At 45.6% G+C, this 1,153,433-nt stretch overlaps 3 protein-coding genes across 6 annotated transcripts; 2 read left to right on the top strand and 1 right to left on the bottom strand.

Moving 5' to 3' along the window:
• The first annotated feature begins 251,548 nt into the window (after nucleotides 1-251,548).
• Nucleotides 251,549-316,182, top strand: LOC147748427 (LIM homeobox transcription factor 1-alpha-like). Its single transcript, XM_086936436.1, has 6 exons — nucleotides 251,549-251,764; nucleotides 253,679-253,836; nucleotides 273,606-273,683; nucleotides 283,687-283,816; nucleotides 308,593-308,751; nucleotides 314,808-316,182. The coding sequence occupies exons 1-6, from the start codon at nucleotides 251,590-251,592 to the stop codon at nucleotides 314,960-314,962; spliced, it is 855 nt and encodes a 284-aa protein (XP_086792562.1). The 5' UTR covers nucleotides 251,549-251,589; the 3' UTR covers nucleotides 314,963-316,182.
• Nucleotides 316,183-538,781: 222,599 nt separating this feature from the next.
• CHCHD5 (coiled-coil-helix-coiled-coil-helix domain containing 5) lies at nucleotides 538,782-587,711 on the bottom strand. Of its 4 annotated transcripts, XM_086936433.1 has the most exons (5): nucleotides 587,618-587,654; nucleotides 566,430-566,486; nucleotides 565,829-565,969; nucleotides 563,151-563,306; nucleotides 538,782-539,378 (listed from the first exon to the last, which is right to left on the bottom strand). In XM_086936433.1, coding segments are annotated over exons 2-4 (294 nt in total). In that variant the 5' UTR covers nucleotides 566,432-566,486; nucleotides 587,618-587,654; the 3' UTR covers nucleotides 538,782-539,378; nucleotides 563,151-563,155. The 4 variants fall into 4 exon arrangements, with proteins under 4 accessions (XP_086792559.1, XP_086792558.1, XP_086792557.1 ...); XM_086936432.1 differs by lacking the exon at nucleotides 566,430-566,486 and having other exon boundaries at nucleotides 587,618-587,711; XM_086936431.1 differs by lacking the exon at nucleotides 566,430-566,486 and having other exon boundaries at nucleotides 587,585-587,638.
• Nucleotides 587,712-588,140: 429 nt separating this feature from the next.
• On the top strand, nucleotides 588,141-1,034,952 carry ATP13A1 (ATPase 13A1). The gene is made up of 26 exons (XM_086961461.1): nucleotides 588,141-588,547; nucleotides 620,774-620,863; nucleotides 663,678-663,868; nucleotides 667,057-667,129; nucleotides 703,784-703,939; nucleotides 713,586-713,655; nucleotides 758,984-759,090; nucleotides 801,341-801,470; nucleotides 802,815-802,870; nucleotides 803,451-803,577; nucleotides 804,564-804,701; nucleotides 812,805-812,925; nucleotides 816,859-817,016; nucleotides 834,433-834,608; nucleotides 836,504-836,614; nucleotides 846,505-846,630; nucleotides 857,639-857,747; nucleotides 858,736-858,935; nucleotides 919,450-919,546; nucleotides 936,211-936,392; nucleotides 938,843-938,957; nucleotides 945,960-946,156; nucleotides 986,647-986,789; nucleotides 987,550-987,661; nucleotides 1,007,831-1,007,974; nucleotides 1,034,504-1,034,952. The coding sequence occupies exons 1-26, from the start codon at nucleotides 588,263-588,265 to the stop codon at nucleotides 1,034,612-1,034,614; spliced, it is 3,525 nt and encodes a 1,174-aa protein (XP_086817587.1). The 5' UTR covers nucleotides 588,141-588,262; the 3' UTR covers nucleotides 1,034,615-1,034,952.
• The last annotated feature ends 118,481 nt before the right edge of the window (nucleotides 1,034,953-1,153,433 follow it).

The following is a 1,153,433-nucleotide window of genomic DNA, read 5'->3' as shown; positions in this document are numbered from 1 at the left end:
TGGGCAGCTAACCGGGAAGCTAACCGGCAGTGTAACGGGAGTCTGAGGAGTAGCTGATTGGCTGTCAACATTGTAAACAGTCCGGAGCGGCCGCCATCTTGTCTCTCGGTAGGATCAAGAGACAAGAGGAGACCAAAACAAAGGGGGAAATGAAGGAAAGAGGGCAAGGTAGACCCCTTCTGACCCCATAGGATTGATGAGGGGGATATTATAAAACCACGCGGGGCCCAAAAAAAAAAAAATCCTGAGGAGTAGCTGATTGGCTGTCAACATTGTAAACAGTCCAGAGCGGCCGCCATCTTGTCTCTCGGTAGGATCGAGAGACAAGAGGTGGAAAAAAAAAGGTGTAAATGAATGAAAGGGGTAAGGCAGACCCCTCCTGAACCCCTAGGATTGATGAGGGGGCTATTAAAGTTCCCTGCGGGGCAAAAGAAAAAAAAATTGCGATTTTTCGCGGTAAAGGTGCTTCCTTGTACGTTAACCGGGCAGCTAACCGGCAGCGTAACGGGAGTCCGACATATTGTGTTTTTTGAACGTTTGTGATATGTGCACGTGTGGATTTTGTCTAATTAAGGTTAAAAAAATATATATATATCTTTAAGCGTGTTCTGGCGCGCTTACGTTTTGGGTTTGGTTTGTGCTGCAGAGACGATACGTCACGGTTATGCGATGCATCATGAGGCGTCTCACGGGCTACGTGATACGTCACTTAATAAAGAATATATTTTACAGCTATAGATATTAGCTTTTAAAAAACCAATGAAATTCACAGAAAAAACCATAGGTTATAGACCATATATAGTTAGGAATTTGCATTTACAAAACCTTGAAAATTCACTGAAAAAACCATAGGTTATAGACCATATATAGTTAGGGATTAGCATTTAAAAAACCTTATTTTATTTGCACAAAACCATTGAAATTCCATATATAGTTAGTTGCACTAACTATATATCGCGGACCCGCAATCCACTGCTAATGATGTCACATATTACATCATTCATGACATGGTCAGTGACATCACTGATGACATCACTGATGACATCTCAAATGACATCACTGATGACATCACTGATGACATCTCAAATGACATCACTGATGACATCACTGACATCTCATTTGACATTACTGATTACATCACTGATGATATCATTTATGTGATAATACATCTTCAGACTCTAATATAACCTTAGATACACTCAGTGTAAACAGGCACTCACAGACTGTCACACATCCATGGAGTTACTCACACACCTAGTCAGTCATGCAAAGAATCAATCACATCTCCATTTCCTCAACTATACAGTTATACACACCTTACTTATTCAAACATATAGTAACACATATTTACTCTCTTATACAATCCTTGATACAAGTTCACAATGATTCATACAGCCACTCACACATTCACTGGCTCTTATGTTCAGTTATTTATATATGTCAACTCTCACATGGAGTGTGTTTTACATATGTACTTACTTTGACATGTAGCACTGAGATATCCATTCACTCACCAATATACTCATGCACACAGTCAACTGTCCATACAGCTGTTTCTACATGCACTTTTGAACCCATACACCTAGGGAATCAACTGCTCACACATCTATGCACAGAGTTATACACCTCCCAGCCACCCACACACATACTCAGTCTCCCATACAAATACTTGGGCAACCATTCAATAACCCATATAGTTACTGATATAGCTACTGATTTAAACATGCAGCAGTTTACAGAACAACATAAATAATGATTGCCAAATTAAGACACTTTAATCACTAACCCATACACTCAGTGAGACACATTTAATCATTCTCTCATACAGTCAGTCATGCACCTACTAAATCCTTCATCCAGACACTTATACATCCACTCATTCTTCAATATGTAAGACATATTTTAACTTTACAGAAACATACAGTCACTGGGTGTTGTCATCAGTGATGTCATCAGTGATGTCATCAGTGATGTCATTTGAGATGTCATCAGTGATGTCATCAGTGATGTCACTGACCATGTCATGAATGATGTAATATGTGACATCATTAGCAGTGGATTGCGGGTCCGCGATATATAGTTAGTGCAACTAACTATATATGGAATTTCAATGGTTTTGTGCAAATAAAATAAGGTTTTTTAAATGCTAATCCCTAACTATATATGGTCTATAACCTATGGTTTTTTCAGTGAATTTTCAAGGTTTTGTAAATGCAAATTCCTAACTATATATGGTCTATAACCTATGGTTTTTTCTGTGAATATATATATATATATATCCATTTGTGTTGTCCACAGAGTCTAGAAAATATCTGCCACGTGTCCTGGTGATCAACAAAGCACCTTAACAGCCTCACAGGAGCAGCCAACCACACCTGCCTGAACCCCATCTTCATAATTTGAGCATTCTCATTTGTCAAGTATTTTTGGTCTTGCATAGGCACTGCTTTGTTTGCCTCGCCAGCACTGTATGATACAAGAAATCATATATAAAAAATGCATACACATACACAGATGAGCATCTGGTTAGACTGCTTCATTCGCTGGTCTGTTCTACTGGCATTCACATTTTGCTTCTGCCCGCCACAATATACAGCATGGAGCAGCGGGTCAGACAACTTCAGCCATTAGCTCTCGCGCATGTGAAATATGACATTATTTCCCGATCACATGTTCACACCCACCTAAAAAAAAGTGCACCTAAGTGCACCTTAGTGACAGGGCTGCTTGATTAATTCTTTATTGTGCAGATTTTATTTTCTTTGATCCTTTATGTGTTTTAGTAATACTTGTAAATAAAAAAAATCTTGGCCCTAATAAGAAGCACTTCTTCTTTTGTTATGGATCAAAACTAAAAGGGGTTTGATACCTTTTCTATGTTGCTCAGCGGACGCGTACTCTTCTATTAAAATATATGTGATATTTTATTTATTTACCATTTTTGATACAAGCATATGGATTTATTTCTTTTTTATTTATGTGGCCTTTACTTGCAAAATATAACCATTGCTCCAGCTTCCCAGGCAAGAAGTTTTGGTGCTGCCAATGTTTTTCTTATAATGGTAATAAAAGAAATGTGTGTTTCTGTATGTTGTCCTTTTTTAGAGTTATGGGGAGGGGCTCCTCTAAAGGCATTCCTTGTTAAGACATTTGTTTACATGGCATATTCCCAGCCAAACAACAGCCGTCTTTAAGTACTGCACCATGCAGTGCCAACAAGGTCTTGCAGCTCAGCAGGTTAATGCATCAACTCCTGCAATGTGTGTCTTACCTGATTGCCACAGGTTTGAATCTCAGCATGTCCAGGCATCCTCTCATTGTTCCGCAATCTATAAAATTAATGCAATTGGAGTTAGGTAATATTAAACACAAGGGAGTCTATTAGGATGGTGGGCGGACTCCAGTCAGCCCGCCACCGTAACGGTGCTGGGACCGGCCGCCAGTGACGTGGCGGTCCTGCACCGCCAAATAGGATGCCACCTCCACCATGGTGGTCGCATTCTGTATATTTAACATTGTGGCGGGCGGTGCTGTATTCAGTACCCGCCACAATGTTAAAAGGCGTATCATGCATTTGCATGCACAACGTGACAGGCACCACGTGGTGCCTGCAACCTTGTTCATGCTAATGTCGGGTGGTACCATGGGTAACCCCAAGTGCAGCCACCCACCCCCCAAAACCCCAACCCCCTTGAGGCCCGCAACGGGCACCCAAAGGCATTCTCCGCATGCCATTCCATGGCAGAATCTCCGTCATGGAAAGGCATGAGACCTCCATCATCATGCCACCATAATACAGGTTGTTTCCGTCCGGTAGGCCATCGAGCAGATTACCACCCGGCAGAAAACTGGCAGACGGCCTTTCCGTCCGCCTGGGGCCCCACCACCATCGTAATATGGCGGACAGAAATGTTAGGCGGGCAGATGGAAATGGCGAGCAGATCGCCACCTCCATATGGGCAGTGGCGATCCGCCCGCCATCCTAATAGACCCCTAGGTGTCAACGTGTGCTTTACAGTCATGCATGTTATATTACCAGGGTCGGCCAGGCCTAGAGGGCAGCAATCAGCAACACAAAAATATGATGGACGAAATGCTGAATATTGTCAAACAGTCACCCCATTACAGAGATCTCACTCTAAATCCATCGTTTGTTTGCACACCATGCCATTTCCAGTTTGGACCCAGCCATACGCAATCTGTCTTGGCCTTCCCCTCCATGGGAACAGCCCAGCCCGAACTGCAAGGCCAGTTCCTCTCTGGACTGGAAAGAAGCATTGTGGGACCGGCTTTTGGGTATCACCCCTCATTAACCAGGCTAGCTTGAATCCAATGGCATGGAGAGCACAGGACTCACCTCTAGGCATACCCCTGCCACTTGGGGTGACTAAAGCTGCACAAAAAGATGATGGACGGCAGGTTGAACATTGTCAAACATTCACCCTCAGTAAAGGGATCTGGGCCTAAATCCATTGTTTTTTTGCTCACAATGCATTACCAGTTCGTGTTGTTGCAGGGCAATCAAGCAGTGCCCGGTGGGCGGGTCTGACAGAATAGTGTGTGGACAGTTTTTTTACTGCTTTTGGGGCCTGTTTTATAGCCTGGTGGGCAAGTTTTTACTGTTGATTTCCCTGATATTACCACAAACATTTCCTGCAGCAAACACCAACACATACACTTTCCTATACCTTACAAAATACCCACACAGAGTGTCTTTGCAAGTTCAAAATTGGCCTCATTTGCAAATGAGGGCCACTTTTTTAGGAGTTTGATGCCCAGGCTTATTGTTTGTCCTTGTCTTAACCTGCATATTACCTTTTACCAAGTGTATTTATTGAAAAGGCGGCAAAGTGTACAAATCCTTTCCACAAAAAACTATGGCCAGTCCATCCAGCGCCAGAAATAGCTCATACAATTCCCACTATTGTATTTTTCTCCAAGTGGCATTTTTTTTTTACCAGTGATCAAGTACAGGAGAGCTGCCACCTAGCCCTATGTCCTCAGGTTACCATGTTCCATGTTCTAGACTTCTATTTTACAAACTGTGTTCTGGGTTTTGCAATCATGAGTTGCTTCTGTTGAGCTAATTCGACCAACACAAAAGATAGCAAAGGTTTGTTATATCCAAAGCGAGGTGGCAACCGTAGTGTAGAGAGCCCTAGGTTTGGGCCTTTACTTGCAGGCTCGAGAGTGTTTGATGGTTGCGTGAACATTTGCTTGTTTGGTGATATAGCAGCGGCGACTCCTCTGCTAAGGTAGAGGAGCGTCGCCCCACACAAAAAACAAAATGATAACAACGTAAAGTTGTTATCATTTTATTTTTACGGTACTGGCCCTGATTTTTTTTAAGGGGCGGGTGGGGCTGGGCTGTCAGCCAGCAGAGGGAGGAGTGGCATGTGCACTTACGAGTTTATGTTGATTTGGCCGGCCGTCTCGGGCCGGCCAAACCATCATGCGCACTTTGCATGTTCTCCACCCAGGCTGGATTACAGCCTGGGTGGAGAACATGCCAGGCATCCACTTTCTCTCTGAGCGCCGAACTACAACGCTCAGACCAATCATGAGACTGCTGTCCTCAGCGTCGTGATTGGCTGGGACAGACTGGGAGGCTGAGTGCTCACTGTTACAGCGTCCTCAACATAAGAACAGTGGAGGTAAGGCAACGGCCAGGTAAGTGCCCTTTTCTTTCTTTTTTTAACCTCACTCCCGCCTGCCCCCCTTCCGCCCACCGCACCAGCATGGCCCCATAGCAGCCGCCACTGTGATACAGAAAAGAAACTGGTCGCAGCTTCTACCTTGTGCTGCAGCCAGCCTCTCACTTTGCAATGAGGAATGTCAATGTTCAAAGCAGTTGCACCACAAAGTGACAGTTCCCAATAAGCCACAAATGTTTTGCCTCTTTATTGTTAACGGGGCTTGCAACTCCTTGTGACCTGTTGCAAAATCTGGAATGGAGATGTGGATCGGACAGCATTGCTCCACTCCAGCGTTCAAAATCACCATGAGCCAGCAATGTGACCCCTGTCCCTTTAATCCTTAACTGCTTAAATTGAGCGGGAGTCATGGGTCACAAACAGGGCCGCCTTAACAGCATTATAGGGCCCTGGGCCTGCCTACACAACCACTCCCAGGAATAAAAATGTTTAACAGAAAATTAGTGTTAAGTTCTGGTCTTCATACGGTCCCTACACTTGAGGGGCCCCCGGGCAGCTGCCTAGCATGCCCATGAATTACGATGGCACTAGTCACAACGTTTCATCAAGTGGCACAATGTGATGCTGACTTGGGGGAGAAGGCAGTGGGTAATAGACCTTCTTTCAGCTCGTTCCGCTGTCCCCAGTCTGCACCATCAGAGTGTAAACAGTCACATTTTGGTATCGTGGCTTTTAAGATGGCCACCTCCCTTTCTCAACCATTCCATGATTTGGAGCCACATAATGGTCGTAAAGCATGTTTGCATACATTTGCGAATCACCAAGGTGGGAAACAGCCCTTTGCGTCTCTTTACCCTTGAAATTCATAAATAGTCGCAAAATGTGCTCCGTGGTCCATAACCGTAATTACCTATTGCAAATCTGCTTTTCTCCATTGCAAATTCTGACTTTGTATTCGTAAAAGGTAATTGTACTGGATTTGTGATCATAAAGTCTTTTTAAAATTAGACTCTTGATCAGCAGGGGGTATTAAGGCAGGCAGGACTGGACTGGCCATTTTTTCCCATTGGGCATTTTCCTGGCATGGTGAAGCCATTGGAAGCTTGATTTAAAGTTCGAGGGCCACCAGCAGACCAGGTCTCTGTCATATTGTTGAATTTCCAGCTTGGAAAATACCCTGAAGAAGGCAGGCTGAGGAATGAGTTATGACTGGATGCATGACTATGTTTATTAATGCAATAACAACACGTTTTACAGATGGAATGCTTGAATTAATCTCGGTCACTGGCAATTGTTCAGCCGCATTCCAATCCATTATTTTTCACCCTCCAGACCACTCTAAACAAATGCCCAACTTACGTAATTCAGTACTACACCTTTTCTTCACGTGAAAAGAGGCCCTCTCCAGAAGGGACCACACTCAACCCCAGACCGGTTTCGCCCTATCGGGGGCTAAACAGTGGGGTGTAGCTTGAGTCCCATGGCAGAGTGAGCACGGGATCCACAACCGGGAATACCTGTTGCATCTTGGGCATCAACTGCAACAACAACAAGTTGATGGATGGAATGCTTGATTAATCTTAGCCACTGGAAATTAGTTGGTGCCACATTCTAGTCCATCTTTTTTCACTCACAATGCCACTCTAGATACAGGTGTGCTTGATGAAAATGAGTACTAAGCCTGCTTCTCATGGGAACAGTTCACCCCTAACTGCCAAGTGAGGCCCTCTCAGAAGGGACCACAAGCAACCTCAGGTGGTATAATTTACTATTGGCCAACTAGATATTAAAGAAAAAATATAGTTTTGTGGAATTGTAGCTTCCATATCTGCTATCGAATTCCCAGTACTGAGGCTATAAAAACACACACACAAACAAAACACTTGTATTCCCTAATGTTTCTATATCAATGTATACTTAATGCTATTTTAACCCCTTGTATGCTGATGGCGGAACCGCTCCGTCATCAGCTGCGGTGGCGCTGTGCTGATGACGGAGCGGTTCCATCATGGCCCGCCCGCCGCTCATTCGCGGCGCGAATTCCACGCCTGCGCTGAGCGTTCTATTGAGCGGGCGGGGCCATGACGGAACCGCTCCGTCATAAGCACAGCGCAACCGACCCTGGTGACGGAGCGGTTCCGTCACCAGCATGCACCCGCTGCTCTTCCGCCCCGCCCCCTTAGCACTGCGGCGGACTAGCCGCCGCAGTGAAGGGGTTAAAAACAATCTGAACCGTTGGAATTTGAATAAAACATGTCGCTGTCGTTTGTTTTGTGTTAATCACGATGTATTTTAGGAAGATCGTTGGAAGAGATAGGTGGGGGTAGAAGATAAAGGACAGGAGGGAATAGGGGTTGACATATTATGAAACTATTTGTTAATTCGATCAAGTATACACACAGTTTTACTGAATTTAAAGTGCAACTCCTAATGGTACACAAACTTGATGTATAGCCACCATCTTTAGTAAAAAACAGCAAGACAGCAGGCTGGTGCCAAATATCCACAGACGAGGTAGACATCAAAGTATATGTCAGGGCCAGCAAGCACACAGTTAGATCACCAGATAATTTGCAGTAAGCTTGTTGTAAACTAATGCTTAATGTTGTTGAGCTGCAGGACATATGATAGAGTGGAACTGTGAGATTGTGTGGGTGTGTCAGCTGACAGAGTTCTAAGAAATCGATTAAAAAAAGTCCTGTAATCCCATTTGTGGCAAAAGAACCATGTTTTTCGCAGAAACAGGATTGCAAGTGTTCTGGTGTTTTTACCAAAGTAAGGTGGAAATGTGCCCAGAAAATGGAAAAACATGCAGAAAAAGTGTAGTAATACCAGTTTTCCCGTGTTATTCCTCATTTTTAATTTGAAGTCAAAATTACATGTGCGGTATTATTGTATATTGTTACCAGACCACGTTTAATCAGCCCCTATGTGTACTAGTCTCCGCCTGCCTCTAGTTTGGGAAGGTTTCCATGTGTGGGCTACTAGCTGATATCTATTTGCTCCTATCTTCAGTGAGGCAGTTGTCTCCATTGTATTTGTATTGGTGTTATAATACCATCATAGCTCTGAAGTCTCCCAGGTTCATGTGTGACTACTTAGTCCAGTCCCGTTTTTGGGTCACGCCAAAAACAGCGCATGTGCTGTTGCTTGAAAGACCTTTCGTTAGAAAGAAAAACTTAAAAAGGGCCTAGAGCACGCCAGTTAATTACCACTGGTTGGCTTCATCATCACTTTCATTTTTTTGCTTCTTATTTGTTAGAGGTTGAGGCTTCACTTTCTGTTACGTCCGTCCGATGGAGCATGGACAAAGCACTGATTAATTACATTATTATTGTACTTCCTCAGCTCGTGCTTGGATTGAGGTACTTTTTTTAACTTTACTTCTAGTATGCCATCTTCCTGCTCCGGTTCCTTGCTGCCCCACCCTAGTCCCATTTATTTTGTGCAGTTTTATATAGGACAAATTCAGCCAGAGAGCATTGATTGGAGCGCTTTCCATGAGCAACAGATTACATTACACGAGGACAGATTGATTTTTTTTTCAGGCGGGGAACATTAAGGGAAAAGCATCCCCATGTTAAAGAAATAAACTTTTTGAATAAAAAAGAGACTTTATCATATTTTTTTTTAGAGTTTGCATGTTTAAATGCCAACTTTTTTCAGGGCTCAACTTGTGCACAACTCTTAGACACTTGGGACAACTCCGGTTCAGCTCTTCCTGTTAATTTGTTTGTTTACCCACTTCTACTGGATGCAAATGGATGTCAACAGCATCTATCTTAACCCCACACACTAGCTGGGCTCGTCATGGCGTAGCCTCCCTGCACGCTGATGACGAGCCCAGCTCGTCACGTAAAGTGCGGTTTTAAAAAACTCAGCACAGGAGCGGAATTGCGCTAGCGCGCATGCGGTTAAAAGACGGGACGACAGTGGCTACTGAAGTAAGCCGGAACAGTATTAGTATCACATGTTAGCATGACATATTCTCACATGTACTGGTAGCTCATGACCTGACAACCCCTAAATCTGCTCCAGTTCCATTCGCCCCTCATGAATGGAATGCTCAATTTAGGATTACCGCCCCCTTTGTTCAGGTGCATGTCCCTGAGTTTCCAGACTCCACGGTCTTTCATATCAGTGTTCAGCCCCGGAGCTGAGACTTTGTCCTTTTTAAGGTTTCCCTCACCTAGCTTTTCGCATATCCATCTTAAATGTGGTATGAGAGAAGCACCCAGGTGCCCACACCCACTGACCATTTGCAGATTATATATACTGTTGTATAGCGTTTTAGGACCCTAGTGTAATTTTACCGATTCATGCCTTTATATAGGTATAATTCACATTGCCCTTATATAGGCATAGAAATCATACTCATATTTAGACATAACCCATCCAGTCCAAATACAGGCACGGCTACTTCCACTAGTTCCAAAAAAGCCACAACGATTTCTTGGAAAACTCGGCTTCAGCAGTCAGGGACATCCCCTTTCTTGAATATTGGTTTGTCCTAAAAAATCATGGTGTTTTCAAAGAACTACCGTTCTTTGGTGGACTTATTATGTCCGACCTTACGTCAATCCAGGCACCTTCAAGGTATAAATAAGCATACACTTGCCCTAGCAAACACACGGTGGTTTGGAGCAGTTTGACTATCTACTTGCCCAACGCAGCTCGCTACAGCAAGTGCCGAAGGAAGCCGACCCCCCAGCTGACACACTGACAGAGAGGCTGCCTTTTTCTCGCTGAGAATCCAGCTCCAGTGTTTCCAAGCTCCCCTTGCGAGGTGTTGGGAAATCGAGTCCAGAGAAAGAGATACCAGACCTCCTTCATTGTAAACCAAGGTACGGAGCTGATTAGACCCTAAGAGAAATCTTGGATAGATTCTTGCCAAAGAAACTAAACCTATGCTACACCATACTTACTTCTGCCCTCGTACTAGACTAAGGTTAGGTACATCGGGGTAGGCGTATTTTAGGAACACCAGTTGAGTACTTTTAGTCTTTGTTATTTATGTATGTATTTTATGGCTTAGAAACCATACCATGCTTTTACAGTATTATTTCATAATACTCTTCTTTCTGTATGCATTATACTTTACAGCCAGTATTCCGATTGTAGCAGTTCATTTCTTATGCATGAGAAAGAAGACTGTTCAATAAATACTTTTATTGAAAATGCCTGTCTCTCTATTTCTCATCACCTCTGGTGAAACGAAGCATGCACGATTGACTGAGTAAAATATCTATCTATTGTTTTCACGACTCTGAAGATCAGTGTTATTCTTGGGGAAACAAAGTTGTCATGTTTATGCAGTTGTCAGAAACGAATCCCTTCTTGTGTATTCGAGAAAGTTTCTAGTGACCTCTGAGCTAGCTGGCACTCACAATTAAATCTAATATATTTGATAGAGACCTAGTCGATTTAAGTCCGACGTCACATCTATAGGATATATTATTCCAATGCGCAGAGCCTATTGGGAATATAGGAACTACACTACAATACTCAGATGCTGACTACACAACTGCCCACTGTCTAGACACCCAGCCACCCCCTCTACACATAGCCATATGCCCTATAAAGCCATACACATAAACTACACCACCCACACCCTCTACATCAACTGACACTTCTTAATCCCTCACAGCCTCTTCACCACCCTACTCACTTACACTCATCCACAAACTCTTTACCCACCTACACCCCATATCCACTCGCCTTCTACATCCACCCAGGCCCATAGTACCAGCGACATGCGCCTCAACCAATCATAGCCCCTATACCCACTTGCAACCCTTACCTCTTGACACCCCCTAAAACCACTCAGTCCTTTTGCACTCACCTCACTTCCAAAAACCAACTCACACCCTATTCACCCATTCACAGCATCTACTTCTATCCACAACTACTGCACCTACCAACAATGTCTGCACTGACCCACACTCACTACACCCGCCCCACCCTCCACATCTGCTTGCGCCAGCTACACTCATACCCATATTCTACAGACATACAAACTCTTTACACCCGTCCTCAGTCTCTATACCCCCTGGCCCATCTGTAAGATGTTTTGAGCATCTCAACATGATCCCAACACACTATTACACAGCCGCAGTCGGTAGGGGAGTACCTGCTGGGGCGATGAATGAGGAGGGGGAGGGGCAGGGTGAGGGGTAGTAATGTATGGATAATGAAGGCTTGCAGGTAAGTAAACATATAAAAAAATCAAACGAATTTCGTTGCGCGCACTGCATTGCATTTGGGGATGCAGTGCACGCAGCGAAATTTGTTTGATTAATTTATATATTTACTTACCTGAAAACTTCCATTATCCATACATTACTACCTCCCACCCTGCCCCTCCCCCTCCCCCTCCCTACGTCACCGCCCGGCAGGTACTCCCCTACCGACCGCGGCAACTGTTACACCATCTCCACAATCAGTCACACCCACTACTCTCATCAACACCCTCTTCAATCACCTACATCCTCTTCAATCACTACTACTTTATGCACTCACTCGTACTAATCTACATCTAGCTGGACCCTCCACAACTACCAAAATGCTCCACTTATTCATCCTACAACCTGTACATCGAAATAACTGACCAAAACACACTGGGATCACTGACACAACATCGACAGTCAAAATATCGAGAGTACAAAATATCGAAGTAAAAATATCGACTGCAAAAATATCGACTTCCTATCTTCAAACAGGTAAGTACAAAAATATCGAGTGTAAAAAATATAGACTGTCAAAATATTGATTTTTTTAAATATCTTAAAAGTAAATTAAAAGTAATATAATAATAAATTAAATTACTTTAAACATATTTAAAATACTTAAATAAACGTAAAATTGAGAAATAATTAATGTAACTAAAAAAATATATATATTTCAAATATATATATATATATATGTATATATATATATATATATATATATATATATATATATATATATATATATATATACATATTATTAACAAAACATATACAATATTTTTACCGTAGGATAGTGAAAGGGTTAAATTTACTGTAACGACTCCAGTGAGTGCAACAGTAGCGAAAGCATTGGATAGCGTAGGGGTAAAAATTTACTATTCCCACTGCAGCGAGTGCAACAGTAGGGAAAGCGTTGTATAGCGTAGGGGTAAAAATTACTATTCCCACTCCAGAGACTGCAACTGTAGAGAAAGCGTTGGATAGCGTAGGGGTAAAAATTACTATTCCCACTCCAGAGAATGCAACAGTAGGTAAAGTGTTGGATAGTGTAGGTGTAAAAATTACTATTCCCACTCCAGAGAGTGCAACAGTAGGGAAAGCATTGGATAGCGTAGGGGTAAAAATTACTATTCCTACTTCGAAGAGTGCAACAGTAGGGAAAGCGTTGGATAGCGTAGGGATAAAAATTACCATTCTCACTCCAGTGAGTGCAACAGTAGGGAAAGCATTGGATAGCGTAGGGGTTAAAATTACTATTCCAACTGCAGTGAGTGCAACAGTAGGGAAAGCGTTGGATAGCGTGGGGGTAAAAATTACTATTCCTACTCCGAAGAGTGCAACAGTAGGGAAAACGTTGGATAGCGTAGGGGTAAACATTACTATTCCCACTCCAGTGAGTGCAACAGTAGGGAAAGCGTTGGATAGCGTAGGGGTTTAAATTACTATTCCAACTCCAGTGAGTGTAACAGTAGGGTAAGCGTTGGATAGCGTAGGGATAAAAATTACTATTCCAACTCCAGAGAGTGCAACAGTAGGGAAAACATTGGATAGCGTAGGGGTAAAAATTACTATTACCACTCCAGAGAGTGCAACAGTTGGGAAAGCATTGGATAGCGTAGGGGTAAAAATTATTATTCCCACTCCAGTGAGTGCAACAGTAGGGAAAGCGTTGGATAGCGTAGGGGTAGAAATTGCTATTCCTACTCCAGCGAGTGCAACAGTAGGGAAACCATTGGATAGCATAGAGGTAAAAATTACTATTACCACTCCAGAGAGTGCAACAGTAGGGAAAGCGTTGGATAGCGTAGGGGTAAAAATTACTATTCCCACTCCAGTGAGTGAGACAGGAGGGAAAGCGTTGGATGGCGTAGGGGTTTAAATTAATATTCCAACTCCAGTGAGTGTAACAGTAGGGTAAGCGTTGGATAGCGTAGGGGTAAAAATTACTATTCCCACTCCAGAGAGTGGAACAGTAGGGAAAGCGTTGGATAGCGTAGAGGTAAAAATTACTATTCCCACTCCAGTGAGTGCAATAGTAGGGAAAGCGTTGGATCGTGTAGGTGTAAAAATTGCTATTCCCACTCCAGTGAGTGCAACAGTAGGGAAAGCGTTGGATAGCATAGGGGTTTAAATTACTATTCCAACTCCAGTGAGTGTAACAGTAGGGTGAGCGTTGGATAGCGTAGGGGTAAAAATTACTATTCCCACTCCAGAGAGTGGAACAGTAGGGAAAGTGTTGGATAGCATAGGGGTAAATATTGCTATTCCCACTCCAGTGAGTGCAACAGTAGGGAAAGCGTTGGATAGTGTAGGGGTAAAAATTACTATTCCAACTCCAGTGTCTGCAACAGTAGGGAAAGCGTTGGATAGCGTAGGGGTAAAATTACTATTCCAACTACAGTGAGTGCAATAGTAGGGCAAGTAAATACTTCTTATTTAAATATAAATAATATAAATAGTAACACCAAGTACAAATTAATTAAAATATTTTACAATTGTGTTAAATATATTAAATAATCAATTTAAAATACAAATAAAAAGTATTTAATAATAAAAATGACCTACTTATACTAATTATTTACCTATTAATAATAAAATAATTAACAATTTAAAAGTATTTTGAAAAATTAACTCAATACATTTTTTATTCAAAAATGTAATTACTTACAATTACATTACTTCACAAGCTATTCCCCTAAAAAAACACAACCCACTACAGAAATTATTTTAATAAAAGTCACATAATTATCAATTAATCAATTACAATAAATTACAAAATATATTTAAATTAATTACAAATTAATAATTAATTTACAATTAATTCTAAATAAATACCAATAATTTAAATAACATATTTAATTAATTATAATGAAATTACTTCCCACCCTATTCCGCTATAAGCCCACAACCCACTACAGAAAATAAATTACTAAAATTAACATATTTATCAATTATTCAATTACATTTAATTACCAATTATTTTTTAATTAATTGCCAATCAATTAATAATTATCAATTAAGTCTAAATAAATACCCACTAATTAAATTACATATTTAATTAATTATAATAAAATTACTTCCCACCCTATTCCCCTATAGACCCAAAACCCGCTACAGAAAAATATTAATAACATTAACATATTTATCAATTCATCAATTAAATCTAATTACCAATTATATTTTAATTAATTGCCAATTTTTAATTAATGAACAAATAATTCTAAATAAATACCAATAACTAAAATAACATATTTAATTTATTATAATTAAATTACTTCCCACCCTATTCCCCTATAAACCCACAACCCGCTACAAAAAATAAATTACTAAAAATAAAATATTTATCAATTAATCAATTAAAATTAATTAGCAATTATATTTTAATTAATTACCAATTAATAATAATTTAACAATTAATTGTAAATAAATACCAATAAATAAAATATATTTAATTAATTATAATTAAATTACTTCCCACCCTATTCCCCTATAAACCAACAACCCGCTTCAAAAAATAAATTACTAAAAATAAAATATTTACCAATTAATCAATTAAAATTAATTAGCAATTATATTTTAATGAATTACCAATTAATAATAATTTAACAATTAATTCTAAATAAATACCAATAAATCAAATAACATATTTAATTAATTATAATTAAATTACTTCCCACCCTATTCCCCTATAAACCCACAACCCGCTACAGAATTATATTACACAAAAATTAAATATTAATATTAACTTACCTTAAATTCGATATTTTTGTTGTCTATATTCTGTCTAGTCGATATTATGTCCATTCTATATTTTTGATTCGATATTTTTGCTATTCTAGTTGATATTAATGTTTTTTCTAGTCGATATTTTTGTAGTCTATATTATGTCTAGTCGATATTATGTCTATTCTATATTTTTAACTCGATATTAGGTCTATTCGAAAATAAAAACTCGATATTTTGACTAGTTACCAACACACTGACCCAACATCATCACCTACACCTATTCACTCTTTACTTATACCCACACACTCTATACATACCCTCAACCTTTAATATCCCCACAAAACGTTGCCCAAACAATACACAACTTCTAAAATCAACTATACAACAAACCCACTCAACACCTTTTCCCTAACTACACTCTCCAACGAAAACCTTTACACCCATCAATATCATATACTTAACTCACAACCTCTATAAACCAAACATCTTTTCATATTACACCCACACTGACCACACCCAAAATACCCCTTCTAACCTGCCTATGAGCACCTCCACACGCATCCATCAACTGATATCTACTACTGTTTAAACGGAATATTTTGACTCTAATCTTATATACTATCTTCTATACGCTAAAAAAACCCACCAAGCACTGTGAACTCCCCCCAGATTTTCTACACGCAGAAATGAAACCAATTTCTTACAACCACACATTGTCCCACACTGACTACATTCCTCCGATATGCTCTATACTCACCTCATATAACCACTTATCAGACTATTGAAAATCCCCCCACATCCAAATAGCCATCCAAACTCATACTTTAACCTGCCATCCACATTTCAAATGTCACATCCCATACTCATTTTATTTGTCCCACCCCACAGCTTGGTGTGAAACCCATAGGTATCACATTAACCCACACCTTACATGCACAAGCCCTACAGGTTCCCTCCACCCTCTGCACCCACTCCAAACACACAAACCTCTCTCTGACACACACACATGCACTATCTACCATTGCATCTACACCAACAAAGCACATTACATCTCAATCCCCACTGCGTCATCTTCCACCCGACACATCCACCTCAAATTTCTAATATGTGCCTCACATAACCACACCCACATACCACACACTTGAACCACACCCTCATATACACCCCAGAAACTACGCAGCCACAACTGATCATACCCTTTACATTAATACTACAGACTCATCCATTGCCCATATACATTTAAAGCCACTCCACTCTCCTACATAATCTCTGCACTAGTCATTAAATACAAGACCGACCCCACAACACCACACTACGACACCTCATTATCCCCAGTGCATCCACAATACCCACGCCCCCTGCTTACCGGCTTCATCCTATGGGTACAATTACATTTGGGAATGCAATACTTTTGATTTACAGTCTTTAGAATTGGCAGAAGTGTTGTCTGAAGTGCTATATATAAAACAAGCATTAGCAAAACCAATACATCTCGCCTATGCTTTGTCAATGCTTTTAGCCATGCTGCACAGCAGCACACCTGCTGTGTAGAATGCCTGACAGTAAAAATAGAAAAAAAACAATGATGTGGTCAATACTGCACTGTCAAAATGCTTTTTTTTTTTTACTTTCAACCCCGCTGCACAGCAGCCGAGCAGTTGTACACCATGGCATAAAACATTGAATAGATCTTGCATAGGTGATATCTATTGGCTTTGTTAATGCTTGTTTCTTCTTAGACTTGGATAACTTGTAGACCTAGTTTTATTCTCAGTCAAATTTATTTATTTGTGGTATTTGTAGAGCGTAGCATTCATCCCAAGGGATATCAAGGCGCTAAATGAGAAAGGGGCTGCTGAGGTTTAAGCGGGAGGGGTTAGTTTTTGGGGAAGAGGTGTGTTTTGAGTTTTTGCCGGAATGAAAGAAGGTTTACAGTGTGTCTCAGATCCATCGGTAATTCATTCCATCGTTTGGCCGCCAAGTGAGAGAATGCTCGTCCTCCTGTTCTTGTTTTATAGATACGCTTGGGTTTTGCTAGGGCTGAGTTAGTGGATCTTAAGTTCCTGTTTGGAATATAAAATTCAATTTTCCCTTGCAGGATTGTAGGGCCTGTTTTGTGGAGGGCCTTGTGCGCATGACAAAGTAGTTTGAATGTGGCACGCTGGCGCATCGGCAGCCAATGGAGTTGTTTTAGACATGCCGATGCCGAGTCTCGTTTGCCTTTGTTGCATACCAGTTTGGCAGCCTGGTTTTGCAGAACCTGTAAGCGGGAGAACAGCTGCTCGTTCATTCCTTCGAATAGAGCATTGCCATAATCCAGGCGGCTGACTAGGAGGGCCTGGGTAATCGTACGACGACAGTCAAGTGGGATCCATGTGAAGATCTTGGCGAGGAGTTTCAGGATTGCAAATCCCTTACCCCAAAGTGTGCGCTCATGGTCTTTCATGGATAGTGCGTCATCCATCATAATGCCTAGGTTCCTGGCATATTGTTTCGGGGTGGGGGCTGTTCCCAGTGACGGTGGCCACCATGAATCGTTCCACGATAGTTTGGCTCCTCCGAACAATAGAATTTCGGATTTTCCGGCATTGAGCTTAAGGCAGTGGTTACGCATCCAATCCGCAATTTCGGAGAGGCAGCTGTGGAGTTTATTTTTAGTTGTTTCTAATTTTTCCGATCTTTCATCCATGGTCACCATCAGCTGCGTGTCGTCGGCATATGAGCAGATGCCGATGCCCCACTTTCTTCCGCTGTCGGCCAGAGATGATACGTAGGCATTAAAGAGAGTGGGGCTTAGGGAAGCCCCTTGTGGGACTCCACAGCCAATGGGACGGGGTTCTGAATGGAATTGGCCCATATGCACTGCTTGGGTGCGGTTGCTCAGGAAGGATTCGATCCATTGCAACGCTGTGTCTTGTATTCCTTTGCTCCGGAGAATGTTCAGTAGGCATTTGTGCGACACTGTGTCGAACGCTGCCGACAGGTCCAACAGTATCAGAGCCACCGAGCCCCCTTGGTCGGTGATGCATCTGACACTGTCCGACACTGCCAGCAGCGTAGCCTCGGTGCTATTGTTGGATCTGAATCCGGTTTGGGTGGGGTCCAGAAGCGAGTTGTCCTCCAGATATTTGGATAACTGTGAGTTAACCATTTTCTCCAATGCTTTGGAGAGGTAAGGGAGTTGTGAGATTGGCCTATAGTTCTCCGGGTTGAGAATATCGGCCCCAGCTTTCTTCAGGAGGGGGGTTACAGATGCGTGTTTCCAGCAATCTGGAAAGGACGCGGAGGCGAGAGACTGATTGAAAAGTTTGGTGATGAGTGGGCATAGAGTCGGTGCAATTTCAGAGAATACAAAGTGCGGGCAGGGGTCAGCAGGGGAGCCGGATTTTATTGCTCTAAGGACTGTTAACACTTCTTCTTCGGAGAGTGGTTGGAAGTTGGATAGGCGAGGGGAGTTGCCCAAGTCTAGGCGATCGTTGTCGTTGTCGGATGTAGATGGGCGTACGTCAAAGTTATCATAGGGGGAGACGGGATGGGAGGGGGTGAAGGTTGAATACATTTTATTAATTTTTTCGGAGAAGAAGGAGCTAATCCGTTCGCATGCTTCTGTTGAAGGGGTGAGGTTTTGCGAAGTGCAGGATGGATTGCTGAGCTCTTTCACAATTTTAAATAACTCTTTTGCAGAGTTGTGGTTTTCGTTGATTCGTTGCACAAAAAATGCCTTTTTTGCCTCTCGGATGGCAAGGATGTATTGTTTCCTTTTGGCAGTGTAATTGGCTCTGGTTGTAGGGTTTTTCGCTTGTCTCCATTGGTGTTCTGTTTTTTGGCATTCCCTTTTAAGGCTCTTGAGGGAGGGGGTGTACCATTTTTCGTTAATGGTTGTTTTTTTCCTAACTTCTCGCAAGGGAGCTATTTTGTCCAATGTTTGGCGGATGCTAGTTTCTAGCCGGATGACATTGTTACCAATAGGTTCATTATCTGGTAGGGAGACATCTGTCTCGTGAAAATGGTTTTGGAAATTGGAGTCTTTGATTAGTTTCCAGGCTCTATTGGAGGTGAGGGGGGTGGATCTGGTTTTCACGGGTTTGCCGGGAAGTTCAAGTGAGAATGAGAGCATGAAATGGTCGGACCATGACAGAGGGAAAGTTTCCTTGAGGGTGGTCGACTCGATGTTCGTAAAAAGGAGATCCAGGGTGTGCCCTGCTATATGCGTAGGGCCATCAACCAATTGTTTCAGTTGGAGGATTTCCATGTCGTATTTGAGCTGAGCGACTCCAGGGGCATTGGGGTTTTCGTAATGGACATTAAAGTCTCCAATGATCATGTAGTTTTTGTGCTTTAGGCACAAAGGGAGTACTTGATTCAGGAGTTTCGCGCTAAGGTTGATTTGTTGTCCAGGTGGATTATAGACGACTGCGCCCGCTAGCATAACATAATTCTCAGCGAGAATTCTAAATGGTAGTAGCTCATGTTCAGGCTCCGCATTAATTGTATCCGTTAGGCAAGTTAGGTGGTCCCTAAAAATTACGGCGACTCCGCCTCCTTTTTTCTTGCTTTGTCTGTTTTGTGTTATTATTTTATAATTGGGGGGGAGAGCGTTGGCTAGGTCTGGGGCACTGGCATCGGATAGCCACGTTTCGGTGACAAAAACCAGATCTGGCGTTTTGGAGGTTAAGGTGTCCCATATGTCTAATGCATGCTTGGGTAGTGATCTGGCATTAAAATATAGACATTTTAGTTCATGCTGGGGGTTGATAGGGATCATGTGAGGATCCGTTGAAAGTTGACCCAAGCTGGTCCATTGACATGAACGGCATGAGATGGGTCCGTAGGATAGACCTGAACCGGTTTGGATGCAGTTTGTTGTTTCGATGGGTTTACGCAGGGCTAGTAGATCGCTACGATTGTAGCGAATGATGACTGCCTCAGGTGTACTGGGGCCTGTAGGGGATATGGCCCCTGGTCCCGGTCGGTCGCGGACGGTCGCGGACGGGCGCAGACGGGCTTGCCTTAGGGGCGCCTTCGGCGCGCAATCGGCACGCCCGCTGCGCTCGTCCGCTGCGCTTCCAGGGGAGGCACATACTTATAGGTTGATGGGTAAATGGGCGGTGGGCGTGGCCTCCGATGTGGGCGTGGCCTGTCGATCGGCCGAGGCGCTGGCTAGCGTTCAGCACGCTGGTTTCTGGGCAGCGGAGGTGCCGCTTAAGGTGGGAAAGGCTTGGGTGAGTGAAGTTTTTCAATTTTTAAAATCACAAGAATACAAATAAGAATTTCTTAAAACGGTGCGCTCTCCCGGCTTTCCGCCTCAGGAGCAGCGTTTTCTCAAGATGGAGAGGCTGTGAGCAGCGTCTCTTTTAAGCTGTGGGTGGTGGGCGTGGCCTCCGATGTGGGCGTGGCCTGTCGATCGGCCGAGGCGCTGGCTAGCGTTCAGCACGCTGGTTTCTGGGCAGCGGAGGTGCCGCTTAAGGTGGGAAAGGCTTGGGTGAGTGAAGTTTTTCAATTTTTAAAATCACAAGAATACAAATAACAATTTCTTAAAACGGTGCGCTCTCCCGGCTTTCCTCCTCAGGAGCAGCGTTTTCTCAAGATGGAGAGGCTGTGAGCAGCGTCTCTTTTAAGCTGTGGGCGGTGGGCGTGGCCTCCGATGTGGGCGTGGCCTGTCGATCGGCCGAGGCGCTGGCTAGCGTTCAGCACGCTGGTTTCTGGGCAGCGGAGGTGCCGCTTAAGGTGGGAAAGGCATGGGTGAGTGAAGTTTTTCAATTTTTAAAATCACAAGAATACAAATAACAATTTCTTAAAACGGTGCGCTCTCCCGGCTTTCCGCCTCAGGAGCAGCGTTTTCTCAAGATGGAGAGCCTGTGAGCAGCGTCTCTTTTAAGCTGTGGGCGGTGGGCGTGGCCTCCGATGTGGGCGTGGCCTGTCGATCGGCCGAGGCGCTGGCTAGCGTTCAGCACGCTGGTTTCTGGGCAGCGGAGGTGCCGCTTAAGGTGGGAAAGGCTTGGGTGAGTGAAGTTTTTCAATTTTTAAAATCACAAGAATACAAATAACAATTTCTTAAAACGGTGCGCTCTCCCGGCTTTCCGCCTCAGGAGCAGCGTTTTCTCAATTCTAAGACTAGAAATCTTAGAATTCTAGAAAATGCAGCCCTGGTAAATTTTGTGAGATGAGCCATCATATTGCACCTAGCAAGAGAGCCCATCAAGCAAGTCTGACCATTGCAAAGGGAGGATTTGGGAGCTTCTCCCTCCAAGATGTCTTTGAAAAACTGCAAATATTGTATGTTTTGCAATACATTTTTTATAATAGAACCATGTCCAATTATTGAATGAGTGGAGATTATAGACATGGCTACTTTTCTCTTGGCTCAATGAATTATTGAATATTTGGATGGATGATGAGTGGGTGGATGAATTAATTCAAGAATGGATGACGATAAAGAGTTTTAGCTATGTGGAACTGCCCAAAGGTGAGTGCTCTGGTTTTCATTATAGCTTCTGCATTAAAACATCATACAACTAAAGCTCTACTATCACCAATCCTTGTGAGACATGAATGAAATATTTAACACAGTGCACTTATTAACACCATCGCTGCTATTGGAATTCTTCTTCAGTGCTGAAAGTGCTTGATTCCCATTGTTCGCATCGAAGGGGTTAAGTGCCTCAAAGAACTAAACACAAAGCATTAAGCTGTGATCTAAAAAGTTAATCAGATAAAAATAACCATGTAGTGGCAGGAAACATTGAGTCAATCCCGGCTCCGACTTGACCACATTGTTGATCCTAAGCAATTTGTTTACAGGGCCTTCTTTAACTTCATAATTACATAGGAACTCCATTAAATACATCAGTTCAGGGTGTCCACTGCACAAAGACAAAAACTTGGGGGCATATTAACAACAAGTAGCAGTAATAATTATCCCGAAACGTGCTTAGCGCGTTTTTCTATCGCTGGATTTTATCGCCATGATAGCGCTGTATTAACAACGCTTTGCATATTGGCGTTATAACATCCAGCAATAGCAGCCAAAAACCCCTTCAACGTGACAAATCCGGAGATAAATGATCAGTGATAATGGCAGAGCTCACTGATATTGAAGTGTGGATTTAACTTCACAATCCACCTCCCATACGACATAATGGTAATTCTGCTTTTTTGCAGACGTTAAAATCAGGCGATAATGGGGGCTAAGCGTGAGTTCAGGCATCACTTTGCGGGTCCGCTGCGGCTTGTTAATTTGGCGAAGCCGTGTCAGCCACTATTGCAATGTTGTTTTCCTCAGTAACGCCTACTTTGCATCTAATTAGCTATGCAAGGTGAGGCGTTAGGGAAACTGCTGCTAACATGCACTAATGCATGTTAGCAACACAATGTAAATATCACAGATTTATGATCGCCGCTTTTCCAGCGCTACGCGCTGGAAAAGCGGCGATATGTCCATTGTTAATATGCCCTTATGGCACTGACTATGAGTGGATTGGTGTTTCCTAGTTGGTTGTTATTTAATGCACCCAGTAATCTCTGGGTGAGTTAAATATCTCACCATTCTTTAAATTTGACAGGTCAGGTCTGTCAAAATTCAATAGGGGGAAAGAGGTACGGTATTTACAATACCATGCAGAATTTGATGCAATAAGCACCTAAATCTGCATTTTATGCTCCAATAACTCAGATTAGATGCTATTTATCACATCCAATAAATAATATACCATGGGGTATCATTATTTATGAGGTGCAGTAAATAGCACCTTAAGTCTAACAAACTCAGAATCGGGGTCCTGTAAAGTTACTTCATCTATAGTAACACCCTAGGGCAGTGGTTTGTATCCTTTTTATTTCAGAGGACCTACACCTAATCATTACTGGAACCCAGGGATCCTTACTTAATCATGATTGGAATCTAGAGAACACACTGAGGCATAACTAGAAACTAGGGACTCCAGCCCAAGCATTTTTGATGGTTTGAACTACAAAATAATACACAAAAAATATAGAAACAAGCATTGATCAAACAAATCCAAAAATGATTTATGTAACTCACAGGCAAACATACAAAAAAAGTAAACATTTTAATTTTAATAGGAAGGTTGGGGCATTTCTAAATTCTATTGAGACCACTCATCATTGTATATTCAGTTTGATGCACTTGCACTGTTCCAACAAATCAATCTGAGGATATTAACGTATTTTTTAGCCTCCAATGTCAAATTCCTTCATATTTACAGAATGTTTTAAAATTCCCAATTGTACATTTTGCTTTTTTAAATTTATATGCGCTTTATTAATCTGTTAATATTATTTAATTTTCTAAGAATTTGCGGACCTCTTGAGCAGGCTTTGAGCACCCCCAAGGGTTTCTGGATCACAATTTAAGAAACACTGTCCTGCGTCACATCGGGGGCAAAAGACAACTGATTTCCCTCCTGGTTCACTTACAGCATCACCAACAGGGCAGTGGCAGAGTAGTATAAATGTTTCTAAGCTTTTAACTAGAATAGTTTCTAACAAGGGTTACTCAATCAATCAATCAGGATTTATAAAGCACAGCTAATCACGCGATAGGGTATCCTGGCTTTTGCAGATCCCGGAGGCTTATTCTAACAGCCATGTCTTGCGGGCCATTCCGAATTCCCAAAGTGAGGGGATGGTCTGGGGTTGCGTGGGGAAGCTGTTCCAGGTCTTTGGTGCGATGTGGCAGGAGCATCCTGCACTTCTGCTTTTTGGCGAGTATGGGCAAGTGAAAGGGAGGTGGAGCGTAGTCTTCCCGAAGTTTGGTGCAAGTTCAGGTGGTGGTTAATGTATGTGGGTCCTTGGTTGTACTCAATGTACTGGTATAATGTAATATGCAAAACTGAAATATGTTGCTAAATGACCTTTTGGGAAAACTTGATGCTTCTGAAAAGCTAAAACAGTCGGTACACCAGACCTAAAAAAATGGTGATTACTTTTTGTGTCTAGTTGATGGTGTAATAGGGTGATAAAAACTGCAGTTTTTTATAGCATGAAGCTGCCCAGATTTTCTAAGAAGACACTGCCTGAGAATGGTAGATCGCGGCCGGGAGACCCACCCAAAGTTTGCTTTAGCTTTTGACTGCTGGGTCCATCTAGTATCCTGTACTAGCTGCCTGATGCTGTTCCTTCTAAATTAGTTGAAGGATGGGCATGCAAAAATATAGTGCTCTTGGACTCTTGACAGGGTTCTTTGTGGTACATGAGGGCCTCCTCATTTCCTGTCCTTAGCCTTTATCTTAGGTGGTTAGTTGTAGGGCACGTAGAGACGAAGTTATTATTCTGAAATATTTGAGGACCCTGTCCGAGTGTTTTCTACCATCTGTGTATGGCTTATGTCCTGGGCCATATATTATGTTCTATTGGTTACTATTTAACTAAGTTTTTAGTGAGTCAATAAAAATCCATTGAAAATATGGTGCAGTCTCTCCTCATTTGGTAAGTCATAAAATCACCCTTTGGTCTAACACCTTATGCAATGTTGCAACAACTAGCTCACTATCATGAATGAATGAATAGAAGAATTATTGAATATACTTGTGATTCGCATCTCTTGGAACTGAGTCGCCTCAAGTGCGTTCCTGGTAAGAGGAGGACCGACGAATTGTGTGGTGGACATTGATGAACAGGGGCAGCTTTTCCTTAGGACTATATTGACACTGTGGGCCTGATTACGATATCGGGCAGACTGCCACTGACAGGCCTTTGGTGACAGTCCGACCGACATTTAGGGCAGCAGTCCGACTGCAATATTATGATGCCGGTGGTTGTAGCGCAGCGGGCGAGGAGGAAGACCACCTCATCTTATGGTCTCAAGGATACCGTCGGGGTGGTGTTCGGGGCCTAATCCCTACAATAGAGGCGGTGCCCGTGGAGGCATCACCGTAGGGATTGGGATGTCAGTTACCAACCGCCTTTTCATGGCGGAAAGCCATGAAAAGGCTGTTGGAAAGTGACTTCCGCGTGGCCCTAGCAGGGACTCTGTCCCTGTAGGCCTCCTCGGTGTGGTGTGGAGGGCACATGTGCTGTCCCCCATATATCCGTGCAATGTGTGCCAGCAGTGGTGTAGCTAGACATTTTGCAACCTGTGGCGGTCCCTGTGGCGGACGTATGTAAGAGAAGGGGGGTGCTGGTGATTCCTGCAACGGCCGCAGGTAAGAGTGGGGGAAAGGCAGCCGCCCTGAACCTAAAAAGGCACCCCACCCCCACTTGCTCTGCCACTGTGTGCCAGGCTCCACATGCGGCATGGCACATGGTGCATGGATGTTTAAAAACATCCCTTTTTCTATTGTAGCATGTGCTGCAGCCCTTTTTTGGGCTGCAGCACAAGCCGCAATGGAAAAAGAGATGTTTACGACCGCCTGCACAGCGATTGTATCATAATTGGGCTATGGGTACTGCCGACTCTTTATTGGACAGTCTCGAGCCCAAAATGATGGAGGTTCAGCACTCGTCCAACCACCATCGCAATGAGACCCAGTGCGTTATAATGCATGAACACGTTGTGAGAGCCTCAAAACTGGTCCCTTACAAAATGGTTATGTGCAGAAATCGCTATTGTAATGTACTATAGCATTTATGTAGCGCTTAGTGCGCCATTGTGAGTCTGTCAAGGGCATTATCACATGAGTATTAGCCTACACCATGGAGAAGTGCACAGTTGGAAGGTTTTCCGTTTGTTGTTGTGCACTTGTGTGGGAAGTACTTAGCTGTCATTGTGGGTGATCGCCGAGGTGCTCTTATCTTGCCTTGGGGTGCAGCGCCTAGCTGTTTAATGGGGCATAGATGTGTGAGGGATAGACTTGTAAAACTGGTGGCGATGGTGCTATGTGAGCCACACCCTGTCAGCTTGAAGGGGGAAGGCTGCTGTAACATTGCAAAACAGTCTACTCAGAGCAAGGACTGAGAAATGATGCACACCTATGGAAAATGACTCTTATTTATTTAAATGCATTTACAAGATGACTGCTGTGTTTAACTAGTAAAAAAGCAATTGGTGAGAGGCAGAAAGCTTTTCTTAGGAGCCCACTGGTGGTCCTACCAACTGTCAGCACTGGTAAATAGCAAGGCTTCCAAGTCTTGTTTCCACCTCATGCCTCCTTCTTCTGCCACCCTACACTGCCTGCCTCTTATCCTCACTCTTGCAGGCTCTTTTTTCCCACCTACTTTCACCGTTTAGCACTGTTTTATACCTTTGTCTTCTTCATTTCTCCCTCTCTTGCTCTGTCTGAAGGTCTAATAATGAAAAATAAGTCAGAACCCAAGAAATAAAGGTTGGTTCCGACCAACACAACCACAGCCATGAATGAAGTGCTCGATATTCAGTACAGCCCTTTTGGGGGTGCGATAATTTCCTGCCTGAGACTGTAAGTGTGGCTTGCCTAACTGCCAGATCAGCGCGCTGCGACTGCACTGGAAAACATGGATGTATGCACCCAGGTGAATGGGGGACAGGCTGGGCCTGCGTTACTTTTAGGCTACTGTAGACAACCACCTTATGTGGTGCCATCCAGACACGTAGCTTCAGGGGGCGTTATACCCCCCGTAAAAAGTTTGTTCTGTAGTAAATAGTTGGGTAGGAGTGCTTTTAGTCAGGTATGGTGAAATGCCTATCGGATTTCATCTGAGATTTGTACATGCTCACACTGACAAAACACACACTGTCTCTCTCTCCTCTGTTTTTAAGACCTTCAAAATGTTGATTAGTTTTTTAAAAGTTGTGTTTTAGGTGCCCTAACAGTCTGCCCTCCTTTCGCTTTCCACTGCCGCTTAAGGCCCCTCATGTCCTGCTTCTCATATAATGTGCTTTAACAAGATATCCCTGCGTGATTGGTGGGAAATCTGCTCACCCTTCCCCCTGGTATTATTGGCCAAACTATACCCCGGGCGTACTATTTGAACAAGACTGGAAGACAGACAAACATGTGTTCTGTAAAAAATATGTATATAAAAAAACTTTTTTTTCAAACTTTAAAATATTTACAACAGTGCTTGTTGACACCAATTCAGTATTGGAGAGTCAATAGTATGTATTAATGTCTGTTTTGTGTGCATTTGTTATATTTATGATTATTTGTCAGTTGTTTGTATTGGGTCATTTGGGTTGTAGTCCTTGTCCTCTTCATGTGCCTGAGTTCTGATCGAAGAGCCAGGTCTTGAGAAGTCTTCTGAAGGCCAGCAGGTCTTGAGTCTGTCGTAGGCTGGTAGGGAGAGCGTTCCAGGTCTTAGCGGCGAGGTAGGAGAAGGATCTGCCACCGGCAGTGGTTTTTCGGATGCGAGGGACTGTGGCGAGGGCGAGGTTGCCTGAGCGGAGGCTTCTGGGATGTGGAAGCTGAGTCGGTTGTTGAGGTATGTAGGTCCGGTGTTGTGTAGTGCTTTGTGTGCGTAGATGAGGAGTTTGAAGGTGATCCTCTTGTTACCGGGGAGCCAGTGCAGGCCTCTCAGGTGGGGTATGATGTGGCTGCATCGGGGGACGTCGAGGATCAGACGTGCCGAGGCGTTCTGGATTCGTTGTAGTCGTCTCAGGAGCTTGGTTGTTGTTTCTGAGTAGAGGGCGTTCCCGTAGTCTAGTCTGCTGGTGATGAGGGCCTGGGTGACGGTTTTTCTCGTGTCGGGAGGGATCCACTTGAAGATCCTCCGGAGCATTCGGAGGGTGTTGATGCAGGATGCAGAGACGGTGTTGGCTTGCCTGGTCATGGAGAGGGTGGAGTCGAGGATGACCCCCAGGTTGCGTGCGTGGTCTGTGGGTTCCGGGGCTGTGCCTAGCTATGTGGGCCACCAAGAGTCGTCCCAGGCTGATGGGGTGGGTCCGAGAATGAGGACCTCCATCTTGCAGAATTGAGCTTCAGTCTGCTGTCTTTCATCCAGTTGGCTACGGCCTTCATTCCTCTGTGGAGGTTGGTTTTGGCGGTGTGGGGGTCTTCGGTGAGGGATATGAACAGCTGGGTGTCGTCGGCGTAGGAGATGATGTTGAGGTTATGTTGTCGTGCGACGTGGGCGAGCGGTGCCATGTAGATATTGAACAACGTCGGGCTGAGGGAGGATCCCTGTGGGACGCCGCAGATGATCTCGGTGGTTTTTGAGCGAAAGGGTGGTAGGCGGACGCTCTGGGTTCTGCTGGAGAGGAAGGAAGTGTCCAGGCTAGGGCCTTCTCTTGGATTCCGGCGTCATGGAGCCGTGCTGATAGGGTGCGGTGACAGACTGTGTCAAAGGCAGCCAGGAGGATGAGGGCGGCTGTTTCTCCTTTGTCCATCAGGATCCTGATGTTGTCAGTGGCGGCGGTGAGGGCGGTCTCGGTCCTGTGGTTACTGCGGAAACCAGATTGGGAGGGGTCCAGGATGTTGTTGACTTCGAGGTAGCGGCTTAGCTGTTTGTTGACAATCTTCTCTGTCACTTTTGCAGGGAACGGGAGCAGGGAGACGGGCCGGAAGTTCTTGAGGTCCTTGGGGTTCGCCTTGGGCTTCTTCAGAAGGGCGTTTGATCTCGGTGTGCTTCCAGCTTTCCGGGAAGGTTGCTGTCTCGAAGGAACTGTTGATTGTTTTCCGGAGGTGGGGCGCGATTGTTGTGCTGGCTTTGTTGAAGACGTGGTGAGGGCAGGGGTCGGATGGGGATCCGGAGTGGATGGAGTTCATGGTTTTGATGGTGTCTTCATCACTGACGTTGGTCCAGGTGGTCAGGCGGCTGGTGCGGGTAGTGGTCGCGGGGGTGGTGGACTCGGTGGTGGGTGCGGGGGTCTCGGAGTTGAAGCTGTCGTGGATGTCGGTGATCTTGCGGTGAAAGAAGGTGGCCAGGGAGTCGCACAGATCTTGTGAAGGTGGGATGTCGTTGGTGTTGGAGCTGGGGTTGGAGAGTTTTTTCACGATGCTGAAGAGCTCTTTGGTGTTGTGAGCGTTGTTGTCTAGGCGGTCCTTGAAGGCGGTCCTCTTAGCGGTCCTGATGAGTTGGTGGTGTCTGCGGGTGGCGCTCTTGTGGGCTGTGTGGCTGTCTGGTGTTCGGTCGTGGAGCCATTTCTTCTCCAGCTTCCGACAGGTGCGCTTGGAGATCCGGAGGTCTTCGGTGAACCAGGCGGCTTTCTTGTTGGTGTGGTTGGTTGTGGAGGTCTTGAGAGGGGCGAGGGTGTTGGCGCAGTCGTTGATCCACTGTTTGAGGTTCGTCGCGGCGGTTTCGGGGTTGGTGGGGTCGGTGGGTGGTCTCATGGCGAGGGTGGTAGTCAGTTGGTCCTTGGTGACCTTGCCCCAGCAGCGGCGTGGCAGCTGTTGGGTGCGGTGGTGTGTGGTGGGTTTCCTGAAGGTGAAGTGGACGCATCTGTGGTCGGTCCAGTTGGGTTCGGTGGTGTTGTTGAAGGAGACGTGGGGGCTTGTGGAGAAGATGGGGTCCAGCGTGTGTTCGGCGGCGTGGGTGGTTGTCGTCACGAGCTGTTTGAGTCCGAGGTTGGCGAGGTTGTCGATCAGGGCGGTGGAGTTGGCGTCGTTGTTGTTCTCGAGGTGGAAGTTCAGGTCCCCGAGGAGGATGTAGTCCGTGGAAGCGAGGGCGTGGGTGCTGACGAGGTCCGCGATGGTGTCGCTGAACTGTGGTCTTGGTCCGGGTGGACTGTAGACGAGTGTTCCTCGGAGGGTCGTGTTGGGGTTGGTGTGGAACTGGAAGTGCATGTGCTCGGCAGCGATGAGGGTGTCGTTGGTGTTGGTCGAGACTCTGAGGGTGTCCTTGTGGATGATGGCGATTCAGAATAGACTAATATTAGTAATCAGGGGCAGGAAGATGGGTAGTGGCATGAGATAAAAAGACGAGCCTGCAGAAATCACAATTGTTGATTTGTAAGTCGTTCGTGTAATTTTATTTTTCATGACCAAAAAGCCTTCTTTTGTAATTTTTGTTTGAAATATAATTTTATACACAAGGACAGTACATTTTCAAATCTGGCATTTTCCAGGAGCAGTGGGATAGCATTTTTAATAAGTATACAGAGCAGGCTTACAACAAGAAAATCTAAAGATTATCATAGCAGAGTTTGTGATTTGTGCTTTGTATTTGAGTTTTCTTAACTTTTAAGCTAATTGTTATTCAGGCTGATTCTGTTGGTTGTTCAGTTTGCGCATGCGCGGGTGATCTTTCGGAGGCTAGTGCAATGGTTTGCTCAGTTCTTTTCCATTGTTCAGTGCATGGGTGCTATGGGTGTCGTTTTGGAGGCTTGTACAGAGATTTCTGTAGGTGCTGTTTTGGAGGCCGGAGTATGGTTTTGAGAGGTTGCTATTTTGGGAGCCAGTGCAAGGATTCAAGTGTTCTGTCTCAGAGGCTAGAGCAAGAGTTCACATGGGTGCTGTTTCAGAGGCAAGCGCAAGGGTTCAGATGGGTGCTGTTTCAGATGCTAGTGCAATGATTCATATATGGGCAGTGCTTTAAATGGGCTGGTACTCACCGGTACTAAGCACCGGCACTTCTACATTTTCTGCGCTTGAGTACCAGAACTTTTTCTTGTCCCAAAGAGAGTACCGGTACTCATGGGCCAACTCAGTGCAATTTGGTATGTAAAAAAAGAAGCGTGACACAGCTGACAAGTCGGTCCGTTTTCGTGAAACAATCGAGTGCTAATCTCCCCTTACAATGTGGTAATTGAGCAACGCTCATATGCATTCATTTAGAGCTGGCACGGAGTTTGGGATATGCCCCAGTCACACTGTGATTATCGGCACAGTGTCCACTCAGGCTCTGTGTAGAAAATAGCACTGTGGTTGTGCGTTAAGGGCCTGCTAACGCACATCTCGTGACTCGGGAAACCTAAGAGGAGGCTTCCTGCTGGCATTGCAGAGTAGGGAAGCACTTGATTGGACCCAGATCGAGTAGGAAGGTGGTGATCGTGATGTTGTAGCACAGCGGGGGGCTGGGGAATCAAGGTTTAGTAATGTGGACAGCAGCGAATATGTGTTTCTAAAACACGTGAACTAAATACCATGTCTACGTGCACGAGTGCTTCTATGTCCTTGTGCATGTTCTTGTATGAATGAGTGTTGTCTGCAGTGTGCATATCTGCACACCAATTAAATGAAATCTCAATCAAATTAAATGTGTGCCTCTGGCACCGTCCCTTAGCACTGCCCTTAGCCCCGCCCCCTTAGCCCTGCCTCTCCTAACTCCGTCCACTAGTCCACATCACAGGTGAGTACCTGCACTTATTTTTTTCCATTTAAAGCACTGTATATGTGCTGTTTCGGAGGCTTGTGCAATGATTCACATATGTTCTTTTTTAGAGGCTAGGGCAAGGGTTTACATGTGTGCTGTTTCAGAAGCTAGTACAATGATTCACATGTGTGCTGCTTCAGAGGCTTTGGCAATGATTTACATGTGTGCTGTTTCAGAGGCTAGTACAATGATTTACATGTGTGCTGTTTCAGAGGCTAGTACAATGATTCACATGTGTGCTGCTTCAGAGGCTTTCACAATGATTTACATGTGTGCTGTTTGTTTCAGAGGCTAGTACAATGATTCACATGTGTGCTGCTTCAGAGGCTTTCGCAATGATTTACATGTGTGCTGTTTCAGAGGCTAGTGCAATGCTTCACAAATGTTCTTTTTCAGAGGCTAGGGCAAGGGTCTACATGGGTGCTGTTTCAGAAGCTAGTGCAATGAATCACATGTGTGCTGCTTCAGAGGCTTTTGCAATGATTCACAAGTGTGCTGTTTCAGAGGCTAGTGCAATGATTCACATATGTGCTGTTTCAAAGGCTGGCACAAGGTTTCCAAGTGAGTGCTATTATAGCAGAGTGCATGGGTTTGAGTAGGTGCGGTATTAGAGGCAGTGCATAGTTTATTGTGGGATCTGTTTTGTATAGCATCACATGCTTTCATGGGAGTATTAATTACAGTGGGCGGTGTAATTTATTTTTTATTTGCTTCCACTAGGAAAAAGGTAATGCACCCACAACCTAGAAGAAAGCTCCCAGGGTGTAGGGGGTCATTATTTTTGTTTTTCAAAAACAAACTCCCATGTTGGGAATTCGTTTTTGAAAAACAAAAACAAATTAAGTTTGGTGGATAGAAGTCAAAACCGAGGCAGCTATCCACTAAGCATTTTGTACCTTGAAGAGAGCTGCAGTCATCTCTAAATTTGACAGATAGTGTTCGCCCCAGCCTGATGGACGGGGTACCGTCTGTCACACCGTGAATCAGGCACAAGGCCTGCCCCAAACGAGCCCTGACAGTTTTACCATATGAGCTATGAAATTGCCCCAAGATGACCCACGAAATTGTGTCAGTGACAGCCATAATACTGAAAATATTGACAAGCACAACTGTCCTCAAATTCTTTTACCGGTCTCGGCTGGCGAGATTTAAGGATGTAGGGAGAGTTTCACTAGCGAGGTTAAGCCCCGCTCCTCTTTTCCATTGGCTGGCGTCACCGTTCATGCAAAACGGTGGCCAGCCATTGGAGAAGAGGTCCTAGTGATGTTCTTCTTTCTCTTTTAGCCCCGCCTTTTCAGATTGGGTTCCTTGACTTCCTGCTGGCGTAAAAGGTTTCTTATCTTCTTTATGGGTCCAGATGGCCCCATAAAGAAGATAAGGAACCTTTTACCACAGCAGGAAGTCGGGGCACCCAGTCTGAAAGGGACGGGAATAAAAGACAAAAGGCACGCTTGTTATGTGTAAGACTTCAATGTTGCATTTATAAAACATGTTAGACATGTTAGATTTGCCAATGCCTCTTTTGTTTGTGTCTGTGATTGTTTCTTACCAAAGAATCCTGTTGTAATGGGTCTGTTTTTGCTCCGGTGCAGCTCGAGTGTTTACACTTTTTACAACATCGCGCGTGACTTGGTGCCTGCTCTGCGCCCAGTCGTCTCCTCTGCATGTGCTGTTTCTGTTTGGGTGTGCAGCGGAGGCGGCTCCAGATCCCTGTGGCAGGATCCAGGCCTGGTTTTTGCTGCCGCCTCCGGACGAGCAGCGCCGGGGTCAGGCCTCCTCCTGTCTGTGACACGGCTGGGCCGCTGTCTCCCCTACCCGGCTCCGCCCGCCCAGGGGACCCACCAGCAACAGCAGCGCCGCCGCCGGTTCCCCAGCATTGAGCATGGCCGAGGCCGGGGAGGACACTGGAGCCTGGGCCATGCTGGCTCTGCGCTCAGCCCCCTGCAGCCCGCTATGCAGCTCGGCCGGCGGCGGGTGTGCGAGGGCCCGGCCCTTGCCCGCCTGGAAGGTCTCGGCCTGGAGTTTCTCATGCGGCAGCTGGCCATCACTGTAGGCCGCAACTCCTCGCAAGGCTCGGTGAACGTGAACATGGGCCACTCGAGCTTCATCTCTTGCCGCCACCTGCAGCTTTTCTTCCAGGAGCCGCACTTCTACCTTCGCTGCCTCGGCAAGAACGGCGTGTTCGTGGACGGTGCCTTCCAGAGGCTGGGGGCGCCCACCCTGCAGCTGCCCCGGCAGTGAGTGACACAAGAGAGTGGTGGAGGGTGGCCTGGGCGCGGGGTGCTGCTGGCCTGGCAGGCGATGGACCGAGAATCTGTCAGTCGTAGTTTGCGGGTGCAGAGGCCCAGGCAGTCTGTGACTTGTAGGTGAAGGGGCCCCTGCAATCTTAACTTGTGGGTGCAGGGTCCCAGGCAGTTGTGACTTGTGGGTGCCGGCTCCCAGGCAGTCGTGACTTGTAGGTGCAGGGGCCCAGGCAGTTGTGACTTGTGGGTGCCGGGTCCCAGGCAGTTGTGACTTGTGGGTGCATGGGCCCAGGCAGTCATGACTTGTGGGTAAAGGGGTCCTTGCAATCGTGACTTGTGGGTAAAAGGGGCCCTGGCAGTCTTGTGGGTGCAGGTGCCCTTGTAGTCTTGACATGTGGTCGCAGGGGACCTTGCAATTTTTAGGTCACAAATGTGCATGTAGCCTAGCTGGAATATGTTATGTGTAGGTGTGTGTTGGTTTAGGCTTTAAGGGCAATTGCAGCGAGTGTCAGATAGGTACGTTACTTAGTAATAGATGATTAACATGAAGAACATTGGCATAAGATAACGGAAGTTGGCACTGACAAATATGCTTAGAAGTCATCTTAAGTGATGGCGATTGGGCTGTTAGCAAATGGTTGGTGATAAGTGTGGGTGCAGTGTGTGGTAGGTGGCAATGTGTGGGCTTGGTGCCTATTGAGATGTTGGGATGTTGAGGACTGACAAAGCGTTAAGTGTGAAGTGATGAATGTTGGTAGTTAAAAGTGGACAGGAGCTCACTGTTAATAATTAATATAAGTTATGCATAGACTGGACCAGGTGATACATCTCAGTTGTTTTGGAAAACATAGCTGGATCTTATTTATTAAACAAAGTGTATATATGTGCTGTTGTATGGCCCAAACTTAGACTAAAGGTAAACCTCATGAAATAATCACATAAGATCTGGATCTGCTCAACGGCTGGGGTTTTTGAAGTTTGTTGTTTATTTAAACCGGATTTGCAAGTCTCTGAATTTAATTTATGCCGTCCAAAAAGCCACGAGTAGCATGGTGTAGGCTGTTTATTTGATGGTAATGCAAGTTTAACCTACGTTACCTATCCCGAATAACTTACGTTCCCGCATATTTCATGTCAAAGAACATGACGTGTTTTTTCTCATATGTAGGATTATCCTGTAAGTACTAGTTTTGCTATAGGTTTGTATTTCCTTGTAGTCTCCAATCCCTGGCTATGTCATTCTCCAGAGCAGATACGTATTGCTCTGTGGCTCTGTGTGTGTGTGTGTGCGTGTGTGTGGCTCTGTGTGTGTGTGGCTCTGTGTGTGTCTGTGTGTGTGTGTGTGGCAATGTGTGTGTGTGTGGGTCTGTGTGTGTGTGTGGCTCTGTGTGTGTGGCTGTGTGTGTTGCGGCTGTGTGTATGTGGCTCTGTGTGTGCGTGGCTCTGTGTGTGTGTGGCTCTGTGTGTGTGGCTGTGTGTGTGTGTCTGTGTGTGTGTGTGTGTTTGTGGCTCTGTGTGTGTGGCTGTGTGTGTGTGTGTGTGTGGCTCTATGTGTGTGTGTGTGGCTCTCTGTGTGTGTGTGGGTGCAAATGCAATAGGTCTCGCATTTGGCAGAGATTAAGCTATTGGCATTGTAAATGACAATGCCATTTATTTATCTGCTTTCAAAACCAACACATAAATAAAAATGTTGTCATTTACAATGCCAATAGCTCTAACTTTTGCAAAGGCGAGACCGTTACATTGTAAATGGTTGTTATTTCTAGAGATGTTGCCACAGCGATGTTAGTTTTTGGACCAGTGGTTGTATAGCTCACAGGGCAATGTATTTTCCTGCACACTACAAATGTTGCAGAGACAATCCCTCTTAGAGTCCATTACAGCTCAAGCACATAAAAAAGTGTTGATTACATGTATCCACTATTGGCCCTGCAATTCTAATTTGATATAAAAGTAGCACTTGGTCTACCTCGGATTTCATTGTGTGTTTACAAGTAACTTCTGTAAATGTTTGTATGGAAGTGTAAAGCTATGCCAAAGAAAGGACCTGCACTTTTTATGCCCCGCAGGCTTTCAGTGGCACTGAGTGTGACATTTTGGAAACCGACATTGTTCCTGCAACAGTTCAATTCTCTGGAACTGTCTTTGATATGGCATTTGACGATGACGCATGCCAATGACATATGATTCGTTTGTTCACATTTCTCAGTGTCTGTTTTAAGTATTTGCTTTTTACTTTCCTGTGTTGGTTATCTGTTCATTCCTATTCTTTTCCCCCACATTAGACAGTAAGATAGCTCAGTGGGCTAGATGCTTATCTACAGGCAATAAGTTTGAATACAGACAGGGCTAACTGAACGTTTCATCCACCCAAGTTAATTAAGTGAGTAATGTTCAGCTGGCTAATTGTAACTTCTCCTACTAAAAAAATGTTCCGTTTGTGGTCTTCCTATAAAAATAGTCGTTATTATTTGCAGTGTGGCCATACTTAATAAGTTATTTCATTAAACCTATTATGCTGGTGCCATAAGAACACTATAATGTTCTAATCGTTAAGTTGCAGTTTTCATGATATGAACGCTTTTGGTGAGAATTAGTGTGTTAATTGGAAAACAAGGTTCCAATGTTCCACAGCATTTTCTTTCGAAACCCAAACTATCAGGAAACTTTTATATTTGCTGTTAATACATTGTACGACAGTGGTAGCTGTTAACTACACTTACCAATGCAAATTTAATGACGTATATTTTGATAATAAGATCATCATCAGTCCATAAAACTAAACATTACCATGGAGAACTTACTGCAATGTGCGCTTGAACGTACTGCGTAGGAATTTAAAGAACCCTTGCTTCACCATATAGTCTTGTGTTTTAAATTATCTTGATGAGTGTAAGAGATGCGAAAAAGTATATGTTGGAGTATAATCAGCAGCGGCCACTCTGGCAGAGGAGCACCGACCCCCTGCTTCCAGCTCCGCAAAGGTGAAAAATAAATCATATTAAATTGAATTTGTTATCATTGTATTTTTCCCTTTACCTAGCCCGAGCTGGTGTTTAGGGGCAGAGCCACTGCTGCTGACGGCAGCAGGGGAGTTGTGCTCACTTCACTGGTTTACACTGCGCATGTCACTTTGGCCGGCTGTCTTGTGGCGGTCAGCCTGACATGTGCAGCGTAAACCTCTCCACCCAGCTGTCTGAGACAGCTGGGTGGAGAGCAGGCACAGGCACCCAGTTGCCTGACCGGAACGTAAAGGCTGCCCACTCCAGCCAATCCTGGCACTGCTCTCATGCTGATGAACATTTTCAGCAGCATGAGAGCAGCTTCTGAATTGGTGCAGATAATTCAATTGCTTCAAGTTCAGACCAACATCGAGTGACTGAAGCAGAGGACTGGAGGAGGCGAATCAGCGAATGGGTAAGTAAATTTTTATTTTTTAATGTATTTCCCACTGACAAGCCCTGCTCATTATCCCCCACGCGATGTCCCGACATGCTCAGTCATCATCCCCCCTCCCTGTGCCAAATGATACCTACTTCACGACACCCGTCAACAAGCTCCTCCAACTTCTGCTACGCCGTGAGGCCACCTCGCCTAGGGAATCGGCATCAGCGCTGCCGGGCCCCGTCAATCTACTCCAACTGCTCCGGCTGCACCTTTCCGGCGACCCCAAGAGGCAAGCGGACAAAGAGGGCTACTTCCTCGAGACCAGCATTCTTATTGCCTTCGGGGAGGGATCACAGACGAACCTCCCTTTCGTCTAGCATTACCTTGAGACCCTCCCCATGACAAATCCAGCAGAAACAAAACTCTTGCTTCAGGCCCGGAATGCCCACTAAAGGCCACCCTCCACTAGGCGCGGGGGTGCCTCGCATTCTTTATAAAAAACTGTTTATAACGAGCCATGACTAACAGCTTTGAAGGTGACCTTAAAGGCATGCTGGTCAGTGGTTGGTTGCCCCATTAAATATTTGGGGTACCAGCCGCACCCGGTTTATAACAAGCCATGACTGACAGCTTTGGCGTTGACCTTAAAGGCATGCTGGTCAGTGGTTGGTTGCCCCACTAAATATTTGGGGTACCAGCCGCCACTGTTTATAACGAGCCGTGACTGACAGCTTGACAGCTTTGGCGCTGACCTAAAAGGCATGCTGGTCAGTGATTGGTTGCCTCACTAAATATTTGAGGTACCAGCCGCCACTGTTTATAACGAGCCATGACTGACAGCTTTGGCGTTGACCTTAAAGGCATGCTGGTCAGTGGTTGTTTGCCCCACTAAATATTTGGGGTATCAGCCACCATTGTTTATAACGAGCCATGACTGACAGCTTTGGCGTTGACCTTAAAGCCGTGCTGGTCAGTGGTTGTTTTCCCCACTAAATATTTAGGGTACCAGCCACTACAGTTTCTAACGAGCCATGACTGACAGCTTTGGCGCTGACCTAAAAGGCATGCTGGTCAGTGGTTGGTGTCCCCACTAAATATTTGAGGTACCAGCTGCACTGTTCATAACGAGCAATGACTGACAACCTTGGCGTTGACCTTAAAGGCATGCTGGTCAGTGGTTGTTTGCGCCACTAAATATTTGGGATACCAGCCACCACTGTTTATAACGAGCCATGACTGACAGCTGTGGCATTGACCTTAGCCCCTTCGCTGCGGGGTTAATTCCCCCATGGTGCAGGGGGCGGGGGGATGAGCACAGCGGCGCGGTGCTCGTGACGAGCCCAGCTCATCATGAGTCACAGTGGAGCTGTGCTCATGACGAGCTGGGCTCGTCACGACCCCGCCCACTGAATAATTCTCCCACACAGGCGGGGAATTAATCGCACGTGGGCGGCGCGCAGCTGATATGACTTGCCCAGCTCATCATGAGCACAGCTCCACTGTGACTCATGACGAGCTGGGCTCGTCATAAGCGTCGAAGAAGTTAAAGGCGTGCTGGTCAGTGGTTGTTTGCCACACTAAATATTTGGGGTACCAGCCGCCACTGTTTATAATGCGCCATGACTGACAGCTTTGGCGTTGACCTTAAAGGAATGCTGGTCAGTGCTTGGTTGACCACCAAATATTTGGAGTACCAGCCACCATTGAGTGTAATTAAATACATTACTGGAGGCTTCAAAAGCATCCCAGTCTTACTGCTAGTGTTGCCTTTGTGAATGAATATCAGTCAACTTTGTGAGTATTTAGTGGGCAAAACATATCTCAAAATTAAGGAGCAGGGTAGATGGTTGCCTTTTCTTATCTTCTGCCTGACCTAAAGATGGCAACAATTCACCTGTCTGACCAACGACATAAAAAATAAGTCACAAGGAAGTGAGAGGCCACCTTTGACATACACCAAAGTGTTATATTCTCTAGGAAACGAGGAATACTTGATGGCCACCTACTTGAACATGTGGTTTTCTTAACATTATCTAGCAATTCATGTTTTCTTGGAGTATAACTAACTCCGTTTGCAAAGAGTACATAAGTGTAGCATACGTCTAACTTTGATCTGATTTGATTGCATTATTTACATATAAACCACATTGGTCTCCGTAACTTGCACTGTATGAAATGTCATTAAAAATTGTTAGTGCTTCTTCACTAAGATAAATTCATAGCTTCCTTTCCGTGTAATGAAAGGTGATTTACAGTATATTAGATGAAGAATTGAAATATTTTTTAATTACTTTTAAACTTCACCACTCAGCCTGCTAAAACAGACTATCTCGCAAATATTTATCAGGCGTTTAATTACTTTCTCAATACTAATCTGAAGCTCTGTCTATGTTTTCACACTGTGCCTTCTATTGTACGTATGCAAAAACACCAGTTGATGGACAGAATGCAGAACAATGTCATACATTCACCCTAGTACAGAGATCTGGGCCTAAATCCACAGTTTTTTTGCTCACCATGCCATTCCAGTTTGAACCCAGCCATATGGAAATCAGTCTTGACCCTGTGCCCCATGGGAACAGTCCAGCCCGAACTGCCAAGCCAGGTCCTCCCTGGACTGGAAACAAGCATCCTAGAACCGGTTTCGGGCGTTCAGCCCTATTCAGCCAGGATAGCTTGATTCTAGGGGCATGGAGAGCATGGGACTCACGTCTGAGCATACCCTTCCCACTCGTGGTGACAAATGCAAAAACAACAGTTGATGGACAGAATGCAGAACAATGTCATACATTCACCCCAGTACAGAGATCTGGGCCTAAATCCACCATTGTGTTGCTCACCATGCCATTCCAGTTTGAACCCAGCCATATGCAAATCAATCTTGACCCTGTACTCCATGGGAACAGTCCAGCCGAACTGCCAAGCCAGGTCCTCCCAAGACTGGAAACAAGCATCCTAGGACCGGTTTCGGGCTTTCAGCCCTCATCAGCCAGGATAGCTTGCTTCCAGGGGAATGGAGAGCACGGGACTCACGTCTGAGCATACCCGTCCCACTAGGGGTGAGAAATGCAAAAACAACAGTTGATGGACAGAATGCAGAACAATGTCATACATTCACCCCAGTACAGAGATCTGGGCCTAAATCCACCGTTTTTTTGCTCACCATGCTGATTAGCCAGAAACCGGTCCGAGGATGCTTGTTTCCGGTTCAGGGAAGACATGGCTTGGCAGTTCGGGCTGGACTTTTCCCATGAGGCACAGGGTCAGACTGATTTGCATATGGCCATGTCTGAACTGGGGTGGTGAAGTGAGCTAAAGAATGATGACGGATTAAACCCAGATCAGTTGACTGGGGGTGAGTGTTTGATTTGCTCCAACGCTCCGTCCATCATCCCCTTTGGTTTCACTTTGTTCGCCCTAAGTTGGCAGGGTATGCCCAGACGTGGGTCCCTTGCTCACTTTGCCACTGGATTCAAGCTAGTCTGGCTGATGACGGCTGATTATGCAGAAACCGATCCCAGGATGCTTGTTTCCGGTTCAGGGAAGACATGGCTTGGCAGTTCGGGCTGGACTGTTCCCATGAGGCACAGGGCCAGACTGATTTGCATATGGCCATTTCTGAACTGGGGTGGAGGAGTGAGCTAAAGAATGATGAAGGATTAAACCCAGATCAGTTGACTGGGGTGAGTGTTTGATTTGCTCCAACGCTCCCTCCATCATCCCCTTTGGTTCCGCTTTGTTCGCCGTAAGTTGGCAGGGTATTCCCAGACGTGGATCCCTTGCTCACTTTGCCACTGGATTCAAGCTAGCTTGGCTGATGACAGCTGATTATGCAGAAACCGGTCCCAGGATGCTTGTTTCCGGTTCAGGGAAGACATGGCTTGACAGTTCGGGCTGGACTGTTCCCATGAGGCACAGGGTCAGGCTGATTGGCATATGGCCATGTCTGAACTGGGTTGTGGAGTGAGCTAAAGAATGATGAAGGATTAAACCCAGATCAGTTGACTGGGGGTGAGTGTTTGATTTGCTCCAACGCTCCGTCCATCATCCCCTTTGGTTTCGCTATGTTTGCCCTAAGTTGGCAGGGTATACCCAGACGTGGGTCCCTTGCTCACTTTGCCACTGGATTCAAGCTAGCCTGGCTGATGATGGCTGATTAGCCAGAAACCGGTCCCAGGATGCTTGTTTCCGGTTCAGGGAAGACATGGCTTGGCAGTTCGGGCAGGACTTTTCCCATGAGCCACAGGGTCAGACTGATTTGCATATGGCCATGTCTGAACTGGGGTGGTGGAGTGAGCTAAAGAATGATGAAGGATTAAACCCAGATCAGTTGACTGGGGGTGAGTGTTTGATTTGCTCCAACGCTCCGTCCATCATCCCCTTTGGTTTAGCTTTGTTTGCCCTAAGTTGGCAGGGTACGCCCAGACGTGGGTCCCTTGTTCACTTTGCCACTGGATTCAAGCTAGCCTGGCTGATTACGGCTGATTTGCCAGAAACCGGTCCCAGGATGCTTGTTTCCGGGTCAGGAAAGAAATGGCTTGACACTTCGGGCTGGACTGTTCCCATGAGGCACGGTGTCAGACTGATTTGCATATGGCCATGTCTGAACTGGGGTGGTGGAGTGAGCTAAAGAATGATGAAGGATTAAACCCAGATCAGTTGACTGGGGTTGAGTGTTTGATTTGCTCCAACGCTCCGTCCATCATCCCCTTTGGTTTCGCTTCTATTGTACGTAGAAAAATGTCTCCAAATCTCGATATCTCCAAAAATATCTCTCCATGTTGAAAGACGTGGGGACTTTTTACACAAGGTTCTACATGGTCTATTTCATTTGTTATGTTTGTGTCCACTGCCGCACTCGTGTTGTAAACAGTTTTTTTGTAGCCTTTTTAAATCTTAATTTTTTTCAGAACTATGGTTCTCCCAAAAATATCACTCTACACATGAAGAACACAATGTAGATCACCAACATTCATTTCTAGGTAGTTACCTAAATACTAACTGCTCTGCTCTTCATGTTTTTGCATTATTTAAAAAAAGAAAAGGTTTAGATGATTTTGCTTCAATTACTGTGTTTATTTGTATTTTATGCTATGAATTTACTGTATACGAAGTTCAGTGATACAGTTATCCAGTACCCTAATGCTCAGGTAAGCAGGATGCCCATTTTTTTCAACTTTATCTAAATAAAAGCTTGTCACTTTCTGATATTTATCCAGAAAGCGCATGGACTCAGAGGATTTCTGCACTGACATTTTTGCAGCTGTGATCTCAGATATATATCCATCTATTTACTTAGGTGGCCATAGAAGGAAAATATTTCTATTCTGCTGATCACATCAACCCAAAGGCCAGGAGGAGCAGGTAGGCATCAATGGTGAGAGGTTGCACAGTTTTTATTTGCTGAAGGAGTTTTGAAGGATCCAACTTTCAGAATCTCACAATTTCAGACCAAGGGCCTTATTACGATCTTGCGGACGGGTTACTCCGTCACAACGGTGACAGTTGTTATGTCCTCTGAAATATAAATCTCATTATATCCTATGGGATCTATATTTCGGTAGACAGGATATCCGTCACATTTGTGATGGAGTATCCCATCCACTGAGATCGTAATTTGGCCCCTAGTATTTTGTGATGGAGGGTGCTTAGGGCAAACTGCTCTCTCTCACAAGCAGATTAGGTTTCGTACTGGAGAATGACTAGTGGGAACCCAACAATGGATATTTAGGGTATTGTGTCAGATATACTCCTTACAAAATCTTCAGATAAGAGAAGTTTCCGGTGATCTGGAATGAGAAGAGTTTGTGGAGAAAGAATGAAATGGTATTTCTTTGGTACATTCGAGAAGACCCATTTCACTTTCTGGATAGTTTTGGAGATAATTCCTTGAGCCTTAATCACACAGTTAACAGGTCCCTGTGAAAAGGTCCAACTAAAATGTTCAGAAGTTGATCTTCTAAATATTTCGACTCTAACAGATAAATATTATGGCAGTTCTTTACAAGTCATGTATCCTGCCCTTTATGTTAGCCCTAGTTTCACACTAATCTAGTGTGTTAAGCAGAGGCCTAGAACTCTCCCTGATAATCAAAGGTTCAGGGCCTGTCCTTTGACTTGGAGGCGCACACAAAGCATACCCACATAGTAGTATTTTGTTATTTGTAGTTGTGAGAAGACCTTTTTGCTGAGTCAGTGAGAGCAGAGTCTACTGACCACTGTTGTGTAAAGATCAGCCAGTGATGATAAACTGAGAAATGTGCACTGACATTCTGTGTGTATGTGTGTTATAGCACATGTATGGTAATAGAACTCTGTCTGTGTAAGAGTCATAAAATTGGAGCCAGTGGGATTCATTTTGGATGGCTTGGGATAGCATGGCACTAGCTGGAGGATAAAGACAGCTTCCCCCAGACAGTGGAAGTGTATTACCAGGAAAAGCTGACTTTTCTCAGAGCACAATGCCAGGAGAGACTTGTGTCATGATGGGGTCCGCTAGAACCTTGTACCGTTTCTGTGTAATCTGCATCAAAGATTGTATCAAAACAACAAATCGTATTGCCTAGCAGACTGCTGTGGGCCAAGGCCATTGCGTTAACAAAAAGAGAGCTTCAGCGTGGAGATAGAAGCCCAAACCAGCCCAGAAGCTGCAACTGCTTGTGGGTGTCATTTCGGTAAGGTCAACCTGGAGACCACAACTGCTGCTGCTGAGATAGGGCGTTGCTGCACAGGCCAGTGCCACTGATAGCTTCCAAGACTATCATCCTGAAAAGTAAGACAATTGAAAGGGTCTTGACTCAAAAACTCAGCAAGGCTGAGCCAGCTTAAACTAAAGAAACGAAACACTTGCCATTGCTGAGAACCTAACTTTTAAATTCTTATTCGAACAAGTGGTTAACAAGAATATAGCATGGAAACCTGCTTTATGAATTGCAACATATCATTTTTAATTGCTTTTTTAAAGAATTGTTTCCATTATTTTAAACACTTCTTTGTTTTGTGCATGGAAATACAATTAGAATATATACATTTATATACAGAAATACAAAAATCCAGATCAATATATACAATACATTATACACACTCTCAAAATCAAACACTCTTGGCCATACATTCACACCACTACTCAAACATACTGGTCCCGGTGTCAAAAACTTGTACAAAAAGCAAATAAATGACTCCTGTTCTTTAGACAGTTTATAGTTCCTTATGTAGTTCAAAGGGAAAGGAAGAACTCCTCATGTTTTTTCAAATTGTGAATTAAATATTTTCAACCAATGACCCGGGACCGGGTCGGTCGACGCGTTTCAAACCCTGTAATTGTCAGGGTTCTCCTCAGGACCACAATTAACTAAAAAGAAAAGAAACATTTTTTGAGGATTCTGATTTAAAAAAAGAGACCTGTGCCACCCCTATCCACATTCTTGCTCCCCTCAGCCTACCTTATTTCCAGGGGCAAAGCTCCAAACCGTGAAATCAATAAATTGTATTTCAATGCAGAGAAAGGGAAGGAGCTGGAGGAAGAGACACATATGTGTATTGTTTTAGAATTCACGAAAAACAAGCAACTCGCCTTCAAACAAACACAAACGCTCTATTCATACAGTGATACACGGACTCACCCGTGGATGCGTGAACAGCTTCCACAATTATTTCATCTTCTTTTAATCAAGGGAGAAGGACTGCCACTGTGAGCCTCAACGGTAAGAACATTAGGCGCAGCCCAGCTTTGAAACCAAAGTGCCACTGACAAACTAAATACGAGCCTTAACACGCGCCGTGTGTTTTCCTTTTTTACAGCGCTCGATACATTTTCAGCGCGAGTCCTTCTCCCTTGATTAAAAGAAGATGAAATAATTGTGGAAGCTGTTCACGCATCCACGGGTGAGTCCGTGTATCACTGTATGAATAGAGCGTTTGTGTTTGTTTGAAGGCGAGTTGCTTGTTTTTCGTGAATTCTAAAACAGTACACATATGTGTCTCTTCCTCCAGCTCCTTCCCTTTCTCTGCATTGAAATACAATTTATTGATTTCACGGTTTGGAGCTTTGCGCCTGGAAATAAGGTAGGCTGAGGGGAGCAAGAATGTGGATAGGGGTGGCACAGGTCTCTTTTTTTAAATCAGAATCCTCAAAAAATGTTTCTTTTCTTTTTAGTTAATTGCGGTCCTGAGGAGAACCCTGACAATTACAGGGTTTGAAACGCGTCGACCGACCCGGTCCCGGGTCATTGGTTGAAAATATTTAATTCACAATTTGAAAAAACATGAGGAGTTCTTCCTTTCCCTTTGAACTACATAAGGAACTATAAACTGTCCAAAGAACAGGAGTCATTTTTTTGCTTTTTGTACAAGTTTTTGACACCGGGACCAGTATGTTTGAGTAGTGGTGTGAATGTATGGCCAAGAGTGTTTGATTTTGAGAGTGTGTATAATGTATTTTATATATTGATCTGGATTTTTGTATTTCTGTATATAAATGTATATATTCTAATTGTATTTCCATGCACAAAACAAAGAAGTGTTTATAATAATTGAAACAATTCTTTAAAAAAGCAATTAAAAATGATATGTTGCAATTCATAAAGCAGGTTTCCATGCTATATTCTTGTTAACCACTTGTTCGAATAAGAATTTAAAAGTTAGGTTCTCAGCACTGGCAAGTGTTTCGTTTCTTTAATCATCCTGAACAGGGCCGGACTAGGAACCAAAACCGGCCCTGGCAAAGTGCTCGGCCTAATTTATGAGTTGGACGGTCGGGTTACTCCATCAAAAATTTGCCGGATATCCTGTTCCTCCATATTACAAGTGTGATTGAAAATAATGCACGTGGATTAAGGCGGTCGAGCAATCCACCACGTTTGTAACAGTTTAACCCATCGACCGAACTTTAAATCAAGCCCTAACTCAGACCTAGGTCCTGGTCTACTACGACAATAGACTACTTAAGTAATCAGAGTAACATTTTGTAGGTATTTCCTTGTTTATTCGATCTCAGCTACATCGATGAGGCTTCATCTGCTTGCCGCTTTTAATTGTTGCTGGTGTCCAGGATTTCAAACCTCCTAACGTTCCTGTGAACCATGGCAACAGCCACCATAACACATATCCTTTCTTTACACAATAATGAACCATTGTACCCGTACAACATAAAATCACAGTTTCAACTTCCTACTGCCAAGTAGAGTAAGATCAATTACTGAATTACCTGTCCTATTCCTAAACTACACACTACCTATTACTAAATTACACACATGACCTATTACTAAATAGCATCACAGCCTATTACATACATTCCCTACAACTGAATTACATCACTGCCTTTCGCTACAGTACATACATGTCCACTACTCTTTCCCTAATTCTACACACCAAAAGCAATTACATTCCATAATCCTGAAACCTACAGGGAACACAACATTGTCTGTTACCACTACCCTGCGAACTAACTCTTCCACACACCTCCACTGCTCCCCTCTTGCCCGCTGCACACTCCATTTCCGCATCAGTGGAGAAGTGTGGCTCACTGGTTAGAGCAGGCAGACCCTGAAGCAGAGGTCAGACCCGGGACCAGGGTTCAATTCCCGACGCGGCAGGGTCTTGAGCTCAAACGTCCACGGACTCGATAATTCTCGCTTCGGTGCCTGACCTAATCATGGGTTCACACTCTGCAACTCTGGGCATTAAGCTTGCTTAATCTCCACAACGGCCCCCCGCGGCGGGATGCCTGGCTTTCACCTTGGGGATGCCCATTAGGGGCTATCTCACAGGGAAAAGCCAGGACGGGTTCCCAAGGCAAGCGCCGAGATGCCTCCGGGTAGTCGAGCGCTATATAAGAACATACAAAAAAAAAAAAAATCAGTCATTAACATAAGTCCACATTACTTTTGTTTTTCTCCATCGTTACCTTCCCACCTTTTCCGTGCGTCCTCACTCCTCTTACAATAAAACGCCACTCTTCTCTTATTCCATCTCTGTCCAGGGCTGGACTGGGACCTCACCCGGCCCTGGCAAAGTGCTCGGCCAGCCCTGTCCCCTCCCCACTTGGGGGGGGGGGTTGGAGGTGCTGCCGAGCTCTTTCCCGGGGCCGGTTTTCAGCCGATTTTGTTACAGGGACCCAAAACTGGCCCCCACCCGTGCGGCGCACCGGGGGATTGCCCTGTGCCTGCTATGGCCAGTCCGGCCCTGTCTCTGTCCGTTTCTAAGCACAACATGCCACTTGTTTACTTCATGCACTTCCATGGGATCAGAAAACTTGTTAACGTTATCACTATTTCTCCTCAACTTGACCGTTACATAGTCCCCTTCGCCAATCCTTCTGCCCTCTATCTATATGTTCATTTATTTTGTAGTTTTCCCCTCACTCATGCACTGCGGTGACAACTTTGTCCTCGTTTCCCTTCCCCTCATCCTCAGAAAAGGTTCTTCACCTGTGACTCTGTTGTCTATGGTATTGTATGCCCATACCATTCCCTCCACTGCACTCTTCACATTCTTTCTACTACTCACTGCCATCTGTACCGTACCCTCAACCATGCAGTTATATAATGATGTACGAACATGACTGATGCCATGTTTACTTAAAAATCCCTGATTAATAGCTGAGTTAAGCTGCTTACCACCTCCAATTCTCCCACCACACTCTCAGAAGTTTTGTCCCTCAAAAACTCCACAGTCACCCACCTGGGAAACACATCTACCATTATCAACGCAAACCTTTCATACTCTCTTAAATAATGCATGGATCTATGAAGTCCAAACACCTTTTTTCCATGCACCTTCCACATCACCCACAGTACCCATACTTTCAGTTCCAACCTTCAATCATTTCTCACTTTCTCTGCATATACTACACCTTTCAACCGAATCCTTCACATTGTGTTCAATGCCCAGCCACCAAAACTTTTCTTTCACGTGCCTTTTTGTTAAAGACTGCCCTAGATGACCCTCATGTGCCTACATCCCCAGCTTCTGTTTAACACCCTTCAGAGGCAAGAACTTTGCACCCCTCAACATTAAGGCATCTGTGGCTCCTAGGCTTAGCTCCTCTTGTAACTTGACATAACACTGCAAAGGATTTTACACATGACCTTCCTGTTTCCAACTTTCCCAGACACTTTTCACGAGATCTTGAAACACTTAGCTCTCCCTCACAGCTGTGTTCCACGCCTCCCGCGTAACAGCACCTCCGTACCTGCCACCACACACACCATCTCAGTTTCCTTTCCTTCCCCCTTGTCCGACTGTAGAGTCAACCTTGACAAACAGTCAACCTGCAGATTCTTCCATCCCGAAACATACTGAGCTTCATACCGATACCCCTGTAACCTAGACGCAAAACTTGCCAATCTCACGGACACCTTATCAGCACCTCCCAGTTATGACATCCTCACCAATGCTGCAAAACCAGAAGCATCAAGAAAACTGTTGAGAAAGGGAAGTGAGTTTGTATAGGGAAGCAGGTGTTTTGGAGGTTGAAGCTGCTTCGGAAATGTTAACGCCATTTGATCCTTGCAGCAAGAGTATGTCAACAGTTGATGCCAGTGCCCATGTGGGTTGGAGTGGTCTTGTCACAAGTGAAGAGGGAGTAGAAAAACCAGTAGCGTTCACTTCAAGGTCCTTGAATCAGATGGAACTCAATTATGCTGTAACAGAGAAAGAAACACTGGCGGCTGCGGGAAGTGTGGAACACTTCCGGACGCATTTGTGGGGTGTGTGTTTCACATTACGAACGGACCATAACAACAATCTTTGGCACTTTATGCTTTTTGGTGCTAGGATCCCCTAAACCTTTAAAAACTCATGTCTCCAGTTCCCCATATTGATTTTTTTTTTCATTTTAATGTTGTTTTTACGAAATTATACTGTTATTTTAGTTCAGTTTGGAACTTTTATTGTTTGGTATTCTGACTTTAATACTGTTTTGGTAATGCATAAATACTTTACAGGTTGCTCTAAGTTATGTCTGCCTGCTCTGTGCCATAGCTATCAGAGGGTTGAGCTGAGGTTAACTTTGTGTATATTTGTTTCCAAGTAGTGGTATTACATGACTTTAGAATATGAGTAGGATAAACACCAACTATAATCGTAACACTAGTATTACCATGAATATGCTGCTATTTTTTCATATCTGATATTTACCAACTCAGCCCCTACCAGGGGAAAATCTTGTACTTAGTGTATCTAAATATACTACTTCTAATGCACGAGAGCCTGCAATCCCTATATAAAAGTCTGTCCTTAATTTCTTTATTACAATGGAGTTGTGATGTCTCTAACAAAATGACATAGTTGCTCAACTGTAATCAGAAATTACAGTAAAGTTATGACTTTATAATGTATGTGGTCAGAGCCAACAGCCAAAGTGAAAGGAAGGCCATGAAGCCAGTTTCATTTTAAACAATGAAAATTAGATCTGGCACTGCATTTTTCTGATTTATAAAATGAAAAGAGGTCAGTTGAAAGGTGATATTTTTGGCAACAGTTTTATTTTGTTCCACACTAGACGTCAATGCAGGAATGGTAGAACTGTCTGCTTGTTTCTACACATTCTAATCTACGGCATTTTTTTATTTGACATATCAAATTGATGCTAATATCATTTAACAACATACAACTAACTGATTTTTGATGTGTTTAATTTTCCACTACAGATTCTACTTTTATCCTTTATGTTTGCATACATACTATCTCTCATATGGATGAGCAAGATACCAATGGTTTAATAGGTTTGTGGAAAGGCTAATGATGTGACAATGTGTTATAAGAAAATAAATACCCTATCCGCTGCCTTTTCATAAAAATAGATATTGTAAGGCACTTCCGGGTTCTATGACTTTACAAATGAACTCAGCCTCATTCCTCTATATGGTCATGGAACTCCTTGATGGCTTGCAATATCTTTATAATGTACTAAATCCCATCTACCACATACTAAATACTGTCCTCCCTGACCTTGGAGATGCCCAAAATTCATACTTTGTAATATCAACTTCAGGTTTCCAAGTCGTGTTTGACCCTTTAAAAAAAAAAAGGTTAGTATCACTTCCTGCATCTTTTGAAATTTCTATTTATTTTCCATGCTTTCACATCAGTAGTAGAGTGAGTTTTGTTTTCAATGGATGTCTTCATAGAGTGGATGATGATTTTAAAATGTTCCTCTATTCATAGGTTTTTGCTACCATTAAGTTAAACAGGGTTGACAGTTTATGTTATGCAGCATGTAATGTCTCAGTTTGTGCTATTTCTGAGCGCTACAATTAACAGCTGTTACTATGGTCTATATAATGACACTATCAGAAGGTATGCAGAATGATGAAACACCGGGTTTGCCATGCCAGGTTTCTAACTGGTACACTGAAGGTCACATCCAATGCCAGTAGTGACAATTTAAATACCTGAGCCCCACAGCTGGCAATCAACAATCTCTCTTATGTTTAGATTGCTCCATAATACCCCCCCCCCCCACTTTTTACAGGAATCAGTAGGAGGTATATAACATTTATACAGGTACTTACGGCTCCTTTTCAAGAAAACAGGCATAATGCATGGCCCTCTTCAGTTACACCTATGTCTGCTAAGTGTATTTTATGACTGTATTAAGGAACAATTGTGAGAGGAACTGGTGAAAAAGGACTCTGTTGGTTGTTATCATTGCCTTAACGTTGCATATAACACATATAAAATACACCAGTTTAGAAATAAGAAGTGTACACATTTTTTAATTAATTTTTAAAATCCTTTAAACTCACTCTGAAAAATAATGTATTTTCCTATTCAACCTCCGTCTGAAAACTGATGAAATTGATGATCCTTCCCTTTACTTCTGCAGCAGCTCCAACGATCCCTCTAGTTGTAACTTAAGTGTTCAGATAAGTGCAGTAAATGCACTTAAAATGTTTGTGCATATCAAAATAGGGACATTTGACTAGATGTGTGCCAGAGTTGTAAGGAATTCCCCTAACCACTATGCTTACACACACGTGTTTTCCATAATTGAACTAAAAAAATGCATTATTATTAGTTTTTCACATTTGATTCACAAATGTGTATTAACCTAAAGCTATTGCAATTGAAACCAAATCATTATGGTGTGTTTTATTGTGTTTTTCTGGCTTAGAATAAACAAGGCTTCAGTTAGGCCTCAACAACATCTGTGTTAACATGGCTGCGGCATCATGATGTTCTTTCTATGTTTATATGTTTCCCTTCACACCACATGCAGCAAGATGTGCTCTGTTTATTTTGTATGGCATATTGCTCTCGAAGAACTCACTGGAGGAAGCTGTTTGCTACTTTCCAAGGCTCTTACTACTAACATACTATTTTTTTCTGTTGTTTGTGTAACTAGTTTGTTCTGACACCTCTGGATGACAATCAGGTCAGAAGGGGCAACTCAATATTCATGTAGTGGGTTAGTACTAAGATGGCATGATTGTGTGATGTTTTAGAATTATGATATGTGAGTTTCTGTATTGATGCTCACACCATGCTGACGTTGCAGTTTCCACGGTTTCCTATGCTGAAAATGGCTATATGAAACCCTGAATTTGAATGTGAGCCAGGGATCTTTTTACTCTTTCTCGAGCCTCTAGGGATACTGTCAGATTTTCCATTGATTTGCTGCACATTTCGAACGTAGTCTATTTTCTGCAATGTTGCCTGTTATGGCATTATTCCTATATATGTGGGCCTTCATGGCATATGACTCCTAGGTATCCTAATGATTACTGCTGCATTTGCATTTTCTAATTTCTTAATTATACTTACATTGTAATAAACCTTCATGGTGTTTCCTAAAATTGTGATTACGAACTATCTTTTTGAGTCAGTCCTTTCTTATTGTTTGTATTTTGAAATGTTATTTGAATCTTACCTCTAGGGACACATTACCTCATCATTCTCTAGGTTAACACTGTCCTTGACGCCCACAAATAGGGCACACCATAATCATGCAGATTATTTAGGCAATAGCATGCCACACAAGTAAAACTTAAGTGGGCTTGAGTTAATCACATGTACGTACTTAAATTAGGAAGTATAATACTTTTATGAACATGCATCAGTTTTTACCTTTCATGAACACGTAACATACAAAAACATTATTAACCCCTTAAACGCGGTACAGGAGTTTTTGTTGCCCGGGACGTGCACAGCACTACCAAGGTAGTGCTTGCATTGGCCGTTGGCCATCGCGCGCATGTGAGGGGTTAACTTGTATTTACAGAATATTGTCTTTGTGATTCAAGGGTTTATGTACTAAGAATGCATTTGGCAAACATGGTCGCAATTTGCACATCAACTTTTATTGAATACATTGGTGTTTTATGAGCAGACCCATCTACTAATAGGTCTGTTTGCAAAATACATAATCATAAGAAGCTCATAATTTGACCTACCTCATGAATATTAATCAGGTAGGTCACAAATTGCTATCCACTATAAGGTGCTGCCATCATAAGGTTGGTGGCCTGCTGGGGTCAGTAGACCACTGTGTCTGGGATTGCTTTTAGATAAAGATTTGTTTATAATGCAGCTTATTTTCCTTGAAGGAACGTTTCACAAACTTTTTTAGGAGTAGGCAGAAGTCCTTTGGACCGATACCTATTCCTAAAAAAGATTTTTGACACCATTCACATAGGGCAGTGGGTCCCTTGAGGAGCCCTTCCTGTTTCCAAATGGGTTATCACTTCCCTTTAGGTGTCGATTACCTGCCAATAGTTTGCGACTATCATTGCAATTGCAAATCATTGCTACATAGCTAAAGGAATCGCAAATTGGTAGAGACACCCTTAAAGCACCCCTTCCAATTTGTTAATTTGGCATCTACCCTGAAACCTATTTTATGATTTGGAAATGAGTTACTGAATCAAAATCTAGGTTTTCTACATACCCAAAAGCTATTTTGCTGTCGCAAAGGCTCTGTTTTTGTAAATCATTCGGTCTTACGTCCCTAGATCCTTCAGAGCTTAATTACTCCCTTTATAGAATTTGTTGTTTGCAATTTCTCAGCCTTCTGGCACTTTTGCATGGTACATTTTCCCAAACTGATAACATTTTAGAAAGTTGATGTTCAGATCGCTATTTGCAATTGAGAATGGATTATATTTCTCTATACTAAAAGTGGAACTGGATTGGCTGTGATTCCACTCATAAATTGTCATCCTCAACCTGACGAAATATATTATTTAAAATAAAACTTAGTCTGATTGACCATTAGCTGTACTAATCAAGCAACTTATCAAGGCATTTTGCCTCATTCTTGTTCCCTCATTACAATGTGTGCGCATTGGTATTCCATTTCCCACTGTTTTTTTAAATTAATTGACTACCTGGAATGATTACACATTTCACCCAGAACAAGACTGCACAGGTTAATATCACCTTCTTTTCGGCTCACATTTTCCACCTGCTAAGAGCAGGTGTTCAGAAAAAACAAGTGGTAAAATAAACCGCAATTCAGGAACTTGCACGTTATTCTATCACACTTGCAATGGCCAGTACATCGAATGGTAATACTACCCAGTGCTGATACCACAGGGACCAGTATTATTAGACTATTTTATGGGCAAACTCAAAATGACAGCTTATGTTTGAAAACTAAGCTAGGTGGTCATTAACCCCTCCCCTGCTGATGACGGAACCGCTCCGTCATCAGCTACAGTTGAGCTGTGCTGATGACGGAGCGGTTCCGTCATGGCCCGGCCGCCGCGCCTGCGCGGCGCTGATTTCGCGCCTGCGCGGCAGTCTTAATGAGCGGGGCGGGTCATGACGGAACCGCTCCGTCACCAGCACAGCTCAACTGTAGCTGGTGACGGAGCGGTTCTGTCACCAGCATGCGGCGGCCGCGCGGCCGCCCCGCCCCTTTAGCGCTGCAGCGGAATAGCCGCCGCAGCGAAAGGGTTAAGGGCGGGGCCCATTCCCCAAATATATTGATGGAAACAAAGTTGTTCTGTGATGCAAATTTTCTTTGTGTTCCATAATTTTTTTCTTGCGCCAAGTCTTGGGCAATGGTTCTATCATGAGCAGCATCTGGTCAGTTCTACTTAGAAACTATACCATTTTTGGGTGGCTGTAGCGTTCAATCAGGAAGAATAACCCAAACACTCAAGGAACTTGAAGGAGTCTTCCTTTAATTCAACCCCAAGACCACGGGTGTTGCAGCAATAAGGAGGCCAACAAGAATGACCCAACATTCTTACACCCATCAATAAATACATAGGGGCAGATTTACAATTACTGGCGCATCCCTGCAAATTAGCAGGGATGCGCCAGTAATTGTGCGCCGCAGCTCCGCCACCCATGATGCGCCGCATTTACAATGCGGCGCACCTTGGGGCAAGAATGGCACAGATGCGTCACGCATCTGTGCCGTAAAAGCAGCGCATTGCTGGAGTTGCATCCCAAGCATGACACAGCTCCAGCAATGCTTTGGGGGGCCCTATCTGGACAATGCTGCGTCAAGCCTTACGCCTGCTTCAAGAAAGCGCTGGGTTTTGACGCAGCATTGGCCTAAAAGTGACTGAGTGAAATCTTGTAGATTTCACTCAGCCACTTTTAGGAGGCGTTCCTGCGCTGGTACGCACCCCCCTGCGCCGGAACGCCTCCTTATGGCGCAGGGCTTTACAACGTGACGCATCTCCCAGATGCGTCACGTTGTTAATACCCCGCACCATGGCGCATCTTTTGCGCCGCTGCTGCATCACAAAAGTGACGCAACAGTGGCACAAAAGAGGCGCAAGGGGCTTGTAAATCTGCCCCATAGAATCTAGAACATGGAATGACACAAAGAAAACCTTCTACACATAGCTCAACTACTAAAATACTATATAATGCTACCGTGGCTGGTTTGTTTTTCTTAAACAGAGCTTGCATGAGCTTAAGTTATGTCAAATGATAAGAATAAAAAATATTGATATTCAAGTGAATTTGGAATACATAAGAAGAAAGCAGTGCAGAGAAAACTGTCTGCATAAATTTCGGTTGCTGTGTCGAATGTGGTGATCTTTTCAGTTGTACAACAGGACGATGTGACCGAGTAAGGAGAGGTGATGCAGGGACATTGTAAGAAAGCAAGGTACAAGATACAAAGCTGAGGCTGTACAGGATGGAAGGATGGAGTAAAAAGAAGAGACAGAGAGCTAGGAGAAAGGACCACGGTCAGTTAGGGTATAGAGGCTCAGAGGCCACGAGGCAGAAAACACATTTGGAGGGAGCATTTGGCAATTTACAAAAATTGTAAAAATGAGAAGCGATGATCTAGGTGTAATGTCTACAGATCGAGTGTAGAAATGTGTTCTCAAATATTTGAAGCAGTCGAAATCTGGAACTTTTAATGAGTATTGAAACTTTTGACATATTTTACCCCACTTCTTTACCCTGATTTGAAAGGAAAAACAATGAAATTAAGATTACAAACATTAACCAAAGGTTCTGTGACGTGAAAGTGCCATTTTCACAGTTTCCTTCGGTGCGAAAGTGAAACCTATGTCTTCCATGTAGCCTATTCAGTCTTTTTTCTTATTTGTTTCATATTACTAAACTGCTGTTGTTCTGTGCTTTCTTCAACTGCCCTCCTGTTTGATTTGTGTAAAGTATTCCAGTTCAAAAAAATGATAGTAACAATGTCTACTTCTAATTGGCTACAATGTATAGAGTCAGCCAAGGTGCAGTGAAGGTATGTAATGATCAGAAAAGAAGTGTGGGATTACATATGTAAAATCTGAGAAAACAGGCTGCCCTGCTCGTTATGTTGGTTTTGTCTCAAATGGATCATATTAAATCAGCATGGTTCTTGAATTTTTTCTATGGAACAGTTATGTAAAGATAAATGTATATTCCTGTAAACATGACAGCGTTGACACTTTCCACCTAAATCCCTCACAGTTCTAATAGTTGTGTAACTTTGAACAATCCACTATTGTTTTAGTCACCTTCAGCTGATAAAGGTTGACTATCTAACTCTTGTTAATGTCTCTGAGGTCATTAGACAGTCACCTTATCCCATTGCTTATGTTCATAACTGTAATTGGTCACAACTGGTTTACCTGATGCCATGTCCTTTATGATATAATTGGCATAAAGTGTCTCCATTTCTTTGACCAACAGTCGTTTGATATGCACAAGTGCATACGTCACTCTGCGATGCATGGATAACGCATTCTTCATAACTGTGGGCATTTGGTGTCCTTGAGAATCTCGTGTCATTGACCTTGGGAGCCTGTGTCTTTTAGGACAGCCCATTCAGACTGAATTTCCTTAAACTTCTCACCACTAGCAGCGCCAGTTCACCTCTAAGTAACAGTTGCTATTTTATGAGAAAAAAAACTCTCTTTCTACACATAATTCAACAATTTAAAATATAGATATATTTTTTGTTGTTTGTGTCTTAATCGGAAAACTGAGATCCTATCCTACCTATCTAGACATTGAAATTGTGACATTTGTAAATGCAACTGAAAACTCTACTTTGTGCTGTGGGAAAAACCACTTGTGATTTCTATGAAAAGATAAGCATTTCTAGAATACTCGAAGACTGAGCCAGCTAGTTCTTTGTGAAAGCTGTGGGGTGGTAAACTATATATTGGTATTTCCTAGCAGGTTCTCCAACATCTATCCTAGGCGGCCGGCAGAAATCATTAGTATACTACCCTAGATGTTTGAAGGTTAAGACCACGGACATCTGTTTCCGATGGATTTGGTTACTACTGTGGGAAGAAAAAAAATCAATCAGTTTGTGTACAAATGTAAAAATGTATACCAATTTTACACAGCAATAAACCAAACCTGCAACACTTCCAGAAACTTCCAAAAACTCTCTTCCCAGGCAAGTAGCTCACTGGTGAAGCAAATACTTGATAAACATACTCAGCTGCATGATATAGTGCTTTGGTAATCCGAGGCACTATATGGGCAACGTAGTTACAAATACAATAATTCACTTATAGTGCATATGACACAGCCGTCCTCCAACAACAGTTTTTTCCCCTCTGTCTATCGTTTCTCTATCTACCACCTTCCCCCACCCCTAACGATCCCTGAAGTACGTGATGGAGTAATGCATGCGCTTCCCTCCCTCGCACCGCTGTATTAAAAAAGCACACTTTAATTTAAATCACATTGCCACCTCTTGTTCTCTTCTTAATCAATATTGCTTTCTGAATCATATCTAATCTCTTTTTTTCTCCCAAGTAAGATTTAATTAAATAACTCTAATGAATGTTTAATGATATACTTCCCTGCTGCCATTATTAAATCTTCAATAAAGAGAGACTGCCACACATCTCCCTCTCTGTCCTTTTCTGCCCAGTGTATATCTGTCTCTCTTTCTTTCTTTCTTTTTTCTCCCTCCTTTCTCTTTTTGACTTTTTCCCTTATTAATTACTTCTCTGCCCTATCTCTTCTTCTCTGTTTCATGCTCTACTTTTCTTTCTCCCCCATCCCATCTCTCCTGCTTTCTTTCTCACTACACGCTTGTGTTTCATTCTCCTTCACTACATCTCTCTCTGACACTTTCTTTGAACTTTTCTAGTTTCCATCCTCCTCACAATCCAGTCTACCGTGAGCATCATGTATTCTATCTCCCTCTTTCACTCTCCCTCGTCCACCCTTCTCCCTGCTCTACCACTCTCTCCGTCTTTGCCCTTCTTCTTTCTCTCTCTCCATCGCTCACCCCTCTTCTTCCTCTTTTTCTGTCTTCTCCCTTGTCTTTCTCTTCCCTGCTCAAGCTTACTTGTGCCTTTTCTTTACTCCTATCTGTCTCTCCTAATGACTCTTACAATCTCTCCCACGCTTCTTGCCCATTCCCTGTCTCTCTCACTCTACAGTCTCGGTCTACTATGTACCGTCTCAATTCCACATGGTGCTCTCCTTTCTTTCTCACACACATAGCAACTTACCATGCACCTCTCACCTTCCTCGCTTCCTCACAAACTCTCTTCTTCTGTGTATTCCAACCGTACAGTTCTCCTTTCCTGTCTCTTTTTAAATTTGGTCTGCCCATATTCTCCCCTCAGGCACCTCTTTTTACATTCCCTCTCTTTCTAAGCACTCCCCTCTCCAGCTTTCTCCATTTATCCCTCACATATACCCCCACATTGTGTGGGTCTTTTTCTCGATATCTCCATCTCTTCTCATACATATCTCCCTCTCTCCCCGCGCCCCTCTCTCTCTCGGCTTGACATAACACACAGGATTCTAGACTCACAAACAGGAAATGAGAACCTCGAGACCGGATATTGAGGCGGGATAGCATCTGGGCTGGCTGTATCACCCCTAGCTACCAGATAAGGCCCCTTCCCCAGAAAGGGAATATTAATTTAAACCACGGAGGGATACTGCGGGATCTAATAATGCAAGAAAAATCAATACGAATTGATTCCTTCGGCTTGAAATACACCCACCCGGAGCAAGCGCTTTGGTTAGTTTGTATGTTGTAGAAGTGAAATATAAAAATAAAACGCACATATTTTGCTGGAAGCCAATATGAGCCGTTCTCATTAGGTGGGGGGTTCGAGGTGGAGGGCTGAGGAAAGGTCAGGAAGCAGCTCAGCGTGGGCCTGCGCCAGGTCCACGTTCTTCGCGCCATTCCCTTGGCATTAAAGGTGCGCAGAAGCAGAGTGGCCGCAACAGGACCCCTAAGGGCCGGGTCTTGGGAAATAAGATGTTCAGGTCTCATTAGCATGCGACGTTCTTTCTGTACCGATAGTCTTCATGGTCAGCTTACTCATTTAAAGGTTTAGAGCCTCCAAACGCACCGAACCCCCTCCCCCCTCCTTTCCTTTCAGCCCGAGGCACACCTCAATTCCGTGCAGCTCAAGTGTTTTGCACAGTGCCTCATTATCTGGCTCGTAAGCCTATTTCGCAGCATTTTGGTAAGAAAACTGAACTAAGCGCGATGCAGCAAGTTACCTGGATCACACACACCCAGGGCTTAAGTCCTATAAAAATAAGTGGGGGGGGGCTGATAATATGCAAATGACCTCATGTCGTCACGCGCTGAACGTGTCCCGGTGTCTGAAAATTACACCGGGACACGTTCAGCTTATTTCTGTGGGGCCAAGCTTCTTGGCAGAGGGGACGGCGTCCACCCTGTGAAAAGAGTGGGGGGACGCCGTCAACCCGCGTGTACCCCAGACTCGAGCCCTGATCACACCACTCGGTCCATCAGTGATAGAGAATAAAGGGAAGGAGAGGAGAGGGAAATCAGGTAGGTAGGGCAGGGGTGTAAACGTGGTCAATGAGATGCGGGGGATTGAGCTTCTAATTTCTCCACAATCACGCTGAAATATCTTGTTAAAACATATTATATGAGAAAAGCAACATAACACCAGTGCTAAATTTGAGCCAGTGGTCTCCTTTGCTCTGCAGGGGCACTTAATTGTCTGTCTGATTTAAAGATGAGGACAACAGCAGTTATTTATTAATTAAATATACACTACAAATGACTAATTCTTATGCCCAAGCCTTTCTTATAGCTTTGGGGGCCTGTAATAGTCAGAACTGTCACACTTGGAGAAGTGTGGCTCAATGGTTAGAGCAGCAGACCCTGATGCAGAGGTCTAGCCCAGGACCAGGGTTCAATTCCCGCCTTGGTGGGTCTTGGGCTCAATTTCCTTGGACCTGATCATTCTCGCCTCGGTGCCTATTCCAATCATGGAGTCCCACTCTGCAACTCTCGGCAATAGCTTGCTTAATCTCCACAACGGCCCCCACAACGCTAAGGATGCCTGGCCTCCACCTTGGGGGTGCCCAGGGGTGGTCGCCTCACAGGGAAAGCCAGGATGGGTTCCACAGCGGTATTCGTACAAGCGCCTTGAGACCCTTGCGGGTGAGTAGTGCGCTATACAAGTATCAATTTACAATTTTACTTGTAAGACTGTGATGGATAGCAGCTGTGTTGTTACTATGATTGGCAGCACTGGCAGGGGCAATTTGCAGTGGTCTCCCGATGAGGGCCCTGGCATTTATGTTTTTTGCAAATTTAGCACTGGGCTTAAGAGCAGTGTAAAGAGCATGCCTGCCAACTCACACCGTTCCACTGTGTGCCATACGATTTAGGCTTCCCTTCACGCAGTCAGGAGTCAAAATCCCACTATGGAAGGGAAAACAAGCTTCCTGCTAGTTTTTGGAGGCTGTAAGAAGCCAATGTCCATTAAAAGGTGTTAGAAACACCCTAGGACATCGGCAACTGCCTCAATGACCCTTTGTTTTTTGTTTTTTTTGGGAGGAGTCGAGGGGCTTGGTGAGGGACAGAGTGCCTCTTAGATAGCTCTCGGCACCAGGCCCTGCCCCCTCCAAGGCCCCACCGCCTCCTGACACAGTGACGTTATTTTTATAAGTTGGCAGATATGAAAGAGAGAGGGGGGCATTTTGTTAGAAGCACCGAAACAGCAAATTTTTCAAACTAATAAGTAATTTTATGGATTTCAAAGCAGAGACGAGAAAGAGTGTGTTCGTGTTTTTGTCAGGTTGGGTACGTAAAAATTCCTCTTCATCATAACCGACTGAAAGCACTTGTGCCCAATTATTTACGACAAAATATATTGTTTAGAGGGGATGTAACACCCCAAACATCCCCTGAAGCTAAGCCCCTAACGTCTGGTGTACCCTAGCATACATGCTAATCCTCCTGATTCATGCATGAGACTACCGATTTCAAGGCTAGTCTCCCGCTTCCCGATTCCTGCAAGGAGAAACTCAATTTGGATTACCGAAAACATGATCTGCTGGAAACAAGGTCTTTTGAGCTCAGAAATATATATCCTAAACCCGAATGCTGTGACCTTAATTCTTAGAGGGGAAGATTAGAGGGTGAGACAGGCCTATGCATTTACGTTTGGCAGTTTTACATAGCAGATACAAATAACAGAGTTTATAATGCTGTTTTTTGTTTGTGCTATGTTCAATGCTGACTGCCTGTCAACCATACATGCCAATAGACTCAATTCAGGCAGATTGCCTCCGCTTCATTCTAAATCAATGGGAAAAATACATTCTCCTGACTATTTTTAAAATCTCCCACTTGGGTAAGAAACTCAGATCTCAATACAGATAATAATAACATTCAAGTGTGCCCATGCTGTTCTCTCTACATAAACACAATGTGAAAAACACTTAAACAGACCAATCGTTGAAGAGCAATGACCAAAACACCCCTATATCTGTATTTATGAAGACATATTGTCTTTAACATATGCTTTTCAAATTAAATAAGTCAGTCCTATATATTTTGTCATAACATTTTACATCAAAAACAATCTCTCTCTCAAGTTGCTACACCTTTCTGATCAGTCTTCCTATTTAATCAGGGCTGTCCCTTTTCATACTGCTTTCAAGAAGCTTCTCAAACATAGTAGATGGATACACCCTTCTTTCAATTGTATAACAAAAAAAAATCAAAGAAAAGAAAATTGCACATATCATTTGAAAACTTTCACTCAGATATATGGTAAATTAATTATTCATATATACATACATCCTACTTTGGGGCCGATTCCAATCTGGGTCGGAAAGCTCTCCGACAGAGCCGGATCCGGAGTGTTTTCCAACTCCTACAGTCCGACCGAGCGAGTACGATGTGGCCACATGCCGCCGGACTCGGTTCGGTCAGACTCCCAGAGAAGTCAATTTGAACCCGTAGTACAACGCGTACATGGACCCCTATTGACTGAATGCTTTTGTCTCGCACAAGGGCGCCCCCTACAGTGGGTACACGTTGATGCCATCCGCACCATACCTGCCTGTTTTGGGGAGACCCTTGGGTCTCCCCCTGTGTCCGAGTCGTAATGCTGTGGGTGACGGGGGGTCCGACGCAGACCCCCACATGCAGCTTCCCGGACCCTTTGCGAGCCGGAAAATTCAGCTCGATCCGGCTGTCCAACACGTGCATTGTACTGGCTCGGTCGGAATTCGCCTCCATTGCACAGCACAGTTTGCATACGGACGATCGTGGTTATCGACATATTGGTGTCACCACGAAAACAGAAGATTGATTTTAGAGGGTAATTTTATACAAACTACCTAGAAAAGTATGATTTTACACAGTGCACAAATAAGCCCTGGTGTCTAAAATACTGTAAAATGTGTGCATATATGTGTTTTTCACTTTATAAAAAATGACGTGCTCATTGCAGTTCCCAAAATCTTTGTGATTCTCTGAGTATTTGCGAACATAGAAAATTGGCTTAAATGATTATTTTTATACAAACTCTCTATAAAAAATATGACTTTAAACAGTGTAGTAATAAACCCCTAGTGTGTACACTACTGTAAAATGTGTGTATGTACGTGTTTTACAGCTGTTAAGAAAAGGCACGATCATGCGGTTAGCGACGTCATCGCGACTCTCGGCGTAATCGTGAAAACAGGAAGAAGGGTTCAAACACAGTTTTTAAAAAAATGACAACAGAAATATGTGTACAAACATGTTCTTTAAGTTAATAATGTGTGGATTGTAATAGTTCGAATACATTTTTTTAAGGTACATTTTTTACTGTGGTTGTGGTCGTTGAATATCTGCTTTTGTTTTGCAATTTCATGGCTTGATTGTGATGATTGCGACATCGTCACAAATTAAAAAAATTCACAAATAATAATTTTACAAGAAATGAACAACATTTTGTGCCTTTGTGTGGCTCTGACAAGAGCCTTTGTGTTGAGAGTGTGTATAAGACAGCTTCACATATGACTGCATGCAGAGTTTCAGGTTGCCTAGAAACACCCTGTTCCCTTCATCTGTAAAGTGAACCCCATCACCTCTATATATTCCATGCATGTCAAAACGCATATTGTTGTTGTAGGTTGAGCCCTTGTTACAGTCTTTGAGGAAAACAGAAACAGTTTTTTAACATGTTTCCTGGTTATGTCAATTTGTGGGACAGAATTGATTTGACCACTTCCATTTCTATCTATGGCATATATTAAAGTACTTCATCTTCTCAAAGAAGAGCATAAGAGGAAAAGAAAAAACCAAGACGCCCTCCACTCATAAACTTAAAAAACAAAGGACTGGTTATATGCTAACACATATATATTCAATGAGCGTCACATTGTACTTCTTCAGCAGGGCAACACTGTCTATCTAGTCATACCCACCCATATGTGTTATTCAAATTTATAAAATCAACCAGCCCACACCAAGTTAGAATCCCACCACTCTATAGTCTCAGGATGTGTTAGCAAAGTATTGCAAATGTGAGGTGAGTCAGAAAGTGCCTCATGTAAGCAACACCCAGGGAGATATTGGTAGATATTCACCAGTTGGATCACTCTGTCATCATCGGCACTTTCGTGACAGAAAAGAATGTGAGCTAACTCTAATTAATGTGAAAAATAAAAGAGAAAGGTGTATAAATGAAAGTGATATCTACCTGGCATCTAAAAGCCCTGTAGTGTAAGAGAGGTGAGCTATAAGGGGTGAGCTCAACTCTTCCCAAGTTAAAATTCATTGCAGACATCTGTCACACATATTCTTTTATTTTTGAAGGTGTTCAAACTCAGTTAAAAAATAATGGCATATTTAGATCATTTTAACCTGAATGGTACACTAAGAAAGTGTGAGGAAAAAGCAAAAGGTGAGGAGCTCAACTATCCACAAAGGTAACCAAAGGCAGCAACTGATAAAACTTTAAGCCTCTCTGGCCAAACCAAGTAATCTCCACATATGGCAAACCCAGGACTCTGTCAATACCTCTTTTTTTGCAGAGTCTATAGCCCAATATACATAGCTGTGGCCAAGAATAAACACTTTAAGCATTTTGAAGTGAAGGAGCAATAGCAGTCAAGAGAAGTCTGGCGCTGAATGAGGTTGTTTTCCAAATGAAAAGCAATTAAAATGGAGGTGTTTAAAAAAAACATTTATAAATATATGTTTTATTGGATGTTGTAAGTATGCAAGTCAATACAATTTGGAAGTGTGTTGGATGCATTAGGAAGAAGTCCTATTATTGGCTGTTGTTTTAAAAAAAGAAATGTAATACAGATATGGATATGTTTTTGAAACTGTGAAATAAAGCACACCTGCTGTATCTCATTTGGAAGTAGTGTGTCCCTTCTAGAATGTGCTGTGAACATGTGACCTACTGGTTCCACTGGGTTGCTATCAACACTGAGCTAAGAGTGTTATGGGGGAAAGGGTGTTAAAGAGGCAATTTTTTTTAAATGTGGAGGAGTTACTACACAATTCGAGTAATGTTAAACTTTAAATTCCAATAGAGGACTACGAAAAAAATTGTTGCGCAGTATTTACATTTTGAAATTGTTTTGCTAGATATAGGTTTGTACTCACATTTTTTTCTGCAATTTCTCCGCGATGATCGTGAAAACATTGCGAACATGCTAAGACAGGAACCTCGTTTTGAGAGAGAGGGAAAGGGTTAATAGATGCTAACCATTCACAAGTGGAGCTAGAGTAGTTTATATTGAAAAAAAATATTTCATTTGCTGCTTTCCTCATGACCATAGAATGAAAAGTTGAAGAAGTTGCCATTTTATAGTTGGTTTGTATGAGAGTGATGTACAATTCTGGTGCTTAGTTTTTACAAATGTTAACAGTGTCAAAACTATCCAGAAAGAGCTAAAACAACAATATAATCTACTAAATGAATTCCCTGGTATGTTTATACCTTTTTAATTAGTTAAAAAATGGAGATTAGAAATGAAGATGTATATGAGAGTTTGATAAAGACCAGTATCACAGTGATATGAAAAAAAAATATTAGATGAACTGTATTTGGCAGAGGGTATGTGTTTAGGATGTTAGTACTGTTAAAAGTTACCATGAGCAATGCCTTTAAAAATGACAATGTTTTAAATGTCTAAGCATCATGCCCAGAACAGACAGATCTATGTTATTTGCATTCTCGGTATTATCGTACTTTTAGTCATATTAAAGAGGACAGATCTATGTTATTTGCATTCTCGGTATTATCATACTTTTATTCATATTAAAGAGGAGTCGTGTAGTCATGAAAAGAAGATAAGAAAATGTGTTATCCCTGTATATGAATTATAAAGTAGTAATACATGTTAGGTATGTATTAGGAAGTGTTTGTCAATGTGGTTTTTAACTTATATGGCCGGTTTGCATACATTTAGATGTTCAGAAATATTTTTTCTGGTTGCACATAGTTATATATACAATGAGACTCTTGAGTTTACTTAAACATGTAGAGAAGTATACAGCTTTGGAAAGATGGCCTGAAGGGTATATCTATTATGAAATCACATATATGTTTACATGGTGATCTATGTTCTTTAAGGCTGTTCAAGATTTAATGTATATGGTGAGAGTGGTCCATTTCTTTAAACACGCTGTGTTTAAAATTCAGGAGTGTAATGGTGCAGAATGTTTCTTGAGAGTTCTTGTGCTAGCTTCACTTGGTGTGTAACTTTCCTTTCAGAAATGCTGAATATATGAAATATTTGAGAAATGATGTAGGCATGCTATTAAGAAAAGGCGTTGTGCTTTGAAACTGTGCAAATTGGTGTTTTCAGTTTTAGAAAATTAGTAATGCACGTGCACGCTGAATAACAGAACAATGTATGCTCCGAGAGTGCTGTGTGTCCAATTTTATATCAAGTGTGATATCTGGAGTTCACTTACACATAGCTGAGTAGAAAAGGATCAATACACTAAAACAGGTAGTTTCATACTGACAGAAGGACATAAAACAATGAGTCAAAGATATAGTCACAACTGTTATGTATCTAACTGCAATGGAGGTACTTCACAGTAAGTCAAGCACTACTCATACATTCATCAAATTACTCATGCACTGTCTGCACACGTAATCAATTGCCCAGGCACTACATATGCACTCTTGCAATCACGCTGGCACTAATTATGTAGTCATTGAACTATGCAGGCATTGCTCTTGCATTCATCCAATCACTCAAGCACTAACCATTCACTTATACAATCTCCAAGGCTGCACCTATGCAGTCATTCAAACACATAGGCACAACCCATGCAGTCATCCCATTATCCAGGAACTACCCATACACCCATCCAATCACCCTAGCAGCACCCATACACTCATCCAATAATCCAGGCACTACCCATGCAGTAATCCAATCACCCAGGCAGTACCCATGCAGTCATACTATTACACAGATAGCCATGGACACGTCCTATCAGCCAGTCACTACCTATTCAGTCATACAAATATCCAGGTACCACTCATGGACTCATCCAATCCGCCAGGGACTGGACATGCAGTCATACAATTATCCATGCAGCAGTCACACACTTATATAATCACCCAGGTACTACCTATGCACTCATACAATCACCCAGGAACTACCCATGCACTTACACAATTACCCAGGCATTACCTATGCACACATCCAATAACTCAGGCACTCATGCAATCACCCTGACATTACCCATGCACTCACACAATTACTCAGGCAGTACCCATGCAGTCATCCAATCACTCAAGAACTCATACAATCACCAAGGCACTTTCCATGTTCTTACCTAATCACCTAGGCACTACCCACTCACTTAACCAAAAGCACATGCATAGCAGCCATGCACTCATGCAATCACTGAAACAGTACCTATGCACGAATCCCATCTGCAAGCTGCTATGCTTACTCATAAAAAAACACGAAGGCACTATCCATGCACTCAACGAATCAGCTATATATATACTATTTATGCACTCCTGCAATCATCTAGGCACTACAGTTTACTCATTTAATCATCCAACCACTATCTATGCACGTATTGAATTATTAAGACATTAGTCATGCACTTATCTAATGATTCAGGCACTACTCATGCACTCATTCAAACACCCAGACAGTACCAATATAGGCATATAAACATGCAGGCAGTAACTATGGCTATATGGAACCCCCCAGGGAGTTCCATTATACCGAGGGAAGAAAAGATTAGTCAATAGAACACATTTTTTACAGCTGTTAGTGGAGCATACATACATATGTGTACTATAGAGCCTTTCTTGAATGCAGAAAACTGTCTCCAGGACAACACATTAGATGATGCTATTGATAAAAGAGAATGATTTTATAAAATGAAAAATGGCATTACTGTAGCGAAAGAGGTGATTCTTCCTAGAAATGTAGAACAAGTTATTGCAGGACAGGTACAAGTAAGACGTAGTAAGGCCATGTATACAAATAGAATTGTAGCAGTGGTTGTAGTATTCGACAACAATCCATTGATATAGTAAGACATTTTCTACACATCTTTCCGAATCAAACTTTAAAGCACAAAATAAGAACTTTACAAGGATGGGATCCTTGCTAGGTTAGAAAGCAAACAAATTGGATGGACACTCACTACCTTGTTCATCAAAGAAAGTGTGCCAAATCACCTTTCATTATTTCAGGATGTAAACAGTATATCTTTCAACAATGTGAACTTTACTTATGAGGTTGTAGTATGTTAAAAATCCTGTTTTCTGTTTAGGAGAAAATAATAGAGCACTTTTGTATTGTACTGTGGTAGAGGTAGAAAAGGTTTGTGATGATATGCAGTTTTGTTTCTTTTGTGCAGAACAGGACTCTACGGAAATTGCAGAGTTGATATCATGGAGAGTTGCAGAACACAACGCAGGTATTATAGTTGATAGCTTTGAAGAAGAGATTAGAAAATGTAACACAGTGTGCTCTGTAAAAACAGAATATGTTTGTATATCTTGTGAACACACTCTCTGCAAGATAGAAACATGGACTGTTGACTTATATTTAAAAACTGAAAAAGAAAATAATGATAACTGAAGAAAGTTTACTGTGTATGCTTTCTCTTGTCCACACAGAAAGTTAGATGTTGGTACTGTTACAATAAATTAGCTGGTAATAAAATGCCTGGTAGAGCTGTGCACAAAAAGTTACTACTGGTTTCCATTCCAGAACTACTTTAAGGTTGTTAGAACTGGGGGTCTCTAGTTGGCACAGGTAGGTACTTGTGACAAATAGGCACCCTCTCCTCTAGTCAGAGTAAGGGGGATTACACTCCCAAAATAACCCCTGCTCACCCTCTAGGTGGCGTGGCGCAAGCAGTCAAGGCTTATTTGAGAGGTGGTGTAAGTTGAGCATTTATGACCACATACAGTAACCCCGTGACAACACTACAAATGGACACCACACAGGTTTTATATATAAAATAAGTTATACTTTATATAGAGTTACCACAAAACCAATAAACGACAAAAAGAATCCACAATACTATTAGCTTTAAAGAGTTCTCGTTAAAAAGGCTTAAATCAAGGTTCTGTGCAAGTCGGTAGCACGGACGGGCTACAGCGTTGTTCAAAAGAACAGAGTCTAGCAAATCCAGCAGACCACGTTGGTACGGGCCCACTCAATGGTAGACAGACTCAAATACAGTACCTTTTACTCTGGGCGGCCGGCACGGATGTGCGAGCCGGTTTCGGTGATCGTCACAGTGCAGAAAGGAAGCGTTGCAGGCCGCGTTGTCCCTCGATGCGGGGCAGGCAGCTACCCGTTGACAGAGTTGGTGGATCCAAGGCTTGCGTTGCAGGGCGAGACAATGCTTTGGTGCGGTGATTTCAGCTTGCGGTGCGGCGAGCGAGCCGGAGTTCTGGAGCTGGCGTCGATCAGTCCGGACAGCGGTGCTAGTCGTGCGGTGCGTCGCGAAGCGTGTGAGGCGGTGCCCAACTCTGGTGCGGTCACAGGACTCTAAGTCAGCAGCAGTGACCACGTCAGTCAGACCAGTGCGATTCGGTGTAGCGAGGCGTTGCACGCCGCGGTGTCTACCAGTCGCGGTGCAGGCTATGGCTCGGTGACAGCGTCAGGATGGAGTTGGTGAGTGCAAATCTTGCGTTGTTTGAAGCAGACGTTGCTTGATGCAGTGCCTACATGACACCTGGCCGGTCGTGAGAGTCGGTCACAGCTCCCTGCCTCTGTAGCCACTTGTTTCAGCAGCAATTCACAAAGGCTGGTGAAGTCCCCTGATACTGGGACTTCGGTCAGGGGGCAAGCTCTCTTCCAAGCCCTTGGAGATCTTTGCACAAGTTGAAAGAAAAGTCCACAAAGTTATTTCTCCTCTCTTTGGCAGTCAGGCAACCACTGCAGGCCAATCCCCCAAGCAGCACTTCAGCTTGGGAATAGTCTCCTCAGTTTCTTCAGGTTCCTTCTCCACAGCGGAGGTTTCGTCTTGTAAGTCCAGAAGTGATCTAATTTCATGGGATCAGGGGCCCAATACTTATACCTCAAAATCCTTTGTTGTCTGAGGGGTGAGGGGCCTGTGCCCAGTTCAAGCCAGTTCTGAAGCACTCTGTTTACCAGACTTCTCCTTTCCTTTCACAGCGCAGGGCAGGTACATCAGAAGCCCCACAGGAGGTGGAGCCAGCATTGTGGAAGGCAAGTACAGTCCTGGAGCACTTTGTAGACAGTCTTCCTTCCCTTCTTTCAGTGTGCAGGGCAGAGACATCAGACGCACCACAGGAGGTGGAGCCTGCATGGTAGAGGGAAGGCCCAGCCCTATTCAGGTCCCCAGATGCAACTCTTCCCTCCCATCTAGATGCAGATCTCCCTATTCACCACCGGGATGCCCCAGCCTGTCTCTTGGAATCCCCCAGCCCGGTCACTCACAAAACCAGACAAAGGAATACACCACTTTACAGAGGCAGGCTCAAATGGTTAGGCAAGCAAATACCTACTTTCTAAAAGTGGTATTTGCAAACACAGAACATTAAAATAAACTTCACTAAAAGATGTATTTATTATTCTGAGTCCAGGCATACTAAACTTGAATTCCTACCATGTTCTCTGAGTCTGCTATGATTATAAACATGTAATAATCCAGCAGCCCATTCTGGCCTATGAAGAACAGGGAGCCTTGCAATAGTGAAAAGTGAAAATGGCTGTAATTCACTATTAGGACATGCCACACACATCAGGGCTTGTCCTACCTTATACTTACAATGCACCCTGCCCTTGGGCCTACAATAGGGGCGACTAATATGAAGAAAAGGTAAGGTTTAGGGACTGGCAAGTGGGTGTAGTTGTCCAGTCAGCATGAAAGTACCAGACATCATGCAGTCTCTGCAATGACAGACCTTAGACACATTTTAGAAGACTGTTTCTGTGGGTGGCACAATCAGTGCTGTAAGCCCACTAGCAGCATTTGGGTTTGCACGCCCTGGGCACACTCTATGCACTGTACTAGGGTCTGACAAATAAACCAAATATCCAATCAGGGAACCACTAATCAATACATCAATTTACAGTAGGGAGCGCTCGCACTGTGGCACTGGACAGCATTGGCACAGTGCCCAAAGCATCTAACACCAGCAAAAACACATGAGACAACTGTAAAAATGGAAGGGAGACCCACGCCAATAGTGCCAGGTCTAACACGTGTCCCCTCCAGCTGAAATGTGGGGAGAACTACCCTATCTCCTGGAAGTTCTCATCACTAAGGCAGAAAAATCTGGACAGACCATCAGCGTTGGCGTGTTCTGTACCAGGGCGGTGTTCCACCGTGAAGTCCATTCCCTGTAGGGAAATGGACCAGCTCAACAGCTTTGGATTCCCACCCCTCATCTGCATCAACCATCTGAGGGGCTTGTGGTCTGTCGGAACCTGGAAATGAGTCCCAAACAGGTATGGTCTCAGCTTCCTTAGTGCCCAGACCACAGCAAATGCCTCACGCTCAACAGCACTCCACCTCTGTTCCTGTGGAAGTAACCTCCTACTGATGAAGGCTACAGGTTGATCTAGGCCCTCTTCATTCATCTGCGATAAAACAGCCCCCACACCATGCTCTGAAGCGTCTGTTTGAATGATGAACTCTTTGGAGAAGTTGGGTGCCAGGAGCACGGGCGCCGTGCACATGGCAGCTTTCAGGGCCTCAAAAGCTTTCTGACAGGTGTCAGTCCAAATCACTTTCTTGGGCTGCTGCCTGGAAGTCAGCTCTGTCAAGGGTGCAACAATGTTGCCATACCCCTTGAAAAACCTCCTGTAGTACCCTGTGAGTCCTAAAAAGGCCCTCACCTCTGTCTGGGTTTTGGGGGGTTCCCAAGCCAGGATGGTTTCAATCTTTGGCTGTAGGGGCGCCACCTGGCTGCTGCCAACTTGGTGTCCCAAGTACACCACAGAACCCTGCACGGCCTGGCACTTACTCACCTTGATCGTGAGGCCTGCCTTCTCCAGTGCCAAAAAAACTTCCCAGAGGTGGCGCAGATGTTCCTCCCAAGTGACACTGAACACTGCGATGTCATTCAGGTAGGTGGCACTGAACTCATCCAGTCCAACCAACACCTGGTTGACCAACCTCTCAAAGATGGCAGGGGCATTCTTCATCCCAAAGGGCATAACCCAAAACTGGAAATGCCCATCTGGTGTGGAGAATGCTGACCTCTCCTTTGCCCCATCAGTCAAGGCGATCTGCCAATACCCAGACATCAAGTCAAACGTGCTGAGGTACCGGGCAGCACCTAACCGATCAACGCACTCATCAGCTCTGGGGATGGGGTGCGCGTCGGTCTTCATGACCAAATTGAGCCCTTGGTAGTCCACACAGAACCGGAGTTCGGGTGTGGCATCCGGCAACGCAACTTTCGGGACCAAGACCACTGGGCTGGCCCAAGGACTGCTAGAGGACTCAATCACCCCTAAGGCAAGCATCTTTGAGACCTCCTCTTTGATGCAAGCCCTTACCCTGTCAGTTACCCTGTAAGACTTGTGCTTCACTGGTAAGCTGTCACCTGTACCCACATCATGGACACACCAATCTGTGATACTAGGAACCAGGGAGGACAGATCAGAAAACTGTCCCAGCAACTGGCGGCAGCCATTCTGTTGCTCGGGGGTCAGGGTGGAAGAGAGGTTACCACCATCCACGGACCCATCTTGCTCTGAGGCTGCCAGGAGGTCAGGATGAGGCTCAGTCTCCTCTTTCATTCCAGCATCTGTCACCAAGAGCATGCCCACTTCAGATCTCTCTAAGTGGGGCTTAAGGCGGTTGACATGCAGGACTCTCAAGGGGTTCCTGGGAGACCGCAAGTCCACCAAGTAGGTAACTGGCCTCTTGTGCTCCACACCCTCAAATGGTCAGTCCACTTATCCTGGAGCGCACAGGGCTCAACTGGGGCCATGACCCACACTTTCTGGCCAGGTTGAAGCTCGACCAGAGTGGCATTCTGGTTGTACCACTGCTTCATCTCCTCCTGGCTGGCTTCCAGATTTGCCTCATTGAGTTGCCTGAATCGCCTAGCCTGGTTCCTGAATGCCAGCATGTAGCTATATACATCCTGGGGAGGTTTCCTGGGAGATTGCTCCCAACCTTCCTTGACCAGACTCAGAGGTCCTCTGACCGGGTGCCCATAGAGAAGCTCAAATGGGCTGAACCCTAGAGATTTCTGTGGCACCTCCCGGTATGCGAACAATGGCATAGTAAGAAGACGTCCCACTTACGCCTCATGGGTTCCTCAAGACCCATAATCATGCACTTCAGGGTTCGGTTGAACCTTTCAACCAGCCCATTTCCTTGGGGGTGGTAAGGAGTGGTGAACTTGTAAGTTACCCCACACTCCTGCCACAGGGACTTCATGTACTTAGAAATGAAGTTGGTGCCCCGGTCAGACACAGCCTCTCGAGGGAATCCTACCCATGAAAAAATTCCCATCAGTGCTCGTCCCACCACTGGGGCCGTCACTGTCCTCAGAGGTATGGCTTCCGGGTACCGGGTGGCATGGTCCACCAAGACCAGGATGAACCTGTTGCTCATGGCTGTCTTGGGGTCCAGTGGCCCCACAATGTCAATCCCCACCCGCTCAAAGGGGGTACTGACCACAGGGAATGGCTGGAGAGGAGCCTTCTGCTTCCTCCCACTCTTTCCACTTGCCTGGCAAGTCTGACAGGTCCTGCAATGAGTGTCTATTTCTCTTGTGCATTTGGGGCCAATGAAAGTGGGTGACAAGCCTCTCAAAGGTTTTGTCCTGTCCCAAATGTCCTGCCAATGGCACAACATGAGCCAGCCCTAGTAGGAAGGCTCTGAAGCTCTGGGGTACTACCAGCCCACGGGCTGCCCAGGCTCAGCAACCTTAGGCTCACTATACAGGAGACCATTCTCCCAGTCGATACAATGTGACCCAGACTGATCACCTGCTGCCTGGCTGGCAGCCTGCTGCCGCAAGCCCTCAAGAGAAGGGCTTTCTCTCTGCTCCCTGCACAATTCTTCCCTGGAGGGGCCTCCTTCTTGCTGCCAATGGGTCAGCTCAGGCAGGTCCCCCAGTTTGGCTACCTGTTCCTCGGTCGGCTCCAGGGCATCCCTCTCAGGGTCTACCTCCTCCTGGGCCGTGGGAACTTCGGGGGCCGGTTTCCCGCACCCTCTGCCTCTTCTCTCCAAGGCAGGTTCCTGGGCCTCCCTCTCAGGCTCCAGGTCCTCTTGACCACCCCTACTGGCTGCCATTGACCGGGTGGTCACGCACGCCCAGTCAGGCAGACCCACCATCCTCAGGTGACTATTCTTCTCATCCTTCTCACAAGGTGAGCTCTCCAAATGGTTCAACAGGCATGGCAGGCCTTACAGCTACCTGAAGAGTACCAGAGACTCCCTCCCACTCAAAGGGAACCTGAGCCATTGGACAATGACTCTCTGTGTTGTCGGTGTTAACAACTCGGCAGAATGCATGTGGGACAACCTGCTCTTGAGACACCAGGTGACACCTGACAGCTGTAACACTGGCTCCTGTGTCTCTAAGGGCCTCCACCTTTTGGCCATTGATGGTCACCCACTGCCCATATTTCTTAGTGTTGTTGGGCAGTTGGTTCTCTGGGACCACCTCACAGTCTCCTAAAGAGACAAGTGACATCTCTGCTGGACCCCACCCACCTTGGACTTCCACCTCCACCCCAAAGGCTATACTAGCCATGTGCCGGGGCGGAGCACCAGTGGGTGCTGGTTTATCAAATGGGCGGCACCTGGTATCATTCACCCTATGACCCAGGTCCCCACGTCTGTAACATCTTAGAGCTCCGTGTGGCACAGGATTACCTGTCGGGACCACTGGCTTTTTCTCAGGGGGAGTCTGGGAACCTTTCCCTTGGTTCCCCTGGGAATTACTTTGGGGCCCCTCTGCGGAACTCCCTCTGTTTACCCCTGTCCCCCCCATTCTTCTGCTGGGGACCCTGCCCACCTTTGGCTGAGTCTCCTGCCTGACCCTTGTGGACCCTGGTACTGACCCAGCGGTCTGCCTCCTCAGCAAGCTTCCTAGGGTTAGTCAGCTTGCTATCAATCAAGTGCTGGCGCAGCTCTGGAAAAAAATTATCATACAAGTGCTCCCATGCAATCAAATCCATGAGACCTTGAAAATCATTAACTTTGCTGTCCTTTACCCATCCATCCAATGCTCTGCAACAGAAAGTTACATACTCTACCCAGGTACTATTTTCTATCTTTTTGCACTTCCTGGACCTCTGCCTATAGAGTTCAGGGGTCAAACCATACCTAGTCATGAGTGCCTCTTTCATGTGGCTATAGGAATTCTGGACTTCAGAAGGCAAGTCCAACAGTGTGTCCCGCCCCTCACTAAGGAAACTTCCCCACAACCCTGCTCCCCAATCTCTCTCAGGGACCCGGTGGGAAGACATGGCTACCTCATAGGCTCTGAACCACTGCCCAATATGATCATTCTTAAAAAACTCCTTAACCACATCTTTGGGGATGTACACTCTCCCTTCCCCAGGTGCTGACGGTGTGCTGCTTCCAGAGATAGTAATCTCTAGGCTCCTGGCTTTCAGATCCAACTCCCTCAAAACTTTGTCATGCTCCAACTGTAATCTCTTTTTCTCTAGAGCCATCTTCTTGCTTTCTAGCTCCAGTTGCCCATTCAATTTGAGCTTGGCCATATCCATTTCATGCATCCTGTTTTCTTTCCTGTCTGCCAACTCTTCTGGGGACCGACCTCGGGGGGAGAAACACTGCTACCCACTGGGGAGGGCGTACCCCTCCTCTCAGGACCCAGTGGCCCACCAAGCTGCTCCTCTGCATCCTCATAATTCACTAAATCTCCAGGGGCATTCCTTGCTTTCATCCAGGCCCTCAGCGCCTTGTGGTATTGCTCCTTTTTGGAGATTCCGGCTGTGGAAACTGTAAACTTTCTGCAGAAGCTCTTGAGCTGGTTGTTGGTGTAGCTTTCTAGTTTCTCTTCCTCCCAATCACAGTCAACAGATGCAATGGATGCTGCCTTTTCCATTCTGACTGAACCAGCCATGACTTTTTAAAAAAAATGGAGATTTCTGGCCAAAACAAGTATCAGAAGTACGTGGCTGTGTTATGGTCTGCACTCACTAAGTAGTGTTCACCAATCACTGTACATGAGTCACAAATTAAAATTTGGAATCCCTTCCGCTGACTACCAATGTTAGAATTGGGGGTCTCTAATTGGCACAGGTAAGTACTTGTGACAAATAGGGACCCTCTCCTCTAGTCAGAGTAAGGGGGATTACACTCCCAAAATAACCCCTGCTTACCCTCTAGGTGGCGTGGTGCAAGCAGTCAAGGCTTATTTCAGAGGCGGCGTAAGTTAAGCATTTATGACCACATACAGTAACCCAGTGACAACACTACAAATGGACACCACACAGGTTTTATATCAAAAATAGGTTATACTTAATATAGAGTTACCAGAAGGCCAATAAACGACAAAAAGAATCCACGGGCTACAGCATTGTTAAAAATAACAGAGTCTAGCAAATCCAGCGGACCGCGTCGGTACGGGCCCACTCAATGGTCGACAGACTCAATCACAGTACCTTTTACTTGGGGCAGCCGGCACGGATGTGCGAGCCGGTTCCGGTGATCGTCGCGGTGCAGAAAGGAAGCGTTGCAGACGCATTGTCCCTCGATGCGGTGCAGGCAGCGGCCCGTTGACAGACTCAGTGGATCCAAGGCTTGCGTTACAGGGCGAGACGGTGCTTCAGTGCGGTGCTTGCAGCTTGCGGTGCGGAGAACGAGCCGGAGTTCAGGAGCTGGCATCAATCAGTCCGGACAGCGGTGCGAGTCGTGCGGTGCGTCACGAAGCGTGCGAGGCGGTGCCCAACACTGGTGTGGTCACAGGACTCGAAGTCAGCAGCAGTGACCGTGTCGGTCAGACCAGTTCGATTCGGTGTAGCGAGGCATTGCACGTCGCGGTCTCTACCAGTCGCGGTGCAGGCTATGGCTCGGTGACGGTGTCAGGACGGAGTCGGTGAGCGCAGAGCTTGCGTTGTTCGAGGCAGATGTTGCTTGATGAGGTGCCTACAGGACACCCGGTCGGTTGTGAGAGTCGGTCACAGCTCCCTGCCTCTGTAGCCACTTGTTTCCTGCAGCAATTCACAAAGGCTGGTGAAGTCCACTGGTCCTGGGACTTCGGTCAGGGGGCAAGCTCTTTTCCAAGCCCTTGGAGATCTTTGCACAAGTTGAAAGAAAAGTCCACAAAGTTCTTTCTCCTCTCTTCGGCAGTCAGGCAACCACTGCAGGCCAATCCCCCAAGCAGCACTTCAGCTTGGGAATAGTCTCTCCTCAGTTTCTTCAGGTTCCTTCTCCTCAGCAGAGGTTTCGTCTTGTAAGCCCTGAAGTGATCTAATTTCATGGGATCAGGGTCCCAAAACTTATACCCCAAAATCCTTTGTTCTCTGAGGGGAGAGGGGCCTGTGCCCAGTTCAAGCCAGTTCTGAAGCACTCTGTTTACCATACTTCTCCTTTCGTTTTACAGCGCAGGACAGGCACATCAGACGCCCCACAGGAGGTGGAGCCAGCATTGTGGAAGGCAAGTACAGTCCTGGAGCACTTTGTTGACAGTCTTCCTTCTCTTCTTCCAGTGTGCAGGGCAGAGACATCAGACGTACCACAGGAGATGGAGCCAGCATTGTAGAGGGAAGGCCCAGCCCTATTCAGGTCCCAGGTGCAACTCCTCCCTCCCATCTAGATGCAGATCTCCCTATTCACCACCGGGCTGCCCCAGCCTGTCTCTTGGAATCCCCCAGCCCTGTCACTCACAAAACCAGACAAAGGAATACACAACCTTGCAGAGGCAGGCTTAAATGGTTAGGCAACCAAATACCTACTTTCTAAAAGTGGTATTTGCAAACACAGAATATTAAAATAAACTTCACTAAAAGATGTATTTTATTATTCTGAGTCCAGGCATACTAAACTTGAATTTCTACCATGTTCTCTGAGTTTGCTAGGATTATAAACATGTAACAATCCAGCAGCCCATTCTGGCCTATGGAGAACAGATAGCCTTTCAGTAGTGATACACGAAAATGGCTGTAATTCACTATTAGGACATGCCACACACATCAGGGCTTGTCCTACCTTATGATTACAATGCACCCTGCCCTTGGGCCTACCATAGGGGTGACTTATATGAAAAAAAGGGAAGGTTCAGGGACTGGCAAGTGGGTGCAGCTGTCCAGTCAGCATGACAGTACCAGACTACATGCAGGCTCTGCAATGGCAGACCTTAGACACATTTTAGAAGGCCGCTTCTGTGGGTGGCACAATCATTACTGCAAGCCCACTAGCAGCATTTGGATTTACACGCCCTGGGCACACTCTGTGCACTGTACTAGGGTCTGACAAGTAAACCAAATATCCAATCAGGAAACCACTAATCAATACATCAATTTACAGTAGGGAGCACTCGCACTGTGGCACTGGACAGCAGTGGCACAGTGCCCAAAGCATCTAACACCAGCAAAAACACATGAGTCAACAGTAAAAATGGAAGGGAGACCCACGCCTATGGTGCCAGGTCTAACAAAGGTTTAAATGTTTATGAATTAATTATTATACAAAGATTACTTCCATTTCAAGCCACAGTTCATATAGAGCGAAAGCAGGCAAGTTATCACCAACAGAGTGGCAGAAAGGTCTAAAAGGTAGAGTAGTGTAGTGGATTACTAATGTTTTCTCAAAATGTTCAGCAGGATGCTCAATACTTTTTAATGGTAATCTTAGGTCTATTAGACAAGGAAGATGTGAATATCAAAGAGTTATTTTGTTTACGTTATAATTGGAACCATAATTGTGAACATTGTGAATTCACCTCTAGCACTGAAATTCATTGCGACTATTTCTTTATTTGACGTTACCAGATTGTAAGCTGTGGCCTTTGAAAATGTAACCAAAAACGCCCATTAAGATATGATCTGTCCATATTGCAGATTGGAACTGAGGGGTATGTTGTTACTAGACACTAATGAGAAATATGTCATAGTCATACTTCAACGATGTAGAATGGATGGTACTACATTAGAAATTGAAATTACAAACTTTGTATCTGGACACATTTTCATTTAAAAAAACAAGTTTCACAAGTATAGCAAACTTTTTTAATGAAGGGGTTAATATACCCTCTAAACACTACACAACACAACACATTAAAAATGTCAAAGAAAATGGAGTGCATTGACATACAAATGTGATTCAAATCAAGGCTATGTAAAAAGTTAACAAACTTATATCTGCTATTTCTAAAACCAAAGTTGTAAGGATAATTTAGGATAATAAATTGTGCTATTGTGTTGAAATGTATAGAAATTATGAGTTTCTGAGACATTATTCGGCCTATTAGGGTTTTTTTCTGCAGCAAGTTGTCCTAAGATGGCTGCCGATACCTCCTGGTTGAAGTGTTGCCAGCCAATCAGATTTTGGTACAGGACTGTCAGATCTGCGGAGGACCCACGTCCCTATATATCTATATTTTTTTACCTTTAATATCTCTAAAATTACTAAATGGATTTAAACCAAATCATAAAAAGCAGGATCTGCATAACCATATCTTCATTTCTGCGAAATTTGGTTTAATTCCATCCAGCAATTTGAGCTGTAGGCGTGTTCAAAGATCACATGGGAATTAACATGGGGAAGACATGGTTTAGGACCGCCCCCCTTATTCTCGTCTCCTGCTTAACACATCACCCTGAAACTTTCAACATAGCAGCTGAACCGACTAAAGTATAATTTTCACAATTTTGTAAAGATTCGTCAAGTGGTGCCAAAGTTATTGGCAAAACAAAAAACTTTCTTCCTATAAAATCTAGGTTCTAACTATAACTACCTACTGGCGTCTGCAATTCACTGCTTATCACCTCACATATTACATCACTCATGACATGGCCAGTGACATCACTGAGGACATCACTGATGGATTTTTCAGTGAATTTCTAAGGTTTTTTTGTTTTATTTCCCAACTATAACACCCCTGTAACTTTAGTTTTTTTCAGTGAATTTTATGAATATTAATTCCTAACTATAATGTCCCTATAACCTTTGTTTTTTTTAGTGAATTGCAAAGTTTTTTAAAATGTATTTCCTAACTGTAACCTGTCTTTGAGAATGTGTGTGTGTGACTGGCTTTATAGGTTGGTGAGTGGATTGTGTGAGTGGCTGTATGGGTCTGTGACTGGATGTGTGATTGGTTTTGTGGGTATGGGTAGCTGTATGGGACTGTGAATGGGTGTGTGAGTGGCTACATGGGTCTTTGAGTGGGTGTGAGAATATCTGATTGGGTTTGCGAGTGCCTACATGAGTGTGTGAGTCATTCTTTGAGTGAGTGAGTACATGAGTGTCTGAATGAGCGGGTGCGTGAGTCTCAGTGGGTCTGTGAGTGGGCATTTGAGTCTACTGAGTGGGTCTGTGGATGGGTGTGGGTATGCGAGTCTCCGAGTGGATCTGTGAGTTGGTACATGAGTCTCTGATTAGGTCTGTGAGTGGGTGGTTCTGTAATTGGATGTATGAGTGTTTGACCGATTCTGTGAGTGAGTGTACATGTCTGAGTAGGTCTGCTAGTGTGTCCATGCATGTCTGAATGGGTCTGTGAGTGGCTGTGAGAGTGTCTGAGTGGGTTTGTGAGTGGGTGTGAGTGTCTGAGTGCATCTGTGAGTGGGTACATGAGTACCTGAGCGTGTGATTGGGTATCTAAGTTTCTGTGTGGGTGTGTCAGTGGCTGGGTGAGTGACTCAGCCACAAAGGAACCACACCAGCCCCTTTATCCAAAAGAGTCCACAGTTTTGAACAAAACATCTACTCAAGTGGAGGACTGTCTACTGGTTAATTACTAAGTGCTACCTCCTTGGGTAAATGTCCCATATGTATTTTACACTACTGCTGCGTAATGGAGCACAAGGAAATGTCTCCAGCGACCTTGTGTGATTTTTTGCAATGTGATTGTTCCTCGTGCATCTTTATCCAGAATTATGTGATAACCTGAATTCTCCTATAGAGAAGACAACAAGATTACAAAGAGATACATCTCCACCAAACAAGGGTCTTTCTTTTTAACTATATGAAGCAAGTGCTTCTTTGTTTGCTGGAGATGTCCTCATATTCCTCGGCATCAAGAACATGTCACCAAAATTGGTGGGAAACGCACTGGGGGGCCACTTGTTAAGCTGTCCATCTTCATGGCAAAAGACAGGAAGACCTTTACATACGACTAAGGTGGGCGGGGCAAACCGGCAAAGCTTCTATGTGATTTGTACATTTGAATACTGTTAGCCATTTAAAGGGAGAACCATGGGCTCTGATCTCGCCAGGTAAGGACAAAAAGGATGCAACACAAAAACCCTGGTCACTCCCAGGGGAGGGAACTAGAGGAACGGGGTATTCAGGGTGAGCTGGCCTCCATACTGATATGTGCACACAAAAGAATCTACCCTTAGTGAAAGAAAACCGAAGTTTAAAAGGTGTTAAGTGGAATTACTGGCATCTCACAAAAAGTGAAGGACTATCCTCACACACCACCAGGTGTCCTGCTTCATCATCGGCCAACCTCGCTCTCAAACAACTTGGTTTGATAGAGAGGGGGCCTACAGCTGGAGACAGGGAGGCACTTTTAAATCTAAGTAGGGGCCTGTGATAGTAAGTGATAGTTAAAAATCAGTGTAAATACCAAAAATTAATTTATTTGAATGGCAACTACTAGATATTGAAATGGAAGCGGTGAAGAAGGGGAATTAGAACCCCGTCACCGTAATGGTGAAGGTTGTCGACATGTTTCTGCCCTTTTGGCCCCAAGGGGTTCGCAGCATTCTTCAGGACGAAAGAGATATGAGCTCCTATTTTACCAAAACCTTTGGTACACGATTACCACTGGATGGGTGAACCTATGTCACACTCTACCTAAGAAAGTTTCTTGAAACCTGTAAAAAAGAAATTAAGATCGCCGTCAGGAGAGGAAATCCTGAGAGGAGTTTGGTCAAAATAAATTTAAAAACTGCAGTGAAAATTACCCCACATGCAATGGAATACTTAAAGAGGCTATTGTATGAAACTCGTGTCACTGCAAATGTGAGACACACATGGTATGTCATTTACACAGTTGTGAGGCCGGCTCATAGTCTTACCCCGTTGGTGGTTACTACACACCCCATTGGAGAAGGGTGAAGTAGAGACCCCTGTAGTCACACTCTAGGAAAAACTCATACTCTTACTACATCAAGGTGCATTTCTCTCCGTAGTCCTAACTTTGTTCACTCCCCTTCCTCATGGTGAAATGAAGGATGAGAGAATCCGGTTTAAATAGGTGCTTAAATTGGTGAATAGGTAGCACGTGTGAAGTAACAAATGCCAGAAAATTTTTCCGGTGTCTGGAAATCTCTCTCAATAAATGCGGGTATGTGCCTGACCGTCGCGTCAGAAAGGAAATGCAGCAGTTGTAGCTCAAATGTGGAACACCTGGAGATTCCCCGGTGTCCCGCTGGTGGCCGACGGAGTCTAGCTGGCCTCCGTGTTAGAGCAAAATCACCTTCACGTATCCCTCATTTCATCAGTGCCCAATGTGGAACCATGTGATGTCGTAATTTAATCCAGTGTCCCATTACCATAAGTCGATACACCCAACACTGTTCTCTGGTGTGAAGTATTCTCTGGATGTTTGGGTTTGTTCCCCTTATGACCTCAAGAACTACCCATTTCAAGTCAACATCTTTGTGGTTGTGTTCCAGATAGTGGCGTGTCAGCTTTGTGTTCGTGTTTTTGCACCTGATGGTGCTCCTGTGTTCGTTAATGCAGGTCTTGATCTTTCTGGCTGTCATGCCACATACATCAAGTCACGGAGGCATGTAATGATGTAGATTTTATTCTCACTGTTGCAATTGCTGAAGTTCTTAAGTAAGCGAACAATGGTTCTGCTACTTTCACTCATGGAAAAAGAAAAGACAACTTTCTATCAAATCAAGGCCCCTATAGTGGCCTATCCATTAAATGGAACATAAAGCACAATTTCAAAAAACAAAAAAAGGAATTATTAATCCAAAAAAGAAATTCTACCAATTATTTCTGAAAAAAGTATTATTTATAATAAAGTTGGATAGTGTATCCACACACATAATATAGACAACATATTATTGATAACATATATATAAATCACATCACATTACAAACATAAGCAAATGTGAACATTACATAAATATGGACATCACAACACATTACAATATATACATATAAAAGTGATAATATACAACTTCAGATTCTTCAGATCACGTCCTGGCCTTAATTTATCACATGTCAAATCATCAGAATTGAATTGTACAGTCACTTATTAGACATTGATTAGGACGTTTTAATAGACACTTCGACGTTTCGACCCCTCCTTATGTCACATAAACTTGATTTGTCAATCTGGGGTCTTCATCAGGACTACATAAAAGTGTGTACAACCTATACAAAGAAAGGGACCAAAACACATCTATATTAGAAAAGGGGTTCCTATTAGCCCAGGAGAACTCTCATTTACGTTATACTACAGATCCAGTGCTCAACAAATGAATGCAATGTAGCGTCTTCAATTTTCAATACATCAAATGCAGGTGACCGTAAAAGAAATGCAACTTCATTCACCTTATGCATCAAAAGTAAGAACCGACACAGTAGCCAAGTTAGACATGTGTTGCATATTCTATTTCACCCTTACAAATCAAGGAGAGTATACCAAACTCACCTTATCAGTATATGTATCAACAATCCAATTTAACAAAAAGGGCACGATCAGGCCATCAGTTTCCGTATAAAACAGTGTGATAATCACTGTCTGTAAAAGAATGAACAAGAGTCCATTATATCTACAATCATATTCATGTTCTAAATTCGCTTCTGTACCCAAAGTGAATTATTTAACCATCAAGATGTACCTCTCGGGTTGTCTATGCCTCAACACCCTGTATATCTTCTTATACGACCATCCTGGGTGAATCATCAATTCAATGCAGAAAATCAATCTGGCACTTTTATTACTATGAGGAGAGAACAAAGGTGAAGAAAATAATTTTTAACCTTTGTTCCTTGCTGTACTTACATAAGCATACCGATACTCAGCCATTACAGCCGACTTAGCTTACCCATAAAAATGTGATTCTACTCCAACTTTGTTTCGTTGCGTAAATACAAACGAGCCAGCCGGGGGCACAAAGGCTGCCACCTCAAGCCAAAACGGACGTAATATTTCTCCCAACTCTGTTTTCTATGAAACGCCAATCAAGCCGATCGGGGGCGCAAACGCTGCCACCTCGAGCTAATAGACAGAGAAAACAAACGGAGACACACCACCACTCATTAGGCTTTCATCCGTTTAAGCCTACTACCAGAACATTATCAATCACTTCACAGTTAAAGTATTTTTACCTTTAAACGGTCACCACCATCTCACACGCCAGCTTTGGTGCATGTAACAGAATCAATTCTCGATGGTAACAAGAAATTCTTTTTCAGGATCAAATTCCATCTCGCCCACTATGTTCAAGATGTCCACCGTGTCTTTCTCAAAGGATTTCTGAGTAATTACTGATTCCCGCAAGAAGTAATCAGCAAACTGGGACAATGGTTCTAAAACCGATTGAATCCATGACACCATGGGCCGACCCGGGAGTGGGCGGGTGGGCTTTTGTATTTTGCACTTTATTTGCGCATACACATCTTATTTTGTTTGGACACATTCCTTTAAAAGCTTGATAACTGCCGATGATGAGAACAGGGCAACACTAGTGAGAACCTACCAGGTTCCCCGTTGGTGGTTCGCCTGTGAGGGGTCATCTCGCTTTCTCACATTTTTTCACAATACACATTGTTGTGTGCTGTCCATTAATCACGACTGTCTGGCAAGGGATGGAGGCTTTTTAAATTTGGCATGTTAACGGTGTACTCTCTACCCCATGAATCTCTAAGATAGGGGAGATAGTTGTAAATAATTGCAACGTGTTGTACATTTGTCAAAGAAATAAAAAACACTGCATAAGTGGACCAGGTCATTGTAGTTTGAATGACCGCTCTCTATCAAACCAAGTTTTTTTAGAGCGAGGACTGCCGATGATGAAGCATGACACCTGGTGGTGTGTGAGGACAGTCCTTCGCTTTTTGTGTGATGCCAGTAATTCCACTTAACGCCTTTTAAACTTCGGTTTTCTTTCACTCAGGGTAGCTTCTTTTGTGTACACAAGTACAAGAAAAACTCACTTGCCGCAGTCTTTACAGATTGCACTCCAATAGATCTACAATGCGTTCACCTCATGAAGCATTTCAGATCATCTTTCAATATGGAATTACCAAGAAAGCCCACTCGCTTTGCCTTCATCAAGCCCAGGAGTTAGGTTCATTTGTCCTTTACAGAAGGGGAGCTTCAGCTGAGGCACCTGCTATGTTTATATTTGTAAGGCCTTCCTAGTGTGGTTTACTTTCTGTGAAATTACCATCCCGGCCAAAACGGCTGTGGGGACTCAATTCCCTGGGGCCCAGCCAAAACGTTATAGAGTAGGGGACCACGCAGCCTTTCCCCGGGCTGATTTCGCCCCCAGGGACCCCATCCCCAGGACCTGGCCACATCTAACAGAATGCCCTAGCCCCAACCAGGGCACCCAGTGTGCTCTGTTGGGGACCGCAGGGGGAGCCTGAATGTCCCTGTGGTCCCTGCTCGCTCCTCACCTCCAGTGGAAGACACCATTGTTGGGAGCTGCTAAATATGCTAGGGCTAATGGGTTAGGGAATTCCTACCCTGCCCTCTTTTCTTTTCTTTTTCCAATGTTTTCATTGATACTCGGCTGAAGCCGAGTTTCAAGATGGCTACCAACACTTCCTAGTTGAAATGTTGGCAGCCAATCAGATATCAGCAAGGGGACGTCTGATCCTCTGAGGATCCATGTCCCTATATATGTATTTGTTTTAATAACTCTAAAACTGCTGAACAGATTTACACCAAATAACTAAAAGTATGCTTTCTCGACCATGAGCTACCTTTCTGCCCAATTTGGTGTAATTCCGTCCAGCGGTTCGGCTGTACTTGTGTCTAAAATCACTATGGGAATTAAAATGGGAAGAAACCTTATTTGACCCTCCTTTTTCTCAGCCCACACCTTCTCTACTGCATATATTTCATGACTATACTATTGCAATATCTTGTTCCCTCCACCTATAGCACATTCCCTTTCACATATGTTGCACATGCCCAAGCCTTATCTACTGCATATGTTTCAAGACCAAACAGTTGCATTGTCTTGTTCTCTCTACTGACTGTTGCAGTTCTCCATGTTTTAGTAAAGTGATAAGACATATACTTCCCATTCTATTATACTAAGAAATCTTGCTATGATATGGCAGAACCCATAGATATCAACAACGTTAATTCCAGTTTATAAAAATATATTCAACTCGGGTTCCACAATGTACAAAGTGCCTACTGCAAAATGTAATTTCATATCTGTTAAGGGTTCATGTCCCCAAATAAAGTTCTATGTGGACGAACAGGGGATCCATCTGTTATCACATCTGTTATCACATTCATCATTCTTCAACTAAAAAATAGCAATTGGGTTTAATCACATATTGAATGTATTCAATTCACTTTTTGAGGTGTTATTATTCTATATATGTTCCAGATAAAAACAGTTGTTAGTGCAACTGTACAAGTATCTAAAAATGGATCTGGCTAAGGGGACTGTTATACAACATATGTGACATGTGACATGTGCTTGATGCCATTGTAAACACAGGATTCTCACTCTATGTCCAATTGTTAAGGGTATTAGTGTCAATGTCTAAAATATTTTGGTGGAGGGGTTCATGATCAGATCTAGTGTATAATAAAGTGACATGTGCTCAATATAATTATATCCAATGGGTCCTAACTCCGTGTACAACTGCCAAGGACAATAGTGTCAACATCCCCTTCGCATATGGACGTCTCTTCTTGGAGCTATCAAGGTAATTTCTTAGGGGAGTTTAAGTGCTGCATGCCAACATCAATGCTGAACCAATTGTGATTGTACATCAAGTGTATACGATTAGATACGTTTTCTTAACTTCAACTGAGGGTGCATCATATTCCCTAAGTTCATAAGAGTAAAAAGACCAACCAGCAGGTGACATGATCAACAATATGGTGAATCACTGTAATCTTGGCTCATATTAAAAGGATAAAAGGATGCTGTGTGGAGAAGAGTAGGGATAATGGGTCCACATACAACAAATTAATGTAGGATTATAAATGTACATGCAATTTCACATCAGTGTTGTGGCCCCAAGGGGTCTCTGTGACCAATGTTACAATCAACATGGACTCCACTCTTCTGAATTCCTTTTCTCTATCATCTGCTCATGTGTTCATCTTTACATGCCTTATTTAATAAAATGTGAAGCCTGCCAATGAGCAATCATGGTATTTTGAAAAGTGACAGGCCAAACTCTTATCCCCATTCTTTATGGCTCGCATATGTTGCAGTATCCTGATCCTCAATCTGTTGATGGTGCTACCAATGTATAGCTTGTTGCAGTCCCATTTGGATATATGATGTTAGCACGCATACTTTTAGCACGCATACCATTACCACGCATTTTTTACAACGCAGGTCATTTTACAACGAATACCTTTACAACGCATTACACTACAACGCAGATACTATTACAACGCATACCATTACAACGTAAGTATAGGTAAGTATATAATATTAATATAATATTGTAAATAATAATTTTTAAAATATTATATTTAATTATTTATTATTTTATTATTAAATAATTTAATTAATATTAATTTTAATTTTATTATTTGTAAATATATATGTTAAAAATACCCATGTACCCCAAAACCCAAACCCAACCCTAAAACCTAAAAATACCCCTGTACCCCATAACCCAAACCCAACCCTAAAACCTAAAAATACCCCTGTACCCCAAAACCCAAACCCAACCCTAAAACCTAAAAATACCCCTGTACCCCAAAACCCAAACCCAACCCTAAAACCTAAAAATACCCCTGTACCCCAAAACCCAAACCCAACCCAAAAACCTTAAAATACCCCTGTACCCCAAAACCCAAACCGAACCCTAAAACCTAAAAATACCCCTGTACCCCAAAACCCAAACCCAACCCTGAAACCTAAAAATACCCCTGTACCCCAAAACCCAAACCCAACCCTAAAACCTAAAAATACCCCTGTACCCCAAAACCCAAACCCAGCCCTGAAACCTAAAAATACCCCTGTACCCCAAAACCCAAACCCAGCCCTGAAACCTAAAAATACCCCTGCACCCCAAAACCCAAACCCAACCCTAAAACCTAAAAAATACCCCTGTACCCCAAAACCCAAACCCAACCCAAAAACCTTAAAATACCCCTGTACCCCAAAACCCAAACCCAACCCTAAAACCTAAAAATACCCCTGTACCCCAAAACCTAAACCCAACCCTAAAACCTAAAAATACCCTTGTACCCCAAAACCCAAACCCAACCCTAAAACCTAAAAATACCCCTGTACCCCAAAACCCAAACCCAGCCCTGAAACCTAAAAATACCCCTGTACCCCATAACCCAATACCCCTAATAAATGTTTTTAAAAAAAGATAAACTTACCTATACTTATACTTACGTTGTAATGGTATGCGTTGTAATAGTATGTGCGTTGTAGTGTAATGCGTTGTAAAGGTATTCGTTGTAAAATGACCTGCGTTGTAAAAGTATGCGTGGTAATGGTATGCGTGGTAAAAGATGCGTGGTAACAGTTACATACCGTCCCATTTCAATGCATATACCACATAATCAGTGTCACATGTTCTTCAGTCCTGGATTATAATAATACACACCTCATATGTCTGGTATGTTTTCTGGTTTAGTCTATATAAACATAACACAAAACTTTAGGTAGGGTCAGAGGCAACATTTAAAGACCCGCTGGGATATCCAGCCCCAAATAAGTACACTCAACAAACCAAATACCCCCGGGTCTCAGAAAGTACTCGAGAACATTAAATACTTTTCTTGATAAACTCTACCATCATTCATAAATACCGGAGCAAGAAAAAATATTCATTAATTTTCCGGATTCCCATCACTCACCTACATGGTGACATGCTTCATCATCTGGGTCTCCTCTGAAAGTCAACCTAGTGACTCTAAGGGCTACAACTCTATCATAGTGGTGGAGGAGCCCAAGGATGTTTTCATTTCTAGGAGAAGAGAACTAATTATTGTCTCAAATGTGAGCAGTGGAGTGTATGGGAGATGAATGCAGTGCAGTAGAGAAATGTGCAATTGAAATTGACCCACGGTAGGCCCAATGTTTATTATTGTCCACCGGAAACCAAACTAAAAACAGGGCAAAAGACAGTTTTAACAAATAGCTGTCTATAATAATTAAATGGTCAACATGTTTCAGCACATGCGGACAATAATCTGTTCTGTGCCTTCGTCAGGACCCATAAAGAAATTATTTTGCTACTGTATAAATGGAAAAATACAAAAGTGTATAAAAAATATGTATATACAGGTACACTTAGAACGGTTGGATACCATACAACCGGATCACCTGATTAGTGGCATGTACACTCTTTCCTCAAAGATACCCAAATACCTTGCGATATCTGAAACAATAGGAAGGATTATATTTTCAAGTAATCAAAAAAACCTTTAAAAAAGTTCTCTATACCATATATATAGTGACAGTAACATTGCCAGCTATCAAATCCCATCTTGGACATCAGTTATTTATTCTTACCTCAAGTATTTGAGGAGACTACCTCACCACACCTGGCATCAGCTCATGGGAAAGGAGGCACCGCTCTAGAGAGGAGAAGAAGTGGAACAAACCATCATTTTACTGATGTTCCGCCTGTCCCCACATCTTATTGTTCATTGTACTCTTCCCAATCCAAACACAGAACCTCATCCATACAACAATTAAAACTCACTAATCTTACTTTTACCGTGGGTTTGATTTATAGTATTATTGACACGATTTAGAACTTTGTCACTTTAAAAGTCTTATCATACACTGCAGCAAGTTATTAATAGCTGCTCTATAAACTCAATTTTGTTTCAAGGTTTATGTTCCATCTACTCTGTGCCAAATGACATACCAGATAATTGTCAATTTGTGTTAGAAACTACTTGTCCCTTATTTGCATATTCATTCTTATTTCTTAGGTAAAACATTATTGTTAAAGAAAAGTCGGTCAGCAAGTCATTCAAAAAGACCTACATCTGTAACAATACTTGTTTTTAACAAACGGAAGATCAACATGGCAATCACTCCCATATGACCTCCCAACCACTTATCCCACTGTGCTTACTCTTTGGGGAACCATAACGTGCTATTACAAAGACAAGTATTCATTGCAGAACGCGAATATCAGTGGCGTTTGCACAGGAAATCTCTTGGCTTCTATGCTTGCACTAAAAGGATACATATTGCGTTATTACCAAAATGCAAAGTACATTTGCAAGAAGCAGAGAAAAGCAAAAGACGCCCACACTCAATGCCTATTTTCTAAAAAGAAATTTCCTCACCTGTCTGTCGGTACCTCGAGACAGTCAACCGAGCCGTCGGGGAGGTACCGACAGTGTGGAGTCCATTGTTATTTAACCTTTGAGTCGGCTGATTGTTTCCGGGACATTGGTGGCACCACAACGTAATGATGTCATCTCCCCGTGTCCTAGTGTTACTGGGAAATGTAGTGTATATAGGAAGTCACAGATTTAGAAGATGTTTACAGCCTCTCGACAGTAATTTGTGTAATACACATATTTCGAGTCTTGGTTCTCTTTATATCTTTTTATAGCGGCAACAAACACTACCAATAAACATCGACTGTGTGGAGTACATTGCCACCTGCCCTCTGAGTTGATTCAAATGCCTTGTGGGACGCTAGCGGCTCCACGAAGTGACGGTGTCATCTCGCCGCGTCCCAATGCTTCTGGGAAATGTAGTGTACATAGGCATTGAAGGACAATCTTCCATATGGGCAGTTTCTGCGAATTCGCCAAAACTGTTCTACGAAAGAGAGTTGTCAAGTACATGCAAAAAATGTATCATCTCAGTTGGTGGAAAGGAAATATCCTCCCAAACTAGTACGACGTTCAGCAAAGCGGGAAATTAATAATAACAGAGAAGCACTGCTGGAACAGTCAAAACCAAAAGAAGAAATGTCAAGGTTGACATTTGTTAGCACCTTCAGTACAGTATCGAATGAAGTAAAAAAAAGCTGTGCGAAAACATTGGAAGATATTGAATATTGGAGGGGAACAAATACCTGCACCACTCTTCTCTTTCAAAAGAAGTGCTAACTTACATGATAAACTGGTACACACCAGACCACATACTCCCAAGACGCAGACTACGGACACCCTGTGGAGTCTCCCTATATTTCAAGGGCATTATTCAATTGGTTCTTGTAAAGCGTGCCCACAAACAGTGAAATCGAACACAGTGGACATTGGCACGAGTAAACCCTGGATACAGAAGAGATTTACAAATTGCAACAGCGAGAAGGTCGTCTAACTAATTACGTGCCCATGCAAGTTGAACTATGTAGGGAAAACCACTCGTAAAGTCAAGCTCAGAATCATGGGGCATAGGAGCACCATGAGGTGTAAGAAACAGGCCACAAGGCTGACTGGTCATTTTCTGGAGGTGAACCATCGTCCAGATGACTTTGTCTGGACAGTTTTGGATCAACCATATATCCCAGACCATGTGACTGATATATCCAGATTTCTCTTGCTCAGGGAACAAGTAGGTCTAAATGACGCCATACCCTGGGTAATGTTGTAAGACACCATTGTGTCATTAATTTCATCAGTATCCCTGTATAACGTCTTACCCTTATATGCTGAAACCATATAATTAAATAGACACAGAGACATCACCAATGTATATCCTCCTGGTCCCATATGTGAGGATAATATAGGTACTACCCCCATATAGCACATATCATTATCTTTTTCTAAATAAGAGGGTGACTTCGATGGAGGAAGGGCAGTGCTTTTCTTACTGTAAGTCACTTCCTAATAATCATTGATCTGTTAATAACTATAGATGCCTCATGTCCAAGGACAAATATACCCCCTATGTTTGGGGAGTGTACATGACCAAATTATAGTTAGGGTATATGGAACACAAAAGGGTGATATAATTATTACGGCTCCAATTAATTCTTGTTGCACTATTCCTGCTTACAGAAGTGGAGGTTAGCATGTAAGACTTTCTATCAGTAGTGTTTTGTTGCTGCAATATAGGGAACTAAGACTTGGAATTTGTGTGTTACACAGGCTGTGATCGAGTGACCATGGGTATCTTTGTATTCTTGATGGTATATGTACACTACATTTCCCAGCAGCATTGGGAGGCGGCGAGATGACACCATCACTTCATGGAGCCGCTAGCGTCCCACAAGGCAATTGATCCGACTCAAAGTGCAGGTGGCATTGTACTCCACACAGTCGGTGTTTATTGGTAGTGTTTGTTGCCGCTATAAAAAGATATAAAGAGAACCAAGACTTGGAATATGTGTATTACACAAAGTACTGTCGAGTGGTAAACATCTTCTAAATCCGCGACTTCCTATATACACTACATTTCCAAGTAACACTAGGACGCGGCGAGATAACGTTATTGCGTCTTGGAGCCACCAACGTCCCGGAAACAATCAGCCGACTCAAAGGTTAAATAACAATGGACTCCACACTGTTGGTACCTCCCCGACGGCTCGGATGACCGTCTCGAGGTACCGACGGACAAGTGAGGAGATTTCCTTTTAAGAAATAGGCATTGAGTGTGGGCGTCTTTTGTTTTTCACAGCTTTTGCAAATGGACTTTGCGTTTTGGTAATAGCGCGATATGCATCCTTTTAGTGCAAGCATAGAAGCCAAGAGATTTCCTGTGGAAACGCCACTGACATTCGCGTGCTGCGATGAATACTTGTCTTTACAATAGCATGTTATGGTTCCCCAAAGAGTAAGCACAGAGGAATAAGTGGTCGGGAGGTCATATGGGAGTGATTGCCATGTTGATCTTCGTTTGTTAAAAACACGTATTGTTACAAATGTAGGTCTTTTTGAATGACTTGCTGACCGACTTTTCTTTAACAATAATGTTTTACCTAAGAAATAAGAATGAATATGCAGATAAGGGACGCGTAGCTTCTAACACAAATTGACAATTATCTGGTATATCATTTGGCACAGAGTGGATGGGACATAAACCTTGAAACAAAATGGAGTTCATGGAGCAGCTATTAATAACTTTCAGCAGTGTATGATAAGACCTTTTAAAGTGACAAAGTTCTACATTGTGTCAATAATACTGTAAATCAAAGCCACAGTAAGAGTAAGATTAGTGAGTTTTAATTGTTGTATGGATGAGGTTCTGTGTGTGGATTGGGAAGAGTACAATGAACAATAAGATGTGGGGACAGGTGGAACATCAGTAAAATGATGGTTTGTTCTGCTTCTTCCCCTCTCTAGAGCGGTGTCTCCTTTCCCCTGAGCTGTTGCCAGGTGGGGTGAGGTAGTCTCCTCAAATTCTTGAGGTATGTATTAATTGACTGATGTCCAAGATGGAATATGATAGCTGGCAACAATACTGTCACTATATATAGGGTATAGAGAACTTTTTTTCCTTTTTTTTGATTAATTGAAAATATAATCCTTCCTATTGTTTCAGATATCACAAGATATTCGGGTATCTTTGAGGAAAGAGTGTACACGCCACTATTCAGGTGATCCGGTTGTATGGTATCCAACCGTCCTAAGTGTACCTGTATATACATCTTTTTTCTACACTTTTGTATTTTTCACTTCATGCAGTAGCAAAATAATTTCTTTACGGGTCCTGTGAATGCGCAGGACAGTTTATTGTCCGCATGTGCTGAAACATGTTGACCATTTAAATATTATAGACAGCTATTTGTTAAAACTGTCTTTTGCCCTGTTTTTAGTTTGAGTTACGGTGGACAATAATAAACATTGGGCCTACCGTGGTTCAATTTTAGTTGCACATTTCCCTACTGCACTACATTCATCTCCCATACACTCCACTGCTTACATTTGGGACAATAATTATTTATCTTTTCCTAGAAATGAAAACATCCTCGGGCTCCTCCACCACTATGATGGAGTTGTGGCCCTTAGAGTCACTAGGTTGACTTCCAGAGGAGACCCAGATGATGAAGCCTGTCACCATGTAGGTGAGTGATGGGAATCCAGAAAATTAATGAATATATATTCTCTTGCTCCGGTATTTGTGAATGGTGGTAGAGTTTATCAAGAAAAGTATTTAATGTTCTCGAGTACTTTCTGAGACCCGGGGGGATTTTTGGTTTGTTTAGTCTATATAAAACCATTCATTATGTTCAATAGCCAATTCCTTTCTGTTCCGGGATCATAAAAACTTTGTGTGAGAATGCACTCCAATGATCTTGGTTTATTTGGGGACCTGTACCAATGTATTTATTCATTTTAAAAGTTTTATGTAGCGTGATTAAGACCTGTGAGGATATCAGAGCTCTTTACAATAGATAGAGAAGGAGGAGCCATATAAATCAAACAACAAGGTAATCGAAAAGGTACAGGAGCAGAAAAACTTTTGCCAACAGTACCACAGTAGATCATAACAGTCAAGTAAAATACAAGGGCGAGGGAAAAGTGTCAGAGCGGGCCTGGAGATTCGCGGATCAAGAATAAGCAAAGCAATTTACAAATCCTCAAGAGGAGGAAGATTGATGTTCACACAAGGTAATAACGAAAAATACAAGAAGAAGTAACTTTCTGAACCTACATACCAAAATATCTTCATAAAAGTCATGTTATGAACAAGGATGAGGAGGGCGACTGTTATAGTGCTTGTAGGGCTGGGGGTACTAGGACAAGAATTTGTTAATCAATTGCTCTTTAACTTTCTTTTCAAAGGATGCCATTGAAGGGTTCGTCCTGATTGTACGTTTTCTTTTTATGGAATTTCTGCGGCTTCAGCAGTAAAGTGCTGGCACTTCTGGAGAGTCTAGAACTACCAGATAGCATAAGGTTTTGTGCATTATAAAGCAGGATGTTGAAGTGTAAGGCTTTATGGGTCATGCAGGCAATTTTTAGTTGTATCCTTGCCTCATATGGTAGCCAGTTTAGGGATTTCAACTCCAGCGTAATATGGTAGTTTCTTTTGGAACCTCTGATGAGTCTTGCAGCAGAATAAGGGAGGCCTTTAGTGGAGCCATCTTAGAACTAGGGAGGCCACAGAGGGTTGCGCTACCATAGTCTAACTTGGAGATCACTAGCATTTGCACAGCAAATTTGAAGTCATTGGGGGAGAAAAGGTTTAATTTTCTTTAAGATGTTCATTTGGAAGATTGCATTTTTGGTGAGAGCAGAAATGTGCTTCTGCATGTTCAAACTCTTGTCTAGCATTATGTGAACTCATGGTGTCAATGAAGTTCGGTATGCAGTTCAGAGCTGTTAGCTGATTCACCCATTCTTTGATGGCTGGTGAGTGTTTAGGTGGGGCGATTAAGAATAATTCTGTTGTAAAAGAGCGTTTAATTCAATGTGATCAGTTTTGAGCTTTCAGTAGAATGGTGTTGAGGGACCTCATGTCTTCTGGGGAAGAGACTTTCAGGTACAGTTGGGTGTCATTGGCATACATGTGATAATGGATGTTAGATAGTTTCATAATTTCAGACAAAGGCTCCATGAACAAGTTGAAGAGAGTTGGTGAGAGCGTGGATCCTTTTCGTGCCCCTAGAGTGACCAGTGAGGGATTAGTTGGGACTGAATAGCCTTGAACCTTTGTGTTATATTGTGGAGAAAATAGGCAAACCAGTTTTTGATGGGTCCTGAGAGCCCCCATCCTGTGTTCCAATAGGTGGAGTAAGCAGTCATGTTAAAGACATCAAAAGCTGATGACAAGTCAAGGAGGATCAGAAGGCAGGAGTCATTCTGATCCAGCATTTTTAGTGCATCATCCACAATGTGAGTAAGAGTGGATTCATTACTATGACTGTGACGGAAGTCAGATTGAAAATAGTCAAGTAGTTGGAATTGTTCTATGTGGTTACATAGATGTTCATGCCTTTTTTGTTTTTTTTTTAACCTCTTCCGTGCGTCGAATGCCCCCAGAAGTTTGATGTCATGCTGGGTGTGTGTGTCTGACGGCTATGGGCCGTCCGATTTGCCACACGCGTAGAATTCGCCCGCACAGTGGGGAAATGTGCGCAGCAGCGAAGCGGTTAAAAAGATTTTTTTGATGCTGCACTGAGCTTGATCGAATTCTAACAAGTGCCTTTTTAGTTTTTACCTTATCATCTTTCCTAGCTCCTTGAGCATTTTGTTGGTACAGTGACAGTATAGATACTTGGTGGACTCTGTGAGTCTACGCTAGTCTTATTTTAACTTTATTATTACTGCACAAGTATTTTTAGTACTTTTAACCTTACCTGCATTCTGTTGTGCGCATTTTTAATTTTCCCTGTACCCTGCACTTTTCGAGTGTTGCCCCAGTCCACCACGGCTTTGTGCTGTTTGAGTAGAGGGCGTACACTTGACCTTGCTACCCTGCCTCTTCTCGCTGATGCATTTCCGGGGTTGGAGGGGGCTGGCTTATTCTGCAGCTCTCCACCATTTAACCGGAACGCCCAGCGGACGCGCAGTGGACTCGGTGAGACTTCGCTAGTCTTATTTTAACCTTATTATTGCTGCACAAGTATTTTAGTACTTTTATCCTTACCTGCATTTGTTGGGTGCATTTTTAATTTTCCCTGCAACCTGCACTTTTCGAGTGTTGCCCCGGTCCACCGCAGCTTTGTGCCATTTGAGTGGAGGGCATAGACTCTACCTTGCTACCCTGCCTCTTCTCGCTGGCGCATTTCCGGGGTTGGAGGGGGAAGGCTTATTCTGCCGCTCTCCACCATTTAAAAGGAATGCCACAGCGGACGCTTGCAGCGGGCGTGCCACTGGCGCGCCTAAGGCAAACCCGTCTGTGCCCATCCACGCCTGGACGTCGCCAGGCACCACAACTCCCGGTCCAGGGACCCTCATGTGAACTCTTATTCGCTCTTCAACCCAAAGTGCCCTGTAGATACTATAAATGGCACCATGATACTCCCCAAGGGCAGTGTAACAAATGTGTATTTAGAGTAGAGATTGGATACAATTCACTTCAGCAGACCTTTCAGCACAACACATCTTACCATCTATAGCCTTAACTGCAGATCACTTTTACAACATCACACAGATATATTTGATCTACTACAGGATTCTGCACCTGATATAGTATTCCTGACGGAGACTTGGCTAACATCCGATCCGTGGCAATTCCTGCCTTGGATTTTCCTGCAGGCTACATGATACACATACACACATATACAGAATAGGACTAGTGGGAGGGGGGAGGCATAGCGGTGATAGTTAAATCAGTATTATCTTGCACTCTTACTCCTCAGTCCATTCCAGATTGCGAAAGTGCCTTGTTCAAAATCACTCTGTCGCATCAGTTTACCTTCACAGGACTTCTTATTTATCATCCACTTGGCCCTTCAAAAGCCTTTCAAGAAGCCTTAGTACACACTGTATCTTCTCTCGTCCTAGAAGCAGCCAATCCGAGCATTCTAGGACACCTTAATTTACATTTGGAATGCCTCAAATCCCAGGAGATCACCAACTTTTTTGAGTGATATGGGTGCGTCCCAACTAACTCAGTTAGTGGAGGGTCCTACACACACCGCAGGTCACTTACTCGATCTGGTATTTTTTAATCTCCTATCACTGGAAGTCTATTCACCCCTCCCTCTGACCTGGACAGACCACTCTCTCATTTCCCTGCGCGTGTGTCCTGCAGGCCCGTCTATGCACACCCCATATCAGTCTTCCTGCAAGCGCCCTTGGCACAAATTGGACGTGTCTACATTTTTGTCCACATTAAATCCGTTCCGCCCAGAATGGTCCAGTGATCTAGAGGCAGCTGACAGTGCTTTTAGGGGCTGGATCAACAACTCACTTGATCAATGCATCCCAAGGAAAACGAGTAGTGCCACGCGTACCTAAACCCGTGTGTGGTACAACAGAACCTTGCCCAAGGAAAAGAAAAAATGCTAAATTTTAAAAGGGGTCTTGAGATCTGCCTATAACATTACTGAAAAAATCACTTATAGGAAAGCAATTAAAGACTATTACAAATTAGTTCAAAGGACTAAAGCTTTGTTCTATTCCAACCTGATCTCGTCAAGCCCCAACCCCTCCAAAACCATTTTTTCCCTTCTGAAAGAGATGGCAAAACTCCATGTAGAGGCTAATAATATCATATCTGATAACACACTGTGAGTCACTGGCCAAACATTTCATCAATAAGGTGGAATGCATCTACAGTGCCCTGGAAACGAGATTAAGAGTCTCCAAACCTCCAGTAAAGATGTGGATGTGCTGGCAGCTAAGGTCAAATCTGGCTCCCCCGACGACTCACTAAAACTTGACCTCTTTAGGAAATGTCATGACCGAATCCAGATTGAGGGGCAGGAATTGATTAGTAGGTCACTCCAAACTGCGGAGATTCCTAAATCATAGAAGGTGATTCCCTTGCTGAAGAAGCCATGCTAGATACGTCTCTGCGGAGAACTTCCGCCCAATCTCTTTACTCTTGTATCTGGCTAAGATTACTGGAGTCCCATGTAAACACCATCCTGACTCACTATCTGGAAGCAAATGAGATTCTGGACGGATCACAAAATGGCTTCTGGTCTAGTCACAGCACAGATTTTGCCCTACTGGCAGTAACAGAGCAGTTACGGGCTGTGCTGAATAAAGGTAACACCTTGGCATTGGTTTTACTTGACCTTAAGATCTTACTTCAACGGCTGGGGGAGATTGGGGTCAAAGGCAAGCTTCTAGCTTGGCTTGCATCTTTCCTGACCGAGCGCACCTTTCAGATCCACGCCCCTCCCTATCGATCCAGTGTCTGCCCCCTTAGCTGTGGTGTCCGGCAAGGCTCTGCCTTGAGCCCCACACTGTTTAACGTATATGTCCGCCCATTGGCCCTCTTGGCGAAAACACAGAACATTAAGATGGTATCATACACTGATGATACCCAGCTGGTGTTTACCTTTTCTAACAACGTGAAACAGGATCAAGTGAAATTGCAAGAGGACCTACTGGCCATCTCAGACTGGATGGCAGACAACTGCCTACAATTGAACTCTACCAAGTCTGAGGTGCTCCTAGTAGGTCGGGATATCCATCAGTGGGACAACCAATGGTGGCAGAAGGCTCTAGGGACTCCTCCCCAACCACAAATGGCAGTTAAGAACCTAGGCGTCCTGATGGACAATACCCTCTATTTCGAGAACCATGCGAAAAAAATGGTGGTGACTTGTTTCGGCCTCTTACGCGGTCTGAAACCCATCCTGGGATCCTATCTGCCAAACGATTGTCCAATCAATTGTGCTGTCCCATCTGGACTACTGTAATGGGTCCTACTTGGATTTAATAAAGCTGTCATCAAAAGACACCAATCCGGCAGCACATACCCTTTTCACCCTACCAAAGCACTGTCATGCTTCCCATCTCCTTCGCCGTCTCCACTGGCTGCAGATTAAACAGAGAGTCCAGTTCAAGACTCTTTGCACCACACATAAGATCTTACACGGCCAAGCCCCTCAAATACTGCAAGAGCTCTGTTCTTTATACGTTCCAGGGTGGGCTCTGCGCTCTGCCAATCTGCACCTGGCTAGTACTCCAAGCACGCGCAGGCAAAGAGCGGGTGGACGCTCCTTTCAGGCATTGGCCCCTGCCTTATGGAATGCCACCCCTCTTGCTGTGCGGCGCTCACAAGATCATTGGGCATTTAGGAAAGTGATTAAAACCTGCCTTTTTTCTTCCACTTTGCTCATTCGCTCTGACCCCCTTGCCTGCTAGCTCTGGGACGCCCCGATGTTGGGGCAGCCATGCGCTTTATAAATCTGCCTAACATAAAATAGCATAACATAGACAGACAGACAGACAGACAGACAGACAGACAGACAGACAGACAGACAGACAGACAGACAGATAGACAGACAGACAGACAGACAGACAGACAGATAGATAGATAGATAGATAGATAGATAGATAGATAGATAGATAGATAGATAGATAGATAGATAGATAGATAGATAGATAGATAGATAGATATACACACACATATACTTATGACCATAAATATCACCTCACTCATGAGATTTTCAATGACATCATTGTTGACATCAGTGATGAGATCTCAAATGCCATTATTGATGACAGAACTGCAGACATTACCAAATCTACTGCTGTTCAAATTACTCTACATACCAATTACATTTGCTGTAATTCTGTTCAGTCGTTTACTCTGTATCGCCTTTCAGAAATCTCTATGGAATTTAACCTAATAAAGTTGCATTTATGGGCCCCATTTTTCTCAGCTCCCACTTGACAGATTACCCCAAAACTTTTCAGGGAGGAGCTGTGGTTGATGAACTTTTCTGGGAAAGTTGCTCTTTCAGTGACATTAAGCTAGTACAAAATGCCAGCTAGATCAACCCACGAGGGCTGCTCCCATTGTGACTATGGACCTAGGAGTCCCATGCCTCAGCCTGTTTCACCAAGGGCCTGCAGAAATATGACCACATTGCCCTCACCCTACTGGAACCCGACTGGCACCTCTTGCAAGCACACAGCATCTTCAAAGCCAATGCATCATCTACAATGCCATGACGACCAGCACCCTATTTGGCTGAGAAGTTCATCTATAATGGCTCTTAGCACATCCGCAGACAAGACACCAGCAATATGCATTCTCCATCTTTGCACCCTGGATCTAAAATGACTTCCCGTGCCTCTATGAGAGAGGGTGGGGGGGGGGGGGGTGGGGGGGGGGGTGTCACCCCTCCTCTGTAGAGCAGACAACACAAAAAATAAATTGGTAATAAAACAGATTTATTACCATTTTATTTTTCATGCTAGCAGCAGCAAAGTCTGAGGGCGGGGCAGCAGGGAGGAATAGTGTGCACTTCAGTTTCAAGTGCGCCTGTCACTTTGGCCGCAGTCTTGCGGTGACCAGTCTGGCATGCACACTTTAAACATTCAAACCCGAGCTGTCTTAGACAGCTGTGTGGAGAGAATGGACAGGCACGCAGTGCTTCAAGGGGCATTGAACAAGCGCGCTCCAGCCAATTCTGGTGCTTCTTTCGTGGTTCCTGAGCAGCATGAGAGCAGCACCAGGATTGGTAGAAGGGAGTTGGACAAGGCTCTGGGAGTGATGGAGGAGCGACCAACTGCCGACAGGAAGAGGAGCAGGAACATCTTTATTTTTATTTAATTTAACTCACTGACAGGCACTGTGAGAAACTCGCAGTGCCTTCAGTCTCAACTCCAGAGCTCCTTCATGGCCCGTTATAAAGGGTGTTGAAAACACACCACGATGGAGAGCTTTGGCTTTGAGCCTAAGGGCACTGCTGGTTTTAATTAGTGCCTGTCAGAGGGTAAAATATTCACCCATTGCCCAACCTATTTTGTTTGACGCTGGCCGCCACTGCCTCCCGGTACCCACAATTTCTACCCTAACCCTCAGGGCACAAGTCCTATAAAAAGAAGTGGGGGACTAACAATATGCAAATGACCTCATGACGTCACATGCTTAACGTGTCCCGGTGTCTGAAAATTACACCGGGACACGTTCAGCTTATTTCTGTGGGGCCCAGCTACTTGGCAGTCCACCCAGTGGAAAGAGTGGGGGGACGCCGTGTACCTGCGTGTACCCCCGACTCGAGCCCTGCTAACCCTACTTCAATTTAAGATACACTTCTTTAAAGAACTCTACATCATGACGAAATAACTTAGAGTCACTCTCATAGCCGTACTTCCTCTCTAGTCACTTGCCTTTGACCCATTGCAGCCCTCAACTCCCTTTGGTCTTGGTTCATGCTATATAATTATCACATACATCTGCCTTTGTTGCTGGAATGCTGGGCAAATCAGTAACGCTGAAGGTGCACCTTGTACCTTAATTCATTTTCTTAAACATTGCCCGCTGCAAAGAGAATCCCCTTTTTCCAGCTCCAGTGCACAGACTTTTCAGAGCACCGCGAAAAATTACAGTTGCCATTTGGGCGCCCCCTTTACCACTTTCTCTGTCAAACCCCCAGCAAAATGGCCTTTTTGTTGCAGTCTGAACCCCTCTTGTGGCTATTTGTTGAAGTGCTGCAAAGCAACAGCTTGCAGTGCTTCTGATGTAGCACTGGCCCTGGCCTTTCTGTGCACCCCTTTTTAGGCAAACCACTATGCAGTGACATTGATAGACAAGTGGTTTGCAAAGGATCACGCAATATGGCCAATTGTGAAAACTAAAATCTGTTCACAGGTTTCCCCATTCCAAAGCCTGCATCTAAGCCACTAGACAACATCGTCTCCGAGAAGTACATTTGAAGGTTATGCTTTAGGTATCCTGGAGACACCTACGCAATCCCCGGGGACAATGGTTATCTTGCCAAGCCGTTTTAAAGTAACAAAAATATGATCCAATTTTGAAGAAACATTTTAATCAGCTTCTTTTTTTCTAAATATTGCATTCAATCATTTTTTCTGAAAGGTGAAGTTGATAGCATTAGCAAACCTGCCAACTCACATGGTGGCAATGTGTGACACAGGATGTTGGCTCACTTCACGCTGCCTACTGACAAAGAGCCATATTGCTTAGTGGCCCAATAGATGAGCTTGAAAACTCTTCACAGAGTGAGTTTCCAATACACGTTTCAAGGCTTTGCGCAGTTGACATCTATTAGAGGATGTGAAGACTTCCCAGTAGGCTTAGAAGCTATTATTTTGTGTGTGGAGGGTTGGCGGGCTTGTAGAAGTGCCTCAGGCTGTGCTCGCAGTAAGCAGACACTCTTCAAGGACCCTCCCACTGCTCTTACACATGACGTTTTTAGGTCGAGCATTTGAGACCTCTTGCATACTTTAGTATACTTTTTTTGTCCTCATATCACCATAACGTCTGCATGTCTCAGACCGTTTTTACACTTGCTATCCACCTCAGGGTCAGTTGCATTCGCATTAGGCCACACCACACTGACCCAGCCAACAGACCCGTCACCTAGAGAGGTACCTTGGTGTAATCATAGGACCTCTTGTTCTATCGAATCTACTCACAAGATTCCACTCCACCTAGTGAAATCAGCCCATACCTAAATCGCTCTTCCAGGCTTGCCCTTTTTTATCTAGATGACAAGTCCGATTTGCCACTTTGAGCCAGTCTGTGGCACTTGGGACAGATGGATCAGTCCAGCGTTTACAGATCTCCCTCCTTGCTAGAAGTACCAGGTAAAACAAGAGGCCTCTCTGCTCAGAAGGCTGTGTGAGGTCACATTCACCCCCATTAGAACTAATACAGGGTTTAGCATTATAGTGACCCCTGTGATATCCTCTAAAATGTTCTCAGTGTCCTCCCAAAACACATTGATGCCAGGACAAGTGAAAAAAACATGTTCATCATTAGCTCTTAAAAACCACACATTCTATATCTGGCGGTTGTCTGCAGTACAACCTTTGCGATCTTTTGGGGGGTCCAATAGAATCTATTAATAGTGAAAAATATTTTATTTTAGATTTGCTTGCTTAACCACTGAATACAATAATTTCAGGGAATTTTGCCATATTGATTTTTGGTCCACCCCCTGAAAAGTACCTTCCTACACCAAATATGAGGTCATCATTTTCTTGCACTCAGCCTCCAGAAACTTCCATTACCGTATGGTAACCGCCTTACTTTTAGATCTCACATTCTGGAGTGTGGATTCAAATTCCCACTCCCCCCCCCCCCCCCCCCCCCAATCTCCTGAGCCGCACTTACAAGCCAAGTAGACAGCTCCACATATTTAAACCTAGATTGGGAATCTCCAGTCTTAGCTCTTAACACATCTCAGGGCAATACCCCCTGCACTGTCATCAATTCCCCCCCAGGTGCAATTCCAGACCGCCTTTAAGTAAAGACTCAGGCTGTCCTTCAGGCTCTCTGGGGTACCAGGGGAATAACAGATAAGTGCAAAGTCGGAATAATAACCAGTACCCAAGATATTCCTCACTCTGAACCATAGGTTTACTGCTGCCTTTAGGGCCTTCAGTTGTACTTTAAAAAACAAAATCGGGGCTCCAAACTTATATAAGAAAGCAGTGGTTCCAGACTCCCTAATCATTTCTGCTAATAGCATCCTCCATGTTGAAGTATCTGGCTTACCCAATAGCATCCTACAGTTTTTAAACTGAAAAGCCATTGTTAGAAATGGGATTTCTGGTTGGCTAAGGTTTGCACCAAAGCCAGGCAGACACCACCACTCTAGTCAGGATAAGGGAGTTACACTCCTAAAATAACCCCTGCTCACCCCCTAGGTAGCTTGGCACGAGCAGTCAGGCTTATCAGGAGGCAGTGTGTAAAGCATTTGCACCAAACCAACAGTAATACAATGTAAGCACTACAAACGGACACCACACCAGTTTAGAAAAATATCCAATATTTTTGTATACTTAAAACAAGACCAAAACGATAAAAATCCACCATACAGTACTTAAATGTCTTCAGTTATCAAAATAATGTTGAAACACAGTTCTTTGATGTCGATAGCTCCGTCCGGGTCTATCACGGCGTCGTGACCAAACAAATCCAAACAGTTCTGGCTGATCGCGGCGTCGCGGGCCAGCTATGTTGTCGGGCAGACCCGCAAACAGTACCTTTCAGAAATACATGGCGTTGATGACCTCTTGTTGAGCTGCCGAAAGCGCGGTGTCCACCTGCATCCATTCCGGAGGTCGGTGCAAGAGTGGTCAGGGCCCTCGAAGTCACACGCGTTGCAGATCGAACTCCTCTCTAATTAAGTCAGGAGAGCTGGCGTTGGCAGGCGTCGGGTGCTGTGGTGCAAAGTGCAGCGGTGCGGCGTGCGGTGCCCTTAGGTCGCAGTGCGAGCAGCAGCTCGGTGGTGGCATCGGATGGTGTCGTTAGTGAGACCAAGGTTGCAGTTTGAGATGAAGGCGGTGCTCGTCACGGTGCTGGCAGGTCACGGGGCAGCAGAGGCATTGTCGTGGCTGAAGCACTGTTGTCGGCTGATGAACTGGAGTCGATGGCACCGGCGTCGGTAGGCCAAGGCTGCGGTGTGGGATGAGGGCAGTTCATCATGTAACTTTACAAGCGGTGCCCTCGAACAATGGTGCTAGCAGCAGCGTCGAGTCAGGCGTGGAGCAGCGTTGTCGGGGATATCACGGCATCGTTGTGAAGCGAGGCAGTGCGGAGTGCGGTGCCCACAGGTCGCGGTGCAAGCAGCGGCTCGATGGCGGCGCCAGCAGGCGTCATCGGTGAGACCAGAGTCGCGGTGCGGGGTTGCAGCGGTGCTCTCTGCGGTGCCTTCAGGACACGGAGTTGGCAGCAGCGTCCTAGACGGCGTCAAGCTTGAAGAGTTTGCTGTTCCTGAGACTTCTTGAACAGGGCGCAAGCTCTACCTCAAGCCCTTGGAGAAACTCACAAAAGTAAATTGCAGAAAGTTCAGTCCAGTCCTTTCACTGCCCAAGAAGAAGCAGCTACTGCAGGCCAATACAGCAAAGCACACAGCAAAGTGGTATTCCCTCCTCACAGCTTTTCCGGCTCCTCTTCTTGGCAGTCTTCTTGATCCCAAAAGAGTTCTAAAATTCTCAGGTTTGGGTCCCCTTTTTATCCTCAATTTCTCTTTGTTCTATGAAGGCAGAGAAGCCTTTGCCTAATCCAAACCAGTTCTGGTCAGTCCTGGAGCACTTTGTTGACAAGACTCCTTCTTTCCTTTCACAGTGTAGGCCAGGGACATCAGACGCACCACAGGAGGTGGAGCCAGCATTATGGGAGGAAGGTCCAGCCCTATTCAGGTCCCAGGTTTAACTCCTCTCCCCCATCCACATGTAGATCTTGCTATTTAGCCCTGTGCTGATGCATCCTGTCTCCTGGAATCCCCCAGGCCCTGTCACTCAAACTCCAGACCAGGAATACACAACCTAGCAGAGGCCGGCTTGGATGGTTAGACAAGAAAATACCTACTTTCTATAAGTGGTATTTTCAAACACAGAATGTTAAAACCAACTTCACTAAAAGATGTATTTTATCATTCTGATTTCAGGCATACTAAACTCGAATTTCTCCCATGTTCCTGGGGTCAGTTAGGATTATAGGATGTAATAATCAACCTGCCCACTCTGGCTATGGGGAACAGGTAGCCTTGCAATAGTGAAAAACAAAGTAGGCTGTAATTCACTATCAGGACATGCCACACACATCAGGGCATGTCCTACCTTTTACATACAATGCACCCTGGTACCTTGGGCCTACCTTAGGGGCGACTCACATGTAGAAAAGGGAAGGTTTTAAGCAAAAAGCGGTACAAAAGGGGGTGGTGATGGACCCACCCCCTTTTGTACCGCTTTTGGCCGCCATAAGTGTGGCAGGGTATGCTCAGACATGAGTCCCTTGCTCACTTTGCCACTGGATTCAAGCAAGCCGGGCTGAAGACGGCTGGAATTCCAGAAAACAGTCCTCGGAAGCTTGTTTCCGGTCCAGGGAAGACATTGCTTGGCAGTTCGGGCTGGACTGTTCCCATTAGGCAGAGGGTCAGACTGATTTGCATATAGCCATGTCTGAACTGGGGTGGCAGAGTGGGCTAAAGAACTGTGATGGATTAAACCCAGATCTTTTGACTGGGTGTGAGTGTTTGATTGATTCAGATGCTCCGTCCGACACCACAACCTTTTGTACCGCATTGATTGTCAATGGCAGATTCTTCCATCTAGCCAGTAGGATATCCACCTCTTTTGCCTCCCTTTTCAAATTGTGTAGTGGTATTTCATCCACAGGGGTGACTATAGCAATGCCAAAATATTTAATCTCCACCCGTGCCTCCCCGTCCAACCTTCTACATTCCAACAAATTATCTCTGACTTAGGGTTATTCACTGAATGTCCGGATGAGGCCCCAAACTCCACTGCCAGACTCTCCACCCTATGAATAGTTTGAACAGGATCTGATGTATAAATGACCAGGTCATCTGCATAAAACGCAATCTTATTGCAAAAATAAGGGGAATGAATTGGAATGACCTAGGCAAATGGCTCAATATAAATGTCAAACAATAAAGGAGACAAGGGACACCATTGTCTTGTACCCCTATGGATTCTGAAACTCCTAGTCAATGACCCATCATGGAGGATTGTAGCTGATGAATTCTCATAAAGCCTCTGAGCATGGAGATAAAACAAGGCCTGAAGCCCAATATCTCCAATACACCCCACAAATATGCCCAACATACTCAGTCGAATGCCTTGGCCACATCTATCAGGACCAAGGGGAGGGGAATCGAGCGAGCAGTGGCTAGGTCAATGGATCCGATCAACTGCTGAGTGAGTTCTTGGATTTGCCTCTTTGGAACAAAGCCCTTCTTATACGGGTGTAAGGGTCTAACTTAGCCAATCTCCCTGCCAGAATGCTCATGAAAACCTTATAATCTGCATTCAGCAGGGAGATTGGATGATAGTAGTCTGACTTTCTGGAATCCTTAGCAGGTTTTAGGACCAAAACAATTATGGCTTCTTTTAAAGAATTTGGGATCTGATTACCCCCCTGATATATTGAATTAAATAATGTCTCCTATTCTGGAACAATCTCCTCTATTAAGAGCTTATAGAGTTCTGATGGAATGGCATCTGGACCGGCAGCCTTCCCATTCTTAATATGTGACAGGTGCTCCCTGATTTCCCCCTTGGTAATAGGTAGTTCCAAACATTCTTTACCCTCCACTGTAAGCCCCAGGACCTCAATACTCGTCAACCAATCTCTAAGCCTATCCAGGAAAACCTCCTCTGAATATAGTTCACAGAATAAGGAGACCAAAAGTGCCTGTATATCCTTAAACTTATTCGATACATCTCCCTGTAGATTGACAACCAGTTCCCTGAAGTCATTTCTGGACCTTTCAATCGTTGCCTTCCAGGCCAACAATGCATCACTCTTTCCCCATACTCAGATTGTCTCATTCCACTGGTTTGCCACCATTCTCTACACTTCACGTAAAGGACACCCACTGCCTTTCATTCGTTTGTTTCAGTGTCCTTAAAAAATCTTTTCTGGCTAGTTGTCAATCCTTCCTCTTTGTCCCTCCTTTTTCACTGTTGTTTCCTCCCACAGAGCAGGGGCCAAGTACTGTATCTTTACACTTTGGTTCTTTATCTCTTGGCTTGGGGGACTACTTTAACATTTCTTTCCTGCTCGTATTGCACTGTGGGTGCTTCAGGCCCATAGCTGCTTGCATTTTATTGCAGCATTCGTCCCTCCCACCTCCTCCTAAACCAGAAAAGACCAGCTGTTGTGCCTCGATCGGAACTGCTGCGACAGGGATGCTCTGTGGTGAGTGCAGGTGCTCTCTCATTAAAGAGAGGTGGAAACGTGCTCAGCATTAAAAATCCCTCTTTTCTAGCTTTAAGGTATCATGTGTACGCATAGGAAAGCACGTTTGGTTATTTGAACACACATGCCAACATTTTGAAATAGGAAAGAGTGAGATAGAGAATGACTAGCATTTAGTGCTTTCAGGCCCATCCCCTTCTGAGGAGGAGATGAGCAGGAGCAATGAGTCGGCCGGTAGCGGAGTGGAGCACCAGGTAAGTTATTTTTTTTCCCCTCCCCTCCTCCTCTCCGGGCCGCCCTACCAGTTTCAATGAACATCATCCGCCACTGGGAGCCTGCCATCATGGAATACCTAACAACCGTTTCCAACGCCAATCCTCATGCAGCTCTCTTTCCATACATTAGATAGGCCATGGGGGCATGTTAGGGATGCTCCCATCACGGGGTCCGTCCCTGCCACCCAGTCGCCTGTTGGGCTACAGGGCGCCCAGGGGAGCACTACACTGCACTGGACAGCATGCAAGAAGGCAGGCTGAGGTACCTGCATGATGGCAGTGGGTGCCCAGAGGGGCAGCTGTCAAGCTCAGGCTTTTTCATCAACAGCGCATTGCGTTCTGGGACTTGTAGTTCATAATGTAATTCTGTATACAGAGGCTTAGAGGCTAGGGCCTCCATGATACTGTGGAATGGAGGGGTCGGATGAAATCTGGCCTCTGCTCTGCCCCCAGGCTCCCAGAAGACTGAACCAGGGCTGCAGTGAGCAGACACCCATAAACCCGAAGGAACTGCCAGGCTGGCACAGGTCACGTGTGGATCTTTGAGCCACTTCTGTCTTATTCACCAACATCTGGAGGGACTTTCCATGCTGTACTTTCAGCGGTAAATGAGCCACTACATGTCTCACCACAGATAGTACTGGTAGGGCTGGCAGGAGGTGTCTCACGTCACCACCCTTAGATCCTCTTGGCAGTCTCAGGTTTTGCGCCACAAGTGGCAATGTCAGAGGGAGAGGTAGGCTGCCCTCAGGGGTCCATCTTTGCACACATGCTTCCTTGACCCATTGCAGGGAGATGGTAACAATAGCCCCAGTATATCACAAACATTAATGTATGTGGATTGTTACAAACAAGTATTCGAACCTCTGGCCTTTGCAGCTGTCATTCACACTACTGCCCATCTGCACACACCGCATTCCACTCTAAATGAATTCTTACTGTTTTATCAATTCCACATTTACACACTGTCACTTCCAGAGCATGTTTCACACTAAGCTGGATTAGTGATCCATAAAGTATTTCTGCTGATTGGCAACACTAGTTAGTTCTAATAGATGAGCCAAATGCCTGACTCTAAGATAGTTGCCTCAGAATGCGTTAGCCCTATGCGGCGCAACTACTTGTAATGGTATGATACCATTGGCTCCATGTATAAAATTACTCTAATAAATCAGCCCAGGTAACTTTAACCCAAAAGCAATCATTTGGATGCAGCATATTTCTGAAAATCTACTAAAATTAGTTGGGATTTAAATGAAGTATAGTTCGATATCGAACGGAATTCTCTTCAGCAACATATATTAGTATAGTAGGTTAATAAGAAAGTTAGGATTTTAAACAAGAAATACCTATATTTCAAATTGCATTAGCTAATACGGTCCATCTTTCAATGGTGGGGAATGCTGCAAGCACTGAAGAGATCCACTTTCAGCGTGATTGGTGCAGGCAAGGCCATAATGTGTGTTTTATTCAGGGAGGGTGTGAGGTGTAGACATCTTGGGGTGCAATTTAGTCCTCCCTATTAATATGCGTATTCTTCAAACAGCGATTAGGGTTTCATATCTCCCAAGATTTCAGTTTGCATACCCATGATATCTGCAGACTTTCAGTATAGTTATCATACTTGCCATAATTTTAAAAGATAGTGATTCAAGCTCTAGTATTGTCTAGACTGGACTATGTTAACATCTTGTACTTGGGATTGATCAGGCGTCATTTTGCCGTCAACAGATAGTCCACAACTCAGCGGCTAGACTGCTGTTTCAGCTCCTGAAGCCTGCTGTAGTTTCACATCTTCCCCAAGAGCTTCTTTGGCTCACAGTTACTAAACGTATTCAATTTAAGGCTCTGTGCTAAAATGTTCAAGGCCAGTGCCATGGTTGTTCCATGCTACTGATAGAGCGCACAGGTCACCCGACTTAGTTTACCATACTCACCTGGGCTCATAAACAATATCAAATTGTACTCGTGAGTTTAATCAGGTAACCTGTGCACTAATTCTAATCAGTAATTTATAACTTTCATTTAGGACCTATACCTTTGTCTTACCAATCCTTGTCATCGGTACCTAAAGTCCTAAGGGATCAAGGGAGTTAGAATAAAAGGTAGAAAAATAACAGTTGCACTCATATAATAACCACAGACTCGGGAAGTTTTAACATCTTTATCTACATTTCTTAAATGGTCATGATCCAAAGATTAAAAACACCAAAAGACTTTCAATAATGATGATCAGAATAAGGTATAACTATGCAAAATATATATTATACTAAACATTTATCAATAAGGGAAAGTAAAGAAAAGGAACATGCTAAATAATCAAACAAATTTGGCTTTTAACAACAGGGAAGGGTAAGAAAAGGGAACATAATAAGCAATCGAAATTGATTTGAGCGTTTATGCAAAGGGAGGGTAAAAAGGGGAAACGTCCTTTACCACGCAACTTTTACCACGCAGTGCTTTTACAACGCAGGTTTTACAACGAAAACCATTACAATGCATTGCACTGGGGGGCGCTCTAGGATAAGTAATAGTTTAATTTACTATCCAACACCTTCCCTACTATCCATGGGGACTGGAGTTGGAATAGTAAATTAAACTATTCACTATCCAGCACCCCCCAAAGCAATGCGTTGTAATGGCTTGTGTTGTAAAACTTGCGTTGTAACAGCATGTGTGGTAAAAGCATGCGTTGTAACAACGTACATCCGGTAAAAAGGGATCAATAATAATCAATCGAAATATTTTTACCAGTAGGAAGGGTAAAGAGAAAAGGAACCAAACAATGACGAACCCACACGGATTTATATTTACCTAGAATGGTATGAAGACCAACCCTGGCCACGGGCTGGACAAAGGACAGAAACCCAAAAGTTGCAGTCGGCTTGCAGGTGCAGATTCAGAATCAGGACAGGTAAAGCCAAATTGGATCAGGACAGGACCACCAAAGGTTAAGACCGGCACCCGAAGTTCAGTTGCAACGCCTGCGCTACTCCCTCTCTGCAGCTAATAGCCAGAACCCCGATTGGGTTATCGATTTCCCCGACAAAGTGCTTCGCCAGCACTTCAGCTTCCCGGAACCCGGATTGGGTCAGCGAATCTTCTGACAGAGTGCTCCGCAGCCCTCTGTTCTTGGTCACCTATTGAGTGCGTTGGGTCAGTGACAGGTCAGCTATTCGGATAAGTCGGACAAATTAACTAACTAAGCCTAGCCTAATTATACTATTTTCCAGGTCAGTGTACCACCCCCCCAATGTTGCAAATGTAAGAATCCCCAATTTTGATTGGGCAAGGAATGAGGAGAGGTCATCACACCATACCAAAATGAAACTTTTACCAAGGAATATTATAATAATGTTCCCGCCCATCAAATTTCATTTTCTCACGTATGTTTTATTCTACCCGGCAGTGAATGTATCAATAATGATTACAATGTAGTCCATTTGAGAACTTTGACTTGCTTCGTAGGGTCAAGAGGTAAGGTTCCCACAAGCATCTTCTAGCACGTTGGCTCTTTAGCAGTGTTTCAATGCCAGTGCTTGAGGGTATGTGTTCCTTCTGCACAGACGTAGTTTCTTTCAATTTGGAGTTGAGCGACAGGCATCAGGCCCAAAATGATTTACATGTAAGAATAGAAAAGAAACAGTTTGAGAATACAGAATAAATTAATGCACTGTGTACCATTTATCTCAACTCTATTCCCATTACTTAATTTTTAACTATTGCGTTAAGGTTATGCAAAAACGAACTGCTTAGCAAAAGCTTCATGCATGCGGTTACACAGAGCAGCCATATTTAGTTCTAGTGCGCAGTAGTGAAAGTTTCCCTCCAAGCGAAAGATACATCATGTCACGTGAGTATGACAGACGCATGCGCAGTAAGAAATCCCACGTAGCAGCAGCCATTTTAGTGCAAGCAGATTATCGTTCGTAGAAACACATATGCAAGCTTCTTCTAGATACCCAATGTTTATGTGAAATGCGATATTAATAGAACAAACATGTTGATTATATATATTAACGTTATGCTGAGAGGACTGAGTACAAGCAAGTCGCGTTACATGCGAATCCTTGCTCCATCACTACATTCAGGATCTGGTGCCTTACAAGGCCTCATGTTCACTGAGGTCTTTGAACCTGGTCTTATGCACTATACCTAGGTATCGCTTGGCCCGTATGGGAGGGTGCGTATTAGCAGTCTTGGGTCTGAAACTCCCTTCCAGAACCCTTCAAAAATTGCACTTCTCTACTCGTTTTTCTTAAATGTCTGAAGACCTGGCTGTTTTAAGCTCTTACTCTGGACACTTTATGGGTAACTGCACACTTTATAAGATTATATAACAATAATTTTAGAAGAGGAAATTGGAAGATTTTAAAAGGTTAATCAGAGATTTCTGCAATCAAGCCGTTCTTGACACTTCTTTAATGTCTGGCTGCTGTCTAACTCTTCAGCATTCTGTTGCACCAGGGCAGCACAGTTCACTGTCCAATTTACAAATACGTTCAAAAGCAGCAAGAGATTCAGAAAAGACAGGAAACCCATTCAGCGCTCTCATTTCTGAACACTTTCTTTATTTGTTGTGTTTTTATCCACGTATCACTGATGATATTTTTCTCACGCGTCCTTTGTTTCCCATGAATCTCAGGTCCTCGATGTGCTCTCACAAAATTGACTGTTCACTTGTTCATTGTACACAGAATTGATACTTGTTTTTAAAAATGGCTTGAAATAGAGAAAAAATATTACATGACAATATTGGATTGTTTTACAGAGGTTGGCAGGTCATCTTTAATGTTTACCTCTTCTTTTAGATTTGCACTATAGAGTTATTTCAATAAAAAGGAGGTGATAGCGTTGAATAAAATAGACTTTCTAATAGGCCTTGCCAGCTGGAGATCTGCATCATTCTTCATTGTTACTAAGAGTGACAAACACATAACAACCTATTTCCTATTCAACGTAAGCGACTGCACACGAGTAAAATTGCTTTTTACAGACAATATGAGCTTCATCTCGGGATCTAATTATATTTTTCAAATATTATGCTATTTTAAAGATCCCTGAGTAGTCATCTGTTGTAGGAGGCATAACATGCCTCATGCAGTCTTCAACTGTGTCAGTATTTGTAAATATTGTGGTGCATCATAAGTAATGCTGGACAGTTTTCCCCTCCCCTCCTTCGAATATTTCTGTTCATTGGCAAACGGTATATCGTCCGGCTCTCCCCTGGACCCCCTTCCTCACAAATTTTGGAAAAGTTTCAAGAAGAGCTTTTTAACCCTCTTCATGCCATTTGTTGTCAGTCTCTTAGTACCGCCAGGGTGCCGGAATGCTGGAAAATGGCTGTGGTCTCTCCTCTTCTGAAAAAGGCTACACTGGATCCCACCTGCCCGGCGAATTATAGACCTATTTCGCTGCTCCCTTTTCCCATTAAGATTTTGGAGAAGCTGGTTACCAAACATCTGTCCAGCTTCATGGAGTCTAATAGCTGCCTGGATGTGGCTCAGTTTGGCTTTAGGCCAGCTCATGGCACTGAGTCCGCATTGGTGGTGGGTCTGAACGATCTACGTTCGCGAGTCGACTCTGGCCGGGCAGCCTTTCTAGTGCTGCTCGACATGTCGGCCGCGTTCGATACGGTCAGCCATGCCATCCTGGTCAGTAGACTGGAGGAAATCGGGGTGGCTGGCCTGGCTCAGGACTGGCTGGTCTCCTATCTTGGTGACAGACACCAGGTGGTAGCCCTGCCGCCCTACAGATCTGACATCAAAAAGTTGGGCAGGGTGTACCCCAAGGGTCTGCTATCAGCCCTATTCTATTTAACCTGTATCTCCGCCCTCTGGTTAGGCTGATTAAGTCCTTTGGTATTGGGGCCATCAATTATGCTGATGACACGCAGCTTATCTTCTCGTTTGAAGGTAGTGATGCTGTGTCTCAGGAGACCTTCCACCGCTGTATGACAGCTACTGCGGAATGGCTGTGCCAAAACTCTCTGCAGTTTAATAGTTCAAAAACTGAGGTGCTGCATTGTTCCTTGAACCGTATCCCACGGCCCTTGCCGACGGACTTTTGGCCTATTTCCTCCCAGGGTAATATCGTGGCGGCAGACTCTGTCCGGAATTTGGGTGTGATGTGTGGATCAAATTTACAGCTGGATGCGTTCGCGAACAAAACAGTGGCTACTTGTATGCTGCTTCCCATTCTTCCGGCCCATGCTCGACCAGAGGTGGTGCGTAATATCATCTTAAGCAGGTTGGATTACTGCAACGCACTACTCCTGGGCGCGCCCGACACCCTGATTGGCAAGCTGCAACGAATACAGACCATGGCGGCGTTTTGACTCCTCCTCTTTGGTACTTGCGGACCTTCATTGGCTGCCAATCCATCAGCGAATTTGTTTCAAGGCAGTATGCCTAGTTTTTAGGGCACTTCATGGTCAGGGGCCTGTTCCCCTGCAGGAGATGTTCTCGTGGTATACGCCAGCCAGACCCCTGCGATCTTCATCAGCATGCCTGGTGGTAGTTCCCAAGATCCTGAGGACCCGGATGGGTGGACGCTCCTTTGGATTTTCGGCAGCCAAACTATGGAATTCTCTTCCTCTGTCCCTAAGAAGCGTCGGGGAATTCTCCTCTTTTAAGAAAGGGCTAAAAACTTTTCTTTTTCCCAGGATAGTGTAGACATTGTGGCAGTGTTCCATCGCGTATGGTTTCAAGGAGTTAAAGTTAGGGTAAAGTGTTTTCATGGGGAACCATCCATTACAACACTTCCGTTACCACATGTTACCATTACAATGCGGGCGTTACAATGCGAGTGCCATTACCACGCATAACCATTGCCACGCACTTTTTACAATAAATATGCCTTTACCACGAATGCCTTTACCATGAAATTCATTGTCAAGGCATGTGTGTTAAAGGCATAGGCGTACTAAAGGTAGGTTTTTATATATATTAGGGAAAGGCCTTTTTTTGGTAAGGTAATTTTAGGGTTTAGGATAAGTATGAGTTTTTGGGTGGTAAGGGTATTTTTTTAAGGGTGTTGGTGAGTTTATGTTTTTGCATGGCAATTTTAATATATGGGTTTTTGGGTGGCAATGGTATTTTTAGGGTTTCAGGGTGGGTTTAAATTTTTGGGTGGCAAGTGTACTTTTAGTGTTTAGGGTGGGAATGTTTTTTTTGGGAAGCAATGGTGTTTTAAGGGTTTAGGGTGGGCATGGGTTTTTCGGTGGGAAAGGACATTTTAGAATGTGTTGAGAACTTTCTTGGGAAGGGTATTTTTGGGCTTTAGGGTAGGTATGGGTTTTTGGGTGGCAATTGTAATGTTAGGGTTTATGGTGGGTATGGGTTTCTAGGTGGCAAGGGTAATTTTAGGGTTTAGGGTGGGAATGGGTTTTTGGCTGGCAATGGTATTTTTAAGGTTTAGGGTGAATTTAGGTTTTTGGGGTGGCAAGGGTATTTTTAGGGTAAAAGGTGAATTTGGGTTTTTGGGTGGCAAGGGGATTTTTAGGATTTAGGGTGGGTATGTGGTTTTTGGGTGGCAAGTGTATTTTTTGGCTTTAGGGTGGGTATGTGGTTTTTGGGTGGCAAGGGTATTTTGAGGGTTTAGGGTGGGTGTGGGTTTTAGAGAGGCAATTGTATTTTTAGGGTTTATGGTGGGTATGGGGTTTTGGGTGGCAACCGTATTTTTAGGGTTTAGGGTAGGTAGTTTTTAGGTGGTAAGGGTACTGTTAGGGTTTAGGGTGGGTGTGTGTTTGAGGAGTTGTGCGTGTTAAAGCTGAGTTATAAACATCTATCTATATTTGTAAAAAACTATAAATATATATTTATACACATTAATCTATACTACTATTATAAAGGAAGAACTTTGAACCTTTGAGGCGGGTAAACTCGGGAACCACAGCGCCAATCCACACACCCGATACATCGTTGTAATCGCCAGGGTGTGCCGATGGACATAGACTATATAAGCGTAATAAATATACGTTATTTAAAAAATTTACCAAAAAAAAAGTAGTCCCTTGGAAGAATCGCCGGCCGCGACGTGCATGCCCGACGTGAGGAGCGCGGGGAGGAGCGGCGTCCAGGAGCGCGAGGAGGACCGGAGGATATGGCGCGGGGAGGAGCGGCGGACAGGCGGTGAGGAGCGGCGAACTGGCAGGGAGGAGCGGCGGACAGACGGGGAGGAGCGGTGAGCGGCGGATGAGGTAGGTTATTTATTTATTTATTTAGGAGCGGTGAGCAGTGAGCAGTGGAAAAATGAAGCAAAAATGAAAATCGTGAGCAAGAGGAAGCAAACGTAGCATTACAAAAGAGAGCCAAACGGTGCATTACAGGAGGAAAAAGTTACGTGTGCAGGTTACAAAAGCGTACATCGTGAGCAAGAGGAAGCAAACGGAGCATTACAAAAGTGAGCCAAATGGTGCATTACAGGAGGAAAAAGTTACATGTGCAGGTTACAAAAGCGTAGAAAGTAAACATAGAGGTGTAGGTGGAAAAAGTGACGTGTGCAGGTAGCAAGAGGAAGCAAACTGAGCATTAAAAAAGTGAGCCAAACGGTGCTTTACAGGAAGAAAAAGTTACCTGTGCAGTTTACAAAAGCGTACAAAGTAAACATAGAGGTATAATACTGCAATATATGGAGGAAGGCTCCGGGGGACCCACGGACAACGTCGGGGCGGGCGGGGGCCCTGAAGCCTAATTGCTCCAGGACAACGTCGGGACGGGCTGCTAGTATATATATATATATATATATATACTACCCAATACATCATAGGAAACGTCAGGGTAAGCAGATGGCCATAGGCTATTAACCATAAAAAATATACCTTAGAAAGGCAAAGTACGTTCTTTCAGAAAGTAGTCCCTTGGAAGTATCGCCATGTCTGAGGTGGGCGTGTGCATTTTATGCGTGCTGACATCACAATCACGGGTCCGCCATTTTAGTAAAGTAGTAAAGTGCTCGGAGAGCAGAGAGGAGCGTGGCCAGAAGTGGGCAGGACAGGAGCGCCGAACCGACAGACTCCGGCGTCCGACATGCCAAGAGCGGACAGGAGCGTGGGCAGAAGCGGGCAGCAGCACCAAACCGACAGCCGCCGGAGTCCGGACAGGAGCGTGGGCAGAAGCGGCCAGGAGCAAGGAAATGGGGGCAAGGAAACAACACCCTGCGCACGTGATTCTGGTAAGTACGCTCTGCTGCTCCCGCTGCTGGCCACTCTGCTGCGTGTCTCCTGCAGCGGTGCTGCCCCCAGCCCCCTTCTGCCCCGGACAACGTCGGGGCGGGCTGCTAGTATCTATACTACTATTATAAAGGAAGAACTTTGAGGCTTTGAGGCGGGTAAACTCGGGAACCACAGCGCCAATCCACACACACGATCCATCATTGTAATCCTCAGGATGTGCAGATGGACATAGGCTATATAAAGTAAAAAAATACGTTATATTTAAAAAATGTACATTATAAAAAAGAAGTCCCCTCGAAGTAGCGCCGGCGGCGACCTGCGTGCTGACGTCAGGAGCGCGGGGAGGTGCGGTGTCCAGGAGCGCGAGGAGGAGCGGCGGACATGGCGCGGGGGAGGAGCGGTGACGAGCGGCGGACATGGCATGAGGGAGGAGGTGAGGAGCAGCGGACCAGCGGGAGGAGCGGTGACCAGCGGTGAGGAGCGGTGAACTGAGAAGCGGCGGCTGAGGTAAGGCTCCGGGGGACAATGTCGGGCAGGCGGGGGTCAGGGCAGGCGGGGGACAGGGACTTACACCAAAACAGAAGGAGGAGCGGTGAACTGAGGAGCGGCGGCTGAGGTAAGGCTCCGGGGGACAATGTCGGGCAGGGGGGGGTCGGGGCAGGCGGTGGACGAGGACTTACACCAAAACAGAAGGATAGAATTTAGATCCGCTGAGGTAAGGCTCCGGGGGACAATGTCGGGCCAGGCGGGGGTCGGGGCAGGCAGGGGACGGGGAGTTACAACAAAACAAAAGGGTACAATTTACATCAGCTGAGGAAAGGCTCCGGGGGACAATGTCGGGGCAGGCGGGGGTCGGGGCAGGCGGGGGACGGGGACTTACAGCATCTGCCATGGAGATTTATGCAGAGCGCCTCAACACTGGGCCTTTGTGACATCCGGGGAACAATGTCGGGGCAGGCGGGGCTCGGGGCAGGCGGGGGACGGAGCGGCCGGGGGCCCGGGCTGCTGGGCAATGTCGGGGCAGGCAGGGGTCAGGGAAGCCTGATTGCTCCCGGACAAGGTCGGGACGGGCTGCTAGTATATATATACTAGCTGCCCGTCCCGACATTGTCCGGGAGCAATTAGGCTTCAGGGCCCCCGCCCGCTCCGACGTTGTCCGTGGGTCCCCTGGAGCCTTCTTCCATATATTGCAGTATTATACCTCTATGTTTACTTTGTACGCTTTTGTAACCTGCACACGTAACTTTTTCCTCCTGTAAAGCACCGTTTGGCTCACTTTTTTAATGCTCCGTTTGCTTCCTCTTGCCACCTGCACATGTCTCTTTTTCCTCCTACACCTCTATGTTTACTTTCTACGCTTTTGTAACCTGCACACGTAACTTTTTCCTCTTGTAATGCACCGTTGAGCTCACTTTTTTAATGCTCCGTTTGCTTCCTCTTACTACCTGCACACGTCACTTTTTCCTCCTATACCTCTATGTTTACTTTCTACGCTTTTTGTAACCTGCACATGTAACTTTTTCCTCCTGTAATGCACCATTTGGCTCACTTTTATAATGCTCTGTTTGCTTCCTCTTGCTCACGATGTATCCTTTTGTAACCTGCACACGTAACTTTTTCCTCCTGTAATGCACCGTTTGGCTCACTTTTGTAATGCTCCGTTTGCTTCCTCTTGCTCACGATTTTCATTTTTGCTTCATTTTTCCACCGCTCAGCGCTCATAAATAAATAAATAACCTACCTCATCCGCCGCTCACCGCTCCTCCCCGCCTGTCCGCCGCTCCTCACCGCCTGTCTGCCGCTCCTCGCCGCTCCTCACCGCGCTATGTCCGCCGCTCCTCCTCGCGCTCCTGGACGCCGCTCCTCCCCGCGCTCCTCACGTCGGGCACGCACGTCGCGGCCGGCTCTTCTTCCAAGGGACTACTTTTTTTTTCGGTAAATTTTTTAAATAACTTATATTTATTACGTTTATATAGCCTATGTCCATCTGCACACCCTGACGATTACAACAATGTATCGGGTGTGTGGATTGGCGCTGTGGTTCCTGAGTTTACCCGCCTCAAAGGTTCAAAGTTCTTCCTTTATAATAGTAGTATAGATATATGGGCCGATAGGGTGGAGGCGGGTTTTGGGCCCCTGCAGGCCGTTTTTGTTACCGGGGTCGGCAATATCGGCCCCTGGTAACAAAATCGTCCGAAACTGGCCCTCGCAAACTGGTCAGCTGCACTTCCCCTCACCCCAGGAGGTACCGGCTGAGCAGTTTGCCAGGGCCGGTTTCTGTCCCCAGTCCGGCCCTGATATATATATAGATAGTTATCTGCTTTTTATTAGTTCAAAACGCTGATGTTGTCAATGACAAATTCACCTAACTATAACGTTAGTTTAGCACTTGATTTCAGTGAAAATTATATATATATATATATATATATATATATATATAGATAGATAGATAGATAGATAGATAGATAGATAGATAGATAGATAGATAGATAGATAGATAGATAGATAGATAGATAGATAGATATATTGATAAACTAGCAGCCCGTCCCGACCTTGTCCGGGAGCAATCAGGCTTCCCGCCCGCCCCGACATTGTCCAGCAGCCCGGGCCCCCGCCGCGATCATTAGTGCCTTTTGTTATTTGGGGCTCTTGGTATTGAGCACAGTGTACTTTTCTTTTGGAGCGATGTGACATTGCTGCTGTTTGGCTCTATCCATGACGTGACCCCGGCCCGCCCCGACATTGCCCAGCAGCCCGGGCCCCCGCCCGCCCCGACATTGTCCAGCAGCCCGGGCCCCTGCCCGCCCCGTCCCCCGCCTGCCCCGACATTGTCCGTGGGTCCCCCAGAGCCTTACCTCAGCTGCCACTCCTCCCCCGCACTCCTCAGTTCACCGCTCCGCCGCTCCTCGCCGCTCGTCACTCACCGCCTGTCCGCCGCTCCTCACCGCTCCTCCCCCGAGCCATGTCCGCCGCTCCTCCTCGCGCTCCTGGACGCCGCTCCTCCCTGCGCTCCTGACGTCAGCACGCAGGTCGCGGCCGGCGCTACTTCGAAGGGACTACTTTTTTTATAATGTAAATTTTTTAAATAACACATATTTGTATAGTTTATATAGCCTATGTCCATCTGCACACCCTGACGATTACAATGATGTATCGGGTGTGTGGATTGGCGCTGTGGTTCCCGAATTTACCCGCCTCAAAGGTTTAAAGTTCTTACTTTATAATAGTAGTATAGATATATATATGAAGATGCAGACAGTTTGGACACTATTTCGCTAACCAGTGCGTCCAGCACAGAATCGGTACCCATAATAAGAAGAAAGACCATTCTGAATGTAGGACAAGAAATTGATTTTTTAAGTCGAGGCGTGACTGCAAACCTTGAGGCCTCGGCAGAAATTAGCAAACAATGTAAGCGAACAAAAAGAAGACGTGACCAACGCAAAAGAGGCAAAGAAAAACACAAAGAAAACAAAAGGGAAATGGCAAAAGAAGAAACAGCAGTAAGGGACAATAGTGTGATAAATCTATCAAATATCACACTTTCAAAGGCTGAAGAACAACTGTTGGCCTTAGGTCTCAACTTTTGTCCAGGAGATAGTTTCAATTACGCAAGAACACATATTGATGTATATTGCTGCATCACAAAATTGAAACTGAAAAAGTTCTTTGCATTGAAAGCCCTAAAAGATGCAGGTGGCAGCAATGACATAGAAGATGACGACACTATGACCAATTTAGCAGCGTCCGACATTCCCAACCTACTTATGGTACATGATTTGGCTGACGAGTCGGATATATGTTGTTGTAAAGCTTTATTTGAGATATATACTCATAAAAGCACAAACATACATTTAAAAATACATGTTAATTAAAATCCGTATTTCATACATATAAATACATTTAAAACAGTTGTGCAAGCTTTAACAAAAAAAAGTTATTTAAACTTATATAACAATATCAATTCATATTAGCAGATATAACCCTCCGCCTAATGGACCATGCCCACCCCAAATACTTTGCTGTTCCCAGCACAATGGGCATATCAGTGGAGGTACAGATGATTCTTAGCCCCTCAACACCACTAGATGCCCCAAGGTTTCTACAAACTGGGGCCAGCCATACTCTCCTTGGGATAGCATAGGCCTCGCACAAAAATAAAAAGTGGCCTATGCTTTCATTAGTTGCACCACACACCGGACAGCATGAGGTATTCGCCATCTACCCGTCAAGGATCTCAAGGGAAGGGAACCAGACCTTAACTGGAAAAATAACTTCCTGTCCATTGGGACAGTGATACTGTCCCAATATTGTTCTAATACAGGTCTCATTTTAATTTCCAAAAATCTTCCCCCCATTGTTTCGTATTTTGTACTTCTCCAGAGTCTTTCTTTTATGTAATCCCAATAAAGGGTCTTAATGGTGTTTTTACTTGGGAATACTTCCCCAGATGGATTATCCCAAAGATTAAGGAGGCCGAGCTCACCCAGAACGACCTTGAGTTTCTTCAACCATGATATTTTGTGGAAGGTGTCTGCTTTAATTAGGGCTAGAAACCCGTTGGCATAGTGTCGAATCTCTGGGGTAGTCCCTTGACGTCTCCAATAGAGAATAGGCCTTAATCGAGCTCGGTCACTAACAGATCTCCTCCCTAGATCAAGACCGAGCGGGATTAATGGCGCACTCTGGGGGAGACCCGTAATTCCCCTTAGAAACCTATTCTCTGATGTTTGTAAAGTAGGGAGCCTCTCGAAACCCCACACTTCTGCCCCATATAGGGCTGACCCTATAGCTTTGGCATCGTAGACGAGAAGAACCGGATTTATAGGCTTGGTTTTTGATTTTGCTTGCTCCACCCGAAGTGCCCCTGCAATCTGCTGATGCCTCAGTACCGCCTTTTCTATATGGTGGGACCAACCTGGCTTGCTAGATATCTCAACCCCAAGATAGGTAAAGACACTAACTACCTCGAGCTCAATGTTGTTCAGAAATATCCTTGGTCGAGGTCTACGCCTTTGGGAGAAAGCCATCAGCTTGGTCTTGCCAACATTAACTTCAAGGCCATGCTCCCCACAGAAAACATCACATATATTTAAAGCACGCTGCAGTCCAGCCGGGGTTTTGGACACAATTAAAGTATCGTCAGCGAACATCAGGATCGGGACCCTGATGCCCGCTAGCGAAGGTGCATCCACACTTGCGTCCAGCATCCTACCCACAATTCCATTAATAAATAGGGAAAAGAGCAAGGGTGCCATTGCACATCCCTGTCGTACCCCCCGTTCAACCGGGAAGTCGACAGTGGATTCCCCATTCAACCCCCATTGGACTTTGGCAAAGTTGCACTCGTGGAGCCTCATGATCAAAGTGAGCAACTCAGGCGGGACACCCATTCCATTCAAAACTGTCCAGAGCTTGCTCCTTGGGACCAGGTCGAAGGCAGCCCGCAAGTCGACAAGAGCGACGTATAGGCTGCCATCGCCAAGGAGCACCGTCCCCCACCGCAACATAGTGAAACGGAATATTTAGTCTACCGTACTGGTTGCCCGCCTGAAACCTGCCTGGTAAGGGGACCGAGCATTGTTCTCCTCTACCCAGTCCATCAGTTTGTTTACCACCATCTTCCCTACCACTTTTTGGACAGTGGCAATCAAACTTAATGGCCTATAATTGGCCTAGAGTGACCGACCACCTTTCTTGTAGATGGGTATGATTATTGCTCCCTTCCATATTTCTGGGATTACAGCCCCTTTTGCTATGGCATTTCCCAGTAGGGTCACATACCTGGCCCACCGTACTTTATTATTTTTGAATATGTCAGAGTGTATCCCATCTAAACCCGGTGCCCTTCCCCCGTGTAAGGAGCAAATTACCAATTCTACTTCTTTGGTGGAAAACAAACTTTCCGTACAGAATACAACTGGAATTGCTTCTGGAGCCACGGCCTCCCTAATCTCTGCATACTGGGGTTTAAAATACTCCACCCAGGATGCCTCATCAACATTGTTATCTGGTTTATTTGGGGTGCCACCTCTACCCCACTTCACAACTTTCCAGAAAAGCCTGGAATCCCTTGCCCCTGAGGCCTCCAGCAATTCATCCCAATACTCTTCATCCCATTTTTTCTTAGCCAGGCGAACACTAACATTGTAGTGTTTCCTGGCTACACCAATCATAGCCCTATCCCTGCTTCAAATTGCTCTACCCAATTCTAATCTGGCTGCCCTACACTGTTTATTAAACCACCTAGCCGGTTTGGGTGGGACTTTCCTATTTGCCTCGGACGATCTCATGAAATGTGGTTTTAAAAGGGAGAAAAACTTGTCATGTATGGCTGTGGTTACACTGGACCCAGGAATTATGGGGCTTGCTATCTCCATGGCGGCGATTGCAGTATCCACCTCTGAACTTATATAGCCCATAGATACTACATTCGCCAGCACATTTGGCCATTTAACTCTGCGCATGTCATTGGCCATAACAGGTAATACTCCACTACGAGGTTGCGAACTGCCTGGCATGGCCGTCCACCAAGTGTGGGTGACACAGAGGGGATTGTGATCACTTTCCAATCTTCCCTTTATTTCCATATCGCATACCCCCTGCCATAAATTGAGGCTACAAATGACATAGTCTATTCTACTTTTGTTATGGCCATTGTCGAATGTACAAACACCTTCCTGGTCACTCTTAGTCCTTCCATTAAGGGCCCTCAACCCGTATTCCAGGCACATTGCATTTAATAGCAATATATCCTTCGTCCGCCGTTTGACCGGAACCAGGTTTAGAGTCGGGACACCTCATTGGATATCTTCCTCTTGCCCTAGTGGATTTTCCGTGTTATCCAACGGTTAGAAGGTCCTATTAAGATCACCAGCCACTACCACTCTGTTTCCCAGGGACTGTGATTCGAGGAAAGTGGACAGGGCCTCTACGGTGGGGGAGCTCCCGGTGTTGGTACCCCTAGCATAAATGTTATAAATGTCTATCGCACCCCACTTGTCCGAGGCCATTCTTAGCAATTGGATATCCTTACAACCCAGGTCCAGCACTTTCACTTTAATTTGTAGACCTTGCTTGACCCAAACTGTTAAACCTCCCATAGGTCGACCCCTGGCACCTCTATTCGCTGGAATGGAAAAATTTAAGTAGCCTGGGAGGAAGATGGGATCGCAAGCCCATGTCTCCTGGAATAGACACACTTCGAACCCGTTGACAAAATCTATCCAATTTTGGGACAATAGTCTACTACCTAGCCCCGCAATATTCCACGAAAAAAACTTCCCCAGGCTAGGGCCATCTCTGATTCCCACCTCAATAGCTAACGTGGATGGAAGGTTAATCGGACTCTCAGAGTTCCCTTCCTGGTCTGCAACAATATCCGCAGAATTAGCGTCAGTTTCCTGGGTATCAGTGGTGCTTGTTATGAACAATTCGTCACCCCCCAAACTTTGCATACACGCCCCACTGTCTCCCCTCCAATTCACGATCTTCCCACCACTGATCACTTCTTTTGGATACACTATTGTATCCAAGGTGGACACCACAGAATTCTCACATAAGTCCCCCCTTGCCACACTTCCCCCGATATTCAGGAAATCACCAGACTTTCGTCAACAACCCCACCCCGAATTTTTCATCCCATCATAGGAATTGTAGGTTTGACCATTGTAGAAGTTTGGTCGTAACAAAGGCACAGTAAAGGGGGTGATCCCTGTCAGTGATAGATAACTAGAACTGCCTAGATCACTATTCCCACCAAATTGGGCACCAATTGGTCTTGGGTAGAAAAAGGTAAGATCCACAATACCAATCCCACCACTGCTAGTGCCCCAGCCCAGCCTCGTGATCCAACCTACCACCCTTGGATCTTGAAAATTAATTATAATACATTCCCCCCCCCAAATTTTTTGGGAGTACAACCTATCCAATTAGCCCTTCTTACCCCGATAATCAAACCATCAACTTCACCGGGCAATGGTCTATTAGCCCTTAACCAGTGCATGACCTTGTTTTTTAACATCTGGAAGGTTTCTCTTTGGCCTACCAATAAAGGTGGAACATTGGTAAGGACAGCCACATAAGGGTAAGAATCCGGGGTAAGATTTATGGGGGGTATCCTAGGGGGAGGCTTTGTCACAAAGAGTGTGGGGCGGCTTGTATCTGGAACAGCAGGGCGGGATATTAGAACATTTTGTGGAACCTGGGAAACCTGGGAGTTATTTGGTACAGCATTGCTTTTTCTGGAGCTGTCATTACCACCACTTACAGGACCAACATTTTTTGGAGCCTGGGAAGCCTGGGACTTATTCAATACAGCATTGTTTTTTCTGGAGCTGCTGTTACCACCAGCTACAGGACCTTGACAGGGTTTCAGGGTGCTTGGTGGGTGTTGGATACCATTACTTAGAGGGGTGACATTTTTAGAACACTCTTTACTACCTTTAACCACAGTATCAGGGAGCTTAGTTTTCCCCCCATTGTTATTACCTAACTTAACTGGCAGTTCGGTGTTAGTCTTGCGGCTTTGTCCCTTTCCCTGTGGCTCAATTACAGTGCTAACCACGGGAGAATGGAATTCAACCATGGGAACACTTTCATCCCGCCCAGCAGGTTGCTGGGAGTTCCTACTCTCTCCCGTCCTAAAATAGGACTTAATTAATGATTTTGTGGAGAAAAAATTATCCAGACTGGCCTGCTCTAAATGATCTAACTGGTCTGCTAGTTTTTTAACTCGTTCCTCAATGGGAGTCAGAAGAGACCGTATTAGTCTCTCCAACTCCAGGAACAGTGGCGGAATGGGCGGTAGTGTCTCGGGCGATGCTATCACTATGGGGTCTGGACCTGGTGGGACAACTTCCCCCTCTCCCATTGGTGGCCCAATAGGACTACTCCCAGTAGGATCCCGGGATCGTGTACATGTCCCTACTTTTCTAATTTTTTTCGGGGGTTTTGGAACATAACATTTCTTTGGAACTGCACTCCTCTTCCTTTTAGGACAAGGTTTAGATTTTACTACATGTGTTGAGACACTAGGTTGAGCCGTGCATAACTGATCAATAGGTGGATTAATGGGGGTACTAGGAGGGATTGCAGGCAAAGTAGAGGTTTCGGATTCCAAAGACAAGACAACCGGTGGCTCTGTAATTGGAGGAAAGAGGTAGGGAGTTTCCGATGCAGCCGGCAGTGTAATAGAGGATAAAGGGGTAACCAATGCCGGAAAACTTTGAGAGGGACGTTTGTCAACAGAGGTTTTCAAGAGTTCAATGGATAACCTACGTTCTGCACGTCTTTCAGCCAGGGCAATTTCTCTATCAATGTCTTGGGGTACTCGTTTAAAGTAGGTGTCCAGGGGACCCATAATGGCTGCCCCTGCCTCATTCAAAGAAGGCAACAAAGTGGGAGTGCTTGAAGAAGAAGACATGCTATAAAACCTCCTACACCTTCAAGAATGATGGAGCACTTTAAATTACAAAACGACTTACAAATCACACTGTTACTAAAGCGGAGTACCAGTCCGGTAAATGTCAGCGGGGGGGCCCAGCCCGGCCTCCTTCGGCCCCGGACGGCCACAGACGGTCCCGCCCTTGTCCCGGGCTTCTCCCGGGCGCGCTCCTGCGCAGCGGCCTATAGACCTCCTTTTGATGGAATGAGGAAAGATTATGGGCTGGTGGGCGGGGCCAGCAGGGAGAGCAGCCCAGGTGTGGCGAATGGGGCTCGCAGGGACTCCTGGTAGCTGGAGTCCCTGCCTCCAAGCTCGCAGCCCTGCCGGCAGCTCCACGCGCCCCGAGGTCTTCAAAAATCACAGCTCCTCTCCCAGGACAGCTCCGGGTGAATGCGGGACGCTGCGGGACCCGCGAAGCGGGTCCGGCGAGGTGTTGGACCCCCACAGAGTCAAGAGGTCGGTGGCAGCAATAAATCAGGGTGGCCAGCTAAACAACAGCAAATCCGCTATAGGAGGGTCCCACTAGCACAAACTCCTAACCCGCTTTTCACTCCGTGGGCGGGGGGGCGGGGCCAGCAGGGAGAGCAGCCCAGGTGTGGCGAATGGGGCTCGCAGGGACTCCTGGTAGCTGGAGTCCCTGCCTCCAAGCTCGCAGCCCTGCCGGCAGCTCCACGCGCCCCGAGGTCTTAAAAAATCACAGCTCCTCTCCCAGGACAGCTCCAGGTGAATGCGGGACGCTGCGTGACCCGCCAAGCGGGTCCGGCGAGGTGTTGGACCCCCACAGAGTCAAGAGGTCGTGGCAGCAATAAATCAGGGTGGCCAGCAAAACAACAGCAAATCCGCTATAGGAGGGTATATCTTCTGATCTGGAACAAAATGCTAACCTGGCTACACAAGAACGGTTAAGAAAAATCAATCATGCGCAAGAGGGTGCTGGGATCAGCCCCTTTAAACCCAAATCCAGTTTTGTCCCATTTATGCCAAAGGACAGTATTGATGTGTTTCATGATCTTATTGTGAATGACCTAAAGCAATTAAATCATACTGTTCGTAAAAATAGAAAAGAAAGAAATCTGTTTTTTAAGAGAAAAGCATACTATGATCTAGTCAGAAAACTGGAAAGCAATCAGGAGGTGATTGTCAAAAAGTCTGATAAGGGTGGGAACCTTGTATTGTGGCCTAGGAAAGATTATGTAGCGGAAGCACATCGACAGCTAAATGATGTAAAATGCTATTTAAAATCCAATGCTAAAGAGTATGACAAAGCAAAACATGTACTGCACAAATTGTTAGCATTATGGAAAAGACAAGGCCTTATCTCAATGGAAGAACACAAGTTCATGTTTAATGAGTTTCCGGTACTTCCGGTTCTTTACCTAATTCCAAAAATACACAAAAATGTTTCCCTAATCCCAGGTAGACCGATCATTTCGGCCAAAAACAGCTTGGGTGAGCATGTAGGCCAGTATATAGATTTATTTCTGCAGAACTTGGTAATGGCATTACCAAGCTATGTAAAAGATACTGGAGATTTCCTACAAAAATTAAACAAATTGTCATGGTCAGAGGATTTGCTTCTTATCACTCTAGATATAGAGGAGTTATATACGAGTATAGATCATGAGCAGGGGTTGGCCTCGGTCAAACATTTTTTGGAATCACGGTCTAGCACACTGTATGAGCATAACAAAGTTGTGCTGGAACTCATCAAATGGTGTCTTAATAATATCTATTTCCTGTTTGATAAAGATATATACAACCAGGTGAGAGGAGTGGCGATGGGGGCCTGCTTCTCCACCAGCTATGCATGTTTACATGTGGGCTGGTGGGAGGAGCAGGTCCTTAAAACCTCCTTTCAGGTGGAATATCAGACACACATAAGATCATACCTTCGGTACATAGACGATGTGTTCATATTGTGGCGGGGGAGTGAAGAAGAAGCTGTTCGCTTTATAAATAAGATTAATAACAACATCTATAATCTTAAATTCACCTCTCACATTCACAAATATGAAATTGAATTCCTTGATGTTAAGGTCTTTGTGAACAATGAAAAATTTGAAAGTACCCTTCACAGGAAAGTGACTTCTGGCAATATCACCTTACACGCAAGCAGCGCCCATCCTAAACACCTCATTGCTAGCATTCCGTATGGAGAAATCCTAAGGATAAAACGTATTTGCAGCAATGAGGATGAGTTTAATAAATGTCAACAGGAGTTGTTTGACAGACTTAAGGTAAGGGGATATTCACACAAAATCTTGCAGGATGCGATAGATAAGGCTAAAACTAAATCTAGAATGAGCCTATTCGTTCCTGACACAGATACCTCATCAGTCCCCAACACTGCTGTTATCTCCAGGAGTATCAATACTCCAAGACTGATCACCACCTACAATAGGGAGGCGCGGCAGATAAGAACTATATTGAACAAACATTGGCCAGTAGTGCTAACAGATAATATTCTTCGAAACAGAATTGCAGTCAAACCTGTGGTTACATTTAGAAGAAGTAGCACTATGGGCACAGTACTGGACCGAGTATCACCTGAGGTCAAAAAAGTCACTACTTGGCTGGCACAAAAGAAGGGTTTCATAAAGTGCACATCATGTCGTGCTTGCAAATTTGGATGCAACATGTCAAAATACTCCACACCTTTCAGCTCTACTCCTATATTGATATCGGGAAACTACAATTGTAAAACCGAATATGCTGTATATGTCCTGACGTGCACCTGTGGGCTTAGCTACGTTGGTAGCACGAAGCTACAGGTGCACATCAGGATCTTGCAGCATATAAGGGCCATTCTCCACAGCGACGCAGCATATCCTGTTGCGAGACATTTTAAGAAGGTGCATGCAAATAACATTAATTGCTTGTCTTACTTTGTAATAGATGCTGTGGCTAAGAAAAGAAGAGGTGGCAATAGTGAACGCCAACTGCGTCAGCTTGAAACCAAATACATTATCGAGCTTGATTGTAAATGGCCCAATGGTTTGAATACTACTGAGGATATGCGCAGCTTTATGTAATAACATACTTTAGCTGCTATGTTGTGGTTCTCAATCATAAATGGAGTTTTTATTTATGTAAATAGCTAAATGAAGTACGTCCTGCATGTAGATATATTAACTCTGGACAACAACGCACACAACTGCAAAGAACTCTTCAACATCGTGAAAGAGCTCTCCAACCCCAGCGCCGGGGCCAACGACATCACCCCATCGCAAGACCTCTGCAACTCCCTCGCCTCCTACTTCCACAACAAGATCGCGGACATACAGAACAGCTTCAACACACAAACAACGCTCCCCACGACCACACCAACGCCCCCTACTACCACCCTCAGCGCCTGGACACCGATCAACACAGAAGACACCATCCGCATGATGAACTCCATCCACTCAGGATCTCCAACCGACCCCTGCCCTCACCACATCTTCAACAAGGCCGACGCTGTCATCGCACCCCACCTGCGGGACATCATCAACACCTCCTTCGACACCGCCACCTTCCCCGAGAGCTGGAAGCACGCCGAACTCAGCGCTCTACTAAAGAAACCAACAGCGGACCCCACCGAGCTCAAGAACTTCCGCCCCATCTCGCTCCTCCCGTTTCCAGCCAAAGTCATCGAGAAGACCGTCAGCAAGCAGCTGCCCGCCTTCCTCGAGACGAATGGATCCCTCGACCCCTCACAGTCTGGCTTCCGGGCCAACCACAGCACCGAGACCGCCCTCATCGCTGCCACCGATGACATCCGTATCCTGCTCGACAACGGAGAAACAGCGGCCCTCATCCTCCTAGACCTCTCCGCAGCATTCGACACTGTCTGCCACCGCACCCTAGTGAAGCGCCTCAGCAACGTCGGAATTCAGGAGAAGGCACTGGAATGGATCACCTCCTTCCTCGACGGAAGGACACAGAGAGTTCGCCTACCACCGTTCAAGTCAGAGGCCACCGAAGTCATCTGCGGCGTCCCTCAGGGCTCCTCACTCAGCCCCACCCTCTTCAATGTCTACATGAGCCCCCTGTCGGCCATCACACGCCAACACAACCTCAACATCATCTCCTACGCCGACGACACCCAGCTGATCCTTTCCCTGACCAACGACCCCGCCGCCGCCAGAGCCAACCTTCACGAAGGGATGAAAGACGTAGCCGAGTGGATGACAACCAGCCGCCTGAAACTGAACTCAGACAAGACGGAAGTCCTCATCCTGGGATCCGCGCCCTCCGCCTGGGACGACACCTGGTGGCCCCCCGCCCTGGGCACCGCACCCAAACCGACAGACCACGCACGCAACCTGGGCTTCATCCTCGACTCCTCCCTCTCCATGACCAGACAAGTCAACGCCGTCTCCTCGTCGTGCTTCAACATCCTGCGCATGCTACGTAAGATCTTCCGGTGGATCCCCACCGAGACCAGGAAGACAGTCACCCAGGCCCTCGTCACCAGCCGCCTGGACTACGGCAACGCCCTCTACGCCGGAACCACCACCAAGCTCCAGAAAAGACTCCAGCGGATCCAGAACGCCTCAGCCAGACTCATCCTCAACATCCCCCGACGCAGCCACATCTCCGGACATCTGAGAGACCTGCACTGGCTCCCCGTCAACAAGAGAATCACCTTCCGTCTCCTCACCCACGCACACAAAGCCCTACACGACCAAGGCCCGAGTTACCTCAACAGCCGCCTCAACTTCTACGCTCCCAAACACCATCTCCGATCGACCAGTCACGCCCTCGCCGCCGTCCCCCGCATCCGAAGAGCGACAACAGGAGGAAGGTCCTTCTCCTACCTTGCCGCCACCTGGAACTCCCTCCGGACCGACCTCCGCCTGACCCAAGACCACCTCTCCTTCAGGAAGAAGCTCAAGACCTGGCTGTTCGAGCAGTTGCGGACACCCCCCCCCCCAAGCGCCTTGAGACCCTCCGGGTGAGTAGTGCGCATTATAAATGTATTGATTGATTGATTGAACTCTCTGATTTTACAAAATATTTCATTATATTTCCTCTTTCTCTTTTTGATTTCTCAAAATGTATTTATTATATACAGAAACAAATGTTTTTAGGATAAAGGTGGCTGTTATCAATTGTGTATGAATTTTAGAAATTAGATTTATCTATATTCTGGAAACAGATGGTTTAGCCTTATATTAGCATTTGATCGATTGAGAAATCAATACTATCTACACTAGCACTTTATATTTATATATGCACCTTTGCACAGATTTTCTCCCACTTGAGTTTACACTGCATAAAAAAGAAATACAAAGAAAATTGGTCCAAAATTATGATAAAAATATGTACATGTTGTTATGTACGCAGGACTCATAGGCCATATTGGTTGAAATGATAACAAGCGGATTTATCCGGTAATATCACTGTATGGGCGCAGTAACAACGTAGGCAGTCTTGGATTTATCCAATGAGAATTTTAAAATTATCTGTATTTATTATTTTATGAATACTATGACAATTAGCATTTTACATGTTTTTAGATGTTTTTTAAACATGTGAATATAAATTAAGTGTGTCATATTACATTAATGGGGCTTAATTAATTTGGGCTTACCGAGGGCCGATTTAGGGCTCTGCTCGGTTCTCAGGCAGCTTCCTCGGGGGTGACGACTTCGGCCGCCATCTTGTGGTGGAAGGCTAGGTGAGCGCACTAGTGGTCGGGCGAGTGGGGGCCCGAGCGCTACAAAAGACAGCAAGGTAGCAGTGCATTCTGGTCGGAACATAGAGCTCCTGAGGCCAAAAGCCGGGAGTTAGGTCCTTATTCTCAATACATCTCTCTCCCAGATCTAAGAGCTGTGGGGATTTTAAATTGTATCTATTTTTCATGTTTCTCGAGTAAATTTTAAATTGTACTTGCTGTGTTGGTTTAAACTGAGGGCACCCTTTAATCATCGTTTGGGCTTACCGAGGACCGATTTAGGGCTCTGCTCGGTTCTCAGGCAGCTTCCCCGGGGGTGACGACTTCGGCCGCCATCTTGTGGTGGAAGGCTAGGTGAGCGCACTAGTGGTCGGGCGAGTGGCGGCCCGAGCGCTACAAAAGACAGCAAGGTAGCAGTGCATTCTGCTTGGAACATAGAGCTCCTGAAGCGAAAAGCCGGGAGTTAGATCCTTATTCTCAATACATCTCTCTCCCAGATCTAAGAGCTGTGGGGATTTTAAATTGTATCTATTTTTCATGTTTCTCGAGTAAATTTTAAATTGTACTTGCTGTGTTGGTTTAAACTGAGGGCACCCTTTAATCATCGTTTGGGCTTACCGAGGGCCGATTTAGGGCTCTGCTCGGTTCTCAGGCAGCTTCCCCGGGGGTGACGACTTCGGCCGCCATCTTGTGGTGGAAGGCTAGGTGAGCGCACTAGTGGTCGGGCGAGTGGCGGCCCGAGCGCTACAAAAGACAGCAAGGCAGCAGTGCATTCTGCTTGGAACATAGAGCTCCTGAGGCGAATAGCCGGGAGTTAGGTCCTTATTCGCAATACATCTCTCTCCCAGATCTAAGAGCTCAGGGGATTTTAAATTGTATCTATTTTTCATGTTTCTCGAGTAAGTTTTAAATTGTACTTGCTGTGTTGTTTTAAACTGAGGGCACCCTTTAATCATCGTTTGGGCTTACCGAGAACCAATTTACGGCTCTGCTCGGTTCTCAGGCAGCTTCCCCGGGGGTGACGACTTCGTCCGCCATCTTGTGGTGGAAGGCTAGGTGAGCGGACTAGTGGTCGGGCGAGTGGCGGCCCGAGCGCTACAAAAGACAGCAAGGTAGCAGTGCATTCTGCTTGGAACATAGAGCTCCTGAGGCGAAAAGCCGGGAGTTAGGTCCTTATTCTCAATACATCTCTCTCCCAGATCTCAGAGCTGTGGGGATTTTAAATTGTATCTATTTTTCATGTTTCTCGAGTAAATTTTAAATTGTACTTGCTGTGTTGGTTTAAACTGAGGGCACCCTTTAATCATCGTTTGGGCTTACCGAGGGCCGATTTAGGGCTCTGCTCGGTTCTCAGGCAGCTTCCCGGGGGTGACGACTTCGGCCGCCATCTTGTGGTGGAAGGCTAGGTGAGAGCACTAGTGGTCGGGCGAGTGGTGGCCCGAGCGCTACAAAATGAATGTTATTCCCCGTCCGCGCAGCGGGCGGGCGCAGCGGGCGCGCCAATGGCGCGCCGGATGGGCGCCAGAGGCAAGCCCGTCTGGGCCCGTCCGGGTACCGGGCCTAGGGCCAGCTACTATGCCGGTGGCCACTAAATCACGTATTGCGTATTCCAGGGAAGAACTTATGAGGCTTCAAGATAAGGGAGATTCTTTGTGCTGCCAGTTCGAGAGTCTTGATCAACTATACAGGAGGTGCAAGTTGTGTACTAACTCTATCTCTGTTAGGGATACTGGTAGGCAGGTCCATAGCAATCTTTGTATGGCGCTCCTAAACTACAGGTCCCTACCGAAGCATGCCATCGAGATTAACCTCATGATCCAGGAAGGTAATCTCGATGTGCTGTTCTTAACTGAAACGTGGCTTTCATCATCTTCCGTGTTTGATATTGCTGCTGCCCTCCCGGATGGATTCCTTATTCAGTGCCAACATAGACAACTAGGGAAAGGAGGGGGACTTGCTATAGTCTATAAAGACAAATTTACCTGCAGAATCGAAGACTGTGAAATATCAGATTCAGAAAGTGTCCGTTTCTGTATTCAGATAACATCTAATAAGTCCCTCTCGGGACTTCTTATTTATCGCCCTCCGGGCTGTACAAGACAGTTCATAGGATCCTTATTAGAAACCACTCTAGCGGCAGCCGCCTCGTCTTCTAACTTCTTGATTTTAAGTGATCTGAATCTGCATTTTGATGATCCAAACGATAAAGCTGCCACAGATCTCTGTTCGGATCTTAAATCTTTTGAGCTTAAGCTTGTAAATAAAGAGGCAACACATGTTAAGGGCCATCTTTTAGACCCCATGTTTTCTAATTGTAATCAGCTTAACTCTAGCCCCCCCCCCTTCCTGTACCATGGTCTGATCATTTTTTAGTTCCATTTTCCTGGAAAACCTGCACAGAGATACAACGGGCAGCACTGCCTCGCACTCTAGAAAGGGCTTGGCCCAAGTTATCTCTGGAAAAGTTGACGCTAGCACTTGAACAAACTGTCCCTAAAATTGACCCAGACCCACTGGTTGCAGATACCAGTTTTTGTAATTGGTTGAACAACTCCCTGGATGTGGTACTACCTCTTAAAACAGTTACAAAGAAAAGTAGTACTTTTAAATCTCCTTGGTACACACCAGAGCTTAGAGACCTCAGAAAAATCTGCAAAAAACTGGAACGCAGATGGAGGAAAGATTGGGCGGTCAATAATAAAGCGGCTTATCAATCTGCCCTGAGACACTATAAAACCTCCCTGAAAAAAGCACAGGTGACCTTCTTTGAGAACAAAATCAATTAGTCTTCTAACTCCTCGAGAGAAACTTTTAAGATAGTTAAACAACTACTCAGGGTTCCTTCTCCTGTCAGCACCCTTGATTGCACAGAAGAAAGATGTAATCAACTTGCGGACTTCTTCGATTCTAAGATATCAAGAATCCTTGACAGTCTTCCGCAGAAGGTTTCTGTCTCCTATGATGACATAGACCTCGCCCCCAATTTTGGACCCCGGCTGGACTTTTTCAGTTGTATCACCAGGGAGGATTTTTGCAAAGCACTATCCTCTATGAAAAGTGGCTCTCCAGCTGATCCTGCGCCCATGTATATCCTTAAGAGGATCGCAGACACGATCGCCCCATTGGCAACTGAGCTTTTAAATGCCTCTTTTTCCTGCGGGGTTGTGCCACCCAGTTGGAAACAGGCCAGGGTTAAAACCCTTTTTAAAAAAACGGGACTTGATCCCTTGGACCTGGCCAATTTCCGTCCGATTTCATTGTTACCCGGCCTTGGTAAAATTGCTGAAAAAATGGTAAATCGACAGCTCTCCGGATTCTTTGAAAATAACCAGCTGCTGAGTTACTCTCAAACGGGTTTCCGTCCGGGCCAAGGCACGGACACAGCCCTTATAGTGGTGGCGGAGGAGACAAGATGTATCTTAGATTCAGGAGGATCCGCTGTTGTGATCCTCCTGGATCTGAGTGCTGCATTCGATACGGTGGACCACGAAATTCTAATCCACCGTATCGCCAGACTGGGCGTAACAGGATTGGCCCTGAAATGGCTTACATCTTTATTGAGTAACCGCTCTTTCAGAATCTGGGAAGCTGGTGTACTGTCCAAATCTACCCCCCTCCAGTGTGGTGTCCCTCAGGGCTCTTCTCTGAGCCCTACCTTATTTACCATATATATGGCCCCACTGGAGGAGGTAGTGGCTCCCTCTGGGATCAAAACAGTCACTTACGGGGACGACACCCAACTAGTCGTCTCGCTTACCCAACAAGAGGGATGTTTGGATAATCTTTCCGCCTGCCTTGCTGGAATATTCTCCTGGATGTCTAGTTCTCGGCTCAAACTCAATGGAGCTAAAACGGAGATCATGCTCCTGGGTCATCACTTTACATCTCTCCCCAAAACCGCCTGGCCCCATTGTCTGGGTGAGCTGCCCATACCGAAGGATAAAATTAAAAGCTTAGGGGTGTGGTTTGAGCCTGACCTAACCTTTAAGACACACGCACAGAAAGTTGCAGGCATTTGTTTTGACATGCTGCGCTCAGTGCGGAAAGTTCTCCCTCTTCTGCCCCCCCCGTCCAGGACACTTCTGATCCAGGGCTAATACTATCCAGACTGGACTACAGTAACGCCCTGTTTTTGCCAGCTCCTGAAGCTACCATCAATATCCTTCAACGGGCACAGAATGCTGCAGCCAGGATGCTAGCGGGTACCTCAAGAAGATCTTCAGCTAGACCAGTTTTGAGAGCACTTCACTGGCTGCCAATACGCGAAAGAGTCATCTTTAAATCGCTATGTATCACCCATAAGGCTCTTCAGGGTAAAGGACCTCCGATCCTCAGGAGCCTGATTTGCCATTATAAATCATCTCGGGCTCTCCGGTCGGACCTTGGAAATTTTGCTAAGGTTCCCAGAGTTAGGAAGGCACGAACAGGGGGTCGCCGCTTCTCTGTAAATGCGGCAAAAACTGGAATTCTCTCCCCAGTCGGATTCGGACCGAACCCTGTTATTTTAAGTTTCGAAAGGCCCTAAAAACATTTCTTTTTCCCAAGGACTCCTAATTGCCGGTTCCCTCTTCAGTTTGTTCTCTGTTTCCATTTTCTGTTAGCGCTGGGACGCTTTCGGGCAGCCATGCGCTTTATAAATCAAATTTCATTTAATTCATTTCATTAATCTGCCTCAGTAGTTCTGAACTACAAAACGTCCATTATAGCAACTACAGTCTGTTATCAATGCCCATGATCACGTGACCTGTGATGTCAGAAACTGGGAGTGGTATTATTCACTTTAAATAGTAGATGGTGTTTTTCACTTTTGACACGTGAACAAGGGCTTACGGGCTTGAAACGCGTTGTGTTGGGTCACTTTGAATAAATAAACATCTTTGCCCACTAGAAAACCTCGGAGGTCTGTGTCTCTTTCCTCGCCTGTCCGCCATGGTGGAATCAGGAAGTGGTTTGAGTTTCCAGGATATATATATATATATATATATATATATATATATATATATATATATATATATATATATATATATATATATATATATATATATATATATATAAAAATCGCTGCTTTGACACCACCTCCAATCTCCTTCGTAGTAGGCAGACACAGACCCAAAAATCTGTGCAAGTACTCCAAGTTTATTCTCCATCGGCCATTACGCGTTTCACCACCTCAGTGACTTGATCACATGACAACGCTAGATTGTTTACAGACCTATTATAAAGCAGCACCTATTGCACGTGATTATAGTGAATAGTAAACATAAAAGAAACATTGGGTGTCATTAACCGGCTATTGTGTTTAAGAGGAGTTGCTATTTGATCGTATACCTCAATTGTACTAAATTGGAATAAATCAATTCACTTTCATGGATATGCATGTTATAAAAATAGAACATTTAAATAGTCATATAATGTACATTTTAAATAAATACAATATAGAAATACCAAAATATATGTATATTTCAATTTCATAAATACCTAAAATTCTCCTTTAATGCGGAGAAGTTGTTAAATAAACTATGGCAATGACTTTCAATTGCATAGAATCTCATAAATGTATGTGAATCATATAGTACAGTTAATTAAAATTATGACTTCCGAGGTAAATATATAATAACTGTTATATATATATATATATGTATGTATATATTTCAGGATTTATATAGCCAATGGCTACCCAATGGGCCTCCCAGTGCTGGTAAAGACCTTCGTTTCGCATAAGGATATCTATGAGTCACTAAAATAGATGAGTTTTTAGTAGTTTCCTAAAAGAGATTTCTGATTTCTCCTATCTGATGTGGAAAGGGAGCTCATTAGACGTTAGATTGTACAGATAGATGGACCAGGCAGATGGCCCTGGATTGTATTCTTTTTTGGATTGGCAGCCAGCGAAGAGCTGCAAAAGCAGGGGCAGCTGAGGTGCACTTGGGGATTCTGAAAAGCGTGTGTGCTGCTGCACTCTATATTATCCGCAGTCGGTTGGTAACATATTGTGGGCTGCCTAGTCCAAGCGCTAGTTAATGAGGCCCTGAACTACTATTCTGTGCAAGGTGAAAGGAAGCCAGCTCAATAACGTTCTTAATATATATATATATATATATATATATATATATATATATATATATATATATATATATATATATATATATATATATATATATATACATATATATATTTATTTTTTACAGAAAAAAACAAAGATTACAAGGACATTATAGTTATGCTCAGATTTCACTCATGCAAAACCATTGAAAATAAGCAGTTATAGTTAACTGAGCTCTAAAATAACTTACGCCCCGCAATGAACTGCTTATGACCTCACATATTACATCACTTATGACATGGTCAGTGACATTGCTGATGACATCACTGATGACATCTTAAACGACATCACTGATTACATCGTCCACAGAACCACTCACACACCCATTCACATCCCATACAACCTCTTGTACGGCTGCTCACACACCCACACAACCACTCACATACCCCTTCACAGAACCATAGCAGTACTCACACACTCACTTCCTCCATAGAGCCACTCATGCACCCTGTCACTCACTCATACATCCACTCATTCAACCATCCCCCCTCCTTAGGCTGATTTGGGCCCTGGGGACCCCATCCCCCGGCCATTTACAAATAGGGGTGGGGGGCTTTGCGGCGCTCATCCCCGGACTGATTTCGGCCCTGGGGACCCCATCCACCTGGGCCTCACCTTTAGAGACTGGGTGCTCCCAAGGCACCCGGTTTCTATTGGGGCCCACATGGTCCCTGCCGGCTCCCTGCCTCCTGCGGGAACCAACATTCCTTTCAGACACAGGGAGCAGATAAACATGCAGCTCCCTGTGTCTGAAAGCAATTCATCCATTTCCCCACTCATTTGACAGCAGTCACGGAAACAGACAAATGCTCCACTTCCAGCAAGTGAGAGCATTTTCACTGCTCTCGCTTGCTGCAAGCAGAGTGCTTGCTGTGACTAGGCGGGAGTGGTTAAAGCTCCTGCCATGACACTGCAACCAGCTCTGTCCTGGAGGTGGGCACCCCGGGATATAGCAGGAGCTGGCCTTGGGGGGTGGCAGTCCCCAGGGCCATGAATTGCTACACGAGGTGGACCGCACGGCCCCGCTCCATCATACAAGTTAGCCCCGGGGAAGTGGTGGTCCCAGGGGTCAGGGTTCTGCGACAAACCCCCTACATTAATTTATTTCAGCCTTTGGGGGGTGGCAGTCCCCAGGGCTGCTGGGGAGATGAAGCATGGCCCCCCATATTTTTAATAATTTGCCCCGGGGAGGTGGCAGTTCCCGGGGCTGCGGGGGGCCACGTGGGACCCCCCGCATTACCGTTATCTATTGTCCGGCGAAGGTGGTGGTCCCCAGGGGTGCGGGGAGGCCCTATGCCCCCGCATTAATGCTATATATAGCCCTGAAGAGGGGTCAGTCCCAGGGTCTGCGGAGAGGCCGCACAGGCCCCCGCATCACTGTTATCAATAGCTCCAGGGAGGTGGCAGTCCCCGGGGCTGCGGGAGAAGCTGAACGCCTTCCGCATTAATGTTATATATAGCTCCGGGGAGGTGACGGTCCCCGAGGCTGCGGGGAACGTCGCACGGACCCCCGCATTACTGTTATCCATAGCCCCAAGGAGGTGCCGTACACCCGTCCGCATTAATGTTATAGTAGGAGCTGCCTTTGCAGGTAAGAGCGGCGTGGCGGGAATTGGACAGATGACGACGAGGGAAAATGGATTATTTATATCATTTTCCCTTGTCTTTGTCTGTCGAATAAAAAGGTCGCTTTCTGGAGCAACAGCTACCTTTCTGCCAAATTTGGTGTAATTCTGTTCAACAGTTCGGGCTTTAGTCATGTCTAAAATATCTATGGGAATTAACATGAGGAAACCGCTATTTGGCACTCCCCCCTTTTTCTCGCCCCCGCTTGACAGATCACCACAAAACTGTCAAGACAGTAGCTGAAGTGATCGTCATAGTAATTTTGAAACGTTTGTGAAGATTTGTCAAACGATGCCAAAGTTATTGACAAATGAAAAAAAGCTCTTCTCATGTAAACTAGCCCCTAACTATAACTACCTACTGGCAACTGCCAGTAGGTAATATATTTATAAATTAAGATAGATAGATAGATAGATAGATAGATAGATAGATAGATAGATAGATAGATAGATAGATAGATAGATAGATAGATAGATAGATAGATAGATAGATAGATAGATAGATCCACAAAAAGGCTGTTGTCAAATAAAGCACGTCATGGCACTCCAATGTAGCCGATATCACTGTTTAAATCACTCCACAAAGCAGAGGAGCTGCATTAACGCATTTTGTTGCCCTCCGACACCTTGGCCACGACGCTGACCACTTTCTCAAATCACCATTAAATATATGTTAAACATAAAGAAAGGGAACGCAAAGCACAAAATATGGTTGGTCCATCTTGGAAAGGTCATTATTCATAATGACTGTCAGTTAACATCCGTTAACGGCCAGAGTTTGGACATAATACATCATTTGTTCATACTTGTGACTATTCTCAGTGAATAATAATACATCAATGCAAAGTGAATCCACAATTACAATACGCTGAATGCAAGTTTGCTTTTTACAGACAGCCATTGTTCACCGGTCACCATGTTGTAGCTAGTGTAGTCAAATCCATAATAGGAATTGGACCGTCTTGTCCCCATTAGACAGTGTCTTAATCTTTGTTAATGATATTACGAGTCTTGCCTCACTTCTTATGGCTAATACACATGTATATTTTCACTTCATGCTTTGTGTTCATGTAATGAGCACATATCAGCTTTGGTCATCATTTCAACATGTTTGAAATTTGATTAATCCATCTTGCACTGGGCATTTGTAGAAAGGGTTTATACTTACCTGTAAAAAGCTTCCATTTGCATGGTACAAGCATGTGTGGTAAAGGCATATGCATAGTAAAAGCTTGCTTTGTAATGGCAATGCGTGGTAATGGCATTTGCATTGTATTACCTGTATTGTAATGGAACACGTGGTAATGGCATTCATTGTATCGTCATACATTTGTTTTAATGGCCTGCGCTGTAAAATCACGATGTAAAGGTTTTCAAAATACATAACAGTACTACAGTTTAATACAATTTCTATTTGTTTGATGGGAGGTTTGCATTAAAAGAGGAAAAACAAATCTAGCGACCTCCTATTCGGTTTTACACAGGCACTGGGTCTGGCAGATATAGGTCAAGCACTTCATCCCACTGACAGATTGTTCACCTTTTTCTCCAATGCCCACCGCAGTCTATCACGTATCGATTATTTCTTCACACATCTGTCTTCAATAGGAAACTTTGCTCAATATAGAGTCCTACCTAGAGGGATCTCAGATCACTCTCCTGTCTGGACGGAGTACACGCAATGGGAACGTCAACCGCCGGCCACGATATTGATTAGCCCCTGGCTTCTACGCATCCCAGGCGTTAGAGACGAACTCCGTACACAGACCGAGAACTACTTTATTGAGAACGTGGATTCTGTTGACTCCATGCAAATAGTCTGGGAGGCATTCAAAGTGGTGCTCAAGGGAGTAGCCCGGTCATTAAAGTCCGGATATATCGCCTGACAACAGGAACTCCTGACTAATTTAGAATCTGACCTCCTTGAGCTGGAGCGGGAGCACTCGCTAGATACCTCGCCTGACACCAGTCATAGGCTTCTCCTGAAACAGGACGAATTTCGGATTAAAACTAGGGAACAAATGGTCGCTAAGCAACACGCAGTACAGCATAGACTATACGAGCTCGGAGACAGGACGGGCGGGACACTGGCGTGGCTGGAGAGGCGGGAACAGGGCTCTCAATGGGTGCACAAACTGATGACGCCCGCGGGAGACACAGTAGTGCACCCAAAGGAAATAGCGGGAAAAATTGCTGATCATTTTGAGACAGTATATTCCCCTTCTACTCCCTATACAGTGGACGAATCCCGCCAGCTCCTAAAAGACAGTAATGTCCCAAGCCTCTCAGAGGCGGATAGGGAAATTGTAGACGCAGACATCTCAGCAGAGGAAATAGGCAAGGCCCTGGGACAACTTAAATCAAGGAAGGCGATGGAGCCCAATGGTGTATTCCGGTAGAGTTTCTGAAGGCCATGGCCTCCCTGACAGTGCCACATCTGAAAGCCATGTATGAGGAAAGCTTAGAGAAGGGTCAACTACCACTGGATCAGCGACTGGCTACTATTGTGGTAATTCATAAACAATGTAAACCTGTGGACGAGTGTGGCTTTTATAGGCCGATTTTGTTGATCAATGTAGAGACAAAGATACTATCCAAAGGTCTACCGAATAGATTGGCGACAGTTATTACCTCACTGGTCCACTCAGACCAGTCAGGCTTTATGCCAGAACGTTACACAGCCCTCAACCTGCATAGAGTACATAAAGTGCTGGCCCGGAGACAATACATTGAGGAGGACGCAGCTATACTTTCCCTCGACGCCTCTATGGCGTTCGACTCCATAGATTGGCTGTACTTATTCGAGGTACTACAGGGAGCGGGGTTGGGCCCCAAATATGTGGCCTGGGTGAGACTCCTCTATACGTGGTACTGGGCCAAGTAAGGGTTAATTGGCTTCACATACCGTACGTTCGAACTCCGTAGGAGAACGAGACAGGGGTGTCCATTGTCCCCCCAGATCTTCGCCTTGGTACTGGAGCCGCTGACGGCATGGATACGAAGGGACATGATGGTCCGTGGCATGCGCTGAGCAGCCGACGTAGAAGATCGCATATCACTCTATGCAGATGATATCCTGCTTTATTAGGCATCCCCCTACAGATCGATCAGTGTGGTATTGGATATATTTACAAATTTTGGTAAATATTGAGGATACGCGATTAATTGGGGCAAATCAGTCCTGTTTATGCTGCATGGTGACGTGCCGCGTCTCCCGTCTCAGTGTGCAATAGTGGCTGCAACGGAAGGGTTCCGATACCTATGGAATCTTTATTACCTCAGACCCAGCCTGTTTCTACAACTCAAATTTGGCCCCACCTCTGGACAGGCTGCGGGCAGATGTGAAGCATTGGAGGACCCTGTCCTTGACACTGGTGGGAAGGGCGGCACTCTTCAAAATGCTGGCCCTTCCGCGTTTTCTGTATGTCCTACATAACTGTCCTCACAAAGTTCCAGATTCATATTTCAGGGCTATTGAGAGCGAGATAACCACGCTGCTATGGGACAGTAAAGCCCCCAGAATTGCGAGGAAAAATTGATGAAAAGCTGGTACGATGGGGGCATAGCCCTCCCAGACCTGCAGAGATACTACTGAGTGGCGCAACTAGTGACTGTGAATCACTGCATATACTACCCCCCCGGACGACCCAGCTTACGCCCTCGACAGATACCAAACTGATCGCTCTGGATATCTGGGGGCTTTGTATACCACGGACAAGAAAAACAAGGGGAAGTTCTTCAGATCGACCAAACACACACTAGAAATTTGGCGTCTGGTTACCTCTCAACTGGGCTGGGCAGGTACTCTTTCATTGGCCACGCCGTTATGGTTTGCTCAAAAGCTGGAAAGGCTAGGCTATCAACCTGGATTCGACAAATGGGACCTCATTGGATTATCAAAAGTGGGGGACCTGGTTAAAAAAGGGGCAATACTGACTTTCAGTGAACTCCAGACAATATATCAGATGGCACAGGGAGAAATATACAGGTACCTACAGATCAGAAACGCGCGGCAGACGGCCTTGCCGTCTTTTAAAGACATAACGGAGAAGATCCCTTACTTGATGGCCCTCTCAATTCAAAGGCAATATTCTTGACTTACAAGAAACTGTGTAACAACCTTCCAGACACATTCCCGAAGCTCAGGGAACAATGGCAGGAGGACGTAGGCCCTATAGAGGACGATGACTGGCAGTCGGCTCTGATTTCCCCACGCGAAGCAGCTATCACTCAGAGGTTCTGCCTCATTCAGCTGAGAATACTCCATCGATCATATATCACAGGGACAGTATTGGCTAGGATAGGATCCAAACCTGATGACAGATGTGTGAGGGCATATGGGCAGCAGGACACATTTTACCATGCAATATGGTCCTGCCCCAAGATACGCCCCCTTTGGGAGGGAGCTACGACTCATATGCACACAGCCCAAGGGAAATCTATAACACTTACACCACAACTTGGACTCTTGAACATATGGGAGGCCACTGACCTAACAGAAGTAGAGCGGCAGTTTGCAACGCTGGGTTACACCTTGGCCAAGAGAGAAGTGGCTAGGAGGTGGGGAGACATACGCCCACCTTGTGTCACCCCATGGGCAAGAGAAATGGACAGATGTATGGTAGTGGAAACTGAGGTGTATAAGGCTCGGGATGCCCCAAAAAAATGGAATAAGAAGTGGTTACAATGGAACGGACACAGGGGGGGATATTTGTGTGTCACCCACAACTGAAATGGAAATGCGCAGGCAAGGGAGACTGATAGAAGAAGAGTAATGAGCAATTCTTGCTTAAATGTTTCAACTGAAATAGTTTGATGAAAGTATGCAATGTGTTGTTCGAACATGTAATGTACTACTGTGATCTTACTCATTAAACAAAGTTAAAAAAAAAAGAGGAAAAACATAGGCCCTGGAACATATTCCATGACAAGCATTATTTACATAATTGCTGATGCTCTTTGTCTACCTGACCAACACCCAGCATTCATCCTTTATTTCTTTTACTCTCTCCTGCGGTCACTTTCATTCTGACACACACTATCTGCTTCCCCTACGCACTATCTGCTTCCCCTCTCTCTGTTTCACTCTTTTTCTTTCTCGCTTCCTCTATCGCTCTCTCAAGCACATAAACACACACAATGTCTTGCTCATTCTCTCTCTCCCTTGTTTCTCATTCTCTGTCACTATTTGTCCTTCCTGTGGGTATCATTCTTTCTATTCTATTGCCCTCCTCTCATACTAACTCAGTCTGACTTTCTCACACTTTTATTTCTTCCCCTATACACAATCACGTATCTCAGTGTTTCATTCTCTGACCTCAATGCTTCAATATATACTATATTATACTGATTTCCGACTCTGTCCACACAGTTTCTAATCTGTCCCATTTCCGTAAGTGAAGTCTGGCATCTGTTGATTCTCCCTCTAGTGTCCATCTGCTGCTCATGTTGTAATTCAGCTACTATCTCCCATCCTCACCCTCTCTTTGTTTATATCCCCAATAACAAAAAAAAGTTATAACAAACAAGCATTACAACAGGCAGGAAGATGCTGCCAGCGTTGCAAGGACAAAAAACTAGGAGACATTTTTTTGTACATTTGTTTTAGAGATGTGCAGGTGACAAAAATGCTTATAGCACATTTTATTATAATTTTTCAACATGTTGAACAGCAGCCACACTGCTCTACAACATAGCTTAAAAACAATGGTAAAGCCAATAGCTCTGGCTAAACACTTATAAGGTCCCAAAGGCAAGACCTATTGGCTATGCCAATGCTTACTTTAGAAGGTGGTAGGAAGTGCTTAACTTGAGCAGGTGGTTGCACCTGCACTTATTTTTGGGGACCGGTTCTTATTTTTCCACAGCAGATATTTCCTGAACACAAGAGATCTCTTCCAGGGAAGCTACCCGGCAACTTTCACTGCATGATTGTTCCAGTGCTAGCCTTTTATTGTATGCCTCCCCACTCCTCAACCGCGCCTCCTCGAACACATGAAGACCAGTGCTTAATTTGTAATAAAAAGTAAGTGCCAGGGCTCTTCTCAGAAGACCACTGCAGCTTGTATCCCCCATTGCCCTGCCAGAGCAGCTAATGACGTACCATCGTACATTGTGATAATTCAGACCATTCCAGGCTACCCAAAGCTATTAGATTGTTGTGGGCGGCAGGTATTATTCATTTTTAATCTATATGGAATTATTAAGCATTATTGTTAACCTTATCTCAAAGTTAGACAGACAGCACCACCATGTGGTAGACTGCCAGTAGTGCCGATGTTGAGAATTATGTGCTGGTGCCGAGCACCGAAAACCACTGTCTCAAATTAATCACTGCTGAAGACAATTCCTCCTTTTCCCAAAACATTCTGCATCATGTAGAAGGAGCACACAGAGGTGGCACTCTATGCACTATATCAGTATTTGAAATACACGTCTGCCAGTCACCTTCTCTTAAAGCTTTTCTTTCGGTATTGATTATTTTTCTTTCTAAAGCCAATAAGTCTTGCCTTTGGGACCTTATAATTCCAGTTGACCAGTTAGAAATGGATTCTGAAGCAAGATTAATTGTTCAAAGTGTGAAGCACTTCTGAAGTCACCCATGACTATCAACACTATTGTTGAAGGACACAACTTCCAATGGGTGACTAAAAGTATGAAGTAAATGGCGGTTCTATTGAACAGAGGACTGACAGACATGATTATTTACAACCTTAACTCTTTAATACAACAAATGTTTGGATTTTCAGCACTGGGAAGCATTACAGCTATCCTCTCTGTGGAAGGACATAGACCATCAAAATGGTAACAGCCCCACGGTTATCTAGACACTAGGAATTCTCCTTATGATTGTCCCTCAGCACATCCTGCAAGCATTGGACAAAGATATAAGACTTTTTGTTTGGAACAAAAGCAGACCACCCGTGCAACTGCCAAAATTTTACACCCACATTTTTTCAGGCTGGTTTAGTCTACTTATCTCAGAGAACTACAATGCAGGCTTGGAGCTAGAAGATGCAAACCACTGCCCATATTGGGCCACAGTGGAATGGCAAATCCTAACTACCCGTTTCAACTCGGCTGACGTCCACGCAGTTCATACACAAAAACTGGGGCATATAGATCCTAGTGCTAAATCATTGATACTAACTTGGAAATCCATCCACAAATAGTTAGAACTGATTGCTTACCTTCATGCAAATACCCCGATCAGGCGTAACGCAAGTATCAAAATAGGCAGTCATCCAATCTTTTGACACACTGGGTAGACAGGGGTATACATACAATCTAGCAGCTATTTTCAGAAATGGTATTCCTTAATTTTTTTTATTTGATTCAACACCAGACATGAACTGGGACAACAGTGGCACTTCTTACAGTAAAAAAAAACTACCTTACTTGTGTCACAAACCCCCTGCTCTGCACCCCCCTCCACCACTCCCCACGATGCCCACCTCTGTCACCCATATATGAATATCTGACACACTGAGGAAACCAGTAGAGTACAATATATGGATTATACAACACAATCATCATAGAAAAGCACCCCAACATGACACTCATGTCCCTTAAAGATAAATGGCAAAGAAAATTGCAGATAGAACATACAGACGATGACTGGGCATCAGTACCTTAAACTTACGGCGCAAACTCAATATAAGCACCACTCAAATTTACTACATACAAAATACTCCATGATTGGTATTTGTCCCCTTCCCATCTTGTACAAATGGGCATGAGTCACACGCTGTCCAGCTGGAGATGTGGGCGTTTTATTGGTACGCTATGTCTTATATTGTGGTGCTGCTGCAACATTGCTGCTTATTGTACAGGGGTATGGTCCACTCTAACTACTTATAGTATGATCAATTTTCAACCATCCATTAAACTGGTCCTTATTCATGCGCTCTCTGATATACCCTGCAGTGCCCTCTTCCTGGTGCCGGTGGATGGGAACAACAAAAGTGGTGGCCAAGGTTTGCATTCTTCACCATTGAAAATCCACTCAGCCACCCACCCATAAAGACATGTAAACATATGTGAAAATTACTTGTAAATTGAGCACCTACAGTATGATAAGGATTAACTTGCAATTCATACTCAATTGTTCAATGGACTGAACAAATCTTAGGTTAGCTTTATATGAGAAAATCCTATACAGCAGAAGATACCCGTAATCTGTCACTCTACACATCTTACCAGTCGATAAGGAGAAGTGAATCTCCTTCTCGCCCATATATATTTCTTGCACAATACACCAGGAAGGGCATACTTTATAGAGTATATAGTGTTGGTTGGCTTCAGGATCCCCATTTACGTCTGTATCCCATTCCTCCTCCTCCAGCCTACATAGACCAAGTCTCTCACTATGTCAGTGTGCCTTGAGGGCTTGTTTTCCCCCATTTTCCCTTCCCCTTTCTCCCACCCACTTTATTGTTCTTGCTTTCCTTCGAATGATACATATACCTATTCTAAGTAGTAAATATTTATGCTTTTTTATTTTTATTTTTTATTTATAATTCTTTTTATTAGCAATGGTCGTGAGACTATACAATACAGAATAACGTATACATATCACATCGGGAGATATCACAGATGTTATTAGTACAGTAATCATCAGGGAACCACAGGGATAATCAGCCATCCCCAATACGACGACTCCTCCATAAATGCACCTGTTTCTCTGTATTTCCGCCAGGGCGCCCACACTTTCTTCCATTTTTGTTTACAGTTTCTTTGGCCCTTTGGCACCAGTAGACATCCAGCATCCAGTCCTCCCACTGCAGGGGCACCTGCAACCCCCCGCCCCACCTAGCAATATTTTGTTTCGCTACTCCCGCAGCCAGAGCCAACCATATTTCCACATACCTTGACCAATCAGTGTCTCCTTTAATCAACAATAAAAGCCACTTCGGCTCCATCGGGATTGCCCCCATACCACCCTAGACATAGTGTTCTTGACATTCGTCCAGAAGGGAATGATCTCCGGAAACTCCCAAAGGATATGAAAGAAGGTGCCCTCCTGTTGACAACCCCTGACACAGGAAGCCGACTGACTCCTTCCCCATGGTAAACAACCTTTACAATGAAACTTTTACAACGCACTACCATTACGAAGCAAATTTTACAACGCAAACCATTACAACGCATTGCGTTGGGGGGCGCTCTAGGATAGGGAATAGGTTTAATGTACTATCCAACACCTTCCCTACTATCCACGGGGACTGGAGTTGGAATAGTAAATTAAACTATTCATTATCCAGCGCCCCAAAGCACTATGCGTTGTAAAGGCATCCATTGTAAAAACCGCGTTGTAAAGGCATGCATTGTAACGTCATACATCCCTTCCCCATGCATGAAGGTGTGTGCGAGGGTAGTAGGTACGATGAAGAATTTTAAATTGCACTAGCCTAAATCTTGAACGAATTGCAATCTCTCTAGGACCCTGCAGCGCATCCTGCCAGTCTTTATCGTCTAGACTCCCAAGGTATTTGGCCCAGGCTGCTCTAAGTTTGACCAAGGGATCAGGTATATTGTTTATTAATTCACGATAAATAGTTGAAGTAGGTTTTTCGGCAATGGGGTCAAGCAACAATCGATCCTCCATCGGGGAGTACTCCGGGATGAATGTGTCACTCGGTATATGGGATCGTAAGGCATGCAGGAGTCATAAATAATGATATCGCTGTGAGTGATGCAAGTTGTATTCCTTTTGGAGGTACTCGAAGGAGCGAGGGCATCCCTTTTCCAGACATCCCCTAGATAATCGATGCTAATTAACTGCCACCCCTTGAACCCCGTCAGAGCGGTCGCTTCTCTTAGCTGCTCACCCTACCACAGTGGTGTCCTCCCAGTCAATGTGCCGGCCCAGCCTAGAAGTTTATTAGCCTCTCTACAACACTGTAGTACTAACTTGGTGTGCTCAAGCCACTCTACCTGCAGTCTCAGGGCATAAAGAAGAGGTTCACAACTGCCCGTGACATAACCATTCTATCCACCCTCTAGGAAAGTTCATTGCTATCAGTGCACACCCAGTCATTTATCACCTACAGCTGGGAAGCCCAATAGTATATTTTAACATCTGGGAGCAGCAGCCCACCGTCGTATACCCCCCTGTGTAACTTGTGCATCGCTATCCTGGGGGACCCCGTCCCACAGCAAGGTTCCCACCGCCTGTGAGATTCGCTTAAATACACAGGTGGAGACTGGGTATGGTGTATTCTGTAGAACGTAGAGGGGTCTCTGCAGTGTAAGCATCTTAAACAGGGACGCTCTACCCATAAGAGAAAGTGGAAGGGTACGCCAATGCTGTACATTGGCACTCAGACGAGCCAGCTGAGCCTTGAGATTTCTATTGAAAAACTCCTTCCTGTCCCGCGTAACATAAATTCCTAAGTATTTAAACCGCTCGGTAACAACCGGAGCCGAGCATTGAGACGGGATCCGAGGGAGAGAACCCGACAGAGGAAAAATCACAGATTTCGACCAGTTGATGGTGTAGCCAGAGTAGCTGCTGAACAGCTCGAAAAGGTGTATCACTTGAGCTATCGAATAATATGGTCTCGCCAAGTATAAGATAATATTGTCTACGTATAGGGATATACGTTCTTCCTACGCCTCCGTTGCCGCCAGGCTACAGAACAAGGGATCTCTCCTGATCCAGTTGGACAGAACCCGGACTGGTCAATGTGTACCAACTCCTTAATAACTGACAGCACCCGATCCGCAAGGACCTTGGCGAGGACCTTCGCCTCCAAATTGAGGAGAGATATCAGATGGTATGAGGCACACTGATCGGCTGGCTTTCCTGCTTTGTGGATTACTACAATCATGGCCTCCCTCTGGTCAGGGGGGAGTCTCCCAGACTCACATGCCTCCTTGAGCATCATAAGCATGGGGGCTGTTACAATCGTGGCTTGTCTTTTGTAGATGTCCATTGGAAGCCTGTTTGGCCCAGCGGCTTTTTCCGACTGCAGGGAATTTAGAGCGTTACCGAGCTCCTCCTCCGTAATGTCTGCCTCAAGCCGGTCACTCATTTAGTCCGAAAGCACAGGGCCAGAAACCTGTAAACAAAGAGCAGAAAGGGAGGCCAGACATTTCTCGGAAGGCCCTCTGGCACAAGCCCCAACGGCCTCTCAGATTTGTTAAATCCCTTGAGAAACTGAGTAAGAAATGCAAGTGCTTCCTTTTTACACAGTAAGTGCTCAATTTACAAACAGATTCACAAAGGAATTTTTATTCTTCAACATATGCAAACATCCAAAATGACTCCACTCACGCATTCATATATCCACAAAAGGATACATATCATGTGCAAATGCAGTACTTATTTGTACAAATGCAGTACTTATCTGTGCAAATGCAGTACTTATTTGTACAAATGCAGTACTTATTTGTACAAATGCAGTACTTATTTGTACAAATGCAGTACTTATTTGTGCAAATGCAGTACTTATTTGTACAAATGCAGTACTTATTTGTACAAATGCAGTACTTATTTGTACAAATGCAGTACTTATTTGTGCAAATGCAGTACTTATTTGTGCAAATGCAGTACTTATTTGTACAAATGCAGTACTTATTTGTACAAATGCAGTACTTATTTGTGCAAATGCAGTACTTATTTGTGCAAATGCAGTACTTATTTGTACAAATGCAATACTTATTTGTATTCCTCAATTGTGCACAACTGCAAACAAGCGAGGCTAGGAAGTAGTTTGGTTTGTAATTTTGTGAACATCCACAAAAAATGGTGAGTCTGTGTGCATTTACAAACACATCTCCAACTCTTTCCCTCCTTGGAAATGGTCAGATATTTACTCCTGCAAACGGCCTGGGTAAATCCCATTTCAGGCAAATGAAACGCCCACTAACATGGCCGGGTGTATGTGAAGTGTTACTCCAAAGGAAAAATAACTTCCCCTTGGAGAAAAAAAATATGTACAATTGCACGTGGGGGAAGGGTGTTTTTCCCAATGCAGAATTTCACTGTACATATTATTCTCAACTGAAACTAGCACTGGCAAAGCCAACAGGTCTCCCCTTGCTGACCTATTGCCTTTGCCAATGTTTTTTGCCGATGCTGCTCAACTTTTGAAGCATCATCAAACAAGCATTTACAATGCAATGGTTTCGGCATTATTAAAGGTAGAGCTATTGGCATTCCTCATGACTTTTTTTCATTCTTTTAAAAAACATAAATAAATGGTATTGTCATTTACAATGGCAATAGGTGAGCATTAGAGAGTAGTAGAGAGTATTCACGGACACAGAGCCCCACACACAGAGAGCCCCACGCACACACACAGTGCCCCACGCACAGACACAGCGAGCTCCACACACACACACAGCGAGCCCCACACACACAGCGAGCCCCACACACACAGCGAGCCCCACACACACAGCGAGCCCCACACACACAGCGAGACCCACACACACACAGCGAGCCCCACACACACAGCGAGCCACACACACACAGCGAGCCACACACACACAGCGAGCCACACACACACAGCGAGCCACACACACACACACAGCGAGCCACACACACACAGCGAGCCACACACACACACAGCGAGCCACACACACACACACACACACACAGTGAGCCACACAAACACACAGTGAGCCACACACACACACAGTGAGCCACACACACACACACACACACACACAGCGAGCCACACACACACACACACAGCGAGCCACACACACACAGTGAGTCACACACAGCGAGCCACACACACACACACAGCGAGCCACACACACACACACAGCGAGCCACACACACACACAGCGAGCCACACACACAGCGAACCACACACACACACACACACACACAGAGCAGAGACACCCACCCACACAGCAGAGCCACCCACCCACACAGAGCCACCCATCCACACAGAGCCAGCCAACCCACACAGAGCCAGCCAACCCACACAGAGCCAGCCAACCCACACAAAGCCAGCCAACCCACACAAAGCCAGCCAACCCACACAGAGCCAGCCAACCCACTCAGTGTGGTTCTGTATCTCAAGCCCTAGCACTATTTCAGCTTGTGGCAGCGCACCAAAACCTTGGGCTCCTTTCATCAATTAAGTCGCCCACTGTTACCACAAAGGGTGATTACAGGAATGATGCTTGATTGCACACCAGGCAGTGGGCGCGCGCGGAAGAAGCGAATTGGCAATAAAATGCACAGCATCAACTAATAGTAAACATTCTTACATTTGGCACAAGTGGATAAACATGTGGCACTCCAGTTCTATCTGCAGTATTGCAAGCCCTTTCGTGACAGTAATACCGTCATGCATTAAAAAGTAGCTAGATAATAATGCTAACGAACCCAACGTGCACACGATACTCAATAACATGTTATGATAAATCAGTCGACCTACCCACGTGATGTGGTCCTCACATGCCACATAATTCCTGTAGTCAATGCCACAAACACCCTCACCCTCACGCTATAATCCTCAGTGTTGTTCATATAAACTTATTAGCAAGTTGTGCCTTCTTTTCCTTATGCAGCGCATTACTTCATCATCGCTTATCAATGAAAGTATCATCAGACTTTCCCCTTAATGATAGCGGATAACAAACTTACTAACAGGCATGCATACACGGATTTCAAGTTTGTGATAGGCAAATGCTGACCTGGCCGTTTACACACAGCATTCTTCTTCCTCTCATTACTAACCTAAACAAAATGGGCAGCGTACAAGGAAGCATAAAATTGTGCTTTCTAGGCAGACAGGAGATTGAGCTCTGTGGACATCTCTATAGGCAGGGGGCGTCAACCTGAGGCTGCATTGTCCCGCTTACCTTGCTGTTGTCCATAGGGCCCTGAACTCTGCGCTGCTACGGCAGCTGCCGTCTATAAACTTCCCACTCACAGCCGTTGAGTGCACCTGCACAGACCCACTCTGAATCTTCCAGAAGCCTGCCGGCCCTGCCTCTAAACCGTGCAAAGTCCTTCTTCTCTCTTTAAAAGAATACCCCTGCTGTTTGTTTACAATCCGACCCAGCGAGAAAATATGTCCGGGCAGGAAGCAGGATGCGCGCAGGTAATGAAGTGGTAAAGAGAAGCAATAGAAAGACAAAATAGATTCAATGCAAGATACAGACGTACACGAAAAGATATAGGAGTACGTATTCAACCCAGTAGAAACATATGGAAAATGAGGAGGGGGCTCTCAGGTAGATGGGGAAAAAGAAAGACGTATATCCCGTGGGGAATGACCAGTGAGAACAAGCAAGAATCTACAAGATGAGGTAAACCATAAGCAATGGGGGAGAACAAAGTGAATACTAGAAGGGGTAGTGAGGCGAACGGTCAGGAGTATGGGGGCATACCTGTAGGGGACGGATGGATAGGGGAAGGGCTTCAAAAGGCGGTAGGCTTAAGCAGATAAAACAAAATGTCTGTGGAGACAAAGTGATACAAAAAAATCGGTAAGATTCACATCAGCGCAAGCCATGGGGAAGATAATCTAAAATCTATAGAGCCTCTTACCAGCCTACAGGAAAGAGATGGATTTCCTAGGAGCGGCACAATGAAATCAGTGCCAAAAGGATGGAGGGCATAGAGGTTTTCAGGTTAGGGGGATCCTTAAGATAAAAGTGCAATTCAGGGGATTACCAGATGCTACACGGAGAGAAAAAAAAAAGAGAAGAAAGGGTTCAAGTAACCCGAGTTCGGGATGCAAGGAATAGCAAAGCAACAATACGATAGGGTAACGCAGGCATGCAATAGAAGAGACTTTACCTGGGATATGAGGCAAGTAAGAGGAAACAGCCTGTGATGGGGCAGAATCAGGGCGCCGGACCCTCAGGGAAGCCCGTGGATGGTCCACCAAGGCTTGGTGCCGGGGAGCATATACTCTAAAGATGTAATGAGAGGCAATGGGCAAGAGGATTGCAAGATTTGACTTCACGTCATATCTGCACAACATAGGCTGCTGCTCTGGCGAAAACTTCCCTCTCACAGAAGCTTTACTGTAAACCACAGCAGGAAAGGAAATGTGTCTGCCTGCCTCGTGCCCAGGGCGACACTTTGGGCAGGCAGCAGCTTGGACGCAGCATCCCCTGCCAGGCTGGACACAGCTTCCGTCCAGCACTATCCTTATCGTTGGATGGAGAGGGAAGGGGCGAGAATGGAGGGAGTCCGACAGAAGGACGAAAGTGCTGTGAGAGAGAAGCAGAGGTGACGCTGGCAGAGGTGCTTGCCTCTGCCGTTTAGGCTGCGGAAGAGCGGTGCGCCCCAAGCAAAGGAGTGTAGTCTTAACACTTTTAGCACAACAGCGAGCTCTGGGAGGAGCCACCCAGTGGAGCGGCAGCAGGTCATGGCGGCGCAGGTGGCGATCCGGGTACAGCAGGAAGGGGGCGGGATACAAAAACACGGACAGCGGGAGGGGGGCGGGATACAACGGGAACAAAGACACGGACAGCGGGAGGGGGCGGGAAAAAAGATGGCGAGAACGAGGAAAGAGCAGCCTACCTCAACTTTACCAGCAGGAAAATGGCGGCCTCAAGCTTCCGAAATTTTTCGGATTCGGGGGCGTGTTCGGTGTTCTCAGAATGGGCGTGCCCTAAAAGTGGAAAGAAGAACACCGAACACCCCTCCAAATCCGAAAAGGACGGAGCCTATTCGGAGGGACAGCTCTCTCTTCCAATGGCTGGCCTCCGTTTAGGAAGCCAGCCAATGGGAGAGAGGCAAAAACAGAGGCGGGACAAATATTCCATACTAAGAATCATTAACTCTCGGTACTTCCGGTTCTGCCTTCGGCAGACCGGATATTACCTCGACCTAAAAAGCGAAAAGGCACAGAAATGCAGGCGCTGCTGGTAGGCATTTTATTCTGCTGGCACTCACATACATGTTGATACATGCGTGCCCGAACGGAATGATGAAGGCACCATTTGCTTTGCTTTTTTATTTACCAAATCAAGATGCTACTTAGATCGGTGAGTCAAAAAAAAGTGGGGGGTTTTTAGCCGAAAGGCCTGCTCTGCGCTGTGGAGTAGCCCGTTAGCAAACGATAGCTGCCTGGCCCCACCAAAACAAAATTAAAACAAATATGAAATGTCCACAGTGGGTTCAGACAGCAACAGAGAAGTGGGTGGGGGTTGCAACGGGGAATGAGCAGGGGAGGAAGGGAACAGCATTGCACAAGGGATAGAGCAATAAGAGGGGAGGAGAAAATATAGGGAGTGAAGAGGAGAAGAATATGGGAGAGGGCGAACAGCACATGAGGGAGGGAGCAGTAAGGAGCTGGGTGAGTATTTAGTGTAGAGAGAAGAAAACAAGAGGGACAGGAATTGAAAGCACATGCACTCTCATTGAATGCGGAAAGAAAAAGAAAAAATAGTTCAATTAAAGTGAGCATCAGAAGAGTAAAAGCCAGCCAGCCAATGGGATCGTAAAGAGGCTGAGCTCCAAGAAAGGGGCGAGCTCAAGAAGATTAATCAACGCCGTCGAATAAGAATCAAGCAAATGAGAGTGACAATAAAGCAAACGAATTGTAAGCCCACTGTAAGTTTTTGGTGAGCCCAGAAAAGGTCTTTCACAACCAGAAAGGTTACACTGTCTGGTAGTCAAGACCTAAAAATACTTATGCCTGGCAAAGGCTGCAGCTAACTGAGAAGCACCATTGGGTGCCAGGGAGTCGAACAGGGGTAGTAAGGGCATTGAAAGGGTTACAGGAAGGATACAGGGACAGATTCTGTGTAGGCTGAAGGTGACTGGGCAGGCCTTTAGCATGGGCAAGCTGGGCTGGGTCATAGGGCGCTGATCGACAGCGGGCACATAGAGCTGTCTGCATTAAGGTCATGCAAGACTGTTTGTGTAAGGTGCCAGTGCTGCACTCATCCTGCAACTGTTCACCAAAGACTTGAAGAGTAAAGAAGTTGTGTGACAGTCTCCCCCTCAAAACTAAGCATGGGCGGAAAATCCGTTTCGCTCGCGGATTTTGCGGATTTTCGGTAAATTCGCAATCCGCGAGATTCGCGAATCTCCCGCAAAATCCGCAAATCCGCGAGCAGCGGATTTTGCTCGCACTGCTCGCACTGTTCGCGTGAGTTCGCGGCTTCCCAGTACAACTTCGCGCCCCGCGAATAAGTGCAAAATTGCAGAAATACGATTTTAGCAAAACTGAAACTACTTACCAGGTTCAAAAGTTCAGGCTCATCATTAGTAGCCATTTCCTGTAGTGCTTCCTGAGGGGCCCCTCCAGAGTTCAGTTGCCAGTTGCAACTATTATGTGACCCTGCTCTGAACTTCAGAATAGTTACACATATGCCACAAAGGTCCTGAATTACAGCTAAAGGAGACAAGCAGGAGCCAGGCTGGAAGTTCAAATCCATTAATCAGCCGCTAATTCATTATTGTCAGTTGGGGCAGGGCAGGTGTTGTAACTAATTTTGCAACAATGAAAGCACTTAGCAAGTACAAAAGATCACTAATCAGGAAGCACTAAGGAAGCAGGTGCCAGCTAAAAAAATATTCTGTGACACATTAATCAGCCCCAAATTAATTCAGGTCACTTGAGGCAGGGAAGGTGTGCTTGCGTTGCCACAATAATGTACACTGACTGGACAACCAGAGGGTGCTGTGATGAAACAGAGGGTGGCATGGGTGGGCCAGAGGGTGGCATGAGTAGTCAGAGAGTGGCAGTGGTGACAGAGAGTGGCAGTGATGAAGAAGAGTGTCCCAAACAGGCTGGACACGTAGAAACAACAAGTTCGCGAAACTTGCGACCCGACAGGTAAGTTCGCAATTTGCGAAAGTGTACAAAACCCTCGCGAACTGGCAGAAACCCGCGCAAACACAAAAAAAAAAAATCCGCAAATTCGCGAGAATTCGCGGATTTTGCGGATTGCGAGTTCGCAAATCCGCAAAATTCGCGAACGCGAGATTCGCAAAATTCGCCCATGCTTACTCAAAACAAGCAGAGGGTGTGAAAAATATTTTTCAGTTACAGTAGTGAAGGGGGTCATCAAATTCGGTTCAGCCCAGGGCAATAAATATGGGCATGAGGATAGGAGAAATGTATCCCACACCACACCCTCTCAATTTAAGAGTGGGGGGAAACTTAAGAGTAAACAGTGGAAGACACGGGGCCTAATTACGACTTTGGCGGTGCGGGCTGGGCCTGCCCCACCACCAAAGCAGGTCAGACTGTCTGCCAGATTAGGAGTTTCCTACTGTCTGGCGGGCTGGTTTTTGGCGTTCCCATGGTGGAGCCCTGAAAATGGGCACCCTAACGGGAACGCCAAAAGCAGTTCCTCCAGGGCACGGACTGAAAAGTACATACCGTGCAGGACCTGGGGTGCATGCACACAGGGGGGCACATGTTGTGCCCCCCTGCATGTATCCCCAAGCGGAGGTGGCACAGTGGGCCCTGAAGGGCCCCTTTGTTTCCTCTCCGCCAAGGTGTTCATGGAGTAGGAACCTCCATGACACTGCCGGTGGAGAGGAAACTTGTAATTTGCTAGGTGGGGTGCCGTGGTCCCGCCAAGCATACTGCGGCCTCCTGAGTTCCGCAACACTGCCAGGGAACAGTGGTTCCCGGCAGCTGTGGCGAGGCAATGGGGGTCCGACCTCCCTAATACTAATAGGGCAATTGGGAGACCACCGCTGTCACACGAGTCGTGCAGTCCGTGGACCGCCAGACTGCTAATCAGCCCCAGTCTCTCTAAAGTCATGCGGCACATCAGCTAAGTTTCCCATAAGTGATGCAACCTTAGGAGCCCACTCTGTGGGGGCTCCAAGACCTCTTTGTTTTGTGTCTTGCGCGCCTGACTCCGCGCGGCTCCTACACTAGTGTTCCTTGTCATGCCAGGCGAGTCAGAAGAGCAAGGGAACTCAGGAGATGCTCTCCGAGGAAGGTTAATAACATAACATAACATATACTTTTGTATAGCGCACATATCACCCGAAGGTCTCAAGGCGCTGAATAACAGATGTAGTTAAGGTCACTGCTGGCTGAGAAACCAAAGAATTGTAATGGCGGCTCCTCACCTCAATGACCACAACTATATAATTAGCAAGACAGAGGAGGTCTCCACAGAGGTTCCCTTTAGCTGCCAGCGCGTCAAGGGGACGCTTGCAAAGTGCAGCGTGTCTTCGGACAGACATGCTCTGTCACTGTGTTTGGTCGTCAGTACCTGTGGAAACATCGCAAACAGAAAAGGACTTCTTTAAATTTTTCGACTACTCCTGTTGTGTCAGTATCTAGTGTCAGTTTAATTTAAGGCGTGATAAGTGTATTGATTGAACTTCATGAACTAACAATAATTCATAAAGTAAGTGAAAACAAAACACAGACTTTTGGCTTTCAGAGTAGAAGATAAGACTGAAACCAGCAGTGGCCGAATTGCACAATTTGCAGTCAAGGAAATCACGGCTTCCCACTGACAGAATATATGTTTATAGCAGGGGCGCAACAACCCCCCCCCCTCCCCCCCCCCCACCCTCGTGTGTGGCAGCCGGGGATAAGACAGATCCCGGGCACACACAGAGCCGCACCCGAACGTTTCACAGGTCTTTAAAAGACCATTTGAATGTTAATTAGGCCTTGCTGTTGTTTCACCCCTTCTAAGAGCCCCTGCAGCTCCACTCTGCCTACTGATTAAAGGTTCAGCCCCCCCATCCCGAATTTTTTTCTTAGCCCGCCCCGAAATTCGGCTCTAGTTGCGCCTCTGGTTTATAGACAATTGTGGCCTGGTGTATTTCATCTGATGGCTCCCATATTCGGTGGAGAGTTCCTTATATGTTTAATATATATATATATGGCTAGCTACTCCCTTTGCATAGCTACAGGTAATTAAAAAAATATTGCGAACCTTGACGCTTCGCATCCTCGCACGTCCTATGACAAGAAAGATATTTTATGAAACAATATTTAAAATATGGAGAAATTGGACTTGAGAAGTTCAGTTAAATACGTGTCTGCTATCTTAAACCCAGGCAGTCTTCCTCCGAGTGGTATCACTCACGCTACTTTCGTTGTACACCCGTGATTTGATGTATGTGTTTTCAGTGGAAACTTTTTAGGAATAACCCGAACAGGTGTGACAGAGAAATTAGTAGCTTACAGAAGTTTTCGTGAATGGGACCCTATGGGCTGCAGCTGAACATCACTGTTCCTGGCGTTTGTATAGCGCACAGACGCCACTGCTGCAGCTTCTCAGTGCTGGTTGGCGCCTTGTATAATTTGTGCGAGACAGGTCGGCCGCTCTGCTTTTCTCCGCTTGTATAGCTCGGGTGACAAACCTGGTATATATCTAATCCCTACTTTCAAAATCCCCTATAAACATCCTCGTTCCGCCAAGTACATATATATATATATGCGTTATAAGTGTGTCGTTGCCACTTCACTACCCTCGATCTGGGGCCAGCTATGCAGAATCCCCCCAAGAGAAATAAAAATAATCTGCTAGAATTTTCAGCACCGATACTTCAAAATGTATATGGCACTGTAAGGTGGGCACACAAAGAAAAAGAAAAAAAAATGCGTGTTATTGGCGAAAACGAGAATACACGTTCCGAAGTATCCTGTACCTCTCTGAATTTACCAAGGTGAAAAAACATTTTTTAGCATTCGGCAGGGATATGACAGTAACCCTATGAATTCTGGGAAATTTTAATAAAGAAGACAGGCCTGTGAAATTTAATAAAGGGGTTCATCAGATTATACAGAGATGGCTGACTGCCACTGCACTGGAGTAATATCTTCACCAAGCTGCAGTGGGGGCTTCGCTGAGGGGGGCGTCGTTTTTTAACCCTCTGAGGGACAGAAAGCTCAGCGCAGTATTACATTTTCCAATATCGTCCGCTTGTCTCAATTTAATATTTATGAACCTCTGAGGCTTCCGAGAGGGGCGCGTTTGTCACCGGGGCTGGTGCCGACATTTTCAGAAGGCGCTGTGGCGAGGCCGCAAAACTTTGCCTTTGGGTCAAGCGTGATAGTTTCGGAGGATGGAGAAAAAAGTTCATGACCGGTAATAATAGTTGTCTAGTGCTGCTGTCTTTCATAGGTTTATGCTTGCAGGTCCTAATACAGCCTCGTGAGTTAATATATATAAGCACCAGATGTGCGTGCAAACTGTAGGTCCCATGTTTCAATTTCAGAGGTACTTATTCTGCCTTTCATCTTCCCAAATGACAATACAAAAAATTCAAATGTATATTGGTCGAAGATATGGTAAAATAATTTTTTCAACTCTTCAACACCCATTGCTGTATCTATTTATTTCTCTTTTTCAATCGATGTCTATCTCTCTCTCTCTCTATGTATATATATATATATAAAGATAGACAGACAGACAGACAGACAGACAGACAGACAGATAGATAGATAGATAGATAGATCATCTCCTGTGGTTGAATGCAGTGGGGTGCATCCAAAACGCCAAGGTTGCCCTTGTCGCTCACGCGCGTAAATTTCATATGGTACAGTCTCTGTCTACATCAACAGAGAAATGGCACTCCGTGTAGTGCTGTATACATGAATTTATTCAAAACATTTGGCAAACATAACAGCGTCAGTGCGATTAGACTCCCGCAGAGAAAGGATCTGAGGTAGTCGAAATGCGCTGACGCTCTTTTGTTTGCCAAAGGATTTTAATAAATTCATTTATCCAGCACTACATGGAGTGCCATTTCTCTGCTGATGTAGACTGAGACTGTCTCATATATATATATATGTGTCTATATATATATATATATATATATATATATATATATATATATATATCTTTAAAAAAAACTTGGCAAGGTTCCCACCATAGTTTCCACAGCACAAAGGGAGTCCACAACGTTTTCTCCTTTCTTCAGGTAATTTATTACATTATATTACACCGTGTGCAAACAAAACAGGACGGTTGACGCGTTTCGGCTGTTGCCTTCGACTGGACCATAGAGTCCCAACGCCGCCCTAAACTATTTAAAAGTGACTAAGTGCAAATATCCCTCACTTGTGTTGATAAAAAATAGACTAGACCAGTAACCCACAACAATGTTCTTGGCGAATAGTGGCCGCCATTTTTCAACTTCTAACTGTGTTTGTGAAGTACAATTTATCATTTTAATATTTTAGCAATTTTAGGCGAATTTACAAAACATAAAAAGGCATTTTTCAACTTTAAAGTGCATATTTTCTCATTTTCTGTGTTGTATTTTCTTAGTATCTCAAATTTTGCAGTTCATAAACAGTAAAGTAACTAGAAGTAATAGGATCTGGAGTGTTCGAAGCCCAACAAGGTTCTCACAGAGTCCACTATTCCAGAATAAAGTGCAATAGTGCTAAAAGAGGTGAGAGATGTATATAGGAGAAGATAAGGAAAAGAGGGGGAAACTGAGGGGGGTATGTATATAATGTAGAGGAAAGCAGGGAGAGATTGGGCAGGGAATGCTTAGGGGGACAGTGTGGATGGTATATAAAAGGTATATAAAATAGAAAAGCTTAGGACCGGATGAGTAAAAATTCTATCTGTAAAGTACATTGTATCCATAATCATCACATGTCCAACCTCAGTGAGGACTGGAAGATTAGCTCCTCAGTCATATACTGATAATACGGCCATCAACGTCTTCCACACATATATTTCTTCTAGTGTGATTTTATCTAGACACAAGTTCCTAATGTATCACTTTTTCTAAAAGGCAAGAAAAGTTTTTTGTGCGTGTGTGTGAAGACATAGTACTAGCAGTTAAAAGTGACAAGTCCATATTACACACTTACTAAAAACTGTTAAAAAGATGCTAACAAGATGTAAAAATGGTGAATACGTAACAATGTTCATATATTCCTTCACATGTTCTAGTTGGTATTGTATATTACGTCATTTCTTCTCAAGTCTTTAGAAACACTGCTAATAGATCATTTTATGCCAGAATTTAGATTCAAGTCCATTTGTAAGCTTTCAAAAACCACATTACCATCCCTCTTTTTGGAGTCAGACTGAATTAAAGTGACTAGTTCATATATATATATATATATATATATATATATATATATATATATATATATATATATATATATATATATATATATATATCCATACTAATATAATAAAGAGAGAGCCCAAACCTTTGAGGCGGGTAATCTTAGGAACCACAGCACCAGTCACAACACTCAATACAGCGTTGGAAAGGGCAGTTGCAGCAGAAGGACATAGGCTATGCAGACGCCCACCATATACATTTAAAAGGTAAAAGAACCGTGCCAGCAAAGTAGTCCCTTGTGGGCGTGTCTGCGTTGTGCTGTGGGCGTGTGCTGGGGGCGTGACAAACGCCGGGGGCGTGTGGTACGTTCCGCCCTTCATGCCATGTCTCATATCGTGTGCTAATCCCACCCTGCTCCCCTTAAATACCCCTGCATCCCATAATCATAACCCACCCTTACTCCTTAAAATACCCCAACACCCTTAAACACTAACCCATCTTAACCCTATAAATATACCCTGTACCCCAAAACCCAAACATATCCCTAAAGCCTAAAAATACCCCTGTACCCCAAAACTCAAACCTACCCCTGAACCTTAAAAATACCCCTGTACCCCAAAACCCAAACCTAGCCCTGAACCCTAAAATACCCCTGTACCCCAAAATCCAAACCTAGCCCTGAACCCTTAAAATACCCTGGTATCCCAAAACCCAAACCTACCCTGAACTTTAAAAATACCCCTATACCCCAAAACCCAAACTTAGCCCTGTACCCTAAAAATACCCCTATACCCCAAAACCCAAACCTACCCCTGAACCCTAAAATACCCCAGTACCCCAAAACGCAAACCTAGCCCTAAACCCTAAAACTACCCCTGTACCCCATAACCCAAAACTATATCTGAACCCTTAAAATACCCAAACACCCCAAAACATATACCTCAGTACCCCGAAACATATACCCCTATACCCATTCTTACCTTATCCAAACATTTTAAAAAAACATGCTTTACCATTCATGCATTTACAACAAATTTCGTTGTAAATGTATGCGTGGTAAAAGCATATAAAATGTAATGCCATGCGTTATAATGGTATTGCGGAGTCATGGTACTTTCGTAATGAAAGTATGCGGAATGATGGTATGCGGAAAGAAAGTTGCGGAACAATGGGTGTTTACCCTCCCCTGGTAAGTACATTGGTGGCACGACGGCCCACATCTCCAGCAACATACTCATATTTTTTCACCACCCATTTGAAAAATGCACAGGTCTCTCTCATTGATAGCCAGCACTGACATACACTTTTAGACACACCTCCCGCCACAAGTTCTACAATTGCGAACTTTAGAGCTGGGGAGCTGCGTTCGAATCTCGGCACCAGCTCAACATCCTGTGATTCCAGGCAAATCGCTTTGTCTCCCCGTGCCTACCACAAATTAATGTGTTCCTCTGTAATGTAAATTGTGCTCATGCCATGTTGTCGAGTTTGCGCTATATAATATTGCAAGGAAAAATAAAGTAGGGAAACTCGAGTTCACACACTACTGAACGCACACTCTTAAGTGCATCAGCAGTGTACTGTGAATCGGAGCATTTCACAGGCCTGTCACAGATAAGAAATGCTATCAAAACGAAATCCTACAAAACAATATACTACTGGCCGGCAGCAATTCATACCCGGACAACGTCGAGACGGGCTGCTAGTATATATATATACATACACACATACGAAAAAGGAAGCAGAGAAGTGTAGGTAGTTCCCAAGTTTGGGTGGAGAGCAGCTCCTATAAAGAACACCCTACAACACCAGCGACATATTGAATCTGCTCACCTCAAAATGTCTGTTTATCTAGAAAGCTTTTTAAGCATAGGATTAGTAAAGTGCCATCTAATTTGAGCTAGAAAAGGACATCTTTTGCCATTTCTACAGCAAAGTCTTTAAGGATAGGATTAACAGAGACCCATCCACACCGAGCGGTAGAATGACAAAAATCTTTTACAACTCCAGGCACAGTACCACAGATTTGGATCAGTAGAAGTACCTCCTATGCCAACCTGGATTGAACAAAAGAAACCCCCAACATGTGTCTCACTATCACTTTAGCTCTTTAGAAAGGTTTAACCTCATCAAGACACAAGGAAGCCCCCGTATAATTAAAAACAAAACACTTTCAGGATTAGAGTGGTGCATAAATTCGGCAAGAAAGAAGCAGAGAACTCTGGGTAGTTCCCAAGTTTAGGTAGGGCGTAGATACTATATAGAGCACCCTACTACACCAGTGATACTCTGAATCTGCTCACGTCAAATGTCTGTTTTTAGCAAAGTTTTTAACTGCATCATAGGTGTATAGATGTATTGAACACGTTATAAACCTTTGTATTGAAGACATAGGGCCTGATTATGAGTTTGGCACTGTGGGAGTGGGGCAGCATGCCACCAGCCCGCTCCCACACTGCCAAACCCCATCACCGACCGCCTGCCAGATTAGATTTGTAATCCGGACAGGCGGACCTGCGGCCGCTGGCCCATGGTGCTGCCCTTTAAAGTCTCATAGGAGAGCCTATAGAAAGGCAGCGCCTTGGAACCGCCACAGAGTGTTCCTGTACGGCATGGACTGTAAAGTTCATGCTGTGCAGGAACTGAGGGTGCAGTAAGACAGATGGCACACCATTTGCCCGCCAGCATGAACCCCTGTGCCCGAGGCACCAAGGCCCCCTTAGCTTCCTCACCACCACCCTTATCATGGCGGGATCACTGCCAGGAAAAGGAGGGCAGTGAGGAAACTCATAATATGCTTGGTGGTGCAGCAGATGCGCTGCCAGCTTATTGTGGCCTCAGACCGCTGCAAGACCATCAGGGATCGCGAATCCCTGGCAGTAGCAGAGGTCCTACGGTGGTCTGTCCTTCAACATCATAATATGGCAGTTGGACTGCCAGCGCGGCAGTTGCCACACCACCACCGTGGGTTTGGCAGTCCATTGGTGTGCCAAACTCATAATCAGGCCCTAACTCTGTGTGCAGGTGACAGTTGACGACTTGTGTTCAGCATGTTCCGCAAAAGTTTGTTGGCTCGGGCAGAAAAAGTTTCCAACAGGGCAAAGACAATACATAAAAAATATTACATGGCCTGTGACTAGGGCCTGCGGCAAACCCAGGACCAGAATGGCCATAGCGGGCACCAGGTATTTCCCCAGTGGGCCACCAGGGTGGGGGCCGGTTTTCGGCCTCTGGAGGGCAGTTTTTGTTACCGGGGGTCGGCAATATTGGCCCCCTGTAACAAAATCGGCCGAAACGGGCCCTAGAAAACAGCTCAGCCGCACTCCCTCTTTCCCACCAGGGCGGCCGGCCGAGTAGTTTGCCAGGGCCTGTTTCGTTTCCCAGTCCGGCCCTGAGCAAACCCCCTACAGGCAGTCAATACCACACTGCCCATGGCCTTTGGCCATGCACACCTGAGGGTTAACAAGGCAAATTAGACCCTGCAGGCAGCCATCCTCACTCTTCTCATGGCCTTTCATCGCATATGGCATGGGATCAACTGCAGGGCTTGGCTTCCAGCAGGCAGCCAACCGAAGGCAGCCAACCCCATGCCATGCGCAGCCTTTGCTTGTGGGTGTTATGTTATATTATTTTTTTATATAGCGCAAATCACCAACCGGTCTCTAAGCGCTTCTAGAGAAAGTGAGCAAGTCACTAGAGCAGAAATAACTGGCAGCAGCGGATGCAGAGATTAGGCAGATGTTAGTGCCTCTCTAAAAAGGTAGGTCTTTAACACCTTGACTGCTACAGCAATTCCCCTCCTGTGCTGGAAGTTCCTATATTCCATGGATCATGACGAGCTCAGCTCGTCATGAGCACACAAGCAGTGTACTGCATGACGAGCTGAGCTCGTCATGAGCATGGAAGGGGTTAAGAGCTTCCTAAAGATGAGCAAAACCGGTTCCTTTCGCAAGTACTCCGGCAGATCATTCCAGACCTGTGGGAGGAGGACAGAGAACGCTCTACCCCCTTTGGATTTAAGGCTATACCTAGGTGAGACCAGCCTACAAGCCTCAGATGATCATAGAACCCAACCGGGAATGTACTTGCTCAAGCGATCTTGTTTATATTTAGGTGCCTCCCCATAAATTGCCTTGTGGGATATGCAAAGACCATTAAACTGCACTTGCTGTTTAATGGGCAACCAGTGCAATTTATGTAACAAAGGGGTGGCTTGCATCCTCCTAGGGAGTCCAAAAATAAGCCTAGCTGCATCATTTTGTACAACTTACAGTCTCCTAAAGAGCTTCTGGGGGAGGCCAAGGTAAAGGGCATTCCCATAGTCCAGCCGAGAGATGACAGTGGCGGAAACAATTGACTGCAGCGCAGATGTGGAAAGGAGAGGAACAAGTTTCCGTAGCTGTCTAAATACACCTGTACAGATTCCCACAACAGAGGAGACCTGACAAGACATGGACAATTTCAAATCAATTTTCAGCCCCAAACTTTTTACCACTGTAAATGTAAATGTAAATGTAATTTATATTTATATAGCGCATTATCACCAACGGTCTCTAAGCGCTTGCTTTGGGAAACCGTCCTGGTTTTTCCCTGTGAGATAACCCATACTGGGCACCCCCAAGGTGAAATCCAGGCATCCCGCCGCGGGGGGCCATAGTGGAGATTAAGCAAGCTTTTGCCTAGAGTTGCAGAGTGTGAACCCGTGATTCGAGCAGGCACCGAAGCGAGAATTATCGAGTCCGTGGACATTTTTGGGCTCAAGACCCTGCCGCGTTGGGAATTGAACCCTGGTCCCGGGTCTGACCTCTGCTTCATGGTCTGCCTCCTCTAACCATTGAGCTACACTTCTCAAGGGACTGGCACTGGGACCACTCCCAATTCTGGGGGCCAAAAAAAGGTCACACCAAGGGCTATTATTTGTTAGAATAATAAGCACCTCGGTTTTATACAGGTTTATTTTCAAGGAATTGGCTGTCATCCAATTTACAGTGAACCTGAGTAGACTTTTTTACTGACTCCTGAGCCTAACAGGAGCTGTTAAGCCGGACAAGAAGTTGAGTGTCGTCGGCATAATTATGGACCTGACAGTCCATAAGGGTCAAGGCCTCCACCAAGGGTTGCAAATAGATGTTAAAAAGGAGCGGAGATAATGGAGGGCCCTGAGGTACTCCGCAGGTCAGGGAGCCCAGATCCGACAGCTAATCACCCAATTGAACTCTTTGAGTGCGACCCAACAGAAAAGATCTTAGCCATTGATGTACTTGCCCCTTTATACCCTGGTTCGTAAGACGGTTCAGCAGTATGTTGTGGCTGACCGTGTCAAATGCTGCTGACAGATCTAATAAAATCAGGGCACTCGGCTGTTTACTATCGGCCCTAACTCTGAGCTCGTCCAGGACCAACACCATCACTAGCTCTGTGCTATGATGAGCTCTAAAGCCTGCCTGTCTAGTATGGAGCAGTTGATGATCGTCTAGGTATCTTGCAAGAGTTTTCAAAACATGCTGCTCCAAGATTTTTGCTAGAAAGGGGAGCTATTTATTTATTTATTTATTTATTTATTTCGATTTATATAGCGCGTTATAACCCAGGGGTCTCTAAGCGCTTTATCAGGGTCCAAACATCGAGTACTGTGGAGGATAACTGTTCATAAAAAGGTTACAGATTACCCCATGCTTGCTGGAAAAGCACTGTTTTTAGTTTCTTTCGGAAGGCCAACAAATTAGTCTCCTTCCGTAATTCGATTGGCAGCTTGTTCCAGGCTGTAGGGAGCAGATATGAAAAGGCACGTCCACCTACTGTGGCCAGTCTGCACCGTGGTTGAACAAGAAGAGAGGCGTCAGCAGAGCGAAGTGTCCGTGCTGGACTATATGGGATGAGGCGAGATTTCATGTACATTGGAGCCTTTCCGTACAGGGCTTTGTGAACAATGCACAATCCTTTAAACATCACCCTTTGCTTAACCGGCAACCAGTGCAGTTCTTGCATAAGGGGAGATGCATGCGTATTCCTAGGTTTTTTAAAGATAAGCCTGGCAGCGTCGTTCATGACAACCTGCAGCTTACGCAAAAGTTTTTGTGGCAGTCCTATATATAGCGAATTGCCATAGTCAAGCCTGGCCAAGATCGTGGCAGAGACCGCTCGCCTCAGAGTGGAAAAGGACAACAAAGGTGAAACTTTCCTCAGTTGTCGAAGGAGGCCGACGCAGGTCCCTACCACCGTCTCACTTGTTTTTGCATAGACAGCCTGCCGTCCACCTGGATGCCCAAACTCTTGACCACAGTAGCTGGTTCTGGAGGTGACCCTAATTCTCTAGGCCAGAAATCCTCAATCCATGTGTTCCCTGCGATGGTGATTGGCAGTACCTCGGTCTTATCCGGATTGATTTTTAATGAATTCCTGGACATCCAGTTGGCTGTGTGCTTCAGGATGTCCTGCAGTCTTACGAGGCCACCCGGACCCTGATCGAGTTGGATCACTAATTGGGTGTCATCCACATAGAGCTGCGAGATAGGCCTATAGTTTTTTAAGGCTAAAGTATCCGCCCCAGGTTTTTTCAGTAAGGGGATAACCCTCGCTTCCTTCAGATTAGTTGGTAGATGGCCCGAATCTAAAGAGTCATTGAGTAATCCCAAAACCTGCTTTTCCAACCCAGGCAAAGCCATTTGAAAAAGCCTCGGGACAAGGGTCCACTCGGGAACCTGACTTAATGTGCTTGCTAGTGCTACCAGAGTCGCTGAATTAAGGCTAGGGAATTTAGACAACTGACTGCAAGGACAGGGGGGGCTGGTTTGGTCAACAGAACTAAAGTCAATGGGAGTTCTGGTAATTTCCAAGATGATGTCCGTAACTTTCTGGAGGAAAAACTCCTGGAAGGTATCACAGTTTGGGGATAAGATTGTTGACTTCTTTTCCGCTTTTTGGCGTGGAGTTAGCTACATGGCCTCTGTTGCAGCCAGACTCTGCTTCCAACTCCCTGGAGGCAGCCAACCGCACCCTGCATACAACCTGTGTATGTGTGCAGCTGGGTTGATTACAGGGCTTGGCCTGCCAGTCCCTGTGCCCAAACCCTCTGCAGGCTGTCAACCCCCACACCATGCACAGGGTTCAACATGCACAGCATAGGGTTGGCCTTTGGATCCTCCGGGACCCCATTACTACAGATGCATTCACAAGCGCTTACAGCCTTAGTTTGCCTCACACCAAACAGACTCCTTTCCTCAGCTTGCACCTTGACTTGGCCTGCACCCCATACAAATTATGGCCTTGCACTCCAAACACAAGAAAGAAGGACACAACAATACCGACACGGGATGCGATCCTCCTTGCAATGAAATTCAAACAGAATACTCGTCCTTCTGAGCTCCTCCGTCACTGGACAATGAAGGTGCAGCTGTTTGCTGGGTCCTGAGCTACCTCACATAGTAATAGGGAATGACTTGACTCCTCAACGCCAATTCTTGTACCCCCGTAAAGATGACATGTCAATTAAAGGTAAGTAAGACGATTTATTCCAAGAGGTTATCCCTATAACACGAGCATAGCTATCCCTGAGCCAGTTTTCATTCAACTGACATCCCTGGAATGCTTCCTTCGCATTTAGCACTAAAATAATCCCTCATTCCCTGTTCTACCTGCAGGGTCATTATACATAGCACATTACATACTATCAATGCACAACACCTTCTTTGTTCTGACTGGGTACTACAGGAGATTTGTGAGGGTCTATGGTACCCTAATGGCTCCACTAACTGATCTAACCTCCAAGAAACAACCCAGAAAAGCTATCTCGACTGAGCAGTGTCAAAAGTTTTTTGACACCCTTAAGGTAGCTCTGTGCTTAGCACCTGGCCTGCAGGCACCTGATTTTAGCAAGGAATTCATCGTCCAGACATATACTTCAGAACATGGAGTAGTGGCAGTGTTGTCACAGGTGAATGATTTGTGTCTGGATCAGCCAGTTGCATTCAGTAAGCAACTCCTCCCCAGAGAGCAGCATCAGAATCCTTGTAAGAGGGAAGCCTTTGCTGTGATTTTGTCCCTGAAGAAGCTAAAACCCTACCTGTTTGGGACTCACGTCAGAGTTCAACCTGACCACAGGCCTCCCGGATGACTGATGCAAATGAGGAGAAAACCCCAGACTGCTGAGGTGGTCGTTTCTCTATAGGGTATCGACTTTACAGTGGAACACAGACCTGGGACCGACCATGCCATTGCAGATGAGCATATACATGTTCACACACTTAGATAATGAGAACTACCAGGATCAGAGTAAGGTGCTTATCACCTTTCATTTGGAATGGGTCCATTTAAGGAAATGTCTCTATGAAGTCATGAAACCCATATTTCACAGGCAACTGTGGAATATGGAAGCTATGTCATGATTTGCTGTGAAATATGGATTTCCTCGTCATGGTGATAGCCTTCAAACCACTCTGCACATTATTCCATTGTGAGGGCTCCTAGGATTATGCATCATGGAGGGCCAAATTAGGCATCAGGACTATCTAAATAATGCAATGAAAATAGGCAAATTATGTGACATATTGTTCGGCAGTTTTATTTACAGTCATTTGAGCTGGATTTTCTTTTTATTATCTGCAAATTATGTGGCAAATATGTTGCATCCATATTATACAGTACATACAGCAGCCACATAATTACATAAACCCACTAGCCCTCGCCATTGGCCATTGTTTTATCCACAATGTATTTATAAAAGGTAAGCCAAACCTACACATTCTAATTCCAGAGTTTACTCATTGTTTGCTGAACATTAAAGACGGGATTTTTCTTTTAGATTGACATTTTTCTGAGTTTTTTTTAACTTAACCTTCAAAAAGAGCAGTTGTGGGGGGCTTTGTAATATTTCAAAACTCTTAGATCAGCAAAGGATATACACTGTCTGAAAAAGAACATTTTTCAAAAACTTAAAGGAAAGTAGAAAAACATTGTTCAATTTTAATACAGGTAAATGAAAGAGATGAAATTTTATTTTTAACAAGTACCTACTCAACAGTTCTGATCTAAAAATGTATGAAGCTCCAGTAAAAAAATTATTTTGCTGTTCAGACATTTCTTTCTCCTTAGCAATGAACACTGGTTGGCTACTTGTTAAATTGTGTAACCCTCTTGTGGCCAATTGTGATGTGCAAATGCTGGCAGTAGCTTTAATGTATTGTAGCTCCATGTGCTAGACTTCTGGTTGCGTGTTACATAATTGGTACACCAACGGTCATTTTGAGATCTGATTGTCTAGGAGGATTCCCGTTTGTGATAAAATAGATTAGTCTGGAATGAATTCTTTGGAACTCTGTTTTTAATAATGGCCCTTCTATGAAAATTATGGCTATTTGCTTTTTATGCAATGAGTCTCAAAATGGCGCACATCGTTTGGAGTCTTTCTTCTTGACCGTTGAGTTCCTGAACCGCAAATTGTCTTACTATCAACTTGGTTGGTTTATATTTGTTTGTGCGTTTCTAAATTTGATATTGCAGTGAAAGTATTTTACTTCTTGCAACTGGAAATTAAAAGGAAAACGTTTTCGGAGCAACATTTCATCCACCGGAGCCTTGCTCACTGGATTGCATTGTCCCATGTGTGAATGGCTGCTGAGAGGGGTATCTGCTTTAAGCCCACTGAGTGAGTAAATTGTATTAGTCACTGATTGAAAATAACACGTTTTTCAGTGGGGGACCTCCATGTAATGCAATGAAGCGTTCAGTTAAACAACGCCCAGAAGGATAATCAGCCTGAATGCTTAAGTAGAGCAGGTTAAACAATGATGACAGCTGACATCCTACAAACATTGGCACACCATTATGGCTCCTGGCTGACAATCGCAAAGTCTCCAGAGAGGGTTTGTAGCGCTGTACGCACTGCTGCTCAAACCTTTCTTCGGAACATGCCCAAGACTCAAAAAAACCTCTACAGACTCTGTGATGTGTACAGTGAAATGGTTTTGGTGAAAAATATGCAGACTTTGGAAGCAGTAGAGGTAGCCATGGATGGAAATGTTTGAGGGAATCTTAACCACTTGCAAGTTGTCTCATATTGTTTTGTATTGTAATTGGCTTTTTATAGCGCCTACTGGCCCTGACGAGGCGTCGAAGCACTTTTTCAGCGAGTTGCACGCTACTCCGAATCCATAAAGGATTAGTGATGAATTAGTATAGTGAAATATGAAAGTAATTTGAGTGTCGGATATGTTAATCAGTTATTTGGATTGAGAAGGATAGTGGAGTGAAAGAAGAGGAAAAATGGTTTTCCATTTATATAGTGCTTGCTATCCCCGATAGGGTGTTGTCATTCCATTCCTTCATTTTTAATCTACGTCATCGTAAAATGCGACCACCTGTGGGCAATCAGTCGTGACCTGCCCCAAAAGGAGAAGTGCAGGCTGAACTGCTAGGCCACATCAAATGAACAGATAAAAGGAAGAAATTCCAGATGTGTTGCCGTCTTGATGGGCCACATCAGGGAACTGCAGCTTGAATTTGTACGTCACAATGACGTTGAGGACTCCCCTCAACAAATAACGTGATGGGTGGAAATGCTTGACTTAGGGCCTGATTTAGATCTTGGCGGACGGGTTACTCTGTCGTATAGGATATAATGGGATTTATATTTCAGCCGACGGGATATCCGGCACCGTTGTGACGGAGCAACCCAGCCGTCAAGATCTAAATCAGTCCCTTAATCTTGTTTGTGGGATTCAGTCTCCACAATATTTCATTCCATCATTTTGGCTTGTCTGCACTGTTGGAGCCAATCACTTGCAAATTCAGTTGTACCCCATGAACCTAGGTTTAAAGCTTGGAAGAAAGTGAGAACATTTAACTGAAACTCGTGAAGTAAGATACGATAAATAAGAAAGAATAAGCTGCATGGAAAATGTAAAAGGTGCGAACACATCTAGTAAGAATCTAGGTTTTTTCATTTTGTTTTCCTCACTTTTCATTTCTCCCTTTTTTGTTTTCCACTTTTTTTCCATGTTGCACCTAAAAGGTTGGCCCTGAAAAAACTGCATGGCACTACTATTAAACTTAGATATCATTCTACGCTTTTACTGAAACCATTGAAACTGAAAGCAGGTGTTGCTCAATCAGAATGAGCACACCCAATGATCCTTCCTGTGCAGGGAGTTTGAGGGCAAATTCCTTTATGGGGATGCCCCCATTGTATTGAAAGGACAGATAGCTAATCGCATGAATGTATGTGTCTTATATACTCTCCATTAGAATGCCTTCTGCATTTCTTCATGTAAAAAACCCTCTTCTTTTCTCTCAATGGAGTTCATCAGCCATCACTAGGTGACACTTTGCCTGTCCCCAGCCTGTTCTTAACACTGGCACTCAGGACTTCTTGCTCATGTCATGTGGAGTCCTTCCTTTTGACAGTACAGCACCACTGTCCATGTGCACTCCTTGCTTACAGTGCTTCAAATTGGCCGGTAGTGTCCGGCACGGTGTACCAGCACTTTTTTAATTTGAGAGGGAAAGTACCAGCACTTCTCAAGAGAAATGCATTACTTTTAATTAGAGAGTACCTGCACTTCTCAGATACTTCTATGTTCGAGGCATATGAGCTGCAGATTGTACATTATGCATAGATAGCCATCTGGTGTTGGGCTCAGATGCTTGCACTTTGTTGTTGTCTTGGAAGAGTCTTTTGCAGTCACGAGATAGGTGACTCCTCCCTTGGATGATTATGCTCTATTTTCCATTTCAAGCACTGCGTTTCTACCAAAACTCTTAGCAGTGGTGCATAGTTCCCAAACAATCCAGTAGAGGCAGCGTCATGCCTACATAACACTGTAAAGATTTGGGTTATGGGTTTTCAAGAGATTTGTGGGATTGGTAACACAGCAGCTGCAGTACTAGAGAGTCCAGGCTTTGGTCATGGTCAGGGCACTCCTTGGGTTCTCTTGTGCATTTGGGTGTCTCCAGCTTTATCCTCGCCACTCTTCTTTTCACCACTCAGGCCATGTAAGTAAGGACTGTCTCAGTTGCTTTCCCGGCTTGGAAAGAGCATGCAGAGTACAGCCGTCCTTCCTACAGCCCATTAGAGCACTTTTCCACCCACCCTAGCAAGCGTGATGCGCATGGACATTCTGTGAGAAACTTGGGCAAGTGGAAATACTTTGAAGACCTGTGGGTTTGCAGACAGGAGAAACACTCGGGCAGTGTTGGTCCAGCGGTATGCAATACTAAGCAGGCACAAAGGTAGCCACCTAAAAGGATCCCCAGAATGCTCCCAGAAACATTAAAATGGCCAGGGGCGGCCTTAGGCATGGGCAAGCTGTGCACCTGCACAGGGCAGCCAAACCCCAGGGGCCGCCACGCCAATATATATCCTTAATATATTAATCCTCTGAGGATGGATACATATTTGCGTGTCGGCCTCTGACAGGGATTTGGCAGCCTCCGGCTCTGTTCCACTTCCAAACACCCTGAACCCCCCCTCTTCACTGGCCTCCGCGCCTGCGTTCCTCCTGGTTCCTGATTGGCTTCTTTTTTTCCCTACCCACTGCTGGCCCGCTGGTACAGGTGTATATAAGTCACGCCCACCGCCATCCTTTCATTCCCTGTTACTCTTTTGCGAAAGCAACTATAACCTTTTCCTCTCCCGGCGGGCGAGTCGTCTTACAAGTTTATCTATAGTTTTTATAAAGTACTGGTGTTAGAGCAATAGTCATAGTTAATATCTGGTGGGATAGGGGGCACACGACATTCGCATACCCATTCAAAGCAAAATGAAGAGAATTTGAGTACACAAATCTGGTTATTCGAAACGAAAGAGAAAGGAGGCTCAGCAGGCTTTTGTAGTGCCACAGGAAGGAACAATCCTCAGAGCAGCCGCAGGTACTGGTCATCTAACGCCTTTTCTGGACGTTTTATTAAAACACCTTCCTGAGCTCCAGGGGCTCCGCCCCACCCGGACCACTCTTCCGGGGCCCCCTACCTACGCTCCCTGCCCAGGGCCGCCATGATCCTAGAGCCGCCCTTGAAATGGCCTAGTTGTCAAGGAGAGAGTCAGGAATATACCATTTCACCTCGGATAGGGTGCAACAAATCCTAGCTCCTGAATATGTTTGGGGAACACAAGCGGACCATAAAGGGCAAAATTAAAATAGTAAAAATAAGTGAGTTTTCATTTTGATTCTGAAGTCAGCTGCTTTGCCTCACTATGCGTGTTAAAGTTCACTGAATTGCGCAACACTTCCTACGTTTGAATTTATAGCATTTTCTGGGAACGTAGAGTTGATTTTGGCTGACAGAATGAAAGGATAAATCAGTGATCTGATGTTGTATTTAACCACATGGATGCTCCACATTTTCCTGTGCTGGGCCATAATGTTATTGGGTGTGGTCATGACGAGCTCAGCTCGTCATGAGCACACAAGAGGTGTACCTCATGACGAGTTGAGCTCGTCTTGAGCATCGAAGGGGTTAAGGTACTATAAGGTGAATATGTTTGTGGGTGTGGCACAGCGTTTTGAAATCTGTTGGGTCATTCGTGTGAGCCAGTTGAGTTCCCTTGTGGTGGGCATGGTCAAATCTTAGTGCCCACCACCATCCTGGCTGAGATGCTATAAACAGCTTTCCTTGGATTGCATTGTATTGCTATCAAATTTGCACACAGAGGCAGGAGACTTGAGGCCAGATGTACGACCCTTTCATTTAGAGCCTTTGCAATTTGCGACTCATTGCGAGTCGCAAATTGCGAGGCACTAAATGAAATGTACACCAGTGTTATTACCTGTTTTGCCATTCTCAATGGGATCGCAAATTGCGAGGCTCATTAACATTAATGAGCCTCTTGCAATTTGCGAGCACATTGGGAATGCTAGCCTTCCCAGGGATGGTTGCCTGCTGGGCTCAGCAGATCACCATGTCTGGGACTGCTTTTTAATAAAACAGCTTTTTTATTTTTGAATGCAGCCCGTTTTACTTAAAGGAAAACTGGATGCATTTAAAAAAAAAAAAACGTTTTTGTTTCATTTTTAAGGGCAGGCAGTGGTCTCTGGGACCACTGCCTGCACGTAAAAATTATTTTTAGAGACAGATACAAAGTGGAAGAGGTCCCCTGGGGACCCCTTCCAAATTGCGACTGCTTTACCACCCTCATGAAGAGGGTGCTAATTTGCAAGTGTTTTGCGACTGCAATTGAGGTCACAAACATTCACACATAGCATTGCGGACGCAATTAAGAAGGGAAGGCCCCTTCATAATTGCAACTGACTATTCCCAAATAGCGAGTCACAAATAAATTGTGACTCGCTATTTAGGAATTGTACATGGCCAAAAGTGATTTTGCAAGCGCAAACGGGTTAGCAAACCCGTTTGCGCATGCAAAATCACTTCGTACATCTGACCCTTGGTGTTTCGGCAGATCAAGGCTAAGCTACCATAGTCAGGTCAGACGCCTTCATGGAACATTCGCCTCCACGCATTTGTCTTATGGGGCAGAGTATAAACATAGACATCAGAGGGGGTAAAGCAGTACTTTCAGGCATCCATCGAATGTTGTGAATTAGTCAAGAGTGAGTCGAAGGCCTCTTACATTAGAGCTTGTGATAGCATAGTCTCAAGATCGATGGAGGGGTGATTGTGGTAAGTTCTTTTATGGCACTATTCAGTCTTAGGCATCTTCATGTGGACATGCTTCGCAAGCACTTAGGCAGCCTTATGGGGCTTGACATTCCATTTGTGTGTTGAAGCTTACCTTAAGCTGAGATCATGGCTTAAACACACTAATCTCCCCATAGTTCGATAACATATTCCCATTTTATTGGCACAATTTCAAAGATGAAGTGCCCAGAGCAATGCAGTTCACTTGTGGCACCAGAGCTGCCATGCGCTTGTTTAAATCAACTTTAGAAGGTGGCATCATATAAAAGTCCAAAACGTGTCACACATTCTATTATCCATGCCAAGTGCCCTACTTTGCGTCTTTTGCAACTGATGTAGTGATGGGTATTACAACTTTCTCCTATTCTGTAGCTTAACTCTAATGGAATGAGTGAGACCACACTGAAAATGCAGTGCTTTATTCACAAAGGCAAATGTATACATTTAGATTTACTCACATGTACATTTACTCTTGCACATAAGCGTAAATCTACACTTTTGTTCCAGTCACCAGTTCAAAGTGTAGATTTACACCTATGTGTTCACTAACATGTCTCCACCCCCCCAAATCAAGGGGTGGGTACAACTAAGAGTAAATGTACAAGTTTTAAGGTACTACTAGTAATTATTTACACATGGGGGAGATCACACTGGGGCAGAGAGCTCCCTAAAGTAAGGTATGCAAAAGCTTGCTATTGTTTAATTTAATTTAATTAATATATGAATATATTTTATGGTAAAATAAAATTAGAATTAAACCTATAGTAATTTTTTGTAATCCAGTATTAACAAAACAAAATGTTACAACACATTAACGCATTAAAATAAAACTATATTAAATATTGAAATAATTAAAATATTTTAATTTATTTTACCATTTGTATTTTAAATAAAATCTGAACATCCCATCCACATTAGCATGTTGAAATTCAATGAATATTTAATTTATTAATGCAATTAATTTACATCAATTTACTTTTTTTAATAAAAGTTAAACTTTATAAGTAAGTTATTTTTTAAATTATAAAATATTACATTTTTTATATTTATTAGTAAAGTCAAAATAATGTTATATTTTTAACATTATTTCATGTGGAGCTTTATTTTAAGTCTCTGTTTCCATTATTTTCTATGGGGCTGTGTTGCCTTATCTGTGGGTGGTCCAGTGCTTAATTTGAACCTGTGGTTGCCGGTGCTTGGCACTTATAACAGTCTGCCACATGGTGGAGCTGTTTATCTAATTTAGCGATGAGCACAACAACAGTTCAATAGACAATAAAATGAATAAAACCTGCCTCCCATTCTTATAGATTTGGGGGCTTGAAATATTCTGAATTGTCACATTTGTAGGAGTGTGATGGTTAGTAGTTGTATTGGTAGTGTCATTGGCTCCGCTGGCTAGGACAATGGATGATGCAAGCTGCTTTGGGCTCCCGATGAGAGCCCTGGCCCTTATTTTTTACAAATTGAGCACTGGAGTGGCAGTTTGTGGTGCTAGACTTAATTCAATGCTGGAGTAGATTTATGATTAAGGCTCCCTGTTTTCCGTTGAACGGGTTTTTACAGATAAATACAGCCAGAAAACAATGTGTTTTCTGGCTGTATTTTTTTTATGGATAAATACAGAAAATTGTGCTTCTTTTAGGTGACTCTCCTTTCTGTCTTTTATGAATTGTAGCTCAACAGCTGAACAGATGGACAGCATGGGAAATTAAAAAACAGGATGAAGTTTCTTTCAAAAATAGCATATGTCAACATACATTTGTGGTATAATGCTAATATTTAGTGGTTGCATTGTAATATTTAGCGGCTTAAATAGCTACATCACGACAGACATCAAAGTATGACTGTGTGTCAATCAGTTAAATTAATGTGGTGGAAATGTACCGTTTTACAACTTCATTTATACAGAAAAACACAAAATAAATATGGATAAAACCCAAAAATAAATATGGAAAAATACAGACGGAAATTTAAGAAAAATGAATACCATAAAACCGGGAGTCCTATTTATGACTGTTTTATGACCATTTGGGCTGTAGTAACTTTAGAAGATTTGCACTGCTTACTATTTTATTTGTGGCTGTTTGTATCAGCATGTCTCTCTCTAAACCTCTCCTTACTCTTTCCTAAGCCTTCATATTTTGCAGTAGGATTTCGCCATTTTCCAACCATTCCCAATGGTCGCTCTCCCATTTACTACAAAAATGTATACTTGTGCATGCAGAGATTCCCACCACTGTGCAGTTTGTGAATAGTCCTCTCCACCTTTTGGCTAAAAGGGCAGTCAACTGAGTGAGCCCAATGTACCACATTGTGGAGCGCTTATTGGTGAATGGTTGTAAATAGGGGTTCGAGTTTCCAGCTTCTATATGTTAAATAATATGGTAGGCTGGTGGGATGTTTTCAGTGATGTTCAATGTTTTCAAAAATTGTAAAAATCAGTGGTTATCAGTGTTTATGCTTTTTACTCCATACATAATCTCAGGCATCATGTTTCCCAGTGCTTATAAAGATATTTGTTTTTTTCTTTCCTTTCGTCATTAATGTCGATTGTCAACAATTCTTTATTATTTCTTGCCCTAACTTCATTATTTGTATCTTTCATTGAATTTGCTTAAGTAACTTTTTCTTATTTGTCTCAGCTCGCTGTCTGTTTAATTTCCCAGTACCCAAACCCCCTCTTTTCAGTAGTCCAGTCCGACCTGATGTAAAGGACATGCATGAATTGAGATATGTTTGTACCCCACTAAGTTTGATTGTAGCGGATAAAAGGTTAATGGCGGGCATTTAACACCCTTCCTGCTGCTCTATTTTTCAGACAAATAGTAAAGATTTGCAGCAGTAAGAATATTCTATGTCGGACATGAGATATATATCTGGGGAGGTGCTCCATGCTCAGTTACAGCAAGCCACTGTTGCTCAGTACTGTTTTTTGCCTTGAAATACCAAGAAAGAACTGGGCTAATAAATATTTTTTTAGTCTGGACTGGGCTTATTGCTGCTGTACCTGGTCGCACAGGAGAAACTTGCGAAGAAATATTTATATGTATTCTTTTAGCTATAGCTAAACAAGTTGTGTTTCAATGTGAAGAAGCAGCTATGGTAATAAAGAAGCTCCAGCACCTGTAGGATTCCTTGGGTCATTTGCATGAGTAGTTCACAACTGTAATGTTTATTTTACATTATAGGGCCTTATCTCTGGGATGGTGTATTTATTTAATGACCTCTAAGCATTCATTTTTACCAAGCATGTGGGCACAGGGTGTCAATCAGAGGCCAGCAGGGTCCAGGCCTGGTCCAGTTGCCACTGTTCAGCTGTGTACTTCCATGACAGGGCCTCATGCAGCTGGTTGTTTCCCTATAGCCCATACAGAAGGAATGTCAGTTGACAAATAAAGTCCACTTCATTGCCCTGAGTATAGGAGGGAGCAGGTCCAGTCCTTCAGGGCTCCTCCCAGGTCACAAACAACAGGTCCAGTCCTCTTCTGATCCTCCACGGGTCCAGAAAGTGTGCTGAAGAGGTGGATTTTGTATGCTACATTTATGGCTGGTACTAGCTGGTGGGTGGGGTGACTTGTGGCCCCTCCCTAACCAATGGGTTTAAAGTTTCCAGGCCCAACCTAACTACTATTGAAGTAGCTCCTGTTTACCTTTATGCAAACAAGCCCACAATGTAATGTGTCAGCTAATCTCCAAGATAGCAAAGATCTTCATCCACACAAAACCTGGCTTCCGAGACTGTGGGGTGTGAGTGGGGAATGTACTGTAGTAATCCTGGTGTCATCCCACATCAAACACTAAAATCCAGTTCGAAGCAGGCACTGTATTTACCACAAACCCAGAGATGTATGTTTGGTAGGACAAAAGCAGGGTCCTTGTTCAACTAGACAGGGGATCCACAAGCATTTTCTTGGCATCCTGTTCTGTCCCCTGGGCCCCTGTGGCTCAACAGCCCTGTGAAGCAGAATTTTACATTGTGTTGTCAAAAATAGGCCAACGATGTGGTATGTAACCCCAGTGAAGTTGAAACATATGTATGGGAATAGTGAGTCAAGTGCTGGATGGAATGCGAACAATAGGGGTGTGAGCTGCATACATGGTGGTTCTGCCCAAAATTAAATATGTTCTGGAAGGAAATCATGAGCCATATCAAGGGGGAGCTCGGATATCCGACATGGGATAATCCTGCAATTGTTATACTTGGCTTTCGACCTAAGGAGATCATAAATGTATCTATAAAGGACTGGAGATTGTAATTGGCACTAAAACAGCTAATAGCACAAAATGGAAGACTCTTGAGGTCTCACCAATAAGGGATTGGTTAAGCAAGCTGTAGGCGCTTCCAGCAATGTAACAGTTGACCTGGAAACTTAGTGGTCTGTGAAACAAATATGAAAGCACATGGCGGGCCTTGGTGGATTACCTTTCGTGAGGAGCCTTAGGTTTAGGATGTCCAAAGTCTATGAGAAAGATGTTATGGTGAAAGTTAAGGCATAAATGGTTGAAATTCTGGCAAACTGTTATAGTTTTGTAGCTATATTAGTGTGTGTTTTTTGGGTAGGGAGAAATTTGGGATTCTATTGTTGCAGAAGTCATATATAGCTATGTTATTATTGAGGGAAAGGCATAAGGCAAAAGTGCTGTCTGTCACTTGACAATGGATACAATTTCATTGAATAAAAAGGAGGCCCTCAGCCCCCACCAAGCATATTCTGTTGAGCTCAGTGAAATAATCTCTGCTCATTCAAATTTATGTCAGCCTATTGTTTGCTCCTGGGACACATTCACACCTCTATCACACCTATTTAAGTGTAATCGCTGGCTTTGCTACTGCTGGAGAACTAGTGCAAGTTAACCTCATGGAGCTTCAGGCTGGGAAAAGGTAACTTTCTAAATTCCGTCAAAGAGAAGTCCCTGGGTGAACATTCATGTATGGCCTTATTGAAACTCCATACCTATATTATCTAAACACTCTATCATCGAGCTTGGAAACTAAACCAAAGAATTTAAATTTCCACACTAAAAATAGGAACGTTCACAGTCTTTAAATTCTTTGGTTTAGTTTCCAAGCTCGATGATAGAGTGTTTAGATAATATAGGTATGGAGTTTCAATAAGGCCATACATGAATGTTCACCCAGGGACTTCTCTTTGACTGATTGTCAGTGTACCCTGTTCCCTGGTGATAGTGGGGTACTCTCTCTCTAGATAACTTTCTAAATTCTACATTTCCTTCATATTTATAAAAAAATCTGACTTCACCATTGAATTGGATTTTTAATATAATTTAAAATAGTTGTTTAATTATTTTTCTAACTGGTCCCTTTACCAAATTAGCAATATTAAGTTTATAATCTGCACTCTGGGTTTCTACATATGACGGTTAGGCCTGCCCCAGTGAAACTAGCTTTTTTGTCCTTGTCACTTTAGAGACACAGTAATAATTATTTTCTACATGTCTCACTTTTAAATACTTGCACCCTACCTTGTGGACTACAAGGTTTTCATAGGAGTGACTTACAAATATTTAAATTGGAAGTCACTACCACCGCAGCGGATTTCACAACAAGTGCTGCAGTCCTCAAATGGCATTTTATTTTCCAGGCCCTGGGTGCACTTTCCACATCATATTCTAGGAAAGTAGAGGCAAGTTAATGGTTACAGTTATGAATAAGACAATTTAACTGTGATTAAAGTGGGAGAACAGGCCATTTCCTACTGGTTAGCAGGGGAAAAGTGCACAGAGAAAAGGCAGAATGTGACATAAGGCAGTTTCCCTTTGTATTTTTTGCAGTGTGCACTGGTATGGTGCATATACTATCTTGGGAAAAGAACAAGTCCAACTCAATATGTTTTTGTTAAATGTGATCACAGTGTTTTGTGCAGGTAAAATTGTCAAGTGTCAAAAGTTGAACTTGATGATATTGGTGTTGTAGCTACATCACTGTGCAGGCTCGGAATGGGTCTATACACTAGTTTTTCTTTTGTAAACTGCACTATCTACAGCTCATACTGGAAAACTATCAGCAGTACTACCTGCAGTCTATACATTTTCTGAGTCAATGTATGAACTGAAAGCAGCACGGTTTTGCCAGAACCATCTCATGGACCTCTTTGCATGGCGCATGTTCACTGAGCATGTTCATGATATGACCCCTGTTTCTAATGTATTGAGGTATGCAGTTCCTACAGGCAAGCACTTTGGACCATCACAATGTAAACCTAAGAACAGGAGTGTTAGGTGTAGTGTTTTATGGGAGGATATTGATTCTGGAAGCTTCTATATGAACAATGATCTTTGTTGCCACAATCCTGATAAATGAGCTTTCACAAGGCAAAACTCTGTCCCACTCGCAATGTAGGAGGATGGAATCATGGAAATGTTCCTTGCCCTGGACTATGACACTGCTCAGAGTTCCGCTGAGAGCCTGCTGGCCACTACACAGAAACACGCAGTAAACAGTGAGCTTAAGCCATATGATGTGAGCCATGCTCCCAAATTCGGAATGGAATTAGGTTCATGGTGGGGGCCTGGGACCTTGCAGATGTCTACAATGGCATATTTAGTGGCTTACCATGGCTCAAGTGAGTTCTAGCAGGAGCGGTCATCACAGAAAAGTGCTTAGAGGTAGGCGTTGTATTTATACTGTTTGACACCAGTGGGTGCCAAACCAGTAAAAGTGAAGCAAAATCCAGTGTTCTGGTTTCTATTGAAAAATAAATTTCCTCCAGTGGTGTTTTATCAGGTATAATTGGTTTTAAATGAAAAATGGAGACCCTACTTATAAACAAAGGGTCCACTTCACATAAGTAATCTGAGACAAAATCCTAACTTTACGAATTTTGGTATTCACAGAAGGCATTTAGGAGTAGTAAATTTATGACTTTATCTCAGTTAAACTTAAGTTTTGGTCTCAAGTTAAACTTAAGACAAACTTAAGTTAAACTGAGACCAATTCATAGTGGTAAAGTTAGGATTTTGTCTCAGTTATACTTAAATTTGTCTTAAATTTAATTTAAGACCAAAATTTAAGATTAACTGAGACAAAATCCTAACTTTAGTACTCCTAAATGCCTTCTGTGAATACCAAAAGTCGTAAAGTTAGGATTTTGTCTCTGATTACTTTTGTGAATCGGGTCCAGAGCTCTCTGTCTGACTTCTGTGCCATAATTAGTGCCACTTCTACCATTGTAGTGAAAATCAATATAAGGTCAGATATATATATCTCTAAATATTCATCAGAGCACAGATATGGGTTGAAGGTTCTATGGGAGCTGGAATGGAGACATGGCGGGTAAATATTTTGGAGAAAATATTCTGCAAGTGCAGGTTCTGTGATAGCTCCATGAATCTGAAGGAGAGTATTTCTTTAGGAATTAGAGTTACAAAGCTCTCTCTGGTCACAATACATTTTATGCAAGAATAGGTTGCATGTTCTATACTTTGGTCAAATAGGTGGTTATGTTGGTACAATTAGTAAGGAAGTGCCACTAACAAGTTTGGGCTGTCTCTTATATATAGGCCATTGTAATTTTACTAGCCTTCTTGAAGATCGTACAAGCCGTAATTCTTACTAAAATAGTGGTAACAGTGACAAGGACATGTATACACAGAACTGCGTTTGTAATCGCCACATCAAAGACGGTGGTGCTCTCCTTACATATTACATTAGACATAACACTAAAAGATGAATCTTTTGCCTGTATGTTCAGCATTTTCTGTGTTAATTCCATCACAGATGACGCAGTGACATGGAATTAACTCTAACAATTACGGGATTTTGCCATTGCATACAGCAAACTATGTTTACTCATCAATCAAAGAGGGTTTTATAATACCCACCAAATCTTCCCTCCTCACCTTTCCTTGATACTCCTCCCCAAATGACTTCGCTCCTTTTATTTCCCCCCAAAAACAGGACCCACTCTGCTTGGATGTTTCGGCTCTTCCAGTTGGTGCTGAATTTAATATCAGTTCTAACGTATTGTACTTTTTCTCCCATGTTAGTGTAAAGGGAGTCTGGTCATTGCCATATTGGAGAGCCAGTTCCCTATCCAATGTTGCTTATGTAAAGTGCACTAACACATATCTGTGGTAGAGATGTTCTTTATAAGAATGTGAAATAAACAAATAAATCAAATAAATTACATATTATTATGTAAGTAACCAAAAATTATCACGAAGTGCCACCCCATAAAAGAAGGAAAGTGCTCTGCTCATCCTATAAAGCAGGTAAACGGTATCAAAACTTCCTGTACTCCATCAAAGACGGAACTTGGACCATACAGTGAATATGAAGTGACACTCACAAAGACAGCGATGTCACCATATACTGCGTATCAGGTCTGTAGTAGGTAGAGCCACAAGAACCAGATACATGTCAGATTTTCATGATACATTGGTAGGATAATCTTAAATAGAGTGAATATAATGACTCTAAATTGACAGAAGATCTGTGAAAATCTGCAATGCATCTGGCTCTATTGGGCCTACGTTGGACACGCCTGCTTTACACAGTACTTTAGGAGTCTTACCCCTTCAAAGATGATAGTGCAGGTGACATTAGGAGTAGTCTGAAATGACAAAGCCACACAATAGAAAATACCAAATGCTTATCAGCAATCCAGAATATTGCTAAACCTTTTAGAACATAATACCTTTTTATAGGAAGTTCTGGGGAAATTTCTCTGACAAGTGGATAAGACATGTCCCTGGCCATCAGCATCGACCCATGCAGGTAAAAGTGGTGAGGCGGTGGGACCAGGTGGGGGGTATTTCAACAAATGGCAAAAAGGGAAAATTAATTATTTATTTGATTTCCCCTCATCATCGTCTGTCAAAATCCCCCCCACCCGGCCCTACCGCTCTTACCTGTACGGCCGCGGCAGCTGGCCATTCAGACAGTGAAACTGTTGTCTATTGAAGTGAGGTGTGGGATATGCTGCAACACTTTTGGAAATACCTAGAACCTTCTTTAGAGTTTGGCAGATGGGATATACTTCCAAAATGTGAAGAATATCCCATCCCTGTATTACAAGTGCCATAGGTACAATGCACTTTTACGGCAGATGGGAAATCTGCCAAGTTTCTGACAGAGTATCTCAACTACCAAACTTTAAATAAGGCTTGTGATCTGCATTTGCTAACAGGATCAACCTGAAACTCCGCTCTACAAACAGGATTAGGGGGAAGATATCTTGGTTTGATATATTGTGACATTTTATAACTTTTTTACCCAATACTGACTTATCTTGAAGATATACTTATAGTTGATACGTATTGGTGAATTTTTCTGCAGGGTGATATTTTTGTAGTTGATATTGTAGCAAATGTCTCTAGGCATTGGATCTAAGTTTTAGACCCAAGTTGTAGCATATGAGCTCAAGCTGCATCTGCCCGCTCTTGCCCAGCAAGGGTTACTACATCTGAGTTGCATGCTTTGCAGTTCAGAGGTGGAGCGGCCTACCAGTTTGGGTGGTCCTACTTATTGTGTGGGGCCTAGATTAACCACTAAATTACATGTTGCAGGTACCTGCAATGGTGCTGATGAACTAAGAAATGATGGAATTGAATATTAAGAGAAGGAATTCTCAGGGGTTTGGATTTGTCTAAGCATTTCCACCTATATGAATGCACATTGAACGAAAATGCATTTGCAAGTGTATGTTTGTTGGAAAGAATGAACATTCATTTTGACTCATTTCCAAGTGTTCGGGATAGTTAATGAATTATAGTTGGTACTGGCTTAATTAAAAAATATGCCTATCATGTTTTTTTGGATAGTATCCAAACAAGGATTCGTTTGTGTGTAGCAAGTGCTAAGCCTGTCATTATGACATTATCAGTTTTGTAGGATTTATTCTGAAAAAATCCATAAGATTAACGAAAAACATCGCTAAACTCAATCGTTTTTACAAAAATACATTTGTAACAACCAGATAAGAGTGTCCCACATGCAGAGTGCATTAAAAAAAATATAACACATACCTATGTGAAAAGAAGTCAAACATTAAAATACTCCTTGTAACACTCCGTCATCTATAGTATGTATTTCATGTAAACCATACCACGCTTCCAGGCTTTCTGCACATAGTTATGAGTATTTATAAGGATTTGAAAAGCCCTAGTACCTGCTTAAAAGAAAGGACACAAAATTCATTCAACATTGGCTTCAAATATCTAAGAGTGCAAACAAAAACAAAAATGTATGCCATCATCATTTCTTACACCATCACAGATGGAGCTGCACATGTGCAGCTTTACATTAAATCCCAAAAGTGGCAGAAAACAGAACCTAAGCTTTAAAAAATAAAGTGCACGAGCATAAAATCAACTTGACCAGCAAGATGTTTCTCAACGACAAAGTTGGCTTTATCGTTGGATATTTAAGGCCTACTTAGAATTTGCTATTTTATGGTATCCTGCGTACTGTGCATGTCATGTTTTCTTTATTCTCAATGACCCTGACTTTGATTGCTCTGTGATTGACAGAATCTTAGTTAAATTCAGACTTTAATAAAACTTTTTTTTGTGAAACAGCTGAATCCTATTCCGCTATTTTTGAACGGCACCCGTTTCCCATGTGGACTGAAGAGGATTTCAAATTTGGTGACATATAATGCAGGCAGTTAAATGCATTTGTCCTAGTTAGTAAAGTCCTCAAAAGCCAGCTTAAAATGCGTTTTTTAAGCTATGAAACTCTTCACATATCTTCAAAAATCTTCTGGTCATTTAAGGATGATTATAGTAAATTTGGTAGAATTTGTGAAAATAAGTCAAAATTGTCGGCAAGATGTGAGTTTTTGATTTCCCTATGTAGTGCAATGTAACCTTAACTATACCAGGAGTAACCATAAGTGTGTTTGTGTGTGTATCAGTTACTATAGCAACGAAAATAATATTACTTTGACAACTGGATTGGAGAGATATTAAAAAGGCCCTCTTTAGGAATTCCTGGTGTTACAGGGGGCTCAGAATTTTAATTTTGTGTAATGCAAGCTGACACCGTGTTTATGAGCTTCTTGCGCGGTGTTTTCTTCAATTAGAGCTAAGCAGGCTGGATTTGTTTTCGGGCCTACTTTCTCGAGGTGTCGGGCTCAGCTGGCTGAGCGCCTTAATTAAGTTAGGATAGCGAACAGCAGACAAACAGAGTTCGTCGCTTTATCCTAAAAAAGGAAAGCTCTTTTTTTATGCAAAATGTTTCCCACCTGCCCGAGCAATGCGATCAATGCGGTTGAAAAAGCGTGGTATCCCAAATGTAGCCTGCTATAAGAGCAGTTCTATGAACGACTTTGTAATATCGACTATTTGTGGACGTTGCTATATGTTGACTTATTTTACTAAATCAATAAAAAGGAACATTTATTTTGATGTTTCGTTTTTTATGCCATTTATGTTTCTGGAACCGTCACTGTTGGTTTGTTTTTTGAGGTCTGAGGAGGATGTGATTAATTTAAAAGTGTTATGCAACTATGGTGGGCGCCTCCAGATTGCTGTGAAAGCACTTCCTGTTCTTGCAGTGGCAATTTTTGGGGCCTGTAGCCAGATTCATCAACAACACGTGGCATGACCGCTCTCCTGCTCACATCCTAACGATAAAGTGTATTTGTTCATAGCATTGCTAGCTACCAGGGGCGCAACTAGGTCTTAATTTCGGGGTGGGCTAACATGGCAGATGAAGGGGCGTGGCTAATGTAAATCAATGGGGCGGAGCTAAAATGGCAGATAATCAGGATCGGTTAATGCTCAGGTCAAGCTGAGAAAAAAATGTGGTGAATTCTGCATTTGAAACTGGACAACAATTAAAGCACACATTTTTGTTAGTTTGATGCATTGCCCCCCAAAACCCATACTCACTCTGAATCGTAAAATTACCCCTGGCACACCAAAACACATACCCATGCTGAACCCAAAAATTAACCCCCTCACACCCTAAAACCCATACCCGCCCTGAAATCTATAATTACCCCTGGCACCCCAAAACCCATACCCATCCTATCCCTAAAATTATCCCTCCCCGGCACCCCAAAACCCATACCCACCCCACACCCTAAAATTACCCCCTGGCACCCCCAAACCCAATACCACCCTGAACCCTAAAATCACCCCCCTGGAGCCCCAAAACCCATACCCGCCCTGAACCTTAAATTACCCCTGGCACCCCAGAAACCATACCCATGCTGAACCATAAATTCCCCCTTGCCCCCCAAAACCCAAACCCACCCTGAACCTTAAAATTACTCCAGGCACCCCAAAACCCATGCCCATGCTGAACCATAAATTCCCATCTGGCACCCCATAACCCATACCCACCATGAACCCTAAAATAGACCCCTGACATCCCAAACCCACACTTGCCCTAAACTCTAAAATTACCCCTGGCACTATAAAACACATACCCACGCTGAACCCTAAAATTAATCCCATGGCACCTCAAAACCCACACCCACCCTGAACCTTAAAATTACCCCTGGCACCCCAAACCCCATACCCATGCTGAACCATAAATGCCCCCCGGCAACCCATAACCCACACCCTCCCTGAACCATAAATTCCCCACTGGCACCCCATAACCCATACCCACCCTGAACCCTAAAATTGCCCCCTGACACCCCAAAACCCACACTTGCCCTGAAACCTAAAATTACCCCTGGCACACCAAAACACATACCCACGTCGAACCCTAAAATGTCCCCTGGCACCCCATACCCACCCTGAACCCTAAAATAGCCCCCTGACATCCGAAAACCCACACCTGCCCTAAACCCTAAAATTACCCCTGGCACCCCAAAACCCATACCCATGGTGAACCATAAATTCCCCCGGCACCCCATAACCCATACCCACCCTGAACCCTAAAATTGCCCCCTGACACCCCAAAACCCACACTTGCCCTGAAACCTAAAATTACCCCTGGCACACCAAAACACATACTCACCCTGAACCCTAAAATGTCCCCTGGCACCCCATACCCACCCTGAACCCTAAAATAGCCCCCTGACATCCGAAAACCCACACCTGCCCTAAACCCTAAAATTACCCCTGGCACCCCAAAACCCATACCCATGGTGAACCATAAATTCCCCCGGCACCCCATAACCCATACCCACCCTGAACCATAAATTCCCCCCTGGCACCCCATAACCCATACCCACCCTGAACTCTAAAATTACCCACTAGCACCCCAAAAAAAATGAACACTACAAACGTACACTACATTTGCATATTTGGAGGGGACTGTCCTCTTTGACGTTTCTATGTATGTAAGTCAAGAACAACATTCACAGTAACCCAGATATGCAGGCAGTAGGTAATGCTGTGCTGAAAAATGCATTAAAGTTACTGGAACTTACACAAAAAACTGCTGCCTGCTCTTCTGATACTATACTGTGGAGTCTGGCTGATCAACAGCACTGTGTCCTGGCATCCAGCCCCTCCCGAAGGTCTCACTGTGTAGATCAATGTGGGTCAAATGCAAAGACAGCAGGGGGAAAGGGATGGCCAGTGCAGGTGAAGCTTTTCCTTTGTAAATTAATTCCTGCAGGCGTCATAGCCCAGGGTTTGCTGTCTGTGCACTTGTATGGAATACACATTTATACAAGTGCACAGACAGCACACCCTGGTCTAAGATGCCTGCAGAAATTCCTTTACAAAGGAAAAGCATCACCTTAACTGGCCATGCCTTCCCCCTGCTGTGCACATCTTCACACCCCATGCTCACAACCCATCAAGTGCTTAGGTGAAATCCCTGCCTTCAGGCAAGGATTTCACCTCTGCGCCACTCTAAAGGAAAACAAGAGGTCAGAGCAGGGGGGTTCGTTCACTTGCTGAAACTGTTCAGAGGCTCGCTGCCTGGCTCGGGCTGCTGGGCCTCTCAGAAATCATTAAAACAATCACATTCTCGGATCCGATGCGCAGCCTTCTTGCACCATTTCAGTGCGTGTCATCTTAGCCCGGGCAGAGGAGGCGACGGGGGGGGCTGAAGCCCGGTGAGCCCAATGGGTGTTGCGCGCCTGCTAGCTACCCCTAGCCGTTGGTAGTTGGGAGGAGCAGTGGCGGCTGGCATCTACGGTTGGGAGGCGAGAACGTGGGTACATAAAATAAAAACATTAAAAAAAGAAACACCTATCTTACACATCCTGCGCTCCGGTCCTCTTCTTTCTCGAGTGCGGAGCTGCGGGCACGACCAAACTCCCTTGCCCAATCCTGGCGCTGCTCACATGCAGCATATGAGCAGAGCCCTGATTGGAGGGAGCGGCCTCACTCAGCGGTAGACAGCGCATTGGAGGCCTGCACCTACTCTCAACCCAGCTGGTTTAAAGTGTGCATGTCTGCCTGGCCACCCCAAGACGGCCTACCAAAGAGACATGCACACTTTAAACAGGGCAAGGGCAGCCCTCTGCCCACCACTGCTCCCTGCTGTCACTCAGCTGGCCCCGCCCCGTCCTGACGTTCGGTTCTGAACAGGACAACGAAAAATAAAATGTTAATGAATTACCATTTTATTTTCGGGGAGGGGGCATTTAAGTGGGGCAACGCTTCTTCGCTCCAATGGAGGAGCCGCCCCTGGGAGAGAGGAAATCTTACAATACCATGCACACAACACTATAAATGACACTTTGTGAAAGAAATTATTTTGCAAGTTGATTGAGTACACAGGTGGGTTTAGCTTACGAGCAGGAGCAGTCTTGTATCAGCACCAATGCTCTTCGGTTCTTTACAGCTCATATACTTCACATGGGCATCCATCCTATTTTTCCTTTTTACTTCATGCTCCTGACAAGTCAGAGCGAGACCAAGGCCTGTCTTCACAGTTGCTCAGGATTCCAACTGTCCCTTGAGGGATAAAGGAGAGGCATTGCGATATCCCAGGCCCCACCTAATGACTCCCAGTGACCTGAGGAATTCAAAGAGCCATTATCTGGTGGCCCTTGTAGTTGTATAAAGCTTGAGGATTGCGCTATAACTCCGCCTTGCGATGCTGAAACAAAATATTCACAACACCATTTTCATTTTTGGGTCTCGCCTATTCTATCTTGCAGGGATAAATAGGCGAGATTATAGTAAGCGGAAAAGAAAAGTCTACCTAGCTGCGGATCGCGTACAGTTCATGTGAGTTATGTGCGTACATATTATCACCAGCCACATCACACACCATCATTTGTCTGTGCCTCTGCATCAGACTTCAAAGGCTGCCGCTCCCCCGCCCCCGCATCAGACTTGAAAGGAATGCACTCCCCCGCCACAGCAATGCCGATTCATCCGTGGGCCAGAGCAGGAACATGGAAATTCTCCTTGTAAATATGAACAGCTGCGCTCTCCATTTGCTAATGCTCGCATGTCTCGCTTTCTCTTTAAAAATAGCGGTAGCGCCATTATTTTTATTTTACCATTTTAAACCACAATGTATTTATTTTTCAAAGAGCAACATGCCGCGCTTTCACTGAATTAATAGCGGCTGAACGCCTTTTTTTATGCAAGGCTCGCTGCATCCACTTTTCAAAACATCAAGTCTTTATTAAAGGTGCAGCTTTCACTTTAAGCTTGCCTTTATTTTTTCATAATCTACGCCCTTTGCAGAGCTGAGCACCGCCCTTTAACACACACGCCTTTACATTTGCACAGCGCAGTGCGACTTCTCCCTTGTTAATTGCTTCCCGTTCTGAGCAGCTGCTCTTCGCTCCCTCTCCTAGCCTGCAGCTGTCTCCTCCTCCCTACCCTCTCCCCCTCCACATTGGCACTTTAGATGTGACGAGGAAGCTAGTAATTTGTTTTTATCAACTCCATTCCTGTTGGTTAAGATCAGCGCGGTGCACGCCTCATTATGTGGCATGGGATTACTTATACTCTACTTTTTGTGTAATAACATTAGATTACTTGTTGACACCTTTTTGCTGCTTAAAGGAAACTTTGTTTCTATCCTGTGTGTTCACGTTTTACGTATGTGGCATATAAAATGTGTCTCTATTGAGCGCATGCTCATTTGCCTCATATCTTCCGCCTGCTTTAATAGATTTTGTGTTCTGTGTGGGATAATGACAGTGAGCCAGTTGCTTTATTTACCCATTGTTAGTGTTGGGACATGGGACAGATGCAGGTTTAATGCGGCCCGACGGCAGCAGTGTAACCACTAGTCGTACCTCCCACCGCTTTTCACTGTTTGCTCTCCATCCCCTTCCTATATTTTTAAATAGGTCAAATGATCACTCCACTGCAAATAAAAAAACATAACACCCTCACCCCCTCACACCCCTCACCCTCACACCCCCACACCCTCACCCTCACACACCCCCTCACCCTCACTCTCACACCCCCTCACCCTCACACCCCCTCACCCTCACACCTCCTCACCCTCACACCCCCTCACCCTCACCTTCACACGCCCTCTCACCCTCACACACCTTCACACAACCTCACCCTCACACCCCCTCACACTCACCCCCTCACCCTGACACCCACTCACCCTCACCCTCACACACCCTCACTCACCCTCACACACCCTCTCACTCTCACACACCCTCTCACCCTTACACACCCTCACCCTCACACCCCATCACACCCACACACCCCCTCACACACCCTCTCACCCTCACACACCTTCACTCTCTCGGGTGAGCCAGTTGCTTTATTTACCAATTGTTAGTGTTGGCACAGATGCAGTTTTAATGCGGCGCGATGGCAGCAGTGTAACCACTAGTCGTACCTCCCATCGCTTTTCACTGTTTGCTCTCCATCCCCTTTCCTTCCTATCTCTTTAAATAGGTCAAATGATCACTCCACTGCAAATAAAAAAATATTACAGAAAAACATTGGTGTTTGCAACACCAATAGCTCGTTTGTTTTTAGGTCTCGCCGACTCACCCTCTCACCCACCCTCACCCACCCTCTCACCCTCACACACATTCTCACCCTCACACACATTTTCACCCTCACACACCCTCTCACTCTCACACACCCTCTCACCATCACACACCCTTTCACTCTCACACACCCTCTCACCCTCACCCTCACACACCCTCTCACCCACCCTCACCCTCACACCCCCTCACACCCCCTCACACCCGCACCCTCACACACACCCTCACCTTCACACACCCTCACCCCCTCACCTCCTAACCCCCACACACCCTCACCCTCACACCCCCTCACCCTCACACCCTCAACCTCACACACACCCTCACCCTCACACCCCTCATCCTCACACCCCCTCACCCCTCATCCTCACACCCACTCACCCTCACACACCATCACCCTCACACACCCAATCACCGGCACACACCCTCTCACCCTCACACACCCTCACCCTCTTACCCTCACACCACCTCGCCCTCACACCCACTCACCCTCACCCTCACACACCCTCACCCTCACTCACCCTCACGCACCCTCTCACCCTCACACACCCCCTGACCCTCAAACACCCTCACCCTCACACCCCATCACCCTCACACACACCCTTACACACCCTCTCACTCTCACACACCATCACCCTCACAGACCCTCACCCTCACACACCCTCACCTTCACACCCTCTCACCCTCACACCCCTCACCCTCACACCCCCTCACAATCAAAACCCTCACCCTCACACATGCTCAACCCATCACCCTCAACCCCGTCACCCTCACCCTCCCTCACCCTCACACCCCCTCACCCTCACACCCCCACACCCCATCACCCTCACAACCTCTCACCCTCTCACCCTCACACCTTCACCCTCACACCCCCTCACCCTCACAACCCCACACCCTCCCCCTCACCCTCACACCCCCTCACCCTCACACCATCACCCTCACCCTCACACACCCTCACCCTCACACCCTCTCACCCTCACACCCCCTCAACCCCTCACCATCACACCCCCTCACCCTCACACCCCCTCACCCTCACACCCTCACCCTCACACCCCCTCACCCTTACACCCTCTCACCCTCACACCCTCACCCTCACCCCCTCACACCCCCTCACCCTCACAAACCCATACCCTCACCCTCACAACCCCAAACCCTCCCCCTCACACACCCTCCCCATCACACACCCTCACCCTCACACCCCCTCACCCTCTCACCCTCACACCTTCACCCTCACACCCCCTCACCCTCACAACCCCAAACCCTCCCCCTCACACACCCTCCCCATCACACACCCTCACCCTCACACCCCCTCACCCTCTCACCCTCACACCTTCACCCTCACACCCCCTCACCCTCACACCCTCACCCTCACAAACCCTCACCCTCACCCCTGTCACCCTCACCCCCGTCACCCTCACCCTCCCTCACCCTCACACCCCCTCACTATCACACCCTCTCACCCTCGCACCCCCCACCCTCACACCCCTCACCCTCACAACCCCACACCCTCACACCTTCACCCTCACACCCCCTCACCCTCACAACCCCACACCCTCCCCCTCACACCCCCTCACCCTCACACCCCCTCACCCTCACACCCTCACCCTCACACACCCTCACCCTCACACCCTCTCACCCTCACACCCCCTCAACCCCCTCACCCTCACACCCCCTCACCCTCACACCCTCACCCTCATGCTCACAACCCCTCACCCTCACACCCTCTCACCCTCACACCCTCACCCTCACACCCTCACACCCCCTCACCCTCACAAACCCATACCCTCAGAACCCCACACCCTCCCCCTCACACACCCTCCCCCTCACACCCCCTCACCCTCACACCCCCTCACCCTCTCACCCTCACACCCTCACCCTCACACCTTCACCCTCACACCCCTCACCCTCACAACCCCACACCTTCACCCTCACACCCCTTCACCCTCACACCCCTTACCCTCACACCCCCTCTCCCTCACACCCACTCACCCTCACACCCTCACCCTCACAATTTCACCCTCACACCCCCTCACCCTCACAACCCCACACCCTCCCCTCACACACCCTCACCCTCACACCCCCTCACCCTCACACCCCCTCACCCTCTCACCCTAACACCCTCCCCCATACACCCCCTCACCCTCACAGCCTCTCACCCTCACACCCCCTCACCCTCACACCCCTCACCCTCACAAACCCTCACCCTCACCCCTGTCACCCTCACCCCCATCACCCTCACCCTCCCTCACCCTCCCTCACCCTCACACCCCCTCACTATCACACCCTCGCATCCCCTCCCCCTCACACCCCCTCACCCTCACACCTCCTCACCCTCACAACCTCACCCTCACACCTTCCCCCTCACCCTCACAACCCCACACCCTCACCCTCACACCCCCACACCCTCACCCTCACAACCACACACCCTCCCCCTCACACACCCTCACCCTCACACCCGCTCACCCTCTCACCCTCACCCTCACACCTTCACCCTCACACCCCTCACCCTCACAACCCCACACCCTCACCCTCACACCCCCACATCCTCACCCCCCACCCACTCACACCCCCTCACCCTCACACACCCTCAACCTCACACCCCCTCATCCTCAATATCCTCACCCTCACACCCCCTCACCCCCACACCCTCACACCCTCACACCCCCTCACCCTCACACACCCTCACACTCATTCCCCCTCACCCTCACACCCCCTCACCCTCACACACCCTCACCCTCACACCCTCACACCCCCTTACCCTCACCCTCACACACCCTCACTCACCCTCACCCCCTCACCCTCACAACCCTCTCACCCTCACACAACCTCACCCTCACACACCTTCACCCTCGCACACTCACACCCCCTCACCCTCCCTCACCAGCATAGCATAACAAAACATTGCATAGCATAACAAAACACAGCATAGCATAGCATAACAAAAAAAGCACAGGATAGCAAAACATAGCGTAGCATAACAAAACAAAGCATAGAATAGCAAAACAAAACCTAGCAGAACAAAACAAAACATAGCATAGCAAAACACAACAAAGCATAGCATAACAAAACATAGCATAGCATAACAAAACATAGCATAACAAAACATAGCATAACATAACAAAGCATAGCAAAACAAAGCATAGCATAGTATACCAAAACATAGCATAGCATACCACAACATAGCATAGCATAACACAACATAGCATAGCATAACAAAACACAACAAAACATAGCATACCATAACAAAACATAGCATAGCATAACAAAACAAAGCATAGCATAACAAAACATAGCAGAACAAAACATAGCAAAAACAACAAAACGATAGGAGCTTCGCGCGCAACCAAGATGACCGCGTGAGCACAGGGCTCCCGAGACCCTCGCAACCTCCCGCATATATCCTGTAGCTTATCCTGACTTTCATATACGTCTCCGTGGAGATGAACCGCTGGTGAGGAGAATACTGCAACCAGAATACAGATCGGACCCCGGGAGCCAGACTTATGACGATTTGAAGATCGCGGCCTGCGCCTCCGTGATGCCTGGCTGTGGAGTTGGCATGGTGCCCGAGTTGTAGTTGAACAACATCGGCCTGAGGCAGCAGAGACAACCGGTCTGGCCTAGTTTCACTTTCGTTTTCGTCTGTTGGGCAGACCAAATGCTGCGGACTCTGCACTGTTGCTCCAGGGACCTCAGAGATCTCCATCTTTCTACCAAGGTCTACCGTTGCCGGGCATGGCCTTGCACTCGGGCTCTTGATCACGCTTTTATCCCCGCCGCCCCAGTTTGGATTCATTTTCACTGTCTCCGCGGGGAAGCCGGAGGTGGACAAGCAGAGATCGAAGGCTACTCGACGGGGAAGCTATACCCAAACCAACATCATGGACCGCTATGCCCAGGCTAAGGTGTCGCCCAGTGGATCGGGTAGGTCGCTGGAAGGAGCGAAAGATCCGCTGACCTCGGAGACGGAGCCTACCCTACAAGACGTCATGGCCGCTATTGATGGGATCAGATCGTCCCTCGGGGGACAAATGGAGACTCTTGCCCACAAACTTGACACTGTGGCGATTGATGTGAATTTGATCCGCACGGACCTAGCGAAAAACAACGAAAAGGTTAAATCGCTGGATATCAAGACCACTAGCCTGACGGACGACGTCGTCGAGATACAGACGGAGGTTCGCAACTTAAGGGCTTCTATTGACTTTCTTGTACGTCGGCTGGAGGATTTTGAAGGAAGGTCTAGGCGGAATAACGTCCGTATTATAGGAGTTCCGGAAAAGGCGGAGGATGCAGCAACTGATCTTTTTGTGGAGAACCTGATCATAAATCACCTTGAACCCAAGGGACTGAGCAAATTTTTCACTGTGGAACGAGCTCACAGAGTTCCGGGTGGACAACCCAAGACGGGTGCCCCGCCGCGGCCTATAATAGCTCGCATCTTCAATTTCCGCGACAGAGACGCTATCCTGCAGGCTTCGCGAACAGGCGGTCCCATAAAGTTTGAGAACACTACCATCAGTTTTTATCCAGACTTTACCCAAGCCGTGCAGAAGCAGAGACTGGGTTTTCTTGGGGTAAAAAGGAGACTCCGAGAGATGGGCCTCAAATACGCCATGCTTTTTCCGGCCAAGCTGAGTATTGAACATGCAGAGCGGACTTATTTTTTCGATAGACCAGACGTAGTGTCCGACTGGCTTGATACTCTTCCGGCCCATCATCCGCAGGACGGGCAGAGTGGTGGCGCAGAGGGCGGATCGATGGACCAGGAATAAGCTTTATCATTGACTGGTTCCTGGGGTATTCTGGAAGCTTCGAACTGTGGCGTACTAACTGTGTAATGTGATTTTATGAGGCATCTCGGGGGCTGCGGGGCTATTGGGGGGTCTTTTTCCTCCTCTGCTTGACTTTCTGTAGACTAGTTTAGATGTTGGGGCGACAGGAACACTGCAAGTTGAGGTGGCTTTCTAGTCTTATTCAGGGGTGCAGGGTGGGGGGTGTTGTAACGGGTTGTTTGGTGGGGAGGAGGGAGGTTGTGTTGTTTTTTCAGTTTCGTTTTCTACAAGGCAATGTATTGCGAGACTTTCTGATTAGAGCGCTGGGTTCCTCTTGGGGTTGGAATTTACTTCTTGTGTGGGATGGGGGTAGGGGATTGAGACTTCTGAGTTGGAATGTGAATGGGCTGGGGGATGGGATAAAGCGTGGGGTGGTACTGCAGCTGTTAAAACGTCATTCCCCTGATGTGGTTCTACTACAGGAAACTCACTTGATAGGAAATACATGCTATGCTATGAATAGGAAGGGGTATCGTTTGGCCGCTCATGCAGGGTTTTCCTCAGGTTCCCGAGGGGTGGGTATTTTCGTATTAAGAATTCCCTTCCGTTGGAGGTAGATGCAACGGTTCTCGATGATAGAGGGCGCTATGTTGTCATTACTGGTCGTTGGGAGGGCAGGACCCTGTCCCTGGTATCCGTATATGTCCCTCCCGGTCTGCAGTCTACTACCTTCGCAGATCTGGGGCAGGTTCTCCTGGCACTCCCCGAAGGGTCGTTGATATTGGGTGGTGATTTTAATGCGGTTGTGTCTGGTATTTTTGATAGACATCCACCTAGGGACCTTAAGGGGCACAGAACTGGGTTTGTGGTCTCATAGATACCTTAGGCCTTGTGGATTGTTGGAGACTGTTGCATCCCGCTCAGCGGCAATACACGTTCCACTCTGGTGCCCACGGTAGCTTTTTGAGGATTGATTACGTTCTGGTGCCTGCTGCACAGGCGGCATCTGTTGCTGAGGTTAAGCATATGGGCCGAGGAATTTCTGATCACTCTCCTCTGTGGCTTCGAATTGAATTGTCGTCGGGGACCGAGGGACGGGTGGCCCCGATCAACCCTTGGTATCTTCGTAATCCTAAAACTCGTAACAATTTGATAAAGTCACTTGATCTATATTTTTCAGAAAATGAGGGCTCTGTCTCGTCTGCAGTGTCGCTTTGGGAGGACTTTAAAACAGTTCTCAGGGGTCAAGCCCTGTCTTTGATTGCTGGCGTCAAAAAACTGAACAATGAGGTGGTGGTGAATGTTGAAACTGAAATAGCGGACCTTGAGTTAGACCTGGAACAGGAGGTAACCCGTGCGAAGACACATATGTTAAGATTGAAATAGTTGGAATATAGGGCTCTAGTTACGGATGCTGCTAAGGCCATGAGTCGAGAGCAACAGGGTCGGCTATATGACGTAGGAGACAAGGCAGGTAAATTGATAGCATGGTTGGACAAGGACAGGGCTAGTCGGGTCGTGCCTGAGATTGAGAGGTTGAATGGTATGCTGGTCTCGGACCCGGTAGAGATAGTTGAGTGCTTTGCTTATCACTTTCGGACGGTATACTCCCCCGTGTCGGATAGGCCGGAGAAGGACTCTCATTTGTTGCTGCGTGACATTGCATTACCGAGTCTCTCGGAAGTTGATAGAGAGCTATTGGACAGTGCATTAACCGCCGATGAAGTTGCCCTTGCAATCCGCTCCTTGCGATCCGGTAAGGCCATGGGTCCTAATGGGCTGCCGATAGAGCTATACAAGTTGCGACCCGATAAGATAGCCCCCTATTTGATAGATATCTTCTTGGAGTCTCGTGAGTGTGGTTCTCTCCCCCGAGACCAGCGACTTGCGACGATTGTTGTTATACATAAAGAAGGGAAACCAAGGGAAAAGTGTGGGTCGTATCGTCCTATATCTCTTTTGAACGCTGAGCCTAAGATTCTTGCAAAGGTGCTAGCCAACCGCTGGATCACTGTCATTAGCGACCTGGTCCATCCGGATCAGTCCGGTTTTATTCCCCATCGTAACACTGCGTTCAATCTTAGGCGTCTGGATGGAGTTCTCGTGAGGGCTGGGACGTTGCGTGAGCCAGCCATCTTGGCGTCCTTGGATGCCACAATGGCCTTTGACACCATTGAGTGGCCTTATTTGTGGGCTGCATTAGCTAAATTTGGTTTCGGTCCCGGCTTTATCGGTTGGGTCCGGCGTCTTTATGAAGACCCACTTGCTCAGATCGTTGTCAATGGTCGAGTTTCGGTGCCGTTTAGTCTTGGGCGTGGTACTCGTCAGGGATGCCCCCTATCACCGCTCCTGTTTGCCCTGGCCCTGGAGCCCCTCGCCGCCTGGATCCGATGAGAGCCCTCAATAAGGGGTATTCGGTGGTCTAATGACTATGAAGACCACATCTCGCTCTAAGCTGACGATATATTGTTATATCTCACCTCGCCCAGGAAGTCGTTGATGGTTTTCTGTGATGTCCTGGCCTCCTTCGGTAGAAACTCGGGTTTAATTATCGACTGGGCGAAATCCTATTTATATGTCCTTTCCGGCGATGCCCCCCTCCCCCCACGTAATTGCCTCATACAGGTGACACAATCGGGATTTAAATATCTGGGTATTTGGGTCTCCATGGACCCGGTAGCCCGGTATGAGCTTAATCTTCTCCCGCCGTTAACTCAATTGCGACAGGATGTCGCGGGATGGCGTAGGCTTCCACTCTCGCCGTTGGGACGTGCGGCCCTTTTTCAGATGATGTCTTTGCCTCGCTTTTTATATGCCCTACAAAACACCCTCGACATAGTCCCGCCAGTTATTTTCGAAGCATCGAGGGTCTCCAGAGAAAATTGATATGGGACAGTAGACCTCGCATCGCACTGTCCAAACTAACACTCCCGTGGTACGATGGGGGTATCGCCCTCCCAGACATTAAGCGATATTATTGTGCGTCTCAGTTGGGAGCCATTAATCATGGTATGTATGGTTCTGAATGGAACCCCGCGTTTACTATGGACAAATGGTTGTTGCCGGGGGGCCGTTACTATAGGGCACTGTACTCGAAATCAGCAATCAGGTCATTGTCCGGGCCTACTAGGACGGCGGTTCGTGTATGGCATGATGCAACTGCCTCTATGGGCTGGAAGGACCGCCTGACTTTAGCGACCCCACTTTTTGACTCAGCCAGGCTGGGTACTCTGTGGAAGACAAAAGGGTTTGATAGATGGGACCTCATTGGCATTAGCAAGGTGGGAGATCTATGGGTCAAAGGACAAGTAAAGTCATTTGATGCATTGCAGAAGGAGTTTGAATTGGGGAACTCTGAATATTTCCGCTATGTTCAAGTCCGCCATGCTTTGTTGTCTGTCTTCTCGGTGGGGGAGGTGATACCCGAGTCTTCCCCGCTGGAAGATAGATTGCTAGATGGACATGTTCCAGATAGTACAATTTCCCTAGTATATAAAAAGTTGATTAATGATAGATCGGATCTCCTGCTACCTTTGCGTGACCTATGTGTCCGGGACGGTCTTGAATTAGATTATGAGGACTGGCAATCGGCGATCTCCTCTCCCAAGGAGGTTGCGATCCCAGCAAGACTTCGGCTGGTCCAGCTTAAGATCCTTCATAGGGTATACGTTACGGGCCCTCGTCTGGTCCACATGGGCTTCTCTGATGAGGGTTTGTGCAAGCGGGGGACGTGATGGCTTATTGGAACGGGGTATATGATGTAATGGAAGAAGTTACGGGTGTCCCCCTCCTACCGGAGGCCAGACGCTGTTTGCTAAATGTTTGGGAACCCACAGATTATAACGTGGCCCAGACCTAGTGGGCGACCCTGGGGGCCATGATTGCTAAACGTGATATTGCACAACTGTGGGGGTCCCACAGACCGCTCACGGTTGAGATGTGAAATGAAAACATGGATTGGTGCATGTGTCAGGAAAAAACTGTGTATCTGGCCCGGGGTCGCCCCCGGAAATGGGGGAAAATCTGGGGACAATGGAGCAGGTTTCGAGGTGACATATGTACTCCACCTGCAATGGATGACATCGATATCCCGCTTTCCCCCTGACCCCACATTCACTGTTTGTAATTTCGTTTACTATCTGTCTCTCCCCTGTGCTCCTCCTTCCCTACAATGATTGCTTATTGTTTGAAATGCTGTATACCTGACCTCGTTTGAACGAAGCGCTATGTATATTGTGTTTGCCTTGCTTGTTTCATTTCAATAAAAATAAATATTAAAAAAACACAACAAAACATAGCATAGCATAACAAAGCATAGCATAGCAAAGCATAGCAAAACATAGCATAGCATAACAAAACACAACAAAACATAGCATAGCATAACAAAACACAATATAGCATAGCATAACAAAACAAAGCTTAGCATAGCATAGCATAACAAAACATAGCATAACAAAGCATAGCATAACAAAACATAGCATAACAAAACATAGCATAACAAAACATAGCATAACAAAACATAGCATAGCAAAACAAAGCATAGCATAATAAAACACAACAAAACATAGCTCAGCATAACAAAACATAGCATAGCATAACAAAGCATAGCATAGCAAAAAACACACAACATAGCATAGCACAAGAAAACACAACAAAACATAGCATAGCATAACAAAGCATAGGATAGCAAAACAAAACATAGCATAGCATAACAAAACATATAATAACATACCAAAACATAGCATAACAAAACATAACAACACATAGCATAATAAAACAGCAAAACACAACAAAACATAGCATAGCTTAACAAAACACAACAAAACATAGCATAGCAAAACAAAACATATAATAGCATAGAAAAACATATCATACCAAACACAACAAAACATAGCATAGCATAACAAAACATAGCATAGCAAAACAAAGCATAGCATAATAAAACACAACAAAACATATCATGACATAGCAAAACATAGCATAGCATAGCATAACAAAACATAGCATAGCATAACAAAACACAGCATAGCATAGCATAACAAATCAAAGCATAGCATAGCATAACAAAACAAAACATAGGATAGCAAAACAAAACATAGCATAATATACAGCATCATTCAGCACCACCACAGCATCACTCAGGGGCACCACAACATCACTATGCGCTACCACAGCATCATTAAATGCCACAGCATCACTCGTTTGCCATCACAACATCACTCAGCGCCACTACAGCATCAATCTGTGCAACCATTCAACAAGACCTGGTTCAAATATGTTCTCTCAATGTTTCAAGTTTTATTACAAATCTAACAAAAAGATGTTAATATTTCACTTCTGTTTTTGGATTTTCGTCACAATAAAATACACTGAACATAATCTTCACAAAAGTTATTTATAAAAGTTTAAGCTATTGCCATTATAAATTACAATAACATTTATTTAAGTATTAATTATTTTAAAAAATTAAAACCCATTGTTATTTGTAATATCAATACATGTAAGTCAGGTAAATACAACACATATTGCATTACAAATGCTATAGGTGTCACATTTGCGAAAGTTATAACTATTGGCATTGTAAATGACAAAGCTATTAATTTTGCTATTTTCAAAAACAAAACATAAATTTTAAAAAACGCAGCTCAAACTTTCCTAATGCGAGACCTATTGCATTGCAAATGTTTGTTTCTATTTCTATTCAATCTTCTTTTCCTTCTTCATTAGTTTTATTACCTATATCACCTTTTAAATGTATGTATGTATTCATAGGGTGAGTAGGTGTGGAACGCTGGTCACCAAAGAGGCCCTGCCCTAACGGCTGACCCATTATAAGACCTTGTGTTCTCACCCTGCCCACTCATGACATTTGAGGCAATAAACAGAAGGGGGCACTATAACTACTCTATCCCTCTTGGGACACACTGCCCATCCTAGCTTGTAGCAATGCTACCCCTAGCACTGCTACAAGTGCTAGGGGAAATCTTGCAGTACCATGCACACAACACAATGACACTGACCACTCTTTCTGGATGAAATTGTGTCACACGTGTATTGATTACACAGGTTGTGTTAGCTTACGGGAATTCCAGTTGTCAATGGTTAGGTCACTTAACAGCTGATACCCATCAGAGAAAGCTGGAGCTATCTCGTTGGTGGTTTCAGCACCAATGCTCTTTATTCTTTACAGCTTATTTCCTTCACATGGGTTTGTCCCTGCCCTACCTACTGATCCCTTGGTCTCACCCCGCCCACTCATGATAGTTTGAGTCAATAAACCAATGAGGGGGACTATACCTACAGTAAGTCTCTAGGAACACACTGCCCATACATAATAGCTAGCAGGGGAGTAACACTAAGATACTGTCCTCTCTATGTCGCCCTCAGGGCCGGACTGGGAACCACAACCGGCCCTGGCTAAGTGCTCGACCTACCCCCCCTCCCCCTCGGGGGGTTGGAGGTGCCGCCTAGCTCTTTGCAGGGGCCGGTTTTCTGACGATTTGGTACAGGGCCGATTTTGCAGCTATGCTGCAGAAACGGCCCTGTAACAAAATCGGCCCCCAGGGGCCCAAAACCGGCGCCCACCTGTGCGGCGCACCTGGGGATTGCCCGGTGCCCGCTATAGCCAGTCCGGCCCTGGTCGCCCTACAAGCCACATGGCCAGCTGCATTACTTTCTGGCATATTGCCACTGAGTAACATGTTTACTGTTATCCAGCTCAATGGTACTCACTTTATCGAAGGATAACAGACTGAGTGGATCAACTGAGACTTGAACCTGAGGTCAAGCACAGATGCCTGAATTGGATGCATTTGTCCAGCAAGCAAACAGACCCAGCATTATGAGATACTTGAAAGCTCAGGTGTCCCAAAATAATAATATGTCAGGGTTTTGACCAAAAGTAAAGTTTTTATCAGAAAAATAGGAAGAATCTCTGATGTAAGACTTGATTAGAGTAGTTGGAGCCGTTCAGATGAATTAAAACAGGTGTATGCTGTACAGTGATAGCCTAAACGTGAAACGTGAGGTTTTCTTTCTTGACCTGGAATATGGAATTATTTTTTATTGATTTATGGGCTTTGTAAAGTGATATACTAACCAGAAACCATTGTCCTCAGCTCAACTTGGACTTGGGTTACAGCTATAGGAGGAATGTATATAGTTGGAACACCGGTAGAAAAAATCTTTTTGAGACAACTTAACCTGTTTGGCTAAGGCTCCTGCTCAAACGGTTATGGATCATAAAAATCTGAACTTTATTTCTATAATTGTTTTGAAAATAAATGATCAAATTCTTTACACCGAACACATGATTGGAATATTTAGACCTATTGGTTTGAAAATGTAATACTAAAATGCAGAAAAAAGGGGGAAAAAGCCAAATGAACAATTCAACTTTAAACGTAAGTGTAGAACGTACAAGAAACAACTAATGCAGACCCTAAGATCTACTATCACCATAATGGTAACCCTTTAATAATCCTAACCCTTTGCCATGACTCTATGACTAATTCTAACTCTAAAGGCTTAGTATAAGGCGAATGCTACCTATAAGAGTAACTAAACTCTAGACTTGACCCTAAAATTAATGCTGGCCAGATTGCTCAAATAAGTCTAATGATTCTACACTTTTAAACTGGCCCTTACTCTCTGCCATGACCCAATAATGACACTAACACTATTAGCACATTAAGACTAACCCTAGCTCTAAACTTAAGAGTAGCACTAAGCTATGCCTGGCATTACACTGACCAGAAGCCTCGTGCTACTACTAAAGTTAATGCTGAAACACAGCCTCCATTATCCATAACAAGCCTTCAGCTCAAGATGCATAACTTAGGTGGTGTGCAATTACCTCATGTTAATACCATCTTGAATGGTCAATGAGGCTATGCTAGCAGCCTGGTTGGCTGTGCCTCAGTTTGAGAATCATCAAAATGGGGGATGGGTTGCACACCTCTTGTTTTCTTTTGTTTTCCAAAATTCATCAAGTTCAGTTTACTTCCAGGTTTAACTTTGCGTGCTCAATGGAAACGTGCTCAGCCCAATTCACGTATTAAACTCAACAACATTCACAATGGGACACTTTGAGGTCCCAAACCAATGGCACAGCGAAATACCGCGGAAGCTATGAAGAGGTATTCGAACGTGGGAAAATGAAAAGTAAACATGTGGGGTGTCACATGAAATCAATTGTTTAGCTGGACAGTGGAATTAATGTAAGCAATTGAGTTAATGCGCATAGGCGCAAGGGAGTATGTGAGCATGTTTAAACAACAAATTATGCACGCTACAATAGGATGTGATATTAATACAGATGTACATTGTAATTTACAGTTACCCCTGACGAAGAGCCAGATTGGCTTGAAATGCATTGGGTGTGAATAAACTGCTTTTGATGAACCTGGCTCTAGTACGTGTTTTTGAAGGAGGTTCGGATGGCCCATCTTGAACACAAGAAACCTTGGAAATTGCTTTTTCTTTACAAGTGGATTGCGACAGTGTACATGTTGACTTGGACAAACAATAGAATTAAAATGAGTGAAGAATTGGTAAAATTTGAGAACTGGATAAAAACGTTGACAAAACAGACTGCTAAATGCGGTATTTCGCTGTGCCATTGGTTTGGGACCTCAAAGTGTCCCATTGTGAATGTTGTTCAGTTTGAGAATGACAGGCATTACTACAGCAATGGAGCTCTTCATTGGCTGCTGGTGGAATACAGAGCAGAGTTCAGGAATCTATTCGCCATACATCAGGCCTGCTACGATAGCTGCTCAACTGAACTCCATAGTTAGGCTCCCCAAACACTCCACCAAGAAACCTATGATCTTGATACACCACTGTTTCTGCAAACCGAAGGCTTACAAAATATCTTAAGAGGCATGACCTTCGCAATATTGGGACCACGGTTCTGGAATGCCCAGATCCATCATTGAAAGGAGAAACTGACTACCTCCACTTCTGAGAAGAGCTAAAATCATCACTGTTCAGCCTGAGGTGTCTCCACTACAGGACTATTTAGCCCCTACCTTTCTGAGGGTCTGAGTGTCACCTACAATAGGAAATACAATAACCATCACCATTACCTAACAAGAATTGGCAACGCCAAGCGCTATGGCTTGTAATCCCTTATGGATTTTGGTACGTTTTAAGTCATCACACATGCACTTTCTCACATATCCGTACACCAGGCGCGCAACACCCATTGGGCTCACGGGGCTTCAGCCCCTCCCGTCGTGTGTGTCAGCCCGGGGTGACACAGCTTTGCGGGCTGGCGACGATTGAATTGCAGCCGCACCCGAGTACTTAACTGGTCTTTAAAAGACCATTAAGACCATTTACTTGTAAATTAGGCTTTTGTTATGTTTTCACCCCTTCTTACAGCCACTCTGTCTATGGTTGTTTGAATTAGCTCCCTCCCGAAATATTTATCAGCCCCCCCCCCCCGAAATTTGACTCTAGTCGACCGCCTGCCGTACACTCATGGATCCATTTATCAATCCTCTTAATAATTATTGCCTTCATCCACTTACCCACCCGTACTAAAACTCACAGGAAAATAGTCAATAAGCATATGCATCATACATAACTTAAAAGTAGAAAAGTAGAAATAAAACATACTACCCTAATATAGAGGGCATATGTTTGCAACAAAAGGTAAAATTAAGTATAGCAGCTGGCATCTGTCTTGCGGGGGTATTGTACTTAACGTATCATTCTTTTAAAAGTTCCAACATGGTTGCAACATTTAGAAGCAATGCGTTGGCTGTTTTGAAATGGTTAAACAATTATACATTGAGGGCAATAAGATTGCAAGATGGCTGTTCTGTTTAGAAGCAGTGACCGCTTGGGATACGGTGCACTTTAGATTAAACGAGTGGCACGTGTACGGTTCAATTCTACTGTCTGTGAAGCCGCAGTATGCTCAGATTAAAAAATAAGAAGAAATAGGCAAGGGGGCCTATAAAAGGAGAAAACGGAAAACTAAAGGACTGGTTCATGGACCTTATTACATTAATTTACTCGGTAATCCTCTACTAGCGCTCATCTCGAGAATACTGTTATATGTCCCTTAGCCTTCCTTAACCTCTCTGTAATCTTTATCACTGAAAAGTCACCTTACCACTATATGCCTGAGGTCAGGAAATCTTTTGATTTCCAGAACCCTTTCACTTGTTGCTCACTTTATTGTATGTTGGTTCTTGTTTATCGAATGAGTAAATAAATGTAATAAGGTCCATTGGGACAACAATACACCTGATGCTAATTACCAATGTAGCCCTGCTCTATTGACAGTGAGCCTTCTCACAAGGCACACATCATGTATACAGTTTTAAAATGACAAATATGTACAAAGTTGAAGTTGGCAAAACCATATATAACCTCTCTTAAGAGGGCTCAACAAGGATTCCCAAAGGGCAAATCTTCTACTCTCAGGATATGTAAATATAAGGTAACCAACACCAACTAAAACAATAATCTGTGAGATTGTCAGTAACAATCAACCTCTAAGAGGAATTTGGCTTTAATGTATGGTTTTCACAATGAGTAATTCAGGGCTGCTGTCTGTCATCATTTTTTTTAACAAACAAATCAGATTTATGGCATATAACATACCTTTTCCAAATGAACCACTCGGGCTGTAACTTTTAGCTTTGGCCTTTCACCATAACCAGCTGACAATTACAGTAATGCCATAAACTGTAAAAAAATCAGCCACAGAATCAAAAAATACTAAATTACACCGAGCGAACAGTGTACAAACCCTTCTAAAGAGTCTTAACCAGGATTATCACAGGGAAAACCTTCTACCCCAAGGCTTGTCAAAGGGCCAGTTAACACCATACTCTTGCCTACTACTGTAATATGTGAGAAAACCAAAACACATTGGAAGAACAAATCCCCATTAAATTCCTATGGGCTTGAACATAAGATTTTCACAATAAATACATCAGGCTTACTGCCTTTGCTGGCATCTTTCATAATAAACAAGTCATTCCTATAGCACTGATGATTGTTTTTATCACGACACCCAACACGGTCCTGATGGATTAAGCATAAGCTTTCCAAAGGGGTTAAACATGCAATACAAGCATTCCTTTTGAGCAAAAGCACACATCTTCTGCCCAATCAAATGCTATTTGCAAGGAAGCCAATATGTGGGCGGAGCCAAAAGCCCTCTCTCTGTAGGGTTTCAAAAAGCTATTTTTCTAGTAATCACATTAGGTCGTGCAGATGTCAGCTGTGCCAGACCTTGAAACTGGACACAATCAAAACTTCTTGAACTGGTTTTCTTTTGTCGTTATGTGGCCTTAAAATGTGATTTCTCACTGATTTCATGGATTAATAGATTAATTATTACATTTTGTGGATACATATAACACAATTCAAGTTTATTTAATATCACTGGGAGCATTGCTTCTATTGATACTACTGACAAATGGTTCCCAGGTGAATCCATGTCTCCTGGGCACCCTCTTTCTCATTGATGACTTTTCTTTTTTTCAATTATTGGCAACCCATTCAGTGCTTTAGTTTGATAACTTCTATTGAAGAATGCACCTCGTGTTAAAAGAATTCCCACGGGCTGATCTCAAAATGTTGTGAAATCATCTGCTAACTCCACAATCACTCTTTAACACAAATATTACTTCCCCTCGGTGCTTTAAATGTGGGGTACTGAGTACCTGCACTTCTTTCATTCAAAAGGGAGTGTACCAGCACGTTTCAGCACTGCTGCAATACATTTAATGGGAGAGCACCGGCACTTCTCAGGAGCAACCTGGTACTTAAATAGTGAGTACCTGCACTTTTATATTTCCATTTAAAGCGCGTCACTGCAACTTATACTAAGAGTTAGAGAGAGTAAATTGCTCTATGTATGCACCGTGCTTCCAGTGCATTCTGGGAGTTGTAATTGTTGCTTACTTCAGTTGAACATATTGCCAACACGCATGATAACAAAGATTTGTAAAAGAAAAACTCAAGTCTGGATAAACAGCGCAGGGTATGCTGTGCACTGCGCGAGCTGACATTTCTCATTCCTCGTGGCTACAACTGGGCCACGTCACAGGTGACCCGGAATTGCAACATCAATGCCACGCAAGAGTCAAGAAGGCTTTATTGGTGTCCAGCACTTCTTAATTAGCGGAGCCCAGCGCTTCCCAAGAGACACCACCCGCTGCCCGTTTTTTTGTGTACTTTTTCCAAATTGCTATTTAATTAAGTGCTCTCTGTCTCCTCAACGACGAGGTGATCCCGTGCCGGCTGCAGCAAGGCGGCGACGGGCGACGCTTTTGATAACGAGGCTTGGGGGGCAAGCCGAAGCGCAAACACTCCAGTGGTATTTGAAAGCGAGGATCCCCCTTGTAGCGTCCTCCAGTAATTCCCCTCGCCAGTCTTGCACTGTCAGATTTGCCAAGGCGGGGATTAACCCAAACTCTGCCCCAATCCCGGTTTATGAGTTTTCTTCTACTGGAGAGGAGCCTCGTGTTTACACCGCTGCCTAATTAATCCCCGTTTTATTACTTTCTCTTGTAGGTGGCTCAGCAGAAGCTGCCAGCTTGCAGCCTTGCTTGGCTCCCAAATTACTTCCCCCTGTACCATCTGGCCCAAACGGGGGCGCTGCCTGGGAAGCTGGCAAAGCAAACAGTGCAGTGCGAAGCATTCAATTGAAAAGTCTTCTTTTCGAGGTTAGAGGGGTGAAGGCGGTGGAGTCATTGCCGGCACCTCTAGTGCCCTCATGCCCCCTCTCAGACAGCCACATAAGTGACCCTTTGCACGGCTGACTTGTCTGGCACTCAGATAAGGACCACTGTGTTTACGCATCTCGATGGCACTCGTCTAATTGACCGTCCATGGTGGAACGAAAGGCCTACCTTTCCATCAGGGACCTACTTACAAGCCTGCATCTTGTTTCCCGCCAAAGGCTCGAATCAGATTTCGAACTTTTTTGGCTTTCTGCTGGAGGCAGGGAAACAAAACCATCCATGCACTTTCAACTACCTACTCCAGCACGTAAATGTACTAATTAGTATCCAGCTGTACTCATGACAGCAGCTACTGCTTGCCACTTGCACACCTTGCAAGGTCTGGCCCAGAGACAGCGTTATTTTTTAACCTCATGTAATCAATAAAATGCACACATAACGAAAACATTCATAACATAGAAAGGCTTTACATCGACCCTCTGCATCCATTGGTGTGTACATCTGTCATTCATATTTGAGTCCGTCAATCTTTTTTTTTTTTTTTTTTTTTTAAATTTTTATTGTCGCAGGAATCGGTAATAAAACAAAAATATCATACATAAGTACATTTACAATCTCAATTGATTTTTGTGTTGGCAAGAGAAAGCAATAATAAGAAAAAGAATGAAAAAAAAGAAAAAGGAAAAAAAAAAAAAAAAAAAAAAAGGGGAAAAACAAAGCAAGAGTTAAGTTATGTCGCTTCGGCACGACCTTGTTAGAGAAAAGAAAGGAAAGGAACTATTTCACAAAAACAAGTCATACTGATTCAGTTATTTCACACAAATATCTTCATGTATCATCTCTGTTCCGCAGTTGTTATACTTCAAATAAATTGCATCCAAATTTTTTCTTTTCTAGCTAAAGTTTTAGGTCCTCTATGTTTAGCGAGTGTGAGTTCCATGGTTCTGATTTCTATAACTAATGTTAACCACTCAGCTACGGTTGGAGTGTTCTTGGATATCCAGGCTCTTGCTATAATTAATCTTGCGCAGGCTAATAAGATTGTTATAAAGTCTTGATTGGGACAGTAAGTCTCATAGATATCGAGTAAAACCAGCTGAGGTGATAGATCCGGTATTTTAATCTGACTGTCGTGAAGATGTTTTATAATACCCGTCCAGTAGCCAGAATACGCCGGGCAAGAGTAAAGCATATGTTCTATGTCAGCGGCGTGAGTGTTGCACTTCACACATTTTGTTTTTTCTGATGCTTGGTTCCCTTGCGCCCAGGCGGATATTCTTTCTGGGGTGTAGTACATTTCTGTGATAGTCCTATATGCTTGTAGTCTTAAATTGGAAGAGTGCACAACATCATTTATATGAGTTAAAGCTTTACTGATCTGTTCTGAACTTATGTCCTGATTTAGCCGGCGGGACCATTTATTAGCTATATTGGTGGTATTTTCAATTTTATCCTTGGTTAAAAGTTGATATCCCAATTTTATAAGTGATTTAGTTTTATCAGAATATATGCACTCTATAATCTCAGACTGCGTAATTGATGTTAATTTCATTTTGTTAATAAAAAAGTCTCTCAGCTGGCGATATCGATAGTGCATATCATTTGTCACACCATTTAAAATTTTCATGGTGTCGAAATCTAGCATGCCATTATGTCCAAATATATCGCCTAGTGTGTTGAGGCCGCAATTAATCCAGCGATGCCCAGTCCCGTCTGAAAAAATTACAGGAAGACCCGGATTGTCCCATAGTCTGAGTTCCGTATTATAAAAAGAGATCTGACTAATATGCATAATCTTTTTCCAGATATTTATAACATGCTTAGCTGTCTTAAATCTCACCCGTTTGTAGTAGTTTGGATCGTGTGTGCGGAGCAGAAATTGATTTGAATCAGTACCTAACAAATAGCGATAAAAAAAAGTACAGGACTCTTTCTTAAGTAAGCTCCGAATTCTATGAAAAAAAGTTGCCAAAAAGTATAATTTAAAATCAGGAAAAACAAGTCCCCCTTTTGGGATTGGTAATTTCAAAAATTTTATAGCCCTGCGTGCCTTTTTGTATCCCCAAATAAAGCTACTGCAGACAGAGTCCAATTTTTTAAAGAAAGATTGATTCGGTTGTAGTGGTATGGCTCTAAACAAATAAAGTAACTTGGGAAGTATTTTCATTTTGATCAGGTTTAACCGACCTAGCAGACTGAGAGGGATTTTGTGCCATTTCTTAAGAGTTGTGGAGGTTTCTTTTAGGAAGGTATCATAGTTTGTTTCCAGAATTTTCCCTACTTTAGCCATTAACTTGATACCTAAATAAGTAGCTTCTTTGCATGTGTCATAAACATGTATATCGGGGGAATAATTAGCTATGATTTGGGTTTTACTCACGTTCAGTTTATAACCTGAAACTAGACCAAATATATGTGCCTCATTAATAATTTCTGGCATAGCTCCGTTAAAGTCTTTTGTATAAATAGCTATGTCGTCGGCGTAAGCCGTTAGCTTCAGAACAGTTCCTCCATGACTTACTGGGATGATGTTTACCTGATCATTTAGTGCGTTTAAAAAAGGTTCTAAGGATAAGGCAAAAAGTAAAGGAGAAAGGGGGCAGCCCTGTCTCGTGCCTCTTAGTATTTTAAAATTTGCTGATTCTTTGTCTCCATAACTAACCAAAGCCAAAGGTTCGTCATAGAGGGACATAACCCAGTCCAGATAAGACCCGGAAAGACCCAATTTCCTTAATACTTCCCACAGATAATCCCACCCCACTCGGTCAAAAGCTTTTTCTGCGTCTAGCAAAATCATACCGAGTGGGGTGTGTGTAACTTCAGCAACATCAAAGGCAATTATTGAGGTGTTAACGTGTGTAGTAGTATCCCTTCCCATGACAAAACCGTGTTGTTGTAGATTAACCATGGAAGGCATGCTAGGGGCCAGCCTATTTGCCAGTATCTTAGAGAAGATTTTGACATCCGTGTTAAGTAAAGAAATCGGTCGGTAAGACCCACACTCTTTTTCCGGTTTCCCTTTTTTCAAAAAAAATATTATTTTCGCTATTTTCCATGAAGGAGGTGCTTTTTTGGATACACTGATTGAGTTTATCACTTTCTCCAATAAAGGTAGCAGTTCTTGTGCACAAAGTTTGTAAAGTTCTCCTGGAAGGCAATCTTCCCCGACTGCTTTCCCTGATGGTAGACTATCTATGGCCCGTTTTATTTCATCTAGTGTTATTACAGAGTTAAGTTGTTCAATAGTTTCCATACTGAGTGTTTGAGATACAGTTAAGTATTTATCTAAATATTGTATTATAGCTGATTTCGCATGTGATGTCTCTGGGGTGTACAATTGTTGATAAAATTTAACAAACTGGTTTAATATTTGATCCGTTCTGTCGTATATCTTTAAGTCATCCCCTACTATTTCTTTGATTTTTGTTTTGGCTTTCCTATCCGCGGTTTTGAAGGCCAGTAATTTCCCAATACGATCGCCGCCCTCATATTGTCTGAATTTAAATTTTTGTAATTGTGAGGTGTATCTTTCTCTCAGTGTTTTTAATAAACCTGCTTGTGATTTCGCCAGCTTTAGCCTAATACTCTCTATATTATCCCTTGCATATTTCGTTGCTTCTGCCAAGCTGATTTCCAAATTTCGTATCTCATCTATTATTTGTTTCTTCTCATGGCGAATCTCAGCATTCTGTCTAAATATGTACTGTTGGGCAAAACCTCTAATACTGCATTTACATGAATCCCATACCATATTAATGTTAGCGGTATTAATATTAATTGAGATAAATTCCTGAATATGTTGCTTGAGTAGAATTGAGAATCTCGTATCTGTTAGTAAATGTCTCGGGAAAGAAAACTTTCGTGGTTCTTTAGTTTGATCAGGAAACATAACCTCAAGTAATAATGGGTTGTGGTCAGAAGTAATTTTAGGGCAAATATCTATTGAACAGTTATCTAAAATTTGTTCTGTGGCCCATATCATGTCAATTCTTGAGCAAGATCTGTGTGGTACAGAATAATAAGTGTATCCTGCCTGAAGAGGATATTTTGATCTCCATATGTCTCTGACGTTATTCAATCTTGCTAATTCCAAGATAGCAGTTCTAACTTTATTCATTCGTTTAAGTTTACTTTGTCCGGTAGTTAAAATCCCCAGCTATTATTAATTCTCCATCCCAATCCAGTAAGTATAAACTTAGTTCTTCGTATACCCTAGGATCGTCAATATTTGGTCCGTATATCACACATAATACTATCTTACAGTTATCACATTGTATCTGTGCAATTGCCCACCTCCCACGGACATCTGATGCAGTTTTTGTTGTTACGTATCTAACACCTCGTTGTATTAAAATAGCTACCCCTCTTATGGTCGCATCTAAAGTAGAGCATACCACCACATTATAATTCAGTTGTGATAACAGCTTGCGGTCTTGATATTTAATATGTGTTTCTGACAGTAGCACTATATTCGGATTGTACATCTTAATCTCCTCCTTTACTAAGTTCCTCTTATTCTTACTATTCAGACCGTCCACATTCCAACTTAATATTCTTAATTTAGACATGTTATTATCCTGTTGGTTATCCAGTACAAATTTCTCCCAGCTACCACTTCCCATTTCATATACGTTCCATTTTCATTGTTAAGTTTAAAGCAATAATCGAATCCTGCGAACCATTTTTTACACCCATTTTTTCCCCCCCACCCCAGACCGACATGGTCAGACCCACCCCTGCCAGGACCCCCACGAGGCCCTCGCACCCACCCGTCCCTTAGGGGGGAGCACCCCTCTATCTAGTGCTGCCGCTGAAAAGGCAGCAGAGAGAGAAAGCTAACATGATAAACTGCTCATGCTCATGCCACAATTGCTTAATCCTAGCTTTTACATAGCTCCCTATTTGCTCGTTCTTTTTTATCCACAACGGTAAAGCCAACTAGCTATTTAATTTTCATTTTAGTGTTCATTTTGTTTTTCTTTTTCTCTTTCACTTTCCCTAGAGAGTTTTTCCAGAGCTAGTTCGGCATCTTCTAAATCTGTGAAAAAAACCACCTTGCCATTTCGTATAACTTTGAGACGAGCAGGTTCTTGGAGATAGGCCATGCACCCCAAATTTTTAAAATGATCTATCAGTTTTGAGTCCGTCAATCACAGCATACAGGATGGAGCAATGTGTCAGCCCAGTTCAGCCATTGGGTCTCTTGCACTGTGATTGACAGCATTTTTCCTGGTGGGCTAACACATTTCTTTATCATTTTTTTATTTCATTTATCATCGTGTGTTCAAACTTTGTTATTAGGTGATGGTAATTCGAAGTTAATAGTACTTTTTCTTTGCACCAATAAGAATCCATTTTTTTTGTGACATGTATTAAACTGAAAAATAAATTCTATACGGATTCAGAGTACGTCATTTTGCAAGAAATCACATGTAGTCTATTAAGATTTAATGCAAGGCAATTTTTTTGTTATTGCAAGAATATGGCCCCCACTGTTTTTCATTTTTTTTTTCTGATATATTCTTGCAACAAAAATTGTAACCACCATACCAGCATGTCTACGCCAGACCAATTGTCTTTTTTTTTGGGCTGTCCTCCCCTCTCACATTAAGCTTAATGCTTTTCACCTCCAGACTGTTGCCGGGGAGCAAAAATGTGCAACAGGGAGTTCGACCACGCCCCAGCTCATGACTTTGAAATGTTCCCAAGAGTGGAGAAGCCCTCAGCGGGGTTTCCGGTACTCCTGGTACCAGTTCTACAGGGTGAAGGCAAATGTTGATCCCTGCCCACGAAAAGAAGGCAATAGGGTAGGTCCTTGAGAGACCCAGAACACCCTCCGCCTCCTTTAGTGAGCCTACAAGTGCAGCATCATATTACTAGTAACCCTCCTAGCTCACATCACTGATACCTGCCCATCATTGGCCCCTCTCTTCGCCGCTAACATCATAGATGAAAACCCCTTCCAACAGGCATCGCTGCCAACTACCCATCCCAGCTGGCATCACCGGCAATTATCACTCCCAGACAGCACTGCTGGCAGCTACTACACCCAGCTGGCATCACTGGCAACTACTTCACCCACTTAGCATCATCGGTAACCTTGAAGTCTTTTCCCTTTCTTCCCCGCCCTTTTAGTTTAACTTTGGGAGAGAAAAGTATGTTAAACAGTGGTTTCGTTTGTAACACATGCGTAGGGGGAATGTCAGTGGCATTACTTGTCCGTTGACCTCATATCACAGGAAATTACATCTCATACCCTTTGACCCCATTCCATGATCAAAATAACTTGAGAAAAGGGGCCCTTTGTACTTTTTTGTTAGTAAGTCTTTACTGAATTCACAGAAGTGTGCTGAGTTGCACACCACCAAGGGCTAGCTAGCAGGGAACACGGGGTAGCAACCACGTGCTCCTTAACCTTTGCATGCTGATGACGGAACCGCTCCGTCATCAGCTGCGGGTGCGCTGTGCTGATGACGGAGCGGTTCCGTCATGGCCCAGCCGCCGCGCCTGCGCGGCGCTGATTTCGCGCCTGCGCGGGCGTTCTAATGAGCGGGGCGGGTCATGACGGAACCGCTCCGTCACCAGCATAGCTCAACCGCGGCTGGTGACGGAGCGGCTCCGTCACCAGCATGCGGCCGCCGCGCGGCCGCCCCGCCCCTTTAGCGCTGCGGCGGAATAGCCGCCGCAGCGAAGGGGTTAAGCAAAGCTGAAGCTGGAAACATAACATCTGCTGACAAAACATTTAGAGTAGATTTCAGATTTTTAGTTTAGAGAAATTTAGGGCCAGATGTAGGTAAAATCAAATTTGCGAATTCTTAATAGCGAATTTTACCGATTCGCAATTAAGAACTCTCAAAATTGAATGTAGGTAGGAATCGCTAAAATATTAGCGAATCCTTAGTATTCCTTAATCGAATCGCAACTTGAGATTCGCTAATAAGGAACACCTACCCATTCATTCCTATGTGCTTGGAGTCCCATAGGAAGGAATGTGAAGATGTTCTCCATTTGCAATTCGCTATTAGTTAATCGCAAATAGCGGGCGCTATTTCGAGGGTGTAAGGGTGTCAAAAGGACACCCTGTTGCACCCCTGAAATGTGCATGTGTGCACATGTGGCGCACATACATGCCCTTAGGGCATGAATGTGTGCCACATGACACTTTAAAAATAAGCAAAAAAGTACTTTTTTAAAGGAAATCGCTAATTACCACGAACTTGAAGTTGGTGGTAATTAGCGATTCCTTAAGGCTAAAGTGCACTTTCTTTTGTGCTACTTACATTGCATTTAAGGAATCGCAATTTCCGATTCCTTAAATGCAAGAGCAAAATAAGGAATCGCAATTTTGCTTTTCCTTATTTTGCTAGTAGGATTAAACTCACCTACATTGTTCGCAGCCAAATAGCGATCACAAACGCTGAAATTCTGCGAATTTCAGCGTTAGTGCTCGCTATTTGGCCACCTACATCTGGCACTTAGAGTAGATTTCTGAGTTTTTTGGGATTAACAAGTAATCCTTCAAATATTCCTCGAAATATTCTCTTAGGTTTGGAGCAGCATACAAACTTTGTCAAATTTTCTTGTGCATTTTTGCCACTGTGTGGAGAATTTGCATGAACAAATGTGGCTGAAATATTCACTTATTTTTTTTTCCACAGGAAAAATAGTTTTCCTTGTGGAGATACGTTTCCTCTGTGCCCTTCGTGTATCAGGCTGTGAAAGCTATTATGTCAAATCACATTTTAAGGACTGTTAAGCAACACTTAAGAACGTTTTGAATTGGGTAATGGTGCTTTCAGGACTAGCAAATACATCTTTGGTTGTGGGCACTGGTGTTGATGGACCGGCCCTTTTATCCATTATCCTAGTACATATTTTAGCACATGATATGGCACATGTATTTATTTGAGTTTTATATAGTGCTGGATAGACCCCGAGGTATCAGAGAGCTTTACCTGAGGATCAGAGTTACTGGTTACAAGTTACATTTGTTCCAAGAGCAAAAATAAACATAGGAAAAAAGAAAGCAACATTGGGACACTTTGTATGCAGGGCCAGACTGGCCGTAGTGGGGAACGGCATTTCCCCGGTAGGCCGGAGTGGTGGGGAATAGTTTTCTGGCCATGGGTGGCGGTTTTGTCACTGGGGCCCGGTTTTGCAGCAGTGCTGCAATATCAGCTCCCAGTAAGAAAAGCAGGAACTGTGATTTTTACTAGCAACCCCATCCCAGGGCTGGTCAAGCAGCAATCTGCAGGGCTGGTTTCTGTTCCCAGTCCGGCCCTGTTCGTATGGCATTTTGTAGTCCTGAACTTGGCATATGGAATCATGTAATATTCATAATAGGCAACCCAGGTTGGCATTTTTCATAGTGAGCCACAGAATACTTCAAAGTGCAGTGCGTGATCTTTTCTACAGTAGTGCATGATCTCTTCTATTGCAGAGGCGGATCCTTTTTATTGCGGAGCATGGTTTTTTATTGCAGCACTGTTTTTCCGACTGTAGGGCATATTTTTTGTGGTGCTTGATTTATTATGTTGAAGTACATAATCTATTTGGATGACGCACATGATATTTTCTCTTGTTTTGAAATGATCTTTCCTATTGAAGCCCATGAACGTTTTATAGCCTATTGTAGGAAATCTGCCTTTTCTGTATGGCCACCCTGACTTTTCCCCCTCTTGCTGGACCCTATATTTTGGGAGGCTTTAGAACACTGGGCACTTTACCCCCGCTAACCAATGGGAACGAGTTAGTATGGGCTCCCTCTTTAAACATGGTCCAATTGGCATATTCCTAATTTGCATACTTAATTTACATATAAGGCCCTTGGGTAAAAGATGAACACAGTGACTGGAAGTTAAATGCTACTAAAGGATGGCATCAGCTATTGTGCCATCCACTACAGTGGCAGTGCAAACATCGCTTTAGGCATAACTTTTTACCCTGACTGTAGCACTGTAAAAGCTGCAATTCAAGGTGTCAAAATAAACCTTTATGACAGGACATGTCATGTAGAAATGTAATGTTAACATGTCCTTACAGTGTCCTTACAATGACTAGCACCCAAAAGCTGTGGGAGGCATAGCTGTCCGATGTAGAAAACCAGAGTACAGATTAAACTCCTCAGCATACAGAATGGAGCAATGTGTCAGCCCAGTTCAACTGCTGCAACTCGGGAATGGGGCTAGTTAGAAAAACAATGTTTAATAGTTATTAAAAATCCAATTTAATAGTGAAGTTGGATTTTAATAAATATTAAGTAAAAGTAACTTTTAGAAAGTTAATTTTTACCTGCCCGAAGTCCCGGAAAGCTAATTTTGCATTTGCTTTCCCACTTCACCCAGCCAGGTATGAAATGCTTCCAAGGAGCAAACATTAGGCAGACCTCAATGGGCAGAGGTGACTCCTCTGAAATTGACAGGTCTACTGGGTTTGCATATAAGACTGGGGGCACAATTCAAAGGCAAAGAACAGGATGCCAAGATAATTCTTGTGTATTCCTGTCTAGTAGCTGGAAAACCCTGCCTTCATCCTACCACACTTTTGTTTCTGAGTATTACACATAATAAGTGGAGCACACTTGAAAGGAAGTAAACAGGATGCCAAGACTATACTTGATTGTCCGCTTTCTGTTTGGTGAAAAACTCTGCTTTGTTCTACCAGACTTCTGTCTTTGGGTTTATTGGGGGTACTTTGGATGCTTCAAATTGGATTTTGATATTAGTGGGTGGACACTAGGAGTACCATAGTAGCCTCCCATTAGGTCCTGGGAAGGGAATTCAGAAGTGTACTGTTGTGGTGGATTGAATCTTAAAGAACAAAAGTCTCAAGGTAACATCTTTGGCCACGGTTTACCTGGTTGGTGTATCTGACCTGTGCTCCGTCGCCTTCAGCCTCAAATTGCTTCTAGGTCCTGACCTACTTTGGCCTATTGACTATCATTGTCGATTTGTGCTTTTGGCACTACTTCTACTTAGAATGTCAAAAACTCTTATCTTTGACTCTCCTCCATTGATTTTTCTCACTTTGGTGTCATTTTGTTCATTACATTTCACTCTATGTAATTTGTTTAAGATTTGTATTGTTTTGCATTTCGACTTTATTACTGTTCTGGTACTGCATACATTCTATATACATTGCCCTAATTTAAGCCTGTTTGCTCTGTTCAATAGATATTGGGGATTGAGCTCAGGCTTATTTAGTGACTTTAAGGGTTGTGATTATTCTTTGAGATGGGTAGTTATCCACCTAAACTAATAATCCAATTTCTTACACTCTAAATATTTTTTCCTGAAGGTTTTGATCTTGCTGCTTTAGAGCATAAGCATGTCTGTTATTACCAGGCCCAGACTGGCCGTTGCGGGCACCCGGCAATCCCCCGGTGCGCCGCAAGGGTGGGGGCCGGTTTTAGGCCCAGGGGGCCGATTTTGTTACAGGGCCGTTTTTGCAAAAGCGGCCCTGTAACACAATCGTCCGAAAACCGGCCCGACAAAGAGCTCGGTCGCACCCCCATGGGGCCGGCCGAGCACTTTGCCAGGACCGGTTTTGGTTCTCAGTGCGGCCCTGGTTATTACATGTGATATATTCTATTTAAGAGCATGATCTTGTCTGTAACAGTTCATGATATTTTCTGTTGACGTGCTTATCTTGTTAAATAACATGATTTTTCCTATTGTAGTGTACCAGCTTTTATATTGTAGCACCTGATTTTTGATACAGCAGATTATGGCATAAAATCCCAGTATGTGGCACAAAGCTACATAAGTGGCATAAAATGAAGAATTTATTAGCCGTATTATGCCTCAGTGGAGGGAACTGCATGAATTAGCAGCTATGAATACAAACGTCACCATCCTGAACCCAAACTGATTATTTAGTACCAGCACATTTGTGGGATCTGAATACTTTATCTGAGTCGAGTCAGGTTTGCTCTACTTTTTATGTTATTCATCTATGCATTCATAAATATACTTATGTACTTGAACTGACTGTGTAGCCACATTGAAACCATTGATATGATTATTGTTTCGCTGCAATGAACTTTCAGTGTGTTCAAGGTGCCCAGGTCCACATGTGACAAGCTTATCCGGTCAATATTTTTTTCTTTTGCATTTCATTACATGTAGCACATTAAGTTGATCGATAGAACTGCAGGCACCAGAACACAAAGGAGAAAAACATAGAATGGAAGTGCTACTTTGCTCCTGAGCCTCTCTGGAACAATTTTTTGATGTTGCAGCTATGAGTTCTTTCTCCTACAGGGTAGCTATGGTGCACTGCCCTTCTTGCTATGTCACACACTTGTACCATTAGTCCTGCATGCTCATAGATAGTGTTACAAGCCAGTGCCACAGTCTCTTAAGTCTCTCCATGGAGCATCCTTGGCCTCATGGTCTGGCACATTTTTTTCTTTGCAATATTCGTAAGACCCCCCCCCAGGATATAGCGGAATGAACTAGTAAATTTAGTGGCACAAATTTGGAAATTTAGCGGCACAAATCTGGAAATTTAGCTGCATTTTTGTGGCACTTTATTTTGCAATTTTTCCTACAACAAACACAGATATCTTAGTTTTTTTAGTTATTTTACAACATGAAGCTATGTATATTTGGTTTACTTACAATTTAGACAATTAATTTTACTTCAAGGCTACATATAGGACATAAACATGTTAATGAATAAATGACCACAGAACATGTGTGCTTGTCGTGTTAATATTGGCCTTGTATGTGCAGTTCTTCTCAGCAGTCCAAATCTAGCCCAATATTATGCTGCTGATTATAATGCAAAACCAATATTGCCCGGATGGATTGCTCTTAGAGGGACTGTCGTTTGACTGACACAATAATTTTGTAGATGCTGTTGCTCTTTTCAGCATCTGCAGAACTGGTCACACAGTCCTTGTACACAGCTGCAAGCTGTGAAAGGACAGGAATGCGGTCAGCCATCCCACGCCAAAAGAGGTCAGTGTCAATCACCCCAGAAACAGATGCCTGTACTGCTTCTGGGCCTACATGTTCGAAGTAGAGGCAAAGCTCCTGATCGGGAGCTTCGCTGAAACCAGGGATGTCAGAATATGTACTCTTCTCCTTAGGCAGGATGCAGAGTCGTGCAGGATTGAAAAGGCACACTTTTTTCAAGAATCCAATGCCTGGTTGGGCCTCCCCCATGTATTTGCCCACCTTTTACAGAGAATTTTCAAAAGCTTCATTAAGCTGGGCTGTTATCTTTTTTTTCTGTGTTAGAGATAATGTAGCCCCTGCAGTGGTCTATAGAAATGGTTGTAGTGACTCAACAGTGAGGACTGAATTGTTTGTTAGCTTCATGGGGAGGTCCTCCAAATAATCATACACCTTCATTGTCACTGGTGTCTGACTCTAGATTAAGTCCATCAGATGTAAAATGTTTTGGCATTTTTCTGCCACAAAGTCCAATTGAACTTTAATGCAGTTTCTTTGGTTGCTGTTCAAAATCCTTTGCAGATTATGAAGGGAATCTGGGGGAGGCTTGCTGAGTTGCATCTCAGTCTCAACAAACCCAGCATACACCTCAAAATGCTTGCAGTGGTGCTGAGCAGCAGAAAACCAAGAATTCCACCAGGGGACTGCAAGGGCCGGTGCCATCCGTGGTTTCCTCCCATGGTTCTCAGCAAGATGGTGCAGGTACCTTCTCTTTCTGCTATCGGCCATGTAAAAGATGCGCGAGAAGTACAGATGGAAAGTATTTAGCTCCACAAAAGGCTTCCTAAACAACTCTCCAATAAGGTTCAATATATGTGCCAAGCAGGTGATATGTATGGAGTTTGTATACAGATTTCTCAACACAGTGTTGTATGCCTTGAGCATGTATGCAGTATTGTCAGTGTTAAAGGAAATAACATTCTGAAAGGCTATGCAGTACTCTGTGAGCACCTTCACAACTGCTTGCGTTACAGTCCCATGTTTGCACTGTGAGAGGAATACTGTGTCTGCTAGGTGGGTGTAAATCTGACAGCCAGCCTGCGCAGAGACCACTGCAAATAACACATTCAATACACAACGCCCTTCGACATTAGATGTTTCATCAAATATAACACTGATCTTCTGATCTTGCATGTGTTCTTTCCGCTAGTTCTTGGCTCCTATATATCTCTCTGGGTGATAACGTTCTTGATGCTGATGACTTCCAGGTATCGCTCCTCATGGAGAAACTTGCGCAACACATGGTGGCCGGTTTTGCTCAGAGGAATGTTCAGCGCTGTGCAGATATTGACCTACTCACTTATAATTTCCTGGTTTGAGGCACTCGCAGCTGTACTCTTTGTGAAAAGTGAGTTCACAGTCATCTGATGGGCACGTTTTGGTGAAGAGTGAGGGTCTGGATCATCTGCACAGCTCTTCAAGTGTTTTTGGGACGGCACATGCATATCAGCTGTGAGTTTCTGGGTGTGGTCCACCGCCACATTGCACACACTGCAAAACAGTACACCACCATCAGCATGCATCACGGTGCTGTACTCTCTGGCCCGATCTGCTGCATTTATATGGGTTGGAGGTGTGATCAGTGCTTCACAGCCTTCACAGGCTGCAAAAACTTCTCCATCGTGCTTTTGTTGTGGTGGCTTGTTGCTCCCTTGGAATCCAAAAGATCTCGGGTTTGTGGTGCAGTCACGTAACTCACCTACAAATATATTTGGTGTTACTAGATGTGTTTCAAAGGGGAAAAGAGCATTGCATTTGTTGAATGGAAAGTTAAGAAAACATAGGGAAGCAATGATTAAAAATGCATGTAACTCTGAAGCACCTGCAAATGGCAAAAAAATGGAAAACTTGTTGGGACAGAACCACAGTGGGAAATGGCACTCCGCAAACGGCGTTGAGCAAACAGTGTTAAAACAGCATGGTCAGTTGCAAAGAAAGGAGAACGTGAATCCTTTTGAAGCAAAGTTACATACACAGAGCGTTAATACATAGAGGTAGGCAGAGGTCCTTCGAAGTGGGATGGCACACTTGTCTTGTTGGTTCCTTCAGGTAAGTCTGAGTACTCTTTATGGGGTGTGGTGCAGTCACGTAACTCACCTACAGATATATTTGGTATTAGTAGGTGTGTTTCATAGGGGAAAAGGGCATTACAATTAGTGAAAGGAAAGTTCAGAAAACGTAGGAAAGCAATGATTAAAAATGCATGTAACTCTGAAGCACCTGCAAATGGCAAACAATTGAAAACTTATTGGGACAGAACCGCAATGGGAAATGGCACTCCCCAAACGGCGTTGAGCAAACAGTGTTAAAACAGCATGGTCAGTCGCAAAGAAAGAAGAATGTGAAACCTTTTGAAGTAAAGTTGCATACACAGAGTGTTAATACATACAGGTAGGCAGAGGTCCTGCCCCAAAGTGCCTGCAAATAAAAAATAACATGACAAAGGTTGAATGGGTGGAGGAAAAACAAAAAAAAGGGAAGGATGAGCCACCTGCAAAGAACGTGAAACCTAATCGTCCCAAACAAATTTGTACAAGTGTACTTTGTGGGAGCACATAAGCCAGGCGTTTAAGCCAGTGCTTAATGGGTGTGTAGGGAAAATCCCCAAATAGCCCCAAACCACGCCAAAAAAACCAAAATAAACAATAATAACCCACATGATCACACAGAATCCCATCGCCAAACCATGCACAGCCCTCCCACCCATCGCAAGTAGGACTTCACAAATATAGGTGGTGACCTCAAGGTTCTGCGCTTTAGCATATGTATTATTCATCTCCACGGAAGTGAACAGAACCCAAAACGTACCCGTGCTGTGCAGATTCTTTCCTTCAAGACTACAAAGGAAGAAAAAAGAGTTAGAGCAGGCTCGGCTAGCCCTTCCCATGTCACCTGTCCCACAACCCTGCCACTTACCCCACTATGCCTCCTTAAAAACCACAGCCCCCCATATGCCCCCTGGGCCGGCGTGCCCAGTGGGCCCAAAAACAATGCCTCCAGGGCCCGCCGCACTCTGGGCCTGCGGCGGACCCAAAACGTACCTGTGCTGTGCAGCAGCAAGCATATATTAGTTGCCAGATGGACCAATGACTCTTGAACCAGCAGATTCTTTCCTCCAAGAGTCTACAAAATAAGAAAAAAGAGTTAGAGCAGGCTCGGCTAGCCATTTCCATGTCACCTGTCCCCTGCACGGGCACGCAACTTGCCCCGTGTGCGGCGGGCCCCAAAACAAAGCGCCAGGGCCCGCCGCACACTGGGCATGCGGCGAGCCCAACTTCATTTAAAAAAGAAAAGAAAAAAAGAATGCAGCCGGGGCCCGCCGCATGCACCATGTGCGGCGAGCCCAAAACAATGCCCCCAGGGCCTGCCGCACACTGGGCACACGGCAGGCCCAACTAACTTAAAAAAAAGAAAAATAATTGCAGCCGGGGCTCACCACGTGCCCCGTGTGCGGCGGGCCCCAAAGCAATGCTTCCAGGGCCCGCCACACACTGGGCGCGCAGCAGGCCCAACAATAAACATTTATTTTTTTTAAATGGCAGGCAGGGCCCACCGCGTGCCCGGTGTGCGGCAGGCCACAAAACAATGCCCCCAGGGCCACCCGCACACTGGGCAGGTGGCAGGCCCAACAATAAACATTTTTCAGAAAAAAATATGGCAGCCAGGGCTCGCCGCGTGCCCCGTGTGTGGTGGGCCCCAAAAGCAATGCCCCCAGGGCCCGCCGCACACTGGGCACATGCCGGGCCCAACACTAAACATTAAAAAAATATATATGGCAGCCATGGCCCGCCACGTGCCCCGTGTGCGGCAGGCCCCAAAACATTGTCCCCAGGGTCCGCCGCACACCGGGCACGCGGCGGGCCTAACAAAAAACATTCTTTTTTAAAAATATGACAGCCACGGCCCGCCACGTGCCCCGCGCGCATCGGGCCCCAAAACAATGCCCCCAGTGCCCGCTGCACACTGGGCACGTGGCGGGCCCAACAATAAACATGTAAAAAGAAATGACAGCCAGGGCCCGCCGTGTGCCCCATGGGCAACGGGCTCCAAAAGCAATGCCCCCAGGGCCCACCGCATACTGGGCACGCAGCGGTCCCCAACACAGCAAGCAGAGTACCTGTCTCAGCTGGGCCGAAGATGCTCCACTCCACAGCAGCAAGGTGAGCAGCAGTCCCCTCAGCCTCAGAATGAAGAGAGAAGAGAACAGCAGGGCAGGTGAGTTGTGTAAATAAACACCAGCTCGCCTGCCTGCTGTGAGGACCCTCCTTCTATTGGCCCCGCTTAATACTGATTGGCAGAAGCAGGAGTGCAAATCAAATTTAACTTCCAGGAACTTCAAGCAGGGAAAAGGAGGCTTATAAAAGTACCATTTCCTTTTTTAGTTATTAAACATATGATGTCACCATTGAATTGGAATTTTAATAACTGTTAAAAATACTTAATTTATTTTTTAATAGTCCTATTCACTAGGTAGGCCTGCCACAGTGGAAAATAGCTTTTGGGTGCTAGTCACTGTAACAACATGTTAACACTAAGGTCCATATTTACTAAACTTTGAAGCAACGCAACTCAGAAATGGAAGTTCTTGCTCTGCAGTCTGTCAAAGAGATAAAGCAGAAATATGCCACATCTACTGAGATACAGCGCACTTCTGCTCTCTAATAATGTGTTAGCACACTCTGGCTGCCTAGTACCAATGGCAATTTTGTGCGAGGGTGCAAGTGGATGCCTCCATTGTGGTCAGAATAGGTTTTGTGCAGGAAGGTAAGGTGATTTTGCTGTTATCAATTGGTGATGATTGTTTTTTTTTTTTTTTTTTTTTTTTTTTTTTTTTTTTTTTTTTTTTATCCTCATTTGCCTGGCCACCTCTTATTTAGCCTCCAGCTGCCAACCACTCTTTCCAGGTGCAGAGTTTCCTCTGCATCTTGTATTGTGTTAGGTGGAATTTGGCAATAGATGGCCCGAAGAGTATCGTGGAAAAAGACTCCAAACTTGAAGTTCTATTCAGTTGAACTAGCCATTCTGAGCCGACTGGGGGGAGGCCTAGTTCTTGGAGTTTCAAGGCATAATCATAGGACCGGGGGAAAAAAAAAAAAAAAAAAAAAAAAAAAAACCCCGGTTATTGTCTCCAACGAACCAGAACGTCCCAAAAGATACGACTACGCTCACCGCCTGATCTCCTCATGTCAGTTTTAGAGGTTGCGTAGAGAGACGACAGCCAGCTTGCATGGGATGGTGCTGAATTTTCAATCCAAACCTTACATATCTCTCTTCTTGCAAGCAATATGGCGAAGAACAGAAATGTCCTAGCGTGGCCCTTTATGTTATTGTCCCAACCAAATATAATCAAGGAAAGTGTGATGGAGATTGAAGTATTAAGGATGGAGTCTAGGGTTGCTTTAACTTCATTCCAAAATTGTAAAATGTTGGGGCATTCTTTAAACATGTGGACGTCTGAGGCTGCGATATGGCCACATTTATTGCATTTCTTCCCTGGGATAAATTTAGAAAGTTTTAGCGGGGTAAAATATGCACGGTGAATTGTAAAAAAGTGATTGCGTCTTAGCCATGCAGGTTTGACACACTTATATAATAGGGTACAGGAATTCTGCCAGGTTTCGATGCTCTGGGCCCCCAGATCTGAGCCCCATAGTTGTTCCGGGAGGATGAAATCTCCATCTATCTCTTCTAGCAGGCACCAGTACCATATCGAAACCTCTTTACCCCCTGCAAGTTGCGCTACCAATTTCTCTTCGGTGGAACTATGCTTCCCTAAAGGAGGCCCAGATCTATTTGTTGCCTTAGCCCAACTATTTAATTGTAAATACTTAAACCTCGAGAGCTCTATCCCCCGCTGCTCCCGCAAAACCTCCCAGGGCCTCAGAGAATCACCTGTCAACACATCGCCCCATGTTAGTATCCCTCCTACTCTCAGCGGAGTAGTAAGCCGATCATCCCAGCATGAAGGGAGCCCTGGGGAGTCCCAAATGGGCGCAAGGTTGGAGTAGTATGACAAGCCCAGGTTCCTCCTTATATGTGACCATAGCTTCGCTTGGGACATAAGAATTTTTAATTTAACTTTCTTGAAGTATTTCTGTTCTCCAAACTTGAACATGAAGCCGTTAGTTGGTAAGCCAGCACCAATCAGCATTGCCATAAACATGAGGCCTATTGATGTATTGGATGGCACTTTTAAGAGCATCCTCGAATGGGAAAGTTGGAATGCCCACGCATAGTATTGTAAATCTGGTAGGGATAGGCCCCCCTTTTCCCTCCTCCTCCTCAGCTTTTTCCACGATATTCTTGCTGACTTGTATCCCCAAACGAAGGAATTAAGCTCTCTCTGGCATTTCTCTAGCGCTATTTTATCAAATGCCAGGGGGATCGTATTGAATAAAAAGGTGAATTTGGGAAGAATTGACATTTTTAGCAAACTTACTCTACCTAGAATAGTTAGTGGGAGATTAGACCAAGATTTTAAAGATTTTTTTATTTCCTTAAAAATTCTCTCAAGATTGACTTGGGCGATTTGTGCGATATCTTGCACTATCCGAATTCCCAAGTATCTCATTGAGTTTGATGTATTTAGCGTTAGGTCAGGTATGTTCCATGCCATAATGTCTGTTTTGGAGGCGTTTATCTCATAGCCCGAGATGCGGCCGAAATCTTCGGCTCTCTCGATGACTGCCGGTAGGGCGATCTCCGGGTCTGAGGTAAAGACCAAAATGTCATCTGCATACAAGGCTACTCGCTTTTCCCACTCCCCGAACCTAAAAGATGGAATAGCGTCATCTCGTCTGAGAACTTCCGCAAACGGTTCTATGTATAGGTTAAAGAGGAGGGGGGAAAGCGGGCAGCCCTGTCTTGTGCCTCTAGAGATCTTAAACGATTCAGACAGGTTGCCATTTATTAGAAGCCGTGCTGTTGGCGATTTGTATATAAGTTTTATTGATCGACAGATTTTCTCCCCTAAGTTGACCCTCTTTAACACGTCGTTTAAATAGGACCAGTTTACCCTGTCAAAAGCTTTAGCTGCGTCTAGGGTGAGGGTTGCCAATGGGATATTAAAGGCTGAGGCGATGTCGATTGCCCCCACTAGATCATATGTTAAGTCAGAAAGCTGACGCCCTTTAATGAATCCCTTTTGATCTTGATGGATTATTTCCCCCATTACTGATCCCAATCTAGCTGCTAAAATAGAGGCATATATTTTGTAGTCATTATTTAACAATGATATAGGGCGGTAAGACCCACATAGTGTTGGGTCTTTTCCAGGTTTTAAGATCAAGACTATAGTTGCCTCACTCCATGATTGAGGTGGGTCATTACCGTCCTTCAGAATACTGTTAAAAAGGGCCGTCAGTGTAGGGACAATTGTATCGGCCAAGACTCTATACAGTTCTCCGGGGAGTCCGTCAGGACCTGTGGCTTTTCCATGTTTTAGTGCGGATACGGCCTTTTTAACCTCTGCCTCTGAGATGTCCAAATCCAATGCCTCACTTTGCGCTTGTGATAACTGTGGAAGAGACATCTTATCTAGCCATGTCTTCCTTGCCTGTTGGTCATCTATAATGTCATCCCTATATATTTCGGCAAAAAACTGCGTAAAGGCAGTACTGATTCCTACATCTGATGACCTAAGCTGATTTTCCCCCTCTGCCATGATCCCTCTTATGTGGCTTTTTGCTTGATCTGCTTTGACCCTCCAGGCTAGAATCTTACCTGCAGTTTCTCCGAATTCAAAATTAGACAATTTGCTCGCCTCCCATTTCTTTGAGACCCTTTCTTGTAGGATATCTTCTATCTGACTTTTGAGGTCTAACCTAATTTTTTGATCTTGTAGTGAGCCAGTCGTGCCCCTAAGCCTTTGTTCAATTATCTCTAGCTCCTGTTCTAGGTTTTGGATTTTGGATAGATAATTTTTCCTCCTAAAGGAAGCTCTGTTGGTGATGCAGCCTCTCAGGTATGCCTTAAGAGTTTCCCATACTAAGGCAAGGGAGGTTGAGTGCAAATTGCTATCTAAAAACATCTCAGTTTCGGAGTTGAGATATGTCACTTCCTCCGGGACCAATAGGATAGTTCGATCGAATGACCAGGAGGGATGTTTTTTATGAGTCTGAAGTGTTAAGGTGAAAGAGAGAGCTGAATGGTCGGATAGGTGAGAGGGTATATACTTTATACTAGCTATAGAGTTTTGGAGACAGTAACTAAACAGGGCAAAATCTATTCGTGAAGAGTGTTTGTATTTTAGATTTCGATAAGATACCCCTGGTTTCGTGCCGGCTCTCTCTCTCCATAAATCTGCCAGACCCAGGTCCTCCATAATCCCTTTTAGAGACTGTCTAGATTTAGAAGGTGGTTGACAACTGTGCCTGCTGCTATTAGTGGTTTTATCAAGTTTCGGATTCAAAATAACATTAAAATCCCCTGTCCAAATTATGGGGTCAGAAGTGGTTATTAAGACGTTCCTTATTATTTCTAGAAAGGATGGGTCATCAGAGTTAGGACCATAGTACCCGACTAAATTGTATTTCTGCCCATGTATAGAAAGATTAACTATGAGCCATCTTCCGGATTTGTCCTCTCTGAATTCAAGGATCCGCACGTTAGCTGGTTTTTTGCAGATTAAGAGAATCCCTCTTATATTTGCATTATGGTCAGTACTTAAGAATACGTCAATCCATTTTTGCTTTTTTAAAATTGCGTCTGCCTCGTTTTTTAAGAGATGTGATTCTTGGATAATGATGATCTGCGCCGGGGAGTCACGCAAATATTGAAAAATGCGTTCTCTTCTCCCCTGCACGCGCAGACCATTCACGTTCCAAGATAAAAAAGATATCAATGTCATTTCTCTTTCCCATTTCTCCCTTTCATTCCACCTGATTTAATGTTTATTGCTTTGTTTCTTTTATTTAAGGCGGTTGGACAGCGAAAAAGAAAAATCTGTTTTAAAGGGCCAGGCTTCTGAGGATAATTTTGAATTTTTATGCTTTTGTCCCCCCCCCCCCACTCCTTTGGAGAACCCCTCCATACTTGCTCCGGCCAGTTGATGGGCCGGTTTTGCTCTGATCTGAGCTCTACTCTCAACACGGAGTTGCACTCCTTAAGAATATCTGAGAAGAAACATTGTATTATCGTGCACATTCCCCCTCACCATCACCATCACCATCATCATCCCGCCTTCCCCCTGTAGGTTTGTTACTCGCATTCTGCGGATAGTGTAGATTATTCATTTGTTTATCTATAGAGAAAGGTTGTTTATGAAATAGTGCAATATTATTTATTTATTTGTATATATATATATATATATATATATATATATATTTGTTATTATTTATTTATTTATTTTTTTTTTTTTTTTTTTATATTTTATTGCATCCACTTTTTTTTTTTTTTTTTTTTTTTTTTTTTTCTCCTCCTCTTGTTATTTGTATATTTATTTTCCTCTATTCTTCATTCTTCATTGTTCCCCCCTCCCTCTCCCTAAAAGCTCATGAGTACCTACTTATTTATTACGTTACTCAGCATATTGAGTAAGAACAAGTACACTGAGACGAGGGGGGGGGAGGCCTATTCCCTCAACATTTGCCCTGTGAGTGGTTCTGAATGGACTCCAGGAGCTCGTCCGCCTCGAATGGCGTTCTGACGTTATACATCTTGTTATACATGATGCGTAGGTAGGCCGGGAATCGCATCTGGACTGTAGCACCAGCCGTTCTAAAACTATCCATCTTCTGACCCAACTCCCACTGCCTATCTAGTGTAGCCTTGGATAGATCAGAGCGGATTTCGAAAGGAAATTCAGAACATTTTGTAGTTTTAAGTTTAAGCGCAGTGTTAAGAATTTTCTCCTTTAAGGTATAAGTCAAGAAGTTGACAAGGATTTTCCGAGGTTTAGACCTGCCTGCGTTAAGACGGAACGGGTCACGATGGATCCTTTGGATGTCTTTCTCCAACACTTCAACTGTCTCCTCGAGACCCAAAGCTTCCTTCAAAAGATTTACTACAAAACTCTTGATGTCCCCCACCTTCTTTCCCCTCCGGTATTTTGAGAAGACGCAGGTTGTTTCTGCGTGAGAAATTCTCCAAAGTTTCCATTCTTTCTTTCATTGCATCTCCCTCCTTGCGTAAGTTGTGAATTTTTAACACAGCTGCTTCAAGATTAGCTTTTACCGCTCCCACTGTGTTCTCCAATGCCTCCGTTCTTTCACCCAAGCCATCTACTTTCCTTTCCAAAGCTTCACAAGATGAGCGAATGTCGTTTTGGTTTGCTTTGGAGACCAAAAAATCACTACGAATTTCTTCTCTCATCGAAGCGATTGAAGCTGCCAAAGCTGCCAATGCCGACTCGGTCGTAGTATGAGTTGTGACACCAGCCCCCCCTTCCTCATCTCCCCTGAAGCCTTAGAAGAACCTGTTGGTATCCTGTTTAGAGCCTCGCCTTCCACATCACGTGGAGTGTTTGCCACCACCGACTGTGACAGGGCGGGCAGTGGTGGGTCAGCCATTTCCGTTAGTGGGGATGAAATCTCTGAGGGGATATCAATACCCAGAGATGTGACAGGGCTCTTTTCCTGATTATTCACTGGGCTTAGGTCCAGAACTTGAGGCAAGACTTTAAAAAAAGAGCGTAGAGAGGGGGTAATTTTCACCGCGCTGTTGGTTGAAGCTAGAGTCTTAGCCCCTTCTTGGCTGTTTTTGCTGATCCTTTTGTTTCCCCTCCCTTTGGCTTTCGTTTTTGTAGCTGTCAATTTGGGTTTCTGGCTGATTTTCTTTTTCCCTGCCCCTGTCTCTTTTGTTGAAGCTGGAAGACTAGAAGGGGCAGGCTCGCTTAGGGGGTTGCTTGCAGCAGGGTCGGGAGGCAGGGCTGGAACGGGGGCAGAGGAGTCAATTGCTACAATTGTATGAAACGCTGTCTCTAAACAGGGGGATTCTGGTAGCTGTAGTAAAGATTGACTGACCCTTTTAATTTCCTTTAGATTATTGAGTACAGCGTTAAGGTTACTTGCCACTCCCGATGAGATGCCCTTGCTGCTGCCAAGACTTGATTCCCCTGATCCCTCCAACTGCTGAGATTCCCCCACCCGTGATGCCCTGCTGTCACAAGTATGTGTTGCTCTCACCTGGGGCTTGCTAGTGGGTTCAGACTGCTTCTGTAGCAGCTGAACCACTGTGCCTCCGGATCCCACACATTCAAGTCTGCCTCTAAGCAGACCTCGCGCCGAGCGACCCCGGCGAAGCTCCACGGCTGCTCTGCTCCACGAACTCCGAGGGGGCGGAGAGCTGCCGGAGGGCAGAGTGAAACACATCCGAGGTGAGGTGTGCCGGCTGACAAGGCGAGGGGAAAACAATCCGGCGATCCTCCTTTTTCCTCCTCTGGCGGCAAACAGCAGTGGCACTCCGTGGCAAGTGTAACAACAGTCCGTGGCAAGTGTGGCAACAGTCAGTTCAATCAGACTCTGTTTGTGATCCTCCTTGGAGAAGCCCGATTATCCTTGTGCCTCTAAAGTCAGGAGGTTATTAGCAGATAGTCATACCCCAGAACTTTGTATAGAAATGCAGCACTTAGGCTCGAATGTCACGAGACCAAAATATCTCTTGTCGTGTTGTTAAATCACACCAATATCGTTATCATCTCCATAGAATTGATGGCATTCAAAAGGAGACCTCATGTTACAAGAACGATACGCTTCTGATTAGATTAAAAAAGTTAGAAAATGCTAACATGGGCCACCATAGCATACAAGTACCAGCACCCACTGCAAAGAGTAAGTAATATAGAAATTAAAGCTAATCCCTGAGAGGAGAGCACCTCCAGGCGCAATCTTCCACTCTCCAAGGAAAAGCTCAATACCTGTCAGCGGCACCGGGGTAATGCAGCGAGGCACACTTCCGCTACTCCGCAACTCCCGTTTCCCGTTTTCTCGCTCCTGCGGCTTCAATCCGTGGGTGCCGTGAGAGGGGGGCGGGGGGCAGGGCAAGGCAGCAATACCTCCAAAGACTCCGGAGCGGACCCGGTCTGGCAAGGAAATTCTGACCGGCAGCCTCCGACCTAGCTCCGGTATCCTAAACCGATGGCAGTCAGACGGGATGGTTTTAGGACGTTTTTAGACATCGCGCCGACAACATTACAAGTAAGGTAAGGGGGACAGAGTGAAAGCAGCGGGAACTCAAAAATGCCCGATCGTCCCAGACAGCGGAGAGGAGTGCTTCCCCATGCCAGAGGAGCTCAGGTGATCAGCGCGCGCACCGCACTAGCCTGCGGCCGCCATGTTCTCCCCCTTGCCATGCCGATTCGGGCAGCTGGATCAATTGGTGATGATTGTTATGTACATTTGCAGGGACTATACTGCTGTCCATGAACAGAAAATGTTCTGTTCAACATTAGTAATTATATACATCTTCAATTATTTTTTTGTATTTCATTGGAAGTGATGGTTCTGTTAGTCATCAGTGTCAGTTGTGTTGGGTGTCACTAGGAGATATTCTAATCAAAAGTAGTAACTTTTTTCTATTTCTTATTTGTTGTGTTTGTTAAAGTCATCATTGTTGCTTGTTTTATTAATTATTAGTTGTAATTATAAGGTTCAATAGCAGTGATTGTTCTGGTTTTCATCAGAAGTAATTCTTCTGTGTGTCCCAGATGATCGCTGTGTGTATGCAGTGATTGTTCTGTTGTTCATCAGCACTGAAGTTTCTCTAAACTTTCAGCAATTATCATCATCTTGTTTACTAGAGTGATAAAGTAGTTTTTCAGCACCACTGATTTTGCTAGTGTTCATCACTGGTAGGAACTGTTCAGTTCTTCATCGCCAGCGTTTGTTCCATTCATAAGCAGTGATTGTTCATTTAATCAGCAGTGATTATTTCGTCTATCAACAGTATTGTTCTGTTCAGTTCTGATTGCTATTTTCATCAGCTTTAATTGTTAGGTTGATTAACAGTGTTTGTTCGATTATTTATCAGCAGTGAATCTACTGTTCAGTACCAGTGACTTCAGTTTATCAGCAAAGTTAGCAGCATTAGTCAGCAGCAGCTGTTTTGTTTTGTATTATTCACTGGAAATTATTGTTCTCTTTATTTTCGAGAGCTTGTGTATTTTGAGCTGTGGAAAGTGTTCTCTATAATGGTAGTGTTTTTTCTGTTCACTGGCATGGGGAGCTTTGTTCAGCAACAACGATTATGTTGTTCATTAGCAGAAAGTGTTATTTTCATCAGCAGGGAATATTCTATTCACCAGAGGTGATTGTTCTATTTATCAGCAGTATTTGTTCTTTTCAATGACAATGACTGTATGTTAATATTCTTAATTGGCAGAGAATGTTCTGGTAATCGGGACAAACTCTTCAGTTCATCAGCAGTGTTTCTTTCCTTTATTGAGAGTGATCGTGCCGTTTATGTGTGAAGGGTGTATGTTCTGTTTAATTATTGTGCTGTTAATTGGCAAGAGTGTCCTGATGGGATATTGAGGATAACCTCTGCTCCTCCAAAATTCCCATGTCTTTTCACCCCACAGGATACCACTTAAATTCTGAAAATGATTTATCATAATTCTTTTTGTCTATTTTGCTTTTATGAATCCGTAATTATCACATGAATTTTCAATTGTTTTTTCATCACCAAATATTTCAAAGGTAACACAGTCCTTGGGATCTTGAATGGGCAGGTCATTGTTGTGGAATAACAGTATTACTTTAAGTGATTACTTTTTAAGGCATAGTTGACCTCAACAAATAATTGCACATGTCAATCTTTACATTTCAAATAATCAACATGTTTCAAACACTATATTTGGTGGAATTCTTCACCTGTTGCTCCATGGTCTAGAAGTAATTGGAGAATCAGAAGCTGTATGAAGGCTGGATAATTAGCTTGTTTTAATACAATAACTGATACACAGTTTTTGCAAATTCATTCAAAAATTCTTGCTTAACATTTGTCATAAATCCTGACCCTTTTGATGTACCTATCAATCAAGTCTCTGGTCATATCAGCACTTACAGTTGTGGTTTTGGTTGCCAGAGGGCACCAGCAACTCATATCAGGGACTCTGCCACCTCCTTCATAGTCCTGGTCTGCAGATTAGTTCCTCTTTTATTTCCACTAAGGTCATGGGAACAGAGGGGCAGTCAATACACTGATCATTCACTACTCAGTGTATCTGCAGCCCTTCTTCTATTTCTGTAAAGAACAGTGGAAATAAAAGAAGGCCGGTTTCTCACACTCTCAGACAGTGTGCCTGCTGCCCCCCAGCAGCCAGCTATAAGATAGGGTCAGGGCTCCTTCCCATTATAGTGCTGCAAATGTTTGCTGGTCAAAAAGTGAGTAGGATAAGGCCTGCCTTGTTAATTTTGGGGAACGGCACTGGCCATTATAAAATAAATTCAGAGCAAAGGAGGCAATATACTCATTACTTGGGATTCATAAAAAACAAAGAGGATCAAAACAGAGCAACAAATGTTGAAACAATCCATACATAGTAAAAGAGATAACTACTTCCTTCTTCAAAATCACATTCTTGATTCCTTAACGTTTCAAAACGCTTCAAAATACTTACCTATAAGATTTGAACATAAGCAGGAGTGGAACCTTGTTATGAATGCAAAGGCAAGCAGATCTCAAAATGTCACAATGTTGAATTAAAGTATTGATACTAATGACACATTGTCCTACTTCTGTTACGCATGTTGGCGTTCTCAGTTTTGTTGCCTGCAGGAACCTGTCCACTTTGGTAAATGCCATCCTGACCTGGTTGTCAGCTGCAAGAGACTGAAGCTAAGTGGCCATGTGTTTCAGATACAATTTGATTTCTGGACATTTTTGTTAGTGACTGTGCACAGCCCAGGCAGAAGTCCAACCACCTCCCTTTTACATTCCAAATATACCACTAGGCAAGTTTCTCAAGGTAACTCCCAATGTATCTTTTGCGTTATGGTCTTTTTTCTACTAAATGCTCCCGAAATCAAAATTATTTAACAACAGAAGATTCGTGAAAAAAGAGGCCTCTGCACCCTGAAACCATCCATCCCTTGTCTGTTGAGGGAAATTGTACAGCTGGGCGAAGAAGGATTGGTGGCAGGGCTATGTCTGGTTGTTCCCAAATAGAGGAACATTCACTAAGATTTCTGTGCACAAATCCTGCTAGGCAGTGAGAATTGTGCCTCTTGCAATGGAATGAAAACTTCTACAGACTTTGGTACCATTTGCTACATAAGACCCACTATCAGCTCATTTGAAACCTATGACCCCTTGGGTTCCAAAATCACTAAATGCAGTGAAATCCACCTTGCTGAGCAGCATTAGGCTGGCAGTCTTCTTTCTTTGGCCAGGAGCTTGCCTTGCTGTTTTCTTAAACAATTGTAATATTCAATAATCAGACTTATATCTAATCTCCATCTTTGATGGCATGAACCACCTTCGTGTCCAGGGACCTTTCTTTAGTGAGGAATGAATAGCCTCCTCCCTGCAAAAGGAGACAAATGCAAGGGCACCCACTGTCTTATTATTTTATTGTTTTTAACATGGAAGCTCATTCAAAAGCTAAAGCCTAACTTCAGATCCCTCCACCCATTTTATGAGACGTTTGAATCAGCAGCCAAGTCAAAGAGGATCTATTGCAAATTACAACAGGGGACCATTCATAAAATCATATGATATAAATTCATATCGAGAAGTGAGAAGCATCATAACATAAAGATCAGCTAAAATCTAGGGCAGTTTCATATGATGGGCATATTGTTAGAGCAGTATTTGCTGAAAAGTTATACAATTAAAAGAATAAAAACTGTATTAAAAAGTTAAGACTAGATTCAACATTATATTTTATGTGTGGGTATTTTCAATAATTGATACACAAATTAGATTAAAACACACAATGTTGAAAACTCACGTGTAGGAAATACATAAAAAGCTGATCTGAATTAATAAGACTTGCAGGATTTTACAAAACGGATAACAAAACAGAAATCTATGTTCATTTCCTAGATTCAAACATTACATTAACCTAAAGTGTATTGAGTTCCATCCATAGACGTGAAAGTGGCTTTTCATAAGGCACACAAATATTTCAAATGCATTTTAGTTAAAGGAAAGAATCTCCCAAAAATTGTTGGGGGTTAGGATACAGAGTTGTTTCACAGAGACAAATATTTGAAGAAAAAAAGCAGGTCCAAATTCACTTTGTATGCATTTCAAAACGTGGATATAGCTGCACATACCTTTTGTGTGTGTGGATAGATACAGAAGTGAGTGCTCACAACAATGTGTGAAAGGATCAGCTCCCCAAGCATACTCCAAGAATTCTATGAGGCGTCTACGAAAATGAGAAATATACTTTAAACACAGATGTAAGCCTGGTTCAGTACATTTCCGACTTTCAACCAAATGGTGAATCAGAAAGACTTCATACTAGTCTGACTTCCCTTACTTAAAAAACATAAATTCAATTATATAACAACTACTTAAAGAAGCGACTTCTGTTGTCCAACAAGCTAACACAATAATAAAGGTTATACACTTATAAAGACTGACTCCTGAGAGCTGACATGTTTCTCAGTACCAGTTTGTAGCCCAGTTGACCACATTGTAATATCAGGGCCACCCATTCCAGAACGTGTAGAGAAAACCTGGACCTTGTGTGCCACTCATGTATGGTGTGACAGCTGGATATAGTGGCCAAAACATGAACAAAAATACTGTGTCCACAGTACTGTTTACAAAAATATTGCCCCACAGGAGATAATAATAGAAAATCTTCCCCAAAAGGAGTCATTGTTTGTTGAAGGTTCTTAGCCTACTATATGTATGTCAGAGGCTACTTTCGTTGTGGATATTCTAACAGCACTCAAGGACAATTATTGTTTTGTTTTGTACTGACATTATATAACACCCTACGCGGCGGGATACACGTTAGTAATTAAGTAAAGTATACGAGTTTACACATACTTATGCTATTTTCTTTAATTGTCGTGCAGTTTATAGTGTTTTTATCATGAAACCTGGTGGAGGTGTCTGCAAATTCCTATAGCTGGCTGTTAAATTCCATGCATACGGGTTAAGAGCATGCTGCCGAAAGTTAGGAAAGCAATTCCTGCATTTATTTACTTTATGGATCAAGAGTATTTTGGTGTGCAAGCATTATACCATTACAACTAGTCATGTAAGTGTCATATAAGGTGAATTATACATAATTGATTCTGAAGTTCCTGAGTGGGTAAAAAAAAAACATTTGTTTTGGAGATATCACTTTCATGCTCCAGTTTGTGAAGAGGTGCCTATCTGTAGATATTTACATGTGCCTATTATTGTAGAATTGGAGCTAGTCCAGTAGCTAGCTCAGTACTTGTGATATCTGTTAGGGAATTCAGGTTTCATAGTCGCTTCTGTTTCATCTGATTGGATGATGAAATGAGCATTAATGCTCATATGTGAACTTTGAAATTGATGCTTTTTTAGGGTTTTGTGGTTCCAAATTTACTAGTGAAGTAGCAAAGTGATAACTATGGGCTCTCTCTCTAAGAGATTCATGTAGGGAAAAGCCAGGTATTCTCCTTCCTCCTCAATCATATGTGGTTGTCGATGGCTGGTATCTTAGCCGGATTTGAGATCCATAACGTAGCTGGTTTGACAGAAAAGAATGTGCCACTGTTGGTTTTCTTCTTGTTTGGTGGTATGATCATTTGGGGGGCTATTCTGTAATGCAGTTTCCTTTTCTGAGACTATTTCTTAAGCTTCATCTATAGAAAAGCTGCCCCCATTCCATTTATCAATTTGCACATAATACGGCGTAGTTTGAAGGTAGCTATTCTAGCAATAGGGAACCAGCGACGGGCCTTCGAGGTAGGAGAGATGTGGTTTTGCAGGTTCACATGAAGCTGTTGTCTAGCAGCTGCATTCTGTATTCTTAAAAGGTATCTCGTAGCAGAAAACTGTCACTCCACATTATGATCCTCCGGCACAGTCCAGACCTGATATGACAAGGAAAGTACTGTTGGAATCTCAAAAGTAGGAAAATGAATTGTTACTTGGTTAACCTGAGTATCCATAGTGAGAGATGAGTCTATGATAGTTGTTTCCGTCTATTAAAACTGCTTGTGGGGTTTCTGTTTTTTTGGCAGGTTATCAATGCGCCATAGTTTTTTCAGTCTCTGCATGTTAGTGTCTCAGTTTCCAATGCATTGAATTTAAGGTGGTCAGTTATCATCCAGTGATCAACAGCTGTGAGGCAACTTTTTGAAATGTAAAGGTTATTAGGTTTTTCCAGTTTAATGATTATTTAGAAGTCATCAGCTTACTTGTAACATATGAGTGAAAAAAGATTTGATGAGTTCCTGGAGTGGTCCGATGCATGCACTAAAAATGAGTGGCAAGATGATTGGCCTTAAGTTACTCATGCCTTGATACCGTCTCGTTTCGAAGCGAAAGGGGGTGCAGAGACAGCTTCTCGAAATCCAGGGAAATAATCCAAATCAGATCTAAAGACTTGCAGTAAAGGGAATATATAAGATGAATTAACTATTGCAATTTGTATCAAGTAGAAGGTATATGTTGGGGAAGCGTAGACTTGTAGCGGAATGGCAGAATGGTTTAAGGAAATTAAGTCTGAAAATTATTAGGAAATGTAGGCTTAGGGTCAACTATAAAAGATAAGCATACTACTTATACTAACAAACGAGCCTAGCTCGCAGAGCCCGCTTGCGCCGATGCCAGGGCCACCCGCACACTGGGCAGGTGGCAGGCCCAACAATAAACATTTTTCAGAAAAAAATATGGCAGCCAGGGCTCGCCGCGTGCCCCGTGTGTGGTGGGCCCCAAAAGCAATGCCCCCAGGGCCCGCCGCACACTGGGCACATGCCGGGCCCAACACTAAACATTAAAAAAATATATATGGCAGCCATGGCCCGCCACGTGCCCCGTGTGCGGCAGGCCCCAAAACATTGTCCCCAGGGTCCGCCGCACACCGGGCACGCGGCGGGCCTAACAAAAAACATTCTTTTTTAAAAATATGACAGCCACGGCCCGCCACGTGCCCCGCGCGCATCGGGCCCCAAAACAATGCCCCCAGTGCCCGCTGCACACTGGGCACGTGGCGGGCCCAACAATAAACATGTAAAAAGAAATGACAGCCAGGGCCCGCCGTGTGCCCCATGGGCAGCGGGCTCCAAAAGCAATGCCCCCAGGGCCCACCGCATACTGGGCACGCAGCGGTCCCCAACACAGCAAGCAGAGTACCTGTCTCAGCTGGGCCGAAGATGCTCCACTCCACAGCAGCAAGGTGAGCAGCAGTCCCATCAGCCTCAGAATGAAGAGAGAAGAGAACAGCAGGGCAGGTGAGTTGTGTAAATAAACACCAGCTCGCCTGCCTGCTGTGAGGACCCTCCTTCTATTGGCCCCGCTTAATACTGATTGGCAGAAGCAGGAGTGCAAATCAAATTTAACTTCCAGGAACTTCAAGCAGGGAAAAGGAGGCTTATAAAAGTACCATTTCCTTTTTTAGTTATTAAACATATGATGTCACCATTGAATTGGAATTTTAATAACTGTTAAAAATACTTAATTTATTTTTTAATAGTCCTATTCACTAGGTAGGCCTGCCACAGTGGAAAATAGCTTTTGGGTGCTAGTCACTGTAACAACATGTTAACACTAAGGTCCATATTTACTAAACTTTGAAGCAACGCAACTCAGAAATGGAAGTTCTTGCTCTGCAGTCTGTCAAAGAGATAAAGCAGAAATATGCCACATCTACTGAGATACAGCGCACTTCTGCTCTCTAATAATGTGTTAGCACACTCTGGCTGCCTAGTACCAATGGCAATTTTGTGCGAGGGTGCAAGTGGATGCCTCCATTGTGGTCAGAATAGGTTTTGTGCAGGAAGGTAAGGTGATTTTGCTGTTATCAATTGGTGATGATTGTTATGTACATTTGCAGGGACTATACTGCTGTCCATGAACAGAAAATGTTCTGTTCAACATTAGTAATTATATACATCTTCAATTATTTTTTTGTATTTCATTGGAAGTGATGGTTCTGTTAGTCATCAGTGTCAGTTGTGTTGGGTGTCACTAGGAGATATTCTAATCAAAAGTAGTAACTTTTTTCTATTTCTTATTTGTTGTGTTTGTTAAAGTCATCATTGTTGCTTGTTTTATTAATTATTAGTTGTAATTATAAGGTTCAATAGCAGTGATTGTTCTGGTTTTCATCAGAAGTAATTCTTCTGTGTGTCCCAGATGATCGCTGTGTGTATGCAGTGATTGTTCTGTTGTTCATCAGCACTGAAGTTTCTCTAAACTTTCAGCAATTATCATCATCTTGTTTACTAGAGTGATAAAGTAGTTTTTCAGCACCACTGATTTTGCTAGTGTTCATCACTGGTAGGAACTGTTCAGTTCTTCATCGCCAGCGTTTGTTCCATTCATAAGCAGTGATTGTTCATTTAATCAGCAGTGATTATTTCGTCTATCAACAGTATTGTTCTGTTCAGTTCTGATTGCTATTTTCATCAGCTTTAATTGTTAGCTTGATTAACAGTGTTTGTTCGATTATTTATCAGCAGTGAATCTACTGTTCAGTACCAGTGACTTCAGTTTATCAGCAAAGTTAGCAGCATTAGTCAGCAGCAGCTGTTTTGTTTTGTATTATTCACTGGAAATTATTGTTCTCTTTATTTTCGAGAGCTTGTGTATTTTGAGCTGTGGAAAGTGTTCTCTATAATGGTAGTGTTTTTTCTGTTCACTGGCATGGGGAGCTTTGTTCAGCAACAACGATTATGTTGTTCATTAGCAGAAAGTGTTATTTTCATCAGCAGTGAATATTCTATTCACCAGAGGTGATTGTTCTATTTATCAGCAGTATTTGTTCTTTTCAATGACAATGACTGTATGTTAATATTCTTAATTGGCAGAGAATGTTCTGGTAATCGGGACAAACTCTTCAGTTCATCAGCAGTGTTTCTTTCCTTTATTGAGAGTGATCGTGCCGTTTATGTGTGAAGGGTGTATGTTCTGTTTAATTATTGTGCTGTTAATTGGCAAGAGTGTCCTGATGGGATATTGAGGATAACCTCTGCTCCTCCAAAATTCCCATGTCTTTTCACCCCACAGGATACCACTTAAATTCTGAAAATGATTTATCATAATTCTTTTTGTCTATTTTGCTTTTATGAATCCGTAATTATCACATGAATTTTCAATTGTTTTTTCATCACCAAATATTTCAAAGGTAACACAGTCCTTGGGATCTTGAATGGGCAGGTCATTGTTGTGGAATAACAGTATTACTTTAAGTGATTACTTTTTAAGGCATAGTTGACCTCAACAAATAATTACACATGTCAATCTTTACATTTCAAATAATCAACATGTTTCAAACACTATATTTGGTGGAATTCTTCACCTGTTGCTCCATGGTCTAGAAGTAATTGGAGAATCAGAAGCTGTATGAAGGCTGGATAATTAGCTTGTTTTAATACAATAACTGATACACAGTTTTTGCAAATTCATTCAAAAATTCTTGCTTAACATTTGTCATAAATCCTGACCCTTTTGATGTACCTATCAATCAAGTCTCTGGTCATATTAGCACTTACAGTTGTGGTTTTGGTTGCCAGAGGGCACCAGCAACTCATATCAGGGACTCTGCCACCTCCTTCATAGTCCTGGTCTGCAGATTAGTTCCTCTTTTATTTCCACTAAGGTCATGGGAACAGAGGGGCAGTCAATAGACTGATCATTCACTACTCAGTGTATCTGCAGCCCTTCTTCTATTTCTGTAAAGAACAGTGGAAATAAAAGAAGGCCGGTTTCTCACACTCTCAGACAGTGTGCCTGCTGCCCCCCAGCAGCCAGCTATAAGATAGGGTCAGGGCTCCTTCCCATTATAGTGCTGCAAATGTTTGCTGGTCAAAAAGTGAGTAGGATAAGGCCTGCCTTGTTAATTTTGGGGAACGGCACTGGCCATTATAAAATAAATTCAGAGCAAAGGAGGCAATATACTCATTACTTGGGATTCATAAAAAACAAAGAGGATCAAAACAGAGCAACAAATGTTGAAACAATCCATACATAGTAAAAGAGATAACTACTTCCTTCTTCAAAATCACATTCTTGATTCCTTAACGTTTCAAAACGCTTCAAAATACTTACCTATAAGATTTGAACATAAGCAGGAGTGGAACCTTGTTATGAATGCATAGGCAAGCAGATCTCAAAATGTCACAATGTTGAATTAAAGTATTGATACTAATGACACATTGTCCTACTTCTGTTACGCATGTTGGCGTTCTCAGTTTTGTTGCCTGCAGGAACCTGTCCACTTTGGTAAATGCCATCCTGACCTGGTTGTCAGCTGCAAGAGACTGAAGCTAAGTGGCCATGTGTTTCAGATACAATTTGATTTCTGGACATTTTTGTTAGTGACTGTGCACAGCCCAGGCAGAAGTCCAACCACCTCCCTTTTACATTCCAAATATACCACTAGGCAAGTTTCTCAAGGTAACTCCCAATGTATCTTTTGCGTTATGGTCTTTTTTCTACTAAATGCTCCCGAAATCAAAATTATTTAACAACAGAAGATTCGTGAAAAAAGAGGCCTCTGCACCCTGAAACCATCCATCCCTTGTCTGTTGAGGGAAATTGTACAGCTGGGCGAAGAAGGATTGGTGGCAGGGCTATGTCTGGTTGTTCCCAAATAGAGGAACATTCACTAAGATTTCTGTGCAAAAATCCTGCTAGGCAGTGAGAATTGTGCCTCTTGCAATGGAATGAAAACTTCTACAGACTTTGGTACCATTTGCTACATAAGACCCACTATCAGCTCATTTGAAACCTATGACCCCTTGGGTTCCAAAATCACTAAATGCAGTGAAATCCACCTTGCTGAGCAGCATTAGGCTGGCAGTCTTCTTTCTTTGGCCAGGAGCTTGGCTTGCTGTTTTCTTAAACAATTATAATATTCAATAATCAGACTTATATCTAATCTCCATCTTTGATGGCATGAACCACCTTCGTGTCTAGGGACTTTTCTTTAGTGAGAAATGCATAGCTTCCTCCCCGCAAAAGGAGACAAATGCAAGGGCACCCACTGTCTTATTATTTTATTGTTTTTAACATGGAAGCTCACCCAAAAGCTACAGCCTAACTTCAGATCCCTCCACCCATTTTATGAGACGTTTGAATCAGCAGCCAAGTCAAAGAGGATCTATTGCGAATTACAACAGGGGACCATTCATAAAATCATATGATATAAATTCATATCGAGAAGCGAGAAGCATCATAACATAAAGATCAGCTAAAATCTAGGGCAGTTTCATATGATGGGCATAACGAGCCTTGTTAGAGCAGTATTTGCTGAAAAGTTATACAATTAAAAGAATAAAAACTGTATTAAAAAGTTAAGACTAGATTCAACATTATATTTTATGTGTAGGTATTTTCAATAATTGATACACAAATTAGATTAAAACACACAATGTTGAAAACTCACGTGTAGGAAATACATAAAAAGCTGATCTGAATTAATAAGACTTGCAGGATTTTACAAAACGGATAACAAAACAGAAATCTATGTTCATTTCCTAGATTCAAACATTACATTAACCTAAAGTGTATTGAGTTCCATCCATAGACGTGAAAGTGGCTTTTCATAAGGCACACAAATATTTCAAATGCATTTTAGTTAAAGGAAAGAATCTCCCAAAAATTGTTGGGGGTTAGGATACAGAGTTGTTTCACAGAGACAAATATTTGAAGAAAAAAAGCAGGTCCAAATTCACTTTGTATGCATTTCAAAACGTGGATATAGCTGCACATACCTTTTGTGTGTGTGGATAGATACAGAAGTGAGTGCTCACAACAATGTGTGAAAGGATCAGCTCCCCAAGCATACTCCAAGAATTCTATGAGGCGTCTACGAAAATGAGAAATATACTTTAAACACAGATGTAAGCCTGGTTCAGTACATTTCCGACTTTCAACCAAATGGTGAATCAGAAAGACTTCATACTAGTCTGACTTCCCTTACTTAAAAAACATAAATTCAATTATATAACAACTACTTAAAGAAGCGACTTCTGTTGTCCAACAAGCTAACACAATAATAAAGGTTATACACTTATAAAGACTGACTCCTGAGAGCTGACATGTTTCTCAGTACCAGTTTGTAGCCCAGTTGACCACATTGTAATATCAGGGCCACCCATTCCAGAACGTGTAGAGAAAACCTGGACCTTGTGTGCCACTCATGTATGGTGTGGCTGCTGGATATAGTGGCCAAAACATGAACAAAAATACTGTGTCCACAGTACTGTTTACAAAAATATTGCCCCACAGGAGATAATAATAGAAAATCTTCCCCAAAAGGAGTCATTGTTTGTTGAAGGTTCTTAGCCTACTATATGTATGTCAGAGGCTACTTTCGTTGTGGATATTCTAACAGCACTCAAGGACAATTATTGTTTTGTTTTGTACTGACATTATATAACACCCTACGCGGCGGGATACACGTTAGTAATTAAGTAAAGTATACGAGTTTACACATACTTATGCTATTTTCTTTAATTGTCGTGCAGTTTATAGTGTTTTTATCATGAAACCTGGTGGAGGTGTCTGCAAATTCCTATAGCTGGCTGTTAAATTCCATGCATACGGGTTAAGAGCATGCTGCCGAAAGTTAGGAAAGCAATTTATGCATTTATTTACTTTGTGGATCAAGAGTATTTTGGTGTGCAAGCATTATACCATTAAAACTAGTCATGTAAGTGTCATATAAGGTGAATTATACATCATTGATTCTGAAGTTCCCGAGTTGGTAAAAAAAAACATTTGTTTTGGAGATATCACTTGCATGCTCCAGTTTGTGAAGATGTGCCTATCTGTAGATATTTACATGTGCCTATTATTGTAGGATTGGAGCTAGTCCAGTAGCTAGCTCAGTACTTGTGATATCTGTCAGGGAATTCAGGTTTCATAGTCGCTTCTGTTTCATCTGATTGGGTGATGAAATGAGCATTAATGCTCATGTGTGAACTTTGAAATTGATGCTTTTTCTAGATAGGGTTTTGTGGTTCCAAATTTACTAGTGAAGTAGCAAAGTGATAACAATGGGCTCTCTCTCTAAGGGCCAGATGTAGGTAAATCTAATTTACCGATTCATAAATACCGAATTTTACTGATTCGGTATTTATGAATCTGTAAATGAGATGTATTTAAAAATTCGGTATTTTTTACCGAATCGGTATTTGCTATTGAATCCTATGGGCCTTGAAGCCCATAGGATTCAATAGCAAATACCGATTCGGTATTTACCGAATCGGTAAAAATACCGAATTGCTAAGGGGGACAGGGTGTCACTTTGACACCCTGTTGCACCCCTGTAACTGGCTTTTGCGCCATGTGGCAAACATACACGCCCTTAGGGCATGTCTGTGTGCCACATGGCACAGGTGTACATGCACAGATGTGCATGTACACAGGAATTCGTAATTTAGCATGCAATTGTATTGCATGGTAAATACCGAATTCTGAAGGCCCTGTAGCACTGTTAGAATGCTACCTACATCACAAAATACATTTTCGGTATTTTTACCGAATGGTAAATTTACCGAATCGGTAAAATGTACAGAATCGGCAAATTTACAGATTCTGTAATTTTACCGATTCGGTAAAATTACTGATTCGGTAAAATTACCGAAAATGTACGTTTTTTAGCCCCTACATCTCCATAGCCCTTTACCGGTCGGAAACGGCCGAAAATCGTTATTTTCGGCCGTTTCCGACCGGTAAAGGGCTACCTACATCTGGCCCTAAGAGATTAATGTAGGGTAAAGTCAGGTATTCTCTTTCCTCCTCAATCATCTGTGGTTGTCGATGGCTGGTATCTTAGCCGGATTTGAGATCCATAACTTAGCTGGTTTGACGAAAAGAATGTGCCACTGATGGTTTTCTTCTTGTTTGGTGGTATGATCATTTGGGGGGCTATTCTGGAATGCAGTCTCCTTTTCTGAGACTATTTCTTAAGCTTCATCTATAGAAAAGCTGCCCCCATTCCATTTATCAATTTGCACGTAATACGGCGTAGTTTGAAAGTAGCTATTCTAGCAATAGGGAACCAGCGACGGGCCTTCGAGGTAGGAGAGATGTGGTTTTGCAGGTTCACATGAAGCTGTTGTCTAGCAGCTGCATTCTGTATTCTTAAAAGGTACCTCGTAGCAGAAAACTGTCACTCCACATTATGATCCTCCGGCACAGTCCAGTCCTGATATGACAAGGAAAGTACTGTTGGAATCTCAGAAGTAGGAAAATGAATTGTTACTTGGTTAACCTGAGTATCCATAGTAAGAGATGAGTCTATGATAGTTCCATGGTTGTTTCCGTCTATTAAAACTGCTTGTGGGGTTTCTGGTTTTTTGGCAGGTTATCAATGCGCCATAGTTTTTTCAGTCTCTGCATGTTAGTGTCTCAGTTTCTGATGCATTGAATTTAAGGTGGCCAGTTATCATCCAGTGGTCAACAGCTGGGAGGCAACTTTTTGAAATGTAAAGGTTATTAGGTTTTTCCATTTTAATGATTATTTAGATGTCATCAGCTTACTTGTAACATATGAGTTAAAAAGATTTGATGAGTTCCTGGAGTGGGCTGATGCATGCACTAAAAATGAGTGGCAAGATGATTGGCCTTAAGTTACTCATGCCTTGATACTGTCTAGTTTCGAAGTGAAAGGGGGTGCAGAGATCATGCTCGCTCCGTGCACCAGGGAGGAGCGGATCCAGTGGAAGACGTTGCCATAAATGTCAATTTATTTTAGCTTTTGAACTTGCATTCCCACAGTGCTGGTAGTTGCTGATAGGTAGAGGCGTAGTAGTGCTGAAAGCTTGTTTCTATCTACAGTTGTTCTCAAATGGTCCAGAAGGAGATTGCCGCTGATTCAGTACTTCTTCCTGGGGAGAAGCCTGTTTTGTTGGTCATACAGTAGTATCTTTGTTTCCAGGAAGTTTGAGATCTGGGATAAGACTGCTCTTTCTATACGTTTCTCAAAGACCAGACCCATGCATGTGATATTTTGTTGTTCATGAATTTAAAGACATTTCACAAATGGAAAAGTGTCTTCTTTCCTGGCCTTCTATTACAAGTAGGGAGTCCATACCAAGGTGGTAATGTGTACTGGCTCCAGTCCAAACTGAGCCATGCAGAAAGAAAAGTTGGGAAACTTGAAACCCCTGATCCTGAATATTGCCTACTCTTAGCATTAAAAAAGAGAATGCTGGACTAATTGGTTCTTGTGTGTTGCTTCCTTCCTGCTAGACTTTTTGCAACGAAGTGCAGCAGCTGCCTGAAGGTGATAAACCCATCTGAGTTCATCATGCGGGTCCTGGACAACGTCTACCACGTGAACTGTTTCTATTGCTGCGAGTGCGAGCGCCGATTGCAGCGGGGGGACGAGTTTGTGCTGAAGGAAGGGCAGCTCCTCTGCCGGAGTGACTATGAAAAAGAAAAGGAGATGCTGTCGGCCATCAGCCCCACCCCCACGGAGTCGGGTAAGGAAGTCCACCTTCAGCCAAATGAGGAATTGTAACCACTTCCCTTGATGTCTTATCATCTTGTCATGATGGCTTACATTTCCAAACCTCACTTCACACTTGTGAAGTCGGGGGGAAATTGTGTGAAGTTGTGAAGGGACTGATTCAAAAAGAAAACCGCAACTGAGATTCAAAACCTTGCACCTACAACTTTTAAAAATGTACTCTTTTCATGGTACTGTCACCAATACAAGCATCTTTTCTTGGAAATCTATTAGAACAGTACATTTTGTTTATGCATCTAACTCTAAACTGGTAGATTTTCGGCCTGTGGAAATTCTGCTGGTTTACAATAACTTACATGGTTTCTTTTTCACTGGAGTACTCTATTTCTCCTACAGAACGTGTCCAAAGTAGGTCAAAGAGTGCCAATATCCAGACTACATTTTCAGAATCACCAATTTATGATTGAGTTCCATTTAGATTCCTTTCATTTAAATATATAATTTGTGCTATCCTGATAAACTAGTCCATAGCTGGCCTACCGGAGCCGACATCATACACCCCAGCCCTACACCTCCATAAAATATGGCGAGTTTGTCTGTTTTTTTTATTCAATAGTCACAGTTATCCCAGCTTTTTTTGAGTAAGTACATCAGGTGTGAACATTAAGTGTGACAATCATTGGGAAGGTTTGTAAATACTCAAAAAGTTATGGATTTTGGTGGCGTCAGCGAACTCCACAATCCCTCATTACCTCCTTCCTGGGAACAGCTATGTTCCCAACCTTAGTACCACACTGATGTCTGCTGAAAATCCTCATTTCTGGCTGAATTTTCAGAATTGTTAGTTACACCTACCCAAGTCGATGTCCATACATTGTGATTGTATGTCTGCTATTTCCCTCTTCAGGCGTCACTGCACTTGCATAAGTTTTGTTGTGCACTGTGATATATATCAGGGTCACAAGGACAAAGGAGAAAGGTGTTTGAAATAAGAAAGGTACAAGTAAAATTTCAAGAAGATGGTTACCGACCAGTGCTTAATATGAAAAAAAATTATGTTCCAGTGCTGTTCTGCGGAGGCCACGCCATCCTGCTCCACCCATTGCCCCTGCCAGTGCTGCCAATAACACTGCCAACACAACTACTGACAATCCTACTCCTACAAGTCTGACAATTTAAATTATTCCAGGACACCCAAAGCTATGTGTGGTATAGTCTGAAATGTAATTATTAATGTATATTTAATTATCAAACACTTTTCTAATCTCAAATTTAGAAAGACAGTGCCATCATGTGGTGGACTGATACTAGTGCCTGTGCTGAAAATGATGTGTCGATTCTGAGCACCGGAAACCACCGGCTCAAATTAAGCACTAATACCTATACATGAAAAAGGCTAAAAGAGTTCTGACAGAGTCCTTCACATGCTAAATTCTGCCCCAGATTATTATATTCAAAAGCAAAGGTCTTCCAGGAAAGCTTCCTGAATTTAATGCAGACCAGTCCAACTATAATCACTGGTCACAAGTAGAGGAAAAGAAAGCCAGGGTGAGCCAGAATCACAAGGATGTACAACATTGGATCAGGAGGGACAGATCCATAACAGACATTAGAGATAACCTCTGGCTGTATAGTTATCTTCTGTGTAGATTTGTGGAATGCACTTTTGTTTTATGTGGCTATGGTGAAAAAATATGGAAACCCATGGTGTAGAAAGAAATAGTTATTTTTTCTGATATTCAAAGGTGACGTTTGACAATTTGTAAAGTCAAACATCAAACCAGTTTTATATGACTATACGATATATTGGTTCTATCATTACTGTATTAAAAAGAAGCATGAATTGGCCCTCCATATTGTGCTTTGCTGAATTTTTCCTGCGTCACAACATGGAGGTAACTACGTCATATCCTTTTCTCTTTTACAGTTAAAAGTGAAGATGAGGATGGCAGCCACTCTCAAGGCAAAGGGGGCGATGACAGTAAAGACCATAAGCGATCGAAGCGGCCACGGACAATCCTGACCACGCAGCAGCGGCGGGCCTTCAAGGCGTCATTCGAGGTCTCCTCCAAGCCCTGCCGAAAGGTACGGCACCTAATGACAGCAAAGTTTGGAACTGTGAAGGTCACGTATGTGGGATCCATAGGTCCCTGGCCAGTACATTAGGCACTTCACCTCTGATACATGCATGCAGAGGTCTATTCATAAAGGTATTGTCACCCAAACGTATGTTTACAGATGGAAATTGAAAATATCACACATACCCCTGCCAGTAATTCACAAAGGGATTGCTGGTGAGCATATATGCATTTTCAACTGTGGATTTCGCTGCCAAGAGTGTGGAGAAATCAGCACTAGTAAATCCCACTCAGGGGATGGGAAGAGGGCAATCCAAACATGTTCGTTTGTGGGCATTCTCAAACTGTAGCTTAACCCCTTTCCTCCACATACATGGTCAAAGATTTACTCCAGCCAGTGGTTCGAGTCACTCACTTCCTGGATGAGAAGGGGAACAGACAACACCCATATTTGTTGGGGTCAATGGGAAGAACTTTCTACATCGGGAAAGAGTTTGACCCTTAGAGGGAAAAAAATGATATTTGAAGGGGGGATGGGAGACTAATCCAGCTGTTCAGCATTCTAAACTATGTACAACTCCGCCAGGAATAGGAGCCCACAGGCATTGTTCCAAGGCATTTCCAGTAGTATACCGGGAAATCTGGGCCTGGCACATCTTTCCAGGCGGATCCGCGCAAATGTTAGTGCATTACAGTAAAAACGTAATAGAACTTTCAAGTGAAGCACAAACACTCCACCAGTACTATTCAATTTTTTATTGGTGAATCAACGGTATCATTTCTCAAAAATCTTAGGAAAAGCAAAAGTTACATCACAGGCACTGAAAACTCAAAGAGAGCACAGGAAATTACTTCACATGACATTTGAACCCCAGTAATGGCAATTCTATGCCTTTTAAAAGAATTGGCCCAATATCATGCTCCAAGGCATGTTGCCGGTTGACCGCGGTCACATACCCCTCACAAGTTAGTACCATAAGGAATCTGAAGCATGTACATATTATTTTAATGGTGTAATTTCTCCAAAACTATGGGGTAGCAGAAGTAAATCACAACTGTAACCCCACAGACATCACAAGGAATGACTTCGCACGCAGATAAGCCATTGTATACTTTTCTGAATTATTTTATTAAAAACGCGACGATTTTAAATACATATACAATGAATGATGCAGCACGTTAATAAGCAGTGAGTGATAATTACTAATATCAGCTGATCAAACAGCAAAATGTTAAACCATCCTTTCTTTTAAAACCTAGATATTCAGTTTGAATAGATCATAGACGAGTATCGGGGAGCAGTATAGAGAAAGCAATTGTCACCCCAAGTTGCCATTCATGGGTAATTTATTGTCATACATTTACCAAACCTTTTTTAGGTCTCGGCCTAGAGACGCGCTGAAAGCGCGTTCTCGGCAGATAATTATTGCAATCGTTTCAGTCTCCAAAGCCGACAAAAGGAGACAAGAGCTGGGCACGCGCCCAGCATTCTCAATGGGAGAGGTGCGACAAGTGCTGGCCACGCGCGGATTCGGTCGCGCGCACGCTCACGGCGCCAGCGTCCCCGCCGCGCGCCAATCACTGCTCTCTTCCTGGCCGGCATCGAGAAGTTTCACGCCGTGAGGGCACTGAGAGGTAGGTGCTTGTTCAGAATGTTATGTCCTCTAATTGCATGGACTTGCGGGGGTGTTTGCAGTGTAAAGTACCCGAATGGCGGGAGCAAAGAATGATGTCAGATGTGCTTTGAAGCATTCTGCGAATGTACACAGAACATTCAGTACAGTCTGCTCTCTGAGTGTGCACGTTACTGATCGCCTATTCTTTATTGGACACCAGGGTGCGCCATGTGTTTTTTTTCAATTCAACCCACCGAGAGAAACGTGTCTATTCTCTTCTAGATAAGAGTGTTAACCGTGACCAGTGTAAAATTAGTCGGTAGCCTTGCCTGCTTTCAGAGTAGTGAGTGCAGAGTAGTGAGTGCAGAGTAGTGAGTGCAGAGTAGTGAGTAGTGAGTGCAGAGTAGTGAGTAGTGAGTGCAGAGTAGTGAGTAGTGAGTAGTGAGTGCAGAGTAGTGAGTGCAGAGTAGTGAGTGCAGAGTAGTGAGTAGTGAGTGCAGAGTAGTGAGTAGTGAGTAGTGAGTGCAAAGTAGTGAGTGCAGAGTAGTGAGTAGTGAGTGCAGAGTAGTGAGTAGTGAGTGCAGAGTAGTGAGTGCAGAGTAGTGAGTAGTGAGTGCAGAGTAGTGAGTGCAGAGTAGTGAGTGCAGAGTAGTGAGTGCAGAGTAGTGAGTGGTGAGTAGTGAGTGCAGAGTAGTGAGTGCAGAGTAGTGAGTGCAGAGTAGTGAGTAGTGAGTGCAGAGTAGTGAGTGCAGAGTAGTGAGTGCAGAGTAGTGAGTAGTGAGTGCAGAGTAATGAGTGGTGAGTAGTGAGTAGTGAGTAGTGAGTGCAGAGTAGTGAGTGCAGAGTAGTGAGTAGTGAGTAGTGAGTGCAGAGTAGTGAGTGCAGAGTAGTGAGTAGTGAGTGCAGAGTAGTGAGTAGTGAGTGCAGAGTAGTGAGTAGTGAGTGCAGAGTAGTGAGTAGTGAGTAGTGAGTAGTGAGTGCAGAGTAGTGAGTGCAGAGTAGTGAGTAGTGAGTAGTGAGTGCAGAGTAGTGAGTGCAGAGTAGTGAGTAGTGGGTAGTGAGTGCAGAGTAGTGAGTAGTGAGTAGTGAGTGCAGAGTGGTGAGTGCAGAGTAGTGAGTAGTGAGTGCAGAGTGGTGAGTGCAGAGTAGTGAGTAGTGAGTGCAGAGTAGTGAGTAGTGAGTGCAGAGTAGTGAGTGTAGAGTAGTGAGTGCAGAGTAGTGAGTGCAGAGTAGTGAGTAGTGAGTAGTGAGTAGTGAGTAGTGAGTGCAGAGTAGTGAGTACAGAGTGGTGAGTGCGGAGTAGTGAGTGCAGAGTGGTGAGTGCAGAGTAGTGAGTAGTGAGTGCAGAGTAGTGAGTAGTGAGTGCAGAGTAGTGAGTGCAGAGTAGTGAGTGCAGAGTAGTGAGTGCAGAGTGGTGAGTGCAGAGTAGTGAGTAGTGAGTGCAGAGTAGTGAGTGCAGAGTGGTGAGTGCAGAGTAGTGAGTAGTGAGTGCAGAGTGGTGAGTGCAGAGTAGTGAGTAGTGAGTGCAGAGTGGTGAGTGCAGAGTAGTGAGTAGTGAGTGCAGAGTAGTGAGTGCAGAGTGGTGAGTGCAGAGTGGTGAGTGCAGAGTAGTGAGTAGTGAGTGCAGAGTAGTGAGTGCAGAGTAGTGAGTAGTGAGTGCAGAGTAGTGAGTAGTGAGTGCAGAGTAGTGAGTGCAGAGTAGTGAGTGCAGAGTAGTGAGTAGTGAGTAGTGAGTAGTGAGTGCAGAGTAGTGAGTGCAGAGTAGTGAGTGCAGAGTAGTGAGTGCAGAGTAGTGAGTGCAGAGTAGTGAGTAGTGAGTGCAGAGTAGTGAGTAGTGAGTGCAGAGTAGTGAGTAGTGAGTGCAGAGTAGTGAGTAGTGGGTAGTGAGTGCAGAGTAGTGAGTAGTGAGTAGTGAGTGCAGAGTGGTGAGTGCAGAGTAGTGAGTAGTGAGTGCAGAGTGGTGAGTGCAGAGTAGGGAGTAGTGAGTGCAGAGTGGTGAGTGCAGAGTAGTGAGTAGTGAGTGCAGAGTGGTGAGTGCAGAGTAGTGAGTAGTGAGTGCAGAGTAGTGAGTAGTGAGTAGTGAGTGCAGAGTAGTGAGTGCAGAGTAGTGAGTAGTGAGTGCAGAGTAGTGAGTGCAGAGTGGTGAGTGCAGAGTAGTGAGTGCAGAGTGGTGAGTGCAGAGTAGTGAGTAGTGAGTGCAGAGTAGTGAGAAGTGAGTGCAGAGTGGTGAGTGCAGAGTAGTGAGTAGTGAGTGCAGAGTGGTGAGTGCAGAGTAGTGAGTAGTGAGTGCAGAGTAGTGAGTGCAGAGTGGTGAGTGCAGAGTGGTGAGTGCAGAGTAGTGAGTAGTGAGTGCAGAGTAGTGAGTAGTGAGTGCAGAGTAGTGAGTGCAGAGTAGTGAGTAGTGAGTAGTGAGTAGTGAGTGCAGAGTAGTGACTGCAGATTAGTGAGTGCAGAGTAGTGAGTAGTGAGTGCAGAGTAGTGAGTAGTGAGTGCAGAGTAGTGAGTAGTGGGTAGTGAGTGCAGAGTAGTGAGTAGTGAGTGCAGAGTGGTGAGTGCAGAGTAGTGAGTAGTGAGTGCAGAGTGGTGAGTGCAGAGTAGGGAGTAGTGAGTGCAGAGGGGTGAGTGCAGAGTAGTGAGTAGTGAGTGCAGAGTGGTGAGTGCAGAGTAGTGAGTAGTGAGTGCAGAGTAGTGAGTAGTGAGTAGTGAGTGCAGAGTAGTGAGTGCAGAGTAGTGAGTGCAGAGTAGTGAGTGCAGAGTAGTGAGTAGTGAGTGCAGAGTAGTGAGTGCAGAGTGGTGAGTGCAGAGTAGTGAGTGCAGAGTAGTGAGTGCAGAGTAGTGAGTAGTGAGTGCAGAGTAGTGAGTAGTGAGTGCAGAGTAGTGAGTGCAGAGTAGTGAGTGCAGAGTAGTGACTGCAGAGTGGTGAGTGCAGAGTAGTGAGTAGTGAGTGCAGAGTAGTGAGTGTAGAGTGTAGAGTGGTGAGTGCAGAGTAGTGAGTAGTGAGTGCAGAGTAGTGAGTAGTGAGTGCAGAGTGGTGAGTGCAGAGTAGTGAGTAGTGAGTGCAGAGTAGTGAGTGCAGAGTGGTGAGTGCAGAGTGGTGAGTGCAGAGTAGTGAGTAGTGAGTGCAGAGTGGTGAGTGCAGAGTAGTGAGTAGTGAGTGCAGAGTAGTGAGTGCAGAGTAGTGAGTAGTGAGTGCAGAGTAGTGAGTAGTGAGTGCAGAGTAGTGAGTAGTGAGTAGTGAGTGCAGAGTGGTGAGTGCAGAGTAGTGAGTGCAGAGTAGTGAGTGCAGAGTAGTGAGTGCAGAGTAGTGAGTGCAGAGTGCAGAGTAGTGAGTGCAGAGTGCAGAGTTGTGAGTGCAGAGTAGTGAGTGCAGAGTGCAGAGTGCAGAGTGCGTGAGTGCGTGAGTGCGTGAGTGTGTGAGTGCGTGAGTGCGTGAGTGTGCAGGGTGTGTGAGTGTGCAGGGTGAACAGTGTGTGAGTGTGCAGGGTGAACAGTGTGTGAGTGTGCAGGGTGAACAGTGTGTGAGTGTGCAGGGTGAACAGTGTATGAGCGTGCAGGGTGAACAGTGTGTGAGCGTGCAGGGTGAACAATTCCAATCCAAACCACATAATTCCATTACACACCACATGCATACACTCCATAACACATGGCTATAAGACATTGCAATTTACAATGCCATTAGCTCTAACTCAAATAAATCCGAGACCTATTGCATTTCGAATGCTTGTTTTGTTTTGTAATACATTTTTCAGCGTTTGCCGTTTTCCAACATACAAACACATGACATGGGGGAAGCAAAACAAAGAAAACAAATTAAAAGCTGCCAATCGCAGCACATATAACCGTACGTGCAAGAGTGCAATCAGCGCAAACACTGGAGGGGGCTTCAATTTACGACAATGAGATTTTTACCTAACCTGTAAATTATTTCCTTTAAGTGCTAGTCTCTTCCCAAACAAGGATATTCTGCTCTCAGAAGTTCCGTATGCTTCTGTCTGTGCCAAGCACCACTGGATGGCAAAAGCTCCGAGTACATCACCTATCACATTTTGTACTTAGCTAAATCATTTTTGGCTCCTTCCATAAAATAGTCAATGTTTTGATGGTCACATAACATATCTGCATCGCAAAAGCTCTTATTGTGTGTATTTCCAATAATGGTAACGTTCACTGTACACTAAGGGCCCGATTACGAGTTTGGCGGTGCTGCAGCTGGATCGCCCCACGCCGCACCCCCAAACCAGCATGAGAACCGCCCGCTATATAATTACTTTTTTAGTCAATGGCAGGTGGTTCCTTGGCGTTCCCACGGCTGTGCCTATAAAAAGGCATCGCAATCGGAACATCAAAGGTAGTTCCAGCACGTTATTTACTGTGAAGTCCATGCCGTGCTGGAACTGGGGGTGCATGCCCTGTGTGCATCCACATGGAGTGAAACACAAGGTCTCACCACCACTGTTTTCATGGAGGACAGTCCATGAAATGAGCTGCGGTGAGGAAAGTCATAATTTGCTTGGCAGGATCGTGGCGGTCCTGCCAGGCGTATTACTGCCTCAGGACTGCTGCGCCTCCGCCAGTGAATGCCGGTTCTCTGGCGGAGTCTGCGGTCACATGGTGGCACGACCACCAAGGTCGTAATGTGACAGTCGGAAGATCGCCACTGCCGCCCCATTACGGTTCTGGCGGTCTGAGGACCACCAGACTAGTAATTAGGCCCCTAATATGTATTGTGCAGGGTGTTCATGTAAATCTACGAGAACACTGAAAAAAGATACTTAGTTCAGTGAAGCGCGGCCAATTCACGTCTTGTCTTGCGCATGAACAAAATGGCCTGGGTATGCTCATTAAAAAAAAAAATCACCTTTTCCTTGTAATATTGGAGCCATGTTAGGCATATGTTTTCCTGCTCTGTTGCTGGTCCAGAAAGTTATAGTTTAGGAGGGAAGGACAGCTGGAGGAAAGAATAGCTCCAGTCTTTATAAAGTAGCAATCTTTTTTGCAGGTTTTGCTCCTCTGTGTTTGTGAACCTCATAGACATTGCCTATTCTTGGATCTCTCTTTTTAACATATGCAAATGGGGTAATCACACACTAAGCATTATCTGCGATTTTCTTAGTAGCTACATTTTTAACATTGTGTTTGTTTACACTGTTTTGTTAGAACAGTGCAAACTTGGCCCACTACGGTGCCGGAACTGTAATCACTCGTTTACTCGTAGAAATGCAATTAACATTTATGTTATTAGCAATCGAAGTGCAAGATAAAAGTATGGGCACTGTGATCCTCAGCACAAGGGGGTTAGGGTCAGTGCATCTGGGCAGCAGGGCTGGACTGGCTACCGGGCGTTTTGGTGTTCTGCCGAGCTGGGGGCTAATTTCACTGTGGTGTGGGCTGATTTCATTGATGAGGACCAGCGTGTGCTTTGAAATAAACAAAGCAAAACAAATGTTTTTCAGCACACGCAGGTCCCCATCAACAAAATCATCCCCCAGCTTGGCAGCACGCCAAAACGCCCGGTAGCCAGTCCAGCCCTGCTGGGCAGGGTCAGACCCAGAACAAAATATTCTGTAACTAGAAGTAACTGCATATAAAATAAAATGCACACTCCTAAAATGAAAACCAAATTCAAAGTTAAATGAATCTTTAAAGTGCAGGAGTTTTCCTCCTGTCTATTCGAACTGAGGTACCTCAAGATTGTCATTAGCAGTGCAAAAACGAATACCAAGTATTAAAAAGTATGGGTAGACTGACCACCTGCAAGAGGTACATTCTGGGCAGAGACTTTACAATTGCAGGACAGATACATTTTCTAGAACACAGCCCAGAATTCGGGTTTCTAGATTCTCTGGCACTAAAGACTTACAGCTAGATTCATGAAAGTAAAATCGTCTCGCAAAGGGCCAGATTCTGAGAATCTGGCCCTTTGCGAGCTCAATTTTTGCATTTGGGATTCATCATCCCAAATGCAAAAATCGCTATTAAATAATTCGCACATTTGCGAGGAATTGCATTTAAGGAATCTCTATTTGAGATTCCTCAAATGCAACTCATGAACCATTTTAAAATTGCGAAATCGCAATTTTGGGCCGTTATTTACTGCGAGATCAAACCTCGTGGTAAATAGCGAAAACTTAGAAAAATGCATTTAAATGCATTTTTCTAAGTTGCATGTTACACACACACATGTCCTTTGGACATGTGTGTGCGCAACACCAATGTAGATTACATTTCAGGGGTGCTACAGGGTGTCCTTTGGACACCCCTGGCACCCTTGAAATCGCTTCCTTATTTGCGATTATAGGAATGAATGGGGAGTTATTCCTTATTTGTGATTAGCAATTAGCTAATCACAAATAAGGAATCAGTGGGAATTGCAAATTCAATTGAGATTCCTACATGAATCCTGTTTTGCGAGTCCTTAATAGCGAATCCTTAAAATTCGCTATTAAGGACTAGCAATTCTTTACCTTGATGAATCTGGCCGTTAGTCAATATGTCAGCCAGAAACAGAAGAGAAATTGGACTGTAACCGCCCCACAACTCACTGCGTAGTATTTGAATGAGCTGTGTTTCAGTTAACAATCAATCCTCTGAGAAATCACAGGGCTAGAGAGTAGAACTTAAAACCCCCTTTCATTAAGGAAGAGCACAATCAAGAAAACTAGGAAACCATGGTACATTTTAAAGATTTATAGTTAAAAACAAATTCCTATCCTGGTGCACGCATTATGAACTGTTACTACAAGAAGGAGAAAGAGAATAGTAAAAGCGTAAACAGCAAGGAATACTCTATCATATGGGCTGTGTTATTTAGAACAATCCCACCCTCATTTTTTTCTTACTAAAATTATCTTAGTACCAAAAGAAGGCTTAATTAGAGGTTCAGGTGGATCACACCCACACGCCTGTTTGAACAATAAGTCTTAATGTTCAGTATAATAGAAAGGTGCTCTATTCTCATCTGTGTTCACAGCCAGGCTGATATGCTCAGCAAGTGAAGTCGAACTGCCTTCCTATATCCTTCAGAAAGGGTTAGTAATGCAATTCAGCCAGGCCTGTCTCAAGATAAATGAGTAGCGGAAAAACAGCCTGGTGCCCTTTTACTTACTTTCACTCTGTGAGGCGGTGTTCTTTGAACAATAACAACAAATAACAAACATTGGTAACAGCATTCCATGGAACTATGTTCACAACTTCATATAATCATTTGGAAGAAAAAAGCAAGCTCCGATCTAATTCTGTGAATATACTCGCTCAGACTCAATTATCATGTTGCAAGGGGCAAAAGTGACATTAAATAAATGTGCATTGCATATCAATCATGCACATTCACCTTTAAATGGATAACATGTGTAAGCAAAAAGGAGAATACCTAGAAGAGAAAAAGCATAACAATCACAACCGATAAAAGGGTCAAAATTCAGGACAAAAGGACAATTTTATGTATACATCTGAGTAAGTAAAGCAGTAATGACAGTAACTAAAGAGACTGTAGACGCAAGAACAGGTCATAGTAGATTTATGTTCTTTATTTGGTGCAATACACAGCAGTATTGAGCATCGTATGTAACTAGACTTATTTACAGATTAAAAACTAGCAAATATTTGCTACATTTGACATCTGTCATAAGGGGTAGTTACCACGCGATTGAGACCGCTTACCCTAAATGACAGTACAAGACGTAGTGCTCTGTTGATAAACGTGGATTTCCAGCTCAGGGGTAGTAAAAGTCCAGAAACAGAGAGGGGGAGAAATGTAGAGTAATTAGTTGCATCACATTGAGAGAGGTAGTGTTTATGTGTGTCAATGTACCAAAGCCCCTTTGAGCAAGCATACACACAATATGTTCACCAAGAATGATGGAAGAACAATTACACTTTTTAACCTATAAACATGAATGAGAGAGAGATACGAAGCACAGACAACAATTTGAAAATCCCACACATTCACTCTTCAGTCATCATACCAGAGAAGTGCAAACCGTGCATCACCATATGCTCTGGACAGTGTGCCACTAGCCACTGCATAGTCTACTTCCACCAAAGGCATAGTTCACCATCATATACAAAACACTCATAGGACAGTGCACCACTACCCACAGCACATTCAACTATAACCCGGGGCATACTGCACCATCACCCGTAGAACCGTGCATCACCACCAGTGGCAAAGTGCACCATCACTGACTAAGTAATGGTCTCTCTTGCAAATGGCATAGAGTGCCAACATCCACAACACAGTGCACTGTCACTACAAAGCAGTGGACATTAGGTTACATTTACAGACAGTCCATGTAATTAGCAGAGTAGTGGTCACCCTACCTTAGGAAGACATTCAAGGAAGCTACACTGGCTTCCAGATTTTCGTTCTGGCAGCCACTGAAATAAGTAATATTTCAGCATAATGCTGTCAGGGGAAGCCTTTCACTTCTTTGGTGATTTCCCATTTTTAGGGCTCGCCTGCTGTGCGCATGCGCACAGCTGGAAGCTCTATAGGGGCTTATCCAGTGTTTAACCACCACTGGCGATTCCACTGGCGATTCCTTTGAGTGCATGTGCTTTTTAGGTCATTGCGCAAGCGCAAGCCCTAAAAAGCGCGTGCACAATGCCACCAGCCGCCTGCCTGCCTGCCTCGCATTACCACATCAAAGGCAGCTTCTCAGCGTGCGCTCATCCCCTAATTATTCACGGCCGGCCGGCCGTACTTTCAGTTTCACGGCCGCCGGCCGTGTCTCCTTTTATGCTAACTCCCTCTGTACCTCTCCTTGCATCCTCCTCTTTACTTCGATCCCTGCCGTTTTCTCTCTTCTCCGGCTGTTTGCTTTGCTTCCTTGTTAGGACTTGTGCCCTGTGTGTAACGTAATCGGTCATTATGTAAAGCGCTCCAATACCTTTGGGTCGAGTTCGCGCTATATAAAATCTGCAACAAAAACAAGATGAGCACCTGGTCACTGGTGTCAAGGTCCCGAGTTGCCGACTTGCAGGATCGGAATAGTTGCAGAGGGCAGTCACGGATCAATGTGAGATTACAGCAGCCTTGGGTTAAACTAATTGCGGACACATGCTGTAATTAGCACGCAGTACTTTCAAAGCGCTTCATTTCCTTAAGCAGGTGACACACGCTTTTGACTCACAATTAGAGCGGCGGCTCGATTTATCGACCTCGGAAGAATAAACACTCGTAGTGACTTCATATCCGTCCACGAGACTGACTGTCAGGCGCTACTGCCACACGCACCCCGGTAAAATCTCAGTCACTTCCTAAACCAGTCGTTTCTTATACTGTTGTGAAGTCTCACCCATTACCTATCACTCACCTCAAACTCATCAAGAGTGTCACTGGTTCCCCCATTGTTGTGCACATGTGGTTCAAGTGAGCAAACTCCATAGCTTCGTCAAAACTGCTGAGGAGTCCCACCCAAATCCACGTCAGAGGTGTCACACTTCAATGGAGTCTCGCTAGTTATACGTCACTCACATCATTGGAGTCTCCCTCTCACGCGCCCCATCACTCACCTCAGGCAGTGCGCGTCTCTCTCAGTCATCATGAAACACCTCCTATAGTTCAATGGGGTCTCGGTCTCACTCCATCACCTACGTCATAGACGCCAGAGTGTCCCTCACTCCTCATACAGATCCATGGTTGAATGCAGTCTCCCCCTTAAACCACCTCTCTCCTCTGACTGTAAGGAGTCTCTCAGTCCCTACCGTAGGTCTCACGGAGACCACAGGAGTCTCGCTGAGTCCATTTCACTTGATGCATACCCGTAAACGAGAGTCCCACTCACTCTCCAAAGGAGTGCTCCCTTACGCGGTACATGTCGCACTCATTGTCCGTCATTCAATTAAAATAGCTCAGCTGGGTCTCTCTCACTCTCCACAGCGGTGGTCTCTTGCAGCGCTATTTTTTCACTTACTCTCGCTCGCTCACCTCAAATACTTGTGTCCCTCATTCGCACTGCAATAGTCTCATACAAAGTGTCACTCATTTCCCTTCAATAGCCTAAATGTCAGTGGGGTGTTCCTCGTTTCCTCACTTCACTGGCCTCCCACGGTAGCCCTTAAACAACCTCTCACCTCTGACTGTAAGGAGTCTCTCAGTCCCTACCGTAGGTCTCATGGGGACCACAGGAGTCTCGCTGAGTCCATTTCACTTGTTGCATACCCACAGATGCACCCACCACACAGCTCCACCGACACAGCTCCACCGATGCACCCACCACACAGCTCCACTGAGGCACCCACCACACAGCTCCACCGAGGCACCCACCACACAGCCCTACCGATGCACCCACCACACAGCTCCACCGATGCACCCACCACACAGCTCCACCGATGCACCCACCACACAGCTCCACCGATGCACCCACCACACAGCTCCCCCGAGGCACCCACCACACAGCTCTACCATGCCCCACCACACAGCTCCACCGATGCACCCACCACACAGCTCCACTGATGCACCCACCACACAGCTCCACCGACACAGCTCCACCGATGCACCCACCACACAGCTCCACTGAGGCACCCACCACACAGCTCCACCGAGGCACCCACCACACAGCTCCACCGAGGCACCCACCACACAGCTCTACCGAGGCACCCACCACACAGCTCCACCGATGCACCCACCACACAGCTCCACCGATGCACCCACCACACAGCTCCACCGATGCACCCACCACACAGCTCCACCGACACAGTTCCACCGATGCACCCACCACACAGCTCCACCGATGCACCCACCACACAGCTCCACCGATGCAGCCACCACACAGCTCCACCGACACAGCTCCACCGACACAGCTCCACCGACACAGCTCCACCGATGCACCCAGCACCCAGCTCCACCGATGCACCCACTACACAGCTCCACCGACACAGCTCCACCAATGCACCCACCACACAGCTCCACCGATGCACCCACCACACAGCTCCACCGATGCACCCACCACCCAGCTCCACCGATGCACCCACCACCCAGCTCCACCGATGCACACACCACACAGCTTCACCGACACAGCTCCACCGATGCACCCACCACACAGCTCCACCGATGCACCCACCACACAGCTCCACCGATGCACCCACCACACAGCTTCACCGAGGCACCCACCATACAGCTTCACCGAGGCACCCACCATACAGCTCCACCAAGGCACCCACCACACAGCTCCACAGATGCACCCACCACACAGCTCCTCCGAGGCACCCACCACACAGCTCCACTGATGCACCAACCACACAGCTCCACCGACACAGCTCCACCGATGCACCCACCACACAGCTCCACCGAGGCACCCACCACACAGCTCCACCGAGGCACCCACCACACAGCTCCACCGAGGCACCCACCACACAGCTCCACCGAGGCACCCACCACACAGCTCCACCGAGGCACCCACCACACAGCTCCACCGAGGCACCCACCACACAGCTCTACCATGCCCCCACCACACAGCTCCACCGATGCACCCACCACACAGCTCCACCGATGCACCCACCACACAGCTCCACCGATGCAGCCACCACACAGCTCCACCGATGCAGCCACCACACAGCTCCACCGACACAGCTCCACCGACACAGCTCCACCAACACAGCTCCACCGACACAGCTCCACCGATGCACCCAGCACCCAGCTCCACCGATGCACCCACTACACAGCTCCACCGACACAGCTCCACCGAGGCACCCACCACACATCTCCACCGAGGCACCCACCACACAGCTCCACCGAGGCACCCACCACAAAGCTCTACCATGCCCCCACCACACAGCTCCACCGATGCACCCACCACCCAGCTCCACCGATGCACCCACCACACAGCTCCACCGATGCAGCCACCACACAGCTCCACCGACACAGCTCCACTGATGCACCCACCACCCAGCTCCACCGATGCACCCACCACACAGCTCCACCGACACAGCTCCACCGATGCACCCACCACCCAGCTCCACCGATGCACCCACCACCCAGCTCCACCGATGCAACCACCACACAGCTCCACCAATGCAGCCACCACACAGCTCCACCGATGCAGCCACCACACAGCTCCACCGATGCAGCCACCACACAGCTCCACCAACACAGCTCCACCGATGCACCCACCACCCAGCTCCACCGATGCACCCACCACACAGCTCCACCGATGCACCCACCACACAGCTCCACCGACACAGTTCCACCGATGCACCCACCACACAGCTCCACCGATGCACCCACCACACAGCTCCACCGATGCAGCCACCACACAGCTCCACCGACACAGCTCCACCGACACAGCTCCACCGACACAGCTCCACCGATGCACCCAGCACCCAGCTCCACCGATGCACCCACTACACAGCTCCACCGACACAGCTCCACCAATGCACCCACCACACAGCTCCACCGATGCACCCACCACACAGCTCCACCGATGCACCCACCACCCAGCTCCACCGATGCACCCACCACCCAGCTCCACCGATGCACACACCACACAGCTTCACCGACACAGCTCCACCGATGCACCCACCACACAGCTCCACCGATGCACCCACCACACAGCTCCACCGATGCACCCACCACACAGCTTCACCGAGGCACCCACCATACAGCTTCACCGAGGCACCCACCATACAGCTCCACCAAGGCACCCACCACACAGCTCCACAGATGCACCCACCACACAGCTCCTCCGAGGCACCCACCACACAGCTCCACTGATGCACCAACCACACAGCTCCACCGACACAGCTCCACCGATGCACCCACCACACAGCTCCACCGAGGCACCCACCACACAGCTCCACCGAGGCACCCACCACACAGCTCCACCGAGGCACCCACCACACAGCTCCACCGAGGCACCCACCACACAGCTCCACCGAGGCACCCACCACACAGCTCCACCGAGGCACCCACCACACAGCTCTACCATGCCCCCACCACACAGCTCCACCGATGCACCCACCACACAGCTCCACCGATGCAGCCACCACACAGCTCCACCGATGCAGCCACCACACAGCTCCACCGACACAGCTCCACCGACACAGCTCCACCGACACAGCTCCACCGACACAGCTCCACCGATGCACCCAGCACCCAGCTCCACCGATGCACCCACTACACAGCTCCACCGACACAGCTCCACCAATGCACCCACCACACAGCTCCACCGATGCACCCACCACACAGCTCCACCGATGCACCCACCACCCAGCTCCACCGATGCACCCACCACCCAGCTCCACCGATGCACACACCACACTGCTTCACCGACACAGCTCCACCGATGCACCCACCACACAGCTCCACCGATGCACCCACCACACAGCTCCACCGATGCACCCACCACACAGCTTCACCGAGGCACCCACCATACAGCTTCACCGAGGCACCCACCATACAGCTCCACCAAGGCACCCACCACACAGCTCCACAGATGCACCCACAACACAGCTCCTCCGAGGCACCCACCACACAGCTCCACTGATGCACCCACCACACAGCTCCACCGACACAGCTCCACCGATGCACCCACCACACAGCTCCACCGAGGCACCCACCACACAGCTCCACTGAGGCACCCACCACACAGCTCCACCGAGGCACCCACCACACAGCTCCACTGAGGCACCCACCACACAGCTCCACCGATGCACCCACCACACAGCTCCACCGATGCACCCACCACACAGCTCCACCGACACAGCTCCACCGATGCACCCACCACCCAGCTCCACCGATGCACCCACCACACAGCTCCACCGACACAGCTCCACCGATGCACCCACCACCCAGCTCCACCGATGCACCCACCACACAGCTCCACCGACACAGCTCCACCGATGCACCCACCACCCAGCTCCACAGATGCAACCACCACACAGCTCCACCAATGCAGCCACCACACAGCTCCACCGATGCAGCCACCACACAGCTCCACCGATGCAGCCACCACACAGCTCCACCAACACAGCTCCACCGATGCACCCACCACCCAGCTCCACCGATGCACCCACCACACAGCTCCACCGACACAGCTCCACCGATGCACCCACCACACAGCTCCACCGATGCACACACCACACAGCTCCACCGATGCAGCCACCACACAGCTCCACCGACACAGCTCCACCGATGCACCCACCACCCAGCTCCACCGATGCACACACAACACAGCTCCACTGACACAGCTCCACTGATGCACCCACCACACAGCTCCACCGATGCACCCACCACACAGCTTCACTGAGGTACCCACCACACAGCTCTTCTGAGGCACCCACCACACAGCTCCACAGATGCACCCACCACACAGCTCCACAGATGCACCCACCACACAGCTCCACAGATGCACCCACCACACAGCTCCACCGAAGCACCCACCACACAGCTCCACCGATGCACCCACCACCGCCGAGGCACCCACCACACAACTCCGCCGAGGCACCCACCACACAGCTCCACCGATGCACCCACCACACAGCTCCACCGATGCGCCACCTAAGCTCCACCAATGCACCCACCACACAGCTCCACCAATGCACCCACTAAGCTCCACCGATGCACACACCACTCAGCGCAACCACAGCATCACTCAGCGCAACCACAGCATCACTCAGCACCACCACAGCATCACTCAGCACCACCACAGCATCACTCAGCACCACCACAGCATCACTCAGCGCAACCACAGCATCACTCAGCGCAACTACAGCATCACTGGTTCAAATATGTTCTTTCAATGTTTCAAACTGTTTTCAAGCTTTCACGCTTTATTACAAATCACAAAAAGATGTTAATATTTCAGTTCTGTTCTTGGATTTTCGTCGCAATAAAAAACACTGAACATAATCTTCACAAAAGTTATTTACAAAAGTTTAAGCTATTGCCATTACAATTTAAATAAATTATTTAAGTATTAATTATTTTAAAAAATTAAAAGCCATTGTTATTTGTAATATCAATACATCTAAGTCACGTAAATACAAAACATGATGCATTACAAATGCTATAGGTGTCACATTTGCGAAAGTTATAACTATTGACATTGTAAATGACAAAGCTATTAATTTAGCTATTTTAAAAAATAACACATAAATAAAAAAAAATCATTTGTAAGACCAATAGCTCAAACTTTCCTAATGCGAGCCCTATTGCATTTCTAATGCTTGTTAAATATGCATTCTAACCTTAAAACACTGACAAGGTCTAAACTAAAGTCTACCTTCTTATCTGATTCAGATGAGAGGCAGGAGCCCTTTAAAGGGAAGTGTTCTAAATGGCTTGTGTAGCACAAGTCAAACCACCCCTATAATGATGTGGTAGCATATTACCTTGCCACTGATGGGCCCATAGGTCATTGAGTCAGCACATCACCAATGTGTCCATCCATCCATGTGCCTACCAAGATCCATCCATCAATCAGTCTATCAATCCATCTATCCATCCTACCACTGAAATTATCCACTCACCCATTTATCACCATCCACACCCTCTACATTTCTCTATCCCCATTTTAACCACCTACAACATGTTCGTTCATCCTCACACTCTGTGCCCATCCACCCATCCACGCCCGCTTTATGATCCCAACACTGAGCAACTATTCATCATCTACACCTTCATTCACCCCACACTCTCCGCCCATTCAGCTACACACTCTTAAATCGCCCCAAACACTATCCCACCATCTACGCCCTCTTCATTCAGTCTCACACTCTTCAGTCCATCCATCTACATCCTCTTCAGTCTTTCCCACACTCCATCATCCACCCATCTTCCCAAATAAGACAGCTATCCAATCACACATCTACACCAATCCACTCACCGACATAGCTTTTATTCACACTAAAATCTTTAAGGAGCACAAGGAACACAATCCATTTGAGATTTGAAGGACTTCGAGCATTGACAAATATGTTAGAGCTATGCAATGAATGGTGGAGCATCTCAGTGGAAGTGTGAAGCATAACAGGTGTCTGTGTGCATCTCTTCAGAGGGAGGGATATGTGTGCACCTCTCTAAAGACCATCTACCATGCCTTGCTCTAGTTTCTTAAGTGGGGTTCAGGTCGAAGAGAGGAACAGGCAGTCTTGTCTTCTCCCTCCCATTCTATTTCTTTAGTTGTCTGCACATGCAAGAGCACTGGCAACAGTTACCACTCTATAAAGAGCTCTTACAATGTCAAAACGTGCAAGTCGCTCACTCCTCCAGCTAGACATTCCTCTCAGTGATTTAAGCCAGTGGCAGCTCCTCAGCTAAGGCGGAGGAGCGTCGCTCCACTGCTCTTGGAGCAGTGTAAAAGAAAAAAAAAAATGATCATAACAGAAGGTATTATCATTTTATTTTTAGTATCTTCCAGCTAGGTTAGGATGGGCTCCTGTGACATCGAGGGAGGAGGAGTGGTTGCTGCTACATGAAGTGCACATGTTGGTTTGCCCATCCATCTTCGGCCGGTCAAACAGTCATGCGCACTTTGGATGTTCTCCACCAAGCTGTAATGCACAGCCTGGGTATAGAACATGCCCAGGCTCCCAGTCCCTGTTGGAGCGCTGAACCACGGCACTCAAACGAATCACGAGGCTGCTGCCGTGGTTACAGCAGCGACGTGATTGACTTAAGGGGGCCTGGGCGCTGCTGGGAGCCAGTAAAACATCGAGGAGGAGGAAGAGGCTGCAGTGACTAGCAGGTAAGTCTTTTTTTCCTTTCTCGAAGGCCCCTAATCACATTCTGCAGTGGGCGAGGCATCAGCTTGCGTTACGCCACTGACTCCCCTCATGTGCGATCAGGACTGGTGCTATCTGAGGTTGGAGGAAATAAAAGGCCCCTATTTCCATGTAATTGGATTGAGATTTCCATTCAGGAAGTAGATCTGTAGTTGGTTTGAAACTCTTGCAAAAGCTATGTTACATCTGGCAACTCAAGTGCCCCGTGAAACAGGTTTTCTTGGCCATTGTTAACGATTGAATGATTTCTATTTAGAAAGAATGAATATAAGCATTAACTGTATTTTGTAGATGAACTCATAGCTTGCCTATGAAACTGGAAATGTTTTTACTGAAATGCCTCGTAACTGGGGGAAATTCAGAAATAGTTGTAGATTTTATTAATAAACACTATAAGAATTAAAATATTGAACACATTTATCAATCAGTGGATATGGAGTTAGTGAACTTAAGATGTAGCCTGACATATATTTCTGTTTCGTGCATACCACTGGACAGTGCACTCACAGTAGAGGTGTGATGCACCATTCAAAGATGGCTGTATGCTTTGAGCAGTATTACTGTTTTCATAATCTTGGGAATGGGAAGAGGCTTGTATTGGGGAAAATGACGTATAGGCATCAGCCAATATTTTCAGTGTTAATGACAAGAAATGGATATTCAGTGTTTCGTTTACAAGGCTTTTCTATGTTCCCAGCAGCTGAAAGAGAACAAATACTCATAAAAATAGTTTCAAACTTGAATAACCAGGTTTAGAAGCTGTTCATTGTCTGCCATCTACTGGTTTGCTTTGATAAATTCACTTGCAGGGTCGGACTGGCCTATAAGGCTACCGGGCAGTGCCCGATGGGCTGGTCGGACAGGTCAGTGTGTGGGTCCGTTTTTTGGCTGTTTGTGGGACCTTCATGTCCCATGATGGGCCGGGTGATATTGTTAATTTCCCTGATATTAAAACAAGCATTGCGTGCTGCAAGCTCAAATGCATGCAGTCTTCCATACCTTACAAAACACTTGTACAGCACAAGTTCAAAATTGCCCCAGTGTGCATATATGGGCCACGTTTTAGCTATTGAATTCACAAATGGGGTCATTCTCATTTTGGTGCCCGGATCTAGTTGTCTTAGTCCTTGCTCCTAATAGGAGCACTCCCTTCGACTTATCTGACTGAGAGACTTAGACCCCCACATAGGAACTTCACACTCTCTGTTCTCGTAGCTGATTTAGTGGCACGTGTGCTGGACCTTAGATAGCCCTACTCCCTCCTCCTTTCTATTGATTAAGAAAACATGGCATTGCACACCTTGTCATAGCACATTCATGGTACCACTGCACAGTACAACAACAAAAGGTGCAAATGTGTACAACTTTGGATGCTTGTTCTTTTTACAATAATGACCAAGGTTGACAAAATGGTGACATTTTTCTTTTCTTCTGGTAGGTGAGAGAGACATTGGCAGCTGAGACGGGCCTCACTGTCCGCGTGGTCCAGGTTTGGTTCCAGAATCAAAGAGCCAAGGTTAGTATGCTTGGTGACTACGGCGATCAATAGAATGCAGCTTGGATTCCACCCCGGAGCTAGGCGCTGCATGCATGGTTAGGGGTGTCACGCCAACCTGTGCAATCTGAAGGACACATATATGATGCAGTCTTCCAGGCCAAAGTTGGATTTCCAGGAAGGGAACTATATGCAACCAGTGAATACTAGTCCTACAGCCCCAGGCAGGAGATGATGATGCTGTTGTGGGGGGGGGGGGGTCGGACGTCTCACTGGTTTGTCACAGAACTGGAAAGCTCGATCTTTGTTTTGGGTGTTCTATTCAAAACCTACTGGGTCCTTTTTTGTTCCAAATGCCTGGGTGGCTGGCCCGAGGAGCATGTGTACAGCATGCACTGAATCTTATGAGCAGTATTTAGTCATGAAAACAGATGTATGATGTTAGCACGCATACTTTTAGCACGCATACCATTACCACGCATTTTTTACAACGCAGGACCATTTACAACGAATACCTTTACAACGCAATACACTACAACGCACATACTATTACAACGCATACCATTACAACGTAAGTATAGGTAAGTATTTAATATTTTAAAATAATGTAATTAAAGAAAATAATTATTTAATATTTTAATAAATTATATTTTAATTAATTATATTATATTCTTTTAAATTTAAGAATTTGTAAATATATATGTAAAAAATACCCCTATACCCCAAAACCCAAACCCAGCCCTGAACCCTAAAAATACCCCTGTACCCAAAAACCCAAACCCAGCCCTGAACCCTAAAAATACCCCTGTACCCCAAAACCCAAACCCAGCCCTGAACCCTAAAAAAAACCCTGTACCCCAAAACCCAAACCCAGCCCTGAACCCTAAAAATACCCCTGTACCCCAAAACCCAAACCTAGCCCTGAACCTTAAAAATACCCCTGTACCCCAAAACCCAAACCCAGCCCTGAACCCTAAAAATACCCCTGTACCCCAAAACCCAAACCCAGCCCTGAACCCTAAAAATACCCCTGTACCCCAAAACCCAAACCCACCCCTGAACCCTAAAAATACCCCTGTACCCAAAAACCCAAACCCAGCCCTGAACCCTAAAAATACCCCTGTACCCCAAAACCCAAACCCAGCCCTGAACCCTAAAAAAACCCCTGTACCCCAAAACCCAAACCCAGCCCTGAACCCTAAAAATACCCCTGTACCCCAAAACCCAAACCTAGCCCTGAACCTTAAAAATACCCCTGTACCCCAAAACCCAAACCCAGCCCTGAACCCTAAAAATACCCCTGTACCCCAAAACCCAAACCCAGCCCTGAACCCTAAAAATACCCCTGTACCCCAAAACCCAAACCTAGCCCTGAACCCTATAAATACCCCTGTACCCCAAAACCCAAACCCAGCCCTGAACCCTAAAAATACCCCTGTACCCCAAAACCCAAACCCAGCCCTGAACCCTATATATGAAATTAAATGATATACTTACCTATACTTACGTTGTAATGGTATGCGTTGTAATAGTATGTGCGTTGTAGTGTAATGCGTTGTAAAGGTATGCGTTGTAAATGATCCTGCGTTGTAATGGTATGCGTGGTAATGGTATGCGTGGTAAAAAATGCGTGCTAACAGTTACATACCCATGAAAACACATGGGCAAAATGGTTTGATGAGAACATTGTTTCTAACATGGAATTCTGTTGGATATGTCTTTTCCCCAAAAGTATTTAAAAAATATTTAAATAAAAGTACACTATGTTGAGTTCTTTATCTAAACACCTGGCTGCACTTTCAAGTCGATGTGTGAGCACTGCCATCAACTAACTGGGTTCAAATCCTGATGGTCATTTCTGTAAGTTAGATAAAAGGGTCTTAAAATTATAAATCAGGGGCAGGTTAGAGTGTGGTTGTGTAAGATTAGTCCCCAATAAATTTAGCAAGTAACACAATAAAAAATCGGTATTTAATTTCTAGAAATGTGATGGAAATTAATCAGCTACTGTTCCTTGTGTGAAGGAGCTTTTACTCCTGTACTCGTGAGCAGAGTCCCTCATTGTTAGCTCCTCTGCACCATGCACATCATGACTGCCCAGCCCCTTAAAGAGCGGTCTAGTCCCACAGCTGGGCACTATCCCCGCTACGCAAGACATGAGCAACACACACATGTTTTGTGTTTTGTTCAGCATCAAGAGGGGTTTGAAGCTTGAATCTAGTGGTGAAGCGCGTAACATCTAGGTTGGACTAGGTGAATGCACTTTATCTCGGATCACCTTTGACTCTTATCCACAGGCTGCAGTTGGTTCAACAGCCAGCCACAAGACTGACCCTAACTCTCCAAAGATAGCCGTCCTCTCCCCTCACTTAAAGCTATTTCATTAGCTTCCAATCAAGAAACTAATATATTTTAAGGCCCTGACGGTTACCTTCAGAGCAGTTCATAAAAAGGGCCCGATCTACTGGAGAGAAATGTTTTTTCCTACATGTCCATCAGATCACTTCGATTTGCAAAGCAGTGCCTGCTGACAGTACCCAAAATCCATAGAGTAAGAAGAGGTTGGTGCCTTTTTTTATGTCTGGGGCAAAACCTTGGAATGGTCTACCCAACAAGTTAAGGACTCTAAACGTTGACAATAACTCAAAACATGTGTTTTCCACTAGCGACTGGCTTGGTTAAATCTTTCACTTGCTGCCGTGCCCAAAGCAACTGTGCATTATGAAAATTGTATTCATGTTTTCATTCGTGGGGTCTAAGTTTGCAGACACCCCTTCCACACAGGGAGATTTGTTGGACTTTCCCAAAATAAAACTGAACAAGATAGAAATTCTTCAATAATCCTTAAATTTTGGGAAGCATTCTGTTCCATTATGTATTTATTGATTTGATGTTAAGGTTTACTCTTTGATGAGATCCAAATTAATCTGAGCACAGTAAAGTCAAGCAATAAAAAGTGAAGGGCATCCTGGTTATTCATAGTACTGGAGTCCAGCAACGCATGTCTTTGGCGAGAAGATGTCTGCAGTTGTGACCAGATCATGGACAGTTGAGTCCTTCAGCTGGCTTTCTTTAGCTTGAAACCCCATCACAATGTGTACATTAAAGGAATCGCCCAGCTGGAGTGGACACCAAACTCTAGCCTAACCATCTCCATCCGATGTACAATTACTGATTAGCAGACATCATCTCTAGGCATTAGCCTCAATTGTTTCTAGAGTCGAGGGGAATTTGGGTAGCCATAGTTTCGTGACATACATAAGAATTGAAGTTCCTCTAGCTTGGTAAGCAAGATCCAGTTGCCGCAGTGAATACCTTTAGAAGGAAAGAGGGTCTAAAGATCTTCAAAGAGTTCACTGCGGCAGAAATTCACAGTCTTGGCAGCAGTGTGTGGTCGAACTGCATTCTAATGTATTTACCAGGGCCGAACAAGAAACCAAAATCAGCCCTGGCACAAATGTTCAAATTAGCCCCACACTTCAGGAAGATGCACTTATAGTAGTATCCTGAGGCATGATTGGGTTACGGCAGCCCATCCTGCTCTGAGAGCAGCTCGCTAACCTTTAGCATCCCAGGAAAATGCCAGAGTGGCAGATTGACCACTCCCAATCTGGTATTTATATTCACTTACCACATGTACAGAGCCAATTAGATATCCTCTGGACCTACTTGAAAGCGAAATTTGGATTTTTGTAAGACTAATAAGTAGCTTGTGCACGTTATTACAGAAGGGTATCTTGTATGTTGGACAAGGAGCGCACACCATCGCCATGGCCCACAATAAGCAGACCACCCGCAAGTCCATAAGAGGGAAACAGCGTTTCAGGCAGCCGGCTACCAAGACTACCCACAAGAGGGCCCCTTCCTCCAGTAGAGTAAAGAAACCTCACCTCTACCTGCGGGGAAAGTTGCTTTCCAGGAGATCCATCACTACCAAAAGTCTACTGAGCTGCTAATCCGCAAACTGCCAATCCAGTGCCTAGTGCTGGTGATCGTGCAGCATTTCAATACCAACTTGCACTTCTAGAGCTCAGACACCATGGTCGTGCAGGAGGCCAGTGAGTGCAACAGCAAGAGGCTGGCGGCGGGGCAGGAGCTCCTCCAATGAGCTCAGGAGAATTAATGACCCTAGAATTCACCACCACCTACCTCGTCATCCACCTGCAGCCGGCGTTCTTGGGAAGGCTATGGAGGCCGCTCAGGTTATAGAGGCTCCTGAAGCATGTCTTGACACTTTACACTCCTAGAGGATGCATTGCATCTATCATGGCCATTCTTTAAATGTGACAAGGTAGAGTCAAGGGGGTCCACCATGCTTGGCAACAAGCCGGGCACCCACATCCCTCTGCACTGATGTATGATGTCCCACTGAGTCTCACGGGTGACGGAGAGCCTGCCTGTAGAATCTAGTGCCTTTTTTCAGTGCCTGTCGTGCACACCATATGCTGGGTGAATCAACGTGCCTCAGAGGCATGGGGTGGATGGAGGGCCTCTGAGATACAGGACACAGAGGGGCCCTTGGTACCAGGTATGTTGCAGGAGGTCATTGGTATCATTGGTGCTATTGGGCGCCGTGCAGCGGAGCTAGCGCTGTCATGTGACCCACCTTGCCTCTGCTCCTACCGCCGTCAGCGAGTCCGTTGGCCACGCCCACTCTTAGGCCACGCCCCCTCCCGCCCTTCTGGATTCATAAGCGCTGACTACAAGCGCTCCGTTTAGACCAAATCTCCTGAGGCGGAAAGCCGGGAGAAGCTGTAAATTGTATTTTACCTGTGCTGAATCTGTGTTTTTAAATCCTTGCTTGTAATCTTGTGCTTGGTGTATACTTGGGCGCCATGCAGCGGAGCTAGCGCTGTCACGTGACCCACCTTGACTCTGCTCCTACCGCCGTCGCTGAGGCCGTTGGCCACGCCCACTCTTAGGCCACGCCCCCCTCCCGCCCTTCTGGATTCATAAGCGCTGACTACAGGCGCTCCGTTTAGACCAAATCTCCTGAGGCGGAAAGCCGGGAGAAGCTGTAAATTGTATTTTACCTGTGCTGAATCTGTGTTTTTAAATCCTTGCTTGTAATCTTGTGCTTGGTGTATACTTGGGTGCCGTGCAGCGGAGCTCGCGCTGTCACGTGACCCACCTTGACTCTGCTCCTACCGCTGTCGCCGAGGCCGTTGGCCACGCCCACTCTTAGGCCACGCCCCCCTCCCGGCCCTCCCGCCCCTACAGATTCATACTTTAATGTGTAACTCCTGGACGCGCAGCGGATGAGCGCAGCGGGCGCGCCTAAGGCAAGCCCGTCTGCGCCCGTCCGCGACGGGCCGGGACCAGGGGCCATAGACCCTGTCCATTCTCTGGTGTATTCCTCAGCCCAACTCTCTGCACACCCTGCTGTCTCTCCCCTTTCCCCTTCTTTATTGCATCGTCTTGATTCTCTTGGCATTCTGGCACCCCGCTCTTCCTGTCCACTCTCTCTTACCCGTCGCCCCATCTCCTCCTCCACTGATCTTTCTCCCGTCACCCGCTCTTTATATGTCCCTTTGGCAGCTTCTGCTTATTTGCTTAATACCCGGTCCGCAGTCAAGCATCAGACGGAACTCTTCAATCTCCTGAACACAGATGTCCCAGACTATTTACTCCTCACTGAAACCTGGTTCTCCACTGATTCCCTTCCGGACCTCCTGGCTATTCTCCCCGACACCTACTATGCCCTCCGAGCAGACCGCCCGGCCGGCAAGGCTGGGGGTGGTGTGGCTATCATTATCCGCTCCACTCTGAAATTCGAACTTCTTGCTCACCCCCCTATACCTAACGTGGACTACTTGGTGGCCCGATCGCTCAATCTTTCCGCACCTCTCACCGTTGTTCTCATGTACCGTCCCCCCCAAGCCATGCCTTCATTTGTAGCGATTCTACAGGATCTTCTGGCAACACTAGTGGTCAACAACTCCTCGGTTATCTTGCTTGGCGATTTCAACTTTTGGCCAGGTGACCCCAGGGAAGACTTGGCTTCTAAAGACTTTTCTGCTACCCTCCAGAGTTTGAACTTTACATCCCACATCTTGGCCCCCACCCATGCCCAGGGTCATATCCTGGACCAACTCTGGTCATCACGCTGCAACGTCTCACCCCCTTCTATACTCCCCTGCATCTGGTCCGATCACTCCATTATTTCATTTCTCATTTACTCGGCTTCAGCCGACAAGCTGCCTCTACCCAAAAACATTCTGGCTCGCAGTTGGAATCAAACTGACCTTAACTCTCTCTCGCTCTCTCTGACCTCTTCAGCTCCGGATCTCACTGACCTTTCTTTGGACTCGCAGACAGATGCCATTAGCACCTGGCTCTCCTCTTCCTGCGATCAGGTCGCCCCGCTTAAGAAGGTCAAATCCGTCCGCCCTTATGATGCGCATAAATGGTTCACCAATGAGCTCAAAGATCTCAAACTTGACCTTAGGCGGTCGGAGCGTCATTGGAGACGGAACTATTGTCCTAATCTCCGCGCTAAATACAAACTTCTTCTGAACGACTATAAAAGAGCGATCCTTGCGGCCAAAACCAAATATTTTACCGAGAGAGTTGCCCTCTCTGCTAACAAATCCCGAGAAATCTTCTCCCTGGTTCACAACCTAGCTACTTCTGACGGTACCTGCATCAGTATTGTTCCATCTCAGACCCTCTGTTCCTCACTCAATGACTATTTCATTGATAAAATCACTAACATAAAGGCCAACATCCCTACGGTGCTCCAAGCTGGCTTCTCCTGCTCCCTCCCTCTGCCCCCCTCCTCTTTGGATCATTTCCCACCCATTTCCATGGACCGGTTCCTTAAACTGCTTACAAAAGTCAAGTCTGGCTCCCCGGTGGACTGTGCTCCTGCACGGATCCTCAAAACTCTATTCACTAGCTGTCCTGTCCCCCCTCTTGCCCTTCTTAACGCCTCTCTAGCTTTGGGCTCTGTCCCTTCATCTTTCAAATTTGCTATAGTTTTCCCCATTCTTAAAACAAATGGTCTGGATCCCTCTCTTCCTTCTAACTTTAGGCCTATCTCTCTTCTTCCTTATTTGAGTAAGATCCTTGAAAGCTATGTTACATCTTGCCTGTCCAACTATATCGAGGAGAACCACCTCCTGGCCTCCCATTAGGCAGGTTTTCGCCCAGGCCATTCCACGGAGTCAGTGGTTATCGCGGTCCTGGACGAACTCAAAGGGAAAGCTGACATCAATCTCCCCCAGGCCCTGGTCCTCCTCGATCTGTCCGCTGCATTTGACACGGTCGATCATTCCATCCTTCTCGACTGTGTCAGCGCAGCGGGCATCCGGGGCGCTGCCTTTTCCTGGCTTGAGTCCTTTCTTCAGGGCAGGTCCCAAGCGGTCCAACTTTCTGGCTTCTCCGCTCCTCCTCGCTTGGTTACCTGTGGGGTCCCCCAAGGCTCCTCCCTTTCTCCTCTTCTCTTCAATCTTTACATCTACCCTCTTATCACTTCTCTTCTCGAGCTGGGGGTCTCTGTGTACAACTACGCGGATGACCTCCAGCTCGTCTTTGATCTTGCTTCCCCTTCTGTCTCTCTTCCTAAGTTTTGCTCCACCTTAGTCTTTATATCTGAATGGATGAGCATCAATCATTTGAAGCTCAATCCGGACAAGACTGAGCTTGTCATCACGGGTGGCCCTTCTAAACCTATGGTACGCGGCTCACTGGCCCCCCTCCTTTGGTTCCCCCCCTTCACCGGTTTCTTCTGTTCGGACCTTGGGCATCAAGGTCAGCCATGATCTGACTGCATGCCCAAGTCAGCTCCGTAGTATCCTCTTGTTTTCTGTCCCTCCGCCTCATCCGGAAAATCTCTCGGTATTTTTCCATGGACGCCCTCAAAACCATAGTCATGGCCCTTATCACCTCCCGCCTTGACTATGGGAACGGCTTGTACGTGGGCATACCCGCCTATGAAACCCGCCTTCTTCAGGCCATTCAAAATCAGGCTGCCCGCCTCATTCTTCGCCTTCCCAAATCTTCCCACATCACTCCTGCACTTAAGTCCCTTCATTGGCTTCCCCTTGCACTCTAGATCTTTTTTTAAATTGGCTTGTCTGGCCTTTCGTGCTCACATCCACTCAGCTCCCCTCTTTATCGGATCTCTCATTACCCCTCACGTCCCCAGTGGCACTCTCCGCTCCTCCTCTCTTTCCCTTCTCCACGTCCCCCGCTTCCGCAAATCCAGAACGGGAGGCACCCGTTTTTTGGTTCTTGCCCCCCGGTTCTGGAACAGTCTTCCTCTGTCCATCCGTTCCATCCCCATCTATACCCACTTCCGTAAAGCTCTTAAAACTTTTCTGTTCTCCCAGGCCTTCCCCTGTTAGTCTCTCCGGCCCCCCTCTGTGAATCTGGTCAAACCCTCAGCGCCAGGAAGCCGCTTGGCCGCAGTGCGCTTTACTAAGTTCCTTTTTCATTTCATTTCATTTCATTTCATTGGTGCCTGTTCCATGGATTGCGTTCCTTTAACTCTTCAGGAAAGGGTTTGCCTCTGTTTATAACCGAGTAGTCCTCTGCGCAAAGAGGTAGGATGATTAGCGACATCTTACTTACTTGGCTCCATTTTGGGTTAATCTTTTAGAAGACGCTATATGTTGCCCTCATGCCATCAATGGAATATGATCTACTAACCATCTGCAACCATCTACCCAATTTTGGTACATTCTGGCGGCCATACTGAAAGTAAGAATATCTCTCTTGCTTTACTGATGTTGATGTGTATATTGTCTTATTGTAGTATGAAACAATGAACTGCAGTAGGTTCTGTTCTCATGTAAAATGCTCAGATATCCTTTTGGATCTTGCCTGTGCTCTCTAAATTCGCAAAACCAAATAAATTTATGACCAATATGCAAATTTATACCGCCATTCGCCGAAGGATCGGATGGGGCTGAGCTGCTGGGAGTCATGCTTCGCTGGCACAATAGTGGTGGCTTGGACATATTAGAAAGTTATATTGCTTTTGAATATTTAGTAAAAATGGAAACTACATGTTTCTGTAAAAGTTATGACCATAAAGGCATTGGTTCGGGTGAGAACCATTTAAAGGTTTTGGAAAATCTTTTTCGAATAATAGACTTTGTACAACCTTCGCACATTTTTTGCAGATGTCAATAAAAACCTTTATTGTTTAGAAAAAAATGTTAATGCCAGTACCAAAAGATCTTTACACTTTTTCCATCGATTAGTAATAGTTCTCTGTCACCATCAGTGCTAGTGTCCTACTCAAAGAAGAGAGTTGCAGTTATAGGGACAGAGGGCCATTAGTGGATAGAGTAACAAAAAATGAGAAAAGGGTATGTTGCTACAAGCAGTTATCTTTATACGTCTTCGTTTCGCAAATCGGGACACTCATCTCAGTTTGATAGAATAATTTACAAAAATAAACGAAAACTCGTTAGAAAAATATGATCAACTATTTTCAAGGTATAAAAATTGCACTTTGTCTAGACCAGAGTTCTCCAAACTTGTGTATAGAAAATTAACATACACCCCGCGTCCCCCCTTCCACCGAATGACAAACATATTTTTTTACACTTATTTTATAAAACTGGGAGCTCTGGACCTATTTAATAAGCCCACCATTACAGTTATGTGCAGTTATCCTTTTAAAAATGTAATAAAATATATGATTGTCAAAATTCTGTTCTCACAGCAAGGTCTCCCTGAAATGGAAATGTGTCCTCAGTTTGATCCTTTACCAGAAATGATGGGCGGGGCTACCTTTAAGGGTTATTTGAAGCTCTCTTCACCAGGACGTGAGTGACAAACGACAACACCCATTGCAGTTGTCTCACTGCCACTCTGTTTTCTTTCACTTAAAACACAGCACTCTCTTCAGCATGGCGTGTCGGTTACCAAGGTGCACAGTTTGGAGGCCTTTTTATGTTTTCCATAAACTTTTCTAGTTACCTGTCCATGAGCTGCATGGAGCAGGCACTGTGCGACCACTGGTGCACAAGCAGCGAATGAAGATCTTATGTTATTTTTCTTTACATTTCAGATGAAAAAGATTGCACGAAGGCAGCAACAGCAGCAGCAGCAGCAGGAGCAAGACCAACTGGGCAACCCGCGCCTTGGATCAGGACGAGGGGCCAGCAGGAACAGCCGACAGAGCAATGACGACAGTGAAGGTGAGGGAAGCAGGTAGACGTGGACAAGCTACCAAATTCATGGAGCTGAGTCAGGGTTTTTCTCTTGGCCTCAGAGTCCAGCAGCGGCCCGTGCAGGTAAGAGCGGTGGGGGGTTTCGACGGACAATGACGAGGGAAAATTAAATAATACAGCCACAGCCCGTGGAGGGAGTTTCGGTGGGACGTAGAGGCGGGCCGTGGGAGGGGCAGGGTGGGCGGAGCTAACAACCAGAGTATGGATTATTGAAGGTAAGTAAACAATTTAATAAATAAAACGAATTTCGTAGCGCACCCTGGATCACATTTTGCGATGCAGGGCGCGCTACGAAATTCATTTTATTAATTAAATTGTTTACTTACCTTCAATTAATCCATACTCCGGTTTTTAGCACCCCCCACCCTGCCCCTCCTCCACCCCTCCTCTCTGCCCCACCGAAACACCCTCCACGGGCCGCGGCTGAAATAATATATGTTCACTCGTCATCGTCTGTCAACCCCCCTCCCCCCCCCCCCCCCCCCCCCCCCAGCGCTCTTACCTGCACGGGCCTTAGACGCCAAAGCAGGAGATGAACCATGGAAAGGCCCACCATGTAACCTACACAATAGATGACGTCACATATGGCAAGATACTCTTTTAAACTATATATGAACACATTTTGTAAGGGGATAACCCTATACTGATCACTTGTTTATGCTCAACATTTTTGTAGTTAAGGATAAAAAGTGACGTGCAGTTTGCCAAGGATCACATACTTAGGTCTATTGTGAAGGCCAAGGTTCCTGAACAGGTTCCTGGGCGCTAGATGTGGTAGAAAGGACAATTTTTCGTGCACAAGTTGTCTTTCGAGAGTTCGGTTTTTGCAAATTATTCCAATTTCTACATAATAAAAGCAACTGGACACAAATAAAAAGTGGGTGTATCGAGTGGCAATCGAATACGAAAGATTATTTCCAAGCCTGGTATAGAAAGCACTCCAGAAAACTACTACATGGATTAAGATTGGCAGAGCATTTTACATGTTAATATCACTGCCCTTCCACTACTTAGTAGATAATTATTTCAGAAGATTTCCTACACTTCAATAGAGTAAATGAACCAGATTAAGAAAAACATAAGGTCAGAGAAGGTACCTTTCAGTGGCTCAACCATCCTTATAAGATCTTTTGCATATTAGTAGTCAGTGATATTTCTTTGTTGGGTCAAGGAGATTTTGCAGAATTAAATCATACAAGGGCCACCATGATTTTGCTGAACCTGTGAAGAATAGCTTCGGACCTGTGTGAGAGTAGGTGGAGCTTGAAGGGGGTGGGCGGGCCTTGAAGGGGGTCGAAGCCTTGAGCCCTTCACTATCTGAGGAAAAAAGTAAATCATGTAAATGTTGAAGTTGTCTTTGAATGTGCCCTGGATACTTGTACCAGAAAAGGCTTTGGGGGTCCAATTCGAAAAGGCTCAGTTTAGGCTATTTACAAAAGGTGGTCTTGTCCTCATAAATCCTGTTACTCATGCATATGATTTCCCCTATGATGAGCGTTCCTAGGCAGAGAAATACTGGAAAATTTGGGAACACCCACAAATGTGTCTATGACCCATTCCCACTTTGTTTTTTGTTTTTTTTGTTTTTTTTTATCCTCATTTGCCGTCTTGCCACCCATAACTTCTATCTTAATCCACCACTGGGCTATTTTATCTCTTAGGCTGGTTTAGAGTAATGGGGCGTAAACAACACATATTCTTGAGTCTGGCCTTCCTCTAAACTATCCTTCTTGACCACCTGACCCAACATGTGTGTCCTCCACCATCTCTATCGTCCTGGAGGAAACCATATACCAGCGAGACAGGCACGGGCTTAATCATCGGACTTTAACATAAATGTAATTCAACCAAAATTTAACAAGAAGGGTATCCAATATCCTCTATTTCTTTTAGATCGGTCTAAGATATCAAGCTTAGCTATGTACCTCATAGCTAAAATCCAATCCATTAAACTAGGACTAAGCGGTGAGACCCATAGTTTACATATCTCTCGACGTGCTAGCAACATGGCATAAAAAATAAGTCTAACATTGTTGTTCAAAAATCTGTTTTCTAAATCATATCTCCCCGTAATAATTAATTCAGGGCTTACCTCAATGCGTTGGTTCAGAGATTTGGATAGAGAATCACTTACGTCAATCCAGAATTGCTTGATATTTGGGCAAGATACAAACATATGTAGATCATCCACATTTGGCGCTTTACATTTTGGACATCCCACAATTCCTCCTTCTTTAAACTTAGAAAGTCTATACGGAGACCAAAATGCCCTGTGAATGGTAAATAAGAGGTTTCGCCTTAGGTTTGCAGGTTTAACAATACTATATAGCATGCTCATAGATACTTGCCATTGGTTTTCTGTCGCGATCCTTGGCAAGCTATCCATCCACAGGGTCTCTGGCAGGTCAAATGGTCCATCTTCCAATTCTAGTATTTGCCAATACCAAAAAGCTACTTCCTTCTTAAAGATCCCTGTCTCCAATTTTAGCTCAAAGTCATTTTCCGTTCCGATCTCTGAATCCAAATGATTTGCCCAGCTTTGTATCTGTAGATATTTATATTTTGAGAAAACTGGGCCCCACATTTGCTGGCAAAAGGCCCAAGAAATTAGTTTGCCATCTTGAAACAGATCCTTCCACCTTTGCAAAGCAGGTTCCTTTTTCAAGTGTAGTGCTAGCGGGGGGGGGGCTAGAGGGCGCACTGCAGAATGGCCGCACTGCCGTGAGGCTCCTGCCGCCCGGAGCTATTATCCGTTTATTGATCCTGCTAACCATCACTGTGCCCTGATCTGACCCCGGATCTCTGCTGGTATACCTGCTGGCCACCCACGGTCCAACTCCTGTGCCGATCGGTGCTTGCTAGCCGAAGTTAAGAGGACTCCAAGCTTTCCCCGACACGCGCTCTGGAAGTCGGGTGCTCCATAGCCCGGCGTCACTTTCTGCTCTAGCCCGAGGCTTCGCACGTGGGGTGGAGGCCCAGGTCCCCCTCCCCCCTCCGGACCAGATTGCCGACTGGGCGCGCTATTGAGCGCTCCCCTGGAACGAGACTTGGTGACGGTCTCCACTCCTAACTGTACCGGAGCTGTGGAATAGCGAAGACGCCGCAGCCTGTCGTTTAGGCGCGGAGGAGTCGAGCCCTTGGCCTGAGGGGAGCGGCGGCCATTGTTGCGTCGGGAGTGGCGGGGTGTCCATGCCTTCTCGTGCCCCCGACTGTGGTGAGTGGTCGCGTGTCGGGCACTGCCTACGCCTTTATCGATTTGTGTGCCCCCTCGAGCTGGTAGCGGTTTATCATGGGGAAACCGGACACTAAGCAGTCCAAATTGTCCTTTGAATCTGGGGCGGCCAGGAGGGGTACGCGGCTGGTGCAGGAAGCTGGGAGCTCGCGTTCTCCCCCCCCGCCAGTCGCTGATGCGGAGCCGCAGCCTCATGCCCCGGACTTTCAGCAGATGATGCAGGAGATGAGGCAAGGGTTTGCCACTATAGTGGACAAAGTGGACAAACTGTCATCGCGCATGGATGCAGTGGTGCAGAAGCTAGATGTGCATGAGGAACACCTAACATCGGCGGAACAGCGCATCTCTGACCACGACGATACTGCTGCCACCCATACCACGCAGTTGGCGAGGATTGACAATATACTGCGGGTGATTGCCGCTAAGAATGAGGAGTTGGAGGCGAGGAGTCGGCGCAACAACGTACGCATAGTAGGTGTGCCGGAGACAACGAATGTTGGGAAAATGGAGACGTATGTGGAGAGACTCCTTGTTGGCGCCATTGGTTCAGAGGCATTCTCGGCGCAGTTCATCGTTGAGAGGGCGCACCATTCACTTGGGCCCAGGCCGGCCTCTGGGGCTGCGCCGCGCCCTATAATTGCACGGCTCCTAAATTACCGCGACCGGGACGCTGCCCTCAGAGCTGCCCGTACTAACCGTACCCTCTCTTTTGATGGGGTTAACTTTACCGTGTACCCGGATTTCACGCCGATGGTGCAGGACCAACGTCGTAAATTTCTAGGGGTAAAAAAGAAACTTCGAGATCTCCAAGTGGACTATGCTTTGCTTTATCCTGCTAAGCTGAGGGTGATCCATCAGGCGAAGCAGCACTTTTTCACTAACCCGCAGCATGCTGAGGACTTTGTAAAGCGTCTCAAGCGAGAACGATCTGCTGCGGACCGGAGGGGTGACCGGGACCCCGAAGGCGACCGTTCGGCGGCTGAGGAGGAGGACGCTTGAATGGGGTGATTTTACATTCATGGACGCTGATGGCGCCTGCTTTGCGCGCCCATGCGCTTGACTGGTTCTTTGGCCTCGGCGCTGCCTTGCCTTGTACTGTGGGGGATAATCATGAGGGATTGCCGAGTTATGTTTGAGTGTCATCTCTTGGGGACAGTATGGGAACGATGGTTGGCGCCTTTTTTGTGCTCCGGGCACCCACCCCCGCACTGCGCCTGGGCCGTGTGTGACCCGTTGGCTCGGAGACTGGTGTGGTGTGTGGGAGTGGTGCTGTGCACCTCCAGTGGGTACCCCATAGGGTGTTCCCCACTATTACCTGTACTTTGGTTTCTAGTCCTTTGTTGGTTGACTGGATGGATGTTTGGGGATGGAGGGGGGTGGGCGCTCGAGTGTCCTGATAGTTGGGGATTCATCAGGTGGGAGGTGGGGGAGGGGACGGTGTGGGTGACACGTGGTCGGCCCGGTCCTTGGGCTTGTGGTGCTCTTTGCTCTTGTTGTGTGCTTGCGCAGATACGGACGCACTTCCGCTGCACTGGCTGGTCCTTTGACGTGCTGGACCTTAATGGTTCTGTGACCCGTGCCTCCGTGCTCATTGGGCCTGGGTATCATGGCCGCTATCTCCGTTTGCTGGATGGGCGAGAGCGTGCTACGTGGGGAACGCGTGTGCGTGCTGCGGACCGGGAGAGATGTGTATGCCGCGTATTGTGTGTTGTACTTCTTGCGTGCCTGTTGCACGGGAGGTGCTGTTTGGGGATGGGAGTTGGGTTTCTGGTTGGTTGGTTTGGAGATGGCTGGGGTGATTGGGGAGTGTATGTAGTGGGACGATTGTGTTGTGGGCTGGTGACTTGTTGTTGTCTGACACTGGGAGTTTGGATCGATGCCCCGTATCACTGGGCCTTATGGTGCCCGGATCATGGCTGATGTCGACTGAAACTATAGACAAGATATCGATATTGTCCTGGAATGTACGGGGTCTTAATGATGCCAGGAAATGTCGAAATGTGCTACAGTATTTGGATAGGCATGCTATTCATGTGGCCCTCCTGCAGGAGACGCATCTGCGACGTGGGCCTGCTCCTAGGTTTGGTGGGCGGTGGGCTGCGGTTAGGGTATTTGCATCGTACTCCTCGTATGCTCGAGGGGCTGTTATTCTTGTTAAGAGATCGCTCGCCTTTCAAGAACTGGGGTCTGTGGGGGATCCTGAGGGGCGCTATGTGCTGTTATGGGGGCGGCTTGGGCAAATTACTGTGCTGTTTGTCAATTGCTATGCTCCTAATGTTGATACACCAGCTGTCTTCCTTACCCTGTGGGGCCATGTGCTTGCTGTCGATGCCTCCCATATTGTATGGGGGGGGATTTCAATTTTGCATTTCAGGCTCTGATGGATAGGTCGGAGGGATGCCCCTAGTACAATGTGCAAGCTAGGGATGTTTTGCGGGGCATTGTGGAGGAAGCTGGATTGATTGACAGTTGGAGGTATGCTCACCCGGCCACTAGGGAGGGCACACACTACACTGCGCACGCACGCTCATGGGCGAGGCTAGACTATGTCTTTCTCTCCAGGGGGCTGGTAGCGGGTCTGCGGGAGGCGGAACATCTGGCTCGGACATACTCTGACCACTGCCCGGTGAGGGTTGTGCTTTCTGTGCCCGGGCTGCACAGGCCGCGCCCACCTTGGCGCCTTTTCCCGACTGCCCTGCTGGACCCTGTGTTTAAGGCGGAACTTGGCGAGGAGGTGGAAGCGTTCTTCCCGAGGAACAAAGGCTCTGTTGATAGTGTCGAGGTGATATGGGAGGCTTTTAAGGTTACGATCCGAGGTGTCACTATCTCCAAGAGTTGTGGGATGCTTAAATTGATAGTGCGTACTCTCGAGGGCTTGGAGGGTGATTTACGACACTTGGAGCGCAGTTTGCAGGCTGGCTCTGATCCCGATCTATTGGGCCAGTTCCGTACCAAGCTCTCCGAATATGAGGAAGAGGCTGCCAGGGAGGCTAAACATAGGGGGAAGTACTGGACGGCGAGGAGATACTGTGAAGGGGAGAGGCCGGGGAAGGTCCTTGCTGCGCTTACTAGGCATCAAAGGTATGGCTCGGACGTGCTGGAATTGGTTTTGCCGGATGGCACTCACTTAGGGACACTGCGGAGATTCAGCGGACATTTATTCACCATTACACCCAACTGTACACAACACAGCAGTCAGGGGAGACACGATATGGCGGATTCCTGGATGATTTGGCGCTCTGTTGGTTGTCGGACGATCTTAGGGCGTTCTTGGGTAGACCTCTTGAGGTGGAGGAGATCAGGGGGGCCATCATGTCCCTGAATAACGGGAAGGCCACTGGCTTGGACGGCCTTCCTGCTGAATTCTATAAATGTTACGTTGATATTATGGCCCCCGTTCTCCGCGAGGTTTTTGAGGAGTCCCTTGAGGAGGGACGGCTACCATGCTCCATGAGGGAAGTCGCTATTACCTCGTTACTCAAGCCGGGTAAGGATCCCCTAGACGTGGGCTCTTATAGGCCCCTCTCATTACTTAATTGTGATGTCAAGATACTCGCAAAGGTTTTGGCGGTCAGATTGTCTGAGCTCATGCCTGTTATTGTCTTGCCTGACCAGTCTGGGTTTGTGCCTGGCCGTGCCACTTCCCACAATCTTCGGACCTTGTTTTCCCTTATTCCGACTATTGCTCCTGAGCTCCCGGTCGCCGCCATTTTCCTAGACGCCACTAAGGCATTTGATTCGGTGGAGTGGGGTTACCTTATTGATGTCCTGTGCCGGATGGGATTTCCTCGGCTCTTTATATCTTGGGTTAAGCTCTTGTATACCGACCCGGTGGCGAGAGTGGTGGTGAATGGTGTGCTTTCCCCCCAGTTTCCTCTCACTAGGGGGACCCGACAGGGGTGTCCCCTTTCGCCCCTTCTATTTGCCATTGCCATAGAGCCCCTAGCCTGCAGGATTCGCCAACGACACCAGCAGAGTGCTTTCAATTGTTTTCAACGCCAGGTCGGTATCTCTTTGTATGCGGATGATGTCACGCTTTATGTGAAAGATCCACAGAACAATCTTAATGCGCTATTGCGTGAGCTGGTCTCTTTCGGGGGTGTCTCCGGGATACACATCAACTGGCAGAAATCCCAACTTTTCCCGCTAACTGCGGCGGTTCATAGATTTCCTCTTGATTTCCCTTTGGAGTGGTGCGATTCGGAGCTGCGGTACCTCGGTATTGTTGTATCATTGGACAGGGGAGAGACTGTCAGGCTCAATTACGGCGTAGCTATTACTAAGCTGGCGGATGACGTCACTAGATGGATGTCGCTGCCTCTTTCCATGGCTGGTCGGGCGTCCCTTATCAAAATGGTGGTCCTGCCCCGGTTTCTGTATCTTTTTCAAAATATTCCGTATCACCCTGGGGCTTATTTTTTTCGTAGGCTCCGTTCGGAGCTCATTCGATTGTTCTGGGGGGGCAAGCAGCCACGTGTGGCATGGGCTACCCTTACGTTGCCATATGCAGACGGAGGCTTTGATGTCCCTGATTTTGAGCTTTACTACCTTAGCGCTCAAACGCACTATGCTTACCATTGGATGCGCCCCACTCCGTTTATGCCACAGGTTGCGGCTGAACATTGGGTTGCCCATCCGCTCCCACTGGAGGGAATGGTTCTGGGCAATGTGACCGATGTGGATACGCACCAGACGACGGTGACGTGCACGGTAGACGCTTGGAAACGGGTGGCGCGATTGTTGGATGTTTCCTTTCTCTATTCGCCGGCGCTGCCCCTAGCCTATCACCCTGATTTATCTCTGTTGCAGGAGACGGGGTTTCAGCGTCTTTGTAAGCGGCTTGGAATCCTTACGTGGGGTGGCATTTTTCATGAGGGTGCTTTCCGTACCAGGGCTCAATTTTTTGGACCTGCCGACTGTTCCCCTTTGGAGCTGTTTTATTATGTTCGGCTGAGACAGGGCTTACGTACCTTGTTGCCGGATTTCCCCTCGGAACCGGAAGTGACCCTCCCTCTCCATGTGCTCTTGGTCTCAGATGGTCGTCATTTAGTTTCGAAGTTGTATGGTGCCATTCGACGGCAACGGGCTGTTCCGACCAGCCGGGTGCGGGAGCAATGGGATGCTGAGTTGGGCGTCACTATCACTGACGAGCAATGGACGTACTGCTGTGGTCTTACTGCCAATGTCTCCTCCAGTTGCCGTCTGAAAATCATACATTACAAATTCGTCCAAAGGTTTTATTACACCCCGGCGAGGAAACTTCGGTTTCATTTAGCGGAAGATGACAGATGTGCTAGGTGCCGAGCAGAGGGTGCCGGCTTTCTGCATTTGGCGTGGGGATGTGCGGGCGTTTTGGAGTATTGAGTACAGGTCCATGCGGCCCTTCAGATTATGACTGAGGATGGAGTGTTGTTCGACCCCTTAGTGCTACTGCTGGGATATACCAGGGATGTTCCTGCCCTCCACCGTAGATTTGCTGATGTGGCATTATTGTTGGCTAAACGTAGAGTGGCCTGTTGTTGGGGTCGTGGCAGGGTGCCGCAGTTCAGAGATTGGCTACGTGATCTCATTTATTGTCAGGACCAATACAATGTCTATGCGGAGCTGATGCCTGTGAGATGTAGGCCCAAGGATTTTTGGAGCCCGTTACAGGTGTACCTTCTCACTAGAGCGGTGCAGGACTCTGATTCTGAAAGTGAGGACCGGGTTGGGGTCGGTTGAAACCGGCGTAGAGTTTGAGATATTACACTGCTTTTGCTGGTCCTCTGGCAATGGTTGGGGGGTGGATTATCTCCTTCTGCTGAGATGAGGGGTTCTGTATGTCATTCTGTGACGCTCCTGTGACCGCGATGTTGGACCGCTACCTGTATTCTTACTGTTGGCAAATGGGGGGTGGGCCTGTGTGGACAACACCGTGCTTGGAGGGTTGATCCTCCGCTGGTATGTTGGGACTCTCCCTTTCATTTGGGCCTGTGCGCTGACAGCTTTTGCTCCTGCCATTGTATGCCATTCTGTTAGGATGTACTATGTGATGCCCATTTGTGATCGCTACTTGCCTTTATCCATTGCTGTCTGCACTGTTTTGTATGTCGACCTGTATTCCGGACTCGCTGATTGTATTGCCATTTCGCATTGTCCTTGTACGACTGCATGTATCATGATTGCACTGCCTTTTCTCTGACTTATCTCCAAATAAAGGTTTAAAAAAAAAAAAAAAAAAAAAGTGTAGTGCTAGCGCGTCTTTTGTCCAGGATGGAGCCCCAGGAGACTCCCATATTGGGGCCATATAGCTAAAATAGGGCAGTTTAGATATTTTTCTAATTTTATGCCATATTTCAGCCAAGTCTCTCAAAATCTTAAGTCTCACCTTTTTAAAAAATTTAGGGTCTGCTAACTTATATAAAAAACCAAACTCATGATATCCTGACCTTTTCAGCAATATTCCAAACAATTCGCCAATCTGAGAATTAAGAAGGGTACCCAACAGCATCCTGCAGTTTTTTAAACAAAAAGCCCAAGCATAAATTTGTATATCTGGAGCCGCCAGCCCTCTTTTATTTAGTCTCCTCCTTATTTTTTTCCATGAAATTCGAGAGGCCTTTGACGCCCAAATGAATGATGTTATCGTACTCTGTAACTTAACCAGCCAATCCTTTTTAAAACCCAACGGAATAGTCTCAAACAAGAAAGTAATTTTAGGTACAATCACCATTTTTACAAGATTACATCGTCCGTATATTGAAATAGGTAAATTCATCCACCCTTTTAGGGTATCAACAACTTCTTTTTTTACTCTATCAAAGTTAGTTTTTGCCAAATCTTCAATTTTTTGTGTGATCCTAACCCCAAGATATCTCATTTCTGCTGTGGTTTTTACCCCTCCTGTATTAAGATTCCAAGTCATTATTTCAGTTTTGTCTTGATTTAACTGGTATCCAGAAACCTTACCAAAATCCTTTGTTATCTTGACTAGATTTTCCAAAGAACCAACCAAATTTGAAGAATAAACAATAATGTCATCTGCATATAAGCCAAGTTTCTTTGACCAGTCCATCGCAACAAAGGGGGGTATCTCTTCTGAAACTCTAATTTTACAGGCAAGAGGCTCTATATATAAGTTAAAAAGCAAGGGTGATAACGGGCATCCTTGTCGAGTACCCCGCATTACTCTAATAGGGAGTGTGAGAGTCCCATTTACTAATACTCGTGATGTTGGTGCAAAATACAAAGCAAAGATAGATTGCGTAAATTTGTCTCCTAAGTTGAGATAATGAAGAAGTGTTTTTAAATATGCAAAATTAGCTCGATCAAAAGCCTTGGCAGCGTCTAACGCGATCACTGCCAAGGGGTATTCATAATTGGAAGCTAAGTCTATCATTCCTATCAGGGAATAAGTAAGTTCTTTTAGGTATCTCATCTTAATAAAGCCCCTTTGATCTTCGTGGATCAACTTATGAATAATTTTACCAAGTCTGTCAGCTAAGATTTTAGAGAAAAATTTGTAATCACAGTTTAAGAGTGAGATAGGCCTATAAGCATCCAAACTCTTTGGAGATTTCCCTGGTTTAAGTATTAAGATAATAGTTGCCTCATTCCATGAGCTTGGAATTGTCACTTCCCCTCTAAAAATTTTATTGTATAAATGACATAATGTGGGAACTATTATGTTTCCTAAAGCTTTGTATGCTTCTGCTGGGAGGCCGTCTGGTCCAGGGGCTTTCCCCCTTTTACTTTCCTTAATGACTTTCATCACCTCTTCTTGAGTAATCTCTTTATTTAACTCCACCGTATCCTCCATTGCAAGTGGTTTCACTAAGGGTAGCCAGCTCTCAATCGCAACTTTATTTGGACAGAGATCCTCTGTATACACATTCACAAAATAATCATGGAACTCTTCTACAATTTGTTTCCTTTCTGTTATAACTTGACCTGTGCCCGGTTTCTTAATCTCTTTAATTTGATTACGTATAACGTCTTTCTTGGCTTTCCACGCTAATAACTTGCCGCATCCCTCTCCATATGAAAAATGTGCCAACTGACTAGCTTACCATCTTTCTTTAACTCTTTGAGTAAGTACTGCCGTAAGTTGCACCTTTAAATCTAAGAGCTTTTTCTTCACTGAATCTTCTGAAATGATACCCCCCTGGGGGATTCGGCTAAATTCACAATTTCGAATCTCTTTTTCTAAGTTAGAAACTAGGCTGTAATACAGTCTTCGCTTTTTCGCACCCTGAGCTCCCATTCTCCCTCTCATAAACGCTTTGCAAGTTTCCCAAACTATATCCTCCTTAGCTGAGCCCGCATTCACGTCTAGAAAAACTTGTATCTCATCTTTGAGAGCTTCTAGGACTTCTTCGTCTGCTAAAATTGTACGGTCTAATCTCCAGACAGGACTCATTTCTTCTATCTCTAAACTTAAGTTTAAACTCACTGCAGAGTGATCTGATAAATGTGCCCCTATATGTTTTACACTTTTGACCCGCTCTTTCAACCTATTGTCTATCAAAAAAAATCTATCCGTGAACTATGCTTATATTTTTTATTATAAAAAGTAAATCCTAGTGCTGTGCCGCTTTAACTCTCCATATATCACAGAGCCCTTGCTGGACCATAACTGACTTTACCTTAGCTGTCATTTTGTTATTTACTATTGCCCTAGCATTACCAGTTCTATCCAACTTGCGATCTAGTACAGTATTGAAGTCTCCTGCCATGATAATTTTGCCTGAGAATTCCAACAACTCTAGTTCAATTTTTTCTAAAATTGTGGGGTCGTCCACATTCGGGCCGTAATAACCAACTATCACAAGAGCTTCACCTGCCAGTCTTATCTTACAAATCACCCATCTTCCTCTACTATCCACTAAATTATTTTCAACTATAATATCAGCTCCTTTTCTAATCAAAATTGCCACCCCTTTTGTAACCAGATCTTGGGATGTAAAAATAGCATTTGCAATCCACTTTTGAGTACTGAATATCTCCTTACTTTCCTTTTGTGTTAAGTGCGTCTCTTGCAGGATAATCACCTGAGCTGGTGAATCTTCTAAATATTTCAAAATTAATAATCTTCTTGATTTAACCCGGAGACCGTTCACGTTCCATGTAAGGAACCTTAGCTCCTTATTAATAATCCTACTCATATTACAGTGCCCAAATTTCCCTTCTACTTATATGACAGTAAGGCAGCTCATGAGGAATATTTTTTTTTTTTTCTCCCTTGACCCCCTCCCTCCCCTCCCCACACAACCTTTTCCCTCCCCGGAAAACCCAACCATAACTCCCAAGGCCTAGGCCAGTGGATGTCGCAGTGTTGATGCCTCTTGCTACTTTCTTATATATACATGGTCAGTATTCTACTCTAATCCATCCTGAGTAACATCCAGGAAGGCGTCTACCTCTTCAATTGTACGGAATGTATACATCTTGTTATGCCACATTACTTTTAAAAAAGCAGGGAATTTTAGCTGGGCCATGGCTCCTATTTCTCTTAAAGGTATCAGTCGTTTTCCCAATTCCCATTGCCTATTTGCTGTGGCTGGAGACAAATCCGATCTAATATCCACTGTTATTCCATCTAACATTATGGACTTTTTCTTAAGGGCAAGAGACAAAAAATTTTCTTTTAGCGAGTATGTCGCGAAATTAATCAAAATTTTTCTCGGCTTAGCGCGATCTGGATTCAGCCTAAAGGGATCGCGATGTACTCGCTGAATATCTCGCATCAACATTTCCTCAGTTTCAACTAATGGTAATTCCTTCTTCAGTAGCTGTACTACAAAGCTCTTTATATCCGCACCCTCCTTTCCTTCTGGAAGTTTAAGGATTTTTAAATTATTGCGTCTTTGCATGTTTTCCAATCTTTCCACTCTTTCATCCAATTCTCTATCCCTAGAATACAACTTCTCTATCTCTTTGCGATTATCCAGAACTCTTCCTTGTACAACTTTCATCTCTGATTCCATCTCTCCTGTACGTATACTTAATTTATCAATCTTATCTTCTAGTAAAGTACATGTAGCACTTATGCGCTCCTGATTCCTTTTGGAGGCTTCGAATCCTAGATGAATGTCTTGTTCCAATTTCCTTAATAACTCCATAACAGACCCATCTGTTGATGCGGATCTCTCCTGCTGTAGTAATCTAGATTCTTCTGAGGAAATCAGCGTTTTTCCACTAATCATAATATCGTCTTGCCCTGTGAATATGTCCTCTCTCACATCATCTTCCAGCTCAGCCGAGACGATAGGTAAATTTTCAGCTGATGGGTCTGGTAAAGGGGATTGAAAACCCTGTTCAATGGATGCCTCCGCACTCATACTAATAACTTCCCCCTTATCTACCTCCATCTCAGTTACAAGAACCTGGAAGGGATTCAGTGTTAAAAGGGCCGACCAGTCCTGTTCCTGTTCCTGCTCCTCTTCTATAAAGCTCGGTGAATGATCAGCCAACTCAGCCCACTCTCCAGTCCTAGGTTGAGTTTGAGAGGTAGAATCAGGCTTCAAAACCAAGACTTTAGGGACTGGCTTAAAATATGAATTAAGCGAGGGAGTTATTGGGGGCTTAAGACCAGCTTTCTCTTTTTTTTGTCTCTTTTTTCTTTCTTTCTTCGATGGGGAGTGCTTAGATTTGTCAGAAGCGGACTTGGAGGTAACCTCTTCTTTTGCTGCACCCTTTTTAGCGCTTTTCTTCCACTCTATTGGGTTAGAGATCAAATCTCCTTGAGTCTTATCTATTAAACCCACCAGACTGTCCTGTCCCTCCAGTCTATTACTCCTCAGTTGATATCTTGCTTTTCCCCCTTCTCCCAGTCCCTTGCTTACTTGCTCAGTTCCAGTACCAGTATTCCAACCGACCTCCTTAACTCGCTGGTCAGCTTCCTCACCAACTTTTCTTCCCAGCAAGGAAACGGGGGGGGCGGTAGTTAAGGTCTCCACTCCTCGCCCTCTACCTCCGCTTGTTGGCGTTCCAATTTTCGCCAGCACTCGGCGTCCTCTGCTGACTCCTTGAGCCGCTCTCTCCCAGCTCCCAGCCGGCAAATGACGCGACTCCGCCCCCTCACTCTCGGCGGCTTGCAGTGCCGAGTTCTCCGCCATCCGCTGCGGGTCTCCAACAACCGGCCGACAAACGGCCTCTAAAATCGCTCGATAACTCGTTTTTAGACCGCAACAGTCCCCGCATGCACCGAGGTATGTACGCCTTCCGAAATTACAAGCAACTGACTCCAAATCTTACATCAACACCAACACTGCTCCGGACATCCGCGACCCGCTCCCTAGCCGGCCGCCATGTTTTCCCCGTCCTACACTAGATTTCTGACCCATTCCCACTTTGGACGTATCAAGAAATTTACCTCTACCCAGGGCAGGACTAAATCCATTTCCAGGACGGGAAGGAAAAGAAGATACCCCGAAAATTGTGTGGGAAATATTTTCCGAGTGTAGATAAAAGTGGCATTGCCAAATGTGATGGCATTTCTCGTGCACGTTTGTGCTGTACACATTGTTGTGTACTTGGAATGGCAGCCACATTGTAACAACTGCAGATTCCTGAATATTTTCCGGGTTTATTCCAGGAAAGCTGCAATGTCATAGATTTTTTTGGTGTAACCCTCTAAAACCTTTGTGAAGTCTTAGCATGCATCTATACCGAGGCGAAGTAGTAAACCGGGTGTAGATTATATTTTTTTGAGGACTGAGCCCTCTATGAAGAAGTTAGAACCCTTAAAATGCCCTTCTCGCCCACTCCATGGGCATGTGCTGCTACTGTTCATAAATGATACATCTTCTTGAAAAAAATCAGATCGTGTATCATTTGTTCGTTTGGGAATGCTAGGTACATTGTTAAAATGATTGTTCATGTGCAGTAAGGGACACCTTCCTGCACATAAACAATAATTTCCCTCACCGTAGGCACCCTTGAACTATGATTCTAAGGGAGCCTGTGTTGGCACTATGCAGCTAAATTTAGCCCCAGCGCAGGGAGAAATGCAGGCCTGCACCGTATTGCTGTAAATACGGTGCCGCCCTACATTTCTATAGTGACGGAGTGCAGCTTCGGCCTTCTTGGCTTAACTCCGCGCTCTGCCACTTTAGTTGTAAATAGGACCCATAGTACATTACATTTTTTTTATAGCAACTTGCTTACCCTTAATTATGACACCATGTGAATCACGTTACAACATCAAAGGGAAACCTTTAACAGTGTATATTATAATTGTGAAAGTAGCGTAACCTGTGCAGTGTCAGGAGGGCTGAATCCATGCAGATTTTCAGGATAACCACTGACCAAGTCAACAAGTTAGATTAATATTATTTCTATGTAAAATCATCTTTTCAGTTGATATCCTGACAACATGGCTTGGATGCAGCCGCCAAGAAATTTATTGGAAATCCCTGTTCTAGTGCTTAATTTGTCAACTAGAGACCTGGACCAGTTCTAATCCTGTACTCTCCTCTTGTTCTCTCCTTGACCAAATTATTTTGCTTAGGTTCAGGTACCATGTCTATCAAAACTGAGACCACTGAGAAATACTTGTCATTGTAATTGTATTGCTATAGGGCTTACTACCCCTGATGAGATGTTGAAACTTTTTTCGGTGAGTATCACGCTACTCAGGAGCCCAATATTAAGAGATTTTTTTAGTAAGTAGATTGGTAACTTTTTTTTAATCTTCTTGTGGAAATTGAGTTAAGTAATTGCTTATTGAAATTTCATGCTTTAAGTGTGTAGTTTTGAAGGGATAGATTTGTTTTTGGTGAATTAGAAGAGGGAAAATGGGAATTGTTATTGGGAGAGATGGACATGGGTGCATATTAGTTGGATGAAATAGGATATAGAAGGGATAGATAGGGAAAGACTTTTTAAATGGTGACATGGGAGTTCATAGTAGAATCAGAGTTTTGGGATAAGTCAGATAGTGGAGGTTGGAGGATAGTTTGAAAGATGTTTGGGTGAGTCAGATATTGGGCAGAGTTGTAAAGGTTTTTTGAACATTTTTTTTGTTTTCTTCCGCTGTGGGTGGAGAATATACACATATAGAGATGCATGCCAACACATAGAAGATTTACATAACTAAATATGTTAACATATTACACATATGAAAATTATATGAAGTAAAAAAGTTGTACCATATAAAAACTATTATGTGTAAGTATAAATATTAACAAACTCAAGCATTCACTACTTTGCTGGTGATAAATAAAGTGTAACTTTCCCCCAATATTTCAGTAGCTGAGCACGTACACATAGATTTCCTCTAATTAAATTTACACTTTGTTAAAGATATGTTTTAGCATCGAAAATAAACCCATAAGCAGACATCCATCAACTTAAATGTCATCTATATATCGACCTAGTTATACATGTTATGTTATTTTAAATGGGTTTTATAAAGCGCACCGCTACTAAGTTGAGTGACCCGGCGCTGAACGTGATGACTGAATTCACTGTGTCACAGTGACCGCTGAACTGGGCATTAAAGCTGGAAGTTTACAATGATTTCCCAAATGCCAGAAAATCTGACATCATCCTTAATTCCACCGGCAAATTATTCCACAGTTTTGCTGTTTGCACAAGAAAGGAATGTCCCCCCATGAAAAGGATAAAGGATACATAATAAAACATGTGTATATGTAACCTGCCATAATGCATGCTCCCATAGTGAAATGGGAGGTGCGGTCCATCCCTGCACCCTGTGGTAGGCACCTCAAGGTGCCTGCCACAAGGTGCAGGGATCAACAGGGGGGCACCATAAGCGCCCCTTCGGCCTCCAACTGGTGGCCGTGGTGGGGCCCCTCAAACACGCTTTCCGACATGGTTTCCATGTCGGACAGAATGGCTTGGAAACCATGACAGAAACCGTGCATTTTATTCTCAAGGAAAGAAAAGGCCCGCCCTTGTGATTACAGGCCGGATTCTGACTGCCGGACTGACTGGCCGGTTTACTTTCCGACCGCCTCCAACATAATGAGGCGGTGGGAAATAAAAAGACTGGCCTATTACGACGCAGTCGTAAAGACTCCAACTTAAAGTCAGAGCATTTACGGGCCGTATCGTAATCGGCCCCATTGTAATAAATACCTATGTACAGAGAAATGCACATATCAAATATCTAAGTATAATTATACATGTTAACATACTCACATAGATGCACCACAATTAGTAATATTTTGTGTTGAATTGCGCTCTATATTTCAGTATCTGTGCAATTATTTGTAATTGTATTTGGATGGACAAACATACATGTTTGTTGTGTATAATTATAATTTCTATTATTTATGAATTTTGAATCTTTAAACTATAGAGTACTACCCTATTTTAATTATGTACAATATTTTGTTACATCCTTACAGGTATGTTCACAAATTTTATAATTACATATTAAGACAGATATTGTCATAGTGAGTAGCATACTTTGATATATAGACACTCCTAAATACATGTGTTTTCTATATAAAAGTACATATTGATATATTTGATGCAACCTATATTAATGTACAAATGGATATGAATACACCGACATTTGAATATATAGAATATGGCCAAAAAAGTTTTTAGGTAAATATGGTCTTATATGTATAATTTTGTGTATTATGCATACTATTGCTGCACATTTTGTTTTTTGAGTGTGGGGGTTATGTAGGGAAGAGCCAGGTCTTGAAAAAGTTTCTTAAGGTGAGATGGTTGTCTGTGGATCTTATCTTTGGTGTTAATGAATTCCATAGTTTGGCAGCTTGCACAGAGAAAGATGTCCACTTATGTTTTTCCCTGTATAGTGGGATTTTGAGGCAGAGCACCAGTATGTAGTGGAGGTTCCTTTGCGATATGTATTTATAGATTTTTTTTTCATAAAGAAAAGTGGTCCTTTGCCAAGTATTGCTTTGTGGGTGATACAAAGCAGCTTGAAGGTGGATCTTCTGGAAACCAATGTAGGACCCTCAAGGCAAGGGAGATGTGCCCATGTCGCTTTACATGTAGGAGTAGCCTGGCAGCAAAGTTATGAATTCTTTGTAATCTTTTCATAGTGCTAGAGGTGATCTGTGGTTTAGGACATTAGCGTAATTAAGATTAGAAAGTAGAGGTTAAAATTCAGAAGTAATTATAACCTGTGGTTCTAGTAGTATTAACCCATAGTAATTTGATGGCTTTTACAATTCCTGCACATTTCCGTAACATCTTATAATCAACTGTTTTCAAATACCTATTGAGAGTGATCTGTATACATTCTGTTGTTGGTGGATCTGTGTTTAGTTTTAATGAATCCATTGCACGTCAATTATTTGATTCTTTCTCTGTGGAAATACAATTTTTCCACGATTTAGATGTGTCTATGACTTTTCTCCTTCTCATGGAGTTTATGAAAACTATATAAATATTTAGGGGCTTATTTACAAGTCCCTTGCGACGCTGGTGCATCACTTTTTATGTGATAAAAAGTGGTGCACCGGCAGCACAAGGGGCTTATAAATCAGCCCCCTAGTCTTTGTAATAATGGTTTGGTTTCCACCATCTAGATCAGACTGATTTCATAGAATAACCTCTGCCTTCCTGTTGGTAACTTAGATCAGACTACTGTTAGTTTTTGTTGGGTTAGTCAGCATAAAATACCTATAAATATGTAGATGGCTAATAAAAAGACAAACATAACACTTGTAAAACCTCATTAATATGCCACAGTTATTCCAATATTTAAATCGGTAGATAATTCTAGCAATTGACCATGTTGAATTACCCAATATTTAAGGCAATGTATTTAAAGTCACAAATATTCTGTAGAGAGTCCTTGAATCAATGTCAATTATTCGAGTCCTTTTTCCTGAACCTCAGAAATCTTCTTGCAGGTTCCCTCAAATACTATGTTTTCAGCTTTTTGGCGACTCACACTAATCTTGCAGAAGTAGGCATGGGAATCTACTCTCTCATCAGATTTCCAAGAGTACTCCTTCTACACTCTACTCCAGAGGTCAGACAATCCGAAGTAGTAGGCATGGAAGAAATGTACAACACTTTTATCTCCTCAAGAAAGCCGTCTCCACACGGGGCTTCGGTTAGAATGCAATCCTATTTGCACCTTTTGCACATGTATTCCATATTTTTTTTGGGGGGGGGGGGTGGGGGGGGGGGGTACGTTTAGGTGTATAATGACATTAAAAAAATCATTATTATTGGACTAGCAACAAACTTCAAAATTTAGGGCCGATTGCAAGTTACCTGGAACAGGGCACTCTGCAATACTGGGCCCAGAATAACCGGTTGTGGCCAGCATTCCAACCCCTGTACCTGACAATTACAACTTTTCAGGAGAGAATGGGCAAATAACACAGGGGTGTTAAATCGGGGATTGCTGGGCCCTTTCCTGCATGTATTTACCGAGGTCACCGTTCCATATCTGCTTACAAATTCCACATACCTTAATCAGGTGGAATTGGAGAATAGTAACAAAGAAATACTTACTGGGTGCGAATGTACACTCACTAAAATCTTTAATTGTGTGAAAGACTATGCTGCACAACTTGTCATCAGCTCCTTTTTGGGCATTTGGTACCACCTCCCAATGGCCAGTGCCCAGTTTTCCTGCCTCCATCCCAAATCGTAGCACTGTGGAAATCTCCCAATCTGACTGATTTTCCATTGATCTCATCTCTTGGTTTAGATTACTTCAAGCCCCTAATCTATGAAACGGGGTGTACCTCTTGAACCAGTTTATGGCATGGGTTGTGCACCTTATTTCATTTTTTGGCAACAAAAAATTTAATGTATCAGACCACGTGCTCACAAAAAGTAAGACAAAACTTTTCTTTAGGATGAATATTAAGTTTGCGAAAAGAATGCTATTACATAATCATTGCCTTGTGTTTATTTAATATATTTTTTTCGAATTGTTTAGCTTAGCATACTATGATCAGATCTGATATCTCTAGTTCGTTTATTTGACAGGAAATGTAACGGAGAGTTACTGTGGCTCGTTTCCCCCTATTTTGTTCTCTGCTGCTGCACATATATTCCTTTTACTCCCCTGCACCCACTGGGTAAAATATAAAAAAAATGCAGATTAATGTAATAAAAACAGAACAATCATTACTTCTCATACACATAGAATTGGACCACAGTGGATTTTCCATTTTTCATTCTGTTAACTAAATTTTCATTGAGTTTAGTAATGACACTGTGAGCGCAATAGCGAGAGTGTGAGAAAACAAATCAACATCACAGAACAAATTGAATTTAAATGACAAATAATTAAGATTCTTTGTCAATTGTGAATGCCTTGTCAAGACCAATTTTTCATGCAAATATTACCTACGTGCTCTATTTTAAACCTGTATTGTTTTCCTCATTTTCTTCTAGCAGTAGAAAAAAATGCATTCACAATAATCGTATTTCCAAAAATCAATGTCCAATTTTGAATACCAATGTTTGTACACTTTCTAAGTGCCCCAACATTTTGGGTAGATAAGGAAACTTCGGCCCTTGTAGCACAGGTGATTTTTACATGAGCACACAACTTTATAAAGTTGAGAAGCTGAATCTGATTCTGCTGCCCACAAATTGAGGCCCAAATTGGGAAACAGCCTTAACAACGCGGGCTTAGCCATGCGTGCCGTTTCCCCTAAGCCAAACCACGCTTGCCGCGTGGTTAAGGCAACGTGCGGTCTAGATGCAGAGCGGATGATCGGGCACAGGAAAACAGGAAGCGGAAGGATCGGGGGAGGAAGCAGTGATGTAAATGGGACTGGACCAGGTCTTAGTGGTGTCGGGTAGTTTTTAGGGCTCGGGGTCAGGGTTGTTTATAGAGCACGGAGCAGTTTTAGAACTCAGGACAGGGTACTTTACAAGTGTATGGGACAGTTTTTAGGGCTCAGGGTGGGAGGGCTGGGATCGGGTAGTTTTGGGGGTATGGGGTCAGTTTGTAGGGTTCAGGGGGTCGGAAGAAGGGACAGTTTTCAGGGCTTGAGGCAGTTTTAGGCTTATGGCTGGGGGAGGGGTCTGGGTAGTTTACAGGGGAAGGGGTCAGTTTTTCGGGGCTCAGGGCAGGGGGCTGTGGTCGGGGTAGTTTTTAGGGTGTGGGGGCATTTTTTAGAGCTCGGGTGGGGCAGGGGAAAAGGGACAATTTTAAGGGCTGGGTGTCGTTTTAGGTCTCAGGGCAGGAGGACTAGGTCAGGGTACTTTGCAGAGGACAGTTTTTAGGGCTCAAGATGGGATAGTTTTTAGGGCATGGGGTTAATTTTCAGGGCTCAGGCAGTGGAAAAGGAACAGTTTTCAGGGCTGGGGGCAGGGGTATGAACTTTAGCACATATGTCCCATTACCAATCATCTCTTTACCACCCAATTGCTTGGTAAGGGCATGTGTGGTAAAGATGCGTCCTGGTTAAGACTGCGTGGTTCAGGCATGCATTGTTAAGGCATGCGTTGTTCCATGATACAACCGCCCAAATTATGAAATACCATGGGGCCTATTCACAGATTGTAATTTGTAGCACATGAGTAGTACTAAAGTGGTACTACTCCACATGTACTTTATAATGCTACTTCCAAAACTATGTGCAGAGAACTCCACTTCACCTATATTTACTGTGCTGAGATCTCTTCCAACATGGCGGAGACCTCCGCACACGTACGTATAAGATTTAGGTGTAAATCTGATAGAGACCAGGCAAGTGGTAGGAAAATAGGGGATAATTATTTTAAAAAATGGGGGTATAGTGAAATGTAATAAGTGATTTAAGGATGGACATGCTAATACAAATACACCGACATATGAGTAAAACCATTGCTATTCACAAATTACACTTCTAAAATTCCTACAGTCCTAAAGGTCTTAAAACCATTGTAAATGTACTCCAGTCTAGCCTTGTAGTAAGTCTAGGATGACGCATGGACACTCACAGATAATACAACATACACCCATTAAAAGTAACGGACACAGGATCTTTAAATTAATACCCCATAGGAAATAATGTTAAATAAATGATTTATGTATTTTTGTGTGTATATATATATAACCCAGTGGCAGTCGCCACTAGGTAGTTATACTTAGATCTGCGTTTCCATAGGAAATTGCCTTTTTGGTTTGATAATAACTTTGGCACCATTTGACGAAACTTTCCAAATAATTGCTCTTTTGTGCCGAATTCATTCATAGAAAATTTCCAAGTCATTCACCAAGCGGGGGCTGAGAAAAAGGGAAGTCCCAACACGCAAAATCCCCATGCATTTTTCATAGACTTTTTAATAAAGGGCTACAGCCAAGACTGCTGAACAAATTTCACCAAATTTGGCAGCAAGCTAGATCTTAGTCCAGAAAGAGTGCTTTTTATGATTTGGTGTAATCCCATTCATTAGGTTTACAGAAAATAAGGTTCAAAAGCATTTGTATATCTGGAGGTTTCGATTCGAGGGCCTCTCACAAGAGCGCCGCGAGCTCAACTTAAAAAACAGAGAGCGTCCTGGCCTAGGGTTTTTTTTTCCCTTGGCCTCCTCGCTCTCGCTGGTGTGCACTCGCTCGGGAGCCAGTGCCCAGACTGGCTGGCCGGAACATGAAAGAAAATGTTGTGGCAGCCATTACAGGACTCAGGGATTTAGTCCCCTGCGCAGAGATTGTTTTATAAAAAAAGGGACTTCAACTGTTGCGCCCGGGGACCCCCATTCCCCGGGACTGAATGCAAATTAAAGGGAAGGGGGGCATTCGGCCCTCCTCCCTGAAATGAAATGAAATGAAATGAAATGAATGAAATGAAATGAAATTGGATTTCTTAAGCGCATGGCTGCCCAAGAGCGTCCCAGCGCTGATACACACATCTAGCTTCCACGATCCATCCCTAAGCCACTATTGGGCCCCAGGGACCCCATCCCCCAGGGAATAATCTGCCACCACTCTTCCGGACAGGGTACTCAAATTTGCTCCCGCCCGGTGAGAACAGTAAAGAAATACTGCTCCCACCAAGGCGGGAGACCAGGAAAAATGCTGGCTCCCGCCAGCACCCATTATGGTGCCAGCTGGGATTGTGTGGGAGTTTGGGCTCCCCTACTGGCTCTAATGACCCCTTACATTGTGGGTGCCCCGGGTGGGCACCAAGGCTTCCACTGCCATGAAAAGGTTCTCGGAAAGGGACTTCGGAATCCCGACGGCGGTGCCTGCCTCAGCACCACCTCCATTCGAGATCACGATTAAACCGAGACCCTGTCTAGATCACTGATTGTGGAGGAGGCGGAGCTTCATCCCCCGATAGACATGGGTCCAACCACCAGCACTGTAATGCGGCGGTCAGACCGAAGGGCTGTCTGCCAGTGGGACCACCACCAATGGCCTGTCGGTGATGGTCCCACTGACATCATAATGAGGCCCAGAGCTTTAAAAAAGCCAGAGGTACATACTCCTATCAAGGGCAAAACACAGGTTTGCCTAGAACAATGCACAAGGCATTATGTAGTTACAAAATGTTTTTTAGTAACATTCTACATTTCTGGAGACTAACATCTAGAATGTATCCCTCTAAAAGACATCTCAGGATTGCTTTTTGTCAAATGAACACACTTACAAAACACTGCAATAGTGGATTGTCTATTTAAGGCATTAGCTCCAACCTCTGTTTCTCACACATCGGAAATAATTTAATCTGTTTCTCACACATCAGAAATAATTTTCTAACTAATTGGCCATACAGGAAAGCACTAGTTTCCTACCTCCTTTAATTTGCACATATTCCTCATAAACTAATTTCAGCCAGTTGGTGTATGGATGGAAAATCTACTGTATATATACATTTCATGCATGCTCTTGCGGATTTTTGTAAATTCATTTAAAGTAGGACGTCTGTGTAAATTATAAGTGAAAAGCAACAATTTGTGGACATCTTATCTTTTCTTTTTTTAAACTGTTGTGAATTATCCCCCTTAGCTCGTAGTAGACATCTCATCATCATCACAGAGTAACTGTCCTCTCCTCTGGAAACACTCTTCCATGGTCTATCATTTCAGAATAAAGGTACAGGGAGTAGGACTCAGTACTAAATGCTCAGGATTATTTTCATGTTGGTAGCTTCTGTATCTGCCTTGTGACTACTGCTCATTATATTATTTGAGACTTCTTACTTTTAATCAGCATGATGTTCAGAGCGTTTCTTTATTGTGCCACATATTGCCATGTTATTTCTGTACAAAATAGTAGTCCAGAGTTATTGCAAGATAACTAAATACATGCCATTTCATGATTACCCCCTTCCATGCAAGCAAGTTCCATTTACTTTCATGATATGTAAATGTATCCCATGTGGATATCCAGAAGCTCTGCCACAAAGGCAGACTATGATGCACCATATGTTCACTAACAATAGTTGGCATAAAAACCAAGCGATACATTATTTGAAGAATTAAATGTTCGATGAGGGGCTTAAATAAAAACATTCTCAATATTACACCTTAGATGCAAATGTTACTATGTAGAAACCTTGGTGTTGATGCTAACGTCTTGAAACAGGATGTTCTGACTTTCCATGTTGTCTTATCCCAGATGGGGCCAGTGTTCATGGCTTGGAGGGTCTGATGGTTCCATACTCCAGACTCTCACAGCAGCAACTCCTGGCCTTGGACCAAAACAGCTACAGCACAGACCTGTACAGACAAGGGCTCACCCCACCCCAGCTACCAGGAGACCACCTGCATCCCTACGGTAGGTAGCATGGACTGGGCTCGTAATCCCAATTCTTTCATGTTCGAAATGTTGAATCAAAGAAAACCACATTTTATTTATAGGATCCTATATCTAATTAAAAATTATAAAATTGACCTGGACAGGAAGAGAGAAACTGCTTGTATGTTTCGAATCTGTGTTTTATGTCAGCGGGACATACATAAGCTGTGTGTATCTACATAGGTATCTTAATAATATCAAAAGTAAAACAGAAACAGAACTTTAGCCTTATAAGATCAGTAAAATTAAAATCACCTAAAACAATTTACTTTGAACAAACTTTAATTGTTATATCTAAAAACTAAAAAGCATTGGCAATGCCGGTAGGCTAACTTATAACTGAATGTTGATCTTAATGTAATGATGAATGTAGGCACTCAGTAAGTCAATATACAAGCAATATGCCACTCATCCTTGTATTCATATTTCTATTTATCCACCCACTGACTCCCTCTTGCATTTACCCACTTACCCATCCACATAAAAAATACACACACCCAACAAGCATTCAGAAGATAAATTAAAAGAAAAAAGTCCCCCAAAAAACACATTCCACCACCGAAACTTGTAGGGCACATTCTTCTGATACAGAAATAAAATTAAGCAGCAGATGGTCAGACAGAAGAGGGCTGATCTAAAGACTCTCTGTGTATGTAGAGTTTTCTTATTTTTTAATTTTTTATTACAAATGCCTGGCAGACAACTTTACCTTTCTTGGCCTCCTACAGTGGTCTATCAAGAAGTATATCAGTGCAGATTGTCTACCCTAGAGTCTGCCAAAGGGACTAACAATCACACAAATCCTTGCATACTTCATTAATCTGTGAGGTTTCATATAATCAAATGCCTGGCTGGCTTGAGAACGCGGTGCGACTGGTGAGACCGCACTGGGCGCTGACCTAGATTGGGGCACTGACCTCAGTGGGGGGTGCTGTGCTTAACAATAACTTATGAGGTTCTGTGTTTAGCAATAACATATGATCTAAAAGCATCTGCTGCAGAGTTTGTTCCTGCTAGAAAGAGAGATCAGAGTTTTGTTTAGTGCCAGTTTTGACTTGCCATAAAGTAGTTCTGAGGGTTATGATGTCTGCTGCAAAGAACAGATCTGTATTTTATGTGGATAGCTGAGTGGATTTGTAAAGCCAGTCTTTACCAACGCTTTAAAATGAATCAAATGTATGTGAGAGAGGGGCTATGTAGCGATTCGGGGCACTTTAGCTGGGGGGGAGTGAGGGAATCCAAGGAGGAGTTAATGTGCTGTGGGTACCAAAAAAGATTGTTGCACCAGGCACCATTAACGCTAAATCCAGCCCTACCTGTCTACAAGTAGTAACACTGTGTAATGTCAATTCACACTTAAAGGTCTATTGGCTTTAGCATATGATTTTTACAATACATAAGTCAGGCTTACTGCCTTTGTTATTTATTTTTATACTGAACACATTGAACCAAAGGCTTTTACCCAAAGAACTAATCAGGCATATATTCTTTACCATTAGCTAATCAACATAACCAAATCAGGCCTATATTGAGCAGGTTAACCATCAAGTATACAGTCATAAAATTAGAAACGGACTAAATTACAGTTCGCAAAGCAGTCCGCAACCCCTTTTAAGAGAGCCTAACGAGGATTCTCACAGTGCGAAGGTTCTACCCCCAGCATTTTGTCAGGTTGGTAATCAACACTAGGCCCCTTGCCGTTAAATAGTAATCTATAAAAGTCCATGTAACACAATAGCTGTCTGCAGGCTTTAACACAGTGTACTAATAAGCCACAAGTGGAGAAGTGTGGCTCAATGATTAGAGCGGCAGACCCTGATGCAGAGGTCTGGCCCGGGACCAGGGTTCAATTCCCCGCCTCGGCGGGTCTTGGGCTCAAAATTCCACGGACCGGATAATTCTTGCCCCGGTGCCTATTCCAATCATGGAGTCCCACTCTGCAACTCTGGGCAATAGCTTGCTTAATCTCCACAACGGCCCCACAACGCTAAGGATGCCTGGCCTACACCTTGGGGGTGCCCAGGAGTGGACACCTCACAGGGAAAGCCAGGATGGGTTCCACAGCGGTATTCGTACAAGCGCCTTGAGACCCTTGCGGGTGAGTAGTGCGCTATACAAGTATCAATTTACATTTACATTTACATAAAAAGCCTACTGACTTTAACATATGCTTTTCACAATAAATAAGGCATGTGTCATACCATTCTTAATAAACAGATCAGAATTATGGTATTTGACATATATTTTTCCAAATTAACCAATCAGACCTATAGCCGTTGTCATTGGATTGTCACTATAAACAACTCAAGCCTACTGGATTAAATGCATCTTTTATCTTAAAAGCAATCATTATTATACAGTAAAAATTACAGCTGGCAAAATAATATTCAACCCCTACTAAAACGGCATAATAAGGATTCTCAATAAATCAACCTACCCTCTAGGATTTGCCACAGGCAGTAACCTGCCCAAAGACCTGGCCTACTACCAGAATCTTTGACACTGGAAGTAACAAAGTACCTGTCTACCGTCTTTATCTCAGAGTAAAGACATTTAACCCTCAGAGGCCTGTTGGCTCTAAGATACGCTATTTACAAAAAATAAGTTCAGCCTATTGTCTTTGTTACAACCGTTCATAATAAACAGGACAGTCCCATTGCATCAGATATACCATTTCCAAATGAACCTACCAGACCTATACTTGTTATCGCTGGTTTCTCATCAACATCCCGTGTCCACTAAATCGAGCATAAGCTTTCTACGAAGGCAAACATCTGGAAAACAGCAAAATCACAAATACATATGAAATTAATGGTGGCAAACAATATTCATCTCCTTTCAAGAAGGTCTAACAAGAAATATCACAGAACAACCTTCTACCCTAAGAGTTTATCACTAGGTGCAACCAACGGCAAAACCGTAGCTTACTAAATTAATCAGTGAGATTTCATGTAACGAAAAACCTGTATATAGTCTTCAACTAAGGGTGGTTGGAGTTTGCAGAGTTGCACTACGCAGAATTCCACAGAGTTGCAAAAAAACTCAGTGGAAGACTGCGGAGTTCGTCTCCGCCCTACTCACTACTACTCTCGTCAGTCGTTACCCCCTTCATCTAAACTCCATTACCACAACCTTTTCTTTTGGTTCTTGAACTCTGACTCCGCTCTCCCGCCCCCCACCCCGTTGAATACAAAATAATACGGCATCCGACTCACCTTTTGACTTGATCATCCTTTAATGGTGAGAATGAGTTGCACAGCAATCATCGCGCAAGATTAAATGTGGCGACTGCAGGGTTTCAAGCCAAAGGCAAGTCGAGACAAGTAGTTCGTCGCCTTGCAAGATTCCCAAATCCAACCACAGCAGCTCTCCACTCATCCAGCAAAAGAACGATGCAATGTTTCTCAGAACTGGTGGTGACCGGATGATGATGCTGGCCCACTTCCTGGTCTTCTTGGTCTGGCTGTGTAGTGTGTACGTGAGCAGTGAGTAGTGAAGAAGGAGTGATGACTGACGAAGGACCAGGGAGACAGAATGGGCTACCCGCCCTCCTTCTGATGTAGAAATGGGAGGCGGGTCTTGTGGCTGGGTTATTCAGGAGGTGTGCTGCTAATACCCGCCTCCTGGATGTGAGAGTCAGAGGGCGGTACCGTGCCAACCAACCTGCATGACACTGCAGGTTTTGTGAGGGAAGTGCAGCAGAACCAGTCTGCATGTCCCAAGGGCAGTGGCGTCTTTTACCCTGCGACCTGGCTGCAGTGCCAGCTTACATTTTATGTGTGAGGGTCGGTGATGGCGGTGCGAAACAACCAGCCACCCTGCTTGCCATGTCTCCTCTTGTATTGTTCCCGGCTGTGATGGGGAGGGGAGGAGTGTAGAATGCCTGGAAGGGGAGGAGGAAGACAGGCACAGCCTGAGCTCACACACAGCCACCATGGTCTTACACTGACTGAGGCTCAGAGGAGCACAGGAGTAGCGGTGGGGCTCCAGCGCAGGTAAACTCCGCTACACGGGAGGCAGAGGTTTTTTCCCCGAACTCCGCGTTCCAAGCGGAGTGCAGGGTGAAAAAACTTTGCAAGCTCCGCCAGCGGAGCGGAGTTCAACGCCCACCGCTATCTTCAACACAGTGTAATAATAATCCATTCTTAAATGTCTATTGGCTTTAAGAAATGTATTTCACAATAAGTAAACCAGGCCTACTAACTTTGTTGTAACTATGTATAATAAATAGAACAGACCTATGGCATCTGACATTAGGTTTCCCAATGAATAAACAAAGCTTACAGCCGGCAGTCATCAGGCATGCAGTCATAAAATAAACATATACAAAATGACAGTTGGTAAAACAATATGCAATCCCTCTGAATAGGGCCTAATAATGATTAACACACTGCAAATCTTCAACTCCAAGTGCTTATTTAGAGGGGGATGACCAACACTAAATGCTTGCCTACTAAAATCTGTGAGATTCCATATAAAGCATTATCTGTCTATGGCCCTTAACACGGTGTACCGAAAGTTCACCCTTAAAACCTATTGGCTTTAACAAACCATTTTCACAATAAATTTGTCAGGCATTCTGCCTTTGTCGTAAATTTTCATAATATCAGATTTACAGCATCTGACATAATTTTGCTCAAAGATCCAACCAGACCTATATCCTTTATCATTGACTAGTATACACAACCAGCTCAAGACTATTGAATTCTGCATACGTTTTCCAACAAGGCAAACCTCAGGCACACAGTGAGAAAATGTTAAATATACAGAGAATTACAGTTGGTAAAAACAATATTTAAACCCTCCTTAGAAGGTAATCAGTATTATAAAAGTGGAGATCTTTTACCGGCATGGTTTGTCAGAGGGGGAAGCCAGAGTGGAATGACAACACAAAAACTGCTGCCTACTACAGTAATCTGTGAGTTGCCATGTAACACAATACCCCCTCAAAAGGGGTTAACAGAGTGTATTAACAATTAACCCTTAAAAGCCTATTGACTTTAGTATAAGATTTCCACGATAAATAAATAAGACATACTCGGTTTCTTATAAAATTTCATCATAAAAATATTAGACCTAAGGCCTCTGATGTAACTTTCTTCAATAACCCATTCCGGCCTAGTGCCTTTATCAATGGCTTGTAACCAGAGCCAACTCATGCGTCCTGTATTCTGCATTAGCCTGCCAACAAGGCCCCATCAGGATACAGTCAGAAAATTACAAATAAGTACAAAATTACAGTTAACAAAACAATATACAACCCTTCCCGGGATTTTGTCACAGGGGTAACCAACACCAAAGGGCTAGCCTACTAAGTATTCTCTGAAATGCCATGTATCAAAGTACCTGTCTGCAGTCTTTAACACAGTATAATGAGAATCCACCCTTAAAGCATGTTGACTTAAACAAATACTTTTCACAATTAACAAATCAGACCTACTGCCTTTGTCATCAGGTTTTCATAATAAACAATTCAGGCATATAACCTACATTAAAGTCTTGTTACCTTAACTAAGTTCTGCTTTGTTGAGCATAACCTTTCCCACAAGGCAAAAAGTGCACTACAAGCATTCTTTTCAGCAGAAGCACAGAGCTTTTACTAAATCAATATCTGCACTCAAGGCAATCTACATTTGGGTAGAGCCCAATCCCCCTCTCAGTGGCATTAGTTAAGGCTCCTTTTCTGTTGATCACATAAGGTCTACTGACAGAGCACGTCAAGACAGAGATAAAAATCATTGATATACCCCAGTTAAACTGAACAGATGTTCTGCATGCCCCTTTTTAAGTATTGTTAGGAAATATTGCAGGTATGCAAGGTAGATTAGGATGGTATTTTAATATCCCACTAAACCATGTGTGCAAAATTAACATTTGTCAGAGCAATAGTGGAAAATTCATAACATTTGGTGACGAATTGAGAGACAGCTGTATACATTGCAAGAGTGAGCATGTTGGTGCAATTATATGTGAGTATGTTAATGTCGGCTATGTATGGTTTGACATGTCTAACATGAACTTCACTTCTATCATAGACTCGGAAGGCGTGTTTCACGACCTCGACAGTGATAGCATGGGCCATCTGGGGGACTGCCTGCTATCCACACCCGAAGCTAACCTCCTTCAAGCCAGGGTCGGGAACCCCATCGACCGCCTCTACTCCATGCAGAGCTCCTACTTCACGTCCTGACCGCCGACATGGGGCGGGACGCAGGTCGTCGCCTGGGCTGATGAGCTCAAGAACTCTTCCAGGAAGACTGGGCATCGGAGGGCCAGCAGGCTCTCATGAGGAATGCCCTGAGAGGGCAAAGACTAGAGCTCAGAGGACATTTCCAATTCTGAACCTCAAAGAGGGATATTCTTGTAGGAAAATCCAGCTATCGCCTTGCTGGAACTCACACAGGAACTGCTGCGATTTGAGCAAATGTTCTCTATTCTCAGCCGAAAACTTCCATAATGGAAAATAACTCAGTTGATCCTATTGATAACTGCATCCTAAAGCACAAAATGGCTTCTAACCTCCCACCAGGGTCCAATCACAAACATTGAGTGATCTACAATGTATAATATGTTTAGAGTCGGTCCAGTCAATTTTGCAAAGTGGTAGTTTCAGATCAATGTTTAGCGAATCCAACAACTGTAGTTCATGCCAAACACCTGTCGGCTCATATCTACCAATGGGGCTTCATCTTTCAAACTGTGGAAGGAAAATGTTATATTTGTAGTTAAACCCCTCTACATGTTAATGGTGATGAAAGGACTGTAATACATCTACCCAAATATCAATGCATAGTTTATTTCCTGTAGTTAATTGCTTCAGTTAGTAATCAGATTACATGTAACTTTGTTACACCAAAGCCCAAAACATCATATAATCCTAGTGCAAGAGGCTGGACATGAGAAGTGATGATAAGTGAAGACATGGAACAGCTTAAGTAAATGTTCTTTAACAGAAAGGCTGATGACTGTTTGGGGCTGTAGATAAAATGGAGTAACAATAAGCATAAAAGCCATGGGCAGGTGTCTCCCGCATAGACCCAGCATGCCTGATCAAAGACACATTTTCAAGATACCCACAATAGATACACATACATATTACTACCGTAATTAATTAGAAATTAGTTATATACTGGTTGAATCTCAAACCATCAAACACATCAAGGCAGACTACGTAGGGATTGACCTTACAATAACCACTACTGTGAATATAGTGTCCATCAAATGGAAGCAGATGCATATCTTAGACTCTTGGGCACCTCACCCTCTCTGTAATTTGACAACGTTTTGTAACATTGTGACATCTAGTGTACGCCGCCCAAAATCTGTTTCAATTTAAAATAGTATTTTATATGGCAGCATCACTACTCTCCACCTCTCTGTTTAGAATTGTTAAATAGTCTTAAAAATGCATTTCTACTCATAAGAAAGAATAATGAAGGAGCAGAAGAGGTATAATATCTACTGGAATATTGCTATGTTTTGCTTTGCTGAATTTCCATGCCTTGAATATAAATGAATTGTGGAAAACGCCTACCACAGAAGATCCCTTGGCCCTCCTTCCTTACTTGATACATTCCACAATGGGTTGCTATGGCCAATCGAAATGCAGTTAAGGCAGCCAGTAACCAGCCAATCAGAAGCATGGTAATTAGATCATTCTTGTCCAGCTTCCTTCGCTACCTGAACAATAGCCATGTCGAGGTCAGGCAAATTATTACCGGTATAATAGCCTTCTGTTAGAGGAGAATAGAGCCCCCACCCTTGCCTCCAGTACGTAGTAAAATAGTGGTGACTCCCAGTTGACATTATGCTGGAATGCCACGTCTGACACCATCGACAGACAGATTATTATTATTATTATTATATCTGATTTTGTAGAGCGCGCAGCTACCCGTGGGTTTCCCGGCGCTAGGAGAACAGAAGTAATAGAGGGCAAACGGGAATGTAAGGAACAGGTTACAAAGAGAACAGCCAGGTTTTTACTCCTTTGCGGAACTTAAGATAACATGTTTCAGACCGCAAAGGGATGGGAAGCGAGTTCCAGAGCGTGGGTGCCAGGTATGAAAAAGAGCGCCCACCAGATATTTTTAAGCACTATGGGTGGCACCTTCGGAGAGATCTGGAAGCCAATGACTTAATATTATAAGAAGAATATATCGAACACTTTACCCAATTGCAGAAACTGCAGTTTTTACAAATCTAAACTGGTCGATATGACCAGTCAGTTCGTTAAATTCTTAGCAATGTAATTTCCCGTGATGGCAAATCAGAGCAATTTTTTAGAATTGTTATCCTTGTCTTTAGTTTAGTGCAGTCAGTTGATGATTGAAAGTTTCACACTGATATGACCACCTGATAATTGACAGATGTTATTAGTTGCTTCCAAAGGAATCAATCACTGAATTTCATTCCAAAATTACTTTGGCTCTTCCAAATGTGACTTTTATCAGCAGCGACCACTTTTGGAAGTCTACTGAGATGGACTTGGCAGAGGTTTTGCGCCAGGGATAGGTTTGGAGCACCTTGACCCACATTATGTGCCTGTGCCTAACCACAACAGAATGAGAAGAAGCCACTTACCTGCCCTCAATCTTTACCCGTGTTACTGTACCGTGATGTCTCAATGTTTTTGCATGTAAAAGAAAAAAATGTAAAAAGTCATTAAAAGGTGAAAGCATCTCCTGCAATCATTGTTAGCTTTCTTGAGTGTCCATCAATATTTTTGGTGTTGCCCCTCCTGCTTGACTCCATCGACCGAGCAGAAAGGTCTAGAAACTGCAACGCCAAGCAGCACTTTTTCCAGGCCCCTTTTACTCTCTCTGACATTGTTATGCTTTTTGTGGTATCGTGGTAAAGTGATAATGTTCTCCTGTTTACATTTAAGTATGCATTTCTACTAAAACAGAATGTAACAAGCACTGGCAAAGCCAATAGGTGTGGCATTGGACACTAACCTTTTGGCTTTGGCAGTGCTTATTTAGTTAAGTCATGGTTTTTTAAAACCTTCTTCTTAAGGAAGCTGGCAAGCATCCATCAATCTTAAACACACGCAAAGTAAAAAACTGGCTAATACCAAAAATAACTTTTTGGTCTCAAAAAGTATTCAGTGCCTTAGAAGTCCCTGGCACTTAAAGAAACTACTGTGTGTGTGAATGTGCCCCTTGTAAAAGAGCACAGTGCTGTCACTCATAGTGAAGTTAGCGAATGGCTGAAGCTGGCTGATCCAGATCAGTGGCGGCCGGTAAGTTTTGGAGGGAGGGGGCGGACGGGACACACTCTCACGCACACACACACATACACATAACACTTAAAGCAATGTATTCACACACACACGCACGCACACAAACACATCCATTCACAACACTCTTCACCAAACATTCATCACATACACGCACGCAAGCACACAAACACATCCATTCACAACACTCTTCACTAAACATTCTTACATCCATGCACACACATACCAAACAGTTTAGAACAAAAAGAAACACTTACCTGCAGCTAGCTCGGCCTCAGAGGTTCCAGAAGGCTTGGGACTGCTGCCTTCCTCATTGGCTGACCTAAGGTCAGCCAATGAGGGAAGGCAGCAGTCCTAACGTCATGACAGAGTAGGATGGGGTCAGTGAGACTGCTGACCCCACCCCACTCTGTGATAAAGTGTCAATGATTGACACTCGACCCTGGGTGCTTCAGGGCTTAAAACTGAAGCGCCCAGTTGCGAAGCAATCAGTGACGTTACCCCTCGTCACTGAGGGGAGGGCCTCAGGGCCCTTTGCTAAGCTGAGGATGTCACGCCCAACAGAGCTGTGACTTCCTCAGCCCAGCAAAGTTCATCTCAGGCAGCCAGGAGCCTGCACTAAATGCACATGTCTGGCTCCTGGCTGCTTAAACTGAAAGTGAACAGTGTCTGTCAGGCTGACCTTTGCGCAGCCTGACAGACACTGTTCATGAGGGGCGAAAGGTGGAGGGGCGTGGCCCCTCAGCCTTAATGGACCGGCTGCTCCTGCACCAGAACAATGGATGAACAGGGCTGACAGATGCAAACCTTAGACATGAGTATGTTGTGTGTATATATATATATATATATATATATATATATATATATATATATATATATATATATATATATATATATATATATATATATATATATATATATATATATATTACCTACTGGCGGTCGCCAGTAGGTAGTTATAGTTAGGATTGTTTTCATAGGAAATCCTCAACATTCTATTTGGAATAACTTTGGCCCTGGTGGATGAGTCTTTGCGAATTTCTCAAAGAAGATGGCTAGGTTCGCTGCACTCCTTCCCTGAAAGTTTGGGGGGGATTGGTCAAGTGGGGGCTGAGATATAAGGGGGGTCCCAAAACGTGTTTTCTCAATGTTATTTTTCATAGGACCTTTAGACTCGGCTACAGTTCGAACGGGTGAATGAATTTATAAGAAATTTGCCAAAACTGTAGAGTCTTGTTCGCAGATTACGCTTTTTTTGGAATGGTGTAAATCCGTTCAGTAGTTGTTGAGAAAATTAAAGTTTAAGTCAATTATATATCTATAGGCGCGCACACGTGCGCGCACCCAAGCGGCTGCGCGTGAGCGGTATTTTTTTTGGCTGCGTGACGTCTGTTAACGTTCGATTCGAAGGAAATCAGGAAGTTTTGTCCGCCATTTTGTCACTGCAAGTAAACATATTGTTCATTTCAAAGCGTTGAAACATGGAAAGGGGAGAAGGTAGAGATTGTCTTCCTGCGTAGGTTTTCTCGGGGTGTGCAGTAAGGCCCTTAAACGCAAAAAGATATAATTTTTCCCCGAAAAAAAAATACAGGGTGCGCGCACCCGGTCGCGCACACCTATTTACAAGAGTGTGAAAATGGAGGTAAATCAGAAGTTTGAGTGCTTAGATATAAGGTGGCTCTGAAAAGAGCCCTTGTGTTAATTGAGTGTTTTCTGCATTTATAAGTAAGTACCGATGCAGAGCCTGATGTTGCAGAGGAAGATTCTGTTTCCCTCATTCGTGAAATGAACACCGTCTCTCCTATAGACGTCTTGCATGTGGTAACGCAAGTTGTTGTGGTAAATAGAACCCATGCTATAATCTCTGAGGAACGCAGAAACAGATTTATTTACATGTCTCCTTGCTTTCTCAAATTGTGCACAATGGTGATTGGACCAATTCCATTTCTGTCTTTGGCATATATTGGAATATACCAAGGCAGATCGAGGAAAAAGTGTCATCAATTGTCGAAAGGTGTCTTTTAGAAGCATTTCCAGACCTACCCCAGTGATTGTGCCTAGATCGTTCCCACCACAGTGCACAATTATAAGGTCTGGTTCTGGGAGATGCATAAAAGTTTTCACCAATGGAATCAATTGGTGACATTTCAATCCTCTTTTGGAAATCCATGTTATGTGTACATTTGGTAAGCTGAGGTTGCAAATTCGTCTGCTTACTGCATATTTTTCACTCCAGTGAATATAACTGTGTCCTATTAGCCAGACCTTCATTTTCAAGGGATTTGTAGTCGCCCTCCGATCGGTTCTGGAAGTGGAATGGTAGTTAGAAGTTGAAATTTTAAATAAAGAAAAAGGAAGAGGCTGGGTGTGGTTAAAAAAATAAAAATGATTGGTTGATTGTAACAAGTGGAGAGTGAACAGGTCAATGTTTATGTTAAACGAAAAGTACTATTGGGTGTGAAAAAACAAGACATGTAACAGAGTTGTGTATTGGCAGGTGTTTCTGGAGGGAAAATAGTGTTCTTAGTTTGTTGTAGAACGTTGAGACATGAACTTTTGACCTGTGCCTTCAGCAAGGTGCAGAATGAGGTGTAACCATGGAAACAGCGGGAGATGGCAGTTGGTGATGGGTTCACTCTTTGGGGCCTCTGGATCTGAGTCTGTTCTCTGGTGGCTGGCGGACAACTGTTTGTTATTGTGGAGATGAAAGGGTGATAAGGAGAGAAATACGACATAGCGTCTGGCCTGTAGAAGCGTGGGAGCAGTGATTAACTCTGAGTGAAGCGGAACTGTGTCGGTGCTTAGTAACAGTAAAAAAAAAATGTTAACAGTGGTATAACTGTCTTTACGGTGCGCGACCTAGTAAGAAAGAGTTCACGGGCCGTAATTGGTTTGCAGGTTCTAGTATCAGTAAGTGAGGTCGAGAAAAGAAAACATTCAGGACTTTATTTATGAAGGCCTTGCGCCACCGGTGCGTTACTTTTTCCCATTTTAAAAAATGAGGCACTGGCGGCGGAAGGTCTTCATAAATAAGGTCCTCAGTGACTACAGTTAAGGTTATGTGGAACCCATGAATAGTTTTTCAATATGAAATCATTTCAGTTGAGATTATGGATTAAAAGAGAAACCGTGAATATTTGAAATGTTTATTTAGAAATGTACTGTTTTAAAGGCAAATCATTATGTAATATGAGTACAGAAATTGCAAAAAACACAGTAATTGGTATTGTCAGTAGTACATGGAATACAAACGCTATAGTTGAAGAAAAATGAATATAGTTGGAAAAAAACACTGTACACTCTTATAAGGAAGTATACTATATTTTAATAAATGGAAGAAGGTTTCTGGCCTTTCAGTTTAGGAACGATATATGAAAATGCAAGTGGTTATACATCATTACTTTATGAATCAGCTGTCAAACAACATGAAATCATAATGTCCACTGTTAGTAAAGCAAATAGGTCTGTTCTTCAAAAGAAAATATGGAAAAGAACGGTAAGAATATAGAAAACCAAAAGGAAATGAGGACGTCAATGGCTTGTTTGAGAGTTATTGAAGCATTGTTTAGGGAAAATAGGTAGCTTCTGCTTGTAACAGGAAATCAGTTTTATCATTTGAAAACATGTCAGCCATCCAATTGAGAAGATGAAAGGAGCATTCATGATCTGTTATTATTGGAGCGTCTTTTACCATCATAGGGCAGCTCAGTGGGTTTTCGATGTAGCTCTCTGTTAGGAAATCTTGCGCCGCTGCGAATATATTCCAATGACCCAGAACTCCTTGTATCGCTGCAAAGGCCATAAACCCTCCGGAAAGTATGTCAGCTATCCAATGGAAAAGAGTAAAGCAGTACTGATGATCTGTTATAATCGGAGCGTCTTTTACCATCAGAGGGAGCTCGGTGGGTTTTCGATGTAGCTCGCTGTTAGGAAAGAGTTAAGTGTCCATTGTGTAGGCAAAGTATGCAGCAAGTGCCTCTAACATGAAATCATTGTTATCATCTGAAAACATGTCAGCCATCCAATTGAGAAGATGAAAGGAGCATTCATGATCTGTCATTATTGGAGTGTCTTTTACCATCATTGGGCAGCTCGGTGGGTTTTCGATGTAGCTCTCTGTTAGGAAATCTTGCGCCGCTGCGAATATATTCCAATGACCCAGAACTCCTTGTATCGCTGCAAAGGCCATAAACCCTCCGTTGTAACAAAGCTGTTCATGATCAAGTAACGGATTCATGAGGTGATTGTAATTCGGTTCAGGAGGTACCAAATTGCAGAGACATAAATCCAGGGCCCACGTGAAATCACAGCTCAGGCAATGAAATACAGGCTGCACACAGGTGAAATGCGAATATCGAAATGATAATCGATATGAAGTATTCAAAGTCGAGAGTGGTAAGATGCCGTAGTAGTCAAGCATCCTCTGGCGAAATAGTTCTAAGTGGCCCGGCTCGTTTGCGAAGGCAGGAGGGACATCCATTTCGAATTTCCCAAGATGGTACAGGAAACGGCGCAGCACCGCTGGTTGTATAGCAACTCCACAGAATTAGGTCGCCGGCTATGCAGTGGAGAGGAGCAGAATGACTTGATACATTTTCCAGGAGTCTAGTCACTTATATATTGCTTAGTGGTTATTAAAAAAGTAGCTTTTTTTGAACTGGAGGATGCGTTAAAAAATAAGGGAGTGATTTGAGGGAGTTGTAAAGCAAGGTCAATTTTTTTTTACATCAATGCTGTTTTCTGTGAATGTTAGCTTAGTGAAAGATATGTGTGTGAGCAGATGCAACGTTCAGTTTTAAATGTGACAATGGCGCTCTTGTTCATGTCTTCCGATTCAAGGTCGGTATTCGCTGCCAAATACAAAGATTAAGAAACGCATGCGTGGGGTACATAGTGTGCATTCTTAAAGGAAAGTAAATGAAGGGTTATTTTTACCGCGTTAGCATTGTCGTTTAAAAAGTTATAGTGATTTCTATTGTATGTGAAGAAAGTGTCACTGATGAAGACTGAAAATAAATCCTTATAAATGATATGGACTGGTGTATTTTAGAAAAGGTTTGTAACATTACATGAATTGTGGAAAAAAATAATGTAATTGAAAGTGTATGGTTTGAAAATGAAAAGTAGAGGTTTATAGTTCATGTTTTGAAAGCAGTTCTAGAGGGTCAGAAGAAAGTGTATGGTTTGAAAATGAAAAGTAGAGGTTTATAGTTCACGTTTTGAAAGCAGTTCTAGAGGGTCAGATGCATGATAGATTTATTAAAAATAGAACATGTTTTTAAATAGTATTTTGGAAAAAAATATGTGTCTTTATGTACTATTTACATTATGTGCCTGTTGCGTATTCTTTGTGTTTTAGTAATCCTGTGTCTTATAAGTTTTGTAGGGGCGGTTTGAGGTTCATGGTGGGTTTGGGCAGGGAGGGTAGGTTGGGGGTTTGTAATAGGGGGTTTGGCTAGGGTGGAGTGCGGATTTTAGTGAAAAGTGAGGGGGGGCGGGGAGTTACAGTGTTTGGTAATGGAGCAGAGTCAGAGGACGCCACATTTGTGTTATGGGCTGCCACGGAAATATGTATTTATTCTCAGAGGTTTATTATATTAAGGATATATATTAGCATGGTGGCTCTTGTCGTTTTGTTGTTTTGTGTATGTTTATAATGCTGGCTCTGTAGTTTTTGTTTATGGACCTTATTGCGACACACAGGGGATCTACGTTGCACAGTTGGAGATCAGAGACTTAGGAAATAAAACTTTATAATTGTAAGGGCTGTAAGCGATAGAAATCGCCCGTTCTCGGTGTAAAAAATATCACCGCTATTGGTGGTATTTTCTACGGTGTTAGTACTCGAAGGAGACTAGTAACATATATGTGTAATAAAATTATGTAATAGGCTCAGCATTTTACATTATCTTGGAGAGCAAAAGTTGATTTTACATAGCAATAAGTCTCTTATAATTAAGGGACGGAGTGTATATAGTGCTATTTAGTACTCTGCTATGTGATTGATGTCGAATATTTCATAAGAGGAGGCTTTAAAAGATTTACGATAAACTGGTTTTCTAGGGAAGTGGGTGGAGTGTTCCGTGTAAATTGCAGAATAGAAACTAGTAAGAACCAATTGGAAGTGTTGTTTTAAAGTCACATGACTGCACATGCGTGTCTCGACGCCTGTACGCGATAGGTGGGTGCGCGCACCCGGTCGCGCACTATAAGAAAGCGGCGAGAAAATATCAGCTAATATGCTCTTCAAGCTTGTTTTGGTACAAAGTGTTAGTTCTGAAAAGAACTTTTTATTTTTTTATTTTTTATTTTTTGGAAACAAGTGTTATGATGCTTTTTATTTCTTAAAGTTGCGACGACATTTTTCAGTATGTCATACTATCCAAATAAAGTGAAGAAATTTAACTTTTCTTGGAGCATTTATGACTCTCAATTATTTGTTTAATTAGAGTAAAGCTTTGCTCTCCGTATACAAGAAGTTCTCCACAGTTCGTGCATTTCATGTGCACGTTCGCCAGATATGGTCTCAAGTCCATCTCAGCACTCGATGGAGATACAGGTCGTCCACCGGAAGATGTGTTGATTACTTCTGATGGTAATAGCGTGGCCTCCGTTTTTCTTGTGAAAGGTGGTCGCTCATTTTCATCAGATTCGGAAGATGAATGCGGAACGGTAGCCATTGTATCGAAGTCTTCGGGAAGATGTTCGACGTTGTTGTCTCTTGAGAGTAGAAAAGAAAGTGATGGTAGTGGGTGGAGTGCTGCGTGTAAATTGCAGAATAGAAACTACCAAGAACCAATTAGAAGTGTTGTTTAGAAGTCACATGACTTCACATGGGAGTGTCAGGTCCTGTACGCGATAGAAGGGTGCGCGCACCCGGTCTCGCACTAAAATAAAGCGGCTAAAAAACATCTTATAATATGCTCTTCGAGCATGTTTTGGTGGAAAGAGTTAGTTCTGAAAAGAACTTTTTTTTTTTTTTGGGGGGAAAGAAGTGTTATAATGCTTTCGATTTCTTAAAGTTGCTACTACATTTTTCAGTATGTAATAGTTTGAAAATGAAGTGAAGAAATGTATCTTTTCTTGGGGCATTTGTGACTTTCAATTTTCAGTTTAATAAGAACGAGGCTCTGCTCTCCATACAAAAGAATTTCTTCACACTCGTTGCATTTCATATGCACCTTCGCAAGATATGGTCTCAAGTCCATCTCAGCACTCGATGGAGATACAGGTCGTCCACCAGAAGATGTGCTGGCCACCTCTGATGGTAATAGTGTGGCCAGGGCTCTTGTCGATGCTTTTGCATAATGCTCAGGATGCCTTTGTTTAACATGCCGCTGCATGGTGTGTGCAGAAAAGGAATATTTTTTATTTGGATTTCCCCTTGAGAGCTCCGAATTGCATATCGTGCAGGTTACTTTTGGCGCATTCACTTTCTTTTGATCTTCAGGATAAGTGAAAAATTGCCAAATGAAAGATTCCTTTTTTCTTCTTAACGGTGGTCGCTCATTTCCTTCAGATTCGGAAGATGAATCTGGTAGGGAAGCCATTTCAGCAAAGACTTCCGGAAGATGCTCGACGTTGTTGTCTCTTGAGAGTAGAAAAGATTGTGAGGAAAGTGGGTGGAGTGCTTCGTGTATATTCCAGAACAGAAACTACTAATAACCAATTGGAAGTTTTGTTTTCAAGTCACGTGACTTTACATGCGCTTCTCAGGACGTGTAGGCGGTGACACTATGTAGTTACGAACGTGATTACATACTTAGGAACTAGCATTCAAAAAAACTATGAAATTCACTGAAAAAACCATAGGTTTTACACACGTTATAGTTAGGAAGTAGCATTTGAAAAACCTATGAAATTCACTGAAAAAACCATAGGTTTGACACCAGTTATAGTTAGCTGGAAATTTTACTGACATAAAACCAATGAAATTCCACGTTATAGTTAGTTGGACTCACTATAACTTGCGCGTGTAATGCACTGCTGATGACATTACATATTACATCACTCATGACATGGTCAGTGACATCACTTATGACACCATCTAGTGAATGTGTGTCTTTCTAAAAAATAAATATGTTTTATATATGTATATGTATAGGTCGAGGAAAGAATAAATGTTTAAATTATTGTCTTAATGAATGTTATTTTCAAAAAGAAATGATTGGATAACTGGCTTATTAAGTGTACCTTAGTGAATACATATATTAGCGAGTAATGTTTAAATATTTAAATATATGTATCAGTGTTTCACTTTGTGAATAACTGGCTGCATGGGTTGATGAGTACCTACATGTGTAGGTATTTGGGTTCTTAGATGTTTTTTTAGTATCAGTATGAGTGTTTCTATGGTTTCATGGGGGTATTACTAATCACATAGATGCATGAATGACTAACTCTCTCTTTGTATGTGTTTAGAAGACACCATATGTGCAGGACTGTATGGGTGGTTGAGTGTGTATAGTTTTATATGCAAATAAATGGATGTTCAATAGTTTATTTGCATGTGTGAGTATGTGTGTGAGTAACTTTTGGATGATTGTCGATGTGTAACAGGATGTATAGGTGTATCACTACATATGATGAGTGAGTATATGTATGAGTGACTATATAGAACTGTTGGTGAATGAGAGAATGTGTATATAGATGGTGGAATTACTGAATTGGTTGTTGTAACTGGTATGGGTATGTCCATTTTTTTGAAAATGTTAATTTCTATTTTTCAATATGTGTTTTAAGGGTTACATTACACTTAAAGGAGGTCTGTCATCAGTGATGTCATAAGTGATGTCACTGACCATGTCATGAGTGATGTAATATGTAATGTCATCAGCAGTGCATTACACGCGCAAGTTATAGTGAGTCCAACTAACTATAACGTGGAATTTCATTGGTTTTATGTCAGTAAAATTTCCAGCTAACTATAACTGGTGTCAAACCTATGGTTTTTTCAGTGAATATATATAAATATATATATATATTCATTTTAGTAAAACAAATAAAACTCTTGGCAAACACGAGGCCTAGTGGAAATTGTCTAAGAAAACGGAAAGGAGGGCTTAGAATGACACCATATGCATAAAAGATAAAGCAAACAAGTCTGTTATGAAAGGAACATTGTAGCATTATAAGGAGATCAGGGAGATAAGAAAAAGAAAGAATGTAGGGTAGTAATAGTAGTCCAGTTTGGTCAGTCCTGTTTGCAAGTCAATGGTCTGCCAAAGTTTCTAGTCTCAGTCAGATTGTGAATGTTTAAGGGCCAGCCCGGACATGGGACATAGCACTATAGGTGTGGCTTCTCAAGCAGGACCTTTGGGAGCATGAGGGAGCCATATAGCATGAACACTTGCTTGCAATATACCTCTCCTTAGCAAAGTGCTGTATATTAAATCTGTGCCTTTAAAGGTATCTGTGGGTTTGGGTAGTTTGTAAAGTACTGGACTAGTTGTTATTCTCTGTTTTGTTGTAAATATATCTGGCTTCCGCTACTGGTGTATTTAATCTGTCCACAAATAGTCACCCCAGGGCAGATGTACAGTGTTGACACTTAGTTGCTGAGACATTTTCAGCTCTTTTAATAATGAATTACTTTCTGGCTGCTGGGAATGAAAGATTATGTTCGAGGCATGTGAGCTGTAGAATCACATGCTTTGTCTAAATCTGCCATCTAGTGTTGGGTCCGGATGTTTGCACTTTGTTTTTGTTCGAAGAAGTCTTTTCCAGTCACGAGGTAGGTGACTCCTCCTTTCGGCAATAGTGCGCATGGTCATCGACTCCATTGTTAGATTGTTTTTTTCCACCGTCAGGTTCGGATGTGAATTACTGCGCTACGGTTCGACACCGTTTTCAAGTTCCCCTCGGTGCGCAATCCACTACCCTCAATGGTATTGTTTCTCAATTGCGTAATTCTGCCTTCGCATATCGTATCCATTTCTAAAACTTTGATCGGAAAGTCTCGTGCAAGGCCTTTGGGCCTAGCCACATCAACCGAGTTTTCAGTAGATGGAACAGACTCCATTCCAATTCAGCCCCGGGTGCCACTCTAAGTACCCCCGCACCGATCTACACGACGTGTGCAATTTGTGTTTATCACCCGAAGACAACTGCGAAGCCTGCTGATCGTTTTGATCAAAGAAGACCCTCTATGACCGTTGGGCTCCAAGTCACGAAATGTATCAACAAGATAGAGACTCTGCCCCACATCTTTTCAGAGAAAATGTCGACCAGGAGATCTTCTAAGCACATGGAGCTGAGGCAGAGGAGGAAGAGCACATCTACGTGTCCGAGGAAGACTCCGACATCGAGGAAGACATCACGCCCGGTCAGCGTACCGTGACTAAAGATACTCCTCTGCCCCAAAAGATACACTCTAAAAAGGCTCCAGTCCCTCCTCTGCCTTCGGGCCAAGGTCGGCACCGAGATAAAGTTTCGATTGTTCCATCTTCGTGCCCAGCACAAAACTAGAATCAAAGCCTTCCGGCTCGGGACCGAGTCGTCCTCCTTCGGGGACCGATCCCAAAACTTTGCCACCGAAAATCAAATCCACTGATCCCTCAAACACTTCAGCACTGAAACAGAGTTTGGATAAGAAATCCTCAGCGACGAAATCTTCGGCTCCGAAATCATCGGTACCAAAATCTTCCACACCGAAAATTCTGGCCCCAAGAGAAAAAGAGGCTCCTCCACCATCTAAGGAGCCATGTTTGGATGTTCCACTTGCTAACACGGACCCCAAACAAAAAGAACTTGTTATTAACCCTAAAACAGGACATCTTTATGCAAAGTTGCCAGCAAAAAGAAAGCCAGAAATTGAAGAACCTTATCATATCCCTCTAAAGAGGAAGAGTATAGCTACAAAATACTTCTTCACCACCTCTTTCACCTTCCTCACATTCTCCACCTATTCATCCTAATTTGCTCATAACACCCACAAATTCCCCTCAGCTATAATCTCCAGATTACTATAACTATAACACTGATTCCAATAATGAAAACGATTCAGACCTATACCCATCTATGCCTTCTCCTCCAGATGACAATGTGGGGTTCATTAAACTGCTTAATAGAGCCGCACAGTACCATGCAGTACAGCTCCATAAGGAGCCTCTTGAGGAAGATTTTGTATTTGAGACACTAAGTGCATCTCAAAAAACTACAAATACACTACCTATGCTCAAAGGTATGTTAAAACATTTAGATAGGGTATTCAAAGATCCAGGGCGCTCACACCTAGAGTTGCCTAAAAATATAAAGCTGTAACTACAGACCCATTAGATTCGTTTGTGGTATCAAATGCTCATATACGACCTAATTCTCAAACAGCAGGAGATGCCTCACCTTCTGATAAAGAATCTAAATTAATAGATGCCTCAGGCAAAAGAGTCGCAGTTCAAGCAGCCAATTATTGTTGCATAGCTAATACACAAGCATTGTTGGCAATATATGACAGAGCCATTGGTGTAACAAAGGCCCGCGCAGCCCCGAAGCTGCAGGGGGCCCCCTCAGCACAGCACTCTTGCCGGAGATCTCTTGATCGAGGGCGGGGTTGGGTCCCTCCACATACCTTGCAGGGAGGCCCCCTCAAGGTTCGTTACACCAGTGGACAGAGCTCATTATGATGAGCTAGAGCAGCTAATCCAACATCTGCCTGATGAGCATAAAGCTAAAGCTCATGACCTCATCCAGGAAGGGGAGCTTATTTCCAACACTTCAATCGGGTGTGCTCTAGACGCAGCAGACACTGCTTTACGCGCTATTAACAACAGCGTCCTACTTAGACATCACGCATGGCTATGGGTATCAGGGTTTAAACCGGAGGTTCAAGCTTCCATTTTAAATTTACCATTTAACAAGGAACATTTATTTGGCCCTACAGTTGACACTTCATTAGAATAAATGAAGAAAGACACTGAGGTAGCCAAATCAATGGAAGCACTGCAGACACCAAACCGTGGTTCCTTTCTCAGCTCCATTTACAGGGGATGCTCAAAGACCATGCCTACTGACGGGTCCTCTACCTCATATAGAGGCAATAGTCAATCCCCCTCTACCAGAGGTCATTTTCGAGGTGGAGTTCGCGGAAACAATGGCAAAGGAAGAGGGAGAGGTTATACACCCGTACTTCCCCAGCCACAAATAAACAGTGACTTTCCTCCCCTTCCCCCCAATTTTTCAACACCTGTTGGGAGACTTCTCACTCAATTTCTCCCAGTCTGGAATACCATCACATCAGACAAATGGGTTTTACAAATTATCCAATCTGGGTATTGCCTGGAGCTTACCAATAACCCTCCAAACATAACACCATGAAAACACAAACTATCTTCAGAACATATACACCTACTCAAACAAGAGGCCAATCTCTTCTGGAAAAAGGAACAATAGAACCCGTCCCATTACAAGATCAAGGAACAGGTGTATACTTCCTTTACTTTCTGATTCCCACAAAGGATGGTTCTCTCAGACCTATATTGCACCTCAGAGAATTAAACCTATACATTCATTTAGATCACTTCCATATGGTGACTCTCCAACAGGTGCTTCCTCTGTTACAACAAGGAGACTTGATGTCCAATCTGGACTTAAAGGATGCGTACTTCCATATTCCAATACATCCAGCTAATCACAAATACCTCAGGTTTATGGTAGGGGGCCAAATTACCAATTCAAAGTGCTACCATTCGGAGTCACCACTGCTCCCAGAGTATTTACCAAATGCCTGGCAGTAGTCACTGCATATCTGTGAAGACAACATATTCACACCCTCCCATATCTAGACGACTGGCTCATCAAAGCCAGCACTCTCACAAAACGCCTACAACACACCCAAAGAACACTGTATTTACTGCACAACCTCAAATTCACAGTAAATCTGTTGAAGTCTCATCTTCAACCTTCCAAAATGCAAATGTATTTGGGTCCACTATAGATACACAAAAAGCTCTTGCTTGTCCCAATCCAGTCAGAATCCACAATATTCAGGTTCTCATTTCCAAATTTCAACCCAACCACTCATTACCGGCTTGGGTATTTATGCAGCTACTAGGAATGATGGCATCTTGCATCATGGTAGTTCTATATGCAAGACTTCATTTAAATGCGTTCCCTTCAGGAATGTTTAGCACGTCAGTGAAATCAGTCTCAGGGTCAATTGACAGATCTAGTGTTGGTGGACGGCCGCACTCATCGCTCTCTGCAGTGGTGGAATCCACAAAATCTTTCCAAAGGGCGGCCTTTCATTGATCCAGTTCCACAGACAGTGCTAACAACAGACGTATCACTCAATGGTTGGGGAGCTCATCTCCAAACTCACACAATTCAAGGATTGTGGAGTCAAAAGGAAAAACAGCTCCACTTAAATCATCTAGAGCTGCTAGCAGTCTTTCTAGCGCTCAAAGCCTTCCAAACTCACACTGAAGGCAAAGTTGTCCTTATACTCACAGACAATATGACAGCTATGTATTACATACACGGGGGGACACTCTCTCCAACTGTCACACCTTGCACAAGCCATTTGGGGATGGGCCACGCATCAAAAAATGTATCTCCTAGCGGAACACCTCCCAGGAGTAAACAATCAGATTGCAGATCTGCTCAGCAGACAGAGAAAACAAATCCATGAGTAATAACTTCACCCACAAGTTCTCCTCCCATTCTTTCAGATGTAGGGCTTTCCAGACATAGATCTGTTCGCCACACACCAAAACGCCAAATGGCCAAACTTCAACTCCAGGTATCCACACCCATTATCCAAAGGCAATGCTCTATGGATGATTGGTCAGGGATATTTGCCTATGCTTTTCTGCCTCTCCCGCTCATTCCACTAGTTGTTCGGAAGCTCAGACAAACATCCCTCACTCTAATCCTGGTAGCTCCTACTTAGGCCTGTCAGCTGGTTCACTACCCAGTTGGAACTCTCAGTAGTTCCTCATTAAAAATTACATCTCACATCCAGTCTTCTCACGCAGAACCATGGAGAGATAAGACATCCAGATCCCAAACCTCTCAACCTTGCAATCTGGCACCTGAAGTCATAGAGTTTGGTTATCCGAATCTTCCACCAGACTGTATGAATATCATTAAAGAGGCCAGAAGACCTATTACAAAAGCTTGCTATGCAGAAAAATGGAAGCGGTTTGTTATTTATTGTGATAATAACCATATCAACCCGCTTGATGCTTCTGTTCAAAATATTTTTTATTTACTACATTTACAATGCTCAAATTTGGTGTACACATCTATACGCTTACATGTCGCTGCAGTAGCCGCATACCTTCAGAATAAACATCTGTCTCAGAGTGCCTGTTATTAAGGCCTGCATGGAAGGACTCAAAAGTGTTATTCAACCAAGACTTCCACCTGCGCCACTGTGGAATCTTAATATTGCTTTCACCAGACTAATGGGTCCACACTTTGAGCTATTGCATACATGTGAACTGCAATTGCTCACTTGGAAAGCTGCTTTCCTCATTGCTATCACATCACTGAGGAGAGTTGGTGAGCATCAGGCATTAGCCATAGAAGAACCATTTTTACAAGTACACCAAAACAAAGTGGTTCTTTGCACTAACCCTAATTTTCTGCTTAAAATGGTTTCTGCCTTCACATCAACCAATCTGTTGAATTGTCTGTGTTCCTTTCTCAACCAGATTCGGTGGCAGAACGTGCTCTACACAACTTGGATGTAAAAAGAGCATTACTCTAGTACATAGAAAGGACAAAACCTTTTTGTTATACTAACTAGCTGTTTGTCGCTTTTGCTCCACCACACAAAGGCAATCCCATTTCTAAGTCAGGTATTGCAGGATGGATAGTTAAATGCATTCAAACTTGCTATGCAAAAGCAAAGAGAATTTTAACAATTTCTGCTAAGGCACATTCAACCCACAAACTTGGCGCTTCTGCGGCTTTCTTAGGAAACATTCCCATAGCTGACATCTGTAAAGCGGCAACATGGTCTACACCATACACATTTACAAAAGACTACTGTGTAGATGTGTTAGTTAGACAACAAGCTAATGTAGGCCAGGCAGTTCTATGTACACTATTTCAAACCACTGCAACAGATACAGGTTAGCCACCGCTTTGAGAGATTAGTGCTGTATGGTCTATGCAAAGCATGTGATCTACAGCCCACATGCCTCGAACGGAAAATGCTACTTACCCAGTATGCATCTGTTCTTGGCATGTAGAGCTGTAGATTCACATGCACCCTCCCACCTCCCCGGGTACCTGTACCAGTATTATCTTACTTGGATACATACACATGGATATCTCCATTCTACTCTTACTATTCCATCTCACCCTCTGCGGGAAAACAATCTAAAAATTGAGTTGATGCCCATGCTCACTGTCACCAAAAGGAGGAGGCGCCTACCTTGTGACTGGAAAAGACTTCTTCTAACAAAAATAAAGTGCAAACATCCAAACCCAACACTAGATGGCAGACTTATGCAAAGCATGTAAATCTACAGCTCTACATGCCAAGAACAGATACATACTGGGTAAGTAGCAGTTTCCTTTTATGCATTGTGGAATGTTTTGCCTTCCACGTTCTATCAACTAACTGGATTTTGTAACCAGATGCATGGATAAACTCAACTAAAGTTCCATTTAAGGCTTCTAGAGGAATTAAATCTCCACAATTGGGCATAAATCAAGAGAATCCAGATACTGGATATCAGAACCATCTACCCTTTGGCATACCTCCCCTTGAACTCCTCTTGGACAGACAGCAGGTTGCTACGGCCCATATTTTTTAATGGACTTTTTTCACTTTTCTTGTTTTGTAGATGAGGTAATTTCAGAACCTCTTTCAGAGGACCATGCAGACTGCAAGTGTTACTGTCCCCAACTGTAGGAGCTGAGGCAGTTTACGCTTGATGTCTCTTGGAGCTGTGGCAGAGTTCAAAAAGAACCAGAAGTAGCATGCACAAATTTCACAAAAAAGAAAGTAACTGTTCCTTGTTGATGGGGGGTAGTGCTGTATTGATGGCCTTAACCAGAGACTGCTTTAGTACTACCTCTTCCACCATCGACTTATGTCCTAGATATTGAACTTGTTCCTTGAATAATTTGCACAAATTTCACACAAAAAAAGTAACTCTTCCTTGTTGATAGGGGGTTGTGCTGTATTGATGGTCTAAACCAGAGACTCCTTTGGTACTACCCCTTCCACATTCAACGTATGTCCTAGATATTGAACTTGTTCCTTGAATAATTTGCATTTACTGGCGGACAGAATGAAACCATTGCTCTCAAGTCTTGAGCAAACTTTTCACAAAATTTACAAGGGTTGTGGTGAATTTTGGGGAAAAAATGCTGTCTTGCAAACACCTGCTGTTCTCATCTATTTACTTGAATATATGGTACATTGCATGATGGAATACTGGAGCTGCTGATGCCAAGCCACATGGCATCGACTGATATTGAAATCGTCCAAAGAGTCTGATAAAGGCAGTTAGCTATTTGGAGTTCTCAGCTAACTCAACTTGGTGGTACGCCTGGCGAAGGTCTAGTGTTGAAAAAACAGCAGCTTCATCTGGTATAGAAATCAATTCATTGACCTTATGTAGAGGATATTGATCAATAAAAATGTTGGCATTGAGTGCTCTGAGGTCTATACATAAACGTAGATTGTCATTGCTTTTCTTCATTAGAATATTTGGTGATACCCATTCAGAGGATTCAGTTTCCTCAATTGTTCATGGGTGCAAAATGTCCTGTAACAACTTCTGAAGTTCCTTTCATACAGACAATGGTATGTCTCTCACCTTCTGTCTGACAAGTAATCCTGGGCAAAGCACTACGCAACGCTCGCGTAGTTTGCGAAGTTTGCGCAACTTCGCACTACGCGAACTGCATGTAGCACAGTGCGAACATGCGTAGCGTAGCGGTCATTTTTTGCTTGCTCGCGGTCCTCAACGTCAAGTTGGCGACCGCGAGCAAGCAAAATGACATCCTCGCAAGACTTTTTCATTTTTTCGCGATCAGCAACATCAAGTTGCCGATCGCGAGCATAGAAAATAAACCTCCAGGTGAGATTCTCAACGCGGGGAGGTCAGGTTTCTCATTGTGAGTGGTCGTGCATGCTCGGGACCGCTCGCGATGAGAAACTACCAGTCCACGTTGAGAAAGCTGCAGCTTGAGTAAAAATCTACTCGAGCTGCAGAAAAGTACAGCTCGCACTGTGCAAGATGCTGTTTTCAATGATTGCACAGTGCCGGATGCTTGTCCGCACTGTGCAATCATTGAAAACGACATCTTGCACAGAGCGAACATGCTACTACGCAGTTCGCATAGTGCTACACGAAGCTCGCGTAGTGCGAAGTGCACTTCGTGTAATTACACATCGCACTACTTCGCGAACTACGCCCACCCCTACTGACAAGTAGGGATGGAGGTCTCAGTTCTATCCAGCAAGTTTTCCCCAACCCTTGCAGAACTTTTTGGTGTAATCACTGATGATCTCGGTACTTACATCCTCCTCTTGAATTTAGAGAACAGGATTTGGGGCTTTGAGATTCAAGACAATTTGTAAAACTCCCTAGTCCTTCCAACCCAAAATACTGACTCCCCTGATGGCCATATATATCATTATGAATGCATATCTTTCCTTGAATTCTACCTTAGTGCAAAATTAACCAAGAAACTGTATTGTTCATCCGTCAAAAGCTACCACTCTGATGTCAGGCTCCTTTAGTATATTGATCAATAAAGCAAACTTCAATTTATATACCGCAGAAGTAATAATAGTATGTGGGTATCCCAAATCCACCAAGAACTCTTAGTAGTTGCCCATTACTCGCAGGGTACACACAGGAGGCTTATCTGCAGTGCAGCTGAGGGCCGTATTATGATTTTGTCGGTCTTTGAGTGGGGTCGCCATGCTGCCACCACGTTCTGAGACCGCCAAAGCCATTAAAGGCCGCCCAGCAGAGTAGCACTTATTTTTACTCTGGCAGGTGACTCTTTGGCGGTCCCACTAGATGCCTTTGAAAAAGACACTGCAATGGGAGCGTCAAAGTCCGTTCCTGCAGGGCATAGACTGTCAAGTCCATGCCCTGTAGGAACTGGGGGTGCATGTACACTGCATGCACCCCATGGCGCAGAGGCTTAGGGGGGCCCTGCAGGGCCACCTTTGTTTCCTCACTGCCACACTTGTCATGGCAGTCGCACCACCATAAAAAGTATGGCGGTGACAAAACTGGTAATCTGCCTGGTGGGGAATATTGCAGCCTGAAGACCACTGGCGGTTACGGTGGTCCCAGGGCGGCCCAGCCACACTGGTCCTAATAGGGCACTCAGAAGACCGCCACTGCCATGCCCCCACGAGTCTGTCGGTCCATGGACCGCCATTCTCGTAATAAGCCCCTCAAACTAAAATCTGCTCCGATTTTGGCTCTTGATCCAGAATGTAATTGTTGGTTGAAATGGGTTTTCCAGGACATCATCCTTCTTTACAAATTCTGCTAAAATGTCCCGGGCACCCACATTCGTTGCATTCTTTATTCAAGACTGGACAAGATGTGTAAGAAACTAGGTGTGACAAAAGACCACACCTGAAACAAGATAACTTTGTTTCTCCCTTGCTTGGCTTGTTCGGTTCTTGTTTATGATGCTTACCCAACAGACTGCAAACTTCATTGGTCTTATTGGAAGACGTGCAATCATTTACTTCTTGCACCAATGTAACTGACTGTTCAATAGCCTTAGCAGGCTTGATCACTTCCTCAAGTGCCAATGCCAAATTATGTGTCAAATGCCAATGACCCATAATTTGTCTTGAATGTGTTTGCTGTTTGTGTTGATCATCACCTGGTATGAATCATTTCATCTCTTCATACACCAAAGTTGCATTTTTTGGAAAGCCCTTGAAGAATTTTTATAAACTCTTCAAATGATTCTCCTTCCCTTTGCCTTCTGGTATAGAAATGATAATGTTCAATTGTGATTCTAATGGTGGGTTTGAATTGGCTCTCAAATATTTCAAAAGCCTCCACAAAATCATCACACTCCTCTTCATCTTCTGGTGCTTCTGCTTTAGGTACAGTGCGAAAAATATCTTGGCCTTCAGATCCCAGACAGTCTAAAAGAATGTACTTTATTTTCTCCACAGGCATCCTGCTTGCATCTATGGCTGCTAAATATGTTTGGAACTCCTTCCAGTGTTTCCACAGAATCGGTGGGTCCCCCTTATTTTGTAAAAATGCTCAGGGTGGTTAAAACTGCATGGCTCCACAAGATTATTAGATGTACTGAGTGGAAGTGAAATGAAATCAAGGAAAAGTGTAGGAGGGCTGAGGCAAATTTAACACAGTGAAGATTATAATAAGAGATAGAAAATAAATTGAAAGTGTTGTGGGAGAATTACCTTAATCGCTTACTAAATGCGATGAATATGGGAAGGTAATTAGAAGGAGGCAACAGCCTCATGCATGAAGAATACCAAGGTCTGACAGGAATAATGTGCCTGATAACAACTGTCTGTGTACCACACGGAATAGGAGCCAAAGGTTGTCATTCCTGGAAGAAGCCAATAGTAGCAAATCGCCTAAGATAAAGCAGACTCGGCAAGCAGATTTTGACTTGAAGCGGAGCACTGACATAATATAGAATACCAAAATATAGACTTACCAAAGTATCGTTGACAAAATATAGAATGCAAAAATATTGAATTCCTATCTACAAACAGGTAAGTACAAAAATATTGAATCAAAAATATCGTTGTAAAAAATATAGTTAGTCAAAATATCAATTTTTTTTAAATGTCTTAAAAGTAATTTAAAATTAATTAAATAATAAATCTAAGTAACTAAAACATACTTAAAAATACTTTAATACCCTTAAAATTAATAAATAATTAATTTTAGTTAAAAAAATAAACATACAATTTTATTTTTTAATACATATATATATACCGCCGAGTTTCCTCCTGCAGCGCATTTTCGTGATCAGCATGCTGCATTATGGGACCAGTAGTTTTGACATTTGGGCTTCTGAGAAGTTTGCAGACTAATGTGTTTGCAGGTGAGCCCTTCGCTATTGGGGAAGGAGGAGCCTATTAAGGACACCTATCAGGCAACCCGGCTTTGAACTGAGGCATTTAAAAAAGGCTTGGAGCCAAAACTGGTCATGCTGTTCACCTTTCAAATAAACGACTGAATGAGCCCCGCTGTGTCCTTTGTTCTGCTCGTAAAAGGAGGAGAAGTTGGTGTGATGTATATATATATACATATATATATATATATATATATATATATATATATATATATATTTTTTTTTTTTTTTTTTTTTTTTTTTGGGGGCACATTACTGCCTAGGTAGACTATCAATGTAGTCTCATAAAGGAAAAGCACCTAAATACACACTAGGCAGAATTCGACAAACTTTGCCATGATTATTTACCTGCAAGCACTTTTGAAAAAATACATTTCATTGAACACCTTATGGTTTTAAACAATTTGCACTGAGCACTTTATCTATTACTTACGCCATGAAATGTCATACTGTTGCGCATTTGCACATTATAAGATGGCCGCCACACATTGTATGAAATAACAACATACCGTCATTTGTGTCTAGGAAATGTGGTCTTTAAATGGCGTTTGAAAATGTATCACTGGTGAACACTGACGAAGCCTCCGGGCGAAACGCGTCTGTTGTGGGGGTAGGGGCGTGAATAAACTTTTTTGCTGATACTCAAGGCATGGTGTGCTGGTCGTTTGTCTAGCCGCAATTGGAGTGGACCGTTCGGAATATATATATATATATATATATATATATATATATATATCAAAGTCCACAAGTTGCCAAGGCGAGGTGCACTCACTGTCGGCGTCTATAGGGTCAGGGAAGGTCGCAGGCACACCCAGCGTCTGCAGCGACCTGACACGTTTCGGACTCCGCCATTCCTCATAGGCTTTACTGCTACACAGGAAATGCCAACACGTTGTCTTTCCAGTATATTCCCTTTAATCAATCAGTGCAATCAAACTCAGGTGAGTATATACACAATGCATCCTGGGACTGGAAGTCCTGTAAAATAACACCCATGTGGGCTGCTGGCAAAACTGTGTAAAATATTCAAATCCATCCATCGTGGTTTTGCCACTGATACCATCCCCCATTCAGCCACTCGCCAGTTTGTCCCGATGCGCTATCCATGAGGACAGCTGCGGAGCCGCTTACATAGGCGGCGGTGCTCCTCACGGCCGGGCCGGCCGTATATAACAAAGTCCACAAGTTGCCAAGGCGAGGTGCACTCACTCTCAGAGTATATAGGGTCAGGGAAGGTCGCAGGCACACCCAGTGTCTGCAGCGACCTGACGCGTTTCGGGCTCCGCCCTTCCTCATAGGCTTTACTGCTACACAGGAAATGCCAACACGTTGTCTTTCCAGTATATTCCCTTTAATCAATCAGTACAATCAAACTCAGGTGAGTATATGCACAATGCATCCTGGGATGGAAGACCTGCAAAATAACACCCATGTGGGCTGCTGGCAAAACTGTGTAAAATATTAAAATCCATCCATCGTGGTTGTGCCGCTGACACCTTTCCCCATTCATCCACTCGCCAGTTTGTCCCGACACGCTATCCAGGAGGACAGTTGTGGAGCCGCTTACATAGGCGGCGGTGCTCCTCACGGCCTGTCCGGCTGTATATAACAAAGTCCACAAATTGCCAAGGCGAGGTGCACTCACTGTCGGCGTCTGTAGGGTCAGGGAAGGTCACAGGCACACCCAGCGTCTGCAGCGACCTGACGCGTTTCGGGCTCCGCCCTTCCTCATAGGCTTTACTGTTACACAGGAAATGCCAACACGTTGTCTTTCCAGTATATTCCCTTTAATCAATCAGTGCAATCAAACTCAGGTGAGTATATACACAATGCATCCTGGGACTGGAAGTCCTGTAGAATTAACACCCATGTGGGAATATACTGAAAAGACAACGTGTTGGCATTTCCTGTGTAGCAGTAAAGCCTATGAGGAAGGGCGAGGTATATATATATATATATATATATATATGTATTATTAATAAAAAATATGCAATATTCTTACCGTAGGATAGCGGGGGGTTAAAATTTACTATTACCACTCCAGTGAGTGCAACAGTAGGGAAAGAGTTGGATAGCGTAGGGGTAAAAATTACTACTCCCACTCCAGTGAGTGCAACAGTAGGGAAAGCTTTGGATAGCGTAGGGGTAGAAATTACTATTCCCACTCCAGAGAGTGCAACAGTAGGGTAAGCGTTGGATAGAGGGAGGGTAAAAATTACTATTCCCACTCCAGAGAGTGCAACAGAAGGGAAAGCATTGGATAGCGTAGGGGTAAAAAGTACTATTCCCACTCCAGAGAGTGCAACAGTAGGGAAAGCGTTGGATAGCATAGGGGTAAAAATTACTATTCCCACTACAGAGAGTGCAACAGTAGGGAAAGCGTTGGATAGCGGGAGGGTAAAAATTACTATTCCCACTCCAGAGAGTGCAACAGTAAGGAAAGCGTTGGATAGCAGGAGGGTAAAAATTACTATTCCCACTCCAGAGAGTGCAACAGTAGGGAAAGTGTTGGATAGTGGGAGGGTAAAAATTACTATTCCCACTCCAGAGAGTGCAACAGTAGGGAAAGCGTTGAATAGCGTAGGGGTACAAAGTACAATACCCACTCCAGAGAGTGCAACAGTAGGGAAAGCGTTGGATAGCGAGAGGGTAAAAATTACTATTCCCACTCCAGAGAGTGCAACACTAGGGAAAGCGTTGGATTCAAAGTTTGTCCGTCTGTAGGAAATCTATAAAAACTCATCTATTCCTGTAAAATTTCTTTGGAGATGCCTATTCACTATTTCGCTCATGGTTCTTTTTTCTCTTCTGGAGTTCAGCGCCGGGACGCCCCTTCGCTGGGGCAGCTGTGCGCTATATAAAATTTTATAACATAACATAACATAACATAGCGGGAGGGTAAAAATTACTAATCCTACTCCAGAGAGTGCAACAGTAGGGAAAGCGTTGGATAGCGGAGGGTAAAAATTACTATGCCCACCCCAGAGAGTGCAACAGTAGTGAAAGCGCTGGATAGCGTAGGGGTAAAAATTACTATTCCCACTCCAGAGAGTGCACCAGTAGGGAAAGCGTTGGATAGCGTAAGGGTAAAAATTAAAATTCCCACTCCTGTGAGATTAACAGTAGGGAAAGTAATGATTTAATATATTAATAAAAATAAATTAAATATCAATCCCGATAAAACATTAATTACAGTTAATTACCAATTTAATAATATGTAATAATTAAATAATTAGAAATACAAATAAATATTAGCAATTAAAAATGATTTACCTATTCATAATTAATTAACAACGAATTATTTGATTGTCAATAACAAAAACTAATTAATAATAAAAATGAATACCAATCAGTAAGTAACAGTAAACTAATTATCAATACACAAAAAGTATTTGTAATATGTAATTAATTAAAATTACCTTACTTCCCACCCTATTCCGCTATAAACCCACAACCCGCTACAGAAAATAAATTAATAAAATTATCATCATTATCAAAGAATTAATAAAAATTAATTACCAATTAATAAACATTAATTACCAATTAAAAAAGTAATTAACAATAAATTTAAAATGAATACCAATAAATAAATACAATTATTTACTTAATTACAATTAAATTACTTCCCACCCCATTCCCCTATAAACCCACAACCCGCTACGGAAAATAAATTAAGACATTTAACATAATTATCAATTAATCAATTAATAAAATTAATTACCAATTAATAAATAATTAACAATAAATTCAAAATGAATACCAATAAATAAATACAAATATTTAATTAATTACAATTAAATTACTTCCCACCCTATTCCCCTATAAACTCACAACCTGCTACAGAACTAAAAAGCAAAATTAAATTTAAAATAATTAATAATTGCTAAAAATTTATATTTAATTTAATATATTTAAATTACTTCCCACCCTATTCCCCTATAAACCCACAACCCGCTACAGAATTAAATTACGCAAAAATTAAATAACATAAAATTCATTACTTAAAATAAATTAAACATACATCACAAAAATAATATACACTTTTCACACAAAAACTAACATACAAAACACTTTAAAAAAAATTGATATTATTAAAAATTCGATATATTTTAATGCCTATATTATATACTTCGATTATTTTGACTTCTATATTTTGACAATCGATATTATATTACTTGCCTTCAATTAGATATTTTTAACCACTATATTGTGTCCATTCGGTATTTTTTCCATTCTATATTTTTACGTCGATATTATGGACATTCTATAGATTTTTTCCGATATTATGTCTAGTTACCACTTGAAGCAGTTCTATGCTCCCCCGGGGAGAAGAAAGAGGTGGAAACACCCTCGGGCAGAGCAGGAATAAAGAGAAGGATACGTAGGCAACATGCGTCAGCGCGACTCACCTCCATCAAGGAAGGAGGCGGTTTTCGGTTTTCACTGGTTGTGCTAGAGGCATGTCTCAGGGTAAAAGCGAAAGCGAGTGCCCCTCAGTTCTCCACTCAAGATGGCTGCACCGCTAGGCGTCTCACTGACGGTGGTCGGGTATTGAGACAATGGAATCGATCCCATCCTCGTAGCCAATTTAAAAGTGTTATAAATACACTTCAAATTGTGAGGTGTTAATCAACTTAATACAGGGAGAGCCAATTCTCTATGAAAGTTTGTTTTCCACAACTGTCATTATCTAACCCTGAAATTCGTAAGGATCATTCCAATATGGAAGAGGCACGGGGCACAGGGGCAAGGAACACGGGAAGGGTAAAGGAAAAGCGGTAAATACATAGAGATTATAACAATGGACATAACAGTGCCCCTTCCAGACTTGGCAAGACCGCAATCCATGAAAAAAGCCTACTTCATGGTGAACATACATGATCAGTGTGCCCCTTTGACCAAAAACATTGTTAACAAGGATCCCGATATCACTGCAGGTGGGGAACTCAGGACAGGGGTACATATGCATCCCCATGCAAGGGGATTTTCCATCCCAACAGGTGCCCTACCCAGATCAGACAACCCAGAACCAATTCCTAACATCTCGAGGTTGTATTGTCAGATTGGTAAAACTGGAAGAAAAGTCCATCACCATTTCTGTGGCTCAGTCTGGCTCTGTGCTTCACTACAAAAACTAACCCTTGCAACGAGAAAAAACATCTTAACAACTTGGGAATCTCTCCCATGATAGCCATCAACTACTTTAAAACCATATGATCCGTTTGCATTACAAAACTAGTGCCAAGCAAGTAATGGCAGAACGTACATAAAGCCCACACTATCACAAAGCACTCTTTTCTCTTCTGTGAGTAGTACCCTCTTTTTAATTTTGACTACAGGATGCTCTATAGCCTTCTCTTACAATTGAACTAACACAGTTCTAACTCCATTGTCAGAAACATCCATCTGTACAATGAAAGGATAACAATAGTCAGTGCGTTCAGTACCAAAGCACTGCATAGTGCTTGCTTCAGTTCATCAAATGCTTTTTGACACCCCCTCAGTCCTGATCAGAGCCAGCTTTAGGGTTGGTAGTGCCTGGTGCGATAATCTTTGTTGCCCACGCGACCTCCTTCTTTACAGATTCCCTCACTACCACCTCCAATTGTGCCCTTAATCTCTCCTTAGCCCCTCTTTCACATTTATTTATTTTATAGCGCTACTCATCCCAATGTAGACTGTCAAAGTGCTTTACATGTTATGCAGCGACAATGAGTCATACAAGTATGTAAATCAATGTATAGGAATTGTTAGTTAAGACAATGAGAAATACAATGTGTGTCCTCCATATTGCTAGGCATTATGACTCTCATTACGATGCTGGGCAGATGAGCGTCCAACTGACATCGTTTCGGGTTAGGGACCTTCCGACAAGTAGGCGGTGGTCCCGACCTCCAAATCACGATCCGACTGCAGTGGAGGCGGTCGGAAATATGCCTTTTTGCATTGAGGCGTGTGCTGCAGCCCAGAAAAGGACCGCAGCACAAGCCTCAATGCAAAAATACATGTTTGGAAAAATCCCTGCACCTTGTGCCAAGAATCATGTGGTACCTTGCACAGGGAGCATGCATGTTTCGGGGGCACAACATAGCGGAAGCCCTGGGGGAATGGGGGCCCTGTCGTTGGCAGTCCATCCAACATCGTAATCAGGGCCTATGTGTTAGGAGTGTTTGGTCTGGAGACACAGAGAAGTTTTTATGATGCACAGTAACCAATATTGCTGCCCGTCGTTGTGTGAAAAGGAGAGAGTACGACAGCACCATCTTCACAATGATATGGCACTGCTGCTGTCTCCTCTAGAGCTGGTGTACCTTAGGCTGCCTTGCACCAATGCAGACATCCTTACATCATAGTGCAAGGATGTGTGCGTGAAGTCAAGCTTAGTTTTTATACTGAAAGGATACCCTTCCAGCACAAATGTGTATGCTTTGACAAGGTTTAGCGTTTTACCACTTTGTATGTCTGTTGTATGATGCATCACACTCGCAAAGCTGAAAAGGTATGTAGAAAATACACCTTTTCTCCAACATTATGGCTCCCTGGGGAGGAATCATTTTTTGATGCAAATCCCATTCTACCAAACTTAGTAGATAAGGATTAGTGTCAAAATCCATTGGTGTGTGCATGGGAACGTCCATGTACCATCTATGGTATGCCTCCTTAGTTTCAAGTAGTGCATAGTGCTACTTTGTGCTTCTTAGGTTTACTGTCCAATGCAATTCTGGATTTGTGCTGGAAAGTAAGTCCCAAAGCAACACTTGGCAACAGGTTTGTATCATTTTTGTGATACAAACCAGATGCAAAGTGTTAGTAAACATAACATGATTGCGATATCATACTAATGAAATTGTATTGCAACACAAAGGAACCCTTTTAGCAGTCTTAGAATAACAAAAGATTGAGGGGAAAAAACAGTAAGGATCTAAACCTATGCATTCAATTTGCACGAAGCACTAGCATGCCAGTTCATCATAGCTCAATGTGCTATACTTGAAGGATTGCTACTTATGAACTCCATGTAACGAAAGTATCTCTGTGAAAAAAGCAATACACTACTGAGTTGTCCATATAAAATAATAATCGGCGATCTGCATGTCACAATTTGTACTTTGCAACAGGAATATTTGCCCGCTATGCTACTATATTAGGAGTCAAAACTGTGATTAGATCAATTTCAGATTTTCCCCTCAAGTGCATTAATCATCATAGTTACCATGCCTTGTAATATCCCCTGAAAAATGCCACAAAGGTCTCTGCAGGCTGCTCTTATCTCAGTTCACCCTGTCATGCAGCGGGCACCTCCTTGACCTTGGCGCCCAGTGCGAAGGCACTGGTTGCGCCGCCCTAAAGCCAGCATGGGTTCAGATCACTTTCCTGGGCTGCTTCTTGGAGGTCACAGTGGTAAATGGGGCATCTATACTTCCATAGATCGTCACAGAAATTCTGTGATACATAGAGTGAGTCCTAAAAAGGCTTACCTCTCCACTACAGACTGAATCTTGGCATCCAACAAGTGGATATTCCTGTTTCCCACCTCATGCCTAGGGTGGACTACAGAGGTCTGCCCCACCTGACACTTGGTTGCCTTGATGTTGGGTTTTGCAACCAGTATCCTGGCCAACACCTCTCCTAGGTGTCTCAGATGGCCCTGCCGTGAGTTGTGAAACACTGCAGTGTCATCCAGGTAGGCCACACAGAACTCCTCCTGCCCGCGAGTACATGGTTAACCAAGGACTGAAAAGGGCAGTAATATTTTTCAACCCAAAAGGCATCACCTTAAACTGATGCAGCCCATCTGGTGTAGATCATGTAGTCTTCTCCTTGACACTAAGGTGATCTGCCAATACCCACTGGTCAGATCAAAGGTGCACAAGTAGTTTGCAAAACCTAACCAATCCACATGCTCATCCGCTCTTGAATTGGATGGGCGTCGGTTGTTGTCCCTTCATTGATAGCTCCGTAATCCACACAGAAACATAAGTTAGTAGACCCTTGGTTGAGTTCTGGTACTGCAGGAATAGGCCATTGACTACAATATCTCTTGTTTAATCCCAGGTCCATCATCTTGGCCACTTCTGCCTTAATGCATCCCTGGACCCTGTCAGACATTCTGTACATTCTGGGCTTCACAGACACACTGTCTCCTGTGTCTCTGTCATGCATAAAAACAGGTGTCAATCCTGGAGCCAGCGAGAAGAGGTTGGGAAACCGTCCCAGCACCACTCTGCATGCTCTCTGCTGCTCAAGTCTTAACTTGAGCTTAGAGAATCCCTTCCATAGTGCCACCCCTCATCTCACTATGCAATAAATCAGGAAGAGGCAAACTGTCTTCCTCCACTTCCTCTGCCATAGCCATGATGTTCGCTGCATAATCTCTGCGGAGGCAAGGCTTCAACCTGATCACTTAGGACACTCTCTAGTGTTCCCTTGTGGCACCCCTGTCCACCAAGTAGTTTACCTCAGAAACCTCCTTTACTACTTTATATGGCCCACACCACTTGTCCTCCAAAGCCCTGGGACAAACAGGCTTTAGCAGCAACCCCCTCTGACCTTCCATATTTCAAGTCATCATAGATTTCTAATCATATCACTCCATCAGTGCTGCTTGGCTAACCTGAAGGTTTTCCTGTGCTTGACTCGTGTATACTCTACAACACTGCACCTTCTGCCACTGAACTCTATGCTATTCTACACTATGCCACTGTACTCTACGCTACTGCACACTACTCTGCATCATTCCACTCTACACCAATGCGCTCTACGCCACTCGACTCTGCATCACTCCACTCAACACCACTGTACTCTACCCTGCACCACTCCATTCTACACCACTTCACTCTATGCCTCTCTACTCTGCAACACAGCACTCTAATCTCCACCACTCTACTCTACTGCACTGTACACCGCTACACTCTATGCCACTGCACTGTACACCAATCCACTCTAAGCTATTCTGCACCACTACACTCTATGCCACTCTACGCTATTCCCCTTCATCTATGCCACTTCACTATACTCTGAAACTCTCAATGCCACTACACACAACGCTAGTCTATTCCATTTTGCGCCATTCCGCTCTACGCCACTCCACTCTACCTTGCACCACTCCACTCTACTTTACACCACTCTACTCTGTGCCACTTTATTCTACGCCACTCTAATCTACACTGCTGCCCTTTACACCACTGCACTATACGTCAATGCACTCTACACCGCTTTACTCAAAACCAATACACTCTTGTGATGTCATTGAGCTCTAGTGTGATGCCATGGCTGTGATGTCATACAGTTGTACTGTGAGGTCATTGAGCCCAAGTGTCCATTGTGCTGTCATTTATTTCTATAATGTCATTGAACCACATTGTTTATGATGTCATAGAGCCCTTTTGTGCGGACATGGAGACTGGACTACCATTGAGCCAAGATGAGCTATTGATGCCATTGAGTCCTATTGAAAAGTCGTGTGTCCCTATTATGACGTCATTGAACCCTTTTGAATGTCTTTGATCCCCATTATGACTTAAACATACCCATTATGATGGCATGACTCAATTCTCTATGGCCAGTTGAGGGCCCCGCTTCCTGGATCACATTTGGGCCCACTCTCTACTTCTGCAGGCCTCTGTTATAGAACTATGTGTCACTGATTGTATCTGGCTTGTGCCCGGCACCAGCCTCTCGACAAATTTTCCAGAAATCTACTCTGCCTTCCTGTATTTGATCTCATATGCGTTGCATTATGAAATCCGTGTTTTTTTTATAGTCTACTTGTTCTGAAAAGGGAGTTTTATGATCCTAAAACGTTGTCCTCGACTCCTCTCGACCCCTGAGGAAGAGAGCACTGGATGGCCGCCAGGTACCCCTGGCGCTCGTGGGCTGGTCGTGGTCTTACCTGCCTGAGGCCTGCCTCTGCCTGTAAATTTCATCTCCAAGAATTTTCGCACTCCTAAATCATCTCTGCCCTTTGATCTATAACTCAGGTGAAGCGGGGTGGAAAATGAGCACATTTTCTGCATGAAAAATTAAAGGAATGTTTTTTTTCGCCTGATGTTTCGGGAGTTGGCATTTTAAACTACAGTTGTGCATGTTCCCTTGAAGAGTGGGTGAGATAGGCTGCCTGCCCTCTCGCCTCTGTGTGTGTATAAGAAGGGGACTTCAAGCTCAAATGCTCGCACTAAGAGTTGTCGAAAGTGAAAATGGTGGCAGAATGTCCCCGCATTTTCTGTGTAACTTTCTCTTTGATCTTTTAGATTTGTGTTTCACCACTTCTTTGTAATCTTCCAGTTTAGGCCTGAGTTGTATCACCTCTGCTTTGTGCAATCATTTTGAGAGGTTTTATATGCACCAAGAATTTCTAAAGACATGACCTTTCTGTGCCTGCTCTGAGCGTTTTACAAAGATGGCTGCCACCAACGGCCTGTGTGCTGCATTGAGTCCACCAACCTCAGATCGTATTATTCCATCTCTATTCTGCTTGCCCACTATTTGTGCGACCTGGGGAACTGCGTGCTGCTCCATTATCTCCCAGTTTATTCCCGCATTAATCCGTACCTGCACATCTTACTCGGTAGAACCCACAAGGTGCTAGCTCCTACCTCCAATCTCTGCTATACTCCCCTCTTCCATTCGGTCACTTTTGAACATTCGACACTGGAACTCTCTTAAGGTGCTACCCTGTGACCTCCTATCGCAGATCTGTGTTGTACCGCCTCTATTGGGCTCAAATTTTTTTTTGTTGCAGATTTATTTAGCGCGAACTCGACACGAAGGAGCGCTTTACATGAGCACCAGTTACTTTACACATTCAGGCACGGGGAGATTAAGTGATTTGCCTAGAATCACAGGATGTGGACGCGACCCGAGGTTCGAACCAGGGCCGGTCCTAGCCAAGGGCGGTATGGGCAGCTGCCCAGGGCCTCGCGCTCAGGGGGGCCCCCGCCGCCGACTCCGCAGTTGCGGGAATAAACAGCGCTAGACTCGGGCTGGAAGCAGTGCACCCGATGGGAAATCCCCTTTTGAAGCTCTGAAATCTGTTACACTCGCGGCGCTGTTTACCGACAGGGTCACGTGGAAGCAAGAAATCTGCTTGAAAGGAATACTGCTGCTTGCCCTCTGTTTATCACTGTATATATAGAATGTTCAGTGAAAGGGAGAGGATGTAGCTTAACGGCCAGAGCGGCCGACTTTGGAGCTGGGGAACCAGGTATCAATCGAATCTCGGGCGTCCGCTCAACATCCTGTGACTCTGGGCAAATCGATTTATCTCCCCGTGTCTTCCCAAAAAATATGAAGGCCTCCTTGGGTAACAACTGGTGCTCATGTAAAGCGCTCCAGTATCTTCGGGCCAAGGTCGCGCTATATAAAACTCCACAAAAAAAGTATCCAACATGAAATGACAGCGTGTACTGTACCTCCCTTTGGTGTGAAGTGCCAAATATGGCCCTTGTACAAGCAGAGGGTCGCCTTTCACTAAAGTGCACTGGCCACCCATAAACAGAAGTAAAACGCACGTGCAGACTTTCTACCGAATGGCTGTTGTCCAATATGCTAATGATTATCAGCGTCAACGATGCATTTCGCCTGTGAAACCAGGTACATTGGCAGCAGTCTGAATCTTATGCAGTCGTCACAATATATTTTCTCCGGAGACAAAATGATGATGGGGAAAAGCGCTACGCAGTGACTGTGAAAACAGCACAGTACATTCTTCCGTCCAATAATATAGAGTGTGTGTGTGTTTATTTTGCAGTTACCAGCCAGGCCTCATTCTCCACACTCTGTTACACGTACGGTACAATCGGCATTTCTGTGGTGTCTGCTGGCTGCAAAGAAAGTGCGAGAGGAGACTTCTAAGAGCTCTGTATTCATTCAGCCAGCCATTATTCATTAGGCATCACTGCCCCCTGGGCACCCTCTTATCTTACTTCACCTAGGGTATCTGCGTGACTGCGTCCCATCTTTGAGCAGAGCCTGCTGCTACTTTTAAGTCAGCACCTCCTGCATAATACAGGGAACAGCACTGTCTGCGCACGCACGCAAAGACGCCTGCACGCACCCCCCACCACCTAGCTTGGTTGGTGGTGGTGGTGGTGGTGCATGCCCTGTGGTGGTGACGTGTCGCCGGCCTTGAATCTTCCTCATGCAGGTGACAGTGGGTCCCAGGGCCGTCAATCTGGTAGCGCGCGAAAGCGCTACCAATGACGGGCCTGGACATGATTTTATGGCCAGCCCCACTCAGTGTGACGCACTCAGCATGCGCACACGCCATACGTGACCTGGCACTGGCAGTCAGTCACTTACTAACTCGGGGCAGCGGGCCGCGTGGGCAGGGCTGCAGGCAGGAGTCGGACGACGTCGTTGCTTGAGCCCGTGTGTTGAGTCAGACTGTCTACGTTAAGGTAAGAGACCTGCTTGCTTCAGTTCAATCCATCGTATTATATATTAGTATACACTTAACTTAAGTTAAAATGTCTAAAGATCGATCGATAGCCACGGAAGGTGACATGGTTAAATCAATTTCTGCAATGATTAAAACAAAGTAAAAACGTATGAGAGGGTACATCAATAGAACTGCTGTGATATACAAAAATTATAGGTTTGAATGACAGGCCTTTTCCAGGAAAGTAACTATAGGTTGGTACACATTCATGCAAATCCCAGCAGAGCTGAACATTCCACTGTTTCTGTACTACGGAGCACCAGAAATAAAGTCCATTTAGGTATTGTAAAGATCAGTGAAGTTTCCCCCCTTTTTTTTTTCTTTCGCCAGGTACTACATGTCCAACTAATCATTTAAGGAGACGGCAAGTGTTACACTCATGGATATTTGCTCACCTGTTTTCCATTCCCTCTACTTTTGTCCATGTTACTGATATCCACATTAGTTTGCTTCACTGATGCCAAATAACTAAGATCAAAAGTCCTGCGAAGTCACTTTCTGTGATGTCACTTGGAGGGGCCTCACATCTTCCCTTTCGCCCGGGGCCTCAGAAGGCCCAGGTCCGGCACTGGTTCGAACCCTGGTTTCCAGCACCAAAGTCAGCAATCTAGCCGATGGACCACATCCTCTGTTGGGCTCAGTTCCTGTGTGTGAGACCACAGGACTCAACATCTGCTGATCCTCCAGCTCACATATGTGCTTCACAACACTTGATCTGCTCGGTCATGGCGGGGGAAGTCCCTGGGACGCCCTCTTTGCTGCATGGGGTGTCCATCTTAGAGCTGAGGCTGCCTGTGTCGCATGCCGGGTGCCCATATAACAGGTCGGCCACCTTAGTGCCGCATTATGGGATATCACCATGCTCTAGTTGTGGGGACCCACGGGGAGTCCCCCAAAGTCCGGCGCTGACGCCTCATCACTTCCGGCACTCAGAGGGTCGGGCACAGTATCGGGCCCACTGGCCTTCCTCTTTTTTCCTCCTGGTCACGCCTTCTCCCTCCGTACCGCTTACCCGGCTTGTTAGCTGGAGGGTGTAGCCAGATAAAGAGCATGTTAACTTGTTAATTTTTAGTTGCAGGCAGCGTTACAGGGCGATCCAGGGGCTGATTGGTACATAGGGGTAACCTCATCAGAAGCACAATAAAGGAGCTCTTTGCAAAACCACAGGAGTCTTTACGGCAGGACGCTGGATGACAACGTCGCCGCCCCGCTATTCCTTTGGGCGTTTGTAAGCCTGAGCAACCGAGGGCTTGCCTTGCAATGCTCCGCCCCTAAAAAGGCATGAGTAAAGTCATGGACTGATGGTCTACAGTATTTAAGGGGGATAATCCACACATAAATGGTAGCAGCGATTGAGTTGGCCATGGTGCAATTTGGCTCATCAGGCGTGCAGGGCAGCTTAGGTCAGTCACCGCTGCCTGCCCATGGATCGCCTGGAAGTTAACCCACCACGTTGGCATTCTTCTTGTACGAAATAAACCTGCAGCAAACTGTTTTCCAACAAACCTGTTTTTGTGTGATTATTTATTGCATTGCATGCAATGTTCGCCATGCATAGGTAGGGTTGCCTATATTGGCACTATGGGCCAGAAGTAGGTAAATGGCATTTACCGATTCGTAAATACCGAATTTTACCGATTCAGTATTTATGAATCTGTAAATGCTGTGTAGGTATTTTTACCGATTAATTTACCGAATCTGTAGAGTTCGGTAATTACCGAATCGGTATTTACCGATTCGGTAATTGCCATTGATTCCTATGGGCCTTGAGGTAAATACCGATTCGGTAATTACCAAATTGACAAGGGGGACAGGGTGTCACTTTGACACCCTGTTGCACCCCTGATTCAGGCTTGTGTGCCATGTGACACACATGCATGCCCTTAGGGCAGTGGTTCCCAAACTTTTGACTCCTGAGGACCCCCATTGAGTCACCACTGGAAGCCGGGGACCCCCAAGCAATGAGTTAAATTTCAAACATTAAAACAGTAATTCGAAAAAAATACACACGTGTGCACACAAAATAAATCCTCAAAGTACTAAGGATTTTGGTGCCAGATGTACGACCATTTCATTTAGCGCCTTGCAATTGGCGACACATTGCGAGTGGCAAATTGCGAGTCGCTAAATGAAATGTACACTGTTTGGGATTCCCAATGGGGTCGCCAAATTGCGAGGTTCCTTAATATTAATGAGCCTCTCGCAATTTGCGAGCCCATTGGGAATGCCAGCCCTCCCAGCGATGGTGGCCTGCTGGGCTCTGCAGGCCACCATGTCTCGGACTGCTTTTAAATAAAGCAGTTCAAAAAAAATAATGCAGCCTGTTTACCATGGATTTAAAAAAAAATTAAAATGAAACGTTTTCATTTCATTTTCTAAGGGCAGGCAGATGTCCCTGGAACCACTGCCAGACCTTAAAAAATTATTTTGCATGCATTTGCAAAGGGGAAGGGGGTCCCCTGGGGACCCCTTCTCATTTGCGAATGCATTACCATCTACTTGAAGTAGGTGGTAATTGTGACTGTTTTGCGACCACAAAACATTTGTACATGGTTTTGAGACTCGCTGTTTGGAAGGGAATGCCCCTTCCAAATAGCAAGTTGCAAAACCTATTTAGAAATTCGCAAACAAATTGCGACTCGCGAAATAGGCTATGTACATGGCCCAATAGGTTTTTGCATGCGCAAACGGGTTCGCAAACCCGTTTGTGCATATAAAAACAGATTGTACATCTGGCCCTTAGTATTTTATATTGAAGTAATAGCCCCTCTGTCACATGTATTTCATTTGTTTTGTAGCATCTCTCATACCATTGTAGGATGTCAGAGCACTTTACATCACACACATATAGAGACATTGAATCATACATGTTAATCAGTGTGTATATAAAATGTTTAAATAGTGCTTGGTCTGGAAAAGCACAAACTCAGGATTCAGAGCATACCACAGTGGCTAGCATTGACTTTAACATTAAAAATGTATTTCCACCCAAATATATCTTTTTAGCAGCATCAGGATAATGAATAACTGGGACAAAATAGAAGTTACTAACTGGTACCATGCAGTTTGCAAGCAGCTCTTTGATGACAGTTTATAGGTCCCTCTGCTAGATTATGATTGTCACTTATGACGTGCACAGTAATAAAGGAATCTCTGGGAAAAAAGCAGTAACCACAAACCTATGCACATAAAATGCTGCTTTTTATGATGTTCTTTGCAGTAGGCACATTAACCCTCTGTGCTACATTAGTTAAATCAAAGCTGCCACTGAACAAATCTCTCCTCGCTCTCCAGCAGGTACATTAATCACTGGCATTCAATTGACACTTTTATTGTTGCTGGAAAGCTGCTTATTATACAAGAAATGTTTCTGTGCTTTTAAAACTGTTGCCTACGGACCCCCTGGGAATGTGTCACGGACCCCTGGGGGTCCGCGGACCACAGTTTGGGAAACACTGCCTTAGGGCATGTCTGTGTGCCACATGGCACAGGTGTACATGCACAGATGTGCATGTACACAGGAATTCGTTATTTACCATGCAATAGTTACATGGTAAATAACAAATTCATAAGGGCCTGTGGCACTGTTTACTGTGCCACCTAAATCTGTATTCACAGAATCGGTAAATTTACCGATTCGGTATGTTACATTTACCGATTCTGTAAATCTCAAACCCCCTACATGTCAAACACCAAATACCGGTCGGTAACGGCCGAAATCGGCCGTTACCGACCGGTATTTGGTCTCCTACATCTGGCCCTATGTGTTTTACCACTTGGATTTTAGGCCCTTTGGCTCTGGTGTGCTGCTCTGTGATCCCGCACCGCAGACCTCTCGCAAGCCACATGGAACCTGCCGCGTCATCGTGTGCAAGATCCTAGGCCTCCCTTTGCACTGTGATATCAAAGATCCAATCTGTTACACCACTCCTGTCCTATCCCACCATTGAGTGAAATACCCTGGGTCTCGCTCATGTGCTGCTCCATGACCTCACCTCTGACCGCAGGTCTGAGTTTTACCGCCTCTCCTCTGTTCAGTCAATGTGCAGAAAATCTCTGGTAACCCTATGTGCTTTTCTCAGGCCTCCCATATCAAATCGGTGTTGTACAGCTTTGCTTTAGTAAATAATACGGTACGGAAAACATCAAGGGCTAACATCAGAATACGTCCGCTCCATCATTTGGAGAATATCCTTTTCAACGTTTGCATTACTTACCCTGCATATTCGCTCAACTTGCTTTTATCATCAGGTTACTACTTCAATCAGGCACAGCCTAAAGTTCTCAATATTTTCTTTTGTATGCAGCCTGCCATTACTTTGTACTCCCAGCCTCAGAGACGATGAGCAGTCCTTGCTGGAGCAGTGTCTAGCAGTAAACCTTGGCAGTGAAGAGACTGCTAACTAAGCATGAGCGAATTTTGCGGATCTCGCGTTCGCGAATTTTGCGGATTTGCGGATTCGCAATCCGCAAAATCCGCGAATTCCCGCGAATTTGCGGATTTTTTTTTTTTTGTGTTCGCCCGTGTTTCTGCCAGTTCGCGAGGGTTTTGTACACTTTCGCAAATTGCGAACTTACCTGTCGGGTCGCAAGTTTCGCGAACTTGTTGTTTCTACGTGTCCAGCCTGTTTGGGACACTCTTCTTCATCACTGCCACTCTCTGTCACCACTGCCACTCTCTGACTACTCATGCCACCCTCTGGCCCACCCATGCCACCCTCTGTTTCATCACCACACCCTCTGGTTGTCCAGTGTACATTATTTTCGGCAAAGCAAAGCACACCTTCCCTGCCTCAAGTGACCTGAATTAATTTGGGGCTGATTCATGTGTCACAGAATATTTTTTTAGCTGGCACCTGCTTCCTTAGTGCGCCCTGATTAGTGATCTTTTGCACTTGCTAAGTGCTTTCATTGTTGCAAAATTAGTTACAACACCTGCCCTGCCCCAACTGACAATAATGAATTAGGGGCTGATTAATGGATTTTAACTTCCAGCCTGGCTCCTGCTTGTCTCCCTTAGCTGTAATTCAGGACCTTTGTGGCATATGTGTAACTATTCTGAGGTTCAGAGCAGGGTCACATAATAGTTTCAACTGGCAACTGAACTCTGGAGGGGCCCCTCAGGAAGCACTCCAGGAAATGGCTACTAATGATGAGCCTGAACTTTTGAACCTGGTAAGTAGTTACTTTCAGTTTTGCTAAGATCGTATTTCTGCAATTTGGCACTTATTCGCGGGGCGCGAACTCACGCGAACAGTGCGAGCAGTGCGAGCAAAATCCGCTGCTCGCGGATTTGCGGATTTTGCGGGAAATTCGCAAATCTCGCGGATTGCGGATTTCCCGAAAATCCGCAAAATCCGCGAGCGGAACGGATTTTCCGCCCACGCCTACTGCTAACCCGCTTCTAGGGCAAATCAAAAAGCACTTAATACAGCACTATCTCACATGAAATAAAGAGGTTTATTTATTCAGTTTTGCATTATCACAGTGCATGCTATCTCAAGAGTGTACTCTTTATTCCTAAAACCTTTATGAAAACGTTTGACCTTGACTTAGACCTTCTGATTGTCACCTCTTCTTTTTCTTTGAATGACTCACTCCTTATTTTCCATTCTCTGCTTGACTCTTCCCTCTGAGTACAGCCTTCTAAAAGGCATGTGTATATTGAATTCATCTCTATTATTGTATCTATGCGAATGCCCACAGGGCATCTCAAAGATCATAACCTGTCCTCCTTTGAAAGTCATACCAAATAACCTAGCAATACCTAATCACATCTAGCTCATTTATTAATCGTACCAGTCCATCTGCATGATCCCACATACCCCGCTCCCACACTAATGATCAAACATAACTCTAATAATGTAATCCACCACAAAGGCACTGGAGTAAATGCATTGAATGTTCACAATAGTGCACATGGCTAATCCGAAATAACCAACAGAAACCACTGGATTCAGTCAATGTGCCATTACGCACTGTTCACAGATCTCCCACATGAGCTCTTTGTCGTATGAGAACTCATCTGCTAAGTCACAGTATAAGCAAGATAGGGTCTCCTTGTGTGTGCTGCTTGGGTCTATGTTATACCACCTATGCTCCGCCACTCTGTGAACATTATCGCTTGGGACTCCTGCTGAGGGCTCGCCTAGCTCAGATCAGTGTTATAGCAACTCTGCTTGGCCACTGTGTTACATCACCTTTTATTGGCCTTTGTTGAGTTTTGTAGCAGGAAACCTCTGGCTTGCCTCAGTTCACCAATGGCACAGCGAGTGAACATCCGAACACAGGCACAGTAGACTGCGGTGGGTATTTGCACCTTGCTATATACACCTCGGGGTCAGGAGGTGAAAAAGTGTCAGGTGCCAAGCAATTCTGCCTCAAAAGTAGACACTTAAACTGACATTGTCACCGAGCAATCATTGCAGCTGTTCTGGAAATGCCACTGCCAAGAAATACCACCATCTACCACATTAACTGCTACCTGCTACAAGAGCTACCCCTGCCACAGTAACCTACACCTTCTATGAGAACATTCACATGCCACAATAACTGGCACAAGATCTCCAGCACGTAACAAAACCAACTGAGTGCCACAAGAACCACCACCTTCTTCAAGAACCACCTACATCAACCAACACCTGCTACAAGAAATACTACTTGCCACAAAAATAATCACCATCTGCCGACTTTCCTTTCCACCTGTATCAGACCATAGAATGATACAGTAGCCACCAAAAAAAATCTATATGCCACAAGCACTATGGTCTGCCTCAAAAATTGCAGCCTGCCACAATATCTGAACTTAGCACAAAATCTGGCCACTACAAAAAAACTACCATGTGCCATACAAAATGGTGCATCCCTCAACAACTATATGCTACAAAAACCACCAACTCCGAGGATCACCGCTTCCCACTACTGCTGTCTGCCACTAACCTGCCACCCCACCAATCATACAAACTGACGCATACCACAAGAACCACCACATGACACAAAAACAGTCACATGCAAGGCTGGCCTTCACGCATGGGCAAGCTGGGCCCATGTCCAGGGTGTCAGGGTTCAGAGTTGGGTTCAAGGAGCTGTCTCTATGCAGGTCATGCAGCAGTCTCCCTCTGAAATGGTTCCAGCGAGTCAACACACTGTGTTTAATCATTCCTTTTTTTTAGGTTGAGCCTAGCGGCAACGTGCATACTCTGCTCGCTCTGTGAGACTGCTGTAGAAGAGTATGGGAGAGAAGCTGAGCCCACTCTCCTCCCATATTTTTAATTGGCTTGTGTCATTGTCTTTCGTAAATGCTGCCTAGGGATTCGTTCATAGGCTTGTTAGTCCCTCCTTGTCTTTATTTGTACCCTCCCATGGCGACTGGCCCTTTTACTTCAGTTGTTTCACAGGACCTGTTATTTAGTCTGTAAGCACCATTTACTTTATTTATTTTTTTTGTAATTTTTTGAAAACCTTTATTTGTGTAGATGGTTGCATACAAATACAGGCCTACAACCCAGAGGCCGGCCACGGAACAAACTGGAAATCACCAATATCAATAAAATACAGAATGGTTACGCAATACTACACAATGCAGCGAGTCTATGATGCTAACTGAGTGTAACCCCCCGGCACAGGATCACAGAAGGTTAATTTTATATTAAATAATAAAGGATCGGCTGTATAATAAGCGTCCTGGTACACATGGCGGGGAGCAGAGTCAACAACATTATAATGGGGGATCTATGGATCTGTCCGCAGAATAGTCCAAAGTGTTCAAGCCATAGATGCCCTTGCAATTATTCTTCGATAAGTATCCACCCGCAACTTCAAGTGCCCAAAGACAAACAGAACATCACTCTCATAATAGTCAACTTATCAGTAAAACGGATAAAGTTGCAGTCACTATACAGCCCAACCCGAAGAGTAAAAGAAAAGAAAATAGCTAGAAAAAGGAAACAAGGACTCCACGTTACTGTACCCGCCCCACGGCAATAGTGGCGATCAACAATCCAGACAGCAAATATTCTTAGGGACGGGCGGCTAAATCAGGATAAGCAGAACTTAGAAGCATCATATTATACAGGAATACCCAATCCTCCCCCCCCAGGCACTCACCTCACGGGAATCACGCACAGTCATGGAGACCCAAAAAAAGGACACAAAAGAGCCATAGAAACAATTTACTATCTAATAGACCCCAATCCACCCGCCCCACCCTGCACCCCTACAGAAGGCTATGGCCTACCCCTCCCAGCAGCGTGCCTGTCGCCCTAAAAATGAACCCGAAATATAGAATGAGATAATGTAGGGAAAGGAAAGAAAAAGATAAAAAGGGAGAAAGGAGAGCTAGGGAGAGGATACCCTGTAACAAGGCGCGCGACCCCCGCCCATACAAACAATTAGTAAAGCCCAAAACGAAAGTTGCAAGTTTTCAAGTAGCCATACATATTAAGGATTCGACAAATTATCTCAATTTAGGGCAGTCCAGAACTCTGTGCACCGAACAGCAGTCCTCCGGATTAAGAACCGGGCTCACCCCAGTCCTTTCTTAGCTATCGCCACGATGTATGTCCAAACAGCGGGCATAAAACAGCGCGGAGAGAAAAGGCCGTGGAGCAGCCGCTGAACGGCCAATGGAAGCAACCCATGGGATCTCCTCCGCCAAAGGCAATGCAAAAGCTGTTTACGGCAGTCATGTACGCCAGTGTCGATGATAATCAGCAAATCTTCCCGCATGCGGACCAAGACATCGCTACCCCCAACCATTTACTTTATTGAGTTCCACTTACTGCAGGCCGGACATGCGCTGCTTCAGCTGAAACCGCTTGTGTTTTTTTGAGCAGCACGGCCGCCCCGTAATACGGGCATTTGCTTTCAACCACTTTAACCCAGCATTATCTTGTGTCTGTTTCAACCCCCCTCCCCCCCCCCCCAAGTAAAATGGATTTAGAAATGATTAGCAGATTAAGTCATGTGAATTCCCGGTAGCACATAATCCTGAGCTAATGGGTTGAAGCTGACAACAGCACATCCGTGTTACATGTCATCTGTAATCTAGCCACCTGATGGGTTGTTTTCAAAAGCCTGTTTTATTAACAACAACACCAGCATGACCACCAATACCACCACCACCAATACCGCCACAACCACCAATGCCACCACCACCACCAATACCACTGTCTCAACCACCACCAATACCACCACCAATACCTCCACCAATGCCACCACAATACCACCCCCACCAATACCACCACCTCCACCACCACCAATACCACCACCACCACCAATACAATCACCAATACCACCACCAACAATACCACCTCCGCCACCAATACCACCACCACCAATGCCACCATCCATACCACCAATATCACCACCACCAATACCACCACCAATGCCGCCACTACCACCACCAAAACCACCAATAACAACACAATACCACCACCATTAGCACCAATACCACCACTATTAGCACCAATACCACCACCACCACCAATAACACCATCCATACCAGCAATACCACCACCACCCCCAATAATACCACCACCACCACCAATACCACCACCACCACCACCAATACCCCCACACCACCAATACCACCACCAATACCACTACCAATACCATCACCATCACCACCAATACCACCAGTACCAATACCAATACCAAACCACCACAAATACCAACACCACCACCATTACTACCACCAATACCACCAAAATCAATACCACCACCAACATCAATACTACCACCACCAATACCACCACCACCAATACCACCACCAATACCACCAATACCCCAAATACTAATAACACCACCACCAATACCACCACCACCAATACCACTACCCATACCTCCACCACCAATACCAATACCACCACCAATACCAATACCACCACCACACCAATACTACCACCACCAATACCCCCACCAGTACCAATACTAATACCACCACCAACATCACCACCACCTTTACCACCACCAACACCACTACCACCAAGACCACCACCACCAATACCACCACCAACACCACCCACACCACCAATACCCCCCACACCACCAATACCACCATCAATACCAGTACAGCCACCATCAATACCAAAACCACAACCTCAGCGCCTCTCGCTCACTAGTAACAACAGGGGCGCTGTACGAGGCCGGAGCTGCAGCCGAGCCCATCCCTCCCTCCTTCCATGAATGCCATAAAGCACAGCCCGCCCTGCACCAGTAGGTGAACCCAGGGCCCTATTACAGCTGGAATTTTTTTATTAGGCCAAAGATAGCAATGACAATACGCAATGCCACACTGCACACTCAAATCATGGAGAGGGCAGGAAAATGCCCCCCCCCCTCCCTCTCTTCCTCCTGAGGCGCGACAGTGTAATAACAGACCAAAAGGTGTTGGAGCGCCTGTTAGTGTTTTTGGTTGGACCATATGTAAATCTCACTTCACACTTTGTGTCTGTGTAATTTACAACACTTACACCACATCTTCAATGCACTATTTATCACTACTTTGAAGATGTCGCAGGCTGGTCTTTTCCTCTGATATTTATGATCTAACAAGTGGTCAAGAAGGCCCTTTATTGCAATGCAAAAAGTCTTGCATTTGCGAGAGTTTAAGCAATTGATATTGTAAATGACAATGCCTTTTATTTATGTTTTAAAGCCCAAAATATAAACAAAAGGTATTGTCATTTACAAAACCAAAAGCTCAAACTCGTAAACTGCTGCACAGGCTCTGTCAGGGGGCCCTTCGCCCCCAAGCCCTTCCTGGAATACTAGATGAGCGTGGTTCACTGTTGGTGGACCCCCAGCTGGTGGCGGATAGTTTCGCAGCATACTATGCTGACCTCTATGCCTCGCGGGAATGCCTAGCGGAGGAGTGGGTGGAGAGATTCATTTCTGATCTTCCCCCAAACACTGTGTCGGATGAGACGCGACAGCAATTAGACCTCCCACTGTCAGATGAAGAACTGGCAGGGGCCCTGGGAGGGCTCAATTCTGGAAAGGCGCCGGGCCCCAATGGGTTTTCGAGCGAATTTTTCGAGCGATACCATCTTCAGCTGGCTTTGCATTATCGTGCGGTAGTGGAGGAATCCAGGGAGGCTGGGAAGCTCCCCCCAGACTGGCGCCATGCAGAGGTAGTAGTGTTTCTGAAGCAGGGTCGGCCCCCAGAGCAGCACGCCTCCTACCGTCCGATCTCGCTCTTAAATGTGGAGGTCAAGGTGTTGGCCAAGGAGTTGGCCAACTGCCTCTTGCCACATATATCGGCACTCGTACACCCTGACCAGGCGGGCTTTATGCCCCAGAGGGCGACGCGCCATAACATTAGGCGGGCGCATGTGGCACTGACAGCGATTCGGTGGTCCGAGACTCCGGCTGCCGTTTTACTGGCAGACATTGATAGAGCATTCGACTCCCTCAGCTGGGTTTACCTCTTTGCCCTTTTGCGCAGACTCAATCTCGGCCCACTTTTCTTGTCATATATTCATCTCCTCTACACTGAGTTGACGGCATCGGTGAGAGTAACCGGCACAGTGTCCTCCAGTTTCTCCGTGAGGCGTGCCACAAGGTAGGGCTGCCCCCTGTCCCTGTACTTATTTGCCCTGGCAATGGAGCCACTAGCGGCTTGGGTTCGCATAGATGCGCAGATGAGGGGATTCGAGTGGGCCCCCGGGGCCTCGGACATAATTGCGATGTAAGCTGATGACGTCCTCTTCTTTCTAACGGACCTCAACAGGTCGGCCGAGGGTACTGGAAGTCATGAGGATCTTTGGCGAGTCCTCCGGGCTATACATGAATCCTCGGAAATCTACCCTGTGGATACTGGGGAACCCCGCAGTGGTAGGGCCCTGTGCCGATGTGCTACAAAAGGCGGAGGGCGGGCTCAAATATCTGGGAGTGTTTCTCACGGACGCACCCGCGGTGTCGTGGGAGAGGACCTTGGCTCCGGTTTGGGAGTGCGCAAGATCGGACATGAAACTCTGGTCCCGCATGCCTCTCACGATATATGGCCGGTCGGCGATTTTCAAGATGGTTACACTCCAGCGGCTGCTCTACCAGCTACAGAACCACCCTTATCCGATAGTTCCCAGATGGTTTTCACAGGTAAACTCTGTGCTGGGGCAGTTTCTGTGGGGGGAGGGGCAGTCCGAGTAGCGATTCGTACGTGCTTTCTTTCCACATACTGGTGAGGTCTGATGACCTCCGACATCCTTTCCTATTATCAGGCCTCCCATCTCCTGATCTTGAATGAGTGGTGGTACGGAGCTCGCGACCCTACGGGGCTTCCGGGATTGGGATGCCATAGGGATCTCGACCCTGGGGGATGTGGTGCGGAATGGGACACTTAAGTCCTTCACGGACCTGCAGAAGGAATTCCTTATGCCTCGTTCTCAGTTCTTCCGTTACATGCAGCTCCGTCATGCCCTTACCCCTAGCTTGGTGGGCGTTGAGGCGCTCCCGGAGTTTAGTCCCCTGGAGGCCAAGGTCTTTATGGGAGACCAAGAACATTTCGAGGATCTACCTATCCCTGGTCACTCATACTGCCCAGACGACTGACAAATTGCGAGGAGTGTAGGAGGAGGACGTCGGTCCCCATGAGGAAGAAGATTGGAGAGAGGCCCTAGAGGCCCCGCAGGGGGCCACCATAGCCATGCGTCTGCGGCTCATTCAATTTAAATTCCTCCATCGCGTCTATTTCGCCAGGACCCGGTTGTGGCGAGCGGGCCTGATCGCCTCCCCAGAGTGTCTTCGATGCGGCCGGGAGGAAGGCACCTTCTTCCATACGGTATGGTCCTGCACCGCCCTAGACCGTTTTGGGCGAGGGGTTTATACATGCTTGTCAGAGGTGTTGGGGTGGACGCTTCCCCACAACCCGCGGCTGGCCCTGCTCCACGTGATGAAGGGGATCGGTGGTAACGTCTATAAACGCCATCTGTTGCTCCTGCGCCTCACCCTGGCAAAGCGGGACATCGCCAGGGGTTGGAAGAATAATCGGGGGCCCCCGCTCTCTGCGTGGCGGAATGCCCTGGATTTTAATATGGGGCTCGAGCGGCCCATCTTTGTGGCTCGTGGCTGTCAACGCAAGCACTATAAAATATGGAAAAGGTGGGCGGACTACAGGGGTTTGTGGCTGGACCCTCCGGGTGAGTTGGAGGCTCCCTCTGGTGATTGATGAGAGAGGGGATGTCTGGGGAGCTAGGTCCTGTTTGACGTGGGTGTGCCTGAGTGGTGCCAGCCCCCCCGGGTGGGGACTCTGTTGTGGATGCACTTTTATGTGTGTGTGGCTTTCAACGGACGATCCATTGGTAACCCATGTTTTGGACTTTATGGTCGATAGCGCAATCTGGGGTGGGGTGGTGGGGGGGGATAGATTAATTGGCTCGTCTGACTGAGGTTTCTGGCAGCGGACTCTGCTTCTCTGTCCCACCCAATGCCTGCTGGCGCTTCGTAGATTGCTGTTGCAGCGGTCTCTGGAGTACAGAGCCCTGCGCCTCTAGTTGGGCACTGTGGACAAGACACTCTATTGGCTAGGAATGTACTCCATTTATTTTGGGTTTTACAGCAGATAAATGCAGAGCAATAAGGTTGAACCTATGATCACAAGTTATGCCGGGCCTGGATATGTTGGATGAGCCGGGGGGGGGTTGATTTTGTTCCCCTTTAGATGTTAAATTCAAGTGAAGAAATGATATGTAGTCGCAGTTCTCTTAGACTGGGTATTTGTTTTATCCTTGAGGTGAAGCCCCCGATATCGAGATGTGCAGACACACTTCATAACTAGGCCTTGTTACAGAGCTATGTCATATCTGGTCATAATTTCGTCGGGGTGATGCATTGTTTAATTGTGAACAGCAATGCTTTTGTTTAATAAAATATGTTTTTTTTTAAAAAGCTCAAACTCGTGTGAATGCGAGACTTATTGCATTGCAAATGATTGTTCTTGTACAAGCTGCATGTGCCCCATTAAAATCCTCTCGCTCACCCTCTACTCCATCTCATTTACAATTTTGCACTTGCAGGAAGAAGCTGAGCTGTGGGTGATTCAGGTGTGAATGGGGAGGAGTGCACATGTTTGTGTAATCAGCCTAGGGCTGACCCTGAAAACAATAATCCAACTCCCCAAAGCCACACCGCCCACCCCATGGTCACATTTTACTTAGTAGCAGCAGCAAGGAAGACATGGGCAGACAGGACAGGAGACAGCCGGGCCTTGAAGGTCTCAGTCGGAAGCAGCCGAACCTTTATAACACTAAATTCTAATTATTGTTTTCTAAACATGAAACATCTTACATCTTTCTGGTCAAAAAATCCTGATAAATAGGAAACTACTGTTACTCAATTTGTGGTATTTTATCAAGTTCAACCTTTCTCTTTGGATTGTAGCCATTGAAGTTTTGTTACTCCTAACAAGTCAAGTCAAGTCAAAGATCACTTTATTCGATTAGATAAAAATCATAAAAGTATGCTATACAAACATAAAAACATCATACAAAACTTTAAAAACTTTAAAAATACTGTACATTTTAAATTTCATTAACAGTACATATAAAATGACCTAGCGTACAGGAATTACATTGTTATCTTGAAATAATTCATGGACCCATTTTTGAAAATATATGAAAAACGGAGCAGAGCTTAGAAATTAATTCATACTATCAGGTATAGGACATACATTTACATTAACTCCATCTAGACTCGTATGAGGTCTCTTCCGTCTAGCACGAATAGAAGCAATCAAAAAATTGGCTACACAAAACATCACTCGATGATTTTCCATTAATTGTAAGAACAACAATGCAGGTTTCACCTGTAAAAACCCCATTTCCCTTAGAAGAGGCTTGATATACTTTACCCTACCTTCCGAGAAGAAGGGGCAAAAAAAGATAAAATGTGACAAATCCTGGTCGGAAAAATGATCGCATTCACATGGAACATTTTCCATTGGCGTGCACCAATTTTCATATTTACCCAACAGAAAGTGTGCCTGGTTGAATCTAAATTTGGTTAGCAACCAACGGTGATAAGGGCGTGTGACAACAGTCAGATATGGTTGCATTGACATTGAACTGACCAACAAAAAATGTGATCTTACTGTCGATTTAGAAATTTCAAACGACTCTCGATCCATTTCACGGCACCTAATGAAATTCTGTTTTACCCAGTTTATGTCATCTTTAATCAAATTTTCCGGATGTAAGTATAATTCCAGGCGACCCAGGAGTGCAGTAGATGTTTTGATGTATGCCAGCCATTTGATATCAGACACTCTATCCCGCCCAAAACAGTCTTTAATAATTTTATGGTTCAGTGTTAATTTAGGGTTAAGCCAAGTTCTGATCCATAGTAAAAGCGATGCCATGTTTAGCATGTCCGCAATATAGCCCATACCCAGCTCTACATGGACCGCAAATGAGGAAGTGGATTGGGGAAGGCCTAGGAGAGCTCGCAAAAATTTGTTTTCCTCTCTCTGAATCAAAGTTAAGTCTTTATAACCCCAGATTGCTGCCCCATACCTGGCTATGGCCATAGTTTTGGCTCTATAAATCGCCAAAATGGCCTCAGGGGGTTTCCCACCCAATCTTTTTGCGAAGCCAAGTATTGCAGCCGATGACTTTTTCACTGCTGCTCTTTTATTTGCCACTTGGGGGGCCCAGCTACCCAGGTCATCAAACACTACACCCAGATATGTGAAAATGTTTACTTTTGATATTACTGAGCCATTGCACAAGAGCGTCTTGGTATTATTCCTCCCTTTCCCCACAAACATCACATGCGATTTCTCCACATTAATTACAAGTTCCAGGTTTTGCATAAAATTCCCAAAGGAGTTTAAGAGGCGTTGCAAACCTACGGGAGTCCTTGACAGCAGAACTGTATCATCAGCATATAGTAATACTGGTAATTTAGTACCCCCCCATACATGGGACGTCAGCAGATGCCGCCGCCAACTTTACACTTAATGCATTAATGTATAAAGAAAATAATATTGGGGCCAAAATACACCCCTGTCGTACTCCCCTCCCGGATTTAAAGTCAGCCGTGCACTTCCCATCTTGTGACATGCGTATAGCCGCTTTCAGGTCCCTATGCAGATCGGCCATGAAGTACACCAATGCCTGGTCTAGGCCCATATCCAGGAGCATAGTCCACAGCTTTGACCTATTCACTAGGTCAAAAGCTGTGGACAAGTCCATAAACGCTAGAGAGATTGACCCCTCTGCAGCCACAGTGTATTTACTGACTATTAGTTGTAAATTGAGGCACTGATCCTCAGTACCTCTGCCAGATCTGAAACCATACTGTGCATCGCACAAGATGTCATTATTTGTTTCCCACAATACAATCTTATTTAGGATCACCTTCCCTAATATTTTAAAGGACAAATCCAACAATGATATCGGCCTATAACATCTTGCATCCCCCCTCTGGCCCTTCTTGAAAATGGGGACTATTATAGACCGTGACCAAGTCGTTGGCAATCTACTTTTATCAATGCTGACTTTATTAAAAATATTTGTAAGGGCAATTGACCATATTGAAGGGTTGGATTTATACATGTCTGCAGGGACCCCATCTGGGCCCGGGGCCTTATGAGCAGTTGTATCTTCAATAGCCTTTAGGACTTCCTTAACGGTGAACCGCAAGGGTGACCCTGGTTGTTCACTTAATGGTGGTACAAATGGGTCTATCTGGAGATTACTCCCATATATTTTTTCGAAGTGAAGCAGCCAGTCTTTTTCAGATATATTTAATTCCAGCGGAGAGTTGTCATTCTCGCTAAACAAGGGAGTATTTATGATTCCCCAAAAATTGGAACTATCCTTCAGGGTGGCCCTGTCATAGAGTGAGTCCCAAGCATTATTCTTAATCTCTTTCTTACGTATCTCTACAACAGATTTATAATTTTTCCTTAGTCTAGCCACTAATTCGGTGTCCCTGGGTGACTGTTTTAATGCTTTCAATAAAACTCTGTGGGCCCTTGAGCAATTGGCATCAAACCACCCATGCAGTTTTTGCTCCTTATGTTTCATATTAGATGTTAGCATCAAGCTTACTTGTTTACAGATATTATCAAAAGAGGTAATAATATCACCTCCAAACCTAAGAGGGTCCAGACAAGTGTTGATTTCATCTCCCACCTTCTCGGTAAGTTCACAGAAAAAGTCCTCTGAGATAATTTTACCCCACTTGACCCGCCTCCCCCGGTCTTGCACAGATAAATCCATATGGGGGGCAGTCTTTGTAATTATGGCAAGTATCGCTAAGTTTTTGTTACTTAATTCCATAACTACTGGGTTATGGTCGCTAAAAGCAGTTTGTACAGCATTATAAAAAATAACTTTTTGTAACAAACCTGGGGAGACAAATATAAAGTCAATAACAGAGTTTGAATCTCTTGCGCTATAAGTGGCTACCCGTTCATTAGGGTCGATAAACTCTGGCTCAGATAAATCAATATCAGTCAGTAGTTCTTCTAGCGCAACTCCCTTTATAGAGTGTTCAAAATGAGATTGAGGGAGATAATCCATATCTGAGTGAACCCTGTACTGACAATTTTGCTGGCACAAATGTATATTAAAATCCCCAAGCAAAATTACATTAAAAAAAAAAGTGGTTTGACTTTCCTTATATGTGGTTAAAAATTTTGCTAAAACGTTAATGTTTTCATTACAATGCATACCCTTAGGTGCATTATAGAAGTTCACATAAAGTATCTTAACATTATTAGGTAAGGTTATTTCACAGGCTAAGAGATTGTGGGATGTGGTGCTTACAATCTGCACAACTCCCCTGTGTTTAACGGAGATAAGAAACATGAGCCCACCTCGATTCCTTCCTGAGCTGGAGCTTTGGGCAGCTTTAAAATAAGAGGTATAACCATCCAGCCAGAAGTTACAATCTCTATCCCAGGTCTCCTGGAGAGCCACCGCCTCATAGCCCCTTAGTTGTTCCAACCATATTGCGTCATCTCTCTTGGCACGGAGACCAGCAATATTCCAACTTGCGATCTTGACGGTCTCCCCACCTTCCCTTTCAATAGCGGAAATAGATTGAGTCTGGTCTGTGACAGTATCACAACCAGCCAGTCAATCATTCTCATCTAGATGAGACAAGGCAGTAAATCTATTTGTTAGTGTTAAGGCAGCTCGGTTTGTGGGTCTGATAGAGTCAGTATGACTAGGAGTAAAGTTAGGTGTTTGCAAAGCCCATGATGACAGGCCAGAGCTCCCTCTGCTAGGACCGTGCTGCTGTACCTTGACTAGGGGTAATTTGGGAGTAGGTGGTGGAGGATAAAAATAACCAAGTGGTACAGCTCGGATCCTTCCCACCTTAACATCCGTTGCATCCCAAAAAAGACGAGCGGCCACATGGGGGCTATTAAAATTTACAATGATACAATCGCCTGGTAGGTTTTTTGCTGTATGCCCCAGCCAATCAACCCGTCTTCCCATAGTGATATGGGTGGATATATCCCTTGGCCCTGTGCAATTTTCATCACACCATGCTTTTACATTTGCTATCAGGGAACGCTGGGACTCCTCCTCCCCTGGGTTCAAGTGTGGAATGTTTACCAGAACCGCCACAAAGGGGGTCGCCTCTGGTGGTAGGTGAGTACGGGGTTTCCCCCGTGGTCTTCTTTCCACCTGAGACTGTTCACCTTGGCGAGCTATGCTATTCCCAGCTACATTACTCATCTTATCCCCAACTTGGGACGTCACCAGGTGAGCGGTCGTCCCAGCCAAGTTGGCGTCGCGATTTGAGTATGATTGCACAGGGAGAGGTGGAGGGAGAATTGGGGCAGTTGGGGTAAGACTCCCTATCCCCTCCATTGGTGTTTCATGATGGTCATTAGAGGCTGGAATAGCCGTGGGAGAGGAGTTTGGGCATGCAGGTGCTTTGGGACATAACATATTCGACCTTTCACATTTCCCCACAATTTCCGTGACACAGTCTTTTAAAGTCTCCACAATATCATTAGCAATTTGAACAAGGGTACTCTCAATTTTTTCAGTAAACAATTTTTCCACCATGACCCTTATGCTTTTTTCAAAGCTCCTAGACATGTAACGGGATGTAACAACATGCTGCGTAGAGTTCCTTTTTGTTCTCTTTAAAACCCTTTTGGTACGCTTAACAGCTGGGGGTTCAGGATCTTGAGCACAACTGTGGTCTACAGCAGCGCCCAACAAGTTCAGATCATCAGGGGTTATAGCAGTACATTGGGGTAATAATGCCCGGTCTTTAGCAGTGATGATCTGGACAGAGGGCTCCAGAGGTATAGATTGAGTCCCAGACAAAGGGGGCACCTGGTGATCTAGGAGAGGTGTATCTAACCCCAGTTCACGTTCTGTTGCTGCAATCTCCTGGTTCAGTTTCCCTACCGCAGTGGTTAAATAGGACATAATACTGGCGGAAGATGGGGCATTCCGAGGAACTTTTGATTTACCCGCACCAGCAGTGATAGATGTTTGAAGTTTCCGCTTACCCATTATGTATATAGGGCATTAGGGGGGTGACCGTCCCGTCCCTCGTCGTCCCTAGACGGCCTAAGACGGCCCGCCCTCTGCCCGGGCTCCGCCCGGTGTCGCCCGCGCGCGTCCCGCGACGCGGGAGGTGCTCCTGGTGTTTATGCACCTCCGGGCGGAAGCTGCACGGGTCAGGAGGCGGCGTCCCGGTCCCGGTAGTGCTGGGATGTGTAGTCCTGGTGCAGCTGGTGCAGCGCTCCTCCCCTCTCGGCGGCCGTGGGGACTCGGCTGCAGGGGAAGGCGACAACAATCCGGAGCCTCCTCTGATGTCAGGTACGGTGTCCAAAAGTGCCCCCTAGCAGTGCCAGTGACCCCAAGCAGTGCCAGTGACCCCCGCTCCACCGGAGGTGCTCCTGGTGTTTATGCACCTCCGGGCGGAAGCTGCACGGGTCAGGAGGCGGCGTCCCGGTCCCGGTAGTGCTGGGAAGTGTAGTCCTGGTGCAGCTGGTGCAGCGCTCCTCCCCTCTCGGCGGCCGTGGGGACTCGGCTGCAGGGGAAGGCGACAACAATCCGGAGCCTCCTCTGATGTCAGGTACGGTGTCCAAAAGTGCCCCCTAGCAGTGCCAGTGACCCCAAGCAGTGCCAGTGACCCCCGCTCCACCGGAGGTGCTCCTGGTGTTTATGCACCTCCGGGCGGAAGCTGCACGGGTCAGGAGGCGGCGTCCCGGTCCCGGTAGTGCTGGGAAGTGTAGTCCTGGTGCAGCTGGTGAAGCGCTCCTCCCCTCTCGGCGGCCGTGGGGACTCGGCTGCAGGGGAAGGCGACAACAATCCAGAGCCTCCTCTGATGTCAGGTACGGTGTCCAAAAGTGCCCCCTAGCAGTGCCAGTGACCCCAAGCAGTGCCAGTGACCCCCGCTCCACCGGAGGTGCTCCTGGTGTTTATGCACCTCCGGGCGGAAGCTGCACGGGTCAGGAGGCGGCGTCCCGGTCCCGGTAGTGCTGGGAAGTGTAGTCCTGGTGCAGCTGGTGCAGCGCTCCTCCCCTATCGGCGGCCGTGGGGACTCGGCTGCAGGGGAAGGCGACAACAATCCGGAGCCTCCTCTGATGTCAGGTACGGTGTCCAAAAGTGCCCCCTAGCAGTGCCAGTGACCCCAAGCAGTGCCAGTGACCCCCGCTCCACCTGAGGTGCTCCTGGTGTTTATGCACCTCCGGGCGGAAGCTGCACGGGTCAGGAGGCGGCGTCCCGGTCCCGGTAGTGCTGGGAAGTGTAGTCCTGGTGCAGCTGGTGCAGCGCTCCTCCCCTCTCGGCGGCCGTGGGGACTCGGCTGCAGGGGAAGGCGACAACAATCCGGAGCCTCCTCTGATGTCAGGTACGGTGTCCAAAAGTGCCCCCTAGCAGTGCCAGTGACCCCAAGCAGTGCCAGTGACCCCCGCTCCACCGGAGGTGCTCCTGGTGTTTATGCACCTCCGGGCGGAAGCTGCACGGGTCAGGAGGCGGCGTCCCGGTCCCGGTAGTGCTGGGAAGTGTAGTCCTGGTGCAGCTGGTGCAGCGCTCCTCCCCTCTCGGCGGCCGTGGGGACTCGGCTGCAGGGGAAGGCGACAACAATCCGGAGCCTCCTCTGATGTCAGGTACGGTGTCCAAAAGTGCCCCCTAGCAGTGCCAGTGACCCCAAGCAGTGCCAGTGACCCCCGCTCCACCGGAGGTGCTCCTGGTGTTTATGCACCTCCGGGCGGAAGCTGCACGGGTCAGGAGGCGGCGTCCCGGTCCCGGTAGTGCTGGGAAGTGTAGTCCTGGTGCAGCTGGTGCAGCGCTCCTCCCCTCTCGGCGGCCGTGGGGACTCGGCTGCAGGGGAAGGCGACAACAATCCGGAGCCTCCTCTGATGTCAGGTACGGTGTCCAAAAGTGCCCCCTAGCAGTGCCAGTGACCCCTAGCAGTGCCAGTGACCCCCGCTCACCCGGAGGTGCTCCTGGTGTTTATGCACCTCCGGGCGGAAGCTGCACGGGTCAGGAGGCGGCGTCCCGGTCCCGGTAGTGCTGGGAAGTGTAGTCCTGGTGCAGCTGGTGCAGCGCTCCTCCCCTCTCGGCGGCCGTGGGGACTCGGCTGCAGGGGAAGGCGACAACAATCCGGAGCCTCCTCTGATGTCAGGTACGGTGTCCAAAAGTGCCCCCTAGCAGTGCCAGTGACCCCAAGCAGTGCCAGTGACCCCCGCTCCACCGGAGGTGCTCCTGGTGTTTATGCACCTCCGGGCGGAAGCTGCAGGGGTCAGGAGGCGGCGTCCCGGTAGTGCTGGGAAGTGTAGTCCTGGTGCAGCTGGTGCAGCGCTCCTCCCCTCTCGGCGGCCGTGGGGACTCGGCTGCAGGGGAAGGCGACAACAATCCGGAGCCTCCTCTGATGTCAGGTACGGTGTCCAAAAGTGCCCCCTAGCAGTGCCTGTGACCCCAAGCAGTGCCAGTGACCCCCGCTCCACCGGAGGTGCTCCTGGTGTTTATGCACCTCCGGGCGGAAGCTGCACGGGTCAGGAGGCGGCGTCCCGGTCCCGGTAGTGCTGGGAAGTGTAGTCCTGGTGCAGCTGGTGCAGCGCTCCTCCCCTATCGGCGGCCGTGGGGACTCGGCTGCAGGGGAAGGCGACAACAATCCGGAGCCTCCTCTGATGTCAGGTACGGTGTCCAAAAGTGCCCCCTAGCAGTGCCAGTGACCCCAAGCAGTGCCAGTGACCCCCGCTCCACCGGAGGTGCTCCTGGTGTTTATGCACCTCCGGGCGGAAGCTGCACGGGTCAGGAGGTGGCGTCCCGGTCCCGGTAGTGCTGGGAAGTGTAGTCCTGGTGCAGCTGGTGCAGCGCTCCTCCCCTCTTGGCGGCCGTGGGGACTCGGCTGCAGGGGAAGGCGACAACAATCCGGAGCCTCCTCTGATGTCAGGTACGGTGTCCAAAAGTGCCCCCTAGCAGTGCCAGTGACCCCAAGCAGTGCCAGTGACCCCCGTTCCACCGGAGGTGCTCCTGGTGTTTATGCACCTCCGGGCGGAAGCTGCACGGGTCAGGAGGCGGCGTCCCGGTCCCGGTAGTGCTGGGAAGTGTAGTCCTGGTGCAGCTGGTGCAGCTGGTGCAGCGCTCCTCCCCTCTCGGCGGCCGTGGGGACTCGGCTGCAGGGGAAGGCGACAACAATCCGGAGCCTCCTCTGATGTCAGGTACGGTGTCCAAAAGTGCCCCCTAGCAGTGCCAGTGACCCCAAGCAGTGCCAGTGACCCCCCAATAAATACAGGACTTTATGTACCAGGAGGCAAAGAAAACACATATTTGCTAAATTAACAGTGATAATGGTTTGATCCTTGTATATCTCAAGGTACAGGCTACAACAAGCATAGAAAGCAGGGAGCTAAGGGGTGCCAAATGTGTTTCTGCCCAGAGAGCTAGCTCCATCTGAGGTCGATAAAATGAGTACCATTGAGTTGGGTAACAATAAACATCTGTTATTCAGCGCCAAGAGACCTTTGGGTGAATGTGCGCTTTACAAATACACATGTTATGTGCATCAAGATTTGCAACATGCCAAAAGAACTGCTGCCTGGCACAAGCACACTCTTCTGCCACTACAACACTATATTGCGAGCAGAAGTCCTATTTACTACCAAAACCACTTACCTCTAGGGTGCACAGTGTTGATGTCTTCTAGTTCTTTAAAAAAAATCCCATGTAATTTCCCAGCTTTTACATTTCCTTTTAATCATTATGCACAACACTATGACTATTTCATCCTTTACCCCTACGTAGGGTATGTTATATATTAACAAATCTAGTTTTTGGACTATAAACAAAATTAAAACGTTTTAAGAAACCTTTTAAAACCTACTTTCTGTTGGCAAGCGCAGCCTGCATTTGAATTCACATTATTTTAATATAGGTACGCATGAGAGGGATTGAAGTTTACATGTATTTGTTTGGACTGCCTGGGACACTTGTCTAATATTTGAGGACAAACAACTGAAGAGTTAGTGTGCGCTAAGTGCACCACAAGAATGTTTGGAAGGGTCGCCAAAGCAATATTAGTACTCCTAGTGGGAAGAGAGGAAAGCAGATTGTATCTGAGTTTTTGAATTTTGGTTGGTTCTAGAACAGGAGAATTATTTCTCTTACTGTCCCTCTCCCTCCACTGTTGCTTAGTAAGAACCGGGCACATAGACTCCCTCTTTATGTATATCACATATGGATAAACTATCACTTGAGATTCTCTGCAACCAATCTTGGATGATCATCGTTTTACCGTGTTTTTGCCCAAGGTAATATAATGAACTGAACTAACACATGACCTTTGAACCTGAGGGACTCTAACAATGTTGTCTTTTTAATGCTAACATTAGTCGAGAATACATTTGCTTCCAATTTATGTTAAGGTAACCTTTGCCGATTGTTTGGGTAAATTGTTTAAAACATTAAAGGGAAAATACAATATAGCAACTTAGTCTGTAAAACACAAGAATGTACAACAAATCCCTCAAATTTCATTTGCAATACCTTCAATATTTTCCTTATACTTTTTTCTACTCTTGCTTTGTCTAAAAAAGCATAGATAGGGAAAAGGTATCCAAGGCTAAGATCTAGGAAAAAACACATATTGCATAAAATGAATTGATTGTTAGCTATTTTCTAGGTATCCATTTTGAAAGCACATAGGTCAACATTTTCGTACTTAGTAAGTGCTATTAAAAACAGTATCCAATTCCCTCGCGTTTGGACTTTGGAGCAAAATTTCCAAATGTGGAAAATGTGCTTTTTGCAATTACCAAACCTTGTATCTTTTGGGGGGAAGAAGTGATAGCAAAAAAATTCCTGTAAATCAAGACAGGGTAGTATCTACAAGCAAGAATGGAGCATAAACGACCCAAATTCAATTCCCAGAACATGTGCCTCAAAATGCCCAGCACATGTCCATAAGCCCAACACAGATCCATTTTTAAATTTTTTGCAGTCACCGGTGGCACCATGGATCCCAGAGGATGTCTTTGAGTGGTGAAGCACAAGCAGCCTTGCAATGCATAAACTCTTCCACACAGATTCAAATTTCGCCAAATAGGTTATTTACATTTCTCAGTAAGTCCTTTGGTTTAACTGTCACGTTGAAATTTGTTACAGCTCACAGGTGTTCGAAGTACCAGAAATGCAGGGTTATATAAAAAAAAAAGCAATTGTGATGAATGCTCTAGCGATTTCAGGTACAGAAACACATATTTCACTCTACTAAAAACACAAAACAAAATATTGTCTTTTATAGTATACTCCACTTTAACTGAATGTGCCTTGAGGTATTGTTTATACTTCCAATAAAATTATTTTCTCTGCACATCTAGAGCACTTTTTACACTGGGGATTAGGTTATCCTTCAATACACCAGCAATCCAACATACCCGCACAAAAGGTCACTTTTAATACCTTAAACTGCCACTTTCGGGGTGTATTAATCCTCCTTTTATAGCGGCTACCTCACAATGAGCAGGTCTTTCCACCCTTTCACCGCAATTGATAAATAGCAGCGTGGTACGAACTGGAAATGCATATATATACGATATATAATTTTTTTACAGGACTAAATAACAAAACAGGCCAATGACCTGTTCGATTGTGTGTTTAAGGCAAACCTAAACATAAATCATCTGATCTAATTGTGGCTTAGCTAGAATGAGAAGGGATTTCTGGAGCGGCCACAGTGCAGTCAGTGGGCGCCGCCATTTTGAGGCCTTCTTAACGCCCATATCCCCAAGTGTTCATATGCAATATTGGAGCCTAATGAAGCAGTCGATACACCTGCGCGGTGTAGGGAACGATCTGGGACTCGCGGGGATGCTCACTGGACCCCCTCTGCAATCAAAAGCGGCTTTGCAGCGGACGGGTTGACATTTCAATTCAATCCTGCACGGAACACCACATGCTGATTTTTCAACGCACAGGTCTTTCGACAACAAATGCAGATGACATCCGGGTGCTTGTGTGCTATATAAAATCGGATAAAATTCAACGACCTTCTCTCTTTTTTGCATTGGTCCCCTGGGTGACGGCTTATTGAGAATAGGAACTGCCCTTTGTGTGGGGGAAATAAGATATTTACACACCCAGGTTAGCCAAATATTCACATTCAAATGTTATCGCTTATTGATTAGAATTTTTATTTTAGTTTCCATAGAAGTTCAAGTTTGTTTTTAACATGAATAGTTGTTCTCTTCACTTCAAGAGCCCATAGTAAGAAATTGGCCCGGTCATCTGCTATTGGTGGTGATGTCATGACATATTCATTCTGTTGCATATATGACATAATGTCCACAATTCCTAACACATAATATATTGTGGACTTTACGTGGGGTCATTTTCCAAATGTATGAATATAGAGGCGTAAAGGGGTACAGTGAAGTAGGTTTAGGCATTTGCATACTTTACAATTTTCGTGTACATTCCCCATTGACTCTTAGCTAAAGTAAGTATTAGAATAATGCATGTGCATTTCTGTATGTGAGTCTATGCACATTAGTGAATGAAACCTACTAGAGTTTCATGCTATTTTCACTAAAAAAGTATTTTCTTTTGGGTTAAAAAAAACCCCAGAAAAGTCTCCCATTCCAACATGCATCTTGTAAATAGCACCTTTTCTGCAATAATTTCTCTCAGGATTAACACACTCACCTGGTCACAGTTTTTGCTCTGCTAGAATTAATCTGAATAACAGAAACAAATCTCCTTTATCTGAAGTGACCACCATCACACGCCCTCCTCACTGAGCCCTCCAGGGAGAACTACTATCACATTAACAGTGACCAAAAGTCTCACTAAATACAGAGAGCGATCACATCACCACATCTACCCCCAACCAAGTAAAAAGTGAAGCAGCCTCAGAAGGTATAGACAAACTTAAAGCCCTAAAGATGTCCACGTGCCCTAGCGGGAGAGAAGGAGGGCAAGCAGTGGACAGTGGCATAACGAAACTTGAATCGGCCTCCCTGCAATGTAGGTGGAGCCCCCCCCCCCCTACGGAATCAATCAGGAGCTCTCCGATCAGGGTACTCTGCTGAGGCAGCCCCCTGGAGCTTGGGGGGGCTGCAGGGGTCTATGTTATGCCACTGGCAGTAAATGAAAAGATAAAGAACCAAATTAAGAGAAAATCACTGCATTACAACACAAGTGGAAGAAATAAAAATACCCAAAGCGACAAACCCTGCCTTCAATTATCAAGAAGGTCTATAAATCAAACATCAAGAATACAGAAAGACTATTCCCAAGAGAATCTCCAATGTTAAAAGCCATGGAATTACAGTGTATCCTCACAAAAACCTGTACCATAGAGAGCAGCATCACAAAGAGCCTGCAATCTCAAGCCATCTGCAAAGCCTTCACAAATTAAAGGAGTGAGACACCCAACAATCACCCTACTGAGTCCAGGACTAACAAAAGACATCGCAGATAGTCTCTGGACACAATCATTTCAAGAAACTGGTCTAGGCAGGTGGGACAGTTGGCTCCCACCTGAGGCCTGCCAGTAGAAGTCATTAAAAACTGTCTCCTCACCACCACCTATATCTCAGCAAGAACCATCCTCTGCAGCTCTCTAAAATCAGACATCTTCCCCTCGCCCCTTAAGACCTCTGGCTACCCATCAAGAAGAACCTCAACCTAGTAAACCGATTCAGTTACAGACAGATGCCGAATGAGCCATTCCAAGTAAAACTGATTGAAAGAGCAGCGTTTTCGTCAATATCTGACTTCACAAAAGGAAACAAACTAGCCACTGATCATTAAACTGGCTTCCAACACAGTGGAGGCATCTAATCCATGTTCATCCTCATCTGAGATGACCAGAAAACTGTGGAGAGAAAATGTGTCTGCCCCACTACTGCTAGACCTGTCTGCCTACCTTGACACCCATCATCAAGGCTGGAGGAACTAGGCCTCCCAGATTTGGATCTCCTATTTCCTCGCAGACAGAACCAGCATCATTTCACTTCCCTGTTTCCCATCAGCTTCTATCAGCACATACTCTGCTATTCTTCTAGGCTCAATCCTCTCTCATCTTCTCTTCAATGCACCCCTCATTCCATTAAGATACCTCATGAAGTTGTTCAACTTGACCTGCTACAACAATGTCGACGACAGATAGAACATCCAGAAGTCATAAAACATGCAGGATGTTAGCACTCCAGGAATACACCAGTACTTCCGACTAACAAATTCTGCGGTACCACCTTAACTGAGTGGAAGAGCTACCAACCAAAATCTATCCTTTTTCTACATAGGTCCCACTTAAAGACACTTTGTGAATGGTCCCTAAATCCTTTTTGAAAACCACCAAGGGGACAATTCAAAACAACAACATATTAGTACAACAAGCTTTAGCAAAGCCAATAGGATTTGTCTATGCATGATCTATTGACTTTGCCAATGTTTTTTATGTCGCACAGCAGCACGGGCTGCTGTGCAACACAGGTTAAAGTAAAGAAACAAAGTGCTATGATGCGGCTAGAGTTGACAGCGTCATAACACTTTTTTTCTCTAAGACATTGCAGTGCAGCTTTAGGTCATGTTGCACAGCAGCCCACGCTGCTGTGCGATAGGTCTCAAAAGCACAGGGGGCAAGCAACATGATGGAGGTGCGGAGGATGAGGAAGGGAACAGAAAAAACAGACAGCAGGAGCACTGGGGACAGAGGGAGTAAAGCAACGCCAGGGAGGTGCAACAACAGCAACAACAGACAACGGTAGGAGGGCGTGGGAGGTAAGCAACATAAGAGAAGTGCAGGGGGTGGGGAGGGAAAAGCAACAACAGAGAGAAGGTGGTGGGCAGGGGGGAACCACACAGAATGCCATGAGCTCTTATACAGTGCATGGCAACAAGTAAATTCAAAAAGTACCCGGAGGAGTGCGTGGCCAGTGTGAGGACACTGGCCACAAACAGGAACCTATGCTAGGTCCATGCACCACGGCAGGGACAAACACTGAAGCCCTGGGAGGAAGCCGGAGTCGCTGACTATTTAGAAGCAAGGAAATGAAAACAACGTGGAAGTCAACCAATGGTAAGTATTGGTAAATAAAGTGCAGGCTCTAAACCTGTTTTAAGCTTTTTTTTAGAACAAAAGATTTCCACAACATCCCAATGCGCGATGTCTCAGACAAAGGCTAAAAATCCCTACAATCTTCTCAGACAGCTCTGAGGATAGGAAGTATCTGATCAGGACCAATATAAAGAAACTAAGGAAATGCACAGCAAAAACCCATTCATTTTAAAAATCATTTTAAGGAAAAACCAAACACTTACTAAGGAGTCATCAGAGTACCCCCAACAACTTTAGAAGATAATGAGGAGGGAATACACAATCCGAGGTAAATCTTTGTGGAACACCGGACACGTGTGAACATGTGTGTTTATCTCAGGTGTAGAAGAAGTGAACACTCCTTTATTGTGAAGCTTACCTCTACATCCAAGCATGGCCTAGTGGATTAACCAAGGCTACCTTGTCAGATATAAAGGCAGGATACGCAGTCCAAACACAGTGATGCAAAAACAAAAGAGAAACAAAACTTACTTGAGAAGAGGATAGCGTGAAATAGAAATGAGGCTAAACTACAATTGTCCTTTAATCACCATTACTACCAACAATACTGAAAGCCTGACTCAAGGCAGAATTACTGCCCGGGAGGTATTCATTTGCAGGCTTTTTCCACATTGAGACACCAATCCTGCTTTTCAGTTCTTATTCTGCTACCTTGCTACCATTTCAAGTCTTGAAGTGCTTCTTGGAATATTGAAAACACAAAAATAACACATAACCTAGCTTGTATTCTATCAAAGTAACACTCCCCAGAGCAGCATGAAATAAAACAGACCCAAAAGATGCACGAAGAATGCAATATTCAGGATCATGTGTTGATATTCATTTGTATAAAGGGCCAGGAATGCTAGCTAGGTGAGGCCAAGAATCACAACAGCTCCCCCAAATGGGGCTGCTTACAACTTCATGTCCGTCTTTGCAACTCTTGCCCATTTAAACCAATCCCATCATTGACATTTAAAAAAATAAGACTTTAGTTTTGATCATTTAATTGGTCTTGCGCTCACTTCCGCCTGTTATCAAGAACGGGTTCAGGTATTTGGACAACAGAATAAATCTCTGAACTGACGCTCAGGTTTGAGATGCAAGAATGACCGGAGGTTTACGCCACACCTTGTCTCTGATACATACATGATGTCCAAGTAATCAGTTAAGTTGTGCTCACTGAACAACAAGTGTGGGCTCCCCGTAGATCAGAAACATGCTGAAGGGAGTGTGGAGGGCTGGGTACCTGGTCACACCTACTCTAGAGCTGCCCCAAACTACACCAGTACTGGGCTGGCGGGCTAGGCGCGATGGATACGTTTGAGACATCAATGCCTCGGTTCCAGCTTAGACAAATCGAAGAGCAGACAACGGGCAAACCTTCCCACTGTTTTCTGTTATTCGGGCAGCGAAACAAGCGATAATAGCCCTTTTTTTGGGAGGGGCGCATGCACCTGTGATCAGAGATTAGCTTTACAACATATGGGAAATCTTAAGGACTCAGAAAATGTCTCTGCCATTTGGACAGGGAAGTGAGGATTTTTAAAATGTCTGGGTACCTTTTCAAACTATATCGGACTACAGTTTATATAGATCTAACCCGCCTTCGGTTACTCAGGGCGCTGCAGATCCTCCCCACCAGAGACTAGGTCTGAGACTAGATGTGGGGGAGGAGGGGTGCCAAGATATGAGCTGCATAAGTATCCAATGAAAAAGAAAAACGAAATGAAGAAGAGCCTATTGAGGATCCATCATGAGGATTGTGCCTTGGGGGTGGGTTCTGAAGGGGGGTCAGGAGGGTGGGTGGGGGGGGGGGGGTGTTCTGGCTTCGGTATGATTGTTGCTCCCTCACAAGTCTTTGAGTGTAGGAGAGTAGGTGGCAAACACATAAATAATAACAGAAGATTTGATCTGTAAGTTGTACTTACTGGGAGAAAAAAACAAAACAGGGAATAGAATAATAGTAGAGAATGATGTAAAAAAAAGAGGTTTCCGTTATTTGGTACATAGGGTGATTTAAAAAGGCAAAGGAAACAGAGATTGGCAATGCCAAAAGGTTATGCCTATGGACGAGCTATTGGCTTTGGCAATAGGGTGGGGATGAACGGGAGAGCTTGTGGGGGTGGATAACAGGATCGGTACAAAAACAAGCATTTGCAATGCAATAGGTCTCCAATTAGGAACGTTTGAGCTATTGGTATTGCAAATGACACATATTTTATTTATGTGTTGGTTTTGAAAATAGTGAAGTTAATAGCTTTGTTATTTACAATGCCAATAGTTATAACTTTTGCAAATGTGACACCTATAGCATTTGTAATGCAATATGTGTTGTATTTACGTTACTTAGATGTATTGATATTACAAATAACAATGGCTTTTATTTTTTTTTAAATAATTAATACTTAAATAAAAGTTATTGTAATTTATAATGGCAATAGCTTAAACTTTTGTAAATAACTTTTGTAAAGATTATGTTCAGTGTATTTTATTGTGACGAAAATCCAAGAACAGAAGTGAAATATTAACATCTTTTTGTGAAATTTGTAATAAAGCTTGAAACATTGAGAGAACATATTTGAACCAGTTGTTGTTGAATGGTTGCACAGATTGATGCTGTGGTGGCGCTGAGTGATGTTGTGGTGGCGATGAGTGATGCTGTGGCATTCAGTGATGCTGTGGTAGCGTATAGTGATGTTGTGGTGCCCCTGAGTGATGCTGTGGTGGTGCTGAGTGATGCTGTGGTGATGCGATAGATAGATAGAGTGAGCGCGATAGATAGATAGAGTGAGGGCTATAGATAGATAGAGAGGGCGATAGATAGATAGAGGGAGGGCGATAGATAGATAGAGTGAGGGCGATAGATAGATAGATAGATAGATCGATAGATAGATAGAGTGAGAGCGATAGATAGATAGATAGATAGCTAGAGAGACAGATAGATAGATAGATAGATAGATAGATAGATAGATAGATAGATAGAGAGAGAGAGAGAGAGATAGATAGATAGATAGATAGATAGATAGATAGATAGATAGATAGATAGATAGATAGATAGATAGATAGATAGATAGATAGATAGATAGAGAGACAGATAGATAGATAGATAGATAGATAGATAGATAGATAGATAGATAGATAGATAGATAGATAGATAGATAGATAGATAGATCGATAGATAGATAGATAGATAGATAGATAGATAGATAGATAGATAGATAGATAGATAGATAGAGTGAGGGCGATAGATAGATAGATAGATAGAGGGCGATAGATAGATGGATAGAGGGAGATAGATAGATAGATAGATAGATAGATAGATAGATAGATAGATAGAGAGATAGATAGATAGATAGATTGATAGAGTGAGGGCGATAGAGTGAGGGGGATAAATAGAGTGAGGGCGATAGATAGAGTGAGGGCAAAAGACAGAGTGAGGGCGATAGATAGATAGATAGAGTGAGGGCAATAGATAGAGTGAGGGCGATAGATAGATAGAGTGAGGGCAATAGACAGAGTGAGAGCGATAGATAGATAGAGTGAGGGCGATAGATTGATAGATAGATAGATAGATAGATAGATAGATAGATAGATAGATAGATAGATAGATAGATAGATAGATAGATAGATAGAGTGAGGGTGACAGAGTGAGGGCGATAGATAGAAAGATTGATAGAGTGAGGGGCGATAGATAGAGTGAGGGCAATAGATAGATAGAGTGAGGGTGATAGATAGATAGATAGATAGATAGATAGATAGATAGATAGATAGATAGATAGATAGATAGATAGAGGGTTGTGTGGGGGTTGTGTGTGTGTGGGTTTGTGTGTGTGGGGGGGGTTGTGTGTGGGGGGTTGTGTGTGGGGTTGTGTGTGGGGTTGTGTGTGTGGGGTTGTGTGTGTGGGGGGTTGTGTGTGAGGGGGGTTGTGGAAGAGGGTGTGTGTGGTAGTGTGTGGGGGGTTGCATGTGTGGTGTGTGTGTGGGGGGTGTGGGGTTGGTGTGTGTGTGTGGGTTTGTGTGTGGGGGGTTGTGTGTGTGGGGGGTTGTGTGTGTGTGGGGTTGTGTGTGTGTGGAGTTGTGTGTGGGGGTTGTGTGTGTGGGGTTGTGTGTGTGGGGTTGTGTTTGTGGGGTTGTGTGTGTAGGGTTGTGTGTGTGGGGGGGGGGGATTGTGTGTGTGGGGGGTTGTGTGTGTGTGTGGGAGGGTTGTGTGTGTGGGGGTGTGGGGGTGTGTAGGGTTGTGTGTGTGGGGGTCTGGGTGTGTGTGTGGGGGGGTTGTGTGTGGTTGTGTGTGGTTGTGTGTGTGTGGGGTTGTGTGTGTGGGGGGGTTGTGTGTGGGGGTTGTGTGTGGGGTTGTGTGTGGGGTTGTGTGTGTGGGGTTGTGTGTGTGGGGGGTGTGTGTGAGGGGGGTTGTGGTAGAGGGTGTGTGTGTGTGTGTGGGGTAGTGTGTGGGGGGTTGCATGTGTGGTGTGTGGGGTTGGTGTGTGTGTGTGGGTTTGTGTGTGGGGGGTTGTGTGTGTGGGGGGTTGTGTGTGTGTGGGGTTGTGTGTGTGTGGAGTTGTGTGTGGGGGTTGTGTGTGTGGGGTTGTGTGTGTGGGGTTGTGTTTGTGGGGTTGTGTGTGTAGGGTTGTGTGTGTGGGGGGGGGATTGTGTGTGTGGGGGGTTGTGTGTGTGTGTGGGAGGGTTGTGTGTGTGGGGGTGTGGGGGTGTGTAGGGTTGTGTGTGTGGGGGTCTGGGTGTGTGTGTGGGGGGGTTGTGTGTGGTTGTGTGTGGTTGTGTGTGTGTGGGGTTGTGTGTGTGGGGGGGTTGTGTGTGGGGGTTGTGTGTGGGGTTGTGTGTGGGGTTGTGTGTGTGGGGTTGTGTGTGTGGGGGGTGTGTGTGAGGGGGGTTGTGGTAGAGGGTGTGTGTGTGTGTGTGGGGTAGTGTGTGGGGGGTTGCATGTGTGGTGTGTGGGGTTGGTGTGTGTGTGTGGGTTTGTGTGTGGGGGGTTGTGTGTGTGTGGGGGTTGTGTGTGTGTGGGGTTGTGTGTGTGTGGAGTTGTGTGTGGGGGTTGTGTGTGTGGGGTTGTGTGTGTGGGGTTGTGTTTGTGGGGTTGTGTGTGTGGGGGGTTGTGTGTGGGGGGTTGTGTGTGTGTGGGGGGGGGGGGGGTTGTGTGTGTGGGGGTGTGTAGGGTTGTGTGTGTGGGGGTCTGGGTGTGTGTGTGTGGGGGGGGTTGTGTGTGTGGTTGTGTGGGGTTGTGTGTGGTTGTGTGTGGGGTTGTGTGTGTGGGGTGTGTGGGGAGGTTGTGTGTTGGGGTGGGGGTGGGGTATGTGTAGGGGTGTGTGTGGGGGGTTGTGTGTGTGGGGGGTTGTGTGTGTGTGTGTGTGGGGTTGTGTCTGCATGTGGAGTTGTGTGTGTGGGGTTGTGTGTGGGGTTGTGTGTGAGGTTGTGTGTGGGGTTGTGTGTGTGGTGAGTTGTGTGTGGGGGTTTGTGTGTGGGGGAGTTGTGAGTGGGGGTTTGTGTGTGGGGGGTTGTGCGTGGGGGTTTGTGTGTGGGGGGTTGTGTGTGGAGGGTTGTGTGTGTGGAGGGGTTGTGAGTGTGTGTGGGGTTGTGTGTGGGGGGGTTGTGTGTGTGGGGGGTTGTGTTTGTGGGGGGTTGTGTTTGAGTGTGTGTGAGGGGTATGTTTGTGGGGGAGTTGTGTGTGGGGGTTTGTGTGTGGGGGTTGTGTGTGGAGGGTTGTGTGTGTGGGGGGTTGTGAGTGTGTGTGGGGTTGTGTGTGTGGGGGGTTGTGTTTGTGGGGGGTTGTGTTTGGGTGTGTGGGGGGTATGTTTGTGGGGGGTTGTGTGTGTGAGGCGTGTGTGTGTGTGTGGGCTGTGTGTGTGGGTGTGTGGGTGGTGTGTGTGAGTGTGTGTGCGTGGGTTTGTGTGTGTGGGAGGTTGTGTGTGTGGGGTTGTGTGTGTGTGGGATTGTGTGTGTGGAGTTATGTGTGTGGGGTTGTGTGTGTGGGGTTGTGTGGGCGGGGCTGTGTGTGTGGGGTTGTGTGTGTGGGGGGTGGTTTGTGTGGGGGTTGTGTGTGTGTGAGGGTGTGTGTGTGGGGGGGGGGGGGTCTGGGTGTGTGAGGTTGTGTGTGTGTGGGGTGTGTGTGTAGGGTTGTGTGTGTGGGGGTCTTGGTGTGTGTGTGTGGGGTTGTGTGGGGTTGTGTGTGTGGTTGTGTGTGGAGTTGTGTGTGTGGTTGTGTGTGGGGTTGTGTGTGTGTGGGGCGTGTGTGTGTGGGTGTGTGTGGGGGGGTTGTGTGTGTGGGGTGTGTGTGTGTGTGGGGTGTGTGTGTGTGTGGGAACGTGTGTGGGGGGTTGTGTGTGTGGTGTTGTGTGTATGGGGTTGTGTGTGCATGTGGAGTTGTGTGTGTGGGGTTGTGTGAGTGGGGATGTATGTGGGGTTGTGTGTGGGGTTGTGTGTGGGGTTGTGTGTGGGGTTGTATGTGATTGGGGTTGTGTGGGGGTTGTGTGTGTGGGGGGTTGTGTGTGGGGCGGTTGTGTGTGCGGGGTTGTGTGTGTGGGGCGTTGTGTGTGGGGGGTTGTGTGTGGGGTTTTGTGTGTGGGGGTGTGTGTGGGTGTGTGGGGGGTTGTGTGTGGGGGGTGTGGGGAGGGTGTGGGGGGTGAGTATGGGGGTTGTGTGTGTGGGGAGTTGTGTATGTGTGGGGTTGTGTGTGGAGTTGTGTGTGTGGGGTTGTGTGTGTAGGGATTGTGTGGGGGGGTTGTGTGTAGGGGGTTGTGTGTGGGGGTTGTGTGTGGGGTGTGTGTGGGGGGGGTGTTAGGGTTGTGTGTGGGGGGTTGTGTGTGGGGTTGTGTCTGTGGAGTTGTTTGTGTGTGGAGTTGTGTGTGTGGGGTTAGTGTGTGTGGGGTTGTGTGTGTGGGGTTGTGTGTGGGGGGTTGTGTGTGTGGGGTTGTGTGTGTGTAGAGTTGTGTGTGGGGGGTTGTGGGTGTGGGAGTGGGGTGTGTGTGGGGGGTTGTGTGTGTGGGTGGTGTGGGGGTTGTGTGTGTGGGGTTGTTTGTGGGTTGTGTGTGTGGGTGGTGTGGGGGTTGTGTGTGTGGGGTTGTGTGTGGGGTTGTGTGTGTGGGAGGTGTGTGTGGGTGTGTGTGGGGGGGGTTGTGTGTTGGGTTGTGTGTGTGTGGGATGGTGTGTGTCTGGGGTTGTGTGTGGGGTTGTGTGTGTGGGGTTGTGTGTGTGGAGTTGTGTGTGTGTAGGGGGTTGTGTGTGGGGTTGTGTGTGGAGTTGTGTGTGTGGTTGTGTGGGGTTGTCTGTGGTGTTGCGTGTGTGGTTGTGTGGGGTTGTGTGTGGGGTTGTGTGTGTAGGGGGTTGTGTGTGTGTGGGGTTGTGGGTGGGGGGAGTTGTGTGTGTGGGGTTGTGTGTGTGGGGCGTTGTGTGTTTGGGGGGTTGTGTGTGTGGGTGTGTGTGGGGGGTTGTTGGTGTGTGGGGTTGTGTGTGGGTGTGGGTGTGTGTGGGGTGTGTGTGTGGAGTGTGTGTGTGGGGAGTGTGGGGGGGTTGTGAGTGTGGGGGGTTGTATGTGTGGGGGGTTGTGTGTGTGTGGGGTAGTATGTGGAGTTGTGTGTGTGGAGTTGTGTGTGTGGGGTTGTGTGTGTGGGGTTGTGTGTGTGGGGGTTTTGCGTGTGTGGGGGTGTGTGTGTTTTGTTATGCTATGCTATGTTATGCTATGTTTTGTTATGCTATGCTATGTTTTGTTATGCTATGCTATGTTTTGTTGTGTTCTGTTATGCTATGCTATGTTTTGTTATGCTTTGCTTTTTTTTGTTATGCTATGCTGTTTTGTGATGCTATGCCATGTTTTGTTGTGTTTTTATGCTATGCTATGCTTTGTTATGCTATGTTTTGTTATGCTATGCTATGTTTTGTTGTGTTTTGTTATGCTGTGTTTTGTTGTGTTTTGTTATGCTATACTATGTTTTGTTATGCTATGCTATGTTTTGTTTTGCTATGATATGTTTTGCTATCCAGGTGTGTGGTTGTGTGTGTGCGTGGTTGTGTGTATGGGGGGTTGTGTCTGTGTGTGGGTGTGTGTGTGTGGGGGGGTTGTGTGTGTATGTGTGGTTGATTGTGGTTGTGTGTGTGGGGTTGTCTGTATGGGGTTGTGTGTGGGGGCGGTTGTGTGTGTGTGTGGGGTTGTGTGTGTGTGGGGTTGTGTGTGTGTGTGTGTGTGGGGTCGTGTGTGTGGGGGGGTTGTGTGTGTGGGGGGGTTGTGTGTGGGGGGTGTGTGTGTGTGTGGGCGTTCTGTGTTGTAGCAGGGATTCTGCTCATACACAGAGCTGTGCATAGAAACTTGGGGCCAGATGTAGGTAGCCCTTTACCGGTCGGAAACGGCCGAAAATACCGATTTTCAGCCGTTTCCGACCGGTAAAGAGCTATGGAGATGTAGGGGCTAAAAAAAGTACATTTTCGGTAATTTTACTGAATCGGTAATTTTACCGAATCTGTAAAATTACAGAATCTGTAAATTTACTGATTCTGTACATTTTACCGATTCGGTAAATTTACCTCTCGGTAAAAATACCAAAAGTGTATTTCGTGAAGTAGGTAGCACTTCCAACAGTGCTACAGGGCCTTTAGAATTCGGTATTTACCATGCAATACAATTGCATGGTAAATTACGAATTCTTGTGTACATGCACATCTGTGCATGTACACCTGTGCCATGTGGCACACAGACATGCCCTAAGGGCATGTATGTGTGCCACATGGCGCAAAAGCCAGTTACAGGGGTGCAACAGGGTGTCAAAGTGACACCCTTTCCCCCTTAGCAATTCGGTATTTTTACCAATTCGGTAAATACCGAATCGGTATTTGCTATTGAATCCTATGGGCTTCAAGGCCCATAGGATTCAATAGCAAATACCGATTCGATATTTACCGAATCGGTAAATACCGAATCTTACCGATTCGATAAAAAATACCGAATTTTTACCTACATCTCATTTACAGATTCATAAATACCGAATCGGTAAAATTCGGTATTTATGAATCGGTAAATGAGATTTACCTTCATCTGGCCCATGGAACCTCAGTGAATTAGGTTGTACCAAAACTCACCTTAGTAGCCAAAATCCCCTACCAGACTAGCAATCAGTGTCTCATTGGTTCTTCCATACCCCCAATGATTAGACAACCCAGAACATGGAACTTAGAATACCTCAGGCAATGTGGAACACATGAACACTCTTTCGTTATACTCTCATACCAGTCCAAAACGGGGAGTAAATGAAGACACGTACTAGTTTTAAATATTTATTTCTAATGCTGTGTTCTCTGGCGCAGTATCTTAACTAATACAAGCAGATATATTATTATAAACAAGATTATCAGCATAGTTACTATTCCATAAAATACAAAAAAGGAGAAAGCATGTTAAAATGCTAAATGGAAATAGGCTAGATTACACCGAGATTTCACCCTCCCTTGCTAGTAGGTTATTTTATATCTACAGAAGGTCTCTTGATTTTACAAGGGTGGCCTCATACCTCTGGTCCTAGTAGAAATGGATCACATCATTTTCTACACCAGCTCTCTGCATGCGAATGTTCTCCAAAGTGTGTTTGCATGCTTGCGCAGTGCATTATTAAACGCGCCAAAATCAAAGGTGGCCACAGCTGCCTATATGTTATGTCTAGAACGTGCGCTGATCAGACCGAACAACAACCACTGTGTTGAAATAATTTGAAGGCCTCGGCACTCACCGTTCAGACAAAGCTTACCAAGCAAAGCTGCTACTATAGGAAAACATATTATTCTCGTGTGAAGCAAAACAGTCTGCTAGACTCTAAACATTTGTAATAATGTGTGCCGTGTGCAAAGGCAGCAGAAAGGAAAAATGGCGTTTAAACTTCTAATAAGCTCATGCTAACTTAACACAGTGTAAATGCAAGGCTCATCCCCATGACACCCTCCCTTGATCCGTGCACGGATAAGACAAAGGGCAAATTTGGAAAGCAGAGTTCAAGAACAACTGTCAGAACCAAGTTCAAATTGCCACAGGGAAAAATCAGGAACAAAAAACTCCATAATTTGAATACACTTCAAATCAAGTAATTCTAGCCATGGACATAGTGAAGTCAATAGGTCGGGGCAGAAAAAAATGAAACTGAGAAAAAAAAATAACCGATGTCCAACTTGTGGCCTCAGTCATGAAAGAGAGAGAAGTGATGACACAACTCAATCCAACAATGTATATGCAAAATATGTAGCAACAGCCTCCAATAGGAAGTCACTGTTCTCATCCGAAAACATGTCAGTCATCCAATTTAGCAAAGGGAAAGAACATACATGTTCTTCAATTACCAGAGCCTCTAGCACCATCAGAGGGCAACTCGGTGTATCCTCAATGTAGCTGCATGCCAAGAAATCTTGCGCCGCTGCAAAAACATTCCAACGTCCCAGGACTCCATGCATCGCTGCAAAGGCCATAATCCCTCCGCCAGAACAAAGCTAGTCATGAGCAACTAAGGGGCTCATAAGCTGATCATAATCCACATTGGGAGACACCGTATTGCAGAGACACAAATCCAGGGCCCAGTCGAAATCGCAACTCAGGCAATGAAAGACAGGCTGGACGCATGTAAAGTAGGAAAATCGAAATGATAATCCATAAGCTGCACTCAATGTAGCAAGAGGCAGCGCTCCATAAAATTCAAGCATTCAGCCACAGAGCAGCAGCAGTCATGACAGATCTTCTCTCAATACAGGACGTGCATCCATTTTGAAATAAACAAAACAGCAGAAGTACGCCTGCAACCAGAGCCAGCATTAAGGGAAATCCACCAAACAGGCTGGAAAAAATCGAATGAAAAAATGCTGGGAACACACCAAATATAGTTTGAAAAGAAGACACAATGCCACTGCTAACAAATTTAAAAAAGTGAGCCAGCCCTGTGGTGGAGGATGCATTAAAGATAGTGTGAATTAATTCACCGAAATGCAAGGGCAAATCTGTATTTAATAAAGCATGCACTTCTGTGCGGGTGTTTGCCACGTGAAGGACAAATGTTTCACGAGCAGATGTGAGGGCGACTTCTTTCTGGGACAATAGAGCTCTTATATAACTCATCTTGTTGAACTCTGCTTTTAAGGTCGGAATCGTCGGCCAGATGGAAACATCAAGCTTCCCATTCGGAGAAGGAAGCATCACATTTTTACAGCAAACCACACGCTCACTGACGGTAACCACGTAAGGAATTCCTGTCACCATCCCACAACAATCTTCATTATTTAAAAGTAAATAACTCCCATTTGCCAGTAATGTGAAGGTTGGTATGATAGCAGGTGCTGGTGTACCTTTCAAAATACAGGCCAAATTTGGCTCGTTCTAGTTACAAAAGCCATGCAATTGGTTATTCCTACGCATCAATGAGTGATCAGGTGTTGTAGTACAATCCTCACCATTCAAGTAAACCTCTTTTCCCTCCCTAAGGCATCTATAGTTAAATGGTAGCGACCAAGCTTCATGGAGATAAGCGGTGCCCAGAGGTTCATATCTACCAATTGTATAGTACTTCATACAGGCTTCGAATTTGAAAAGGGGAAAAGGTAGAGTTATTAACCCGTGGATAAGCCGCTTTGCCGAATTGGTCTCAGCCACAGAAAATGGTAACGGTTCTAACTTTTCAATGTGTAACATAGAAAAAGTTGCATCTTTCATTGACATAAAACGTTGCTTTTCAGTCAAATTAAACGGGGCAAATAATGATGATGTATTCATGTAGTGCCATGGCACTTTTCCTGCTTTCAAGGTTTGTAAGGTCCATGCAAACTGCATAATAGAACGAAATTGATTTTGACTGTTAGAAATGGGACCCCTGGCTGGCCAGGGCTTGCGCCAAAGTCAGTCAGAGACCACCACTCCTATGTCAGGGCAAGGGAGTTACACGCCAAGATAACCCCTGCTCACCCTCTAGGTAACGTGGCGCGAGCAGCAAGGCTAAACTTGGAGGCGATGTGAGTTAAGTATTTGCGCACGCACCCCAGTAACAACACCCAAGGCCCACCACAAAGGAAACTCCACACAAGGTTATATATAAAAATAGCCTTTGTATTACACCAAAACACATTAGATAAAACACACACTTTACAATGTGCCAACAGGCACGGGCAGAATTTACAGGGGATATGTACAAGACAGGGCCACCTGGACCACTGTCAGGAATCAGCACTTTTAGAACTTGAAATACTGTTAGAATTTCACTTAGGACATATAATAATAATCACTTTTAGCACACAACCAGTAACTACTGGTAACCAGGACCTCACTAGTACCACCTGTACTAGCAAGAACACCCACCTAAGTATCACAATACCTGTAGGGGTATAAGCACATAACACATGATGCAGAACATACATTCAGAGGTGTAAGGAACAAGGCACATGATGCATAACCAACACATTCAGAGGTGCAGCAAAGAACACTTCGCATAAATCACATTAACACAGAACTTACATCAAAAGTCCAGGGTCCAGGTTGCGCCACTGCGCCAAGACCTAAACGTGGCAGCTGCCCACAAAGTGCTGGGCAGCTGGAGATGATGGGGCAAACACGATGTGGGAGCCTCACAGGCTCTGTAGAAATGACTGTCCCCTTTTCGGAACCTCGCTGGGCTCTGCGTAAATAAATGGCCCCTGAGTCTCTCTGGGCTCTCAAAGATACTTGTGGCGCCTGAGCCCCTCGTGGGCTCTCAGTAAATCAAAATTCCCCCATGAGCCTTTCTGGCTCGTGAACCAAGATGTGCCCCCTAGAGCCTCTCTCAGGGCTCTCACAACGAATGTGGCACCTTTGAGCCTTCTCAGGCTCTGAACTAATATGCCTCCGGGATGTTGGAGCCTCTTGGGGCCCGTAAAACAGATGCGGCCGGTCTGAGCCTCTCTGGGCTCTCAATCAGCAATGGCCCCTGAGCCTCGTGGCCCCAACAACAAATGCCGCCTTGCTTGGAGTCCCTCCCGGACTCGAGACAGCAAAATACCCAGCGGGAGTCCCCCAGCCCTTCTACACTCACCGGGCTATCCTCGGGGGACTCGGCAGGCGTTGGGGTCCTTCTCTGCGGGGCTCTTCTTCTCCCCTGGGCTCTCCCTTGCGGCGGCTCTCCTCGGCGAGGGCCACGTCCTCCTGGTCACCCGGTCCCGCTCCTGGGGACCGGGTACTGCTAAAGGCGGCGGACTCTGCTTGGCTTCCCCAGACCGGGGGAAGCGGGGGAAGGAGTCGGCCGGTCTTCTCTTCTCCGGTGCAGGAGCGCGGGGTGGGCTCCCGTCTGCTTCCTGCCGTCCCACCAAAGCTTGCCTGACTTCCGGGTCGCGCTGCAGCCAATAGCAGCGCGCGCTGGGGGGAATGGAGGCGGGACTTTCGGGTCGTCGCAGGCAGCGCGGCGGCCCGGCAGGGTTCCTGGGTTGCGGCGGTGATTTCCACACGGGGTGAGCTCCCGATAATTTAAATAAATCAAGCAAATATGCGGCTTGGGCAGCCGCTAGAGCAGCAAAATGCAGGGTAGGCACCTGCCTTACAAAAAGCGCTCCCAAGCGCTCTAAGATGATGAACAGCGCTCCCCGGCGCTGCTGGACAATAAAGCGCTACTTAGCGCTATAGGCACAGATAAAGTGCTCCCAGGCGCTGGGAGCCCAAGCACAGTGCTCCCAGGTGCCCTCAGCAGGGCAGAGTTCCAGCAAAGTCCAGGCAAAGTCCTGCAGGTGGGCAGGGGGCAAGGCTGGGCCCAGAGCCAGCTCACTGGGTCTCCAGACAGGGAGACAGTCCAAGTGGCGGTCCTCTGACCCAGCAACAGCAGCAGCCCCCTCAGGCAGGATCCTGGAAGAGAACAACATCTGTGGGGACACAGACCCATTTTTATACACCACATTCCTTTGTCTAAGGGTGCTGGGTGGGGGAGAAACCAGTCGCAGCTGGTTTTGGAGTACCCTTGATAGCTCAACCACCCATTTCATTCACTGGCAGGGCTAGGGTCAGCAGTCGCACCACAGGGGGCGGAGCCAGCATTGTGTGGGGAAAGTCCAGCCCCATCAGGGACCAGGTGCACTCCTCCCCAGCCATCAACATGCTAATCTCACACTCACCACCGGGCAGACCCATCCAGCCTTCCTGGAGCCAGGCTCACCAGCCAGCTCCAGCCAATCACACGCCAGGCATATTTTACACTAATATGCCAACTCCTAGAAGTGGCATTTGTACACAAGACACATTGCGAAGCATTCACTCTCACGAGTTCGCACATATCAAATTCGAGCATGCACACCTCACGCATCAGGAACTACCAGGGACACAGACATTCCCCATGCATTCCTATGGGAGGGCAGGCCAACCTTACTCCACGCCCTCAGAGTGCGCACGCACTTTCCACTGGGACACAGTGAAAGTGCGCACAAACCAAAAATCACCATCAGCAGGTCACCATTAAAACCAAAAAGTTTAGGGGTGAACCTGCCAAAAGGGCCAAGTCCAACATTGACCATGGTACAAAACAGAAACTTCATCTTGCACAATATCAACAACAGACGACACATTATTATTTAACGTGTAAATGCGGGAAGAAAGCGTGTTAATGCTGTTATCTACAACTGCTAGCACTTTTTCAAAATTTGCTTGATCTATAGCTCTGATGTGGGAAGCCACCTCAATTTGGGACAGTTTCTAAACTTCGTTGTAAATAGCATATATCCATCTTTTAGATCTGCCGGAAGCCGGGCCTTTCACAAAATCATTCAGATCAACATTGTCAGTCAATTTAGATAAATGCAGCTTAACTGACGCCAAAGTGGAATGTTTTAGCCAACTCTGACATAATTTGCTACCGAATAGGTAGTCACAGAATGGCCACTTTCAAAACGGGGATCCACCCTGACCTGCGTGTAGCCTGGAGCTAAACCTAGAAAACTATGCTGGCAAGAATCAGCACCTTTGTGCCACAGCAACCAACCCTTAGGTTCCAGACTGGATATGTTAAAGGGAGAATTCAGTAACAGAGTCTGTAATTCATCTGATGGAAAACTTGGTATTATTATTCCAACCGGAATATTCTTCTAATTCAGGAAAAGAAGGAGCATTTAATTTTTTTGCAGTAGCCAATCCAAAGCAAGTTGTTTGCGAAATTGCAGAATAAAAAAAAACATGGTTCGGGATGAGGCATGCACGATGCAAAGCCTCAGTGCCTTGCACTTGCCAACTTTTAGAACCCCAAACAGATTTAAGATCAATAGTATCTTTCCACAACTCATAGCCTTCAACGGCCAATTGGTCTAAAAAGGACTTTGAAAACAATAATTTTGTGTGGGTAAGTCTAACTTTGGAAGTGGACTTTTTAGTAATTTTAAAATAAAATGCATTGGGATTTGGCTGATTAAATAAGTGAACATCTTTAACAAAGAAGTGGAACTGCCTTCTACAGGAGCGGTACAATGTTCCCACTGGGTATAATTAACAGTATTCCTCCTGATATTTGCTTTATGCAGGTTGTGATTGCCAAAATGTTGATAACAAAACAAATCACCTTAATTTGCGGAATCTAGATACAAATCTTCAGCATCAAAGGCAGCATAATATTTCAAATCAGAAAACAAAGCTACTACGGCCTGAACATCCCAATCATCATAACGTATATTTTGTTTAATTACATCCCCCTTAGAAACTCTTAGGGCATTTGGGACATTTATAACCTCAGTGGACCCATGGATTTGAAATCTAATAGCATCCCACACAATCCGATCTAAGACGGGCCAAGCAGTGATATTAACAAAAGCCAGGTCCCTCTTCAATCTGTGTGATGAGGAATGGGGAGCCAATGTTCCATTAATATGTTGAATGCATGTTCTTTCTTCAACATAGTGTCCGTTGACAAGGCGGAAAAAATACACCACAAATCCAATAGACTTGAACAAGTAAATCGAAAAAAAGCACCAACCAAATGTAGGTCCAAGGAGGAATCAAAAAATGTTTTTTAAACAGCGCTGCAAGAACAGAAATCTTGGAAGGGGTCTTCGATGTGTGAGAGTCAGTGTCAAATGAAAACCTGGATTCTGTAGTCAAACAAGTTTCCAAATCAGGCATCAATAAGTCAGTGGGGTAAGTATATTCAGTCTCACCAAGGTGAGCACCAGGCAGTGAACTCAATAAAGGACTTGAAACTGCAGGCATCTCGAGGGCAACATCAGGCCTGGGGTTAGGAGCCGGGGCCAAAACAGAATTTCGCAAAATCGATGGACATGAGACTGCCGGAGTCATACTAAGAAGAATCGGCCACTATGTGTAGTTTGACATTGTCAATGGAGATATACCTTTTTATCTTTACGACCTGGAAGTGGTGGTAAAATGACTGTTCTCGTGCCCTTCACGCCAAGCACTGGAACCGGTGCTCGATATGAGGGACCAAACTCCTTCTTGTTTTCGATCTTCTCTCGAACCAGTTCTCCAACTTGGGGTATCCAGCCAACTATCGAAATCTGAAACGCAGCTTCAGATAGGGAGGGCAAGTGTTCCTTTGCAAGACTGTCTCTCGTCTTTTGTAGATCCTGTAAAACATTGCAATGTTCATCTACGTCAAAGGAGGCAGCAACTGCCACCTGGTCTAGACCGTCAAGGTCTGGGACAAACATCTTGATACCAAAGAGCATCTCGTATGGGGTCCGCCCACCCAGAGACCTTCTAGGGAGATTATTAAGGGTACGCTGCACGCTATTGAGGTGGGCCAGCCAGTTCCTGCCAGTGCTTATAACCCTAGCTGTCAAAGACTGCTTTAAATCTCGGTTCATTCGTTCCACAACACTATTACCCTCAGGTCTGTATGGAGACGAAAACTTGACTTGGACCCCCAACAAAGTCATGGCATCCCTATATGCCTCAGAGGCGAAGGCAGGACCCTGATCCGAATGGAAGGTGCCACAGGCAAAAATCCCTACAAAGACATGCAAGCCAAGTCTCTTATGACAGTTCGTGACTCAGCGCTGCGGTGTGGCCACACTCACATAAAGCGTGTGCATGAATCAACTGCTACTAAGATGTACTTATACGCAGTATCAGAAGAAAAAGGACAGCAGTGATTAAGTAAACACAACCAAGTGGTTTATTAGAAATGTACAACTGTGTCTGGGGTGGACGCGCAGCAGTTGAAGGCTTAATCTGCTGGCAAATGTCACATAGAAGGACATAATCATGCGTCTGTTTGTACACTCCCCGCCACCAGAAACGTTGTTGTAACTGGGATACTGTAGCCGAAACATGCGCAGACGCAACACCTTCATGGGCAGCCGTAATCAGTGTGGCCCTGCGGTCCGCGTTGGGAATCAACTTTTCACCAATGTCCGGTATTTTCACATAAGGAACTTTATCAGGACTTAAGTGGTATGAATACTTTGAAGGGAACTCCTTAGGATATTTACTTCCCTTCTCAGTCGCGGCTACAGCCGCCAAGATATCATCATCAATTTTACTCCTGGAACGTGTAACTGCTGCAACCAAATATGTCGATACTGCTGATTTTGCGGCCTCATCGGCCAAAGAATTGCCAACAGCGTGAACTCCCACGCGCTGATGACCGAGAGTGTGAAATACATATACGAGTGGCAACTCCTCTTTAAGCTCAGCCACTCGGACCCAGATCCTTTTATGTTTTATTGTGCTACCTTTGGAGTCACGAAAATCATTCTGAATCCAAAAGAACAGGTTCTCATTGTAAGACTGGACACAGTAGTAAGAATCACTCACAATAAAAGTCGTCACACTGGGATCAGCGTACTCCAATGCAAGCATCAGAGCACGAAACTCTGCCAATTATGCGGTACAGTCCCCTAAAGTCTGCGTGTGCACGACTTTGGACTTGAATTCATCATTCACCATGGTACCTACCACAATGGCACAAGCTGAGACGTATGCATGCTTAGACCCATGCGCACCTTGCGCTGAACCATCAGTGTATATGATACAATGGAAATCCTCCAAAGGTCGCATAGTCAATGGAGCAGGATGAACAAATTCATACTGCAAAAACTCTTGTGACTGTAAGGAGGCATCAAACATAAACGTGACATCCGGAGACGTCAAAGATGCTGCCCATTGTATCCACCGTGGGTGCAAAGCTTTAGAATTTGGTACACTGGCCTTCGTCACTGCCTCTAGTGCAGGATACGGGGTAACAACCAACATGCGTTTTCCCTGCGACAGTGCACGTTCCTTAAGAATCGCCATTTGCACTGCTGTCAAAACTGTTTCCACAGTGGAAAATCGCACTTCTGCAGAAGTGTACAAGTGTGACTTGTCAGCAATAGGTACTGTGTCTCCTTCGTTAAAAGTAAGGCAAGTGAAACCCACCTCCCCGGGGATGATTCTTATCACCAGGTTGGTGTGGTTATCACGAGTCAGTAAGAATTTAGATTCTAGAAGATCAGCCTGCAAAGATTGCAAAATGGCTGAATGTTCAGGCAGCCAGCACGATTTGGTGAAAGTAGGTTGTATCAAAGCATACAAAGGCTTGATACGCTGGGCATATTCGGGAATGTAAGTACGCCCGAAATTCAAAAATCCCAGCAAGGACTGTAATTTTTTCAGAGTTGTAGGAGCGCGCAGCTGTGCGCATTTCTCCAAGAAGTGAGGAGCCAATCCTCGACCTTCATTGTTGAGCTCGTAGCCCAGGAACAACACTGTGTATTATGCAATGTGAGACTTCGCAAACTTAAATTTGTAACCGAAGTCCGCAAAGTTACAAATTATGCGGTCCACTCCACACAGATGCGCCCAAATTTCGTCGTCCGTGAGATAGATGTCATCCATATACGAACACGCATCTGGGTCAACTCTCTCCAAGAGAGAGACAATATGGGCAGCAAACACACCTGGACTATTCTTATAGCCCATAGCCAGGCGTTCAAATTGGCGTTGTTTGCCTGGTCCATTGGAAACTTAGACCATCCAAATTGTGGGCAAAAAAAACGTTGGATATGTCAAGTGTGGTTTTAAACCGTTTTCGCACAAGACCATCCACTAGAGCAGAGACGTGGGTATTCTGTACTGCAATGCGAGTCCAAATGCCGGTAATCCAATACCAAACGGTACGAACCTTCTGGCTTGGTCACAGTAAAAAGTGCGTTATTCATCGATGAAACGCAAGTTTCAACTACACCTTGATATTCCAATTGTTCAAGGATTTCCGCAATAGAAGCCTTAGCTTCACGTCGGATGGGATATTGAGGTTGAGGCTGTGGCATAGACCGTAAGGGAATCTCGTGGTGTGGGGAAAATTTATTCCAACCACAGTGCGTACGGTACAGAGCCGGCGGAAGGGCTTTAGCCCACTCTTCTGCAAAATTCAGCGCATGCTCCTTCGAGACTGAATGCTCAAAACTAGGGAGGATCACCTCCTCCCCTCTCGGAGCCGCGAGAACAAAAGGTGGGGGCCAGTCAGCCTCCACTAACAAAATTTCATAGGTAGTCGTAAGATTTTCCCAAAATACCCCTTTATGGTACATTGTATGTCACCTTCAATTAAAAGGACTATTTCATAAAGTCTATCAGGGAGAGCTAATCTGGTATCAGCTGTCTCTACAACAACATTTCCGTCAGTCGCTGTCACCTTCAGTAGTGGCCGCAGGGCCTCTCGCACTATGGTAATCTCCGCTGCGCTGTCCAACAACTTCAGCGCCCATGTCCGATTCCGAAGCTGCATTCTCACTATCTGTGGCATATCTTGCTGTTAAAGCGGCAACTTTCTTTTTCTGAAACTGGGGTCTTTTCTGTGAGGAATCGTCCTGCTTGCCTTTTCCGTCTTTCGGGCGGGGCTGGTCGCGACTCTCCTGGCCACCCCGACCTCTGCCGCCGCCTCCACCACCGGACGATGAGGCCGATGTGTCCTGTAAAGAACGAGGAGAGCGTTGATCAGGAACCTGAAATCTATCGGGCGACTTAATTGTAGTGCAGTCGCGCAAATCATAAATGCGCTCAGTAGACGCAGGCACTGGTGAAGGGGGGCGGAACTCCTGTTTCTGTTGTTGTTTCCCCTGTTTTTATTTCTGTTCCAATTTTTCTTTGGAGCTGTGGGTTGAACGTCTGTTTCAGACTTCACACCCTGGGTTTTCTTTTCATCTTTAGCAGTAAAGGGCTTGACACCTAGACTATTGCGGACAATGGTTTTATACGCAGCCGTAATAATTCTCGGTAACTGTCGGGGTTTGTCGGCATCGGGGACTCCCTTTACATTAGAAAGGACTAGATCTGCTACTACATCAAACACACCAACGAGTCTCATTCCCAACTCAACTGCAGCCTCAGGTCCGTGTTCGTCCTGAACATGTTTAATGACCGTCGGAAGGACAGCCATTGACGGAGTGCCGAAGCACCTCATGTACACTGCAGCAAAAATCCTACCTCATGACTCACAGTCACCGGCTTCTGGTACCAAGTCCTTTGGTAAACTAATTATAAGAATCCTGTGTTTTTCTACGGGACTCGAATTAGGAAATTTCTCGGCAAGCCAAAAAGGCATATCATCCTTATCTTGGGGACACTTGCCTATTACTGCATTGACCATCACGGGACTAAGCTTTATTCCGCTCGGTCCTGCTGGAAGGGCCGCAACACCAGGGGCCCGGCCCTGGAAATTGCGGGTAATATATTGAACTAGGGCCCGAACTTGCCTTGCAAGAGGATGCAGGGTGAATCCAGCCAAAACCGTCTAGGAAGCGCCTGGAATGGACAAAGGACCCAATCTAGCTGCCGTTACACTGTGGGGAAGGGCGCCATCAAACCAAACACGGTGCTGCCATGCAGAAATCGAATCTCCTGTGTCCTATAAGGGACGTATTCCTGGGCACGGCTGTGTGAGTGTAAGTGTGAAAAACCTGCGTAGCCGCTTCTACTGCAGGAATCGTCACCCAAGAGTAGAATATCTCAAACTGGTAAGCAACCTCAGCACTTACAACCAAAATCACTGCCATAGCCTCCAAACCAACATTGTATGCTTGCAAATGATTGCGAACTGCAATGCGACTATGTTGCGGTATAACAATGTCGGACATAGTGACACAAGAAAAAGCAACAATGTAAAACTTAGTAGCACAACTGGGTAGTAATTCAAGAGGAAACCGTTTGAAAAGATTCAAGCTTGAAAAGACCTATGTAACTATAGGTAGGTTTCTCCAACGCTACTATTATCCGGAAACAATAGCGAAGGGATTAAGGACTGATAAAGTACTACTCAAGTGTCATGTAATAAGACCACCAACTTTGGGTGCCATGTAGCAGGGATTCTGCTCATACACAGAACTGTGCATAGAGACTTGGAACCTCAGTGAATTAGGTTGTACCAAAACTCACCTTAGTAGCCAAAATCCCCTACCAGACTAGCAATCAGTGTCTCATTGGTTCTTCCATACCCCCAATGATTAGACAACCCAGAACATGGAACTTAGAATACCTCAGGCAATGTGGAACACATGAACAGTCTTTGGTTGTACTCTCATACCAGTCCAAAACGGGCAGTAAATGAAGACAGGTGCAAGTTTGAAATATTTATTTCTAATGCCATGTTCTCAGGCGCAGTATCTTAGCTAATACAAGCAGACATATTATAAGCAACAAGATTATCAGCATCGTTACTATTCCATAAAATACAAAAGGAGAAAGCATGTTGAAATGCTAAATGTAAATAGGCTAGCTTACACCTAGATTTCACTCTCTCTTGCTAGTAGGTTATTTTATATCTACAGAAGGTCTCTTGGGTTTAAAAGGGCGGCCCCATACCTCTGGTCCTAGTAAAAATTGATCACATCATTTTCTACACCCGCTCTCTGCATGCAAATGTTCTCCAAAGTGTGTTTAAATACCTGCGCAGTGCATTATTAAACGCGCCAAAATCACTGTGTTGAAAAAACCTTGAAGGCCTCGGCACTCACTGTTCAGACAAAGCTTACCAAGCAAAGCTGCTACTATAGGAAAACACATTATTCTAGTGTGAAGCAAAACAGTCTGCTAGACTCTAAACATTTGTAATAATGTGTGCCGTGTGCAAAGGCAGCAGAAAGGAAAAATGGCCTTTAAACTTCTAATAAGCTCATGCTAACTTAACACAGTGTAAATGCAAGGCTCATCTCCATGGCAGTGTGTGTGGGCGTTGTGTGTGGGGGTGTGTGTGGGGGGTGTGTGCGTGGGGGGATTGTGTGTGTGGGGTGTGTGTGTGTGTGGGGTGTGTGTGGGGGTGTGTGGGGTGTGTGTGGGGGTGGGTGGGGTGTTTTGTGTGTGGGGGGTTGTGTGTGTGGGGTTGTGTGTGTGGGGTTGTGTGTGTGGGGGCTGTGTGTGTGGGCTGTGTGTGTGGAGGTGTGTGTGTGGGGTTGTGTGTGTGGGATTGTGTGTGTGGGGTTGTGTGTGTGGGGAGTTGTGTGTGAGGGGTTGTGTGTGTGTGGGGTTTTTTTGTTGTGGGTGTGTGTGTGTGTGAGGGCTGTGTTTGTGTGTGTGGGGTTGTGTGCGTGGGTGTGTGTGTGTGTAGGGTTGTGTGTGGGGGGTCTGGGTGTGTGTGGGGGGTTGCCTGGGGTTGTGTGTGGGGTTGTGTGTGGTTGTGTGGGGTTGTGCATGGGGTTGTGAGTGGGGTGTGCGTGTGGGGGTGTGTGGGGGTGTAGGGGTGTGTGGGGTATGTGTGTGTGTGTGGGGGGAGTTGTGTGTGGGGGGAGTTGTGTGTGTGGGGGTTGTGTGTGTGTGTGGGGTTGTGTATGCATGTGGAGTTGTGTGTTTGGGGTTGTTTGTGTGGGGTTGTGTGTGTGGTTGTGTGTGTGAGGGGGTGTGGGGGTTGTGTGTGGGGGGTTATGTGTGTGGGGGTTGTGTGTGTGGGGGGTTGTGGGTGTGGGGGGTTGAGTGTGTGGGGGGTGTGTGTGGGGGGTTGTGTGTGGGTGTGTGTGGGAGGGTTGTGTGTGGGGTTGTGTGTGTGTGGAGTTGTGTGTGGGGGGTTGTGTGGGGTTTTGTGTGTGGGGGTTGTGTGTGGGGTTGTGTGTGTGGGGGGAGGTTGTGTGAGGGGGGTTGTGTGTGTGGGGGGTTGTGTGTGTGTTGAGTTGTGTGTGTGTGTGGAGTTGTGTGTATGGGGTTGTGTGTGGGGTTGTGTGTAGGGTTGTGTGTGTGGGGGTGTGTGGGGGTGTCTGGGGTGTGTGGGGGTGTGTGTGGGGGGGTTGTGTGTGGAGGTTTGTGTGTGTGGGGTTGTGTGTGCGGGGGGTTGTGTGTGTGGAGTTGTGTGTGGAGTTGTGTATGGGGTTGTGTGTGTGGGGGTTGTGTGTGTGGGGTTGTGTGCAGGGTTGTGTTTGGGGGGGTTGTGTGTGTGTGGGATTGTGTGTGTGTGTGTGGAGTTGTGTGTGTGGGGTTGTGTGTGGGGTTGTGTGTGGGGCTGTGTGTGGGGTGGCTGTGTGTTTGGGGTATTGTGTGTGTGTGTGGGGGGGGGGTTGTGTGTGTGTGGGGTTGTGTGTGTGTGCTGTGTGTGGGGGTGTGTGTGTGGGGTGGTGGGGGAATGGGGGTGTGTGTGGGGGGGTTGTGTGTGGGAGGTTGTGTATGCGTGGGGTTGTGTGTGGGGGGTTGTGTGTGTGTGGAGTTGTGTGTGTGGGGTTGTGTGTGGGGTTGTGTGTGTAGGGTTGTGTGGGGGGTTTGTGTGTGTGGGGTTGTGTGGGGGATTGTATGTGGGGTTGTGTGTGGGGTTATGTGTTTGTGTGGGGTTGTGTGTGTGAGGGGTTGTGTGTGGGGTTGTGTGTGTGGGGGTTGTGTGTGTGGGGGGGTTGTGTGTGTGTGGAGTTGTGTGTGTGTGGAGTTTTGTGTGTGGGGTTGTGTGTGTGGGGGTTGTGTGTGGGGTTGTGTGTGGGGGGTTGTTTGTGTGTGGGGTTTTGTGTGTGTGTGGAGTTGTGTGTGTGGGGTTGTGTGTGGGGTTGTGTGTGGGGTTGTGTGTGTGGTTGTGTGGGGTTGTGTGTGGGGTTGTGTGTGTAGTGGTTTGTGTTTGGGGGGTTGTGTGTGTGTGGGTGTGTGTGTGGGGGGGTTGTGTGTGTGGGGTTGTGTATGTGTGGGGTTGTGTGTGGGGGGATTGTGTGTGGGGGTTGTGTGTTTGGGGGTGGTGGGGGTGTGTGTGGGGGTGTGGCATGTGTGTGGGGGGTGTGGGGGTGTGTGGGGAAGGGTTGTGTGTGTGGGGGGTTGAGTGTGTGTGTGGAGTTATGTGTGTGAAGTTGTGTGTGTGAGGTTGTGTGTGTGAGGTTGTGTGTGTGTGGAGTTGTGTGTGTGTGGAGTTGTGTGTGGGGTTGCGTGTGTGGGGGTTGTGCGTGTGTGGGGGGTGTTTTGTTATGCTATGCTATGCTATGCTATGTTTTGTTATGGTATGCTATTTTTGTTATGCTATGCTTTGTTTTGGAATGCTGTGCTATGTTTTGTTGTGTTTTGGTATGCTACGGTATGTTTTCTTATGCTTTGCTTTGTTTTGTTATGCTATGCTATGTTTTGTGATGCTATGCTATGTTTTGTTGTGTTTTGCTATGCTATGCTTTGTTTTGTTATGCTATATTTTGTTATGCTATGCTATGTTTTGTTATGCTATGTTTTGTTGTGTTTTGTTATGCTATACTATGTTTTGCTATCCCGGTGTGTGGTTATGTGTGTGTGTGGTTGTGTGTGTGGGGTTGTGTGTGTGTGGGGGGGGCGGTTGTGTGTGGAGTTGTGTATGGGGTTGTGGTGTGGGGGGTTGTGTGTGGGGTTGTGTGTGGGGGGGTTGTGTGTGGGGTTGTGTGTGGGGGGAGGTTGTGTGTGGGGGGAGGTTGTGTGTGGGGGTTGTGTGTCGAGGGGTTGTATGTGTGTGGAGTTGTGTGTGGGGTTGTGTGTGGGGTTGTGTGTGTGGGGGTGGGAGTGGGGGATGTGTGTGTGGGGTTGTGTGTGGGGGGTTGTGTGTGTGGGGGTTGTGTGTGTGGGGGGTTGTATGTGTGGAGTTGTGTGTGTGGGGGTTGTGTGTGGGGGGTTGTGTTTGGGGGGTTGTGTGTGTGGAGTTGTGTGTGGGGTTGTGTGTGGGGTTGTGTGGGTGGGGGTGGGGGGTGTGTGTGTGGGGTTGTGTGTGGGGGGTTTGTGTGTGTGGGGGTTGTGTGTGTGGGGGGTTGTGTGTGTGGAGTTGTGTGTGGGGGGGTTGTGTGTGGGGGGTTGTGTTTGGGGGGTTGTGTGTGTGTGGGGTTGTGTGTGGGTGTGGAGTTGTGTGTGTGAGTTTTTGTGTGAGGTGGCTGTGTGTTTGGGGTATTGTGTGTGGGTGTGTGTGGGGGGGTTGTGTGTGTGTGGGGTTGTGTGTGGGGGAGGGGTGGGGGTGTGTGTGAGGGTGTGTGTGTGTGGGGTGGTGGTATGTGTGGGGGGTTGTGTGTGGGAGGTTGTGTGTGCGTGGGGTTGTGTGTTGGGGTTGTGTGTGTGTGGAGTTGTGTGTGTGGGGTTGTGTGTGTAGGGGTTTATGTTTGGGGGGTGTGTGTGTGGTTGTGTGTGTGGGGGGGTTGTGTGTGTGGGGTTGTGTGTGTGGGGGGTTGTGTGTGGGGGGATTGTGTGTGGGGGGTTGTGTGTTTGGGGGGCGGTGGGGGTGTGTGTGGGGGTGTGGCATGTGTGTGGGGGTGTGGGTGTATGTGGGGGAGGGTTGTCTGTGTGGGGTTGTGTGTGTGTTTGGAGTTATGTGTGTGAAGTTGTGTGTGTGAGGTTGTGTGTGTGAGGTTGTGTGTGTGTGGAGTTGTGTGTGTGTGGAGTTGTGTGTGGGGTTGTGTGTGTGGGGGTTGTGCGTGTGTGGGGGGTGTTTTGTTATGCTATGCTATGCTATGCTATGCTATGTTTTGTTATGCTATGCTATTTTTTGTTATGCTATGCTATGTTTTGGAATGCTGTGCTATGTTTTGTTGTGTTTTGGTATGCTACGGTATGTTTTCTTATGCGTTGCTTTGTTTTGTTATGCTATGCTATGTTTTGTGATGCTATGCTATGTTTTGTTGTGTTTTGTTATGCTATGCTTTGTTTTGTTATGCTATATTTTGTTATACTATGCGATGTTTTGTTGTGTTTTGTTATGCTATGTTTTGTTGTGTTTTGTTATGCTATACTATGTTTTGCTACCCTGGTGTGTGGTTATGTGTGTGTGTGGTTGTGTGTGTGGGGTTGTGTGTGTGTGTGTGGGGGGAGGTTGTGTGTGGAGTTGTGTATGGGGTTGTGGTGTGGGGGAGGTTGTGTGTGGGGGTTGTGTGTCGGGGGGTTGTGTGTGTGTGGAGTTGTGTGTGGGGTTGTGTGTGGGGTTGTGTGTGTGGGGGTAGGGGTGGGGGTGTGTGTGTGGGGTGTGTGGGGGGTTGTGTGTGTGGGGGTTGTGTGTGTGGGGGGTTGTGTGTGTGGAGTTGTGTGTGTGGGGATTGTGTGTGTGGGGTTGTGTTTGGGGGGTTGTGTGTGTGTGGGGTTGTGTGTGGGTGTGGAGTTGTGTGTGTGAGTTTTTGTGTGAGGTGGTGTGTGTTTGGGGTATTGTGTGTGTGGGGGGGTTGTGTGTGTGTGGGGTTGTGTGTGTGTGGGGTGTGTGTGAGGGTGTGTGTGTGGGGTGGTGGTATGTGTGGGGGGTTGTGTGTGGGAGGCTGTGTGTGCGTGGGGTTGTGTGTGGGGGGTTGTGTGTGGAGTTGTGTGTGTGGGGTTGTGTGTATAGGGTTGTGTGTGGGGGGCTGTGTGTGGGGTTGTGTGTGGGATTGTGTGTGGGGTTGTGTGTTGGGTTATGTGTTTGTGTGGGGTTGTGTGTGGGGTTGTGTTTGTGGTTGTGTGCGGTTGTGTTTGGGGTTGTGTGAGGGGTTGTGTGTGGGGCTGTGTGTGGGAGGTTGTGTGTGGGGGGGGTTGTGTGTGTGTGTGGAGTTGTGTGTGTGTGGAGTTGTGTATGTGGGGTTGTGTGTGTGGGGGTTGTGTGTGTGGGGTTGTGTGTGGGGTTGTGTGTGGGGGGTTGGGTGTGTGTGGGGTTGTGTGTGTGTGGAGTTGTGTGTGTGGGGTTGTGTGTGGGGTTGTGCGTGGGGTTGTGTGGGGTTGTGTGTGGGGTTGTGTGTGTGTGGTTGTGTGGGGTTGTGTGTGGGGTTGTGTGTGTAGGGGGTTGTGTTTGGGGGTTGCGTGTGTGTGGGTATGTGTGTGTGGGGGATGTGGTTGTGTGTGTGTGGGGTTGTGTGTGGGGGGATTGTGTGTGAGGGAGGGTTGTGTGTGGGGGGGTGTGTGTGGGGTGTGCGTGGGGGGGGTGGGGGGGTGTGGTGTGTGTGGGGGTGGGTTGTGTGTGTGTGGGGTTGTGGGTGTGTGTGGAGTTGTGTGTGTGGAGTTGTGTGTAGGGTTGTGTGTGTGAGGTTGTGTGTGTGTGGAGTTGTGTGTGGGGTTGTGTGTGTGGGGGTTGTGCATGTGTGGGGGGTGTTTTGTTATGCTATGCTATGCTATGTTTTGTTATGCTATGCTATGTTTTTTATGTTATGCTATGTTTTGGAATGCTGTGCTATGTTTTGTTGTGTTATGTTATGCTATGGTATTTTTGTTATGCTTTGCTTTGTTTTGTTATGCTATGCTATGTTTTGTGATGCTATGCTAAGTTTTGTTGTGTTTTGTTATGCTATGCTATGCTTTGTTATATTATGCTATGTTTTGTTATGCTATGCTATGTTTTGTTGTGTTTTGTTATGCTATGCTATGTTTTGTTGTGTTTTGTTATGCTATGTTTTGTTGTGTTTTGTTATGCTATACTATGTTTTGGTATCCTGGTGTGTGGTTAGGTGTGTGTGTGTGGTTGTGTGTGTGGGGTTGTGTGCGTGTGGGGGGGGTTGTGTGTGTGTGGTGGTGTGTGTGGGGTTGTGTGTGGGAGGTGTGTGTGGGGTTGTGTGTGTGGGGTTGCGGTTGTGCGTGTGTGTGGGGTTGTGGTTGTGTGTGTGGGGGGGTTGTGTGGTGTGGGGTTGTGGAGGGGGGTTGTGGTTGTGTGTGGGGGGGTTGTGTTTGTGGGGTTGTGTGTGTGGGATTGTGTGTGGGTGGGGTTGTGTGTGTGTGGGGTTGTGTGTGTGTGAGGTTGTGTGTGTGGGGTTGTGTTTGGGGGGTTGTGTGTGTGGGGGGGTTGTGCGTGTTTGTGGTTGTGTATGTGTGGGGTTGTGGGGCTGTGTGTGTGTGTGGGGTAGCATAGAAAGCACAGCAAAATTGGGTCTTGCAGAGTGTAAATCAGACCATGAGCAGTAAAGGTTTGGTTACACTTGAAATCCCATCAGCGGCGACAATAAAGCATTATTAAACTGAACCAAAAGTGTGGGAGAGAAGGGACGTGAGAAGCAGGGGCACAGAACAAAGATCTAGGGCGAGAAGCGGAGGAGGAACAGAAGAGCAGAGAAGTGGCAGAATGAGACGAAGGGATAAAGAAAATGCAATGACACGGCGAACGAAGGAGAGAGGGGTGCATGTAACCGGGTCTAAAGGGACGTTAGTAAGAGAGACAAAGAACAACAGAAGTGAGTAGAAGGCAGAATGTTGAGAGGAGGAGAGGAAATAGAGAAATATGAGGTGTTAGTGAAAGAAGAAGGGAGGGGACAGCAAGGCAGAAAGAAGGAAAGAGGAATAAAAATGGAGCACGAGGGGGCTGGAGAGAAATCGTAAAAGGGAATGAAAAGACATAAAAATAAAAATGGGGACAGAGCATGAAAGAGGAGAGAGATAGGAGGAGGGGAAGAAAGGGGAGGGAGAAGAAAGGCGGGAGGGAGACGGTGTGAAAAGGGGAGAGAGGACAGAAAAAGAAGAGACAGAAGAACAAAGTGCGCGAGAGGGTGAGCCAGACACCAGTAGAAGATAACAAGCTCTCGGCATTGCGTGGCGGGGCGGGGGGAGCGGATTCCTTGTGTTTAAGAGCTTGCAGGATGAGCGGCTCCTTTAACAAGCTCTCGGCATTGCGTGGTGGGGCGGGGCAGCGGGTTCCTTTGAAGTCTGATGCCGAGGCTCACAGGCTGCCAAATGATGTGCATGTGCCCGCACACATGCACTGTAGGCAATCCGCATTTGGGTGCATTTTTTAGAGCCCTTACTTAAGTCTCGCTGAGAACGCATGCGCGTTATCTTAGCTAGACCTAGAAACCGCTAGGCAGCGGCCAGCGCTGGACGTTTAATAGCGCTTTTACAACTGTTAAATTGGAGGGGGGATACAGGGATACGGGTTGGAGGGCAGAGAAGAAAACGGACGACAGAGCGAAGTAGAAAATATGCTGGCTCAAAATCCTGGGACTCTAGGCAAATCTCTTCATTTTCCCTTGCCTACAAAAACTCAATGAATAATTGTAATTGTATTTATATAGCGCTTACAACCCTGACGAGGCTTTGGAGCACTTTACAACCAAATGAACAATACAAAGTATTTAGCCGAAGTTAAATGTAAAAGCACACCATGTAGTTTAAATCCAAAAACAATGCGGCTTCATTTTGTAAATACATACTGGCCCCGATCCGAATCATATTGTGCCCCCACCATTTGAAGAATTACAGATCTAATGGGCCCAATTCTCACCTTTGCTTCTAGGCCCCGCCTCCGGGGCTGCTGAGCTCTTTATAACACCATGTAATACGGAAATAAAACTCTTAGGAGAGTGAGTTTCAAACTACTGTAAAATCCCAAGCTACGATTTCTTATAACCCGTGTTTACAGTGAGTACAGAAAAGAAGGTAATATACTTTCTTATTCATATGTTGTGTACCCTAACCGCCTAACATCAAGTAAGCGACTAGCAGAGAATGATAGAAGATAGCATAGATGCTGCTGACCAAGAATGCCTTCTACCTCACGCACCTTGGCCGCCCCACACACATTCTTCTATAACCACAGCAATTTGTTCTCCTGCAGAGTATTGCAATCTGCGGTGCTACGAGGACCGGGAGGTTAGGTCAATTTTTAATGTGAGGATGGTGAAAGCAAGACTGTTACATGCAATAGAAAATTTTGCAGCATATGCAACAAGCATTTTAGATTCTATTACGGACACGGAGGTGAGGATTATGCTTCTCAATCTTTACTGCACCATAAACAGCAGCCAATGAAAAAACAGTAAAAACACATAAACACTACAAAACCCATGAGCCTTTGAACCACGCCTCCTTAACACAACCAATCCGAGTAGTCCAATGTCAACAAAATAAAGAGGCACCATTTTACTGTCTCTTTCTTTGCAATAAGCATTCTTTTCTTAGTGTAAATCAAACGGGACACAATTCCAGCTCTCAAAGGAGAGCAACTTCCAACAAACAGGTCCCAAAAGAGACAACTTATCCATAAGGGTGTGGAACTCGCCAGCCAGCCATGAAACTCCGAAATCAGATCTGTTTGTAATCCATTCCTGAAATCAAAAAGAAGTGTGAATAATATGATACCCAATCACCTTAAGGAAGTGATATAAATGTCAGATTATATCAAACAATATCATGGCAGTTAAGAATCATTCTTAATTGTCCCACCGGGTGGGATAATCCTCACCTCAGTGTCCCTAATAGAATCTAAAATTCTTGTTGCATATCCTGGAAACTTTTCTATTCTATGGCAGGACCCAAGGCTCAGATTATGCTGGTTCAAAGCTGACCAACCACAACAGAAGAAACATGTACAATTGGTTTGTAATAAAAAAATTTAAACATTGAGTCAGATGACCAATTGGCTGCTTTAAGGATATCTTATAGCCTGGATCCCATAGCAAAGGGTTTGGACACCATTGCGCCCCTAGTTGAATGAGCACTATACACAGAAACATCTATACCAGCTTCAGTCATGATCCATCAAACCCAGCGTAGCCCCCGTTACAGGGAGGAAAGGTTTTTGAATTGATAAAAGCAAAGGTCCTAATGGTTCAACACTGTGGGACAAACTATGCTCTTCATAAGTTTTTTAACATTTAACCACACATAGTTTGTTTGTCATTATGAGGAAATGCAGGATAATCAATGGAACATGACATAGTCTTAGTTCTCTTGGATATAATGAATGATATATCATGTGGAGAACATAACCTATCTGCTAGGTACAGAACACGTACGTCTGAAACTCTCCGACAGGAGTTGAGACACAAAAGCATAATAAGTTTTGCAGAAAGTTGTTTTAGTGATAAATCTTTATTCTCAGGCCAAGACTCTAATAAAGATAACACATTAGAAACATCCGTTAGAGTGTTATATTTGGGTTTCGGAGGTCGAGCGACCATTATGCCTTTTAATAATTTGCAAACCACTGGGTGAACTCCTACCGGTTTCCCATCTATGTGATTATGTACGGCAGACAAAGCAGATCTGAAGTTGTTTACCGACCTGAAACATAGTCCGGATTCTGCACACTCTGTAAGAAAATTCAAGACATCTTTCAAATCTGATCCAACGGGATCCACCTCAAGTTAAAGGCACCAACCCACCCAACGCTTCCATGCAGCAGAATATCGTTTACGGGTGGAAGGGGCCCAAGCCTGTTCTATAAATCCAGCAGCCGCCGATGAAAGGCCCTCAATTTGTTTGTGTCTCTTGAGATTTTCCAAACCAAGCAAGTCAGTTGGTCCTGCAGAACCAGCAGGTGAGGGGACCCGGGTAGGGGGACCCGACTGGGTCCAGGAGAAACTGTGGAAATACAGGAAGATGTAAGGGTAGATCTACTGGCAACTCCAAGAGAGTTGGAAACCAGGATTGTATCTTCCAAAGAGGTGAGACTAAAACCAATGATGCTGACTGGAGATGGACTTGGGTCGCTACTCTCTGGATCATTGCAAAGGGGGGAAAGGCATAATGTGTCTGAGGTCCCCAATGGTGAAGGAAAGCGGCTGTCCCCAGCGCCATAGGATCCGGTCTCCAGCTGAAGAACCAGGGAATCTGAGTGTTCAGACAAGAAGCAAACAGATCCATGAGACAAGGGCCTCAAATAGCCATGATCTCTTGAAATACTGAAGGATGGAGCTTCCAGTCACAGAAGTCTCTCAGGAATCTGGAATTCCAGACCGCCATTAGGTTGTCTTTGCCAGGAATGTACTCTGCTAGGTCAGTGATCTTCTGTGAGAGGCAGAAATGCCACAATTCTTGAGCTATGTTGGCTAACAGATGGGATCTCATACCTCCTGGGCGATTGAGGTAACGCACCTCTGACACATTGTCCATTCACAGAAGGATGCAACAATTTCTCTTCAATGGGGAGATCGACTTGATGGTGATAGAACCCACCAACAGCTCCAGACTGTTGATGTGCATATTCAGTTCTTCTGCTGACCAACGTCCGCCAATAGCAAATTCACTGCATCTTGCGCCCCAGCGACTGGCATCCAATTCGATGACTACATTGGGAGAAACTCCGAAAATGGCCTTGCCATTCCAAGCTTCCATGTGGGTCAACCACCAATGAAGTTCCTCTTGCGCTTCGAGTGTCAGAGCAATCGAGTGGTCGTAACTGAAATTCTGTTGGAGATAGTGAATTTTTAGGAGTTGTAATGCTCTGTAGTGGAGCGGCCCAGGTAAGATCACATTGATGGAAGAAGCCAACAGGCCTACAATCCTTGCTAGGGATCTCAAAGAAACCATCTGTCTCGACAACGTCGACTTGACTTCCCCCTTGATGGATTTTATTTTGGTTGGAAGTAGGAGTAATTGGGCCGACACTGAATTGATCTGGAATCCCAGGAACTCCACCTGCTGAGAGGGAGTCGTCATGGATTTCTTGAGATTTATTACAAAGCCTAGGTTCTGTAAGAGAGACACCCTCCAGTGTAGATGTGCTATTAGTAGAGAGTGGTCTTGTGCTAACAGAAGCATGTTGTCTATAGACGATCATGCGAACTCCCATTTCTCCCAGTCGAGTCACCACAGGTTTAAGTAGTTTGGTGAATACCCAAGGGGCAGAGCAGAGCCCGAAAGGTAGGGATTGATACCAGAACCACTGGTCTTTCCATTGAAATTGGCGATAACGTTGATGAGGAGTGTAAATCGGGTCTGTCAGAAAAGCATCTTTTAGGTCTAACCAGACCATCCAATCCTTTTCCAGTAACAGGTCTCTCAGAAGATGGATGCCTTCCATCTTGAAGTGACAGTAAGTCACAAATGGATTGAAAGCTCTGAGATTTAAAACTAATCTCTGACCACCTCCTTTCTTTTTTTTTTTTTTAAAGACCTTTATAGTACAATTCTGAAATAACACAGCAAAAAGCCTACAACCCCAGGGGCCGGCCGCGTTAAGTACAATTTCTATTCAATACTGTCGGAGAAACACAGCCCTTCAGCCGACAACCCTGGGGTCCGGCGGCGTGGTAGAGTAAGGTGTGTACAGATCAGGCAGTTCGTGTTCCGGATAACCTATAGGTCTATGTTTTGTTTCATATAAACACTCAAGCTAACAGAGAACATACAGTGTAGCAGACACGGTAACTAGGGCACAACACTAGTCCAGTCATTCAGGTGACACCTATTACTTGTGGGTGGACACATGTCTCTTATATCGTCGAGTTTAGTGTAGAACATACATTTGAGTGGGCATGCCAATCTGAGTGCCTCATTGGTTTAGGCAAGCAGGCCTTGTATACCCCACCTGCCTGTATTGCGTGCCTTTGGTTGTGGTTCAAGTCTCTGAGTTTATCTACCCTACCTCACCCTGTCTCACTCTTCATCATCATCTTCGTCTGAGTCTGATTGTTTGTCCTCCTGCAGTGGTTCGCAGATCTCCCCCCTAAAGACGTTCAATTGGGTCCATATCTTGTTCCTTCTGCGTGGGCTTGCCCTTGCTGTATAGACCGCCCGTTCCGTAATCATCACCCTATCCATGTTCGTACACCACTGTGCTAACGTGGGGGCATCTGCTGCACCCCATTTCTGAGCTATGTCTCTTTTCGCTATTAGCATGCCTATCGTTGACCAGGTTTGACCATGTCTGGTGAGATCGTTCGGTTCCCATATATTCAACAGGCATTTACGTGGCTCAGGGACAAGGGACAGCTCCATTGTTTGGGATATGGTGCGCATTATTTGCCTCCAATACTCTATTATACGAGGACATTCCCATATTGTATGCATAAACGTTCCCTCCTCCCCACACCCGCGTAGACAGTAGGGGTGTTGTGCCCACTGTATTTTGTGTAGTGTCGTTCTCGTGTAATACACCCTGTGCAGGATCTTAAGTTGCACTAGACGGAACTTAGCCGATATGCCCACCTCCTTTGAAGAAGCCAGTGCCTCGTTCCATTCCGAATCGTCCATGTCTCCTACCTCTGCTACCCATTTCTCTCTCAGCTTTAATGTAGGGTCCAGAAGGTTGTTGATTAATTTGCGATATGTGAGCGATGTAGCTCGTTGTTGCATATAGTCTGTGAGGAGGCGGTCTTCGAGGGGGGATGCCTCTGGGACCTCCGAGTCAGGTGGTATGGCTGTAAGCAGTGCATGCCTAATCTACACATATCTATACAATTCAGTCGCGCTTAACTCGTATTGCTGTCGCAGCTGAGTAAAGGGGATCACCGTTCCCTTGTCCCATAAGTCTCCCACTGTTGATATACCGATGTTGTCCCATTGTGTGAAACCCTTACTGTGCCTCAATCGCCCCAAGGCTCTAGTGTCCCATAGTGGGGTGAGCTTGGTGATTCGTCCTTTCCACCCTAATTTAGCCTGTGCTGTATACCACAATATGATTGAAAGTTTTGTGGGTCCCATCATCTTGTCGTATAGAATTGCTAGCATACTGTTGGTACCCAACTGCGCCCTGTCGGCCTTATATGCTGGGTCGTCCTGGGGAGCGTGAAGCCATTGGTTGATGGTCTTTAATTGTGCCGCCCAGTAATACAATTGTAGGTTCGGCAATGCGATCCCTCCTTCATACCAACTCCTGTTTATTTTAGCCTGCACTATGCGTGCCGGGCGATTGCTCCAGAGCAGGTTGGACACCACACCTCCTTTCTTTTGAACTAAAAAGACGTTGCTCCAAAAACCGTCTGGCTGGAGGATTCCCATAGCAATGGCTTGTTTTGCCAAATATCTACCAGCTCGGTGTCTATAAAAGACTCTTCTTGTAGGGGAAAATGGAGAGGTGTAGGGGGGGCGTGTTGGGTCAGAGGAGATATCAGTTCTATCTGATACCCTTGAACAATGTTCAGGCTCATGTATCTGCTGTGATTTCTAACCAGTTGTGTATAAAATGCATCAATCTGCCCACCAAGTGAATCAAAGGGAGAAAAGGTTGAATCAATACCTGAGGATTGGGCGTTGTTGTTGCGAAAGCCTCTGTTGAGGTCTCTAGTGAAGCGGCCTCAGAAACCGCGTGATCTGTTGGGATAGAAACCAGCTTTGGCCGGATCCTGCGTATATCCTCTGCGCCTGGAGTTGTAGCCACGGTGAGGACATTGCTGGTTGAAGCGGCCGGTCGAGCGTCCTCTGCCACGACCGGCCCTATCAGAGAGGGGATGGAAGACTCTCTTCAGAGATGACTGAGATATGTCCAGTGATGTAAAGGTATTAACAAATTTAGAGATGTCTTTGACGAAACGATCTCCGAACAGTTGACCCTCCGCTAGTTGCGGGTCGATCCTTAGGAGAACAGATTTGCGTCTCACGAAGGATAGCGCACAATTTGCGTTGCCAAGTAGGCAAATTGATCTTTGAGTCCATCCAGCAAGGACTTCAGGGTGGATGGCTGCACCCGTCTTTTGGACCTGAAGAGCCAGCTCCAATATTTTGGCCAAAGGTTTGTCCTGTTTGGCCAAAAGTTTGTCCTGACATGCTCTCGGGCTCTATCTATTCACTTTTTTGGGTCGTTACAAAATTTCTTGAGGAAAGTCTGCATAGATGCGTCTATGTCAGAAGTGAGAACGTTTTTTTTCGGGAGGTCTGGGCGGGGACTTTCGACCTGCTGCAGGTTCTGACCTCCTTGGCGAAACTCTCTCGCCTATTAATCTGCATATATTTCACCAGCGCTGGAGCTGGTGCTATCCAGTCTGAAGATCTAGGGTGAACAATGCTAGCTGGGTCAAAGGTGAAAGGAGATTGGATCGGAGGGGAAGAAGGACGCTTGCGTTTCTTAGAATTCTTACGGGGTTGTGACTCCTGGGAGGAGAAGGAATCAGTATCTGCGTTCACGGTAGGGAAAGGAGGGAGAGACGTTGACGGCAGGGTCAACGGGTCAGTGTTATAATCATGATCCCTTGCTTTTTCAGTAACCTTAGTGTAGATTTTAACATGAGGCCAAGAGTGACCAGGGGGGCTCCGAAGGAGGGAGTGGGTTGGAGGGCGGGGTGGAAGGCACTACCTACCAATTTGTCAAGGCGTTGTAAGATGGGTAAGAGGGCAGAAGTTTCTTGTCGAGGGTTTTGTCAATTAAAGATTCCATATTTTCATCATAATAAAAACCCTCAGTGTCTTGTGGACCATAAAGAACTAGGTCCTGTTCACACACCTCATAGTCCGACATGGTATATAGAAGAAGAATGTTACTAGCTCGAAATCCAATTAATTACAGTCCTAAACAGCTTAGATATAGGGCGTAGGTTAGGAGCAATAAGGAGCAGTAGCAGAGATGCCCAGGTACCTAGACTGCTGCCTCAGGACTTAAGAGGGTGAGTGGAGACCCTAACAGCCTGGGCAGCAGTTAGAGGTTCCAAAAATTAGTAATAGCAATTTCTTGTCAATTGCTAAACAAATGCAGTTGAGTAATGAAATCCGATTCAGGAAAATATGGAAATATGGAAATTGGCCCGGTACGGGCACTGCAACCGCTGAGGAACCCTGTTTTACGAGCCCGGGTCAGGCGTCTCCAGCTCGAAGTCGGGAGACTGCTGAGTGCACTAGCGTGTGCAAGCTCCCGAGGAACGCGTATGCAGCCCAATAGGGCTGCCTACCGAGCTCGCTCCTGGGAGAGGCCACTCCTTGGGTGAAGAGCGCAGCGTGAGCCCGCCACAGCCCAGCCACTCAGACAACAGTCGCGGGCAAAGCAAAGGGAAAGTGAGAGGAGAAAGGTGCAACACGCGCCGAGGTGAGAAAGCTAAAACGCCGTAGGGGAGAGCCTGGGCTTCAGAAAGGGAATAAACAAATTTAAAGAGCTTGATACAAGCACAGCAAGCAATCAGGCAATGTGCAATACAGAAAGAAATTGAGAGCACACTCAGTTAAGCAATATTAATTTAAGCACAATATTAATCTCAATCAAGCCATAAACATTATTCATAACCAAGCCATGCATATCCAATGTACACAAAAGTAACAAGGCACTTATTTTGATTGTGGAGCAGCAAAGAAAGAGGCAGAAAGATGGTGCCTTGTTATCTTGTAGACATTGGACTGGTTGTGTTAAGGAGGTGTGGTTCAAAGCCTCATGGGATTTGTAGTGTTTATGTATTTTTTACTGTTTTTTCATTGGCTGCTGTGTATGGTGCAGTAAAGATTGAGAAGCATAATCTGAGCCTCCTGTCCTGCCATAGAATCTGGAAACCGACAGCCACCCCTGTCTAGAGATCTGAGGAGTGCTGCAAGGCGCCGATCAAAGCTACATGGCTCCGTGAAATGAGCAACACGCTGTCACCACAAGTCCTTTGTTTTTCACATACGCCTTACTGTAAGACTCTACAGCATGTTTTGCAGATGGCTCTCACTTTCAACTACATCACCTCTAGAGATCCCTAACAGACAGGGGGGTCGGGAGAACAAGAGAGGAGTCAGATTCCATTTGAACATTCAAAGGGCAGTCCTGCACCAAGAATAAGAGCACTACAGGATAATTTGTAAAAGTGTCTGTGACGGACCGGAGGGGTCTGCGAAAAAATTCAGAGCACGAGGTCTTCATATTATCTACAGCACTCTGTGGGTGCTGGCAGCAGGTCATAGCACTAACATTCACTGGAAGCCCAGGCTCTCACACTACTGCCAATATTGATGCTGTACAGCTCATTCTTCATAGTAAAATTAATATGGAATATAGTAGATGCTACTTTTTTTTTTTGCTGACCAAAATAGAAATGGGGATAAACAGCAATAAAATGTTAAACATATAAATATGACTATCAATAGAAACATATAAATGTTAATCCCATCCCAGCAGGAGACATAGTTGATGCCTATAGGATAAAGACAGCCCTTCTCATCTGTCCACAAGTCCACGCATGGCTAAGCCCCAGAACGTCTAAAACCAGAATACAAGGGGATGGAGCTGAAAGAAACCTCAGCTGAAGTGATAATCATGCAGTGAGAATGTGTCCTTGAGTAATATAACTGGTACTTGTGTAAAGCGCTCCAATACCTTCCGCTCAAGTTCATGCTATATAAAAACTGCTACCAAAAAATAAATCACGTCATCTTCTCATTCCCATATAAAATGAATATGTCCTTGAGTAATGTAACAAGCAGACACTAACAACAGGAGCGTGGGAGGGAGCAGAAGACAGAGCCAGCTACAAAAGACGATTTCCGTAGAGTGGCTCAATAAAAAGAAAAAATAGCTCCCTTTTTTTTAAAAAAATATTTTTATTGTAAAACAAGGAATTTTTCTGGCACACACATAACACAGAGTACAGATAACTTAATACATATAATAAACCAAAGTTACTGTCAAGAAAAACATGTTAGTACTAAACATAACCTTCGACATAAAAAGGAGAAAAAAGAAGAAAAAAGAAAACCATTAATCAAATTAATAATACATCAGACTACGTTTGCATTTGACCTTTCCTTCCATCTATGTACCGGTTCCCAAATTTTTCTTCCCCACCTTTTTATCCTTTTACCTTTTTTCCCAAATATACCCTTTTCAAGGGTAAACGTCCCCAATAATAAGGCAATCCACTGCTGTAATCCCGGGGGAAGGGGGTCCAACCAAACTCTAGCAATCAACAACCTGAGAACCGCCATCGCTACGAATAAAAATTCGCTATGGTCGCCTTCGCAGCCCCTAACTCCTAACATAATTACTGTCGGTGTTAGGGTCACTTTTAAAGCAAGTGTATGGGCCATAAAATCCTCAATACCCTTTAATAATGGCATTAATTTGGGACAGAGCGCAAAAATGTGGATACTATCTGCGGCCAGAGCATTGCAACGCCAGCAGCTAATCCCTGTAGTTGCACCCCACTGTGCTATGCGATCTGGCGTATGGTAAAGTTGGTACAGCGTTTTGAAATGTTGCGATTGTAGTGGGGCAGAATAGAAGGCTGAGCAACCTAACTCCAAGGACTTCTGAAAAGCCTCACACAATATCCCTAATTTTCCAGCCCATTTATTACCAAATCTATCAGTGTCGTCCTTCTTCGTATCAGCCAGCTGGGCATAGAAATATCGAATGGAGCACACCCCGCTTTGCTCTATTGCCTCCATAATGTTACTTGTGTTAAATCCGCCTGCCCCTCCTTTTTTCTTAGAAAAAAACTCCTAATCTGCAGGTACTTAAAAAAACTATATCTTGCTATATTAAATTTAGCCATCAGATCTGAAAATAGAAGAATATTTCCGTCTGGATCTAGCATGTCTCCTATTTTCCTAATACCTTTTCTGTCCCAATCTGCCATAATGGCATCCGAAAAAATTACAGGGGGTAGAGACTTATTCCTATACAATCTGGTATACCTGTTAAATCTCCCTAAACCACAATTTTTTGCAACAGCAGACCATACATTATAAGCAGCAGCAACTGTCTTGAAACGTGTACGTTTGTAGTATGATGAATCTGTACATTTTAAGAAAGCATTTACTGTATCTTCGCCCAAAACAATTGAATAAATCATAGTTGAAACGGCTTTGACTTTCGAATCCCCTTCATTTGCACCAATTAAGCCTTGAATGTATTGCAATACCGATGCCCAATAGTAAAACCTAAAATCAGGAACCCCCCAACCTCCCCTATCCCTTGGCAAAGTCATAAACTTGTATGCCCGTCTTGTCTTCCCATACGACCAAATGAATTTATTAAGAATCGACTCCAGCTTGTTAAACCAAATTGACTCAAACAATAGCGGAATTGTACGAAAAAAATAAAGAAATTTGGGAAGTATAAGTATTTTAATAATATTAGTACGTCCCACTAACGTAAGCCTAAGATTATTTATCCTCATCAAGTCCGAGCTAACTTTCCTCAATAAGGGCGAGATGTTACGTTCAACTACTGTCCCTAAATTAGGAGAAATTTCAACCCCAAGGTAGACTGCAGACGAAGTCACTCGTGGATCATTACATTGAGCTACTATGTTTTTAATAATCTGTGTTTTAGCTCTATTAATCTTATAGCCAGAAATATTACCAAAATTTAGGGCCTCATGTTCTATCACACCAATTGCCATTACAGGATCAGGAGTAATTATCGCGACATCGTCTGCATATGCCAACACTTTAACTACTGTCTCATTTACACACATGGGGGGAATACTGGGATTAAGATCAAGACTGCGTAAATACGGATCCATATATAATGCGAATAAAAGAGGAGAACTAGGACAACCTTGCCTTGTTCTTCTTTTAATCTGCACCGCCGCTGTTAACTCCCGATTGATTTTAATTCTGGCCGTTGGATCCCTATAAAGAACCTGGATTGCTTTTATAAAATTGTCGCCAAACCCAAAAGTTCTCATTAGCTCCCACAGGTATTCCCAAGCGACCCTGTCGAAAGCCTTCTCGGCGTCTAAAAATAGAGCCGCGACAGGGCCGCCAGAAACCTCCATGGCATCAAAGCAGGTGATCACTGTCATGTTCAGTAGTCCCTTTCCCCGGGATAAATCCATGTTGGACTGGGGTAACTAACTTTTCTATGACAGCGGACAACCTTGTAGCCAAAATTTTCGAATAGAGCTTCACATCAGCATTCATTAAGGCAATAGGTCTATATGACCCAGGAATTGTGGCGGGTTTGCCTTTTTTCAGGATAACTATAATTTCAGTCTCGCCCCATGATTTTGGGATTGAACTTCCTCTCTGGGCTTGAATGAGTGTATCCAGTAGCTCCACTCTAAGAACTGATATAAAAGTCTTATAGAATTCAATCAGTAACAGATCTGGTCCTGCAGCCTTTGAGGATGGGAGATCTGTTAAGGCTAGAGACAGTTCTTCTAGTGTTATGGTGGCATCAAGTATAGTTTTTTCCTCCAAGTCTAGTTTTTTGAGTTGAATATTTCCTAAATAGTCCCTAATATTGTCAGCATCTGCCTCAGTCTCCCTATCATATAGTTCAGAATAAAACTTCCAGAATTCATTCCTTATTCCCTCAGAGTCAGAAATCAAATTGCCTAAGTCGTCAACTATGTTTTTGATGTCCCCTGCATTAGCTTTTTGCCTGGCCCTAACAGCTAGAATATGGCCGACCCGCTCGCTAAACTCACAAGCCTGCTCCTTCTTTGTTAAATAACTAACTGCCGTCTTATTAGTGATTCTTTCCGCTATTTCCGCCTTTAAAACCATAATCTCCAACAATTGTTGATCCAATGGGAGCCCCCTCATGATTAACCTACTTAACTCGATCTCAGCTTCCAGAAGGGAATTAACTTGTTGATCGATCAATTCTCTTTCTTTTTTCCGTCTATATGTTGAGAAGCTTATTGTCTCTCCTCTGACGCCTGCTTTGAAGGCATCCCAAATATGCCCACTGCTAGTGCTCCCCACGTTGTTAAGCCAAAACTCGCTGATCCATTTTTCCATGTGCTTACAATAACCCTCATCTTGTAACAGAGCTCGCTCAAATGTCCATCTATATATTTTCCTACCTAACCCAATTAAACTAAGTGACAATAACAATGGATTGTGGTCGGAAACCAAACGAGGTAACTTCTTGATCTGTGTATTAGCAATCAAAACATTAGATATTAAAAAGTAGTCCAGCCTTACTGTTATATTGTGAGGAGCGGAAAAAAATGTATCCCCATCTGTCTGCGGGTGCAGAATGGCCCAAACATCTGAAAGAGCATTATGCGAGGCCATATCTGCGATCGCCCTATGCACCCTTTTCTTTCTCCCTGAATAGGAATGGCTTAATTGTAGCTCAATGTTTGCCGGTCGACTGATATTAAAATCACTGCAACAAACAATTGGCTCCACCCAGGTTGAGAGTTCATGATCCAGAAATTGGAATATATCAGGGTCATCGCACGTTGAGCCATAGACTGAAACTAGAGTGAACCTAGCACCTCTGAAACCTATTTCTATAATCACCCATCTACCCCAGGTATCTTCTTTGCTCCTAAATACAGTACAATCTGCACCTCTCCCCAGAATCGCCACCCCACGAGTTTTGGAGGCTTGTTTAGTGTATGCTAAGACTTTAAATCCAGCTTGTTCTAACAAAAAGCCCTTTCCACCCTCCACATGAGTTTCCTGTAGACAAATCAAATCAGGAGACATTGATTTACAAAATGCTGAGACTCGCAGCCTCTTTTGGAGATCATTAAGGCCACAAACATTAAATGACAAAATTCGACAAGTCATCAAAAAACATCAAAGATTAGCACCAACTTCAAATTCCACCTCTTAATCAAACCCAACACTTCCTTTTTCCTCCATTTGAACAAAACCTGCATCTGCCTCAATCTACATTTCGCTGTGTACGATGTGTGCCATTTTCTCCCTCCCCTCTCCCCTCCCGCCTCCCTGAACCCCCCCACAGTACCCCTCCCCCCTCCCCCCTACAGGCAAATAGGTCACTAATGACCTATATGTGGACGCCAGGGAGGCAGCAGCCGCCACTCCTCCCCACTGCCAGCCAGTATAACAAACATAACAAACTTAAATCCATTATTTGTTCTCCTTATATCCCAAAACTTCCAACATGTAAGCCTTCGCCTTAATCTCTGAAAAGAAAAATTTAAACTAGCCCTTGGTCACAATTTTCAATTTTGCAGGATAAAGCAAATAAGCTTCAGAGCCCAGAGCCTGGATATGTGGTATCAGTTGTCTCAGCCTCCATCTACGTTCAACTGTTGCGTGGCAAAAGTCCGGTCTTGCAAAGAACGTGACATTGTTATAGGTACGTCTTGACTCGGGCTTTGCTTTGTCCAAAATCAGCTGTCTAAGGAGGAAATTCCCTACATAAATTAGCAGAGCCCTTGGGCGCCCACTCTGTGCACCAACCTGAGGCTGACCCCTTTTAAGGAAAAATGGGAAACGATGGGCTCTTTGAATTTCTGTTTCCCACTGCCAGCTAGATAACTCCGGAAAAGCCCCCTTTAACAAATTCACCACAAACATCCTGGGGTCCTCCCCTTCAAGACCTTCCTCCACGCTTAACAGTCTGATGTTATTACGACGCTGCCTGTTCTCAAAATCTTCCAACTTCCAGTTGACGTCCTCTGCCACCTTTTGATGCTCTTCCTTGTATGATTTCAGGTCTCTCAGATCATCTTCCACTTTACTGGTCCTTTCCTCCACTTGTACAACTCTCTCAACCATCTCGTCCTGCCTTTTACTTATGATTCTAAGCTTATTCTGAATCTTCCTTGATTCCTGTCTCGCATTCCTACTCTCCCCTCTAGCCTCAGATTGCATTAATTTCAGGGTGTTAAAGAGAAGATCAAGCGTAACAGGAGGCTGAGAGGATTGAGCAGAGCCGTGTTCCCCAATCAGTGTTGCCGGACTGTCCTGCTCCAGAAACGAAAAGGTAGTGGTAGAATAATCCCAAGCTAGTTTTTTAGTAGGATCAGTAGTGCTACTTGCAGTGGAAGGTTTTCTTTTGGACAGGCGTTTTTTCTGTGAAGTTTTCCTAGCCGGGGAGCTACTGACTGAGTCAATACCTGTAGATTCTTCAGAACTAAAGCCCTCTGATGGCTGAGACTGTGACTGTGTATCTTCGTCAACAGAGTAAAATCTCTCTACAGAGGCTGAACCACTAGCGATGCCGATTTCTGCTGAGGTAGAGGATTCACCTCCTGATTTGATTCCCCCGCTCTCTGTACTTAAATCCATGGTTTCTGCCCAAGTTAGGAGTTTATTCAGCAATGTACCCACATTAACGCCAACAGTAGCAGCGGCCTCCATTCCTACATTTATCTTTTGCCCAAGTAGCTCGGTCCCCAACTCCGCTTGCCCTGGTGCCAGCACAGAAGTACTTTGAGTTTCATCCGGTAATTCCTCCGGAAGCTGAGTATTCATAGCCCGATTGTCAATTATATCAGTAAGTTCTTTAACCGCTCCTTTGCTTAGGTTTGTTTTAACAGTTTGCCTCAATTCCTGCGCCTCTGTCCCCCGCTTCGACCCGGCCCCAGCGTAACCACTTGACTCACCCTCGGCAGCCGTCTCGCCCGCATCTCTACTCTCTCCTGGGGTGACTGCAGGCACTGCAGCGGCCGGCTTTCCTGCTGCTGCTGCCGGTCTTACTGGTTGCCTGGCAACTCCGGCGCCGGCCCCAAGCCCTGCATCTGCACCGAGGACGCCAGCTCCTCCAACGCTGGTTACGACGGTTACAGCCTCTGAATCCGCTCCTGCTCTAGCTCTCCTGCCTGCGCTAAGATCCGCAGTGATACCAGGTTTGGTTGCGGGGGGTCCGCCACTTACTGGGGTGTTGGCAAAACTCTCCGCTACCGTGGGCTGCCGAAGCGCGTTTTCCTTGGTTTTCGGCTTGGTAACGTGTCCTGCATCTTTTACGGGTGCTGTACTTTCTGCTCCATTTCTTTTCACAGCCGATTTCTTAAGGCTTGAGACATTTTTCTGTGCAGTAAGTGTGACAGGACCGGGACCAGAAGCTTTCAGCTCCGCTTTTATTTTCTCTTTTTCTTTTGCTGTAGCTGTCTGTCCTTTGGTAATATCCACATCTGCTGGTTTCCCTCCCTTGCCGTCTTTGGTCTCGAGACCGCGCTGCAGGCGAGGAGGCATCCCGAGCCAGAATTTCAATACCAGAGTGACAGCCTCTGATATTCTCCTCTTGAAACGCAGGGCTGTGTGTGTTACAGTGTTTCCTCGTTGTACCCAGGAAGGGAATATCGCAGAACTACAAGACAAAGGCATACAGCGACCTTGCAAATAGTTAGCCTATTTCACCATTGAAAAAAGGCCTGGCAGTGGAGAAGAGGAGAGTGCGGCTCACTCACTGCATCCCTCGGTGGCCATCTTGCCCCTCCATGCAGAAAAAATAGCTCCCAAAGCGAGAGTAGAGAAAGGACACAAGTAGTTGGGCCATGCTCTAGGGGACGTTAACATGCAAGAAGTGCTGACAGCAGAGCTGACTAGCAGGAAGCAAGTAATCAAGAGTGGCTTTGAAACCCACCAATGGTAAGTAGTGGGCGGCATCCAAGCCCACTAACAGGAAACAACATGATGCTTCGAGACAGTGCATGTGCCGTCTAGGCGAGACCTACAAAACATAAAGAGTATTATGTGTTTGTAAGCCACTCTTTCAGACGTGGCTGGGTTTTTGTGCTTTAAACATTTCTGTGAGTCTCTGCCTGGTTGTGGATTGACTGACTTGATTGGAAAGCGATAGGATCTGGGGAATGTCTTGACCCAGAGGAGGAGGTGAGACAGCACAGGCTGACCTGCATCTGGATTGTGTAGGGGGAGGAGTAGGCCTAGAGGTGAAGAGGCCTAGGCTGGTGCTATATAACAATTATCCCATCTCCTGCTGAGTGATTGAGATTCCAGACCCCCACTAATCAAAGGAAGAAGGTGTCACTGGTAGGAAGGTACCCAGAACTAGTTTGAGCATGGGCCAGTGCCCCCTGAAACACAAAGAAATTCAAAGCCATTGAGGGGTACGACTATGCGAGCTGAAACCCCTGAACTTTGGAGAATGGCTTGATCAAGTGTGAACAAGACTGGAGCTACTTAGTGGATCAAGAGGAACCTTTGCCAAGGAAGAACCAACTGAAGAGGCTGTTGGATAGGACTGCTCTTGCTGTGTGATCTGGGGCTGGCCTGCAGTTTGCTGTTTCAACTAAGGTAAGGCTGTAGGGACTTTGCTATGTGCTGTATCCCCCTGCTTGAAGGACTTTGCTGTGTACTGTGTCCTGAAGTAACTATCTCCAAGGGCCCGAGGTGAGCTGGCTTCCTGTTTGGAAACACAGGAACACAAGAGTTTCCAGAGAAGACTCTCAGATACGTTGTGGGTGCGTGTGCTCTGTCTAGCCTGAGACCTTCGCAAGTCGTGCCTTGTGATCTTGGGCACCTGGAGTTCCAAACGAGACTCAGAGACGCGATGTGCGTGTGCTTTGTCTAGCCTGAGTCCTTCAAGAGGATCGTCCTGTGAACGTGTGTACCAGGGAGCCAAGTAAGTCTCAGCGACGCGGTGTGCGTGTGCTAGGGGGCAGCCTGAGACTTTCGTGTGGGTTGGCCCATGATCGTGTACATCAGAAGAGCAAGTGTGTCTCAGCAACGCTGTGTGCATGTACCTTCTACCGGCTGAGACCTGCGCAAGAGGTGCCCTGTAATCGGGGTCACCGAAAGATAAAGTGTGTTTCAGCGACGCTATGTGTGTGCCTTCTACCAACTGAGACATGTGCAAGTAGTGCCCTGTGATCGTGGGAACCAGAAGATCAAGTGTGTCTCAGCGACGCTGCATGCATATGCTGTGCACAGCCTGAGACACTCGTGAGGAGTTGTCTGGTTATTGTGCACCCGGAGTTCCCATGAGTCTCACTGACTCTGAGTGCGTGTATAGTGTGCAGCCTGGGATCTTCCCAATGCCTGGAAATTCAGAGAGATTGCATCGGAGGCCCAAGTCGCTGGACGAGGAGAGGAGAGTGGGTTCGCGGCCCCCAGTTAAAGTGTGTCGACTGCTGGGGCAGGGCGCAGAGGGAGACGCTCTTGGCCTCTCTCTCTGTCCTGCAGCGCGAGCCTCTGCTTCGGCTCCAAATGAGGTCCGTGTGCCAAGGGAGTGGCAGCACCGGGGCCTGAGTGCGAAGCTGCATTTACTGTGTTCTATCTTACCCATGTGAGGGGGCAACTGTGGCCGGAAATTAACCACAAGCCAGCACGAGTGGCGGAGAGACTGCCGGAGGCACCGTTACCGGGGCCGGAGTAACTTATATATTGCATTACTTCTGCATACCGGAGTATCTGATGATTGTATAACGCATTGCTTTATTCCTGCACAACAAACTGCCTGTTTTGTTGTATTGCCCAGTGCATTAGTTTGCCTAGCGAACTGCCTGATAGGTGTGTTACGCATTTCACTAGGTTTGCATAACAAACTGCCTGATAGTGTTACGGCTTGTCTTAGTCCTGCATCACAGTCTGCCGGGTTGTCGCATTGCATTAGTGTTGCATACCGAACTGCCGAATATATGTGTTCTGCATTGCATTAGTTTTGCATAACATCTGCCTGATAACTGTAATACACTTTGCATTGTTTTTTCCTAACAGAGTACCTGAAAGGGGACCATACGCATTGCATTACAGGGGCATAGCAGTTTACCATGTTGTTGCTTTACGTATTGCATTACAGAGACAGTACAAATCGCCAGATAGCCGTATTACGATCCGCATTATTCCTATGTTGTGAATTACCTGATCCTTGCATAACGAACTGCATATTACGACATTAGGATTACGTAGGATTGTTTAGTTTAGCTCAATAATAATATGCCAGGGGGAATATTACCCCAACAGATATGTTGGTTTAGTATTGTGTGGTCGCATCGTATATCTTTTTATAAACATACTTGTTTTCTATGAAACTCGTGTGGAGTCTATTTGTGGTGTCATCATTGGATTGCTGTGAGCGTAATTGCAAATATTTTACACATTGGCCTTGAAGATAAGCCTGGCTGCTGGTGCCAAGCTACCAAGGGGATGGAGCGGGGTCTATCTCTAGAGGCAACCTGTCCTTTCTCTAACGTTGGGGCTCGTGGGTGCCTGTTTGGCCTACGGTATCTACCTCAGCCAACTAGGGATACTGGGAATTCTAACAGGATGAGTAAGGTACATTTGCAAGATAACCTGTGCTCATCCTTTGGTAGTTTGGCGCAGAGCAGTCAGGCTTATCCTAAGGGTCAAAGAGTAAAGTATTGACACAGCAGCACCCTCGCAACACTCCGATTACACTACATAAAGGCTCCACTCCGTATGTATAAAACACAGGTCTTTGTATTACACACATATTGAAATCAAAAGAACATATACTTCTTATGTATGTTTTACAGTTCTATGCAACTGTTGAACTCTTCCATTAGAAGCAGAACGGCATGAACGTATATGTACCAGTCATAGGTATTCACCTGCCCAATTAACATCTCAGCCTCGAAAGCGACATAAACCCATGTGCATACTTTCCCACTGTAGTCACGATCCAAGCTGTCCCTCCCACATCAAAACAACAGAACATATATGGAGGCTTGGTCAGAGGTAGTCCACTTTCCAGCACAACAAATACCAATATTGCATACCCCTCAAAGCTTGTAATTGTCAAGAAGTCACAATTCTCCCCAACGCCTTGTGACCCAATCCGAAGTCCCTCAAACTGCACCAGCCAACGATACGCTTGCACCCACAGGAGACACTTTGATTAGATTGTCAGGACCACCTAAGTGGAAGGAAATGGTTACTTGGTTATGCCCTTCCAGATTAGGCCATTGAGGCACCCTGTGGTACCTTCATGAGTGCGGGATCACTATCCCCAGTAGGCAAAAGACTGTGATGCTGGAAGCTGGCGCGCTTTCAATTTGGAGAAATGTTTCCCCCCAAGCGGAGGTGTGGGCCGCAGTTGCTACAGGTAGTCAGCCGTGGGTGTACACAAGGCTCAACGAGACCACTCGAGTCCAGCCATGATGTTACCAACAACAGAGTACCTTGTGGCATGGGCCCGGAAGAGAGGGAGCCGGCGACCTCGAACTGGACCTGCGATGTCTGGCACTGTTGTCTTCCCGATCTGAAGGTCAGAGACAGTCAAGGCTTTCATCTCGGGTCCTCAGGACTCAGCAAACGTCCCCCACCACCCCTCGGACACAACACCTCATCAAGTGTTAGCTAGCACAGGTTTCTGGTTGCAAGCTCAGGTCCCTCGACTCAGCAAACCTCCCCATGACACCTCAAACACACACGTTATGGCACCTCAGTTGGGCTGCTGAGTTATGAGCACACTCCTCTGCACAGTGTGATTACTGCAAAAGTTAAGGCGGTCCTTGTCCAAATTGACTATAACTTCCACCCATTTTTGCCACACTCTATGCGGTCCTTACGATCTTGTGGAAAAGGGGAGATCCTCTCTGGCCCTGCAATCTCATGGACAGTAGGCCAGTCAAACAGCCCTTGGAGAGTGCTTAGGGCCCCGGGCCATGACAGGAGGCCGTTGACTGCAGGCCAGCAACAACCAGGCAAAACTCCACCAAGTGATAGTCCCCTTCCTGGACCACAACAAACCCCAGGCCACCACAAGTCTGAGGCTAATCCTATTGCAGTCCCACCTGCCCCAATGGTTTCTCTTTTTGATGTCCCAGAATTGAATGGTTGCTGTCCCAAAAACATCTATAATATTTTGGAGGACAGAGACCCAGTAGTTATACCCCCAATGGCCTTTGAAGATGAGATCAGTTAAAAAGGCTACCTTTGAAATGCACAGGCCCACTCTAAATTTATTCATATCTGCTATCCTACCCTAGGAGGTTTGACCAATATCTTTAGTGGGGACGTGGTCCTGCCCCTTGGAGTGCAGGAGCCAATTCCAACCCCTCATATCCATCCTAGGAAGGACCCTCAGAGTCAGAGGTCAGCAGTTTTCCTTGAGTACCCCTAGTTTATGGGCGCCTACCATGAATATCCAGATGTAGCTGTACCCCAGCACTCAGATGTGGATTGGAGACAGGCTGGCAGGCACACAGAGAGTCACAAGCATAACAATGGCAATTTTCATAAAAGTGGCATTTCTGAATTAGTAATGTCAAATTCACTCTCACTACCAGAGAGGATTTGCCATTACTAATCCATCAATTGCTACTCTTCTATAATTAAGAAACGCAGCTCAATAGCCTTTCCTCAGATATTCCATGTTAATGCGAGAAGCAGGTTCTCACAGTACTGAACACACCATCTGATGTTATTTACTACCTGAACATTTGTTGTTACAGGTGTCCGTCCACACCACTGGGGTTACATGAATTCAATGTAACTTAGCTCCCTCCCTTCACCACCCTGTCCTGATGAAGACCCGTTCATGAGGATATCAACTGCCCTTCTTATCCTTGGGTCGAAACGTCGACAATCCTTCCCCCTACCTGGAGCCTGCATCTTCTGTGCCCCTGTCCCCCACCCCCTTGGAAAATAAGAGCAAAAGATGAACTGTTCGCCGTAATATAGCGAGAAAGAATGACATTTTTTGCGATATAATCATTGAGGGCAGGCTCCTCCAGAATCTTTCCAAGGATTATTTAACCTTGAACTCAAGAAACATTTGGAATTTACCGTCTCTTGACCATCTTGGTCCTTTTCTATCCCACACGAGCACCAATTTCTCACTCTATGCACTTTACTCTTTGGTAACCCCCTGTTTTTTCAAATTTGTATATTTGTATATTGTATCATGATGAGGAATTTTATTTAGAATAAATAGTAGAGTCTTTTCCTCTACTTTTAAAACGTCATTTGAGATGTCATCAGTGATGTCACTGACCATGTCATGAATGATCTAATATGTGACATCATCAGCAGTGCATTGCGGGTGCACGAAATATAGTTAGTCCAACTAACTATATAGGAGCAATTTCAATGGTTTTGTATGAGTGAAATGTCCAGCAAACTATAACACCCCTAAAACTTTTTTTGAGTGAATTTCAAAGTTTTTTTTAAAGCTAATTCCTAACTATATAAGGCATGAAACCTATGGTTTTTTCAGTGAATTTCAAAGGTTTTTTAAATGCTAATTCCTAACTATATAAGGCCTGAAATCTATGGTTTTTGAAGTGAATTTGCAAGGTTTTTAAAAATGCTAATTCCTAACTATATAAGGCCTGAAACCTATGGTTTTTTAAGTGAATTCGCAAGGTTTTTTAAATGCTAATTCCTAACTATATAAGGCCTGAAATCTATGGTTTTTTAAGTGAATTTGCAAGGTTTTTTAAATGCTAATTCCTAACTATATATGGCCTGAAACCTATGGTCTTTTCAGTAACTTTGCAAGGTTTTTTAAATGCTAATTCCTAACTATATCTGTCGTGAAACCTATATTTTTTTCAAAAAACTTCAAAGGTTTTGTAAATGCACATTCTATTAGCGAATAATGTTTTTATATGTTAATATCCTTCTGGTACCACCTGAGCAGCCATCTCATTTCTCAGTAGAACTGAGGCACAAGAGAGCACAAAACAAGAGTGGAAAACGCAAAAAGGGGGCAGGGTAGAGACCCCCTGACCCCCTTGTCCTTCTCAGGTTGTCCCAGAAAGACCCCCAAGGGCAAAATTATTATATATATTTTTTTAATAAAATCACGGGGTACGCACACGGTACGCGAACGGTACACGCACTGCACGCGCACGGTACGCATACGTACGCGCTCCTGTACGCGTACCATGCGCGTACCCCGCGATTTTTCGATTTTTTTTTTTTTGCCCTTGGGGGGTCCTTCTAGGACCCCCTAAGAAGGGCTAGGGTGTTGGGGGGTCTCTACCCTGCCCCCTTTTGGTGTTTTCCACTCTTGTTTTGGGCTCTCTTGTGCCTCAGTTCTCCTGAGAAACAAGATGGTGGCCAACTCTTCCTGGTTTGGACAGTTTGGAATGTTGACAGTCGACTGCCAGCCAATCAGGATAGCGCTCACGCACGTAATGGTCCACGTACGTACGCGTACTGTACACGTACGGTGCGCTGACCCGTAAGCTCATATAGATATATATGTGTTTTTGAACCTAATTTTCATAAAAAACACTGGAGCAATTTTCACCAAACATAGCAAAGGCATATCTGCGTACCAGTCCCTACAATTTTGCAAAGTTTGGCGTAATTCCGTACAGCGGTTCGGGATGTAGACTTGTCAGACCGTCCTATGGAAATTAACATGGGGAAAACACATTTTGGGACCCCCCTTTTTTCTCAGCCCCCACTTCACGAATCCCCCCGAAACTTTCAGGGAAGGAGCGGAGCGCAGCGAGACCAATTTAAGGAAAATTACAGGCACATCCCTCAATCGGCGCCAAAGTTATTCCCAATAGAATGTTCGGAATTTCCTATGGTAGCCAACCCTAACTATATATACCTACTGGCTATCGCCAGTAGGTAAGATATATATATATATATATATATATATATATATATATATATATATATATATATATATATATATATATATATATATATATATATATATATTACCTACTGGCGGTCGCCAGTAGGTAGTTATAGTTAGGATTTTTTTCAATGTTAAATCTCAAAATTCTATTTGGAATAACTTTGGCACTGGTTGACGAATCTGCCTGAAAATTTCCTGAAAATGGCCTCGTTGAGCTCCGGTCCTTCCTTGAAAGTTTGGGGGGGATACGTCAAGCGGGGGCCGAGATAAAAGGGGGGTCCCAAAACGCGTTTTCCCCATGTTAATTTCCATAGGGCGGTCGATTTCACTTTTAACCCGAACGGCTGAATGGATTTCCACCAAATTTGGCAAAATTGTAGGGATTGGTAGCCCGATGTGCCTTTGCTATGTCTCAAGATATGTGCTGCAGTGGATTTTGAGTAATTTAGGTTAAAAAAAATATATATATCTATAGCAGCGCACCGGTGCGCGCACCAGGGAGCGCTCCGGGCGCGTGACGCGAGGTGCGCATGGAAAGCTGATTGGCTCTCGGGTGTCTGTAAACATTCGAAACAGTCCAGAGCGGCCGCCATCTTGTGTCTCTGTAAAATCGAGACATAAGAGGTGGCTAAAACAAAGGGGGAACTGACCATAAGGCGTCAGGGATAGACCCCTTTGACCCCCTAGGTTTGATGTGGGGGCTATAAAAGGGCCCCGCGGGGCATTTAAAATATTTTTTTTTTTCGTTTTGCGCGGGGGAAGCGCCCGGTGCGCGCACCAGGTAGCGGCCCTGGGAGCGTACTATGATGAAAAAAGGTGACAGAGTTTTTAAAAAATGAAGTTTTGATTTAGAAATTGGAGGTAGTTCTAAAAAGAACTTTTTTTTCTTCTTTTTGTTGTTTTATATTTTTTTTGTGTTTTTTGAACTTTTTGAACTTTTTTTGGCTTTTCAAAACAGTTTTATATTTTTTTTTGTATTTTTTTAGGGGGAGAAACAAAAAAAGGGAATTGAAACTGGCTCAACTGGAGCAAAAAAACAAAAAACCCAAAAAATTACTTCTTTTTGGGGCACTTGTGATTATCACCTGCAAGGACGATGAGCTTAACGCTTTTTTTGCCATAAGCGATAAGCTTGCCACATGCAGAACAAGTGATTTTAAAATCAGCAAATCTCGGCTGAATGCAAGGCATCACCTCGGATGTTTCTGGTTCTGATGAAGTTGGTTGGTTTCTTTGGGAGGGGGTCCTTGATGACTGGGGGAGGTTACTGGCCAGTTCCCTGAACTCTGCACGAGAGTAGTTGATTGGGTGCTTTCTGGTCATGTGCCGAATCATGGTATAGTTACCAAAAGAATATTTTTTGTTTGGGTTGCCCCGTGAAAGTTCATCATTGCAGATGAGGCAAGTCACCTTGGGCGCATTCACCTTTTTTTCCCCTCTGGGATTGAAAAAAACTCCCATACAATGTGTGGTTTGGGTTTGTATGGGGTATTTTCTTCTGGCAGCCATCTTCTTCTCCCCTCCTCCTCTTCCTCTTCCTCCTCCTCCTGTTCTTGACCACCAATATAATTTGGAGCTGGTCCTCTTGGTGGTTGTGGTGGTGGTGGTGGGGCAGATGCACCAGCTGATGCTACTACTGAAGCCATTATTTGGAGCAAAAAAGTAGAGAGAGCAACAAACAGGTCTTCCTCAGTCAAAGGACAAAGTCAGAATAAGGAAAAAAGGTGGGGTCTTTCATCATTTAGAAAAAAAAACTGTCCTGAACCAATGAGAAGTGTTATTTTCAGGTCACAAGACCAGGGGCTTCATCATTATGAAACTAAAACTGTTATGAACCAATGAAAAGTGTTATTTTCTGCTCACATGACCCGACGCGCTTACGCTACGCGCCCGGGGCGCGCAGCGTAAGCGCGTCGGAAGTTTACGTTGTGCGATCGTATTCGCTCGAGTACTTCCGGGTGCGCTTACGCCGTGCGTATCACGCGGTCGCAGCTACGCGATACGTCACGATCATGTTTTCGTTTGCGATATTGGCGCTCACGGGACGCTCCCCGGAGCGCGCCTCGGGGCGCTTTTCAGAAATACGCTTTTCGGGGCGCTCTCCGGGCGCTCCCCCAAAAAATTAAAAAAAAAAAAAAAGGGATAATTGTAGGGACAGGTAGCCCTATTCTGAAGTGGTTTGTAAAAAATTAACTTTAGAAAAATATGTATTGTGCTACATTGGGCTTAATATATGTTAGAGCCAAAATGTAGCCCAAATGTAGCCCAAAGTAGCCCAATGTAGCCCAAAGATGGCCACCAGAGACCAAAAATTGTAAATGTAGCCCAAATTTCAACTAGATGTAGCCCAACTGTAGCCCAATGACAGAATGTACCAGAGTGTTAAAAAGAACAACTAGAGTGCTAACAGTCTTATTTATAAAGTGAAACTTACAGTTAGGAATTAGCATTAAAAAAACCTATGAAATTCACTGAAAAAACCATAGGTTTCACACCAGTTATAGTTAGGAATTAGCATTTAAAAAACCTATGAAATTCACTGAAAAAACCATAGGTTTCACACCGGTTATAGTTAGGAATTAGCATTTAAAAAACCTATTAAATTCACTGAAAAAACCATAGGTTTCACACCAGTTATAGTTAGCTGGAAATTTTACTGATATAAAACCAATGAAATTCCCACGTTATAGTTAGTCGGACTCACTATAACTTGCGCGTGTAATGCCCTGCTGATGACATTACATATTACATCACTCATGACATGGTCAGTGACATCACTTATGACATCACTGATGACAAACCTCCTTTAAGTGTAATGTAACCCTTAAAACACATATTGGAAAATAGAAATTAACATTTTCAAAAAAATGGAGATACCCATACCAGTTACAACAACCAATTCAGTAATTCCACCATCTATATACACATTCTCTCATTCACCAACAGTTCTATATAGTCACTCATACATATACTCACTCATCATATGTAGTGATACACCTATACATCCTGTTACACACCGACAATCATCCAAAAGTTACTCACACACATACTCACACATGCAAATAAACTATTGAACATCCATTTATTTGCATATAAAACTATACACACTCAACCACCCATACAGTCCTGCACATATGGTGTCTTCTAAACACATACAAAGAGAGAGTTAGTCATTCATGCATCTATGTGATTAGTAATACCCCCATAAAACCATAGAAACACTCATACTGATACTAAAAAAACATCTAAGAACCCAAATACCTACACATGTAGGTACTCATCAACCCATGCAGCCAGTTATTCACAAAGTGAAACACTGATACATATATTTAAATATTTAAACATTACTCGCTAATATATGTATTCACTAAGGTACACTTAATAAGCCAGTTATCCAATCATTTCTTTTTGAAAAAAACATTCATTAAGACAATAATTTAAACATTTATTCTTCCCTCGACCTTTACATATACATATATAAAACATATTTATTTTTTAGAAAGACACACATTCACTGGATGGTGTCATAAGTGATGTCACTGACCATGTCATCAGTGATGTAATATGTAATGTCATCAGCAGGGCATTACACGCGCAAGTTATAGTGAGTCCGACTAACTATAACGTGGGAATTTCATTGGTTTTATATCAGTAAAATTTCCAGCTAACTATAACTGGTGTGAAACCTATGGTTTTTTCAGTGAATTTAATAGGTTTTTTAAATGCTAATTCCTAACTATAACCGGTGTGAAACCTATGGTTTTTTCAGTGAATATATATATATATATATATATATATATATATATATATATATATATCCGAAGAGCTGCTGACACAGATTGGGTGCAACGACCAAGATCCAGCCAGCACCAAAGAAGCAGACACGAGCCCAAAGTGAGTGCAAAAAGCTTGTAGCGTTTATTCCTTCAGAAGTCCGCCATAACGCGTTTCACCACCGGAGTGGCTTGATCACAGGACATATATATATTACCTACTGGCGGTCGCCAGTAGGTATATATAGTTAGGATTTTTTCCCTATGGGATTTTTGAAAATTCTATGTCTAATAACTTTGGCGTTTGTGGACGGAAGTGGCTGAAATTTTCAGGAAAATGGCACATTTTGTTTCTGAGCAGCCCCTGAAAATTTTGGGGGGGGTCGTCAAGGGGGGGCCGAGAAAAAAGGGGGGTCCCAAAACGCATTTTTCCCATTCATTTTTCCATAGGGCGGTTGGCCTCACTTTTAGCTCGAATGGCTGAATGGATTTGCACGAAACTTGGCAAAATTGTAGGGACTGTTAGCCCGATGTGCCTTTGCTAGGTCTCAATATATGTGCTTCAGTGGATTTTGAGAAATTAACGTTCAAAAAAAGATATATATCTGTAACAGCGCTCCGGGTAGCGCTCCGGTTCACGTACTTTTCGCGTAACGGAACTTTGCGATGCGAAGCTGATTGGTTCTCTGGTGTCTGTCAACATTCTAAACAGTCCGGAGCGGCCGCCATCTTGTCTCTCGGTAGGATCGAGAGACAAGAGGAGGCCAAAACAAAGGGGGAAATTACCATAAGGGGGCTTAGTAGATCCTCGTTGACCCCCTAGGTTTTATGTGGAGGTTTTAAAAGGGCCCAGCAGGGCAAAAAAAAATATTTTTTTTTTTTTTGCGTGGGGAGCGCCCAGTCCGCGAACCGGAAAGCGTTCTGGGCAGCGTACTATAAGGAAAAAAGAATGATAGACTTTTCAAATACTGTATGTTAATTGTTTGTTGTTTTTGTTGATTATTTTTTAATTTCTTTATTTTTTAAGCATTTTTTTTTATTGTGATTGTGTTTCATAATTTATTAAACTTTCTAACATTTCACTGTCAGAAATTTCATAATTCTCATTGAATATACTTTGTAGTCTCTGAGGGTGTAAAATGTCCTCATTTTTAAGGAGGTCATCTACTGCTTGCACACATTGCAGTAGTTCTTGGTCCCTAGTTTCATCCCTAAATTCATTTTCATTTTCATTTTCATTTTGATAAATGATTTCTTGGCTGCTCTCTTGCAGGACAATTTTAAATTCAACTTTCTGTTCGCCTTCCATTTTGCCTGAAATTTGGATAAAAAAAATATATATTAGTAGAGATAGGGCACTGTTGGGATTAATTTTAGATAGGCAGTTTTTATCAGTGAATTTATCTTTTGGCAGTGTATAGTATCAGAGTGGAAGTAGGAATATAAAAAAGTGTCTGTGATTTAACCAAGAGAAGCCTAACTCCATCCATAACTATAACAGAGAAGTCTATCTAAATCTATAACTACTACAGAGGGATAGTATATAACTATCAGAAAAAGTTTACCATATTAACTTATAGTGCACAATATACTTCAGTTTTAAAAATATCAACTTACCTTTACAAACAAGTTGAAGTGTTTAGTGATAATTCAATTGTAATGTACAACAAGAAGTAGCAGTCAAAATGGCTGTGTTTCCTTCTCTTCCTTTATATATATTCAGGTATATAACCAATCAAATGTCAGGTAATAAAAGTAGAAAATGAAAGTAACATTTTCATTGGTTGTCAATTCCAACACTTTAGATGTGTTTTGTGAAGTAATTTACCTCACGGTATTTAGAGAGGTCTACAGGCTTAATGGCTAAATGGAATTTAAATCAAATTTGTGAAAATGAAAGGGATTGTTATGTAGTATGAGCTAATGTATATTTGGTGAGAGTGTCTCCAGTCGTTTTTCTGTGAATTACTTTCCCACCTTTTTTATTGGACCGCTTCCCGGTATGCGTCCCGGTCCGCGAACCAGCAGCGTTACGGGAGTCCACCATTTTGTGTTTCGGTCGAATCAAGATACAAGATGGAGGGCAAATAATGTTCAGAATGGGTAGAAGGGGGCACGGTAGATGTATCTTGACCCCCTAGGTTTTCTGAGGGTGGCTGAGGAGGACCATATGTGCGGGAAAAAACATTTTTTTTTTTAATTTTGCGCGGTTAGCTTCCAGTTCGCGTACCGGGTAGCGCTCTGGAAGCGTAGTTTGTTGAAAATTAGAGAAAAAAGTTAGAGAAAAATAATAAATGTGAGTGATCAGATGTAGGGTAGCTCTGAGAAGAGCTTTTGGGTTTATGGTACATTTATATATGTTGTGTTTAAAAACGATTTTTTGAAATCAATTACATTTCTGGATATGTACTGCTAGAGCTTCATAGGTTGTTTGGGCCATATTTATAAGGCATTTGAGTGTCTATGATGTTATTTTTCCCTTTTTAAATGGAAAGCGTTCTTCATGGGGCAAGTTTCTTGTAAATACGCTCCCACCTGTGCTTGGCAAATTTAGATTTTGATTATGGGAGTTACATAGCCATGTTAAAAATGTCCCAAAAATGGTGCAAGGGCAATCCAAAAAAACGCTTTTATGTGTCTTAAGGACATTTTAAGTCAATGAGGAAACATAGGTGATGTAATTCTGAAAAAAGAAAAAAACTCCACTTTTTTCAATTACATTAGTAGTGTTTCCTAAGTTTATGAATGACATTGTGCAGATGAAGTTTAGGTCTGACCACAGATTCAAAACAGGTCTGGCCTTTGTTCAAGAGTGAAGTGGACATGACTTACTTCATTGGTAGGCCTTCACATGTATTATCTCCTTTGTATTCTTCAACAAGCGAAAAACTCTTCTGCAACCGTGAGTAGGCCTCACCTTAAACAAACCTCTGGAAAGGCCACACCTTATCGTCATCCTGAATCAATCATTTAAAATGTTACGGAGAGATTTATGATAGGTGTATGCCTGTTTTGTACCACTGTGCGTCACTTTTGTGACACAGTGGTGGTGCAAAAGATTTGTTATGTTAAATAATAAGTAGGGTGTTAAGTTTTTGATGACTGTTATTCATTTACTGTTTGGTGATAGTGGTTAATAACATTTTTTATTATATTTTTCCACAGATTCAACTGCAGATCATTTCAAAATTTGAAAATGCCAACTAAGAATCGAATTAGAAAGGCTAGAAAACGTCAAAGACAGCAGGATCATCTATTATTGCAGCAGTCCTCTCCCAAAAAAACTTGTGAAATCACCAAGAAAGCTCCGGGTAAGACCACGAAATCATTCATAAGAAATATTTGTAGTAAAAAAAGTATTTCTACAGAAAATGTTTCAGTCCAGAAAAAGAGAAGCAATTTAAATGGAAAGGAAAGACCAATCAAAAATGTTACTGCTAGAGCAAGAGATAACTCTGTGCATGATAGTAGAAGGAAACAACAGTTTAGGGACATTCGAAAACGAATGTTCCGCAACAGGATAATAGTTAATTTATTAAAAAATATTAAGAAAGGCCAACAGAAAGTGGCATTTTATAAGAAAAAGAAAAATGTAGAGAAAATTATTGATCATGCTTTCGAAATTAAGCGAAAGTTGTTTATTTTGGTAATCAATAGAATTAGGACACTAAACAAGGTAATTTCTGATTTCAAATCAAATAGTAGATGGAAGAGAGTAGTTAATCGTAGTAACTTTTGTGAAGTTTTTTCCGGAGAATGGATGCATAGTTCAAGTTGTGAGGCATTTTTTAATGAGGAGAGTTATTTTCAGGATAATGATTTGGTGTTTGCAGTTGACACCAGTGGTCGAGCTTATGAAGTGAAGGATGGTTGTCCAGTTGAAAAAGAAAAACTTGTGACAACAGAGATAGAAGAGGTGTTAGGTAATGAGGTTTTAGAAAGACGTCCTAAAGGTCCTGTGTACATTTGGAAGTGTAGTTCTATTTGCAGTGTGCGACAGGATTCCATCAATTTGCTTTGTGATTTTGTACGGACATTTAATAAGAAAAGTTTGAAGCAGAAAATGAAGTTGTTGCAAGAATTAGATCCTTGCAGAGTGAGACAAGTGACAGGTTTGCGTGGTCATTCACTGGCTTGTCTTTCCAGGAGAGTATGCCAGAGTGTTTTTCATCATTTCAGGATGCTAGCAGTGCATCATAATAAAGTGAGGAAATTAGTGAGAATGTTGTATCATGCTAAGAGTCCAGCAATTATGCTTAAACAATTATGTGCTGCTCTTTTGCATGGTTCTGAAATAGATGTCAAGAATATTTGTGAAGAAATTGACTTTTGTTACTTTGGAAGTAAAGATGAGAATGTTCAAATTGACCCAGAAGTAGAGGGTAATGTTGAAGATAATGTACAGGTTTCCAGTACAGATAATTTTCAGAAGGAAATTGCCACGTTTCAGATGAAATCAAGTGAGAGGCCTAATTTCACTTGTGTGTGTTGTCGACGCACTTATTACAAGAATCAGATTAAGTTAGTGGATTTATATGCAAAAAGTGAAAGGGAAAATAATAGTGAATGGAAGGATTTTGCCACATACTTGATGGTAGAAAATTGTTTTGATTTGGGATCGGATCAACGTGTGTGTACTTATTGTTGTAACAAATTAAACCAAAACCAGATGCCTGCTAGGGCGGTTCATAATAATCTGGAATTGGTTGAGATTCCTTCTGAATTGAAGGATTTAAATACTTATGAATCTATTTTGATTCAAAGTATCCATCCCTTTCAGGCTATTGTAAGATTGGAGCCAAAGACAGGGAAGTTGCCTCCATCAGATTTACAGAGAGGATTAAAGGGAAGAGTTGTTTATTTGCCTCTAGATTTGAACAAAAACATAAACACAATTGGAGTAGAAAAAGTGGAAGAGGAACCTCTGGTTATCTTAGTTAATGGGGTTCCGACAAAGAATAAGAAAATATGGCAAGATTTAGTGGATGTTAGGAAAGTCAAAAAGGCAACATTGTATTTGAAGAAAAATAATAAGTACTATAAGAATGTATATGTTGCAGAAGAGGAAGTAAGTGACGAAGAGGATAGCGATTTGTGTGCTGGCCAAATTGAGAAAGTAGAGGCCTCTAAAAGTGAAGAAATATATGAACATTATAGTGTTCATCCTTTGCATTCCAAGGAAGTCATGGGGAATGCTATTGAGTTGTTTCAAATGAAACAAGCCAAAGGGAGTCCCATTAGTGTTTGGGAGGAAAGTTTGGAAGCTCGGTGTTTCCCACAGCTATTTCCAACAGGTCAAGGAGGAAGATATGATGAGCGACCTCATCGAATTCCTGCGTCTGAATACCGGACTTTACGATTGTATGCAGAAGATCCTAGGTTTCGTCAATGCATTCCCTATTTGTTTCATCTCAGTGAACCACATCTTAAAAAGTGGTATACAGATGCGAAACATCTCGCAAGTGACTTTATGCATAAAGTCAATGTCCAAGACAGTATTTTGGATTCTCACCTAATTAATCTCATGGCGGGTCAGCGTGGTACTAATGAATACTGGTACCGTCGTCATGGTGATTTAAAATGTATGCTGAGGAACTTAGGAACTCCGACATGGTTCCTCACTCTGAGCTGTGCCGAGTATGGCTGGGAAGACTTACTTGAATTTCTACGAGAGGCAAATGGAAATATTGAAAACATTGAATTCAAGACACCTGGAGAACTGTGTTCTTTGGATCCAGTGAATGTATGCAGGTACTTCAATCATAGATTTGAAGCTATGATGTCTTTCATCACAAATAAGAAGAATCCACCTCTTGGAGAGATGTTGGATTTCTTCTGGAGAAAGGAGTACCAAGCAAGAGGTGCTCCTCATATACATATGTTGCTGTGGATCAAGGATGCACCTAAATTTGGAACAGATCCGGATGACTTAGTGATGAATTTCATAGAACAGTATTCTACGTGTGCTGTTGCAAACGCAACGGAGTAGAAAAGCCTAAGAGAACAAGTTCTACGTTTCCAAAGCCATCGTTGTGGAAAGTACTGTCATCGTAAATTCAGAAACAAGGACAAGTTCTACACCAAATGTCGTTTCAACTTTCACCGACCGGTGATTTCTAAAGGAAGAGTGAACAGTTTGATGTCTTCTCTGCGACATAATGTGACGAGGAAATCACCCAAAAATACATACAATTTGAAAAGGAACGAAGAGTCCAAGTACATCAACGACTACAACCCAGTGATTTTGTCCATGTGGAATGCTAATATGGATATACAGTTTGTGGCTGACAACTGTATGGCTGTGGCTCGGTATGTGACATCTTACATCACCAAAAAAGAAAAGACAGAATTGAAGGATATGTGGGAGGACATTTCCCATGAAAAGAGCCTCAGTAAGAAGTTGTACAGTTTCAGTCTGAAGATGTTGTCGCATCGAGAAATTGGAGCTTAGGAATGTTCTGACCGGTTGTCTTCAGCAAGTCTTTATTCTAAATCCAGGAGTATCGTTTGGGCGAGTCTTGGTCTTGCTGCAACGCGTAATCGAGTTCTGAAACCTGTGCGGGAAATTGAGTATTTGGCGGAAAAGGAGCCAAACAGTACCGACATTTTGAAGACCAACATATTGGATACATATTATCCAAATCGAAGCAGTCACCTCGAGAATGTTTGTTTGTATGAGTTTCTACAAAATTACATATTCAAAAGGAACATCAAAGAAGATATTGAGAAAGGAGTGTATGCTGTAATTGGAAGTGAGGGATGTCTGGTGAAGCAAAGAAAATGCCACTTGGTAAATCATCGAAAATTGAGTGGCGAATCTCCAGAAAAAAAGGAGTTTTTCTATTTAGCACTTTTGCAACTGTTCAAGCCTTGGCGTGCAGAAGAGGAACTGCTTGGAGATTTCCTCTGTTACGAAGACTCTTACACTGCCGCCAAGGAGACCATAGAATGTCCTGCTTTTCCCAAATATCAAGAAATGTTGACTTTGGAAATTGAGCAGGAAGCAACGATTGCAGCCGAGATTGCCAGAGACAGTTCTCAGGACAGTCAGAGTTCTGTTTCATTGAGTCAGGATCCACTAGGAGGACCTATTATCGAAAATGAAGCTGCCACTGCTATGAATGAAGTGGAAAGAGCCATGGCACATGCTCAGGAGGATGCGGTTAACTTAGAAGACTTGGAAAAACAACTCAACGTTGAGCAGAGGAAAATATATGACGAAGTTACCAAGCAAATTGATCATGGATTAAGTCATGAGAAGAAAGAGTGCTCATGTACGTCGTTGAAGCCTGTCCGACTGTACGTGAGTGGAGAAGCGGGAACTGGAAAAAGTTTCCTTATTAAAGCAATTTCTTGTTGTTTGCAGGAAAGGACTGAGTCATCGCTGTCTTGTGTTGTTACCGCTCCTACTGGACTGGCAGCACATAACATTAAAGGTATTACTTTGCATCGTCTACTGATGCTGCCAGTGGAGCATGACAACAAATTACAATACCACAAGTTATCTGGGGATGCTTGTTGTGAAGTTTTAAGAGTCTTGAGGAAAATGAAACTTCTTATCATTGACGAAGTAAGCATGGTTTCCAATGTCATGCTTGCCTTTGTGCATTTGAGAATGCAAGAAGTTCTTAAAACTGAGTATGATGTGTTATTTGGTGGCAAACACATCATTGTTTTCGGAGATCTTCTACAGCTGACACCAGTAAAAGGACAACCTGTGTTCAAAATACTCACGCATGAAGATACCAGGAAGTGCCTAGGGAGCATTGGCAACATCAATATATGGTTAAACTTCAATTATGCTGAACTGCATGAAAATATGCGTCAGGCAAAGGATGAAGATTACAAGAATATTCTACAAGATATTAGAATTGGAAAAGTGACCGAGCATGGAAAAAAAGCATTACATGCACGATTACTGTCAAATTTATATCTAGAACAAGACGTTGTGCCTGAGAATATTTTTCAGAAAATTACTGAGAAGAAATCCGGAATATGTTTGATGCCAACTCTTGCAGAATGTGCCATCTTCAACAACAAAATGTTGAATTTAGAAAAGCAAGAGATTGTGAAACTTGAAGCTATTGACAGAATAGAGCATATGGGATCAACAATTATTTTGTCTGAGAATTTGAAATCAAAATTGGATTCATTAGAGAAGGCTATATCTAAAACAGCGGGTTTTGAAAAGACTTTGAATGTGTGTTTAAATTGCCGAATCATTTTGAGAAGGAATTTACATGTTGAAAGAGGTCTGGTAAATGGATCAATGGGTAATGTTGTTGATTTTGAGAAATACAGAAGTAGAGATGGAATTGAATTTCTAAAAATTTAATTTGATGGCATTGAGGAAGTACAGCTAATTGGTCGTTGTTCTGCTAGGTTTTTGCTTGTTAAAGACTTATATGTTCGCCGTAAACAGTTTCCTGTTTGCTTGGCATATGCGGTGACAATCCATAAATCGCAAGGTTTAAGTGTAGATAGTGCATTGGTGAATATTGGAAGTTCTGTGTTCAAGGAAGGTATGGCATATGTGGCTTTGTCACGAGTTAGATCTTTATCGGGATTGTACTTGATTGACTGTGATGTCACAAACATTTGTGCAGATCTAGATTGTGTTAAGGAATACAATAGGTTAAGAAGAGAGTATGCGCCACATTTGCCTCAATATCCTTTGTTTGAGAAACGTGTGGTAGGCCGGAAACGAAGAAATATCAGTAATAGTAGGGAGGTTGTAGCAAAAAGCCCAAAAGTCGATGAACCGAAAATTGTAAGCAGAAAGAAAATGGATTCTGTTGAAAATGTTGTCGGTTTTCAATTTGAAAACAGTTCTGGTGTCAACTGCTATGCTAATGTAGTGGTTAATGTTGTCTTTTCACTAGAGACTGTAAAGGAACAGATTGTGATCAATTCTGAACAAAGTTTATGCTGTTTGTTGAATTCTGTGTTAGAGAAATGTAGCACTGATAGAACAAAAGTAGAAAGTGTGTCTGAAGTTCGTTATCTATTAGACGAATGTTCAGGTCAAACAGACTTCTCTGAAAATATTCAGCAGGATTGTCAGGAGTTTTTAATGTATATGCTTGATGTATTGCAAGATGAGGGTGTAGATGTAGATCACCTGTTTGGGCTTTCTTATCAATGGCAGCATGACTGCGAGAACTGTAGGGTATCAAGTACTACTAGTGTAGACTCAGAAAGATTTATATATTTAACTTTGCCAGACAGTAAATCAGTCTCCTTTAATAAGCTAGTAAAAGCAGCTGATCACAACATGGAGTGTAGCCAATGTAAATCTGAAATGATGTCAACATTATTTATACGAAGATATGGCCAGTATGTCATTTTAATGATCCAACGATGTAGGCCTGATGGATCAAAATTGACAACTTTAATAAAAAAAATTGTTGCTTCGCAGTTGTCAATATCAGGAAGGACTTTTGTAACTGCAGCAATTATCTATCACGATGGTCCTTCAACAACAGCAGGACATTACACAGCTTATTTAAAGTCTAGAAACGGCTGGTCATTCTGCAACGATTCTGTTGTAACTTTCAAAACAAAATTGCCGTATGACCTTAAAAATTCTTACCTGGTGTTTTTAAAACCAAAATTTTAAGGAAAGAATCTCGGGATTTGCTCTGAGGAATTGCAAGAGGTTCATGGAGTAGAGGGAATGTAAGTCTGCAATGCTGTCTAGATTATTGGTCCAAAACTTTTAATTATAATGTCATTTTAAAAATCCAACTATATAAACCTGATGCAAGTAAGTCTGCTTCATAGTAAGCAGTATCAGTGTCATAGGAAAAGTAGAACATGAGTGAGCAGGAAGGGTAAGATATTAGTAGTCCAGGATTGTGAAAGTAATCTTAAATGTTTTCTTTCTGAAAGTTGCGAAAATTGAAAATGACGGGATTTGATTACAAAAATTCCAAGAGTTGTAAATCGCTCCAACATGATTTGGCCATGTGGAAACATGTGGTAGAATGTGAGAAGTCTTTTATCGTGTCAGGTCTTTCGTGGTTGCTCCTCAGGATTGGATCGATGCTATAAAGGGGCCCACCTCCAGATCATCCCAAGTCTGGCTGTCAAGGTCACAGACTGTTAAGGAGATCAAGCGGGGGAAAATGTAGGTCCGGAGGGGAACTGCTGGGCAACTGGAACCGAAAACCTGTAGGTACAGAAAGCAAGGGATGAGTGTTAGGATAACCCTCAGCTTGGAGACTTACTATATACTATACTACACATATACCTCACCTGCTAATCATACAGGTGTGCAGGAATGAAGGAGTGATATTAAGGGCTTCTTCTACTTCCCCTGGTTTCCTACTATAAGACACAAAAAATGACAGCATAAAAACCCCAGTCCCACTCCCTTCCTGTGGCCCGATGTATATAGACAAATAAGATGTAACTACACCTACCCAGACCTGGGAATGAAGATAACCAGAATGCCCGGGACATACACTCAGTCTATAACACTCCTATTCGGTATTTTCCTGTTTATTATGAAGGATTCCCTCTCCGAGGATATGTATGAGTAGAAAGTTAATCAGGTAGCACTGGAAGCGAAAGTGTCAACCCCAATATAACGCATACATCCCCTGAATTGTTTGTTCACCACGTAAGTTTCTGGTATAACAGTAGCAAAAAATAAACCCAGCATAAAGCAACATACAGCGTCTATACAGATCCTTCTCTGTAAGCGCAAACAGTAAAGTGACTTTCCAGAAATGAACAGGCGGCACCTAAGCCTAGGTGTCCAGCAATGACAGGAGCAACGCGCTCCCCGTAAGAAGCTCTGGAGCCAATAACTCGAACACCAAGCTTCACAGAGAATGCACTTAAACAAGCACACCACTCGAATATATGAAAACCTGATACAATGTTCTTCGCTCTCGATATGGGCGCTTCCTAAGCCCCACCACAGTAATCCATAGTCCAGGAGTATGAGAAGACCGGCAATCCGCTCTCGTTGCGGGCACTTCCTAAGCCCCACCTCAATAATCCACAAGTCCGGTATAGCGATAACCAGCTTACCGCTGTCTACCTCCAAGAAACGCCAGCTAGAATTCAGGAAACACAAGCAGGAATTCTGCTCGTCAAGCAAAATAATCGGCAGCGCTTCCCTGGGAAAACGCCATGAGATCCTTTCCGGTCGCGCAGCGTCATTCTAGCGCGCCGCGCGAAGGATCATGGGAAATGTAGTTTTTTACTCCATACAGAATCGCATAGCAGTCAGTGATTTACCAGCGGCCGGGGAAGCCTGACAGTACACCCCCTCTCACAACGTTCACTGACTGCCACCAGGCCTACCAGGATGAGACAAATGGAATCGCCTCACCAGTCTGGGAGCATGAATAGCGCCAACAGGTTCCCAAGAGTCCTCCTCAGGGCCATAACCCTTCCATGAAACCAAGTACTGGAGTTTACCCCTCACTCTACGAGCGTCCAAGATGCACCTCACCTCGTACTCTACCTCCTGTTGAACATTCACAGGCGCCGGGGCCTTAGAACCAGGACCCCGAGCAGGTTTGAGCAGGGAGACATGGAACACCGGGTGTATCCGGAAATGCGATGGAAGTCTCAATTTCACCGCCACAGGGTTGACCTGGCGAATCACTTGGTAAGGGCCTATGAACCTAGGGTTGAAGACACTATACCGTCGGAAACGGATGTTTCGAGTGGACAGCCACACCCAATCCCCTTTCTTGTACACCGGGCAGCACCTACGGTGTTTGTCAGCCTGAGTCTTATACTGTTTCTTCGCTTTCTCAAGATTCCTTCTAGCTTGCAGTACGGTTTTCCGCAACTGCACCAATCTGGACTGTAACTGCGGAATCTGGGCTTCAGCGACCGGCACACTCAATGGGGCAAATCTAGGGTGAAACCCATAGGTACAGAAGAATGGGGTGTACAAAGTAGAGGAATGGACTGCATCATTGTAGGCTACCTCAGCCGACCACAACCAGTCAACCCAAGCCTCAGTAGTGGTATCAACAAAACAACGCAGGTATTAGTTGAGGGTCTGGTTTAACCTTTCGGTCTGCCCATCCGTTTGGGGATGAAAACTGGTGGACAAGGAAGAGGCAATGCCTAATCGATCACACCAGACCTTCCAAAATTTTGCGGTGAATTGTGCTCCCCTGTCCGAAACTATAACCTTAGGAAGTCCATGCAACCTGATGACGTGGAGGAGTAGGAAATGGGCGAGCTGGCTAGCTGTGGGAACCCCTTTACAGGCTATAAAGTGACCCATCTTGGTTAAATAATCCACAACTACTACTATAGCGGTCATCCCGTGATCTTTAGGGAGACCCACCACAAAATCCACTGAAAAGCTCTCCCAAGGACCCATAGGAGTGGGCATGGTTTGCAACAGCCCTTGTGCAGGTCTATGATCGCTCTTAGCCTGTGAACAGATGTCACATCGTTGAAGCCAAGCAAACACATCAGGCCGGATGGTTGGCCACCAATAGGTGCGAAGCAATTTCTCCAAGGTTTTCTTCCCTCCGGTGTGTCCAGCACACGGTAGATCGTGGCACCATTTGAAGGCTTGTTGTCTCAAGGCTAGAGTGGGGAGAAGCAACTGAGACCCTTTTCTAGGCAACCCCTGACGAACTTTCCATTCGGGATGTAGACGGATCCATGTCTTCCAAGCGAAGGTTTGAATTCCTCTTTTGACTTTGTGGAGAAACTCTTCAGTGTGTATTACTCCTACCACTTTTTGAGGTTCAATGATGCTGGTCTCTGGTGAAGCCATCAATGCTGGGTGACTTTCCTGGCGTGTGAGAGCATCCGCCTTCCGATTGTCACATCCCGGACGGAAGGTAACCACAAAACTGAATTCAGAAAAGAAAAGCATCCATCTAAGTTGTCTGGGGTGAGATGGCGAGCGGCTCGCATAAACTGCAAGTTTCGGTGGTCGGTGTATACCGTGATTTGTTGAGAGGCGCCCATCAGCCAATGCCTCCATTCAGTGAATGCGTCCTTAATTGCTAACAATTCCTTCTCAGCAATCGTATAGTTGCGTTTTGCGGTATTGAGCTTGCGAGACATGAACGCAATGGGATGAAGATAACCTGTACTCTCACTCCTTTGCGAGAGAACTGCCCCCACAGCTAGTTCTGACGCGTCAGCCTCAACCACGAATGGGAGTTTCGGATCAGCATGGATTAATATTGGTGCCGACGTGAAAGCGGTTTTCAATCGATCAAAGGCAGTTTGTTCATCGACGCCCCACACAAAGGGGGTGTTCTTCCGGGTCAACTTTGTGAGTGGGGTTACCATATCCGAAAAGTGCGAGATGAACCTCCGGTAGAAGTTTGCAAATCCAAGGAGTTTTTGGATGTCTTTAGCACAGTTGGGTCTAGGCCACTCCACAATGGCTCGTACCTTCCTTTCTGCCATTATTTGTCCTGATGGTGTGAGCATGACCCCTAAGAATTCAACTGTATTAACGTGAAACTCACATTTCGTTAACTTGCAGTATAGTTGATTTTGCTTTAATGCCTCAAGCACCTGACACACATGTTTTTGATGTTCTGGTTCATCGTCGGAATATATCAAAATGTCGTCAATATAGACGACTACAAAGATATCTAGGAAGTCTCTCAGCACCTCATTGAGGAAAAATTGGAAGGAGGCAGGGGCGTTGCAAAGCCCAAAGGGCATCACCAGGTACTCAAAGAGCCCATCCCTCGTTTTAAATGCGGTCTTCCATTCATCGCCGGATCGCATACGCACTAAGTGGTATGCTCCTCTTAGGTCCAATTTCGTATAGATCTTAGCCGATCTCACTTGCTCCAATAATACCGGTATCAATGGGAGTGGGTATTGATTCTTGGTGGTTATGGCATTTAAAGCCCTATAGTCAATACAGCAGCATAATTCCCCATTAGCCTTTGGAATAAAGAAAAGTGGGGAAGCTGCTGGAGATCTAGAAGGTCTAATAAAACCCAAAGCAAGAAGGTTATCCAAATATTCCCGGAGATGTTTTGTTTCGGGTTGAGACAAGGCATATATTCGGCCACATGGAATGACCGACCCAGGCGTTAAGTCGATACGGCAGTCGTATTCCCTATGAGGAGGGAGCACTTCTGCTTTCACCTTACTGAAAACCTCCCCATATTCCTGGTAACATCTGGGTAATACCACCTCCTTTTCCTCGGCGGTAGCGACCATGTGGGTAACCGCCAGCACGCTAGAGGGTCGGAGATTCTCTCTGATGCAGTGGTGTTGGCAATAAGGGGAGGAGAACTCCAAAGTCTGCTCCTTCCATTTAATGGAGGGTTCATGTTTCTTCAGCCAAGGGAGTCCCAATATCACTCCATAGGTAGGGGCCTGAATGAGGTTGAACGAGAGATGTTCCAGGTGGTAACCCCCATACCACACCTCGTACTCCGGTGTATGTTGGGTGATAGGACCAGATTCCAACACATGACCGTCCACAGCAAACACTTCTTCAGGGACAGTTTTAGCGACAGGAGTTACCCCCAATTTCCGGGCTTCTGCCAAATCCATAAAGCAACCAGCCGCTCCTGAGTCTACCATGGCTCGGGCATTCTTGGGATTTTGGTCAATCCATAATTCTATGTCCACATAGAACAGCTGGTTTCCAACTGAGACCTCCTCTGTTACTGAAGGGATGAAGTGTGCGCTCAAGTTCCTCCCTTCCTTTGAACTCAAGCGGTGGAGTTTTCCGATTCCTTATCCACTGTGGAGACCACTCCTTGTCCTGTACGATAGCGTCCTCCCTTCGGTTTCACTGGACATTCACGCAGGAAGTGTCCTTTTTTCCCACAGTAAAGACAGAGCCCGAATTTGCGGCGATGTTCTCTTTCACTCGATGTGAGGGATGCACGTACTACTCCTATTTCCATGGGTTCTGATTTTCCCTCAGACTTATCCCCACTGGCTGGTTTGTCCCCTAACAACAAGGGTCTGTCTTTTCTTCCAAGCTCTCCTTTTCTCTCTCTTAACCTGTGGTCCAAACGCAAGGCCAAGTCAATAAAGGCAGCACACCTGGTAGGCTGGGGTTCAACTTGGGCTATGACATCCTTTAAGTTGTCTGTGAGTCCTTGGTAGAACAGAACCATCTGTTTGGCCTCAGGCCAATCAGTTTCCGCAATTAATCTCCTAAAGTGATTCAGGTATGTCACTAAATCGGAATTGCCCTGCTTGAGGACAAGCAACTCCGTATCAGCGGAAAATGTTTCTGCTCTCCTATCAAATGTTTTCTCAAATTCAGTACGAAACAAATCCCAATCATAAAGGATCGCGTCGTTATTCTTTACGATAGGGACCGCCCACTGAGCTGCTTCACCACCCAAATAAGAAATAAGAAAAGAAACCCGGGATTGATTAGTAAGAAAACATTTGGGCTTACAGGTGAAGTGTAACATCACCTGGGTCATGAATACCTGCACCTTCTTTCTATCTCCCAGAAATCTTTCCGGGGGAGCTAGGGGAACAGGGGAGGGCATTTCAACCACTACTGAGGCGGGCGGAGGAGCAGGGTTCCCTGCATCAAAAGGGTTTCGTTGCAAGGCATCCATCCGTGCCTGTAACGCAGCGGTCTCCTGGTGGGAGGCGGCTAGTTCCACCTGCACTAAGCCTAGTGCGGCCAGTACCTCATCTAAGGTGGCCATCCCTTGGATCAATTCAACCGGGAGGAGCAAAACTCTTGGGCCGATTATTCTGTCAGGTCTTTCGTGGTTGCTCCTCAGGATTGGATCGATGCTATAAAGGGGCCCACCTCTAGATCATCCCAAGTCTGGCTGTCAAGGTCACAGACTGTTAAGGAGATCAAGCGGGGGAAAATGTAGGTCCGGAGGGGAACTGCTGGGCAACTGGAACCGAAAACCTGTAGGTACAGAAAGCAAGGGATGAGTGTTAGGATAACCCTCAGCTTGGAGACTTACTATATACTATACTACACATATATCTCACCTGCTAATCATACAGGTGTGCAGGAATGAAGGAGTGATATTAAGGGCTTCTTCTACTTCCCCTGGTTTCCTACTATAAGACACAAAAAATGACAGCATAAAAACCCCAGTCCCACTCCCTTCCTGTGGCCCGATGTATATAGACAAATAAGATGTAACTACACCTACCCAGACCTGGGAATGAAGATAACCAGAATGCCCGGGACATACACTCAGTCTATAACACTCCTATTCGGTATTTTCCTGTTTATTATGAAGGATTCCCTCTCCGAGGATATGTATGAGTAGAAAGTTAATCAGGTAGCACTGGAAGCGAAAGTGTCAACCCCAATATAACGCATACATCCCCTGAATTGTTTGTTCACCACGTAGGTTTCTGGTATAACAGTAGCAAAAAATAAACCCAGCATAAAGCAACACACAGCGTCTATACAGATCCTTCTCTGTAAGCGCAAACAGTAAAGTGACTTTCCAGAAATGAACAGGCGGCACCTAAGCCTAGGTGTCCAGCAATGACAGGAGCAACGCGCTCCCCGTAAGAAGCTCTGGAGCCAATAACTCGAACACCAAGCTTCACAGAGAATGCACTTAAACAAGCACACCACTCGAATATATGAAAACCTGATACAATGTTCTTCGCTCTCGATATGGGCGCTTCCTAAGCCCCACCACAGTAATCCATAGTCCAGGAGTATGAGAAGACCGGCAATCCGCTCTCGTTGCGGGCGCTTCCTAAGCCCCACCTCAATAATCCACAAGTCCGGTATAGCGATAACCAGCTTACCGCTGTCTACCTCCAAGAAACGCCAGCTAGAATTCAGGAAACACAAGCAGGAATTCTGCTCGCCAAGCAAAATAATCGGCAGCGCTTCCCTGGGAAAACGCCATGATATCCTTTCCGGTCGCGCAGCGTCATTCTAGCGCGCCGCGCGAAAGATCATGGGAAATGTAGTTTTTTACTCCATACAGAATCGCATAGCAGTCAGTGATTTACCAGCGGCCGGGGAAGCCTGACATATCGTATGTAACATATTTTTCAAAACGATGGAGGTTTTCTTTCAGAAAGTGGCGGGCTGAAAATATTAATAGCACAACAGAGTGTACGCTGTTCATAGGACATCCTTCGACGTTATGGAAAGTAAGTTAATTTTAAGGAGTTTTGAATTCAGATTTCTTATGTTGTATGGGTTTTTTAAACACAATCATTTTGATTGTGTTTTTTTTCCCCGCTGTTACATGATGAATACCTTCAAGTCACTGATTTAAGTGAAATTTGATACATTCTGAGAACAGCAAAAATAAACCATTTAACATGTATAATTAATTCTCTACTTTTTGTACTTATGATATACATTTAGAAATGTGAGGTAGACATGGAGAAACTGAGGCTTCTGTAAATGTCAAAGTTAATGCATACACTGCTGCACTTCTGGGTACTGTTTCATATGCTGGACTACATCTGCACTATGAGATACCTAAGCAAAGGCAACACAGGTGATGTGATTGTGAAATGAGCAAAAGAAACTCCACGTTTTTCAATTACATTACCTGTGTTTCCTAAGTTTACGAATGACATTGTGCAGATGAAGTTTAGGTCTGTCTATGGACACAGAAGAGGTCTGGCCGTTGTTTAAGAGTGAAGTGGACATGTTTTACTTCAATGGTAGGCCTTCACATGTATTATCTCCTCTGTATTCTTCAACAAGCATAAATTTGATATGCAACCCTGAGTAGGCCTCACCTTAAACAAAACTTTGGAGAGGCCACACCTTATCGTCATCCTGAAACAATCATTTAATCTATTACATTTAACTTCTATTAATTCTACTGCTTCATTTGTTTAATTCTTACTTTCCTGCCTTTGCTACTTCCCTCATTCCTTTCTCTATTACTTAATTATTCTGCTCCTTCCACTATTTTTCTCAGTCCCTCTCTTCTCATACTTCTTCACTCTTGTTCACTCACTCTATCTCTATTAATGTCACTGTTTCTGAGTGATCACAACATTTTTTTTACAAAAAGAACAGTAAGTATAAGGGAAGGAAACAGACAGTTATGTTACAAGAAAGACAGCTATAGGGAGTAAACAAAAGATACTGTTACTCGCAATCCACTGCTGATGATGTCATTGACCATGTCATGAATGATGTAATATGTGACATCATCAGCAGTGGATTGCGGGTAACAGTATCTTTTGCTTACTCCCTATAGCTGTCTTTCTTTTAACATAACTGTCTGTTTCCTTCCCTTAAACTTACTGTTCTTTTTTTAAAAAAAAATTTTTGATTCGCTCCCGGTTCGCGTACCGGAGTGCGAACCGGGAAGCGAACTAAAAGAAATAGAGGTTGGCAGAGTTCCAAATATTCTACCAATTTTTTTATAAAATGGTTAGGTAGTTCTGAAAATAACTTTTTTTTTGTTTTTGTTGTTTTAAATTTTTTTTATTATTTTTCAGAACATTTTTTTAATTTTTTTGTATTTTCTGAACATTTTGATATTTTTTTGGTTTTTTTGGGGGAGGGGGGGAAACAAAAACGATTCATTGTAAAGGGCTCAACAGGAGCAACAAAAAAAAAAGAATTTATTGTTTGGGGCGTTTCGGGCAAACATGATTATCAATAGCTTTGATAATTAGAGTAATGCTACTTTCTCTGTAGCAAATGAATTGATTGCAGCGCACGCACACTTGTTTCACTTCCCCAAACTTCATTTGTATGTTTGGGACCATCTCCCTCGCCTCTGGTCCCGTCACTTCTTGTACAACCGATCTTCTGGCCATCGCAGGGGGATTTTCTTGCTCGTCACGTAGCTGGGCAGCACTATAGTTGTTAGGATGCCACCTACTCATATGCCGATGCATAGTGTAGTTGCCGAAACTGTATTTTTTATCAGTCCCCCTGGACAGTCTTTCTTTACATATACGGCAAAACACGTAGCGTGCATTTACTTTTTTTTGGCCCTCGGGAAATTTAAAAAATTGCCAAATATAGTTCTCCTTCCGATTATACCTCCTGGGCTCCTCTGGCAAAAACAGTGTCTCTTCCTGCTCTTCCTCCTCTTCCTGTTCTTCCTCTTCTTGTTGAATAATAACATCAGCAGGTGGTCCTCTCTTCCTTGGATCTGGTGGAGGTGGTGGGGAAGAACCAGCTGAAGCTACTAATGAAGCCATATCTCAATGTCAATAAAGGGTCTTTCTCTCACCAAGATGAAAGTCAGAGTGAGGAAAGAAGGAGGGGTTTTCATCATTTGGGAAAAGCAAAAGTTCTAAACCAATGAAAAGTGTTAATTTTAGATCACATGACCTAGTATTACATCATTAGGAAACCAAAAGTGAAATGAACCAATGAAAAGTGTTATTACCGAGTCACATGACCTGCTGTGTTTACGTTTCGCGCTTTGCGCCGCGTTCCAGTTCGCTTCCGGGTCCGCTAACTTGGCGCGTCAAATGACGTATTACGCGACAACGCAAAACGTCATGCTAACGCAACAGTTACGCAAACGGAACGTTTACCGGTTCGCGGACCGAGTCGCGGCTCCAAATTGAGCTAACGGGAAGCTAACCGGTTCGCGGACTGGGAGCGAAACAAAAACATTTTTTTTTTAAATTGTATCAAAAACATGTAAAATATATTTTAAGATTTAAAGAAGAATACATTTTACAGCTACAGATATTAGCTTTTAAAAAAACATTGAAATTCACTGAAAAAACCATAGGTTATAGACCATATATAGTTAGGAATTAGCATTTACAAAACCTTGAAAATTCACTGAAAAAACCATGGGTTATAGAACATATATAGTTAGGGATTAGCATTTACAAAACCTTATTTTACTCACACAAAACCATTGAAATTTCATATATAGTTAGTTGCACTAACTATATATCGCGCACCCGCAATCCACTGCGGATCATGTCACATATTACATCATTCATGACATGGTCAGTGACATCACTGATGACATCACTGATGACATCACTGATGACATCACTGATGACAACATCCAGTGACTGTATGTTTCTGTAAAGTTAAAATATGTCTTACATATTGAAGAATGAGTGGATGTATAAGTGTCTGGATGAAGGATTTAGAAGGTGCATGACTGACTGTATGAGTGAGTGATTAAATGTGTCTCACTGAGTGCATGGGTTAGTGACTAAACTGTCTTAATTTGTGCATCATTATGTCTGTTGTTCTGTAAACTGCTGCATGTGTTGATCAGTAGCTATATGAGTAACTATATGGGTTATTGATTGGTTGCCCAAGTATTTGTATGGGACACTGAGTGTGTGTGTGGGTGGCTGGGAGGTGTATGACTCTGTGCATAGATGTGTGAGCAGTGAATTCACTAGATGTATGGGTTCAAAAGTGCATGTGGAAACAGCTGTATGGGCGGTTGACTGTGTGCATGAGTCTATTGGTGAGTGAATGGATATCTTAGTGCTACATGTCAAAGTAAGTACATATGTAAAACACAGTACATGTGAGAGTTGACATATATAAATAACTGTGCATGAGAGCCAGTGAATGTGTGAGTGGCTGTATGGATTATTGTGAACTTGTATCAGAGATTGTATAAGAGAGTAAATGTGTGTTAGTATATGTTTGAATAAGTAAGGTGTGTATAACTGTATAGTTGAGGAAATGGAGGTGTGATTGATTGTTTGCATGACTGACTAGGTGTGTGAGTAACTCCATGGATGAGTGACAGTCTGTGAGTGTCTGTTTACACTGATTGTATCTAAGGTTATATTAGAGTCTGAAGAGGTTCATCGTATTATCACATGAATGATATCATCAGTGATGTGATCAGTAATGTCAAATGAGATGTCATCAGTGATGTAATTTGAGATGTCATCAGTGATGTAATTTGAGATGTCATCAGTGATGTCATCAGTGATGTCATTTGAGATGTCATCAGTGATGTCATCAGTGATGTCACTGACCATGTCATGAATGATGTAATATGTGACATGATCAGCAGTGGATTGCGGGTGCGCGATATATAGTTAGTGCAACTAACTATATATGAAATTTCAATGGTTTTGTGTGAGTAAAATAAGGTTTTGTAAATGCTAATCCCTAACTATATATGTTCTATAACCCATGGTTTTTTCAGTGAATATATATATGTGTCGAAACTCCAGAAACGCCACTTCCAGATCTACCCAAGACCGGCGAGGCGGGCAAAGTAGGAGACGGACCACAGAATTCACAGGTTCTTGGCTTTATTGCAGCTGGTACAACAGGAGGGCAATACGCGTTTTGGGCTTCAAGAGCCCTTGTTCACATGCAAAGAACTAGTGCAGCTTTTTAGTTTTCATAATGTTAGGTGAGTAGCATAAGCTCCGCCATTCCAACAATCATGTGACTATAGACATAGACAACATCTTGTGTTTTTAAATAGCCATTCTTCGTGCAAATACGCAAAATAAGTTAAACACAATTTTACAAATGCCAGTTAGATATTTAAACATAGCAATTTAAAATTTTGTAATTTAGAATATTTTTGTAAAATGTCGCTAAAAGTAGATTTGTAGAAAAAAACCAGGATAAATCCATGATATATATATATATATATATATATATATATATATATATATATATATATATATATATATATATATATATATATATATATATATCTTTCTTTATCAGGGCCGAAATGGCCATAGCGGGCACCGGGCGTTTCCCTGGTAGGCCGCTAGGGTGGAGGCCGGTTTTGGGCCCCTGCGGGCCGTTTTTGTTACCGGGGTCGGCAATATCGGCCCCTGGTAACAAAATCGTCCGAAACCGGCCCTCACAAACTGGTCAGCTGCACTCCCCCTCACTCCAGGGGGTACCGGCTGAGCAGTTTGCCAGGGCCGGTTTCTGTCCCCAGTCCGGCCCTGATATATATAGATAGATAGTTATCTGCTTTTTATTCATTCAAAACGCTGATGTTGTCAATGACAAATTCACCTAACTATAACGTTAGTTTAACGCTTGTTTTTTTCAGTGAAAATTTTATATATATATATATATATTCCTGTACGTCGCTCCTTTCTCCACTGGAGCATAAAGTGAGGCGCACACAAGGAGGTAATTTCCAGATATTTTATTCCACAAAAAAATGACCCGAAAGACGCGTTTCAGCTACACGCCTTTGTCAATGTCGGGGAGGTAGTGATTCAAAACACATCAAATAAAGTTCATTACGTGAAAAAAAGCAAAAATTTGTGCTGTTAAAATTCATTGAAACCGATGAGGGACAGTTAGGTCAGGCTTTCTTCGTGTGATTCTGGGGGCCATTTTGTAATGTGTAGGGAGTTCAATGTAATCCAATGTTACTCCACGTTCAATCCATGATTATACATACATATGTACAAGTATATACAGCTATTTACACATGAAACCAACTACAAGGTCTATGATGTGAGTGGCCCAACCATACTTTGCAACATGTATCCCAATTCGGAATTTGATATGCATCGTGAGCTACAATTTTCAGGGAATTATAATCCCTGTTTACTCTTCGAGCCCTGGATGGGCATCCAGCCTGACCACTGTATAAACGGCAAGGCAGACCTTCCCTACTCAATGTTGGCAGCCCATGTGTCGCTGCTCCTCTAATCCTGGTTTCCCCTCTTTAGTATGCAAGACCTTTAAGTGTCCCTGTTTCTCGGTGTGTGGCAGCTCGCTATTCTAGGTGAAATCAAGTGACCTGGGGCCAGATGTAGGAGAGGAAATACCGGTCGGTAATGGCCAAATTCGGCCGTTACCGACCGGTATTTAGGAATCGGCATGTAGGGGCCAGTATTTTACAGAATCAGTAAATTTACGATTCGGTAAATTTACCGATTCTGTAAAATACCGAATCTGTAATTTTACCGATTCGGTAATTCCACATGTAGGTGGCACTCCTGAGAGTGCCACAGGCCCTTTAGAGTCGGTATTTTACCACCCAATCCTATTGGGTGGTAAAATACCGAATGCAGGTGTGCATGCACATCTGTGCATGCACATCTGTGCCATGTGACACACAGACATGCCCTTAGGGCATGTCTGTGTGCCACATGGCACACATGCCCGTATTTGGGGTGCTAGAGGGTGTCAAAGTGACACCCCCTGCACCCTTGCAGGATTCGGTATTTACCGATTCGGTAAATACCGAATCGGTATTGCCCATAGATTCCAATGGGCTTCAAGGCCCATAGGAATCCATGGGCAATACCGATTCGGTAGTTACCGAATCGGTAAATACCGAATGTTACCGATTCGGAAATTTAAAATAAAATTTTACCTACATCTCAAACCTTCTATTTTACCGATTCATAAATACCGAATCGGTAAAATTCGGTATTTATGAATCGGTAAAATAGAATTACCTACATCTGGCCCCTGGTGTCTTCCCTCCTTATCTTAATTCTTATGAAAGCTCCTGTCCAGTCTCATCTTATGTGTGCCCAAAGTTCTTCCTCGTTGTTAAGTCCAGTGGGACTCTTTGACTGCATATCTATTATGTACCTGGACTCGAGTTGCCGTAACTTTCTTACCCTGTCACCCCCTCTCTCATCTTTCGGTATGCAATCCATACAAAAGTACCTCAAGAGTTTAGAATTCGATTTATGAAGTTCTTGGAAGTGGCGTGCCACAGGATATACCATATCACGATTAGTTAAGGCTCTCATATGCTTGAACACCCTCTTTTTTGCTGGGTGGATCGTGCTCCCAATGTACTTAAGTCCACAGGGGCATGTAAGGCAGTAGACTGCAAAATCAGTGTTGCAGTTCATAAGTTTGTTAATTTTCCTTTTGGTTTTCCTGCCAGGAATGCTAAACTCCTTTACTTTCTGCCCATTCCTGTATGCTTTACAGTTCATGCATGGAAAATACCCTGTGACGGCATCTTTCCTTTTCGGATTTTTCGAAAAAGTGACTCGTCACCAGATGGGTGCTGAGTGTGGGCCCTCTTCTGTATGTCATCAGTGGTGCTACTGGTAGATCATTTCCTATGATGTTATCTAGTCTGAGAACTCTCCAGTTTTTGCGGAAGATTTGGTTGATTTCTGCGGACTGGGCTGAGTAGTCTGTAATCATTCTAGTCTCATTGTTGTCTTTTCCTTCCTTACTCTTAGCTTCTCCCATAACCAGATTCATCCTTACTAGCTGTTCACCTTTCAATTCAGCAGCTCTTAAAGTACCTTCTCTGTACCCCCTCTCTCGTAATCTTTGGAAAGATTCCCCTTTGGCTTTCTGAAAATCCTTTTCTACTGTGCAATTCCTTTTCAATCGCACAAGTTCACCAAAGGGAATTCTCTTGATGACATTGTCGCAATGAAAGCTAGTCGCATGTAGCGTGCTGTCTCCCGCTGTGGTTTTGCGGTACAAAGCTGTATTTATGTTCCCTTCCTCTATATACACTTTCAAGTCCAAGAATGCAACTTCTTTTGTACTGATACAGTCAGTGAATTCCAAATTATAATCATTGTTGTTGAGGGCCGCCACATATGACTCCCCATCCTTCCTTGATCCCTTCCAGATGATGAAGAGATCGTCTATGTAGCGAGCCCACAGCACAATGTTTTCCAGCCACTTTTCATGTTCCCCTGACCATGCCACGTGCTTCTCCCACTAGCCCATGAAGAGATTCGCGTAGCTGGGGGAGAAGCACGAACCCATTGAAGTTCCCTGTTCTTGTCAGTACAGTTCTCCTGCAAAAAGAAAAATATTGTTCCGCAGGCAAAACTCAGTGAGTTCCATTAGCATACAGTTATGTTCGTAATATTTAGCTTCACGTTTTTTCAGGAAGAACTCAATCGCCTGGAGCCCTTTTTCATGTTTAATGCTCGTATAAAGACTTGTGACGTCTAACGTCACCAGGAGCATGTCGGGTTCCCACTGTATGCCAGCTATAAGTCTCAAAAAGTCTTTAGTGTCTTTGACATATGAGCTTAAGTCCTGGACCCATGGGTTGAGGAAACAGTCTATATAAATCGATACTTTTTCTAGTAGGCTATTCAATGAGGAGACTATCGGTCTTCCAGGTGGATTCTTAGTGCTTTTGTGCACTTTCGGTAAGTGGTAGAACGTAGGTATCTCTGGTGCCTCACATCGGATATATTTATAGTCCAAATCTTTGAGGATACCTTTCTCATGCCATTTCTCTACTATCTCATAAAAATCCATGACACTTTTCTCATAGGTTGTTCTTGTGACAATCTTATAGCATTCCTGATTCATAAGTTGCCTCCATGCCTCTTTTTGGTATTGTTTTCTGTCCATGAGGACAACGTTCCCCCCTTTATCTGAGGGCCTTATGATCAGATTATCGTCATTCTTAAGATCCATAATTGCCTTCCATTCCCCAATATATATATATATATATATATATATATATAGATAGCTGCCACACACTCCAGGTCCTCGAGTGAAAAAGTACACGGCACTCCAAGTCTGTGTTCACCACAAATTGTTTATTGGCAGACCCCCCTGCCCCCTTGACAAACGCGTTTCACCGTTTAGGCTTCGTCAGTGTCAACCATGATTGCGTGCAGTTCACCATTAAATCCCCACCCCTCCTTGTACATAGAGAGAGGACTAAACTCACCAAGAGTCTCTTGGCGGCCATCTTATAATGTACAATATGTATTACATATATAAACATTAAAAACACTCCATACGCCGGGGAAATGGTGACAGTAAAGTGCTCGTGCAGTTTAAGAAAAACAACAAGGTTATACCCAACATTGTCAATGTTATATTTCATTCTAGTGACAGAGTGCAAGGGAATTTTGTTGATATATTTCTTCTCTTATAGGATATTATATTTACCACTGCACCCATACATGCACTATTTTGTTTGGCCCTTTATGGGCTTAATCGACTGTTTTTGGTTACCTTGTTCTGTTGTTTCGCCCTGTATGGGCCTATAATACAATTCAAATATTATTACTCCCAGGACAGTGATTGGGAGAGAGAAAAAGGTAGATATAAAAAAGGAGTAAGATGTTATGAACTCAACTCGAACTTCCCAACTGAATGACTCCCTAGTATGTCTAGCTAGGTTGGAAGTCAATAATTGCAGATCTATAGTTACATTTGATAGCATCACCTTAAAGAATGGACCAGATCACTCCAAATGGACCCAAAGTTCCTCATCGTTGTTCAATCCTTTGGGCTGCATGCTTTGGGGGTCAATTATATACCTGGATTCTAATGCCCTTAGCGCTCTTCTCTTGTCTCCACCCCGTTCTTTCTTGCCCAGCTGATCAATTAGGTAAACAGACAATAGATCCCTATTGCTTTTATGATGGGTCTCAAAATGGCGTGCCTCCGGGTAATTCTTATCTTTATTTGTGAAGGCACGCATGTGCTCCAGGATACGTTTTTTAGCCGGGTTGATTGTACTTCCGATGTATCTCTTGGAGCACGGGCATTCCAGGCAATAAATTACAAATTCCGAATTACAGTTCAGGAATTTTGTAATCTCTCTCATGGGTCGTGGGTCATTAGGTCTTCCCTCATATTTGGTCCGCTTTTTACTATACTTGCATGCCTTGCATTGCATGCACGGAAAGAAACCATTTATGGATTTAGATTTTAATGTTCTGGGGGATTCCTCAAAGTGGCTGTTAGTTAGATGGTCACTGAGAGACTGGCAGCGCCTATAAGTTATAGACGGTTTTGACTGTAGTATGTTTTTCATAGTTGTATCCGTCCCTAGGATGTGCCAATTTCTATTGAATATCTGTACCAGATCACTAGATCTCATGTTGAAGCTGGTAATCATTCTTGCTACACCCTATGGCTCCGTCTCCCTTACTTTCATCTTGATGAGGTCTTTTCTGTCTACTAGCTCCGCCTTGCTCACTGCACTTGTTAATAGTGAGCTAGAGTAACCTCTATCTTTAAACCTCGACAATGCTTCATCCCGTGCCTGTGAGAAATCTTTAGGATCAGAACAGTTTCTCTTCAGGCGTAATAATTCCCCAAATGGGATATTTTGAATCATACTCTTGGGATGATGGCTTGCCGCATGTAGTACGGTATTACCCGCCGTGGGCTTGCAATAGAGTCTAGTTTGTAAGGAGCTTCCTGTCACATAGACCTCCAAGTCGAGGTAATATACCGATGTCTCATTTATGGTGCTGGTGAATCTCAAATTGAGATCGTTGTCATTTAGTGTTGCGACATACTCCTCAGCCGAGGATCTGTCGCCCCGCCAAATGACAAACAGATCGCCGATATATCTCGACCAGATCATGATATGATCTAGCCATTTCTCGTTGGTCCCCCCCAGGCCACGTGCTTCTCCCACCAGCCAACGAATAGATTTGCGTAGCTGGGGGCGAAGCACGTGCCCATGGCGGTCCCTCTCATCTGGTGATACATACTGCCTGCAAATAGAAAAATATTATTGTGGAGGCAGAACTCTGTCATCTTCAATAGCATACAGTTATGTTGATGGTATTTCATATTTTTCTTCCCCAAAAACCATTTTATAGCAGAGATACCGTCTTGATGTTCTATACAGGTATATAGACCGGTAGCATCAAGGGTAATGAGACGCATGTCCTTTTCCCACCTGATGCCATCGATTTGTCTTATAAAATCTTGGGTATCCCTAACAAAGGAGGGCAAGTCTCTGACAAAGGGGGCCAGATAGCTGTCGATGAACCTTGATGTATTCTCCAGTAAGCTTCCTATAGAGGAAACTATAGGCCTCCCCGGGGGATTTCTGATATCCTTATGCACCTTGGCACCCTGGGGAGGTGGTAAAATGTAGGAATAATCGGATGTTAGCAAAGCAGATAGTCATATTCATTTTTATTGAGCATTCCCTCATCCCTCCACCCCTCCAATAGTGCATGATAGTCCATTATGCATTTTGCAAAATCCCTTCTGTCTATGATCTTATAACAGCTACTGTCCTGTAACTGTCTCAGGGCCTCCTTCTTATACTTGCTTTTACTGAAGATTACAATGTTTCCCCCCTTGTCTGAGGGTTTGATCTCAATCGAAGTATCATCTTTCAGAGACTTGAACGCCTCCCATTCCCACCGTGAGATGTTGGAGTTCTTTTTTGTCAGTTCTATATTTTTTGATGTCATTTTCTCCAGGTCTTGGAGGACAGCGTCATTAAAGACGTCTATTGCATCATGAGTAACATGTGGTAAAAATCTTGATTTGTGTTTTAGATTGCTCGGATCCCTTGTTTGTACAATCTCCTCCCTCCTTAGTACCTCCATAGAGCTGGGCACATCATCCTGGTCCGCAAGCTCGTGCGCGGTTGTGAGGAGTGTTAGATCACTGTCCATGAGAGCAAGTCCGGTTTCTGCTGTTTCTACCGGAATATTACGAGTTCCAGATTGTTTTTTCAAGGCAAATATTTTTTGTAATTTGAGATTCCGGACAAACTTGAAGATATCTATTCTGGTTTGCACCGGGTCAAATTTGGCTGTTGGGCAGAACGTCATTCCTTTCTTCAGGATTGTTTCTTCATATGTTGTGAGCTTTCTTTCAAAAAGGTTCAAAATGGTACGTTCATCCTCTACCATCTTCCCCTTCTGCCTTTGCTGCGAGTTACCATTGGTGGCGCCGCCTGCGCGCCCCCTCCTGCCTCGCCTTGTTTTCCTCCTCTTTTTGGTGGTGGTTTTTGTGGCATCTGTGGTTGGGCTCGATGTCTGGTTTCCTTCATCACCTGGTACTCGTCTAAAAAAGGGGAGGGACTGTAGTTCCACTGTCATTCGTCTTCTTCTTGCCTTTACTGCTCCTGGCAGATTCATCCTCTGAGATGGACGCATCCGACTCTGATGTGACCGTCCCTGAGGAGATTTGAACTCCTTGAGCAAGTCTCTTTCTTGTTGCATCAAACTTTTTTGCAAAAGTGAGTATTCTGCCAGTTGGATAGTCTTGTTCATCCCTCTGAAACTTAGTTTGTTTTCTTTTTTTTATTCCATTCTCATAGTCCTTCGATCTTTTTTGCATTTGATTCCGCAAATCCTCAGCAGATTTAATGTCTTTGTCCTTGCTGATTAAGTCCTCCAGTCTTTGGATTTCGGAGAGGGCTTTGTCCCTATCGCTCCAGGCATATTTTATTAGCATTAGCAACATTCCTTTGCTCGAATCAGCAGTGTATATTGCCCAGTCTTTCAGTAGTTGCGGGTCCGGGTTTTCGTAAGAGAGTATTGTGAAAATCAGTAGTCCTCTTGGGACACTGTTGCAGTCGACATAGCGCTGTAGCGATGTGGCCTCCCTCCATTTGCGAACTTCTCGTTCTTGTATCCTCTCCAGTTGTTGAAAAAGGGTTTACAGGTTACTTGCTGGTGCCTGTGAAACTGTAGCACCCTCTGTTCTGATTGAAATAGCATTTATGCTTTTGAAGATGTCATCCGCCTCCCGCTCTCTCTCCGCTGTCATAGACATGTTAGCAATATCCGGGAATGCACACTCACTTAAACGCTGTTGTTTTTAGTCTAAAGGGGCACAACTACAGTTTGCGGGGGGTCCGCAAGGGGTGACTTGAAATACGGGACAGAGGTACAGAAATCAAACGTTAAATGCTACGGGTACTCGTGCATGCAGCGCTTACCCTCTGCCGGAGTTCAACAGTGGCCAGCCGGCTAACCGCGTCCTCCCAGCTCCTGTGTAGCGCGAACAGGTTTCCTCCGTTTTCTTTTGTTCAGCACTTCCGCAGTTTCGGATGCCAATGTAAATCCTTCGTACCCTAGGTCGACGGCCAAATTAACTTATCAAACAGCTCCGTCACCGCCGTCGCTCCTCCTTACTCCCGAGTGCCCTGTCTCGCGGGGGTGAGTCGCGTTCAATGGCTGCCACACACTCCAGGTCCTCGAGTGAAAAAGTAGACGGCACTCCAAGTCTGTGTTCACCACAAATTGTTTATTGGCAGACCCCCCTGCCCCCTTGACAAACGCGTTTCACCGTTTAGGCTACGTCAGTGTCAACCATGATTGTGTGCAGTTCACCATTAAATCCCCACCCCTCCTTGTACATAGAGAGAGGACTAACCTCGCCAAAAGTCTATTGGCGGCCATCTTATAATGTACAATATGTATTACATATATAAACATTAAAAACACTCCATACGCCGGGGAAATGGTGACAGTAAAGTGCTCGTGCAGTTAAAGAAAAACAACAAGGTTATACCCAACATTGTCAATGTTATATTTCATTCTAGTGACAGAGTGCAAGGGAATTTTGTTGATATATTTCTTCTCTTATAGGATATTATATTTACCACTGCACCCATATATGCACTATTTTGTTTGGCCCTTTATGGGCTTAATCGACTATTTTTGGTTACCTTGTTCTGTTGTTTCGCCCTGTATGGGCCTATAATACAATTCAAATATTATTACTCCCAGGACAGTGATTGGGAGAGAGAAAAAGGTAGATATAAAAAAGGAGTAAGATGTTATGAACTCAACTCGAACTTCCCAACTGAATAACTCCCTAGTATGTCTAGCTAGGTAGGAAGTCAATAATTGCAGATCTATAGTTACATTTGATAGTATCACCTTAAAGAATGGACCAGATCACTCCAAATTGACCCAAAGTTCCTCATCGTTGTTCAATCCTTTGGGCTGCATGCTTTGGAGGTCAATTATATACCTGGATTCTAATGCCCTTAGCGCTCTTATCTTGTCTCCACCCCGTTCTTTCTTGCCCAGTTGATCAATTAGGTAAAAAGACAATAGATCCCTATTGCTTTTAAGGTGGGTCTCAAAATGGCGTGCCACCGGGTAATTCTTATCTTTATTTATGATGGTACGCATGTGCTCCAGGATACGTTTTTTAGCCGGGTTGATTGTACCTCCGATGTATCTCTTGGAGCACGGGCATTCCAGGCAATAAATTACAAATTCCGAATTACAGTTCAGGAATTTTGTAATCTCTCTCATGGGTCGTGGGTCATTAGGTCTTCCCTCATATTTGGTCCGCTTTTTACTATACTTGCATGCCTTGCATTGCATGCACAGACAGAAACCATTTATGGATTTAGATTTTAATGTTCTGGGGGATTCCTCAAAGTGGCTGCTAGTTAGATGGTCACTGAGAGACTGGCAGCGCGTATAAGTTATAGACGGTTTTGACGGTAGTATGTTTTTCATAGTTGTATCCGTCCCTAGGATGTGCCAATTTCTATTGAATATCTGTACCAGCTCACTAGATCTCATGTTGAAGCTGGTAATCATTCTTGCTACACCCTCTGGCTCCGTCTCCCTTACTTTCATCTTGATGAGGTCTTTTCTGTTGTCGTGTTCTATCTAGGACCCGATCAATATTGTGACCTTATGCCCCTATATGGCTATAATCAATTCATACCCCTATAATGGCATAAACGATCAGAGCCATATTTCAGAAACTCGTCTCTGCAGCTCATTACAGTACATAACACAGCAGAAGCCACTATCTTGGATTCCTAGATTACACACCGAGTTCTTTCAACAGATAAAACCCCCAGCAACCTGGGAAAGCCCCGCTTGCTTTGTTTTTATTAGTAATAGAACTCTAATGAGCACTGTAAGAACGACCAGTTCTTAGTGACATCTTTATTGACGTCTTATGTCCAAAAACGCACGTCAAACAAGGCACCTTTCAGGTATAAATAATACCAACGTTGCCTTAAGCAAGTGCGATGGTGGTGGTGAATACAGGAGCAGAAAAGCTGTCCCTTGCAGAGCCCAGCAGATGCGAGAAGCCCACGGACGCTGCCCCTCCTCCTCCTTGACGCGCTGAGAAAGACGCTGTCTTTTCTCCTGCCGAGAAAATCCAGCTCCGGCGTTTCCAGCCTACCCTTGCGGGTAACTGGAATATCGAGTCCTGAGAGGAGATACTAGACCTCCAACATTCTATTCCAGAGGTACGGTATTGACTAAACCCTTAGAGAGAATTATTGAAGCAAACCCTTGGCAAAACCAACTTAACTTAAACTGCTACTTACTTACTCCCTCCCAAGTATTAGGCTTAGGTCAGGTACACCGGGGTAGGCGTAGTTAGAAGCACCAGTTGAGGACGTTAGCTAAATGTATATATGAATGTATATATTTTATTGATTTTAACTATCGTATGGCTAAGAAACCATATCAATGCTTTTACAGTATTATTCCGCAATACTCTGTTTACTGTACGCACTTTTTATAATAACAAGTCTTGCAATTGTGGCAATTCATTTCTCTTGCATGAGAAGAAAGACTGTTCAATAAATAATACCCTTTATTGAAAACGCCCGTCTCTCCATTCTCTGCATCCTGGTGAAAGTAATTATTGCACAACTCACTAAGTGAAATAGCTGTCTGTTGTTTCACATGACTCTAGAGATTGACTCTTATTCTGAGGAGCAAAGTTGTCATGTTTATGCCGTTGTTGGAAAACTGAATCCCTTCTTGTCTGAGCCAGGGAAGCTGATCACTTCCTATTCAGTCAAGAAAGTTTCCAGTGACCTCTGAGCTAGTTGGTACAAACCAAATTAAGTCTAACATAGTCAGTAGAGACCTAGAAAAACGCACTTCTACATCTACACTGCTGTTTATGTTATTCCAATGCGCAGGGCCTATAGGGAAAATAGGAACTACACTACATGGCGCCCAACGTTTGGCAAGGCGATAAAACTAACGCAAGACGTTAGAGTAACTCAGTCGTGCTTTTTCACACAGACCCTTTCTCCCGTAAATACTCCAATAGACGTCTGGAGTGGGTGAAAGGTTAAAATCCGCCTGAACTTAGTAGGAAGAGATTCCTATGTAAAGCTCTGGTTTATTCAACGTTGAAGGATACAGTGTTCCAAAATATTGTGCCCCTAATCTTTGTCTCCTTGAAACCTGATCTGCAACAAAAGACCTTCCTGACAGTAAAATGCCAGGAGAAGGCGGGAACAACGGAACCACTGAAGCCGCAGTAAATGCGACTCAGCAAGGTCCCGATGAAACAGGAATTAATGAACCGGGTGCAATAATCATCCCAGTCAACATAAGGAAAACTATAACGTTAAAACTTATGGAAAATGGACTGACCACACAAGGTGGCACAGTCGTCTTTCTGATAGAGGCACACGAATATCGGCAGACAGAGGTATTCTATTCTTGGATAAAATTTCCAGCGGCAAACGCTGCAACACACGAGTTTCACTATTACAAAATAGAGGATCCACCGGATGAGTACGCTCCTTTTGAGGAGATTGAAATCCCATTAAAATACCAAGAGCATCTGCTCTGGTTTAAAGGCGCCCTAAAACACAATGATCATATTACCAGGCTCGGTCCACTAGGTAGACCAGGAGCAACATGGCCGGTTCTAGCCAGCTACACACCACATCCGGACATTGATAAAATGTCAAAAGAAGAACTTTTAGCACAGCTAAAAACATTAATTAAAATACATAGACAATTAGTCCAATATGTAATGCGGACTGCAACAGTCCAAAGAGCTGTTAATGTTCCACAGCTGACCCCTCATCAGGGGAACACAAATAAAATTACACCACAGAACATACAATCATGTCTTGGTAAAACACCCATAAAACGGGAACAAATTCCTTTCTTGTTAGCGCAGAAAATTACTCAGATAGAGGCAGTATTTCCGAATACTACCCCTATTGAGAAACACAGAATTCTGACCATCTGCCTTCCAATGGGGGTCGCACCACACCTGGAGGACTGTGACACTTGGGGTACAGTTTTTGCTTACATTTACACAAAAACACATGGTGTTCCGTCCATGGCGGTAAAACCAGATGTGCTAAAACAGATTCAGAATGAATATGGTCCAGAACCTGCTTTAACTCTTGGTATGAAATTACTGAAAGACGTCAAGCAGGTCTCGGCTATATTACTAGCCAACATAAAAGGAGAAGCAGCATCTGTGGCGATCCGCCAGAAATTGAAGGAAACAGATATAACAGATCAACCAATTGAGCTTGCCAGAATTATAGAAAAATGCTATAAAGAATTAGGCAGAGACAGCTTGGGTGGGAAACCAGTAAAACCCCAACTACTCGAAAATCCTGAAAAATTATTTATTAAAAATAATTCAAACACTCCTAAAAAGAGTTGGGATGGAAATAAACAATCCACTCCCAAGGAAAAAGTTTTCCAGTTCAGAGGAAGGTCTCCTCGACAGAGGGAAAGAACTCCGACTCGAGAACACCAGTCTCCCCAGAGGGAGCACTCTGAGAAAAGATATAACCTTTGAAATAGGGATAACTTGAAAAAGCCTGATAGATATCAAAGTATTGATACACGTCCCTCTCGATCTTTTTACCAGAAATCGGAAAGAAGAGGACGGTCAGACCTAGGAGAGCACACCAAGTCCAAAGACAAGGAACCTGCTCAAACTAAAAAATCACAATTTCCAAGAAAGAAGGTAGCCAGTATTAGAGTAATCGAACATGCCGAGAATACTGAGGACACAGCTGAAAAACTGGGAGTGGGCACAGACAATGCTAGACAGTGCAGCAGAAATCACCATAGCTCGCAAGATCCTGAGAGAGTCATCTGGAGACAGTGGACACGAATGAATACATTCAAGTAGAAACTGCTGACACCAGAGTTAGCGAACCTCCTAAGATATACGAAATAACACTGCGTATAGAGGGTGATAAGACTAGGAAAATAAGGGGTCTATTTTGGGATAAACTCTCAAAAGGCTATGACATCCTGTTAGCTGAAAAAGATTGGCCCCCGGAGTTTGTCAGGGAGTGCCCTCGTGGCGAAGAAATGATTATGCCTCCCTTCTCATATCACATTCCGATTCACACTAAATATATATATGCAAGGAAATGGGCAGTAGCCCAGGCACCAGCATTATACAAGAATCATGTAAAATGGGATGAGGACTCTCCTCCTCACAAAATCCAGTTAAAAAGTCAACCGACTGCACAAAGGCAGTATCCAATTAAGCAAGAAGCTAAAAAACAGGTCAAGGAGATTTTAGGTCAACTTGAATACCAGGGGGTAATTGAAACATGCACCTCTCAAATGAACAATCCTTTGTTTCCTGTCTCCAAACCGGACGACTCATATTGTCTAGTTTTGGACTACAGACACCTTAACTCATGTTGTAAAACATTTGCAGTACAAAATTCGCATAGTGCTGCACTAATGAATAACATAGTTCGCAAAAAATACAAAACAACATTAGACATATCTAATGGGTTCTTTTGTCAAAATATCGCACCAGAAAGCAGGTACTTGACCGCTTTCTCAGTAATGGGGTCACAGAAAATTTCTGTAGGCTCCCACAGGGATTCAAGAACAGCCCAGGACTATTCTCAGCCAGAGTAACAGAGTTACTACAAATATATGATGATGAGGCATTATCTTATGTCGATGACATCTATTTAACAGATGACGACTTGGAAAATCACTTGAAAAGAGTGAACACCATAATACTTGGGTTCGCTGCAGAGGGTTACAAATTCAACTTTAAAAAGTCAAGAATTGCCCATCTGACAGTCTTATTTTTAGGATACGAATTATCAAGTGAAGGAAAAAGCCTAGCGGACAACTTCTTAGAGAAGTGCGCTGTACTCCAAGCACCAAAAACGCTGAAGAACTTACAATCGATTCTAGGCTTCCTGAATTTCGGAAGAACTTACATTCTAAATTATGAGGAGCGGGTTAAACCTCTGTACGAATTAATTAAACCTGATTTTAAACCAATCAACTGGACTCAAAAACACACAGAAATTTTGAGAACACTGCAAACGGACAAGTTAGCAAAAACAAAATTAGAAACACGTGACAATACACGCAACCTTGTAATCCGAGTCATCCCAGGAAGATGCGGATTCACGTACCTGACCTCTAATGAGGGAGAAACTGTACCAATAGCTTACAAATCACATTTGTACACAAAAGCTGAAATAAAATTCAGTTCGACTGAAAAAATTCTAACTGTGGTTCAGACTGCTGTAGCAAAAGAAAGGGCCCTAGCACAAGGTAAACGAATAATAATCGTTACACCTATACCTGCTTTAGAAGCGGTAACCAAAGCGAGCATTCCAAATGCTAAAGCTCTGCATCCAAGATGGATCCAATGGGTTAATTCTCTTGCTGCAACAGACGTAGTGTATGAATTTGATCCTAACCTAAAGACACAGGAATTTTTACAATATGAATATGAAAGTCCTCTGCCAATTGAAATCCTGCCTCTCGAAGAATACGGAAGTATCATATATACAGACGGATCAGCACAACTTACAGTGCTGCGTGCGCGATTGTTAAAGGTCGTTGGCACAAAGGAAAATTTAGACCACTGGTCACTAAGACGCAATCTCTAGGTGATTGTACAGCGCAGCGAGCTGAACTACTAGCATTCAAGATGGCGCTTGAAAATACCGATCGCGAATTCCCCACACTCATAGTGTGCGATTCATATTATTGCGTACAATCTTATAATGAATACTTGCAGAATTGGGTTGAAAATGGGTTCAAAGATGCAAAAGGTGGCACAAATAAGCATAAAATGCTTTGGGAACAAGTAGTTCTTTTACAGAAGGAACTACAAAAGACTCACGTGATACACACTCTGAGTCATCAACGTGATGGCGTTCACGTTGCAGGGAATTCATTGGCTGATGAAGCCGCGAAGGCAGCTGTGCAAACGGCTTCCGTAGCTGCGATTACTCGGTCACAAACAAAAATAGACAGCGACATACTACAAGCTGTCAGTGCGTCAGTAAAAGATGATAGAAAAACACACTCAAAAGGCTTTCCAGAGAAGTACATATATTTAACAGACACGAATAATGTTCCTTTTGCTAGAATCCCTGGAGTGGGGGATAGAGTAATTCCAAACATGGAACACAGGTTAGGACTAATTACAGCGGCACATGAAGGGCTTGCTTCTGCACACGCTGGCGTTTCCGCAACAATATCATTATTAAAACAGAGATATTGGTGGCCCGCATAAGAATACAAACTTAGAAATATGTATTAGAATGCGAAATATGCCAAAGAATAAAAGTATCAACAGTAAAACGACCAGCGCAGACACCCCTTCTCATCTCAGATAATCCATTAGCATGTGTTTACCTGGACCACTGTGGTCCCCTACAAAGGGATGGCAACTATAAATATATCATGGTCGCAGTGGATTCCTGTACGAGATTCATATGGATGTGGCCCCAGCGCTCGGCTGACGCCAAAACTGTTATAAAAGATCTGCGAGTCTTTATCGGCACATACGCAATTGCCATGTTCCATTCTGACCAGGGTCCTGCTTTCAGCTCTCGAACTTATAAGGAGGCCATGGCCAGTATGGGCGTTGGGTTGCGATTCTCTTGTCCATTTCACCCTGAGGGGAACAGTGTAGTGGAAAGAAAAAAACGAGACATAAAGCAATCTATAACGGCGAAGGTATTAGGTTCGGGTGATGGGTGGGTCAAACATTTAATAAGTGTCCAACTTAGTCTAAATAATTTGCCAAGAAATTCTCTAAAAGGTTTCAGCCCGTACGAACTATTGTTCGGAACTAGAATGCATATTCAGGATCTTGATAGTCAGGCTTCAATGGTAAAAGATAAGAATAAAGACTTTGACATCAAAGATCGTTTGGCTGTTTTACAGGACTTGAATGAAACAAGAAAATCCTTAAGCAACATAAAAATAAAGCAACAGCCAACTACCACTGAAGACACACCACCAGCCCCAGCAAGACCTGTCTGGATTCCAAAGATTGGGGATCTGGTCAGAGAGAAAATAGCGGTGAAGAAGGAATTTGGGCCTTCTTACAGAAAAGCAGTACCTGTCTTGACAATCAACGGAACAAGATCAATAGTACTACCGCCCCTTGCTGGTAAAAAGGAGAACAGAGTTGTATCAATCGACCTGGTAAAACCACAATTATGTGGCCTAAAATCAACAGTAGGCCAAGTGGACTCCCAAGAAATAACAGAATACCCAAATTTGCAACAATCCAAGAGGTTCAAACTGAAAGACTAATCACATTTGATAAACCTGCAGTGCACAGAGAGGGACTATGCAATAATGCCATGGAACTCGTGCCTCTTGAAACACAGATTGAAACAGTTCGTCATGAAACACCAGTCTACAATGATGTGGCATTAGAATGTGCTAATGAAAGACAAATTGAGAAAACAATTCCAACAATTGACAGAACTGCCTCTGGCTACTTCATCAACTTCGATAACTTTTCTGAAGATCAAAATGACCCTGAAGTGACGCCAGAAACAAAGACTTTTAAAGAAAAGGCAACAGAACTCTTTCATCAACTCAAGGAAGCATTTCTGAATGCACCACTGTTTGAGCATTGGATTGTATCAGGGGTACTTATACTCCTACTAGGCCTAATTTTGGTTTTAATTTTAGGAAAGTTTATTACAGTTCAATGGACACAGCAAGTCAGAACATCAACTTAGTCCTGAAACCACACAAATCATCTCACGTCAAGAAAAGAGGACTATCATCAGTAAATGTCACAGCCATTCCTATACCCGGCGAGGAAGTATGGGACAAGACTGACTATGAAGTATATGGCCCGGTCGAGATCTTGAAATATCCTCACCAGTTCAAGGTTTCATTAAGTGACTTTGTAAAACCGAGTACATTCTCTGATGATTGGGATTTTGAAAGTATAAATAATATGATGTCTGATTTAGTGTTGTCAGCAAGATTTCAAGAACATGATTTTTACAAGGTTCATCTAATTATGAACAGATGTATTGCTTTTCACATTACGCAGACCACTACTTGCATAAATCTGCACAACCTAGAAATGTTTTTAAATATAACCAATGGGAACATTGTGCTACTCCACCTAAAAGTAGTTCGAAAACATTCTATGAGAAATTCCAGTACTCTCAGGGTTTAACACAAGTGATAAAGAAACGTTTTATTATAAACTGTTGGATAAAACAGGGTTGAAAACAATGCTGACAAATACTAAATTGATACACTCAGAAGCATTTTATGAAAAAATGATGACATTTGGTTTTGATTTTTGGAAAAACAACATTGAAACAAAAACCATCTGGGGTACAAAAGATTGGCAGGTACAAGGTGTAGAAGCATTATTTCGAGCCTGCATGATCCCAGAACAAATAATGTTCTTAAATGAAACAATTCACCAAACATCCTGTCTTGGCCTAGCTAAGATTAAAGACCTTAACAAACCGTCTATTCCAAAGCCAATGCCTGATAATGCAATCACAGAAGTTGAAATAGACGTATCAAAGATTTACATCTAAACAGAACACATCCTGATTGGAAAAAGTGGTTAATCTGGCCTATTGACACGAATAACTGTCAAGATAGATTCCTGAACAAAACACAGGGGTTAAAAATGACCAGACCCTAGATACTCCCAGAGACAACATACAGGGATAGTAACAACATACAGTGTAGGGAAACTGTGCCTTGAATGGCTAGAATCATCCACACCGGCAGAAATTAAGCAACACTTATCTTTACTTAAAGGTGGTGCTGACTTGCGTGATTTCATTATGGGACCACGCAAACAGCGTCAAAAACGTTTCATAGCGGCAAGTGTATATGCGGCTTACAACGAGGCATGGAAAGTAATGCAAATTGAAACAGCTGAAAAAATACGAGAAATTGATCGTATTAAGTTGGAAAAATCACTTTCTGTTGTGGACAATGGGTTAATGACTCTGTCCTCCAGAATATATTCACTGGACAGTATTGTATCATCTTTCATCGATATAATAGATAAAGACTTGCTAATTTTACAACATGGCCAGTCGCAATTACGTTCTATTGTACAGCTAGGCTGGACGCTGCAAAATCTTCGTTCAGGCTATGTGCCATGGCGTTTAATCAACACAACGTCATTGTTTTCCATTTTTAACCTTACAGATAAACAAATCAGCATGGCACAGAAAGGAGCAGACTATACAATCCTGAGCATCGAAAAACTTGAGAGATTACCATTGACAATGTCAGAAAGACCTGTCATTGAATGGATAATACAAGGGATTATCACAATTCCGATAACAACTTTCCGATTTAAAAATTGCCTTGAGTATATACCGACTGTATACTTTTGTGCCAGGGTATTAATTTACACGGGGCCTGTGAAGGAACTTCAAACAACCTTTCATGCCACCAGCATGTCACACCTGCAACGCAGATAGAGCCCTTCTTTAGGCAGCTTTCTAACGGGAGTTACATTCTAATAACGGATCACAGCTGTTGTGGCTTGGTGCCAGGGAAAGCATATCTCGTAAGCGTAACTTCCATGGTCACTTGCTGTATGCAAGCATTGTTTCCAAACGGCCCTGGAGATTCCGAGACGCCGATTTGGCCTCCTTTGAATGTCTCTTCTATACAAATTGATACTTTAAGCAGAATGAAGTCTGTGCTTTTACAGACAACAGTGCCCATAACGTCATCAAAAGAGACGTATGATCTCCAAGTTGCAAGGACAACATCGGAGATACATGAACTTTTATCAACAAATTGCCCCGTGCATTTCACAGAAATGCTTAGCCAAATTCTAAATATGTCGGATGCCGTAGGTATCTCAAACATATTTAAGACGATTTTTTCGGGACTGTTAACACCATTCAAAGCAATCCTGGGCATTATTCCTAATTTTGTCCATTCAGTCTTTGGCGGCATACCCCTAATTTTGGGACTTGTAGCAGGCATTTTATTTTTGACCCTCCTGCTCCGATATGGCAAGCCAAAACACAGACATGACTCCGGCAAGGATGGAAGAAATGATCCTAGCAGTACGCTACCGGGACCGCATAACTAGAGTCCTTGGATTGGCCAGGCTGAGAGATCTGAACATGACCTGGTTTCTTTCATTCAGACCCATATGGCAGACCTGCATCTTACCTGTGCTTCGATGTATACTATGCGGAGAAGAATGCGTGTTAGACACCTGTCTTGCACTACCATCAGCAGTACCAATGGATATCGATACTTTGCTAAGTCCTGTAACGGCTCATGCATCGTGTTGTCCCCAGCGGCTACCAATCCTGATGACGGCATTCGTCGAGACTCCTGCGCTACGACTAGGTGGCGGCAGTGAAGCGATAAATAAAAGCAACAGCACCCAGGTACGGCCTTATGTGAGCATTGCTGATCCAGAAATCGATGATAGCAATCATTCTCACACCTGCGAAGTTACAGCATTATCGAACTTGGTCGAACTGTCACCTGAATATGTAGACCTATTCTTTGAGAGCTTGTCTGATATGATGTTCTCCCCTGGAATGAAACAATAATTGTTGGAAAGCATTCCGGCGCACAGCGTTCCCATGAACTCTGAATTCGGCCTTCAGTTTTGATCAACAAAAACTACTGTAAAGCGTTGGAACTCTATTCCCCCGTTCACCATGAGAATTTTTTTTTTTAATTGAACATTTTTCAAAATATTAACCTTTTTTCTGGCACAAATACTTTTGCTTAAAGTAGAACTATTCATAAAGAACAGAACTTCTATTTTTAGTTGATCTAGAGACAAGAAAACTTTACCTCGGCCTCTAGCACATTTTACAGCAATTGTATTTATATGTGATGAAATAGTCTCGCCCTTCTTTTCTGTATTAAGAGACATTTCATGTGTAATGTTTCGCAAAATCGTTCAACTGATTACATACGCTATAATTTTTGAATGATTTCTATGCTTAATAACGTACAGTACCTATACTCTCATGTATTTCATATACGCCATTTCAAATGCAATATGTATTTTGGGGTGGGAAGTATTACACGCGCATCTTATTGCTTTAGTTTTTAGTAATTTGATGGACATAAATTCGTGGAGTGGGTGTCGTGTTCTATCTAGGACCCTGATCAATATTGTGACCTTATGCCCCTATACGGCTATAATCAATTCATACCCCTATAATGGCATAAACGATCAGAGCCATATTTCAGAAACTTGTCTCTGCAGCTCATTACAGTACATGACACAGCAGAAGCCACTATCTTGGATTCCTAGATTACACACCGAGTTCTTTCAACAGATAAAACCCCCAGCAACCTGGGAAAGTCCCGCTTGCTTTGTTTTTATTAGTAATAGAACTCTAATGAGCACTGTAAGAACGACCAGTTCTTAGTGACATGTTTATTGACGTCTTATGTCCAAAAACGTACGTCAAACAAGGCACCTTTCAGGTATAAATAATACCAACGTTGCCTTAAGCAAGTGCGATGGTGGTGGTGAATACAGGAGCAGAACAGCTGTCCCTTGCAGAGCCCAGCAGATGCGAGAAGCCCACAGACGCTGCCCCTCCTCCTCCTTGACGCGCTGAGAAAGACGCTGTCTTTTCTCCTGCCGAGAAAATCCAGCTCCGGCGTTTCCAGCCTACCCTTGCGGGTAACTGGAATATCGAGTCCTGAGAGGAGATACCAGACCTCCAACATTCTATTCCAGCGGTACGGTGTTGACTAAACCCTTAGGGAGAATTCTTGAAGCAAACTCTTGGCAAAACCAACTTAACTTAAACTGCTACTTACTTACTCCCTCCCAAGTATTAGGCTTAGGTCAGGTACAGCGGGGTAGGCGTAGTTAGAAGCACCAGTTGAGGACGTTAGCTAAATGTATATATGAATGTATATATTTTATTCATTTTAACTATTGTATGGCTAAGAAACCATATTAATGCTTTTACAGTATTATTTCGCAATACTCTGTTTACTGTACGCACTTTTTATAATAACAAGTCTTGCAATTGTGGCAATTCATTTCGCTTGCATGAGAAGAAGGACTGTTCAATAAATAATACCCTTTATTGAAAACGCCTGTCTCTCTATTCTCTGCATCCTGGTGAAAGTAATTCTTGCACAACTGACTGAGTGAAATAGCTGTCTATTGTTTCACACGACTCTAGAGATTGACTCTTATTCTGAGGAGCAAAGTTGTCATGTTTATGCGGTTGTTGGAAAACTGAATCCCTTCTTGTCTGAGCCAGGGAAGCTGATCACTTCCTATTCAGTCAAGAAAGTTTCCAGTGACCTCTGAGCTAGTTGGTACAAACCCAATTAAGTCTAACATAGTCAGTAGAGACCTAGAAGACTGCACTTCTACATCTACACTGCTGTTTATGTTATTCCAATTCGCAGGGCCTATAGGGAAAATAGGAACTACACTACACTGTCTACTAGCTCCGCCTTGCTCACTGCACTTGTTAATAGTGAGCTAGAGTAACCTCTATCTTTAAACCTTGACAATGCTTCATCCCGTGCCAGTGAGAAATCTTTAGGGTCAGAACAGTTTCTCTTCAGGCGTAATAATTCCCCAAATGGGATATTTTTAATCATACTCTTGGGATGATGGCTTGCCGCATGTAGTACGGTATTACCCGCCGTGGGCTTGCCATAGAGTCTAGTTTGGAAGGAGCTTCCTGTCACAAAGACCTCCAAGTCGAGGTAATATACCGATGTCTCATTTATCGTGCTGGTGAATCTCAAATTGAGATCGTTGTCATTTAGCGTTGCGACATACTCCTCAGCCGAGGATCTACCGCCCAGCCAAATGACAAACAGATCGTCGATATATCTCGACCAGATCATGATATGATCTAGCCATTTCTCGTTGGTCCCCCCCAGGCCACGTGCTTCTCCCACCAGCCAACGAATAGATTCGCGTAGATGGGGACGAAGCACGTGCCCATGGTGGTCCCTCTCATCTGGCGATACATACTGCCTGCAAATAGAAAAATATTATTGTGGAGGCAGAACTCTGTCATCTTCAATAGCATACAGTTATGTTGATGGTATTTCATATTTTTCTTTCCCAAAAACCATTTTATAGCAGAGATACTGTCTTGATGTTCTATACAGGTATATAGACTGGTAGCATCAAGGGTAATGAGAAGCATGTCCTTTTCCCACCTGATGCCATCGATTTGTCTTATAAAATCTTGGGTATCCCTAACATTGAAGGGCAAGTCTCTGACAAAGGGGGCCAGATAGCTGTTGATAAACCTTGATGTATTCTCCAGTAAGCTTCCTATAGAGGAAACTATAGGCCTCCCCGGGGGATTTCTGATATCCTTATGCACCTTGGGGAGGTGGTAGAATGTGGGAATAATCGGATGTTCGCAAAGCAGATAGTCGTATTCATTTTTATTGAGCATTCCCTCATCCCTCCACCCCTCCAATTGTGCATGATAGTCCGTTATGCATTTTGCTAAATCCCTTCTGTCTATGATCTTATAACAGCTACTGTCCTGTAACTGTCTCAGGGCCTCCTTCTTATACTTGCTTTTACTGAAGATTACAATGTTTCCCCCCTTGTCTGAGGGTTTGATCTCAATCGAAGTATAATCTTTCAGAGACTTGAGCGCCTCCCATTCCAACCGTGAGATGTTGGAGTTCTTTTTTGTCAGTTCTATATTTTTTTATGTCATTTTCTCCAGGTCTTGGAGGACAGCGTCATTAAAGACGTCTATTGCATCATGAGTAACATGTGGTAAAAATCTTGATTTGCGTTTTAGATTGCTCGGATCCCTTGTTTGTACAATCTCCTCCCTCCTTTCAGGGGAAGATGGCGTCCGAGTAGGAAGCTCGGTCGGTGAGCTCCTCGATCAAGGGACCCGGAGAGCACGATGCACGGCATAATCGGCGCTAACACGCCATAGAGGGTTTCATGGAGTTTTCCAGAGTATGCGGGAGAATAGCGGGAGAATAGTCTGAGCTTGCGGGTCCAACTGCGGAATTGCGGTGGTTTGGACTTGTTGGACTTGTTGTCAACATGAGTACGAGCAAGAGCAGACTATAGAGGAGCAAGAACCCCCTGAAAAAAAAACCCGTGTAAATTTCCGATAATTTGAACGAGAAAGACCGACTAACAAGGGAAACAGGGATGGTCGGTTGCCTGTTCTGTGGAGGATTGTCGGAACAGGGGAAGTCCGACGAGCGAGGTGTACGGGCTCTGGGAGAGACATCGGACCGCAGCGCGAGCTTCCCCGGAGTTTGGGCGGAGGCTGGGAAGGCGAGAGCGGCCCATAGGAAAGCATTCGGAAGGCTCGGCTTCCTGTTCCGGGGCATTGGTGGTGGTGGCAGCGGCGGCTGCGGAGGTGAGCGGGGTTTGATTTCAGTTTGCTATGGGACCCGTGGAAAAGCTCTTTGGGAGGCTGTGACTAGCAAAGGAAGCCAAGGCAAGAGAGAGTGGCGCTTCTGCGGGCTGGAAATAAGAGACTCAGTGAAGTCAGAAATAAACACAGATTGCCCAAAAAAAGAGGAAAATATTTTAATTGTGCAACACATGAGTGAGATATCACCAGAGGAGGGGGGAAACACTGGAACAAGCAGGGAAGACAAAAACAAGGACGCAGAAAGTTACCAGAAAAGCGAAGAATTACAAAAATCAGCCAGCCAGAGAGATACAGAGAAAAAAAGAGGCTCGGCGACTGTGGTCTCTAGTTATAGCCTCAGAAACAGGAACTTCCTCAAACAAGAACAGTACCCCAAGAATATTACTCCTAGAGAAGTTAATAGAAGGAAGGCAAAAAAAAACACCTCTTGAGCCCATAAAAAAATTTAAGGATAAAGTGAAACTATTCGGAGACAAACTTGATTCAACTCCGAAAATAAAGATCATACCCTCACTGAGAACCTTCTTTAAAGTGCAGAAGCAGCAAACAAACCAGGTAAAGGAAAATATAAACCGACCTGTAATATTAGCGGAAAAGCCTGAACTAGCCTTGTCACAGCAAAAAAAAGACCAACCCCCGCAAGCAGAACCTCTCCCCAATCTACAGAGCAAAAGTCCTAATATCCCTTCAGAAACAACAATTAAAGCCGGACTAGAAAACAAAGAAGTTGACAAACCTAGATCTCACCTCTCTCCTCAAGATATGGCTGAAGTAGCCACAACAACAGCCACAACAGTCACAACAGGAGAAACAGAAGTTACAGAAAAGGCCCAGAACAGTAACAACGAAGAGATGGAACTAAGCAAGGAGAAAGATACTGTTGAGACGCAGAAAAAACAAGAAACTGGGAAGGCTGGAAAATCAGGCTCTAAAAGCTCTAAAAATCAGACAGACGAGTTTCTGGAGAAAATATGGACCGAAATGAGAGACAAATTCGCCATATCTGAAGCAAAGCAAGATAAGATTCAAGAAGTGTGCGAAAAGTTGGATTGTAAACTAAATGCTTTAGGAGAGAGAGTCACAGCTATGGAAGGAGAAGTGAGTGGATTGAACAGTAGGGTGGAAAATAACAGGAAAGAAATATACTCACTGAGACAGGAGGGAAAACATATGAGTGAGAAATTGGAATCTCTCGAAAATCAAGCAAGGAAAAATAATATAAGAATGTTAAATGTTCCAGAAAATCAAGAAGGTACTGATATTAAGAAATGTATTGTAGGACTCCTAGTGGAACACTTCCCATGGAGCGACGCTGAGACGTTGGAAGAAGACATACAGAGAGTCCACAGAGACCCGTTTGGAAAGGCCAAAGATAGAAAAACACCCAGGAAAATCCTTATAAACTTCAAGACTTATACATTAAAAGAGAAGATCCTTAGCGAGGCCTTGAAAAGGGGAAATTTTAGTAAAGACTCTTGGTCCTTCAGAATTAGATCTGATATGTCCAAAGCATCCCAGGACAGACAATGGGAGTTGGGAAAACTCATGCCAGAACTACAATCTCTAGGGGCCACAGTTCAAATGAAGTTCCCACCCTCTTTACGAATTATGTGGCGCAACAAAATGAGGAACATCAGAGACCCTGAAGAAGTGAAAAATCTGCTCAGTCTAATGAAAGACACTGTCCAAATGGAAAACTCCACAATCTGAAATGGATTCAAAGGCCGGAAAAGAAAAAAAAATATATAAAATAAAAATAAAATATTCGTAACTATCTGTGAAAAGGTGACGGCGCAAAGTAAATAAAACAGAAACTCCAGGTCCAGTTTCGAGGAGCCAAAAGGGATTAAGATGGAAAACCCAAGAAAAGAAGAAGGAGGCTTCCCCGGGGAGGGTAAGAACAAAACACAAAATCAGAAAAGTAAAAAAAAACACAAGATAAAAAAATGGGTGGGGAGCAAAATGGGGAAAAAAAAACAAAAAAATAAATCCTCAATATTGAAAAAAATTGGAAAAGAATGGAACACCAACAATTCACTACCAAAGCTATTGAGACCGGCAAACTAAAGACAATAAAAATAAGCAAAAATAATGGGAGACACCAGTAGAAACATAAAAATACTATGCTGGAATGTTAATGGCATGAGAACGAAAAGTAGAAGAAACAAAATCCTAGAATATCTTAAAGCATCTGAAAGTGAAATTATTATCTTGCAGGAGACACACCTATTGAAAGAGGAATGGGATCAGATAATGAAAAATCTAGGATGGGTGGATACGCATATTTGCACAAATCAAGGGTGCAATATCAAAGGTGTAGCCATTGTCCTAAAAAAATCCTTAAATGCAATTATGGAATTTTCGGAAGTGGATAGTAAAGGAAGATGGGCACTAGCAAGAATAAAATTGGGGAATACAGTTTTTACAATAGCAGGTTGACCCTGAGCCCTTACAGAAATTGTATACACATTTGTTACTAGCTAACACTCCAGTAATTCTAGGAGGAGACTTTAATCTTATCTTAGACCCTAAAACTGATAGGTCTCCCCCAGGAAGAAATCTTAATCTACCTAATTTACCAAAAATGAGGGAGTGGATTGGTATTTATAAGAGAGACTTAGAGCTCATAGATATATGGAAAGAAAAAGGAGGTAAGAGCCAACCCTTCACACTACATAATAAAAAACTAGGACATAGATCTAGAATCGATTTTTTCTTAATAGATAGAAGCCTACTGGAAAATGTAACAAACCTAATCCACATTCCAGTCCACCTATCAGATCATCCCGCCGTACAGTTAACGCTACAAACTAAGGTAACCCAGACACATAAAAGGTTTACGGTGGAAAGAGCCATGTTTTTAGATCAGGAAATTGTACAAGCACTTAAAGAAGAAACAGAAGCCTTTTTTGAAAACAATAAAACAGGAACTTCGAAACAAATTGTATGGGACACGTATAAGGCCGTACTAAGGGGCAAGCTACTTAGCCTTGGAATACATAAATCAAAAAAAGCGAAACAGGAAATAACAGATTTAGAAAAAACCATAAACATCCTAGACACCCAAATACTAATGGAAAAAGATCCGGACAAGAAAGAAAGCTTGCAAAAAGATAGACAAAGGCAGAAGGACTCCCTATGTGATATTCTTGAAGAAAGAGTAAAAACTAAGTGGGAAGCAAGCAAACTTGCAAACCACGAATATGGGGAGGGATGCGGAAAATGGCTTGCATGGAAACTAAAGACTGACACAGTAAGAAATAAAGTAAAAACTTAATAAAACAAGACCAAGCAAGCGACTTTCTTCTCGGAACTATATACCGAAGATGTCAACCCATCTGAGGAACAAATAGAGGAATATTTATGAGACATTCCAGTGTTAAAATTATCTGAGGAGGAGAAAAACGAATTAAATATGGAAATTTCAACAACCGAGGTTAAAAACATAATAAAAACCCTGAAAAAAGGAAAAGCCGCAGGTCCTGACGCACTGCCGAATGAGTTGTACTTGACTTTAATGGATACTTTAGTCCCACATATAACAGAACTGGTAAATTTGTCCTTTAAACAAAAGGAAAGACTGCCGGAAACATGGAATGACGCAGTGATAACAATTATTTTAAAGCCAGGAAAAGACCCCAAAAAATGTGAATCATACCGGCCGATATCTCTGCTCAATGCAGATTATAAAATATTTACTAAAATAATGGCAACAAGATTGGGAACGTTTACACCTCAACTTATACACCAAGACCAAAAAGGTTTCACAAAAGGAAGACAATTGCATGAACTAACACATGAACTCATGAGCGCTATAGACATAGCTATGTCAAAAAATACCCCTCTTACAATACTAACTGTCGATGCCGCTAAGGCATTCGATAGAGTAAACTGGGCATTCCTGAATAGTATAATGAGTAAAAATAACCTAGGGGACTCCTTCCTACACGCAATAGGAGAAATTTCTAAAAATCCTAGATCAAGAATTCTGGTTAATGGCAGCCTTACGAGTAATATCAAAATTGGCAGAGGCACTAGACAGGGGTGCCCTCTCTCACCCCTGCTTTTTAACCTTTATATAGAACCCTTAGCAAACAAACTCAGAAGCTGTAAGGAAATAACTACCTTTAAATACCAGGGTTGGGAGAAAAAGTTAGCACTTTACGCAGACGATCTGATGCTATTCACAGATAAATATGTAAAATCTAAACCAGCTATTGAAAAAATCATTAGTAATTTTGGTCAAGTTTCAGGATACTCAGTCAACCACACAAAAACAGAAATAATGACATGGAACACACACTTCAATAGCCCCAACATAAAGGAAGAGATAAAATACTTGGGCATCTTGGTAAATCAAAATTTAGATAAAATACCACAAAACAATTTAAACAAAGTAGCCCGAGAGGTGAGAACATTTCTTAAAGTGTGGTCTAGCCTACCTTTAAGCTTTATAGGGAGGTCTAATATTATAACAAGGTGGGGTACAGGAATGCGCTCACTAACCAGTCTGGATGGAATTCCAAATGTAGTCCGCACCTGTCAACTCATAGCAGTTCCCGACGCACGGCCAACGGGTGAGGAGCGGATAGCACAGATGTCAGCGAAAACGAGTTGAAAATCAGTGTAAAATAGTGGTTTCCAGCACCCACCTCAAGTGCATCCTGCTCAACACCCGCTCCGTCCACAGACACGCCATCGAACTCTGGAACCTCCTAGACGCCACAGCCCCTGACGTGGCCTTCATCACGGAGACCTGGTTGAACGCCTCCTCAGCGCCCGACATCGCCATCGCCATCCCAGAAGGCTACAAGATCACCCGGAGGGACCGCAACGCCAACCAGGTGGGAGGAGGCATCGCCATCATCCACAAGAACACCATCCGCATCACGACCAGCACCGACAACACCCCACCCTCCGCCGAACACCTGCATTTCCAGATCCACACCGACCCGAAGAGCATCCTCAGAGGCACCCTGATCTACCGACCTCCGGGACCACGCACTCAATTCAGCGAGGACATCGCCGACTTCGTCAGCCCACACGCCCTCCCCTCCGCTGACTACATCCTCCTGGGGGACTTCAACTTCCACCTGGAGAACAACAACGACTGCAACACCAGCACCCTGCTCGACAACCTCGCCAACCTTGGACTCAAGCAGCTGGTGTCCACCCCCACCCACCTCGCCGGACACACACTCGACGCCATCTTCTCATCCAGCAAAGACATCGCCTTCAGCCACGCCACAGAACTCCACTGGACGGACCACAGATGCATCCACTTCACCTTCAGAAGAACGACGATCCACCAGCAACAGGTTGCGTGTAGAAGCTGGAACAAGATCACAGCCGACCAGCTCGCCGCTTCCCTGAGCCAGCACCCTCCGGCTAGCTCAGCGAACCCTAGCCAGGCAGCCGACAACCTCACGAAGTGGATCAGCAACTGCGCAGACGAACTCGCCCCTCTGAGGACCCCACCCAGCAGACCCGGCAGTAAGAAAGCCCCATGGTTCACCGACGAACTCAAGAGCTCCAAGAAGAACTGCCGAGCCCTCGAGAAAGTCTGGAGAAAGGAACCCACACCGGACAACAGGACCACCCTCAAGCTCACCACCCGGAAACACCACCAACTGATCCGCACCGCCAAGAAAACGGCTTTCAAAAACCGACTGGATAACAACGCACACAACTGCAAGGAACTCTTCAACATCGTGAAAGAGCTCTCCAACCCCAACGCCGGAAACAACGACATCACCCCTTCGCAAGACCTCTGCAACTCCCTCGCCTCCTACTTCCACAACAAGATCGCGGACATACACAACAGCTTCAGCACCCATCCGACCCACGCCACGACCACAGCAACGCCGCCCACCACCACCCTCCGAGCCTGGACCCCGATCAGCACCGAAGTCACCGTTCGCATGATGAACTCCGTCCACTCCGGTTCTCCGACCGACCCCTGCCCTCACCACGTCTTCAACAAAGCCGACGCTGTCATCGCACCCCACCTGCGGGACATCATCAACACCTCATTCGACACCGCCACCTTCCCCGAGAGCTGGAAGCACGCCGAACTCAGCGCTCTACTCAAGAAACCTACGGCAGACCCCACCGAACTCAAGAATTACCGCCCCATCTCTCTACTCCCGTTTCCAGCCAAAGTCATTGAGAAGACCGTCAACAAACAGCTGGCCGCCTTCCTCGAGACGAATGGATCCCTCGACCCCTCGCAGTCCAAATTTCGTGCCAACCACAGCACCGAGACCGCCCTCATCGCCGCCACCGACGACATCCGAGCCCTGATGGACAACGGAGAAACAGCGGCCCTCATCCTCCTAGACCTCTCCGCGGCTTTCGACACGGTCTGCCACCGCACCCTAGTGCAGCGCCTCTGCAACGTCGGAATCCAGGAGAAGGCACTGGAATGGATCGTCTCCTTCCTCGACGGAAGAACACAGAGAGTCCGCCTACCACCGTACAAGTCAGAGGCCACCGAAGTCATCTGCGGCGTCCCTCAAGGATCCTCGCTGAGCCCTACACTCTTCAACGTCTACATGAGCCCCCTCGCGGCCATCGCACGCCAACACAACCTCAACATAATCTCTTACGCCGACGACACCCAGCTGATCCTCTCCCTGACCAACGACCCCGCCGCCGCCAGAGCCAACCTGCACGAAGGGATGAAAGAGGTAGCCGAGTGGATGACGACGAGCCGCCTGAAACTGAACTCAGACAAGACGGAGGTCCTCATCCTGGGCTCCTCGCCCTCCGCCTGGGACGACTCCTGGTGGCCCCCCGCCCTGGGCACCGCACCCAAACCGACGAACCACACACGCAATCTGGGCTTCATCCTGGACTCCTCCCTCTCCATGACCAGGCAAGTCAACGCTGTCTCCTCGTCGTGCTTCAACATCCTGCGCATGCTTCGGAAGATCTTCTGGTGGATCCCCACGGAGACCAGGAAGACCGTCACCCAGGCCCTCGTCACCAGCCGACTGGACTACGGCAACGCCCTCTACGCCGGAACCACCGCCAAGCTCCAGAAGAGACTCCAGCGGATCCAGAACGCCTCAGCCAGACTCATCCTCGACATCCCACGGAACAGCCACATCTCCGGACACCTGAGAGACCTGCACTGGCTCCCCGTCAACAAAAGAATCACCTTCCGGCTCCTCACCCACGCACACAAAGCCCTTCACGATCAAGGCCCGAGCTACCTCAACAATCGAATCAACTTCTACGCTCCCAAACGCCACCTCCGATCTGCCAGCCACGCCCTCGCCGCCGTCCCACGCATCCGTAGAGCCACAACAGGAGGAAGGTCCTTCTCCTACCTGGCCGCCAAGACCTGGAACTCCCTCCCGGCCGACCTGCGCCTGACCCAAGACCACCTCTCCTTCAGGAAGAAGCTCAAGACCTGGCTGTTAGAGCAGTAACGGCACCCCTCCCCCCCCCTTAGCGCCTTGAGACCCTATGGGTAGGTAGTGCGCTCTATAAATGTCTTTGATTGATTGATTGATTTCTGAGGCTCTGAACTGCAGACAGGACATCGGCACTAACATCAGCAAGCTTTTTTGGGGGTAGGGTAGGGAGGGGGTACGAAGGTGCCTCTTAAGTACTTCTAAGAAGGTGAAGAGGTGCGCTCCGATCATGGCTTTTACTCTTGTTTAGATTAAACAACACAAGTGTCTCTTTTAATGCCAGACTGAACCGCGCAGGCGTTCTGATTTTCTGCTTCGGATAAAATGGCGGCTTTTCCGGTGTCGGAAATAGTCATCCCTTGGTAAATGCCCAAAACAAACAGGGTCAGCTGACACTTCTACTTCTGGGTCATAATCGCATGCCCATAAGAAAGATGGCGCCATTGGTCAGAGCGATGGGGGTGGGATTATTGGAAGTCACTTCCTGTTACGGCCCTGCCAGAGTTAAAGATGGCGGCCGTGGGGGTGCTGGAAACGGTAGAGAAGCTGCAGGCAAGACTGACCGGTGACGGCGAGCCTAAGAAGGTAAACACCGGGGCGACACGAAGGAGAAACATAATCGGGGGAGGGAAGGAGAAGGATCGGCTCCGAGATCAAGGCGGACGGGGCAATCTGAGGAGTGGGTGGTTTACGAACATAAGAAGGACGGTGTTAGGAGTGAAGAGAAGAACAGTTAAGGTAGTATTGGGAGCAGTAGGAGGAAGAGATTCGATGGAAGGTTGCAGCGGAAAGACTGTATAAGAGTGCTGGGAGAGAGAGAGAGTGGGGAGGAGAGTAGGAGGAGGAGGGGGGAGGAGAGTAGGAGGAGGAGGGGGGAGGAGAGTAGGGTAGGCACGGCGAAGTGAAGAGACAAAACGGAGGGAAGGCAGAGAAGGGGAAGGGGAGGGGGAGGAGAAATGCGACACGGCGGGCAGGGGGGGGGGGCGGAGCGGGGGTGTGGGAGGAGTGCGCCTTGAGGGAAAATACGGCTGGGGGTATGTGCACGCGCTTTTAAGCTCAATGCGCATGCGCATTGAGCTTAAAAGTCACGGGCACTGCAAGGAATCGCCACGATTCCTTGCAAGTTGGACAAAGAGTGGATAAGCCCCCATAGTCTCGCTTGCTCGATGCGCATGCGCATCGACAGGCGAGACCTAAAAATGACAATACTCCCAAAATATACCTTTTTGTTCAACACTATTCCATTGGAATTTAAAAAAGTCGAATTAAAAAAAACTGCAGGGAGAGCTAGCAAGTTTTATATGGGCCTCCAAGGGAACCAGAATATCGTGGAAAAAACTTAGGAGGAAAAAAGAGAAAGGAGGGATAGCAAGTCCGGACTTAATAGAATACTACAGGGCTTTTCAATTTAAAAATATACGGGTTCTTCTAAGAATACACTAATATTACCCGGAATATCTGCAAGTAATGACAGAATCTGAGGACCACTTTCTCTTTAAATTTGGTCACCAAAAATACTTCAAGAAAATCAAGCTAAAAGTACTGAAGGAGGCACTTAAACTTTGGATACAAATTAGAACGATCCTAAAAATCCCTTATTACAGTGCAATGGCACCGATATGGAACTCTCCCGGAACTCCGGATTGCTTAAAAGATGCCATGGCCACCCCCTTAAAACAAAATAATATCAAATATTGGGGTCAACTCCTAAATGGGTCAATATTAATCTCATGGGAAGAAATGCATAAGATCTCCAATGGAACAATATCAAAATTCAAGTTTTATCAACTAAGCAGCTGGGCAAAGACAATACCAACACATGATAAAGATAGCAAGACCTTAGAAAAAGAAATTATAAAAATCCTACCCATAAACAAGGAGGTAGCAAAATGGTATTGGACCTTTATAACAGAAGAAGATGAAACTTCCCAGATGGTAGACCAAATCTGGGGGAGAGACCTGACTATAGAAGACCTAGTAAATATATGGGAAGATTCAATAGAGAAATGTTGGTCAACATTAAAATCTGCGGCATTGAAAAGGAATCATCTTTATACTGTGCATAGAGCCTATTGGACACCGAAAAAACTTTCAAAATTCAAAAACGCAGGAATCAAAACATGCCCAAAATGTGGGGAAGAAAGGGCAGACGATGTCCATATGTTCTGGAGCTGCCAATCCCTGAGAATATTTTGGGAAGAAGTTGGTAAGACGCTAAATTTGATATTTCGAAAACACCTAAAAGTAAGTACAACTCTTATTCTCTTTGGGATTGGTAACACAGCAGAGAAAGTTAAATGAACAGTAATGGAAGCAAAGTTACTTTTTGTATTAATGGTGATAGCTAGAAGGGAGATCTGTATTAAGTGGATTGGTCCATCACCCCCGACGCATGGAGAGTGGATGAACTCAGCCATTAAGACAAATAAACTAGATAGAAGGGGGAAAACTAGCAAGAGGTTTAAATATTGGGAAATCATGGAAAAACATCTGACCTCCGAGGAAAGGGCAGAACACACTGTCCTATGATTAAAGCAAAAGCATAATCTGGTTTATGAGTATGATACTCATAGAGTAGCCAAGGTGGCTAGCTCTCCTCCTTTTGACTACAGATATGTTTATATGTAAATGGCAAAGGAACTCCTCTGACCGAGCAAGACAAGGGAAAACTCCCAAGATAAGAGAGACCATTGGGCAGTGATGGTACAAAAAAGCTTCAGAGGCAGAAACCGAATTTTCCATATACATAAGATTTTCGCAATATGAGGATAAAAAAATTTTTTAAAAAAATCTCCTCTCTCCTTAGTACCTCCATAGAGCTGGGCACATCATCCTGGTCCGCAAGCTCGTGCGCGGTTGTGAGGAGTGTTAGATCACTGTCCATGAGAGCAAGTCCGGTTTCTGTTGTTTCTACCAGAATATTACGAGTTCCAGATTGTTTTTTCAAGGCAAATATTTTTGGTAATTTGAGCTTCCGGACAAACTTGAAGATATCTATTCTGGTTTGCACCGGGTCAAATTTGGCTGTTGGGCAGAACGTCATTCCTTTCTTCAGGATTGTTTCTTCATATGTTGTGAGCTTTCTTTCAAAAAGGTTCAAAATGGTACGTTCATCCTCTACCATCTTCCCCTTCTGCCTTTGCTGCGAGTTACCATTGGTGGCGCCGCCTGCGGGCCCCCTCCTGCCTCGCCTTGTTTTCCTCCTCTTTTTGGTGGTGGTTTTTGTGGCATCTGTGGTTGGGCTCGATGTCTGGTTTCCTTCATCACCTGGTACTCGTCTAAAAAAGGGGAGGGACTGTAGTTCCACTGTCATTCGCCTTCTTCTTTCCTTTACTGCTCCTGGCAGATTCATCCTCTGAGATGGACGCATCCGACTCTGATGTGACCGTCCCTGAGGAGATTTGAACTCCTTGAGCAAGTCTCTTTCTTGTTACATCAAACTTTTTTGCAAAAGTGAGTATTCTGCCAGTTAGATAGTCTTGTTCATCCCTCTGAAACTTAGTTTGTTTTCTTTTTTTTATTCCATTCTCATAGTCCTTCAATCTTTTTTGCATTTGATTCCGCAAATCCTCAGCAGATTTAATGTCTTCCAGTCTTTTGGATTTCGGAGAGGGCTTTGTCCCTATCGCTCCAGGCATATTTTATTAGCATTAGCAACATTCCTTTGCTCGAATCAGCAGTGTATATTGTAAATAAATAAATAAATAAATAAATAAATAAATAAATAAATATATATATATATACACACACACACACAGCAATCCTTATTCCAGAAAGAAGGCACGTACACAAAGGCTGACGGAATAATGCTTCTTTATTTAAAAGGGCCTCCCTCGACCCGGAGAATGAGGAGACGCGTTTCGGCTGATTCAGCAGCCTTTATCCGCTTTTTATTAGTTCAAACCGGAGATGTTGTCAATGAAAAATCCACCTAACAATAACATTAGTTTAACACTTTTTCAGTGAAAATTATATATATATTTAACTGATCACTGAAAAAAACAAAAGTTACAGAGACGTTATAGGTAGGCTCAGGTTTCACTTGCACATTCAGCATTCAGCAGTTGTAGTTAGCTGAGCCAGCTTTTACTCGCGCCCCGGCAATGCACTGCTTACAACCTCCCATGTTACATCACTCATGACATTGTCAGTGACATCACTAATGACATCACTGATGATATCTCAAATGACATCACTTATGACAACACCCAGTGAATGTGAGTTTTGCAAACGTTTATGAGTGTTAAATATATGTACACCAAGCTGTATTGACAAATCAGTGGGTGTATGAGTGCCTTTATGGATAATTCAGTGGGTGTGTGACTGATTGTATAAGTGAGTGATTAGGTGTCTCAGTGAATGTATGGGTGACTGACCAGGTTGTGTGAATGTCTGTATCGGTCTTTTCAGTCTGTCAGTTGGTGTCTAAGTGTCTATAAGGGTTGGTGAGTGGATATGTGAGTGGCTGCATGGGTGATTGATTGGTTGTCTGAGTACCTGTATAGGCGTAGGAGTGTCTGTGTGGGTGGATGAGGGTGTGTGTGACTGCCTGCATGAATTAGTGAGTGGGTGGGTGAGTCAGTGGCTGCATGGATTAGTGAGTGTGTCTGTGAGGGGATGTATGGGTGACTGAGTGTGTGTATGGCTGTGAGTGAATTGATGTGTCAGTGATATATGGGTGAGTAACTGCAAATGTGAAAGGCAGTATGGCTGAGTGTTCGAGTATATGAGTGACCTTATGTGTGAGTGAGTGATTGTGAGAGTGGCTGTATGGGTGAATGTGTGCTTATGTCAGTGACTGTATAGATGAGGTGAGGAAGTATGTGTTAGCATCTGTATGAATAAGTGAGTGGATATGTGTGTAAATGTATAGATGAGTAAGTGGCTATATGATTCACCCTATGGGTGGGTGAGTGAGTAGGTATGTGAGTAGCCTTAGGGGTGACTGAATGTGTATGAGTGGATGTATGGGTGTATGAGTGTATATATCAGTGGCAGCATTAGTGAGTGAGTTGTTGTATAAGTGGCTGTATGGGTGACTGAGTGGATGTGTGTGTAGACCTGTGAATAAGTGAGTGGGTATGTAAGTACTTGTATGGATGTGTCAATGGTTTTGAGAAAGGAAGTGTGGAAGTTGGAGTGGGTGTACGAAACTTTATATGGGGGTGTGCGTGGGTACATCAGAGATTATGTGGATGATATCATGAGTGATGTCATGTAAAATGCAATCTGTGACATCACTGACCATGTCATGAGTGATGTAATATGTGAGGTCATAAGCAGTACATTGCGGGGGCACAAGTTATAGTAAGCCCAACTGACTATATCTGCTGAATTTCAGTGGTTTTGTACAAGTGAAACCTGAGCCTAACTATAATGTCACTGTAACCTTTGTTTTTTTCAGTGAATTTCTACGTTTTTTTAAATTCAATTTCCTAACTATAACGTCCCTGAAACCTTTATTTTTTTCAGTGAATTTCTAAGGTTTGGTAAACGCTAATTCCTAACTATAATGTTCTTGTAACCTTTGGGTTATTTGTCGCAAAACAAAAGCAGACACTCAATGGCCACCAGCACATCCAAAAATATTAAGTAAAAATTTCTAAACTATGCGCTACACTTATTACTGTCCAGCCCTCCCGACCCCTACTTAATGGAGGCCACGGGCTGCGGGCGCGCCGCTGGTGCACCGAAGGCGCGTCAAAGGCAAGCACGTCTGCGCCCGTCTGCGACCCGTCCGCAACCACTACCAGGAACCCTGGACCTCCGCCCCGCCAACGCTACGACCCAGCAGCACTCCACGCACTCAACCCAGGCTGCAACAACAACTGCAAGCTAGCATCACCAGCCGACACCCATGGACCCTTCAGCTGTCACCGCTGACGGCACACCTGCAGCACCGCCAAGAACACGGATCCAGCACAACCCGCCCACAAGAACACAACCGAACCGAAGACCCTGCAATGCATCCTCCTCAACGTCCGATCCCTCCACAAACACGCAACAGAAATCTGGGACCTCATCGACAGCACCACCCCAGACGTAGCATTCTTCACCGAAACCTGGACCAACACCACCTCGGGACCGGACATCGCCATCGCCATCCCCCAAAGATACAAGATCTCCAGGAAGGACCGCCCCATCCACCCAGGAGGAGGAATCGCCATCGTCCACAAATCCAGCCTCCGCCTGAGCACACTCCCTGACGAGTCCACAGAACTGATGGAACACCTTCACTTCAAGATACTGGCCAGCCCCACCGCCGCCCTCCGAGGAACCCTCATCTACCGACCCCCTGGACCCCGCGGACCCTTTGCTAACTCCATCACGGACATTATCTCCCCGCAGGCCATCGCATCCACCAACTACACCCTGCTGGGAGACCTCAACTTCCACCTCGACAATCAACTGGACCCCAACACCACATCCCTCCTGGACAACCTCCACAACATTGGACTCCGCCAGATCGTGACTGAGCCCACGCACTCAGCAGGACACACCCTCGACCCCCTCTTCACTACAGGAAACTCCATCACCTTCAGCCACACCACCAAACTCCCATGGACCGACCATCGTTGCGTCCACTTCACCTTCAGAACACCCACCATCCACAGACACCAGCACCTGCTTCCGCAAAGAAACTGGACCAAAATCACCGATGACCAGCTCACCTCCTCACTCAACAACTCCACCCCAACCATCGCGGAAAATGACGACCCCAACACCGCAGCCCGAACCCTGCATAGATGGATCTCGGACAGCACCAACACCATAGCCCCCCTCAAGAAAAACAATACCCGTGCCAAGAAAGCCAGATGGTTTACCACCGAACTTCGAGAGTCCAGGCGCACATGCCGCGGCCTTGAAAAGGCCTGGAGAAACACCAAATCCACAGAAGCCCACAACAACTTCAGAGCCGCCACCAACGCCCACCATCAACTCATCAGAGAAACGAGGAAAAAAGCGATTGAAGACAGAATCTCCACCCACGCACACAACAGCAAGGAACTCTTCAGCATCATCAAGGAGTTCGCCCAACCCACCAGCGAGTCTACCGACATCCCTCCCTCACAAGACCTCTGCGACAAACTCAGCATCTTTTTCCACCACAAAATCAAGAGCATCTACGACAACTTCGACGAAGACAACCAACACACTGAACCCTCACCAACCACCCCCGACACCCGGAAACCAGCGATTGATGACTGGACAGCCCTCACCACCGAAGACACACTGAAGACAATGAAGTCAATCCACTCAGGGGCCCCCACGGACCCCTGCCCCCACCACATCTTCAACAGAGCCGCCAACACCATCGCACCCATGCTCCGCCAAACCATCAACCGCTCCCTGGCGACCGCCTCGTTCCGCGACGACTGGAAACACGCCGAGGTCAAACCCCTCCTAAAGAAACCCTCAGCAGACCCCACCGACCTCAAAAACTACAGACCCATCTCCCTGCTCCCGTTCCCAGCGAAAGTCATCGAGAAAGCCATCAACAGCCAACTCGCCACATTCATTGAAGAACACAACATCCTCGACTCCTCCCAATCCGGCTTCAGAAAAAACCACAGTACGGAAAACCGCCCTCCTCGCCGCAACAGACGACATCCGCACCTTACTGGACAAAGGAGAAACAGTAGCTCTCATCCTCCTCGACCTATCAGCGGCGGTCTCCCACCGCACCCTAATACGCAGACTCTACGATGCAGGAATCCAGGACAAGGCCCTCGACTGGATCTGCTCCTTCCTCTCCGGCAGGACGCAGCGGGTCAGACTCCCCCCTTTCCTCTCGGACCCCACACCGATCACCTGCGGAGTCCCCCAGGGCTCCTCCCTCAGCCCGACGCTCTTCAACGTCTACATTGCTCCACTTTCCCCCATCGTCAGAACCTACGGACTCAACATTGTGTCATATGCAGACGACACCCAGCTCATCCTCTCCCTATCCAACGAGCCCAACACCGCCAGACGCAACTTTCGAGAAGGCATGGAAGCCGTCGCCAAATGGATGAAAAACAGCTGCCTTCAACTAAACACCAACAAAACAGAAGTACTCATCATGGGCCCAAACCCCGACGCCTGGAGCGACACCTGGTGGCCCACCGCCCTCGGAAACCCGCCAACCCCGACAGACCACGCACGCAACCTGGGAATCATCCTGGACTCCGAGTTCAAAATGGACCGCCAGATCAACTCTGTCTCATCTTCCTGCTTCCACACCCTCTGCCTCCTTCGTAAGACCTTCAAATGGATCCCCCTCGAACACCGAAAGACAGTCACTCACGCCCTGGTCACCAGCAGACTCGATTATGGCAACGCACTCTACGCCGGAATAAACAAAAACCGCATCCGCAAGCTACAGAACATCCAGAACGCCGCCGCAAGACTGGTCCTCAACCTGCCAAAACACTGCCACATCTCCCAGCACCTGTGCACACTCCACTGGCTCCCCGTCGAGGCGAGAATCACCTTTAAGATGCTCACCCACGCACACAAGGCCCTCCACGGCACCGGACCAGCATACCTGAACAGCCGACTCAAATTCCACGCACCCCAAAGGACCCTATGATCAGCCCAGCTTTCCTATGCCGTGGTCCCCCGCACCAGAAAGACCAGATCGGGAGGCCGCTCAAAGCATGGAACGCCCTTCCGCTCCACCTCAGACAGACAACATCGCTCCCCATCTTCGCAAGAAACCTCAAAACCTGGCTCTTCGACAGACCCCCTCCTTGATGGAATGGAACCTGCACCCCTCCAGCCCCCCCACCCCTAGCGCCTTGAGACCCTTACGGGTGAGTAGTCGCGCTTTAACAAACTCCTGATTGATTGATACTATATACATGCTTCTTAAAAAAAATTCAACTTATGTTTTTGCACTAAAATTCTTTAAAATACATATTTAAGAACTATTTTTTGTTTTTGCGGTTATTCGGGGAGTCATGTGGACACCGCGAAGATTGCGCCTTTTTCAGAAAGTAAGAAACGCATATATGCAAACATATTACAGTATTATACAAACTAGGGGTTTATTACTATACACTTCAAACTCATGTTTTTCTAGTGTATTTCTAGAACAACCAACTCTAAAATGTAGTGCTCGTTTTCGCTGTGAGGCCGGGGATCACGATGATGTCGGTACTCGTGATCTCTGCGGATACATCACGAAAGCAGAAAGCAAAAGCAGGCATACAATAGCCACCACAACAATCAGAAATTATAACTATATAATTAATTCTAACCATTACACTAGATAAATCACTATCTAAATAACTCTCTAAAGACATGTTCAGAATCTCAATATCTCTATAACAATGTGTATTAAAGATTCACTGATATTTTTTTAATATTTCCACCAATGATTGAGCTGAAAACTGTGCATGGCAGGGGCGCGGGTTCTAGTACCTTAGGGCACAAGTTATAGTTGCTTGAGATAAGTAGAACTATAACTGCTGAATTTCTACGATTTTGTGTGTGTAAAATCTGAACTTAACTATAACGACCCTGTAACCTGTTTTTTAAGTGTACCAATATATACATACACATATCTACAGAAAGAACTATCTTGGAATATTATATGCCTTCATTTTAATTTTGATAGCTTTCTGCTACTTAAGATGGTTTCTAAATATGGTGTTGCCTCCTTCTATGATATAACTAAAAAATGTAACACACTCCATATGTGCACAAATATGTATTCACCATTACTTGATTCCTTCTTTAATAATTAATAATTAAGTTATGTGGAGATATACCAGAAAAACATCTGCTATGTGGCTGTGCTTTATAACAATCAAGTTATGTTATATAGATCTTCTGTTCTTACTAAACTGAAAACTCAATAAAAAGTTCCGAAATAAAAACAGTACATCATTGAGATTGGTAATTACACACACACAATCAACACGAATGGTCAGGACCTTCTTGAAATCCTCAAGATCAGTCGAGACAGTCCTCCCAATCACAATGTTTAGTCATAACAGACACGAAAACAATGTGATTGTCCGTTATATTTGAATTATCTCAACTTTGCAAGGAGCAACCTGACCATCTGTAAAGAGTTGCTGGCATCCCAATAGCAGTCTTTAGTTGCTTCTTTCAGTGGGGTTAAAGAAAGTGTTTAGGGTAGGGGTGTTAAGGAATGACCAGACTCTTCTGTTCCCAGGGAAACTGTAAGTAACTCGATCAAGGGAGATGTAAATGCTCCATAGCCTAAGCCCACATTTACACCACCATATGAAATTTCACAGTTGGTAGCACACAGTTACACCTAATTATGGAATCCACCGTCGAGCAAACAATGGCCAATAGTTGCACTACCTTTTTCGAATTTGATATGTGCCAATCAATAGCCTATGGTTACATCACACAATAGGATTTCTCATGTGGCAATGGAAAGTTTTTTTTAGGCATGGTTCTTAAATCATACGTGAATAAACAACTCTCTATCTGGAGGACTATCATCTTTTGGACCCCTCACAGTCTGGCTCTAGAACCTTCCCGAACACTGAAACTGCTCTGTTGGCAGAAGTCCACTATCTTTGGACCGCAGAATGCAGGTAATGCTGGTCCTTGTTTACCTGTCAAAGGCATTCGATATGGTCTTGCATTCCATCTTGATCCAACGATTTAACGAGATATGTATCCAGGAGAAAGCCCTAGACTGGTTTAAAGACTTTCTGAACAGCAGGACCCAAATGGTCTCCTTTGACACTTTTCATGCAAAGAGCCTTCCTCTGGGCAAGAGGGTCCCCAAAGAATCTTCCTTGAGCCCCACTCTTTTTAATATTTATTTGGTGCCCCTTGTCCAGATAGTTAAGTCTTGTGGTTTTGAGATACCTTCCTATGCAGATCATACCCAATTAATCATCTTCTTTGGGCATAACATGGAAAATGTTAAACACAGATTTGTCGCCTGCATGAGAAAAATTGCCACATGGCTGACACACAACTGTCTTTAGCTTAATGGAGATAAAACGGAGATCCTGTTATTTGGAAAAGCTCATACATATTGATCAGGTGACTGATAGCCCTCTGACTTAGGACCTGTGCCACCTCCTAGTAGCATGGCCAGAAATCTAGGTGTCCTTGACGAGAACCTGTTCATGAAGGATCAGGTTATGGCCACTTGTGGTGACTGCTTTGTCACCGTGAGCTTACAATGGAAAGTATTTCATTGACTCCCATTAACCTTTTCGATGCTGATGACGGAACCGCTCCATCATCAGCCGCGGTAGCGCTGTGCTGATGACGGAGCGGTTCCGTCATGGCCCGCCTGCGCTGGGCGTTCCATTGAGCGGGCGGGGCCATGACAGAACCGCTCCGTCATGAGCACAGCTCAACTGAGGCTGGTGACGGAGCGGTTCCGTCACCAGCATGGGCGCGCCGCACGGCCGCCCCGCCCCCTTAGCGCTGCGGCGGAATAGCCGCCGCAGCGAAGGTGTTAAGATCCAGGAGAATTCTTACTCAGGCTTTAATAATCAGTCACCTTGACTATGAAAACGCCTTCCTTAGGGATGATGTTTGTGCTTTACAAATATGGATTAAAAAATAAAATATAGGATAGAGGCCAATGAGTCCTTTTTCTCTAAAATGGAGGTTGTTCAGAACGCAGCTGCCCGCTTGGTTAATAAAATTCCACAAGGCTTGCCAGCGGCCCCCTCGCTCATAACTCTCCACTGGCTCCCAGTCAGAAAAAGATCCTTGTTCAAACTTCTCTTCCTGACTATAAGTCCCTAACCAGCAAGAGTCCACCATACCTGTGAGAAACTCACTTACTACTGTCCTGGCAGAAACTTCAGATCTTAAGACAAACTGCTATATTATGTCCCCGTCGCCTTCGCACATCCAGATATGTCGGTCGATCCTTTTCATACCTTGCCTGAACCATTGGAGCAGGCTTGCCTTATACATTTGCTCTTGCGCTGATTTCACAAGTCTAAAAAAAATCTTAAAACCTGGGTGTTTGGCTAGCCGCTCTGTCCTGACCAAGCTAAGCGCCGAAATACTCTTGCGGGAGTGAGTCATTGCGCTATGTTAAATGCCATTAAAATAACGTAATAATAGTCCAGTCACATTGTAGTGTAGTTCCTATTTTCCCTATAGGCCCTGCGCATTGGAATAACATAAACAGCAGTGTAGATGTAGAAGTGCGGTCTTCTAGGTCTCTACTGACTAAGTTAGACTTAATTGGGTTTGTACTAACTAGCTCAGAGGTCACTGGAAACTTTCTTGACTGAATAGGAAGTATCCGCTTCCCTGGCTCAGACAAGAAGGGATTCAGTTTTCCAACAACCGAATAAACATGACAACTTTGCTCCTCAGAATAAGAGTCAATCTCTAGAGTCGTGTGAAACAATAGACAGCTATTTCACTCAGTCAGTTGTGCAAGAATTACTTTCACCAGGATGCAGAGAATAGAGAGACGGGCGTTTTCAATAAAGGGTATTATTTATTGAACAGTCTTTCTTCTCATGCAAGAGAAATTAATTGCCACAATTGCAAGACTTGTTATTATAAAAAGTGCGTACAGTAAAAGGAGTATTGCGAAATAATACTGTAAAAGCATTGATATGGTTTCTTAGCCATACGATAATTAAAATGAATAAAATATATACATTCATATATACATTTAGCTAACGTCCTCAACTGGTGCTTCTAACTACGCCTACCCCGGTGTACCTGACCTAAGCCTAATACTTGGGAGGGAGTAAGTAAGTTGCAGTTTAAGTTAAGTTGGTTTTGCCAAGGGTTTGCTTCAAGAATTCTCTCTAAGGGTTTAGTCAACACCGTACCTCTGGAATAGAATGTTGGAGGTCTGGTATCTCCCCTCAGGACTCGATATCCCAGTTACCCGCAAGGCTAGGCTGGAAACGCCGGAGCTGGATTTTCTCGGCAGGAGAAAAGACAGCGTCTTTCTCAGCGCGTCAAGGAGGAGGAGGGGCAGCGTCCGTGGGCTTCTCGCATCTGTTGGGCTCTGCAAGGGACAGCTGTTCTGCTCCTGTATTCACCACCACCATCGCATTTGCTTAAGGCAACGTTGGTATTATTTATACCTGGAAGGTGCCTTGTTTGACGTAAGTTTTTGGACATAAGACGTCAATAAAGATGTCACTAAGAACTGGTCGTTCTTACAGTGCTCATTAGAGTTCTATTACTAATAAAAACAAAGCAAGCGGGGCTTTCCCAGGTTGCTGGGGGTTTTATCTGTTGAAAGAACTCGGTGTGTAATCTAGGAATCTATGATAGTGGCTTCTGCTGTGTCATGTACTTTTAATGAGCTGCAGAGACTAGTTTCTGAAATATGGCTCTGATCGTTTATGCCATTATAGGGGTATGGATTGATTATAGCCGTATAAGGGCATAAGGTCACAATATTGATCGGGGTCCTAGATAGAACACAACACCCACTCCACGAATTTATGTCCATCAAATTACTAAAAACTAAAGCAATAAGATGCACGTGTAATACTTCCCACCCCAAAATACATATTGCATTTGAAATGGCGTATTTGAAATACATGATAGTATAGGTACTGTACGTTTTTAAGCATAGAAATCATTCAAACATTATAGCATATGTAATCAGTTGAACGATTTTGTGAAAAAAACAATTACCCATGAAATGTCTCTTAATACAAAAAAGAAGGGCGAGACTATTTCATCACATATAAATGCAATTGCAGTAAAATGTGCTAAAGGCCGAGGTAAAGTTATTTTGTCTCTAGAACTACTAAAAATAGAAGTTCTGTTCTTTATGAATAGTTCTACTTTAAGCAAAGGTATTTGTGCCAGAAAAAAGTAAATATTTTGAAAAAATGTTCAATTCAAAAAACATTCTTTCATGGTGAATGGGGGAATAGAGTTCCAACGTCTTTCAGTAGTTTTTGTTGATCAAAACTGAAGGCCGAATTCAGAGTTCATGGGAACGCTGTGCGCCGGAATGCTTTCCAAAAATTATTGTTTCAGTTCAGTGGAGAACATCATATCAGACAAGCTCTCAAAGAATAGATCTACATATTCAGGTGACAGTTCGACCAAGTTCGATAATGCTGTAACTTGGCAGGTGTGAGAATGATTGCTATCATCGATTTATGGATCAGCAATGCTCACATAAGGCCGTACCTGGGTGATGTTGCTTTCATTTATCGCTTCACTGCCGCCACCTAGTCGTAGCGCAGGAGTCTCGTTGAATGCCGTCATCAGGATTGGTAGCCACTGGGGACAACACGACGCATGAGCCGTTACAGGACTTAGCAAAGTATCGATATCCATTGGTACTGCTGATGGTAGTGCAAGACAGGTGTCTATCACGCATTCTTCTCCGCATAGCATACATCGAAGCACAGGTAAGATGCAGGTCTGCCATATGGGTCTGAATGAAAGAAACCAGGTCATGTTCAGATCTCTCAGCCTGGCCAATCCAAGGACTCTAGTTATGCGGTCCCGGTAGCGTACTGCTAGGATCGTTTCTTCCATCCTTGCCGGAGTCATGTCTGTGTTTTGGCTTGCCATATCGGAGCAGGAGGGTCAAAAATAAAATGCCATCTACAAGTCCCAAAATTTGGGGTATGCCGCCAAAGACTGAATGGACAAAATTAGGAATAATTCCCAGGATTGCTTTGAATGGTGTTAACAGTCCCGAAAAAATCGTCTTAAATATGTTTGAGATACCTACGGCATCCGACATATTTAGAATTTGGCTAAGCATTTCTGTGAAATGCACGGGGCAATTTGTTGATAAAGGTTCATGTATCTCCGATGTTGTCCTTGCAACTTGGAGATCATACGTCTCTTTTGATGACGTTATGGGCACTGTTGTCTGTAAAAGCACAGACTTCATTCTGCTCAAAGTATCAATTTGTATAGAAGAGACATTCAAAGGAGGCCAAATCAGCGTCTCGGAATCTCCAGGGCCGTTTGGAAACAATGCTTGCATACAGCAAGTGACCATGGAAGTTACGCTTATGAGATATGCTTTCCCTGGCACCAAGCCACAACAGCTGTGATCCGTTATTAGAATGTAACTCTCGTTAGAAAGCTGCCTAAAGAAGGGCTCTATCTGCGTTGCAGGTGTGACATGCTGGTGGCATGAAAGGTTGTTTGAAGTTCCTTCACAGGCCCCGTGTAAATTAATACCCTGGCACAAAAGTATACTGCTTAGTGAATGTTTACAGTTTTCACCACTAAGAAATACATTTTTGTTGTTGTCACTGTAGCATGTGTGTGTATATGGTAATTTCCATGCTGACTTAATGTACCCTTTACCCAATCGTTCATACTGGCCAGTCGGTATATACTCAAGGCAATTTTTAAATCGGAAAGTTGTTATCAATGACAGGTCTTTCTGGCATTGTCAATGGTAATCTCTCAAGTTTTTCGATGCTCAGGATTGTATAGTCTGCTCCTTTCTGTGCCAAGCTGATTTGTTTATCAGTAAGGTTAAAGATGGAAAGCAATGACGTTGTGTTGATTAAACGCCATGGCACATAGCCTGAACGAAGATTTTGCAGCGTCCAGCCTAGCTGTACAATAGAACGTAATTGCGACTGGCCATGTTGTACCATTAGCAAGTCTTTATCTATTATATCGATGGCAGATGATACAATACTGTCCAGTGAATATATTCTGGAGGACAGAGTCATTAACCCATTGTCCACAACAGAAAGTGATTTTTCCAAATTAATACGATCAATTTCTCATATTTTTTCAGCTGTTTCAATTTGCATTACTTTCCATGCCTCGTTGTAAGCCACATATACACTTGCCGCTATGAAACGTTTTTGACGCTGTTTGCGTGGTCCCATAATGAAATCACGCAAGTCAGCACCATCTTTAAGTAAAGATAAGTGTTGCTTAATTTCTGCCAGTGTGGATGATTCTAGCCATTCAAGGCACAGTTTCCCTACACTGTATGTTGTTACTATCCCTGGATGTTGTCTCTGGGAGTATCTAGGGTCTGGTCTGGTCATTTTTAACCCCTGTGTTTTGTTTAGGAATCTATCTTGACAGTTATTCGTGTCAGTAGGCCAGATTAACCACTTTTTCCAATCAGGATGTGTTCTGTTTAGATGTAAAAATTTTGATACGTCTATTTCAACTTCTGTGGTTGCATTATCAGGTATTGGCTTTGGAATAGACGGTTTGTTAAGGTCTTTAATCTTAGCTAGGCCAAGACAGGATGTTTGGTGAATTGTGTCATTCAAGAACATTATTTGTTCTGGGATCATGCAGGCTCGAAATAATGCTTCTACCCCTTGTACCTGCCAATCTTTTGTACCCCAGATGGTTTTTGTTTCAATGTTGTTTTTCCAAAAATCAAAACCAAATGTCATCATTTTTTCATAAAATGCTTCTGAGTATATCAATTTAGTATTTGTCAGCATTGTTTTCAACCCTGTTTTATCCAACAGTTTATAATAAAACGTTTCTGCATCACTTGTGTTAAACCCTGAGAAGTACTGGAATTTCTCATAGAATGTTTTCGAACTACTTTTAGGTGGAGTAGCACAATGTTCCCATTGGTTATATTTAAAAACATTTCTAGGTTGTGCAGATTTATGTAAGTAGTGGTCTGCGTAATGTGAAAAGCAATACATCTGTTCATAATTAGACGAACCTTGTAAATAATCATGTTGATGAAATCTTGCTGACAACACTAAATCAGACATCATATTATTTATACTTTCAAAATCCCAATCATCAGAGAATGTACTCGGTTTTACAAAGTCACTTAAGGAAACCTTGAACTGGTGAGGATATTTCAAGATCTCGACCGGGCCATGTACTTCATAGTCAGTCTTGTCCCATACTACCCCGCCGGGTATTGGAATGGCTGTGACATTTACTGATGATAGTCCTCTTTTCTTGACGTGAGATGATTTGTGTGGTTTCAGGACTAAGTTGATGTTCTGACTTGCTGTGTCCATTGAACTGTATTTCCCCTCAATGAATTTTCCCAAACAAAGTATCATGATGAGCCAAAGTAGGAGAAAAAATACACCTAGCCCAAACCAGAACTCTAACCATGGAGAAATAAGATAAGTTTCCTTGAGTTGATGAAAGAGTTCTGTTGCCTTTTCTTTGAAAGTCTTTGTTTCTGGCGTCACTTCAGGGTCATTTTGCTCTTCAGAAAAGTTATCAAAGTTGATGAAGTAGCCAGAGGCAGTTCTGTCAATTGTTGGAATTGTTTTCTCAATTTGTCTTTCATTAGCACATTCTGATGCCACATCATTGTAGACTGGTGTTTCATGACGAACTGTTTCAATCTGTGTTTCAAGAGGCACGAGTTCCATGGCATTATTGCATAGTCCCTCTCTGTGCACTGCAGGTTTATCAAATGTGATTAGTCTTTCAGTTTGAACCTCTTGGATTGTTGCAAATTTGGGTATTCTGTTATTTCTTGGGAGTCCACTTGGCCTACTGTTGATTATAGGCCACATGATTGTGGTTTTACCAGGTCGATTGATACAACTCAGTTCTCCTTTTTACCAGCAAGAGGCGGTAGTACTACTGATCTTGTTCCGTTGATTGCCAAGACAGGTACTGCTTTTCTGTAAGAAGGCCCAAATTCCTTCTTCACCGCTATTTTCTCTCTGACCAGATCCCAATCTTTGGAATCCAGACAGGTCTTGCTGGGACTGGTGGTGTGTCTTCAGTGGTAGTTGGCTGTTGCTTTATTTTTATGTTGCTTAAGGATTTTCTTGTTTCATTCAAGTCCTGTAAAACAGCCAAACGATCTTTGATGTCAAAGTCTTTATTCTTATCTTTTACCACTGAAGCCTGACTATCAAGATCCTGAATATGCATTCTAGTTCCGAACAATAGTTTGTACGGGCTGAAACCTTATAGAGAATTTCTTGGCAAATTATTTAGACTAAGTTGGACACTTATTAAATGTTTGACCCACCCATCACCCGAACCTAATACCTTCGCCGTTATAGATTGCTTTATGTCTCGGTTTTATCTTTCCACTACACTGTTCCCCTCAGGGTGAAATGGACAAGAGAATCGCAACCCAACACCCATACTGGTCATGGCCTCCTTATAAGCTCGAGAGCTGAAAGCAGGACCCTGGTCAGAATGGAACATGGCAATTGCGTATGTGCCGATAAAGACTCGCAGATCTTTTATAACAGTTTTGGCGTCAGCCGAGCGCTGGGGCCACATTTTTTAAGTGAATGTAGTCTTAAACGATTAATAGGACGCTGGATTTTACGTATAGGTAGCTTCATGCTACTATACGCTGAGCCATGGCATTACTCCGGAAGATTCATTGCTGCGATCTCTGTCGCAGTCCGGACAGTTTTTTACAAATTTGTAATGTTGTATGCTCATTCCTGGCCACCAGTACTCTGACTGTAATTCTTTCAGAGAATCTTTCATCTGGTTGTGCCTTGCACCTTCTCCAAAGTGTGCGTCTACTATTAATAACTTTCTCCGGTTCGTGTTTGGAATTACCCTATCCCCCACTCCAGGGATTCGAGCAAAAGGAACAGAGTTTGCATCAATTACGTATGCATAATTGAGTGGATAGTTTACGGGTAGTGCTGCACAGTCGCCTTTTAAGGACATTTTTACTGCCAGCATGGTTTCCCCGTCTATGTATTTTTCTGAACGCTTTTTTGTGGCTACGGAAGCAGGTTTAGTTGTTTCCGCTGTGGCTGTAATAGCCAATGAAATCCCTGCAACGTGATAGCCATCACGTTGATGACTCAGAGTGTGTATCACGTGAGTCTTTTGTAGTTCTTTTTGTAAAAGAACTACCTGTTTCCAAAGCATTTTATGCTTGATTGTGGCACCTGTGTCATCTTTGTAATCATTTTGAACCCAGCTCTGCAACTCATTATTGTAAGAGTGGACGCAAAAATGCGAATCGCACACGATTAGTGTCGGGTATTCACGTTCTGCATTTTCAAGCGCCATCTTTAAAGATCTAATTTCAGCTCGCTGAGCCGAACATTTTCTCAGTGATTCAGTTTTTGTTATTTTCGGTCTTAATTTACCGCAGAGCCAGCGACCTTTAACAATCGCGCAGGCTGCATCGTAGGATTTATTTTCTACATTGTAGTGCTGTACAAATCTGTCTGTATATATTATACAGGAGTACTGTTGTAGAGGAAGAATTTCGATTGGCAGAGGATATTCTTTTTCATATGCTAAATCATTCAGTTTTTTCATGTGCGGTTCGAAATAGTATTTCACTTCTTCTGCAGCAAGAGAATTTTCCCACTTCATCCATTTCGGATCAAGTGACACTGTAGGCAGGTTTACTGGGCTGAATAGTGCCTCGAAGGCGGATTCTGCTGTGAAAACAGTCATCCTTCTGCCTTGTGCTAGTTCTCTTTCTTTCGCTATAGCAGTTTGCACTGCTTTCACAGTATTTTCTGTGAGACTGAATGTTTTTTCTGCTTGTGTGTACAAGTGAGATTTGTAAGCTATTGGTACCGTTTCTCCCTCATTAGAGTTCAGGTACGTGAATCCGCATCTTCCTGGGATGACTCGGATTACAAGGTTGCGTGTATTGTCACGAGTGTCTAATTTTGTTTTTGCTAACATGTCTGTTTGCAGTGATCTCAAAATTTCTGTGTGTTTTTGAGTCCAGTTGATTGGTTTAAAATCAGGTTTAATTAATTTGTAGAGAGGTTTAACCCTCTCCGCATAATTTAGAACGTAAGTTCTTCCGAAATTCAGGAAGCCTAGAATCGATTGTAAGTTCTTCAGCGTTTTAGGTGCTTGGAGTACAGCGCACTTCTCTAAGAAGTTGTCCGCTAGGCTTTTTCCTTCACTTGAGAATTCGTATCCTAAAAATAAGACTGTCAGATGGGCAATTCTTGACTTTTTAAAGTTGAATTTGTAACCCTCTGCAGCGAATCAAAGTATTATGGTGTTCACTCTTTTCAAGTGAGTCTCCAAGTCGTCATCTGTTAGGTAGATGTCATCGACATAAGATAATGCCTCATCATCATATATTTGTAGTAACTCTGTTACTCTGGCTGAGAATAGTCCTGGGCTGTGTGGTACTGCAAATCCGGACCCTGCTGTTTCACAGGTATCGAGGTCCAACACTCGTGTCACAAAATATCATCGTACCATGACAAATTTGGTATCTACGGAACGGTAATGATTAGGACATTATCCCTATACATTTGCGTCACGATTGAGTGATGCTAACACCCTTAAATCGTAGTTTCCGTCCCGAACCCTCAGACTCCATTTTGTAAACGGCATCCATCTTATGACTTGCCCTCATATAGTCGATTGATTAAGACCGAGTTTGATCTAAAAGGACACGTCCGCCGTAGCTGACTTCCCCATGACCTGGCCGAAGCTGTCCCCACTGCCTCCAGCCAAGCCTGTTTGGGCAGCTCCTCGCCCAGTGGCCGAGCAAGATATCATCAAGGCACAACATGTCATAAACCATCCACTACATACAGACCCTGTTTTCCATACACATACACCTGTCCATGATTCTTGTTTATGACCCGTTTTATGATGGGAGGGTGCCCGACCTTATTGGTGTTTCAAAGCATCTGATGGGAGTTCTGGATCTGGCGGGGTAATCCATCACAAACTGGACATCTAAAAATGTGCTGACCAGCATGACTTCGCTCTTTGTATTATTGTAGAAATATTCGTATAGCCATATTATAAACTCAAGAATTCTTGCCTGCAGCTGTTATTTATGTATCTAAGGAGAAGGCTGGTTCTGTAAAAACGTACAGTCTCCTGAGAACTTACGGCCCGTGTTGTCGTACTTCTAGGACACATGTTACTTGGTTGCAGCCAATAAAACTCGATCACTGACTTCAACTAGAAGACTCTGTGTTTCTGTAAGTCCAGAACAGGGAGAACTCAGAGGTCTTCAGGTGTGGTCCCCTGGCACCACCGGGTCTCTAAAACCCGGCACCTCAGTTGGCGCCCAACTTGAGGCGATATCAAGCGGTGACGGTCCAAGCCAGATGTTCGTGAGGAGCTTCGTGTGAAAATTCCGGAGGACGGCCAGCCACTTCAGCGACCCCTGCATGTCGACGTGGTTCCGAAGGTCTTTGCTGCGAGGTTCCCCGCGTCCCGACGGCTACGAAGGACTGCTGCCCTGACTATCGCCCTGTTTTGGACCCAGTGATCCTTGGTAGAGCGAAACGATAGAAGAGTCTTCTAGTGACGTCACCGATCTTCAGTATTCAGTTAAGTATAAGTGGAGCGTCTCCCAGTCCTTAGTTTGGTTCTTAGTTTTAGTATCCCAGAGATACGGTTTGTATTGGTTCTTGCAAGCACCAAAACCGAGGGATTCGTATATTCACGACAATATCATAATTTAGATAATCCCTTGAAGTTTGAAGCTAGACTAGTGAGTGAAGATGCCTGGTCTTAGCAGACTTGGAAACTTGTTTTGTCTTGGTTGTAGAAAAGAACTCCCGATTAGAGGATTCGTGTCCGGTTCCTCCGATTGGAACTCCAACATATGAGTTATATATAAAGCACGGAGTAGGTCCTATCACATATAATGAGGTATGGATAAAATACACCCGCAAGGATGGTGTTTTAAAATGGCCCCAATATGGTAGTTTTGACTCAGAAATATTAGATAACCTCGAGGTCAAATTGTTCAAGAAGAAAGCCCGGCCGGCGATGTTTGACTCTTTTCGCTTATGGCGCAAAGAAGCCAAACAGAAAGAAATAAAATTAGCAAAGAAAAATAAAAGAGGCATGTCGATGGTACAAGCTGCCATCGCATACAGGGATAACGAGGAAGAGCAGGAAAGTGAACAAATGCTCAGAAGCAAGAAACTAGCAATAGATAAATGCTACCCGATGTTACCACATGAGGGACAAGGCTCAAAGGGAACATCCGAGAAAGATCCTTTAATGTCCCATTTATTGAACTCGCCACCCCCATATACATCGAGTATTGTTGGACCCCCGAGGCGTATCGTTATACCGCGCCCTGGCGCACGAAAAGCAGCTCTTGCACAAGCACCAGCTCCTCTTCAGCTGGTTCCTACTTCTCCGGCGCAGCCTTCTCAAGGGCCGCCGCCTTTGCTACATACTCCATCTACTTCTACAACTTTGCCTACTGCTCCAACTATTCACTATGATAATACGTCTGCTACTGCCTCGACTTCCTCTGCTGTTGCTTCGACTTCCTCTTTACATCAGCCTGTCGTTTCTGGCGCATCTGCTTCGCCGCAAGCTTCTCCTTCTGTCAGACAGAGAGTGGCAAGTACTGTCACTGGTCTATTCTCGCCCTTCCTTGGGTCGCCTAAAACGACCCCTAAACAAGAACGAAGACAGTTGCGTAGTCAACTACCCGACTACGAGGAAAGAGAAGTACTGAATGAGTTAGCACGCAAATGGGTTACTGATACTGTAAGATATGACGTTCAGTCTGTTATGGAAGTGTTCCGTCAGTGGGATTCATCCACTCAAAGATACGTGTTTGAAGAAATGTGTGTGTACCTCTGGGAAGATTTACAAGACAATGACCCAAAACGCAGAATGCAGGAACTAGCCCGCATGCGATTCAAATTTTACGAAGGCATGATTATAGGTGCAGATGTTGAGAAAGCAATGGATCTGTTGTTATCTTATAGGAGTAAGGGAAACAGCTCTAGATCGTTTAATGAGGATGATATGTCGGGTAGGAAAAAGGCGCGACAATACCCTATGAGAGAGGTTCCTCCAGTTTGGAGGGAAGGTGATGCGAATGCACAACCACCTGTTCCACCGCATTTCCAGCGTGTATGGGTACATGTCCCCTGGAAAAGGTCTGAAGTTTTAGCACTCAAACAGACACTACCCGATCCCCGTAAAAACCCAGCAGGATATTACAAGGAATTATCACAGACTGCCAGCTCATGTATAATGAATCTAGCAGATATAGACATATTGTTTGGGAATGTTGTTCCGCATCCTTTATGGAGTAAAATTCGTCATGTAGATCATGATCAAGAACTAGGTGACTCATGGGCTAATATTACTGCTACAGATGCTAGACAAGTAGGTGGTTCTAAACCCGAGCCTTTAATAGCAGATCTTCCCGGTAGGATTATCGCGTACATGAAAACGTTAATGCCTGAATTACGTGTAAATTGGGATAAGCTATCTGCGTGCAAGCAAAAGAAAGATGAGAATGTGTCTGACTTTTTCACGAGGTTTGAGGAGACTTTCACTGATCATAGTGGTCAGGACATGGCTACCGAGGGTGGCCAAAGATTGTTTGTAGACAAATTTGTACATAATCTGCTTCCTGAATTGTGCAATAAATTGAAAGATTCAGAGAGTGCTTGGGCTGTTTCCACGTCAGCACAGATTTTAGCCACAGCCCAGTACTACGAAAATAGACGCAAAGACGACCTAGATAAGTCAGACAAAAAGACTAAAGAACTAAAAACTAAAGTTCTCCTCCAGCAAGCTTATCCGCCCGCACTCTTAGTCAGCCCAATTATCAGCAGCCACAGCAGTATTCGAGAAACGCGCAAGGAAACGAGTTTTCCCACCAGCGTTCTAGATATGGCCCGAATCAATGTGTATATTGCAAAGAAGAGGGTCATTTCAAAAGTAATTGCCAAGCTCTTGCAAGACGTTTAAACGGTGTCTCCGGCGCAAGAGGTAGAGGTGTTCAACAGGCTCCTAGAGGTAGGGGCCGTGGAAATTTCCCCCAGAACACCATTTCTTTTCCGCCTCAGAATTCTATGAATAGCTTTGACCAACAGAATAATGCATCTTCCAGGTCAGCTCAGTACTATGCAGATGACTATTACGCGGAAAACGAGAATGAGGGTAATAATTGCTAGGACAGCCATGGACAAAGAGAGGGAGTTGTTTCAGTTCCAGTAGATCAGAATGGACCTTATGTCGAGGTAATTACATCCGGAGTGTCGGAGCCATTTCTGCTGGATACTGGTGCTACAAAAAGTTCTATTATGCACTCAAAACTTCCTGGCGCACCTTTTTCCGGCGAAATGAATGTTTCAGTAGGTTTTTCTGGCGCCCCTGTTAGAAACCCGATCTCCAGTCCCATGCCCCTTTTTGTTGGCCCATGCGAATTAGAAGCACCCCTCATCCTTACAACAGGTTGTGGCGAAAATTTGTTAGGTTTGGATTTACTGAAGAGATTATATGCGACTTTGTATTGTTCTCCTTCGGGAGTACAACTCACCCTTGGTAAGAAAGTGATTTCCCCGATGTATTTGTCAAAAGAAAGAATTCCAACTGAGTTGTCATCTCTTCCAGATGTACTTTGGGTGAATGGTTCTAATGACGTAGGTCGTTTAGAGATAGCACCGTATGTCATAACATTGAAAGCTAATGTCAGGTTGCCACGTATTCCCCAATATAGAATGTCAAAAGAATGTGAAAAGGCTTTGCTAGAGATAGTCCACGATCTGATTGAAAAAGATGTCATCGAAGAGACTACAGGCAACATTTGTAACAGTCCTGTTTTGCCTGTCTTAACGCGTACCGATCCTTCGCAGCCCCCTGTGTACCGATTTGTGATCGATCTAAGGGAAGTGAATAAGATCGTTGTACCGCAGTTTCCAGTCGTCCCCGACATTACTGCCTTATTGACAATGGTTCCAGCCTCAGCCAACTGGTTTTCAGTGATCGACCTGAAGAATGCCTTTTTCAGCATCCCGATTGCCGAGGAGAGCAGAGATATATTCGGCTTCAATTTAGGAGGACGAAGCTTCCGCTTCAGACGCGCTCCTCAGGGCTACTGTGAGAGTCCATCAATATTCAGTCAGGCTCTGAAAACACAACTAGATACGATTGTTCTACCTGGTGGCGCGACTCTGATTCAGTATGTAGACGATTTATTGATCGCTGCAGATACTGAAGAGGTTTGCAAGCAAGCTACATTGTCATTGTTGCGTCATTTATGTGACAGGAAGCACAAGGTCTCGCTTTCCAAACTACAATTTTGCCGACAAGAAGTAACCTACTTAGGTCACATCTTATCGAAGGAGGGAAGGAGACTGACCCCAGAAAGAATACAGGCAATTGCAGAATTGAGTGTCCCAAGGACACAAAGAAAAGTGCGTGCTTTCTTGGGCATTACATCGTACTGTAGACAATGGATACCGAATTTCTCACTGTTGGCCAAGCCCTTGCTGGCATTAATGCGTAAAGACACACCCAATCCTTTGCCTTGGTCTGAAGATTGTCAGGCGAGTTCCCATGAGTTGCGTGAGGCATTATGTTCGGCTCCTGTGTTGGGCAACCCCGACTACAACAAGCCTTTTACATTATACGTCCATGAGAAGGAAGGTTGCACATTATCAGTCTTGACACAGCACTTTGGGGACAAACAACGCCCATGTGCATATTTCTCCGCGACTCTAGATCCTGTAGCTAAGGCATTACCAAGTTGCTTGAGGGCCACTGCCGCAGCGGCTGTCTGTATTCGACAGTCGGCTGGGTTAGTCATGAATAATACTCTGACCGTTATGGTCCCACATGCAGTAGATATCCTACTAAACAGGACGAAAACGCAACACCTAACTAGTGCCCGACTATCCAGCTACGAATTGACCCTGTTAGCAAGTCACATTCACATAAAGAGGTGTGATACACTCAACCCTGCTACGTTACTACCCATTCCACCAGCAGAGACAGAAGAGGTCGACAAACATGATTGCTGCTTTAGGACAGAGGAAGAGACAAAAGGGAGAGTAGACTTGCAGGACACTCCCTTCCCTGAATGTAATGATAATTTATGGGTTGATGGTTCATGTTTCAAGTTGCCAAATGGTGATACGACTGCAGCATATGCCGTGACAACATTACACACGGTTGTAGAGACAGCTCGCATCCCCCTGAATTCTGCACAAGCAGCAGAGTTAGTCGCACTCACAAGAGCGCTTGTGTTGGCGAAAGGAAAACGAGTGAATGTGTACACTGATAGTCAGTACGCCTTTGGCGTAGCCCACAGTTTTGGAAGATTGTGGCGTGAACGTGGGTTCCTGACGTCACATGGTGCGAAAATTCAACACGGCCAGCTAGTACACGACCTTCTCGAGTCACTGACCTTGCCCCTACAGGTTGCGATTGTGAAGTGTAGCGCGCATAGGAAAATCCGAGATGATGTTGGCCGAGGGAACGCATTTGCCGATGAGGTCGCGAAAGAGACTGCAAGGAACACAATGAGTCGGATGTATGTTGTAGGTCCTGCTAGATGGACCCCTGATGTGGGTATGTGTGAGGACACCATCGAAAGTGTGAAGTCTATACAAGCTGATGCTACCGAGAAAGAGGTGAATGAATGGAGAGAAAGCAAGGGTAGGTTAGACGCGAATGGTTGTTGGGTCGAACTGTCAGAACATCAGCGATGGTTGTTACCTGATGCTTATGTGCTCGCAGTGGTAACGATGGCCCATGGAATGGCACACATCAGTGTAAAAGGAATATGTAAGCTGTTGGCCCCAGTATGGCAATATAGTGGTATCCCAAAATGTGCGGAGAATCTGGTCAGAAATTGTATGGTGTGTTTGAAGCACAATCCCGGTAGGGGAACCCCAACCCCAGCTGGTCATTTTGCACCTCCAACGTATCCGTTCGAGGTCTTGCAGCTCGACTTCATCCACATGGAGAGGTGCAATAACCTGAAATATGTCCTCGTTGTCGTTTGCGCCTTCTCCAGGTGGGTAGAAGCGTACCCCCTTAAGAACAACACTGCATTGTCAACTGCCAAAGCCCTTGTCAAGGAATTCTTCCCTAGATTTGGCATGCCTAGAATTGTCTGGAGTGATAACGGAAGTGAATTCGTGGGACGAGTGATGAAGAAAGTGTGTGAGTGTCTAGGCATCCACCCGAAGTTCCATGCTGCAAATCATCCCCAATCGGCAGGATTGGTAGAGTGCTATAATGGCACGTTAAAATTGAAATTGGCCACGATCCAAGCCAGCACAGGTCTCAAGTGGCCAGATGCCCTGCCTTTAGCACTCCTGTCTACCAGGATGATTGTCCATTCCAGATTAGGACTTAGCCCGCACGAGATCGTGTTCGGGCGCCCAGCAAATATATGGGGAGTACCGAGACCCAGGAGACTCAGTGAAATAGAGTACCCTGCACTGTTTGACTATTTGCACGAACTGACAACTAAACTGCATGCTTTACATCAACAGGTCCACAGCTCCTCTCCACCGGCGTCTGACGATCCAGGCCACGCCATCGAAACCGGCTCCTGGATCCTGATTCGGAATTTCAGACGAACAAAGAACGAGGAGCCTCGCTGGACCGGACCTTTCCAGGTTTTGCTGTCCACCCGTTCCGCAGTACGTGTCCTCGGGAAGAAACACTGGGTGCACGGCGCCCACTGCAAAAGGGTCCCACTCCCCCTTTCATATGACCGATGGGTCCGACAAGGAGTCGCTGACTCCGAAACTGAGTTTACACCTCGTTTTGTCCCCTTCAGCGATGCACGATTAAAAGGAACTGGTACCGACAAGGAGAGCGATTGTACTCTGCAAGGATCTGTGCCACCGTCGATGCAGTTGGACACTACAGAAGCTGAAACATTGTTTGAAGATCACACCTTGCCTGGAAAGGAACGATATAATCTGAGGTCAAGACCAAGGAACTGACATAATCGAATCTGTGCGATTTCTCCCCCTTTTTCCCATGAACTATTTTTGATTTCACAGCTCTCTCGCCCAGGGAACTAGCTCGTTTTTGATTTTCGAACCGCCATCCGGCTCTGCTGCTAGGGCCGCGGTTGAAGTCTGAGGAGTGCAGCCGGGGACGCCTAGGTCAACGGTTCTGGTCAGTCTGAGGGAATTACCCCGGACTGGACAGAGCGCACATCTTGGCAGAAGCAACCTCCCACCGCGGGCAGCAACCAGAGGATGGAGTTTCCAGGGGTTGAGAGACCTGCTAGACACATGACCTTTGAAAAGAAAATATGTACTGTAATGGCAAGAAGACGAACTCTAGTGTTAAGCATCTTAATGTTGTGTAGTATAATAATGTTTTTAACTGGCTATGCTCTGTCCATTTTTCGAGTTCCATTCATACACAAAACACAGCTCGCACCTCCTCCTACTGTTCCCACACACTCCTTTCACCCTCTACCTGAGCACGAGTCTGCCAGAAGACTAGAATTCGTAAATAACTCCTTTATCCAGCTCTTACACCAGCACCAGTCTATTATGAACACATCGAATTGTTGGATATGCGGACTCATGCCACACACTGCAGATAAGGGCATCCCTTACTTTGTCCTGCCATTCAGTTATTTCGGTTCCCTGTGGGCTTTCCAGACTATGTTCCTGTTTTCTCTTGAACCAGACGTTCGAGGGGAGAACTCAAACAATAAGGCACTAGTGGCAGGGATCCGAAATATGAGTAGAGATATTGACACGGTTAGAGCAACTCCCAAAGATGAGTTTACCCCATACAGCAGGTGGAACATCACCAAGTATGGGATTTCCTTAAATGAGAGCCAGAAATCAAAGAAATCCTCCCCAGTCTGGATCGTGCCCCACCGAGGTCACTTATGTCAGCAAGGTATTGGCAGGGATCCCAAAGCGCAGTTGGGGAAGAGCATATGCACGGAGACGTATGTGTTTGCCTCCCGAACTTCCCCTCCATTCTTGGCAGCTAAAGGCACCTATTTCGTCTGCCATGACAAAGCCTACACATGGTTGCCCCCTGACTTCTCGGGCACATGTTTTATCTCGTTTCTGCTGCCACCCACCTACACAGCCGGGGCAGATTACCATCGGACAAGGACAGTTAGGGGTGTCGTGAGTCAAGACGACACTGCGGGTCAGGAGTTTGGAGACTTCGCAAAGGGTTTTCTGCCATTTTGGGGGCCCATGGTGAACAGCAGGAACATTCGACAATTGACGAGAATAGTTGAATCCGCCGTGACTGAAACGGCCGGTGCCCTTAGCAACCTGACAGCTGAGCTTCAGTCGGATAGACTTATGACCCTTCAGAACAGGGTTGCCCTAGATGTCATACTTGCAGACCATGGTGGTGTATGTAGAGTGATCCAATCTAGTTGCTGCATTTTTCATCCCCGATAATGCTCCGACGGTATACCAGGCCATCTCCAAATTACACAAAATCTCTGACTCCCTTCACATGGAGAAAGGAGACTGGTCTCTGCTAGGGTGGTTCTGGGAACTGATCTCTGCCTGGGGATGGAAAACTCTGGTCTTCATCGGGATGGTCTTAGCCGTCTGTTTATGTTCTGCCTGTTTGTGCAGTGCGCTCCTGCAATATGTGGCCTCTGCGCCACTTCATGTGTAAGGAAGCCTGTGTCAAGGGACGAATTGAGCAACAGAATGATGCTACAGCAGCATCTCCGTGAATTCATCAATACAGATTTGGACTCAGATTAGCGTGAGTTATTGCCTAATATGAGGGCAAAAGGAGGGTCTGTGGTACTGCAAATCCGGACCCCGCTGTTTCACAGGTATCGAGGTCCAACACTCGTGTCACAAAATATCGTCGTACCATGACGAATTTGGTATCTAGGGACCGGTAATGATTAGGACATTATCCCTATACATTTGCGTCACGATTGAGTGATGCTAACACCCTTAAATCGTAGTTTCCGTCCCGAACCCTCAGACTCCATTTTGTAAACGGCATCCATCTTATGACTTGCCCTCATATAGTCAATTGATTAAGACCGAGTTTGATCTAAAAGGACACGTCCGCCGTAGCTGACTTCCCCATGACCTGGCCGAAGCTGTCCTCACTGCCTCCAGCCAAGCCTGTTTGGGCAGCTCCTCGCCCAGTGGCCGAGCAAGATATCATCAAGGCACAACATGTCATAAACTATCCACTACATACAGACCCTGTTTTTCATACACATACACCTGTCCATGATTCTTGTTTATGACCCGTTTTATGATGGGAGGGTGCCCGACCTTATTGGTGTTTCATCGATATCTGATGGGAGTTCTGGATCTGGCGGGGTAATCCATCACAAACTGGACATCTAAAAATGTGCTGACCAGCATGACTTCGCTCTTTGTATTATTGTAGAAATATTCGTATAGCCATATCATAAACTCAAGAATTCTTGCCTGCAGCTGTTATTTATGTATATAAGGAGAAGGCTGGTTCTGTAAAAACTAACAGTCTCCTGAGAACTTACGGCCCGTGTTGTCGTACTTCTAGGGCGCATGTTACTTGGTTGCAGCCAATAAAACTCAATCACTGACTTCAACTAGAAGACTCTGTGTTTCTGTAAGTCCAGAACAGGGAGAACTCAGAGGTCTTCGGGTGTGGTCCCCTGGCACCACCGGGTCTCTAAAACCCGGCACCTCAGTTGGCGCCCAACTCGAGGCGATATCAAGCGATGACGGTCCAAGCCAGATGTTCGTGAGGAGCTTTGTGTGAAAATTCCGGAGGACGGCCAGCAACTTCAGCGACCCCTGCATGTCGACGTGGTTCCGAAGGTCTTTGCTGCGAGGTTCCCCGCGTCCCGACGGCTCCGAAGGACTGCTGCCCTGACTATCGCCCTGTTTTGGACCCAGTGATCCTTGGTAGAGCGAAACGATAGAAGAGTCTTCTAGTGACGTCACCGATCTTCAATATTCAGTTAAGTATAAGTGGAGCGTCTCCCAGTCCTTAGTTTGGTTCTTAGTTTTGGTATCCCAGAGATACGGTTTGTATTGGTTCTTGCAAGCACCAAAACCGAGGGATTCGTGTATTCACGACAATATCATATTTTAGATAATCCCTTGAAGTTTGAAGCTAGACTAGTGAGCGAAGATGCCTGGTCTTAGCAGACTTGGAAACTTGTTTTGTCTTGGTTGTAGTAAGGACTCCCGATTAGAGGATTCGTGTCCGGTTCCTCCGATTGGAACTCCAACATATGAGTTATATATAACTCATATGTAGGTCCTATCACATATAATGAGGTATGGATAAAATACACCCGCAAGGATGGTGTTTTAAAATGGCCCCAATATGGTAGTTTTGACTCAGAAATATTAGATAACCTCGAGGTCAAATTGTTCAAGAAGAAAGCCCGGCCGGCGATGTTTGACTCTTTTCGCTTATGGCGCAAAGAAGCCAAACAGAAAGAAATAAAATTAGCAAAGAAAAATAAAAGAGGCATGTCGATGGTACAAGCTGCCATCGCATACAGGGATAACGAGGAAGAGCAGGAAAGTGAACAAATGCTCAGAAGCAAGAAACTAGCAATAGATAAATGCTACCCGATGTTACCACATGAGGGACAAGGCTCAAAGGGAACATCCGAGAAAGATCCTTTAATGTCCCATTTATTGAACTCGCCACCCCCATATACATCGGGTATTGTTGGACCCCCGAGGCGTATCGTTATACCGCGCCCTGGCGCACGAAAAGCAGCTCTTGCACAAGCACCAGCTCCTCTTCAGCTGGTTCCTACTTCTCCGGCGCAGCCTTCTCAAGGGCCGCCGCCTTTGCTACATACTCCATCTACTTCTACAACTTTGCCTACTGCTCCAACTATTCACTATGATACTACGTCTGCTACTGCCTCGACTTCCTCTGCTGTCGCTTCGACTTCCTCTTTACATCAGCCTGTCGTTTCTGGCGCATCTGCTTCGCCGCAAGCTTCTCCTTCTGTCAGACAGAGAGTGGCAAGTACTGTCACTGGTCTATTCTCGCCCTTCCTTGGGTCGCCTAAAACGACCCCTAAACCAGAACGAAGACAGTTGCGTAGTCAACTACCCGACTACGAGGAAAGAGAAGTACTGAATGAGTTAGCACGCAAATGGGTTACTGATACTGTAAGATATGACGTTCAGTCTGTTATGGAAGTGTTCCGTCAGTGGGATTCATCCACTCAAAGATACGTGTTTGAAGAAATGTGTGTGTACCTCTGGGAAGATTTACAAGACAATGACCCAAAACGCAGAATGCAGGAACTAGCCCGCATGCGATTCAAATTTTACGAAGGCATGATTATAGGTGCAGATGTTGAGAAAGCAATGGATCTGTTGTTATCTTATAGGAGTAAGGGAAACAGCTCTAGATCGTTTAATGAGGATGATATGTCGGGTAGGAAAAAGGCGCGACAGTACCCTATGAGAGAGGTTCCTCCAGTTTGGAGGGAAGGTGATGCGAATGCACAACCACCTGTTCCACCGCATTTCCAGCGTGTATGGGTACATGTCCCCTGGAAAAGGTCTGAAGTTTTAGCACTCAAACAGACACTACCCGATCCCCGTAAAAACCCAGCAGGATATTACAAGGAATTATCACAGACTGCCAGCTCATGTATAATGAATCTAGCAGATATAGACATATTGTTTGGGAATGTTGTTCCGCATCCTTTATGGAGTAAAATTCGTCATGTAGATCATGATCAAGAACTAGGTGACTCATGGGCTAATATTACTGCTACAGATGCTAGACAAGTAGGTGGTTCTAAACCCGAGCCTTTAATAGCAGATCTTCCCGGTAGGATTATCGCGTACATGAAAACGTTAATGCCAGAATTACGTGTAAATTGGGACAAGCTATCTGCGTGCAAGCAAAAGAAAGATGAGAATGTGTCTGACTTTTTCACGAGGTTTGAGGAGACTTTCACTGATCATAGTGGTCAGGACATGGCTACCGAGGGTGGCCAAAGATTGTTTGTAGACAAATTTGTACATAATCTGCTTCCTGAATTGTGCAATAAATTGAAAGATTCAGAGAGTGCTTGGGCTGTTTCCACGTCAGCACAGATTTTAGCCACAGCCCAGTACTACGAAAATAGACGCAAAGACGACCTCGATAAGTCAGACAAAAAGACTAAAGAACTAAAAACTAAAGTTCTCCTCCAGCAAGCTTATCCGCCCCGCACTCTTAGTCAGCCCAATTATCAGCAGCCACAGCAGTATTCGAGAAACGCGCAAGGAAACGAGTTTTCCCACCAGCGTTCTCCATATGGCCCGAATCAATGTGCATATTGCAAAGAAGAGGGTCATTTCAAAAGTAATTGCCAAGCTCTTGCAAGACGTTTAAACGGTGTCTCCGGCGCAAGAGGTAGAGGTGTTCAACAGGCTCCTAGAGGTAGGGGCCGTGGAAATTTCCCCCAGAACACCATTTCTTTTCCGCCTCAGAATTCTATGAATAGCTTTGACCAACAGAATAATGCATCTTCCAGGTCAGCTCAGTACTATGCAGATGACTATTACGCAGAAAACGAGAATGAGGGTAATAATTGCTAGGACAGCCATGGACAAAGAGAGGGAGTTGTTTCAGTTCCAGTAGATCAGAATGGACCTTATGTCGAGGTAATTACATCCGGAGTGTCGGAGCCATTTCTGCTGGATACTGGTGCTACAAAAAGTTCTATTATGCACTCAAAACTTCCTGGCGCACCTTTGTCCGGCGAAATGAATGTTTCAGTAGGTTTTTCTGGCGCCCCTGTTAGAAACCCGATCTCCAGTCCCATGCCCCTTTTTGTTGGCCCATGCGAATTAGAAGCACCCCTCATCCTTACAACAGGTTGTGGCGAAAATTTGTTAGGTTTGGATTTACTGAAGAGATTATATGCGACTTTGTATTGTTCTCCTTCGGGAGTACAACTCACCCTTGGTAAGAAAGTGATTTCCCCGATGTATTTGTCAAAAGAAAGAATTCCAACTGAGTTGTCATCTCTTCCAGATGTATTTTGGGCGAATGGTTCTAATGACGTAGGTCGTTTAGAGATAGCACCGTATGTCATAACATTGAAAGCTAATGTCAGGTTGCCACGTATTCCCCAATATAGAATGTCAAAAGAATGTGAAAAGGCTTTGCTAGAGATAGTCCACGATCTGATTGAAAAAGATGTCATCGAAGAGACTACAGGCAACATTTGTAACAGTCCTGTTTTGCCTGTCTTAACGCGTACCGATCCTTCGCAGCCCCCTGTGTACCGATTTGTGATCGATCTAAGGGAAGTGAATAAGATCGTTGTACCGCAGTTTCCAGTCGTCCCCGACATTACTGCCTTATTGACAATGGTTCCAGCCTCAGCCAACTGGTTTTCAGTGATCGACCTGAAGAATGCCTTCTTCAGCATCCCGATTGCCGAGGAGAGCAGAGATATATTCGGCTTCAATTTAGGAGGACGAAGCTTCCGCTTCAGACGCGCTCCTCAGGGCTACTGTGAGAGTCCATCAATATTCAGTCAGGCTCTGAAAACACAACTAGATACGATTGTTCTACCTGGTGGCGCGACTCTGATTCAGTATGTAGACGATTTGCTGATCGCTGCAGATACTGAAGAGGTTTGCAAGCAAGCTACATTGTCATTGTTGCGTCATTTATGTGACAGGAAGCACAAGGTCTCGCTTTCCAAACTACAATTTTGCCGACAAGAGGTAACCTACTTAGATCACATCTTATCGAAGGAGGGAAGGAGACTGACCCCAGAAAGAATACAGGCAATTGCAGAATTGAGTGTCCCAAGGACACAAAGAGAAGTGCGTGCTTTCTTGGGCATTACATCGTACTGTAGACAATGGATACCAAATTTCTCACTGTTGGCCAAGCCCTTGCTGGCATCAATGCGTAAAGACACACCCAATCCTTTGCCTTGGTCTGAAGATTGTCAGGCGAGTTCCCATGAGTTGCGTGAGGCATTATGTTCGGCTCCTGTGTTGGGCAACCCCGACTACAACAAGCCTTTTACATTATACGTCCATGAGAAGGAAGGTTGCACATTATCAGTCTTGACACAGCACTTTGGGGACAAACAACGCCCATGTGCATATTTCTCTGCGACTCTAGATCCTGTAGCTAAGGCATTACCAAGTTGCTTGAGGGCCACTGCCGCAGCGGCTGTCTGTATTCGACAGTCGGCTGGGTTAGTCATGAATAATACTCTGACCGTTATGGTCCCACATGCAGTAGATATCCTACTAAACAGGACGAAAACGCAACACCTAACTAGTGCCCGACTATCCAGCTACGAATTGACCCTGTTAGCAAGTCACATTCACATAAAGAGGTGTGATACACTCAACCCTGCTACGTTACTACCTATTCCACCAGCAGAGACAGAAGAGGTCGACAAAAATGATTGCTGCTTTAGGACAGAGGAAGAGACAAAAGGGAGAGTAGACTTGCAGGACACTCCCTTCCCTGAATGTAATGATAATTTATGGGTTGATGGTTCATGTTTCAAGTTGCCAAATGGTGATACGACTGCAGCATATGCCGTGACAACATTACACACGGTTGTAGAGACAGCTCGCATCCCCCAGAATTCTGCACAAGCAGCAGAGTTAGTCGCACTCACAAGAGCGTGTGTGTTGGCGAAAGGAAAACGAGTGAATGTGTACACTGATAGTCAGTACGCCTTTGGCGTAGCCCACAGTTTTGGAAGATTGTGGCGTGAACGTGGGTTCCTGACGTCACATGGTGCGAAAATTCAACACGGCCAGCTAGTACACGACCTTCTCGAGTCACTGACCTTGCCCCTACAGGTTGCGATTGTGAAGTGTAGCGCGCATAGGAAAATCCGAGATGATGTTGGCCGAGGGAACGCATTTGCCGATGAGGTCGCGAAAGAGACTGCAAGGAACACAATGAGTCGGATGTATGTTGTAGGTCCTGCTAGATGGACCCCTGATGTGGGTATGTGTGAGGACACCATCGAAAGTGTGAAGTCTATACAAGCTGATGCAACCGAGAAAGAGGTGAATGAATGGAGAGAAAGCAAGGGTAGGTTAGACACGAATGGTTGTTGGGTCGAACTGTCAGAACATCAGCGATGGTTGTTACCTGATGCTTATGTGCTCGCAGTGGTAACGATGGCCCATGGAATGGCACACATCAGTGTGAAAGGAATATGTAAGCTGTTGGCCCCAGTATGGCAGAATAGTGGTATCCCAAAATGTGCGGAGAATCTGGTCAGAAATTGTATGGTGTGTTTGAAGCACAATCCCGGTAGGGGAACCCCAACCCCAGCTGGTCTTTTTGCACCTCCAACGTATCCGTTCGAGGTCTTGCAGCTCGACTTCATCCACATGGAGAGGTGCAATAACCTGAAATATGTCCTCGTTGTCGTTTGCGCCTTCTCCAGGTGGGTAGAAGCGTACCCCCTTAAGAACAACACTGCATTGTCAACTGCCAAAGCCCTTGTCAAGGAATTCTTCCCTAGATTTGGCATGCCTAGAATTGTCTGGAGTGATAACGGAAGTGAATTCGTGGGACGAGTGATGAAGAAAGTGTGTGAGTGTCTAGGCATCCACCAGAAGTTCCATTCCGCAAATCATCCCCAATCGGCAGGATTGGTAGAGTGCTATAATGGCACGTTAAAATTGAAATTGGCCAAGATCCAAGCCAGCACAGGTCTCAAGTGGCCAGATGCCCTGCCTTTAGCACTCCGGTCTACCAGGATGATTGTCCATTCCAGATTAGGACTTAGCCCGCACGAGATCGTGTTCGGGCGCCCAGCAAATATATGGGGAGTACCGAGACCCAGGAGACTCAGTGAAATAGAGTACCCTGCACTGTTTGACTATTTGCACGAACTGACAACTAAACTGCATGCTTTACATCAACAGGTCCACAGCTCCTCTCCACCGGCGTCTGACGATCCAGGCCACGCCATCGAACCCGGCTCCTGGATCCTGATTCGGAATTTCAGACGAACAAAGAACGAGGAGCCTCGCTGGACCGGACCTTTCCAGGTTTTGCTGTCCACCCGCTCCGCAGTACGTGTCCTCGGGAAGAAACACTGGGTGCACGGCGCCCACTGCAAAAGGGTCCCACTCCCCCTTCCATATGACCGATGGGTCTGACAAGGAGTCGCTGACTCCGAAACTGAGTTTACACCTCGTTTTGTCCCCTTCAGCGATGCACGATTAAAAGGAACTGGTACCGACAAGGAGAGCGATTGTACTCTGCAAGGATCTGTGCCACCGTCGATGCAGTTGGACACTACAGAACCTGAAACATTGTTTGAAGATCACACCTTGCCTGGAAAGGAACGATATAATCTGAGGTCAAGACCAAGGAACTGACATAATCGAATCTGTGCGATTTCTCCCCCTTTTTCCCATGAACTATTTTTGATTTCACGGCTCTCTCGCCCAGGGAACTAGCTCGTTTTTGATTTTCGAACCGCCATCCGGCTCTGCTGCTAGGGCCGCGGTTGAAGTCTGAGGAGTGCAGCCAGGGAAGCCTAGGTCAACGGTTCTGGTCAGTCTGAGGGAATTACCCCGGACTGGACAGAGCGCACATCTTGGCAGAAGCAACCTCCCACCGCGGGCAGCAACCAGAGGATGGAGTTTCCAGGGGTTGAGAGACCTGCTAGACACATGACCTTTGAAAAGAAAATATGTACTGTAATGGCAAGAAGACGAACTCTAGTGTTAAGCATCTTAATGTTGTGTAGTATAATAATGTTTTTAACTGGCTATGCTCTGTCCATTTTTCGAGTTCCATTCATACACAACACACAGCTCGCACCTCCTCCTACTGTTCCCACAGACTCCTTTCACCCTCTACCTGAACACGAGTCTGCCAGAAGACTAGAATTCGTAAATAACTCCTTTATCCAGCTCCTACACCAGCACCAGTCTATTATGAACACATCGAATTGTTGGATATGCGGACTCATGCCACACACTGCAGATAAGGGCATCCCTTACTTTGTCCTGCCATTCAGTTATTTCGGTTCCTTGTGGGCTTTCCAGACTATGTTCCTGTTTTCTCTTGAACCATACGTTCGAGGGGAGAACTCAAACAATTAGGCACTAGTGGCAGGGATCCGAAATATGAGTAGAGATATTGACACGGTTAGAGCAACTCCCAAAGATGAGTTTACCCCATACAGCAGGTGGAACATCACCAAGTATGGGATTTCCTTAATGAGAGCCAGAAATCAAAGAAATCCTCCCCAGTCTGGATCGTGCCCCACCGAGGTCACTTATGTCTGCAAGGTATTGGCAGGGATCCCAAAGCGCAGTTGGGGAAGAGCATATGCACGGAGACGTATGTGTTTGCCTCCCGAACTTCCCCTCCATTCTTGGCAGCTAAAGGCACCTATTTCGTCTGCCATGACAAAGCCTACACATGGTTGCCCCCTGACTTCTCGGGCACATGTTTTATCTCGTTTCTGCTGCCACCCACCTACACGGCCGGGGCAGATTACCATCGGACAAGGACAGTTAGGGGTGCCGTGAGTCAAGACGACACTGCGGGTCAGGAGTTTGGAGACTTCGCAAAGGGTTTTCTGCCATTTTGGGGGCCCATGGTGAACAGCAGGAACATTCGACAATTGACGAGAATAGTTGAATCCGCCGTGACTGAAACGGCCGGTGCCCTTAGCAACCTGACAGCTGAGCTTCAGTCGGATAGACTTATGACCCTTCAGAACAGGGTTGCCCTAGATGTCATACTTGCAGACCGTGGTGGTGTATGTAGAGCGATCTAATCTAGTTGCTGCATTTTACATCCCCGATAATGCTCCGACGGTATACCAGGCCATCTCCAAATTACACAAAATCTCTGACTCCCTTCACATGGAGAAAGGAAACTGGTCTCTGCTAGGGTGGTTCTGGGAACTGATCTCTGCCTGGGGATGGAAAACTCTGGTCTTCATCGGGATGGTCTTAGCCGTTCTGTTTATGTTCTGCCTGTTTGTGCAGTGCGCTCCTGCAATATGTGGCCTCTGCGCCACTTCATGTGTAAGGAAGCCTGTGTCAAGGGACGAATTGAGCAACAGAATGATGCTACAGCAGCATCTCCGTGAATTCATCAATACAGATTTGGACTCAGATTAGCGTGAGTTATTGCCTAATATGAGGGCAAAAGGAGGGTCTGTGGTACTGCAAATCCGGACCCCGCTGTTTCACAGGTATCGAGGTCCAACACTCGTGTCACAAAATATCGTCGTACCATGACGAATTTGGTATCTACGGACCGGTAATGATTAGGACATTATCCCTATACATTTGCGTCACGATTGAGTGATGCTAACACCCTTAAATCGTAGTTTCCGTCCCGAACCCTCAGACTCCATTTTGTAAACGGCATCCATCTTATGACTTGCCCTCATATAGTCAATTGATTAAGACCGAGTTTGATCTAAAAGGACACGTCCGCCGTAGCTGACTTCCCCATGACCTGGCCGAAGCTGTCCCCACTGCCTCCAGCCAAGCCTGTTTGGGCAGCTCCTCGCCCAGTGGCCGAGCAAGATATCATCAAGGCACAACATGTCATAAACCATCCACTACATACAGACCCTGTTTTCCATACACATACACCTGTCCATGATTCTTGTTTATGACCCGTTTTATGATGGGAGGGTGCCCGACCTTATTGGTGTTTCATCGATATCTGATGGGAGTTCTGGATCTGGCGGGGTAATCCATCACAAACTGGACATCTAAAAATGTGCTGACCAGCAGGACTTCGCTCTTTGTATTATTGTAGAAATATTCGTATAGCCATATCCTAAACTCAAGAATTCTTGCCTGCAGCTGTTATTTATGTATATAAGGAGAAGGCTGGTTCTGTAAAAACGAACAGTCTCCTGAGAACTTACGGCCCGTGTTGTCGTACTTCTAGGACGCATGTTACTTGGTTGCAGCCAATAAAACTCGATCACTGACTTCAACTAGAAGACTCTGTGTTTCTGTAAGTCCAGAACAGGGAGAACTCAGAGGTCTTCGGGTGTGGTCCCCTGGCACCACCGGGTCTCTAAAACCCGGCACCTCAGCTGTTCTTGAATCCCTGTTAGAGCCTACAGAAATTTTTCTGTGACCCCATTACTGAGAAAGCGGTCAAGTACCTGCTTTCTGGTGCAATATTTTGATTAAAAAACCCATTAGATATGTCTAATGTTGTTTTGTATTTTTTGCGAACTATGTTATTCATTAGTGCAGCACTATGCGAATTTTGTACTGCAAATGTTTTACAACATGAGTTAAGGTGTCTGTAGTCCAAAACTAGATGATATGAGTTGTCCGGTTTGGAGACAGGAAACAAAGGATTGTTCATTTGAGAGGTGCATGTTTCAATCACCCCCTGGGATTCAAGTTGATCTAAAATCTCCTTGACCTGTTTTTTAGCTTCTTGCTTAATTGGATACTGCCTTTGTGCAGTCGGTTGACTTTTTAACTGGATTTTGTGAGGAGGAGAGTCATCATCCCATCCTACATGATTCTTGTATAATGCTGGTGCCTGGGCTACTGCCCATTTCCTTGCATATATATATTTGGTGTGAATCGGAATGTGATTTGAGAAGGCAGGCATAATCATTTCTTCGCCACGAGGGCACTCCCTGACAAACTCCGGGGGCCAATCTTTTTCAGCTAACAGGATGTCAGAGCCTTTTGAGAGTTTATCCCAAAATAGACCCCTTATTTTCCTAGTCTTATCACCCTCTATACGCAGTGTTATTTCGTATATCTTATGAGGTTCGCTAACTCTGGTGTCGGCAGTTTCTACTTGAATGTATTCATTCGTGTCCACTGTCTCCAGATGACTCATCAGGATCTTGCGAGCTATGGTGACTTCTGCTGCACTGTCTAGCATTGTCTGTGCCCACTCCCCGTTTTTCAGCTGTGTCCTCAGTATTCTCGGCATGTTCGATTACTCTAATACTGGCTACCTTCTTTCTTGGAAATTGTGATATTTTACTTTGAGCAGGTTCCTTGTCTTTGGACTTGGTGTGCTCCCCTGGGTCTGACCGTCCTCTTCTTTCCGATTTCTGCGAAAAAGATCGAGAGGGACGTGTATCAATACTTTGATATCTATCAGGCTTCTTCAAGTTATCCCTATTTCTAAGGTTATATCTTTTCTCAGAGTGCTCCCTCTGGGGAAATGGTGTTCTCGAGTCGGAGTTCTTTCCCTCCGTCGAGGAGACCTTCCTCTGGACTGGAAAACTTTTTCCTTGGGAGTGGATTGTTTATTTCCATCCCAGCTCTTTTTAGGAGTGTTTGAATTATTTTTAATAAATACTTTTTTAGGATTTTCGAGTAGTTGGGGTTTTACTTGTTTCCCACCCAAGCTGTCTCTACCTAATTCTTCATAACATTTTTCTACAATTCTTGCAAGCTCTATTGGTTGATCTGTTATATCTGTTTCCTTCAATTTCTGGCGGATCGCCACAGATGCTGCTTCTCCTTTTATATTGGCTAGTATTATAGCCGAGACCTGCTTGAAGTCTTTCAGTAATTTCATACCAAGAGTTAAAGTAGGTTCTGGACCGTATTCATTCTGAATGTGTTTTAGCACATCTGGTATTACCGCCATTGACGGAACACCATGTGTTTTTATGTAAATGGAAGCAAAAACTGTACCCCAAGTGTCACAGTCCTCCACGTGTGGTGCGACCCCCATTGGAAGGCAGATGCTCAGAATTCTGTTTCTCAATAGGGGTAGTATTCGGAAATACTGCCTCTATTTGAGTAATTTTCTGCGCTAACCAAGAAGGAATTTTTTCCCGTTTTATGGGTGTTTTACCAAGACATGAATGTACGTTCTGTGGTGTAATTTTATTTGTGTTCCCCTGATGAGGGGTCAGCTGTGGAACATTAACAGCTGTTTGGACTGTTGCAGTCCGCATTACATATTGGACTAATTGTCTATGTATTTTAATTAATGTTTTTAGCTGTGCTAAAAGTTCTTCTTTTGACATTTTATCAATGTCCGGATGTGGTGTGTAGCTGGCTAGAACCGGCCACGTTGCTCCTGGTCTACCTAGTGGATCGAGCCTGGTAATATGATCATTGTCTTTTAGGGCGCCTTTAAACCAGAGCAGATGCTCTTGGTATTTTAATGGGATTTCAATCTCCTCGAAAGGAGCGTACTCATCCGGTGGATCCTCTATTTTGTAATAGTGGAACTCGTGTGTTGCAGCGTTTGCCGCTGGAAATTTTATCCAAGAGTAGAATACCTCTGTCTGCCGATATTCGTGTGCCTCTATCACGAAGACGACTGTGTCACCTTGTGTGGTCAGTCCATTTTCCATAAGTTTTAACGTTATAGTTTTCCTTATGTTGACCAGGATGATTATTGCACCCGGTTCATTAATTCCTGTAACATCGGGACCTTGCGGAGTCGCATTTACTGCGGCTTCAGTGGTTCCGTTGTTCTGTTTTACTGTCAGGAAGGTCTTTTGTTGCAGATCAGGTTTCAAGGAGACAAAGATTAGGTGCACAATATTTTGGAACACTGTATCCTTCAACGTTGAATAAACCAGAGCTTTACATAGGAATCTCTTCCTACTAAGTTCGGGCGGATTTTAACCTTTCACCCACTCCAGACGTCTATTGGAGTATTTACGGGAGAAAGGGTCTGTGTGAAAAAGCACGACTGAGTTACTCTAACGTCTTGCGTTAGTTTTATCGCCTTACCATACGTTGGGCGCCATGTAGTGTAGTTCCTATTTTCCCTATAGGCCTGCGCATTGGAATAACATAAACAGCAGTGTAGATGTAGAAGTGCGGTCTTCTAGGTCTCTACTGACTATGTTAGACTTAATTGGGTTTGTACCAACTAGCTCAGAGGCCACTGGAAACTTTCTTGACTGAATAGGAAGTGATCAGCTTCCCTGGCTCAGACAAGAAGGGATTCAGTTTTCCACCAACCGCATAAACATGACAACTTTGCTCCTCAGAATAAGAGTCAATCTCTAGAGTTGTGTGAAACAATAGACAGCTATTTCACTCAGTCAGTTGTGCAAGAATTACTTTCACCAGGATGCAGAGAATAGAGACGGGCATTTTCAATAAAGGGTATTATTTATTGAACAGTCTTTCTTCTCATGCAAGAGAAATGAATTGCCACAATTGCAAGACTTGTTATTATAAAAAGTGAGTACAGTAAAAGGAGTATTGCGAAATAATACTGTAAAAGCATTGATATGGTTTCTTAGCCATACGATAATTAAAATGAATAAAATATATACATTCATATATACATTTAGCTAACGTCCTCAACTGGTGCTTCTAACTACGCCTACCCCGGTGTACCTGACCTAAGCCTAATACTTGGGAGGGAGTAAGTAAGTAGCAGTTTAAGTTAAGTTGGTTTTGCCAAGGGTTTGCTTCAAGAATTCTCTCTAAGGGTTTAGTCAACACCGTACCTCTGGAATAGAATGTTGGAGGTCTGGTATCTCCCCTCAGGACTCGATATCCCAGTTACCCGCAAGGGTAGGCTGGAAACGCCGGAGCTGGATTTTCTCGGCAGGAGAAAAGACAGCGTCTTTCTCAGCGCGTCAAGGAGGAGGAGGGGCAGCGTCCGTGGGCTTCTCGCATCTGCTGGGCTCTGCAAGGGACAGCTGTTCTGCTCCTGTATTCACCACCACCATCGCATTTGCTTAAGGCAACGTTGGTATTATTTATACCTGGAAGGTGCCTTGTTTGACGTAAGTTTTTGGACATAAGACGTCAATAAAGATGTCACTAAGAACTGGTCGTTCGTACAGTGCTCATTAGAGTTCTATTACTAATAAAAACAAAGCAAGCGGGGCTTTCCCAGGTTGCTGGGGGTTTTATCTGTTGAAAGAACTTGGTGTGTAATCTAGGAATCTAAGATAGTGGCTTCTGCTGTGTCATGTACTTTTAATGAGCTGCAGAGACGAGTTTCTGAAATATGGCTCTGATCGTTTATGCCATTATAGGGGTATGGATTTATTATGGCCGTATAGGGTCATAAGGTCACAATATTGATCGGGGTCCTAGATAGAACACGACAACATCGCTATTATGGATTCCTCACACAGCAATAACAGCCAACAATTACATACACTTCCTGTGCAGTAGTTGGTGGCTCAAGGTTACAATACCTGAATTCCTCTTAAAGAAACCAAAAATGCATGGTTGCACAATCACTTATGACCATTCATGAAGCAATGGATATCTCTTGGTTATATAACACTATGGAATCGCTTATGTAGCAGTCAATGGGATATGGTTTTGCCACTTCACTGAATTTCTTTCTGAATAAGTCAATATTGGATGTTTATTCCGTCACAGTCGCAACTCAACGTTCCATCATGGCTGAAGAAGAAACCCTTACCTTGTGACCCGTTGTCACCACAGTCTAAATCACTACTACCATGAAAACCATCCACTCGAGCCCCAACCTGACCTCTGCCCCCCCATCCTTCACCAAAGGACTCCTACTGATCAGGAAAGCACTAACACCCTATCCTCAACGCCTCCATCGGCTCAGCAGCATTCCTGAACACCTGGAAAAATGCCACCTTCATGCCTGTGCTCAAAAAAGTATCTGCTGACCCAGCTACAGACCCATCTCCCCCTACAATACTCAGCAAATGTCTAATCAAAACGAGTCAACCTATGCCTCACAGGCCAACTCAGCAACCACCAGCTCCTCAAAGCCAGCATGTCCAGATTCAGGCCCAACCACAGTACAGAAACAGAACTCATCACCGTCAGAGACGAAATCCACAAGATCCTTGACAGAGGGGACATGGTAGCCCTCATTCTCCTGGACCTCTCTGCAGCATTTGACACGGTCTTACACCCCCATCCTCATCAAGTGCCATGCACAATACTGGCATACAAGGATCCGCTCTCTGCTAGATCAGCTCCTTTTTTAATTTTAATTTACAAGCAATCAATACAGTACACAGAGTACATCAGCAATGTCCGTAAAAGAGATCCGAAAGTTCGACCACAATAATATGCAAAGCAATACAAGCTAAACATTATATCTGCATCTAGATATAGTTACTCATACAAGGAGTAACCTATGCATAAATCAGGAAATTACATAGCACAATAAGAACCCCTATCCGATATCCTCTGAACATCTCCCCGCCCCACCCTCTTCAATCACATCATACCACAGAGCAGGCATAATAACAAACCCTGGAGAGTGTGTCAATCAGCATATTTACGTCAGGTCTGGGTGCAGTAACGTGTTCATGGTGAGGTTTGTGTTCACCCACATTTTGTGCAGACAGATAAGCTCACAAGGGGTGCCATATATCTTTTGGCAGGGAGGTTGTGGTAGCAGTAATGCATAGGTCTCTATTAGATCATTACAGACTGCAAGGACTTTGATCTAGTCAATTGCCTTAGGAGTGTTGCGGCCGCCCCAGTACATCGCAACTCTTTGCTTGGCCAGATGCAAAGCCAATGCCTAACATCTTTTGGTATGTCATGAACATATCCACGTAGCATTACTTGGGGGATAGGTGTTAGGTGATGATCAGTCATTCGAGCCAAAATTGTAAGAACCTTCTCCCAGTAAGAATGAATAGGAGGGCCTTCTCCTGCCAAATGGAGACAGCCAGCATATTCTGCACTGCAGCGTATACAGTTATGAGGGCGGGATGGGTCTATACGGTGTTGCCGGCTCTTATACTAAAGGCCCTATGTAGATATTTGAAATGCAAATGTTTGTGGCTATAGTTTAGGGACACTTGACCTGTTCGAGCACAATAATATTTCGATTGCAAATCCGCCATATGCAAGCCGAAATCCTGATCACATGCTCGCTCAGCTGTTATGGCCCCTTTCGCTCAATATAGAGACCAACTGGCGTACAATCAAAATATCCATCTCGTCGTGTCCACAGAAGTTATTAGTTGCGTTAGCGGGCGGTACTGCCGGATAATTCGGTATTTTCTACTGAACTGTGTTGCATAATCTTAGAAAGATAAATGTGTCCAAGGCCGAATTGTTGCACTGTGAGGAACTGCACTTCCACGTATAAGTGCCTAATTCAGATAGGGCCATCTTGCATAGAGTTGTCTGCACAGTGGTTTCTTAAGTGAGTGGTAGCCAGGGATTGTTTAAAAGGGAGTTTGCAGGGGAGTTTGGGAAGGGAGCTCCTACTTTCCGACATAGCGTGTGCCATGCCTAGCTTACCATAGCAACCATTCTCACCTCCCTTTGGATGTCTATGGGGTAGTACTAACATCAAGGGTATGCCCAGGGTCTATTCACGCTCCAGTTTCAAATAGAGAAGGTGTGACACTGTGCTACATAGTAGTATAATTCAAAATAGGGAACTTCAAAACCTTCCCGTTAATAAGGGAGGGTCAATGTGTTCCAACAAATTTGAGCGACCCCACCAGCCCCAGATGAAGTTGACCAGAAAGGACTTAAGCACATGAAAAAAAAAATTGTCAAGAGGGATGGGAATATTTTGAAATAGGTAAAGGAACTTAGGGAACACTACCATTTTAAGCAGTGCCACTCTGCATACCAGGTACAATGGAAGCTTAGCCCAGGTGGCTAGTTGGCTTTCTATGGCTGGGTCGTAATTTAAACGGACTATGGATTCCACCTCCCTGCGCCAAACAGTCCTTAGGTATTTCACAGAGTCTGTGGCCTATCAAAATGGGTATTCCAGTAGGCACGGTCTACACCAGAGTGTCTACGAAACCTAATAATTTCTCTAATCAATGGGTACGTATTATTGTCTGGGTGCCTGACAAAAAGAAAAATGACATCCGTATACATGATAGCAATTGAGCTCAGGAGAAAAAAGACAGAATCCTGACTATATCTCACTCCTGAAAGAGGTGAGCTAAAAGGTCCATGGCTAATATAAATAATAAAGGAAATAGAGGGCAGCCCTGCCGCTTTCCTCTGTGTAACTGAAAAGGCGGGAATAGGAGACCATTAACTGTAACCTTTGCAGTGGGGTTGGTATAAAGCAAACATATAAGGGCCTGAAATCCTTTTGGGAGTCTGAAACACCTAAGCACCTGACAAGCCGTCAGAGCCCAGGGCCTTGCCCCCCACCAGAATATCTATGGCGGTAACCATTTCCTCCACCGAGATCGGGTGGCGTCGAAATTGTTGATAGCAGCGATCCAACCAAACCAGAATCACCTCGTCAAGCAAAGCTGGTTTATATGTAGCAGTGTCAGCGAGCTGCGTATCAAAGAGGCGCTCATAATATGTCACACACTAGAACTTCATTGTTGTCTACCAAAAGTGCGCCTGCCTGAGATGTAATAATATAGATGTTATCAAGTAAAATAAATTCCCTTTCGTGCTGTAACCTCTAGATATCCAATAATACATCAATAAGTGTGCACGGAAAAGACTTACAATCTTCCATTACCATTCTCAATATTGTCAGTCAAAAACTGTCTTCTGGACGTTATCAAAATTGTTTACTCACATAAATATTTAAAATTCCTTCCAAAATATAAAGATATGGACGTACAATCAAACGCACATAAAGGATCTGCATAAACAAGTGGAGTATCTCTAGGCTTTTTAGGTGCAAGAAGGGTCCTATCAATGTTACATCCAATATGCTATGCTTATCAGCAAATCCTCCGTTCTTGCTATCATTACAATGTGTACATCACATACCTATTGTCAAAACATCATTGAAAGATACAAAATATATCATTAATAACACATTCTGAATCTTAAAAAGATTATTTTCACCGTAAGTCTTAGTTCTTTTAAACTACTATTGACAAGCGTTTCGGTGGTACTTGGAATCAATTCCCCGCCTTCATCAGGACGAATTCACTTATATGCACACAACATATGTAATAATTAAAAATTTGCTATTGGTTTTAGCAAACGTCAAGGATAGGTCTAGATTACCCATTATCCAATATTCGATGATTTCATTTATCTCAGGGACCATGAAATATGAATCCTCAGTTCTCTGTTTCACTAGTTTACATGTCCCGTTTCATTGTACTATTTTTAGGTCGAGCAGACCTACCCTCAATGCGTGAGCATTGAAGGTGTCTGCTTCAGACCTATTGTGGCCCGTTAGTGAGAATGCTGGGAATGAGGACACCAATCTGTTACGAGCTCGCAGTTTTCACCGCGGGAGCGCGCGTCTGACCCGCGCATGCGCAAAGTCCCCGCGCATGCGCAGAGTAACTCACAGCCCTTGCACAGACGCAGGCAGGCAGCCCCCACCCCTCTGCATGCATGCACGCACGCACACACAGGCGAGCGCATGCACACGCAGGCACACAGACACTCGCTCACACACACACACCCCCCTCCCCCACAGTCACACACACGCACGCACACAAAGCCCGCCCGCCCGCACTCGCGCGCGCACATGCTTTCCCCCGCCTCCCCCCTCCCCCGCTCAGCAACCCACTCACCGGCTTCCTTCGTGCGGCGGCTCTCCTCAGCTGCAGGGCCCGGCAGCAGGACTCTTCTTCCCTCCTTCGGCACGGGGCGCAGGGTAGGCTCCTGCCTGCTCCGGTGCTCCAAACACGGCGGCTCCGTCCAATCGCGGCTCTTCCGTGGGAGGCGGGGTAGGCTCCCGCCCTCCTACTTCCTGTTTCCTGTTGTCGCGCCGGCCTGCCTGACTTCCTGGTCGCAGGCCGGCAGTGATTTGCGGTATTTATTTTTTAAGCACGAAATCAACACAAAGGTATTGGAGCGTTTTACACTAGCACCAGCTATATTACCCTCGCCGCAGCTGCTCCGTAGAAACAGAGGTATGTAAGCATGTATGTATGTGACATTTATACAGTAAGTAGCTAGATGAAATCAGTGCTTAATTTGTGAAAGGATATGTCCCGGGGCTCAATCTTTGGCTCAGAAGAACGTGGCCGGATCCAGGAACGTTGCCTTAAATAATATAGGAAAAGGCTAAGACTCCCATTTGCACTCGCTTCCCAATCATTGTTTGATCAGTGAAGGTGTGTGCACGCCCCACTGCACATCAATCCATGCGCGCACGCACAGTGCCTTGCACATTTTACAAAACCATCGTTAGTACGACTGCCTCCCTCGCGTGCCTGTCTTCGCCTCGCGGTGTGTGTATGGGAGTCCTCCATGAAGCTACAACGGCCCCAGCGCCGAGAATGCTCTGTCTTCCATCGCTTAGCCGCTCAGTGGGGGGTGACGAATGGCACTGTAATTTATCCGTGCAGATCAGGAGGGCGGGCTGGTGCCAGCTGCTCACCTGCTCCCAGAACCTCCAATGTTGCACGACGCACGTAGCTCCGCGGTTAGGGTTGTGCTGGCTGTCAAGACTGCATTGCAGCATATACCACCGATAGGCAGAGTGATCTGACGGGAATTGATTGTGGGTCACAGGCACAACCATGAGGACAGAATGCGGCCATCCAGCTTTATTTCTGGGCAGCGGGGCGTGCAGAATTACTTTCCTCTTCACGTGCAGTGCCTTGGCTGAAAACGTCAAGCCCCCGTGCAGCCCTAGCCTGTATCACCCCATCTAAGCCACGGGAGCCGGGGGCAGACCTCCAAACCAATGATCCAATCCGCATCAGCGAAGTATGAGAAAACGTGACAGACAACCGTGCTGACGTCACTAACATGATGATGCATGGACCATGGAGGGCTTCCTGTGAAGAGACATAAGGCAGCCACCACGAAGGACAGATATATTTATTTTAAATGAAACACTGGAAAACGCAGCATGAGTTAAGTAGCTTAGAGCCAGGGTGACCATAAATCATTTATTTGACAAGGACAGACCGTTGTAAGTTATTTCTAATAAAACAGCATTTGCTTTGATAGCGTGGTTGTGAGAAAGACAAGACATAGGTGTCGCATTTGGGAAAGTTAAAACTATTGGCATTGTAAATGATAAAGCTATTAATTTCGCTATTTTCAAAACCAAAACATAAATAAAACATTTGTCATTTACAATACCAATAGCTCAAACTTTCCTAATGCGAGACCTATTGCATTGCAAATGCTTGTTTGTTGTGCTGTTTATTTTGATGTGTCTTCCTCGCTTCACAGTAGAGGGAGAGTCCCCACATTGGACAGTGGTGCCACAGATTTCCTATTAATCTTCGCTCCCTCGTCTTTAAAAGATCCATTAGGCGCTACGAAATCTAGGCGGCTGAGTCACACATCCTTTCATGTATAATCTAGCTACTAATGATAGTAAGAACAGGGGATTTGCTGATAAGAGTTGCATATTGCATGTGACAGAGATAGGACCCTTTTTACACCTAAAATGTCCTGATATACTCCACTTTTTATGTAGGTTCTGTATGTAAGTTTGATTGTATGTCCATATATTTATATTTTGGGAGGAATTTTAAAAATATATGTGAATAAACAATTTTGATAAAGTACAGTAGACAGTTTTTGAGTGACAATATTGAGAATGGTAATGTAAGATTGTAAGTCTTTTCAGTGCACACTTATTGGTGGGTTATTGGATATCTAGAAGTTACAGCACAACAGGAAATGTGTTTTACTTAATTGCTTGGCCCACCCTGTCCCTTTTGGCTAAAGAGGGTGACTCTATTGTTTTGAGGTATAATATAGACGTTACCCTGTCGCCTATTGCAGTGTAGTAGCCAGGACAGGGTCCTACAGGGCTACTCCCTTCGCCATATTAGTGAGCTAGTGCATAGGTCTGCTCCTTCTTAATGAACAGAACACAAGCTGACATGCTGGCACCCCACTCCTCGGAAGCTTACAAACTCATCTGAGGAGTGCCTCAAGGGGCATCACTCAGCCCCACCCTCTTCATCGGATACATGATCCCTCTGGCAAACGTCATCCACGCAGACAACATCAACATCTTCCCCTAAGCTGACAGCACACAACTGTTATTGTCCTCTCTGGTATGACCCCCAACAAAAGAACCAAGTTCACCGCCTGCATGTCTGAATATGCTGACAGGATGAAAGCCAACTGTCTCAGGCTCAACACCAATAAGGCAGAAGTAGTGGTCTTTGGAAAGAACATCTCACCACAGGACTTCACCTGATAGACGGCCGAACTCAGACTCACACCCAGGCCAGGACCCTCGGAATAATCATTGACAGCAAACAGGACATGACCACACAAGTCAACACAGTCACTGCATCCTGCTTCCACACCCTGAAGATGCTAAGATCTTCAAATGTCTCCCAAGCAACCCTGGAAAAACTGTAATTCATGCTCTAGTCACCAGCAAGCTGGATTATGGGAACACCCTCTATGCCACATCACCGAGCAACTCACTAGAAGACTACAAACCATTCAGAACTCGACAGCCAGCCTCATTCTCAACCTCCCACACAGAACTCACATCTCAGTACACCTATGGGAGCTCAACTGGCTCCCGCTACATAAATACACTCATTTCAAACTCCTCCCACACACGTTCAAGGCACTACACAACATAGGTCCCACCTTACCTAACAATTGCATATTTTTCTGCCAACCACCCTGACAGCTCTGCTCCGCAGGACTTCTAATCATCCCATGCATACACAGAACCAGCTCAAGAGGATGGGCAAAGGGTGATTCGGCCTCCCACTCCCACTCCACATCAGAGCCTCCTCCAAAGGATAGCTCGTGGGTACATAAACTGATGAAATTCCGTGAATAGTGATAGGTAGGTAGCCCGTGGTTACGGCACCTTATGGCATTTCCCCAATTGCAATCACTAACCCAGGGTTAAACCACCCTGTGGAATTCCTCATGTTGATACAGACAGTTCACTGTTACATCATTCTATAGGTTTCCCCAAGTAGCAATTAAGATCCCCCGGTTAAACCATCACCTTAAGAAATTCGCCGAGTATCCATCAGCAGCTCATAGTTACCATGTAATAGTTACAAAAGTTTCAGAAGAATTACATTTATTTTGCTGCATTTAATTGCCAGAAATATCTTCTTCCTTTTGGACAACAATCCGAGGAGCGTTTCTGGAGAGTTGCTCTCCGAGTTCAAACACTGATGTTCGTTAAACCACAGCATCAATAGCTGGTCCAGTCGACGAGATTGTATCCCTCGCTGTGCCAATGTCCAAGCCTTACCGAGACAGTCCCCCTCTGGACTAGCCAAAATTATAATCCTGGTGGAGGGCCTTTTTACACCCGCCAGTGGCAGCACACGATGATAGAGCGGTACCGGTGGGATGGTTCGACCTGATGTGAGGTAGAGGCGCCGGAACTTGATGAAAGAAGCGGGAAGAACACGCGAGTCTCGTCTCCTCATGATTTGTGAGTGGGACGGGGGACATTTTTACAATGCACTGCTTCAGTCTTAGTGAGCTGTCGAATGCAGCAGTGTGTGAGGTGACACTGCTTCTTCGCGGAGACACAGAGGGTACGCTCCCGCCACAAGCAGACACCGTCTCAGTCGCAGAGCTGCTCCTCATTCGATGCTGCCAGAGATTCACTTCGCCAGCTCCGTGCTACAAGTCCAAGGGCACAGCGCCTCCTAGCGAGCAAACATAAAAAATACAACAGTTACTGGGGTGGCAGCAACCATCCAAAGTTCTACTGGATAGTGATTGAAACAATCAGTTTATAACACGACACACTGGCGTTTAGCCTCTTTCTGAAAGTTCCCGTTTTAGGCAAGTCAAGAGGCACAGACAAGGAGATAAGGTGCCCGCGGTCACACACTGGATTAACCACTTACAAAGTAACAATCAAGGTGGCCAAAAATTAATTAGAATACTAATCTAACAATTGGAAAATGATTGTAAAGTACACCTATACACTGTAGTGTCATGATACGTGCTTTTTCACCTGAGGATACAATGGACATTTCAGTAGTATTTACAACTTTCATTCTTTCTTGGCATATACGTTTATTTATTTTTCCACAGAGTTTCATTAGGAGCCCCTTTAATATCACTTAAGCGCGGAAAGCTACCTGTGTGATGTCACCACAGAAATGACCTTTCTTGATGTGATGTAACTACAGTGAGAGCAGCTCCCGGGGTCCGCAACCCTTCACTGAGGCTCGGCTGCTTGTATGAACACACGAGAGAAATGTCAATATTTGCCAGCAATCCTGAAATCTGTGAAACTACGGGATAGGTGAGAACAGGACACTAAACACCCTCAATCCTAGTGCATAAATATGAGTCCTTGTCAATCTGAGGGCTCTTTTCTTGCCGCTGCAGTGGGTGACAGATACATTTAGTACCATGATGTTTGCAGTTTTATTGCCCGCTTTGTTTAGTTTGTGTCTACTGTGGGCTTCCGGATGCCAGCACCCCTTTGTGACAGAATAACTTCGAAGATTTGGGGAAAAAACGTGGGGACGTGTGCTAGTAACGCTTTATGCCCTGGTGCTACTTTGAGATGTATTCAGCAATCAGAAATTACTAACAACCGTACAATGAATGATGCTAAAGCTCTGGATTGTGAATATGAGGAGGAACAGGGTAAGAAAAATCCATATACGATGTTAGATCATTCTGAATAGCAGTGTATTCAGAAAGCTTTATCTGCCAGCTTTAAAACAACGGCTTCCGACATTGGTGCCCCTGTGGCCAAAGTGTTATCTGAAAAACCGACCTCTCCTGCTGGAAGTAGCAGGGGTTCGAGTCTCAGGACACTGCAGTCTTCTGGCCATGTGACTTTAACAGAAAATACGCCATAGGCGTTTTTTAGAGCTGACAGATGTGCTGCAAAGACAAAAAAAAGCTTTACCCCTACAACCTGTTAATATTCAATGGGTTTCTGACACTAGCAGTACAGTGCTTAGGGATCCCCGCCGCCTGACAAGATTGACTTAAAGTCAAGTTTGCGGCACTCTAGTCTGGACGTAGAGAATAAGGCAATTGAATACTTGTGTCTGTAAATGTAAATGTAAATGTATAGGCATTTATATAGCGCACTACTTACCCGTAGGGTCCCAAGGCGCTTCGACCGCTGCGAAACCCTTCCTGGCTTCCCTGAGAGATGGTCCCTTAATGGGTATCTCCAGGGTGAGACCAGGCATCCCCGGCGGTCTGGTGGGGCCGTTAGTGAAGATGAGGCAAGCTAATGCCCAGAGTTGCCGAGTGTGATCGCTGATCAGAGTGGGCACCGAGGCGAGAGAATTATCGAGTCCGCTGACCCTGGTCCAAAAACCTGCCGCGCTGGGAATCGAACCCTGGTCCCGGGCCGTCCTCTGCTCTCGGGTCTGCCGCCTCTAACCAGTGAGCCACACTACTTCACTGTGGTGATCTCGGAGCTGTATTATCTGTGATGATGATGATGATGAGTATATTATAACAGATGTCGCTCTGCGAATGATGCGGTACAAAAGGGGGGTGGTGATGAACGGAGCATCTGAACCAATCAAACACTCACACCCAGTCAAAAGATATGGGTTTAATCCATCACCGTTCTTTAGCCCACTCTGCCACCCCAGACTGAAGACGGCTGGAATGCCAGAAATCGGTCCTCGGAAGCTTGTTTACGGTCCAGGGAAGACATGGCTTGGCAGTTCGGGCTGGACTGTTCTCATGAGGCACAGGGTCAGACTGATTTGCATATAGCCATGTCTGAACTGGGGTGGCAGAGTAGGCTAAAGAACGGTGATGGATTAAACCCAGATCTTTTGACTGGGTGTGAGTGTTTGATTGATTCAGATGCTCCGTCCATCACCACCCCCTTTTGTACCGCTCTGAGAATGATGACAATGATGGATAAGGATCTCTACTGTGGATGTCACAAAACGGTGGAAACTATCTCTAAGAAAGGTAATTCAAGCAATCTTCTTGAAGTTATTTTTGATGCCAATAAATATCCCACGTTTGACGATCATTTTTTTAACCCCCTAATTTTTGCCTGGGGCTTTTTGGAGCATCTGACTGAACTTATTAAATATAGACAGAAACTTCCTATGGATAACTATGTTGTATCTAAACTCTTAAGACTTTTATTCCAGAGGTTTTACTTAATTTGGCTCAAATAACTTTTTGCTTCCTAGGGAATGCTAATATGATTACAACTCTTATCTTAAGCTTATGTTGTTTATGGAATTGGCAAAGCACAGACTATCACCCCTACTAGGGTGTCTATTGCAATCAAATCAATTACAATTCACATCAACTTTATTCGGTCAAATTGATATAGGCCATAAAAGTAAACTACAAACAAATGTTATAAAAAAGTACAAAAAAACTCTTCAGAGTGGAAATAAAATTAGAGTGCGGATTAAGCAATCTCTGCGTACAATGCAGATGACAAGATCAACTTAGAAGACCTGCGTGTGGCTTCTGAGAGAAAGATCAAATCACAGGGCTAAAGAGGTCTCATGTGACGTGTTACATCATATTCCATCAAAGTCCTACAAATACATTAAATACAGTGCATCACAGCAATAATATATAAAAGTATGGGGTGCAAAGATAGCAAAGCTAAAGTAAACCTAAAACCAAAGTGCACAAGGGCTCGTTACTATGTAGGAGACTATCTGAGTGGCTTCCTTGCCTTAAGCATCAGCTTCAGAAAGGTATATACAGTAAAGGTGATGATCTCTGAGCTCAGGGATTGTAGAAAGTGGAACGCTTCTGTTCAATATCAGAGAGTACTTGATTAATAGTGGTTTTAAGGACAAAGACCTATAATAGGAATAAAAAGCATACAAAACATGACATGTATTGTCCTCTGTGCTGACTTTTGAGTGCATGGGCAAGGCAAGTCACTGTACTGAGAAAAAGTAACCAGTCTATGAAATAGGTTAAGGAAAAACCTGAGCATTATAAAGTGCTGGAAGTGCAGCACATGATACGACAGGAATGGCTGGAAGTTCCTAAGTGGGTTTACAGCCAACAGAGGAGAGTGCAGATACCTCTATCCATCTCAGTGCCTCTCAGTGTGTGTAATATAGATCCCTAAGTGTTTTTTTGGGCATCGTGACCAAGGAGCAAGAAGGGTCTTTGAACAAATCCCCACTACTTAGGGCCGCCGCCATGTACTGGATGCCCCTCAACCTGGGAATTTCTAGGGACAGCGAGAGGGACAGACAATCCTCAATTAGCATTCTATTTAAGGAGAGGGCCTCATTGACCCAGACCCTTCACCAACCCCTGACGGGTCCGTAAGATGTCCTCAAGGTGTATAAGCCCTAACTCCCAGTGGCTGATGAAAGAGGTAGTGGACAGTGGTAGGGTCAGTGGGCTAAGTGTGAATTTGTTTTCTGTGGCCTGTAGGGGCAAAACCGCATGTGTTCCCTAGACTCCTGCTCTGTAAGTAGCCCGACAACACATTTTGCACTATAGATTGCCAGCAAATGGGCAAGCAACCTTTTGCCTAATTTAGTGGAAAATGAGAAAACAGAATTGATACTCTCAGCTAGCTGGCTGTTTCTCTTTTCTAGCTGTGGTTGCCAGGAACCCCTACAATTAAAAGTTACCCCATGATAATTAAAATGTGCCACACGTTTGACAGGAGTAGCTTGAAACTTAAAGACTGAGTTCAGACATATCCTATAGCCACAGGACATTGTAGAGGATTTGGTGGTGTTAATTCTCATATCAAGCCCCTCCATAAAGGATGCAAAGGTAGCATCGTCAGCATACAATAGGGTTGGTATAGGTCGCTTTCTGCTCTGGGGCATGTCTCCACACCATAATACTAACTCCCTGTCCTAGTGATGGACATAGTGGGAAAATTAAAAAAAAAGGTACAAGGACATAGTGTTGCCTGACGCCCATAGGCACCCAAAACGTCTCGGAGCACTCCGCCCCCCCCCCCTCCCAGCTCAAACCTTACTGTAGCACTTGAGTCACAATAGATTTCCCTGATGGTATTAATAACATGTCTGTCAATGCCCAGGCCTTCCATAATGCCGCACAATCTAAAGTGGGACACGCGGTTAAAGGCATTGGACAGATCCATAAAGCCCAAGGGCAGCACAAAGTGCTTTGTGATTGTATACTTACCCAGAAAAAGGCAAAGGTTGAGGCACTGATCTTCCATCCCCATCCCCCGCCTGAAACCATACTGGATATATGAGAAAGCACCACTCTCCTCCCCCAGGCCTCCAAGCGGTAGAGTAAGACACGACCCAGCACAGTAGAGTCGAGGAGGGAGATTGTGCGGTAACAACTGGAGTTCTCTCGGTTGCCTTTCTTAAAGATCGGAACCATAAGCGAGTAGGAGCAAGAGGGAATCTTGGTGGAGGAAGTTGCAGCTTTAAAGACATAGACTACCAACCAAGGGGGCCCTCAGGTATAAATTGCTCTTGAATAGGTGCAGAAGGACCCCATCTGGACCGGGGACTTTTCCACGAGGGAGGGCTTTAATAGCCACAATCAACTCTTCCAGTGAGGGCCAAAACTTGTGGAGGAAAAACACCTCTGCTGCAGCAGAGAAGTCGTTGTCGGTATCTAAGTCGCCGCTAGCAGAGTAAGCCCCCCCCCACCCTCATAATAGGTGGCTCATTCATGGCCAGATATGGCAGAATCAATCAGAGGTTTGTCATTATCTTTAAAGAATGGTTGATTTATAATGGTCCAGAAGGCCTTCTGATCATTCCTAAGGCATGCTTCCTGGAGCTTTTCCCAGGCTTCAAGTCTGAGGGCGTTTTTCCTTGCTGCTATCGCCCTTTTGTAGGCCTTCCTATAGCAGACGACTTCAGGAGCAGACCTAGGCTGCTTGTTGAGGGAGGCCACTAAGTCTCTATGGGACTTAAAGCATGCAGTGCCAAACCAACCCCTTTTCTTACCTGGGCCCACGTATAAAGTTCTACTTAAATCCCCTTACAATGCTTCTGAGAGGGTAATGAAAGCGTTCTTAATATTAGCATCATCGGCCTCAGCATCAAGTCAGACCTCAAACAGGGCACGATTGATCTTGACCAATTGGAATGTAAAGGTTTCAACGTTGACAAATTCCTACTTAATGCCAGTGCCCTTTCTTTTGTGTACGGAGATACCAGTAATTCTCCTAATAGAGCCAACTGTCTCCTGCCAGCTACTAACATATACAACGAGGCTTTGGGGAAGATGGTCGCTCAAGGCAAGATTATACACTAGCCGTTCCCTCGCCTTAGCACCTAAATTGTTAGATAATAGAATGAAATAAATAAGAGAGCACACACCCTTACAAACAAAGGTGGAAGGGAAGAGGCCATTCATAGTACTATGTTCGTTCGCAAAACACATGTTGAATTTCACTATCAGGTAATTGATGTTATTGCAGAGTGCATCATGGGAGAAATGATGTACAGAGTTCCCTTTGCAGTCTGTCAGGCCACGAGCATCTTTATACGCGGGGGGCAGGGGGACGAGGGGGGAGGCGGGTGTAGCGGATAGATGAGCATTGAAATCGCCCCTCCAAATCATGCCCAATTCTCTGCCACCTAGGGAGTTAAGGGGGTCTATGTTATGGTCTAGTTTCGGGAAAAAACGGCCCCTGTCTGCTGTTGTAATATTGTTATAGAGGTTAGCGATACCCAGGTGGAGCCAGATGCAAATTACTGGCCCAATAAATGATAAAGTGGTGTGTCTCCTACATGGAAGAAGGGTTTAGCTTTAACCACGTTTGAGACATAAATCACCAGGCCCCCTTTCCGAAGACCAGATGAAGATGGGATGGCTGAGTGGTGGAACATTTTGAACCCAATTGTGTGAGCAGGAGGCATAGAACCGCGAAGGAGCTCACGAAGTCTGACTACATGTGGTCCCCATTTTTACCTTTAATCCCATCCATGTTCCAGAACAAAAAAGAAAACCTTGGAATATTGCTTATTTCATTGGATCAATCGAGTGATAGTGCGCCTCCATCTGACCTCATGGTTGGGGCAGTACAGGCCAACAAACTTTAGTAATAGGTTTAGCTAGATAGGGCTTAAAGGGGTGAAGGGGGCCAAGTGACTTTCAAAATTGCTTGTGATGCTGTTTCAGTCTGTTAATTGAAAACATGGACTTAGCAATGCTGGGCTTATCGCCTGAAGTGGTAGGCCAGTCGCTTCGTCTAATGGAATGCTCCTGTTGCCTTTGCCCATATTCGCTGAGCTCACAATGTTGGCGTCTGTCAGGGAAGAAATGGAACAAACAAAGACGGTCTCCAGAAACGATAAACTGCCCTCCTGGTGGTCTGTAGCGTGAATCGCAGCTGAGACAGTTAGCACTTTGCAAGTGTGCCTGGGTGGCGAGAACGCTTCACTCATCACCTAAAGAAACAAGACAATAGCCAGCTGGAAAGCAAGGAGCAAGCTGAGGAGAACTCCTAAACTCCTAATTGGAGTTTGGTTTATTAGAGATTAAATAATCTGCAATCCTGAAGTGTTTAGATGGTGGCGAACATGAATGAGACATGGAGGTATACAGAGAACCAGATGGTGATGGTGCTGGTAATAAGTTGATATTGCCTGCCAGGTCCTTGGTGGAGGTGAACATATCTCTCTTGGCTGCCTTTTTGGCAGCTTTTTTCTCCCCCCCCCCCCCCCTTACTGACAGTTGGGTGGCCTACCCCGGAGTTTTCCCAGAGCGCATTGGTGTTTAATCAATCTGGTTACGGTACACGTAGTCAAGGCCTAAGGCTGGAAGGAGGTATCTGCTGTCTAATGAGGTGAGATAAGATAGACCATTGCCTTAGATGACGAACGCCCCAATTCCTTTTCCCAGCACAGCTTCAACCCCCCCCCCCCCCCCCATGATGTAGCACAACCGGTAGGGAGAGAAATGGGAGGGGCACGAGCACGCTCCTCAAGTGCACATAAGATTGCACAAGAGGGTGCAGTAGGATGAAAATAACAGGATGTTGGGGCGTGGGAGGACAGACTAAAAACAGACAGTGGGGTAGGAGCACGCCCATGCTGCAAACCACACCCCAGTCTACAGCCCCCCGCCCTCTCCCCCCCCACAGCACCCCTTCCTTGGTATAGATGGTAAAAGGTCCTTAGGTCTAGCCACTCGCCACTGCCTGCCTCCTGGTGCTCAACTGCTCTCTCACACTCCGGGTGGAAGAGGAGCATCTCATTTAGACAGGGGTCCTGGCCAGGGCTCGCAGCTTCAGCGCCACAACACCTCACCTCCTTGTCCCATTGCCAGTCTGCAAATCCGTTGAAGAGCTGGCCGCAAAGAGGAGTTGTGGGGGTTGCTGATCCTCCCCCCAGACTGTCAAGCTCTTGGGCGCCGGCGGCTGTGCTGATTGCAGTAACTGCCTTGTGGTTTTGCGGCTCCTCCTCTGCTCGTCCTCCCTGTGCCCTATTATAGCTACATAAAGCACCACAGAGGTTCCCACAGAGCGGCACACGTTCTGGATACCACTTCTTTTCTTTCCTGGACTTTAAGGGCCAGCCAACTACATGACAACAAGAAGATATGCAATCAATCCTTCGGGATATACATGGAAGCAAACCATTTCAAGATAGCAGAACAAAGACAAGCACTGGCGTTGCCAATAGGTCTCGCAGTAGGAAAGTTGGAGCTGTTGGTTTTGTAAATGACAAAGCCCTTTAATTTTTTAAAAAGAAAACAAAAATAAAAGGCATTGTTATTTGCAATTGTAATAGCTCCAACTTTCCTACTGCGAGACCTATTGGCAACGCCAGTGCTTGTTGCATTTGTCGCCCCGAGTGGGATGGGTATGCTCAGACGTGAGTCCCATGCTCTCCACACCACTGGATTCAAGCAAGCCGGGCTGAAGACGGCTGGAATGTCAGAAACCGGTCCTCGGAAGCTTGTTTCCGGTCCAGGGAAGGCATGGCTTGGCAGTTCGGGCTGGACTGTTCCCATGAGGCACAGGGTCAGACTGATTTGCATATGGCCATGTCTGAACCGGGGTGGTGTGGAGTGCAAAAAAACTATGGATTTAGGCCCAGATCTCTGTACTGGGGTGAATGTATGACATTGTTCTGCATTCTGTCCATCAACTGTGGTTTTTGCATTTGTCACCCGAGTGGGATGGGTATGCTCAGACATGAGTCCCATGCTCTCCACACCACTGGATTCAAGCAAGCCGGGCTGAAGACGGCTGGAATGCCAGAAACCGCTCCTCGGAAGCTTGTTTCCGGTCCAGGGAAGGCATGGCTTGGCAGTTCGGGCTGGACTGTTCCCATGAGGCACAGGGTCAGACTGATTTGCATATGGCCATGTCTGAACTGGGGTGGTGTGGAATGCAAAAAAAACGATGGATTTAGGCCCAGATCTCTGTAATGGGGTGAATGTATGACATTGTTCTGCATTCTGTCCATCAACTGTGGTTTTTGCGTTTCTGAAGTGTGTCAATATTATTTTCTTACAAAAATCAAACAGCCAACCTCTTGGGATGTCATGGTCTTCTGTGAGTGAAGACTATCAGGCTGACATTAACCAGTCCATTGAAAGGTCCTCATTATATCAAATCAGACCGGCCCAGCACAAAGTTCTCTTTGTGCCATGGACAGGCCAACTCACACACAAAGAGTCTCCCTCGGATGTTGCAAAGGCCATAAGAAATCCTGACCAAGAAAAAAACACCTACACAATTGTTTGGCTGGATAATAGTGCGGTCTGTCAAGTACTTGTGAATGGAGGCTACTACCCACCTTTGGATCACATGGCTAATAGCAATAAGCAGAACAACTGCACTGTGGCAAAATGATCCCTACACAGCTCATCAGTAAATCCACTGTTTTTTAACAGTAGGGAGATGCTTCCATTACTGGCTGGGTCTTCTATGCCACTCTGCTGGGGCAGCCTAGGGGCAAATTGGGTAAAGGATACTGCCTTTGTGATAGCAGTCTTGGAAGTGCTATAAAAATTAATCATGAACATGGTGTGGTTTCGACGCGAGGCAGAATGGCTGCCTCTTGAGGGAACTCCGCAAGCCGGATTCCCAATCCGACGAATACCATCCTTTCAGGACCGTCTGCGAACTGCCAAAACCACATGGGACGGGGTCTATAAGCGGTGAGGTTTTCACTTCCGCGACCGCCGTGAAACCACCTAAAAAAAAAAACATCTTTCACCAACGAGGCCGGGGGGAAGATAGTGCTGGCCTAAGTCGCGACTACCGAAGTGTGCTACTGAAGGCCGGAAAGTGCGGGGCTCAACCCAGTGTGGGGCTGATACTGGTGAGGTGAACCGGCCGCAGAAGTGAGAGCAGAGTGCAGCGGATGGCGGACATCTGTACGTTTGGCCCGCACCGTGTGGCGGCGGAAGTTACCCGGCTCGGCCGGGACCGGTGGAGCTGAGCCACTGCGCTGTGGAGTGCTGGTCGGAACTGAGCCGGAAGGTTCAACAAAGTGCTGGATCTGGGGCTGCTGGCGGTGGGCAAGACTGGGCAGATCTGAAAACGCGGCGGGCGATCGGCTGCCATTAAAGGGCGAGCAGCAGCAGGGAAGGCAATCAAGCGGAAAACGAAAGCCGCCGGGAGAGCCTGGGTCGGGAATGCGAGCGAGGGGAGGCATCTTTCACCAACGAGGCCGGGGGGAAGATAGTGCTGGCCTAAGTCGTGACTACCGAAGTGTGCTACTGAAGGCCGGAAAGTGCGGGGCTCAACCCAGTGCGGGGCTGATACTGGTGAGGTGAACCGGCCGCAGAAGTGAGAGCAGAGTGCAGCGGATGGCGGACATCTGTACGTTTGGCCCGCACCGTGTGGCGGCGGAAGTTACCCGGCTCGGCCGGGACCGGTGGAGCTGAGCCACTGCGCTGTGGAGTGCTGGTCGGAACTGAGCCGGAAGGTTCAACAAAGTGCTGGATCTGGGGCTGCTGGCGGTGGGCAAGACTGGGCAGATCTGAAAACGCGGCGGGCGATCGGCTGCCATTAAAGGACGAGCAGCAGCAGGGAAGGCAATCAAGCGGAAAACGAAAGCCGCCGGGAGAGCCTGGGTCGGGAATGCGAGCGAGGGGAGGCAGGCGGATTGGGAGGGAAGCCTGATGGGGGCGGGAGAGCCTGGTGGGTGGGCGTGAATGCGAGAGAGGGGAGGTGCTGGTGTGGGAGGGGGGAGATGCTGGTGTGGGAGGAGTGCTGCTAGGGGAGGAGAAGCCGGCTGGCGCGAATGCGAGAGAGGGGAGGTGCTGGTGTGGGAGGGGGGAGTTGCTGGCGTGGGAGGAGTGCTGCTAGGGGAGGACTGGGCTGGGCTTGGATGCGATGCGCGTGCATGTACACGGGCACTGCATGAAAACCGCGGGGCTGAAAGCCCTTTGGTTTGAAGATGTTTTCGCCACATGAATTCTCGCTACGCTCGATGCGCTTGCGCGCATCGATAGGTCGCGAGACCTAAAAAACCGCACCAACTCAATTAAGGTTGATAGCCATGTCTAAATGATTCTGGGGAAGAGATAATACTTCAAACTTTTCCTAAATCTCAGGAGAGCAGATTATTTCCTAAAATGTTCAGGCGAATGACTATCTCTTTGATGCAGCAATTGAATTCAGCCTCACAAACAGATATGGTGGGCTCGTGAAATTGCTAAAAGTGATTTATCCCTGCATCTCAGACAGGATGTTGGGTAAAACCACTCAAAATATCCCGAAGGACATTTTGTCTTTAAGAATACATGGGTTTATGTACCAAATATAAAGACTTTAGACCCAATGTCAAACTGGCCGCATAGTTTTGTATCAATTGCAGTCGGTGGAATAGATAGTCTGGTAGATCCAGATAAATTGTGCTGCATTTATTTAACCTAATGGCAATGAACGTACTGAGAATCTGCACGTTATAAGGAAAACCAACGAGGCCTAACAGCCTCTTTAATGTTCACAATTGGAACAAACAGGAGTTCACCAGAGACTTAATTTGCTCTATGATGACAGATTGGAGTCATTTTTGAATCCCAAGTTCTTGACCCATAGTACTGGAACTGGCTTAAGACCAAGCGAATAGGCTAAAATGGCAGAAATTCCAAAAATAAGAAACTTTGTTTTATTATTTAATTTCAAATGATTGCCATGCCTCCATTTTTCCACCTGGACCTACCAGATAATCGCCATGACATTTGGTCCTTTGAGCTTCTTAAAAAGATCTGCATGTCATCTACATACATTTATAGATCAAAACTATCAGCGCTCCTAAAGAGTCCATGTAAAGATCAAATAACAAAGGGAACAGCATTGATCCCTGATGGACTCCACATTATTCTGACCCAAGCTTTGCCTGAAATCCACCTGGAAATTATGCTATATATTATTTGAGTCCACATAGGCATTTAACTGCAGGAAGACTGAGCTTGCCAACAGCTTAGCAAAAAAAAAGTAAAACGGAGATGGGACGATAATTTGATAAATCTTCAGGATCTACTAATGGTTTCTTTAGCCGAGGCTTCACAACAGTATATTTAGAATTTTTCGGTACTATTTCGGTTTGCAGAGAAACGGTAATAATCTTCCTGGAACCTGAAATTCAGTTTGCAGTTGTTCCTTAAACATCTTTGATACTGCTGCGATATGTGTGACAAGCCCAAGTATGCAGTTAGAGATGTGTCAAGTGCCCTTAAGGCTGCAAGTACGCCGGAAAGAGATGGCCTTTGTCCATAGGCTATCTTTTGACCGCCCCTTAATTTGCTGCATTTCCTTCCGAAATGCTTTCCTAAAGTTGTTTGATCAGGCTCTTCCTCAGCTCCCCGCCTGCTCTAAACGCATCACTTATGTTAATATTGAGCAAAAGTTTGACCAAAAAAGGTCCGTTCTGACCCAGTCCCTTTCAAGGCCTGAGGCCGCCCAATCCCTCATGGAGGAAATAAGGGTTTTTAAAGCATTTACTGTGTGGTGTAAAGGTGCATTAAATTACTCTGTAAGTAACCCCCTTAGACCATTTATAACATGCTGTTTTAATTAAGATGACCACAAAAGTCTAGGCATCTTTTTACAATGCAGTGGCCAGCTATTGGGCCATGTCTCTCTGGTCTTAGTCCCCCTAGACAGCGTGGGGACAAGAAACTGATGGTCCCTACCCCCGAGGTCACCTACAAAAAGATCCTTCACCATACCAAAATGCTCAGAAGATATTATCACATAATCAATCAGGGATGTCACCCTCCCATTATCAAACGTCGGCTGAGCCGGCTGATCTCCAGGACAACTACCATTCCTTATGGACATATTTCAGCTATAAAGTAGGATCTCCAATTGCCGGCCATTCTCTCACTCCCCAAGACATGACAGGGAACATTCAAGGCCATATCTTTATCCCTTTGAATGAAGTCCCTCGTCTGCCTAGGAGGAATTTTTTCATTAAAATCACCCATCACAAGGATGGGAGCTCAGGGAAACAGCCCTTGGGTCTGACACAACAAGAGTGCAAATTACAGGGATAAAATATTTTAATCAAATTTCGGGGAGAAATATTTGTTAATGAGAATCAGATTGGGGGATTTATTTGCATTTGTATTTGTAGAGCGCAACTTTCATCCCAAGGGACATCACGGCGCTAAGTCAAAGCAAAATGCAGGTTAATGTAGGAGTGTGATATTTTACTGGACATGTTGATAGATGGGGAATAGGTGAGTTTTTAGCTTTTTCCTGAACGTTAGGTAATCTTTCGTCATACGAAGTTCCGATGGGAGTTTGTTCCAGAGAACCGCTGCTAATTTTGAGAATGATCGGTCACCCATCCTGACTTTAGACGTACGCTTGACTGACGCCAATGCCTGATGATGGGATCTCAGTTTGCACAAGGATACATAAAAGTAAAATTTTCCCTGTAAGATTTGTGGGCCAGTTTTTTATAGCGTTCTATGTGCATAGCACAAGAACTTAAAATTGGCTCTTTGGCGTACTGGTAACCAATGTAACTCCTTCATGCAGAAGGAGGCTGAACTGTATTTGCTCTTGTTGCATATCAGTTTAGCAGCGGCGATTTGGACCACTTGGAGTCTGGTGAAAAGATAGTCCGCCATGCCAACGTACAATGCATTTCCATAGTCCAGCATACTCACAAGAAGTGCCTGTGTCACCGTTTTCCTACAGTTTAGAGGGATCCAGGGAAAAAGTCGCCTAAAAAGTTTTAGCGTGGCAAAACTTTTCCCACACAATAAACGTACTTGATTCTGCATGGACAGGGCGTCATCAAAGATGATTCCCAAATTCTTAGCAGCCTGCCTTGGTTTAGGAACAGTGCCCAATGTCTGGGGCCACCAGCTATTATCCCAAATTGCATGGGCGCCTCCGAAAAGTAGGATCTCCGATTTTCCAGCATTTAGCTTTAGGCAATGTCCAGACATCCAACCAGCAATTTCTGTAAGGCAGTGTATGAGATTATTTTTAGTGTCAACTTTTGTCAGTCTGTCAAACAGGGGAATTATCAGTTGTGTGTCATCAGCATAGGAGAATATATCGAAATTCCATTTTCTGCTGATGTCTGCTAGGGAAGAAACCTATATGTCAAAAAGAGTAGGGCCCAAGGTAGCTCACTGCGGGACTCCATAATTGACTTTTCTTTCCGTGGTAGAATAGGGGCCCATTTGAATTATCTGGATTCGGTTTTTAAGAAAAGATGCAAACCATGCCAGGGCTTTTGAGCAGAGCCCTTTTTCATAGAGAATTTGTAGCAGCTTGCTGTGGGACACAGTATCAAAAGCCGCTGTGAGGTCCAAAAGGATCAGTGCTACGGCTTTGCCCTGATCGACTAAGGACCTAATATTATCGGACACAGCTAGCAAAGTAGCCTCGGTGCTATTGTTTGCTCTAAATCCAGTTTGTGAAGGGTCTAATAGGCTATTGGTTTCAATAAAAGTCGTGAGTTGTTTATTAACCAATTTCTCCAAAACTTTAGACAGGTATGGTAATTGGGAGATTGGCATATAGTTGGCTGTTTCACAGATTTCAAGACCTGGTTTCTTTAAAAGGGGGAAAACAACAGTTTTTCCATATATCTTGGAAAGATGCAAGCTCTAAAGATTGATTGAGGGCTTTGGTAACCTGGGGACATAATACTGACACCAGGCGGGAAAAAATTAAGTGTGGACAAGGGTCTAATGGAGATCCTGCCTTAACCTTTATCATGGCTTTAGCCACTTGTTCTTCAGAAAAAGGTGACAGCCTGTATAGATGACTGTGGGCTGCAGGATGAGGAGCTACATTTTCCCAGACTGTAAAGTCTTCCTTGCTAGTGGGATTAAAGCTTACATACATTTTTGTCGCCTTATCTATAAAGAAGTTGTTTAGTAGTTCACAATTCTCGGGCGAAGGCACCATAGATTGAGACAGCGAGGTGGGCTTACATAGTTCTCGAATGAGTTTATAATGTTCTTTGGATGAACTACCAGTTTTTTCAATCCTTTCTGTATAGTATTTGGTTTTTGCCTCTTTTAAGGCCCCAGAATAGGTTCTTTGTTCATCTAGATAGATATGTCTATCTGTAGTTGTTTTAGAGAGTCTCCATTTGTGTTACTTAATTCTGTACTCTCTTTTCTGAATGAGTTTTGGTGACTGGTTTCCGAGTAAATTTGGGGGCACATTGGTCAAGAACTTTTTCAATATCTGATTGTAGCTGTGTAGCTAATGTGGTTGAAGGGTCTTGGTGCTGTGATCTAGACGCGCAAGGGAGGAAGCAATAAATGATTCTTCCGTAATTTGATTCCAAGCCCTAGTCTTTATCCGATACGTTGTCTCCATTTTAGGTAACTTATTGAGTAGGCTAAGAGAGAAGGAAATTAAGAAGTGATTGGTCCAAAATAGAGGTTTAGTTTCATGAATATTCAAGGATTCTAAATTAGACAACAGTAAGTCTAAGGTGTGACCAGCCTTGTGAGTTGGTTCAGTGATCCTCTGGAGTAACTGCATTATGGCCATGTCATCATCCAGGTGTTTAACCCCCGGGTTTGTAAGCTTTTCGTAATGTAAATTAAAATCTCCTATAACTAAAACCTGATTTTGTTTTAGACAGAGGGCGAGAAGTTGTGTCAGTAAGTTAGTACTTAAACCGGGCTGGTGGCCTTGCGGGTTGTAGATGACCGCACCTCCAAATAAATTACAGTCACCAACCGACACTGAGAACGCTAGAATCTCATGAGTGCCTGCTTCAGTTACCATAATGGGAACACGTGTAAAAAGGTCGTTATATAGGATTGCTATACCACCTCCTCTCTTACCGCCTTTCCTGTCTTGTTTTAATATTTTATATCCTAATGGTAAGGCAGCGACAATGTCTGGGGTATTGTTATTGTCTAGCCAGGTTTCAGTAACAAAGCCCAAGTCTGGGTTCAGATCATCCAGTGTCTCCCAGATCTCAATGCTATGTTTAGGGAGTGACCTGGCCTTAAAATAAATACAGTTAAACTCCTGGACATTCGAATTATGGTTTGACTCTTTCTCTGAGCATCGCATTTGTGTATCATAGCATCCCCATTTACAGTTCTTGCAAGAAAATGGGCCTTCCATTGCAGTGGGAGATGCTTTAATACATACCTTATAAGAGCTAAATGTATCCCCTATGGCTAAGAGTTCTTCTGTTGTGTAGGAGAGGAGTTTGGTTGTGGTTGGTAGAATTTGGGCATCGTTTCTGGCCCCTGGTCCCGGTCGGGCGCAGACGGGCTTGCTTTAGGGGCGCCTTCGTTGCGGCAGCGGCGCGCCCGCTGCGCGTCTGGCCGTACATTGACTTTTAAGGCTTTCCCCCAGGAAGGATCCCATACAGTCCCCTTTACTCCAATCAGGACATCACTTAATATCCCCCCTACCGGTCTTAAAAGAGGGAAGCCCCGATACAGATACAACAGCATAGTTAGGAGAATCACTGGATAGGACAGCAAGGCTGCTATCACCACTTTATTGATCTTGATAACCAGCCAGAGTGACACCAGGTTCCTTTTCATGCCAGCTATGTTCCAAGACAGGATCTCTGAAAGAGGGGTTTCGAGAACTCCCTTTTTGCATTGATGGTCCCCGCTGTCCAGTTCCAAGCATACTCATGCTTTCCAGATAACTCTACCTGGTTAGTGAAGATTTGTCTACCCTCCTCCATTTTCACCACTAGGATCTTCTCAAGACCAACTCCCTCTGGCCTCCATAATCAGGGGCGGGGGACCATTATTAGAAGGGGTGCCTCTTGGTGGCCATTAACTAAAATTGCAGGAAAGCCTGCGGCGGGGTAGGAGAAGCATGGATATCAAAGCATGCTCGCCTAAACTCATTTCAAAACTTCTTCCGCCACCACCCTGGAGTGAAAGTAAACTCCTACAAACAGCCAAGCTGCTGATAACTTCGAGGGTTTAGGCTGTAAACCAGAGAGTTGTCCTTTGTGGACATTTTGCCTAACTGAGGGATTGAGTGCAGTTGAGATAAAATACAAAATCAATTGAGCAATCCTTATGACTCAGAGTCAGCAAAAATATCTACAAATGGAGGACCTAGACGGCATCATGGGTAGAACTGGCGGCAGATTTTAACCTCCACCAAGTGTGGTCCTCCAGACTAGCTTTCACACTCCAACTCTGCCATAGTGAAACTCCTCCACACAGGAACACTCTTCCATGTATGCTGCAAGCTGGATTCATGGGCTGTGCCAAATTGAGAAAACTTTGCTGGGTTTACCTGGGGCCTAAACAGGGTCAGTGGGGACAGCCTCAATATTAATGCCCTCATAGGCAGGAAGCCCATCCACAATATTAATGTCTTCCTAGAACAGAATAGATGCCAGAATATTTTCAAGACTCTGCTGAGATCTCGAGATGGAAACATAATCATCGGAGATGTTCACAGGGGGATTCAACATTAAATCAGCAGAAACAGACAGATTAACATGATCTGATGGTATAAGGCTGGGAGTGCTTGAATACAAAGATATTGATTGTTTCAGCTGCTTTGCCGTTTCGGACACTGAAAAGTAATGGTTATTATTAGATTTTTCACTTGGCCTAACTCATGTTTATTCATCCTGATGGGATGTTAATCTAGTAATTATTCCACACTTGGCCAGATTCCAATGAATTCTCCCTTTAGATATCACCCACAAAGGTGACCATCTTATTTTGTAGGTCTCGCTGGTGTTAGCAGCATGAAGCGCTGCGTCCTGGGAAAGACCTATTGTTGTCGGCTTGCCGGGAATGTTGGACAGGGGATGGGTACGCGCTTTCCCTCTGCGATTTAATCTCGTGGGCGCGCACGCCCAGCCCGGCGCCGTGCACATCTCCTGTTCAAAATTCACCGCAAGTCAGTCTCTCGCCTCTCTCAATCGCGCGCGCACACACAGTCACACTCACACATGCACACACACACAAACACGAACACACACACATGCACGCACACACACACGCATGCACACACACACACACACGCAGGCACACACACCCCCTCCCCACCCCACTCACTGGGCACACGCGGGGCTTCTATCACTGGGGGTGGGGCGGGCACCGGCAATGTGCCCGGACGCACCCCCTCACTGGGTCTATTGGACTCCTCTCGCAGTAGTGGCGGCTGCACTGGATTCGTAGGCGGCTTGTTCCCTTCCCTTCACAGGAGCGCGGGGTAGGCTCCCGTCCGCTTCCTGGCTGTGCTAGTGGCCCTGCCCTCAAGCAGGCAGTCCCAGGCAGTCCCGCCTGGCTTCCTGTGTCTCGTTTTTTATATATCTTTATCTCAGGTCAGATCGCAGCAGTCCTGAGCTCTCTGCTCCTGATCCCTCCTTCTCAGGCCGCTTGGAAGTAGGTGCATCTCCTCTCGCTCCCGAAAAAATGGCGGCAGGTGCAATGGATGAAACCGGCACCGCTGCCTCCGAGTGAACGCCCGGGCCGCCTCACAATTCCACATGTGTGCCCTGCCTCGGCGCCCTGGGTGGTCTCAAGAAAGGTCTCGCTGCCTGTAGTGTGAAGGGAAGAGGACTTCCTCGGGGGAAAGCTGCGCAGTGTTCACGGAAGGCACAAGCCCAGCCCGAGGGCACACAAATCAGAAACACTTGTTGTTTCCTCACAAACTAAACATTCATGTTTACTGGCCGAGCAGCCTTGGAGTAAACGCGCTTCCAATTTACAACCTTTTTATCGCTGTTTATTCCTTGAGGTGGAGATTTTTGTAATTGTTACCACACGCAGGGGCCGAGCCTTGGGCACAAACACAGAAGAGGTGGAGGGGGTGTTGGGGAAGCGGGGCAGGCCTGGCAGTGTAACACGAGCAGAGCACACATAGGCGCTCAACCAAGTCAGCATGCGCCAGCAGCTCGTCCAGCTGAATGCAAAATATGCCTTCTGTTTCAGGTGAATTTATGTTAAGTTTGGCTTTTTCCAGAGTAAAAGCCAGCCCTTTGTTTATCATTTGCAATTCTGGAAGGAAAATAGTTTATGAACACAAACACGCGAAAAGCTATAGCTGTTGCTGATTAACATAACAATTCTGTCTTTTTTCGCTGGAATAGACTTCTATTTGGTGAAATACACATCTAAGAAAAGTTTTGGAAACTCAAAAACGTCTTTTCTTTTTGTATTTGGTGTTAAATCTACTGTCGCGATGATTCTCTATTAACAGCGTTGATATAAAACTATGTGCAAGGTAGGCACCGGCTAGTAGCGTCTTACTATTACTCAGTCCATAGTATTCACTTGATCAACCTCAGACAGATGGATGTCAGAGATGGCCCTACTCTTATTCAAAATCATGACAGTGTGAACACAACAGGTGCCTGCTGCGAGTGTTAAACTCGCTGAGCCATCTTGCCAAAAATAAGACAGACGAGCTGATCCAAGTTAGTCAAATAAAACCCATCAGAAGAGAGTATTGTTTATTTTAGTATTTGTAGTGTACAGTCCTGTCCCATGGAAGGAGGCCAAAAAAGCATCTCGAAGGAAGGGGCCTTAAGCCCCCGGTGTCCGAGAGAGGGAGGGAGAAACGGAGCAGCCTGGTCGAGAAGTCTGCGACTCTTAAGAAAAGCTGCACAGCTACCATTGATGGTGGATGGGAATCCCTATGGGGTGGGGTGTCCACATCAGGCACGGACATAGAGCTCAATTAAATGGAATGAAAAAGAGTGAAATGGTTTTATCTATTTATTACATTTATTTAGCGTTTCCCCCAAAATATTTGTCTCGTGGCCCATCGTGCAGATCTTAAAACCAGACACTACCAGCTGGGAAAAGGCAGGTGGAGTTTACAAACAATGGTGCTCGCCCTCTGAAGACAAGCCCTGGCTAGGAGGACACGTATGTGCAGTGGGGTCTAGAGCCCAAGAAGCGATCTGAGCTACCCTATGCCTGGTGCGCTGGGACTAAGCTTTGGCAGCATCATATGGAGAGGTTGATTCCCTGCTACACCCAAGCAGGCCTCCCCAAAGGACTGATTCTGTGGAGATGTATTGTAATTCGTAGATTTATATAGCGCGGTTTATCACCATGAGGGTATCCAGGCACTGTCCATAGATCAAGTGATCTTCCCAGAATCACGGGATGTTGAGCCAACGCCAACACTGGACCCTGGGTCCCTCCAGCTCCAACGACGGCAGCTCTGGTCGCTGTGCCACAGCTTCATATGTGCGCATACTGCCTGCCTGTGAAGAGAGTGGGGGTACCTCTAGAACTGTCCATGGTGAATGCATAGTATCTTGGGCCTTTGTACACATTGTTTAACAATGACGTAAGCCTACTGTTGGTCCTACCAATTTTACACATAAGGAAATGGAGCCAGAGAAGGGTAAAGTAATCTACCCAGGAGCACACAGCTTAGTCAAGTGGAGAAGCCGAGACTACAACAAGAGTTGCTGCTCCCTCTCTGGTGTAATCGGTGGCCTCAGAAGGAAGAACAGCTTTTGTGGAAATACAGCAAGGCAGCAGAGTTTGTTCTTTACCGGTGACAGCCTGGGAGTTGCGCCGTAGAGGTTGTTGCTAACAACAGCCTGTATTTGAAAGGGCAACAGAGAGATTTGAATCAAATAAGGAGTGGAGGCAAAGGTCCTGAGAGCCGGTTGAGTCAGAAGCACTGGCAGAACCTGCTCGGTGGGGCAGGGTCCGGAAGACAGCATGTCTGCAGCTGGAGTTACTTCCGCCTTCTGCACAGACAAGGGGCTGCTGCATACCACTGCACACCACTGTCCGCACTCTATCGCTTCTTCCAGGAAACAGCCTTGTGAATCTGAGAGGAGTCACTTTTTTAAAAACATTTATTTACTATCAATATAACGAGGCATGTGGCAGCAGTTACATCAGAACATTCCGAGACCAATAGAGCTTTTGAATATGTTTGTTCACCCAGATATAATGCATCTCCCTTTCTTCTATAACATGCTAATTCAATGGTCCGGTCACGTGAAAAATGCTTAAATAGGACCGTGACAAAATTAGCTTGAAGCCCTGATAGCTCCGTCGGTAGAGCATCAGACTTTTAAGCTAGGGGTCTAGGGTTCAATTCCCTGTTCGGGCGCATGGCATCTTATTCAACTTGTATCTGCTATTAACATTAACTATATTAGAGATGAAGATTTTTTTCAGCTTTTTACTCTCCTATCTCTACCGAAAGGTGAGCTCCGAACGTGTTACTGGGAGCTCGTGCTCTGAAGAGAGACGAACAGAACTGTGAGTCTTAGTGGGCCGGGGCGAGGTCAGTCACACCCCTGCTGGGGACCCCCCTTCCCTGTGGCACTGCTCGTTCCGCCCTGGCTCGTGCACCGCATGCAGCCTACAGAGTGTGTGGAGACACAAGCGAGGTGTAAAGTGAGTATACATCAGTGTCCCACCCTCTAGTTCGATGTGTCACTGGGAGCTCATACTGTGAGGAGAGATGCACAGAGCTGTACGGTCTTACAGGAAAAAAGGAGAGTGGCATCCTGCCCTCCTGGACAGCAACACCACCCTGCCCTAAAATAAAACACTTTCTCCATCAAATATAATCCATGATATAAATATGGAACATTACATTTTACCAAGTGAGGAAACTCCTTAGTAAATCCGTTTTCATTTGCACTACGTTATCAAAACAAATTGCATTGTTTTCCCATTAAGATCCAAAACCAAGCATTTGCAATGCAATAGGTCTCGCATTTACACGAGTTTAAGCTATTGGCAATGTAAATGACAATGCCTTTAATTTATGTTTTAGTAACCGAAAACAGAAATAAAAGGCTTTGTTATTTGCAATGTCAATAGCTCAAACTCGCGTAAATGCGAGACCTATTGCATTGCAAATGCTTGTTTAAGCACAATTCACCTTCAAAAAGTTTCTTTTTTAATATGTTTCAGTAAATTAACCAGGTTTTCCTTGTCGCCAAAATTATGGGTTATGACGCTTGGAGGAATTTGAATTTAAAATGGTTTATTTAAGAAAGTCCCACAAATCTTTTGTTCATGTTTGTCTTCAACCTTAGCCAGTTGGGTAAAATGGATGTCTTTGGCGGGGTGCACACTGAAACTTCTGGTGCCCAATCAGCCAGAGGTACTAAGGCTTCTAGAGCAGTTTGGGCCAGTGCAAGTCTTTAAGATATTCTCAGACTGGTTGAGTTGTTTAAAGTCTCTACATTCTGAAAATGTTATTGCAAGCTGGTGGCTCATCCTTCTTTGGTAGAAGTAAATGTGCTTTAAACAAGCATAATAGGGACTCTCATCACGCCTTAAAATGCAGATTTTCCCAACTGTTTAGCAGGGGAAAGCCCTTATTTTACTTAAGAGACAGATGCCAATTGTATACCGCCACTGTCTTTATTACAAGCAAGATTATTTTTTCCTTCCCTAAACGTGTTACTTCTTTTCTATAGGTAATTTCGAGAACTTTATATGGATGATGAGCAAACTGATATTATTTATTTTTGGATTTCATCTCTGGATGGTCTTCTTTTCTTTACGAATTTCTAGTTGAAGTGGCAGCCAACACAATTAAGAGGTGGTGAGGCAAGTGGAGGGAGTGTGAGAGGAGGAACACGGGGGCGGGGTGATAATAATATTTTTAAAAACCACTTACCACAACCTGCCGGCCTTCGCCAGCCTCGCATTGCTCCTCAGTGGACTTCCTTGTCCCAACAGGCACTGGGGCAGCGTCACAGACTCCCTTCCGCTGCTCTCCTGCTTGGGAGCAGAGCGTGACTGGCCTGAGCGGGCTGATGAGATGCTCCGCCCAGGTCAGAAAGTCTGTGGGGTTTCTGCGCCTCGGTGGACTTCCTTGTCCCAGCAGGCACTGGGGCAGTGTCACAGACTTCCTTTCGCTGCTCTCCTGCTTAGGAGCAGAGCGGTGACTGGCCTGAGCGCGGGCTGATGAGATGCTCCGCTCAGGTCAGAAAGTCTGTGGGGTTTCTGAGGCCCGGCTGAAACCTAAGTGCGCATGTGTGTTTGGCCAGCCTGAGACGGCCAGCAAAACACACATTTGCACTTGGAGGTGCACATAGCACTCCTATACCAGCCACCCCCCCCCCATGCTCTGCCCCTCCCTCCTGCACAACCTGGCTCAGAGCCGGCAAGTGAAATATAAAACAATAGTAAAATATTGAATATCGTTTTATTTTCACTTGCCGGCTCTGAGCCAGTGGGGCGACACTCCTCCGCCATTGTGGAGGAGCCACTAGTGTTGAGTTGGCCTGCATCAAGAAAAGAAGCCTCAGGTTGACACTGACTAATACTTATGGATTAGGATTTGTTATGTTATGTTATGTTAAAATCAATTTGTAAAGCGCTCGTACGCCCGTGGGCTTCATGGCGCTATAGGGAAAGTGAAGAATCCGTCCAACACAACACTGAGCTAACAATGGCTAATGGTAGGCTTGAGAGAACAGCCAGGTTTTTAGTCCCTTACGAAAGGTGAGTAAATCCTTACTCTGCCTAATCGGTAAGGGGATGGAGTTCCAAAGTGAGGCTGCTAGATGGCGAAAGCAGCAGCCTCCCTGTCGCTTCCTTTTAAAGCGAGACACCTCCAGTAGGGATTTTTGAGCAGAGCGCAGGCTTCTGGTGGGAATATATTTAGAAACCAGACTGCGAATAAAGGCAGGGCCTTTATCTTCTGTGGCCTTGAAGGTGATACAACCTGCTTTAAAGGCTATGCGCTGGGAAATCGGAAGCCAGTGTAGCTTTTCTAGTCCTGGTTTAATAGAAGACCATTTTGGCTGTTGTAAAATGAGTCTAGCCGCCTAGATTGTGGCTGATTGGTGTATTCCCTCTCATCCTGCAGTTTTCCAGCACGGGATTGCTGGGAAATGTTGTTTCCCGTTCAATTTCTTTGCTTTTGTGGCTACTGTAAATACATCTGAAAGATAAGAAAGCCTAATATTCCCTACGGTGTCTTTCATAAAATGTGGAATTCCAATCGTTAACCAGCTATGAAAATCTCCATTGTGTGCATTTGGGGAAGTTGATGAATGTAAATTGGACCTTGCCATGGAGCGCCTCCAGGAGCAATATGACATCAGCATAGGCGCAACAGGTTATTGTAACTCTACCTTCTTTAAGTCACCACCTTCACACTCTCTGCACATGTTAGGAATTTAGTGACGTGTTCAGCGCAGTTGACGGCTGATGACTGATTCTGCTTTAGGCACTGCTCGAACGCCATGAAAGGCTCTGCACACTCCTGCCGGATCCGCTGAATAATGGGGCTGAAAGAGTACAAACCAGAAGCAACGTGAGCGTTACATAAGGCTACTTGGCACGCAACACAAGTCTCTTGAATATAGGGCCAAACTTACTATTTCCATTTCCAAACCAGCACTGTGCAATTTGCACAACAACTGCTTCCCTAAAGGAAATATAATTTGTGGCGTGACCTATGTACCAAAAGGTCATACATTTCAAATTGTACATTTGCAGGGAATCTCAAGATGACCTGCCTAATAAATATTAATTTGACAGGTATTATTAGTGAGGCCCTCAGTTTGGCAGCAAATATGAAGATGAAGGGCTTCAGGGGACCACAGACCAACACCTCTGAATTTTCCAAAGTGGGAAACATATGTTTAAAGTAGCCCTTGACCATTAAAGCAATCTTTTTAAAAAATCTGTCCCATCTGGGACGATGTCGAGGGGATCAGACAATGGTCCTCTTGAGAACTACCTGCCCCTCCCAAGGCATCTGACACAGTTCAGTAAGGGGAAGGAACCCCCTGGGAACAGCCTATCCTTTGCAAATCAGACCCCCCCCCCCCTTTTGAGATGTTGGTACCTGAGCAAGGGTTTACAACAACTGCGGTCAAAAGTCATAGATACATTATTTTCTGAATCGCACATAGATAGGAGAGGGATACCGCATTCATGCCCACTCCAGTTTAAGATTGTGACAGAGGCGCACAAGCTCTTTTTACGAGCCAGAAAGACTTTTCAGACTCATAAAACGGGTTTAATGAATGGTTCAAAGGCATTTGTAGTCATAAATGGGGTTATTTAGAGAATTGGAGGCTTTGCAACTGCAAAATACGTTAGTACATTAGGATCTTAATTCATTTAAAATCTTTCTTCACAAAACCAGCTGAAATGTACAACTCGTGCCTCCCACTAGCAAGTCAGACAGACGTAAATGTTGTCACTTTTTTTAAAAACATCCCTTCATTTTGATACAAAAAAAGAAAAAAACATTTGCAGTAGATAAATAAAATCATGGCATATCATCACAAACGCCCTTCCGCTAGACCTCCATCATGCAGTACGTTACTATTCACCCCATAACATTCAGTTTTAGTTATTTTTTACTTGAATACTTGAAAGGATTTGCATACAAAATAATCAATTAATTAATTGTTTATACACAACACATTTCACATTTACTTGAGAAGATAATGCATATTCAAAAAAATGTAGTAGTTTGATAATGAAGCTGAAGGATTTTGCAAAAGGTCTGATATGCCCCCGAGTTCCTCTTCCACTGCCCTCTCAATAGGCCTCTCCCAAAACTCAATACAAGGCCCCTCCTTTGCTTACTATAAACGGCTTCACTTGGATAACATCATACCGGCTTTGCCAGTTCTCCTACAACCGCACTGATGGGAATACAATGGTGCTCCCACCACAAACCATATTGACAAGATTCCCTAAAGTTTCTCAAAAGCTTCCCTTTCTTCCTAAACTCCCCAATGTCTCAACATGGGCTATACAACTGTGGATTCTGTTTGACAGTCACAATTTGGCTTCAATCGTATCATCCATTATGTCTGCCTTGACCCAGCTAATCACATTCAACCTTGTCCACCAGGCTTGTCCACGAAGGTGCAGGAGGATAAGGTAGGGCCCGGTTTTCAGGAAATCCACACATGTTGATTTTACATACAATGCATATAAATGGGATGAGCCACATAAACAGTAGTTCTTGTTGACATCTGGAGGGGACCAGGCATTCATTAATGTACAATTGACACCAATAGATATAGTCCCTCATCAGCAGGTGCATCCTGAATGAGCTTGACTACTGGGCTGACACATTACCATGCAGCCCATAAGAAAGCCCTTAATTACATTACAACACTTGTAGCAAATGTAACCTACAATAAAACCTTCAAATCATTTCCCCCCACCATTTGGTGTTCAACCCAGTCAATCAATCTCCATTTTTACAATCCAAACATTCATCTTCACTCAATGCGTGAAGCCCCTCCTTCCAACTTTGAGGTTTGTGCTGAAGCGGAATGTCCACAACACAATCAGATCTGGTTAATGGCATTCCTCATTGTCAATGAAGGCTGTCATTCATCATGCTAGTTTAATAATCCATGCGTAGGTTGCACTATTAACCCGTTCCCAGGGTCGAACGTTCAGCGCCCAGTGCTGAACGTTCGGAGAACGAATGCTGACCTGACGGCCAACGGTCGTGCGCAGCACTGGGGAGGTAGCGCTCGTGACGACCGTTGGCCGTCGGCAGCAATTAAAGGGCTAATGTACTGTCTCGCCCTCACAACCGGCTGCAACCGTTTCTGAATCATCATCTTAAAACTTTCATGTGTACAGTTACCCCATTTTGTAAGCCATTTTGTCCACATGATAAATAAATATGTGCAACATGTTTCAGTGGACTTCGCCAAAAATGGCTCTGCACCCGAATAGTAAACACCAAAGTAAATCTGATTCACGGATCTTGTTGTCCTATCCGTGAACAAGTGTCATACAAAATAATAGAATAATCGCTTGTACTTACTGTGAAGAGGTGCACTGTGCGACACCGACTTTAAGCTCATGGCAATCCTGCTGCCATGAAGAGGGCTTGGAAGCCACACACTCTCCATACTGCTCCATCTCTTTCCTGCAGTATCGAGCTGTGATCTCCATGGCCGCTTGCCTACAAACAGAGGTACAGACAAAGCCCATTAGGAGATTATAGATGTTGGCTATTCTATTTAGAGTGGTAAAGTTATTGCCCATCCTAGGTGCTTAAGACAAGAGGCAGCCTTGGGAAAAGCAAGTTAATTTTATTCATATGTGTTTGAATATACTGAATCTGCATTAGCAAATAGATACAAAAGTGATTATTATCCAAATTACAAAAGTGTGTTATTTATTATTATAAATAATTACTGATGATGAAACTCAAAGGTCTCAGTATGTTTCAACTATAACTTAATAGAGCTGGCATATATTTTGACCACATAAAACATCACTGACTGGATAGTAAATACATTTGAAGAAAAATGTAGATTTAAAAACACTGTAATCATATTACATGCCTGAAACTAACTACAATGACCACTGTGTGTGTGGGTTTTCTGGAGCAATCAAAGACAATTCACAGGAATTCTCACATATGTTACTAGAAGATTTCGTTTTTCACTGGAAATCTGGTTTCCAGTCCTAGGCCTCTGTTTGAGAAATAATAACAAGGTGTTAAATACCATTTAGTAATGCAACTTTAGCTTTTTCAGAATGCAATGCATAATAAGTGTTAATCACAGCATTCTGGGAGTTGTGCACTTGAATTGAACCAAATGGACTACCTTACCTAAAACAATTACAAAAGTAAAGTCCATGACTAGAAAAACGGATTCATCTGGTAACCTTATCATAGTTTCTCCCATACAGAGTATGAGTATGACATCTTGGAGAACTATCTTAAACTATAAAACCATTGTTTGCCTGGTTAAACATCAAATCTTGGTTGAAAACTCCGAAATTCTGGACTTTTTGTTTTTTACACCTCAGGATCTCGGTTGATAAATTGGACAAAAAATGTATTTTCATATTGGCCAATAGGCCATGTGTAATGTTCCACTTTAAATATAGTCTGGCTTTTTATATGGCGGCAAAGAGACCATTTATCATGAGTGACTATGTTATCCAACCGTGGCATTTTAGCCAACAACTCTTTGTATGCTGTGACTTGTAATTTAATTTATCACCTCCCCTCCCCCCACCCACCTCAGTATGGCTGTAGTTAGTTACAAAGGCAGGATTCCCTGGAGGTGTATAACATTACAGAGGGACACTCTGCTTATTTTAAGAAAATAGCACAAAGACCCTTGCAAGAAATCCTACAATGGCTTGAAGTTTTTTTAAATAACTTGGGGCCTCTAGGTAGATATCCTCTTTTGAGATTAACAGCTTTGTTATGAGAAGTATTGCAATCAAATCATATTGTGAAGTTCATGTTGCTAAGTCAAGTGGTACTTTTGTAGAGCACTAAGCAGCGTGATTCGTCTGTGCTACAGTGTTCACTCAATACTCAAAATGTGCCAGTATGCTACCGTACCATGCTTTAGGAGTATATTTGCAGCAGTGTGCTCTCCAAATCACAACTGCATACATACCACACCCTTATTACTCTCCTTCTGAATGTACATAGCAATTTGCTAAACTTGTTCTTTGTGTGACGCATGGATTTTTAACAACCCCTATGATCTCAGTGATGTTACATTGATAGAAGCAACCCCACTCTGACAATAGTTTCAGCACCACTGCCTGAAATCGCCCCCACTTTAATGCAAGCCAATAGGGAAAATACATCTCTCCTTTGTCTATCCTGTGTCTAGTTGTTGGCATGTATGTTTAAGTGACGATTTGCCGTGTTGAATAGTTTGACTATTACACATTTACAGACAACACATTTTCCATTGAAATTGCCACACAATGACATGCAATTTAACTGATAAAACTATACATTGCACAAACAATGTGTAGATATAGGATTTTAACAAATATTTGTCATTTGCATATCACCAACCAGTCAAAACACAAAAGGAAGTGGGAGGATACTTGCAATAAGTCTAACCACTGACAATCGCACGGGGAACATTCCAACCCATTGTTCTTTTGTCCACCATGCCACCTCAGTTTAGACTGAGGCATGTGCATATCAGTCTCGATCCTACTCCAATAGAAATAGTCAGGCTCGAATTGTCAGGCCAATTCCTCTACGAACAGGAACACAAGCAACCCAAGACCAGTTTTGCCCTGATTGGGGCTCTTCAGTTCGGTGTAGCTTGATTCCAATGGCACAATAAGAAAAGAAAAAAAAACACACCTTGGCACACCCTTGGCCATTACATGAAACACACAAAAGGTGCAGGGAGGAAGCTTGCATAAGTGTAACCACTGGCAATCACTTGTGGTAGCATTCCAACCCATCGTTCTTTTGCCTACCACACCACCTCAAATGGCACCCAACTATATGCTAATCAGTCTTGATCCAATAGGAACAGTCCAGTCTGAACTACTAAGCCTAGTCCTTCCAAAACCGAAACACAAGAAACCAAAGACCAGTTTCTCCCTAATTGGGGCTCTTCAGTTGAGTATATCTTAATTCCAGTGGCACAGTGAGCAATGGAACCACATCCAGGCACACCCATGACCACTTAGGGCGTTACATCAAACCTACAAAAGCTGATGGGAGGAAGCTTGCAGTAAGTCTAACCACAGGCAATCGGCTTAGGTAGCCTTCCAACCCACAGTTTTTATGCCTGCCATGTCCCCTCAGATTAAACCTATCTATGTGCAAATCAGGCTTGATTCTGCTCCAATAGGAACACACTGAGATTGATGTCACCTCTCTATGCCTTGGAGAATATGATTCCAAATTCCTGCGCACCATTTATGTTGATTCTGCTGTGCCTATCCTTGATGGGAGAATGCCAATCACTGAAGGAAATATTCTGAAAAACACCCCACTGAGAATAAGGTTGATTTGGCCTTTAAAAAATGTATAATCAGGCTTTCACCCTGCTCTTCGCGCTGGCGTTTATCAGGCTTACACCTCTCAGTTGTTCAGAATCCAAGAGTCTTTTAAAGGAAATTCAAGGAAGTAATGAAATGTTCTGCATTAATAAAAATACAATGGAATGCCTCATAGAATTTCTTCCTGATATATCAATTGATGTGGTGAGAGCTTCGACTTTGGCTGATGGAGCATCAGTAGCTGCATGTCCCAATCTATTATTAACGGCCTGGAATGCACAAACATCTCAAGGGGCCACATCTTTGTGGATGCCATTTGAAGGAGCTTGACTCTTTGGTCTCAAAGTGGAGGACAAATTACACCGCCTTCAAAGTAAGAAAGCATCCTTATTCCTATAGATGCCAGCAATTCAGGTAGCCTGGTTTTTCTAAATATAAATCTTTATTCTGACAACCATGTGAAGACACCAACCTTCAGAACACAATTTCAAGTTCCTGGGAAGGCCTGTTTTTGGCTGATACTCCTGAGGACACTTCTGGGAAAGTCCCTTCTTCCTGGCTATGCTGAGGTCCCAGGCATAAAATCCCCTGAAGTTGCCAATTAGAGGAGGAATTTTGCATTTTCTGGAGCAATGGAACAGATAATGAATTGTTGCTGATTACTAGGAGAGATTACAAGACATAATTCTACTCTCTTCCTCCAGATTTGAGTACGATCTCTACCCCTTGGCTAAAGTTTCAAATCAAGACAGGATTGTGAAGCAAGCAATATGTGCTCTGGTGGAAAAACAAACAATAGTTCCTGTCCTGATATTGAAAAGAGAACAGAGTCTATTCAGTGGTTTTCCTGGTGTCCCAGATGACCAGTGAATTCACAAAATTGATAGATAGTGGCTTATGAGTATTCCATTTAAGATGGAGACATGACAGAGAATCGTCCCCCTAGCCCTAACAAATCATTTCTGGGCTACTACAGGTTTGATGGATGCTTATTTTCACACATTACCACCAGGAATTCCTGAGAGTTTGTATCCAGAATCAACACTGGCAGTTCAGAGTTCTTCGCTTGGTATCCGCTTAGCTCCAAGGTCTTCACAACGGTGGAAGCTCCAAATGTAGCTTTCCGTACATTGACGAATCGTTGGTCTATATTCTATCAGGAGTTAATATGCTGTAGTATAGATGACAAAAAATTCCTAAATTGCCATGACTTTCTTCTCAATTGTACAAAATGGTAACTTCTTCATTCCCGGGATTTGACCTTCGTAGTAGCTAAGTTCAGGATAAACATGCAGGATGAATCAAGACCAACCTGACTGTTCCCTGTTGCCTTATTTGTTAATCCTTCCAGATGGAACACATTTGACCACCACCGTGGAATCTACGAAGACACTGGTATCCAGGTTCCCAATCAATTAATACTATGATGCCACTGACATCGCAGTTAAGATTTACACTACTGGGTTGGTTTCCACTGGTAATATGGGTAATTGCTGTTTTGGGTACCAGACAGGGCCACTGGAATTATGTGATTCTGCGTCATTTCACTAATTATTATGTTTTTCCTACATAACTCGTCATCTGCTGCATAAGCTCAAGATTTTAGCAAAACAAAATTTACTGAAAATCTAAGTGACGTGTTGCAGTGCAGTAGAAGGCCCTATGCAAAAGTTAACCGGCTACCTTTCTGTTGCTTTTCACTAAATTTGCATGTTAAACTGGTACAAATTAAGTCAACCTATTGCCCAGGCAGTGTTAACTTGTCAAACAAGCATTTGCAATGCACTAGGTCTCACATTTTTTAGAGCAAGAGCTACTGGCACTGCAAATGACAATGTCTTTAACCTATGTGTTTTGGTTTGGAGTGTAGACGATGAATGACCAGAGACGTAGCTGCAGCACTGTCTAGAGGACTACAAATGGGGATTTACCAAAGGGATCAGAGAAGCAGGAGCAGCACTGTCTAGGGGACTAATAATGAGGAATTACCACTGAGTACAGACACGGCTGTAGCACTGCTTAGAGGACTTAGAATGGAGGAGTTACAGACGGGAGAGAAGCACCTGCGGCACTGTCTAGGGGACTAAGAATGAGGATTTACCACTGGGAACAGGGACACTACACTTCCTAGAGGACTCAGAATGGGGAATTGCTGATGGGACCAGAGAAGCAGCTAGCAGCACTGTCTATAGGACTAAGAATGAGGAATTACCACTGGGAACAGAGACACAGTTGAAATACTGCCTAGAGGACACAGAATGAGGAATTACCAATAAGACCAGAGAAGCGGCTAGCAGCACTGCCTAGAGGAGTAAGAATGAGCAAGTACCACTGTGACCACAGACACAGCTGCAGCACTGCCTAGAGGATTTAGAATCTGGAGTTACTCATGCAACCAGAGAAGCAGCTAGCAGCATTGTCTAGAGGACTGAGAAAGAGTGGGAAAAGAGACACCGCTGCAGCACTGCCTAGAGGACTTAAAATGTGGGAATTTCCAACGGGACTAGAGAAGTAGCTGCAGCACTGTCTAGAGGACTAAGAATGAGGAATTTCCAATGAGACCAGAGAAGCAGCCAGCAGGACTGTCTAAAGGACTTAGCATGAGAAATTACCGACTGGGCCAGAGTAGCAGCTAGCAGCACTGTCTGGAAGTCTTAGAATGAGGAATTACTGACGGGACCAGAGTAGCAGCTTGCAGCACTGTCTGGAAGACTTACAATGAGGAATTATCGACAGGATCAGAGTAGCAGCTAGCAGCACTGTCTAGAGGACTTACAATGAGGAATCACCACTAGTACCAGAGACACAGCTGCAGCACTGCCTAGAGGACTTAGAATGAGGAATTACCAATGGGACCAGAGTAGCAGCTAGCAGCACTGTCTAAAGGACTTAGGATGAGGAATTACAGACGAGACCAGAGAAGCAGCTAGCAGCACTGTCTAGAGGACTAAGAATGAGAAATTATCACTGTGACCAGAGACACAGCTGAAGCACCGCCTAGAGGCCATAAAATATGGGACTTGACAATAGAACCAGAAAAGCAGCTGCAGCACCATCTTAAGGACTTAGAATGAGGACATTGCCAACAGGACCAGAGAAGCAGCTGCAGCACTGTCTAGAGCACATAGAATGAGGAATTACCACTGAGAACAGAGACACAGCTGCAGGACTGCCTAGAGGACTAAGAATGGGGAAAGACCACTGTGACCATAGACATAGCTGCAGCACTGCCTGGAGGACTTAGAATGAGAAATTACAGATGGGAACATAGAAGCAGCTAGCAGCCCAGCCTAGAGGACCTAGAATGAGGAATTACCATTGGGAACAGAGAAGAAGCTAGCAGCATTGCCTAAAGGACTTAGAATGAGGAATTACTGATGGGACAAGAGAAGCAGCTAACAGCACTGCAGAAAAAGGAACCATAGCGAAGGGTGCAGCCATCGGAGTCTGGACTGGGAACAAACCAGCTATGGCAGAGAACGGGATCCAGGTCCAGCAAGAAGACGTAGAGGAACTGGAAATGCCTGGACCCGGGACAGGCAGCAACAGAGGCTGACCTTACACAGGTCCAGGACCAAAACCAAAACCAAGTATGAAATTAACAAAACAATTAATGTGCGACACTAACCTGTGTGGCCCATTGTGAAATAATAAATGTAATAGAGGCAGTCTCTAGTGTGTGACCAAACCTGAAAAAGGAGGGACAATTGTAAGCTATAAACCAATTAAAACAAAGGATTTTTGAAAAGCACATGAAGGAGCCAATCAAAGCGGTGGGCATGCTGAATGCCCATACACGGGATACAGCATGTCTTGCAAGGCAACTCATGTGCACTGCTAAGCCCGACCTAAAAATTACAAAATTATGAAGTAATACTATCATAAAATGTGACACATTACGTCACGTAGTTTGCCTTTTCTTGCAGCATAATTTAGTCAACCCTGCCGCATAATTTGGTCCTTCTAAGTTGCATAATTCTAATGGCCCTGGTAAAAAAATGTAAATTACTTGTTGAGGGGTTCACATTCAGTGTAAGGGATGTGGTCACCTTTTCAATGCATCTCCTTGGATTAAAATAAATCACATGTCCCTACAGAACTCCTTGCCTTAGTTTATTGCATATGCAGGGGGCACAATGCCTGCATTTAAATATGTCAAATAGGGCTACCAAGTTTAAATCAGCTTACATGTGACATTTTCAGGCCTCAAGTGTAACACTGACTGACACCTTAGGGAAACTTTGTCTTCATCCCAAGCAGATTATGTTTAGGCACACAAAGCGGACATTTTCAATGATGCACCATAAAGGACCCTTTGCGGGTAACTTACCCTAATTATGTCAGGAAGCAATACAAATTGACTTTATTTGGATCTCTCACAATATCATGACTCACCTTTCAGCAACAATTCCCTAATGGCCGCCTGCCACTATCATCACCTGCCCAATAAAATCATGTGCTTGGTCCCCTTCCTCGCAGCCCCTTAGGCACTTCCTTGATATCAGTGACTGCCTTGTTATACACAAGGAAAGGGTTTTATTTTGGAAACTAAAATAACCAATGCTTCTGTACATTCATTCTTGCTAAAGGAGCTACCAGTTTACAAACACAAACGCACTTTGTGGAAACAAAAGAGGAAAAGGTTCCATGCTCCATGGGTGTACAAGACTTATAAACGGGGCCTTACACAGTGACCTCACATTTTTCCATTTTGGCTATGACTTGTTAATGCATTGCATTCTGGTACTTGTAGTCCTGTCTATAATTGGAAAAGCAAATTACCAACAGTCAAGTTTTAAAAAAACAAGATAAATCTCAGAAGAGAAGGTTGAGATCTCTGCTTTAGAATCCTGCAACTTAATGTGGTTATTTAAATATTGAATTCACTAAATGATTGAGTAAAATTTGCATATAGACGTTAACTTTTTATTGTGAATCTTGTATGTACTGTATTTTAATCTTTTTAATCTGTAGACCTTTGTATGGTTCTCTGGGCTGAAATACAGTTATTCTTGACTTGAATTCACTAAGCAACAACCAGAATTGCATGTGCTGCTAACAATTTCACTCTCTTATTTTTAGTTTAAACATTTGACAATGAAACAAATGTTTAAGTTGACCATATGTGTCATTTATTTATTTTGTTTTGAAGGAAAATTATTTTGTTTAGATCTGTGAACGCTACTGTTTCCTGAAAAAATTACCAGTTAAAGCCCCGCTGTGTCCCGGGTAGTCTTCTCAACATGGGAGAGAGTGTATATATATATATATATATATATATATATATATATATATATATATATATATATATACATATATATATATAATATATATATATATATATATATACATATATATATATATATACATATATATATATATATATATACATATATATATATATATACATATATATATATATCCTACTGGCGGTTGCCAGTAGGTATATATAGTTAGGACGGTTTACCATAGGAAATCCCCAACATTCTATTGGGAATAACTTTGGCCCAGGTTGATGAATCTTCACAAATTTCTCAAAGAAGATGGCTCGCTCCGCTCCGCTCCTTCCCTGAAAGTTTGGGGGGGATTCGTCAAGTGGGGGCTGAGAAAAAAGGGGGGTCCCAAAACGTGTTTTCCCCATGTTAATTTCCATAGGACCTTTAGACTCAGCTACAGCTTGAACTGCTGAAGGGAATTACACCAAACTTGTCAAAATGGTAGTGTCTGGTATGCAGATTACGCTTTTGGTAAAATTGTGTAAATCCCTCCAGTGGTTCCTGAGAAAATTAGAAGAGAAATCAAAGAGAAATCAATTATATATCTATAAGCGCGAACGCGTGCGCGCACCCCGCGATTTTTCGCGATTTTTTTTTTTTGGGGGGGGGGCTTGGGGGGCGGGGCTTGGGGGGCTTCTCTCTTTCATTTTATTGTTTTTAATGTAATTTCGAGGGTGCCCACCCCTCGTTTTGCCCCCGAGATCACCGCCGCCGCCCGAGCTGCCTTAAGATGGCCGCCGCCTGGTTGAGGGCGGGGCCGGGAGGACGTGGTTTCCGCTTCCCCCTGCCTGGGGGAAGCCTTTGCTGTGTCCGTCCGGGGTGGATTCTGTGGCGTAATGTGGAAGAATAAACGTAGCAATGCCTCCGCAAAGGAACTATCGGGAACGATTCCAGGTCAGAGCCGGTCTCCTACACGGTGGCCTCCTGCGTTTTGGTGACGGGCGGGGGTGTTGGGTGGGTGCAAAGTTGAGGGGGAGACTTCAGTTTCCGGGTCTCCCCGACCGCCTGGCCGCTCAGCAACACCCACTCCTCACTGAGCGTTGCGGCGTGTCCTTTCCCATGTTCCCGCCGCACTCCGCGTTCACCACATCCAACTCTTTCCTTCAGTCCACACCACAAAGCAGCCGATTGAAAGGGGGCGCCGCTTCTCAACAGAAAATGCGTGCAATTCGCCACGGAACCTTGGAAGCGACCGTAAAAAAACACAGGAACACACAGCCGTGGTCTCCGTCTATTTGAAATGAAATATGCACGTATCACATCTGCCAGCCGCAGGCGCAGGGGGGCCAAGCGAGCATCCAGCATTCACACACTGCCTGCTTCGTCCACAGACAGCAATGTTCCCACGTTCGCAAATCCCCGTCAACAAAGTGAAAGGCGACAGGAGAAGGCAAGGCAGTGATGTGGGGACCTCCACGCGGCGCCCCTCACAGTGTGCAGGCGATGCAGCTCTGCGCAGTGTCATCCAGCAGGGTGTAGGCGGCGAGAGCAAGTGTCTAAATTATGGATCCAATCACGGGGACGGATTCCTTCTATAACGCATGCACGATTCCAACCAGAGGGGAGACGTGGTCTTAAAGAGGCGCTTTCACCCCCAAAGTAGGCTCAGGGCGCCTCTGAGTCCTCGGCACACACGCTGGACAGGGGGGAGCTGCAGCCGAAGGAGAGCTCCGGCTCCATCGCCTAGTGAGATACAAAAATCGTGATTGTATTTGAGCTTGTGAACTGTCCATCAAGAACTTGCAATAGCGCCATCAAAAATTGATATGCGATTCAGCCATTAGACATCTGTCTTAAGAGTTTTCTGGAGCACCTGAAAAGTGGCATTCTGTTCCGAAGAGTATCTAAAGTTAACAACGAACTAGAGCAAAAATGGTATAATCAGCAAGTTCACACATGCCTAATCCCATGATTAACTCTTAGGCGACAATCTATTTTCCTTCATTAGCACATTTTATTTCTCGAACAACTTAGGTTGGGCTCATTGATTTTTCAATAAATAGTTGTTACCTTATGCACATATTAAGTGTTTTCACAGTAATGATGCAAATGCGAGGCATGCAATCTTTACACCTTCCACTTTTCATCTATTGTTTCCAAATATTTTAGAAATATGTTCATGCAAGATGGATGTTAATTGTAAATCATTAAAAAATCGATATTATATATGCTAAGGTAAACATTCAAAACAACGAGGAGACCATTTGTGACTGTATCCGACTAAGTACGATGCATATGATATTGTGGTCGAAATTCTAATAAATGGAATTAGGAAAATATAAAAAAAAATTTAAGTTCTCTAGTAAAATAGTTAATCCTCGATAATTTTTGCTAATGTATTTTGGGGCAGGTCTTAACTTAATTTCAAGGCATTTTATACGAAGATTGTTTGCCTGTGTAAATTATTTAACGCGGTCATCCTTGCTGAGGGTTTACTAGACTGGCTGCAACAAAGTGTTTTCACTGAGGATAACTGCTCTGTTGTTCTTGGATCTAGGGCATCCCATGTGTGAATTTATGAAACTCCCTCTGTGCCATTTATTGTTAGTAATTGCGCCTCCCCACCCGCCCGCTGATGCTTGCAACGTCTGTGATTTTATTAATCTTAATAATTACATTTTAATGGTAAATGTTACTGGGAAATCAAATGCCACAGCCCACATCCATCCATCCACCCACCCATCCATCCATCCTGCATCCATCCATCATTCATGCATCCATTCACCCATCTATCATGCATGCATCCATCCATGCATCCACCCAACAATCATTCATCCATCATGCATCCAACCATCGTTCATGCATCAAAAATTGGATCCCTAGGGCTGCTCAGGTGGTCCCACAAGGATAGTAACATATTTAAACGTTATCCGCTAATAGAATTAGCATTTTCAAAACCTTGCAAATTCACTGAAAAAAACATAGGTTTCTGCCCTTACATATCTATATATTAGCATTTAAAAAACCAATGAAATTCACTGAAAAAACCATAGGTTATACACTATATATAGTTAGGAATTAGCCTTTAAAAAACCAATGAAATTCACTAAAAAAACTATAGGTTTTAGATCTTATATAGTTAGGAATTAACATATAAAAAACCATTGAAATTCCTCCTATATAGTTAGCTGGACATTTTATTGACATAAAACCCAATGAAATTCCATATATAGTTAGTTGCAATAACTATATATCGCGCACCCGCAATCCACTGCTGATGATGTCACATATTACATCATTCATGACATGGTCAGTGAGATCACTGATGACATCACTGATGACATCTCAAATGACATCACTGATGACATAACTGATGACATCTCAAATGACATCACTGATGACATCATGACACACCAATACCAGTTACTACATACGCACTCACTGATTCCTACGTCTACGCACACATTCACTCATTCACCCATACAATCACTCGTACATACAGTCACTCATTTTTACAACACTGTCATATGCACTCATACACCTATGCAGACACTCACACACTGCCACTCATCCATGGAGTTACTCACACACCTAGTCAGTCCTGTAAAGAATCAATCACACTTCGATTTCCTCATCTATACAGTTAAACACAGAACACCTTACTTTTCCAAACATATACTAACACATACTTACTCTCTTATACAATTACTTATACAAGTACACATTGATCTGCACATAGTCACTCGCCTCCCAGCCAGTTACACACACACTCAGTCTTCCATACAAATACTTGGGCAACCAATCAATAAGCTATATAGCCACTCATATAGCTACTGATCAACACATGCAGCAGCTTGCACAACAACAGACATATTGATGCACACTTTCAGACAGTTTAGTCATTAACCCATGCATTCAGTAAGACACATTCATTCACTCGCTCAGTCAGTCACGCACCTACTAAATCCTTCATCCAGACACTTATACATTCACTCATTCTTCAATATGTAAAACATATTTAAACTTTACAGAAACACACAGTCACTGGATGATGTCATCAGTGATGTCATCAGTGATGTCACTGACCATGTCATGAATGATGTAATATGTGACATCATCAGCAGTGGATTGCGGGTGCGCGATATATAGTTATTGCAACTAACTATATATGGAATTTCATTGGGTTTTATGTCAATAAAATGTCCAGCTAACTATATAGGAGGAATTTCAATGGTTTTTTATATGTTAATTCCTAACTATATAAGATCTAAAACCTATGTTTTTTTTAGTGAATTTCATTGGTTTTTTAAAGGCTAATTCCTAACTATATATAGTGTATAACCTATGGTTTTTTCAGTGAATATATATATATATATATATATATATATATATATATATATATATATATATATATATATATATATATATATATATATATATATATATATATATATATATATATATATATATATATATATATATATATATATATATATATATATATATATATATATATATATATATATATATATATATATATGACACCAAACAAACTTCACTTTGCTGGGGGCCCCCAATCCTGCAGGGCGGGCTCTTGGGCCAGGAATAGAGAACCTGGAAATTGCAGTTCTGCTACTAAAAGGAAAAGAGCCCAACATCGACTTGCTGACAAGTTGACTTTATTCGTCATGAAATGCAGAGAAATATGCACTCTTTAAATCCTAACGCGTTTCAACTTTCCAGCCTTGCTCACAGGTGAGTGCAATTGTTCTGTGTAGTCCAAGTGGTCATGTGGTTTGCTCCTCGAACCACAAACACCAGCATGCATCAGTACTTCAAATGTGCTGCAAGACATGGCACTTTGCGCAATTCTGCCTAAATAGCATTTCCACAGCCAATGTCCCACATATTATCGGATGCTTGCTGGTAAAATATTCTGTAATGGCACAGTGCCGGTGCCTCTGCACCTCTTAAGATAATTACTTGCCAAGCGATGTTGTGTATATATATATATATATATATATATATATATATATATACTAGCAGCCCGTCCCGACGTTGTCCGGGAGCAATTAGGCTTCAGGGCCCCCGCCCGCCCCGATGTTGTCCGTGGGTCCCCCGGAGCCTTCCTCTATATTATACCTCTATGTTTACTTTGTATGTTTTTGTAACCTGCACACGTCACTTTTTCCTCCTGAAATGCAGTATTATACCTCTATGTTTACTTTGTATGGTTTTGTAACCTGCACACGTAAATTTTTCTTCCTGTAATGCACCATTTGGCTCATTTTTGTAATGTTCCGTTTGCTTCCTCTTGCTCACGATGTACGCTTTTGTAACCTGCACATGTAACTTTTTCCTCCTGTAATGCACTGTTTGGCTCACTTTTGTAATGTTCCGTTTGCTTCCTCTTGCTCCCGATTGTCATTTTTGCTTCATTTTTCCACTGCTCACCGCTCCTAAATAAATAAATAAATAAACTACCTCATCCGCCGCTCACCGCTCCTCACCGCCTGTCCGCCGCTCCTCACCGCTCCTCCCCGCGCCATGTCCACCGGTCCTCCTCGCGCTCCTGGACGCCGCTCGTCCCCGCGCTCCTCATCCAAGGGACTACTTTTTTTTCGGTAAATGTTTAAAATAACGTATATTTATTACGTTTATATAGCCTATGTCCATCTGCACACCCTGACGATTACAACGATGTATCAGGTGTGTGGATTGGCGCTGTGGTTCCCGAGTTTACCCGCCTCAAAGGTTCAAAGTTCTTCTTTTATAATAGTAGTATATATATATATATATATATATATATATATATATATATATACACATTATATATATATACACATTATATATATATATATATATATATATATATATATATATATATATATATATATTCGCTCCGAGGTTGTCCACCTTCGAGTAGCACTTCCCATAGTACACAGTCTCATTTGAGCCTCCCATTGGTGGGTGTGTCTTATGGAAAATGGAGAAGTGGGTTAGTGGTTGCACACACCGCTTCCGTTAAAGCCCCTGAAGAGAAGCATATGGAGCTTCGAAGCGCGTCGGGCAGATCCATTACGGAGCGACATCTACAAGCGGATCCCCTTCCTCACCTACACATAAATCAAGCTGCTGCTCGTGTGCTACTCAAAGGTGGACAACCTTGGAGCGACAATATATATATATATATATATGTCCTTGCCTCGTAATTCGCTAATGGAAAGCGTAGCTGCTGCGAGGTATTGCAGATATATATATATATATATATATATTGCATATTGCTTTTAGCTTTGACTTGGCACGTTATTCAAAGTTATTCAACACATGCCTAACGGAATAAGAACTCTGGATTTTTATCAGATCCTTTAGTGGCAACATTGTGAAATCACCTGCAATTACTATAATTTACTGTCTTGGCCTTATGTTTTTCTCCTCATCAGTATATACTTTAAACAGCTAACGTAAGGAGAAAATACTTTAGCGAGAGATATAGGGTATACAAAGGTTGTATCCAATCTATGGTTATGACAAACAGAGTACCACCAAGTTAAATATGATAATTTGGATGTATCCTTCCAATTCTTTGTTATCTGCTGGAAAGCAACTGCCAATAACAAATCTATCACACAATTCTTAGATAATAGTGCAAAAACATCCTTTTCTTCCATCCCCTTACTACAAGAAGTTGTTCAGCTTCCCTGGCATCCTTTATATTGAAAATGATATTGTTCAGTATATTAATTCAGTAATAGTTATATGATTGCATATTTTAACTGAATTAAGTTTTTCTTCTCATTTCTTCTTGCATTAAGACCTCCAAGAACCAGATCTTTATATTTTGTAATATCTTTTCTTCATTGCGTTCAAATAGAATATTTGATGATTACCTGTATGAAGCATTGTTATTCATTTAGTTTTCTTCAATAAACCTATTCTTGAAACTTAAGAAGAAAATACTTTAGAATGTGTTCTACAGCAGTCCTAATGACCCCTAACTGATAATGTAAGTAAACAAAGATATAAAGACAATGTTAAAATAAATAAAGATTATTTCACATAAAGTTTTACGTAACAATCGATAAAGGCCTTTGAAAAATCTCAAAATGTTAAGAGTGGGCTGGCATTTTTCTCTGGGAAAGGTGGCAACTCAACCTCTACTCCGATAAGTTCTGTGCTGGCTCTTCCCTCTAAAAAAGTGCAGTACTCTGTGGAGGATGCTCTCTCTCGGGTGCCACCCACCCCCTCCTGTAAGGTGCCTGGCAGGCTTGGACTGAAAAGAAAAAAATAAGTTATTTTGTTTCCTTTCAGCCCAGGGCCAGCACTGTGGTAGATCGAAGCAGGAAGCACACTGCAGCTGCTCTAGAAATACACATGCTGCACAGACAAGCTGTAGAGAAGACCCGGAGACCCCACTTACCTCTGGGCCTGCTCATTACACCCCTGTTCTATTCTATGACTTTGGTTTCTTTTTTTATTATTTGAATTCACAGTGGGTGCATTAAAATCCCAGTTTTGCATCTGGTGGCTTTTGTGTATTTCTGTTGTTATAGGCCATTAGGGATATGGTTTCCCTCACAAGTAATGACTGGGAAGTGGATGAGAGATATAGGCCTGATTATTTACTGTTGATCATCATTACTCTTAACCCCTTCACTGCGGCGGCTATTCCGCCGCAGTGCTAGGGGTCGGGGCGGCCGCATGCTGGTGACGGAACCGCTCCGTCACCAGCCTCGGTTGAGCTGTGCTCATGACGGAGCGGTTCCATCATGGCCCGCCCGCTCAATAGAACGTCCAGCGCAGTCGCGGAATTCGCGCCGCGCAGGCGCGCCGAGCGGGCCATGACGGAACCGCTCCGTCATCAGCACAGCGCACCCGCAGCTGATGACGGAGCGGTTCCGTCATCAGCGTCCAAGGGGTTAATTGTGCACTTCATAGCCCTTACGACTCACTCACCCTCCCAAGCTTACAGGTCTTTAACAGTGCTTCATAGTGACAGGAGGATGTTTGGAATGATAACAATATTATGGTTGCTCAGATTAGGGTGGGTGAGTGCTGCACTTTCAGCACGTCTAATGATTCCTGTTTCTGAATTCACCTCTCAAGTAATGACTGGGATGAGGACAAGTAGGACTAAGAGTTATGAAGATTACTGATGAATAATCAGGTCAATATTCAGTACAGCATTAATGGAAAAAGAGTGCACAGTTTTGGGCTTCTGATATTCATAGAATATACTTATGTACACTATTCTTAATTGTAAAAAAAAATACATCAGCGGAAAACAACTGATTTGTGTGAATCAAGTAAAGTTACTAAATGACTCCAATCTAGCACTTTAGTCACTTCATTTTAGTTTAACTAAGACTACAACTTCCAAAATGCTTTACATTTTAAGCTGTTACATAAACACCTACGTGTGGATCATGGTATCCATGTTACGAGTCATCTGGTACCCTTAATGCCAAAAGACAAACCTGTGTGTAGAAGCTTTCCAATCTGTTTTGCCTTCAGTCACTCTTATCCCGTTCCGAGCTCCCGTCAGCCAACGGCCAAAGGGAGCACTACCTGGCTGGTGCTGCGAATGACCGTTGGCCGATGCAGCCCCACCTGTTTTTCGTACGTTCCGCACTGGTGCGGAACGTTTGAAGCAGCTAAGGAGTTAAAATACTTTATTCTGGGACTGATAAATATGCAACTTGCAGTATTTAGAGGGAGGGGAGTTGCATTTTCCCCAACTACTACGACTGGAGTTAGCATAGTAAATGTACCCTTCCAGTGTCCACCACTCTTACTGCTCTCACTCTCCTTTTCCACTCTGCACCTTCTTGGTATTCCAATGTAACCTCCTCCCCCCTAACCCTGCCCACCACCCCATTATTTAATCCACATTTCCTACAACCTGATCTCCCAGTTAACTTCCCATACTTTCCCCCCTTTCCTCCCTTCTTCCCTACCCGCTCTCCCCTCACCTTGTACCCTTCATTCTTCACAAACCCTTCCATCTCTCTTCATCCTCCCATTCCTCCAGTAATGCTGCTCAACCTTTTATCCCCCTTGGTAAACCCTTCCTTCTCCCTCCCCCGGACCTAGCAGAACCATATTCGTTCTTCAACTAACCTCTAACCCAATCCCCCCCCCCCACTCTGCTTGGTGCCTGTCCCCATACATTCACCTCTCCTAGCCAACAGGACCTTTCCAGCCCCTTCTACTCTCTTCTCCCCAAACCTCCTGACTTTCTATGACTCCCCTCTTTCCCCTCCCCGCATTCCGCCCTCCCTCCTCGTTCCTCACCTGTCTCCTCCTAAATTTGATCTCAATTCTTCTCCTCTGTTTAACATCATCAAAGATAACTCTCTCTCCACCTTAGATGAACCAACAACCTCTCTCAACCACCATCTATCTCCATATTTTAGTCTAGCACCCCAATACCACCCGCACCTCCACCTCTCCCTGTCCTCCCTCGCCAATTACGCTCCCTCCTGTATCCAGCGAGCCACCTAACGTTCCGTGCTCAGCCCTACTCCCTCTTGAAAACCAATTAGGATTTCTCATCTCCTCTATCTCCCAACTTGAAGCTACAATCTCACTCTTAAGCACTAAGATATCAACCTTTCTAAATAACCCAATTCCCTTAGCAAATACTCACTTCCCCAAACTCCTGAGGAGTACCTTGCTCCTGCACCCCACAAAAGCCAATCACAATCTGTGTCTGCAGACATCGCTAACTTACTGGCTAGTTACAAGACTTCTAACACCACACCCTTCCACTTTCCTCTCCAAGTAAGTCTACTCTGTGCACTATTCCAACCATCTCTTCTGTCAGAAGAAATTATCAGCCTTATTCTAACCTGGCACCCTCTTACAGGTACATTATCCCTATCACCCCTAAAAGCCCAAATGCCCCCGTCACCAAAACATTCTTGTCAGAGTTGCGCTGTTTGTTCCACAACTGCAGATCTGCAATTAAACACAAACTGGTTATTTCTGACACCATCATTTTCCACAATCTTGACATTCTCTCCCTCACGGAGACCTGGTTCAACGACCCCTCTCATACTATGTTTGATCTTCTGTTACCCACCGACTATTCTATCTTTAGAAATGACAGAACAAACAAAGTTGGGGGAGGTGTTGCAATCATCTTCTGAAAGTCCCTTCAACTTAAGGCTTTTCCTAACAGCTCCTTCCGTACATTTGAATGCCTGACTCTGGAGCTTCAAGTGAAACACTGCTCCCCCTTCGGATTTCATGTCATTTGTCACCCGCCTGGTGACTCCTCTTCTTTTTTGGAGGAACTCACCAACTTTATCAGCGACCAGTACTCTCAAAGTGACAGACATATTTTCCTGGGAGACTTTAATCTTCACTGGGGCTCTTTGGAAGACCCTGCTGCCAATAGGCTTGCTACTTTTCTCTCAGCAAATTATCTTATCCAACAGTGCACTGAAACAACACACTCTAAGGCAGAGGTCTTCAAACTTTTTGATGCCGAGACCCCCTTGTAAAACCTTTTTAGGCGTACGGACCCCCTTCCGACAAACGTTTCTAGAAACTGGTACTCCTCATCACCAACTTTTGACAACCATAAATGCGCCTGTTAGACCTCATCACATCCATCCATCATTCATCCACCCACACTTTCACACATCCATCCATCCACCCTTTTATCCTTCCATCCATACATCCATCCTTCATCCATCCACCCTTTCATCATTCCATCCATACATCCATCCTTTACCCATCCACCTTTTCACACATCCTTCCATCATTCATCCATGCAACCTTTTATCCTTTCATACATCCATCCACCCTTTCATCCTCCCATCCATACATCCATCCTTTATCCATCCACCCTTTCATCCTCCCATTCATACATCCATCCTTCATCCATCCACCCTTTCATCCTCCCATCCATACATCCATCCTTCATCCATCCACCCTTTCATCCATACATCCATCCACCCACCCTTTCATCCATCATTCATCCCCCCACCTTTTCACACATCCATCCATGCATCATTCATCCATGCAACCTTTTATCCATCCATACATCCATCCACCCTTTCATCCATCCATCCTTCATCCGTCCACCATTTCATCCTTCCATCCATACATCTATCCTTCACCAACCTATCCTTCATCCATCCACCCTTTCATCCTTTCATCCTTCCATCCATACATCCATCATTAATCCATCCACCCTTTCATCCATCCATTCACCCATCATTCATCCACCCATCTTTTTACACATCCATTCATCATTCATCCATCCACCCTTTTATCCATCCATACATCCTTCATCCACCTACCCTTTCATCCTTCCATCCATCCACCCATTCATCCATCCATCCACCCTTTCATCCATCCATCCTTTCATCCATCCACCTTTGCACACATCCATCCATCCTTCAGCCTTACATCCATCCATCATTCATCCACCCACTTTTTCTGTGCCTCTTTCATTGGGGGGGGGGGGGGGGGGATGGGTCAGTATCTCTGCGTCTTTTTCCTTCTTCTTTCCCGCTCATGGGCGGGCATCTCTGTGCCAGCCTTGCTGGGGGCGGGGGACGTGTGTCACAGGACCCACAGCTCCAGGCGCGCAACATCCATTTTACTCAAAGGGCTACACTACAGCCTTTCCCCCCCCCCCCCTAGCCCCCCCCCCAGCTCGTGTGTGTGAGCCCGGCTGAAACAGCTTCAGGGACACACACACAGTCACACCCGAGTACTTGACAGGTCTTTAAAAGACCTTTTACTTCTTAATGAGGCGTTGATGTTTTTCACACCTCGGTGTGAATTAGGCCTCCGCTGTGAGCACCCTCGATCAGCCCAATGCCAGGAACTGCACTGTGCACAATCTGCGACCCCCTTCCCAGGACTCCACGACCCCCCTGGGGGTCGCGCCCCACAGATTGAAGACCTCTGCTCTAAGGGCTCAAATTCGGACCATGTTATATCTAAAAACATACTTACTATTGCTATCCCTATTCAAGTAGACTGGTCTGACCACTTCCTCATCCCCTTCTCTCTTCACCTATCACGCTCTATAACTGCTGGCCAACCTAAAAGGACTACTACCTTGTTCGTAACACCAAAAACATTGACCTTGACACTTTTTGTGATTCTGCTATGCTATCACTTCCAAGGTTAGACCCTAACTTGGATGTCAACGATGTCAACGATCTTACCTCCCATTGTCTCTCAGTCCTTGCATCCCAAATGATCAAAATAGCAAACAGTCTTTCGTCTTCATTGGTGGTAGGTCAAGCCATCCCTCAAGGTTTTATCCTTGCACCCACTTTGACAATCTTTATTTGGAACCAGTGGGAAATCTAACCAGTAAATCAGGGGTCCTTTACCATCTCTATGCAGATGACACTCAAATCTACCTTAAAGTGTCTTCCGCACACAATATCTCAATCCTCAACTCTACTTTCAACTCAATATCAACTGCGCCTTCTCTGGGGGATTTAACGTTTCTTTCCGGAGCAAGACCTAAAAACCTTGGTCCAATCTCTGGTTCTTTCTAGATTGGACTATTGCAATTCTCTTCTTGCTGGCCTCCCCAAATCCCACCTCTCCCCTCTTAAATCCGTTCTCCATTCAGTGGCTCGTTTTGTGTTTGGGGCCAAAAGAAGTGACCACATCACCCATTTTGTCTTCTCTTCGATGGCTTCCCATCGAGTCAAGATCAATGTACAAGACTGCCCGTATCACCCACAAAGCCTTGAACACTTCCTCCCCTCGGTATCTGGCGAATAAACTTAACATCTCTGGAGGCTCTAGACCTTCTCGTAATGCGGAAAACGTACTGCTTGAGCCCCCGCACCTTCAAAGGGAAAAGATCGATGGCTCAATCCTTCTCAGGCAATGCGGTTAGAATCTGGAACTCGCTTCCTTCACTACTCCGTACCACCTCTTCTACCCGGACCTTCAAAACAGACCTCAAATCTCTTCTCTTTCAAAGTCACTTCCAGAACTAATAAATCCCTTTTCATGTCCCTGAAGAAAGTTCTTTCATATTGTAAATTTGTAATCTATGCCTGTACGATCTTTATCCTGATGTGTTTTTTGTGCGACTGCCATCTATTGTTTTGTTTTACTTTTTCTTCTTTCTCGTTTGTATCTGTAACGTGTAAATATGTAAAATTCTCCTCATGTACTGTACTTGGTTCTATTGTGAAAAGTCCACGCTATGTAAAAATGCATTAAATAAAATAAAAAAATAAAAATAAATAAACTGCTGACCTGGGGGCACACCTCGAGGTGCCTGTGTTATACTGTGTAGTCGGTAAGGCCTCGTATTAGAAAAGTTGCATTCTGGGACTTGTAGTTGAGCGTTTCTCACTAAGTATAGTCTCTAACGCACAACTTCTTGCAAAATAATGTGGCTTTAAAGCCCTGTCCCGGCTAGAGGTGTCACACGTTTGGGTAGTACATATGTGACTTAACTGATTATTGATATCTAGTATTCATTCGTTCGTTACATACACTACCAATAAAAACTGCATTATATTCCTCACAATAACACTATCGTAAAAAAATCAGGTGCAGAAAATAAATGAACCCACCCTGACAATGTACCCAAAAATGCAGTTACCCACATGTCTGCACTGCAGCCGCCAATGCCGATGACCTCTGTCACAAATGACGCGCTAAGTTTCCTATGCAGGCGTGCTCGGTGACGAGCACGGAGTCGGAACCCATCTTTGAATGGTTAGGATGTCTGTGGACGTATGAATAGAATTTACAGTCTGAAATGATAAAGGAGTTTCGCAAACATATACTGCAACAATCACCATTTCTAGACAAACATACCTTATATATTTAAAGATACTACTTTTTGGGAGTTACTTTGTACATAGAAGAACAAGATGTAATAAAAAATACAATCTTTTTTAGAATTAACCAAAATGTACCGCAACGTTGTATTCTATAACCTTCGCTGTACCGGTATACAAAATGAGAGATACAAAATAATTTCCCGTTCTAATAAGACAGCCTGATGTGAGGGGTGCCTTTCGAAAAAGGTATTATGAAATGTATCGTCCATCTTTAGTGTCTATGGAAATATTGGTTTACAGAAGGGGGCAAGTCGCTTTTAATGGAAGTGACGTTTTAGCAGGCGAATAGTCATTGTTTTATGTTGACGTTACAGGAAGTGGTGGTTGCTGCGGCCGTGACCGGAAGTGTGGGGCGTTGCTAGGCCAGAAGCTGACGCGGCGGGCGGAAGTGCGGGGCTGGCGAATATGGCGGAAGAGGCGCTTAGAGCGCCGGGGGTGCCGGGCGGGGACGAACTTGTAAGCCTGGTATCACTACACCGCCGCCGGCCCCTGCTAGGCTGCTGGACCGTATTGCCCTTCGTCTCCGTTCTCTACCCCGCCTGGCTCTACCTATGGGTCGCCGTCTACGGCATCGCGGACTACCCCGAGGCCGGTCTCATCGCCCTGGCAGCCATCGGCATTCTCCAGGCGCTCACCGTGCTCTCTGGTCATTGGTCCGTGCACGCTGACTGTGCCCTCACCTGCTTCCCGGTAAGGCTTATGTACAGTTGTCAGTGAGAGACGTGATTTGTGTTGGTGCGGTGACATATGTCAATAATGCTGTGCTGCAGCTCGGTGAGCGTGCAGTGACAGCTGTCAAAGCTAAGGGTGCGCCTGAGTTCAGAGCGAAGCAGTATCAAATTACACCTGTTAGTGACAATGTCTCGACGCGCAATGCAAATGCAGTGTCGAAACTTCTGACCAAAGTTTCATTACAGTAAATTGTAAGGCTTCCTCCCAGACTGGATTCTTTCTCTGGCACCCTAAAGTAATAAAGTGGAACGAGTCTGTGGCAGCCGCGATGCATAAAGAGGAAGCCAGAGGTCTTAGTACATACCCTAGGCATAGCGGGTTGTTTTGATAAGTTGATTTTCTCAAAGACACCCATAAAGCTGCCACCATGGCTCCGTAATAACCATATATCACTCTTGGGACACGGTTGGCCTTACTCATTTTGCTAGTAGGAGACTTCAACCTGGTACTGCAACAGTTTACAGAGCGGGGGTGCTGCCTTTGGTGTTACACAACTAGAGTCAAATGGATTGTGAAAAACCCAAGCTTCATACAAAAAACAAGTGTACCATCTGAGCCACATCCATTCATCAGGAGAATAGTAAGGGTGTGGTATGTAGCCGGTGATGAATTTTGGACCACATATATTAATGCAACATGGTACTGTGGCGCACTGTCATTTACAGACAGCACGTTTTCCATTAAAATAGATACTACATGATCCTAGACATGCAGGTTTACTGATAAAGCTATACAGTGCCCAAACGACAATGAGTGGAAACGTATCCGGTAACTAGTTATCATTGAGAGGGGCCATTCACATACCTTTATGGACCATTCCTGTGCCTATGAGCTAGTGGACAGAGATACACTAAGGAGTTTAACCGGACATATTGCATGTTTTAAAAAGCCTTCACTTTGACACCTGTATGAGGGTACGTTATGCCCTAAATGGAGACCATATGCCCCCATTCAAGTTAGTCAGGGTGTCAAACAGCGTTGAATTTTGGCTTCTTTCTTATATTTATTTTATATTAATGCCCTGGATACCATTTTAATTTCTTGTATACCTGACGTCCCCAAAGCCCCTGTACTTTGTACACAGACGACATGGTTTTAATAGCTCGTACAGCAAATAGATTACAAGTGCTTTTAAATGGCTTCAAACATTTTATGGAAGGGCTGAAGGTTAAAGTTAACCATACTAAATCCTACGTTATGACCTGTGGCCCCTTTAATGCTAGGTTGAAATGTGTTTATTGGGGAGGCTCCAATTTTAAAGACCAAGGTTTTTATCTGGGTATCTTATTCAATGACCACATGAAGTGGGAAAGGTTGTTGACCCAGAGGTCTCAATCCATGGAGCGTAGTGTGAATCTTTTTTCAGGTTTGTCAAGGAACTATGTATGTAATGAAATGTAATGTAAAAAGTTGCTTGTATAGCGCTACGTTCACCGGGTAGGTTTCTTGGCGCTGCGGAAGACAGGGCTCCAACTAGGAAGAGTGGTTAATTAGGGTATGCTTGTGAGAAGAGCCAGGTTTTCAACTGTTTCCTGAACTGAAGGTGAGGATTTATTGTCCGTATTGGCAGGGGGATTTTGTTCCACATTTGAGGGCCAAGGGTAGAAAACCGCAGTCCCCCGTGTTTGATGCGCTTGAACTTGGGGTTGGTCAAAAGATGTTGAACGGAGAGTACGAGAAGGGGTGTATTTCCTGATCTTGTTGGAGATAAACTTGGGGCCTTCTTCAGATAGCACCTTGTGTACAATGCAGGCCAACTTAAAGGCACTACGTTGGCTCACCGGGAGCCAGTGGAGTTGTCTCCGCATTGGTTTCGCATGCTGAAGCACAGGTAGTTGGAGAATAAGTCTGGCCGCGTGGTTCTGAATCAGCTGCAGGCGCTGGGCTTGATAGGCTGGGATTCCTGCATCAAGGGAGTTGGCATAATCCAGCCGAGAAGTGATTAGTGCCGAGACGACCAGAGTTATTGCTTCTTTTGTAAGGAATCATTTTATTTTCTTTATTTTCCGTAGGAGGAAGAAGCAGGTCGGCACTACGGAGCTGATCTGAGGTTTCATTGATAAGTCTTTGCTTATCCTTATCCCCAGGCTTTTTACTTTAGATGCTGGACCAGGCGGGGGGCCCAAAGATGTTGGCCAGAAATTGGTGTTCCAAGCATTGAGGGTACCTCCTGTCAAGATGAGCTCCGTTTTATCAGGGTTCAACTCGAGCTAATTGGCATTCATCCAATTGCTGAAGTATGTCATAACAAACTTCAAATTGGACTCTGAGGAGCTGGTGGGTTGTATGTTGAAGATTAATTGAAGGTCATCTGCATAGTTAAAGACCAAAACTCAATTTCCTTCAGTGCGAGGATCAAGAGCTGCAGGTACAGATTAAATAAAAGAGGGGATAAAGAGGAGCCCTGTGGGACTCGACATTGAAGTTTTCCTTTTTAGGTTTCGCCTATTATCAATCGCTTGCGAATGTAATAGGCGAAAATTCAAGTGCTCAATCGACTCGTGAAATCACTGCGGTTTTTCCACAGTGCATGTGAGTCACGTGACCACAAAAGCGGGTCACGTGACCACACAAGCACGCGCATCTCCGCCACACTTCTCCTCCCCTCGCTCGCATTCCCGCCCCCCCACCAGGCTCTCCCGCCCCCATCCGCCTTCCCTCCGCGCTAAGGACACCTTCGGTATGCATGCCACTACGGACAGCACCCTTTGTCATGGAGTTTAATCCATCCTTTATCTTTTTATTCAATGGTCTCTTCTCTATAGGTTTTGTTTTCCTCAGTCTTTTCCCTTGTTTCACTCTTCCCAGCCTCCTCGTCTGCTCCTCTCAGGAAATTGAATCCTTCTTTCTTTTTTCCGTCACAATATCTACTAACTTCTTAACAGAAACTCTAACCTCCTTCTGAATTAATTCTTAATATAATTGTCCCTCATCCTGCCTTATAACACTGACATCTGAAGCTATTCCGTCCTACAAAATTATCCTTCATAATCAGCCGATAAAACAAATATGGCTGCCAAATCACGCAATATTTGCATACCTTAACGCACGCTGTTACGTCATCAGCTTATTCCAGAGCATGCGCTCAGCAATAGAAAGCAGCAGTAACAGATGTGTCCACATGCTGCCATACATACAATCAGTCATTGGCGCATGGTGCACCAATGCCATCAGATGTTTCCCTTCTTTAATTACAATGACCAAACTGCCTCGATCACCCTTCCTACTGCTGGCGCGCGGTCATGCTCCTAAGGCGGGGACACGTTTACAGAAAGCCTCTAAATCTCCTCAAGCACACCTCGCATCCTCTGGTGTGGGCAGAATCTATCAGCAGGATCGCAAGCGCATTCAAACGGCCATTTGAAATGCGCAAATCTGATTAAGCCAGTTTAAACAATTGTTTTAACACAGTCTTCAATAAAAATGTTTTTACCAATACTGAATAGTTACCGATATGAAAAATAAAAGCCTTATTGAGTCTGTTTAATCCCTGGTTCACCAACAACCAAATGTAACCATACTAAAGCTTAAGTATAATATTCATACTAACACCACTCAGACTACTTCTAAAAATCTGAAGTGGTCTAATTTATATTTAGACACACTCATACTTTAGCCAAATTAGCAAGACAGTAACAAAGGTACTTATCTGAACAGGAGCAGCTCGCTCGCATTCCCGCCCCCCCACCAGGCTCTCCCGCCCCCATCCGGCTTTCCTCCGCGCACATAAAACATCTGCTGTGCCTTTAGTCACACCGAAGTCACGTTTTTAAACGACGCTTTCTTCTAACTAATTTCAGGTTTGCAAAATATTTGATATCACCATCGTTGACACGAATAACAGAAAACATTCATGTGAGACATAGTTCTGTAATAAAAAAAGTCAGCAATTATTCCACTGGATGTCACCGCCCCATATCCTGCTCCGATGTACTCTAGGGGGTGATGTCACGCACACTTTATTATAATTATAATGCTCATGTTTCAGCCCTAGACACAGCGGTCTGATATACGGCGTGACGTCACTGCAGTAGCAGAACAACTAGCTTCCATTGCACGGGATGCACAGAACCCTGCACCCCCTCCCCCTTGTATCCCGTGCAGAGGGTATCTGTGGTTACCAGCGCCCCAAACTGAAACTCAGCAACCCATGCACCCAGACCCTCGCTTCAACAAGGCACTCACATCTTCAGCGGGAGGCAGTGGAAGGACAATTCATTCATCTTGACCAGCAAGGTGGCCTTAGCCTGACTTGGCAAGGCCTGTTAAGATGGAAACGTCCTGTTCAGATAGTGTTCCATCGTGTTTGTTTCAGTTTCACTGTTTTGTGCATACCTTGTTTTCCAAATAAACACATGGGGTCTGGTTCGAGGCAGGCTCCATTATTTTGCCAACATTCATGCTTCTCTGTCATGTGCTGGTTCTTTGTTTGATCAGAGCCTCTGACAGGAATACAGTACAAAGTGTATGCCAAAATATGTCTTCTACGACCGGCCACAAAAAGGAGTCGTGCAAAGTTGGAGCTATTGGTTTTGTAAATGACATTTTATATTTCTGTATCGTTATTGGCATTGTCAATAACAATATATAAATATAAAATGTCATTTACAAAACCAATAGCTCCAACTTTCCAAATGCGAAACCTATTGGCAACGCCCGTGCTTGTTTGGAGCAGAAATTGCCCAGACGGACCGATTGATATCTGTCTATCAGAAAGGACTGGATCAATTTCAGTGCCTGGCTGCCGACTCTTGCGCTGCGGACACGGTCGATCAGGATGTTATGATCGACTGTGTCAAATGCAGCTGACAGATCAAGGAGTATCAAGGCCTGGGGGGAGTTCTGATCTGCGCCAGTTTGTAATTCATCCAAGACTGTCAAAATGACTGCCTCTGTCGAATGAGCTAGTCGAAAGCCCGCCTGGTGGGGGTCCAGGTGATGTGACTCTTCTATGAAAGAACTCATACAGCCAGCCACATGGGCCTCTAGGATCTTGCTCAAATAAGGCAAGAGAGATATCGGGCAATAGTTGCTCATCACTTGAGGATTAGTGCCTGGTTTCTTTAATATGGCGAGTATCTCTGCGTTTTTTAAAGATTCAGGGACCGTGCCTCTGCTGATAGAGTTGTTGAGAAGAGATATAGGGGGGTCAGGGCAGGTGCGGAATGCTTCGCGCAGAATGTGAAGTGGGCCACAGTCGAGGGGAGAGCCGTACTTAACTTTATCAGCTTCAGGAAGGATTCTATGGTGATTGGGGGGGGGGGGGGGGGGGAATGGTTTAGTATTGCCTGGTTTTGACTGGGCAGAAGGCGCTATGGAGATGTTATTCGCTGGGATGCTGGCCTTTATTTTGGTTATCTTATCAAAGAAGTAGTGATTTAGTGAATCGCAAAGAGATTGTGAATGTACTGGTTGCGCGGAGTCTCTCCCGGGGCCAGTCAATTCGTCCACGATAGATAAGATCTCTTTTGTTTTATTGACAGATTTTGGGATTTTTGACGAAAAGTACTCTGTTTTGCAGGAGAGGATGGAGATCTTGTACTCTTTGAGGAAGGACAGGTAGGTTAGTTTAAGTTCCGGTGTATAGTTCCTTCTCCATTTTCGCTCAGCTTGTCTGAGTCGTAATTTGAGATCTTTTAAGCTAGGGGAGAACCATCTCTGGGCATCATGAGCTTTTTTAATTTTGATGTTTTTCAATGGAGCAACTTTATCACTAGCCCGCTTTAACCAAGTTGTGGGATTTCTGGTTTGGATGGAGAGGGATCCGGCGTGGGCCGGCGGAGCCGTGTCTACTAGGATGGAATGAAATGACTCCAGGCATGCACTGCTCCAGTTTCTTGCTTTCATGCTCCTAGGCTTTGAAATAATAGGAGTAGGAATGCCAGAGATCATGAAGGTTATCAGGCAGTGGTCAGACCAAGTGCATAGGGAGATTGCCAACTGTGAGATGGCCAGATTTTGTGTCCACACTTGATCAAGGGTCATTCCCTTGATGTGTGTGGCTTCTTGTACGTGCTGCTTGCAGTTTAGACTAGCAAGGACTTCCATCAATTCTCATGGAGATGTGCATTCATTTTTGTCCTCTGGCCAATAGTTGAAATCTCCTATTATTAAGACTCTTGAGTGATTAATCACCAGTTGAGCAATCGTGTCACCTAATTCATGAGAGAATGAAGGCATGTATTGGGGGGGGTCGGTAAATGATCACACATGCCAGGGAAGTTTGGGCCGATTCTAATTTGATTGTAAGGCTTTCCGTGTGAGGAATCTGTCTGGTTGTGAGCGAGGAGAACTGATATTTAATATTTGATATTTATTGGTTTGTATAGCGCTGAATCACCCATGAGGGTATCTCGGCGCTGGGGACGGAGGAACATCAGAACAGGAGGGAAGAAATTTAGAAGAGGTGGGTTTTTAACATCTTTCTAAATTGAATCAGATTGTTTCCTGAGCGTAACTGAGGAGGCAGGCTATTCAAGAATCGGGGGGGGGCAAGATAAGAAAACGCCTTGCCACCACTGCAAGCCTTTTTGATTCTGGGAATGGTGAGCAAATGTTTGGTGTTAGACCTGAAAGTTTGTGACGGGATATAGGAGGAGAGCTTGTTGGTGAGATACATGGGGCCCTTGCCATTATGGGCTTTGTGAATTATACAGCCTATTTTGAACTTTACCCTTTTCTCTATGGGGAGCCAGTGAAGTTGATTGAGTAGGGGTCCAGAGTGTGTTCTAGATGGGGCATTGTTGGTAAGTCGGGGAGCAGTATTCTGCACTACCTGGAGTTTATTAATGGCACTTTCGTTGGCCGAAAACAGGAGGGCATTACAATAGTCAAGCCTACTCAATATTAGGGCCTGCATGAGTGTTTTTTTTTGTAGAGGAGGCTAAAAGTGGAAAAATCCTACGCAGAAGGCCAAGAACATAGTAGCAGGAACCTGCAGTGGTATTGGCATGTGCGTTATGTGTGAGTTTGTGATCAATCTTGACACCTAGGTTCTTAACCACTTCTTTGGGAGAGGGGGCGGTTCCCAGCTCTTCTGGCCACCAAGTAGGTGACCAGAGAGTGGTAGCTCCTCCAAACAACATGATCTCTGATTTGCCCCTGTTGAGTTGTAAAAAGTTGTTACTCATCCAGGCAGCAATAGATTTCATGCCTTCGGAAAACAATAGCGGTACAAAAGGGGGCGGTGATGGACGGAGCATCTGAATCAATCAAACCCTCACACCCAGTCAAAAGATCTGGGTTTAATCCATCACCGTTCTTTAGCCCACTCTGCCACCCCAGTTCAGACATGCCTATATGCAAATCAGTCTGACCCTGTGCCTCATGGGAACAGACCATTCCCATGAACTTCCCTTCCCACTACGGCAGACCGTAGGGGGAAGGGAAGAAGTGTTGGCAGCAATGATTTTCTGGTGAATGGCATCAATTTTGAGGATAAAATGCTCCGCGGCATCATTGCATATGGACTGTGAGAGGGATTCCACAAGTCACATGCTGATGTACTAGAGTAGGCTTTTACTACTGCATGTTACTACTGTGTTGCCTATGCAATGGGAGGTCTCTTCAGTCAACTAAGCACTTTGCTATTTTGCCCCTACTTTGCACCTTGTATACCTCTTTTAGAAGACTGTTCCTTCGCCCTATACTCAGCGGAAGATGTTTTTAATACTCATCAGCAGGGTTTGCACTATTTACAGCGTCTTGAGTTGTCTCTGGTATGCTTTGCCGTTGTGAATTTTATCACTCAGGTGCTGAGATGAAGGAAGAAATATGCTTTGTTAGCCATGTTTTTGACTTTGAAGCAGGCTCCCCTTGATTGCTTAGTATGGATTGGTTTGGCATTAAGTGATCTGTAAAAGCAATGTGCAATTTGGGTATGACCAAATCTGTAGGGTCGTTTGTAGTAATTATTTTAAGGAGGGAAAATAACACATTTAAGCTAAAATATTTCATTACGATTTTATTGAAGTGTGAAATCTCTGTATGTGATTTTTATTGTGCTTTCATGGTCAATATTTACTGAATAAAGATGACCATATTATTAGCACAAGAAAAATAAACAACAATATCTCAACCGGATTCAGTAGAAATGGATACACCTGTATGTACAAGACATTACAGGAAGAGAACAAAAGAGAGACTCCAAATTATTTGTTGAATGTGCTCATGGCATCGTATATTTTGAAACATAAGTTACACAGGACAGTTATCACAGCACTGTTAAACATAAATGCAAAGGCAACTCTAAAGAACTAAGTGTATAGTATGTTTGTGACAGGACGTGACGGTGCAAGTGAGGAACACAGCGCTAGGCGCCAGATGAAAAAAGTGATAGAAAATATATACAGGATAATTAGTTCAATACAATGAATTTCTTGGAAGATTTAAACAATTCAAAACTATTTCATGAACCAAAGAAGGGTGTGCACCATTAATTGCACTGGTAAAAAAAAACGCGTTTCAATCCTATTGCATCAGGATCATCATCAGGACAGGTTAGCCAAGATAATGGGTGCTGTGTGAACAAAGAAGGTAAGTATCAGCCATATCTCAACGTGGTCTATGGGTTATACTCCTGTGGCGTTTTACCATATTATTAGTACATCACTAAGTTAAGTGTCTTGATTTGTTTTCATTCTGTTGAACAGCTTTGCTACCTTCACAATTGCAAAAACAGTGCTTCGTTTGTGCTTTCCCAACTGCTGGTATATTTTAAAATGTGTATAATACTTTTACATGTGTTTACATTTTATGTTAGATAAACATGGATTTAATACAGCCTTTCACTCTTACTCCAGCAAGAATGGCACATAGTGCTCTTTGTTTAACCTTTCACTTTGTAGTTTAAAAATGAAAAGTTAACCAGATAAGTAGCAATTTGTCAGACATAGCCTGACCTTATACCTCTGGCTTTGAATGCATGGCAAATGTAACAAGATCAAGACACATTTTCAAGGCATCTATTTAGTCATTCACCTTCTGAACTCTGGCATGGTTATTTCTGGTGGTGCTGTAGCACCCCCTGCTTCCAGCTCCTGTGTTTCCAACCTGCACTGTCTTGGTGTTTCTGCTGGGTCATGCTCCTATTTTACTCCTTCTGCTCCCACTGGCGTGCTGTATTATCGAAGAAGTGACACCAAGATAGTCTATCACGCGCAGTCCTGTCCTCCGTATATTGCTTTACGTATGACTTACAGAAACCTAAACAAATACATTGTCCTCTCTGAATACTTAAAATGCAGAGGGGCACCTTTTTAGCTGTTCTACCGCTTCATTTGTGAAGTACTGTACCACCTGCCATGCTTAATTTTTAACCACACTATGAAGGAGGGAGAAGCTATGATAAGGTCAGACCTCAACCTCCCAAACTATCTGCAGTAACTATACTATGGAGTGCTAACCTGTTTTCCTTAAATACCATTATTTTACGATACAGTTGCGTGGCCTTTAGTATATCTCATGAGTATTATATATAGATCTACGCCCGAGTAAATCAGTGTGATCAGCACGTCTCTATGATATTTATGTTGGGTCTTTGTGCACAGGTCCCACCTGTGGCCTGCTTAATCATCGGACCCACACCCTCCTCACTTAGGGGCCCATTAGGATGTCTGGCGGATCGCCACCTCCATGCGGGCGGTGGCGATCCGCCCGACATCCTTCCCCGCCACCCATTTCCCCCCGCCATATGACTATGGCTGGGGGGGAGAGCGAGGGGGGGGGGGACCGCAGCGGACGGGAACACCGTCCGCCGCTTTTCCGCCCAGTCAAGGAGTTGACCGGGCGGAAAAGGGTTTCATATGGTGGCATTGTCTGTTAGTCCGCCATCCATATTAGGGTGAAGGCGGAGACATGCTTTTCCGTGGCGGCAGCGCCCCCACGGAAAGGCAAGTGGGAATGTCTTGTGGGGGCCCGCTGCGGGCCCCCAGGGACTCCAGGGGGTGGGGGTTGCACACGGGGGGGTACCTATGGTACACCCCCCCCCCCACTTCATTATACAACCTGACAGGCACCGCACGGTGCCTGTCACGTTGTGCATTGAAGTGCACAATGTGCATTTTTAGCATTGCGGCGGGCGGTGCGCCGCAATGTAAAAAATGGCGGGCGCATCCTAATCTCCCCCACGGGACCGCCACCCTTATTGTGGGCGGTCCCGTTTTACGTCGGGATCCGCCCGCCATCCTAATGGGCCCCTTAGTGTGAGTGGGTGGGCTAAACGCATTTGTAAGCGGAGTGCTTAAACTACAGCCTAGGTATTGAAAGTGGATTTGCTAGCACACATTTCAGTAAGGCATGTACGCAACTATACAAACTATTATCGGACTCTTTCCTTGGTAAGGTCTGAGCTAAAATAAACAAGCATTTACAATGCAATAGGTCTCGCAGCATTAAAGTTTGAGTCATTGGCATTGTGTATGACAATGCGTTGCATACATTTTTTAGCAAACTTTGAATTGGTGAGCAGTGAGAGTCTGTGCAAGAGTATGCTGTTGCTCACAGCTGTTATTATTCACACAACTCTGATGATGCACCTCACACACGGGGCTGACGCAGTTATTATTCACAAAGCTCTGATGATGCACCTCACGCACGGGCTCACAGTTGTTATTCACACAGCTCTGATGATGCACCTCACGCACAGGCTCACAGTTGTTATTCACACAGCTCTGATGATGCACCTCACGCACGGGCTCACGGTTATTCACACAGCTCTGATGATGCACCTCACGCACAGGGCTGACGCAGTTATTATTGACACAGCTCTGATGATACACCTCAGGCACGGGTTGACACAATTATTATTCACACAGCGCGATGATGCACCTCAGGCACGGGGCTGACGCAGTTATTATTCACACAGCTCTGATGATGCACCTCAGGCACGGGCTCACAGCTGTTATTATTCACACAGCTCTGAAGATGCACCTCACGCACCGGGCTGACACAGTTATTATTGACACCGCTCTGATGATGTACCTCAAGCACGGGCTCACAGCTGTTATTATTCACACAGCTCTGATGATGCACCTCACGCGCGGGGCATGCAGTTATTATTCACACAGCTCTGATGTTGCACCTCACGCACAGGCTCACAGCTGTTATTATTCACACAGCTCTGATGCACCTCACGCACGGGGCTGACTCACTTATTATTCACACCGCTCTATTTTGTGTACCTTTGTAACTATATATGTAACTTGTTAGTGTGTTTATTGTATCTTGTGTACCTTTTGTAACTTACCTAGTTCTTTTGTAAAGCGCTCTGACACCTTTTGGGTAAAGTTTGCGCTATATAAAACTTTATTAAAGAAAGTAAATAGTATAGGTAAATATTAATTCATTTCAGCAGTGGATATGCGAGTTGCCTACCCCTCCGTCATTAGTGTAACGTTGTGAGGGCACAGACCCGCAATAGCGTACTGACTACAGAGATTGGAATCGCGGCAATAACTAGGGTGGGTGAGCGTGTGCCCAGTCTGTTTCTTTATTCGAACGGGATGCCTCTGTAGTCTGCTACGATGGATGACGTGCGAGAAAGCAAGTCAATGCTGCAGTAGGGTGCCACTCGAACCACTGCTTCTTAACGGAACTTTTAGTGTAGAAAATGCCACATATGCCTCAGAGAACCGTCCCCGTATGGTACATGCCCCGACAACGTCCCTTAAGGTTGCCACGCATATCCCAAAACCTGAGAACGGGGGCAGCAGACAAAGCTTCCTGCACGGAGTATCAGTTACGAACATACCCGGGAGAGGTCCAGCGATTGTTCACTCTGACGATAAACGGCCATACCACACTCTTTAACGTTCCTCCCATCCTGAAAGTCGAGCCACAGGCTGGCCTAACATCCCCGCTCTGGGAGAAGCGGTTAAAAACAGGTCAGTTACAGACTAACCTTAAGAAACCCCTAACCAAGGCCACAAACTCGCTTCAAACTGGGCGTCTTACACAGCCTGTATGAGAGCGGCTGGAGAGTAGCACGTGCGGACCTGCCCCAGCATCAAATTAAATGGCATGAACGGACAGCAAAAAGCATGAAACCCACAACACGAAACCGAAACCGAAACCTTCCGTGGGGCGGGACTTCCGTCTTCGGAAGCCCGCGCACATGCCCTCGGAGTGCCGCGTAGAGAAGCAGTGCTGGTGACGCAGGGCTCCCATGCCCGAGGGAGAGCCCCGCGGAGGCTGCAGAAGTCCAGAATGGCGGTAAGTGGCGCATAGTTGTATGGGGGAGGGGGGGTGCGCTTGTGTGTGTGTGTGTTTGCGTGCGCGCGTGCCTGTGTGTTGCCTGTGTGTATGTGTGCGGCAGCGGGGGGGGTCTCTGTGTGTGTGCGTGCGTGTATGTGCGCTCGTGTGTGTGTCTCTGTGTGTGCGTATGCGTGCAGGGGAAGGTGTGGCTGTGTGTTACTGCTTTCCAGGAGACAGGAGCTGGCCAAAGCGAGCGCGTTCTTGTGCACGTAGCCCGCTCAAATCGCCTTCTGGCAGAGGAAATGCGCGCGGCCAGGTGCTGTCGCCTGGAAAGCTGCGTCGCTCACAATAGGTCTCTGGCGAGACAGCGCTTCGCGCTGTAAATCGCCACGAGACCTAAAAATGAATGTTATTAGAGCTTGCAATATTCATGTCTCATGCTAGAGCACAGTATCCCCCTTTATGTGCAGAAAAACATGCACAAACGTATAATAATCCCTCGGTATTTACATTGTCAGTATCTACATATACATATATTTGAAAGGCACATACGTCAAATGGTAAATCAAAATTTACAGAATTAATATTAAAAGCAGTGTCCAGCACGCACATTCCAAAAAGTAACAAAGAAGGTTTTGAATGTGCACCTACATGGCCTACTTATCAGTTGGGCATCATGAGGTAAGGGGGAGTGACGGTCCCTCTAGTCACACACTGTCAAGAGAAACAATCTCATGATTGCCATTTCGTTTGGCTGGATATAGAATAAAATACGGAGCCTCCTTCACTTACTTCGTCAAGGAACTATATCCATAAGCACACTTAATTTATCCCTGCATGTTAACGCTGCTTGCGCTGAATTGTGCTTTTCAAGAGTAGCTGATAACATGTGATCGCGTCGGGATTACATGATATGGGGGCCATAAATGGTGTAATCAGCCATTTTACCACTAATGTGCATTCAAAGTGACGACTTCTTGTTATGTTGCCTTGAGGCCCCAAGCTTGTAAGGAGTTTATACTAAGCACCCCTGATTTCAAAATGTTCCGGCTCAGGGGAAGAAGCGCATATGTACACATTCACCACTTGTAGTCCTGAGCCAACTGCGCATACGCTGGAGGGTGGGAAATTGAGTCTTTCTACCTCTGTCGGCACACTCAGTCAATTACAGTGTGGGGAGGCACGGCAGTGCATCCCTGCCGCGTATTGCCCATTAGACGAGCGCACGCCCCCAGGATCCTGAGAAATGTAGTTTTGTCATCCGCGTCAGCAGAGCTTAGTCTATTTCATTGCGGCATTTAGTTATTCTCAAGATGCAACTCTATTATGGTCAAGGTTCATGTATTAGAAATATTTAGAGGATTTTTTCATAAAAGGTGTGTTATCATCCTGGCTATGTTGTACATGGGCTGGGCCGCTTTGTATCGAAAAAGACACTTGGAGTCATATGTCCTACATCAGGGATCTCCAACCTTTTCTGTAATAAGAGCTAATTTGCTCAGTGAAAATCACCCAGATCTACTAATGTTATTAGTGTTGTAATAGTTGCTGCATCAAGCAAGATTACATTGGTGGCCACCCTATGCAAGATTAACTGCAGTGATCACCTCAGTGAGTCAGGGAGGGTCACTAGTTATAATGTCAAAAAGGCTTCTTCAATATGGAATACCTCTACCTGGGTACTACAGAACAGCATGTATCAATAAGGACTAGCTAAGGTTAAGAGAAGTAGGAGACTCAGAGCAGTACGTCAAATAAGGAGAAACGTTGTTTTCCTTATAAAGCCCTCACCCACCGACCTAGTCGGTGGCATGCTTCATCATCAGGCCCACGGCAGTGGCACCGAATGTGCCCCGGGTGTGCTTCAACGCCAGGTGACTGCGGAGCTGGTGTGTTGCTGAGTGTGCAGTGAGTTGGGTGAGAAGGGTGAAGTTTAAAAGCTATACAGCTGGTCCCAGTACCTGAGGGTAAAATATTTTAATGAACTGGGCCTCTGTTAGCGTATAAAAGGCAAGTAGACGTTAATTGGAGTGCTAATTATGACCTCCAGTGTCTAGTGTGGTCTGCATGTTTCAGCCAGTGCCTTATAGATTTTATACTGGCTTTCCTCAGGACAGTTTGAATATGTTCTGAAGTATGTGTGCTGGGTAGTTACGTGCTCTGTATGTCAGCCAGTACCTCTCTGCCTGATGATTAAAATCCTGAATTCGGCTATAGTTCCTATGAAGACAAAGGAATTGCCCATAAGGTGGATTTTCCCGTAAAGGGCGAATATGGAATCTGTCTTATCTCTAAAGATTGTTTTTAATGGTAGATTTATGGAAAGTTTTATTCTGTAGTTTGCCCTTACGTGAAAGATGGTTATATCTAGAAAGGTGAGTGTTCCTACTCAAGGTATGGGTAAATTTCAGATTCCTATGTTGGTTCTTTAGCAATGAAATGAAACAGAGTGCTGTAGTTGTCACCCTTCCATACCACAAATATGTTGTCATTGTAGGATTTCCCAAGTTGTAATGTGTGCACATTAAGGGTTGTCACTGTGAAGAATGTGTTTTTCTAAATTGTATACATATAGCCCAGCTACACTAGGAGAAAAGATGCTCCTCATAGAAGTTCCAATGGTTTGCAGAAAGAGGATGCCATCAAATTGAAGAACATTTTTTGTCAGTGCTAATCTTGCACATTCCATCACAAAATGTAAGTGGATAGAGTGTGTCCAGTCTTCCCCATCTAAAACCTTTTATGACCTCACATGTAGTATCTTGAGGAAGGCTCATATATGGACTTTCTATATGTAGGCTCATTAGTAGGTTTTGGAGCTCAAGGAAATCAAGGTCGTTAATTTTTTATTTTTTTAAATATCTTTTTATTGCAGGAATCAGTAAATCAGTACGGTAGCGACCAGCATTGTATCATAAGCAATATTAACAGAATAAAGCCCTCTGGCCCCCCTCCGTAAAGTCTGTACACAGCCGACTGGCCCACAACCCTGGGGTCGGGCGGCGAAATGCAGCGGGGGTCAGTAGGATGCTGGAGCTGGTCCGGATAATACACTGTCCGTCATCTGCTTTTCCAAACAAGCCTAAAACCCCCAAAATAAACCCCCCCCCCCCAAAATGTCTACTAGCTAAGAAAACCCCCCCTCCCCCCCCCCACCACCAGCGCCAGGGAGCTATCAACATAGGATCTGCTATTTGACCCACGGGGAAGGCAATAGGACTGTCAGTGCTGACGTTCACCGGGACTCGGGGCGAGTCGCTTCTTCACTTTCAGAGTCGCTGGGGGCACAATAATCCCTGAGGGCCTGCACCAGCATTTCCCACTCCAACGCGGCCTCCTGCGCCTTCTCATTACCCTGCCTCCAAGCCAGTTGATATCTCAGCGCGCTCTCTCCCGCCGCCCACTTCAAAAGCTCACTGTGCCATCTGCTGCCTGCCGGACCAGCTCGTGCCTTCCAGTTCCTGGTCACCTCTCGCTTAGCAAGGAGGAGCCCCAGGTCGATAAATTTACTGGAGATTTTATTCCTGGGGGTATGGGGGAACCAGTGCAAGAGCCCCACCGCCGCATCCAATGATAAGAGTCTCCCTGTCACCTCCTCCAGAGTCGTCGCTACCTCCTGCCAGTAGGACGTCAGTCCTGGACAGGCCCATAACATGTGTAGGAGGTCCGCCTCCTGAGCCGGGCATCTAGGGCATTCCGCCGAAGCCGTGGCAAAGTAACGCCTGATTTTCACCGGGGTCAGGTACGCTCTATGGAGAACATAATAGTGGACCAGTTGGAAACGGGCGCTACGTGTGCCCTTCCAGGCTCGTCTCACCAACTGGGTCCAGGTCGTCTCCGGGATCTCCCTACCAATGTCCTCCTCCCAGCGGGTCCTCAAAGTGGTGAGAGGAGCCAATCCCTCGGTAATCAACCTACCGTAGAGGCAAGTGACCGCCTTCACCGTGCCCGCCGACATCATTACGTACTGGCACACCTGAGACAAGTGGGGTTCCTCCTGCCCGTTCTTCCAGTGTGCCTGGATCGCTCGTACAATGGCCGAGTGCAGCAGAAAGTCACCCCGGGAGATCCCGAAGCGGTCAATGAGATCCTGAAAGGACAAGAGCGCTCCGTCCTCGTACAGATCACCGACGAGCTGTAAACCGGAATCCTCCCAGGCCGCCAAACGTGACCAATCCCCTCCGTGGGGGAGGGCCGTCAGCATCCCCAACGGTATTTCAGGCGCATACGGTGTTCTCAGTTGGCCTCGGGCGTGGGCCCGATTCCAACACAGTCGGACAGTCCGCTCCTCCATCGACAAGTCCCGCAGGACCAAACGTTGTCGCAGCGCTATAAAGGAGAGAACATGCCTGGCCATACCCGTCCCTCTACCGTCTTCCGGGCCCCGGAATTCCCTGGTGATCTCCTGGGTGAAGGTCTGGAGCTGCGCCGCCAGATAGTACTTCTCGAAGTCCGGCACAGCGAGCCCCCCCTCGTCTTTCGGCCTCATCAAGGTATTGAGGGCCACCCGCCGCCGGCCCGTTCCCCAGAGGAATCCGACCACCATAGAGCGTAAGCGACGAAACGTGGCCGGTGGGACCCAGATCGGCAAAGTTCGGAAGTAATACAATAACCGGGGAAGCGCCACCATTTTGAGCAGGGCGATACGTCCCGCCACTGAGAGCGGCAGCGTGGCCCAAAAGTCCATGCAACCTCGGAGTGCTCGAATGCAGCGGGCAATGTTCCCATCTAGGAGGTCGGGTTGGTCGTGATAAACGAATACCCCAAGGTACTTAAAGCAGTCGGGCTCCCATCTAATCTCCCTACTTAGCGCAGGGGTGGGGGTACCCCTGCGTACCGGAAAAAGACAGGTCTTAGTCCAATTCACTCGGAGGCCCGAGACCTCTCCGAACTCCGTGAGCGCCAATTCCGCTCCCCGTAAAGCGTCGACCGGGTCCTCTAGGAAGAGCAACAGGTCGTCCGCATATAGCGAGACATAATGCGGGCCCGCAGACGTCCATAAGCCCGTATAGTGGGCTCCCGAGCGAAGGTGCATCGCCAGTGGCTCCACCGCTAGCGCAAAAAGAAGCGGGGACAAGGAGCACCCTTGCCGCGTGCCTCGTTCTACCGGATACCGCGATGAAATCAATGGGCCTGCTCGGACCCTGGCCGAAGCAGAAGCATAAAGAACCGCGGTCCATCTGACAAATCCCTCCCCGAGGCCGAATCTCCGTAACACCGTGCAGAGGTAGTCCCACTCTAGGCTATCAAAAGCCTTTTCCAGGTCCACCGACAAGACTACCGGGGACGGGGCATCCACAAATGGTTCCCCTAGCAAGCGGAACAACCTACGAATATTCATAGTCGTGTTCCGCCGTGGGATGAAACCGGCCTGGTCCTCATGCACCAGGGAACTCATATGTCCCAGCAGCCTCGAGGCCAAGATGCTGCTCAATATTTTGTAGTCCACCGTCAACATGGATAGGGGACGGTAGGACCCCGGGTCGGATGAGTCTCGGCCCGGTTTGAGGAGAGGAACCACCAACGCCTCACACATCGAGCTCGGGAGTCGCCCCAGCCTCTTCGCCTCCCTGTAGACCACCAGTAACCGAGGGGCTAGGAGGTCAGCGTAAGCTGCATAGAACTCCACTGGTAGGCCATCTAGGCCCGGGGTCTTGTTCCTCGCCATCCGTTTAATGGCCCCGCGGATCTCCCCTAATTCGATGTCGGAACCCAGAGTATTCGCCACTTCCTGCTCTACTGTGCGGAGCTCCAGTGGGCGAAGATAATTATCAAGCCGGTCTGGGTCCCGTGCGGAGCGACTGCGGTATAAACATTCATAATAATGCCGGAAGCAACTAAGGATCTCCGGTTGGGTGCATACCTCAATTCCGTCTGCCCCACGCATATTTGTCGTCGTCTGGGACTGGCGCGTAGGGTTGGCCAACCACGCCAACAACGCACTCGACCTGTCTCCCTCCGCGATAGACCGGACCGTATAGGCCTTATAATCAAAACAGCGGAGCCGTTCGACCTCCACCGCTACCCTCTCCCTCGCCTCCGCCGTTTGTGCTTGCAATTCCGGGTGTCCGGGGCGGCGAACTTCAAGCTCGCGGAGTGCCCGGTCCGCTGTGTCTAAATCAGCCAGGATGACGCGCCTCATGCCCACCTTCTTAGAGATACAGTAGCCCCTCACCACTACCTTAAAAGCGTCCCATTCTAACGCCCTAGTACTCGCGGAGCCGCCGTTGGACGCAAAATAATCCGATATTCTCTCCCCCAAGTCCGCCTTGAAGACACTGTCCTCGAGGATCTCGGGTCGCATCTTCCAGGTGGGCACCGCCGGCGTCCCAGGAAACCAGCGAAGGTCCAGTAGGAGGGGGTTATGGTCCGAGATGGTCCTCGATAAGTACTCCGATCGGACCGCTGCCGAAACCAGTTCGGGCGAACCAAGAAAGCCATCTAGTCTGACATGCAGCTCATGGAGGCTCGAGAAATATGAATAATCCCTAGATGCGGGGTGATGCGCCCTCCAAATGTCCGTCAAACCCCAGCGGGTCTGCCAATCCTGACGACCCTTAGCCGTGCGACGGACCGGGGAATCGGGGAGCGGGGGATGCGAGCGGTCCATGTCCACATCCACTACGGAGTTAAAGTCTCCCCCCAACAGGAGGGGCCCGGCGAAAAAGTGGGCCAACGAGCCCGATAACCTGGAAAGGAAGGCAGTCTGGTCTACATTAGGAGCGTATACACAGCAAACGTTCAGGTCTCTCCCTCCTAGAGTGCCTGAAATGGCCACGAAACGCCCCTCCGGATCCAACACTGTCCTCGTGACTTGGAAGGGGACCCCTGCCCTGATCCATATTAGCGCCCCCCTGGCATAAGCAGAGTACGACGTGGAAAAGACCTGCCCCCGCCATCTACGCTGAAGCGCCGCCCCTTCCGCCTTGTTCAGATGAGTTTCCTGCAGCAGCGCCATTTGCACTCCCCTACGCACTAAATAAGCATGGACCTTGTGGCGCCTGGACATAGTGTGAAGCCCCCTCACGTTCCAAGTAACACATTTCAAGTTAGCAACATCAGCCATTGTCCCAGATTGTTCTTGCACAGTCCCCCCATCCGGGTCCCCACAAAGAAAAGGCATCAATCCTCCCAGCGCTGATGGCGGCCATTTTCCCCAACCAAAACCAAACCACCCAAGAACCAACCAAACCCCCCCCCCCACCCACCCCAGAACAGGACCCAAACTGCACCATCTAGATCCCATCCAAACCTCGTCTTTCATCAACCCCAGAACCCCCACTAATCCTACGGTCGCCACCGTAGGAAGGCCTTATGGGCCAGGTGCGGGCTGGGCGGAGGCAGTGGGCCCTCGTCGCCCAGGCCACCAGGACTATAACAAGCCCCAAACAGTGCCAAAACCTTCCGGGGCAAAAGCAGAGGCCCCCCAACCCTCTCTCCCTCTTTGTCAGCAATAAAGGACGGCAACCGCCTCCCCCCTGCCGGGCCCCCACCCAAAACAAGGCAGTATACCCCGTTACCCTTGTCCATCTAGAAGGTCCTCCACCGATTTCGGTGTGATCACCGGTGTATGGGTACTATCTGCCACTGAATCCTCCGAGTCCGATGGTGCTCCCTCAGCACCCGGGTTTTCTTCCTCCTCGATGGCTTCATCCCTTGCTCCCGACAGCTCCGACAATACTTCCAGCACTCCCCTCCGTTCCGATGATGTCTCCGCAGTCGAGGGCCCTCCCGTGCGGCCGCGGCGATTCCTGACCCTCTTGGATCGCCTCCTTTGTTCCGGCTCATCTGCCTGTTGGGACGAGGAGCCAAAACCATCTTTCCCTGTCCGGTATAGTTCGAGCCAGTCACAGACATCCTCCGGGGTGTCGAAGAACTGGGTTTTGTCATCGACAATGATGCGGAGCCTTGCAGGAAATAGGAGTGAATACTGAATGCCCTCGCTCCTGAGCTCACGCTTAACCGCTAGGAAGGAGAACCGCTTGCGCTGCGTCTCGTAGGTGTAATCAGGGAAGATGTTCACCTGACTGTTCGCTACTTGGAACGGGCCATTGTGCCTGGCGGCATTGAGGATTAAGTCCCTGTCCCGAAAATGCAGCAACCGCGCCACCACCGGCCTCGGGGTACGTCCCTGCTGTGGGGGCCGTGCTGGGACTCTGTGGGCCCGTTCCAGAGTGTAAAAGGAGGACAGACCCTCCGGGACCACCGTGTCTCGGAGCCAGGTCTCCAAGTATCGCACCATGTCGCCATCCTCGATCTTTTCCGGCAGGCCCACCACTCGGATGTTGTTCCTCCTGTTGCGGCCTTCCGCATCCTCCGCCCTCCGTTCCAGGGTCTCAATTCGGGATAAGGCGTCCTTCATCGTCGCAGCCAAGGTTCGCTGCGCCGGCTCCAAAGTTTTCACCGTGCCCTCCACCTCCTTGACCCGGTCTGAAAGTTTGCCATGGTCCGCCCTGAGGAGGCCCAGGCTCGTCGCCACCTGAGCAATGTCCTGTTGGAGGGCTGATCTCGTAGCCTCTATCGCCCCTAGGACACGGTCGAACTGTTGCTGCATCGGCGCGCTACCAGAACTTTTTGGGTCCCCATGCTCCTCTTTGTCCTGGGCTTCAGAGTCCGAGGTGGTCTGGGTGGATCCCTTGGCACCTCTAGGTTTCCCCATGCTTCCAGGGGCACTCCGTGAGGGTCCCGTAGTAGGCGTCTCCGTGTACAGGTGTCAACCACGACCTTCCCGGGTGCTTGTCCTCAATTCGGGTATGGGCGACCGCCTTCTCCAGAGCCTGTGGAGCCTCCGCTGCTTCGGCTCACGCCACCGCCACGGCGTCCGAGGGCACCGATGAGGGGGCGGAGACAGCCGTCGCCGAGTCGGGCAGACCCGTTCACCCACTATAGCCCCGGGGTGAGGGCCACCAACTCCCTCGGATGATCTGTGGCGCCAGAGTGTCGCGCCTCCCATGTAGGTGGACTGGCCAGGAAGACGTAGCTAGTTGCGGAGTCGCGAGGTGGGCCACCGCTTGGATCACAGGGCGTCCGCTCCCGGTGCCCTCCACTGCGTGGGCACCCGTCCGGCCATCCAACCGAGTGCAAATCCGTTGCAAAAGATCCAATCCAGTAAATGCCCAATGTCCAGAACAGCCGGGGACAGCGAAGCCGGGCGCCAGTCGACACCCGCGGCACCTCTTCAACTCAGTAGTTCCGACCAGGGGGACAAAGGAGTCCGGGCGCCATGTTGGGTCGCACTCCGCAACTCCGCAAACTTCGGTATTACTCCGGAGCAACCCTCGTCCAAGCTCCACCAGGGGCCCCGGCAGGTTGCCGTCGGCACGCTCAGCAGAATGCGGGGTCTGGGGTGCCCCGCAGCCTCCGATTTTCAGGATAATCCCGGGCTTAGTCCTGGAGCCGAGCTCTCAGGCGACCATCGCCATCGGCGCCCAAGCCACGCCCCCGAAATCAAGGTCGTTAATGTGGACAAAGTCTTTTGTGTCCCTGAAATTTTTTGTACGATAGGTTTGAGAAAATAGTCACAAATATGTGACAGGGGACCAAGCAGTGATCTTCCTGGTGGTGGGTCACTGTTTTTATGAATTTTAGGAAGAGTGTAAAAATAGGGGATTGTTTGAATTTATGTTTCTCAGGAAATCTCCTTATTTATTGAATATATTTTTTTGTTGTTGTGTTTTATAAAGAGCAAACATGACCCGTTAGGGCATCAGAGTGATTTACAGGGATAACACGCTGTATACAAGTATGAAATCGACACACAAAAAACATAAGTAGGGATAGAAGGAAATGAATACACTTGGGGAATATATAGGGTGTATACAATATACAGATCATTATGCAGAGATATCCAGCAATTACATTTGTGGGAGCACCAGAACAGTACAAGATAGATAGCAGCCAAAAATCTAGCAGCAACAAAAAATAAAGCAATGACGCAGAGCGGTGTGTGCAATACATGGTTAATGGGAGGAACTTGCCCATTAAGAGGTTTTTGGCTTCCTTTTTAAATATTGAAAGAGAGGGAGTTCTTCTGATGAAAGACGGCAGCGAGTTCCAGATTCTTGTTTGTTAATCCACCCCACGCACTCTGCCTCTTCAATCATAGTGTTCATTTCTACTGTTAGTGTTTGGGTCGAGTCACTGTCAAGGATCTTATAGTTCTGTTCCTCGGCTAGTAATCTTTGGCATTCTGTTCTGTAAGCTATGGTGGTCTGTAACAAAATGCCACCACCTTTATCAACAGGCTTGATAGTGATGTTTGCATCCCTTTGCCGTTTGTCAAGTACGGCTTTTTCTGCATTACTTAGATTTTGGAACTAGACTCCTAGAGATGTGCTGATCACACCGATTTTTACCAGATTAAGATTTCCAATATTCTCGAGATGTACTATGGGCCTCTCAACTACCTCGTAAAATAACAGGATTTAAGGAAGACGGGTTAACCATCTATAGTGTAGTTGCTAATACTTCGTTTCTCCTCATGCCATTCTTTTGTGTACATTTTCAAATGCAAAGATGCTGTGGTCAGGTTGTGCCTCTATACACCCCAGAACAGCTCAAATAGACCACTAGCTTTGTGTTTGCACATTAATAGTGATTTCTGGCTTTGCAGTGCACATGGCTTAGTGACATCAGACTAAGGTAAGGTAACAGTTGGCATGGTTCTATGCAGAAGCACAACAGGGGTGGCACGTTTCATTCATTCAAAATACGTTATTCGGTTTTCTTATACAAAACCATAAAAGTTCATGAACATAAAAATAAAACTCGGTGATTTTCAATAAAATATATAACACGATACACAAATTAAAAGGTAAAATGATTCATTACATTAGGGTCCCATTATTGCACGGTAAAGATGGCATCATTAAAAAAGGTACCAATTCAAGTCTGTGTCCAGACATTTCCTATACTTCATTGCACTTTTTAAAAAACTAGCCACGTGACGTATACATTCAGGTTTTAATAGTTGTAAGTAAAACGATGCAGGGCGAATTTGAGCGAAGTTCAGCCTTTTTAAAACCGGTTTTAAATAAAAAGCCCTTGGGAATTCATAATATTTACATAAAAACATGAAGTGCAGCAAATCCTGTGGAGACAAGTTGTCGCAGCCACAGGCTGCCAGCACCTCCCCTTTGTGACACCCCCTAGGAACTGCTAATAACAAATGGAACATGTTGAACCTGAGCCTGGTTAGTAAAAAACGCTCATAGGCAGGTAAAGGCCAAAGTAAGTAGGGTTCCACAGCAGGCGAGGTTTTGAGCATCAGGTGAAGACGCACATTAGGCTTCAACAGCTCCCTTTCCTCCCTTTTTGATATTTTGCGCATGGTAAAGGATTGTTTTATAAACGCCACATCTTTGCTGGTGATGCCTTCTGGATTTAAAAACAGATAATCGTGCCCCTCCCTACTGAAACTAGTTTTAAGGTATTTCATCCAAGGAATTTTGGACATACAATCTAGGCTTAAGGTCTCTTTAAGGAGAATATGGGTAAGACCTAGGTGTTTGTTAAGCCAACACTGTAGCCAGAAAATGAGGGGTCGCAGGGACAGGGTATCGCTTATAAAATGAGTGCCCGTCTCTTCATGCACACTCATGTTTGGGGTCCCCCGGGGTTCACACAAAAGCTGCTTCAGGAATTTGTTTTCAACCACCTGGAGACACTCTAGATTACAGTGTCCCCATAGTTTGCTCCCATAGCTAGCTATTGAGATGCTCTTTGCACGATAGATCTTCAGCATAGCCGCTGTCAGTCTGTTACCCATTCTTGCAGCAAATCCAAAAAGTACAGCATTAGCCCTGGTAACTTCTCCTTTTTTCTTGTTCAAGAGTGGGGCCCAATTTAGCTGATGATCTAGGAGAACACCCAAATAAGAAAAGGTTGTGCATGTAGGTACGTTGATACCGTCAACCTTAAAGGGGTACCGCTTTTTTGGTTTTTGCCCTGTCTGCATTATGTAGGATTTTGAATTGTTTATGGTCAGGTCTCGCCTGGCCATAAATCCATGGAAGGCATCGAGCAAGGTTTGAAGCCCTTTCGGTGTGTGAGCTAAGAGGACTGCGGCGTCCGCATATAGCAGGACGGGCAGTCCTCGTCGCCCCACATAGGGATAGTCAGCCCCTGTCTTTACCAGTACACCTTCAAGGTCATTTATGTAAAGGTTAAAAAGAAAGGGGACCAGGATACACCCCTGCCTGACCGCCTGACTAGTTCTAAAGTTTTTTGTCACCTTGAGGTCTGTTGTATATCTTACATTAGCCTTGGTATCTATATGTAGATCTTTCAGGAAATTCACCAGGTATTTCTCAACCCCCATGGCCTCCATGGACTGCTGCAGCCTTCCTCGATTGACACAGTCAAAAGCCGAGGAAAGGTCCATGAATGCCATGTAGATGGTCCCTGGCCGTGAAAGTGTGTATTTACCCAAAATCAGGTACAAATGTAGGCATTGAGCCATAGTTGAATCCCCCATGCGGAACCCATACTGAATATCAGCTATAATGTTTTTCTCCTCCGCCCAAGTAGTCAACCTCTTCAGGATGACACTCCCTAAAACTTTAACGATAGAATCAATCAGGGAGATGGCCTATAATTAATTGTGCAGGATCTGTCGCCCTTCTTAAATACGGGTACTATAGTTGATACTCCCCAAAATGAGGGGCAGCCCCTTTTCGCTGCAGCATTTCCCACCGCTACTAAGATAGGAGCCCAGAACAGAGGGTTGGATTTAAATAAATCGGGGGGAATACCATCAGACCCTGGTGCTTTCTTGTTTGTGATGTTATTAATTCCCTCCGTCATTTCCAGTTCTGAGAACACCATGACGTCCAATCCCATCATCTCTTTTGGGTGGACTGGATGAGAAGCTATATCTTGAAAAATTTGGGAAAAAATGGGAAACCCATTCTTCCTCCATGATGTTAGACCCTACTTCCTTCACTACTGGTGTTAACAGAGGCGAACGATTAATTATAGACCAGAATCTGGAGCTGTGTGTTAAGGTTGAGGAGTCTAAAAGCTCCCTCCAAAGTGTGTTTTTTCAGCTCCATTTTCCTTTTAGCCAGGGTGTTCTTATAATTTAACCTTAATGCACTAATCAGAAGTCTATCTCGAGGGGTGATTCTAAGGGCTTTTTTCAAATCTCTAGCTGCTTTGGAGCAGTTATGGCAAAACCATTTGGGATCTCCAGATAAGGTTTTCCCCCCCGGGGAGTGCAACATCTCTCCTACCTTGGATGCAATACCCTCAAAAGCTTTAAGGACTCCCACGTCCGAAGATTCATCGCTAAGACCGCTTTTGAGATCGACTTCGCACTCTTTTAAGTCTGTCAAGGAAGAGGGATGGGATGACCTGTTTCCATTTGATACACCGACCCCCCCCATTAATAGGTTGCATCATGTTTCCTCCTGTGATTCTATCCTTTATTTTGAGAAGGTTCCCTCCCAGTGATGCACATACTGGGTTGTGGTCACTGTGTGCACTTGGAGTTACACAGAAACCCATGACTAAGGTCATAATAGATCTAGAAACTAGGATAAAATCAATGAAGGTTCCATGATTTCTACCCTTAAACGTGGGTTCCATTTGCGTTTTTAGTGGTGGTGCTATACTCATTGTAAACATCAGGTCATGCTCATCAAGCATGAGATTCAGTGCGTTTCCCTGTATTGTGTGCTCGAAATGTAGGCCCGCTATTAGTGGGCAACCCATGGTCGCCAGGCTGTTTAACATGGGATCGCCGCAAGGGTGCACATTAAAATCACCTGCAAGAATCACATTCTTTCTGTTTGGCCCACGGCACCGATTAATAAAATTTTGCAGTTTAGAAATCCTACATCCCTCACTCTTGTTACTTGAGTTGTAAAAATGTACCACACACAAGCTGCTATCGTCTTTCCTTGTATAATGGCCTGACAATTTCTGCTATCGGACGGGAAAGCCCTTGTACTGCTTCTTAGGGCTAGGGCGGAGTAAATAACCATTCCTCCAGAAGCACGGCCACTATTTGAGCTAGTTGCTGGTATAGCGAATGATCTATACCCCTCCAGAGGTAAGTTGCAGCTTGTGTCCCATGTCTCTTGAAGACAAATGATGGTATATTGGCTTACAAACTGCACCCATAGGGGGTCTGTGACCTTCCCTAACAGTCCTGCGATGTTCCAGGAGAGAACATTATATTCTAAATTAACGTCTTTTGTCATAGAAATGGGCTTATCGGTTAGGTTGGGCTTTGATAGATCAAGAGGGTTTTCCTCCCGAAAGCCTTGCTCTTCGGCTATAACCATTGTGTCTGGGATCATCTCTAAAATGTCAGGGACTGTCCCTGGACTGACTGTTGTTAAAGGGTGTCCAATCAATAGGTAATAATAATAATAATCTACATTTGTAAAGCGCACAATCACCCGTAAGGGTCTCTAGGCGCTGGGGGCCGTCGGGAAGATTAAGCAAGCTATTGCCCAGAGTCACATGGTGCTGGGCTAATCTGCCGCCGGCCCTGGGGATCGAACCGTGATCCCCAGATTCCGGAGTCAGTCACCCTGGCCGCGGCGCCACACCTCTTTAGATTAGATTAGATTTAGATTAGGTTAGATTCTATTGGGGGGGGGGGGATGAAAGTTAGATTTACCACCCAGTCAGTCGCAGTCATTAAGGCCCGAGAGGATGTTATATCTGTTATAAGCCTCTGAACATGGGAAATATCCTAATCCACCCCTCCTGAGAACTCCATTGGATCTTGGTGTGTTTATATCCCACCCCTCTAGTTCTCTATGATAAGGTGTCTTGTTAACCAGCCTCCTGCTCCTGTTGTTAATACCATCTAACTGTCCCGGCCTGTAAAAAAAAAACCAAGAGGTATCATTTCTATGCTCTGTCCTCCCTTCAAGGTGCCTCTCTCTGCTTCCCTCAATATCCTTTCAACTGGCACCGGACTGTTAAAGTTTAATACTATACAGTCTCCTCTACATTTTCTAGTGCGGCCCAGCCAGGCTACTCTCCGAGCCATAATTATGTTATGCCCTACCGTTTGACCTTCTACGGTGTTGTGGGATAGCCAATGAGTAACCTTATTTTTGATCTGGGAGAAGTTCTCTTTCTCCCCCTCGGGAAGGGGCGGAACATTTGCCAAAACAACTACTAGTGGGGTACTTTGTGGTGGAAGATCTAATGTAATCCGGCTACCTTTGTCGTGGGCTGTTTTATTATTATGGTCAGTTCCCCTAGACTGTGGTGATATGTTTTCCTTCTCCAAGGTGGATCACTTGTGTCCCCGTGAGGCTGCTACTTCCCTCCTCACCCTGAAGACTATCCTTTTTACCTGTAATTATAGGATCCCCATTATTTATGGGCCCACTCTCTTTAGATACGTCGGGTTGTCTGGTACTGCATATAGGCGGTTGGGTGGATTCAGTCCGTTTGGTTGTATTTGTTAGCTGTCCCCCGCTTCGCTTGCTATCTATTAGCGAATGTAACAGTTGTGTGTTGTGTAATGTGGCTTGTTGTAAGTTTCCCAAGTTATCATAGATTTTTTTAAGCCTCTCAATTATGGGGAGCATTAGGGATTTTACGATCTGTTCCACCTGTCCAATTAATCCTCCATCTCCCTGCATGGTCAATGGTAATCGCTTCGATGGTTGATGGGGGTCAGAATTGGATGGTAGGGAAATGCTCCTGGAAATAGCAGGGATGGGGACTTGTAAAGGATTAATAAGGGCTGGTCGACTACCTACTTTATTCACAATTTTGGCTATCTTGGGACATTTACCCTTCTGTCCTCCCCCACATCTTTCTTTTCCCTGTTCGTTTATTATTTAGGTTGACTTTGTCTATGGTGGGACGTACGTTAGCCTTTGTGAGGTGGGTGTTAGTGTTCCCGTTTTCCTCCCGAGTAGTGTTACCGTCCTGTGAACTATTACCCAAGCTAATTATATATAGATTTACTAGATTTTCAGGGGTGGTACAATTTTTAAGTACGCCTAATGAAGAACGTTTGGAGCTGAGGGATTCTATAGAGAGTCTTTTCTCTGTAATTTCTATCTCCCGTTCGAGGGCCGCTGCTACCCTGGTGATGAAATTATCCAATGTTCCGGTAATACTCCCCCCAGTAAGTTTAATCCCTTTACATAGTCGCGAAGCCATGATCGCTGGAGTAGGTTATCCTTGATCAAAGCAATACAAGGTTGACACAAAAGAGTTTTGTTCACCTGCTATGGTGAGTCGAATAGCAGGGGGGTGGCCCGACCCGGCCTCTGACGGCCGCAGACGATCCCGCCCTTGTCCCGGGCTTCTCCCGGCTCGTGATCCCGCGACGCGGGGGCTGTAGTCTGTTTTATGCGCCTCCGGGCACTCACCTGGCGTGCATTGCTTCTTGGCGCAGGGGACGCTGGGATATGGAGACCCCTCCGTACTGTGGCTGTGCCGAGATCTGAAAAGGCAACGGCGGCAGGGGGGGGACTAGCAATGAGGGCAAGATGCAGGATACCCCAACAAACGGCGGAATCTCCTCCTGGCACGCCCAGTGTCTGCGAAAGTCAGGTAGGGTAAAAAGTGGCACGTCGAAGGTGGACATGTTCTGCTCTCAGTTGATCTCATGAGATCTTCATGTCTGCTTGGTGCCTTTCAAACCTGATGCTGCAACCCTGAGTTTAACTGTACAGAGTGTTGGGGTGAGAGTAGACCTCCTATGGCAACTGCACAATGTCAGTCCTGCGCTACCACCTATAACACATCGTTTTGGTAACCATAATGGTATTTCCTTTAACCCTGCTTTGAAAATTTTAAATATGCAATTGGCATCTGGTTTTGGTTTATGAAACAATGTTATTGGCATTTTAAAAGCAATTAAAAATACACAGCATTTCAATCCTAAATCCACCCTGGTTCTCTGAAAGTCGGGTTAATCCGTTTAATCACAACTTTGTCTGCATTACAGCAGAGACCACGACAAAAACACGTTAAAATGATTTAATATGAACTAGAAATTTGCTCTCCTCGCTCATGCAATGGCCTCGAAGCTTTGAGAGCATCCAGTCGGCTCATAGATTCAATACTTACACCTGTATGTGCATACCAGTCTGCCCAGATGTTGACATCTTTTTATGGACATCCTTGTGACTTCTACACTGGTATCTCGAAAGTCGTGCAATAATCCAGCCCCTTGGTTCACCGCTCAAGCCGTGGGGATAACTTACTTCTCTATTCCCTAGCAATCTCTATCTTTGTTACCAACGGGTCCATATTCAACAAGCATTGACAAAGCTAGTAGGTCTCACCTATGAGAGCTATTGGCAGTATTTTGTAGCTATACCGTACAACAGCATGAATGTTTTACAGTATGAATAAAACAAATTATTTTTGAAGTGATATGATGCCGCCAGTGCTAATGTTTTTTTTCATATTGTGCATTAGCGATGGATGGATCATAGTCCCTTTTTTATTTTTAGCCATGTTGCACAGCAGCCACAGTGCTATACAGCATGGCTGCAATTCATTGCCAAAGTTGGCAATGCCCACGTTGTACAGCATGAACAAAAGGCATTGACTAAGCCAATAATAGTCTCAAAAGTGAGACCTATTTGCTTTGCCAATCAGGTTAGGTCTTAGTACAACAACTCTGTGTTTTGAGCAAATCAGTTAATCTCCCCATGCGTGAAAAAGAAAAAAACAAGACATTTGGCGAAAGAAATCCTATCACATATAGGAAGCAATTGAGTCCATGTCTTAGTGAAAATACATTTGGAGCAGATAGCATAGTTTTTCACAATGAAGGCAGATAACATCCATTGTCACAATAAACATTTTTAAAAAAAGCAAAAAGGTCTTCTTTGAAGTGTGTGTGACAACGTAAAATAGCAACAATGGCAAGAATGTCAACAAGAACGACAGGGTAGAAGAAAAATGAAAGCAGTACCTCAATCACAGCACAGTCATTGGAAGGACAGCAATCAGTACTTCGTCCATGCTCCAACTGCAAGTACATTAAGTGAAGCCAGCCCACATTGGTCAATTAAAAGGCAGCAAACGAGTGACAATGAAGCCAAACAATGTTAAGTAGTAGGTGGAGTACAAGCCCCTTGTTGTATACAATATATCTCACATGCAAGAGTGCATGAGCTGTTGCAGGCAAAACCTTAAAAGTCGACTTTTTATTTTTTGGACTATAGATACTATGATATGTAACAATGCAATTCATTCAGACCCTTGATGTGGGCATGACAGAATTGCAAGTGTTGCTAGTACTGTTGTGTATGCTTATTGAAGGAGTCATGTAAGTTAAGAAATAAACAATGTGGGTGAAAACCATAACATCACTCAGCCTTGAAATCCCTCCAAGGTTGCAACCTATCAAAGCGTGGTTTCCAGCCATACGTTGGTCGTCTGGGTCAATTTATTCTTCCAACCCATGTCCCTTAACACCACACACCAAGCTTCCAGCACTTGCATTGTTAGTGAGAGGAAGGATGATGGAATGTCCCCACTCTAAAGATGTTGAAAGAAACGTAGCCCATCTCTTGGTGTCAAAGGCCGGGTCAGTTCTCAATAAGTAGAGCCAGTTATCCATCACAGCTAAGTGTGCTGCTGTGTAAGATTGCACATTGGCAGCTGCAGTGCCCAATCGTACATGGATTTACAATACTTACTCATAGCTATCCTTGGACGTTAACCACCCTTTAGGAAACATCTCAGTTGCAACATAAGTCTTTTAAATAAAGCGAGACCTATTGCATGTTTAATTACTAATCGTATAATAGTCAACAGTATCGTTCCTCTGTGGATTCTTTTTCAGTTTTTTTGTGGGGTTGGTCTTTTTGATTATATACTTAAACTTAAATTTGCCCATCCCTTTCCACAATCCCAATTGGTGCGGGTCATGGCCTTCTACCAGGGTTTTGTCTTAGTACTGCAGCAAGTGCCCGCTAACCGCTGCCTGTGGCCAGGCCCAGCAGTACTGAGCTTAGGGTATAGTTCTCAGTCACTTCCTGTTCTGAGTATGCACTATTAAGTACTTACTGGACATGTCTCATGACACAGCACAGACCACAGACCCTGCCCCCGTTGCTTAGTGATTATTATGCACAGCCTTCAGTCATGCTTACTGATCAAGGCCACAATATGTGGTCTTCAACCAGGACATTGGCCCAGTATCAGAGACCTTAGTGCATGCTGAGCATGGCCACGGCCTGCAGCATGCCCAGTGAATACTGTGAATAGTGCTTGTCCTTAGGATCACATGTCCAGTACAGATTCCTTCTTTACCAGATGGACATGGTCTAAGATCATGCCTAGCAAGTAGTTTTGGGGCCTCCTCATATCTTTTTCTTATGACCCATCGCTGCAAGCCTTCCAAGCTCAAATTTACGTTCCTGTTACTTTTTTATTTTTCATCAAATGGGCTTTAGTTATTAGAAGTGTTTACTTTATGCCAGTGGTTGTAGGTGTGGACCGTGACGCTAATTTCTGGGGACTTGTTTCATCACAAAAGCTAGAGAGAGAAAGTCAGAAAAGGCAAAATGAGAAAGCTGGGATGCAAAAGAACCTGCAAGTGAGATAAGGATATGGAGCGAGATGGAATAAAAACTAGGCTCACCTAATATTCATGAGATAAAGAGAAATACGGTGGAGGAAGGAGACATGAGGTGGAATCATGACAAGCTAGACTTGGTATTCATTAAACAAAGACCAGAAGTGTAGGGTGGTGCAGTGCTTAATGATTTAAAAAAAAATGCTGGGCGCCAAACTTTTTCTCTGAATCCCACAGCTGGTGCTATAGAAGATTGTGATGCTGAATACCAAGTCTGCGTAAACCTGATTTTACATTTTGCCCCTTTAATCCACAACCAAACCCTCCCTGCTCCTTTACCTCACTCTTGCAAGTTCTTTTTAATCTTTGCTTTCTCTGTGCTAACATTTATTTTATAAGAATGTCAGCAGCATGTCTCGGAGGGTTACAATTTGGGAACCGCAGTTATAATTGTGTTTTTATTTTTGTAGGAGCCAAATCCAAGTAAAGCCACATTGGCTAAAGTAGTGCCAACACCTAACAATGGATCTGCAGAGCTGGTTTCTCTACATCGAGACAAGGTAGGGGAATTTGCGGATGATCTTGTGTGGGGCAAGATATTGAGCTGTTTTGTCAGATGGTACAGGGCACACACCTCCTTTACTTAAGAATCCATTGTTCAGTCAGATGCTGTGAAGTTTGAAAGGATTTTTCTTGATGGTGTGGAATGGGAATTCATAGGCGAATTTTAAGTGCAAATTGTGTTTGTTGATAACTGCAAGCTGTTTGAGGTGAACGATCACGGATCTCAATATAGGAGGGAATGTGTGAAAGATGTACTCAGGGTCTCACCTGTCAAAAAGTAGAATCCATTGCTAACCATGACCTCAACCAGCAGAGCAATTTCATATTCAGGATGACGACGTTGGTAGTGCACTATCCTCTTTGATTTGTGGGTCAGTTTTTAAGGGACATTTCATTCTTTCAGCATTCAGTCTTGCTGTGGCTACTTATGAGAGACTTAGTCAGGTAGAACTTTAAGTAATTCATTGGGGAAGCAAAGCCACCCATGCATGAGTTTCCTCTAGGACTGAAATGCATGTAAAGGGCATTACAGGACAAGCCACTGTAAAAAGCATTTTAGTGTGGGCAAGTGAATGTTACAGAAACATTTATTCCCACATGCCATGTCACCTATGCTGTGGCACTTTTTAAAAAACGTCTTACTCAGGCGACTAATGTTGTTGTAGGACTACCCTTCACTTCTGACAAATTTCTCTGTGGAAGTCAAACCATATTTACTTAAAACAGTTGGAAAATCCACATAGCCGCAGTTACTGTTTGGATTTTGTCACCGAGCAGTGCTGGAACTAAGCTAGTGGTGGGCAGTGAACCATAATTTATTGCCTGTGCATTTGAACCAGGGCCTCTGTATCAAGGTTTTTTAGGTCTCGCTACGACGAACGCGCTAAGCACGTTCTCGCAGCGAGAACTATAGTCTGTGTCTCAGCCGAAAAACGACGAGGGGAGACGAGCTGGCCGCGCGCCCAGTATTCCCTATGGCGGCGTCGGATTCCGACGCGTGCCTTCGGGTCGGGTCGCGCGCATGAGCTTCTACCGTAGACAGCTCACGTGACGTCACGCGGCCCAATCCGAAGGCGCGCGTCGGAATCGGCTCTCGCAGTCCCGCTCCTTCTCGCCGGACCGGCACTCCACACTGCCTGGCATCTTCAAGGCTCTCGTAGAGCAGCCGCTTCCTAACACTAACATCCAGACTCCTGGGGCTCGTATCGGTGACTGACAGCCCCAGGCCACGCAGCCAGCTCCCACTGGGGGAAAGGAACTCATGCTCTCCTACAAAGTGGTAGTTTTCAAAGAGCGCAAGTCGTAGATGTGCTCCCGGGCGCTGGCCACCACACGCTCGGAGCCGTTCCTGGTGAGGTAAGCCAGAAGCAGCAGAGACTGGAAGAGAAGAGTGGGGAGAGAGCATGAGAAGCAGTACACACCAGCAGGAGGTCTGTACAAACAGCATTAACAGCAGCGGAGATAGGTGCTCATTGGCACATACCACCCCCACATAAAGCTGTTCCGTCCGGCACTCATTCTCTCAGGCTACGCTTTAAGGGAGATTGGCTACAGCCATAGGGGCCACTGGTCGCACTACGGCTTGGTTCAGGTGCAGGAAAGCACAACCGAATGACAAACTATGCCCCCGCCACCCCGTCAATATGAGATTTTACTTTAAAAAAAACTAAAGAATAGACCGCCACTGCAATATTTCATTCTTCCTTAGAAATTTCTCCTTGCGATCCTTTTGTGGAAAACCTTTTTCCCCCCTACGCTTCCTTATTTTCTGCCAGCATGCTGCCTCTCATGAGAAATATTCCTAAAACACAGTGGGCAGCTCTGCTCATAACACATTGTTCAATCTCACCATGGGCAAGGCAGCTTGTTTTACAAGCTTTTATTTAGACGGGAGTTTCCGTGTACATTGTGAGACATTATTGTTGCTGACATGTGAGCTGCTTTTATAGCGTTCGTTAGTTTTACGGTCCCAATACTTAATTTGAGATAAAACAGGTGCCGGGACTTCAGTTTACCAATGCTTAATTTCAGATAAAACAAGTGCTGGGACTGTCTTTCTCTGTATCCTTCTGGGTCCTATTTCTTCTTCCTTGTTTTTAGTTTCATATAGCGCCTACATGAGCAGCAGTTCCGTTACAGACGGGACACATGCATTTTGTTAGGCACGGGAGGGGGCGGGGGTATTAAGTTTTCAGTTTCAGTTTTTAACGTCTTTATTTCGAATATTCTTCATAAAAGACAAAATATTTACATACATATGAATAATAACAATATTACATAATCAATGACATTATATGAAAATTAAGCGTAAAGAACAATAGAACAAAAAGAATTAAGAATTGATTAAAACCTCAAATATGTGCATAAAGACGACAAGAGAAGATTATTATTGAACAAATGCATATAAAAAGACACAACATCAATACTGGTCGGAGACACAATCTAGTAAAGTAACGTACTATATGGGTTTTTCATGACGGTATGTTACAAACTGTCTTAGACCTTAATAACCAAGCCCATCCAAGGAATTTGGCCAATCCAATGGAAAGACATTCAGAGGTGTTAGTTCTTAGAATGAGCAAGGCTTCACTGCTCGACCGGGTCTTTAATCTATAGCATATAGGCTTTAGCCACTTGTGGCGTGGTTCACGGTAAGCATTACAAACAAACAAGAAATGACCTATTGTTTCTTTATGGTCAGTACAACATGGACAAAGTGAAGTCGCCGGCTTCTGCCAACCACTGGTGAAGGCCCGTAATGGCAATGTACCTAGACGGAACTGAAAGTAAAGTTTCCTATCTAAGGTTTTGACAATTACATCCCAAAAGCACTCGGTATGAGGGACTATTTTATGTAGCAGAAACAGACCGGTCAGGTTCGGTTTCTCTGAAAGAGCAACGTGTTCATCTTTAACCATAGACCAGAAGAGAGATTTAAAATCTTTCTTAGAGGGAAAGATGTGAGAGCCCGGCTCAAACCACAACTGGGGAGGCCCATTCCGATAAGAGTGTTTCTAATTGACTTAAACCATGGAATTTCACCTGCCCCCTGTTGTGATCTAACATCCTGAAGCTCTTGGGCAAACATGGCAAGTTCCGGTGTGGACCATATGCGTCTCCATAACGCCACCATCCTGTACTGGGCTTGATGTTTAATTGAATGGAACCCCATATCCATCAATAGTGGTAGAGCGGGTGTTGATGGAGGAAGACTGACCAGGTTTCGGAAAAATTTGTTCTGTATCCTATCAAGGACAGCCAGGTCCACACAACCCCATATATCAGCCCCGTATAATATGGCAGAGCTGATTTTTGCACTATATATTTTAAGAGCGGGCAATACCCTTTTGGTCAGAGAACTCCGCTGCTCCTTCACCAGACAACCGGACAGACGCGTAAATTTCAAGCTAAGCGCCGCTATTTGCTCTTTCCAGCGTAATCTATAGTCCATTGTCACACCAAGATAGGTCATAACTTCAACCTGTTCCAGACTAGACCCGTTCATCGTAACATTGCCCCTCTGTGGTTTTTTATTTGTGAAGACCATAAATTTGGTTTTGTTGATGTTAATTTCTAAATCGTTCTCATTGCAGAAATCCACAAATTTGTCTATAGCTACCTGCAGACCCTTCTGTGTTTTAGCCAATATGAGCGTGTCATCAGCAAAAATTAAAAGGGGGAATTTAGTCCCACCCAGTGATGGGGCATCGGTAGGGGTTTCTGAGAGAAACTTAACCACTTGATTAATAAAAAGTATGAAAAGGGTAGGGGCCAGGACGCAGCCCTGTCTCACTCCACGAGTCACGGGGAAGGGTTCTGTGACCTGGCCCTGGCGGCCCCACCTAACTCTAGCAAAATTTCCCTCGTGCATCCTGATGGTAAATTCTAGGAGCGCAGAAGGAACTCCCATCTTTCTTAATGCAGCCCACATCTTTCCTCTGGGGACCAAATCAAACGCTGATTTGAGGTCCACAAATGCAGCGTATATCGTGCCACCTCTCAAAAACACAGTTTTCCAGTAGATCATAACAAATCTTAAGATCTGATCTACAGTACTAATGTGAGCCCTAAAGCCAGCTTGTAATGGAGAGAGAATGTCAGCTTCGGTCATCCAGGTGTCGATTTTTCCTAAAAGCATTCTAGCCACTACCTTTTGTAGGGCATCAATAAGACTGATGGGTCGGTAGTTTCCTGCATCAGTTTTGTCCCCTTTTTTATACACGGGCAGGATCTCTGCCCCTTTCCATGAATTTGGGATCCTGGTCCCTCTAGCTATCGCATTTGCTAGGGTAGTTATGTACGGAACCCAATGCACCTGGTCATACTTAAAAAGGTCCGCTGGGACACAGTCCATACCGGGGGCCTTACCGTTCTGGACTTGTTTAAGAGCAACTACAGTTTCTGTTTCTGTGAAGACAATGTGGTCAAGTATGGGCACCGCAGTCTGTACACTGGCATCTTCCCAAGTGTGGGAGATCCGTTCCGTGTTACTAAACTGCGTCGCGTAGTGCTCGACCCATTGTTCTGCAGGCACATGGTTAACAGGGACTTTCGAGTCCCCAGTCCCACCCCACCTCAATACCTCCCAGAATTTTTGTTGGTTAGATGAGGTGCTTGCTTGGTATAAATCTAACCAGCGCTGTTCGTCCCAGTTGGTTTTTGCCTCTTTAAGTACTTTCTTGTAATTAACCCTAGCTAGCCTAATATCATTGGCTGACTTGGATTTAATAGCAGCTATTAGGGTGCTATGGGCAAGACGACAAGATTTATCATACCATTTGGTCCTAGTTGGTACTGGACCATTATTCCTTCCTTTTGTGGGTTCATTAAAAAAAGTTTTAACCCCTTCCAAGCTGATGACGAGCTGGGCTCGTCATGGTGTAGCCTTCTCATACACTGATGACGAGCCCAGCTCGTCATAAAACAATGAAATAGAGCAAATCCCAGCACAGGAGGGGAATTGCCTTAGCAGCCATGGGGTTAATCTTATTAAACAGAGACTCATGGATCGACCCTATTTCTTCCAGGGAAGTGCCTTCATTAACTATGGGTACCATCAAATTGGTGGCTGCTGAGACCTCCACCGCAACCCTTTCTAATACGGTAGGGTTGTCTATAAGCCTAGTCCAGTGTACCCTTCTACAGTCATTCGTAAGAACAGCCTCGGCTGTAACGGTAGTGGATGCAGAATCCAATCTGAGACCCTCATTCAGTAGTAATTTAATTGCCAGGGGATTATGGTCACTTTCAGGTCTTTGGACTACTTCCATATCCTCTAGGATTTTCCAAAACTCTATCTTTATTAAGAAGTAGTCAATACGGCTCGAATGCTGGGAATTGTCAAAAGTGACCTTTCCCATCGAATCTGATTTAGTTCTACCGTTAGCTGCGCGCAGATCCCATTCAAGGCAGAGGCCTAACCACTGCATTGCGGCCTCGGTAACTTTTTTAATTGGAGGGATGGATAATGGTGGAATATTCCAAATTTGATCGATTTCCCCATATCCTTCTTTGTCAAGACTAGGAAAAGGTTAAAAAGAACAATTAAAATCACCTGCCACCATTATACATTTGTCGCTAGTAATATTGTTTAATAGGGAATCTAAATCGCTAGCTGCTCTCGCAGGCTTCCCACCAGGTTGCCCTCTTGCATATATGTTAATCAGAAAAAAGTCCTCGTTATTTTTACCAGACAATTTCAAGGCAAGAATATCACTACTTAAGGTAGGAATGTCTATAATTTTAAAGGCTAGGGATTGTCTGATCCAAATAACCAGACCACCTGAAGGACGACCTTTAGGTCCTTTACAGGCTGGTTTATAGTAGTTAAGATAGCCAACCCGAAAGATGGCATCAGTTGACCAGCTTTCCTGTAAAATGATAACATCAAAAGAGTCCACATAAGAGCCCCAGTCATCCTCAGACATTTTCCCTTTTAATCCCGCTATATTCCAAGACAAGACTGTGAGGGTATTACTTGTTACTTTCGTCAAGTTGTTAAATGGATTCACAGTCTCCTCAGGGACCAGGGGTCTATATGTGGGATTTGGAAGTTTTACCCTTTCTACCTCCCCTTGGGAATTACCACTCAGCCCTGTTACAATCTCAGCCCTGGGAGATGGAGTAGGGTTAGGGGAACTCAGTACAACTTCACTCGGCCCGGGAATCGGTAGTAGATTGTCAAGTCAATCTACAACTTCCAAGCCGGATAGCGGAGCAAACCGGTTTGTGAGGTGCGGGTGAAACAAAGGGTAGACTGGGGTATCAAAGTGAAATCTCCCTCTTGGCCTGTCTCTTCTAGAATGTTGAAATGGGGTGTGGGGTCTACTTGTATATAAAGCAGGATAGAAATAATTCAACAATAATGTTTGCACATCCCCAACTCTTCCGAATCTAGGTTCCCTGCTGATAAATTCAGCCACCCATGGCTCTCTGAAACTTATCACCACACAGTCCCCCTCAAGATCTTTCTTACCATAACCTATCCAATCCACCCTTCTTACATTAAGAATTTCAGGATTCATGTTGGGTGGGAGCGGGCGATTTTTATTAAGCCAGAATGTTACTTTATTGTAGAGGTCCTTGTGTGTTTCTCTTTTACCATCTACTAAAGGAGCCACGCCAGTTAAGATGATGGTGTAAGGCTGTGACTCTGGGGGGAGATTAACACATTGTTTCCTCGGGATAGGTTTGATATAGGGCCGGATGTTTTGGTCGTGACTACTAAGAGTTTTCTTGGCCTGGGGTTGCTTTGCGGCCTTCTGTCTAGGTGCGCCCTCAGAGCTAACTGTTTTCTTGGGGGGCGATACAGTTGTTGGCTGCGGGGCTTTTAACGTAGTGGGTCCCGCTTTTGAACTTGAGGCCCCTGCTTTGTTATTCACCAGAGTAGACTTCGATGATGACAGGGCAGTGGGGGGCAAGCCTTTGGGGGCTAAACTGGCAAGAGTTCTGTTTGTAGATGCTATATTATCTTTAACCAACCTATCCAAGGAATCCATTTTTGTATTCAATAGTCTTGTCCTTTCGAATAGTGGTAAGAGCAGGGATTTCATTAGTAACTCTATCTTAGCCAGAAGTATGCCTTCTGCAATACTAACTGTGGTGTTATGGTCTTCAAGTTGAACCACCACATTAGTATTAGGCAACTGTATAGGTGAATCAATAGTACTTCCCGCCCCCTCAATATGTTCATCTAAGTCGGGAGAGTCTAACCTTTTACGTTTCCCAGAGTTCTGTGAGGGTAGAAGTTGTGAAAGGGGAGGGGAATTCACTTGCTCCTTACTGATATTAAGATTAGGTGAGTCTGAGAGACCTGATTTCTCTCCAGGCTGGTCTAAAAAAATAGTAGTCCCTCCATTTAGCATATTATCATGTGCAGTGGTATATGAGCTATCTTGACCCGTCCCCGCTAACTCCACAGTTTGGGTCTCAGGAACAGTTACAAGCACTAAATCTGTATTAAAATCATTGCTATCAGTGTCTAAAAGGGAAAGCGGAATGGGGGAGACTGCCTCATTAATTTTCCCAAGAGAGGATCGCTTGCCTGTAATTATATCTAGTGAAAGACGTTTTTCAACTAGAGCGATTTCTTTCTCCAGTATGGCAGTAGAGCGTTTAAAAAACTGGTCAATTGTACCCGTAAAAGTGCCATTAGAGGTGGAGACCTGGACTTGCCGCTCTTTGCCAGATCTTAGGGTCATCTTTAGATATACAAGTAACCAAATTAACACCAACCTCAGACCTCAAATTATGTACAATAATGGGCAAAGTTAGGTCAAAGCGGTTATACTAACAATGAGGACACAAGCCTGGTTATGGTCAGATGCAATGTTTACAAAAGAAACATTTAAAACGTCTGTTAGGTGATACCATGAGATGTTATAAATATTGAGTGGTAAATGTTAGGAAGGTGGCCCGGCCCGGCCTCACTCGGCCTCTGACGGCCACAGACGGTCCCGCCCTTGTCCCGGGCTTCTCCCGGCGAGCTCCCGCGCAGCGGTATTCACACGTTAATATATGGCTCTTACGGTGATCACCCGGTCGTTGGGGGCGGGGCGGGGAGGGAGAGCAGCCCAGGTGGAACGGGCGGGGTTACTGGGACTCCTGGGAAATGTAGTCCCAGCCCTCTTGCTCTCAGCCCTCAGCCCCTGTCTTACTCCAGCAGCAGCTAACAGCCCACGAAGGAGAGCGCCCCTCTGCGAAGCGGGACCCGCGCAGCGGGTTCCGCGAGGCGTTGGTGGAGATGCAAGGAATCCACGGGCAATCCAAACAGCAAGGCAGGTTTGTCAAGGTGTCCCACGAAGTGCAGGGCAAGCCGGTATTTGATCACCCGGTCGTTGGGGGCGGGGCGGGGAGGGAGAGCAGCCCAGGTGGAACGGGCGGGGTTACTGGGACTCCTGGGAAATGTAGTCCCAGCCCTCTTGCTCGCAGCCCTCAGCCCCTGTCTTACCCCAGCAGCAGCTAACAGCCCACGAAGGAGAGCGCCCCTCTGCGAAGCGGGACCCGCGCAGCGGGTTCCGCGAGGCGTTGGTGGAGATGCAAGGAATCCACGAGCAATCCAAACAGCAAGGCAGGTTTGTCAAGGTGTCCCACGAAGTGCAGGGCAAGCCGGTATTTGATCACCCGGTCGTTGGGGGCGGGGCGGGGAGGGAGAGCAGCCCAGGTGGAACGGGCGGGGTTACTGGGACTCCTGGGAAATGTAGTCCCAGCCCTCTTGCTCGCAGCCCTCAGCCCCTGTCTTACCCCAGCAGCAGCTAACAGCCCACGAAGGAGAGCGCCCCTCCGCGAGGCGTTGGTGGAGATGCAAGGAATCCACGGGCAATCAAAACAGCAAGGCAGGTTTGTCAAGGTGAGACATTATTGTTGCTGACATGTGAGCTGCTTTTATAGCGTTTGTTAGTTTTACGGTCCCAATGCTTAATTTGAGATAAAACAGGTGCCGGGACTTCAGTTTACCAATGCTTAATTTCAGATAAAACAAGTGCTGGGACTGTCTTTCTCTGTATCCTTCTGGGTCCTATTTCTTCTTCCTTGTTTTTAGTTTCATATAGCGCCTACATGAGCAGCAGTTCCGTTACAGACGGGACACATGCATTTTGTTAGGCACGGGAGGGGGCGGGGGTATTAAGTGATTTGCCCAGAATCACAGGAGACTCGAGCCCCAGTTCCCCAGCTCCGAGGGTAACCACTCTTTCCGTTAGGCCACATGAAAGAGCTATGCATTATAAAACGTAAACTATGGAGAAATACCATAAACAATTAATGTTGGTCAGACTAGAGATCAGGCGGCGGCGAGATATGAAGAGGCGGCTTTGGAATGCATTTTTCGCGCGACCTCGGAGTCTGTTCCTTCCCCCATGGCTGCCTTCTCCCGGGATTGGCGTGAGATTGCGGCATCATCTGGCTGTCTCGAGCTGTTAGTGGGGGCGCCGTGGCATGACCAGCCCTTGAACAGTACGGCCTGCTCTGCAGCGCTCGGCACAACATGCAGGACTGGGACATCCTCCTACAACCAGGGCAACTTAGTTTAAAAAACAAAAACTCAGCCCCAGACTCCAGCACGCTGCTGCTCTGCATGAGGATCTTTTCTGAATGCCACCCTCCCTTCACCACCAAGACGAACCTACAAGGAGAGCAGTGACAGAGACATAGCCCCCACCCCTCCGGAATAGCTTTGAGGATGAACACAGTCCTGTGTGCCTCCTAGTTTGAGCACGCTAAGCTGTTTGAAAACAGTCTACGGGTTCTCACAATCAGTGGAAATGCGAATCAGATCAGGGACTGTAAGATCGGTGTTTGTTTTCGGTGTTTGCCTGGAACTTGCTTAAAGGTCATTTCATTGTGGATGTGCCTGTGGTAGGACTTGATACCATTCTGTCTTTAAATGTCCTCCACACCTCTCAACCCACCTTGTTCCCCAAACCCCAGTGCGCTGCCCTTCCTCCTACAACTCTCCTCCAAACCTCACCACCTTCTATCTTCCCTCTTCACACCAACTTACCCACCACACATTATTTCTCCAATCTAGGTTGGTTGCCCACAGTTCTCCTCCATGCTTCACCACAAAGTCTTCCCCACACTTCACTGAGCCTCACCACACCTCTCCTTTGTGCCCCAACATATTGTCCTCATGCCTCTTTCATGCCTTACCACACACTCCACCACCGCTCACCACATTGTCCTGTTCACTCTTCGCTACACCTTTACTCAATCCCACTTGCCTCACCTTTCTTCTATTCTTCTACTTCTCTCAACTTTCCTCAGTGCTCCAGATTGTCTCGCCTTTCTTCTGTTCTTCTACTTCTCTTATCTTTCCTCAGTCCTGCTGGTCTCGCCCTATCATCACCAGGTGTTAATGAATGCTTATTGAATGGATTCATGGTTACTTAGCACAAACCTACCTGAGCAGAGCCAAGCTCTGCACTTTAGTGAATGTTGCGAGATCATGCAGAATCACATACATTAAGTGGAGATTTACTTCTTTTGAATTATACAGGTGCATCACAGGCTACACATTTAAAATCGTAGGCACAGGGAGATTAGTTGCAGTGCTCTGTCAGACTAGTTCTAGCCTGCGGTTCACCAAAACTACACTGAAATAAACAGGGCGCCAATATGCTACTCACTTCTAAACTCGATTTATACGTTCCCCTATAGAAAGACGAGCCTGTACCACTGGTTTGATTAGTACTATATTTGGGCGTTAACCTGGTACTAATGAGGTGCAGCCAATGCCCAGAAAGTGCTACCAAGTTTAACAAGTATTTTTTTCCCCTTTCGCGTTTTGGGACTTGTCTTATTTGTGGCTCTTTTCTTCTTCGTCCTATCAACCAGACCCCTTTGGTCAGCAACCTACTAGCAATCCCTCCCTGCTACATCATTTAGTTCACTGTGTTGCTTCCTCGTGTTCTCCCCCTGTGCCCTCCTTTCCACTGCCTTATCCATAAGGCGCTTGGAGGTGACATGACATGAAAGGAGCGCTAATCACTATAGCTTCAACCAGCATCACACTGTCTGTGTAAGGTTCACTGCATGCATTGTCAGCAGCGTAGCCAGTGTGTCCTGGGCCCTGGAGCAAGTTAGGAAATGGCCCCCCTGGATGCGGTTTGTGCCCACCTTCAAACCGCCCTTACAGTACAAGCACCGGGGGAGGGGGGCGGGTTAGCAGCGGGCCTCTCCACATGTCTCGGCTCGTTATGCTGGGGATATATCACTGTCAGAGCACTTAAGAGTTTGGTTGTAAAGAGCGCTGGCCGCCCGCTACAGTGTGTACACTCTTTCTGCTCCTGCTGCGCAGCTCCCAGCACGATGGGGCATCAAGTTCAACACAAAGTCGGATATGCTGCTACAGTCCGCTCAGTGTCCTCAGCAATTCACTGTTTACTACAAGGGGAGTGCTGGCTAAAAAGGTAGCTACGTATGAGGGGCAGATGTCCTTACTTGGCTGACGGTGCAGCTCTGTCGCAAGAGTCCCGCAGCTGCCGCAAGTGAGTGTTCTGGCTCTGCTCTATTGAATTAGGGTATGACCCCAGGCCTCCACAATGCCCTGCTGCTACACCCCGAGACATCCCAGCGGGCACAATTACTGTATTTCCTCAGGGGTTCTGAGGCTTCTTTGCTTCTCCGGGCTCTGCTGAGTGGATCTGGGGCACACTAGACCAGCTACTGGCCACCGTCTGACTGTTATAGCTGCAGGCCACCCCACAGCATTGATGGCGCCCACTCCCCTCCTGCCGCATGGCCTACTGCGCACTGGGGCGCCCAGGGGAAACAAGTGCTAACTGCCGATATGGCACACTTCGTGCCCGCAGTGATTCCCAGTGGTCTTAAAGGAACGCCGACTGGAAGAGTATTCACCAGGGGCAACCTCACTTATTTGGCTGGTGGAGCAGTGCTGCCATAGGAATCTGGCGGCCGGTTTCTTCCCCGCCCAGTCAAGGTGGGCCCCTAGCCCTCCGCAGTGCTGCGCCATTACCCCCAAAATATGTTCCAGCTGGAGCAGTCACTCCCCTTTGGGGCAGGGGAGTTCCACTGCCGTCTTGCTTCTCTGGTCCTCGTTGGTTGGATTGGGGGCACCCAGGTTCCCCTCCCGCGGCGGGCCGTCACCTGTCTTGGGTTGTCACCATGTGCTCAATCTCTCTCTCTCCTTCCCTCTGTGTGTGCCAATCTGCTCCCCGTGCCTGTGTGACACCTCTCAGCCTCTCTTGTGTGCAGTCTTCTGTGCCTCCGGCTGTGTGACCTCGGTGCCTCCCTATGCACTCCTCCTGGAGTCTCCTGTGTGCACCTATACAGCCCCGTCGAAGTCCCTCTGTCTGCCCCAATCTGCCCCATCCCTCGTGTTGCACCACTCAGCCTTGCTTGTTTGCGTTCCTCTCTCCCTCTGCGGTGTGACCTCTGTGCCTCCCTATGCCCTCCTGTGTCCTCCTCTACACCCCCTGTCTCCGTCCCTCTGTGTACACCAATCTGCCCCCTCCTTCGTGTTGACCCCCTCAGCCTCTCTCGTGTGCAGTTGTCTCTGCCTCCCGCTGCCATTCACAAACAATGTTTATATACCAATTGCAAATAAAAAAAAATGCCCCTAATTGAATAAAGGCGGTGTGAGGGACTGCCGACGGGGATTAGAAGCCAGCAGAATACCCAGGTGCGGAGGCAGGACAGAGTGTGGGGTTGACTGCGGCATGACTGGGGAGCTGTGCCCACCCCCAGAGGTAATAACTGCCGGCAGTACAGTGATCCAGGCACACAGCTCCTCCCGGCGGAAAGGGGCCCAATAGGAGCACACTCGGCATCTGCCTCGGACGAACCCGGGAGTTTACTGAAGGCCTGAAGAGGTTACAGAAGACCCGGCTGGCACGTGGCGTACGCTCGAGACTGAGAGAGTGACGGCCCACACACCGACCGGGAAAAGCGGTTGAAGATCCTTCTGCGTGACAGAGGGGACCCCTGAGGGAGGGGAGGCAAAACGACATCAAGGGACGGAAGAAAGACCTGACGATCGCTGCCGGTACCCACCTGTAGCGTGTTCACAGGAAGGCCTTGTAGGAATTCCGTAAAGCCCAGCTTACAGCTGCCCAGACGAGGGAGACCACAACATGAAGCCCAAGAGTGTTGCGGCTGTCCAGACGAATAAGCTGGACAAATATGTGGTCCCGATGTCGGCCCCATAGGCTGAGGGGGCAACGGGAGACCAACCTGCGCCAGCTGAGCCCTCCTTAGCTTCCATAATGGCGGCCATCCAAAACCTAAGGATACCCTCGAGACGAAAATCGACAAGATGTCCGTTGAGATGAACCTCATACGCGCCAATCTCAACAAGACGTCAGACAAGGCCAGTACCAATGAGACGGACATCCGAGAGCTCCAAGCCTCCTCCAAGAAGCTTGAGCAGAGGGACCAGGAATGGAGGGTTCGCCGAAACATTAGGGTGGTAGGAGTTCCAGAGGGTTCCGAAGGGCCTAGTGTGGACCTCTTCCTCAAAGACTTGATCCTCAATTGTTTGAAACCGAAACAGCTCTCTACCATGTTTGCCATCGAGAGGGCGCACCACGTGCCAATCCCCAGGCTTAAGCCAGGAGCTCCAACGAGGACCACCACGCGAAAAAACTCAACTACAGGGACCGAGTCACCGTCTGGCAGGCCGCCAGACAGCTGGGAGACCTACAATACGAGAACGCAACAGTCTGGTTCTTCCTAGACATCGCGCTCAAAGTGAAACGGTGCTCCTTTGATGGGGGGAAAGCGGCGCTCCGGCAAAAAGGTATTAAATACATGATGTTCTTCCCCTCAAAGCTCAAAATCATGGCCGGCGGCAAATCCCTCTTTTTCACTAAGCCATCGGAGGTACAAGACTGGCTAGACAGAGGCGCCGCACAGACATCGGTGACTACTGCAGTGGACGAATGGAGAGACACTTGTGCCAAGTCACCGGGTTCATTGGACGGAAGATCGGACACCGACCGAATGAGTCGGCACTCCTGGTGATCGAGATTAAACAGCCCCGGTATGAGAGACACACAGAGACTCTAGAAGACTCCTATTGCCTGGAGAGACTGCATTTTCAGACCTCCGCAAGCTGTAATGTAATGTATAAACATTTCTTACGATATTTGGGGTGTGGGGTCTTTGGGGTGGTGCCAACCAGGCAGAAGGTGTGCTCGACGTGCCCGGAACTGGCCAGAACTTGACAAGGAGGGCCAGAGACACTTCCTGACGTTTACTACCCGAACTTCACGGTCAGACTGGTCCGGCCGTCCTTGGGGCATTAATAACACCATTTAGTAGGGGCGGGGTGGGGTTGACGGTGCAGTGAGGTTTTAATCGCAAATTGGTTGCATAAGCTTGACAAAATACTAAATGTAGGGGTATGGGTGTTCAGCGGCTGGAGTTGGTGCCAGCGCATTTCCCCACCTAACAGTTTACTGGGGGGGTTCTCTCTTCCTTTTTGGGTGAAAGGCGCTCGGCTAGCTGGGTGTGTGGGTCATTTTAAACCTACGTGGCAGGGTAGCAGGGTGGGGGACAGACGTTTCATTGTTATTTACTAACGGTTGGTAATGCTCGGAGGGAGGGGGGGGTTGGGGTTTGAGTTGGTCATGCAGGAAATGTGTTTGTGCACTGGTGCGATGTTGCAGGATCTACGGATCGCGTAAAGCGATTGCTTCCACTGGTGGCTATAAGGTGGGATAAAAGTTTAAAAATTTAAAAATTATCAGCTGGAACATCAACGGGTTGGGGAAAAGCTCAAGAGGGGTTTAGTTCTCTAATTTGTCAAATGGCACCTCCCAGATGTTGTCTTATTGCAGGAAACGCACCTTATTGGTAATACCTGCCATGCGCTCAAAAGATGGGGCTATAAAATGGCGGCAAATGCCGGCTTCACTTCAGGGTCCCGGGGGGTGAGCATTCTGTTGCGCTGTAACTTTCCATTTGTCATTGAGCATTCAGAAACAGACTCACTGGGACACTGTACAGTGCTCTCTGGGAGATGGGAGGGACGCATACTCAATTTAGTGACGGTTTATATCCCACCAGGATTCCAAACCCAGTCATATCATGATCTGTATAAACTTCTCCTTTCCCTTCCTGAGGGGCAGCTTTTACTTGGCGGGGACTTCAATGCAGTAATATCCGGAGGACTAGATAGGCACCCACCCCGAGACATCGTCACAGGGCACATGTGGCTCTCCAATCTCCTGGAGGCATTCAGCTTAGTTGACCTCTGGCGCCTGCGCCACCCAAATCTACAACAGTACAAATTCTTCTCTGGACCACCCAGCACCTTTTCTAGGATAGACTACATCCTTATGCCTTTGCAACACGACATTACCATTCAAGAGATCAAACACCTGGCACGAGGCATATCCGACTACTCCCATATGGGCACACCTCATTATAGGGAACAGCGGGTAGGGTGTGCTGCGCCCATAAATTCCCGGTTCCTCCACAACCCGGAGTCCAAACAGAGGATAACTCGTACGATTGACCAATACTTCCAAGAAAACGATGGGACAGTGGAATCCCCTACCGTCCTCCGGGAAGCATTCAAAACCGTACTAAGGGGGTGAAGCCCTCTCCACAATTGCCGGACAACGCAAGGAAAAGGAAAAACAGATGCTACCCATCGAGCGTGACCTTCTCGTTTTGGAGGGGGCAGCTCAAGTTGATGGAAATCCGGGGGCTGTGCACCAGATGAAGCTCAAAGCGGCCGAATACAAGACACTGGCCACTGATGCCGCTAAAAACCTAGCGAGAGATGGCCGCTTGTACGACCAAGGAAACAAAGCGGGAAAATTAATAGCCTGGTTGGACAAAAAGCAGAAAGCGCAGAGAGTGGTGGCTGAGCTCCCTCCTCACTGAACCTCAAGAGATAGTTAGTGAATTCGCAGCACATTTCAAAAGAGCGTACCGAAGGGGATCGGAGCTCCTGTAGGAAGACTCCTCCTTGCTCTTTGCCGACATTAAGCTACCCACCCTCTCTGACGACCGAGAGACCTTGGAAGGTACGCTCACCGCAGAAGAGCTGGCCAAGGCGATCATTGAACTCCAGCCTGGGAAAGCCCTAGGTCTCCCTATTGAGCTGTACAAGCTCAAACCCGATAGCCTGGACCAGCACATTAAGAGTATGTTTGAGGACAGTAAAGTGCTGGGGAAACTACCGAGAGACCAGCGCATCACCACGTTGGTAGCCATCTCTAAAGAAGGGAAACCCGAAGAGCTGTGCACCTCTTACAGGCCGATCTCACTGATAAATGCTGACCCCAAAATCCTTGCGAGACTGTTCGCAAATAGGATCAAGCCGATAATCACCAAATTGATCCACCCAGACCAATCGAGCTTTATGCTGTACCGCAACACCGCCCTCAACTTAAGACGACGACTCCATGGAATGTTAGGACGCTGCCACATGATCCAGGAGGATGCGGTTGTGGTTTCGTTGGATGCCGCTATGGCATTTGACACGCTCGAATGGCCGTATATGATGGCGGTCCTCAATAAGATGGGCTTTGGCCCTAATTTCATTGGGTGGATACGCCTCCTCTATAGCCATTAGCCCAGGTGGTGGTCAACAATAAGATCTCAGAGATATATACATTGGAGAGAGGGACGCGGCAGGGCTGCCCCCTCTCACCCCTCCTTTTCGCCCCCTCTTTAGAGCCGCTTGCGACCTGGATACGACAAGGCCTCTCACTACAGGGGCTCAGGTGGTCTGAGGGGTGGGAGGACCGGATTTTGCTCTATTTGGACGACTTCCTCATATACCTCGCCTCCCCTTCCAAATCACTTCGAGTTGCCTCAGACATCTTCACCAGTTTCGGGAGAAACTCTAGTTACAACATTAACTGGGGTAAATTGTTGCTATATGTCCTGCATGGCGCCCCACCCCTCAATGCAGCATGACTGCCCGATCAAGACGGCCACAGAGGGGTTCACATATCTTGGTATCTTCATCTCCACTGATTTGATGGCCCGGTACGAGAGGAACCTCTTACCACCCCTGCAGAGGTTCAAAAGGGACACCGCCACTAGGAAAAAGCTACAGCTGTCCCTACTAGGTCCGTCAGCTCTTTTCAAGATGATGGCGCTGCCATGTTTCTTATATGCTTTCCAAAATTACCCGGATTTAGTCCCGCAAAAGTATTTTACAGACATCGAGGCCACCCAGTGGAACCTGTTGTATGCTGGAACGCCACGCATCTCACTCCATAAACTTACACTAGGGTGGTACGATGGGGGTATAGCGCTTCCGGACATACTACTGAGCAGCACACCTCTCGGCCATAAACCAGGGCACGTACTGTGGTAGGGACGATCCCGGCTATGGGATGGATAAGCGTCTCCTTCCAGGTGGGAACTTTGAGGCGGCACTCTACTCTAAACCTAACAAATATTCCCTTTACAGGGCCTACAAGAAACTCGGTCCAACTCTGGCACATTGTGAGCCGCAAACTGGGATGGGCTGACAAACTCACATTGGCTACCCCGCTATGGGTTTCGGAAAGGCTGGGTACACTGGGTCGAACTAAAGGGTTTCGTAACTGGGACCTGATGGGGATCTCTCGTATAAAAGACCTATGGGGGCCCAATAGTATGGTGACATTTGCCTCACTACAGCAAACGTATGCATTAGCACAAACTGAATACTTTCGATACGTACGGATCAGGCACTCACTCCAGGCCAACATTACACCCGGAACACCGCTTCCGGAGTCCTCCCCCTAGAGGATAGACTGCTGGACGGTCATCTGCCAGAAAAGGCTATCTCCCTCACATATAAAAACGTATACACCACTCCCCTGACCCCTTGCTCACACTTAGAAGAAAGTGGGAGACTGATGGTCTTGAGGTCAATGACGAAGAATGGAGAGAGGCACTTTCCTCCCCCAAAGAAGTGGCAATATCAGCAAAACTGAGGCTGATACAACGGAAAATATTACACTGAGTTTACATTTCTGGTACCCGACTAGTATTGATGGGTAGGAGTGAGGAAAGGCTCTATAGGAGACAGTGTGGGGAGGTGGGGACATTCCTGCACATAGTATGGGAGTGCCCCCTGATACAAACCTACTGGAAACGGGTTCACAACTGTATGCGTAATGTCTGGGGGGGTAGAATTGCGACAAAACACTACAAAAAAAACAAATCTAGCTGGCTGAAAACCACTTAAAACTGAACTCCCTCAAAACGGAATTCCTTGTAATCGCTCCCCCTAACAAAACTCACACTATCATAGACTCGATGAAGCACCTAACAGCTCTCAATAGACAACCGCTCATAGTCAACTCAGCAAAATCTCTAGGGGTAACGCTGGACAATAACCTTAAGATGCAGAAACACATCAGCGCCTCAACAAAGGGAGCCAACTTCCACCTAAAGACCCTGCGAAAACTGAAACCCTATCTGCCCTCCTTCGATTTCAAACATGCAGTTCAAGCCCTAGTTATCCCCCGCTTGGAGTAACCTTATGCGGACTCCCTAGGTCATCGACAGGCCCGCTAAGAGCCACGATCAACTCAGCTGCGAGACTCATCACTGGTTCTAAGAGAAACACCCACATATCCCCAGACCCGAGAGCCCTCAGCTGGCTACCGTTTGAAGCCAGAATTCATTTAAAAATAGCTTGTATGACACACAAGGCTCTCTACCACAACGCCCCACAATGCCTAGCTCAGTAACTGGTGCTCTCAGCGGGCAGCAGAGCTTCCAGGAGTGCCAAGACTCTTCTCATACAACCTCAACGATTTGCCAAGAAAAATACGTATAACCGGTCCTTCTCCGGTATGGCTCCAAGGATATGGAATGCCGGGACGTGGCCACGGAGGCGACCAAGGTGGCTCTCGTACTCCTTTGTGTTCTGCCTGAGCCCTGCCTCTGGTCCGATTGCTCCACGCCAGCGGTTTCTTCTGTTTGCACGCTCGCCTTCCTTAAGCTGACTGTCGCTGTTGTGACGGCCTCTTGCTGCCGTCCACCGTGTGTTCATCCTGATACATACCACGTTGACGGAGCCTCCCTCCTGCGCTCGTCTAGCGCCTCACTGCCCTCTGGTTGTCCCGCGACTGTGACCCTGCCTGTCCTCCAGCAACCCTTCCTCCACTTCCTGCGACATGGGGAAGAAAGACCCCAACCAACGAAAGTTACAATTCAACAAGGCTCCTGGCCCCACCTCTGACATCCCCCCCCAGGCCCTGTTGATAGGGCAATGGGATCAAACGACTCAGAGCACTCTGCCTCGCTTACTACGGCCATGCTTAACGAAATGAGGGCCGGTTTCAAGTCACTCGATAACCGATTTGACAACCTTGACAAGAAATTGGCTGATATGGGGTCTAAGATTCAGGGGCACGATCGAAGGCTGGATGTGGTGGAGGCAAGGGTATCGGACATTGAAGATGGTGCCTGGTCCTCACTGAAGCGACTAGACAGGCTGGAAAAGATCCTCAAAGACGTGGCCATCAAGAATGAGCACTTGGAGGCCCGCAGCCGCCGCAATATTTTTGAATCCTTGGTGTTGCGGTGACGACCTCCACTAGGCGTATGGACTTCTTTGGAGAAACTTCTCACAGAACTGTTCGGTAGGGACGTGTTCACACAGGGCTTCGTGGTTGAGAGCGCTCACAGAATGTTTAGGCCCCGTCCTCGACCGGGTCTCTTCCCCCCCCCCCCCCCCGTCCCATTATTGCTCGCCTCATGAACTTTAGAGATAGAGATGCTGCTCTCCGTTCAGCTCGGGACATGGGTGACATCCAGTGGCAAGGGAACAAATTGGCTTTCTTTCCTGACTTTACCATCATAGTTCAGGAGGCGCGGCGCAAATTCAACGGTGTCAAAGCCACCCTGAAAAACCTAGGCCTCCGGTACGGCATGCTGTAACCCAGCACGACTGAGGGTCGATATGGATGGCAGGTTTTGTATCTTTGAAAACCCCACGGAGGCGCAGGAATTTTGCCGGGACTACAGAAAAAGCAGCTCAGGGGCGAATGGCATGCTGCGAACCGGCTCCCCGTCTCAAGGAGGTTCACAGGACATCGTTAAACTATTCACCGATTCTGTGACTGGTTGACTGTTATTACATTTATCACTGTGCTCTGCTGTGTTTCATACATTCATGTTTTTCTTTTCCATCTTTTGAAGTCCTATTGCTCTACGTCCCACCGGCGTGGCGTTGCCAAGCCCAATGGTGAATACCAAAGTTTCTCTGTTTTGTATGGTATTTTTGCGATGTGCCCATTTGTTTCCTACAGTAATGGGTTTGTTCACGCTGTACTCATGTTTGGCTAAGACGGTTGGGGTTTGCCTCTTTGGGGTCCAAAAGAGGCTGGGTGGGGTATTTGTTCAATTTCATTGCTCATTTTAGAATCATTGCTCAGTGTGTTCGTTTGTTGCGTTGGATTTGCATGCATTGCGACTTTAATGTGCTTAGGATTTTTCAATGGTTAAGCTAGGACATCATCCCGGTCCCTCCGGGCTCTCCCTGATGTCTTGGAATGTTAGGGATTTAAACAACACTAAGAAGCGTAGACAAGTCCTCCACTATATTATTCGGCACAACATCGATATTGTATTTTTACAGGAGACCCATTTGTCCGATTCCGCCCACTCCTCCATTGCCAACTACAGTTGTTACGCTAGGGGTGGTTGCCATATTCATACACAAACGTGTTCCCTTTGCACTGCACAAGACCGTGACTGATGTAGAGGGTCGAACTCTGATTGTTACAGGTTCCCTTCTGGGTCACAAGATTTCATTTATTGGGGTTTATGGTCCAAATATAGACTCCCCTTCTTTTTTCCACGAACTACATGTGCAGCTCCTCACACTTGATCCTGGACTAGTGATAATGGGGGGCGATTTCAATTTATTGCTGGACCCGGCCAGGGACATTACTTCCTCTTCTCCGGTTACTAAAACTCGTTCCCGGCAGGCCCTACGAGACATATGCACTCATTTTTCCTTGATAGTCATTGAAAGCAAACTGCACCCACATCGCCCGACTTCACCCACTATTCTGGGTTTCATAATACATGGACCAGGTTAGTCTCCCCGGGAACTGCAGGCTGGGTGGGTGGGCTACTTACTTGACCCCGTACACTTTCGGATCACTCTCTGGTTGTTCTCCAATTAAATGTTTACAGGCCGGGTGGCTATGAGCGGTAATGGCGCTTTCCTGGAAGGGCGCTTGCGGACCCGGTTTTTCACGAGGAAGTTCGGAGCTCCATTGAAGACTATTTTGAAATGAATACTGGGTCAGTGGACACCTGGGCGGTTCTCTGGGAGGGGTTCAAGGCCTACATCAGAGGCGTATGTATCTCGAAACACGCTGGTGTGTTGCGTGATTTGCGTTCTACTATGACTCGCATTGAACGAGACATCGCCACTCTGGACAGAGAATTAATGGTCGCCGCCTCCAGTACAGATGAGGCTAGACGGCTGGCACTGCTGCTCGAATTTAGGAAACAGCAGAACGTGAATTATTGTTCCTAAATGAGCAAAATACCAAGCGGCGTTCTGGTGAAGGCGAACGACCTGTTAGATTATTGGCTCAGACCCTGCGTCCCCCTCGGGACTCATCTTACACCACGGAGATCATGGACCCACATGACACTTTGCCACACTCTACCCCAGATATATGTGATTCCTTTCTTTCCTTTCTTTCATATTATAAGGCACTATATGCGTCCAGAATCTCTGGAGATTTGCGTGATCAAGGGGACTACTTGGCAGAGATTGCCATGGTCTATTTAGAAAGATATATGCAGGATTTTTTGGCGGTTCATATTACCCAGGACAGCATTTTGGAGGCCATGGAGGCACTGCGGGGCTACTTAGCTCCTGGCCTTGACGGCTTCTCCGCCGAGTTTTATAAAGCATACAATCTTGGTTACACGGTTGGTGGAGGTGGATGCTGAAGCGCTGGAGGTAGGTCGCCTTCCCCCAACATTCAGAGAGGCAGTCATTATTCTCCTTCCTAAGCCCGGCAGAGACCCTACACTGTGTAGTTCTTATAGGCCGCTGTCTTTATTGAACCTCGATTACAAAATACTTGCCAAGGTGATTGCGATACGACTGTCCTTATTAATGGAATCCATCATCTCACCGACTCAGTCTGGTTTTGTGCCACATAGGTCCACTTCCCTCAATTTGAGGACCTCATTTACTGTCTTGCATAGGATCGACCCCGCCTCGGCAGCTGCTGCCATCCTCCTTGATGCGGAGAAGACATTTGATTCCCTTGAGTGGCCTTTTTTCCTGTCTGTCATGAGACGCATGGGCATGCCCGAGTGCTTTGTCTCCACAGTGGCTTTGCTCTACACAGAGCTAACTGCTAGATTGCATCTGAATGGCACGATTTCTGGCCCTTGCACCTTATCCCGGGGTACGCGACAGGGCTGCCCCCTGTCCCCATTGCTCTTTATTTTGGCAATGGATCCCCTGGTTCGCCATTTTCAAGAAAAGCACCTACATTGTGGCCTGCAGTTCCGCACTGGCCCCCTTTTAACCTCGCTTTATGCGGATGACACTATATTATATGTTAGACTGCCCCAGCTCAACCTTGACCCCTCATTTTGGAAATAATACGCTTCGGTAAATTTTCCGGGCTCAACATTAACTGGCACAAGTCAGTCGTCTTTCCACTCACGGCTAGCAAGTCTGCCTGGACTTGTGCATTTCCGCTTGTATGGTACCAAGACTCGGTCAAATATCTTGGTGTCCATGTACATATAGATACAACTACCATGATTAGACTGAACTACGGTAAGGCGATCAGTTCTCTCGAATCTCAGATCGTGAGATGGCTACGTCTACCATTGTCAATGGCTGGGAGAGTCGCCATTATTAAAATGGTAGCCCTTCTGCGGTTCTTATATCTTTTTAATAATATCCCCATCGCACTCACCAAAACCTTCTTTTCGCAGTTACGTACATTACTATTACGTCTTGTCTGGGGGGATAAGACATCTCGGGTTAGCTGGCAGATTCTGAACCTACCATACATTAGTGGGGGGGGGGGGGCTTCGGTGTCCAGACTTTTATTTATATTATCTGATTGCACTATGCTGCTATGCGCATGGCTGGTTCCACCCGGACGCCCACATCCCATATTTGAAGCCAGAGGCCGACCTGGTACTCCCTCGTCACCTTTCCACTATTTTGCCTACTGGATTTCCTCTGGATCCCCACGACATTCAAATGGTATCGCCCACATGCTGGGCATGGGACAGACTGCTAGGCCTGGAACGTCTGTACTCACTGGCATTACCCCTACCGAATCCCTCTTTGGTCCCCATAACTGGTGAGATACTGATTCAACGCACGCTGGAAAAATTTCACATTCGCACAATAGGAGACCTGTTCCCCGAAAACCACGCCTTCTCGGTGCTGGAGGATGTCTGATTTTCGGAACGCTCTTTTATGGACACCTTTGTTCTGTCACGTGTACAATCCATACTTCGGGCCACATTTCCTTCATTCCCGATTGCCCCTGAACCAACCCTTTCATTGGCGCTGCTCATTATGGACCCTACAGGTGCACATCTAGTCTCTAAACTGTACAAGCAATGTTGTGCATCCATTCCTATCTCTGACACTAAGGTGCGTGCTGCGTGGGAGGTGGATTTGGGTACGCTTATTTGAAGAACCGGCCCTAGAAGGGCCTGGCGGCACAGGGCACGCCTGAAATCTCAGAGTTCACCTGCCTTGTTGTACAGAGACACAGAATACTCTGTTAGCGTAGAAAACCAAATTTATTAGCTGCAGCTATGCACAGTTGTCCAAGAAGTACACCAATAGTAGGTTCTCAGGAGACTGCCACTTCACTCCGTGGCTCAGTCTTTTATAACCATACACACCCACAGAAAAACACTCCCTATACACCAAATTTTAGCCAATAGGAAAACATTCAAAACAAGGTACCATGTAACCAGAACGTCCCCCTTGAGTCGTGTTCTTGCCCAACCCCATAAGTCAATCAATGTCAGCACCTATAGGTCAATCAGTAATGGCAGGACGTGTTTGTGTGCTTCAAAGGACAACGTAAGAAATAGGATAATGCAGGGAAAGAATACAGAAGGCCAGCAAATAAGATAAGGCAGGGAAAGAATACTGAAGGCCAACAGACAGTTGGGACAAGGATTAGTCAGTCTAGACAAGGATTAGTCAGTTTGGCTAGTTCCTGGAATTGGCTTCACAACAAGGAAGGGGGTTTATTTGACACGTAGCAGTACAAAGGGCAAAAACACTTAGTTTGCCTAGCTGCCTGAGTGAGGGCAACACAAAATACAAAATGGATTCAAAACTGAATTACATCAGACCCTCCTTTTGCCATTACACAGGCAAAACACACTCACGTTAATCTGAGTCAATGTCAATAGCCATGAGGCTGTCAAGCTGTTGCTGCAACATTAATTTTCATATTTTCTGCTTTCTGTGAGTGGCCTTGGGACACACATGGTGGCACAAAGGCCGCAGATAGCGGGTCCACATTGTAGACGGAGGCAACATGAAAAGATAATGGCCAAAGTCACTCCAATGAAAGTCAGTACCTTCCATCCCCATGTGGACAGTAATCCCCAGAACCATCCTGTCAAAGACAAGTTTCCTTTGTCCTGGTGGATGGACTCAGCGATCAGGTGCAATTTAGAGATGGCCTGGTATACTGTAGGGGCGTTGTCAGGTTTGTAAATGCAACAGCTGGATCCAATCAATTTACATACCCCACCACGGTCCGCAAGAATGATATCTCAAACCATTTTGTTCTGTAATGTCATAAGGCGGTCCGCCTGAAGCTCGGCTGTGAGGTTACTCAGTGCCCCCACAGTTTCGTCTATCGTTGCCTCAACAACTCTAATTAGGTGCCTTATGTTTCTGCTATTGACCATAGGGCCCCAGAATGGGAGGAATCCTTTGAAAAAGTCGACTCCCTTCTGTCCTGCTGTGTCTTCTGAATCAATGACTCCTCTACTGTACCTATTTCTGTGATTTTCTGAAGGGGCGGTATATGTCGGAGGAAGGAGAAAAGCCACGTAACAGGACCCTGAGAAATTAGTTGGTAACCATGTATAGGCCCTGTCATGGCAAATTAAATATGTTCCCTGAGATGCCACTGACGGTGGAGAAGTCTGGGATGCATAGGTATATGTATGTGCACAAGAGCTCTTTCCCAATTGGGCCTTAGCATTCTGACCATTTCCTTGGAGACACAGGTGGCCTGGGTGGGGTACAGTGCATATGGGCGGGGATGTCTTTCGTCTGGCCCTGTCTGTAAGGCTAGTAACTTAACGGGTCACGTTCCAGCCAATGTATTCCCGTTGTTCGTCGGCGGGGAACTCATTAATTTTACTATAATATTTGGACATAGCCCATATTCCCTTCACTAGAGGGTCATGACTAACGTCAACCCCACCCCCACATGGACCAACAGGGTGCCGGGGTTGGTTCTCGTAAGCATTAGAGAACATAGATGTGTAAGCCCAAGCGGACCCCTTTAGGGGAAAAAGGTAAAACTAAATATGGCATCCCTTTATCCGTAGTACGGGGCAAGAGTCCACAAACCCAACAATTGGTGGTGTTGACCACCAATTGATGCTGGTGTAACAATTGAATGAATACATTATTGAAATATTCCATTCTCCTACGTTGCTCATGTTCTGGTAGTGTATGTAACTGGTGCGGGGAGGCAGTGGTGCGAAAAGGCACAGGATGGGAGGTAGGTATAGGTATCTGCTGCATAGTATAAATAACCCGACCCACACAAGCTAATATAATACATAAAATATTAAAATACACAATGTTATACCACATCTATTATGCAATAATTTGCAATATTTCTTCTTCATTTTATCCTTCTTATCATTTCTCTTTAGTATAGCAGAATCCATCCTCTAAATGTTGCTCGTGGCAGTCTTCCTTCTTCACTCAGCTGTGATTATCAGCCGTCCTATGACACTGCAAGTCCCGCAGGCCTATTGCCTCTACTCGGGTCACAAACTAAGACTCTTACCACGACCCTGCAACCTAATTGGATAGTCCGTGTCACTGAAAAGTGCAATCAAAAGAAAAATTCTCAATTGTCTCTAGCCACTCTAGGCCTCAAATTGTATCTCGTCTTATTTAGCACAGTGTGGTCCTGAAAAAGTGTCTCTGGATTGATCGTGTTCAACCTGAGATGTGGTGGTACAGCTTCCTGTAAAACGTCATCACCCTCTTTCTCAGATTGAGTCCAATCTAGGTGTGCATTGCTAAAGGGTACGAATCGGGGGACCCTTTCACCTTGAAAATCGCCAATACCTTCACGGACCCACTGGTCGTAAGGCAAAGGCAAGGGTACTTTCTTACAATGCACACCGTGGATCCAATTTTTTTTTCCGACCACCTTCACAGCTGTGCGTGTTGTCAACTCCTGACGAGGTTCTCTCTAGCGAGGTTACAAATTCTTTGATCTCTGGAAATTCTTGATGCAAACTTAATCACCGGGTTGTATGGTATGGCCAGGATCAGTGGAAGCCTGAGGCAAGGCGTCTTGTACCTGTTGATGAAGGACACGCAATTTAGTGGTGAGTCATGCAAATAATCAATCAACAATGGATGCTCTATCTCTGAATACTTCTTTGGCCTTGGGACTCCCCAGACATTTGCTGGGCGTCCAAACACTACCTCGTAGGGACTGAGTCCCATATGGGAATGGACAGTTGTTAGAGTAGACAAAAGGGCCAAGGGCAAAGCATCGGGCCAGGCAAGACCCGTGCTGGCTTTTATCTTCGCGAGCTTGAGCTAAAGAGTACCATTATAGCACTCCACCAAACCTGCTGACCGAGGGTGGTTTGCCGCATGGAATTTCTGTTTGATACCAAGACCTGCACACACTTTCTGCATTATCTGACCCACGAATTTACTTCCGTTGTCACTCCAAACAATTCGAGGTAAACCAAACCTCGGGAAAAACTCCTTCAAAAGGACTTTAGCCGTAGACAGAGCAGTATTATCCTTTAGGGGGTAGGCCTCTATCCATCTAGAAAAGGCACACACCACCACAAGGACATACTTCAGATTATTACATCGCTCCATGTGAATATAGTCTATTTACAACACCTCAAAAGGATACGTTGGGGGAGCAAAATGGCCTGCTGGGGCTGGTGTTCCCTTCCCTGGATTGTGCATCAAGCGGACAATACAGTGATTAACCAAATTATCTGCACATTTAGGGATCCCCACATTCTGCCATACAGGGGCCAGAAGTTTGCATATCCCTTTAGCACTAATGTGGGCTGGACCATGTGCCATGGTAAATACTGGAAGTACATAGGTGTCTGGTAACAGCCAGCGCTGATGTTCCGACAATTCTGTCCAACACCCTGTCACGTCCAACATTCCTGTACCTTCTCTCCACTTACTCAGTTCTTTCTCTGTAGCCTCTTCCTGGATCATTTTTACACTTTCTATTGTGTCCTCACACATCCCTCCTTGTCTGACCCATCTAGTAGGGCCCGCAACATACATGCGGCTTGTAACGTCTCTGGCTGTTTCTTTCGCTGTCTGGTCTGCAAAAGCATTTCCTCGACCCACATCATCAGTGATCCTCTTATGCGCACTACATTTAACAATTGCTATCTGAGTGGGCAAGGTAAGTGATTCGAGAAGGTCATTTACCAACTGGCCGTGCTGTATTTTAGTGCCGTGGGAGGTGAAAAACCCTCTTTGCCTCCACAGACGGCCAAAACTGTGGGCCACTCCAAACGCATACTAGCTATCGGTGTACACATTCACTCTTTTTCCTTCAGCCAATACACAAGCTCTAGTCAGTGCTATCAATTCAGCTGCCTGGGCTGAATTGTTGCTAATGCGTGCGGTTTCCACAATTGTGTACAAAGTAGTGACTGCATAGGCCGAAGTCGTCTCACCATTGGGGAGCTTGAAACACAAATCATCCACCCATAGGATCCCATCCGGGTCCAGGAGTGGAGTGTCCTTTAGATCCACCCCACTGTTTGTCTCCTCCTCTGTGCGGAGGAAACAATCATGCTGCTCCGGAGTACCTTTTTCTACTGGGGTCGGTAATAGTGTGGCTGGGTTTAGGGTATTGCATCGTTTAATATGTACATGGCTGGCCAAGAGCGTCCGCTCGTACCCTGACAAGCGGGCGCTCGTAAGGTGCTGAGTCTTTGTTCTATTTAGGAGGGTATCTACTGCATGCGGCACCATGACAATAAGAGTATTATTCAGTACCGATCCAGCAGACTGGCGAATGGAAACTGTTGCTGCTGCTGCTGTGGCTTTCAGACACCTGGGCAACGCCTTGGCTACTGGGTCTAGTGTGGCCGAAAAATAGGCACATGGGCGCTGTTTGTCTCCAAATTGTTGCATTAAAACTGACCATGCGCAACCTTCTCTCTCGCGAACGTAGAGTGTGAAAGGCTTACTGTAATCCGGAGTACCTAACACAGGAGCAGAGCATAAGGAAGTACGTAAGTCAGTGAAACTTAACTGACATTCCGCAGTCCAAGGGAGAGGTTGGGGTGTATCTTTGAGTGAGTGCCAACAGAGGTTTCGCTAACAAAGAAAAATTTGGAATCCACTGCCTACAATAAGAGATAATGCTTAAAAAGGCACGCACCTCCCTTTGTGTACATGGTATAGACATTTGAGCAATTGCTTGGATACGTTCTGGGGTCAATCGCCGTCCCTCCTTCGACAAGAGATGACCTAGATAGGTAACCTCTTGGCGACAATATTGCAATTTAGAGGGTGAAACCTTGTAATGAAGGTCAGACCAGTGACGTAATAGTGAAATAGTAACCTGTTTACAAATGTCCTCAGAATCAGCAGCAACCAACAGGTCATCTACGTATTGAATAAGGGTGGCACCTGGGGGCAAAGAGAAAGCATCAAGCTGAGTTTTCAAAGCTTGACTATAAATGGAGGGACTCTCGCAATAGCCTTGAGGAGCACGTTTGAACCGGAAGCTTCGGCCTCCTAAAGAGAAGCCGAAAATATCCCTACTTTCCTCAGCAATGGGAATGCTGAAGAAAGCATTCTTGAGGTCAATAACAGAAAACCAAGCAGCGGAAGCAGGTATCATTGTCAATAGGGCAGTGATATCTGGGACAACAGGAAATTGGGGTACAACAATCTTGTTGACCTCCCGGAGGCCAATCACAAAACGATAAACAGGTGGCTGAGAAGAGTCAGTACTTTTAAGAACAGGTAAAACAGGACTATTGCATACATTTCCACTTGTCTCTTCAACCACGTCTTTCTGAACCAAATTATAAATAATAGCCAAGAGAGCTCTTTCACCATCACTGTAAATCTTATACTGGGGAATGCGAGGTAACTTAACATTGGATTTGCGAGTGACGATGTAGGGCGGAATCTGCAGGAGACCTACATCATTGGGGCCTGTAGCCCAGAGGGTGGCAGGAAGGGAGCGCTGTGGAAAATAAATACAAACTTGGTGAACATTATCGGCGCCATCTTGCCCCTTTCCAAGCCCATTCGTGCGCGTAAGCGGTAGCCATTTTGAGCACCATGGCCTCCCTGCCCCTCGCTGATAGCCAGCGCGTCTCTCTCTCTCTTAACCTCGCAAGCATTCCCCCGCACGCTGACAACCCCCGCTCTCTCATGCCTTGGGTCATAAACCCCTCTTCAGCGCAGCTTCACCACGGAATCCCATCCTGTTCCCAGAGCGACACCTCCCCTCATTCCTTTCATGGCCTCAAACCCTTCTGATGCAAACCCCCTTTTCCTGTGTCCCCGTTTGTCTTCCCTGTTCCCAGGCCGCCACCTGGCTCTGCGGATACTGTTTATTACCCCGTACAGTAGGAAGTTTCCCCTCCCCATCAAAAGACCCCCGAACCGATCAAAGCCCCCACCCCATGAGATCCGATCAACCCCATGCATTCCGTGAATCGGCGGAATGCCCTGCTGTGCGACAACCATCACCTGTTGTGACCGGGGTGGGGAATCCAACTGTAAATGTATGTGGGAACGGGTCTGAAGGGGAGATTCCGAGGATGTTCTTTCAAGTACTAAAGTATTGCGAGAATGTGTTATGTGCAATAAAGGTCATAAACCCTAGTATAAGAGGCCAGGCCTCAGAGATGTGGTTAGAGCACCTCGTGACGATACTTGCTGTCTGAATTGAAGTGTTCTCCTCCGGAGAGAATAAAATCCTCGTTTCCTGCCTTCCAGTCTCCAGCGCCTGCTTCTTCATTGATTAATATTGGTGGGTCATAGAGGCGATACCGCCGGGCAACATAAAAGGGTCTTTGGTTACCGGTTGTCTTTGGAACCCTTTTTAACAATTGGCGTCCCAAACGTGGGGCCCATCAGCGACTCGTGGATCCAGTGGGAGAGGTCCCGACGACAGAGTGAACGACTGCAACGATCGGAAGGTACCCTGTCCGATAGACCCTCGTCTGACAGCCGATCATCCGAACTTCACTGGTTCCGAACAGACCTCTCTCGAGTGATCTGCGGTCCTGACTGGGAACCATCAGGAGTGCCACGAGAAGTACGAAGAGAAGAGGACGATCGGGCGCTGGATTCGGAAGACGAGAAACTGTCCATGCGGTCCGGGTAAGGTCGTGTAAACACGACGAATTGCGAAAGTGATAGATAGTTGAAGGTGATTGATAATTGTTGAGAAAATACTAGTATTACTTTGTGTTAATTTATTGGAGATTCACTGTCTACAAACGGAGAAACAACAGGCTCTCCCTTTATAAACAGCGAAGGATAGGTACGCACCCGTCGGACCTATCTTTCTCCCCCACTGAACAATTGCCCCTTCCCCCCATTGATTAACTGTTATAGATTGTTTTCTGGAGATTCTCTGTCTGCAAACAGGGAAAAATAGGTCCCCTCTTTGCAGATAGTGAAAGGGTAGGTGACGCGAACTTTTGCGAGCCTACTTATTCTCCCCATTGACCATATTGATTTTTTATTTTTGACCTAACATTGATTGCTCAGAATTGGTTCATGAGGTATTCACTATGTGCAAACAACGTAGAATAGAAATATTCTGTCTAGTCTTTGCGCGCAGTGATAAGATAGGTAGTGCTGACTATTATCCCATTGTGATCCGTCATGCCTGTCTTCTCCCCACTGGTTAGTAGCCTGTTTTACCCGGACCGCTTATTAGAGATGAACCATCCGGCTCCGCTGGAAGGCACCCCTAATAAGGACATGTTCATGAAGCATGGATTAATCGCTATAGCCTACAGTGAGCTGTGGCATAAATATACGAAAAAGGATCGAGAAAGACAGTGGCCACTGAGAGGATCCTTTGATCTTGACAAAATAGAAACGGTAGAAATAGCCCTTCGTAGGAATGAAACAACACCTATTATGCTCGATAGTCTCGGCATGTGGCGCAAAGAAGCCACACGACGAAGGGAAGGCGACGAATTTAGAAAAGATGAGGGGACACGACGGATAACCCTCCAAACGTCTAGTAGGCAAAGGGAAGGGCCAGCGATGGCACAGTCCCGAGGAGTAGACATGAAAAGCGAACGGTGTAAAGGGATGTGCCGACAAGCCAACCCCGGAACACAACGACCCGAAGGTAATCCCCCGACACTATGCACAGGACGAACAGATGTAAAACAAAACCAATGTGCTTTCTGTAAATGTCTTGGACACTGGAAAGCCCAATGCCCGACTCTGCAAAGCATAGGTAAGAACGGAGGGTCGACAGAAAGAACAGGCCGACAGAAAGGGAAAAGGCACGAGATAAAAACCAATCAGACTAGTGCAGACAGGACCACCCCGTTTGATTATGCTCGGTGGCACAGATTTCGTCAGACCAATTTTAACGACATGTTAGAGTTCTGGGACTGATTGCTCTCTGTTACTCCCCCACTCTGAAAAACAAACACAACTGCAGGTCAGTGTAAACAACCCCCCGTTAGAGAAAAGACTCAAGAAAGCCAAGCGTCTATTATATAACTTAGGATTTAATTACGGTAAAACACACAACCAACAGTAAATAGAATAACTAGTAGAACTCTCTAAAAAACAAACTTTACTAATAGGAAAAATACAAAACATATTATGCTCACTCCGGAAGTCTTCCAATGTAACAGTTCGATGGTCCCGCCCATCCGAAACACATAGCACGTGTGGGGCGGGGCCTGCCAGCAACCATGGGCCAAAAAAAAGAGACCGCTGGCGAGAAGGTACTGGAGACTCCACACAGCAGGCAATGAAATGGTCTTCCCATACTACCCTTCCAGGGATGGCGTCCCCCGGACCGCGAGTAGGGAGGGGGCGGATGAAAATGACCCCCTCCCCTGTATCTCCTGGTCCGGCCATCACGAATTTCTCCATCGAACGGATGCAGGGTGGGCAGGGAGGAAGAGGCGACGCGGACGAGCCTCTTCCACCTCCACAGGTAGGAGGCTTCCCTGCCCTGGCCCGGCGCCGATGTCCTCCAGCCGGGCGACGGCCATATTTCCGCAACACAGGACATACAAGACCCGGCTGGTATACTTGCGTAGTACAGGACATACAATGTCCGACGGGCATATTTACGGAGCACCGGATGTACAGTGGTCCCCCAAGAGTCGGAATCAGGGGTGTAGGGTGGTCATCATGTGCACCCCTGATTCAAAGGGACGGCGTAGGATGCGCCGGGAGAGGAAGGCGGCACGGACGAGCCTCCCTCACCTCCCCAGATGAAGGCTCCACTGCTGCACCCTGGCGCCCCGAACCAAAATGTCCTGCTCCAGCAGCATGATGCTCCGTCTTTCGCCATCACAAGAAGTTTCCTCCTCTCCTGATAGATACAACGAAGGGCGGTTGCTGCAGGGTCTCAAAATGGCGTCTGGGCCCTCGAAAGGCGGGTCTAGGCCGCTGGAGTAACTTTGTCCGAAATTGCAACTCGGGCACTTGCCCACCTGGGCGCAAGCCCCCACCATCGACAAACATCCCCTCGACTTTGAAGATTCTATCAAAGTCCCAAGAGCCCTCGGCCCCTTCAGGCTTCCGGTGAGGAACAGTTGCATTGATCTCAAATGAAATAACCACGGCACAGCAACAAGATGGCGGTGCTCTCGTGTCTGCATCAGCTTCCGTCTGAACCACCCAGGAACATTATGGGCTAACGAACTCGAGCAAGTTCCGGCTGAACATCAACATGGCCCGGTAAGAGAGACTCTACCCCCTCCCTCTCTTGATTGACGGTCCACACCACCAGCCCCTCTGTTAGCACAGTTTTCTTTTGAACTGCCGAAAGGGACTCTGGTCCAACCGCCAATTGTCGGGGATATTTTGCCCCTGATGCTGCTTCCGGACTAAACCGGCCTCGCCCAAAATGGCGCTGGTATCAATGGAAACTAACGGATGCCTCGTGGTGTTCCTTAGCTAATGAAACTTGATGTACTAAGATATATATATATATATACGAACCATTGCGCACTCGATGTTAAAGGGAGGAGGGTTCACTTGGCGAACATTTAAGAAGGGTTCCGTAAAATGTTGATTTCAATGAACAATTTATTTTTGATATTTGTTGTAACTGATACATAACGTCGCTTATGATGCACACCCGCGGTTTACATCTAGGAAATGTGATTACAATGAGCTTGACTGTGTTTCCATTTATGAACTGAAATGCCCCTGATTCCCTCGTCACGCAATGAAATGTTTTTGGTTACTTGCAAATAATTAATTAGACCTTTTTTACATGTTCTTGTGCTACAAAATAACCCCCTACTGTATGTGCTTCCATCGACGACATGTCAGGCCAAAAATATGAATTGCGTTCTCACGTTTTACGTACTGAATAATTCTACAAATAAAGGTCTTAAAAAGCTATGGATAGGCATTGCATACTTTTGTAAATGCGGGTATCGGTGGGAGGGTTTTTCTGTGCGCAACTGTTCTGCTCTTTTTTTAAGGTTATCCGAGAAATGGTTGTTCGGCCCTGGGTTGATGGTCGAATCGAAGGTATGATACGTTGCCTCCAAAATATGCGACTAAGCTCAGGAACTAACATATGAAGAAGGACCTCGACTTCTGAGAATGGGTAAAGTAAAGTGGGGTGACTAATAAAATGTTATAAAGATATGGTGGTCGAAGGTACTAAGGTACAGGGTTGAACGAAGAACTGATATGCCTTAGAACATCACAGCTTTGGGAATGATTTAGGGATCCCGATGGCCGGATACATCTACAAAACCGGGTACCTCACGCTAGGCACCTCTGATTCCTCTTTAGCGTTTTCACTACACACGATCCTTAATGCCATCCTCGAACCTCCCCATGAACCACCTATCACATTGCCTACCCCCATGACTTTAGGAAACCAAAAAGCTAAGGGATTATATCCCGAAGAGATAAGTACGAGTATGTGGTAAGTAAAGGACTTTCGTGCCCATACATTTGATGTGTTCGAATGTTGTCCCCTACCTCCCCTTTTTCCCCCCCTTTTTTCCCTCTGCAGGTTACATTAGAATCCCGATTGGAGTATCATAAGGGATCTGGAACCACGTCACGCCCGATGCATGAAAACGGACTACCGCTGCAAGACGACACAAAAAGGACGCCCTACCCAATGCACGACCTTTTTGTACTAGATCTAATGCTTTTCTGTCCCAAAACTGCATGCTTTTTACATCCTAACACAGACCCGAAACGTCTAACGTTGGGTAACGCACTGAATAGCCCAAACAATACACGGTCATTCTCTATGTCCCATGTGTACTGTTTTGCCTATTGTCTCTCTCTCTTTCTCTCTCTCTCTCTCTCTCTCACTCTTTCACCCCTCCACACTTTCCCTCTTCCTAGCGACTGGCACCTAATTGGCGAACCTGGTGCACCTCCTGATTGGCCCCAAATACCACAAGTATTTGCACAAATTTGTCCTAAATAAAATTGTATCGGTACCACGTTACTACCTCTCCTTTTCTACTAAAATATGGATGAAATTTAAATTGGCCGATAGGAAAGGGACAGGTAAGACGACTAAGGTTCCCTAAATTTGACCCACTGTCAGGGAACTATTTGTCAGTGGCTTCTATGATAAAATGTGTCTGTGGTAATGCGACCACCCCCATTCCAAATTGTCTCCGTACCCCAAGCTGTAAGAAATGATCGAGACACCCCCATCTACCCAAAATGCCCCCAGTTTGGTATCAGCTGCCCTGAACGAGAACTTGAAAAACGCCCCTTGCTCCGACTCGCTGTGCTCCTAATCGTTTTTCATAAGATCCCACCTTCCCCGAGGATAAGTTTAATAATTATCGCAAACCACCCCCCGAGTTTTTGTAGTAACCAGGTTGCGAGGATTTATATAGAAAGTTAGAAAGATGTATGCAAAATTAAAAAATAGATCGAAAATCGAAAGACCTTGATGCTGTAAGCCTTGCTGAAAATAAGATGTTTTGATGTAATGAAGACTTGTTTAGCCTATGTTCATCCCTCAGAAGGATGCCTATCAGACTATGGTGAATAGCACGTTGCACTTTTTGTAAAATACAAGGCCCTGAAGACCAGCCTAGCCTTGCAAGACTCGTACTAGGGAAATGGGTCTCTGCCAGAAGAACTGCCATCTACTATAATAGACATATGACAAATGAACGTAATAATCATCAAAGCGTCAAAGAATTAGCCAACAAAAGGAAGTTGTAAGGAATCCAGCAAATCCATCATCAATTGTTTATACGTTAGCCGCAAAAATCTCAAATGTAGCGAGTGCTTACCCCAGTTGCTTGGTGTTGGGAGAGAAAATAGATTTATGTAATCACCTTTTTCTGCAAAATCTCTAAAGACTGTCTTTTCAACACTCATTTAAGGGTATCACTGTCGGAGGGGAAAGAGACCGGATGTGGGAGCACGCGGCCTGACTGCGGATTGTGGAACATCAGCGACGGAGGCCGAGGCGAGACCACAGCAGTAAGGAGTCGCAGGACGGGGCACTGTTTCAAACAAAGCTAAGGAAAAGGCTGACCTGAAGCCCCTGCTCCATGATCAACGTGTGCCAAAAAGTCCCCGCTCTCTGAACATGGTTACGGACCCGCCTGTCGCAAACCCTCCGTCCCCCTGATCTGTTCCCGACATGGCCTTGCTCCATCCCCTCCTCCTCCGACCTACCATAAGGACTGTTCACACCCGCACCTTTCCACCCGAACTCCCAAGTTCCTCCAAATCCTACTGAGCTACCCAGAGAAGAGTACTCCCTGCGTCAGAAGGAAGGGAGCTCCGACTAAGTAGACCACGAACTATGTTAAATCCCAGAACGGTGACCTAGAACTCCACCAAGGGTCGCCCCCGAAGAAAAGATAAACAAAGTCTGTGGTTCTGCCCGCTACCAAGCACCCTGAAGATGATGGAAGCAACAGGAAATTCCCACCACAGAGACTCAAGAAACGAACAGATCTCACAATTCTGGAACAATTGCATTTTCCATTGCAAAATCTATGCTCTGCATTACGGAAGAAGATGCACCTGCCCCAAAACCGTAACGCATTCCTCCTACGAGGTCTGACGAAAACCAAACAGAATGCACCCCTACCCGCAGACCCCCAACGACTCAATCCACATGAACATTTCTGTTGATAGGTAATCCAGGTGCTCAACAGTGCCGACAGAAGACGACAAAGGACTACGAGAACTCTGATATATATTTTTTACTGTATCTCATTTCTCTCCCAACCACCATTGGACTGACTATGCACCCGCCGTATACAAAAAGGACTTACTTATATGATAACCTACCAGTTCTTATTCTATGATCTGTACCCAACGCCCTCGCTACATAATTCTAGTCTGATATTGCATTACGATGACTTTTTCTGCAACCAACTTAACGATGAACCCGCCTACTAAATGATGAGATTTTTCAATATGATGTTTATAATGTGATGTTTATGTACAGTTCTTTCGCCTAAGTCTCCTCTCCCTTACTTATGATCGCTGCATATAGGTGTAGATAGGAAATAGGCCAGCAAGATGTCTTGGAAATGTTAAAGGGAGGACTGTGGAAAATAAATACAAACTTGGTGAACATTATCGGCGCCATCTTGCCCCTTTCCAAGCCCATTCGTGCGCGTAAGCGGTAGCCATTTTGAGCACCATGGCCTCCCTGCCCCTCGCTGATAGCCAGCGCGTCTCTCTCTCTCTTAACCTCGCAAGCATTCCCCCGCACGCTGACAACCCCCGCTCTCTCATGCCTTGGGTCATAAACCCCTCTTCAGCGCAGCTTCACCACGGAATCCCATCCTGTTCCCAGCGCGACACCTCCCCTCATTCCTTTCATGGCCTCAAACCCTTCTGATGCAAACCCCCTTTTCCTGTGTCCCCGTTTGTCTTCCCTGTTCCCAGGCCGCCACCTGGCTCTGCGGATACTGTTTATTACCCCGTACAGTAGGAAGTTTCCCCTCCCCATCAAAAGACCCCCAAACCGATCAAAGCCCCCACCCCATGAGATCCGATCAACCCCATGCATTCCGTGAATCGGCGGAATGCCCTGCTGTGCGACAACCATCACCTGTTGTGACCGGGGTGGGGAATCCAACTGTAAATGTATGTGGGAACGGGTCTGAAGGGGAGATTCCGAGGATGTTCTTTCAAGTACTAAAGTATTGCGAGAATGTGTTATGTGCAATAAAGGTCATAAACCCTAGTATAAGAGGCCAGGCCTCAGAGATGTGGTTAGAGCACCTCGTGACGATACTTGCTGTCTGAATTGAAGTGTTCTCCTCCGGAGAGAATAAAATCCTCGTTTCCTGCCTTCCAGTCTCCAGCGCCTGCTTCTTCATTGATTAATATTGGTGGGTCATAGAGGCGATACCGCCGGGCAACATAAAAGGGTCTTTGGTTACCGGTTGTCTTTGGAACCCTTTTTAACAGCGCAATTCAGGGGGGAGTTGGTCTTTAGACAAATCTGCCGGAGAAATCAATTTCTTACTCAAAGTGAGGTGTACACCAGAAGGGGAACAATGCAATGTCGTGTGCAATCTTTTTAACAAATCCAAACCTAACAAATTTCCACCACAATCAGTTGTTAAAATAAGTGGAGCCTCCAAATCATAAGGACCTATTGATATGGGCAGAGGACAAGAAACTGGGTTATGAACTGGGGCGCCAGAAAATCCTACAGAAACATTTGTTAAGCCAGACAAAGGTGCCCCAGGGAGTTTAGAGTGGATGATAGAACTCTTGCACCAGTGTCCAATAGAAATGGCTCTGAAACACCTAGTACAACGACTTCAATATAAGGCCCATTTTGGTCCACTGGAACTGATATGACTCCCTCACTTTGTCTATGACTGTACTAGCTAGTATGAAAACTTTGACTCTCATCCTCTGTATAATAATCATCATTGTAATAATAGGCAGACTGGGCATTCTGCTGATCAAAATAATTCATGGAGTTTTGAGGGGGAAAGGAACGCTGGTCTTGAGATAATGTCCCCTACCCCTGGGTGTTGACTGGTAGCCGCCTCGGCCTCGCGGCCCAGGCATACCACCAGCACGCTGCAACAAAACCGGGCAACTATTCTTGAAGTGACCTTCCTCCTTACAATAAGCGCATTGATTTGGACCCAGTGGGGGCCGGGAAACAAAAGGCTCAGGTTTTTGCAACAGCTTCTGGAATTGGGGAGGCGGCTGATACTGGCGCCGAGCAGGGCGAGGGGGATAAGCCTGTTGCAAAAGAACTTTAGTTTTTAATTCCTTAGTCTTCTTATCAAGTTTGTCCTTTTCCTCTTTATCCCTATTTTCATAATACTGAGCAGTAGCCAATATCTGAGCAGAAGAGGAAACTGCCCATGAACTTTCGGAATCCTTCAGTTTATTAGAAAGTTTGGAGAGCAAATTAAACACAAATTTATCTACAAACAATCGTTGGCCACCTTCCGTGCTCATATCCTGACCACTGTGATCAAGAAACAACTCCTCAAATAGAGTAAAGAAGTCTGAAACGCTTTCATCTTTCTTTTGCTTGCAGGCAGCTAACTTATCCCAATTAACTCGCAGAGGGGGCATCATAGTTTTCATTAAGGCAATGATCCTAGCAGGAAGGTCTGCAATTAAACCATCAGGTTTAGCACCACCCACTTGGATTACATCTGCGGCAAGTATAGTAGCCCAATCGCCTCCCAATTCTTGGGCATGGTCCTCTTTCCGAATCCTAGCCCACAATGGTTGTGGGACCACATTTCCCATCAACATGTCTATATCTGCTAAATTCATAATGCATGCATCAACAGTCTGGGACAGCTCTTTATAATAACCAGCAGGATTTTTACGGGGGTCTGGTAAGGATTGTTTGAGGGCCAGAACCTCAGACCTTTTCCAAGGAACATGTACCCATACACGTTGAAAGTGAACGGGTATACCAGGATTATTGCCCTAGGGTGCAACCGCTACTCTCCACACCGGGGGAACCTCTCTCATAGGATAGTGTTTCAGTTGCCTGTTAACAGAAGGATCGGGGTTCAGGCAGAGGCCGGTAGGTGAACATTGTTCTGAAGGTGACAAGTGTCCTTACAGCATCCTCAACCTCAGCACCCACAATTATCCCTTTGTTAAAGTCATCCTGAACATCTAGCAGACCCTGGGGAGCTAATCCTAATCCCATGTCCTCCCACTCTAGTCCAAGAATGACACACATGGTATCAAAAACATGTCTTTGCGTTGGCGCATCCCACTGCTGGAAAGTGTCCATGATATCTTGTATAGCATACTGGGGACCATTCATGATCCACTTACGGGCAGGGAGATCTAACGCATCCCGTTCTTCGGGACCAGGGAGCTGACTACGGGTCTGCCTACAAGGAAGAACAGGAGTCATGTTTAATGACCCAAAGAAAGGGGACAAAAGGCCAGAAACGGTGTCAACCATCGGTTTATGAACTGAAGGGGGAATTCGACATAAGGTCAGGGGACAAGGTATTATGCGGGGCAGAAGAGAGGGTAACCGGTATAAAGGGAGTCTGAAGCAAAGGAGTCTGAGGCAAAGGAGGTGGCGGGATTGGAATACCGGAAGGGCCTGTGGCAGAGGTGTAGAGACTGGTTGGGGGAACAGGTGGCTGGGCTGGTGGTAATAGTAGGGGTGCATTGGCACCCTGTGCATAAGGCTGGGGCAATCTCAACAGGTGGGACAGTAAAGGATCCTTTTTGGGGTCAACATCTTTGTCTGCAGGGGGAAGTTGGCAACACCTGATAACACTTATCTATTGCCATACGATGTTGTCTATCTGAAACCTCAATCGCATAATCAGTCTCATTTTCTTTAAACAGTCATGCCCTTTTCCTTCCTATCTCTTTTTTGCTTGCTTAATTTCTTTCTGTTTGGCTTCCTTGCGCTTAAGGCGAAAGGAGTCAAACATAGCCGGCCGGGCTTTTCTCTTAAACAATGTAGCTTCCAAATTATCTAATATATCAGACTCAAAACTACCATTTTGTGGCCACTGCAAAACATCATCTTTTCTCGTATAGCGGACCCACACTTCATTAAAGGTGATGGGGCCTACACCATGTTTAGAATAAAGCTCATAGGTGGGAGTTCCAGCCGGAGGAATTGGACAAGAGTCCTCCAGTCGGGAATCCCTATCACAACAACAACATCTTCTTCTAAACTTACTGAAACCAGGCATCGTTATTTCACTGGCTTCTTTACAAACATCAAGGGGTTAATCAATCAACACAGCACAAATGTACTCGCCCCTCTGCTTCGGCTTTTGCAATAGCCGAATCAAAAACAAAGAAGTGGGAGCTATCCACTATTACTTAACCAAATGTTCTCTTACGCCAACAGAGGTCCGTCTAACGTCTCGCAATACCAGTCATCACCAAAGGGACCAAGGCAGGGCAGGGCGCCAGTCAGGGCAGCAGTCACCAGCAGCCGTTGGAAAGGAGAAGCCGCTCTGCAAAGACCTTAGGTCCACTTTCGACATGCAGAGGTCAATCATGTGGTCGCTTCCTCCAGAATTTCCTTGCGGGATTTCCTCACGACCCTCGGGCTCGACCGCTACCTCTGAAGCCCCCCCCACGTTGGGCTGCCAGTCGAACCAGCCCTAGAAGGGCCTGGCGGCGCAGGGCACGCCTGAAATCTCAGAGTTCACCTTCCTTGTTGTACAGAGACACAAAATACTCTGTTAGTGTAGAAAACCAAATTTATTAGCTGCAGCTATGCACAGTTGTCCCAGAAGTACACCAATAGTAGTTTCTCAGGAGACTGCCACTTCACTCCGTGGCTCACAGTCTTTTATAACCATACACACCCACAGAAAAACACTCCCCATGCACCAAATTTTAGCCAATAGGAAAACATTCAAAACAAGGTACCATGTAACTAGAACGTCCCCCTTGAGTCGTGTTCTTGCCCAACCACATAAGTCAATCAATTACAGCACCTATAGGTCAATCAGTAATGGTAGGACGGGTTTGTGTGCTTCAAAGGACAACTTAAGAAATAGGATAATGCAGGGAAAGAATACCGAAGGCCAACAAATAAGATCAGGCAGGGAAAGAATACTGAAGGCCAACCGACAGTTGGGACAAGGATTAGTCGGTCTAGACAAGGATTAGTCCGTTTGGCTAGTTCCTGGAATTGGCTTCACAACAAGGAAGCGGGGTTATTTGACATGTAGCAGTACAAAGGGCAAAAACACTTGGTTTGCCAAGCTGCATGAGTGAGGGCAACACAAAATACAAAATGGAGTCAAAACTGAATTACCTCACATTGCTGATGACCAATGGGAACAGTGCTGTAGGGCAACTAAGGAGATCTCTTTAAACAGTAGGCATAAACTTCTCCATTTTAACTTTCTTTGCAGATATATATAATTTTTATTTTTTGCAGAATAAAACCAAGTAGAACGTAAGACAAAGTGAATTCATCAAACGCTGTAAATGCAGGTGAACGATTGTCGTCATCACATTTGGTGAAATAAATATGATGGGGTACGTGCTGGCAATATTGGGTTCCTACATATCCTCAATCAACATTCAATAAATGATACTCTCTCTCCCGGTGAAATCAATCAGTCACTCCCCGTTATTGGATTTGTGCCAATTTACCAATGCTCTTGTAGACCCCCTCAGCCAGCATGCACCTATGTGCATTCACTGGCTTTCATTAAACTTTGGACCAAACAGACTGCATACATCCTTGGTCACATCCCTTCTCCCCATCAACCTTGCATGAAGAGGTACAAATTCACCCTCTATATCCAGTATTAGAACCGTTTTGAGTGTCTAATGACCCAAGCATGGCCCTGTATCCAAGGGCTCTTGCATAGGTGGCAACTCAGTCTGATGCAATTTTTTTGTTTAATTGGAATTAAAGATGGGTACACCTGCAACGATCATTAAAGTGCAAGTGTGAATATCTTTGTTAAAAATCCAGTCGGATCAGTCCGTGAGTTAATGGTTCTGATGCAAAAATGTGTGACCTGATTGTTCGGTGTTGGAAGTCCTGGAGTTGGCTTATTTAGTTTTCCATTGTTCCAAAGTCTATAAACGGAGCGCATTTGTTGTTGATGGAGAACACTTTTTATTTACAGTGGTAGATACTTTCAGTTGGAACCGAGTGCTGTGTTAAAATTAATTCATTATTTTAATTGCACACAACTCAGACAAAAAATTACACGCCTACCCCCATATTGTACTTTTTCTGACGCACACGTTTGCAGTAGATTGAACGTCCTACCCCTTAGGAGTATGTGTGTCTTTTTTTTTTTTATCTCATGTTTAAAGTGTTTTTTTCTTATTTTTAAATAAAGTCATCACATTGTCAAGAGATTATCTAATTGCTTAGTGTACGGTTTAAAAATGAAAATGATTACTTTTTGTGTTTTGAACCCTTCTTGTAGGAGGAAGATGGGCAGGAGATTCTGTCTTTTGAGTTTCAGAAGATCAAGTATTGCTACGACAGGGAGGAGCGGAAAGCCTTCATCCCAGTGGCTTTCCCTGTTGAGTATCCACTATCCCATTACCAGAATGCAAAAGGGTATCAGGATGATGCTGATCTCAAAGCTGCTGAGAAGAAGTATGGGTTAAACAAGTAAGTGCTCTGGTTTCACATGCTGGCTTTCAATTCATTTTTGTAATGGTAGTTTTAGTGCTGTATGGCTATTTGTTCCTGAGCAATTTACTGCATGTGTAAAATGTGATCTCGTAGCAGCAGTTAAAGATGAAAAAACATGAGAACACGCATTTTTATGTCAATCGAATTTAGCATTGTACATGTTGGATTAAGCAAGATGTTTAACACATGTTTGATATGGTAATTTATGGAATTGTCCAGCCCTCTTGATTGATCACTGTGGAAATTGTCTTTGTAGTGCTTGGTTTGAGATCTAGTCTCCTGATTTCACAGTTAACAATTTGGTCATTAGACCTTGTCTCACCTCCACATCCATCATCTTTCTAGGATTTACCTCAAGAACTGTGGAACGTGAACAGCATAATATATTATTTAATAATACAAAAACTTCCATTTGGCATCACTCGAAACAGGACTGACACTCTGCAATAGTCTTCAGCTGTGGGTTTTAATTGAGACATAATTCAGTAGCCCTCGTATTGCATTCTGGCCAATGTGATCCATCTTTTGCAACGCTTCAGTTCTTATAGTGAAGCAAAGCTTGGTAACTATTAATTTCTTTCAATATATCATTGTCTTAGCTTGCTAACTATTAATTGTAAACTTAATTCTTGTACAAAAACAGTGCACAGAAAGTTTGAGCAAGTTCCCCGCAAAAACGGTCATCTCACTGCGCCCTTTCCGTGCCCCTTTGCTCCAATAATGTCTATTTGATCTGCCCCAAAGATCACAAAAAGAAACCTGAAGGAAAGTTATTCATTGTGCAGTTACTCGTGCTAGCAGACTACATAGACATCAATTTACGGTCTGAACCAAGCCATTCTTCCTCAGGAAAAATCTGAGGTTATTCAGACAGTACTTTTCGTTAGATGCCACAGGATTTCGTAGGCCCCTACTCTTACATACCAGGGCCATTTCCCCTCTACCAACCTTAGGCCGCCTGCCATTCATTCTCTTCCCTCCTCACCTTCCTCACCTTCGTTGGGATAAGTTGTATCATCCACGGCATATCCTGTCACTTTCATTTAGAAATGATGGAGCATCTCGGATAAAAAGTCATAACCACACCACAATGCCCACCACCCAAGGCTGCCTCAAGTAGATGTGTGCTGTCTTACATAAATTACTCCATTGTCGCACTGAGATCAATATTTTTGCTGGTGTTAGAGTGGAAATAACTTGTGTGTGAAAACGGTAGCCATTGTTTTTCTCCTGTGGAGAGTATTGGAATTCCTGCATGTCCACCAGTTAAAATGTTAAGAATAACTCCTGGATCTGTTTGTCCTACATGTTTTGAGGTGAAGTTGCATACTTGGTAGCGCCTATGCTTTAGTGAGCACAAAGATGATGTCATGCCATCAGTGCGAAAGAGGCTTTTTCTGACAGAGCTTGAGTCACCACACACTGTTGTTCAGTAGTTGGGGGTGGGCCTTACCCACATATTTATATGCCTCTGTAAAGGGAAACCAAGTCTCTTCTCTCCTTTCTCTCATCAGAAATACTTCTAGAGCAGATTCCCGTTTGTCATTGGCAGTAACAGAAGTAAAATGCAGTAGTTTAAGCACTAAATCAAATCTATAAACGTCCATTTTAGCATTTAGTGTTATAAGTGTTTCATCTCTTCCAGTTTTATTTGAGCTTTGACTGGTGCCTTCTTGTTGCCTTTTGAAACAGATGGGGTTTTCTGTTCCCCCAGAACAGAAGTATGATTGTTTTCAGTTTGACAGTGCACCACACCACTGAAAACATTTTGACATTGATGAGCGTTGACAATAGAAAATGCTGACGTTTGTTAAATTCTGTTGAGCAGTGGGTTTTGTGTGTGCTTTGTATCCCTTTGTATGATACTAGGAGGAGAAATCCGTCTTCCTAGTTTAGTGAACATTTACAATAGTAAATAAAAAACACCTATTCGAGTAATTCTCTGGATTTGCAGAAGAGAACTGAAACCTGCAGGAGAGAACTTAAACCTGCTGTGAGTTGTTTCTAATCTTTCAAGTTTGAGTTTTGAGCACTTCGATGTTTATCATAAAATACAGAAAAGCAGGGCATAGGTTATTAGTACAGTGAATCTAGCTAGTGAAAATCACTTTGTTGGCTCGCAAAATTAAGAATGGGTGTATAGAATTGGTTCTTTGAAAGCTTTGCATGGATATTTCATGATTGCCTGGAAACGTAATTATATACTTTTTGTCTGATCTACCCCTTATAATCAGTCTTAAATCTTATTTTAAACATCCCACATTTTTAATAGAGAACAGACCTAAGATATAGACAGAGTACATTATTTTAATCAGAATCTCTCAATGTATGGTCACATGCAGATAGTTGGGAAATAAACTCTTACCTACTTGTCCGGGTTCCCCACTTTAACGTGTTTGCCTCCTAGGAGATTCAGCAAGGTCATTCTGTGCTTGGTATCTGATGAAAGGACAGCAACAGATTCTAAAAGTCTAGTTTCAGCATATATATAGATATATGGGATGAGTACCTATTGGTTAGATAGCTGGACTCCTACTATGTTGGATTTAGCTGTTGGATATGATGTGCCCATCCTTTGCGACATTTGTGGGTGAACTATGGCTATTATTATACTGGGAAATAGAAAAATAAGTTCTCCAATCTAGTTCTTTAAGGAGCCTTATCTTTACGCATGATCAGCTTTCTGAAGGTTAGAAAATAGTTTCAAAGGGCTGCGCCTGCTTGAAAGCCTTCTCGTAAATAATCCGGAAATTGGTTAAGATAGTTTGCAAATTTCAATCTAATCTGCATTTTTTTCACTTAGTAATAAAGTCCTTTTATCTAAAATGTGTGGGGGGTAAGCAAGTTACAAGAGCTACCCTTCTGCTATGTTTTCCCGCTAAAAGAATCCACATCTCTCCCTGTGTTGAACTGTTGCCATCAGTCTGGTTATTCAGCAGAAACTGGGTAAGTGCGAACTAAGAATGTGATGTGTGTTCTTAGTCTTCCAAGATAACCGGCTGCTGCTGTAGTTCTTTGGGGCGTGATCTTCCAGAGTAAAATATAAAGGCATGGCATCTTCAGCTGACCACGTCCTGCACATGTTTTATTCGTCTTTGAAAATTCACAGGGATATGAATACACACAGAACATTTACAGTAACGTACACCATGCTTTTTCCATAGGGCTGAAATGGTGGTTCCAGAATTCCTGAAGCTATTTAAGGAAAGGGCTACGGCGCCGTTCTTTGTCTTTCAGGTAATAATAATTAAGTATTTACTTTCCAGAACATTGTTACCATATTAATAAGTCATTGATGTTTGTGTAACCTTTAAAGAAAGTATACCCTTAACTATTTTGGGTCTTGTCAAGATTCTTTTAGCAGACATAACCGTTGACGCCAGGTGACGTCATGTGAGTAGGTACTGGTCCTTTATATTTGAACATGAGTGCGTTTATTCAAAAGCTGTTGGTGACAATTTGGAGAGTAGAAACTATTTTGCTGTGATATAAAATTGTGCGATTGATTTATAAAAGTTTTGATTATAGCGAACATGACCCTAGTTGGGTATCTCTGCGCTTACATGACGAGGATTAGGGTATCAATTAGACGGATAAGATACAGGTGTGGGTGACAAACCTATATGAAGGTACATAGCGTAAAAAGCTTGATCTCAAATATAGTCTTAAATAAGATGGCCAATCGGCCTAGAGAAGTTAATACGGTTACATTTCCATAGGCAATACATGTAATTTGAAAAAACAAAGTGCAAATCAATATAAAGACATAATCACAGTGTAACCACTTGTGACCATCACCAATACCTCTATACAGGATGAATGATATCCATTCCTATCCTGTGTAAGGTATTAACCTCACCTCACCTGGCTCAGACTCGGGTATATAGGAGGCCCCGCCCTCTCCGTCGGTGCCTCAGTCCTTTTTCTGAGGCTGGGAAAAAAGAACGGAGGCACTGATGGAGAGGGCGGGACCTCCTATACACCGGAGTCTGAGCCAGGTGAGGTGAGGTTAATGCCTTACACAGGATAGGCATGGAAACCATGCATCCTGTATAGAGGTATTGGTAATGGTCACAAGTGGCTACACTGTGATTATGTCTTTATTTTGATTTGCACTTTGTTTTTTCAAATTACATGTATTGCAGTAGCTATTATCTAGAAGGTCCTGAAGAAAGCCAGGGCTCCTTTGCCCATTTGGCTGAAACTAGTCGACCGCAGACCTGCTGCATATTTGTTACTAGCTGTTTCTGATAGATACATCTGCCGTGTGGATTCCTCACCTTGTGAATATCCCCCTTGCGTCAGCAACGTTCGGAAATTTTCTTCGTAGCACGCCGACGTGGGCGACGTCACAGGAGCACGGCATCGCGCGCGACTCCGTCTGACGTCACCCCATATCAGGCCCACGCCGGCGTGATGACGTCAGTTCCCTTTTTTCCGCGTCTCCGACGCTAACGGTTTTCGGGATCTTCAGCGATACCTAGTATCTTTCTGTTAAATAATTGTCACTGTTTCTCTCTTACGACTTGGTTCATCTCCGGAGATGTCGTCGAGGAAAACAGGCTTTAAGCCATGTAGGTCTTGTGCCCGCATGATGTCTATCACTGACCCACATAAGGATTGTTTGTGGTGTCTTGGTTCGAGTCACGACGTCAAGAACTGCGATTCCTGTTTTAAGATGAATCCAAAGGCGCTTCGAGAGCGTGAAGCTAAATTACTTTTGGCGAAAGTGAAACAGGATTCTGGACGACATTCGAGATCGACGTCACGAAGATCGAAGTCGAAGCAAAGGTCTCGGTCGAAGTCGGGATCGGCGTCGAGATCCAGAGCGGGTTCGAGGTCTGGAGAGGAGTCGAGATCTAAAGCGAAGTCAAAGTCCAGAGAAAGATCTAGGTCTAGATCTAAGTCGGCTTCCGGTCATGCTTCGAGCTCCTCGAGGAGAAAGCATAAGAGGAGGAAGCACAGTTCGAAACCTCATTCGGAGAAGGAATCCTCTGACTCGAAGAGAAGGTCTCACAAACATCGTAAAGACTTTGTCTCTCCTTCGCCTGCTTTGTCAAGAGAAGGTTCTCCGGCGCCGGAGCCGGACCCGGAGCCGGTATCCTCGGAACATGAAGAGGAAGAAGAGGTGATTCCTCAAGATCCGGCTTCAGCTGAGACTCCTGTGAACCCAGAAGGTCAGGGTGAGGATGTGTCGGGGCGGCCTCCATTGGGACATCCGGTAGGTCCGTACCCTTCCTTTCCTGGTCCTGGACAGGACCCCTCGCATTTTCTCAATGCGATGTTTGGAGTATATTCTAGGGCAATGTACCCCACTGGAGCGCCTGTTGGTCCCATGGGTCCATTATCGTACAATCTGGGTATTCCTCAGTCGTACGCCCCAGCTCCATTTATGCCTTTCATGCCGGCGCCTCTTTCACCATGGCTCGGTACGGCTCCACCGAGGTCTTCGACTCCGCATGCGGCTTCGCCGACTCCGGATCGACCTCGCAGTCGAGATCGAGGTACCACACCTGTTCATGGCTCTCGTCCTGCTGCTCCGGCTCCTCGATCGACGTCGGAACCGGCCCCGTCGGAGTCGTTACCGGATCCGTCGACTTCGATTCGTTTGGAGTGGTCGAGGCGAAGAGCTCAGCGTCTTCTCGAACAAAAAGATGATGAAAGTTCTGATGTGGAAGAAGGCGAGCTTCCTGATCATGATGATGATTTTGATGAGCTTCGGGATGCTAGTGGTCTGGAACTCTCTCCCGAGTGGGGTTTGCCTTCGACTTCTGATGCTCCATCAAGGGACGTGGCACCCTATCACGTGGTTATTAGGAAGGCTGCTGAACTTCGTAGCTTAAAGCTGCCCACAGTGGAGTACAAGCCCAACATCCTCACTGAAGTCTTGCATTGTCCTTCTTCGATTGTGGAACCTACGCTGCCATTTACTGATGCCTTGACGGATCCAATTAAGGAGATTTGGAAGAGGCCGTTGTCTGCTCCTGCAGTTTCAAGGGTTATTGCAAGGCGCTATAGGGTGGCTCCTGATGACCCTGCATTTCTTTCTACGCATCCATCTCCGGAAAGTCTTGTGGTTCAGGCGGCTTGCTCTAATAGGGCTGCAGGCTCTTTCCCTCAAGTGCCAGCTGACAAAGAGTCTAAGAAATTAGATCAGTCTGCGAAGAAGACTTTCTGTTCTGGAAGCATGGCTCTTAAGTCATCAAATGCTACTTGCCTTTTAGGTAGATATGTGCATGCGCTAATGGACTCAGTGAAGCAATTGTCATCAAAACTTCCTGAGGAGGATAAGAAGAACTTTAATGAAGTGGTCTCTGACACTCAGGCTGCGGCCCGCATGGTCATTCAAAGCGGCATGGACACTGTGGATTCTGTTGATAGAATTATGGGCTCATCCATTGCGACCAGGAGAGCCGCATGGTTAAAGTCTTCTGATTTCTCAGCGGATGTGCAGTCTACATTGCTGGACTTACCCTTTGAAGGAACTGGCCTTTTTGGTAAGAAGGCTGATGTGGCCTTGGAGAGGTTTAAGGACAGCCGTGCCACTGCAATATCTTTGGGTCTGCAGATGAGAGGGTCGACGACTAGAAAATTCAAGGGATTTGGTAAATCTTCTTTTCGTCCCTTCAAGCAGGGCCAACAGCAGCAGCAGCAGAACCCTCTATATAGGTCCTATAGAGGTAGACAGAGGGGTCGTGGACGTCAAGTCTCCTCTTCCTCCACTTCCTCCAATAATGCCCAACCCCCACCCGCATCAGCAAAGCAGCCCTAGATCCTCCATTCTGGATCATGTAGGGCCAGTAGGGGGTCGGCTTACTCACTTTCTACGAGATTGGGAATCGGTTACATCAGATCTTTGGGTTCTCAATCTCGTAGAGAATGGGTATGCACTTCCTTTTCAGGAGTTCCCTCCCAATTACCCTCCTTGCCAAGGTTATTGTTCGGAGGACCACCTGCTTCTCCTGCAGGAGGAAGTCCTGGCACTGTTTCGAAAGGGTGCAATAGAGGTGGTTCCAGAGCAGGAGAGGGGTCAAGGGTGCTACTCCCGGTATTTCTTGATTCCCAAGCAGGATGGCAGGCTTCGGCCTATCCTGGATCTCAGGATTTTGAACCTCTATCTCAAACAGGAGAAGTTCAAAATGCTCACCCTTGCTCAGGTTCTTCTGGCGCTGATGGAAGAAGACTGGATGGTGTCGATCGACTTGCAGGATGCGTATTTTCACATCCCAATCCTGAAGTCGCACAGGAGGTATCTCCGTTTTACGGTGGGATCGCAGCACTACCAGTTTGCGGTCCTCCCGTTTGCACTTACTACTGCGCCTCGAGTTTTCACCAAGGTGATGGCAGTGGTGGCTGCGCATCTCAGAAGGTCGGGGATACCTGTATTCCCTTATCTAGACGACTGGCTGATCAAAGCAGAGTCGCCGGAGATGGTGCTCCATCATCTGCAGGAGACAACTCAGTTGTTACACAGGTTGGGTTTTTCGATAAACGTACCCAAATCTCACGTGGTGCCCTCCCAGCGCAACCTGTTCATAGGTGCGGTACTGGACACTTCTGTATGTCGTGCATTCCCTCCACCTCAAAGGATTCACGACATTCAGGAAATGATTCCTTTATTCTTCAATGGAGCGGTTGTTCCAGTCCTGAAGGTCCTTCGCCTGCTCGGTCTGATGGCTTCTTGCATTCTGTTGGTCAGTCATGCACGCTGGCACATGAGGGCGCTCCAGTGGTGCCTCCGCAGGCAGTGGTATCAGCACAACGGAGATCTCAGGGAGTCAGTGAAGATCTCCAGGGAAGCTGCAGCGGATCTGTCTTGGTGGGGCGTGGAAGGCAATCTGTCGCAAGGAAAGCCTTTTCAACTGCCTCCATCAGTGGCCACAGTGATAACGGATGCATCCACTCTCGGGTGGGGTGCTCATCTGGGAGACCTGGAGGTCAAAGGTCTTTGGTCTCCGGAAGAAAGGTTGTTTCACATCAACCTTCTGGAATTGAGGGCGATACGTTTGGCGCTCAAGGCCTTCCTCCCTTCCCTTCGCGGTCGTTCGGTTCAGGTCCTAACGGACAACACGACTGCGATGTGGTACATCAACAAGCAGGGAGGAGTAGGGTCGCAGTGTCTCTGCAGAGAGGCTCTGCGTCTCTGGTCCTGGGTTCAGGTCCATCAGATTTGTCTGGTGGCAAATCATCTGGCCGGAGTACTGAACGTGCGTGCAGACAGTCTCAGTCGACAGTTCTCTGCCGACCACGAGTGGAGGCTTCACCCGGAGGTTGTTCACGACATCTTTCAGATGTGGGGGACTCCTCGGGTGGATCTATTTGCCACTCGCGAGAATGCTCACTGCCTTTCATTCTGCAGTCTCCAGTATCCGATGCAAGGAGCATTGGGGGACGCGTTTCAGTTGGGTTGGGGAGATCAACTCCTTTACGCGTTTCCTCCCATACCTTTGATTCCTCGGGTTCTGAGGAAGATTCGTCAAGACCGGGCCCAAGTCATATTGGTTGCTCCGGATTGGCCAAGAAGGGTGTGGTATTCGGACCTACTCCGCCTCTCCTCTCACCCGCCGCTCCGTCTCCCTCACAGGGCAGACCTCCTCTCTCAGATGGAGGGGCAGGTTCTACACCCCCACCTCCAGACATTACACCTTCATGCCTGGAGATTGAACGGGGCAACTTGAGTTCTTTTTCTCTCCCTCACGAGGTGGTGGATGTCATTCTCTCTGCCAGGCGTGACACCACTAAGTCCATTTACTCCTATAGGTGGTCAAAATTTGTTTCTTGGTGCAGGGAGAGGGATATTGACCCTTTGAAGGCTCATTTGTCCAATATTTTACAATTTGCCCTTTATCTGGCACAGCAAGGTTTGGCTGTGGCCACGGTCAAGGGTTATCTTTCGGCCTTATCAGCGTTTCTTTGTTTGCCGGATCGGCCTTCTCTCTTTAAATCTCCGGTGGTTTTGAGATTCTTGAGGGGTCTCATGAATATGTTTCCTCCTACTCCTTTTTTTGTTCCTCATTGGGATTTGAATCTTGTGCTGACCTTTTTAATGGGTTCTCCCTTCGAACCCTTGCACAAGTGTCCATTGAGGCTTCTCTCTTTTAAAACTATCTTCCTCGTTGCAATCACCTCGGCAAGGAGGGTAAGTGAGCTTCAAGCTCTAAGTTCCAAACCCCCATTCCTGACCATTCTTGCTGAAAGGATGGTTCTTAGGACCAGGGCTGCTTTTCTGCCTAAGGTGGTGACTCCTTTCCATCTTGGGCAGCCCATTACCCTTCCTACCTTCTATCCTCCCCCCTCACCCGTCTAAGGAGGAAGAGAGGCTGCATCGCCTGGACCCTAAGAGGGCGGTGTCTTTCTATCTGGACAGGACTAAGGACTTCCGGATGGACGACCAGCTGTTTGTTGGCTTTGCTGGCTGCAAGAAGGGCAGAGCGGTGCACAAGCGCACTCTTTCCAGGTGGATAATCCTGTGCATCAAGATCTGCTACTCCCTTGCGGGTAAGGACCCTCCTGAGGGTATTAGAGCTCATTCAACTAGAGCAAAGTCTGCAACATCTGCTTTGTCTAGGGGTGTACCTGTTGAGGATATTTGCAGGGCCGCGACTTGGGCCTCCCTCCACACTTTCGCGAAGCCTTACTGCTTGGATACCGAGGTGAGGAGGGATGGCCACTTCGCGCGCTCTGTCCTCCAAGACTTCCTGGTGTAGCAGAGTGGACACCCTCCTCCGGGAGTGGGGACTGCTGTGGGAATCTATTCACAAGGTGAGGAATCCACACGGCAGATGTATCTATCAGAAGAACAAGTTACTTACCTTCGGTAACGCTTTTTCTGGTAGATACTATATCTGCCTGTGGATTCCTCACTGACCCACCCGCCTCCCCGTTGTCCACTCTGCTATACCTGGTCTTTCTGTATATATGGTTTATACTATTGTATTGATTTAGTTCTATATGTACTGTGTACATTGTATATTTGCATGTTTGCTATCGTTGGTCCGTCCGTGTGCCTCGAAGGCACGGAAAAAAGGGCGGAACTGACGTCATCACGCCGGCGTGGGCCTGATATGGGGTCGGTGACGTCAGACGGAGTCGCGCGCGATGCCGTGCTCCTGTGACGTCGCCCACGTCGGCGTGCTACGAAGAAAATATCCGAACGTTGCTGACGCAAGGGGGATATTCACAAGGTGAGGAATCCACAGGCAGATATAGTATCTACCAGAAAAAGCGTTACCGAAGGTAAGTAACTTGTTCATCTGCATCCTTTTTAATAGGCATGTCTTTTTAATTCCTCACAAAAATTCTTTGCCCTGCACTTTTGACTTGGTCTGTGTACTTTGGACGACAGGCTGTTAGTCATTTATCATTGGTCCTCGTGGTGTTCTAGCTGTTTGGTTCACTCTCCCAGATCAGTTTTATCCCCTGCGTTAAATGGGGTGATGTGACAGGGAAGCTGGAATTCCAAATGATGACACTGGCCACGAAGGGCAGTTGATGGAAAACCTTTTCTTATCTTCCCTCTTCAGGGTTTGTTTAATCTCTCAGTTTGTCCAGTTTTAAATTTTTATTGACTTGAAGAAACCACAGCGATTTTTTTTTTTTTCTTTCTTTTTCAGTATTTTGTGCTTTTACAGACCACCAGATTGTATTGTTATTTAGTATAGGATTTGGGGATTCAATCTGGTGTAGGTCTATAAATATGTTCCCTACGACCCTTACTTTCTTGTGGAGTGGTATTTGTAGTGTTGAGAAGGTGTCCCAAGAGCCATTGTATTTCGAGGGGTGTCTGGATGGGTCGCTCACTTCAGTGAACTGGGAGGTATAAAAGAAACTGGATGAGGCAGCCAATAGTAAATCATTTGCTAGTAGTAGTTCATCCTCTATCTTTGCAGTTTTTTCCATTAAGAAGGAGGCCAATTCTTCACAGTTAGGGAGGGTGCTGAATTTGGGGTCTAAGGGGTTTGATGCTTTACGTAATTGCTGCTTGACTATTTCGAATAGTTTTTTGTGCCTATTTCTGGCTTTATCAAGATGTACTCTGAAGAAATTAGCTTTCACTTTTCTTATTCTTCTGTTGTATGTGTTCCTGGTTGATCTTTAGCGTTTTAGAAGTTTCAAGAATAGGGACGATCTCCAGGCGATGTTAGTTGTAAAATTTGTCAGAGTACTATATCTCCTGCACAAATCCATATGATGTGGATATCTCACCTGTTTGTTGTTCAAGAAACTGAGAAGGGTAATAGCATAAAGGAAATTGGGCAATGAGAATGAATGTGTCCCCAAGATAGAGAGTGATCATTTGATCTCTATTAAGGCTCCAGGTCTAATAAAGTCCAAAATGGCCAGATGAAAATTTGTTTGAGTAAGATAAAAGATTATTGAATTGCTCCTCGGAGCAAACTTTTACTCGCTGTCAGGCAATTGATTTATTTATTTTGTCTCCATGGCCTATTGTATATCAATAAGTGAGACTCCAGGAAGATATCTCTTCTAATCTCTCCTTAATAGCTGTTGAAAGTCATTGAGAACATTAATGGTCCAGACAGCATGCTAAGTACACTTCCTCGTCCCAAAACCCCTAAATAACTTTCAAAATCCAGAAGTAGTTTAGATCAGCAGAAATCAGGCTGGGATTCTTTTTAGGACTTGCCTGAGACAATGCATGTGTTGTTTTTTGCAAGACCTTCCGTTTACTTACAGGCTGCTTAGATCCCTCTTATTGCTTACCATTAGTTGACTTAATTTCACTCAGCTCCTTGCTTCTCTTTGGTCACTGCTGGCTGGCTTCACTTCCTCTTTGTGTTTGTCACTCCCTTGGAGCATGGCCCAAGAACTGCTTCCTTGCAGCGCTCAGTGTCCTTTCCACTGCTCGCACTTCTTACAGAGGTGCATTTTAGGTTGAGCTTGTGACAGCACATGTACTCCCACTTGTGAGACACTATTGTTTACGATAAAGGGCTTGGAGCCCACCCATTTCGTTACATTTGTTGGCTTCAGTCTTGCTCTTCTTTTCACACCGTTTCATCGCGTGCTTTAACCACGCGTTGATTACATCGCAAACACCAACACATCGTCATCTTTTACCTCGCACGTCCTAGCAACGCCAATGCGTTGATTCCTATTGGTAAGGACCTAACATCGCAGACTATTATATCGCACATCATGACAACGCATTCTTTCTGTCCTACCACAGTTTTAGCATGTTTGTTGGCCCACTGCATGATCCCGCCTCTAACCCTTGGCCCCAACTGCCCCCCCCCTCTCCCGCTGTCCCCACGACGCTAATTCTTCCCTTAGGTTTGGCTAAATTATACAGCAAGAAAAGCCAACCCATGTGGCGTAATGCAGCACAATTTATGATGGAATGACTTAATTATGTTGCGACTTTTACGCTTTTAAAGAATGTCTGGGCATCGGTTGCACCTTATTAACAGCAGTTAAACACCCAACACAAATATTGAAATAAGCAACAGAAAGATGACCGGCAAACCGAAGTTCTCTTTCAATGTTCAGCTGCACCGTGCAAAATTACCTCCGGCATCAGAGAGGAAACTGCAATATCAGGCACAGGCTAACCATTAACTCTCTTTATGGTGTTCACCAGTTCAAGTGCTTCATATAACACGAGCTTCTGTACAACATACAGCAACATTTGCAAATATCGCACCCTGGTTTACAGCGAGTTCTGGACAGATGCCTTTGTCGGACAAGCAAGTGGCCGTTTTTGTGAAGTCACGCCAGGAGCCACTTTTGACTTTTCAGCGAGCTACCCTTTCAGAGACACTTCACAATGAGCACTAAAATGTAAGAAGAGTTCAAAAAACAAACACCAGACAAGCAATACGCTTTGTATGATCAGTGTGAAGCCTACAAAAGCATTCTGCTGTCATGATGCAGTCTGTTTCAGAGGTGTTATTACTGTATGGACTGCTGTAGCTTTGTGTTGTCAGTATGTGTCCTCCGTCCGCATCGTGTTGTGCATGTGCAACGTACATTAGCTGCATGTTTTCTAATGGCAGCACGCATCACACAAGCAGGCGCCCAGCTTATTTTCTGCATCCACCCACACTTTTAGCCATCCATCCATCCACCCACATGCATTCATCAACAATTTTCACCATCTCCACCCATCCATCCATCCACCCATCATGAATCCATCCATCCATCCACCCATCATGCATCCATCCACAATTTTGGCCATCCATGCATCTATCCACCCACCCATCCATCCATCCATCTTGCATCCATCAACATTTTTCGCCATCAACCCATCCATCCATCCACCCATTATGCATCCATCCACAATGTTCGCCACCCATCCATCCATCCATCCATCCATCCGTCCACACTTTTAGCCATCCATCCATCATTAATCCACCCACACTTTTAGCCATCCATTTATCCATCCATCCACCCATCATGCATCCATAAGCCGCTATTGCACATTATACTACCAAAATGAGCAACCTGCCCATTTTACATGTCACGCACGGCCTTCCTTGATTCTTGACCATATGGCAATGCACCATGTACAATTGTTGTGCTGAATTTGTTATAGAAATAGGGCGCAAATTCTTCTCTCTCTCCCCCTCAAGTGGCATAACACAAAGTGAAGCGGGCTCCCTGGCTGCGTCATATTGCTTTTTATTAAAAACAAATGTTTTTACTTTGAACCATGCTGCATAGCAACCGTAATAGCGCTACAATGCGGCGTTGGCAATGTTTGTCTAAGTGCTGGGGTTCGCGTTACACCTTTTACTCGTTTGTACTGTATTTGATTTTTCCCCTCTGCACCTTCCGCGCACACTGGCATTTCCCTCCCTCCTCATCTCTCTATAGTAGTTAATAGCTTGCCTATTTTTCGCGGTCTCTCCCTCCATGTCTTCAGCAGCCGTGATCCCCACACCTTCATGTCTTTTCCTCCTCCGCTTCCTGTGTATGCAGCTCGATCCAGTGTACCCCCTTCCGTAGCCCACCCAAAATGAGACAGCCTGTACCAACAAGCATTTGCAATGCAATAGGTCTCGCATTCACATGATTTTGAGCTATTGGCATTGTAAATGACAATGCCTTCTATTTATATTTTGGGGTTTTAAAACATAAATACAAGGCATTGTTATTTACAATACAATACTGAATGACACGATGTAACCAGTTGTGGATGCAAAAATGACAGAAAGGGAAACTAGGAACATGCACCCAAAGACCCCAATTTTCAAGGATCAACTAACACAAAACGACCCAAACCACTCACAAAAAAAGGGTCAAACGAACACAGAGAGCCTTATGTTCAATGAAAGTCAGATCTTTCCAGCTCACATGACCACACCGGGCTTACCCACCCACAACTTGAATGAACTGCCTAGATCACACACCACACCAACACAGAACCAATGACATGTACGCCTCATATGACCACACTAGTTTTCAACTAGGTTATTCAGTATTGCTGCACATCACTGCCGAGGTAAAGAAACGAACTGCTCACATTTTCACGCCAGATGAGTGCATGTCAGGTGACCAGACCAAAGCTGAACCATCCGTCTAAAGGTCGCACTACAGTGCTGAACGATATGTACAGAACATACATAAGCATAACAACTGTTAGCTACAGGAAAGTCTATTCTCATAACCATACCAACGCTGAGCCAAACATGTACAGTTCATAATAAAATACTCACCCACACAGCAGAATTCACACACCAAGCCAAGACTTAGGCACAGACATATACTGCTCGCAGAAGTACATCAACCAGGAACCACGTAGATGCGCAGCTTACACGACAATGCAACTTCTCAACTAGAGCTCATAACACCGCATTTTTTTTTGATAAGCCACAAACATGTACAGCTCAAATCATCAGATCATTTCTGAGTTAGAAAAGTACAATTCACAGAAACATACAAATGTTCAGTCACACCTATAGATCATAGGACTACACCAACCAGGAGCCACAGATTTCTATAGCTCATCCTCTAGCCTTCCAAAGCTGAAATACTAACACCGAACAACCCACATACAGCACTCACACAGAAACACCAAGATAAAAAACAATGCAACAAACTAGGCAACATACCGAGCATGCTGTACTTGCTTTGAATGATACGTCTGCAAGAGAGGAAGAATTGCTTAATAGTGAGAATGTGCCTTATTACTCACAGACAATGAAGTCAGATAGATGTAGCAATAGCACACGATTGCGATCAACTGAACAGAAAAAAAACTACACATGTAGATTGTCCTCACTCACATTCAGTTATACACACATGCAATTCTCGACACCAGATGCACTGAGCAGTCACTCAACCATGGGTATATTACCATCACCAGCAGGTCTGTCGCACAATCAGCTATGCAAATGCCATGGACTTTTTTACACAAACACAAACAGCTCTGTCACACTGATACGTTACAAAAAAAATTGAACGTTCTTATTAGCCACCCACCAACATACAGATAAATATTCCTGTTCCATGACTAGCTGTACACAATAGCCTCTACTAAACAAAGAGTTCTGATACACTCAATTACAAACACCTCCATGTTTAAAAGACAAGCCATTAATAGAATCATCGTTCTACACACCGAGGTTCGCCAACACAGTGAGCGCTTGCTCTCACATTGCTCTGATATTTGTAAACATAGTTGAGTAAAACATTCAAGCATACAATACTTACACACACGGGTATCGTCTGTTACAGACACAGCCATAAATAAAATGCCCCTTTTGCATTCCACCACACACTAACGGTATGTTTCACATTATGGCAGATACATAACATTCTATTAAAAAAAACACGAGGGAACTGACCTGCTCCCGCTTGCGGCTCGGTTCTTGTGCTCAGGATGGTTAAAGCCTCCAGCCACACTGTTTCGCCCCTTCCACCTCTGTGAACACTATCACACACTGCCAGGCAGGACCCGGGCGTGCTCCACATCAGAAGCAGGAGTTGTTCTATTCGTCTCTATGACCGCTGGGGGCGGAGCACAACCAGGAATTACCACGTGCAACCTACCCCTCCTGTGGAGGGACTCAGGTCGGTGAGTGGTCGATCCGTTGCCTGGTCACTTAACGCTCGGCACTGGACCCTAGAACCTTAAAACCACGAGATGGTTTGGAGAAAGTGTAACTCACGCACACAAACGTTATAATCGCTACTATAAATCTGTGTTCCAGGCGTGCGCTAATATTGCAGCAAACTGGAGGAGGCCATCTTGAAGAAGTCCTTTTGGACAACTTGGGACGAGGTTACGGACGCGGCCATACTGAAGTGGCACAGCACTGAATGAACAATACTTCAGCAACATATTAGCAAGATAATGGTCCTCCTTGTCCCGTTTGCGAGCACGGTTAGGGTGACCAAAGTCATGGACAGAAGTATGACTACATGTTGGCGTCAACGAAGGAGACCGATGAAAAACCACGAAGACAGTTCTAACAAGTCGGCCTGGAGCGCAGAACAGCCTTGAAAGAGACGCGGGAGGTCAGGAGCGTGACGCCGTGAGCGTGCACGTTGGCGTTCCCTGCGGCTCGTGCCAGTGGCGGCGCCTGCAGTCTTTGCCCGTTTCTGGGAAGCGCTTCTTAGAAGCGCGTTCACAGACCGTAGTCTGCTCGTGCACTGGGCTGTACCACTTGGGGAGGCAACACAACGACAATAAGGCTCGCTGGCGACAGCGCTTTGCGCTGCAACGCCAGGCGAGCCCTAACCAGAAGACGCAGGCAATAGTTTCCGCGTCCCTCTCCGCCCCCTTGGAAGTCGTTCTGCAGAAGAAAAAAAAACACACAAAAGCGTGTTTCTGAAGAACAAAGGAAGGGTGGAGGCTGCAGGTTACACAGCGAAATAAGGAGACCCGAGATGAATCTGCACCTCTAGACATGCGTGTGATCTTAGGCAATTCAATGTACCTCCATGCACCAGGTTCTAAAGTATCTGAAAATATTAGGAGCGATTTGAAACGGGCTACACACTTTGTAAGACACTATAAACCCGAAGCGAAACATCGTATCGGATAAAAGCTTGCAGTGTCTGAGGGTGCCGTCTGTCCTGAAGGCGCTCACACCGTGGTACACGGAGATTCAAGGCGCTGTAACAAAGTCCGGAACACAGAATTGCTTGAAAAATTTAGAATCTGGATTTGTGGCAGGTGAGATGAGGCAGACAAAGGGTACTTGAATGAAGATTCTGAAAGTTTCAGTTTGTCACACGGAGTGCTGTTGTGCCTCAAAACAGCTCAGATATGTGAGACACATCAGTTTAGATGTTATGCCTATTCATTTTTTGGCCCCTCTCTAGAGATTGCCGATAATTATGTCGTTTTGTTGGAAACGAACTGGTCAAAATAGCTGTATTCCTTTTAATAAAATATACAATGTTTTGTTCAAATAAATTACTTTGCAACCAAGGAAGATGTACGCATTCACCTTAACATATGTATCAGTGTGTTCCAGTCTTTGCGAGCTGCCACGTCCAGAAAGTATTTTGACGCATCTACCAGCAGCCCCATTTAGCTCCATGTAAAATAAACAATGTAAATCACTTACTTTACTCTTGTATTTAGCAGCTAAAAACCGCAAAGTGTACATCGGTCTCTATAAATCCCCAAAACAATCCTTTGCAGCCCTCAAGTAGGTCTAAGCAAACTGCCTAGCATATAAACTGTCGATGTAGTACCAAATTACATGGGCTGTAATCCTGGCTATGTGATCCTGGGCAAATAGCAATATCAGTGTGGGCTTTAACTCCCACGTCCGCAAAACAAGGGAGATGGTTGCAGCACCAGTATTTAGCGCTTTCTATACCTCGGGTGCATTGCCCAGGTTATGTTACCTTTCTGGACTGAGCCGGTGCCCGGTAGCTGGAGGCAGGCGAGCAGCAGCAGGGCCCACGCGTCCCGGTCCATGCTGCCAGCACAGGGGTGAGTCAGGCACAGGTAGCGGCAAGCCTTTTCCCGTCAATGGATGGCCGGACCTCGAGTATCACTGCAGTATAGGCTTCCTGGAGACAAAATTACACCTGAAAACCTTTTTTGGTAGATGCGTTCAGTATTTAATATTGGTTTGCTTGTCGAAACCATTGGTATGGGGTCGGGTTCTGAAGCAAAGACAGACCTGGCACATAACCCACCTGCAGGATAAAGCAAATATTTAATTATTTAACACAGTTACTGATGCATGTTTGCAGAAATCAGTTTCTAAAACGGGCAAGTATTTTGGTATTTTAGCGACAATCCTCTTTTGTGCAGAGTACGTTGAAACCGCCCAAATGCTTCACGTTTATGAAGATTATTAAGTGTGTGAAAAAGGTTGCACTAACTTTAGATTTGCTTTATTCTGAACCATCGTCAGGTCACAGCAAAGGTAAAGGTAGAAGACATCCTTGCATGTTGGTAAATCAGACTGACTGATGGTCGACTGATGTCTTGGCAATGTCAGGGGAAGTGTCATTCACAGGTTTGCCATGTGACATATTCACCAGCCCTACAGGCCTTGCAGTTGCACACCTGGGCCTTTGCTTTCCATATTTTCTCATAAGCCTCTGAGTTTCTGTGGATGCTTTGCCCACTCATATATTTTGCTTGTGGCTTGGATCTGCTGCGAGCACCTTGCTAGAATGTTCAGGAATTCTTTGTGGTGAACAAACCGATGTGGAGTCTCTGGTTCATTTTTGGGAGACTGTAGTTATTTGGTTGGTTCGAAAGGCTGTAGTGAGACGTAGCGTCACAAAATGTGTCACTTCCAAAATGTGTGATCAGAAATTGATGACAATAATACATTGTTTTCTTTGAGTTGAACATAAAGAAAATGCTACTTTAGTGTTGTTGAAGACTTGTAAAACATTGTAATTTCTGCAAACCTTGTATAATGGAAGAAATGTACTGATCTGCCCAGGATTTGACAACGGCAGGCTCCGACTCACGCTCCTCAAGTTCGTTGAAGCCCATTACATTTGAATAAACTGAGAGTAGATGCCGTGGTGCATCTGAACTTTATAAAAGAGCAGAACTATTTATTGAGAGCTGATCTCAAAGCATAAAACTGGGAACATTGGCGTCTCATTCTGACACCTTGCCATGTGGCATGCCACAGAGCTCCCCGGCTCATCGGTCATTAATATTCATTCATAGAACTACCTCATTTAGTTGACTCCATTCGGAGCTTAGCAATCAAATGAATCTACGAATTTCCGCCAAGTATGAATCCTTTTCTCCTTACTACTGTGCTAGGGCATAATACAAATATGGAGACAAGACTGAACTGTGGGTTAATAAACTAGAACTCTTTCTTAGGTGCCTGAAATGAGGGCTATGCCTAGAAAACGTGAAGCTCATGTTTTGGTGGAGTTCTGACCCTCTTAGAAAAATTAAGAACCTCGTGCCCAGAGTGCTGCTTGTCATTGCTGGGAAGAAATAGTATTGGTGTTGCCAGTTGGGTAGGAGTGTACATCTTCTCTCCTGTAAGAACAGAGCACTAATGGCTGTACAGACCGGCTGCCACTTCTGTGGTAGTCCGTGTTCTGGCATTTCTAGAGGTTCTTTCTATGTTAAGGGCCACTCTTTGTATGTTAAGTGCCACAAAACGCAGAATTTGTTTGCTGAATAGACCTATCCAAACCTCACAATCCCAATCTCTATGCTGATTTCTTGAAACTAACAGAAATATTGTTGGCGTTCACTTAATGGTGTGGCAAAATCTTGCTTGCTATAGGCCGTTCCCTGCCCATCCACCACCTGATGAAGAAATTCAGTTTCTTCTGACTTAATTTTGATTATGAAGTGTGTTCGAGTTTAGCATCTTTCCATATGGCTAATTGCGAACGTGTTCGACTTAGCATCTTAATGTAGGTCTGGCTTGACCGAGCATTACCTATTGTTAGCAATTCTTTCCAATATTCATAGAGTGTGCCTTGACTCTGGCTAGATAAGTATTTACTTTTCTCACCACGTTCTATATTCTGTTTGAATCATTCCATCTCCTATGGCATGTTTGCATTTGAATGCCTGAGGGAAATCTCATAGATGCACTGTATATTGAAAGCAATAATTTTGTTTTCTCCACCACTACAACAGGCTCTTTCTAATGTTTTAGGCAGGATTAAAAATACAATCCAGACCACTAGTTTTACCAATACTTGTACATATTATTGTTTCTACAAGTGCATCTTAATATTCTAGTGTAGGGTGGTGACTTGCTGTCAGGTCGAGTGCTCAGAACCCTAAGCCGCTGTGGAATATTTGGGTTGTGATCTAGTGCCAGCTTTAGGAAACAGGACCTCAGTTGAGTCTAGAAGATGACCTCAGAAACACATGGACCCCATTCTTCAAAGTGGGCCTTCTTAGGTTGAGCCTACTAGACAGCGCAAGCAAGCAAAATATTTACAGGGGCTTGGAGACCAACATTGCTTAACATTTGTACACTTTCTCAGTAATCTCATTTGCTTGTTTCTTATTTGATGGTTTTCTTTATCCATCTTGTATTTCTTTATCCATCTTTTATTTCTTTATCCATCTTGTATTCGTCCCTCCTCTGGAGCATATCCTCTTTACCATTCTCCTGACTGGCTGACTAGTGTCCTTTTACTACTGGCTTTCAGGGAACTACTTTATTTTTGATTTAAGTACTCCATCAGTGCATGTGATTTCTAGCTCTCTCCCTTTTGTTTTTCTCTCCCACCCCCTCTTGAAATTCCCACCCTGTGCGAGCTCTTTCTCTCACGCTCTCTCCCTCACACTCTGTCACCATCTTACTCTTGTGCTTCTTCCACTGCCCCCATGTTTTCCTCCCATCACACCCCATGTGCTCTCTCCAGAGTGCCCCCTGCCGGCTCCCTGTTGCTTTGTAATTTTTTTTAATATTTGTTTGGAGGGGCTTGCAGCAAATTGCAGCAGACTCTATGCCTTTTACCAATGTTCACCATTCTAAGAACTGCATTCATAGCCCATAGGTCCCAAAGGCAAGACCTATTGGCTTTGCCAGTACTTAGTTTTTTTTCTATTCTAGTTGAAACACTCCATAAGAGTGCATGTGTTTGAAGGCTGCCTCTCTAGTCCTGCTCCTTGCCCCCTTCCACCCTCCCGTCCCGCTCCGTGTTGTACAAAAAGGCTTGTGCGAAAGTCACAGCGGTGACTCTAAACAGGCTCATCCCAATTTACATAAAACAAGCACATGATCTGAGGGTTGTAGCAACCAATCTTGCACATAAAGTAATTTTGGCATTGTTCGGGTCAGACAGAAGAGGAACATTTATGGTGATTGTGTACCCCGAGGCATATGTGACAGCCCTAAAGCAACCGACTGGGTCACCACCTTCAAACAAATAAGTACGATTTCAGAACCCCCAAGGCATTTATTTACCCCTGCCTGCAGCTGCCAAGTGGTGGCATAATGTCTGGGAACTCTTGAGACAGAACTGCCTTTTTAGATCAAAGCCTACCAGACCGCACAGCTGTCTAGTTTGCCAAAGAGTTCTTGGGGACATTCGGGAAGCTTCCCTGAGAATGCATTCCTCCCATTGCTTATAGTTGGCATTGTGGTTTGTAACTCACATTTGCTTGCTTTCTATTTTCTGGCTTTACTTGTTTTCGGCTTTCCAGCTTGAGTTTGTCCCCCCTGTGGACCAGACCCTGTGTACTGTATGCTTTCACCAGTGCTCCCTTTTAGTAAACAGGCCTTTAAAACGTGTTCTTATCTTGTCATATTTCCTGTGCATTCAGAGACAAAGGCCAAGTATCCGGCTTTGTCATCTGAGGGAGCTTGGAATGTACTTTTCTTTCTCTGACTTCAAAGTGAGAGGAGTTGTGACAATCTTGATGTTAAAGGAATGGCTGGTTCGAGGCATATGGGCTGCAGATGGTACATTTATGAATAGATCGCCATCTGGTGTTGGGCTCGGATGATTGCACTTGTTTTTCTCTTGGAGAAGTCTTTTGTTGTCACGAGACTGGTGACTCCTCCTTTGGGTGCTAGTGCGCATGGGCATCGGCTCCATCCTTAAATAGTTTTTTTCCGCCATCGGGTTCGGATGAGGATCGAAGCGCTCCGGATCGACTTAGAGAAAAAGTGATATTTTGGCGCGTATTCCCTTTCCAATTCGGCGGTATTGTTATCGAACGCGAGTCCATTTCCATTCCGACGCGTTTCGACGTCAACAATAAACATTTTCGACTTCTACGTCGACGAGACCGGGAGGCCTTTCTCGACGTAGCCCAGCCCGGAGTCCATGGAAAGGACTCCATTTAAGAGATGTCCAACGTGTGGTGCTAAGTTCCCACACAAGGACCTACACGAGGTGTGCAATCTTTGCCTATCACCTGAACACGAATCCAGGGACTGGGAAGCCTGTGCAGCATTCTCCTCCAAGTCGACGATTAGAAACCGTCGAGCCCGAAGACACGAGGTATCGAGAATGCAGTTTGAGGCAATCCCGAAGCTGTTCGAGGCCCAGCACCCCGAAGAAGAAGAAGAAGAAGAAGAAGAAGAAGAAGATGAGGACGAGTCTGGGTCGGAAGTGGACGAGTCTGATGTCAAAGAAATCAACGCTCATCAAACCGTGAGTGACGACGTCCCCTTACCGAAAAACCGACCCAGTTTGGTGTCGACCCCGCCTTCGAGCCCGGTCAGACTACCGAAGAAAGTTTCCGACGCCCCGCCTTTGGGACCGGCAACGAAACTGAAACCGAAACACTCGGCCTCCCACCATGTCGGATCCGAGAAACGGTCAACATCGACACCGAAGCTCCATACAAAGGAAAGCTCGCAGTCAAAACATTCCATGTCGAAACCGAAACATGCTTCGACGTCGAAGACTCACTCGACACCGAAAAAATCGGAATCTAGCAAATTCTCGGTGCCGAAAACACAGAATATTGACGGTCAGAAGCAAAGGCACCTTTCGGAACCAAAAACTTCGGTACCGACACAGGAGCATCAGACAGATCCAAAGCAAAAGACTTTGTTTATCGATCCGCAAACTGGCAAAGTGGTGACAAAATTACCTAAAAAGAGGAAGAATGAACAGCTGGACGACAAAGCTCTTCCTCCTGCATTACTTGTATTTATATTTGGAAGCATGAATTTATTATATTTTTCTGTACGTCTTGTTTATTGTTACATATGATAAATAATTTCAATAAAATATTTTGAACACAAAAAAAGCTCTTCCTCCTAAAAAGAGAACAATGGGGACAAATACAACTCCTCCCCTTTCTCCTCAACCTAGAGACACACCCTCTTCCTCACACTATGCCAGCTATTCCTCCACCTTCTACACCAAGACCATCTACACCTCAAACAGATGTAGAAGGTGATACAGGGGAGGGAGAACTTCATGGGGATGACGACACTGCCCCAGATGAAGCAGACCCATGGGAGAATTATAATGCAGGGTCAGATGATGATAACGACCCAGAATTATACCCCTCAAAACCTTCACCACCTGATGATAATACAGGTTTTGCACAGCTGATTAATAGGGCAGCAAAATACCATAAAGTAGACTTACACACAGAAGCTCAAATAGGGGATTTCCTTTTAGAAACACTACCTGCTGCACAAAGAACATCAGGAACACTACCTATGCTGAAGGGTCTTCTCAATCACACAGCAGACCTATTCAAAGACCCTGTGAGGGCTAGGGTATTATACCCAAGAATTGATAAAAAATATAAGGCAGCCCCAAAGGACCCAATATTTATCAAAGGACAGGTACCTCTGGACTTGCTTGTAGTCACAAACGCTCGTAAAAGAGCAAACTCATTATCTACAGGAGAAGCTCCTCCTCCTGATAAGGAGTCCAAGTTAATAGATGCATCTGGCAAAAGAGTAGCATCCCAAGCAGCAAACAGCTGGCGCATAGCTAATACATAAGCGCTACTTGCACGCTATGATAGAGCTCATTATGATGAGTTAGAAAAACTCATTACACATCTCCCTAAGAAATATCAAAAAAGGGCAGACCAGCTCATACAAGAAGGGAAGATAATAACGAACACTTCCATTAAGTGCGCCTTAGACGCAGCAGACACTGCAGCAAGATCCATCCACACCAGTATCATGTTAAGAAGACATGCATGGCTTAGAGCCTCAGGGTTCAAACAAGAAGTACAAACATCCTTATTGAACCAACCTTTTGATGAAAAAACACTTTTCGGCTCAGGTACAGATGAGACTTTAGAAAAGATGAAAAAAGACACAAACGGCTAAATCAATGGGAGCATTACAACAGCCAACTCAAAGGGGTTCCTTTCGTAGGTCCACCTATAGAGGCGGGTCAAAGAATACAGGCACAAGCCAGCAATCTACCTCTTTTACACCAACATCACCCAGAGGTAATTCAAGAGGCAATTAGAGGTAACAACAACAAGGGTAGAGGTCGCGGAAATAACAACAACCGCAACTCCCCAACCCCAAAACAGTGACTTCATACAGCTCCCCCCAGACCATATAACACCGGTCGGGGGACGTCTATCACAGTTCCTACCTGTCTGGGAAAACATCACATCAGACAGGTGGGTGAGACAAATTATCCAACATGGTTATTGCCTAGGACTCACAGCTACCCCACCAAACACCCCCCCAGACAGCGTCCAATGAGTCAAGATCATCTAACATTGTTAAAACAGGAAGTACTATCACTGCTACAAAAGCATGCTATAGAGAAGGTTCCAAAACCTCAACAAGGGACAGGAGTATACTCTCTATACTTCCTAATTCCCCAAAAAGACGGGTCTCTAAGGCCAATTTTAGACCTCCGACCTCTCAATGCATACATAAATTCGGAACATTTCCACATGGTCACGCTCCAACAAGTACTTCCTTAACTGAAGAAAGGGGACTTTCTTTCTACACTGGATCTAAAAGACGCTTACTTTCACATCCCAATTCACAAAGCCCACAGAAAATACCTCAGGTTTGTAGTAGAAGGACAACATTATCAGTTCAAAGTCCTTCCGTTTGGGGTCACAACAGCACCAAGGGTGTTCACAAAATGCCTAGCAGTAGTTGCAGCACACCTAAGAAGACAACAAATACATGTCTTCCCTTACTTGGACGATTGGCTAATAAAAGCCAAGTCACAAGAAGAATGTCTACAAAACACACAAAAGACCAATAAATTGCTGCACCAGCTAGAGTTTACGGTGAACTACACAAAATCCCACCTGCAACCAAACAAAGTTCAACAATATCTTGGGGCTACTATAGACACAGAAAGAGCCAAAGTATACCCCAATCCAATCAGGATCCAAACAATGATCACGTTGATCCAAAGATTTCAACCACAACACTCACTAACAGCTCGAGTGTTCATGCAGCTATTAGGGATGATGTCCTCCTGCATACTGCTAATACCATATGCCAGACTACAGATACGCCCACTACAAGAGTGTCTAGCAACACAGTGGAATCAGGCTCAAGGTCAGATTACAGATCTGGTGTTGGTAGACGACCGCACACATCGCTCTCTGAAGTGGTGGTACACAACAAACATTTCCAAGGGGCGGTCGTTCCTAGAACCGATTCCACAAGTGATACTAACAGCGGATGCATCGCTCACCGGATGGGGAGCTCATATGGAGAAATATACAGTGCAGGGAAGATGGAGTGTACAGCAAAAAAGACTGCACATCAATTATCTAGAACTACTAGCAGTGTTTCTAGCATTAAAAGCTTTTCAAATGCAGATTCTCAACAAAGCAGTCCTGATCAGAACAGACAACATGACTGCAATGTATTATATTCAGAAACAGGGGGGGGACGCACTCTTTCCAACTATCCAGACTAGCGCAGGACATTTGGAGATGGGCCATTCCTCAAAAGATCTATCTGTTAGCCGAACACCTACCAGGAGTTCAAAATCAGATAGCAGACTGCTTAAGCAGAGAGTCGGAACAAATACACGAATGGGAACTGCACAACCAAATACTGCAGCCATTCTTCCAAAGATGGGGACAACCAGAGATAGATCTCTTTGCCACTCATCAGAACGCAAAATGCCAAACCTTCGCATCCAGGTACCCACACCACCTGTCCCAGGGCAATGCGTTATGGATAAATTGGTCCAACAAATTTGCTTACGCTTTTCCCCCTCTCCCACTAATTCTATTAGTGGTTCGAAAACTGCAACAACATTCAATGACTATGATACTAGTAGCACCCACGTGGGCACGACAGCCGTGGTTCACCACGCTACTGCAACTCACAGGTGCCACATCAAAAGTTAAGAATATTACCCATGCACCTTACACAGAAACATGGAGAAATAATGCACCCAGATCCCAAACAATTGAACCTAGCGATCTGGCTCCTGAGGTCATAGAATTTGGATACTTAGGTTTACCTCCAAACTGTATGGAAATCATTAAGCAAGTAAGACGTCCTACCACCAGAGCATGCTATGCAGCAAAATGGAAAAGGTTTGCTGTATACTGTAACAGTAACAACATCAACCCTCTGGAAGCATCCACTAAAGAGATTATTTGCTATTTACTACACTTGCAGCAATGTAACCTTGCTTACATCTCTATTAGAGTACATCTTGCAGCTATAGCAGCGTACCTGCAAAACAGGCAACATCTTTCCCTGTTTAAAGTGCCAGCAATAAAAGCTTTCATGGAAGGCCTCAAAAGAGTCATTCCACCAAGACTACCGCCTTCCCTAGTCTGGAATCTCAACATAGTACTTACCAGACTAATGGGACCACCTTTCGAACCTATGCATAGGTGTGAAATACAATTCCTTACATGGAAGGTGGCTTTTCTTACAGCTATTACTTTACTCAGAAGAGTAAGTGAATTGCAAGCATTCACAATACAAGAACCATTCCTACAGTTACACCAAAATAAAGTGGTTCTTAGAACAAACCCAAAATTCTTGCCTAAAGTAATTTCAGCATTCCACATCAATCAGCCAGTGAAACTACCAGTCTTCTTTCCAAAACCACAGACGGTAGCAGAAAGGGCCCTACATACATTAGATGTCAAAAGGGCAATATTGTACTACATAGAAAGAACACACACTTTCAGAAAAACAAAACAACTATTTGTAGCGTTTTCTCCTACACATAAGGGCAATCCTATCTCTAAAGCAGGTATTGCCAGGTGGATTGTAAAATGTATACAAATATGTTACTTAAAAGCAAAAAGGACATTAACTGTTCCTCCTAGAGCTCACTCTACACGTAAACTAGGAGCATCTATGGCATTCTTAGGAAACATTCCTCTAGATGACATATGCAAAGCAGCTCCCTGGGTTACACCGCATACCTTCACAAAACACTACTGTGTCGATGTGCAGGCAACACAACAGGCTAGAGTGGGACAAGCTGTACTAAAAACTTTATTTCATACTCTTGCAACAGACACTGGTGACCACCGCTAGGGAGATAACTGCTGTATAGTCTATTCATAAATGTACCATCTGCAGCCCATATACCTCGAACGGAATATGCTACTTGCCAGTATGCATCTGTTCTTGGCATAGAGGGCTGCAGAGTGGTACATGCCCTCCCAGCCTCCCCGGAAACCTGTGTCTGTTACAACACTATCTTATTTAGATACACTTACATGGGCATTTATATCTGTATTCTATCACACTACTCCATCTAACCCTACTATGGCAAAAATCCAAGGATGGAGCCGATGCCCATGCGCACTAGCACCCAAAGGAGGAGTCACCAGTCTTGTGACGACAAAAGACTTCTCCAAGAGAAAAACAAGTGCAATCATCCGAGCCCAACACCAGATGGCGATCTATTCATAAATGTACCACTCTGCAGCCCTCTATGCCAAGAACAGATGCATACTGGTAAGTAGCATATTCCTTTTCTAGCACACAACGTGTAAATGTCAGTAACTGAACTTTGCCGATATTTGAGAATATATCAGAGTTAGCAAAGCACAAATGAAGCTCACCTTTTGGTAATTCTGAAGTGTGGTGAAAACAGATATTTTAATGCAATCAGAACAAATCAATACACTAGTTGATGACATTTCCACACATTATAGTTTGTGTGATGTATACTTTTATTAGTAAAACGGTATGTCTGTGCAAATGTAATGGTGATTTCAATTGAGAAATGTGATGTCTGTAATAGCAGTGCGCCACCATACCATTCAGACTCCACTCTAAGCTGCTGCATGTAACTGCTTCTGCGCGTTTCTGCCCTGCGCCACTCCATGTAACTCCGCTCTGTGCCGCTCTACCCTTTGCCGCTCCGCTCTGCCCCACTTAACTGTACATCCCTTCTACACACCTTTAGTTCACTCTACGCCACTCCTCTCTACAATTCTAATCCACTCTACGCCACTCCTCATCAACACTCCCCTTCATGCCACTCTAGTCCATACTACTCCACTCCTCCAGTCAACACTCCACTCCTCTCGTCAACACTTTACTCTACAACTCTCTACTCCATTCCCCACCACTCTCTGCCCCACTGGTGTGCAGCATGGCTAAAACACATAGGTAAAGCCTATAGCTCTTGCATAGGCGAGACCTATTGACTTGTCCAATATTTTATTTTTTTATTTTTAGAGTTTTTTATAGTGCAACTCGACCCGAAGATATTGGGTATAGGAGCGCTTTACATGAGCAACAGTTTCGTTCCTGATGGACACATTACTTTTTGTTGGGCACGGGGAGATTATGTGATTTGCAGAGAATCATAGGATGTTGAGCGTCCCTGCAGACTTGAACCAGGTTCCCGAGCTTCGAGGTCAACCGCTCTAGCTGTAAGGCTACCTCCTCTTCCCGCTTTTTAATACTGAATACTTGTTAAAAAGCAGCACCTTGTCTCAGCAAATGTGGAGTTGATTGTTAAAGAAGCCAAGGAAGACTACAAGTCCCACAGTGCAACGTGCTGCTGATGCACTTGGCAGTTTGGGGGTTAGGCTGGTAAAGCAAATGTAGCATGAGATGAGCACTCCCAGGCATCACTGAGGTGGATAAAGAGCAGGACTCTGTTTCTGGTGGAACAATGTATCTAGGAGAAGGAACACATATACATGTGTATCTCAGTACACCTAGTTTTTATATTCTTTATTCTTCTACATGGCATATCTGTCAAAATCCGGGCCTTGCGGCGCTCAGTCTCTTATTTTAAATTTAGGAGGGAATTGCATTGTCTGCAAATGATCTTGTCTTTTAAGCTGCCTTTTTTCGATATTTGCTTTTGGGTGTTTAAAATGATACTTCATGTAGGCTTTTGGAAAAATATTGCTGAACATGTTTTTAATTTGAGGATATGCTGATTGATAACCATCTACACCAACTCACTCACACCTGCTCAGATACATGCAGGTACACCAAACTCGAACACCACCCTAAAGCCACCACCACCCTAAATAGTTCTCCCAACCTACCACCACCACTCTAACCACAACCCCTGTAGCCACAGCCCTATTTTAATCGCCACCCCACCACCATACTAAAGCCTAACACTACCACCATCACCACAACCCAAACCACCACCACCACCCCCTCACACCCACCTACACTGACTTCCATCACCACCCAAGCCACAGCCATCCCCCTACCACCACCATCACTACCACTCTAACCACCACAACCCTAACCACTCTGCCAGCATATCCACCATCACCATGACCATCATTCGCTTACCACCACCATTTCAAGCAACATGGCTCTCAATTTCTGCAGAAGCTCTTAATATTTTAACAACCGTTTTCAGGGGTGAGTCATGTCGCAGACCAAGATGGCCACCACTCTCTGAGAACCCATGGGTGAAAATATAGTCCCATTGCCCTTATACGTCTGCCATCGGCCACCATCTGGTTGAAACTCCTACTCTATGCTTGCCCCGGCACACAAGCAGCCGCTTTTCAGGCCAGAGACTTCTGCCATCTGCCTAACTCAGCCGTGGCCTGCGTTTGCCGCACTGGAGAGCTCACCTGTGGCCTCCCTTCACTCCACGCCATATGCCAGGAAAAAACCGAGACAAGGCGACCGCACGCATCAGATTGCTTGTCCCTCCACGCTCCCTCCTCATTGGGACCAACTACTACCGATTGCCCAGCTCACTCCCCCAGACAGTACTTCAGACCGCATGCTGTGGGCTGAGCACTCCCTCAGCTGGAGGAACTGAGTAGGAAGCTAGCACGGAAAGGCTGCTACCGTACCCTGATTGGGGCACACCTAGGCCCTGTAACCAGGCTCCACAGGTCAGCTGGACTGCAATTGAAGGGATGGGACAGAGATCCCATCTCCAGCCCACCACACTGACGACCCTTCCGCCTACAGGGCAGCTCTGGCATGCAACTTGTGTTCTCGCTAGAGGCGAATCAGGTAGTCACTATGGACAACTTCTATTAGTGTATGCAAAGCACCTCAAACTGGTTCAGAAATAATTATTTACAATTCAGTGGTGACAAAACGGAAATTGTGTTTTGCTCTACGAATAAAATAGCCCGCCCTCTATCTATTGATTTTTGGCTTACCCCTTTTGACAAATCACTAATTCCAGCCAAAACAGTGCGTAATCTGGGGGTATTGATGGACAACAACCTTCAGCTGGATTTACAAGTCCACAAAGTAGTTGTCACATGCTTCTCCTTTATTCGAGCCTTGCGGAATATCCTCCCACTACTACCAGTTTCCACCAGGACACAAGTGGTGAGGTGTGTAATACTGAGTAGGCTGGATTACTGCAAGTCCCTGTATCTGGAAGCACCCAAAGTACTGATAAGGAAGTTGCAAAGAATCCAGAAGATAGCGGCAAAACTAGCTCTAAACAGGCAGCGGAGGTCCTCTACTTCTCTAGCTCTGAGGTATCTCCATTGGCTACCGATTCATCAGAGAATACCGGGTTGTTCCCTAGAGAGGAATAACCGTAAAGACATTGTCTGTATATTGATCTTCCCAGACATCTTTCTTCCCCCTCTTCTTTCCTTGCAGTTTCTAGACTTAGGGACAGCCGTCTTTCTCTGGCACTTTGACATCTTGGTAACTCGCAGCGCCAGGATACCCGGGTGACAGTGCGCAATATAAATACTACTTACATTATATTACATTACTGATGCTCCCATGGGCTCTGCCCTCATCTTCATATTCAGCAAACTCCCACCCCTGGCCTACCCTAAACATGCAGGATTGGTTTTGGCCACTGTAGAAGACAGAGGGGCAGCTATTGCTCTGATCACCAGAACACAGTGAGTTCTAGAACCCCCAGCCTGCCAGCTTCACAGCCTTCTCAAGTAGATGCACAGGGCCCACGCCTCACCGGACCCTCGAGAACTATCTCAACCAGTATTCTCCGAGGCCCCTCTTCTTCCAGGGGGCCCCCGAACAACACCAGCAAGGCTGGAATGACTGCCCTACACTGAACCCCCCACACACACTTCATCAGGGTGAACATCAACTTTTTCCATGCTAGGGTGGAGGCAATTCACTGATCCCTGAAGTTCAAGATCTCAGTCTCCTATTTGTGAATCTGGAGGACCATTCAAGATGAGACAACACTCACTTTCATAGCATACCGGAGGTTCTAGAGACCAAGGATAGCAAGTTGTTTCTATTGGAACTAATCCACCCCATCACCGGCATTGCCTTCTCGCCCCCCACCCCTTGGACTCTGACAGAACCCGCCCCACAATTTCCTGCTTTGTTTGTGTCATGTCCACACCAGACTCGTACTAGCGGAGGCTCGCAAACCCGGTCCTTTTGAGGTGGATGGCTATTGGCTACACATCTCTGGGTATTTCTCCTCTGAGGCCGACATGAACAGGAAGGTATTCGTGGCCCTGCAACTTCAACCGTGGAAATGGGACATCAAATATGGGTTGCTCGAACCTGCTACTATGTTCACCACGATGGACGGCCACTCCCAGGACTTTCCCGAACCTGCAGACCTTGCACGATTTCTAGATACACAGACCCCCTCAGACAAGGACACTTCCCGTGCAGTGTCTCTACGGTAGGGCCGAGACACACCTACCGGGAGAGGATAACACAGTGGCAGCAGTCAACACAACAGAGTGCACAAAAATCAGTCCTAGAGGGACTGAGTTTTTGATCAGTGGAGGAACTCACCCAGATGGATGCAAGGGACAAATTGCAATCACCCCTACAGCCCGCATCAGCAGCAGATGCAGGGGCCAACATTTCCACCAACCCGTCCACCTGACAGCGATGGCTCATACACAGTGACCACTTCTGGGCCCCCTGGGCAACTGGAGGCCAACACCCAGGATGGAAGTGTTTTGTGAATGTTACCTCTAACTACATAACTCCGCCATGTGTCCTCCTGTGGACGCAGCCACTCTACATGTCCTTCTTTTGTTCCCTTTGATTCTCCTAGTATTTCTAGGTGCTATCCAGTTGCCGGAACATCTCCCTTGCCTCTTTGGCTTGCAGGTCTTCGTTTTGTCTGTGCTATGATTGGACTGCTGGGACAGATTGCTGTATATGGCTTCCTGTATATTCTCAAATGTATTATCTTCCAGTGCTTCTGCCTCCCCCTCCCCTTCTTTGCTTACAGACGACCCAGCTTCTTTTGCTGGGCGCGCCCCAGTTTAGGACTGCCCCTGGTGCAGATATCCCCTTCTCAAACCCCGTCAGTGGCACCTGCTCCCCCGCCTAATGCCCTTCTGCTGCTTTCCTCCTAGTCAGTCCCCACTACCTGACCTCAACAACTCCCCTCATCGTGGCCACATGTCAGGCTGGCTGGCACCTCCTTGACTTGCATTCTGAATCCCCTCCACTGAGGGTCCAGTTGGCCCACTTTTTCACCTCCGTCATGGCCACACAACCCCTTACTATTACCCTCAATGTGAACGGACTGATATCCTGTATTAAACGAAAGAAGGTCCTGTCATTTTTGGCCTCAAAATACATCAATGTAGCTCTCATCTGAGAAATGCACCGCTCTGTGAAAGAATCAGAAAAATGAAAAAGGAACTGAGTAAACTGGGTTACCTCGTTGGATGATCCTACAGCTGGTAGACCCAGCACAGACACAACTGGGTCCAGAGAACATAGGGTCGCCATACTCATTCACAAATCCTTTCCCATTACAATACTCCGGATTTGGGCTGATGACACGGGTCGATATGTCTTTGCCAAAATTAGGATTGGTACGAAGATATTCAGCCTCAGCTGCATATAAGCCCGCCACTGGCAAGATCCATGTCCCATATTTTACTAGAAGGTGATTGGAACCTGGCCCCAGATGTGGTGCTAGGTCGCACTGTCCAGTTAGAGATGGGGCACGCTGCCAAGACCTCCACGACGATAAGGGCCTCCATGGCATTTGGAGACTCCTCTACCCCTGCAAGAGAATATACTTTCCTCTCAACGGAACCCAATCCAGCCTGAGCTACTTCTAATCTGCGTCCCCACGGTGCTGGATTGCTCTTTCCTCCTGGGCTCTCTGACCATGCACTGATCTGCTTAAACATTGACTGCAAAATACAGAAACACACCTGTGAACCATGACGCCTTAACAAAGCACACTTCAAACACCCTCAGGAGAAAGCCAAACTCCAGTCACACATGAACACCTTCATGGTGAACAGCGAAGGGTCTGACAATAGGCGCAGCTCCTTTCGGCTGCAGCCAGGGCAATCCTTTGGGTTCAGCTCATTCTTGATGTTGCACAGGCAAACACACTTGGAGCACAAATAAAGGAGGCTCTTGAGAAAAATATATACACATACACCCGGTAGTACACTAACAAACAGTCCCCAGAGAATAGACAGCATTTGCAGCAAGCAAGAGCGTAACTCTATACGGCCCAGGCTCAAAATAGGTGCTAGAGTTTGAAAGCTTGCCATTCCGAACATGGGTCAAAGGATGGAGGCTCCCAGCTGCCCAACTTAGGGGGAGGAAACCATGGCCATCTCAGCGATCAAAGATAGGTACAGAAATGTAAAGCGCAGCCCGCAGCAGATAACGGACTCCTTAAGAACCAACTATACTGAGCTGTATATCAGACCTAGATGGTAATACGAACAGGATCAGTACGTTCTTGGACACCCTTCTGCTGCCAAGCCTCAAAGCCGACTGGTGGACTCTCTTAGACGGCGAGATTTTCAAGGAGGAAATCTCACAATCCATTTCCTGACTCCTGTATAATAAGTTACTGGGGTCGTTTCCGGGCAAGTTTTATTGATGGTTTAGGGGGGAGACTGTGGATTACCTCCACCCAGTCTTTCAGGGGACCAATGACACTGGGCCCTTTGCTCACATCTCCCAACGAATCCATTTCGGTCCTCCTGAAGCCCGGCAGGGATTCTCTACTCTGCAGCAATTACTGCTGCCTCTCCTTATTAAATTCTGTTACCAAGATACTAGACCGTATACTTGCATCCCTCTTTAAGCAGGTTATTCCAACCCTAATCCACCAATCGCAGGTGACATTTTTGCTGGCCCTTTCATCCCAGAATCACTTACTATCCCTAGCTCATCTAGTCTGGATAGCCAAAGGCTGACCGGAAGCAACACTGGCCTTGTCCGTGGATCAGCTGTCTTCTATATGTGGGACGCAGTCCCCGGGAGGGGGGGCGGGGGGGGGGGGGGGGGGTGGACGTGGAGTCCTGGGAAGAGGGACGCGCATTTCCAGGCCTAACTTCTGCCTGGAATACAAAATGTGCTTTTCCTTTTGGGCAAAGACAGCGGCCCGAACCCTTCATTCCGATCGTTAAAATGCTTTAGCTGAAGTTAATTGAGTCTCATTTGCTGTAATACGAGGAGTCCTGGTAAAACAATCCTTCAAGTAAGTCTTCATGCCAGGGTGCCTGCTTGCCTTAATGACATGCAAATGTGCGATAGGAGTTAATCTGCAAATGTAAAGGGTGCTTTGGAGTGGTTCTGGCTTTAATTGCTTGAATCACTGCAAGCATTGTGATGACAAATATGTGGGTTTTTTTTGCATGGTGGTGCAAAGAGTTAACAACTGGGCTGTGAAGTGCATGCTTTTAACCATAACTGTATTTACACAGTGCTTAGTACCCCTGTGAAGGTATTGCAAGGACAGGTATGCAAAAAAAAAGCATTATTTATGGTCTAATATTACTCGAATCTATATTTTGGAAGCTCCATTTTATCCTAAAACTATTTGCACAGTTTGTAGCAGTCTAGATTATAATGTGTGTAATGCAAGTATAAAATAACGACTTACACATTCGCTGTGCTTTCTGTCACAGGCTGTGACCTCATATCACTAAAAATACACAAGTCCCTTTTCTCCACTGTGCCAACCAAATGTAGTTCTGTCTCTATCTGGTTATACACAGTCCTCTGCAGTGCATTAAATAAGAGGTTTCATAATGTACTACAGTGCATTTCGTAGTGAGTAAATTTGTTTTTCATTTAAGCTATCCATTATTAGGTATCGCCTGAGACAGCGCATGCGCTGTCTCTGGGAGACATTTAGTAAGTGGCTTTTAAAAGTGCCACCAGAGGCTTTTGCTGGCCTACAGCTTCCGTTCACGAGCTCGTGCACGTGCACAGCTGCCATCTGTGTTTTTATTGCTGGAATCAGGCTCCTCTGCTTCCGCTACCCCTCTCTCTTTTCCCCCTTCCTCCTGGTCAGCTTCATTTGTGTCTTCTAGCTGTGAATCATGCTCCTCTGCTCGCACTCCGCCCTCCCTCTTCGTTCGTTTAATTTGTGTCTTCCATCACTGTGAATGCTCCTGCTTCCACCAGGCACACACACATCAGTCGTCGGTGCACGCTTCCACCAGGTGCACACTTCCACCAGGCACCCACACCACCAGCCGTCAGTGCACGCTTCCACCAGACACCCACCCCACCAGCCGTCAGGGCACGCTTCCACCAGGCACACACACCACCAGCCGTCAGTACACGCTTTCACCAGGCACACATACTACCAGCCGTCACCCACCACCAGCCGTCAGTGCACGCTTCCACCAGGCACGCACACCACCAGCCGTCAGTGCACGCTTCCACCAGGCACACACACCACCAGCCGTCAGTACACGCTTTCACCAGGCACACACACCACCAGCCGTCACCCACCACCAGCCGTCACTCACCACCAGCCGTCAGTGCACGCTTTCACTGGGCACACACACCACCAGCCATCAGTGCACGCTTCCTCCAGGCACACACACCACTAGCTGTCAGTACACGCTTCCACGAGGCACACACACCACCAGCTGTCAGTGCACGATTCCACCAGCACACACACCACCAGCCATCCGTGCACGCTTCCACCAGGCACACACCCCAACAGCCGTCAGTGCACGCTTTCACCGGGCACACACCACTAGCCGTCAGTGCACGCTTCCACCAGGCACACACACACCACCAGCCGTCAGTGCATTCTTTCACCGGGTACACACACACACACACACACACCACTAGCTGTCAGTACACGCTTCCACGAGGCGCACACACCACCAGCTGTCAGTGCACGCTTCCACCAGCACACACACCAACAGCGCACGCTTCCACCAGGCACACACACCACCAGCCGTCAGTGCACGCTTCCACCAGGCACACACACCACCAGCAGTCAGTGCACGCTTCCACCAGCCGCACACACCACCAGCCGCACACACCACCAGGCACACACAAATCCAGGCACACACAAATCCAGGCACACACAAATCCAGGCACACACAAATCCAGACACACACACTGCCAGCCGTCACACACTGCCAGCCGTCACACACTGCCAGCCGTCACACACTGCCAGCCGTCACACACTGCCAGCCGTTACACACTGCCAGCCGTCGCACACTGCCAGCCGTCGCACACTGCCAGCCGTCGCACACTGCCAGCCGTCGCACACTGCCAGCCGTCGCACACTGCCAGCCGTCGCACACTGCCAGCCGTCGCACACTGCCAGCCGTCGCACACTGCCAGCCGTCGCACACTGCCAGCCGTCGCACACTGCCAGCCGTCGCACACTGCCAGCCGTCGCACACTGCCAGCCGTCGCACACTGCCAGCCGTCGCACACTGCCAGCCGTCGCACACTGCCAGCCGTCGCACACTACCAGCCGTCGCACACTACCAGCTGTCACACACTACCAGCCATCCGTGCACGCATCCACCAGGCACACACACTACCACCAGGCACACACACTACCACCAGGCACACACACTACCACCAGGCACACACACTACCACCAGGCACACACACTACCACCAGGCACACACACTACCACCAGGCACACACACTACCACCAGGCACACACACTACCACCAGGCACACACACCACCAGCCGTCAGTGCACGCTTTCACCGGGCACACACACCACCAGCCGTCAGTGCACGCTTTCACCGGGCACACACACCACCAGCCGTACGTGCAGCAGGCAGGCTCTTCTCAGAGTATCTTGGTCAATATGTGTTCGATGCCTGGGGGGGAGTGGGTCGAGTTTCCTTAAACCGTATGCAGGTGCAGTGCATGAACTCCTGCGTGAGTGAGTCATGCTGCCTGGGGCTCACTCACTCCACACTTGTAAATTGTGCCTGCACCAGGCATTTTCTCATTTGCAAAGTTTGGCGCATGCGCACAGGTAGGCAGCCCCCACACCCCCGTGACTGACTGCTTCCTGCAACCAGAATGGAAATAACAGTTCTTTGCATCAAATGAACTTGTTTTCATTGCTCTGAATGTTAACAAAAACCTTGTCCAGCTATTGTAGATCTGGCAACTTAAACAAAACAGCAACAAAAAACAAACCAGCATTGGCATAGCCAATAGGTCTCGCTTTTTGGACCCTATAAGTATTTAGTTATGCAGAAGAATATCCTTGGTGCAACAACATTAACTGTTGCATGGCTAAACACTTATAAGGTCCCAAATTCGAGACATATTTGCTATGCCAATTGCTTGTTTTTTATGTAGTTACCTGATGGTGAAAGACCTAAAAAACTAACAAAATGTGTTGGGGCTGATTTATGAGAGGCTTGCTCTGCTGGAGCGTCATATTTCTTTTAAGCTTTGGCGGCACAAGCATCTCAATCATATCTATGAGATGACACAGTCACCCTGCATGACTTTGCATGGCCTCATAGATATGGTCTAAGACAAACAGCGCTAGTCACTGCATTGCCTTACACTATGTCAAGTAGGCTTTCCATAGTCATTGCAGTGTGTGTTCCCATGCAACACCCAGGGATTTTGACACCGCCCCAGATTTGTAAAACCATGTAAACCTGGGGTAACGCCAAAACCTTACGCCTCCCCACAGCAGGTGTAACTATGATAAATGATTTCATTTCTCCTCGATTTTCCTCTTTCTTTGTGTTCCTCAGCATTCTGCAGCACACATAGAAAGAGCAAAAGCCCTCTCAGGATTCATTTTTTGCAGGAATGTGCCCCTTCCTTCACAAAAATAATCCTGCCTATGTTTGCTTTAGGCAGCAATTTGTGCGCCCTTTCACATTGGCGTAGGACAGTGCAGCAAGAACACTTGCCGTGCTGCCCTACGTCAATACCTCATATTTGAGGATCTTTGTTATAGCCACACCTTTGACCACGCCCCCACTCTCACTGACCTTTGTTTTGCTAAACACAGTTTAATTTATTTCCCCAGTGTAAAAATGATTTGCTGTGGGAATTGGGGGCGTTTATGGTTGTCGATAGTTGGCAATGATGAGAAGGACCAAGTTCTAGGACTTTCTGTAAGGAGGGGATCCTTATGCTTAAGATCTTTTGACAGGGGGGTTTCTGCATCAATAAGTTTGAAGACCTCTGCCTTATATGCTGAGAAGGAGTTTGACCACTTCAAATGGGAGTATATGTTCTGCGCCCTGCATGGATTCTACATCGGTAAGGACTTCACTGTGAAAGTAAGGTGGCTGTACTCCACTCGTACAGCGCAGGTCAACTGCAGAGGCTTCCTATTACTTTCCCTGTACAGTGGGGAACCAGTCAAGGCTACCCCCTCTCACTGCTATTACTCCTACTGGCAATCGATTGTTTGGCGGTCGCCATCCGCCACGACCTGAACATCTCCAGCAGCCACACATCAGTGGGGCAGACTAAATTATTGGTATATGCTACGATATTTTGCTTACGCTCACAATCCTTGATGTCTCCCTTAAGGCCCTCATGTCCCTTATTGCTAGACTTTTGGCCCTCTCGGGCTTAAAGATTATTTGGACCCTACCTCTTTTAAGGGCTGTCGTTTTCTTCCTGTTCGTTTGGGCACCATAGCACCTTAAATATCTGCATATCCTACCGACCAAGGTTTGGTGGGGATGGAGTCTCTCAACCCTGACCCGGACTAAGCTAAATGTTCCCAGCTCAACTTATCCACGTGAGGGCCACCTTCAAGCAGTGAAGATGGTAGTGGCCAGTTTCAGCATCTACATCTGGGGCATGCTGCCTATCATCTTCCTGGCTGGGATTCAAGCTCTTGGCCTCAAGCTCTCCGCCTCTGGAAAGCACAAATGTTCAGATTGCTCAGCCATTCTCCTTATTTTAAGTCCCACTAGTTTCCATAATCTGTAAATGCAACTATTGCTAAATCCTATTTGTAGTCATTCTAACAATTTGGAAGGATGAGCTCTTGAGTTTTCCTTCTGGAATTTGAGCTTTTGATTTGAAGGTTGAAAGCTTGATTTACAGCTATTTAATGTACCTTTTGAGAAGCATTGTCCGATCGTCCCCCCTTTCTGTGTATTTGAGGGGAGAAGCATGCACTACAAACAGAATTTGAATACTTGACCTAATGCCCCATCTCCTGACGCTCTAAAACAAGCGTTGATCTGTGGAAACAGTATTTTTAGACGTGTAGAGTTGTATAGCTCTACATCCGACTTTAATAAGTAGAAATGCACAGCATTAAAGTGTGCTTTGTGTACTATGCCATAATGGGTGTCACATTTATTCAGCCCATTGTGCTTGTTAACAGGCGTGGCACCACATGTTTCAGGCCGCATTGCTTTCTTCTCATCTGCAGGTGTTCTGCGTGGGCCTATGGTGCCTGGACGAATACTGGTATTACAGCATCTTCACTCTCTTCATGTTAGTGGCCTTCGAAGCCTCTTTGGTTCAACAGCAAATGAGAAACATGTCGGAGATCCGTAAAATGGGAAACAAGCCCTACCTGATACAGGTCAGTTTATTTTGGAAGAAATTGAGCTTAATTTGTAAAGCCCTTAAACCCAGCTGATTTTTAGCAGTAGTGCATTTGATTCTGTTGTATTAAAAACAGTGCCCTGATATACTCCAATCAGGAGTTGTTCGTGACACTAGTTGTTACATTTGTGGATAAATATGACACCGTGAAGACATTAATCCTACTAGGCAGGGGTAAACCGTGCTGTGAATGTTTAGTCAGCTTACAGAGAAAAGAGACAAAAGTTGTTTTGAACTTGCTTTTTACACCGCAGAGATGATAGTGTTGTATAATGTTTGGATCAGAAACACCTAATTGTTCTGAAAAACTCCTTTTGTGCTTAACCGATTGAGTGTCAGTAACTTGTATATCTGCAGATTAAAGATAATCATGTGTATAAGACAATTGGCACAGTATGGTTCACTCGTTTGTTGCTTAACATTTCCATTTCACACCTTTGTTTTGCCCAAAACTTTACAGGAAGTTTAGACTCTGACGTCAATCTGACTTTTCACAGTGTGAGATGGTGCACTCTTTGAAGTTAAAGGATATGAGAAAAATGTGGCGTTGTGCAGCATTCACCTCCGATCAATCTGGTTCTGAGCATGGCTAGCATGAGCATTGTCTTTTGCCTGTGTATATCTCAAGAGAAAGGTGTTTGTATGAATGAAAGAACGTATTGCACGATGTCTAGCATTCTCCAGCATTTACATTTATAGCCCTATATGTAAAAAGCTCCCTCGGTGTTTGTCAGTGGCACGGCTGTGAGGATTGTGGGGTATTATATGGTGCAATACACTTGCAAAACTGTCTTGGCCCAGTCATGCTCGTTTGGAAAAACGTTTAGCTCAACCCTGTGTAGCTGTGGCTTTGAGCAGCAAGGCTTAAACAAAGAAACTGGTGTAAAGCATTAGAGAGCATCAAACCACGAAATAAAGTCACACACAACAAAGAAATCCGAAATTAATTTATAAAAATAGGATTATATTTTCCTTCATTTTTTTGACACTAAGATGAGCAAAATTCACGGATGGGTTCCAGAGATATAGATTTTTAAGTAAAGCGTAAATCACAGCTTTTTATTCTAAAGCTCAAACAAGCATTGGTAACTGCAATGTTTAGAAACTTTTGAAAAGTTTGAAGGAGTAGTGCTAGACTACTCCGGCTCGCGTGGTGTAGCCAAATCTGACAGGGAGAAGGTCAGGAAGGCCCCTCGAGAGTATCTGGGCAGTTACTGGTCCCCAAAGTAGTCTCAAGTCCAGTTCTACGCTTTGCATTAAAATCACTATAGACTTTAATGGAGTGGTCCTGACGCTGGGGATGCAGGTTGCTGAGGATGCTCTAGGTGCTGTACGGTCATCAGGGGTGTCATTGCGGCTTTTGCCTGGTCCACAGATGAGGTGGGGCGACTTTAGCCACAGAGGCCCCGTTCCCTCAAAGTCCTCTTTGAGCCAGTAGAAGGCCAGCTGCTGCTGTGAAAAGTGAGTCCAGTAGTATCCTTTGGGGGACGCTTGCAGCCTTTTAGAGGTGACTAATCAGGACTAGGATGACACTCCCAGGCCCAGCAGAATCCGGTGCAACACATGTCCATCAAGGATCAATCTCTGAGTGCCCAGGGCAACAATTCCAGGAATGTGGCTACCAACTTGCCAGGTGGGGCTTCTTCAGCTTTAATAACTCTGGTGCTAGTTCCAGAGGGGGGTCAGCTGACCCCCTGGAACTAGCAACAGTCAAAGAAGTCACTTAGTAGTGTCTTTACCTCGAATCAGGAACCACATTTATAGCCCTCTTCTGTAACACAAGCAGATGGTGCAGCCTCTTCTGCGAGGTCCAGGGGTCAGCAAGACAGTCCTTTTTTGCTGTTCCGTCATGATCTGAGGTTCAGAGTCCCAGTGGTGCCATATTTATGCCCAGAAAGTGCCAAGGAAGGCGGGTGATGCGGTATCTAGCCAGTGGGCTACCACAATGCCTCCCGCCTTGTGACAACTTCCGGCTATGTGTAGCACCTAGCATTCACAGGGATGCACTATTCTGCTTCTTGACCACGAACTGTAGCGCATTCCCTGAGGCAGAGGTCGGCTGGTGGGAGCGTTACTGCATTCGGCGGTAAGTCAACTCGCTCTCAGCGCGACCCGCCCAGGTTGTAGTGCATCTGGTAGGCTGTCTCCTGGAAAAGCCTACCGGGGGACTGCGAGGCCCAGAAACCACCGCACCTTGCAGCTGGTGCCTCTTCCCCCGGCGGCCACGCCCATCTAATTGGCCCTTTTCCTATAACTTTTCGCGACACCCGCTGCGCGGGTGCCGCTCACTGACCCGATTTTCAAATCACCTGAGGATCTGCTTCTTGACCACGAACTGTAGCGCATTCCCTGAGGCAGAGGTCGGCTGGTGGGAGCGTTACTGCATTCGGCGGTAAGTCAACTCGCTCTCAGCGCGACCCGCCCAGGTTGTAGTGCATCTGGTAGGCTGTCTCCTGGAAAAGCCTACCGGGGGACTGCGAGGCCCAGAAACCACCGCACCTTGCAGCTGGTGCCTCTTCCCCCGGCGGCCACGCCCATCTAATTGGCCCTTTTCCTATAACTTTTCGCGACACCCGCTGCGCGGGTGCCGCTCACTGACCCGATTTTTCAAATCACCTGAGGATCTGCTTCTTGACCACGAACTGTAGCGCATTCCCTGAGGCAGAGGTCGGCTGGTGGGAGCGTTACTGCATTCGGCGGTAAATCAACTCGCTCTCAGCGCGACCCGCCCAGGTTGTAGTGCATCTGGTAGGCTGTCTCCTGGAAAAGCCTACCGGGGGACTGCGAGGCCCAGAAACCACCGCACCTTGCAGCTGGTGCCTCTTCCCCCGGCGGCCACGCCCATTAACTCTTCCATTTAAGCAAATAACCTCCAACGCGACGCGGGTCGCGCCCGGGTCGGAGCCCGGGGCGAAGACCGGGCAAAGAGCGGGCCGTTTGAGGCAGTTCGAGGACGCAAGAGACTGGACTGGGCCACCACTCTGACATTTCCATCTGGATACACTCTATTCCTTCTCTAGTAACACCATCCGAATCACAGCCTAACAATAATGGTTCTTACAAGAGGATCCAAAACTAAAACTAAAGCCCCGAGTTCGGTGGGTAAACTGCTTGGCCCTATGGACGACTTCCTAACGAAGGCTAACACATTTATAGACCAAAGCATTTCAATGATGGAAGAAAGGGTCTCCCTGGATCTGGCATTCGCCAAAAGATCCTCACTAGGTATCCTGGCGGAAGCAAGATCCCCAGCCATAGGAGCGTCAAATGCTGAGGTAGCCCCAACACGAGAGAGACGCAGCTTACCAAACACAGTAGATTTATCAGTATCCCAGCTTGCGGACTCACAGCTCAGCTTTGACTTAGAAAAAACACCGGATCTACTCCCGCTAACATCTCCACAAATTTCCTCCACAGACAAAAGAATAGAAAGGGGTAGGAGGGAGGGAGCTATTAGTAAGAAAAGGGTGTCCACCAATCTTAACACATTAAATAACCCGACGCAGCCACCTAGCATCCCACAAGATCGAGAGGATAGATTAGTTCAAATAGAGATCTTAGCGTCAGTTCATCAATCCGAGAAGGAAACATCGTTTCCGAGAGTTCCGGACCCTCCCTCTCTCACACAAGCCCAAGTGGACTTGAGTGATATGGAGGTCCCTGAACTAACACTGACCAATATAGCCAGCACATTTAAACAAGCATTACAACCCCTAGAACAGCGATTAGCACAGTTGGAGTCACAAATCTCTAAATTTTTAAAAACCCAATACTCAACCCTCTTACCAGGCCCACAAAAAGCAGGAGGAGCTAATATTAAAAAACCAGCTATTACTAAAACTGCCAACGCAAATCCACCCTCGCTCAATCCCCAACAAAAGACTCTTCGGATAACAACGCCCAACGTGCCCACTAACAACAATACACCAAACTTAGCAAAAACACCAAAAATTGCTACTGTCCCGAGTACTACTAATAATTCACAACAGACAATCACACTGACCTCCCCAGGTGCGGCACTTATATCCGCCCCAACTCCAGTGGCACCTAATAGTTCTGTGAATAAAACCCTTGGTAAAAATGCAAATAAACCATTAACTAAAACACCGGCCCTTCAGGCCCCAGCTCCAAAACCCCCCTCGGATAGGCCCAAGAGAAACACTGCAAAGAATTTTGGTCCCCCAAGACTCCCAGCAGATTTCCCTCCCGAGGCTTCACCGTATGTGGTGGTCATGGCTGGCGTCCCCGAATTAGCTGATCTTAGTTCGGAACCCGTTTGGTCCTTAAAAAATAAGGCCCAGCATTGGCTCCAGACCAATCGCCCGATTCCATCCACCTGGCGTGGAAGGATTAGATCCGTTGCTAGAGTTCCATGGGTGGGTAGTACCAGGAAGACGATCCCCGGGGACTGTATAGCGATTACTTTTGAGGACCCACGCATAGCGGACTATGTCTGCGCATGGGAAGATATTGCCTCAAATGGAGGTATTAAGATCAAGTCACTCTCCTTTTTCTATCCCTTTAGGCAAGTGGACGGATTTATCCAGGAGCAAGAGCCACCCTGGTCCGTTCCATTCCCCAGGCAGGACGATTTACCAAATCCTAGATACCACGGCCCCCCCAACATTTATGAGCCTGATTTTTCCTGGCACACAGTAAGACAACGCCATCAGGGTGGACGATGGGAAGATAGAAGACCCCACACACAATGGCCGCTATCCAGAGACCAATCCCGGTGGGATCCATGGCACAACATCCCGTTATACAACAGGTATAGTGGCCTAGAAATGGTCGACTGACCACTAACAGAAATCCTACCCAACGACCATCACGCTTCCTCTCCTCCACAGATCTCGATTATCCCCTCAGGTTTTAGAAATGCGGAAGCCATAACCTCAATAGAACAACTAAATGATGAGCTCTCCCCAATTACAATACTCTATTGGAACACCGCAGGCCTTCGAAGTAAAATCGAGGATGGATCTGCGCAAAACTTCCTAAAACCATACCAAATAATCTGTCTCCAAGAGACCTGGTTATCAGAAGAACTACATTTACAAGGTTATAAAACCCATTTTGTACCAGCATTAACCAGCCTAATGGGAAGATCCAAAGGTGGGTTAATAATCTACATAGCAAACACCCTATCACTCAACAAAGTGGTTACACTTTCTCAGGATCCTAACCACCAAATTCTCTCATTAACCCTTGTGAATAAAGAAACAATCATCTTGACTAATGTATATAATAATCTATCGGAAGAAAATTTCATAACTCTCCTCACAAGCCTACATGATAAATTAAAACAATTCTACCAATGGAGATCTGGCAAAGAGGCAACCCACTTAATTTGGGGAGGAGATTTCAACCTCCATCCCTGTACAATGACTAACCCACTGTGTTGTGGGATAGTGGACGAACTCGGTGCCCCGTTAGCGCACTTTGTACACAACAAAGTGGGAAACACCATTAACGCTGTTCTTTCGGATTTGGATATGCATATTGTTAATTATCACGATGCAGACCCTAACAAATTCAGTCCGACTTACGTGGGCAGAGGCCATCAAACCACAGTTGATTTTATATTTCTTTCCCCCGGCCTGATGAACATAGTTAAGGATTTCGGGGTCATTGTTAATCCTCTTAGTGATCACTCAGCCTTAACGATCAAGCTTTATATGCCAGTAAGCACCTTCCACAAATCAGATATAGCGACCACCCTCACACAGAATAAAATTGAGGTCGGTAAACATAATGGATTCACAATTAAATGGGCAAAAATTAATCCTACTGAAATAACAAAAAAATTAATAACTCTGACCTATTCAAATATTGTAAAATGTCTAGACCTTGCATCAAGTCACAAGGAAGTCCTAACAAACTTTAAACAAATTTTAGATTCCACAAAGGACCTACTTACCACAAAACCTAAAGCAAACCGTACCGCAAAACAGAAATGGTTTAATCATAATTGCACAGCCGCATTAACAAAATTAAAATCAGCACTCCACAATAAACCACGTGACGCAGCCCAAATCCAACTCTTAAGGCGTCAATATATAGGGGAACGAAAGCTGAGAACTGCCCAACTTAAGCAAAAACGTTGGGACGACCTCCATAAGGGCGCAGTCTCAAAAAATAGTGAGCTTTTTTGGCGCACAGTTAGAACTCCATATCTCTCAGAAACTGGCATCCCAAAAATAGAAGTCGCCATTGATGAAAAAACTTGGGTTACACATTTCGCGGAGATCTTCAAAAACACTTCACCTACAGACCCATTGCCCCTAAAAGCCCAGTACCCTATCTTGCTTCCCTTTGACATCCCAGATCTCTTGGAGGCTTTGCAGAACAGTAAACCAGGCAAGGCACCAGGTCCCGATGGGGTCCCAGTGGACTTCTTTAAAAGTAACCTAGACCTCTGGGCCCCCATTTTAACGAGAGTCTGTACAGCGGCCGCAAATGAGGGAATCCTAAGCTCTTGGACTAAATCAATAATGGTCCCCATTTTCAAAAAGGGGGACCGCCAAGATGCAAAATGTTACCGGCCAATTTCACTGCTGGATTCGCTTGGGAAAGTAGTGGGGAGAGTCATCCTAGAGCGTCTTCAGCAGTGGAGTGAGGACCTAGGCATTATCTCTGACATTCAATTTGGCTTTCGCGAGGGCTTTGGTACATTAGAGCAGGTCCTTAACCTCACCCTAATAATGGGCAAATATACCCAGGCCACACCAACTAAGATCTATATGGTCTTTGTCGACCTATCCGCAGCTTTTGACTGCGTCTCGCACGCAAAGCTGTGGAAGGTCCTAGCCCAATTGGGAGTAGACCTCCCCCTTTTGGACTTCCTAAGAGAGCTCTATACCGGGTCATAGTCCAGAGTGCGTTTTAGCCTAAACGGAGAGCTGACGTCCCCGTTTAGTGTAGGGCGTGGAGTCAGGCAGGGATGCGTCCTGGCCCCCTTCCTCTTCTCACTCTATACTAATGGTCTGGAGGGGGAGATGTTGAGGGGGGCTCAGGACCTCCCACGCATAAACCGACGCCTGATTCCAGCCCTGCTCTATGCGGATGACGCTGTCATCCTCGCACGAACTCCTCGTGAGCTCCAGAAATCATTGAATAGGTACACAACCTTTATGGGCAACCTTGATCTAATGGTGAACGTGAAGAAAACGTTCGTAATGACGGCTGGTAGGGGTCAGAAAAGAATAAAACCCATTCAGCTTGATAACCAAAAGCTTGAAGCTACCCCTCAATATCCCTATTTGGGGGTTATGATAGATGACCAATTGACTTGCAAGCCAGCAGTGAACACAAGGGCACATTTATTTAAGAGATCAATTGCTGCTCTAACGAGCTTTTCTCAGAGACTAGGAAAAAGGCCACCAGTGGAGCTACTAAAGATTTATAATGCTAAATGCCAGGCAATCGCAACATATGGTGCGGGAGTCTGGGGCTACACTGACACCAGCTCTATTCAGAAGGCAGAAAATGCCTTCTTGAGATTCCTATTAGCCACTCCCAAAGGTACCTCAACTTATGCAATCCATTTAGAATTAGGCATACCCTATATAGAGGACCTAATCAAAATAGAACCATTGATGTTGTGGCGTCGTATCTGGAAATCAGATAAAAACGCACTGACTCAAACCATCATTGCTGATTCAATGAACCTGGACAATTCTTTAAAAATAAAGTGGCTCCTTTACGTTAGAATTTTTTTTAATGACTTAGGATTGGAGAATTACTACCTGGACCCAGTATCCATAACAGACATCTCTAAAAAAGACCTTAAACAGGAAGCATTAAGACACTTGGAATCCTTAAGACTTGCATCCAACTCATCAAAAACGGCAGTTACACATGCGAACATGATCCAAATAGCCTATGGCATCCATCCGTATTTGGCACTGCAAACATCAATTTACGAAAGAATGCTAATTACAAGATTTAGGCTAAACACATTTTTTAGAATGGTCACTTTTCCGCTACAAAACTGTTGAAATGCTACACTCCCGCCCTGCCCGTGTGATGGCTTATCAACACACTCTAACTTGCATGTGATCCTGCTTTGTAAATTTCATCAAGCCCACAGAAAGATCTGGCTACTGCCGATATTAAGAACTTGGGGGTTGAGACAATGCAGACCCGCCCTCTTAAGACTCCAAATGCTGGAAACGGAAAATGTCTGTTACTTTGTTAGTAATTTTTTAAAATGCATTATGAAACATAGAAATAATCTCTAAAAGTCCTCAGCAAGCCCACTTTGAGCGGGTTTCTACATATTTCGATTAACTCCTTTTTTAACTGCTAAATGAATTTTATATGAAATGTTATGTAACGTGTGTATTTTTTTACTATGCAATTATGTAATGTACGATATTATCTGTCTCTTTTATGGTTTTTCCACTGTGAATAAGCCAAATAAAGATCTTTTATATATATATATATATATTTATTCTGCACACTCCCAACATTTCTGAACCCTTCCTTGGATGTTAGGAGCTTGGTAGCCCACCCTAGAGGTGTGGCTACTGCTGGGCTGTATGCTCAAAGGAAAATCAATTTCCTGCAGTGATCTCCCCTCTCTGTTTCCTCTACCAGCTTGTCTACCTGAACAAAGGGGCAACCTCTCAAGTGCGGGATAGCCATATTCTCACTAATGGCGTCTTCGCTTTTGATGCTCATCTTTCGGGCCAACACCCTGAGTGGCTTCCTGCAAGGGGGATGTGACAGTCATCTCTGTAGCAGGCTACCATTTTTCCGAAGCCTGGGAGTTGTTAACACTACTCCCTATGAGGGCAGTAAACTATTTGGTGGCCAGCATCCGTGAGGTCATTGGACAAACTAGTCTACAGAGTGTCAACTTTCTAAAGATTGCTGTTCCATAAAAGTGACATTAAATTCAACTTGGGTACCAAGTCTTATTAAATGGCACAATCAATTTGATACCTTGAAGTACCCATTTAGTAGTCCAATTCAGAGTTAGCTGTGGTCATCCGGTAATGCCAAGTTAGCCAATGGGACAACAAACTTATCCACAGTAAAAATAATAATTTGGAAGTTTTGCTGTGGGAGGTGATCATACAAAAGGAGGTATTTCCTTGCAGGGGCTGTCTCCAACACAGGGAAAAAAATCCAAGCATGTGAATCTATGGATGACTGCTGTTGGATTGGGATTTTACCAGAAAGCTTAAAATTTTCGTAGGTTCCGCAAACGAACATGTTGTACTTCTTGGCACCCTGCAAATTAGGTGTTGTCATTCTTGACCAGTTCGGAATTTCTGGGGAAGTAGCAAAGTCACATTATGATGTTTCTGTTGTCAATTTAAAAAAAAAACTTTTTAGTAGGGACCAGTGTTGCATGGAAACACTAACTAACTTAGCTAATTGTTTCCAGAGCCTTTAAGTTTCATGGTGTTCCCTTTTGAAATATACTGCTCTTGAATTATCACAACAACAACACTGGTTTAATATTGTGATTAAAATCAAAATAAATCTTCCTGGTGGTTTGTTTCCAGTCTGAACCTTTTTGCAGCATCATTTGTTTCTGGTTTAGAGTCAAAAGGCCACAAATTGACATTGTTTCATCTTTGATTTTTCTCTTGAATATTTTTGCTTTTTAGGTGTATAGAAACAGGAAGTGGCGACCCATCTCCAGTGACGAGATCATTGCAGGAGATATTGTTTCCATAGGTAAGGCCCAATTTTGACAGTGTCCGTTTATAAACACCCATAGATTACTGGTATTTGATGCAAAATGCACTGCAGAATAAAAAATAAAGGTTGCGTGTGTGATCAAAAAAAATTATTTTTCCCTAGAAGTACTTCTAAGACAGTAGCTGGGGACGAAGATGGTTACTAGAGGCTGCTGAAAGACAATTGTGTTGTGATGCAGCAGAATGGAACTGCTCCCAGTAATCCTAAATGTCTAGCTCGCACTCTTTATCCTTCACATTTTTGGCCCAAGCAAGTCTGGAGTCTATCCGACTTCCGAAGCTAAGCCCTGTCAAAGTGGAACTTCCACCTTAGCACCCTATTAAATTAATAGGGTAACAACCAGACCGCCCAGGATTTGCAGTCTGATTTTCCAAATTTGCCTGCCTTCTAAGAAAATAATTGTGGCCAAATAAGCTAAATTTACCGTATTTTTGCAATGGGCCCTCTATGCGCCTGTCTCAAAAATACCTTGGCACAAATGTGGCACCAGCACTGCACGACTAAGCTGGGAAACAAATGCTTGGAGACAGAGTGCAGATTTAAAATTCTGCCGCTCTGTCACCACGCTGGCGTCATGCTTCCCAGCATCAAATACTTGGTGCTGAAGGGAGCCCACTCCGCATTCCTCGCCCCTTATATTAAGGGGTGTGGAGGGCGCAAAAGTAACATCTCCACTCCAGCACAGTATATTTAACTAGCTGTGGCTCCTCAGCAATGGCAGAGGAGCGTCGCGCCACTGGCTCAGAGCCAGCAGCTGAAAAATAAAATAATATTTTACTATTGTTATATTTTTCTGCTGCTGCCTTTGAGCCAGCGTGTTCAAGGAGGGGTGGGGTCAGGCCATGGGAGGGGAAGGAGCGATACATGCGCACATTTAAGTGCGCATATCAGCTTGGCTGCATTTACATGCGCCCTTAGGTTTTCCAACCCAGACGTTATGTACAGCCAGACTGGAGAAACAGCAAAGACTCCCTGTGCCTAAGCAAGCCCCAGCCCGCGTAGGCCAATCCCCACACTGCTCTTGTGCTTGAGAGTAGTGTGGGGATTGGATGGGGAGTCTGATGCTGTCCCAGGGGCTGCTGGGACCTGGAACAGAGGAGCGCAAGGCAGCTGGCAGCACCAGGTAAGTATTGTTTTTTTCTTTTATTATTAGCCCCCCTGCCTTGCTGTTACCCACCCCTGCGTGGCTTCCGGCCCCCTCCCCAGGACCCCTCCACCCGCCCCACTAGTCTTTCTCTGTCTGCTGCAACTGTATTTAACATTAATTGTGCATGATGGGTGCTGTTACAGACCAAAGTCTGTTAAAGGAGGCTGGGACATTAACGTGCCTGTTTAGTCCTGGTCTCCTGCAGTCTTTGGTTTTGCTCCTGGCTGTAGAAACAGTGTAGGAAAACACCTCTTTCCTGCCAAGTCTCTTTTTATTGAGCCAGTGTGGCAGTACAGGGTCAATAAAAGAAAAGTTAACCCCCTGCATGTGTCGAAAGGCCCCAGGCCGTCCGAAGTCACGGTGGGCGTGTGCGTCGGACGGCCGGGGGCCGTCTGATTTCCACACGCATGGAATTCGCCCGCCCCGCGGAGAATTCCAGCCCTGCCCAAAGGGTTGATCAAAGGGTTTCAGATTTTGCAATTGCTTTAGTAAATATCGCTGCATTTTTAATAAGGGTCCTGATTTTGCACTTTCTTTTTGTAAATTGCAAAATTCTGGAGGGTCTGATTAAAGTGCAAATCTAGGTGCACATACTCCACATTTTTGGCTGTATCCCGGTTTGATTGACTGTATCAAGTCTGCATGACTTATCCTGTACACAACCCCAAACATCTATACTTATATAAATTCCATAGCCAAAGAACACAATGTCAAATCAGACTTCACAAGGGTTTGTAGCCTTTCATCCTTGAGTGCAGTTGCAGTTTGGTGGTACACACCTCAGTTGATATGAGATTGACTGTCGCAGCACTCTACTGATGTATGTCCCAAACTTCACCTAGCTCTAATAAGGACTATGTTTAATGTGGCTGCAAGGTTTCTTGCAGGAGCACCTTACACTGGTCCTGGTAACTCAGTTAGCTTATCATTGAATACAGGAACATTTTTAAATCTCCATCTTACATAAAGCTTTACATTCCAGAATACCTCATTGTTCTGTCCATACACTCGCGAGCTGGGGTAGATCCGGTTCCATTCAGAGTTTAGGCTGCTACCTTCTTATAACCCATATCTTGATTTAAAAAATGAAAAAAACATGAACAAGCATATTTAGGGAGTGTGATCGATGTACAACACTCCGTTCTCCCTGCAATAAAAGCCAGTCCCTCCTATTAAACTGTCAAACGTGAGCTGAAGTATCTTCTGTGATAATGGCATTGCTACCTTGAGTTACCTTTGTCGCTCGTATCATGTAGGCGGAGAGGAAATGTGCTGAGGGTGAGCGCTGAGAGGAGAATCACTGACACCAAGTGCTGTTGGCAGGCGGAAGGCATACTGATGGGTGGCGTGCTGATGCAGTGCCCTAGCTTACAGGGGCCAAGGAGCAGTGGGTCCTGGAGCTTGGTTTGCTGACCGGTTGAGAAGAAACTCCGAGTGGAGCGGAGTTCATTCAAGCAGGAGCTGAGCCCAGCCTGTGGAAGTATCCATGCTATTTTGTCTTTCTGGAACTCCACCTTAGTCAGCCCCTTTCAGCTTGAGGTAGAAGAGAATAGTCTGATGCTTATTGCACCATGTTCTCATGCCTCTGTCATGCTCCTTCCTTTGTTTACGCCTGTTTGGAGGGTTCCCTAGTGGACCTGCAGATGGGGAAGCTGGTTTTCAGGTCTACCTCTATTTGTACCTCTTCTTAGCATACAGAAGAGAGGTGGGTTAAAGGTGTAAGGTGAGGGGTTCAAGCCCAGGTCTGTGCTTGTGACAGTTGGGTGTCCTTGAGGTGCGGTGGCCTGGTTTGGTTTGTGGGCTGCCCTACTCCATCCTCTGGTGAATTCCATCTCCTGGATGGTCTTTAGAGCCGATTCAGGGACTGAGACCCATGAGGCTGTAGCGCAGCAAAAAAGTGTCAACAATCCATCCTATTTAAGTAAATTACCTAAGCTAATTTGCCACCTCGATAAAAAATATAATTGCTGGATAGGAATGTTAGCCTGTGGCCTAGCTATCTTTTAATTTTATTTTATTTTACGGAGTTTTATATATCGCAAACTTGACCCGAAGGTATCGGGTATCAGAGTGCTTTACATAGCACCAGTTGCGTTACAGGAGGACACATTCCTTTTTTTGGGGCACGGGGAGATTAAGTGATTAAGTGATGTGCCCAGAATCACAGGATATTCAGAGTCATTGCCGAGACTCTAACCGAGTTCCCCAGATTCGAGGTTGACCACCCTAGCCGTTAGGCCAACTCCTCTCCTTAGCTATTTAATAGTATAAACTACTATCTAGATTTCAAACCATTGTTGACCCCTTCCCCCAAAATAATTCTCAGAATGTCTGCCAAAGGCTTAAGAACATCATTCTGCGGTCTTAGAAAGGGCCAGGTCCAATACCATGTGAGGCAAAAGGCTGTGTCGGGGATTTACATTCTCTTTGTGTACTTCAGATTGGTCTTCTGACCTTTTTTTAAAGGACATTCATCCCAGTTATCTGCTTCACTGCAGTATTTCGTGACCTAACATTTCAAAGTGCATGACAGTCCAAAGACTCTGACATTTTCAAAGTCCATGTTAGAACTTTATCTAGGACTAACTAGTCATTGATTCCAATATCTCCAGCTCTTCCAGTCCTTTTGCCTCATTCAGATATAGTGAACTCTGCTTTGCCATCATTAAATGTTGTACCCTAATCCAAGTTCCCACAATTTGCGTCTACATTCATGAAGCTCTTCTCACTGAGCTTGTTCAGAATCAATTTACTGCCTTAATTTCAGAACAATCTGCTAACACTGTGGAAAAGAGATCTCCTCAACTCTCCTAATCCCAGGGCTTCTGAACAAGCTCTGCCTTTGTCTCTATGGAGGATGAACACTTTAACGTTTCAGCAGTTCACTTACACCCAGGAATTTCCATTCTCAAAGTGTACTCTTTCTGTATCTTAATGTATCTGTTCTGTAGAGGTAGCCCTTGAATTATCTGTGCTGAATTTGCTGTCCTTAATGCAAACTACTGTTCGGGGGATTTTGAAGGTGTTATTTGTTAATTCATAGCAAGCCAAGCAAATTGAGTTGCTCATAAATATCCGAGCTGAGTTTGATGTTACAAGAAAAGAAGTACCAAAGTTATCTTCTAGAATAACACCCTGTAACCTAGATCTAAAACTAACATCTTCAATTGAGCCTAGAAACCTTTTTATTTCCCGTTTTTCTGTGCTTGTTTACAAACTAAGTGTCAAGTCAAGTCAAATATAGCTTTATTCGATTGATAAAAGCAATCATAAAAGCATACATGGTTAAAAAATAATTATTACATTTAAGTATATAAAATTCATTTTACAATATCAGTGTCATGACAAAAACGCAAAAAGTGCATATACACAATAATTCATTAATGTCAAAATTCCATTTGAAGCATAAGAAAAACACTATATAGTCATGGTTTTTCTGCAATATATCACTCTTTTCAGAAACACTGTAGTTAGTGCAACACAATGTTCATTGTCCAAATATTGAGTATTTAACATAGCCAAACGACATTGACGCAGGCCCATCTCTCTCAATAAGGGTAGTAAAATACTGCACCTAAGAAATCTATAAAATTTACAAAATAAAAGAACATGCATGGTACTTTGGGATGACACATTGTCACAGGGACAGGGCTGTAAATCATGCGACCAATCATTTACAGTCGGAAAACTAACCAATCTGTGAAAAATTCCAAATTTAAAACGAGATAATAAAAATCTATCATAATTGCCAGGAACATAAACCAAATAGGGTTGAATGTTAAAAGTTGTTAATATCGATTGATGTTGCAGGACAGTAGGTTTTAAGACCTCAGATGTTATTCTTAAGGTATCCAAACAAGACAAACCCTCCTTCCTCAGGTCCTTTCTTGAAATGGCTGAAATAGTGAGGGGATGTAGAAAGTATTCCGACTTTCCAATATCCGTAAGGAACTTACACACATAGCTCAGCCAAGGTATCCTCATTACTCCTTTCAATTTCAAAATATCTGACAAGATGTCTCTATTCAGCTTGGTTTCTTCTTTGGTCCACAGCCTGTGCCTTAAAAGCACAGGCTCAAGCTTGATCAAATCAGATATAAATGGAAGTCCTAGTTCTGCATGGCAGTGATAGTTAGAAGTGCTCTTGGGTACTGCGAGGATACATTTCAGAAAGGAGTTTTCAGCTACCTGGATGGGGGTAGGGTCTGCAAAACCCCATACCCCGCTCCCATAGGTGAAACCAGAAAAACATTTGGCTTTATAGATCTTAGTTAGCTCAACAGGCGGTCTAGTACCTAATTTTTTAGCAAATGTCTTCAGGGCAGCAGTCGAATGGACCATTGCAAGTTTTTTAGCTGCTACTGCCTTACCCCAGGAATCATTCTGGGTAAACAATATACCTAAGTAGGAGAATTGCTTAGTATCCTCAAGCTTCTGTCCTGCAATAAAAATGGGCCTTTTGATCTTACAATCCCTGCCACAGCGCATGATGAAAGTTTTCGATGTGTTTACCCGTAGGCCCAGATCTTTCATAAAAAGGGCAAAACTATCCACCACGCGCTGAAGTCCCACTTGAGTACGAGACATTAACACAGCATCGTCTGCGTACAAAAGTGCCGGGATTGGTCGGCCAGCTACATATGGGGGGTCTAAGCTGTTACTGCACAGGGCTCCCTCCAGACCTTTTATATACAAATTAAAAAGAAATGGAGCCAGGACACAATCCTGCCTGACACCACTTCTAATTGGGATTTTGTCAGTGCGTTCCCCCTTCAGGCCATAACTGATGCGGGCTGTTGCGTCGCTATAAAAACGTTTAAGAAAATAATTTTTTCCTCAATCCCAAGTTGTCCCAGCAAAATCCACAATTTGGAATGAACCACGCGATCAAATGTGGCAGAGAGGTCAACAAAGGCCAGGAACAAGTTCCCCTTTTTTGCCCTTGTGTACTTCCTGACCAACATTAGAAGATTTAGGCCCTGTTCCTAGGCCAGAGCGAAAACCATATTGCAGGTCAGATAAAATAGTTGTCATCGGCCCAAACTAGGAGACGGTCCAAAATTATCCGCCCGGCTATTTTCGCGAAGGAATCCAGGAGGGAAATGGGTCTATAACAACCCGGATCATGTGTATCCCCCTTTTTAGGTCTCGCCTGTCGATGCGCATGCGCATCGAGCAAGCGAGACTATTGCGAGTTATCCACTCTTTATCCACACTGCAAGGAATCGTGGCGATTCCTTGCAGTGCCCGTGACTTTTAAGGTCAATGCGCATGCGCATTAAGCTTATGCGCATGCGCATTGACCTTAAAAGTCACGGGCGCGTGCATGTCCGTCTCTGTTTACCCGCTCCGCCCCCTCCCCTTCCCGCCGTGTCGCATTTCTCCTCCCCCCTCCCCTCTCTTCCCTCCAGCTTGTTGTTTGTATAATTTAACCCGCTCCGCCCCCTCCCCTTCCCTCCGTGTCGCATTTCTCCTCCCCCCTCCCCTCTCTTCCGTCCGTCCGTCTTGTTTATAATGCCACCGTGGGTTCCCTTTCTGTACCGGGTGTTGATGGATGTTTTCAGATTTTCTGCCCGACCTCCAGTGCGGTTAAATTCCCATCTTTCCCTCCCCATGTGCTCCGATCCCCTCCCCCACCTCTTCTGCCCGTGATTGCCGCTCCGTCTCGCTCGGTAGTGGCAGGGAGATTTACTCTCTGTTAGGTTCCCGCGGGGAAAATGAAGGCGCACAACATAAGCACAGATAAGGAGGAGGCAACCTGCTCTGTGCCAACAAGAACGGACCAGCCCGAAAGAGGAATGTAGACTGACTGTTGCTTGCAGCACTGCAGATAAGGGTTCAAATAAATTGATAAATCGTGTTGCTGTTTTATTGTAAAACCGAATTACAGGAGAGGAAAACCGCGACAGTATCTTTAAATCTGTAGCAGTGTACTGCTCGTCTCCATCAGGGTGCAGGTCTTTGTAAAAATGGTTTAATCCTCTTCGTACCGACTGTTTCTGTTGCTAGTAGAGACTCCTTGCTAATAAAATATATCACCTTGTAGTGGATTTAATTGAACTCCACATTCGATGTTCTGTTTCCGGTAAAGCACCACGACAAACTATCTGCAAAAGTGTGGTGGGGAACTTGGGTTTAAAGCAATAACATGTTTGAGAACAAACTTTCGTGAAATAATATTTGTGGAACCTTCAAAAGATCGCGCCTTAAAAGATGGAAAATGTTTTGGAACCCAAGTATAACCAACAAGTTCGTGTTTACGTCCGTCCTTTCTGTGCTGCTTCCAGTTCCCATGTTATTATTAGGTCTGGCCTTTGAGACGCTTTAAGCGGTTTCACCTTATTGTTTTTCCACGAAATCCATACATGAGTTGCATACAAGGAGAGTGTTTGTCAGCACGCTTTATCTATTGGCCCGTTAAATTGTCATTCACGTTTTGCTTCCATCCACCACCGCACGGCATATCGCAAAAAGCCATGGGTCAGCCTACTTTACCCATTGGCTCCCTTCGTTTTGAGTGACTGCACAAGACCTGTGCACATTGTTCTTAGCCACCAAAATAATACTTTCTCTGCAATGGCCATGCAGGGGTGAAGTTAACTTTTCATTTAATGTATTCTTTTATATAATATAGCTAAAGTTCTGGCTGTTTATTTTTCCTGCACTTCGAGTGCTTACTTTATTGGGGATTTATTTCCTTACTGCTTTTTTAAGTGTTGACATTTTAACATTGTAGCTAACTAGGATTTGAGTGCATGGTTAATTCCTTTTTGTCTTTTTCACAAGTAATACAATGTATGGCACAACTAAAGGAGACCACTAGTAAAATGGCCACAATAGTGAATGTGTTTTTTCATTTTTATTTTTATGAAAGCCTATGGTGGACACGTATAGGTAGCATTTTTTTGTGGTACATATTACAGTAAAAAGGTGTTAAACGTTTTATGTAATTAGAGTAACTAACTGCTAGCATTAAGAAATGTGAAAAAGAATCCGTGCTAGCTGTGAACCGAGTTTGGCTTTTAAGCCGTTCAGGTTGGTTTGTCAGACTTTTCCCAAAAGCACCAAATTTACTGTAGGCCGAGACCTATCCAGGAATGTGTAGCTCCAGAAGGGGTGTTTGGGTTTCTAACCAGGTCAATGTGCAGTTTGCAGCTGTTGGTGCTGTGCTGGTTTAGAAAGTGTCCGGTACGCACTTTCTGCAATATACTGTTTGTTGCCTAGTACAGCGGTTCTTTGTCCTATGGCACAAGGCTAGCCACCTGGGATGCAGAGCACTATCTTTTAATGCAGAAAGAGAGGAATAACGATAAACACAGCACCACCTTTTACAGGCAAAAAATAAACCTGCAGCTCTATAGGAAAGACATTTGTTACAGCAATCCATTTAGTCTTACATGAAAAACGTATGCAACGCTATGTCTGTGTGTGTACAGAGCAATAAGGCAGCAACTCGAAACATCCCCTCGCACAAGATGTGGTGTAACAGGAACTTACTCATGCTGGTAGATGGCAGAATGCCCTGTACTAGTCAATTGTTGGATTTGTGTTATCGGCATTGAAATACAGCCAGTGACCAGATTTGTAATGCCTGGGGAAATGCTGATAACAGCCTACTCTTGCACTGACCTTACTTAGGTTCCCTTTCATCTCTAATGTGATTAGAAAACAGTCTGAGGGAGAGACAGGTGGCAGACAGTTATTCGTCATTCATTTATTGCAGAAATAGCCAACAGAGTCTTTGTCAAACAAAGTACAAAAAGTAAAGTACATGCAGTAGACAGTCGCAAGATTAGCCTTTAGAAAAAGTTGCATCCTTCCTGAAGATAGATTCCCTTCTAGGCAAAATTCTCACAGAATTCCATCCAATCTCGGTTTAGTTAGAGTGCAGTTTGGCAAAACTCTGAACTGGTATTCTGCAGAGTCCCTGCCCAGAAGTTTTGCCCAAATATTTACGCTGTACACTAAAGAAACTGAGAGAGCAAAGACCAAGCCCACAAGCATTGGCAAAAGTCTCGCCTATGGGCAAGCTATTGGATTTGGCAATGAGTTGGGGGTGGTACACCAGAGGGCAGGTGGTCCTACTCTCTCTCACAGCCTCCCCCAGCTCCGCCCCCTCACTACTTGATTGCACGGCCGCTAGGCCGTGCCTCCCCTACTCTCCTCCCCCCTCCTCCTCTCCTCCCCTGCCTGCCTGCCGCATTTCTCCTCCCCCTCCCCTCTCTTCCCTCCGTCTCGTTTCACACACACCCTCTCCCCCGCTCCGCCCCCTCCCCGCCATGTCTGACCCCTTCCCGCCGCCTATTCATGCCTCTCAGTTCACTGAGTACTCTACGCTCAGACCTCATATGTTGACCACCTCACTCACCCTCAACCCCTCACTCACCCTCAACCCCTCACCCTCAACCCCTCACTCACCCTCACTCACCCTCACTCATCCTCACTCAACCACCCTCAACCTCACTCACCCTCAACCCCTCACCCTCAACCCCTCACCCACTCACCCTCAACCCCTCACCCTCACTCACCCACCCTCAACCCCTCACCCTCACTCACTCACCTTCAACCCCTCCCCCTCGACCCCTCCCCCTCGACCCCTCCCCCTCGACCCCTCCCCCTCAACCCCTCACCCTCACCCTCACTCACCCTCAACCCCTCACCCTCAAACCCTCACTCACCCTCAACCCCTCACTCACTCACCCTCAACCCCTCACCCTCAACCCCTCAACCCCTCACCCTCAACCCCTCACTCACCCTCAACCTCACTCACCCTCACTCACCCTCACCCTCACTCACCCTCACCCACCCTCACCCTCACTCACCCTCACCCTCACTCACCCTCACCCTCACTCACCCTCACCCTCAACCCCTCACCCTCACTCACCCTCACTCACCCTCACTCACTCACCCTCACTCACTCACCCTCACTCACTCACCCTCAACCCCTCACCCTCACTCAACCTCACTCACCCTCAACCCCTCACCCTCACTCAACCTCACTCACCCTCAACCCCTCACCCTCACTCACCCTCAACCCCTCACCCTCACTCACCCTCAACCCCTCACCCTCACTCACCCTCAATCCCTCACCCTCACTCACCCTCAATCACTCACCCTCAATCCCTCACCCACCCTCACCCACCCTCACCCACCCTCACTCACCCTCACTCACCCTCAACCCCTCACCCTCACTCACCCTCACCCTCACTCACCCTCACTCACCCTCACCCACCCTCACTCACTCACCCTCACTCACCCTCACTCACCCTCACCCACCCTCACTCACCCTCACTCACCCTCACTCACCCTCACTCACCCTCACTCACCCTCACTCACCCTCACTCACCCTCACTCACCCTCACTCACCCTCACTCACCCTCACTCACCCTCACTCACCCTCACTCACCCTCACTCACCCTCACTCACCCTCACTCACCCTCACTCACCCTCACTCACCCTCACTCACCCTCACTCACCCTCACTCACCCTCACTCACCCTCACTCACCCTCACTCACCCTCACTCACCCTCACCCTCAACCCCTCAGCCTCACCCCCTCAGCCTCACCCTCACCCTCAACCCCTCAGCCTCACCCTCACTCACCCTCAACCCCTCAGCCTCACCCTCACTCACCCCCAACCCCTCACCCTCACTCACCCTCAACCTCATGCTAAAGATTTACAAAAAAACCCATAAACAATTCTAAATGCATTAACTCTAATGCTGCGAGACCTATTGCATTTCTAATGCTTGTTAAAAATGGGGACGATTATGGACTCCACCTAGGTGGGCAACAATTCTGTGATGCAACTTGCATTAAGCACCTGGACCGGAAGGGGACCCCACAGAGGAATAATAGCTTTAAAAATATCTATGGGGACGCAGTGCTTTTTCAACCTCTTCTTGGGTAAACATCAAGTTTCTTGAAGCAGAATAAGGAGTAAGAGTACAAGGGGGAGTTAACAATGCCTCTCCCTCATATACTTTGAAAAAAATGCCCAATCCAATCTGCTTCTTGGATTGCTATCTCTAGTTTAGGGCCAGCCTCTTCCCTTAGAAATGGTGTTCTAATAATTTTCCAGAAGCCTGCACTGTTCCTTTCAGAGGCTAAATGCAAGGCTTCCCAAGCTTCTACTTTCAACGTGTTCTTTCTGTCTTTTACAGCAAGTTTATATTCCTTCCTGAGTCTCCTAACCTCCGTAGCACACTTTGGGTTCTTATGCAATTCTTCCTTTAGGAGTGCATAGGCTCTTGTACAGTTAGAGTTAAACCATCCTCCCTTTACTCTATTATTTTTACATTGTCTCGTGAGGGAGGTCCTAATTTCATTAGAAATGGTTAAGAAGGATGCAAGGAGAGTTTCAGGCGTAGAATCTTCCCCCAAACAAACCGCTATCTCAGACGTGCATTTGTCAATTTCTGTATTAAGTATTTTAGTATGATCAACCATGGCCCATCGTAACGAGTAGCCATTTGTGCTACCGATAGACACGTTTTCACCCACTCTATCTCTTTCCGAGTTACGTCTTGAGAGGGACTTCAAAGTCTCAGAGGTATTACAAACTAAATGAAAGATAGGGTAAGAACAGGGTCCTATCAAGATTCAAAATTGCTAGTCAAAGGAATAAAAAAAGGAGACTCCGATCTAGTTGCTTTATGAAAAGGTCTGCAAAGCCTCCTTAAAAGGGTCTTGCTCATGTGAAACTTTCAAAAAGTGTTTGCAATGTAGGTGCCAATTTCTCTGGCAACACTTTGCATAGTAATACTCTGCAAAGGCCCTGAAAATCCAGAAATGAGGAATTTATCTGTTGCTTATCTCCCTCAAAGTACTGTATGGAAGGGGGGAAAGATCACTATAAAAATGCTTACCATCTCTACAGGACCTAACTGATTCGATCAGAAATTATCTTTTTGAAAGTGGGCCTAACCGGACACCACCTTCTTGCAGATCAAACGTAGATTTAACTTTATTTATTAAACTTTTTTAGTCAATCTACAGACATGCAATTGCAATAGTCGTGGGGGGGACAAAACGTAAATAGTTGGGAACACATATCAGTGACTTATCAGGATATACAAAGCAGTTGGTCATGCACATAAGAAGATGTTGCAGAACAATACACACCATCTCTGTGATACAAGAAGTCAGCGAGGAAAAAAAGAAAACAAATAATAAATGTTCGAGGCATGTGGGCTGCTGAATTCATATCTGTGCATAGATCGCCGCCTAGTGTTGGGTCCGGATGATCGCACATTGTTGTCCTGGAAGAGTCTTCGAAGTATCACAAGATAGGTGGCTCCTCTCCTGGACTACAGTGCGCATGGGCATCGACTCCATCCTCAGATTGTTTTTTCCTGCCATTAGGTTTGGATGTATATTGGTTCACTCTATTCGGAATCGATATAAAACTTTCTTACGGCCAAAAGGCCTTTAGGTTTTCGTCGTTATAGTCTTGCGTGTGGTGCCCGATTCTTCCAGTTCTGTTCTGAGCCGGATTTCCAGAAGAGCCGCATGCTTTTCGATGCTGAAGGCCCAGTCGACGCCAGAGGCCTTATCGACGAACCATCATGGATCGGAGTCCGTTCAAGAGATGTCTCGTGTGCAACTCAAAGTATCCCCACATCGACGTCCACCCGGTGTGCAACAAGTGTCTGTCGCCGGATCATGATGAAGCCAGCTGCATGGCTTGTTCCCGTTTTCGATCCAAGAAGACTCTTCTGCATTGTCGCGCTGTGCGCCAGGAGGCCCAGCAGACTGCACCGGCGCCTGTGGACATATTCGATGCCGGGGATGATGACGGAGCTGACCGGAGGTTCGTGAGAACCTGTCGAATCCCGCGTCGGAGGTAGACTCCCAACTACGACGCGGACGCTGAAATGCTCGACGTGGAAGAAGTCGTCGACTAGGTAGGAGACGACGACGGGGCCTTTGGGGCCATGGAAGATAGCTCAAGCGAGGAGCTAACTCAAGCAGACATTGGGCCCAAAACGCTTCAGAAGGCTCAGGTCGAGGGATCGCCACTAGGCCTTACCCAAGATCTTCCAATAAGTTCTACGGCCCCGCCTTCGGACTCGCCTTCGGACATTGCTAAGGAGCCGCACCCTGCAAAATCGAAACCGAAAGTGAAAACACCGGTCTCGACGCAAGTGAAAGCACTGATGCCTCCATCGAAATCGAAAGTGCGTATTGCTTTGGTCGGCTCAAAGTCCTCGGACCCGTCGGCACCGACGAAGCAGAAGGGCGTTATCAACCCGAAGAAACAGCTCAAGGGAGTCGAGACGAAGTCTAGCACGCTGAAGACAAAGGTCAAGGCAGTCGAGCCGAACAAATCGGCGCCGAAGATGGTCGACACCGACAAGGTCCTCAGTGATCCAAAGGCGTTCGAGACTCCGCGTCAACAAGACAAGGCCAAGAGCGGACCGACCCACAAGTCCACGTCTAGTGGTGCCTCGAAGGATTTCGTCGAGTCGGCGCAGCCGTCCGCCGCATTCTCCCAGCAAGTGGCAGACTCCCTGAAGCGCATCAAGGACAAGGCCTCGAGTGTCTGGCCTAAAGATCCTCCACCTTCGAAGCCTGTCGATAAAGCTCAGAAGGCGTCGACGCCCATTCACTTCACGCTGCCGCCAAAAGTGGCGCCGAAGGCTTTCGCCACTAAAATGGCCACCAACGTGCCCGAGAAGGTGTCATCGGTGCCGAAGTCGACAACGGTGTTCCCGGTCTTAAAGCATCGACAATCCTCGTTGGAGGAGCAACAGGAACAATTTATCGATGCCGAAACAGGCAGACTTTCCCTTTATAAGCGGAAAATCGCCCCGGAACAGCCAATGGAGTCCTATAAAATTCCACTGAAGAAGAAAAAGGATTCTACTTCGACACCTGTTCTGGTGGAACCAGTTTCTCCACATGGCCATGATGTCTCGCCCACTTATTCAGATGTGGACACTGGGGAAGGTGATGATGAATACAGCTATCCTGTGTACACTGAGCCATATGATACCAATGAACCCTGGGCAGCTGCTGCTGACCCAGGTGATCCTCACTCTACCACAGACACTCAGATGTATGCTGTAAAAACGTCGCCTACTGAGGATTCGGATGCGTTTAATGCCCTCATTGAAAGGGCTGCGAAGAATCATGACATCCAGCTCCTTGCTGACCCCATTGAAGTGGACTTTCTTTTTGACACCTTTTCCGTCTCAGAGAGGACTGTCAAGACTCTGCCTATGTTGAAGGGTGTCTTGAAGCATGCTGCGGAAATCTTTAAGGAGCCTACAAGAGCCAGAGTGATAAACCCCAGAATTGAAAAGAAGTATAAACTGGCACCTGGAGACCCTACTTACATCAAGGGACAGTTGCCGTTGGACTCTCTTGTTGTTTCTAATGCCCGGAAGAGGGCTAATTCACAAACAACGGGTTATGCTCCTCCCCCAGATAAGGAATCTAAGGTGTTTGAGGCATCAGGGAAAAGGGTGGCAACTCAAGCGGCCAATATATGGCGCATTTCAAACACACAGGCACTTCTGGCCAGGTATGACAGGGCACATTACGACACACTTGAGACCCTGTTGCAGCACCTGCCAGATGAATACAAAGAGGCAGCTGAGATGCTCATCCAAGAGGGGAAGCTCATATCAAATGTTTCTATTAAATGTGCACTGGACGCGGCAGACACCGCGGCCAGGGCTATTAACACTAGTGTCATGCTGAGACGACATGCCTGGCTCAGAATCTCCGGGTTCAAGCCAGAGATACAGACCACCATTCTCAATCAGACAGTAAACCCTGATCATCTATTTGGCCCAGAGGTGGACACCACCTTGGAGAAAATCAAAAAGGACACTGAAACTGCTAAGTCCATGGGGGCTCTACAGTCCCAGCAGTTCCGGGGTGGTTCTTTTCGTCGCTCAAGCACTAGAGGTGTTTCCAGAGGCCAGCTCTCCCAAACCACACAGTACTATAAAGGCGGCACGCAGACCACATACACCAAACAGAGTCGTGGTGGATATTGGGGAAACCGCGCCAAAGGCAGAGGTCGTGGAAACAACAACTCCAGATCCTCCGCCACTAACAAACAGTGACGCCTTGTCACTGCCCCCCGACCACGCAACACCTGTCGGGGGGAGACTTCAACAGTTCCTGCCAGTCTGGAAGTCCATCACCACAGACAGGTGTGTCACACAGCTTATACAATACGGTTATTGTCTGGAGTTAACATACACTCCACCCAACATACCCCGAAGACACCGTCCTATGTCCGCCGAGCATTTGCACTTATTGCAAATTAAGGAAAAGAGGATGCCAATGGTATTTTATTAAGGAAGGTTATTTATCAAGACAAATTCTACTAATTATCTGTATCATCACATCATAAATTGTATAGTATCTATCTATCATCAAATATAACGTTCATCTAATGGCTATTACCAACAACTTAAAGAAAAGGGAAAACACATACAACAAAAAATTATTTGTAATTTTCTTTTAGAAATCCTTTTTCATTTTTTACATCATAAATACAAATCAGCACACCACGCAATATGTAATCTTGTGTGAAAGTACTTTTCAAGATCCAAAAGGCAAATTGTCTTATTCAAGATCCAAGAGGTAAAATATCTTATTGTTGTGGAACCTTAATCCAAGGGTGTTTACAAAGTGCCTGGCGACGGTGGCGGCGCACCTAAGGAGACAAAACATTCACGTCTACCCTTATCTGGACGACTGGCTCATCCAGGCAAAGTCAGCCCAGCAGTGTGCCGCCCACATGTCCCACACCATTCACGTTCTTCACGATCTGGGATTCTCACTGAATTACCCAAAGTCCCACCTGCAACCCGCCCACATACGGCAGTATCTGGGTGCGACGATAAACACTCTGGCAGCCACAGCACAGCCAAATTCAGTGAGGGTCAGCAGCATTCAATCGCTGATACAAAAATTCAAACCTCAACACTCGCTTCCAGCGCGAGTGTTCATGCAGTTGAAAGGCATGATGGCCTCCTGCATCTCCATAGTCCCGCACACGAGACTACATATGCGTTCGCTTCAGGAGTGCTTAGCACATCAGTGGACTCAGGCTCACGGACAGTTGAAAGACCTAGTGTTGGTGACTGGTCGTGCATACAACTCTCTGCATTGGTGGAATCCACAAAACCTTTGCAAGGGACGACCGTTCCAAGAGCCTGTGCCACAGATCATTCTGACGACGGACGCTTCTCTCCAGGGTTGGGGAGCTCATGTACTCCACTACACTGTGCAGGGACTATGGACACTGCAGCAAAGGAAGATGCACATCAATGTTCTAGAACTGATGGCTATCTTCATGGCAATGAAAGCTTTCAAAGTACATCTGTGCAACAAGGTCGTGTTGATCCGGACGGACAACATAACGGCCATGTACTACATTTAGTAACAGGGAGGAACACACTCTCCACAGTTGTTTTATCTGGCTCAGAGCATGTGGAAGTGGGCCATTCAGAGAAACATCTTCCTCATGGCCAAACACCTCCCAGGCAAGGACAATCAGATGGCGGACCTGCTCAGCAGGTACAGCCACCAGATGCACGAGTGGGAGATACATCCATCAGTACTCCACCCGTACTTCCTAAGGTGGGGTCATCCAGAGATAGACCTGTTCGCCACAAAGGAAAAAGCCAAATGCCTAAGCTTTGCCGCCAGGTTCCCACACCCACAGTCGCAGGGCAATGCGATATGGATGAACTGGTCAGGCAAATTTGCGTACGCTTTTCCCCCAGCACCTCTAATACCGCTGGTGGCAGGCAAGCTGAAGCAGCACTCGATGACTCTCATCCTGGTTGCTCCTACGTGGGCTCGCCAACCATGCTACACCACGTTTCTGGAACTGTCCGTGGTACTGCATCAAAGGCTGCGCCTCACACCCAGGCTTTTGACGCAGAGCCATGGCGACATTCAGCATCCAGATCCGCAACAGCTCAACCTGGCGATCTGCCTCCTGAGGTCTTAGAGTTTGGCTACCTCAACTTACCTCCTGACTGTATGGACATAATCAGGGAGGCAAGAAAGCCCACCACCAGAGCATGCTATGCGGCGAAATGGAAGCGGTTTGTCATTTATTGTGCAGACCACAACATTAACCCGCTGGATGCCTCTATTCAGGACATCATTTGTTAGCTCTTACAAATGTAATCTGGCCTATGCTTCCATTCGTATACATCTATCCGCAATGGCTGCTTATCTCCAAAACAGACAGCACCTCTCCCTTTTCCAAGGGTGCCTGCCATTAAAGCCTTTCTGGAAGGACTCAAACGAGTCATTCCTCCGCGGACGCCACCAGCTCCCGAGTGGAACCTAAACGTGGTCCTCGCCAGGCTGATGAGTCCCCCTTTCGAACCACTGCATTCCTGCGAGATTCAGTTCTTGACATCGAAAGTGGCTTTCCTTATAGCGATTACGTCGCTACGACGAGTTGTTGAACTCCAGGCACTAACTATCCAAGAGCCATTTATTCAAATTCATTCCAACAGGGTGGTGCTTCGCACTAACCCTAAATCCCTTCCTAAGGTAGTTTCCCAGTTCCATATCAACCAAACTATAGAACTACCTGTGTTCTTCCAAAATCCAGTCAGTTGCAGAGAGGATGCTCCACACACTTGACGTCAAGAGGGCCCTAATGTACTACATTGATAAGACCAAAGATTTTCGGAAGACTAAACAACTATTTGTTGCCTTTTCGCCACAACACAAAGGCAACCCCGTTTTCCAAGGCTGGTATAGCCAGGTGGATCATTAAATGTATTTAGATCTGCTATCAGAAAGCCAAGCGCACTCTCACCATTCCACCGCGGGCCCACTCCACCCGAAAGTTGGGGGCCTCCATGGCTTTCCTTGGAAATATTCCTTTGGAAGACATATGTAGAGCAGCCACATGGTCTATCACACACACATTTACAAAACACTACTGTGTTGATGTGCACTCCAAACAGCAGGCAGCTGTAGGGCAGGCTGTTCTAAAAACACTTTTCCAAACTGCTGCAGCTGGCACGGGCGGCCGCCGTTAATGGAGGAACTGCTATGTATTCTATGCACGGATATGAATTCAGCAGCCCACATGCCTCGAACCGAATATGCTACTTACCATTATGCATCTGTTCTTGGCATGTAGGGCTGCTGACATTCATATCGCCCGCCCTCCTCCCCGGCGCCTGTAGCGGCTGCAGCATTCACACATACTTCTAGCATGGTCATCATTCACATAGTTTCACTCCATCTTGGCCACAATGGCTAAAAACAATCTGAGGATGGAGTCGATGCCCATGCGCACTGTAGTCCAGGGGAGGAGCCACCTATCTTGTGATACTTCGAAGACTCTTCCAGGACAACAATGTGCGATCATCCGGACCCAACACTAGGCGGCGATCTAAGCACAGAAATGAATGTCAGCAGCTCTACATGCCAAGAACAGATGCATACTGGGAAGTAGCATATTCGTTATTAGGTGTCACACAGTTGCTGTTACAGTCTGCACCAACATAAGAATAAAAACGCCAGGGGTCAGTGCAATACAGTGGACCGTAATGTTGATCTGGCAGGAGTTAGAGTGGTGGATGATGTAGATATTCGGAAGCTGGCCTTGACAGACTTTAAGGTGTAGCATCGTCCACAGGGGGATGTTCTAATAAGTATCTATGTAGTGGGCCCCAAATATCCCGGGGGCGAGAAGAGCAAGGGAGAAGTTCAGCGTATGTATTGAGTTGATTTTGCCATAATATCAGATCTGACAACCAGTCTTTAAATTTAGGTGCCCGCCCTCTACCCCAACGACAGGCTATGCGTCGCTTAGCAATTACCAGGTAGGACACAAAGCGCCGATGTTTAGCAGGGAGTTGCTCAGTATAGCCTAGGAGCGCCAGCAATGGAGATCTTGGGAGAGGTAGAGAGACCATGGAGTCAAGAGCCGTAAGGACATCGTCCCAATAAGTGTGGACAGCAGGGCAGTTCCAGGCAAGGTGCAGGAAATCAGCATGCTCCATTTTACATCTGTTGCACCTGTGCGTGTCTCTCAAACCGAATCGGTGAAGTGTGATTGGGGTGTAATAGCTGCGGTGTAGGAATCTATAATGTAGGATACAAAGTCTACTATTAGCTGATATCTTTTCAGTCTGTCTACAGCAACACAGCCATTGTGCATCTGGGATATTCTGGCCCAATTCCGCTGACCACTTGGCACGTGCCGGGCACGCGGATGTTGCTATAGAGGCCATGATAGAGTGTGGAGACCAAATGTGAAGCTGTAGGTGCACGCAGGACATTATGTAGTGGGGCGAGTGTCGCAGGCTCGGAAGGGTATGTGCTGAAGCAAGCTTGTATACCATGGCGAAGGCGAGAATATAGGAACGTTTCCATAGTGGATGGCGGGGGTTCGGGGCACAATTGTTGGAGAGAGCGGAATTTGCCGTTGCTATAGAGGTCGCCCCAGCAACGGAGGTTATGCTTACGTGCAGTGTTTTTGAAGAGTCCTTCCTGCAGAAGCGAGAACTCAGGAAGGTACGTAAGCGGAAGGAGAGGGGAGTATAAACTTGAGGCACGCATATGTCCTAATATGCAGGACCAGGCCAAAATCGTACAGTCCACGGAGGTTGGGTTGCTGCCGCCGGGCACTGCTGGGGCTAAGCTGACTCCGTCCAGAGGGATGGGGTCTGCCAGCCAGTGTTCTGTGGCGACATAGGCTGTGTAACGGGGTGGACGAAACCAAAAGCGGGCAAAATGAGCTTGCGCACAGAGGTAGTAAAGCTCGAAGTTTGGAATATCGAACCCCCCAAGAGAATAGGGCTGCATCATCACATTCCACTGTATGCGTGGTTGTTTACCTTCCCATGCAAGGCGAATCAATTCCGACCGGAGCGTGGCGAAAAAGTGCCGACTGGGGTCGTACAGAATTTTTAAGAAAAGGTATAGAAATTTAGGGAGGATCACCATCTTTATAAGGGAAATGAGACCAGCCATGGTCAGGGGAAGGGCGATCCACCGGGTAATGCAGTTGGTGACATGTTCCATTGCACAACCATAGTTGATGCGCATCAATTCGGCCCAGTCCGGGGTTACGCGAATCCCTAAATACTTAGCATCGTCTGCGCACCATACAAGTGGGTAATCAGTTGTAAAGGGGACGACTGAGCTAGCCATGGGGAATATATGCGATTTGGACCAATTTATATGAATCCTGGCTATGCCCCCGAATTTGACAAATTCTTGCAACAGTGTATTTAGATTATATTGGGGATCTTTAATGTAAAGGGTCACATCATCCGTGTACAGGGAGATGACTATCAGACGAACAAGAGGGAGGAAAGTGGATCCCCCTGACACGTGCCACGGGACAGGGGGAAGGGGGCGAGGTGTGTCCATTGATCAACACCTTCGAAGTGGGTGAGGTATATAAAAGCCGAATCCATGTGAGGAAGCCCACTTGGAGGCCCATATATTGTAGAACTGTGAATAGGTAGTCCCACTCCACGGAGTCAAACGCCTTTGAGGCGTCAAGAAACACCACTGTCAATTGTAATCTAGGGTCTACGGTCTGCAAGAGGGAGAAAAGGTTTCTGAGATTGTGGGACGTGGCCCTCCCCAGAATATACCCGGCCTGATCGGGAAGGACTAACTTCTCCATGAGTAGGCTTAGCCTGTTAGCCAATAATTTAGTCAGAATGTTTGCATCAATATTAATTAGCGAAAGGGGCCTATAGGACTCACAGCGATTTGCGGGTTTACCAGGTTTTAGTAGTGACGTGATGAGCGCCTCCCTCGTGGTACCGGGAAGAGTTTGTGTCTCATGAGCCTCAAGGAACACTGCTTTAATCCCTGGGACCAAGTGAATGATGTACATTTTGTAAAAGTCAACAGGCAGCCCGTCCGAGCCGGGTGCCTTCCCCAATGTCATTTGGATTATGGCGTCCCGAAACTCATCGTCCTCAAACGGGGCCACCAGAAACTCGTGCTGGGCATCCCCCAACCACCCAAGAGTTATGTCACTAAATTAGGAATGGAACTCAGGGGGGGTCGTGCGCTGTGTGCTATATAGTTCCGAGTAGTATGTAGTAAATATCTAGAGGATGTCTATACTGTCTCTGTAGCGCGTGCCACTATCATCCACCACATCCAGTATGTGGTTCGAGAAGCGGGCCATTTTTATAGTGTTCGCAAGAGCTCGGCCAGGTCTCTCGCCTTCGCCATAACAATGGGTAGTGTAGTATTTGCCTCTGAATTGCACCTCTCAGGTCGCAGTGTCGGTATACTCTGTTAGCGGCTCGCGGAGCGCAGTGCGCTTGTATCCCGAGCTGGTCGCCCACATGTTCGTTTCTAACTGTTTGATCTCAAGTTCGAGGCACTTCAATTTTTTCCTAATGTCGCGGAACCCCCGCGGCAAAGCAATAACAGGCGGGCACAGGATAATGCGGCACAGGAGAGCGAGATCAAAGTTGAATGCCGCAGCGGGGGGCTCCCGCCGATAATGCGGCCGAAGCACTGTACCAAGGAGAGGATCCCGGTAGTGCCAGCAAGCTCCGCGATGGGGCACCCGGCAAGGAACAGCTCGCTCTCGCCCAGAGGTAAGTGGCAAATGCCGTGGGGCAGCAGGGGCGCGAGGATAATGGCGGAAACTCACCGCAGCCCAGCCAAGGGGCGATGTGCCATGTCAATCGCTGGTCCGTTCCGCAAAGCTGCAGCCTCACCTGCGGACGGATCCCGTGGCGTAATTCGTTGTTGCATCGACCTTCAGTGCACAGGTCAGAACTAAAACAAGTCAGGTGGCCAGCAAACTGCAGCAGGGCGCGATCTCTGAACAGGTCCCAACAGGGGCCTAACACCACGTGGGGCGCCACGGGCTCAGGTAGCCACGGCACCAGCCAAGAATGACCAGCCCCACGGCTGAAAGCCTCTCACAGCTGGACCAGCAGGAGGTCAGAAACGTCGATCTTTTGACCGCTAAAAGCGGAGGCTATAATAATGAGCTGGAGTGCATCAGATAGCGCTTAGCTTGAGTAGAAGGCAGGATAAATGAAGGATATTGGTGCCGAACTTCCAGAGCCTCACAGGTGTGCGGCCATCTTGGATGTGTGCCACCTAGCGCCCTCTCGCTTTTTCACATCTCCGGATGCTCAGGCTGTATTGGGGTCTTTAGGGCTGCGGATTCCCACTCACCTGAAGATTCTCATTGGGGACATTCATGGTTATAAGACAACGTCTTAATTCAGATTTGTATAGATTCATTTTGACAAAATGCTCAATCTCGATTTAACAAGAATCGCTAAGAGTACCTCACAATTTATGGATGTGTCTGTGCAAAAAGTGCTAATTTACTTAATTTAGCTCTTCCTTCAGAAGAACAGCTGATTTTGGTGTCAGTCTTTTGTGTGTGGGGGTTCAAATATTGGAAAATATGTGTAATTGGTTGCAAACTTGTTCAATTTGACTATATAATCCCTCAACCGATTGCCAATCTTTAGTGTCTTCGAATGTTTACACACCTTCTGATGTATAATTATTTGCACATGAATTGAAGAAGGTAGATTGTGATTCGGTTGATTTTGTGTTTTTGCTTTCCAACATTGAAATTCCTCTTGGCAAGCGATTTCAATATAAAAATGTCACTTTCCCATTTCAATGACTTTTTTGCAAGATTGCTTGCTTTTGTTTAATATACCTAATGTGTTAGCCTTGGCAGGAAATAGCTCGGCAGAACTAACCAGGTGTTGTCAATCTTAGTGCAGCATAATTTAATTACAAAAACAATTGATAGACAGAATGCAGAACAATGTCATACATTCACCCCAGTACAGAGATCTGGGCCTAAATCCATCGTTTTTTTGCACTCCACAACACCCCAGTTCAGACATGGCCATATGCAAATCAGCCTTGACCATTAATTTAATTTAACTTAATGGTCGTTTTTTTAGGTCTCGCCTGAGCCAGTGCATGCGCTGCTCTGGCGAGACATTTAGTGAGTCGGCTTTAAAAAGCCGACCACAGCTTTTTGGGTGGCATAGAGCGTGTGGTTACGTGCACAATGACTAGAAGAGGCGCCAACTGGCTTTCGTCTCTCGTCATGGTGCGCGCACATAGCACACCACTCGCCAGACGTGACGCTGCAGCTGCTTCTTTCACTTTCTACTCTCGTGGGTTTTTTTAAATTTCATTTTAGTGCACACAACTCCCAGGCTTGTTGGAGCTGCCGCCGTGCTGTGGGCATGTCTCATTAATGAACCCAGACTGTTAAGCGCCAGCTGTGAAACAGAGGCCCTCTTCTCAGCCTACCGCACAACACTTTGTCACTCCTGCTTCACATCCGTTATTCTGGCCGCCCCTGAAAACTGGTGGAGCCAATTGCACGATTTTACAGACTAACCAATACTTGCACTGAAGTATGCATTGCTGACTGTCTGCTCATCGTTGTGCCAGCACGGGCAGGCTAAGTGATCGGGGGCCTCTTTATTATTTTCTCCTCCTGTTTTGGTCTAGACCGCGTGTTACAGGAGTTCTCCTAGATTTCTCCAACTTTTTCAGGCAAACAAGGGTCAATCTCGCATGCAGACCCCTGTCCCATGCCTCCTCTCTCATCTCCACTGTATATTTACAACAAGCCTGTTCTTTTCAATCTTCGGACTGAACTCTCATACACTAAGGAACAGATAGTCCTATGACCAATTCCTGGGTGAGAAGAGTTACCAAACCCAATCGTTGGTAAAAACACTGTGATTCCGTTTCCACCTTTGATTGGCTGTGAGCTCAAACTACATCAGACAGCCTTAATTTGCTAGCAAGCCATATAGCGAAAATGCTTACCATAGCTTCTTAGAAGATCACGACCCGTGTTTGTTTCGGCATTCGCACATTTTAAAGTGGTATTAAATTTAAAGGCAGATAGTTCCATCCTTTCAACATACTGCTGCATGATGCTGCTGCTTGCTAGGAGACGGCAGACAGGCAGTAACTCTGAACAAATCATATGTAATTGCTGCTTGGCTCTAATTACTGTTAGGATGGTGTTTGCAACTCGATTCCAGAGAGAAGATAGTCTGCAATTCTGAATGACATCACAGCACCGTACACCTCCTAAGAGGTGGGCCGCGCGTTATGACAAAACACTGCCGCTGGGTATCTTTGCGCGACATTCTCCTGTGAGATACATTTTCCATTTTTGTCCCGTGTGGGCGGAGTTCGGAGTAGGGAGACTGCCGGAGATTTTGCCAAAGCAGGAATTTCTTTTAATATATCCCATTATGATCAGAGCGTTACGATACGGAATATATTTCCGTAGTTGTGGTGGTCATTTCACCCGGAAAACAAGCTGGTCACGTTGACTGTGTTTCTTGGAGCCACGAATGCTCAATGATTATTTTGACAACAATAATGGCACAACCCTTGTGCGCTGCTTTCAGAGAAACCGTGGCTCCATTTGCCTGGAAAGAAAATAAAGTGAACATTTTGCGGCGTAGCTTAAGTACGGTTAACCATCAGTAGATTATTTTCTCTCCTGTATTTTCCTTTGTTCCCCATAAGTCTTTCTGCATTTATAGTGTTTAAACAGAATATAATGTGAACATGTTTAAGTAGAGCATAATGTGAACAGCAGATTTTCCCAACTCTGTCCTGCCAAGTGCCGCTGCCAGTGCTTATTAAAAAAAATTTAAAAGCATTGGCATAGCCAATAGGTCTTGCCTTTGGGACCTTATAAGTGTTTAGTTATCCATCACAATGTCCTTGGTGCAACATCAACTGTTGCATGGCTTTACACTTGGAGAGTCCCAAAGGCGAGACCTATTGGCTATGCCAATGGTTGTTTAGCATTTGCTGTAGCCACATTCAGAGATTGCAACTGTTTAACCCTAATTGATTATTTATTCAATTTGATTAGTTTAAAACAATTGATTACTTAAGGTGGTTTGTTTATGTGGAAGTAAGTGATCACTTAGCCATGAAGATATCCTTCCGGGACAATATATTAAAAAATCTAAACCTATTTATAACCATAGATTTAGGGTTTCAGTTACAGGAGAATCTCCAAGAATTTTTTTTTTTTAAATTTAACACCTTCATGATAGATTCCTGTAATAATTGTATAACCATCTTCTTAAAAAGCAGCATTATCCTTGAGACAGGATATAATTCTGAACACAATATTGATGTTAATATAACTAGGCTTTTATTGGGATGGTTTTATAAAGAGCTCCAAGACCAACAAAACGCTATATAGGTTGCACCGCAAATCAATCAATAGTGGGAGCCACCAGGCTACATGGGCTTGTAATACTTTGAAAAGCAAATACCAGACATTGTTACAACAAGCATTTGCAATGCAATCGGTCTCGCATTTGTGAAAGTTTGAGCTATTGTGTAAATGATATTGTTTTTTACTTATGTTTTTTGTTTGGAGTGGATATACGTTGTTTGGAGTGGAATTATGTGGTTTGGATTGGAATTTTTAGTTGTGAAATAGTGTTGGATTGAACTGTGTGGTGGTAGTGTATTTATGTAGTGGAATTATGTGGTACAGTGAATAGATAGGGGGTGAGAGCTGTATAAAATAGATAGCAAGTAAGATTGAGAGGAATAGGTAGTTTGTGTATGAAGTGGCGAATGAAGACTAGATGGTGTAGTAGAAAGTGTGTGTTAGAGAGAATGAATGGGAGATAAGGTTATAGACCCATAAAGAGGCTGTGTTTGTGTACACACCAATAGAAGTGGAGGATATTGTGTGTTTGATGTTTGGATTTTTTGAAAAGTTATGTTAAAGAAACTGTGCTGTAAGACCTGAAGTGAACCAGTATGAGAAATGTTGGTTGAGGGTATGCTTGTACAATGGAATTATGTGAATAGTAATTATGTGGTATTAACTGGAGTGGACTGATGTGGTATTGTGCATTGTGAAGTGTCATGTATTGAGTGGAATTATGTGAAGTGGTATTGAATTATGTGGCATGACGTGGAATTCTGTGGTGTGGATTAGATGTATCCGATGTGAAGTGAAATTATGTGTTGTGGAGTGGAATTGTGTGCTGTGCTATTGAATTGTGTTGCATGGAATTGTGTGAGACTGAGTTAAATTATGTGGAGTAGAATTATGTGGCACGGTGTGGAGTGTGTTTTTGTGGAGTTTTGCTGAGTGCCATGGAGTAGATTTATGTGCGGTGTGATTATGGGCTATGCAGTGGGGTGTCATTTTGTTGTGTGGTATGGAATTGTGTGGAACTGTGTGGCATGGTTTGGAAACTATTCTGTGTAAAGGCCACACGAAGGGCATGAATGGGGGTGGAGGTAAACAATAGAGGAAACGTTCGTCTTTTATTAACGCAGCGCTTGTGAACGAGGAAGCGCGACTTCTGTGCATTGGGCCAGGCGAGGGTGGGCAGGGGTGAGGGATGGGAATGACTTGAAACATATTTACCATACGAAATGGTCTGAAAGTAGCCAAGTATTTTTCAGTAAATATGTTAATATATTCAATATACATAAAAAAATACCTGATGTGCATAGAAAAGTGTTCAGTGCGTACTTTTTAGTTTAATTACATTGCGATCCGTGCCCGAGGGAGGTTCACAGATCCCTCCTCTTCCTCCTTACCCTTCGTCCATGGCTGGGCTGCAAGCTCGAAAATGGTGTGGCAGGTGGGTGTTGGGCACATGTAATAAGTACTGGCTGTAACCGGAGTTCAGGTAGAAAGCATCATGAGTGCTGCGATGGACAGATTAAGGGAAGTTGAGGGCTACCCAAATATAGCAACAACAACAAAAAACGCAGACACCAGAACTCAGCTCTGGAAAGAGTCGTCTGATGGTCAAAGGGTTGCGCTACACAGAAGCTGTTCTGATACAAAAATATAAGTGGGAACCTTGACTTTAGAATGGAGTGAATACCCGTGGCCATGGGTGAGTATTGTTGATTTCTGGTTAGAGCTATTAGAAAAGGGCATTAGCTTGCGCTGTTACCTCATATTTCATAGTTTTCCATTGGAAAAAGTGTAGCACCATACAGAAAGCGCTGGGAGAAAAAGTATGAATGACACCAGGTGAGTAAAGGGAGTTACCTAGCTAGGGATTCTAAATCGGCTGTCTGCCGGTCGTATGTGAATTGCTTGGACTATGAGGCTTCTAGAGGCAGGGTATACATAATGGGTAATACTCAAGGTTGAGCCTTTCAACCGGTTGCTGAAGACGGGACTGGCGCTTTGTCTGCCACCAGGTCATCACAGTGCCAGGCAGGAGGCTGGAGTCGGGCCTCGGGGGTCCTTTGCAAATTAGGCAGAGAAGGAGCTCCAGGGGAGTGCAGGCAGCTCAAAGTGGGCTCCTTTGAAGCTTGGGAGGGAGTCCTCGGTGAGCCCCTGATGTCAGGAGAGGTCCCTGGAGATTGGGGCAATGGCCTGCTTTGCGATGCGAGCGTGGACAGATATCTTGGTCCGGAGAAGCGGTTGATAACTAAGGCCTACGGAGAGGGCTGGAGGGATTGTGAGGCCCTTTGTAATAAAGTCAGCGGGTGTGGGGTGATGGGTTCCCGGCCAGGACGGGCGGAGTGGGTGCTGAAAGACCACTGGTTAAGGATAAGGCTGAGCTGCTCTGCAGAGATCGGGCCCTTTAACCTCCTTGTTACAAGAAGGGCAAGGACTCCCGGTTCAACATGGAGGTCTCCTGGCCGGAACAGTTCCAGGCAGCGCAGCTGGGAACCGGAGCATCGGGAAGTCCCAGCAGCAGAGTGGGGGGGATGAGGCAGGGGTGTCTCAAGAGGGTGGACCCTGAGTTAAATTTGCATTTCTCAATGCCATATCTCTCACCGTTGGTGCCCTGTTGGGTCACCCCATCCTTCAGAGGAGCTGAACCGGATTTGTGGTAGTAAGCTCCATTAGTACTGCGATGGACAGATTAAGGGAAGTTGAGAGCTACTCTAATAGCAAAAACGAACGCTAACACCATACCTCAGCTTGGGAAAGAGTGGTCTGCTGGTCGGGGACAGCACCACACAGCAGTTGCTAGGCCGGCGCTCCTTTCCAGGGCAAGGGGCGTGAAGGCCGGCTTCACGTGCGCTGCTGCAACGTGCGCATCGCTGCTCGTCCCCGACCCAATACTCCATGGGTGGTAACGTTAGAGAAACAAGGAGAGAAAGTAATAGAATCGAGAAGGAATAAAAGTGTAAAAGGTAACCAAAGGCGATCGAGACAGAGGATAGGATGGAAAAGAGAGGGCAAGAAAGAGAGCGTGTACTAAGAGATGACATAAGGGAGAGCTGGGTTTGAGAGAGTATGCGCGAACGGAGAAAGAACAAGCTGCCAATGCAAGCCGCTTGTTTATATTTGCATCAGGCTTTCACTTTGAGAGCGATGCAAAAATAAACACGCGACTGTCAAAAGCGCGATGCAGATCTCCATCTGCTCGGAGACACAGGGAGAAACATGTGCCGACACGCCCACTGCCTCGTGAGAAGGGAGAAGTGAAGAGACTCAGGACGCGCATGACCAGCAACAGACGTCCAGTCCAGTCCGGGTGGGCGGGGCCTATGGGAGACAGGGCGGACACAAACCCCGCTTCCGAAGAAGCCAAACAGAAAATCAACCACTATAGATCTCACCAAGGCGAGCAGCGCATGTGCTGCAACGCAGGCGAGACCTAACAAAGGCTTCCACAAACTTAATTCGGGCACAATGCAAGAAGAAATATTGCATAGTAATTCAAACACATTTTGGCACCTTGTTAACTCAGCCCTTGTAATTTAGAGGTTCAAGTATGTAAAGCTCAATAACTTGGCTTGATTACTGAACTATATAAAAGTCCCTCTTTGGAAAATTCCCTGATGTAATGACGAACATCTGGTGGGCAGTTACTTAATGTTACAGCAGGTGGGGGTGATTTTGGGGATATTTGTAATATGAAATCTACTCTGGCCCGTAGCTTGGATAGTCTCCCAAAGGCAATATTTAAGGCAGACCCCTTTAATGGACCGAGGTCTTAAGCCCAATTTTTTTTTTTTTTAAGGATATCATCCACAGGGATGAGACCTGATTTGTGGTGAGGTGCAATTATCAAGCCGATTAATAAGAACGGTAGGTTGGAGGAGCCGGCAAATTACAGGTTGATCTCCTTGTTCGATACTATGTCTAAGATTTATTCTCCAACATTGCTAATGCATTTTATGAGCTGGCAGTTTGGTGCTTGTTGGACAGGCCTCGTGGCAGGCCCGACTCCTCCCCGCATGGCGGGTCGCGGACCACTGCTACCCCTGTTCCCCGGACCAGAACCACACCTGCAGCCCGCCGGGTCAACCCCCAGCTCTTCCCAGACGGAACCCCGGCTCATAATCATGACATTCTCGGCTGGCCCGGGTCCCTTCCCGAACCACCGTCTCCGGCCCAGCCGCCATTTTGGACCCTCCACGACCAGGCCTCGTGGCCTAGGGTCGACCTCAGCCTCCGGCCCAGCCAAGCCCCGACATCGAGGCACCACCATCCACCCAGGGGGTAAAGAGACCACTTGGCGAGTCAATGGAAGGAGTGTCGATGGCTCCCCTCCGCCAGGTTTCGATCACCCCCAGTCTCCCTGGGCGCTGGTTCCACCCCCCTGCTGGGTGTCTGGACTCCCTCATCCCGGACCTCCCGACCTCCAAGTGCGAGGGTCCGGACATCAAAGGGCGCCAGACCTATAACTGGGGAAGCTCCAGAGCAGGAAGGCAGTTGTATCCTGGAGTCGAGAGACACCGAGACGAACTCGTCCTTGGAGGCCTGCTGGCGCTGCCGCTGCTCCTCTTCGTGAACTATCTTTGAAGGCCTGCTGGCGCTGCCGCGGCTCCTCTTCGTGAACTATCTTTGAAGGCCTGCTGGCGCTGCCGCGGCTCATCCTCTTCGTGAACCATCTTGAAGGCCTGCTGGCGCTGCCGCGGCTCATCCTCTTCGTGAACCATCTTGAAGGCCTGCTGGCGCTGCCGCGGCTCATCCTCTTCGTGAACCATCTTGAAGGCCTGCTGGCGCTGCCGCGGCTCATCCTCTTCGTGAACCATCTTGAAGCCCTGCTGGCGCTGCCGCGGCCCCCACTTGCGAACCCGCCAACTCGAGGATTGTGAGTTATACCCCGCTACCCCTGTACCGGACCGGTACTGAGACTGTCCCGCTGCCCCCTTTCCCAAGAGACTAGAATTGACGGGATCATCGTATCCTGGTCCAGCTGCATCGTCAAGTTAACCTGCTTAAGAATACTTATAAAAGTGTACAGAACCTATCCTTGTGTGGCGTCCATCTGTGGGGGGGTAGTTGCTCGTCCTTACGATCTAAGGAGAGGGCCCTCGCCAGGAGGCCTCTCCCCCTTGCTCGGCCGACCCTTCGGGTCCCCGTCTAACAGTGCTGGTATTATCCCAAGGAAGCAGGGGGAATTCAGACCAAACTATTTCACTATGGACCACTGTATGGTCCTTTGGTCATCTGCAAGGAGATGGATAGCAACAGTTTGGAAATTATGTTGTTGCTTCGTGGATTTTTTAAGGCACTTTTTACCTCGTTGATTGTGCTACTTTATGAAATAAATTACAGAATTAAAATATACTGCAGAGCTTGTTTATGATTCAACAGTTGCATTCCCGAAATTGGGTTCAGGTCAATCTATATGAGCTTGGGGTACTGTCTGGAAAAAAAATTTGAGTTGATAATGGCCTGAGGCAGTGGTATGTCCTAGTGCCCCTCTTGTTCAGCCTTTTTATTTTAGATCTCCCTCCTGTATTATTAAATATAAATTATTTTTATCCTAAAATGGGTCAAGCCCATGTTCTCATCGTGCAGATTTGGTTCCACTGGGCTACACTCTGGTAGGTTTTCAACAAAACCTTCAAGCTCTTTAATAAATACTATGATTCTAATGGACTTCCAACCACCCCTTCAGACGATATGGTTGAATGACCGGAAGTGAAGCAAAAGTCACTTTATTTTCAGTGAAATGTTTGAAGTAAGGATTGTTATTGGAAGTTATAGTAAGTCAATTCAGAAAAGATCTTTTTAGTTTTGTCAAAGTTTTTTAAGGGTTGCTAATCTCTTGAAGTAGTAGAGACTTTTCAATGTGCCTTGAACATTGAATGTGTATATTACATTTGATAAATCAGTATATAGTCAATTTTATGATGTATAGGTTTGAAGTTGTATTATATTTTAACGGATTTACATATTTCTGTAAGATTTATTCTTGGAAGTAAATATTTACTCCATTTATATTAAGGGACCACTCAGTTTTTCTCACAGCTGGTAGTCCCTCTTCTGTGTTCATATTTATAGTAACTTGTCCTGCCTGTAATGAGGCATTCTGGGAAATTACATTCTGTATTCAACAGAAGCAAACTACTCACAACTTATAACTCCTTAATATTTTCTTTATCTTAGAGAGGTTATTTGTAACTATATTCTTTAGAAATGGAGTCCACGCGATATATTCAGCTCTGCTCTCATTCTGTTGCAGCATTGCTTGGTCACCCCTCCATGAAAGATTATTGTTGTATGGTTTGTGTTCAGGTAAGTATAGATGAGGTACAACTTTAGGATTTTGTGAGATAGAGAAACAGGATACAGTTACAATTGGGGCGAGGAAAAGAGTAACACATGCAAAATAAATTGTGCTGTCTAGCTCTGAAACATCTGCTAATGCATGTTACTTTCATGACATTTTTATTATGTAAGATGCACTTCAACAATATGTCTGACACACTATTTTGTGAGTGGCCTTTAGTTGTACTGCCTAATCTTGTATCAATGCGTGCATTCCCTAGCTTCAGGTTTCCACGGAAGCCACTGTCTTCCATTTGGAAATATATGTTCAACATTGACCTGTAGTTGGTGCTTTACTAAAATGAACTGTGAATAGTTGGATCTAGTTTTCCGTGTAGCCCCATCGTATGCCTTGTCTCCTAGACCGTGGTAAAATACAATAGTTTATAATGAAAGTCTAAGCTAACCGTCAAACCTCAGGCTTTGAAAGGCTCATTGCCTGTTGTCTTTTTCTCCTGCCTTAGCGTTAAACCAGGTTCCCTATCTCTGAAATGGAGTTTTGCCATGAATATGGACTGATTTGACCTTATTTTGCAACACCTAAAAAAGCAGTTTCTGAAAGCAGTCGATCCAATCAAGGCAAGTTTCCTGTGCCACTGTATCGGTCTGCTGTCAAGATCTAGCAATAGGTGAACTTAAATCTCATTTAACTTGTTAGATAATACAAAAGTAGTCCAGACAGACTAAAGTTAATTTAGCTACTTCTCTGTAAAGCCAGAGAATTGACTTGAGACAATTATTTTGAGCACCAGATTCAAGTTTGTTTGGGGGTGGGAAGTTGGTGAAGTATGAGTAAGAGGTGTCTGGTCTGTTCTTTCAGAGCAGTGCTTGAGTGTGCCCTGATGCTACATTTAAATCAATATTCATTACTACTATAACATTGACTAACACTCTTGCACATTGCTGTTTTTGAGCTAGTTCATTTTTAACACTAATGGGTTATGTGTGGGTGTAGGTGTGTGGGGGTGTAGGTGTGTGTGGGTGTAGGTGTGTGTGGGTGTAGGTGGGTGTAGGTGGGTGTAGGTGGGTGTAGGTGTGTGTAGGTGTGTGTGGGTGTAGGTGGGTGTAGGTGTGTGTGGGTGTGGGTGTAGGTGTGTGTAGGTGTGTGTGGGTGTAGGTGGATGTAGGTGTGTGTGGATGTGTGGGTGTAGGTGTGTGTGGGTGTAGGTGTGTGTGGGTGTAGGTGTGTGTGGGTGTAGGTGTGTGTGGGTGTAGGTGTGTGTGTGGGTGTAGGTGTGTGGGTGTAGGTGTGTGTGTGGGTGTGGGTGTGGGTGTGGGTGTAGGTGTGTGTGTGTGGGTGTAGGTGTGTGTGTGTGGGTGTAGGTGTGTGTGGGTGTAGGTGTGTGTGGGTGTAGGTGTGGGTGGGTGTAGGTGTGTGTGGGTGTAGGTGGGTGTGGGTGTGGGTGTAGGTGGGTGTGGGTGTGGGTGTGGGTGTAGGTGGGTGTGTGGGTGTAGGTGGGTGTTTGGGTGTGGGTGTGTGTGTGGGTGTAGGGGTGTAGGGGTGTGTGGGTGTAGGGGTGTGTGGGTGTAGGGGTGTGTGGGTGTAGGGGTGTGTGGGTGTAGGGGTGTGTGGGTGTAGGGGTGTGTGGGTGTAGGGGTGTGTGGGTGTAGGTGTAGGGGTGTGTGGGTGTAGGTGTAGGGGTGTGTGGGTGTAGGTGTAGGGGTGTGTGGGTGTAGGGGTGTGTGGGTGTAGGGGTGTGTGGGTGTAGGGGTGTGTGGGTGTAGGGGTGTTTGGGTGTAGGTGTGGGTGGGTGTGGGTGTGTAGGTGTAGGTGTAGGTGTGTGTAGGTGTAGGTGTGTGTGGGTGTGTAGGTGTGTGGGTGTGTGTGGGTGTGTAGGTGTGTAGGTGTGTGTGGGTGTGTAGGTGTAGGTGGGTGTGGGTGTATGTGTGGGCGTAGGTGTAGATGTGTGGGTGTAGGTGTAGATGTGTGTGTGTAGGGGTGTAGTGTGTGTAGGGGTGTAGTGTGTGTAGGGGTGTAGTGTGTGTAGGGGTGTAGTGTGTGTAGGGGGTGTAGTGGGTGTAGTGTGTGTAGGGGTGTAGTGTGTGTAGGGGTGTAGTGTGTGTAGGGGTGTAGTGTGTGTAGGGGTGTAGTGGGTGTAGTGTCTGTAGGGGTGTAGTGTCTGTAGGGGTGTAGTGGGTGTAGTGTGTGTAGGGGTGTAGTGTGTGTAGGGGTGTAGTGTGTGTAGGGGTGTAGTGTGTGTAAGGGTGTAGTGCGTGTAAGGGTGTAGTGTGTGTAAGGGTGTAGTGTGTGTAAGGGTGTAGTGTGTGTAAGGGTGTAGTGTGTGTAAGGGTGTAGTGTGTGTAAGGGTGTAGTGTGTGTAAGGGTGTAGTGTGTGTAAGGGTGTAGTGTGTGTAAGGGTGTAGTGTGTGTAAGGGTGTAGTGTGTGTAAGGGTGTAGTGTGTAAGGGTGTAGTGTGTAAGGGTGTAGTGTAAGGGTGTAGTGTGGGTGTGGGTGTGGGTGTGTGTGGGTGTAGGTGTGGGCGTAGGTGTAGATGTGTGTGTAGGGGTGTAGTGTGTGTGTAGGGGTGTAGTGTGTGTGTGTAGGGGTGTAGTGTGTAAGGGTGTAGTGTGGGTGTAGGGGTGTAGTGTGTAAGGGTGTAGTGTGGGTGTAGGGGTGTAGTGTGTAAGGGTGTAGTGTGGGTGTAGGTGTGGGTGTGGGTGTAGGTGTGTGTGTGTGTGGGCGTAGGTGTAGGTGTGTGTGTGTGTGTGTGTGTAGGGGTGTGTGGGTGTAGGGGTGTGTGGGTGTAGGGGTGTGTGGGTGTAGGGGGGTGTGGGTGTAGGGGGGTGTGGGTGTAGGGGGGTGTGGGTGTAGGGGTGTGTGGGTGTAGGGGTGTGTGGGTGTGGGCGTGGGTGTGTAGGTGTAGGGGTGTGTGGGTGTGTAGGTGTGGGTGGGTGTGGGTGTAGGTGGGTGTGGGTGTAGGTGTGTGTGGGTGTATGTGTGGGCGTAGGTGTAGATGTGTGTGTGTAGGGGTGTAGTGTGTGTAGGGGTGTAGTGTGTGTAGGGGTGTAGTGTGTGTAGGGGTGTAGTGTGTGTAAGGGTGTAGTGTGTGTAGGGGTGTAGTGTGGGTGTAGGGGTGTAGTGTGTAAGGGTGTAGTGTGGGTGTAGGTGTGGGTGTAGGTGTGTGTGGGTGTGTGTGTAGGTGTAGGTGTGGGTGTGTGTGTAGGTGTAGGTGTGTGTGTGTGTGTGTGTGTGTAGGGGTGTGTGTGTGTGTGTGTGTGTGTGTAGGGGTGTAGTGTGTGTGTGTGTGTGTGTAGGGGTGTAGTGTGTGTGTGTAGGGGTGTAGTGTGTGTGTGTAGGGGTGTAGTGTGTGTGTAGGGGTGTAGTGTGTGTGTGTAGGGGTGTAGTGTGTGTGTGTAGGGGTGTAGTGTGTGTGTGTAGGGGTGTAGTGTGTGTGTGTGTGTAGGGGTGTAGTGTGTGTAGGGGTGTAGTGTGTAAGGGTGTAGTGTGGGTGTAGGGGTGTAGTGTGTAAGGGTGTAGTGTGGGTGTGGGTGTAGGTGTAGTGTGGGTGTATGTGTGGGCGTAGGTGTGATGTGTGTGTGTGTGGGGTGTTGTGTGTGTAGGGGTGTGGTGTGTAGGGGTTGTAGTGTGGGTGTGGGGTGGTAGGTGTGTAGGGTGTGTGTGGGTGAGGGTGTGGTGTGTGTGGGTGTAGTGTGGGGTAGGTGTGTGTAGGGGTGTAGTGTGTGTGTGTGGGGTGTAGGGTGTGTGTAGGGTGTGTTGTGTGTGTAGGGGTGTAGTGTGTGTGTGTGTAGGGGTGTAGTGTGTGTGTGTAGGGGTGTAGTGTGTGTGTGTGGGTGTAGGTGTGTGTGTGGGTGTAGGGGTGTGTGGGTGTAGGTGTGTGGGTGGGTGTGTAGGTGTGTGTGTGTGGGTGTGTAGGTGGGTGGGTGTGGGTGTGTAGGTGTGGGTGGGTGTGGGTGTGTAGGTGTGTGTGGGTGTATGTGTGGGCGTAGGTGTAGATGTGTGTGTGTGTAGGGGTGTAGGGGTGTAGTTTGTAAGGGTGTAGTGTGGGTGTGGGTGTAGGTGTGTGGGTGTATGTGTGGGCGTAGGTGTAGGTGTGTGGGTGTATGTGTGGGCGTAGGTGTAGATGTGTGGGTGTATGTGTGGGCGTAGGTGTAGATGTGTGTGTGTGTAGGTGTGTAGTGTGGGTGTAGGTGTGTAGTGTGTGTGTAGGGGTGTAGTGTGTGTGTGTAGGGGTGTAGTGTGTGTGTGTAGGGGTGTAGTGTGTGTGTGTGTAGGGGTGTAGTGTGTGTGTAGTGTGTAGGTGTGTAGTGTGGGTGTAGGTGTGTAGTGTGTGGGTGTAGGTGGTGTGTGTGTGGGTGTAGGTGTGGGTGGTAGGTGGTGGTGTGGGTGTGGGGGGTGTGGGTGTGTGTGGGTGTAGGTGTGTGTGGTGGGTTGTAGTGTGTGTAGGTAGGGTGTGTGTGTGTGGTGAGTGTGAGTGTGGGGGTGGGGAGGTGGGTGTGTGTGTGGTGGGTGGGTGTAGGTAGGTTGTGTGTGTGTGAGTGTGTAGTGTGGGTTGTAGTGTGGGTGGGCATAGGTGGGTGTGTGTGTGGGTGGGTGGGTGTAGGTGTGTGTGTGGGTGTAGGTGTGTGTGTGGGTGTAGGTGTGTGTGTAGGTGTGTGTGTCTGTGTGTAGGTGTGTGTGGGTGTAGGGGTGTTTGGGTGTAGGTGGGTGTGGGTGTGTAGGTGGGTGTAGGTGGGTGTGGGTGTGTAGGTGGGTGTGGGTGTAGGTGTGTGTGGGTGTATGTGTGGGCGTAGGTGTGTGTGTGGGCGTGGGCGTAGGTGTGTGTGTGGGTGTAGGTGTGTGTGTGTGGGTGTAGGTGTGTGTGTGGGTGTAGGGGTGTGTGGGTGTAGGTGTGTGTGGGTGTGGGTGGGTGTGTAGGTGTGTGTGTGTGGGTGTGTAGGTGTGGGTGTGGGTGGGTGTGGGTGTAGGTGTGTGTGGGTGTATGTGTGGGCGTAGGTGTAGGTGGGTGTGTGTGTAGGGGTGTAGGGGTGTAGTTTGTAAGGGTGTAGTGTGGGTGTGGGTGTAGGTGTGTGGGTGTATGTGTGGGCGTAGGTGTAGGTGTGTGGGTGTATGTGTGGGCGTAGGTGTAGATGTGTGGGTGTATGTGTGGGCGTAGGTGTAGATGTGTGTGTGTGTAGGGGTGTAGTGTGTGTAGGGGTGTAGTGTGTAAGGGTGTAGTGTGGGTGTAGGGGTGTAGTGTGTAAGGGTGTAGTGTGGGTGTGGGTGTAGGTGTAGTGTGGGTGTATGTGTGGGCGTAGGTGTGTGTGTAGGGGTGTAGTGTGTGTGTGTAGGGGTGTAGTGTGTGTGTGTAGGGGTGTAGTGTGTGTGTGTAGGGGTGTAGTGTGTGTGTGTGTAGGGGTGTAGTGTGTGTGTGTAGGGGTGTAGTGTGTGTGTGTGGGTGTAGGTGTGTGTGTGGGTGTAGGGGTGTGTGGGTGTAGGTGTGTGGGTGGGTGTGTAGGTGTGTGTGTGTGGGTGTGTAGGTGGGTGGGTGTGGGTGTGTAGGTGTGGGTGGGTGTGGGTGTGTAGGTGTGTGTGGGTGTATGTGTGGGCGTAGGTGTAGATGTGTGTGTGTGTAGGGGTGTAGGGGTGTAGTTTGTAAGGGTGTAGTGTGGGTGTGGGTGTAGGTGTGTGGGTGTATGTGTGGGCGTAGGTGTAGGTGTGTGGGTGTATGTGTGGGCGTAGGTGTAGATGTGTGGGTGTATGTGTGGGCGTAGGTGTAGATGTGTGTGTGTGTAGGGGTGTAGTGTGTGTAGGGGTGTAGTGTGTGTAGGGGTGTAGTGTGTAAGGGTGTAGTGTGGGTGTAGGGGTGTAGTGTGTAAGGGTGTAGTGTGGGTGTGGGTGTAGGTGTAGTGTGGGTGTATGTGTGGGCGTAGGTGTGTGTGTAGGGGTGTAGTGTGTGTGTGTAGGGGTGTAGTGTGTGTGTGTAGGGGTGTAGTGTGTGTGTGTAGGGGTGTAGTGTGTGTGTGTAGGGGTGTAGTGTGTGTGTGTAGGGGTGTAGTGTGTGTGTGTAGGGGTGTAGTGTGTGTGTGTAGGGGTGTAGTGTGTGTGTGTAGGGGTGTAGTGTGTGTGTGTAGGGGTGTAGTGTGGGTGTAGGTGTGTGTGTGTAGTGTGGGTTGTAGGTGTGTGTGTAGTGTGGGTTTAGGTGTGTGTGTAGTGTGGGTTGTAGGGGTGTGTGTGTGTAGTGTGGGTTGTAGGGGTGTGTGTGTGGATGGGTGTGTGTGTGTGTGTGTTTAGGTAGAACTGGGTGATTATGGGAGCTGTGCCATGGGTTTCTTCCCCCATTAAAATAAATAAATGACCCTGTGGTCCAGTGAAAATGTGTGCCCTCTTACAGTGGTCCCGCCCCGCCCCCCTTCCCTCCCAAATTAGGGACTGTAGTAAGCGGACTCTTTATATAGTGGACCAAAACGAGGTACACTGTAGAGTCCAGGTAACCCTTATTGGTTTGCAGAGGCAAAAATTATAACAAATACATGATAATGATGCTCTCCTTTGTGGTAGTGTGGACGAACAGCTTAGGCTTATTAGAGGGTAGTGCTAAGCATTTGTTGTACTCTAAGGCAATAGATGAAACACACACACACTAGATTAAATCCGAGACCAATTTTGAAAAATAAGCCATATTTTATATCTATTTTGATACCAAGAACTTAGTTATCAAGTAAGTACTTTTTTTCTGTTGATTTTTACAGGGAAGTAAAATGTGCACTTACATGCGTCTTTATCTAGCAGATCTTCCCTATGGGGAAAAAGGCATATGTTGCATACAGTTATTTATGGTAGGTTTTTGGAGTCTCCTTTGGGACTTAGGTTAGTAGGGGGCCATGGTCCAAAGTACCAACAGCAGTTACTGTTTACCTGCCCTACGGCGTCTGGGTGCCGAGGTGCTGGTTGGGATGGTAGGTTTGCGTTCTACACCAATGGAAATAGAGGGGGTACCTAGAAACAGGCTGTAGAGGGGGACCTGGGGACTAGCCCATGAGCTCCCATGTGGATCACAAGGGAAGGAGGAGACACAGCCGGTTCATCAGTACCCGGGATGGGGCGCTCCGGTACAAAGATTGATTGGGCTCTGTATGTCCTGGGCCTTGTGGTTGATGTTCATGCCGATTGAGGGTGAAAAAATCAGGACGCTGGGCCAATCTGGAAGTGGGTCTTTGCAGTGCTGTTGTCCCTCTGAGGCTGCACCGTCTCTATGATAGTCCTGTCTGGACTTAAATAGGCCTTGGCTGCTGCAAGGGGTCCAATACCTCGAGTATTGGTCCAGTGTGGCTCTGGTTGTCCTGGTTTCCTCTTACTCGGTGGGGCGAGAGATCTGACCTTCAAGAGCACAGGTACCTCTTCCTGGGGGGGCTGCTGCGTCAGGCTGGCCAGGGAGCCACAACTTGCTGTACCTTACTTTGCTTCTTTAGTGCCTGCGGACTGCTGGGAAGTAGCTCCTCTACTCCAAAGGAGATTGCTGGCAATTTACAAAGGGCTGGTAGTCTAATCAGGGTTCTTGGTAGTAGCTCAGCTGTTGAGACTGAGACAGGCAGGGTTTGGCCCCAAAAGTCCACTGCAGTCTTCAGTTCTCATTGTCTCGTGGATCTTCTTTGTTCTCTTCTTCTGTATCTAACAAATTTGAGTTCCTGTCGTTGGGGTGCCTCCTAAATGCTTAATGTTCAATCAATCAATCAGCCACTTGTAAAGCGCACTACTTACCCGTGAGGGCCTCAAGGCGCTGAGGGGAGGGGGTGCTGCTACTGCTCGAAGAGCCAGGTCTTGAGTAGTCTTCTGAAGGTGAACAGGTCTTGGGTCTGCCTCAGATGGGTTGGGAGGGTGATCCAGGTCTTGGCGGTGAGGAAGGAGAAAGATCTGCCACCGGAGGTCGTTCGTTGGATGCGGGGGACGGCGTGAGGGCGAGGCTGGCTGAGCGGAGCTGGCGGGTGGGGGTGTAGAAGCTGAGTCTGCTGTTCAGGTAGGCCGGTCCGTTTTTTGTGGAGTGCTTTGTGTGCGTGGGTGAGGAGCTTGAAGGTGATCCTCTTGTTGACGGGGATCCTGTGCAGGTCTCTAAGGTTGGGGGGGCGGGGGGGGGGGTGATGTGGCTGCGGCGGGGGATGTTGAGGATCAGGCGGGTTGAGGCGTTTTGGATGCGTTGCAGTCGTTGTAGGTGTTTGGCCGGGATTCTTGCGTAGAGTGCGTTGCCGTAGTCCAAACTGCTGCTGACGAGGGCTTGAGTCACCGTTCTTCTGGTTCCGGTCGGGATCCACTTGTAGATTCTGCGGAGCATGCAGAGGGTGTTGTAGCAGGAGGAGGAGATGGCGTTGACCTGCTTCGACATGGAGAGGGAGGAGTCGAGGATGAATCCTAGGTTGCGTGCATGGTCTGTGGGCGTCTGTGCTGTTCCCAGTGTGGTCGGCCACCAGGAGTCATCCCAGGCAGAGGGGGTGGGGCTGAGGATGAGGACCTTCGTCTTGTCAGAGCAGTTTCAGACGGCTGTTCCTCATCTACTCGGCGACTGCCTTCATTGGTTTTGGCAGAGTGAGAGTCCTTGGTGAGGGAGAGGATGAGCTGGGTGTCGTCGACTTAGGAGATGATGATCAGGTCGTGCTGGCGGACCATGTAGACGTTGAACAGGGTCGGCTGAGGGATGAGCCCTGGGGTACGCCGCAGATGATGTCGGTGTCTTCGGATCGGAAGGGTGGGAGGCGGACTCTGGATTCTGCCAGAGAGGAAGAACGTGGTCCAGTCCAGGCCTTCTACGGAATTCCGGCTTCTTGGAAGCGTGTCCTTAGTGTGCAGTGGCAGACTGTGTCGAAGGCGGCTGACCGGTCCAAGAGGATGAGGGCTTGAGTTTCGCCATTGTCTAGTTGGCGCCTGATGTCGTCTACGATGAGGACTGTCTTGGTGCTGTGGTTTCGTCTGAATCCGGATTGGGACGGGTCTAAGATGTTGTTGTCCTCGAGGTGGCGGGCTAGTTGCATGTTGGCGATTTTCTCGATGACCTTCGCAGGGAAAGGGAGCAGGGAGATGGGCCGGAAGTTCTTGAGGTCCTTGGGGTCTGCCTTGGGCTTGAGGAGGGCGTTGATTTCGGCGTGCTTCCAGCTCTCCTGGAAGGTCGCTGTCTCATAGGAGATGTTGATGACCTTCCATAGTTTGGGTGCGATGGCTGCGTCTGCTTTGTTGAATACGTGGTGTGGGCAGGGGTCTGATGGTGATCCTGAGTGGATGGAGTTCATGAATTTGCGTGTCTCGTCGTCGTTGATGTAGGACCAAGAGGTCAGGCGGTTGGTGCAGGTGGTGTTCGCGGGGGGATGTAGTCTGCCGTAGTTGGGGCTGTCGAGGTGTTGAAGCTGTCATAGATGTCGGCTATCTTGCGATGGAAGAAGGTGGTCAGTGAGTCGCACAGGTCTTGCGAGGGCGGGATGTCGTTGGTGTTGGCGCTGGGGTTGGAGAGTTCCTTCACTATGCTGAATAGCTCTTTGCTGTCGTGTGCGTCGTTGTCCAGGCGAGTTTTTAAGGAAGATCTCTTGGCTGTTCTGATGAGTTGGTGATGCCTGTGGGTGGCGACCCTTGTGGGCTGCGTGGCTGTCCGGTGTACGATCCATTTCTTCTTCGGTTTCCAGCATGTACGTTTGGAGTTCTGGAGCTCTTCGGTGAACCAGGTGGCTTTCTTGCCAGTGTGGCTGTTGGAGGGTTTCTTGAGCGGGGCGAGGATGTTGGCGCAGTCGTCGATCCACAGTCTGAGGTTGCGGGCAGCGGTGTCTCGTCGCTGGGGTCGGTGGTTGGGTTCTGGGCGAGGGTGGAGGTCAGCTGGTGTTCGACGACTTTACTCCAGCAGCGGCGAGGCAGTCGTTTGGTGCGCTCGTGCGTGGTTGGTTTCTTGAAGGTGAAACTGATGCAGCGGTGGTCGGTCCAGTGGAGTTCGATGGTGTGGTTGAAGGCGACATGGGTGCTTGTGGAGAAGAGGGGGTCAAGCGAATGGCCGGCGGCTTGGGTGGGTTCGGTGACGAGTTGTCTGACGCAGAGGTTGGCGATCAGAGTTGGCGTCGTTGTTGTTCTCGAGGTGGAAGTTCAGGTCCCCGAGGAGGATGTAGTCCGTGGAGGCGAGTGCATGGGTGCTGGCGAGGTCGGCGATAGAGTCGCTAAACAGAGCCCGGGGTACGGGGGATCTGTAGACGAGTGTTCCTCTGAGGGTGGTGTTGGGGTCGGTGTGGATCCGGAAGTGCAGGTGTTCGGCGGTGTTGAGGGTGTCTGCATGGGTGTAGACCTGGCGGGTGGACTTGTGGATGATGGCTAATCCTCCTCCAATTCCGTTGGCGCGATCCCTGCGGGTGATCTTGTAGCCGTCCACGATGGCTATGGCGATGTCGGGTGCCGAGGAGTCGCTCCACCAGGTCTCGGTCAGGAAGGCAACGTCTGGGGCGGAAGTATCGAGCAGGTACCGCAGCTCGACGGCGTGTTTGCGTGCGGAGCGGGTGTTGAGGAGTATGCAGCGAAGGTGGTTTGGTCCGATCCTAGGTTTGGTGGGTCTGTCGCAGGTGAAGTTGCAGGTGAAGCAGGAGAAGGGTCCATGGGTGCGTTTCTGGGCGGCCTGGAAGCAGCGGTGGTCTCGCCCGGGTTGAGAGCGTGGAGGTTGTTGGCGTCCTATCGGAATCTGGCGTTGTGGCGATTGCGAGGTCCATGGGTTCTGACGCTGGGCGCGGTCCAGGGGCGGACGGGCGCAGACGGGCTTGCCTCTGGTGCGCCTCTGGCACGCCAGCGGCCCGCTTGCTGTGCGGCCGCGCAACGGCCGCCATTTAAGGCGGGAAGGGAGGATCAGCTGGGAGGCGGGGCGGCAAGGGGGTGGGGCCGCAGGGGAGCAGCGGCGGGAATCGGGCGAGGGTACAGAAGAGAAAGAGGGTGGGGCGAAAACGGCAAGGCAAAGAACTTTATAAAACTACAGTTAAGCACACAGCAGTGGGAGACAAAGGCAACAATGGAAACGGTATAGAGAACCAGGCAGCAAAATAACAGTACCGAAAAACAGTCAGTCAAACATCACGCTCGGGGGCACAGCAGGGTAGAACTCGTGTCAGCAGCAGCGAGGCACAGGCACAACCGGTGGAGCTGTGCGGCAGGAGGGGAGCGACATGGCCTGTGAGCAGGGTATGGGGTCGCGCTCATTGACGCGCAGCGGCCGCCATGTAAGGCGGGGAGGGAGGTGAGAGCGGGCAGCGAGGGGGCGGGCCGCAGGGGAGCAGCGGCGGGAATTGGGCGAGGGTACAGAAGAGAAGGGGGAGGTGGGGGGAAAACGGGCAAGGCATAAGGCAAAGAATGTTATAAAAAATAAAAAAACAATTAGGCACACAGCAGTGGGAGACAAAGGCAACAATGGAAAACTGTATAGAGAACCAGGCAGCAAAATAACAGTACCGAAAAATAGTCAGTCAAACATCACGCTCGGGGGCACAGCAGGGTAGAACTCGCAGCGGCGAGGCACAGGCACAACCCGTGGAGCTGTGCGGCAGGAGGGGGGCGACCTGGGCGTGACAGTTTTAGGGAAAGAGACTGGGGGCGTTAAGTAGAGTGAGAGGTAGTGGCCAATGGGCTACTTACCAGGTGTCTACATCCTCTATATGACCATTTCCCATGGGAAGTGATCATAACACTGACCCAGTGATCCTAATTCCGCCTAAACCAAGATGTTGGAATTTTAAGTATTGGGTTCACATCGGGTACCCCACCTTAGGGGTGGGATTAGTCTAAGGGAGGAATACGCTGCCTGACTAGCTAATTTTCCCGTCTGTCCTGTTGCCAAATGGGCCCGGGACAAGTGGTGGCATTTCCCTTTCTGGGGAAGCCTTGGGTCACATATCAAAGGCGGCAGAGGCCTTTGCAGCCTCCTGCCTTGATATAATGATCACTTAGCCATCCTGTTTGGATGAGATGGCAACCCCTCCGGCCAAGGCAGGCATTGTTTCTGCCCTCAAAGCGTTGTATCTCACCTTCAGGGGGTCAGAAACCTGTATGTTGTGGCATACTTGCCTACACCATTCAGCCATTACTCTAGTCCTCAGTAGGTTTTCCGAGGGCACCTCTAAAGTGCCCTCTGGGTGCATGTATTAATAAATCCATCACTGGAATAGGTGTGCCTTTAAGCGAGATTTTTAATACCAAGCTTCTCTAGTTTCAGTGAATCCATCATGTAGCTACGGAATTTGAAAATACCAGTATCCATCACATGTTCTCAAAATAGCTTCCCTGTTCACTAGTGATATCTAAGAATCAACTTGGATATCACAGGGGCTTTTCTGCTCATGCAGATATGTCCACACATGTAATATAGGGCACCCTGCCTTAGGGTTGTAAGGCCTGCTGTAGTAGTGACTTACTATGCTGCATGCAGTGTCTGCAGGCATGGTACACGGGTGGTGTCCTGTTATGTCTTCACTTCTTTCTGCACCATGGCATGTAGCCTGCAATGGCAGTTTACATGATGTTGCTGGGAGGTCTCTTAGGTTTGCACAATACATACTGCAGCCCATTAGTGACGCTCTTTAGCCATTTACTAGGAACTTACATGGGGTTCTAAAGGTATTGCCATTTGTGGAAACAATTGTACAGTTTTAGGGAAAGATTCTGCACTGGGGACCTGGATAGCAGGATCCCAGTACACTGTCAAAATTGCATCGGAAAATTGCAGTAGATGCCACAAAAAGTGGGGGTGGCCATGTCAAAAAGGAACACTTTCCTACAGGAATTACCTAGGGTGAAGTGCCATTGGAAAAGTTGGAGTGCGTCTGAGAAAACTACATAGGTGAAAGCAGAAAAAGCTGGAAGGCTCCTACTTTACATTCCATTTCGTGCTCACAGGAAAAAAGTTTAACTGCACTGGAAGCTTTTCCCCAGAAGCCCCAGATGGAGACTGTAAAGGGTAGCCCTAAGGTACAAACACCCGAGGGTTTGCCTGCCTGGGTTGGGAGGACACAACACCTTCTTCCTCAACACAGTAAAGGTAGTACAGAGAGCATGTCCTCTGCACTAAAGAAGTTAAAAGAAGTAGACATCCTGACATTAACAGCCATTTTATTTATAAACTGTTAATTCAGTGCCCTTTCTCCTAATCTTTAAAGTATCCCTTGAAAACTCTGTCCTGACACTTAGTTGACTATGCAATGTAAAAATGGGGGTATGCTTTGTCAGCGTGGCCATTCTTTTTTTACCTCTTTCTTCATTCCTTCGTCACTGTCGCACATATTCAATAACCTTGCACGCTGTAGTTGTAACGTTAATATTACTCTTGTCGCTATTGTGAAACAGTGGATGTGAACAGTTTTACTAAGCCTCTGGAAAATATACAAGCACAAATGTGTCCTTAAAGATTATGTAGGAAGTGATGAAATGCAACTAGGAACAGACTTGGTATGTTTTAGGCTTGATTGCTTTGGAAGACGCTGCAATTACAATGGTGCCCCATCCCTCCCCCCAAGCCACCTTTGTTCATTCCTGCAACAATACCCAGTAATAGAAATATTCTCACCTTCTTTCACCGTCAATGGCAGTCTAACATTGGTTTTCAGAGCACATACTTGCAAAAATACTTCCAAATACATTGTGTGCTCTGGATCATGATTTTTTAATTCTACCTGCTTCCCTCCTACAGGACGGTCCCCTCATGAGAACCTGGTTCCGTGTGACGTGCTGTTGCTTAGAGGAAGATGTATAGTGGATGAAGCCATGTTAACTGGAGAATCTGTCCCCCAAATGAAGGTAACTGTGAAAGGAGTGACTAGTGTTTGGTGAACCATTTTCAAATCAGATCAGCTTAAATACATTTCCTACCTAGATCTGTGTGTTCTGGCTTCAGTGTGCATTTTTTGGTTTGTATTATTATGGCAGAGACAATTCTCAAGCTATGATTTATTTGCCCTCTTTCAAGGGTGTTGTCTATTTCTGATATCCAAAAGTAAAAAGAGACCCACATCATGGGAAACGCCCCTTGGTATGGAGTTAATGTTTCGTACTATGTCTCCCAGTATGTGTTGGACCAAGGAATTCATAAAACATTGATAGGTTTGACCTACATACCCCCAAGATGACATGCTTCAGCATTGGCCACACCTGATTTAACAGAAATTATTCTAGTGGTGAATGGGCTTCTCGTTATTTCAAGGAGTACTTTTGAGGGGGGTGAATAAATCTGAAAGCTGGATTTAGAAAATCTGAAATCCCTATATCGTAACCCAAGGACTTTTTTAATGGGGGTTAGGTCCAAAGGATGATTAATATCTGTGGAGATGCTTCGGTCTATCTAATATCCCGGCATCTAAATGGGTTGACATGGTTCAGCCTATATAATGGCCTTAAAAGTGTACCGGGTTATGTCGGACCCATGGCACACAGTTGCAATCTGGCATAGGTCCAATAGGAGCATGGGGTGGACGAACAGGCTCACTAAGCCAACACCCTTGTGGTCAACACAACGCCTGGGCTCCCTCTGCTTCCTCCAAGGCTTCGATAAATGGGACATGATCGGGATTTCGGAGGTGGGGGACCTTATTCATAAGGGTAAACTGCTGACCTTTAGTGATCTCCAGACCAAATATTCTCTTGCATCCACTGAATCTTTCCGATACCTGCAAATCAAACACGCCATTCTGGCCGCTATCCCGGATCTTACCTCCATACCCGCGACCTCCCCTCTGGAGGACAGGTTATTGTCAGAACCCCTCCCTGAGAAAGCAATCACCTTCACCTACCGCAAGCTTTGTAATAATCTCCCCGATCCTTTCCAGTCACTGCGGACCAAATGGGAGGCGGACCTGGGTCCCTTAAATGAGGAGGATTGGCGGTCAGCCCTAATGTCCCCTAGCGAATCGGCTATCTGCCATAAGTTCAGATTGATCCAATCGAAGGTTTTACACAAGGCTTACATGTCCGCCCTTACCCTGGCCAAAATTGGGAGGCTCCCTGAAACACTGTGCCTGCGAGGTTTTGGCTTCAATGGCACCTTCTATCACATCTTATGGGACTGCCCGGTGGTGCAACAGTTCTGGAGTGGAAAGATTCGAAAGATGAGCAGCTCCTTGGGTAAGCCACTCTTGCCATCGCCCAGGGAATGTGTCCTCAACATCTGGGGGGCCAATGACTTGAATGACCAGGGATTACAGTGGGCGGCGCTGGGTTTTCTATTAGCTAAACGCTCCATTGCGATGAGGTGGGGCTCCCCGGACAGACAGCTAGTGGTTGGCTGGATGGCCGAGATGGACCGCTGCATGATTGCTGAAAAGACAGTATACAAAATTCGAGGTAGCCCTAAGACGTGGGACAAGAAGTGGGGACACTGGAATACATATTGTGATGACCTATGTGACTCTCCTACCACCGAACTGGCTATGTCCCGCGTTGGACCCATAGGAAGAATTTTACGCTAATTTATAATTTGCTTGATTTGTGTATTGATTTACATGCATTGTATTGATCGTGACTGATTTTCTGACTCTGCTTTCTTTTTCACCAATAAAATCTTAAGTTAAAAAAAAAGTGTACCAGGTTTTCTTTAGGACCCAGACCCTTACTCTCCTAACTCCTCTATTACAAACGCATACATACATACATACATTCATTGATAAGCACACTATACTGGTTAGTATAGTCCTGTGGGACAGCGATATCTGAAGGTGCACTATTTAATTTCGTCCTGTGGCTACATATAACATAGATATCAATTTAAAACGCAACTGGAGACATAAAAGGAAATAAAAATGATAAAACTAACCTGAGAATTCTTCATGCTCGTAGTAACTATTTGTAACCATCATGTCACACATGACTAGCTCACAGAGCAACTTTAGTAAAGTAGGGCCGCCCGTGAAAACACTATGTTGGAAGCTGCGGCGGAGCCCAAGGGACCCTGCAGCCCCAGCCGGCTCCCTAGCCTTCACCACACTGAGTGCTGGTGGTAGCCAGCACCTTTTCTTTGCTCCCAGCTGAGTTGAAGCTGAATTTTTATACTGCTCATGCCTGTCTGGAGCAAAGTGGAGTTCCCTGCCCAAGAGAGAGCGGGTAGGTTTTGGAGCGGGGGGGGGAGGGTGAATTCCTCACCTTCAAAGTGCATTTGGCCCCAGGGGATGGGGTCAACAGCCCTAAGTGGTATGGGAAGGGGGCTTACTCATGCTCCCCTCCCCATATATTTCATATTGAGGACCAGCGGACCCGACCCACACTTGGGATACATTTTTTTAATTTAATTAGCCGGCTGGCATTTCAGTTATTTAATCCAAGGGATTGTGGTTTTAAAATATATATATATATCGCGCTCAGTTTCCATCTTGCTTTCCCCTTCACTCACGGCTGGGTGCTTTGTAGCGTGGTGATGGACACTGTGCGGATTCAAAATCCAAGGCTCATGGTACAACAAAATACCAGCACTCACAGGAACGTAATTTGCCAGTTTTTTTTGGGCTTCTCTTAACACGAACAGACGCATTTCGGCTGCCGCCTTTAGTGTGTGTGTGTGTATGTGTGTGTGTGTATATATATGTATGTATGTATGTATGTATGTATGTATATATGTGTATGTGTGTGTATATATATATGTATATGTGTATATATATGTATATATATGTATATATATAATATGTATATGTATATTTTGGAGCAGGGTATCCCCACACTGGCCCCTTATATTTTCTTTCATTATTACACTCAGGACTTAGTCTCCGAGTCCTCCAATGGCTCCCTGCAACATTCTTCTCATTTTGCAGGCAGCCAATCGGAGCACTCACTCCCGTGGAGTCGCCGGAGCGAGGTGACTCAAGGAAATTTACCCCACATATTACATCACTCATGGCATGTTCTTCATCATTGATAACATGACTGCAACATCTGACATAACATCATTGATTGCAATGCGGGGGCACAAGTTAGTTACTTTAGGCATGAGTTATACTTACTAGAGGTCTATAACACTTGTTTTTTTAATGAATATATATTCATATAAAATGATGTGGTGCACAGGTGTCCTGTGCTATACTACTCTTAGGCTATGTTCAAGGCTGAGATCAGGTGAAATGAATGCACGGTTTATACTTTTCCTCTGATCAAAACATTGCAAACAACTGCTATCCTACTGCCAATAAGCTACCAAGCCACACCGCTGCACTGAAAAAAAAAAATGTGCATGACTCTATGGGTCAGATAAAATTCATAGCGGTGTGTTGTAGCTTGTGGGCTGAATATTGGACAGGCATGAGGTACAGAGATAATTCAGCAGTTGCATAAACCATTTGCCTCTGCTCATTCAGTCCGTTATACTTCTGAAATACAGGCATCCATGAAGAAAGTTGGAAAGGTCCTAGCAGTTCTGGCTGTTCCAACATTTGCTGAGACAGATTGGTATTTATTACAGTAGAAGTTGACCGTAGAGATGGTAGGGGAGGAAATGGGTCAGTTAAAGACCAAAACGTATGTGTTCGAGCCATGTGTAGCTTTAGAGATGCATGTTTTGCTTACTTCTGCCATCTAGTGTTGGATCCTGATGCGTGCACATTGTTTTTCGTTGCAAAACTTTCAAGTCACGTTATTTAGTGGCTCCTCCTCTTGGTGATGATGCGCATAAGCATCAACTCCATTCCTAGATTTTTCAATCGCTTTACCACTCTGCTTAGCAAGGGATAATCGCCTGTTGGATCAATGCTCCTCAACTGCTGCCCATCTAGGGCCTGACCCCTAGGGGCCTTCGAAATTACCCTCCACCAGGGCCTTCACAAACTGCCCTCCTGGTGATGGAACGGACGCCTTTCCATTTCTATCCCCACTGCCACTCGAAATACCCACGGATTGATCCTTCATCAGGTCTATAACCTGTGTTTGCCTCTATTTAACTGTCTTTATAGAAAATGACCAGCAGAGGTCAGTAAAATACCAGAATTGCTTTCTGCTGAGGGACTTTGTTTTTAGGTCTCGGCTAGCGTACGCTGCGCACATGCGCAGTCTCGCTGGCGAGATTTAATGAGTTAGAGTACGTTTCACTAGTGAGGTTAAGCTCGATGCTGCCAGGAGCCTCTGCCAACCAGCCACGCGCCGCCCTCCGGCGCCATGACAGACGGCCACGACAAGTAGTATGTTTGCAGAGAATTAATTGTACGTTTTTTCAACCTACGGAGGCTATTTATGACAATTGTGGCCAGACAAGTCTATTTCAGCGCTGGGCGGGTGGAAGGTGCGGTTGTGTGGGGTAGGTGCTGCTCTGCTTTTAAAACATGGATTTCGGAACTTAAACTCAGAACATACTGCACTTTTAATAGCTCTAATCCACTGCAAAGTAATCTGGCGCAGCATGCAGGGTTCCGAAGACCATGTAGGTAGTAGTCGTCTTTTGTTGCGTGCGTATCTTTATCCAGATGTACTTTTTGGAACGCTTTTTAGTGGAACTGTCTTCCCGGAGACTACCAATGCATTTCTGCTTCTTCAATTTCTTGAATGTGGTTTGAGTTTTAAGCCTATGGAGTGAAGGGAACTCGGTTTGCAATTTACACCTCCCTAATGACTTAATAACATAAATCAGTAATAACTGCCGGGCTTTTTAGATTGACGGTTTTTCAAAGCATTACTCAAATAGGTGTCGACATTACTCCGTTTACCTGCCTCGAAAGGATGAAAGACCGAATTGGCCATGCCGTGATTCCAATAAGTGGCATGCAGCTCGCAGCAGACGTCCGCTGCTAGTGTTTAATTCACTGAGTGTTCATTTTTAAAAAAATTTCTGGCAACTGCCTTTATTTAATTTTCTTGCTAGGTCGAGGTCTTGTAAAATATACTTTAGTATATACTTTAGTATATACTTGTATGTGTCTGTATGTAGTTTGTGGACTCTGGAGATCAGCCATAGGACTTGTCTGCTTCCGCTTAGGGACTTTTTTCTGTTCAACTGCCTCTATTTAACTGTCTTGATAGAAAATGACTAGCAGAGGTTCAGTAAAATAGAAGAATTGCTTTCTGCTGCGGGACTTTCTTTTTAAAAAAAATCTGGCAAATGCCTCTATTTAACTTTCTTGATAGAAAACGACCAGCAGAGGTTAGTAAAATACCAGAATCACTTTAGCATTCTCTAGATTCCAGTCCATAGAAATTGTCTTCCATGAGCACCCGTAGACAATGTTTTTTTCAAATCTTGTATTTTTAGTGATATGTACAAAGCTTTATTTCGATATAGAAATATCTTAAAAGCACATAACAATAAAAATACAATTCATGTTATTAATAAAACACTTAATAAATAATTAAAAAGACAAGATAAAACAGTATTAAACCATTTACAGCTTTGAGTTAATTGAAAAAAGAAAAACGAGGGATTGCCTAAGAAAGAATTCATCACATAGCTTTAAATCTAATCACCCATGCCCAGCTAAGAAATTTGGCTACCTCACACGCCAGTACTGTATTAGGGTTAGATTGTAAAATTCTTAACGCTGGGGCATAGCCTCTGGTCTCAAGTAGGCGACAGACAGGTTTTAGCTATTTGGATCTGGGCTTATTGTAGGCACTGCAAACAAAAAAGACATGTGGGATGGTTTCCAGTTCAGTGCTGCAGTGCGGGCAGGTGGCAAGCGTCTGGTAGGGGGGTTTTCATTTAGAGGTGCGTTCACGGACTGGTAGGGTTCCCATTCTAAACTGAACATATAAGGCCCTATCTTTGGGTTTTCTAATGAAGTCCATGTAGGGTTCAAGCAAGGGTACTGTCTTATGCAGACGAAACTCGTCAGTGAGTCTACCCAAGTTATCCGCTGTAGATTCTTGGGCGTCGACCCACAGCCAGTAAGCCTGCTTGACTTCCAGTTTAGATATTGAAGCACCGGACTCCCACGCGACCCATAGGCCAATGGCCGTAAGAAGTTCCTTCATTTTAGAGAGCCAGACAATTTTGTGGGACCCCTGCAAGTTCATAACTAACTTTAAGGCCGTCTGCGTAGCTCTCTAGCTCTGGTGTGCGCCACAGGCGGGCCCAATAGAGAAGCGGACGCAGAATTATAAGATATTTGATAGATCTGCGTCCAAGATCGTATTGAATGGGCTTGCTAGGGGTACTCCTGGGGATAGACAAAAGCTCCTTGTAAAATTTGTTTTCGGCCATTACGAGGGAGTCAACATTATTAAAATCCCAGAGCTCTGCCCGATACAGTGCACTGACTACTGCTTTAGCAGAATAGATCTCTAAGGCAGGAGCTATGGGTCTTGATACTGAGGATCTATGCTCCCTGCTTATGACGCCCACAACCAGTTTTTGGTTTAAAGCCATTTCTTCGATGTGAGGGTTCCACTTGAGTTGGTCGGATATCCTAATCCCAAGATAGTCGAACATTTTAACCCGCTCTAATGGCTCTTCATTAAGAGTGAGCGTGCGATTGGCTTTCCTACTGGGATTAAAATAGAGGAGCTTGGTTTTAGAAGTGTTAATAACCAAGCCCCTTAAATTACAAAAGACACAAAACCGATCCAGCAATTTTTGGAGCCCCATGAGAGTTTTAGAGACTAGTAGCGTATCATCGGCAAAGAGCATGGCGGGAACCTTCACACCAGCCAAACTAGGGGCGTCGTCATCAATATCAGATAAAAAAGAAACCACCCCATTAACAAATAAGGAAAAGAGGGTCGGCGCCAAAACACATCCTTGGCGGACACCTCTGTTCACCGGTATTTTTTCAGTTATCTGCTCCTTCGTGCCCCACCGAATGCGTGCGTATGTTCCATCATGCATGCGGGCCAACAGGTGCAGAATGGGCAGAGGGAACCCCATCTCTTGAAGAACTGTCCACAGGCGCCCTCGGGGGACCAGGTCGAACGCGGTCTTCAGATCGATAAAGGCCAAGTACAAACCACCCTTGCTAATCGAGACGGTCTTCCAATGAAGTAGTAAGAGCCTGAAAGCCTGGTCTACAGTGCTTGTACAGGCCCTGAAACCCGCCAGGAAGGGGGAGATAATATTATTCTCCTCTGCCCAAGAGAGGATTCTTTCCAGAAGGACTCAGCCAACCACCTTCTGACCAGCATCGATCCAGCTGATCGGACGATAGTTGGCAGGGTCACCCCTTGGGCCCTTCTTGTAAATAGGAATCACTTCTGCCCCCCTCCATGAGTTTGGGACTGGAGACCCAAGGTGGAGGGCATTAGTCAAGAGGGAGAAGAATTTGGCCCATTGCCAATCAGTGGCATGCAGCTCGCAGCAGACGTCCGCTGCTAGTGTTTAATTCACTGAGTGTTCATGTTTTTTTATTTTTCTGGCAACTGCCTTTATTTAATTTTCTTGCTAGGTCGAGGTCTTGTAAAATATACTTTAGTATATACTTGTATGTGTCTGTATGTAGTTTGTGGGCTCTGGAGATCAGTCCTAGGACTTGTCTGCTTCCGCTTAGGGACTTTTTTCTGTTCAACTGCCTCTATTTAACTGTCTTGATAGAAAATGACTAGCAGAGGGTCAGTAAAATAGAAGAATTGCTTTCTGCTGAGGGACTTTCTTTTTTTAAAAAATCTGGCAAATACCTCTATTTAACTTTCTTGATAGAAAACGACCAGCAGAGGTTAGTAAAATGCCAGAATCAGTTTAGCATTCGCTAGATTCCAGTCCATAGAAATTGTCTTCCATGAGCACCCGTAGACCATGTTTTTTTCAAATCTTGTATTTTTAGTGATATGAACACAGAAGGCCCTTCTTTTATATTGAAAACAGAGCTTTGGACTATACCATTTACTGCTGAAAGGCAATATTGCTCTCCATGTGTTCCCATACCTGGTGTGTGTCACAATTTGGTGCTTACTTTCCTTCCATATTAAAGAACAGAAAATGTTTCAGCGCCCAGGCTAATGTGCTGCATAGCTAAATACATATAAGGTCCCAAAGGTGAGACCGAATGCATTGCAAATGCTTGTTGAAATAATCCTGCTACGATATGCTTGGATGCAATTACACAAGGCATATTGGTTGTACAAGCATAAGGGACTGATTGAGAACTCAGACATAATCACTACTAGTTATATTTTAATAAAACTATCACCTCGACCGGAGTATTATGATTGTAGCTATCAGAGGTACGTTGCACTTTATATGCTAAATTCAGATTAGACCCTTTCCCAACTGCATTTTTACAAAGTACAATAGAGTCCATTTGTGTAATACGTTTTGTAATTGCGGACATGGCTGTTGTGATACAACAATATTCTTCATGTTTTTTGCACAATGACCAGTGTTATTCGACGTAAATGGTTAGTTCCTCTCTGTAAGCAATTTCATATAACATCATGTGCTACTGCACTGGACCCGTGCTACAGAACCAGTTCATTCTGCCATATGTATGACTGTAGCAAGTTATATTTGGATGGTATGGAAGGTGGTAATATGAACGCAATCTTGGTTGAGTTTTTACTGTTAGTGTCATCATTGTATGTATTTTACTAGCGATTGGGGCCTTCTGTACTATTTACATTTGGTATATTGTTGTGGGTTATTTTGAGAACAGTAAAGTTTACCTTCCCCTTTGCACATGGCAGCATCCCTGGTTTCATGATTTGCAAGACCTATTACGGGCCATTCCTAACTAAAAAGTTAATTACAGTAAAACCATCTTGTCCAATGTCCTAGCATTTGCAAACTGGGCACAACCACATCAGACCGGTTTTAAAACTAGCCATCTCATTAGGTTTAAGACTTGCTTCTGAGGGAAGGCCATATCTCTTAATTGGGTTACTTTATCAAAGAAGAATAAAGAGAAACCACCGATTTGTGAGGCGACTGGTCACAATTCTCGTCAAAGTCTGAGCGCAAAATGTATTGCACTTATTTTGCAACTAGACCACTCATGTCCACGCTCGTAAAGGAAGTACTTGAATGTAGGAAGGGCGGAAGTCCTGAAAAATTTAATGGGGTGGGGGGGGCGCACTCATCAAGTTAGGAAGAATGGGCGTGACATCGAATGTGGCTCCACAGAAAGTGGTATCACAACCCATAACCTCTCGGGTAGTGACATTAGATCTTAAGACTGTTTAGCAGGTCTATCATGAGTACATTTGAGCACATTACAATATTTCACAAATTATTTGAATTAGATGTGCCAAAATATTGACGCAACACAAACGCAAAATCTGGGCCTCAACTTATGATTTTTTTTTATATCCTGCCACAAAGAAATTGGCAAGAAGGGGAAAAGTGGCAGTAAATCTGTTCTGCTTAATTGGTTGCAAAGTCTTTGTTTTAAAATATCTAATGGGGTCAGCCACCTGCTATAGAGATCTTTGTGTGCCAGCTAAATGTCAGGGAACAATAATGGTAAAATAACTCTGTAGGAAAACGTATTTGCTGGAGATATCTGTGTTTTGCTTAACCTAGTTTTGAATCAAAGTAGCATAGAGGGTTAATATGCCTGCTGCAATGCTCATTCTGTAACACACAGATGACAGATTTTTATTTTATGTAAATTGACAAGTGGGTTACTGATTTTAAGAAAGATCTTTTTGTTACTTACAGTTCATGAATTGTAATCCTTCTAATAAAGCACAGTGAGGTGTGAAGGACATGTGGCTCCTACACCTTGTAACCCTCACTGTCTTATGTAACACATCCTTTATATTTATGTACACACATGATTTATTGTCCATGTATAATCTGTATGTGTGATGTACAGCACTCTAGCACCCTGTATTGGGATGAGTAGTATTTTGTAGAAACAAAGTAGTGATATTAAAATTATTTGTGTAAATACTGGGGAGGCCAAAACATCTGACATTCTTAGTGTTGCATATCTCTTGTATACAGGGACTGAACAAAGTCAGGAGCATTTCTCTATTAAGTACCTGTGAAGTGATAAGATGTGAGCCTTTGTTTCCCCCTTCCTTTACATTTAGATGTGAGGATCCCCATAGCTCCGAGCCAGGATACACCAACGAAAAGAGGTCTGATGGCCCCTTAACTTCGGCTTTAATCTGATAACCCCCCCTCCCTGCCTCCAGGTTGCTGTTCAGAACAAAAGTAGACAACGTGCATGTGCTGCTGAAAGAGTCCAGGTGTCAGAAAATAACACGGGACGAGTTCAGCATACTTATGTGGGAATCAACCTCTTAGTAGGGAACACGGCGTCTACTCTCTGAAAATAGTTGGTAGACGGCGGCTACCCTTGACTCGAGCCCTGAAGGTATGGTCTTGCAACAATATTGTCTTTTAATATATATATATATATATATATATATATATATATATATATATATATATATATATATTTCAATAAGTATTCCATTCGTCGAAACAGACGTACTCGACACACTAGCGTTGGTGGTGCACGAAAAATGTAATTTTTGCAAAAATTTAATTTTTCGTGCACCAGCAACTCTAGTGTGTCAAGTACATCTGTTTCGATGAATGGAATACTTATGGAAACTTGTTGGGTGACCGGGAGCCCTACCTCGACCCGCCCGTGAGGGGGACTGACGTTTTACCGGAACTGTTGAGTATGTGTGTGTGTGTGTATATATATATATATATATGTATATGTATATGTATATGTATATGTATATGTGTATATGTATATGTATATATGTATATATATATATATGTGTGTATATGTATATATGTGTGTATATGTATATATGTGTGTATATGTATATATGTGTGTATATGTATATATGTGTGTATATATTACTTGAAGTTTTAAAAATACATTAATTTGGTATACAGCACAGCACCTACCAAGGGAACAATATTAAGAGGCACTGCAAAATGTAACTTTCATGGTATTTGCTATTCAAGTGATTGGCTCTCATGCAGTGACAGTGCAGGGTTATGTTGACCCGTTTATATTGATCACTACAAACTCAATTCATTAGTGAGCTTCTCACTGACATCCAATTTTTTCTATCGGTTGCATGCTGTTATTGATTTGGTAAATAAAATTAGGCATAATAGGGGGTCATTGCCAGGAATAAAGTTATTTATAAATAATTTGAAAAGTCAGTCTAGACTTTTCATCCTTAAGACTGTGTATGTAAATTCTGAGCCTAAACATTCCTTGCTGTTCTTTCTATAATATCATATTGGTCCAGTCATGATCAGCAGAATTTGAAAGGTTTTCCAAGACTGCATACATCAACTCATATTTCTTATGGTCTTTTTCTAGGAAATTGGATGCCATTTTTTAGTTGTTTGTTTTTAATATTGCTGCAGTGTTCTCCTAGCCATATTTGTACTTTTTCTAGTTGTCATTCCTGCATAGAAAGGATTGCTCAAACCTCAGAAAAAGTGGTATTCTGTATAGGTGATAAGGCGCCACTAGGAAGAATCACACAGTAAGTCTCAATCTCTCAAGTTACTCTGAGCGTGTTGTAAGGTGTGGAGAACCACCTGCCTCTACAGAAAAAAGCCACAGATAACACAAAATGGAATTCACTCCCCAGCACACGTCTATTGTAATTAAGGTTTCCCAGTTTAGCTAAAACAACACATGTTTTGTCGCCACCATGTCACACGAGTACTCGTGTGATATGGTGGCGGCATCGGGTGAAGCGGAGGTGGAATACTGAGCATGGTGAATACTGGCCAGTTTGAGAAGTATTGTGAACGACATGGGAGCTTGTAAGAGAGATGCCGCCTGCACAGAAACCCATAGTGGTCCGGAATTATCACCACACACAAAAGGATTTTACACGAAAGAATTAGCCTTGAGGAAGTCGCGGTACAACATCCCTTTGCGCGACGAAACACATGTTGGTTGTTTGAAGCTGTTGTGAAGGCCAACGAATAATGAAGACGAGATGATCATATTTGTATCTTACTTTGTTATATACTGTTAACTGGTTGTTTTAGCTAAATTGGAAAACCTCAACTACAATAGACGTGTGCTTGGAAAGGATTGCATGGACATTTTTAATGATAAAATAGATATCTGCTTTTACAGTTTCAGTACATAGTCTTCAGAAGCTGCTTACTATGAAAGGGTTTATAACATGCAAATACTTCCACTTGGAGACTAAAAATACCCCAAGACTTCTGCTCAGCGCTCCTAAACAGTATCCCACTCTGGATACATTTTTAAATCCAGCATGAGGAGCATGCCCTATGATGAAGCATTAAAAGGAAGAACCCTATACGAATTATTGACATAGGCATATATTTGGAGGCAGTGTCCGTTTTAATATTATTATTTTTTTTAATAGTCTTTATTAGGGGATCGGACATAGATACAATATGACATATCATAAAGAAAAAGAAAAGAAAAAACAACCATATACGAAAACCCCTTTTTTAAACATTTTTTCTAACTTACCTTACCCTCCCCCGGTAGATCCCTTCGAGGAAAAGAGGAAGATTAGAAACAAAAGAAAAACAGCCATTCAACCTGACATTAGTGTCATCCTGGCTTAACCATTTAGTTAAAGATCCCCAGATCTTTTCTCCTTCTCTCCTAGCCCTGTTTCCTCTTCTCCTAAACACCGAAATCTCCCAATGATACACAAATAATAGTTTGCTAAACCAGACCCATATTGACGGTGGAATCGGGTCAAGCCAGACTGTAGCTAAACAGAGCCGCAACACAGCCATTGCTATAAAAACCAATTTGCGGTCCGCTTCCTCTATATTTTGGTTAGAAATTCCTAACATGATAACCTGAGGGGTCAGTAAGACTGAATATCCCAAAATATGTTCTAAACGCTGTTCGATTTTGGCTATCAGTTGCAGCAAACTAGAACAGGTAGCTAACATATGTGTACTATCCGCTGCAAGCAAACTACACTGTGGGCAATTATTCCTGGAGGACCCCCCATCTATTAATACATACCGGGGTTATATATAGATTGCACAAGGTCTTGAAGCTTTGTACCTGCAGGTTTGTGGAAATACAAGTCGTTTGACTGTACAAAAGAGAATCTTCGCACTCTCCCTGCCCTGCTTGCATTATCGTTTGCCACCTGTCAAACTGTTTCACTATGTCAACCCCTCTCTTGCCATTTACCAATTTGTATAAAACAGATGTTGTCGAGTGACCCCCCCCCCCCCCCCCGAACAAGTAAAGTAACGGAATACGCACCCAAGTAGCCGATTGTTTACAGAGAAAATCCCTGATCTGCAAATATTTGAAAAAATGTTTATTCTCTGTCTTGAATGTCTCTTTAATAGCTTCAAAAGACATTATTTTATTATCAGAAATAAGATCCCCTAAACAGCGAACCCCGCTATCTAACCAAACTTTAAAAAATGCATCCCGAAATATTTCAGGAAATAGGGTATTCCTTGCAAAGGGGGAATAAAAATGCAACCGCCCGATTCCAAACATTTTCCGGACAGCAGTCCAGACCCTAAAGGCGCTTAAAAAAACCTTAAATTTGACCCTCTTAAAATAAGCAAAATCTATATGACTCAACAAAAGTCCCCTAGCCTTCACACCATAAATTAATTGACGAATCGATAAATCCAGGCAGCCCGCAGTTCCACCATCCACCATTAATTCCCCAATCTGTTTTAGAGTGATTGTTCAATAATACGTTTGAAAATTGGGCACCGACCACCCTCCCCTATCTCTAGACAGTCATGAGTCTGAGGGCCCTTCTTGGACGTTTACCAGCCCATAAAAACCATGAGACAAGCTGATCCAATTTTTGAAACCATGACTTATTTATCAAGAGAGGAATTGCTCTAAAACAATATCACATTTTGGGGAGAAATAACATTTTAATGACATTGCATCTGCTGATCATTTTCAGATGTAGATTATTTATTCTGGGCGTCCCAATCTATTTTTTGTAGAAGTGGTTTAAGATTGATCTCGACAATTTCTTCAGTTTTTGAACTAATTTCTGTGCCTAGATATCTGGCATTTGGTATACCCGCGGATCTGTTAAGCTGGCATTACTATTGCAGACTATCTGAGTTTTGCCTTCATTTAAGTGGTACCCAGAGATCCTACCATACTGTGAGGTTAAGATATTAATTTCATCTAAAACTGCCTTTGGAGAGCGTGTCTAGATGGCTAAGTCATCCGCATAACCCAAAATTTTAACATCTCCTATAGCATGCACAGTTGTATTACTTGATCATCCGAAATCTTCCTGATTAGAGGATCAATGTAAATGGCAAATGACAAGGGGGATCACGGGCAGCCTTGTCTGGTTCCTCGCAATATATTAATGACCCCAGACTGTGCCCCATCACAGATACTTGGGCAATTGGGTCTTTGTACATACTCTGTATGGCTTTAATAAATCCATAATCTACACCGTAAAACTTCAGAACAGCCCATAAAAAAGGCCAGGCGAACCTATCGAACGCTTTTTCCTCATCCAACAGAATTAGCGCCATAGGGTCTCCTGTAACCTTAGTATAATCAAATAGGGTAATTGTTCGACGTATATGATCAATGGTTTCGCGCCCGGGCACAAAACCATGTTGTTGGGGAGATAAGATTTTTTTTAATAACTGATGCCAGTCTGTTAGCAAAAATCTTAGAGTAGATTTTGATATCGCTATTGATCAAGGTGATGGGCCTATATGAACCTGGATCAGTCACTACCTTTCCTTTTTTCAAAAACGTAACTATCTTAGCCATCCGCCACGATTCTGGGGGAGTATCACCACTCTGAACTACTCTAAACATCTCAAACATCATTGGTGCAAGCTGAGTTTGTAAGATCTTATAAAATTCCCCTGGCAGAAAATCTGGACCTACCGCGTTCCCTGTTGGAAGAGAATCAATGGCATGAGATAGTTCCTCCAGATTAATCGGAGCATCTAACATATCTTGATCCTCAGGTGGCAATAGAGCTAGTTCTAATCCATTAAGATACCCTTGAATTTCGGCCTGTATCTCACAGCTAGCTCTTATATCCTCTAGGTAGAGTTTCTGAAAACATTTCTGAAAGGCCACAAGAATTGCTGCTTTGTCGGAGACTAAGCCAACCTCCGGATCTTTTATACTAGCAATCCGTGAAAATGCCACTTTTTCCTTGGTCCGTACCGCTAACATATGGCCCACCCTTTCGTTGCTCTCATAAACTTTGGATCGCCAAGCTAAATATTTCCCTGCAGATTTGGCTAAAGAAATTTCTGTTATGGCAGATTTCGCAATTAAAATCCTAGTTTGAATAATTTTGGCCTCCCCACCCTTCGACAATACCTTAACAAGGTTAGTTTCTGCATCCCCCAACACTTTATACAGCTCCAAGATCTTCTCCTTTTCTTTTTTCTGAGTTTCCCACCCGTATCGCATGGTCTCGCCCCTGATCCCGGCTTTAAGGGTGTCCCAAATGTTTTGTATGCCTGTAATACCCATATTCTCTTTTTAAAATCTCGTTATCCGCCATACACGCTATGTATGAATTATCCCTTAGCAGACCCCTATTGAAGATCCGGCTAGTCTTTTGCTTCTTGACTTGAATGTTATCTTCTAATACAAGTGGATTATGATCAGACATTACTCTGGGAAACTTAGTTATTTTAGCACCCTGTGTCAAACTTGGCGAAATATAAAAATAATCTGATCTAGTATGAATTCTGTGTGGTGCATAAAAATAAGTAAACCCTGGATCATTACTCATAGCTTGTGCCCAGATATCAACAAGGCCATGCAACTCCTTCAATTGAACCAGCGATTTAAAAACTTTCGGTTTCCGCCCTTGATACCCTCATTCTGGATGGTTAGCTAGCCCACAATCCAGATTAATATTAAAATGACCACATAATATAATCGGGGATGGCCAACCCACCAACTCTAACCTTAACCAATTATAAAGTTCGGGATTATCCAGAACTGGGCCATAGATGGAACAAAGCGTCAACATGTTATTATCGATGGAACTTTGTATAACAGCCCACCTGCTGTACTTATCGGCAGAAGAACAAGCTATATTGGCCAACCCCGACGTACAAATATGGCAATGCCTTTTGTCTTAACTTCTTGCTTTGTCCAAGAAATGAATTGAAACCCTTCAAATTCCAAAAGTTTATTATGACTGGCTTCAATATGTGTTTCTTGGAGGCAGATGATGTCTGCCTTCAAGATTCGAACATCTTCTCTGACACTGCGCCTTTTGACTGGATCGTTCAGCCCACAGATATTGATGGAGGCTACCCTAATACACCCCATTTTTTATGACAAAAAATTCTACAAATACAAACACAGCCCCGTCCCCTGTAGTAGATACACCGCCCTCAACCCCTCCCATCCCCCCACCCCACCCCCTTCCATAAGGCAAAAAAGGTCCTCAGACCCTTGCGATGCCTCCCGTGTCACTGAGTGGGCCCCCTGTCACTCCCCAACCCCAAGAGAAAAAACAAAAAAGACCTAGTAGAAGAAAAGAAAAAAGAACAGAAAAGCGTCCAGCTCCGTTACTATTAGCAAACTACTCCATAAAGAAAAATTCCCATTCTTCAAGCCATGCACCTCGTTATATCTATGCCAGCGAGGCCCTTGACTGTGAGCAACGGCGGTCCCTCAACCAGCCGTCAGTTCCTTTAAGTAACTTTCTGCCTGGATTTCAGAGGTAAATACACAAACCCTCCCTTGATGTATGACCTTCAAGCGTGCTGGATTCATCAAATATTCTTCACATCCGCTCTTCTGGAAGGGGCTAATAAGCTGCCTTAACCACCATCTTCTCTCCACTGTTACGTGGCAGAAATCTGGCCTTACAAAAAAAGTCTGTCTCTCAGCTGATTTCTTCGCATCTGGCCTTGCCTTCTCGAATAGTGCCTGCCTCAACAAAAAATTCCCCCAAAAAATTAAAATTGCACGAGGCTTAGAATCGGGGCGGGTTTGTTTTTTGCCATCATGGGGAATCTGTGTACCCGCTGGATCTCTGTTTCCCAGTTCCAGTGCGATAATTCTGGAAAAGCTGATTTGAACATTTTCAGTACAAACCCCCGTACATCGTCTCCCTCGACTTTTTCTTCAATGCCAAGTAAGCGTAAATTATTCTGCTGCTGTCTATTTTCTGAATCTTCTAGCTTCCACATAATATCTACAAGTCTAGCATCGTTCACCGTTGTCTTAGACTCTGTATTTTCCAGACTAGCCTCCAAACCAACTACCCGTTCCTCAAGAGAAGTGGTTCTGGCTATGACTTCTGAGCAAGCTTTAGTTGTTTTGCGGATAGCTCCTTGAATCTTCTTAGTTGCCAATTGCGCTCTTTTATGCTCTTGCCAGGCCTCTACTTGCATGGCTTTGAGAGTAGCATATACCAAACTCATTGAGGGGGACATGTTCGGACTTACTGCCAGAAGCTCTTTGGTCATCTTCCTGAAAACCCTGACTGGGGCCACCGGCTACTGCTAGATTGGTTGAGGCATAATCCCATTGAAGATGGTCACTGGCTTCTGAATGCAGACTTCCTCGCCGTGAACCATCCAAGCCTTTCTTCCTAGATCTGCTAGGTCGGTGAGAAACCCTTCTCGGGGTGTCTCCAGTTGTTGGAGGGCTTTCACTATCATCTCCAGTCACTTCCTCAGTGTTTTCAGGATCACTAGTAGTATTGGGATCAGACTCCTCTGCTAATGAAAAACAATTCTCCCCATCTGGAGTGCCCGGCGTCGCAACCCCAAATTCCTGCAGATCTCCAGCAATGTCTTTTAGAGAGCCGATGTCCACAGCATCTGTCTCTATCTCTGGTGTTTCCTTATTAGAAATTCCCTCAGCCCCCATTACTACAGGACTAGAAGCCGGACTAGGAGCCGGTTGCAGGTCAGCATGCACACAAATCCCCAGGGTCTCTCCTATGCTAACAGCTTCCAGAGAAACAGTCTTGGTAATTGCCGCAACTTTGTTACAAATCTTGTTGCCTGTTTGATTAGCCGGGGGAAAGATAATATTGTTGCATGTAGCAGATACATTATCTAGCTGTGGTTTTTGTTGCTTGCCACTTGGCTTACTTAGCTTACTGGGGAACATTCCTGGGACAGTCCTCCCTCTTCCAGCGCCGTCAGACTGCTGCAGAACATTCCTCGGTAAGCTGCTTTTACTTCCAGCCTTTTCATCTCTCTCCTGCAGGGGGGAGCATGTTGCGTCAAAAACCTTTGTCACGGGCATTTTCTTTAGCGTAGCGACCGCCGCTGCTGACAACGCTTTGGACCCAAGCCCAGACTCCTTAGGCACAGGATTTCTCCGCGGGGGGATGCTGGTGTTCCCACACTCGTCCTCACCCAGCCGGGCTCTCACTGTAAACCATGCCCGCCAAGCCTGCCGAGTCCACCGATGCACCCTGCTTCTCAAAACAAATAAGCAGCGTTTTGCTTCTCGCAGCCACAGCTTGTGATAATAGTCAAGCGACGAAGTCATCCGGCTCGGGTTTCCTTTACCCCCTCCGTTCTCCGGTCATTACTCGTGCGGCATTCAGCAAGCCGCTCTTCTCCCAAAATCACACAACTGCAACACGAAGCAGCGATCGGGGAGTGACACCCGCTCAGCTCACACAGCCACCATCTTGCCTCTCGTTCCGAGACACCTTTACTTTCAATGGAATGTTAGTCCGTTTTAGATGAAACAATGGTAAGAAAATAACATCCTCAATTATACTCATTAGGAACAGTAAGAAGAAATCAAATGGATACAAAGCCAGCATATGAGACTGATGCGCTAAATAAGTGTGCCCAATATGAATTATGGCACAGAGGTGAAGAATGGTTGATGGTAATTGTTCTATATGACAAATGTTACTTGTTATGAATTGGTTTCCATTTTTAGCAAAAATTAATTACAATGGTTTAATATTATTTACCTACACATATAATGGAAATAATTTAAAATATTTCTCCATCCGTCTGTAGGTGGTTGCATAAATGGGAGGGTTGCATTAGCAAAAGAGCTTAAAGCTTAAAGCCAGCTCTGAGCTTAGACTGGTTTTGTAAATGTGAAACTTTGTTTCTGGCAAGGGAATTGTGTGGTTGGTCAACTTCACGTGTAACACTTCAACCACTTCAGGACCAGTAGGTTTCTTTTGTCCAACCTTCAATTCAACCAATGGTAGCTGTGACTCTGAGCAACAAGGCTTACACACAGGAGCAAGTGTAAAGCATTTAAATAGCGTCAAAATAATTGAAGAAAGAATCAACAGGACACTAATGAAATACAACTCCAATTTATTAAAATAATCTGCAGTTTTAGGCATCACAATGAAATAGATCCACTGGATGGTTCCAGTGATATAGAATTTACAAGGTATAGTTAATCAAAGCTTTTCACTCAACCGCGAACCAGCATTGGCAAAGTCCATAAATTGGACACTTGGAAACTTTTTCACTAAAATGTTGAGCAAGTTCTATTGCAGACACTTTAGAGGACCAACTGCAGTAGGGAGCCTGTCAGCGGTGCCAGCAAGGTCCTCAGAAACCGTTACCTCAGCAGGTGAAGCAGTCCTCAGTCCGTTCCAGGCACTTTATCCTCTTTGCAGTGGATTCCATTGGAAGTGGTCCTGATGCAGGGGATGAAGGATGCTGAAGATGCTGGTATGTGATGTGGTTCTTCCTGCGACAAGTACTCTTCTACAAAGGGGGAGAGACAGTCCTGGTCACAGGGTCGATATCCCACAAAGTCCTCTTGTGAGGGTAGATGTGCAATTTCCCACTGGGCTACTGTCTGCCTAGCATTGTGGTTACAGCCAGATCCTTCTCTGGGCGACCAAGCTGCACTCTGAAGACTCTCCTTGATTAATCGAACACTGGTGCAGATTTGTGCTTTGGGTACTGGTCTCTGGTGCTACACAGCGGCGGATGGCGGCGGCTTGAATATTTGGGGCTACCATCTTGTTCCAGCAGGTGTCTCATCTGTGACCATGTGCTGTGAATGATGCTAGGCGAGCTGACCCTTGGAGTGTCGCAGTCCCTCGTCTTAGCTAGCCAACTGGGTCAGCAGGTGCAGATCACGCCAGTGCAGCCTGTTTGCCTGGTCCATGGTGCAGCGGGCAGTCCTTCTTCCAGTCCAGTCGAGCTCTGAGTTATGGGTGCCAAGGGTGCCCTATTTATGCTCGCAAAATACCCTCAGGGTAGGATGAGATTGGTAGCCAATGTGGCACCAGGTTCCCTCCCTCCTGATGACCACTTCTTGGCATGTGGCTAATCCAAGATGCAGCATTCTCCCCCCTCCCAACATGGCAGAATCGAAATTTGGTTAGCATAGTAACGGTAAGTTTCAATTCTATTAAGGACACGGAGGCGAGGATTATGCTTTTCTTTCTCTGCTTTATTCACTGTACAATTTTTCCAGCAGCCAGAAAAGCAATGTAAAAGATTTTATCCCATTAACATAGGGCAAAACTCATTTAAACCAAGAAAAATGAACAAGTCCGCATCCAGATCACAAATCCCTTGAGTCCACAGGGCATAACACCATATTAGTCCCTTCATAGTGTCCATAGCATATAGAAGGTTCCTTAATTTTAGGAGTCCTTTCTCTTTCTTTGCGCGAGTATGCCACATTGTCACTGGTCCTGTTTGGAACCGTTGTTCTCTGAAACAGAAATAGACAACGTAAGATTCTCCAAGGAAAAAATCATCTGGGAAAAACTCAAACATATCCTTGGCTAAGGAGAAACCTAGAAATTCCACAAGACCAAAGATAGCATGCATCAGGAGCTAAAAAACTGGTTACTTGCGCCTACACAGGTGGGTAGGCAAAGGAACGTGCACCGGGAGGGATAATCCTCGCCTGCGTGTCCTTAATAGATTTGAAACTTACTGTTACTATGGTAGGTATACTTCGATTCTATGTCAGGAGGCTCCGATTATGCTAGTTCAAATCTTACTTACCACCAACTGGTAAACCTACACGACTGGTTTGAAATAAAACCGCTTAAAGGTGGAATCCGAGGACCAATCCGTGGCACTTATTAAGTCCTCCAAACGGGCTCCCAGGGAAAAAGCCTTATAAGCCATTGCACCCCTGGCTGAATGAGCTCCACACTGCTTTCTGTGAATATGCCCCTCTTACATGACCCATCGCACCCACGTGGCTATGGTGGGGGAGAAGACTGCCTTGTTTGGTTTCCTTAAGGCATTAATGAGTTGGCTCTCGCCCGGAGGGCGAAATTCTAGTCATATCTTCGTACGCCTTGAGGCAATGCACTACACACAACTTGGGGACATCCGAAAAAGCTTTGTACAAGATGGTTCTCGGAGAAGACTTGGTATGACGCCCCACCGTAAACGTAACCCCCTGAAGGGAAAAAACTCTTGCCAAAATGTCCAGTGCCCGCACGTCGAGACGCTGCGACAGGAAATTAGGCATAAGAGCATGGCCAATTTGGCCGAAAGTTCTTTAATGGAAAGGTACTTATTGGGCTGCCAAGAAAGGAAGAGATTCAAAACCAGATTGACGTCCCACAGGACCGAATAGCACAGCTCCGGTGATAAAGACAGCTGAATACCGTTTAGGAGACGATAGACAAGGGAATGCTCCCTAACTGGAGCCCCGTTGACTGGGCAATGAGCCGCTGAAATTGCAGAACACACCACGTTAATGGAACGATACGCCAGGCCATCCGTCGCCAATTCCACCAGAAAGTTTAGAATTGGAACGACGCCTGCGACCATGGGATCCAAATCCCGTTGAAGACACCAACGCATCCACTTTGTCCAGGTGGAACGATAGGGCTTTGCGGTACTGCTAGGCCAGGCTTTTGATAAGAGGGTCTCAGCCGGTCCCGAAAGCCCTGGGAGCGACCAACGTCGCCTGAAAGCCGCCATGCCATGAGGTGGAGAGAACCCTGGGCGATGATGTGATGCTGCTCTTTGTCCGGATTCGGAAGGAGATGAGGAAATAGGGGGAGTAGGATTGGAAAATCCCAGGAAAGTTCCAGAAGAACTGGAAACCAAACTTGGTACCTCCCAAAATGGTGTCACAACCACCACCACCTCCGCTTTCTGTCGACAGATCTGTGCAGCTGCCCGCACGATCACAGAACGAAGAGAAAGCATAGCTTTGCTCCTGACCCCACTCCTGGAGGAAGGCATCTGTGGCCTCTGCAAGGGGATCCGGTGTCCAGCTGAAACAACGTAGTAGCTGGTGATCCAGGCGGGACGTAAAAAAGTCCATCAAGAACGCCCCCCAAAGGTTTTTTAACCACTGGAAGACCTGAACATCCAGCTTCCACTGGCTGCAGTCCCTCAGGTTCCTGGAGTGCCAATCCACCAGCTGGCTGGACTGACCCGGCAGACACTCTGCTGTTAGGGGTATGTGATGAGTCAGGCAGTAGTCCCAAAAGTCCTTTGCAATATTCGCCAGGGCTCGGGAATGAGGACCTCCCAGGTGGTTGATGTAACGGACCGCAGAGATGTTGTCCATCTTTAACAGGACACACGAACGAGCCATGTCTCTGATCAAACATTGAACTGCAAACGACCCTGCTGGGAGCTCCAAGCAATTCATGTGTAACACCTGTTTGTCTAATGACCAAGCGCCGCCGGTGGAGAATTCTCCGCAGCGGGCGCCCCACCCCGACCTGCTGGTGTCTGATTCTAGAACTAGGTCCGGGACTGACCCGAAGATCGCCGGGCCATTCCAGGCTTCCATGTGGGTAAGCCACCAAGACATTTCCTCTTTGACTTCCACTGAGAGGGGAACCATCTGATCGTATGAAAGATCCTTCCTGAGATGTCTTGAGGCGTTGTAGGGCACAATAGTGCAGGGGCCCAGGGAAGATTGCCTGGAATAACGAGGAAAGATAGCCTACCACTCGGGCAATCTGACTGAGAGAGGTATGAGTTTTCGAGATGGTCTGCCTCAGCTTGTGCCGAATCGTGGCCATCTTTCGAGATGGCATGCTTAAGGAAGAGCGGATCAAATCCACAACAAACCCCAGGAACACTATACCCTGGGCAGGCTTGAGGACTGACTTGTCTCAGTTGATGACAAAACCCAACCCTTGCAAGAGGGAAACAGTCTGCTGTAACTGAAGAGTCAACTTCCTGGGGCATTGTGCCATGAGTAAGATGTCATCCAAGTAAACAATCATCCTTATGCCTTGGCTTCGAAGGAACTCCACAGCTGGGTGGAGCACCTTAACGAAGCACCAAGGTGCCGATGAAAGCCCGAATGGAAGGGTGGTAAACTTGTAAATCTGGTGTTTCCATTGAAACTGCAAGAACCACCGGTGTGGGAGATGGATGGGGACCACTAGATCGGCATCTATGAGGTTCAGCTGCACCATCCAATCACCTGGGAGAAGGACGTCTCGGAGGAGGTGGATCCCCTCCATCTTGAAGTGTCAGTAAATCAACCACCCATTGAATTTTTTTAGGTTGATTACCGGGTGTCGACCTCTGTGAGAAAGGCCATCTTTTCTTGCCTTGGTATGCCCCCCATTTTTTTCTGAACTGCTGATGTGTTTTGACTGTGTGTGCCCTGGGTCCCTGCTAATCTGGTACCCAGGGCCTGTGTTCCTTCCCTAAAAAGAAAAGCTATGCTGAAACAAAATACCCAATTGGCATCTCTGGCCACCTGTCAGCCACTAGTAAATGGTACCCTAGGTACCCAGGGCATGGTGACCAGAGAAGACCCCTGAGGGCTGCAGCACGTATTGTGCCACCCTCAGGGGCCCTGTACCCTGGCACCCACACACTGCCTTTGCAGGCTGAGTGCCTAAGTGCAGAACTAAAACAAGAGTCGACATGGCACACATCCCTGTGTGCCATGCCCACAGACCCCACTGCCCTGGCATAGCCCCTCCTCTAGCTGGGTGCCCTATGCCAGAGGTGAGGGTACAGGTGCATGAATCCTGTGCCCCTACAGTACCCAGGGCCATTCCTGGGCACTGTAAGTGCAGTGATGCCATTTAAGAGTATATGGTGCTGGGAGGTTGTCATTACGAACTCCACAGCACCATAATGGATACACTGAAGACTGACAAGTTTGGTACCAAACTTCTCAGCACATTAAACCTGCACTGATGCCAGTGTGGGATTTAATGTGAGATGCACGAGAGGGCATCTTAGAAATGCCCTCCAAAACCCAAACCTACAATCCACGTCTGGGCTGAGTGGCTGCAGAGGCTGCCACACTGCAGATATGTTGCTGGACCCCTGGGTGGAGAGCCCCCGCTCTCCTGTGCCTGCAAATATGCACATCCTGGGCGAGGTGCTATGTCTCCTCCCCCAGGTTGGACAGGGGTAAGCTTCAAAGGCATACCGCCTCTGAGAGCTTCTCCAGACCATTTGCTGTACCCAGCAACTAGCCCCCCACCCGTTCTACCCCCACTCTGGCGGGAAGACTGGCGGGAAAAACTACATCAGGAAGGAGGGTGTGCCAACCTATGCCAACTCCACCCCTTAGGTGGAGGAGGCGAGATGAAGCACGACCCCGGGCTAAGGCCATCTTGTAGATGGGGAGCCCTGCCCAATCCCAGCTAGGCTCCTGCCCCCCTGCCACAGGAGAGGAGCAGGCTAGGGAATGTCCTCACCCCAGGACAGGGACCCATTGGTCCCTGCCCTTGCCCTACCTGTAACGCCCCTAAATTTAGTTTTTAGGGGCTCCCTGAACCTTCCTTCCTCAGATCCCGATATCAAAAAGAAGAAAGAAGATCAAGAAGAAGACCCGCCGCACAGCTGCTAACAGGACAGCAACAACTGAATTGGCCCCAGCCCAACCGGCCTGTTGATCCTGGAACCTGCTCCTGCCTAATCCTGGCGACCTCCGCAGGCAGCAACCTTGGAACACCCAGAGGACCTGCCTGCCTTGACCCTCTCGAAGATGGGACTCCCATCAGCAGATGCTCTGCTGCAACAACCCACCTGGTGCCCACCAGGAAGCTCCGGACCAGCCCTGTCTGCACCAGCCGAGCCCGGGCCTGGCCAATCCGACCAAAACCACAAGTACGTCCCCCCGGTGACTGGGACCCGAAGTCCAGTGCCCAAAGACCCTCCTCGACGAACCAGCCGACGCCTGCAGACTCAGAACAAGGGGCCCCCATACCGCGACCAGCTGAGGGTAAGCTTTTCCGACACCCCGGCGCCCTACAGCCCCCTGTGCCTCCCTTTGGGGTACCTACCTGTGCTCTAAGATCCCATCTTACCTCTCGAAGTGCTGGTCGCCCCTGGAGAGTCTCCGTCCCCGAGCCTGCAGTCTTTGTTCCCTTTTCAAGATCCTCATTGGATAACATTGAGCGCCCGACGGCTCAAAAGCACCCTGCACCCAGCCGCCCGAGTGCCGCTGGCTGTGACCTCTTTGTCCTATCCTACTTCCCCCCCCTTGCCCTGAGCAAGGGACCAGGATCCCATCTCCCAGAGCCGCGTGGCCTGCTAGCCAGTAGCCACCCCTTTCCCTCATTTAATATCATTGGGCCTACCTACTTCTGCACCGGGCCGCCCCTTTGCTGCTGGGACGGATCTAACTGTACTTACCCGACCCTGGGGGACCCCTGAGTCTATGCCCAGAACCTTACCTTCAACAACCAAGTACTCACCTGGAAACCGATAATTCACTTACCTGCCATTGGATAACATTGGCTCATTTTGACTCGAAAATTTTCTAAGTGTGAAGTTTTTAAAACTGAATATATTCCTATAAAATCAGCCAAATTCCGAAGTACTCACCTGGGTTCAGGGGAGAAGCCAGTACTGTACCTTTCAGCCCAGTACTGAACCGCAAAAGTAATCCCGAACGGGGTTACTAGTAATCTGTATTTTCTCCATAGGAACCCATTGTCTGCTTTTCTATGAAATTTCTTCTGTCTACTTTTGAAAACTGCAAATATTCTTTAATAATCATACGAAATACTGAAACGCAATTACCTACCTGTTTTGAGTTAAGACCCCAGAGCTGGCCCTAGGAGACCAGTGCTGGGTTACAAAAGTAACTCGATCGTACTTTACCTGCAACCTGAATTTCCTCCCATTGAATAACATTGTGAGATTTACATTGAAAAGTCTAAGTGTGAACTTTTAAAACGGCTTTATATTCATGAAAATTCACTAAAGTAACTAAAACGTTTTTGCTAATCTGGTTTCATCTTAGACCCCAGGACTGAATCGAAGACCTAGTTCTGGAACTCCCAAAGAAATCTATAAAGTAATCAACTGTACTTCTATGTAGAAAAACCATTGAGCTCAATGCTAAAGAGTGTTTCAGGGCTGTGTTGCTTACTATCAATACGGTAATCATTGTGTGCACAACCTTTATTGCCCCTTAGCAAAATATTTACATGAGTACTCATAACCAGAAAAGTATATTTTTATAACTGTTGGTTCTAAAAATAAAACAACTATATCTGTGGATATAAAAACAATTGGCCTGGAGTTCAGTCCTTGAGTGTGTGAAACCTTTTGCTGACTGAGTGTGTACAACAAATGCTTTACACTGTCCTCTGGTACTGCCTTACTGCTCGACCAAGCTACCACTTTGGAGAGTAAGGTCAGTACTGACTTTAACCTATGTTATACCTCTGGGGTTGGTGGACTCTATACACACTGTACTTCATTCTAGTCCAGTATATATATAGCCACTTTCTCACAACCTCCATCTGCTTTATCCACCAAAAAGAGGTTGCTTTGGAATCTGTTGGGATGCAGAGCTGAGCGACAAATGGCCCATTTGCGGAGCAATTCGGATACCTCCTCGTCGACCAGCTGTGCATCAGCACCAGAAAAAGAGATTGGACCTCGGAAAACCTTCTTGGCTGGGAATATTGTAAAATTCGATACGAAACCCCCGGGTGATTTGCAGAACCCAAGTGTCCTTTGTAATGGCTGTATATTTCAAAAAGGGGGAGAAAGGACACTATTTACCACTCAGGGTGGTGGAAGGTCCAGTAGCAGCTTGTGTCAGTATCTAGTATTGGTGATACAAAAGGAGTTGCTGAACTGTTCCTATGGAGAGATAGGGAAAATTTGGGGAAGAATTACCTGGCGTGACCAAGGGTGTTCGAATGATACCCTGGGGCATCCATTATGTTGGATGTAGTTGCCTCACACACCCAGAAGGGTGTCATGCTTCATCATAGGCGGTTGCTCCTCGTCGGGGAGGCGGTGCAACCCCCGACGGGCTCACCTCAAAGAGGGGCTCTTTGGCGGAGATCTTTTTATCCAACAGCCTTATGGTGAGGTGGGGGTGTGTGGGCAGAATGGTGTATTGTTGTGGTGGGATGATTAAAATGTAGCAAGGGGTACCGGAATTCACTTTATTCTGGGGGTCCCCTGGCTGCAATTAAAAGGTGGGGCTAGCTCGCTAGGTGTCAACCAGTTAGGTCGAGTGACCCTAGAGGAGGCTAGAAGTGAACGTGGTCGACATGTTTCTCGCAAAGGGTTAATCACCCGCGATTCTTCAGGACCTTAAAGTGAAAATAACAACATCATGCTAGTGTCATGTGTGTGGTATATGTTACCTCTGTGGATTCTCCTATGCCTATACATAGAGAAAAGATAAGGAAACAATGGTTAGTATATGTAGTACACTAGTTCAAGTCACATCATTGCCAGGGCATGTGAAAATTCTGGCATGCTGGTGGTACTGTGGATAATTGAGCACAACCACTACATGCCTTGTGTATTGAGCGTGGAATGTGCAGAGTGGAGAGCACACGCAATAACTGATTCTGTGAGGGGGACTGTGATGGGTGAGGGTGATGGCTAAAAACAATGGTTTAAAAAGCAGCAGTCTTAGCTTGATAGCCTACCCATAGTGTGTCAAATAATGAGCAGGTCTAATGTAAAGACACCAATTAAAACAATACTGTTGCTGGATGCAGAATCAAAACCACACTGTGACCTGTTATACGTTTAAGAAACAAAGCATACAGTTCCCAACTCACCTACTGGTCATACACTAATGGCCACATGAGGGATCGGCGGGACAGTACATCAGGGATGAGCCCATAGAGTGTGGCTAGAGTAGGAGCATATAAAGCGCGCCTCTTAGTTATTAGAAGTAGGCAAAGTAAAGTAATGCTCATGGAACGGGGGTCTAAACACCCTCCTCCCGCTTTGCGTTGTCGCACTCACCTCCAATCTCCTGTGTCCGCGTGTGGAGACCACCCATTACCGCCGAGCTCGAGTAGATGTGTGAGCTCGGTGGCCGGGGTTATTTAAACAACACAGGCAGACCGGCGTGCGGGGACGCGTCGCCGCCCACTGCGTCAGGTCACGTGTAAGGGGCCGATAATGTGGCGGCCATCTTAAGATGGTATGTAAGTGCGTGATCGCTATTGTCTTGGGTTAGTAGTGGCCGGTTTTACTCGGCGGGGCCTCAATTGGCAGGATCTTTAAGAGCAATTAGGGAGTTCCGTGTTTGCAAGGCATAGTGCCTCTCAAGTATCTATGCGCATATCAAAAGGTGACGCCCGGCCAGATTAGTGTTTATATTACGGCGGCCATGATGTGAGGGGCTCAATGCCTAGCTTGTTTATGCAGAAAAACTCGAGTGACTATATAGCGGTCCTGTATTCAGTTAGACCATAGTGTACCTAAGGTGGGAGATCGATGTCAGCGAGTGGGTCAAGGTCAGCTGGGGTAGTGGCAATGACAAGGGTGAGAGTGACAGTGGGTTGGATAGGCTTGCGATGTGGACTATTGTCAGATGTAAGAGCACGAGTATATGGGAGGCCACGGTGCAGATGAAGAGACTAGAGAAGTTTTTTACAGTGAGTGCCAGGGAATGTCTTCGTTGAGACCCTGTTTATCAGAAGACAATCGATGCACCCATCTCTGTTCCTTGCGGAAGAGGGCTTTTTTCGGGCAGTTAGGGCTGGATTCTAATACTACCCACTTCATAGAATCTTCATCATGGTTGTAGTCCACATAATGTTTACACATTTTTGTGTGGGTCTTCTTGCAGCGAAAATTGCTGCGGTGTTCAATGATGCGGGTCTTAACGGGACGAGTTGTCATCCCTATGTACTGTAAGCCACACGGGCACGTGAGCATATATATACAGTGTGCTGTGTTGCAATTAGTGTGATGTCTGAGATCCCATTTGAAGGTCTCGGAGAGTTGTATGGTCTTCAGTGTCATGGTATATCTGCAGACCCCACACATGCCACAAGGGTAATGGCCCGTCACGGGGGGTAAATGCCACAAGGTTTGTTGAGTCTCTTTCCTCGTACTCTTTGGTCTGGTGCTAATTAGGATATCCTTCAGATTTTGTGATCTCTTGAAGGCGAACCTCGGTTCTTCCAAGACCATGTCCCCTGTGTTGAGAATGCCCCAGTGATGTTTGATCATATTCCTGATTTTATTGGACAATGGGGTGAATGTGGTCACACAGGTGATCGGTTGATTCTCAACCGGGATTCTTTCCTGCCGTTCAAGAAGGGCTTCTCGGTTGTTATTCCTGGCCCGTTTTCTAGCTTTAAAGACATCGCTTTTGGGATAGCCCCTATCAAGTAGGTTCCTAGAGAGGATTGCGGATTCCTTCTTGTAGTCAGACACAGCATTACAATTGCGCCTTATTCGTAAGAATTGGCCAAAGGGCAGGTTAGTGCGTAAGGCCCTCGGATGGTGACTCTTGTAGTGTAGTAGGCTGTTACGGTCTGTGGGTTTACGGTACATGGTAGTGCTTATGGATCCTGCTTCTAGTCTAATAGTTAGATCAAGGAAGGCGATCTCATAAGGTGAGGAGGCCATGGTGAAATGTAAGTGAGGGTTCAGTGTGTTGACCCATTCCAGAAAACCTTCGTGTGAAGTCGGAGGGCCTCTCCACAGGATTAGGATGTCATCAATGAAGCGTTTCCACATTTTGATGTTGTCCCGGAAAGGATTTGACTCATGATGTATGTGATCCCTCAAATTTAGCCATATACAGATAGGCCACCGAAGGGGCAAAGGTACTGCCCATAGAGGTACCTTGGGTCTGGTGGTAGAACTTGCCTCTGTATTCGAAATAGTTTTCCGTCAAGGCTAGAGTAGCGCATTCCATGATGAAGGTCAGAGGAGTGTTAGAGTTCCAAGACTCTAAGCCCAGTCTTTCCTCAATTACCTCTAGAGTTGCCCTCTGGGGGATGTTCGTGTAAAGGGCTTCAACATCTAGGGTAATCAAAAGGTCAATCTCTCCTATGTCCTGGATAGTATCCAGTATACGTAGTACATCCGTGGTATCTTGAATGTATGAGGGAATGCTTTTCACAAGGGGTTGAAGGAAATGGTCACAAAATTGTGAGAGGGGCTCCAGTACGGAGTCTATCCCTGAGACTATTGGTCTCCCTGGTACTGGCCTGGTGGCTTTATGGATTTTGGGCAGAATATAAAAATATGGTACCCTGGGGTCCTTTTTTATTAGAAAATCTGCCTCCTTTCTGGTGATCCATTGATCACACTCAGCGCTAGTGACCAGGCTTGTGATCGTGGTCTGTAGGCGTGTGGTTGGGTCATTAGCGATGGGTGTATAGTACCTCTGGTCGCTGAGTTGTCTGGTACATTCCAACTCATAATCCACAGTATTCATTAGAACTGTGGCTCCCCCTTTGTCTGCCTGTTTGATAGTGATTAGGGGGTCATCCGCTAGTGATTTTAGTACAGCCAACTCATTCTTAGAGATGTTGGAGTGTGGTATTTGCCGGTTGAGTTTATTGATGTCTTTCAGTACTGCTTGTTCAAACGTCAACACTTCATTGGGGACCATTCCGTTGTGAGGTGTAAAGGTTGATAGATTGTGAAGTCCGGAATCTTCCCTAGGTTCACTGGGCTTCCCTTCAAAGAAGGTTTTCAACCTTATTTTCCTGAAAAATGATTTGAGTTCCCTAGTTTGTTGGAATGGATCGATCTTGGGTGTGGGAACAAATCCCAAACCCTTCAGCAGGACTTCTTCCTCTCTTTGTGTGAGGAGACGGTCAGATAAGTTAACCACCAGGCTTACTGTGGTCCTGATCGGCTCGTGCTCCTCGTGTCCATCCCTTGGGGGCGTGCATCCTCCCATTGGACTCTCTTCTCTGGTACGTTCCCTCTTTTTCGCCCTCGCCCTCTGCCCCAGCCTCTGCCTAAAAAAGGAGGGTGTGTAGGGTTTTGGGGGGGATAAAATGGAGGATATTGTGGGGCAAAAGGGGGTTGAAAGTGGGGGAATTGTGGGTATTGCCAAAACGGTGGACCCGTAGGTTGCCCCTGGTTTGGGTAATTGGAGAAGTTGTGTTGTCCCCGTCCCCTTCCTCTTTTTGCCCTTGGGGGCATCTGTGCAGGATTGTTATTCCCGCTGCTATCAGAGCCACTATTCGAGCCCCTTCTTGATGAAGTCGTGCTAGAGTCTGAATTGTAACTAGTGCCCGGAGGGACGTAGTCATCCCTTAAATAGGGATAGACTTTCTCTTTTGAGAATTTTTTGATGTCCTTTTGCAGTTTGGCTACCTTCTGGTTCATGAGGTACTCTTTATGTTCCGCCATTTCTTTATTAATCTCGGCCAATTTTGTTTTGAAACCCGGGTTTTGTACCGCCGTCTTCAGGGCAGCCTCTGCTGCTTGTATTCTGACTAGAAGTGCGTCTGCTAATCGTTTGGCTGTGTTAACTATGAGAATGAGGAGGTCGTGGGTACACTTCCATGATACCTGTGACCATTCAACTTTAAATTGTCCGTCCTCCCAGAATATTCTGGGGAAGTTTTTGACGATCAATCCATTAGGTGCAATTTTAGCTTTGAAATATTGAGCCATCATTGTCCCGTGGATTGTTACCCTTATCCATTCCCGTTTAAGGTCTGACAGGGATTGCCACTCAGTGGTATTACTCCCCGTTGCTGGTTCGATGTCAATGCCAAAAAGAGAAGGTGTCCTCATAATTGCTGCTGCATCCTCCTCACCAAAACTCAGTCCTTGACCCTCCATGGTGGTGAGGTCAAGTGGGACTGGTCCCGGTGGGGTGGAGTCCTTCACAGAAGGTGGAGAAGAAAAGTGGGGGGGAGGGTTTTATTTTAGAAGTACACCCAAGAGAGAGAGAGAAAAAAGGTTCCAACGCCGTGTTGGGCTATGGACCAAGATAGAGCCACCACAATAGTGTGGCAATTGCAAAAACAACAAGTGATGGACCGAATGTGGATCAATGTCACACATTCCCCCAGTCAAAAGATCTGGGCCCAAATCCATCGTTTTTTTGCACTCCACACCACCCTGGGTTAGATAAAGGCGATATGCAAATCAGCTCTGACCCTGTTGCCCCATGGGAACAGTCCAGTCCGAACTACAAAAGCCATGTCCTTCCCAGAACGGAATCAAGCATCCGAGGACCGGACCGGTTTCGAGGTAACACCTCTCATCAGCCCGGCTAGCTTGACTCCAAGTGGTGTGGAGTGCCTGGGACCCACGTCTGGGCAACCCCAGCGCACTTAGGGCGGCAATTGCAAAAACAACAAGTGATGGACCGAATGTGGATCAATGTCACACATTCCCCCAGTCAAAAGATCTGGGCCCAAATCCATCGTTCACCTGTTGTGTTTGCATATTCCGCCCTAAGTGCGCTGGGGATGCCCAGACGTGGGTCCCAGGCACTCCACACCACTGGAGTCAAGCTAGCCGGGCTGATGAGAGGTGTTACCTCGAAACCGGTCCGGTCCTCGGATGCTTGATTCCGTTCTGGGAAGGACATGGCTTTTGTAGTTCGGACTGGACTGTTCCCATGGGGCACAGGGCCAGAGCTGATTTGCATATCGCCATTGTCTAACCCAGGGTGGTGTGGAGTGCAAAATAACGATGGATTTGGGCCCAGATCTTTGGACTGGGTTGAGTGTGTGACATTGATCCACATTCGGTCCATCACCTGTTGTGTTTGCATATTCCGCCCTAAGTGCGCTGGGGATGCCCAGACGTGGGTCCCAGGCACTCCACACCACTGGAGTCAAGCTAGGCGGGCTGATGAGAGGTGTTACCTCGAAACCGGTCCGATCCTCGGATGCTTGATTCCGTTCTGGGAAGGACATGGCTTTTGTAGTTCGGACTGGACTGTTCCCATGGGGCACAGGGTCAGAGCTGATTTGCATATCGCCATTGTCTAACCCAGGGTGGTGAGGAGTGCAAAATAACGATGGATTTGGGCCCAGATCTTTGGACTGGGTTGAGTGTGTGACATTGATCCACATTCGGTCCATCACCTGTTGTGTTTGCATATTCCGCCCTAAGTGCACTGGGGATGCCCAGACGTGGGTCCCAGGCACTCCACACCACTGGAGTCAAGCTAGCCGGGCTGATGAGAGGTGTTACCTCGAAACCGGTCCGGTCCTCGGATGCTTGATTCCGTTCTGGGAAGGACATGGCTTTTGTAGTTCGGACTGGACTGTTCCCATGGGGCACAGGGTCAGAGCTGATTTGCATATCGCCATTGTTTAACCCAGGGTGGTGTGGAGTGCAAAATAACGATGGATTTGGGCCCAGATCTTTGGACTGGGTTGAGTGTGTGACATTGATCCACATTCGGTCCATCACCTGTTGTGTTTGCATATTCCACCACAATAGTGTGGGCTCGATTTTTGGGGGATTTGAACAGACTAACCCACCAGGAGGGAACTCCCACGGTTGGCACCGTGCACGAGTATATTTCAAAAAGGGGGAGAAAGGACACTATTTACCACTCAGGGTGGTGGAAGGTCCAGTAGCAGCTTGTGTCCGTATCTAGTATTGGTGATACAAAAGGAGTTGCTGAACTGTTCCTATGGAGAGATAGGGAAAATTTGGGGAAGAATTACCTGGCGTGACCAAGGGTGTTCGAATGATACCCTGGGGCATCCATTATGTTGGATGTAGTTGCCTCACACACCCAGAAGGGTGTCATGCTTCATCATAGGCGGTTGCTCCTCGTCGGGGAGGCGGTGCAACCCCGACGGGCTCACCTCAAAGAGGGGCTCTTTGGCGGAGATCTTTTTATCCAACAGCCTTATGGTGAGGTGGGGGTGTGTGGGCAGAATGGTGTATTGTTGTGGTGGGATGATTAAAATGTAGCAAGGGGTACCGGAATTCACTTTATTCTGGGGGTCCCCTGGCTGCAATTAAAAGGTGGGGCTAGCTCGCTAGGTGTCAACCAGTTAGGTCGAGTGACCCTAGAGGAGGCTAGAAGTGAACGTGGTCGACATGTTTCTCGCAAAGGGTTAATCACCCGCGATTCTTCAGGACCTTAAAAAAGTGAAAATAACAACATCATGCTAGTGTCATGTGTGTGGTATATGTTACCTCTGTGGATTCTCCTATGCCTATACATAGAGAAAAGATAAGGAAACAATGGTTAGTATATGTAGTACACTAGTTCAAGTCACATCATTGCCAGGGCATGTGAAAATTCTGGCATGCTGGTGGTACTGTGGATAATTTAGCACAACCACTACATGCCTTGTGTATTGAGCGTGCAATGTGCAGAGTGGAGAGCACACGCAATAACTGATTCTGTGAGGGGGACTGTGATGGGTGAGGGTGATGGCTAAAAACAATGGTTTAAAAAGCAGCAGTCTTAGCGTGATAGCCTACCCATAGTGTGTCAAATAATGAGCAGGTCTAATGTAAAGACACCAATTAAAACAATACTGTTGCTGGATGCAGAATCAAAACCACACTGTGACCTGTTATACGTTTAAGAAACAAAGCATACAGTTCCCTACTCACCTACTGGTCATACACTAATGGCCACATGAGGGATCGGCGGGACAGTACATCAGGGATGAGCCCATAGTGTGGCTAGAGTAGGAGCATATAAAGCGCGCCTCTTAGTTATTAGAAGTAGGCAAAGTAAAGTAATGCTCATGGAACGGGGGTCTAAACACCCTCCTCCCACTTTGCGTTGTCGCACTCACCTCCAATCTCTTGTGTCCGCGTGTGGAGACCTACCCATTACCGCCGAGCTCGAGTAGATGTGTGAGCTCGGCGGCCGGGGTTATTTAAACAACACAGGCAGACCGGCGTGCGGGGACGCGTCGCCGCCCACTGCGTCAGGTCACGTGTAAGGGGCCGATAATGTGGCGGCCATCTTAAGATGGTATGTAAGTGCGTGATCGCTATTGTCTTGGGTTAGTAGTGGCCGGTTTTACTCGGCGGGGCCTCAATTGGCAGGATCTTTAAGAGCAATTAGGGAGTTCCGTGTTTGCAAGGCATAGTGCCTCTCAAGTATCTATGCGCATATCAAAAGGTGACTCCCGGCCAGATTTGTGTTTATATTACGGCGGCCATGATGTGAGGGGCTCAAAGCCTAGCTTGTTTATGCAGAAAAACTCGAGTGACTATATAGCGGTCCTGTATTCAGTAGGACCATAGTGTACCTAAGGTGGGAGATCGATGTCAGCGAGTGGGTCAAGGTCAGCAGGGGTAGTGGCAATGACAAGGGTGAGAGTGACAGTGGGTTGGATAGGCTTGCGATGTGGACTATTGTAAGATGTAAGAGCACGAGTATATGGGAGGCCACGGTGCAGATGAAGAAACTTTGATTCTGCATCCAGCAACAGTATTGTTTTAATTGGTGTCTTTACATTAGACCTGCTCATTATTTGACACACTATGGGTAGGCTATCACGCTAAGACTGCTGCTTTTTAAACCATTGTTTTTAGCCATCACCCTCACCCATCACAGTCCCCCTCACAGAATCAGTTATTGCGTGTGCTCTCCACTCTGCACATTGCACGCTCAATACACAAGGCACGTAGTGGTTGTGCTCAATTATCCACAGTACCACCACCATGCCAGAATTTTCACATGCCCTGGCAATGATGTGACTTGAACTAGTGTACTACATATACTAACCATTGTTTCCTTATCTTTTCTCTATGTATAGGCATAGGAGAATCCACAGAGGTAACCTATACCACACACATGACACTAGCATGATGTTGTTATTTTCACTTTTTTAAGGTCCTGAAGAATCGCGGGTGATTAACCCTTTGCGAGAAACATGTCGACCACGTTCACTTCTAGCCTCCTCTAGGGTCACTCGACCTAACTGGTTGACACCTAGCGAGCTAGCCCCACCTTTTAATTGCAGCCAGGGGACCCCCAGAATAAAGTGAATTCCGGTACCCCTTGCTACATTTTAATCATCCCACCACAACAATACACCATTCTGCCCACACACCCCCACCTCACCATAAGGCTGTTGGATAAAAATCTCCGCCAAAGAGCCCCTCTTTGAGGTGAGCCCGTCGGGGGTTGCACCGCCTCCCCGACGAGGAGCAACCGCCTATGATGAAGCATGACACCCCTTTGTAATGGCTGCCCAGGCCCCTTGGAAGGCCGCTAGCCGGCCCCCAATTCGAACCTGAGTGGCTGTTATGACACTTACCGTTCGCAGCAGGTCCACCTGCGTTGTTCTTAAAGCCACCACGGCCTCGGAATCGTTGCCCACTGGTGGGGTAGAAGTTTGTGTAATTTGCAGGTGGAGTTGTACTGCCCTCGCCTGGAGCCTTGACCCCCTACTGGGATGCTGCTGTTCGCCATAGCCGGTCGCACAGCCCCTGCCACGACCGGCCCCTTGGGAAAAACGGGGCTGAAAGACCCTCTTGATGTTGGACTGGGCCTTGTCCAGGAAGGTGAATGCTGTCCACAAATTTGCCCAATTCTTTAACAAAGGGGGCTCTGAAGAAGTACACTTGTGCTACTGCCACTGCCTCCGAGGAGGCCAAGTTGCCCAACTTGGGATCCAGTTTGATGAGAAGTGAACGCCGCCGTTGGGTCGAGTCCAAGCCTCCCTCCCTTTCCGGGAGCTGGAGCGACCGCTGCTCAACTTTGTAGCTTTTACAAAGAACTCCACTCTATTTTTGGGCAGCCCGACTCCGCTGGCACGTTTCCGGCCCCACGGACTCGGCTGGGGCTCTGGGCCTCGAATGCCGGCGGCTTCGGCGCTCGACCTCGTGACACCTCCGACGCCGAATGCATTTGTAACACCCCCGCCCCACTGACGCAGGTTGTGTCCCCAACCAACGTCAACCCCGGCCTCCCCCTCAACGTGGACACAGAGCCGGACTGACGTCGGGACCGATGCTGACCTGTATTTTTGTACACCTGTTCTCCCCTGGTGCTCCCTATTGCCCTGAGGGGCTACCAGAGGAGGGTGAGGAGGACTGGGAGGGGTCTGTGGACGCTCTGGCAGACCAGTTGGAAGAACCGGACTGGAGAGAGGAGTCTGGTGAGGCCAGTGGTCTGGACACTTCCCCAGACCTTGGCATGATTTCACCCCCTACCTCGGCGACGGAGGAGGGTGCGTCATACGCAGTGGTGTTGCATAGGGCGTCTGATGCTCTAAACCTCGAGCTTCCTATGGTGGCGGTCAGAACTAACCTCCTGACTGAGGTGCCTCAACCAGCAGCTGCCTCTTCGGAGCTCCTCTTGCCGTCCAATGAGGCCCTCGCGGACGTCCTTTTGGGCACTTGGTCCAAGCCCAACACGGGCTCCTGTGAATTGGATGATTGCCCAACTCCACCTTCCGGCCCTGGGAAACCCCATTTAACTCTCCCAACACCCCACCCCTAAGAGCTTGGTAGTCCAAGCTTCCACCACTTTCAAGGGCGCATTCCCTAACGCACCACCTGATAGAAAATCCAAAAAGCTGTATCATCTTGGGAAGATGTTTTCTTCCTCCAGCATTAGGACTGAAGTCGGTGAACATTGCATGTCTCTTGGGCTGCTACTCCCATTCTGTGTGGGACACTGACGCACAGGTGCTGCCTCAGTGCCTGGAGGAGACCTGTGCCGTGCTCTCCCGTGCAGTGGCCGAAGGGAGAGATGCAGCGAAGTTCGCCATACGGTGTGGGTTGGACACCACAGACTCGCAAGGCCGGACGATTTCAACGTCAGTAGCCCTATGACGCTACGCCTCGCTGAGGTCCACTGGCTTTCGGGGGATGTTTAAGCTACGCTCATGAACATGCCCTTTGATGGCAGCCGCTTGTTTGGTGATAAAGCAGACAACGCGCTAGAGCGTTTTAAGGACTCCAGGGCTACGGCCAGGTCCTTGGGCCTCGCTGCCACCTCTCACCATACGCAGTCTGCTTTTCGCCCCTTTTGTGGCTATGGAAGGGGTGCCTCGACACGTTCTGTCCATAGCCACAGGCCCGTGCAAGCTTTCCAATCTCTGTGGGGCCGGGGACATGGGACACAACGTCGTGGGGCTGAGGGCCAGCGCCCCCTCTGCAGCAGCCTCCTAGTCCGACCTTTTAGGGCCACCTTTTGCCAGTGGACAGCAGGATTCACCATCACTTCCCCCACTGGCTCACCATCACGTCGGACAGGTTGGTTTTGCAGATAGTCTGAAGGTGCTACTCCCTCCCATGTGAGACTACCCCTCCATCCATGCCACCTCAATGTCCTTGCATGTCGGTGGGTCACTTGGCCCTTTTCCAACAGGAAGGTACGGCTTTCTTGGCCAAGGGAGCCATCCAGAGAGTTCCTGGCCCAGAAGTAGGTTGTGGTTGTTGTTCCCACTACTTTCTGGTGCCCAAGAACAAGGGCCTGCGTCCTAACTTAGATCTCAGGAACCGGAAGGAGAAGTTCAAAATGTTGACACTGTCTCAGACCCTGTCTGCCCTCGACCCTGGAGAATGAATTGTAGCGTTCCCATCGGCCTTCCCATCAGCGTTACCTGCGGTTCATGGTAGATCATGAGCACTTTCAGTTTACCGTGCTCCCCTTTGGCCTTACCAGTGCCCCTCTGGTGTTCACGAAAGTGATGGTGGTGGTCGCAGCTCAACTGCGCAGATCAGGGATTCCAGTCTTCCCCTATCTCGACGGCTGGCTGTTGAAGACTGGCTTGCCCCAGGCTGTCTTCTCCCATCTCCAGACTACGGCAGACCTCCTGCACTTTCTGGGGTTCACCATCTACGTGCCAAAGTCACACCTGGTTCCCTCTCAGAAGCCCCTTTTCATCTGAGCGGTTCTGGACACAGCGCAGTTTCGGGCTTATCCTCCCGAGCAGCGAGTCCGGGATATTCGGGCTATGATTCCGATCTTTAGCCTCTATCCAGGGTTTTGTCAGAATGACCCCGTGGCTACTGGGCCTCATGCATCCTGATACTTAACTATGCCAGGTGGCATATGCAGGCTCTGCGGTGGGACCTGAAGTTCCAGTGGGAACAGCATCAGGGGAATCTTTCCGATTGCGTCCAGATCTCGGAGGGCACTGCTCATCAATTGCAGTGGTGGCTGTCGAATCAAGATTGGGTCAACTGCAGATCCCTCCCCCTTTCCCAACCGGATTTTAGAGTGCTGACAGATGAATCAATTCTAGGGTGGGGCGGCCACATGGGAGAGGTGGAGATCAGAGGCCTCTGGTCTCCAGCGTAGTCTGGGCTCCACATCAACCTTCTGGAGCTAAGGGCAATCCGTCTTGCACTGAAGGCATTCCTTCCCTATGTCAAAGGGAGAGTAGTGCAGGTGTTCATAGACCACACCACCGCCCTGTGGTAATGCAACAAACCGGGCTGGGTGGGGTTGTGGACCCCATGTCAGGAGGCACTTCATCTCTGGAAGTGGCTGGAACATCAGGGTATGTCCTTGGTGGTTCAACACCTGGCAGGTTCTCTGAATGCCAGGGCGGACAAACTCAGTCGCCGATGCATGGTGGATCACGAATGGCATCTTCATTCAGAGGTGGTGCAAGGTCTCTTTCAGCTGTGGGGAGAGCCTTGGTCAGATCTATTCTCCACCGAAGAGAACGTGCAATGTCAGGCGTTCTGCACGTTGGAATTTCTAAGGCTGCACTCACTAGGCGACGCTTCTTGTTACGAGTTGAGTTGCGGGCTTCTATACGTTTTTCTGTCTATACCACTTTTACCCAGAGTGCTGAAGAAGATCAAGCTCGACCGGGCCCAAGTCATTCTCGTGGCCCCAGACTGGCATGAAGCGTCTGGTATCCCAAGCTCTTGCACATGTGCATCGATCCTCCGACCAGACTGCCCCTTCGGGAGCATCTTCTGTTGCAGCAGCAGTGGACGGTCCTCTGTCCGAACCTGTCCAGCCTCTACCTCCTTGCGTGGAGATTTAGTGGTGACAGTTGACAGCTTTTGACCTTCCTCCTGAAGTCTGTGACATTATCTTGTCAGCCAGGCATCCCTCCACCAAAACGATATACGCCTGTAGATGGAACAAATTTGTGGCATGGTGCACAGCAAAGGCGTAGATCCCCTTTCTGCCCCCCTTTCAGAAGTTTTCCTCTTCATTCTTTCTTTGGCCCAGCAGGGCGCTCCTCTGGGCACTATTACTCACTTGTTTCCTCCAATTCCCATTGTAATGCCTCAGTGGGACTTGAAACTGGTTCTGACCTATCTTATGTGCACTCCCTTAGAGCCGCTCCATAACTTTCCCCTCAGACTTCTGACACTTAAAACTGCTTTTCTGGTTTTCATTACCTCTGCTCGCAGGGTGAGTGAGCTTCAGGCTTTCTTCCAAACCTCCTTTCCTGGCTGTTCATCCGGACAAGGTTGGCCTTGGTACTAGTCCTTCTTTCCTTCCCAAAGTGGTTACCTCTTTCCCGATAGGACAGACCATCACTTTTGCCCACCTTCTTCCCGCCCCCGCATCCTTCTAAAGAGGAAGAGAGGCTCCACCTTCTGGATCCAAAATGTGCGCTTTCCTTCTATCTGGATCGCACAAAACAATTCCGGCTAAACGACCAACTCTTTGTTGGCTATGTGGGCACCAAGAAGGGTCAGGCCGCGCAGAAGCAGGCCATCTCTCGATGGGTCGTTATTTGCATAAAAATCTGCTCTTCCTTAGCGAGAAAGGAACCTCCAGTGGGGTTGCGTGCCCATTCCACCAGAGCGACAGCAGCCATTACTGCTTTGGGACATGGAGTTCCCCTTCATGACATTTGCCAGGCAGCTATGTGGGCTTCATTGCACACATTTACCAAACAATACTGCGTGGACAGCCAAGTCCGGAGAGACGTTTTCTTTGGCCATTCAGTTCTCCAGGACTATCTGATGTGAACTTGGTTCGCAGACCCACCTCCGGGGTTGGTATTGCTGGGGTAACTATTCTAAGGTGAGGAATCCATAACTAATTGTCTTTTTCTGATGAAAAAATTACTTTCCTTTGGTAACGATATATCTGTAAGAGACAAAAGATTAGTTATGGATTCCTCACCGCCCCATCCATCCTCCCCGCCCCATCCATCCTCCCTGTTCTGCGAACTGATTTCTAGGGTAAGGGACTTACCTTTAGGGCCTTAGTTATGTGCACCAGTGTTCAGTGTCTTGCATGGCTCTGCGCTTCTGGCGTGGAATGTTGTGTAAAGAACTGACGTCAGCACGCGGGGCGGATTGTAAGTAGATACCGCAACGTCATTCCGGCAACCACGACGCGGAGTCGACCAACGCCACCTATCGACGCGCAGGGGTACTGCAGAAAAAAAATTCTCCAGATCCAGTCGGACGCCTGGAGTAATTCTAAGGTGAGGAATTCATAACTAATTAATGTCTCTTACAAATATATAGTTACCGAAGGTAAGTAACTTGTTCAAGTATTTACTCCCAGAACATGTGAAATACATTGTCTGGCCGTGATATATGCTGCACCCTGCCTTAGAGCTCAGTTGACCTGCCATAGAGACGACTTACACATATTGCAGAGGGAGGTTTGGCTTTTCCGTTGGACTAATTGGCAAAGTCGGGGATGCAGGTTAGAAACTGCTCTTCCAATCTGCAGTGGTGGACTGGGAGACTTGTTTTACCTGTGTCCTACCCCTGCGGCACTGCAATCCCTGGGGTGACTCTCTAACTTACGTGCCTTGGGGCCCATATACCAGGGACTTAAAGGTAAGTTAGCCTACGCCAATTGGGTATAGCCAATGTAGCATACACATTTTGGGGTCAGGCAATGGCACTGAGGTCTGGTTAGCAGGCCTCAGTGCACTCTGGGTCGAATAACCTGCAGCATCAGTCCAAAAACCTGGGGGGTGACCATACAAAGAGGCATTTCCTTACAGGAATTTGGTGTGGTTTTTAATAGTTATTGGTGAAGACTAGGAAGTATGGGGCTTTAACTCTTGATCTGTCTCCACTGACTTTCAAGCACTTCCCAGTTGTTCTCCTCTTGTTTGTCAGGATCTCTTTGTTATTCTAAACTAAGTGTGTAAGCAGTTTTTCTTTTTTCACACTGACCGTAAACCGCCTTTTACTGCTTTATTTCAGGAACCGATTGAGGATTTGGACACTAACCATATACTGGATATGCAGGCAGACTCTAGACTGCATTTAATATTTGGCGGGACCAAAGTGGTGCAGCATACTCCACCCCAGAAAGCGAGCTCAGGCCTGAAACGTATGTTTTTACTATATACTTGGAGTTAAATGATGATTCATTGGACCATTGTTTAATTCTCAAACTGCTGACATTATACCTTGTGTTTCAAATTTGTGTTCCAAGCTCTTCTTATATGGTTGTGTGTCAGAAACTAAGCACAATTTGTAGCTCGATTTAACATTTCCCTAGATAGTTTAAATGGGACATGTACCCTGTCGTTTTTAGTCACGAGCCTACTATTTTGAATTAAGAATATGCTGCAGAAGAGCCTAGGCTATGATGGTGCCATAGTGGATGTCCACTGTGGAGGACCACTCTTCAGCAACACAAAAATCATTTTGACTTGCACGTGTGCCTCGCCTTCAAACCTTTTCTCCCCAACCCCCTTCTTCAAGACATACAGAGCTGGCAGGGTGCCTAAGGTGCAGAAACATGTAATGCTTGTTTATTATTCAGCACTGCTTCCGCCTGGAATCCTCTATGCTGTGGCTGATGCTGGGGTAGATAGCTGTAAGTCTCCCTGAGCTGTGACCGCTTTCACTGTCTGCCGCAAAGGTAGGGTTCTACTTCTTTGGTCACCAGTCGCCATATAACAAACAATGCCTCTGGTGAACAAAGTGCATGTGTGCCCATTTTCTGCACTTTCACTGTAGTATAACAGATGGGGCTGGACTGCAGACCACTGTGCTGCCCCTCCTATAATGCAATCCGTGCTGATGCACATATAGCTCTTGCACTGTAGCCTCATACAAATGAGGGGAAAATGTTAACACTTCACCATATTGTGGATGTGGGAGCGTCATATTATTGACGTTTCACACCATATGGACGTTGGCAAAGAGGCTGTCATGAAACGTACTGAATGTGGTGTTCTGTCTCGACCTCCCTCACCCTAAAAACCAGCAACAAGACGTCCCCTGCAGCAGGACACAGACGCAGTCCTCATTGCATCTGTTTGCAGGGTCATTTCTGTCCCCCTTTGTAAAGCAGGCTGGGTACCACCTACACCGTGAAAGACCGATTGCCTGCTTAAAAATAAACAGTCTGCCTTTCACTAATGCGCTAGGCCCAGAGAATTATATGTATTAGGTGCAATGTCCCTGTTTGCACCCAGCGCACATTGTTAAAGGGGCTCAGCAACATAAACAGGGACATTGCACCTAAGTACAACTAAGCCCTAGGTTATTTAAAGCAAAAGCTCAAGCAAGGTTAAGTGGGAAAGATGTGGTTTACATTTTTGAGGCCTTGAATTGCTCCTTAAAGCTAAACTAGGATTTGCAGGACTTGCCTATTCTGTTGAAATCTGTTTGCCCTGTAATTAGTCTTTCTTGATCTCATTTTCTCCTGTTTGTTTCTCCCTAGCTGTTGATAATGGGTGTGTGGCCTATGTCTTGAGGACTGGTTTCAATACTTCTCAGGTACAGGCTAAAATATAATACACTGTTGAAAATGCTTTTTCTTTAGTTCTTGTGCAAGGTGTTTGTATACATTTTCTGAGTCTACTGCTCAGTGTTTACATATGGTGATCTCTCAAGTGTTCTTTAAAGCTCTCTGTGTGGCATCAGCTGGTATGAATTGTATTATATATTCCTTTTGTCTGTTTAAATTATTTCAAAAGAAGACTTGACCTATTTGTTTGTCTGAATGTTGCTTCTGTTAGCGAGAGAATGACCACTGGTCTGTTATAAATGAGCTTTGGGGTGGTTGCAGCATATTCACTTTTTCTTTAGAGCAAGTGCAGAATGTTTGTTGCTTATAAAACTGCTTCTCTTGTACGTTTACAGTAATCTTAATTGTATTTTTCCAAAGTCTGTGAGCTCAGGAATGGTGATGAGGAAAATGTCTAGTTCTGAATAAGTGAAATTCGAATGCTGAGATGTTTCTTTTTTTGCACCACCCACACAAAGGATGGTGTGACTGAGCTATCTGCAGATCAGGAAAAAGTCTTTCCATGCGGATTAATAAATAGGTGAAAGGATTGTGTTTTTGTTTTTTTAGGGTAAACTACTGCGCACTATCCTGTTCGGTGTGAAGAGAGTTACAGCTAATAATTTGGAAACCTTCATATTTATCCTTTTCCTGCTTGTGTTTGCAATTGCAGCTGCAGCCTACGTATGGATTGAAGGTAAGCTGGGATTTCTTTATGCTGATTGGGAAGTTGGCAATCATTCTTACTTTTTAATGTGTTGTTCTTATAGTAGATTTTGAATGCGAGTATAGCACTTTGTAGCTTAGGGTACAACACACCTACTGTAGGAAGAGTTCATTGTTGCCATCTTCTATGGTTTGCTGGTTTTCTAGAATTTTGTTTGGCCCACTCTGAGATTAGTCTCCCCAGCTTTGTGAAGAGTGATCAAAGGAGAGCAGTTATGAGTTCGCAATAACGGAACTTTTTTTTCTCTTCAGATCTCATTTGAACTATTTCACTACTAGAACAAACATTTCTGATAACAAATGTTATGTTTGGAAAAATATTTATTAACTTGTATGTATAGGAGAAATGCAAAACCGCTGCTTTTAAAGATATTTACATTTTTCACTTGAGTCACTTGCACAGGCCAAACCCATCTTCTTGAAAAGTAGAATCTAGGGTACAAATGCAAAATCTCAATAAGCTGGTAGAAAAATAAGGAATACCATTGGCCCAGGTGAATGTATTGAGGGAGCATTGATTTGGAAGTAATTACAGCGCTGATCTTAATGGTGAATGAAGTACATGTATGTTGGTGTAATTGGTTGAGAAGGGTGTACTGCTGTAAGACATTGGTATAAGTAAAAGGTAATGTGCAGAAGTACAAAAGGAATCTAAAAACAAAAGCGTTTTAGAATAAAGTCACACCCCAGGAAAGGCAAAAGAACATGGAAGTTATCGTGTTAATTGGAAAAAGACAGTCTATTAGGAACATGCCATTTTTTGACATGGTTAGGCAGACCTGAGGTATTCTACAGGGACTTCCATTGTTAACCCCTAAAAATGAACACATGATTTGACATTTTTGGGAAATTCAGCACACTTTGTGTGATCGTTCTGCTCCTTGATGTTGAATCAAAGTTCTGGGTGATGAGCAGTGTGTTTTTTACTGGTGGTTCAATTGTTTGTTTACTCTTTAGGCACCAAGGACCCCAGTCGGAATCGTTACAAGCTGTTTCTGGAGTGTACCCTTATCTTGACTTCGGTTGTTCCACCTGAACTTCCAATTGAGTTGTCTTTGGCTGTCAACACCTCTCTCATTGCCCTGGCAAAACTGTGTAAGTATATTGACAATTGAAAGGTAGATGCTGTAATGCAGGTTTACAGTTAATTAAGGAATGTTCACAAGTCAATTATGCATAGTATGCTGAAAAACGTAAGTATATGCCTATAAAACATTGATTATCCTGGACTATAAGGAGTACATTTACTTCAGAGAATTTACCCAGCCATGGGCTCCCTGATGAGATGTGTAGATGTTTGCCCATCGGAACCAATTCCCTATTCGGCCACCCAAACTTTAAAACGCAGTGGTTTGGGAGTCCTATTTAATAGGGTTCTGTTATAGGGCTATAATGAGTAAATTTACTTCAGAGGTCGTGTCTGGTCCTCGGGTAACTTCAAATTTGAAAGGTTGCCTTCCACAAATTCCATCAACTTCATTAATTTGGTGACACAAGTGCCTCATAAACAGGTATTGTTTTTTACAAATCTTCTTGAAACATACTTGCTGCATACCGTGTCCTAAAATAAGTATTTAGGCTTGTGTTATATATAAAGTTTCTTTTGTTTTAACTTACTCATTAGACAGGTGATCTAGATATTTAATTGGATGTTTTTCTCGACAATTTCCTGTTTTTCTCAATTCACAAGGAACACATTTGGAACCCCAAATATGCATTACCCTCCCGTGTATGTTCTATATTTTCAGCCAGCACTTCCACTAAATCTCCCCAACAAAATATTGTGTTTGTAGCATGTGTTGCAGTATATTCAAATATTCTGCATACTTCATCTAGTGTTGGACTTAGACGTTTGCAAGTTGTTCTTTTTCTTCAAAGAAAGGCTTTCGAGCCGTGGGAATGCACTGCGATGCCACCGTTAGTTGGCAATGCTCATGGTCAACTACTCCGTGTTATATTGTTATTAATGCCATGTGATTTATGACGTGTACTGAGCGTGCTCCATGACTCAACATGTTTTCCATGTTTCCTCCAGGCCCGCATGGTTTAATTAGACACCTATGATTGGGGAAAAAAGCCTATGTTGTCTGCCCTATTTTCGACTTCCAACTAATGGGGCCTGGGGCGTGTGCCCCTCATATTTAACTTCTTTGCAGAGTATGCACATGTGGTTATGGAATAGATGCCCTACCAGTAGTGTCCACATTGTCACTCAAAATATCAGTTGTTTGACTTCAGCAGGTGTATAACCTTTGCCCCGACCAGGTTGATGTTGCATGCGAATACTGCCTTAACTTCCGGTAAAACATGACCTTTTGATACTGACCGGACAGGTGTTGGGCACATCAGAAGATGCAGCAGCAGTGCTCCAGACATCTTTGGAGAACAGGCAACTCTCTGCATGTGAGATGATTTTAGGAAATCCGCTCCACCAATTGTCACAGAATCAGCTAATAACTGGAGGAAGAAGAGGAGACTCCCTCGACTTTAGCCTCTCGAACCAAGATTTGTGCCATGGTCAAGGTTATGGTCGGCAGTGACACACACACACACGCTAAGCTGCCAATTTAGACCTCAAACTCAAGTGAGCATCGCTTAAAGGGGGTTGGGTGTTGAGCTCCCTGCCAAGGATCTTGCTACCTCTGATATGTTCAGCTCCAATTAGCACTGACCAAAGGCCTTGAAGCTGACAAACCTCATGTCCATGAGAATAGACTCTCCATGGCTGTCCACCCCCAAGATCCTTCACAAGCCTCAACTCCACTCAAAGCCGAAAACCCTTTGAATCTGGTGCTGATGCAATTGTCCACGGCAAAGCCGCCATCGGCTTCGCAGACTCAATCGCCGTTCAGCCCCAGCGGTTCAGAGCAGCCAATCCTCCAAAAACCATGGGAGGAGTTTTTATCCATCCCCAGACTGGAAAGGTTCCAACAAAGGTAGCTCCTCCGAAACCAACGGAGACTCTTGTCTTGCAAGATGAGATTACCCTTTGAGGAAGAATTGGTAACAGAACCGTCCCTCTAGCTGCTAAGTCTAAAAGATCTAGAGGCTGGGGAAAAATCCCTTTTCCCTATGTCTCACCCCCACTCCCTGCCTCTACCGTCACCTCCTTCACCTTCACTGCCTCCAAACTCACCTGTGGGATCTCTACATTCCCCTTATGGTCCCAGCAGCCCCTTCGGCCCTGCCACCCATTACGAGGCACCTTTTGACGATGGTCCACAGACAACCCATGGGACGTCTGTGATGTCTATCCCCGAGTGGTCCAAATCTGGGCCACTCCCCTGTTAGGGCATCTCTCCCGGATGACACCACTAATCGGGAGGTCATCTGACAGGTTGCCACCTTCGACAGGGTGGTTGTGTGTGTTCTAAAGGAAGATGGTTTCCTTGTAAAGACACTATCTACATCCGAACAAACAGTTCAGTTCCTGCCCAGGCTCCAGGGGCATGTTAAAGTCCCTGACACCTTCGAAGATCCTGTGAAAGCAAGTATGGTTATTCATAGGGTTGAGAATTTATAAGCCCTCTCCCAACAACCGTGCCTATATTAAGGGTCCGGTCCGGCCCGACTCCCTAATTGTCCTCATTGCACCCAAGCGGGCGTATGTTCAAGCTACAGGCGACGGTCCTCTGCCCAACAAGAGAATCAAAAAGCTAGAGTCTGCTACCAAAAGCGCGGTGGTCCCTCGTAGGAGAATAGCCAACTCAATGAGGCCCCTCTCACGCAATGACAGAGTATTAGGGTGATGTGATACAGGAGTTAATCAAGCATTTCACTGAGGAGTTAAAGAGGTGGGAAGTTTCAGAAGGCAAGCGTATATCCAGCACCACTACCCTCTGCACCCTGGACGGACGTGATAATGGCATCCGAGTGGCCAATACCAGTGTCCTTATTAGATACCATTCCTGTCTCCACATTTCAGGCTTCAAGCCGGAGGTCCAACAGTATATTTTCAACCTGCTCTTCAATGGGTGAACATCTGTTTGGGTCACAGGTTGACAAGATGGTGGATAAAATAAAGGACCAGCATTGCAAAATCCATCGATGCCCTTCAGGCTGGCTGCTAGAGCCTCTTTTTTGAAGGCAGCAGTATAGAGGAGGATCCAATGTCCGCGCCGTGGATCCTGCCCCTTCATATCCTAGGCAAGAATACTCATTCCACAAGCAGACAGCAAGAGAGTACACTTGGATTGCCTAAAGCGAAAACCACAACAAAGGCAGGGGTACAGGCATCTTTGGAATGGGGGTCTCCAGCTCCAAGCACGGACTTGCCATGCTTCCCCTAATCACACCACTTGTTGTGGGAAGGCTACACGATTTCCTTTCCCGCTGGGAGGAAATTGCATCAGACCAATGGGTGAACCCTCACCAGCAGAGAACCTTTCAACTTTCTGCAGAGATAGGTGCGAGCAGTCTGGTTAAGAGTATTAACTCTTTTTTTTTTTTTCCTAATCCCCAAAAAGGACAGCACCTTTAGACAAAACTTGAACTTCAGACCCCTTATACGATTGAGTATTTCATAACATTACCAGTTGGTAAACTGCAGGATGTTACTCCTACTTCAACAAGGCGACTACATGTCTGCATTAGACTTCAAGGTCGCCTACTTCTAATCCTCAACCATCCCGCCCACCCGAGGTAACTTCTCTTCATGGAAAGTGCCATTACCAATTGAAAGTAATTCCATTTGGGGTCAGTACTGCTTTAAGAGTCTTCACAAAGTGCCTAGCAGTGGTAGCCGCCCACTTAAGGAATGGGGGCCAGTCTGTTTCCCGACCTCCGACTGGCTGATCAGGAGCTCATGCAAGCACCAGTGACTAGCCCATAACCACGCTATGATCTCCCTCCTTCTTTGGCTGGGGTTTACAAAAAAAATGCCACCAAATCCCACCTGGAACCCCTCCATGCCCAGTTCTTCTTAGTAGCAATACTCAACGTAGTCCCAGGCAAAACCTATCCCAACCAGCAGAGGGTGTTGGCATTTCAGCAGCTCTTATCATACCTCTTTTTCTGGCCCAATCGTCAACTCTCAATCGGAGCCTTTATTGGTCTGGGCTGTCTAAAACTTTTTGTCTAGGACGTTATCTGTTATTTCTCAATCTGCAGAAATCAAGCATTGCATATGTCTCCATTTAGCAGCTATAGCTACTTACCTGCAAAACAGCGAACAGGCCTTCCTAGTTCGCATTTCTGTAGTCTAATCCTTTATGGAGTGTCTCAAGACTCATCCCCACATCCTGCATGGAATCAGTGTAGCCCTCACCAGATCCCACCCTCAACCCCATTTGAGCCAAGGCTCTCTTGCCCTCTTTAGTTCCTACTCTGGAAGGTAGCTTTCCTAGTAGCCATAACATCTCCTAGACCCATGAGTGAATTGCAGGCTCTCACACTACAAGAACCTTTCATTCAGGTCCGCAAGGATAGGGTCATTCTTAGTCATCCCAAAGTTCCTACCCAAAGTGTTTTCCACCTCAACCAAACTTTAGATCTCCCAGTCTTCCTGTCTCAAACCGACTCAGTAGCAGGCCCCCTAGATGTAAGATGGGCTCTAATATATTTGATTGGAAGGAGCAAGTCCTTCAAAGTTCATCAGCTGGTCGTAGCCTTTGCCAAACCCCCACAGGTCAGCGTATTTCTATAGCTGGTATTGCTGGGTGGATAGTCAAGTGTATCCAAACTTGCTATTATAAAGCCAAAAGAGCCCTTCCTGTTACCCTCAGGGTGCTCTTAACTGACATAAGTGGCAACCATGTCCTTTCTAGGCAATATCCCCCTAGCTGACATATGTAAGGCACCCACTTGATCAACCCAGCACAGTAATGTGTGGATGTCTTAGCACTCAGCGGACGGGGTTACTCTGTCACAACGGTGGAATATCCCCTCTGCCAAAATCTAAATCTCACTATATCCTGTGGGATTTCGATTTTGGCAGACAGGATATCCATCACTGTTGTGATGGAGTAACCCATCCGCCATGTTCTAAATCAGGCCCTTGACTCTACAGCGGGCAGTTGCTGATCAGACGGTCCTAAAGACTTTATTTCAGACCTCTGCATCATCCACACACTAGACTCCTCTTGTAGGCAGGTACTGCTTTAGTCTATGCAGAGCATGTGTGTATAAAGCAACAAGTTACGAACGGAAAATGTTACCCTGTTGTAAAGGAAGTTAATTAATAAGAAAGAGATCTGTAAGCATCTGTTCGTACCATATAGTGCTATAGATTCACATGAGCCCACCCTTCTCCCCAGAATTGTCTGGCTCTACTTGAAGAATTATTTCTTGTCAATTAATTTACTTTCACAATACATGTGCACCATACTGCATTCACTCCCAACTCCTCTCACCTGCTGTGCGAAATGTAGTCTATTATTGAGTCTGTGCCCATTTGCATTGCCAATTAGGGGTGGAGTCACAGTGCATTCTGTGACTCGAAAGCCTTTCTTTGTAGAAAGGCAACTTGCAAATGTCTGAGCCCAACACAAGCTGGCAGGAGGATGCAGAGCATGTGATTCTACAGCACTACAGGCTGCAAACAGATGCTTACAGATGAGGTAGCATTTTCCTTATAACTTTAATATCTCATTCTTTCATTTTTCTCCCCTTCACGAATAGCATTTCTAACTTGGCGAACCAAATCATAATTACATGGCTTAGTGTTACGAAAGCAGACTGGCAAGAAACCTTTCCTTTTCTTCTCCTATTCCGGGTAACGTTTGTGTCTTAACAGTAGGCAAATGACTTGCGGAGCCTACTGCATTTGAGAAAATATGGTAAACATAACATCCTGACAGTACTTTAATATGAGGATTAGAACAATTTGGCATGACAGTTACTGAATATTTTTTTTGTTTTTGCAACTTTGCATTGTCTTGTAATACTAAGCTGATCTAAGAACTTGATTTCTGAACATATTTACTGGTACTAAAATGCCCTAATTAGCATTAAGCTTAGTGCAAAGAACGAAACTGCACAACTCTCTTGCCAGAGGGCTGGAAGTAGACATTAAGTAGACCTATTTATTTATTTATTTATTTATTTTTTGCTATTTTTAAAGCGCGCAAATACCCATACAGGTGTCTCGGCGCTAGTGATCACAGAACTTCCTACACTTTGACGGGGTGGTTAGGCAGAGGAGAAAAGCCATGTCTTGAGGTTTTTTCGGAATTTAAGGAGCGTGGGGGCGGTTTTGATGTGCAGTGGGAGGCTGTTCCACAATTTAGCAGTGGCTGTAGTGAAGCACCTGTCTCCCCAAGTGGCCTTTTTTGTCCGAGGGACAGACAGCATGAAAACTGTGGAGGATCGAAGGGTTCTGCGATGCTCCAATGGGCGTAGAGCTTCTTTTAGGAACTTAGGCCCTGGGTGGTTAAGGGTCTTATAGGCTATGCAAAGGGCCTTAAATTTTATTCGGCTCCTGATTGGGAGCCAGTGGAGCTCTTTGATGTGATGGGAGACAGATGTGAATTTGGAAATAGAGAGTAAGGTTCTGGCAGCCGCGTTTTGCACGGTCTGGAGTTTGTTGAGGACTCCTTCCTGAGCATTAAGAAGCAGAGAGTTGCAGTAATCCGTTTTAGAAAACACTAAAGTACTGATAAGTGTTTTGCCGGCTGACTGTGGTAGATAAGGAAGGAGTTTCTTGATTTTTTTGAGGGTGTAGAATGCAGATGATACAACAGCATTGGTGTGATGGTGGAAAGTCAGTTTGTTGTCAAAGGTGACTCCCAGGTTGCGGACCTTAACCACCGGTTGGGGGGGAGATCCCAACTCCGGTGGCCACCATTGTGGGGACCATGCTGGTTTCAAGCTCCCGAATGTCATCACCTCCGTTTTATCAGAGTTGAGTTTAAGACAGTTTGATGACATCCAGGAGCTTATTGCCTTCATTCCCTCCTGAAAGTTGGCTGCCACGCTAGCTCCATTATTGTACACCGATAGTACTAGTTGCGTGTCATCGGCGTACGTGGTAAGGGCAATACCATAAGATTTTATCACCCTCGCCAAGTCCGATACATAGATATTAAAAAGCGTCGGACTTAGCGAGGAGCCCTGTGGAACGCCGCAGGGGAGTGAGAAGGTCTGGGAGGTGAAGTTACCCATTTTGACAGTCTGTGGACGATTGGCGAGGAACGAAGCAATCAGAGTTTTAGCTGTTCCTCCTATTCCCAGAGCTGCGACACGGTCGATCAAGGTGATATGATCGACCGTGTCAAATGCAGCGGAGAGATCAAGGAGTATCAAGACTGCTGATCCTCCCTTGTCCATGGTTATTCTGATTTCGTCTGCAGCTTTCAGTAGTGCCGTCTCTGTCCCGTGTCCCTGCCTAAAACCGAACTGTGTGTCATCTAGCAGATTGTTGTCGTTGATGTATTTTGATAGCTGTATGTTCATGGACTTTTCAAAAATCTTTGCTGGAAATGGGAGACAGGCGATGGGTCTATAGCTTGCTGGGATAAGAGGGTCTAGCGTTGTTTTTTTCAGCAATGGCTTTATAATCGCCTCTTTCCAGACTGAGGGATATATACCTGTTGCGAACATAGCATTGCATATGGTAGACAACGAAGGGGAAATTGCTTCCGGTATGCGGTTGAGAATGGAAGGGGGACATGGGTCGAGGGGGGAGCCGGATTTAGTGCTGGCTATTAAGGAATCATTTGCATTTTCAAAGGTTATCCTAAAAGACCTTTTAGGTTTCTTGATTTAAAAGCCTTATTTGCACTGCTGTTTAATTTGAATGGCAAAATGGAGAACAACCTCACTGTACTCTTTTCCATACGGCAGGAATAGTAGTCGGTCAAAGGTCCTGAAAACCTTATGCATTTCTTTTCCACCGTAACTTTTCTTTGTCTTTTTTTCTGTTAAAAAGTAACAAGGAAATTTGTAGACTTCTCTCTTAAAATTGTCAGATTAATTAACTTAATTGATAATATGGTCTTCTGTAGTCATACCCTTTTCTCAGTGTTAATTTCAGAAATCTTTAAAATCTGATTTACTCCTATCTTGATTCTTATTGCCACCAGCATCTCCACATTTAATCCTCATTAGGATCTTTGTGCTCTGAGAAAATGAGGATGTGTAGTAATGTATCTTTCAAGCCGCTCGTTGAAAATAGCACCCTGGAGACTGGCATTTTGAGTGTTTTTAAAGTGCCTGTTTCTTAAACCTCAAATACCTTGTGGCATTCCTTTTTTATTTCAGATGTGTACTGTACAGAGCCATTCAGGATTCCCTTTGCAGGGAAAGTTCAGATCTGTTGCTTTGATAAAACGGGCACCTTAACAAGTGAAAGTCTAGTGGTCAGAGGAGTAGCTGGCCTCAAGTAAGTATATAGTTTTGTATTTCTCTGCAACTTTTTGTTACATTTAAGCAGACTTAAAAACTTCAAAGAGTTCTGTACTAATGTAATAATTACATTTGAACCCAAAGAATGACAATAGTAAAATCACATTTTATATTAGTAAATTAATTTTTTTAGCTTTCTTCTGCCTTACTATGTTATGCAACACTTGTGTTTTAACTCACTGGTAGAATTTCTTGAGAAAATGGTAATTAACAATTGAATGTTGATCATTAAAATTGACTGGTCTCGGTCTACTCCTTTTCGAAGACATCCATAGAAGTTCCATGCCAGTTTGGTTATTAGTCTTTCATCTTTATATTTTTTTCTTTGCTATTTGTTACTTGAAGTTTGTATTCCCATTTGTGGATAAAGGTTCACAAGCACCAGGGTGGAAGGAAAAGCAGCAACACGTCATAACCTTACTTTAACCCAACAAAGGGGCCAACTTTATGCCATTTTATTATGATAATTTGTGTATCACAAGACACAACAATGTCTTGAGCAGTTTCTTTGTGGAGCAGGGTTTAGTTTTCATGCATTATTCAGGCTATATTTGAAGTTCCATGACACAGATTTTCAGTGTATATATCTAGAGACGAGGCCTTTAAATTATTATGTTGGTTACTTAATAGAAATTATGGTTTACTTATTTTAAAGGCCTGCATCGTTACTACAGTGCAAAGTCTGTCATAGTCTATTACGGAGCAAAGTCTGTCATAGTCTTTAATTCTTGGGCCTACCACATGTGATGTTTTAAATTCTTTTTGGTCACAGAAATGTAACCATCTTTAACTGAATACAAGTTTTCATGAGCACAAGCAAAAGCTTTAAACATGAGAGAGGTTAGAAAAGGCCTGCAAAACACTGCTTTTCAATAGGAAGGGGAGGTTGGGAAAAGATGGTGATATTGTCTGACAGCTCCTTCAAAGTATTTGTTTACACCTCCTTGGTACCTTGCCTAAGTCAAAGCATGCTGCTGTAAACATTTTTTTTAAATGATTTTATTGATTTTATAAGTATGAGAATACACATTGCTATTTTGTCAGCACTTAAAGATGCCAGCGAGAACCATCACATCAACACCATCCTATAAATCTTGATATAACAAGTATGCAAGTTATGCGTCCTAATCTCTGTAAGAAAGGGGGTTATTCGAAATGAACTAGTGCCCACTTCAAAGGATAAGGCCATCGCTGCTGGGTGTAACACAAATAAACCTCTTGTCAATTTTATATGTATTTGTAAAGTCCAATATCACTGGCGAGGGTATCCTGGCGCTGGGTATGTGTGTATGCTTAGCCCTGTCTATAGTAGATTGGTTAATTGAAAAGTGAGTTCTTCAGCTTCTTGCAGAATTGAAGAGAGAAGGAGGCTCTGAGGTGGAGTAGGTCGTTCCAGGCTTTTGGAGCGATGTAAGAGAACACCCGTTATCCTCATCTAGTTTTATATGTGTGTGAGATGTGAGCCAGTGGGAGTCCTGCAGAGCATAGGTGTCTGGGTAGTTGGAAGAGGATGCAACTGTTCAGATATGTGGGGCCTGAGTTGAGTAGTGCCTTTAAATGTGTGTGTGCGAGGAGTTTGAATTTTGTGCATCTGGAGCCAGAGTAGTTCTCTGAGGCATGATGTGAGTTCTGTGTGAGAGGCTGAGGATGAGTCTGGCTGCCGAGTTCTCTAGTGGGTTGCCTGATGATCCTGCAATAGGTGTTCCCATAGTCTAATTTGCTGGTAACTAGAGGGTGAGTGACCTTTTCTAGTATAGTTTGGGAGCCATTTGAACATCTTCCTCTGCATCTTCAGGGTGTGGAAGCAGGACGCAGTGTCTGCTTTGACTTGTGCAGTAATTTCTAGTTTGCTGTCAATGATTATTCTGAGGTTCCTGGTATGGGTTCTGGATTTGGGTCAGAGTGCGGCCAGCCACCAATTTGAGTGCCATGGTGAGGTGTTCTTGCCGAAGATCACTGCTTATGTCTTGCCCTTGTTGAGTTTGAGACAGTTGGCTTTCATCTAGTTGACAACTTCAGACATGCTGGAGGTGAACTTATTTCTTGTGTGAGGGGGGGTCTCAGTCGAGAGGGGAGAGTACGAGTTGCATGTCTGTGTGGTTGACCTTGGCCAAAGGGATTTTGTATCCGTGGAATAAAGTGAGGCTGAGCGATGAATCTTAAAGCACTCCGCAGATGAGTTTGCAGGCTTCAAAGGAGTACGGTCAACTTGAGTTCTTTCCATAATGAAGGAGCAGATCCAGCAGAGAGAAGGTCCCTTGATGTCAATTTAATGCTGGCGCCTGATGATGGTGGTGGTGTGAGACTGTGTCAAATGCTGCTGAGAGGTCAAGTAAAATGAGGGTTGCTGTGTCTCCTCTGTCATGTATCATATGGATGTCTTCTGTGGCAGCTATGAGTGCTGTTCCTGGACTATGGTTGTGCCTGAATCCAGATTGCAAGGCGTCTAGGAGCTGGTGGCTGCTGAGGTCAGTGAGCCCTTGGTTGATTTCTCTAAGAACTCTGCCGGGTATGGTAGGAGGTAGATGAGTATGTAGTTGTAAAGTGTGGCTGGGTGAGCTGATGATTTCGTGAACTGGACTGATCAGTGACATGATTCCAGCTGTGCTGGAATATGTCTGAGTCAATGGAGGCATTGAGAATGGGTGTTAGGGCTTCAATGATTGGCAGGAGTCCTTTGGTGAAGGCATGGTGGGGGCAGGGATCAGCTGGAGCCCCGAGTGGATGGTACTCATTGTACCAGCGATTTGGATAGTGGTGACGGCTGGCCACAAGGTCAAGGTTCATTCATTGGCTGTGATGGAAAGTTGAGGTGCAAGAATGATGGGGTCTGTTTGAGGGTCGAAGTTGAGAAAGATAGATAGATATAACAGAAGAATTCTGAAAGCTTGTTGCAAAGGTTCTTGTGAGGGGATGATGTTGCAGGAGGCGGCCCAAGGCACGTTGAAATCTTTGATGGCGAACATTTCCTTGATGTTGTTAGTGCTGGTGTCAATGTTATCTGCGAAAGATGTGCACTTAGTGTTCTGTATCTCTTGGTGGTACCATCTTAGGGCTGATTTGAAGATGTTTATCTGCTGTGGTAATGTCACATGAAGCAGGGAGGCTTAAATCAAAAGCAATGTCCAAATTATTTAAGCAGGGCTTACGCAGTAGTAAAATACATGTGACACAATAATACTCGCACCACAAAGCCCCAATAATAAGTTTATTGAAACCCTGGTCTCATAAGAGAAGTGGACTGTTACCAGTGACAGTCTGGAAGTCAAAAAGTTTGAAAATTTCTCAATCTCATCACAGAAAGGTATTGTGCCGATTTAGAAGAAAAAAACTCTTCCTCACATTGGCCACTGCTGAAATTGTGGCTTCCACTGTGGAATCGAAGCGCGATACCTGATGTTAATATTTCACTTCTGTTCTTAGATTTTCGTCACAATAAAAAACACTGAACATAATCTTCACAAACGTTATTTGCAAAAGCTATTAACATTATAAATTACAATAACTTTTATTTAAGTATTAATTATTAAAAAAAATAAAAGCCATTTGTATTTGTAATATCAATACATCTAAGTCACGTTAATACAACACATATTGCATTACAAATGCTATAGGTGTCACTTTTGCGAAAGTTAAAACTATTGGCATTGTAAATGAGAAAGCTATTAATTTCGCTATTTTCAAAACCAACACATAAAAGAAAATGGACATTTACAATACCAATAGCTCAAACTTTCCTAATGCGAGACCTATTGCATTGCAAATGCTTGTTTGGATTGACAACAAAAGGTTCGAGTAAACTCGACCTAAAAATGGCTCTTATGTAATGTTGTTGCTCTTTGCCTCAAGGAGACTTAATAACCTGCTGTACGTTTAACTAGCCTTTTGACTTTTCTGTCAATGATTTTAGAGATGGGAAAGATATAACACCCGTGACGGACATTCCTATAGAAACACACCGAGTTATAGCGACCTGTCACTCGCTCGTGCAGATGGATGACGGGACTTTGGTTGGCGATCCTTTGGAGAAAGCAGTGCTAACTGCCATTGATTGGTCTTTGACTAAAGGTATGCCATTGATAATAAAAAATACATGTCTTTCTGTGAAATAAATGAGATAATTTGCATTTTACAGTGCCATTTTCATTATACAGTGACTTGGCCCTGCAGGCTCATAGTTAAGGTTCGCAGTGTGTGTAATATTAAAACTTTTTTACGTTTGAATAACTTTTCCTGACTTAATCTAATCTACTATGACTTTACAGAGTGGTACAATAAAGTAGACGGCTGCCATGCATCATCTCTATTACCCTGCTCTTTATAGTATTTCCCCACCCAACTAATAATCTGTGTAGGGTTCTCAAATCAAAAGAGCACCTAAAATTTGTGAGGATGCATACTGTCCCCTCTCCAAACCTATTAGAGCCTGATTGTGTCACTTTCTAGTCTAGTGCATAGGCCTGTGTCCGTATGTTTTTGGGACAATGGCCGCCATCTGCTCTAAGTATAGTTCTGTTTTGACCCCCAATACCTTTGGTCATCTGCCTTCATGTGTGGAACTTACAAGGTGTGCATGAAGATTTCAGTGTTAAGAGAAATGTTACAAAGAAGATTTAATTATGGGTCCCTGTTTGATGGTCTCTAGTTGGCAGAGGTAGGTACCTTTGACCAAATAGGGACCCTTGCGTCTAGTCAGGGTAACTAGGTACACTCCTAAAATAACCTCTGCTCACCCCCCTTGGTAGCTTGGCACAAGCAGACAGGCTTATCTGAGAGGCAGTGTGTAAAGCCTTTGTGAACACATACAGTAACTCAGTGACAACAGTACAGATGGACACCACACAAGTTGTAGTATAAAAATAAGTATTTTTATAAAGACTTAAAACAAGACCACCAATGACAAAAATCCACAATACTGTACTTCAAAAATGGTAGAAATAGCTTAATTCTCTTTAGATGTAAAATGCGACGCTTTGATTTCAATGTACCTTTGGATGCGTAACGCTATACAACGAAAGTTTTGCAGGGAAGGTGATTTTGGGTCCTTACACGCGACACCGGTGATGCGTCGCTTCTTTTCCGCGTGGGGAGGTGATGCATTTGTTTCTTACTGCGCCTCCGTGGGGATGAGACCAGCAGCGCCGTGATGGGATGAAGATCCAGTGCAATGAAACAAAATGGCGTCGTCTTCTTGATGCGGCAACGATGCGTGCACACCCGATGGCCGTGCGAAGACTCAACGATTCTTCTGAGCCGCGACAGGCCCTGCAACACGCTTCGTCAGTGATGCAACAGCATCTGCTGTGACGGCGACACTTCTCATTTGATGCGAGGCGCTTCGGGTGATGCGATGGCGACAGCACGCTTCTCCTGTGATGCGACGGCGACTGCTGCGACACTCTTCTCCGGTTATGCGACAACAACAGCTGTACTTCTTCAACTTGAGTCACGCATCCAGCGAGACACAGTCTCTGAGAAGGCCCAGCTCCACAGCAGGCACTTCAATTCCCAGCAAGGGAAGGCAGGAGAACTGGCTGGTGAAGTCTGTTATCCCTGAGACTTCAGCAAGAGGCAAGCTCTATCTCAAGCCCTTGGAGATCCTTTACAAGTTGATTTGAAAGTAGCACAAAGTCATTTCTCCTTTCTTTGGCAGTCAGGCAACCACTGCAGGCCAATCCCCCAAGCATCACTCCGCTTAGCGATAGTCTCTTCCTCAGTTTCTCTGGTTCCTCTGCTCAGCAAAGTGATCTAAAGTTCTTGGGTCTGGGTCTTGGTCTGGGTCCCAATATTTATACTAGCAAATTCTTTGTCCTCTGAAGGCAGAGGGTCTTGTACCCAGTCCAAACCAGTTTTGTGCAGTCCTGGAGCACTTTGTTGACAAAGCTCCTTTCTTTTGACAGTGTGGGCCAGCCATGGACAACAGACGCACCACAGGAGATGGAGCCAGCATTGTGGAAGGCAGGCCCAGCCCTATTCAGGTCCCAGGTGCAACTCCTCCCACCCATCTACATGCATACATAGCTCTATTCAGCCCTGTGCTGACTCACCCTGTGTCCTGGAATACTCCGGCCCATGTCACTCAAACTCCAGACAAGGAATAGAGATTCAGCAGAGGCAGGCTTGGACAGATAGGCAAGAAAATACTTACTTTCTAAAAGTGGTATTTTCAAACCCAGAATGTTAAAACCACCTTCGCTAAACTCGAATTTCTACCTGGTTCCCTGAGTCAGTTCGGATTATAAGATGTTATAATCAAACTGCCCATTCAGTCCTATAGGGAACACTTGCCATAGTGAAAAACAAAACGGCTGAAATTCACTATTAGGACATGCCACACACACCAGGGCAGGTCCTACCTTTTACCTACAATGCACCCTGCCCTTGGGCTTACCATAGGTGTGACTAATATGCAGCAAAGGGAAGGTTTAGGGACTGGCAAGTGGGTGCACTTGTCCCGTCAACATGGCAGTACCAGACTGCCCACAGGCTCTGCAATGGCAGACCTGAGACAAACTTTTACAGGCTACTTCTGTGGGTGGCGCTACCAGTGCTGCAAACCCACCAGCAGCATTTGGTTTACAAGCCCTGGGCACACTCAGTGCACTGTACTCGGGTGTGACAAGTAAACCAAACCAGCCAATCATGAAGTCACTAATCCATACATCAATTTACCCTAGGGAGAGCATATACACTTTAGCACTGATCAGCAGTGGTAAAGTGCCCAGAGTCATGAAGCAGCCAATAGGTCAGAAAAAATACAGGAGGACGGCAAAAATTCAGGGATAAACCTGCAAAAAGGGCGAAGTCCAACAGTCCCTAAGAGAGAAAATGTGCTTACCTGCCAATGTTTGAAACAGTGTTACTTTATTCTATGTACGTTTTATTTGACAGTTTCTCTCAATGAAACTGCCTTCATAAGAGCCTGAATGAGTTAATGGATTTGGCACTGGGGGCTATGACAATGGTGACTTCAGAGCCCAAGACCTGAATTCCTTCCACAAGGGCTCTGACTAGAGGGATTTGTTTAAGGACTAAGATCCTGCAACTGAGTGGAGTGTGCCCTGAACATAGTGTTCCATCACCAGAGTGAAGTTTATGAGTGGTTTTCATAAGTGCAGAACCTGACTGATGTGTTATGCGAAAAGGCAGCCCATCGGAGAATGAGACCTGTGTTCCCGAAGGTGGCCCATGACCTTGTCTAAAGCCTGAGCGATGGGACAGACTATTGCACAGGAATTGAGCCATAGCAGACTGAAGCCATTAAAGCATGGAAGATAAGCAATAAGCATTTATCCCATGTTGGTGTTGCACGTGAAAGAAAATGCAGCTATAGAATGAGTGGAGGTCATTAAACCCTATGCTGCCACCAGGCCTTCAATTGGATTGGAACAGAAGAACATATTCCTTTCCAAAAGCGCATACCATTTGATGGTGTTTTTTTGTTTAATAAGATAGATAGATATATATATATATATATATATATATATATATATATATATATATATATATATATATATATATATATATATTTTTTTTTTTTCTTTTTTGATGGTGTTTTTTTTTTAATAACAGTGATTTTTATATATATATATATATATATATATATATATACATACTCTAAATACGGGGCCATATCTCCCATACATATTATAGGTTCTCTGGCGCATTTAAATCTGCTTGAATGGAGTAATGAGGCAGTTTGCTTTTTTATGCCTTAGTGTTGAGTGAAGGTTTTTTATTTTTTTTATTTGCTTCATATTTTCTCTTATTTATAAATGCATGGTTTGAGGTATTGTAATGGCCGTTGTGGTGGGTTTCTGTGTACCCCTAATGTACAAATATCTGGAGATATGACAATATTGAGAACTGTCACAGGTGATTATGGCAATTGTCTTCACTCTTTTTGCAAGATTCAGTGGGGGCTTTCTGGAATGATCTCCATAAACTAATCTATTTAATGCACTAATGGCGAGTGGGTAGGCTCTGCTACAGCAGGTGTAGCACCCATGTAACCACTGGAGCTTCCAGGCTCTACGAATGCTACTACCCAGAGTTACGTACGGTCTTACATGGTTCCTGGACAAGTGAATGCGAGAGGGGGAGTGGGAGTGGGGGGGGGGGGCGGGGGGGGAGAGGTTGGTGACCCACCGGGGTCTGCTCCTGCTGGATTTGAATGGGATCAGATCATTGATAGACTTCAGATGAATATAAATGATTCCCCCATTGACTTGTCAGTTCTCCTAAACTGGATCTTTTAAATATTCAGATGCTTGAATCATTCCCCTTAATCAGGCTGGGAATTCCTGGTAATTTAAAATAGCAGTATACAGTGTAAAATATATAATAAAAATATATGTATAATGTTAAATGGCCACAGGCCTAAAACAACATAGTATTTTTAGTAACACTGCCACCTCATTTGAAAGAACCCAAACTTCAGCCTATGAGATGGAAACGTATGCACTCCTACTCCCACAATAGGCCATCTTAGCTCAGATTTCTACCACACTTCCTGTGTGAGGGAGTCCCCTGCCAGAGATCTGCTCTCATATTTAAGTGAACCTAAAATTATTTCTATTTTGGTCTGCCCTGGATTCGAACCAGCCCAGCTTCGGTGCCACTGTACTGTGAGTTGATTTTAGAGTAGATTGTTTCAATTCCTGGGCCAAGGAGATCTTTTTGGTTTGACAAGCAACTATCACCAGTTGCTTCTAAAAATAAGAGATCTAATTTTAAAAACTGTTAATCTTCTAGAAGCAAAAAAATTTACGTGGATGACCCACAATCTGTGTATTAATTGTCTATATCCGAAGCATAAGTCAGCTGAATGCAAGATCCGCACGTCTTTCTCCATTAAGACTCTTAAGGATAGAGAAAGGAGGTTGGCAATATTTCTTATGAATAAAGAGAATTTTCCACCTCACTGATTCTTCCCCGAAGAGGGGGCATCCCCCATAGAATTGGCCCTCCATGAACTTCAATGAAAGCAGCCAAACTAGAGGAGACTTTTAGAGTTTCCTGAGCATGATCTATTTGGTAAAGCGCTTGCAGCCATCTTCTCTGCTGACAAACCAGAGTCTAAGCGCTACAGAGACTCACCTGTGACAAAAAAGAAGAAATCTTCAAGGGAAACCTAGTCGACAACAAGACCGTCAAAGACCTTAACTCCTTTGTCAACAATGAAGATAATGTCAACGACGACACAGTCGAGCATGCCGTCAACATAGAGCATGCTGACGACGACCATACCATCGACTGCATCATCTTTGAGAACCACCCAGTCAATAAACATGGGATACAAGGTTTTTTCACCTTAAGGGGGACTGATGTGCCTCCAATACAATTATTGCAGGTAGAGCAAGAAGAAGCAGCTAGAAGCAGCTAGTGATTATTCCTCACTGTCCCCGTACAGCCTAACTTAATTCGATGTGAGATATGCCCCAGAGTTTGAAAGGTACGCAGTGTACGATGAGTTCTACCGTGAATGTGTGTCAGTGGGAGTATAGGTCTGAAAGTACTCAAATGATTTTAAGGCAGGAGCCCCTAGATCTTAGAGCGCCAGATGTTGTCCAAGTGCCAAAGGCCTTCTTATCAACATTGCAACAAATGATGGATACATTTACTAAATTGACTCAAATACCTATTTATCCTAACATGGGGTTACCTGCTGTTTCTATTCTCCTGCCTCTACACCCTGCTCTTTTACTAGTTTCACCTCCTAGGCAGCCATCACTGCTACCTCCTCCAACGGGATAGGTACATTGAGGAGACATGGATAATGTTCACTCTAATGGTTCTACCTATTCTGATGTAGAAGGAGATGAAGGTGAGCTTCCACCAGAATATGATGGAAGGGATGATGATGATGGCTGAGATGTTATTGTCCCTAGTGGAAATGATGAGCCAGTGCCACAAGATGATACAGATGTTATCTGTAAATTTCATTCATTGATTGAAAGAGTTGTCAAGAAATACAATGACCTCAGTAGATCAACCATGTTTTCTATATGATTTGGAAGAGCAAACTCGGAAATACATTAAATCCATACCTATTCTTGATTATGTCTGGTCAGAAGGTCTAAAATTAATGAAGACACCTGCTACCGTTCCAGCTGTGATACCTTGTATGTAAAAGAAATGTAAAGCTCCGGATTCAGTTCCAGCTTGCCTTACTGGTCATACTGTACCCGATTCAGTAATTGCTTCAGAAGCTCGGAGAAGAACCAAGACCCCAATAACGTCATCTAGTCTGCCGGACAAGAATAGCAAATGTATTGCCAATACAATAGTATTGACATAGCTCCATTACTGGATCTTATCCCTGAGGATAAGAGGGAAATCGCAGTAGCTATCCTAAAGGAAGGAGAACTAACCACCTCTTTCATTATTGACCTGGCGATAGATGCTTCATATCCAGGTTTTCGCCAGTTGGCAGGAGGAACTGTACTAAGGAGGCAAGGTTGGGTAAAGTCCACAGCCTTCCGTACTGATGTACAATCTAAAATCTTAAACATGCCTTTTGATGGGTTAATTATTTTTATTAAACATACTGATGAAGCTCTGCAAGGCCCTAAAACTGACACTGATATAGCAAAGACTTTAGGGCTGTTGCAGTATCGCAGATTTGGGGCATCTTCTTTTTGTGGCTCATAAAGTTCACAAAATTTCAGTGCAGGATTCAACCAGCATGGAGGCCAAGGACGCCCTTATCCTCAAAGACAACTTAAATACTATGTAGGATGCTCCTTTCATCGAATTGAAAGGCAAACTTATGGGAGGTCTGCAGGAAAGAACAAAGGTTCTTCATAGGTACAAACCAGTGATAGTAGAGATCCTGACTTCCAGCTCATTCCCCCTTTTCCATCTGGTTCCCAGAATTTGTGGAGGGGGAATCTTCCTTTTAGCACCCGCATGTATGAATAGAACATCAGACAAATGGGTGTTACAAATTGTCCCACCCCTCGTCAGTACACCATTGTCCAGAAAATTAACTGTTCAGTGTCCAGCCCGGACACCAAGACAAACCTACTCACGTGGGACGTCTGCACCAGAGAGGCCATCATCAAGAGTGGCCCTGCTGTCCTCTTTTGTGCCCATCTCCAGGTCGACCTAAACAGTGATCCTCCAACGCAAGCGACCCGTCGGACAAAACACTTCTGCACCCGAGCTGGAGCCTACCGGGAGTCCACACTTGTTCCAGAGACCCTGGAGAGCGGAGTACACCTTTGGGTTCTGCCAGACTGGGCCTCGCTTGCATTCTCTTTCTGTTTCAGGTTTTCTCCATAGACTTCAGCGGTAACGTTCAAAGCTACCCTTGCGACCAGCATCTCTGCACACAGAACCGCCAGCTGTTTTGTTTTTCCTGCAATGGTGTGTCCAAGGACCTTGGCCCCTACTTACCTTGAGTCCAGAAGAACAACCCTGTAACTCAGTTGCAAGTACCCTTATGCAGTGTATGTTTCTCCCATAGGATAACATTACCGTGCTGGGTGCTCCCACCTCCAATCTGACAGCTGTGTTTTGTGTTTCTGAAACTCGCTAACTCCAAAAGTACTTTTCTAATCTCGTAGATCTTGGTGTCGAAATCAATATAAAAACCTGTTACTTTTCTAAATTTGTGTCACATTTCCTTTTTGAGTGTCTCATTTATTGGCTGTGTGTGCAACAAATGCCTAACAACCACCCATGATGAGCCTAAATCTGCTCAACCACACATAGTGCACCTTGGGTTTGTTATAGTAAGCCCTGTACACTAATAAGGGATACTTGGTCTCTCTGCACATTGCACTTCATTTTGGTACAGTATATAAAGCCAGCTTAATACAGTAGTATATAGGTGAGAGTTGGAGTGCTTAGCTTCCACCTAATTTGCTGACGTTTTGGTTCTTTAAAATTAGGTGGATGTATTACTAAACATCCTATGTTTCAGGCCTATGGCTATTTTACATTATATACTGTTGAACAATTTACACTTTATTCTGTTATTTTAATGTACTGGGGATTCCCATCCTGACGATGGGGAATGATTTAACCATGTGATTATATGAAAGATACCAATGTTGGAGAACTGGACTTAAAGATAAGTATCTAATATCTTGTTACATCTACTTATCAAGGAGATCCTCTGTATTAGTACCAGGAGAGAAGATATTGAGATAGAGTGTTATGTTATGTTAACATTTATTTCAGACAGTTTCTTGGCGCTATGGGCAGAACGGTAGCCGTACCAGATAGTGAGTTGGTGTCTGTTGTAAGCGTGGGAGAAAAGCCAGGTCTTGAGTAATTTCCTAAATTGGGTATAGGAATCCGCCATGCGCAAATAGGGAGAAAGGGCGTTCGAAACTTGGGGGGGCCAAGATCTTATATCTAAGGCCACTGTATTTCTTCAGTTTAAAAGAATGGGAAAACAGCAAGTTCTTTTTGGAGGAAAGTAGATCATGAGAGGAAAGATACCGCTGAATGTTTAAAGCAATAAAAGCAGGGCCACATCCTAGCAGGGCTTTGTGAATGGTACAGCCCAGCTTGAACAGACAGCGTTGGGGTATGGGAAGCCAATGAGGGCTTTTCAGCAGTGGTTTCGCGTTGGAGTGCTGAGACTGTCCAAGAATAAGTTTGGCTGCCTGGTTCTGAACCCGTTGCAAGCGTTGTGCTTGGTACGCAGGTATACCAACGTACAGGGAATTTGCGTAATCGATACGCGAGATAACCAAGGCGAGAACCACTTGGGTCAAGGCTTCGATGGAGAGGAATCTACTGATTTTTTGGATTCAGCGCTGGTGGAAAAAGCATGCAGAGATCACTGAGCTAACCTGGGCCTTCCTGGTAAGATCATTGCTGATCATGATTTCCAGGCTTTTTACTAGCGAGACCGGGGCTGGGGGGCTCCCTAAAGCTGGTGTTAGCCACACCACCAGTAAGAATCAACTTTGTTTTATCTGGGTTAAGTTTGAGTTGATTAGCATTCATCCAGTCACTAATGAAGTTCATTATGGATTGGAAGTTAGTGATGGATGAGGCTGAGGGATCGATGTTAAAGATCAGCTGGAGGTAATCGGCATAATTGAACACCACAACCTTTCTCTTACGCAAGGCTAGAATCAGGGGGAGAATGTACAAGTTGAACAGTAAAGGTAAGAGGGAGGAACCCTGTGGAACCCCGCAGGTCAGTTTTGTTTGTTCTGCCCTGAAACTAGTGAGGCGAACCGATTCGGAACAATTGCTAAGGAAGGAGGTAATCCATTTCAATGGCAGATCCTGGAGCCCAGCGCTGCTGACACGGTCGACCAAAAGCTGATGGTCGCCCGTGTCAAAAGCAGCCGACAGGTCAAGGAGCACCAAGGCCTGGGCAGTTCTCTGGTCTGCTCCCTGGCTTAACTCGTCCAGGGCTGCTAGGACGACCGTTTCGGTTGAGTGTTCAGATCTAAATCCTGCTTGGTGAGGGTCCAGGTAGTGGGTCTGTTCTACGAAGGCACTGAGGCTGTTGGCCACATGGGCTTCCATGACCTTACTCAAGTAAGGTAGCAAAGAAATGGGGCAATAGTTTCCAGGTACCTGCGGATCTAAGCTTGTTTTTTTGAGGATGGGAACAATTTCAGCCATCTTAAATAGGTCTGGAACAATCCTTTGAGCAAGGGAGCTGTTGATAAGCGATAGAGGGGGATCCGGGCAGCATGAAAAACTTCCTGGAGCATTTGAGGCGGACAGCTGTCCAGAGGAGAACCAAAACCAACTTTCTTAAGAAGACCGAAGAAGTCTTCTTTAGTAACGATGGGAAAGTGACCCAGAGAAGCAGTGTTTGTGTCGCAACATAAAAAAGGCAGAGGGTCAATAGGTTTAGGAATGCTTGCCTTGATAGTGACAATTTTCTCAATAAAAAAGTGATTAAGTGAGTCACACAAAGATTGAGAAGGAGTAGGTTTCGCAATAACTCGATCTAATTTAGAGAGTTCGTCCACTATCCTAAAGATTTCCTTGGCTTTATTAGCTGAGTTTAGTATTTTGGACGAAAAGTACTCCGCCTTGGTCTGAAGAATCAGTGTTTTATAGTCTTTGAATAGAAACATGGAAATGGCCTTGAGATTAGGGCAGTAATTGCGTCGCCATTTGCGTTCCGCTTGCCTCAGCGTTCGTTTTTTTGCCTTCAGCTCTGTTGAGAACCAGCGTTGTGCATCATGGGGCCTCTTTATTTTAACTTTCTTCAGAGGTGCTATGCTGTCTCTAACCCCGTCCAACCAGGTATTGATATTTGCCACTTGAGTATGGGGCGATTTCTCCGCTGCAATAGGTGCCGAGGCAATTAACGAGTAGCAGAGGTCCTCCATATCCACTTTGCTCCAGTTTCTAGCTAAGAAATTGCCTAATGGAGGGGTGGTGTGAGGACGGACAGAGGGGATGACAAAGGTAACTAGATGGTGATCCGACCATGTACACGGGGCCACTTGTAGGTGGGAGATATCCAAGTTGGCGCTCCAAACCTGGTCTAAGGTGTGCCCTTTGACATGGGTGGCAACTTTTATATGTTGAGTAACGTTAATTCCCATTAAACGTTTGGTGAATTGGAGAGAGCAGGGACTTTCATGTGCATCATTGGGCATACAGTTGAAGTCCCCCATGATTAAGACTCAAAAGTTATTGACCACCAACTCTGCTATCCTGTCAGCCACCAACTGGGGAAATGTAGGCATATGATATGGGGGTCTGTAGAGTAACACACAAATGAATGAGAGATCATGAGACTCAAATTTTAGTGAAAGGCTGTCAACTAGAGAGATGCCTAAAGAGGTCAGTGCAGTGAATTTGTGTTTCTGGTTGATTATGGCTGCCACCCTTCCTCCCGCTTTGCCTGCAGGTCGATCTACCTGAAGGATATGATAGTTATCAGGGAGTGCCGCGAGAATGTCAGGGCCAGATTCCTCTGTCAGCCATGTTTCAGAGAGAAGGAGGATGTCTGGCTTAACAGTGTCCAGTAGATAGAATTTCTCGTGCTGGTGTTTTACTACAGAGCGTGTTTTCAAGTAACATACTAGTAGTCCTTTTTGCACCTGATGTTTAGGGCTAGATGGAGCTATTGAACATTTGTTGTGTAAGGGAGACTTTTGGTCAGTAGCTTTTAAAGGAATAGCAGGAGAGGGGTTTCCCTGCGAATAAATCCCAAGTGAGCTTAGTTTGTCCTTGGTATGAGGACTAATGTCCGCAGCTCCTTGCAGTAGTTTTAGTTCTGATGAGGAATATGTTAAAAAAAACTGGCATAATGTATGGCGCCTGACGGGCCCAGACAGGCGCAGACGGGCTTGCCTTTGGCGCGACGCGGCGCGCCCGCTGCGTGGGAGGGGGAGCATTGATTTAAATAGAGTGCGAGACGCCGCAATCTCCGGTCTCCAACCCCGTAGAGGGGAATTCAATGATGTCGTGGCCGGTACTCCATCCACACAACCGGGATAAGGACCCATGGTTGACCGGGGAGCAGTGCGGGTCAGGGTGCAGGTGAGTCACAGTAGTACAATAATTTCTGTTTTTAAAAAGATTGTAGCGAAGTTTAAAAGGAAAATACAGTTCACACACAGCTAGAAGATGCAGCGCGCGTCCGCTGCGCCAAAGAAACAGCATTGATTTAAGCAAGAGTGCGGGACTCCGCCCTCTCCGGTCTCCAACCCGGAAGAGGGGAATTCAATGATGTAGTGGCCGGTACTCCCTCCACAGAACCGGGAAAAAGACCCGTGGTGGACCGGGGAGCAGGGCAGGTCAGGGTGCAGGTGAGTTAAAATAGTGCAATCATTTATGTTTTTAAAAAGATTGTAGCGAAGTTTAAAAGGAAAATACAGTTCATCCCCACATACAAGTTAAATCACACACTCAGCTAGAAGATGCAGCGCGCGTGTGACTGGTGCTGCATCACCATTCATCCTCCAGAAGGCATGTACGTTTAGGTACTCTGTTGAGTCACCTTTCACCTGGAACTTTGAAAAAGGGAAGATTGTATCTGCCTGCCTATTGGTTTGCAGTATGCCTGCTAAGAGGAAGTGACCTGAACAACTAATGACAGCTGAGTTTCAACTTGCCTAATGGGACCTATATGGAGTATATCTCCATGGACTGATAATGTCTTGGAACCATGGAATCGCAGCAGTCTGCTGCTGAGGAAATTGCAACCCCACCTGGATTGATGAGCTGCTCATTCACCTTTATGAATTCAGCAGTGGAAGCCTGCATTGTAGAAGACTCTCCCTTAACCATATAGTACTTTTTTCTCTGGCTGTCCCTGTGGGTCTTGAAAGAAATCCTGACTTGAACCTCTAATCTGTAGTCCATTGGTAACGGCTGAAGGTCTTCATCTAGATTCCAGAACTGTTGGTGTCACTCTTGCAGCCCAACCATTTCTGTGCTTGAATTTCTGGTCAAGACTTGGGGAGGGCCAAATGTTCCTTTCCACCCTCAGAATTAGCAAAATTGTGGCCACTCCCCGTTACTCTTTAACACCGAGTTCTGGCCAAATCCTACCAATCGCTGCGTAGCAAATTTTTCTCCTGCGAGGCTCCAGAATATTCGAGCTGATGAGCAAGATTAACGCCATGTAACGCAATTTTCTAATGCAGTGGATCGCTGGTGCTTGCAGTCGGAGGGCTGTCATTCCAATAGATTTGCTGCCGCTCACTTAGATTTTCTACTCGATCGGCAGCAAACTCAACTCAAATGGCCACCTACTCATGTGTAATGCATGGTGCAGTTCGTGCTGATTTTCAACACTGTTCGCTCTACCGGCGCTTAATTAGCAGCACAAGCTGCATATTTCCCACACATCTTCTGTAACTCTGGAGTGAAACTCCACCCACCCCTAGTCAGTACACCATTGTCCAGGCAATTAACTGAGTCAGTTGTTAGAACCACTATCCCATCAGTGTCTAACCCCATCCATCCCCTATTCCTCCACCATCGCAAGAAAATCCTGATTTTGACTGGTGGGTTCAGAGTCCAATGCCCCCCTGACAACCTAAGGGCCATTGTTACCTAGCCAGGTCTAGTTCCCTCCATAACCCATTAGCTACAGCACTTTGGGCTCCAGCAACAGAGGTGGCTTTTCACCTAAACAGGCTCCGGTTACCAGGCAATTAAACACCCCTAGAGTGAATATTATGAAATTACTGCAGTAAAGTTGGGTCCTCTGTTCAGGTGGTTGGTATTTGATCTATTTTTGAGCATATTTCCTGTACTGTCACAGATGCTTGTAAGGCATCCCCGAGCACATTTCTTTAGGTACAGAGATTTGATTTGATTTGTCCATTTCTAAAGCGCACGAATGCCCGGAGGTGTCTTGGCGCTATGAATTGTCCAGTTTCCGGTGCAGGTCTGGAGTTAGTAAAATTTATGCGGTGAAAAGCCAAGTCTTGATTCTCTTTCTGAAAATCTCCAGCGTTGGGCTGTTTTTTACGTCAAGTGGTAGTGAGTTCCATGTCAGTGCTGCATGCACGAGGAAGCTTCTTCCTCCCCAGTTTGATCGTTTGAACTTGGGTATCGCTATCAGTTTTTTTTTACCTGATCTGAGAAGCCTTGATGGTTCGTAGTGCTTCAGGTGAGTTTTCAGGAAGTGAGGGCCTTTGCCCTGCAGTGCCTTGTAGGTCAAGCATAGTGATTTAAACTTGACTCTTTTGGCTACAGGTAGCCAGTGGAGTGTCTCTAGTTTATGACTGATAGGCTGAAACTTTGGGATTTCCAGTATCAGTCGTGCCGCTGCATTCTGGAGTCGCTGCATTTTTTCCATGATTTTTACTCTGGCTCCGGCATACAATGCGTTACCGTAGTCCAGTCGAGACAGTGCCAGGGCTGTCACTACCGTTCTGCGTGTGTCTTGAGGTAGGTATGGGAGTATTTTTCTTATCATTTTTAGTATCAGCCAGAAAGACGATGCCAGTTTGTTTACTTGGGCTTCGTATGTTAGTTTGGTGTCTATCATGACTCCCAAGTTTTTAGCTTTCTCTGAGGGTTCTGGTCTTGTTCCCAGTTCAGGAGACCACCAGTCTGGGGACCAGATATCAGCGTTACCTCCTAGAATCATTACCTCACTCTTTTCTCCGTTGAGTTTGAGGCAATTTTGTTGCATCCATTGACTAACTTTTAGCATGCATAGTTGGAAATTCTTGGCTGTTACTTTACTGTCTTTGCCTATAGAAATGACGATTTGTGTATCGTCAGTGTAAGATATTGGTGTAAAGCCATTTTCTCTTATTAATTTGGCAAGGGGGGCCACATATAAATTAAAAAGTGTTGGGCTTAATGACGAGCCCTGTGGGACGCCGCATGGTACTTTAAAGGAGTCTGACTTTGCTTCTCCTAGTTCAACTGTGAATTTTCTCTCATTGAGGTAGGATGCAATGAGGTTGCACACGTGCTCACTGGATCCGGTTTCCCTAATGCGTTTTATTAGTATCTCGTGGCTGACCGTGTCGAAGGCCGCCGAGAGATCCAATAGCACCAAGGCGGCCTTTTCTCCTCTGTCCAGTATACTTCTAAGTTCCTCGGTGGCCGTGAGGAGGGCTGATTCCGTTCCGTGTCCTTCCCGGAATCCAAATTGAGAGTGATCAAGCCAATTGTTGTCCAGTAGGTACTGTGAAAACTGTTTGTTTAGTAGTTTCTCCAGCACTTTTGCGGCAAAAGGAATCCTGGCTATGGGCCTGTAATTGCTGGGGACTTCACTGTCTAGATGGGTTTTTTTCAGTAGTGGCCTGATTGAAATGGTTTTCCAGTCGTTTGGAAATATGCTGGTGTTCAGAATTACTTCAAACAATTTTTGAAGTGCTTGTCCTATTTGTTCAGGACATATTTGAAATATTTTCGGTGGACATGGGTCTAAGGGACTGCCTGAGTTGGTTGTCATTACTTCCTTAGTAATTTGTTCCACTGTGGGTAAGGACCAGTTAAAGGATGGGGTGCCGCTGGGTTGGTTGTCTAGTTTTGTATGATTTGTGGGGTTTTGAATTGTATGGTCACTCTGATTGTTTTTAAATAGTTCATACACTGACGATACTTTATTTACGAAGAAGTGGCCTAAAGTGTTACAGAAGTCAGATGATATATCTACTGGATTATTGTTTTCAATTTTGGCAAGTTTTTTGACTACTGTGAACAGCTCTTTGCTCGAGTTCTTGGATTCATTTATTTTGTGTACAAAGAATTTGCTTTTTTCTGCGATTATCAGATTTTTATATGTGGCCAGTTCGTTTTTATAGTCTATCTTTAATTTGGGGTCATATTGCGATCTCCACTTTTTCTCAGCTCTTCTGCAGGTCTGTTTTTGTGCTTTTAAAGCTTCCGAGTACCAGGGTTGTGAAGGTGACTTCCTTTTAAAGGTCGCTATTTTTTGTGGTACGGAACTCTGAGTGGCTGTTTTTAGCCAGTCGTTGAATTGCGTGCATGCTATATTGCTGTCACTTTCTAGCGTTGGAGATGAGGAATTCATTACCTCTACTAACATTTGAGTGTCTATTTTTGACCAATCCGGATAGGTGACTCCCTTGGAAGTTTCAGTTGGTTTTCCCAGGTCCTCTATAGTCTCTAGCTGGAATGATACTAATTTATGATCTGTCCATGCGATGGGATGGACTTCTACCTTTGTTAGTTTTTGGCAGGATGTAAAGATACCATCAAGTGTATGTCCTGCTACATGTGTTTCTGAATGGACTTTTTGGTCTAGATCAAAATTAGCCATTGTCTCTTTGAAGGTGTTGATTCGGGGGTCTGTGGTTTTCTCCAAGTGTAAATTGAAGTCTCCCAGTATTGTATAATCCTGGTTCATTACACATGATTCAAGGAAGGGGCTTAGTAATTCAATGAGTGTTTTTTTTGCATTTGGTGGTCTATAAATAAGTATCCCATTGAAGGTATACTTGTTTGTAACCATAATTTGAAATGTCATGGTTTCACAGTCAGGGTGGCTACCTTTTTCGGAGCTCTTGATCCTGAGGCTTTCTTTCGCTATAATCGCTAACCCTCCTCCCCGTTTCATTTTTCTATCTACTCTGTAAATTGAGTATTTTTCGGGTATTGCTAATGAGAGGTCGGCGTCCGATGCTTCATCCGCCCATGTTTCTGTTACAAACAGTAAATCAATTTCTTGGTTATCGATCAAATAAGCGATGTGAGTGTTATGCTTTATCATTGATCTGGCGTTTATTAGCCCTGCCTTGATAGTACACCTTTTGGTATTCTCTATGTTCTTATTTGTGTTATTAATTGTGGCGAAATCGAATTTAAGAGGGCAGCAAGGGCATTGCTTACCTTCTTTCTGCAGATCTATTGGTGGGCAGGTTGCGGGGTGTCTTAACGACGAGATTTCTTGTGACGTGTATTTCCTTAGAACGATTTCTTTATCCATTTGAACAGGGGGTCTGGCCCTGGGCTCTGTCCTGGCGCGGACGGGCGCAGACGGGCTTGCCTTAGGCGCGCCTTCGGCGCGCAGACGGCGCTCGTCCGCTGCGCTTCCTCTGGTGGCACATATTATAGGGGGATATGGGGGCGTGGCCTGGAAGTGGGCGTGGCCTAGAGTCTCGCCGTAATGGCGTCAAGGATTCGTTGCAGGTGAGATCTCCGTTCACCATATACCGAATCTCCATAAACCTTAGCTGAAGCCTTCGTTCTTCTCACTAAAAGAGCTTGCAGTATTATATACTTGTATGCCTACAACAAAAGCCCAGTTCACCAAAGGGTAACAGGGTAAATATTTAGCAAGAATATGTAGCCCAGAGCAGGGAAGCTAAAAAAAAAAATATTTGGTATTGGTTCTCTTGTCTGAAAATCGCTTGGTTCTTCAAGTTTTCTGTGTCTGTTTAATGTACAAAATTCTTCCTTATCTATAAAAGAAGTCATTTTTTGTTCTAACGTAAAGGACTGACAGAACATTCTAGTTCTGAAGTATTATTTGGTGCTTACCACTAATTTCTGTGAGAACCACTTTCAATTTAAGAATCACAGTAAAGGAAATTAGTAGGCTTCATCTGCCTCTCCAGAACATAAATGTAGTCTTATCTTTGTGGCGTGGGAGGTGGCTTTGAGATGGACCTTTGCAAGCCATTCTCCAAAACAAAAGTGCAGCTGTAGCATGCTGTCACTTGCGACAAAGTGGAGCACCAGTGTTTTCTTCTGAATAAATTATTTTCTTGATGACTTATTGGGGGATTAGTATGAGGTAGGTGTGAGGAAGGTGGTGACAACTGAATATGCGGCTTCCAGATATTGCTATGTGGTCATGAAGACTTCAGAGTCACTAGGATTACGTTTTAGAACCTTAGTGTATGAATATAATGCTGTTTCTGTTTCCTGAGTGGGATTTGTGCTTTCAGTGTCAAGGCTGTAGCTAGAATCTAAAGGCTTGCCGCTTTTGAGCTCTCAAGTCTTGATGTGTGCCAAGTGGGTTGGGGGGGGGGGAGTGGTGTTATTGGCACAGAGCTGCTGTATTGGATCCTTTTTAATATTTGAAATGCATGTTTTGTTGCAGATGAGAAGGTGTTCCCCAGAAGCATTAAAACTCAAGGACTCAAAATTCACCAGCGTTTCCATTTTGCGAGTGCACTGAAACGAATGTCTGTCCTGGCTTCCTATGAGAAGATGGGTTCCACTGATCTTTGCTGCATTGCAGCTGTGAAAGGAGCCCCAGAAACTCTTCAGAAAATGGTGATTATGTGCTCTGAATGCATTTCTGACAGCCAGGGAATTCTGACATTTGGGATGCAGGAAATGGGCATGATGTTATTCAAGCGTCTGTTGAAATAAGGGCTTCAGAAAATCATGCTTCATGTTCATGTTCATGCTTCTGGTTTATACATAAAAAGGCCTAACTGATACAAAGGGACCTGCCTCTGTTCCATCTCCAGTTATCTGTTGATCTCAATAAAATAAGCAGCAAACAACCACAACGAAGGATCCCAAGAGGACCTTTCACTTAAGTTTCCATTTACTTGAATTGCTAGCTACAAAGAGAGGGTGCTGTGCACTTTATCTGTTTTGGCTGATAAGTCTGACTTGTTGTGAAGCACCCCAAGTGACAGAATTAAATTTGGTCGTCTGGATCCTTGTAATGTTAACTGTAAATCCTCTGTAGCAATGCAGGGCAGGAGACCTGTTCGGAAATCTGCCTTGTAGATAACTCGTGTATAGCCAACCAACCTCGACAATGGCAAGATGATTAAAGTTTTTCAGTGCTGCAGAATTTCGCAGAAAAGTCAAGGAAATAGTCAATGTTGCGCTCTACAGATATTAATTAACATAACAATTGAAACTCTGGTTTCGGGATGTTGTATTGTCCATCCACTAATGTTATGTTAGGTTGCAAAGAGCCACCATTCCCCACAGCGTTGGCCCTTTAAAACTGAGTACGAACTTTGATTGTTGTATCGGTATCGTAGTATGTTTTCCTTGGTGCAGTGTTACCATATCTCAATGTCTCTTATTTCATTTCTTTTTGCTCCCTGGGCCTTATTTTGTCTGTTCTTTCTACCCTTCCCTTCCTCTCTGTCCCCGTATCTGCATCCCTTGGTCCCTATGTATGCATTTTTCCTGCCTTAATGATAGTCTCCTGCCCCAGCACACGCAATCCGAGTCGCAGCACCTGTCTGTGCAAGTCACAATGTCCACATCTTGGTCTCAAGTAATGATATAGGGCCATATGTATCATAGTTCCGTTTTGCGAATTCTAAATAGCGATTTTTAAGGAATCGCTATTTAGAAATCGCAAAACGGTATGTATGAAAAAAATCGCATTTTTTTGCGATTCCTTAATCTTCCTTATTTGCGAATTCGCAAATAAGGAATTATTTCCCATTCATTCCTATGGGCCAGGAGGCCCATAGGAATGATTGTGAAATGCATTTCATTTTGCGATTCGCAATTTGCAAATCGCAAAATGAGATTGATTTCAAGGGTGCAGGGGTGTCTCAAGGACACCCTGCTGCACCCCTGAAATCAGCATGTGTGTGCATATGGCGCACATACATGCCCTATGGGCATGTATGTTCGTCACATGCCACATTCAAAAATGCCAATTAGTGTATTTTGAAAAGAAATCGCAGTTTACCACCAACTGAAAGTTGGTGGTAAATTGCGATTTCTTAAGCAAAATTTGCTACATTAAAATGCTTCATACATAGCATTTAAGGAATCGCAAAATTGCGTTTCCTTAAATGCTATAGCAAAATAAGGAATCGCAAGTATTTGCGATTCCTTAAGATGCGATTTTTTTGATGCATATCAATTAATGCAAAACAGCCTTTTTTGATTCGCAAAGGCCGAAATTCAGCGAATTTCGGCCTTGGCGAATCAAAAAAGGCTTGATACATATGGCCCATAATCCTGTCCCACTGCCATACTTCTTGCTTATTGCCCACTACAGCCACTTTGTGTTCAAGTCGAATTGTACATCTTTCACATTCTTTTTTTTTTTTTTTTCTTTCTTTCAATCTTTTTCCAACTTGATATCACTCCATAAGGGTGCGAGGACAGAGGGATAGCACATTTAACATAAATAAATTGTGTTTTTCCTATGCTTGTTCACTTTGGTTGTTTTCACTTAGTTTTCTCAATGTCCAGACAACTACAACCTCGTTCACACCGAGATCTCGCGTGAGGGAGCCAGAGTTCTTGCACTTGGATACAAAGAGCTAGGACATCTCTCTCATCAGCAGGTAAACTTGCTAAGTTTGTATTTGTATATTTTAATATACTGTGAAGTCTTTCTTCTAACTCCTTTGTGTTAGTGTACTGCTTTTTAGCATCAGGCTCTGCAGTAGGTTCTACTACATTGTCTTGTTTGTTGTGCTGCTTACCTTAACTAATGACCAGGGTTAGACCTGCCAAGATCTTGCCTACTCAGCACCAAAGCAGCGTTTAAGTTCCATTTGGCTCAAATCTTTGGATGCCTGCTCGGACGAGAAATACAAAGTGGACAGGTTGTTGCATGCCTGTAAATCAACTGCATGCTCCCGTCGTAGGACAAGTGAGCTTTGATTGAATAGATTAAAAGGCAGTCCCTTGCTTTCATATCAAGAATGTTGTATATTTGCAGACAATTGTTTTAGATCGAGTTTTGTTAAATGCAGTGTGCCAATGTCATTTAAATCGTTCTTCATTGATGAGGCCTCTTACTTTGACCATTAAGATTCCCAGAGATGACATCTTCACAGCCATACCTAAAATTGGGAAGAGGCACTGACAAGGCAGTCTGTTGGCAAGGACCAGGCACACGTTAGTGTGCCAGCAAAGAGAGAACCCCACTAATGCTCACTCAAACATAAAAATACAAATTATTAAAACATTGACGAATCACACTCCTTCCCTGCTTCAAGGTCACATTCTAATGGATATGTCTAACTGCAGATTCTTCCCTTGAATATTTCCATGCTCTAGACTGGATCTAGAACCTTTTGACAAAGCGCTCCTTTGCTAGTAGATGGCACAGGCTTTGTTGCGGCACGGTAAGTGAAGGAGATGTGATCTGATAAGAGCCATGTAGCACCACTTCTTCCATAATTTTTTTTATGCCCTTCGACGCAGATCTGAGACTAGCCGTGATTTCTTCCCATCTCTTTGAGAGTTTCCATAGAAACATTTCAACAAATCTGTATTGTATAGTAATGTTCCCGCTCTAGGAAGTACTTTTTAAATTTTGCTGCTCCTGACAAGGATACATGTCAGTTTCCAAATCCCCCACAAGGTCTGCCTTTGCTGCCTGTCACACCACAGTGTGCGCAGGAGCAGGTTCATGCATTCTAAAGCCCTTAACACAGTACTCTTTATGGCTGGTGGGATGAGCATCTGGCTCGACGACCGAGAGGTCAATGTCGGCTCTGAGGTTGCATGCCTCTCTGTCCTCCAAATCCTCCAAGGAAATAAAGATAAAATACAAGAAAAGGACAATTCTATTGCCTTATCCTGTTACTTTTCTGAGCCCACTTGCAAATATTCACCCCACTCTCTTGACACCCATTCGGAGTCTTGGGCTACGCATGTCCCATTCCTGTTTTTGGAGCAAGCGTCCTGTCAGTACACCTGTGGTTCCCGGTACCAGCCGGCACAGTTCCTCCATGCCATGATATTGTTTAAGAACACTGAGCATCTTAGGAACCATGGGACCATTTGAGGCTCGAGTTGGAGTACTTCAGGTGGCTTTGCCTTTTGGCTAACTTACAATGCACTTCCAGCACGGATGGGAGCTGCTTTGGTGCTGACGCCCTTGCCAGTGGTTCCCTCACTGGTGCCGATTTCTGCACTGCTAACAATAACTCTGGTGCTGCCACTGTGCTATTTTCACCAGGGGAATGGGTGTTGAAGGTACAGAACATCCTGATGCGCTCTAGAAGGGAGGCCCAAAGGCTCACAAAGGAGGCCAGATACAGGGAAGAATCTCAATCTGGGACCAAGCAAAGACAGAGGAACTGGCAAACTATACAGAATCTGATTCAGATCCCTTCAAAATGCAAGAAATAGTGCCTCATGACACAACTACGGCGCTGAGGCAACCCATTGTTTGCCTCCTATTTCCTTTAACACTGCTGGTTACCTATTTTCTTTGGTTGGTGGTGAAGAGGAGAAAAAATGTTTTCGAGGCATTTGAGCTGCAAAATTCATACTTGGACGATAGTGTGCATGGGCATCGATTCAATCCTCAGATAGTTTTTTTCGGCCATTGGGTTTGGATGTAACTGTGGCGGTTCGGTACCGTGTTTCCAAATCTTTTTTGACGCGTAAAACATTTAAAAAATCAACAGTATTGTTTTGTTCGCATGCTTCGACGCTCTATCTCAAGAATCCCCAGTTCCGGTCGTCGACGCAGGCCGCTGGGCCTATCGATGCCATTCGGGCCTACGGCTAATGGAAAGGACTTCATTTAAAATGTGCCCCCAGTGTGGAGCTAAATTTCCCCACTGCGACCATCACAAGGTCTGCAACCTTTGCCTCTCGCCAGAACACGAGGACAAAGATTGCCGGGCCTGGGCATCCTTTCTATCCAAGAAGACTATCCGTGATCACCGGGCTCTACGACACGTCATGGTGCAACGATCTGCACTGGTGCCGGAAGACATCTCCGATAAAGGCACGACGTTCCAGAGGCAGAGGATTCAGAGGAGCTAGACATCGTATCCAAAGCTGATGACGATGACTTTCATGACCACATCACTTCAGGTCAACGAGTGAGTACAACTGCCCCTGACCCTACCCCACCCGAAAAAAAGAAGGCTCCGGTCAAACCTTCGCCCAAAGGCCTAAGTCGAGACCAAAAGAAAACTTCAGAAGCCCCGGCTCCGAAGACAAAGGAAAAGCCTTCTGGCAGCTATGGACCCAGCTAGCCGAATATCTGTGCCCAAAAAACACTGTCTGTAAAGAAATCGGGAATACATCTTACTCCAGTTACCCCAAAAAAAGGTCTCGCCATCGAACTCTTTGGCACCGAAAGACCACAAGGCCTCTGATCCGATCAAACCCCAAAAACATTCGGATCCTAAAAAAATTACCGACTAGACATCGAAGCCGGAGAAGCAAAAAACCCCTTCTAAGGCTCTAGACCACAAATCAAAATCGCGTTCGGAACCGGAAAAATCGGCACCGAAAGGAGACTCTAACTTGGAAGACCTTTCAACCAGATTTTATCGATCCCAAACAATCCCTAAAACAGGCCATATTGTCAGTCTCCCCACAAATAAGAGGAAATTCGACACCTCACACTCTACTGAGGTGCCTGTGAAGAATGGAGACTTTGCAACTTCACCCCTACAACCCTCTTCTCCTTTTCTTCCTACTAAGCCTTTATCTCCTGAAAAGGCTCCCATACATTCTCCTAGACTCACTCCACACTCACCACCACCACCACAGAATGATGATGACCTAGGGTACGGGGTGGACATATTTGACACTCCAGATGACCCAGATGATGACACTACTATAACACACGACACATGGGCAAATTCCAATGATCCTGTAGATCCTCCAGACCTTCCTGATCCAGAGGCATACCCAACATGTCCATCTCCCCCAGATGACAACATAGGGTTTAGTCCGCTTATTAATACTGCTGCCCAATATCATAACGTAGAAAAAAAGCATTCAGACCCCATGGAGGAAGACTTCCTGGTAGATACTTTTGCCCAGTCACAAAGGACAATACAAACATTGCCCATGCTCAGAGGTGTCATTAAACATGAACCAGACATCTTCAAGGACCTCGTCAGGACCAAAATTCTTAATCCCCGCATTGATGATAAATATAAACCCGCCCCAAATGATCCCACCTACATTAAAGGACAACTCCCTCTAGATTCTTTGGTAGTGTCCAATGCAAGGAAACGTGCTAATTCTCAAATCTCCGGTGATGCTCCACCTCCAGACAAGGAGTTTAAACTGCTAGACGCTTCAGGCAAACGAGTTACCTCCCAAGCAGCTAATCACTGGAGGATAGCTAATGCACAAGCACTGCTTGCCAGGTATGATAGGGCTTACTATGATGAGCTTGAGGACCTAATTCAGCGTTTGCCTGACCAATACAAAGCCAAAGCCCATGATCTGGTTCAGGAGGGCAAATTAATTACAAATGCATCCATTAAATGTGCTCTCGATGCAGCAGACACTGCATCTAGATCTGTCAACACCATGTCTTACTACGCAGACATGCATGGTTGCGCATTTCTGGTTTTAAACAAGAAGTGCAAACTACCATCTTGAATCAGCTGTTCGACCAAGCACACCTGTTTGGCCCAGCTGTAGACACAGCTATAGAAAAAATTAAAAAGGACACAGACACTGCAAAATCTATGGGAGCATTGCAGTCTCCATCAACACAAGGTTCCTTTTTTCGCGGCGGATCCTAAAACATCCGCACACACACTGCTCCCTCCTCCTATAAAAGCCCCACTCAAACATCTCCCAACAGGGGATATTTCAGAGGTGGGTATAGGGGGAATAATAAAGGGAGAGTCAGAGGTAACCACAATTGTTCCTCCCCCACTACCAAACAATGACTTCCCTCCGTTCCCCCCAGACCATTCCACTCCGGTCGGAGGAAGACTCTCACAGTTCCTACCTATCTGGAACTCCATCACTACAGAAAAGTGGGTGAAACAATTGATCCAGTATGGTTACTTCCTGGAACTTACCACAACATACCGCCCAAACAGTGTCCCATGTCCACGGAACATCTAACGCTTCTCAAACAAGAAGTTCTCTCACTGCTTCAAAGCATGCAATATAACCAGTTCCCCCTACAACATCTAGTCCCCAAAAAGGACGGTACTCTCAGACCAATACTGGACCTCAGACCTCTCAATTTCTACGTACAGTCAGATCACTTTCACATGATCACTCTTCAACAAATCCTTCCACTACTTCAACAGGGCGACTTCCTTGCCACTTTAGACGTCAAGGATACCTACTTCCATATTCCTATACACCTTGCTCACAGGAAATATCGAGTCAAGTCAAGTCAAGTCATAGGATTTGTATAGCGCACTACATACCCAGAGGGTTTCAAGGCGCTTAGGAAGGGGAGGATGATTACTTGTCAAATATCCACGTTTTAAGTTGCTTTCTGAACGCTAGGTGGTTCTGGGTAAGGCGAAGGTAAGCGGGGAGTGAGTTCCATGTTTTAGCAGCCAGGTATGAAAAGGATCTGCCTCCCATGGTGGTCTTGTTGATGCGAGGTACAATGGCGAGGGCTTGGTTGGAAGAACGTAGTTGGCGGGAGGGGGTGTAGAAGGATAGTCGTGAGTTGAGGCAGTCTGGTCCGATGTCGTAGAGTGATTTGTGTGCGTGGGTAAGCAGTCGGAAAGTGATCCTCTTATTGACGGGTAGCCAGTGGAGGTCTTTAAGGTGACCAGAGATGTGTTCGTTGCGTGGGAGGTCTAATATGAGCCTGGCTGAGGCGTTTTGGATTCGTTGGAGTTTCTTCTGGAGTTTTGCGGTAGTACCCGCGTAGAGGGTGTTTCCGTAGTCCAGTCGGCTCGTGACCAGAGCGTGGGTGACTGTTTTCCTAGTATCGGAGGGGATCCAGCGAAATATTTTTCTGAGCATGCAAAGAATGTTGAAGCAGGAAGAGGATACGGCGCTGACTTGTCTGTTCATTGAGAGTGACGAATCCAGGATGACGCCTAGGTTCCGTGCGTGGTCTGTCGGGATGGGTGCTTTTCCGAGGGCTTCCGGCCACCAGGAGTCGTCCCATGCAGAGGGGGATGTACCTAAGATGAGGACTTCTGTTTTGTCTGAGTTCAGTTTCAGACGGCTTTGTTTCATCCATTCGGCAACTTCTTTCATTCCTTCGTGTAGGTTAGTTTTGGCGGTGCTGGGGTCATTGGTGAGAGAGAGGATCAGTTGAGTGTCGTCCGCGTAAGAGATGATGTTGAGGTTGTGTTGGCGTGCGATGGCCGCGAGGGGGCTCATGTATACGTTGAAGAGGGTGGGACTGAGTGAGGATCCTTGTGGTACGCCGCAGATGACTTCAGAGGCCTCGGACTTGAATGGAGGAAGGCGGACTCTCTGGGTTCTTCCGGTGAGGAACGAGGTGATCCATTCAAGTGCTTTTCCTTGGATTCCGATGTTATAGAGGCGTTGTAGGAGGGTGCTGTGGCAGACTGTGTCAAAGGCTGCGGAGAGGTCGAGGAGGATGAGGGCGACTGTGTCTCCATTGTCTAGTAGCGTTCGAATGTCGTCTGTTGCTGCGATGAGGGCGGTCTCAGTGCTGTTTTGCTCGGAAGCCAGATTGTGAGGGGTCGAGGGATTTGTTGGCTTCGAGGAAGGTGGCGAGCTGGTTGTTGACCGCTTTCTCGATGACTTTGGCCGGGAATGGGAGAAGCGAGATGGGGCGGTAATTTTTCAGTTCGGTGGGGTCCGCTGTTGGTTTTTTCAGAAGGGCGGTGAGTTCAGCGTGTTTCCAGTCTTCCGGGAAGGTGGCGGAGTTGAAGGAGCAGTTGATGACGTCTCTGAGGTGCGGAGCTATGACGGAGTCTGCTTTGTTGAAGATGTGGTGAGGGCATGGGTCTGTGGGGGATCATGAGTGGATTGAATTCATCAGGCGGATGGTGTCCTCAGTGGAGATTGGGTTCCAGTCGTTGAGAATGTTCACGGGGGAAGATGATCAGCAAATGGTAGGGTGGGTTGATTTCCGGGTTGGTTGTCAAAGCTGTTGTGGATGTCTGCAATCTTGTTGTGGAAAAATGATGCTAGGGAGTCGCAGAGGGTTTGAGAGGGGGTGATGTCGTTGGAGTTGGCCGAGGGATTGGAAAATTCCTTGACGATGTTGAAAAGTTCCTTGCTGTTGTGGGCGTTGTCAAGTCGATCCTTGAATGCTGTTTTCTTGGCTTTTCGGATCAGTTGGTGGTGAGTGCGGGTGGCGTTTTTGAAGGCGACCTTGGTGCTGGTGGTTGGGTCTTTTTTCCAGGCCTTTTCAAGGGAGCGGCAGAGTTTCTTGGACTTCTTGAGATCATCGTTGAACCATGAGGCCTTCTTGCTGCCAGGTTTGCTTTGCCGTTTTTTCAGTGGTGCTAAGGTGTCGGCGGTGTTGGATAACCATAGGGTGAGGTTAGCGGCGGCTTCGTTGGCGTTAGAAGAGAGGGCTGGGGTGTTTCGAAGGAGCGATGTGGGCGGCCAACACTATCAATTCACGGTTCTCCCATTTGGAGTAACCACAGCACCCAGGGTCCTCACAAAGTGTCTGACAGTAGTAGCCGCACATTTGCGCAGACATCAGATGCATGTGTTTCCATACCTGGACGACTGGCTCATAAAGACCAAGTCGCACAGCCAGTGTGTTCACCTCACTTACAAAACAATTCAGCTGCTCCACGACCTGGGAGTCACAATAAACCACACCAAGTCCCATCAACAGCCCCCCTACCTAATTCATCTCTTGCATACCCCAGTCCAGCCAAGATAGCCAGTATGCAAACCCTCTTCACAAAATTCCCTACCAGCTCGAGGAATGATATCCTCTTGAATTTTCTGAGTACCTCATGCAAGACTTCAGATGCGCCCTTTATAGGAATGCTTAGCACGTCAGTGGAACTAGGCTCAAGGTCAGCTTTCAGGTCTGGTGTTGGTGGACATCCGCACTCATCGCTCTCTCCAGTGGTGGAACACACAAACCTTTCCAAAGGGCGGCTGTTCCTAGACCTAGTTCCACAAATAGTGCTAACAGCGGACGCATCACTCACCGGCTGGAGAGCCCATCTCCTAAACCACACAATTCAGGGCAGCTGGACCACTCAACAGATAGTGCTCCACATCAATCACCTCGAATTGCTGGCAATTTTCTGGCATTAAAATCATTCCAAATACAACTCATCAACAAAACTGTCCTTGTCCGCACGGACAATGACAGCAATGTATTTTATACAAAAACAAGGAGGAACACATTCTTTGCAACTCTCTACTAGCACAAAGGATATGGAGATGGGCCATTCCACAAAATGTATATCTTTTGGCAGAACATCTTCCAGGAGTACACAATCAGATTGTGTATCTGCTAAGTCGTCAGACACAGCAGATACACGAATAGGAACTTCATCCTCAAGTTCTTCAACCGTTTTTCAAAATGTGGGGCCGCCCAGACATAGATTTGTTTGCCACACATGCAAACGTGAAATTCCCAACCTTCGCCACCAGGCTTCCACAGCTGTTTTCCAAGGGCAAGGCGATACGGATGAACAGATCAGGCAAATTTGCGTATGCTTTTCCGCCACTCCCACTCATTCTGCTAGTAGCACGCAAGCTCAAACAGTCTCTCAAAATGATCTTAGTTGCTCCAACATGGACCCGGCAACCATGGTTCACAATATTTCTGGAACCCTCAAAAGTTCCGCACCAAAAACTTCTGCTCTCCCCAAACCTGTTTATGCAGAACCATGGAGAGATACAGCATTCAGATCCAAACCAACTGAATCTAGCAATCTGGTTCCTGAACTCCTAAAGTTCGGTTACCTCAACCTCCCAACAGACTGTATGAACATTATTAAAGAAGCTAGACACCCTACTACTAGAGCTTGCTATGCAGCCAAATGGAAAAGATTTGTCATTTACTGCAATAACAAAATTGACCCACTAGATGCTTCAATTCAGAACATTATTTGTTACTTGCTGTATCTACAAAGATGTAATCTAGCATACACATCTATACAGTTACATCTTGCTGCCCTTGCAGCTTACCTGCAAAACAGACATTTGTCATTGTTTAGGGTACCCGCTATCAAAGCGTTCATGGAAGGCCTTAAAAGAATAATTCCTCCCACAAGACCACCCTCTCCGGTGTGGAATTTAATCATTGTCCTTACTAGGCTCATGAGTCCTCCATTTGAACCGCTGCACAAATGCGAACTGCAATTTCTTACATGGAAAGTAGCTTTCCTTGTCGCAATCATCTCTCTCAGGAGAGTAAGTGAGATCCAGGCTTTAACCATAGAAGAACCATTCTTACAAATACACGGTAACAAGGTGGTTCTAATAACAAATCCAAAATTCCTTCCCAAAGTAATCTCTGCTTTTCATCTTATTCAATCTGTAGCGTTACCGGTTTTTTCCCAAGCCCAGATTCCGTAGCAGAGAGCTCTTCACACACTTGATGTTAAGAGCTATACTTTATTGCATCAACATAACAAAATATTTTAGTAAGACAGACCAACTGTTTGTTGTTTTCTCTCCACCTCATAAAGGAAACCCCATCTCCAAAGCTGGAATTGCCAGGTGGATAGTCAAATGCTACCATAAGGCAAAACGCACATTACCGGCTTCCATGGCATTCTTAGGGAACATTCCCTTAGATGACCTTTGTAAGGCAGCAACATGGGCTATGCCGCACACCTTCACCAAACACTATTGTGTAGAAGTGCAGGCAAAACAACAGGCTTCTGAAGCCCAGGCTGTTCTTAAAACACTTTTTCAAACCACTGCAACAGATACAGGTGACCACCGCTAAGGGAGAGCACTGCTGTACAGTCTATGCAAAAGTATAAATTCTGCAGCTCTTATGCCTCGAACAGAAATGCTACTTACCAGTATGCATCTGTTCTTGGCATGTCGAGCTGCAGAATATCATATGCCCACCCGCCTCCCCTGAACCTATATCTGTTCCAGTGTTATCTTTTCTGTTTCTACCAAACTCCATCATTTCCCATCATGGCGAGAAACAATCTGAGGATGGAGTCGATGCCCATGCGCACTATCGTCCAAGGGAGTAGTCACCTATCTCATGACGACAGACTTCTTCCAAGACAACAACAAACTGCAATCATCTGAGTCCAAGACCAGATGGCGATCTATGCAAAAGTATGATATTCTGCAGCTCTACATGCCAAGAACAGATGCATACTGGTAAGTAGCATTTTCCTTTAAGCACAATTCAAACATCTTAAGGAATGTGGTGTAGTATTGTAAATATTAGCAGTCAATTGGAAAAGAGTGCAGTTTCCATTTTTTTCCTTTTTATGATCCAGTTAGTAAAAGTGCAAGTGTTTATGCTTGAGAAAGTTGATGCATCTATTCAGGTTTCTTCTTTTCTCTTGAGTTTGAAACCCTAGTAAGAGTTCTTCTTTCCCTCTAGGTTCGAGAGGTAAAGCGAGAAACTCTGGAACGTGATTTGCGATTTGCTGGATTCATTGTAGTGTCCTGCCCACTGAAAGCAGATTCAAAATCTGTTATAAAAGAAATTCAGAATGCCTCTCACCACGTAAGCTCTAATCAAAAAGGACATAGTCCCATTTTCTGTTGTGATGTGTATTCATTACTTATGTTCACTTGAATAGAATTTGATCTCAATTGTTTTTGCTTATTCTTCATAGTGTGTAGCTGTCCATGGATGCTTTTTGCTACGGTTTTGTTATTGAACCTGCATTATGCTTCACATTTCTGGTGGAACAATTATTTAAATGTACTTCTTAGTGTAAATGCCATATATTAGTCATACACCAGCAGCTTGAAGTGGTTGGCAAGTTAAGTAACATGCAGCCTTGTATTAAAATAGTCTGATACAGAGTGTTTCTCAGAACCAAATGTATACTGCTTTTGAGGTTGTTCCCTGTTAAGCGTACAGTTTAGGTTATGATTAGTAGCTGGGAGCCGTTCAGCTTAACCTGAACCCTTGTATGCTACAAATGTTTGCCAATGCTAATTTTTGATAGCACATTTTGTGCTGCCTTCAGTATTAAGTTTATCATAAATATCCGTGGTCTGCTTGTGTGCATATTTTGGATGCAGTCCATCAAACAAACCTGTAAAATACTTAGTAAATGAGATAAAGTAACAATTCATAATGTTAGCGAGTCGCAGAAAAGGAGTGTGTGTAATGTTAGAATTCATCACCACAATAAGAGCTAGCCAGGAATGTGTTGTTGGCTACAAATGAGTTCATTCCTTTTCATCATATTTTTCATAGGCTTATACAATGAAGTGTACGCCTCACCTTGACATTTTATTATTTAGTTTATAATGTAGATCTTGATTACACTGTGTTCTACCTCGCTTGACTTCCATATGTTCATCAACATGTGCCCCCATATATTGAGAAGTTTGTGTTTTGTATCCCGTAACGTATCTATGATCCTCCTAACTACCTCTGGGGAGAGAGTGATCTATTTGTAGTATTTAACTATTCAGCAAGGCATCCTTAAGAGCGAAGTGGTGGTGGGCCATACAAACATAAAACATGGGAAATAGAAAACAAAATAATTGACGTATTGGTGGCAGTGGGTCATATAAATGAAAGAAAACTATGCAATAAATAAAATCGAATGCATTTCGGTTTTGAAACATGTCCTCTGATTAAAAATTGGAAAGTAATTTGTGCAACGTGCTAATCAATCAGCATTTGTAGAGGCCAGCACTGTCACCCCTGGTGATATTTGGGTGCTGAGGTGTGATGGCTCAGTCGAAAAGCCAGTTTTTGAGGAAACTGCAGGAAGAGGGAAGACATGAGCAGAAAAGGCAAAACCGGGCACAAGAGAGCAAACAGATGGCAGACAAAACAAGCACAAAAGATCAAACAAAGGGCAGAAAAACAAGCTGAAAAGGCAAACTGAGCAGAAGAGGGCAAAACAGAGGGCAGAAACCCTAATAGAAAAGGCAAAATGGAGCAAGAAACTAGAAGAGGAGGCACAAACAGAGGGCCGCAGGTAGATAGACAGCAGAGGGTGTGTGCTGCGGGCAAGCTGGACAGGAGAACTATTACAGGGGGAGCGGGCACGAGGACCTGCTTATTCAAGATAGATGCTGGATTTTCTCCAACATTTGATCTTCCATAGATTTGAAAGCTTGGAACATTTCCTGTTGTCAGATTGAAATCCTTGGTAATGTGTTTTGTGCCATTACACTCAATAACAAAGACTGATTACAACCAGTCTACTTCCTTGTGTACTGATTGTGACCCAAACTTCAGCCCGTCAGCTGCCTGGATCCACATCCTTTTCCCTAATGACCACTGCCAAGTTTTGTACTGTACATTAAGCGCAAGAGAACCATCTGGAGCTCTGTCACCATTTGTCTTTACTCTTGTAGCTTTTTTTACCGCAAGATCATTTTAAACCGCTTCATGTCCGCTTTTTAGTAGTAAGGCAGTGTTCTGCTTCTGAATTTCTTCCTTTTTTGCGATAGCTGAGGCTACAGAGAAGACAGCTATGTTAGAGGCTTGAGGTAAGAAAAGGTTTTATATGTATGATAGGTGACCCTTACAGCGTCTATACTCCCTGCATCCTAGTCATGGCCTGAAGATATGCTATACCTGCAGAAATTTCTCTTTGAATATGCTGAAGGACAGGGAGAGAAGACTGGCTCTACCGATCTAGAGGCAAAGGCATCTGCCTCTCGTAAGCACAAGCTTTAAAACCTGCTTCTGAGAAGTCAGTCCAAGACTTCCACTCTATCTCAAAGACCATTCTACCCTACTGTGAAGCGTCAGAGCTCTGGTCAGTCATTGACTTTGTCAGTCAGCAAGAAAATGACCTTCCAAAGTAGAACTTGCTGCCTCCTATTGTATATTTTAGTCTGCAAACCCCTCCTGCACAGGAGGTCAAACAAGCTCCATCCCCCAAAGAAGCCCATGGTGATGCTGATAGCAATGACAATACATCACATTCAGACAGCAACGTTAATCAGAAAATACCAGATTCATGATTAGGATATAGTTGATTATTCATGAGGATACGGTTAAGACAATACCAGAAGTCAATCTGCTGGCATTATTGAACACAGGCGTGGCAAGTTATGGGAGTGTCAATGTGTCGCCGTGGACGAAGTGAGCCCAGAACCCATACCTAGGGCTAGTCTTCCAGACATCGTTGTTAATTGAGAAGGTTTCACAATGTTTAATGCTTCCTATGTACTCTGTGTCGAAATCTGGTTTTGTGTTTGACTTCATCTATGACCGTGTCTGGTAGGAGGCCCTTTTAATGTTGAAGAATTCCGGCATTGCGAAAATATATATGGCAGTGGAGTTTGATGCTGTCCATATCCTTAACCAGGTAAAAGCTGTGCGCAGGGTATGTCACAGAATTTCTGCAACTTCACGTACAACCCCCACCCAAATAGAGGGTTGCAAATGGGACTTTATGGGAAAATAGTTGTGTGTTTGCCGTGGTAGCCAGGTATAAAGGTTAGCTATTGAGTGGCATAACCTCCACTCTGAGCTTCTCAATGTAAGAGGCTAAGATTCAAGTAAGAGCTATTTTAAGAGAATCTGAACAGTCCTTGGCTACTTTATTAGATGTAGCATAGATTCTTCCGTGTGTGGCTTTCGTCAAATTGGTAGAGCCACTGTTATGAAGCATTACGAATAGCTCAACGTTACAACTTTTAGGACCTGCGTTCTATCAAAATTATAGACATCCTTTTTAATATCCAGAATATATTTGGCAAGAGATAGATAAAACCCTGCAAGATACCAGGTCTGCAAAATCTTTATGTTCTCTTTAAAACAGCCCTCCTTATAAAGAAAACGGGTGTCAAAACCAAATATCTTTTTAACGAGTCCGATTTGTGTCCAGCAGTCGAGGTCAAACACGTAGAAAAAAATGCGATACTTCAAAGATTGGAGACAAAGCCATGCCTGACATTGACAGGCTCTACTTTTCCCTCTTGACTCTGCTGTTTGCAGACCAGATATGCAACCTCTTATGAGGTGCGACAGAACATATCATACATCAATTCTGTGCATGGTAGTATATGTATATACTTTAAAGTTCCTCATGAAGCCACCAGCTCGTCCTTCAAGGAAGGGGAAATGCAAGCACCCCTTGCCAAAGCATTCCCTCTCCCCTTTTTGGGGAAGGATCCAGTATAGTAGGCCTTGGAGTCTCAGAGACCTCTCTGAGAGAGTCCACTGCGCTTAGGGAGCATCTCGCAACAGAGATGGGGAAATATCATTCCCGCTGGGTTCACAGCTTACTGGACTTGGGCACAGCTTTGACTCGCCTACCGGTTTGTGTCCCCTTCACCCTCCTCCTCCTCTTGCCTTGCCATGTCTCTAATCCTCCCTTCCTCCACTCTGTCTACTTCCCCTGCTCCTACCCCCCATTCCCGGAATATCTCCCCTTGCCTGCTTTCACCACCTAGCCCCCTGTCCTTTTGTGCCCTTTGACTAAGCACTCCTTCTCCCCTTTTTGGGGAAATATCCCAGTTATATACGCTGGAATCTCAGCATACCCGCTGAGAGAGTCCACAGCACCAAGGGAGCCACTCCCAATTAAGGTATGGTAAGGCACCCCTTGCCAAAGCACTCCTTCTCCCCTTTTTTGGGGAAGGATCCAGTAAATAGGCCTTGGAGTCTCCGAGACCCCTTTGAGAGTGTCCACTGCTCTTAGGGAGCCTCTCGCAACAGAGATGGGGAAATGATACCACTCCCCCTGGGATCACAACTTCTGGACTTTGGGCACAGCTTTGACTCGTCTACCGATTTGTGTCCCTGTCACCCTCCCCCTCCTCTGGCCATGCTGTGTCTCTAATCCCTCCCCTTCTCTTTCCCCTCCTCCACTCTGTCTACTTCCCCTGCTTTTACCCCCCACTTCCCGGAATATCTCCCCTTGCCAGCTTTTCCCCTACCTAAATGTTCCTTTTTGTTTGTCTCAACCTTGCTTGTAACTAAAATTGCCATGCTCTAATAACTGTGTAACCTTTGTAAAGCTGCAACCTCCAATTTATTGTCTGATACCCATGTAAAGCGCTCTGATACCTCCGTGTCTAGCCAGCACTATATAAAACCTTTTAAATAAAATAAAAAAATCTATATGAACAAAACTAAAGTTGTTACGAAAATGTGCTGTTGAGGAGGTGCAAGCCTCAGTAACAGGTTCAGGTCCACATTCTTTCTCGTACAAAAAAAATGAAGTGGCTGGCGGTAGTGCTAGATCTAAGGCACAAACAAAAAAACAAACTCTGGAATAGTCACATTCCAGGAAATACTGCCTTTCATCTTGGTGAGAGGATTTTGTTTGATCTCTTCAACTTCACTACTCCAATGCATCCAAGGGACAGGAAATTCCTTAGTTTCATGGTGGCAGGTCACCATTTGCATTTGATGGCCCTACCGTTCAGGATAAAATGTGCTGCTAGAGTTCTCACCAATTGTTTGAAACCAGTGGCATCTTGCTTGTGAATAAAGAGTTGTGTGGTCTGCTCTTGTCTAGGTGATTGGTTAATTAGAATGCCTACCTAGCAGAAGAAAGGAAACCAACTATTGCAACTAGCATTTCATCTACTGTCCAAATAAAGAGCTGTCCGAACTCTGAAGGCATTGTTGGTAAGCGTATTTTCTTGTATTCTACTTCTGTCCAATGTCTCAGAATAAGCACAGTCCAAGAACAGCTCAACGTGCATTGGAAGCAAGTAAGCAGGGTCTCCACAACATACTGGTGATTACCCACAGGAGTCTATTCAGGGGGCAGGACTGGTCTTCTAACAATTGGCAAGACTGCATGAAAACGAAAGTTTCCCTCTCAATGGGGAGAGTGTATGGTCATCCACCATTAATGGTCTATGAACAAAAGTGGAGTCATCTTTGCATCAGTCTGCTCGAACTATGAGTAGTCCGACTGGCCCTGAAGGTTTTCCTTCCAAGAGTAAGATATTCCCATGCTGTAATTCAGGCACACAACACCGCCACTGAGTATTACTTTGGCCCACAAGATGGAACAGGTTGTTTCCTTTATCCCAGGAACCTCAAAATCTGTGGATGTGGGCTCTGGATGACAACATGGATCGGACAGCAGCAAGACTTGCCGAAAGAATAGGCAGAGAGTCTCAGCAGGGGGAACGTAGATAACTATGATAGGGTTTTAGACAATTGACAACTAGAACTGATGTTTCAGAGGTGAGAAAAGCCCTGTGAGGATATGTCCACAGCTGACTTAAACTCCAAATGTCCAATGATTGTGAGTAGGTAGGATCGACTAGGTTCTTGAGAGGTTTTTGCAGTGAGCTGGTTAAGAAAGTGCAGTGTGATTCTGTTGGCTCCTGCTTGACCATGACAACATTGGTGCATGGAGTTGTAGAGCATGTCAATCAACAATCTGATATGATTCAAGTTGGATGCTCAAATACTGTCCAGGAGCAAGGTGTAAATACTTCACAGCCATTAATCCCTTAATTTTGACTCCCTAACTCATTGGGACTTTGGCCACCTTAACATTACCAATAATTGTATGCAAATTTAAAAAAGCTGAGAGGGCGCCATCCACAATTACAACCAATGCTTTAAAATGTGTAAAAGAGGATAAACTAAATCTGCTGGTAATGTTGCTTCTTCAGTTTTTGCTGCATCTTCTGAAACTAGCAAAGGCTGGTCTTAGATATGCCTCTGTGAAAGTTCACTTGGTGACGATCTCTAGATACCTTGAGACACCCGATAGGTCTTCCTCATTTGCTTCATGTCTAATCAAAGAGTTTATTAAAGGTTTGTTCAGATCTTTCCCTCCACAGGCATGTCTCTCCCTAGCATGGAAGTACAACACAGAGTTAGCTATTCTAGCTGAGCCAATTCACAGGTCTAGGATATAAAGCATCTGTCTTGGAAACTGCTTTTTTTAGCCTTAACATCGGCCAGTGAGTGGCATACTGCGTCTTTTAAGGAACCTTACTTGGGGTTCTGTAAAGATAATATTTTTTTGGCTACATGTCTTATTTTCGACAGCATTTTATTGGCATAGACATCTTTGGCAGTGTTTTTTTCAAAAACTGGTCACAGCGGTGGAAAGGGCACATTATTCACAAGACATTAAAATATACCTTAAATTTTATACACATTAGACAAAAGAAATTTGTCAGTCAGACTGACTTTACTTCTCTTATGATACTGTGAATAGAAATAAACCAACACTGGCTAGATGGATTGTTCCATTTGTACCCATTGCCCATAGATCAAACAAAAGGGCACTTGCTGTAACTCCTTCAACTAGAAGGATGACAACAGCAGTGGGTCTTTTTTGCTGGAATCACTTAAGGAAATCTGTAAAGCAGCGACATGAAGAACGACACACTCTCCTCAAAGTATTACTGCTTTAATATTCAATCTAGGACAAAGTAACCGCGTTGACAAATGGTGCTCTGGAACCTATTTTCAGAAGGTGAGCATCATTAAAGCCTTCCTTTTTCTTTGGTAATACTATGCTATTCTGATTCAAGCATGTGAAGCTATGAAATATTTAATGCTGAGGAAGTAAAATGGGTTACTTAACTTTACCTTTGGTTCCTTCCCCACCATGTTCATGAGGCTTTTCCGTATGGTTATCCGCACCATCCTGTTCTATAAAATGTGGCAATTGGAAGCATATGTCAGAGAAAGCTATATGGGTCCTGGCAGCCATTAGGCTAAAGTTCAGTTTGCCCAATGAGCTGGACTGTTTGTGTCTAGTCTGACAGTGATTCTTAACCTGCGTTTGCGGACCTTTGAGGGTCCGTGACGCCTACTCTGGGGGTCTGCTACTGTTTAGAAAATTAAATAACACCAGATTAAGAGTAAATATTCATAAAAAAGCAAAATGTAAAAATGTAATACGCTCTGTGTGAAGGAATTTTAAATTGGAGGCTTAAAATTATGTTGGTAGTGTCTTGTTTTGGTATCTGCCTAACCACTGAGAGGCAAGATCCTGGTTTTCCCCAGGTGGCCATTAGTACATCTGAAAGAGCCTCACTGAAAGTGGGAGCGGAAAGGATTGTCTGTCATGGGTACAGTAAATCAGTCTGCATATTAGCTTTCTCCTCTGTCGTTGGCAAAGTGAGGTCCAAGACTTCAGCTGCTCTCCTAATTACTGGCAGGGTCTTGAGCTCAAATGTCCACGGACTCGATAATTCTCGCTTCGGTGCCTGCTCTAATCATGGGTTCTCACTCTGCAACTCTGGGCATTAAGCTTGCTTAATCTCCACAACGGCCCCCCTGCGGCGGGATGCCTGGCTTTCACCTTGGGGATGCCCTGTAGGGGCTATCTCACAGGGAAAAGCCAGGACGGGTTCCCAAGGCAAGCGCCGGGAAACCTCCGGGTAGCTGTGCGCTCAATAAATGCAATAATAATAATAATAATAATAATAAGGAGGCAGATTCCTCAATTGTTGCAACAGGAACAGCCAATGTCTAGAGATGTGTCCAGAACACGGACATCTTGTAAGTCTAAGAAAAGATTATCTTCATTTGGCTGGCTTGCATCATCTGGATTATCTTCACTATAAGAAGGGAATGTTTTAGGGTTCAAATGAGTATACTGGCATACTGTGTGCAAATTCAAAGGGGAGCGAGGGAGGGTTGGCGGAGATTCATTTTGGAGTCCGATAAACCTGCTCTGTTTCCAGCATTGGTGACTGTCAAGACTCGGACTGGCAGTGTCACTCCCGTCGAAGTTGCGTCCGGCATTTCTCTCAGACTGGAGTCAGAGGAGTCTAGCTCAAAGACGGGACCAGCCTCCGGTTAAGTGGCAAAGTCCGGGGACGGATCCATCTGCAGTTACCATGACTGGAGGCCATCCCTGATACTAAAGCCTAAAGGCACTCTAGAGGGATCTGTTGTGAAACAAAAATTGCAGCCATGACCTATTTCTGCCAACTGAGCTGCTTGTGGCATCACTGGTGTTCTGGAGAAGTCCTGGTGCATCGAGAACAGAATCAGAATTGTTTCCAAGATCAGAGAACAACTCTGCGTACTGGACATACCCTGGCTCCCATGTGGCTCAGTGGTCGGAGTGGCGGGACGAGGAAGCACCATGTTTTTTGGACACTCTAATTGCCCAACCTCAATTTCAACATGATCCATCACAAGATGTGCCCTGAGAGCATGTCTGCGACTTCAATCGTATCCGGGCCTTCTTCAACTTCCGTCGGGGTTCACTGACAGCAAGTTTGGCTTTGCACTTGTGGATGGCCTTTTGGTTCCTCTACACATCAGTCACACAACGCCGAATCGTATTTGGAGTAGAGACTTATCGTGAGTGTCTGTCATCCGGCAATGACAGGCCTGACATGGATGGAACACTTCAGTTTTAAGTGGGGTCATGTCCCATGCACAGTGGTAAAGTTTTGCGGAAGAATTTCCGTTAAGCTGGCAGAATTTGAGAGCACTCTGAATCCACCTTGGAAGTTGCTAAAAGAAAGGAATGGCCGTTAGTGCGTAGAGGTGGCACAGTGCCAGTGGACCGACATAATGTCTGTGGCAGGACATATCGGACACGGAGCTACATGACACCACCGATTGAGCGAGGGAATTGTGATTTCAAATTCTGTAGATCCAGTCTGTGGTTAGAGATATATATATATCGAAATGCTTGGTTTAGAACAGAAACAACTGATTGTCCCTTGCAAAGGCATTTTTTTGGGTGTTCTAACACAAAAGAACATATCAACTGCCATCCAAATCAGATGTTAATTAGTACCAGAACTATTGTCCATGTTCTTTTGTGTTAGTCCTTTGTAAAGGCAACTTCTTTCAGTGTTCTATCAGTTGTTTCTGTTCTAAACTAATGATTTCTGCTCTCGATGCACCACGACTTCCCCGGGACATAGGTGATACCACACCAGCTCCAGGAGCTAAAACAAGTCATGGCTGCAATCTTTGGTACATGACTGCATACCTCTGGAGCGCCTTCATGCCTTCAAGATCAAAGATGACCTCCAGTTGTGGTAACCGCCGATGGATCCCTCCCCTGACTTTGCCACGCAATCTCAACCTGAGGCTGGCTCCCTCCTTGATCTCGCTGACTCCAGCCTTGTAACATCAGACGCCACCTCGACAGGAGTGATGTCACCAGCCCGAGTTTGACACCATCGCTGGAAACTGAGCCAATAGGTTATCGAACTACAAAATTAATCCCCTGCCTAGTATTGAGTTGGGTTACAGCACGCTAATATCCTCATTTGGACCCTGAAACATTCCCTTTTTATAGTGAAGATAATCCAGGTGATGCAAGACAGCCGTATGAAGATGTTTGCCAGACTTACAAGATGCCAGTGTTCTGGACACATCTCCAGACATTGGCTTTTCCTGTCGCAATTGAGGAATCCGCCTCCTTCACCACAGTAATCAGGATGGCAGCTGAAGTATTGGACTCACTTTGCCAACAGCTGAGGTCAAAGCAAATGTGCCAACTGATGTACTGTACCCATGACAGACAATCCCAAAATTCCCATCTCCTAACGGCACCCAGTGTCAACTGTTGTGACGCAGGCATCTCTGCTGGGTTGGGGAGGTCATGCGGGAGAGGTGAAGAGCAGAAGTCTCTGGTCTCCAGTGGAGACTCACTTCCCCATCCATTTTCTGGAGTTGTGAGCGATTCACTTGGCACTTAAGTTCCTCCAGACTGCTATGTACCATGTGGGCATCTTTTCACACGTTCAAAAAGCACTACTGCCTGGATATCCTGGTCAATTGGAACAGGCACCTGTTATGCAGGATTCCCTGGTCTGAGCCATTCCACAGACTCACGACGTGAGTGGGTACTTCTCTGGTATCTTTTACCAAGGTGAGGAATCTGTCGTACAAAAGTCTCTATATTTGGTAATGCCTTTTCGGGTAGTGAGACTAACTATCTGCAGATTCCTCACCGATCCTCCCTACCCCGTTCAGCCCACTAACAAGATCTCAATCTAGTGATTTTCACACTGGTATATTCTAATTTCTATGAGTTTTGCTTATGACTGCAAGGACAGGGATCAGAAAGAAACACATTTGTATGTGGAGGTGATGCAGATATAGTGGCCCTGACGTCACATCTGGGGTGTGACAGATCCGACGCGGAGCCTCACAATTGCACACAAGGGATTCACTAGAAAAGTTATCCTATCAGCTCAAGACTGAGCATGGGAAGTGAGGTTGAGATTCAGCCTGGCAGTGTGGGTGTGGCCTGGGGTTACAGAGGGGATGGGTTTGGCAGGGGCGAATCTGCAGTTAGTCTGTACCAGAAAAGGTGTTACTTGAAGGTAAGTAATTGGTTCTTTTAGAAATAGTCATACAAGGTAATGTATTCTGTCATCAATTTTCCACGTTTTAGAATGAGATGTGTCCTTCCTTATTGGCATTGAGCTCTCTTACTGCGTACAGCTTAAAGGCCAATTAAGGCGTTCTTGTTTCTGGTGTTGCCACATTTTGCGTGCTTTCCACTTCAAGGCTGGAGAAAAAATATTTTTTGTAGGGAATAAAAAATATAAACATTAAATTGTAGGATGAAAGTACATTTTGTAGTTGCAACTCCTACTTTTTTTGTATCTCTTAGGTGGTAATGATTACGGGGGATAATCCTCTCACTGCCTGCCATGTGGCCCAACAACTCCACTTTATCCAGAAAGAGCGTACACTAGTTTTGCAGGCTCCACAACCTCAAGGTAAGATATAACTAACGAAGCGTGCTTGCTCTTGTAAGCAATGTCCACCATTTTATCTTATTTATTTTCACACATGTTATTTGTGTACATTTTTGTTTAGTCACCAACGCTCCACGACCAGGCATAACACTTGGTGCCATTTCAGGGACTTGTCAATGTGCTGATGTTTGGTTCACTGATGGGGAAAACATTTATAACCTACTTAGGTTTTTGTGCTTTATCTTGCTTTTCTCCAATGTTTGGATTTTTGACTTCTGCCAGTGGAAAACGTATCATCATCTGAATGCAAACCATAGGTAGAGTATTGATCCTACAGGTTTATTAGCAAAATACTTTTGTATGCTTTCAAAATTGTAAGCAGTCATGAAAATCTGGTGACGACCATAGAGACACTGTCAGTTTTGCCAAGCATGATTTCAAGAATTCATCTATGCAATAGGCTGTGGGCAGGAACGAAGTCTGTTGCTAGTATTTGGTGCCATTATCTGCTCCTCTTTCGTTCCAAGTCTCTCTCAACTTCCACTCATTCTCCCACTTGAAGACATCCAAGGTAGATCAGGTGTCATACATGTGGAAGCCTTTATAGTGGTGTCTCTCGGAATTATATCAGAATTCTCCGAAGTCAGGATTGAAGATTGGTTCTTTGCAGTGGCCACAGTGTAGTCAAATCCTTACCTTTCAGGCAATTTACTACAACAAGACTAAGGCTTCATGTAATATTTCTTGCATTATGGATAGACCTTCCATGTTTAAAAAGATTAACCCAGTTTGATCAATTGCAGAGTAGTGCAAACAGCTCATCTAGAGGCAGTCTATCTACTTAAAGCTTTTCAATAGTGTGATTTGCTTATATAACAGTGGAGCCTTTCCTTGTGTAACTTGTGATGGAACCACACCTATTTTTCGTAAGTGGAAGAATTGTACACCACATGACTTCTTGGTTTTAGTACTTATTCTACTGATGTCACTTTTTAATTTTTGCTCGCAGATTCTGACTGGCGGTGGCATTCCATTGATGATCGCGTTGCACTACCTCTTATCCCAGATTCTGTGAAAGAGTTTACTGGGTGTCACCACTTGTGCATTACTGGTGAAGGCCTCAACCACTTACAAGAAGTAAACAGAAAATTACTTCAACGACTTATACCTCACATACAAGTGTTTGCAAGAGTTGCACCCAAGCAAAAGGTATCTGCTTTCTTTCCTATTTATAATACTCTACCTTCAGTGCCTTTTGAGTGCACAAATATCTGTTCAATGGTTTGGGTGGTATTCATTGGGAAAATCTCAGTTAACAATGCTCATGTTAAAAACTGTTATTTGAGTATGTACAAAAGCTATTCATTGAAATAAGTTCCATCAGGGACTGTGGCATTACACCTAAAGTGAAAGCAATTGTCAAATGCCATGATTAAGTTGGCCTCCAAGTCTGTGCCTTTACCTATCGTGTTTTTCATGGTGCTAATGCCTTTCTTGAGAGGCTTTGACATTATAAGTCTTATCACTAAATAGTGCATCGAGGGAAGTGATATTCAGTTCAGACTTCATTTAAGGGCGGGAGGTGGGAGGAATGGTTGAGCCTGGTAGTTTCAGAAGACCCTTTTAGAGATGAGGTAAAAGGTTGACTGGTGTGCATGAGGGCCAAAGTTGAGCATAACCTGATAGGTAACAACACACAGGGGATGCTAAGGGTCTGAAAGAAAGCTATAAGATACTAAACACTCGAAGGTAGTGTAAAGAAGTAGTCACTCTTAGAAGAGAAAAGGACAACAATGTGAAAAAAAGAGATATATGAAGTGAAGTAGATACCCATCAGCCCACCCATTGGAGTCTCATCATCTGGGTTTTTGTTGGAAACTGGTATCTACTAGGCACCTCACTAGACCTGTGTTGAGGAATGCCATTATTAGATCCGCCAGTGAGAGGGACAGCCAACAGCATATATTGGTAGGCTTGAGGGAAAAAGGAGTTGCAGTGCTCAGGGAAATGTGTAGTTGTGAGAAAGAATGTGATATTTAAAATTGCCTGTTATGATGCCAAGATATGACTTTATTAGGGGGTCGGCAAAATTAAAAGCAGAGTGATGATAGTTTGTCCCAAAAATATACTACTATCAATTATAGATGATAATGGTCAACATGTTTCAGCCTGGCAAGGCTTTCTTCAGGACCTATAAATGTACACTACTGCAACAGTGAAAAAAGAAGAAATAATGTAGACCTACCGGTAAAGAATTACTCTATGGTGGTCTCATATCATTGTAACAAGAACTCTCCTATCAAGAAAAACAAACACAGCAAAACGGATGTAACCATATGAAAACATCAGTGCACGTGTAAATCCGCATACACCATTCTGGTTGAAGCAACTCACCCATAATTGATATGGAGACGGCCTCACCTCGCCTGGCACTCGCTCAGGTCAAAGAGGCCCCGCTCTAAAAATTGGGGAGGAAAGAATAGATTATATTTGTAAATCTGGCCAACAAATATATGTTAGAATTCCTTTGATCATACTATTTCTAAAGATGAAAACCCATTGGGTTAGGTAGGCAGTAACACATGGCAGTGGCAGCATGCCAAGCATCAGTTGTTTAGTATTAGATATAGGGCACCTCAAGCTTATGTAAATATAATAAGTGGTGCACTAGTTTGGTAAGATAGTGTCTCTATATCTCACTAGTAAGAGGTCTCAATATAGAGCTGCAACTATGGAAAAGAGTGTGAAGAAAACAGCCCTTCATCAATCTTTTTCAGGTTTAAACAAATAGCAATGGATTCCGTGTAGTGAGCTCCAATAATCAAGCAGAAAGAGGCATCACTGTAGAGCCCCAGTCTCAGGGGGCTACACGGAAAGCAATATTAAGCAGAATGAGAAATGATGCAGTAGAGTCTGCAGTTGCGGTCACCCACCTGTCCGTCGTTGCCTCGGTCTGGCGTCTGAGCCGAGGGGAAGGTGACGGACATCGCGGTCTAGTCAGATTAAATAGAAGGCGTTCGGACCAGAATGAAACCGCATTATGAAGCTTGGCCGCTTATACTGTATGGCCATTGGTTCGTTATAAAGACTGGAAACCGAAAGATGAATTATACATCGGAAACCGGAGGCTTATCAGATTGAATACACGGCTTGCGGACCAGAGTGGAACAGCATATGAAACTTGTCCGCTTATACTATGTGGTGATTGGTTCATTGTGAAAACCGGAAACCGGAAGATAAATTCCACATCGGGAACCGGAAATCTTGATTAAGCAATCTGCTATCTGAAATGTAGAGATGCATTCAACATCCGCCTGGTCGAGTTAGATTAAAGACATGCGGACCAGGAAGGAACACTTGCGTCACCCGGAGCCTTGTATTCTATAAGGTGATAGGTTCGTTCCGGAGAACCGGAAAAAGACCGTAGCCCGGAAACTAAGAAAGGTAGAAGTGCCGTGCCTAAAGCAGTAAACATATAGTTAGCTCCACTGTGATTGGTCAGAAAACACAAGCCCTCATAAGAGGAGCCGTAGAGCTGTGTTTCGCTATGAATGGCACAGACTGAGATACAAAGCTATAATCAAGGGCACAACTGGAGGCCCGTTACGATATGCCAACCCACAGCTAATGTCAGAATCTGACGATTGTCCTAGCACTGGGGGCACACATCACATACATGTACTAGTAAGCTGGTAGCTCAGTTTATATAGAACCACTTTCCGTCTATTCTGATGGAAGATGTGTCAGAAAAGGCTACAAAACACGTAACAATGATAGACCAACTGTATGACAAGTGTATATAAAATGTGAGGTGTATGCAAACATTCATTGATGTAAACACTTGTATTCCACAGATAGCCAGGTAATGTGGTTAGAATATCATCAGAGCTGGATCCATGGTATTTCATCCTTCAACCCTACAGTGTCTCATTTTAATTTAAAAATGCATTTCTGTTCCTTGACGAACAGATAATGAGAAATATCATTGACATGTAGAGGAATGAATGGCTGTTCAAGCACTAGCCATTCCATGTCACCAGCAGAATGTTTCATTGTTAGGAAATGGTTAGTGAGACGGGTGGCCTGTTTATTGCGCCTGATGGTACTTTGATGTTCTTGTATTCTAAGTTTGACCCTTCTGTTCGTCATGCCCACATAACGAAGGGCACAGGGGTAGGTGATTAGGTAGATGACCCTTTCACTGTTGCAGTTGGTATGCCGTTTTAACACCCAAGGGCGTGGCGTCCCAATGTCTACTGTTAGCATTTTTCTAGTTTGAGGGCATACTGAACAGTTGCCGCATGGATGGTGGCCTTGAACGGGAGGAAGGTTCCACAATGTCGCTATGGGTTCATGAGAAATGGACCGAGGTCTAGTGTGTACTAAATAATCTTTCAAGTTCGAGCTTCTCTTGAAGGAAAAAAGTGGTAAAGAAATTTTATCACCAGCAGTATTCAAAATCCGCCAATTTTGTTGGATGATTTTCTGTACCGAGGATGAAGCAGTGCTAAAGGTGGTGACGAAAGTTAGTTTCTCCAATGGAGGTTTTTTAGCAGGGAGGGCCAATAAAGCCTCTCGATGATTGTTGGAAGCCCTTTTGCATGATTTCCTCACCAGCGCACCTGGATAAAGTCGTTGTTTTAACTTAGTAGATAGATCAAGGGACTGTGCCTGGAGATCAATTTCTCGGAACAATTTCTTCAGACCCTGAGAAATCTGATTTCCAGGCAAAAAGGTGTCCATGGGGCCAAAACCTACAACTACTGAAGAGGCCACAAAGCATCGACAGCCTCTGCAGGAGGATCAGTCGAGGCAATTCATCGACGCTGAGACTGTTAGACTTTCCGTTTACAAGCGTAAGATAGTCCCGGAACAGCCTATGGAGTCGTATAAAATTCCATTAAAGAAAAAGAGGGATTCTGCAAAATCACCTTCTTTTTGAACCTATACAAAAATATGGACAAGAACCTGCTCCTTTTTCACCGACACATTCAGATGTGGATGTAGGGGATGATGACAATGAGGATTGCTGTTATCCTGTAGACATTGATCCAGAAGACCACGCTGAACCCTGGACAGACACTGTTGACCCAGGGGAGCCACAAAATGCCCCTGACAGTCATATCTATGCTGTTAAAACATCACCTACAGAAGACACGGCTGCGTTTAACGCACTTATTGAGAGGGCAGCAAAAAATCACAATGTCCAACTCCACGCTGACCCTATAGAAGAGGACTTTTTATTTGATACCTTCTCAACCTCAAAGAGAACTGTCAAGACTCTACCCATGCTGAAAGGTGTCCTGAAACACGCTGGAGACCTCTTTAAGGAGACCACAAGGGCAAGAGTGGTAACCCCAGGATTGAAAAAAAATACAAACCAGCACCTGTCGACCCTACATATATCAGGGGACAGTTGCCATTGGACTCTCTAGTTGTTTCAAATGCTTGTAAAAGAGCGAACTCGCAAACCACGGGTGATGCTCCTCCCCCTGACAAGGAATCTAAAGTGTTAGAAGCCTCAGGGAAAAGGGTGGCAGCTCAAGCGGCCAATGTCTGTCGAATCTCCAATACACAGGCACTCTTAGCCAGATACGACAGGGCTCATTATGATACACTTGAGACCCTGTTACAACACTTGCCAGATGAGTTCAAGGAGGCAGCGGAAATGCTAATACAAGAAGGGAAACTCATATCCAACGCATCTATTAAGTGTGCGCTAGACGCAGCAGACACTGCAGCCAGGGCTATTAATACAAGCGTTATGTTACGAAGACACGCCTGGCTGAGAATCTCCGGCTTCAAGCCTGAAATACAAACCACCATACTCAATCAGCCAGTTAACCCTGATTACTTATTTGGCCCAGAAGTGGACACCATCTTAGAAAAAATTAAAAAGGACACAGACTGAAGGAGGCACGCAGACCACCTACAACAAGAACAATAGGGGTGGCTATCGTGGAAACAGCACCAAGGGCAGAGGTCTTGGAAACAACAACTCCCGATCCTCCACCACTAACAAACAGTGACGTCTTGTCACTACCCCCGACCATATAACACCTGTCGGGGGGAGACTACAACAGTTCCTGCTGGTCTGGAAATCCATCACTACAGACAGGTGGTTGAGGCAGCTTATCCAGTACTGTTATTGTCTGGATTTAACATCCACTCCACCCAACATACCCCCAAGATACCGTCCTATGTCCACAGAGCATATACAGTTATTACAGCAAGAGGTAGTCAGCATGCTGCAAAAAGGAGCCATAGAGCCTGTGCCTGTAGAACAAAGAGGTACAGGGGTGTACTTGCTGTACTTCTTGATCCCAAAAAAGGACGGGTCCCTCAGACCCATACTGGACCTCAGGCCCCTAAATCAATACATCTTGTCAGAACATTTTCACATGCTCACATTACAGCAGGTTCTACCGTTACTCAGTCAGGGAGATTTCCTCGCAACACTAGATCTAAAGGATGCATATTTCCATATACCGGTACACCCGTCACACAGAAAATATCTCAGATTTACCATTCAGGATCAGCATTATCAGTTCAAAGTCCTCCCTTTCGGAGTGACAACAGCACCCAGGGTGTTTACCAAGTGCCTAGCGACAGTGGCTGCACACCTACAGAGACAGAACCTTCACGTCTATCCTTATCTGGACGACTGGCTTATCCAAGCAAAGTCGGCCCAGTAATGTGCCACCCACATGTCCCACACCATTCACCTTCTTCACAATTTGGGGTTTTCACTGAATTATCCAAAGTCCCACCTTCAGCCCGCCCACGTACGGCAGTATCTGGGCGCGACAATAGATACTCTGGCAGCCAAAGCACAGCCAAATTCAGTGAGGATCAACAGCATGCAATTGCTGATGCAACAATTCAAACCACAACACTCGATTCCAGCACGAGTGTTCATGCAGTTGATCGGCATGATGGCCTCCTGCATCTTCATAGTCCCGCACGCGAGACTACACATGCGTCCGCTTCAGGAGTGCTTAGCACGTCAGTGGAATCAGGCTCACGGACAATTAAAAGACCTAGTGTTGGTGACCGGTCGCGCATACAGCTCTCTGCATTGGTGGAACCCACAAAACCTTTGCAGGGGCTGACCGTTCCAAGAGCCTGTACCACAAATAATACTGACGACGGACGCATCTCTCTAGGGATGGGGAGCTCATGTACTCCACTACACAGTGCAGGGACTATGGACAACACAGCAGAAAAAGATGCACATCAACCTTCTGGAACTGATGGCAATCTTCATGGCAATCAAAGCATTCAAAGTGCATTTGTGCCACAAAGTAGTGTTGATCCGGACGGACAACATGACTGCCATGTACTACATACAGAAGCAGGAAGGTACACACTCTCCACAGTTGTCTCATCTGGCTCAGAGCATGTGGAAGTGGGCCATTCAGAGAAACATCTTCCTCATGGCAGAACACCTCCCAGGCAAGGACAATCAGATGGCGGACCTGCTCAGCAGGCACAGCAACCAGATGCACGAGTGGGAGATACATCCATCAGTACTCCAACCGTACTTCCAGCAGTGGGGTCATCCAGAGATAGAACTATTCGCCACAAGGGAAAACTCAAAATGCCAAAGCTTTGCCGCCAGGTTCCCACACCCGCAGTCGCAAGGAAATGTGATATGGATGAACTGGTCAGGCATATTTGCGTACGCTTTTCCCTCAGCACCGCTAATACCGCTAGTGCCACGCAAACTGAGGCAACACTCCACTCTCATCCTGGTTGCTCCAACGTTGGCACGCCAACCATGGTACACCACGTTTCTAGAACTCTCCGTGGTACCGCATCAAAGGCTACGACTCACACCTAGACTTTTGACGCAGAACCATGGCAACATTCAGCATCCAGATCCGCAACAGCTCAACCTGGCGATCTGGCTCCTAAGGTCTTAGAATTTGGCTACCTCAACCTGCCTCCTGACTATATGGATATCATAAGAGGCAAGGAGGCCCACAACTAGAGCATGTTATGCGGCGAAATGGAAGCGATTCGTCATTTTATTGTGCCAATAACGACATTAATCCGCTAGATGCATCTACCCACAACATCTGTTATCTATTACATCTATACAAATGCAATCTGGCCTACGCTTCTATACATATACATTTATCCGCAATAGCAGCTTATCTCAAACAGGCAGCATTTCTCACTTTTCAGAGTGCCTGCCATCAAAGCTTTTCTGGAGGGACTCAAACGAGTTATTCCTCCCAGACACCCACCAGCACCTGTATGGAACCTGAATGTGGTCCTTACCAGACTGATGGGTCCACCTTTTGAGCCTCTACACTCATGCGAGATACAATTCTTAACGTGGAAAGTGGCTTTCCTAATAGTAATCACATCGCTACGACGAGTTAGTGAACTTCAGGCACTAACTATCCAAGAGCCATTCATACAGATTCACTTCAACAGGGTGGTGCTACGCACTAACCCTAAGTTTCTGCCTAAGGTGGTTTCACAGTTCCATATGAATCAAACTATAGAACTGCCAGTGTTCTTCCAGAATCCAGATTCAGTGGCGGAGAGAATGCTCCACACACTAGACGTCAAAAGAGCTCTCATGTACTACATAGATAGAACAAAAGATTTCAGGAAGACAAAACAACTGCTGGTTGCCTTTTCACCACAAAGGCAACCCCCTTTCAAAAGCAGGTATAGCCAGATGGATCGTTAAGTGCATACAGATTTGCTATCAAAAGGCTAAGCGCACATTAACGATTCCCCCAAGAGCCCACTCAACACGAAAGTTAGGGGCATCCATGGCTTTCCTGGGTAACATTCCTTTAGAGGAAATCTGTAGAGTAGCCACATGGTCTACCATACACACATTTACCAAACACTACTAGATGTGCACTCCAAACAGCAGGCAGCTGTAGGACAGGCTGTTCTAAAAACACTTTTTCAGATTGCTGCAGCTGGTACAGGCAGCCGCCGCTAATAGAGGGTCTCAGAGGCGGATCCTCCATGGGGCGTTTGGGCGCCGCCCCACTGCTTTCTCTCCGTGCGAGAAGGCAGAAACAAATAGTAGAGAACTACCATTTGTTTCTGCCCTCTCGCACGAGAGAAAGATGAAGTTCCTGGTTGCGAGAGTGGGAGGGGTTACTCGAGGGCAGGGGGGAGCGGCTTTCCTAATACAGTTAATACTGTCTGTTTGGACAGCCTCACAGAGGCTGTCCAAACAGACAGTATTAACTGTATTAAGAAAGCCGCTCCCCCCTGCCCTCGAGTAACCCCTCCCACTCTCCCTGCTCTCTGTATGCTGCAGCATACAGAGAAATCACGTGGGGTTGGGGCTGCCGGCCGAACCTATCCCAGCGCTGTGCTGTGGTGGAGGGGAGGGAGGCTGCCTGCAGCCTTCCTCCGTGACGACGAGCACCATGGGAAATTCAAGGACAGGAACAGGATGGCGAGTCTGGAGTCGGAACTTGAAGGCGGGAAGGTATAGGTAAGTAAGTTTATTGACTTTTATATTTATTTTATTTACTTCGTGGCATGTGCGGGGGGAGAAGCCAAGACACTGCCACCTTGTGAGAAACAGAAATGCCACAGGTCAGGATGATGGTGTGTGTGCAGTAACGAAAGTTGTACTGAAAGGCTTCAAGAAATGTGATTGTGAAAAATACGAGGGCTGAGAAAATACGGCTTTATTACATCACACATTCCAGGATAAGCTATCTTTTGTTATCTAAGAAGGGGCCTGCTATCGCGCTGTGCAGTTCAGTTCAAGTCCGCTGTTCTGTAACCCCAGCTCCCAATAATGTCCAGTTTTACTCTGAGCGGGCTGCAGCCAGTTTCTCTGCGCGAGCGAGCGCTGTTAGCAGGATTGATAATGCCCCTGTGTGTGCCCAGCCAGCTCAAGCAATCCTGACAATTTTACAGTGTGTGTACAGATGGGCTTAAGCAGGGAATTTGTGAGGGTCTGAGGAATATTATTACACGTGACATTCCTGTGGGGATTAGTCTCGTAGGCCCATGCCACTCTGTCAAGAAGGTGCAAACCGCGCGCTTTCTTGCTGTCCGCTGCTTTCCAGTCAGACACACACACCCAGGTGAAGCGCTCGGTCGTACATTCTGATGAGTTGAGGACTCGTGAATACCAGTGCACCTATGTTTAACTGGCGTGAAATGTAAACTGGTAAAAATATTGCTGAGCAAAACCTGAATCCCTGCAGGGTCAGTCAGCTCATCCTTTCAAAATATATGAAATGGTGTGAAAGGGTAGTCATTTTTTTACTAACACTCATGGCGAATCAGTGTGCACAAGTGACTGCCAACAGCTAAAATAAAGTACATCCTGAAAGAGTAAGGGGAATTCCTGCCAACCGCCACTTAAAACTACCTTGAGGTGATGTGTGCTTGCTTCTCTCACACGCACTATACTTCATTCATTGCTCTTACGCCCTACCACTTTCAAATTCCACCAGCCGCCACTGGAGGGACTGCTATATATTCTATGCACAGATATAAATTCAGCAGCCCACATGCCTCGAACCGAATATGCTACTTACCAGTATGCATCTGTTCTTGGCATGTAGGGCTGCTGACATTCATATCGCCCGCCCTCCTCCCCGGCGCCTGTAGCGGCTGCAGCACTCAGAATTACTCTTAGCATGGTCATCACTTACTGTACTACACTCCATCTTTGCCACAATGGCGAAAAACAATCTGAGGATGGAGAGGATGCCCATGTGCACTGTAGTCCAGAGGAGGAGCCACCTATCTTGTGATACTTCGAAGACTCTTCCAGGACAACAATGTGCAATCATCCGGACCCAACACTAGGCGGCGATCTATGCACAGATATGAATGTCAGCAGCCCTACATGCCAAGAACAGATGCATACTGGTAAGTAGCATATTCGTTTACTGCTTTAGGCACGGTACGTCTACCTTTCTTAGTTTCCGGGCAACGGTCTTTTTCCCGTTCCCCGGAACGAACCTATCACCTTATAGAATACAAGGCTCCGGGTGACGCAAGTGTTCCTTCCTGGCCCGCATGTCTTTAATCTAACTCGACCAGGCGGATGTTGAATGCATCTCTACATTTCAGATAGCAGATTGCTTAATCAAGATTTCCGGTTCCGGATGTGGAATTTATCTTCCGGTTTCTGGTTTTCACAATGAACCAATCACCACATAGTATAAGCGGACAAGTTTCATATTCTGTTCCACTCTGGTCCGCAAGCCGTGTATTCAATCTGATAAGACCTCCGGTTTCCGATGTGTAATTCATCTTTCGGTTTCCTGTCTTTATAACGAACCAATGGTCATACAGTTTAAGCGGCCAAGCTTCATAATGCTGTTTCATTCTGGTCGACATACCTTCTATTTAATCTGACTAGGCCGCGATGTCCGTCACCTTCCCCTCGGCTCAGACGCCAGACCGAGGCAACGACGGACAGGTGGGTGACCGCAACTGCAGACTCTACTGCATCATTTCTCATTCTGCTTAATATTGCTTTCCGTGTAGCCCCCTGAGACTGGGGCTCTACAGTGATGCCTCTTTCCGCTTGATTATTGGAGCTCACTACACGGAATCTATTGCTATTTGTTTAAAACTGAAAAAGATTGATGAAGGGCGGTTTTCTTCACACTCTCTTTTCCATAATTGCAGCTCTATATTGAGACCTCTTGCTAGTGAGATATAGAGACACTATCTTACCAAACTAGTGCACCACCTATTATAAGCTTGAGGTGCCCTATATCTAATACTAAACAACTGATGCTTGGCATGCTGCCACTGCCATGTGTTACTGCCTACTTAACCCAATGGGTTTTCATCTTTAGAAATAGTATGATCAAAGGAATTCTAACATATATTTGTTGGCCAGATTTACAAATATAATCTATTCTTTCCTCCCCAATTTTTAGAGCGGGCCTCTTTGACCTGAGCGAGTGCCAGGCGAGGTGAGGCCGTCTCCATATCAATTATGGGTGAGTTGCTTCAACCAGAATGGTGTATGCTGATTTACACGTGCACTGATGTTTTCATATGGTTACATCTGTTTTGCTGTGTTTGTTTTTCTTCATAGGAGAGTTCTTGTTACAATGATATGAGACCACCATAGAGTAATTCTTTACCGGTAGGTCTACATTATTTCTTCTTTTTTCACTGTTGCAGTATTGTACATTTATAGATCCTGAAGACAGCCTTGCCAGGCTGAAACATGTTGACCATTATCATCTATAATTGATAGTAGTATATTTTTTTGACAAACTATCATCACTCTGCTTTTAATTTTGCCGTTATGTTGACCCCCCCTAATAAAGCCATACCTTGGCATCATAACAGGCAATTTTAAATATCACATTCTTTCCCACAACTACACACTTCCCTGAGCACTGCAACTCCTTTTTCCCTCAAGCCTACCAATATATCCTGTTGGCTGTCCCTCTCACTGGTGGATCTAATACTGGCATTCCTCAACACAGGTCTAGTGAGGTGCCTAGTAGGTACCAGTTTCCAACAAAACCCAGATGATGAGACTCCGCCAATGGGTGGGCTGATGGGTATCTACTTCACTTCATATCTCTTTTTTTCACATTGTTGTCCTTTTCTCTCCTAAGAGTGACTACTTCTTCACACTACCTTTGAGTGTTTAGTATCTTATAGCTTGCTTTCAGACCCTTAGCATCTCCTGTGTGTTGATACTTGTAAGTTTGGGGGACAGGATGCAAGCTGGTCTTTAAATATCTTTTTCCCCTCAGACCCTTCCTCATATTTTGTTCTTCATAACCTGACAGGACCAAGTAAGATGCTGATGCATGGTACACAAGAACCTTTGTATGAGGAGTATTTCTCTAGAGCATAAAGGATAATCATACGTGCCTTCATGCATGGATCACAGGTTTCCTTTGCTTTCTGCAGAACAGCGCGCAAGTTTAAACATGGTTAGAAACACATGCTTCCATACACATCACAACGTGGCGTTATTTTAAAGTGACTTTCCGTTGACAGTACTTGGTGATTAGATAGATACTCTATTTTAAAAGACCAGGTCTGATAGGATTGTTTGGCAAGTTGCAATGATGTGCAAAAATGCAGTTCAAGATCAGCAGAAATTCATTCATTTGGCACAGACCAAAAGTGACAGAACACAACACTGAGCTGCTACAGTCTCCAGCATTGTCTTTCTTGCATTTTTTGGACTCGCCTGAGCCAGCGCATGCGCTGCTAAAACGAGACATTTAGTAAGAGCGGCTATTGAAAGTGCTACCAAAGCGGCCACCAGCTTACGAATACGCGCACAAGCGCGCTCCTCGGTCCACCTCTGCTTTCACTTTTGGCTCTGCGCGCGACGCTGCATCTGCTTACACTTTTTCCATATTGCCGCACCCTCCAAACGTGCATGTGCTCTCCTTGACCCGAATCCACCAGCAGGTCTGTTGCTTTCCCTACTCACCCATGTCCCCTCAAACGCCCTAAACCTTATGTGTGTTTTTTTTTTCATTTCCTTTTTGAAAAAGTTTGCGTGTGCACACACAACTCCCGCTTCTCCCCCTCCCCCACCAACGGTGAGGGAAGAGTTGCCTGTGCTTCAACCAGCGGTGGTGTGTTCTTGCGGTGACCACTGGCATGTTCTTGCGGTGAGCACTACTTTTTACTTGCTCGTCACTCCGGTGGGCCATGCTGTGACTACTCTGCAGCTTTAACTTGTCTTTTAGGTTGTTGCTGTGTTTCTAGAAGTTTTGCTTTGGTCTGCTTCTACAGGTTTTTGATTTACCTCTCGTTTCACCAGCGCTCACATTCTTTACATTATTCTTGTTTTTTTTGTGGCTGCGTTGCCTTGCTTTATTGCATGTTTAAGTTGTTACACCAACCTGCTCCCTCATTGAGCTCTGTGCGCTCTCTGACAGATCGCCGCCTAGTGTTGGGTCCGGATGATTGCACATTGTTGTCCTGGAAGAGTCTTCGAAGTATCACGAGATAGGTGGCTCCTCCCCTGGACTACAGTGCGCATGGGCATCGACTCCATCCTCAGATTGTTTCTTTCTGCCATTGGGTTCGGATGTCTATTTGTTAACTCAAGTTCGGAATCGATAAAAACTTTCCCTTTGGCCAAAATGCCTTTAGTTATCGTCGGTATTGTCTTTTCGATTGGTGCCCAGTACTTCTTCCAGCTCGTTCCCCGAGCCGGACATCAAGAGGAGCCGCGTGGCTTTTCGGCACTGAAGGCCCGGTCGACGCCAGAGTCCTTATCGACGATCCATCATGGAACGGAGCCCGTTCAAGAGGTGCCCCGTTTGCAACTCCAAGTATCCTCACATCGATGTCCACCCGGTGTGCAACAAGTGCCTGTCTCCGGATCACGATGAAGCCAGCTGTATGGCTTGCTTGCGGTTCTGCTCCAAGAAGATGATTCGCCTTCGACGCGCGGCGCAAAAGGAGGCCCAGCAGACAGCACCTGACCCGGTGAACATCTTCGATGCCGAGTAAGATGAGGGAGTCTAGCAGGAAGTTCAAGAGAACCTGTCTGATCCTGCATCGGAGATCGACTCCAGTTACGATGCGGATGTGGAAATGGTCGATAATGAAGACGTCGTCGTCGACTAGGTAGGAGACGACGATGAGGCCTTTCGGGCCGTGGAAGATAGCTTGAGCGAGGAGCTAGGCCCACCCGTTGGTACGGGGGCCGCAACCAAAACACTCGATAAGGCTCAGGTCGAGGGATCGCCACATGGCCTTACCCAAGATGTTACACTTGGTTCTATAGCCTCGCCCCAAGGCCCGGCTACGGACATTTCTAATGAGCCATCGGTTGACCGATCGAAATCGAAACTTAAAGCGACGGTGGCTACGCAACCGAAAGCACTGGACGCTAAATCGAAACCAAAAGTGCGTATTGCTTTGGTCGGTTCGAAGGCCTCAGAACCATCGGCACCGACAAAACAGATAGTGTTATCGACCGGGTGAGGTCGCTAACGGGTGTCGAGATGAAGACCGGGGCACTGAAGAAACTGGTCAAGGACGTCGACCCGAAGAAGTCGGCGCCAAAGGCCGTCGACACAGACAAGGGACTCGGAACTCAGAAAGTTCTCGATCCTAAGCGTCGACCCGACAAGGCTAAAAGCAGTACAGACCTCGGGTCGACACCCAGCTGTGGCTCGAAGGAACCCGTCGAGTCAACACAGCCATCCGCCTCCTTCTCGAAGGTGTCGGACTCTCTAAAACGCATTAAAGAGAAGGCTACTACTGTCGGACCGAAGGCTACTCCAACCCCGAAGCCGGTCAGCAAACCTCCAAAATTGTCGGCACCCATCCAGTTCACTCTGCCGCCGAAAGTGGTACCTAAGGCCTTCGCCCCTAGGGCGGCTGTCAAAGACCAAGAAGGTGCCCACGGGGCCGAAGCCTACAACTGCGGAGGTGGCCACTAAGCATTGACAGCCTCTGCCTGAAGATCAGTCAAGGCAATTCATAGACGCCGAGACGGGTAGACTTTCTATTTGTAAGCGAAAGATCGCCCCTGAACAGCCTATGGAGTCATATAAAATTCCATTAAAGAAAAAGAGTTATTCTGCTACGTCACCTCCTCTTTGAACCTATAACACCAGATGGACAAGACACTGCCCCTATGTCACCCACATACTCAGATGTGGAGGCAGGGGATGGTGACAATGAGGAGTACAGCTATCCTGTTGACACTGATCCTGAAGATCACACTGAACCCTGGGCAGACGCTGCTGACCCAGGAGATACACAAACTGCCCCAGACAGGCATGTCTATGCTGTTAAAACCTCGCCTACTGAAGACACTGCTGCGTTTAATGCACTTATTGAAAGGGCAGCAAAAAAACATGATGTCCAGCTCCATGCTTACCCTATTGAAGAGGATTTTTTGTTTGACACCTTCTCAACCTCCGAGAGAACTGTCAGGACTCTACCAATGCTAAAGGGTGCCTAAAACATTCTGGAGACATTTTTAAGGAGACCACAAGGGCAAGGTTGATAAACCCCAGAATTGAGAAGAAATACAAACCGGCACCTGGGGACCCTACGTATATCAAGGGACAGTTGCCGTTGGACTCTCTGGTTGTTTCCAATGCCCGGAAGAGGGTGAACTCGCAAACAACGGGTGATGCTCCTCCCCCTGACAAAGAATCTAAAGTGCTAGAAGCATCAGGGAAAAGGGTGGCAGCTCAAGCGGCCAATATCTGGCGCATCTCCAACACACAGGCACTCTTAGCCAGATATAACAGGGCTCATTATGATACACTTGAAACCCTGTTACAACACTTGCCAGATGAGTATAAGGAGGCAGCAGAGATGCTAATACAAGAAGGGAAACTTATATCAAACGCATCTATCAAGTGTGCGCTGGACGCAGCAGACACCGCGGCCAGGGCAATTAATACAAGTGTGATGTTACGGCGACATGCCTGGCTGAGAATCTCCGTTTTCAAGCCCAAGATACAAACCACCATACTGAATCAGCCTGTTAACCCTGATCATTTTTTTGGCCCAGAGGTGGACACCACCTTGGAAAAAATCAAAAAGGACACAGACTGCAAAGTCTATGGGGGCTCTACAGTCGCAGCAGTTCAGGGGTGGTTCCTTTTGTCGCTCCAACAATAGAGGAACTTCCAGAGGCCAGCTGTCCCAGCAGACACAATACAGTAAAGGAGGCAAGCAGACCACCTACACCAAACCGAGTAGGGGTGGCTATCTTGGAAACCGCACCAAGGGCAGAGGTCGTGGAAACAACAGCTCCCGATCCTCCGCCGCTAACAAACAGTGACGTCTTGTCACTTCCCCCCGACCATACCACACCGGTCGGGGGGAGACTGCAACAGTTCCTGCCGGTCTGGAAATCCATCACTACAGACAGGTGGGTGAGGCAGCTTATCCAGTACGGTTATTGTCTGGAGTTAACATCCACCCCACCCAACATACCCCCAAGACACCGGCCTATGTCCACAGAGCATTTGCAATTATTGCAGCAGGAGGTAGTCATCATGCTGCAAAAAGGAGCCATACAGCTCGTGCCTGTGGAAGAAAAGGGTACAGGGGTGTACTCGCTGTACTTCTTGATCCCAAAAAAGGACGGGTCCCTCAGACCCATACTGGACCTCAGGCACCTAAACCAGTACATTCTATCAGAACACTTTCACACGCTCACATTACAGCAGGTTCTACCGTTACTCAGTCAGGGAGATTTCCTCGCAACATTAGATCTGTAGGATGCCTATTTCCATATACCGCTACACCCGTCACACAGAAAATACCTCAGGTTCACCATTCAGGATCAGCATTATCAGTTCAAGGTCCTCCCTTTCAGAGTGACAACGGCGCCCAGGGTGTTAACCAAGTGCCTGGCGACAGTGGCTGCACACCTACGGAGACAGAACGTACACGTCTACCCTTATCTGGACGACTGGCTTATCCAGGCGAAGTCGGCCCAGCAGTGTGCCGCCCACATGTCCCACACCATTCACCTTCTTCACGATCTGGGGTTCTCATTGAATTATCCAAAGTCCCACCTTCAGCCCGCCCACGTACGGCAGTATCTGGGCGCGACAATAGATACTCTGGCAGCCAAAGCACAGCCAAATTCAGTGAGGATCAACAGCATGCAATTGCTGATACAACAATTCAAACCACAACACTCGATTCCAGCACGAGTGTTCATGCAGTTGATAGGAATGATGGCCTCCTGCATCTTCAAAGTCGCGCACGGGAGACTACACATGCGTTCGCTTCAGGAGTGCTTAGCACATCAGTGGAATCAGGCTCACGGACAGTTGATAGACCTAGTGTTGGTGACCGGTCGCTCATACAACTCTCTGCAGTGGTGGAATCCACAAAACCTTTGCCGGGGCCGACCGTTCCAGGAGCCTGTGCCACAGATTATTCGGACAATGGACGCATCTCTCCAGGGATGGGGAGCTCATGTACTCCACTACACAGTGCAGGGACTATGGACAGCACAGCAGAGGAAGATGCACAACAACCTTCTAGAACTGATGGCTATCTTCATGACGATGAAAGCATTCAAGGTACATCTGTGCAACAAGGTTGTGTTGTTCCGGACGGACAACATGACGGCCATGTACTACATACAGAAGCAGGGAGGTACACACTCTCCACAGTTGTCTCATCTGGCTCAGAGCATGTGGAAGTGGGCCATTCAGAGGAACGTCTTCCTCATGGCTGAACACCTCCCGGGCAAGGACAATCTGATGGACGGACCTGCTCAGCAGGTACAGCCACCACATGCACGAGTGGGAGATACATCCATCAGTACTCCAGCTGTACTTCTGGCAGTGGGGTCATCCAGAGATAGACCTATTCGCCACAAAGGAAAACGCCAAATGCCAAAGCTTTGCCGCCAGGTTCCCACACCCACAGTCGCAGGGAAATGCAATATGGATGAACTGGTCAGGCAGATTTGCGTACGCTTTTCCCCCAGCTCCTCTAATACCGCTGGTGGCACGCAAGCTGAAGCAACACTCAATGACTCTCATCCTGTACGCTCCAACGTGGGCACGCCAACCATGGTACACCACGTTTCTAGACCTCTCCGTGGTACCGCATCAAAGGCTGCACCTCACACCCAGGCTTTTGACGCAGAGCCATGGCGACATTCAGCATCCAGATCCGCAACAGCTCAACCTTGCGATCTGGCTCCTGAGGTCTTAGAATTTGGCTACCTCAACTTGCCTCCTGACTGTATGGATATCATAAGGGAGGCAAGGAAGCCCACCACTAGAGCATATTATGCAGCAAAATGGAAGCGGTTTGTCATTTATTGTGCCGAACACAACATCAACCCGCTAGATGCATCTACTCACAATATCATTTGTTATCTGTTACATCTATACAAATGCAATCTGGCCTATGCTTCCATTCGTATGGATCTATGACGTTACAACGCGTTATTTTACAACGCAGACCGTTACAACGCAATTTTTACAACGCAGGTACCATTACAATGCATTCCATTACAACGCATGTCATCACATAGCAGATACTATTACAACGCATACCATTACATCGTAAGTATAGGTAAGTATATCTTTTTTTTAAAAATGTAATAAAGTTCATTTAAATATTTTAAATTATTAAATATAATTTAAAAATTTAAAAATCAGTAATTAATTTAATTTAATTATAGTAATTTAATTAAAATTAAAATTGTAAGTAATTTAATTTATTTAAAATATAATTAATGAAATTTAATCAATTTATAAATAGTAAATAATATAATTAAATTTATTACAATAAATATAATTTAAATTAAATTTAAAAAATACTTAATATAATTTAATTTAATATAATTGAAGAAATTTAATTAATTTAAAAATTGTAAATAATATTTAATTTTAATAAATTAAATAAATAAAAAAAGTAATTAATTTAATTTAAGTAATGTAATTCAATTAATTTTATAATTGTAAATATTGTAATTAATTTAATTTAATTAAATTAATTTAATTTATTTTATTTAAAGACTTAATACCCCTGTATCCCAAAAACCAAACCCAGCCCTAAAACCTAAAAATACCCCTGTACCCCAAAAACCAAATCCAGCCCTAAAACCTAAAAATACCCCTGTACCCTAAAAACCAAACCCAGCCCTAAAACCTAAAAATACCCCTGTACCCCAAAAACCAAACCCAGCCCTAAAACCTAAAAATACCCCTGTACCCCAAAAACCAAACCCAGCCCTAAAACCTAAAAATACCCCTGTACCCCAAAAACCAAACCCAGCCCTAAAACCTAAATACCCCTGTACCCCAAAAACCAAACCCAGCCCTAAAACCTAAAAATACCCCTGTACCCCAAAAACCAAACCCAGCCCTAAAACATAAAAATACCCCTGTACCCCAAAAACCAAACCCAGCCCTAAAACCTAAAAATACCCCTGTACCCCAAAAACCAAACCCAACCCTAAAACCTAAAAATACCCCTGTACCCCAAAAACCAAACCCAGCCCTAAAACCTAAAAATACCCCTGTACCCCAAAAACCAAACCCAGCCCTAAAACCTAAAAATACCCCTGTACCCCAAAAACAAAACCCAGCCCTAAAACCTAAAAATACCCCTGTACCCCAAAAACCAAACCCTGCAATAAAACATAAAAATACCCCTGTACCCCAAAAACCAAACCCAGTCCTAAAACCTAAAAATACCCCTGTACCCCAAAAACCAAACCCAGCCCTAAAACCTAAAAATACCCCAAAATTACTTAAATTAATCAATATAATTAATTTTATAAAAATACATAAATTAATATTTTAATTTATTTTTAATATTAATTAAATTAATAAAATAATGAAAAATATAATAAAAATTATATACTTACCTATACTTACGATGTAATGGCATGCGTTGTAATAGTATCTGCTATGTAATGACATGCGTTGTAATGGCATGCATTGTAATGGTATTTGCGTTGTAAAAGTTGCGATGTAATGGTAGTGCGTTGTAAAAGTTGCGTTGTAACGGTGCAATACCATTCGTATACATTTGTCCGCAATAGCAGCTTATCTCCAGAACAGGCATCATCTCTCGCTTTTCAGAGTGCCTGCCATCAAAGCCTTTCTGGAGGGACTCAAACGATTTATTCCTCCCAGACACCCACCAGCGCCTGTATGGAACCTAAACGTGTTCCTCACCAGGCTGATGGGTCCACCTTTTGAGTCTCTCCACTCATGCGAAATTCAATTCTTGACATGGAATGTGGCTTTCCTAATAGCAATCACATCGCTACGACGAGTTAGTGAACTTCAGGCACTAACTATCCAGGAGCCATTCTTACAGATTCACTCCAACAGGGTGGTACTCCGCACTAACCCTAAGTTTCTGCCTAAAGTGGTTTCACAGTTCCATTTCAATCAAACTATAGAACTGCCAGTGTTCTTCCAGAATCCTGAGTCAGTGGCAGAGAGAATGCTCCACACACTAGACGCCAAAAGAGCTCTAATGTACTACATAGATAGGACAAAAGATTTTAGGAACACAAAACAACTGTTTGTTGCCTTTTAGCCACAACACAAAGGCAACCCCATTTCCAAAGCAGGTATAGCCAGGTGGATCGTTAAGTGCATTCAGATTTGCTATCAAAAAGCCAAGCGCACATTAACGGTTCCCCCGAGAGCCCACTCCACGCGAAAGTTGGGGGCCTCCATGGCTTTCCTTGGAAATATTCCTCTAGAAGACCTATGTAGAGCAGCCACATTGTCTACCACACACACATTTACAAAACACTACTGCGTAGATGTGCACTCCAAACAGCAGGCAGCTGTAGGGCAGACTGTTCTAAAAACACTTTTTCAAACTGCTGCAGCTGGGACAGGCGGCTGCCGCTAATAGAGGGACTGCTATATATTCTATGCACAGATATGAATTCAGCAGCCCACATGCCTCGAACCGAATATGTTACTTACCAGTATGCATCTGTTCTTGGCATGAGGGCTGCTGACATTCATATCGCCCGCCCTCCTCCCCGGCGCCTGTAGCGGCTGCAGCACTCAGAATTACTCTTAGCATGGTCATCACTTACGGTGTTACACTCCATCTTTGCCACAATGGCGAAAAACAATCTGAGAATGGAGTCGATGCCCATGCGTACTGTAGTCCAGGGGAGGAGCCACCTATCTCGTGATACTTAGACTCTTCCAGGACAACAATGTGCAATCATCCGGACCCAACACTAGGCGGCGATCTATGCACAGATATGAATGTCAGCAGCCCTACATGCCAAGAACAGATGCATACTGGTAAGTAGCATATTCAATTTGATGGAGTTTATTACATTGCATGTTTTTGATCAGGTAACCAGGTCTTAATTTCACTATAAAGCCCCTGACAAAGCACTAAAGTGCGAAATGCATTGGGCACTATCCCACACAAATTATTCTTGAAACAATGAAATATATTGAAGTGAATTATGCATCTGAAAAGACTATCTTCGTGACCACTAAGTTGGCCTTCTATCGTTCTGTAAATAAGGTTGAATCTGAGCAGCATTCCAGGTCAGTAAGAGAATATTCTATCTAATAAACTCCATATGTCTGTAGTCATTGAGCTTTATAAATGGCACAAAAATAAAGAGCACATTATTAACAATAGGCAAGGGTTACAAAATCTCTGCCCAAATGCTACCGCTCCCTTATTAAAAAAAAGCCCCCTAAAAAACATGTGGCAAGCTAAAGATACCATAAAATCTAATCTGCCTAGAAAAAAACATGTCCAGTGCAGAGCCAATAGGTCTCGCTTTTGGGACCTTATAAGTATTTAGTTTTGCAGCACAATATCCTTGGTGCAACACCATCAGCTGTTGCATGGCTAAACCTTGTACCTTATAAGTGTTTAGCCATGCAGCAGTTGATGTTGTTGAACCAGGGATATTGTGCTGCATAACTAAATATTTATAAGGTCCCAAAAGCGAGACCTATTGGCTATGCCAATGCTTGGTAAATCTTTGTTGTCAGAGAATTGTTGAAACATTTTTCTAAATGGCAGAACAGAAGAATTGTCACTGATGCACAGATACTGACCTTTTTTTGTGCAGCTATCATGCTGATTGTGTGGGACGGATTTACCCATAACTCCTCTCTTAGGTCATTTTAGATTGTTTTTTCGGCATCGTACCAGCAGACAACTCCTGCTTTCACAAAGATGTAATGCCTTACTTCAAAGAATTTCTCAAGGCTTGCAATAATTTGACTGGCTAAAAGAGTGTTCGAGGCATATGAGCTGCAGATCTTACACTGTGCATTAGATCGCCATCTGGTGTTGGGCTCGGATGATTGCATGTTGTTGTCGTCTTGGAAGAAGTCTTTTGTAGTCACGAGATAGGTGACTCCTCCCTTGGACGATAGTGCGCATGGGCATCGGCTCCATCCTTATTGTTTTTTTCCACCACTGGGTTCGGATGAAACTTTTCCGCTCCGTTTCGAAATCTACTTTTCAAGTACTTCGACGCGTAAAAACGTATTCAAACTTCACCAAACTACTTTTGATATCGACAAACGTCGTCTCGACTCCATCAGCTCGATTCCGGTCGTCAACTCGGGCCGTTGGGCCTATCCACGTTGTGAGGCCTCCACCTCATGGAAAGGACGCCATTCAAAAGATACCCTGAGTGTGGAGCAAAGTTCCCACACAGGGACCATCACAAGGTGTCTAACTTGTGCTTATCGCCAAAACACGACGAATCCAGCTGCACAGCCTGTGCGTCCTTTCGATCCAAGAAAACCATTCGAGATCGGATGGCCCGTCGACACGACATGCAGAGATCGGCTCCAGAACCGGTGGATATCTTCGATGAAGAAGTTCCGCTCGTTCCTGAAGAAGATTCAGACGATCTCCAAATCGTATCAGAGGCTGACGACTCAGATGACTCCATACCATCGGGTCAGCGCGTGAGTACTATTGCCCCTGCTCCATACCCACCACCCAAATCGAAGGCAACGGTCAACACTCCGCCTCCGGCCCAGTTGCGACCGAAAAAACACTTCAAAAGCCCTGCCATCGAGCCCGGCTCCGAAGAAAATACTCAAGCCTTCCGGTAGCTCCTTACCGAGCAAGACGCATGTGCCGATCTCACCAGCTCCCTCGGCACTGAAACCGAAAAGTCTCGGCTCCGAAACCGTTGACTTCTAAAGACAAAATTATGAAGCCAGCGTCTGGCGCCTCGAAGTCGACGAGACCAGCTTCCATTCCGAAGCCAATATCTTCGGTAACGAAACTTACAAGGCCTGATTCCGATATGCTCAAGCCCTCGAAACAGCCTACGACTCCGAAAACAATACCTTTGGTGCCGAAATCTGCGCCAAAGGACACAGTAACCACTCCTAAGGCTAAAGACAAGCAGCAGCCACGCCCAGAACCGAAAAAATTGGCGCCGGCTAAGGTTCTGCAAGGAGAAGACCTTTTCCAACCTGATCCTCTACAAAAGAAGATCTACATTGACCGAAAGACAGGTCATGTATCCATTGCACCACAGAGGAAGAGGAAATTAGACACAGCACCTACACCTGCAGTGCCTGTCCAGAAGAAGGACTCTGCCACATCTCCTATGCACCCTTCTTCTCCTATACTTCCTTCTCCTTCATCTCCTGTTCCTCCTTACAATTCACCTCAAAATTCTCCTGAACACTCTCCTCCTCATTCTTCACCACATACACCTCAAAATTATGATGAGCATAGCATAGGGGGAGGATAGACCAAGATGAGCCTTTTCCCTACCCTGTTGATGATCCAGATTGGGAGTACCAAAACCCACAAGATGTGCCAGATATTCCTGACCCACAGTCATATCCATCAAAACCTTCTCCCCCAGAAGACAATATTGGTTTTGGGCACTTACTGAATAGGGCTGCCATTTATCATGGGGTCACCATGCATTCAGATGAGGCAGAGGAAGATTTTTTTATTAGATACGTTTGAATAATCACAAAGGTCCGTTCAAATTCTTCCTATGATTAAAGGGGTCATCAAACTGCTCCAGAGGTATTTAAAGATCCTGTACGTGCTAGGATCCTAAACCCTAGAATTGAGAAAAAGTACAGGCCTGCTCTTGGGGATCCGGCCTACATTAAAGGACAGCTACCCTTAGATTCCCTAGTTGTCTCAAATGCTAGAAAAAGAGCAAACTCAGACATCAGGTGAAGCACCACTCCCTGATAAAGAATAAGGTGATAGATGCTTCAGGCAAAAGAATAGCTGCACAAGCTACCAATACATGGCATATATCTAACACACAAGCCCTCCTTGCAAGATATGACCGGGCTCATTATGATCAGTTAGAGACATTACTACAACATCTACCTGACCAATATAAGGCGCATGCAAACGACCTTATTCAAGAAGGCTAGTCAATTTCAAATGCCTCAATCCAGTGCACACTTGATGTAGCAGACACTGCATCTAGAGCTGTAAACACTAGTATCCTACGTAGACGTCATGCGTGGCTGCGCATTTCAGGATTTAAGCAGGCAGTGCAAACTACCATCTTAAATCAGCCATTCATCAACATCAATTGTTTGGACCAGAGGTAGACACAGCTCTTGAGAAAATGAAAAAAGATACAGATACAGCCAAATCTATGGGAGCTCCGCAATCCACTCAAGCTAGAGGCTCTTTTCATCGCTCCTTCTATAGAGGAGGCTCCAAACAAACTGGATCAGACAATACAGCTTCCTTCAAATCCAATACACAGGCATCCTCCAATAAAGGATATTTTAGAGGAGGCTATAGAGGCAACAACAATAAAGGAAGAGGTCGAGGTAACAACAATAATCAAACATCTTCCACTCATGACAGTGACTTCCCTCTGCTCCCCCAACAGCACTACACTCCTGTGGGGGGCAGATTAACACAGTTCCTACCTGTCTGGAATTCCATCACAACGGACAGGTGGGTAAGACAAATTATCCAGTATGGCTACTGCCTCGAACTTACAGCTACTCCTCCACATATACCACCCAGGCAGCGTCCAATGTCTGCAGAACATATTATACTGCTCAAACAAGAAGTCCTATCACTTCTTCAAAAGGACGCAATAGAAATAGTTCCTTTACAACATCAAGTAACTGGAGTTTACTCGCTGTATTTTCTAATACCCAAAAAGGACGGGACACTAAGACCAATTCTCGACCTTATGCCCCTCAATCAATATATACACTCAGATCATTTTCATATGATCACTTTACAACAAGTGCTCCCATTGCTGCAACAAGGCGACTTCCTTACAACATTAGATCTAAAGGATGCCTACTTCCACATTCCCATACATCCTTCTCACAGGAAGTATCTGAGGTTTGTACTGGAAGGACAGCATTATCAATTCAAAGTCCTTCCATACGGGGTAACAACTGCACCAAGAGTGTTCACAAAGTGCCTAGCAGCACATCTCAGAAGACAACAGATACAGGTCTTCCCATATCTAGACGATTGGCTCATAAAAGCCAAGTCATTCAATCAGTGTGTCCAACACACACATCAGACAATTCGAGCATTGCACGACTTAGGGTTCACAGCCAACTACAGCAAGTCGCACCTACAGCCTTCTCATGTACATCAATATTTAGGGGCTACAATAAACACGTCTACAGCTCTAGCGTATCCCAGTCCAGCAAGGATACAGAGCATTCAAACCTTAGTCACAAAGTTTCAACATCAACACTCTCTCCCAGCCAGAGTGTTCATGAGACTAATAGGCATGATGGCATCTTGCATCTTTATTGTACCATATGCAATACTGCAAATGCGTCCGTTACAGAAATGTCTAGCACAACAGTGGAATCGGGCTCAAGGACAACTAACAGACCTGTGTTGGTGGGCAGCCGCACACATCGCTCTCTGCAGTGGTGGAACACCAAAAACTTGACAAAAGGGCGGCCGTTCCTCGAACCTGTTCCACAAATAGAACTTACAGCAGACGTATCTCTCACAGGATGGGGAGCCCATCTCCTACATCATACAGCTCAAGGGCAACGGACCATTCACCAAAGATCGTTCCATATCAATCATCTAGAGCTGCTAGCAATATTCTTAGCACTCAAAACATTCCAAGTACAAAACAAAGCTGTATTAATCCGGACAGACAACATGACAACTAAGTACTATATACAAAAACAGGGGGGACACCCTCTCTACAGCTGTCCCAGCTTGCACAGAACATTTGGAGATGGGCCATTCCACAAAACATATATCTGTTAGCAGAACATCTTCCAAGAGTTCACAATCAGATAGCAGATCTGTTGAGTCGACAGACACAACAAATTCACGAATGGGAACTACATCCGCAAGTTCTTCAACCATTCTTTCACAAGTGGGATCATCCAGACATAGATCTGTTCGCCACACATGAAAGCGTAAAATGCCCAACCTTCGCCTCTAGGTTTCCACACCCGCTGTCCAAGGGCAATGCGATATGGATGAACTGGTCATGCAGATTTGCGTAAGCTTTTCCGCCACTACCGCTAATACCACTAATAATGCGCAAGCTACGACAGCAGTCGCTCAAATTGATTTTAGTAGTTCCCACATGGGCACGCCAACCGTGGTAAACTACTCTGCTAGAACTATCCCTAGTTCCACACCAAAAGCTAAGTCTCACACCATCCCAGCTAACGCAGAACCATGGAGACATCAGACATCCAGACCCAAGTCAACTGAATCTGGCACCTGAGATCTTAGAGTTTGGTTATCTTAACCTACCACCAAACTGTATGAATATCATTAAAGAAGCCAGGAGACCTACTACTAGAACTTGCTATGCTGCTAAATGGAAACAATTTGCCATTTACTGCAACAATAACCAAATTGATCCCCTAGATGCTTCCATCCAAAATATCATTTGATACCTTCTACATTTACAAAGATGTAACTTGGCATATTCATCTATACGCCTACATCTGGCAGCAATTGCAGCAATTTTACAAAATAGACAACATCTGTCTTTATTTAAAGGGCCTGCTATTAAAGCATTTAAGGAAGGATTAAAAAGAATAATTCCTCCCATGTTACCACCCTCTCCAGTGTGGAACCTAAACATTGTTCTTACAAGGCTCATGGGACCACCTTTCGAACCTCTACACAAAAAATTGAACTGCAATTCCTCACATGGAAAACAGATTTTCTAGTAGCTAATACCTCTCTTAGGAGAGGTAATAGCTGAGATTCAAGCTTTCACTATACAAGAACCATTTTTACAATGACACCGTAATAAAGTGGTTCTCAGAACAAATCCTAAATTCCTTCCAAAAGCCATTACTCTGTTTCATTTAAACCAATCTGTAGAGTTACCAGTGTTTTTCCAAAACCCAGACTCTGTAGCAGAAAGAGCTCTGCACACACTAGACGTTAAAAGAGCTCTCCTCTATTATATAGATAGGACCATATCCTTTCGCAAAACAAAACAATTGTTTGTAGTTTTCTCTCCACCACATAAGGGCAACCTAATCTCTAAAACTGGAATTGCAAGGTGAATTGTAAAATGTGTACAAATATGCTATCAAAAGGCAAAACGTACATTAACAGTTCCTCCTAGAGCGCACTCCACATGCAAACTAGGAGCCTCCATGGCTTTCTTAGGGAACATTCCCTAGAAGACATCTGCAAGGTAGCAACATGGTCTACAACACACACCTTCACTAAACACTATTGTGTTGATGTGCAAGTTAAGCAGCAAGCTGCAGTAGGCCAAGCTGTACTCAAAATCCTCTTTCAAACTACTGCAACAGATACAGGTGACCACCACTAAGGACAGACTTCTGTACTATCGATGCACAGTGTAAGATCTGCAACTCATATGCGTTGAACGAAAAATGCTACTTACCAGTATGCATCTGTTCTTGGCATGTAGAGCTGCAGATTCTTAGACGCCCTCACGCCTCCCCGGGGCTAGTATCTGTTCCAGTTCTATCTTAATTAGATATGCACGCATGGACATGCTTTCTTCTTTCTACAGACTCCATAATTTCCCATCATGGCGAAAAGCAATCCAAGGATGGAGCCGATGCCCATGCGAGGAGTCCCCTATCTCGTGACTACAAAAGACTTCTTCCAAGACGACAACAACATCCAATCATCCGAGCCCAACACCATGTGGCGATCTAATGCACAGTGTAAGAATCTGCAGCTCTACATGCCAAGAACAGATGCATACTGGTAAGTAGCATTTTTCTTAAGGTTCTCCTTCAAGGAATCTCCATTGATAATCATAAGCTCTGAACAGACTTGATCTTGTGCAGGATCCTAGGGCACGAAAAAAAAATATCTAATACAAAAAGTATTCCATGAACGTTTTTTTTAAAGAGGGAAAAGAGAGAATATCAGGACAATGTAGCTGAGTAGGTTGCATCATAGAGAGAATGGAAAACTGACACTGCAAACTCCACTAGTATCCCATAATGCCCTGTCAGTGACAGCTGCACCAGTCATTTTTAGGTTTCGCCTGGCGAACAGCTGCGCAAGCAGCGTTTCGCGCAGGCGAAATCTTATGTTTCACAGTATGGGCGCTTTGTCCCACCTTCTCTTCCATTGGATTGCTCCATAAATGGAGGCTAGCCATTGGAAGAGAGATCTGGCCGTTATTGCCGGAGCAGATTCGTGGGCGTTCCCGCTATTTTTACTCATCCCACCCCTTTGCGATAGTCATGCGGCGGTGGGCGGTGTCTTTTTTTTTTTTTTTTTTTTAAAGCTTTGTTTTCGCCATTTTGGAAGTGTCGTTTTCAGGGGTGGGTTGTGCGATGTGCCGCTGTCCGTTCCCGCCCCCCCTCCCGCTGTCCGTGTGCCCTTTCCTGACCCCCCTCCTGCTGTCCGTGTGGCCGTTCCCGCCCCCCCTCCTGTTGTCTGTTCCCGCCCCCCCTCACGCTGTCCGTGTGCCCGTAGGTGCTTGTTCTGATTTTGTGACTAGGCGCTGTGTTGTGTATAGCGCTAGTGCAGGCGACACGGGCTTCAGGCAGGTGTATATTCCTGAGGTCACGCCCTTGGGCCCCGGTGCATGCAGCCCGGGTCCTGCGCACCCCTGCAGTGAAGTGGGGAGCATTGCGTTAGAGGGGGCTGTTTGACAGCCGTGACGTGCTCTGCCCTCACACACAGGCAAGGTGTGGTGTTTCATAGTACAGAGGAGCCCCACTTACAGGCCAGCGCCCTGGGCCTTTAAACATTCCAGGCACACAGCTGTACCCGGCCCGTACTGCCCAGATGCCTGTCGTACTGCACCGTACAGCGCCGAGCACAGGCGCAGTGCTTCAAGCACTAGAATACTGCCGCGATGACAGCGCCCTCCCTCAGCCGGCCTCCACCCCCACTAGCAGGGGGTTCACAGAGGGCCTCTATCCTCCCCGTCCCCAGCGCTTACACTGCACGGACGGGTTTCTGTTTCCTAGTACGTTCAGGGACATAGCTTCCGTTGGTGCGGCAGGTGCAGTGGCACCAGGCCCAGAGGCCTGAGGGCCCATTGAGCCCTGATTATTGGCTCAGCTGCAGCCGTTCACAGTAGGCCGTTCATGCGTGGCGCTTTACAGAAGCCGGAAGTCAGTCCTTTGGAGAGGGGCTTCAAGGCGCTTGTTGCTTCTTTTTGAATCCAGTCTTTAATTATATATTTTCTGTCTTGAAAACGAAACAAAACTACGTAACCTTGACAAACAATCCGCACATTTCTGGCGTGTTTGCTGCTGCCAGGGCTGTGGGCGCAGCGCGCGCTTCCGAGGGCAGGACGCGCCCTCCCTGCTGGGGCCCAGCGGAGTCTGATCCCTGGCACCGCGCGGCGCTTTCATCTCGATGCTGCCTGCGTGGAGTCCGTGGGAGCGGGCGAGCTCTCGGACACGGAAAACCTAGGACGTCGCTGCGCTTTACAGCCAGAGGTGTGCCCAGATGCGGGCCCTTGCCACCCTCCGAGCTGGCACAGCCCGTGGTGTCCACAGATCGCGGGCCTATGCCACCCTCGGAGCCTGTACAGCCCAAGGTGTGCCCAGATACGGGCCCTTGCCAACGTCAGAGCTGGCATAGCCTGTGGAGACCACAGATTGCGGGCCCTTGCCAACCTCAGAGCTGACACAGCGCGGGGCGTCCACAGATTGCGGGCCCTTGCCAACCTCAGAGCTGGCACAGCCTGTGGTGTCCTCAGACTGCGGGCTCTTCCAACCTGCACAGCTGGTAAAGCTTGCGGCGTCCACATATTGCGGACCCTTGCCACCCTCAGCTGCTAAAGCCTGTGGTGTCCCCAGATTGCGGGCCCTTGCCACCCTCAGAGCTGCAACTGCCTGTGGTGTCCACAGATTGCGGGCCCTTGCCACCCTCAGAGCTGGCACTGCCTATGGTGTCCACAGATTGCGGGCCCTTGCCATCCTCCGAGCTGGCACTGCCTGTGGTGTAGACAGATCGCGGGCCCTTGCCATCCTCCGAGCTGGCACTGCCTGTGGTGTCGACAGATCGCGGGCCCTTGCCACTCTCAGAGCTGGCACAGCCCGCCAGTTGCACCTGCAGAGCTGGTACAGTGTGGCAGGCTCAAACCGCACACCACTGCCTTCGGTGTGCCCACTGTGCTGCGTGTAGCCAGTTTGCAGAACCGTGCCACCGTACTGCCTTTGGTGCGCCGAGAGTGCAGTCTAGTGCCACCCGCAGAGCTGGTAGAGCATGTTGTGAGCCAGCTGCCAGCCCGAGTCACCTACGGAGCGAGGACTGCCGAGGAGTTTCCAGATGGTGAGCTCGTGCCATCTGCAATGCTGGCAATGCTGGCACGGGCCTCTGTCGTGTCGCGGCACCCTGCCAGACCCTCCTTAGCTCTAACCCCGCAGACAGACCCACTGTGAGCCACCTCCGGGGGCATCTGTGCCGCAGAGCCAGTCTACACAGCCTTAAGCTGCCTTCCACTTTGCCACTATACATGGAAACAAAGGGTTCCTAGCCATGTAATGTCCTCCCGTATCCCCCATGTGTGACAAAGCTTTACATTCATTGCATAGCACCTCGAAGCCGGCTGTTCAGACATTGGGACGAGCCACAGTGCCTGCTTGATACCTTCGAGGAGTCACCGAATAACTGTTAACTAAGAAACCACATCATATTGGCCAGAAACAAAAAATCATGAATGTTGGATGGACTTCCACGCGCCTGTCCCACAGCGCCGAGCCTTCGGGAGACGTTTCTATAAAGTCTGAGCGCTGCATTTCTGGACCAAGGCGGGAAAGGTTTGCTTCGGTAAAGATGCATTTATGCAAATCGGTGTTGGCTGTCTCAGCCCTTCCTGGTGAATGAAGGTTCAGGCCTAAGCCTGCCCAGGCCTCATTATCAAATACCTACCCAGGGCCCCCTGTCAAGAGGCTGGCCTCCTGCCACGCCTAGCATGTCAGCCTCCAACACTTGACATGCTGGGACATGTAGTTTCCCATTTTAAGTGAGCCCCCAGGTCCCATTATTCAAATCGAACTTAAAATAGGCAGTTTTTTGAGCGTCTTCTCCACTTTACTTTCCACGAAGAAAGAAACTGCCAGAGTTTGTATTGACAGATTTCCACGGGCGCCTCGCCTGTAGCTCCCAGATATTAGGGGACGAACCCTCACCGGAGGCGCTATATCCTGAGTCATCCCCTTGGGCATCAGCCGGGCCACGACTGCTGGATAACAGTTAAATGTCATTAAATGTGTGCACACTTGTCTCCTTTGATACCCTGCCCTTCTGGACTGGATGCAGGCTTCTTGGCACTACTGTTTCGGAAACTGACGTCATGCATGGCACCAACTGGGCACAATCTTGATGAACCAGAAAGGTTTTCAATTCTCTGCAGAATCTTTACAAGTTCAAGGAGCTATCATGCGGCGGTGGGCGGATGTTATTTACTTTTTTTGGACGCCATGTTTTGATTATTTGCCGCCGGAAGATGTCCAGGTGAGTGCTGTTTTATTTTTCTTGCCTTCTTGTGCCCGTTCCCGCCCCCCCTCCCGCTGTCCGGTCTGTGTGGCCGTCCCCCCTCCCGCTGTCCGTGAGCCCGCCCCCTCCCGCTGTCCGTGAGTGCTTTGTGTGGTCAGGCGATTCTCTGTTTGTATCTGCGAATGTTCCCTGACCTCCCAATAAAATGTTTTTTTAGAATAGGCGATAATTAGGCCTCGTGTGAGTAAGAATGGTAGCCCGCTTCTCCCAGACGGCCTCCATTTTGGAAGTGTCTTTTGCTGCGGTGCAGAAAGAGGAAAGGATGTAAGTTAATGGCCGATGGGACTGAAATAACGCATCTGACCGGAATGGCGCCCAGGGGAGGGGGCAAAGCAGCGCGTCGGCAGGTGTGACAATGAGGCTCTTGTATTCCGCTAGCTCGGGATTTATCAAGGTATAGAAATGCAAATAGTGTTTAGCAACACAACAAAGCGGCGCTGCGAGCTCGGGTGGGGGAAACCATTGAGTTGTTGGCTCGAGGGGGGGGTGTGCGTGGGAGAAGTAATTAATGTCCCTCTGTGTGTTGAGCGCTACCAGGTTCCTAATTAGCTGAGTTAACCTTGTGTCCCTCTGTGCAGAAAAGAATGCGATGCTGGTGCTCGAAAAGTTAATCTTGTTTGTTTGCGCTCTGGTGTTCATTTGGCCTTTTGAAGGTGCTCACCATCCGTCTCCCTGGAGGTAGAGGCTTGTGCTCCATACCTGTTCTTTAATAAAAAGATGAAAAGATGAGTTGGCATTCAGTGCTCGTCTTCTCAATACTATTAATCATCAGGCGCGTCACGGGAGGGGGGTGGGGGGATTTTGCGGGGCAGAGAGGGCTTGTTGTCCTGGACCTCGTGCTCCTGCCAGCAAATTCATCTTTGTAATGTGGCTGTGTGTGTGTGTGTGTGTGTGTGTGTGTGTGTGTGTGTGTGTGTGGCTGTGTCTGTGGGTGGGTGGCTGGGTGGGTGTGTGTGTGTGGCTCTCTGTATGTGCGTGTGTGTGTGTGGCTGTGTGTGTGTGGCTGTATGTATGTGTGTGGCTCTCTGTATTTGTATTGCGCTGTGTGTGGCTGTCTGTATGTGTGTTTGTGGCTGTGTGTGTGTCGCTTCTGCATATGTGTGTGTGTGAGAGCGACAGCAGTGTGAGAGCGACAGCAGTGTGAGGAGACAGCAGTGTGAGTCTTCTAGGGAGAGCATGGTGTGTGGGAGAGCATGGTGTGTGAGAGGCAGCAGAGTGTGAGACCTTTTATTTATGTTTTGGTTTTTGAAACATAAATAAAACGCATTGTTATCTGCAATATCATTAGCTCAAACTCGCGTAAATACGCGACCTATTGCATTGCAAATGCTATAGGTCTCGCACTTGCGAGAGATTACGCTATTGGCATTGTAAATGACAATGCCATTTATTTATTTATTTTCAAAACCAACACAAATAAAAACAATTCATTTACAATGCCAATAGCTCAAACTTTTCAAAAGGCGAAACCATTGCATTGTAAATGCTTGTTTTTTACTGTTGGCAACTGGATCCTGGAGCAAAAAGCTGTCTTTTTGGCCTTCTCTTAGGAAACATCTTTCAAAAACTTTAATTCTTGACTTGATTCAACTCCTTTTTAGTAAAAGTGATTTTTTTTCTAGCTTTTTCCTACCAAATGTTTTTTTTCTTTTGCAATCTGATCACCTTCTCTTTTTGACAAGTACCCATCCTGTGGCAGAAAAAGGGTTCCTTCTACCTAAGCTCCGACCAGCATCTCGGTGGACTACTCCAGATTGAGGTTCAGAGAGTCATTGTCACTCCAGACCAATGTTGAGATCAATTTCAAGGGCAGATAGAGATGGCAGAAGATATTCAGTGGGTATGCCATTGAAGCACACAACCTCTACTACAGAGTCTTCCTGTTGGATTAGTAAACTTAAGTCCATTAAACTGCCTTCAGTCTCTAACTCTGAATGCTCCAGGGTGTACTCCCCAGAGAAGTCTCCTCTGTGATTGTGCTCATTAATTTGTCTTCTTTAGCGTAAATCAACTCCTCCTACGAGTCATTCTACCACCTACAAATCTCATCTCCGAGGCCTTTTTCGTTCAGCTGCGCTTTCTCCTCCTCTGAGCGACCTGCTAATTGCTTCAGTTCATAAGGATTCAGTGGGCTCCAATGCAAGAAGGTCTTTTCTCTCCTTATAGGCAGAGATCACATCACTGTCCTGCAAGGAGATGCTCTAGTGGAAGATAAATGTACTACAGATGCTACCCTCTGCCACTAGACAAAAGTCTTTCTCTACTTCTGTCAGTCAGACTCCTAAAACATCCTCCATTTTAGGTCTCCACTACAGCATTGCTTTAGCAATGCTTGTTTGTCGAGATTATAGTAAAGCAATGCTTGTTTGTCAAGATTATAGTATGGCTTTCAAAAGTCTACCCAAAACTGCAGATCGGATACAGTTCATGTGTGCCAGGCGCGTGCACATCGCCAGCCAAATCCCACACCATTTGTCTGAGCCTTGGGATCAGACTTCAAAGGAAGCCGCTCCTCCGCCCCCCTCCACGCAATGCCAAAGCTTGTTTTGCTGAGCAGCGCTGCCTCACTAAAGTGTCTAAGCCGCTCCCCAGCCACACAATGCTGAGAGCTTGTTTTTTGGGTTTTTCCGTGCACATTAAGCTTGGGCTCCTCTCGGCTGCAGACATTACATGCCCTGCCCCCCTTGTGTGCATTCGACCTTTACATTTAAAACCTCTTGGGCTCCCACCAGTGTTCAGACAGGCCTCAGCAGTGCCCCCCACGCTGCGGTCCTCGCTCTGTTGCCACTTCCTGTTGCTGCCGCTCCTGCCCCTCTCCTACTGGCCTGTTTGCTCCGGCTGCACTGGGATCTCTCAGCAGGGTGGCGTTGCCTAATCTTCTGTGCCAGCCACCCACCCCTGCACTCTTCCTACGGGCGGGGCACTACCGCTAAGCCTGCTCTCCGGCACCCATGCCGCCTGCCAAAGGCTCCCTCATCGGCCAGCAGCACCTCCCCGTCCAGCTGCTTTCCAGGAAACATTTCAAGTTCGAGGCATGTGGGCTGCTGAATTCATATCTGTGCATAGATCGCCGCCTAGTGTTGGGTCCGGATGATTGCACATTGTTGTCCTGGAAGAGTCTTCGAAGTATCACAAGATAGGTGGCTCCTCCCCTGGACTACAGTGCGCATGGGCATCGACTCCATCCTCAGATTGTTTTTTTCCGCCATTGGGTTCGGATGCATATTGGTTCACTCAAGTCGGAATCGATATAAAGTTTTCTTAAGGCCAAAAGGCCTTTAGATTTTTCGTCGGTATAGTCTCGCGTTCGGGGCCTAGTTCTTTCCAGCTCAGTTCTGGGCCGGATTCCAGGAGAGCCGCATGCTTCTCGACGCTGAAGGCCCGGTCGACGCCAGAGGCCTTATCGACGATCCATCATGGAACGGAGCCCGTTCAAGAGATGTCCTGTGTGCAACTCCAAGTATCCCCACATCGACGTCCACCCGGTGTGCAACAAGTGTCTGTCGCCGGATCATGATGAAGCCAGCTGTATGGCTTGTTCCCGTTTTCGATCCAAGAAGACACTTCTGCATCGACGCGCTGCGCGCAAGGAAGCCCAGCAGACTGCACCGGAGCCTGTGGACATCTTCGATGCCGGGGATGACGAAGGAGCAGACCGGGAGGTTCGAGAGAACCTGTTGAATCCCGCGTCGGAGGTCGACTCCAACTAGGACGCGGATGCTGAAATGCTCGACGCGGAAGAAGTCGCCGACGAGGTAGGGGACGACGACAGGGCCTTTGGGGCCATGGAAGATAGCTCGAGCGAAGAGCTAAACACACAAACTGACATTTGGGCCGAAACGCTTCATAAGGCTCAGGTCGAGGTACCGCCACTATGCCTTTCCCAAGATCTTCCAATAAGTTCCACAGCCCCGCCTTCGGGCTCGGCTTCGGACATATCTAAGGAGCCGCAAACTGCGAAATCGAAACCGAAAGTAAAAGCTCCGGTCTCGACGCAAGCAAAAGCACTGGTGACTACATCAAAACCGAAAGTGCGTATTGCTTTGGTCGGCTCTAAGTCCTCGGACCTGTCGGCACCGACTAAGCAGAAGAGCGTTATCGACCCGAAGAAACCGCTCAAGGGCGTCGAGACGAAGTCTAGCACGCAGAAGGCTAAGGTCAAGGTAGTCGACCCGACCAAATCGGCGCCAAAGACAGTCAACATCGACAAAGGACTCTGTGATCCGAAGGTTCTCGAGCCTCCGCGTCGACAAGACGAGGCCAAAAGCGGAACGACCCATGAGTCCACGCCTGGTGGTGCCTCGAAGGATCCCGTCGAGTCTGGACCTGCATTGTCGCGTAATGCATCATATGACGCGCCGCGTTAGCGCACCCGGAAGTGCTCCGGTGCGCGAGGCGCAGCTTCCCGGAAGCGATCCAGAGCGCAGCGCGTAACGTAAGCATAACAGGTCATGTGACTTGTTAATAAAACTTTTCATTGGTTCATTTTACTTTTGTTTTTCTAATGATGGAAGGCTTGGTCATATGACCTAAAAATAACACTTTTCATTGCTTTCGAACATTTTTTTTCCCAAATGATGAAAGCCCCACCTTTTTTTTTTCTCGCTCTGACTTGTAAAGCAAAGGACCCAGATGCATTTACAGTTTATCACTAACAATGTTCCAGGCTAATGTATTTTCCTGGGAAATTTACAACTGTCCTGCAAGTAAAATATTCCTATTTCGAGAAAAAGGGCGTTTCTTTGTCCCATGAGGGAGCCGTTGAACAAAAGAGGCTCGGCCTGCTGTCTTAGTCACTGATAGGCATGAATATCGGATTCTTATCGATCACTTGATGTTGCAGGAGTGGAAAACACAACAGCCCTTGACCATTTATCTTTACTGCGTTCCTGCGTATTATACCTTTTAACCGTCATGTAATCGGGCTGCTTTATTTCACTTGCCTTTAACTGATTCGAAAACAGTGGCTATTATTCAAAACTTTACCAATCTAGGTACTACTACCATGTTTTGTTTTAAAAACCTTTATTGTGAAAATTTCAGTATACAAATACGGGCCTATAACCACGTGGGCCGGCCACGGAGCAAACTGGAATCGTATATGATGAGGGGACATTTACACTGTAGAAGAACGTAACGGGCGGGCCATTAGGTTGCAAGAACTAAGGTGTCTAACAGTTGCGGAATCGGACGTACATTTTATAATTAAAGTACGTCAGGGCCAATTACAATAAAATTATCTAGATATGCATTTGCGGGCAAGTACCATGGGTGACGTTAATTCGAACTTTCAATAGTACAGTAATCAATAACACATCAGAACTTAATATCAATAGGGATGTCTAAATGTTCAATCAGTACTCGTCCCCGCCCGCCATGTCCTTCAAAACTGCATACGTATCTCGTGATATCAAGGTTGGGCAACCAGTACACAACAAGGAGTTACGAGTCCCATTTATACCGGCGCCATTTTGGGCGAGGCCGGGCAGGTCCAGGATATAGTCAAAATGTCTCCACCAACCAGCGATCGGACCAGAACCCCTTTCGGCAGTCCAAAAAGGTTCCGTTAAATGACAACAGAAGAGATAGGCAACAAGAACAATCAGTCAAAAGAGGGGACGCTTTCGGGAATGGGGCCCATGCCCTAGCAGGCAAGCGTCCGAGTTCCAAGGTGTCCCAGGGCCATTTTAGTGGACCAGGGCCAAATCCAAAGAGCCCGCCGCCATTTTGAGAGTCCTGTTGCAGCCGCCTATTGCTGCACCGCAAGAGTGGCCGCAATTCAGCTGGATGGCGGGTGAGGCACTGTGCCGCAAGAGCGGGCGGAACTCAGCTGGACGGCGAGTGAAACGCTAAGAGGCGCCCCACTGCAGATGAGGTGCCTCCACCTGGAGAGGCGGGAGAGGCCCGTTTGCCCCCCCCCCCCCCCCCCCCCCAGGGCACCCCACGCCGTCTTTCGGCGCAGCAATGTAGGATGGCCACACCAGTGAAACTTGCTGGACACCACCTCGGTGCCATCCGGATCTCGGCGCGTTGTGCTGCCTTCGGCCTACTGTAGCAGCAAGTGCGGACGCAACTCAGCTGGACGGCGAGTGAAACGGTAAGGGGCGCCTCACTGCAGATGAGGTGCCTCCACCTGGGGAGGCGGGAGAGGCCAGTTCGCGCCGCCTCCCACCCCCCCCCCCCCCCCCGCCCCACCCCCCCCCCCCCCCGGGCACCCCACGCCGTCTTTCGGCGCAGCATTGTAGGATGGCCACACCAGTGCGGCAACTTGCTGGACACCACCTCGGTGCCATCCGGATCTCGGCGCGTTGTGCTGCCTTCGGCCTATTCGCACATCGGTCCGCTACTGACGCCGCCTCACAGGCCAACGGATTTTGTAGGCTTTTTATAGCCCAAAGCCGCATAACAGGTCATGTGACTTGTTTATAAAACTTTTCATTGGTTCATTTTACTTTTTGTTTCCTAATGATGGAAGGCTTGATCATATGACCTAAAAATAACACTTTTCATTGAATTGAAACATTTTTTTTTCCCAAATGATGAAAGCCCCAGCTTTTTTTTTTTTCTCACTCAGCAATCCAAAAAGGTTCCGTTAGATGACAACAGAGGGGACAGGCAACAAGAACCATCAGTCAAAAGAGGAGAGGGCAAGTTCTTCCCTACCGGGTCAAGTTGGGGCTCCACCAGAAGTCATCGAATTGGTAGTCTACTGTGTTTCTGGATGTTTCAGACTGAAGCTGGCGTCAGCATGAGAGCACCACCATCTCGTAGCTCCGTCGTGGCCATTCCGCAAGCAATCATGGCAGCCGCTCCCCACCGGAAGCCTGCGGGAGTCGGGGGCCCGATGACTTTTGTAGAATCTTCAAGGCTGAGGGGACGCTTTCGAGAATGGGGCCCAAGCCCTAGCAGGCAAATGTCTGAGTTCAAATGTGTCCCAGGGTCATTTTAGTGGACCATGCTCAAATCCGAAGAGCCGGCCGCCATTTTAAGAGTCCTGTGGCAGCCGCCTATCGCTGCACCGCAAGAGTGGGCGCAACTCAGCCGAATGGCGGATGAGGCACAGTGCCGCAAAAGCGGGCGCTAAACAGCTGAATGGCGACTGAAACGCTAAAGGGCGCCCCACTGCAGCAGAGGAGCCTCCACCTGGGGAGGCGGGGGAGGCCCGTTCGTTCCGCCTCCCCCCCCCACCGGCCTATTCGCACAACGGACCGCTACTGACGCCACCTCACAGGCCGACGGATTTTGCCGACTAAAAGACAGACCAAAGCAGCCCATTGTTGCTTTGAGATGGATGTTGCAGCAGGCTGCCATGTAAATAGTTGTTTAAATTTTTGTTTTTTTAACGTGTTTACTTTGTTGGAGCGTTGTATATATTTATAAGTTATTAAAGTGTTATAATCCTACTACTTTGTTGGAGTGCTATATATTTTTAATGTGACACATAATTGTGAAGACTTTGATGTACAAAAAGGCATCCCTGGAATCTTCCGCTTCAGGCTCGGTCCCACACACCCTTACAGTGAGAATCCCCTCCCCAATCACAATACAGGATCGTTATCAGATAGTAGGAACGCGTGTGGTGTGACGGATCTCATGGGGTGGGGGCCTTGATCTACTGTAACTCCTTTGAAGAGGGGTGATTCTTTACAGTTGGGGCCATAAACTACATCCGCAGGGCTAGGTGATAGCCTGGGACCGGCCTGGACAATCAGACACAGAGGAAGAGGAGTGTCCGAGGGTGCGGTAGTGAATAGGGTGAAAGGGAGGTGTCGGGCGGGCACAGGGTGTGATTCTCAGGGAAGAGCAGCGCAGATGGGGGGAGGTTTATGGCCCATGCATATGAGAGAGAGAGCGGGTGTGACAGTGCGTGAGGGAGATGCTTGCGAGGGTGGGGAGCCATGCTGAGGATCGGCGGCGTGCAGAGAGTGGGTCTGGTCAAGGCATCTAAAATGGCTGCCGTGCACGACAAAAGTGTGGCATTGGAAAAAAGGCAAGATGGCGCAGACAATATTTATCATTACGGATTAATTTATAACAATTATTTTTAACAATATATTTACTCGCAGTGACAAAATGGCGGTCAACACTTCCTGATTTCCTTCGAATCGAACGTTAACAGACGTCACACAGCCCAAAAAAAAAAAAACGCTCACGCGCAGCCGCTGGAAGACATGTATCAACATGTATGAGCATCCTCAGCCACCCTCAGAAAACATAGGGGGTCAGGATACGTCTCCCGTACCCCCTTATACCCATTTCTCACATTGTTTTTCCTCCATCTTGTAATTTAATTAAAACGAAACACAAAATGGCGAATTCCCGTTTCGCGACCCGGTTCGCGAACCGGGAAGCTCTTCTACCGCGAAAAATCAAATTTTTATTTGCCCCACGGGACCCTTTAATAACCCCAACATCATTCCTAGGTGGTCAAGAGGGGTCTACCTTGCTCCCTTTCATTAAATTCCCCCTTCGTTTTTCTCCTCCTCTTGTCTCTCGATCCTACCGAGAGACAAGATGGCGGCCGTTGCGGACTGTTTAGAATGTTGACAGACACCGGAGAGCCAATCAGCTTCGCTTCGCAAAGTTCCGTAACGCGAAAAGTACGCGAACCGGAGCGCTACCCGGGACGCTGTCACAGATATATCTGTTTTTTAAAACGTTAATTTCTCAAAATCCACTGGAGCACATATATTGAGACCCAGCAAAAGCACATCGGGCTAACAGTCCTTACAATTCTGCCAAGTTTCGTGGAAATCCATTCAGCCGTTCGAGCTAAAAGTGAGGCCAAACGCCCTATGGAAAAATGAATGGGAAAAACGCGGTTTGGGACCCCCCTTTTTTCTCGGCCCCCCTTTGACGAAACCCCGCCAGTAGGATATATATATATATATCTATATATCTAGATATAGAGATATAGAGATATAGAGATATAGAGATATAGAGATATAGAGATATAGAGATATAGAGATATAGAGATATAGAGATATAGAGATATAGATATAGATATAGATAGATATAGATATAGATATAGATAGATATAGATATAGATATAGATATATATATAGATATAGATATATATATAGATATAGATATATATATATAGATATAGATATAGATATATATATAGATATAGATATATATATAGATATATATATAGATATATATATAGATATATATATAGATATATATATAATTATCTCGCAACCTCACCTAACATCTCACAGCAGCCCACAACTTTGAAATAAAAGCAGGAAATGCGGCTGTCTGTTGGTTAAGTGGCTCGTCTTGCCTGCTGCAGTGCAGCCCGCGGAATCATTGACGTGGTTGCTCGATGCTGTGCATCGATCATCACTTTTCGAAAGAATACCACTTAATACGAACATCCAGATCAGCTATGTGCTTGCACTGGGCGGGACTCTCCACGCTCTGTCCCGTGCTCGGTGTCATCCCGTAACGTAGTGTTGTTTGTGCACGGATGCCATGGCAGCATGACCGGCTGCTTTCATTTTAATTTTTTTGCTGTTTTTTATAGAGCACGGACTGTACAGCAAGGTATTAAAGCGCTTTACGCGAGCACCAGTTACATTACCCAAGGTCACTTTTTAGGAAGCCGCTCCCCCACCCCCAATGCCGAGAGTTTGTTTAACTTTCCGGCAGTTCACGCTTTTTTACATAAATTAACTACGGTGAAACCAACTCCTCGAGCCTGGCGTTTCTTGACACACTGACACACTGACACACTGACACACTGACACACTGACAAACTGACACACACACCTCCACACCCACACTCAACCCGCCCACACACAACCCGCCCACACACAACCCGCCCACACACAACCCGCCCACACACAACCCGCCCACACACAACCCGCCCACACACAACCCCCCCACACACAACCCCCCCCACACACAAACCCCCCACACACAACCCCCCCCCACACACAACCCGCCCACACACAACCCGCCCACACACAACCCCCCCACACACAACCCCCCCCACACACAACCCCCCCACACACAACCCCCCCACACACAACCCCCCCACACACAACCCCCCACACACAACCCCCCACACACAACCCCCACACACACAACCCCCACACACACAACCCCCACACACACAACCCCCACACACACAACCCCCACACACACAACCCCCACACACACAACCCCCACACACACAACCCCGACACACAACCCCACACACAACCCACCCACACATACAACCATCTATCTATCTATCTCACTCACTCACTCTCTATTGCCCTCTCTATCTATCGCCCTCACTCTGTCTGTCTATCTTATCTGACTTATGTCTGTCTATGTCTGTCTATCTGTCTGTCTGCATATCTGCCTATCTATCTATTTATCTATCGCCCTCACTCTATCTATCTTATCTATCTTATCTATCTTATCTGTCTTATCTTTCTTATCTGTCTGTCTGTCTGTATATCGGTCTGTCTATCTGCCTATCTATCTGCCTATCTATCTATCGCCCTCACTCTATCTATCTTATCTAACTTATCTGTGTTATCTGTCTGTCTGTATATTTGTCTGTCTGTCTGCCTATCTATCGCCCTCACTCTATCTGTCTTATCTGTCTTTTCTATCTATCTCCATCTATCTATCGCATCACCACAGCATCACTCAGCACCACCACAGCATCAATCTGTGCAACCATTCAACAACAACTGGTTCAAATATGTTCTCTCATTGTTTCAAGCTTTATTACAAATGTCACAAAAAGATGTTAATATTTCACTTCTGTTCTTGGATTTTCATCACAATAAAATCTACTGAACATAATCTTCACAAAAGACATTTACAAAAGTTTAAGCTATTGCCATTATAATTTACAATAACTTTTATTTAAGTATTAATTATTTAAAGAAATTAAAAGCCATTGTTATTTGTAATATGAATACATCTAAGTCACGTACATACAACACATATTGCATTACAAATGCTATATGTGTCACATTTGCGAAAGTTATAACTATTGGCATTGTAAATGACAAAGCTATTCATTTCGCTATTTTCAAAACCAACACATAAATAAAAAAGGTGTCATTTACAATACCAATAACTCAAACTTTCCTAATGCGAGACCTATTGCATTGCAAATGCTTGTTTTGTTTGTGATTACATTGGAAATGAGGGTGAGCCCACTTGGGCTGAATGACAAACAATTACATTGAAGGAGGATCATAAGAGTATGACAATTTGCACTGAGTTTAAAATATTATGGTGGACAGTCTAAAAAGTGACATTAATGTGATATGACAATGTCTGTATGTCATTTTCAAGTACACCGACAAAACCCTATTGATTTAAAAAAAAATATTTTTCGTTTATCATTATGAGTACAATCAGGTGGAGCATCTGTATTTGTATTGAAACAAAAATTATGTCCTCCATTGTGAGCAAGATTACGGAGGTAACCACAATGCTTCAGGCCTTCAGACCTTCAAGGAAAGTTCGCACCACCTCTGTTGCGGACCATGTTGGCAATCTCCCACTGAAAATATTACCGACATGTAATCCTTTCAGTGGTACAAGGTGACACCCTCATATAAGTGAGGAGGTCTGGAGCTATGTTTGTGAAATATTACACGAAACACAGCTCCAGACCTTCTCACCTTTACAAAGGGTGCTACCTATTGACATCAGAGCAGTCGGTAATCCCAATAAACACCTCCACTATATACCATCTATTTTCTTTACAACTTTTATTTCATACCATCCAAACAATTAAGAAGCCTGCACTCAGGGTGCTCTGTAGTGATGTAAAGTGAGTTGTTATAATAAACTTTTTATTTTGGGGGGAAACTGCCTCAAACCCACGCCCCTTTTGTTTACTCCTAACCTCACTTTACCTGTTCCCTCCCTAACCCCAATATTACGTTTACCCCTCTTTACCTCCACGCTTGATAAACCCCTAAAATTACCCATACCTTCCTTTACGTCCGTTTGTTTCTATCCACCCCTAAACCCTCAATTTACCCTTACCTCCATTTACCTCTTCCCATCCCTAAACCCTAAAGTTACCACTACTTCCCTTTACTACTCCTCACCCCTAAAATTACCATTACCTCCCTTTACCTTTAACAACTCCTCAGTCCTAAAATCATACTTCGCTCCCTTTATCATTCCCCCAAAACCCTAAAATCAACCTTAGGCTCATACACAGTTTACCAGAGATTGTTTTCTCACTTACCATCAACTATCCCTTTCCATCTCTTCCCAAGAGAAAACCAAGAATAGTTTGCAATGTTCTTGTATTCTTTATTTTCATCACTTTGCTGCCTCCCCATTGACTTTTTCATACCACACTCTTGTAGACTAATATTCCCTTTTACAAACCATCCTATTTCAAGTTATATCTGCTACATCTCACACACCATTTATTTATTTTAAATGTTTTATATAGCGCGAACAAGACTCTTGCGAGTATCCGAACGCTTTACATGACCAGTAGAAATATACACAGTATATATTATGATATAGTGAACCACGAAATAAGTAAGTACATACATCTAGATCAAGAGAAGGCAGTGCGAAACTAGTGCAAAACATCAAAGATAAACAGAAGGACGAATATGAGCGAAGAAAAGCAAGTAATGCAGTACAGTGAATAGACATAGAGTTCACGTGAATTGAGTCATGAGGATAGCTTTCACTTCTCTTTTGAAGGAGGCAGAGGAAGGTTTCATTCTAGTTTCACTGGGCAGAGCGTTCCATTTCCTTGGAGCCATACAGGAGAAGGACCGGTTATACGTTTTTTTCTTGGCAAATCGTTGAGGTTGTAGGAGAAGACACTTTTTCGGATTGTTTGCTACCTACCTTGTGGAGCACGGTGGACCAGCTGCTCTGCGGACCTTTCCCTCCTCTTCTCCACCCACGACTCGCCGGACCCGCTTCGTGGGTCCCGCAGCGCGTCGACCATCAGAGGGCTGCACCAAGGATCTAAGGAGGAGCGCGGGGCCAGGCAAGTGTTCCAGCGGGGCTGCGAGCAAGGCAGGGGACTCCAGTGACCAGGAGCCCCTGCGCGCCCAACCAGCAACACCTGGGCTGCTCTCCCCGCTGGCCACGCCACCCCGCCCACGAGCTAAAAGCTGCCTTTTCCCCAGCGCCTGTGGGACACTTTTTCGGATTGTTTGCTACCTACCTTGTGGAGCACGGTGGACCAGCTGCTCTGCGGACCTTTCCCTCCTCTTCTCCACCCACGACTCGCCGGACCCGCTTCGCGGGTCCCGCAGCGCGTCGACCATCAGAGGGCTGCACCAAGGATCTAAGGAGGAGCGCGGGGCCAGGCAAGTGTTCCAGCGGAGCTGCGAGCAAGGCAGGGGACTCCAGTGACCAGGAGCCCCTGCGCGCCCAACCAGCAACACCTGGGCTGCTCTCCCCGCTGGCCACGCCCCCCCCCCGCCTATCAGCGAATGAATTCACAGCTGTAGTATCACTTGGAGTGCAGTATCTCCGCTTCGCGGGAGCGAGCGGGAGCGCCCGGGACAAGGGCGGGACCGTTTGTGACCGTTTGTGACCGTTTGTGACCGGACCGGGCCACCCCTCTAACCTGTGTGCGCCCCCATCCCGAAGGACTATGGCCGGCAGAGATAATAGGATCAAATCTTCCCTAACTGGCAGCCTGTCAACCGCTGGAGGTATGGAGAAATTCCTCATAAGGGCTAATAACATTATAGACAAGGAGATTGTTATACTGGAAAAGCGTTTGTCCACAGAACTTATTTCTCTTAAGCGATCTTCTATAGGACCCCTTGCCAATGCTAAAACGCCCATTAGAGACAGTGATCAGTCTGCTATTGCGGATATAATATCCCCACCCACAGAAGACCCTAGCCACCTAGCTACCCCGGTTATATCAACTAACATTGTTGCTGACCTTAACTATGTACCTGTAAGCAATAATGTCTCCACTTTATCCCACCCTGACGTGAGTATTACTGAGTCCAAGAGCCGCGGGGAAAGAGAGGGTGCGGTGAGGAAACGGAAAAGAGTGTACAACAAAAAAGAAGTCAAATTGGGAAGGGCTGCAAAGTCAGCTAAGGTACGGGAGGCACCACCACCCCAGACCACCTTTACCCCCTGTGATGCTCAACCTCCGAATACAGAAATATCCATGGAATGGGCCGTGGCTCTACTTAAATCAATCATATCCCCATTAGAGGCTAAACTGGATAGGCTCTGCTCCAGAATATCTAATGTAGAGAAAACATCTGCCTCCATTTTAGCCACCCTTGGTAACCTCCAGAACCAACACATCCCCACGACTACCATAACCCCTGCGATCCCTGCTCCTACCAATCCGGTTTTGAACCAACCGAATATCCCCCCACCTAATACTTGCATACCACCCCTTATCCAATCTCAGTCCAATAATCCAACAACTAACAATGTGGCGAGCCAACAACCAAGCCAAATTAACCCAACAGATCATACGGCCCAGGGAGCACCAAGTGAGGCACTTAATACCCCTAGACCTAGACGGCCCGATCTACCCCCGGAGGCAAATCGGTTTACTGTCATCTTAGCCGGAGTACCACCTCTAGAAACAGGGGAATCAGAAACCTTTAGTTCGTTGAAGAACAAAGTTATAAAATGGCTCAACTGGAATAGACCGCTCCCGAGCCACCTGCACAACGAAATTATTATGGTAAGGAGGGTCCCCTGGATAGGCAAGACCCCTAAAAACATCAATGGGGACTGCCTAACCGTTAGCTTTAGAGACCCCCGCACAGTATCCCATATATGCGCAGGTTTCAATAGATCTTTTGACTCTACGATCCAAACCCTTCCTGTCTCCTATTTCTTCCCACCACCCAATATTCGCCACCAACAAAGAAGAGGGGATTGGTCCGTTGTGGAACGGAGGGGCAGACATCGAGCATATGATGCCAGACCACCTAGACTACCTCTACACGCTCCTCAATTCCACCCCTTTATGGACCATAACCGCTTTGCTTGCTTAGACGGCCTAGAGGGAGTGGACTGACTACACCCCGTCTCTCGCCCTCTGAAGCCGACCATCATTCCGGCCAAACCTGATGTCCCATCCATGGTTCACTTACCTACTTCTACCGTAGTTATCCCCATTAATACGGTTCAGATCTCACCCGTCACGATACCCGCCATACAATGTCCCGAAATTACTCCCATTCCCCCTGACACAGCTACCCTTACTGTACCGGATCTGGTTTACCTAGATACGACCCGCACTATATCCTCTGTCCCAATTAATTACATTAACACAGCAAGGGATCAAAGGGCTAAGGGCTATTCATTGATGAGCTGGAACATTGCTGGGTGGCGGCAAAAGGTTTCAGCACTGGGTTGGAGGGAACACATTGTGGATTTTGATATTTTATGTCTGCAGGAAACGTGGTCAGTGGAAGATATTGCTTTTGATGGTTTTGTTTCTTATAACTGTAATGCGGTGGAATCTGCAATGGGGAGGGCCAAAGGGGGATTGTTGATTTTACTTTCTGTACACCTTCCTTTACGTGTTAGGAAAAGCCATATCGTGGGGTCCCATTCGCAAATTTTGGAAATATCGGTAGGCAGGGATAGAAATTTATTACTGATTAACCATTACAATAACACTTTTGACCCCTCTAGCACCACTGTAGTAGATGAACTTGAATCGGCCCTGGATTCTATTCTCTGTAATACAACTGTATCTTACGATATTGTTTGGGGAGGAGATTTTAACATCAAAACTTGCCCTCTCTCATACTCAACTACCTGTGGTCATGATGGGGAAAATGGGGAAAATTCACTCCACTTTTTACACTCTCCATATGGCACTTCCCTTAACAATCTGATGATAAAAATTGATATATTAATCCACCAACATGCCCCTGATAACGAGGGTAATCTGGCACCTACCTTTAAGGGGAGAAACACCACCTCTATAATAGATTTCCTGATTATTTCTAATCGGGTAGCTCCTCATTGTTCGGTCCCCCAGATCCTAGATCACGACCTGAGTGACCACAACGCACTTACTATGGTCCTATATTGTGAGCTCCATAGGGATGTATTCTCCGGTAGGGCTGTCGACGATATTACCCCATGTAGACCAAATGGGACTCGCATAAAGTGGAGTGGGGAAAAAGCAGAGAATTTATATCGCAGGGTGGTGAAAGCTGGCCTAAATATGATACTTAGCTGCCTTGATACGGAAGTCCCCCCAGAACAATCTGTAAATAACTTTGAGAAGTTGGGTGTCACAATTAAGCAAATTCTTACCTCAAAGAAGGCTAAAACCAGACAGGCTACACAGGGTTGGTTTAGCCAAGCATGTACAAAGGCACTAAAATCCCTTAAACTTGCCCTCTCAACCACCCCGAGAGACAGGGAAGCGGTTAAACTACTGAGGGCTAATTACAAAAAAGAGCTTAAAACCAGGAAACAAGAACTTAGAGAAATAGCCTGGGAAGACCTGAGCAAAGCTGCAGCCCTCCGGGATAGTAAACTTTTTTGGAGTACCATCAATAGCCCATTCCTGCAAAAAGAGGAATTCCCTGTTCTCACTGCCCAAGTTAGTGAAGAGGGATGGGTGGCCCACTTCTCAGGGATCTTCGATCCAACTGGAGTGTCCTCTGTAAATTTTAACACCACTAGCAATACCCCAGTTGAATCCCCGAGAATTACGATCCACGAGGTGGATTTGGCAATAAGGAATAGAAAAGGGGGGAAAGCCCCAGGCCCAGACGGGGTACCAATCGACCTATACAAATATGATCCAGCACTCTGGAGCCCATTACTGACCATAGCCTTTAATGCTGCTATGGACAACAGGACCCCTTCCACCTGGGGCGAATCCATCATTATTCCAATCTACAAAAAGGGGGATAGAGGAGAGGCTAAGAACTACCGCCCTATCTCCCTGCTGGATTCATCACTGAAAATTTTGAGTAGGGTCCTGTTAGCACGCTTGGAAGATTGGGCTTTTGATAATAACATTCTTGCCCCATCCCAATATGGCTTTAGAAAGGGCCTTGGTACGATTGAACAATGTATTAACTTGAACCTCTTAATAGGGAAGTATACCAAGGCCAAGCCGGGATCATTATTTTTGTGCTTTGCAGATCTTTCAAGCGCATTTGATTTGGTCGACCATGCCCTGTTATGGACAACTCTGCTGGGTATGGGAGCCCCCCCTGATATCATCTATTTCTTAGCCACACTCTATTCTAACTTATCCGCCCAAATTCGTTATGGTCCTGAGGGTGAGTGTACACGGAAGATTAGAGTAAGATCTGGCATCCGACAGGGCTGTGTTTTAGCCCCGTTGCTTTTCTCACTCTTCATCAACTCGGTGGAACAAGAACTAAAGCAAATCCATGCCGATGCCCCCCATGTAGGTGGCACCCCTATACCGGTATTGCTTTATGCCGATGATACAGTTCTTCTTTCCAGGACCCCTATAGGCCTACAAAAATTGATGGATGGGTTTTATGAATTTATATTGAAAAGGAAACTCAAAATTAATAATACTAAAACATTTGTCATGGTGTGTGGGAAAAAGCTGAAACTTTTTAAACCTTTTTCTTTTAAGGAAAACCATATTACAATTGTCACTAATTTCTGCTATTTGGGAGTTGCATTTAACGACAGAGGATCATGGGCCCCTGAGGAAACAAATGTCAAAGCAAGAATGGGGAAAGCATCCTTAGGCGTCTTCCGCTTTGCCTCCAAAGTAGGAAGCCGCCGTATTGTGGATATGCTGACCATATACAAGCACAGATGTACCTCGATAGCATTGTACGGTTCAGGGGTATGGGGACATTGCAATGCCAAGGCCCTACAAATCGAAGAAAACAAGTTTATTAAACGGCTACTTTGTCTCCCCTCCTCTGCATCTACCGTTTTAACCCATTCGGAACTAGACCTGGATTACCTGTCTGACCTCACCGGATTGAGACCACTGTTGGTATGGAAATCCATTTTTACCAAGACGGAAACAGCATTTACCAAAGACATTATCAAAGACTGCTTACTCTTGGACAAAGCTTCGAGTATTCCATGGTTAAAATATGTAGCTTCGACTGTTAAAGACCTGTTTGACATGGACCTAGGAAATGACCCTACCTGTCTGAACACTTTAGACAAACAGGAACTAAAAAATGTCTATCTTAGGGCGAAATCGGATGTGCGAAGTTATGTTACTAGAGAATATTCTACCCATATTTTCCACCTGTCCTTGAAAGATGATAGCCGGGGTATTCCCATGTACCTTAATGTTATCTACAGACAATCCCATCAGTTTGTTCTTTCAAGGCTAAGATTAGGTATAGTACATAACTTGGTTGCCTTTCCGATTATGAAATCTCACCCAGTTACCCCATGTCCATGTGACGGTTCTTCCAAACAAAGCACAATGCACTTTTTATTACTCTGTCCCCTGTATAAAGCGCAACGCACTTGTTTCCTCAAGCCTATGTTCCTAAAATATTCTATGTATACCACTGATAGCGCTCTGAGGCTTCTTTTCTCACTTTCAAGCCCAGATATATGTTTTTATACTGCCACTTTTATACTGAAATCTATCAGAGCTAGACTTAGCATGGTTTTCCCGTAATTTTATGTGCAGTAATCCCCGCAGCATGCGACAATGTTATCTTTGTTTCTGCATTTTTTTTGTATTATGTATATGTAATGTTTTAAATTGTATACTTTTATGATGTTTTTCAAACATTCGAATAAAGTTATAAACTGAAACTGAAACTGAGTCTTGGCACTCCTGGAAGCTCTGCTGCCCGCTGAGAGCACCAGTTTCTGAGCTAGGTATTGTGGGGCGTTGTGGTAGAGAGCCTTGTGTGTCATACAAGAGATTTTGAAATGAATTCTGGCTTCAAACAGTAGCCAGTGTAGGGCTCTCAGGTCTGGGGATATGTGGGCGTTACTCTTAGAACCTGTGATGAGTCTCGCAGTTGAGTTGATCGTGGCTCTTATCGGGCCTGTCGATGACCTAGGGAGTCCGCATAAGGTTACTGCTCTGTATTTCAAGCGGGGGATAACTAGGGCTTGAACTGCTTGTTTGAAATCGAAGGCGGGCAGATAGGGTTTCAGCTTTCGCAGGGTCTTAAGGTGGAAGTTCGCTCCCTTTGTTGAGGCGCTGATGTTTTTCTACATCTTAAGGTTATTGTCCAGCGTTACCCCTAGAGATTTTGCTGAGTCGACTATGAGCGGTTGTCCATTGAGAGCCGTTAGGTGCTTCATCCAGTCTGATAGTGTGAGATTATTTAGGGGGAGCGATTACAAGGAATTCCGTTTTGAGGGAGTTAAGTTTCAAGTGGTTTTCGGCCAGTCAGATTTGGGTTTTTTGTAGTGTTTTGGCGCAATTCTACCCCCCAGACATTACGCATACAGTTGTGAACCCATTTCCATTAGGTTTGTATCAGGGGCACTCCCATACTATATGCAGGAACGTCCCCACCCTCTCTCCTACAGAGCCTTTCCTCACTCCTACCCATCAATACTTGTCACGTACCAGAAATGTAACTTCAGTGTAATATTTTCAGTTGTATCAGCCTCAGGTTTGCTGATATTGCCACTTCTTTGGGAGAGAAAGTGCCTCTCTCCATTCTTCGTCGTCGATCTCGAGACTGTCAGTCTCCCACTTCTCCTAAGTGCGAGCAAGGGGTCAGGGGTGTGGTGTATACTTTTTTTATATGTGAGGGAGATAGCCTTTTTCGGCAGATGACCGTCCAGCAGTCTATCCTCTAGGGGGGAGGACTCCGGAAGCGGTGTTCCGGGTGGAATGTTGGCCTGGAGTGAGTGCCTGATCTGTACGTATCGAAAGTATTCCGTTTGTGCTAATGCATATGGTTGCTGTAGTGAGGCAAATGTCACCATAGCATTGGGCCCCTATAGGTCTTTTATACGGGAGATCCCTATCAGGTCCCAGTTACAATGCTCTCTCTTACCACTGCCCCTTTGTAAAAAATGTAAAACCAGCTTTGGCAGAGCCAATAGGTATCGCCTTTGGGACCTTGTAAGTGCTTAGCCATGCAACAGTTGATGTTGTTGCACCAAGGATATTGTACTGCATAACTAAGCACTTATAAGGTCCCAAAGGCGAGATCTATTGGTTATGCCAATGCTTGTCTTCATTTGAGTATATCTTGCCACCATTATGGCTTATAGAAAATATGAATCCTAGTAGTTCAGGACTTCCCAGTGGGACTTAGTTTACCTAGTACTAGAACACCCTCCCTGGTAACTTGATATGGTGCTCTTGAAACTAAATGTCCAGTTTTTGAGCCAGTTCATAAAGCTTTCCTTCAACCTATAGCATGAAAAGCTGATTTTCTTGTTTCAATCACATCATTTCTTTGGGTTAGCACGATCCATGTTCTATTCTCTCATGAAACTTATGCAGTATTCCATAAGACTGAAGAACATGCCCAAATTGTCGTTCTAAAGTAAGTTTGTAGTTCATGTTAATTTATTCGTACGTCTTCCAACTTTTTTTCTGCATCCTTCTACCTCAGTGGAAAGGTCTCTGCATACATTAGATGTAAAGTATTCTTCAATATTAACTACGCAGAACATGAAATTTATAAATCTAAGTATTTGTGAATTGTGGGCCTGTTCGTGAAGGTGTAACCACCTCCAAACAATCTGTGCAAGTGGATATTCTGCAGCATTTTATCACAAATTCACAAAGGGTTTGCCAGGTAGACCTAAGGATCATGCTGTCAGAGGCAAAACAGCTGTTACAGCCTTGCTAAGGAACTTACCATTAGAGGAAATTTGCAACGCGGCAGCCTGAAGGTGTACCATGCTTTCACAAGACCCGGTCTTGAAACTGACAGCTGAGCTGCTGCTCAAACGAGTTAGGCCTTCGAAATGTGTTTGGATGAATAATTTAAGGCCCACTACTGTATTTCTTCTCTTCCTCCTTAATGGACCAGCTTGCTATTCTATTCAGTGATCATGATTATCAGTAGAGGTCTCCAGAAGAAGGCAAAGTTAATTGGCCGTAACCTTAGTTCTCCAAAAGAACTGGATCATCTGACGCTCGCTGGGTGTGATGGTATGCTGGTAGAGAGTGCTTCCTTGTAGGAGTGGTGGCCTTTTGATCTAGGACATGGGCAGGGCTCGTAAGTGCTTATGACTGCAACATATATTCCCCTGAAGGAGAAGTAAAGTACAAAACAAAAACGTTTTGTAAAGCACACAGCTGCCTCAAGAGAGGCTTTCCGGCACAAGCAACCTAGGTCAGACGAGCAAAAATTAGATTGCAGGGTTAGGTTTTCAGACTTTTTTCTTTAAAAAAAAGCAGTTAAACATAAGTAACTTGTCCTTCTCTTGGGAAGTCTGCTCTACAGCTAGTCTGTCTTCAGAGTATAGATGCTGCTTCCCAGAGCGGCCGCTATTCTTTTGTTTATTTAACAAGCCCCTTCGACCAGGCTAGGCTGAAAAACATAAAATTGTTCTGCATTTTATGGACTGGAGCTCTTTGAGCAATACAGCAACGCAAGACTGAAACCTGACATGAAGCGTGGAAGTACCCCCTCCCTTTAAAACTTCTAAACCGCGTCCATCAAATGTCTTCAGCCTTTCAGAGTAGGTATAAGATAAAGTGCTGTAGAAGACCCATTACTCATCTGTAATAGGAGTCCTCTTACATCGGTATTTAAAATGGATTCACATGTACCACAGCCACCTCCCTGAGAAGAGCGATTTCAGTAGGCATGTATCTGGAAAAATAGTCTAAACCGGAGTCTGTGTAGTACTGCAAATGCAGACCCATGTTTTTTTATTGCTACCTAAATACTGAATGTTCAAACGTGCTGGTGATCTATTTTAGTATTATGAAGAAGCCACTTCCTACCTAACACAGAGAATAGATAGAAAAAGATGCATGAAAGAGACCAAAGCTGAAAACTACACTTCATATAATTAGTTATTTGAGGTCAGTCAAGTGTTCATCTGCTACATATTGTAATAAATAAAAAAGATAGGGTGGTATAATTGCCCTCCTGTATATATTTCCTCTTTTCTCTACTATATGTGAACTGCTCTGGTACAGAGCTCACCAAATGGATTTTTTATGTAACACAACAAGTTAAAAGCAGAGGGAAAAGTTTACTTTAATAAGAAAACCACACTTTCCGCCCTGTTGATCGCAGATTTGACAGTGTGCGCTTGCAGAGCAAATTTGTCCTGATTACAATTACTGAGGCTTTCTGTTAACTAATTTGTTTTGTTGTTCCAACTTATTGCAGTCCTTGTTTAGCCTACTACGTCATGGTAAAAACACCGATTTAAACTAATGTAAACTGTACTTACTCCTATCAGTCTCAACTGTTGATTCTACTGTTGTCCTCACATCTTATCCACCGCTATATTTAGCTTTTTCGTTTTTACGTTTGCGGGAGCCGCGAGGAGTCACGGAAGCCATGTCAGTGGAGAGCCGTGGAGAGCCAGTGGTTGGGTGAGAATTTTTCAACATTCCGCGACTTTGAGCGTCATTCATTGCTGAATAGCACCCAGGATCACCACCCCTGAATTGGCACCATCATTTCAAGATTAACTCCATGCCTACTATTGTGCACTGATCTGGCGGGCTAACATTCCAAGGGCATTGAAGTGTCTTGGAGCCCTTGTTTATTGAAGGAAATCCTGCATGACCCCAGCCAGTTGAAATCTTGTTTTCAAGATAGAAATAGGATCAGGAGGTGGTCCGTCCAGTCTACAGACATCAGAAAGTGGTACTGAATTATTGTTATGGCAGCGGAGACTTTGCCTGCTTGACTGTTGCCGCCACCGGAGGGGAGAGAAGGATTAAGCGGGACTCCTAGGACCAGGATACTCCGCTCTTGCCGCCACTACCGCGCTCCTCCCCCTGACGTCTCACAGCTACATCAACGCAACCTGACCCCGCTGTGCGGGACGCGTGCAGGACACGCGCAGGGCGAAGCCCGGACCAAGGGCGGGCCCGTTTTGCCTGTTATAGACCGGAGGAGACCGGACCGGGCCCACTATCTAACGTTCACTGGAAGCCGTGAGTACTGTCAGCCCTTATTGTCCATATTTTCTGGGGATTATGGCGGCCCGCAGGGGTATGAAATCTACAACTACAGGGCACGTAGCCGGGACTTTGGACCAATTCATTCTGAGGGCATCATCTGTGTTAGAACGTGAGATAGCCATAACGGAACGCCGCTTGTCACTGGACCTGGCTTTCTCTAGGAGATCATCACTGGGCCCTCTAGCTCAAGTGTGCTCACCGGTCTATCCCCACCAAATAACTGCTACTGAAGGGCCACTTGGAGGACCAAACCCTCCCATTAGTAAAGCATTAAATAAGGTAGATTTGACCAAACGATTGCCGCCCGACCAGGAAGTAAACTAGGCGGCCATACCTCTCCTGAATTTCATAAACACAAAGAAGGAGCCATCCCCAAACGGAAACGGACGGGTGCACCACTTCGGGGCAGAAAACCTAAGCAGCCAAAACCCAATAACTGTAACGAAGTACCTATTGTGGAGCAAGGTGAGCAAAGTGAGTCAGCGGTGCTCCCAGTAAGCCTCCCAGTAAGCCTCCATGAGGAACTAAATAACCTCACACCCATAAGCCTTCCCAGCCCAGATTTGCTGTTGGAAAATTGAGCACGGTTATACTATCAATAATACAGCCCCTTGAGCAAAGACTAAAGTTAATTGAAAAAAGGTTGGCGAAAATGGAGGACCTAACTAGAAAAAATACGGACCTGGTAAAGGAATTAACTGTTATTACAGCTCAAGTTCGAGCACCAATAACCGTAGATGGGCTTTCGCCAACAAATTCGCAGCCTTCAACCAGCTGCCCACAAACTCCTTGGCTGCTACCTCAGAACAACGACCCAGCGCACGATTAAGCCACATTGGGACTAAAACTGTTGGAAATGCACGATCGCCAGGAATGGTAAAGCCAAAAACCCCGGGTAGAGTCCCCACAAATCAATCGAAGGGCGATTACTTCTCTTTAGATTCACCGCGTATCGACCTACCTCCGGAAAGTGTCCCTTACGTGGTCGTTCTAACCAGGGTTCCTAAGTTGGCCTCCAATAGAACGGAAACATATATGGAACTTAAAAACAAATCTATGCACTGGTTGAACACCCATAGACCTTTGCCTAGAAATGTGCGAAGTCAAATTCTGTTTGTTAGAAGAGTAGGTTTGGTGGGTCACAAACCGAAACATGTGGACGAGGATTGTGTAGTAATAAACTAGACTGTAGGGTAGTTGACCATGTGTGTAGAAGCTATCCTAATAGTGTAGTCTCAACTATCAAAACAATGAAGCTAAGTTATTTCTATCCACCAGATAATTCTCCCCCTACTTATTGCCCTAGGAACCTTGTTCAATGGCAACCCCAACGTGATAACTGGTGCAATGAAGAGGGCATGTGGGGATGGAGGGGCAGTGAGGGTGTTTTAGGCTTCCCAGTAAACAGGTTCAGTGTACTGGACCAGGTAGACTGACTACTAATGCCCTCTCTGTTTCGATCCTTGCCCCCATCAGTACACCACAGAACCAAAAGCCCTGGGGATTCTGCAGGGCTAATAGAACATCCATCAATCATTAAAGAAGGTGTGAGCAATGGGGGAAATCCACCTTTAGTCACGAGGGAGATAGTGGTTGGTATAAATGCTCAAGCAACACCTAAGGCTCAAACTGTTATACCTCCTGTCTGTAGTTTGATTGTACAGGTAGAATTAGCCCAACATGTGTCTAGTAATCAAGTGGGTGGATCCGAGAGCCCGAGGTCCCGAGCGAATATGGCGAGTAGGCCGACGCCCCCTAACGGGTCCCTGAAAATCTTTTCCTAGAATATTGCGGTTCTCGCCGCCAACATAGGTATCCCTGATTGGTGTGCATTTGTAGACCATTACAGGATCTGCCTATTCCGGGAAACCTGGGCTGTAAACCCCTTGCACAGAATGGGGTACGTCACTTTCATGGAGCCAGCCATCAAGGGCCCGAAAGGTAGACCATCGGGGGGTTGTGTACATGGGTAGGCATACACCTCGGTTTTACATTGAAAAGAATTGGCACAAATAGTCCTGATCTGACGTGTATTCTTATGACCCACAGTAAAACACCAAAATTGGCACTCATTAACATTTATTCACGGCCAAAATGGCAAGGAGGAACCTCCCAGACTCTAGATGCTTTGACCGCTCTATTGAATTCACTTCCGGGCGATGCTGTTCTGCTGATTTTAACTGCCATTATGAACCACTTAATGGTGTACCCCCGATTTCAACAGAGGAAGATGAAACCTGGCTAGTCCCACCCCCAAATATGTACCCAGTCAAAGGATTGGCTCCCCTTGTCCTCCAGCTGACCTCCCTCACCTATTCGTTCTCTTTAAGAGCTTGCTGTGGGCATTTCCAGGGGGAAATCCCAGGGCAACCAAACTACAGAGGAATGGGCCACGCATCTGTAATAGACTATTTCTTGGTTAGTCTGGAACTGTGGCACAAAGTCCTTGATTTCAATATAATCTGGCGTACGGAAAGGGATCACAATCTCTTGGCCATTGAGATGGATTTTAGCTTGGCCAACGAGGATCATGACAAGGAAACCTCACTAAGCAGTGATATCAGAGTAGTGCAAGGAGGGAGGCGAATTCGCTGGGCAACCATTAAGCAGTCCAGCGAAAATATGGCCAAAATGTATTATAGTATAATTCCACTGCTCGAAAGGGCAAATCTTACTATTGATAACCCTCCGGAGAATGGTGTGGGGACAGACCTTGGCGGAATTCACAAGGAATTAGCTGCTACATTGGCGGACTTTTTTTTATAAATCAGGACCTACCAAGCCCAAACTGCAGGGTGATAGAAATTCCTGGTTTAGCAGGGGCTGCAGGGATGCGAAGTGTATACTGCTTACGGCCCTCAAACAAGGCAATAAGGTATGTGTCACTGAAGCCAGGCAGGCATACAAGAAAATCATTTTTAATTCAAAATCAGAGTGGGAAGCAGAACGAGGGCAAGCCATTAGGTCTGCACTCGTTGCGAAAGACTCAAAGACCTTCGGGAATCTCGTTCATACTGGGAAACCAGAGGGTAAGACTATGATTGACCTAAACATTCCCGAAGAAGCATGGTCTCTACATTTTAAAGAGCTTTATTCTATTCCCCTAACTAAGAGAAGTGAATCCCCAGCAAGTTTTTTGGCCCCCGACCCTACGTGGTGTACACCACCCTGCACGTTGGCAGAGGTTCAAATGGCTGTAACAAGCTTGCAACAGAATAAAGCTCCAGGGTTAGACAGGATTCCTGGCGACCTCTACAGAAACGAACAGACAGTATGGGTACCCTACCTCTTATTATTATTATACAATGCTATTATCCAGGGGTTTACCACTTCCATGTACGTGGATGGGGGTGGAGATAATCCCCATATACAAAAAGAGTTCCCCGCTCGAACCATCCAACTATAGGTTTATCAGCCTTATTGATGTGAGCCAGGAAAGTTATGCTAGGCTCCTTTTACAACGTCTGCAGGACTGGATTAATGATGATAATATTTTGTCTCTGCTACAAGCGGGATTCAGGGCCAAAACTTCAACAATCGACCAACTATTCAGGCTCCAGGTCCTTTATTGGAAGCATGTTGTCCTGGAAGGGGGTAGCCTATATTTAACCTTCGTGGATTTGAAGTCCGCATTTGACCTGGTGGACCGTAACCAGCTCTGGAATATACTATTAACAATGGGGGTTCCACCATACTTATTCTACCAATTCAAACTTCTCCACGAAGGTACATTTGCCAGAGTTCGATTCGGTAAGCAAGGACAATTAACGGGCCCGTTGCCAGTTGAGAAGGGGGTTCGGCCCAACCCTCTTTTCCCTCTTCCTTAACGGTTTCATAGAAGATCTCCTTGTTATCAAAGATATAGACTCTCCAAAACTGACCTCCCAACGATTCCGCGCACTTATGTTTGCGGACGACACCCTCCTGCTCTCTAAATCGACAATCGGCATGCAGCGGGTGTTGAACCAGTTCACCAACTTCTGCAAAAAAAGAAACCTGGTGGTTAAGATTAATAAGACCAAGTACATGGTATTTAATGCCAGTACTATTAATTGCCCCCATCCAATGATGGAGGGCAGACCCCTGGAAAGGGTCCCCATTTTTGATTATTTGGGTCTATCTCTGAACAACAAAATGGGGTGGGGCCCCAAATGGCCACGGCCAACTTAAAATTAACTCAGGCTGTAGGGGGGATTTTAAAAGTGCAAAAAAAGTGTCTTAAAAATAGTAAGTGCCCCGCTTGAAAGTCCAAGCTAGGTTGTCGTCCCTATATGGGGCGCAACTTTGGGGCCACGCAGTATCAAATGAGTTAACCATCACAGAAAACAACTTTATTAGGCAAATTATGACTCTGCCAAGAAATACTCCATTAGTACCGCTAAGGCTGGATCTAAACATCTGCCCGATTGCAGATGCCATTGCCTCACGGCCACTGCTTTATTGGAGGAGGCTGTGAAGTACTCCTGAGTTGGCGAGCTACAAGGAGGAACTTAAGGTGGTAATGGCATCTCTAGGCGCTGGCAGGATTCCTTGATTATCATTTGTAAGGCAGTCTTTTATCTTGATTGGGCTGGAGAATCTCTGGAATAATCCAGAGGTCTCCTGCTCAGTCATCTCCAAGAAAACCTTGGTCCATACGATAAAGACTATAACCTAAGGAATGTATTTCGTTCAGTGAAAACCTCAAGTCTAACCTATGGTTTCTTGGACTCTAAGCCATACTATGGCTTTGAACAGGAAATCGATGTCATACAACCTACTTTAGCGAAGAAGCTTTATTTACAATTTAGATATGGAACCCTGCCTTTATATGCAACCACTGATAGGTGGACGGGGGGCCCAGTCCGTCCCTGCCCAGGATGTCGAAAGGAGGAGGAAACTCCTGTACATGTTAACCTCTTCTGTCCTGTATATGGTAATATCCGGAAGAAGTGGATCATTCAGCTATGTAAAAATCTGGGCATCAGGAATTATCTTGCTTTCTTCAGGATTTTAAAAACTGATACCAACGCAGTGATAGTGGCTGCCGTAGCAAAGTTCCTGTTCTCAATGTGGTTAATTTGTAGGAATTTGACTAGTTAAATCAGAATTATATTTGCACCAAGCTTAAACTGTGCAGATGTAGGGAGTGAATGTGTACATTAAATGGTATTTTACTACTTTTAAGCATTTGAAGACTTAACTTACATTTTTACAACTGTTAAATTTTTTTCTTCTCACCTTGATGATTTTTATTGATGATGGATTTAAATTAGATCAATCAATTTTAAAAGATAATTGCTATGTTTGAAAACTGCATATTTTTTCTAAAGTATGTGCTTTTATGGTTATACCCAACCGCAATAAAGTTTTTGAACTGAACTGAAAACTACACTTCATATAATTAGTTATTTGAGGTCAGTCAAGTGTTCATCTGCTACATATTTTAATAAATAAAAAAGGATAGGGTGGTATCATTGCCCTCCTGTATATATATATTTCCTCTTTTCTCTACTATATGTGAACTGCTTTGGTACAGAGCTCACCAAATGGATTTGTATGTAACACAATAAGTTAAAAGCCGAGGGAAAAGGTTACTTAAATAAGAAAACCACACTTTCCGCCCTGTTGTTGATCGCAGATTTGACAGTGTGCGCTTGCAGAGCAAATTTGTCCTGATTAAAATTACTGAGGCTTTCTGTTAACTAATTTGTTTTGTTGTTCCAACTTATTGCAGTCCTTGTTTAGCCTACTACATCATGGTAAACACACCGATTTAAACTAATGCAAACTGAACTTACATACTCCTATCAGTCTCAACTGTTGATTCAACTGTTGTCCTCACATCTAATCCACCGCTATATTTAGCTTTTTCGTTTTTACGTTCTGGATTTAAATAAGCTGCCCATTACTCTGTGGGCAAATTTCATGAACTTGAAGTTTTTTAAAACCTAAATTGTGTTGGAAAAAATGTGCTTTTTCTGAATAATTAGAAATCAGTATGCTTAAGGAGCAGGTACACTCAGCTGGTGGTGATGTATGTTGTCAAACCAGGAGCTCAAGAGTAAACATTTATAAATACTTGTAAATATTTTTTGTTTTACTGAGGTGTTTTTTAATTATTTTTTATGTTCATAGGCCCTTTTGTTTCAGTGAGTACTTGGTTTGGGACTTTTAGCTGGTTTAGTGAATGTTATGTACCAAGGCCGCATTTATGTCTAATTTTTTAATAAGACCTCACAATCTTTCTACTTTCAGGAATTTGTGATCACTACTTTAAAGGGGCTTGGATATATTACACTAATGTGTGGAGATGGAACAAATGATGTTGGGGCTTTGAAGCATGCTGATGTAGGTAAGTATGCTTTAGTATAAAATGTAAAAATACTTAATTGATCTATAGCCGAATACTTTTGAAGAAAGAAAATGCTAATGGAATTAATTAATCTACAGTAGCCCTTGAGAGACCAGTACAATAACCTGTTGCATGATATTGATAGGTATATTTACATATGAAATAAAGGAGGTGGATGCAGAGAAGTTTGAGAAGAGAAATTTCCACTTACAGGATTTATCCCTTGCTCCCTATCTTTCGTTTTTAGGTCTCGCCTGACCCAGCGCATGTGCTGGTCTGGCGAGACTTTTAGTAAGAGCTTCAAAAAATGCTACCATGGCTGGCCTACAGCTTAAGTTACGAGCAGAGGCGCCATATGGCTGTCCTCGTCATGCTCATTAAGCGCATCGCTCGCGGCGCTTGATCACAATCCCTTTTACTTTTGCGGGCGCTTTGATCAGTATTTTCACGGCCGCGTTAGTTTTTCGGCTGTGCGGCCAATGCTTGTTATCTGTGCGGCCAATGCTTGTTATCTATTCCTACCCTTTTTGCAGTAAGTAGCAAAACATCTTTTGGTTTTTATGAATTTGCTTTGCTGATTAAATTTTACATTCATTTTAACTGTATTGCTTAATTAATACTTTTCCCGGGAGAAATTCATACATCTATATTCCTGATGCAGTAAGGAGGGTATTGAGGAAGACGCATCGGCAACAGGTAGGTCTCCGGCTTTGTTTCAGCATCTTACTGGGCCCACATGACAGCCCCAGACTCATAACACTCATTTAATTTGGATTATCGGATGGACGGTGACTGTTAGATCGAGATCCTTTCCTCAACACTAGAAAGACCTAACCAGAGTGACCGCGTACCCTCCTGAACAACTTCTGTAATGAAGGGGAATGCACGGAGCCTGCGTAAGGTCAACATTTGTTTGTTAAAGATCTAAGTAGGAACATGAGACGGAGCTGAATGGCTGCTTGCTTGGCTAATTAGCGACATGCACGAAGACCACTTTGAACTTCAAGGACACAAAGCTATTAGCGTATACATCAAAAATTGATTAAACCTCTGTGCTTTTTATAATGATTAAAGATGAACCGCTCAAGTGGAAATCCTATGTAAAAGGCTGCAACTAGCAGAGCGGGGCGCTCTGATTGCGGCTCCTCCACAGGAAGCTGTCCTCGGGCTGGCGTGCTACCATTAACTCGCAGCACAGCCACCTCTGATGAGGCAATAAATATTGAACATTGCAACAGAATGGAAAAATCCAGCACAGGTCAGGAGACGCTCGTGTCATTATGTTCGAGGCATCTGGGCTGCTGAATTCATATCTGTGCATAGATCGCCGCCTAGTGTTGGGTCCGGATGATTGCACATTGTTGTCCTGGATGAGTCTTCGAAGTATCACGAGATAGGTGGCTCCTCCCCCGGACTACAGTGCGCATGGGCATCGTCTCCATCCTCAGATTGTTTTTTTTTTCCGCCATTGGGTTCGGATGTCGACAGGCCACAGCTCGTCAAAGGCCTCTAGTCAATATCCAAAAGCGCCTTGAACAACCACGTCGAGTCGAGGCAGAAGAGCGCGCCTCCGACGCCACAAGCACCGAAGTCGACGCAGGGCCAAAAACTTATTGGCAAAAAGGCAAAGTCGGTTCGATGCCGGCCCCAAAGAAGGTCAGTCTGTCTAAAGACACTATGCCACCGATAAAATTCGGACTGCCCCGACTGCACGCCCTAAGGCGCTCGATCCAAAACCTGGGGTCGAAACACCCAAAAAGATGTCATTGGGGAAAAGGAGTCATCCTCTAGAAGAGGACGTTATGTACCAAGAGCCCTCATATGATGACCAGTCGAAGCTACATATCGACTCCGAATCTGGTAGACTTACTATTTATCAAAGGAAGATCAGGTCTGAAAATCTTCTGGAATCATACAAAATTCACTCAAGAAGAAAAGGGATTCTTCAACATCGCTTGTCCTTTTTGAGACTGTGAGGTACCATGGCCAGGACACTTCTGCATACTCACCCACACCCACTACTGAGGATATGGTGTATGACGATGATGAACAATATAATTACCCTGCGGACACGGATAAGGATGACCAGACTCAAGCCTGAACAGACCCTGCTGACCAGGGGGAGTCACAGACTATTCCTGATACTCCTTCTTATCCTGTTAAAACTTCACCAACAGAAGATACAGCTGAGTTCAACTCTTTAATTGAAAGGGCAGCACAAAATCATGATGTGGACATGCATGCTGACCCAGTTGAAAAGGACTTCCTGTTTGACACTTTCTCCACTTCAGAGAAATCTGTTAAAACTTTGCCAATGCTAAAAGGTGTCCTTAAACACGCAGGGGACATTTTCAAAGAAACCACTAGAGCAAGGGTTATTAACCCCAGAATTGAAAGAAAATACAAACCAGCACCTGTGGACCCTACATATATTAAGGGACAGCTGCCATTAGACTCTTTAGTGGTCTCAAATGCTCGTAAGCGCGCCAACTCACAAACTACGGGTGATGCTCCTCCTCCAGACAAGGAATTCTAAGTATTAAAAGCTTCTGGGAAAAGGATGGCTGCTCAAGCAGCTAATATCTGGAGAATTTCTAATACACAGGCCCTATTAGCCAGATACGATAGGGCGCATTATGACACTCTAGAGCAACTGCTACAACATTTACCTGAGGCCTACAAGGAGGGAGCAGAAATGCTAATCCAGGAGGGGGAACTCATATCCAACGCATCTATTAAATGTGCGCTAGACGCAGCAGACACCGCAGCCAGGGCCATCAACACAAGTGTCATGCTCAGGAGACATGCTTGGTTGCGCATCTCTGGGTTCAAACCTGAGATTCAAACCACATTATTGAATCAGCCTGTGAACCCTGATTTTTTTATTTGGTCGTGATGTGGACACAATCTTAGAAAAGATTAAAAAAGACACAGAGACAGCCAAGTCTATGGGTGCCTTGCAGTCCCAACAGTTCAGAGGAGGTTCCTTTCGTCGCTCCAGTAACAGAGGAGCTACACGAGGCCAGGCATCACAACAGATTCCATACAATAAAGGGAGCACGCAGACCACCTATAATAAAAACAATAGAGGTGAATACCGTGGCAACAGCAGCAGAGGACGAGGGAATAACACCACCAGATCCTCCGCCAATACTAAACAGTGACGCCTTGTCACTACCCCCGGACCATGTAACACTGGTCGATGGGCGATTACAACAGTTCCTGCCAGTCTGGGAGAGCATTACCACAGACAGGTGGGTGAGACAACTTATTCAGTACGGCTATTGTCTAGAGCTAACTTCCACTCCACCCAACATACCCCCAAGACACCGTCCTATGTCCGCAGAGCACATAGTCTTATTGCAGCAAGAAGTTATCAGCATGCTGCAAAAAGGGGCCATAGAACTCGCCCTCATACAGGAACAGGGTACAGGGGTATACTTGCTGTACTTCTTAATCCCCAAAAAGGACGGGTATCTCAGGCCAATACTGGATCTCAGGCCCCTAAACCAATACATCTTATCAGAACATTTTCACCTGCTCACTTTACAACTGGTTCTGCCATTGCTCACTCAGGGAGACTTCCTCGCAACACTAGACCTAAGACGCGTACTTCCACATACCGATACATCCTGCACACAGGAAGTATCTCAGGTTTACCATACAAAATCAGCACTACCAGTTCAAGGTACTACCTTTAATGGTGACAACAGCCCCCAGGGTGTTTACCAAGTGCCTAGCAACAGTAGCGGCGCACCTGAGGAGAAACCATGTCCACGTCTACTCCTATCTGGACGACTGGCTCATCCAAGCTAAGTCAGTCCAGCAATGTGCCAGCCACATGTCTTGCAATATTCACCTCCTGCACAGCCTCGGATTCTCATTAAACTACGCAAAGTCTCATCTCCAACCCGCTCACGTACAACAGTACCTAGGAGCGACGATAGACACTCTGGTAGCAAAGGCACAGCCAATCTCAGCAAGAATCAACAGTATTCAATTACTGATTGAGATTCAGACCCCAACACTCGCTCCCAGCACGGGTGTTTATGCAGTTGATAGGCATGATGGCCTCCTGCATCTTCATAGTCCCTCACGCGAGACTACACATGCGTCCGCTTCAGGAGTGCTTAGCACGGCAGTGGAACCAGGCTCAAGGACAATTAAAAGACCTAGTGTTGGTGACCGGTCGCGCATACAACTCTCTGCATTGGTGGAACCCACAAAACCTTTGCAGGGCACGACCATTCCAAGAGCCTGTACCACAAATAGTGCTGACGACGGACACATCTCTCCTGGGCTGGGGAGCGCATGTCCTCCATTACACAGTGCAGGGACTATGGACGACACAGCAAAAGAAGATGCCCATCAACCTGCTGGAACTGATGGCAATCTTCATGGCAATGAAGGCGTTCAAGGTACATTTGTGCAACAAAGTCGTGTTGATCCGGACGGACAACATGACTGCCATGTACTACATACAGAAGCAGGGAGGGACACACTCTCCACAGTTGTCACATCTAGCACAAAGCATGTGGAAATGGGCCATTCAGAGGAACATATTCCTCATGGCGGAACACCTCCCAGGCAGGGACAACCAGATGGCGGATCTGCTCAGCAGACACAGCCACCAGATGCACGAGTGGGAGATACATCCCTCAGTGCTACAACCTTACTTCCAGCAGTGGGGTCACCCAGAGATAGACCTGTTCGCCACAAGGGAAAACGCAAAATGCCAAAGCTTCGCCGCCAGGTTTCCACATCCGCAGTCTCAGGGCAATGCGATATGGATGAACTGGTCAGGCAGGTTTGCGTACGCTTTTCCCCCATCCCCGCTCATACCACTAGTGGCACGCAAACTGCGACAACACTCCATGACACTCATCCTAGTTGCTCCAACGTGGGCGAGGCAACCGTGGTACACCACGTTCCTAGAACTTTCCGTGGTGCCTCATCAAAGGCTGCAATTAACACCCAGTCTTTTAACGCAAAGCCATGGAGACATTCAGCACCCAGATCCGCAACAGTTGAACCTTGCGATCTGGCTCCTGAAGTCATAGTTTGCTTACCTGAACTTGCCTCCTGACTGTATGAATATTATCAAAGAGGCAAGAAGACCTACAACCAGAGCATGCTATGCGGCGAAGTGGAAACGATTTGTCATCTATTGTACCAATAATGACATAAATCCGCTAGATGCATCTACTCAAAACATCATATGTTACCGGTTACATTTAAATAGATGCAATCTAGCCTACAGTTCTATACGTATACATTTAGCTGCAATGGCAGCTTATCTTCAGAACAGGCAACACCTTTCACTCTTCAGAGTACCTGCTATTAAAGCTTTTATGGAGGGACTCAAACGAGTGATTCCTCCAAGACACCCACCTTCACCTGTCTGGAACCTGAACGTGGTTCTAACCAGAGTGATGGGACCACCTTTTGAACCTCTACACTCGTGTGAGATACAATTCCTAACGTGGAAAGTGGCTTTCTTAGTGGCGATTACATCACTTAGAAGAGTTAGTGAGCTACAAGCCCTAACTATTCAGGAGCCATTCATACAAATTCATGCAAATAGGGTAGTGCTACGTACAAACCCTAAATTTATGCCAAAGGTGGTATCCCATTTTCACATCAATCAGACTATCGAACTGCCAGTGTTCTTTCCAAATCCAGATTCAGTGGGAGAAAGAGCTCTACATACCCTGGAGTTAAAAGAGCTCTCCTGTACTATATAGACAGGACAAAACCTTTCAGGAAAACTAAGCAACTGTTTGTTGCCTTTTCACCACAACACAAAGGCAACCCCATTTCAAAATCCGGTGTAGCCAGATGGATTATGTGCATACAAATTTGTTATCAGAAAGCTAAACGCACATTAAGAGTTCCCCCAAGAGCGCATTCCACACGCAAGTTAGTGGCATCCATGGCTTTCCTGGGAAACATTCCTCTAGAAGTCATATGTAGAGCAGCCACATGGACTACCATACAACCATTTACCAAACACTACTGCGTAGATGTACACTCCAAACAGCAAGCAGCTGTAGCACAGGCTATACTCAAGACTCTTTTTCAGGCTGCTGCAGCTGGCACGGGCAACCACCACTAAGGGGGAGACTGCTATACATTCTATGCACAGATATGAATTCAGCAGCCAACATGCCTCGAACGGAATATGCTACTTACCAGTATGCATCTGTTCTTGGCATGTAGGGCTGCTGACATTCATATCACCCTCCCTCCTCCCCGGTGCCTGTCGCAGCTGTAGCACTCAGAATTATTCTATAGCATGGACATCACTTACTGTATCATACTCCATCCCTGACACAATGGCGAAAAACAATCTGAGGATGGAGAGGATGCCCATGCGCACTGTAGTCCAGGGGAGGAGCCACCTATCTCGTGATACTTCAAAGACTCTTCCAGGACAACAATGTGCAATCATCCGGACCCAACACTAGGCGGCGATCTATGCACAGATATGAATGTCAGCAGCCCTACATGTCAAGAACAGATGCATACTGGTAAGTAGCATATTCCTTTCACAAGTGGAAGAGAGCACGCCACTGTGTTATCGTTTTGTTTTGAGAGCGAGCCTGTTGGAGTGAAAGCAGTCCGAGATGCTCCCTGTAGCAGCAATCGAACGCCTCATCAGAGAAATCTCGTTGCGCTGCTGTCTGACGCGGGAACCTGCAAGCTGTGTGTCACTGGACTTCTGTTTGTGATGGTGCCCTTCGGATACAGGACTAGTGCATGCCTATTCTATCGCAGAAATGCAAGAAAGGCTTGTTTGCGCTCTCTGATTTAGAGAAAGGGGGCTCCTGTTCTGTCCCAGAATTACAAACAAACTTAGAATAGAATCCTCGAGAAGAGGAGTCAGATGGCTATTCTATCACAGATGACGATTGCGTACCCTAAAATGAGGATTCGTCCCCCTGGGCACTAAATAAGCCCTGCGGTGGGTTTATTTGCTCTGTATAACTGTTTAGTATCCACCCTTGCAAGAACAAGTGTTCATTCCCTTTCCGTTGGCCACTACTGTTATTGTTATACCCTTGTGAACAAATTAATAGCAAATAACTCCACGTATAATGCATTAGTTCATAGCAACCTGTCCAGTAGCATGCATGCATTCTTAATGTCCTTATTTTTTAACATTTGAGAACCTTTGACAGCTCAGCAGATCTTCTCTTGCTATTTCAGCTCTCAAGACAGATGGTATGAGTGCACATAAAGCCTGTAAAAGTGATTGTGGGAACTGTTAAAAAAAAGTCACATTCATATACGCTAATGCATAAAAGCACTCTATGCACACTCTGAGCCCCAGACCAATGATCTGGAAAGTGGACGAAAAGCCTTTATTCTGCGTACCATTCACTGGCTAACAAGCACATATGCAAGTGTATATCACAGTGATGATGCAAAGAGAGACTGTTAAATCTAATGGCATAGTCAAAGTATGTAAACCTAGTGGAAACATTCAGTCCCATTGAAGTGATAGTGCACATGAAGAACAAATCTAAAGTCAATACTAACTGTGTTGTGCGCCTTATTATTGAGCATTAGCTGTTAAGGTCCCCGTGATACTAGACGGATTAAGGAAGCATCCATAAATGGTATTCTTGTTAAACATTAGCAGTTTATGTGGAAATCTGAGCTTGGTCAAGAGTTTGTATCACCTGGAAGTAAAAGAAAGCAATACACTCTAATTCTAATTATGATTTGACTCGTAACTGGTCCATTTGCTTTGCCACTTATATAAAAAAATAAGGTGAGAGATGGGGGAAAAAAAGCCACGTTTTCTAATCTCCAAACCTTTCCTCCATTCGAAAGTTATAATTATACTCCTATTTGAATTACTTTTCTTTTTTGTAGACCAGCAATAACTCGAGCTTTATATTTACAATGAATCTAAGAAAAAGATAATGACAATGTCAATTTTTTCTTGTTGATGCAACCTTTTCCTCTATTGCTGGTGTTTTTTTGTTGCTCAGCTTTTATTCCAAGATTATATGGTCTTTAACCTCATCAGTACATTTCAACACACCCATAGTTGGCTCCTCCAAAACTTATATTTTCAAAGAGACACTGTTGTAAATGTGCCTTTGACGACAATGATGTAGTCTGTAACCTTAGGTAATGCATGTTTTCATGTATTGACTGTGAAAACTGTAATTCTAAAGCTGCACACAGAGTCAGGGAGGGAATCATCAATCAATCAGCAAATTTGTATAGCGCGCTACTCACCCGCTAGGGTCTCAAGGCGCTGGGCTACTGCTCGAACAGCCAGGACTTGAGTTGTTTCCTGAAGGAGAGATGGTCCTGGGCTCGCCGTAGGTGGGTGGGGAGGGGGTTCCATGTCTTGGCTGCCAGGTAGGAGAAGGATCTTCCTCTGGTGGTTGTTCTGCATATTCGAGGGACGGTGGCGAGGGCGAGGCTGGCGGAATGGAGCTGGCGGATGGGTGTGTAGAATGTCAGGCGGCTGTTGAGGTATTTGGGGCCCATGTCGTGGAGAGCCTTGTGTGCGTGAGTGAGGAGTCTGAACGTGATCCTCTTGCTGACGGAGAGCCAGTGCAGGTCTCTCAGATGGGCAGAGATGTGGCTGTGACGGGGGATGTCCAAGATGAGTCGTGCCGAATCGTTCTGTATGCGTTTGAGTCTTTTCTGGAGTTTGGCTGTGGTGCCAGCGTAGAGGGTGTACCCGTAGTCCAGTCGGCTGGTGACGAGGGCCTGGATGATTGTCTTCCTGGTTTCGGTGGGGATCCATCGGAAGATTTTACGGAGCATGCGCAGGGTGTTGAAACAAGATGATGAGACGGCGTTGACTTGTTTGGCCATCGTGAGGGAGGAGTCCAGGATGAAGCCCAGGTTTTGTGCATGGTCCGTTGGCTTGGGGGCGGTGCCCAGGGCAGGGGCCACCAGGAGTCATCCCAGACCGAGGGTATGGTCCCAGGATGAGGACTTCCGTCTTGTCTGAGTTCAGTTTCAGACTGAGCTTCATCCATTCTGCGACGCCCTTCATTCCTTCCTGGAGGCTGGCTCTGGCGGTGGTGGGGTCGTTGGTGAGGGAGAGGATCAGCTGGGTGTCGTCAGCGTAGGAGATGATGTTTAGGTTGTGTTGGCGTGCAATGGCTGCGAGGGGGCTTATGTAGACGTTGAAGAGGGTGGGGCTGAGCGAGGAGCCTTGCGGGACGCCACAGATGACTTTGGTGGCCGCGGATCGGAACGGGGGGAGGCGGACTCTCTGGGTTCTTCTGGTGAGGAACGAGATAATCCACTCCAGAGGCGTTGTATTAGGGTGCAGTGGCATACGGTATCGAAGGCTGCTGAGAGGTCCAGGAGGATGAAGGCAGCTGTTTCCCCGTTGTCGAGCAGGGACCTGATGTCGTCGGCTGCGATGAGGGCGGTCTCGGTGCTGTGGTTTGCTCGGAACCCAGACTGTGAGGGATCCGTTCGCCTCGAGGAAGGCGGAGAGTTGTTTGTTGACGGTCTTCTCGATGACTTTGGCAGGAAACGAGAGGAGCGAGATGGGGCGGAGGTTCTAGAGGTCCGTGGGGTCTGCAGTAGGTTTTTTCAGGAGGGTGCTGAGTTCGGCATGTTTCCAGCTCTCCGAAAAGGTGGCGGATGTGAAGGAGCTGTTAATGATGTTCCGGATTTGGGGTGCGATGATGGAGTCGGCTTTGTTGAAGATGTGGTGTGGACAGGGTCAGGGAGCCGGAGTGGATGGTGTTCATCGTGTGGGTGGTGTCTTCAGTGCTGACCGGGGCCCAGGTGCAGAGGGTGCTGGTGGGGGCTCTGGTTCGGTGGTTGGGAGCGTGGTTTGTGCGCCGAAGCTGTTGTGGATGTCTGCGGTCTTGCGGTGAAAGAACGAGGCGAGTGAGTCGTAGAGGTCTTGCGAGGGTGTGAAGTCATTGTTGCAGGCGCTGGGGTTGGAGAGCTCTTTGACGATGCAGAAGAGTTCCTTGCTGTTGTGGGTATTGTTGTCCAGTCGTTCTTTAAATGTTGTCCTTTTGGTGGTGCGGATCAGCTAGTGGTGTTTTCGGATGGCGTTCTTGAGGGCTGTCATGTTTTCTGTTGTCTTGTCGTGGAGACAGGCTTTCTCGCCCAGATCTTTTGACTGGGTGTGAGTGTTTGATTGATTCAGATGCTCCGTCCATCACCACCCCCTTTTGTACCGCTTCTCGAGGGTGCGGCAGGTCTTCTTGGAGTTTTTGAGGTCGTTGGTGAACCACAAGGTTTTCTTGCTGTCGGGTCTGCTGGGAGGGTTCTTCAATGGTGCGAGTTCATTGGCGCAGATGGTGAGCCACTGAGTGAATCATGGGTATGCAACGTTTACAACGCGCGCGTTACCACGACGTACCATTACCACGCGGTTGTAACAACGAAAGTTGTTACAACGAATTGCGCTGGGGGGCGCTCGAGGATAGTAAATCATTTAATTTACTATCCCAACACCTTCCCTACTATCCACGGGGACTGGTGTTGGAATATTAAATTAAATGTTTTAAATTTGCGCCCCCCCAACGCAAGTCGTTGTAACGACTTGCGTTGTAATGGTACGTCGTTGTAACGCGCGCGTGGTAACGTCATATATCCGAATCATGTGTTTCACATATACTGAAGCCACTGGACATAATCCAAATTTGTTTTATAATGGCTAGACCGTCCATTTGGTTTTATCTGTAGGGGAATTTGGAGGTGTGGGATTCCGTTTAAGCAAACATTTAATTCAGTTTGCAATAATCTGTATGTTACAAAATGAATGTGAGCAAAACTAAAAACCTGCATAACCTTTGTAATATCTTACTATAATCAGCTGTCATAGAAAGTTGTCTTCATTTGGAATTACTGCTTCAATAGGTGTACTATTTATTTCTATGCACAGAAAATGAGGAACATACCAATATTTGTCAAGGTGGTGCTGTGATGTCTTATGGTTTATACTGCCTATTCTGTAGTTTCATATATTCTACTTGGCAATGCCTTAGTAACATGGATGAAAGGCAAGTGCAACCGGTCATGACATGTTATTTGATTATGACACTGCTAAGGAAACCACAAGATAAGTGACGTTTTTAGTGGTTGGTAATCCTCATGAATGTAAAGAACAACATTGTCTGTGACTGCCAGTCCAGGAACGATTTCTATGTGTTTCAGGAAGGGGCTGATGCTTTTAATTGAACCAATAACATCTTGTTTGGTTGTCTGCAGTTTGGGACTGAAGGCGCATGCTGAACAAATCCATAATTAAATTTGATAACCAAAAAGTAGTTTTCACATTTTAAAGCAGTTGCAGCCAGGACAGGAAATAATCTTTAAACTATTCAGAATGGGAACTACCTCACACTTTGTAACCATTTGCATAACCTATGTACTGATATGCCCATTTTCTTGGTCTTTCTGCTCTCCTTAAATGTCTTTACATGTAACACAAGCTGTAAGGAGTTAAGGACTAATTGTGATGAATGGGAATGGCTATAAATGAGTTCCCACTGACTGGATCCAGAGATTTGTGCAGCATTAAACACTAAGCAACTTCCAAAGGTAGACAGTTACTTGAGGTTGTTAAAGCCATTGTTTTAAATGGCTGGCTTTGGGGTTTTTGTTGAAATCTGACCCAACTTCCAGATTAAACTAATACCTCTATATTTTATAACACTCACTTACTGTTCTATTGAAAAGCAACATCCGGTGTAATCAGTAGTTTTATTGCAAATCATTATAGGACATACATTTTCTTATCTTTACTTCTGTTTGTGATTGAAGAGGGCTGTTTTATTTAAAAAGTAGTTAACAAGCAAATAAAACAGCACACAGTTTTGTGATATAGAGGACATTGTCAACATGATGTAAGAAGTCTGTACATTTCCCTCTGATGACACCCTGTAAAGTAACTGCCACAATGAGTAGTTTTTAAATGAAAAAAATATCCTCAATTGAAACCAGGAGATATGTTTTCCAATCTCCCCATCCTGATTTCAGAAAACATAATGTTTCCCACCGAAAACCGCTTCATATGCCTGTGTACTAGACCCCTGACTTATCAGAGTTTGGAGGGGTTCAAGAGGTCACCCACTAAAAGGAAACGAGCATTGGCATAGCCAGCAGGTCTCGCCTTTGTGACCTTATAAGTATTTAGATATGCAGCACAATATCCTTGATGCAACAACATTAACTGTTGCATGGTTAAACACTTAAAAGTTCCAAAGGCGAAACCTATTGGCTATGCCAATGCTTATTTTTAAAGCCCAGAAAAGACCAATAGAGGAGCAATAAAATGGGTAAGCGCAGGAGTCGTCGAGGTTGGCCGTGAGGAAAAATGTAAAAAAAACAAAAAACACGAGAACAAACAAACATTGGCATAGCCAATAGGTCTACCCTTTGGGACCTTACAAGTATTTAGTTATGCAGCACAATATCCCTGGTGCCACAACATCAATTGTTGCATGGCTAAACACTTATACAGTCCTAGGGGTGAGACCTATTGGGGATGCCAATGCTTGTTCTTTATTGTTCTTTAATTAGCCACAATCAAAATCCCAACTAGATTTAAAGGGACACAAAAATGTCTGTCTGTGGCTGTCAGCTTGAAAACGACTTAAAGAGTAGAGCTTACAGCGTAGTGAGAGAGTTAGGTACTAAGTTTACATACAGGCATGGCATATAAGAGACACACAGGGCAAGAACTGGAATCCTGTTAACCTCTGGTCTTAAATGTGCTTGCTGGGATGAACAGCGGAAATTTGAGGCATAAAGTTTTATAAAAAAACACTTGAGCTACTCCACCCATTTGATAGTTGAGACTCTGATCTGAATGACACAGATAACCCAGATTCTTTACTTTTAATGTAGGTGGCTTGCTGTGGACTTAATTATCAAAAGGCGAGGGTCAAACATAATGAGCTTTGCTTTATGGCCTTCCTTTTATCTAAAATTACAATATGAGAACTAATTATATTGCGTTCACAGCCTTATTGCCTCAATCATATGTATGTAGAAGGAAATATTTGTTGTCTTGAAACATTATTTTTTTTTAATTGGCTTCTCTTCACACAATTAGGCCCCACCCTAGCACTTACCTCTTTTTTCTGTGTACCCAGGCAAAATAGGTTTTGGCTGTTCCCCTGATGAACTGCACTCTCACTGTGTCAGCCTTCAGACTAGGTCTCCAGTAGATAGTCTGCTCGCCAGTGCTTATTTTACATGTAATAACTAATTATATAGTTGATAGCCCTTTTAAAGGAGTATCATACGCATGATAGACATCAGATAATAGCAGGGCCATGAGTATACTTTGGAATCTGCTTAATTGAACTTGAGGCTACCATACTAGATGGATTTGCCCTTAGATTGGCAGCTTTCATCTACAAATCAGACTTTAGAGGGGTTGCTAGATTTGCATGGTTCTCCAATAACTTGAAGAGCCACCTCCTGTGTTCTGCTTATACCTGAGATTTTCAGGCAAGTGTTATGGTTAGTAACTCTTAATAGTACTACCAAGTTTAGACTAACTCCTGGTCAGCCTATGTGAGTAGCTGTGCAATCAATCAGTAAGTAGATTTGTATAGCAGTTCTTGTCACCCATGAGGGTATCCAGGCACTGGCAGGGTCCAGTGAATTTGTCGAATAGCCAGGTCTTCAGAGACTTTTGGAACTCTGAAAGAGGTGGGGGGGGGGGGTCCGTAGATGAAAGGGTAGCTCTTTCCATGTCTTCGCTGATAGTTAAGGAGAATGAGCGACCTCTGCATCTGCTACATCAGATGTGGGGGGCGAGGTGAGGGTTAGAGAAAGGGACGTGGAGCGGAGTCTGGTGGGCTTATGGAAGTTCAGGCAAAGGTTTAACTAGGCTGGCTCACAGTTGTGTAGGGCCTTGTAGGAATGGGTCAGGAGCTTGAACTGGCATCTTTTGTGTACTGGGAGCCAGTGGAGGTCCCTGAGGTAGGGTGATGAAGGCCTGGATGATGGCGCGTCTTGAGCTTTAGGGTAGCCATTTCAATATCTTACAAAGCATGTGGAGGATAAAAAAGTAGGAGGAGGAGGCAGTTTAGACCTGTGTCATCATGGTTAGCTTGTTGTTCAGAATGATGCCTAGGTTTCTAGCGTGGTCAATAGGGCAGGAGGGATAGTTGTAGGTCTGAGTTCCTAGGGTCACCAGGATGCGTCCCATGGGGAGCTTTTGTTCCTGAAAATCAGTTCCTCTGTCTTATCAGAGTTGAGCTTCAGGCAGTTGTCCTTCATTCAGTTGGCGATGTCTGTCATGCAGCTGTGGAAGTGGGTCTTGGTGGTGTCTTTAGAGAGGGAGAGGATGAGTTGTGTGAGGTTTGCATAGGATATGATGAGTCCGCGGGGTTTGGCGATGCTGGCCAGAGGTGTCCTATAAGTGTCAAAGAGGCTGGGGCTGAGAAGTTACATGGGATACTCCACAGATGATTTCCCTGGGTTCGGAGGTGAAGGTGGATGTTTGCGTTCTCCCGATGATGAAAGAGGCGATCCATCAGAGAGCAGCTCCTTGGATGCCTATGTTGTGCATCCTTGTGATGAGAGTGTGGTGGTAGACCATATTGAAGGCTGTCGAGAGGTCTAGGATGATCAGAATCTCAGTCTCTCCTCCATCGAGTAAGGCTTGGATGTGGTCTGTAGCTGCAATGAGGGTTGTCTCTGTGCTGGGGTTACTGCGGAATCCGGATTAGGAGGAGTAGAGAAGGTGGGTCTGTTCCAGATATGAGGAGAGTTGTTGTTTGACTTTTTCTATTACTTTGGCCGAGAACTGGAGTAGGGAGATCGGTCGGTAGTTATGAGTTTGCTGGGGTCTGCCGATGGTACATCTCAATGTTTTCCACTTTAACACACCTCACAAGTGATAGTTTTCCTTGCTGCCTAATTCTTTAGAACATTTAAGCCAGTGAGCCAGCCTTGGAGATTTACAAGACACAAGCAAGGGCTGCAGCTCTTTATGGTGGAGAGTTGGGGGGTCACTCTGGCGGGGCAGACATTGCCAAGATAGAAACTAAGTTCATAAGATGGCTGCTGACACTATCCCAAAATACCCCGTTTCTCCCCCTAAGGCTAGACTTGGGATTGACACCCATAGAAGATGAGCTAGCACTTAAGCCGCTCAGGTTTTGGCATAGGATATGGGCAACTACAGGCCTGCTAAATTACAGGGAAGAGTTAAAGCAGATATTAAGCTTTAATTGCGCAGGCAAAATTCCATGGCTGGCGTTTATGAAGCGCAAATTTCTAAGTTTGGGTCTGCCGGACATGTGGGACGATCCAGAAAGGGGCTGCCTCGAGGTATCTCGTAAGTCCCTTACTAGGATTTTCAACGAGAAAAAATTGAACTCCATTGTCTGTGCCTCCAATTTGGGCACATTGACTAATTCGTTTTTAGCCTTCAAAAATTCTTATTTGTTTGAGGATTTCATGGACGTTGTCTTCCCGATTTTAGCGAGGAAGCTTTTTATCCAATGGAGATATGGTACCTTACCACTGAAAGCTTTTACTAGCAAATGGTCAGCCTCCACCAACAAATCCTGTCCAGGATGTAGCTGTGACATAGGGGACGAGCTTCATGTGCTCTTCTTCTGTCCAGCCTACACTAAATCCAGAAAGTGTTGGCTGGGACCGCTATGTAGAAATCTAGGTTTTAAAAATTGTCTGTATGCTTTTAGAATTTTAAAAACCGACACATCAAGCATAATTGTATTTGCACTTTCTAAGTATTTGTTAGCTATGTGGTCCAAGCGGCGCCAATTAACTGATATTGAATGCTAAAGTTTTTAATACTCGGATGTTCATTTTTATTTGCAAATTACGCTTATTTTGTGTATAATGAATTCTATGGTGTCCTTTTATGATTATACAATTTATTTCCTTTTTACTATGAATTATTCTGCACTCTTTTATGGCCTGAAATGGCCGCAATAAAGAATTTTTGATTTGAGAACATTTTTGCAGGTAACGCACCAAGAGTTCAAGATTTTGACTAAGCAAACAAATTGGACTAGAAATATAAGTGGAATTCACTGACACAACTGACTAGGATGATCCCTGTTAAACAGCTCTTTCATGGGACATCATTTGAGCATTTTTAATGGAGATACAAATTGCGCTATATTTTTTTTGTCCGCATCACCCTGCGTAGTAAATACTATAAATGGTAATCTCTATTGCAAGTAAATTGCAGTTGTGAGGGTCTTCTCTATAAGTTTACAGCCATTACTAGCTTATAGGATTTGTATTAAAAATAAATTATAGTATAGTAGAGCACCTTGTTTCAATTGATCGCTATGATTATCAACAGGGATTGGATAGATACAAAGACAAAACAACCAGACAATGCATAGTATTAATTGTGTATAGATGATAAATGTAGAGACCAGACTTCATCTATTAAACTGAATGTAATATTAAAAAAGTATTTTACTATTTTGAAAAATGCAATAAAGATGATTTTAAAAATATAGATCTTAAAATTCAGACCTTTTGACTGGAAGAGATATGTGAGTAAAACATTTTGAAATCCTATCATGTTTGGTTTGAAGTATACCTTGCTCATCCTAACTAGATTTTGTTTGTGAAATGTGTAAATGTTTCTTTATGCAGAACAAGTTTAGGTATCAATTTCTTTTCCTGCAGTTCACGTTTTGGTCTTTCAGGGGTGGCTCTGATTGCTAATGCACCTGAGAGAATGCCTGAAAGAAAGAAAAAATCGCAAGAAGCTATAAGCGATGGGAAAGCATGTACATCCACTCATGGGAACAATTCATTAAAGCCTACATCTCGTGGTGCCAAACACAGAATAATGTCTCAAAGGGAGGAACAGCTTGCTGTTCAGAGAGTAAGTTCTATTAATTGAGAATACTTAAAAAATGAGTGCGGAATTGCATTGAAATTACTGTTACTAGTGTACTAATAAGTACTTGAATTGGCAGCCAACTCTTCTGCAAGTTGATATGAATTTAGTCATGAAATAATGTTTTCTCAAATCATGAATAGTCGTCTGTCACTAATGGCTTTGGTCTACTTTTAGATTTGCAAACCACAGTCCTAATAGTCATTCATTCATAAGATAGGGCAGAAATGAGATTCTATCATACATTTATATGTCTTATAAAATAGGGAGTAGTGGTTTATAGATAGCTTTTTGTTTAGAGAAAATATTACAGTTTGTGATTCATGTGCGTGACAGCACAACTTGACTGTCTGGAATGTAAAACAAAATACAAATGTAGACCACATCGCATTACTGGCTGATCAACGACCTGTGAAATATGGATTTTCAGCAGGAATCGCTTCCGTATGCCAGCAGCTGGGCCATCAGACTGCAACAGCCTCACCCTTCCTTCAAGTGTCAGTGTAGAGCCATATAAAGGCGCTGTCCCTGTGCACTGATGTCAGTTCCTTTTTTTTTTCCTTGGCCCTTCAACATTGATCCCAACTTAGTTGGTCGGACCGGCTCCAAATTAAAAAAATGCAATGTGCCAAGGAAAATGTCTTCTCCTCCCCTTTACTCCCATTCTCACAACGATGACAGGTTTTTAACCTTGCTGTAACTGTAGGAAGCAGATGTCAGTCACAGATCAGAATGTTTATTTGTGGTACCTTGGTTCTGGTTAAGATTTGAAGCATTGTTACAAATCCACCCAAAGACTATCCGGGAGTAGGAAGCGAAACTGTCGCAGAAAATGTAAAATGCCATGCTTGAGATCACAATCCCTCTCCAGACCCAATCAAAGTCACAGGGTCATTCCAGTACCAAGTCCTAATCTTGATCCAGCTCTACAGATGAGTCTCAGTCCAAGTTGCACCAGTGTGCCAAGTGGTATTTGTCCACCACGTACCCCTCCAGAACATGCGAGAAGCTGTGCAATGCACATTCTAAGGCTTAACTGCTCAGACGTCTTCCAGCTTGCTTGAGCCCATTCCAAGGCTTGTCTTTGTGTGCCCAGAGATCCCCTGACCATCATTGACCTTCACAGCAGATAGAGGCCTTTAAAAAAAATATGCTTCAGAGCTTCAAGTCGATGCCAGCTCCATTTGGAGTACAATCAGGCCCCATGGAGTCGCAGGGGTCACAAGTTTCACTTTTCCTGCCGGGTCCTTCCCTGAATGAACCCTCTTCGTCTCCTATTGGTTCCTTGCTGGCCCTGGCCCACAGTTCCACTTCATACCTGATTGCACTGGCAACAGCCCAGACTCTAGCACCTCCTGTTACAGATCTCTCCCGTAGCTAGTCTCCCAACCAGAGCCAAAATATGCCTGTGTTGGACCTCTGTTGAACCATGAACACCAAAGCGCAGCTTTCAGCATTGGATGATCCACGGCCTCTCCCTCAATGCCAGTACTGTAGGGAGACCCTGTTCGGCTGCTATAGAAATGCAGTTCAGAGGCTTCAGAATATGCCACACTATGATGACGACTGTGAGGATTTAGACCACTTACTGCACTGATTCGGGATTGTACATGGACCATGTTAGTGGGTTGGATACTTTTCCTGTGATACTTTAACAGCAGATTCTTGACTTCCCTTCCTCCTCCCATTTCTATGGAGTGGACTCTTCTATCTGCTAAAAATAAAAATGCATGTTGTCACCTTCAATTCGTCATAAATGATCCGAGCCTGAGGGCACGCAGTAGTGCAAAGCAAAACTGATGACTGCATGTGGGGTGGCTCCTATATGCAGCTCTTTGCAATCCCTTATGGGCTGGTGCAAGGCTGTTGCAGAGTACAACTGTGCCACCTGCCAGCACAAAGGAGCAGTTCCTGATGAAAATCTGCATTATCTAAGAGTATTCTGAAATTGAAAAATCTGTGGTTAGATAGCGTATGCACTTGCAAGCTTGCTAAAGTTAAATATCTTGTCCTTCTGGGATACCTAACATAATGCATGCAGTAGTGCAATAAGCCATGGTTTAACAGTTGTATTCAACCTTATGAGCCAATCAATTAAAATATACTATACAGTTTTTTTACCTGGCACATGCTGAATGTGTTGCAAAGTGGAGGATATTGTGAATGTCAGTTTGATGCCTCGGTTCATTTTAGTCAGTCTTTGCTGCATTAATAGCTACTGAATGTTTAGTTACCTAAACAAAAAAATTTCAAATCTTTCGAAAATTACGTTCAAGACGCAGTGTATTCTTAATATTTCCAAATTAGACCCTCATATGGCCCTTGTTTGTGTTTAAGCACGTCCTTGCATGATGCATCGCTATACTGATGATAATCTTTGCTTTGAAGTGTGTGTGTATATATAAACAAAACTAATTCCAAAGTTTGCTTGCTAGGAAAGAATCAACCAGGTATTGAAAGATTTAGAAGAAGATCAAGTGTCGGTTGTGAAGTTAGGTGATGCCAGCATTGCAGCTCCTTTTACATCAAAGCTCTCATCTATTCAATGTAGTGAGTACAATTTTAAAAATTGAATTATATATTATTCCTTTTATTTGTTGATGCTCTGAACTTGTTAATGTTTGAAGATCTGAACTTTCTGAAATCTTGGTGTGTATTTTATTTAACGGATATGATTTTTCTTTACACTGTAATGTCAATGTTAACACAGCAGTGTGTAAAAATACTCTGCAAAATTCAAAACAGTTTTATGCTATAGGTAGTCTCACCATCTTATTGTATGACCCAAACTCTAGGAAGTGATGGCAAGAGATTCTCTATTGATCCCAAAGGTTTCTAACTGCTAGATTTTCTACTGCATGTTTAGTGTGAGGGAATCCTCTGGAGCTCTGCTTCCAGCATCAAGAGCAATTTTATACTTTGGATTTTCTTGCTTCCTAACCATTCTTTGCCTAGATGAGGTGCTGCAGTGCTTTTTATGTATTTATGAGTAGAAAACTGTTTCTTTAAGATCCATGAATGAATGAAAACACTTTATTGTTGATTAATAAAAATCGTTACAAACAGGGGAGTATGAAATACATAAAATTATCAATGGGACATACTTGTAACGATTTGATCAATCCTTTATATTATCTTCCCGCAACAAAAACACACAGTGCATTGCACAGTGTAAAATAATATCAGAGATGCATTATATTTCAATTCTGTGGTCACTATAAACACAGAAGTCCCTATATCTTGATATCTAAGAGGACAAATACCTCACCCTGGGCCACGTGTCTTGTAGAGATGTTTAACAATTCATTCCTAAAAGTATTTTTCTACCCAGACAGTGCCTTACTCAAAAACCTTATCTTTCTACCATCCACAGTATAGAAGCACAGCATACAATTCCTAAAAATATTTTATCAGTTTGGACCACAAATTATATTAAAAATGGTTTATTAAAAATAAGACAATACATTACATATTCAATCTGATAACATTAGTGGCATTCCTCCCAATGCAGGTTACAATCTAATTGTATCACATATATAGATAAAAACTTTTCTTGAAAAAAAAGTCGACGCCGCGTTTCGGTGTTAATTCAATATTTTAACCTTCTTCAGGACAAAGTTTTCATAAAATCTAGATATAAAAAATATTTAGTTTAGAGACCTATATGTTCCAAAAACGTACTGTACAAATTTAAAATTACATATACACTGTGGTTTTTAAGTATACCTCCATTTCTTCTTATATGACACACTTGTTTTATACATCCTCTAACATGACTTAACACTCAGCCCTTCTTATTTGTATCTTAAAAATGTGTAACATATCTACAACATCATGTAACAGTTGGAATTTCTTTATATATTAGCTTCCAAAGAACTCTATTAAAACATGTATCCTGTAATCATGCTCTCTTTTACTGCTTTACAAAGTCTTGTGCTTTATATTCTTTCATACCTTTTTATTGGCTGGATTATGTTTATTCAATGACATAATCTGTGGAGTTTAAAAATCTCGCCACCGCTATGGCTTCACTGAAAGAGCCTCTAAATTGAAAGAAAACATTAAGTGTCTTGTTTCTCCTTTCTTTATTAAAAGTGATCATTACACTGATTGTGTGCCCTCCCATACAGCTTAAATACGTTTTATATACCTCTAATTGCATACATGGGTCCTTTTCCTGTATCCGTTAGAGCCACTGTGTTGTTTTGGGGTAGGGGATTTATCAAAAATGTTTTTGTCAATGTGAAATTCTATTGAAAAAAAAGAAATTTTACGAGTCAATAATGGTGTTTACAGACAAATCGATTTTCATGCTGCGTTCTATGATAAAGCAGGCTTAACTATTTATATAGACATACTGCATGTATATTCCATATTTCCAAACACATTTCTAATTTTGTGTCGGTATAATGATGCTTTGTTGTCAGTTAAACCAAAAGATGCTCTGATAGTGGTTCGAAAATAAGATCTATAAAAAATAGAATTAAAGGAAATTTATATATCTCTCTTACTAAGCTAGTGAACATTAAATTTGCACACAGTTACCTGCCGCATTAATCAATAAACAATATTTTGCTTCAAAAACAGCGGTTCCTTTTAGGTATTAACCGTGTTTGTGCATTTTTGCAGCATTGTTATATGTTCTGTAGAGAGTTTACTTGCTGCTTTTCTGGTACCCAACAAATAGAAACTAGTCCGCATTTCAGGAAACTTTTTAAGTTGTTTATAGTGAGCCGTCCAACCCATAATTTCTAATTCAGATTAGACTGTGGCCAAGTCCGACAATCAAAAAGCAGATGTGGCTAAAGAGCAACCGTTGAAATATCGGCTTCTCCGCGTTTGGTGAGAGCTGGCCCCATCTGTATATAAATTTTATATTAAGTCGAGAAAAAACTCCCACTCCCCGCGTTTGTATGCGATTATCCCCCTCGGTCTATGGCGGCCATCTTAAATTGTCTAAATACCGAGGACACATAACAATAAGCATAGAATTGCCCATAGATCTTATTGATCATTATTTCTCGTTTCTATCTTTTCTCATTTACTATCAACAAGGGATAGTGCTCAGTTCCTAAGCCGACGTGTTTGCAATTACCAAACATGATGCTTAGTGTAAATACTGAGGACACATAACAATAAGCTTAGAGTTGCCCATAGAACTTATTGATCATTATTTCTCGTGTTTATCGTTTCTCATTTACTATCAACAAGGACCAAACATGATGCTTAGTCTTTCAATCTATAATGCTTATTTGAGAATGATTATCTTCACACAGTAAGACTATACAGATTTATATTTTTCTATATTTCTATTTTTATATTCTGTTTATCAAATCACTATATGCAGAAAAACAATACTATGAGCTGCACAATGCGCTCAACTCTTCACTTGTGTTCCTCATGAAGACAATTAGGTAGTACACGTAGGGATTGGGGCAGTATATGTTTATTGTTCCTTATTTAAAGATCACAAACCTAATCACATTTAGTCTTAATCTTTTTAATTTACTTTCCATATTCTTATGAGTCTCTCCCACTCTTCTTTATTATTAGGACCGTTATATAAAATTGTTCGCTCTTCTTTCTCTTGCACACGTGGTCACCTCCTCGGGTGCTAAGTTGAATAACTTCAACTCCACAACATTTCAAATCCTCTACTTTGATTGTGTGCAATCCAGTGTTCCACTAAAGAAGCTGTTGTTTTTCCTGATCGCTGATTTATGTTCAGTTACCCTAGTTCTTATTTCTCGCGACGTTTCTCCAATATAACCTTTATTGCAGGGGCAAACAATCAAGTTTTTGGTTTTGCAATTAATGAAACTCTTTACTTTGTGTGTGGTTCCTTTATGATGGATCACATTGCCCTTTATATGTTGCTGCAATTTTTACAATTATTGCAGGGAAAATTGCTAACTGGAAGAGGCACATTATTAATGCTGCATTGCTTACATCCTGCCACATCACTATATGTATGTACCAGTCTATTACGAATGGTACGGTTTCGTCTGAAACTAAACATGGGTTTGGATAATGTTACATTGTTTTTATCATTTAACAGTTGCCAATTTCTATTTATAATATTTTTGACCTTATTACTAGCACAGCTAAAATTAGAGACAAAGATTAAAGGAAGGTCCTGTGTTCTCGTTCCTTGAGCTTTAGTTGCAAAAAGGGATTCCCTGTCGTAATATTTTGCTCTTTTGTATGCCTGTCTAATGAGCTTCTTCGGGTATCCTCTGTCTAGAAGTTTTTTAGTTAAGACATCAGCATGTCGATTAAAATCCCTCATGTCCGTGCAATTATGTCTAATTCTTAGATACTGTCCAAACAGAATATTATTCTTTTGGCAGGTAGGATGGTTGCTACGGTAATGGAGCATAGTATTACGGTCCGTAGGCTTTGTATAGAGTTCTACCAATAATATGCCAGCATTTTGTTTAATCTTAATATCTAAGAAATCACATCTCTTTATTTATACTAGAAGTAAGTTTCAAATTAATATCTCCTAGATTTAACCACTCTATGAACTCCATGAGGTGCTCTGATGTTCCCTTCAACATGAAGAGAACATCAATGTTGAGGGACCAAATGAGACGTTTTGATAGAATGGTGCTGCTGTATTGAATATGTGTTTATCTTCAAAGGCAGCTACATACAGGCAAGCCAGATTGGGAGCACACGTGGCACCCATGCTGGTCCCCTAATCTGTTTGTAGTAGTCAATTCTGAATAAAAAAATATTGTTTTTCAAGATGATTTCAGCACATTCAACAAAAAATGAAGTGTGCCGACAAATCGCCCATGCCATTGGTTTAGAGGCTCTCCAACATTCTGATGGTATCATCCTGAGCAGTGGCGTCACTAGGGTTGGTGTCACCCAGTGCGGGTAACTCGTGGTGTCACCCCCTCACGACTTACCCCATGGACCTCCTTTATGACAGAGCCAAGGCTGCCTCGTCAGGCACGCCTTCCCGGTGGTCATCTTGGCTTCTGCAGACCCCCCGTTTGTCCACGTCCGTGGTCAGGGTGTCCCTTCTGGATCCCCTGGCCTCTGGTCGCGCTGGTTGTTCTCCCACCGCTTTCTCCTCCGTAGCGTCCGCTACCGCGACCTCCTACGTGTTGCTCTCCTGCTTTCACCTCCGTAGCGTCCGAGTTCCCCTCCGCAGTTCCGGGCCATCGGAATATAAAGTCCCTCCTCCCCCTTGCACCGGAAGTATTACACCGGCAACAGAAGAAGAGACCAGAAAGCAGGACTTCTTGGTGCCCCCGGGGCTCCCGCCACAAGCCCCCAAGGCCTTTTCCTTACAGTACTCCCCTACCAGGCTTGGCCAATCCGGCCAAGAGTCCACCGGAGCGCGTGAGAGGAAGTCCACATTTGAGCGACCCAGAAGGTAATACTGAAAGAACTGGAGCACCCATTAAATGGCAGAGGCGAGGCTGCAAAGTATAGCCAGCAGCCAACACAGCGTAACCAGATTGGTGTCACCCCATGTGCTGGTGTCACCCGGTGTGGTCCGCACCCACCTAGTGACGCCACTGATCCTGAGGTATGTTTGTGTAGAGGGCCTCTATATCCAAGGTCACCAGCCATTGATTATCCACATTATATGGTCATTTCTCAACTTTGTTTATCATGGCAGTGGTTTCTTTTATATATTCTGTCTGGCGAACCACCAACGGTTGAAGGAATTTATCCACATATTTACTTAGTGGTTCCGTCAGAGTCAATACTCGAGACAATAGGTCTCATTGGGGGATTTTGAAGATCTTTATGTACTTTTGGTAAGCCATATATTGCTGGCACTCTGGGATTAGAATTTTTGAGGAAATTGTATTAGTCAAGGGACAAAATTTCATCATCTCTAGCAAAATCTAGAAGTCTCATCACCTTATCAGTTAGCACATTCCACTCTTCCTTACTTGATTTTTGATAATGAGAAGTATTGTTTAAAAGGGAGAGCATCCTCTTATTGTAATCCTTGGTATCCATCACAATGATGCTTCCCCCTTTATCTCCCGGTTCAAGGGTCAAATACTTACATTCTTCTAGGTTACTGAGGGCTTTTCTTTCTGCAAAACTTAAATTCTTGTGCCAATAAAGTTTTTTAGTGAAGAGATCATCAATATTTTTCTCATCTACCTTTTCAAATAGCCCAATATTTTTATTTACAAGGTTATGGACGGAGTCCAATTTGATTTAGGTTTTAGACCAGATTTATTAATGGATGGGGTGTTTGGCATTCCATATTTTTGAGAAAATAATTTACCCAAATGTTTCTAAAAAAATCTTTGTAGGTCTCTCTTAAGATTAAATGTATCAACTGAGGTAAAATTTGCATATCCTAACCCTTTCTCTAGTAAAGGTATCACATCCCAAGTCAGGTCCTTATTTGACAGGTTAATAATCTGTGCTTTTCTCTCTAGTCCCACATCATTTGACTTCTGGTCTTCATGTAGGGGCGTTTCTGTGGTGGGTTCTGGGAATAAAAATTCCCTCTCCCCCTCCCTCTGCCTCGATTCTGACCAGGATTAGGTTGGCGCTGTTCTAAAAAAAAATGTCTTCCCTTGGTCTATCGTACAAATCCTTCTGTAAATATGTGAAGACGTGCTCTAAATTGTATTTGGTGACATCTTTCCTAAATATATTAGATTTTTTATTTAAGAGTTACTCCCTATAACCTGATATGTCGTTCTGGATTTCCTCCAGCTTTTTTTTGCGTCTTCTAGCGACGTACTCGCTTTCAATTTAGCTTCAATCTCTTTTCTCAATGATTAGTATCTCATTTTGCTGTTTCTATAATTAGCAACATCCAATCCCGACTACATTGGTTGGCGATGAATGTCCAGTTTTCAATAAACTTGGAGTTTCTAATGAAGATACCTGGCTCATTTTTAACTTGCAAGCCTCTGGGTATTATCCCTTTCTTGCAGTATTCAATTAAAAAATCAGTTTGCAATTCAGTTCTGATGGTCTTTTTCTTATTGTTCCATAAGTCTCTCTATTTTTCTTCTCAGTTATTAGTAGTGACTGAGGAGAAATTTTTAGAGGTGCCATTTATGATCTTATTAAATTGTTCTTGTGAAAAACCATAGGTTTTGAGTGCGTCCATTGTCAATTAGAATGACAAATCCCCTTATTATGTTTGGGGGGAAAAACACAAACTCCCCAAATAACAAGCTGTACAAATCAAGGGTTAAAAAGAAATTGGTGAAAAGGAACTGACGTCTGTGCGCCTGGGTGACGCCTATATGGTTGACCGGCATCACTTACGGCGCCAATAACACAGTCTTGTGGAACTGAACGAAGCCAGCAGACCGCACGCAGGGGTACTGCTCACGCAAAAGTTTTCGGATCCAGTCGAACGGCTGAGAAAATTTAAGGTAAGGAATCTACAGCTAGATATTGTCTCTACCAGATAATGCATTACCGGAAGGTAAGTAACTTGTTCACAGTGCTTTACTTAATCTGGAGCATTTTAATAAAAACGTTTTTGCTTGCTGGTCTCAAACCATTCATCTTCCTTATGCTTTCCTTTTTGTCTCCTGTATACAGTCTGTCATGTCATTAAACAAGGCCGATGCACCTTAGTGACGACTTTGCAAATGTTTAAAATTCTGGCACTGAATGCCCTCATCCTTGCCTACAGTCAGAGTGTGCTTTATCTGGAAGGTGTGAAGTTCAGTGATTTCCAAGCAACTCTTCAAGGACTCTTACTGGCAGGATGCTTTCTTTTCATCTCAAGGTCCAAGGTAGAGTAAATATTTGACTGTTGAAGAACTGCACAAATAGATCTGATTTTTTAATGCTATTTGGCATAGTTTTCACTTATGTATTTTTACTAACCTTACTCAGACACCCATTTTTTATTTTTTACATTACCATGGATAGATCCCCATTTTCTGTGTAGCACTGTGCATTGAATTTGCATTTATTCACTGATCTCCAAAGATCATGTTCTACAGCAGAGAAAAAGCATTACAGTGGTAGGGTTGATTTGTGCAGTGAAATGTTGCCAGTTTAAAAGCAAAAACAGAAAAGGAGAAACCGAAAATGAGGTACTGTTGAATTCAAATCTCTTCCATACTAGCACTCTCAAAAGTTTCTTTTTGTGGACACTGCATCTATGTGTGCAGGTAATCAAATGTACCAAAAGTCTTAGGCAGCTCTTCATTTAAAAAATATAAAATATATCATAACATAACTGAGAGCACGAGGCACTGACCGGAGAAACAAGAACATTCATATCAAAATGGATGCATTTTTTAATCCACCCAAAAAATTCCATTCAATTTGTGTTTAAAAATGAAGAAATGACTTGAAGAAATGTCATCAAAACATTGCATATCATATGTATATTGCATATGCATATAAAATAGCACTTGCCTAAGAATTGTTTATTTACATGATCACTGCCTTAGGAACGAATTGTTAGCAGGGGAAACCCTTTATATTTGTATATGTGTGCAGGTATACAGTGTCTGTAGCACAAACCTTTCCAAAAAGCAGAAGAGCACTGTACATGGTCAGAAAGACAAGATGTAATGGAGGAAGCTGGGTTGTGCATGGTTAATGCATTGTGGACGTGCTATTGGATATCAGGATGTTTTTCCATGGTGTGTGGAGGGAAAGGGCCTTCTGCCTTGTTTTTTTAATCTTCTTAATTTGCAGTCTGATTGTGCCCTGAATGTGGATGTGTAGAGAACTAGCAGCGACTTAAAGCTTATTTATACGAAAAAGGGGGCCTGGGTGCTGGTCGTGATGGTTTTGTAAATAATGCAGTTGGTTTTGAGGAGGTTTGTGGCTGGCATGGGGAGCCAATGTAATGCCATCCAGATTAAGGAGATGTGATCATATTTCTTAAAGCCCTGGATGAGATGTGCTGCAGTGTGTTGGATGACCATAAGGGGTGCAGGTGTGGGGTCTCGGAGGCCAAGGAGTAGAGCATTACCACCATCCAGAAGCAAGAGTGCAAGGGCTTTCAGGAAGAACATTTTCTCCTTCTTTAGAAGAAAGAACTGGTACTGGTCTCTGTTTTTTGGGCAAAGTGCACTATGGTGTCCAGGGTAAATCAGAGTGACTTGGCATTGGTGAAAGTTGGGGGTTGTAGCCATCTAGGCATCGGACATAGAGGAGTGAATGATGTGCAAGCAGTGTTTGAGGCGTTGGGTGTCTTAAGCAGAGGAGACTTTGAAGTAGAGTTGTGTATTATCAGCATATTGGTGAATCTTGATGCTGTTATCAGAGCCCCAAGCAACTCCGTGCAATGGCTGAAAATGACAGGAGACCTTTTATAACCCTTGGGGACTTGACAGGTGATAGAGAGTTTTTGATCACGCTTTATTCTTGTTAGACCCTCAAAGCAGCAAACTCCCTTGTGATATTCCAGTAGTATGGTGAGCATACTCCTGTGGCATTTGGTGCAGCCCCCTGGGATATGTACTTAATTAAACTAAGATTTTTCCTTAGTTCACAAGTCGAACTGTATCCAGTAATTATCCTTTTAAAGTGTTGAATTTTCCACATAGGGGCACTGTATACTGAAGGTGCTTTTATGATGAGCAGCTTGTAAAGTGTTTCTCTCTCTCAAAGGATCTCCGTAGATGATCAAAATCACTAAATAGTTCTTCCCCCCTACGGGGTCCCCGGAGCACTTCTTCCAAAGTCACATTTTGTGGAGTATCTTCACCTTACTTTGGTAAGACCAGGATTACTTTTTTCAACATTGTATATTTTTTGCAGCCTTAAGACAGGCTATATTGCAAATTCCTCTAATTTACCTCGAAAGATGAAAGGAAAAAACGATAGACTTTAAAAGTCCCTAAATATATGAAGTGATATTTTCAAAACCTCTTTCTTAAACCCTTTTTATTCTCTTTTAAAGTGAAGGATTGCAAAATTTTACTATATAGAAGCAATGTGACCGATACATTAGAACTCTGCACCTTTAGGGGAACTTTGATTTACTCCAGTATTGGAGCTTTCATAGATTCACATACCTGAATCATTTCCCCGTCGTCGAGACGGGAGTCTCCGGTATATAAAAAAGCAATGGTTAGCAGTATAGCTAACTGAAAAAAGGCCTTAGGCCCATTACCTTTTGCAACCCATAACCTTTATGTAAAAAAGGACCAAACATTTCCCTTAGCCAATCAGAGTCTCTAACCCTCTAGAACTCTCCTGAGAGAACCTTCTGCCCCTCAGATTTTCTACCGGCACGTTGTGCTAGGGAGTCTCCTTTGAGCTCTGCTCAAACTCTGGATTTCCAACTTTGTAGAAGCTTAATTTTCATTTTATTTCTTGTGGATTTGAGAATTTTATAATCTATTTCTCATCTACATCCTTGAGAATGTCTGGAACGGAGAAAAAGGGTCTTTTTAGAGCCTGTGCCACCTGCTCTAAAAAGAGACTCCACACTGATGACCCACATGAATACTTCATTTACTGTCTTTATCCGGACCACCAAGCAAAGTATTGCAAGGTATGTCACACTTTCTCTAGCAAGACCCTTAGAGATCGTGAGGGACGCCTTTTGATTTGGCTTCAGAAGATCAAGGCCAGAAAGGAGGTGGTTTCTAGTGATAGTGACCATGAATCCTCCTCTTCGTCAAGCAGATCTCAGAAAAGATCAAGATCTCCTGAGGCTCATCCTCTGGGGACCGTCCTGATAAGGCCCTAAAAAAGACCACTCAAGGGTCTTCAAGGCGTAGTCCTTCCAAATCTCCTCAACCAAAACCAAAGGAGAGCAAAGGACACACTTTGAGAGAAAAAGAATCCAAAAGAGCCTCTTCTGAGCCTTCAAAGACACCACCTTTGGCTCCAGCATCATTCAAGAAGCCGTCCTCTAGTAATCCTGAGGAGAAAGTGAAAAAATCGACATTGTCGACGGGATCGTCGACAAGACAGTCGACTAAGAAGTCATCGTCTACGGCGACGACCACGGAGATACAGAAGCTAACTTTGATTGCATTAGAGTCTGCGTAGACGGGAGCGTCGACGACAGCAGCGTCGACGCCGGTAACATCGACGACTGTAACATCGACGACGACCTTGTCGACGGTGGTGATGAGGACGTTCATGTTGACGACAGGATAGTCGTTGACGATGATGATAACGGGGTAGTCGACGACGATTACTATGTCACCGGCGGGGAGTGGTTCTTCAGCACTGTCGACGACGACAACAGCTTCGTTGACGGTAGTATCAATGACTATCTCGTCGACAAGGTTGTCGACGAGACAAACTCCAGAAAAGCAGAAGAAGAAAATCACGCCAACAGTGACTTCCCCAAGCAAGATTACTCCTATTGTCCCGTCGCACCTTTTAGAGGAGGAAGAGTCTGATGAGGATGATGGACCCTTCGGGTATGCCACAAGTCCATCGGAACTCCACGTAAAATGTCAAGAAGATGACTATAAAGAGGGTTATGAGGAACACCACGGCCTCTCACACCATCGCTACCAACAAGAATCTCAGGAACAGACAGTCGTTGTTTCAACACGATGTCGACAAAGACGACCGGTTTCAAGCCCTGCAGGGAATGCGGGAAAATGATGTCCATCCCGGACCCGCACGAGGACTGCTTATGGTGTTTAAGTTCTGACCATGATGTGGATGGATGTTAATCTTGTCGGAAGATGAACCCGAAGGCCCTGCGGGAAAGAGAAACCAAACTTCTGGTGGCGAAGCTGAAAGGTGACAAGGGAAGAAAATCTTCGAGATCTCGCTTGAGAAGGGCGAGGTCGAAGTCAAGATCCAGATCTCGAGAGAAGTCGACTTCGAAGTCCGCTTCAGACCATGCTTCGAAGTCGAGGAGGAGACATAAGAAGAAGAGACATGAGTCCCGGCGTCATTCCGGTAAGGAGGTCGAGGTCACCGAAGAAGGTACGTTCCAAGGTAGCACGCTGGATGTCTTGGATCAGGAAGGTGAGGCTTCGCCTTCGGAGTCGCAAGTTCAGTCGCCGACTCGGGCTTCGAATCAGTCTCCAGTGCCGTCCCTGGCACGAGAGGAGGAGGAAGAAGTTCCTGTGGATGAGGATTCTGCGCCTGTCGAAGAGCCGAACTCGAACGCTCCACAAGACCAGCCTGAGGGTCTTCAGCCACCATTTCCAGCCCCAGGCCAGGGCCCATCAGCGTTTTTAAACGCTATGTATGATGTCTTTTCAAGGGCGTGGTTCCCTCTGACGCACCTTTTGGGTACCATGTGTCCTCTGGCCTTCAATTTAGGAGTCCCTCACTCCTATGCTCCGGCTCTATTCATGCCGTTCATGCCGGCTCCGACGCCGCCATGGCAATACCCGGCTCCGTCGAGGTCGTAGACGCCAGTACCGGCGTCGCCCGCTCCAGATCGACTTCGAGGGCAACCCACTGGACCATCGGTTTCGATACCGACGCCGGTTCTGGCTCCGTCTGAGTCGTTGTTGGGCCCGGCAGCGAGGCGTGTTAAGGAGAGGTCCAGGAGGGAGGCACAGCGCCTTATGGAGGAGCGGAGATATATGGAGTCACATCCTGATATGGAGGAAGGTGAACTGGAGGATGACTGTTTTGAGGATCTAGCTGATGCTAGTAGCCTGGTTTTTCTCCAGAGTGGGAGTTACCATCCGGTTCTGATGCGCCTTCAAAGGACGTCCAGTCTTATCATGTGGTGATGAGGAAGGCAGCGGAACTTCTGCAATTGACTTTGCCAACAGTGGAGTTTAAGTCCAATCTTCTTACAGAAGTTTTACATTCGCCCAGCTCTGTGGTGGAACCATTGCTTCATTTTAATGAGGCCTTAACGGAGCCTATTATGGAGGTATGGAAAAAGCCTCTAACAGCACCCGCGGTTTCCAAGAGTGTGGCAAGAAGGTATAGGGTTGCGCCTGAAGACCCTGCCTTTCTGACGTCTCATCCTTCTCCTGAGAGTCTAGTCATACAAGCAGCCTGTTCCAAAAATACTGTGAATGCGTTTCCTCAAGTTCCTGGTGATAAGGATGCCAAGAAACAAGATCAGGTGGCTAAAAAGACCTTCGCCTCTGCGAGTATGGCGTTGAAGTCAACTAATGCCACTTGCCTTATGGGGAGGTATGTACATGCCCTTATGGATACAATGCGTTCTTTGGCTTCTAAGATCCCTGATGACAGCAGGAAGGATTTTGAGGAGGTGTTATCAGACGCACAGGCAGGGGCACGTCAAGTGATACAAAGTGGACTGGACACTGCAGTCTCGGTGGCGCGTATCATTGGCACTGCGGTTGCCACAAGGAGATCGGTTTGGCTGAAAACTTCAGACTTTTCAGCAGATGTTCAAGCTGCTTTGCTGGATCTGCCGTTCGATGGATCTGGTCTCTTTGGCAAAAAGGCTGATACAGCCTTAGAAAGATTTAAGGACAGTAGGGCTACTGCCAAATCTTTAGGGCTTCAAATCAGAGGTTCTACAGCCAAGAGGTTCAGAGGTTTTGGACACTCTTCCTTTCGCAACTATCGGCAAGGTCCGCAGCAGCAGCAGAATCCCTTGTACAGGTCATATAGGGGAAAACAAAGGGCTCGACCTCGAGGTCGTCCAGCCTCTTCCTCCTCTACCTCCTCCAACTCCCCAGCCTCAGAAAAGCAGCCCTAGATCCGCCATTCAGGATCATGTGGGTCCGGTGGGGGGTAGGCTTACCTACTTTCTACGGGATTGGGAATCGGTTACATCAGATCTTTAGGTTCTCAATCTCGTAGAAAATGGGTATGCCCTTCCCTTTCGGGAATTCCCTCCCAATTACCCTCCTTGTCAAGGTTTTTGCACGGAGGAACATCTGTTACTTCTACAGAAGGAAGTGCAGACACTGTTAAGAAAGGGTGCGATAGAGGTGGTCCCAGAGCAGGAAAGGGGTCAGGGATGCTACTCCCGGTATTTTCTGATACCCAAAAAGGATGGCAGGCTTTGTCCAATCCTGGATCTCAGGATCTTGAATCTCTATCTGAAACAAGAGAAATTCAAGATGCTCACCCTTGCACAGGTTCTTCAAGCTCTACTGGAAGAAGACTGGATGGTGTCTCCCGACTTGCAGGATGCGTATTTCCACATCCCAATCCTGAAGTCGCACAGGAAGTATCTCCGTTTTACGGTGGGATCGCAACACTATCAGTTTGCGGTCCTTCCCTTTGGAATTACTACTGCGCCTCGAGTCTTCACCAAGGTGATGGCGGTGGTGGCAGCACATCTCAGAAGGTCGGGGATTCCAGTATTCCCCTATTTGGACGACTAGCTGATCAAGGCAGAGTCGTCAGAGAAAGTGCTCCAGCATCTGCAGGAGACAACTCAGTTGTTGTACTGGTTGGGTTTTTCAATAAATGTACCCAAGTCTCACCTGGTGCCCTCCCAGCGCAACCTGTTCATAGGTGCTGCACTGGACACAACTGTATGTCGTGCATTCCCTCCACCTCAAAGGATTCGCGTCATACAGGAAATGATTCCTTTTTTCTACAATGGAGCGGTCGTTCCAGTCCTGAAGGTTCTTCTCCTGCTCGGTCTGATGGCTTCCTGCATTCTGTTGGTCAACCATGCATGCTGGCACATGAGGGTGCTCCAATTGGTGCCTCCGCAGGCAGTGGTATCAACACAACGGAGATCTCAGGGAGTCGGTGAGGATCTCCAGAGAAACTGCGGTGGATCTGTCTTGGTGGAGTGTGGAAGGCAATCAGTCTCAGGGAAAGCCTTTTCATATACCTCCTCCGGTGGCCACAGTGATAACAAATGCATCCACTCTAGGGTGGGGTGCTCATCTGGGGGATCTGGAGGTCAAGGGTCTTTGGTCTCCAGAGGAAAGGTTGCTTCACATCAACCTTCTGGAATTGCGGGCGATACGTTTGGTGCTCAAGGCCTTCCTCCCTTCCCTTCGCTGTCTGTCGGTGCAAGTCCTGACGGACAACAAGACCCCAATGTGGTATATCAACTAGCAGGGAGGAGTGGGGTCGCAGTGTCTCTGCAGGGAGGCTCTGCGCCTCTGGTCATGGGTTCAGGACCATCAGATTTGTCTGAAGGCAAATCATCTGGCCGGAGTTCTGAACGTGCGAGCAGACAGTCTCAGTCGGCAGTAATCGGCCGACCATGAGTGGAGGCTTCACCCGGAGATGGTTTGTCACGTTTTTTGGACGTGGGGGACTCCTCAGGTGGACCTGTTCGCCACTCGCGAGAATGCTCACTGCCCGTCATTCTGCAGTCTCCAGTGTCCGATGCAAGGAGCTTTGGGGGACGTGTTTCAGTTGAATTGGGGAAGACAACTCCTTTACGCGTTTTCTCCCATACCTTTGATTCCTCGGGTTTTGAGGAAGATTCGCCAAGACCGGGCCCAAGTTATATTGGTCGCCCCGGATTGGCCAAGAAGGGTGTGGTACACGGATCTTCTACACCTCTCCTCTCGCCCGCCGCTCCGTCTCCCGTTCAGGGCAGATCTCCTCTCTCAAATGGAGGGGCAGGTTCTACACCCCCACCTCCAGACATTACACCTTCATGCCTGGAGATTGAACGGGGCAATCTGAATTCCTTTTCTCTCCCACACGATGTGGTGGATGTCATATTATCGGCTAGGCGTGACTCCACTAAATCCATTTATTCTTACAGATGGTCTAAATTTGTCTCTTGGTGTGGGGAGAAGTCTGTTGACCCTTTGAAAGCCCATTTATGTGATCTACTACAGTTTGCTCTTTCTTTGGCGCAGCAAGGGTTTGCTGTTGCTACGGTAAAGGGTTATCTTTCGGCATTGTTGGCATTTCTCTGTTTGCCGGACCAGCCGTCTCTTTTCAAATCTCCTGTGGTTTTGAGGTTTCTGAAGGGCCTCACAAATAATTTCCCTCCTACTCCTTTTGTTGTACCTCAGTGGGACTTAAATCTTGTCTTAACCTACTTGATGGGTTCTCCCTTCGAACCCTTGCACAAGTGTCCCATGAGGCTTTTGTCTTTTAAGACAGTCTTCCTGGTTGCGATTACCTCAGCAAGGAGGGTAAGTGAGCTACATGCTCTTAGTTCCAAGCCTCCATTCTTGACCATTCATGCTGAACGAATGGTTCTCAGGACCAGGGCTGCTTTTCTCCCTAAGGTGGTGTCTCCCTTCCACCTAGGTCAATCTATTACCCTTCCTACCTTTTATCCTCCCCCCTCACCCTTCCAAGGAGGAGGAGAGTCTACACCGTCTGGACCCCAAGAGGGTGGTGAGTTTTTATCTTGATAGAACTAAAAACTATCGAATGGATGACCAGCTTTTCGTTGGGTTTGCTGGCTGCAAGAAAGGAAGAGCGGAACATAAAAGGACTCTTTCAAGATGGATCATCCTCTGTATAAAGATCTGCTACTCTTTGGCCGGTAAGGATCCTCCAGAGGGTATAAGAGCTCACTCTACTAGAGCGAAGTCTTCGACATCTGCACTTTCAAGAGGTGTGCCGGTTGAGGACATTTGTAGAGCGGCGACTTGGACCTCCCTCCACACTTTCGCAAAGCATTATTGCTTGGACACTGAGGTGAGGAGTGACGGCCACTTTGCGCGCTCTGTCCTCCAGGATTTTCTGGTGTAGAGGAGTGGACACCCACCTCCGGGAGTGGGGACTGCTGTGGGACTCTAGTCACAAGGTGAGGAATCCACTGGCAGATGTATCTATCAAAAGAACAAGTTACTTACCTTCGGTAACGCTTTTTCTGGTAGATACAGTATCTGCCTGTGGATTCCTCACTGACCCACCCGCCTTCCCGTTGTCCACACTTCTGTACCAGAGTTACTGTAATACATTTACTTTATTGTCTAGGAGTTGTTTATTTCAAATGTTTTATTGCATTTGCTTCACACTGTGTGTTACCTTGATATTTGTACTGCGTATACTGTGTATAGGTCTACTGTCAATGGTCCGTCCGTGTGCCTCGAAGGCACGGAAAAAAGGGCGGAACTGATGTCATCACGCCGGCGTGGGCCTATTGTAGTGTCAGTGACGTCAGCGGAGTCGCGTGCGATGCCGTGCCTCTATGACATCGTCGGCGCGAAGCTACAAAAGAATTTCCGAATGTTGCTGACGCAAGGGGTATTCACAAGGTGAGGAATCCACAGGCAGATACTGTATCTACCAGAAAAAGCGTTACCGAAGGTAAGTAACTTGTTCTTCTCAAGTATTGGAAGCTTTCATAGATTCACATACGCCCACCCTCCTCCCCTGAGAGGCACCTCGGATTTGGCACGAAAGGTATTATAGCACAAGTGCCCGAAAATCTGAGGGGCAGAAGGTTCTCTCAGGAGAGTTCTAGAGGGTGAGTGACTCTGATTGGCTAAGGGAAAAGGTTGGTCCTTTTTTACATAACAAAGGTTATGGGTTGCAAAAGGGAATGGGCCTAAGGCCTTTTTTCAGTTAGCTATACTGCTAACCATTGCTTTTTTATATACCGAAGATTCCTGTCTTGACGACAGGGAAATGATTCAGGTATGTGAATATATGAAAGCTTCCAATACTGGAGAACTACAGTTACTCTTCCAGTGTCCCATCATGCCCTCTAGGTGGCATTTGACTCAGTTCTTTTTATTGTTTCTGGCTCCTGCTAACAGGACCCTAGAGCGCAAAGCTCTGCCTTTTACGGCTTTTTTTTCTCAAATTCACTTCAAAACTATTTTGAAAGTTGTACACTCAATGTCCCTAAGGGCAGGGAGTATTTGCTGAGTATTTTCGGTCAAGTAATATTTTTCTTTCTCTGCAAAGTGCCATCCCTTTTTGTGAAGTGCCCAGAATGTGGCAAAAAAATGCTAACATAACCAAACAGGATGTGTATCCTTTGTTTTCCGTATGGTGTTGACCCCAACAGAATGTTTTCTCTGCGCACCATGAGAGAGCATGAGAAGATTAGCCTGCATGGCCAAGAGGAAGGGCGTAAATACAGGATTCCCTGCCTGGGGGAGACATCTGAGGGTTGAGAGAGAGGCTGCTCCCTCTCCTAGTGCCTCTCTGACCCTCTGAGGACTCCCAAAGGGGGGGCGGGGGGGGGTGATCCAAAATGACGATAAGGTGAGACACAACGTCCTCATTCGACATGGAGTACATTGACATCGAAAAGAGGAACTTCACCTTCTTGCTTGCCGTCAAGGAGGAGACTGTCTGCTTCGAGACACCTTTCTGCTTCGAAGAAAATAACAGTGGAGTGGCTTGCGAGAACGAAAGCACAGAGCTTTACCATAGAATCAGATTCTTAGAATTCCAGAGCTTTCCGGCCATGGAACACCTGACCTTAAGACTCCAGGCGAATGAAAAACAATCGGACACCCTTGCCTACCAACCACGAACCACTTTCTGGAACTCCATCGCCAACTTTTTCGCAATTGACTCCAGGGACTACATATTCCTGGACTACCTCAACTTCCACCTTGATGACCCCTCTGACCCTAACTCCACCCACCTACTCTACAGCCTGGACAACATCAGCCTCACCCAACTCGTCCACTACCCAAGGCACATCACAGGCCACACACTCAATCCCATCTTCACCTTCAACAATAGAATCCAGTACAGCCACACCACAGACCTCACATGGTCTGACCACTTCATTGTTCACTTTAACATCACCACAACATGAGCTTCCGCTCCCATGCTGCCCGATGCCCCACATTGCAGCTGGAGCAGAATCTCAGAACCCGAATGGACAGAAGCCCTGGCTACAACCTAGCCCTATCGCTCCAACAACTTGGAGCAAAACATCAGGAACTTCAACCACTGGCTCACAGACTATGCCAACAGCATCGCCCCTTTAGCAACAAGAAACACGAGATCCACAAAACAAGACAACTGGTACACAACGAAGACCTCAGGAATGCCAAATGCCTCTGCAAACCACTCTAGAGGAAATGACGAACCAACAGGGACGCCACCGACAGAAGCACCTTTGAAATTGTACTCAACCACTACCACTAACAACTATGGAATTTAAAGAAGAAAGCCTCAGCAACATGCATCGAAACCAGCTCCCAACAACAGCAAAGAACTCTTCAGCATCATAAAGGAATTCTCCAACACCCTTGTCGCAAAAACATCACCCCCTCACAGGACCTCTGCAACAGCCTCAAGAACTACTTTCACAGCAAGATCACCAATATGTACAGAAATTTTAGCCCCCCCTCCCCTCCCCACCCCTCAACTCTGGTCCGTTGACTTCTTCAATAACTAGCACACCTCCTCCACACCCACAACGGTATCCTGGTTCACCGCCTCCACCACATCTTCAACCTCGGAATAACCAGGGTCTGCCAAGAACTCACCACCCTAATCAAAGCCTCCCTGACCACAGCCTTCTTCCCAGAAGACTAGCAGCATGCAGATGTCAACTCCCTGTTAAAAAAAATAAAAAAAGTATTGGCATAGCCAATAGGTCTCGCTTTTGTAACCATATAAGTATTTAGTTATGCACCACAATATCCTTGGTGCAACAACATCAACTGTTGCATGGCTAAACACTTATAAGGTCCCAAAAGCTAGCCCTATTGGCTATGCCAGTGCTTGTCTCTCTGCTGCTCAAATCAGTCTGTGGGAGGAAAAATGAAAGCTGGTCCCTAGAAATCCGCACTGGTGGACCCCGCTTGATCAAATTAAGCAGTTATGAAGATAACAGTAAAAAGTCCCAACATGCTTATTGCTCTTGCTGAAAAAAAATCAGGTCTGGTTGAAAGTCTCCCTCATTGCTGACATAACTTCTTGAAGCAGCACAGTGCTTTACAATGAAAACAAAAGTATTTGAGTCGGAGTAACCTATTAGATATAATGTACAAAGAACAGAGAAGATTGAGGGTCACCATGACACCAGAAGGGATATAAACGATAGGGAGGTAGGTACAACGAGGTTAGTTCCAATATTATCAGGTACATGATGTTTACACTACTCACATTCGCAATGAATGTCAAAAGGAAAATAACAGGACATGCCCAGAACCATACAATTGCTACGTCCAGTGTCAAAGGTGGTAGTTGAACACAGGCCACAATTCAGGCACAAGTCCACATTACACCCGGAAAAAGACCATTTACAATGGCATATATCACAGAATTTCAATATCCGTGAATGCGCTCTGTAAACTAGTGATATTTTGCATTTTTTTCAAGTAGGGGAAAACAGAAAAACAGATCAGATTTATTAAAGAGAAGTTGCCTGCTTACTCCCTCAATGTGCAAGCATTCCAAATGAGTGACCTGCACTTGAAGCATGGTTTGTGTTCTTTCAAACACCTGATCTATAGAAAACATACTGCCCCAAAGAGAAAACCGGTGTGCAAATATATACGAACAGCTTTGTAACGTATGATTTAGCATAGCAAACAAGCTGTCAAAAGTAAGACATACAAGTAAAGTTGCAAGTCTATTTCTTACAGATCAACTATGCTAGGGAGACGGAACCACAAACTGAAAAGTAATTTCAGTTTATAAGAGCACCTAGAGGCCCGCCCAATCAAGAAAACAGTGCTACAACAAATATAAATAATGTGACACAAAATAATCGATTCATAGCAAAAAGACTACAATGCAATCGGTCTCGCTTTTGAGACCTTTTAAGTATTTAGTCATAGCGCAGCGCTGAGCTGCAGTTCCAATGTAGATGGAGAGGTGCCTTTTGTTGACGGAACATGACCCTCCAGTGTAAAACAAGCACAGTGTTTTTTGTTTTAAAAACAACCCAAATAAACAACATGTAAAGACGCACACACTATATCATTTGTGTAAAACCAATCTTTTTTTCTAATTCTTCGGAAAGAGTGTGCACAGGCTTTGGAATCTTATTTGGTTATTTTTCTAAAGTGCACACATGCTTGCCGAAGATAAACATGTCCTCACTCTACTTCAGCAATGGAAACAAATCTTTTTTCAAATGCTTTGGGAAGCGTGTGCGCTTTAGAAAAAAACTAAATAAGTTTCCAGAGTGCGTACACACGCATCCCGAAACAATAGTGAGTTAGTGCAGGGCCCACCTGCAGGCATATCGATCTACTTAAACCATGCATCTGACCTGTGTAGTCAGCTATTTGGAACACGTTGTGATGGCTGAACAGGAAGAACCTGAACGGTTAATGGCCAAACAGAAGGATCGCTTAGTGAAGTCGCCATGGGAGGGAATGAGCCACACAATTAAACATGAAAGTTCACTAAAAAGCGAACATTTCAGAATGCCACAGAAAACAACAAATGACAATCAATGGTCATGCCAAAAGCCCACCTAACACTCCACACACACACACACGTGGCAGCACCCGTTCTCGTGTTTCACTGCATGAGCTTTCAGTTCGCTATGGAAGGTGAAGCCACGGCCACAGAGGCAGCAGCTGGATGGCTTCACATCAGTGTGTAGTAGCATGTGCTTCTTCAAGTGGCTCGTCTGAGTGAATGCCTTACCACACACTTCACACTTGTGTGGTCGTGTGCCTTGGTGAGTTAAAAGATGGCTGCAGGTGACTTGGCTGTTTGAAGAGTTAGTTGGAATGGAGGCAGGAGTGGGGTTTGATGCCACTGTGGCCAAGGATGTGTGTCACTAAGTTGTACTTTTTAGGTGTAGGATTTAAAAATAAATAAATAAATAAGATTTCTCACACATGCGACATTGCCACCGTTTCTGCCGGTCACCAGTTTCTACCAAATAGAATCATCAAGCTGGACATTGATGTCAAGACGGTCTAGTTGAGCCTTTTTGTTGCGTTCCATGCTAGAATCATTTGTCAAAATAAGGCTCATTTGAAGACTCTTTCCACACACAATTCTGTCGATTTTCTCCGGGCAACACCTTCCCCATGAGGCTGACCTCTGCACCGAGAATGCAGCATTGCATTGGTATTCTGAGCACCGCACTGCTCACAAATTCCTTCACCGGGCCCCCGAGACGCGCTCTGTGGTGGCTGAGGGGGAGGAGCATTAAAGCGCAAGACGGAGAGGCGGAGTGAGGCGCGCTCGCTTGTGCGTGTAACAGCAAGCTCTAGGCCGCCACAAGCAAAAGGGTGTAGCATTTTCTGCAGCCACACACTAAATGTCTCGCAGAGCATCGCATGCGCTGGCTCAGCGAGGCCTAAAAAAAAAACACATCAGCAGACCCCAGCATACTCCACAGCTACAGACCCTGCTACCTTTCCCAGCCAAAGTCGCCAAAAAGGCCAGCAACTCACAACCTACCTGGAACAAAACCACCTCCTGGACAGCTCCCAATCCGGCTTCTATAGCAACCGCTGCCCCAGCCCCGAAACAGCATTGATCACAGCCACTGATGATGCCCAGGCCCTCCTTGACCAGGTAGAGACATTGGCTCTAATTCTCCTGAACCTCTTTGCTGCCATAGACACAATCTCCCACTTCTCACTCATCGCCATCGCCAGACTGCACAACATCAGTATCCAAGGAACCACCTTCCGATGGATAAGGTTCTTCCTCAGCAGCAGAACTTAACTGGTTCGCCTTCCACCATTTTTCTCCACACCCAAAGAGATTTGTGAAGTCCCTCAAGGCTCATCACTCAGCCCACCCTCTTCAACACCTACATGACACCACTGTGCAGCGTGGTCAGGTCCCACTGACTCAATATAATCTACGCTCACGACTTTGCAACTTGTCCTCTCCCAAGAGTCCGCCACCACCAGGACTAACTTCCGCCAATGCATGACCAGTGTTGCAAATTGGATGAGATGCAAACTGCCTGAAGCGCAACACGAACAAGACCGAAGTTCTGAATATCGGCAGCAAAAACTCCCCCTAGGATGCCTCCTGGGGGCCTATAGAACTATGCACCACTCCAACCCCGACTAACCATGCCAGACACCGCTGCATCACCCTGGACATTAAACTCTGCATGACATCTCAGGTCAACGCTGTATCATCCTCATGCTTCAGCATCCTGCGCATGGTATGCTATATTTTCAAGTGGCTTCCTCAAAACTCCTGAAGCATGCTCACCCAGGCCCTGATCACCACCGTCTGGACTACAGGAACGCTCTCTACACACAAATCTTAAACCACCTTCTCCAAAGTCTCTAAACTGTCCAGAACGCCACAGCCAGGCTCTCCTCAATCTCCCTCGACAATCACATAACACCCTACACCTGGGAGAGCTTTATTGGCTCCCAGTTCAGAAGAGATGTTAGTTCAAGTTGCTCACCCACGCATTCAAGGCCCTGCACAACTCCAGGCCAGCCTACATCAACCCCCACCTAAGTTTCCACAAACCAACCAGACACCTCCACTCCTTCCTCGCGCTCCCCTGTAACTCCCGCATTTGCCGGAGAAGGGCAAGTCGACACTCCTATCTTGGAGCCAGGGCATGGAATGATCTCCCCTTGCTCCTTCGCACCTCTGCTACTCTACCAGATTTCTGCAAGATGTTCAACCTGGCTGTTCGGCTGAACTGTTGGGGCCTTGCCAGCACCTGGACACACTCATGGGTGACAAGCAGAGCTCTACAAATGGACTGATTTATTTACTCTCCATTTAGACCAGCTTCTCCAGTCATCATACAATATTTGCTATCTCCACAATCAGACACCTCCACAATCAGACACCAACACAACCTCCTAAGGCTGCTCCTCCACCACAAACGGTAATTCCATAGGAAATCTAACCACCCCTGCCTTCTCTACCTCCACAGACCACTGCAAATCAGACCTCGCCGTAGGTCTATGTCAAAGTTGAGGTCTCACTGTCCTCGCATAAGGTCACCTAGACGGTCTATTTCACTAATACTGGATTATCCATCCTGATCATGGTCATTGAGATCTTAACACGTGACGCATGTAACTCTTCTCCAGCAAAGATAGCTCCTGTATGTGACAAACATTTTTTAAGATGTCTTTACAGAAGATGTATATGTACAGGGGCGGGAGCAGGAGGTGCGGAAGGAACCGAGTCTGAAACCTGGAGTAACGATCTTTATTTTCATATACGCTTTTCTTCTCCTACTTGAGAGTCTTAGTCTGGCAAACTTGTCCGGCTCCGTTCTTACACCCTTGGGAAAAGCTGGGAGTTCCAGGATGGTTCGGCCACGCAGGGGAGGTGTTTCAGCCAGACTGGTGGTTTCGGCACAATTTTCCAAAGGCGATTCCCTCGGTATACGCCGCGACCGTAAAGAAAGGAAAAAGAAAAGCAATCACGGGGACGTCCGGAGCAGGATATTCGGGGCCGGGAGTGAGGGAAACCAAGTGCGCAGTGTATTTTACAACAGCTGGTACAGTGCCTTATAGTGCTCGTGAGGGAAAAGGTACAGGGAGACTGTACATGTATTTACACTGGCTGTCAGTCGGTAGGCTGGCCACTTCGACCCACCCAACCCGCAACTCCGCCCTGTACCTTTGTTAGCCACGCTCCTCCCGCGGGAGCGTGGCGGGGCGATTCGCCGAGACGTTGGCCTCCTGGCTTGATGTCCGCAGCTGGGCTCTTCGGGGCTTCCTCTTTTTCTTTGCAACTCTTTGATTCCGCTCTACCTCTCCACTCCGTAACGCAGGGGTCTCCAAACCGGTCCTGGAGGGCCGGATCCATGCCTGATTTTTTGGATATCCCCGTTGAGATACATGTAGTAATTAAAAAAATCTAGCATGGATCCGGCCCTCCAGGACCGGTTTGAAGACCCCTGCCGTAACGCCTTCTTCCTCCGGGGAAACGCCGTCATCGTCTTCCGGGACCTTCCTCCTTTTGGCTCCGTGACGTTCCAAATGGGCGGAGCTACGTCGTCCTGAAAGTCTGAATTAATGGCGCCTTGTTCTATTTCGTCCTCGAACTTCCAGCGGTGTTCGGTGTCTGACAGTAGCCACTCCTCTGGCTCAGGGGAGTTAGGCTGTTGAAAGGGAACATAAAGGGGTGTCAAGGGTACAGCTGACCACCAGTCTTGGGTATTACCATGTTCTTCACAGGAACGTCCTGCCCCGTCACAGTATATAAATGAAGTATTCATCTTCTGACTACCAGTCTCCACATCTGTCATATTGAGACATTGCACCAAAAGCCTGTCTCAAGACCATTGCTATCTCTGATAACGGGTATCCCAGAGTGGCCATGAATCTGTTGCTGACTCTGCCTCTGTCAAGGTAGCTCCAGCTCACCTTTTAAAGACGTACAGGCCTCCTGACCAGGATCCCTTATTCTTCCATGCGGATCCTATACTTTAATCCATGATGCGATCAGCTGCTTGGAAGATTCATACCACAGCCCCTTCCTCTATAGTTCCACCTGATGAGGAGAGTAAGAAACAGGATTCCATAGGCAGGATAGTAGGAGGTACTTCCGCTGTCAACTCAAGGTCAGCGAGTCCCTCTGCCCTTTGACGAGACAGTTTACTCTTGGACTCACCACAACAGTTTATGGAGGACCTTTCCAGAGACGCACAATGTTTTCAAAGTAATAGTCATTGAGGCATGATGGTGTGCAATCAAGTTATCTGTGCTGCAGCAGATATATCAATCTTAGTGGCTCATGGATAATGCCATTGTTTGACTTTGTCTCTCTCATCCTGGCTCTGACTCATGGTACAAACCTGAAGCCCAGCACTGGATAGGAAGCTCTTTGGGATCTCATGCTGATGACAAGATGTCTCGCGCAAAGACAGTGCTTGACACTATGCAGGTGATAAGATTGGAGAAGAAGAAGGAATATAGAAGACATTCCTACAGACCACCGATACTTCCCTTAGTGACTGTATATCCCTCACTGGCCTCAAGTGCAGCTACAACAGCAGCAACAGAAGCATCAGTCAAGAGGCAGAGGAGGTCAACTGCAACCTGCCACAGCCACTAAACCCAATACCTGTGGCAAACATGGAGTTCCCTCTCTCTCCCTCTTCCATTACTCATTAGGTAGGAGAAGCATAACTTATCTGGAAGAGTGGAAATATATAACTAGCGTAAAATGGGTTATGAATATTGTGCAGAATTAAAATTCAAGTGTCTAGCACCACTAATACTTCCCAAAAAAGTCTTACCTATTTCATCGGGAGCATTTACAGCAAGAAGTCTCCATTCAAACACGCTTTGGAAAAGATCTTAACTGTTCACAATAAAAAAGGACTTAACTCCTTTTACTTTCTCATGAAGAAGAACTTACAAAGGAAACTAGTTGACAATTCCTATATCTTTAGGAAGCAAATAAGTGGATTTGCAAAAAAAAAAAAAAAAATTAATGCTGGCTCTGCACCAGATCTACCCTCAACTTCATCAAGGGGATTGGCTATGCTCAATAGATCTGCAAGATGCCTGCTTACAGATTTCAATAGCCAAAAATATTGCAAATTCCGGAAGTTCATGGTAGACCGCAACCAATACCAATACAAAGGCCTTCCTTTTGGCCTCAAATCTGCACCTCAATCCTTTTCGCAGGAAGTTGAAGATATTCATGCACCCAGATTTAGAAAAGTGGCTGATCAAGATATCTCCTTATCAACCAATCTGCTTACATTAGAAGATTGTTGGCATCACCCTCAATCGATTGTAATTGCATATAAATCATGAAAAATCCATCTCTATCCCTGTACCATTCCTACATCACCTGGGAACAGTTTTGGATATAGTACACAGAAATGTATCTGTCGGAAGAGAGACCATTGTCTATCCTTCAGAAATGTTGAATTCTGAAGAGAACAGTCCATCAAACAGTGAGGCAACTATCCTCTCTGCTAGGATCAATGAAATCTTGCATCTTCCTAGTTCTGAATGCACACCTAAAAATTATACCTCTGCAATACTGAAGGATCAGTGGGGCCAACTTCAAGGGAGATGGAAAGGCATAGTGATCCTAACAACTAATGCAAAGCAATCGCTCAGCTTGAAGTTTTTTTCTCGAATATCCTAAGGGAATGAGGTTCCATTAAGATATCCAAACACAAACTATAGCGACAGATGCCTATAACTAATGGTCTGTGGTGCTGTAAACAGAAATGTGGTATACTGTGGAAACAGATTTTACATTAAGTAATTTACACAGTGAATGTTCAAATTAATCACTGGTGTTTTTTCTAATTTCACTGACCATGCTTTATTCTTACTTGTAGACAAGCATAATAATCTTCACTCTCTGGACTTGTACCTGAGGTGTACATAAGAATTGACGTAACTATACACATATATAACAAAAAAAGTAACCAAAATAGTAGCAGTAGGACAAACCATTGCCTTATGAGTGCATACAAAAAATAATTTTAGGACTAGAAATATAATAACGATAAATGTGACAACTAAAATCTTTCTTCAGTCTTCCAGTTACTTCACACAAGTGTGGCTGTATCCTATATTAATTTCACTGTCCGCAGAGGAGATGGTCCTTACAGAGGTCGCACATGGACAACAGACTTGTCCTCTTTTTAGGTCTCCGCCTGATGTGAGCAGCTCTCGTCCTACGAGGGCTTCTTGGAGTCGATACAGATTCCGAAGCTTTCGGAGGCGGAGTTGAAGCCCTGCTCATCTTCTTCATTGGCTGCCGTCATTCTCCATGCAAAATGCAGGCTCACGATTGAAAAGGAGGCCTCTTAGTCACTCCTTGTTGTCGCCTTGTCTCCTTTTGGCCCCGCTCACTGGGATTGGATCTTATACCAGCAGCAGTGCACACACTCCTTTATTAGTCGGTGTGCACTTTTTCCTTCACATTCTAATTCCTGTAAGAATGCTGGCGCTGCCTGCGCTCCGTATTGTCAGTGTCCTCTCTTGCAGAGGCTGGTGCACCCCCCCCCCCCCCCCCCCCCCGATCCACGCCGAGCCCCAGTGGAAGAACCGGTTCTGTGCACCCAGAAGCGGCAGGAAGGCTCAACACCTCTTCAGGGGAACATCCTGTTGGCACCAAGGAACCCCCAGCCAATAGGGGGGGACAGCATGGTACGAACCCCCCAATGGGGGAGCAGCTGCACGGAGCAGACGAGCAGAAGGGGGGGGATATAAGCCACCGCTCCCCCCAGATAGCTCCTAATTTTCGTGGAGCGGGGGAAGCGGCGCACCTGAATTTCTGGAAGGCGCATTTAACTATACGAGGCGAAGCTGTGCCAAGGGAGACGGTAGGAAAGCCCTGACCAAGAAAACCAATCCTGATGAGGCGAAGCCCGGCAAGGCTAGTTGGAGTTGGAGAACACGAAGAAAGTGAGGAAGGTGCGCCCGCTCACAACCCCCGCTCGAGATTCTCTCCGGCTGTAACCCTCAGGAGGCTGCCTATGGCTGCAGCGAAACTTTTTTGCTGTGGTCCTCTCTGTCTGGTGGCAGTAATAAATTAGCGTATCATGGAACCTCACAGCGAAGCAGGTGGGGGAAGCACAGTAGATTGTCGCAGGAGTTCCACCCGGGAGTGGCGCAGAAAGCCTGCGTTTTCCGGCCTTTTCAAACTTACCCAGGGAACCGTCCACCAGGAATGGTGACCAGCTGCAGGAAACAGAGTGCCAGGAAAGCGAACCATATGATGGTCCATCGCCACCCCCTATTGTACCGCGAACCAGGAAACCGGCACTCTCGTGCGAGCCAAAAGGCGGATGGACAGAAAGCTGCATACGAGGTGTGTATAAAAAAAAAAAAAAAGTGTGTAAGAAATATACAGGTATGCTGTGTTGGAGAAGTTCGCGAGGGGTACAAAGGCAGCGGCGCAGTACAGCCCCGGCTTTAAAAAAAAAAAAAAAACGCCCCGGAAGCTGGGATGCCCTCCACCCAGCCGGCCCGTGAAGGTCGAGGAGCGCCTTATGCTTAGAGCGTGGGCTACAGATAAGGCTGGGTAGTGGATTATTAGCATATTGGTTGGAGAGAAAGTACACCGAGTGGGCGGTATCAGAGTACCAGACGCCATACCTCTGCAAAAAAAACAAAAAAAAAAATGAATGAGAACGGGCGTGAATTCGAGATGATACCGCCCTGTAGAGCAAAGGCCCACGTGTGGGGGAAAAATACGAGCATCCTGTAAGAAGGCAGAACAGGTGTGCACCGAGCTCCAGACTAGCATGTAAGAAAAGGAACCATGCGGGGAAAGGGGTATACGTGAGCGCGAGCCGTGATTTCGCTGTAGGAGCATGCCCGGTAGGAAAGGAATGCACTTGTGGGCAGGCGCTGCGTAATGGAACTTAACAGAGGAGCAGGCACTGTAAATATGCTGTGGGAGAGACTTACCAAACTGAGTGTTAGAGGACCTAGGTACGAGTCTGTAAACGGCGTGGGGCTGCCGGCTCACAAGCGAAGAGGGGCGGGCGTGGCGTAAGGGCCAGAGCCACCGTCTTTGTGACCGATTTCGAGCCTCGGCAAGAGCCTGCGTTTCTGGGAAGAATCTGTTTCTAGGCGATTCGCTGCGCCTACCAATAAAGTAACCTGCCCTTGGGCAATGTAACTCGGGTCGATAAAGAAAAAAGCGCTCCAATAATGTTAGGTTGAAGTCATGCTAGTCAAGTGTATACTTTTGATCATGGTAGCCGTTATCGGCAAACAGAAGCCCGTGCCTTAGGTGTTCAGGATGGTTTTTCATTCTGTTGACGAATGGTTGGGCGGCTAAATTAGGTTCCTTCTACAGGCAGGGAAGGAAAGAGAGCAGTCACAGCACATGGCGCTAAAAATGTAAACAACTCTGGGCGGAGCATCTAAGGATATTTTCCTGGAGTAGATCACAATGTTTATGATCGGCACGATTCTAATGTGGACACATAGCGAAATCGAGACACATGACAGCAAGTGGCCTAAACGGCCAGCGCGTCAACCTCGAAGCAGGGGCACCAGGTTCGAATCTCGGAAGGGACGCCAATGTGATTGGCTCAAGATCACAACAATTTTTTGACGCAGTGAGCACAAGATTTACACACAAAGGGTCGGGTTTCCAAATTTAGTAAGTCGCTTAGGACATTTCCTCGGGCTCGGCAATTTTTGTCAGAGTAATGCTCCAGAAGCGGTCTCGAGCCTGGTCTAAGGGCTCAGCTCACTAATGCGGCTGCTGCAGGGGCCCCAGGGTCACAGGTTCGCACCCCGGTGGGCCTCCCATCCACCCGAGGTCTATAAAAAACGAGCGACATTGTTTTAGGTAGCAACAAAGATTTGTTATTTAGCGCCAAGTATCCGTAGTGGCGAACATGCTTACATTATTACACAGACTGCGCTGAAGTGTGCACGCAATTTCTCGCTCTGAAAGAAGTAATCCGATTACTTCGTTAGATATGCATTACGTGTAACACCTCTTTCAATTTGTTCATGTCCGCCTGTGTGTCTCTTGCTGTCGAGGTTTATTCCTTGCACAATGGGAATGTAGTCCTTCTTTAATAATAGGCTCGACAGGAACACACATCTCAAAAGCAAAGAAGAATCCTGGCCTGTAGCACCTCATTTGAGGCATTCGGAACTTGAGAAGCACCGCTGTCAGGGCTTTTTACTGAGACCAAGCAGTAGATACCAATGCTCAATATGGCGACCTGTTCCGCGTGCGTCCTTTGTGACTGGCTCCGGGCCGAGGGAGAGCAGATGTCTAGGGCTTATGTGCGTCGTATGCTTATGTCAGGGCCGGCTATTGCTATGGGAATCCGGCTGGATACAAAGGACTTTATAAGGGCAGATTTCTACATTCCTCTTTTTATACAAACCAGTGAGGCAGTGGTGCCCGTGGGGTAAAAAATCGTTCAAGGTTAAGGACCCAGCAATGTACCCATTCTGAGGTTGCAGCTGAAATCACTGCGTCCGCAGCCATTAGCCTCACCCTCGCTCGGTGCCTCGACAAGCGGCTCACTGCAAGGTACCGTATTTTAGTTATTCACACTCCCTCAATGCGCGCAGCATTGGCAAAGCTGTGGCAGGCGAATTAGGGAATCAGCGTAATCCCGGATGCGGATGTAGAGAGGTACGAAGTGAGAAAGTTTACGTTATTAAAAAAAACTCAGACCTCTGCAGACCTGGAAGCGCTGCATGCCAATAGGATGTCCGTCAGGTAGAAGGCCCTGGAATAAGCATGAGGAATAACCCAACCCCACCCTTGGGGGGGAGACGCTTGCAGCATGATTGTGTAAACACGGACTTGCCAGAAGGTGGCAGGGGTGAAACTCAATCCGCGTGGCCACTAGATCCAAGCACAGAAGCTTGCCAGCACCAAGGTGCTCATCCCCACCTGGGCAGTCACTTTGCCCCAGGTGCATGCATCCGGGCAGAGGGCCGATCACGACTATCCAATAACCTGTTGCGCCCGGCCCAACAGGAAGCGAATGTTTTAAGTCGACCGGCAACAGCGAGGGGATGGTTACAAGCGGGAAAATTACAAAAAGCAGACGGTGAGTACAGGAGAGCATAAGGCAATCGTGCAACGGCAAATAAAAAAAAAAAAAAAAAAGATAATAAATAAATAAATAAATAATAGAAATGCATACGACATGGCGCGGCCTAATAAGGCCAGAGGAAGGAATCCAGACAGTGGGCAGGTTGAGCACACCATAAACCACAGTCCAGCCTCGACAAGGAGGCTCAAACATCCTGCGATTCTGGGCAAATCACTTAGTCTCCCGGGCCAAAGGTAATGACTGTTGCGCTGGGTGTGAGTGGCCTCGAGCGCAGATCCGGCGCCCACCCCGGTGTGGGTACGGGGGCCGGCCTCACAAATAAGGGAAAAAGCACAGCCGCGCACAAGTATACAAGGCCGGCTCAGAATATGTATGGCGGTTTCGCCTTGGGTTTGCCCTGGTCGCCTAGAGCCATTCGGCCACAACCGAGTCTAGCTGGCGGAAAGAAGGATGAGAGTCAGTGAAGTGCCTTCCGGTGCCGCAATTGCGCATGAAAGCCACAATAATCACGAGGGCTGGGGGGAGCCGCAGGAAGACTTGCGCCTCCCTGCGGCGTGGCGGAAATTGTTACAACGGATGGCTAAGGAGACACACCAACAGGGCGGTGTGGAGAAGTAGGCCACTCATTTTGGGATGCCGCACGGCAGGGTGAGGTGGCCCGGCCAAGGAGGGGAGTAGCAAACGGAGACGGCGCTCGCGGCCCAGACCCGGCCGGACGGCAGAGGCACAAAAAAGGTAGCGAGTTGGGCCTAACTCCTTGGAGAAGCTACCCCTCCCTACACGCAAAGGGCGTGGGTGACCAGCCAAATGGTGGTCCCAGAAGTAACACGACAAAGATGACTACCAAGGACTAACAAAAGAACTGGTTTGGTAGGCGTGCCATCTACGAACTGAATGTACCACGATATGATCTGCACAATATGATGATTGACATGTTTATGACCCAGATATGATTTATGACAATGATGATGACATGTATGATTTATGACCCAGATATGATTTATGACAATGATGATGACATGTATGATTTATGACCCAGATATGATTTATGACTATGGCGATGGCATGTATGAGTTATGACCCAGATATGATGTATGACATGTTTATGACCCAGATATGATTTATGGGATAAGGTGTTATGGTTGCTGCAGTGGCTCTCGCTCACCCCCTCTCCGTCCCTCCCTCCTCCTTGTGCTCAAATAATCCCCACACCGCCGTATTCCAGCTCCGAGTTACACCTCCAGCGCAGGAGCCAGCAGCCCGGTTTCGCATCATCCACTCCTTAACCCCTTCTCCTCCTTGCTTGGTCCACACACGGTACCCCACTCCCAGGCTCCCTGTGGTAGTGGGATTTCTAGAGAGACCGCCGTCTGACATCTCTGCAGAGGGACGGAGCACCCAGACTCCCTCTGATAGCGGGCTGCTGGAGAGGCGGCATGTCAGGCTTTTTCTCACACCAGCAGCTACTGAATGCATGCCCGGATACCTCGAGAGCAACGACGGCGTGCTGGTCTGAGGGACTTTGCTAGTCTGCGCTTTGAGCAACTGCATGCAGGGAGCCCAGAGAGGCTGCTGTCTCATGTTACCTTGTATAGCGGGCTTCTGCAGGGCTCCTGAGACTGCATCCCCACGTTTCCTCCGAAAGGATTATGCTACTTTTCCCACCTGCACACACCCCGTCCCCCACCGTAGCATCCTGCGCATCCGCTGAAGACTGAGTGCACCCAAGCTGGCCATACACCCAAGAAGAGCAGCTTGCACCCCGTGCTCCGCCGTTAAGGGCTCCGTCAGACCCTGTAGGAGGCGTGCAGCATCCCGGGTTCAGGCGTGCTCATAAACCTGCTGCCCAACGGTAAGAAGTCCTGTTTGGGGATCCAAGGCGGGCTGAAGGGGCAGAGGGCATAGCGGTGAATGGGATTTTGAAGACTTCTGTTTGTTTCACAATGTGATGTTATTTATTGAATCAGCAGATATGTCAAGAATGTAATGTACGTTAGGAGTGATTTCCAAGGCTCCATTGTAATGTGTATGTAAATGTATTGGAGCGGAAAGAGCTGTGCAGTATGTAATATCGATGTTTACTCTGAACTGACCTCTTTGTCCCATTTGCGAGGCACATGTACACCAAGAACCTGTATACTACGTACTGTACATAACAGGAGGCACCTGTGTAATCTGAATATCTTGAACGCACCTGCCTGGTGTTAATCATATGAACTTGTATAGTACTTATAATTTATAAATACTAATTTACAGTGACCAAAAGTGCGCGTTTAATCTTTCTGAATCTCAATATGTAATATATATATATGGACCAAAGATACCGGTCTAATCTACATCTACTGTAGAGCCATAGAAAGGTTCTCTACACTTAATATAGAATACACAGCATGGACCCAAGTGTTCTGTATTTTCCCACGGCGGCAATTATTTTATACACTTAAGGGACCTTTGAGATCTATAATATAGCCAATTCACGTACATAGGAGAGACCATGATCTTTAATTAGTTCACCTGAAGATTAGATGTATGTCGAACGTACATATAGTGTCTGATTCATAATATCAAAATGTAATGTACATACCCAGAAGGGCATTCTACTAGTTAAAGGGCAAATGTGAAGACCACTGTAATCTTTATTGCATTTGTATGTTATTGGAACTGTTAAGTGCCAGTGCAATCCATATCAAATGTAGATGCTTGTAATGTGCATCAGTGTAACGTACTTACACAGAGAAGAGCAATAAATCAATATCCAGTTTGTCCATAGAAGAAACGTATGTATTTTAAAATGTTTAGTCTATTCATTAAGTTAAAGCCATTTACTATGCTATACAAAACTATTCGCAAAGCGAATGGCTTTAACTTGATCAAAGGCGAGACCTATTGCATTTTCATTCCTTGTTTTTTTTTTTGTGTCCAACGTTTTACTTCGAGTATTCTAGATTGAGAGACTACTCCAGATGGTAGTGTTGACGCATTTCAGCCCGTTTTAACTGCGCCTCTTCAGGTCATTGGAAGAACAGAAGTACCTATTAAAATAATATATGCCAACTGTAACCTCCTGTAAGGTGCTAAACATTTCCATGGTGCATCCAAAAAGACTTTAAAAAACAGGCATCTGTAGCTCTAGAACATTCGTAGCCGAACATGCCACGTACAGAAAAATGAAAACGTGAAGTGGGGACAAAGCTGACATGCAGTACCATGTGAATAGGGATGGAGCAATTGGCTCTCTATGCACTGTAACAAAATAGTGGAAGTTCAACGAACAGCTAGGTCATGCATATCAACCACTCACGCCATGCATAGAACATAATTGTGATTGTCTAAAGGGTCGGCGTGGCTTGTGGTTTCTGGCACTGTGGGTGTGTGTAACAAGTCTCACCAACACGTGAAGGTTCTTACAGGGGAAGCATTGGATGGGTCAACTGCACAAGTAGGGGCACTTACTGATTATGTCCCGCGGAGGGTACGATAAGAGACGATAAATAGAGCTGGCTTTGCTGTGCCTGGGCTAGGGCCAGCTCCCAAGGCCCTCGAAGGGGTGAGTGGGGTGTGGTGGTGGTTGGAGCAGTCATGTTTGAGGCACGGCACGGTGTACATCTGTGTTTGTTGGCGGAGATGCTGTCTGCCAAGAGGAGCACAGGCACCCTGTTGTGAAAAGTACAAAGCCTAGGGGCCTCTGGGATCTATGGGGCAAGACAACCAAGTCAGAGCGGGCCTGAGCGGTTGTTACCCGCTGTGGGATACAATTATGGGAAGCAGGGCATCTAACTGGAACATGCAGTGCAAGGAGTGCGTGTTCCAAAGGTGAATCTTCATAACTGACTCATTGTTCTTCAGTGTGGCACATGAGGGTCGTCCAGCATGGTGAGTGCCATAACTAGCGACAGCTCAGGGCAGACCATTACCTCTCAGATGCAACTGGGGTTATTTCCAGGCTGTCATCAAGGAAGGAGCATGCAGTAACTAGTGAAAAAAACTGGTGAAATTATACCTGCTGTGATACAAATGGGGCAATCACCCATTGTTTGCTTCTGCCATTTCACTGCCTCACATGTGTTCAGAGTTCCTCGCTAACTTTGCTAATTAGATGCAGAAGGGGATACCATCCGAGTGCATCACTGAGGTACCTGGTGTTGGGAAAGCCTGAGTGTGCGCCTGCACCACATTGATTAAAGCTCTAGTCACGTCTGCTGGATGTGACCCATGTGGCTCAAGGTTTGGGCAAAACAGACAGTGGGATAGGGCGTCTGCTAAATGTGGCTCGTGTGGATCTCTTCAGTGGGTCGAGGCTTGAGCACAACACTGACAGAGGGTTAGCCTAAGAGGGCTAAACTTACTTAAAGCAGGGTGGGAAAAGATCTCTTTGCAGCGATTCTTGTGGAGCGGTGTGTTTAGAACATCCTGCACTTCCCGCAGCAGGCATGTGGAATTCCTATAGCCCGACGCCCAGGACATGTGTATTGGGCCCAGACCCCTTCACACAAACCCTTTGGCTGCCAGTTTGCAGTACCACATTATGGATCAGGGAAGGGCACTCTGTGCAGTTAAGGTAATATTTTTGTCCATATGTTAATGCTGTTCAAACTTGTATTTATGGTTCATTAATTGAAACCCTTTATTATTAGGGTGAGCGCTCTAAGTAAACGTTGTTATCTCTGACTGTGCTACTGCCAGTGGTTTCAGTTTAAAAATGTGTAAACACTTTTTTTTTTTAAGATTAGCAATATGAAGCTATGTATAATGCTCTCAGAATCCTCTCTGATTTGATGCAAATATTTGGAGGAGCTTGAAAGCAAGATTGATTATTCTTTGCTTCTAAAATAAAATGTTCATTAAAAAAAGTGAAATGAGGGGAAAAACATTTTGCTAAACTACTGTAAAATTTCAGGTACCATTTCTTTGCAGCATCATTTAGTAACGTGTTGATGCATGCTAGTATTCCCCAAAAATATTTATATTGGAAAATTAGTGTAACCAGTTTCAATATGATTTATGGGAAACCCAAATAAACAAGCATTGGCAAAGCCAGTAGGTCTGAAATTGGTGTTCAGCTTTTTAGTTTTGTCAATGTGTGAATTGTTTTGGCATGGTTTTTGTAAAACGTCATTGGTGTAACCAAATTAGGAGCCCAATTATTTAAGAAAGTCTCAAAAGTGCACCCATGTATATGTCCTTCATGAAGTGCACCTATACGGCTTTCGTGAATTCTCAAGAATGTACAGACATAGGACAAGAAATAGTACTCCTAGAAAATATCTGTGAACTGCATGTTAACGAGCAAATATGCATGTATAGATTTGCTCATGCGAAAATCTGAGTGTTTGCAAGTTCACTTTCCTTCAACCAGTTTTTTTCACAACTCTTGAAGGTTAAGTCTGCTGTTGTCAGGAGTAAATTTCCAACATTTCTCAGAATGGGGAAAGATAAGAGAAGAGTTGTTCAAAATCCTTAAAACATGCAGTTTAGTAGGATTGCACAGACTTAAAAGGGCATTCTAACCCGGAAACTATTGCTTACCACTACCTTCAGCCCCAGTATGTAGATCTGCAGAAACATGGCAACATAATGGGTTTGCAGGCATTTAAACACTACTATGGTTTGAGCACTGGCCTAATCGGAGAGGCTAGATCAGAGCTATTATATAATGGGATTGCTGCCATAATTTGTCGCCGCACTACATGGCACCAAGGGAACAATTGGATTCTCTTACAGGACAAGTAGATTTATGAACCAACCTGCCCCATGGACAAGTAGATAGTTAACTTCGACACCCCTGCCACAGGGAGGGCTAGTAAAATGCATAAAGCAGAAGACAGAGCACCACAGGGGCTGCGTGTGATCGTTTCGGGCCTCACCACTTAGTTGTGCTCAGAAGTCTGTGCTTGTTGCAGGTCAAGTCGGCGTGTGAGGAGCAGTCCAGTCACATCTGAAAGAGACACTTTAGTGATAGATTCCTTACCTTAGAATATCCCCAGGCGTCAGACTGGATCCGGAAAGTTTTGCTTAGCAGTACCCCTGCGCGACAGTTGGTGGCGTCTTGCGGCTCCGCATCGGTCTCTGGCATCGTCCGCGCCGAGATGACGTCACGGAGGGTACTTAGGCGCAACCCATGCGCGCTGACGTCGGTTCTTTCTTTTTCCGTGCCGAAAGCACAGATCCCGATTGAGTACGTACCTCAGTAATTTTTTGACTATTTTTTGAGACTTTTGTCTCCCCTTGTTTCCTGGTGCACGTAGGGATGCCAGGCTTTAAGTCTTGTGGGTCGTGCCGCCGTAAAATGTCGGTGGCGGACCCCCAAGATGTGTACCTCTACTGCCTGGAGACAGACGACGCCCGGGACTGTCGAGACTGTCGCGCCATGACCCTGGAAGTTGTTGGAGGTCCGGCACTCCTCTCACTGTTGCTCCGGGTCTAGGGGCAATTCGCTGGACCGCCTGCGGGACCCGACCCGTCGCTACTCGGGCTTTAAGTCTTTGCCTTCAGATTCCAGTAAGCACGCCATAAAAAGAAGTCGAAGAAACGTGTTCACTCTGACGTCCCCCCCCCGTCGCTTCCCGGAGGCGGACGAGGGGGACAGGGGCTCTGCCCCTGCAGTTCCTCTGAAGCCGGGGAATCCCGCGGCCTACCCGCTATACCCGGGTCCGTCGGCGACTCCCGAACAGATGCAAAAGTTTCTTGCTGCCATGGACTGCCTTTTTAGGCCCTGGGCTCCCGCTGGCGTGCCTGCGGGCCCGCGGTCCCGTGTTCAGATCCTGTTGGCCCGGCGGCAACGCCAGCCGCGGCGCCACAGGATCCAGGGCCTCCAGCCCTGGCGCCACAAGGTGCAGCACCACTGGCTCCAGCACAGGTGACGCAGTGGGTGCCATTTATCCCACCCCTGCCCCGGTTCTCCGACCATTTCGTTCCGACCTGGGATCCGCATTGGGATACGGGTCTGGCTCGGCTCCGGCTGGTGCCGTTTTCGGCGCCTTTCCCAACGCCGCTTGCCCCCTCTCCGGTTCCAGTCCTGCCACCGCAGCCGGCTCCCTCTACTAGTGGTCCCTCGATCCAAGACAGTTTCTTGGGGAGATCGTCGCTTTCTGGTTGCGGCATCCAAATTATGGAATGTCTTGCCACATTACATTAAGACGTCCTCCTCACTTCTGCAGTTTCGTAAATTACTAAAGACTTGGCTATTTGATCAGTAATTTAAGACAATTTTTATTATGAGCCACTAGGGAAATGAGGGAATCACTCAGCGCCGAGACGCCTACGGGTATTCGCCGCGCTCAACAAATTATAAAAATAAATAAAAAAATAAATAAAATACTCCGGAGCCGGACGAGGACTGGGACGGCTCAGAGGACCCCCTTGTACGGCATGTGACTCCAAGCAGGATTGGGTGGACGACCTTCAAGATGTGGGCGAGCTTGATGTGTCTTCTGACCTGGGGTTTGCCTCTCCTCCACCTACTTTGGAGGAGGGCACTACCTACACAGTGGTGCTGCGTCGGGCTGCGGAGGCTCTCCATCTCGACCTCCCTACGGTGGCCCTTAAGATCAACCTCCTTACGGAGGTGCTCCAGACGGCATCTATGTCGTCGGAGCCGCTGCTCCCTTTCAATGAGGCTCTCACCAAAGTCCTCTTGGGCACTTGGTTGCGGCCTGCCTAGGGGGCACCAGTGGATAAAAACGTCACTAAGCGTCATCGCCCGGCGCCGGTGCCTGTTGATCCTGCCTTCTTGACCACTCACCCCCACGCCTGAGAGCCTGGTCATTCAGGCCTCGACGTCGCAGAGTGCCTTTCCCACTGCTCCGCCGAATAAGGTCTCTAAGAAGCTAGACTAATTTGGCAAGAGGTTGTTCTCCTCAGCCAGCTTGGGGTTGCGGTCGGTTAACACCGCCTGCTTATTGGGCCTTTACTCCCACGCATTGTGGGATTCAGTAGCCGAGGTCTTGCCTCAGTCTTCTGAGGAGGTCCAGGCTGTCCTTTCCCAAGCAATTGCGGAAGGCAAGGATGCGGCGAAGTTTAACGTCAGGTGTGGATTGGACACCGCTGATTCGTTGGGCAGGGCAATTTCCATGACTGGCGTTGCAGTGCCATGCCTGGTTGCAGTCATCTGGGTTCTCGCCAGATATCCAGGGCTCGCTCATGGACACACCCTTTGATGGCTCCCGCTTCTTTGGCAACAAGGCTGACAATGCACTGGAGGGCTTTAAAGACAATCGGGCCACAGCCAAGTCTTTCGGTCTTTCCACAAAGAACCCTGCCACGCCAGGGTTTCGTTCCTTTTGCGGCCAGGGCAAGGGCACCCAAGCACGCTCCTCCAATAAGCCTTTGCAGAACCAGCTTCAGTGGGGCCGTGGATTCCACAGGGGCGGGTCTGGTAACCAGCGCGTGGGTCAGTCCACCTCCACCCCCGCTACTTCCGCCTCTAAGCCTTCCTAATCCAAGCTTCAGGGAGCAGCCCACGCCGGTGGGTGGCAGGGTCCGTCACCACCTACACCACTGGTGCGAAATTACATCGGACAAGTGGATGCTGCAGATAATCTGCCAGGGTTACTCGCTCCCCTTCCAGTCCTCCCCTCCAGCCATGCCACCTCGGTACCACCGCGTGTCGGTGGACCATTTGGCTCTTCTCTGTCAGGACGTCACTGCTCTCCTGGCCAAGGGGGCCATCGAGTGCGTTCCCGGTCAGGAAGTAGGGCGTGGTTGTTATTCCCACTACTTTCTGGTCCCCAAGAAGGACAAGGGGGGGCCTGTGCCCTATCTTGGACCTCCGGGACGTCAATCGCTTCCTTCGGAAGTAGAAGTTCAAGATGCTGACTCTGGCTCAGGTCCTGGCTGCCCTGGACCCTGGAGACTGGATGGTAGCGTTGGACTTGCCCGACGCTTATTCTCACATTGCTGTCCTGCCGGCCCATCTGCGCTACCTGCGGTTCACGGTGGTCCGGGAGCATTTTAGTATGCTGTGCTCCCCATCGGCCTTTCCAGTGCCCCTCGGGTGTTCACGAAGGTGATGGCGGTGGTCGCAGCTCATCTGCGCAGGTCAGGGGTGTCCGTCTTCCCCTACCTAGACGACTGGCTGTGGAAGGCGAGCTCGCCCCAGGCAGTTGTCAACCACCTCCAGACTACGGCCGACCTCCTGCATTTGCTCGGGTTCTCCATCAATGTGCCGAAGTCGCACCTGCGTCCTTCTCAGACGCTCTTTCATCGGAGAGGTTCTGGATTCTGTGCTGTTTTGAGTTTAGCCTCCCGTGCAGCGAGTCCGGCTATGATTCAGGCTATGATTCCGCTCTTTCGGCCTCTATCCCAGGGTTCAGTCAGGATGACCCTCAGGCTTCTGGGCCTGATGGCCTCCTGCATCCTGCTGGTGATGCATGACTGATGGCATAAGCGGGCTCTGCAGTGGGACCTGAAGTTCCAGTGGGCACAGCAACAGGGCAACCTGGTCGATCATGTCCAGATCTCGGAGGGCGCTGCCCGACAGATGCAGATGAGTGGTGGCTCACGAATCGCGGTTGGGTCAGTGGCAGATCCCTCTCCCTTCCCCAACCGGAGCATTACAAAAATAATTACAAAAAAAATCAATCTTTTTGTCTTTTGAAACTGTTTAGGTTTATTACACAAACTTCACAAAATTAACATTCATATGAATTTAACATCAGCATAATTGTGTTGAATCACAACAAATAGCTAGTACAATTCAAACATAATCACAATTGTATGCGGAACATCATTAATAGTTGACTCTTCTCTGTGCCCAATGCATTTCGAGCTCATGGAGCTCTTCATCAGGGGCCTTTGAACTGAAATTAAAAGCGGGATTATTTCAACTCTATGATAACAGGAATTTCAAAGCTTCTCAAGGTACTTGGCAAACTGGTGTATAAAGAAATGTAATGGGAAAGAAGAAAGAACCCTGCACCCACCACTTTGTGTGTCAAACTCAAACAACTCTTGTACTCACTGATCTGTTAAACAGAAAAGTTCAATATCCTGCAACATAAACGGAATCAGTGTAAATCATCCAGAAGTACACCACTGATGACTCTAATGTCGACGGTGGGAGCCTTAGCCACCATCTTACCTTTATGCCAGCTGTAGATTGTTCTACTAAGGAGAACCTTCTTTCAAGAGTCTTCACTCTCTCAGTGACCGCTATTCCAACTGCTGACAACAAATAAAAAAGACCGAACTTACTACCAAAGACAAGAAACAACGCTCACGGTTCTACAAATACCATTCCAACCACCTGCGTATACCGGCAACTCTCTCAACCCTTACCTCCATGGGATGTTAACTTCGTTTCTACGTCTCGCCCTCGCGTTGCACAAAAGCTGCACTGAATGGCAACCACCTCATTCCAAGATCCCGCGCGAGGGCGAGACGTACTTGGTAGTAAGTTGGATCTTTTTTATTTGTTGTCAGCAGTACGAATAGTGGTCACTGAGAACGTGAAGACTCTTAAAAGAAGGTTCTCCTTTATAGAACAATCTACAGCTGGCATAAAGGTAAGATGGTGGCTAAGGCTCCCACCGTCGAAATTAGAGTCCTCAGTGGTGTACTTCTGGATGATTTACACTGATTCCGTTTATGTTGCAGGATATTGAACTTTTCTGTTTAACAGATCAGTGAGTACAAGAGTTGTTTGAGTTTGACACACAAAGTGGTGGGTGATAGGGTTCTTTCTTCTTTCCCATTACATTTCTTTATACACCAGTTTGCCATGTACCCTGAGAAGCTTTGAAATTCCTGTTATCATAGAGTTGAAATAATCCCCGCTTTTAATTTCAGTTCAAAGGCCCCTGATGAAGAGGTCCATGAGCTCGAAATACATTGGGCACAGAGAAGAGTCAACTATTAATGATGTTCCGCATACAATTGTGATTATGTTTAAATTGTACTAGCTATTTGTTGTGATTCAACACAATTATGCTGATGTTAAATTCATATGAATGTTAATTTTGTGAAGTTTGTGTAATAAATCTAAACAGTTTCAAAAGACAAAAAGATTGATTATTTTTTTTGTAATTATTTTTGTAAATATTTGGAGTAAGCAAAGTGCAGTTCTTCTCTTAGAACCACAAGAGCAACAGTGCACTGAGGTTAAGTGTGTGTCACACTTGAGATAGGTTTTCCTTGCAGGCACGGTGAGGACAAACGTGCCACCTCGGTTGCACGCTTATGTTAAAATTTGGAATCTTTAACTTAACTTTAGTGAAATAAGTGAATTATCTCCTATAAATCATAAAAACGGTGTGCTTCTCTTATCCACTAACGCTAACATGGTTCACTTCAAATTCAAGGCTTCTGGTCTCAAAGGAACAGACTTATTACACCAGTCTCCTACAGTTGAACAGTATATCTTGTTGAGAATGCTTTCCTTCCTTCCTTCTTTCCTTCCTTCACAATAAATTCCCTCCTTTTTCTGAAAGGCAATACAACAACCATGCATTACCTCAAAGGACAAGGAGGGATGTGATCCAGACCACTGACCCTGGAAGCACAAACCATCTGGAAAATGGTTAATCCAGAGGGATCTCAGGGTTACGGCAGTCCCATCTGCTAGGTATCGGAAATGTTCAAGCTGATGCTTTGAGCAGATCAATTCAGGAACATCACAAATGAGTATTAAACAACGCCATCCTCCAAGTCCCCTTTTGCAACTAGAGTTTCCCTCCCAAAGACCTCTAAGCAAACGGAGAAAATATTAAATGCCGTGACTGTCTCGAGGTTTTTGTCAACCAGGCGTGTTGGGGAAAGCCCTGCCAACCAACTGATCAGGCACATTTCTTTACGCCTTTCCTTCAGTTCCCCTATTGCCAACTGTGATTTTCAAACTGACCTAAGTGAAAGCTAGAATGATAATCATTTTTCTCTATTGCCTCCTCATTGGGTGGTTTATTGATCTCATCCACCTCTAAGAGGTACCACAGAGGAGGCTGCCTTGCAGCCGGATCGATTTCACAAGTTCAGATGCCAGATTCTGCATCCCATCCTTCAAATCATTAAATTTGCCTGCCCGACTTCAATATAGTAATTTAAACCACTCTGGTAGAGTCTCTGCTTCTGGTTTTCTCAGAGCAACTTTGATTCTATCACCTGCCAAGAAGAGACGGTTCTTCCACACCTGCTTCATTTGATGAAAGCAAAGTTGCAATTTTCTTCCATTAAAATACACCTTGCAGCCTACCGAAAATCTAATTTACAAACTTCTTTTAAAGTCCATGTAATCCATGAGTTCCAAGAAGGGATTAAGAAACTCTGTCCTATCTGAGCATCATCAGCTCCCTGGGGTTTGCATATTGTTCTTTCCTTTCTCGAGCCTATACATAAGGCTTCCCTTCAACATCTGTTTTGGAAAGCTTTCTTTCTAGTCGCTAAAACCTCTGCTCGTAAAGTTGGTGAAACTCCGGTCTGTTGTTGTCACAAACCTTACACAGGGTTGCACAGTAATAAGGTAGTTATGGGGACTCACTCTAGATCCCTTCCTACAGTGGTTTCGGATTTCTATGTCAGTCAGGGTATTACTTTGCCTACATTCTTAGAAAACCTGCAGACGTCCCTCCACTCTTGATGTGAGGATGATGCTAAAATTGTATCTGATCTAGACTGAGGACTATTTGTAAACTATGTTCCTATATGAACCGGTGTTGCCAAATCAATCAGGGAATTGTGAAGCATGCTACTCACCCGAGCGAGTCTCAAAGCGCTGGGGGCAGAGGGTGCAGCTCTGAGTTAGCCAAAAAGCCAGGTCTTGAGGCTCTTCCTGAAGACATGCAGAGTAGGGGAGCGTCTGCTGTTGACCGGGAGCTCATTCCATGTCTTGGCCACTACGTAGGAGAAGGCTCTTCCACCTGCTTTGGTTCCGTGGATGCGTGGGATTTTTACTAGGGCGAGGTCGGTGGAGCGGAGGTTTCTTTTGGGGACGTGGAAGGAGGCTCTTTCATTGAGGTATTTGGGTCTGGTGTTGTGGGGAGATTTGTAGGCTTGGGTGAGTAGCTTTTAGGTAACTCATCTCGCGAGTAGCCAGTGGAGGTCTCGCAGGTGTTGGGCGATGTGCTCATGTCGTGGGATGCCAAGGACGAGTCTGGCCAAGGGGTTCTGGATGGTCTGGAATTTGTGTACAAGGGATTTGTTGATTCCAGCGTAGAGGGCATTTCAGTAGTCCAGTCTGCTAGTTATGAGTGTGTGAGTGATATTCTTTCTGGCTTCGGGTGGATCCACATAAAAGACTTGCGGAGGGTATGCAAGCAGGTGGAGGCAATGGCGTTAATCTGGCGGGTCATGGTGAGGGCAGAGTCCAGTATGATGCAGAGGTTCTGGGCGTGGTCCATGGGGGTGGGAGGTTGCTGAGGGCAGTGGGCCACCAGGTGTTGTCCCAAGCTGAGGGGGTGGGGCCAAGGACGCGGGCTTCTGTTTTTGTCTAGTTGATCTTCAGACAGCCGTTGCCCATCCAGGCTGCAACGTCTTTCATTCGTTCCTGGAAGCGGAGTCTGGAGGCTTAGGGGTCTTTTGTAAGGGAGAGGATGAGCTGGGTGTCGTCGGCGTAGGATACTATGCTGAGTCCATGCTGTCTGACGGTGGCAAGGGGGGCCATGTAGATGTTGAAGTGCGTGGGCTGAGCGATCCTTGGGGTACTCAGCAGTTGATTGTGGGTTCGGAGAGGAGTGGGGGAGAGTCTGACTCTTTGGGTTCTGCTAGTGAGCAAGGAGCGGAGCCAGTCGAGGGCGGTTTCTTCAATTGCTAGCATCGTGGAGTCTGGCTGCGAGAGTGCGGTGATAGACTGTCGAAGGCAGCGGATAGGTCTAGTAGGATGAGGGCTGCGGTGTGGCCCTGGTTCAGGAGCTTGCGGATGTCGGCAGCGGCGAGGAGGGTGGTCTCGGTGCTGTGGTTTCTGTGGAGTCCGGATTGGGGTGAGTTGAGGATTGTGTTTTCTTCTATGAAGTTTGTCAGCTGGGCGTTGACTATCTTATCTCCGTGACTTTGGCTGCGAAGGGAGGGCGATAGATGGGTTGGTAGTTTTTCAGGTCTGTTGGTACTGCAGACGGTTTCTAGAGGCGGACTTGACTTCTGCGTGTTTCCAGTTAGGGAATGTGCGGGATTCAATGGTAGCATTGATGGTAAGTCGTAACTCTTGTGCTATGGCGGCGGCGGTCTGTGGAAGATGTGTGGCGCGCAGGGGTCCGTGGGGGCTCCTGAGTGAGTGCTCTTAATGGTCGTGGTGATAACTTCGGTGGTGAACAGGGTCCAGGTGGTTATGGTGGGCTGGCTGTCGTTACCGGAGGAAAGGGTGGTTTCTGGAGTCTGTTCGCTGAACAATCCTAAACTAGATGGGTTGTCTCTTGAATAATTCGGTTACCACCAAGCTAGCAAAGCCTTTGCTAGAATCCCAAAAGTCCATTTGACCCGAGGTAAAGCATCTTTTGCTGCATTACTTAGAAATATTCCAGTCTCTGACATCTGCAAGGCAGCAACTTGGAGATCTGCTCACATCTTTACAAGACACTGTTGTCTTGATTCAGATTCTAAAGCAAATTCCCAAGTAGGGCAGGTTTCTTAGAAAAATCTCTTCACGTAAATATCATACCTTGTTTATCTTCTCCCTCACTACTTGGGGTATGTGCTAGCTATTCTATTCAGTGCTTATGATTATCAATGGATTTTCCCTGAGAAAGAGAAGTGGTTGAAATCCTAGGTCACTCTCGGGGGGAGGAGGGGCAGGGGGAAATCGCCATTGAAATGGTAAGCAACCCTTCCACCTCCTAAATGGAAGAGATAACGTTTTGTTAATGCCTTCCAGTTAGTTACTGCCTCAGAAAGAATTGAGTCAACTGCCACCTCCAAGGCATGATGGGTCACTGTAGGTCAATTGCCCTTCCAGGTGCAGTGTTCAATTGTCTCACATTGCTGCAGCCTTTACAGTTATATTGATATTTTCCTATCATTCACTTTAAAAAAGAATAAAAAGGGTTTGTGTAGATCTTTTAAATGTCACTTTTCATATATTTCACAACTTTGGAAGGCTTTTTTTCTTTCGTCTTTTAAATCTTTTGAAGTAAATTATTGGAACTGGCAATATACGCTGTCTTAAATTTACAAAAAAACACATAAGGCCGGTTTTCGTGCAGTGGGCTACGTCCGCGCCACGCTGCGAGACCGCCAAACCCGTAGTCAGACCGCCCGACTCGAATCCAGGTCGGGCGTTCCTATTGCAGAGGTCCCATGGCAGTGCATATCTAAGGCGCATAGGTGTGCCTTAGGCATGCATCACCGTGAGACTGTCGCAGCCGTTTCTGCATGGAAAGAAATTCACAATGTCGTGCATTCCTTTCCGTGCAGAAATAGGGGGTGCATGAATACAGGGGAGCACAACATGTGTCCCCCATGCCTGCACCCCCATGCAGATGTGTCCAGTGGCCCTGTTAGGCCCCCTATGTTTTCTCACCACTACCCTTTTCTTGGTAGGCTCACCGCCAGCATATTGCATCCTCAGACCGCTACACCAACACAGCCGGATCAAGGATCCCGGTGGTAGCAGCAGTCTAGTGGCGGTCCAACTGCTGTACTCTTAATACAGTGGGTGGACCGCCAGTCTAGCAGTCCGCCGACCGCCACACGACTACAGCTGTCCAATGTACTGCCATGATCGGTAATTATGCCCTTCGTTTTTGGCATATTTACCTCCTAGCTTCAAAAATGTTATCTTTCTTACATAAAGTGTGACTAAAAGAAGCGCTCCAGGGTCCCCACATGTGGGCAGGACTATTCAGTTCTTATGATTTCAATGGAGATTCCTCTGGAAGAGAATTAATATTACAGGTAAGAAACCATTCCTTTCCTTCCTAGCATTTCTCTCCCCGCTGCGCACCGCTTATTACAACCAATGTGCTTTTTTTCTGATCCAAAAGGTTATGGACTTTCCTGAGAAAACACAATTTACTTCCCTATCCCAAGTTGTTACCTTCCTAAGTGTCGCACTGGCAGGAAGGTTGAAGAAAAGTGCTTTGTGACAACTGTGCCATTACCCTTTTCAAAAGTACAGCCGCTGGCATGTACCAGAAATCCCTACCTGACAAGTTTTTCAGTTTGTACGGTCATGAAAAGACACCATCTTTTACATTTGAGAAATCCGCCAACTGCTAAAATGTCTTCAGTAGTATTTTCCAAGGGTCTTTACTTCTTTTTCGGGTTCTTGAAAGTAAGTGGTTGCAACTACTTTTTCCTAGGAATGTTTTATTGGTAAAGTTGAATGTGTTTTGAGGCCGAGCTTTATTGCACAGCTGCAGCACAACAGAAGAAATGTTTATTGCTTGCGTTACAAACCTTTGACCCAACCAACAAGCATTATTTCCCTTATGGTTGTCTGACTCAACAAAATAAAGTTTGAGTGTAACTTTTTTTTTTGCCTTGTACAACTTATATTTTCCCCAGACTAAACTGCTTTGTAAGTCAAGTTATCATTGTACCTCCTCCATCCTACCAGTCTGAATTAAAATTTGGGTTTTGAAATTGCTAACATTCTCCCTTCAAGACTGCAAGTTCTTAAATAATAAGGGGAAAAATCTCGGTTACACGCTCAAATGCTATCTGGGCCAGTAAAATGCATCTCCAGAGCATTTTATCAATGGCTTCAATTTTTGTTTTGAGTTGATTTTTGTTGTTTTCGTTTCTCTTTCCTTTACTTGCCTTTGACTGCAGGGTTCATCCAAGTATTGCTGTTTTCAATATTTAGTGTTCATTTTTGTGCTTGGCAGGTAACAACAAATGCTGTGTTATCTGGTCACTTACAATTCTTGCAATACATGGAATCTTAATCTGAATTCTTAACGCATCATCTAAATTATTCTATAATCCACTTCGCAGTTGCTCAATACTGATTTTTCTTTTCTGCATGTCCATAGGGAAAAGTTAGTATATGAGAAAATAGGTATCCATAAACCCATTAATATATATGTAGCAGTTATAAGAAAATGTGCTGGAATATTTCTGAATTATTTGAACTCTTTCAAAATTCTCTTAACATTTTTTCTTGTCTTCCTATTTCACACTTAGCCTTTGAAAACGCTTTCAGAAGAACGCCCACTGCCAAATATCTTCAATCTCTACACGGTGTTAACTGTACTTTTACAGTTTCTTGTTCACTTCGGAAGCCTGGTTTGCTTGTATCGTAAGGCACAGGAACTCAGTGTCCCTAAGTAAGTAGTTTATATTTTTGCTGTTTGTATTTGTACAATGGTAGGTGGAGAATGTGTAGCCCATGCTGTAGACAAATATATGAAGACTGATTAAAATTATGAATACCACCCACACCTCACTTTATTTCCTTATTGTACCATCTCTAAGGTAGTCACCCGTGAAATGAACATCCACATCACCTAAGAAATCCAAATTGTCAAACTGTATTACCTCTTAAAAATGAACCTAGATTAAATAGTTGCTTTCTACTTCACTCTATGGTGGTTTGAAGATTAATTTTTGGTGCTAAGTAAAGGAACTTCGTGCCGTTTGGTGATTTTTTTAACACCATTTATGGGAGAAGTTGCTTCCAACCAAATGCATTTTTACAAGAGGCTTTTCTTGCAAAAAAATGTGAGAATTCTACTTTGCAGATTACCTCCATCTATTTGTAATTTTTAAACCCTTTCAACCTGCGAAAGAAAAAACATAAGACACCCACTTACACTTCAATCTACATATTTTGTTCTGTGTAACATTCATCGAAAGATGGGTGCATATTTTTGCTTGACCAAGATGTTTTGTTTGACTTTGTGTAACTTTGATGAAGAACTAGAAATAAAGTGTTTTCTGTGCATAAAGTGCCATTACTAGTGTCTGATTATCATCTTAATTTGGTGCACAAAATGTGCTAACATCAGAGTTTTGTCAAATAGTAATTAATGTGACAATCAATTCTGCAAGATTACATGCTGAATTATTTCTCTTTCGTTTTTGAAGGAAGGACGATTTTGTGGATTTGTATAAGGAGTTTGAGCCAAGCCTTGTAAACAGCACAGTGTACATCATGTCTATGGCTATGCAGATGGCCACATTTGCAATTAACTACAAGGTAAAGAATGCACAAACCAATTACATTGCATATATATCTGATTTTTATGTGAATAATATTGTTTCTAATTGATAGTTCTACCTGTTAGATTCCTCACCTCCTCATCTTTTGAATATCCCAGGCTTCAATCTTGTTCTGTAAACATTTCTATAGCTCTTCCACATCTGTAGGGGCTGCTGGCTCCACATCAGTGCTAAAAACAAAGACATTTTAAAATCCCTGGAGCCATAAAGCACTCACAGCGGCGCCATGTCAGTTCACTTTTTATCATGCTTAAAATGCATGGCCTAAGCTTGCGCTTCAGTCTTCTTGTTAGGAATGTAATGTTTTTTCTTCAAGATTTTCCTCCAAATGTTCTTCTCTGCAATATGTCTCCCTGTTACAAAATGGGGTCTCTAGTTGGCAGAGGTATGCCCCTTGTCCAAGTAGGGACCCTTCCGTCTAATCTGGACAAGGGAGTTACACACTTTAGATAACCTCTGCTCTCCCACTTGGTAGCTTGACACGAGGAAACTTGCATATCCAAAGGCAATGCGTAGAGTATTTGCACCCAAGCGCACTAACACAGTAAAAACACTACAAATAGACACCACACCAGTTAAAAAGAAATAAAGTATCTTTATCTAAACCAAGGAAGACCAAAACGACAAACATCCACAGTTCAAAATGACTTTTAAAAGATTTCAAGCAACTCTGTCCATAGAAATATCTGGATGTATGATTCTACACAATGTATCTGTAGGTGCATCAGAATTCACTAGTCCAAACAGCTGCAAAGGAGGGAAGCGGCGAAAAACACAGTAATGTGTCAGTTCCGGAGTCCTTGGAGCGACGATGCAACAGTTCTTCTGCACGCAGGTGAAGCGATGCATCAAATTCGGGCTGTAAGAGGAAGTGATGTGTAGATTCCAAGATGGCTGTGGTCTGTGGGTGATGCATCAGAAAACTTGTCACACAGGTGCGATGCATGGAAATCCGGGACATACTGGAGGTCGATGCGGTAGCAAACTAGCGCTGGGACGATTTCTTCAGCCGCGGGGCCACTTTGCATCGATTCGTTCAGCCGCAGAACAGCGCCTGCGTCTGAGTCGGTCAGGTGATATCCAGCTTTGGAGGTCTGTGCACTGGACTCTGCGTGGGGTGGATTTTTCTGCCGCTGGCAAGCACTGCACCGATTCTTCAGCCGTACAGCAGCGGGAGTGGAAATTTCTCCTGCTCTGCAGTGCTGTCATATAATACAAGCAATGGAAGGACGATGCATCAATTTACTTTGTTTCTTCAAGCTCTTTCAGCTCCCAGCAACAGGAAGAAACTCCAGAGGCCCACAACTGGAACAGGCACCTTCTGACAGATTAGATCTCCCTGCAGTGGAGCTCAAGGAAACACTTGGAGAAGTTTTTGTGTCCCTGATTGTTCATAACAGGAGGCATGCACGCACAAGCCCTTGGAGATGCTTCACAAGTTGGTTCACAGCAAAGTTCCAGTCTTTGTCCTCTCCTTTGCAGAAGCAACAATTGCAGGTTAACCCGGCAAAGCAACACACAGCAAAGGAGGTGTATTATTCTTCACAACTCTTCTTCTTGGCTTCGGTTCCTCTTGAGTCTAGAAGTATTCTAAAGTTCTGGGGTTTTCGGTCTAATATTTCAATTCCAATTTTTCTTTGTAGTCTTTGTTACAAGGGTCTCTGAGCTCGGAAAAAAACAGTTATGTCCTCCCTGGTCCAGCTTCACTACAGGAGGTGGAGACTGCATTGTGCAGAGCAGACACCACCTATTCAGGTGCTAGTGAAAACTCCCCCCACCACTCTAAATGCAGAAAGGTCTATTCAGCCTGGCTAGGAGTCACCCAGAAAAGGCAGGGCACACCACAACCCTCTCCCCCCACCCCCCTTGTGACTGTCTGGAGTGTATGCACATCCCCCACCCCTGTTACTCCAAAACCAGACATGGTATTCGCAAACCGGCAGAGGCACACAGGATGGTTAAACAAGAAACTGCCCACTTTCTTAAAGTGGCATTGTCAGACACAAAATTTAAAAAACAACTTTACTAAATGACGTGTTATTAACTCGTGTTATTAACTCTGAGTTCAGAGAGCCTAAACTCAATTTCTCTCATTTGTACCAATAGAAAGTCACACTTGTAAAATGTTACAAGGCATCACCCATGTTAACCTGTGGGACAGACAGCCTCAACAGTGAAAAACGAAATGCCCAGTATTTCACTATCAGGACATGTAACACATACCAGTACAAATCCCACCTTTAATATACACTGTACCCTGCCGATGGGGGTACCTTGGGCATACCTGAGGGGTGTCTTACATGTAAGAAAAGGGAAGGTTAGGTTCTGGCAAGAGTGTGCACTTGCCAGGGCTACATAGCACTTTAAAACTTTGCGCGCAGACGCTGCAGTGACAGGTCAGAGAGAAATTTGAAAGGCTACTCATGTGGGTGGCACAACCAGTGCTGCAGGCTCACAGTTAGCATTTGATTTACAGGCCCTGGGTACACACAGTTCACTTTACTAGGGACTTACTAGTAAATTAAATAGGCCAATCATGGATAACAAATCATAATCACAATTTATACAATGAGCGTTTGCACTTTGACTCTGATCAGCTGTGGCAAAATTCCCAAAGCCTCTAAGCCAGCAAAACGAAATCCAGTACACAGTCAAAAATGCAGGAGGTGGAGGTGAAAAGTCAGGGGAAACCACACCAAAGATTCCAAGTCTAACACTCTTCTACCATCCCCCCCAATGAAATATCAGGAGGTTCAAGCCCTGCAGAGACTGTTAGTCAAATGCATATCATTGACGCGCACAGCATCTGTCTTTGGTGTTTCTGTGATACCATGACTCAAGGTCATGTAAATATAAGTATTGTTAGAGTATTACTCGAAGGCCATTAAAGAGGCCAAACTCGTTACGGCGAGGACCAAAGGTGACCACAGAGGTGTAAGAGGGTTCCAACCTAATTAGAGATTGTTGGGTCCTCGACTTAGCTGTCATTGCAGTAGAGGGAAAAAACATAAAAGAAAAGGAGACATGGTAACCGTGACAAACACTTAAAAGGTAAGTCCCTTGGAGTTGGTTTAGATATTGCTCTCTCCGGACCTTCGATGGGGCGCGTCTGTTTGGTGTTAAAGCGGATTCAGCACTGAAGCAGTTCATAACCGGTAAAGCTAAAGATCTGGCCAGTTTAAGTGTTTTCATGGGTTATTTAGGGGATTCGCGTTTCTCAAGTGACATCAATATCAACCTCCAGCAACAGCTGAATCTGCTGGTTTGACAATACCATGGCAGATGTATATTGAGCAGGGAAATCAGAGTTTCTTTCAACAACCACAAAAGGTGGTGGACGTCGTATTGTCAGTGGGTTGCCCCTCCACAAAATCAGTTTAGTCCGGCAGATGGAGCAACTTTGTTGCATGGTGTGTGCAGTGAGACTTGGATCCCTTGCAGTCCAAGCTGTCACATATCCTGCAATATGCACTGTCCCTTCCAAGAGGAACTGTGCAATAGGCACTGTCTTAGGGGTATTTAGGCACGTAGTCAGCATTCTTCTACCTGCCAGATCAGCCATCGCTTTTAAAGTGACCCATTGTTGTGCACTTTCTGAAAGGGTTGACTAATATGTATCCTGTAACCTGTTTTGTTGTATCCTAGTGGGACCTTAATTTGTTTTTGACTTTTCAATGTGGACTCCGTTCGAACCCCTCCATAGTTTCATAGTTGTGCCCCCCTTGAGGATGTTGACTCTTAAAACTGCATTCTTGGTTACTATCACTTCAGCAAAGTGGGTGAGTTTGTTATAAGCACTTAGTTACTATCTTCCTTTTACCCTGACAAAGTGATGTTGCGAACCAAGACTGCTTTCCTGCCTGGAGTGGTGATGCTTTTCCAACTGGTTCAGTCCATCACCCTTCCATCTTTTTATCCTCTGCTTCATCCCACTAAGGAGGAGGAGAGGTTGCATAGTTTGTAGCCTGGACTGCACCAGGGACATATGACTGACTGACCAGCATTGTTCGATACTGTGATGCAAAAAAGAGGTAAAGCCACACAGAAGAGAAGCCCTTTGAGTTTTATTATTCTCTGCATCAAGACCTGCTATTCTTTGGCCCAGAATGGCCTTCTGGAAGGGATCAGAGCCCATTCCTCCTGGGCCAAATCCATCACTTTTGCTCCTGCCAGAGGCATTTTAATTGTAGAGATCTGCAAGGTGGCAATGTGGATGTCCCTACACACCTTTGTCTAGCATTACTGTCTCTATTCCCGGTGTATGGAAACACCCCCCAGATCTGTTCTGTAGGTTTCCCTTGTCTAACCATTCATCAGCCCTTCTCCATGGGCAGATTATTGCTCTGTAATCTGTTCTACAGGTGAGAAATCTGCGGGTAGAAGTATCCATACGAAAAAAGTTGTTTGAACTATATGTGCTGTGAATACACATGCTGTACATAAGTCAGTCATCTAGTGTTGGGCTCGGATGATTACAAGTAGTTTTTGTTCCAAGAAGTTTCCTTTGAGTAACAAGGCTGTGTGACTCCTCCTCTTGGTAATACTGCACATGGTCATCGACTCCATTGCCAGATGGTTTTTTGTTCCGTCGACCGGTTCGGATGTAATCTCTCGGTCCACAGTTCGAGACTCTTTCAGGCTCCCTTCGGTTCGCCAGTAGATATTCACTCGATGGTATTGTCTCAATTACATAGTTATATTTGCATTCCGAGCAATTCTCCTTTCGACGTTGAGGGTCTTCAACTTGCCTCCTAGGCCCTGCCCAGCTGAGCCTCTTTCACTTCAATGAATTTTATCGGAGAATGACCTGCTAATGGAACTCACTCTGTTCCATTTCTAACCGAATTTTGACTTTAAATATCCCCAAACCGACCAACACTCTGTAATCTATGCCTCTCGCCTGATCATCAAGAGAACAGCTGTGAGGCTTGCTAGTCATTTTGATCTAAGAAAACACTTCAAGATTGACGTGCCAGATGCCAAGAGATGCAGCGTAAATAAGCGGACGATGTACCAGACATTTTCAGTCGACAACCGGAAGATGAGTAGGAAGCATAGGCAGCACAGGAAGAATCACTGTCTCTACATGATTCAGGGTCAGACTTCGAACAAGACTCAGCCACCCTCCAACCTACACAGAAACATCAGACAGTGAAAACTCTTACTCCTGATTCAAAGTACAAAACATCGGCCCCATCCAAAAAGACTGCTTACGGTCCACCACTGCAAAAAAAAAAAAAGGCTATGGCACACACCGAAAAACTGACTCAGAAGCCCCACCCTCAGGCACAGCACTGGAATTTTAGCCTACAGCAGGGGCCTCCACCTCGTCCAGATCTGGGTCCACAGCCCCTCAATAATCTGTTTTGGAACCAAAAGATAAGCATCGTACTATGAAACCAATCACAACAGCACCAAAACGTACTTCCACGCCGAAATGTTTCACTTCCAGATCGAAATCTCAACCTGAACCGATCCTCAATGTAATGCAGGAACGGCTCGTTCTGGGGTAAAAAACTCTAAATCCAGCCTGGAACACAGGAGATAATTCTTCAACCAGCAAAGCCTCACTCTTCTACGAAATAGTGATCGTTTCAAGAGGCTTTAGACATTCCTGAGCAGCCTCCGAAGAAGAAAAAAAGGATATTACTAGTCCTGTGCGAATTCCTATTCCACTTTCACCTAACCCACTAACACCACCTCCAGCATTCGCTCCACCACCTCACTAACCACAACTATCTGAGCCAGGTAACATACCCCCTCATTCATCCATCATAGAAGATGATGATGGCATGCTACAAAACATACACCCTGGGGATGCTTGGGATGATTGTGAAATTGAACCACAAGGGGATACAGACCCCGGTCTCTATCCCACATGGCAGTCACCCCCTGACAATACTTCTGCATATCAAGGTTTAATAGCAAGGGTGGCAGCTTTCCATCAAGTGCTTTAAGTACACAATAGAGGAAGATTTCCTTTTTGGATCCCCATCTCATGCTCCGAGGATACGTCATGCAGAGGACATTTTTAGGGACCCTTTCAAAGCTAGAATAATAGCACTACATTGACAAAAATGTAAAGCTGCACTCTCTTGACCCTATGTAGATTAGAGGTCAGTTAACTCCTTACTCCCTAGTGGTCTCTAATGCCAGAGAAAGGGCAAACTCCCAAACAGTGGATGCACCTCCCCAGAAAAGGAGTCTAAATTGATTGATGCCTCTGGGGAAACGTGTACCTGCACAATCAGCTAATCATTGACTTATAGCCAGCAGTCAGGCTTTATTACATCGCTGAGATAGAGCTCACTGGGACGAGATGGAGGGGCTCCTCCAACATCTCCCAGAGAAACACAGAAAAAGGGGGCAGGAAATTGTTAATGATGGAAAGCTCATTACAAATTATTCAATAAAATGTGCAAGAGATGCAGCGGACACTGCAGCTAGAGGTAAAAATACCAGTCTGCTTTTACGTAGACATGCATGGCTCAGTGTCTCAGGTTTTAAGCCTGAAGTGCAACAGGCAATTCTTAATCTCTAATTTGATAAAGAACATCTTTTTGGACTTCAAGCGGACACAGCCCTTGAGAAAATTAATAGACACAGAGGTCGCAGAATCAATGGGGACTCTGCAAACAAGTACTTACTGTGGTTCATTTTGTTGACCCAACTATAATCGAGGTGCAAGATCTACCTCCTCAGATAAACCAGGGTCCACTTATAAGTCAAGGACAAACCACTACTGCTAAAACCTTTTACAGGAGCGCATACAAAAGAAACTATTTTAAAGAAAGAGGTTGCGGAAATAATACCCGTAACCCAAACACAAATAACAAACAATGACTTCTTTACCATTACCTCTGACCATTTAACACCTGTCTGGTCGTCTTTAAAACGTTCCCTCAACATGGAAATCAATCATAACAGATCAATGGGTGTTGGCTATTATCCAACATGGCTACTGTCTGGAGCTCATTACAACCCTTCCAAATATTCCCTTTCATAAACACAAATTATCCATAAAACATCAATCTCCTACAACAGGAAATATCAGCTCTATTAATAAAAGGAGCAACAGAACCAGTCCAAAAACAGTATCAAGAAACAGGGGTATATTTAGTGTACTTTCTTGTTCCCAAAAAAGATGGAATTCTACGACCCATTCTCGCCCTCAGACCACTAAGTCGTTCTATTATTCCATTATTACAAATGGGCAACTTCATGGCTGCCTTAGACTTAAAGGACGCCTACTTCCATATACCCATCCATCCTGCATGCAAAAAATATCTAAGGTTTCTATTCTAAGGAAACCATTATTAATTCAAGGTTTTGCTCTTTGGAGGTGCAACCAGCTACAATACAACCATATCTAGGAACCATGCTCAGCACACAATTGGCGTTAGCATATCCAAATGCAGACAGAATAAACAACATTGTAACATTGATCCAACAATTTCAACTGGGTCTCAAATCTCAGTCCAAATCTTCATGAAACTTTTAGGCATGATGGCATCTTGTATTTCAATAGTTCCACATGCCAGACTACACATGAGACCTCTCCAGGAATGTCTCTCACATCAATGGACACAGTCACAGGGTCACCTTCAAGATCTAGTGTTGCTTGACAGCTGCCCACGTCTCTATCTGCAGTGGTGGAATCCACAGAACTTACCTAAAGGGTGGTCGTTTCAAGTCCCAGTTTCCCAAATACTTCTGACGGCTGATGCTTCCTTTATGGGTTGTTGGGGAGCTCATCTCCAACACCTGACAATTCATGGAGTATGGACTCCACACACAGGGGCCTTCATGTCAATTACCTAGAGCTGCAAGCTGTTCACCTAGCAGTGAAAGCGTTCCTACCTCACCTACAACACAAAGTTGTCTTAATTCGAACAGACAATATGACAACTATGTATTATATACAAAAACAGGGGGGATACATAATCTCCAATTATCGGGTATAGCGCAAAAAATATGGAACTTACCAATACATCACAACATTCATCTCCTGGCAGAACATGTTCCAGGAATAAGCAATCAAGTTGCAAACCTTCTAAGGAGGATGCAGTAGCAAGCCCACAAATGGTATCTGCACCCTCCAAGCCCTCCTACCATACTTTCAAAGATGGGGGTTTTCACAAATATATGTTTGCAACCCCAGAAAACGTAAAATGCCCAAACTTTGCAAGCAGGTACCCACACCAGCAATCCAAGGGCAATGGTCTATGGATGAACTGGTCACGGATATTTGCCTACACTTTTCCTCCTCTCCCACTACTTCCATTAGTGGTCAGAACGCTCAGACAAATCTTCCTTACAATGATACTCATAACGCCAACGTGGGCTTGCCAACCATGGTTCTCAGCACTGAACAAAGGTACACTAAGACACCCCATTCCCAAGGAAATAAACTTTGCAATATGGCTCCTGAAGTCTTAGAATTTCGGTACTTCCATGAGCAATGCATGGATATTCTTAAAGAAGCTTGCAAACCTACCACAAGACAATGTCATACAGCTAAATGGAAAAGATTTGTTATATTTTGCCAGCAACAATGTCAACCCCCTAAATGCATAAGTACAGACAATACTTCCTTATTGCATTTGCAAACCACAGGGTTCGCTTATACTTAAATACGATTACACCTTGTGGCTATTGCAGCCTATCTGCAAAATAGATAACAGTTGTCGTTATCTTATGGGGCCTCCATTTGAACCACTACACTCTTGTCAATTTCAGTATTTGTTTTGGAAAGTTGCCTTTTTAATAACTATCACTTCTCTTAGAAGCTTCATAGACAATGTAGTGCTTAGAACAAACCCAAAATTCCTTCCAAAGGACCTTTCCAATTTTCATATGAATCAATCAATAGATTTACTTGTCTTCTTTCCACAACCTAATTCAGTTGCAGAGAGCTTTACATACTTTATATGTTAAAAGAGCTTTAATGTATTACATCAACAGGATTAAAACGTTCAGAAAGACTAATCAATTATTCATTGCTTTTACACCTGCCTACATGGGGCATGCAATTTCCAAATCTGGAATTTCAAGATGGATAGTTAAATGCATCAAGAAAATGTATCTAAAGCTAAAAGGCCCCTGCTCCCCCCCTTAAAGCTCACTAATCCTACAATAGAAGCTTCTATGGCATCCTTAGGGAACATCCCATTGCTGATATTTGCAAAGCAACAACATGGTCCACTCCACACTCCTTCACAAAACAATATTGTGTGGGTGTATTTGCACGTCAACAAGCCAATGTTGGCCTATCTGTACTAAAAACCTTTTCCAACAACTGCAAACCCCACGTGTTAACCACTGCTTAGGTAGAGGGACTGCTTTACAGTCTATGTGCAGCATGTGTATCTACAGCACGCATGCCTCGACTGGATTGTTACTTTCCCTGTAAGCATCTGTTCTTGGCATGTAGTGCTGTAAATTCACATGCACCCTCCCTCCTCCTCAAATAACCCTGTGTAGGTTGCAGTTTACACACTTTACATCACACGTCTCGCATGGACATCACATTACTGATACATACTAGAACTCCATTCTCACCTATCTGCAGCAAAACAATCTGGCAATGGAGTTGACCATGCACAGTATTACCAAGAGGAGGAGTTACGTAGCCTTGTGACTCGAAGAAAACTTCTTGGAACAAAAACAACTTGTAGTCATCGAAGCACCACTTTACGTCTGACTTATGTCTCTACTCACCTCCATCCACTCTTCCAAACCTGTCAATGTCCCAGTGATCATGGGCATTAACAGAATCCCTTCCTCTCCCGCCTCTCCTCAATCCCCAGCCCAACTTACCTCTATCCACTCTTGCAAACCTGTCCGAGAGAACCCTAATCTCCTTTCTTGCTTCCTTATTAATTGCCACGGAAATATCAGAAAGTATACTCAGTGAGGCTATTGACATCGCCTTCCTTACAGAAACCTGGCTAAATGAACACTCGACCGCTATCCTGGACTTACCTCCCCCCGGCTACTCCATCATTAGGAAAGACTGACCCGACCGAAAAGGAGGTGAACTAGCTATAATCTACAAAAATGAACTCCATCTCACCACCTTAAACTCTGATCAATCAACTTTTGAATACCTTGGTGCTGAACTCACCATTCAGGGCTGACCTTCCTTTCTATCATCATCCCCACCGACTGGTCTGATCATCACCACATCCTATTTAAGATTGCCTCCAATGCCCCACTACCCCCTTCTATAAACACCAAACACTTGAAGTGGACCAGAAACTCTGGTGTACTTTAAGCTAAACTCCAAGCACAACTTCACCCCCCCACCACCTTCTCTGCCATAACTCTAACAAACTGACTGAACACTTTAATAAGACCATTAGCAATGTCCTGGAACAAATTACCCCTCTTAAACTGAAGCATCAAAGAAAAATTCATTCCAAATGTTGGTTCAATCCGGAACTCAACCATGAAAGACAACTTAGACTGGCAGAAAGAACATGGAGACATCACCTCTCCCTCTCAGCTTGCCCTCCTCAGATCTGCTAGATCAACCTATAAGAAACACATTTTCACTGAAAAGGCTACCTTTTTTCGAGCTCAACTTGAGCGTACAAAAACAGGCCCAGAGAACTGTTCAACATTGTTGGAAAACAAATGTCATCTACCCCTTCCGAGTTGTTGGCTTCAACTGAGAGATGTGCGGAAATTGCGAACTTCCTCTCTGCCAAAATCACCCAATCCTTCCAGCTACCTCTCGCCCCGACCAGCCCCCCATATGCCCTTAACCTCACCAATGACATGCTCCCCACATTAACTCCACCTCAACCACTTAATCCTCCCCCTTACCTACCCATCACTAATTCTCCAGATAGTTGACTCCCTTCAATCCAGCTTCAGAAAAGGCTGCAGTACAGAAACCGCTATGCTAAACATTGTTGATGACATGCAAGGTTCCCTCGACAATGGTGAGAACTGCCTTCTTATACTCCTTGACCTCTCTGCAGCCTTCGATACTGTTAACCATTCTTCCTTACTGAATTCACTTAAAACTCGCTTCGGCCTTAATGGTCAGGTCCTCAATTGGTTCGCTTCTTTTCTTCAACATAGAACGCAACAAATCAGAATCAAAGACTGCCTCTCCAATCCTACACCCGTCTCCCTGGGCGTCCCCTAGGGCTCTATTCTCTCCCCCTCTAACCTCTTTATGGAACCCTTCTGATAGATACATCTGCCGTGTGGATTCCTCACCTTGTGAATATCCCCCTTGCGTCAGCAACATTCGGAAATTCTTTTGTAGCCTCGCGCCGACGTGGACTCGGACGTCATAGAGACACGACATCGCTCGCGACTCCGCTGACGTCACCGACGCCTACAATAGGCCCACGCCGGCGTGATGACATCAGTTCCCTTTTTTCCGCGTCGTCGACGCTAACGGTTTAACGGGTTACTCTGTAGCTTCTAGCATCTTAATACTTTGTTTCCTCGATTCTCCATTCTCTGACCTTTTTGCTCGGTTGTCATGTCAACAAAGAAGACAGGGTTTAAGCCTTGTAGAGAATGTGGGAAGATGATGTCCGTTACGGACCCTCACCAAGACTGCATATGGTGTTTGAGCTCGGATCACGACGTTGAAGGGTGTTCATCGTGCCAGAAGATGAATCCGAAGGCTCTTTGAGAGCGGGAATCGAAGCTTCTTGTGGCCAAGCTTAAAGCGAGTAAGGTTAGAAAATCTTCGAAGCACTCGAGGAAATCGAAGTTGAGATCCAGGTCGAGGTCTCGTGAGGCGCCGGCCTCGAAGTCTTCGTCTGACCACGCTTCCGGTTCTCGGAAAAAGCATAAGAAGAGGAGGCATGAATCCCGTCATCATTCAGGGGATAAGTCTGGTTCAAGATCAAAGTCTCCCAGGAGGGTGAAGTCGAAGGTGATTCCTCCACAAGTGTCAGATCATGAAGGTGAGGCTTCGCCTTCGGAGTCGGTGGTCCATTCTCCGACTCCGGTTCCGGATCCGACTCTGGCTCCGTATCCGGCTCATTCTCCTGCTCCGGATGACGCCGATGGAGTTCCTGTTGAGGGAGAGTCTTCGAATCCTATTGATGAAACAGATTCAAACCTACCTCGTGGTCATCCTGAGCATCCACCATTCCCGACACCAGGTCAGGACCCTTCCGCGTTTTTAAACGCGATGTATGGTGTTTTCTCTAGATCATGGTACCCCTCTGGTGCGCCTTCGGGTCCCATGGGTCCTATGTCCTTTAATTTGGGTGTTCCTCACTCATATGCACCGGCACTATTCATGCCGTACATGTCAACCCCGACTCCGCTGTGGCAATACCAAGCTCCACCAGGGCCGACGCCGGTATCGACGCCGGCCCGCCCGAAGTCGGTGACTCGGCTCAGACGTCACCGGCTCCAAACAAGTCAATGGATCCTCCTTCCAAGCCCTCGGATTCGGTTCCGAAGTCGGCTCCGGCGCCGTCGGATTCGGCTTTGGATTCGGCTGCACTTCGAGTTAAATTCAGGTCTCGAAGAGAAGCTCAACGTCTGCTTGAACAACAGAGGGTTGATGAGTCTTCTTCTGACATGGAGGAAGGTGAGCTGGATGGGGGTAGTTTCGACGACCTGGCAGAGGCAAGTGGTCTCGAGTTTTCCCCGGAATGGTCTTTGCCTTCGGGATCTGATGCACCCTCCAGGGATGTTCAACCGTATCATGTAGTCATGAAGAAGGCAGCTGGACTTTTGGGTTTGTCTTTGCCTACTGTCGAATTTAAGTCGAATTTACTGACTGAGGTTCTTCATTCTCCAAGTTCAGCAGTGGAGCCTTTACTTCCATTTAATGAAGCCTTAAAGGAACCCATTATGGAAGTATGAAAAAAGCCTTTTTCTGCTCCTGCAGTTTCCAAAAATGTGGCTAGGAGATATAGGGTGGCTCCTGAGGACCCTGCATTCTTGTCATCACACCCGTCTCCTGAGAGCTTGGTGATTCAGGCTGCATGTTCTAAAAAGTCGATTTGGGCTTTTCCGCAGGTGCCTGGCGACAAAGAGGCCAAGAAACAGGACCAAATTGCAAAAAAATACTTTTTCTTCGGCTAGTATGGCACTGAAATCTTCTAATGCTACTTGCCTTATGGGAAGATACATTCATGCTCTAATGGACTCTATTCGTTCATTAATCCCTAAGGTTCCTGAGGATAGCAGAAAAGACTTTGAGGAAGCCTTGTCTGACTCTCAAGCGGCTGCCCGTCAAGTCATCCAAAGCGGGCTTGATACTACGGATTCAGTGGCAAGGATCATGGGCACAGCGGTTGCCACTAGGCGTTCAGCCTGGTTGAAGTCATCCGATTTTTCAACTGATGTGCAGTCTGCTTTATTGGATTTGCCTTTCGCTGGTGAGGGGCTCTTTGGGAGGAAAGCAGGTGCGGCCTTGGAAAGATTCAAGGACAGCAGGGCAACGGCAAGATCTCTTGGCCTTCAGGTCAGAGGATCTACGACCAGGAAATTTAGAGGTTTTGGCCGCTCCTTTCGTTCATATAGACAAGGACAGCAGCAGCAACAGCAGCAGCAGCAGCAGAATACCTTGTATAGATCATACAGGGGAAAGCAGAGAGCACGTCCTCGAGGGCGTCAGCCCAATTCCTCCTCCACCTCCACCAACCCCCCAGCCTCAGAAAAGCAGCCCTAGAGCCGCCATTCAGGATCATGTAGGCCCAGTGGGGGGCCGGCTTACCCACTTTCTACGAGATTGAGAACCCAAAGATCTGATGTAACCGATTCCCAATCTCATAGAAAATGGGTATGCCCTTCCCTTTCGGGAATTCCCTCCCAATTACCCTCCTTGCCAAGGGTATTGATCAGAGGAACATCTGTTTCTCCTTCAGGGGGAAGTCCAAACTCTTTTGAGGAAAGGTGCGATAGAGGTGGTCCCAGAGCGGGAAAGGGGTCAGGGATGCTACTCCCGGTATTTCCTGATTCCCAAGAAGGATGGCAGGCTTCGTCCTATCCTGGATCTCAGGATCTTGAATTTTTACCTGAAGCAGGAGAAATTCAAGATGCTCACCCTTGCTCAGGTTCTTCAGGCTCTGCTGGAAGAAGACTGGATGGTGTCGCTCGACTTGCAGGATGCGTATTTCCACATCCCCATCCTGAAGTCGCACAGAAAGTATCTACGTTTTACGGTGGGATCGCAGCACTATCAGTTTGCGGTCCTTCCGTTTGGACTTAATACTGCGCCTCGAGTCTTCACCAAGGTGATGGCAGTGGTGGCGGCGCATCTCAGAAGATCGGGGATTCCTGTATTCCCCTATCTGGACGACTGGCTGATCAAAGCGGAGTAGTCAGAGATTGTGCTTCATCATCTGCAGGAGACAACCCAGTTGTTGTACAGGTTGGGTTTTTCGATAAATGTACCCAAATCTCACCTGGTGCCCTCCCAGCGCAACCTGTTCATTGGTGCTGTACTGGACACAACTGTATGTCGTGCATTCCCTCCACCTCAAAGGATTCGCAACATACAGGAAATGGTCCCTTTATTTTACAATGGAGCGGTTGTTCCAGTCCTGAAGGTCCTTCGCCTGCTCGGTCTGATGGCTTCTTGCATTCTCCTGGTCAACCATGCACGCTGGCACATGAGGGCTCTCCAGTGGTGCCTCCGCAGGCAGTGGTATCAGCACAACAGAGATCTCAGGGAGTCAGTGAAGATCTCCAGAGAAACTGCAGCGGATCTGTCTTGGTGGGGCGTGGAAGGCAACCTGTCTCAGGGGAAGCCTTTTCATCTGCCTCCTCCGGTGGCCACTGTGATATCGGATGCATCCACTCTAGGGTGGGGTGCTCATCTGGGGGATCTGGAGGTCAAGGGTCTTTGGTCTCCAGAGGAAAGGTTGCTTCACATCAACCTTCTGAAATTGCGGGCGATTCGTTTAGCGCCCAAGGCCTTCCTTCCTTCCCTTCGCGGTCAGTCAGTTCAAGTCCTGACGGACAACACAACCGCGATGTGGTACATCAACAAACAGGGAGGAGTGGGATCGCAGTGTCTCTGCAGAGAGGCACTGCGTCTCTGGTCCTGGGTTCAGGACCATCAGATTTGTCTGATGGCAAATCATCTGGCCGGAGTTCTGAATGTTCGAGCAGACGGTCTCAGTCGGCAGTTTTCTGCCGACCACGAGTGGAGGCTTCACCCGGAGGTGGTTCACAACATCTTTCGGATGTGGGGGACTCCTCGGTGGACCTGTTTGCCACTTGCGAGAATGCTCACTGCCCGTCATTCTGCAGTCTCCAGTATTCGATGCAAGGAGCCTTGGGGGATGCGTTTCAGTTGAGTTGGGGAAATCAACTCCTTTACGCGTTTCCTCCCATACCCTTGATTCCTCGGGTTCTGAGGAAGATTCGCCAAGACCGGGCCCAAGTTATATTGGTCGCCCTGGATTGGCCAAGAAGGGTGTGGTACTCAGATCTTCTCCACCTCTCCTCTCACCGGCCGCTCCGTCTCCCTCTCAGGGCAGACCTCTTCTCTCAGATGGAGGGGCAGGTTCTACACCCCCACCTCCAGACATTACACTTTCATGCCTGGAGATTGAGCGGGGCAACCTGAATTCCTTTTCCCTCCCGCCTGACGTTGTGGATGTCATCTTATCCGCCAGGCGTGACTCCACTAAGTCCATTTATTCTTATAGATGGTCGAAATTTGTTGAGTGGTGTAGGGAGAAGTCTATTGACCCTGTGAGAGCCCATTTGTCTGATGTTCTCCAGTTTGCCCTTTCTCTGGCGGAACAGGGGCTTGCTGTTGCTACTGTGAAGGGCTACCTTTCGGCGCTGTCGGCTTTTCTCTGCTTGCCTGACCAGCCGTCTCTTTTTAAATCTCCCGTGGTCTTGAGATTTTTGAAGGGCCTCACAAATAAGTTTCCTCCTTCTCCTTTTATTGTGCCTCAGTGGGATTTAAATCTTGTTTTGTCCTTTCTGATGGGTGCTCCATTTGAGCCTCTTCACAAATGTCCCATGAGGCTTCTTACTTTTAAAACAGTCTTCCTCGTTGCAATAACCTCGGCAAGGAGGGTAAGTGAGCTTCAAGCTCTGAGTTCTAAGCCCCCTTTCCTGACCATTCATGCTGATCGAATGGTTCTCAGGACCAGGGCTGCTTTTCTGCCTAAGGTGGTGACTCCTTTCCATTTGGGTCAGTCCATTACCCTACCTTCCTTTTATCCTCCCCCTCACCCTTCTAAGGAGGAAGAGAGACTGCACCGTCTGGACCCTAAGAGGGCGGTTTCCTTTTACTTGGACAGATCCAAGGATTTTCGTTTGGAGGACTAGCTTTTCGTTGGGATTGCTGGTTGCAAGAAGGGGAAGGCGGTCCATAAAAGAACCCTATCAAGATGGATCGTTCTCTGCATTAAGATCTGCTACTCTTTGGCCGGTAAGGAACCACCAGACGGTATAAGGGCTCATTCTACAAGAGCTAAGTCTTCGACCTCAGCGTTGGCTAGAGGTGTGCCTGTTGAGGATATTTGTAGAGCGGCAACTTGGTCTTCCCTCCACACTTTCGCGAAGCATTACTGCTAGGATTCCGAAGTGAGGAGGGACGGTCACTTTGCTCGCTCTGTCCTTCAGGATTTCCTGGTTTAGAAGAGTGGACACCCTCCTCCGGGAGTGGGGACTGCTGTGGGACTCTATTTGATTTGATTTGATTTGATTTGATTTGATGTGGTTTTTGTATAGCGCTCTATCACTCCGAGGAGTATCTTGGCGCTAGATGTGAATTGTGTAAGCCTGGTGAGGAATCCACACGGCAGATGTATCTATCAGAAGAACAAGTTACTTACCTTCGGTAACGCTTTTTCTGGTAGATACAATACCTGCCTGTGGATTCCTCACTGACCCACCCGCCTCCCCGTTGTCCACTCTTCTATGCCAGAGTTATTGTACTGTTATGTATATTTATTTTGATGTCAATGAAATGTTTCAATTGCTTTCCTGCATTTGCTTTGCACTGTGTGTTTTGCCTTGACTATTGTGTACTGTGTATACTTTGTATATATCTACTGTCATTGGTCCGTCCGTGTGCCTCGATGGCACGGAAAAAAGGGCGGAACTGATGTCATCACCCCGGCGTGGGCCTATTGTAGGCGTCGGTGACGTCAGCAGAGTCGCGAGCGATGTCGTGTCTCTATGACGTCCGAGTCCACGTCGGCGCGAGGCTACAAAAGAATTTCCGAATGTTGCTGACGCAAGGGGGATATTCACAAGGTGAGGAATCCACAGGCAGATATTGTATCTACCAGAAAAAGCGTTACCGAAGGTAAGTAACTTGTTCCTTACCCTCCTTTTGAAAAAAGATGGAACCAACTACCATCTTTATGCCAATGATACCCAACTCAGCTACAAGATTAGATCCCATTCAGCCATACTTCATATCAACAACACCTTGAGTAAGATACAAGCCTGGTTCTTCTCTAACCATCTCAACTGAACCCTAAAAAACTGAAATTATTCTCTTTTCTCCAAAAAACAACCGATTCCCCATCCAAAGCTGGATCTTGGACCTTAATGCCCTCAATTGCTCGCTCTCCGTATCCAACTCTGCAAAATCACTTGGTTTCACTCTTGATAAAAACCTCACTCTCAATGACCATATAAAAAACTCAGCCAAAGGAGCTCTTTTCACTCTCCGACACCTCAAGAAAATCAAACCCTTCATTCCATTAGACGACTTCAAATGGGTTGTTCAATCTCTAGTTCTCTTCAAACTCTACTATGGCAATGCTATCCTGACCGGAACCCCTAAAGTACACTTAGCCCCCCTTAGAGCTGTGCTCCACTTGGCGGCTAGGCTCATAACTGACTGTAAAAGATTTGACCATATCTCTCCGACCCTCAAAGTCCTCATTTGGCTACCCATTGAAGGAAGATGCCTCTACAAGACTGCATGCATTACACACACAGCTCTTTACCTGCAAACCCCTTCTTACATTACAAACAAACTCAACAAAGAAGGTTGCTCCCAACCGATAAGAAGCACCAATGCTCTCCTCCTCGTCCCCCCTCTGTTTAAAAAGAAATCCACCCAATCTCGCTCCTTCTCCGGGAACCCCCCCGAATATCTGGAACTCTCTTAAGGGCCTGCGCTGTAACCCCTCCTACTTCAGCTTTAAAAAAGACCTTAAATCTCACCTCCTCGACAAATACTTTGGTCCTTAATTCCTCCTCTGAACCTACTCTCTACCTCCCCTTTACTGATGATCCTTCGTGCTCCCCCTTGCTCTCTCCTCTCCCTCGGCATTACACATCTACCCTCCTAACTTCGACTTGTCCCCCAGTCTACCCCCTCCCCATGTCCTCTTTCCATTTCCCCCATCACTTCCTACAATCTCTTCTGTCGTTTCTCTCTTCTGCTCCTTAAGCTCGTTCACCTTCACTTATATTCCTAAGCTGTTCATCTCACGTTACTCCGCCCAGATTTTTGGGCCCCCCACTTTACTCAAATGGTTGACCTCCACCTGCGTGTTTTTATTACAGTGTAAAATTGCTTTACCTTATTCCCTCCTCTCATGTAATTTGCCCATCCCCGTCCCTCTTTATTCAGAATCCAATTGCTGTGTTTCATTTGACTGTCCATGTCTTACCCTTATTCCCTCCCCTCATTTAAATTTCTTCTCCCCGTCCCTTTTTTATTTCTAATTCGATTGTGGTTTTGTAATTGATTGCTTATGCTTTGCCCAGAGCAAATGTTTGCATTTCCTGTACTGCGTCTGCTCCTGTAAAGCACTTTGATACCCACGGGTCTAGCCAGAGCTATATAAAACCTTTCAAATACATAAATCTATTAAAATAAACTTATGCACAGCATGTGAATCTACAGCACTACATGCCAAGAACAGATGCTTATAGTGTAAGTAACCTAATCCTCACCTGCAATAACGATCTTGCTAGTGGATACTCTATCTGCAGATTTCTCACCAATTCGCCGACCCCACATTTGATGGTTTTGATATAGGGAAAGTTGATAAACTGGAATCTTATGTTTTGGTACTTCATTACTCTGTCAATGTCAGTCCGATTGCTCATCTCGAAGGCTTGTATAGAAAAGAAAGTAACTTTTTCATTTTGATCGCATCATAGATTTCAGAGTTGTTGAGCAGCTTCATGTGTGGGACGCAGACAGCAGGAAGGGAAAATCTGTTAAAAAAATTAATTTGTTACTGAGGTGGATACTCCTGTGCATTAAAATGCGCTGTGCTCTAGCACGTAAAGAACCATCAGGCCTGTTCCACCAGGGCCAAGTATTTCCACTGTGGCATTAGTGAGGGAAGTTGCTTTGCCGGTATGCTGCAGAGTACCAACATGGGCTTTTGCGAAGCACTACTGCTTACATTTGGACATGTGATGGGATGGCCCTTTTCCTCTTTCGGTTATCAGGACTTACTTGCCCTACAGGTCCTTTTGCCTAGTGTTGTACTGCTTCATGATCTATTTAAATGGTGAAGAATGTCAGTAAAAGTATCGGTCCGAAGGAAATTTTGCTTGCCTTGTGAAACCTTCTCCTGGATATTCTGTCAACCTCAACATTGCTCACTGATTTTCCCTACCTCTGTCTTGAAGGATGGTCATAAGAAATCTAGGATAATAAGGTTTCAAATCATTTAGGTCCAGTACGTACATATAGTTGTATTGTCTTGTCCTTTCACCTGTTTTACATGGGGGGAAAATGGATGAGTAACTGACGTCAAGACATCAGCGCTTTATCGTTGGTCACTTCACAATGTTATATTTTCGAGGGCTGTTGTGGAGCCATTGCCCCATACCGGCAGAGAAAAGCTGTAAAAATGTTCCAGTATCCATTCTGGCACCTAAAATATTCAAAAGGTGAGGAATTTGCCGGTAGAGTATCCACTCAGCAAGATTGTTACTGAAGGTAACTAACTTTCTTTAAATATACTGACCAATCATTGTTTGATAAGTCTAACACATTCACTCTATGCTGATTCTCAAAGATTCACAAATGTTACCCAACTACAATAAATGTTCAACACTAAGGCAATTCTCTTTTACCCCACCCTCTATTCATTGCCACTTACGACTTTTTGGGGACCGATTTATAGAATTCCTCCCTCCTGGGTGAGCAATAGCTTAAGCATTTATCGCTGCTTTCTCAGACCTCCTGTTCATTTTATTTCAGGGCCATCCATTCATGGAAAGTTTACGAGAGAACAAGCCTTTGCTATGGAGTATAATCCTATCGGGCCTTGCCATTGTTGGACTTCTGTCAGGATCCTCTCCTGAATTCAATGAGCAGTTTGGTCTGGTGGACATCCCTATGGCGGTAAGAATACACTTTGTGGTTTAATATGGAAGAAAAGTCATGCACATCATAATAACTTGTCACTGGCTTTCTGATGTAATTCAAATGCTACATATCGGGGTTGGAACTAGATTGGCTGCACCTAATTCCAATTTTGTAAGCATTGGAGGCACCAACCCTGCCAGCCAGCACAGAGAGTAATCAAAGGACGAGTGTAGCTTTGCATATGCTCTCAAAATATATTCCATATTTTCCCTTTAAAATGCCTCTTTGCAGGTGTAGGAATAATTTCTAATCCATAAATAGGTTACTGTGAGGAATCCTTGCAGTGCCCTTGGCAGCTTCGCTAACTGCGGTGCCTTCCTCTGAGAACATTGGAGATGGTTCATTGTAGAGCAACATCACATCGCAACATAACAGTTGAACATAAAGCCCTTTAAATTCACAAACGAATTTAGCTTGAACAATACTGAACAAAATGGTACAAAAGTGAAGAACGTTTGATGTAGGTATAAGGAATTATTAAGTATGTTCCTATTCTAGTAACTCCATTAAACATTCTTGGGAAGAAACCATTTCAACTTTCATTAGTGTTGACTGTGGATCTCTAACACAGCCACTTCAAGGTGGAAATGCATTCGTTTTTGCCACAAACAAAGCAGTATTGCAAGTTTGAAACAAAAATATTGTTGCTCCATTATGCTGTCTTGCCAGTGTTTTTGTTTAAAATTAATTGATATCAAAATTGCAAGTTCTCCAGATCGGGGTCTGAAACTCTGTTTTTTTGGTTCTCCAAAAGTCCCCAAAGTTTGATACAAGTCTTCCTGGACACCTCGTCAAAGATTCAAGTATGAAAAATAAAATGGTCCCACTTCCACCTACCAAAAGTCCATTCTCCTTTGGTCTTGCTGTGTGTTTTTTTCCATGCAGTGGATTATGTCCTTAGGCTTTTCTACATTGGCCCATCCTCATGAAAGAAGTTCCACAGAAGATAAGCTTCCCTTAGTCAAGATATCAACCACTTTCTCCTAGTTGATCAGTGCAGCACTTTCTGATTCTAAACATCTGAGCTGGGGCAAGCCTTGTTTTCCCTGCTGCGCCCTCCCTAAGGAGGTAACCTGCACTTCTTACCAGCTCACAGACTGTCCTCTGCAGCTGAGGACTGCATGTCCCATAATCCTCAGTGAGCAACTCACCTGTGCCTGATTCTACCGGCATTTAAGGCATGCTGCTGTCCCGTGCAGTGAGGGCTGCTCTTGCTTTTCTCTCATAGGAGATTTCCTTGTATAGTTATAATCACTGAAAAGTCCTGGCAACGTTCGGGGACCCTGGAGCACTTCTTCAATATGTATCTTAAGTGCAGAATTTCGCCATTCTTCAATAAGGCCTGTAAAAACACTTAAGAAAAAGACATATTATGCAGCCTATATACATAGGCTACAATGGCCAAATTCTTCATCATGAAGTCTAAAAATGGCCAGCACAAAGCATTTGTGTATAATTTCAGAATTTTTTTGTAAACAGCCTAAATCTCCCTCACAAACCGTTTTTTATGATAAAGATAAAGTAGGACAGAGTAGCCTCATAGGCTATCATTATGTGGCTAAAAAGAGACTGTGCCTTTAAGAACAGAACACAGAGACCTCAGTATTCCATCATGCTCAGCAGGTGGCAGTTACTTCAGTTCTTTTTCCGGCTTCTCCTGACCGGACCTAGGAGCATTGAACTCTGCCTTTCTAAGGCTTCTCTTCAAAATTCACCTGACTTTTATTGAAAACGACTTAATTATAGATTTTTCAACTCTCCCTTGCATTTAGTGCAACTTTCTGACAGGATTTTTTTTTGTGCGTTTTAAAATGCCCTATTTATTTCATAAATACCCTTCCTGGGGGAGAAGGACAGCCAAGACAGACCCCCATGATGTCTGTATTAGTTGTCGTCCAGCAAGTCAACTTCCCGAAGATTATCATCACTGCAGGAAGTGCACAAAAGGCATACAAGATGTGGGTCAGTCACCGACATCAAGCAGAGAAGGCGCTGCAGGGCTTGAAGCCAGCCTTCCGGGAGTACACCAGGAGAAAAAACCCTTTGAAATAAAGGAGATTTGCCTTCTGGGCATGGAAGAACAGCGCAGGAAGCAGATAGTCTGCAGGTGAGCCTTCAGAGTGAGGAAGTGTCAGTCGTCTACCAAGGCTCTGTCATCTACTTCTGGTGGACGTGGAACAGCCCAAAAGGTGTCCTGCTCAAAAACGTTCTCATTCCCAGTCTACGTCTAGGGCATTGACGTTGAGATCAGGTACGGAAGCGACCTGTTCACTGTCAACACATGGATAGATGCAGATAAAGAGAAGATCGATGTCGAGATGGGTGTAGATCGGCGTCGACCGCTTACCTGCCATCAATACATAGCCGCAGTTCGCCATCAAGGAGCAGGTTGGCGTCGAGACGCAGTCCTATCGAAGTCGAGGAGTGGTTCAACGTTGAGGAGGCGCAAATGATGAGCTTCCGAGGAGCAGATCAGCATCAAGGCGTCACATGAGCTCGACGTCTGAGCATGTTGATGTCCAGAACACCGCAAAGGAAGAGGAGATGCATTTCTTAGTCACCCGGGTCTTGACTGTTCCAGGTCATATTCTCCATCTACACCTATAGTTTTGCCAGCCTCAACTCCACTTCCTCCGCCGCCTCCACTTCTTCATCAGAGACCATATGTTGTGTCATCAGTTTTTGCAATTCCCCCTCAGTCTTCCATTACGCCTCTCCAGTCTCTGCTCATTTGTCCATTACCTTCACAACCCACCAAAGATCTTACAGCATGCATCTTCTAATCGAGACCAAACTGATGGACATGAAAATCACAAAATCGCTGAGCTTTGCATCCATAATGTAGATATGGAGAATGAAGATGATGTGGAAAATTGGTACATGAAAAAGCATAGGCACCAGGCAGCAGTTGCTCTAGCAGAATTGCGTCACCTCCGGGGCTATTGAGCAGTTTTGCATATAGTTCAAGTAACTCTTGCACAGCGTGGTACAGGACATAAAAGGCATGTCTCCACCAGTTTCCCTACAATACCTTTATCAGGAATGAGTGTCCTCTCTGCATCCTCCTGTCCTGCACCTTATTCCTCTAATCCCTCCAGCATAGCAGGCTCCACCTGTACAACTTCCCAGGTCTGTTCTACCAGTTCCTCTCCAGACTTTCCCAAAGATTCTTCATGAAGATATTCAGAATGACGAGGCGTCTTTAGGTACTGATATTTTGCCAGATCGACAAGCGGATGATCAATTGGGAGATTATGACCATAATGAAAGTGCTAAGGATGCTGCTGCTGCCATGACTGATAATATCCACGGAAATGACTAGGTTGAACCATTTTGTCACTCCTGATGATACAAACCTCAGAACCTGGTACTGGCATCCTGTGTGTTTGTCCAGAGCTTGTGCGCGTACAATAAGCATGTAACAAATGTCTGGTAGTTTGGCTCTGACTACTGAGCCAGTGGAATCCATTTTGGATACCCCTGTATCTAGCATAGCACAAGATGGAATATAAATATAGTCTGCTCAGATATTGGAAGTGTAGTGCCAGAATATCTGTGGGTGGAGGATGTAGACCCAGACACTGAAATGAGGAAGATAGAGATATGACTGTCTTTAAAAATTCCACAAACACTTTATCAACAAGGGGCTACTGATTTAACATTTCCTGAGTGCTGCCATTTGGTTGATATGGGTGATTACTGTTCTGTTGATCTGATAGAGACTTATAGCCACATATTCCTGACCTTTTGAATTATCTCCAGGCACCACACAGGTTCTGGAAATTTTACTCTAGTCATACCCCTGCACCCCAGTAGGTGGCGATGCCCACGCCGGAAGAGACCTGCACGGTACCTATACAGGCACCACCGCCTTTGGTGCCTCAAGCGCAAGCACGATCCGAAGGCCTGCTCAGATTGCCGCGCAATGAACCTGCAGGCCTTGAGGGATCCCTCAAGCTCCTGGCTGTCTCTACGTGCAAGGCCGCAACGATCCCGAGCCCGGTTGAGAGGAAGGTCCCGGGAGTGGTCGCAGAGTGTGAGATCCTCGTTGCACTTGAACTAGTCTGGTCATTTGGGTAAATCACACCACAAGAGGAAGTTGAAAAGGTCTTCGGCTTCTTGTCCATCGTCTTACGAGACAAGGGAGCGTTGACATTTGAGGCTTGGCTACATGGTAGAGCCAGTCTCTAGGCCGTCTCCGTGCCTCCCAGAGTTTCCAGGGGCCGGAGCAAGCCCAGCCACTTAAAATAATTTTATGAGGCTATGCCTTCGGGCCTGTGGGTTCAGGAAGGGCCCATGCTGGCCGCTCCAGCCTGGCCACTTGGATCCACACTTGGATCCGAACCAGCGCCAGTTGTGCCACCTTGACCTTCCACAGTGCTGATGCAGGCGCTGTCCCCATTCTCATCCCCACTCTGACATGGAGCCTGAGGGGCGTCGCCCAATGCCGACTGGATCCATGTTTTCCAGGCCAGAGCTTGAGTCCTATTCTTATGGTCTAGGATTTGGGGAGGAATGGGAGGGTCACTAGACCCCGAAAAATAGTAGCCTATGACACAAACATGGACAGGTGTAAGAATCTGTCGGAAGCCAGCGGACTCAATACTTCAGATGCTGGCATTCTTTCTCCCCCTACCTTGGCTACAGAGGAGGGGGGTCATTTGCAATGGTGTTTAGGAGGGCGGCAGTGGTCCTGGACCTTAGCTTGCCCTCGTTGGCAGTCAAGACTAAGATTTTGACAGAAGTGTTTCAACCTGGAGTGTCCTATGAACGGCTTCTCCAGTTTAATGAAGCGGTTATTGAAGTCCTGCTTGTAACTTGGTCCAAGCCCAACACTGGGGCTCATGTGAACAGGACTAATGCCCGCCGCCACTGCCCCATCCCAGGGGACCCAACTTCCTCACGCACAACCCTACTCCAGAGAGCTTGGTGGTCCAAGCCTCCATTTTTCACGTAAATCCTGGCGCATTCCAATGGCACCACCAGATCTAGAATCCAAGAGGCTGTGCAACTTAGGCAAGAAGGTTTTCTTCCTCCAGCCTGACACTGCCGTCTGTGACCACTGCATTCCCACTCTCTGTGGAATACGGTTGTGCAGGTGCTGCCAATGGTCTGTACTTTTGCAGGCGGTTGTCGACCGAAGGGACGCTATGGACTAGACACCACTGAATCACTGGGCAGAGTTGTTTTGTCTACAGTGCCCAGCGCCTCCCCTCGTTGAGGATGACTGGTTTTTCTGGGGATGTCCAAGCGCTTACGGGCATGCCGTTTGGCTCCTTTCTCCTGTCTCTTCAGTACCACAGACCTCGTGGGTTGGGCAGCCAAAAGTCAGGCAAGTCCACCGGCAACCACAGCCTCCAAACATTTATAGTTTGCCCTCTTACCATCATGTTTAAACAGACAACGTTGTCTTAACAGGTAATATTCATAGACTATTATGTAAAATGTACACAACAATTACAGAAAGAAGGAAGCAAGGAGACGTTAATGATTCACTACGGTCTGGTGTGCATGGAAGAGAATCATGTGTTAACCAAGAGAGGCTGGAGTGGAGGCAAAAGCGTCCAGGTCGACAATTAGTCCAAAGGGAGGCTTGTTAGCTCCAAAGGGAACCAAAGTCAGGGTGAAGGCGTCTGGAACCAGTAGAGAAGTATCCCAAGGTGCGATAACTCTGGAGTAAATCCGGCTTGCATCTGGAATAATCGGGACCTACCAGCAAATGGGAGAACTTTCCCGGTTCCAGCAATGACATGCATACGAATTGCGTCATGGGTACCCAGTGGGAGGCAGGATCCACCTGCCCCACTGACTGTCCATCACAGACCGGTGGGTTTTGCAGATCGCCCCAAGGGGCTATCACTCCCCTTCATGACTACCCCTTTCTCCATGCCACCTGCTTGTAACAGAATTACAGAGGACCACCTATCTCTTCTCCGCCAGGAAGTGACTGCTCTCTTAGCCAAGGGAACCATAGATAGGGTGCTCATACCAGAAGTAGGTTGTGGTTGCTAATCTCGCTAATTTATGGTGCCCAAGAAGGACAAAGCCCTACCCCTTATCCTAGACTTGCGCCCTCTCAATTTCTTCCTCAAGGAGAAGTTCAAAATGCTCACACTCGCTCATTTCTAGTCTGCCCTGGAGCTAGGAGACTGGATGATAGTTAGGCATGCAGGACTCAGATTTCCACATTCCCTTCCTGCCTGCCCACAGGCGTTACCTGTGATTCATGGTGAGCCACAAGCACTTTGTTTGCTGTGCTCTCTTTTGGCCTTACTAGCGCCCCTTGGTTGTTCACCAAGGTGATGGCAATGGTTGCAGCTCATCTACGGAGATCAGGGGTGCCAGTCTTTCCCTATTGTGACGACTGGCTGTTCTCTCCCACTTCCAAACTGCGGCGGACCTTCTGCATTTACTGAGGTTCACTATCAACGTGCCGAAATCACACCCAACTCCCTCTCTTACGCTCCCTTTCATTGGAGCGGTTCTGGACATGGTGCATTTGCAGGCATATCTTCTCGAATGGCGAGTCCAGGGTTCGAGGCATGTGGGCTGCTGAATTCATATCTGTGCATAAATCGCCGCCTAGTGTTGGGTCCGAATGATCGCACATTGTTGTCCTGGAAGAGTCTTCGAAGTATCGCGAGATAGGTGGCTCCTCCCCTGGACTTCAGTGCGCATGGGCATCGACTCCATCCTCAGATTGTTTTTTTCCGCCATTGGGTTCAGATGTATATTGGTTCCTCTAGTTGGAATCGGTAAAAAACTTTCTTAAGGCCTAAAGGTCTTTAGTTTTCTTCGCCGGTATAGTCTTGCGTTCGGTGCCTGATTCTTCCTGCTCGGTTCCGAGCCGGATTCCAGAGAACCGCGTGCTTTCGGCGCGGAGGGCTCAGTCGACGCCACAGACCCTATCGACTGATCATCATGGAACGGAGCCCGTTCAAGAGATGTCCCGTGTGCAACTCCAAGTACCCCCACATCGACGTCCACCCGGTGTGCAACAAGTGTCTGTCGCCGGATCATGATGAAGCCAGTTGCATGGCTTGTTCCCGTTTCAGATCAAAGAAGACGCTTAAGAATCGACGAGCTGCGCGCCAGGAGGCCCAGCACACTGCACCGGCGCCTGTGGACATCTTCGATGCTGGGGATGATGAGGGAGCTGACCGGGAAGTTGGTGAAAACCTGTCGAATCCCGCGTCTGAGGTAGATTATAACTACGACGCGGACGCTGAACTGTTCGAACCGGAAGAAGTCGTTGACTAGATAGGAGACGACGACGGGCCTTTGGGGCCATGGAAGATAGCTCGAGCGAGAAGCAATGCACACAAACTGACATTGGGGCCATAGCGCTTCAACAGGCTCAGGTCGAGTGATCGCCACTAGGCCTTACCCAAGATCTTACAATGGGTTCTACGGCCACGCCTTCGGACATTACTATTGAGCCGCACCCTGCAAAATCGAAACCAACGGTCTCGACGCAAGCGAAAGCACTGGTGCCCCCTCGAAACCGAAAGTGCACATTACTTTAGTCGGATCGAAGGCCTCGGAGCCGACGAAGCAGAAGGGTGTTGTCGATCCGAAGACACAGGTCAAGGGCGTCGAGACGAAGTCTGCCACGACAAAGTCTGCCACGCCGAAGACAAAGGTCAAAGTGGTTGAGCCGAGTAAATCGGCGCCGAAGACGGTCGACACCAACAAAGGACTCGGTGATCCGAAGGTTCTCGAGACTCCGCGTCAACAAGACAAGGCCAAGAGCGGCACGACCCACGAGTCCACGTCTAGTGGTGCCTCGAAGGATCCCATCGACTCGGCGCGGCCGTCCGCCGCTTTTCCAAAGCAGGTGGCGGACTCCCTCAAGCCCATCAAGGAAAAGGCCTCGACTGTCGGCCCGAAAAATCCTACACCTTCGAAGCCGGTCGAGAAACCTCACAAAGCGTCGGCGCCCATTCACTTCACGTTGCCGCCGAAAGTGGCGCCGAAGGCTTTCACCCCTAGGATGGGCGCCAGCGTGCCCGAGAAGGTACCCTCGTGCCGAAGTAGACGACAGTGGTCCCAACCTTAAAGCATCGACAATCTTCGTTGGAAGAACAACAAGAACACTTCATCGATGTCGAACGGGCAGACTTTCCCTCCACAAACGGAAAATTGCCCCGGAACAGCCAATGGAGTCCTACAAAATTCCTTTAAAGAAAAAGGATTCCACTTCAACTCCTGTTCTTGTGGAACCACTTTCTCCACATGGCCATGATGTGTCACCCACTTACTCTGACGTGGACGCTGGGGAAGGTGATGATGAGGATGAGTACAGCTATCCTGTCTACACAGACCCTGAAGATACCAATGAACCCTGGGCAGCTGGCACTGACCCAGGTGATCCTCACTCTGCCCCAGACACTCAACTCTATGCTGTGAAAACGTCGCCTACAGAGGATTCAGCGGCGTTTAATGCCCTCATTGAACGGGCGGCTAAAAATCATGACGTCCAGCTCCATGCTGACCCCATTGAAGTGGACTTTCTTTTTGACACCTATTCCGTCTCAGAGAAAACTGTCAAGACTCTGCCTATGTTGAAGGGTGTCTTGAAACATGCTGGGGAGATATTTAAAGAGATTACCAGAGCCAGGGTGATAAACCCTAGGATTGAGAAGAAGTACAAACCGGCGCCTACTGACCCAACTTACATCAAGGGACAGTTACCTTTGGACTCTCTTGTTGTTTCAAATGCCCGGAAGAGGGCTTATTCTCAGACAACGGGTGATGCTCCTCCCCCAGATAAAGAATCTAAGATGTTTGAGGCATCGGGGAAAAGGGTGGCAGCCCAAGCGGCCAATATCTGGCGCATTTCAAATACACAAGCACTTCTAGCGAGGTATGACAGGGCACACTATGACACACTGGAGACCCTGTTGCAGCACCTGCCAGACGAATACAAGGAGGCAGCTGAGATGCTCATCCAAGAGAGGAAGCTAATATCCAATGCTTCTATTAAATGTGCGCTAGGCGCGGCTGACACCGCGGCCAGAGCTGTCAACACTAGCGTCATGCTGAGACGACATGCCTGGCTCAGAATCTCAGGATTTAAGCCAGAGATCCAGACCACCATTCATAATCAAACAGTAAACCCTGATCACTTGTTTGGCCCAGAGGTGGACACCACCTTGGAAAAGATAAAGAAGGACACTGAAACTGCTAAGTCCATGGGGGCCTTGCAGTCCCAGCAATTCAGGGGTGGTTCTTTTAGTCGCTCAAGCACTAGAGGTGTTTCCAGAGGCCAGCTCTCCCAAACCACGCAGTACTATAAAGGCAACACACAGTCCACATACACCAAACAAAGTCGAGGTGAATATCGTGGGAACAGCGCCAAAGGCAGGGGTCGTGGAAACAACAACTCCAGACCCTCTGCCACCAACAAACAGTGACGCCTTGTCACTGCCCCCAGACCACGCAACACCGGTCGGGGGGAGACTTCAACGGTTCCTGCCAGTCTGGAAATCCATCACCACAGACAGGTGGGTCACACAGCTCATACAGTACGGTTATTGTCTGGAGTTAACATCCACTCCACCCAACATGCCTCCAAGACACCGTCCTATGTCCAACGAGCACTTGCACTTATTGCAGCAGGAGGTACTCGTCATGCTACAAAAAGGGGCAATCGAGCTCGTGCCTGTAGAAGAAAGAGGCACAGGAGTTTACTCACTGTACTTCTTGATACCAAAAAAGGACGGGTCCCTCAGACCCATACTGGACCTCAGACCCCTCAATCAGTACATCCTATCGGAGCACTTTCACATGCTGACCCTGCAGCAAGTACTCCCGTTGCTCAGTCAGGGGGATTTTCTCGCAACTTTAGACCTAAAAGATGCGTATTTTCACATTCCGCTGCACCCGTCACACAAAAAATACCTCCGGTTCACCATCCAAAACCAACATTACCAGTTCAAGGTTATGCCTTTCGGGGTCACCACGGCACCCAGGGTGTTTACCAAGTGCCTGGCGACAGTGGCAGCGCACCTAAGGAGACAAAACATTCATGTCTACCCTTATCTGGACGACTGGCTCGTCCAGGCAAAGTCGGCCCAGCAGTGTGCCGCCCACATGTCCCACACCATTCACCTTCTTCACGATCTGGGATTCTCACTGAATTACCCAGTCCCTCCTGCAACCCGCCCACATACGGCAGTATCTGGGTGCGACGATAAATACTCTGGCAGCCACAGCACAGCCAAATTCAGTGAGGGTCAACAGCATTCAATCGCTGATACAAAGATTCAGACCTCAACACTCGCTTCCAGCGCGAGTGTTCATGCAGTTGATAGGCATGATGGCCTCCTACATCTCCATAGTCCCGCACGCGAGACTACATATGCGTCCGCTTCAGGAGTGCTTAGCACGTCAGTGGACTCAGGCTCCCGGACAGTTGAAAGACCTAGTGTTGGTGAGCGGTCGGGCATACAACTCTCTGCATTGGTGAAATCCACGAAAACTTTGCAAGGGACGACCGTTCCAAGAGCCTGTGCCACAGATCATCCTGACGACGGACGCTTCTCTCCACGGATGGGGAGCTCATGTACTCCATTACACTGTGCAGGGACTATGTACACCACAGCAAAGGAAGATGCACATCAATGTTCTGGAACTGATGGCGATCTTCATGGCACTAAAAGCCTTCAAAGTACATCTGTGCAGCAAGGTCGTGTTGATCCGGACGGACAACATGACGGCGATGTGCTACATTCAGAAGCAGGGAGGAACACACTCTCCACAGCTGTCTCATCTGGCTCAGAGCATGTGGAAGTGGGTCATTCAGAGAAACATCTTCCTCATGGCAGAACACCTCCCAGGCAAAGACAATCAGATGGCGGACCTGCTCAGCAGGTACAGCTACCAAATGCACGAGTGGGAGATACATCCATCAGTACTCCACCCGTACTTCCAAATGTGGGGTCATCCAGAGATAGACCAGTTCGCCACAAAGGAGAACGCAAAATGCCAAAGCTTTGCCGCCAGGTTTACACACCCACAGTCGCAAGGCAATGCGATATGGATGAACTGGTCAGGCAAATTTGCGTACGCTTTTCCCCCAGCACCTCTAACACCGCTGGCGGCACGCAAGCTGAAGCAGCACTCGATGACTCTCATCCTGGTTGCTCCAACGTGGGCTCGCCAACCATGGTACACCACGTTTCTGGAACTGTCTGTGGTACTGCATCAAAGGCTGCGCCTCACACCCAGGCTTTTGACGCAGAGCGATGGCGACATTCAGCATCCAAATCCGCAACAGCTCAACCTGGCGATCTGGCTCCTGAGGTCTTGGAGTTTGGCTACCTCAACTTACCTCCTGACTGTATGGACAGCATCCGGGAGGCAAGGAAGCCCACCACCAGAGCATGCTATGCGGCGAAGTGGAAGCGCTTTGTCATTTATTGTGCAGGCCACAACATTAACCCGCTGGATGCATCTATTCAAAACATCATTTGTTATCTCTTACATTTGTACAAATGTAATCTGACCTATGCTTCCATTCGCATACATTTATCCGCAATGGCTGCTTACCTCCAAAACAGACAGCACCTCTCACTTTTCAGGGTGCCTGCCATTAAAGCCTTTCTGGAAGGACTCAAACGAGTCATTCCTCCGCGGACGCCACCAGCTCCGGAGTGGAATTCAACGTGGTCCTCACCAAGCTGATGGGTCCCCCTTTTGAACCACTGCATTCCTGCGAGCTTCAATTCTTGACATGGAAAGTGGCTTTCCTTATAGCGATTACGTCGCTACGACGAGTTAGTGAACTCCAAGCACTAACTATCCAAGAGCCATTTATTCAAATTCATTCTAACAGGATGGTGCTTCGCACTAACCGTAAATTCCTTCCTAAGGTAGTGTCTCAGTTCCATGTGCACTCCAAACAGCAGGCAGCTGTAGGGCAGGCTGTTCTAAAAACACTTTTCCAATCTGCTGCAGCTGGCACGGGCGGCCGCCGTTAATGGAGGGACTGCTATGTATTCTATGCACAGATATGAATTCAGCAGCCCACATGCCTCGAACCGAATATGCTACTTACCAGTATGCATCTGTTCTTGGCATGTAGGGCTGCTGACATTCATATCGCCGGGGCCGCTGTACCCTGCGGCGCCGGGCCAGAGGGCACCGGCGGTGTCGGGATCGTGGAGCCCTGTGGCGCCGGGCCCGAAGGCGCCGTCGAGGCCGAAGCACCCGACGGTGTCTGGGTCGTAGCCCCCGACCCACTAGGGCCCCCAGACGGGTTCACTGGGCCCGAAGGCGCCGCGGAACCCGTCGGAGGAGAAAGGGACCTCATGGCCATGAGGAAACGCTCGATCTCCGGCGTCGCGTTCAGCCCAGGGACCGGGGGGTATGGAGCCGAACGCGGCGCCCGCGACTCCCGAGGAGCCGCGTGGGCGGTGTCACCCGAACCCCCGGCCGCATCGTGCGAGCGTCGGGGGGAGCCAGAAGAGCGATGATGTCTCTTCGACTTCTTAGGTTTCTTACCTGACGACTTGGACCCGGAGGAGTGGCGCCGACTCCCGGAGCTGTGACAGCTCCGTCCCTGTGACCTGTCCCTCGACCTTCCGTGGGACCGGGACCGGGACCTCACACGGCGCGGGGCCGACTGGCGGATTTCGAGTCGCCTGCGGGACCGCTCCCACCTGGCCTTCCTCGAAAGGGCCCGACAGTCGGAGCAGGCCTCGTCGTCATGGTCAACGCCCAAACACATCCGGCACAAGCGGTGGGGATCAGTGACCGACATGGTACGGTCGCACTAGTCGCAATGCTTGAATCCGGGCATCCCTAACGGCACCTTCGGAGTCGTAAAGACTTCGAGACGGATCAAAAGATCACAAAAGTTTAGTCAAAAAGTGACTAGGGAACTGCTCTTTCCAGATCTGCGCTGGCTGGCGCGGAAAAAAGAACTGACGTCAGCACGCGGAGGCGGCGTCTAAGTACTCCGACGTCATCACAGCGCCCACGACGCAGACGACGGACGCGGAGCCGCAGACGACGCCTACCGACGCGCAAGGGTACTGCTACGCAAAACTTTCCGGATCCAGTCTGACGCCTGGGGATATTCTAAGGTAAGGAATCTATCACGAACTAATGTCTCTTACAGATATATCGTTACACAAGTAGTAACTTGTGCTTCAAGCAAGCCTGGCTGAAGACGGCTGGAATGCCAGAAACCGGTCCCAGAAAGCTTGTTTCCGGTCCACGGAAGGCATGGCTTGGCAGTTCGGGCAGGACTGTTCCCATGAGGCACAGGGTCAGACTGATTTGCATATGGCCATGTCTGAACTGGGGTGGCAGAGTGGGCTAAAGAACGGTGATGGATTAAACCCAGATCCGTTGACTGGGTGTGAGTGTTTGATTGGTTCAGATGCTCCGTCCATCACCACCCCCTTTTGTACCATCCTGAGCTGTTGAGCATGGCCATCGGTTTGCCAATCAGGCTGCCCCTTTGGGAGGATCTTCTGTCGCAGGAGCAGGGGAGGGTCCTCCACCTGAACCTGTCCAGGCTCCGCCTTCTTGCTTCTAGATTGAGCTGCAAATGTTTACAGCTTTTGACCTTTCTCCCAAAGTCTGCAATGTGATCTTGGCAACCAGGCATCCCTCCACTAAGACAGTATACGGCTGTCGTTGGGGAAAATTTGTAGCATGGTCCACAGAAAGACAGATCGATTTTCCCTTTCGGCCCCCTTTCTCAGATTCTTCTCTTCATTCTTTCTCTTGCCCAGAAGGGCCCTGCTCTGGACACTCTCAAAGTTATCTTTCTGCTAGTTTCAGCATTTCTGCAGTTGCCTGACTAGCCATCCCTCTTGAAATCCCCTATTGTAAATAGATTTTTGAAAGGGTTGAAACATTTAATTCCACCCTCTCCACTCATTATGCCCCAGTGGGTCCACACTCTTGTCCTTACTTTCTTTGTGTGCTCCTTTTGACCCTTTGCACAATTGTCCTCTCAGGCTTCTTACCATCAATACTGCCTTCCTTGTGGCTATAACATCGGCCCGGAGGGTCAGCGAGCTTTCGGCTTTGTCATCCATGCCTCCTTACTTGAACATCTACCCTGACAAACTGGTGCTTTGTACGAGAGCTTCCTTTCTACCGAAAGTGGTCACTCCTCTTCATTTAGGCCAATCCATCATTCTAACTGCTTTTTATGCTCCGTCTCATCCCTCCAAGGAAGAGGAGCGACTTGACCATCTAGACCCAAAAAGAGCATTGTCGTTCTATGTTGAAAGCACACGAGAGGTCCAGGTAGACGACCAACTCTTCGTGGGGTATGTCAAAGTGAAGCAAGGACCAGCCATGCAGAAGCGGACCATCTCCCGATGAATCGTGCTCTTTAGAAAGATCTGCTACGCTTTTCTGCATGGTTGCCCCCACTTTGTGCTGAATTGCTGACGTACTTGACAGAGTGTGCCCTGGGCTCCTGCTAATCAGATCCCCAGGGCCTATGTTCTTTCCCTAAAACTGAATTGAAGCCTAAACCGAATTGCATCTCTGGCAATGACCAGAAAAGGCCTCTAAGGGCTGCAGCACTTATTGTGCCACCCTTGGAGGTCCTGTAACCCTTCATTCACACACTGCATTTGCAGGCTGCGTATTTTGGTGCAGAACAAAGTGAAAAGTCGACATGGCGCACATCTGTGTCCCATGCCTACAACCCACTGCCCTGGCATAGGTCAGTCACCCCTCTGGCTGGGTGCACTATAACAGTGGCGAGGGTACAGGTGCATGAGCCCTATACCCCTACATTGTCTGAGTCCATTCCTAGACATTGTAAGTGCAGTGCATTTTAAGAGTATATGGTGCTGGGAGTTTGTCATTACGAACTCCACAGCACCATAATGGCTACACTGAAAACAGAGAAGTTTGGTATCAAACTTCTCAGCACATTAATCCCACACTGATGCCAGTGTGGGATTTAATGAAAAATGCACACAGAGGGCATCTTAGAGATGCTTCCTGAAAACTAACCTACCACTAGTGTCCAGGCTGAGTGGCTGCTTTCAGCTGCCACCACCAGACATGTTTCTGGACCCCTGTGTCGATAGCCTGCTGCTCTCTGGAGCCTGAGACAATGCACATCCTGGGACAAGGTGCCAAGCCTCCTCCCCCAGGATGGGCAGGGTTCACGAAGGGGAAGCTTCAAAGGCTTGCCGCCTTTGTGAGCTTCCCCTGGCCACTTGCTGCTCTCAGCATCTGTTCCCCACTGGTTCTGACCCCCATTTTGGCGGGAGAACCGGGTGTAAAAACAAGTGAGGAAGAGGTGTGTGCCCACCTCTGCCAACTCAACCCCTCAGGTGGGCGAGGCGAGGTACAACTCTCAGTCCATGCCATCTTGAAGATGGTGGGACTCCGCCAACCAGGGACAGGCTTATGCCTCCCTCCCACTGGAGGGTGGCATAGTAGGGGGGTGTACCCACCCCAGGGAAGGGACCCTTTGGTCCCTTCCTTTTACCTACCTGTAACACCCCTAAATCGAGTATTATGGGGCACCCCTGAACCTTGCTTTCTCAGACAAGAACCTGCAACAAGAAGAGAAGGAAGGACAGAACAGCTGTGCAGCAGATAACAAGAGGAAGACTTCCACTCTCCTGGCCCCAGCACTACCGGTCTGTCTCCCCCTCCAACCTGCTCCTGGGAAATCAGTGTGTCCTGCAGCCAGCAACCTCAAAAACCCCGTAGGACCTGCCTGCCTTCAACTCCAAAGACTGTCTCTCGTGAACACTGGATTTGTTCATCTGCAACCTTTGGCCTTGGCTGGAAACCGCGAATCCTCGCCACTGTGCACCCGCCGTCCACGGCCCAAGCTTGAGTGGGCAAACACCATGAGGTCACCCCAGCGATCCTGACCCGAGATCTGGCGACCCCTGACCAGCCTCAGGCCTCCAGCCGACGCCTGCAGTCTAAATCCAAAAGGCCCCCCTTAACCACGACCAGGAGCTAGTAAGAAGATCCGACCCCAAAAGGCACCCTGCACTCAACACCCCACAGCCTGGTGTGCCCAATCAGACTGTGCCTAACCAACCCCTACCTTCCCAACTTGCCTCTCCAAGGAGTGGTCGCACCCAGATGACCTTCATCCCCAAGACTGCAGTGTCTCTGTAAACCGGAGGTTCCCCATTGAAAACAGGGCGTCCGACGTCGAAACAGCACCCGGCCACCCTAGTGCCGCTGAGGGTGCACCTTTGGTGCTAATTTGTTTTCCCATTTGCCCTGAGCTAAAGTCCAGGAGCTTTGCTCCCACAACCCAGTGGCCTGCTTGCCAGCAGCCACCAACCGGAGGCCCGCTATCCCCCATTGGATAACATTGGGCCTCAGCACTCTGCAACCGACCTCTCTAGTGCAGCTGAGGGTGTAACAAGAGTGCATCCTTGACCCTGGGGGAACCCCGAGTCTACCCCCAGAACCTCAACTCCCACTACCAAATACTTACCTCAGAACAGATAACACTGTTTTCCTCCATGGGATAACATTGACTGTTTTTGGAGTGTGGAGTGTGGAGTTTAAGAAACTAAAGACATTCTTTAAAATTCCATAATCTAACTAAAACGATATTACTTACCTGTTTTCAGTAAATGGCCCAGAGTAGTAGCTAGGCATACTACTCTGTGTAATCTCAAAAGTTACTTACCTGCTATTTTACTGAAAAGCCTATTTAAGTCCATGTACTGCATTCACTAAGTATTGCATTTCTCCATCCATACTGCAAATCGAATCAGAGTACATATACAATTATCATTCAAACTGTATTTCAATTGCATTACTACTGTAAAGTACTTATTGCTTACCTGTGCCAGGCTTGCGTGGTTCTAGAAAATAAAATAACTAAAAGAATATTTTTATACAAAAACAATTGATCTGAAGTTCAGTCTTTGAGGGTGTGAATTCATTTGCTGACTGAGTGTATATACAACATATGCTTAACACTGCCCTCTGATACTGCCTTACTTCTCTACCCCACTGCCACAAATAGAGAGTATGGTTCTATCTTACTTTACCTCTACCTACCTTTGAGCTTCCACTGGACTCTGTGCACACTATGCCTCACTTTGGTATGGTATATATAGAGCCACCCTCCTACGTGCGTTGGCCAAAAAGCAATGCTCTGAGGGCTTGCTTGCCCATTTCACCAGAGCTAAAGCAGCAACCACTGCAATAGCACGTGGATTTCTGATCCTGGATATCTGCCAGGCAGCAATGTGGGATTCCTTGCCCACACTCACAAAACACTACTGCTGGGACAGTTGGGTCTGTCGGGAGAGGCACTTTCCCCCATTTGGTCCTGCAGGATTTCCTCGTATGAAATTTGTCCACAGACCTACTTCCGGAGAGGTATTACTTGGGTATCTATTTAAAAGGTAATATCTGCGACTTTAAGTTTTTATCCGATGAGCAAGCTACTTACCTTCGGTAACGCCTTATCTGGTAGAGACTCTTTCTCTAGCTGCAGATTCCTTACCGTCCAAAAATCCCACCCACCCTCCCTGACAGGATTTCGAAGGACCGGCCTTTCACAGCCCTAGTTTTTCGCAACAGTGGTCCGTGTTGTTTGTGGCTCCGTACTCCTGGGATGGAAAGTTGCGCTGGGTTGGTGCCTATCATGCACTTCACTTCCCAGTGCGGAAGATGCCGACAACATGACACTACCTACCAGCGTCGGGGGTACTGCTTGAGGAAATATTTCCGGATCCAGTCTGATGTCTGGAGATAATTCAAACAATAAGGCATCTGCGGCTAGATAGTCTCTACCAAATAACGTGTTACCAAAGGTAAATAACTTCTTGAAAGTGAGGTCGGTTTTAGGCAACACCTGCCCTTTTGTCTTTCCACAATTGCAACTTCAGAAAGGCTGATGACCGCCATCTTCCAAGAGCTTCCAATTCATCATGCGCTGAGCTTTGATGACATACATTGTATGGCAGGCATAGCATGCATGATCAGTGCAATTCCTGAAAGGGATGGATGGTGTTAGATTTTTAGACCTAAGGTAGAGTGAAAAATTATTGGCATGCTCTTCAGTGGCCAGAATGTTTTTGGTAAGAATGTAGACAAGACCCTGTAAGCAATAAAAAAAAGACACCTAGACCACAGGATCACTGCAGACTTGTTGATCCAACAAATACAGGTGCCAGTATCGCAGATTTTTCCACCCAGGATCCAGTTTACATTAGATGTAGGTATTATGGATCTCCGTGTTCTTTCTTGCACTCGGATGATTTATTTTGATAAATGTTTTGTACACTCTAAATCACACACTTAGGTTGTCTGCCCCGGATATGGTGCACTATGCGTAATGTTTATTTCTACATTTTCTTACATTCTCCGATTGCTTGTTATCTCTGAAAGCCTTCTCTGATTATACTCCTAAAACAATGCATGAAAAGTTTAGTTTGACATACTTTTTCTTCAAATATTCCTATTTTCCATCCTCTGCATGCCTTCAGTTTCAGAGTATAGCCTCCTCTCAGTCCGGCATCAATCTTTCCTATTGTAATTCTTCATTCTGATGGATACATCTGCCTGTGGATTCCCCACCTTTTAAATTACCCCCATGAGCAGCATTCCACAGAAACTTTTCTCCTCAGCTTTCCCACGTCAACGAAGGGTATCACAATGAAACGGCCCGCACGTGACATCATCGCAGCCATAAGGTGACCTAGTCTGCCTTTTTTCCCAGGGCTCTCCGTTTCTGGGAGTTTCTTTGTTGCAAGTCTTCAGGTCCTTGTAGCAGCAACCATGGCTACTCAAAGGACCTCCGGATTCAAGCCATGCAGGGAATGTGGGGATCATATGTCTATTACTGACCCTCATGAGGACTGTTTGTGGTGTCTCGTCGGAGCACGATGATGGAGAGTGTTCGTCATGCAGGCGCATGAACCACAAGCCTTTGAAGGAGAGGGAGCCCAAATTGTTCATTGCCAAACCCAAGAAACAAAAAAGGGGTCGAAGAAGGTCGAGGTCCTGGTCTAAGTCACCGACTCTGCATACCTCTCAGTCGTCCAGGAAGCATAAGAAGATGTGGCGCCATTGGTCTCTGCATCGCTCGTCGAAAGATGAGATGCTGAAGTCTGTGTCTCCGGCTCCATCGGAAGGACGAAGTCTCTCCGGCTCCTTCTCTTGAGTTGTCTCTGGTCCAGTCTCCGGCTCTGAGAGCAGTGACTCAACCGGTGCCAAGAGAAGCAACACGTCCACTGTTGCCATCCACTCCACCTCTGGCTCCAAGCTCTCCGGGGCCACAACCGGAGCCAAATGTGATGTCTCCTAGAGTGGTCTTGGGGCTGGCTGTACCGGATCCAGGGTATCCTACCATCCCAACTTCAGGTACGGATCCATTGCATTTTCTGAATGCTATGTTCCGCTTGTTCGACCAGAGCGGCAAACGCTACTCGTGCGCCGGATTGCCCCATGGGTCCACTGGCATACTCCCTGGGTGGTTTCCCACCTCAGTCCCTCATGCACCTTTTATGCCAATGGCTCCTGGGAGTTGCCCTCTCCCGATGCCAAGATTTTCGACGCCAGTGCAATCTCTGGAGGGACGATTGCCCCTGGGCGGAACTTCCCCGGCACCGTCTGGTTCCTAACCGGCGCAACCTCGGCCGGTGTCGACTACTGTCCTGGTAGACAATCCTTCGACTTCGATCCTGAAGTCACTGTCGCCGCGTTTGGCGCCTCCACTGCCGGTTCCAAGGATGAGATCTAAAAGAAGCACTGAGATTGATGAAAGATGAGGAGTGCCAAGAGCATCATAAGGAGGCTGAGGAAGGGGAGATTGTGGACCCTAATCAGGATTTCGAAGGTCTGCAGGAAGCTCTCATCTCCAAGAGGTCTTCCAACGCAGGAGGGGACTTTTATCACTCTTTGATCTGGAAGGCAGCAGATCTGCTGGAGTTGACTCTGCCCAAAGCAGATTTGAAGTATAATATTTTGACGGAGATGCTCCATTCCCCTTCTGTTTCCGAGCCTTTTCTCCCTTTCAATTAGGCTTTGACTGAGCTGATCCTTGATATGTGCCAGAAGCCGATGACTACTCCTGCGGTGTGCAGGTTGGTAGCGAGGAGGTATAAGGTTGCTCCAGGGGATCTGCTTTACTGTCCACTCACCCATCACCGGAAAGTTTGGCCGTCCAGGCTTCGTGCTCCTCGAAGTAGTCTTCAGTGTCATTCTCATTTACACTGGCAGATAGAAAGTCCAACCGCATGGAGCAATCAGCGTAGAAGGTGTTCTCTTCAGGCAGTGTGGCTCTTCAGTCAACTAATGCTACTTGCCTTTTGGATCGCTATATCCATGCTCTTATGAACTCTGCAAGGAAAGTGCTCCAGAAACTACCGAAGGACGTTCAAGGCCATTTTTAGGAGGTTTTTTCGGATGCTCAAGCTGTGGCCCGCCAGGTCATACAATCTGGTCTGGACACTGCCGACTCAGCGGCCAGGGTGATGGGTACATGCTTGGCGACCAGGAGACACGCTTGTGTTCGGGATTCTCCCCTGATGTCCAGGCTACCCTGTTAGACCTGCCTTACAACAGATCTCGCCGATTTGGGGCTGATCCGGACTCGGCGCTGCAGCGATTTAAAGACAGTAGAGCCACTGCAAGATCTTTAGGTCTTCAGTCTCTGTCCAGAGGCTTTAGATATCGCAAGTTTCGTGGTTTTGGCAGGACCCTATCCTTTCTTGCCAGACTGCAGCTGCAACAGTAGGCAAATCCCCTGTACAGATCTTACAGGGGAAAGGGCACAGGTAGTCTGCGGTGTGCAGCATGTCTCCTATTCCTCCTCCTCCTCTTCTGCCCCTCCAGCAGGTGCGGCAGGGAAGCAGCTCTAGCTCTGCCATCCTAGAGCATGCTTGTCCCGTTGAGGACGGGTGTCCCATTTTCTACAACATTGGAGTTCTGTTAATTCAAATCTCTGGGTGTTGAACATCGTAGCAGGAGTTTCCCTCTCCTTACACTTCCCATCAGGGTCTGTGCTCGGAAGAGCACCTTCTGATTCTCAAGCAGGAGGTTCTGTCATTACAGCAAAAAGGTGTGATCCAGGTGGTTCCGGAGCAGGAAAGGGTTTAGGGATGCTACTCCCAGTACTTCCTGATTCCCAAAAAGGACGGTGGCTTGAGGTTGATCCTAGACCTCAGGGTCATGATTTCAAGAAATTTAAGATGTTGACCCTGGCTCGGGTTCTTCTTGCGCTGCAGAAGGAATACTGGATGGTGTTCGATTTGCAAGATGAGGAAGGGAATGTGAAAATACGCAAGTCGCATCGGAAGTATCTTCGTGTTATGGTGGAGTCTCAACACTACCAGTTTCCAGGCCTACTATTTGGTCTTACTTACGCACCTCGGGTCTTCACAAAGATGATAGCGGTGGTAGCAGCACATTTCAGAAGATCAGGGGTTCCTGTTTTCCCTTATCTAGACGACTGGCTGCTCAAAGCGAAGTCGCCAGAGATGGTGCTGCATCATTTGAAAGTAACAACGCAATTGCTGTTCAACTTGGTGTTTTTAATAAATGTACCTAAATCTCACCTGGTGCCCTCTCAGCGCAACCTATTCATAGGGGGCAGTACTGGACAATACTGAAAGTTGTACATTCCCTCCACTACAGAGGATTCAAGGCATCCAGACTATGATCCCGCTTTTTCAGAATGGAGCGGCTGTTCCAGTCCTGAAGGTTCTGTTCCCTTCCTGCATGCTGTTGGTCAATCATGCACGGTGGCATATGAGGGCTCTCTAGTGGTGCCTCCAGAGGCAGTGGTTTCAACATAACGGAAATCGGGCACAGGTGATCAGAATATCCAGAGACACGGCAGCAGAATTGTTATGGTTGAGTGTTCCAGGCAATCTGTCTCAAGGGAAGCCGCTTCAACCTCCTTCTCCGATAGCCACAGTGGTGACGGATGCCTCCACTCTAGGGTGGGGGCTCATCTGGGGGATCTGGAGGTCAAAGGCTTTTGGTCTCCAGATAAGAGATTGTTTCACATCAATCTCCTGTAATTCCGGCCGATAGGTTGGGCTCTCAAGGCCTTTCTTCCCTCCCAATCAACAAGCAGGGAGGAGTGGTGTTGTATCTTCTTTGCGGAGAGGCTCTGTGACTCTGGTCCTGTGCTCAGGACCATCGGATTTGCATGATCGCAGATCTGGCTGGAGAGCTGAATGTTTGTGCGAACAGTCTCAGTTGCCAGTACTCAGCCGTTCACGAGTGGCGTCGCCATCCAGAGGTGGTCCTTCACATTTTCAGGATGTGGGGGTTTGCCCTGTTGGACCACTTTGCCACTCGCAAGCATGTACTGCCTGTCTTGGTGCAGTCTCCACTAACCGACGTGAGCGTTGGGAGACGTGTTTCAGTTAGATTGGAGCTCACAGCTTCTTTACACGTTTCATCCCATACTCTTGATTCCTCAAGTTCTGAGGAAGATTTGCCAAGACTGGGCCCATGTCATATTGGTCGCTCCGGATTGGCCACAATGGGGTGTGGTACACAGACCTCCTTTCCCTCTCATCCCACCCTCCGCTGTGTCTCCCTCTCAGAGAAGACCTCTTCTCGCAGTCACTGGGGCAGGTTCTACATCCCCACTTCCAGAGCCTGCACCTTCATGCCTGGAGATTGAACGGGGCAGCCGGAGTTCTTTCTCTCTTCCACCGGATGTAATATTATCCACCAAATCGGTCTATTCTGGTAGGTGGGCCAGGTTTGTTAAATAGTGTGGAGATAGATCAATGTATCCTTTGCAGGCGACATGTTGGCATTGTCTGCTTTTCTCTGTTTACCAGATCAACTCTCTTTAAGTCTCCTATAGTGATGAGATTTAATATAGGTCTCACAAATAGGTTTCCTTCCACTCCCTCTGTCATGCATCAATGGGATTTAAATTTGGATCTCACTTTCTTAATGGGTTCGCCCTTTGAACCTTTACATAGTGGTCCCTTAAGGTTGTTAGCGTTTAAGACCATATTTGTGGTTACAATCACTCTGCTAGGAGGGTGAGTGAGTTGCAAGCTCTTAGCTCCTAGCCTCCATTTACATCATTCCATGTGGATAAGATGGTTTTTAGGACCAGAGCTGCTTTCCTGCCTAAGGTGGTCACTACTTTCCACCTTGGTAATTATATCACTTTACCCATTTTCTACCTTCCCCCTCATCCTTCTAAGGAGGAGGAGACGCTTCATCGCCTGGACCCTAAGAGGGCTGTCTGCTTCTACTTAGACAGGACCAAGGACTTCAAGTTGGACAACCAACTCTTCTTCAGATATGTGGGCAAGATGAAGGGCAAGGCTGTCCGCAAGAGACCACTGTCTGGGTGGATCTTCCTCTGTATCAAGATATGCTACGCCTTGGCAAAGAAGGAGCCTCCTGAAGCTATTCAAGCTCATGCTACCAGAAATAAGTCCTCTTTTTTAGCTTTAGCTAGAGGTGTCTCTGTGGTAGACATCTGCAAGGTGGCAACTTGGGCCTCCCTCCCTCCACACTTTTACGAAGCACAATTGCTTAGATTTGGAGGTGAGGAGGGGCGGCCAATTTGCACAATCTGTGCTACAGGATTTTTTGGTAGAGGTAGGCAGGCATCCTCGGCCAGTAGCGGGACTGCTTGGTGATTCAATTCAAAAGGTGAGGAATCCACATGCAGATGTATCCATCAGAAGAATAAGTTACTTATCTTTGGTAATGCTTTTTCTGGTGGATACAGTATCTGTCTGTGGACCTCACTGAACCACCCGCCTGCCTGCTTATACCGAAAAATAATCAATTCATGTCTTATGTGATTTATTGTTGAAATCATGTGATGCTTGACTCTAGAAATGTCTATGATGAGAAATTTTCAGTTTTGACTAGGTTTGTATACTGTGTATACTTGTGAAAATGTTGTTGGTTCGCCTCGAAGGCACATTAGAAGTGGGTAGAACGGACGTTAGCACGCTGACATGGTCTTCTTTTGGCTCCGATGACGTCACGCAGAGTCGCGTGCAGAGCCGTTCGATTGTGACTTTCCTATTGACGTGGGAGAGCTGACGAGAAACGTTTTCGTGGAATGCTGTGCATTGGGGTAATTCAAAAGGTGAGAAATCCTCAGGCAGATACTGTATCCACAAGAAAAAGCATTCCTGGAGGTAAGTAACTTATTTGTTGGCTGATACTTCATTTAATAGATCACAACCTCTCCTCTGTAAAACCCTATCCTAACATTACCTAATGTCCGCCACACTATCCATCAACTGAATCCACATGGCCCCACTAATGACTAAACCTAACTGGTTTCATATAATCTATCACAAAGTAACTGTAGTAAATACATGCACTTTTTTCTTGATAGCACAAGAGTAATCTGAATAACTATCACATTAACTCTTGGGTTCCAGAGCTGTTTGCTCCCCATAAAGCACTTCACCAGGGGTAGTAAGCAGAATATAAATCCAATTACATTGGGGATCGTGACGATGTGGTGATAATCACCACCAAATGAAGGAGGTGCTTAAGTGGTGGAAAATAAAATACCATATATTCAGAGGTCAAAATGTATTCCACATCAAACTGCAAGTGCTCATAATGTCAGATGGTTCATTGTTTGATTGGGAGCCCTTGTAAATAACCAGCACATCAGTTGCCTTTGAATAAGGCAGGAGTCATCTTTGTTTTTTTATCGACCTGCTTAAGCTCAAGCTTAGGGCAAACTGACTAATTCTGAAGGTGTTTCTCCCAAACGTTAAGAATTTCACAGGCCGTGATACATTCATATAACACCATTGTGAAGTACTATTTTCGCAAGCAGGAAGGTACAAGGTTTCTTCTGTTATTCCAAAAAGCGCAAACTATGGCAACGATCTCTCCAGCACAGCATTGGTGGGTCTTCAGAACACGTGCCAGGTTTCAGAACAAATAGCTGGATCTTCTGAGCAGAAATAACTCAATCACAAAATGGAATTAAACAGTGGGCAATTGGAGTTGATAGTCCAAAGGTGGGGAAGACACCTTTGGGACATGTTCCAACAGACCAGTACTCAAGGACAGCGTATCTCTGGCTAAAAATCCTAAGTTCAGTCTTAAGATGCCTGTCTTTTGATTTACATCAGACAATGTTTGCTGAATTTTTGTTTTCCAAACAATGGCCCAGCAGCTGAGAGCTCTTCACTTTGTAGTTGTTAAAAGATCCCTTGCAAAAGATGAAGGACTTTTGTTGTTCTGACCAATTTTTCAAATCCCTTGAATAGGGGGCAACATGTAATGAACCAAACACTCTCCATATCAGGTGTTTCATGTAAAATTCAGGCCAAGATATCTATGAAAAGACCATTATCTGGAACTGTTAGAACACACTCAACAAAGGATATGGCAGCCATAGCGCTGTTTGGGGGAGTCTTTCAAGACCATCTGTTACTCAGAAATATAGAGAATGATGCAAGCTTTCGTAAAGCATTACTGCTTCAATGTTGAATCCAAAAAAGAAGAAACCGTGGGACAGGCAGGGCTCCAGAACCTGTTCTTTTAAGGTGATCATCATTCTGGCCTATCACTGTTTTTAGCGCTGCTATGCTGATCTTGATTCAAGCGTCAAAATCAATGATGGGTCTAATGCCGGAAAAGAAAAGGAGCGCCTTATCTGTAACTTCGGGTTCTCCAGCATTCCTAACTTTCATACATTCACATGCAAATTCTCCTCTTTTGATGAGGTTTTCCCTGCTTTACCTACACTGTCATGAGCTAGAAAATCTGGCAGTTGGGGCCTTATTGGTTGAAGTTCGGTTCATACAGTGAGGTGGAATGGTTGCATGTAGTTTATGGCATTTTTCAATGTTGAATATAATGGTATAGTGGTTACCAAAGGTTCTCGCCCAGACAACTGAGAATCCTTCAAGCATGTGGGTCTGTGAAAAGTACCAGTGCTAGAGAACCTAAAATACAGGAAACTTGTTTTCTTGTGAGGAGCTTAAAATACTTACTACTTTCATAAGACACAAGTGGCAAGGATTGGTGGGTATGGTATTTTAACATATTTTCCAAGGACAGAAAGGTCTTGGTGATAACGTGTTTATTAGCAGTGCACATTTGCAACTGGAATATCTATTTTAGGGAACCAGGCAGCTGCAGAGGTTTCTCATGTGTCCAACCCACAACATAAGTGCGACCTTTAAGGTATTAAAGCACAGTTGGTTTTGATTAATCTTTTGTGAAGTTGCCAGAGAATGCTGAGTTATTAAGAGGCGTTATGTAAATGTGATTTTATTAGCATATAAGTGAAATTTTAAGTTACTATGCTGGAATGTAGCATTTCTTCAGCGATTTGATACCATGTGTTCAAACAAGGGTATGCAAGCTCTGGATGCGCGGGTTTAAATAATGGAGTCAAGCCATCCTTTGTGAAATGTACAAATGTCAATGAACATTATATTCCTATTTGTAATATTTTGTAATAATACCTATTGTTACATTTGGCTCATGGGCATAATAGCTGTGATCTAACTGGACTTTTCAATTTTGTTTTCCTGTTTTGTTTCTCAGTTTAAGATTATGATCACAAAAGTTCTCTTTGCTGATTTCTGCCTGGCCTGGATGGTGGATCGGACCCTTCAGTTTCTTTTGGGGAGCTCTAAGCTCAGAGTGCCTTCCTGAGACGAGGTTTAATAAGACTAATACCCCACTGATCCAGTGGACAGTAGTATCGCTGACCAGCATTGGGTACTCAGTGTGCAAATAAAAAAGGTGCTGTTGCCAGATGAACTGCGTTCTTAGCCAAGATCCATGAACATGTTTCTGCTGCAGGATGCCTGGAAAAGACTTGAACACATGGGAACTCCGAATTAAAAAATTTAATGAAATTCCTTGCGGAACACCATTCAGACTTTTGTTTCTAGGATACGACAGACTGAGTTGTTGAAATTATTTTTTTCTATTGAACACACTTTTGAAGAAGTGTCAAAAGAATTTGGTAAATAAACAGCATCAGTGTATTTTACTTGTGCCAATAGTTATTTGCCATCAGTTTTGCAAAATGAGCAACTTTCTGAAAAACCTCTTTGGAGTAAAAGACACAACCAGTTAAGGCATAGTTTCATTTTGGTAACACTGCCAGACTTTGTAAGACTGACCCTATGCTGGTATACCTCAGTCCGTAAACGAAATGATGGCTTACTTCAAAGCAGCACATTGACCTTCTAATAAGAATACCTAATGCATATTCGTATTTTCAAATCATTTTTCTTTTAGGTCCATTCCACACATAAAGGGTTTCCATTCAGGTTTTATTTTGTAATTGTGTGCGTTTTTCAGGTAGGAAAAGATGCCCCTTCATGTCTTTGCAAATATAGCTCTAGAATTTCAATTCTTACTCAGTTTTGTTAAAACTTTACATCTTGATACTTCATGGTAAGCTTTCTTTGAGGAATACAGTGCTTGTAAGGACTAAAACTTTCTGCATCTTTGGATCTTCATTGATAGTCACAAACACTAGAATAATTCCATGCTGCCTGCGTGGACCCGGGAGCACTTTAAAATTATATATAATCAATTTCAAAGTTCCATGGGGCGTTAATGTCCATCTGATTTCATGTTGATAAAGCTCGCTGTGATCACCTAATATAAGCTAAATTTCATTTTCTGTGAGAATATGGTGACTGAATACTGATTTCAAACCTGCATTGCAGCATTTTGCTCAGGAAGGTTAAAAGTATGAAGAAGAGAAAAAGAATTGTATGTCCCTTTAAAAATCCCCGAACGTTCTCTACCCACAGTGCACCCTACTGGCGTTGTGCCTCAGAGACCAGCTCATGTGAGCTGGATCTTGAGTTCTTGTGAGGTTTTGAACCTCAGTTTTTTTCTCAAGTATAACTGTGATATTTTGATATAACCGCTTTTGTCAACGTATTTCAACCCTTGAGGCAAAAAAATTCTGATTCCTGTGAGGTTTTTTCTTCAAAATGCCTTCCTTTTTCCAGGAGTGTACTTCTTGTGGGTGGAAAAATATAGTGTCTAACCCCCCACAAAGTACGTGTGGGGTGGCTCCCAAAGAACCACACAGTGAAAGACTGTAACCTCTTCTGTACGGTGTCCAAGCATCTGCTTATATTTTGAGAAGGCATCAGAATGAGGGGTCTCGTAGAAAATTAGGAAGGCATGATGAAAAGAAGACTGAAGAGAACTTCTTCTCAAGTACCTCTGAAAAACAGCCTGTCAACAGACTCCCACAGAGAGGTAATCTAAAGATAAATCCTCAAAAAGACATCAACATCCTTGTGGCTTGTGGTTGAAAGTATCATCCCAAACTCGTTCACCTTCAAATGGAAGATCAACTTCACTCAAACTACTTCAAGAAGAAGAGTCAGGATTGTCGTTGTAAAACAGCATCATTTGACATTGAGCAAAGAATGAACAATGGCATAGAAGGCCATACTATCGGGTACAGTCAAGGATTTCAACCTTGAGCGAACAGACAATAAACATTGTTCACTATCTCCATCAATGTCGAGGAGGTTGAGCTTCACCCAAACTATGTTGTGACCACCATCTTCGTCTGTAGTATCACTACATTCTTCTATTTCGCTACTATTGCTCCATATATCTTCTCAAATGAGTGGTAATACACCAAGATTTTCATCTTCACTTTCTGCTACTACACATAAAAAGAAATTTGACTACCAGAGCCGATCTCTACACCCTCAAAACCAATCACGTCAGATCCTCACCCTCTGCCTGTCAGACCATTTAAACCAATAATGTCCTTTGAAGATCTACTAGAAGAGCCTCTGCAGCCTCTAAACCCATCTCTGAAAATGGGTTCAAAGCAAACATCAATGTCACCAATAATGAAAAGAAGACAGACTCCAACTTCATCTCGAAGTCTTTCCCCAGAAAGGAAAAGACCCAGATCTCCTAAGATCAATAACCTAGTCATATGACTCTACTTCATATATTCTGACCTCACCAGCTGCTTCCCCCATCTAGATCATTGCCTGTGGATGACATTACCACCTTCCAAGAGGTCCTGGTTAGAGGGGCTACTTAATGTAATATTCCTTTAGATGCTCCTCAACCTACTGTTTCTGTCATACTTGAAACATTACAAAATAGAGCAGCCCTCTAAGCTTCTTTTACCATTATTTCCTGGCTTACTTTAAATGGCTGAGAACACCTGCCACGGTTAAAGCAGCAGCACTAAGATTGTTCAAAAAATCTACATTGCCTCAGCATGACCCTGAATTTTTTTAATCTGAACCAAAACTGGGCTTTATTGTGACCTCTGTGAGGCAAAGACTTGCTTCAGCCACAAAAAAATGCAAAGCCTGTAGTGTGAGAGAGTAAATGCATAGTCTGTTGGATGAAAAGTATGTGGTACCGCTGTTTTATGAATGCAAGTGCCATATCCCTTCTTGGTCCATATCAAAGTGAGATATGTGAGGTAATGCGATCTTTCACCAAAGATCTACAGGAACATTGCATAGAAATTGATGTCCAACCAAATAATTAGTGCTACTGTATAGTCAACCGATATAGCTGCAACAGGATAATTCCATGGCATATCCATAAGAAGCTTTCATGACTGCAGCTAACAAATCTCAAACCAGATGTACAATTGAAAATCATGAATCTCCCCTTTTCTGGAAATTTTATTTGGCCAGCACTAAGAGGAGGAATTTCAAAAGGTGACATGTGGCATGGACATTAAAATCAGTGGGTCTAGAGGAACGGACGAAATTCTTTTGATCACAATACAGATTGAGAGATAGTGGATTTTACCACTGGAGGGTTCAAACCCCTCATTGGCCGTTCATTCAGCTACAGCAGTACCCCCAAAGTCAGAGATATGAGTTCCAACGTCTTTCATCTAACCCAAGGATAATTCAGACGACATCTCCATCTTCAAGAGGAATACAGTCATCTGGTATAAGACCGTGATGGCATAATGACCCCCACCTCTGTTACACACTCAGGTGGGGAGAGAAGCATTCTTTCACATGGCAATGTGGTCAGTAATCACAAAAGACAAATTGCTGCTAAATATTGTAGATTGTGGTTATTTTCTACATTTCAAATCCTCTCCACTTCTGCTTCCACCAAACCCAATTGCAATGCACCAACTTATTCTACTCTGTAAGAAAACATCTATCCTGTTTACAAAACAATAAATCAAGCGGTCTAGGATTATAATCCAAATATTTTCTCGTAATGAAAAAAGGACCAAGAAAAAAATTAATACCCCTATTAGATCTGGGATACACAAATGAATCAAAAAATAAAAAATTCTGAAGGTAGCCCTTCATCAAATCTCCCCAAACCGAGGAGAAAGAGTGGATGTATGCAGTAGATCTACAAGATACTTATTTGCACATTCCTATAGCCCAGCCCCACAGAAAGGTTCTTCGATTCCTATTAGGAAACGTGCAGTATCAATACACAGTTCTTCCGTCCGCCCTGAAGTTTGAACCACTCCTGCTCTCATAATACATACCCATACCAGTTGCTCACCTAAGAAGAAAAGGAATATTCATCTATTACCTATACGGCTGGCCATTAAAGGCTCACATTCCACAAAAGGTAAGGAAGGAAAATTTGGTGACTGTAAGGCTATTGAACAGAATAAGTTTCCAGATCAACTACCAGAAATAGATATCTGCACCAACTTAGAGGGTCTTATTTAGGAGCAACTTTGAAGGCAAGAGTTATCCTTCAGAGGAGAGTGTTTCTTCTGTCTGTGAAAAATGTCATGTCCTCAGTTTCACTCCTCATCCAACTGCTAACTCATCTAAATCATCCAACAGTCACCCTTCTAGTATCGAACGCCTCTTAAACATTGTCCTGAACGCAAGATTCCATACGAGACCTCTTCAGCAACGCCTAGAAGAACAATGGTGTCAACAAGAAAATAGTTGGGAAGACGGATTGACTTACTAAAGCAACAAAACCATCACTTTCCATGGTGATGCAAAAGTCACAAGTTGCCTTTTCTAAAACAACTTCAAACTCCAGTCATAACAGATGCTGCACTTAACTAGTTGGTGGGGGGGGGGGGGGGGGGGCTCACCTGCAGGGTCTAACAATTCAAGGACAGTGGTCAAAAAGAAAATAAACATATTACTTCTATTACTCAGAGCCGTCCAACTAGCTCTAAAAGCCTTTCTCACATCTCTAACAGTATGAAGGACATTTCAGATAGAGAAAACACTAACCCCATGCCCCCATAAACCGATAAGGAGGCACCAGATCCAGAACTCTGTCAATACAGGTTCAATCAGTTCGGAATTGGGCTATATCCAACAACCTCAACTTAGCAGAACTGCTCATTCTGAGGAGATGGATGTGCAAGCAAAGTGGTTGACTAGGCTCTAGAAAATATTTTTTAACAGTGGGGTACTCCTCCCTTGGACCTCTGCGCAAAAAAAGAACAAAAAATGCCAAGACTTTGTATCCAGACTCCCAGAATAGGTATCTTGAGGGAATGCCATTTTGATCCAATAGTCGGAGGCATTACTGTACGAATGTGCACGGTTTACCCTTCATATCAACAAAGATTCTGGAGCTTCACATTTCTACTTAAGAGATGGTTCTTATAACTGGTAGCTCCAGGTGGTTCCTGGTCTTGTTGCGAATGTCCATAGAACTACACAATATGTTTCCATACAGACTGGACTGTAAACGCGACCAGTGTCAATTTCTCCACCCAATTTTTCCCTAATTTAATTTGGCCCCATGGCTCCTGAGGTCCGACAATATGGTCATGTAAATCTACCTCCGGCCTTTATGGAGACCCTAAAAGAAGACCAAATCTATCTGCGATGACGTTGTACTCTTTCAAATGGAAAAGATTCAGCTTTAGGGGTCAAAAGAAAGGACACAGCCCAATCACATGTCAAGAGGATGTTATACTTCGTTATTAAACTTGCCTATATTAGCTTCAGTTTTCCTCAATAAAATTGCATTTGGCAGCCATCACGACATACAGAAAATCTTCAACTCCAGTTCCTTTTTGTTGTCTCATAATACCAGTAGTCAAAGATTTTTTAGAAGGACTGAATTAAGTCTATCCTCCAATTCGACATACTTCCCTACCTTGGGAGTTAAATACAGTGCTTTCGGAATTAATGGGTTCTCCATTCAAACCTATACACAAACTTACTTTGAAGCATTTGTCATTGAAAATAGCATTTTTGATAGCTATTACATCAGCTAGAAGAGTAATCAAACTACAAACATTATCAGCAGTAATCCACGCCAACCAGGGCTTTAAGTAGGATAAAAAATATTTTTGTTTATTTTTAAAGAAAAAAGCACCATAGACAAAAAAGGAGTCCTTTACATGGACTGTGGCCTATGGGTGTGACCTAAATCAAGTGAATCTAGAATCCTCCATATCACAAATTCTAAAAGTGAGCATGCTCCCTAATATGTATCAAGGTGCCACACCACCACAGCTCAATCCAGAAACTGAACACACTAAAGAAAAGGCTGAAAAAATAGTCAGATCAAAGGGGAAACGTGCCTTGACTATTTGAGAAGGACATGGTTCATAATTTGCTCCTACCCTTTGAGACTCAGCCACAGTCCTATTGCAGAATGTGGTAGGAGAAACTAAAAACAAAAATTGCGTTGATTTCAATTACAGTATCTCTGTGGGACCCAGCGTTGTAGCGTTCCAGTGTATCATGGGCCCCAAGTCAAGGAAGATGGGCCCCCTGGTTGCTGTTAGATTTATAAAATGCAGCAATAAATAGGATTTAGTGGGACCCTGGTGCTATGCCCCTGCCTAGTATTGCTGATCTGACCGTTCCTTCTTTGACAAATGCATTATTTTCCTTCCTACCCAATACAGTGCCCAGACCAGGCACAGGACCTTCTGCCTTCTACAGCTGCAAACAAATAATGAAAGAATGCACACTATCAGTCAAACCACCACTAGGCTCCATGGCTCACCACTTACCATTACAGTGTGCATGGAGAATGAGATGTGCTTATGTTGGGGGTAGTAAGCGCCATATAAAATGTAAAATGCAGCTGCAAATCCACTACCGGCTCCACCTGTCCTCTGTGGAATGCGAAGGCTCACATAGTGAGTCTCTTAGGAGAGCACATCCCTGGCTGAAGATCCTCATCTTCAACAGAAAAGAAAGCATCTTGGTCCTTCTTTCATGTTGTTTCTCTTCAGTACAGGCCCCAGGTAGTGGAACAGTGTGCCATTAAACTACCACCAGTTACTCAGGGAAAGGTTTTGTTTGTTTACCCCACCTGCTGCAGTCTGTTTTATTCAGTTTTTCAGCTGAGTAAATTAATGGACTAAAATATAGAGCCCAAAAGGGACCCGTTTCTCTTGCCCTTTTTAACTACTGCTGATACTCTGACCTGATAGGACCTGGCCCAATTAAACCCCTGACTCCAAAAGAGTAGTAATGAGGACCTATCCCTCATTTATCCCCAAAGTAGTTCGGATTATCATATTAATCAGTTACTCTTCCTATATTGTTTCCTAATCCTGCAGAGTGGGCCCTACACTAGAAGGGTTTTACTTTTTTAACTATATACAAAAGGTTTGTGAAACACCTCTCAATTAATAATTGTGGCCCAGTAAGGCACGGTATGGCCTCATCTAAACAGAGTTTAGCTAGATGGGCGATACATCCATGCACTAATGGAATCAGCCAAGTCAGTGGTCCCTAAGTTGCCTGATTATGTTCAGGGACATTTTTCAGAGTTACTGAACGACAGTCAAGCGACTGCCCATCAAGTCATTCATTCAGTCGGGTTGAGATACTGCTGATTTAGTTGCCAGGGTGATGGGATCTTCATTTGTTTCAAGGAGACATGCTTGGTTGGGGGTGGGGGAGGGTCTGGCTTCTCACCGATGTGCAAGCAACTTTAATGGACTTTCCATACGATGGTTCAAGGCTTTTTGGCGCCAGGGCCGATTCTGCCTCGGAGATTCAAGAACAGCAAAGCAACAACAAGATATTTGGGCCATCAGTCGCACCCTAAAGATTTTAGGCAATTTCATACGTTCCGGATTTTAGGCTGGAACCTTTCCTTTCGGGGCAGAAGCCTATATCCGCCATAGCAGCAGCAGTCATCCAATCACCTCTCCAGAAGTTAACTGCGGAGGGGCAGAGGCAGGTAACATGGAGCTGCCCATCAACCTTCCTCCTCTCCTGAGAATATCACAGGAAAGCAGCCATAATTATACCATCTTGGAGCATGCTTGTTCAGTGGGACGACGGTTGGCCTATTTTGTCCTCAATGGAGATCTGTGATAACAGATCTTTGGGGTTGGATATTGTGGAGAATGGGCACTCCTTACCCTTCCAAGAGTTACCCCCACTTTTTCCTCCCCAACAGGGTTTTTATTCAGAAGAGTATCTTCCGCTCCTCCAACAGGAGGTTCAAACTCTGCTTCTGAAGGGCGCAAAAAAACAGGACAGGATATGACTGATCACCCGATGAGGGCGATCTCACCTCAATGTTAAAACATATAGGTAAAAACAGTTATATAACAAGCTAATTGTAGTCAAGAGATGTTGACGAGGCCTGATATGCTCTGTAACACTTGGCCCTAGAACCTAAGGCATAAATGTGTACATAAGTAACATTCTCACCTCTTTCGTAAAAGATGCTGTAGAGGGATTCTCTCTAGTTTCAGGGGAAAGGGAGTTCCACATTCTCAGGGTGATGCCTGAGAAGGCTCTTTTGTAAGTTTTCTTTTTAGAGAATTCCTGTGGTTTCAGCAGCGAGGTGCTCGAGCTTCTACAGGATCTGGACATCCGGATACTTCAAGCTTCTGAACACGGTAACTTGGGGTATTAAAGTCTTGTGCTTTGTGGTTCGTGCAGGCAATTTTCAAGGTGAATTCTTGTTTCATAGAGTAGCCAGTTGAGGGATTTCAAGTCCGGAGTGATGTGGTTGTTTCTTTTAGATCAAGTAATGATTCTTGTTGCAGAGTTAAGGGAGGAACTTGGGGGAGCCGTTGTAGATTTGGGCAAACCACCTAGGGTAGCACTACTGTGTTCCAAACTGGGAATTACCAGGGCTTGAATGGCCATAATGAGGTCCGGGGAGGGGGGGGACGGAAGTGTTTGTTTTTGGTGTCATCGACATACATGTGATAGTGGATGCTGGATGAACTATGAATTACAGTAAGTGGCTCCATTAACAGGTTAAAGAGTTGGTGAGAGCAAGGAACCCTGTGGGACGCCTACTGTGACCAGAGCGGTTTTGGACAGAGACTGGTTGACCTTGACTTTTTGCCATCTGTTTTGGAGAAATTAGGTAAACCAGTTTACGAAGGTTCCTGAGAGTCCCATCCTATGCTCCAGAAGATCTAGAAGGTAGTCTTGTTTCACCGTATCGAATGTTGAGGATAGGTCAAGAAGGATAAGGAGGCATGACTCGTTTTGATCCAACTTTTTTAGCGCATCATCCACTATGTGTGTAAGAACCGTTACGCTGCTATGCCCAAGGTGGAAGCCGGATTGGAATCGGTCCAGAAGATTGAATTGTTCAATGTGGTTGCAGAGTTGGGAGTGTACACATTTGTCAAGGAGCTTCGATAGTGTTGGAGATGGGGTGGAAGTTGTTATGGTCCGTGTGATCTAAGGTGAGGTTTTTTAGGATAGGGGTTAACTGACCCACCTTTAGGCAATCAGGGATAGAGTCTTTGGTTAGCGAGGCATTTACAATCTTGGTCCACAGTGGGACCGTAGACAGCTTGATGTCATTGAAGATGTTGGGGGGTAGTTGGTTGTTGAAGTGGTTTGAGGGTTTTAGATCTGCTAGAATCTCGAGAATGTTTTTTTCTTCAAAGGTTATGAACAAGTTCCATGAAGTGTTATTTTTTAGCATGTTCCCGGGTGGATGTGAGGGTACCACAATAGGGGGGAAAGCTTACATTAGGAGAGAGAGCACGATGCTCAAAAGCCCTCTGCAAATCAGTTTTCATATTTTCTGTGTTATCGAGAAAGGAGGCAAATTCTTCGCAGTTTGGTTGTGGACTGAATCCATCTAGGGAAGAGTTGGTTAGACCATTTGATGGAAGTTTAATGAGTTCGGATAGTTATTTTGGTCTGTTTTTAACTCAATCTAATTGGTTCTGGGAGAAGTTTGCTTTTGATTTTCTAATGCTTTTGTAATGTGATTTCCTCAGAGATATCAAATGCTTGAGGTGTTCCAGGGAAGGTGAGGACCACCACCTTCGTTCCGCGAGTCATAGGTTGCATCTTACAGTGTTAAGGCTACCATTATACCATGGTTTAGAGTCTTTGGTGGAAACTCTCTTAGTTGCATGGGTGTGATCTGGTCAAAAATGTTATTCATTGAGCTGGTGTAGTGGTTTGTAAGATATTGGACATCTGACATGTCTCCAGGAGGTGGTAGGATGTTATTACTGTGGGATGTCAATTCATTATAGTTTAACGTTTCGCATGGTCCTTTTTCATATCTTGGGTTTCGTAACTTGAGTAGAGTTAGTTCTTATGGATTCCAAAATGAGGAATGAGAAGCAGTGATGGTCAGACTAGTCACAGGAGTGGATAGATTTAAGTTGAAAAGAGTTAGCTTTTGCAATGATGCGATCTAAGGTCGCTCCCTTGTGTGCGGGGCTGTCACAGAATTGTATCAGGTTGAGATCATCAAGAAAGTGTTTAAGGCTGTTAACTACAGGGTCATTCAGGTCATCCAGTGGAGGCTGAAATCTCCAAGGAAGATTAGGGTAAAGTTTTGGCCTGAGTGGGTAGCCATGATTTCCATGATTCGTTCAGTGAAAGCAAGGTTGTCTCTAGACTGATCATACATCATGTGTAATTTACATAGTGGTCTTTTGTTACCTGCAAACTTGATGCATAGGTATTCAAATGAGGATAGAGAAGGAGATTGAGATTGTTTGACTGAGCGGAAGTTCCAATGAATGCAGGCACTACCTCCCTGGTGCAGCGCACGTCCAATGGCTGACACCAGGGAGGGCCCCCTTTAATCCTCCGGTGCAAAGCACAGGAGATTGCTTTTTTTCCCCTGGGGGAGACGTGAAAGGCTTTCCTCGTCTCCCCCCTCCCGCCAATCTGTTACGTCAGCGAGGCGCTCTGACTTCAGTTATCCCCACCGGAGCCAAGGACAGCCGCAGGTAAGGCCGCGCTCAACTCCGATGGGGAAATCAGGCCGAAAACGGCCTCCCCAGCTTTCAGGGAGGCCTCGATTGATAGATGAGTGTCTCCCCTTTCAAACGAGGCCTTCCTGAAAGGGTTTCCTCGCCGTGGATTGCGGCAGTGCTGCGATCCATGGCCAGGAAACGCCACTAGACACCAGGGATGTCTTTGGGTGGAGTCAGCCCTGGTGAGAATGAGCAACAATGTGGTCGGAATGACCGCGCGCTCAGCAGCGGGCGCAGACTACTGGCCGGACCCAAGACCAAAAGTCAATTATTCCGCAAAATTTAGTCGCACACACCAGTCCTTCTAATTCCAAAAGGTTTTATTTCAAAACCGAACGAGTCTTTCAACCTGGTAGGGGGGTTTACCGCATTCGGTCAGTGTGTCACTGACAGAATGCGCGCAACTCCCCTTATGGGCCACTGTCATTGATATAGTCCTAGTTTCTCCCCTACACCCACTTCAGTCTAGAATGAGAATAATAAGGATGGCTTAATCCATATCACCACAGTTCAGGCCAACGCTTGAATTAAATTCTGCATTCACACTGCGAGCACGCCCACACCAATAGTAATCAATATGTAGGGTTCACATGGTAACTTTACTCTATACCCCTTAGTTTCAGGTTGCTCACCAACTGTCCTGATGATGATGTTAAGTCCCTAGAAGATCGAAACGCCGTCGACCCTCACAACAGGAACTTCCTCAATTGTCTTAACCTATGCGAAAGTTCCTATTTTGTTGTCAATGTGATGTAATGTTTTTAAATTCACCGCACCTTGTCACATTACGCACCTGTCACTTTATGTGAGCACCTGTTTACCGCTAATCATGCCCGTGTAAAATAAAATGGTTGTTTTACACGACGCATGCTCCCCTACTATTTTCTTGCTCCCTCTATGATTAAGTGTCTAGCCAAAAATAATTTCGCCCTGTGTCCTTCTCAAGCATTACATATGCTTTTGTGCAGGACCCGATTAGGCCAAACTGAACCACTGTTTTTCCTAAACAGATTTATATTTGTGGCGGTTTAATGGCCTTTTGTAAGACCTTTTTGTCAATATAGGTAGCTAGGGTTTTTGTGCTTTAGTTCAGTCATCACCTAGGCAAACCTTCTCATTTTTGAGTAGTAGATAATGAGGGTAGTACAGGAGTGAATGACTTGCGTGGCTCTCACAGGTCTTTGTTTTTACCCAGCATCCCCTGCAAACCTCAAACTTAGCTAAAATTCAAAATGTTATCACATTTATGTGATGAAAAGTTCAGCAATCTGAGGCGGCCTACAAATTTCCTACTAGCCAGCGTTCCCCCAGGTCTCCCGATAAAAATGGTACCACACTCATGTGGGTGGCCCAAGTACCTGAGACAGGCAAACGGCCAAAACGGTTTGAGGAGACGTCAAAATTACCTACCACAAAACTACCTGGTTTTGCAAGGGGGGTCACCGGGGTTTTTGGCCCGGGCTCGGCAGCCATCTTGAGAAACTACCAAACCCACACATTTCTGAAAAGTAGACACCCGGGGGAGTCCCGCGAGGTATGGCTTGCGTGGAGCCTCGAATGTTTTCCTACCCAGAATCCCCTGCAAACCTCAAAGGTAGCTGAAAAATCACACTTTTCTCAAATTTCTGTGTGGGAAAGTTGTGGGATCACAGGGCTGACAAAAAATGTCCTACCTCCTAGCGTTCCCCCAGGTCTCCCGATAAAAATGGTACCTCACTTGTGTGGGTAGGCATAGTGTCTGCAACAGGAAATGGCCAAATCGTACTGTGGAGACTTCAAAATTCCCTATCATAAAACTACCTGTTTTTTTGGCCCAGGGCTTGGGGCCATCTAGGGACAAACCCACACATTTCTGAAATCGAAAATATTACTTACCTGTAAGAATAGTTTTGCATCCTAGACTCTTCTAGATGAACAAACTGTGCACATTCCGCCATCTAGTGGTTGGAGTCCAAAAGTGCTTTTGTTTTTTCTTGGGACGTTGCGAAACCCCCTGTGTGTGTGTGTGTGCAAGCTCTGATTATTTTTTCCCCTTGCGATGGAATTATGTCCGTTTGTTGAATAAGTATAATACTGATGGTTTATAGAGCTGAGAGTGCTGGACACTTGTTAAAGGTGATTTAATAATCTACATGTATATGTATACCTCTATACTAGTTTGTTTTAAAAAAACTTTGCTGTATATAGTGGAGAATGAAAAGCATAGTAACTTATGTGGTATTGTTTTTTTTCTTTTCACAATTGTTATTTGTGTGTTTGAGCTATGTAGGTAGCTTGTTGTGCCTTAGTTATATTTTATAGGCCCATTCATCTTTCTATAGGCTAACGCCTGATTTGCTTGTTTTATTTTGTGAGTGCTATTTTAATATGGTCTTTACCAACCACTAGCTCTTAATTATTTTATTTGTTTTGGTGCAATGGACAGGCTTTAATGCCTTGTGTAGATATGGCTTAACCCCTTAGCTGCTAGCCCCCCCCCCAGTGCTAAGCCTTTTTTTGGCTATTTGGGGTAGTTTGCGCTTGGGCCCCTGTAACTTTTGGACGACATAAGGTATCCATGCCAAATTTGTGTCCTTTTCTTCCAACATGATGGGGATTCTAAAGGTGCCCAGGGTTTGTATATTCCCCGGAGGGGACCCAGAAATTAGCCAAAATACAGCTAAATTGTGGGGGGTTTTGAAAAGTTTTAAAAAAGGGCTACAGATGAAAGCATCTGTTTTTTCCCTGCAAAAGGTATAAAAAAAGAGGTTGTGGTGCTGAACTCAACATCTTCCCAGCTTTCAGGGACAAGCAGACATTTGTCAGAAAACCAAAAACTTTTGCACAGTTTTGGCATTTTTCTGGGACATAGCCTATTTTTGCTATTTTGTGTGCTTTCAACCCCCTTCCAGTCTATGGTAGAAATGGGTATGGAAGCAATAATGGATCCAGGAAAGCTATACATTGTAGAAAAGTAGACAAATATCTGAATTCAGCAAGGGGTCATTTGTGAAGATCCTTCAAGGTTTATAGAAACTAACCATTCAATACAGGAAAAATTGAAAATCAGTTGAAAAAAACTGCCAATTGTGGCGACGTTTTCACCTATAACTGCTTCTAATTATGACAGCTGTTTGAAAGCAATATACCATTACATCCGCTGGACCTTTCTGGGGATACATAGGTCTTGTAGGTTCACCAAGAACCCGACGAACCCAGAGCCAATAACTGAGCAGCATCTTGCAATGTTTTTTTTATTATGTACCAGGTATATAGCAATTAATTCGGGAAAATATATATACATGGAAAAATCGGTATGAAAGACACCTATGTATTTCTGATATGGGAACAAAATATAGAGTTTAGAAACAGATATTTGCACATTTCCAAAATTGTGAGTACCCATACTAGCATGAGAATTATAGGTCATTTTTCAAAATGACTATTTTTTACACATTGTCTTTCATTTGGAAGGCAGAAATGCATCGAAAGTCAATAGGTAATAACAGTTACTCTACAATTCTGTGTTACCCTAAGTCTCCCGATAAAAATGGTACTTCACTTGTGTGGGTGGGCCTAGTGCCTGCAACAGGAAACAGCTCAAAACGCAACGTGGACACACTTTATTTTCACAGTGAAAACTGACCTTTTTTTTACAAAGGTAGATTTTGAACCCGAACTCTGCTACCTCCTAAGGAAACCTAGCAAACCTATTCTTATTTGAAAACTAGACACTCGGGGGAGTACAGGATGGGGTGACAGGACTGGCTCTCACCAGGTTCTGTTACCCAGAATCCCTTGCAAACCTAAAAATGTGTCCCAAAAAACACATTTTTCTTACATTTCTGTGGTGGAAAGTTCTGGAATCTGCGTGGATCAACAAAAGTGCACCCACTCCGCGTTCCCCAAAGTCTTGCAAGAAAAATGGTACCTCACTTGTGTGGGTAGGCCAAGTGCCCGCGACAGGAAACTGCTCAAAACACAACATGGACACGCCACATTTTCACAGTGAAAACTGACCCTTTTTTGGCAAAGTGCCTAGCTGTAGATTTTGAACCCTAGCTCTGCCGGCCCATAGGGAATCCTAACAAACCAATACCTTTTTGAAAACTAGACACCCAGGGGAATCCAGGTTGGGGTGACTTGTCTGGCTCTCACTAGGTTTTGTTACCCAGAATCCCTTGCAAACCTCAAAATTTGTAAAAAAAATGTCCTCACATTTCTGTGGGGGAAAGTTCTGGAATGTGTGTGGATCCACAAAATTGCACCCACCCCGCATTCCCCAAGTCTTCTGAGAAAAATGGTACCTCACTTGTGTTGGTGGGTCAAGTACCCGCGACAGGCAAAGGCCCAAACCTATTGAGGCGACATCAAAATTATCTATCACAAAGCAACCTGGTTTTGCAAGGGGGTCCCATGAGTTTTTGGCCCCAGGTTCAGCACCATCTAGGGAGACCTAGAATTTTGATTTAAAAATCACCTTTTTCTCAAATTTCTGTGTAGAAAGGTCTGGAATCTACATGGATCCACAAATGTCCTACCAGCCAGCGTTCCCCCCAGGTCTCCCAATAAAAATGACTCTTGGGTGGGTGAAGTACCCGCGACAGGCAAGGGCCCAAAACGTATTGAGGAGACATCAAAATGACCTATCACAAAACAATCTGAACTTGCATGGGGGGTGGTCACCTGGGTTTTAGGCCCGGGCTCGGCGGCCATCTTGGGAAACTACCAAACCCACACATTTGGGAAAACTAGACACCCGGGGGAGTCTAGCGAGTTATGGCTTGTATGGATCCCCCAATGTTTTCCTACCCAGAATGCCCTGCAAACCTCAAATGTAGGTGAAAAAAAACACATTTTCCACATATTTTTGGGTCGAATAACTGTGTTGGCACAAATGTCCTACCCCACAGCGTTCCCCTCAGACTCCTGAGTAAAATGATACCTCACTTGTGTGGGTGGGGCAAGGGCCTGTGACTGGGAAGAGCCCACAACATAGGGAAAAGGGTGTAGCACCGAGAATTCTAAGCGCTCATTTTAAAAAAAAAAAGTTTTTAGCCACTTCTGCATTGGACAATGTTAGAAATGGGATCTCTGGTTGGCTAAGGCTTGCGCCAAAGCCAGGCAAAGTTCACCACTCTAGTCAGGGCAAGGGAGTTACATGCCAAAGATAACCCCTGCTCACCCCCTTGGTAGCTTGGCGCGAGCAGTCAGGCTTATCCCGGAGGCCATGTGTAAAGCGTTTGCGCACACACACAGCAACAACGTACCAGGCACACCACAAAAGGAACTCCACACAAGGTTATATCAAAAATAGCCTTTGTATTCTCATAACACATTAGAATAGTAATCACATAATATACATTGGGCCACCTGGCACTAGTTAATATCTACACGGGATTATGTACACCTGACAGGGCCAACTGGACCACTGTCAGAACCATCACAAAGTGAACTTAGTAAATGTAGGACATATCATAAACGTACAACCAGTAATCACTGGCAAACACTGTCCTCAGCATCATCCTGTAACATAAATATTATGCACAGCATCACATTTAGGCGTGAATTACATTCTGCGCTAACCTCACCAGCATAAACACATTTTGCAATCATCTCATAAGTCTAAACGCATTAGACCCTAACCTCCTAAGCATAACTCACATTAGGGGCATAGCTCACAGAGTATAATCTCCCTAGCATAAACTACAGAATGCAAATAACCTCCACATAAACCACAGTTAGAGGCCTAAAACAGGGTGAGTAAATCCTAGTACATGAACGGCATTTCCTAGCACCACATAAATCACATTAGGGCCTGGCGCCCTACAAACCCAACAGTCCCCCTGGCCAACTGGCCTTCTCAAAGGGGCTCAAATGCCCTACATCTAATTTGTCAGGGCTGCTGCCAAGGCAGCGGAATCCAAAGTGCGCCATTGCGCTGGGGCAGAGGAGTGTGCCTCACTCCTATTCTTATAACCCATGCCCCCAAGTAACTGTGGCCTAAACGTAGCAGCTGACGCTAATTGCCATTCAGCTGTGAATCAAATGAGGCCTGGCACCACTGTGCCTTTTGAACACATATGTTGCAACGCTGCAGCTGCCCGCGCTGGTGTGGCGCGGGTAGGAACATCAAATGAGACCTGACACAACTGTGCCCTCTGGACCTCCACTGAGGCATTTCCAAATCAATACTGCCCCCATCATCGCAGTTGCCCCCTGTCAAGCGGGGCAACTGTAAAGAATGGCCACAAAACCACTGTACCCTCTCTTGTCCCCCCTTAGGGACTTCTGATTTACTTATGCCCAACGTTGGAGCGGCCCTCTGGCAGGCGGGGACGTTTGGATACTGCACCTCATTTGGCACACACAAGGGCGACGCCCTCCCCACTCTCTGGGCTCTCTGGAGGCTGGACTCTCTGCCTCCTCTGGTCTCCTTGTGGGCCCGAGGACTGGCACGCCGCTCTTCCATGAGGCAGGGCAGGTACCGATAGTGTGCTTCGAGCCACCGGCGCCTCAATAACCATACCGCAGGGCTTTCCCTTTGCCACGGCAGTCCCGTGCTGCCATTGGTGGCGTAGGCCACCCTGCCTCCCTTCACCCGGGCCCACTCCTGGGACCCAGGACTTTGCTGTGGAGCCAGCGAGGCTCTAGCCCGGCACTTCCTCTTTTCGGCTGTCGCTCTTCCCAGAGTCAGGCAGCTCGCCTGACTTCCGGATCGCGCTGCGGTGGCCGGGGGCAGCAATTACGGGAAAGGCTTCCATCTTAACCAGACACATGCGGGATGAGCACCCGCCACCAGGCACCATAAGGCGATGTGGGCACCCACCGGTTTCCACCTCTATAAAGCGGGGTAAGCTCCCGCTCGTCACCACCATGCGGGGTGGGCACCCGCTTCTCTCCCCTCCATCAGGGGGAATACACATGTCTGGATTCTCTCGGGAAAGCCTGCAGCTCCACGCTGTGAAGCCCTCATGCTCCTTTTCCTTCGTGCAAATTGAAATTAAGTGCTCACAAGAAGCTAGAAGCAGCACAAGCTCCTCCAAGGTCCTGGAGGATCACAAGCAAAGTAAAGGTCCCAAAAGTCTTTAGAGATACTGGGGCAATGCAGGACCCAGGGAGGTAAGCCCTCATGGCTTCCCCTCCTGGGCGCCAGCAGCAGCACGCCCCAGCAGTATTCAGGAACAAGAACTGAACATTTTCATGGGGTCACAGCCCCTATATTTATACCACATATCTCTTTGTCTGTAGTGCAGGGCATGGGGGAACCAGATGCAACTGTTTCTGGGTGGATTTTGAGCAGGATGTTTTGCAAGCTCCTCTTCCCCTTTGTCAGGTGGGGGCTCGTCATCAGAAACACCACAGGGGGTGGAGCCAGCATTCAATAGGGCAGGCACCATCCTATTCAGAGTCAGGGGATTACCCCTCCCACTATTCCCAGCCCAGATGTCCTCTTCAGCCCAGTGCTGACTCACCCTGCCCCTCCTGGAGCCACACACACCTCTCAGCCCCTGTCACTCACAAGCCAGACATGCAATTCACATCAGACATGCAGGCACATAGCACACAGAAATGCCAACTTCTAAGTTACATTTCTCCCATAGTCATAATAAATCTACGCACACCATTGCACAGCATTTATTCTTACAAATTCATACATACCAAATTTGACCACACTGCTCCTCCCATACCATGAATTACCACTGACACACACTGATCATAGGATCCCCTATGCATTCCTATGGGAGGGCAAGCCAATCTCACCAATGTAACACAGAGAGCGCACACACTTTACACTGGACCACAGTGCTAAAGTGCCCAGTGGCCTAAAACCACCAACACCAGGTCACAGAAAAGGCAAAAAGTTTAGGGGTGAACCTGCCGAAAGGTCCAAGTCCAACACAACCCCCTTCCAGCCAAAACGCAGTTTAGACCAATCACTCCCTTAATGGGCTTCCCTGCTTCGGCGATAGAAGACAGACATGGGCCCTTAACCACAGGGACACCCTCCGGTTCTACGCCACTCTGAACCCACGTGGTTCCCTCTGAAACAAAACTCTGAGGTCCAACTAGGCTACCCCACCGGTAATCCCTAGTTGTCCATGGGGAAGACCAGGCCCTAGGCCACCCAGATGTCACTGGTCCTTGCCAAACCACAGAGTTGGGGGCAATAACCCCTGGCACATAATAGCCATTCTCCACTCTCCTTCTCAGTGTAGTTCCCAACTACCACTGATCCTCCAACCTAGGGTCCGCACCCTCAGGTTGGCCAGAGGTCATGGGCGAAGCCTCTCCTCACCCTACCTCTCTTTTGGGGTTCTGCATTCTCCCAGGAGAAGTACCCCCAGAACACAACTTTCCCACCAGTTCAGGACCTCTCTCCATCAACTGGTCTACCAATCTGGGATGCGTAACGCAAAACAACCAAAAGGGTCGCAGGGAAGGTGCTGCGTCGGGTACTTACACGCAAGAACTGAGATGCATCGGTTCCTTACTTCGAGGGAGGTGATGAGTCCGTTCCCTACTGCTGCGTAGGGGATGGTGATGCATCGGTTCCTTACCGGAGAGGAGGTGAGGCCTCGAGTTCTTCTCCGCATGGTGAGGTAACGCACCGGTTTCCGTCTGCAACAAAATTGATGTGATGCGCAACGGGGTCAGAGGGGAGGATGCCCTCCCTCTGCACCCCCTTTCAGAGCCCGATACCCTCCCAACTGGAGTGGTACCCCCTAGAAGACAAACCGGTCAGGACACTGATTACATGCGCCCTTCAGTCCAGGACAGGAAACACCTGAACCTGGCTCCCCAACCCAGGGACAGTACTCTTTGGTCAGATCCCCGGCGAACCAGGACTTTATGGGGAGCACGCATGCCCCCAGAGGGTGACACTTAACTAATGTGTCATGTGACAGCCTACCTGACTCCGATCTCACTCCCTCCTGTCCATGTAACAGTGTGTGAAGATCCCCCAGGACAGAAGTGGCGTCACCATAGCCAATCATTAGCGACTCAGCCCTTCTGGCTGGCCCCTGACCCACTGGTTCTTCCACTGGGACTCTTTCCCCCTCACCCCTCCATCTGGACTTCTGCACCCTCCACTTAGGAGTGGCACTGCTAGACACCAGAACCACTGGAGCTCTGCTTACAGAGGCTCCATGTTCTCTAGACACCGGGAGATACCCACAAACAGCCTATCAGTACAGCCTAGGATCCCAATCTGGTTTTCCCCTCTGGAACCATCCAGGTCCTGAGACTGGGGTTCGGGCACCTTGGGGCAAGCAGCCCCAAACTCACTCCTCCTCTGAGACAGGACGTGAGTCCCTACGCCCCTCCCACTACCCCGGGACCTAGCTGGGCTACTCAGAACCTCTTCCACCACTCTGGTTTGGAAGACACCACAGCCACTCCTTATAAGATCACCTAACACAAGGAGATCCCCCACAAAGAACAGTCCAACAGGACAGACTAGGCTCCCTACCCAGTGTTCCCTCTAAAAACCATCCAGTACTGGAGACTGAGGTGCAGGCACTTTGGGACACAGCCCAATCGCACTCCTTCTCCTGCGACACAGGATGTGTCCCTACAACCTCCTCACTATAAGGGAACCTAGTTGGGTTCCTCTGAACCATCTCCACCACACGGTATGGGAAGACACCTGCACCATTCCTCTAGGGACACTCCCCCATGCAAGCTCCATGGAATCAAAGAACTTGCACCCAATCGTCCAGTGCAACTCACCACTCATCCACATACGCCCCCCCCCCCGGACTGGTGAGACAGCCCCTTACTGCCCCTGAATCTCAACTTGTCCCCTTCTTAACCTGGAACCAGGTACCATACTCTGGGAACTGGGAATGGGACATCCTGCACTAGAGTTACCAACTGGCGTGGGTGCAAATTCAAGACGGTTAGTGTAAAAATTCAAGACAAAGGGTCAAAATACAGGACAAAAATTCAGGACAGAAGGTCAAAATTCAGGACAAAAATTTGGGACAAAACATAAATTTTACAGACGTATCAGAGGAGGTGGTACAATAATATATAAGTAAATAGACAACCAAAATAAATTCAAGTCAAAATAAGTTAATATAAGGTTGAGCCAATTGTGCACTTCACAGTTTTTCAGTACATCAGGCCCTTTCTGCAATCAAGATTTGCACTAGTAACAATAAACATTAATAAATAGGATTTTTTTTATTTGTATGTTGAAATCTGTCTTTTAAATGTACAGTGAAAACGCTGTTAGTTATTTTATTTTTTATTTCTCTAGCATGGCACCAAGACAAAAGCAGAATGCTTTGTATTGTATTGTATTGTATATTGGATTTATATAGCGCTGATCACCCAGGGGTCTCTAAGCGCTTGCCTTGGGAACCCGTGCTGGCTTTTCCCTGTGAAATAGCCCCTACAGGGCATCCCCAAGGTGAAAGCCTGGCATCCCGCCGCGGGGGGCCGTTGTGGAGATTAAGCAAGCTTAATGCCCAGAGTTGCAGAGTGTGAACCCATGATTAGGTCAGGCACCGAAGCGAGAATTATCGAGTCCGTGGACATTTGAGCTCAAGACCCTGCCGCGTCTGGAATTGAACCCTGGTCCCGGGTCTGAACTCTGCTTCAGGGTCTGCCTGCTCTAACCAGTGAGCCACACTTTGCACTACTCCCATGCAGGAGAAGGCACACCACATGCTATCACTACAATTGGGCCCATTGTCATTCTAAAGTGCCAATCAGCTGCAGTCTCAGAATGACAATGGGCCAGTCTACAGTCTGTGCAAGGTCCGGGAGGGCGGCTGCAGGCCGCCCCTACAGATTAAAAGATAAGAGCTAGAGGCCCGGGTGAAATCTTTTAAACTCATGGGGCCTCTTGCATGGAAAACTGCATTCCTTACTGAGAATTTCCTATTTCGGTTTTAGTATGATGTCTGTAAGGCGTCCGTAATTTGAGATCCCCAAATTACGGACGCCTTACAGACATCATACTAAAATGACGGACGGTCCGTGAAATTTACGGACGGTTGGTCACCCTATTCTGCACTGGAATACATATTGCTGCCGCCACTGGATCCCACCCTTACTGGTGAATCCAAACAACTCACACTGCACTTGAGGGATAATCTTCCCTCCCGAGCCAGTTACCCCATGCCAATTAAGTTACCACTGTAGGCCAATCCTAGAACCAGCAGACAGCACGGGGCAGTCACTCCTTCAGCGTCAGGCAAACCCAAGAAATAGCACAACGGCACAGGGGCAGTCCCTCCTTCAGCTTCAGGTCAACCCAAGAAATAACAGTCTGCCCAAGGGCAGTCACTCTTCCAGATTCTCTGGTTTCTGTCCTTGGCAGGACCCCCAACTCATATTGCAACAAGAAACACATTTCAAAGAAATGACATTTAAAACAAACTCAGAAACGATAATCCCCATCCATGTGACTATCTAAAATGCAGAGCTTGTAATGTAACCAATTGTCGCTGTGGTACTGCGCAAAGTCAAGTCAAATTACTTTATTCGTATTTCATTTTTGAAAAACATAAAAGCACAGATCAGATTACATTTCCTGGAAATAAATAAGGCAATACAATTTGATTACATTTAGGTCCCGAAGGGAAAAACTACAATCTTACTTTATTTACATCCTAATTGTCTTTCTTAGTCTGAGAACACATTTTAAGTAGCTTGCTACAATCCCCACTGTCATTTCATCTTCCATAAATTGTAACTTTAAATATGCAGCTCTGCATTGTCTTAACCCATGCTGCCTTAGAATCGGTAGTAGAGAAAATCTCCTCGGCAGTGTGTAGAACCTACAGAAGATTTACATGCAATGTTGAGTGTACGGAAATACCCTCACACGGACAAGGTACTAAAGTGCGTGACCAGTCATTCATCTCAGGAAATGTGGTAAGCCTGTGCACGATACCTAAGCGAAAGCGAGTCAAAAGCATCCGATCAAAGGGTCTTGTCACATATGACAGATATGGCTGTATCCCTGTGCATGTCAGCATAATATGGTTATCCATGACGGAGAGTTTTTCTTTCTCCTTTAACCATCGCTTTTCCTCCAGATGGGACAGGTAATCCTTTTTAAGGGCCTTTCTGGGGATAGTTGTCATGCACTCTGGGATTACAAAGAATTCTGGGTGGCCAATTTCATCTGCCATGTCCTTAATGTGTCGTTGCCTTGGGATGCGATGCGCATTATCCAGTTTTAAATAGTCCATAATCACATCCTGGTTTAAAACTGCTACAGGGGTGTTCCATATCTTGTGCCAAAGTAATAAGGGGCAAGTCTTTATAATATCAGCAATATGCTTCATGCCTACTTCAGAATGGTAAATGTATGTGGTAGTTGAACTAGGTATTGCTAGTAAGTAACTCAGGAAGATGTTTTCGCAATTTTGCACCCACTGTGCATTAGTAAACCCCCATATACCTGCGCCATATGTGGCTGTTGAAACACATTTCTATTTATAAATTGCTAGCAATTCTGGGATAGGTTGAAAGCCCAATTGTCTTGGGCTTCACGCTACCGTTAGGAATATTTACGCTGTGCGAGCTCCCACTCTTCGTAGACTTATAAGCGCCCCAGTAGCTTTGAGAACATAGTTTTCCGTGCTAATATTGCAGCTGGCCAAGTTCCCTTCTGATCAAAAAGTATCCCTAAATAGGCACATTTTCCCCCACACAATTTTTTTGCCATTAATGAAGATATCCCTTTTATTTGCAGTTCTTTTCCCACACTTCATACTAAATGTTTTGCATATATTCACTTGAAGCCCCCTCACCTTCATATAGTTAACAAAACGTGTGGCTGTTTTCTGGAGACCTAGTTGAGTCCTTGACATTAAAACCGGGTCATCCGCACATAAAAATATTGGGACGGGGTTTTTAATTATTATTGGGTAGTCATAAGGGAGCTCGGCCAATCGTTCTCCCAGGCTATTGATATATAATGAGAAAAAGGAATGGCGCAAGGACACATCCTTGCCTCACTTCTTTGCCAATGCCACATCTGGCCAAACACTCCCCATTTATCCCATCTCACCCTTGCTCCCGCCTCCCGGTAAAGTTCTCTAATAAATAACAATATGCCTTTTTCTACCCCTAGCTCAGATAAAGTGTCCCATAATTTGTTGTGTAAGAAGCAATTAAATGCGAAAGATAAATCTACGAAGGTTAAAAACAAATTTCCGCTTTTTGCACTGGTATATTTATCAATTATTAGGCTAAGGTTCAGGCCTTGCTCAATTGTGCCCAGTCCAGTTCTAAAGCCATATTGTAACCGTGATAGCACACCCATTTCCTCCGCCCATAATTGTAATTGGTTTAAAATTACCCTCCCCACCACCTTAAAAAAAGAATCTAACAAAGATATAGGGCGATAGCATTTAGGGTCATCACGGTTTCCCTTTTTAAAAATGGGTATTAAAATATCATCTGACCAGGACTTTACAAAACCAATATGACAGCACCTGTTTAAAACATTCATTATAAGTGGTGCCCATATGTCGGTATTTGACCGATGCACGTCAACTGGGACACCGTCCTGCCCTGGGACCTTACCCGATGCACTATTTTGTATTGCACAGACTACCTCATCCAGTGTAAAGCTGATATCGAGAGGGTATACAGATATCCCCTCATTCTCCTCAAAAATACCATCCACCTCATTACCTCTTTCTTGGGATATCTCTCTCTCCTTCTCATTTTCTACTAGATTCATGCTGTCATTGTGTAGAGCACTAAAATAATGAATCCAGCTATCTTCTGTGATGGCTATATCCATATTATCACAATTCCTTTTAGAGAGGTACAGGGAATTCACTATCTTCCAAAACTTAATATTATCTTTCTTTATACATGCTTTGTGTAAATCTTGTCATACCTCCTCTTGCAATTTTAGCGTTCTTTTTTTTTTAGTCTGTTTATAGAGCAGTTAGGCGTCCCTTATCTGAAAGAGATACGTTAGTGATAGATTCCTTACCTTAGAATATCCCCAGGCGTCAGACTGGATCCGGAAACTTTTGCGTAGCAGTACCCTTGCGCGTCGGTAGGCGTCGTCTGCGGCTCCGCGTCCGTCGTCGGTGTCGTGGGCGCCGTGATGACGTCGTCGGAGTACTTAGATGCCGCCTCCGCGTGCTGACGTCAGTTCTTCTTTTTTCCGCGCCAGCCAGCGCAGATCTGGAAAGAGCAGTTACCCAAGTCAAGATTTAAGCACTGTGAGGAGTGCGACCGCACGATGTCAGTCACGGACCCTCACCGCCTGTGCCTAACTTATCTAGGTGTCGACCACGACGACGAGGCCTGCCCCGACTGTCGGGCCCTCTCGAGGAAAGCCAGGCGGGAGCGGTCCCGCAGGCGGCTCGAACTCCGGCAGTCGGGCCCGCACCGAGTGAGGTCCCGGTCCCACGGGAGGTCGAGGGACAGGTCGCGGGGACGGAGCCGTCACAGCTCCGGGAGTCGGCACCACTCCTCCGGGTCGAAGTCGTCAGGTAAGAAGCACAATAAGTCGAAGAGACGTCATCGCTCTTCTGACTCCCCCCGACGCTCGCGGGATGCGGCCGGGGGTTCGGGTGACACCGCCCACGCGGCTCCTTCGGAGTCGCGGGCGTCTCATCCCGCCGCACAACCTCCGGTACCTGGGCAGGACGTGAGCGCTTCCTCATGGCCATGAGGTCCCTTTCTTCTCCGACGGGTTCCGCGGCGCCTTCGGGCAGAGCGAATCCGTCTAGGGGCCCTAGCGGGTCGGGGGCTTCGACCCCGACGCCGCTGGGTGCTTCGACGCCGCCGGCGCCGCAGGGCCCGGCGCCGCAGGGCCCCACGATCCCGACACCGCCGGTGCCTTCGGGCCCGGCGCCGCAAGGAACAGCGGCTCCGGCGCCTTCGGGCCCGGTGCCGCAGGACGCCGCTGGCCCTTCCTCGGGCTCTGGATCGTCACCGGTGGACCTTGCGACCCCCCCGGCGTCGGTCCGTCAGGTGTCACCTCCGGCGCCGTCCTCGGGCGGCGCCGCCCCCGATACCTCCTTTGCTTTGGTTCCGACGTCGGAGCGGCGCCGCTGGGCGCCGCACCCGACGCTGTTTGGAGATTTCCACTTCTGCGAACCGAACCCATTCAATTACAACCCTGAGTCTCAGGAAATGGGTGAAGAGGAGGATTGGGAGGGGTCTGAGGACCCTCTGACCAAGGAGTGTCAGTCTCATGAGGACTGGGCAGGAGACCTTGGGGAGGCCAGTGGCCTGGACACCTCTCCAGACACTGGTTTTGTCTCTCCTCCTACTGTGGCTTCAGAGGAGGGGACTACCTATGGTGTGGTGTTGACGAGGGCTGCCAAGGCCTTGGGCCTTGAGCTCCCCATCAGGGCCGTGAGAACTAATCTCCTCACAGAGGTCCTTAAACCGCAATCATGCTCGGCTGAGCCTCTGATGCCCTTTAATGAGGCCTTGACCGACATTCTTTTGGGCACTTGGTCCAGGCCCGCTACGGGTTCGCCCGTAGATAGGAACGTGGCCAGACGCCACCGCCCAGCTCCGGGCGACCCATGTTATCTGTCCTCCCACCCCACCCCCGAGAGTCTGGTCATCCAGGCCTCTAATTCCCAGACCGCATTCCCGACGGCTCCGCAGGACAGGGAATCCAAGAGGTATGAGTATTATGGCAAAAAGTTATTCTCCTCCCTTAGTTTGGGACTGCGGTCTTCCAACACCGCATGCCTCTTGGGCCGCTACACCCACTCTCTGTGGGAGACGGTGGCGAAGGTGCTGCCAGAGTGCCCGTTGGAGGTACGGGCCAAACTCGGCCAAGCCCTTGTGGAGGGCCGAGATGCAGCCAAGTATTCGATCAGGTTGTGGGCTGGATACCACCGACTCGCTAGGCAGAGCGATGGCTACGACGGTGGCGGTGAGACGCCACGCCTGGCTGAGATCCGCTCATTTTTCGGCAGATGTCCAGAACACTCTGATGGACATGCCGTTCGATGGCCGTCGCCTTTTTGGCGACAAGGCAGACCACGCGCTTGAGCGCTTTAAGGACTCCAGGGCTACGGCCAAGTCCTTGGGCCTCTCGGCCCGCGCCAGCAAACGGGTGCCTTTCGCTCCTTTCGTGGCCAAAGAATGGGCGTCCCCACACGTGCCGCCACCCACTTGCCGCAGACTGCCATCCAGCGCGGCGGCAGCCGTGGAAACCGCCGTGGAGGCGGTCGGGGAAACCGGCGAGGTCAGTCCACACCTTCCCCCGCAGCATCCGCCTCTAAACCCTCCTAGTCTGTGCTTTTCGGCCCATGTGACGCCAGAGGGAGGCAGGGTTCGGCATCACCACTCTCACTGGCGCACTGTCACTTCGGACAGGTGGGTGCTGCAGATCGTCCGGAGGGGCTAATCCCTCCCCTTCGAGACGACTCCTCAAGCCATGCCACCGCAACACCACCGCGTATTGGGGGATCACTTGCGGCTCCTGCAGGAGGAAGTTTCGGCCCTCTTGGCCAAGGGGGCCATCGAGCGCGTTCCTGGGCCAGAAGTAGGACGTGGTTGCTACTCCCACTACTTTCTGGTACCCAAGAAGGGCAAAGGGGGCCTACGCCCTATCTTGGATCCGAGGAACGTCAACGGCACCTCCGGAAGGAGAAGTTCAAAATGCTGACTCTGGCTCAGGTCTTAGCTGCCCTAGACCCAGGAGACTGGATGGTAGCGTTGGACTTGCAGGACGCGTATTTCCACATCCCGGTCCTGCCGACCCATCGGCGTTACCTGCGGTTCACGGTAGGCCACGAGCACTTTCAGTTTACCGTGCTCCCCTTCGGCCTTACCAGCGCCCCACGGGTGTTCACACAGGTGATGGCGGTGGTCGCAGCTCATCTGCGCAGGTTGGGGGTCTCAGTCTTCCCCTACCTCGACGACTGGTTGTTGAAGGCGGGCTCGCCCCAGACAGTCGTCAGCCACCTCCAGGCTACGGCGGATCTCCTGCACCAGCTGGGGTTCTCCATCAATGTGTCTAAGTCACACCTGTGTCCCTCTCAGAAGCTCCTTTTCATCGGAGCAGTTCTCGACTCGGCGCAGTTTCGGGTTTACCCGCCCGAACAGCGGGTTCGGGATATACAGGCTCCGATTCCAATCTTCCGGCCTTTATCCCGGTTTTCGGTGAGGTTGACGCTGCGGCTTCTGGGGCTGATGGCCTCCTGCATCCTTCTGGTGCATCACGCACGGTGGCGGATGCGGGTGCTGCAGTGGGAGCTGAAGTTTCAGTGGGCCCAGCATCAGGGCAACCTGTCCGACCATGTCCTGATCTCGGAGGGCACTGCGAGACAGCTGCAGTGGTGGCTCACGGACCGCGATTGGGTCAACGGCAGATCCCTCTCCCTTCCCCAACTGGAGCACGTAGTTGTGACGGACGCGTCCCTCCAGGGCTGGGGAGGCCACATGGGAGAGGCGGAGATCAGAGGCCTCTGGTCTCCGGCGGAGTCCCGGCTCCATATCAACCTTTTGGAGCTACGGGCGATTCGTCTAGCACTGAAGGCATTCCTCCCGTCTGTCCGAGGGAGTGTAGTGCAGGTGTTCACGGACAACACCACCGCCATGTGGTACTGCAACAAACAGGGCGGGGTGGGGTCGTGGACCCTCTGCCAGGAGGCTCTGCGCCTCTGGCCATGGCTGGAACATCAGGGCGTAACTCTGATGGTTCAACACCTGTCAGGTTCTCTGAACGCCAGGGCGGACAAACTCAGCCGCCGGTGCATGATGGATCACGAATGGCGTCTGAACTCGGACGTGGCGCAAGGTCTCTTTCAGCAGTGGGGAGAGCCTTGGTTAGATCTATTCGCCACCGAAGAGAACTTGCAATGTCATCAGTTCTGCGCGTTGGAATTTCCAAGGCGGCACTCGCTCGGAGACGCTTTTCGTCGCGAGTGGAGTTGCGGTCTGTTGTACGCCTTTCCACCTATAGCACTTCTGCCCAGAGCGCTGAAGAAGATCAAGCGCGACCGGGCACAAGTCATCCTTGTGGCTCCGGACTGGGCACGAAGGTACTGGTATCCCGAGCTACTCAGTATGTCAGTCGATCCCCCGGTTCGTCTCCCTCTTCAGGAGGACCTTCTGTCGCAGCAGCAGGGGACGGTCCTCCACCCGAACCTGTCCAGTCTCCACCTCCATGCTTGGAGATTGAGCGGTGACAGTTGAGGCCATTTGACTTGCCTCCTGATGTCTGTAAAATCATTCTGGCAGCCAGGCGTCCCTCCACAAAGTCGGTATACGCCTGCAGGTGGAATAGATTTGTGGCATGGTGCACAGCAAAGGCTGTGGATCCCCTTAATGCCCCTCTTTCTGAGGTTCTCCTCTTTCTTCTCTCTCTTGCCCAGCAGGGCTCTGCTCTGGTCACTGTCTAGAGCTATCTTTCAGCTCTTTCAGCCTTTCTGAGGCTGCCTGGCCAACCTTCTTTGTTCAAGTCCCCTATCGTTAATCGATTCCTGAAGGGCATCACTCATACGTTCCCTCCTGTTCCCTTCGTGATGCCTCAGTGGGACTTGAACCTGGTTCTTACATTTCTGATGTGCGCTCCCTTCGAGCCACTTCACAACTGTCCTCTTCGCCTTCTCTCTTTGAAGACTGCCTTCCTGGTAGACATCACCTCTGCCAGGAGAGTGAGTGAGCTCCAGGCTCTATCTTGTAAGCCTCCTTTCCTTTCAGTCCATCCAGACAAGGTTGTGTTACGAACGAGGCCCTCCTTCCTACCCAAGGTAGTCACGGCCTTCCACATTGGGCAATCCATCACCTTGCCCACCTTCTTTCCGCCTCCGCACCCCTCGAGAGAGGAAGAGAGGCTCCACCGTCTGGACCCAAAACATGCGCTCTCATTTGATTTGAATCGCACACAACAGTTCCGGGTGGATGATCAACTCTTTATTGGATACGCGGGCGCTAAGAAAGGAAAAGCGGTGCACAAGCGGACCATCTCCCGGTGGATCATCTTGTGCATCCAGGCGTGTTACTCCTTGGCTAAGAAGGAACCCCTGTTGGGCTGAGGGCTCATTCCACTCGAGCCACAGCCACTACAACTGCCTTTGGCCGAGGTGTGCCCTTGCAGGACATTTGCCAGGCGGCTACGTGGGCCTCGCTGCACACTTTCGCGCGACATTATTGCCTGGACAGTCAAGTCCGGAGGGATGGCTACTTTGGCCGTTCCGTCCTCCAGGACTTTCTGGTGTGATTATTGGTTCGCAGACCCACCACCACGGGGTTGGTATTGCTGGGGTATTTATTCTAAGGTAAGGAATCTATCACTAACGTGTCTCTTTCAGATGCACAAGTTACTACTTGTGTAATGATATATCTGTAAGCGACATTAGTTAGTGATAGATTCCTTACCGACCCACCCATCCTCCCCGTTCTGCGAACCGATATCTAGGGTTAAGGTCATCCCCTTTCAGGGCCCTAGTTTCATGGCACCAGTGTTGTTTTTTGGCATGGCTCTGCGCTTCTGGCGCGGAAAAGCTGTGTCTAAGAACTGACGTCAGCACGCGGAGGCGGCGTCTAAGTACTCCGACGACGTCATCAAGGCGCCCACGACGCCGACGACGGACGCGGAGCCGCAGACTACGCCTACCGACGCGCAAGGGTACTGCTACGCAAAAGTTTCCGGATCCAGTCTGACGCCTGGGGATATTCTAAGGTAAGGAATCTATCACTAACTAATGTCTCTTACAGATATATTGTTACACAGGAAGTAACTTGTGCATCTCTTCTCTATTTCTAGGGGTCTTTTTCAGGGATTTTTTTAAGTTCTTGTGTGCTTTACTACATTACCACATTCAGACGGCTGGAATGCCAGAAACCGGTCCTCGGAAGCTTGTTTCCGGTCCAGGGAAGACATGGCTTGGCAGTTCGGGCTGCACTGTTCCCATGAGGCACAGGGTCAGACTGATTTGCATATAGCCATTTCTGAACTGGGGTGGCAGAGTGGGCTAAAGAACGGTGATGGATCAAACCCAGATCTTTTGACTGGGTGTGAGTGTTTGATTGATTCAGATGCTCCGTCCATCACCACCCCCTTTTGTACTGCTTACTACATTCATGATCAAACCACCTCCGTCTTTTGCTCATTGTCTACTTCTGTTTGACTGTAAGGATTCCTTTAATTTTAGCTGAAATATTCAAGAAGGCTTCTATCACGACTGCATCCTTATTCTCCTCAGCTAAACACACATTAAAATCCTCTTGTGTTTCCTTTACAAGCTGCCCCAGGAAGACGGTGGGATCAACCTTCTGCAATTTCAATGTATAACCATTTGTACTCAATAAATATATTTCTTGGTTATACAAAATACCCACTTTTCCCATTCCATTGGGGGTGTAATTCTGAAGTTCAAGGCAGACACTATTAGGGTATTTTGCAAAGTTCTATATAGCCCTGGCTAGACCCGGAGGTATTAGAGCGCTTTATATGAGGATCAGCGAGTTACAGGGTACATAGTTATATCAGTTGGATCAGCGAGTTACCGGTTACATAGTTACAACGGTTTGAATCAAAGAAACAGAGGGAGGAGGAGGGGGAGGGAAGGAGACACGAACTGGGAGACAAGGAAGACCATGTCAGATGACCCGCTGGGTAGTGATCGGCCAAGGGGCCAGACTCCTCTATAGCTGCATAGGACAGCTCCACCGGGCATTGGCCAAGGTTGCTCAGGCTTCGCGGTAGGTATCTACATCAGTGGAATCAGTGAGTTACAGGATACATAGATACATCAGTTAGAATTCAGACAATCACAGAGGAGGGAGGAGGGGGGGGAAGGGGACTAAACGGGGAGACGAGGAAAACAATGTCAGATGTCAGGCTGGGTAGGTGAGGGCCAAGGGGCCAGACTCCTCTATAGCTACATAGGACAGCTCCACCGGGCATCGGCCAAGGTTGCTTGGGCTCCACAGTAGATATCTACATCAGTTAAATCAGCGAGTTACAGGATGCATAGATACATCAGTTAGAATCCAGAGAATCACAGAGGAGGGAGGAGGGGGGGGAGATTGAACGGGGAGACGAGTAAAACAATGTCAGATGTCAGGCTGGGTAGGTGACGGCCAAGGGGCCAGACTCCTCTATAGCTGCATAGAACAGCTCCACCGGGCATTGGCCACGGTTGCTACGGCTCCGCAGTAGGTATCTACATCAGTTGAATCAGTGAGTTACAGGATACAGATACATCAGTTAGAATCCAGACAATCCCAGAGGAGGGGGAGGGAAGGAGAACCCCAAACGGGGAGACGAAGAAAACAATGTCAGATGTCCGGCTGGGTAGGTGATGGCTGAGGGGGAGAACCAGGGTCAAACTCCTCTATAGCTGCATAGGACAGCTCCACCGAGCATCAGCCAAGGTTGCTCAGGCTCCGCTTTAGGTATCTACATCAGTTGAAACAGGGAGTTACAGGATACATAGTTACAACAGTTAGCATCAAGAAAATCCGAGAGGAGGGGGAGGGAAGAAGACCAAACTGGGAGACGCGGAAAACAATGTCAGATGTCCAGCTGGGTAGGTGACTCCTCTATAGCTGCATAGGACATCTCCACTGGGCATCCGCCAAGGTTGTTCGGGCTCCGCGGTAGGTATCTACATCCGTTAAATCCACAGGTAAGTACAAAACAGTATCAGTTTCTTACCATGGTGGGTTGCCACATAACAAAATATCAAAAATGTTAAAATCCTTTTTTTTTATAAGACCAAAATTAATCGTATTACATCCTCTCCCTTTGTATGTGTGCTTAAAATCTACTGGGGAAATACATAATTCATTTGCATAACCTAGATTGAATTCAAACATAATTTCGTTTAACATATCTCCCAAAGATATCCACTCTGATAGTGCCTACACAAATAACAGTTAAAATCCCCACCCCATATGAAGCACAATTCCCCTTTGGACCTCTCTTGAAGTTTCCTCAGATCCCTTTGTAGTTGGGTCAGAACACTCAATATCCTATCTTTCGGTACATTATTATAAAAATGAATAATTATCAAACAACTGTCTCCTTTCAGCTGTAACTTCACAATCTGGTGTAAATCATTATTTTTAACAAACTTTGATTTATCAATACTTAACAAATTTGAAATATAAGTACATAGGCCTCCTTTGGGTCTGCCAGAATTACTAGGAAGAGCTGGAGTATGGAGGTCTGGAACCCCGCCATGTGCAGCTCACTAATTTGCCAGGTCTCTTGAAAGCAGATTATCAAATGATCATTCACAATCTTCAACCATGCCGGATCCTGTGTTTTTGCAGCCAGCACAGCAATGTTACAGAACAATAATTTACATTGTTGTTTCCCTGATAACTGTGGCCTCCCAGATGGCTCTATATTTAAGTTATTTGTGTTCATTTTAGAAATAGTATTTTTAAGTTGTTCCTTTGCAAGGCTCACGGTTTCTAGTTCTACTTTTTCTTGTTGATTTTTAATAAATAAAGAATGTGGCTGGGGGTCAATCATTATATTACTCTCCAGAGAGCCATTCACACTAATATTATTACCATGTTGTGATATAGACATATCTGTTACCTTAATCTCTACCCACGTCTCCAGATCAGGGTGGTTGATTAGCATATTATCCTTGCTGCCCCCTCTAAGGTCTTGGGGAGTTAGTCAGTCAACGTTCCCTAGTGATGATAAAGGTTCAAATCTATTTTGTACTGCCACATTAAAAGGATTCCACCTGGCTCTATAATTAGACCCAGGGTAGGTACACTGTCTTTGAGAATTTGGATAAGCATAGAAAAAACCCAATGGAAGTACACACATTTCTTTCTCATTAATATGGGTTTTTCCTATCCGTGTCAATATTGCATGAATAAATCTGGGATCTCTAAACGTTAAAACTATACAATCCCCTGTCGCCATTTTCCTTCTATTTCCTACATAGCTTACACGTCGGGCCATTTTAAAATTTGAAAAAAGAGCATCATCCAAGCCAATTTTTTTTCCTAACCATGCAAGTGATCTGTTTCGTAGGGTTTCCCAAGTTTCATGATCTGCTTCAGGTAGGAGGGGGACATTTGCTATCACAATAACATAGGGTGATGCAGCTGGTGGCAGGTCAAGGTGACTACCGTTATTACTATAAGTCTTAGATGTAACCTTCTCTGCTCTTTGTCTCTCCTCTAACCCCTTGGTCGTTTGCGATTCTAGACTCTGGCTCTGTGTAGCTTGCTTGGCCATGATGTTCTTGTTATTGGTGTTATCATTCTTTACCGGTGCATCATGCGTTACAGGGCCATTTACACAGGTAATTACGGGATTCAGTGGCTGTGATTGGCTACAGATAAGGATGGATGACTTACACTGGCATTATACCTATGTGGGTTGTTATTTTTCAGTTGCATCTCAATCACCTGAACTTTTTCAAAGAGTTTTCCCAGTGAACCTGTTACAAAAGTGTACAGCTTATCCAATATTTTTGTTACATTAACCAATTCTTTTCTGTATTCATCTAAAGCATATCCAGTTTTGTCAAACCCATCTCCCACCTGTTTCTTATTCTGTCTTCTAATGGCTTTCCTTCTTCTGCCTGGTGGTTTTTTTTGTGGCTATGTTTGTATTTATATCTTCTATCACGTGTTGGCTGCCCTTATTTCATAAAGAGTTTTTTAATTTTTACATGGGGGCTCAATCTCTGGTTCAGAATCGGTCACCTCAATGTGATCTGAGACATCCAATACACACACATTTGTTGCGCCTGTCTTAATTTCCCCTTCGTTGGTAATATCACCTTGTCTATAATGGGCTTCTTCCCCTCTACTTGATTCTACAGGTAGGGATATTCTGCCCTGTGGTAATGTCTCTTCAACTGAGATAATTTTTTCCTTGATTGCTCCCATGGCCCCCTTTAAGTATGTCTTTAGTGATTGTTGTCCACCTCGGCCTCCTGTTTCTATATTCGTACAGGAGGTGGAAACATTCTTTCTTTTTCCCATTATGTTGAACCCTGTACTATGTCCAACCCTGGTCAACTTAGGAGATACGCCACCTGTGTCGCCCAGATAGTGCAAGTATTAATTCGAGCTACCAGTAGCTCTATTGTCAAAATGAATTGGAAGGCCCAGCAGATACAAGCAAATTAATGGCAAGCAACACAATGACTATTACTGCTCGTTGGGAATAAATTATACATCCGATATAAAAGATGCCTGTGCAATAATGACAGCTAGATTTTACAGTATACAAAATACGCCAGGGTAAAGGGAAAAAGGAAGATAGTGCCAATAATGTAATGAAATGTAATGTAAAATAGCTCTTCTATAGCGCATTCTATCACTCCAAGGAGCATCTTGGCGCTTGATGATAACCCAGAGTGGAAAAGGTGGTTAGCTGGAGCAATTCCAAAGAACAAATCCTTTACACTAAAGCTCTACAGGCAGCATCGGTAAGCGTGAAGACCCAGGTCTTCAGGGCTTTCCTGAAAAGAGATTCTGATGAAATTTGCCGGAGCGAAAGAGGCAGTTTGTTCCATGCTCTGGAACCTAGCACCACAATGGATTTTCCACCTTTGGTGGCTAGTCTGAATTTTGGGACAACTAGCAGATTCAGGTTAGAGGATCTCAAATTCCGGATGGGGAGGTGGCGTTTGAAGTTTTTTGAGATACCTGGGTCCTTGTGCGTGATAGGCTCTGAAAGTAATGATCAAAATTTTAAATAGGATACGTTTGTGAATGGGAAGCCAGTGGAGGGCATGTTGTGCGGCTGAAGCAGATGATTTCCTGGGCCAGCCCAGGATCAGGCGGGCGGTGGCATGCTGGACCATCTGCAGCCTGTGGAGCCCGGACTTATTGGCTCCTGCATACAGGCTGTTGCAGTAGTCCAGTCTTGATGTAATGAGTGCCACCGCTACCGTTTTCCTAGTTGACAGTGGGAGGAGGTCGAAGAATTTTCTAAGCATTCTGATGATATAGAAGCATGTACTGGCCACCCCAATGGCTTGTTGCTTGAATGATAACGCATCATCAAACTTAACACCCAGGTTGCGGGCAGAATAGATGGTATTTGGGGGAGCTTCAGCATCTTCAGGCCACCACTGCTTAGGGGAGAACAGATTTTGCGGACCAAATGGTAAGATTTCTGTTTTCCCAGAATTGCTCTTGAGATGGTTGGTCTTCATCCATTCAAATGTGGCAGTCAGGCATGTTTTAAGGTTTTCTTCGGCTCCTGGCAGTTCCCTGTCAAGTACCAGGATAAGCTGCGTATCGTCAGTGTAGGATATAGTGCTGATCTGATACGAGGAAATGAGCTCAATCAGGGGTACCATATAAAGATTGAAAAGTACAGGGCTGAAGGTAGAGCCCTGAGGTACCCCTGTGCTGATGGATTTTTCATCGGAGCTAAATTCGCCCAACACCGTGACTTGTCGTCTTAAGCTGAGGAAGTTTTTAAACCAGTCCAGCACTACTCCTCCTATCCCTGAGCTGAGTAGACGGTCAATCAGGATGGTGTGGGAGACCGTATCGAAGGCCGCCGATAGATCGAGTAATATCAGGACGGCCTTCTTCCCTTGGTCCATGGCGGAACGCAGGGATTCAGCAGAGAACAGGAGTGCCGTTTCGGTCGAGTGCTTGGACCTGAAGCCAGACTGATTAATATGCAAGATGTTGTTGTCTTCCATGAATGTTGTAAGTTGACTGTTGACAAAGGATTCGGTCAGTTTAGACAGCACAGGCAGCAGTGAAATAGGACGCAAGTTGGAAAGAATCGTGGGGTCAGATAATACAACAACACGGAGCAGGAATATGTGCAAATTACGCTAGATAAGGGTAGAATGCCAATGTGGCAGCAACAGAATGCCAAAATGTGCAAAAAAAGCTTGGACTGGGTTATATTAGTGAAAATGTCATCAAGACAGCAATGGGATACCAAATGTGCAGATGTGCAAAATACGCTAAGATTGAAGATTCACTATACAAACTTTAATAAAATAGGAGCTTCAGCTAAAAAAGTACCACGTAATTAAATAAAATAAATAAATAAAACTGGTCCAGGTACTAACTAAAAACAGTATTAAAAATCACGGTTACAAACCAATAGGGCTAAGGGACAAATCAGAGACAACCGTACCAAACCCCCTCATCCGCATGTCTCTATATGCGGACAGATAGTTACTGGGCTTTCTTAAGGTGCCTGGGGCAAATAAATGATGTCCAATTCTTATACACGTATGAAGACGAGGATTCAAGAGGAATGGCCCAGCCCAGCCTCTTCCGGCCACTGACGGGCAAGGACGGGCGCTGCCCGCGCTGCGGGGCACCGGCTGTGCTTTTCTACAGCCCTGGCGCAGCCTGATGACACCAGTGACATGCGCCTGTGCTCGGGCTGATGGGAAATGTAGTTTGGCCCTGGTGAAGGTAGGTCGCATGGGGTTCCCCTTACGGCGCTGTGGAGGGCTTGAATGTCGTGTCCCTCACAACGGGTAGGCAGCAAACACCGCGTCCCCTGCAGCAAATCTGAGGTAGGTTCCAAGGCTCAATAGAGGCGCGTCCCGTGCTGCGGGGCACCGGCTGTGCTTTTCTACAGCCCTGGCGCAGCCTGATGACACCAGTGGCATGCGTCTGTGCTCGGGCAGATGGGAAATGTAGTTTGGGCCTGGTGAAGGTAGGTCGCCAGCCGTTCCCCTCACGGCGCTGTGGAGGGCTTGAATGTCGTGTCCCTCATGATGGGTAGACCGCAAACTGCAGCAAATCGGAGGTAGGTTCCAAGGCTCAATAGAAGCGAGTCCTATCCTCACCGCTGACAACCAAAGTTAGAAATGGGATCTCTGGTTGGCTAAGGCTTGCGCTAAGCCAGGCAGAGACACCCAATTTAGTCAGGGCAAGGGAGTTACACGCCAAAGATAACCCCTGCTCACCCCCTTGGTAGCTTGGCACGAGTAGTCCGGCTTATCCCGGAGGCCATGTGTAAAGTATTTGCGCAAACACACAGCAACATACCAGGCACACCACAAAAGGAACTCCACACAAGGGGATATCCAAAATAGCCTTTGAATTCTCATAACACATTAGAATAGTAATCACATAATATGCATTGTGCCACCTGGCACTAGGTAATATCTACAAGGGATTATGTACACCTGACAGGGTCAACTGAACCACTGTCAGAACCATCACAAAGTGAACTTAGTAAATGTAGGATATATCTTAAACACTGTACTCTGCATCAACCTGTAACATAAACCATATTATGCAATGTATCACATTTAGGCGTGAATTAAATTCTGCGCCAACCTCACCAGCATAAACCCATTATGCAATCATCTCGTAAGTCTAAAATCATTAGACCCTAACCTCCTAAGCATAACTCACATTAGGGGCATAACTCACAGTAGAGAATAATCTCCCTAGCTTAAACCACAGTATGCACATATGAAGGCAGTATGAAGGCATAAAACAGGGTGTGTAAATCATAGATCTGAAAGAAACAGGTTAGTGTTAGATTCCTTACCTTAGAATATCCCCAGGCGTCAGACTGGATCCGGAAAGTTTTGCGTAGCAGTACCCCTGCACGTTGGTGGCGTCATCTGTGGCTCCGCACCGTCGTCAGCGGCTCCGCGTCCGTCGTCAGCGTAATGATAGTCGGGGTGACGTCGTCGGAGCACTTAGACGCCGCCCTCGCACGCTGAAGTCAGTTCTTCTTTTTTCCGCGCCAGCAAGCGCAGATCCGGGATGAGCAGTCTTCTTAGTCAATTTTTGACTAACTTTTTTGATCTTTTTAGGATCGATTCTCGAGTCTACCTTTGACTCGCGATGCCGGTAGGGATGCCCGGGTTTAAGCCCTGTGAGGATTGTCACTGATTGATGTTGGTGACCGACCCCCACTGCCGGTGCCTTTATTGTCTCGGGGCTGACCATGATGACAAGTCGGACCTTGACCTCGAAGGCTAGGTGGGAGCGGTCCAGTAAGCGGCTCGAGCTCCGGCAGTCGGCCCGTGCCGCTCGAGGTCCCGGTCTAGGAGTAGGTTGAGGGACCGGTCGCGGGGCCGCAGTCATCGCCGCTCGATGAGTCACCACCCCTCATCGGGCTCCAAGTCCTCAGGTAAGTCGAGGCACTCTAAGAAAAAGTCGAAGAGACGGCATCGCTCTTCCGACTCCCCCGATGCTCGTGCGACGTGGCCGGGTGTTCGGGCGTCACCGCCCACGTGGCTCCGCTGGAGCCGCAACCGCTGCAACCGCCACATCCAGCTCCATACCCTCCGGTCCCTGGCCTGCACGCGATGCCTGAGGAGATTAGTGCTTTCCTCACGGCAATGATACCGCACTTCCTCGGTCGGACCCCGCTGAAGTGCCTTCGGGCCCTGCGGGTCCGTCCGGGAGCCCGAGCGGGGCGGCGGCTCCGGCCCGGCGCCGTCGGGTGCTTCGGCCCCAGTGCTGTCGACAACTCCGGTCCCAACGCCGCAGGGCTCCTCAAGATCCAGGCCTGGATCCGTGGCGTCGCCAGTCGACTCCTCCGCTGGCCCCGTCACCAAGGGTGTCGCCCCCGACGCCGTCCCTGCACAACGTCGTCCCTGGTTCCATCCCCGGTCCAGATCTGGCGTCAGACCAGCGCCGTTTTCGCCGATCGGTGAGCCCTTCACCGACGACCCGGCTCCATCATTTTTCCCTGACTATCAGGAGATGGATGACTAGGAGAACTGGGAGGGGTCTGAGGACCCTCTGGCACTGCAGTGCCAGTTGACCCCGAGAGCCTGGTGATCCAGGCCTCTACATCCCAAAACGCATTCCCGACCACTCCTCCGGATCGGGAATCCAAAAGGTACGATCAGTTTGGGAAGAAACTGTTCTCATCACTGAGTTTGAGGTTGCGGTCTGTCAACACCTCCTGCCTTTTGGGCCGTTACACCCACTCTGTGTGGGATACGGGTGCGGAAGGGCTGCCACAGTGCCCGGTGGAGGTCCAGGCAAAGCTTACTCAAGCCCTAGCGGAGGGACGGGATGCAGCACACTATTCGATACGATGTGGACTGGATACCACGGGCTTGCTGGGTAGGGCGATTGCAACGACAGTGGTGGTTTGTCGCCACGCCTGGCTGAGGTCCGCCAACTTTTCGGAGGATGTCCAAACCACCCTTATGGACATGCCCTTTGATGGCCGTTGCCTCTTTGGCGACAAGGCGGACAGTGCGCTGAAGCGTTTCAAGGACTCCAGGGGTGCGGCCAAGTCCTTGGACCTCGGCCAATGCCAGCAAACTTCCGCCTTTCGTGGCCAAGGAAGGGGCGCTCCCACATGTCCAGCTAGCCACAGGCCGCAGAACCAACCTCAACGTGGACGTGGTAACCGCAGTGGCGGTTCCGAGGGACAACTGCAAGGTCAGTCCACATCCGCCCCGCAGCATCTGCCTCAAAACCCTAGTTCGAGTTTTCAGGCCCATTCGACGCAAGTGGGGGGCAGGGTTCGCCATCACCTCCACCACTGGTGTACCCTCACATCGTACATGTGGGTGCTGCAAATCGTCCGAAGGGGCTACTCCCTCTCCTTCAAGGTGACCCCTCCAGCCATGCCACCGCTGTACCACAGCATGTCAGGGGATCACTTGCAACTTCTACAGGAAAAAGTTACGGCCCTCTTGGCCAAGGGGGGCGTTGAGCCCGTTCCTGGGCCAGAAGTAGGACATGGTTGCTACTCCCACTACTTTCTGGTATTCAAGAAGGGCAAAGGAGGCCTACGCCCTATCTTGGACCTCCGGAGCGTCAACGGCTTCCTCCGGAAGGAGAAGTTCAAGATACTGACTTTAGCTCAGGTCCTAGCCGCCCTGGAGACTGGATAGTAGCGTTGGACTTGCAGGACGCATATTTCCACATCCCCGTCCTGCTGGCCCACCGTCGTTACCTGCGGTTCACGGTAGGCCATGAGCACTTTCAGTTTACCGTGCTCCCCTTTGGCCTTACCAGTGCCCCTCGGGTGTTCACGAAAGTGATAGCGGTGGTCGCAGCTCATCTGCACAGATCAGGGGTCTCAGTCTTCCCCTATCTCGATGACTGGTTGTTGAAGGTGGGCTCGCCCCAGACAGTCATCAGCCACCTCCAGACTATGGCCGACCTCCTGCACCTGCTGGGGTTCTCCATCAATGTGCCGAAGTCACACCTGTGCCCCTCTCAGAAGCTCCTTTTTATCGGAGCAGTTCTGGACTTGGCGTAGTTTCGGGTTTATTCTCCCGAACAGCGGGTTCAGGATATTCAGGCTCTGATTCGGATCTTTCAGCCTTTATCCACAGTCTCAGTCAGGTTGACACTGCGGCTTCTGGGGATGATGGCCTCCTGCATCCTTCTGGTGCATCACGCCAGGAGGCGGATGCGGGCTCTGCAGTGGGACCTGAAGTTTCAGTGGGCACAGCATCAGGGCAACCTGTCTGACCAAGTCTGGATCTCGGAGGGCACTACGATACAGTTGCATTGGTGGCTCACGGACCGCGATTGGGTCAGTGGCATATCCCTCTCCCTACCCCAACCGGAGCACGTTGTAGTGACGGATGCGCCCCTCCTGGGATGAGGGGGCCACATGAGGGAAGCGGAGATCAGAGGGCTCTGGTCTCCGGCGGAGTCCCGGCTCTATATCAACCTTCTGGAGCTTCGGGCGATCCGGCTTGCACTGAAGGCATTCCTTCCCTCTGTCCGGGGAAGTGTAGTGCAGGTGTTCACGGACAACACCACCGCTATGTGGTACTGTAACAAACAGGGCGGGGTGAGGTCGTGGACCCTTTGTCAGGAGGCTCTGCTTCAACACCCGGCAGGTTCCCTGAACACCAGGGCGGACAAACTCAGCTGCCGGTGCATGATGGATCACGAATGGTGTCTGAACTCTGACGTGGCGCAAGGCCTCTTTCAGCAGTAGGGAGAGCCTAAGTTAGATCTATTCACCACAGAAGAGAACGCGCAGTGTCATCAGTTCTGCGCGTTCCAAGGCGGCACTCGCTCAGAGACGCTTTTCATCACGAGTGGAGCTGCGATCTGTTGTACGCCTTTCTGCCTATACCACTTCTGCCCGGAGTGCTGAAGAAGATACAGCGTGACTGGACCCCAGTAATCCATTTGGCTCCGGACTGGGCGCGAAGATACTGGTATCCCAAGCTACTCAGCATGTCAGTCGATCCCCTGATTCGTCTCCCTCTTCAGGAGCACCTTCTGTTGCAGCAACTGGGGACGGTCCTCCACCCAAACCTGTCGAGTCTCCACCTACATGCGTGGAGATTGAGCGGCGGCAGTTGAGGCCATTTGACTTGCCTCCTGAAGTCTGTGATGTAATTCTGGCAGCCAGGCGTCCCTCCACAAAATCGGTATACGTCTGCAGGTGGAACAAATTTGTGGCATGGTGCACAGCAAAGGCTGTGGATCCACTTTCTGCCCCCCTTTCAGAGGTTCTCCTCTTTCTTCTTTCTCTTGCCCAGCAATGCTCTGCTCTGGGCACTCTCAAAGGCTACATCTGTCATTTCAGCCTTCTTGAGGCTTCCCGATCAACCTTCTCTTTTCCAGTCCCTTGTAGTAAATAGGTTCTTGAAAGGCATCACACACGGTTCCTCCTGTTCCTTTTGTGATACCTCAGTGGGACTTTAACCTTGTTCTTACCTATTTGATGTGCGCTCCTTTCGAGCCACTTCACAATTGCCCTCTTCGTCTTCTGACTCTTAAGACTGCATTCCTCGTTGCCATCACCTCTGCCAGGAGAGTGAGTGAGCTCCAGGCTCTATCTTCTGAACCTCCTTTCCTCTCTGTCTCTCCGGACAAAGTTGTCTTGAGAACTCGTCCTTCTTTCCTGCCCAAGGTGGTTACAGCCTTTCATATCAGGCAGTCCTTCACCTTGCCCACCTTCTTTCCGCTACCGCATCCTTCAAAAGAAGAAGAGAGGCTCCACCGCCTGGACCCAAAACGTGCGCTCTTTCTATCTAGACCGCACACACCAGTTCAGGGTGGACAACCAGCTCTTTGGGGGTTACGTGAGCGCTAAGAAGGGACGGGCGGTGCACAAGTGGACCATCTCTCGGTGGGTCGTGTTGTGCATCAAGGTCTGTTACTCTTTAACGAAAAAGGAGCCTGCTGTTGGGTTGAGGGCCCATTCCACTCGGGCCATGGCGACTACTACTGCCCTGGGTCGGGGAGTCCCCTTGCAGTACATCTGTCAGGCAGCTACGTGGGCTTCACTGCACAGGTTTGCTACACACTACTGCCTGGACAGCCAAGTCCGGAGAGATGGTTTTTTCGGCTGTTAGTTCTCCAGGACTTTCTGGTGTGATCTTGGTTCGCAGACCCACCACCGGGGTTGGTATTGCTGGGGCATCTATTCTAAGGTAAGGAACTTAACACTAACCTGTTTCTTTCAGATGCACAAGTTACTTACCTTCGGTAACGATATATCTGCAAGAAACAGTAGTTAGTGTTCGATTCCTTACCTCCCCACCCATCCTCCCCGCTCTGCGAACCGATATCTAGGGTTAAGGTATCTCCCTTTGAGGGCCCTAGTTTCATGGCACCAGTGTCGGTCTCTGGCATGGCTCTGCGTCCCTGGCGCGGAAAGCTATGTACAAGAACTGACTTCAGCGTGCGAGGGCGGCGTCTAAGTGCTCCGACCTCATCCCGGCGATCGCGACGCCGACGACCGACGCAGAGCCGCCGCAGATGACGCCTACCGGCGCGCAGGGGTACTGCTACGCAAAACTTTCCGAATCCAGTCTGACGCCTGGGGATATTCTAAGGTAAGGAATCTAGCACTAACTACTGTGGAGACTCCCCCCAGTCATCGGGGTCTCTGGAGGCTGGACTCTCTGCCTCCTCTGGTCTCCTCGGGGGCCTCAGGACTGGCACTTCTCTCTTCCATGCAGCGGGGGCAGGCACCAACAGTGTGCCTCGTGCCCCCGGAAGCCGCAATCACCACTCCGCGGGGCTCTCCCTTTGCCTCGGGAGCCCCGTGCTGCCATCAGCGGCCTCGGCTGCCCCACCTCCCTTCACCTGGGCCCCCTCCTGGGACCGGGGACTTTGCTGTGAAGCCTGCGAGGCTCCGGCTGGCACTTCCTCTTTCCAGCTGTCACTCCGCCCAGAGTCAGGCAGCTCGCCTAACTTCCAGGTCTCGCTGCGGTGGCCGGAGGCGGCATTTACGGAGTAGGCTCCAGTCTTAACCAGACACATGCAGGCGGGGTGGGCACCCACCACCAGGCACCATAAGGCTGGGTGGGCACCCGCTGGATTCCACCTCTATAAAGTGGGGTAGGCTCCCGCTCGTCATCACAATGCGGGGTGGGCACACGCTCTTCTCCCCTCCATCAGGGGGAATCCCCACTTCGGGAATCCCTTGGGAAAGCCTGTAGCTCCCCGCTGTGGAGCCCTCAACCTTGGGGCAAATTTAAATAAAGCCCTCAAAAGGCGCTAGAAGCAGCACAAGCTCCTCCAAGGTCCTGAAGGATCACAAGCAAAGTAAAAGGTTCCAAAAGTCTTTAGATATGGAGGGGCAATGCAGGGCCCAGGGAGGTAAGCCCTCATGGCAGCCACTCCTGGGTCCCAGCAGCAGCACGCCCAAGCAGGATTCTGGAACAAGAACTGATCATTTTCATGGGGTCACAGCCCCTATATTTATACTACATATCTCTTTGTAGTGCAGGGATTAGGGGAACCAGATGCAACTGGTTCAGGGGGGATTTGGAGCACTTTGTATCACAAGCACCTCTTCCCCTTTGTCGAGTGGGGGCTCGTCATCAGACACACCACAGCGGGGCAGAGCCAGCATTCACTAGGGCAGGCACCATCCTATTCAGAGTCAGGGGATTACCCCTCCCACTACTCCCCGCCCAGATGTCCTATTTAGCCCAGCGTTGACTCACCATGTCCCTCCTGGACCCACACACACCTACCAGCCCCTGTCACTCACAAGCCAGACATGTAATTCACATCAGGCAGGCAGACACATAGCACACAGAAATGCCAACTTCTAAAAGTGGCATTTTTCCCATAGTCACAATAAATCTGTGCACACCATTGCGCAGCATTTATTCTCACAATTTCATACATACCAAATTTTACCACGCTGCTCCTCCCATACTATGAATTACTGTGACACACACTGATCACAGGATCCCCCAAGCATTCCTATGGGAGGGCAGGCCAATCTCACCAATGTAAAACAGAGAGCGCCCGCACTTTACACTGGACCACAGTGCTAGAGTACCCAGAGGACTAAAACCACCAACACCAGGTCACAGAAAAGGCAAAAAGTTTAGGGGTGAACCTGCCAAAAGGGCCAAGTCCAACAGACACCCACACAAGTGAGGTATCATTTTACTAGGGACACTAAGGAGAACGCTTTGAGGTACGACATTTGTACCGGCACAGTGATTCCACACAAAAATATGTGGAAAATGTGTTTCTTTCAGCAAAATGTGAGGTTTGCAGGGGATTCTGAGTAGGGAAACATTGGGGGGTCCACGCAAGCCATACCTCATTGGACTCCCCACAGTGTCTAGTTTTCAGAAATGTGTGGGTTTGGTAGGTTTCTCTAGATGACGGCGAGTCGGGGGCCAAAGAACCAGGTGCCCCCATTGCAAAACCTGGTTGTTTTGTGATAGATCATTTTGATGTCTCCTCAAAACGTTTTGGGCTCTTGCCTGTCGTGGGTACTTGACCCACCCATCAAAGCGAGTGAGGTATCCTTTTTATCGGGAGTCCTGGGGGAATGCTGGGTGGGCGAAAATTTGTGGATCCACATAGATTCCAGAAATTTCCCACTCAGAAATTTGAGAAAAAATAGACTTTTTCAACTAAATTTGAGGTTTGCAGGGCATTCTGGGTAGGAAAACTTTGGGGGATCCATGCAAGCCATGCCTCACGGGACTCCTCCGGTGTCTAGTTGTCAGAAATGTGTGGTTATGGTAGTTTTTCAAGATGGCTGCAGAGCCCGGGGCGAAAAATCCAGGTGACCCCCCCCCCCCCCTTTCAAAACCAGGTTTAGGTGAAAAAAACACATTTTCCACATATTTTTGGTTTGAATCACAGTGCTGGCAAATGTCCTACCCCACAGCGTTCCCCTCAGTCTCGCCAGTAAAATGATACCTCACTTGTGTGGGTGGGGCAACACAACCACAGCTTCTTAACATAAGCACTCTCCACGCATCAGGGCAGCAAGTTTCTTACGCTCGCTTCTCGACTTCGGAGCTCAGCTGTTGGTTTGGGACAATCACACTCCGGCCCCGTGTCCCGCAGAGAGAACGAGCTGTGGTTTTGGACAATCATACTCCAGCCCCCGCGTCCCGCAGAGTGAATGACGCTTGAAATTAAAGGTTTTCGACAACAGTAAAGTTCCTTTGTGTAAATTGGCCCGACTGGAACTATTTAAGAAACTTGGACACCGACTACATTTTCCTCCACACTTCAAACTTCCTTCAGTATTAGTGGATTTAGGTGTATGGCATTAGAGTTATTTTGGTCCTGAAGAGAGCTCCTCAAGAAGAGGGCTCGAAACGCGTCGACCTTGCATATTTTTTGCCAAACAATCTTAAGGCTAATGTTTTTAGCTGCTTTTGTGCACCCTGAATTGTATTTATTTATTTAAAAAGGTGATATCATTTTTTCTGTTGTGCACTAAAAAGGACTAGTGTATGTAATAGGTAGTTGATGTTTGATGGTTATCACTGGCATTAGACTTAGATGCAAATGGGGTGTTCAGCCAGGTTGTGATATATATTGTCTGTGTGCGCTTGGAGTGGAGTATGGGCTATAATTGTTTGATGAATGGGGTATGCAAGTAGAGAGTAGGATTGGTGGAGTGAATGATGTCGTTTTGTATTCAATAATAGCATGGCTGGATGTGTTATGTTTATTGCTGTCTTGTTTGATAACGTTTTGTGGTATATTAAAAAAAAGTAATCATTTTGAACTTCAAAGTATAAAAAATTGCTTTAATAAATTCAAATTAAGCAAAATATGGCCTAAAAATGCTATAGATATTTTTTCTAGGCATTAGTAAAGTAAAACATTAATAAATCATCATTATTGGCAACATTTACAACTAGGCACTTTCCAAAGAAAGGGTCAGTTTGCACAGTAAAAATATAGTTTTGGGCCATTTCCTGTGGCAGGCACTAGGCCTACCCACACAAGTAAGGTACCATTTCTACCAGAAGACTTTGGGAAATGCAGGGTGGGTGAAGGTTTGTGGATCCATGCAGATTCCAGAACTTTCCATCACAGAAATGTGAGGAAATCTTTTTTTTGTTTTTGTTTGTTTTTTTACAAAGTTTGAGGTTTGCAAGGGATTCTGGGTAACAGAACCTAGTGTGAGCCACACAAGTCACCCCATCCTGGATTCCCCTGGGTGTCTAGTTTTCAAAAATAGATAGGTTTGCTAGGTTTCCCTAGGTGCCGGCACAGCTAGGGTCTTTGCAAAAAAAGGGTCCGCTTTCACTGTAAAAATGTAGTGTGTCCATGTTGAGTTTTGCGCCGTTTCCTGTCGCAGGCATTAGGCCTACCCACACAAGTGAGGTGTCATTTTTATCTGAGGACTTTGGGGAATGCTGGGTGGGAATTGTGTGGATCCACGCAGATTCCAGAACTTGCCATCACAGAAATGCGAGGAAAATGTGTTTTGTTTTTACAAAGTGTGAGGTTAGCTAGGGATTCTGGGTAAGAGAACCTGATGAGAGCCACACAAGACTCCCCATCCTGGATTCCCCTGGGTGTCTAGGTTTAAAAAATGGATAGGTGTGCTAGGTTTCCCTAGGTGCCGGCAGAGCTAGGGTTCAAAATCTAGAGCTCAGCACTTTGCAAAAAAAGACAGTTTTCACTGTAAAAATGTGGTGTGTCTATGTTGCGTTTTGTGCAGTTTATTGTCGCGGGCACTAGCCCTACCCACACAAGTGAGGTACCATTTATACCTGGAGACGTAGGGAAACAGAATAGTAGAACAAGTGTTTTTGCCAATTGACTTTATATGCATTTATCCCTTCCAAATGTAGTACAGTGTATAAAAAAGTATTAATTTACAAAAATGCCCTCTAATTCACATGCTGGTATAGGTACCCACATAGACGGAGTACCCACTGCTTCTAAAATCCATATGTTCCCATTTCAGAAATACATAGTTTTCCTTGATACCTATTTTTCACTCTTTATATTTTACCAAGTGAATTGCTCTATACCTGGTACACAATAAAAAACCATAGCAAGGCGCAGCTTAGTTATTGGCTCTGGGCTCTTCGGATTCTTGGTGAACCTACATGTCCTATATATCCCCACAACCAGAAGGGTCCTGCAGATGTAACAGTATATTGTTTTAAAACATTTGCCATACGTAGAAGAAGTTACAGGTGAAAACATTGGCAAAAGTTACTGTTTTTTTCAACTCATTTTCATTTTTTCCAATATTCAACTGTTAGTTTCTATCGGAAAACCTTGAAAGATCTACACAAATGACCCCTTGCTAAATTAAAAATGTTATCTACTTTACAGAAATGTATAGCTTTCTAGGATCCATTATTTCTTTCATACCCATTTTTACCATTAACTGGAAGGAGGTAGAAAGCACAAAAAATAGCAAAAATAGTCTATGTCCCAGTAAATTGCCAAAACTGTGTAAAAGTTTGGGTTTTCTGACAAAAGTCTGTCACTCCCTGAAAGCTGGGAAGATGGTGATTTCAGCACCACAAACCCTTTGTTGATACAATTTGCAGGGGAAAAAACAGAAGCTTTTATCTGCATCCCTTTTTTCCGCCAAAAATATAAATTTCGCTGTATTTTGGCTAATTTATGGGTCCCTTCCAGGGGAATCCACAAACCCTGGGTACCTTTGGAATCCTCAGGATGTTGGAAGGGTTTGCGGTCCAGATTGGGGATGTAGATGATATGGTGTTACGCAGAGTTCAGACGAATTTGAGGGGGGGTGGATGCTGTAGTGGCTGTAGCATTTTTGATGACAGGAAACTTTCCTCAAATAATTCTAGGTTACGATGTGATTCTTTGATGTGAATAGTCTTATTATTGTAAATGATGATGGTTGCTTCTGCTCTATGAAACGCTGAGGGGCTATCGATTCTCTTAGGCCATGTGGGGTTTTTCTTGATGTAGAGATGATCAGAGGTAATGTGCACAAGGTTTTCCCCCATCGCGCTGGTCTTTTATAGAATAGGATAAGGTTACTTATAACACCTTTTATTTATGCAAACCTAGAGGTCAGAAATAAGGGTTTCTGGAGTAGCTTTGAGGAGACTGTGTTTTATTTCTTGGCACCCTTTTTTTTTTTATTCGGGGTATTTCATTTTATAAGCATAGCAGCCTGATGGCTCCACCTTGGTGTCAGTTAAACTTAATGGATCCATGTCGAGAGCGAGCTCAAATGGGCCAGAGGAAGAGTGGCGGAAGTGGGAAAGGTGGGAATGATGGAAGCAGAGCTACTCAAGAAGATGGTGGTGGGCATGGGATGAGGTAACAGAGTTGTCTCAATGAGGTTATACCCAGTTTATGATCAGGGCACTAGACTGGGAAGAAATGAAGTCAAATGGTGATAGGAGTGGTGAATGGTGCTGGCAAGTGAGGTCTTGTGGGTTTGAGGGTGGTGTGTTTCTCCAGGACAACCCTAAGAGGGTTGTGGTTAAATGGTAACTCTGAGGCATAAACTTACGGTATTACCTGTGGGCGTGAGCAATGCACTATACTTTGTTGACTAGAAAGTAAGGGAGAATGGTGGGCTAGGCATAGAACGTAAGTGTTATGAATGGCTTCAACGAAGTACAACAACATGGGACGGGCAAAGGATCATAGGTGGAGGCAATGTTGTTTAAGATTACATGTTTAGGGTAGCGGAAGTTCATAGTAGACAATAGGAATAAACCACTACTAGATGGATTTCTGGATGAGCTCCTGGCATACTTAAGGTGGACTCACTTGTGGCTGGCATGTTGTCCCATGAGTCTATTTCAGAAGAAGCTATGACATCTGACTCTGTACCCATAAAGAGTGAGGGAGCTGTCTTATGCAGCTTTATACTTTTCTCTAAGGGTTAGAGGCTATGCTATGTATACTGTCCAGTCCTGAATTTACAGTTCTATGGCAGTTAGATTTATTTCTGGCTTATCTTTTCATGTTTTTATACGCCCACACCCTCATCTGGTTCAGCAATCGCTGGAAGGCTTCACCTATAGAAGAGAGCATGGAAAGCAGACAACTCTCAAAAAGCTTTCTTGGGTCATCTATCATTCAATGGTTCAAAGTTGTTTGGCTCTTAAATTGAGAAACAGATTAAAACAATCAATGGAGCTTTGTAAAGCGTCTGCACCTATATGAGCTCAGCAGAAGAGGCCTTAGCTATTGCAGGTCGCTGATGGAAGCTGGATCAAAAACTGTAGACAGCCCTTTCGAGGAAGGGGTAATGGCGGGGGACACAATTCCTCAAAACAATCCTGGCAAGTTCCTCTAAGTTCTATCTCAATCTATGCTAATCAAAAAGCCTGACTATACTGAGAACATGGGAGGAATATTCCGAACTTTCTCTCGATGTGGCATTCAATGATATGTTGCCCTAGTGCTTAGGATAAACATCCATGTTTATCAAATTTAATTTCAAGAACTTGTAACCTCATTTCCCACTACGCAGGCAAAGGCATCCAAGATCTGCTAATGAAGAGAGCGTTCTTACCATTGCCACAGAGGGGAATTTGAAGGGTGCATTCATCATGTTCTGGTTTACTCTGGATTCTAAGAGTAAATGCCCACATACCACATTTGATTTGGTGCATGGTGACTCTTCAAAACATCATGGGGGGGTGGGGTGGGGGGGGGGACTTTTTGGCACCCTAATATGTATAGTAATAAGACACCTGCAGCTTAATTTGAGGATACCACAGCAAGTCTGGATCGGGGGTCCAGAAAGAACAGAACACATTGTCAAATTGAAAAGAACTGGAAGCCCGTCACGGGGCATTAATAGCTTTTGCTCCCGTAGTTCAAATCCTGAATGATCAGATTTTAACAGAATATCAAATAACTTTTTGTTCATGAGCCATCTGGACAGTGCAAAGATTTCCAGTGTTTACCTGTTGGCAGAGAAATTGGAAATCTGAGCAGAACAGAATTTTCTCTCTCTTTCAGTGATGCATCTTCCATTGAGGGAGAATATGCATGAAGACTATCTTTTTTTTTTTTTTTAATATTTTTATTGTAAAAAAGAAAAGTTTTTCGGCACACACAACACAGAATACAAAATATTAATACAAAATATTAAACCAAAGTTACTATCAAGAAAAACTATATAATGCTAAACATAAACTTTCTTCTTTCACATAACCATCAACGCAAAAAGAAGGAAAAGAGAAAAAACAAAAAAACAAGAAAATTTAAATTATTAATACATCAGACTAGGCATTCATTTATCCTTTCTTTCCAACGATGTACGGGTTCCCATATTTTCCTACCCAACCTCTTTGCCCTTTTGCCTTTCTTAGCATATATACCCTTTTCAAGATTGAACGTCCCCAATAGCAAAGCAATCCACTGTTGTGTTACAGGGGGTGAGGGATCCAGCCAGACTCTAGCAATCAACAATCTGTACACCGCCATTGCAACAAATAAAAATTCACAATGGTCTCCATCAAATCCCCTAACCCCTAGCATAATTACCGTTGGTGTTAAAATCACCTTCAGATCAAGTGTACGGGCCATAAATTCTTCAATACCCTTCAATAACATTCTTAATTTAGGGCATAACGCAAAAATATGAATACTATCTGCAGCCGGAGCATTGCAGCGCCAGCAAATAGTCCCTGTAGTACCACCCCACTGTGCAATGCGATCCGGTGTATGGTAGAGTTGGTAGAGCGTTTTAAAATGTTGGGATTGGAGCGAGGCAGAATGAAAAACTGAACATCCTAGCTCCAATGAGTCCAAGAAAAACTGACTCTGTATCCCTAATTTTCCAGCCCATTTATTGCCAAATTTGTCAGTATCATCTTTCTTCAATTCTGCCAAATAGGCATAACAATATCGGATGGAGCACACCCCGCTTTGCGCTATTGTTTCCATAATATTATTTTTACTGAAACCACCCACGCCTCCTTTTTTCCTATTGAAAAAGCTCCTAATCTGCAGATACTTAAAAAAGCTTTGTCTTGCTATATTAAATCTTGCCACCAAATCTGAAAATTGCAATATCTTTTCATCTAAGTCCAGGAGATCTCCTATTTTTTTATACCGTTTCTATCCCAATCTGCCATAATGGCATCGGCAACTATTAAAGGTGGTAGGGACTTGTTCCTATATAATCTGGTATACCTGTTAAATCTCCCTAATCCACAGTTTTTTGCTACAGCTGTCCATATGTTATGTGCCGCAGCAACTGTCTTGAAGCGTGTACGTTTATAATATGAGGAGTCAGTGCAGTTTAAGAAAGCATTTGCAGTATCTGAGCCCAATACAATACAATAGAATAAATCATAGTTGAAAAAGCTTTGACGTTCAAATCCCCTTCGCTTGCTCCAATCAAACCCTGAATATAATGCAATACCGAAGCCCAATAATATAACCTAAAATCAGGAACCCCCATCCTCCCCTATCCCTTGGTAAAGTCATAAATTTGTAAGCCCGTCTTGTCTTCCCATATGACCAGATGAATTTATTAAGGATCGACTCCAATTTATTGAACCAAATCGACTCAAACATAATAGGTATCGTTCGAAAAAAATAAAGAAATTTGGGGAGTATGAGCATTTTGATGACGTTAGTGCGGCCCACTAACGTGAGTCTAAGATTATTTCGCCTCGCCAAATCTAAACTTACTTTCCTCATTAAGGGGGAGATGTTTTGTTATACCACTGTCCCTAAATTAGGCGATATTTCAACCCCTAGGTAAACTGCTGCCAAGGCCACGCGTGAATCATTGCATTGAACCATTGCATTTTTTATAATCTGTGTTTTTGCTCTATTAAGTTTATATCCAGAGATAATGCCAAATTTAAGGGCCTCTTGCTCTATCTCTCCAATTGCCTTTGCTGGATCAGGGGTAATTATCGCGACATCGTCTGCGTATGCCAGCACATTAACTTCTAGCCCATTTACGCGCAAGGGGGGAATACTGGGATTAAGATTAAGGTAGCGTAGATACAGATCCATATACAGTGCAAAGAGAAGAGGGGAACTTGGGCAGCCTTGCTCCTCTTTTTATCTGTACTGCCGAAGTTAGTTCCCGATTAATTTTAATTCTAGCCGTTGGGTCCCTGTAGAGAACCTGAATTGCTCTTATAAAGTTGTCACCAAAGCCAAAGATTCTCATTAACTCCCACAAGTACTCCCAAGCGACCCTGTCGAAAGCTTTTTCACCGTCCAAAAATAAAGCTGCGACAGGGCCGCCAGCAACCTCCATAGCGTCAAAGCAGGTGATCACTGTCCTTACGTGTTCTGTAGTCCCCTTCCCCGGGATAAAACCATGTTGCACTGGGGAGACTAATTTGTCTATAACGGTTGTCAACCTTGTTGCCAATATTTTAGAATACAACTTCACATCAGCGTTCATTAAAGCAATAGGTCTATAAGACCCAGGGGCTGTGGGAGGTTTACCTTTTTTCAGAATAACTATGATTTCAGTTCCGCCCCATGAGTTTGGAATTGAAATTTCTCTCTGAGCTTGAATGAGTGTATCCAATAACTCCACTCTAAGAACTGAAATAAATGTTTTATAGAATTCAATCGGAATAAGGTCTGGTCCTGCAGCCTTAGAGGACGGAAGATCTGATAAGGCTAGTGTCACTTCTTCTATTGATATAGTAGCGTCTAATATAGCTTTTTCCTCCAAGTCTAGCTTACTGAGTTGGATATTTCCTAGATAATCTCTGACTTTATCCCTACCTACCTCTGCTTCCGTATCGTATAATTCAGAATAATATTTCCAAAATTCATTTCTTATACCTGCAGAATCCGAGATCAAATTACCTGAGTCATCTAACATGTTTTTAATGTCCCCTGCAGTAACTTTTTGTCTGGTCCTAACGGCGAGAATATGTCCCACCCGCTCGCTAAACTCACAGGCCTGTTCCTTCTTTGCTAGATAATTTGCTGCTGTCTTGTTAGTAATTCTTTCAGCTATTTCAGCTTTTAACACCATGATTTCCAGCAATTGTTTATCCAAAGGAAGTCCACTCACGATTAACCTACTTAACTCTACCTCTGCAGTCAGGAGCGAATAAACTTGTTGTTCTATCATTTCTCTTTCTCTTTTCTGTCTAAATGTTGAAAAACTAATTGTCTCTCCCCTTACTCCTGCTTTAAAGGCATCCCAAATATAACCACTACTAGTGCTCCCCTTATTATTAAGCCAGAACTCGCTGATCCACTTTTCCATATGCTTACAATATCCCTCATCTTTTAGCAAAGCTCGCTCAAGTGACCATTTATATACCTTTCTAGCTAAACCATTTAAACTAACTGTCAATAACAGTGGATTGTGGTCAGAGACCAGACGGGGTAGCTTCTAAATCTGTGAATTAGAGAGCAAAGCATTAGAGATCAAAAAGTAGTCCAGCCTTACTGTTATACTATGAGGAGCAGAGAAAAAGGTATCGCCGTCTGTCTGCGGATGCAAATTAGCCCAAACATCTGAAAGAGCATTGTGCATAGCCATGTCTACTATGGCCCTGTGCACCCTTTTCTTCCTCCCAGTATAAAAATGACCCAGTTGCAGCTCAATACTAGCAGGTCGATTGATATTAAAATCCCCGCAACAAACAATGGGTTCCACCCAGGTCGATATTTCTTGATCCAAAAATTGAAATATGTCCTGCTCATCGCACGTTGAGCCATAAACAGAAACCAATGTAAACCTAGCTCCTCTGAAGCCTACTTCTACAATTACCCATCTTCCCCATAAGTCTTCTTTACTCCTAAAGACTGTACAGTCCGTCCCTCTCCCCAAAATCGCTACCCCACGTGTTTTAGAGGCTTGTTTGGTATGTACTAATACTTTGAAACCCAACTGCTCTAACAGATAACCCTTACCTCCCTCCACATGAGTTTCCTGTAGACAGATCAAATCTGGATACATCGACTTACAAAACGCTGAGACTCGTAATCTTTTCTGAAGATCATTAAGACCACAAACATTCATTGACAAAATTCGGCATGCCATTAAAAGACGTCAAAGATTGGTACCAGCTCCCAATTCCAACTCTTAAACACAACCTCTGCTTCCTTCTTCCACCCTTTGTATAGGGCCTGTAACTGCCAAAAATTGTGTCTCACTGCGTATAATGTGTACCATTTTCTTCCCTTCTTCCCCCTCCCTCCCCCTCCCCTGACCCCTCCTCGCTACCCCACCCCCCCCCCTACAGGCAAATAGGTCAAGCGTGACCTATGTGTGGACGCCAGGGAAGCAGCAGTCGCCACTCCTCCTCACCGCCATTCAGAAACCCATTTAATTTATTTCTCCTTATATCCCAAAACTTCCAACATATAAGCCTTCGCCTTAATCTCCGAAAAAAAGAATTTAACCTGGCCCTTGGCCACTATTTTCAATTTCGCGGGATATAACAAATAAGCTTCTGAACCCAAAGCCTGAATATGTGGTATCAACTGCCTCAGCCTCCATCTACGCTCAACTGTGGCATGACAAAAGTCTGGTCTTGCAAAGAAAGTGACATTGTTGTAGGTACGTCTAGACTCTGGCTTGGCTTTATCCAATATCAACTGCCGCAGGAGGAAATTCCCTACAAAAAAATTAACAGAGCCCTTGGGCGTCCGCCCTGAGCTCCAGCCTGACCCCTTTTGAGAAAAAATGGAAAACGGTGGGCTCTTTGAATTTCATTTTCCCACTGCCAAGTAGTTAGTTCTGGAAAAGCCCCCTTTAACAGATTTACAACAAACATTCTGGGGTCCTCCCCTTCAAGACCTTCTTCCACGCCTAGCAGTCTAATATTATTGCGACGCTGCCTGTTCTCAAAGTCTTCCAACTTCCAGTTAACGTCCTCCGCCACCTTTTGATGCTCTTCTTTATACATTTTCAAATCTCTCATGTCGTCTTCTACTTTGCTAGTCCTTTCCTCTACATGAACAACTCTCTCGACCATCTCGTCTTGCCTTTTGCTTATGCTTCTGAGTTTGTTCTGGATCTTCCTTGATTCTTGTCTTGCCCTCCTACTTTCCCCTCTAGCCTCAGATTGCATTAATTTCAAAGTATTGAATAAAAGATCAAGCGTAACCGGAGGTTGAGGGGGCTGCGTAGAACCTTGCTCCCCAATCATTGTTGCCGGACTGTCTTGTTCCAGAAAAGAGAAAGTAGTAGTAGAATAGTCCCAAGCTAGCTTTTTAGTAGGATCAGTGGTACTGCTTGCTGTGGAAGGTTTCCTTTTAGAAAGGCGTTTTTTTCTGGGAAGTTTTCCTAGCTGGGGAACTACTAACTGAGTCTATACCCGTGGATTCATCAGTGCTAATGTCGTCTGAGGGCAAAGACTGTGATTGAGAGTGCGAATCTTCATCAACAGAATAAAATCTCTCTGCAGAGGCAGTTCCATTGGCGATACCTACCTCAGCAGAGGATTCTCCTCCTGATTTAATCACACCACTCTCCGTATCGAAGTCCATGACTTCTGCCCATGTTAGAGAGTTAGGCATCAAACCATCCACATCTACTACCCTTTCATTATTAATCATTTGCTCACATGGCTGAGACTCCAACTCAACCCCCAGTCCTTGAACCGGCATGGCAAACCTTCCATTATCATCCGGTAGCTGAGTGTACATGGCCCGGCTGTCTATTGAGTCCTTAAGTTCTTTAAGTTCTTTACTCACTTTTTGTTTCCCTGCGCACCTGAATTCATGTTGCTCTGACTCGTAGTTTCCGACAGCAGCAGCAATGCCACCAGACTTAGCCTCCAAGCCCTCCAAGCCCGCATTTGCTCTCTCTCTGCTCCCAGCTGGATCGACAACAGGCAGTGCCACAGACGGATTCCCTGCTGCAGGTCTTCCAGGTTGCCTAGCAACCCCGGCACCGGCTCCGATCCCTGCTCCAGCATCAGCGCCGAGGACGCCGGCTCCGGCCTCTGCCTCTGCTCCCGCTCCCGCACTGTGATCCGGAGAAACACCAGATTTGTTTACTGGGGCCCCGCTGCTTGTTGTCATTGATATATTTGAGAAGCTTTCAGTTACTGAAGGCTGCCGCAGTGTGTTTTCCTTAACTTTTGGTTTAGTAACGTTCCCCGACTCTCTCAGGGAAACCGCGTTGTCCGGTCCATTTCTTTCACCGTAGGCTTCTTAAGACTGGAGGCGTTTTTCTGTGCAGCGTTTAAGACAGAGACAGATACTTTCAAATCCGCTTTACTTTTCTCTTTCAGCGTCTGACCTCTTGTAACATCAGCATCTGCAGTTTTTCCCCCCTTGCCATCTTTAGCATCGACTCCGCGTTGCAGGCGTGGAGGCATCCTGAACCAGGATCTTAATATGTTATGTTATGTTATGTTACGTAACTCTTATATAGCGCATGGCTACCCCAGCAACGAGGCGTCCCAGCGCTTGCAGACAGGTCCAATCACATAACAGCCGGAGGAATGCGGCAGGATATCTATTCACCGCGGAACCCTAAATAGAAGAAAACAGCCAAGTTTTTACTTGTTTTCAAAAATGTAGGTGGTTTGTGATGGAACGTACACCTAGAGGAATAGAGTTCCAGAGTTTTGGGGCCCGAAACCTAAAAGAGCGGCCACCAGCTCTACACCTCCGAATCTTGATGGTACAAGCAAGGAAGAGGTCCGCAGACCGGAGTGCACGCTGTGGAACATAGAAGGAACAGATTCCTTGCAAGATTTTAGGACCTAGACAATGTAACATTCTATGCATAACACACAGGGTTTTAAATTGAATGCGTTGTTTTACGGGCAGCCAATGGAGCCTGCGCAAAACCTGAGAGGTATGGCAGCGTCTTGGTAAGCCGAACAGGGTACGAGCTGCCGCATTCTGAGCTTTCTGTAGTCTATTGATGACTGTCAGATTGGACCCAAGCATTAATACATTGCAATAGTCCAGATGGGATAAGACCATAGCCTGGACAATTGTCTGACGGGTGGAAGATTCAAAGAAGCCAAGAATAGGTTTCAGAGAGCGCAGGCGGCCATAGCAAGTACCAGCTATCCTCTTCGCATGGGAATCCAGGGTGAGAGCACCATCTAAGATCACACCCAGATTCTTAACTTCCTTCTTGGGCATAGGCGGTGAGCCCAATGTAGGGGGCCACCACCGCTCGTCCCACTTTTGAGTGTCCGGGCCAACCAGGAGGACTTCAGTCTTAGATGAGTTTAACTGAAGACAGTTCTCCGTAAGCCAGCTGGAAATGGCCATGATATCCTCTTGGAATTTGGCTTGATCACCAACAATGTTATTAGAGAAGGTGAAGATCAGCTGTGTATCGTCCGCATAAGATATTAGTTCGATGTTGCGTTCCCTGGCCAATGTGGCCAGGGGGCGGACATACACAGTAAACAGCGTGGGGCTGAGGGCAGAGCCCTGAGGAACACCACAGCCCAATGGAAAACTGCCAGATGAGTACGGGGGAGCATGAACCTGGAAGGAACGGTCAGATAGAAATGACACGAACCAGTCCAGAGCATCATCTCTGACACCTATCTCCCATAGCCTCCTAACTAGGATCCCATGGGAGACGGTGTCGAACGCCGCACTCAAATCTAGCAGCACCACAGCTGAGGTGTCACCCCTGTCTTGTGCCACCCTTAGATGTTCTGTGACGGCCAGTAAGGCTGACTCCGTGCTATGTTTGGCACGGAATCCGTTCTGAGACTCCTCCAAGATCCCATTAGTCTCCAGAAAACCCGTCAGAATAGAATTGACATGTGCCTCCATTACTTTGGCCAAGTAAGGAAGCAACGAGATAGGCCGGAAACTTTCTGGCTTAGAGGGGTCCAGGGTGGGTTTTTTTTAACAAGGGGACCACTTTGGCATGTTTCCACGATTTCGGGATGGTAGCTGATTGCAGAGATTTATTAATCAGTTTTTGCCCTTCTATCAAGATAGATTCCGGAAACAATCTAAACATCTCGGGTTTGACAGGATCTTCCGGGGACCCCGACTTGATTCTTAAAGTTAGGGGTTCCATGTCTGTCTGAGAGATGAGTGGGAGCGTTAGGAGGGAATAGGGAAGGCTCAATGAGTCCGTAGTAGGTCTGTAGGTCATAGATGGTTCTCCAGAGTTAAATGTATTATAAATCCCTTGTACTTTATTAATGAAGAAGTGAGCCAGCTCTTCGCATTGTGAGTCAGATACTATGGTGCTATTAGTCCCCACGGGAGATGTAGTAAGCTCCTTCACTAACGCAAAGATAGTTTTTGTGCGTTTTGTGCTGGCATTGATCAGATCAGTATAATAACTAGCCTTGGACTTTTTTTTCAGCTTATGGTAGGCTTTTGTAGCAATTCTGAAATTGGATTTGGCTACCAAATCATACGATCTTCTCCAGATACGTTCAAGTACCTTACACTCCTTTTTTTTTTTTTTTTAGTACAAGCGCCTCACAGTACCATAACTGGGACTGCTTACGTTTAGGTCTTGACATTTTCCTGGGTATGAAATGATCCAGAGACTCATTGATCCATTCTCTATAGGCTAGATCCGCCTCATCCAGATTAGTAGGCCAGGCAGGTCGGGACTTAGTTAATCTAGCCTCAAATAGTGCCCCATCAAGTTTGTGCCATGCACGTCTCAAAAAAAGGAGGAGGAGGCTTTCCCCCAGGGCCAGCTGGAATCCTAACAGCGATCTGTACCAAAAAATGGTCCGTCCAGCTAAGAGGACTAGGAGTGGAAACTGAAATTTCCTGAATGTTCGAAAACACCGGGTCCAGTAAGTGGCCTGCTAGATGGGAGGGCCCCACCACCAGCTGATGTAATTGGCAGGCTTCCATATCCCCTAGAAACTTCAGTATTGCTGGGGAGAGACTAGACTCCAGATGTAAATTGAGGTCCCCCAGAACACTGAAGTTAGCTGACTGTAAAATGAAGGCAGAGACATTAGAAACCAATGATTCCTGGAATGTACTCGCTAGCCCGGGAGGCCGATAAATCAGCACGCCCGTAAAAGTATCTGAGACCTTCAACTTAAAAAGTGCGCTCTCACAGTTGGCTATCTCTGTAGGGGAGAGAGTGCAAGAGTAGATGTCTTTAAATATCACTGCCAATCCCCCTCCCCTGCCCTTAAATCTATTCTGAGTTAGAATGAGATAGTTAGAAGGGAGGGCTAAAGCAGTGATGGCCAGTGTGTCATATCAGCCTGGTAGCTTCAGATAATCTCCTCTTAATTCGCAAAGCTGCTCGTACTACGATGTTTCCTCGCTGTTCCCAAGGGGGGAATATCACCGCGGTACCGATCTGTGAAGGCATGCAGTGTCCAGAGGCTGCTCTCTTCAGGCGAGGCTCCACCATTGAGCCATCGAATAACCCGGCAGTGGAGAGGAGGTGAGATGCGACTTACTCAATGCATCCCTCAGCGGCCATCTTGCCTCCTATTACTTCATGCAGGAAGACTATCTGAGATCGATCCTTACCTCCTCACCGACTATCTTTCTCTCAGTCTATTTCTAGCAGTACAGGGGAGGATCAGAAAACCTTGTTTGGGCCCTTTGCTCCTTTCCACTCGCTTAGGAAGCCTGGAGAAGAGAAGCAACAAGCGTCCAGTGGCCGAGGGATCTCCTATGTGTTCCCACCTTATCCTCTTCTCAGCAGAGTGCTCAGAAAGATAAGACCTTCAGGTGAAGCGATGTTAATAGCACCAACATGGTATAAGAGCTCATGGTTTCGGATGCGCCACTAATTGGCAAATCAGACCCCTTGGATCATCCCTGTCATTCAATCTCCTCTGAGATTCCCAAGCCGGTCAATATCATCCTTGAGGTGTGTGACTGTGGCTTTAGTTTCCGTAGATTTGTTCCACTAAAAATGCCTCTTCTGTTCAAAATTCCACAAGGCTTATTACTCTAGAAATCTATAAAAGGCTGTGGAATTTTTTTTCTCGTGCCAATCTAGAGGTTTTATTTTCATATGTGGGGTGAGATCTTAGAATGTCTTGCTTTCAGAATTCTTTTTATTTATTTAAATCTTTTTATTAACATTGCTCATTCCAGTTAACATTAGAATCCATTGGTCACATTGCATCAGGTAAGCAGACAGTGTACAGTGGTAAGAATGGCCAGTATTAACCACTAGCATGATGTTCAGGTTGAGGCCCCTATTCCAGACCACCCCCCATTCCCCTGTATCTTCTCCATGGCCCCCAGATCTTCTTCCATTTTTTAGGACATCACCTACTTTTATAGATGGTCTCCTCCGCTCTCTGACGCCAATCGAGGTCCCGCTCCCACTGGTCCTATTGAGGACGAGCCTGCGTCCCCCAGGCACTGGCGATTTTCCTTTTCATTACACCGGCTGCCACTGCCAGCCAAAGCTCCCCATATCTGGTCCAGTCAGTGGCCCCCTTGATCATTAAGAGTAACCACCTGGTACTGGGGAGCCCACCACCTCCGCCATTGTATCTGCGACCTTGGTCCAGAAGGGTACGATCTCTGGGCACTCCTACAATATGTGATAGAAGGAACTTTCCCCCCCACTGCCGCACATGCAGAGGGCGGACGGACACCCACCCCAAGTGTACAATAGGGTGCGAGGGGAATACACACGGTGCAAAATTTTAAGCTGCACTAGCCGGAACCAAACACAAATCGCAATATCCCAAGGGCTCTGCAAGGCGTCCTGCCAGTCGTCATCCTCCAATGGGCCTAAATCCCGGTCCCATGTCGCCCTCAGTGACACTAAAGAATCAGGCATATTATTTATGAGCTTACGGTAGATCGTGGATGTGGGCTTCTCAGGGATGGGATCAAGGAGTAAACGATCCTCCTTGGGGGAGTATTCTGGAACGGAGGCGCCCCCTTGAATATGTGAGCACAGGGCGTTCATGAGGCGAAGGTAGTGATAGCGCTGGGATTCCTGCAGGTGGTATTCATTTTGCAGATATTCAAATGAGTGGGGCGGCCCCTTTCCATACATCCCCTAAGTATTCAAAACCAATGAGTTGCCAACCCATAAAGCCCTCCAAGCGAGACAACTCTCTTAGCTGCTCCCTGAGCCACAGGGGGTCCCAACAGTCAGGGAGCCCGTCCACTCCAGAAATCTATTAGCCTCCCTCCAGCACTGAACCACCACTCCAGTATGCGAGGGCCAGTCCGCTCATGTCTTGCGGGCATATAATAGTGATTCGCAGTTCCCACCCGGCATCGCAAACCGATCTACCCTATAGGCCGGCTCCGATCTGTCCGCATACACCTAGTCGTTTCCCACCTGCAGCTAGGACGCCCAATAATATAATTGCAGGTCTGAGAGGGCTAGCCCCCCATTGTACACCCCCCTCGCAAGTTTACTCAGCACTATCTGGGAGTTGCCGCCATCCCGAAGGAGCGTATGCACCGCCAGTGATATTTGTTTAAAAACCCCTGGCGGGATCAGGTTCGGCGTGTTCTGCAAAATATACAGCAGACGAGGCAGCGCCATCATCTTGAACATTACGGCACGTCCCATTAGAAAGAGATGCAGCGTGCGCTAATGGCCTACGTCCGTAATCAGGCATGTCAACTGGGGCTCCAAGTTTCTAGATAAAAAATTCTGCTTTACCTCTGGTAATGTACACCCCCAGGTACCTGAAACCATCCACCGCTCTCACCGCAGGGCACCTGGTCGTTATCCGCAGAGGAGGGCCCGAGAGCGGAAAGATAACTGATTTTGCCCAATTGATTCTATAGCCCAAGTAGCTACCGAAGAGCTCAAAGAGGTGCAGTGCCTGTGCCATCAACTGGTAGGGCCTAGCCATATATAGCACAATGTCATCAGAATAAAGGCTAATGCGCTCTTACCAGTCCTCAGTCAGTGCCAAGCCCCAGAACGACCTGTCCCTCCTGATCCAGTGGGCTAGCGGTTCCAGTGCCAGGGCGAAAAAGAGGGGGGACAGGGGACATCCCTGCCTTGTGCCCCGTCGGAGTGAGAAGGCTCTGGACACCGATCCATTAACCCACACGCGCGCCAGTGGCTGCTCATACAGGAGGCGCACCCAACTGCAAAAAATCGGACCGAAGCCGTGTCTCTGCAGGACCATGAATAGGTACTGCCGTTCAATGCTGTCGAACGCCATTGAGGTGTCCAGCGCCATCAATGCTGTCTGTGTGTCTCCCACGCCCTCTGTCATATACAGCAGGCCATAGAGGCGACGCAGATTATGCCTGGTGCTCCTGCGCGGCATGAAACCCCACTGGTTGACATGTACCAGATCCGGCAGGACCGGGAGCAGTCTATCTGCCAGGACCATGGCCAACACCTTCACCTCGATGTTGATGAGCAAGATCGGTTGGTAGGAGGAGCAACAATCGGCCGGTTTGCCGTCCTTGTGGATGACCACGATCGTGGCCCCCCTCTGGTCAGGCGGTAGCGTACCCACCTGTTGCGCTTCTAAGTACATTAAAGGAGAGGGCCTGTGATGACGTTGCCTGTCTCTTGAAAATCTCAATCGGGAGCCTGCTTGGACCCTTTGCCTTCCTGGACTGTAGGGAGTTAAGCGCGGCCCCTATTTACTCTTCAGTCAAAGCTGTCTCCAAACTATCCCTCTGCGACTGGGACAGAGTGGGAAGCGCAAAGTCGCGGAGGAATTCCTCACAGTCTTGCTCTGTTCTCGTACATACCGGGTGTCGACCCCTTCGAAGTACGACGCAAACACCACTGCAATGTCCCTACTGGTGGACACTAAATAGCCCGACTTATCCCACACAGCAGCCACCCAGGAGCGCTCCCTATCTCTGCTTTCAAGCCATGCCAGGAGCTTCTGGGCTTTATCTCCAACATCATAGATTCAGTATTGCGTAGCTAGTGAATAGGCCCGCACCTCACCCTCCGCTAGGGCCATAAGCTCTTTCTGCTTAAGTGCCAGAGCATGACGACTGTATCGAGGATGCGACTTCTACCCTACTTTCAAGATCATTTATATCACCCTCGAGCCTCCTAATCTGTATGGATTCCTCCTTCTTTTTGGCCCCGATCAAGGCCTGTGCCTGCCCTCTCAAGACTTTCTTGTACGTCTCCCAAAGTGTGATATGTGATGCTACTGATCCCTAATTTTCTGCAAAATAGAGTCCCGGAGTTTGTCCGCTATTTTATCATCCCGCAGGTGCCACTGATCTATCCGTGGGAACACCGCCTTGTTGATGACTAGCCCCTTCAAAGGAACGCTCACCGGGGAGTGGTCAGAGAGACCCCTAGCCATTATATGGGGTTCCGAATAGTCACCCAATTGGTCAGTGCGCACCAGCAGGTGGTCTAATATGGAGAAGGACCCATGTCTGGCCGAGTAGAACGTGTACTGTCTCTGAGAGGGAGGATGCACCCGCCATAAGTCACTCAGGCCCAAGGCTTCCATAAATCCCTGCAGTCCCTGCTCCCCCTTAAAACCCTGTCCCCCACCCGATCTATCCAGGTCAGCGTTCATAACTCGTTCATGTCTCCACGCACCAGGAGAGTCCCCAGGGGAAGACTTGTCAGAAAGCAGCCCAATCGTGCATAGGTCTTGGAGTGGAGGCCTGGCGGGACGTAGCAGGAGCAGAATCCAACCGTCCGTCCATACCACCCACCCCCCCGCCACCGCCACCCCGAGTTGTCGGTCCACACACCAGAGATCACAATAGGGAAGCATTAAGATACCCACACCCCTGGACCCAGACGTGAATCCCGAGTGGGCAGCCGTTTTGTACCCAAAGCGGTCTAACGCTTGACATCTGTTGCCGCGCAGGTGCGTCTCCTGCAGGAGAACAACATCAGGGGAGTGTCGCTTCCGGTGCTGCAACACTAAAGTCTGTTTAATCTTGTTGCCCAAGCCATTGACGTTCCACGTCAAAATCTTAACCTGTGTCTGGGAACCCATCCTGAATTAGTGTCTTCCCAGCTCCACGAATGAACCCTGCTGCCCTGTATTGAGCCACCGTCAACCTCCCGCACCAAAGGACGGACAAAGAAATGAGCATAATAAACCTGCCCCTAAGAAACAGCCCCCCTCTCCCACCCACATGTTCCCCCCCCAACCCCCCAACTCCCCCCTCCCTGCCGCCCTGCCTGCTGAGCCTCCAACCACCCACCAATAAAACTTGCAGAGTACCTGCCCCAATACCACAACTAGAACAATGTAAGAGGAAACGTGGGACCGCTGACCTAAGGAAGATGTATAAGGCCAAGGATGGATCTTACCCCCTCTCTTGTTATACAACCCCCAGCGTCCCACCTACAACATTATACTCCCATCTCCTGGCCCATCATCCAGTCCCCAACCAGGTCTGTGGGCAGACTCTGTCTATGTCTCTCACCAGGTTCATGGAGCAAGTCAATCCTTGACCCCCCCCACCTCCATCGAGCCAAACTGTTTTAGATTGCAAATGGATTTTCCCTATTCATGCCCTAATATAGGTACAATTCACGTTGCCCTAATTTAGGCATAGCCCATGCTACCCAAATACAGGCATGTCCACTTCCATCCGTTCACCAAACGTCACAAGGATTTCTTGGAAAATCAGCTTACGCCGTTAGGGACTTACCTTTGCTTGAATATTGATTTCTCCAAGAACTCAGTTACTTTATAATGAACAACTATTCCCTAGGGGTTCATTTCATGACGTTCATATGCCCGACTTTACGTCAAACATGGCATTCCTAAACACCTTCAAGGTATAAATATACCTTCACTTGCTATGGCAAAGCATGGTGGTTCGGAGCAGTTCGATGACCTACTTGTCCGACGCAGCTCGCTACACCAAGTGCCGAAGGAAGCCGACTCTCCAGCTGACGCACTGATCAGGAAGCCGCCCTCATCTGCTGAGAAATCTAGCTCCAGTCTTTCTGACTCCCCTGGGAAATCGAGTCCCGAGACAGAGATACCAGATCTCCTTCATTCTAAGGTATGGAGCTGATTAGAACCTAGAGAAACCTTTGGTAGATTCTTGGCAAAACTAAAGCCATGCTAAAGACCATACTTACTTCTTCCCTTGAACTAGACTTAGGTTAGGTACATTGGGGTAGGCGTATTTTAGAAGTACCGGTTGAGTATTTTAGTCTGTTTTTTATGTATGTATTTTTATATGGCTTGGAAACCATACAATGATATTACAGTATTATTTCATATTACTGTTTACGCTGTACGCATTATACTTTGCTATCTGCCTAACGATTGTAGCAGTTCACCTATCTTGCATGAGAAAGACTGTTCAATAAACCCTTTTTTATTGAAACACCCGTCTCTCTATTTCTGTGCACCCTCTGTAGAAATGAAGCATGCACGATTGACTGAGTGAAATACTTATCTATTGTTTCCACGACTCTGAAGATATTTGTTCCAGTCCTAGGGAAACAAAGTTGTCATATTTATGCGGTTGTCAGAAACTAATCCCTTCTTGTGTATTCGAGAAAGTTTCTAGTGACCTCTGAGCTAGCTGGCACTCACTATTAAGTTTAGTATATTCGATACAGACCTACTGACCGAAGTCCTACGTCATATCTATAGGATATATTATTCCAATGTGCAGAGCCTATTGGGAATATAGGAACTACACTACATGGCGCCCAACGTTTGGTAAGGCACTAATTTAACGCTAGATACTAAAGTAACTCAGTTGTGCTTTTCTCAGAGACCCCTTTTTCCGTAATACTCCAATAGACATCTGGAGTTGGTTAAGGGATAAAATATCCGCCATAGCGGAGTAGGACGAAAATCCTATGTATTAGCTTTTTTGGTTTTATCAACGTTGAAGGATACAGTGTTCCAAAATATTGTGCACCTTATCTTTGTTTCCTTGAAACTTGCTCTGCAAACTTTCAGTCAACAAAATAGCGGGCTAAGTACTTCCCGGGGCCAGTGAAGCTACAGGGGACAACGCCGTACAAGCTTTAAACTATACAGGTTTCCAAGAAACCGACAATGATGCTGTAAGCATTCCTGAAAATTTAAGGAAAGCCATCACTATAAAACTTATATGAAATGTCCTATCCGCAAGGTAGTTTTTGTGATAGAGGCACGTGAATATCACCAGACAGAGAGAGGTATTCTATTCATGGATAGTCTTCCCTGAAGCAAATCCAAGAACGAAAGTGTTTCACTTCTACAAAGAAGATGAACCACCAGAGGAATACATTCCTTTCGAGGATATCGAAATTCCACTCACATACCAGGAGCATGCGCTCTGGTTTAAAGGCGCCCTAAAACATTTAAATCACATTACCAGGTTCGGTTCACTAGGTAGACCAGGAGCAACATGATTAGCTTTAGCCAGCTACAGACCTGACCCAAACATTGAATCAATGTCGGATGAACAATTACTTAGTAATATACAAAATAGAATTATACAGTTAAAGGTCTTACTAAAAACACTCCTACTCCTTCTAAAAATAAGTGGGAAAACACTAAACAAACTTCTAAAGAGAAGCGCTCTCATTCCAAGGGTAGGTTTCCTCAAAAGGAGCCCTCTGAAAGGAGGTATAACCTCAGGAATAGGAATAATTTAAGAAAACCTGAAAGATATCAAGATACTGAAACACGTTCCTCTCGTACCTTTCAGACTTCGTCTCAGAAATCCAAAAGAAGAGGACGGTCAGAACACAAGGAAGAACTCGTGAAGTCCAAAGATGATCAACACGTTCAGAAAAACAAGAAACCTCGATTCATCAAAAAGAAGGTAGCAGGTCTAAAGATCAGACAGGCTGAGGATCTTGAGGACACAACTCCAGAATGGGGAATGGGCTCAGACAATGTTAGACAGCGCAGCAGAAGTCACCATAGCTCGCAAGAACTTGAAGGATCATCTGGAGACAATGGACTTGAATGAATACATTCAAGTTGAAACTGCAGATACCAGGGTTAGTTGTCCACATAAGTTATATGAAGTAACACTCCGGATGGAGGGAGACATAACAAGAAAAGTGAGAGCACTCTTTTGGGAGCGACTGTCTCAGGGTTATGACATTCTTCTTGCTGAACAAGACTGGCCACCAGAATTTGTCAGGGAGTGCCCACATGGCAAAGACATCATTATGCCAGCCTTCTCCAACCACATTCCAATTCACTTAAAATATACCTATGCCAGGAAATGGGTAGTAGCCCAGGCTCCTGCATTATACAAAAATCATGTAGGATGGGATGAGGATTCTCTTCACCATAAAATCCAATGGAAAACTCAACCAACTGCACAAAGGCAGTATCCAGTTAAGCATGAAGCTAAAAAACAGGTCAGGGAGATATTAGATCAACGTAAATACCAAGGGGTGATTGAAACATGCACCTCGTCCATGAACAATCCTTTGTTTCCTGTCTCCAAACCAGACAATACATATTGTGTAGTATTGGATTACAGACATTTAAACTCTTGTTGCAAAACATTTGCAGTACAAAATGCACATAGTGCAGCATTAATGAATAACATTGTGTGTAAAAAATACATAACCATATTATATATTTCGAACAGTTTCTTCTGTCAAAACATTGCACATGAAAGCAGGTATTTGACCGCTTCCTCAATTATGGGGACACAGGGTCACTTCTGTCGTCTCCCTCAGGGATTCAAGAATAGTCCTGGGTTATTCTTAGCGAGAGTATCATAGTTACTACATACATATGATGATGAAGCTCTATCATATGTAGATGACATCTATCTGACAGACAATGACTTGGATATGCACTTGAACAGGGTGAACACCATTATACTTTGCTTCGCCTCTGAAGGGTATAAATTCAATTTTAAGAAATCGAGAAATGCCCACCTCAACGTCCTTTTCCTAGGATACGAGTTATCAAGTGAAGGCAAAAGCCTGGCAGACAACTTTTTAGAAAAGTGTGAGCTGCTCCAACCTCCAAAAACACAGAAAAACTTAGTCAATTCTAGGTTTCCTGAACTTCGGAAGCACATACATTCTAAATTACGCAGAAAGGATTAAACCTCTCTACGAATTATCAAACCTGATTTTAAAACAGTTAATTGGACAAAAAAAACAGAGAATTTTGCGTTCATTGCAAACAGACATGTTTGCAACTAAACGTTTGTAAACAGGCGTAAACATACGCAACTTTGTGATCCGAATCATTCCAGGATGATGCAGATTCACATACTTAACTTTTCTCAAAGGGGAAGAAATACCAATAGCTTACAAATCACTCTTGTATACACAAGCTGAAATGAAATTCACTTCTACAGAAAAAATTCTGACAGCAGTTCAAACTGCAGTAGCAAAAGAGAGCCCTCGCACAGGGTAAGCGCATAAAGATTGTTACACCTATACTTGCCTTAGAAGCAGTGACGAAAGTGAGCATTCCTAATGCTAAAGCTTTACATCCGAGGTGGATACAATGGGTTAATTCTCTTGCTGCACCAGACGTTTAATAAGTTTTTGACCCATATCTGAAAACACAAGAATTTCTACAATATGAACAAGAATGTCCTCTGCCTACTGAAATTCTACCTCTAGAGCAGTATGAATGTATAATTTATACTGACCGATCAGCACAGCCCGCTACGGGGGGGGGGGGTAAACAAGCTTATAGTGCTGCATGCGCAATCCTTAAATGTCGTTGACGAGATGGCAAATTCTGACCAATGGTCACTACAACGCAATGTCTAGGAGATTGTACAGCTCAGCGAGCTGAACTACCAACATTCAAGATGGCGCTTGAGAATACGGACCGCGAATTCCCCACACTCACAGTGTGCGATTCGTATTATTGTGTTCAATCTTACAATGAATACTTGCAGAACTGTATTTAAAACGGTTTCAAAGATGCGAAAGGTGGCACAATCAAGCATAAGTTGCTTTGGGAACAAGTAGTTCAGTTACGGCAAAAACTACAAAACACTCACGTGATACATACACTGAGTCATCAACGTGATGGCTTTCACATTGCAGGGAATTCATTGGCTGATGAAGCCGCGAAGGCAGCTGTGCAAACTGCTTCCGTAGCTGCAATCACTCATTCGAAAACGAAAATTGACAGCAAAATAATGCTACCTGTCAATGCCAAAAGCAAAGGCAGCGGTGCAGCGTTACCTACTAAGTTTCCACTAGAATACTCATATATAATAGATGCAAACTCCGTTTCTTTTGCTCGAATCCCTGGAGTGGGAGTAGCTTTGATATACGAAGCACATTTGGGAGAGGGTCTGATACATAAACTGCAATAGAGATTGCAGCACAGAACGCCACCAGATACCTGACTATAGCATAGCCTGCCCAGTATAGACACCATTGTTAGACAACATTAGAATTTCTACACGCAGACGTCCTTGTGGACAAATGTGGTCCCACAAATAGTAAGACAAGATTCATTTGGATGTGACCTCAGTGCTTGACTGATGCTTGAACTGTTATAAAAGATTTGCGATTCTTTATCGGCACATACGCAGTCGGCACGCTACATTCTGACCAGGGTCCTGCGTTTAGCTCTCGGGCTTACAAGGAGGCCATGGCCAGTTTGGGCGTTGCATTGCGGTACTCTAATCCATTCCATCCTGAGGGATTTTCGATTATGGAGAGAAAAAAACGGGACATAAAGCAATCTATAACAGCTAGGGTATTAGGCTTGGGTGACTGGTGAGTCAAACATCTAATAAGTGTCCAACGTAGTCTTAATAATCTGCCAAGAAGTTCTTTAGGGGGTATCACTCCATATGAAGTCCTTTTTGGGACCAGAATGATCGTAGCGAACCTCGATTGTCAGACTTCAGTGGTAGACCAAAAACCCTTTGATATCAAAGATCGTTTGGCTGTTTTGCAGGACTTAAATTAAATAAGAACGAAACAAAGTAACGTGTTCCTGAAGCCAACAACCACTGAAGAGAAACTGACCGTCCCAGCAAGGCCTGTCTGGATCCCAAAGATTGGGGATCTAGTCAGCGAGAAGATTGTGGACAAGAAGGAATTTGGGCCTTCTTACAGACAACCAATACCTGTCCTAGCAATTCACGGATCAAGAACAGCATTACTGCTGCCCCTTGCTGGAAAAAAGGAGTACAGGTTTGTGTCCATCGACCTGGTCAAACCACAACATGTGGCCGATCATAAGCAGTAGGCCAAGTGGATTTCAACGATGTAGCAGACCCCCGAACCTGGCTACTATCTAAGAGGTTCAAACTGAGAGACTCATCACTTTTAAAGAATCTGCAGTGCGAAATAAGGCCTAAGCAACAAAGCTATAGAACTTGTACCTCTTGAAACCCATATAACAGTTCATCAAGAAATGCCTGTTTACAATGAAATAGCATCTGACTATACAAATGTAACAAGTGATCAAGTGGTTCCAGCGATTTCAACGAATCCTGTTGCAAACCCTACTTGACAGAACTGCCTCTGGCTATTTAATTAACTTTGATACGTTTTCTGAGGATCCAAGCGAACCTGAAACAACGCCAACTAAAAGAACTTTCAAAGAACAAGCAACAGAACTTTTTCATCACCTGGAAAAGACTTATCTGGTTTCACCATGGATTGAACTTTGGATTGTGTTGGGTGTGCTTTTTTTCTACTTTGGTTGACTCTGGTAATAACTTTGGGAATGCTGATAAATGGAAGATATGCACAAAAGGACACAGCAAGTAAGAACATCAACTTACTCCTCAAGCCACACAGATCATCTCATCGTGAACAAAGAGACTTGTCATCAGTGAACATCACAGCCGTTCCTATACCTGGGGGTATAGCTTGGGACAGAACTGATTTGACATTTATGGCCCTGCGGAGCTGTTGAAGATTCCACACCAGTTCAAGATTTCCTTGAATGACTTTGTTTCATCTAGTACCTTTTCTGATGATTGGGAATTTAAGACTGTTAATAATATGATGTCAGACTTAGAAATGTCTGCTGTATTTACAAATCATGAATACTTAGAAGGTTCATCAGATTATGAACAAATGTATTGTTGTAATCACTATGGTCATCATTTCTTGCACAAATCTGCAAACCCTAGAAACGTATTCATGTATAACCAATGGGAACATTGTCCTACACCACCAAAGGGTAGCTCAAAAACATTTAATGGCAAGTTTCCATACTTTTCAGGTTTCAATGTATCACATCCAGAATTTTTTTACTTTCAAAATGTAAACAAAATAGGATTGAAAAGTATGTTAACAAATACCAAACAAATTTATCCTGCAACCTTTTAAGCTCAGCTGTCTACATTAGGTTTTGACTTTTGGAAAGGCACCATTGAGACAAAAACTGTCTGGGGCACAAAAGATTGGCAAGTGCAGGGGATAGAAGCTTTATTTAGAGCCTGCATCATCCCAGGGTGAATTATGTTTTTGAATGACACTGTCCAACAGACATCTTGTCTTGGGTTAGCCAAGATAAAAGATCTAAACAAACCGTCCATACCTGCACCTATACAAATTAGTGGTAACAATTCAGAGGGGGAGGTCAACGTACATACTATTTTGCATCACAACAGACCAGATCCAGATTGGAAAAAATGGTTAATCTGGTCCACAGACACAAACACCTGTCAAAATAGATTCCTGAATAAAACACAGGGGTTCAAATTCAGTAGGCCAGATCCAACATATGTTCAGAGACAGCATCCAGGAATAGTAACAACATACAGTATAGGGAAGCTCTGCCTTGGATGGCTACAGAAATCTACACTTAAGGATGTTAAACAACACTTATCTTTACTTAAAGATGGCGCTGATCTTAGAGAACTCTTGCTAGGACCAAGAACACTGCGTCATAAACATTTTATATATGCCGGTATATATGCTGCATATAACGAAATATGGAAGATTACACAATCCGAGACTGCAGAAAGGATACGAGAAATTGATCGTATTAACTTAGAGAAATCTCTCTCTGTAGTTGACAATGGGTTAACAACTCTGTCGTCCAGGATATGTTCTTTGGACAGCATAGTATCTTCTGCCATAGACATCATGGAACAGGACTTGGTCATGTTGCAACATGGTCAGTCGCAATTACGTTCTATCATGCTATTAGGCTGGACGTTACAAACCCTTTGTTCAGGCTATGTGCATTGGCGTTTAATCAATACTACGTCACTGTTTTCAGAATTTAATCTCACAGATAAACAGATCAAACTGGCGCAAAGGGGAGCAGACTATTCGGTGCTGAGCATTGAAAAACTGGAAAAATTGCCATTTACTGTCGCTGAAAAGCCAGCAACAGAATGGATTATACACGGAACAATCACTCTGCCTGTTAGAATTTTCCATTTTCAGTATTGCCTAAAACTCATACCGATTCAGAAAAGGGGGTGGTGATGAACAGTGTCTGAATTAAGCAGACCACTCTTACCCAGTCCAAAGATCAGGGCTTGATCCATCACCGTTATTTATCTCACTGCACCATCTCAGCTCAGAACCTGGCTATATGCAAATCAGTCTGTCCCTGACCCAGTGCATCATGGGAACAGGGCAGACTAAACTACCAAGCCAATTCTTCACCAGAAAGGAGACAAGCTACCGGGGACCGGTTTCTGGCATTTCAGCCGTCTTCGGGCCGGCTTGCTTGAATCCTGATGGTGCAGTGAGAAAGGGACTCATGTCTGAGTATACCCTGCAACACCTATAGTGGCCAAAAACGATTCAGAAAAGGGGGTGGTGATGAACAGAGTGTCTGAATTAAGCAGACCACTCTTACCCAGTCCAAAGATCAGGGCTTGATCCATCACCGTTATTTATCTCACTGCACCATCCCAGCTCAGAACCTGGCTATATGCAAATCAGTCTGTCCCTGGCCCAGTGCATCATGGGAACAGGGCAGACTAAACTACCAAGCCAATTCTTCACCAGAAAGGAGACAAGCTACCGGGGACCGGTTTCTGGCATTTCAGCCGTCTTCGGCCCGGCTTGCTTGAATCCTGATGGTGCAGTGAGAAAGGGACTCATGTCTGAGTATACCCTGCCACACCTATAGTGGCCGAAAACGATTCAGAAAAGAGGGTGGTGATGAACAGAGTGTCTGAATTAAGCAGACCACTCTTACCCAGTCCAAAGATCAGGGCTTGATCCATCACCGTTATTTATCTCACTGCACCATCCCAGCTCAGAATCTGGCTATATGCAAATCAGTCTGTCCCTGGCCCAGTGTATCATGGGAACAGGGCAGACTAAACTACCAAGCCAATTCTTCACCAGAAAGGAGACAAGCTACCGGGGACCGGTTTCTGGCATTTCAGCCGTCTTCGGCCGGCTTGCTTGAATCCTGATGGTGCAGTGAGAAAGGGACTCATGTCTGAGTATACCCTGCCACACCTATAGTGGCCAAAAACGATTCAGAAAAGGGGGTGGTGATGAACAGAGTGTCTGAATTAAGCAGACCACTCTTACCCAGTCCAAAGATCAGGGCTTGATCCATCACCGTTATTTATCTCACTGCACCATCCCAGCTCAGAACCTGGCTATATGCAAATCAGTCTGTCCCTGGCCCAGTGCATCATGGGAACAGGGCAGACTAAACTACCAAGCCAATTCTTCACCAGAAAGGAGACAAGCTACCGGGGACCGGTTTCTGGCATTTCAGCCGTCTTCGGCCCGGCTTGCTTGAATCCTGATGGTGCAGTGAGAAAGGGACTCATGTCTGAGTATACCCTGCCACACCTATAGTGGCCAAAAACGATTCAGAAAAGGGGGTGGTGATGAACAGAGTGTCTGAATTAAGCAGACCACTCTTACCCAGTCCAAAGATCAGGGCTTGATCCATCACCGTTATTTATCTCACTCTGAGCTGGGATGGTGCAGTGAGCTAAAAAACGGTGATGGATCAAGCCCTGATCTTTGGACTGGGTAGGAGTGGTCTGCTTAATTCAGACACTCTGTTCATCACCACCCCCCTTTTCTGAATCTAAAACTCATACCAGCAGGCACATATGAAAGGTTGGGTAAAGAATACATCAAGACATCCTGGGAATTACCATACACTTACAGACATTAGAATGGGGGTCGTGAAGTGTTTCTTAGCGGGAAAAAACTGTAAAAATGCACTAAGCAGTTCCCTCCTTTGGCAGGGTATAAGCCTACATGGGGCCTGCGATGGTTCCTCTAACAACTTATCCTGCCACCTTCAAGGTTCTCCGGCTGCGGAGATCGATACACTTTTTGATCGACTTTCAAATGGAAGTTACATTATGTTGAACGATCACAGCTGCTGTGGCATGTTGCCAGGAATACCATATCTAGTAACTGTGTCAGCCAGGGTCACTAGCTGTATGCAAGTATTGTATCCTAAAACCAATACAGACCGGGAGTCGCCTTTATGGCCTTCACCAAACATCTCTTCTATGCGAAGTGGTACTTTGAGCAGAATGAAAGCCATTCTTTTGCAAAAAACTATGCCACTGACCTCGACCAAAGAAACATATGATCTGCAAGTCGCAAGGACTTCTGCGGAGGTACATGCCCTCTTAATTACAAATTGCCCTATAGATTTCTCAGAAATGTTAAACCGTATCAAACATGTCTGATACGAGTGGTATTGTATATGTATTTAAGACCGTATTTTCAGGAGTGTTAGCACCTTTTGAAGCAGTCCTAGGAATTTTTCCAAACTCCGTACACTCTGTGTTTGGCGGATTGCCTCATTTTGGGACTCGCTGCAGGGATACTATTTTGCTCCTATTGCTGCGATATGTCAAGTCAATTCACCAGCGACACCCAGTTCACAGTGGACACAACTCTACTGGCAATGAAGTGTCGTGAGAGCATCATTCCAATTTTGGGACTACCTCGTCTAAGAGAATTGAATACCATATGGTTTCTATCATTCAGACCAATTTGGCAAGATTGCATCTTACCTGTTCTACGATGTCTGCTATGCGGAGAAGAATGCATGCTAGACACTTGTCTGACACTACCATCAATCATGCCAACGGATGTTGATACTTTGCTTGAACCAGTAACGGCCCATGCACTGTGTCGTCCCCAGCGGCTACCAATTCTGATGACACCATTCATTGAGATCTCACAGACGCAAAATGCTACTGCTGAGGTACGAGAAATGACAGGCACACAGGTCCCAACCGATTTGAACATTGCTAATGCGACCAATGCTGACGGCGATGCTTCACATCTATGTGGGGTTGATCTTCTTAACAAGGTAATCCAACTTTCCCCTACAATGGTAGACTAATGTTTTACAGACTTAGAAGATTTGATGTTTTCTCCAAACCCTAACACTGACTTTTGATTTGGCACACAGTGTTCTGAGAGACTCTGAATTCGACCCTCATTTTTTCAAAACAAAGTTCTAACTTTGGAACTCTTTTTTCCTATGATTAATTTTTGTTTTCCAAATTTGTATTTTTCGTTTTTGGCACAAAGTAATCTGCTCAAAGTAGAACTATTCATAGAGAACTAGAATTCTTTGAAAAACTTCCAGAGACAATATTTGACCTTGTCCTCATACCAAGTTATTTTTCTATGACATGAAATGGTTTCAGCACCTTTTTCTTCTGTATTTACGAGCCATTTCATAAATGTATTTTTGTGATTCATTCAGATAGCATTTTCAAATGTCAACTATATGCTTGGAATGAAACATTGCTTTAAATGCATACAACACAAATGCTCTTTTCGTGTACAACTAGTACCAATGCATTTTTATTTTGTTGGGTGGGTTTTAAACACTTGTATAATAGTTTTTTAGATACGTTTATACATGTTTAGAACTTAGTATTTTAGTAGAAGTCGTACATAAGAAAGTGGAGAGGGTGTTGTATGGCGTTTTAGATTCCGAATGGATTTTCCCGATTCATGCCCTAATATAGGTACAATTCATGCTGCCCTTATATAGGCATAGAAATCAAGCCCTTATTTAGGCATAGCCCATGCTACCCAAATACAGGCATGGCTACTTCCATCTGTTCACCAAACGTCACAACGATTTCTTGGAAAACCAGCTTAAGCCGTTAGGGACTTCCCCTTGCTTGAATATTGATTTCTCCAAGAAATCAGTTACTTTACAATGAACAACTATTCCCTAGGAGTTCATTTCAAGACGTTCATATGCCCGACTTTACGTCAAACATGGCCTTCCTAAGCACCTTCATGGTATAAATATACCTTCACTTGCTATGGCAAAGCACGGTGGTTCGGAGCAGTTCCAACGACCTACTTGCCTGACGCAGCTCGCTACTGCAAGTTCTGAAGGAAGGCGACAGTCCAGCTGATGCACTGATCAGGAAGCTGCCCTCCTCTGCTGAGAAATCCAGCTCCATTTTTTCTGACTCCCTTTGAGGGGTGTTGGGAAATTGAGTCCCGAGAAAGAGATACCAGACCTCCTTCATTCTAAGGTATGGAGCTGATTAGAACCTAGAGAAACCTTTGGTAGATTCTTAGCAAAACAAAACCTCTGCTAAAGACCATACTTACTTCTTCCCTCATACTAGACTTAGGTTAGGTACATTGGGGTAGGTGTATTTTAGAAGCACCAGTTGAGTATTTTAGTCTGTTATTTATGTATGTATTTTTATATGGCTTAGAAACCATACAATGCTATTACAGTATTATTTCATATTACTGTTTACGCTGTACGCATTATACTTTGACTTTGCTATCTGCCTAACGATTGTAGCAGTTCACCTCTCTTGCATGAGAAAGAAGACTGTTCAATAAACCCTTTTTATTGAAACGCCCATCTCTCTATTTCTGTGCACCCTCTGTAGAAACGAAGCATGCACGGTTGACTGAGTGAAATACTTATCTATTGTATTCACGACTCTGAAGATATTTGCACCAGTCCAAAGTTGTCCTGTTTATGCGGTTGTCAGAAACTAATCCCTTCTTGTGTATTCGAGAAAGTTTCTAGTGACCTCTGAGCTAGCTGGCAATCACTATTAAGTTTAGTATATTCAATAGAGACCTACTGACCTAAGTCCTACGTCATATCTATAGGATATATTATTCCAATGTGCAGAGCCTATTGGGAATATAGGAACTACACTACAGCCTCCCATCCCTCCAGCCCAAAGTCAAAGTTCAATCAGAGCCATAGACTGAGCGCAGCAATACCTTCACCATACCAGAGTCACTCCGCCTGCTGTCGTTCGCAATCACTGGAGACTCGCAATGCCTCCGGGCCCACCTCCAGATGACCTGCGTTTCATGCTGCTTTCCCTGCCTTCCAACCAGTCGCCGGTGTCCGCCAGCGTGTTAAAGAAGTAGGCCTTTTCTCCATCGAGAACCATGAGCCGTGCAGGGAACAATATCATGTGCTATTTGCTCAAGGCATAAACTAGGAGAGGTTGTAACTTTGCTTGTTATACTTCCCCTTATAAAGTTTTTTTTTTTTAAGATAAAATGGTGTTTATACCAGATTCTTCTTTTCTACCTCTTGCAACACTTGGTTCTTCTGGTACTTTTTCCATCGCCCCTCTTCTCAAGAGGTCCGGTGGCATTCCATTGACTTGCACAAAGCCCTCTCCATTTACCTGAAAAGGACCTCAGTCTGATTTTCTATTTGTGACATTTGTTTAGCTGACAAAGGGCGCACAATCTACAGCTACACCAAGTAGAAGGACTAGAACATACAAAGCTTTATTATATCAGAGGTTCCTCTTCCATTGATGATTCAAAATTGTTCTACTACAAGCATTTCACCTTCCCATGCAGCTCTCAGAAAGGCAACAAAGACATTTGTGCAGCTGCTACAAGAACCTCTCTCCATACTTTGTTTCCCATTACAAACTGCGAATGTGGGAAGATGGTTCTTCTGCTATGTCTGCTATGCACAAAAGTTAAGATATATTAACATTTCCAGTTCTTCTTTCTCATATTAATTTGTGAGCGTTAACATTTGTTAACTCTTTATTTTCTACTTTTCGGATTCGGTATATGCTCATTTTGGTGAGGACTGCGATGAAAAAGACATACAAGGAGTTAATGCTTGAATTATTATGCAGTAATCTTCGTTATTCCGAATCCTAGTCTTCCTTGTCACAGGTTTTCATTTCACATCCAACTGGTGGGGGGGAAGGAAAGTAAATGCTAATGAAATGGAGAAAACTGTGAAAATGTAAACAAGAATGACTGTAAGAACTATAATGAATAAGCTTTGGTAATACAGGAAGTGAACTGAGTTGATCGCATGCTTATGGCACGTGAAATGGAAAAAAAATTATATTGGTAGCAATCATTTTCTTTGTTTAAACCAGCTGGGTCATGACTACCATAGATGAGATTAGCTTATTTTGATAAGGACTGTGTCTAGGCTTACTAAAACACGGACTGATGAAGATTACTGATAACTAATTTAAGCATCAATCGCACCCAGGGAAGGCAATGGCCGAAGTGAGATGACCAATTGCTCCATGATGTATGAGACAAACTGTGTTGGACACCAGTACACACCAATAGATGAAGATCACTGAACAAAGGCCCCTTTATCACTGTATACTTTATTTTACCCTCAAGATACAGCAGTCTGGCGAGACAACCAAAGGCCAGACCTAAAGCAAAGATTATTTGCCAAATATGTGATAGATTTTGAGTTTACCATGGAAAAGAAGGGATTCAGCAAGATAGCACAAGGGTTGTATGAGGAATTTGAAAGCAATGGCAAGTTTGGGAAACAATAGAGGCCTAGTCCCACAACAGTATTAAAGTTGTCTGACACCAAACACTTCACCCAAGAAAAAACTCGTTCAGCTCCTCCTCCCTCAGTCCATGGGACTGACACTCCGCCTCAAAAGCACATAAAGACCAAAGCTCAGGCGAGGCAAGAGTGAAAGATGATCGCCCAAAAACGATTAATTGACAAATAAGCTTGGACTAAACGGCAAAAAGAAACCACACCAAGAGGATCAACTTGAGTGCAAGACTTGCCTCGTGAGAAATCTTCGACATCCGGGAAAGGCTAGACATGAAACTAGTTTGGCACCAAGAGTATGCAGTGAAACACTCGAGTTGACTCGGAATTCCAGACAAGCCTTAGAGCAGAGAAACAAATAAAGATACGAATTTATAAACAGTTGAGGAACAAAGACTGGTGGTAAAGGATATATACTGACCCCAGCACAGGCCATATTTCAGCTGTAATACCTGAAACATCAAACTATACAGCACTCTACTCTACTGTGTGTGCTATACAAATTTTACATTCAGACATACAAACGCAGGACAAGGGAAGGGTGCAAGTCACCTACCACACAGGACAAAGTGACAGCTCCACCAAAGAAGCTAGATTGCGTTAAGAGAAACCATTTCAAAGGAGTTGAAGTCCTACAAGATGCAAAATATCCAAAGCACTAACCAAAACCAGGTGCTCTAAATGCAAAATAGCTTCAATATCCAATCTCTGATATTGAAAGGCATAGACCACAAAAGGGCCATCATGCTGTGGGGTTATGGGGGTTGGAGAGGACATGTGGGACATACAACCAGTAATCTGACACTGAGGCTCACCTCCACAAGTATCCACTAAAGACTTCCCCTCCAGATGAGGCATCACCACATGACTCAGTTATTCAAAGGGATGTGCTTAAACATGGAGGCACTATGACAGTTGAGAAGGATCAGGATTTCCTCAGTAAGACTTTCTCATACGAAGAAAAAACTATTTAGTGCTTTCCCATGTTGAAGACCAAATTAAAAACAACACCCGAAAAATGTAAAAAAATAGGGCAATACTGTCAAAACAGTAACAGTCACTCAGGGTTGAAAGAAAGTATATGGCACCGTCAAAAGACCACATCTGCATAACGTGCCTCATGCTTCCAGGGTTTGTGGTGGTGCACACAGTGTGTACAATACTGGGGCTTACCTTTGGGAGCTGGTCGGAGCAGAGCAGAGCACTGGGTGACAGTGTGTGTCATTCCCCGCCGCCGCAGGCTAACGCGGCCGCCGAGAGGGAAACTACACTTTCCAGTATCCCCTGGGACGTCGACTTCCTTGTTCCCCGGTCTTCCGCGCCAGGAGGCGCTTAAATTACAGCTGCCCCTCCGGTGGAGCGGGGCTTACCTTTGGGAGCTGGTCGGAGCAGAGCAGAGCACCGGGTGACAGTGTGTGTCAATCCCCGCGGCCGCAGGCTAACGCGGCCGCCGAGAGGGAAACTACACTTCCCAGGATCCCCTGGGACGTCGACTTCCTTGTTCCCCGGTCTTCCGCGCCAGGAGGCGCTTAAATTACAGCTGCCCCTCCGGTGGAGCGGGGCTTACCTTTGGGAGCTGGTCGGAGCAGAGCAGAGCACCGGGTGACAGTGTGTGTCAATCCCCGCCGCCGCAGGCTAACGCGGCCGCCGAGAGGGAAACTACACTTCCCAGGATCCCCTGGGACGTCGACTTCCTTGTTCCCCGGTCTTCCGCGCCAGGAGGCGCTTAAATTACAGCTGCCCCTCCGGTGGAGCGGGGCTTACCTTTGGGAGCTGGTCGGAGCAGAGCAGAGCACCGGGTGACAGTGTGTGTCAATCCCCGCCGCCGCAGGCTAACGCGGCCGCCGAGAGGGAAACTACACTTCCCAGGATCCCCTGGGACGTCGACTTCCTTGTTCCCCGGTCTTCCGCGCCAGGAGGCGCTTAAATTACAGCTGCCCCTCCGGTGGAGCGGGGCTTACCTTTGGGAGCTGGTCGGAGCAGAGCAGAGCACCGGGTGACAGTGTGTGTCAATCCCCACCGCCGCAGGCTAACGCGGCCGCCGAGAGGGAAACTACACTTCCCAGGATCCCCTGGGACGTCGACTTCCTTGTTCCCCGGTCTTCCGCGCCAGGAGGCGCTTAAATTACAGCTGCCCCTCCGTTGGAGCGGGGCTTACCTTTGGGAGCTGGTCGGAGCAGAGCAGAGCACCGGGTGACAGTGTGTGTCAATCCCCGCCGCCGCAGGCTAACGCGGCCGCCGAGAGGGAAACTACACTTCCCAGGATCCCCTGGGACGTCGACTTCCTTGTTCCCCGGTCTTCCGCGCCAGGAGGCGCTTAAATTACAGCTGCCCCTCCCGCGTCGCGGGAGCGCGCGGGGCCGCGCCGGGCTAAGCCCGGGCAAAGGGCGGGCCCTCTGTGGCCCTCAGAGGCATGAGGAGGACGGGACGGGGCCACCACCCTAACGTTTCCACCATAAGGTACTTTTCATACCCTGGTCTACTCTACTGTGTTGTCATCCTCATCATAGTGACCGCTGATACTGCCAACTTTGTTGCTTACTGTGGTTGGGGCTATCTGCTCGCTGACTCTAACTATCTTGCCCCGTGTATTGTGTGGTTATCCACTCTCCATTCTACCTCACTGTTGTTTTTAATTTGCCCTGTTTACACTATTGTGTGGAAATAGACTGTAGTCTACATTGTGTTTGAATAAGTGTATGCTACTTCCATCATGTCTCCAATGGGCAGTCGCAGCAAAACTGCTGCTGCAGGGGGCGGATCAGTAACTGGCCCTATTGACCATTTTATAACTAAGGCCAACGACGCCATAAACCAGGGCATTTCCCTTCTAGAACGCAGGGTATCACAAGACCTGGCCCACGCTAAACGTTCCTCTCTTGGCCTTATTGCCGCTGCCACTACACCCGCACAGGCTATGCCCAACAATATCAGACCCTTACTAAATGTATATGCTGACATCCACACCATTTCAAGTGAGGTTAATCTCTCAGCCTCTATTCCCCTGATAGATTCAGACACAGATATCAGTATGGATCTAGAGAAAACCCCAGATTTGCTTATTAATCCCACTCCTGAAGCAACATCTGTTGATAACACAAGGCAATTGAGAGGCAGACGTGAGGTTGCCGTTCAAAAACAAAAATTACTTGCACCAAAGCCCCGATCTACAAAGGTTAGGAAACATGGCCAGTTAAATAGAAAGACTGGGAAAAGCACCAATTCTGGCCTTAACCAAAATGCGAGCAGGGCTACGGAAATCACTCAGGGGGATGAAAGAGAAATGGTTCAGCAGGGTGGAACAACAGATACCAATAATACAACTAATGAAAATACTGATAATGCACATGATCGTATGCTGGAAAGGTTGGGGGAATTACTAAGCATTTATTTATCTCCCATTGCAAGTAGGCTTACTCGGATAGAAAAACAAATAGCTGAACTGAGTATCCCTATTAAGAACTTATTGAAAGAAGGTGCCGAAAAGAGTGCAAACAATCATAGTACCATCAAAACAGCAGGCACCAAATCCAATGCTTCTCAAGCACCACCCATAAACACAAATAATGCACACAAAGTCCCATCTGTTACATTGGTCAATTCAAATGGTCCAACCATTAGTCCGCAAACAACTACACCGCATACCAACAATGCAGCCTTAGACAAAAGGAAGGACCTCAGCATTAATACTATCATTAACACCAAACCACCAAATGGGACTACCACAGGTCAACCTGCAAATCCCATAAGTAGTTCTACCATGGCCCAACCTACACAAAAAACAGCTAGGCAAGTTCCTGCTCGCATTAATCTTCCACCGGAATGTGGCGCATATGTACTGGTGTTAGTAAATGTTACCAAACTAAGGAAGGATCAGGACGAAACTCCCACATCTCTTAAAAATAAAACCTTACACTGGTTAATCGCTAACTGCAATTACCCTATAGATGGTGCAAGGGAGATTATTAACACCCAGCGAGTGGGCTGGATAGGCCCACTCAGGAAAAAGTTTGAGGGTGACTGCGTTACTATAAGCTTTAGAAGACCTCAATGGGCAGAGAAAACACTTGCCAGCGCCCCGTCACCTTCGCCCTGGGAATTCAACACCACACTCCTTCCATTAGGATACTTTTACAGACACCTGATACCCCCCGAACAAGCCACGGTGAATCACCCCACAATTCCTTTTCAAGATTTGAACTTTGGAGCAAGGATCAAATCACCACTTTTTATTCAGAATCAGAATCCCAATGCCATTCACAATAACAGCCGTAACTGGCACCATCAACCTTCAATGTCAATTCCAACTCCCAACCCCCCGCATTACTTTCAAGCTCCAATCATGCATCAGTATAATTACAGAGATAGGCCCTACCCAGTCCCCGATACTTACCAGTTTACACCGATAACTGAAGCTAGGTCAATGTACAACATTCCTACTCACAATCGGTTTGAGTATTTATCCAATTTAGATGAACAGGATTGACTGGGTATATCGGCCAATAATGAAATGTGTAGTCATGTTAAAGCTTGTAATTTAGAGGGACTTACAACTCCAGCCGCAGTGTACCAGGACCAGAATGGTTCTACAGAAACTACATCGTCTGACCGTATTCTGCCCACTTCCAATGGACTAGTCTATCATGACAATGGGAATACTGGGAGCAGACTTGATAAACACGGAACTACATATGGTTTATCAATACTAAGCTGGAACGTTGCAGGACTGGAATCCAAGTTGTCGGACCCTGCATGGATTGAGCTAGTAAATGATATGGACATACTCATGTTTCAAGAAACCTGGGCTGTTGGAAATTTGTACATTGAAGGCTACCACTGCTTTAGCCTGACGTCAGCAAAACCTAGTTTCGGTCGAGCAGTGGGTGGCCTTTTTATGGGGATAAGAATTCTGGCAGGTGGTACAATTAGAGATTTGCAGCTAGATAACCTTGCTAAACCTAATATTCAAATTCTTGAATATAAACTAAAGTCAAAGACCACGATTTATTTAATTAATTTTTATAACAATGATTTTTATGGTGTACCGAACAAAAATTTTGTGGCATTATCTAAGGTTTTAAATATGATTGATTGTTTTTCATCAGTAGATACTAAGACTGGTATTCTAATAGGGGGTGATTTCAATGTGAAACTTGTAGAGAACTATGGATCTACTAATTCTGTTTACTCTGATGATCGCAGGGGATTGGAACTGACCAGAATACTATCCGATTTTGATCTTGCTGATGCCACGCGAGTAGGGTATGATATGAATTTCCCTTATGCCCCCACGTTTAACGGCAGGGATAGTAGTTCCATTATTGATTATGTATTTACATCACCACCGCTAACAGATTGCATAGCTAAAACTTCTGTGGTGCAAACGTCCTTCAGCGATCACAATCCATTGTTGGTTATTTTTAATTTGGCACCCAGTCCAATTTTTACGAATCTTAATGGGGCAAGGGATATTACACCCTCAATTGATGGCCTTCGCTTAAAATGGAGGGGAATTGATTGTGGGGCCATTATAGATACTGTTCAGGAGACATACCCACATTTGCTGAAATCTTGCTTGTCCCCCAGCGGAAATAATGATAAATTGATTGCAGATTTTGAAGCTTTATGCTCAAACATTAAAACTCTCCTGTCAGTCCCACTTCCCAATGAACGTAAAGAGCCACGGTGGTTTGACTCATCTTGCTCCCTGGCCAACAGAGAATTAAGAAAGGCACTCTCTGCTAAACCAAGGTGCAAAGTCGCAGTTCGAGCTGCCAGGAAAAATTATAAAGACAAAATATCAGAAAGGAAGGCTAACTTGCTCTCCGATCACTGGGAAAAGTTGGTAATTAGTGCCAACTTGGGTGGCAGCGGCCCATTTTGGTCGGCTGTCAGGAGAACGAGGGAAATGGGCAAAGAGCTTACACAAATCAGCTGCAATATAACAAGTGCAGCATGGGAGAGCCATTTCTACAAAATCTATGCAGCCCCCTCTGATGAGCATTCTCTCCCTAACTCAGGTCAATTGGAGGGTCTACAGATTTTGGATCATGAAGTCAGGAAAGCCATAAAAGAGAGTTTAGGTAACAAGGCACCCGGTCCAGACGGTCTTCCTATCGATATTATTAAACATAATGTCGAGTTATGGTCACCAATACTCCTCAATATTTTTAATAGTCTCCCAAAAGTAGCCATGCCTGCTACCTGGGCTACCAGCATCATTGTCCCTATTTATAAAAAGGGAGACAGATCAGATCCAGCAAATTATCGTCCTATTTCCCTTCTGGATAACACTTTAAAAGTATTAGGACGTATAATTTATAATAGGGTATTGGAATGGGCGGCTGATACTGACTTTTTAGATCCTTGTCAGATGGGGTTCAGGAGCTGGGTAGGAACAGTGGAGCAATGTTTAAATTTGAAATTGATAATCGATAAATATTGCATTGCTCGCTCATCCCCTGCCTACCTAGCTTTTACGGATCTCTCATCCGCATTTGATCTTGTGAACAGATCCAAGCTTTGGTCAATCCTATTATCCAATGGCCTTGATGTCACTCTCGTTAGATTCTTAGCCTATCTCCATACCGACCTGAAAGCACGGGTACGTATTGGGATGGGTGGAGAGGTCTCGGGAGCCATAGAGATAGGGAGGGGGGTGAGACAGGGGTGCGTTTTAGCACCCCTGTTGTTTATTATTTATATCAATGGCCTGTCTAACTGTTTGAAAAAAGCCACCCCTGATGTTCCAACAATTTTAGGCAATCCCTTACCTGTGCTTTTATATGCAGACGATGCAGTGCTTATGGCACGCACACCTAATGCTCTACGTCTGCTTGTACATAGTTTTGTAAATTTTATGGAGGGATTGGACTTGCAAGTAAATTTTAAAAAGTCTTTTATTATGTCTTGTGGGCCGGGCAAAAGGAAACTTAGTACAATTCGAATTGGCACAGATAAATTAGAATCTGTTCATAAATTTCCTTATTTGGGGTTGGTTTTCGCTGCGAACAGCTCGTGGAGTGGGCATTTGGCCCACGCCACGAGTAAGTTCTCGAAAGCCAACAATTCTGTTCTGAGTCTCCCCCGCCCAAAGAAAATTGGTGCCACAAAGGCTATTTTAAAGATTTTTAAATTACAGTGTTCACCTGTCGCTACGTATGGAGCAGAAGTATGGGGGTCGGATAGCAGCATCTGTATTCAAAGAGAGGAAAATCGTTTTTGTAGAAAAGTGCTGGGCGCACCGATTTCCTCATCTGATTTTATTTGTCACAATGAACTTAACCTCCCCTACATAAGTGATTTTATTAGAGCTAGACCAGCTCTCTTCTGGATTAGAATCTGGAGGAATGATGCCGCTGTCCTCACACAAAACATCATTAAGGACTGCCTAAATTGTGAATATGGTATGCAGATTCCTTGGTTTACAGAAGTTTTTAAATCGCTTAATGAAATTGGTAGAGGTACTTTGTTCACTGACCCAATGACAATTGAATTAAAGGACAAAGTTGAGGTACAAAAAGCACTTTATGCACTTTATAGAAATGGGCGCATAGGAAGAGAATCCCAGAAATCAAGGGTCATGAAATATATAGGAAATGGTCTTTGCATGCAAATTCTGCCGCCCTACCTTTCCCTCCCTATGTCAAACTGGGAGCGATCCCTATTGTTCCGTTTAAGGGCAGGAACTGTGAAATTTTTGCCGTCTTTTCCTATGGGGTACCGACATAGTGCAGACCTTACTCCATGTCCTTGTGTTGGTGGGAGCACACAAGATGACCTGCACTTTTTATTTTTCTGTAAATTTTACTTGAGATTTATCAAATGGCTTTTAACTCCGTATTTCAGAAAACACAGACCTCTCACACTTAAAGAATCTTATACGTTGTTGCTTACCTTGGATACTGATGAACTGACCTTTCGCACTAGCACTTTTTTAAGATTAGCCATACGTGCGCGCAAGACAATGGAAAATCCCTGAAATCAGAAACTAGTCATAATGACGCTACTGTGTAAAATTTTTATAAGGAAATGAAATTTATTGTACAATTATTGTATAAATTATTATGATATTATGGAATGTTATTTATATGCATTATATGTAAATGTGTGTTTTTGCTGTATTCGGTACTTTTATGAATTTTATGAAATTCGAATAAAGGTCTTTTGAACTGAACTACTGTGCTATCAAGGTGCAAGGGGAGGTTCATTACCTAATAAGAAAAGCATTTGAACTGATGCAGTGGGAAAAAAGAGTTCCTATTAGAGAAGAAATGTGTTGCGAAATTGCTAACTCTCAGACACTATTAAGCCATAATAACAGAGTAAGTGGAAGGAAATGGAAAGGTTCTTGCAACACTTCTCAGAGGCCCACAAAAAGAGGGGACATGAAATTGTGAGAGAAAGAAAACAGGTTTCTAATGCTAATACACGGTACACGTTGGGTACCGCACACAGGCAGATAAACATCAGCATTTTCCTACAGTGATATTCTTGGCTTCAGATGTTGCTGGATGCCAGAAAGACTGGACTGCTGGCCAGCAGACTGTTCCGATCATTCTTCAAAGCAATTATGCAGAGGGACTGTATATTCAGTTTCCCCAGGTTTTTATTTTATTTTATGATTAATTTGGTATACAGTACAAGCCCATGCTAATCAGAAAAATATTAGGCACATCGGCACGACTTGACCATTTGTTGTCTTCTACAGCTTATTACAATGTGTTATAGCATCTGTGACATAATTTAATTTCATCATGTAATTTATCATGTAGTTTATCCCTAACCCTCCCCATCTTCTGTTTGTGTGTCAGACTGTATCTGTAGGTATTGAACCAGTGGACCCCAAAAGTCTTTCGGTAGTGACACAGCTGGTAGTGTGAGAAGTTAGCCTGGCATATGATGTCCACTAGTTCTAGTGGGCACCTTGCACCAGTCTAATCGACCCTTATTGATGGTGGTTGTAAAGTCAACCTTATAGAAAGCTATCCTAGTGGTAGCATGAACCAGCAGTCATCAGGCTAAGACTTCAGTAGGCGAGTTAAGCAGGTTGTTTTACCAATTATAATCCCTTGAATACCAAATAAAAGGACACCACACAAGGTATATATCAAATATATATGTATTTAATCTAAACACAAACACAACCCCTCTGCACTCTTTGAGGTCAGCGGTAAAAATACAATACAAGTCACACAATTAATATACGATTAGTTGCACAGTATACATTATGCCCTAGGGGCCTCACAAACTATATACTAACATAGTGGTATAAGGACCACAAGAGAATTAGAAAGCAGGACTGGGGCCTGTGGAATCGCTGGGGCTACTCTACACAACCAAAGGTTAGGAAGGAGGAGGCCCACGGGAGAAGTGTGCAGTGTCTAAACACAGGCGCGGGTTACCATTGACTTTCTATGGTGATCGTAAAAGTTACAAATATACAATTTAAGGACACTTTCGGATGGAACCCTTTTAAACTAGGACACTTCAAGAGTCAAGACCCACAGGAGCACCGGAGTACTCGTGTTACCTCACCCAGGGAAGCCGGGTGCATAGGTGTCTTTTCGTGTCGGGGTTCGTCGTCATTTTCTATGGAGAGCTGCAAAGAAGTGCTGCAGACGACCAGAGGAAAAGTGTCCGGTGGATTGAAGATCTGAAGAACCTGAAAGCAGAAGGGACAGAGTCTGGGTCACTAGCCAGTGACCAGGAATAAACCAGGAAGGAACCAGGAGATGTCGGGTGATTTCAGGTGAAGAATTCAAACTTGTCTCTTCAGCTACGAGGTCCAGGAGGCATCGACGATGACCAGGTGCTGGATTCGAGCTGTCCCATGACGGATCTAGTTGACTGCGATGTCGGTATCCGGATTGGACCCAACAAGCCTTGGCAACCGCAATCCACGCAAGATGTCAAGATTGGCTCTGTTGCAAACCAGCAAGGTCTGTGGCGCTTCTCCTTTGCAGGGAAGCTGGAGCAAGCCTGGAGCAACCAGGAAAGCAAGTTAAGTTCAAAGAAAAGTCTTCACGGGGTTCGCTAGCCAATGGGCAAAGAACCGGGAAGACGCGTCGAGCTCAAATGCAAAAGCTGGGCCCACGGAACACTCGTGGAGTGTGGGGGGCCTGGGCTTCGGTGCAAAAGGTGCTCGGGGCTGGGGCTTCAAGCAACACAAAGCACAACTTCGAGCTACCTTGTTGAAGGAGTGCAGCTTGCAAAATGCAGGATATCCAGGAGTTCCGGTCCCACGTCTCTCGTGTCCACCACGTGTCTCAGCTTTGGTGTGGGTCGGGGTCAGAGATGTCTGAAAGTCTGTGTCCTGTGTCGCAGATTCTTTGGGATCCCGCGGGAGCCTCGAAAATGCAGACCGGCAAAGTTGCTGTTGGTGCCTGTTTGAACAGGGTGGTCACTCCTTGACCACAAGGGAGATGTCTTCCATCTTCCAGTCTAAATGGAATGTCGAAGATCCAGGATTTTGTATCAAAGTTTCGTCCAGGGTAATGTAAAGTCCTAGGGACACAGCTCCCATACTTATACTAAGTTTGTGGGCTGGACTACCTGGCTAGGTCCCTCCTATGGGTGGACCTGTGCAGGGGGTAGTTACACCACCTTCCCTTTGTCCAGTTTCGCGCCAGAGCTGGCTATGCATGGAGCACCTTGTGTGCCCCAGGCAGTGTCTGGAAAGCATTCACTGAATGCAGCCCTCCCTGCCCCAATACACAAAAGCCTGTCTGGGGAGGTGCTAGCACCTCTCTGGACAGGAAACCTATTGTCCAAGCCTCCCCTGCCAGAGTTTCGTCCAGCAACAGGAGGTCAGACTTGTGTCTGTGGCAGCAGCATCCATTTTGTGTTGCTGAGGCTCTGTTAAACTTTAACCGGGTAAACCAGTAACTACATGTCTTCCCCCTTTAGAAGGGTGGAATGCTACCCCGGCCGCCAGGACTGGCGGGGGAGGGGTAGTATTCCAAAGTGTTTCATACCTTACACAACATGTTTTGATAAAGCCAAATCAAAGTTAGCATTAACCACGAGGATTATAATGTACTTAAGAGTATATGGCATGGCTATATCATAGAACAGGTATAAGGAGATGGTCCAGAAAGCTGCAGAGGGGCTCAGCTCATGCTAAGGCCTGCCATAGGAGTGACTTATAGGTGTATATGTGTCTATATGTATATATAGATATAGGTATACTATATCTAAGTAAGGTGTGATTACACCACCTTACCCAGGCTGTGTGAACAGACCTGTGGTGTCAGTTTGGAAGGCAAACCAGGGGTGGCACAATACATGTTGCAGCCCCTGGTAGGCCTAAGGTGCACCTATGCCCTGGGTACCTATGGTACACTATACAGGGGCTCACAAGGGTGACCCAGTAATCAATCTGGTATGTACCGAAAGTACATGGTATCAATTTAGAGAGAGAGCAGCTGGGCTGTGGGTCTGATTGGCAGGCCCATAGCCACACTAAAGTCGAAAAACCAGAGAATCACAGCAAAAAGTGGGGGTAACCATAGGAAGCAGACCCTACTCTCTACAGGTAGCTCCTCTGCATATGTTTCTAACTGCTCCTTGCAATATACCATGTCAGTTATCCAATATTTTGTATTCGGAGCTCGTTTGCTACCCCATCTAATAGCGATGAAACATTTGGCCAATAAAAGGGCAGTAGCCAGTAGTCTCCGATTGGATGATCTTTGTGTTTTAACCAGGCCCAATAGACAAATCTGTGAGGTTTTGGAATCAGTTCTGATAGTATAATTCCCAGTGTGTTTATCACCTCCTCCCAGTACTGCTGTACCAGAGGACATGCCCATGCGACATGCAGAAAGTCTGCCTGAACAGCATATACATTTGTCATCCCCCCCCCCGTAAGCCATACTTTAGTTGTACCAGCGTGTAGTAGGTTTGTTGTAAGAATGTAAAATGAATAATGCGTAAATTACAGTTTGGCGTAAGCGTGCAACATAAACCGCAATCGTCTGTGGGTAGAGGTGTGTCCAGCACAGCATTCCATCTCTCTAACTCCTGCTCAGTAGGTCTATATTGTTCATGCTGAGCCGCATTGTAGAGTTTGGTTATGAGATGCATGCACAAGGGTGCTGTCAACAGCATCTGTAGTGAATGAAGTGTTGGGGGTTCCTGAAGGAATGATGGATAAAGGTTTTTGATTGCTAGCTGCAGCCACAAGTATGTAAAAAGCATTAGTGGAGAATGAGATGTGTCAGGAAAGATATCTGGGGAGTTAAATATTCCCTCATGGAACATGTCACCCATGGGGTGCGCTTTGGGATACACCTCCGGCTACGACCCCCTGGAAACTGCCTGATGCTAGTAGGTGCTGGCTGCATAGGACCTGTACGTGTGCAGGGATGGCTTGGGTCCTACAGGTCTAGTGCTGCAGCAGGGGTTCCAAATCTGCAATGAGGCACATTATCATTGCACGGTTCAGCCGGTACTTATATATTTTGTCTTAATTTTGGCCCAGCAATGTTATGCGCACTCTGAATACCCTCTCCTGTATCCTCCTCCTGCGCTGGGCTGCTGCATTGATCCTCATTCTCCATGCCAGCATGAAGAGGGTTGCCACCGTGATAGGCTTACGGGGTGTCATGATGTATTTTTGAAGGATTTCTAATTGTTTTCACCTGTATTTTTTTTTTCTTTCTAACTTTACCTCCTGTTTGAGAATTCCCTTATTCTGCTCTTGCAAAACAGCGACTTTCGTGGAAATCGTAATTGTGATTTTTAATTAATTGCTTTGCCATTCTTGATTTGCTAATCGCTATTTGTGTTAGCAGTTGTATGTTTTGCTATTATGGTTTCACTATTTTGCTACTCGCTAAATTTGATAGAGCTTTTTTTTTGCAAATCTCTAGTTTTTACAGTATTTCAGTTGATGCATTGGAAAGTTTCGTTTTGCGGTCTCTAACGGCCTGTTTTGCATTATTTGCAATTTTTGCCAGTGCAATCATGCTTGATGCATGTGGCAGAGAGAGTATTATTTTGGAGATCAAAGTCCAAATCTGTCTACCTCATTAAGAAATGTGAGTTTCCACTTTGATAAGCATATAACTTTGGAGGCTCAGAATTGTTAATTGGTTGGCAATTGATTCCAACGGTTGGCTAAAACAAAGCCCCATCTTCTGTATAAACGCAAGACGGAGGTAGTGGGTGCACTGATAAATTCAAGATATGACTAATGTAATTGCATTTTCACTGGCTTGTTAAATAACTCTTGGAGGCTATTACAAAGGGTCCAAAGCACTACAGTACATGCAGTGGGTGGATTAAAGTGAAGGGGACATGTGTCTGAGGCTATAATATTGTTGAGCTGACTTCCCGTCGGGGACAAGATTAGATTCAAACCTGGTTAAATGGATATACAAATGCTTCCATCAACAGGGTCCTAATGCATTAAACCATGGCATTTCTCCCTTTATTCCAACCTGCATTTTAAAAATCCAAAAACAAGATCAGTTAACTGTCCGCAGATAGAAAAAAATAAATGTGACAGGCTATGAGGTGTGGCGCAGTGGCCAGGGTGCCTGACTCCGGACCACAGGGTTCACGGTTCGATCCCCAGCTCCGGCAGCAGGGTAGCCCAGCACCATGTGACTGGGCAATAGCTTGCTTAATCTTCCCGATGGCCCCCAGCGCCGGGACACCTCTCCGGAGTTAGCTGTGCGATTTACACATGCTGGCACATCAGTTGCCGGTGCTTTATTGTGGACTACTCATCCAATCCACCTTAGTTCTCATCCGCGTCCTCTTGCTTTAAGGGAGCTCTGCAATGTATCCTTTCTAGATCCTCCTTAAGTCCAGCGCCAAGAGGCCTTTTTAGGGCTCGCCTGGAATTAGCATCCGAAGGATGCGTCCAGGCGAAGACTTATAGCTAGCTGACTCGGGGGAATGAAGGACAAGAAAGTGCCACGCGCTTGAATTTCACTGCGTGCACGCGCACCCACACTCACGCATGCACACATACACAGCCACACGCATACACAGCACTCACGCATGCGCACATACACAGCCACACGCATACACAGCCACACGCATACACAGGCACACCCCCCCGTCGCTGCCGCACCTACACACACACACTAGCGCACCTACACGCACACACTAGCGCACCTACACGCACACACAGAGACCCCCCCCCACACACACACCAGCGCACACAGACACGTGCGTACACCCCCCTCCCCTCCCACTCACCGGGCTCTTTCGGCAGCCCGTTCCGTGTCTCCGTGTCTCCGTGTCTCCTCTGCAGCGTTCGCGGCACCAGGGGGCAGGACTTCATTTCCACGGCGGCAGGCGGGACTTCCTGCCGGATTGCAGGCCCCGCCCCCGTCTCGTCCAAAAGTGCCCGACTTCCGGTTTTCACGGAGCAGGGCTGCGGCGGTGATTTCTTTCGGGGGGAGTCTGGGAGGAGTCAGTTAAACTTGCACGGGTGTTTCGGTTTCATTTCTCATCCCGAGTAAAAGAAAGAGCGAGAGGCGGCAGAACAGATCTTGAACGCGGCTGAATATGGAAGCAGAAACACAGTTTTGCGGTAACTGGTAACAGCGGCGTCACTAGGGGAGTGCGGGGGGTGCGGACCGCACCGGGTGTCACCCCATCATGGGGTGACACCAATCTGGTTACGCTGCTCTGGCTCGCTGTGTAATAAAAACACAGCAGGAGTACCGTAATTCTCACGGGCAGCATCATTCAGCAGCATGGCACCAGGCACCTGAGTGGCCTCGGGCGCTGCCGAGTCACCGCCGCCCCGAATTGCAAATGCCAGGGAAGGAAACTGTGCAACAAATATTCCAAGACAGTACTCCAGTCGAATAACTGTGCTTAGGGGGCTGAAGGGTAGTCGCGCTGTGCTGCTTGCGCGGTATTACCCCAGCCGGCACTGCAGTGCCGGAGTTCCAAGAGGCCAGATACTGTGCGGGTCAGTGGTTTCTGCTCTGTTTCTTTTGGCTGCCTGCAGGCCTTGCTGGGTCTTATGCACAAGACGGTGTTTTCACCGATATTACACGAAAGTGGGGGCTGTTTGGGGGCACGTTCAATGGTTGTGCAGCATTTTGTTTTATTTGCTGCGCTACAAGTTTAAATGCACAATCGCCATCACCTGTACCTTGCAAAACCTAACTAGAGCGTATCAGGCGGCAGCTTTCATACACCAGCGGTCGAAGGGTGCAGGCAGCGAGGGCAACTGACCTATCTCTACTTAAAGTGGGGCAGGGCACCGTGGCCAAGACTGCAGAAAAGGGGCAATACAATTAATGAATGGAGCCAGGAAAGTGCTTCCTTGCCTGGACGCTCCAGAGACGTTTTTTTTACAGTACATTGCTCGAGCAGGTTTAGCTGCACCTTCCTGATCACCTTGTCTGGCAGTAGCTAGACCAATTATATACATTAATAGCTTCAGCTGTGCTTGTGTCCTGAACGGGGTGCTAAAGTCAGCCAGGGTCGATGGCAGCTTACGGCGCCCTTTCGCCCTCCAGAGACGCCTGCACAGGGGCTCTGGATCAATAAGGCGTCTTGGTGCTATTAGCATACAGAGGAACTAGTTAGACTTATAAAGTGTCAGTCCAAACGTCTGGGGTAGCGGAAGTAACATCATGCATGCTTTGATCCCAAATGATGCCACATGGCTAACCTGTTTTACCACTGTTAACTTTTGAGTGAGGAAAGAGAAAGAAAAGGTTTACTAGAGACGAAAATGAAAAATGTGACAATGGGAAGGAGGGAAAAAGCAAAGAAAGAGGATAAAAGGGGAGAAGGAAGGAAAGAAAGAACATGAACCACACGTTCACAAAACTGTATTTTATGAGGATTATCTGTGAGCTACTGCTTTTTAGGTCGAGCCTGGAATACGCATCCGAAGGATGCGGTCCAGGTGGAGAACTATAGCTAGCTGACTCGGGGGAAAGAAGGACAAGAAAGTGCCTCGCGCTTCTCTCCGGCTGGATTTCACTGCGTGCACGCGCTTTTTCCTTCAGTTTCCTTCAGCATGTTTCTTTGTCTGTGTGAGCGTGCCTTCGGTTTCGTTTCTTAGAGCTCATTGCTTTCCCTTTAGGCTTTAATGAAGTACAACGTGTCCAAAGAGTTCACGAACACATCCCCTGCCTGGTGCGCGCTCTTCAATGAATGAAAGAGAAACTGGCTGCAGTGCCTCGCATCCATGCCGCGTTAGTGTCTTTCCCGTTTATTTCCCTCCGCCTCTCTTGTGTCCCATTGCTTTCCCTTTAGGCTTTAATGAAGTACAACGTGTCCAAAGAGTTCACGAACACATCTCCTGCCTGGTGCGCGCTCTTCAATGAATGAAAGAGAAACTGGCTGCAGTGCCTCGCATCCATGCCGCGTTAGTGTCTTTCCCGTTCATTTCCCTCCGCCTCTCTCTTGTCCCATTGCTTTCCCTTTAGGCTTTAATGAAGTAAAACGTGTCCAAAGAGTTCACGAACACATCCCCTGCCTGGTGCGCGATCTTCAATGAATGAAAGAGAAACTGGCTGCAGTGCCTCGCATCCATGCTGCGTTAGTGTCTTTCCCGTTTATTTCCCTCCGCCTCTCTCGTGTCCCCTTCCCTCCGCCTCTCTCGTGTCCCCTTCCCTCAGCGTCTCTCTCGCCTGCATCCTTTCCTCTGCGTCTCTCGCCTCCCCTCCTGTAGTTTACTGTCCTCCCTCTGCCTAAGGCTCTCTCCAGGTCCTTTCCCTACCTGCCTCTCCATGCTCCGCTCTCTGTCTCGTGGGCCGCGGTGCTCCTCTATCTCTTCGGTGTCGTTTCCAGTCCTAGCTGCTAACTTTCCTCTGCAGGAAGTCGCCGCTGCCCCGTCCTCGGCTCCAGCAGTGCCCCACCCTCTTAACTTCACGTCCCTCCCTTAGCTCCTCCCTGCGGTCTCCTCCCCTCTCCCTATCTCTCCCACCCTCCGGCGTCCCGGCTCCCAGGCTCTCCCAGCAGTGTCTCCACGGCTCTGCGACATGGGGCAGTAGCTGCTGGTTGAAGCAGATCCCGGAGAGCCCCCCTGCTGCCTGGTGCCATGACCCCCCGACCCGCCCCCGAGGCTCCCAGCCGGCGAAGGACGGCTGCTGCTGGGCTTCCTGGCGCTATCTCTGGCGCTGCACCTAGTCACCCTCGGGGGCTACCTCCAGCTGCGGGCAGAGCTGCGACGGGAGCTGAGCAGCGGGGCCTGCACACAGCAGCCCCCCAGCAGCGGGACCCCGGTGACAGCGAGCGGCGCCGCCGTCAGGCGAGTCCTCTGAAGTCCTGCCCGGAGCAGTGCAGGGCTGGTTGTTACCTTGTTTCCTTAAGATGCGTGAGCACCTCTAACGAGGGCTAATCATATACCACACGACAATAACATTTTAGACCTTTCGGCACTATGACATAGATCGCCACGGTCTGAAATAAATTGTACATTAACAATAGTATTTTTATCATATTGCCTCAAACCTCGCCCAGGATCACCGGACGCCGATCCCAAACTGCAAACCAAACGCCACTCCCAGTTCCTTAAAGCAGAAACTTTCACCCGCAAGGCCTGTCGCATCCCATACGGGACCTCCGCCCCATAACCACACTCTGCTCCCGGTTGCCCCCTGGCCTTTGCAATCCCCACCGTGAGCCCCCCCCCAGCAGTCCGAGAACATATGTTTTCACGGCTCACCCTCACTTCTGCATTAGCGCTGCTCTGCCGTGCAATGTACACGTGAGTAGTCGGGTGCTTATGCTATATGTAACAGTCGAAAGAACCTAGTCACCATTTTATTTCTGCTGTAGCTGCATAGGTTTACATTATCAGCTAATCAGTGATTCAAGGTTTTGCTTCACGTGTGTCACATTTTAGAAACACTTAAACGTGTTGTAGTGCGGAGGCGACCGGGCGGGGCACTAAGGTTGGCAGCTTCGCTTCTACAGTATAGTGAATTTATATAGCACGTTGAGCCCAGGGTTAGGCTGGCAGTATCCTACATTCCATCTGTACATTTAGCACTGTTTAATCGTGCACGTGTGTTTGTCTGCACACTGGCATGTCTGGGTGTGCGACGTTTTCCGAAAGCCGCATCCTGCCGCTTGTGTGCACGTGTGTGGCGTCCACTTCAATGACACTGCGCTCTGTTTTTTTGTTTTTTTAAACTTTAACACTAAGCGCAGCACCCGCTTCAAGGACACTGCGCTCAGTGTTAAACAAGCATTTGCAATGCAATAGGTCTCGCAGTTGTTAGAGTTTGAGCCATTGCCATTGTAATTGGCAATGCCTTTTATTTACGTTTTATAAACTAAAACATAAATAAAAGGCATTGCCATTTACAATGGCAATGGCTCAAACTCTAACAACTGCGAGACCTATTGCATTGCAAATGCTTGTTACTAGGTTAGTGCCCTTCCATTTCTACCACTTTACAGCACTTTCAAGATCTGAGTTTTTCATTGCCCAAATGGGTGTAATGTCTGTTATTTAAATGTTTTGCACTTCTTCATTGCTTGATTTTGCTTGCGAGAAAGTGTCACTCATAGTCGTTGAATGTCACTCATAATTACACTTCAATTATGAAAATGTCACACGTTAGCAATCAGAAACCTTGGCAGCTATGGTACTGTGCATTCACGAGTTAGACCCAGTATCGGCTTGCAGAGGTATGAGCAGGGGGGCGGGTGGTTGAAGCCGACAGACTACGTGTGAAGTAATATTACATTTTATTTTTTTATTTTACAGAGTTTTATATAGCGCAAACTTGACCCAAATCGGGTATCAGAGTACTTTACATAGCACCAGTTGCATTACATGAAGACACATTCATTTTTTGATAGGCACGGGGAAATTAAGTTATTTGCGTATAATCACAGGATGTTCAGCGTCATTGCGGAGACTCGAGTCCATGCGGTAAGTCGTAAGGGGGTGACACCATGAGTTACCCGCACCGGGTGACACCAACCCTAGTGACGCCACTGACTGGTAAGACTATTTATTGCATAGCTTTGTGTTTTAAATTAGATCTCAGGAAATTGTGGCAGCAATGCAATGATCAAACATAAGACAACAGCTCGGGGAATATATGCCTCTTAGAAACTGCCATGGTGAGAGTCTGAGATGGTTTATTTAATTGTATTGTTTGTTAGTGTATTTATATAGCGCGGCTTGTCACCTGTGTGCGTATCCAGGCGCTGCCCATGGGTACGGGGATCGAGTGATTCGCCTAGCATGGCAGGTTGCTGCGCTGACGCCGAGGCTGGAGCTCGGGTCTGCAGCTCCCAGTCGGCAGTTCTGGTCGCTGCGCCACATCTCAACCCCATTGTGATGCTAGGCGTAGCTTCCTTTCATGCAGGTGGTGCAGTGTCACCTGGGCACAGAGTCCCGAGGGGCCCAAAGAACCCTGCTTATACCTGTATTTTATAATTCATGCAACAGCCAGGGGGCATTTCCTTCCGTGCCCTAGTGCCCGTGGCCCACTGTCTTCGCACCTGTTTGTGATCGGTAGGAGTTTGGCACTTTGTCCATTTTTTGGCGAGTGGCGGCTCAGTTACGTATTTTTTGCCACTAGTGCCACTGACTTCGGAGCCTGCTGACAGCTGTCTAGCACTCGAACGGCGCATTTCTACATTCCCCGTAGGAATGAGAGTCAGAGGACTTTGACACGCCTGCAGTTTGCATTTGTGAGAAATCTAGTCATGCTGTTGCGAAATTTTATTCCAAGAGCCGGGTCTCTCAGTAAGTGCATGAAATGGAAAAATGGAAGTGCAGGTATCCTCTCCCAGGGTAAGTACTTGCTTCTGAGAGGTGCTGGTACTCTCCAGTTTAAAGTGCTGTACCTCTGGTGAGAAGGGCGGGTACTCTCCCAGATGGACCCTGAGAAAGAATGATGTAGATGCCTCTCATTGTGCGTTTGATTATATTTTGATTACATATAATTTACATATGGCGGCCGCCGACAGAGAGTAGGATCTGACAGTCTGTTTTCAATTGTTTTTGCTCTAACAATCCAGTATGAGTCCCGTGATACCAGCACGGTATTCACGGTACAAACGCGGAAGCTAGGTGGATGCGTCAAGGATAACCGGCAATACAGGTACAGTCCTGGAGGATTACTGAGACCGTATGTCTCTTAACGCTTCAATATTCATTGTAGTACTGAGCACAAGTGCTCACCGTCTGTTTCTTTCGATCTTTTTTAGATGGTGACCAGGGGTTTTTGCAGGAGGTAAGCGCGACTGAGAACCGCACTGGCATAACTAATTGCAATTCTGATATTTTACGGTTATTGACGTGGGCTATTGATGTTTGTTTCAGCTTACGCTGAATTATAACAAGCAATCTGAGGTAAGAGGCTTCAAAATTCCTGTCACAGTAATACAAACCATTTGACTAGCTAGCGAGTTGTCCAGTACTTATGGCATTTTTGGTCAGTTTCAGTTTATGGAATGTGTACACTGGATGTCGAAGACTGCTTTACATAGAGGAAGGTAGGGCAACCCACATACATGTACACACAAAAATGGGTTTATGCAACAAAACATAAATGCAAATTGTGTAATTTACAATACCAATAGCTCAAACTTTCCTAATGCGAGACCTATTGCATTGCAAATGCTTGTTAAATGTAGTGTGTGCCTTATGACCTTAATTATACAGACATCCAGGGGTGTCACGGTCAGTGGAGAGGTGCAATTGCACTTTTACATGCACCATTTGATGGTGCAGATATCTTTGTGCCAAATGTGAACTATAAAAGATAAAGAAGGCTACTGACCAAGATAAATCCATGGGACCTCTACAACATCATAGGAAGACAGCAGGGAAGATAAAAAAAAAATGAGTTCAGGTAGGTAACCTTACGAAACACTCCAGGCATTCCAAAAAATCTTTCCATCACTTAATCACAGGGGGTGCTCATCAACCCCATAATTCTAGTGAGGGAATTTTCCAGGTAGTTCCAGATCTCAAGCAGGAGGACTACAAGGAAGATGCTCCTCCTGCCTTTTTATTTCCTCAGATGTAGGCGGAAAGTTGAGGGATTTCTCTCACAACTGGTGGGAAATCACCAGTGTCAAATGTGTGCAATCCATAGTGGAGAGGTGATACAGTATAGAGTTCATTCAGTTACCGCCACACCTAAACACAAATCAAACAAAAAACATTTACCTCTTGCTGAAGGAGATAGAGGCCTTAACCTCAATTTAAGCAGACATTTCTGCAGGATGTTATCCTGCTTTTAGAAGGAAATTTTAAGGCAACATTAGATCTACAGAATATCTATTTACACATCCTGATGCCATCAAATCAACACCAGCAACTTTGATTTCTGATTGGTTGAAAACATTACCAATTGAAGAAAACAAGTTACTTACCTGTAACTTTGGTTCCCCAGTATTGGTAACTTTCATAGATTCCCATGCTTTGTATCATTCCCCGTCGTCGGACTGGGAGTCTCGGTAATAAAAAATACCATAGTAGTAGGTACAAAAGAGAAAGGAAAGGCCTAGGCCTCATTCCCTTTTGTAACATATCAGCCTCTTTTTGTAAAAGAGACCAAACTCTAGGCATTAGCCAATCAGAAGAGCCTCACCCTTAGAACCTTCCTGAAGGAACCTCAGAGCCTCAGATTTTCGTAGCCGTAGTGTGCTAGACACCATACTTGCTGAAGGCTGAGCTTTCCCCGGGGAGGTGGGTGGGCGCATGGGAATCTATGAAAGTTACCAATACTGGGGAACCAAAGTTACAGGTAAGTAACTTGTTTTCTTGCCCCAGTATTGGAACTTTCATAGATTCCCATGCTTTGTATCAGAATACACTCTGGAACTCTTTTCCCCTCTCCCTCAAATCTGCTAACTCACTCATTCTTTTTCGCAAATCTCTTAAAACTTGGCTTTTTCCCCAATCTGGCTAATCTTTATCTGCTTTCTCCCCAATCTGGCTAATCTTTATCTGCTATCTCACTGAATCCCAATCAGCGCCAGGAAACTCACGGTGTCAGTGCGCTCTAAAAGAACCTCCTAACATAACATAACATAACAATAGCAAGCAGTAAACACCATAAACACATTTTGTAAAGAAGCACATCACAACATTAGAAAGAACATTACAAAATGTGTTACCCATGGAAGGTGGGATAGAAAGGAAAGCTCACCAATCACTTGAAGAGGTTTCTCAGGACAGCCTGGCCCACTGCCGCGTCATCCTGCTGCAATGACTCTAAGCAGTAATGCTTAGTGAACGTGTGCACTCTGCTCCAGGTAGCAGCCCTGCAGATGTCTTTGATATGTACCCCCGCAAAGAGGGCCGTAGAGGATGCCACTGATCTCGTTGAGTGAGCACGGATCCTGCCCACCAGAGGTTTTCCTGCTATCTTGTGGCAATGCAGAATAGCACTCGAAATCCATCTGGAGATCCCCTGTTTGGACAGAGGGAGACCTTGTTTGGACCGCCGAAGGCAATGAACAATTGCGGCGACTTTCTAAAGTCTTTGGTGCGGTCTATGTAGAATTTTAGACATCGTTGCAAATCCAGAGTGTGCAATGTCTTTTCCGCTGGAGTGACTGGGTTCGGAAAGAATGTCTTTAGGATCACAGGCTCATTTAGGTGAAAGTCAGTAGGAACTTTGGGAATGAACCTTGGGTTCGTCCGCAAGATGGTAGTGTTCTTTTTGAACTGCAAAAACGGTTCCTGGATAGTAAGCGCCTGCATCTCCCCACTCGCCTTGCCGATGTGAGGGCCAAGAGTAAAGCTAACTTCCATGACAAGTATTTTAGGTCTGAGCGGTGAATCGGCTCAAAAGGTCCCTTCATTAGTTGAGCCAGGACTAAGTTTAAATGCCACGTTGGAGGAGGAGATCGCACTGGCGGATAGACCCTGAACAGGCCTTTGAGGAATTGTTTGACAATTCTTGAAGACCATAACGAAGGACCAGAATCAGATCTTCTGAATCTCGAAATCGCTGCTAAATGAACCTTTAATGTAGAATGGGAACAGATTAGACTTAGCTAGCGAGAGCAGGTAAGGCAGGAGTTGATGAGGTTGTGACGTGAAAGGATCAATCTTTTCTTTTTTACACCAAATACAGAATCTTTTCCACTTCAGTCTGTATGTTTTGTTTGTGGACGGCGCCCTTGCCTGGGAAAGGATGTCTTTGATCTCTTTGAAAAGAGGAACATTCATGTATTCTCGCTGGTCAGGAGCCATGCAGTCAGGTGTAACGATCTTGGGTCTTGATGCCAAACTTGTCCTTCGGACATTGTCAGGAGATCCGGAACATCCTCCAGCCCTATTGGAGGAACTAGCGATAGCAGATGGAGCTCGGTGTACCAAAATTGTCTTGGCCATGCCGGGGCTATAAGGATTAGCTTGCATGGTTCCGTCCTCATTTTCCTGATGAGGCGAGGAATCAAGGGAATCGGTGGAAACGCATAGAGAAACCTCCCCGTCCAGGCTATTGATAGGGCATTGCTCAATGAGCCTTGATGGTGGAACCTGCTGGCGTAGGCTCGGCACTTCCTGTTGGATGGCGTCGCAAAAAGGGCCACTTCTGGTGTGCCCCATGTTTGAAAGAGCAGATCTAGAACCTGTTGTTTCAGCTCCCACTCGTGACTGACTGAGGTGAGCCTGCTCAGCCTGTCGGCGCCCTCGTTTAGCACTCCTGGTAAGTGCTCCGCCTTTAGGGAAATTCCGTGAAGAATTGTCCATTCCAGAATCTGTTGAGCCTCTCGTGACAAGACGAGTGACCTCGTTCCTCCTTCCTTGTTCACATAATGCATAGCCGTGGTGTTGTCCGTCCTGACTAGCACTTGTGAACCCTGGAGTCGCGGAAGAAAGGCTTGAAGAGCTAGCCTGTTCGCTCTCAGTTCCAATAGGTTGATGCGTAGCTTTTGGTCGCTTGGAGACCAATGGCCGCTGATCTGCAGGTCCTGCATCACTGCTCCCCATACCTCCAATGACGCATCTGTTGTCAGTATGTGAGGTGATGGAACGCTTGCGAAGGATAGACCTTGGCACAAATTTTGTTGATGCGACCACCAAAGCACTGCCTTTTTCATCTCTCGAGTGACAACCACTTTGTCGTCGAACGATCCGTGCACTTGCTGCCACTGGAGGTCCAGTTGCTCCTGCAGGGGGCGCATCCGCAGTCTGCAGTGCGGGATCAGGGGAATACATGATGGCATCACCACCAGCAGCGACTTGTAGCTGCGTACAGAAAGACACTTTTTTCCTTGAAGGCCTCGTGCTAATCGTTGCAGTTTTTGTATCCTCTCTCAAGTAGGAAATGCCTTTGAGAGCTGCGAATCCAACACTGCTCCCAGGAACCGCGCTGTCCGTGATGGCACCAGCGTGGATTTCTCCGTGTTCAAGGTGAGACCCAGATTTTGTAACAGATTGGTGCAAGCCTGCACTGCGTCCTGCGCTAATGCTCTGGTCGGGGCCTTTAGTAACCAATCGTCCAGGTAAGGGAAGACCTGGAAGTGGTTCTTTCGCAGAAATGCTGCTACAGGTGCCAGCACCTTCGTAAAAATTCTTGGGGCAGAGCGAAGGCCGAACGGCAGAACTCTGAACTGAAAATGGCTCTTGGCTACTGTGAAGCGAAGGAACCTTCTGTGTGCTGGGTGAATCGGGACATGGAAGTACGCATCCTCCAGATAGAGTGTGGCCATGAAATCGCCCGGGTTGACCATCTTCAAAACGTCCTGTAGAGACACCATCCGGAAGGATAGGGAGATGAGATAGGCATTTAACTCCCTGAGGTTCAGGATGGGGCGCCATTTCTCCTGCGTCTTTCTCACCAGGAAGAACCTGGAATAGAAACCTTGGCCCTGTTGGATGGAGGGGACCGGCTCTATCGCCCCTCTGCGGAGCATTTGTTGTACCTCAAGTCTTAGGAGACGCAGATGTTTTGATGGAATGGCTGTCGGGGGTCTGGGTGGAGGGACTTCCATAAACTCCAACGTATGTCCTCGTCTGATGATGTTGAGCACCCAACGGTCCGATGTAATTTGGGACCAGTTCTGATGGAATTTTGACACCCTGCCTCCAACTGATGATCTCTTGGAGGAGGGAACAGTAGGCAGAGCCAGGAGGCCGCTATTGACGTTTGGACGAGTCCCGTCCACGGGCAGCCTGCTTGCCTTTGTTGTACGGCCGTGAGTAACCAGAAGACTGGCCCTGTTTCTGTTGGTATGACTGGCGGTTAGGCTGGTATCCAGAGCTGCTCGAAGAATACCGCTGTTGTTGGTATGAGCCTCTGTAAGCACCTCCTCTGCCTCTTGCGCCTCTAAAAGGAGCTTTGCGGTACTGGAGGGTTCCCAGCGATCTAGCTGTTTCGGTGTCTTTTTTAATCTCTTGAAGAGTATCGTCGATCAATTTACCGAAGAGGGCCTCGCCATCAAAAGGTAGATCAAGCGCCTTGTTTTGGATTTCTGGTCTACACCAAGTCGCCTTTAGCCATCCTTGGCGTCTCAACACTGCCGCTCCCGCCAAAGCCCGAAAGGACGTTGTGGCAATGTCCATGGCACAGTCTATTATCTCCATGGAGACCGCTTCACCTTCTTGTAAAGTTTTCTTGGCTTCCAGCCCTGACTCTGGTGGAAGTTGTTCCAAATATGGAGCTATATCGCACCATAACTAAGCGATCATATCGTCCCAATATTGCCAAAGCATTGGCGGCCCGAACCAGAAGGCTAGCAATGGATGAAAAACGCTTGCCCGTGTTATCAAGCCGTCGCCCATCCTTGTCAGGAGGGGCCGTCAAGGGAGCAGAAGGGTTCCGTGACTTCCTTTGCGCTGCCTGTGAGATAACAGAGTCCGGCTTGGGATGTCCTGTTAGTGCTGCAGGTCCATCCTCTGGCACTTTATACTTTTTATCAAGGCGCGGTAGCACAGGGACCACCGTCGCTGGGTTTTTCATGGTCTTCAAACCTTCCTCCCATAGATGTTCCACAATTGGAATTGACCTTGTTGTTTTGCGGTGAGTTTCTTTAAAATCGTATAAGAAACAGTCTGTGGTTTGAGCCGGCAGCACCAATTTAAATCTTCCAGCTGCACGCTCCATCAGCTGATGAAAGCTGCCGATGTCAGCAGGAGGAGAATCTCCTAAGTCTTGGTGAGGTGAAGCTTCATCTGGGATGATGTAGTCATTGTATTCATCCCCCTCCTGATCGGAGTCTTGATTATCATCGGATGACACATCCGTATCATTATCCTGATCCCTATCCGGATCATCGGCTGGCTCCGAAGTAGCCTGAGGCACTGGCCGCTGTGGTTGAGGAGGAGTCTGTATCGGGTGCAATGGAGGGACTACCGAAGATTGGTTCCTCACTGGTGTCGACGGAGCAGATCTCCGCGGCGCTGGTCACTCAGCTTTCGACTTGTAGTCCTGTAGCATCTTGTGTAGGTCATGCAGGAATGTCGTCTGGACTGAAACCATGTCTTGTGGTTCATAGCCCCTAGAGTGGTCTGTTTGTTGATAGTCGCCTCCACCTTGTTCATATGCCTCCTCTGAGTCTGTTTCTTGACTCTTGATGAGAAGCTGAGATGGGCTATTCGCATATTCAAAACCATCCTGACCGTCTCCCTCAGAGTCCTCTTGGTCCAGCAGCCTAGTGGGAGGTAAAGAGTTCACCCTTCTTGGGGGGTGTCATTTCAGGCGTGATCCTTGTCAAAGAAATCGTTACCCTTCTCTCCGCAGCCAGTATCGTCGGCTGGTCCGTCGACGCCGGAGAAATCCTCGTCGACGAGATAGGAATTGCAGATGTCGTCGACGCCACCGACGGCGAGCCCGCCGTCCATGTAGATATTGTTGTCGTCGTCGATGCACTCGTCGACGACATGACCGTCGTCGACACCGTCGTCGACCCAGTCGTCGAGTCGTCACTGCTGTTGTCGTCACCGCCGTCGACGATGATGGTTTTTTCGTCGACGATGTCGTCGGCATACTCCCCGTCGACGCTGCCGTCGTCGAGCTCTTCTTCGACGACGACGGAGCTTTCGCCGTCGACGCTCCCGTCGACTGGACCAATTGGATCTTGGGCTTCATTTTCGTCGTCGACGGAGCTACTGCCGACTAAGTCTTCGTCGTAGAGGACTTGGAACTCCTCTCTGAAGAATGTGATGAGGGTTTTTTGAAGGCTGGGTCTGTCTTCTCACCCTTAGGAGGCGAAACCAGTTCTGCCTTGCCCGACCCACTGTGGTGGGGGGAACCTCCTGAACCCCGGCCATCAGACTCCCTGGGGGTCTTCTTTGAAGCCTTTGAGGGGCGCCCAATAGAGGAAGATGGGGAACCTCTACCCCTTTTCACTGACTTTCTTGAGGAAGCAAATGAAGCCGATTCCTCCTCATCACTGGAAACTCCATGTTTCCTTTCCTTCTGCCTCTGCAACCATGTAAGAAGCCTTCCAGCACGATCTCTCAAGGTCTTGGTGGAGAGAGTGCGGCAACTCTTACAGTCCTCTGCCTTGTGATCTGGATACAGGCAGTAGATGCAATCCTTGTGTTTGTCCTCCACAAAAAGCCTTTTCTTCCCACAGGTGGAACAGGGCTTGAAAAGGGCTTTCTTCTTCTCAACCTCAGACATCTTGATGAAAAAAGAGTTTCCTGAAGAAATCTGAAGAAAATCCTGAAGAAATAACTGTAGAAGTGATTTAGAAAGAGTTGAAAATAGAGCAGAGCTCAATGGAGACTCCCTAGCACAACGTGCGGTAGAAAATCTGAGGCTCTGAGGTTCCTTCAGGAAGGTTCTAAGGGTGAGGCTCTTCTGATTGGCTAATGCCTAGAGTTTGGTCTCTTTTACAAAAAGAGGCTGATATGTTACAAAAGGGAATGAGGCCTAGGCCTTTCCTTTCTCTTTTGTACCTACTACTATGATATTTTTTATTACCGAGACTCCCAGTCCGACGACGGGGAATGATACAAAGCATGGGAATCTATGAAAGTTCCAATACTAGGGCAATTCAAGGTGCTACTTTTTGGGACAAAGTAAGCGTCAATGATATTTACTGCTTAACGTTGGTGGCTGGTCATTTGTGATGTCAAACTGTTACCCTTCCTTGACAACTGGTTGGTAAAGGGGAAGACATAATAAAAATGCCTGTTAGCCACACAGAAAGGAGCGACATTACTACACACGCTATAGCTTTGCCTCAATGTGAAAAAATATTATTTGTAACCCCAACAAACTAAGAATTTACTAGCTCAACTCTCAATTACATATCTGTGCATGCCACTTCCACAGAAGGGAGAGTGCTGAAATGAGAGAAAGATCTATAACCGCAATCTAATTCTCTACAAGGGTGGGAATTAATTAAACTTAGGAGTGATGGTCTCATGCATTGTTTTGGCACCTCATACAAAAATTAAAATGCATCCTTTACAAAAATGTTTAGTGAGCCAGTAGACTCCAGGAACTATGCTATGGTGGAATATAGAAGATTTTCTATTGGACGGGCACTTCTCTGATACGCTAAGGGGTAGATTTGTCAAACCTTGCATTTTGGGGCAAGTGGAGTCCCACAGAATCAAAAATGTAAAATAAACAATCTACGTGACGGCAGTGTTTCTAGCCTGCAATGTATTTTTAACACGGAGTGCTAATGTGTTGGTATTGAGGTAAGGAAATGAGCAAAAGTGGGTCAAGCGGTCTTAAAGACGTTGGACCTTATTTAGAGTTTGGCAGATGGCTTGTCCACCAAACTTGGAGTTTCCAGCTCTACTGAAAAGTTGGTGAAGCAACAGGTTTCTAACTGAGTAGCCTCTGCTGGGCCTAACCCTTTGACAGATGTCCAACCCCCAATTGGGACATTGGTCACTGTATGTCAGCCCGTCTTCCCCATTTGTCCTGTTCAGGACCCAGTACAGAACTGTACACCTAACAAATGACCCACTAAGCACAGGTAGAAAATTCCCTGCTTGTCAATGCCTTTTGTTTTTCAATAGCAAACTCCCACTTTGGGAGCTTTTTAAAACAAGCATTTTCAATGCAATAGGTCTCGCATTAGGAAAGTTTGAGCTATTGGTATTGTAAATGACAGTATTTTTATTTGTGTGTTGGTTTTGAAAATAGCGAAATGAATAGCTTTGTCATTTACAATGCCAATAGTTTTAACATTCATAAACGTGACACCTGTAGCATTTGTAATGCAATATGTGTTGTATTTACGTGACTTAAATGTATTGATTACAAATAACTATGGCTTTTAATTTTTTTTAATAATTAATACTTAAATAAAAGTTATTGTAATTTATGGCAATAGCTTAAACTTTTGTAAATAACTTTTGCGAAGATTATGTTCAGTGTATTTTATTGTGACAAAAATCCAAGAACAGAAGTGAAATATTATCTTTTTGTGACATTTGTAATAAAGCTTGAAACATTGAGAGAACATATTTGAACCAGTTGTTGAATGGTGTGCTGTGGCGTTCAGTGGTGCTGAATGATGTTGTGGCGTTCAGTGGTGCTGAGTGATGGTGTGGCTATCAGTGGTGCTGTGGCGATCAGTGATGCTATGGCGTTGAGCGATGCTGAGTGATGCTGTGGTCTTCAGTGGTGTTGTAGCGTTCAGTGGTGCTGTGGCAATGTAAAATGTAGCAAGGCGAGAACTGGAGGTGCCTTGTGAGGAACCAGAAACATTTGAAGCTAACGAGGATGGCAGAGAGCTGATGAAAGGGACACTTGTGGATGCCTGACACTTGTGAATGTCTGATGTTTGTGGATGTCTGAAGCCTGATGCTTGTGGATTCCTGACGCTTGTGGATGCCTGTTGGCTGTGGATGCCTGAGGATGTCTGTGGATGTCTGACGTTTGTGGATGTCTGACGTTTGTGGATGTCTGACGCCTGTGGATGCCTGACGCCTGTGGATGCCTGACGCCTGTGGATTCCTGACGCCTGTGGATGCCCGACGCCTGTGGATGCCCGACGCCTGTGGATGCCCGACGCCTGTGGATGCCCGACGCCTGTGGATGCCCGACGCCTGTGGATGCCCGACGCCTGTGGATGCCCGACGCCTGTGGATGCCTGACGCCTGTGGATGCCTGACGCCTGTGGATGCCTGAGGATGTCTGATGTTTGTGGATGCCTGATGCTTGTGGATGCCTGACGCTTGTGGATGTCTGATGGGTGATGCTTGTGGATGTCTGATGCTTGTGGATGTCTGATGCCTGTGTGTGGATGCCTGATGCCTGTGGAAATTACAAAAAACAATTTGATGGACAGAATGTAGATCAATGTCTTACATTCACCCCAGTACAAGGATCTGGGCCTAAATCCATCGTTTTTTGCACTCTACACCACCCTGGGTTAGATAATGGCTTTGTGCAAATCAGCTCTGACCCTGTGCCCCATGGGAACAGTCCAGTCCGAACTACACAGCCATATCTTTCCCAGACCGGAATCAAGCATCCGAGGACCGGACCGGTTTCGAGGTAACACCTCATCAGCCCGGCTAGCTTGACTCCAGTGGTGTGGAGGCTCTGGGACCCACGTCTGAGCTACCCCAGTACACTCAGGGAGAAAATTACAAAAAACAATTTGATGGACAGAATGTAGATCAATGTCTTACATTCACCCCAGTACAAGGATCTGGGCCTAAATCCATCGTTTTTTGCACTCCACACCACCCTGGGTTAGATAATGGCTTTGTGCAAATCAGCTCTGACCCTGTGCCCCATGGGAACAGTCCAGTCCGAACTACACAGCCATATCTTTCCCAGACCGGAATCAAGCATCCGAGGACCGGACCGGTTTCGAGGTAACACCTCATCAGCCCGGCTAGCTTGACTCCAGTGGTGTGGAGGCTCTGGGACCCACGTCTGAGCTACCCCAGTACACTCAGGGAGAAAATTACAAAAAACAATTTGATGGACAGAATGTAGATCAATGTCTTACATTCACCCCAGTACAAGGATCTGGGCCTAAATCCATCGTTTTTTGCACTCCACACCACCCTGGGTTAGATAATGGCTTTGTGCAAATCAGCTCTGACCCTGTGCCCCATGGGAACAGTCCAGTCCGAACTACACAGCCATATCTTTCCCAGACCGGAATCAAGCATCCGAGGACCGGACCGGTTTCGAGGTAACACCTCTCATCGGCTAGCTTGACTCCAGTGGTGTGGAGGCTCTGGGACCCACGTCTGAGCTACCCCACATTCGGTCCATCACCTGTTGTGTTTGCATATTCCGCCCTAAGTGCGCTGGGGATGCCCAGACGTGGGTCCCAGGCACTCCACACCACTGGAGTCAAGCTAGCCGGGCTGATAAGAGGTGTTACCTCGAAACCGGTCCGGTCCTCGGATGCTTGATTCCGTTCTGGGAAGGACATGGCTTTTGTAGTTCGGACTGGACTGTTCCCATGGGGCACAGGGTCAGAGCTGATTTGCATATCGCCATTGTCTAACCCAGGGTGGTGTGGCGTGCAAAAAAACGATGGATTTGGGCCCAGATCCTTGGACTGGGTTGAGTGTGTGACATTGATCCACATTCGGTCCATCACCTGTTGTGTTTGCATATGATGCCTGTGGATGTCTGACGCCTGTGGATGTCTGACGCCTGTGGATGTCTGACGCCTGTGGATGCTGACGCCTGTGGATGTCTGACGCCTGTGGATGTCTGACGCCTGTGGATGTCTGACGCCTGTGGATGTCTGACGCCTGTGGATGTCTGACACTTTTGGATTTTTGATGCTTGTGGATGCCTGAAGCTTGTGAAAGCCTGACACTTGTGGATGCCTGACGCTAATGGTGTGTGTGTGTGTGTGTGTGTGCCTATACAGCGTGCACTGATGGCTGTTTATGTCTGCCTGGTGGAAGTGTGTAGTGACGACTGGTGGTGTATGCCTGGCGAAAGTGTGCACTGACGGTTGGAGGAGTGTGTTAGTTAAAACGTGCACCGACAGCTGCCGTTGTGTGTCTGGCTGGTGAAAGCGTGCACTGACAGCTGGTGGTGTGTGTGCCTGGTGGAAGCGTGTACTGACGGCTGGTGGTGTATGCCTTGCAAAAGTGTGCACTGACGGCTGGTAATGTGTGTGGCAAAGAAAAAGTGTGAAACAAAAATAACGAGTGTAAAATAAAAGTGTAGAGTGGGAGACAAAGAGACCAAAGATGTGAGAGCAATTTTAATCTCCATTCAAGATACATAATGGAAAGTTATATACCTTTTGCGCTAATGTGACAGAAATAAAGAGAGAAGGAAGAGGAAATCATCTAGTGTACTGTGTAAACTTAAAATAAGGTACAAATATTGTTTAAGCAAAATAATACAAAACCTCCTTGACGTTGCCTGTGACTAACAAAGTTTTTTGGGGAAAAACAAAAACTTACATTGGCTAAAAGCCCTAACATAATGCTAACAGGGGGAAATACTTTGATGCGCCCACCATAGTGCCGTTCCAATTTTACCACAAACACATTATATTTCTAAAAAAGAGAACCTTTTGTATGTTAGGAGTTACGTGTAAAATAACTCGGCTCCCAGAGGAAACCACCCTTAAGGAGGTGTCTGGATGTCTCCGTGTGGCTTGAGCTCTGCTGGCACCTCGGGCACGTTTGCTGCTTTCACGAGCGAATGCAAATCCATTCATCAAGCAGGATGGCAGGGTGGCTCTGTCTGGCTTCAGGCCCAATGGTGACTCTTGTCTGTTAAATGAGTAGTATTCAAGAATGTAGCATTGTAAAACAAGAAAAGACGGAGCAGGGTAGAAGTGATGATGGGAGATCGGGGGAAGAGGGATTGAAATGGTATTGGGTGGAAAGAGGAGGAGAAAGGGCGAGAAGAGTGACAGGAACATGGGTGGGGGAGAGAAGAAAGAGAGAGCAAAGTGGCTACAATCGAGATGGAAAATAGAGAGATGAGTGAGGGTGGTGAGGCTGAGGGAGAAGAGAGATGGCGCGGAGAGGCCACAGAGAAGAGGTTAGGAAAAAGACAGAGAAGAAGAGAGGTAAAATCATTTTACTCAACTTGTACATACTGGGCGTTGAATATTCTCTGCTGTAAGCTTTATTAAAAGGTTGGAGAGCAATAGAGAGGGGAGAGAAGAACAAAGGTTGCGAAGGAGGGGAAAGCGAAAAAGGAGAGGTTAGATAAGGCATAACGGCCAGAGCTGCAGACTAAGTCCTTGTGTAATGTAAGTGGTCCTCCTGTAAAGTGCTCCAATGCCTCCCGGTCGAGTTTGTGCTAAATAAAATTGCAAGAAAACACAGAGCGGTGTATGAGTGATGGTGGGAGGGAGATCGGGGAAGAGGGGTTGGAATGGTATTGGGTGACCCGCTGAGCAGACAGACCTGGGGGCGGAAGGGTCACAGGGAGGTCCATGTGTGGGGTAGGAGTGATGGTGGGAGATCGGGGAATAAAAGTGCAAGAAACAAGCATTAGCAAAGTCAGGAAAAGCAGAGACCCATCACCCTAGAGTTCATAGAAAGGGCAGCCCTTCGGTGTCCATGCCCTGAGCCGTTGCGCATTACAGCAACCTATGGGGGAAATCGCTTGAACCTGCAGACCATGCTAGGTTTAAAGTTTGCAAAATCTCGTGCTTATGTTTACACGCAAGCATTAAAATACTAATCTATAAATAAAAAAAACTCTCCTTTGTTTAATCAGAAGACTTCCGCCGATTTAAAGCGAGACAGAAGTAGCAATATAAATAGCAGATCATGCACAAACAAAACAAAAAAGAGAACGATTTATTACAAACTGCTATGCACCTTCCGACAGCTCTTCAGAAACTTCTTTTCAAATGCACAATGCTCGTGCCTGTCTGGGAACTCAACACCGTTTCACACATCTCTGGAGAGGAGGCGGGCGTGCAAAGGTTAAACTGTCAATCTACTAATGTAGTAGCAGCTCGTTTGAATTGCAATGCCTTAACAAGGGGGCATTGGCAGACACCCAATGACGGCTCCAGTCTGTAATTTCTGTTGGAGTCGTTGAGAATGAATACGGTTTGATGGGTAGGTAATTATGTGGGAAGGAGTTATATAGTTTTGTTGCTCCTCGTCTGCTTTTGCAACTCGGACTGTGTGATTAGGACAGCGCGGTGGGTACACTGCATATCTGAAAGAAACAGGTTAGTATTACATTCTTTACCTTAGAATATCCCCAGGCGTCAGACTGGATCCGGAAATTTTTGCGTAGCAATACCCCTGCACGTCGTTAGGCGTCGTCTCTGGCTCCACGTCCGTCGTCAGCGCCGGAGTGACGTCTGAGTACTTAGACGCCCCCCATGCGCGCTGACGTCAGTTCTTCTTTTTTCCGCGCCAGCTATCGCAGATCCGGAGAAGCTCTACCCCTTACTCACTTTTTGACTAAAACTTTTTGATCATTTTTGATCCTCTTCTAGTCGTTCTCGACTCTTCAGGTGCCGGTAGGGATGCCCCGGGTTCAAACCCTGCTCGAAGTGTAGTCGACTGATGTCGAATACCGACCCCCATCGCCGGTGTCTGCAGTGTCTAGGCCTCGACCACGACAACCGTGCCTGTACAGACTGTCGAGCCCTGACGTCTAAGGCTAGGCGGAAGCGGTCCCGCAAGCGGCTCGAGCTCCGGCAGTCGGCCCGCGCCGTTCGAGGTCCCGGTCCCACGGGAGGTCGAGGGACCGGTCGCAGAGTCGGAGCCCTCGCAGCACCTGAAGTCGGCATTGGTCTTCTGGTTCCTCCTCAGGTAAGAGGCACGAGAAGTAGGAGCGGCGTCATCGCTCCTCCGACCGCCCCCGACGCGGCCAGGGTTTTGGGTGGCACCACCCACGCGGCTCCGCCGACATCACAAGCGCTGCATTCTGCCCCATACCTGCGGGTCCCTGGGCACGATGCGACACGGGAGGAGATCAAGCAGTACCTCATGGCCATGAGGTCGCTCTCTTCTCCACCGGGCCCCACGGCGCCTTCGGGCCCAGTGGGCCCGGCTCCGGGGCCTAGCGGGTCGGGTGCTCTGGCACGGCTTCGGCCCCGGCGCCGCCGTCGACTTCGGTCCCAGCGCTGCAGGCCCTAGCCGGATCCGGGTCGACCTTACGACCTCACCGGCGCTGTCCCGAGGGTGTCCCCACCGGCGCCGACTTCGGTGGATGCCGGCCCCAGTCCTTCTTTCGCTCCTGTTCAGCCGTCGACACGGCCCCGTTGGGAGCCGTATGAGACAGTGGTAGGTACATTCCACTTTAATGAACAGGCCCCGATTGTGGATCCTGGCTACCAGGAATTGGGTGACGACGAGGGCTGGGAGGGGTCTGAGGACCCTCTGACACGGGAGTGTCAGGACCAAGAGGACTGGACAGTGGAGATTGGGGAAGCCAGTGGCCTGGACCTCTCTCCAGACACTTGTTTTCTCTCCCCTCCTACCGTGGCTACGGAGGAGGGTGCAGCGTACAGTGTAGTGTTGATGCGGGCGGCTAAGGCCTTGAACCTTACTCTCCCCTCAGCGGCCGTGAGGACTAATCTCCTCACCGAGGTCCTCAAACCGCAGGCAAGCTCGGTCGAGCCTCTGCTGCCATTCAATGAGGCCTTATGTGACGTTCTGCTGGGCACTTGGTCCAATCCCGCCTCAGGACAGCCTGTGGCCAGACGCTACCGCCCGGCTCTGGGTGACCCTTGCTTCCTGTCGACCCACCTCACCCCCGAGAGTCTGGTTATCCAGGCCTCCAACTCCCAGACCGCATTCCCGTCGGCTCCTCCCGACAGGGAATCCAAGAGGTTTGAGCAGTTCGGTAAAAAGGTGTTCTCGTCCCTGAGTTTGGGACTGCGGTCAGTTAATACTGCATGCCTCTTGGGCTGCTACACACACATCCTGTGGGACGCGGTTGCGGACGTGCTGCCACAATGCCCTGAGGAGGTCAGGGCTAAACTCGCCCAAGCCCTAGCGGAGGGTCGAGATGCGGCACGGTACTCTATCCGGTGCGGACTGGATACCACTGATACACTGGGCAGAGCGATGGCTACGACAGTGGCGGTTCGTCGCCACGCCTGGTTGAGGAGCGCCAATTTTTCGGCCGATGTCCAGGCTACTCTTCTAGACATGCCGTTCGATGGCCGTCGCCTGTTTGGCGACCAGGCAGACCACGCGCTTGAGCGCTTTAAGGACTCCAGGGCTACGGCCAAGTCCTTAGGCCTCTCTGCCCCGCGCCAGCAAACGGGTGCCTTTCGCGGCCAAGGAAAGGGTGCCCCCACACGTGCCGCCAGCCACACGCCGCCTCAACAGAACTTTCAGCGTGGTGGCGGCTGTGGAAACCGCCGGGGAGGCGGTCGGGGACAACGGCGAGGCCAGTCCGCACCTGCTCCCGCAGCATCTGCCTCAAAACCTTCCTAGTCTGAGTTTTCAGGCCCATGTGACGCCCGTGTGGGGCAGGGTTCGCCATCACCTCTCCCACTGGAGCACCGTCACATCGGACAGGTGGGTGCTGCAAATTGTCCGGAGAGGCTACTCCCTCCCCTTCAAGACGACCATGTAGGAGAGTAGGGTCTGCAATCCTATGATCACCCAGATTTTTTTGCTTTTGTTTCACTGGTTTACGACTTTCTCTGGCTGCGGGCCTGCCAATCAGACCCACAGCCTGGCTGTTCTCTTTCTAAATTACGAGATGTACCCTAGGTGCATTTACCAATTGGTACTGGGCCACCTTATCAGACCCTGTAACTCAGGGCATAGGTGTACCCAGGGCCGCCAGGGGCTGCAGCGTGTATTATGCCACCCCTGGCTGGCCTCCTAAATTTGACACAACTGGCTGCATGACAGCTGGGGCGAAGTCGTGTAATCACCCTTTGCTTTAGATATAGTAGCCCTATATCTAACCCTCCAATGGACACCCGAGTTCCTATCAGTCACTCCTATGGCAGGCCTTGACAATCCTGAAGGCAGAGTGCATGGGCTCGTGTAAACTAAGCTCTGGCCCGAGCCGAGCCCGGTTGCAGCTTGCGGAATCAAGACCCAATGGCTGTTCCATGATAACGCGTACCATATCGGTAACTTCGGTGTCGCGTTATCAAGACATGTCGAGTAAGGTGTCATACGAATCGGGATGCTGCCCTCTCACCAACTCTGGCGACGAGGTTAGCATTCCGCCCTTCTAGAGGGACACGACATGTACGTAACTGTGAACCCCGGTTAAAGTTAACTAAAGCCTCAGCTCCACAAAATGGATGCTGCCACCACAGACACGAGTCTGACCTCCTGCTGCTGGGAGTCCTTCCAGCGAGGAGCACTTGGACAAAGGGTTTCCTGTCAAGGGCGGTGTTCGCACCGTCCCAGACAGGGTTTGTGTATTCTGGGTAGGTAGGGCTTTTGCGAGAAGGTGACTGCGGAGTGGCACCCCGGTGCTCACTACGCATCTGCCGGTTAGAACCAGTTCCAGGGGCGGCAGGCCTGGCCTGGGGAAAGTCCGGCAGGGGAGAGGGGTGTAACTACCCCCCTTCCTGGTCCCACCCTTAGGGCAGGACCTAGTCATGTACCCACCCCTTTCTTTAGGATAAAGGCCGGAGCGGGGACCCTTCCAGATTAGATCATCTTTGAATCAAGAATACTTTCTACGAAAGGACTTCAAGACTCTTCTCAAGATTTCTCCCTTGTGGCTAAGGAGTAGTCACCCTGCATCAGCGGGCACCATCTAAGAACTCTGCGGTTTGCTGTAAGTCCTTCCTCAAGGAATCCGACGGCCCAGCTCGACGAGAACCGGCTTCCCTGGCACCTCTGACCTCTACCCACGTCATCAGCTCAGCTGTGATCTGTGGGTGCGACGAGACCTCGAGGGACCGGCCATCATCAGAACCTGCACGCTCTTAAAAACCAGCACGACCATCGAGGTAACTCTCTGGTGAGTGCTCTGGGGTCCGAGAAGCCCCGACCCTGAGCCGCTCCAGCACCGAAGTGCAGTCTCCCAGCATCTCCACGATCTGCGTGGGGCCCTTCTGCTCGCTGCTCAGCACGTTGTCTGGTCACTAGCCGCTGGCTTGTGTCCTTCTGTGACGACATCCGAAAATCAACACTGCCGGTCTGGTTGCTCCAGACTGGCCCTTGCTTCCATCTTTTCGAGAAGCACCCCGGACCCTCCTGGTCCACTCAAGACGCCGACAGCGACATCCGTCGTGGGACAGCTCGCACCTCCACCGTGGTCGCCGACAACGCCTCCTGGTCCGTGAGACTGCAGAGCCTAGCGTCGCCCACTCACCTGGTCGAGGTGACGGCCAACCGGTGCCTTCCTGGTACCCTCTGACTACTGGCTAGTAGTACGAACTTGGTCCCCTCTGCTTTCAGGTTTCATCAATCTCCGATCCAGGCTTGGATCTCTACGAACTATTCATCACTGGTCGCCGGCCAGCAACTCCTTTTCTTCCGGCTCCTGGCTCGTCAGCGAAGACCCCGACGCCTGTAAGACTTGCAGCCGCAGCCCTCGTGGCTAGGTAACTCGGCATTTCGGTGCCTGCATAGCCTCCTTACTCTAGGGTCCCGAGTCCCTCGCTTCCGACTTGCCTTAACCTTTCCGTGTCCCCGGACACTTGTTTTAAACTGTGCACTTGAAGTATTTGCTAAAGAGATTTGGTTTGTGCTTAGTACCCTGTCCTCATAAAGAGTACAGGGCTGTTGTGATTCTTAATAAATATACTGTTTATTTTCATAACACTTGTGTGGTGTCCTTTCACTGGGTGTTCAAGGGGTACATGTGTGGTAAACAGCTGGCTTAACGCGCCCTCTCGAGTCTTTAGCCTTAGACTGCTCGTATCCACGCTACTAGGATAGCTGGTCTATAGGTTGACTTACAACCAAACACCATAAGGGTCGTTGGAACGATACATAGCGGTCGCTAGAGTAGCGAACGTTGCATATCGGGCCAACTTCTCATATTGGTGGCAGCGGTGGGATTTGAGCTTGCTGTTGTTTTACCACACGTATCCTAAGAATATCTTGTTGAAAGATCACACAAGTACTGTTAGTACATATAACTAAAGCTTAGAATACTCTGAGTTCTACTGAACCAGCTGTTGTAGCTCCTCAAGGCTTAGCACACCTTGGCTACAGCTCTTAGCAAGGGAAAAGTAGGTAAACACATAGTGTAGGTAGGTGCATCACTTACACCACACTAGAAACAGTATGTCGGACAAAGGAGGAAACTCTGAGTCTCCCCTTGTGTCAGTTGACCCTCCACAGGTCATCACGTCAAGATATACTGCGCTTAACTTCCATGAGTTACGACAAGTATGTACCTCTAGGAAGATTAAGCAAGGGGCTAACCCCACCACCTCCTTTCTGATTGGTCTCCTAGAGACTTATGATGCCAGAAAGGCTGAGAAGCTTCTTAGCCCTTCTAATCCAGAAGGAGGCATGCCTCCCCTCGAGGGAACCCGGGACGATCCTGACCTCATTCACCTCGCAACCGAAAACGAAGATGGCGAGGAGGATGAGGATCTCTCTGGGGACGAGGCAGATAAGGGACAGGTAGAAGTCGTCAGACTGACACGGTCCAACTTAAGCAGACATGATAGTGGTACTGGGGGACCCCCGGCGCTACTGTCAGGTGCGCTTAACATTGGGAATGGACGAGTTAGGTCTCTATCAAGAGGCTCTAACAGATCCGTTCGAACCAATGGCTCTCGCAACTCTTCTCAAAGAGGGATGACGTCCCCTCAGAGGAGAGTGTACGAAGCTAAGGAAAGGGCAGCTAATCTGAGGATCGAAAGGGAAGAACTTGCCCTGGCCAAAGAAAAGCTTGCTTTTGCTAGAGAGCAACAGTTAAGTGGGGCAGTCCCCACTGGTGGCAGCAATGTACCTAGTAATAGGGAAAAGAGTTTCGATACG

The sequence above is a fragment of the Lissotriton vulgaris genome, chromosome 1_1 (assembly GCF_964263255.1).
Source record: "Lissotriton vulgaris chromosome 1_1, aLisVul1.2, whole genome shotgun sequence".
Taxonomy (NCBI): Eukaryota; Metazoa; Chordata; class Amphibia; order Caudata; family Salamandridae; genus Lissotriton; species Lissotriton vulgaris.
The sequence above is the reverse complement of the archived record's forward strand: the minus strand, read 5'-3'. Positions and strand labels throughout refer to the sequence as shown.

Bases quoted from the DNA above. Each gene is read 5' to 3' on its own strand.
- LOC147748427 (XM_086936436.1), top strand. From the start codon at position 251,590: ATGCGGGTCCTGGACAACGTCTACCACGTGAACTGTTTCTATTGCTGC. The intron at 251,765-253,678 runs GTAAGGAAGTCC...TCTCTTTTACAG, and splicing joins CCCCACCCCCACGGAGTCGG to TTAAAAGTGAAGATGAGGAT. The intron at 308,752-314,807 runs GTAGGTAGCATG...CTTCTATCATAG, and splicing joins AGACCACCTGCATCCCTACG to ACTCGGAAGGCGTGTTTCAC.
- CHCHD5 (XM_086936431.1), bottom strand. From the start codon at position 587,619: ATGTGGGTAACTGCATTTTTGGGTACATTGTCAGG. The intron at 565,970-587,584 runs GTGGGTTCATTT...CTCTGTTTGTAG, and splicing joins TTTTTGGGTACATTGTCAGG to GCAAGCGGCCATGGAGATCA. The intron at 563,307-565,828 runs GTAAGTACAAGC...GTACTCTTTCAG, and splicing joins GCACAGTGCACCTCTTCACA to CCCCATTATTCAGCGGATCC.
- ATP13A1 (XM_086961461.1), top strand. From the start codon at position 588,263: ATGGCGGAAGAGGCGCTTAGAGCGCCGGGGGTGCCGGGCGGGGACGAA. The intron at 588,548-620,773 runs GTAAGGCTTATG...TTATTTTTGTAG, and splicing joins GTGCCCTCACCTGCTTCCCG to GAGCCAAATCCAAGTAAAGC. The intron at 836,615-846,504 runs GTAAACTTGCTA...CTTTCCCTCTAG, and splicing joins GACATCTCTCTCATCAGCAG to GTTCGAGAGGTAAAGCGAGA.